We start from the raw sequence: 1153433 nt of genomic DNA, 5'->3' as shown, positions 1-1153433 counted from the left end.
ACTTATAGACTGACTTCCAGAATCGAATACGTAGCTAATATGGTGTAAATGATTCTTGATAGTCAAACAATTTCCTTCATAAGATTTCACACTGATGTATTAATTGTTCTGTCTGTAAACTATTTAATGTTAATTGCCAAAGTTCTGGAGAAATAAAGGTTGGGAGTTTCCTAAGTACACTACTGTATAGTCTGAACAATTACTTACTATAATTAATAATTTTTTATGATTACTTGTAGCTAACATTTGATTTTAGATATACAAATAAATGTCAGAAAAATAATACAGAAAATGAAAAAGAAAACATTTGAGAATCGGATAATTTACAGGTGTAGAAATATGTATTTGATATATAGTTTTTCCGGTAGTTTCTTTACGGGTTCACAATATTTTCTAGTCTTGTATTTTACTGTTTTAATTTTTTGGCGATTATTTTGACTTTGGAGTAATGTTGCCCTCAGACGAGACGAGACAAGATGGAATTTTCGTGACGAGATACAAAACAAAACAGAGCCCTCCTAACTTCTGAGACGAAACATCCCCTAGCCCTGCTCGATGCTCTAGTGGCTATTGGTGTACATGGTCATGGATTCGATCCCCAGTGGAGAAACATTGAAATTTGAACATTACGATGGTTCGGATTCCATCTTAAACTCATCAGGGTCCACGTATCACATAGCTTTGTTCTGAAATGGGGCTCTAAACTTCAATAAACAAACAATAAACAAGACACTCTTTTCAGGACACGTTTTCGAGACGAACAGCCTCGACTTCTGTATTTTAGGCAATTCTAATTTAGATAAGTGTATATGGTCTTAGAAGCTCTATCTCTGAAGAACCTAAAAAGTAAATCTTTTGTCATTACATTTTGTCATACAGAAGAATTCGTCAATATAAGATACTCTTCTAACAATATTTTTTTATTCATTTCTACTGCAAGGCCGTAGCTAGGAGTGGCCAGGGGTAGAGCGTTCGCCTCTGGTGCTTGGGGTCCAGGGTTCGATCCAAGCCCCCGCGATTTGAACTTTGTGGTGGACAAACACCGTATGCATGGGTTTCTTCGGGGTTCTCCCGTTTCCTCCCACTTTCTTCATTCCACATTTAATTTATTACTCATAACCACCGTCTCCTTAAGCCTAACCGGCATATCCGTGGGACGTAAAACTCAAAGATTTCATTTCATTTTTTTCAAATTGAATGGTTTTCTTTTCTTTCTTAAATCTGTTTGACATTATCATATACTTAACTGACACAAAAAAAAGAAAAAAAAACATGTATATATATGTCCAATACTTTCTTGATCGAGAATCAATCTAGATTGAAAAGCCAAAAATAGTAAGTTGTACAAACTACAGTTCTTTCTATCTTATAAAATAACTTAAATAATAATATTTCTTGAAATGAGCATGAGCAATGAGCATGTACTTCTTACATGTATTGATAATTATAAATAATATTTATTTCAATAGAAGATTACATAATGCTAATTTTATGAACATTTTCTCAAGGCTTGACTACTTTGAAGCCCTTTATGTTACACCAGTTTTTTTTTTTTTTCTATTTTTGTATAAAATGCCTCTGAGTTGTATTTGCATCGCCCATATTTGTTGTTGTTAAGAATATCAACGTTCTTTCTGATATATCAGAGAGAAGACACAGCATTATAATAGATCTCTCGAAAGTCTGCTATTATTTTGTTTGAAGAAAAGAACATTTAGATTTTTTTTTAATTCTCTTCCTTTTTGCTTTTCTTTCCTTTTTCTTTTTTCTTATTTCATTTTATTAATTTATTTTGTAATTTAGGAGGGTGCTAGGAGACTTACAGGCAGGGTGGGAAAAATCATGATTTAAAAAAAAAAATCATTTTTGTTGATTTTTTGGATTTAAATATATTTCTTTGATTTAAATCAAATCTTTCTCCTCGTATAATACAAGTCGCGAACTGAAGAAAAAACATTAAAACTTAATATTAAATGTTAATTATGCCATTTAAGTGAAAGTATTGGGGTTTAATTTTGAATTCATCCCCAATCGTTAACCTATTTCAATCCCAATGTTTCTTATGCATTATAGAGAAAGTACAGCAACGTTTATCAACATGACTTTTTTTTTCAAAGGTTACTGATATTTGGAAACGGCATATTTTATAATAAATCAGAACTAGCTAGCGGCATGAAATACATATAAAGTACATAAATTTCGATTAAAATTAACTAACTCCATAGCCTATAGAACCCGGAGGTTCAATGCCGCGCTCACAAAAGCTCTTCATTGACTTCTATCCCCAGCTACCTGGATCCAGTTTCTATTTTGTATTCCTATTTCTATGAGATGCATTTTAATATTATTCTCCCATTTGCGCCTAGGTCTTCCTAATGGTCGTTTTCCGATTGGTCTTTCAGTTAAGACTTTGAAAGCGTTCCTAATTTCTTCCATCCTGGCTACATGATCTGTCCACCTGAGTCTCCTAGACTTGATGACCCTAACATTGTTTGGTAAGCCGTATAAATTATATAGTTCCCCTTGGGTCCGAATATTCGTCTTAGGATCTTGTTCTCAAATACTTTCACTCTATGCTCTTCCCTTATAGTAAGCGACCATGTTTCGCAACCATACAGAACAACAGGCACGATTATCGTTTTATATATTTTAAGCTTCAAATTCCTCGACATAATTCGCGACGAGAAGAGATTTTGAACTGAATAATAAGAGGAATTCCCTGCTTTTAGTGGACGTTTAATTTCTTCTTGAATATCGTTTTCATCTGTTAATATTGATCCTAGATATTTGAAAGTATCCACTTTATCAAAAGTATTATTCGACATTTTAACGCATCCAAAATTTCCTGTATTACAATTACGAGGAACTTCTATGTAGGGGAGAGTTCCCGATATCGCACCGGGTTCTAAATTGCACCATCCCTAGTTTTAAAAAAAAACCGTAGTACTAACAAGCCACCTAATAGTTAAATTAAGTACTTAAACATTTCCATACAGAGTAAAGTGACGACGTTCAGTAAGTTATGTGTGTGTGCAGTTGCAGTACAATATAATTGGAGTATTCCTTACTAATTTTCGGTGTATTTCACAGTAGAATAGGGATTAAGGTAAGAGAATTAGCTTATATTTCAATAAGTAGTAATAAATAAAATATCATTAATATTATAGTGACAAACTCAAGTTATTATTTTTTTTAATTTGTGAGGTATGTAAAGAATATTTTTTCCCCCTAATGATGTAGTTTCCCAAATCGCACTACTTCCGTGTGTCCGAAATCGCACCAGTGCGATTTTGGCTCCCATGATGAATTGTTTTTCGGTTATAATTCACACAAGGTGGGCACATCGCAATATGGAAAATGGTCTCCGGAGTCTATGAATCGTGCTTTGAAAAAATATATAAAAAAATAAGGTGACGCTGCCAACCCAATAATAGGAGGAAATAGAACTACCAACATGCAACCACAAAGAACAGAAGTACTCTCATCAAGTCCTTACCAATAATAATAATAATAATAATAATAATAATAATAATAATAATAATAATAATAATAATAATAACGGCAAAGGCAATCAAGAGTATCCAAACATGTGGAGAAATCTAATCCTTCTGAACCGTCAGCTAGGTCTGTATGTACTTCAGGAAACCTTAACACCAAAAATTGTATTCGAAAAGTATATACATCCAAATCACGATGCTCCGAGCTACACATTCGTAGTGTTTCAAATGTGGCTTTTGAAATCAATGAATAAGATTGGTTTTGCGTCCTTTGTCAACAAAACTTAGTCGAAGATATGGTACAGAGTGTTTTGTGTAAAGTCTGGATACATGAGCCTTGTGCGGGTGTTTCAGGAGATGAACGTGCATTCCAATGTAATTTTTGTGCACATAAGATGTAGCTGTCTGTTTTCCATAAATATACATACTTTACGTTCCATATGATTATGAACAATATTGCTCATTGGATCAACAATATGGATATTTTTTCTTTAATGATATGTTCTTCCTTGTATTAATAACACTGAGATGTGATACATCATAGATATATAAATTTGTTTTACTTCTAGGTTGCATTTCTACTTAACTTATTTCTAAGGTGTTATTTCTGTGTTCGGTTATTTACATTGCAGTATTTTTCTCTTTAAAGATGTATTATACCTCATCTTAATATAACATAAACAAAATAATGCGATATTCCATGGAAATGATGATTTGTTTTACCCATATGCATTACTGTAAAATTTGCGTGTATTCAAATAGCGATGCGATTTTGGCTTCACATGGTGTGATTTGGGAAACCTGTTGGGTAAATCGCCCAATCGCAGGCTTCATCATTTTAATCATATCAAGATATCGTTATAAAATCACTGTAAAAGAATTGTAAACTATAAAGTTCAATACGATCAAAAAATAATTTTAAATTTCTTCAAAAGTTTCGAATTAAAGCAATTTATGCAAAAAAAAAAAAAAAGTGGTGCGATTTTGGCTACTCTCCCCCATTTAGTACATAAATTTCGCCTAAAAGTTTTATTTTTTTTTCGGAGAGGGGATCGGACTCCTCTAAATACGCCCCTATTAACTGGAAACACAAATAGACGTGGATCAAAAGAATTTTCGTCTTAAGAGTCTTCATCCCGGCGAAATTAAAATACCGCTAATTTTACATTAATTATGTAATATCTTCAAATAGATAAAAGATAATCGAAAAAGTGGAACAAAAGCGCCCTAGACAATATCATTTTACATGAGAAACCGTTATCACGACTCACTTATCTGCTTTCGATTTCGAGCCATTTTGAAAATCGGCATTTATTTTCGCGTTTCTAAACGGCTGAAAACGGAAAGCCACATGGTGACTTGCGATAACGGTACCTCACGCAAAATAATATTGTCTAGGGCGCTCTTGTTCCATATTTCAATTATCTTTTATCTATTTGAAGATAATCACATAATTACTGTAAATTTAACGGTATTTTAATTTCGCCAGGATGAAGACTCTTAATGTCCATGGTGATTTCTCCGTTGGAATAGTTAACGGTTTAAAAACCCTATGTTATTAACAGAAGAAAGCAGGATTCACTCATTACCCGTTCAAAACGAGATTTTCCCTAATCATTCTCTGCATGATACTCGTTTTCATACTGTGCTTACATACATTTGAGTTTCATTGCATTATGATTATTATTTTCCATAATCGAAATAACAGAACAGAAACGAGATTTTATTTCTTTTCTCTTTAAATTAATTTATTTCGGAATTTGATTTAAATCAACTATTTTTATTTTAAAAAATCAAGTGATTTAAATCTTGATTAAAATCGTGATTTAAATCAGACTGATTTAAATCAATCCACCCTGCTTACAGGTAACTTACCGTCTTGGATACCTGGTAAATTAAATTAAATTAAATTTCCACTTTCTAAGACCATGCAATTTACTATCTATCCTATGTGCGAAAAATTTGGTGGCTATGAACAGAAATTGTTGGTGTACGGTATAAACGAACTTCTTTGTACTTTAGTACGAAGACAGTTGAATGAGTATTGATTGTTTCATTAACAACAGTTGCCTCCAACAATGACAGGATCAGCAATATAGAAAATTGATATATACCATTTCCTAGGAATTGTTTTGTTTAGTTGGTTTTGGTTGATTCGTTCGACATTTTATGATTGTTTTGCATAACTGTTTCCATATAGGTAACCCTGGTGTGACGCCATCCATTGAGCTAGTTACAAACTATTTGAAGATCCAAAACAACCTTAAGTGTTATAAATTCGAAAATAGCTTGAATATGCAAGGTTAATAGAAGATCCATCTCTAATATCTACTTAATTTTATTTGAAACGCCAATTCCTTCGCGTGTACTTCTTGAATACATTTATATTATGTTGCTGGCACAGAAGAAAATGCAGAACAATGCCTAGGCAAAATGGGAACTAACTTTTAAAAAAAGGTCAAGTTAGAAAGTATAAATTAGCAAAATCCATATGAGATCACGATTTCTAAGTTCTTAGCTATTCCACATTAATCTAACATAACGAAACATATATAATCTTCACCTAAGAAAATGTAAGCCAGAGTTACTATTTCTTATTTTACTAAACAGTTATTATTAGTGATGTCTCAATTTCCTACTTTCATGGGAATATACAAAAAGTTAAAAGTTATAACAGGATAAAGAAAATTAAATGGTGCTTGCTCTTTTCAAAATAAGTGTCCATAGAAACTACTAGGATAATCATAAATTAAATTAATTGTTCTCTAGGTTACTAAGTTGTGGGTTAAATTGCAGTTTAGTGTCCCTTTGAGTACTGAGGCTATATGAGACGTGAACTTACAGATTAACAGGTTAACAACTATGTTATCTCCCGCCGAAAATAGAAGTCCGGTTTGCAGTGATGAAGTCGCAGACACCCACCATATACGTACGAGTTACTTCAATGTTTTCCTAAGGAATGTATTTACATTCCCTATTATTTTATTTCTGTTTCAATGGATAGGTGTTGAAAATACTTAGGAGAGATAAGAAGAGTATTAAAGATAATTAACAAAATGAAAATAAACAAATGTTTGGTAAAAAATTTTGTTCTGAAAAGTATTTTAAAGGTACAATAAAAATCTTTGAAATCATTAGTACGTTCCACGGTTATGCCGGCTAGGCTAAAATGAAAAATAGTGGAATGAAGAAAGTGGGAGGAAACGGAAGAACCACGAAAAACTCACGCACACGGTGTTTGTCCACCACAAAGTTTACTTGGCGCGAGAATGGTATAATACAAAGAAAATAATGAAACTGGAAGACCATAATTGATGAAGGTAACTCTCCTGCACCAAGGCGGAAAGGGATTAACGAAGAATATCAATTCATATTATTATTATTACTAGCAGCGTTCACCCCGCTTCGCTGCGGTCACCCCGGAACGCAATAAACTTTGTTACTTAGATAATTTTTACTTTTTCGCTTTCAAGTGATATGATAAAAACCATAGAAGATTGCAGTAAATCTTAACATTATATCGCCTGTCATTTATGTTAACCCGCCCCGCTTCGCTGCGGTCATCCCGGTGCTGGCATATTGTAAAAGTGTCTGTAAAAATAAGCAAATCAATTAAAAAATTTTAAACAGAAGATTCAAGCTATTTTCCGCTGTATATCGCCTGTCATTTATGTTAACCCGCCGAGTGACACGGTCATGCGGGTTGCATATAAATACGTTTATTTTTACCTATGATGAACTAATAACAAAGGATTTGTACGTTATGGACACCTGAATGGTCAATTATCTCAAGACACTGGTAATTAAAAATTAAAGTGATATGATAAAAACCATCTAGGGTCCAAATCCTAATAACCCCCCAAAAATGAAAGAAATTGGTTCAGCCGTATTAGCGTGATGAGCGGACAAAAAATTGTACGTTCTCTTTTATATATATAGATTATTATTATTATTATTATTATTATTATTATTATTAGTAGTAGTAGTAGTAGTAGTAGTAGTAGTAGTAGTAGTAGTAGAAGAAGAAGAAGAAGAAGAAGAACTTATAGGCTAACCGTACTGATATTGTTGTGCACAATACTGATACTAACTAGGGCAGTGCTTTTCAATTTTTTTCAGCTTTTGTCATATTAACCGTGCAATTTAAATTATTATGGTACACAACACTTTTTTTTTTTTTACACCTAATACCAAATTACTTTGCATTTTTGATCATAAAGAAACATTATGCACGGAATTAGAACTATCTGACCATCAAATAAGGAAATAGTTATTGCTCTCGGTCTCGGTCGATCTTGACAGTTGAGCTCCTTCGTGGCTATGCGGTTTGCCTACGCGCCTTTGGCCTTCGATTCCCGCCAGAAGCTCATGTGGTTCGGATTCCACGTTAATCAGTAGGTCCCGTTCTCATATGGCCTCTCTGCTGAAAGGGACGTTAAACTCAAAATTAACTCAACTCAATGATCTTGACAGTTTATATTGTTCGAGCTCCAAGTTGCTCCTGCCCCCTATATAGGGTAGTTTTGACGGTTTCTTATTGACGAAGGTGTGATTTGAATGTTAAGTCACTGCCATATTTCCACGTTGAATTTGTGGTAGCTAAATATATATATATATATATATATATATATATATATATATATATATATATATATATATATATATATATATATATATATATATATATATATATATATATATATATATATATAGTTTGGCGGGAAGAAAGTTTGTTGGTACTTGCCTTTGATGGTCTGAATAGACATATATTTGGAGGGTTCAGAGCTAATCTTGTTTGATGAGTTCCATGATATCTTGGTCATTCGTGTCTCGGTTTTGGGATTTGCACGCTGTTAAGCTCTTTAAAAGATAACTTTTCTCTAGAGCATTACCGATATCTTTCTCCCAGTACTCTAATGTTATGTCACGACAGATTAGTGTGGTGGTGCACTCGATTTGAAAATGGCTAACTCAGGGTGATATTTTGTGGTAAGTAATTATTGAAGTTTGTCTAAGAGAAAAGAAACGAGAAAACTTTTTTTTTTTTTTTAAAGTAACATCATTGTGGTTTCTTTAACGTGCATCTTTAATGATTTACTACTAGGAAAAGTTATCTCAAGCGAAGATGGACATTTTTTAGATATTTCTTCATCTTCTCACTATTATTATTATTATTATTATTATTATTATTATTATTATTATTATTATTATTATTATTATTATTATTATTATTATTATTATTATTATTATTATTATTATTATCTGTAGTAGTAGTAGTAGTAGTAGTGGTAGTATGTAAAATTTTGCACCTTCACTGTTTGTTATTCTTTGACCTCAATCCAATGATCATGTAAAAAAAATTACATGACTTGACCATAAAGGTTTATATGAAAAGTGATAATTTAACTCCGTGAAGTATTATGTCTCCATTATTTGGTATTATTTTCATATAAACCTTTTCCACTGTGGTTTTTCGTTTTCTAAGCGCATAACAACTTGGGGACATCGAGTTGAATTTCTTTTGCCGAATCGAATCATTGACAACCCATAAATTGTTCCAAGAGACTTAAAGAGATGAGAGTTGGAAAGGGCCAGTTCCGAGCTGTATGGTAGGTGTCCCAGGTGGCCAGATCTGCATTTCCAGATATATTGTGCAATTTTGGCATATACTTATTGCACAGTATGAGAGCAAGCGTTACCGTAAAGCAGTCTGATATTTGAAAAATGTCTGTTCGAACGTTTTTCACAAAGAGCACATTACTTCGTTAATGTATTAGCGTAGATGGTTATGATCATGATAGCCTCAGGTAAAAAAAAAAAAAAAAAAAAAAAGCAACTCCATGATAAAAATCACTCGCATATCTCAGAATACCGTCACTAGGACTTTTGGGTAGAATTGAGAACTGGACTTCTTGAGACTCCAAATGTTTTCATAACTTGCTAGAGCCTTTCTATTTTCTCGGAAAATATGTGAAATATACTTGGGTTCCAACCCCGCCAACCCTCTTAAGAAGGAAATTTTTCCTTTGCTTTCGGGAAAGAAGTGAATGACCTTGGCTGTGTTGCCAATTTGTCATTCAGTCATTTATTTTTGGCGAGTGAAGATCATAGGTTACTTACTAATTAGAATGACTAACAAGACAATGCACAGCGAAGAACGGGAAATGATTCGGAATGGCAACCCTGATCGCATCCAACTATTGAAAGTTCTCAGCCACTGCAACTTGTTCCTCCTCTTTCAGGAAGGTACGTAAAAACACACATCGACAGCAGAGCCAACAGGGGCACACTTGAAATAGAAAAGCTCTAGAGTGCTTTGTTTCGGGAATGTAAAGGAACTTCTAGGGTTCATCCCCGGCACTATACCTAACAGAAAGTAATGTCCTTGCGTGCATAATAAACCCATTGGCCTAAGGATATTTTTCTCTTGCCATTCAACTCATCTTTCAGGTTCTTAAGCACCTATAGAAAACTGTGCTAAGTCCTGTTTGTCTTTTTTTATATCGTATGCGGTAAATTTTTTACTACTTGAATTTTTTGTTCTGTGCTGACGAATATTTATATATCCTTCGATCATTACGAATTACTTCGTGAATGTTTCTTATAGTTACTATTGTTCCAGCAATAACAGGTCAATACGATCGAGGGGAATCGCTATGGATTATCCGGTCCTCTTGAAACAACTTTCACATTTTATTGGTGGAATAACCAATAAGTGTATCTCAAAATTTGAGTTTTGACATTAACATCGATACCTTATCTGATTTTACGAGATATATTGATCTCTGTAAGAATCTTTAGGAATCATAGACGACGGAGGCTTCATGGCTGAGATATCGAGTTGATGAGAAGGTGGAGCGATCGACATATCTCGTAAAATCATGTAAAGTACCTTGAGATGCACATATTGGCTATTCGAATGATGATTTTTCAACGCTCCTGCAGTACATGTATTCAATTTCAGTACTATGCGCTTTTATCATTTCCTTGAGAGTTTCAGTTTGATTTTTCGTTTAGCCTATTAAAAAATCCGACTAAATTTCATTGCTCTTCCTTTACAGTTACAGAACACTCATTTTTTTTTTCTCTAACATTGACAGTACTTCTTCCGCCAAGACGATAGATGGCTGAGGTACATTACTCTTCAGTGAGTATCTTAAACAGCGTGACTTCGAACTAATAACTTGCAAAGAAAAAAATATAGTAAGACCCTGTAAGTCAATTTTTGATTCTCTTTCGTGTATAGAATATACGAGGATCGTCTAGAAAACGAAAATACAATTTTGGTATTAAACACAAACGACAAATGATCAGTGAAAAGATTTATGGTAGCGGCCCTTTAGAAACTACATTTCTTGCTCTGCTTTCCGACATATTCACCATATACACTCGAGAATTTGTAACAGTGTGATACAGTTTTTTGTATACTGTCATTGTACTCTATTACCGCTAATGTACTCAATCAGGTATGACATCATCTTGGAATTCACCAGCGATGAGAAAGTGCTTTCCAGCAGTGGCGGCGTAAGGCAAACTGGGGCCCGGGGCCAGTGAAGTAGATCGGGGCCCCTTCTCGAACAATCATTATTTATGCATTGCTATTTTTGACATTCATTTGCATACTTGTTCTTTCTGTTTACTCCTCCTCCCCCTTTCCCGTTGGTGTGTGTGTGTGTGTTTGAACCATTTTAATTTGGAATATGTTAAATAAATGGGGGTGACATTCAGCATATATATCATATATATATACAGTATATATTCATTTTTAAACAAGGGGCATGACAGAAAAAGGATTAGGGATACAAGTGTAATGGAAACTACAACCTATGACAGAAATGACATAATCTTAAGAACAAACAAAACATAACAACAAAAAATCCAGAATTTATCCGACACCTAAGTTATACTATTCTAGGTTAAAAGCGTACTGTAATTAGATAGAATAGTTTAAGTAATGCTCTTAATAATACATTTAGAGACAAATTTACGTACAAAATGTAACAATGAGCTGATATTGAAAAATATGCCAATAATAATAGGTCTATAACCGATGCGATTTCTAAATGTAAGTTCTCAGTTTTCCTTAGAATTTTCTTGTTCGGTTCTTGCCTTTGGTGTTTGTCCTGTGCAATTTCTCATATGATAAGTTTATTCATAGTCTCTCACCTGAGTCTCTCACTTGTTTGAGTTTACGCTACATGGGTTTTATTTGATTAGATTTTTCTCATACAATTAGCCCCATTCACTTTAACATTCGTTTACTCTGCAGTGATAATACATGATACTTAAAAACTTTTTTTTTTTACCGAACTAGTAAATAATGGTTAGAATAGATTTCTTTCCTGCGTGTCTTCTTCATTTATCTTTTACTAGGTTTCTCCCCAGTGATAATATACGATCTATTTAGTGTCACTGGTTTTGCCGAAATATCAATAAATAGTTAAGCATTATAATATTTCTCTTCTGTTTCCAGATTTCACACTTGTTTTATGATTCCATTCCTTTGTATTTAATAATTCAGTCATATTTATATTCTGCCACTTATGACTGTTTCCATTACCACTTACTAACACACTTAGTATTAGAATATACTGTAACAAAAAATCCTGAATGTGATAGGGCTACATCATAGATTAAATATGTGAGCACAGAATTCTACTATGGGTTGTGTACCATCCTACTTTTCATTACCACCCATCACCAGTCAATTGACAGATCTTGACGGCTCTTTATTATTCATTTGGTACTTTTGTATTTTTATTGTCTTAAGTTGAAACATGAAACTACTTTCGGCAATAGTTCCACTACCTTATTAGTCTGTGTTCCATCAGCATTCAGAATGCTACCTTCCTTGCTTTAGTAGCTGCGAAAGGATCAACTATATTATCAAAATTCAAAGTAGATGCTATTCCATTATCGATAGAAAGAATGTCCAGATTCGTGTCTTTCTTGGCTCGTAGTGGAGCGTATGATCTTATCAGCTTAATTTTGCTGGAAGACCTTTCAAATAATGCGACAGATACTGGTAGTGTTATCAAAATCTGAAGAGCGGTTGCCAAACTTTTGTAAGCTTCAAGCCCTATTGAAAATACATATTTCACTATACCTTGTGGGGAAAAGTCAAGTTGTTCTTTAGGATTCTAAGCACACCTTAGTGAACCGATAATATATAAACAATTTTATGCCGTCCAGATCATTCGGTTAGAACAAAGCCAAATCAGAGCAACAAACATGCTTTTAACCTTTTCTCGTTCTCATCATTTAGCTGCTACACGAAATTGGCAAAGTAAGAAAATAGTTCAATTTTATTTCTATCTAAATATAGAAGGAAGCAATATAACATAGTTCACATTTTTTCTTTTGAACATTTGAACACTTGTTTTCTTATTGAACATCTTATTCACTCTAAATTTGTGGGCTGAAGTGTAAATTTGTATGCCAAGAGCAAAAAAGGAAAAACAGCTAAGCAAAAGAGTTTCGCTCGCTGAAAATTCGACTTGTAAAGGACAAAAGAAAAAAGACAAAAGGAAAACAAGCGAATCAGCAACTATGGCGTCTGCACCAAAGAGCTTTTAGTTAGGAACAGAATGCTAGTACCCTAATATAAAGGTAACCAAGAAAGTTCTGTCACTTTTTCACCAACCACACTGAACATTGATATGTCACCTAAGACGTACCTGGAAAATCAAAAGTAATCCCCATCAGCATCGATGACCTTCTGCCAACGTTCTGGAAGGCAATGGATTCTATCGCGGTAGAACCTGGTGGGCCGTGAAGCGAAGAAGGTATCAAGTGCATTTTGCACCTCTACTAGGGATTTGAACTGCGTCCTCTAAGGTGATTGTCCAAGGAATGGAACAAGTAATAATCGGACGACCCAATGTTCGGGGAGTGTGGCAGATGAAATACTGTTTTCCATCCAAAGTGTAAAATGGTGTCCTGGGTCATCCTAGCCACGTGGAGCTTAGCGTTGTCCTGTAACAAGCAGAAAACCTTTGCGATTCAGAAGTGCTTTCTCCCGAGTTTTGAGTTTTTCTTAAACACTGCTCAACTGGTGACAGTACACATTTGTATTGATGTTTTGACCAGCTGATAGCATTTCCCGATGCACGAACAGTCTACCAAAAACACAGGAGGACCTTCTTCTGGTGCAGTGCTGGTTTCGGCTGTTTTTGAACCGGTTTATGGAATGCTAACCAATGACGACGGCACCGTGGAGCTTCATACAGGACGCACTTCTCATCACACGTCAACATCCTATCCAGAAATGTATCTTTCCTCACACGAGAGAGCAAAGAAACACAGATGTCTGCTCGCGTTGCCTTCTGGCCCAGAGTCAAATCATGTGGCATCTATCGACTCAACTTGTAGTGCTTAACAAGTTGATGGAGGTGCTGCCGAATGGTTTCTCTACTCACACTGAATTGTAGTCCCAGTTCCTCACATGTCTGGCCACTGCTCGCCTCAATTGTTGCCTGAAGATCTTCATTTTGTACATGTGTTTAGTGATGAGCGCAAGAGTCTTGGTCTTGCAGTTTTTGCAAGAGTCTTGCATGCAAGACCAAGACCAAGACCAAGACCAAGACCAGGAATCCCGATGCAAGACCAAGACCAAGACCAAGGGTGCAAGACCAAGACCAAGACCAAGACCATACCTGCAAGACCAAGACCAAGACCAAGACTCTTGCGCAAGAGTCTTGCACAAGTACCGGCTCGGTGGTAGAGCAGTCACGTGTGGTTATACGGGTCCCTGGTTGGATCCTAGCTTGTGCCATGGGAACTTTTTGGTGGGCAAACACCGTGTACGTGGGTTTTCTCGGGGTTTTCCTGTGTCCTCCTACTTTCTTCATTCCATCATTTCATTCATTTCTAATTATTACCGTCTCCCTTAGCCTCGATGCATAACGTGGGACGTTAAACTAGATATTTCGTTTCGTTTCAAAACATATTAGTGGTGTTTTTCTTCCAAAACTAAAGAGAAATGCAGTATTGAACATTGGTAATACAGTATACCATAGGTGCCGATTACATGGGTATGACCTTGGCTCCGAAACTCAAGCATCCGTTGGGAATTTTTAATGTGTGCTCATAAAGTTAATATCGAAATAACATTGACAAAAACTTAGTACATGTGACCGCAAGTTTGATTTCATGGGCGGATGCTTATACATTGAATAATTGTTTATGAATATAACTTTTAGCATCCTTAGGTATACGACACATCGAGGATTGAGCGATATAACATTATACTACAACAATAAATCTATATTATAAAATTGAAAGTGACTACTTTTGTGACTCCTGATTTCTTGAACCGATCTCGATCAAATTTTCAACATATATGGAGTTTGGACCTGGGAGTGTTTTCATCATTTCACCTTGACGGTAAAGCTTAGGGGAGGGAAGAAGGGGGAGTTATAAAATAGTAAATAAAAGTTAATAACTTGAACCAAACGAGCAATCTCGATCAAATTTTTAACATGGATGAGGTTCAAGCCTAGAATGTTATGTGTCAATTCACTTTGACGGAGCAACTTAGGGGAGGAGGAGATGTACAAACATCAATATACATAAAAATAAAAGTGACTAAGTTTGTGACTTAATAACTCTTGAAACGATCTCAATCAAATTTTTAAAATGTATGAGGTTCTTTCCTTAAAAGTTTATTTAGAGTTTGTTTCACTTTGATGATAGAACCTAGGGGAGGAGGAGGGAAAGGGGATATATGTATATATATATATAAAATAAATAAAACTTAATAACTTTTGAAACACCCGATCGATCTTGATCAAATTTTCAACATAGATGAAGTTCAGGCCTGAAGCGATTTTTATCATTTTACTTTGACAGTGCAACGTAGGGGAGGGGAGGAGGGAGATATATGTAAAGAAATAAAAATATAAGTGACTGTCTTTGTGACTTCATTACTTTTGAACCAGGCGATCGATCTCAATTAAATTTTCAACATAGATGAGGATCGAACCTGAGATGGTTTCTGTCATATCACTTTGACAGTGCAGTTTAGGGAAGAGGGATAGGAAAGATATTTAAAAATGATCGAAAATGACCGATATTAAAATGGAATCCATAGTTTTGGGGGTCGCTGAGATAAACAATGATACTTCCGGTGCTGTTCAAATCAAAATTGAGCCCCGTAGCTTAGCGGAGGGGAGGGGAGATGTATAAAAATGATCGAAAATGACGAATATTAGTATCGAATCCATACTTTTCGAGGTCGCTAAGTTGAATACTGAGACATCCTATACCGTTTACGACCAAATTCAGCCTCGCAACTTGGGGGAGAGGGAGATACATAATGATGATCAAGAATGACCAAATATTTGTGCCGAATCCATAGTTTTCGGGGTCTCTGAGACGAACAGTGACACTTGTGATCCCGTTTAAATGCGAATTCAGCCCCGCAACTTAGGGAGGAGGAGGGGAGAGAAACAAAAAAATAATCGAAAATGACCGATATTAGAGAGCGCTTTACTAATTGTAAAAAAGTGACTGACTAACGAAATATATTATTATTATTATTATTATTATTATTATTATTATTATTATTATTATTATTATTATTATTATTATTATTATTATTATTATTATTATTATTATTATTAGACGTATTATTATCTTAGTTTAACCCAACGAAGTGGGTACTTGATGCTAGTAATCCATATTCACAAGTGAGACTTAAAATAACTTGGAGTTTGGTGCCGCTATTTTGTATTTTGTATACAGGTTAACAGTGTTTATATAAATTGAGTTTACATAAAAGACAGACAGTTGAGTCGTTTTCAATTTTCACTCAAATTATTCTAAAATATTAAGAGATTTGATTATAATAATTATTTTTTTTTTTAATTTTCTCTCCCTCTTTGCTTAATATTGCTAAACATATCATCATCTGCCATTATTGGCAGGTTATTTGCTTCAACAGACAAGGTTCGACATTCGGTGGTCCTTAGCTAGTCTCTTCGTCTTGACGTAGCAATTTTCTATTTTAATACCTTCCTTCAACTAGTCTGCTTTGCTTCCTCCCTCTCTTTCCTTCCACAATACTCTCTAGCACGCCCCTCATAATACAGTTCCTCCTAAGCCAATATCCTAACCAGTTCCTCTTCCTCCTCTTAACAATATCTAAAATTCTTCTTTTTTGCTCCTACTGCTAATATTTCTAACACCTTCTCATTCGTTTTCCGTTCAACACAGCCAATTCTCTCCTTTTTTTCTCCATGCCCATGTTTCGAAAATCTGCAAGTTTTTGATCGCTTTTGCGTAATATGAATGTTTCTGACCCATAGAGTACATATTGGAATCAGAAAAACAAAGTTTCAATATTTAATTGGAAGTTTGTTTAATACAAGGATTAGCACAAGGATTAGTGAAAAGAAAAATCTGAGATGCCTTTAGAATGTAAAAATAATTTGCAGTTCATGGCATTTCAATAATCTGTGCCGTCTAATTTTCTTTCATGCGTCTCAGGGGTAGCCTCCTCAGTTTGGAAACAAGTGGAATGTTGGATCTCTTAAAAAATATAAACAGATTACGAAACGTTGTGATTTAGGCATATCTTATAAGTAGTGAAGCGTGGGCACCCATTAAAAAAAAGTCATCACCTATGTTGTACACCATCATCATACTTACAAGATGTTAAATGATATTACATTTAGAAACATAATTGTATTTCCGTTACTACTGGTGCATTATAGAGTTTATTATCCCTTATATCCATAGTAAAATTTACCTATGAAAAGCTTGAGATTTCTTAAATGCAAGACTTGCAAGACTCTTGCATGCAAGACCAAGACCAAGACCAAGACTGGGTGTGCAAGACCAAGACCAAGACCAAGACCAAGGGTTCCAGTGCAAGACCAAGACCAAGACTGGATGTGCAAGACCAAGACCAAGACCAAGACCACCCCGGTCTTGGTCTTGGTCTTGCATTTGCTCATCACTACATGTGTTGGTCTTCCGGCACGTGGTGCGTCTTCCAGTGTTTCGTCACCGTCCTTAAACTTGTTAAACTTGTTCTGTCCATGTAGTCACGACACCTTCACCAAAGGCTTGGCATGTCTTCCGCCTCGTTGCAGCTGCGTTTGACTCCTGTTTGAACTCGTACAGCATATACGCCCTTACGACGCTTTGTGGAGGTCCCATGTTCACTCTGTCCTTACGCAAGTTAACGGTGTAACTAAACTGCCACAACCAGGTAGTGTGTTGGATATACCCCACACAAAAAATTGATCTTCGCCTTATCTTCATTCGCATTCAACTCTCGTTATGAGGGCCATTTGAATAGGCCTACATACGTCCACAAAAAGCGACATAACTTTCTTGGTTATCTTTATAAAGCTTTATTTAAGTTCATCACTTCTTTGTGCCCCTCCCTTGAACTGATAAATAAGTAAATAGTAATATTTCAGGAAGCAAGCTAGCAGAATGTAGACAACACAATAGGGGTGGGAAAGACATTGGTAGGATTTTAACTTACCCGAGATTTTAGAACATACCGTCAGCTTGAGAAACATGATTTTTTCCTACTTAAACTGTGATTCTTTAGCTACATTTGCAATGTACAATATTGTTTCTACTAATATCCTACCTGGAGTGAATTACGTTTTACGAAAGGTCTGCAATCTGTACCAATCTTCCCCATGTAGGGGTAGATTGGTACGAGCAAAGAAAAATGTCACACAGACTTTTTTGATAATAAAGATAATGTAATTTTTTGTTTTATTTTTCCATGAGAATTCCAACAATAAATTTAAGGACCTACAGCAGCAAAAATGCAACATGTTTCATTAAAAGAATGTGAAGATTTGTAAGAATCTAGTAATTCAACAGGTCTAGTTCAACCTGTTAAAATAAATAAATAAATATATAAATAATAATAGTAATAATAATAATAATAATAATAATAATAATAATAATAATAATAATAATAATAATAATAATAATAATAATAATAAGGGTCCAATGCTTGCTTGTGTTCTGATCAAAATTTAGAAGTTCCGCAAGCTATTTACAAAGACAAAAACGTACTATAAATAAGGGTCTGTCTCTATAAGGAAAAATAGAAGAAATGATCAAAGAACTATCTGCAGTTTACAAAATTTTGAAATCATTCATACCTCAACTACTAACTGGAAAATATATTATATTTTTGGTTCGAGCGGTACCAATTGTCTCCAAAAGAGGCGGAGCTTTGTTATTATAAAGGTAACCAAGAAACTTCTGTCGTTTCTTTTACGCACAACCTTCGAACATCGATATGTCATCTAAGACGTACGTGGAATATCAAAAATAGCCCCATCAGCATCGACGACCTTCTGCCAACGTTCTGGAAGGCCATGGATTCCATCGCGGTAGAACAGGTGATAATCGGATGGTGCAATGTCCGGAGAGTATGGCGGATGCAGTAGTGTTTCCAATCCAAGGCATAGAATGGTGTCCTGGGTCATCCTAGCCACGTGGGGCTTAGCGTTGTCCTGTAACAGGACGACCCCTTTGCGATTCAGATGTGTTGGCTCCAGAGGTTTGAGTTATTCCTGAATACAAACCAACTGTTGACAGTACACAGTTGAATTGATACTCTGACCAGCTGGTAGCAGTTACCGATGCACGATGCCATGAACATTCCATCAAATACACAGGAGGATCTTCTTCTGGTGCAGTGTTGGTTTCGGCTGTTTTTGAACCGGTTCATGGGATGCTAACCAATTATGATGGCGCCGTTGAGCTTCGCACAGGACCCACTTCTCATCATATGTCAACATCCTGTCCAGAAATGGCTTTTTCTTCAAACAAGCCAGCAAAGAAACACAGGTATCTGCTCGCGTTGCCTTCTGGCCCGGATCCATTCATGTGGTACCCATCGACCCAACTTGTAGTGCCTCCCAAGTTAATGGACGTGTTGCCGAACGGTTTCTTCACTCACACTGAATTGTAGTCTCAGTTCCTCTGGTCTTTCGGCACTTGGTGCGTCTTCCAGTGTTTCGTCACTGTCTTTAAACTTGTTAAACCGCCTTTGCACTGTCCACGTAGTCACGACACTCTCACCAAAGGTCTGACATATCTTATGCCTTGCTACAGCGTCGTTTGACCCAAGTTTGAACTTGTACACAATTCTCGCCCTTAGGGCTCTCTATGGAGGTCCCATTTTCACTCTGTCCTTGCGCAAGTTCAATGTGTAACTGAACTGCCACAATTAGGTAGTATATTAGGTGTACCCACACCAACAACTGACCTTCTCCTTATCTCCATTCGCATTCAACTCACGGTGTGAGGCCGAATTGAACACAGACCTCCACAAAAAGCGATAGAACTTTATTGGTTACCTTTATGATATTAAATTTTCAAGAACTTCGACGAATAACTTTCAAATAGGTTGCTGAAAGTCGAATAAATATGACGTGTAATATACGCTGGCTTTTAGCATCCATCTACAAATATATATTTGAGGTTGATTTTGTTAGACATGTGCCTTTTAAAATCACTCGCATGTTATGACCTGGGGGAAAGAATCTTCACATTTTTACTATCATGGCTCCTAAATGGTTAAACAGTTTTCCATCCGAAAGTTTATGTAGCTATCGGCTATACCTATTGTTCCGGAAAGTTATAATCGAAGGAAAGTTTTCCATATTATTTTAGTTAATTTATTTTTATGCCTTGATTATGGAAGTCAAGCGATCACACATGAGATAGCTTATAGGCCTATTGTTAGTAACTTTTTCTACTTGATGTTAATCACAATGAAAACTGTGATACGTGAGAAATGCACAAAGAGTAGTCTACCTTTATAGTTACAAATGGAAGCGGTAGATTGGTACAGAGCAGTGGGGGCACGTTGGTCCGTACCAATCCACCCCACATGCATGAGTACTAATGTGCCCCAACTGAACTTCAGGATCATTAATTACTATAACTGAAAAATTACTCCATGCAGGGCAATTTAACATAAATGAAATTATTTGTAAAGAATTACACTTTCATGCGACATACATAAGTTTTCAAAAATCCAGTGCTTATTACCAATATAAGCTTACAAAGACATAAGTAAAAACTTACTTTTGCTCTAAGAAATCAAGGTTTTTTTTTTTTTTTTTTTTTTTTTTTTTTTTTTTTTTTTTTTTTTTTGCACAGAGAAAAGAACGCTGCGTCCATCCAACAACTGTGCCTTAGGATGTTCGTTTTTCACCAATGTTGCCAACACCAAACTGTTGTCCATTTACCTCTTCACAGTGGAAAAATATCTACTTCGTACAAATGTGCCCCGTGTACCAATGCCCCCTGTCCCCTATACTTCGACTTTTCTTTTACTATATTTTAATCTACACACAGATTTTTTCTTTAAATTTCTCTGAAGTAATTGAACAGAGTGAAATTTTTATTTTATTCATATTTTAATTCATGCATTTGTTTCTTTGAATTTCTTTAGGGCCCCAACAGAGTGAAACTGATTTTACTTATTTTTCTCCTACATTCAGATTTTTTCTTTAATTATTTTTGGGGCCCCCAAGAGAGTGAGACGTTTGTATTATTTTTTCATCTACATTCAGCTTTTCTTTTAAATTTCTTTGGGAGACCACAAGACAATAAAACTGTTATTTTATTTATTTTTAATCTACATTCAGTTTTCTTTAAATTTCTTTGGAGGTCCCCAAGAGAGTGAGGCCAGCTTATACGGAAACCCGGCACTGATTAGTTTTATTAGAGAGATGTTTCTGTTGTTTCATCTGTTATTTGGTGTAATATTGATTGACAATTAATCAATATTTACTTTTACTTTTAAGGAAGCTGTGAATTATAAACCTTGACGGCCCTTGTACCTCACGCTAACAAGTTTCTTTTGTAATTACTTTTTACCTACCGTCCGGGGGCCTCCCACAAAGTGGGGCCCGGGGCGGTGGCACCGCTCGCCCCGCCCTTACGCCGCCACTGCTTTCCAGAAAGAAGGAACATTCGATTACGTCATGCAGTTTACATTACTTACAATCCCTCAGATTGAGCGAAGGAGCGAGACGTGCACACATGAACATGATCGCTATAGAGCTGTAAGCTTTGAATAGTTCGATAAAATTGATAATTCTGCCGTAGTGTGATAAAGATTTGGATTTCCACTTGTTCGCTAAAGTTGAAAGACTTTCTAACCCGAAAGCATTTCACTACTGGTACACACAAAAATGTTTTGAATACATCCACGGAACAATAATACAATGATGATCTAGAACAAAAGGATCCCGCCAAACCATTTTCTGTGGCCGACAAGACTTTCATGATTTGTAATTTTATATTAGTTTTAACTTATAATATTTTCATTTTCATACATTATTTATTTACTTATTACATATATGAATAGAGTCGGCAATGCAACTACAGACGAAGTGTATGCTTCAAGGATCAAATTTATGTTTTCATTACTAGTGACAACAATAGTGCTATAGGATTTTTTGTCCTATTACGTTTAAAATTTTGATATTTTTTAAATTTATTTACTCGTTTATCTGTTTAGTCATTAGGTTTCTAGCACTCGTCATTTTAATGAGTGATTGACTATTGTAATGAGAGTTTATCGTGTAATAAACATCCTCTTAGTGCTAACTTAGCTTAAACGTGAGTTCGTTGTATGTGTGAAAGATATGGAAGAAACGTAATAGAAAATGAAAATCGATTATATAAGTAACGGTAGAAAAATTACTTTCATAACAAATGTTTAATATGCATACGCGTTTTGTCTGTAGGCCTATCTAAAGAATGTAATGAGGGAAGTGAACTTTACATGAAAGTAAATGCAATAAAGATGAGACTTGAAAATTCTTGATTAAAAGTTTAAGAAAAACAGTAAATAAGGTATGTTTAGTAGAGTTTTGTTTTGCTTTTATAGCTGCGGTCTCCATTTTACTAGAAAACACAATTATGGGTCTCGAATTCATTATAATTGGACACCACCGATCTAAAATAACTGAAACCACACTATTGTAAGTGCTTGAATGTGTATCGTGAACATGCCGAAACTAAAGGAAAGTATGTACTTTTTGCGGTGCTTACCATAAACATTTTGCACGGTCGTTTTTTGGGATGCCCCTCGTATATATATATATATATATATATATATATATATATATATAAAATATAATATAATATAATATAATATAATATTAAATATAAAATTCTGTGGACGTGATTCTGGAAGAACATCAGTATCTTCAATAGAAATGCAAGTGTAATAAGCATCAGTGATTAGAGATCTGATTTCTCGGATATTACCAATAATTGATTTGTGCTTGCCTCAGCTCGAAGGATTAAACTACTTGATTTCCCTCTTCCTGGTTCCATTAGACCGGAAATTCTAAGCTTGACGTCAATTCTAGCGAACTGGAAAATGGATAACCTACTGAGATAGAATGGTTACTGGAAACAAGCTTTGATGTCACAAGCTCTTCTGGTTCTTTTATATTTTCAACAATAATAAGTTCACCTGGAGTTTGTTGTAACCTCAATTACACGGAGAAAAACCTTCATGAGAGTGTTCTATTATGTCTATGAAAAAAAAATGTGATTTTAGTTTCTCAGAATTGGTTCCCACTCTCTTTTTTATTTTGTTTTCTTTTTTCAGTTTTCTTCTTTAAAATGCTCGTGTTCTTTCATGTTCGAAATCAATTTTTCAAAGGAAATTACTATAGATGTTATGTAAAGTTTTATATTAAAAGAATGACGTCAAAGGACAATACAGTGTAGTAAAATGGACATCAAAAGCTTTAGAAGTTAAAGTTAATTAAAATGTTAAATTTCGTTCGCTTAAGGTAAAAATCAGGACAAGGAATGCACGTATTTCATGCAGGACAGTTTATCCTCTAATAAGAGAATTTCTAAAGGACCAGCATAGTTTTTGGGGATTTAATTACTCAGGCATGTCTCGGGTAGTGGTCTCATGAGACGAAACGAGACGAAAAATGTTTTATTGTCTTATCTCGTAAAATTTTGTCAAATTCTCGTATCGCCTTGGTTTTCGAACAATTCATAAGTTAGTCACGTTTCCTCATGAAATAATTCTTGTCTCATTTCCTAAATTTATGCACAAAATTAACACCCTATTTTTTTCTTAATTTCAAGCAAAAGTTAACAGAATCCTACTGCATCACGGAAGGTCCACAGAGGGTGTGGTATAACAATACTTAAACCATATTTATTATTGAAGTATATTGTGTAATGACTTGCATATGTTTAAACTTTGATAAATGTTCTTCATTGGGTTCGTGAAATTACTTTATTAATTTATAGTTTTCAGACTAGAAATTATGTAGCAGTAAAGTAATGTTTGAAATCTCTAAAACTTAGATGAAGTAGTGTTGCCTACAAAACTTGAAAAACTCCCCGTCTCGTCTCGAAAACGAGATAAGAATTGTGATGTTTCTCGTCTCGCCTCAAATTTGAAAATGCATTTCTTGTCTCTACTTTCGTCTCGTTTTCGAGAACACTAGTTACGGGACGCATTCCCTTTTACTTAATAATTTTCATGTATTATAATTTACAAAATATCATTCATGGAAATAAGTGTTCCACATAGTCTTCTACTGCAGTTCTAGATTCGATTACAGATGGAATATGAAATAAATATTGACCTCCCATAACTCAGACAATAGGTTAGAATAGGTTAGCCAATTCATTTCCCTGACGATTAAAAAAAAAATGTGGAAAACTGAAAGTTGGAATGAATGATTGGAGAGTGGGAATTATGATTATGGATTAACATATATGGCAGAACAATGTAATTATAACTGTTATACAAATGGATATTGTAGTACATATCGACCAATATTCCTTCGATTTAAATCACTGTGACTTTTATAGAATCAAGAATGAGTATCATCTTATTTCTAAAGTATTTCTAAAGATAGATTATTGTGTAACTTTGTATTCATCTGGAGCCTTTTTCTAACAAAGCAAAGATGTGAGAACTTACAACTTCGTTTTCTTTCTAAACGGGGTGACAAACATCTTGGCATTTGAAGGCGGCGCTCCAGGGCTGCGGTATTTTGTACACACCCACGTTTATCTCCTGTCACCTTATCGCGTTGTAGTTTGTCTCCTTAGCCATAACCACACCCGTTTACTACTTGGCAACGTTGCGCCAGAGCTTGTGTTTTATTCGTTTAGCTGAAATGCCAAGATGTTTGTCACAGGCTTTAGTACAGGGTAGGCCATAATTATGTATATGAGGTTACAAAGACTGCATTAAAGAAACTAGCAGTAAAATTTGAACATAAAGTTGAAAATAAACACATTACTCTCATACCTTACCTTGCAAAAATTTAAATCTCTGTTCTCTATGGCATGGCCCACCAACGGATCATCCAAATCAATATATGCCTGAAGATGAAGAGCAATGTTGTCACAAGCAGCTTAACAGACTCGTAGCGTACGGGTATCCTGTGGAACTCCTGTGTGATAGCTTCCCGTAGTTCGGCCAAATTGCGTATGTGATCTTGATACACTTTTGTCCCTTAAAACACTCCATAAGAAAAGATCAGGAGGTGTCAAATCGAGAAATCAAGCCTCCGCGGAATTGTTTGTTGCAGAATACAAATAAACACGACGCACACACTATTCCAGAGACAATCGTTCCGCCATACTGATTGACACACTAACGGGCCAAAGTCCAGTGACCGTTATCCCCATTCTCAGACTACATAATGTTGCCATATCGAAACTTTTTGTCCAGAATTACAACAGTCAATCAAACATCATCAGTGGCGAGGCTGGAGGGGAGACAGGGTAGACAGCGTCTACCCTTTAGAATTAAGCCATTAAGCCTGAATTACTAACTTAAAATTTTGTAATTTAAAGATTCTGAACTTAAAATTTTCTATAATTTATTCATTTTTTCTTCTTTTTACTGGGATGAAACTAGATACTTTTCTAGAACATGCTTCCATATGAAAGACATAAAGCAAAGCGTCTATCGAATCCTTGAACACTATTTCTCTGCTGGATCCATTTTTCCTTACATCAACCTACAGAAGCGTAGGAGACACAGCCGCGTGAGAAATTAAAGTCCAAAGATTCGCGCTGTGTAGTAATACCTGCGAAAAGACGTTTGGTGTTCTGTCTACGTTTACAGGGCTGTCCATCTTGTTTATTTTAAGCTGGATTTGTAAGTGACAGAAACAGATCGCTATTTCTTCTAATTTATTTTTATTTTAAACCATCTTTCGAGCTCGCTCTATAAAATGTTAAATTGTTATAACCTACCCTTGAAGAACATTAGTATATATTGTCCCTATGTGTCTCCAACATCAGAATAAAAAACAGAAGAAGAAGACCCCTCTAACCAAAAATTGAGATGTATTGGCAATTCTATCACTTCTATATTTTTCGCAAGAGTGACAAGTACTTTTACATGTCCCGGTAAATGCACCCCCTGACCCCCTGGTGCGAATTTTAAAAAATGCTTCGTCTTGGTCTGGGACCTGGACCAAGGTACCCGTGACCAAATCTTAGAAACCCAGTCCACTCGTCTGGTCCCCAGGCAGCTCACAAATACAAAGACAGACTGACAGACATACAAACAAACTCTTTATTTTATTAATATTAAATCTTCGCTCAATAATTGTGCAGATGAAAGCTTTGAAAAATACAAAAATCTGGTCATTGTAGAACTAATACGTTAAATTACAGAAAATTTAGTATGTATCAACAAATTCTTGCATAGGGCAAACTGAATGACTTCATATCCACGTTTCCTAATACTTTTTGCTAGGGATGGTATCGAGACGAGACAAGAAGAGACTGTACAGTCTCGGTTGATAAATAGCGGTCTCGGTCCCGTCTCGAGTCAAAAGTCGCCGTCTCGGTCTCGTCTTGGTCAACAGATGCTTATCTCGATCTCGGTTTCGAGGACTAAGTCTCAGTCTTGTCTCGAAAGTCTCGAAATAATTAGCGAGAAATTAAAATTTTGAAAATATTATTATCGTACAGTCTGTCGTTTCCGCTTCTTATTTTTTGCCTTCATTGTTGACTTAGAATTATGTATGGTGTATAGTAAAGTCTTACATTTTCATCATAAAAGAGTAAAATCATGAACAACAAAGATGAAAACATTCACTTTACTTACTTACACACACACACACACATATATATATATATATATATATATATATATATATATATATATATATATATATATATATGTGTGTGTGTGTGTGTGTGTGTGTGAGAGAGAGAGAGAGAGAGAGAGAGAGAGAGAAAGAGATTAAAATTTTTAATTCATTGGAGATGGCCCCCTCAAAATTTTCTTGAGCCCTTCATTGGCCCCCCTGAAAAAAATTCTAGCTACGCTACTGGTGTAGAAATCATATAGTTAACGTTAATAGTCGCCATATTCGGGACGTAGTGATATCAAGTACTGTAAGTCATCAATGTTACACAACAGTAACAGTATTAAAAGAGCATAAGGATCAGGCCTATGGTCGCGGTCTATTGGGACGCATCAGTGAGATGTAGGCATCTATGCTTCAAAGAAACGTGCCAAAATCATAGGTCATAGGGTTACCTATATATGGTTAGTGTGGCCATGAGACGAAACTTTTGGTGTTGCCTCATCTCGTCGCGTGAAACAGTCTCATTGTAAACATGAGATGCTGGTGTCGTCTCGTGTCTTTGTCTCGAAGCCTGTGCCTGGTATCGTGTCGTCTCGTAGAACATTACGACACAAAAGTCGTGATAAAAATTAAAAGAAAACCGACTATATGCTAGTCGAGACCCGAACAAGCCTGAGTAACAACCGTAGCAGATTTCTTACGTGACCCTTTACTTTATACAACTGGGTAGTATTGTTATGAGACGAAACGGGATATTGGGGCTGTCGCATCTCGTCTCCTTACAACATTATCGCGTGTCTCGTCTTGCAAATAATAGACAGGTCTCGTCTCGAAGTGTTTGCTCGTTGTCGCGACGAGACGAGACATGAAAAAGAGCTCGTCTCGTGGCAACACTAAATATATATAGGTAACCCTATGGGCTATTATTTTAGCATGTTTTTTTTTTTATGCATAGATGCCTGCATCACACTGATGTGTTCCAATAGACCGCGATCATAGGCCTTATAGTGTATCCTTATGCTCTCTTAATTCTGTGTTACTGTTGTGTAACATTGATGACTTACAGTACTTGATATCAGTACGCCCCGAATATGGCGACTATTAACGTTAAATATATGACTTTTACACAGGTGTAATGGAAATGTATGACTGAGAAGCCAGACAGAATGCGTAACTAGAGGCGGGTGTCTGGGGGAGACCACCCCAACATCTTCTCACCTCAATTGCTTGAAAACTATCACCTTTGAGTCTAGTTTTTTTATTGCATTATGTTATACTTGTCATGTAGTTCAAACTAAGCAAGAGAGAAATATATCGGATTCTTCACGTTTTCGAGATATGCGCATGCGCACAATTATTTACGCATTATGGGCAGTTTTGCGCAGTGCAGACAATTCGTTTTAATTCCGTTTTAAAGCTATCATGTATCTACTATGGCTTGCAAAGTTTGCTTGTTTTCCGTGGAGTCGTTCCCGAGATATCACGACAAATGTCGTCTTTAATGAATCGACTGTATCTCAGAAACTACAGTTTTTTCGACAAATTCCTGCTAGTTACATTAGTTTCGCAAAGTTTCCTATTAGTCTACAAAGTTTCATCAAAATCGGATGTTGTGGCCCAGACACCTTATGAATGTGTCACAGGACCTTTAAAAAAAACTAAAGCATTATATACTGCGCATTATGCATTTCAACACCACATAGTTGTATATATGGGTTGCATATATACTCAGGCGTTTGTTTCATATCCAAATAATAATGAAAAATTGAGGATAACTGTTTCTCCTGTCTAAGATGCATCTTTATTTTTGGAGTGTTTTGCCCAATGAATACCATGTATCACTGACATTATAATTAATTGTGTGAGTAATATATTTGCGTATTACATAATGGATGCTGGATGCAAGAAGAAAGAAAACACTGATCATACATGAATTAGAAATTCCAACCGAAAGTAGGCTCTAATCTTCAAACGGTACGAGATATTTTTTAAAAAATGGAAAAAATCTTCCCTTTATGGTACCTCTTGTCGATTTTTATCAAGACATCTTTCACTTGTGTCTGTAAAGGGGCATGTACAGAAATGAGGAATGACAAGGAGATTCATGTTCATAGGTGAGTGATGCACTGTGTAGAGAGCGCAGGTTCAGCTAGTCTATATATTAAAATCCTAGGTTTATATGTTTGCCTCCAAAGAAAATTTTATATGTTTGTCTCCAATCCTCTCGACAATAAGATCTCGAAAACCAAAAGTGCTAGAAACGTGCCGTTTTTGCTGGTCGATTCGAAATTTCGTGTAGGTTGTCCAGTTCTAATTGAATATTTGAAAAACGTGGCCGTAATTTCTTTATTACGTTTTTAGGGGTACATTGAAAGAGTTGAAATTTTAAAAAAGTAAACCATCATATTCTATGGGTTATATATCCTAACACAACATAGTTGTATATAAGGGGTTGTGTATCTCTCAGGCGTTTGTTTCATGGGCAAATGATAATGAAAAACAAAGGATAACCATTTCTCCAATCTAAGATGTATGTATGTTGATTGTTTGGAGTGTTTTGCCCAATTAACACCATATATCACTGGCATTATAATTAATTGTGTATATAATGTATTTGCTTATTACATACTTCATGCAAGAAAAAAGAAAACACTGATCATACATTAATTAGAAACTTCAACCGGAAGTAGGCTTAAGCTTGCAAACGGTGTGAGATATTGAAAAAATAATCGAAAAAATCTCCCCTTGATGGTACCCCTTGCCGATTTTTATTAAGACGTCTTTAACTTGTGTCTGTAAAGGGACATGTACAGATACGAGGCCTGTCTAAAAAGTATCCGACCTTAATTTTTTCCACGCAAAGTAGTGATTCTCAGGCGGCGCCACCGTGCACGGTGGAAGGAGGAACCTTAATGCGCATGCTTGAATTTTTTCACCGCGTTCGCGTGTGCCAGTCGTGAGCTGGTGGTCGCGAAGTGAGGTGCTCTTGGTAGTGTTCGTCGGATTTAGTGTTTCTCGCAAGATGACTGAACGAATTGAGCAAAGATACTGCATCAAATTCTGTCAAAGGCTGGGTGATTCTCAAAGCCAAACAATTCGTAAGATTCAGCAGGTGTTTGGAGAAGATGCGATGGGTGTAACACAAATTAAACAATGGTTCAACCGATTCAAAGATGGCCGCACATCAGTCGAGAGTGAGCAGCGTAGCGGCAGGCCCCAAACTGCTCGGAATGCGCTGTTGTTGAGCGGGTGCGAAATTTGGTGATGGCAGATCGCCGTTTGACAGTGCGGGAGATTGCAGATGATGTTGGAGTGAGTAAAGATTCTGCACATGCAATTTTGCGTGACGATTTGAACATGAAACGAGTGGCTGCTCAAGTTGTACCCAAGTTGTTGTCTCAGGAACAAAAAGACACCCGTTTTGACGTTGCACAACGCTGATCCTGCGTATCTGAATTCCGTGATAACAGGAGATGAGTCATGGGTGTACGGGTACGACCCAGAAACAAAACAACAATCGTCTCAATGGAAGCATCCCGATTCTCCAAGGCCGTAGAAAGCGCGGCAGATGCGAAGCAAAATCAAGGTGTTGCTGACTGTTTTCTTCGATGCCCGTGGAATTGTGCATCACGAGTACGCACCGGAAGGACAAACAGTGACAAAGGAGTATCAATATGATCTCAGGCGACTCCGTGACGCAGTCCGGCGCAAAAGACCAGACATGTGGACAGCGAAGAACTGGCACGTCCATCATGACAACGCCCCAGCACATTCATCCTAATTGATCCACACGTTCTTAGCCAAATATGGAATTACAACCGTTCGCCAACCTCCCTACTCTCCAGACCTGGCTCCTTGTGACTTCTGGTTGTTTCCAAAATTGAAGACGCCTCTGAAGGGATCCCGTTTTGAGAGTAGAGAAGACATAATGCGGAACACGACGACGGAGCTGAACAACATTCCAAAAGAAGACTTCCAGCGGTGTTTCCAGCAGTGGAAGGATCGGTGGGCTAAGTGTGTGGAAGCACAAGGGGCCTACTTTGAAGGGGATTAGGGTCCCAAATCTGTCAGGTATTCGCAACTATTTTTCTGGCCAAAGGTTGGATACTTTTTAGACAGCCCTCGTATTCTAAGGAATGACAGGGAGGTTCATGCTCATATGTGAATGATGCGCCATATAGAGAGTGCAGGTTCAGCTAGTCGAAATAAAAATGCTGTCACATACAGAATAAAATTACAAAAGTTTACAATTATTACTGGAAATTAATGCTGTCACCCATTTCGAACGTTTTAAAACCACAGTTTCTAATGTATTTAATTTCTTATCGATAGTACGAAACGTTAAAAATAGTTAACTGCAAATTTCCATAATTGATCTCCAAGTGGATCTGTATACCAACCAAATGTAGTTTTGTCAAGTTTAACAGAAAGTCTAAAATACGTCTCTTGAAAACAGCTCTTATTTGTAGAAGAATACATAATGATCGCTTTTGGTTGTTGCAATGGTCTGTCCAAGCAGCTTGATAAAAAAAATCAACATAGTATAACACAAAAGTTGCTTCTCTTATATGTAAAAAAAGATCAAGAAAAGAAAGAAAGAAAAAAGAAAGAGGAGAAAAGAAAAGCTTGGTGTGGTGAGTGTAGAGGGGCGCCGAAATCTCTAGATACGGCTATGGTTTCCGGCGAACCTTAGTGATTAGCACCCACACGTTGTCATTCGTACATAGTTTAAAAGAGGTTCTTGGGCCATGGGGATGGAGAAAGTGGTCAAAAAGATCGTTATTTTCCTGACTGATGTCTTCAATTCCCCAATCCACAATTTCTGTCATAAATACAAGCTACGGTATCATTAAGTGCAAATGACAACATGCTAAGTTCTGGAAGTACTGAAGTACTACAATCAGTAAATTTATCTGATCTGATTTGTGTTTTCGTCAGAGGTACAAATCTATGATATAATCTGGTATTAATAATTTTTTTACAAGTAGCAAATCTCGAATTTCTTATTGTTTGATTGCACTTCTGATAAAACATAGATACATTTTATGCCTGAGATACTATATCAACACAAAATCTGCACATCTGTTCAGTTTTTAAAATCGTGAATTTCAAATTACTGCAACAACTTATAACTCAGAAACTACTCAAGTTTCAGTGATGCAATTGTACCCACTTGTTGCTGCACAACTATCGTTTTGTGCAAATTTGGGATTTTTCACTTCTGTCCTTCCTGAGATATTTGATGGTGAAAATACACGATTTTCGAAAATTCGAAATGTTTAAAAATTTCCAAAAGTATATAGTTCTCAGATATGAAACTTGTTCATGACGTTATCTATTATCTAGTCTCTATGTAGACAAAGAATTGAAGGTGAGTCTTATTTATTTCGTTTCAAAATGTACAAAATGGCCATTTCTAGGTTTCCAACCTCAATGTTCAGAGCTTCTTTTTTTCGACGTTCTAAAGTACGTCTCAATGTGCACAGAACAAAGAATGTTGTCCATTCCGTTATCTTTCATACGATTTTGGTTTGAACTCATTATCTTTAAAACCTAAAAAGTTACAGCGTTTAACGGAATCCTCTAAAAAGTGTAAAATACGCTCAGACACCTATATAAAATGGCCGCTACAAACAAACCTGCGCGGATAAAATATAAATAACTACCCGTTTTCAACTCCATAAAAGTGGTAAAAAAATTCAAAAATAAATACATTTTGTCAGCAACCTTTGACCTGACTGAAAATTGGTCTATTTCATTTGGATTGACCCATAGTGAAAGACTAAGTGAAAGAAGAACTTCAGGCGATTTTGTATATTGATATTTGTAATTGTAGTTATAGCAATAGGACTTACTACTTGGCTTTTGAGACACAGTCGAATTTTACAATGTTTTGCTTTTTTCTTATGTAGGCCTACTTTACCTTGATTTGAGACTTTCAATTTTCATCCTATTTTCCATTGAAAAGTATCTGTAATTCAACAAGGAAATAATTGTATATGATAATTAAATTGAAATTCATCCTAATATGACCCATGACAAATACTTCACCATTTTATATCGTAAAGGTCAGATCCATCTGTGCTGTAACAGAGTGGTACTTGAGCAATCGACCGTAGAAATTCAAACTCCGATAGCCTTGTTTTATTTATTACAAGTGTAAACTCTTTAGTCAGTGGAGAGGAGGGCATTGATCATAGGTTAGAGTTGATGACGATGGGTTTTGGTGGGTGGTGGGACTTTTTAAAGTTTATATGGGTTGTTATAGTTTCAATTTAAGCCAATTTTATTTTGCATATTTTGCCTATTTCACCCATACCTGCCTAAATAATTGTTTTAGTGCCTAATATTGACTATTCTATGCATTTTCTTCAAAGTAAGACTTTATTGGGGAAAATATGTAGTTTAAGTATTTCAAGAAAGGATTCTGCCCCTTCCGAGAAACATATGTGTTGTTTGTAGTGATAAAATGTACAACTTTGGACTGCTATGTGTACTGATAAAGTGCTGTAAAACTTTGAACTGCTGTAGTACTGATAACTGTATAAAATTGGGACTGTTATGTGTAGTGATAAAGTGTTATAGGAAATGTATTTACCAAATATGTACATGGAATACATGTCAAACTTCGTTTTCACATATACAGTAAAAAAATATATTAACAAACACGTATGCTTCTATATTCTCTGAACATTATGACTTGAATTTATTTTTTTAATTGTTTTGAGTATTTATCATTATTTCGAGTTACATTTTAGTGCCTATTTTTTAAATTTTAAGTGCCTATTTACCTGCCTACTTTTTAAATTTTAAGTGCCTATTTGCCTGTCTATTTTCCAGGATTTTAATGCCTAAACATCCGGTCTCTATTAATGAGATATTTCGAGCACAGAAGCAACATCTATAATTGTTGACAAAATTTCAGAAAAAAATATTAGCATGTATAAGCAACATATCTAATTTGTGAAAAAATTTTGGAAAATTACTAGTGTGCATAAGCCGGATCCTTTCTATTAAAAAAAAAAAAAAAAAACGTTGTATACATGTGAGAGTGCGGTACCCAAAGATACCACATCTCAAAGCAAACGTTATTATTAGTTCATTTCCATGAATAACAACATAGTTTTCTTGTTGATTTGAACCTAATTCAAGTAGCATTTATCAGCGTCAGATATACGCGTAGAAAATGAAATGAAAGTTTTGATTTTGCAATGACTGTTTCTGACATATGTGCAAAGACAGCTTTCACCGTCAAGTGGTGATGCCAGGTGCTGCAGCGGTGTTCAGTAGCTCTACAATATACCTATATACGCATTTCAATCGTGAGAGAGAGAGAGAGAGAGAATTTGGCAGATGTCCCAACTGCTGGAAAGTCGCAGCGCTGACCTTTCCTAAGATAAAACAACACAGTGAAGTTTGTGATTTGTGATGTGGTAAGTGAACATAGGGACCATAAATGAAATTCTCTAAGTTATATATGGCTTTTAACATTTGCTAGTTTCCAAGCCTTAAATGAAATTTAGTAATGACTAGTAGAACTGCCAGTTCTTCGCACACGAGGAATAACGTTTAATGAACATTAGACCAAAAACATGAATATTTTAGAATTACCCCCTTGAGAAGCGAAATTGTCGAAAACGCTGAAAAAGGAATTTCCGTATTTTTAATTAAGAGTAGAGATGCACAGGAGACCATGCGAGACGAAAAATGAAGAAGTTCTCGTCTCATATTACAGTTTTAAAAGAAGTTCTCATCTCACCTCGCAGACTTCAGTTTTTGTCTCGCAATTTTTTTTAGTTCTCGTCTCGCACGAGACTTCTCACATTCGTCTCAAAAATTCAAAGTTGAAATTCCTTGTCTTATTTCGTATTCTTTTAATATTACATTCAAACACAAAAATTCCACTCTTAAAGCAAAATGGAGTTATGTTTTGCTAGTCAAGCTTTATAATATCTAATAAAGTCTATGTAAAATAAAGAAAAAACAGTAAAAACGAATTTATTTTTCTACTACACATTAAAAATGAAGTGTGACATATCTGTTGCAAGTCACGATGTAGCAATCTCGTAAACCACGTAAAAGAATAGTTAGTTCATCGTTTCGCTAACAACTTCAAATTAAGAAATGGTCTCCTTCTTATGGTCATGTACTACATAAAGTATGTGTAACTCATAAGAAATACACAAATCAATCATTTGAGACACCATGAAGTCTCTCCTTCTTCTCTATCCTCTTCACAGATATTATCACCCTTTGCCTCTTAACATCGTTGGCAAAGGAAGCGGATTGCACTGTTCCTCGTCTCTTCTCACTACTAAGACATCGATACAAAGCACCTTTCCACCATCGAATTTTCCTTACACGTTAGTATAACCCTTGAACATAATAGCTTCGCAAGCTAATGCTGAGCGAAAATTTCGTTTCGACTCAATTGACAACAATAGATACACATGTGTCCATAAAGGAAGAAAGTTAAAATCGAAGTGTTTTTCACAGAAACGATATAAATAGTTAAAGTATTTATTAAACAAAATTATGCAATGTCCACTTGTCTATAAAAAAAATCTTATCTATGGAAATCCATCTGAATGAGAAACATTTAGCTTCCAACAGTCCCATCGCAGTGTTGGGAGCAAGATGCACCTAGTTGGAATTGAATGTTTTTAGCACCTGAATTCACAATTGAAATAGTAAACGTACAGAAATTAACAAACAACTGATCAACATTAATCACAATATTAGATGGTTTTTAAATCTATCCTAGCTTGTAACCAAGAGTTTATGCACAGAAAATTCGTGTTCATTCATGATCATGACAGTACCGATATATTTCTGCGTTTCCTCATCGAAAGTTCATCGTTAGAGAACAACCCAGAATTTTAATCGGATTTCACTAATGATATAGCTATTGCTCTGAATCTTATTACTGAAATTCATGTTCATGCGATTGTGACCATTTTAACATAACCTTCCTGACTATCATATGGCGAAAGTAAAAGGTCATACTTCAATTCATCATCAGACTTGTCTTTCTTTTGCCTCTTTTTTTCTGAATTAACTATTGATATCGAATTCTTTTTCAACGTTGTCGTCTGACGACGACGCTGACGCCGGTAGCGTTTTAATCTTTATCTTATTTTGATACTTCTTCAACAATTCCATGAAAACTAACAAGGATTGATTTTTTAAATCACAACCCCAGGACATAATATCAAAGGCTTTCAACTTATGCCTTTTATCCAGCACTAGCATATCACAGTATAACCAGTTAGTAAGTCGGTAGTGTTTAATAGTTTTCTTCCTAGCACTTTGAAGAGCAAGTAAAATTATATAATCCGTAGAATTCTCTCCGTTTTAATGTCTACATTCTTCATTGTCTTTTCTATTTAGTCAAGTAGCATAGGACAACAGATGAAAGTACAATATTACGTATTTATCTCACTCTAATTTTACAGATACTTTGCTGTAACTTTTAGTAATTTTTGAACCCCGTTTAAAATTAACTACTCTTCCTCACTGCATTATTGGGAAGCATTTCTAATTTCTCCACGCAATTTTTCCACGTTCACTGCACACTGTACTCCGAATCACTGTTGATATCATTCTTCTCTGTTACTCTGAAGTTTCGCTTATCAGCCAATCTTGCACTGCAAGGTTCAGTGTGTCATGCATCTAAAAGTACTTGTTTTCGCTGTCGAAGCAGGATTTTCAGCTCTTGTATGAAAATGAGGTCCGCAACTGCATTGTTCATAGTAATTCTTGAATTGTGGAGTATTATTCCGTAGGTGCTGACTATTAAACAACAACTTCGCTATGTCCTTTCCAGTGTGTTGTTCAAATGATGGAATAAAATCAGTAACAAAAGACCGAAGATCTCAACTGTCATCTATGAAATGAGCCGGCATTCCTTAATAAGATCTACCATCAATAGTAAATGAAATGTTAGATTTATTGTTTTGCGATATTTTCTTCACTTTCATCTGGATGTTGCTGAAGCGAGAAATTGCCATTTTCCTAAAAGATTTTCATCCTGGCGCCGATCGATTCATCCTGGCATTGATAAACTCAAGTGTCGAAAACATTTTCGTGTTGCTGCTTTGAACATCTAGATTTTTCTGGTTCATAATTTGGATCAGCTACACTACCATCACCATCAAAATCAAAATCCTTTCTAAGTTTGTTAGGTGAGTTCTTTTCCATCCTTACAAATTTTTTCGTGGTCCATGTACATTAGGGTGCATCGAATTTCCACTTTTTTTGAAATCAGCTTACCCTTAGCGAAATTTTTTTTGCGAAATGGTCTCTATATGTCATATAGAAAATCGCAGGCCGATTAGTTAATTTCTTCAGGTGCCACTAACGGCCTAAAGTTTCAAAAATTTGTTAAGAAATACATTTTTTGAAAAAGAAATTATACATATTTACTTTTACGAAAACATTTTACCCTTAGTAGTTATTTTCGGTAGAAATGTACATATTTTACGTGAAAAAAATTTTAGCTTGACCGGTCAAGTCCTTCAGGTGCTACCGGCTTCTTAAAATTTGGACAAAACCCCCCAAAAATATATTTTATTCAGTGTTTTGTAAAAAAAAATCGAGTTTTCGTCTCTTATAAACAGCTAATTAGGTTTAAAAAATGGGGCAATCAAGGTAAAAAAACAGACTTTACAGTAGATTGAATGTTATCAAATAAGACACATACCGGTAGTTGTCCAGCTTATGTTCGTAGCGCGAAAAAAAATAACAAGTAATTATTTTTGTAGAAAGACTTCTTTCGATAATACACCTGCACTGCATAGAATGAAGTCGCCCAAAAGCTAGTTTGTCGTAAAATTAAAAATGGAGTAGCATCGAGAGAAAAGAAAAAAAATAATAACTCATTGTAGTATGTCTGGAGATGAGATTAGGAGTAATTTTGCGTTGCTTTCTAGACAGAAAAAAATGGTGTTTGATGTGGAAACTATTTACGTTGCTGATTGTGTTTAAGTGAAAATACATGTGCATTTGTGTGCGTTTTTGAAGGATTGCGTCCTACTTGCGCTTGTCGGCAGTCATTGAATGTGTCAGTTCGTCATTCCAATGGTGCGGCAAGTTTATTGAGGTCTTGCGTTGACAAAAGTGTCTAACTGTTCAAAATTGGTTTCGGTGAATAACCTATCAAGTGTCCGTAAAGATGTCACCTAAAAAGAAGTCACGTTTGAATGTAAGGAACTTTGTCCATAATGTCATTGGATCCCCAGTGGAATTCACTTTTAATCAGCTTCCAACAATCGCTGGTGTTCTTAAGCAATTCTTGTGGGAAGGAGAGAACACGAAATGGGAAAAACATCTCAGAAGGACCACTCTGCTAAGGTGCTAGCTCATCCAGTGGCAAGGAAAGTAATTCAAATTTGGGAAAATGGATCAATCAGCGGTGCAGCTATTTTGAGCGAGCAACGGGTTATAGCGTTGATTTTAGGTCCGTCAGCTGCAAAAGTTCAAGGACAAACCCGTTTTTTTTATTCTTCCAAAGTTGCAGAATTCCAGGAGTTCGCCAGCAAAACTTTGTTTGATATCGCTTCTTACAAACGCATCGATCCGGTTGCTTGGACTTCTGCGAGAGAGAAGAAAGTGCCTAAATTGAAGGTTAAGTTTTAATTGACCAGAGAACCACCCGACAGATGGGTATGGCAGGACTTTATAGAAAGGAGACACAGAAACGTGTCAAACATTTATTGCGAAAAATCGAGGTCAGAAAAATCAATCAAAGCCCAATGAAATTAGTAGTTCCAGAAGACAAAACGATAGTGTTCCTTTACAAAATGAATCGTGAGAAGAGTTAGTTTCCACTGTCGAGTTTCTCCCTGTGCTTAAAAGAAAGAAGACTAGCCCTTCTAAACAAACGATAGTTAGATTGCCGACATTCTCCAATGCAGTATATAGACGTAATATATCAGATCGCAATTATCACTTCGTTGCTTTTGGCAGATATCGGACTGGTTACCCCAGTTCATAAGCAGAAGGTGATTGACAAAAGCAAGATTCGGAGAGAGAAGAAATCCTTAGGAAACGCCATCGTTGAAGAGGCGAGTGCATCGCTTGAATCGACCAAAGTAAAAGCGTTATACTTCGACGGAAGAAAGAATCAGATTCTCACCCTTGAGACTAAAGACGGCATCAACCACCGAATAATGAAAAAAGAAGATCACTACGTACTGCTAGAAGATCACTAGGAGCCAGGATCGAACTATCTTGGACACGTCTCTCCTTCATGTGGAAGAGGAGAGAGCATACGGGCTGACATCACAAAGTTCTTTGTTCATCAAAATATCCCCCTGTCCGATCTGGTTTCTTGGGTTGCGATGGTACTGCTACCAACACTGGTCGGAAGAATGGTGCGATGGCATATATTGAAGTCTTCCTGAACGAACCCCTTTAGAGAATCGTCTGTATGATACACACGAATGAGCTCCCATTTCGACATTTGATTGAATTTATAGAAGGCAAATCTGCTTGACCAATTACATTTAGAGAACCAATAGGATCAACACTTCCAACCTGCGAAGAGTTGCCACTCCAGAATTTTCAGCCCGTTCCAGTAAAATGGGACCTCAACTTCACTGAGGATGCATTAAGCACGGATCAAAAGTATTTGCTGAATATCTGCCAAGCGGTTTCTTCAGGAGAATGCCCCGTTGGGTTAGCTCACATGAAGCCTGGTAAAATTCATCAAGCAAGATGGCTACAGCAAATAGAGTCTTACGTTTGTACGTAGGAACAAAAGAACCCACTGATAAACTTAAAACCATCATCCAGTACATCATGATGATCTACGCGCCACTCTGGTTTGCTGTGATCCGTAGTTCATCGTGTGCAGAAGGAGCTCGTCATTTGTGGCACCTTATCACGACTTCTCGCCACATGGAAGCGAAATACAGGAAAATTCATCCAGTGATCCGTAGAAATGCGTGGTACGGCCATCCTGAGAATCTACTTCTGTCAATGTTGACTGTCCAAGATGCTAAAGTACGAGAACTTGGCTGGAGGACAGTCCTAAAAGCAAGACAAACAACCCAATCTGGTGATCGCGTAACGGTACGAGAATCTTCGTCCCTGAAATCAACTTAGAAGTGACAAACTATGTTGATATGATTAATTGGTCAACATGCACGCTGACGGAGCCACCACTGACAAAACAGTTGAGCCTGCAGAAGCTAAGAGAAAATGTAAAGACGGCTCCAATGGCTGATGAATCTATTGCATCCTTACCCTGTCACACTCGCGTTGTAGAAAGAATGGTGAAGTTGGAGACATAAGCGGTATCAGCGGTGTGGGCAAGAAGCACGACATAGATTTGTCCTAGCAACACTACAATCAAGAAAAAACATACCAGAATTTAATACAAAAACAATTTGAGGTAAAAGAGTAACGATATGAACTTAACACTGCCATATGCAACATTAGTATATACAGGTGGGCGCGTGGGTGGACCTCAAACTGCAGCCACCTCCTCGTGGTGAGTTCTGGGTTATTTCCATCATTAATGTTTGGAGATAAGCAAAGAGCTGCAGATGTAAAACAAAATATTTCTTATCTAATTAACGATCCAGATGAATCACAAACAATGCAACTTAATTTGGAAGAAATGAAAAAAGTAGGGACACAATTGTCCATATTTTAAGCCACTGGTGGCACCTGAATGACTTGACTCATTAAGCTGAATTTTTTTCACGTTAAATATAGACTTTTTACAGAAACAAAACCACATAGGATAACCATTTTTCATAAAAGTACATATTTTACTTTTGTTTAAATAACATTTATTTTTTAACAAAATTTAAAAGTTCTCGGGCGTTGGTGGCACCTAAAGATATTGACCAATGGACTTGCAATTTTTTACACGTTATATGGAGCCCATTTCGCAAAAAAAAAAAAAAAAAAAAAAAAAAAAAAAAATCACTAAGGGTAAGCTGATTTAAAAAAAAAAAAAGTGGAAATTCGATTCACCCTAATGTACATCCGTCAATTTGCTACACAACGCTGTTCACACTGTGGTCCCGCGTAGCGGTCCCGGTGCGAACTGTCCCGGATTTGATTCTCGGTGGGGGGCACTCGATCGAAAAAGTGCTCTTTCAGGCCAGCCATTCTAAATGAGATTTTCCTGAGTTTCCCACATTCACACCAGGCAAATGGCATGGTGGTACCCAACTTATTGGTCCTGGGCCGCTTCCCTTTCCCCGGATAGTGTGCTCGCCGAAACACGTCATCTCTCAAACGTGACGGGTTAGACGGCCATAGATGCCGAAAGTCCGGAAATGTAAAATCCCAAATCCGCTGTTCACGCTATACGGTGTCGCGACAATTGCGGTCAACAAGGAAGTATTCTATTTAAATCTGAAGACTCTAGTGACAATAGCAATAAACTGAAAGTGTTAAAATATTGTTATGACATATTATTATTATTATTTACTTAAATATGCCAATATTGGTGATTAAATAGAAAATTCTCTCGCATTTTTTTCAAGTCTGAGACTGGCAAAATAATTGGAACCTCTACCTAATGCTCAATTGTGTGAGCGTGTTTAAAATCAGTATTGACCTTCACTTTATGGTATTATTTCTGTTTTCTTTTTAAACCTGCTTATCTAGTACTGTTATTATATAGCAGCATCAATTTGCAACATCAGTTTCGTAGGAAATTGAGCATAAGTACAGATTCTGAGCATGGACCAAAACTCTCATACATTTTATGAAACCACCATTAACTTCGTACTTCGAACGATTCTCTCAGTTCTTTCAGCCATCGTCTTATGTACTACCTAGGTATGTACTTCTGTATAGTTTCTATATTTTAATTCACTTTATAATAAGTTATTCTTTCATAAACATCACATTCATGTTTTCTACTGACTTGAGGTAGTCTACCGAGCATTATTTCATTATTCTATCATTTCATTATTCTACCGCATTATTAGATCTGTGTCTCCGCTGGTAGCAGGTCCATTTATCCATAGGGATATTTTCCTTTTAACCACTGTTGTATAGATTGCTAGACAGAATTTTATACAAGACTGCCATTGAAATTGCTAAAACACATTGTTTTGCAGAAGCACAGGCAACTCAACTTATATCCTCGAGTGATTAATTACATCTGGTTGGTATTCAATTCCTCCCGCTCCCTTTGCCTCATCTAAAGCACTCGTTGTCAACTCATTGCTGCTATAACGTAATATTCTACTTCCTTCCGCTCAGATCGAAACTTGCCTGGAGAGAATCTTGAATCGAACGTTGCGATGTGTTCATTATATTAACACGTTAGCTAAATATAAAGTGATTTTGTCACGTTTGAGAAAATGTTTCCGAACAAAGCAGGATTGTTGTCTTTAAAACAAATAAAACAAAGCAATAATATCTGTAGTATAAACTCAAGAAGAAACATAAGTTACTACCTACAGTTATTAAATGTATGTGTTTAGTCAAAGTTCGTGACGGAGAGATTCAAACATGCGGGTAGAGAGGAATGTATTCATATATGTAAGGTTAGAGTTCGCAAAACAAATAATCTGACAATATTCATATTCTAAGGAAATTGTGATTTTGTGAAGCAAAAAAAATCAAAAGTTCCTGAGTCAAACTTGCGAGCATCACACCTGTAGTGTCGAAAGAATGTGGAGAACTCTTTTTGGAGCATCAAATAATTGCGAGGGAGAGAAGGATCTTTACAATTGGAGAATAAAGAAATATTATTATTATTATTATTATTATTATTATTATTATTATTATTATTATTATTATTATTATTATTATTATTATTATTATTATTATTATTATTAATTTCACAGCTTTCGAAGACGGATTTCGAATCCAGAAGTTCTATGTCACGAAACCACAACGCTAACCACTCACCTCCGGAGACTCCTACTTGAATGGAGAGACTTCAAAGAAAAAAGCTGGTTTAAAATTTGTAATTAAAAAATAGAATATCTGACCAAGGTTTGATATTAGGAAGTTGAAACTCAGTATGTAATCTCATTTCTAAAAATATGTTGACATATACACAAGAGCCTATGACTTATAACCTGAAAGAAAAGTACTGTGGATGGAAGATGCCCCTAGGAAGGAAGGAATGACAAGTAAATATAATCAGAAGTGACCCCTATTAGTGTCGAATCTATAGTTTTCCAGGTCGCTGAGATGAATAATGGTACTTCCGATCTATCTCAGTCCAAGTTGACGCCTCGTCCGTTTGTGGTGAGGTTAAGAGGAGCTGAAAACTAAAGTATCAGAAATGACCTAGATTATCGTGGACTGTATTTCTTTTTTTTGGGGGGGGGGTAACTAAGCTGATTCGTAATAGTCTCAAATATATTTAAGCCCAAGTTTAGTCAAGAATGTGCAAGACAATTTTCCCAAGAATTGAGAGGGGCAACGCAGGTGGCGTTGCTCTTTTTATGTTTTACTTAATTCTTTACTTTTGAGAATAAAAACGTCGAAGAGGTCTCTCTTCATTATTTATTCTACTCAGTTCTTTATTATCAAATTTTGTATGGACAACTTTAAAAGTGTATTACCAACAGCAATTACACCCTTCCTGAAATAGTAGGCAAACCGAAAAACACGGTCGTTGGGGTGGTTGAGGATTAGAAAGGCGTTAGACTAAACCTCAATTTTGTTACAAATATAGCACTGTGGCAACCTGCAAATAAGAGAATAAAATAAATTGTTAAGAATGATGTCATTTTTTATCGTGAGGGCAATGGATGACATAAAAAGTTACAAAATGTTCTTACTTAAGCAGTTCAAACAAGATGAATGGTAAGAAATAGATACCAGAGGAAAGCTGTTTCTCTCCTTTAAAAAAATCTCGTAAAAAAACTAAAAGGTTACATAATGTAAAGGCTTAATATAAAAGTCTAACACCACAAAAATAAACATCCAAACTAAACGTAAAGAGAGACAAACACAGCATAAGTAACACTCGTGGCGTGCAGACTTGCGGCCCTCACATTTAAGACAAACAGATAGGCCCTTAGTTGTAAACCTAACAATAATAATAATAATAATAATAATAATAATAATAATAATAATAATAATAATAATAATAATAATAATAATTATTATTATTATTATTATTATTATTATTATTATTATTATTATTATTATTATTATTAAAAACTGGTTTCCTTTTTAAAATCTCTATTGTCCATATCTACATATAATGGTCATATGTGCACTTTTTCTCAATGAGCGGTCCCAAAGGCCAAAAGGGATGGAAATTTCTGAGAGAGGAACAAAAAAAAAAAAAATCTTCAACATAAATTGTAGGTCAAAGTTCGATGCACTAGTTTTGATAGGTGCTTTTTGTTTCTTTTTTTTTTTCGAACAGAAAAATTCTGGCGGTTAAGAAGTTACAGTATATGATATTGTAAATTTCCAAGTGGATTTATTTACATTGCAATTTGTGGTCATTAGAAGACATTATTGTAAAAAATAAGTTTTATTTCTTCATCCATCGCAAGTCCTAGGGGCCCCCTACACCTCATCCCCGAATATCGATATTGAAAATTTAGGATGTTGACATATCCATGTCGATATATTCGCGATATCGAATATTGCTATATGTCAACATCAATATCCACGATATTGATATATCGACATATCACACAGGCCTAGATCCGAGAAATGATGCAATATACTACTACTACTACTACTACTACTACTACTACTACTACTACTAATAATAATAATAATAATAATAATAATAATAATACGAACATATAAAGAGATGCTTGAAACATTCATTAAGTTACTTTCAAAATGAATGTGACTCTTGGTGGTCAAATAAAATATCCAACTTCCAGTAGAACTGTAGATCTCCTAGACACATCTACGATAATGTCAAACGTTTAACACATGCTTTGTTTCCGAGTGGTTCCGTTGCAAATTCGGTAGTGTTCATTGGATGTACTGATCCGAAATAAATTCTAATAAACCCAGTAGATAGCATAGGTCATACCTTCCATTCCAGAGTACTAATGCTTATTGAACAAAATAAAGAAAGAAAGAAACGAAACGAAACGAAAAGGGAAGAAAGAGAAGATGAATAAGTAGTAGTTTACTGCTAAATTTCTATCTGAAACACCCTATATTAAAAGTCCAAACTGTATCATAATGAAAAGTTACAAATGTTCAAAAGGAAAATTGAATGTTACCTTACTGATATACCTGACCTTGCATGTTTCAAATTTCAAATGTGAATAAAATAAATTGAATTATAGGATGGAAAGAAATTTTGAGTGAAACTAATAGAAATAAAATGCTATTTTGAAATAACCAAAGATGGGGCCATTTTCTAATCATCTCGGAAGATTTATATGATCCGAACATCCAGTGTTGATTTCATCTATTGCTGATATAACGTTGTAATTCGCACAGTTGGAGCCATTATTTTATGCGAAAACGATAATACCTTGCGGGAAATGGAACCGAGATTTTCCATGTGGGAGCCTCGTACGATAACCAATAATCCACCGATTGATCAATCCAAACATTACTTAACAAATGGTGTGGGGTTTCTTTCCGAGAACGTTAACACGAAAACTGCTGCAGGTCAATGAAGTGTATCGAATGTCCTGGTAATTTCCTTGCCCTTTCTCTAGCAACATTCGTAAATCGTCTCTATCATGATAGAGGTGTTTACTTCCACATTGTTAAGGATTGCTCGTCTAGTATGCGAAGTTGATTCTTCATGATCACTTTGTTTTTAAAAAAACAACTTCGGCATCAACAGGATTTGAACCGAGGTTGGATAACTATACTATTTGTAACTCTTCTACGTTACCTCTACACTATCATGCCACATTAAACTAAACCCCAAATATTACTAACTTCAGCTTTGGAACGAACCGGCTTCTTGTTGTAAGGTTATTTACAACAATATTGATCGTGCCGGACGCATTTTGCCCATCGCAAACGTTTCAGTATTCGCGCGCTACGCTGTATTATTTTTGCGCGCTACCCTAGCCTGCTGTATTAAGCTGGTCATGTAAAGTATACAGAAAAATTTAGGCAAGTCTTTAATTTGCTTATTTGATGTCAAGAACAGAACCCAACTAACCCCTGCGGGGCTTCTAACTCGTTGCTATTACTACTACTATTGTTACTACTACAACTTCTACTACTATTGCTGTTACTACTACTATTACTACTTGTATTACTACTACTACTACTACTACTAGATAGTAGTACTCAAAAAGTGATTATTTATGGGTCCGTATAATAAAACTGCAAACTTATTTTAATAAAAAGTTATGAAAATTTTAAAAAAATAATCGGTATATAATTTTTAGAATATTATTTTGAGTCTTATTTTAATGAAAAAAGTGTTATGAAAATTTAAAAAATAAAAAAATTCTTTTGTCGGGTTAGAACCCACGCCAAAAACAATTTTTGTTATTAGCATGTTGTGCTTGCACGCTCGGCTGTGAGGGCCGGCAGCATTTGGCGTTTATTTTCTGCTATATGCAGGTCGTGACTCTTGATATCCTATCTGTGTCGACCAATAAGATCAGAGGGTACCTGAAATGTTTGAGATTCGCTGGTAATTGATTAGAATCAAATGCACGGTATGAGAATTAAATCTGTCATAGCTGTAGTTTGGTGTGGAGAAGAAACTAAATTGTGAACCAAAGGTTTAAGAACAACTCAAGTTATTAATATAAACTATGCCAAAGATTATTGACTTATAGCATCATAATAGAAATACGAAAGACGTTTTGAAACGAAGAAAATAACGTATAACTTTGTACGCGTAGGCAAAGATACCTAACGTAAGCAGAGTAAAGACGAATCGTTTATAATGTAGGGATCATTGTTCAGTAGTCAAGGCGCCTTGCCAGTAATCTGGAGGTTCTCGGATCAGATCCACGTTAGAAAATATTCTTGTTCCTCTTTTACTTAAGGATTTTTGGTGGCGATTGAACGACGATGACACGTTTTATTATCTTCAGATGTTTGAATACTCGGATGTTTTAAAACTTCAACTATCAAATCTTTAAGAATAATAATAGTAGTAATAATAAACTAATAATAATAATAATAATAAGCTAGTAGAAGATTAAAAGTTAGAAGCTTATTATCACTCAGGTCATATTATAAGCAGAAACGTGACCTTTGGCAAGAATATTTCGGTTTTGTTTACTGTTGCCGACGAGAAGAGGAATTTCTTATCTCGTTTCTAAAACAAAACGAGCAAAATCGAGACGAAATTTAACATTTTACATTTGAGATGGGATAAGGCTAACTCAAATTATCGTCTCGCTTTGGAGATGAGAGTAGAGACGAAACGAAAACTCTAGTAAATATTTCTCGTCTTACCTCGATTTTCGAAATAGTGTATGTCCGTTTTTTAAGTAACAGTTCCTCTGTACACTGAATCTTATACTCTATTTTGTTAGTTCGTATTGCGGAGCTCATCGAATTTTGGTCTGTGTAGATATTTTTGTAGTAAAGTTTTTATAATTAACTTTGCATATTATAAAAGTTATTTTATTATATGCCATACTGTTCAGTGATATTCAGTTATTTTTATTACGGTTATTTCCCTTAAAATGTACAGTAGAACACTTTCTACATGAAACTTATGGAACGCTTTCGTTTAAAATTTGGGAAGTTGCAGAGCTGTATCTTGGAAATACGGACCTCCCTCGCCGAAATCTAGACTTTTCTGTAAGTTTTGCCAAATTTTAGGTCAACTTTAAAAATATTATTATTATTATTATTATTATTATTATTATTATTATTATTATTATTATTATTATTATTATTATTATTATTATTATTATTACTTACGTTTTGTGAATTTAATAGTTCATCCTGTGTTACCCAGCTCTCGCCAAGTGGGCAATGTGCAGAACAAACGCCGTGTATGTAGGTTTTCTCAGGGTTCTGTTTTCTCCCACTTTTTTATTTCATTATTTCTTTCATGCTCATCATCAACGTCTTCTCTAGCTTAGCTGGCATAACCATGGAACGTAAAACTTAAAAACAATTTTTCTTACGGTTCTTGTGAGTTCAGTAGCCCTACTTTCTACATGAAATTTGCCTGGAAATCTTTCGTTTAACATTTAGCTAGTTGTAGTTACGTACGCACAAGGTATGTACGTGGTGGTCCGGACACTTCTTTCCAATTCCAACTCATGTAACTTTTGTCTAATGTCAGGGGCGGTTTTACACATTTTAATAAATCTTTCCTCATACGAATTTGTCTTTTATATTATTATTATTATTATTATTATTAGTAGTAGTAGTAGTAGTAGTAGTAGTAGTAGTAGTATCGCTGGCAACATTAAACAAAACCGAAATGTTCCTGCCAAAAGTCACTTTTCTGCTTATAATGGTATGACCTGAGCAATAATAAGCTTCTAACTTTTAATCTTCTAGGAGACAATAATAATTATTATTAGTTTATTATTATTACTATTATTATTCCTGAAGATTTGATAGTTCAAGTATTGAAAAATCAAAGTATTCAAATATGTGAAGATAATAAAAAAACGTGTGTCATTGGCGATCAATCGCCACCAAAAATTCTAAAGTAGAAAAGAATACTTCCTGACATGAATCCGATCCGAGAACCTCTAGATTACTGGCAAGGGTCCTTGACCATTGAACCACGACCACTATGCGATAAATGATTCGCCTTTACTGTGTTTACGTTAGGTATCTTTGCCTCCGCTTACAAAGTTACACGTTATTTTTCTTCGTTTCAAAACGTCTTTCGTTTTTCTTTTATGATGCTATAAGTCAATAATCTTTGACATAGTTTATACTAATAACTTGAGTTGTTTTTAAATCTTTGGTTCACAATTTAGTTAATTCTCCACAACAAACTACAGATATGAAAGATTTAATTCTCATACTCAGCATTTGGTTCCTAAGCAGTCGCCATTACCTGGTCAAGGACTTATGTTCGGCACGATACAACTAAATTCATTCATTCGACGAACTGGAGGAACATTAGTACCTACTAATCAATGATTTAACTTACAATCCAATAAAACTTACAGATATAATAACATATTATGCAATAATTTCGCAGTGCAAGTTCAAAAGTATTTGAAGAAATAATAATAATAATAATAATAATAATAATAATAATAATAATAATAATAATAATAATAATAATAATAATAATATTAATAATAATAATTGTTCATCTTAACAGTATAGCTGTCTATTATTATTATTATTATTATTATTCGTTTACTTTTGAACTTGCACGGCAAAATTACTTATTATGTATGTAATTTTTCCTGGATTGTATGTTATTTCGCTTATTAGTGGACATTAATTTGTCTCTAGGTCGTCGAATAAATGAATTACGTTGTGCATTTTGGTGTAAATAACCTTACAAGAAGAAGCCGGTTCGTTCCAAAGCTGAAGTTAGTAATATTTGGAGTTTAGTTTAATGTGGCATGATAGTGTAGGGGTAACGTAGAAGAGTTACAAATAGTATAGTTATCCAACCTCGGTTCAAATCCTGTTGATGCCGAAGTTGTTTTTTTTTTTAAACAAAGTGATCATGAAGAATCAACTTCGCATACTAGATGAGCAATCCTTAACAATGTGGAAGTAAACACCTCTATCATGATAGAGACGATTTACGAATGTTGCTAGAGAAAGGGCAAGGAAATTACCAGGACATTCGATACACTTCATTGATCTGCAGCACTTTTCGTGTTAACGTTCTCGGAAAGAAACCCCACACCATTTGTTAAGCAATGTTCGGATTGATCAATCGGTGGATTATTGGTTATCGTACGAGGCTCCCACTTGGAAAATCTCGGTTCCATTCCCCGCAAGGTATTATCGTTTTCGCATAAAATAATGGCTCCAACTGTGCGAATTACAACGTTATATCAGCAATAGATGAGATCGACACTGAATGTTCGGAACATATAAATCTTCCGAGATGATTAGAAAATCTTTGGTTATTTCAAAACAGCATTTTATTTCTATTAAAATTTGTTTCACAAAAAAATTGTTTCCTTCCTATGATTCAATGTTTTTTATTCACATTGAAATTTGAAACATGCAAGGTCAGGTATATCAGTAAGGGAACATTCAATTTTCCTTTTGAACATTTGCAAGTTTTCATTATGATACAGTTTGGACTTTTAATATAGGGTGTTTCTGATTGAATTTTAGCAGTAAACTAGCACTCATTCATTTTTCTTTCTTTCTTTTTCGTTTCTTTTCTTTCTTTCTTTTTGTTCAGTTTGCATTAGTAGTCTGGAATGGAAGGTATGACCTACGCTACCTCGTGGGTTTATTAGAATGTATTTCAGGTCACTATGTCCAATGAATACTACCGAATTTGCAACGGAACTACTCGGAAACAAAGCATGTATTAAACGTTTGACATTATCGTAGATGTGTCTCGGAGATCTACAGTTCTACTGGAAGTTTTTTTTTTTTTTTTTTTTTTTTGCGTCGATGTAACATCTAAATCTTAACAATGAATCAAAAGGCACAAGAATCCACAAAAAATCGAACTCGCGACCATGAGCTTTAGCCGCTTGCCACAAAGAGGCACATGCGACTTTTCGTTTCGATTTAGTTAGGAATATTGTAAATAAGAGTAAACTTTCAAACTATGTGTAAAGAAAGAATGCTCACCGTCAGATAAGTTGATAATTCGCAACCCAAGAATTTATTGTAATATTGTTAATGTGTTCTCACGCTAGAAAATAAAGGTTGATGACGCCTTTTCGTCGAAGTCTTCTAATATCAGTATTTCCCTGTTCTGTCTGTTTACGAAAAGTATGGTTTTGGTTTATACGTATGCTATTCTTTCGAAGTACTCATATTTCTAGCAACTAAACTTATAGCATTTATATATTCATTTATTTTAAAAAATCATCCTTCACTCCATAGCCAAACTTGTTTGTATATCGCACTCTTTGCTTAGTACACGTACGCCCTCACAAAAAAAAAAAAAAAAAATGCTGGTAAGTTCAAAAATTTACCTACAATAATTTGGCATTGGCCGCTTTGATAATGACAACCTTTTCTAAAGTATTTCCTGCCTAAGAACAGAGTAGACGTAAACAAAGCGAAATGTATTACTCCGTGGCTCTCAAGTGCTTCGGCAGCGAGAGACGTGAACAGCAAGGTCGTCTGCTTAATTACTGTCGTCGCATAATTTCCGAAGTGTAAGGCTACAGTTGGTTGGTAAATAATTAACGCACTGACACTGGCTACTGCTACATTGGAAATATGTATTTTCTTAAATCCTTATATAAACGAGATTGCCTCTGTTCCTGTCGTGTTTTATAACACGAGACGAAAATGGATTATTGTCACAGATCATCGCCATGAAACTCTGCATTCTACAATGATTTTAAATGAGTGGAGTAGGCGCGCGAACGCATACGCATGCACAATAAATACTATATGTCCAAATACGGGTGAGGTTGAAATAAAGCTACATCTGTTGTTGAATATGTATATTGCGTTTATTATCACAAAATACAGGATAAATTCAGAGTAGGGATTATATTGCGGTAGGATACTAGTGCAATGAGACCAATAACCAATCACTCGTCATCTACCCACTGGTAGTCAGGTGAGTTTGTTTACACCTACTTTTTTCAAAGGCTGGAAAGAATATTTAATTCATGATAGCAAGACATTGTTTGTCTGCTTCACTTTCTCTCTTTCTCTGTTTAAGTAAGTTCGAAGTGGGTGGGTACTGTGCAGTGAAGGGAAAAGGACGACAGAAGCAATTATACGTAAGAACTATTACTGATAATACTCTCTCCTGTCTCTCCTCTAAAACTTAACAAAAATTACTTTCATGTTGGATTGTTTCAATTCCTATGAATATGAAAATCTGACAGTTGTCCTACTATTCTAAAAAATATAATAAATAAATAAATAAAGCAAATAAACAAATTGAATGAAATTCGATCCGTTGTCAAGTTTGTAGTCTTTCACTCTATTCACTCACCCACCCACATGGACGTCATTGAAAGGGCTTCCTACTTTATACCATATATATTAAGCTTTTCCAGCCAAAGAACGTCGCTTCGAACTTCAAGAGAATAGTTTTTTTTTTTTTTTTTTGTTAGTTTCTACATTTGCGTACGAAATGTTGATTACAGAAACTAATATAGGTTTGGCAGACACTAGATTTAGACCCACAGATTCAACATTTTACTCCATTCCGTCATTCCTTTCCATCTCTTATCCAGCTCCTTCACTGGAAATTTTAAACTTCCCTTCGCAACAACAAAAAATCCTTGAAAGCACGATTGCCAGGGTTCACTCAATTGACTCAATTTTATTTCTTGCTTATAATTTTATTGTTTTTAAATATTTTTTGGGAACACTTTCATAGAAGGAATGTTTTCTATCATCTCTACTTACATTCAAATCACTCAACTTTAACCAAAGGCGGGTGGAAAAATGTAATAAATGCGAAAACATGAATTACACCATGTGCGCAAGATTCAATGAGCATAGTGTATTTGATATTTTGCGTACAAGTTTCGAACGTTTCTGACTTCAGTTACGTGATATATTATTTGAAATTATCTATCGACTAAGTGGACACCCTGTACTATAAGCAAATGTATAAACAAATTTGTTACCTATTGTATGTGAAGGATGAAGTTCAATATAGCAAATTTACATTTAACTTTCGATGTCACATTTTGAATTGTAAACCAATGCTTAACGTCATCACATAAGATTTCCTTGTTGACATAACGAACAAAGTTTCCTTGTTCAAGCACTATATAAACACGTATCTGTTTGAATTGATTCGTCACGCGAGAGAAGGCATGAGTAGATGTTAAAACGAGAAATGGTAATTCACTCTTTACTGCAATAATTACCGTAAACGAAGTCTCGCGATTCTTGTAATGGGTAATTATTCTCAAGAGGGGGACCTTAAGGAGGAAAAACTCTACACATTTTCTGGCTATATTGAAGTAGCATGCCTTGATTAAATTGTTTCTCAATCTCTGTGTCGCGACAAATTGCGTCAACTGAAACAATGTATCTACATATCTTGCCTTTTCCTTATTTGTAAAGCTATAGCTGCTACAGCAATATAGATCAATTACTGCATTCACTTATGGCTATGCGGTTAGCGTATGCACCTTTCGAGGAGCACAAGTGATTGGAATCCCACTTTAAGCTGAGATACAAGTCTCATACTGCCTCTGTGCTGAACGGAACGCTAAACTTCAAATCAACCAACAGACTAATTGCTATTGAACGACTCCATAATAGTTTTGTATCTGAACCAAAGATGGCTTGGTTTACCATAACTGATATCAACTAAAATGTGTCCACATTTTATTGCTTTCAGTTATAATCTCGATGTGCGTGTTTTGTTTAGAAGAAACTGTTACTCGCCTATATTGAGAGACTGGTTGGTTGATTTAAGTTTAAACTCTGCCTAAGTATCAAAAACATTATTATTATTATTATTATTATTATTATTATTATTATTATTATTATTATTATTATTATTATTATTATTATTATTATTATTATTATTATTATTATTATTATTATTATTATTATTATTAAGTATTCTGCCTTTTGGCACGTCCTGGGACTAAAGAGGTTTCTTTACTTTCTTTCCTTCTTTTAATTTTCAGTTTGGACCTGGAAATGTTTCTTCCATCTCTCGATTTTCAGCTTCCTCTTTTAACTCCCAACTCTTTTAATTTAGGGAAGTTTTTACTATTGGCATTTGTGTCTAACCGTCTGTTACACGATAAGGGTAAAGACATGTTAAAGATGCCTCACGGTCTACCTCGATGTCTAGGTCGTGATGGATGAAGGGTGCACATAGCGAAGAGGTCGCGTTCTCGCTGTAAGTTCTCAGTTTGAGGAGAAACATTGCTGTGACGTTTGTCAGGATTTCTTTTCGTGTTGATTTTAAAAGTTTTCATCTATGATATTGCTTCACATAAGAAAAAGAAAAAATCACTGGGAAACCAAATGTTGAAATTGAAACGACCAAACAGTTTATAAACAGGTACGGAAGCGAGATGAGTAATGCCGAAGTCTTGTCTTATGTTTTGTAAAAATATTTGAGTCTCATCCCATGTCCCTTCCTATCAATAAATCAAACCCTTTTAATTTTTTTTCTTTCTTCAATTTTCCGTGAAGAAGTGCCCTCTTTCAACACTCGAGCGAGAAAATCATTTTCCAATAAAACCAAAAACAGGTATGGCTTCAGGTTTCAGGATGGAGAAGGTATTAACTTCACCAAGTGAAATTTCGTTACTGTAATTCCATTATTCGATATTATCTCTCTATGGATGCCTATCTTTAGAGCTATTTATTTACCTTATATCTGTAACGAATTTAGAAGATATTCTTTCTAATTAATCTCAAAATTTTTTGGAGGGGATGGGGGCTTCAAGTTTTTTAAGCATATATATGATTGACACTAGCTTCTTTCTTCTTTAGAAATTCCGGAATTTGGGGGCTTCAGCCCGAAAGCTTCCTTTCCCTTACATTATATACTGCCTTAAACAATAATAAGCTACAATATAATTCTCAAATAAATGTGAATAGCGTACCTCACATTCCCATTTGAAATTCATTTGATTTTCATACAAGTATATTTTTCTTTGACGCTTTTCCTTAATCTCCTGTGCTTAGAATGAAAATCGAGGGTTGTCATTTGGGGAGGGCAAGGGGCAATTGTCCCTCCTGAGTTTGAGAAACACATATTTCTTTTAATAAATTGCATAGTAATATACTAACAAGCAACGCTAACTCTTATGTCGGGAGACAATCTTGTCAACTTGTCAAAATCTAAATGATACTACTGTGAAAATCAGTCAAGAATGAGCAGTGAATTCAGCCCTCTCATGTGGGTATTAAGTGTTGTTTGCCAAGGTGTAGTTTGCCACGACTCGATTTTGGTGTTGTTTGCCACGGTATTGTTCTCTCTGATTTATCTTATATCATAATCGTGAAGGTTTATAGAAAATCGACTCAGAAGTTGTGGTTTGCCAAATTATATTACAACAATCAAATCTATTATATTTATAAACAGAATACATACAATACTAACGGTTCCAAACACGTTGTTGAGTTACCGGTACTGCTCTTATTCCTAACCCCAGTTTTGAGTATTCATTAAACATTTCTCTCCAAAGGGATTTTAGGAGTGTTTTAGTTTATTCTCAAAATTTAAAATATATCTGAATTTTCAATTTCTGACTTTGACTGTAAGCCATTTTAGTGGGTTTATATTTTTGGTCGTTTGGCATTAGACAGCACTCGATTGCTTATTAATTTATGTTTTAATGAGTTTGTTTAGGCTGATTCTTTTTAGATATATTTATATTTAAGCATAGTTTGAAAAATTCAGAAGGATACTGTTACGCGTTTATAGTCATGCCAGGAAATATCTCCATTTCATCAGTTTGAAGTATGATCTTTCGTTTACATCTGTTTTTTATTGAGGTTTTCTACATATATTTGCTTGCTGTTGTTTCATACTATCAGGCTCTCTGGTCAGATATCAGCTCGCGCGAAGTGGGCTTTGTAGTGGGCAAACACCGTGTACGTGAATTTTCTCGGAGTTTTTCTGTTTTGCTCCCACTTTCTTCAATACACTATTTTTTATTCATTCTCATCATATCCTTTGGCTTACACGGCATAATTGTGAGACGTAAAACGAAAATATTTCATTCATCCTTCTTAAGGATAATAACATCCAGTTCTTTAGTCGCGTAGCATAACGAAAAACAGAACATTATGTAACAGGAGATGATATTAAGAAATCCGTTAAAAGAGAAAATGCATTTATAGAACTATCAATTTACTAAGCTATTGTGATATTAATTATATTTTGTATTCATTTATTTGGAGCTTAATGTTCTCTTGCAGCAGCGAGTCCGAGACCTCTCTCATTCCAAAGGCGAGAACACACACCACTAGTCCCAGGGAATAAAAAACGAAAGTGTCTGACAACCCTTCCTTTCACTCCAAGTGTGTGTGTATTTTCACGATAATCAGATCTGATAAGATCAGAATGCAAAGATTGTGGCAAAATCGTTGCAAACAACACACAAATCCAGTTGTGGCAAACAACGCGCCACCCATGTGGGATGGATTACCCTCCACCCCACCCGGATCAATTTAAGAAATACGTTCCATGATTGGATCAGATAAAAGCAGTTATCTGATAACCAGCCAATGCCACGTGCGATTAACAATTTCTTCCGAAACTCCAGACCTTTTCCGTCATGAAATCAAATCGTTGATCGGACGATGACAGAAGAGTATAGCAAGAGCAGAAGAGTACTTTGACTAATCATGTATTGTAGTTACAATTTCTTTGATCTTTACACAGGAGGTACTATTTCGAAGAGACCGTATTTAGAATTTCTTCCTGTGTATCCTAAGAGATAACTAGGGAAATGCAATGGTGATTTAAAATGTATGCCAAGAATAGGGTATTTCAAGAGCCCTTTATGGCCGGAAGATGAAATTCAATACGTAAACTCACTGTTAAAAATTAGGAAAACGTGTCCCAGCGTATTCGAAATTTCCGTTTTTAAGAGGGAAATTGGACAATTTGTATAAACCTAATTCTTTTATCAATGTGTATAAATAACATCGATGTTGTGGTATCTCATCATTATATAAAAACAGCTGAAGCGTTTGAAATTAACTTTGGAATGTAGTTGGCACTTGACTAGAGACTTTTCTCTTTTTATCATGTCATTTTCACTAAAAATTTGTATTCCAAAATGGGACGGGGTTCAAAATTTACGCCAAAAATAGAGTATTCCATGAGTCATTCAACAGTTTAAAATCATTTTTTGAAAATAATTAGCATTTGGGTTGGCCTGTGTTTTTATCATTACACTTTGATTGAAATGCATACACTGAGGAAATCCGTTATCTGGACAGCGGTATATTGTACAAATATACGGTATCGTTATGTTTACTACATAAATCAATATGGAGCATATCCATATCCTTCATATGTACTGCCCTTTTTCCGCTTAGATGTTACATCATGTCCTTGCAGGATGTCTGACATCTAACAGTCTTCAGGATATTACATATGTATATATGAATATGTATGTTTCATACGTCAGATATATATGTTACATACGTCCATCTGTATATGAGATCGTGACCACCTATATACAGTTCTTTCGTTCGTACGGAAAGTGCGCTTATTCGGAACACATACGGAAAGTACGCACAAAATATACTTTTTCAGTTACACGTTTGCTATACGTTAAGTCCAAAAACTACAGGATTTACACGTGTAACCTACGTTTTTAGTTACACCACATACGATTTTTTTTTCTCAGTGTATCCTAAGAGAGGAAAAGGTGTATAAATCTTTCACTAAGAACAACGACTGTACCACTCGAAATGAACTTTTAAAAATAGCTCTTAAATTGAGTTGGGATTTTATCGTTTCACTTCTATTCAAATACATATCTTAACGGGGGGAAAAGGGGAGTCAAATATGTCTTTCAAATATTTTCCCCAAACCCATTTTTTTTTCGTACAACGAGGGATACTTCAGTTTATATATGAATATAGAAATGAAAATAGGACTAGTATTTTATTGAATTTGAACACAACAGGTTAGAACCCATTTATAGTGTTCATATATTGTTTACACTACTTTTACAGATACTATACATTGTTACAAGTCCCTTTTACTATATTTTTCTTAACAGTTTCTATCTTACAACTTAAATCAATTTCCTTTTAACTTTTTTACTTATACTATTATAGGTTGCACTCATTCTCCATATTGGCGACTTCTAGAGGAATCCTAGACTCTTTGCAAATTCCTTAACAGACAATTTCGTTTGGAGCATGTTTTATATTTTACATTATATTAAAGAGGTAGAGAATAATTCTAGGGTAGTAATAAGAAGTTATCGAAAACCTAGAGCATTATTAATACATAATGTTAAAATATGAACTTAGGTATATATTTATTTAATTTCATAAATAAGTAAAGCTGCAGTTCCTTATTTAAGAAAATGTTTTAAGTACTGCAATTAACCCTAATTTCTATAGATGACTGAAATACGCATAAAATAAGACGTAGAAATTTGAAAGCGTCAAGGATTTTGTGCTGTAACTATTCCAAGGCTTGTTGTTATACCTTTCATTCAACATGATTAACTGTTCTGGTGCACTGAGCCCATGAATAGCGCTATTCAATCCCAATATGAATAAGTCCCTATTCGCTTCAAGGCTGGAATTCAGTGAATAACAGACCATATGAAGCAAGTTGTTGTTGTATGTCTGTTAAAACACACGACCTGATATAGTTGCCACTATTCTAGTAATAATGTATTTCTCTGGTAGAATTTTTTAACTCCATTTACAAATAAAATCAATGCGTATAATTTTCAATACCATTGAATTGGGAATTTACTCAGACGTTGTGTTTGCTTCTGTTTTGTCTTACCATTATATAAAGTGTATTCATACATTTGTCAATAAACTTCCTTTTTCACGGGAATTTCCCCTAACTTCTGTTCATGTGTATATGAGGCGCTTTAAGTAGTAGGACGAACTCAATACCAGCTTGTTTCCTGAAAATGTAACTCTGTCTGAACAGCCTAAATAATGGTCCGTTTCTTTTGAAACTCTTTTTCCCTAAAGGAAAGCGAAACCATTTCCACGAATTACACAATAATCGTGAGATGTTAATAGCAAACGAACTATATATATATATATCCATAAGAACTGCTGCCACCGAGTAGCTTGTAAGTAACACTCCGATTCTGATAAAATTTGGCAGGTAGATACTACACATGAAATAAATGAATACGTGTTTTTATTTTTAATTTTCTACGAAAAAACGGTTTTACGGAGCAAAAGGCAAAATCCAAAATTTTGAAAGTCGACGCCCGAAAGGCAAAAAACAAGTGAACCGAAGTCAACGAAATTGTACACACATATTATAGACATAAAATGAGAGAATATGGGTTTCGTATTTTCCTGGGAAAAAACGGTTAGGTGGGGTACAGACCTCTCCAAAACTTTCATCACGAAATATCAAAAGTGCTAGTAACAGTATGTCAGATGCGTGTAAAAGACATGAAAATTGGAACAAAACTTTGTGTAAGAACAATACGCAAAAAATAAACGAATGCGTTTTTTTTATTTTCTGCGGAGAAACTGTTTTAGGGGGCAAAAGCCCCCATCCAAAATTTTGAAAGTTGACTCCCGAAAGGCCAGAGGAAGTGAACCGAAGTGAACGAAATTGTGCACAGATATTGTAGACATAAAATGAAGGAATACGAGTTTCTTATTTTCCTGAAGAAAAAAAAAAAGAAAGGAAACCGTTTAGGTGGGACACAAACCCCTCCAAAACTTTGATCGTGTAATATCAAAAGTGCTAATAATAATACGTCAGAAGTGCTTAAAGGACATGAAGAATTGGAACGACACATTGTGTATGGACAATACGCGAAAAATAAACGAATACGTTTTTTTTTTTTATTTTCTGCGAAAAAAAAAAAACTGTTTTAGGGAGCAAAAGCTCCCACCCAAAATTTTGAAATTTGAGGCCCAAAAGGCAAGAACAAGTGCACCGAATTGAATGACATTGTGCACAGATATTGTACACGTAAAATGAGATAATTGAGTTTCGTATTTTCCTTGAAAAAAGCGGTTGAGTGAGGCACGGACCTTCTAAACCGTTGATTACGAAATATCAAAAGTGCAAATAAGCATACGTCGGAAGTTCCTAAAGAATATGGAGAATTGAAACGAAACTTCGTAGAGGGACAATTTGCAAAGCAATAAATGAAACGTGTTTTAGTTTGTGCGGAAAAACAGTGCTGGGGCCTAGGCCCCATGCGAAAAAGAAGTAAATATTACCGTAATAGCGCAGGAAGGAGTGGACCGAAGCAAATGAAATTGTGTAGACATTATATAGACCATATATCTAAAATAAAGCATTTCGTGTTTCTCGAGTCGAGTGTCCCTATCCGTTTTGCTTCAAATTTGGCAGATCAACAGCAAACTGGAAATAAATCGACACGTGTTTTTCTTTATGCGGAAAAACATTGTAATGGTTAAAGATGCCTCCTGAAATACTATAGAGTTGCCAAATTTGAAGAAATCGGATAGAGACACTTGTAAAACGCGAAAGGAAATATTTTACATATCCAATACCTACATATAATTTCATTCGCTTCGGTCCACTCCTTCCGCCACTCAACGCCTCGGTCCACTCAAGTTTTTTTTTCTTTTCACGAAAATACAAAACACGTATTCTCTCATCTTACCTCTACAATATTTGTGCCCATTTCATTCAATTCGGCCCACTTCTTCTTGCCTTTCGGGGTCAAATTCCAAAATTTTGGACGGGGGCTTTAGCCCCCAAAAACCATTTTCCCCTGAAAATAAAAAAAAAGACGTATTCGTTTACTTTTTCCTATTGTCCATACACAAAGATTCGTTGCAATTCTTCATGTCCTTTACACACATCTGACATACTGTTACTAGCACTTTTGATATTTCGTGATCAAATGTTTGGAGGGGGCCGTGCCCCACTTAACCGTTTTTTGCAGGTAAACACGATATCCATATTTCCTCGTTTTACGTCTGCAATTTCTGTGCAAAATTTCATTCACTTCGGTTCGGTTCACTTGCCTTTCGGGCGTCAACTTTCAAAATTCGGGGCGGCTTTTGCCCTCTAAAACAGTTTTTCCGCAGAAATTATAAAAACCCGTATTCGTTTATTTTTTGCGTATTGTCCAACTCCATACACAATGTTTCGTTGCAATTCTTCATGTTTTTTTTTACACACATCTGACATACTGTTACGAGAACTCCTGATATTTCGTGATCAAAGGTTTGGAGGGTTCCGTGCCCCACCCAAGCGTTTTTTTTTTTTTTTTTTTCAGGAAAATACGAAAGCCTTATACCTTCATTTTACGTCTGCAATATCTGTGCACAATTTCATTCACTTTGGTTCACTTGTTCTTGTCTTTCGGGAGTCAACTTTCAAAATTTGAGTAGGGGCTTTTGCCTCCTAAAACCGTTTTTCCGCAGAAAATAAAAAACACGTATTCGATTATTTTATGTGTAGTATCTACCTGCCAAATTTTATCAAAATTTGTTAGACTTCGTGTTAGACTTCGGAAGTGTTACTTGTTGGTACTACTTACTCGAATACCTCAAATATAGGTAATTTCCGAGCATTCATATTCCACGTTGAGTTCATCCTTACTACTTGGAACGCTTCATTTACATGTATATTACTTATTATGCGTTTTATTGAAGTTGTCCTATCCAATTCCACATAGTAATACAATCCATTCCATAGGATAATGGTAAATGTCAACATTTTGTTTAGGTTTTCATCACTTTCAGTTAAATACTCAGCAGTTTTATAAATAATTTGCTAGTAAGCTTACAAATATAATAATAATAATAATAATAATAATAATAATAATAATAATAATAATAATAATAATTATTATTATTATTATTATTATTATTATTATTATTATTATTATTATCATGAGTGTAACTTTAGAATTTCAGGTTTATTTCAGGTTATATTAAAATAATTAAATTATTATATAATAACCATTTTACGGAGCTATTCTATTACGAACCGAGAAGCTTATATGCATTATGTTGGGTCAGTAAGCGACATTTTCAGCAAAAATTAATATACCGTGATAGTTTCAACCTTTGTCCTTCTTATGCCATATATTTTATAACATACCTGCGAATGCAATCCTTCGCAAATAATTTCTTTATCAACTTACATTTTCTTTTTCCAATTATCCCCAATATTATTCTTTCTTATTCTACTTTTTCCAACTCATTCTGAAACCTTTTCCCTTATTATTTCTCTTATAATCTAATTTTGTCTCTTTCTTCATGCTTACACTTCCACGACTTGTCTTTGTTCATAGCTTTTTCGTGTTTTTTCTTGTTTTTGCCTTACATAGTACAATACTTATACGAAACATCCGTTTCTGTTATTGATTTTATTTCTTGTTCACGGGTTGTGTCTTCGCTAATGAGATTACAAATGTCAAAAACGTCTGCGATGTTCTATTTCTCTGTCAACTTCCATCACTGACACATACTCATGCAATCATTTGTGTTTTTGTTTTAAAGGTTTATTTTCTCCCCACGTACTTTACCGCTTTTTTCTTCTGACATTCAGTTTAGATTCCGCCACAAGAATAATATAATCTGCAAAACGAACACGTTTCTACTTATTACAGCAAGTCAATCTCTTTTACCTTTCTTCTTATTTCCTGTAATATAATCAGAGGGATATATTTTTACTGAAGAAGTCCAGTGCAAATGGGACGAAAAATTATATGTAGACCAGGATCTGTTCGGTCACGTCTGAAATGTGCGGTCATCTGGAGTGCAAGGATCTAGCCATCCAAATCTTCCAGTGACATCGTAGCCGATGTTAACAGATTAGCACAAACCGCCTAGAGATTTTTGCATAGTGTAGAAACGTACCGACGTGTCACCAAAAATTTTGCTTACAAAATCACAAATAACACGGAGACATACTGGGTCACCGCCTTGTGAAACAAGTTTCTATACTTTTGGAACCATGTTGAATTGTCCGAATAAAGCCAATTTTGCAAGTTTTCGGAACTGGTTGGAAGAGGGTGTGGAAACGATAAACATATCACGATTCATCAGATTTTCATTATTCTATGGTGAAATCCTGTGGCGTAAGCGTCTCGTATCGGTGCAGTTTGAAAAAGTGGTCGTAGGAAACTCATTGTTTGAGATGAACACATCAATGTTGCGAGATAAATCGATGTGTTGCAAGAGGTAAAACAGGCGAACTGTTATGGGATAACATGTAACTCATGTATGACAGAAACCATACCATAGCGCAAAACATACCACCCACTGGGAAAGACTAAATAATCCCGGATTAAATACTATAGAACATCTTTAATATAAGCGACAATTAAAATTGTACAAACGCCCATAGACCCGCAAATCAGAAACAATTGCTTAAGAGACATTGTGACGAATGGCTACCTGTCATAGGATGTCGTCGGTGACTGACTTGATACCATGCCACATGGGGTTGAACCTTAACATTCTGCCAGAGGAGGCTCCACTAACTACTAACTCCAGCGTCCTTCTTTGCACTAGTATCCACTTTTAGCAGAGAATTTAGAGTGGAAATGTATTATATTCTTCGGACGCTTAATTGATTGCAAAAACCCGCTTCTTGCTATCTGTTACCGTTTTTACTCCATAGCAATCAACGTTAAAACCGGAAGTGTTTGATTTTTACCACTTCCAGTTTGAATAAAATGTTAAGTGAGCAGATGCTACCTACGCTTTGGACGCTAAATCGATTCTAAAATAAAAATAAAAATATCTTGCTATCTCCTATCGTTCTTGCTCTATGTAGATCAACATTGAAACCGGAAGTCGCAGTGAATTTCTATCAGTTCTAGTTTTAGTAAAGAGTTAAGGATGGAGATAAAATGCATTCTCGGGATTCTTAATTGATTTCAGAAAACTGATTCTCGCTATCGTTCTTGCTCTATAGTGATCAACGTTGAAAGCAGAATTCCGGGGAATGAAGTACCTCCATCAACGTACGAGGGTAAGTTAAAAATTATCCGCAAGGCAAAAATTATCCAAACTTTTCGTATATTGTTCATTCTGACCTTTGTTCTGGCTTATTTTATTGTTATGCTGTTGTGGTCATGCTATGAAAGTTTGATTCTAAATCCTCCATTTGTCTTCCTTTTGTTGCAGATAGATCAAGGCTCCTCCATTAGAAGTTTGCAGTAAAGAGGAACAACGAGCAGTGATCCGCTTTTTGTGGTAGGAAGGTGTATCAGGGGCTGCAATCCATCAAAGGCTTTCGTCACAATACGGGAACATTGTCTTGCTACAACGGAGTGTCTACGAATGGATTGTAAAATTCAAAAATTGTCGCACAAGTGTTACACACGAGGAAGGAGCCGGACAATCTACGACCAGAAATGATGACAGCATTGGGCGTCAGGTGACTAGTTCTGCTAGACAGACGAGTGACTATTGAAGAAGTGGCACATCGTCTGGAAATTAGCCATGGTTCCTGATACACCATTCGATCACAAAACAGTATCACTCTTTGTTGTTCCTTTTTGGTGCAAACTTCTAATGGAACGGACATGATCTATCTGCAACAAAAGGAAGACAAATGGATGAATTAGGATCAAACTTTCATAGCATGACCACAATAGTTTAACAATAAAACGAACGAGGACAGAGTTCGCTATGAACAATGTAAGAAAAGTTACAGGTACATTTCTGATAATTTTTGATTTACCCTCGTAGTACTCAACGGACAACTTTTTTACCTGTACATTCTGGCTAAAATTTATGGTGATTTATCAAATAGTTCTAAGACTCTTTGTCTCCTGGACGGATGCACACGGTAAATATATATAAAGGAGTTTTTGGTAAACCGAAATAAAGATCTTCCCTACGCTGGTTTTTCAAGTTATCTCTCATTTTAGTATGACTTGAAGTTCCGAAAATAGTGGAAGAAAGGAAATCCTGTTTACATTTAACCTTGATATTTACTCATTAATTCTCTCCAGATGTTTCGTTGCACATAAAAATAGTTGACGGTAAAACTTGATCTATACTAAGGACATCTCTAGTATTTCATGGGTCTTGGCGCCAAGTTATATAAATAGTATGTAAGCAGCTCATGAAATGAACATTTCTCTATTTATTGTCGCACAAAGGTAACAAATTGGCGTAAAATGTTGCACTTCGTAAACCATAGCTAAGATTAATTATCAGTTACACGTGTGTTTGCCAAAATCTTCAAGCAACTACGTTCGAAATGGTTTACCGCCATCTGTCAACAATTAAGAAACTTGTATTTACGCAATCCAAAATTTCCCTCAGTACACTTATTAAAGAAACTTCATTATAAAAACGGAATATAAAATTATATTGTTTAGTTGTTTATCGTTATATTGAAAATATTACAATATTGAATCTTATTTAGTAATCAATACTGCTTAAAACAACCAACAAGTCTCGTAAGGTTTATATTAACAGACCAATATATTTAAGATCACACATAGACATCCTCGCCGCATTGAATTGACCGAAACAATGGAGGGCCGTACTACAAGCCCTGTAGTTGGTAATTGTTGAGCTACAAGACAGGCAATTGTGAAACGTAATCCCATGTGTAAGATAGGCCAGAGATAAACTAGAAGGGTAAACCAATGCAAATATCTTCATTTTACTCGTAAAATTAAGAAATGTAATTCTGTCAACATTATTAAAACACTAGTTTTATCGCATATAAGAAAAGTCATTTATCATTTTCATCCTAGTGTTTGTTAAGAGATTCCATTAGAAGATGAAATACAGAAAATACAGTTTAGATGGTTCGGCCACCTGTTACAAATGGAAGAAAAGAGATTAGTAAAGCAAATATGTGAGGAAAAGTTAAATGAAAGAAACCAAAAGGGAGACATGATTAGAAGAAGAAATAGGGTAAAATAGGAAAGGCTCTATGGAAGAAGGTGGAGACAGCAACAAGAAATAGGAATTAATTGAAAGCTCTTATGAAACCCCTCTATACCGAAAGATAGAAGAGGACAGCTTAAGTAAGAAAGTTTGTGAAGAAATGAAAACTGAATGTACGTAGAAAAAGAAAAAGTGGTGATTCTTTTTGTACAGGGTTCTTAAAAATGTATTCACAATTTAATTGATAGTATTTTCGTTTTGTTTTCGACGTTGAATTGAATTATCATTACAATATGTAATATAATATTTCCTCAATAGATGCCAGTGCTCTCATGGCTGTAACATGTGACGTATAATGTATCATAGTGAAACAAAATGGCCGGTGCACGCTTGAATTTGAGAACCGTAAGTCAATTTTAAAGTTGTATTTCGAGTTTCCCAGATTTAACTTCTCAGGACTTTTACCTTTGCGAGACCTTGCAGGATGTGGTGTCACAGGAAACCGTCTACGCTAAGGACACTTCTTGAAGTAATTACAGTGGCATGTGCAGCAGGGCTTGCCAACATATTGACCAATATTGCTCAAGTAACAACCTGCCATTGTGATGTGCATTTAGCTGTTAATGGCAACCACTTAGTGCACCTACTCTACGTAAATGTGTAGGTAGAGAAAATTTGTATTGCGATTTATTGTAATAAATATTACACTTGTTATGTATAATTAAGTTTAACAGTAAGCACACAAGGTAAAGCTTTCTTTCGTTGAAGTCTGTATACTTTTTTTGACGAATCGTTGCAGTGAAGATGGATTTTTCGCTCTATCCTAATTAGCTCTTTATATATAAGTAGAGCTCATTATTCTCTGGTATTGTTTTACAACGTCATTTAAATTCAAGATGTCCTTCATACTTACGTAATTGATTGGTACGGTTATCAAATAAGGTAGGTATTGATTTCTTTAGAGGTTTCTGCATTTTTGAGTCATCGCACTACTTCCTTTCTTTTGCTGCCTTTTACACACAGCACGAAAATACCTCCATTTATTGATCAGTAAGGAAGGACTAATTACGGTTTCTCTTTGTTTAAAAAAATGAAAGAAAGAAAAATCTTTAAAGAAAAAATAGAACTTCTTAGAAAAAGCATTAAAGTGAAAGAAGTTTAGTTGCTGCTGGATTAACTACTGAAAAGCGGATTAGAGAGACAGAGAGAGGAACTGAATGTAAAGTATGGCTTACAAATATAATGGAAGTGCGTACGTACCATACTAATTGAAGTGGATGTCTTTAGAAAGATGAATTTATTTTTAAAAGCCTTTATAAAAAAATTGTTGATCTTCGTGAGTATATTTTAAAGAAACTCAAAATGTTTTGAATCCTTTGCAAACATTGGATAATCTTTTTCAATGCGTTGTGTTCAATCGCAATTACATTTTGATAAGTATACTGGCTGAACGTGCGCTATTTACACAGCACACACTTCCAGTATGAGCCGTGATCTCCTTCCCATTTCTCACTATATACAGTATGTGCAAGTCCCTTTACGGACACAAGTAAAAGACAGGAAGATTCTCAAAGAGAGTGAATTGCTATACACAAACATGTAAATGTAGTATTTTAATATATAGAATGTTGGGGTGAGTTTGTGGCAAACTTGGATAAGTGATAGATGATACCAAATGCAAATACACCTCATTGTGGATCCACAAGCCTTCGAAGTTGCCAGCTTACAATAGGTTTTGTCTAGAGATGGCCAAAATTTTCCGGAATCCGGATTAAAGGCAAGTTTTTTTTTTTTTTTTTTTTGAAAATTTGAATGAGAGCCAAGTGTTTTTAAAAATGTGAATGAAAACTAGCAAATCTACACGAAATTTGAAACTGACCACCGAAAACGGCACGTTTCTAGCATTTATAATTTTCGAGATCTCATTATCGAAAGGATTGGCCATAAACATATACACTTTTTTAACCACAAACATACACCTAGCATTTTATGTATTTATACTGCCATTATGGAATTCGTCCATTTTACTTTTTCTCTTAACTTAGATATTATAGAGAAGTACATTTTCGATCATGAAGTGTTGAACTCTGTGTGCTCTAGAAAGATCAAAATGTCGTTTACAGTAATTTGATATCTTAAACCATTCGTGAGACATGAAAAAACTGGTAAAATTTGATATATTGCTTAAAATGGAGTATTTGTAGGAACTTTCTGAAACAATATTTTAATTTCATTGCTTTTATAACATGGAAGACAATACTTTTTGATAGGTGTAACTACAATAAGTTTTCGGATCTACTAATTTTAAGTAGATTCTCGGCTTTAGAAGATTCGGAGTGCGCTAGTGTTGAGGATACCTGGATTGAAATTAGAGATAGCACTAAAATTTCAGCAAAAGAAAAGTTGGGACACGCGGAAATACATAGGAACAAACCATGGTTCGACCAGGAATGCACTAAACTAGCAGAGACGAGAAAACAGGCAAAATTACGCTTTCCACAAAATCCGAATGAAATAACTACACAAAATTTCGCAGATATCAGGCGGGAAACTTCCAAAACTTTTAGAACAAAGAAATGCGATTTTCTGAAAGCTAAAATTAAGAAACTTGAAGATAATAGTAAAAATGAAAAAAATACGGGACATGTATAAGGGGATCAGTGAATTTAAGAAAGGCTATCAAGCTCGTGCTTATATATTAAAGAAATCTGACGGAACAGTTCTCACTGATACGGATAGCATCTTAAATAGATGGAAAGATTTCTTTGACGATTTGCTTAACAAGCAACCAAAAACTAGTGTGCGTGGAGAAAAGCAGATACACACCACAGAACCGTATATTCCAGAACCCAACCGAATAGAAGTAGAAACCGCTATAAAGAAATAACTAGAGAAACACAAATGTCCGGGTGTAGACGAAATTCCGGCTGAGTTAATTTTAGCTGGAGGCAAAAAATTGTGGAACAAGATATAGAAAATCATTCTCCTTATCTGGAACAAGGAAGAATTGACACAAGAGTGGAAAGAATCCATCATTGTTCCAATTCACAAGAAAGGCGACAAAACTGACTGTAATAATTATCGAGGCATTTCTCTTCTGTCAACATCCTATAAAATACTTTCAAATATTCTATTAGCAAGATTGACCCCATACGCAGATGAAATTATTGGAGATTATCAGTGCGGATTTACACGAAATCGATCAACTATCGATCAAATATTTACCATTCGCCAAATACTTAAAAAAAAAAAAAAAAAAAAAGTGGGAATACAATACCCCGGTACATCAACTATTTATTATTTTAGAAAGGCGTACGACTCGGTTAGGAGAGAAACATTATACAACATTCTTACAGAACTTGGAATACCGAGAAAGCTAATTACATTAGTTAAGATATGTTTAAATTAATCCCAAAGTAAAGTCCGGGTAGGAAATTTTTTGTCCATGAGCATTCACGTCGAAGATGGCCTGAAACAAGGAGATGCGTCGTCGCCATTATTATTTAACTTTGTTCTTGAATACGCTATAAGGGAAATCAAAGATAGCAACCAGGGCCTAGAGTTGAACGGTATTCACCAGGATATGGCATATGCTGATGATGTAAATTTAATAGGGAATGATAGCAGAACAATAGAAAGAAACGCAGAGATCTTATTAAACGCTTCAATTAACATGGGTTTAGAAGTAAATGCAGAGAAAACTAAGTACATGGAAGTGCGTCGGAACCGTAATACGGCAAATTATGGATGCGTTAAAATATTAAATAATAGCCTACTTTTGATAAAGTGGATAGTTTCAAATATCTAGGATCAATGTTAACATACGAAAGTCATATTCACGAAGAAATTAAATGTCGACTAAAAGCAGGGAATTCGTGTTACTATTCGGTTTAAAATCTCTTATCGTCGCGAATTCTGTCGAGGAATTTGAAGCTTAAAATATACAAAACGATAATCATGCCTGTTGTTCTGTATGGTTGCGAAACATGGTCGCTTACTCTGAGGGAAGAACGTAGACTGAAAGTATTTGAGAACAAGATCCTGAGACGAATATTCGGACCCAAGAGGAACGGGAATGGGGAATGGCGGAAACTTTATAACAAGGAACTACATAAGTTATACGGTTTACCCAACATTGTTAGGGTCGTCAAGTCAAGGAGGCTTAGATGGGCAGGTCATGTAGCTAGAATGGAAGAAAGTAGAAACGCTTTCAAAGTCTTGACTGGAAGATCAATCGGAAAACGACCATTAGGAAGACCTAGGCGCAGATGGGAGGACAATATTAAGATGGATCTCGCAGAGATTGGAATACAAACTGGATGCAGTTAGCTAAGGATAGAAATCAGTGGGGAGCTTTTGTGAACGCGGCATTGAACCTCCGGGTTCCATAGGCCGTAGAGTTAGTTAGTTAGAATATAGAGAAACATTACACTACAACTGACAAAACGAGAACATATGAACTGGGAGTGAATCAAAACTTGCCAATAACTCTAAAATAGATACATGCTTTTTAAAGCTAGTTGTTCCAAACTCTATACACACACGCACACGTGTATATTTCTCTCTATATAAAAAAAAAACTACAGATAGAAAAATGCCCCTATAATAGATTTCTTCTTCCGCAGGAAAAAATATACTTCTGATTCATTGTTATTTGATTTTAATTTGAAATTATTAACATAATGATTAATTAGGTTAATATTCCTTCTTGGCGGGAAATTTTGAAAGCGATCGGGAAATTTCAGGGCTTTGAGCGGGAAGTATGTTATTCTGAATCTGACAACAGTGTATCGTTGGAAAGACCATTCCACCACCTTTCAAATTCACTGTCACCTCTGTAGAATAACTATAGGCAGGTTTGAAAAAAACGTTTTAAAAAAGAACGTTTTTTATGTTTAAAACGTTTTTAACGTTTAAAACAAAGCACTTTGTTTTAAACAAAAAAAACATGTTTGAAATGTTTATTTTGTTTAAAACAATAATCTAAATAGGCATATATATTACATTTTTACACTCTTAGGTATTGTTTGCCATCTATATTCAACTGCTAGATCAAATTTTGGGAACTTCCCTAATCTCGATCCGCCCAAATGTTCAATTCCGGAGAAAGAAATCGGGATTTTTCCCGATCTCCGTTCACAGAATATGTAGTTTAGTTTCTTTGTGTTACGTTCTATTGGTCATCTGCATTCTTAATCTTTAAACGCCCATTGACGCAGCTGTTGTGTCAGGGCTTTAAACCTCAATGGCTCAGTCTTAAGCCTCAAATTAAGGCTGGAAGATGGTTTTGGTACCAATTTATTCCTGAAAGATGCAGCTTTGCTGCTGTGCATCTTATGTATATGGGAGGGGGTAAATATCGTTTTTTTTTTGTTTTTTGTTTTTCAACAGTTTTTTGGGGGCCATTACCCCTCTTGGGGGATAGATTCATAAAAATTGTTACGTGAAGCAATGAAGTAGGCCACTACATGGTAATTTCGTGTATTTGTACTTCTTGCTTATATGGGTTAGCAGGGAGGGGGCAAAGTTAGCCAATTTTTGGAGTAGGTTTTTTGACGTAAATTACATTTATTTTTACAACAAACATCAATAACTCAGTCCTTAATTAAGCTAGAAAGATGTTTTGGTACCTAAGTATTTTTGAAGGATAAAGCTTTCCGTCAGTTGCATTTTAAGTTTATAGGGGGTACGCAGTGTTGGGAAGTAACGTAACGCAAGTAACGCGTTACTTGTAACGCATTACTTTTTAAGTAACGTTTCCTAGTAACGCGTTACATTTTTTCCAAAGTAACTGTAACGGTAACGCGTTACAAATTTTTAAATAACGTACCTAGTTTGCGTTACTTTTTTCGCGTTACAATTCGGATGAGTAACTACAATATATGTAATTTTTTTTTCGGAAACAAATGTTTCTTTTCTGTAAGTGAATTTCTCAGAATGAAACAATCGAGCATGAACTACGTATGTCAGTGACCGACAGTCACAGACACACAGAGAAACAGATAAGTCCGTAGTGCCACTTGCTGTTTTTTAAAGATGACAACAGCCTTAGGGAAATCACGTGTACTGATTGCAAGCACCTGGAAGATTTTGTCGTAGATTTTGACAGCTCCAAATCAATACATTCAGTGAGTGAACTAGGAGTGAAATGATGCCGGTAGTCTATTTTAGTTTGATTGGTGTTGTTTTTATAAAGATGGAGAACGAAAATATTTTACCGTTCGCACATTTGGAAGAATACTTTTTTCTTAAGAGCTGAGGATGATGGTGGACAGAATTTAAAAGTAAAGTGTCTGAAGTGTCCCGACAGAAAATATTTATCAACAACTAGGGTACCATAATTAACGATTTACAATAAGGTGTTAATATGAATAAACTGTGTTCTGATGAGCAGGCCTACTTTATTACTAGAAAATAGTTTGCTGATGTTATGTAATATTGGAGTTCTTTCAGATCAGTTTGCTTATCTTACAGCCCAGTTGATTATAGAGTAGTGTAATGTTTCTCTATATTCTTTATGTTTAATTTTACATAACACATTGTTATTATTATTATATAATTAGTTTAGCAGAAATATTAATAAGCAACCATTTTTTCTAACGCATAGAGATGAGCACGAGTCAAGCTAAAACTCGACTCGACTCGAATTCAAGTCGAGTTTCGAGTCAAGTCAAGGGTAATATCCTCGAGTCAAGTTCCGAGCCCATTCACTTTTTCACGTCGAGTTTCGAGTCCAGTCGAGTTTGATACATGGCTCGTTCGTTTTAAGTCGTCTTGAAATCATGGCCTGATTACACGAGAAAACGAAGCCATGAGAAATGTAAGCTAAACAGTAATATGGAATACTTCTATTGTTGCTCAGCGATCGTTGTTATCTATTGTTATCGATAGCGAGACCACAAGATATTTTTTATAACAAGCTCAGCTCGGCTCGGCTCAACTGAGAAGATGGCTCGAGCCGGCTCACTTGGAGTGAACCATCGGCTCGAGCTGGCTTGATAGGGATGAGCCATTTGCTTGGTTCGGCTCAACTGAGCCGAGGGCTGCAGCCGAGTCGGTTGGGTGAGCTGTTGGCTCGGCTCACTTCTCGGTTCGGGTCGATAGTGAATGAGCTGTGAGCCGAGCCACCCGAGTCCTTGACAATTCTAAACCCGGGCCGAGCAGTTTTGAAGATATTTGGCCAGTAACCTATAACTTTTAACATTGTTTGGCTCGAGCCTGAATACTCAACCTAGACCCCGAACCCAAATTCAGAAGCTCGTCAACAATGTCCTTGACTCCTAGACTTCACGACTACCGAGGATGGCAATCAAGTTAGTTTTTTCAGTATTCAAATACAAACCGCCTACCTTTCATTTTTATATACAGTATTGTTATAATTAATAATAATAATAATAATAATAATAATAATAATAATAATAATAATAATAATAATAATAATAATAATAATAATAATAATAATAATAAAAGTTGTAGTAGTAGTAGTGTCATTGATAATAATTATACTGTCTATGTAATATACTTGAAGAATGTACTCGAAACTACATACCGGATTTGGCTCGAGTCGACTCGAAACTTGACCACAATTCGAGTTGAGTTGGAAATTTTTCGAGTCGAGATCTCGGGTCGTGCTCAAAGATGTCTGTTTCTAGTCGAATCGAGTGTCAAAGAAAACTCGCTCGAACTCACTCGTGTCCATCTCTACGAGTAACGTAGTATGGCATTTTATCAATGTTACATTATATGAAAATGTTCATATATCAAGTAAAAATTTGTCCTTGCATTTACATAAAGCGCTTCAAAACGTGCAATACTAATACTAATACTAATACTAATACTACTACTACTACTACTACTACTACTACTACTACTACTACTAATAATAATAATAATAATAATAATAATAATAATAATAATAATAATAATAATAATAATAATAGCGGTAGTAATAGTATTTAATAGTATGGAAAATTGAAGTCATATTTATTTTCTCATTTTTAAAGTTTCGGACCTAAAAGTAACGCTTTAGTAGCGCGTTACTTTCGAAGTAAAGTAACAGTTACTTTTTTGGGGCAAGTAACGCGTTAGTAACGCGTTACATTTTAAGAGAAAGTAAAGTAACTTGTAACGCGTTACATTTTTACAAGTAACTTACCCAACACTGGGGGTACGCATGTACGGCCGAGAGAGGGAGGATGAAGTTGTTTTTCTTAATTTTTCATTAAATTTTTTTCATCAGGTTTTGGCGGTTATTCCTCCCACTTTGTGGTACATCCATAAAAATTAGTATGTGAAGCAATGAAGTAGTCCTTTACATTATAGTAACCTGTATGTTGTAAGCTGCCAGCCCCACCAACTGTTTTGCATATCAAAATGTAAATATAGTAATTTACATATATAAATTAATTTTATTTAAAAGCCAAATTAAGTAATAATTTTAATTATATTAGGATTAATTCAGATATAAATAGGTATAAATGGAAGTATTTATATACAAAATGATATTCATATTAGAGTTTAAACGTATAACAAAAAATCTGTCTAAGAAGCACTCTTCACAAAATTTCAACTTTCGCATCACACAACGGGAAAATTTGAGAAGCCAAGAGCTCAATAACCTTTGAGCTAACATAGTTGCTAACCCAAAGTAAGGGGCATGTCCAAAAGGAAGCAGGTTTGTAACGTATATTCTATAAGGAACAGACATCAGAGAAATGAAATGATGTTAGAAGCATTGACTAGCAACTATTGTTACATCCAAACTCAACTCTATTGTTTGCGGGTACACACTTTAATGCCAAATTTTTGTGACAATAGGTGCTAAAAATTCAATCTGACCTGTATTTTCACACCTCTGAGAAATACCGTTAGGTAAAGTTTGGCTGGTAAGCGAGTCTGACCGAAAAAAAGAAAGAAAACATAGCGTTTATATCAGGAGTGCCAGATTTAAAGGGTATATTATTAATAAGTAATATTTAATATTAAAATGTTCTTGGAAATTCCGATACCAGTTAAGAAAAATGTTTTACGCGGCCCCGCATCGATACCTCGTTTCAAACATGCTTTCCATTCAGTCAAAACTATTTTGCAGCCACTTCTGAATGAGGACAGGTGGTGTGTCTGGAGGGGGAGCCAGCAGACAACTCACCACCAAGACGATTTTTTTTTATCTAGCATCTGAAAGGATGACAGCTCCACAATTTTTTAAAATATGTAAAACAATTATGTATCATGTTGTATTTAGGGTTATTGTTTGTCCTATATAAAGGTTTAACCTCAATTTATTCATATCTTGATAATGTAAACAACAGTGCAGACGAATTCTTTCTCAACCCGCCACCTGAGCGCAGTTTTGTATTCGGCCACCAGAGGCGGCACCCATCAGGGGCAAAAAAAAGTTTCTGCTTGTACGCCCTATACTACAAATAAACAAGTTGAAAAAAACTATGATTTGAGGTAATTAAAATAAAGTTTGGGAAAAAGGAACATACTGGTGTGTGAGAATAAGTTTCAAGTTCATGGGTGAATAAAGAAAGTAGAGTGACAATAAGTAAATTTTTAATTATTTACAAAATTTGTACATATGACGCCGCCTCAAGTGAGGGTGTCACATCACAAAGGGAAAAGGTCAACAACCCCAAAAACAATGAAGGTAGAGGGAGTCTACAACTATTGAGAGACAACCGGCGAAAGAAAAATAGAGAACCATAGGGAGAGGATAGTTAGTTCGTGGTTAACCGCAAGTTCGTCAACTTCAATAGTATTTTCCTCTTTCGGAAACTGTGATCAGTTTATTGTTAAGTTGTGATGCAGGCATGGACAATTAGTGGACCCTGGTCCAGAGATCAATTGAGATCGTTGTGAAGACTCGTTGAAATTGAACAAAGCTAGATATTACTTGTGGAAGTTTAAAAAAATGAAACAGTTTTTGGATTGGTGTTGAGTGATAGTGCAAGTAACTGTGCAGCCGAACAAAGTCGTGAGTGTTCAGTGAAAACTATGTGTACATAATTATCTAGATATAAATAAATAAATAAAGTTAGGAGTTATTAGCTATACTAATAAAGAAAATGTGGAATCGTGAAAAAAAACTAATGCCTAATTGACCTTCATCAGAAAAAATTTTCCTTAGAGACAGTGTGAAGTAGGCAACGTATGGATCACGAAAGCTTTACTTCTCTCATAAAGCCTATCTCGGTGACCAAGTTCCAGAATCCCAAATTCCTAAATCAAGGCAAGAAGAACTTTGTCAGAAGCCTTGTTGTGGAGGAATAGAACATATTCACCACCCATCGACAGGAGATCGGTCGGAACACTTACGGAAGCAGAAGAAGATATGAGAAAACTATCCCAGAATTGGAAAGGATAAGATTTGGAGAAGGAAAAAAAAGAACAATACTCATAGTGAGGAGTGAAAGAAAAAGGACAAATCTTATAGAGATATTCCCCTAAACAAACAAAAAGAGAAAGAATGGACTTTACCGGAAATTTAAAATCCCTACATTGAATCGATCGATTCTACATATATATAGTTTTATATTAATTGTGTCTGTGTACAAGAAGTGTATAGTGCTAGTGAAGTAGTGAAATAAATCTGTCTTGTGATAATCCGATCTTGGAGCTATGATCTTTTAGATGCTTACAACCATCCTGGAGGCAGAGGTGAGTACGTTTGCATGTTTGCTAATCTCTTTCAGGTGTGCCGCTTGGCCGGGTCCAGAAGAGGCTGTGAACAATCTTTCCCAGTCCTTATTTAAATTTTTATCTGATGGTAAAAATTCTCTGGCAACAAGATGGCAGGAGGAAGTGTTATAATGGCCATACCAGAGAAAGTCGTCCAAGGGGCAAGGCGACTATAAACTTTGAACTCACGGGGGAGGAGGATATTAATTTCTAAAAAAAAAAGTTTGATTAATTTTCATAAATCATTTTGGGTTAATTTCATAGTTTCTATTAGTATAAATCACAATTATAACCTTGTTAATATTTTAATCTCATTAGATAAATGTATTACAAGTCTCAAAATTTCCTCCACCCATCTCTCATGTGCTGGAAATTTGAGAGTATCTTCATTGTGGTGACTTTAAGTAACTACTTAACGACCACCATCCAGCTCTGAACATGAGAGAGCCCTTTACATGGGGATTATCCAGAGTGATGCCCTTAACAATTTGGCGCCCAGCGTAAGTGCTCTTCCCATGCTAGCTTTAGGCTGCTGGGAAATTTATCATCAGATAAAAAGTTATCTTGTAAAATTTCGCGGATATATGAAATATTTTGTTTTCCCCAAAATTTCCAAGAACATTTTAGTATCCTTTTGAAAAGTCCAAAATGGTGTGTGTTAAAACGAAATTTTATTGTTACATGTGTGTCTAATTTGTGTCTTCAATTTGTGTGTTAAATAGAGTTCAAGGGGGCATTAAATTTAAGAATTTCCCCATTTGGAGAATTTATAATATTTAGAAATAAATGCATTTTTAGAGATATTAGCAAATTTATGGTTATCACACGTAGCCAATTACGGAAAATGGATCAGAATCTGCTACATTTTCAACACGCGCAACCGCGAAGTTCAGAATTACAAGGAAGTTTAGGAGATAGCTAGGACAACCAAGAAATTATTGTTAGTAAGGGAGGTAATAATCAAGAGATTGAGAGTAACCCGAGTAATCCCACTTCAAAAACGGGAGATGAACAAAATGGAGGATAGAATTTTTGAAAGAAATGCAGAACTCTCAAAAGGAATTTGAATCTCGTATGGTAAACGCGCAGCTAGAATTACAAAAATCCCAGACAGAAATGCAGAACTCACAGAAGGAATTTGAAACCCGGATGGTACATGCCCAAACAGAAATGCATAATTTCTTGTGTAAAGAATTTGAGGCACGGATGCAAAAATCTCAAGAATTACTCTCTAGTAAAATTGATAAAACAAATTTAGAAATTCAAAGCACGCGTAAAGATTTAGAAAATGCGCAGAGAGCTCTTGAAAGTAGACTAGGTGAGGCTTTAGAAAATTCAAAACAAGAATTACAAGAAAATTTAGAAACTACCGTTAGACAATTGAACCAATCGTTAGGGGATATGAACCGGAAATTAGAGGCGACCGAACATTCAATAGAACAGACTAGAACGGATCTTAGTGTCAAATTAGTAAGTTTAGAAGAGAGACAAGAAAATATACAGGGTGAGGTAGACCAAACAAGGGTAGAAGTAGCAGAAAGAATACAGGAAGTAGTTGTAGAACAGGCTGGATTAAGAGAGGAAGTTAGGAGAGAAATTCATGAGTTAGACGATTCCATGAAACGTTTAAAGGAAACATTAAGAAAAGAAACAGAGGAAATGATAAATACGAAAATAGGCGTAGTAAACAATCAAGAGAATAGACAGACCGGAGAATTACAATTACCAATAATTCAAGAAATTTCTTCGTGTACACCCACTACTCCTCATGACGCTTTTCCTGCGCCTGTGAGTCCGCAACCCGCTTCACAGATCACACGGACTGATAGCCAAATGGCTCAGTTAACGTCTGCTATGAATTCTTTCATTCACCGAGATCTGAATCTACCAGTGTATAATGGAATGGAAGATGAGGCAGAAATATTCAACTTTTTGACTGACCTAGATAATTATTTTGAACTGACAGGTGTAACTAACGAATCACGCTTATCTTTCATTCCCAGAACATTGAAGGGGTCCGCTAGTCATTGGTATAAGGTAATGAAACCAAAAATTTATTCCTACTTGGAGTTTGTTGAAGCATTTAGGTCCAATTACTTGAGTCGAGAACGATTGGCAACCCTGCGTGCTAATATCCTTACCAGTCGGTATGATGTAAAATTACACAAGAGCATGTGTGAATATTTACTAGAAATTTTACACCAAAACTCGATTCTTTCACCTCCATTAGACGAAGAAACTTTGCTTAAAGTGATCCCACGCCAGCTTCCATTATGGGCCTATCGAATAATAATTGCCTCTAAACCGCAATCGATAGCTAATCTATTGGAGGTTGTAAAAGAAATTCAGGCCACGAACCGAGTATCAGAAAATTTCCCGCAAAGAAGAAGCATCAATGTGATGGAAGTCTCACGTGAGCAAAGACATTCAAATGCAGTGAGACGGGGAGGAAGAACGGGAAATAACTCACAAGACCCATATCCTCGGAACAATGGAAGGAATGCGAGACGCAACTCAAATACAAATATGGGAAGTGGCCCTGGGAACCGTTCACGAAACAGGAACGGTGATTCATCCCAAAACAATAATGAAAACAACACCTACAGGCGTCAGGGTACAAGGCCACAGCAAAGTGCTTATATGGGTCAAGGGGGGAATCGTTTTAGAAGTAATAACAGCCGCCACGATTACAACGACAATGAGCAGCTTCAAGTTCTAGAGTTGAATGACCCCTCACCCGCGGAGAGAAATAGTAACACTCAGGCAAACAATACAAATGCTAGAGAACGTACCTCACATGTGCCATGAGGATTTGTTGCACACACTGAGGGAAGTTCTGATACAAACATCTTGAGTACCGCATCTTGTATTCCACCAACAAATTCTACCCAGTGTGTGCTAATTTGTAATAACAGTAGTAATAGTAATTCTGCAGAAGAAGAAGAAGAGAAAGAAACCCAGGTCAAATTGGTAGAATATCGTGAAAAGAGGGAAATAGAAAATTGTAATAATTGTGAAAATATTGTGAAAACAAAACATTTCAACACCCTTCCCGACACAGATACACTCACATTAATGTTAAAGAATGGAAAAAAGGCCTCTTTAGACAAGCTAAAATTTCAACAAGCGAATGCTCTTTTTGATCAATTATTAGAAACAAAAGATGATCCTGTAGTGAAAAATAATATTATCACCTTACCAGAAATTCATGTAAGTATTTTTGCACGTCCTGTAAATACGTTACTCGATTCTGGCAGTTCCATCTCTGCTTTGAGCTTGGAATTATGGGGAAACGGTGAAATCCTCTCACCCCACACCAGCTTTTTTAAGAGTAAATAATATGAAGGTTACCTCTGCATTTGGAAAACGGGTTGCAGAAGTCCAGGGGCAGACGATGTTACAAATTGTCATTAGTGGGAAAATCTTTAATACAGTGGGTATTATAGTACGCGGGCGGAATCGTGATTTAATTTTAGGTTCTCAGTTCTTTTCTGAAACTGGCGCAATTTTAGATTATTCAAAGAGTCTGCTAACTCTTCAGAAGCCACAAGAAGTGCAAATTAATTTCCGAGATATCGAGATTAGTGAGACAGACTTAGTGTTGAGAAGCTTAGAAGAAATGCTTCCTGCGGGGATTTAAATGAAAGTTGCGGTGAAAGTATGTGTGGACCGGAAGTGCCCATCACTTTTCGTCAGGTAGAATTGTGTGAGTTTAGGGAAAAATCCCATGCATAGGGTGGATAAGAGGAAGTACTCCACCCCTACCGAATTAGAGAATGTAGTTCTATCCCCTGCAGACTGGATTCAAGTAGAAACTAAAGCAACAGCCAGCGAGATAAAGAAACATGTTAATCAGTATGAAGAGTTGGACATTAGGCAGAAGAATGAGTTATTAGCCTTATTAATGAAACATCGAGATACGTTTGACGAAAGGCCTGGTACTATTAAGAATTATGAACATACCATAGAGGTCACCGACTCCAGCCCTATTAGATCTAAAATGTATGCCTTTCCCACCAAATATCAAAATCATATTAGAAATGACCTCAAACGAGGGAACGTGTTTACTGCCAAGACCAAGAAGAGGAGCAAGTATAGTCAACCTTTGTTAAGTGTATCAAAATCTTTCGGCACAAAAACTAGTTTATCGTCTTCTATATGCACACTGGATAGAATAATAGGTGAAGAAGTAAAATCATGGTAACAAATACTCAGATGTCTTGTAACCTCCTTTTCAATTTTGAAGAAATATCAGCTTCGAGAATCAGATGAAAGAAAGAAGGGAGTAGAGAAGCCAGAAACTGATCGAGAGAAAGTGTAAATATAGCAAGTTAATTATGCAAAATATAATATTATCACATATAGATCCTCACATGTATACAACTATTATTTTATTCTTTTTGTAATTTCAACTTGGTAGTATTTCTATTGTATGAGTAAATTTATAGTAAAGCTTGGAAAGTAAGTTATGTGAGCATATTAAATTAGGACAAATATATGTATAGCTAAAAAAAAGAAATCGTAGATATAGGTATATACATATATGTATATTATAGTATCAAAAGAGAAAATGAATTGACTAGGTACGGAATTATAGACTATTATCTACATAAAATCCTAAAATTCCGTAAAGGGGGGATATTGTAAGCTGCCAGCCCCACCAACTGTTTTGCATATCAAAATGTAAATATAGTAATTTACATATATAAATTAATTTTATTTAAAAGCCAAATTAAGTAATAATTTTAATTATATTAGGATTAATTCAGATCTAAATAGGTATAAATGGAAGTATTTATATACAAAATGATATTCATATTAGAGTTTAAACGTATAACAAAAAATCTGTCTAAGAAGCACTCTTCACAAAATTTCAACTTTCGCATCACACAACAGGAAAATTTGAGAAGCCAAGAGCTCAATAACCTTTGAGCTAACATAGTTGCTAACCCAAAGTAAGGGGCATGTCCAAAAGGAAGCAGGTTTGTAACGTATATTCTATAAGGAACAGACATCAGAGAAATGAAATGAAGTTAGAAGCATTGACTAGCAACTATTGTTACATCCAAACTCAACTCTATTGTTTGCGGATACACACTTTAATGCCAAATTTTTGTGACAATAGGTGCTAAAAATTCAATCTGACCTGTATTTTCACACCTCTGAGAAATACCGTTAGGTAAAGTTTGGCTGGTAAGCGAGCCTGACCGAAAAAAAGAAAGAAAACATAGCGTTTATGTCAGGAGTGCCAGATTTAAAGGGTATATTATTAATAAGTAATATTTAATATTAAAATGTTCTTGGAAATTCCGATACCAGTTAAGAAAAATGTTTTACGCGGCCCCGCATCGATACCTCGTTTCAAACATGCTTTCCATTCAGTCAAAACTATTTTGCAGCCACTTCTGAATGAGGACAGGTGGTGTGTCTGGAGGGGGAGCCAGCAGACAACTCACCACCAAGACGATTTTTTTTTATCTAGCATCTGAAAGGATGACAGCTCCACAATTTTTTAAAATACGTAAAACAATTATGTATCATGTTGTATTTAGGGTTATTGTTTGTCCTATATAAAGGTTTAACCTCAATTTATTCATCTTGACAATGTAAACAACAGTGCAGACGAATTCTTTCTCAACCCGCCACCTGAGCGCAGTTTTGTATTCGGCCACCAGAGGCGGCACCCATCAGGGGCAAAAAAGTTTCTGCTTGTACGCCCTATACTACAAATAAACAAGTTGAAAAAAACTATGATTTGAGGTAATTAAAATGAAGTTTGGGAAAAAGGAACATACTGGTGTGTGAGAATAAGTTTCAAGTTCATGGGTGAATAAAGAAAGTAGAGTGACAATAAGTAATTTTTTAATTATTTACAAAATTTGTACATATGACGCCCCCTCAAGTGAGGGTGTCACATCACAAAGGGAAAAGGTCAACAACCCCAAAAACAATGAAGGTAGAGGGAGTCTACAACTATTGAGAGACAACCGGCGGAAGAAAAATAGAGAACCATAGGGAGAGGATAGTTAGTTCGTGGTTAACCGCAAGTTCGTCAACTTCAATAGTATTTTCCTCTTTCGGAAACTGTGATCAGTTTATTGTTAAGTTGTGATGCAGGCATGGACAATTAGTGGACCCTGGTCCAGAGATCAATTGAGATCGTTGTGAAGACTCGTTGAAATTGAACAAAGCTAGATATTACTTGTGGAAGTTAAAAAAAAAATGAAACAATTTTTGTATTGGTGTTGAGTGATAGTGCAAGTAACTGTGCAAGCGAACAAAGTCGTGAGTGTTCAGTGAAAACTATGCGTACATAATTATCTAGATATAAATAAATAAATAAATAAATAAATAAAGTTAGGAGTTATTAGCTATACTAATAAAGAAAATGTGGAACGTGAAAAAAAACTAATGCCTAATTGACCTGCATCAGAAAAAATTTTCCTTAGAGACAGTGTGAAGTAGGCAACATATGGATCACGAAAGTTCTTTACTTCTCTCATAAAGCCTATCTCGGTGACCAAGTTCCAGAATCCCAAATTCCTAAATCAAGGCAAGAAGGACTTTGTCAGAAGCCTTGTTGTGGAGGAATAGAACATATTCACCACCCATCGACAGGAGATCGGTCGGAACACTTACGGAAGCAGAAGAAGATATGAGAAGACTATCCCAGAATTGGAAAGGATAAGATTTGGAGAAGGGAAAAAAAGAACAATACTCATAGTGAGGAGTGAAAGAAAAAGGACAAATCTTATAGAGATATTCCCCTAAACAAACAAAAAGAGAAAGAATGGACTTTACCGGAAATTTAAAATCCCTACATTGAATCGATCGATTCTACATATATATAGTTTTATATTAATTGTGTCTGTGTACAAGAAGTGTATAGTGCTAGTGAAGTAGTGAAATAAATCTGTCTTGTGATAATCCGATCTTGGAGCTATGATCTTTTAGATGCTTACAACCATCCTGGAGGCAGAGGTGAGTACGTTTGCATGTTTGCTAATCTCTTTCAGGTGTGCCACTTGGCCGGGTCCAGAAGAGGCTGTGAACAATCTTTCCCAGTCCTCATTTAAATTTTTATCTGATGGTAAAAATTCTCTGGCAACAAGATGGCAGGAGGAAGTGTTATAATGGCCATACCAGAGAAAGTCGTCCAAGGGGCAAGGCGACTATAAACTTTGAACTCATGGGGGAGGAGGATATTAATTTCTAAAAAAAAAGTTTGATTAATTTTCATAAATCATTTTGGGTTAATTTCATAGTTTCTATTAGTATAAATCACAATTATAACCTTGTTAATATTTTAATCTCATTAGATAAATGTATTACAAGTCTCAAAATTTCCTCCACCCATCTCTCATGTGCTGGAAATTTGAGAGTATCTTCATTGTGGTGACTTTAAGTAACTACTTAACGACCACCATCCAGCTCTGAACATGAGAGAGCCCTTTACATGAGGGTTATCCAGAGTGATGCCCTTAAGGGCATACACGACGTTCAAGATTTTCGTAAAATAATGGGAAAATATTTCTGATTTTTATTGGAAGACTGATAATGATGATATTTATATCGTTTCTAAATATTTTTTCCGAAGATTAATTAATTAATTATGAAATAATTAACAATTAATTAACGATAAACTATTCCTACTTTTCCACTAAATTAATAAAGCAAGAACAGTGAAACTAAAACATATTACTCCCTACACTTTCTCTAAGAGATCTAGTAACTTTACAAAGTTTTGTTCTTGTTTACTTAACTTTTATGTGACTTTCTTTGAAGAAGTGCGCAATTCAATTACAACAATTCTCGGCAAAACAACGCGCTGCAAAGTAACACTCTTTTTTCACTTTCCGTTACACTAAGATAGTGAATATGTTTATGAATTAATATATATAGTTCTATAGCCTGAGTGTTGTCCTTTCTTTTGCAATAATTATTTACTTTTAAAATTGTACGTATTTCGAGAAAAGTAGGAATTTATTACAACATTCGATAATTTTGAATTTCCCGTCGTACGGTGGCGCCGTCATGTGAACTGTAGCCATACTTCGTCCATAAGCGTAGAAAGCATCAGTGTTACTAACCACTTGCTGCTCTTTTCTATTGTGAAGGTGGTGCGTGATTTTCTATCCGTGATAATGGCTAGAAAGAAACGACTACTGTCAAAAACGAGAAAAAGAAATAAGCAATTTAAAGCACGTCGTCTAGCGTTGAAACTAAGAAAACTTGAATGTGATAATGTACCGGTAAATGCCGTTACAGAGAATTTGGAAGATACTCCACTACAGGGAGACAATAGCCTTCGGACAGACCAAGACATCGGTGAAGAATCTACGAGCTCTTCTAGAAGTTTTCAGCAGGAAGATAGTTTTAATATGAGGTAAGGATGTTTACTTAATAGTTTATATATTTTCTACACAAAAAAGCAGATTAGAATTATGTTTCTTTCAAAACTAATAATAATAATAATAATAATAATAATAATAATAATAATAATAATAATAATAATAATAATAAAAATTAATAATAATAATAATAATATGCTTATTATATTACTGAGAACAGCTATGTAGTAAAATTACAGCACTACGTTATACATATCGTATGTAGACAGTGGTGTGTTCACACCGGACTCGGATATCTGTTTGAGAACTATATCCTGTCAAGAAAGTAACTTTGTATATGAACAAGTTAAATGTTCATACAAAGACTGTCACAGAATACTTTTGTACGTACAAAGGAGTTATTACGTAATCAGATTAGGAGAGAGGGCGGGTCTGCGATATGATTATTTTTTGTTACAAGGGGAGGGGGGCAACGACTCCCGAAGAAAATTTTCTGGGGGGGCGTATAGTTGGAGCTGGTGGAATGGGGAAAAATGCAACCCCGGGTCGCAATGCTGGGTCTATACATTATACATTTTCGTGAGTCAAGGGAGGACCGTGCCCCCGTCCCCCCTTAGGGCGCCCATGGAGGGAAGGTATAAGAGCAGATTAAGTAATAAAAATAAATCATTTTAAAATTTAAATTTCGGATTGTGATTATTAATTTATAGACATTTCATTTTGTGTCTTTATGATAAAATTGGGAAAGTTTCTTATTCTCATATTGAGTTCTTTTTCCTCCACAGTACTGAAATCAAACCATTCTATGTTATCGAGCCTGAAACGGAAGTCACCAAGAAATCTGAGTTAAGTGGCCGCAGAATTGTTGATCTGGGACACGTCCTTCGGTGGTCGATGACATTACAAGATAAACACCGTGAAGTCTGCACTTTAGGGAAATTGCGGTATCACAAAGAAAGACGTGTTGGTCTCCGTAGTTATATCAATTTCAAGTGCAGGGTATGCAACAGAGAAATAGTCATTCAACTGAAGAAACTCCCAGGTCAAAAGTTACGACAATAAATGAAAGTGCAGTTTGGGGTACTCTAACAATTGGAAGTGGTTATTCCCATCTTCAGGAGCTACTCAGTGTAATGAACATTTGTAAGTAATACATTTGTTTGATATGCAATAAGAATAGGCTTACAATTTCCCTCTAACAATAACTCATTCTGGAGAAAACTAGAATACTTCCTTAAACTTTATTTTGGGCCTACAACATTGTAAATTTGAACATTCAAAATTTATTATAATTACTACGTTTGCAATTGTCTTTCTAGATCTGTATTACTTACATTTCTTAAATTATAATGGAAAACTGGAATTGTAGTTCCAAAGTTTAAATTATTTTTCTATTTATTTATTTATTTATTTATTTGTATTTATTTATATGTAGTTGATTTTACATTTTCAGTAAAGACACCAAAATTGCTTCAACGCATTTTGGATTTATGTCACAAACCTTTCGACTAAGTTTGTGCTAGGAAGTCATCCTTATTTTTCTATTTCTAATTGTCTGCAGGTTTGGGCTGATAGTCTATGGTCTCAAATGAAACAAAATGGAGAAAAAGAAAGACAAATTGCAATCGAGAAGGGACATGTTGACCCCGATGGTGTTCCATACATAACAGTGTACGTTGATGGTGGCTGGAGTGAAAGGAGTTATGGTCATGGACATAATGCAGTTTCTGGAGTCAGTGGCGGCGGTTGGACGTTAAAAGTGGGGGGGGAGGCAAGACATGATCTTAACAATTGTATATCAATGTTAGATTTCCTGGTTGTTTCTAACACTGTTTGATGAAAGGTTGTATAACTAATAGGATACTATCTTTTTCACTTAAAATGCTGTATATCGTATTTCTATTTTATTAAGTAAATTCATGAGAGCAATACAGGTAGGTAGTAGCTCTTTATAGTCTTAAACAACGAAAGTGTAAGAAGAGATTTGAGTTCTTGCTCATGAACATCTTAAAATTCTGTCTGGAAAATTGTGCGATCAGATTATTTAATAAATTTGCAAAACAAATAAATAGAAGGTATAATATTAATCATAGTAATGAATAATGACGCTTTGTTTTACAGAAGTTATATTGAAACTGAGAATTAATGAACAACTTATACTTTTAATTCCACACATGCCATTAAATCAATGTTTTTACTCTTAAAAAATGAAATACAATAAGTACTGCAAGCATATGCTATGACATTTAAAGAAATATGCAATTGCAATATTAGTTGCTTTGAATTGCAATTAAAACGCAATTCCTGTAGCTTTCTTAACTCCATGGGAAGACAAATATCCAATACGTATTCACGCAACGGCAAATATCATATGGCACCATATTTTTCTATGGAACAGTAATACATACGAAACCTTTACTAGGGTGTCCACATTCTGGAAAATAAGTGAAAGTCAGGGAGAGGTCAGGGAATGTATCAAGTTAAGTCAGGGAAATGGCAGATTGGTCAGGGAAAGTCAGGGAAAATCGATTTAGGTCCATTGTTCAATTACTGAATTTATGAAATAGGGTTGATTTCTTTCCTGTTACTGGATGTAAAATGTAGTGTTCTCAATAATGATATTGAAGGCGGTAGTATTCTCTGATATAGTTGTTGAAACTAATTTTCTGCGAGAAACACATATCTAAATGCATCCTGGCATATTTGCTCAAAAGGGTAGACGCTGTTCTAGAAGAATTGCATGGTGCAAAAAGAATATCTGGATAAGTGGCTGAGAACGCGAAGAAATAGTATCTCCGGCTCACAGTGAAAGCTCAGACTGAACACTCGAATGAATTCATAGCCAATGACAGAGATGGTATTCGACTTGATGAGTTTTTTACTTAGTCTTAGGAAATGGGAAGAACTTCGTTGACTTATGGTCAGTTATGAAATTGTGTTTTATCTTCTTACACGGAAACGCATTTTTTGAAAGTGGTTTCACAATAAATAAAATTCTCATTGTTGAGAACTTACAAGAAGAATCTCTGGTGGCTCAACGGATCATATATGATTCTGTGATGAGAATAGGTGGATCATCAGGATTAACAATTACAAGAGGTATGATAAATTCAGTGAGAAGTCCAATGAGACAATATCAGGTGTATTTGGAAAGGAAAAGAGAAATAAATGCTGGAGACGAGAAGAGGAGAGAGAAACGGAAGATTCAGCAACAACTAAAGGAGCTGGAGGAAGAAAAGAAAATTAACCTGCGAAGACAAGGATATTCAGATCAATGAGAAGAAAACTATGCGAGAAAGTATGAAAACAAATTTCTAAATGGGTTGCATTTAAACTGCACCAGCAAAAGTATGTGTTACATAATGTGTGTGTGTGTGTGTTTTTTTTTTTTTTTTTTTTAATAATCAGTAAAATCATGTATGAACTGTTTATTACTATAGGCAATATTATAATGCTGTGTAATTGGTATTATAATGTGTATTTTTTATACCTTAAGTACTCTGTATACTGCACTTTCGTTTGTAACTTTACATTTTGTGTAATATGTAGGCCTAATCAATATCGACCTAATGCATATGTTTGTAAATTTACATTCCTTTGGAAAGAAAATAAAAAAAGAAAAACAGGAGCGGAAGAGAACAATGCCAACTATGGGAAGTGTGGAGGCTGGGGTTTCTTTCTTTTTTCTGTATTTTTAACTTATTCAGGGGTCAGGGAAATCTGGAACTTTCGTCATGGAAAGTAAGGGAAAAAGTCAGAGATCTTTTCTCCAAATTGTGTGGACATCCTGTTTACATTTCCAAATGAAATTATATAAATTAGGACGTCACTTCAAAAAAGTGGGGGGGGGGCAGCTGCCCCCTCGTGCCTCCCTAATCGCCGCCCATGTCTGGAGTGGTAAGTTGTTCTACCATTAACTTACAAGGCAGGGTACCCAGTAGGGATGCGCACGAGGCGAGTCGAGACAGAATTTTCCTGACAAAATTCGAGTCGAGACACAGCTCTTCCAATAGAGAAGAATACATTTTTCGAGTCGAGGCATCACTTTTACAGCACATTTTCGTTACGAGACAGCATCAAATCTTGTCTCGTGCGCATCCCTAGTACACAGGTGTAACACACCGATTGTGATACACCGGGTAATGGAAACAAAAATTCATACCACAGTAGAACGTAATCGCAGGTGGTCCACATACGTAAGATAAACAGCAACATTAATATCATTACCACACATGAATATCAACATTACATCACTACGAAAATACGCGTACAACATAACAGTAATAGTAACAATTTTGTTTCTGTGTTACTACTGCCTACACACATTTTCGTTTCCAACATCCATCTCATCGTTGTTCTCATTACGCGATATATGCAACCCACCAAGCAGTGCTGTCTCGCTGGCTGTCTATATGAACGGCGTTTGCATCCTTCCTGCGTGTTATCCCATCTTTGGGCATTGAGATAAATCTGCGTCTCTTTCGCATACGGGCAACATGCACCCAAAGCAAAAACAGGTATTTTTTGTTTTCGTTTCTTCTTTCTTCCTGCTCCTTATCACCCTTTTCGCTCATTTCCGCAACACATTGTGACAATGTTGTGCACGTGATTTGTCCATTTTCGGATGTTCTTTTCTCTTTTCATGGGTGCCTACTACCTCATTGAAATGCGTCGACTATGGGTAGTATTTCGTACATTTAAACTTTTCTGATATCTCTTCTCGTTCTCGCTATATTCCACATAATCTCATTTTGACCCCATTTTTATGTCCCCATTTGACACTTTCAATATATATAACAGGTGTAGCTTCTTTTTCGATGTTCTTTATGTCTGTGCAATCTTATCACAATCGGCGTCTTACACTAGTCTAAATTCTGTATTTTTCTAATTCCATTTATGCCATTGTTTATTATCGTGAGTTTCACAAAACTGGACAACAGTGGTTATTATCACTTCATATAGACTCTACATATCCTGTTTATTATGCAACTGACGCGAAGAGAGCCAGTGTGAGTTACCTGTAAGTAAGAATTTGTACTTCTGAAGACGTAATCCGAAACTACTTCCCGGAGATGTAACTCCCACCCACCATGATTCGGAGCGATTTTTGAGGGGGCGCGGTGGCTCAGTGGTAGAGCGTTCACCTCTGGTGCTTGGGGTTCCGGGTTCGATCCCAGCCCCCGCCAAGTGAACTTTGTGGTGGACAAACACCGTGCTCGTGGGTTTTCTCGGGGTTCTACCGTTTCCTCCCACTTTCTTCATTCCACCATTTCACTCATCTCTCATCATCACCGTCTCCTTTAGCCTAACCGGCATACCGTGGGACGTAAAACTCAAAGATTTCATTTCATTTCATTTCGGAGCGATTTTTAAATTAGCAATAAATTATGTAACTCTGATTATTAACAAAAACGCTAGTAACTGGCGAAAATATGCAGTATTATAGTTTGATATTACAGCTTTATATGAGTACGAAGAAAGAAATTATGATTCGTGCTACAAATATACGGTACTATCACCTTCTAGTGCGAAAATTCTTGTAATAGCATACTGGTATATTATAAAAATTATTATTGTTCCCACCATACTATGGTACCGTATGTACATAACAAGAACCATAATTTTCTTTCTCTTTGCTCATTAGAGCTGTAATATGGAACCATAATACCAAATATTTTCGCCATGCTGCTGTAAGTTGCAAAGTTAAGAATTATATGACTTTTATTACATACCAGTTTCGGACTAGTTTTCGTATCTTTCCTAATTCTTTTAATACCAATGTATCCATGTGAGGTCTATTAGAGAGAAGTCAATAATAATAATAATAATAATAATAATAATAATAATAATAATAATAATAATAATAATAATAATAATAATAATAATAATAATAATAATAATATAGGTATAAACATTTCATTGATATGGAGAAACAAGTGTTCGGCTGGTTTTTACGCAAATAAAAACAGACTCACTCCAGTAACAGTTTTAGCTAAGGCTTTGCTCAATATACAGCACTCAACAAATAGGGACAGAAAACTCCTTTTCTGGGCTAGTCAGACACAAAGAAATTGTTTTCAAACCCGGAATAAATGCTTAGTGACGTCACAAACTATTACCTACTGAGGAGGCGTCCTTTCTCAACGAGGTGAAGAGGGGGAGAAGAGGGCGTCTTCTCTTTTGGGGTGGAAGGTGGCTGACCTCTTGACAAGCTATTCACTGACATTGTAACTTTCAAGGAAAGGTTTCTTTGTTGTGTATTTTTAGGAGATCCTCGCGAAACAATGAAGTCCAAACAGCTGCCACGAAGTAAATCTAAGAGCAGAGACCTGTTTTCTAGTTTCTGTCACAAACGCGGTCAGATAAATGATTCCATCATCTTCGGTATTACATTGAAAAGTAAAGTCTGAGCTACTTTCTCAGTGATGGGGTTACGCGGAAAGCTTTACTACCTACATGGGCTTTTGAGACACGGACATAATAATAATAATAATAATAATAATAATAATAATAATAATAATAATAATAATAATAATAATAATAATAATAATAATAATAATAAAATTTTCAAAGGAAAACATGATATCCAGTTTTGCAGAATAATTTCTGTAACTAATTTTTATTGTTTATTTATAAGGGACATTTTAGATTGTCCCTTCGCAATAGGAAGCTATGAAGGAAATAACTGAATATGAGTAACATTAGGAAGAAAGAAAACATCAATGTTTAACTGTTGTCAGTGTATTTGACAAAACAATGAAAAATGTATGTGACTGACTTCCTGTAGGCTAATTATACGGGACATCGATAAAACGGGCCAGTATTATATACATACTTACTTAATGCCAGACTCAGTGTGCGAGGACATTTTACAAAGGAGATAAAGTGCACATCCGAGAAAATTCAGGAAATTCAAACTTATGGAAGCTATCTAATCCTGCACAGGAAGATTCCCTCCTCCTTCCTCCCTGATAATTCTCACACCGGTCGTACTATTTTAAGAAATACAACCTGACGAGAAACGTTCAAAATAGCGTCTGTTTTTAAAATTTTCTGAGAAATCCATCTGCTGTTGCAGTGTGCCAAAAGGTATATTTATTTCTCTTGGATATGTGTATTTTCTCAGGATTTTTTCCAAGTAGATACCACCTTCTTGAGAGGGTCGATATATATCATGTTTTTTTTTAGAACTAGATAACTGCCGTAATTTTTAACGGGTTAGAACCAAATTTGGCGTAAAATTTAGTTGCATACATCTCGCGTACGGAGGAAAACGAGTATATTAGAAATTCGCCAAAATGAGATAAATCGATGTTTGATATCTATAACTGGTTCCCTACTTTGGTCCAATTTTTGTAAGTTAATTCTAAACCTGAATTGAATAATCAAGTCTTGAAAATTATAGTATATGTGCTTCACTATATATCAGAGAGGGGAAAAAAGCATGTTCTGAAAAACGTACTGTTTTCTGACATACTGTTTTTCCTGCACACGCTACATATATCTTGGACAACGGGTGGAACTTTTTATAAATCGTAATTTTTACATTTTTTTAACCGACCGGAACCAAACTTGGCACAAAAGTGAGTATGTACAATATCTGAGTTAAATGTGAGAATCAGCATGATCCAACAAACCAAAATGACAGTCGTTTGGCATTTTAAAAGAATTATGTGTCTTCTGTAGCCCTGTGCTAAAAGGAGTATTATAACCAATAAAACGGTGAAATATGTTTCACATAATTTTAAAACAAGAAATATGTATATAGCCGCACACATTCTGTTCTTTATACTTTTTCTTCTTCTTTTAGACATTTGTGTTAAATTGTAATGAAGAGTAATATTGTACTTTGTATATTGTAAAATATTTCCAATATAGGGTCTATAGGAAAACTAATTTTTATATTTCAGGCATGCGTTGTTAGAAAAGCGACGAAGCAACTGTTATTTGTTGGAGTGAGGAAAAAATATTATTCAGTGTGCGCTTCAGCTGAATCTAAGAAAAAACAGCCAAGCAATCACAAATGCTACAAAAATTGGTCTTCATCTTCCTCGTCAATGGAAGCTGACATTATAGTTGAAGCTTTCCAAAGGAGCGAAGAAATGCATGGCGTTCGTTATAAGAAATTCATTGCGGATGGGGACTCAAGTGTTCATGCAAGAATTATTGAAAGAGTTCCGTACGGGCGCTATGTAACCAAAGTGGAGTGCGCCAATCATTGTGTCAGGATTCAATGTCCTTGAAAGTTGTTCGAGGATTTTCTCGAATCATTTGTTCCACAGCGGCAATGTTTTCATCTGACACAGCTGTTGCCGGACGTCCAGCTCTCTCTTCATCTTTAAGCGATGTCCGGCCTCTTCTGAATTCACCAAACCACCGAAAAATTGTAGCACGGGAAGGAGCAAAGTCCCCAAATTCCCCCTGCAAGTGGTCAAGGCTTTGTGTCTCGTTCAAACCACTTTTGAAATCGTAAAGGATCATTGCCCGAAAATGTTCCATTTCGAGCTCCATTCTAGACAGCAGAATACTGCTCACATCAACAAACAAGTGAAGGCAATACGGCCACGTCGATAAGCGAGGCAAGTTGAAACTTGCTTCGCTTCTTCGCTCTGGATACCATTACCGAACGCAATTGTTGGAATTCAAATACTGTACCACAACAATGCGTATCTCAAAACTTTCGTAGTGACCCTCGTACAGTGTTGGGTAAGTTACTTGTAAAAATGTAACGCGTTACAAGTTACTTTACTTTCTCTTAAAATGTAACGCGTTAGTAACGCGTTACTTGCCTAAAAAAAGTAACTGTTACTTTACTTCGAAAGTAACGCGTTACTTTTAGGTCCGAAACTTTGAATATGTGAAAAAATCTTATTACTTCAGTTTTCCGTACTACTATTACTACCGCTATTATTATTATTATTATTATTATTATTATTATTATTATTATTATTATTATTATTATTATTATTATTATTATTATTATTATTAACAACACTGTGTATAAACATGAAAGATAGACGGTTTATATATGAATACTATAAAAGTAGTTGATTGCCAACCTCGGAAGTCGTGAAGTCTAGGAGTCAAGGACATTGTTCACGAGCTTCTGAATTTGGGTTGAGGGTCTAGGTTGAGTTTTCGGGCTCGAGCCAAACATTGTTAAAAATTATATGGCACTGGCCAAATATCTTCAAAACTGCTCGGCCCAGGTTTAGAATTGTCAACGACTCGAGCAGCTCGGCTCACAGCTCATTCACTATCGACCCAAACCGAGAAGTGAGCTGAGCCAACAGCTCACCCAATCAAGTCGGCTAGAGCCCTTCACTAAGTTGAGTCGAACCGAGCAGATGGCTCATCCCAACCAAGCCAGCTCAAGCCGATGGTTCACACCAAGCGAGCCGGCTCGAGCCATCGGCTCAGTTAAGCCGAGCCGAGCTAAGCTTGTTATAAAAAATCTCTTGTAGTCTCGCTATCGAGATGAGAGGAGATGCGAGCAGTGTCCCCTCTCGTGAGCAACAGTAAAAGTATTCCATATTGCTGCTTAGCTTACATTTCTCATGGCTTTCGCTTTCCAGTGTAATCAGGCCATGGTTTCAAAACGAGTTAAAACGAGCGAGCCATTTATCAAGCTCAACTCGACTCGAAACTCGACGCCAAAAACAGTGAATCGGCTCGGAACTCGACTCGAGAATATTACTATTGACTCGACTCGAAACTCGACTTGGATTCGAGTCGAGTTTTAGCTTGACTCGTGCCCATCCCTATGCGTTAGAAAAAATGGTTGCTTATTATTATTCTGTTAAACTAATTATATGATAAAAACAATGTTGCTATGTAAAATTAAAAATACAGAATATAGAGAAACATTACACAACTGACAAAATGAGAACACATGAACTGGGGGTGAATCAAAATTTGCTAATAACTCTAAAATCGATACATGCTTTTTAAAACTAGTTGTTCCAAACTCTAATCAACGGGACTTTAGAATATGCAAACTGATCTAAAAGAACTCTAATATTACATACTATCAACATTACATCAACAAAGTAGGCCTGCTCATCAGAACACAGTTTATTCATATTAATACCTTAATGAATGTCGTTAATTATGGTACCCTAGTTGTTGATAAATATTTCCCGCCGGGGCACTATTTTTAAATTCTGTTCACTATCATCTTCAGCTTTTAAGAAAAAGTATTCTTTCAAATGTTCGAACAATAAAATATTTTCGTTCTCCATCTTTATAAAAACAACACCAATCAAAGTAAAATAGACTTCCAGTACCATTGCACTCGTAGTTCACTCACTGAATGTATTGATTTGGAACTGTCAAAATCTAAGACAAAATCTTCCAGGTGCTTGCAATCAGTACACGTGATTTCCCTGAGGCTGTCCTCATCTTCCAAAAACAGCAAGTGGCACTATATTTTGTTATGTAAATATTGTAGTTACTCACTGCCATCGTTCATGCTCCATTGTTCCATTCTGAGAAATTCACTTACAGGAAAGAAACATTTTTTTTCGAAAAAAAAAAATATACATACATTGTAGTTACTCACTGCCATCGTTCATGCTCCATTGTTCCATTCTGAGAAATTCACTTACAGGAAAGAAACATTTGTTTCCGAAAAAAATATACACACAGTATATTGTAGTTACTCATCCGAAATGTAACGCGAAAAAAGTAACGCAAACTAGGTACGTTACTTAAAAATTTGTAACGCATTACCGTTACAGTTACTTTGGAAAAAATGTAACGCGTTACTAGGAAACGTTACTTAAAAAGTTACGTTACTTCCCAAGACTGCCCTCGTATATGTATATATATATAGAGAGAGGGAAACTTGAATAAAACGGAAATTTCCCCCGGACCACCCCCTGAAATCATGACTGAATAGGAGAAACCGGGATATTCTCTAACATTGAGGTAATGCCGAACACCCAAGTTTACACCGAAGGAAACTTGTAAGAAAACAGGTGATTTTGCTGCATGCTAGCAGAGAGACCTGAACAAGTGTAGCATACATTTGATGACAGTCAATTGAGTGGATTATCAGGAGGAAGATGTTTTGTTGTCTTTGTCGATTCACTTATGAAATTGATTCAATAATCTGCGCAACGTAACTTGGCTCTTCTCTTATCTATATTATTACAGATAAGACTATATATTTTCCTATATTTGAGCATTAGCTTTTTGTAATCTTACTAGCCAGTATGCAGTCAACAATTAGTTTCAATTTTAACAATAAAATGACACTTCATGGGGAAACGACAGACAGGATGTTCACCATTACCTGGAGTGTTCGGGATTGCCCAATGGTGTGAAATAAATTATCAAAATTTTTTAAATAGTTTTTCCTTATTGAAATGTAAGTAATACGTTAATGAAATTGGTTTGGGAAATACATCATGTCTTGGTATTGAGCGTTATTAGCTTTGTTAATTAGAATAGTTTACTATATTTATTATTTTTAGAATTATTTCTTCATTATTTCATAGTAATCCTATTTTACATATCTGATCTTTCATCATAGGCTGCATTTTTTTCTCTGTGTGTGATTCACAGAGTGTTTTACACATTTATTTAGCCTAGTAGCATTCATTAGCAGTTAGCTAGTTTTGTTCAGCCAATTAACCGCATTTCAACACTGGACTAATAAAGAATACTGTCTTTGAGAGAAAACATAAATGCGTATATATGTGATTTCTACAGTTCAAAATAATGTTTTCATTTTAATGAATATTTTCCTTAATGTACCGTTATTTCTGAATTTATTTCATAAGATTGCATTTCTTTAGCCTATTATTTATTGATTTCATGTGTAATAATTTCAAAGATAATGAGGTCTGGACACATTTATCATTAATTTGAGTTATGTTTGTAATTATAATTCCTATTAAAGTTTTAAAATACTAAATTACAGTATAATTTTAATGTATTTTAATGCATTTCCCTTCATTCGCAAAGGAAAGTTTAAAGTAAACAGTATGTTCGGGATTACCCCGACCACTGGGGCAATCCCGAACATATGAACATTTTTAAAACATCTCACTGATTTATTGAAAAATGTTATTTTTGACTTTCCTCTGCATTTTAGTAGAAAGGAAAAGCTCCAAGCTTTCTATACACAAGAAATGTTAATGTTTTATCTCTAAAAACAAAGGAGTTATTTATAATCAAAGCTTAAGTGCTCGTGAATACCCCGGTCTCCCCTACATACATACATACGGATACACATACATACTTTACTTTTATTATTCCCCTGTAACTCCCGTAGAGATGAATGGGGTGTCTTACCCCCACAGCGTTTGGATATATATATATATATATATATATATATATATATATATATATATATATATATATATATATATATATAGACAGAGAGAGAGAGAGAGAATATGCTTTGTGAATCCCCCCTTGACGAGTTTCTGGCTACGCCTCTGGACCCTTCAGGCATTTCGGTCCTGTGCTATTCTTGTCATCTTGACGTAAGTATTGCACTAGGGATGCGCACGAGACGAGACAGGATTTTCCTGACAAAATTCGAGTCGAGACACGGCTCTTCCAGTAGAGAAATATACATTTTTCGAGTCGAGACATCACTTTTGCAGCACATTTTCAAGACGAGACAGCCATAAATCTTGTCTCGTGCGCATACCTACAGTGTATATTGCACATATAGGTAGATATTCTGTGTAATGTGATTTACATTGGAAGATGAAAATATTGGTTTTAGTTCCATATGCAATAATTCTATGTGCATCGAAAGTTTTTTTTTTTTTGACTCGTTTTTCTTATAAGGGGGCGCGGTGGCTCAGTGGTAGAGGGTTCACCTCCGATGCTTGGGGTCCCTGGTTCGATCCCAGCTCGCGCCGTGTGAACTTTGTGGTGGACAAACACCGTGCTCGTGGGTTTTCTCGGAGTACTCCCGTTTCCTCCCACTTTCTTCATTCCACCATTTCACTCATTTCTCATTATCACCGTCTCCTTTAGCCTAACCGGCATAATCGTGGGACGTTAAAGTTTCATTTCATTTCATTTCGTATTTCTTATAACTAATACTACCAATAACATCTACTTTGTGGTGTACATCATCGCACAGCAATGGCGTAGGGAAGGGGGGCCCAGAGGGGCCGGGCCCTCCCAAAGAGGTCCGACAATGTACTTTGATGTTTGTAATTTTTTATGTATTTTTATGTTTATATATTTTTTGTTTGTAATGTTTCTATATGTACCTATAACAGAACTTTTCCCCCACCCAAACACACATCCTGGCTACGCTACTGTCGCAGAGCAACGATGTTTATCAGACACTATGCATCGAAGAAAGACTTTTATAATGGAAAAGAATTCTGAAGTCACCACCATTTTCTGAACAAGACACAGCATGCTGGACTCACTCACTCTCCTCCTCGTTAGTGGTAGCACAGGAACAATACAAGACTCATAAGTTCGTAACAATTCGCATGCCATTCATATACTTTTACGCACGCAGTCTTCCTATTCTTTACCACATGCTTTGAAACCAGAAACCGGTTCCGGTTCTCCTTCCCAACAACGGGAGATTGAGTGGGAAAACAAATTACTTTGAAATGTATGTTGTTTCAGAAATCCGCATGTGTTTTTGATCAACACTCGACCGTGTTGGTGGAAAGATTTCAAGATTGCAACGCTTAGCTTTTTACTCCTAAGACATTTTGAAAAACTTTCCAAAAACGCCACAGAGTGCACGGTCAGTCCGCGATGGCATTGCCCTCTTTAGAGAGCGCCACAAAGTTCGTGTTCCTGGAAAAACTTTAACAATGTGTACTTGTTGTTTATAGAGAAAGAGGTTTTTTAATTTACATTTATTTTCGGAACGGTCCGATATAACACAAGATATATTTCACTGAAGTGGTCTAGAAGCATAATTCTTGTTCGTATACATAATGTATGCAGCAAAAATGATTTGCATATGGACGTGGTACTATAGTGGGGGAGGGGAGAGAATGTCTAATTCAATGAATGTTTTTTTGCGCATATTTTTTTTAGTATTTCCTACTCCTACATAAAACGAATTCATTACGCAATGGTAGCAATGTCTACAATTTCTTATATTATTGTCACAAGTATGTGGCCTACACATTAGCATCATTTTGTCAGTGTAGGGTGATTACAAGGGTTGCCAGGGCCCCGCAAAGTCAATATTTTCATATTTATAATGATTTTTTATGTCTGTTCTCTTTCTACGAATACGGCGGAAATTTCACGAATGTTTCCTCGTTGGAATTTGTGGTCTATAAGCTTTACAATGGTGTATAACTCATGACTCTGTGATAATTAGGGAGGTCACCAGAGCCTCGAACGTGAGAGTCTACCATTTTGTTAAAATCCCTGGTGGGTGTCTAGAGTTCATTGTGTTGTTATGCCGTAGACACTAATCATTATTAGCTACCCATGTTGCAGATAGAGATGTATCTTGAAAACTGTTTAGTTAAAATATGTCATTTGCTCCTTGTAGGCTAGTCACTGCTCTTTTCTATGAGTTGTATTGTATTTGTCAGAGCATTTCTTCTAGCTTATGATCTGAGAACTGTTCATTATTATGGAAATGATAGTGATCAAAAAATACCCAAGTTTTGAATTTGCGAATTTGGATCTTAGAATAGTGTACACGGTGTATAGTGTGTTTAACCTCCGTTATTCTTGAAAAATAAGAAATGTTCAAATACTTCACTTGAATTTCTGTTGGTTTAGTTATACGCACACTGATGTGCAGAATTTCGTTCAGTAATTGCTGTTATAATACAAATATAACTCTGCATGTAATTTACTCCATGCACAAATCCTGCGGAAGATGGGTTGTTTGTTAGAAAATTAAATTAGTTTAAATCTGATATTTTAGTTGTTTTAAACATGTCCAACCAGCATCGAAAAAAGCTTTTAAAACAATTTGTTTAGTACGTTTAAAACAAACTGAATAAAACAACAGCCCTTGTTTTAAACATGTTTTAAACATTTTGTTTTAAACATATCAACCCTGACTACAGGTTGAGCAAAAAGCAATTTAAGGTCAGAAATGATTGATAACCTCTGGCTCTCAAACACTTGAGAATAGGACCCATGTTTATGTAAACCTTTTGCTTAGAATAACCCACACAACATATATATATATATATATATATATATATATATATATATATATATATATATATATATATATATATATAATGGCAACCCCCCATGAAAGGGTTGTTAATTTAATTGAGAATCATATTACCTCAAACCATAAAATATAATTGCAATATGTATTTCGGACGTTAAGAACAATATTTGAAGGAAGTTTCCTTTATTTTGCTTCCAAAAGAGAATTCTTTATCATTAAAAACTCTGTTACTACAATTCGTTCTCAAAGTAAAAATTAAGAAAATAATACTTGTTCAGGAGCATACTCACGGGAGAGGGTCCACTGGGTCCGGAACTCCTCTCCTCCAAAATTTCCTAACTCAACATAAATTTGTACACTTTCTCGATAAAACTATAGTTGTTTAACAGGGAAATTATTGATGTAACGTGAAAATTTGATTTTATACTTCATCTGTAATCTTTCTTTCTTATAAAAACTAGTTCTATCATTTTTTTTTCGAAAATGGAAATAATCTACAAGTACTTATCGTCTTTTCGGGTGCAGAATAATACTCGTTCAATACTATATGGACGTAGTGACTTCTAGTATTGGACTCCTCCCAACAAAAATTTCTGGGTGCGCGCCTGGTTGAGTTGTCTCCAATGAATGTATTGTCTATTTCTGTGCATATTATTATAGAGTATATTTTCCAACGCACCGAATACAGCTAACTAGCTTTAAATGAGATTTTGAAGACTTTGCTAAAGCTATTCCGTCAATATGGCTGAAAGAAGAAAAAAAAACATGTCCCAGTTTCCTTGCAGTCAATATTGTTTGTATAATGGAACTGCCAAGATAGGCTTATCGAGCTTGAGGATCCCAAAAAGAAAAAGAATATGTAATGGAGGATGAATGTGATAGGAAAACGAGGACAGTATATTGTGTGTAATGTTTTAAAGTAGAACATCTTAAATTTGTATGCCATGAGTCAGAAACCAAACAAATATTCTTTCTTTTATTTTTTTTAAAATCATGTGATCGGTACAATTTTGGAAATTCTAACTTTTAACAATCCTCCTTTAGATTTTTGCTTAATACAAATTTTTGAATTGATCAGTTCTCATTTATAAGCTTTCCATTTATTTTGAAACAAAATGGGACTGTAGATGTGCAATAAAAGGGAGTTAGGAAAACGTACCTCATAAGGATATAATAATCTAAAAATAATAAGTACTGAATTTTGAAATATTACTAGCGTACATGTTTTTAAAAATGCTCAAAGATGAGACATACAAATAGGTCTGATTAAACTGAACAAAATGCTGTAGAAAAGTAAATCCTCATGTGCAATTTCTGACAAATTCAGAAATACCGTACATTTTTGTAAATGTAAAAATTGCTGTTGTACGATATTCACGCCATCTATCAAGATAAAACTGATACTGAAATATATCGTCGTCAAGCTTTTCACTATGGCGCTAGCAGAAGTGCCCGTTCTCTACACAGGAAGAAAACACGCTAATAAATATAAAACTGGAAGTTTGAGCATTGCTTAAATTAACATTTTCTCCCTTAAGAAGCAGATTAAAAAAAAAAACTTTGTAGTACATGTACGTTATAGAAATCAAGATAGAGAAATTCGAACGTTATAGAAATGGCCCTCCTTTTCGCTTAAGAGTGATGCTTTCGACAACACTAAAATATATATTTCCTTATTTTTAATTAGGAGTTTATTATCGAATTTGACATCTCCAACTTAAGCAAAATCTCATACTTGGCACTTTCTGAATAAGTAAATAAATAAATGATTGGAAATTTGAATATTATAGAAATTACCCCTTCTCTTCCTTAGGAGCGGAATTTTTCGGAATTCGAAAACACGTTTTCCCTATTTTTATTGAAGAATTTATTTACAGAATTTCACATATCCAACTTAAGCGAATTCTCACATTCAGTATGTTCTGAATAAATTAAAGACAATGTAAGAAATATAGAAATGACTCCCTTCTGTCTATTAGGAGCGGAATTTCCGAAAACGCTGAAACACATTTACCCTTATTGAGACTTTCGAGCGACGGTAGGAATAAAAACAATTGTGGTGATCGTGAAATAAATCCAATTCGACACTGTAACCAATAACCGTGAAAATAAGTGCCTCCTACCATGAAAAATATACGGTTTACCGTTTTTCTAAAATAATGGTACGAGACCGTTTTCCTGTCAGATGCTTGTGTCGGGCATGTGCATTGGAGAGGAAAAGCACATGTTTGAAGCGAGGATTGATGGCGCGTAGGTTCGGATGTGTTGTTTTTTTGTTTTGTTTTGTTTCTTTCTTTCTTTTGTTTGTTTGTTTGTTTAGTATGTGGTTTCCTGGTGTGATACAGTAGGCCTACTACTGTTGAAGATATCCTGGAAATTCAACATTAAGCAAGGTAATGTATGGGAAAGCATTATGTTAATATTTGAACTTTGTTTGGTGATAAACAAAACTTTAGTTGGCTATCGTGGCAAGCAGATCGCTCCAAAGTGCAACGATTCGAAACCAAGAAGCTGCTGGATGTATAAACTAAAGTCTTATGATAATGTAGCCAACTACGAGTGCTGGTGAAGCTAGAATTAGAATCACAATGATGAAATACTTTTAAAAAAAATAGGAAAAGTGCTTTGTAGTTTACCGTACTTAGTACAGCATTACATAAATTGTGTTGCATCAACTGGAATTTTTCATGTTACAGAAATAAAAGTATGCTGTCACTCATGTGTGCCCAAAGGAGGGGCAGGGGGTCGCTCCCCTAGCTAATGAAAACGTATTAAATTTCTTAATACAAATAAAAAATATCAAATGTAATAGGGTATATAGTAACCAGGGAGATGAGTCCCCTAGAAAATTTTCATCGGGCGCCCATGCTGTCATTATTTTTTCTGGATAAATGAATTGTTAGATTTGAAAAATATTTCTGTAAATGTTTTTATCTTTAATTTTGTTCTGAGTACCTATAATCTGTTCTGATGTCTTGTTAATACATTTGAGCGTTTAATAAATATGCAAAAGTTCGATACTCTGGAAGTTTGGTGACTTTTATTTATTTATTTATTTATTTTTTTGAGCATTGATTCCACTGTTATATAATTATGCAAACACGTATTTATTAATTTGGGATAGCGGATACTGGATACTGTAGGCAGTGTTGTGAGAAATCATATGGTTTTACACTTGTTTAGTCGTACTTCTGATCATTCTAAGCTATGTTGTCGGGTGCCTGCTTGGTTATCTGAAACCGTAATAATGCGACTAGTCGAATGAATCGCTGATTAGAATATTTGAGGTCTATTAGTCTACTGGTACTCATAGCGAAAATACATGCAATAAAGCTAGTCTTAACACTGCAACAGAATATCGATTTATGAATATCTTAAAATGACATGGATGTTTGTTTCAACTACACCTTCAAAGCGTGCGAAAACTCAGCTATAAAATTCAAGAAGTAGTTTTTTTTTTATATATATATATATATATATATATATAATTTCGAATCATCTTCCGGTGTTTTGTTCAATACATGACAAAACTGGTAATTTTGAAAAGAAAAAGCAATGTATGTTCAAGATGATATCAGAACAAGGGTTCGATATTACAAACTAAGAATTAATTTCAACTTTTATTCTTATGGATATTATGCACGTCGTAGGTGCAACGTTTCTTTCGTTCACTTTTGTGTTTTCTTTAGTTAAGTAGTCTTTAACACAGTGGACCAGTGTGCACTCTAGTTGCATCCATCCAGGAAAAATTATTGCTAGCCAGTGTGTGTACTGATACAGTTTCCAGCAATTCGATGAAAATTGGGTCAATATATATTGCCCAGCAAGAATTCTTACTGGATCTAGCAAGAGGGCATGCTAGACCGGCAAGGACCTCTAGATAGGGAATCGGTGTGATAATTACCGTATATCTTGTACGGTAATAACACACCTGTGCTTTTTTAAAAAAAAAAAAAAAAAAAAAAGACCCCTAAATACGGTAAATTACCGTAAAATATACGGTACCAAATTTGTTTCTAAACACGGTCAATATTATTTTGCTTCTAAATATACGGTCTGCCGTTTTTGTGAGAAAACGGTGGTCCGTAAAATTTAGGGTAATCGGATGGCAGCGAGAGTTGACGGTAATCGGTCAGTAAATTTAAGGCGAAATTTTTTACAGTAAAGATTTCAGCGGATTTATACTTTTTAAGACTTTTATATGCTGCAAAATGGATTTTTAAATATCAGTCCATCTGTTCTCTGTCCGTCTGTGTGTCTCAAAGTTGAGGTCGCCTAGAAGTCAAATTTGACTGCCAAATTACACGTATCTACACCAAATTTAGATGCGTTTTTCAAATTTTCTTTCTATCCTCAAAAATAGTGTAGTTTTCTGAGGGATGAAAATCAAAACTCAATTTTTTGTAGAAAAATGACTCAAACGATTTTGTTCATATTATATAAGTTAGTGTTTTATTAACAACTTTATAATATTAGACAAGTCGTTTTTCGAGGAAATATGAGGAGAGATGCTTTATTTTTCAGAGCTAGCTTTTTACTTACGATTTTCTAGCAAACGAATAAGATGATTTTGTTGATATTTCATAAATAAATATTTCTTTAATAACTAGACGATAGGACATTATTCATTTGTCCTATATGACAGCCATGGCATGTACATCCTCCTTCACTATTATTTTGTCAAATGGGCTCATTGCAGCGATCATCGAAAGAACTACCTTACTTATGGGATTAGTTGATGATTCAAATTGAAAATAAAATTTATGTACGAGTTTTTTTTAATATATCAGACTTTGATTTATAAAGAAATTACGTATTCAGATACCACAATATTATATTAATGTCCTTCAAAATAATCCCCTTGAGCTGCCTGCCACACACCTCTCCCAACGGTTCTCCCGCTGTTGAAAACAGCTCTAGAACGCCTCTTTTTTGGATTGCAAACAATTGGTCCATTCGATTCTGTACGATGTCTTCTCTGGACTGAAATCTAATTTCTTTCAGGGACATTTTCAGCTTATGAAAATCCTGAAATCACATGGAACCATGTTGGGAAAGTAGGGAGCCTGACGAAGCCCAGTTGTACTGTGTTTGGCCAGGAAATTTGAAGTGGTTGTGATACACTATCTGGTTGTGATACTTTTATCTACCTGGTCCCAATTGGAAGACCCGTAGCCGACAACTAGAATTTTGTCCAGGAAGGTCTGTCTTCTCTTGTGGATCGCTTCACTTGGGATTCTCCAATCTGGGGTTTCCATTTGGCAGTCTGCCGACCACTGACTGCTTCTGCAGGTTGAAAAGAAAAGCAAGAATCTCGTAGGATCATCTACATACCTGCATCAAAGCACGCGTCCCTAACTCCATTTGTTTACCCCACCCCCCAAAAAAATTAAAGTCAGATACATTTTGAACAAACCTCGTATCGTGTATACCTTCTTCTCTTGTAGATGTATTGCATCTCTTGTAGATGTATTATACGTCATTTCGTTCTTTCGAATTGTAATAAGGCACTGAGAACAAGTAAAAGAATATGCACTTGCGTGTGAAACTATAGTAGTTCATAAATAAAGTATTTATTAAAATAGACACATTCTGACCAAAGCATATATTAACTAATAACAATATAATAACGTTAGTTATTAACTAATAACTAAATAATAACGTTACAGTTTCGGCAAATTAACTTTGCCTTCATCAGACACATTATCCAAAGTTCCAAAGCTAGAATGAGTGGCATTCAAAGTATTTATTAGTATGTATAAATTACAACTTCAAAAATGAATTGAAAAATGTAATTTGAGTAAGTACTAAAACAACTCAAATTATAGATACTACAGTGTCTTATCCATCTTTCATAACGGAAAACTTACGAAGTACAGGGAACATTAAAATGAAAGTGTAATCTGAGCTAAGCGAAATTGGTATGCGAGGAATTGCACTCCCACTAGGAATTGAACTCCCGAATAAACATGAAACAAACTCTATAGCTTCAATGAAAGTAAAAATTGATTTAAAAAAAAATAATATATGGATGACCTAGTTTGTCTTACAAAGAATCTAGAGCAATAGAGTAGATATGCAATACTTTATCATCTTAAGATAGGATCGAAGTAAGTGTGAAGGAGTAAAGGGCATACCGTGTCCACATGACGCGAAGTCTGCCCAAACGAAAGGTGAACGACGACAGCTCACTACGAATGTAAGCGAAAGATGATCGTTCTTCATTCAGTCAAAATATTTTATTGGCCGTCCTGTCTTAGTTGCATTTACTCAGTTGCACTGGTCCTATGGTAGTATACTATCTTTAGACTTATCTCAATTTCTTGATTGTAAATTTCTACTCTGATCTATTATTATCACTGCTATTAGTAAATTGTATCATATAGACTAGGGATGGCCAATTCCGGAATTTTTACTTTCCGGAATCCGGAAAGTAAAATCGGAAAATTCCGGAATTCGGAAAAATTCCGGATTTCGGAAAAATTCCGGAATTCGGAAAAAATCCGGAATTCGGAAAAATTCCGGATTTCGGAAAAATTCCGAAATTCAGAAAAAATCCGGAATTCGGAAAAATTCCGGATTTCGGAAAAAATCCGGAATTCGGAAAAATTCCGGATTTCGGAAAAAATCCGGAATTCGGAAAAAATCCGGAATTCGGAAAAATTCCGGAATTCGGAAAAAATCCGGAATTCGGAAAAATTATTTTTTCTTTTTGTAATCCTAAGAATTTTGTTCAAATGCAAACGAACAAATTTCCTTTTTGTAATCCTAAGAATGTATGATGCAAGTTAAGCTGAAACTTACATCCTAAATATACACTACTCAATCTTCCCATGGTTAATGAGATGTAGTCCAAAAGTACGATGAACTCCTAATATTTAATTTTTGTTTTACTGTGATATTGTCCAGAGGTAAGACATATATCACACTGAGATAAACAACTTGACATAATGAAGATGTTATCATACGTAGTTTTCCAGAAAATCGTGAGAAACGATTTTTTATGAAGTTAAAATATGCGTCGCTTGTTGCCAGTGTGATGCAATTGATAACTTTTATGCTGGAATAGTCTTATTATTATTATTATTATTATTATTATTATTATTATTATTATTATTATTATTATTATTATTATTATTAATCGTTTATGTACTGTAAAAGAAAAATATGAACCGTTAAGTAGTAGATTTTATTTGTTGTTTTTTGATATCTTCTAACAGTAATAACAAATTGCTTGTAAATACGCAATGATTATCAAGGACAATGGCATATTAATGTAAGGACTACTCTGCAGACTAGCAATAAACAATAAACAATAACAGATAAACAATAGTCCCCCCCCCAAAAGAAAAAGTAACTAACTTGGGCACGTCAGAATGTTCGCGAGAATATAGGGACGCATTGAGACTAGCAAAAAACGTGGTGTTATTATTACTCAAAGGGCCGTACGATGGAGGCTTTAACGTTAATGTTAATGGCACCAATGAGCACTTACTTGCTCTAACGGTTAACCTCATTTTTGAGATGATTCTTAGAAGTGGGCGTGTTGGCATGCAGTTGGAGTACTAACGATTTGCGTCACTATCGAACACTAACGTAGCACTAGCGACGTTTAAAGTCGAAATTGGAGTCTGACATAAGTGGCTTGTCAACTTCACGGACATTATATTTTCCTTGAATGCGAGAATTTTGCGCCCTACCACAAAAATAGGAAAAAATGCGCTCGCAATATATTTGCACTGGGATGTTTGCGCTCTACCCCAAAAAGAGGGGAAAATGCGCCGGCTATATATTTGCACTGGGATGTTAGCGCCCTACAATTCAACTTATTATTGTATTGTGTAAAGTAACTTCCACTCGCACTTGAACTAGGCTTGCCTCTCATCGTCTCAGTGAGTTACTCCATCCGTTATAATATTCCGAACAAACGAAAAAAATACAATTTTAGTTCACTAAAGGGCAATCCATACAAATACAATTTTTCATTATAGTACAAAATTTACAATAAAAGAATAAATGACTGATATATAATTATTTATTAATATAATCAAAGAGTATAATTTAATCTACAAAAGGCTGTTTGGCTCTACCCAGATATCTCTGTTCACAATCCTTGCGAGCTGTTTGGCTTTTCACGACACAAAATATAGAAAAGAAAATGTAAAGTGAATGTAAAATCAGTTCAGTAATATTATCAAGAAAACTATGTACAGTGTGTTTACTTGCTGGAATTACACTTCAAACACACAATTGCGTTCAGTCGTTCTTTCAGGAAAAATGTTCCGGGGGGCACATTTAGTATTCCGGAGGGGGGTCACTGTTGGTACTATTCTATTTATTATTATATTATAGACGTATTATTTTGGTCTCCTCCGAGGGGGCACTCTGAGAGCTCTGGGCAGGCCAGTGTTCCCCCAAAATCATCTCTGGAAGAAGCAGTGATTGCGTTGATCCGTTGTGTTCTTTTGGCTTATATTGAAGTTTATTCTTCCCTTATATAGCCACAATGAAAATAAATGACAAATGGCATGGTTGTGGGGGAAGGATTGTTTATGCTGTAATGTCAGCCCCTCCGAGGAAATGCGTAAGCTCCAATAGTTTCTTTTATTTCGCAGGGCTCAAACTTCCCGGTGGAGGTACATCGCAGGCGCAATTTTCCCTGTTCTTGAGGTAGGGCGCAAATTTCCCAGACGCAAAATTCTCGACACCGTTCGAATGACCTCGGAAGACGATATCTTTTTCAATACTTTTTTTATATTCTTTTACTCGAGATTTCTTCATAGCTTCTTATTAAAATACTTACTAATATATCCTCATTTTATTGTCCTAACCAATCAATATGGGTATGTTGTCAGTAAAATATTTAGATTGATCGAGCCTCTGGTGTGTAACCACAGTGTTTCATATCATGCACCCATTAGAAATCTTGGCTAAACGAACCAATATATGTTGCCAATAAAATAGTTTAGAATGATTGAACCCCTGGTAAATAACCACAGTATTTCGTGACAGATCCCCCCCCTTCCTATTACCATATTCTAGCTACGTGCCTGACTCAGCTAATTCTCTACATTCTTTACCAAGCACACATTTTCTAAAGCGGAAAATGCTCTCTAAATACCTAAGCTCATTATTTTCAGCAGATACACAAACTGGGTAACATTCTATCTACATGAATGTTATATATGTCGATTACTGGAAACCGCTTCTCGCTATCTATTACCATATTTACTATATAATGATTAACGTTAAAACCGGAAATGGTTGATTTGTACCGCTTCCGGTTTGAATATTACATTCATCAGGGAACTCGATTCTTAACTATTGACTCTGTACATCATGGCCAAAATTAATTGGTAATCCATCAGATAGTTCTTGAGACTGTTTGTTTCACTGACGGACAGAATGAATATATGGCTATAGAGTTTTGATAAACTAAATTCGTTAATGAGTGATGATGGAACAAATATAAGAAAGGGAACCAAGAGTACCACCGGGAAAATTTTCGAACACAAAATTAGCCATCGAAAACCCACATGTCCTGGGTTAGAATACCATAGATGAAAACTCTACCACTGAGTCATCAATCACCCGCTTATTAGTTTTGTTAACTATTATATTAATATAAATTAATGAATGCCTGCTTATGTTAATTATTGAACAATTGCATTGTATACTTCGTAAAGTCAAAAATTATAAATTTGTATTTACTGTACATACAGTGAGCGCAGAAAGTGTTCGTACACCTATGCTATTGAAACGAGAATGCCTGCGAAAAAGAAACAGAAAATTTAAGAAGTGTAATAACACACACAATATGAATAATGAAAACTAAGCTTTATAAATATATCAATAAAGAACTACAAAGACAAGTTTAATGGTCAGAAAGTAAATAAATTCCGTAGAAAATGTATAGAGTAGACGCAAAAAGTGATCGTACACCTGACGTACGAATACGAAACAAAGATACCACAACTGGGGTTCACTAGTATTCACCTGAGTATACACCTCTGTATAGCATGACGAGTAACAAAATTAGTTTAGTTGTGAATAGGAGTGAAAAAACTGCACGGTGGGCTGTCGAAATGGGAAGCAACCGAACAGAAACAAATGAGGAGACAAGAAAAGTAATTATTAAAGTGCATAAGAAGGGTAAGTCTTTGAGAAAGATAGCAAACCTCAGGGGCAGATCCAGAGGGGGGCGATCGGGGCCATCGCCCCCCCCCACACACAAGAGGAAACTTTCTTATTTTATATATAAATAAACCCATCCATAACAAGTTTGGAGCTCTTAAAAGTAGCAGTATTACTGCCGACCGCCCCTTCCCCAGAAGTCCGTCCTGGATCCGCCCCTGTATAGAGTAGCCACAACCGAGTATTTTCCGCTGTATGTTTGGAGTCGTTGTCTTGCTGAACAATAAATTGTTTTCAAGAACCATCTTCTGGCACTAGTATGGAGATATTCCTTTAATATGTTAATATACACTTTGTGGATCATCACTCCATCGATAAGGTGGAGACGACCCACTCCTGAGGCACTCATACAACCCCAGACGAGCACGGACCCTCCTCCATGTCTTACTTTAGGGACGAGATTTTGAGGATTCATCTCTGTATTCACCTTGCGCCATACCATACGCCCCCCATTGGACTCGATAAAATTAAATTTATTTTCGTCCGAAAATATGGCCCTATTCCAGAAAGAAGCCTGATCCCTTATCTTTATACTCTTTTTCAAACTTTAGTCTCTTTATACGATTTGTCTTGTTCACCCAGAACATTTTCCTGGCTATCCGACCATGATACCCTGCAAATATTCCGCCACCGCGTGTTTCCAGATCCGTTGCCAATTGCACAGCACTACTTTTTGGAACCTTTTTTCTTTCCCTAATAATGTAACGTTTAACTTGTTCACTCAACACTCTTGGTCTTTCAGTTCTTTTTTTTTTATTATTATTATTATTTTTATTATTTTTTTTTTTTTTTATGGTTTCGAACAGTGATAGAAACATTATACATCGCAATTATTGTTTGTACTGTTGAACAAGGCCTGTCTGCAAGGTTTGCCAGGGGCGGATCCAGGACGGACTTCTGGGGGGGGGCGGTCGGCGGTAATACTGCTACTTTTAAGAGCTCCAAACTTGTTATGGATGGGTTTATTTATATATAAAATAAGAGTTTCCTCTTGTGGGGTGATCGCCCCCCTCTGGATCCGCCCCTGACTCTATAATACCTTGAAACAGCTTCGCACACCTCCCCAATCCCCAGACATGAACCCCATAGAACATCTATGATCTGTTCTGGAGACAAGAATCAGAAGGCACAGCTTGTCTACTAAAGAAGGCCTAAGAAAAGCTATTCAAGAAGAATGGGACATAATCAGTCCCGAAGCTACAGAACTACGAACTACTACAGGTGAAATCAATGCCACGAAGACTACAGACAATCATTAACGCACAGGGTAATCTCACAAAATATTAAATAACGTAATATACTTTATAAGCATTAATTCAAGCATAAGTGTACGGTGACTTTTTGCGTTTACAAAAAAGGAATTCTCTCTTTTCTTCTGAACAAAACAGTGATTGTGTTTGTTTGGCCTTTCTCTTGTATATAGAAATAAAATGTATGAATGTGTAGTCTTAATTCTGGTTATATATATATTTTCCACCTCCCGTTCTCATGCTAGCTGTTTTCAATATAAAGTATGCACGGTGTACGAACACTTTCTGCGCTCCCTGTAGGTATGTTGACAATAAGCGACTGTTATTAGAATATTTGTTGAGATTTATTTTCCTTCACTGCCTTTCGTCTGGTTAAAAAGTAGTTTGCAGTGCTTTGGAGCAGCTGCAGGTGGGAACGCGATAATGTTTGAGACATACCGGCGACTTTTTTGTGTGTGAAAATAAGACCTTTCTCATAAAGTAGTAAATAACTGCAGTAGCAATTGCCTACGTAAATGATAAAGACATATCCAACTACAAGAAATTAATACAGTATATATAGCCTATTCATTATTGTGTTTCTCTTTTAACAGCTACTAGCTAAGGATGGCCAATTCCAGAATTTTTACTTTCCGGAATCCGGAAAGTAAAATCGGAAAAATTCCGGATCTCGGAAAAATTCCGATTTTTTCTAAATTCCGGATTTTTTCCGAATGTCGGAATTTTTCCGAAATCCGGAATTTTTCCGAATTCCGGATTTTTTCTGAATTCCGGTATTTTTCCGAATTCCGGAATTTTTCCGAATTCCGGAATTTTTCCGAAATCCGGAATTTTTCCGAATTCCGGAATTTTTCCGAAATCCGGAATTTTTCCGAATTCCGGAATTTTTCCGAATTCCGGAATTTTTCCGAAATCCGGAATTTTTCCGAATTCCGGAAAGTAAATTTTCCGATTCCGGAAAACAAAATTTCCGGAATCCGGATTCCGGAAAAATTTGGCCATCCCTAATATAGACCTACTTACTTCAAAACTTAACAGTACTTATTCAATAAATAAATAATCAGACAAAGACGTTTTAAAAATTTAATACTTTCTAATAATAAATTTGGTGATACATTGATACCATAAATATCACTTGTACAAAAATTACTATAAAAGTATCTTTTATACAGAAATGAACCAAATCAAGGAAGATCATTGTCGGGAGAGAGGGATTAAACTGTGCGTGCTGAGCTACAGGTGTTTATTAAAAGTTCAGTAATGATACTAGAAATTCCAAAGAAAATATACAAATTTGGAGACTATATTTTCCTTTGATTCCAGAAATGTTACTTTGATGATGATGATGATGATGATGATTATTATTATTATTATTATTATTATTATTATTATTATTATTATTATTATCCTAATTATAAAGAAAAACATTTCAATCAATGTGTAACGTTTTTCTGAAATGATATACAACCTTACGTAGAAGATTTGTAATGACTAGGGGGCGGCAGTTCATGACCTAAGAATATAGATTTAGTCTATGACCTGTAAAATACCCTTAAAAACATGGAAAAATGACTTAAAATTGTGAAAAATAACGATAAAATTTGTAACTGTAACTTTAGAGGAATACAACAAATATACCAAATTACGGACATCATATCCGCGATACCAGAATAAAAATGATATAGCTTCTTCAGTTTAAATATCATTCGTTGCAAATTTGACATTAAATGAAAATTACTAAATAAAATGTAAATTTAAGCAATTTAACGAATATGTTAAATAGATAAATTATTTCGTAAAATACACTAGTTTTCCGCATCGCAGCCTACTGTGTAGTATGCTGTGTTAATGTGTCTTGCGCGTCACTCCAAAGATAAAGAAATTGTGCTGCCATGTAAATCATGTAATTATTATTTAAAATTAAACAAATTGTTTATTAAAAATCGAAAAGTGAAAATCAGTGACACATTCAGAATAGAGGGTGGGAACCCTATAGGTCAGTAATCGCCAAACCGTCCATCGCGAGGTAGTAGACTCGCGGGGACATTTCCGTTAGATTGCATTAACACTCCGGCTGTCTAACCTCGATTCCTCCACTGATTCCTCTATAAACAAATGTAAGATTTTTAAAAAAGTTTGATAGTTCTTTTGGTTGGTAGCTCACAGCAGAATTTTAAAACGATGCGGTAGCTCCGAAACTTCATAAGTTTGGCCACCACTGTTCTAGGCACATTGCCTCTTTCCACCAAACTACAGACCATCAAAAAAGTAACAAATTTAAACATCAGAAACTGTTCTTCAAAAAAAAAAATACGGTAAATAAATAAAATAAAATAAAATAAAAAATATTACACTCACATAAATTAACTGTGGAAATATTTAATGAAAGTGAAAGTTCTGTTTTTTCCTCCCCACTTACTTTATATACAGCTGCAGTACATCACAATCATCTTGACAATGTAAGTTAGGAACTAAAATTAACATATGAAATTTAGATCGTTTTCAAACTAATATAACACATTTCTCATATCTTTTATTAAAAATTTAAACATAAAAGACTAGAGTTTGAATTCTAGCCACTCCAATATTACTTCTTATATTTTATTTTTCTACATTCGGTTTCCCACTTAGAAAAAAAAAACTGCAAAACTGTTGAGAACTTCGCACTTATGCGAGAGAAGCAGGATTTTCGAAAAAACTGAAACACGTATTCCATTAATTTTACTTACGAGTTTAAACGAAGAATTTTATATCTCCAGCTTAAGTGAACTTTTGACACTTTCTGAATTAGTAATGGAAAATTTAATTATTGTTGATATTGTTCCCGTTTCCTCCTTTAAGAGCGGAATTCTCAAATACTCTGAAACAGTATTCAATTATTTTTAATGGGAAGTTTATATACCGAATTTCATTTTCCTAACTTAAAGGATTCGTGAGATATTTTATTCTTGTCAAAAAGAGAGCCCCCTTTCCCCTCCTTAGGACACGTAATTGCAAAAATTCTTCCTTATTTATTGCTTTTCTGACAAAATGAATTCTGTCCAAATTGCATGGTTTTACTTACAGTAGTGTGACCTGGGCAACAATGAGTAATTCATTTCTACTCTTTTATATAATAGCATAGACCAGTGGTTCTCAACCGATGTATCGCGACACATAGTTGTCACGTATTCCCCTAAGGTGTATCGGATTCCACGTTAATCAGTAGGTCCACGTCTCATATATCCTCGCTGCTGCAAGGGACACTAAACTAAAATCAACTCAACAACCTCCAGCGGTAGCAATAATGCTCAGTGATATACATAGAGTCAGTATAAAAACTAATTGGATTCACTATTAAAATAATTACTACTGCTACTACTACAACTACTACTACTACTACTACTACTACTACTACTACTACTACTAATAATAATAATAATAATAATAATAATAATAATAATAATAATAATAATAATAATAGCAATATCAAACAAGAGCGTCGCGATATCCTCGACGTTCAGTAAAGTGTGTCATGAATCAAAAAAGGTTGGGGAACCACTGGCATAGACAAATTAGTGTTAACCTACGCCTGATGTGTTTTAGAAAAGTTAATGAATAAATCACATAAACGTAACGAGATACTCGTATCCATATAAAGTTTTGACTTGGAAAGTATATTATTAAAACTTCATGTTGTATATATATATATTCTTTTGATTTTCGTATTTTCTTATTTTGTCTTCGTATTGCATCTCTCTCTAATATCACATGCATTATTAGCCTACAAGAAAACTAAATATGTTTAAGTCCTCTGCCATTGATGTGCTGTATAAGGAAAAACTTAAATCTTTACTTTACTTTTAATGACGTGTAATTACGGGTATTTAAAAGAAAAAAAGCATGAAATTCAAATTGATAAGCAGAGCATTGGATTATGCAACTTAGATTACGTAAAGTTTCAGATTTGGAATGAGTACATACATAAAAAGTATAGAACTTACGTCAAAGAAATTGAAAAAATCCATATATAATGCTCTGTAAACGTGCTTAAGAAACATAGTTGTAATTGTTAATTACATAGTTTCAAAAAAGATCAAGGACAAATATGGTGTGTCTTGTTACTGCTACAGAACGTGAGAACATGAAAAACTATGTGAACTATGTAATCAGCCATAGTTAGAAAATAATAGTACTATAAATGTGAAGAGTTAAAATAATACTACGGCAGAAACAATAGTTTAGTAAACTGATTACAAGCCGTGTACACTGAAATTAGTATTATCAGTTGCAGCAAAACTATAAACATACCTCAAGAACGAGATTTCTTTTTAACTACTTTCGTAGTTCTGAATATTTCTCAAATAAAAGTTTTCCTTTTAAGTAATCACTGATATTTATGGTGCTACTTTAAATATGACTTTTTATCTTTGAGCTTGCAACTATATGATTTATGTGCTAACTCTCTCGTCCAACGAGAATTTTTTAAAATCATTTTTATCACGAAGAGCTTTGCAGTGAAGCAAAATTTGGAAGTCATTGCGATCAATATTTGGTCGTTCCTTCTAATTGGTGGAATATAAACTAGATGTGTGTGAATGACTGACTATTCTGCCTTTTATCGTAAAACTAAATAGCGCGAAAAAACTAAACTGTGTCGTATCATAACCATGAACTACCGGTACGTCATTATTTACTTGAAAAAAAAAAAATGCTCTAATCAAATAAATAATAGAATGTACGGGCCAGCGCAGTGAACTTTTTCCCTCGCATTTATTACACTAAATCATGTTATGTTACAGTTATTACCAGTCCACAAGGGATATTTTACTCTTGGAAATAAGTTTCTTTTCGGACGATTTTCTCAAAAGCAACGGAGGTAATTTTATTCATATTTCATAATCAAATATGTTGTTAATTACTATAATTCCCCTTAAAATCACTTCACATAAAAATATCCACAGGGGAAAAGTATATTTTTATTCAATTTCCTCAAAAAACGAGTAATGCAATTTTGTTTATATTTCTTAAACAAATATTTCATCAATAGTTTCATCATTTTTCTCATTATCTCCCGAATGGTTTAAGATATCAAGTTGCTGCAAACGGCAGTATAATCTTTACATCTACTGAGAACCATGTACTTAATTCAATTTGATTCTTATATTAACACTTTTTCGAAATGAATTTCTTTGAAAAAGTTAGATTTTCGATTCATTTAACTTTGTTTCTATTTGCTTGAAATGTGTCATGTGATGATCATAATAATCGATTATATGATCATAATATTCAGGTAATTTTTATGTGCATTACCCTGTCCGTCTCACTTGCATTGTTACTGTTGTAGAACCCATCAAAATTTGATTGTTTTTGGATGTGATACTGTAGTGTCTTTAGTTTGCAAATCTGAATAAGAAATGGAACATTATAGGTTGTCGTTTAACACTTAGGTTTGAAAATACAATAACCTGTCGTAGTGCAATTTGAAAAAAAAAATAGTACATTTTTTATGATGGGTTGCCAATACTGTTACTCTTGTGGTATCACAGATTATGTCAATCAATGCCTCCCTGTCGCTATTTGCATGGTACAAAATATCACCTTTTTGTCTTTTCTAGTTTAAAAGTTACAATGAGGTATCAACATATGTGGTCCACCCTGTATAATATTTTAATTTTCTATTTGGTATTAATAAAATGGGAAAATCGTTGAGCCGTTTAAAACGAATTTTTGAAAATAGTTGACCTAGGTTTTTATCATTACACTTTGATTGGAATACGTACCCTAAAGGAGACGAGGGTTTCAAATATGTCATAAAATGTTTTCCAAATACATATTCTTTCCGTGCGAAGACCGAGAGTTTCAGCTAAGTTCTGAACATGTCATCCCAAGTATTCTTCCGCCACTGGAAGCCACTTGCTTCTTATTAAAATATTCCATGCAGAGTTATTTCCAAATGTCTATAGGCGAGTCCTTAATAGGCATAGCAAATTGAAACAAGAACCAGAGGATGCAAAATGGAACATACTTTCACTATGTATAAAGTGAAGCCATTGCAAGAAGCGTTGCCTCAGTGGGGCGAGGAAATTTAAAATTTCAGATATATTTCATTTTAAAAATGGGATTTCCCGCACCCCCTGTCTCCACGCAACTATCCATAAGAAGCAACGAAATATCCATGAAAAAAAACAATGTTCCTTCGAAAGTTAACATAAGATGCTATTTGTACAGTCACCCACAGAAGTACCTGGATCCCAAGTAATGGAATTATAACAGTCAGGGGTTCAGGTACTTATGTGGGTGACTGTACTCTTGCCATATGATCATCACAGCTTAATCCCCCAAAATAAAAGCAATACGCCGCAGACTCGAAGCTAGTGTAGGTGAGTCCCTAAATGACCTAGAAAGTTGCATTGAGCTTTTGTCGGTAACTTTTATTACAGGCGAAAAAAGTGCACTTCGCGGTGAAAATTTAATACTAAAATAAAGAAATATTTGCAACAATTATTCATTGCTACAATTGATGTTCATTGCTTACTCACTGCGGTAGACTTTCAAATGAGTGACTTAGCAAAGGCGATTTTCGTGTTTTAAGCTCCTCTCCTTTAACAAGATACGAAAAATGAATATAAACCCCTTGAAACCATAACCTTGAGAACTTAAATGGGAAACCTTTGCTGAAATTCTGCGTACACTACTTTTCCAAACCATAGGATTCCATTTTGAAACCGGAAGAAATAGATCTATAGCGTCTGGTTGCAGTAGAATCTGTTCTTGGAGTTGCCGAATCCACAGTTATTGCTATATAGCAGTGCTAGCCAAATGGCGGCCTGTGAGCCCGGCACACCAAAAGGTATGATTCTTTTCTTAAAATTCCATAAGGACAGCGTAGCTGGCAATTATAACATATCTAATCTAGGCTCACTTCTATGAAAATATTTTCTTTAACCTTTTTAGTTATTAAATCCATTCTGCAAAGTAAAGCGATTGGTATAGGGCTCTTTTTTAAATGCAGATTTTAAAGAGCAAGAGTAATTCGTAGCTGAAGCCCTAATTGACAAACGCGCCGGAAACAACAGCATGAGTGGTCCCATTTATAGACATTGTATATATTTGCTTGGAAGGCCAAGTGACTATTCGTGGGTAGTCTATATTCGTAGCAGTTATGGTACTCCATACCTAGTCTTAATTATACAGTAAATAAGAAATAATCACTGTGGACAGTGTGAAATGTGTATACCGATAGCTAATACCGAGTCCAATACCAACTGAATACGGTTTCACCGATTCCACTCTTTGCGAAACAACCTTTATAATATCAAATCCTTCATTAAATGACATTGTGTACTTACCTAAAGCTTTGTCCAACTCCAAAGTAACGAACATGTCTTCCAGTGCAAGTTTATCGAAAACCTTGATAGCCAAAACCACAACATCTATGTCCATAGTTCGAATAAGCACCTTTTCGATATCTACAAGAGACAGCGTCTTCAAGATGAAGCATCATCCGTGTGTCCGCTTCCTCGTATTTGCAGGGGCTTAAAGAATTAATGTTCGATGTGGCAGCCCTAGTCAGTGCAAACTCCCCTTTGGTGGTATAGACTTCTTTGTTCATTTGTCCAATCTTCATTAACTTTGGGATGATTAAACGAAAAAGTTGTCGCTTATTGTCATTTGATCGCAGGAACTGAAGAAAGTTCTTGGCAATTGAAACGTTAGGTAAGACGCAATATTTCCAACTTGTCCCCCTTGATTCTCGTGTCATTTCTTTTATGGATTTGGGAAAATATTCGTCCCATACCACATCGATTCGTTTTACTGTTGCAAGCTGTTTTCGAAAGTATTCAACAATACTACCGTCGATATACTCTTCAAAAGTTTTGGTTGCTTCTCGAGGAATCATATGAATAATAGCCGCTCCATCAAAAATCTTCACGTCTACTTCAAGTTCTTAAAAAATTTCTTCCTTTTGGAGAAGTTCAAGACATTTGAGCAAACTAGATTTGTGACTTAGAGTAGGGTCTTACTGTCTTGGATGTAGGGTCTTAGGGTCTTACTGTCAGTGATGGAGGGTGCAACTCATCTTCATGCTTAAAAAATTCGTCCAAATCGACTGATCTATATTGGCATGCAGTGTAGAGACGACTAAATAATATACAGTCATTTGTAAGGCTGGTACACTTTTCAGCAAGACATGTTTGTCTCTTCTGTTGGTTCTTGAATATGGAAAACCTTTTGCATTTCAACGGATCAATAACTTTCTTAATTTTGTTCTTCAGCCTCTCTTCAACAAATCTTGTTAATTGCGATTGTCCTTCTGTTTCCATTATTTTGAGGATGTCAACTGCTTCAGATTGTGCTATTATTTTGTTATCGGTCCGGCCAAGCACTTCTGTTGTTTCCAGAAAAGGATTACCAGCATACTCGAAAGTCATTATTAACAAACGAATATGTTTCTGAAATTTTTCAGTAAATGTTTTAGATGTTTCATGATGTTTAGTATCATCTTCTGCGCATTTAAAAGTGAATTTCATGTGTTAAATGTATTGACCTATTTCTGGCGATGCTAAAAGAACCTCTGTAATGTTTTCGGACTTTCCGTCGGCCCAATAATTCCCCCGTCGCCTTTGAGCGTGGCATTAATTTGCTCGCGAGCTTGGTTGAGAGCCATCGCTGAAAAAGATCGACGACTTTTTCGTGCAACAAAGGCGCTTCATTTGAAAGCTGCCATCACGTCAGGAATGCAAGGTATCATGTGAGAGCAGGTTACAAATATGAACCGAGCGTAGGGTACGTGGCCCAATGAAAGGAACCATGGAAGAATATTGAAAATAGGATTTTGCGTACAAGTCAAAGTTTGCTTCACTTGGGCAACTCCAGTTTCAAAATAGTATCCCAGAATCGCAACTGCGGCTGAATTTCACGGAAATGTTTTATCCACATTTCGTCAACCAAGGAATTATTTCCATCAGAAGATTCGATGTATGCTTTCTTTTGCCAAGCTGTAAGAGCAACAGCTGTGACTACATGGGCGAAACGAGATTTTATGATATGTTCAGGCGAAGCGTGGATTCCGCTTTGCCTTGAGTTGTAATTCCAGCTTGAATTAAAATCTCTGCCCATCCACTGTCTTCCAAAAGATAACCCAAAGCTCGCATGGCAGCTTGCTCGATGCGAAACCCACCCATCATTAGAATAAACTTCTTTTCTCCAAGGCAGCTGTTTGGAAGGGCGTACTGAATCTGTGGGTTGTCGAGAACAAGAACTGGTGTTTGCTTCTCATTGATATGTCTTACGATGTCCTTCACAGTTTTCATAGAATGCAACATCATGACAGATGAATGAGATGGTTCCGCAAACAGTGGTAAAATTGCAATTTTTGTTGTCTATCCATTTGGCAATCTCTGAAATGATTCATGATAGAATACCCAATTCAGATGCTCTCCAGACTCAGATGTGACCTGATCTGCCCAAGACCTATCCAACAAAAGTGCATCTTCTGAAATAGCAGGAATCACAAACTGGTCATATTCAAAAGAAGATAATCAATTTAAAGTTAACAAACTTGGTGGAACGTTCGTATACTTCGTAGGAAGTGAGTGAACATTCCTCGGATTTGATCTGTCATTTACAGCGTCAATATTCGGAAGAACGCTAGTAATCCCATCATCTTCATGAGCTGGATGTTGCATTATCGAAATAGCTGTCCCGTGGAATGAATCGGTTGCTGTCGATGAGATTGGATAGTTGTCAATGTTGTCGCAACAAACGGTAGTAAAAACATTGCACTTCAACGAAGCAAAACACACAATGCTTTCTCTTTCATTCAATCGACAAATCTTGTTGGCTATTTTAGTAGATAAAACTCTTAAAAGGTAATACGAGATCGAAAGTCCCAAACTATGCATTTTGAGAAACATATTTACTTTAATCACTTGTCTACTGATATAGGGTAACTTCGGCAAATAACGCCAGTCGGGTAATAACGCCATTTAAAGCTTTCCGTAGTGCTAGCATGAACACGTGGTACGTAAGGTGACCGCTTATGAGTGTGTGATAAACAGTGATGCCTCTTGTCTTTGTAGACGCAAAGACTAGAGGTCAGCCAGGCATCAGTAAAGAGAAACCGGTGAACAAATGTTGACATGACAGCCGCGGAGCAGAGGAAACAGCTCGCAAATTTTTAGTGTATCAAACGAGTTAGTTCGAATTGTTTGGGTAAAAGTGAGATTTTACTATTACTAAAGGTATGTGTTGATAGGGCTGTACTTGCATAATATTATGATATAGATAAAATATACAGGACCGCTATTCTTGGTATGGAAACAATGGCCAAAACAAAGTCTATTGATTATGAAAATAACGCCACTATCGCGTCGGGAAATAACGCCACTCCATCTAATCGCTAATAGAAACTAATACTAATGTTAAAAGTTTGCTTTTCTTTGTCGTGGTGGTAGAGCCGGAAAAGTCTAGTTTTATGCTTTCATGGCAAGACACTCGAATATCGTGTGCAGAAAGGCGGAGAATTTGAGCTATGGTAAACTCATGCGTTTTAACAGATCTATAGTGAACGAATTGTATACGCTATTGGGAAATACAGTTTATGCTATGAACCTTTTGTGACAATCCTGAACTTATTTACAATGCAGATTAAATGCAGGACTATAACTAACGTACAACAGTAGTCTAAAAATTTTGGCACAGAAAGGGAGCAAGCGAGTACTTAATGCCACACATGGCGAAAAAGGCGAAACTGTTAGTGTTATTGCGTGCACTAATGTATCAGGTTCAAATTAGATCCCTCCGATGGTGTTATACAAGGGAACGTATAAAAAAAATAGTTTGGCGATTATCTTCCTTCAGGTAACACCTATGCAATGACACCTAAAGGCTATGTTACAAACGAAGAATTCCGTACTTTCAACATACATCGGATCCCTGTCCGAGCACTGCTTTTTGTAGATTTCCATCGCAGTCATCTTGATATTACCATTTTAAATGCTGCTGGGACCATGTATATTAAACTGCAGTGGTTGCCTGCACATTGCACCCATGAACTTCGAGCGCTTGACAAGATATTCTTCAAATCGTTAAAATTGTACTGCTCTGAAGAAGTTGACAGTTTCCGACGAACGCATCCCGGAATAACACTTGAGAAGCTACAGTTTCCGAAACTGTTTTCACAGGCGTGGTTCCGTTCAGCAACACATCAGACCACAATTTCAGGCTTCAGTGCTACAGGGCATCCCTTTAACAAAAATGCTATACCCGATGTCGCTTTTTCCCCAAATGATGTCTCAGAGTAACAGCAACCTCCACCAACACTTCCAAGCACATGACCAGCCTCCATCTCTCCTTCAACGCCACCGAGTGCCCACTCAATCCACGAGCTTCTTCATACAGCTAAAATAACTAGGAGTAAATCTCATCCCAACCTATTCGCAAGAGCGGCCCTTTCACTTCTTCTGGCACGAAGAAACAAGCATCCCCTGGAAAGACGAAGGATGGAAATATGCTCCGTGAGGACTGTGGAGGATATTACTATGATCTCAGGGGACTTAAAACGTTTATTCATTACATTGAATGCAAGGTTTGGTTTCACGAATTATGTGATTCTGACAGCATTGTTAAATGTGGCTTCTGAATATTTGTGACGCTGGTTGTGCATTGTTGTCTGGCTCCGACGAGTAGTGCTCCATATGACTGCAGCTGTTAAGTTAAGAGTTTCGCAATCATCAGGAGAGTTATTGGTTAACGACATATACGATGACTGAGTTTTGTGTACCAGCAAAGCAGGTAGCACATTGCCAAGAACATTGTTTAGTTGTGTTGAAAATGTATTTCGTTACGATTCTAACACCTTTCCGTTGTTGTAAAGGAAGTGGCGTTATTTGCCGACACGTCTGGTAATAACGCCATCTCATACTCACTCCGATTCTCAGTGTATTGTGGTCAACATTGTGTGTGTAGGATCTTTGTTTTCTCATTGCGTTATAGCTGATGGTTCACTCCATCTTCCATGTAATTTGCACGGTTCTACATATAGAAAACACTTGAACACCAGAACAATATGTTGAATTGGTGGCTTTATTTGCTGAAGTTACCCTACTATTAAAAACGTGAAACTCTTATGTCGGTAGGGGTCTTGACCCCCCCCCCCCCTTCCCCAGCCAAATCTGAAACGACGAACCTGAACCTTGCATTTAAGAAACACCAAACAAGACTTTCAGCCTTGCACCCTTCACAGAAGGATGTGTATAGTCTGAAGAAAAAATGTGATACTTATAGCAGCAAATAGTAATCTATTCTTATAGGTATGCAACCATGCCTGGCTAAGCCACCCGCCAATAATTTCAGCTTGGCTATGGTTGGGTATAGTCTGAAGAACATTGGTGCGAAGTGAGATCTGTCAGTCACAAAATGCAGAGTTCACTAAAATCTTGGCTCTTAACCGCCGGACTATAAGTCAACGAGGAAAGTTGAATGGTCACTACGATCACCAGATCTCACCCCACTGGATTTTTTTCTTTTGGAGTGTTGTCAAAGAAAAAGTATTTTCGAGAAAATCACGCAATTTTGATGACATGACTAATTTAATAAGAGAAGCATATCAAGATCTTTGTGCCAAAGTGTGCGTGAGTGTAGAAACTAGGTTGTAGGAATGTGTAAACGTTGAAGGCCGGCACTTTGAGAATCTCAGAGATTGTGCTTAATTGTAATTCTTATATTATCCTGGCAATAATCTCATAAAGTTTTCATTTGGTGACGTACGACCAAGACCCTGCAGATGGTGCTATCGCAGTGCTACCAGAAAGTCCGGATGAGCGGGCTATTTTGTGCGTGGCAAGTAAGGAGGTTGGTACAATCAATGCTCAGCGGTATTGTCAGACACTGCAACACAGAAGTGTGCCATTTCCAGAAAGCGGCTTGCCCTTCTCATTTGGACGAAATGCGAAATCACACTTGGCGGAGGCAACGAAAAACTACTGTATCTTGATATTCTCGGCTGGGAGTGCCTCAGCCCCGCCCAACCTCGCGCTCATCTACTTTCATATCTCTGGAATTTGAGAAGGCTTTCAGTGGAAAGTACTTTGGAAGAAAATTACGAGGTGAAAACAACTGTGAAGGAATATTTCTGTATGTAGGTACGCATTATTTTCTCAAGAGAGGTTTTGAATCTTGTAAAGCGGTATGACAAATGCGTCAACGTCCTAGATACCTATAATAAAAAATGAAGTGAGCATTGTTCTTTGTTTTCGCAGTACATTACTTATCCTGGACAAGATAATAGCCATCATGAAACCGACAGGGGAAGCTTACTTTTCGACTTACCCTTGTAAAAAGAAATTTGTTCCTATACAAAGTTCGAGGCAGAGATATAATGGAGCTTATTAAGGAGTCAAGCTAATTGTTTCATAGTCCAGCATATGCTCACGTTAAATTTACGGTGTGTGCTATTATACGCTAAAAACTCAGTCTCGCACTATCCTCTCTTTTGCTTTGCTTTTTCTTTTCAGTTCTTCGAAATAACGAAAGAACTTTTGTGCATGTGAATTATTTTAAAATTTATTTCTAAAAGTTAATCTTTTGTTTCCATCCCTTGGATTGGTAGCTAGGTGTTAAAGCCGGAGGGTCAACTGATAACAAGTTATTTTGCTAGCTTGGTATAGCTGTTCAGATTTCTTGTCACTCATTTTTAAGTTTTACGTCCCACGATTATGCCGGATAGGCTAAAAGAGACGGTGATGATGAGGAATGAATGAAATGGTGGGATGGAGAAAGTGTTAAGAAATGGGAGAGCCTCGAGAAAAACCCACGCACACCGTGTTTGTTCACCATAAAGCTCACTTGGCGCGTGCTGGGATCGAACCAAGTACTCCATGCACCAGAGGTGAACGTTCTACCACTGAGCCACCGCGGTCCTATCTCATCACTTAATAATGAAAATTTGCGCGAGGGCAAGAGAAGGGAAGATTTTTTTTCTTTTTAGTGGAAGCTTGGGGCTATCATCACCAACATCTTATTAGAAATGTGTGGCTACAAAGTTCTTATTCCAACGTAGTCAAGCATCAGAAACTAAAAGGACCTAAGCGTGAACACTGAAAAGCACAAAATATATGTATGCATAGAGCATAATAGTAAGAAAATACAATTTGACGGAACTTCTTGATTAGAGATTAGCAACCTTCAGGGATATTGATATCCAAGAGCCAAGACTCATTGTTGTCTTCTCTAGTTAGCAATATCAAAATTCTTTGCACTCACTGAGAGAAATTTAATAATAATAATAATAATAATAATAATAATAATAATAATAATAATAATAATAATAATAATATACCTAACGCAAAAAATACACCAGTTTCTAGCACATAACATGGAATTAATTATAGATACCAAACCATACTACAGTCAGCGAGAAAAGTTCTTTCCGTTTGATAAAATTAGTTTCGTAAATAATTTCAGAATGGAAGGATAATTTCAGTACAATTTTCAGTAAATTGAAAAAAAATGTAATTTTCTGTATGTTCCAGCCATACCTCAGTTATTCTCAAAATAAATTTTACCAAGTTGAAAGAGCTTTTGTCGCTGACTGTACAAGTATCAGCAAAATCTTGTATTTGAAAACGATTAATGCAAACAATACTGGGATTGTCAAGTCAGAAGATGTAAAAGTACTTGTCGACAGACTGGACATTACTATCATCAGCAAAATAGAAGAAGAAGCAACTGTGTCACTTATACTAACAAAATAGTACAATATTTTGTACAAAAATCAGACTTTTTCTGGAAGATGAGAAAATGTAGGAAAGTTACATTAAGAGCAATCATTATCACACCTATCATCCTTAAAAGCACTGTGACGTAATTGGAATAGATAAACGCAAGATTTTTTTTTTTTTAAAAAAAAAGAACAAACCTAGAAATATAGGTAATGCTAGACATCTGTCATTACGGTCAGAAGTTCTTTGAAGAAAAACTCTTCCAATGCACTAGAGAAAGGCCGTCAGTTCATTAAATTAAAACTTATTTAAGACGAGATATAATAATGATAATAATAGTGATTAACTTTTAAGCACTTCAGGAGAGGACAGATTAAGTATTTTAGCTCATAAAACAAAGATAAGTGGAATGTTTATTTAATTGTTTAAACCCAAAAGGAAGATGAATATATTTTCTTTTCCGATTTGCGTAATTGCATGTAAAAGAAAATAAACAAAATGATAAATTACTCTCCCTCAAGCTTATTAAATCATTCTTCACTAGCGAAAACAGCTTTTTTTTTTTATGTTCAACGTCTTTTTCAGTAACGAAGACATTTAAGACATAGAGTTTAAGGTGGAATTCGAACCACTATAATGGGTGAAAACATTTAATTTTAAAAATTATATGTATATTAAAATGCGATCTTCATATGTTTGTGGCCAGTTCCTTCTGACACACACAAGCTCGGAAACCACAAGCTCTAGAAATGCGCAGTTTTCGCTGGTCGATTTCAAATTTTTTGTAGATTTGCCGGTTTTAATTGAAATTTTTTAGGAAAAACGTGTCATTATTTTTCTATTAAATGTTTTAGTCGCTAGGCCGTTGCTAAGGTTGATATCTTTGTAATAGGCAAGCAGTAGAAAATCTATACAGCATCTATACATTAAAATGTTTCTTTTATGCTATATATTTGTCAATAGCAAGTCACTCCGTTTGGGAGTCCTCGTAAACTTCATTTGTGTCTGCAAAAGAAAACTTACAGGTGAAGTGCGAAAGTGGGAGTCGAGAGTCGAGTCGAGTAATAGTCTTTTTACCATCTCAGAATGAGGTGGAAGGATATACTAGCCTGAGCTACTTCATCCAGAGTTAAACATTGAAGAGTGGATGTGGAGTATTAGTAGAAGTGATTATGCATACAACAACTAGACGAAAGAAGTCTCAACAAGTTGGTTCCTGTTCTTGAGGTTCAACTGCGTGTGATGCTGAAGTGGAGTGATGCCGATGTATAAGATCTTTCATCAGGGGAGATGGTCCTGTACCAGGCTGGGAGGAAGTCTCCTTTCTGCCGTTATCTTGAGCTTCTGATCTTGACTGTCTTCTTCTCGTTATGAATATCCGAGGAGAGTGCCAAAGTAGGAAGCTTATGGTATTTAGTTCAAAAACATTGGTTACGTATTGATGTTATTTGTTGAGTATGTAGCTGTTCAATGTTTGAGTGCGATTTGAGAGATGGGTTTATGTAATGGGAGATGAGTTTTCTCTTTAATTCTTCTGTATGAATGGGAATAAATTATTGTGGGTGATGTAGATATTGCCATGGGTGGTTGTAAGAATGTTAAGTTGTTTGCGAAAAATTTGGCGGGTGGCTTTGGTAATAGCTTGGTGTAGTGTTTTTTTTTTTTTGTCTCGAGGCAGGGGGGGGGGGGGTCGGTGACTATTGCGAGAATGGAAGCTACCCATTTCATGATTGAATTTGTGGCCTGTTCTATTGCTTCGTGGATTTTGTCTTCGAGATCTGAACATTGGATGGATGGTTGAGAATCTGGTTCTGTTGCTGCTTCATCTTCTTGAGCTATAGGATTCTGGTTGTGAGTCTTGCAAGAGCCGGTTTCTGGTAGAGCTGGAAAGTCTCTGTCTGGTGAAAGTGGGAAGGAGATTCATGCTCGTATTGGAATGATGCGCTGTGTAGACGATGCGCAGGTTCAGCTAGTCTTTTATTATACTGAACAATAACAGGGATTATAAAGAAAATAGCTATGATACGGACCAAAATTGGACCGGAATAGCGCTCCCAGTTGTGAATAACTGGATTTTACATTCTACCTTTTAAGAATTAACTATGCCTATGGATTATACCAATACATCTTAATGTTAATATTTCACTATATTCTTTCCATAGGTTTAATGTGCGATAACTGTTAATATTAATGCAATAATACAATAATACAATAATATAATATAATACAATAGTATCATTTTATTGTATTATACCATATATTGGAAGTGTTCACTCGCCACCGAAATCGGTATTTCTTTAGTAATTTTCTGAAAATATTGTGGCATTTTGAAGTGGCCTTACCTCAGTTCAAAAAGAAAAAAAAGTTGGCATCGTAATATGTACTGGAAGTACATACCATATTTAACGCATCTGTTTGTTGCTTATTTACGTAAACTCTTTGTTTAAGATAGTCCCATTAAAAATAATAATAATAATAATAATCAGGAGGTAACAGACCAGCGAGAGCAGTGACTAGAAATCTTCGAAATGACAGTCACGAAAAAAAAAGTAGTAATTTCGGCCATATTGGCGTGTGATGTTTCTCTGTTCGGCCGGAAATATCCAATATACGGTAGAAATTTTCGTAATTCAATTTATTTACAGATTGTTGAAGATTTTTTTTTTTTGGGGGGGGGTATGCAGGTGTATCAAAGAAGATGGGATCATTCGCTATTGGGACATTCTATGCCGAACACAAGTCCTCTAGAGATTCTTCACGTGTAGCGTTGGGATTTTCACTTGTCCAGCTATGTAACAGAATTAACGCATCTGATTATACGAACCCACATCTCAACCAAGAGTTAAGTGTAGTTTAATTTTTTTTCTTTTTTTATTTTTATTTTATTTTATTTTATTTTATTTTATTTTATTTTATTTTTTTGAACAAGCGTCTGAAACTATCTGCAGCATACCATTCTTTTTATGTAGTCTGGCTCTTTTAATTTGTAGACTACAAATATGTAGACTGAAGCTTCGCATTTATTGCAGAACGACGAAGTGTCTCTGCGGTGGTGCCCATCCCCCCCCCCCTCATCCCCTCATAGTGCATGACGCACCCTCCATTTATTCTATGCCCCTCCTCGAAAATCAAGTACTGCCTGTTAGTTTAATCAATGGTTTTCTTTTCTTTAGTGTTAATATCTACCCTTTCCTCGCAACCCACAATGAATAAAAATTATATGAAGTAATTCTAGAGTTGCCCAGAATGAGCAAAAATTCTTGAAATTATGAATTTACAACCCCCAAAATCAAACACTGTCGTGAATAGTAAAAATCACGTCTATTATAGAAAGTGCGAGGCACTCTTACGTGTTAGTTTCAGATGAAGTTATAAAATAATTTTAGAGAGACAGAAAATAAAATTAATTGAAATATTTCCTGCTCCCTCCCCCCTTCCCCCCAAAAAATACTTTTGGCTCTCTGCTGGGCACCTCTGATTCTGATTAATATAAAAATGGTCGTGATAACTTCGTGAGTGACATTCGGTCCTTCATATTGTGGATCATTTCCTCTGACATTTTGGACGATCTTATGCCTTCTCGTCTAACGAAAACCTTTTACTTTTAAATTCTTTCAATAAAGCTGAAATGTTATTATTCGGCGGATGTCTGTGTCTCCAAACTTATCCACGAATTGCTGTTGGCATGCTTTATCGATTTGGCCTCTAATAATAGAAGTATGAACAATATAATATGAGACTAACAGAAGCGTGTCAGATTAGGAGCAGGCTTACTCTCGGACCGTTACTGCTTTTCGCAACGATTAGGCGCATAAATACATAGTACAAATACATTTCATTTTTCATACAACGAACGTACTGTGGTTCTCACTTCGTTTCAATGTCTTCATTAGTGTTAAAACTGTGTTAACGAAAAATTTGATTCGTTAGCGTGTAGAACTCCCTATAATTTACAAGCTCTTGCTGATTTAAAATAGGTCGATGCGTTGACTATTGCTGGCATTCTTAACAATGTCAACATTATGTAAAGTTAGAACTAGTAGTAGCACCTCACTCGCTTGCTACGTTTTCGTACAAAGTTTATTGTTTGCGAATAGAAACAGTGAGCGCACTTACACCATTGCTAGCCAATGAGCTTTGAAAATGACTCTAAGAAAGAGTGAGGATTGTGGTCATTACTGCAAATACCGTTAACAGATAATTTAATTTATGAATTGCGAAGTTCCACGAAACAGCAGTACATTTTAAGGGATAAAAAAGAAAAAGAACAGAGCAGGTAACATTTCAAAAACAAAATAGGGTAGCATTTCTTTTAGACACAAAACAAAATTGCCAGAGCTTCTTGTTTGGGGGCGGCTCAAGCTTGCGGGGGGTATCCAATACTACAAGCCACCTCATCTATGTAGTATTGAACGGGTATTATTCTGCACCCAAAAAAGACGATAAGTAATTGTAAAATGCTTCCACCTATATTGTCAGAAAAAATAGATTGTTTTCATGAGAGAAAGAGTGCAGATGAAATGTAAGATCAAAATTTTCATGTTATATCAATCATTTCTCTGTTAAACAAGCATAATTTTCTTGAGAAAATGTACGAATGTGTGTTAAGTTTGGAAGTCTTTTGGGGGAGAGTCAGGGCCCAGGGACTTTACCTCGTGGGTGGGACCCTGACTAAACAGGAGTTGTTAAACCTTAGTGTTCTTATGTACGGATGATTATAACTTAGTATTGCTTATGGTGCACCATGGATGCATTTCGTGCTGCCTGCAATCACCTGCCAATCAAAATATATCTGAATTCTTTGAAAAGTTTATTTTGAAGCCGAAATTTTAAGATTGTTTATTGAACAACAACACATATTTCCTTGCGTTTTCTTTCACTTTTGGAAAAGGGTAGATGAGGTATGTTGGTCTCAAGGATTATAAGTAGTAGTGTCGATATAGCTTTAAGAAGAGAGATTTGAAGCCCTCTCGTTCATCCATAAGGAATGAAAAACTTTTCTGATGCATTGTAATGACTTGGGTATCTTTAAATATTAATAAATACTCTTTCACTGTATTCACAATCACTTTACAAAATATGTAGTTTTATGCTGTGAATCATGTAACACTAAAATGTGAGTACCTGTGAGTTTTAAGATTTCGGTAAACTAGTGTTGCCCACGAGACTTGTGAAATTTCTCGTCTAGAAAACGAGACAAGAATTGTCGTATTTCTAGTCTCATCTCATTTGGGAGAAAGATAAATTTCTCGTCTCGTGGGCAACACTAATTAATCCTATGGTTTAAATTGCATAACACTGTTAAATGAGTCCAAGAAAGTCCGTACAGCGCAAAACCGTGTTATTCGAAGTCTGTTTAAAATGTGTTTAAATTGAATTTGTTCATCACAAAAATTTAGGGTAATAAGCAAGTTTGAAAATGGAAAATAAATACATACCATTATAATACAAAAACTACGTTTAAACATATATAAGTTATTTAAAAAAGAAACAAAAATATTTCTTCAATTGTAAACAGAAAACAAAATCTCAGTTTTACGTTCCATGAATATGCCTTGTGTGCTCAAGGAGACTATTGATTAATGAAAGTGAATGATTATGAAATGGATTAATGGAGTTATAATATGAAAGGAAACTTGAGAACTTTGGGAAAATCAACGAACTCGATGTCCACGCATGGTCTGGAATCGAACCAGGGGACTTTTGCACCAGAGGTGAGCACTCTACCACTGGGTTGCCGTACCTGCATTGTTCAATTGTAGTTATTATCATCGTATCAGGAGCCATTATTCGACTTAACTTTCCATGTATACATATATACATGTTATTTTGTGCTTTTGTTTGATTATTTCTGAAAATTTTAATTGGCAAACTTATTACCAAATTGTGACTCTGCTTAATAAAAATATATTAGAGCAAAACCCGCGTTATGCAAGTTATTCTCATCAATATTGTTTATTTACACAACAAAATACATAAAATTAAAATTTTGGCCTACTTTTCCATATAATTTGTGCATCGGCCCCATCCAATCTGAATTTTCGACAGTCTATAAACTGAACTAAACTATATTCCGTTGTACGAAGCCTCGAAAGGCTTAAGCAAACCAGCCGACAATTTTAGTTTGGGTATGTGTGGTTAGGATATTGCTAATCCCATCATCGTTAATGCTGGTTTGGTAGACCAGAGTTCTCTGCCTCTTTTTTCAAGTAGCTTCCTAGTTGCCTCATGATATTGAATCAATACCAAAGATGTGTGCTTCCACACCGGAGATCTAACCCGGAACCTCGCACACGGAAGGCACACGCTCTAATCACTACATTTGATAGAAACGGTTGCAAGACTCTACTTATAGACTTATAAAAATATATGACCTTAGTTTCCAGAGTCTATACTCATATGCCCTTCCTCACCTGGATCTAATTTACGCCACTGAGAAGAATCATCCAATATATATCTGGTATTAATTTCAAAAGGCTCTTGACGTGTGAAGTTTTTGCGTAGGATGTTGAGATAACTTTGGAAATGTTGAGTTGATATGATGGGTTTTCCTATCTGTTCCCTCGAGTGAAGGGTTCATTATACATCTATGCAATGTTCAGAATCTTCACACTACTTTAATTAAGTCGGGAGACTCCCCCAAGGTAGTTTAATTGCGGTGGAAACGAGGCAATGGGTTGATCCTATCTTTCCGGAACACGGCAGCTCGTCCTTGAAACTCCCGTGTGGAGTGCTTCCCGGAAATAATTTAAGGAAGATTCTTCACATCAAGGAATAGAGAACGAAAGAGACATAGTAGGCTACGAGTGACGCAAACCCAATTATTTTGTTCTACTATATTTTGATTCTTTTTAATTTTGTTTTTTTCCTTCTCTTTTTCACAAAATATTGTTTAATTTCGAAGAAGAATGGTTTCCTTTCTTTTCTTATTTTGTTTTATTAAGTTTTCAAGCAAAATTATTGGGCGAAAATAAGAGAAGGAAATAGTGATATCTATTATTTTGTACAGTTCTATTAAAATTCTTACAGAATGGCTATGTCCGTCCGACTGTCTGTCAACAGGATTTTAGAAGTGAAACGGTAGGAGATAGCAAGAAACTTTTATGGGGAATAAGCGTTCCAATAATAAGTTCCATTTCTACTCATCAATCTATTCAAACCGGAGATGGTAGAAATCTACACTAAAAAACGAAATGGTAGAAATTTACTATAGAAGAAAAGTTGCAGCGCCTACAGTTAGAGGGGATTCTACCTCACCCGCTATACAGCCCCGACCTTGCGTCGTGCAACTTTCACCTCTTCTCAACTGAGAGGTGAAAGTTTCCATTCAATCCTAGTATCGACAACAACTACCAGCACTCTTCTCCGATGGGTTTGCTTGACTAGTCACGTGTTAGTAAAAGTGCGTGGAAAGGGATAGGGACTATGTTGAAAAGTGAATAATGTATTACATAGAAAACAAGTGTACATATCAAATACTAAAGAAGGTTTGAAAATCGGTTAACAAATAAAACAAGTTACAGCTATGGATGCATTACTTTTTAATCAATCCTCGTAAGAACTGTACTTGGAGGGGCATTTTCCACATTTCATTGCCCTGCGTAGTAACACTGATGGATCGAGTCACATTATAGATGGATCGAGTTTCATCAAATTTAAGCATAATCTGTCTACTTGTTAGTCTGCTTGGTATAGGGTGACCATAAAATTTTCAACTGAAAACGGGAAAGGTTCCGGCAACTCTGGACTTTGTTATTATCAGCGCCCTGAGATCAGAGTTCCCCCGTCTCTCTCTCTCTCTCTCTCTCACGCACTTTGTTACAGGATGGGGTCAAGTAATTCGATACTTATGAAAAAGGAAAGACACATTGAAGTTTGTTCAACAACCAAGCAACTGCTAAAACCTCTGTTGCCTCTTGAGTAGACTCCGAGCTATAGATCATATTTAATGTAGGAAATTTCAGCTCAATTTACGCCTCTTTGTAAGAAGTAAATGTAGGCCTACTGGGTTTGTTATTTTTCGTTTCGCTTACGTAAAACGGGACAAATATGACTTGTTTTCATCTACTGACGGAACGGCCGGGACACGTCCCTAAAACGGGACTGTCCTGGTCAAAATGGGACGTATAGTCACCCTAATTTGGTAGAGGATTATCAAATTCTGTAGCCCATTTTCGTCGAACGTTTTCAACATTCTCTGTCTTCCAGTATTATTTGATTATGCACTTCCGTTGGTCGATGGTTAAATTATTTGAAAAATAATAAGTAATAAAAATAATAAATAGGCCTATAATTACCAGCCATGATTATCTGAAAACTAATTAATAATAACAAACTGTATACTTACTTTTGCACCCATATATATACAGCAAATTTCCGACTATGGGACCTAATGTGCCAGAAGGGCAGGCCGGATATTTAAAAAAAAAAAAAAAAAGAAAAAGAAAAAGCCCTATATGTCAAAGTTCTATAATTACTCATTTCCTGTTCCACTAATACCATTAAACAAAACATACTTTCCATACTAAAAACTACTCTTATTCATATTTTTTTTTTATCTCTTAGTACAGACCAGTACTTTATAAATGTTTGTTATGTAGATTATTATTCTGTACGTTTTAAAATATTATTACAGAAAAGGGGAGCTTGAGAATAAAAACATTGTACACATTTTAAGATAAATTTTATAATGACTTACTTAATTGCAGGAAACATAAAACAATGTACACTACAAAATCAGTATATATATATATATATATATATATATATATATATATATATATATATATATATATATATATATATATATATATATATATATATATATATAAATAATATAATATAATATAAAATAAAATACTAATGTAAAATATAGGGCTAATTCTTTAAAAAAAATAATTTTATTTTACTGTTCGTCGATAAATGATTACACAAGTGTGAGAAGGTAGGCCTAAGATAGAAGAGTCAAAACTTACAAGTTTTGAATTTTTTAAAAAATTTCTTGGTGTATGACTGCTCCCTTTGAACCCTCTTCCGTGCCGAAATGTCAATTCATTTAAACTTATAGATGATAAGTTAAAAGTGTTAAAAGTGAAGTAGATCTTTCAAAAACTTTTCCTCATTTTATCACGCACTATTTTATTTTATTTTTTATTTTTTTATTTTTTTTTATTTTCTGAACTAGGTCATATAGTACGGAGACCGGATAGTCGAGAGTCTATTGTATGTATACATAAGATGTAGTTATAGCTTAGCTGATTTCTTAAAGCCTGTCTTATTCCTCTGATAATTCACAGAAACGTATCATACTATCTGGATTGCTGACTAAAATTATGTAGTATTCCAAAATTGAATTTTCGTGCATTTACATAATAATTTTTTTGACATCAGAAAATTGCATACAAACAGTCATCAATCATCACCATTATAGGTATTCTGTCGTTATTGGTACGTCACTTGCCACAACTAAGAAGCTTCCACGCTCCATAGTCTTCCGCTAACATCTTCGTCTGTACATATGATTTTGCTGTTTGACATCAACCTTCAATTGTAGCCTCTTTGCCTTCTCCCTCTCTTTCTTGCCACCATACGCATACGCTCTAGCACATCCCTCATGATACAGTTCCTTATTAGTCAATATACTAACCAGCTTATCTTCCTCTTCATAATAAGTGTTCTTTCCTCCCCAAACCATTTTTAACACCCTCTCATTCGTTTTCCGCTAGACACAATTAATTCCTTCGATCCTTCTCCACACCCACATTTCGAAAGCCTGTAGTCGTTTTTCATCATTTTTGGGTAATGTCCATGTTTCTGCCCTATATAGTACAACACTCGACGCTAAGATAAATACAGTAGTTCTGAAAGCTACAGTGTCATAAATAACTTTAATATTTTTCTTTACGGATTTTTCTCTAAAAATCCCCTTTAAAATTTCTGAATAAATAGGCCTAGAAGAAGAGTACACCCCTTAACACCCTCAGTTAGCTATGCGACTGGTTCTACATCGTTCTTTATTTTGATTGTTTTCGCTGATTTTTTTTTCTGTGGAATTCCATTGTTTTCTAAGGGAAAGTTAGAGGGAAAAATTAATTTTGCTGTTTAAAGAAGACTTTGAAATGCAGTGACGGAAGAGACGGTTTGTTCTATCATACCTCGACTTAGGCATAAACTCTTAAAAATTTACAACCTTTGTTTTTTGTGTTATTAAGTTTTTAATTAAGTTATGACACTCTAGTATGATAATAGTACTGCTTTTAGGCAAACAATAACGATTTTTCTCTTTCTTGATAAACTTGCGTCAGAGAATTCTGGAAAGAAAAACCTAGAAATGTTTGTAATATTATATAAACGCAAACTTTCAGTTTCTGAAAAATTGTCTTGATCATGAAGAGTTTTGTCTTTCATTTTTTTTTTTTTTTATGTGATGCAAAATTCTATTTATTTTCTCACATGCTTAAAGTAAGAAAAGTTTCTTCCAATTAAAGTTTTGTCGCAAGAGCAACCTATTCAAACGATAACGAATCTAAGTTCATGGATTTAAAAGTAAGGAGTTACTTTTTTAAATCCTCACATAACTGAAGGAAAATAGCGATGTAAGTTCCTATAGAATTGATACACAAGTAAACATTTTTTTTAAAAAAAAATGTTGTTTTGTATTGTGTCTCTAACGGGTATGGTTCTTCTTTAAACTTGTTCCATGTGATAATAGTTAAGAGTTTTAATAAGAATTTGGTATAAGACTTCGACAGATACAAAGAAGAGGAAAAAAACTATTATTTGTGAATATTTCCATCATCATAAGGTAACAAGCAACAGTGTTACAGTGTACACTATGTAAGAGATTTTGGTTTGTCTCAGTGTACACAATATGAAATTTGGAGTTTGAATTCTTGCATCTCCTTTCACTCTCCATTTCCCACTCAAAAATTAAGTAAGGTGAATGAATATTGGAAAATAAAAAAATATCTAAGTCTATGGTTTTGTCAAGTAGAAAGTAATTTAAACGGCGTGGCAAACATCTTGGCATTTGAAGGCGGCGCTCCAAGTTCCCTTTAAATGCTGCTAGCAAATGAGATGCCAACGGTAATGCCACGTTTATTTTGCACATCCACGTCTATACCGTCACCTGATCGCGCTGTAGTTTGTTTACACATAGCCATACCCCTTTACCACTTGGCAACGTCACGCCAGAGCTTGCGTTTTATTCGTTTAGCTGAAATGTCAAGATGTTTGTCACAGCCCTTAGTTTCATTTTAGTGTTCTATTCCACGAATAGTTTTTTTTGTTTAATTTTGTATCCTGAGTATTATACAAACCCGCTAATCTAAACAGCATCGCGGATAGTACATTAAGCAAGGGTGGTGCCCATAATTTCCTATATAGGAGTACATGAAGAACCGGTTTTTGATTGTTCATATCTGGGAATCAACTACGTGGATCACACGCATTAATGAACTGGAGTCCTAATTTTTGACCCTCCACATCATGTCCAAAATTATGATAATCAAATAATTTTTGAGATTTTTGTCTCCCAGACGGACTCAACGAACAAATAGAATACATAACGTAAAATTTAATATATATTATTTTAATAAACCAATCTCCTTAAAAGTTAGTTTGCATATCTTCTTCAAAACTTATTTTGGCAAATGGCGTCTCTTTACATTTTCTGGTGTGAAACTCGGTTACAGTGTTTCGTCTGATCTTCAGTCATACACGTATTATCTCGAGACATTGAGTAGAGATGTCTGTAATGATGCACTGACATGCAATGTGCTATAAGTTCGGATGCGCATAAATAATCTTCTAATATAAATAAAATAAAGAGTTTGTTTGTGTGTTTATCTGTCTGTCTGTGTGCCTCCTGGGGACCAGGCGAATAGACCGAGAGTTACCAAAATTTGGTCACAGGTATCTTTGTCCAGGCTCCAGATAAAGACGAAGCGTTTTTTTTTTTAATTTCGAACCAGGGGATCTCAGGAAAGTCTCAGGGGGTCTCCTCGTCTACATGTGAGACTTTTTCTTCCATTTTAGTTACAAATAGTATGTGTGTCACTGTTAGGAGTATATTGCCATTGTTAGGATTATGTGTGTTGCGTTGCCATTATGAGAAAAATCACAATAGATACAATCCACTAAATATTTTACAACTTTGTAAACTCATATTGATTTATTTACTTAGATTACAGACATAATTTTGGTGTCATTTTGTAGCAAAATACATAATTTTATTCCATCTGATCCCATTTGGCTTTCATCCCATCCATCCCATTTGAAGTCGATTTCTTATCAAACCCGCTGTAGCATGTCAGGTGTGACTTGTTCAATTGCGAGGTAGATCCTAGCTCTGAGCTCCGGTAGAGAAGCCAGTAAGGGTGGAACAAACACGGAATCCTTGATGAACCCCAAAAGAAAATCAAGTGGTATCAGGTCCGGTGAACGTGGGGACCATGCAATTGGCCCACCTCGACCGGTCCATTTACCTTGACCAGTAAAGACAGCCGCTAGCGTTTCCAGTGGCTTGTTTCTGAACTAGTGTACTACGTGAATCAAAACTTGATGTATTTTGCTACAAAATGACACCAAAACCATGTCTGTAAGATAAATGAATAAATTAATATGAATTTTCGAAGTTGTAAATTCCTTTTTGAAACACCTGTACTTTCAAGCGTCATAAAAATCATCATTCTCAGATTTTTTTAACAAGAACCCTTAAGAATTTACCGTTAAGCATTCCAGTGTACTGAGCTTGATGTCAGCTATCGAATGATTTATGTTTCATCGTTGTACAATACTATAGTTAAAGAAAAAGTTAAAGAGTTAATCATAATATTAAGCTATATATTGTAAGAATCCCCACATCAGGACAAGAGCAAATGGCAACACAACACGTGCTATTGATTATAAACATAAGAGCAGAAGAAAAGCCGACACGAAAGGCACCAAGGATCGCCGAAAGAAGACGGACCTCACGGAAGGACCCGAAGAGGATCGATAAAAGGCGGACCACCGAGGAACCCAGCATCAGTCGTCCAACTGATCAAATCACCTACACCGCCCTGAGGTCGCACTGGACTAAAGGTACACCTATCCTTACCCGAGGTCGCACTGGACTAGGGATCCTTTCTACAACCAAGCCTCGGGAAGCTGTCTTGAGCTGAGGGGGCTATCCTTCAAGGCTACCAAAGTCATTTCAATATGATTAAAATTCTATATACTTTCTGTATGTTCCTAACTAGCGTCATAATGGAAAGCTTGTTGAGGATACATTACAGTATTAACTTTGCCTTAATAGGCGTCCTATTTATCATTCAACAAATTCTTTTTTAGCTTTATAAAGATCGTTTTTCTTGATTTTCTCGAAAACTATACATGAGAATTTACACTCATTCACAGTGGCTTCCGGGCGTAACCCTCCCTGAAATGCTATTTACTATATTAAAGTAAATGAAATATCTTGCAGAATTTTTACATTTTCAGGACTAAAGTTAGTAAAGCCCGCTCCCCGAAATAAAATCGTAAATACGCTCATTCATATTATTTTGTTCAGCTCAATAAGATATATCAATTAATATGTCTCATCTTTGGAAATTTTCTGTTGTGCACTAATAACATCGAAGAATTTAAATAAGTTATAGTTGCAAAGAAAGTGAAACAAAGAAATATTTTAAGCGAGACTATTTTATTTTTAAACTTTTAGGAGTGCTACGTGTACATTACATGAAGAAATTTGGTTTTGCATTGTGTTATATTTACTCAATCAATATTGAGAGTGGAATTGGTAGTAGATCTCTAGTAGAGAGATTAGCGTGAAGGTTTAATATATCGTTAGAATAGTCAATTGATTACAGAAAACCGCTTGTCACTATTTGTTTTTACTCTATAGCAATCAACGTTAAAACCGAAATTGGTTAATTTTTGCCATTTACGGTTTGAACAGCGTGCTGAGAGAGAAGATGGAACGGATACCTATTCTTAGATTGCTAAATCGATTTTTTAAAAAGAAAACCGCGTCTCGCTATCTCATTAGTTTTGCTCTATGTGGATCAACATTGAAAACCGGAAGTTGTAGAGAATTTCTATCACTTCCGGTTTTAGTAGAGAATTAAGGATGGAAACGAAATGTACTCAATGAACGCTTAATCAATTGCAGAACTTCTCTTCTCGCTATCTATAAATATTTTTGCTCTAGAATAATTAACGTTAAAACCGGAAATGGTTCATTTGTACCATTTCATGTTAGAATATTATCTTCGACCATCAACGAACTCGATTCCTAACTTTTGACTTCCATCCTGACCAAAATTCATGGTGGTCCATTAACCGCTTCCCGGATTAACCCGAGTTATTTCGTTTTACTAAGTAGGTCAGTTCTGGTCGAATTTTCTTCCCAAGCGTGGCTATGTTGTACACGAAGTATCTCGCAATAAATCACGAAAGAACGGTCGACGAAACAAAGTGCGAATTTACTCGTTTTGGTCCAAATTAAAACAAATGCGGAAATCTTAATAACTCGGATTGCTCCGCCAGGACCTGATTACTTCGGATTAAGTGGACCGGGAAGTGGTTAAGTAGTTCATGAAATTTTTGTCTCGCGGACAGACGGACATGGATAGACAGGATAAATATGTAAAGAAGTTTAGGTTTAAAAAATTCCTTAAAGGTTCTTTTTTTTTTTTTTTTTCAAAGATTATGGGTTTCATAATATTGTCGATCAAGATTGGGAAAATTTTCATTTTTGAAGGAAATTATCAATGGAGTTACACACTATCAAAGTTCCGATGCTTGTCTTTTAGTCTTGCTTTTGCACAGTTGACGCTGACACAGCTGGTTTTTGTTGCGCCTTCTCGCAGTTGCCCTCAGTTTGCTCTCTATACAGTCAACCTTCTTAAAGTCGTTCCAGCCTTAGAACAAAGTAGGCGTAAACAAAGCAAAATTAATTACTCCGCGGCTCACACGTGCTTCGGCAGCAAGAGACATGAGCAGCAAGATCGTCTGCTTACTTACTGTCGTCGCATAATTTCCAGACTATAAGGCTACAGTTTGTTGGGAAAATAATTAACGGACTGACACTGACACTGACTACTGGTATGTTGGAGATATATATTTTCTTAAATCCTTATATAAACGAGATTGTCTCTATTCCTGATGTCTTCTTTTGTGTTTTATAACAAGAGACGAAAATGGATTATTGTCCCACATCGTCGCCGAGGAACTCTGCATTCTACAATAATTTTAAATGAGTGGGGGAGGCGCGTGTACGCATACGCATGCGCAGTAAATACTATACGTTCAGATACGGGTGAGGTTGAAATAAAGCTATATCTGTTGTTAAATATCATATATATTGCGCTTATTATCACAAAATGTAGGATAAATTCAGATATTTTTATTTGAAATTATTATTTTAGTAGGGATTATATTGCGGTAGGATACTAGTGCGGTAGGAGATCAACAACCAATCACTAGTCATCGACAAACTGGTAGTCAGGTGGGTTTGTTTACATCTACTTTTTTCTTAGGCTGGAAAGAGAATAGGCCTCACTCTGCAGAACCTAGCAATTGCATAGACTGCGACTTTACAGGTCAAAAGATTAACAGTTTCATTCGCTCCTATTCTGAAGAATATCGGTAATGTGGGTGGTAGTATTAACGTAATATCTATTTTTACATTAGATAGATGGAGCTACATTAATATATGAGGAAAACGTCGATTGAAAATGCATTTATTCTGATATTATCAAAGAATGTTTCATAATCTGTCATATGGTAAATATAGGTCTAAATAACAGTTTATCATAAATATCAAAGCACTATATATATATTGCTTCTAAAAGGAAACGTACCTATTTGTCAGTCATAGAATCTTGTATTTCAGAGCAATATAATAACCAGCCATAAGATTGTATCTCGAAGTTTACATGTATTCGCCATTATTGCGTGGGTTTGAACGTGACGAACGCAGAGAATGACGCATAGACAACGAGATTGGTTCGTGTTATTCAGGTATCCTTGTGCTTTTAACTCAATTTTCCACTAATTGGTTTTGAACTCACGACACCGTAAGAACCTTATTGCATCGCTGTAATGTCGAAGGCCTTTGTTAACTGTTTAGTCTCTGTATAATAATAGAACAGACAAAAATAGGGAAGGGAGGTGTCTAGTTCTTCAAACGCTCCATGTTATCTTTATTGATTCATTCATGTATGAGAATTCAATTCGCACAACTCCTACTTGCTTTTATCACAATAACAACAGCCTACTAAAGTACATTGTTCAGTGTTAGTGGGCAAAGTTGAATGGTTAACTCTAGAAGAAGATGCGTGAATGACATTTTCAAGTTCATGATGGATAGTAGTACACTAAAACATTCGTGGGTATATTAAAAAACTGGCAATCTTACTTGCCAAATTGTTATTTAACTCATTTTTACCTACCTAAATTGTAAAACAAAATAAAACGCTGAAAATATTTCAGTTTAATGTGCCACGATTATGCCTGTTAGGCTGAGGGAGACGGATGATTAAGGCAAGTGAATGATAATGGAAGAATTTGTGGTAGGAAACATGACTACCCCCCGAGAAAACCCACAGACACGATATTGTCTACCATTAACTTACTTCGCCGGGGATCGATTCAGGGACCTCATGCGCCAGAAGTAAAAGCTCCACCACAGAACCCCTAAAACAAAAATGCATGTTTAATAATGAAATATTACTATTAATATGTGTATTATATTGTTTTTATGTGATCATGAAATGATAAAAATGAGCAATTTTTGTAAATCACAATCACTTAGGTCATGAAAATCAAAGAAAAGTAATGGGAATTATATACGTAAGGGTCTATATGTGTATACATGGTGGACCTTTTACCTTGATACGCCCTTATAGCTATTGTTTGACATACTATGCAATACTACAAGATTAACAGTGTTGCCAACACAAACATAATTATTATTGTTGTTAAGTATTTTGCCTGTTAGCAGGTCTTGTGACTAATGAGTTCCTTTTTTATATCTTCTTTCTTTCTTTCTTTCTTAGGTTCGGCCCTGGAAATGTTTCTTCCACGTTTCTCACTCGATAGTCAGCTTTCTCTTTAAATTTCCAATAAATTTTCTTCTATTTTTTAAGTGATAGATCACTCGCATTCTTCTTCCTACTGCTCTCTTTTCTTCCACTTTTCCCTCTATGGTGGTATGAAGAAGATAATATCTTCGCAAGATGTGTCCAATCCAATCGGCCTTCCTACAAAGGATACTGGTTAGTGGCGTCATCTCCTTTGCCAGCCGTTTTGAAACATCTTCATTTGTTACTCTTTCTATTCATTCTATGTATCTTCATCTTCCTCCAACACCACATTTCCAAGCTCTCTAAATATTTCTTCTGTAACTCCCATAATGTTCAAGTTTCCGAACCATACAGTCCAATACTGCATATATAACACCAGACCAGCTTCTTCCTTAGTCCATGTGAAGTGCTACTTAAGAATGATCTTTTCTTGTTGAATGTTTGTTTGGGTACGCAATTCTTGATCTGACCTCTTCAGTGTAGTAAGCGTCTCTCGTCAAAATACATCCCAGACAGCGGTGGATCCAGGATATGATCAAGGGAGGGGCTAAAGCATATTTTGGCGTTCTATCCAGTGTAAAGCAGGATTCAAGCCCATTTTATCCACTGTATACCTGAGCGTCAAGGGGGGCTATAGCCCCTATAGTCCCCCTTGGATCCGCCACTAATCCCAGATATTTGAAATGGCCCACCTCTTCAAGTTTCTTTGTTCAACTCTGACCCGTAAGGGCGCGTTTCTACGGAATATTCTTGTGATTTTCGATTTTTCGACATCGATTTTCCATTGTTAACTATTTTGTCCATCATCTCCTGTAATCTTTCTTCGTTTCTAGCTACAGTAACTGTATCATCTGCATACTTGATCTTTTAATGATCTCCCCTCCAATCTTAAAATCTCCAATTCACATTAATGGAGATTCCTTCATTACGCATTCACTGTAAATTAAATAATTGGGGTGACATAACTTCCTTTTCCAATCTCCACAATATAGTTTTTTTTTTTTTTTTTTTTTTTGTCCTTGATTCAAACGTAACTTCACTCATAGTCGTCAGTCTCTCCAGTTGACCCCGATATCTTTAAGTATTTTCAAAAGTTTGATTCGACTACCCCTGTCGAAAGCTTTTACCAGTCGATAAAGCATAAGCACAACTCCTCCTAAAGTTGTATTAAAAAAAAACTACCTACGTCAGATTATATATATATGTATGTTTCAAATCTACATATATGTATGTTTCAACAATACCATATTTTATTGTTTAGTATTAGAAACTAAGGACATTACATATAACTTAATATAGCCTACTGGGATATTGATTATGATCACGATTACAAGCATTAGTAACTCACATTTACTACTAATACACACATATATGAAAAATGATATCAAAGGAAAGAAACTGCAGAAGTTTTAGTTGTAGCCAAAGCTGATGCGTAGTTGCGCAGTTCGCGTCTAGAATGACAGTAACGCAAGAAGATAGAATTTTAATTTTGTGCGAGATTTTCATATCAAGAAGTGTGTACAATCGGATTTTAGGAGTAAGTTTGGCAAAGATTCCCCAGCTGTCACAGAATTCGTTAGTGATACTCCGATTTTAAGACAGGGTGCATCTGCAAGCGAAAATTGTTCGACTGCTCCTCAGTAAGTGAGGAAACAATTGAGAACGTTTGCATCAGTTTCAGAAGTCCATATAAATTCCTCTGACAGCAAGCAGAGAATTTCATATACCGCAGCCGACAAAGTGGAGGATTATTCGTAAACGTATGAAATTTTATTCATACCGATTGTTGTGAAGGCCCTGAAACCTAGCAACAAAGAGGATAGGCATTCTTTCTCCTATAACTTGGAAACCTTAAAAGAAACATAACTTCATGGTTCAATGATGAAGCTACCTTTCACTTTGTGAGTAAAGTGAACGAACAGAATATCCAAATTTGGGGTTTGGAATGTCATCATACGTATGAGGAACATATTCACGATTCCCCCAAGGTGAATGTATTTTACGCTGTCAGTCAACAAAAAGAGTACGACCCTTAATTTTTCGACGATATACTGTAACAAGAGTTTTGTACCTAGAAATGCTACAAGTACCCTGCAGCTAGAAGAGGAACAATAGAATTTGATTTTCCAACAGGACGGAGCACGATTTCATTTTTAGAAAGATGTCAGAAGGTAGCTGAAAGATGACTACTACACGAATGGATTGGACATACTGGCGGCCGTGCAAACGAAGTGCTTCTTTCTTCCAGTATGACTCTTTTCTGTGAGGGTTTGTAAAAAGAAAGAAAGTATATTGGACACGCTTATCAGTCGGCATAAATAACGAGGATACGTTTCATCCGTCCATCTTAAAATGTTACAATGTGCTTGGTGGGAATTCTACTACAGGCTTGCTTTTTGTCAAGTTACAGACGGAGCTCACATTGAGAACTTGTAATTTGTAAAACGATAGGTATGTGATAAAACAAAACTTTTTAAGGTTCTGTTTCCTTTGATATCACTTTTATCAATGTGCGTGTTAATAAATGTTAGTACGAGTTAGTTACATGCTTGTAATCAGGAAGATCATTATGAATAGTCCTATATATATCCTTCTCAAATTGACAAAATCAAAACACTTTTGTTTAGTAAGCAGCATTTCAAAGAACTTTTGGTGCTGTTTTTAAAAGCCTTAAATAGAGTTCCAAAGTACAGTATTTCTATAGCTTAATTATTTTGTTACTCTAACGCCAACTCCAGAAATTAAACAACTAGCAAAATAACTTTCTTTATTTTGTTTCAAACGGACAATATCTCTCAGGTTTATGTGAAGTTTTTGTTATGTAAACATTATTAATATTGATTTTATTTTTAAATGAAATTTTCAGTTTTACGTCAATGCTCGCCAGCTCAGCTACGTCAATGATGCCTTTGGAACTATGTATAATTCAATACACTTTGATTACGAAACAGTTGAAAGGCACATACTAGACTATTCCTTTAACTATTTGCTTCAGCAATTTGGAAAATCAGGAAATATTAGCATTGTAAATAATCACTGAATAATAAAATATATATTCTTTTGGTTCCTGATATGACGTCTTTTTATCACATTTGGTCTGCATTGATAGTTTGAATATCGGGAAATTTAATTTTTCTATTTAATATAATGGATTGTTCAAACTTCTGCTTTCGAATTATATTTAATACCCCCGGAATTGCAAATTAAATCGAAGAATATCACGTGATGTTCAATAAATCTCATAAAGCTATTACCCAGGAGAGCTATTTCTGTGTTCGTGACTGGTACACTGAACTCACCTTCGATTTACATTCAGCCACATCCAGCATGCTTTAATCAATTCTGAAAGTTCATATTCTAGGGAAAAACCCAGATTGCATCATATGTGATCACTTAGCCCCAAGCTAATTAATGGAAAAGAAACATCCGCTACAATTCCAATGGCAGGGGCGGGTGTGGTTAGGATACCAGGAAAAATTGTAGGTCCACGTCTTTGTAGTGAAAGGGATGTTAACCCGTGTGTGTATGTTTCAGTGACGTATCTTGAAAATTTGTACATGTTTACCACCGCTTTGTATAGGTAACATGTTAATAACAGAACAATATTTCTAACTGGTAACTTCGCGCAATACTTGATATTTCATGACTCAGATATTACTGTCTTTCCAGTATGTATGCATTTACTGTAAGTTATCAAAAAGTACATTAAATACATTAAATACAAAAAGTACGATAACTCCTGATAGACTTGTAAGTACGCTAGAAGAACCTAAAACTGGTTTAAAATACCATTTTGTCCTGTGTAAATTTGAGAAGAGTGAGTATCTTCAATAGTATCCTATGCACGACCTTGAAACTGCTATCATTTGTCCTCCTTTGTGATCTAGTGGTTAGCACACATTGCATTGATGCACGGGTTCCGGGTTCGATTCCATAGGAGAGCATTGAATGCATTACGGTAGTTCGGACTCCACCTAAAATTGTAGGTCTACATCTTATATACAGAGTGCCACACAAAGGGGTTTACACTGTTTGAATGTTAGGAATAACAGAAAAAGGTAATTAAGATAACCGGATCAAATTATTATTATTTGGCGCTCTCATGACGAATGTGTGTAGCCATTCATTTGTTTTTGTTTTCTTTCCCATAAATCTGTTTTGTTTTCCTTTTATTTTGAATTCAGTTACCAGTAGCGACAAGTAACTGACAAGAAATCTGGGAATTTTTCTTTTGAGAGATGAAAGCGGATTTTAAAGTTATTGGACATATGAGAGCACGAAAGAAATGCAGAGACGATGGCGGGCAGAATTTGATACTACGTCACCGTCATGTGTAACAATTATGAAATTACACGACAAGTTTGACAGGGAAGGAACTGTGTGTGACCTGAAGAAAGAACGGTTTGGCAGGATGAAATCAGTAGCAGACGAAAGAGGGGTGGAAGTAATGTTACAAACTTTCGCAAGATCCCACGAGAAGTCCACACGACAAGATTTGCGTGAATCGTATGTAAGCAATTCAAGTGTTCACCGCACGTTAAAGCAAGCAAAGTGGAAACCATACCTTTAGGGATGCGCACGAGACGAGTCGAGAAAGATTTTTCCTGACAAAATTCGAGTCGAGACATCACTTTTACAGCACATTTTCGAGACGAGACAGCCTCAAATCTTGTCTCGTGCGCATCCCTACATACCTTCCCAAGTTGCATCACACAATGAATGAGGACGATCCGGATAGGCGCCACCAATTTTATGAATGGATTTGCAATAATGAACAGTTGACTGACTTCATTGTTTGGTGTGATGAGGCGACTTATAAATTGAATGGAACCATCAATCGCCACAACTGTGTGTACTGGGCAAGAAGTAATCCCCTCTGACTTCGTTTCATCAACTGTAAAAATATTGGAAATAACTTAACAGACTTAGTTCTTTCTTTACCGTAACCACATTCCATTCAAGCACACGTCTATTTTCCCCGGACAAGTTCCTCTGAAAGATAAGTGAACATTTACGTTGCACATATAGCCGAACAAAACCAATCCACCAGAGCAGTCGTGGTTGGGGTGACATTCCTTAAGAGGTGCACAAGATTTACATCTTCCACTGTTGGAGACAAAGGATTGTCTGACGATCGAGGAACCATCACCAGTTCTCATCAAGGTTCAATGCCGTAGATGCAATCACCTCCGATATGAGTGCAAACTATACCGAGATCCTACATCCCAAGGCTGTACCATTTACGTACCACGAGTTACGTTTGTCTTCGCATTGCCTGTGTTTGAGAGTCATCTGTACAGCCGTAGCCATGTCCTCATCTTTTATATCATCAATGCAAGATCTAGGATCTACGTACATTAAAAAGGTACTGTGCTGTTAACCTTTCCCTACAGTTAACCCCTTCATGCTACTCTTCCCCTTTTTAACCTTCACCAGCCTAGTCTATTTTCTCATTTTTTGAGGGGACACGGTGGCTCAGTGGTAGAGCGTTCACCTCCGGTGCTTGGAGTCCCTAGTTCTATCCCAGCTCGCACCGTGTGGACTTTGTGGTAGAGAAACGCCGTGCCGTGGATTTTCTCGGGGTTCTTCCGTTTCCTCCCACTTTCTTTATTCCACCATTTCATTCATTTCTCATCACCACCGTTTCCTTTAGCCTAACCGACATAACTGTCGGACGTAAAACTCAAAGATTTCATTTCATTTAAAAAAAAAATCATTTTCTAAGTATTGAGTTTGATTACACATACCCAAACATAAAATGGTATTATTTACGATGCAAAGGATATTTATCAGCTCCTATCCCCTTCGTTATTAAGCTACATTTGAGATGCAAACGCTGACATTCTCCCTCCTGTACAATATTCTACGTTTGAAAAAAAAAAATAGTATTTGTTCAGCATGTGATTAATTTTGTTATTTGTTGGCTAAGTTCTCAGATAGCTCTGCTCACAAGTATCTCTCACTATCGACGCGATTGGAAGTGAGAGAAAATTGTACTCCTGTCAAATTTTCGGGAGAGGACCAGGTTCTTCCCAATACAAATTTTAGAAGAGTTGTGGCCTTTTCCAAAGAGTACATCGTACATGAAGTTAGTACATCGTTTTAGCTCTCTTAGGTCTTTGATAAGGGTCATCTATGTAGTTCCTATCCAATATCAGGAGTACCCAGGGGTGCCTGAACCATATCCACATCCCACATTTTGTCCGGGGGATGCACCTCATTTTTGAGGGGGTACATATGACCCAGAATGTACTCTAATTTTTGAGAGGATACATATCATCCGAATCATACCCGTAAATTTTGGCAGGGCTGAAGAATGTATCGCTGGGTCAACTGAAATTTTGGTAAAGCAGCGAGCTATGCTAAGGTTCTTACTACTAAGCCGCGTTACGTAGAACCACGACCGAATGTTACAAATTCTAGTAGAAAATACTAGCAATTTTAGGTTATAACTAGGGCCCGGAAGTTGAGGAAAAATCCTCTTTTTTACGAGTGCCCGAACACGAAGCTTAACATAATATACACTATGTGATCAAAAGTATCCGGACACCCCTAAAAACATGTTTTTCATATTAGGTGCATTGTGCTGCCATCTACTGCCAGGTATTCATTATCAGCGACCTCAGTAGTCATTAGACATCATGAGAAAGCAGAATGGGGTGTTTCGCGGGACACACGGACTTCGAACGTGGTCAAGTGATTGGGTGTCACTTGTGTCAGAAGTCTGTACGCGAGATTTCTATACTCCTAAACATCCCTAGGTCCACTGTGTCTGATGTGATAGTGAAGTGGAAACGTGAAGGGACACGTACAGAACAAAAGCGTACAGGCCGACCTCGTCTGTTGACTGACAGAGACCGCCGACAGTTGAAGAGGGTCGTAAAGTGTAATAGGCAGACATCTATCCAAAGTATCACACAGGAATTCCAAACTGCATCAGGATCCACTCCAAGTACTATGACAGTTAGGCGTGAGGTGAGAAAACTTGGATTTCATGGTCGAGCGGCTGCTCATAAGCCACACACCACGCAGGTAAATGCCAAACGACGCCTCGCTTGGTGTAAGGAGCGTAAACATTGGAGGATTGAACAGTGGAAAAACGTTGTGGGGAGTGGAATCACGGTACACAATGTGGCGATCCGATGGCAGGGTGTGGGTATGGCGAATGTGCGGTGAACGTCATCTGTCAGCGTGTGTAGTGCCAACAGTAAAATTCGGAGGTGGTGGTGTTAGGGTGTGGACGTGTTTTTCTTGGAGGGGGCTTTCACCCCTTGTTTTGCGTGGCACTCTCACAGCGCAGGCCTACATTGATGTTTTAAGCACCTTCTTGCTTCCCACTGTTGAAGAGCAATTCGGGGAAGGCGATTGCATCTTTCAACACGATCGAGCACCTGTTCATACTGCACGGCCTGTGGCAGAGTGGTTACACGACCATAACATCCCTGTAATGGACTGGCCTGTACAGAGTCCTGATTTGAATCATATTGAACACCTTTAGGATGTTTTGGAACGCCAACTTCGTGCCAGGCCTCACCGACCTACATCGATACTTCTCCTCAGTTCAGCACTTTGTGAAGAATGGGCTGCCATTCCCCAAGAAACCTTCCAGCACCTGATTGAAAGTATGCCTGTTAGAGTGGAAGTTGTCATCAAGTCTGAGGATGGGCCAACACCATATTGAATTCCAGCAGTACCGATGGAAGATGCCACGAAGTTGTAAGTCATTTTAAGCCAGGTGTCCGGATACTTTTGATCACATAGTGTATGTTCATTTTGGGTCATTGTAGGCCAGAAAATGGTGGATTTTATTTGTCATTTTTTGCCTTTTTCGGCGTTATTTCATTTATTGATCTTTTTTAAGCTTTTAATAGGTCTTAACGTCTTTTTTTGCCCTTCATCTTTCGACAATAAATTTATTGGTCATTAACTCGATTCCCACCATCTCTTAAACATTTTTTTTTTTTTTTTTTTTTTTTAGTAAAGAAAATTCCAATGATAAGACATTCTTCAACGACTGGACTGATAAGATCATATCTGCAACAATTACAAGTCAGATAAGGAAGCGTAACAATGTCCTCCAGCAAGGGCGAAGTGAGGGTGGGAAAGTTTTCTTATTTTAGTTAGTACTTTAGTTTGTGGAAGGACAGACCGTTAACCTACCAGAAGCCTGTATTTCTAGAGCATTATATCCATTAAATATGTAATTCTAATTAAATTGGGTCTTATTTTTACGTCCTTTTTCTAGTTTTTAGGCCCTTTCTTTTAGATATTTTTATGTATTTTTATAGGTCCTTTTTAGGCAATTTTTAGGTCTTCAACTTCCGAGCCCTAGTTATAACCTTTTCTTTTTAAAATAACGTCACATGGTTATGCTCTTTAGGATAAAATAGACGGATGATTAATGGAATGTGAAATTAAATTTATTGTACTTTCCCATTGGGAATCAAACCCGCGACCACGTGCACCAAAAGCATACACGTTGCCCACTAGATCAGCAGCGAAGGCTTTGTACCATTTTGAATGTATATATGTGTACATTCTGTTTTCCATCGGTATACCGAAAATTTTGAAAATATGCTTTAAAATTCAATCAACATCCCGAACCCTATTGTTTTTATGTTGGTTTTGACTTGGAGGAAATTCGTTTTTTTGTTGTTTTTTTTTCCTACTGTTCCCAATTATGGATCACTAATTCGCTATCACGCAAATGGTTCCGAAAGAAAATTTTATTTCACTTCCTACGCACGATAAGTTTCACCTGTTCTCTTCAAACAGCTCAGTAAAAGTTTTTTCTCCGTCTTTTTTGGATTTGATTTTCCTTTGCCAAGAACATTTGTTTCTCCTTTGAATCGTAGAAAGAAACCCAGGCGGGAGATGAAGAGAAACTGAAAGGAAAAAAAAATAGCACTTAATAACGCTGGCACCAACTGATTCACTTCAAAGAACCGCTGTGACGCAGAACCATTTCATGGTTACACCGCAAGCAAACGACTTCAGTCGATTATGGTTACCCCCTGCCTTCTTAAAGTTAATGAGTTTCTGAAAAGGTTGTTAGCGAAGTTAAAATTGTATGGTGCACGAGTTATGATAATGAAAAGTTTCAATGATGATGTACATTAAGGCATGATGAAATTGTATGCTAATTAGACGAGAAGACAATGAATCATACTTAATACAATTACTTTAAGTTTCTGTCCTTAACAAGCTTTCGAAATGTTATATCCTGCTAACGTCAATCTAAGACGTTAAAGGCATTGAGTACGTGTTTATGTATAGAAAGAAGTAACAACGACGAGTGGAATATATTTATATTTCAATAGATCACAGGATACATTGTTGTGGATTAACCGGGGATTGAACGCTCTTCTTGGAACTATTTATTAGTATTTCCATATGTAGCTAAACAATGCATATACTTCGTGAGAAACCTCAAATGGTTATTTAAAGGAAACGAGTTATATACCTGTGAACCTTTCTTGTTCTTTCGAGAAACAGTTACTCCCGAAAGAAACATGCTGAATCAATATTTCGAGATGGCGTAGATGAACGATTTGTCAGCGGTGTAGCCAGCAAGTCTTTTTAAGGGCCCTGACTTTTTCAGGAAGGCTAGGCTTCTACATACTAAAAGCAAACCAATCTTATTCCAGAATATAAAAGCATTAATGATTCACAATACACACACACACACACACACACACACACACACACACACATATATATATATATATATATATATATATATATATATATATATATATATATATATATATATATATATATATATATATATATATATATATATATATATATATATTGGTCCTTATTTTTTCAACTTCGAGATTTTTTGAGTCTCATCATCGAAAATAATACCATATTAGACCAAAGTAGCCCATGAGAAAAGTTTGGTCGATTTAGTAATATTACATGGTGCCCCAAGCGACCTCAAGTCTTGTATACATTTACGACATACAATATGAGCCAAAGGTATCGTGTAAGTTTGGAAAGACAATTGTAAGTTAATACACATATATTATGATGGTAATAAATAATAAATGATTGGAGATAAGTTAGTTAAAAATAACATTGGGTGTATGTTTGTAGTGAAAAATTAGAAAAAACAGTGTGTCAAATGACTATCTTTTTATTAACAAAATTGAACCAGAATCAAGTTGCATAGGTGGCTTTTGCGGGACCTAGAGCAAAGGAGTTCCACGGGATCCTGCGCCGGTTGCATAACACAATATCAAATGTAACGGTGTTAAGGACAGAAAATCGCCTGTCAAAATATCGACAAGCGAATGTAGAAATACTCCCGATTTCCACGGCGTCTTTGTTTACAAATTGAAATACTAGAGCTGCTCAACACAGGTAAACTCAATAAAAAATAATAGAGTAGTACTTGCTTCTTAACAGGATTTGTTAAGTTTTGGTTTTTGTTTGATATCCGTTTATAAATTATTTTGAATATTTTTTTTTTCTGAGATGGTGATCATTAAATCTCATTGTTTGTCACTTGGCATAAAGTTGCATCAAATCTATTTGACTAAAAATTAATAATAACCATAATAGCGCTTAAATCAGTCAGCTATGGCCCCTTCATGCTAAATTGTGTGAAGCTAGAGACTGAACAATAGCTAATAGCCTCTCTAAAATATACAACTAACCCTGGTTACCTCAACTAAGCAGAATCCAGTTTATCACCGGTTGAGAATGCTCCAAGAGCATTGCCAAAACGAACTTAAAAAGAATGGAGAGATGGATTGTTCCTACGTGTAAAAGTAAATCTTTTTGTCAGTACTTTCTTCTCTTTCTCGCAAAAATTTGCAAAATATCATCTCTCTGTGACCTAAGGTTCCCGAGATATGGCTTTTTAAATTTCCCGAAATTCGAACTTTATTTGGTCAATATCTGAGGAACGGTAGCCAGTTAGCTACCGGTTACTATTTAGTACCAAAATATTCACCATCCTCTTAGGTATTGATCAACATTAATATCACCTCTATATGACTTATGGTTCCCGAGATATGGCTCCTTAAATCTCCGGAAATCGGCTATTTCTTGGCCAATATCTCGGGAACGGGGCCTAAGAGTGACGCAAAAAATTCCATCACTTCCTCAGATAATTTTTGATGCTGTATCGAATGGAGGGCTCAAAATTGAAAAACAATAACAAATAACAGACACACAGATAGACAGACAGACAGACATACACAATCCAGTAATGATTTTTTTAAAGTTCGTTGAAAATTAGAAAATGCACAAATATTTTCCCAATGATATTACCAAAGAAACACAGGAAATCTTACACTGCACAAGTCCTGTTGATACGTTAAGTTCCAATCATTTTGACATCCCCTTGAATGGTAACACTTCTATTTAATCTCGTATCAGATTCTTCCTGCAGCTGAAAGCTCTAGTTACACTTCGAAGCTTCCTCGTAACGTAGAAGAGTGTTAATGACATCACAGAGCACCTTGCTGATCTACAGGAATACGACAGGACAAACAAAAGGCAATGGGTCTCACTAATGCACAGAATATTTAGATGGAAGGAATATTTTTTATTCATGATGCATATGTTGGTGGGCTAGTGATAGAATTGTAAGTAGTTTGGCTATTGTGGAACTTTCTAAACTTAAGAACTTTATTAAATCTTGCATAATTTGTTGTCCATGACTTTTTAAAATCAAGAGTAGATCCTGAAGTGCAGAGCTTTCCCACGTGCAGGGACCTGGGCGATTGCCCAGTTTGTCGTTGTAAAGGCTGCTATTGCTAAGATGACACATTCAAGATGGCCGCCATGATGATACTATGCAGTAACAGAGCAAACTCCTCCATTACCCTTGCCTAAGATAAGACATCACTGCCTCTAGCCTTCCAAACTTATACTGTACTTTTGCCTCACGTTCTATACTGTAAATGCATTGAAAACTTGAGGTATCTTGGGACATCATTTAATATTGTTCAATTGAGCTATTTTTCCCATGGGTTACTTTCGTCTGATATGGAACCATTTTAGGGGGGTGAGTCTCCAAGAAACTCGGAAGTCGTGAAATGAGGATCACATACTAGTATCCGTATGTTACTTTAATAATACATAAGTCTTTACAGTGTGTAAAATTAGATTCACAGATTTTAGGTATACCAATAAACTACTCATAAGAAAATAGTTATATTTCAAATGATGTTATAAACATCTTTCATTTGCTATTTTAAACACGTTTAATTAACACAGACGAACTCCTTTGGGAGGACCAAGAAATCGTCTGGAAGCCGATCCACTTTTTGCGTGCATCCGTTTGCGATTTCTTTTCTCGATTTGCAACCAGGAGATACTGAATTCGAACTCTCTGGCCATCAAATCTTTCAGATTTTGCTTTCACTGCCACCAGGGAATACTAAGCTGTTGCCTTTAAATATAGGGTCTGGTCAGCTTTCTTCCGAAACACCTTCTCTTGATGTCATTGATTATTAATTTTCATCAGTATAAAGTGGCAACATATTAGTATTTGGATATCGGTAATAAATATAACAAGTGAGCTTTACTCCAATTGTGAAACTATAGTAGACTTCCAAACTATGCGAATTCAACACTCAAACTTGAAATAGTACATTTATAACTACTAGTTGCAATAGATTGATACAATCAAAGATAGAACAAGTTCTTTGGACGCTGAATCCATATCAAACAGCCATTAATCTCTCTCGCTTACTGTTTTTGTTCTATGGTGATAAAACCGGAAGTGATTAATTTGAACCACTTCCGGTTTGAATGAGACGCTGATCGATGGTAAAAAAGCGTTTCTTAGTATATCTGCCCTTTTTCGCTCTGATAACTGTCGACAGACGGACGGACGGACATAGCTGTTTTATAAGACTTCCGACTCTGTTACCTAAGGCTGAAAGAGACGGGGTAGCGTAGTTGGTAAGTTGCCTACCAGCCAACTGGGTGGCCCGTGTTCAAAACCTGGTGGGACGTGAAAATTGTATGATTCGTTTCAATGTCACTCTGAAGTTCACTTACCTTCTTTAAAATGGACACCTGGGGTAATCCGGGAAAATAATGGGGGCCACAGTGTGGTTGGTGCTGGCAATATCTCTCAATGAGGGTCGAAGTGAAGAAAGCCTTTACCTCCACACACAGCCCTGGACCTTCATGTGTAGTGGAATCTCAGTACGTCTGTCCTTTACTCCAGACAGTAACTCTTGAACAAAAGTAAATTATTGAATTTAGATTTTAGCAATAGACAGCTAGAGTGATTATCTTGTCCTACTCCGTTAATGGAATATATCCGTTAACGTCTTCAGTGGAAGGGTGACTTACGTTCGTCCGTTATTCCACACGATAACTCGAAGGGAAGTAAGTTTTAATAATAATAATAATAATAATATTCATCTTCTAACCCGTTCCTACTACTACTGCTACTACTACTACTACTACTACTACTACTACTACTACTACTACTACTACTACTACTACTACTACTACTACTACTACTACTACTACTACTACTATGGATCCGTATAGTAAAACTGCAGGCTTATTTTAATGAAAAAAGTGTTATGAAAATTTAAAAAAAATCCTTGGGCAGGATTTGAACCCGCGCCAAAAACTATTATTACTAGCATGTTGCACTAGCACACTTAGCTACGAGGGCCGACAACAGTTGATCTTCACTTTCTACCATATGTAGGTCATGACTATTGATGTCTTATCTGTATCTGCCATGCAGTCCCCTCTTAGGGAGCTGTTATTAATATTTGTAATTATTACCGGTATCTTGTTTATCATTCGTGTATATTTTATGTATTCTTAATTAATATAGATTTAGAGAGAAATCCCGACCGGGTAAATTATTATTACAGTTCATATAATCTACAGTAGCATAACTAAAGGCCTGGGGGCCCTTCCGCAGACAGCATGAAGAGGTGCCCCTTCTCTACGTCTCACTTCACGATTTCGGGGCCCTCAGATGGCTTGCCCACCCCCCGCAATGCGGGGTCTGCGGGGCCCTTATTTACGCCCCTGAATCTATATTTTTATTCTTGTCTTTGTATAATTTTGTTTTCTGTACCTTGTTAACTAACAGCAGTTTCCTTCTTTTCTAACAGGACTCTTTTTTTTAATAGCTCACTTAGGGGTCATTCTACATCACCTCATCCACACCCCTGCACCCGACCATCTCAGAATTGAATGAAAATTGGTAGACTGATAGATTGTTGGATCCTGATTCCAACTAGCCCAACGATTTTGAAATCCGTCCACTGGTTCAAAAGTTATTAGCTTTTGAAATTTAAGCTTAAACTGCAAAAAAGCAGTCGCGAATCGCGTTTTTTGCTTCAAGGTCATAGAGGAAAATGGGTATAACTTCCTCTGTAATAAAGATAGAGCCATGATTTTTTTATTATTTTGAACTCATGTAATTTACTTTCAGGTAAAAAAAAAAGATTGAGTTGTAATTCCTTCAATGGAATTTATTATGAGTGCTAATGCACAAAAAAAGGAGAGTTGAAAAGGACTAACGTTTTTTAATCTTTAAGTTCCCATAACTCATGAGCCCCACTTCCAATTTTTATGAAATTTTTATTAAAAGGTGGCTGACAACATGTACAATAATCTCAATGTAAAAAATTGACGGGATCTCTAAAGGAACACACAGAAAAAAATAAAATTCTCTAAATTCAGAATTCCAATCAGAGAAAAGCCAATAGCATACAAAATCCTTACAATTTTTGCTACCAAAACAGCATGTTTGCAATGTGTGTGAAGAAAATGTTAGAACATGTCTTAAAGAGGTTCCATTAAGAGAACTGTTCTCCAGGAATAGGTCCCAAATAAAGAAATATGGTGTTAGAATTTAAGCTTATGGGATGTAAATCAATGCTAGACCACAGTATTATTAATTCATTATTTAAAGCACAACTATTTTAAAAATTCATATTCAGTAAATTCATCATCATCATCATAGGTATTCTGCCTTTATTGGCAGGTCACTTGAAAAAATGAAATGAAATCTTTGAATTTTACGTCCCACGGATATGCCGGTTAGGCTACAGGAGACGGTGATGATGAGAGATGAGTGAAATGGTGGAATGAAGAAAGTGGGAGGGAAACGGGAGAACCCCGAGAAAACCCCCGAGCACGGTGTTTGTCCACCACAAAGTTCACTTGGCGGGGGCTGAGATCGAACCCGGGACCCCAAGCTCCAGAGGTGAACGCTCTACCACTGATCCACCGCGCCCCCGGCAGGTCACTTGCCGCAGCTGTGAAGCTTCCATGCTCCACGGTCCTCCGCTAACCTCTTCGTCTTCGCGTATCTGTTTTAATATCATCCATTAATTGTAGTCTTCTTCGCCCCCTCCCTCTCTTTCCCGCCACCATACCTTCTAGGACGTCCCTCATGATACAATCTCTTCTTAGGCAATGTCCCAACCAGTTTCTCTTCATCTTCCTAATACTATCTAAAAGTGTTCTTTTCTCGCCCACCATTTCTAACACTCTCTCATTCGTTTTCCGCTCGACCCAACTAATTCTTTCCATTCTTCTCCACACCCACATTTCGAAGGCTTCCAGTCGATTTTCGTCACCTTTACGTAATGTCCACGTTTCCGCCCCATACAGTACAACACTTCACACGAAGCATTTTATGAGTCTTTTTCTCAACTCCTTATTCAAGGTCCCACAAAACAGACTTTTCTTCCTCCTAAAGGCTTCTTTTGCCATTCCTATCCTTGCTTTTATTTCACGTTCGCACTACATGTTATTACTAAGAATACTACGCAGATATCGAAAACTATTCACTTGTTCTATTTTCTCCCCTCCTACTTTTATATTTGACACAGACCCCTTCGTTCCAATAACCATGGCTTTTGTCTTTCTAACATTTATTTTCATCCCATATTACTTTACACACTCTACACATATACGTTATTTATTGCAAAGAAGACGGAACTCTCAAACACAAGAATATCTCCATTCTCAGCGATGATTTGGAACATGATGTTCCAATGGTCTTCGAGACACAACGGCTACTCTCAGTGTATATCAGAAATGAACTTCCAAAAGTGGTGGAAGTTGAGTATTTCACAGACGGTTGTGCGGGTCAGTATAAGAACTGCAAATCGTTATTGAATCTGTGCCATCATGAGGAAGACTTTAATTTGAAAGCAAAGTGGTCATTCTTCGCAGGAAAATCACCTTGCGATGGCATTGGAGGAACTTTCAAGCGCTCTGTCACAAAAGCAAGTCTCCAAAGGACTGTAAGTGGACATATCATGAATACAACAGCCATGTATGAATACTGTCGAGATCACATAGAAGGTGTTCTGTTTTATTACGTAGCAAAAGAAGATATGCCTCTCATTCGAGAAAAACTGAAGAAGAGATTCACGGCAGCAAGAACAATTCCTGGCACTAGAGGTCTGCACTATTTTCAACACATTTCAGAGATGAAGATAGGTGCTAAAATGTAAAGCAGTGATGAGAATTTCAGTGTTACATCCAGTTTTACATTGTCAGTAGACCTTCCTATGCCAACAGTGTCAGTGAATAGCTATTGCGCATGTGTCTATATGGGTAATTGGTTTATTGGAATCATAACAAAAGTTCAGGAAGATGAAGGAGATGCTGATGACCTGTTCATGCATCCTCATGGGCCATCTACTTTTTACTGGCCGTCAAATACAGACTCATGGCCTGTACCTTTCACCAACATATTAACACCTGTGGATATCACTACCATTACAGGAAGAACATATAAGCTGTCAGATACTTCCAGTAAATTAGTGGCAAAAAATGGGCAGAATATGTGCAAAGGCATTAGAGTGTAAGTAGCCTACACTTTGAACATGTTTTTTTTTTAGCAACATTTATGTGTTTCTGTTACAAGTTTCTTGCAGTGTGATGTATAAGTAGTGGACATTGCTAATAACATTTAGTACTATTTTTAATGCATTATTAACAAGCAATGTGGTATTTAGGCCTATTTTACGTTAATTAACTAGGCCTATATTCATCTCATTATTAAAAAATAAGGAATTTTCAGTTTTTATTTTTTTCTGTGTGTTCCTTTAGAGATCCCATCAATTTATTTCATTGAGGTTATCGTACATGTTGTCAGCTATCTTTTAAAAAAAATTCATAAAAATTGGAAGTGGGGCTCATGAGTTATGGGAACTTAAAGATTAAAAAACGTTAGTCTTTTTCAACTCTCCTTTATTTGTGCATTAGCACTCATAATAAATTCCATTGAAGGAATTACAACTCGATCTTTTTTTTACCTGAAAGTAAATTACATGAGTTCAAAATAATAAAAAAAATCATGGCTCTATCTTTATTACAAAGGAAGTTATACCCATTTTCCTCTATGACCTTGAAGCAAAAAACGCGATTCGCGACTGCTTTTTTGCAGTTTAAGCTTAAATTTCAAAAGCTAATAACTTTTGAACCAGTGGACGGATTTCAAAACCGTTGGGCTCGTTGAAATCAGGATCCAACAATCTATCAGTCTACCAATTTTCATTCAATTCTGAGATGGTCGGGTGCAGAATGCCTGTTTCTGTGGATGATTTGATATGGAATGACCCTTAGGGGAGAGCCAGAAGCAAACGCTAATCTTGCCTTTTTTAAAAAAATATTTTTTTCGTTAATTTAAAAATATTTTAAACCAAGCGTCTGGCTGGTGATCGTTGGCTGTAACTCCTATATAAGAGCAGGAGAATCATAAGTGGGAGGATTCCAGCTCGACCGTCTAAAGAGGTAGATGGTTAGGGTTCTGTCCAAAGAGAGGACGGTCTGAAATTCTTAGATTCTCGGTCGAAGAGGCGGCTGGAAATTGACATGGTACAGCAAGAGGGCTGGCTGTATCGCCGTGATGCAAATATATATATATATATATATATATATATATATATATATATATATATATATATATATATATATATATATATATATATATATATATAGTTTGACATATTTTCAGACCACAACTCTCTTAAGAGGAAGAGAGTCTGGGGGCAACGGAGATTGTTGGTCTTAAACTGTACCACACAGCAAGAGGGTTGTGTATAGAGGGATGCGAATTAAGTCACTGAACCACTTTTTTAACTGGCTTTGGGGCCACGCCACTCCTTTAGAGGGAGGAGAGGCTAGGGGTTCAAATCCCGATTGACACCTCACTTAGGAGGCGAAATTAAACTTATTTGATTTTTTTCGTTAAAATAACGATTCGTTTAGTATTCTTCTGCCAATTTTGGGGGATATGCGCGATAAATGGTTCTCTCCTATAAAAGGCTGGATTCTTTACTTCCAGATAAACGATTCGAGATTTTTTTCTATTAGTATGAATAAAGATTTACTGCAGGTTAATCCTTGGGCGTTTTCCTTTCTTATATTAACTTCCCATTAAAGTTTTTGGAATTACCTATTTGATTGTTATTTTTTGGTGTGTTGAAGTTTTATTTAAATCTGATACATCTAAACCGGACTCTGCATTGCTTAGAGAGAGAGATTCTACGGGGGTTCGTTTTATTTATTTTTTCTGTTTTATTCAACTATGCTATTCCTCCTGGGTGCACACAGATGTTAAATGAGCCGCTTTTAATCTGTGGACACAAGTTCGGTTCTCGGGATGTGAAAAAAATGAATATCTCGAAAGTCGTTAAACTTACGGAGCTGAAATACAGTGTATTAACTCTTTATTGAAAATAAACATCCTAGCATTTTTTAAATTCTCCTTTATGGGGGGGGGAGGAACTTTCTATATATGGAAAATTTTTAGTGAATTGGTTTGTAAAAATGATCGAAAACGATCGATGTTATTTAGAAAAAAATGAGAAACAAAAAATACAGTGCTTGGCTTCATATATCCATTACTTTCTACTATAATAATTGCTGAAGCTTATGTTTGTTCTATGGAGCGCTTACAGCACAGGGCAATCAATCCATAAAGTTGTGAGAAAAATAGGCATAAAATTTGTACTGTAAGCTTAATTACACGGAAATTTGAAGTTTGGATTGTACGCATAATTATATGGAAAATTTTACACTTTTCCCCCCCCCTCTACGTTGGTCTACTTACCTTGGTTTGGAACTTCCAAATTTCATCCTTTTTTTCCACTGAAAAGTATCGATAATTCAACAAGGAAATAATTATACTATGATAATTTAATTGGAATTCATCGTAATTTTGGACATGGCAAACATCAGTGTTTTAATTGAAGGGGAAGAAGGAGGGAAATTCCCATTCACCTATGAACACTTTCCAGGAACCTCGTTCCCTTTTGCTTTCTAGAGAGGGGAGGGAACTTGGTAATGGCATCAAACCTTCATGTGAAATTACAAAGATTAAATTTATAAAGAAATAAGAAATCATCAGTTTATCAGGCTTTAATTGATAAATTATTCACAAGATTCCCTATCGAAGGCGTGGTAGATGAAGTTTCTGTTCTCCATGAATCGACATTGCTAACTGACATGGTCGATATGGAAAAGATGTTGTATGGTGATAGAGAGATTATACTTCTTTCTGAGTATTTCAAAACTGACCAAGAAAAATCGTTATCACACTGAAGTCTAACAAGCAGATTGTTGATGAGTAGTTGCAGAAATCGGGTAGAAGTATTATCAATTTCCACGACAGAGTACGAACGGGGATTTCCCCTTATGAATTATAGATGACTGATATTAGAAATAGACTAAGTGCTCAAACGTTGTCTAACTTGTTGTTCATCAATGTTAATGGCCCATCGCTAGACAAGCTCAAAGTAGACGAGCTAGTTATTTCTTGGCTGAAGGATGGACATCATTCCGCTGCGGATGATTTACCAGGAAAAAGTTCTGGAGGCCAACAGGAAATAAACCCGATTTCAGATTTGTTTTAAGGTGGAAAATTACGAGTTATGGAAAATGTATACTTGTATTACTAATTGCTTATTTGTGCTATTCAACTTTGTACCTAATTTTTAGTAAGTCTCTTCTTTGCTTTAGGTAAACTACTTTGAATAAATATTCATAATTTTTGCAATTATGCATATTTGTAACTTAAATTTAACGTGGTGTTTTTAGTGATTACACAAATTACAATTATGAGCATACTTTATGGAGATGCTCTCACATAGAGTACCCGAGCACCTTTATACACTATGAAAAACGGTTTTTTCAAGTCTTTTGTGAGAAAAATACTGTGGACTGAGAAACCATAACTTTTTCCATATTGTACAGGGATATTTTTCTGCAAATATAAGTTTCTTTTGGAATGCGTTCAGAAATTAACACTTGCAAGAATACTCTCTTAGTACAAGTATATTTTCGGACTGTTTCAATTTCCTCACTGACAAACACTTTACCATATTATACCGTAAAGGTCAGATCCAGCGTTATTGTAACAGAGTGGTGCTTTAGCGATTGACTAGAAATTCAATGTCTGATTAGTGACAATTTCACAGTCTTGTTTTATTACAAGTGTAAACTCTTTAGTCAGTAAAGAAGTGGCCGTGGATCGTGTTCAGAGTTGATGACGATGGATTTTGGTGAGTCAGAGTAGGTCAAAGTGGATGAGATTAGTTCATGGTGGGTGGTAGGTCACGGTGGGTGGTGGGTCAGAGTGGGTCCGGTGGGTCGTGGGTCAGAGTGGGTTACGGTGGGTCAGTGGGTCAAGTTTTCATTGATCCACGCCAACTCTGGTACAGTCCCGACAGAATCGGGACGGTTGGCAACCCTGACTGAAACGTGTCGAAGCTTCAATGTAAGGTTGTAAATGTTAACATGATTCAATATGCTTCCCAACTACAGCAAAACCATACTAATCCAATTAAAAGAAAAATAGATTTGTAAGGTTTCATTGTTACACAATTGATAAATCTCCACTCCGTCCTTGAGCTTATAGAGTTCGAATTAAGTTTCATGCGTGGTGGGTAAGATGAATATCAGAAGAATATGAAAAGACTGTAGTTATGTCCAAAATACCCGTTGTTCGCACGAGAATGAGGTTAAATGAAAACTGGAAATTTTAATATTTTAGAATTCTTCCTCCCCCCTTTAGAAACGAAATCTTCGAAAACGCTACAACGGTATTCACTCATTTTTAATGAACAGCTTATATACCAAATGTCATATCTTCAACTTGAGAGAATCCCCAAATTGACATTTTCTGAATAAAGAAATGAAAATGTGGTGTTTGTTTTCAGAAATCAAATTGCTTCGTTGGTAGTATGCTTTCACAAGCTCTTAAAAACGTTAAACTGTGCTAATTGTTCAGTGTATTTCAAACGATTTTCTTTCTACGTAGCTTATTAAGGAACATCTGTTTCATAATACCATATGTGTTTACAGACTATGAATATAAGGTGTCCTTATGTTACTCCCCACCCGCCTCAAAAAGATCTCTGTCCCTGGGGATATCTAGAAAACGTCCTTTACATGTACCAACAATTAGTTTCAATTCTGTAATTAAGTTTAGAAGGATCTCGAGCTCTGGGCTTTCTGTGGCTACGCCAATGCTGCAAGTGTTTACCCCAGTGCTAACCATTATTATAGCTATGACATTATTTTTAATTTGTAACAATCATGTGGTAGTAGTATTTTTAAAGTATTCTACTTCTAGGCTAATAGGTATTGTTGGAGCTACATAGCACGCTTACAAATGCATAACGTAATCCTTTAAAGTCGTCTTCTGTGATATATCGATATGCCTTACGCAAGCAAGATTGTTGCGTAGGTAGTGGCCAATCCTACACTCATAGGTCTTGAAAAATAATATGTTCTGCTTTTCAAATCATCACATTTCTCTCCAAAAGACATATTTCAAATCAGATTATTGGGGGGGGACAGTCCCCAGTTCCAAGATTGGAGGAACATGTCCCCTTCATCCCCCCGATATTTACGCCAGTGAGTACAATTGATCACCCATTTTCTTCTGACCAGACCCGTCTTGCTTGACTTCTTCATCTCACAACAAGCGGTATTCTAGTGTGACTAAGGCGTTGGCCCAAAACCAAGAAGTCCTTGTCTCTTCTACCGAAAGCATCTTTTCCTTACCCAAAAACCTTCTTTGTTGTTCTTTCAGATTTTAAATTATGACAGTAACAGAAAGTACTTTTAACAAATCCCCTTCTCCAGTAGCACTATCCTCTATAATTTTTTCTTCTATTCCAGCTCTTAATATTATCTTCATTTTATGCAAGTTTCTTTCGAGTCTTATTTCTTCTTGCCATTCCATCCCAAACCTCTTTAGTACGTCTATCAAGATTACCATGTTTACATAGCAAAAAGCCTATCGTAAATCAACGGACAATACACATACTCGCTTCTCTTTCTCTAAAAGGCGTTTACCTATTCCTCAGTGGAAACTATTTGTATCTTTAGCGCCCATTCTATCCCTAAAGTTCTACTTCTTTGTCCATGTAAATTTTTGCTAGATTTGAAGCTAAGTTTTGGCTGCGTATAATGGTGATTTGAAGCTACTAAAAGCTCTGAATCCCGTTTGTTTTGTGTTCGATTTTTAACTAATGGAATGTTAACTTTCTCTAAGGATCCTTATGGCGATTCTCTCTCATTTGCTAACAAATTACGAAAATTTTCTTTCCCTTTTTGCCTTATATTCTTGATAAATTTAGTTGCCATTTTCTTCTTCATTTAGCCAAATTTTCTTGAGCTTGTCACTTAATCGCAAATTCTTTGCTGTTTTCTTTTATTTTGTTTTCCTTTTTAAATTTTAAAACACAAGTATATTCTTGTTGTCACACAATTTTTAGTGTGTCATTTCTATCTGCCCTAAGCTGCATCTCGCTAATTAAAAGGCTATCGTCGTTGCGCCTCGAAGAACCGCTATGTGTTAAAACCACAACTTTTCTGTAGAAGCAAAAAATTCTGAACTCTTAACATTTTGCCAAATATACACGCAAATACTTGAAAAATATAATAAAATTGGTTATGTGTATATTATGTACTAGACATTGTTCTAGCTTGCTTCAACAATATTATATTACTATTTTTGTGTTTACATAGCACCTTTTGCGCCTTTATAAGCACATAGAGGATTTGTATACATTAATCAATATGTACGTGATAAGAAACTGAATCCTTTAATTTCATCTATATTTTTATTCATTGTTGTGGAGAAACAATTGAACATTAACTTATCACATTATAAGAGACTCTGCCTGGCAGCTTTCTGGTTTATTTGCACGACATAACTCATTTTCGACAAAGAAAAGTCACATAGCGGTTGTTCGAGGCGCAACGATGCTATTCTAACCTTAGTTTCTGTATTACTGTAAAAGTTCTCATTTGCTTTTATTCTATTCCCATTGACTTTACTTCCATAAAATAGATCATTCAAATGTTCCTATACTTTTAAAGTCCTGTCGTCATCACATTTACGTCTATGGAATTTTTCCTGTCTTCTGTTGATTTTTTCTTCCTAATTCATGGCCAAATTTTCTACTCAGTTTCTTCTTCGGTGAATTTCCTTTCTCGAATTTTCCATGTTTCTTCTATAATCAATACCTTTCTTATCTTCTTTTTAAGTTCTGTTCCTTTTATGATATCGCACCGCAATAACGACCAAACTTTTTGATTCACTAATGTACTGTACCTTAGACTGTGAAAAGCTTCGGTGATCTGCCATAATCAAATGGCGTTCTACCTATGTGCAATTGTCATTGGTACTCCACACTCATTTTCTTTAATTTATTTTTAGGAGGGAAGTTGGAGTTTTTCAAAGTGGGGTAATGGCTTTCCAAGCTTTGCACTACAAACGCACTGTTTTACACTTTGACATAACAAAGAAGAAATAATGTTTGTGTGTTGTATGTCGAAGTTTAGAGTTCTTTATCATCCAAGGCTATATGAGACTAGGAATTTCCCTTTAAGGTGAAATCAGAACTAACGTAATGCGTTCAAATTTCAATACGCTCACATCAGGAATCGAACCCGGAACCTTGCATCAAATGCGGGTGGGTTTTAGTCATTAGAGTAGCAGGAAGTGCACAAAGTAGAAATATTTTTTCCATTCTTCATGGAAAATGTATGTTTCCTGCCTTTTATTCGAAATCATTGTATTTTAGTTGATACACGCTTTAAAATGAAACACAATTGGTGTGTAACAGTGGAGTTTATTCCTATATGATTTTTGCGGAAGGGGGAGAGGAGCCGTTCAGGTACTGCATATTTCTTTGTCAGATATCCAAGTAAAGATATCAAGATTAAAATGGGTGATTCGAGCTATCTTTGTGACTCTCGATGTACCCGATCAGTCGATCGTGATCAACTGTTTGGCTAGCCCTGGCGTACTCTTACCTACTGCTTACGAAGTGTCAAATGCTCCCACCATCATTTACTCTTACCAATTATATATTTTTCTTTAAAATTTCAAATAAATCAGTTTCAAAACTTTTAACTTTTGATATTTACTTGTCATCTCCTATTTTTCTTCCTGACTATATTTTCAGTTGGATTTCAATTAAACCACTACACTATTATGATGAACATAATTTTCTAACTTACTAGTAAGTTAAGTGCTATAAATTTAGAGGATTCCATACACAACGGTCATTAGGTAAGGTAACCTCTTCGTCTTGACATAGGAATTGTACGTTTTACTACTGTCTATTAATTGTAGCTATTCTAGAGCTGCATTGTTTTCCCTTCCAACATACTTAGAATTCAATTGTTTCTCCAACCATATCCTAACCTCTTTTTAGTTATCTTCAATTATATTCTTTTTCCCTACTATTCCCAACAGTGACGATTTCAGAGGATTTCTTCTGGGAGGAACTTTGAATGAGAGATAAAAATTAGTACTGAGAAAATGCTAGTAATCAAGGTTGAGTCCAATTAGAAGAATGACTGGCGAAAGTTTGTAACTCTGGGGGGTTCCCTCCTCCGGGACACCCCGTCAAATCATCACTGATACCCTATTTTCTTTATTGGTTTTCTTTACTAGTGGCTTAGATCCTCCATTTTCCTTAACATACGGATTGCCGAGATTTTTTTTTCACAATTTAACTTATTTCACTATATAATTTATTTGGTTGTTTGCTCATCAAATGCAGCGTCGGATTTCCAATTAGGCAAACTGCCTAGAACTCCAGAACTCAGAGGGGCAGCAAAGAAAAAAAATATATCAACATTTGAAACTTTTTTTTTTCCTAAATTATCATTGTCATGTTTTACATTTTGTTTGATTCGGTACATTTCATTTCTACTCTAAAATAACAAACCTAAATTTTGACGAAACGACCATACTTCACCTCAACACTGGTTAGAAAGCGTTGCGCGACGTCATCTACTAAACTGCTGACCTAACATTTAATACAGTTGATGGATGAATGAACACGCTCGTCACGCGAGTTATGTCAGGCGATGGCCCTCCGGCCATTAATTGTCTACGGCTACAAGTTGCCTAAATCTGGCATAGATCGAATGGCAACTTGTAGTTCATCTTTCGCAATTTTGTTAATTGAACGAAATGTTTATCATCAGCGATTTCTATCCCCAAAAATTTTCAATTCCCCTTTCTTCTCTATTTCTTTTCTTTAAATTATGCCGCAAAATTACTTTGCACCAGCCCTTTTAAATTTCGGCTTTTTATTTAATAAGGTAAACTAACTGAACCTGTGCACTCTACACAGCGCATCATTCACATATGAGCATGAATCTCCTTGTCATTCCTCACATCCATACATGTCCCTTAGACACAAGTGAAAGACGTCTTGATAAAAATCGCAAGGGATACCATAAAGGGGAGATTTTTTTTCAATATCTCGCACCGTTTGCAAGATTGAACCTACTTCCACTTGGAATTTCTAATTCATGTATGATCAGTGTTCTCTTTCTTCTTGCATGCAGTATGTAATAAACAAATACGTTACATACACAATTAATCATGATGTCAGTGATAGGCCTATATATGGTGTTAGGCCTATATACGGTGATAGGCCTATATATTGGGGCAAAACATTTCAAACAATAAATATTCATCTTAGCCTGGATAAATGGTTATCCTTCGTATTTCATTACCATTTGGCCACGAAACAAACGCCTGAGAAATATACACCTGTATACAACAGTGTTATGTTGGAATGTATAACTCATAGGATATGATGCTTTACTTTTTTAAAAATTTCAGAACTTCCATTGTACTCCTAAAATATGTAATAAAGAAATAACGGCCATGCCTTTTAAAGATTCAATTAGAACTGGACAATCTACACAAAATTTGCAATCGATCTGCGAAAACGGCATGTTTCTAGCACTTGTGGTTTTCGAGATCTCATTGTCTAAAGAATTGGAGACAAACATATAACTTTTCTTTGGAGACAAACATGTAAACCTAGCATTTTAATATATAGACTAGCTGAACCTGCGCTCTCTACACAGCGCATCGTTCACATATGAGCATGAATCTCCTTGCTATTCCTCACATCTGTACATGTCCCTTTACAAGCACAAGTGAAAGACGTCTTGATAAAAAAAATCGGGCAAGAGATACCATAAAGGGGAGATATTTTCGATTACTTTTTCAATATCTCGTACCGTTTGCAAGATTTGAGCCTACTTCCGGTTGGAGTTTTTAATTCATGTATGATCAGTATTTTCTTTCTTCTTGCATGCAGTATGTAGTAAGCTAATACATTGCACACACAATTAATTATAATGTCAATGATATATGGTGTTCATTGGGTAAAACACTCCAAACAATAAAGATTCAACTTAGACTGGAGAAATGGTTATCCTTCGTTTTTCATTATAATTCGGCCATGAAACAAATGCCTGAGAGGTATGCAACTCATGTATACAATTAAGTTGTGTTGGAATGTATAATGCGTAGGATATGATGCTTTAGTTTTGTTTTTTAATTTCAACACTTCTAGTGTACATGTAATAAAGAAATAATTCTCACTGCCACTCATGGATCACTCGGGCCAAATTATTAAGAAAATAAACAGAGAGTTACGAGCACGAGAGTGAGTACAACATTTAAACACATTCAGAAAGGTTAGGCGTTGTGTGTGCAAACTATATATATATAGTTGTTGTAAGCAAATTTATTGAATGAATAAATACTTTATTTATTACAGATGTCATATCATATTTATGTGTGGGGGTAAGGCATTATTGTCACATTTTTCATTATTATTGCATCTTCAGACTCTATCTAGGTACTGTACGTCCTGTTCGCCTAATTTTATCCCCCCCCCAATATAAATGATCTAATTCGCACACTGGATTTACATATGAAACACATAGAAAGCTAGTTCACATGGTAGCCTATGACTTTCCTTTTTAAATAGAATCACTCTATATTCCCTTACCCCTCCCGCCACAATTTTATTTCAATCTAAAGGGAATACATTCTTTGCTATGACAATGAATTATTTTATTATGTTATTGATGATAGGTTCTCTTTCGCAAATTAACGTTCATAAAAGCATCATTATTGTATATTTGTGCTATTTTCATTTTTTTAAACATCCCCTCCCCCTTAACTCTTGGGCACCTTCCCCTCTTTCGCTACATGACAATTGGTGTTTTCTAAAGATAATGAGGCTCTTTAAAGAAGAAAGAAAATGGAATACAATTTTAATCTATATAAAGAATCGAAGATGAGGGAAATGACATAATTGGTTTTCACGTAACCTTTAAAATTTATTACGTTTTATGTAGCTATCAACCAGTGTTTCTTCCAGACACGTTTTTGGGGGACATTGCCCGCTCCTCGGAGCTCTGAGAGTGCTCCCCCGAAAAGACCAAAATAATACGTCTATAATATAGTAATAAATAGAATAGTACCAGCAGTGCCCCCCCCCCCGGAATACTAAGTGTTCCTCCCCGGATCATTGTTTCTGAAAGAAACAGTGCTATCAACGTAGTATTATTGTTTTACAAGAAATATCGTCCACCAGGGCCGTAACTTGTGGGGAGCAGGAGGAGCAACTGCCCCCTCAGGGAAGTTCCCCGCCGTTTGAAGGGGGCCTATTTCAAGACAAAATTTTCTTACTCCATATACGATACGAACATTAAATTTTAAATAAAGCATCAAACAGGTTCTCTACATTACATAAACAAAACAGCAAACAAAAGGTAAATTAAACAAAAATGAGTCATGTTCCCTCTACTATTAGGGACTCTAGAAATAATATTTATTCGTATGGTTATGATATTTATAAATATTGTCCCCTTAATTAGTCATGTGTGGAACGGGCCCAAAGGCATAACTAACGGCCCCGCAGACCTTGCCGTGCGGTAGGGTCCACAGGCCCCGGGGACCCGCAGGGGCGGAACCAGGACCGACTTCTGGGGGGCGGTGGGTTGTTATACTGCTACTTAGAGCTACTTTTAACAGCTTCGAACTCTGGAATGGGTTTTATTTATATATATAAAATAAGAAAGTTTCATCTTTCGGGGGGGCAATTGCCCCGATCGCCCCCTGGATCTTCCACTGCCGGGGAGCCCATAAAGAGTAAGAGAAATTCTGAGGGGGGCCAAGAATTAGAAAAACAACTTTTTCTAGGGAGCCCAAATACGCGTATTAATGCTTGCCCCTTCAGAAAAAATCTAACTCCTTCTTCCTTCTGCATTACTCCTTCCTTCTTTGGAAGTACTTCCAATCTTGATTTATTTCATACTCCAGACATACTTATCGATAGACAGAAACAGAAAGGAAAAAAGAAAGAAAGAAAAACAGACAGGCAATGGGACAAAGAAATGATGTTTCAAAAAGAAATGATGTGGTTGTTTACACGAACACAAAAGGTAGGCCTATGACATGCATTATTCCTCTTTGTTCGGTCGTTTTGCTTCGCACTCCTGGCAACCCTGCTTCCTCCTTTGATTGCTACAACGAACAAACCCAGCGTGGCGGTTAGTGAGGGGAAGAGAAAGCTAGCGGGGAAAAGTGAAGTAAGCCCTGCCGTCTGAAGTTCAGCAGCTGCAGTAACCTATTTCTGCAGCAGTTTATCTCACTTTTATAGTTTGCAGTAGCTGTTACACACAAGCTATTGTGTGGTGCACTTGAAGAAATATTTTTTACTACATGACTTTGTGGTTTGTGTTGGTGTGGTTAGTGTTTGTGTTAAGTGTTTATAGATTACATTGAACAATTGTCAGTATAAAATTTAAAAAAAGAGGGGGGGAACAAGGCTCCATTTTAAAATGAATACAGTATCGGCTTTACTAACCAGGCCGTTTTTATCAAGATCGTTGGAAGAAAGGATCCACATAAAGAAACTAGGAAAGCCTACACCAAACCTTGATATTTGTCAAACAGTGACATCTCAGAAAAGAGTGTTTCGAAGAAAATTTAATTGTGAGTTGTACAAAAGATATGACTGGCTGTGTGGATGTGAAGAGAAAACGGCACTGTTTTGTTTTCCGTGCCTGTTATTTGGAGGGGAAGGTTCGTGGAGTAAAACAGGCGTAGTCGATATTAATCATTTAACAGAACGTCTGAAAAAACACGAAAAGTCGATTGCTCATATGAAAAATGTATTAGAATTAACTTTCCTCGGTGAATCAGACCTTGCGTCCCAGCTAGACTTAGGTTACAGACACAGTATTGATATTCATAACGCAAAGGTCAACGAAAACAGGTCTGTGTTAAACATAATAATAAACTGTATTCGTTTTTGTAGCGCATTTGATTCGGCTTTGAGTGGGCCTGACGAATCTCATACATCATCCAATCCCGGCACTTTTCGAGGTTTAATAAACTTCAGTGCTGAACTTGACACTGTTTTAAAATCTCACTTGGAAAAGTCTACCGTCTTTAAAAATACGTCAAACACGATACAGAGTGAGCTCTTAGAAGACATGATGGAAGTTTGTCATGAAGAAATATCACAGGAAATTAAGGATGCCACATTTGTAGCAGTTATAGCTGATGAAACAAGTGATGTTTCAAACACAGTTCATGTAGTTCTTGTTTACAGATACCTAACTAACGATAAACCGGTGGAAAGATACTGGAGTTTCCTTACCCCCAGTAGACATAACGCTCAGTGTTTAGCGGATTGTATTTTGCAAGAACTCGGTCGCCACTTGGACGACAAAAATAGGAACAAATTAATCTGTCAGACTTACGATGGCGCTTGGCTCTTGAGTGGTGGTACAGGAGAGGGGAGAGGGGTACAGTCGTTAGTAAAGAAAGAATACAAACGTGCTGAGTACGTGCATTGTCATGCTCATCAGCTTGATCTCATAATGTTACGAGCGGCTTCAGTCAATAAGAACGTGCGAGTATTTTTCTCTATATTGCAGGGCATATGCTTGTTTTTTGAGAACTTCCCGGAAAGAATTAGTTTATTGAATGAAATAGTGCAAACGAGACTGCGAAAATCTGTTCCTGCGAAATGGGAATTTCGGACAAGAAGTGTCAACACAGTTTTCAAATACAGAGATGCACTGATTGAGTGTATGCGAACTATTGAGGACAAAGAACTAAACGAGAATATTGTTTGCCAAGCCTGTGGTTACTTGGAAACTTTGCAGAAACCTAGTTTCGTATTTTGGTTATCTTTTTTCCACAAAGTAATGCTTCATGTGGATGTGTTGAAAAATCAGTTAGAGGAGCGAGGAATTGATGCTGAAAGTGTCAGGAAATCGTTGGAAACATTTGAACGGGAAGTAGTGAATGTGAATATGGAGGATACAGTTTGTAAAGCAGAAGAACAAACACCACAAAAGCGAAGAAAAAAGGACGATACTTCTAAATGGAACAGAGAAACGAAAGAAGTTCGTAATGTGCTTATTCAACAAGCAAAAGAGAGATTTCGTTTCACAGGACATCGTGCTGCAGAGACTTTATTTATGTCAGAGCGATTTTTCTTTTATAGAACTCATTTTCCCGAGCAGCATTTGCAAGCGGTGTGCGATGCTTATCCATTTCTTGACGTGAAAAAACTTAGAACAGAATTGGCCGTGATCTATAAGAGGGAGGAATTTAGATCATTGTCGAGCGCTTTGCGTGTGCTTGATTTTATAAGAGAAAATAATTTGTCTAATACTTTCACTGAGTGTGTAACCTTGTTGAAAATTCTGCTGACAATGCCGATCGCGACATCAGAGGAAGAACAGCATGTCAATACAACGTCACGTGTCAAGACTTTCCTACGAAATGCGATGTCAGAACAGAAATTATCTGCTCTGGCAATGTTGGCCGTTGAAAGAGACTTCATTATGAACATTGAAGATTTCAACCAAAAAGTAATAGACAAATTTGCAAGAAGAAAAGACCGGCAACTTGACTTCTTATATAAATAGGTGAGTGACAAATGTTTCTATTTATTTAGTTTAATATTTATTGTAGTATGTATTGTACGGGGAGGTTCTAGAACACAGGTCCCTCCATATAACTTAGGGTTGGTTTCTTTCTGTACCAAAGTTTAATATTTAATTCACATAGTATTGCCGAGCGAGCGTCAGTAAGTAAAGGTGGGTTAGAGCCCCGCAGGGCATGTTGATTTCTGTATTTATTACTGGTAAATGGGAGGGGAGACCTGTGTTCTAGAACTTTGCCAAACTGTACTTTGGTTATCATGTTTCTGCTACGCTAAACTGGAACTCTTTGGTGGTAGCCAAACCCGAACAACTGGGTGGGTAGTTGACTTCTTACGCCTTCCATCGGTAGAAAGTAACTAACCAGAAACAAAAGGCATATATTTTTATTTCATTCATTTATTTTAGAAAATTCCGAATTCGGAAAAGATCCGAAATTTAGAAGACTACGGAATTAAGATTTTTTCCGAATTTCAGATTGTTTCCGAAATGTGGAATTTGGAAAAATTCCAGAATTGGTCGTCTTATATATATATATACAGGGTGGTTCAGTAATGTTGGACAGCCCTGAATAAATCGAAAACCAGAAGAGATATTAGCAAGAGTTTGGTGGATCCAGATACTTGTGGAAGGGGGGCGTCTTGTGAGGTACCACACAATGTTACCAGGTCAACAGTGTTGCCAGCTCAGTACAAAGTTGTATATTTTTAAATGGAACATATAGAAGTTTATGCCATCAAAAGAATTAGTACAGAATGTGAATACCAACAAGCGAAACCGCACCTTTCAGTGTTGCCAAATAAGGAAGTTATAAAGCTTCAAAGATCAAGAAATTAAAGTGTCCGTAGAGCAAAACTAGCAAAAAGGCAAGAAAAATAATACTACGGAATGAAAAGGAGTAACCGAAAGAGTAAACCAAAGAACGCACAGCATCCAGTGAGTAACAGGGTTGCCACAGTAAAGGGGGAAAAATTGAAAATTTTCCAGTTGCTATAGGAGGAAAAGTGCCCATATGACATAATGCTGGAAACACCATAGAAAGTTCATGTAAGATTCAGGAATCCTAATAGCGTTTGTTCGAAATCAATATCTCTAACCGTTTCCGAGATACACCAAAGGTGTGCGGAGTTTGCAACACTGCATAATTCCCTCGCCCTCCAAACTACAGGAACGAGTAATGACAATGATACGCCCAACAAAATGTAAGAACTACACGGGCCTCAAATCAATTATGCAGTGTTGTAAACCCCGCACACCTTTGGTGTATCTCGAAAACGGTTAGAGATATCGCTTTCGAACAAACGCTATTAGAATTCCTGAATCTTACATAGACTTTCTATGGTGTTTCCAGCATTATGTCATATGGGCACTTTTCCTCCTATAGCAACTGCAAAATTTTCAATTTTTTCCCCCTTTACTGTGGCAACCCTGTTACTCACTGGATGCTGTGCGTTCTTTGGTTTACTCTTTCGGTTAGTCCTTTTCATTCCGTAGTATTATTTTTCTTGCCTTTTTGCTAGTTTTGCTCTACGGACACTTTAATTTCTTGATCTTTGAAGCTTTATAACTTCCTTATTTGGCAACACTGAAAGGTGCGGTTTCGCTTGTTGGTATTCACATTCTGTACTAATTCTTTTGATGGCATAAACTTCTATATGTTCCATTTAAAAATATACAACTTTGTACTGAGCTGGCAACACTGTTGACCTGGTAACATTGTGTGGTACCTCACAAGACGTCCCCCTTCCACAAGTATCTGGATCCACCACACTCTTGCTAATATCTCTTCTGGTTTCCAATTTATTCAGGGCTGTCCGACATTACTGAGCCACCCTGTATATATATATATATATATATATATATATATATATATATATATATATATATATATATATATATGTATATGTATATCTTTTTAACGTTTTTAATATATATATATATATATATATATATATATATATATATATATATATATATATATATATATATTAAAAACGTTAAAAAGCAGAAAATAATAATAATGAAGCACTTGAGACTAGAAAATAATTTATTATAATTATCCATTAAAAATTGAAGTTGTTCCAACCTAAACATAGATATACTTCATAAGATTAGCATGGGAATAAGTTTATATTTAGACTAATTTGTCCGGCTTAGCACGACTTCAAAAAAATTATAGGTAATAGTAATTTTTTCTGCTTTTAAGTGCCTTATTATTTATTATTCTGGTGTTTTTAAGCGTTTTTTTGTTATTTTCTGCTTTTTAGTGATTTAAAACAAAACTTCATATTTTTTATTTTTTTTAATTTTCTGTTTTCTAGTGGTTGTTTTTTTTAGTAAAGTTGGTTATTTTTCTTTTAAAAAGTACTTATATTGTACAGTACTTACTTTGTACTTTTATGGACAAGATACGTTATCAAAATCAACAGCCAAAAAAGATTGTTCATTTGCGGGATTTGGGATTTAGATTTCTGGGCTTTCGGCATCTAAGGCCATGTTAGCCCGTCATGTTTGAGGGATGACGTCCATCGGCGAGCACACTATCCGGGGAAAGGGAAGGAAAGAAGGCGGCCTGGGACCTGTATGTTAGGTGCCATCCCGGCATTCGCCTGTTGTGAATGAGGGAATTCACGATAACCCCATTCAGGAGGGCTGGCCTGAAAAAGGTCTTTACACTTGAATCGAACCCGGGACCTCTCGCATCGAAAGCGAGAGCGTTAGCGACTACGCTACGCAGGGCCACTTTGCGAGATTTGGCATTCGTTGAAGGGTTTTTGCCTGAGAGAACTTGACACTGCATGAAATTTGCTGTATTACGAAACTGGAACAATAGTACAATGTAGAACAGTAGTTTAAAATTGTTACGTCAGCGTTTCCCAATCTTTCTGGTGTTGCAGACCCCTTGTAGCAGCTACTGTTAATTCTCCGTGACCACAATGAAATTAAAAATTATTTTTTAAAATATATCATAAAAATAAAGTGATAAATTATAATTTCACAACACTAAATGTGTCCTTTATAACAATGCAATACGATTATACTCGTAAATGGATATATATTGGAAAAACTGCGATCACAGTAGTTAGGCCTAATACTCTGAATTCAACATTCGCCTAATGTGGTTTGTATACACCTTCCAGCCTAGAGATTTGTATTAGGGTATTTTGAATGAAACAGGCTCTGGGCGGTTGTAATGCCCCTGAATGCAACTGACATTTTAAGCAAAGGCGTAATTAACTGAAAATAAAAGTAGCCTATGATCCTTTTTAGTCACGTTTTTCGTTAAAGAACAGGCTCGACGTTACAGGCGATACAATTTCTCGTATTAAAAGAGATGTTTTGCGCTACACATTCAAAAGAATATTATTTCAGGAGTGCGATGAAAACGTATCTGGGTCTAAAGATAAATCTGTGGGCCAGGCAACGCTGCGTTCGCCCTCTCGCTCTTCTCGGGAATCCTTGAAAATGAAATGGCCGCGACAGTGCTGCCAACAGTCACCCTTCTGAAGTTGCAAGATATTAGATAGTCGAGTTACGACAAAGATTTTAGGTTGTCATATGAAACTCATAAATAAGAACATTTGTAGCGAAACAAGGATAGAAGAGAAAAGATGCATTCTGGGGTTACCTTTACGTATAGGTACTTAGTTACCAATTGGGTTTTTCGTACTGATATATTTTTCTCGTAATTTTGCTCCAGTTAGCCGCCATGGTTGACTAGTGGAAGGCGTTAGGCGGGCGATCGTAAGACCTGTTTGCCGCGGGTTCGAATCCTGCTCAGAGCATAAGTGTTAATGTATTGCCCTTTTAACGTTCATTTCTCATCGTCTCCCTTAGTCTAAATGGCGCAATCATCGGTCGTAAAAGTAATAAATAAAATAAAAATACCGTAGTTTCCCCCAAATTTACACTGCACCATCATAGGACGTAAAGCTGAATAAAAAAAAAAAATAAAAAAATCCGAGCCTCTTTCACTTGCTCCTGATAAAATATATATATATATATATATTTTCCTCATAACTTGATAAATATTTCAAGAAACAAAAGTGGGATTCTATTGACTACAAAAAGGCTTAGAAGCAATATGTTCCATAAGTTATTTTAACGGAAATAAAAAAAAATAGTTCTTTAGTTTGACCACACAAAATAAAAGTTTTTCCCTGTTTTTATCTTCATGACTATAGATGAAAAAAATATATCATCCTTGTCAGGGATAACTTTTCGTTAGAGTGGAAATCCCCGTCAAATACACTGCCCTGTGTTGATATAGTTCGCCATACAGTTCAGCCAATTTCAAGAACCATTCTGTCCGCACTATTGAGAATATTTTTTGGTGGGATAAATTTATTGTAGTAAATTAAAGCAATACAGCTACTCAAAATAAATTTAACATAAGCAAAGAATGTATTCTTTAGCACGGGCCAACTGACTAAATCAGTTTTTCCGTCCAGTAGACCAGTTTGCACCTCATTTACGAATAATGTGTGCTAATTACATCAATATTCGTCTCGATATGTTTTCACAACATCGTGCACGTGGGTTTTCCCGTTTCCTTCCACTTTCTCATTACACCAATTCTTCTATCATTCTCTTGCTTTAAGCATTGGCTCCCTTAGTCTAAGAGGCATAATCATGGGACATTAAACTCAAAGATTTCATTTTTTCGATGTGTTTTCTTGCAAATGAAACTTTTTCACTTCAGTTAATTCTGTTCTTGAACAGATTCTTTGTTTATGTGTTTATGTTAACATGCATAAGAATGTTTGATGGCTTGAAATGTCGTAAAGATGAATCTATACCTGTTCTCCCAATTTAGAACAACTTTTCTTTGTGTGTGTGTGTGTGTGTAAGATGTACAGAAAATTAAAATATTTCCAACACTGAGAAAATTATTTATTTACATTTTTTTCTCTCTAATAACTATTTCATCCACAATTATGGAAGTATACATAAATATCTGTATGATAGTTATGAAAATACAATAAATCTTATATTTTACGTTGAATGCACACGAAGAAGAAGAGAAAATAATGTATAATGTTTACAGACAAGTTTACTTATAATTTTTACTGAGTTAAAACATAATAATGCAATTTATATATACTGTGTGAATATATTTAATTCATTGTGTTAATTAGAATATATATACCCTTTTTAAATTTTTGTTTTATTGCTCAGGAGCGTAAGAAGTTACATCTAGCAACTAAGTTCTGAATTGGCAACATTGCGGCTGTTCGCTACCACATGGGGAGACAGAAGCTAACACTTTGTGCTAAGTCCCTTCCTTATGCGTCAGATTGATGCACTATGCCATCTAGTCGCAGTTTTCTCAACGTTCCTACCAGGCAACACGGATGGGTGTCAGTGATCCTGTAATGCTGGAATAACTTCGCAAGTCCATCTATCGGCATGGTATAATCAGTAGTAGTAAACATTCATTGAACTATAAAAATGGTGCATGTTAGAATGCGGCAACTGTTTCATCCACGGAGCGAACGATGAATAAATGTAATGGTTGCACATCGAGGAACAATTTTAGTTTTTTTTTTTTTTTTTTTTTCACTTTCCAAGAAAACGGAAAGTGATTCTGCTCCTCATGAATATATTACCGACATTTTCATACTTTTAATATATTCTCCAAGAAGATAATTTCTTGCTTCTGATATCAACGGAGAATTACATCAGAGGAGCCACCTATGAGTTTGTCCATACAAGCAAGAGATGGCTTAGATGAAGTTTCTATTCGGTACGATTTATCAGAGAACTCCCTTTCACACTTACTGTTAATGAAAAATATTCTAATTGTGTGCAAAATGTGCTTTAGACGAAATATTAACAATGTGGCCGGGATTATATTTTCCTGAAGTTTGTCATGGATGTCACGTAATGCATCCCTTTTATGTGAAATATCTGCTGCGAAGGCAAGCGGAAGCGTGAAAATCAAAACAAGTGGAAGAAATTAACAGGTACTGCAGAAGTGATAGCAGTGGCATATTTAGGATTTTGTTTCGGGAGAAGATATGCAGAACACGAAGCAGGAGAGTAATTGCCCACCTGAGTTTAAGAATTAAAAAGAATTAATTATATTTCAATCGATTGTCTACTAATATACTAGGAAAAAAGTGAAACTCGTATGTCGGTGGAGGATCTTACCCTCTCCAAACGTTGAATATTTGTAATCTCTTTTAAATTTAACTGATTTCATTTTAGAAAAAAAAAAATGGAAGTATTCAGCTTTATCTGTGTACGTTTCTACATGAAATAAAATGATGAGACAAGTTGAAGCTGAAATATACTGATTGCAGTTTTAACCGCTTAACTTAAAACCACGAATTATTACGTTATTTTTGTTTTGCCCTAAAATTATGAACACGAATATATTCGTGCAAAGAAAAAATATCTAAATATTAATTTAAACGACGAATCCTTACGTTCGCCATACGCAGCTGAGTGTATGGATGTTCGCTAGATGTCGGTAAGATTCATTTAACTATTTTTGGCTAATATTTTGCATTGAAGGCCAATGCTTATTGACGAAATGACTAAATTGAAATAGCATATTTACCACATCGTATGCCAGCAGTTCGTCTAGTAATGAAAGCGAAGATGTTAAGTCCAGTGATACAAGCTTATCTAGTGCGCGACAGTGGATAGAAGTGGACTTAACATGTCGATTGCCGCCGCCACCTCCACGGTTTCCGTTCACAGGGAATCCAGGTATCCAAATGCAAGGAACGTACTCCCATGCGCAAAAAATATTGCGCGTATACTGTAACTCACAATTTTTCGCAATTATTCCATTTTCCATATGTTTATTGGTAAAATTCAGTTATTAGTAGGTGGAGATAATAGAAAGCAATCCATCTAAGGAGATATTTCCAAAAAATATAATAAAATAATAAAAATATAAGCAAAAAACAAAATTATGTTCGGTTTTGTGTATACTGGCAATAATGTTTTCGAGGGAACTTTTGGAGTAGCACAGCACGATTGCAGAGGGAATAACAAGATTAGTAGGAGAACAGCTGAATCAAGGAACTAGAAATTGGAGCAAAATATTGCATTTATTGGCTTAAATCTAGGGTGTAAATTGTCTGCCAAATATAAATTAGCTTCTGTAAGCAAGATGTTATACGGAAAATATAAACAAAGAGAAAAACTGTTGTCTTAAGTTTGGAAGTGACATGCTCTATAGCCATGAGCATTTATTTCTTAAGAAAAAGATAGGCACCACAAGAAAATCTGTGTGGGCAAGTGGGTAGAGTGACGGACTAGTAATTCTTATACTGTTTTGGCACCAGATCGAATCCCATCCGGTCCGGTTCATTTTTTTCTTTACAAAACATTGTAGAAAGTGTATAATTTTTATGTTAATAAGAAACGAAATAATATAATAATGAAATAACTTTTTGTTTTTCTGATGACGTATTAATTCAGAATTAGCTTACTATTTATTACTAATAGCGATTGTTTTTAGTTTATGGTATGGTATGCTTAACCGTTCCCTCTCCGTTTTTACACAGCTTCAACTCACTGCGAGTGTCTGTGAGTCAGGAACAGGAAAAAACAAAACAAGAGTAACCTGCAGCTTTACACACAGCGTGAGGAACACCGTCACAGCTATAGCTCGTTGTCATGAAGAAAAAAACTGTTCTAGTGTGTCTGTGTGTGTGTTTCTTTTTAAAGTATTGACTCTCTCTCTCTCTCTCCTTTTGTTTCATATCCACAAGTGCAACAAATGCAAGTCTCTGTGACAAAAAAATCATGAGTGCATTCTTTAAACAAAGCTAAATTTTACAGCTCTCTTTGTGAGGAACGCGAATGCTTCCAAAAGATGCCATGAATATTAACTATAATCGTACCGAATTATACAGTAGCGTGAAAAACTTATAATAAAATGATGTAACATGCATAAGCTTTTTTTTTAGAGTAACCACACATTAAACATAACAAATTAAATTTTTGGGATTACAAATTATCACATTACGTGTCGGTGTAGGCCTATTCGTTTTCACATTCGAGCGACGAAAAAAGAAAGTGTGGTGATAGTTATAAAAACCGAATACCAGATTTCAATAAATTCAAGTTACATGGCTCCTACATAGAGAAAAAAAAAAAGGATTTTTCGATGTCTGTCCATCTATTTGTCTCTCGGTTCGTCACGCTTTTACACGCACTCAAATAGAGGCCATACTGTTCAACGTATCTGCACCGAATTCTAGACATAACGTTTTAGTAACATAATATCTTTCGAATTTTATGTCCTTCGACACCTAAAAGCAAGGTTAATTTACTGAAGGATTAAAATTTAAAATAATTCAATTTTCTCAAATAAAAAAAAAGCTGTGACGATTTTATTTACTTTTGATAAATATATATTTTATTAACAAATCTCCACCACATATGAATATTTTTTCTGAAAAAATATATATGGTGTAATTTACTGTATGGTATGCGTTGTTTTTGCACAATTTTCTCAACCACATTTCATAAATAAACGTATCATTAATTACCTAACAATATGTCAACTCGTTGGAAGGAGTAGCTTAATCTTAGGGTGAGCTTTCCCCCGATGGTTTTCCCATTAACGCCTCAGTCAATTTTGTTCATATTTCGTAAAGAAATATTTCATTAATAAACTAACATAGAGCATAAATAGTTTATTCCGATAACATACAGAAGAAGTGGTTTTCTCAAGGGTTGATTTTTTTTGGACAATTGTCTCAGTTATTACTGAAATTTCTATTTTTACGGAAATTTGTTCTAATTTCAGTAAAAATATTTTCTGTAATAATCTTACAATATGGTATAACTCGCTTGTTCCGAAAAGAAAAATCCAAAAGAGATAGTTTACTTTGACAGTGAAATTTTTCCCGACGATTTGCTTAAAAATTACTCGATATACTGTCAAAATTACAGATAGAAGAGTTTACCTTTGGGGGTAAGCTTTTGCCGATGACCTTCCTAAAAACAACTCAGGAGATGTTTGTTGTTCATATTTTATAAATACGTATTACATAAATAACCTAGCTATATGGTATAATTCCCTTATCCGGAAAATCTAGAAATGGTATATTACTTTTGACAGTAAGTTTTACCCTGCGATTTTCTCAAGAACGACTCAGGCGATTGTGTTCGTATTTCATAAATAAATGTTTTATGAAAACACTAACAATATAGCATAGCTCGTTTATACTGAAAAGATCCACAAGGGATAATTTATTCTTGGGGGTGACTTTTTGCATAATTTTCTCAGAAATTATATCCTTTATAATTCTAATATATGGATAAAGTTATTTCTAACGGAAATATGACCAATGGGTACTTTACTTTTGGGCCTGAAGTTTCTTCTAGCAAAGTTTTCCAAAACATTATTTTATTCGCAATTTCCCAAATAAATGTATCAATAACAGTTGCAGCCTAACATAAGTCAGTGTAAAATATTCGAGCGAGAAAGTACAGTGCGTTTACTCCGTACCCTTTCTTAAATATATTTTTAAATGTTACACCTAATCACAATTTTCCGAACAAAATCGAAACTTCTTTTTAAATGTGCCTTGTTGTGGTCAAATGGTTCAAGTGCATTGGTTCTGGATTAGATTTCCAGTGAGAGCTAGTGTATCTTCATCCAAGAGATGTGACACGTCGGTGCAAAGAAGAAAGTGTTTAAATAAGCCTAACCAAGCTAATCAACAAAAGAAATAATTTAATGTTACGAAATTATCGTAGAAACGTTGTTAATATTAGGTAGGTTCCACTGGAATGTCCAAACAATTGTCAATTCCAAAGGTCTTTGTTTTCGTCCGGCGGGAGCTCATGTGATTCGGATTTCACGTTAATCAGTAGGTCCACGTCTCATATAGCCTCGCTGCTGAAAGGGACGATAAACTCAAAATCACATCACACATCTTTGTTTTCGCCTTTGTTTTAGCTCATAAATGTCTCTGTTCATAAGCACCTTAGTGGTTAGCGTACGCGCCTTTGGCGTGGAAGACCCGGCTTCGATTCCCGGCGAGAGCTCACGTGGTTCGGAGTCCACGTTAATCAGTAGTCCGACGTCTCATATAGCTTCGTTGCTGAACGAGACGTTAAACTCAAACTCAATGTCTTTATTCATAAATGTCTTTGTGTATGGTTTTTCATATACGTGGCATGGACATTAAATTTTGATTTCTACGCCATATGTATCTAATTACATACACATCTATAGAACGAACACAACAAACTTGGAATATCTATCTTGGAATATCTGTTTGCGTATGGAAAATAATCACGCTCTACTGTACAGGACAGCCGTGTGTATGGAATTCTATACACATGGCAAGCAACGTATTAAGAAATGTATAATAATAAGAATTATTATTATTATTATTATTATTATTATTATTATTATTAATAATAATAATAATAATAATAATAATAATAATAATAATAATAAACAGAAAACGATACGATCACTTACATAATTTATAAATATAAGTTAACATTTGATAAGCATATAACTGCAATGGAATTAAGTTGTTTTTCTCTCTCCCTGAACGCTACAACCCTTATTGTTCTAACGCGTAGAAGAGAACTTGTGACACCCACGATTTGGGGCGGTGTGTGGTCACAACTTGGTATCCCTTTGTTGTTAGTCCTAGCTTTCTAGACGGATGCAGTTATTACCGGTAGAATATACAAGCAAATTGACTTTTGTATTACTATTAAAGTAAATAATTACACTCATTCCTTCAATGTGATACTTGTGGTTGCTTAACCGTATACAGACAGTTGATCCATGGAAAAATCGTTAATAATAATAATAATAATAATAATAATAATAATAATAATAATAATAATAATAATAATAAATAACAGGAACTCGACAAATATTCTTGCAAATAATAGGAAAAAGTTTGCGACACACTGTTCACTTTGCTGGACACACCAGTGTGGCGCGTTATACCGATTGTGGCACACTGGAATATAGGGTATGTTTTTTTTTTAATTTTTTTTCCAACTATTCCAACTGCTTCAATTGAAATGGATCTATAATAATAAGAGAATGAATTTAGTCTTCTTACCCTTCAATTTAGAAATAAGGTTCGCGAGAATTTCATAAAAGAATAATATACTCAGAATTGTATATAGTAGTTTGTTTTATTCGAAATTACATACTTCCTGCAACTGTTTTTTGATTGAAATGATTTGAAAAGAAATTTTTAAGTTTTATGTCCCACGATTATGCCGGATAGGCTAAAGGAGACAGTGATGATAAGAAATGAATGAAATGGTGGAATGAAAAAAGTGGGATAAAACGGGAGAACCTCGAGAAAACCCACACACACAGTGTTTGTCCAGCACAAGGTTCACTTGGCGCGAGCATAGATCGAACCAAGGACTCCATGCACCAAAGGTGAACGCTCTACCACTGAAACATCGTGGTCTCTGAAATTACTTATGGAACTACCGAGAACTATGCTGTAATATTTGAATGTGCTTCAAGTTTACAATAATTAGTTTAGTTAAATTCATTATTAACAATTAAATAATTGCATTCATTATTAACAGATAAATGCTGCTGATGCAAAGACTTAAATCTAGCGATACCGCGAGCGTAAGTATTAAACAGAGGGATTTTAAAGGGCCCCCTGAGCTGGGGCCCTGGGCTCCATTGGCTCCGCCCTTAATCCGCTAATGCCTATAGATTATAAATTAAAGGGAAAGGGCCGGGTCCGTTCTAAAAATTCCGGCCCGTGCAGACCTCTAGCTCCTGTGTATAAGCTATCTGAAAATACAGTAGAGTTTCGCTTATCCGACATAAAACAGGCAGGCAGAACGCCGGATAATATGGATGTGTTAAGGAAAGACCTATAAAAAGTCAAACTATGATATAATTTTACACATTACGCATCTAATTATCATGTTTGCAAGAAACAAATATAATGCATTGACTCAGTGACGTATCCAGCGTGAGGTCCTGGAAGCTGTCCCTTACCAAACCTCAAGCACTTTTTAATAAACCTACTTTTTCCCTTTTGAGTTTTTTTTTATTTTTTTTTATTTATGTCAGATTACTTTGAGTCAGTGTCCAAACTGTGGACAATGCGTTGTTGTTATAATTCTAACAAGTAACACTTCCCAAGTGTAACACTCCGATTTTGATCAAATTTGGCAGGTAGATACTATACATAAAATAAACAAATAAGTGCTTTTTTATTTTTGTTTGCTGAAAAACGGTTTTAGGGGGCAAAAGCCCTCACCCAAAATTTGAAAGTTGACGCTCGAAAGGCAAAAACAAGTGGACCAAAGTGAACGAAATTGTGAACAGATATTGCGGACATAAAATTAGAGAATACGTGTTTTGTATTTTCCTGGAAAAAACGGTTAGGTGGGGCACAGATCCCTCCAAACCTTTGATCATGAAATATCAAAAGTGCTAATAACAGTATCTCAGAAGTGCCTAAATTTACATGAAGAATTGGAACAAAACTTTGTGTTAGGACAATAAGCAAAAAATAAACAAATTCGGCTTTTTTATTTCCTGCGAAAAAACGGTTTTAGAGGACAAAAGGTCCCCCGCATGAATTTTGAAATTTGACGCAAGAAAGGCAAGAAAAAATGTACCGAACTGAATGAAATTGTTCACAAATGTTGTAGAGGTAAGATGAGGAAATACGTGCTTCGTATTTTCCTGAAAAGAGAAAAAAACCTTTTGAGTGGACCGAGGCGTTGAGTGTCGGAAGGATTGGATCGAAGCGAATGAAATTGTCTGTAGATATTGGATATGAAAAATAAAGCCTCTCGTGTTTCACAAGTGTCTCCATCAGATTTCTTCAAATTTGGCAGATCAACATCAAGCACAAACAGTATAGCGTATTTTGTAGTATTTCACGAGGCAACTTTAACCCTTACAATGTTTTTCCGCATAAACAAAAACACGTGCCGATTAATTTCCTGTTTGCTGTTGATGTGCCAAAATTGATAGGGACATCTTTAAAACACGAAAGTCCTTATTTTACATACAGTCTATACAATATCTACACACAATTTCATTTGCTTCGGTCCACTCCTTCCTGCACTTTTACGGTAATATTAACTTTTTTTGGAGGGGCTCTAGGCCTCAACACTGTTTTTTCATACAAATTAAAATGCATTTCATTTATTGTTTTGCAAATTGTCCCTATACGAAGTTTCGTTGCAATTCTCCATACTCTTTAGGAGCTTCTGACGTATACATACTTATATGCACTTTTGATATTTCCTAATCAACAGCTTAGAAGGTCCGTGCCCCACTCAATCGCTTTTTTTTCAGGAAAATAAAATACGAAACACAATTACCTCAATTTACGTCTAGAATATCTGTGCACGATTTCAAAATTTTGGGTGGGGAATTCTGCCCCCTAAAACCAATTTTTCGCAGAAAATAAACCTGTTTTTTTTTTTTTTTTTTTTTTTTTTTTTTTTTTTTTTTTTGCGTATTGTCCCTACACAATGTGTCGTTCCAATTCTTCATGTCCTTTAAGCACTTCTGACATACTGTTATTAGCACTTTTGATATTTCACGATCAAAATTTTGGAGGAGTCTGTGTCCCACCGAAACGTTCTTTTTTTTTTTCAGGAAAATACGGAACCCATATTCCCTCATTTTTTCGTCTACAATATCTGTGCACAATTTCATTCATTTCGGTTCACTTCTTCTTGCCTTTCGGGCGTCAACTTTCATCATTTTGGATGGGGGATTTTGTCCCTTAAAACAGGCATTCGTTTAGTTTTTGCGTATTGTCCATACACAAAGTGTCATCGGAATTCTTCGTCCTTTACACACATCAGACATATTGTTACTAGCACTTTTGATATTTCATGATCAAAGGTTTGGAGTGGTCTGCGTCCCACCTAACCGTTTTTTCCAGGAAAATACAAAACAGGTATTCCTTCATTTTACGTCTGCCATATCTGTGCACAATTTCGTACACTTTGGTCCACTTGTTTTTGTCTTTCGGGCGTCAACTTTCAAAATTTTGGGTGAGTGCTTTTGCCCCCGTAAAACAGTTTTTCCGCAGAAAATAAAAAACATGTATTCGTTTATTTTATGTGTAGTATCTGCCTGTCAAATTTTATCAAAATCGGAGTGTTACACTTGGGAAGTGTTACTTGTAAGAATATACCGTAATGCCATTGATACCAGGTGGAATTAAAGAACACTTTTAAATGGGATTACAATTTCGTTTCCGGTCTGTTTATAACATTACTTTATTAGAACGATACACACATTGCCATTTGCTATTTTTGGTATGTGATATACGTAGCAGACAGTTCCTTACATGTCTCTAGAAAATATTTTTTGATTTCGTGTGAGTTAGAATTAAGTTTGACCGGTTCATAAATGACAAGTAAGAAACGTTTAAGAGAAATACAGAACTGTTGCATTATTATTATTATTATTATTATTATTATTATTATTATTATTATTATTATTATTATTATTATTATTATTATTATTATTATTATTGATATTTTTGAAACATTAGAATTACGTGCTTACGAGGATTCGTGTCGGGTCCCCTCCGAAAAGAAAAGCTGGATATGTGCCTGCACTGAATGATAGACGTATGAGTCAAGGTATAGACGAGCGTGCTAGGCGATCGAGTCCGGAGCATCAGAAACAGACTAAGAGCACAACTTGCAGTTCTTCTTGCCGATTGATGCTGCTTTTTATCTGCTATGATATGTCGGATAATAATGTGAAATAAACGAAGGTCAAGACCATGGCGTATTGGTGTTTCATGCACCTAAACCTGTAAAATATTTGTGCCGAAAACATCTTTCACTCACTAGCTAAATTTGAGGGTATGATCGCTCATCTTGCCTTATAAAGTATAGTCTTATAAAGAATGTATATAGCATAATAAAAAAATTAAGACCAAATTCAATGATTTTCTATAGTTTTATTTTTTAATAACGGGAAACTTGATTATTTCATCACGATAAATCATGTTTGATACTAAGATGTCTGTTTCTGACTATATATATTTTTCATACTTTATTGGAGACAATTTTTTTTTTCAAGAAAAGAGGATGATAAAGGAAGCTATACAACACCATAAACTGAAAGCAATCGGTATTACTAATAGTACACTAATTCTAAATAAATACGTCATCAGGGTAAACAAAAAGTTATTTCCTAATTGTATTGTTTCAGTTTTATTAACATAAAAATTATACACTTTCTACAATGTTTTGTAAAGAAAAAAAAATGAACAGGACCGGATGGGATTCGATCTGGTGTCAAAACAGTACAAGAATTACTAGTCCGTCACTCTACCACCTTGCTCACACAGATTTTCTTGTAGTGCCTATCTTTTTCTTAAGAAATAAATGTTCGGGATTTCAATATTTTTTGCAGGAAAATTTAAATCTCAATTTTGATCAGCTTGAAGTTCAAGTAAATTCAACGAACTGCATAAAATATTTTAAAAGATTCGTTGCAGCTTCTTGTACACAAAAAATGTTCAAAAAATTAAGACTAACAACAAGACTCATTTGCTTTTATTACGAACGAATATATTCGTGGTTTTAAAATAGGTGATTTTCAAGTGCCTAATTCGGGCCTAAATTTTGGACAGTTTTAGAAATGTTTGCTTCCACATACCTCTACCTTCAACGTAAAATAGAAATAACAAATTAAAAAAATACAAAATTTGGAACGACTTTTGCGAAAAAAATTATAAGTTAAGCGGTTAATGACAAGAATTGCAGATTCGGAATCTTATGTGATATGATACAAACATTTAGCAGTGCATCTAACCTTTAATTTTATTGATAGAAGAAAAAGGAAGCATCCTCTTGGCCTGCCTAATTTCCCAGGCTACTTATTCCACTCTTGATTTTCTTTCAAACATTTGCCTTTCTTTATAATTAAAGGATTTAAATATTCCTTTGCTATAATAACTAAAGCCCCGCTTGTTGATAACCGTGCAAAGCTGGTGTGCAACACCAGTTTTGCTTATCAGTTCTATAGTTAGTTTTTAGTATTACTGATAACGGCCGACTTGAATCACAACTAAAAACGATCGAAAGTATGATAGGAGAAACGAAAGGAAGTAACAACTAAGAAAAATAAACAAGAGTAGGATGGACGAAATAAATTTTAAAAAAGAAAAACGCAGTTCTTACATGGAATGAAATTTGACAAATGCAGTATTATATATGAACAAAGAGCATAAGAAAATGAAAAGTCAATGAAATTCTTAGAAATTGTAAGGATTATTGTTCTACGTGGAATGCGAAAAACTAATAAATTTATTTCCCCCTAAATATGCCACTGAATTATAGTATTACTTTTTATATGCATATAATGTATACTGTCGATTTAATTTTTTTTTAAATATTTTATAAATAGAAATGTTTTTTTAATAGTTAGAAAATCTGTATTTCTAAAGCTGAAAAAAAAAAGGCCGTTGCGGATCGCCAGATAAAGCATTGTCTACACCTATTGCTGCTATTCTCTATTTATACAGGGTGGACCATTTATCTTGGTACGCTCTTGTAACTGGTAAACTAATAGATATATAATACTGAAATTTCATCCTATCAAATTATCAGCAGGGGTCATTGTTTGACACTCTGTGATGCAACCAGGTTAACATTGTTGCCAATCCTACATAAAGTTACATTTTTTCCAATGGTACTACATAAGGTCATTACACATTTCTAATCTACATGTATGTGTGGACAAACACCGTGTGCGTGGGTTTTATCGGGGTTCTCCCGTTCCTCCCTCTTTTTTCATTTCTCATCATCACCATCTCCTTTAGCCTAGCCGGCATATCTGTGGGACGTAAAACTTAAAGAGCCTTATGCAGAGTCTTTCTGACGCGTAATTAGTGTCATATTAAAGAGTTCGACTAACATATGTTTCCTGCAGTAGAGTCAGGCCTTTAGTATGAAGCTAATCATACTTCAAAACGACTCTGCATAAGACGGAAAGTATTTAGATAAATACTGTCCAATTACTCAGATGGTTTTCATGTGAAGATCATAATATTATTTACAGCCGTAGTGAATAATCACTACGTGGTCTAACGAAATGCAGGTTTATAGACGCTTTACATTTCACATATATTCAAACACATTCTGAAAAGTTAGGTGCGTTTAACTCGGACGGTATAGGACCTATTGTTAATTTAGTTATTATTTCTAAGTTTATTGATTTAATAAATTCCTCGCTTATTACTATTGTCAGATAATCATGTTGGAGAGAGGGGAGGGCGTCATTGTCTCATTTTCAATCATTGCACCCTCAGACCTCTGTGTACTGTTGGGCCTCAGTGTACATTCGAAGCAGTTATCATGCATAGACCATAAATAAGAACATTGAAACTAAAACGAAACTCTCTGAAAGACTAATAAAAATATAAGAAAACTTCTACATCCGTGGAAGCACGAAAAACGAACAGAAGGTTAAAAATCAAATGATATATCCGTTCAAGATTCACACGAATTGTATTTCCTTTAACTGTCGATCATTCCTGTGAGACCACACATCTAAAAATAAATTGCAAATTAAAAGTTACTTTTGAAAAATATTCACCTTTCAAAGAAATTAACAAATTCGCTTACAATTTAAAGAAAGCGACACCATAACAAGAAAATGAACATACCTACGCAATTAAAATTATCTTTTTGAAAAATTACTTAATTTTCTTTGTGTTTTTAATGGTTGCTCTGTTTGCTTATGTAGAGCGGGCTTTATCCTTTCTCGTAAAATATCCAGTGGGCTTTTGTCCTAGTAGAGAAAATTTTGGGTGTTTTTTTTTTTCTCCTTTGGAAACTTAAAATGGTTTTTTGTTTATTGTATTCTTTACATTTTTGTAAAGAGACTCCCATCTGTACGAGTTACCAGAAAGCTTGGAGACTCTCGCAGAACTTACAGGTCAATTTGTCTGCTGTTTGGGACATGTTGCATCTTCTTAACGCTCTTTCGCGACTCGTAGTATTAATACATATAAGATGGTTGCTTACCGTGCTATAGCGATATACTTGAAAAAAAAAATGAAAAAAAAAAAACACTGCTAGAATGTACTTGTGTTTTCTGTTTTGAACTAAAACACAGAGAACATCGTGAAAGGAAGAAGGGCATATTTAAGCTGTATTTTATGGAATTTCCATAATAAATTGTTCCTTTACCAGTGGCAAACGCGGTACAAAGAGAAATCATCACTATTTGTTTGACTAACAAGAACAAATTAAAGTCGAACCAAATTGATCAAAGGTGAAAATATACGAAGTGAGTTTGGTATTCTTTCATGTTTTAATATACCCAAAGGATCAAAGACAATTTTGAAACATAAAGTTGAGAACCTTAAAAAAAATATATATATATATATATATCTTGTTATGTGCAAACACAATTAATAATTCCTCGTGACAGACGCCAAAATGTATTATATTAAAGTATGTTTAATGTGAACGGAAGTGGAAAACAGTTTCTTTCCTCGAACTGCAATCTGAAAAGTACCCAAAATCTGTGAACTGCTGTATGAATTGATAAGGTGTATGTAATTTGCTTATAACATTTACACGAAAATAATTTCATTTGTGTAATTTAGAAAAATTCTCTTCAGATAATCAGATGCTTCAAGATTATTTCAACACTATTTGTCATTTAGTTTCAGTTATTGAATGTTAATTATTTCAAAGTATATTTTAGTGCCTATTTTAGTGCATACCTCTTACATTATAAGTGTGTATTTGGTTGCCTATCCTTCATTTTTTTTTTTTTTTAAGTCTAACATTCGATCTTTAATCGTAACATTATATATACTATGTACACATATTTTCATATTAATCCGATGGTTGCACACTTTTGGGCAATCTTGTACTAGGATTATCATTGCATAGTCTCCTGAATATAACCCGTTCACGTCACGTTACTTTTACTATACATTTTCCTTATCCGTAATAAATGTTCCTGAGATTTTTTTTTCCCTGATCACACTAATTCCTCACTTTCCCTTGTCAACCCTAACATACCAATGAAGTCTGTACCTATTTTAATATTTAATTTAAACTATTCGCTGAACAAAACAATACGTTCATTGTAAAAATTACTAACGTATAACAGTTTCGCCAACTATCCACTTTGGTCTGATGAGACCAAACTGGATAGTTCACAAAACCGTTACACATTAGTAATTTTTACAATGAACGTATTGTTTTGTTCAGCGAATAGTTTAAATCAAGTTTATGTCTATAAAAAACAAAGTTTGTAGAATTGAAAACATTATTATTTTAATAATCTCTAGGAAAACTTGAAAAAAATTTCACTTGTAAGAACTCTTTGATTTCTCCATTTAAAAAGATAGCTTTAAGGTTAGTGTAAAGGGACAAGTTTTAGCGATAGATGTCACTACGGTCTTCATATCTCTCTCACGTATTTTTTTACCTTTCACAAATATTTACAATTTTTCTTATAAATTTCAACCTAGAGAGTTCAAACTTTTAGAGAAGAAACTTCATAACCTATTGAAGGCAACAATCCGTGCCGATTTTTCATTTAGAATTTTCTTCATTGTTGAAACAGTTCTATTGTTAAAGGTTTGGATATCCATCTCAACGATGAAGACATTTCAACAATGAAGAAAATTCTAAATAAAAAATCGACACGGATTGTTGCCTTCAATAGGTTATGAAGTTCCTTTTCTAAAAATTTGAAGTTTCTAGGTTGAAATTTGTAAAACAAATCGTGAATTTTGGTGAAAGGTAAAAAAATACATGAGAGAAATACGAAGATTGTAATGACATCTATCGGTAAAACTTGTCCCTTTAAACCAACCTTAAACTGTATAGTGATGGAATTTCGACATACTGTATATTTAACATATTGTACATTTTATATAATACCTAATTTCTATTGTAGAATAACAAATGATTTTTTTTCCTTTTTTAAAAATAGAATCCTCTTCAAGAACATTATCAATCATTACAACACAAGAGCTTTACCAGAGAAAAGAGGAAATTGGAGTCTTTATGTGTTCTCATTCAACTGAATCTTACACATGAACAGCACTTTTCTAGCAGATACTTTGTATGTGCGTGTGTGTGTGTTTTTTTTTTTCTTTCTAATATCTGCTTTCCGCCACTTATTGTGGTCATCATTTTTCAAATTCTCAATATCCCAATGAAGCCAATTCCATAGGGTGTACGACGCAGACATTTCATACCTTTGTTCACATGATGTATTACGCTTATCCATTGGAACTACTTCACAATAGCAGTTGCGGAATACATTGAGAATCCTATAAAAGTATTCATGAACAACGAAGATAATGATGTGAGCTCCAAAATACAATATGAAAACAATTGCAGCATTAGTATCTATTTTATATGTATGTTTTTTTACTGTTTCCCGTAATTTGATCGAGAAACTTTCCACAAATTGAATTCACGTAAATACTGTGTGAATGCGTTGAAAGATACTTTTGTTGACGATACTTATGCTGTAAATTTCTTTATTTTGTTTCTAAAGAGGGATAGCAGTAAATTAATAACATCTTTCTCCTCCAAAATACAACAATTTTGCTATTAGTATTGTATTTATATGATAAAATTATATTAACACTTTCGTGAGTGGAGGGAAATATAAGCCTCAGAAATCAATGGGATATACATGTAAAGTAGTATCATAAACAAAAATAAATAAATAAATAAATAAAAATAAAAATAACTCCCTAAAGAAATCTTCCTCGTGAAAGAGTGAAAAATATATATTTTGAAGGTATATATACGTGTTTTAATATTATATGGATGAAATTTCTTACCAGTTAAGATAATTTTAGAAAGATTAAATTTTTGAACATGGATTTTGAAACTTCATAAAAAGACCTACTTTATTTAACATATTTTATAGACTGTAGTTTCACGTATATTACTTTAGATATTTGAATATTCTATATCCTCTGAAATATTTTGAAACTGGGTTACAGAAACAATATTTCGTGTACTGTAATTAGGTATTTTATTAGTGAACCTGTATTTCCTATGATTAATTTCGAAATATATGAAAGAGACATTACTATTTGTTACAATTTGGGATTTAAATTATCATTATCTTAAGTGATGTAATTTAAAGTTACAAGAAAAGAAATATCGCTTTCTTTTGAAATTATGTTAGAGAACTGGATTTTATTCTATATAATGCATTTTGAAATTTAGGAAAAATATGTTATAACATCATGTATTCAGAAATTATGTTAGAGGTATTCTGTGAAATGTTTTGAGAATTCATTAGATAAATTGTATTTTGTATAAATAAAAATATGCACACAAAATTGTAGATATTTTATTGTAAAGGTAATTTGAAAATGTATGGTAAGCCATAGTGTAAATTAGGAAGCGTGGAATTACCCAAATGGAATTGTGCATGTTTAAATTTGTAACTGGGAAAAAAAAAAAAAAAACAATCCCAAATCTCCATTTCGAAATATTGAAAGGTAAACATTTATTTACAAGGGTTCAGAAATTGAATGCAGTCGTCTTATTTATTTCTAGAGAATGTTAGAAACTGAACAAAGTTTAAAATATTATGGTATAGCACAGTATTATCACCAGTAAAATAACAAGTTCATGTTTCATTTTAGAGAAAGAAATAATTTCTGCAGTTAAGTAATTGGAGGCTCGATTATCATTAGATCTTACTATACTATGTATGATAGAATTTGAAATTACAATAGAGGAGGTACTGTATTTCATGTTTTTAAAATCGTATTATGGGATATTTGTCGTTTGCTATCAAGCAGCGTGGAAGGTAGTTGTTTTATAGTACAGACAATGAGGAACGCAATTCTTAATGTAAATGTAACAAAAATATATATTTTCCTATAAGAGATATTGCACTGCACTCTCATAATCAAATGTACCATTGTTATGTAAGAGGGTATTATTATTATTATTATTATTATTGGTCAAATTGAAACCATAGATTATCATTGAATATATACCTACGAAGTTATTTCTGTTTTGTGTCTCAAAATTAAATAAATCATGAAATAGTATACAGTAAGTAGGGGTTTTGAGATTATATAGACCTTCATGTGTAACATAAAATATAGCCTAGACTTCGAATATCTGACCTCTTCAATATTTACATAAAAGATAAGATAATGTGAATATTAATACATATTTTTATTTATTGGTAAATATTACCGGGAATCGAGCTTGGGACCTCTCACCTCGATAGTTGAATAGCTAAACACGTCTATTTTTAGAAAATCTGTTAATTGAAGAGTATGATAATTAAATATTGCTGAACTTGCTAAGGTGTAGGATCATACCAATAATGAGATAACAACAAATTGTAAAATTTCACATTAATACACACTCATCTACGTTTGAAAAAAAAAACTAAATAGATCTTTCCTTATCTTTAGCAGTAAAAGTGTTTCCAAAATTTCAATTAGTTTTGTTATTGTTGCTGCTGATGTACAATCAACGAAAAAACTGTTCACAGAATAGTATCTTCTACTGTGATGTTTACCTTCATTTTTCATTAAATACGTCGAGGAAACAGAACCAATAAATGTGATATAGTCTGTATTTGCAGTGTATTTTTTTAAAGTTATGTTTGTTCTAAATAATCCTGTACATCCTATCAAGTGTCTAAAGGATGAGTCTGAAAGCTGGATTTAGAAAACTGCAATTTTGAGTTGGAAAGGACCAATACGCTTTAAGTAGAAAAATTAATAATAATAATAATAATATATCATTTTTCGTACAAAATACCTGGCTACTCATCTCTGAAATCCTTGTATTCTCACCATAGAAGGATTATGTATCAAATAATGGGGCTCTTCTTTGAGCAACTGACATCTCTGTTTCAAGTCGAGTGTTAACCTTCCATAGGGAAAGTTGCAGGCATATATTCATTTTAAAACGAAGCGAGAAGTCAGAATCTTAGATAAGAGTTGAATTGAATTGATTTTTAGTTTAGCGTCCCTTTCAGCAGCGAGGCTATATGAGACGTGGACCTACTGATTAACGTGGAGTCCGAATCACAATGAGCTCCCGTGGGGAATTGAACCCGGGTCTCCCACGCCAAAGGCGCGTACGCTAACCGCTTAGCCACGAGGGAGCTCTCTCTTAGATAAGAGTGTACAATATCGAATGAAAGTCACATTAGTAAATGACCATTTTGTAGCTATTAGCTAAGGGAAGAAGACTATCTAATCTGAGTTTTTTGTACGCAAATAAAAATTATAACAGCTAAGTTTTCTTCACTTAGTTTGTCAGACTTATGGGTCAATATATCCATCCATGATCACCCCAAGTTACAATAACGTTATCATTTAGTTTATTAGGATTACATGTATGACACTGCATTATTCTCTAGTTTTCCATCGATCGGTATGTGCGCCACCCATCAGTGCGCCACGGCTGTACGTTAATATCTACTATTTACTTAGTCATTTAATACATTACTGTAGCGCACATCATATCCACCATACACCTATTAAAGCATTTGTAAAAATTTTTCTTGCAGATTTGTCCAATGATGTGAGGCGCATCCAAAAAGTAAGTTCTGAAAGTGTCTCAAGAAGCCACGAGTGATCAAAGCGGAATGTGCTTACGCATTAGTGGAGGAACACGTAACCATACCTAGCGCGATGACAGTTGTATAGAATAGTGATAAAAGAAAAAACTGTAGTACGGTAAACATGGATACACGCTTAGTGTCCCGCTTGGTACGAGATGCGCGCGGTAATCAGGTTTCTCCACGTTAAAAAGCTGTCGGCGTCAGAGAACGAGCAGCAGTTGTGTGAAATGTATGGACCGGATGCCATGAGTGAAGATATGGTCAAAAGACGGTTCAGGCAATTTACAAGTTGTGTGCACGATGAGTACTGACCACGTAGACAAGGAGAAACGCCTCACGTCCGCTTTGACCACGCTGCGTTACCACCAACAAAAGTGACCAGTTCCTGAATTACGTTGTCACCGGGGACAAAACGTGGGGGTGCCCTAGGTGTTTTCGCTTTGTAGCCCAGACCTTGCATTCAGTGACTTCCATCGGTTCCTCCACATGAAGCTATTTCTGGCCAGACAACATTTCGACAACGCAGCTGAGTTGTGATGTCCTGGTTCCAGTCCTTTAAGGCAGAATTTTTTGACATAGGCATATTAAAGCTGACCCCACCGTTCGACAAACTACTAAAAAAAATGGTACATATCCGTGATCGTTCTAAGTAGGTTAGTAGATCCAAATAAAATAATTTTCTTCTGGTGTTCGTTTTACATTTTAAAGTCTTTCGGAACTTACTTTCTGGATGTGCCTCGTACTTAAGTTGAGACACACCATCTGCCATGCTAAAGTGGCCTAAATCATTAGGCTGGTAATCGCAAGACCTGACTATCGCGGACTCAAATCCCTTGTAGGTCTTGGATGTTATATTTCGACATTTCACCCTTTATTCCATTATCTTAATTTATTTTTGTCTCTTCTAGACTAAAGAACACAATGTGGGACGTGAAACTCAAAAATATATAAATTGAACTGATACGTGATTAATTCGTCTACATGGCCTGTTCATTATCCCAAATAAACTGTATTTTATGTTGCATCACTAAATAAAACTAGTTTTGAAAGCTATGCAGTATACAGAATGATCACAAAGTCCCGATATTCCCTATCGCGTGTCCACATATTCATTGTATTAATGTGGGATCATAGCAGAGGGCAACTTTTGAGGTACTGTGACTATTCTTATTTATTGCAGAGTGTCTATGTGTACACCATCGTTTTCATACCAGCGTATGATTCTCCTCTATGGATGATGTGAAATTCTTCGCAACATTGCTGGCGTGATGGCAATAAAAGCACATCGAACAGCATCCTTAAGTTCGTCAACTGCATTGTAACATGACAGCAACCTTTTGTTTAATGAACCCTATAATGTATTGCCGCGAGATGACAGATCAGAACTTCGGGGTGGCCGCTCCAAAGGTACAGGCAAATGGACAGAACCACATCCTATCCATTTATCAGGAAATACCTTATTGATATATTCTCTAACGACAATAGCATAATGGACTAGTGCTCTATCCTACACGATCAAGCAGTCCCTTATCATCATATATGGAATCAACCAATCACGTAACATGGTGAGATACACAATGTGATGCACAGCGCCGTCAAAGAAGTATGGACCTACAAATTGGTTGCAGACATTGCAGACCAGATAATGATATGTGATTGGTTGTGTTCGAGTTCTTAATAAAATGTGGGTTTTCTTTATTCCAGAAACAAACGTTTCTGACTTTTGCACTGCGATATATTGCACACTCGTCCAAGAAAAAACATTTTCTCCGTTGATGTAAAAACTGCATGTCAATATCACTCAATTCGTTTACAAACGAAGGTTTAAACACCTTTAACTGCAAAACCTTCGTCATATGTTTTTGTAATGTCGAATATGGACCTGATTTCTGTGACCGCTTACGAATGGACTTTTTTGCGAACGTTCAACAGACGCTGCAACCTCCACACACATTTCCAGTCATGTTGGTGGTCGTGCTGAACGGGGCTTACCTTTAATGCAACGAGTTGCAAAGAGCTTTTTTTTCCGGCCGTAAAATTGTTGCCTTTCCAGAGGAAGGTTTCTGAAATCTTAGTGAAATCATGCTGAATATCTCTCATTGTTTTTCCTTTTGCACGTGCTCATTACGGCCCCTTTCTCATGGTGTAAGTGGACTCATCAGCCATGATTTAAATGTCAATCAGCACTTGAAACAATAAGAAACAATAATTCATTAATATCGATGTAATATATAGGGGTTAACGGGACTTTGTGGTCACTCTGTATATACCAAGTGTTGTAATATGTAGCCATATATTGTAATCTCAGAAACATTACCATCGGCAATATACTAGGTTAATACATGAACTTTCGTATTTCTAACTGTAGAGAATGGTAGAGAATTCCACACTTTCCTGCAGAAAGAGCTAATTAAATTTCGGAAAGCCTAGGAATTACAGGAGATTATTCTCGGATCATACGTAATTTCCAATTGATGCAAACTCTTGATCTTTCATTCAAAGATAATTGATTTAACCAATATGGATATCACGAAGTTTGCAGATGAAACAGACATATTACAGCAGTTTTAAAATCGAATTTATTCCATAAAAAATTCAAGGATATTTGGGTCAATCGATATATATCGGTGAAAGCCAAATTATGCAACTTGGCAAAAACAGTTGTCTGTCACCATGGCTACTAATTGTTCCCAGCTTGTTGCTTGGCAACTTGTGAGATGTGAGGGTTGGATTTTGTTTGTAATCCACTTTAAGTCAAGATATTTCTTCTTGAGCCTAACACCGCCTTGTTTTGATTGAGATTACACCTTTACAAAAGCTCTTGTCTTTTAGCGTGATGTCTAAGGTGAAAAGGACAACCGCTAAGATATTCTTGTGGTGTTCCCGTGTTATATCCACAGTTTTCTTCACTTCTTGGAAAACAATTATGGCAAAGCTATATTTTATTCACCATCTTAAAAAGAAAACAGAAAACATCATGAGAAGTTCTTTTCAGTTTCTTGAACTATGGTTTTTAGAGTCGAGTTGCTCATAAATTCACAACTTTCTTTCATCTAATAATTTTGTATCCCGAGTCTAAATATTGTTACCATAAGTTGGAAAATTCCTCTATCTCCTAATGTGCTAAAATTGTACAGTCTTGGTTTATTTGAGAGATGCCTTGAGCAGAAGAAATGTACATACAATACACACAAGCTATATACAGGGCATTTCAAAACAATAACAACAACGTTTGGGAGGCAATTCCTGACACCAAAATAAGACAGAAAGTATAGACCAACTTTGGTGCACAAATGCTTCCTTTCTGAGTTATAGGCTGCTGGAAAAGATGAAAAAAAAATGAACTTTAAAGGTCCATACCTCCAAAAGTATGGGACGTGCCGTAGTCGGAGGTATGTCGTTGCGGAATTACCGAAGGATTTTGAAATATGGATATTTGGACAGGGTACATACTAGTTCCTAAGTGGTCTTGACCCGGCTACGTTAGGTTCCATAGTATTGGAAATATGGACGTTTAAAATTCATTTTTTCATATTTTCGGTAGCCTATAACTCCGAAAGGAAGCATTTGTGCACCCAGGTTGATCTATACTTTTGTCTATCTTGGTGGCAGGAATCACCTCTAAACGTTGTCTGTGTTTTTTTTTTATCACTCTGTGTAGGGTGGACTGAATACACCGCTGCAACTTTTAAACTAATGGATAAATGCTGAAATTTTGAACCATGCAAATACCGGCAGGCGGGCATTGTTTAGCATACTATGTGATACCACAAAGTTCACAGTGTTGCCAACCCAGCATAAAATTGTATTTTTTTTTCAAATAGCACTACTTCAAAGTTATTACACATTTCAAATTTACATATGGACGCTATAACATTACACATATCCTAATTTTGGTGAATTCTACAGCAATAGTAAGCAAGTAAGACAGACAGATCCAAATTATTTTAGTTTTTAATACTATGATTATGATATGACGGATTTCGAATGAATACGAACAAAATTACAAGGGATTAAAAAGCTGACTTTTTGAAAAAGCTTTTATTTCGAAAAAACTGCTCAAATAAGTACCTCATTCAATTTCATAGATAGTGTTTAATAGATGTAAAGCTCGCAATGTCGTTTATAGTAATTTGGTATCTTAAACCGTTCTGGAGATGCGGTAAAAACTTGTAAAATTTGTAACACTGATTAAAATTATTTAATTTCGAGAATTTATTGTAATTCTATACAAAAATGTTGTTGTAATGTTATAGAAGCAAAGTTAACAAAAATTGTTTTAAAAAGTTCCCACAAATATGCCATTTCAAACAACATATTAAATTTTACCATTTTTTTCATATCTCTCGAATGATTTCACATATCAAATTGCTGTGAATCTTTGTATCACATCTATTGAAAACAACATAAGTAATTGGATGTGATTAACCGTGCAACTGAAGTTAAACCTTAATAACTTATTTTAATGTACAGGTAGTAATATGTATCGTATGAGATGTAGGGTCTACAGATGCCTGAAATATTTGTCATTTGTATTGTGTGCTTTTGTGCATAGTTTTTCTTACTCCACTTTCAGATAGCTGTACTAGTGAATTTATAAAAACACTGCATTATTCCATGCTCCGAAAATGTGGTGATTTTTTAATTTATTAGTATTATTGGGCCTTATGCAGTCATTTTGGCAAATGATTAGCGTCATACTAAAGGTCTGACTACTGCAGAAAACATGTTAGTCGAACTCTTTAGTATGGCTCTAATCACGCGTCAGAACGACTCTGCATAAGGCACATTGCGTTTTTAAATACTTTATATGTTTTAAGGGAGTTCTAGTCAGAAATCTTGTTTGGATCTTCACTTGATAACGTGGCTTACATTGAAAAGACACCAAGTGACTGCTTTTAGCCGTACCACTAGGAAACAAATGTTTGTTCAATTGACAATGCGCTAGTAGCTGAAATTACATAGATAGTGGCGCCAATCGTACTTCCAGTGATTAGTCTAGTAACCCTATGCTATCCGTATGCAGGGTGTTATTGTGCACAGTTGACAACGCTTAGAAGGTGAATATACTGATAGAATGCCAGTAAATATTTCCTCGGAATTGGTTAGTTTCGAAAGCGTGGGGAAATTAACTTTGGAGGTGAATATCTTTCTACTAAAGTCTAAAGGTGGCATGCTATAATCTTAGACTTGTGATCTGCTCTATCCAAAAATGTATGACTCAGAATATTTTAGTGGCGGCGAAAGGTATTTCTTGTAGACAGAGCAAAAGTGAATATATACAAGCAATATAAGTTTTGCTGCGGACACTCGCCAGAAGTTTCTGCAATATTGGCAAGTAGTGAATCTCGTAAAACCGCGCACACTAGAAAACGTGAAACTTTCATGTCAGTGGACAAGGCAAGGAGATTGCTTTTCGTGAACTACTCCGACTTTGGAACGAGAGGATTTCCACAATTCCAATGGAACCCATTAAAATCAATTTCCGAAGCAGAAACAGAAAGGTGTTTCTGGGCACTGCCGCAAATCTTACAGTTACTGATCTTTGATTCTGGGCACAAACGTCAATCTAATGTTTTTAGTCTACAAGGAACATGCAGGGGGTCATGATGTTCTCCAGCACTCGCGAGAGGCTATCTACCAGCATTATGGAAGAAAAAAATGAAGCACCAGCGACTAATATCATTAGTATGTATGAAAGGGTATAGATGGATAAAATTCAGCAAGCTGAGAAAGAAAATCATCCCACCATTTCCACATCTAGATTCTAACATCTAATAAAACTGCTAAGCTCAACTAAAGGCCGAGCAACGAGAGACAAAAATCCAGATGCTTGACTGCTTGTATTTAAGGTTAATTCAATTGCGCCTATTACAGGACAGGAATATAAGTTGTTTTGCAAGCTGCCAATGCTTGAAAATCGAATTTGATTATATGTAAAAGCAGCCAATTATTACCGTTAATTTACGCTCGTAGCATACTTGCGTAAATTCACGTCTTTAGTTTACGTACGTAATGCAGCCCATAGGGTTGGTCGAAGACCATGAATTGCAGATGATATAAACATATTGTTGAAGAAATGAAAAATGCAATAAAAATGCATGTAACTATGAACAAGTAATGAATATCTCAAGTTAAAGTAGTTCGCGAGGTAAGTCAGCATCAATATTAAAATAAAGAAAGAAATTTATTGGCATCAAGCTCAGAAGGCATTAAACCGACACAGTGGTGATTTAATAGAATTTTAATGATGCTTGGTGTATGGTTTTCTCTGATCTTTCGAAATAAGCCTATTGTTTGAGACTGCAATGAAAGTAGGTGAAAATAGATAAATCCCGCCAATTCCATGTTTTCTTACTAAAATAACTCACACTGGTTGTGTTGGGATAAGAATATTGACACGTGTGAGGTGTGACTTGGTTAGTAGTATCTACACCATACGTATGCATGTTTGTTAGTTATTCAGGTATGTCGTAGCGGAAGACTTTTCACTTTCAAGTTTCTCTGTCCCTCGACAGGATCGTACTGGCTTTAATGCTCGGAGAAGGGCCACTGCACCACGGGCCATACCTCCCCGGGTTCCTGTCGTGATTAACGGGACAAAATATATATAGACCTTGCGGCTTCTCTTGGACGGGACGTCCCTGTAATTTGTCCATTGGGCTTCCTGCCCATTCCTCCGTGGACGTTCTTCCACCAGTCGTCAGCTTTCATCTAGCGAAATTTAAGAAGTCTGACACCAGCAATCACGAATTTTGTCAAGAGTTCTCCTCTTTTCTGGATCAGTATCACCCCTACACTGTCTTCTACACAGATGGTTCAAAGCATGATTCTGTTGGCTGTACCTTCGTCACGATTGATCATAGCGCTGGCTTCAAGCTCCACCCTACTTCCACAGTCTTCACTGCTGAATTGGTTGCTATTTTGGCATTATATTCGTCGACGCCATCTTCGACATGTTCTCCTGCGCTTTCCATTCCAGCAGTGCTTTATGTAGTTTCACTGATGTGCCAACTGTGCACCCTATAGTTCAGCAAATTCTACTTTCATGCCACTACTTACGTCTACGATGTACAATTTTGTTGGGTGCCTGGCCATGCTGACCATTTCTTTTTCTGCATCGCTTTGTAGCAAAACTATGCATCCGTGAGAATTTTATGCCTTGTATCATGGAAGCAAATTATAGGCTTTCTGTTTTCGTTTGTTGATAATAATAATAATATCGTCTGAGTACTTTTCTTTCAGTTTAGTTCTTGTTTTTTTTTCCGTTGGCAGTGCATCATCATAATCTTGAAAAATTTCACTGAATGAAACTTGGCAATCTTCCTTGTTAGCTTCAAAGTAGTTGAAAACATGAGCCATAGCATCTGAAACAACATTATCTTTCGGACGACCAGGTTTCATTCCAGAAGAAATCTTGCATCAGAAATGGTATCTGGCTTCAGAAGCAACTAAATCATGAACATTGTCAACCCTAATACCAACTTCTTTGCCCCAGTCGTCATTTCTTCTGTCGGCTGCTTCCACAATAGAATCTTTAACTTGAATGGTTTCGACGCGCTCACTCGCAAGTTTTTTTTTTACTTATCTCTTTAAAAATTCACCTGATGTACAAAACGGTAGACTTCTTGAAAATTAAAGCTTAGTACTTCTGATCTAAGGTATGTATGTCGTGATAGCAACGCTTTGCTACTTCTTGCTTTTGTGTAAACTTTTCTATACTTTTCATGAACCATAACACTTTTCAGTCCTTTAATTCTAAGTTGACATTCCTTTCCTTTCCATCTTTCACTTCAATACTGCAGTCTACTGTTTTCAGTTCCTTTTATCTTACTATACACGTAACACCATCACTGAGAAGTCTTTCACAGATGAAACATTTTTCAGCTGACGACATCTTGAACATAAACGATCCAATAGACCTGATTACTTACCCTTAGTCACCATGAAAAATATATTAATTTATATTTTATATAAAAAATCATTAGAACAAAATAGTATCAGAAAATTTTCGTTAAGGTTCTGCTACAAAGCGATGCTGGAAAACAAATGCGTAATTAGCCACGCCTATAGCTTCTAAACGGTGCATCCTAGAGAAAAAATTAAGAGAATATTTCTTGTAGATAATTCAGTGTAGATTTTTCTTGTAATAACATGTTTTGCTCTAAAATGCTTTCTATGCGAGAAAATTTACAAAAAACTAATTTTTGGCGCGTTTTCCAAGATGGCGGCCAAATCCGGGGTGATAGAGGAGTGCAAAATTAGTATGTTGTTACTGACACTCTTATGAAGAAAATAATTTTTTTTACAGCTTTCCACCATTTTTTCCTTATTCGACCCTAAATCATCCCTTACTGACTGGCCTATCAATCAATCAAAATTCTGGAGCCAGCACTTCTGAATGGCAAAGGGGTCCTCCTGTTACAGGACAACCCCTCCTCCTGTTATAAGCCTCATGTGGTTAGGATGACCTAGGACACCATTGTACACCTTGGATGGGAAATACTATTGCATACTTCCCGGACATTGCACCTTCCGATTATCACCTGTTCCATTCCTTGGATAATCACTTTCGAGGACGCCAGTTCAAATCCCTAGTAGAATTGCAAAATTCAATCGATACCTTCTTAGCTTCACGGCCCACCAAGTTCTACCACGATAGAATCCCATGGCCTTCCAGAACGTTGAGAAGGTCGTCGATCCTGATGGGGACTATTTATGATATGTTCGAAGGTGGTGGGTAAAAAAGCGACAGAACTTTCTAGGTTACCTTTATATTTAATATTATTCTTGAAAGGTAATATACTATCTCGTTAAAGTATTTACTTTAATAAAAAAAATCTTGTAATATATCGTGCACACAATTTTATGTAAATACTATTGATGATACTGAGAATTTGACATCTGAGAATACTGAAAAATAGTTTTTTTTTTTTTTTTTTTTTTTTTTAAAGAAAGAAGTTATTGTTTGGCAAAATGTCAAATATGTGAAACAGTGAAAAATGTGTGTGGAGGTTATTATTTTCCTTTGTAACTTCATACTTCTGGAAACGTACTTCACTAACAGTAAAGTCACAAACTGCAACAGCTTTGAAATCATAGTACCTGGCAGAGAAAAAGATGCTTTATCCGATTTCAAAAGAGCACAATACAATATTTCCTGTAGTATCCAGTTTTGCTTTAAGATTTAAATTTAATTTGTTGGGTTCAAATGTCTACCGAGGTTTCTCTCATAATGTTATTTTAAGCTGTGGAAAAAGCGTATACAATTGGCCACTGTAATGCAAAAAGGATTTTGACATATTGCAGCATATTTGATATGTAAGAGTTGAGTTTGTGTACAGTGATGATTTCAGAAGACTCCCTTCAGGGGAGGCTTTAAATAAATGGATGCTGAAAGTAGTACAGTGAAAATATTGGCCAGATTGAGTACGATCGAGAGGTGGGGGTGAGATTCGTTACTCCGGAAGGTGCATCTATTGAAATCGTCACAGCTGTACAAACAGATGATGCCTATATTGAATATAGAATTCATAAGCGAGTTGATATCCGATTATTACATAAAGAGTATGGTTGTCGAATGTATTGCTTTATTGAAGTAACGGAAGTGTGAAATGTTGTAGAGGTCAGTGTAAGCTATAAGAAGTTTCATGAAATAAATAAATAAATAAAGGATTCACAAAATGTTAAATGTCGGCTTGGATTCTTTCATAGTGTGACTTAGTGTCAGTTGTTGTTTCTCTATGGTTCAAAATGAATCTTTGTTTCATGTTCCATGATTATGCCATGTAAAGAAGACCGTAATGATGAGAATGAATAATAGTGGAATGAAGAAAGTCGGAGGAAACGGGGGAACCCGAGAACACCCCCCCACACACACACACATGGTGTTTGACCACCAAAAAAGTCACTTAACGTGAGTTGGGATCTAACCAGGGACTGTGTGCACCAGAGGTGAACACTCTACCACTGAGACACCTAAGCCCACCCTATGGTTATCTTATAGCATTATTTCAAGGTTAAATATTGGCTTGGATTCATTTCATAGCGTGGCATAATGACAATCTCCAGCCAAATTATTGTTGTTTTTCTGTGATTATCGTTATATCAGTAAACTTATTTACAATAAAGTAAAAATATGGATCGATCCAGTAATTTACACAGCATTTCAACAAGGAGGGAGAAGTCACCCCCCCAAATTCATATTGTTTCCGGATTTTTGTAACGTATCTTACGTATGCTAAATATTTATACGTTAATATGTTAAATAATGTTAAATACGTTAATATGTTAAATGTTTATTGGTTTTATAATAACTTATGCAAGAGGGATTTAAACCCGGAAATCCTCCTTTTGTGTACTCTACTGGGTTATCCTAACAGCAGTCACTTGAAGGCAATTTTAAATGTAAAGGTATTACAATAAGATGCATGGCAAGGAGGTTGTAGTGCTGATTTATTTTTAAATTGATAATGGTTCATTCTTGAGACAACTTCAGGAAGGGGGCGGAATGGTCACTCGTCTCTGATGCAGCAGGGGGAGTCAGCGCTCAATAGTTTGGAACTCAAGCTCACTCGACCTCATCCTAACGAATTGAAAAAATGAAATCTTTCAGTTTTACGTCCCATGGTTTTGTTGGCTATGCTAAAGGAGATGGTGATGATGATAAATAAATGCAATGGTGGAATGAATAAAGTGGGAGGAAACGGGGGAACCCCGAGGAAACCCACGAACACGGCGTTTGTCCATCACAAAGCCCATTTGAGCAAGCTGCAGGGACCCCATGCACCGGATGTGAACGCTCTACCACTGAACCACCATGCCCCGCCTCCTCACAAAGTGAGAGTGAGGCTGAGTGAGTGCGACTTTAAACCTTTTTAGGATTTATGGTATATTTTTATACCATGGCGTAGTATCGTCTTTGACCGCTTATTTAGGTTATTTTTTTAAAGTCAAATCAAGGATGGACCAAAGAACACCCTACATGCGTTTTGGAACCGGATGTTGTACTTGACGGCGCCAAGTGGGGGCGGAGGGGTGTGACTTTTATTTAGTTCTTAAGGAAAATTTCAAAAATTTTTCACGCCTTTAGTTTTCAAGATATCAGATTGAAACTTTGCATACGGATTGTGTGTACCTTTCGGTATTTCTTTTTTTTCTTTCTCTCTCTCTCTCTCTCTCTCTCTTTTTTTTTTACCTCTACGTGAAAACGGGGCCGGGACCGAGAGGCGCAAGTTTTCAAAAGGAATGATTTTTTCAGAAAAAATCCGGTTTCTCCCGATTTTTCCGGTTCAAATATATAATACAGGTATGTGAGTGGTACCGTTGGAAACGGCTCGTAATACCGAAGAAAATGGCGTTTGAGCCGTGACTCTAGGCCAAATAGTAATGACGCAGTAAATTATATATATATGTATGTATGTATGTATAGTGTTGTAAAAAAACGTTTTTTTTTTCTGTGAAGTTTTTTTTTTCAATAAAAAACCGTTGTTTTTCATGTTTTTTTTTCAAAAGTCTGTTTTTTTTCTGGCAACTATTATTTATTGATTTATGTTGCAGATCATTGAAATAATCAACAGAACTTGAGTCGAAGATCTCGTAACTTACAAATCGTTTGTTTCTTTGAACCTATACGAGCAAAATTGTGTGATTATTCCTTTCAGCCCCAGGTCATTTTTGGCGTTTTCCTACATTTCCAGTTAGTGAATTATTGCTCAAAAACTATTCATTCGATTGATATGGTTAAGGCCTTGTTTTTAAGAAAATGGATGTGGCTATTTTTTGGTGTAAGTTGTATTGCAGTGTTGCCAACGTGTGGGAAATTATTGAGGGAAATGTAGGGATGAAAATTTACAAAAAAATTCCTAACCGAATTTAAAAAAAAAAAATTGTATCTAGCACCACTGCTGCTATATGGGTTCAAGTCACCTAAACAAATCTTTGGTGTGTTGACAAGGTACAGTGAAATTCTGAACTCGCTGGCTTCCATTCAAAGAGGGAAAGAAAAAATTCTGTCATACACATGAAATTTTGACACTTTTTACGCCTCAGAAGCAAAAATCAAATATGCCGGGGTACAACTTCTCTAATTATCCTATTGAAACTTTTTATGGTGCGTTCTGTAGGGCAAAGAGGAAGCTTTCAGGTAGTGGTACGTTTGTTTCAATGTAGCCAGTAAGATGGTAATAATAGAGGGGAAAAGGGAAATTTTCCGAATTTTTCACCTAATAGCGGGAATTAATTGTTTTGGCTGGAAACGCTGTCGTCAGACAGACGAAAACTATCTGAAAATAAACCGTAGTGCTCCAAGAATATATCGTACAAGTATCATGGCGATATATAACAGAGTAAGCATGAAATTTTTAAAAAATCTCATTCTACCTCAGAAATTCACCATTTTCTTACCATTTCCAGAACATGGTTTATTATAAACCTCAACTGTACTTCCCCTAATTATTCTAGTATAACTTTTTATGGTGCGCTGTGTAGGCTAAGGATGAGGCTGTTAGACACTGGTACATTTGTTCGAATGTAGCCAACAAGAAGGAAATAATAGAAATAAAAAAGGGAATTTTTCCCAAAATTTGCCCCTAAAATCTGGAATTAAAATTTTTTGTAGCTAGCAACACTACTATCAGACACACACAAACTATCTTAAAATAAGCTTTGGTATCCCTCTAATATATCCTACAAGTATTGTGACGATATCTAATAAAGTAAGCATGTCAATAAAAATATCTCATTCTACCTTTAAAAAAATCACAGTTATCTTTCCAATTAGAGAACAAGGTCCACTGTAAACCTCAACTGTACTTCCCCTAATTATCCTATTGAAACTTTCTATAGTGCGTTGTGTAGAGCAAAGACGAGACTTCCAGATACTGGTACGTTTGTTCCGATATAGCCAACAAGAGGGAAATAATAGAGACAAAACATATAATTTTTCCAAAATTTCCCGCTAAAATCTGGAATTAAAATATTCTGTAGCTGGCAACACTGCTACCAAACAGACGCAAACTATCTTAAATTAAACATTGGTACACCACTAATATATCCTACAAGTATTATGGCGATATTTAAGGAACAAAGCTTCTAATTACCAAAAATATATTACGGTAAACAGAAAAGTAAGGGAAAACTGGAAAAATCAAGGGCTAGAACCTAAATACGAATACTACGTGCACCCGCTAATTACCCCATTGTAACGATCTGTACTTTTGTTTGTTAAGTAAGGACAAATGTTCGATTGGCGTAAGTTGACTTGCACTCGGACGTATAGGTACGGATTTGTAAACAAAAATTTCTAATATTTTGCCAAAATATAGGAGAATTTTAATTTCCCTAATTGGCAACACTGCGCGCAGGCCCGTCCAATTGATGTCAACAGTTAGGTATTCATCCGAGGTATCTACCTGGCAAGTCTTAAGAATGTCTTTCTACAACGAAGGAAGCTACAGGGAAAAAAAGTAAAGGAAATTCGAAATTAGGAAATCTAGAATTTTTGACTGGGGTTAAATTTGAGAAGGAAATTGGACACCAGAAGAAAAAGAAATTAATATGATAAACTATAGTCCAACCACATTTTGCAAGAATAATATCCCGATATATTAATTAGTGTCCACACTGGAGCGGATTAAACAAGTGACAAACCTGTGTGTGCCACTTTGGCCACCTGGGCCACCGAGTATACATTTTTTTGACTACTAACTCGTGTTGTTGTTGTAGTTATAGTCTCGACTAATAATAATATCGTTGTAAACAATAACTTTATAAGGAAAATTTTCTCTCCTTTTTACATCTTAGTTCCAACACTGTTGGTGAGAAATGTAGTGTTTCAAAATAAATTTTGGGGTTTAAGTCTTCGTAGTACTTATTACATTTTACGTACAATTATAAGCAATGCATCAAGTAAAAGAGCACCTCAAACAGTCTTTGCTACAAGTATTCAATGTGAGATTCATTCGTCACACGGAACACATCTAGTCGATAGGCGAGAAAGGCCCATAAACTTTCCGCCATATGGCACAAAACACATTCAATTTAGGGGAGTTTCGTTTCAATTGTACCATCTCCTGAGGATTTGCTGACGGTCAGATGCAAACATTATGAGTGTTCACATTAGCTCTTAGGTGAAAAGTCGATTTATCACTGAAGACGACACGATCCAGAAAATCTTCATTGTTATGCAGGAATATTTCACTTGCGAAATTGGCACGAAAAGCGTAGTCTGTAGGCTTTAGACTTGTAGCAACTGCAAACAATAAAGACGTAGTTGCAAGCGTCTCCTTAATATTCTTCACACAGACGGTTGCACTGTACAGGTTCAGTCTTTATTAAAACACAAAAAGCTTTCTGCTCTCTAGTCTCCATCTTTGCTACTTGCTCTTTCTAACGGCAGACAGAAGAAACAATGCATGTACATGCGTGCGTACAAAACTGTTTGAGTTGCTCTTTCATTTGATATAATATTTATAATTGTAATAGATACTACAAAGATTCAAAACCCTAATATTAATTTTGAAACACCCTGCATTAGTTCAAATTGAGTCATCCTATATTCAGGTCCTAGTCAATTTGTCGCCTCGTGCAATGGCATAATTTGCCGCCTCCCCCTTTCTCCAGAAAGAACAAATCTTAGAAGTCATGATTTTAAGTATGCTACTCCAGCATGAACAACAAAGGTGATGTAAGTGCAGTCGCACTCAGAAAGGCTTAAATACTTACTAAAAATGCAATTCCGTTGTGTCTGTTTTTTCTTTAAATGTTAATCTATTATGATAGTTAAAGATAAAGCAAACACACCTGCAGAGAAAAGATGGTAATCCTTTTTATAGAATTCACTATCGAGCTTCAATCTCAATGTATCAGTTTGCAATTCCAGTGCAACTAGCTCTTTTATCTTTATTTCTTGATTTTTCTTCTACATCTTCTAACATTAAAAAAAAACTTGTTTCTATCTTCAATGATAAGGAACTTGCTTCTGACAAAAACAAGACTACTTTCATATCAAAACTGTGATAACTTACTAAATGGAACAGATATTCACTACTATTCGAGAATTGAATTCTTGCATTTGACAACAATCAAGCAATTTGTGCTCGGATTTGTTCGACCATTTTCTTTAGCATTGTCCATGTGGCCTTAAACTAATGCAACCTAAACATAATTTATGAATGTTGTAGGCCTATTCAAATAGGTCAGCTTAGTAAATGTAACTACCATCATCATGAAGTTTGTTTCCAACAAGAAATATTTAATTTAAATAATATACTTATGACTGATTTTGCCGGACCATCCAAGCTTGCCGTTCCACGCAAATGCACGTGTTGCATATATACAGTGGCGTATTTAGGGGGCTTCCGGGGTTAAGCCCCCCCGAAATCTTACTATAGTGAAGTATATGAAATATCTTGCAGAATTTTCACATTTTCAGGCAAAGCCCCCCCCCCCCGAAAGTTAGCAAAGCCCCTCCCGAAACAAAATCGTAAATACGCCACTGCATATATGTTAGAGCCGGCTCTGCATATCATATATATCTAGTCGACAAATTATTTATATATGACATTTAGAAAAATTCTATTAGGCAAATTAGTATTAGTTTTTACCTTTAGACAACTTATTGGAATTTTATACTGTTCGTGACATTATTTTCGTACTTATTAAAGGCCTGCATTCACGAAAAAACAAAATTTCAATTCTACGTTTATTTCTTAGTTGATCTAGCGTTTAATTTATGTTGCATTTTACGGTGATTACACCTACATAAAAATATTTCATACTTAAATAGACGTTAGATGCATTACAAATGACTATTTGAAAAAAAAAACGAAATTTAGAAAAAAAGAGAGGCAATGTCTTTTTTTCTAAAAAAACGTACATTTCTGAAAAAATACGAACCTTTTTTTTTTCTATTTACAACACTATGTATGTATGTATGTATAGGCCTATAAGACCTAAATTCAGACTTTCAACAATTTTTCCGCCCTTTGTTTTCAAGATACAAGATTGAAATTTTGCACGCGTATTATGTACATAACAACGTATTCTTTTTGAAAAAGCCAGATCCCTACGTGAAGCCAGGCCTAGGCCTGAGGGGCAATGTGTTTTGGCGGGATTTTTTCAAACCAAAATTCGGGCTTTCCCCGTATTTTCCAGTTCAGGTGTACGATACGGACAAGCGAGCGGTACCGTTGGAAAGTATGCTTTATCCTGAAAAAAAAAAAAAAAAAAAAAAACGAGGTATGAACCATGAACCATGAACCATGATCCTATGATAAATAGTATGTAAGGAAGCAGTAGCTGTTTAAGTAAAATCTAAAATTTACTTTAAAAAGTGGAAATACTAAAAGGGTTAAATCATGATGTGTGCGTGAAGTAAAGTGAGCGTGATGTCGAAAGGATTTGTGAGCGTGAGTTTGAGTGAGGTTAGTCCAAAGTGGGTACCTTTGGGTGGGAGTCTGTGGTTCATCCTAAGCAATAAGAGTTCGTGGTGGACAACGTGGTAACAAATTTATCAGGAAGGCCATATAAAATATATCGTTTGCATGTATGACTTCGGAACTCCGTTGCATTCAGCGGCTTGAGAGAGAGAGAAAAAAATCTTCCGACTAATAAAGTAGAGAAACTAAAAGAAAACCAATTATTGGAAATACGAATGAAAAGCCACTATATCTGCAAAGGAAAATGCTTCACATTCCAGTGGTCGTGAAAGAGAGTTTTGGCTGGCCTCCCCAGAGCCAACAAGAAGAGAAAAGAAAAAGAGAAAAAAGTGAGGGATGAAGAGACCGTGAAAACAGCTGACGCGCGGGGATCGATCTAACCAGAAGCTTCCACTCGTCTGTGCGCGTGGAGGGTACTCTGGCTGGAGTTTAGATTCAAATCTTTTCAGGAGCGTGAGTTGTTGGCAAACACTGAAAATAGTTACCACATAATGATAAAAGTAAACCACAATTAGAACAAAACCATTTTCCTGGTTCAAAACAACACAAAAATTATGGGCTTAAACCTTTTTCCTTGCCTGCGGCGTTTCCTAAACTCATAAAACTTGTAATCACATTACCTCTCTCTAAATTACGAGCGATGACTGAACTTTGGAGTGAACGCAAACAATAAAAAGAAGAAACAATGTTAATTTAAATGGCTTAACATGTACAAATGCATAAGTTATGTAAAGTTTCGTTTTCGAGACTGTAGTAAAGTTACATAATATGATTAATATTTTTTTTGTTTGTTTGTTTTACCAGTAAACAATAAATAGGGTGGAGGAAAAGTGCTGTGGCATTTTTTAATCAAAATGTATCCTATATGTAATGTAAAACAATAATCTGTTTTTCAAAAGTGGATTGTACGACATTCCAAACAGTATTTGTGTATAAATGCATTGCCTTAAATAAATATTATTAATCATAGTGGTACTGCAGGGTGTCTATCGGTCACGAATGTCACGAAAAAGTCACGAAATCAGAAAACGGTCATGAAAGTCACGAAAAAGTCACGAAATTTAGCTTTTGGGTCACGATTTTTTTTAACTGTGCAAATGTAAGTACAGATTGAAAATAATTGTTCTACAAAACGTCAAAATTCACCACCAGAAATGTCTATGGTCGGCTTTAGACGCTACCAAATTGCAAGCAAAATACGTTTGTATCGCATGGATGAAAATTCTGCCTAATTCGCACCCAAATTCGCTCTTGAAAATGTTAGAAAATTTTATGATTTGGTAAAGAAAAGGTAACGAAAAAATCACGAAATTTCATTTTGGAATTTTAATAGGTAGTGTACTGTCAAAATTTCTGATTCATTAATAATAAAAAATTGCACTTTTATTTGCATCTGTTGTCATGAAAACAGAATATCCAAATTAATAACAGAGGTACTCCTGAAAGCATAGAAAGAGTATAATATCACTTTGTATAACACAGCTGCTATTTTACTCTATTTTCACTGGTAGAGGGCTTACTTCTGGTACGTGAGATCCCCGTTCGATTTCAGTTCGTGTCACCTGGGCTTTGTGGTTGACAAACATCATATGCGTGTGTTTTCTAGAGGTTTCCTCTCACTTTCTTCATTCCACCATTTTATTCATGTTGGAATGGCGCTTTCTCAACAAAGAAAGAGAAATTTGGATATTATACAAATGACCCTTCTTTTCCCATTAGGAGTGCAGTTTTCAAAAAAGCTGAAACATGTGTTTCATTATTTTTATTAAGAGTTTAAATAACAAATTTCACATTTCCAAGTTAGGGTCTAAGTGAATCCTTACGTTAAGCATTTTCTGAATAAACAATGGGTATTTCAGTATTATGGAAATTGTTCCCTTTCACCTCTTAGGAACAGAAGTTTCGAAAACGCTAAAACACATATTATCTTATTTTTTATAACGATTATATCTAGGTAGTATGTAACATATTTCTTATTTTTAGTTACGAATTTATATACCCAATGCCACATCCTCGACTTCAGCGAATCCTCACATTAAGCAATTTTTCAATAAAGAAATGGAAATTTTGATAATCTAGAAAAGACCTCTCTTTTCTCCTCGTAGAATTTTCGAATAGGTTGAAACATGTGTTCCTATACTAGCTTCCCCCTTTCCAAAAGTCCTCCCACTCTCGGTTTTCTTTTAGGGTTTCACGATAACTTTTATAAATTCATTCGATACAATACAATGTAAACTTTCTTTGACTCCTTTTCCTGTAATCTTCTCTAGTCGAGATTAAAATCAGTCAAGAAGGATGAATTTAACCCTTTAATGTGGTATGGACTCCTACTCTTACCCCCTCCCGATTAAAAACATGATCCATGACATCTTTCGTAATAACATTAGATTTTCGTGGAAACCTCTTACTTTTTGAGGTTTACAGCCATTCCTCCTACTTGGATTTAAACACGATTGAGAACGAGAGAATGAATCTATAAATCTCTCTCCCCCAGGGCCTAAAAAAGTATTATATGATAGTTTTCGTAATTAATATTCGAATATGGTATGTGCTTTATTGAGATTTTCACATAATTTCTACTGCGTGGAGAAGTCAGTCAAGGAGTATGAGGACTCAAACACCTCTTACCCCTCCCCCCCAGATTTAAATTATTGTATAAAATTGAAACTGATTATGTTTGTGACCTCATAACTCTTGAGCCACTCGACCGATCTCAATCAAATTTTATCATTTCACTTTAACAGTGCAACGTAGTGGAGAGGGGGAGATATATAAAAATCAATATATATATAAACCACCCGATCTCGAACAAACTTTCAATATAGATGAGGTTCGGGACTGGGATGTTTTTCATTATTTCACCTGGACGTTGCAACGTAGGGAAGGGGGAAGGGGGAGATATATTTGAAAAATGAAAATGAAAGTGGCTGTCTTTGTGACTTAATAACTCTTGAACCACCCAACCGATATCTGTCAAATTTTCAACATACATGAAGTTCGGGACTGGGATGGTTTTTATCACTTCACTTTGACGATGGAACGTAGGGAAGGGAGATATATAAATGATTAAAAACTAACGATATTAGTGTAGAATCCATAGTTTTCGGGGTCGATGAGATGAACAGTAACTCTTCTGATGCTGTTTAAATCCAAATTCAGCCCCAGTTACTTAGGGAGGGGGAGGGAGTAATACATAAAACTGATCGAAAATGACCGATATTGGTGTCGAATCCATAGTTTTCGGAGATGAGATAAGAAATTGTGCGTTTAAAGTCTGTCGAAGCGAGTAATCGACGCTGGTATACAACTTCGTAAAAAATCGATTTTGGTCTAATATGGCGTTTTTTTAAAAAAATGATTTTCATTGTTTAATTCCGTGGAATTGAAACGGGCCGGTAATGAGGGAGTACATTCTCCCTAATTTTATATAACATATTTTTAATAAATATTTTATTTAAAACACTCAGGTAGAAGAACGTAATGGGTGTTTTGTCGGAAATTAGAGACTTTTATTCGTACAATTTAGGTTTAAATTAGGGAAAGAATCACTTTCTTCAACAATGCACAGCATCAATAGTAATACGGGCGTCGTTAGAGGGGAACATGTCCCACCCAATAATTTTCTGTGTCATGTCTAAGGGTGCCATCTGGCCAGTATTTTACAGTAGGACCAGAAATACTGCTGCTAGTTTGCTTGAGACAGGGCTCTATCATAGGCAATTTGTGATGGAAGTGCCGGCAATTTAGTTTTCACGGTTGGTAGCTCTAGTTATGTCCCATTTCAGTGTAGTAATTTCTTCTACAATGATAAATGTGGTTTGGGTAAATTACACTATTAAAATTTGAAACAAACCTATCAGAACTTCACCATAAAAGTTGCTGTTGTGCCTACGTATCTCTATAACCTTATATGCAAACTCATTTATTATGTTCTTGTTACGTTACTTCTTTGTAATGCTTGATTATTTATTAGACAGCAATGCTGAATAACAGGTTGTAATAGTTCTGAGTTTTATGTCGTGTCGGCACGTTTTGCCTAATCCTTGTTTCTCCTAACCAATTATCTGAAACTTTATGACAGATAAATGATAAGATTTGTGTCCGCCATTTTAGGCAAGAAAAGGATCGTCGTTTGGCCTAATCCTCGTTACGCCTAAAATGGCGGACAATAAAAAGATCGTGGAAATTCCCTACTATATGAAGAATTAAGAAATGCATTATATATACTGTATACTGATATATTAACCCGGGTCAATATTTTCAAGGAGTTAGGATTAGCAAAAGTCCTTTATGTACTTACTAAGTCCATGTGTCCGTCCGGGAGAAAAAAAAAATAGGTATTATGCATCTGAGACTCGCAATTATGTACACCAGTTAAATTTGATTGTAACACATATGTGTTCAACAATTAGTAGCACAAGATTGTCCTTCACTACCATCATTAGAATTTGTTCAATTTTTACATCATCTTGGAGACGTAGCAACCTTAATCAGAGACTTATGCCATGGACATTCTCGGTAATATGTAAAACGAGTGGAATTTCAACTCAAAAGTTACAATTTCACCAATGAAAATAAAAACTAGCTAATTAAGCGCTCCGAGAAAGAAGAGACGTATAAAAAACTGCTAAGGTATTAAGAATACGTATTTATCTTGAGCTTCTTTCAGATGTGTTGTGTTCTTGCATGTCTGTTTTTAATGTACTTGAGAATATTTTACAATAAAAAATACAAATGCTGAAAGTAGTGAAAGAACTTTGAGGTCATTCGCTAATTCGAATTTCTGAGATTCGAGCAAATACTGACAAATTGTCCAGTATCATGTGGAATTTACTTGCTCAAAAAAAAAAAAAAAAAAAAAATCAGTAGAGCTATAGTAGAACAAAGGAACATGATAATAACAAAACGTTTGGTAATTTTTTTTTTACAAAACAACATGTTTGAATTGAATGAAATACTACGCTAAAGTGCATCTCACAAACTTCGTGTGTAATGGTGATCTTAGGATTCATCCGTTTCCTTCCACTTTCTTCATCCCACCACTTTTGTTCATTATGATCATCATCATAATGTAATCATGAAAATCGGAGCATGAAAATGAGATTTAAAAGTTTGTTTCTGATTGGTCAAAACTGGAAAATGTAAACAAATCCTTATCTGGGATTGGTCGTATGTATGTCCTCAATATTTGAAGGGAATGACTAGAAATATTTATATTGTTTTTTTTTATACAATTTTATTTCGTTTACAACTTTCCAATAACTATTTACTAATGCTTACTCACAATTGAAATAGTTTTCTTCTTTCTTCGATAGTAACGCATTGAGATATTTGGATTCCGAAATTAACTTTCCAAAGAGCAACTTTCGAACGGAACTAATTGTCACAAATCACTCATTTCGATCACAGTTGTCCATTAGCAAATTTAGGGATTTTTCTTTCTTTTTTTTTCTTTTTTCTTTTTCTTTTTCTTTTTCTTTTCTTTCTTTTTTTTGTCATCTCTAGCTCAAAGTGTTTACAAATTTCATGTGAATTAAGATTACCTATATAGAATCACAATAGGATTTCTTACAATGCATTAACAGTCTCAAGATAATCATTGAAAGTGGAATGAAATCCTCTAAAAGATCAGCAAAATCTACAATAAAAGAACATCTGCTTCCATATAAGAACAAAACAAACAGAAATGTAAAATTCAAATGATATTTCCGTTTATACTCACACGAACTATATTTATCTTAAGATACCGATTAGCAGTACCATTTGACAATATCAATATTTGAAAACAAACTGCAAACTAAAAATTACTTTTGCAAAACACTCATCTTTAAACAAAATTAATAACACGGGATAAGCTTTTTTTTCTCTCATCTCAAATATAGCCACTATACACTTTGTAAGGACATTAAATTTAAATGAAAATTATATCTAATGTTAAAGTTCTTAAAATGGAAATTAAAAGTAACCGTAAGACAACTGTTGAAACATTTCTCCAAAAGCGATTACTCGAATTACAAGTTGGTTATTGGAATATAAAATATTTTTCAGTTCTTCATATTAGGGAATATTCTTTTGAAATTTCCCCCAGTTGTATTTCCGCGAAAATTTTATTGTCCGTCATTTTAGACAAAACGAGGATTACGCTAAACGAGGATCCTTATTTCGCCTTAAAAAGGCGGACACAAATCTTATCATTTATCTGTCATTAAAGTGTCAGATAAATTGATTAGGCAAAACAAGGGTTAGGCCAAACGATGCAATATCGTTTTATGTAAATACATACGCATGAACGAATTTACATTAATTTTGCATTTCCAAATAAAGAGGAGTAAATTTCGATTAAAATACTATGCGGTACTGTTAAGTTGTAAAATAATAATAATAATCGAGAGAAAAGGAAAATAAAAGAAATTATTCTCTTTCTCTCTCTGATTTGTTTTCTTTTCTCTTAGAGAGAAAAAAGAAAGAAAAGAAAGGGAGAAGGGAAGAAAAGGTGTGAGAAAGAAAGAGGCCTTTCTCTCCTTCCCCCTCTCTCTCGCGCAAAGAAAAAAGACTCTCGTTCTTCTCTTATTTTCTTTAAAAAAAGAAAGAAAGTAAAAGAGGAAAGTTTTCTTTTCCTTTTTCTTCTTTGAGAGACAAAAAGAGGCAAAGAAATAAAGAAAGAGACAAAAAGTTATTATTATTATTATTATTATTATTATTATTAGTAGTAGTAGTAGTAGTAGTAGTAGTAGTAGTATAACCATTTTCTTGATTGAAAGGAATAAAATTCATATATACATATATTTGACAGTTTCTTTCCACTATATTGGTTAGATAAATCATTAAATTTCTTGTATCAAATTAAACCAAACTACACCATATCGTGTAATTAAAAAATAACTTCCGCGTGTAAAATGTAGCATGACCTGTCCAATATTTAAAATATAACGACACCAGTGATCAAATCATAGGTTTTTATTCGTTTTTCTCGAAAAATTGTGTTTGATTTGGATTTGATAGCCAATAAATAATGGATAAACGAGAAAAGTAGCGCGGTGATCCTGTACGTCTTTCATTCAATGTTAAGTTTCAAATTACCTTCGGGGTCAATTTCAAATATGTTCTTTACAAACACAGAAAATTTATTTCGTGCATTACATTCGAGCAATTTATTTGTTTATTTAAGGAATAAATTTATTTATTAGCTCAAGGAAAGGAGCAAAGGAAGAGCTCGAGCCTCCAACTCTGAGATCACATCGGTCCCGGTACCACCTTGACATACGCCTGATGGGACTGAGAAATAGCAGAGAAAACCTCACTCAGAGTGGGTGGTCTGAGTTGGGATCATATCCATGCTCGAATTTTCTAAATGTCGCGTTGTAGGCATTGTGGGCTATATTTCATATTTGGTAATTCTACAAGACAAGTAAACAAAAATTATGTAACATTCTTCAGATAATTAAAACACAAAACAACAGAAATACCAGAATTCTACGTAGTACAAAGATAATTATCGAACTTGACTAGAATTCTTCATTTTTAAGCCCATGTTTATAAATTGCTGTAATAGGCTGTAACAGCTACTTGTTTTAACTTTTTAAATAGCTATAATTTCTTTGACTTTGGAATAAGCATGTTTACTAGATAGAACCAACAATAAAAACAGAACGAAATATTCGGGGAAGCAAACCACGTGCAACAAATAAAATAAAAGAAGAAAAAAGTTCAAACATACTGGATTAGCGTGTACTTTGCAAAACATGTATTTCTCCACCTTCCATGGCACACGTTTCGTGGGACCATTTTCTACAAACTGGGTATTTTAACCAATCTCCCTCCTCTGCACTAAGCTACCTCAATTTACCACGATGTCCACATTCCTCGTTATCATCATCATCAGTAGGATCACTTAAACTGTCATTATCTCCGTTCAAGTCACTCACTGACTCTTCGGATTAATTTTGTGATGAAGTAGAGGCAGCTTCTAAATCGTTTTTGAGTGGAGTGCTTGTAACTACTGTTTAAAATGGGGGCTGGCCATCGACACGTTAGCGTAAAAGACAGTAACTTCATTCATTTATGTTACGGGTCCAGGTAAATGACAACGTTGCATTTTCATTCAATATTGGGCACATAAAGAGTGTACAGCGCAAACGGCTCGTCCGGTTTGTAGAAATCCTTCACTTTGGATGGAAAACATCATATTTGGAGAGGGTTTCTCCTCTTACCGGGTACATTTTGTCGTAACTCCGATAATAACAGTTACCCTATGTCAGTGGACTTTTGAGACCCCCTATATATATATATATGTCTAGTGTTGCCACGAGACGAGACATTTCTCGTGTCTCGTCTCGTCTCGTCTCGTAGAACCTTTTTCGACGAGACACGAGACGAGACAGACTACTTGTCCCGTCTCGAAAACGAGACGAGACACGAGACGAGACGGGACGTCTCGTGAAATGTCTCGTCTCGTCTCGTGTCTCGAGAGTGAAAACGCATTACTCAATAAAATTATTTGGTTCCGAGCATTTAAAAAAAGTAATAATTGCAACAAATCTAAACATGCTAAAATGGAAAGTAGTTTTTGGATTGGTATGGGTTAACACTGTGAAACCTAAAGGCTGGAATATATGAAATCAAAGTGTATGAGCGTGTGGCCCCCCTCACCCACATTCCATTTTAATTCTCCCAGTTTCTCTTGGCTAAAGTGGAATAAGGCTTCATGGATTATACGTCAACGCAAACTTCGTTAGTTTTATCCTTTTCTATGAGTTGGCAGTGCTGTAAATGGTGACTCGCATTTCCTGTTAAACGAACAAAAAGGATGTGATGTGGTAATGTTACGAAATATAGTGCCTTAGTTTCAAAAGTAATCCTCCTAAGACGTTTTTATTAATTTCAATATTTTGATTATGATATGTTAATAGCAAAATCATTTAACGCCTCATAATATATATATTTCTTGTAAACAATACTGCTTATAGATATTTTTTTTTTAAAAAATAATCCTCTGGTGTAACTGAAGCAAGCTTACCGACGCTAAAAAAAGAAGGCGGAAACGGTGTGTGTGTTAAAAGACGCCATCAGAAAAAAATAATGTAAATGACTCAGAAAAAAAATCCGTCGTTTATTTGGTCATCACTTATGATATTATGTTCAAATATGTACGAGTAAAGGGTAAAACTTATATTATTTCGCCACATACATATGTCAATGTAAATTTTTAATAAAAACGCTTAAAAACAACTTAATTTATCTACGAGTAAAAACGCCACGTCGTATAAGTTTCTTGTAAATCTTACTCTTTTAGAGCAAATACCAAATCCATTACTAAGTTTTACTCATATTAACAATGAAGTTACATAAGTAAAAAAAGTGATAAATTTACTTCTTCAATTGTTCATGAGCGCACCACAAATAATTTTACTGTCGACTATCCAACTGTACAATGAAAATTAAAGTTATTCAAAAAAATTTGAAACCTATTCAAAATTTAAAAAAAAAAAATCCAATAAGTTATTGCCCTCCTAAATAGTCCACCAACCCTCCTCTTCTTCTTGTAATTTCCCCAAAACCAAAGTATTAAGTAAAGTAGAACACGAACCACTCGTGTTATAAGTGTACATACATACCTATCTCTCTATTTATCTATACATCTTTCCATCTCTCTCTCTCTCTCTCTCTCTCTCTCCATATATATATATATATATATATATATATATATATATATATATATATATATATATATATAGATAGATATAGATATAGATATAGATATATACACTATAAAGCAAGTGGGCTGATAGTATACGATAGTGTCGGGGATGGTGACACCTTTACATCGAAATTTGCTTGTCGTGCAAACATTATTTGACATTAGTGTCTTCATCTTTGACGTACCTATGAGCAATTTACTGTATATTCGTGTATTGAAACTGGTGAAACAAATTTCAATGTTTTAGAATCTTAAAAAAAAAAAAAAAAAAAAAAAAAAGCCAGGGTCGAGAAGTCTCAGACAACTAACAGCGGAGATATACAGTATTATCTTTTAAACTATTTGTCCTCGTCTTGTGAGCTTATTTGAATATATTTTTAAGACATTTAGGCAACTTTGACCGAATGGATGATGATGGGAAAATTAGTGGAATGAAGAAAGTGGTAGTATACTAGACAACTTCGAGAAAACACACACATTCGAAAAATGAAATGAAATCTTTGAGTTTTACGTCCCACGGTTATGCCGGTTAGGCTAAAGGAGACAGTGATGATGAGTAATGAATGAAATGGTGGAATGAAGAAAGTGGGAGGAAACAGGAGAACCCCGAGAAAACCCACGCACACGGTGTTTGTCCACCACAAAGTTCACTTGGCGGGCTGGAATCGAACCCGAGACCCCAAGCACCAGAGGTGAACGCTCTACCACTGAGCCACCGCGGTCCGTACACATATTCAATATTTGTCCACCACAAAGCTGACATGGCCCTAACCGAGATCGAACCGACTACCACATACACCAGAGGTGAAGGCTTAACGTTGTAGCTACCGTGACATTTCTTCTCTTGTGTGTTGTGGGTAATACTTGTAACTAGAGGTCTGCGCGGATGCGGATATATATCTCTTTTCTGTGCGGATAGCGGATAAAGTTGCGGATAATGTTTCCTACATTTTTTCCACCGAAAAAAAATGCTGTGAATTTTCTGATAATGGTGGAAAGAGTACTAGAAACGTTCGTTTTGTGTTAAAAGTTTTAAAACCAGTTGAAAAATACTAAAATCGAAATACAAGTGTGTTTGAAGCTTGTTACTCAGTGACAGCAAAAGGACAAAAAATGACACGAGAGACTTATTCTTTTATTGCTGTTTTCAATATTTTTAGCAGCCGTTTTGTGGGTGAATGACATCTCTGACCTAAACAGAAAGAAACGACAGGCCCCATCGCTACTCCTCAAGTACCGCTATTTGCTGTAAAAAAAAAAAAAAAAAAAAAAAAAAAAAAAAAAAAAAAAAAAAAGACAAATAATTGCCGCCAAAGCCCCTCTGATAAAGCTGAAAATTTTCAGACCATTCGCTTTGAAGAGGAAGAAATATCTTCAAATAAAGTTTTTCTAGCCCGAGAGGACAGGAACCAAAACCCTAATTTAAAACACCGCATCCCCTTCCATAAACTGAAAACTGGTCAGCAGAATTATCTTTGCCTTTTGTGACAAACTGGAGAAGCACGTAGGTCCCCGAAATAGTAAACAAATCACATTATACGCTCATCTTTCTCTCTCCCTCTCTCTTAAAAAAAATTTTCACTGTTTCCTTTGAAGTACAGCAGATACTGAATGCACATTTGCGACCCCATAGATTTCTCTCTTCGGAGAGGTGCCACGGACCTCAATAAACATTCTGAGGGATTGGAGTTTTATAACAGCAATTGTTTCTCTCTCTCTCTCTCTTTCTTCATGTGTGTATGTGTATATGTATGTATGTTCTGGGCCTCAGGTAAAGAAAGAAAGAACAACCAATGCATTGTTTCTCCTATCCTAAATGTGTCCAACAATGAGTGGGGCCTACAAAGGAAAACAGTAAATTCTAAACTTCCTCTATTGCCTTTTCCCGAAATTAACGGTATATACTTCCTATTTGTATTCGAAGTTATTTTCACTTCTAGTTTCAGTAAAAGCGTGGTCGTGAAAGCTTGAGTTGATTTTGAGTCTAACGTCCCGTTCAGCAGCGAGGCTCTATAAGACGTGGGCCTACTGATTAACGTGGAATCCGAACCATATGGGGCTCCTGTCGGGAATTGAACCCTGATCTCCCACACCAAAGGCGCGTAGGCTAACCGCTTAACCAGGAAGGAGCTTGGTCGTGAAAGCATGCATTGTATTGCGTTGTTAGTTTCGTCACTTATTTTTTAAATTTAGTGCAATTACTGGTGCTAATGAAGTTCGGGATATGTGGATGTGTTTGCGGTCCTGTGATTAATTTTTATTTCTTAATAACGATGATTTCTATTTCGCCTTTGTGTTTAGAACAAATGCCCCTTTTTTTATGAGTATGATGAAGTTTAAAAACTTAGTGACGTGCTCTAAAATTAGTTGATTGAGGGGATATTACCTACGTGGCATTATTTTGGTCCGATATCTACATTTGAAGATCTTGGGTAAGTACATAAATCGTTCATTAATTTCTAATTTGTGTCTGCACGGTTTATATTGCATTTTATTTATCGTAGTTGGTATTTGATCACGAGGAAACTGATATAATAGGCTATATTGTTTCGTTTAATTCAGAAAAGTACGTGTATTATAGAATATGTAAGTTATATATATTTGCTACCTCATTATCTGCGGATGCGGGTGCGGATAGAGATGTTGCGAATGCGGGCGCGGATAGAGATGCTGCGGATGCGGTACGGATGCGGATGCGATATTTTGTATCCGCGCAGACCTCTACTTATCATCATTACGGATTTATATCTGCACGGTTTATATTGCATTTTATTTATCGTAGTTGGTATTTGATCACGAGGAAACTGATATATTGTTTCGTTTAATTCAGAAAAGTACCTGTATTATAGAATATGTAAGTTGTATATATTTGCTACCTCATTATCTGCGGATGCGGGTGCGGATAGAGATGTTGCGGATGCGGGTGCGGATAGAAATGCTGCGGATGCGGTACGGATGCGGATGCGATATTTTGTATCCGCGCAGACCTCTACTTGTAACTTAGTTGTATCTTGATTAGCATGGTGTAGTCTGCTACATTTTCGTTTCGTTTCCATGGTATGCTGCTATATTCTTTACGAGACAAGACGAGACAAAACGAGACAAACGAGACGAGACGAGACGGGACGGGACAGAACCTCTCGAGACGAGACACGAGACGGGACGAGCACATTTTTTGAGACGAGACGCGAGACAAGACATGCTTTGCACGAGACGAGACGAGACAGCCTGAAGTCTCGTCTCGTCTCGTCTCGTGGCAACACTATGTGCGTGGGACAAACACCGTGTGCGTGGGTTTTCTCGGGGTTCTCCTGTTTCCTCCCACTTTCTTCATTCCACCATTTCATTCATTACTCATCATCACTGTCTCCTTTAGCCTAACCGGCATAACCGTGGGACGTAAAACTCAAAGATTTCATTTCATTTTTCGAATGTGTGTGTTTTCTCGAAGTTGTCTAGTATACTACCACTTTCTTCATTCCACTAATTTTCCCATCATCATCCATTCGGTCAAAGTTGCCTAAATGTCTTAAAAATATATTCAAATAAGCTCACAAGACGAGGACAAATAGTTTAAAAGATAATACTGTATATCTCCGCTGTTAGTTGTCTGAGACTTCTCGACCCTGGCTTTTTTTTTTTTTTTTTTTTTTTTTTAAGATTCTAAAACATTGAAATTTGTTTCACCAGTTTCAATACACGAATATACAGTAAATTGCTCATAGGTACGTCAAAGATGAAGACACTAATGTCAAATAATGTTTGCACGACAAGCAAATTTCGATGTAAAGGTGTCACCATCCCCGACACTATCGTATACTATCAGCCCACTTGCTTTATAGTGTATATATCTATATCTATATCTATATCTATCTATCTATCTATCTATATATATATATATATATATATATATATATATATATATATATATATATATGGAGAGAGAGAGAGAGAGAGAGAGAGAGATGGAAAGATGTATAGATAAATAGAGAGATAGGTATGTATGTACACTTATAACACGAGTGGTTCGTGTTCTACTTTACTTAATACTTTGGTTTTGGGGAAATTACAAGAAGAAGAGGAGGGTTGGTGGACTATTTAGGAGGGCAATAACTTATTGGATTTTTTTTTTTTAATTTTGAATAGGTTTCAAATTTTTTTGAATAACTTTAATTTTCATTGTACAGTTGGATAGTCGACAGTAAAATTATTTGTGGTGCGCTCATGAACAATTGAAGAAGTAAATTTATCACTTTTTTTACTTATGTAACTTCATTGTTAATATGAGTAAAACTTAGTAATGGATTTGGTATTTGCTCTAAAAGAGTAAGATTTACAAGAAACTTATACGACGTGGCGTTTTTACTCGTAGATAAATTAAGTTGTTTTTAAGCGTTTTTATTAAAAATTTACATTGACATATGTATGTGGCGAAATAATATAAGTTTTACCCTTTACTCGTACATATTTGAACATAATATCATAAGTGATGACCAAATAAACGACGGATTTTTTTTCTGAGTCATTTACATTATTTTTTTCTGATGGCGTCTTTTAACACCACACCGCTTCCGCCTTCTTTTTTTAGCGTCGGTAAGCTTGCTTCAGTTACACCAGAGGATTATTTTTTTAAAAAAAATATCTATAAGCAGTATTGTTTACAAGAAATATATATATTATGAGGCGTTAAATGATTTTGCTATTAACATATCATAATCAAAATATTGAAATTAATAAAAACGTCTTAGGATTACTTTTGAAACTAAGGCACTATATTTCGTAACATTACCACATCACATCCTTTTTGTTCGTTTAACAGGAAATGCGAGTCACCATTTACAGCACTGCCAACTCATAGAAAAGGATAAAACTAACGAAGTTTGCGTTGACGTATAATCCATGAAGCCTTATTCCACTTTAGCCAAGAGAAACTGGGAGAATTAAAATGGAATGTGGGTGAGGGGGGCCACACGCTCATACACTTTGATTTCATATATTCCAGCCTTTAGGTTTCACAGTGTTAACCCATACCAATCCAAAAACTACTTTCCATTTTAGCATGTTTAGATTTGTTGCAATTATTACTTTTTTTAAATGCTCGGAACCAAATAATTTTATTGAGTAATGCGTTTTCACTCTCGAGACACGAGACGAGACGAGACATTTCACGAGACGTCCCGTCTCGTCTCGTGTCTCGTCTCGTTTTCGAGACGGGACAAGTAGTCTGTCTCGTCTCGTGTCTCGTCGAAAAAGGTTCTACGAGACGAGACGAGACGAGACACGAGAAATGTCTCGTCTCGTGGCAACACTAGACATATATATATATATATAGGGGGTCTCAAAAGTCCACTGACATAGGGTAACTGTTATTATCGGAGTTACGACAAAATGTACCCGGTAAGAGGAGAAACCCTCTCCAAATATGATGTTTTCCATCCAAAGTGAAGGATTTCTACAAACCGGACGAGACGTTTGCGCTGTACACTCTTTATGTGCCCAATATTGAATGAAAATGCAACGTTGTCATTTACCTGGACCCGTAACATAAATGAATGAAGTTACTGTCTTTTACGCTAACGTGTCGATGGCCAGCCCCCATTTTAAACAGTAGTTACAAGCACTCCACTCAAAAACGATTTAGAAGCTGCCTCTACTTCATCACAAAATTAATCCGAAGAGTCAGTGAGTGACTTGAACGGAGATAATGACAGTTTAAGTGATCCTACTGATGATGATGATAACGAGGAATGTGGACATCGTGGTAAATTGAGGTAGCTTAGTGCAGAGGAGGGAGATTGGTTAAAATACCCAGTTTGTAGAAAATGGTCCCACGAAACGTGTGCCATGGAAGGTGGAGAAATACATGTTTTGCAAAGTACACGCTAATCCAGTATGTTTGAACTTTTTTCTTCTTTTATTTTATTTGTTGCACGTGGTTTGCTTCCCCGAATATTTCGTTCTGTTTTTATTGTTGGTTCTATCTAGTAAACATGCTTATTCCAAAGTCAAAGAAATTATAGCTATTTAAAAAGTTAAAACAAGTAGCTGTTACAGCCTATTACAGCAATTTATAAACATGGGCTTAAAAATGAAGAAGTCTAGTCAAGTTCGATAATTATCTTTGTACTACGTAGAATTCTGGTATTTCTGTTGTTTTGTGTTTTAATTATCTGAAGAATGTTACATAATTTTTGTTTACTTGTCTTGTAGAATTACCAAATATGAAATATAGCCCACAATGCCTACAACGCGACATTTAGAAAATTCGAGCATGGATATGATCCCAACTCAGACCATCCACTCTGAGTGAGGTTTTCTCTGCTATTTCTCAGTCCCATCAGGCGTATGTCAAGGTGGTACCGGGACCGATGTGATCTCAGAGTTGGAGGCTCGAGCTCTTCCTTTGCTCCTTTCCTTGAGCTAATAAATAAATTTATTCCTTAAATAAACAAATAAATTGCTCGAATGTAATGCACGAAATAAATTTTCTGTGTTTGTAAAGAACATATTTGAAATTGACCCCGAAGGTAATTTGAAACTTAACATTGAATGAAAGACGTACAGGATCACCGCGCTACTTTTCTCGTTTATCCATTATTTATTGGCTATCAAATCCAAATCAAACACAATTTTTCGAGAAAAACGAATAAAAACCTATGATTTGATCACTGGTGTCGTTATATTTTAAATATTGGACAGGTCATGCTACATTTTACACGCGGAAGTTATTTTTTAATTACACGATATGGTGTAGTTTGGTTTAATTTGATACAAGAAATTTAATGATTTATCTAACCAATATAGTGGAAAGAAACTGTCAAATATATGTATATATGAATTTTATTCCTTTCAATCAAGAAAATGGTTATACTACTACTACTACTACTACTACTAATACTACTACTACTACTACTACTACTACTACTACTACTACTACTACTAATAATAATAATAATAATAATAATAATAATAATAATAATAATAATAATAATAATAACTTTTTGTCTCTTTCTTTATTTCTTTGCCTCTTTTTGTCTCTCAAAGAAGAAAAAGGAAAAGAAAACTTTCCTCTTTTACTTTCTTTCTTTTTTTAAAGAAAATAAGAGAAGAACGAGAGTCTTTTTTCTTTGCGCGAGAGAGAGGGGGAAGGAGAGAAAGGCCTCTTTCTTTCTCACACCTTTTCTTCCCTTCTCCCTTTCTTTTCTTTCTTTTTTCTCTCTAAGAGAAAAGAAAACAAATCAGAGAGAGAAAGAGAATAATTTCTTTTATTTTCCTTTTCTCTCGATTATTATTATTATTTTACAACTTAACAGTACCGCATAGTATTTTAATCGAAATTTACTCCTCTTTATTTGGAAATGCAAAATTAATGTAAATTCGTTCATGCGTATGTATTTACATAAAACGATATTGCATCGTTTGGCCTAACCCTTGTTTTGCCTAATCAATTTATCTGACACTTTAATGACAGATAAATGATAAGATTTGTGTCCGCCTTTTTAAGGCGAAATAAGGATCCTCGTTTAGCGTAATCCTCGTTTTGTCTAAAATGACGGACAATAAAATTTTCGCGGAAATACAACTGGGGGAAATTTCAAAAGAATATTCCCTAATATGAAGAACTGAAAAATATTTTATATTCCAATAACCAACTTGTAATTCGAGTAATCGCTTTTGGAGAAATGTTTCAACAGTTGTCTTACGGTTACTTTTAATTTCCATTTTAAGAACTTTAACATTAGATATAATTTTCATTTAAATTTAATGTCCTTACAAAGTGTATAGTGGCTATATTTGAGATGAGAGAAAAAAAAGCTTATCCCGTGTTATTAATTTTGTTTAAAGATGAGTGTTTTGCAAAAGTAATTTTTAGTTTGCAGTTTGTTTTCAAATATTGATATTGTCAAATGGTACTGCTAATCGGTATCTTAAGATAAATATAGTTCGTGTGAGTATAAACGGAAATATCATTTGAATTTTACATTTCTGTTTGTTTTGTTCTTATATGGAAGCAGATGTTCTTTTATTGTAGATTTTGCTGATCTTTTAGAGGATTTCATTCCACTTTCAATGATTATCTTGAGACTGTTAATGCATTGTAAGAAATCCTATTGTGATTCTATATAGGTAATCTTAATTCACATGAAATTTGTAAACACTTTGAGCTAGAGATGACAAAAAAAAAAAGAAAGAAAAGAAAAAGAAAAAGAAAAAGAAAAAAGAAAAAAAAAGAAAGAAAAATCCCTAAATTTGCTAATGGACAACTGTGATCGAAATGAGTGATTTGTGACAATTAGTTCCGTTCGAAAGTTGCTCTTTGGAAAGTTAATTTCGGAATCCAAATATCTCAATGCGTTACTATCGAAGAAAGAAGAAAACTATTTCAATTGTGAGTAAGCATTAGTAAATAGTTATTGGAAAGTTGTAAACGAAATAAAATTGTATAAAAAAAAACAATATAAATATTTCTAGTCATTCCCTTCAAATATTGAGGACATACATACGACCAATCCCAGATAAGGATTTGTTTACATTTTCCAGTTTTGACCAATCAGAAACAAACTTTTAAATCTCATTTTCATGCTCCGATTTTCATGATTACATTATGATGATGATCATAATGAACAAAAGTGGTGGGATGAAGAAAGTGGAAGGAAACGGATGAATCCTAAGATCACCATTACACACGAAGTTTGTGAGATGCACTTTAGCGTAGTATTTCATTCAATTCAAACATGTTGTTTTGTAAAAAAAAAATTACCAAACGTTTTGTTATTATCATGTTCCTTTGTTCTACTATAGCTCTACTGATTTTTTTTTTTTTTTTGAGCAAGTAAATTCCACATGATACTGGACAATTTGTCAGTATTTGCTCGAATCTCAGAAATTCGAATTAGCGAATGACCTCAAAGTTCTTTCACTACTTTCAGCATTTGTATTTTTTATTGTAAAATATTCTCAAGTACATTAAAAACAGACATGCAAGAACACAACACATCTGAAAGAAGCTCAAGATAAATACGTATTCTTAATACCTTAGCAGTTTTTTATACGTCTCTTCTTTCTCGGAGCGCTTAATTAGCTAGTTTTTATTTTCATTGGTGAAATTATAACTTTTGAGTTGAAATTCCACTTGTTTTACATATTACCGAGAATGTCCATGGCGTAAGTCTCTGATTAAGGTTGCTACGTCTCCAAGATGATGTAAAAATTGAACAAATTCTAATGATGGTAGTGAAGGACAATCTTGTGCTACTAATTGTTGAACACATATGTGTTACAATCAAATTTAACTGGTGTACATAATTGCGAGTCTCAGATGCATAATACCTATTTTTTTTTCTCCCGGACGGACACATGGACTTAGTAAGTACATAAAGGACTTTTGCTAATCCTAACTCCTTGAAAATATTGACCCGGGTTAATATATCAGTATACAGTATATATAATGCATTTCTTAATTCTTCATATAGTAGGGAATTTCCACGATCTTTTTATTGTCCGCCATTTTAGGCGTAACGAGGATTAGGCCAAACGACGATCCTTTTCTTGCCTAAAATGGCGGACACAAATCTTATCATTTATCTGTCATAAAGTTTCAGATAATTGGTTAGGAGAAACAAGGATTAGGCAAAACGTGCCGACACGACATAAAACTCAGAACTATTACAACCTGTTATTCAGCATTGCTGTCTAATAAATAATCAAGCATTACAAAGAAGTAACGTAACAAGAACATAATAAATGAGTTTGCATATAAGGTTATAGAGATACGTAGGCACAACAGCAACTTTTATGGTGAAGTTCTGATAGGTTTGTTTCAAATTTTAATAGTGTAATTTACCCAAACCACATTTATCATTGTAGAAGAAATTACTACACTGAAATGGGACATAACTAGAGCTACCAACCGTGAAAACTAAATTGCCGGCACTTCCATCACAAATTGCCTATGATAGAGCCCTGTCTCAAGCAAACTAGCAGCAGTATTTCTGGTCCTACTGTAAAATACTGGCCAGATGGCACCCTTAGACATGACACAGAAAATTATTGGGTGGGACATGTTCCCCTCTAACGACGCCCGTATTACTATTGATGCTGTGCATTGTTGAAGAAAGTGATTCTTTCCCTAATTTAAACCTAAATTGTACGAATAAAAGTCTCTAATTTCCGACAAAACACCCATTACGTTCTTCTACCTGAGTGTTTTAAATAAAATATTTATTAAAAATATGTTATATAAAATTAGGGAGAATGTACTCCCTCATTACCGGCCCGTTTCAATTCCACGGAATTAAACAATGAAAATCATTTTTTTAAAAAAACGCCATATTAGACCAAAATCGATTTTTTACGAAGTTGTATACCAGCGTCGATTACTCGCTTCGACAGACTTTAAACGCACAATTTCTTATCTCATCTCCGAAAACTATGGATTCGACACCAATATCGGTCATTTTCGATCAGTTTTATGTATTACTCCCTCCCCCTCCCTAAGTAACTGGGGCTGAATTTGGATTTAAACAGCATCAGAAGAGTTACTGTTCATCTCATCGACCCCGAAAACTATGGATTCTACACTAATATCGTTAGTTTTTAATCATTTATATATCTCCCTTCCCTACGTTCCATCGTCAAAGTGAAGTGATAAAAACCATCCCAGTCCCGAACTTCATGTATGTTGAAAATTTGACAGACATCGGTTGGGTGGTTCAAGAGTTATTAAGTCACAAAGACAGCCACTTTCATTTTCATTTTTCAAATATATCTCCCCCTTCCCCCTTCCCTACGTTGCAACGTCCAGGTGAAATAATGAAAAACATCCCAGTCCCGAACCTCATCTATATTGAAAGTTTGTTCGAGATCGGGTGGTTTATATATATATTGATTTTTATATATCTCCCCCTCTCCACTACGTTGCACTGTTAAAGTGAAATGATAAAATTTGATTGAGATCGGTCGAGTGGCTCAAGAGTTATGAGGTCACAAACATAATCAGTTTCAATTTTATACAATAATTTAAATCTGGGGGGGAGGGGTAAGAGGTGTTTGAGTCCTCATACTCCTTGACTGACTTCTCCACGCAGTAGAAATTATGTGAAAATCTCAATAAAGCACATACCATATTCGAATATTAATTACGAAAACTATCATATAATACTTTTTTAGGCCCTGGGGGAGAGAGATTTATAGATTCATTCTCTCGTTCTCAATCGTGTTTAAATCCAAGTAGGAGGAATGGCTGTAAACCTCAAAAAGTAAGAGGTTTCCACGAAAATCTAATGTTATTACGAAAGATGTCATGGATCATGTTTTTAATCGGGAGGGGGTAAGAGTAGGAGTCCATACCACATTAAAGGGTTAAATTCATCCTTCTTGACTGATTTTAATCTCGACTAGAGAAGATTACAGGAAAAGGAGTCAAAGAAAGTTTACATTGTATTGTATCGAATGAATTTATAAAAGTTATCGTGAAACCCTAAAAGAAAACCGAGAGTGGGAGGACTTTTGGAAAGGGGGAAGCTAGTATAGGAACACATGTTTCAACCTATTCGAAAATTCTACGAGGAGAAAAGAGAGGTCTTTTCTAGATTATCAAAATTTCCATTTCTTTATTGAAAAATTGCTTAATGTGAGGATTCGCTGAAGTCGAGGATGTGGCATTGGGTATATAAATTCGTAACTAAAAATAAGAAATATGTTACATACTACCTAGATATAATCGTTATAAAAAATAAGATAATATGTGTTTTAGCGTTTTCGAAACTTCTGTTCCTAAGAGGTGAAAGGGAACAATTTCCATAATACTGAAATACCCATTGTTTATTCAGAAAATGCTTAACGTAAGGATTCACTTAGACCCTAACTTGGAAATGTGAAATTTGTTATTTAAACTCTTAATAAAAATAATGAAACACATGTTTCAGCTTTTTTGAAAACTGCACTCCTAATGGGAAAAGAAGGGTCATTTGTATAATATCCAAATTTCTCTTTCTTTGTTGAGAAAGCGCCATTCCAACATGAATAAAATGGTGGAATGAAGAAAGTGAGAGGAAACCTCTAGAAAACACACGCATATGATGTTTGTCAACCACAAAGCCCAGGTGACACGAACTGAAATCGAACGGGGATCTCACGTACCAGAAGTAAGCCCTCTACCAGTGAAAATAGAGTAAAATAGCAGCTGTGTTATACAAAGTGATATTATACTCTTTCTATGCTTTCAGGAGTACCTCTGTTATTAATTTGGATATTCTGTTTTCATGACAACAGATGCAAATAAAAGTGCAATTTTTTATTATTAATGAATCAGAAATTTTGACAGTACACTACCTATTAAAATTCCAAAATGAAATTTCGTGATTTTTTCGTTACCTTTTCTTTACCAAATCATAAAATTTTCTAACATTTTCAAGAGCGAATTTGGGTGCGAATTAGGCAGAATTTTCATCCATGCGATACAAACGTATTTTGCTTGCAATTTGGTAGCGTCTAAAGCCGACCATAGACATTTCTGGTGGTGAATTTTGACGTTTTGTAGAACAATTATTTTCAATCTGTACTTACATTTGCACAGTTAAAAAAAATCGTGACCCAAAAGCTAAATTTCGTGACTTTTTCGTGACTTTCATGACCGTTTTCTGATTTCGTGACTTTTTCGTGACATTCGTGACCGATAGACACCCTGCAGTACCACTATGATTAATAATATTTATTTAAGGCAATGCATTTATACACAAATACTGTTTGGAATGTCGTACAATCCACTTTTGAAAAACAGATTATTGTTTTACATTACATATAGGATACATTTTGATTAAAAAATGCCACAGCACTTTTCCTCCACCCTATTTATTGTTTACTGGTAAAACAAACAAACAAAAAAAATATTAATCATATTATGTAACTTTACTACAGTCTCGAAAACGAAACTTTACATAACTTATGCATTTGTACATGTTAAGCCATTTAAATTAACATTGTTTCTTCTTTTTATTGTTTGCGTTCACTCCAAAGTTCAGTCATCGCTCGTAATTTAGAGAGAGGTAATGTGATTACAAGTTTTATGAGTTTAGGAAACGCCGCAGGCAAGGAAAAAGGTTTAAGCCCATAATTTTTGTGTTGTTTTGAACCAGGAAAATGGTTTTGTTCTAATTGTGGTTTACTTTTATCATTATGTGGTAACTATTTTCAGTGTTTGCCAACAACTCACGCTCCTGAAAAGATTTGAATCTAAACTCCAGCCAGAGTACCCTCCACGCGCACAGACGAGTGGAAGCTTCTGGTTAGATCGATCCCCGCGCGTCAGCTGTTTTCACGGTCTCTTCATCCCTCACTTTTTTCTCTTTTTCTTTTCTCTTCTTGTTGGCTCTGGGGAGGCCAGCCAAAACTCTCTTTCACGACCACTGGAATGTGAAGCATTTTCCTTTGCAGATATAGTGGCTTTTCATTCGTATTTCCAATAATTGGTTTTCTTTTAGTTTCTCTACTTTATTAGTCGGAAGATTTTTTTCTCTCTCTCTCAAGCCGCTGAATGCAACGGAGTTCCGAAGTCATACATGCAAACGATATATTTTATATGGCCTTCCTGATAAATTTGTTACCACGTTGTCCACCACGAACTCTTATTGCTTAGGATGAACCACAGACTCCCACCCAAAGGTACCCACTTTGGACTAACCTCACTCAAACTCACGCTCACAAATCCTTTCGACATCACGCTCACTTTACTTCACGCACACATCATGATTTAACCCTTTTAGTATTTCCACTTTTTAAAGTAAATTTTAGATTTTACTTAAACAGCTACTGCTTCCTTACATACTATTTATCATAGGATCATGGTTCATGGTTCATGGTTCATACCTCGTTTTTATTTTTTTTTTTTTTCAGGATAAAGCATACTTTCCAACGGTACCGCTCGCTTGTCCGTATCGTACACCTGAACTGGAAAATACGGGGAAAGCCCGAATTTTGGTTTGAAAAAATCCCGCCAAAACACATTGCCCCTCAGGCCTAGGCCTGGCTTCACGTAGGGATCTGGCTTTTTCAAAAAGAATACGTTGTTATGTACATAATACGCGTGCAAAATTTCAATCTTGTATCTTGAAAACAAAGGGCGGAAAAATTGTTGAAAGTCTGAATTTAGGTCTTATAGGCCTATACATACATACATACATAGTGTTGTAAATAGAAAAAAAAAAGGTTCGTATTTTTTCAGAAATGTACGTTTTTTTAGAAAAAAAGACATTGCCTCTCTTTTTTTTCTAAATTTCGTTTTTTTTTTCAAATAGTCATTTGTAATGCATCTAACGTCTATTTAAGTATGAAATATTTTTATGTAGGTGTAATCACCGTAAAATGCAACATAAATTAAACGCTAGATCAACTAAGAAATAAACGTAGAATTGAAATTTTGTTTTTTCGTGAATGCAGGCCTTTAATAAGTACGAAAATAATGTCACGAACAGTATAAAATTCCAATAAGTTGTCTAAAGGTAAAAACTAATACTAATTTGCCTAATAGAATTTTTCTAAATGTCATATATAAATAATTTGTCGACTAGATATATATGATATGCAGAGCCGGCTCTAACATATATGCAGTGGCGTATTTACGATTTTGTTTCGGGAGGGGCTTTGCTAACTTTCGGGGGGGGGGGGGCTTTGCCTGAAAATGTGAAAATTCTGCAAGATATTTCATATACTTCACTATAGTAAGATTTCGGGGGGGCTTAACCCCGGAAGCCCCCTAAATACGCCACTGTATATATGCAACACGTGCATTTGCGTGGAACGGCAAGCTTGGATGGTCCGGCAAAATCAGTCATAAGTATATTATTTAAATTAAATATTTCTTGTTGGAAACAAACTTCATGATGATGGTAGTTACATTTACTAAGCTGACCTATTTGAATAGGCCTACAACATTCATAAATTATGTTTAGGTTGCATTAGTTTAAGGCCACATGGACAATGCTAAAGAAAATGGTCGAACAAATCCGAGCACAAATTGCTTGATTGTTGTCAAATGCAAGAATTCAATTCTCGAATAGTAGTGAATATCTGTTCCATTTAGTAAGTTATCACAGTTTTGATATGAAAGTAGTCTTGTTTTTGTCAGAAGCAAGTTCCTTATCATTGAAGATAGAAACAAGTTTTTTTTTTAATGTTAGAAGATGTAGAAGAAAAATCAAGAAATAAAGATAAAAGAGCTAGTTGCACTGGAATTGCAAACTGATACATTGAGATTGAAGCTCGATAGTGAATTCTATAAAAAGGATTACCATCTTTTCTCTGCAGGTGTGTTTGCTTTATCTTTAACTATCATAATAGATTAACATTTAAAGAAAAAACAGACACAACGGAATTGCATTTTTAGTAAGTATTTAAGCCTTTCTGAGTGCGACTGCACTTACATCACCTTTGTTGTTCATGCTGGAGTAGCATACTTAAAATCATGACTTCTAAGATTTGTTCTTTCTGGAGAAAGGGGGAGGCGGCAAATTATGCCATTGCACGAGGCGACAAATTGACTAGGACCTGAATATAGGATGACTCAATTTGAACTAATGCAGGGTGTTTCAAAATTAATATTAGGGTTTTGAATCTTTGTAGTATCTATTACAATTATAAATATTATATCAAATGAAAGAGCAACTCAAACAGTTTTGTACGCACGCATGTACATGCATTGTTTCTTCTGTCTGCCGTTAGAAAGAGCAAGTAGCAAAGATGGAGACTAGAGAGCAGAAAGCTTTTTGTGTTTTAATAAAGACTGAACCTGTACAGTGCAACCGTCTGTGTGAAGAATATTAAGGAGACGCTTGCAACTACGTCTTTATTGTTTGCAGTTGCTACAAGTCTAAAGCCTACAGACTACGCTTTTCGTGCCAATTTCGCAAGTGAAATATTCCTGCATAACAATGAAGATTTTCTGGATCGTGTCGTCTTCAGTGATAAATCGACTTTTCACCTAAGAGCTAATGTGAACACTCATAATGTTTGCATCTGACCGTCAGCAAATCTTCAGGAGATGGTACAATTGAAACGAAACTCCCTTCTAGATACACCACTGATATTGAATGGGTAAATTTTGCCTGTTTTGACATATAGATCGGAGATGTGACCTCTAACAAAATCAGACATTCACTATCTGAAGACTACACAACGAAGCATGGAAAGATTTGTGGTTGGAAACACACGCAAAGATAGGGGAAAAATTACATGAAACAGATATGAAAAATTACATGACGACATAAGTAACGGATAAAACAACTCTTGATTGACTCCCGAAAACAAGAAGTTACGTAAAAAAAAAAAAATATATCATACAAGGTGGTGTGACGAAATCAAGAGGCACTGGAAGCAACCTGGCAAAGAATTATACTCGATGATTGTTTGGGTTCCCTACGAGACAAGTTGTCTCGTTTCATACTAGTCAAGGGGCCGCGGTGGCTCAGTGGTAGAGCGTTCACCTCTGGTGCTTGGGGTCCCGGGTTCGATCCCAGCCCCCGCCAAGTGAACTTTGTGGTGGACAAACACCGTATGCGTGGGTTTTCTCGGGGTTCTCCCGTTTCCTCCCACTTTCTTCATTCCACCATTTCATTCATTACTCATCATCACCGTCTCCTTTAGCCTAACCGGCATAACCGTGGGACGTAAAACTTAAAGATTTCATTTCATTTCATACTAGTCAAGAAAAGCTGCCTCGTCTTGTCTCATGAGTAACGTTAATAGTCGCGGAGAAGAGTTGGAGACTTTTCTCCAGCAGTTGATTTACAATGGTTGATATACATGAAGAGAGAGAGAGAGAGAACTATTTTGAGTATAATACTAAAAACTGCAGTCCAACAACAACGAATATTTTCCTACTAGATTATTTTAATACATGCAATAAATTAATAACTACCAGAAAAAGGGATAGGAAGTAAAGAAGAATTCCAAGGTTACGCTAATAGCATACAGCATATGATTCACTTTAAGAGACTAACTTTTGACTTAGCTTATATTATATATATAAATTTTAAACGTATAAGAAATGAAAGCTCAAACTTTAAACAAAGTACTTCGTTGATTTTTCTTTTAAACAAATTTTTGCTTCAAGCATAAACATATATCAGAAGAGGATTGTTTTTGAAGCAGATGTTATTCCTTGACCATGTGCCTAGATTTGTGAACAGGGACGCGGCAACACTAATAATAATAATAAAAAAGCAAAAGGATAACAATTTAGGACATGTTTACTTACATAACATAAATGCAACAGTCACGGTGCCTTCTGTGGCATTGAGAAAGGTCATTGAGAAGAACGAACGGAGAACGTGTACGTGAAACAGAAAAGTGAGCAGCTTTGTGAAGTGCAACATGATTTATTTTGAGAAGAGTTCTTCTGCTAAGCACGTGCTGGACACACTCTACGCTCACAGAAGCAGCATATCAATGTGTCAAGTGGAACGAAGGTGAAAACACAACTTGTGTCACTTTGTATAAACTTTCACGTTGGTTGAAACCATATTGAATCTCTTAAAGAGACACGATGCTAGAGAAACAATGTTTAATAAAATATACAAGATCTGATGTAGATTTTAAGAAGGGAAATGTGTAGCATATGAAGCTCCGTTACGCACTCAGATTTAGTAGCTATTTAATATTAATAAACGAATGTTGTGTATTTATTTTTTATACGATGTGTGTCACTGTTAGGAGAAACATTGCATACCATCTGCTAACATTATGTGTTTTAATACACAATAAATAAATAAATTGTTCCACCAAAATAAAGGGTACGAACTAGGCTATATCAGATTGGCAAAGAGTGATATACTTTTTAACGCCATAAAAAATCGTTTTCTTCGATATTTTCCAATAGTACGAATCAGTATTTACCCTCAAGCAGGCGCGCACCCAGAATTTTTTGTTGGAAAGGTCCAAGCTTTTTTTTTTGGGGGGGGGTGTCCAATATTACAAGCCATTACGTCTATGTAGTATTGAACGTGTATTAATCTGCACCCGAAAAGACGGTAAATAATTGTAAAATACTTCCACCTATATTTTCAGAAAAAAAAAAAAACTTTTAGGGGTCCACGGTGGCTCAGTGGCAGAGCGCTTATCTTTGTTGTGTAAGGTCACAGTACGTGACAGTAGGGGTGTTCGATAAGGCTGAAGACCTATCGAACTTCGGGAGTGAAAATTTATCGAGTTGTCATCGGTTACTCGAAACCGTTCGAATATCTGAAATTATCGAAGTTTCGTGTATTATCGAAATTTCGAGTATTATCGACATTTCGAGTATTATCGAAGTTTCGGGTATTATCGAAATTTCGAGTATTATCGAAGTTTCGGATCTTATCGATATTTCGACTATTATCGAAGTTTTGGGTATTATCAAAAGTAGTGATGAACAGTTCGGTTCCTTCACCTCTCCAATGATTTCTTCTTGCAGCCAAACTAGTCAAACAACAAGTTATTGCAAAGTTGTATTTGTCGAAATCATATGTAAAATTATTTTTCTGCCTTCGCCGTTATTGGCGCAATCGGCAAAGTGACTATTAGTAGACTAACGTTGTCTTGGATTCCAATTCCATTCCGGTGATGCATGTTTTCTCTTCCTCTTTCTCTCTTCTGACAGACTGCTTAAACCTTGTACAGATCTGTGAGGGGAAACTTTTCCTTCACTACATTGCTAAGGAGAAAAGTTATAAAATGAACACACTGCATATATGTAATACATATTATATACAACTATGATAACCTCGAATACATCGTTTCTTCCGAACACTCCGATAATCCCGAACTTTTCAAAATATTCAAGCGACTCGACAAATGCGATCATATTGATATATTTCTGTATTTGCTGCTTTCAAACAATTCGAGATTTTCGAACAGTTCGAGTGTCTCGAAGTTGTCTAATGTTTCTTACATTTCGAGCGCCTCATACACTTCGAGAGTCCCGAACATTTCGGGAGTCTCGATCATTTCGAGTCTCGAACATCTCGGGAGTCTCGAACATTTCGAGAGTGTCGATCATTTCGAGAGTCTCGAATATTTCGAGAGTCTCAAACATTTCGGGATTCTCGAAAGTTCGATAATTCGATAAGATTAAAATTCTTTATCGATGAAACGGTTTTGAAATGTTATCGAATTGTTATCGATTACTCGATTATCGGAACAGCCCTACGTGACAGGCGCAATTTGTAGTTGACAAACACCATAATTGTAGGTTTTCTCACAATTCTCCAGTTCTCTCGCACTTTCTTCATTCACCGTCTCCCTTAGCCTAGAAACATATTTATAGGACGTTAAACTATATATAAAAAAATTAAACTTTCGAATAACATGTAGAGGTAGCGACATTCTATTAAAGATTGTTTGAATTGTACGAGGCGACTTCAACAATTACTGTTTCTGATATAGAGGGAGTTAAACATTGCCATTGTGCTTGTAATATATGGTACTCTAAGGCCTACCGCTCACTGGCAACATTTTATCGGGCAACTATCTTATTGCTCTGGCTAAATGCATTGAGTCTTATGGGAGTCCGCTCACTGAGGCGACGACGACACTGCCGTGTCGTGACAAAACGCTGTAACTTTGGCGGAGCAGTTATGCGAAAAAGAGCCGTAAAGTTTTCATCCGAAAATGTGATCTGTATCGTGTAGAACCAGTGTAACTAGGCAATAATGGTCAACCAATCAATTTTCACCAAATTTAATCACGCAACATGCATTTACGTAACATTACATGTAACCACGTGTTTCCAAAGTCAAGATACACTTGTTCTACACGATACAGATCACATTTTCGGATGAAAACTTTACGGCTCTTTTTCGCATAACTGCTCCGCCAAAGTTACAGCGTTTTGTCACGACACGGCAGGACAGAAGGGCAACAGCTCGGCGACGGAACAGTTGGGCAACATCTAAAAATGCATTGAGTCTTATGGGAGTCCGCTCACTGCGGTGACAGCGATAGAAAAGTTGTCGAGGTACTTCCAAGTAAAGAGATAAAAAATAAATGTTTTTTACAAGTTTTTCCACATAACACTTCGTTCCGTGTGTAGCGTATGAAAAGAAGTGTTTGCAATGGAACCTAATACATGTATAGACAATAAAAAACTGAGGAAATAGAGAAACACCCAGCATTATATAAAAGAAATATTTGCAAGAATATTCAGATATAAAATTTAAAGTAATTGTGGGAGGAAGTGTGTTTCGGTATTGTAAGAAACTAGAATGAGCTTTCCAGCCAAGAAAAAAATAAAACAGATATTTACGCAGGAGTCTATTACATTTTGAAATAAACAGAGTTTTATGTTCCACGGTTATGCTGGGTAGGCTAAAGGAGACGGTGATGATGAGAATGAATGAAATGGCAGGATGAAGAAGGTGGAAGGAAATGGGCAAACCCATGCACACGGTGTTTGTCCACCACAAACCCCACTTAGCACGAGCTGTAATCGAACCAGAGACCCTATGCACCAGAGGTGAACGCTTTACCACCGAACCCTATTAGATTTTGAATCTGATATCGCAATACAACTAAATGGACGAATGTCATTAGGTGGTATTAACGATTATTTTACAGGTACACAATCTAATACACATATAGAACATGCTCACCTTAATGCCACTATTAGCCTTTCTTCAGGAGGTACATCTAGTCTGAAGTTTGTGTTTATCATTGTTATTGCTGGTGCTACTAAAGACAACAGTTCATCAAAGTAATCACATTCATTCTACAGTACCTAAAGAACTTCGAGGGATAATTGCGTAAATCACTATATAGCATGTAAAATTTTCCCTTGAAGAATCTCTCACTGTATATAGGATGTACCCAGTATTTCTTTTTTCTTCTTTTCTTTCTTCTTAAACTCAGCATTAGCGCACAAACAATAGCATATTTTTCGAAGTCTATAGTACTGTGTCCAATTCCGCCAAATTGTGATATCAAATGTCCGCGCCAGTGAGTGAGGGTGTGGCAACAAAAATGTTTTGTCGCCATGAAGTTGCTGACTGTAGGCGACAGCGACAAGATAGTTGAGCAACTGTTTTGTCGCCAGTGAGCGGTAGGCCAAGTACAGGGCAATGTCATTGATACTGGTTGTGCTCTCTGTGTTTTACAGATAGCAAGTGCGTCCGGATTGTGAAAATGCAGAAACCTGAAGTGCGTGTCATGATCAAGTACTTCCACATGAAAGGTCTAGCACGGACAGAGATGCATGCTGGTATGGTTAGTGAGTTGGGTGATAGTGCCCCCTACTACCAAGTGATAATAAAAATTGTCACGTGAATTCCGTTGTGGCAGGTAAAGCTGCGAACATGCTGTAAAACAATGACTTGCTAACCAACCACCATTTTCTTTTACAACTTGTTACAGCTATAGAACATAGGTGGACGAAATGTATTTCTGTAATGAGTGACTGTAAAAATAATTTTCCGTCTATATTAGGGAGAATAATTGTTGAACCCCCTCGTTTATAGGCCTACGGCAAACCATTGTGTTTCCATTGCATATTTTATATTTTACTCTATATATTTATTCATTAACAAAATTCCAGATCTTTTAATCTGGAAACAGTTAGGCCTAATAAGAAAAAATAGGTAGAAACTTACTTATGGAAAGAAGTTAGTTATATGTTTCAGTAAAGGTATCGTTCTAGCATTTGCCTGGTAGAAGTGAGCAAATTCCTTGGGAAAACATCGGGCAGGATGATTTTCTGCGGTATTTGAATTTGGCACCTCTCGACTATGAAATGGAAACGCTAACCGTTCAGATACGTTTATCTGAATTTAGCGTGTCATCTGAGTCACAAATATCTGTACGTACAAACAATAAGCCAATAGACTCTCTTCGCTGATTTAGTGGCTATTTAACGTGTCCCTTTGGTGCATGTGGTCTCGGGTTCGATTCCCAGTACGAGAGCGTTGAACACATTACAGTGGTTGTGACTATCTTAAGCTGTAGATCCACGTCTCATATACTCTCGGTACTGAAAAGAGAAAGTTAGAACTTCAACAAACAAACAACAAATAAGGAAAACAATAAGCTATAGAAATGGTCATAAGTGCATCCACCAAGCTATAGCTTAAGTGCTATAACAACAGTGATACCAGAAATTGAGACAATAATAACATAACAAGCTATTGCTAATGAGAACTCGAATTACTATTATCCACAGTCATGAAACAAGGAAATTCACGTTCGTCTCAAAAAGACACGGGAAGTATTTTTTTTTTTTTTTTTAATGTGAAACTAGATGAAAAACATGAATTCTCATCTCGATGTGGTTAATACTAGTTCATCCAAGTCTTAATCATCCACTGTTTTAGTGTTAGTTATTCATAGTATAAAAAACTATAAATTGATAAAAATGATTGTACTAAAACAATGAACAGTATTTATCAACGTTTAAAGATGTAAAAGTCTTACACAATATAATCCAATAATAAATATGGTTTAAGTGTTATCATCTTTCGTAGGACACCCTTTCACATGGAAGGATTTTTGATAACTTGTAGGTGAAATGAAGAAGAAAACAATCAAGGCATTAACTTTGTATATTGTAAAATTTTCTGTCTATGCAGGGTAGAGCAAAACATGGTACACGGGAGTTTGGAATTTTCCCATTACCTTTTATCATAAAAGATCCTCTTGAATACAGAAATATATTACAATAAGTAGTTTCCTCTAATATTTTAGGTAAGAAAGTGGACGGAACCCAATGACGAGGCGTCATGGGGCTTTTGTAGGTGAGGTTACTCTCTTTGACCAGGCGTCGTGAGAGGGAATAAGAGGTTTGTGTGATTAGGTGTCTCTCGGTGACCGGGCGTCGTAGGGCTTTTAGGAAAGGTATCTCTCAATTGACCAAGCGTCGTGAGAGGGTAAGTTGTTCTTAAGGTCCAGGCACCTTAGAGCTTTGGTGGTTTGAGCACCCTGGAGAGATTGATGCTGTCTGAGGTGTGCTGCCGTCTTTTATCCTAAAATGTCGGCTACCTTCGTTGATCTCCGTCTTCCCGACTGTTGGGATGGTGGGCGACTCCTCTTCGGTACTGTCGTCTGCGCTGTATTTATTTACTGCAAACACGTGTACTAAAAACATGGCTACAGCCTGGTGTGAGACTTGCGGAACCTTAAAATATAAATTAACAAAATGAGACGAGATAAATTTAAAAAGCTTTGTCGATAATCGAGGCAAGACGAGAAAGAATTCTTCGAGAATCGAGATGAGACAAGACTACTTCGTGTTGGTTTGGCAACACTGTTTATCTGTTAACAAATTTTCTCTATCGATATTTCCATAGTTGTAAAAGTTACAACGGCATTTCAAGATAAATTATCTACCCTGTATATAGAAAAGTGTCCCGCAAATTTTGGATCAAAAAGATAAAAAAAAGAGCACCGCTCTTGTGTTTGGTGTTTTTGCAACCAGAGTAAGTGTTCAAGTTCATGTAAATGTTTTACGATATGAACGGCGAGCACTTTTGTTATTCTGGTGCAAGATAACGTGGTCATAAAATGTATTTTTCAGTTATAGGCAAACATGTGACAACATAACCTGTACAAATTAAATTCTCAGATACAAAAAAATAATAAACAAATTATGAGATATCAAGAAGGGACGTTTGTTATTTTATGTTAGTACTTCATTTCCAGAAGTACATATGAACATTTCACAAGGCATGATCTCACAATATTCTGAGCAAAACCAGACTCGGCTTTGCTATTCGTATTACACAAAACCATAAAAGCTGTAGTGGATAGACTGAACATTTCACTCGTTCCCAAACAAAGAATCAGAGAAGCGTAAAATGAAACTGAGGCTTTAGCCCATTCATCTTCTCTGGAGTTTGCCTGCATTTGGAAATTTCAACTTACGTAGCGAACTAGATTACTGCGTTTTTCCTTTCTCAGACAGCCAAGACGAAGTGCATGAGTTATTTTTAATGCAGACATTCCATGAACGTGGGATGTTTTGCTTTTTTTATTATTCAAATGATGATATTTACGCCAGACTCTGTAGGATTAGAAACATTTTGTTGCTGACGCAGAGTTTCACTTAAAAGCGCATCCAGCTACCAGAAATGCTTAAGTGTATGATACAGCACGCAGATTAAAGCAGACTTCAGAAAAAGAAAAAAGAAAGAAAGAAAACTTTAAATATGCTAAAAATATTCATTCGGAAGAGAAAATACATGCTTCAGCTCACAGATATATTTTTGTGATGTTTGTAAGTCGTACATTAAACTACTACTGCACGTTTCTGTCAGGAAAATAAATTTGCTCTTAAATTTTCTCCTATAGTGCGGATTTAAAATATATCAACTTACGTCCGTATGTGAGAGTCTACGCAGAGATGCATGCTGACATTTGAACATATGTTGCGAACTAGTTTTCCTTAACATGGTAAGTTTTAGGAAAACAAATCAAGTTGGATAACTATTCAAAAGTTAGTAAGTTTGATTTGTTAAAAAAATAATCCAGTTTATCTTGTACCTTTCTTTGGCAAGTTCCAGATCCAGATATAGGCCTAAGTCCAGTTCTAGATTGTTTTGAAATCACAATCAAATCTAGAAGCATAATTGGTATACAAATTTATATCAAGGGTGGACTGGCCCGGGCGGGAAGGTGAGGATTCCCGCCTGGGCTCCTAGAGTCAATAATAATAATAATAATAATAATAATAATAATAATAATAATAATAATAATAATAATAATAATAATAATAATAATAATAATAATAATAATAATAATTTTCACATACTACCACTGAAGTAGAACTAACTGTATGCGAACAGATATATATGATGGGGCTCTTTGATCGGGTCCAAGAGGACCCTCTTCATTATTCATGGGGGCCCCCTCCTTGCGTACGGCCATGGCCACATGAGTTCTAATAATTTGTTTTATCGAGTGCCTGGCTACGCTCTTCCAAAAACAAGTGCACCAATAACAACAGGACTTCAATTTGACAGGCGAAGTTTCATGGCCCATTTTAAAAAGAATGAATCCCAAGGGGCAGAACTGTCATAACGTTATATTTATTAGGTATATTGAATACACCTGTATGAAGTTACTCAACACCTGATTATGGGGCTTGAAAAGTAGCCGGGGTCCTTCCCAAATTTCCTAAAATAGAAGTTCCTTGAGATGACAATCGATTAACCCATATATGCCCAGAATGTTCTTTGTCACAAAATTATGTAATATTGTAAACTTTAGTAACAGGGGTGTGTAAGAACCAGAATTTATAAAAACTTTTTACATATTTGCACTACTTAACGGGAAAAAATGCATGTTACGAAAACGCAACACCGAGATCGTTATAAAAGAAAATAAAACGCTCTTATTTAACACTACAAATGTTGCGGAAACACAACTATGGGTATATATGGGTTAATAGTATTATTTGCCTGTTTTGGTCTCTGGCAGGGTGGATCCAGGATTTTCTAACGGGAGTGCACCAGTACATTTGAATTAAATTTGATTTTTTAAAACTGCCTCTAGACATCTGTGGTGTGAATGAGGAAATGCCCTGGGAAAGCTCTGTGTCCGGTCTCGGGAACTAAATCCACGAGTTTCCGAAATCAAAGTCAACGTTATAGCAACTGAGCCACGGCCGCTTTGTATTGGTATAATTTGCATTATATAATTAATTTGATTCTTTAGATTAGGAATTTCTCTAATCATGGATACTTAGAAAATGATGGATACTTGTATCATGCAAAAGAATCATCAGAATCACATGACGGCAGAAATTTTTGGAAAGTGTTGCTATCAACTTTTCATTAGGTAGTGTATATTATTTACAACGAAGGTTCGGTGCAGGGACACACCTCTAAATTTGGACATCGTGCTGTATCATACACTTAAGCATTTCTGGTAGCTGGATGCGCTTTTAAGTGAAACTCTGCGTCAGCAACAAAATGTTTCTAATCCTACAGAGTCTGGCGTAAATATCATCATTTGAATAATAAAAAAAGCAAAACATCCCACGTTCATGGAATGTCTGCATTAAAAATAACTCATGCACTTCGTCTTGGCTGTCTGAGAAAGGAAAAACGCAGTAATCTAGTTCGCTACGTAAGTTGAAATTTCCAAATGCAGGCAAACTCCAGAGAAGATGAATGGGCTAAAGCCTCAGTTTCATTTTACGCTTCTCTGATTCTTTGTTTGGGAACGAGTGAAATGTTCAGTCTATCCACTACAGCTTTTATGGTTTTGTGTAATACGAATAGCAAAGCCGAGTCTGGTTTTGCTCAGAATATTGTGAGATCATGCCTTGTGAAATGTTCATATGTACTTCTGGAAATGAAGTACTAACATAAAATAACAAACGTCCCTTCTTGATATCTCATAATTTGTTTATTATTTTTTTGTATCTGAGAATTTAATTTGTACAGGTTATGTTGTCACATGTTTGCCTATAACTGAAAAATACATTTTATGACCACGTTATCTTGCACCAGAATAACAAAAGTGCTCGCCGTTCATATCGTAAAACATTTACATGAACTTGAACACTTACTCTGGTTGCAAAAACACCAAACACAAGAGCGGTGCTCTTTTTTTTATCTTTTTGATCCAAAATTTGCGGGACACTTTTCTATATACAGGGTAGATAATTTATCTTGAAATGCCGTTGTAACTTTTACAACTATGGAAATATCGATAGAGAAAATTTGTTAACAGATAAACAGTGTTGCCAAACCAACACGAAGTAGTCTTGTCTCATCTCGATTCTCGAAGAATTCTTTCTCGTCTTGCCTCGATTATCGACAAAGCTTTTTAAATTTATCTCGTCTCATTTTGTTAATTTATATTTTAAGGTTCCGCAAGTCTCACACCAGGCTGTAGCCATGTTTTTAGTACACGTGTTTGCAGTAAATAAATACAGCGCAGACGACAGTACCGAAGAGGAGTCGCCCACCATCCCAACAGTCGGGAAGACGGAGATCAACGAAGGTAGCCGACATTTTAGGATAAAAGACGGCAGCACACCTCAGACAGCATCAATCTCTCCAGGGTGCTCAAACCACCAAAGCTCTAAGGTGCCTGGACCTTAAGAACAACTTACCCTCTCACGACGCTTGGTCAATTGAGAGATACCTTTCCTAAAAGCCCTACGACGCCCGGTCACCGAGAGACACCTAATCACACAAACCTCTTATTCCCTCTCACGACGCCTGGTCAAAGAGAGTAACCTCACCTACAAAAGCCCCATGACGCCTCGTCATTGGGTTCCGTCCACTTTCTTACCTAAAATATTAGAGGAAACTACTTATTGTAATATATTTCTGTATTCAAGAGGATCTTTTATGATAAAAGGTAATGGGAAAATTCCAAACTCCCGTGTACCATGTTTTGCTCTACCCTGCATAGACAGAAAATTTTACAATATACAAAGTTAATGCCTTGATTGTTTTCTTCTTCATTTCACCTACAAGTTATCAAAAATCCTTCCATGTGAAAGGGTGTCCTACGAAAGATGATAACACTTAAACCATATTTATTATTGGATTATATTGTGTAAGACTTTTACATCTTTAAACGTTGATAAATGCTGTTCATTGTTTTAGTACAATCATTTTTATCAATTTATAGTTTTTTATACTATGAATAACTAACACTAAAACAGTGGATGATTAAGACTTGGATGAACTAGTATTAACCACATCGAGATGAGAATTCATGTTTTTCATCTAGTTTCACATTAAAAAAAAAAAAAAAAATACTTCCCGTGTCTTTTTGAGACGAACGTGAATTTCCTTGTTTCATGACTGTGGATAATAGTAATTCGAGTTCTCATTAGCAATAGCTTGTTATGTTATTATTGTCTCAATTTCTGGTATCACTGTTGTTATAGCACTTAAGCTATAGCTTGGTGGATGCACTTATGACCATTTCTATAGCTTATTGTTTTCCTTATTTGTTGTTTGTTTGTTGAAGTTCTAACTTTCTCTTTTCAGTACCGAGAGTATATGAGACGTGGATCTACAGCTTAAGATAGTCACAACCACTGTAATGTGTTCAACGCTCTCGTACTGGGAATCGAACCCGAGACCACATGCACCAAAGGGACACGTTAAATAGCCACTAAATCAGCGAAGAGAGTCTATTGGCTTATTGTTTGTACGTACAGATATTTGTGACTCAGATGACACGCTAAATTCAGATAAACGTATCTGAACGGTTAGCGTTTCCATTTCATAGTCGAGAGGTGCCAAATTCAAATACCGCAGAAAATCATCCTGCCCGATGTTTTCCCAAGGAATTTGCTCACTTCTACCAGGCAAATGCTAGAACGATACCTTTACTGAAACATATAACTAACTTCTTTCCATAAGTAAGTTTCTACCTATTTTTTCTTATTAGGCCTAACTGTTTCCAGATTAAAAGATCTGGAATTTTGTTAATGAATAAATATATAGAGTAAAATATAAAATATGCAATGGAAACACAATGGTTTGCCGTAGGCCTATAAACGAGGGGGTTCAACAATTATTCTCCCTAATATAGACGGAAAATTATTTTTACAGTCACTCATTACAGAAATACATTTCGTCCACCTATGTTCTATAGCTGTAACAAGTTGTAAAAGAAAATGGTGGTTGGTTAGCAAGTCATTGTTTTACAGCATGTTCGCAGCTTTACCTGCCACAACGGAATTCACGTGACAATTTTTATTATCACTTGGTAGTAGGGGGCACTATCACCCAACTCACTAACCATACCAGCATGCATCTCTGTCCGTGCTAGACCTTTCATGTGGAAGTACTTGATCATGACACGCACTTCAGGTTTCTGCATTTTCACAATCCGGACGCACTTGCTATCTGTAAAACACAGAGAGCACAACCAGTATCAATGACATTGCCCTGTACTTGGCCTACCGCTCACTGGCGACAAAACAGTTGCTCAACTATCTTGTCGCTGTCGCCTACAGTCAGCAACTTCATGGCGACAAAACATTTTTGTTGCCACACCCTCACTCACTGGCGCGGACATTTGATATCACAATTTGGCGGAATTGGACACAGTACTATAGACTTCGAAAAATATGCTATTGTTTGTGCGCTAATGCTGAGTTTAAGAAGAAAGAAAAGAAGAAAAAAGAAATACTGGGTACATCCTATATACAGTGAGAGATTCTTCAAGGGAAAATTTTACATGCTATATAGTGATTTACGCAATTATCCCTCGAAGTTCTTTAGGTACTGTAGAATGAATGTGATTACTTTGATGAACTGTTGTCTTTAGTAGCACCAGCAATAACAATGATAAACACAAACTTCAGACTAGATGTACCTCCTGAAGAAAGGCTAATAGTGGCATTAAGGTGAGCATGTTCTATATGTGTATTAGATTGTGTACCTGTAAAATAATCGTTAATACCACCTAATGACATTCGTCCATTTAGTTGTATTGCGATATCAGATTCAAAATCTAATAGGGTTCGGTGGTAAAGCGTTCACCTCTGGTGCATAGGGTCTCTGGTTCGATTACAGCTCGTGCTAAGTGGGGTTTGTGGTGGACAAACACCGTGTGCATGGGTTTGCCCATTTCCTTCCACCTTCTTCATCCTGCCATTTCATTCATTCTCATCATCACCGTCTCCTTTAGCCTACCCAGCATAACCGTGGAACATAAAACTCTGTTTATTTCAAAATGTAATAGACTCCTGCGTAAATATCTGTTTTATTTTTTTCTTGGCTGGAAAGCTCATTCTAGTTTCTTACAATACCGAAACACACTTCCTCCCACAATTACTTTAAATTTTATATCTGAATATTCTTGCAAATATTTCTTTTATATAATGCTGGGTGTTTCTCTATTTCCTCAGTTTTTTATTGTCTATACATGTATTAGGTTCCATTGCAAACACTTCTTTTCATACGCTACACACGGAACGAAGTGTTATGTGGAAAAACTTGTAAAAAACATTTATTTTTTATCTCTTTACTTGGAAGTACCTCGACAACTTTTCTATCGCTGTCACCGCAGTGAGCGGACTCCCATAAGACTCAATGCATTTTTAGATGTTGCCCAACTGTTCCGTCGCCGAGCTGTTGCCCTTAGTCGTCGTCGCCTCAGTGAGCGGACTCCCATAAGACTCAATGCATTTAGCCAGAGCAATAAGATAGTTGCCCGATAAAATGTTGCCAGTGAGCGGTAGGCCTTAGAGTACCATATATTACAAGCACAATGGCAATGTTTAACTCCCTCTATATCAGAAACAGTAATTGTTGAAGTCGCCTCGTACAATTCAAACAATCTTTAATAGAATGTCGCTACCTCTACATGTTATTCGAAAGTTTAATTTTTTTATATATAGTTTAACGTCCTATAAATATGTTTCTAGGCTAAGGGAGACGGTGAATGAAGAAAGTGCGAGAGAAGTGGAGAATTGTGAGAAAACCTACAATTATGGTGTTTGTCAACTACAAATTGCGCCTGTCACGTAGGGCTGTTCCGATAATCGAGTAATCGATAACAATTCGATAACATTTCAAAACCGTTTCATCGATAAAGAATTTTAATCTTATCGAATTATCGAACTTTCGAGAATCCCGAAATGTTTGAGACTCTCGAAATATTCGAGACTCTCGAAATGATCGACACTCTCGAAATGTTCGAGACTCCCGAGATGTTCGAGACTCGAAATGATCGAGACTCCCGAAATGTTCGGGACTCTCGAAGTGTATGAGGCGCTCGAAATGTAAGAAACATTAGACAACTTCGAGACACTCGAACTGTTCGAAAATCTCGAATTGTTTGAAAGCAGCAAATACAGAAATATATCAATATGATCGCATTTGTCGAGTCGCTTGAATATTTTGAAAAGTTCGGGATTATCGGAGTGTTCGGAAGAAACGATGTATTCGAGGTTATCATAGTTGTATATAATATGTATTACATATATGCAGTGTGTTCATTTTATAACTTTTCTCCTTAGCAATGTAGTGAAGGAAAAGTTTCCCCTCACAGATCTGTACAAGGTTTAAGCAGTCTGTCAGAAGAGAGAAAGAGGAAGAGAAAACATGCATCACCGGAATGGAATTGGAATCCAAGACAACGTTAGTCTACTAATAGTCACTTTGCCGATTGCGCCAATAACGGCGAAGGCAGAAAAATAATTTTACATATGATTTCGACAAATACAACTTTGCAATAACTTGTTGTTTGACTAGTTTGGCTGCAAGAAGAAATCATTGGAGAGGTGAAGGAACCGAACTGTTCATCACTACTTTTGATAATACCCAAAACTTCGATAATAGTCGAAATATCGATAAGATCCGAAACTTCGATAATACTCGAAATGTTGATAATACCCGAAACTTCGATAATACTCGAAATGTCGATAATACTCGAAATTTCGATAATACACGAAACTTCGATAATTTCAGATATTCGAACGGTTTCGAGTAACCGATGACAACTCGATAAATTTTCACTCCCGAAGTTCGATAGGTCTTCAGCCTTATCGAACACCCCTACTGTCACGTACTGTGACCTTACACAACAAAGATAAGCGCTCTGCCACTGAGCCACCGTGGACCCCTAAAAGTTTTTTTTTTTTTTTCTGAAAATATAGGTGGAAGTATTTTACAATTATTTACCGTCTTTTCGGGTGCAGATTAATACACGTTCAATACTACATAGACGTAATGGCTTGTAATATTGGACACACACCCCCCCCAAAAAAAAAAAAGCTTGGACCTTTCCAACAAAAAATTCTGGGTGCGCGCCTGCTTGAGGGTAAATACTGATTCGTACTATTGGAAAATATCGAAGAAAACGATTTTTTATGGCGTTAAAAAGTATATCACTCTTTGCCAATCTGATATAGCCTAGTTCGTACCCTTTATTTTGGTGGAACAATTTATTTATTTATTGTGTATTAAAACACATAATGTTAGCAGATGGTATGCAATGTTTCTCCTAACAGTGACACACATCGTATAAAAAATAAATACACAACATTCGTTTATTAATATTAAATAGCTACTAAATCTGAGTGCGTAACGGAGCTTCATATGCTACACATTTCCCTTCTTAAAATCTACATCAGATCTTGTATATTTTATTAAACATTGTTTCTCTAGCATCGTGTCTCTTTAAGAGATTCAATATGGTTTCAACCAACGTGAAAGTTTATACAAAGTGACACAAGTTGTGTTTTCACCTTCGTTCCACTTGACACATTGATATGCTGCTTCTGTGAGCGTAGAGTGTGTCCAGCACGTGCTTAGCAGAAGAACTCTTCTCAAAATAAATCATGTTGCACTTCACAAAGCTGCTCACTTTTCTGTTTCACGTACACGTTCTCCGTTCGTTCTTCTCAATGACCTTTCTCAATGCCACAGAAGGCACCGTGACTGTTGCATTTATGTTATGTAAGTAAACATGTCCTAAATTGTTATCCTTTTGCTTTTTTATTATTATTATTAGTGTTGCCGCGTCCCTGTTCACAAATCTAGGCACATGGTCAAGGAATAACATCTGCTTCAAAAACAATCCTCTTCTGATATATGTTTATGCTTGAAGCAAAAATTTGTTTAAAAGAAAAATCAACGAAGTACTTTGTTTAAAGTTTGAGCTTTCATTTCTTATACGTTTAAAATTTATATATATAATATAAGCTAAGTCAAAAGTTAGTCTCTTAAAGTGAATCATATGCTGTATGCTATTAGCGTAACCTTGGAATTCTTCTTTACTTCCTATCCCTTTTTCTGGTAGTTATTAATTTATTGCATGTATTAAAATAATCTAGTAGGAAAATATTCGTTGTTGTTGGACTGCAGTTTTTAGTATTATACTCAAAATAGTTCTCTCTCTCTCTCTCTTCATGTATATCAACCATTGTAAATCAACTGCTGGAGAAAAGTCTCCAACTCTTCTCCGCGACTATTAACGTTACTCATGAGACAAGACGAGGCAGCTTTTCTTGACTAGTATGAAATGAAATGAAATCTTTAAGTTTTACGTCCCACGATTATGCCGGTTAGGCTAAAGGAGACGGTGATGATGAGTAATGAATGAAATGGTGGAATGAAGAAAGTGGGAGGAAACGGGAGAACCCCGAGAAAACCCACGCATACGGTGTTTGTCCACCACAAAGTTCACTTGGCGGGGGCTGGGATCGAACCCGGGACCCCAAGCACCAGAGGTGAACGCTCTACCACTGAGCCACCGCGGCCCCTTGACTAGTATGAAACGAGACAACTTGTCTCGTAGGGAACCCAAACAATCATCGAGTATAATTCTTTGCCAGGTTGCTTCCAGTGCCTCTTGATTTCGTCACACCACCTTGTATGATATATATTTTTTTTTTTTTTTTTTACGTAACTTCTTGTTTTCGGGAGTCAATCAAGAGTTGTTTTATCCGTTACTTATGTCGTCATGTAATTTTTCATATCTGTTTCATGTAATTTTTCCCCTATCTTTGCGTGTGTTTCCAACCACAAATCTTTCCATGCTTCGTTGTGTAGTCTTCAGATAGTGAATGTCTGATTTTGTTAGAGGTCACATCTCCGATCTATATGTCAAAACAGGCAAAATTTACCCATTCAATATCAGTGGTGAATCTAGAAGGTAAAAACTGGGGAAGGGGGTAACCAGGACCCAGACTATGATAGGTATATTATTAGTTTACAATTTTTCGTGGATCCTCCAGAAATTAACTCTCTTAACTTAACTCTCTTCTGATGGATATTATCGTTAGGTTGGACGTTGACATTGTGGACTTCGAGTATTGTTTTACACATTGCATAACAGAAAAACTGCAACTGAAACTATATCTAATGTTTTAAAAAAATCCAATAAAGAGTAAAACCCAACGCTAACTATACACTTTCAAAAAATACAAAAATGATAATTTCAATTATTTTCGTCACTCCTAAAAGCTGAGGGCCTAGGTCTCGTGACCCGGACTAAATCCTCCACTATTCAATATTTTACGCTTTGGTCACATTGACTTCAGTATGAAGCTGCTCTTTCCGCTTTACTTCAGCCAAGGTTAATACATGTGTTAGTTTCTTTAATGTTGCTGTCCTGGAGAATCTTCTGTCCCAGATAGATGTAGATGTTCACTCTTAATTCCGTCGTTAACTTTCTTGCAAAGTTGTTGAACATCGCTTTCTTTTTATGCATATCCATTTTCAACCAGACTTCATTGCTTAAGCTCTCTTACGAGATTATGCAGATCTATGTTGTTGTTTCCTGAGAGAACGATGTCAACAGCGAAATGAAGATAGGTTAGATGTTTTCACATTTACATTTATTCCTTTATTCTTACAGTTGAGAGATTAAAATACATATTCAAGTAAATTTGTAAAAGCTTGGGATAAATAGTGTCATCCTGTCGTACCTCCTTCTTTGTTCTTACGATCTTTGTTCAGTCACGCGGTTGAATATTTGCATTGGTCTGTTTACACATATTGTCTATAATTTAAAATTGATTGGCTGGTTTCAAAGGTATTGACAATGAACATGTAGGATATATAATGTTGATGAGTGAACAAAATGTTTCTTGTCAATTAGGCACGGTGACGCAGTGCTAGGAGGTTTATCCAATCATAGTAGATATTGTTTGTTCGATACTAAGCTGTGTCAGCTTCGTGATAGACGACAATATTATATGTCCCGTTCTCGTGTATACTCCCACTTTCTCATACGATATATTACTGTTATTCTCACAAGTTGTTTTATATTTATTTATCTAACAGTCATTTCCTCCTTTTGGTTACAGTTAGTGTACGGCATTAAAATAGATAATTCTTACGTCAATACGAGAAGTAGCTGAGAACCGCGGTGCACGAAATCCCTCGTTGTAGTAAGCGGCATGGCAGTCAGTGGTGGCAAAATTCCTACGATAAAGTGATTAAGGTTAGTATAAAGGGACAAGTTTTGCCGATAGATGTCACTACAGTCTTCGTATCTCTCCCATGTATTTTTTACCTTTCACAAAAATTTACAGTTTCTTTTATAAATTTCAACCTAGAGACTTCAAATTTTTAGGGAAGGAACTTCACAACCTATAAAGGGAAGAATCCGTGCCGATTTTTTTATTTAGAATTTTCTTCATTGTTGAAACAGTGTCATTGTTAAAGGTTTGGATATCCATTCCAACAATGAAGAAAATTCTAAATAAAAAATCGGCACGGATTATTGCCTTCGATAGATTATGAAGTTCAATTTCTAAAAATTTGAAGTCTGTAGGTTGAAATTTGTAAGAGAAATCGTGAATTTTCGTGAAAGATAAAAAATACATGGGAGAGATACGAAGACTGTAGTGCCATCTAGCGGCAAAACTTGTCCCTTTAAACTAACCTTAACCTCACTGCCTAAAAGGAAGCGTAGAAGAATATAAAAATAGATCAGTGCAAAAATCAATAGGAATAGGAAGGTGTGAAGAAGAAGTATGTAAATGAAATAATGAGGCTGGAGTCAGAACTTGACAATACTGCCCGTCTCTCCATTTTCCCAACAGCTCCCACGGGTCAACATCTCATGTAACTTCAGTGTAAGTGACGCTGACAAGATGAAGTGAGGGAGCTCGTATTGCGAAGAAATGAGTTAGTTGTACGGTATCACGAAAACGAGCGAACAAAGCTACGAGCAATGGTGTGCCATCAAGATGTTTCAATTTCAAACTTGGATACAATGCAACCGAAACTGAGCAAAATATCAAACAGGCCTACGGAGATGCCGCTTTGGCGCTACCTCATGTGCTTAAATGGTCCCAGGCATTTTCTGAAGGCCGGAAATCTGTGGAAAATGAACCCAATCTGGAAGGCCAGTGACTTTTAGAAATGAATCTTATTGTGGAATGAGTTCGAGACCTAGTTCTGAGGACAGTGATGATTTTAGGGGATTTTAGGGCATATCTCCGATAGTACTCGACGTGGCTTACTAGCATTTTCACAGTACTATTTAACTCCCTATATATTGAAAGTTCTCCCCGGGGAAAATCTCAAATCTGAATTTTAATTACACGACCATCAATCAAATTTTCGCCAACGAACTGGGGATGAAAAAATTCTGTGTGAAACTGGTATTGAAAAAACTCACCTCCTCACCTCTGAACAAAAGCACAACAGGGAAGACTTAAACGGTTGTCTTTGGAAGTGGATTGAAAATGATCCAATTTTTTTGAAGAATGTCAGCATAGGTGACGAGACTTGGATCTTTGAGTATGATCTCAAAACCAAGCGACAAAATGCAGTTGCACACTCCGAGTTCACCAGGGCCTAAGAAAACGCGAATGACCAAGTCACGAATCAAAGCCATGCTCATTTGATTGTTTGACGGTAAGCGCGTTGTCCATAAAGAATTCGTGCCCCAAGAGCAATAGGTCAAAAGACAATTTTTACTATAAAAAATGGGCGCTCACCTGCACCAAGACATTTCAAACACCTGGGCGCTGCATCACGACAATGCTCCTTGTTACACAGCGCTTTCGATTATGAAGTTTGAGTGGCGCGGGAATCATCCCTGTCGTTCCTTAGCCTCCGTATTCGCCTGACTTGAGTCCTTATGACTTTTTTCTTTTCCCGATTATGAAAACACATGTCTAAAGGCCATCACTACGGAAAACATCAAATCTATTGTAACCAACCAGTTGAAGGCCATCCCAGTTTCTCAGTTTCAATATTGTTATGAAGACTGAAAACAGCGTCTCCATTGCTGCATGATTCCACAAGAGAACTATTTAGAAGGTGACAGAGTGCAAGTGCAGATATATTACAAATAAACGTGAGTTTCAAGAAACTTTCTTATGCTTTATTTACAGATCTCCTAGAACGCCGATTTCTAACGCTGTTCCTCGGCTATGACTCTGAAAAATAATCTTTTCTAGTGTATATTATTGACGGGTTGATTTGAATAAGGGGTTATGTATCAAATTATAAATTTTATATGAAGTTTTCGTTTAGTTTTTCTCGTCGTTTTTCTCTTTCTCTCCCTCTCTCAAACAAATTTTACTCTGTAATGTATATAAGGATGTAGAGACAATGGGTGAGATTGTATGTGTTCGACTTGTCCTTCGTATGTAATATACATTCAGAGATGTCTAAAACGCATTTTTACGGTTAAAAAACATAGATTCGAAAAAAAATAATTGAGTACAAACCAACCCTCCAGTTAAAACAATTGTGTTTTCGTCATACCTTGTGCAAAGAAATACTAAGTGAGTTATCATAAACTAATGAATGGAAATATTCCATTTTGCAGCTTATAAATAGCTAATGAAGTCACTTCCAGTATGTGACCGTCGTTGTTTACTTTTATTGGAAGTCCACACAGGAAACTTAATTCAAACTGCTTTGAAAAGTAAACATGTCTTAATAAGTGAATATTTTAGTGGTGGTTATTTTCTGCTAGTAACTAATCATTTACCAAGGTTGTGGTCGCTCATGTAACATGTGTACACAGATTTGCGTCTTTTGGAATGACTCTGACGCACAGGTAGGAAGGTGTAGACAAATCCCAAAAATTGGCATCATTACAAGGGAGGATTTTTGGTACATTGAGTTCCGGCAATCATTAATCTGACCTGGCGCAGTAAAAGAACACATCTGTTGTTGACGTCACGAGGATGAAACTCTTCCAATGTGCCAAGTGTGCTCAACACAACATATTCTTTCTTTCTCTCTCTTTCATAGAGAGATAGATAGAGTGATGATACAGAGAAAAGTCACATAAATCAAACTGTTTCTTTTGGTCAAACAATCTGACCTTCCTAACCATAGCTGTCTCTATTAGTTGTGGTCAGGTCTTGACGTCATCATATTTTCAAGCATCATCCCGTGAAATACAGTTAAAAGTTTTTGAGATATGCAAAATATGCTATGCACAAGTATGGGAAGGCTTATAGAACACCTGCGTCCGTCTGTCTATCGACAGGTATCAGAGCAAAAATAGTGGGAGATAGCGAAAAGCTATTTTATGATATCCCACTAACTGCTTTTATCTCCTCCCGTAACCTTCAATTCAAAGCAAAAGGAGAGATCCTTCGTGGCTAAGCGGTTAGCATGAGCACCTTTGGCGTGGGGACACGGGTTCGATTCCCGGCGGGAACTCATGTGGTTCGTCCACATTAATCAGTAGGTCCCGTCTCATATAGCCTCGCTGCTGAAAGGAACGTTAAATTCAAAATCAACTCAACTCAACTCAAAGCAAAAGGAATCGATCATTTCTGGTTGATCGCAACGGATCAAGAACAGAAATATAAAGTTAACCAAGAAAATTCAGTCGCTTTTCCACTCACCACCTTTGAACATCGATATGCCATCTAAGACGTACCTGAAAGATCAAAAATAGCATCAACGACCTTCTGCCAATGTTCTAGAAGGCCATGAATTTATTTGCGATAGAACTTGGTGAAGCCGTGAAGCGAAGTAGGTATCAAGTGTATTTTGCACCTCTACTAGGGATTTGAACTGGTGTCCTCTAAGGTGATTGTCCAAGGAATGGAACAGATGATAATTGGATGGTGCAATGTCCGGGAAGTATGGCGGATGTAATAGTGTTTCCCATCCAAGGCATAGAATGGTGTCCCGGGTCATCCTAGTCACGCGGGGTTTAGCGTTATCCTGCAACAGGAGAACCCCTTTGCGATTCAAAAGTGCTGGCTCCAGAGTTTTGAGTTTTTCTTGAACACGCCTCGACTGCTGTTCTGACCAGCTGGTAGCAGTCCCCGATGCACGATGCCGCGAGCAGTCCACCAAACACACAGGAGGACCTTCTTCTGGTGCAGTGCTGGTTTCGGCTGTTTCGGAACCGGTTCATGGGATGCTAACAATGATGAGGGCGCCGTGGAGCTTCGTACAGGACCCACTTCTCATCACAAGTCAACACCTGTCTACAAATGGCTCTTTCCTCAGACGAGAGAGCAAAGAAACTCAGGTGTGTGCTCGCGTTGCATTCTGCCCCGGAGTCAAATCATATGGAATCCATCGACCCAACTTGTAGTCCTTCCCAAGTTGATGGAAGCTACCGATGGTTTCTGCACTCACACTGAATTGTAGTCCCAGTTCCTCACGTGTCTGGCCAGTGTTCGACTCAATTGGTGCCTGAAAGTCTTCAGTTTGTACATGTGTTGGTCTTCCGGCATGTGGTGTGTCTTCGAGCGTTTCGTCACCGCTGCGTAGTCACGACACCCTCACCAAAGGCCTGGCATATCTTTCACCTCGCTGCAGCGGCATTTAACCCCAGGTTGAACTCGTGCAACACTCACGCCCTTATGACACTCTGTGGAGGTCTCATGTTCATTCTGTTCTTATGGAAGTTCATGGTGTAACTGAAGTGCCACAACCAGGTAGTATGTTGGATATACCCACACTAACAACTGACCTTCACCTTATCTCCATTCGCATTCAACTGACGGTGTGAGGGCCAATTGAACACAGACCTCCACAAAAAGCGATTAAACTTTCTTGGTTACCTTTAAAGAAAGCGAGAAGCGTTTTTCAAATCGATTCAGCGTCTCAAGAATAGATTCCATCTCTACCCTTATATTTCTACTAAAACGACATTGGTAGAAATCCTCTATCACTTCCGGTTTCAATATTAATTATCCATAGAGGAAGACCGGCAAGAGATCGCAAGAAATGGCCCAAATATGTAAGAAAACAATTTTGTACTCTTTAAAAATATACATTTACGAAATGTTTATTTTTTCATTGTTGCTGGAATTAAAATTAAAATAATAAATTTTAGATTACAATAGGCCTAATTAGATTAACATTAAACAGTCAGTTAATTTTCCAAGAATTATACTTTAATTAGACATTATGCTTTACTTTTTAAATTTATGCTTTATTATCCTATTTAGTAAAAAAAACGTATCAGTGCATCACGCTAATTTATAATAATAGACTGCCATACTAATAAATGGCACTATCTATAGTCTCGCTTGCCTGACTGACACTAATAGATGTCGCTAGCGTGCAAGTAATTTGCCGATTTAACTACTATGAAGATTTAATTGCAGCTTAAAAACTGCAAAGGTTCAAAACAGGCACAAAACCAGCCACAAATGGTGGGGGGGGCATGAATATGTTAGGGGGCGCCAAGTCGTCAAAAGTTATCTTACAAATACCTAAATTGTGTTTTTATATTGAGGTCTAAAGGGACACGAAAAATTTAGGGGGGGACAGACCCCCTAGCCCCCTCTAGTTGCGAGCCTGGTTCAAAATATTTCAAAATAGGACAATTGAGCATTAATATTTCTGTAACTATATTGGTTGGGGTGCAAATCAGTACCGTATTTAGGTGGGGCTATCGGGCTCAAGTCCTCTCCTTCCGAAATAAATTTGTTAGTTTTTCGTATTCAACGTACAATAACGCTTACCATTTCTAAGAATTTCATTGACTTTCCATTTTGTTATGCTCTTTGTTTGCGTTTTTTTTTTCTTTTTTCTTTCTTTTTCTTAGTTGTTAATTTCCTTCGTTTCACCTATCATACTTTCGACCGTTGTTACTTGTGATTCAAGTCGGCCGTTGAATCACAACTAACGGTCGAAAGTACCTTTCATAAAGATAAATGTTTGAATTAAAGAAAATCAAGAAGGGGAAATAAGTAGTCCGGGGGAATTAGATAGGCCAGAGGATGCTTCCTTATTCTTCTATGAATAGAATAAAAGGTTAGATTCACTGCCAAATTCGTGTGTGTATCTTATCACATCAAATTCACCAGCCTGCAATCCTTGCCATTAAAAATGTAATCAGTATATTTCAGCTTCATTTTTTTCAAGCTTGTCTTGTCTCAACATTTTTTTCAGGTAGAAATGTACACAGATAATACTGAATATTTCCATTTAAAAAAATTGAAATCAGTTAAGTTGAAATGAGATTACAAATATTCAACATGTCTTTGCAGGAGCGTCATTTCAAATTTGCCTGGGGGTAAAGATCCTCCACCGACATACGAGTTTCACGTTTTTTTTTTTTTTTAGCATAATAGTAGGCAATCGATTAAAATATAACTTATTTAATTCAGAAACTCAGGTGGGCAATTGTCCCTCTGCTTACCCGCGTTGTGCATAGCACCCGAAACAATATCCTAAATAAGCCACTAATAATAATAATAATAATAATAATAAAGAACTAACGGTAAATAGAACTGATTATAAGTAGGGTTAGGAGAACTTTTACAATGTGCGGTATCTCAAAGTTTGAGGTCATTCTTCTCGCGACTCCATGAACGGATAAGTTTAAAAAGAGTCCCATTAGTGTTGTCACGAGAATGGACAAAACCCTTTTACACGAGACAGACTACTTGTCCCGTCTCGAAAACGAGACGAGACACGAGACGAGACGGGACGTCTCGTGAAATGTCTTGTCTCGTCTCGTGTCTCGAAAATGAAAACGCTGGCGGGAATGGCCAAGATTGAAATTGCCAGTGGTCATATAGATTGCAAAAGGAAAATCCCTTTTGTGAGAAAACATGTTGAAAAGCCTTCATAGAAAAGTGTCCTCTGTCTATTGAATGAAACAATCGTGATACACGAGCTTCCAGGAATATCATCCTTAATGTCTTGTCCCCAATTCCCCTTGCAGTAAACTGAGGAATTCTCATTTTTTATTTCTGGCTGGAATGATGACAAACAAAATCAAAGACAGGGAAGATTTTTACAAGGTCAAGAAACCGAACTACCACCACAATCTATTCAATTTGAAAACTGGGTTAGGTCTACACTCATTACAGGCTGTAGTTGAAAGTTCTGGTTGAAATGGCGGAAGAGAACAGAACAGACTACACTTGACTTTATTCTCTGGTGGCGGTATTCTTTTTGCTATATGAACCGAAAACGGCAATTGAAGTATGTCATCTTGCAACTAAAATTTTGTCTTCTCTCTCTCTCTCTCTCTCTCACACACACACACACACACACACACACATACACATAAAAACATACTTTTACCATTTTACCAATCGCTCGCTTATTATACAGCAGTCATGCTGTAAAATTCACCCCTTCGTTTGGAAGGCGGGCGAAGGACAAAGAAAGCAAAGATATTATCGACGAACCCTTCAAATTGTTTGCTTTCAGCAAATTTATGATACTAACAATAACACTTTAGGTGAAGAGGTTTTACAGGGGGACCTTCGTTTTGTTACGCGAAAATGTTTGATCTGACCAGAGTGCGAAATTGCCCTCTCCTTCCATGTTGAGAGGAGGGGAATACTTCCCTTTCCTAGTGAATAATATTCATTAGGACCTGAATTATCTTCAGAAATTGTTTCTTACAGGCATATAAAACCTCTCGAACTTGATAAGTTTAAAGACCATTTGGTATAATATTCATGGAACTCCGTTGAAAGCAGAAAATATCATGATAATGATCAACATTCGAACATTGGAGAACATAATTAACAGAAAAGAAATAGGATACCCAAATCACATTTTTAAACCTGCTATAAAATGTATATCCTATATTTTTATTAATTCCTTACTCCCATGAAAGTATCCTGGGGAGGATATTCTCTCCAATTTTTTCAGACTGAAATCCTTTTATCCCGTACGATTCCCCCCCCCTGACACAATACGAAAAAACAAATGTTGTTAAAATCCATACACATGACCCTTCCAGGACTCAACCCGAGGCCTTCAAGCCATGGTCTATCGCCGCAGACCGCTCGGCTTGGTATGAAGATGTACGTATGATTGCGAATAGATCACGACAATATAGGAAACTTTAATCCAAAATGGCCAACCAAAAATCAACTTTTTTTTAGCCACTTGCTAATCTGGGTGTACTGTCATGAGTTTGTTACACAAACGGGACAACCACCACGTAGTAGCACACACCCCGCGGTTATGGGAACAGATTTGAACCATGGAGGTGAAGACTGGCCCCAAGCATTCTTTCGTCCGATGTGTCGTTCAGCTCCCATTAATATGGCACTTTAAGTAGAGCTTACTGTGCAATAATATATAAAATTTCAATCAAATACTTTCCATTACTCAATAAAATTATTTGGTTCCGAGCTTTTTTTTTTAAAAAAAAAAATAATAATTGCAACAAATCTAAACATGCTAAAATGGAAAGTAGTTTTTGGATTGTTATGGGTTAACACTGTGAAACCTAAAGGCTGGAATATATGAAATCAAAGTGTACACACATATCTATCTCTGTTTATCTATATATCTTTCCATCTCTCTCTCTCTCTCTCTCTCTCACACACACACACACACACACATACACATAAAAACATACTTTTACCATTTTACCAATCGCTCGCTTATTATACAGCAGTCATGCTGTAAAATTCACCCCTTCGTTTGGAAGGCGGGCGAAGGACAAAGAAAGCAAAGATATTATCGACGAACCCTTCAAATTGTTTGCTTTCAGCAAATTTATGATACTAACAATAACACTTTAGGTGAAGAGGTTTTACAGGGGGACCTTCGTTTTGTTACGCGAAAATGTTTGATCTGACCAGAGTGCGAAATTGCCCTCTCCTTCCATGTTGAGAGGAGGGGAATACTTCCCTTTCCTAGTGAATAATATTCATTAGGACCTGAATTATCTTCAGAAATTGTTTCTTACAGGCATATAAAACCTCTCGAACTTGATAAGTTTAAAGACCATTTGGTATAATATTCATGGAACTCCGTTGAAAGCAGAAAATATCATGATAATGATCAACATTCGAACATTGGAGAACATAATTAACAGAAAAGAAATAGGATACCCAAATCACATTTTTAAACCTGCTATAAAATGTATATCCTATATTTTTATTAATTCCTTACTCCCATGAAAGTATCCTGGGGAGGATATTCTCTCCAATTTTTTCAGACTGAAATCCTTTTATCCCGTACGATTCCCCCCCCCCTGACACAATACGAAAAAACAAATGTTGTTAAAATCCATACACATGACCCTTCCAGGACTCAACCCGGGGCCTTCAAGCCATGGTCTATCGCCGCAGACCGCTCGGCTTGGTATGAAAATGTACGTATGATTGCGAATAGATCACGACAATATAGGAAACTTTAATCCAAAATGGCCAACCAAAAATCAACTTTTTTTAGCCACTTGCTAATCTGGGTGTACTGTCATGAGTTTGTTACACAAACGGGACAACCACCACGTAGTAGCACACATCCCGCGGTTATGGGAACAGATTTGAACCATGGAGGTGAAGACTGGCCCCAAGCATTCTTTCGTCCGATGTGTCGTTCAGCTCCCATTAATATGGCACTTTAAGTAGAGCTTACTGTGCAATAATATATAAAATTTCAATCAAATACTTTCCATTACTCAATAAAATTATTTGGTTCCGAGCTTTTTTTTTTTAAAAAAAAAAAATAATAATTGCAACAAATCTAAACATGCTAAAATGGAAAGTAGTTTTTGGATTGTTATGGGTTAACACTGTGAAACCTAAAGGCTGGAATATATGAAATCAAAGTGTACACACATATCTATCTCTGTTTATCTATATATCTTTCCATCTCTCTCTCTCTCTCTCTCTCTCTCTCTATATATATATATATATATATATATATATATATATATATATATAGATAGATAGATAGATAGATAGATAGATAGATAGATAGATAAATAAATAGATAGATAGATAGATAGATAGATAGATAGATAGATAGATAGATAGATAGATAGATAGATAGATAGATAGATAGATAGATAGATAGATAGATAGATAGATAGATATAGATATAGATATAGATATATAGACACTATAAAGCAAGTGGGCTGATAGTATACGATAGTTCGGGGATGGTGACACCTTTACATCGAACTTTGCTTGTCGTGTAAACATTATTTGATATTAGTGTCTTTATCTTCGACGTACCTATGAGCAATTTGCTGTATATTCGTGTATTGAAACTGGTGAAACAAATTTCAATGTTTCAGAATGAAAAAAAAAAAAAAAGCCAGGGTCGAGAAGCCTCAGACAACTAACAGCAGATATATATTATCTTGTAAACTATTTGTCCTTGCCTTGTGAGCTTATTTGAATTTATTTTTAAGACCTTTAGGCAACTTTGGCCGAATGGATGATGATGGGAAAATTAGTGGAATGAAGAAAGTGGTAGGATTCTAGACAACTTCAAGAAAACACACGAAAAATGAAATGAAATGAAATGAAATATTTGAGTTTTACGTCCCACGGTTATGCCTGTTAGACTAAAGGAGACAGTGATGATGAGTAATGAATGAAATGGTGGAATGAAGAAAGTGGGAGGAAACGGGAGAATCCCCAGAAAACCCACGCACACGGTCTTTGCCCACCAGAAAGTTCACTTGGCGGGGCTGGGATCGAACCCGAGACCCCAAGCACCAGAGGTGAACGCTCTACCACTGAGTCCCTACACACTTCAATGTTTGTCCGTCAGAAAGCTCACATGGCACTAACCGAGATCGAACCGACTACCACATACACTAGAGGTGAAGGCTTCACGGTGTAGCTACCATGACATTTCTTGTCTTCTGTGTTCTGGGTAATACTTGTAACTTAGTTGTATCCTGATTAGCATGGTGCAGCCTGCTATATTTTACTTTCGTTCCCATGGTATGCTGCTATATTTTTTACGAGAAAAGACGAAACAAAACGAGACAAACGAGACAAGACGAGAGGGGACAGAACCTCTCGAGACGAGACACGAGACGGGACGAGCACATTTTTTTTCGAGACGAGACACGAGACGAGACATGCTTTGCACGAGACGAGACGAGACAGACTGAGGTCTCGTCTCGTGGCAACACTAAGTCCCATTGTATTCAACATCCACAAATTAGAATAGGAAGTGCACTTAGAAATTTACCCAAGCGTGGGTACCTTTGTACTAGTGGCATAATCGTTAATTCATTGATAAGTGTTACATGTATCTTAATTAAGCCTATAGTGTACACTGGATCGAAGGCTCGAATCCAATAACTAGTGGCTTTAAAATAATGTTTTTTGGAGCCTTAAATAACCAAAATCATATTCAGGGTAGCATCCATATGCCTCTGGTATTATGCTTTCTATGTTTTCTTAAGGTTACTTTAGTGATTACCCTTTGTATATCAATTGTTCTCTTTTCATTTGATTCATTCGTGGAAAACTCGACACAAATTGTTCTTCAAACTGTTTTCATTTCATGTCTTCTTTCACACATACAGTAGACTCTCGAGTACCCGGTCTAATGTGGCGGAAGGGCAGGCCAGATTCACAAAAAAGTCGGATAGGTCGGAGTTTTATGAACTCATTTCTTTATGAACATTAAGCATACCCCAAGAACAATTTATGAATACAGTTATATATCAGTTCTTTACAGTTATAATCAGGAACAGCGTCAAGCGTACTGTATTGAGGTCCGTTACAAACTGACGAAATAATGAAGAAGGAACAGAACGCTGCTCTTTTCCGAATGTCACAACTTGTATTTTGCACACGACACGTAGGAGGATCGTAGCTGACGTCCGCTTCCAATAAATTGCCAATGTTGCTAATGCAACACCTTGCCATTCTCATTTAATTATGATTAAAAAAAAAAAAACTAGACCGCATAGTCGCGGGTCGGATACTCAGGACGGATCTAGGGGGCGATCGGAGCAATCGCCCCCCCCCAAAAAAAAAAGATAGGAAACTTTCTTGTTTTATATATAAATAAAACCCATACCAGAGTTTGGAGCTCTTAAAAGTAGCTCTAAGTAGCAGTATTACAACCCACCGCCCCCTCCCCCCAGAAGTCCGTCCTGGATCAGTCCCTAACTGTACTTGGGTTGCACTGCCGCTTCCTACGGTGTTAGTGGTGGCTTTTAGTAGATTACTCTTACTTTCATTTTTTAGGCATTTTGTTTGATCCTTATCATCAATGTTATGCTTTACGTCTTTCATGTAGAGGAAATTTCCATGATTATATCCAACATGCGCAAATCTCTACTCAGAACTGAGTCTCTAGATGTTGCTCTTCATCTGCTTAATGAATTAACAAGTTGCGCAATATCCAAAGAGGTCACTGAATGGAACAAGGAAAAGGAGTGCTTATAATCAACGTTTGACAGTCTTGTATTGATCAAAAACGAAACAACGAATTGTTCATTTTAGCAAGAAATCCTTTGTAGTGCAAATCTCAGCCCATGTATGTAAATCGTGTGGCAATTTCACGCAGCTCCTGCTCTTCCAAGTGAGCTCGTTCGCCAGAGAATTCCTGATTAACCGTTGCGCGGAAGAGGAATACAGGTTTCCATTGCGTCAAAGACGAAAACTCGCAGATGAGACTTCTATTATTAGGTGACGTGTTTTTGACGAGTTAGCAACTTCACGTAACTAAGAGGATGCTTCAACAATCAAGAATTAATTAGGATACGTTGACATGAAGTGATGTCTGTATGAATACTATTGTCTAACATAAAATGCTATTTGCAGAAGTTTGTAAACAACTTAATACTTCAAGTAATAACAATGAACTAAAGTGGTGGATTATTTTCTGTTGTGCGGTCACGTTCGATAATTATGTTATTTATCCATATTTGGGGTACGCTATAAAAGATGTAGCTTAACCAAAGTGACCAGAATTTTTACTTGCAAAAACGGGACGCATACGAATCAGCGATGGGAGGGGGTAAATATCTGACTTCCAGATTGCATTTTGGGAGTTTTCAATTTCCAAACTACCCAACTAAGAGTGATAACACAGAGTTTCTAACTTTAAGTACTACCCAACAATACTTTTAACTTTTTGAACACTCAGAATTCTCACTCAATTCCCACTTGAACCACAGAACACTCAATCTTCATTTGAACATTCAGAAGTTCCAGACACGGCTGAACCTTCCCAATGAGTGTTGGTACGAAGAGTGTAGAATTTGCATTGACCATTTATATTTTGAATAATAATTACGGAACAACAGTCATCTTTGTTTAGAAACGGGACATTTAGGTGTCCCGTTTGGGAATTAGAAAAAACGGGACAACGGTTGAAAAAGGGACTGTCCCGGATAAAACGGGACGTCTGGTCACCTTGAGCTTAACATAGGTCCTAAATCACATCTATTCTGACTTGCACTCTAACGGAGATCTCGGGGTCGACTCAGTTGTGAAGCGCTTACTTCTGGTGCGTGAGGTCCCTGGTTCTATCCTCCGCCAAGTAAGCTTGTGGTGGACCACATCGTGTCCGTGGGTTTTCTCGGGGTACTCACGCCCCCCCCCCCCAGATTCTCACTTTACCCATTCTTCCATCATCATTTACTTGCCATAATCATGCTCTCCTCTAGCCCAAGAACGTAATTGAAGGACGTTAACATGAAATATTTAATTTAGTTCGAACGTGAATCTCCAGCAATAAAAGCAGGTGTACTAACAATAGCGTTCGTCATTAAGGTGTTTACATGACATCTTTACCATGCACGAGTTGCTTTAAAACACCTCTGTCTACGCAACTGTTTTTGCACTTAAAGTGGATGCAACCTCAAGTGAATGGAGGCAGGGCCGTGCTGGGATACTAATGAGCGCGGTGGACAAGTCTACTAAAAGGGCGCCTATACAAACGGGAATATATATATATATATATATATATATATATATATATATATATATATATATATATATATATATATATATATATATATATATATATATATACAGAGAGAGAGAGAGACTTTGAAAGAAAGTATGGGTGCCATTTTATATCAAAATCACCACCAAATTTGTTTTAATATTAACGTAAATAGCTAACCTCGAATCAAAATCCTCTTTACTACAGAAAAATTTTTTAGTTCCTGTAATAACATTTCTGTCAAATAAAAAGAAGCTAAATGTATCAACAACTTAATATAGCGCGCCTATGGACGCAAGAGGCTCATTGCCGCGTTTACAAAAAAGCTCTCCATTGATTTATGTTCTTAGAAAACTGAACTCAGTTTCTATTTTATATTTCAATCTCTGCGAGAACCATTTTAATACTGTCCTCCCATCTGCGCCTCGGTCTTCCTAACGGTCATTTTCCTATTTGGATTTCCAGTTACAACTTCGAAAGGGTTTCTAATTTCTTCCATTCTGGCTACATAAAATGACCATTTGAGCCTCCTAGAGTTGATGACCCTAACAATGTTTGGTAAACGGTATAAAATTATGCAGTTCCTCCTTATGAAGTTTCCACCTTTCCCTATTCCCGTTCATTTTGGAGTTCGAATATTGGTTTAAGAATTTTTTTTTTTTTTTTTTTCAAATGCTTTCAGTCTGCGGCGATTTTCCCTCAGTCAGTTACCATGTTTCGCAACCATACAACACAACAGGCATGATTTTCGTTTTATATTCTGAGCTACAACTGAATTAGGGTCAACAAAAGATTTTTAACTGAATAATAGCACGAAATCCCTGCTTTCAGTTGACATCAAATGTTTTAGTAATTATGGTTTTGGTCTGTTAATAATGATCCTAGATATTTGAAAGTATCCACTTTGTCGAAAGAAAATATTATTTGGTATTTTAACGCATCAATAAAATGCAGTATTACGATCCCGACAAACTTCCATTTATTCAGTTTTCTCTGCATTTACTTTTAAGCCTATATCCCTGCAAGAGTTATTAAGATTTCTGCATTCCTTTCTATTATTCTATCATTACTTATTAAATTTACATCATCAGCATACGCCATAACCTGGCAAACACAATTCAGCTCTAGGACCTGATTGCTGTCTCTGTTCTCCAGAACAAAGTTAAATAATAATGACGACAACGCATCTCCTTGTTTCAGGTCATTCTCAACGTGAAATCTCGTGAACAAGAATTTCTCTACTCGAACCTTACTTTGGGATTCATTTAAACATATCTTAATTAATCTACCTTTTTCGTATTGCAAATTCTGTAAGCGTTTTGTACAATGTTTCCCTCCTACCAGAGTCTAAAGTAATGATTGATGTGCCAGGATGTTGTATTCTCTCATTTCTTTCCAAGTATTAGTCGAAAGGTAAATATCTGGTCGATATTTGATCGATTTTACCTAAATCCGTTCTGATAATCTCCAATAATTTCATCTGCGTATGGAGTCAATCTTGCTAACACAATGTTTAAGAGGATTTATTGGGTGTTTACAGAAGAGAAATGTCTTGATAACTATTAAATCTGTTTTGTTGCTTTCTTCTGAACTGGAACAATGATTGATTCTCTTCAATCTTGTGGTAATTCCTCCTTGTTCCAGATAATGAGTTTGTGTATCTTGCTCTACAATTTTTCCCCTCCAGCTAAAATTAAGTCAACCAGAATTTCGTCTACACCCGGAGATGTGTGTTTATTTTTTTAAATAGCGATTTCAATTTCTGTATGGGTAGGTTCTGGAATATACGGTTATGCTGCATGCATTTCACTTTCTCCCCACGCATTAGTTTTTGGCTATGTGTTAAGCAAATCATCAAGTTTCTTTAGGTTTCTTTAATATATAAGCACGAAGTTGATAGCCTTTCTTAAGTTCGTTTATGCATTTATACAGTCCCGAATGTTTTTGTTTTCATTATTATCTTCAAGGTAATTAATTTTAACTTTCAAAAGTCGAATTTCTTTGTTCTAAAAGTTTTAGAAGTTTTAGAAGTCACTGCCGGATGACAATGAAATTTTATGTAGTTATTTCGTTCGGATTTTGTAGCCAACGCAGTTTCTTCTGTTTTGTCTTCTCTGCTACTTTAGTACATTCCTGGTTGAACCATGAATGCGTGATACGTATTTATGCGTGCTCCATTATTTCTTTTGCTGAAATTTTAATGTTATCTCTAATTTAAACCAAGTATCGTGAACACTAGTGCACTCCGAACCGTCTAAAACAGAGAATCTATTCGACATTTCAATCTGACTCCTGATCCCTCTCACCTGACTCTCCTCTAATTTCTTTAAATTAAACCGCTCCGTTTTCAGATGTTGAATATTTCCTTTATTCAACGACAGTCTCTCTCTTATTATCGCTGCTACCATGTGGTAATAAGTATCACAATCACCTCGTCTGAACGACCGAATATCAGTTGTGCAAGACTGTTTTCTTCTGTCTACTAAAACGTGATCAGTTTAAATATGTGTTTTTCCATCTGATGATGTCCAAGTATATTTATGAATGTCGCGATGTTGGAATTTTGTAATCTTCGCGATAAGGTTTCTGGATATTGCACAGTTCACGAGTCTAACGCCATTGTCACAACCTTCCTTATGCAAACATTTATTCCCTATAATCGGTTTGAAAACACCCTCTCGTCCTACTTTCGCATTGAAACCGCCTAACAGAATTTTCATATGGTATTGCAGGAGATGATCAAATACCCGTTCTATTCTTTCGTAAAAACTGTATTTTTTAAATCGCCATCCTTATTTTCTGTTGGGGCATGTGCATTTAAAATAATATTACACCACCGACCCTTAAGAGAAGTAAAAGAAAATATATCATTAACAAATTCAACCTATGTAATTGCTGATATTACGTATTCGTTTGTGAACGGAAATCCCTGTTTCTAGTTCGTAATTTTTAATTTGTTCCCCGTAAAAGAACGTAAAATTTCCCTACTTGACTCCTACATTTCCTTCTTATCTAACTTCCTGATATCCCAGTAGGTCCAACGTCTATTTCTAAACTCATTTTTTACAAATTTTAATGCGCCTGACCTATAGAGACTTCTTACATTTCATGCTCCAAATCTTATGTCGATTTTACTTTGCGGAATTCGCGCCAAGTTATCAGTTCTGATCCGAGGATTCTGCGAACTTATCGGAACAATCCTTTTTTTTACAGGATGAGGTTGTTAGCCTCACACCAAATTCTCAAGCTGGATTATCACCCCTAGTCTGTCCGCGACTGCTTATTCAGTATATTCGCAGCTAACCTCTATATCCCAGAGGCCTTCTCCTCGATCCACAACCTGAGGACGCGCCGTGCCGTGATGACAAGAAGACCACATTTTACGGAAATTAATACAGCTATATTTCAGAAATACAACAGGTACTGATTATCCGAACACTGCTTTAAAACACACAGGAACAATCAATATGCTCGCATATATGGATGCATATTAAGACTGTGAAAGCTTCGATGCCGTAAAAATCGTAAATTAGAGACTACTATCAGTATAGTATTACATAAATGCATCGTACGTTTGACTATCCGAACTATTCTTGATGTATCACATTATTTCGTTTTATAGCTATATAACTTTATAATATTTTTGTAAGTGATTATACTCTTTACCTGTTCTCTGCCAATAGCAACTGTATGAATTCATAATACAAAACTGAAATACAGAAGAATAAAATAAAATATAATAATGTGATATTTCACAGGGCATCCTATGTAAAGGGCGCCTTGTATTCTTCACAGGTTCTGTACGACCAGTCAGTATTTGAATGTATTAAACAAAGCTGGTATACAGGATAACTAAAACCACTTATCAATAATATAATGTTTCATAGGGCGCTTTATGTAAAGGGCGCACTGTACCTTTCACGGGTTCTTCACCAACAGTAACTGTGTGTATTTATTGCACAGAACTGTGCTATACAGAAGAGTAAATAAAATCGTTCATCTTTGATGTGGTCTCGGAAGGGCGCCTAATGTAAAGGGCGCACTGCACCTTTCACGGGTTCTTTACCAACAAAACTGTAAGAATTTATTACTAAAAACTTGTACCATTATTTATAGTGTGATATTTCGGAGGGCCAGCACGGGCCTGAATGGAGGGATAAATTACTTCAAACTTGAAAAAAAAAAATGCTTTGTAGCATTGAATACCAATAACACCAAATATTAAAATGAATTGTGGGGAATATAAACTGCTTCTTTTACAAGGATTGGTTTAAAATGTGTATGAACGCAGGATAGCAGGTTGCAGTAAGGTGAATTAGGTTTTGATATTGGGGGCGGGATAAAATGAGGCCAAAAAGGACACAAAGGTCTGAAAGTGACAAGGTGAAAACTCAAAATGAGAAAATGACACCCTCTCTCCGGACCCTCTGATACATCACACATACGAATTGAATTTCTTTTACATAAAATATGCATGCGTTTGTGCCCTAACAATGGTAAAAAAAAAGTCCTAAAATATACCTTAAAAAGGCGTCTTTGGGGCTGTAGGAGTGGAGGTAAATGAATATATATAATTCCATCAAAACTACAATACGATAGTCAGTAATGTTACGTATCATATGTAATACGGTATTTACATTATACTTTAACGAAATTGTTTCAATGATCACAACAGTGTTTTATGGAAAAACTTCGCATGTAGTAATATAAGGAAAGCTACAGATAAAATAAACAATCAATACGAGTAATCATACTCTATTTCAGTAGTCTTCGAAACTGATATGTGTACGCAGAAATTCTCTCCTTCGCTTTTCCAGGGAAATATTTTTCTATTTCAGTTTCCGTGTGAGATTAATTAATGTTTTTCTCAGGACTTACTATAAAATATTTCCATTTTCGTTGTGTGTACACCTCATCTTTGTCTTGTTAGATGGAATGTTATGATTAGAATTGTAGCGGAAGAAAGTATGTTTTTTTGAAAAGTGAAAAGTGTTCTGTGATGTTATGTCCTCGTGAGAGCGCGATTGCCTGTGCGTAAATGTTATTGTTAGTGATTTAACTTGTGCTGATGTAGTGAATTTTTGTGTTGTTTTGTGTTTATAATGATATGATTATGATGTTTCAGGTAAGTCCTATAATAATGAAATTAATGTAGATATTGGCTATATTATTTGAGCATAGGAATTGAATATTAGCGTTTTTTTTTTTTTTTTTTTTTTTTTTTTTACAAAGAAGACTAATATAGGGTGGTAAAATATTCCTGCACACCCCAATTTCAGGAATATTTTTACCTTGGTTTATTGTAAAAGCATGATTTATTGATAAAAGAGGAAATTTAAATATAAACCCTTGTGACGCGACTCCCCAAAACGCCACGTTTAGTGAGTATGTTTTAACTTAATTTTGTTAGTATTGTTTATGGTTTGTAACGGAATGAAATATTTAAGCAAAATATATTTGTTGTGAAAAATGAATAGGATTTACCTGAGAATGATTAGTGATTTTTTTTCGTCTGGGAGCCATGTTAAAATAATACGGTAGTTAGTGATCTTTTGCCTGTCAGATGACAATTAACAAATTAATAATTTCCTTTTTTAATAAGCAAGACTTTATTTTACATAAATTAAAGGTTACAATTACAAATTTAAATTATATTCTCTCGCAGAAGACTATTCGTCCAGCTTGGAGCCTTATATAAATAACAGCAAGTTATTACAATAAAAAATACAACTTACGTCAAGTATGCTAATATGCCACCCATGTTGTGCAGATCTTGGTTAGTTGCTAAAAAATTCGTTGGTTGTTCCAAAATAATCCTTAAACCTTTCCCTTACCTTTTTATATTGTATTAATTTCGTTAGCCAAACCCTGAGGTTCTCCGTAACAGCATTGTTTGTTCACTTAATTACTTCTTACGCTACGTGACTGCCGGAGAACCTCATTAGTCCACAATAAGTGTGACTGTTTATCCCAAAATTCTTTTGTTATTTAACTTAAGTACACATACATTTTATCACTAAAAACCAATGTTAAAAATTCCTTTTTAATATATTTCTTCTTAAAAAATAAGCTAACTTTTTTTACTCATTTTATAGTTTCATTACATTAGATTCCACGACCAAAATATAATCCCCACATAAGCGTCCAGCTCCACCAGTAGCGTAGCCAGGATGTGTGTTTGGGGGGGGCCCAGGTGCTGTTATAGGTACATATAGAAAAATTACAAACAAGAAAATATATAAACATAAAAATATATAAAAAATTACAAACATCAAAGTACCAAAGTACATTGTCGAACCTCTTTGGGGGGGGCCCGGCCCCTCCGGGCCCCCCTTCCCTACGCCACTGAGCTCCACCATAATAGAGCATCATGAAGATTTTAGACACTAGCTTTACCTTATTCTTTTTCTCATGATATTTCAGTATAAAAACTCTCGTGTACTAATGAAAAGCACAACAAGAGGGCACAAGTAAGTGGACCACAAAGATTCATGCTATTCAATCTTGTCGCAGATAAAACGCGCACTTCAATTTAATAAAGAAGAAAAATTATTTAAAAAAACAAAAGTTCGCGCGTGGGTGTATACCGTACCTCAGCTACTTTAGAATGCTTTAAGAGTTAAACTGCTTCCCGAACAATGGCGTATTTGACCTTATTAGAATATTTTTAGAAGCATTGAGTGTCATAATTGTTTAGCAAACCATGAAAACATTTAGCTGGAGTTATACCGTACCTCCACGCGCCTACTTACAGATTAAACTGGGCGACAGTGAAAATAAGCGAAAAGAATGTATAGATCTATATTGTGGTGGTTGTGGGCATAAAATTAGAAAACATAAGTGAATAGTTTATATTTTTCACTTCAGAATAGATCTAACATATTAAAATTACTCGTAAAAGGACAAAGAAAGAAGTGTTAAATTGACACTAACACAAACTTTGTATCACTACAAATAGTTTGGAGAGAAAAACATGCATCTCCGGCAGGAATGCTGCAGTTAGTTTCTCTGGAGAGGATCAAATGTAATTGAGGGGGAAAATTCTCACCCTGAGTAAGATCCTAAACTAGAAAAACATCTTATAAGTTTTACAATTGAACAAGGATATTCGTTTTCAAACCCGAAAGGAAATTGAAACTGTCCGTGAATCCAGCTCTATCCCAACCAGCTTCATAGAATAAACACTTGTAGTCGAATACCAGAAAAAAGATTACTGTTCACAGGGAACTTGATTAATGGGATGATTTGTGTTTAGCGTCCCGTTCAGCACCGAGGTTACATGAGACGTAGATCTACAGCTTGATATTGTGGGATCCAAACCAAACGAGCTTCCACCGGGAATTGAGCCCAGCACACGCTAACCATATACCCACAATGGAGTTCAGGACGGAATTGTAGCAGGCTGGAAGTGTGTACTGAGGTCCAACAAGTCGCGTTTTTGTCTTATGCCAATGAGCAAGCCGTTGACTGCGTCAAATGCCAATGAAATAGTGTATACGGAGGGTGTGGTTCATGCTGGATGTTAGTGTTTTTCGTACTATGATTTGAGCCCAAAAGTTAAGTGAATGTGAACATGAACTAGCATTTCATTTGAACATTTTCATTGACTAAATATTGCCATTTCTCTCACATCTTCCAAGATAACAAATGCCATGCTGGTAGAGAGTTTTTACGGTCTTGTTGATGAAAATCTGCTTGTCTAACTCTCTTCACAGAGTTTTGAACTCTTACCTACACTTGGAATTAAATCAGACATAAGTAGATTTTGGGGAGGGATTCATATCTTTATTTAGAGCCAAAATAATATATTTTCTACGTAAAGTTACCACAATATGGCCACCTAAAGCAAGATGGGTAGCCAAGATTTTTTTTTTTTAAATAAAACTACTTAACTTGAGAAATATTCAAACATCCTGTGGCATTTTATCTGGCCTACATATTCTCATGATTTAAATCCAATAAAAATATGTAGGATTATCTGGATTTGTTTGTTGGTTGGAATTTCACGTCCCTTTTCAGACAAGTCCTATTGTTTAAAATTGAATTTGAAGCATAGTTTGTATTCGAGATAAGTGCCCTCAGCGGGACGTGAAATACAGAAATAAGCATTCAGATACTTTGCTGCAACTACGAGATCTATTGGTGAACGAATACTTTCACATAGATGTGGCATATCTACAGCGATTCCATGTCAGAAGGGCCCGACAAAAAGGCGAAGACAGAAAAGCCCGAGTCAAAACGGCTCCGCGAGAAAAGAGCTTAAGTGAAAAGGGCCCGGGTAGAAATGGTCCCACGGCTAGAAAGCCTTAAATCAAAACAGGAGTGGAAATCAAAGGTGCATGAGAGGATAGTGTCCCCTTAGTAAGTAGAAGTGTTTGTCCAATAGAAGGAAGAATATCAGTGGTTTTTAGAAACAAAAGGGAAACTTTAATGGTGATCTTAATTTTGTTTGGTTTCTGTTTGTTCTGCAACAATCGCTATGTCGATGTAAGTCGGTTCTCGATGAAGGTTTGCTTTCAACCGTGTCTCTCTGAGTTTGTATTCTCGAGACAGACCAATCAGACTTTATCTATTAATGATTGTTCCCTTAGTTCTAAAATTCCATTTCTGCCCCTGAATCAAAGTATAAAAACACATATTATATAAACATTTCTTGAAAACATTTCTTTAATTTTGCTGTAAGAACATACATGTAGATCTCCATACAGGGTTAGTCAAAAGTATTGGGACAGAACAATAATAACGACACGCGTGGACGGAGGAAAATGAAATGTTGCAAATAGTATTATTGCAAAAACTGCATTGATGTGGAATGTGGTCATCGTGGAAGCTATCTTGAATTCCGCCAAATTGCATGTCGCTTATTTTTTAATTGAAAAGGCTAAGATTTTACACTTCAATTTAGGCTTTATATTTCCACAAATGAGAATGTGAACTCATTTCTTACACATAACCATCTGTTTATGAGACAGAGTGTTTGACATATTTATGTAATAGAATAAAGTATTACAGGGCAGTAACAAAGAGACAAGTGGACAAAGGAAACGTTACAAGTTGGTATTGGTGTTAAAACTGCGTTAAATGATCATGGCAGCCAACTTGAATTCCACATATTATATACCATACAATATTTTCAAATAGAAAGGGGTATTTGTGTCACATAATTTTAGGCTAAAATCTTCCTACAAACGATAATCTGAATCGACTTTTGACCAACCGCTATTCATTTACGAGATAGTTTGTGCTACGTTTGACATTTGTTCTAGTAGAAGAAAGTATTTGGATAGGCAACTAGTAAAGAGGGCTTCATTGTGTTCTTAACGTTTCTGTTCGTTTCCAATTGCTTGCGTTTGTAAAATATTGTGAAGTTACCACACATGTTAATAGTAAGTATAACATATTTTAATAGTAAGTATATTTGTGATTAATTGTTACTTTTGACTATAAAGCAATAGAATGCTTTTAATGTGCACTTTCGAATATTCGGTAGAGTTCAACGACTTCGTTCAAATAGTAGTGGGTGGTAACAATTTTTTGTCTGGTCAGTGTATTGTACCATGTAGAGTTAATACGGGAAGGATATAATGGTAGAATTACTAGAAAGGAACCATGTATTATCCAAATATGATAAAATATGATACTTAATTTTTCTAGAGCTTTCGAAGATAAACCCAAAAACTGATGGGAATGTGTTGTTTATCGACGAATTTAAGTTAAACCTGCATGAATATGATTGTAGAATAATAGTATTCGACAAGTAAATACAGATATAAATGTCAAGAACTTCTAGCCTACTGTAAATTACGGAGGAGGAAGTGTAATGGTTTGGGTTATATATGTTCACCAGACGTTGTAGAGTTAGTGTATATTGATGAGATTCTGATAAAAGAAATATATCTTAACCTTCTTAGGAGAACTTCTAATTTTATCAAGATATTGATCCCAAACAAAGTATATGTTGTAAAGAAATGATTGTTTTAAAACTGCCCAAAAGTGCGCGAAACCCCACTCCACAGTAGATACCGGCTTTAACCCCATTGAGAATCTTTGGAACGAACTGCAACGTAAAGTCAGTATGTACGAGTTACGGTGAAAGAAGGTTTGAGAAAAGCATTACGTACAGCGTGGGACAATATTTCCCCACACTATACCAGGAAAATTGTAACAACGATGCCGAAATGCTTAAAGAAAGTCATAAATCGTTGTGTGTTTGCTATTAAATACTAACTGTATTAACTTGGAGGGTTAAAATAACTTTAGAGGACATGTATAGTAGTTTATTTAATAATATCTGAATATTTATGTGATCAACAATGTCCACATTCCCATTCAGTGCAGTTTTTGCAACAACACACACTTGCAACACTTGCTTTTCTTCCATCACATTTTACTGGATTGTCCTGATACTTTTTTTACTATACGCAAATATCAAACATAGCACACTTACCTCGTAAAAGAATGAGGATTGGTAAAAAAAAAAAAAAAAGAATCATATTCTCCTTTGTGGGAAAATGCAAGCCTAAATTGATGTGCCAAACATACTCTTTTCCATTTAGAAATATTGCGTGATATCCAATATGGCGGAAACCAAGATGGCTGCCATTATGTCCATGCCCTCACTCATTGGAGATTTCGCATCAACACGCACCTGCAACCTTTTACTTTTCTGCGTCTACGTGTCTCGTTGCCTGTCCAGATACTTTCGTCTACTAGATACAAATGCCAAACGTAGCACCCTATCTCGCAAACGGATGAAGATAGATTTTTTTTTTTTTAAATGAGTTCTTTTTGTCATCTGTGGGAAGATTCTAGTCTAAATTGATGTGCCAAACCTACCCCTTTCTATTCAGAAAACATTGTGTAATATCAAATATCGCGGAATCCAAAGTATTTACCGTGACGTCCACATCCCATTCAATTCAGTTTTCGCATCAAAACTCATCTGCAATATATACTTTTCCTCCGTACATGCGTATCGTTATTGCTGGACTGTCGTAATATTTTTTACTAACCGTATATTTTTTTATATGTATGTTCTTTCAACACAAATAAATCAGGTACTGTCCACAGAATGTTTTTCATCTAATAAGTAGTTTCATACTTCTGAGGGTTTTCAGACTATATCTCAGGTCTCTTGACGTAAGGCCTTTTTGTCGCGGGGCCGTTTTGACTCGGGCCTTTCTGTCCTCGCCCTTTTATCCGGGCCCTTCTGACGTGACACCACCTGCAGCACCTTATAGAGTCGCTTCCAAACAGAATCCATGGTATCAGACAAGCTCTGTGGGAAGTCTTTTTTTTTTAAGTGTGTTTATTTCAAAGTATGAAACATTCATGAAAAAGTTATACTTAGGTACAGTGTTGTGAATGGACTTCGGCTTCATTTAGCTCTCTGTGATATGGCCTCTCGTACTCCAAGTTGCCCATGTCTTTTCGAAAATAATAATAATTTTCTGCTTTTTTAGATACTACTACTTAATTGACTTATGGAAGACATTTTCTTTTCAATCAGTACTGTGTTAATGAAGAGGATTGTTTCCCCTTTACATTTTTGCCATGCATTGGCTATAGGAGGGACCTGTAATAATAGCCTCCGATGGTCAATGTATTCTGAGAATCGCGCGAAAGACACACATATTGCCACGTTAGATTGTTTCTTATAACCCTTGTAGTTTAATATATCACAGTTATGCTCTGAGGCTGAAGGAGACGGCAATGATGATTATGATGATCAAAATGGTGGAATGAAGAAAGTAGAGAAAGGGGCAAGCCCCCCAAGGAACACACACATACTGTGCTTGTGGTGGACTGTCCCCCTTAGTTTTGGAGCATAACTGTGAGACGTTAAAAGAAATGCTAAATTTAACTCAAAAACTCAATCAATTAAAAGAATTTCTTCATCTAATAAGAGTAAGCCACGTTCACGATAGGAACTTTTAAGTGGTAATATTATTTTTAGATGAACCTTAAAAACAATAAACTACATATAGTACCACCAATTAAGAAAAGACATCTTTACGTTCTCTTTTAGATATATTAAGACAATAATGTGTAATTATTTTACGTTTACTTCGAATGTTAACCATTGACGTCACAAATACATTGTTTCAATTCTATGTTTCTCATGTTCTCTGACGTCATTGCCATTATTCCAGCACAACAGGATTATTATTAAGTCTCTTTAGAACAATGATGTTTGAAATTTAGTGACAATGTCATTTCATGTGTCACTAGCCAAGCTGAACGCTGTACACTTTTTCAGAGCAAGTATAAAACGGAAATGTCTATTATTCTGTATTCGCAAGTTAAATAATTCATTTTCATGATCATTTGGTATTATTATTATTATTATTATTATTATTATTATTATTTGCTTTTTATGGCATAGTATCATTTATAATAGAAAGTTCTGATAACAGGATAATTGAAGGGAAACGAACAAAAGGCAATGTTAACCAGAAAAGAAGATACAAATTAATAGAATATGTAAGAATCTTATGCGTAAATAAAGGAGCATAATGATATAGCACTTAATAGAAAGTAAATGAAGCATAGTATCGAAAACCACAACAAAAAAAGAGAAACGATAAAGGTGCTAGAATATATATATTAGAAAAAACATAAATTTGTAACATTTAACAACTATTGTTTATCTATTGTTTATAACCATCTTGACGAGATTCTCAAACTAAAACGGGAAACATTATTGTATAAACCCTGGCACTTTCCTAAGCACTTACCGGTAATTTTAGTTTAGATGTTGCTATTACAGCGTCTTTAAAATACGTTGACTGCTACTGGAAGGCTGTAAGTACAACTTTGAGACTCTTCGTCCCTACGATCCCGTTGTGCGACAGAAAACAACGCATTACAATTCGTGCAATTTACTTTTTCTTTCAAATCACATGTCTATAATAAAAGAAATCATAAATATAAGATGAAAGGATTACAAGATATGGCCTACGTGTTAACATGAACGCTGCCTATAAGGAAGAACGTCCAAAAATAACAAATCAGAAATGAACTATCAGATCATCTAACTCTATGGGAATAATTTCGTACCAGACTTCGCAAAATTCTGCGTACAGCAATGCAATGCAAAAATTGGTAAAACGTAATTTTAATTCCTATGCCGATCATCGGGAAAAAAATCGCAAATTTTGCGTTGCGTTGACGGAAACCGTTATGGAATATGCTTGTATATCGCTACCGATAGGCAATGCTCACCATCCTATATTGGTCTCCTTCCTGTATTTTCCCACAAGAACTACAATACTTATTACTCTGTAAGTTGACAACCTGTCTATCTTCGAACTTGACTACATCGTAGCAACCTTGCTTTTATGCTGTTAAATGTTAAATTCGATCTCTGTATGTTGAACACCTAAGTGATATTTATTTTTTAGGAACCTATTTAGAACATACGTATGTCACTGTTGAGTGTTCTAGGAGGTTAGTAAACTGAAGGAAAAAAAAAGATAACTTGTGAATTAAAAGCAGCCTATGCAAAAATACAGCAAGCAGTGGTGCTCTTTGTTTCTTTTATGACTATTGTTGCCAAGTTATCGCTAGGGTTCCTATACACATTCTTTAGTGTTAGACCATTTTGTGGTTCAGCGGATTCGGATATCTCTTGTTTTTTCCTCGTCTTTTAAAATCCTTTTTTCGCCTCGAGGGCATGCAGAAAATCTAGAATAAATGATAAAAAAAAAAAAAAAACACGTTGCAAAATGTTGAAAGAAACACTATAATGTAATAGAACAATTGTTTTCATCTGTTGCTTGCTGATTAACAACCATACACAATCAGACACTTTTAGTTTTTCACTGGTGAGCGCGGAGTGCTGAGAGTATGGATATTTTTAGGATTTCGTAGATCTAGCATACCATATCCCATCTATCGCCATAGGTGGAGGAAAGAAACGGAAAAGCAATATGCCTGTTAAAATTGTGAGGTTTCATATATAAAGTCTTAGCTTAATAAGCAATTTCTTTATTACACAAACAGCGGCACACACAAAAAAGGCGCACTCCAACATAAAGAGAGAAAAAAGAAATATGTATAAAGATTTAGCCTTACAAATTTATGAAAAATTCTTCTTTCACATTACAAGATACTACATATTTGAGTACAAATAACTTGATTACGTATTTTAAAACCCCCTTACTTAAATATGTGAGTACTTAACCATTACCTTTTAAACCTAACTGATTAATATACAGGGTATTTCAAAACGACACCAACAACGTTTGGGAGATGATTCGAGACACCAATTTAAGACAAAAAGTATAGACCAACCTGGGTGCTCAAATGCTTTCTTTCGGGGTTATAGGTTGCCGAAAACATGAAAAAATTAGCTTTAAAGATCCATAGCTCCAAAACTATGTGACCTACTGTACTCGGGTGAAGACTTCATTTAGTAACTAATATATGTCCTATCCAAATATCCAAATTTCAAAATCCTGCGATACTTCCGCAGCAATTTTTATAGATGTAGTTTGGTGGGTGCTTCAAATCAAATGCTCATGACCAAACTCCCTCTATAGAAATTGTTGCGTGAGTACCTTAGGATTCTGAAACATATTTTTGGTTAGTGCATATATTAGTTCCTAAGTAAATCTTTGATCCGATTATGGTAGGTTCCATAGTTGTTGTTTTGAAACACTGTATTTACCATGTTTACAAATTCGGCATAATTTAGCTTTAGTTAATATATCTGCTATCATATAATCAGTTTGTTTATATTCAATATGTACTATACACTGCTCTACGCTATCTCTTACAAAATGATTACGCACATCAATATATTTCGTTCGTTCTATGCTGTTGACCATTTCCAACAAATCTTTCAGATTCTGATTATTATTATACAAAATGATTTGTAAGCTGAATTCCCATATCTCACCTAAGAAATTACTGGTGACCTTTGCCTCTTTTGTTTCGTCTTTTAAATTATAACATTTCTCCTTTAGTACTAGTGTAAGCAATAGTTTCCTTGACTCCCCATATCCACAGTACAGTTTCCTGACTTTACAACGAAACTTGTGTATGATTTTTTATTGATTACATAACCTGCCTAATGTGTATTTACGAACATTCTTATGACATTTTTACTTTTGATAGTGAAGACCGTAGTATATCGTTCCTATTAATATTTTAACACTCTTTTTGCTGCTAACCGTGTGTTTTGTCATAGCAGTTATTGAACTGACTTAGCTTACTACAACTATATGCAATGTTTGGCCTTGTTCAGTCAGAACAATATTACGTATAAGTTGGATGTATAAGAAATGATAGCTCGAACCTATGCTTATTGTCTTTTCTGACTGTACATACCGAAAGATACCTATATTAAACATCCTCTTAGGTTCTGATACGGATATTTACTTTTACATGTACTAGCTTTTTTGAGTTTTAAATTTATTTCCATCGGTGTCGAAACAAATATACAATTTGTCATGTTAAACTTACAATTATCAAAACTTACATTCTTTACAGTTTTTACATTATAGGACTTCAACAAAATTTACAAATTCATCAAGATCTGATATTGTGTGTACAGACAAACACGTAAGACACGTCATATTATTTTGTCCAAACAAGAGCTCTATGTCCCCTATTAGACCTAACATTTCTACATTATTTCTCTGACGACTCGTGTATTCCTTTAATTGAATTATTTAACTCACTTATCCGATTCCACGATTTGCATTGCATGAGGATAAGAATCTACGTAATTCTTCACAACTTCCCCTGAATTAGATACTGCATCTCTAACATTTTGAAATTTTTTGTTTATTAGGTTAGTGTTGGTAAGTTCAATCTCAACAGTTAGTGACATTACACTGTCAGAACTATCAGTATTGTTGTTTACATTTGAATGTTTATTTATGCTGTGCTCTAGAAATTTAACATTTCTTGTCTTTATCGCTTTATTAGATTGTATGGGACCAGCTAATTTACTGTATTCCCTTTTGTATGTTCACAATAACTACCATAATGTAAGGTGTATATTTTGCGTCTCTTTTCTTAAGTTGACTTAATGGAATAAGTGTATAAACAGTACTTCAAAAATGTGTAAATAATTTAACTTTATGACCTATACACGCTTCCTCATATGTTCATCCTTGTACCGCAGCAGCAGTACTAAAAATTTTAAACCAACTGATGATGAAACAGCTTCCGCCCAATATTTTTTTTTTCTAAACCTGAATCATACGGCATGACCTAACGTTTTTCATAATTGTTTCATGCAGTCTCTCTCATACACCATTTCACTTATTCTGTTGTGTAGAAGGCATTGTAATTCCGGGTACTATATCACGCTTTTTAAGCAAATCACCGAATAAGTGGATACAGTATAAAATACCATTATCACTTACTAACCGATGGTAGTGTATATTTTGCTTTACGTACACAAATTCTGAATATCACGGATCTTCCTCTCCCCTAAAATAGTAAAATCACCCTTTTTCTCTGAAAAAATTGACAATTCTAACCAGGGCAAAAGCTAATCTGAAAAGGTAGGGGGCGGTAGGTAGCGGCATGATGTCACGTCGTCCTCCTACCTATCTTTGACCATTGTATTTTTTAGGGGGGAGCGCGGTGGCTCAGTGGTAGAGCGTTCAACTCTGGTGCTTGGGGTCCCGGGTTCGATCCCAGCCCCCGCCAAGTGAACTTTGTGGTGGACAAACACTGTGCTCGTGGGTTTTCTCGGGTTCTCCCGTTTCCTCCCACTTTCTTCATTCCACCATTTCACTCATCTCTCATCATCACCGTCTCCTTTGGCATAACCATGGGACGTAAAACTCAAAGATTTCATTTCATTTTTGTATTTTTTAGGAACTGGGGGAACGCCGTACATATTTTTTGAGGTGGGGGGATGGCATTCCCCGCGTTCCCCCTCACTTTCACCCCCCTGATTCTAACAGTAACTACAGGAAGAGTTTAGCGAAATCACCCTCTGACTGCCACTAGTCCACTCTCTCCTACTAAACTCGGGAGAAGAGCAGGTTTGACAAACAACTCTCAAATAATGTCTATAAACTTCTACCACAGTGCATTAAGGACATGCGAGGAAACATAGCTTAGTAGACATTTACTGCCATCTATTGCATACCAATATAAACAGAAGTTTTGCACAGTGTATTAGTTTTTCTCCAAATTAAAAATTGTGCCGAATTATTAAAATGCAACTTCCCAGAAATGTAATGTATATTTCAATTTTGACAAACAATATTTTTAACATTTTCTTTTAGGTCCTTCCACATGACCCATATGCTCGGAGAGTATTTGTTGCCTCAGGTGGACTTAAGAAAATTCAAGAAATTGATGCTGAGCCAGGTTCCAGTATTAAGGAACACGTAATGGCTATCAATTGCTGCTTTCCTGAGGAACTGGTCAAGTAAGTCCCTTTGTTTTGTTTTACTTTCTTTCCATTCTTTCTTTTTTGTCTTAAAAGTGTATTTAAAATACTTTATTATTTTTATTTAAACCACTGCAGTAAAGAAAAAAAAAGTATGTAAAATGGCTCTTCCGTTTCCTAGCAAGGTCACAGGGATAAATCGAAGATGCTGATTCCAGATTTGAAAACCATTTCTCAACACTTGCCTTCATTTTCGAGTTACTGGACCTTATTCCGTACCGGCTTTAGTAAAGATTGCGTAGTGTAACTAGTGGTGTAAAGTGGAAAATTTTCCATTTCGGAAAATTATCCGCTATATTTTTCCGGAAAATTTTCCGTTCTAAACAAACTATCAGTGAACAAGTAATAATTGTTTACATAAAATTGATTGAATTCATGTAGCATAACAAGTAACATAAAATTGATTGAATCCATGTAACATAAAATTGAATGAATTCATGTTTAGAAATGTTAAAAAGTGAAAGATCGTTCAAAGAATCTGAAAATTTTCATGCCTCAGACAGTTTCCAGTACTATGTAGGAATAAGTGAATCGAAAAATTTTCTGTTCTGGATGGAAAAATTGAAAAACTTTTTTATGAGTCGGAAAATTTTCACCATTTTGAAGCAGAAAGTAAAACAACTACTTGAATTGGAAAGTTTTATTGCTCTGGAGATACAAGTTCAAGTAGTTGTTTTAGAAATAAATACGGATTAGAAAATTGTCATTACGATGTAGAAGTACGTGGAAAAACTTTTCATAATCCGGACAATTTTGAATATTATGTATAGTGATGTTAGGTGCAAAATTTTCCACTATATTTAACTGCACATTGAGCTATAAAATTGAATTCCTGTAGAGGAAAGTTAGACAGCGAGAAATTATAATTTTCCAATTAGCTTTCGGGAACCGGAAAATTTTCTAATATTTCAAGTTATCAAGTAAAAACTTACATAGTGTTTCTCTCTCTCTCTCTCTCTCTCTGTCTCTGCGAGCTCTTTCGTGGCCAAGTGGTTAGCGTACGCGTGGGAGACCTGGGTTCCATTCCGGCGGGAGTTCATGTAGTTTTGATCCCATGTTGATCAGCAGGTCCCGTCTCATAAAGTCTCGCTGCTGAAAGCGTTACGTTAAACTCAAAATCAACTCAACTCAACTAAACTCTCTCTCTCTCTCTCTCTCTCTCTCTCTCTCTCTCTCTATATATATATATATATATATATATATATATATATATATATATATATATATATATATATATATATATAGGGGAAACCGTTGTACATTGAGCATAGTGTACCTTGGAACACTCGCATGTTTCTGAGTTGCTATACTATCTTGTGGTGATTCAATGAACTATATGATGCTTTGACATTGTCAGACAGTCCCAACATGGCTTTCGTTGTGCTCAGAAGCATATGCGATTTATGAAAGTGAAAAACTTTTTTTCAGGGATAAAACGAACTATTTAGAAATTGAAATATTGTTTTTTAGTGCCATTACTGTTTGTTGTTTGTTTAATCTGTAATAATCTATTAGTTCAGTGGGATTAGGTGAGCATTTTTGTGACTTGTTTTTCTACGCTGAATGTAGCGTTATCATTATTGCGGCATTTTAGTAATTGTCTACAGCCTCTTGTACCATGAAACAGAAACACATCTTGTACCTTGGAACATGTTCCAAGTACATGAACTCATTGTCAAGTGTATTTTTGAACATTCTTTTATTATCGTTGCAGGAATCGAAATGCCAAGAGGCAAGATAGGAAAGAAAGGGCTTGCCATTAACCCAAATTCAATCAAGAACACAATTAAAGCAGTCATTTCCGAGCCTGGGAAGCGTATTTTCATTCGTGAAGTTTGCAAAGTTTACTAAGTGTCTTTAGCTATTTTATCCCGACATCTGAATATTTTAGACAGTCCGAGGAAGAAACATTTGAGTATAGTGTGAAATGTGAGGACGGAGGGGAGAGATTAACTACATACATAACAAATGTGGCCAATGGCCGCATCGATAACCATGAAACGCACTTATCTGTCAAGGCTGTTGAGATGACTGCTGAAGCTGGAGTTGTCATGCTGACTCCCCATTCGCATACTTCAGGACTACAACCACTTACGGTCCTTTTAAATGTTTTTTATAACCAAGCTGTGGAAGAATGTTTACATAATAATCCGGGGAAACATTTTAATATTTATGCTGTGGCCGAAGTGTTGGGAATTATTTATCCGCGCGTGTCTTCAGCATATCAAATATCACCAGTGGTTTTCGCTGTTCAGGGATTTATCCTATAGATACAATCATTTTCTTGGAGTTAGACTTTTTACCAGCTTCACTAACAGACCATCGGCCGGATTGTCATCTAAATGATATATGTGAAAAGGACAACACTCTGTTGCATGAACGAAACGTAACAATTGTGCAACTCGTGCAAGTTTTGCCTTCTACATCAGTCTTTAAAGAGGAAGTACATTCAAATCAGAAAGCACAAACTCCGTAAAGTACAAAATGTCGAAGAAAGACTGTCACAGGTAGAAGTAGAGTAGTAAAAAACACACTTGCAAAGCAAGAATTGAAAGATAAGAAAGAGCACAGAGCCACACAGAAAGGAAATAAGAAGCAAGAACAGCAAAGAAAAAGGAAAGAACAAATCCAATAGAAAAAATAGTTTCGAAACATCTGATGAAGAATCTGAGAACATAAGCCTGTATAAAAATTATGATAGTGGTGTTATGCTTGCAGAACTGATGAACACAGAAGTTGAATTAGACGAAAGCATTGAAGCCATAAGGTCAATCCGGATGACTATGTGTTGGTGCAGTTTAAGAAAAAACGAAGCATTGAATTTTATGCAGGAAAGATTTGTTCAGTTGAATCTAATTACAACGAATTTAAAATCAAGTTATTTAATCATATATCAGGTACTGCAAATAAATTTTATGAAGAGTTTGCAGGACAGTCTGAAGTGAATGCATCTGATATTATAGTGGAACTGCCACCACCCGTTCGGCGAATAGGCTCCAGTAGAATGTCTGAACAATTGTGGTTTCAAGTGGATTTGGTTCGTATAATTGAGCAACATTGAGGTACATATGTAAGTAATAGATCACGCAGGCCGAGACCGTTTTCACGAATAAGTCAATATTTCCTAATTTAGTAATTCCATACGTTATCTTGTGATAGGCCGCTCTACCTTACGTGCAAAGAATTAGAAAATAGTATGCTCAATATATGATCAATTTTGTAACTGTTTTAGAGCCTTTATTCTTTGTTTTTTTCCTTAAGGATTTTAAGAATAGACTAACATATAGAATATTGTTATAGTGTTCTTTTCATACTTTAGTTATTGCTAAGCTTACGAATTTTTCAATAAATAAATAAGGTTAACCTTCCGATTAATATTAGGTTCAATATGCAGGTAAAAGCCTGATTAGAGTAAGTATTGAAATTTCCATTCTTTTCTTTCACACAATTCTGGATATCAAAAACAACAAATCTGGATATACAAAATAAATCTTAGAATAATTATTTGTGACTTTATTTCTGTGGATTACCATATTAGAAATATATGTTTCAAGGTACATGAGGCTGTGTTCCAAGGTACATGAGTATTTGTACCATGGAACACTTTCTTGGGAATTTTTGAAAGCTTAAAAACATAACGAAGAACGGAAATAAAAACTTAAATAATGACACAATTTCATTCAGAAAACATCCAAGTTTAAATGCGCTGCAATAGAATTGCAGAAATAACTGTTGGTAAGATTATATCTTGGAAAACGCAAAAAGTGTTCCATGGTACAACAGTTTCCCCTATATATATATATATATATATATATATATATATATATATATATATATATATATATATATATAACGCGCAGGGAATATACAACGAGTTCGTAGAGTACAAATATCCTCTTCATTATTTAAAATGTAACAAGAAATCTTTGTGAATTTATCAGTTATTTCAAAAACAGAAAATTCCACTATTTCCTGACATTTAGGCTTGCCTATGTAATGAAATAATTACATAAATATTCCTCATAAAGATTATTTTTGTAACAGAAAATAAAAAGAAATGCTTTGATTTCATTGTGTTTAACACTCGTAAATTATAACTTCAATATTGGAGTTTTGTATTACCAATAATTACCAATAAATTTTACGGCTAAAAACGATGTAGGAATAAGTAGACTATGTTTTTATGAATCGGAAAATTTTCAATTTAATAAATATTGTCTAGATAAAGTTTCATGAAGTGAAATCCTAACGATTCTTCACTCCCGCAAAAATATTTAAAAAAAAACTCGATGCATTCTTCCCTCAGAATTCACCTTCTATCTCACAAAATCATATTTCGTCAGTTTAATACGCGTAAGACGAAATTTTCTCATAGCCTTACTGCTTTTCTGGATTTACATACTTGCAACATATATAAATAAGTAGAGATAATATAAAGTGCGTACTGTAAATTTCTGACTACCCAAAATTCCAGTTTAGGTAACTCATGAAAACAAATACTGATCATTTTCTGGTAATAAACGTTTAGTTATTCATATATTGACTCAGAAAAGAAAGTAAAATGTAACTAATAAGCAAGCTGACTGTGTATTTGTTCTTCCAATAAAATAAAAGAAACGTGCTGCGTTCTAAAAGCAACAAGTGATTTCATTTTATTTCACTAAATAAAAAAATATTTACTTTTTAATGTATGTACTTGTTTTATTGAATATTTATTATTTCTAATACATTTTTATACACAATAGTGATAGCTTTGCAATACAAATTATCTTTAAAATATCGATTATACAAAACTCCAATATTGATGTTATAATACAAGTGTTAAATACAATAAAATTAAAGCATTTCTTATTTTCTGTTACAAAAATAATCTTCATAAGGAACAAATATGGGAAGGAAGAGAGCATCTAAGAGAGAAAACATGAAGAATGGTGTCGCTGCATCAGAAGTCTTCACAAGTCAGTAATTTTTCTGATACGTTACTGATAAATTTGATCTGCTCTCTTTGAATTTAAAGAAAAATGAAAATCATAATCTATCAAATATTATTATAAAGAATTAAATTTATAACAGAAAAGAACATCCACACAAAATAAGGGAACTCAAATACAAAGAATATTCAAATGCAAACAAAGGACTCTACTGCCACTTTCACATGCGTTATTAATAGAGTACCTTTAAAAAAAATGTTGAAGATATAAGAAATAAAGCTCAAAAAGTAAACTTTCATAAATTAGTTGCAATTAAATCTTTTGATAATCTCATCGAACTACTAAGGTTTATTATTATTATTATTATTATTATTATTATTATTATTATTATTATTATTATTATTATTATTATTATTATTATTATTATTATTATTATTATTTTATTATTATTATTATTATTATTATTATTATTATTATTATTATTATTTTATTATTATTATTATTATTATTATTATTATTATTATTAACGATTCACAATTCTTATTAAGTCAGCATTCTGTAGTTGTAATATAGAAAGGAGTACACATTAATAAGAAGAAACATCAAATCACCGAAACTGGAAGCTTACTGAGACTCGCCTTATTGAAACTGCTGTAAATGTCGACATCATATACAGACTTGTAATTCTAAACCAGTGTGTTACAGATGCGTTGAAATACATAGCTCATGTAATTATCCATCGAACAAGAATTTATTTTCCATGTACAACTTCTCTCTGAGGCCGTTTCAAAATAAGCAACACTAGACTCCTAGACTACTTACTGAGGAGATTTTTTTTTTTCGAAAAGCCAATTGCTTCATTGCGACCCTTCAGAGGACCAGATATCACCTTTAGAAAGCAAGCTCCGGAAGATGCAGAACTCCCATTAAATTTCAAACGAAAAGCTTTGCTAAAGTAATTGCCAAACAAGATAACCAAAACGTGAATCTTTGTTCAGCTAAACAAAACTCAACTGTTTCATTCCATGTTCCTAAATTCGAAATAGGCAATTTACTAAATGTAGGACTTTATCAAACAATGCTGTTAAAGAAATCATTACATGGATCACCTCAGTCTAGACCCTCACAATACCACAACACGACCATTAAAACGCTATAGGATCATCTCGAAGACCCCTGAGAAAATACTTAAATTAAAGTTACATATTTTAAGCGTTAATTAGAGGTATCTACATTCCGTATAATGAACTAAAAGTATATTACAGATATGATGGTAACATCTCCCCGCATACTTCCCCTTCGTGAAGAGTTCCTAGTCTAGTTTGACATTTTTACCATCCATAATTCAAACTAAGTTATTTTGAAACAGAAAAGAAGAGGAAACTAAAGAAGTATATAAGAGTCAGCCTTTATTTGCAGTAAACACTAAGACTGAACAATATGCCATCTTACCTAGTTCTGTGTAATGGTTAATTCCTATTTTTCGACTGGCTGCTATATTTTCAACCCAAACAATTTAATATTAATTACAGGAAAGTAGCTTTTGCTAAACGTTCTTCCACCAGCTGCTAGTAGGGGTGTTCGATAAGGCTGAAGACCAATCGAACTTCGGGAGTAAAAATTTATCGAGTTGTCATCGGTTACTCGAAACCGTTCGAGTATCTGAAATTATCGAAGTTTCGGGTATTATCGAAATTTCGAGTATTATCGAAGTTTCGGGTATTATCGACATTTCGAGTATTATCGAAGTTTCGGGTATTATCAAAAGTAGTGATGAACAGTTCGGTTCCTTCACCTCTCCAATGATTTCCCCTTGCAGCCAAACTAGTCAAACAACTTTTTTCATCTGATAAGTTATTGCAAAGTTGTATTTGTCGAAATCATATGTAAAATTATTTTTCTGCCTGCCCCGTTATTGGCGCAATCGGCAAAGTGACTATTAGTAGACTAATGTTGTCTTGGATTCCAATTCCATTCGGGCGATGCATGTTTTCTCTTCCTCTTTCTCTCTTCTGACAGACTGCTTAAGCCTTGTACAGATCTGTGGGGAAAAAACTTTTCCTTCACTACATTGCTAAGGAGAGAAGTTATAAAATGAACACTCTGCATATATGTAATACACATTATATACAACTATGATAACCTCGAATACATCGTTTCTTTCGAACTCTCCGATAATCCCGAACTTTTCTAAATATTTAAGCGACTCGACAAATGCGATCATATTGATATATTTCTGTATTTGCTGCTTTCAAACAATTCGAGATTCTCGAACAGTTCGAGTGTCTCGAAGTTGTTTAATGTTTCTTACATTTCGAGTGCCTCGAACACTTCGAGAGTCCCGAACATTTCGGGAGTCCCGATCATTTCGAGAGTCTCGAACATTTCGGGAGTCTCGATCATTTCGAGAGTCTCAAACATTTCGGGAGTCTCGAAAGTTCGATACATCGATAAAATTAAAATTCTTTATCGATGAAACGGTTTTGAAATGTTATCGAATTGTTATCGATTACTCGATTATCGGAACAGCCCTACCTGCTAGACGCCTACGGTTTAACGGCTCATGGCATCATGTTGTAGCATTTTGGAAATCCACCATTCTTATTTAGGAACGATTGGAAGACGTTATTCTGTAACTTGTTCAAGTACCTGTTTAGGTTACCATAAATGAAGGAAGGTCCTATCCTTTATACTATATCATACTCACCACACTCATTGTGCGGAGTGGTTAACCCAGTGATTTCCAAACTTTTTGACTAACTATATACTTTAGTGAACGTCTGCATCGAGGCACACTTATTTTTTATTAATAATATATGTAAGCGTGTAATACCTAGTTTAATACAATGTAATATATAGAAACCTATTAGTTTCTACAAAGTAACGACTCTAGAGTTGTCGCTATCACTGGATGCATTGACTGGTATAGTCTGTCTCAGCATCTTTTTTAACTAATTATTAAATCCTTCATGATTCTTAAACTCTAAAATTTTACGACATACTTGTTGCGAATAGTGATGAGCACAAGTCTTGGTCTTGCAGTTTTTGCAAGAGTCTTGCATGCAAGACCAAGACCATGACCATCCTGCAAGACCAAGACCAAGAGTCTTGCACAAGTACCGGCACTACTTGAATTTTTTTATAGAATGTAAAAAAAAAGGGAGTGAATTTCTTAGCTTCAGTAAAAATGCTGCTGGAGTGAATGTGTTCCCAGTAGTTTATGCAATCAGTGTGGGTCGATCTGCCCCTGTAGCATATAGCTACAGCATGTCGTTTTCTGAATTGGCTGTTCGCGTTTTCTGTAGATATTGCTCATTTTCTAGCCCCACAGGTGTCAATTGCACATGTGAGCTTTTTCGATGGACAAACACCGTGTGCGTGGATTTTCTCGGCGTTTTTCCGTTTCCTCCTAGATCTACTTTCTTCATTTCACCATTTCAGTCATTTCTCATCATCACCGTCTCTCTTAGCCTTCGTGCATAATCATGGGACGTTAACTAGATACTTCATTTCATTTCAAAGCATATTAGTAGTGTTCTTCTTCCAAAACTAAAGAGAAATGTAGTATTGAACATCGGTAATTCCGTACACCTTAGGTGTCGACTACATGGGTACGGCCTTGGCTCCGAGACTGAAGCATCCGTTGGAAATTTTTAATGTGTGCTCATAAAATTAATATCGAAATAACGTTTTCAACACATTGACAAAAACTTAGTGCATGTGACCGCAAGTTTGACTTCATGGGTAGATTCTTATGCGCTGAATAACTGTTTATCAATATAACTTTTAGCCTTCTTAGGTATGCCCCACCCAACTCAAGTACATACTGATCATGTGTAAAGAATGTTCCTCGAGGTACATTGGAATGTACATGATAGGTACGTGAATAGAGCAATCATGTGAAATACACATGTAAGGAATAAGGTTACTTCCGCCCAAAAGTACGTGCATGACACATACCGAGGAATGTATCTATTATGTGTATATCACGTACCGTGTATGTACTTGACACATTTACTTGGCATTGGCATGTGCCAGGAATGTACTAGGCATGTCAGTAATGTTCCTTAGGGCAGTGCTATGCAACTGGGGGTGCGAGTACTTAAATACTAAAACCTTAACGCTTCATTTTTACGTTCGAATTTAGAAGCTTGTACTTTTAAAAAAAAACCAAGCAACTAACTCTGAAAATATATGCCCTCCTCCGGCATCTGTGTGTCAATTTAACTATCTATTAAAATACTACAGTAACATTTACGAGCACGGTCACGGTCACGGTCACGGTAATTTTCAAGTTTTGAGTAGAGTATCGGGCCGAAGCCCCTGACTCCATGAGTTAGATGGTATAAAAGATATATGCAACATGTGCAGGTGGTTTGTTGGGTAGTACTATTGTTTTGTTAGGCGTGGTAGACTACATCGGCAACTGTCGCAGAGTAGCAGATGATGATATCAGTGCGACCGCTGGAAAGATATTAAATGCGTGGCGTGCGATAGACATTTCGTAGAGCGAATTCGGTGCCGATGTTAGCTATTGCTGGATTAATGTGTCGGGGTAAAGTACGCCAGAACTTACTGTGAAGATGTCGCAGTAGTTCTCTAACAGTAGGAAGTTCCAAATCTTCTAGAATTTGTCTGTTTCGGGTATATCTGTCGTGACCAGTGATTATACGACCAGCTCTAGTTTGCACACTTTCAAGTGTTCGAAGGTGACTGTTTGAAGCGTGTTGCCAAGCAGGGCAGGTTACGAGCGACCGAGCTCTAACCTATAATCTTAGCATTCAAACCTTTGATTTACGGTTATTTGTGATTTCACGTTTATAACAAAGACAAATATTTTTAAAAGAGTGTAGTTTAAATAAATTACTGAAATAAATATTTTTCACAAAGTTTATCCTTTTAAATTATTGTTCAAAGGCCTTTGCCTTTAGTAAGCCTTCTCCGAAATACATGCAAATGAATTGTCCTGCCATCTCTGGAGCTCTTTTAAAATACACATATATGTTTCTCGACAATGAGATCTCAGAAACTACAGGCTCTAGAAAGATGACGTTTTCACTGATCGATTGCAAATTTCATGTAGATTGTCCAGTTCTAATTGAATATTTAAAAAACATGGGCACTATTTCTTTAGTACATTTTTACGGGTACATTGGAAGTGTTGAACTTTCAAAAAAATAAAATAAAACATCACATCCTAATCATTACACATTCCAACACCACACTGTTGTATATAGCGGTTGTATATGTCTCCGGCATTTGTTTCATAGCCAAATAATAATGGAAAAGGAAGGATAACCATTTCCTGAAGGATGTCTATATTATCAGGCTGAATTTCTTTAAGGAGTTAGTTTATACTTAAACTTACGTCTTCCCGAAAATTTTATTTAACGTCTAGTTTTAACGTACAGGTTTTGAACTAATTCTCTGCTGTGTAACGTCACAATATAACCATCAATGCTAATTTTATGAGGACAATTCTGCCAGTGGGGTTTAGAATGTTACAACCTAGAGAACGCATCAAACGTCAGAAAATTGCAAAATGACACACACAATATATTACAATGTGGCTAAACACAGAAAGTGGCTATAGAAGTGAAAAGCATATGGCTAAAAAGCCACTATTGGCTCTTTGGAAATTATGTGACTAACGACGTTCTCAAAATGGCCAGATCTCGTCACAAAGTGGCTAAATTGGCAACCCTAGTCGCAATACGAAGCAACTTACGCACAACCATGCCATGGTACATGGGGTATGTGCCATTCACATTCCTCACATTCCAGTGAAGCATGTAAAAGTACCTTTCAAGTGTCAGAAATTCCTCGAAAGGCACGTACCTAGCGACACGTGCTATGCATATGAAATGTACATTTTTCAAGTACCAGGTACGTAAACGGTACATATGGAACTTAAATGGCACGTTCCTAGAATATACCTGGTTGGGTGGGGCGGCACATCGAGGATTGAGCGATGTAACATTATAGGCCAACTACAACAATAAATCTATTAAATAAAATTGAAAGTGACTATATTTGTGACTGCTAATCTCTTGAACCACCCGACCGATCTCGATCAAAGTTTCAACATAGATGACGTTTAGGCCTGGGAGTAATCATTTCACTTTGACGGTAAAGCTTAGGGGAGGGGAGAAAGGGGAGCTTTAAAATAATAAATAAAACTTAATAACTCTTGAACCAAACGACCAATCTCGATTATTTTTTTAACATATATGAGGTTCAAGCGTAGAATGTTATTTGTCAGTTCACTTTGACGGAGCAACGTAGGGGTGGAGAGGAGGGGGAGATGTACAAAAATCAATATAAATAAAAATAAAAGTGACTGAGTTTGTGACTTAATTGTTGAACCACCCAACTGATCTCAATCAAATTTTAGCATGTATGAGGTTCTGAACTGGAAAGTTTTTTAGAGTTTTACTTTGATAGTAGAACCTACAGGAGGAGGAGGGGGAAGGAATGTATCTAACTTAATAACACCAGACCGATCTCGATCAAATTTTCAACGTAGATGAAGTTCAGGCCTGGAACGATTTTTATCACTTTACTTTGACGGAGCAACGTAGAGGAGAGGGAAGAGGGATATATATATATATATATATATATATATATATATATATATATATATATATATATATATATATATATGAAAAATAAAAATATAAGTGACTGTTTTTGTGACTTCGTCACTCTTGAACCAGCCAATCGATCTCAATCAAATTTTCAACATAGATGAGGTTCGGACTTGGGTTGGTTTCTATCATAGGCTCTATCATTTTGACGGTGCAGCTTAGGGGAGGGGGAGGGGAGAGATATTTAAAATGATCGATATTAAATTGGAATCGATAGTTTTGGGGGTCGCTGAGATAAACAGTGACACTTCCGATGCTGTTTAAATCCAAATTCAGCCCTATAGCTTGGCGGAGGAGAGGGAAGATATATAAAAATGATCGAAAATGACGAATATTAGTGTCGAATCCATAGTTTTCGAAGTCGCTGTGATGAATAGTGACACTTTCGATATCGTTTACGACTAGTGGTCTCAAACGGGTCGGGTCAACTCGAGTCGGATTACGGGTCGGGTCAGTCGGGTCAGCTCGAGTCGGGTTACAGGTCGGGTCGGGTCAACTCGGGTCGGGTCAGCTCGGGACGGGTTGTCGGGTCGGGTCAGTTGGGTCAATTCACTTTGGTCAACTGAGTTTAGGTTGAGCTTAAACTCGACTGGAGTCGAAAGCTGCTGTTTTTCACTAGCTGCCTAATTAAAAATAGCAATTTTCAATTGATTTTATAGAAGCCATAAATCTATTTTGAACACTTGCAGCTAGTGTTTTTATGGTAAATGCTTATTTTTGTACTTGTGTGTACTTTAATTTTTAAATGTGGAAGATTAATTTTACCAATCGACTATAATATTAATATCTGCGTCAATATGGAGTCAGGATTTAGAACAAAACTAGAAGTTGTTTAAGCAAGGCAAAAAGAAAGATTGGATATGGACGACCAAGCCCAAGCAGGGCCGCGGTAGCTCAGTGGTACAGAATTCATCTCTGGTGCATGGTGTCCATGGTTTGATCCCAGCTTGTGCTAATTGGGCTTTGTTGTGGAGAAACGCCATGTAGTGAGTTTTCTCGAGGCTCTCCTGTTTCCTCCCACTTTCTTCATTCCACCATTGCATTCATTTCTCATGGTCACCATATCCCTTAGCCTCGGTGCAGAACCGAGTAACCTTAAACTGAATATTTCATTTTATCTCACCAAGCCCAAGAACATCGATACAAGAATAAGATAAAGATTGGATATGCAAGACGAAGTGCATAGTAATCGTGCTCTTGGCCTTGTTTTGTTGATCACGAAGTAGCGATGAGCATATTTTCTTGCTTTCCGTATAGTATGAAAGACCATAATTTGGTCTTCATTTGTACCGATGAGGCGAGCATTCTTGGCTCTTGTATAGCATGAAAGACCACCAAGACTACGAAATGCAGGACCAAGATTTGACTGTGCAAGACAAAGAATAAGACGCAGTATTGATGACCAAAACCCAGGGAGCGAATTGTTTGAATTTCGTTTGTTGGGCTGAAAGTGATGAAATAAAATTAGTACTTTATAATTAATTATCATACTGTATTTTTAAATTTTAAATTACAAAATTAATATTATGTATCTTCTTACTTGCAACTATATATACTGTAAAATACGTTTTAATTACCGAGAAAGAAAAATCAAAGTGGTGCGGGTCCCGGAATCATAAGAGCCTATTTTGGAATGAAAGTTGAAGGGTTGGGAAAAATTACAGGTGTTCTCCCCTTTCCTCAACCCTTATCATTGTAGTTAAACGATTTCCTTTTATTTCCGCCAAGAGACTCTTGCTACTGCCTTCCGAGAATACCCCCTGCCGTCCGAGCAGGTGAGAACACTGACCTTGAATAAAAATTTCATCACATAGAACTAAAGCAAGAAAAAAAATTCTCCCACGTCGGACACTGGTATCAGTTATAATACACGTGGTCCGGGTTTAATTCCCAATGGGAGTGCTTTTTGGCGTTCAGCCACTGCCGTGACCATAGTGCTCTCAAACGGGTCGGGTCGGGTTGTCGGATCTGGTCAGTCGGGCGGCTCGGGTCGGGTCAATCGGGTCAGCTCGGGTCGGGTTGTCGGATCGGGTTATTCGGGTCGGGTTGTCGGATCGGGTCAGCTCGGGTCGGGTTGTCGGGTCAGGTCAATCGGATCGGATCACGGATCGGGTCAGTCAATTCGGATCACAGGTCGGGTCGGGTTGAAGGCCGACCCGACCCGTTGAGAACACTATTTACGACCAAACTTGGGGGAGAGAGATACATAATAATGATCAAAAACGATCAAATATTAGTGTCAAATCCATAGTTTTCGGCGTCGCTAAGATGGACAGCGATACTTCCGATCTTGTTTAAATGTAAATTCAGCACCGTAACTTGGGAGAGCGGGAGGAAGGACATATATAAAAATTATCGAAAATGACCATTATCAATGTCGAACTCATGGTTTTCGAGGTCATTGAGATGAACAATGACACTACCGATGCCGTGTCTCAACATGGGGGAGGATATATATAAGTTTATTGAAAATGGCCTATATTAGTGCCGAATCCACAATTTTCGGGTTCTCTGAGATGAACAGTGACACTTCTGATGCCGTTTAAATCCAAATTCAGCACCACAACTTGAGGAGGAGGATGGGAGAGAAATATAAAAATCATCGAAAATGACCGATATCAGAGAGCGCTTTAGTAATAGTAAAAAGTGACTGACTAACGAAATATATTATTTTTTTAAGTTTAACCCAACGAACTGGGTAATTGATGCTAGTAATCCATATTCACAAGTGAGCCTTGAAATAACTTGGATGCCGTAATTTTGTATTTCTAATACAGGTCAAGAGTATTTATATAAATTGAATGTACACAAAAAAAACATAGACAGTTGAATTGTTTTCAGTTTTCACTCTAATTATTCTAAAATATTAAAAGGTTGGATTTATAATCATAATTATTTTAATTTTTTCTCTGTCTTTTTTGGTCAATATTGGTGAACATATCATCATTATCATCATCATCATCATCATCATCATAGCTATTCTGCTATTATTGGCAGATTACTTGCTGCAATTGAGAAGCTTCGATGTATGGTGGTCCTCAGCTATAATAGTCTCTTCGTCTCGACATAGCAATTTTCTGTTTTAATACCTTCCTTCAACTACAGTCTCCTTCGCTCTACCACTCTCTTTCCTTCCACACTACCCTCTAGCGTGTCCCGCATAATACAGTTCATCCTCAGCAAATATCCCAACCAGTTTCTCTTCCTCCTCTTAACAATATCTAAAATTCTTCTTTTCTCCCAACTGCTAATATTTCTAACACTTCATTCGTTTTCCGTTCAACACAGGTAATTCTCTCCGTTTTTCTCCACGCCCACGTTTCGAAAGGCTACAATGTTTTCATCGCTTTTACGTAAAGTCAATGTTTCTGTCGCACAGAGTACACATTGGAATCAGTAAAGAAAATCTCAATATTTAATTGGAAGTTTAATACAAGGATTAGCTAATCGTGGTCGAAAAGAAAAATCTGACGCCTTTAGAGTGTAAAAATAATTTTTCAATTCATGGTATTTCAATAATCTGTGCCGTCTTGATTTTTTTTTTTTTTCGCGTCAGGGTACCCTCCTCAGTTTGAGTGTTGGATCTGTTAAAAATGTAAACCGATTATGAAACGTTGTGATTTATCTTATAAGTAGTGTGCGTGGGCACATTAAAAAAAAAAAAAAAAAGACCATCACCTATGTGGTACACTATCATCATACTTACGAAATGTAAAACTATATTACATTTAGAAACATTCATTGTATTTCCGTTACTATTGGCGCATTGTAGAGTTACATCCCTTATATCGAGAGTAAAATGTACCTATGAAAAGCATAAGATTTCTTAAATGTAAGACTCTTGCAAGCAAGACCTAAAACCAAGACTAGATACGCAAGACCAAGATCAAGGGTTCCAGTGCAAGACCATGACCAAGACTGGATGTGCAAGACCAAGACCAGACCAAGACTCTCAATACTTGGTCGAGGAATGTAAACAACTCTTCTATTGTTATTAAGGATAATGTTTAAATATTGTTACTAATTACTTAGTTGTGTTGGCGTGAGAAGTTTCTGGAATCTCAAGGACTGAAATACGTATGATTTTTTTTTCTGGCGATTGAGTCTAGCTGTTCATGATGGCTAATATCGATGCAATTCTCATTATTATATGCTGTTTGCAAGAGAGTTAAATAAACATGATTTGCAAGTTATGTGGTGTCGTTTTGAAATGATTTTTTTCTCTTTCTTTCCTTCTCATGGTACCGATAATACCATTAGTGTGCAAGAGTCTGGAATTGAATAGCGTTGTGCTCACTGGTCCATAATCGTAGCTTAAGAAAGGAAATAGTATCGGCGACCCACTTGATTTTTTTCCTTTCTTTTCACTTTTGTCCTTTCCCCAACATAATGTTAGCTACGAATGAGAGCGTAAATAATTGGTGCAAACTTGTACATTACAGAGTTGGCTTCCTAGCCACGAGGTCACAAGGTCGTTACGAGTATGGCTATCCAGCCATAGAATCGAACCCGCACTTTTCAAGTTTCTCACCCCAGCACAGGATTGTCACAAGTTGGTTTCCATAGCCAGAATTGGCTGGTTACAAGATAGCAACACTACCATAGGATCTTGTGTTTTTTTCAAGTTGGCTTACCCAACTGTAGGATTATTTTAATGTGTAAAATGTCACACTATTTGGTTGTTGTTGTGTTATGCGGGAAGAAATGAGTGATACGGACTGTCGTGTTGGTGTTGAAGAGATATACTGGATGGAGCTCACACAGGTTTATGTTCATTAGATTATAAATAAGTAAGTAAGATGTCGGTTGAGTCGAGGAATCTTCCTCCTAATGGAGATTATATTATTTGTGTTTGTTGTAGCGAGCCTCTTGCCGCTGCGGAACAGATTGATTCTGATAAGAAACGTGCTATATCTTGTGACAGGTGTCACGAATGGTCGCACTTTGTTTGTGTCAAATTAAAGGATACTTCTAGTGTTTTTGAAGTTGTTAGCTCAGATTCTTTTGTTTGGGTCTGTCCTAAATGTGACGCACATACTTCTCCTGAAGTGCTTGAGCGTGATCATGAATCACCTCCCAAACATTTTTCTTCGCCCGTCCTCGCAAGGGAGCGAAAAGGAGACGGAGCAGGCGAATGAACTCGCTGCGATGCTAGCTCAGGTGCTGAGCAAAATAGAAGAAAGTAACAGTAAAATAGAAAATGTTAAGCAAAGAGTTAAAGAAAGTATAAAAGAAAGTAACGAAGCTAATAATGCTAGAATTCGGGAGTGCATTGTTGAAAATGTACTTAACCTTTCCACTACAATTATCAAAATTGATGAAAGAATAGGTAGTGTAGAAAACCTTTGTAGTACTCTAACCGTTAATCAAAAAGATTTGCAAGTGCAGTTAGACAATATAAAATTAGAAGTTGATAGTAATAAGTCATGTATTGAGTCTGTCAAGTCGTGTGTTGAATCCATGGAATCTCGTGTTGATTCTATAGAAAATGAGGCTGAATCTCATCATAACCCACCCAACCAGGTACATTCTAGGATCGTGCCATTTAAGTTCCATATGTACCGTTTACGTACCTGGTACTTGAAAAATGTACATTTCATATGCATAGCACGTGTCGCTAGGTACGTGCCTTTCGAGGAATTTCTGACACTTGAAAGGTACTTTTACATGCTTCACTGGAATGTGAGGAATGTGAATGGCACATACCCCATGTACCATGGCATGGTTGTGCGTAAGTTTCGTATTGCGACTAGGGTTGCCAATTTAGCCACTTTGTGACGAGATCTGGCCATTTTGAGAACGTCGTTAGTCACATAATTTCCAAAGAGCCAATAGTGGCTTTTTAGCCACATGATTTTCACTTCTATAGCCACTTTCTGAGTTTAGCCACATTGTAATATATTGTGTGTGTCATTTTGCAATTTTCTGACGTTTGATGCGTTCTCAAGGTTGTAACATTCTAAACCCCACTGGCAGAATTGTCCTCATAAAATTAGCATTGATGGTTATATTGTGACGTTACACAGCAGAGAATTAGTTCAAAACCTGTACGTTAAAACTAGACGTTAAATAAAATTTTCGGGAAGACGTAAGTGTAAGTATAAACTAACTCCTTAAAGAAATTCAGCCTGATAATATAGACATCCTTCAGGAAATGGTTATCCTTCCTTTTCCATTATTATTTGGCTATGAAACAAATGCCGGAGACATATACAACCGCTATATACAACAGTGTGGTGTTGGAATGTGTAATGATTAGGATGTGATGTTTTATTTTATTTTTTTGAAAGTTCAACACTTCCAATGTACCCGTAAAAATGTACTAAAGAAATAGTGCCCATGTTTTTTAAATATTCAATTAGAACTGGACAATCTACATGAAATTTGCAATCGATCAGTGAAAACGTCATCTTTCTAGAGCCTGTAGTTTCTGAGATCTCATTGTCGAGAAACATATATGTGTATTTTAAAAGAGCTCCAAAGATGGCAGCACAATTCATTTGCATGTATTTCGGAGAAGGCTTACTAAAGGCAAAGGCCTTTGAACAATAATTTAAAAGGATAAACTTTGTGACAAATATTTATTTCAGTAATTTATTTAAACTACACTCTTTTAAAAATATTTGTCTTTGTTATAAACGTGAAATCACAAATAACCGTAAATCAAAGGTTTGAATGCTAAGATTATAGGTTAGAGCTCGGTCGCTCGTAAATCATACCTTACCAAGAAACCTAGCCTCTCTTGTGTCTGTTATTGTGTCAGCGAGGACCAGGTATTGTAATACGTACCTGTGAGCATAACACAAATACTACACTTAGGGGATTGACGAAAGTTCTCGCTTTCGAAGGGTTCCTTGATTTTTTGAACTTCATCTAATCATCTTTTCATCTTCTTTCATCTCTGTTTGGGCTTCGGCCCTAGTACTCTTCATCTTTATGGCGGACTCAGGCAATACTCCCGGACAGTCTAATCTGGTTCAGACATCTCCATTAAATATCGGGCCAAATGGTCGGCAAAAAACGCAACCGCGTATTGTTACTGGCACTACGCGTGTAGTACAAGCTACCACCAGTGTTCCAACATCTTATGCAACCTGTGTAGCTAACGGACAAAGAATTCGTTCGAGATCTCTTTCTGATGGCGAGCAAACATTGGATCCAAAGAAACAACGTCTCACACCCATCGCAGATCCTACTGCTGCTAATCATCCTAGCACTAATATGGATTGGACATCCACTTCCACTGAAAATCAAATCATGTTTAATCAAGAAACCATTTATAACTTCTTGTTAACTGATTATGATCCGAAATACGACACAGTGCGCGCTGTCTTTCAGCAACTTGTAAAATACGTTCCTCGTCCAGAAATAAGAGAAATCATCAAGACTCGTCGGGGTATAATCCTGAAATCGACCAATCCAAACTTCGCCACTCACGTCCGCAACAAAGCGACTTTCGAAATTTTTGGGTTGAAAGCAAAAATATCTACTTTAAGCTCGAACGGACGAAAGACACCACCACCACCACGACGTCCTCCAATGTTATCCGTGGTCATTCGTGGCGTAGAACCCGACTTCACCGATGAGGAAATCTACTCTGAATTACATCAAGAAGGACTACCTGTCAAGCGGTGCATACGTATCAAGAACAACCAGGGTCCAACATACCTAGTTCGCGTTCTTACTGATCAACAACAGTTGATCGACCAACTTCTTCTACACGGTGCATATATATACCGGCGTCGTTACAAAGTGGAACCATCTCGCACACCAGCACCTCTGCCGGTTAGATGCGAGAAATGCCAACAATATAATTCTCATCCGACATCTGAGTGTCCGAATACCATCAAATGTGGATATTGTTCACTGGAACATCCGACAAAAAGCTGCCCTAATCTTAAGGAACCACCACACTGTGACCGATGTTCTGAAAGACATCCCACTTATAGCTACAAGTGCAAAGCTAAGCCTAAACCCGATCCAGCTAAGCCAGAACTTGTTGTACCGATACGTTCCGTTGACACTCCAACACCACCAGCAAATTCGCTACGCCACCCAATAACTGTTGAAGATCTATTGCGCTTCCTTACTATATCTTTACAAAATATCCATCCTTTTGATCGCAACCACATCCTGAATCAGATCATGTATGCAGCCAAATTACTGTTTAACTTACAACTTCATGCTACCTATTCCGGACCTACAGTTCACTTTCAAATTCAGCCAATCGAAGTCTATGTTTAATATGGGTGCTTCTACATACACTTGTATACTACGTATCAGTATGGCTTATAATTTACTTTTTCTGAACATTCGATCAGTCTTAACCCATCACGTGCTATTCACACAACTTCTGCAAGAAGAAAACATAGCAGCCTTTGCACTTAACGAAACTTACCTCGCACCACATCTTTCCTGCTATTTTCCGAAATATCATCTTCTCCGACATGATGCTCCATCTGGCCCCAGAGTCTACGGAGGTACAGCTATAGGTGTTAGCCAACGTCTTCCTTATCGAGCAGTTACTGTTCCATTTCAGCTCACACACCATCTTCCTGAGCATAATGTCATGACTATTTATTTTCGAGGCCGAACTGTCACCTTCGTCACCATATACTTTCGTCCAGGCAAAGCAATCAACTATGACTTCTTTCGATATATCGATTCTACCTTTAGGCATTACATTATCATGGCAGATCTAAACATTCATAGCCGGTCACAGCGAGATAAAACTAATTTTCTCTACTTTCTTCAGACTGAAACAGTTGCCGAGTTCCATGTTTTACCGAAACCTACACGCCCTGTCAGCAATACTACTCCTGATGTTGTCATCACATCAACATCTCTCTCGCAGAGTATCCATATCGATGTGCTCGATTCTATAGGTAGTGATCATGTACCTATCAAACTTGCACTTCACTGCTCTCCTCGCTCTCAACCTAAGCTACCTCCACAGAAAGTATTCTGTTACAAACGAGCTAATTGGGAGCAATATCGCTCTGATTTGGACAATGCTATTAATACACTACTCATGCCAACTACACAATGTGATCTTGATCACACAATAGCCGCTCTTACTGAATCTATTCAAGATGCAGCACGCCGTTCCATTCCAACAGCAGAAGTACAATTACATAAACCAAAATTGCCTCCGCACTATTTACCTTTCATATCCGCTTCTCGCCGAGCACATCGTGAGTATCTCGCTACGGGTAACCTTGAAGCGCTTAGACTTCATCGCCAATACCTTAGAATTACGCACAATTATATTGTTGCCTATAAGAAACGCCATTGGATTCAAACTTGCAACACACTTGCAAGTGAATCACACCCCAGTAAATATTGGCGTAAATTCCATCAACTCACCGGTACAGTCTCCCGCACACCATACCCCATTGTTCACAATAATCAGGCAGTGATCACTGATATGGATAAAGCGAATACGTTTGCTACATTTTTTCAAGATATTTTTACACCTCTTCCTGGTTGGCATACACCGCAGCGCCTACAAAATTCAATAAACCGACGTACAGATCCAACATCTGCTTCTCTGCGCCCATCTATCAGCCACTCTTTAGAGCCCAATAATCAACTTACCACTCCGATCCAACCAGATGATATTCGCCAAACATTGCTCCGTAAACGAAACACTGCACCAGGCTTTGATTCTGTTACCTATGTTCTCATCAGGCAAGCATCACCTGCTTTTCTACTTTTTCTCAGCGCCATATATACTTTCATCCTGCGAACTGGATTTTTTCCAATCGACTGGAAATACTCGAAGGTTCTTCTATTTCCCAAACCTAACAAACCTTCAACTGACGTACAGTCCTATCGCCCTATTCATCTCACCAGTTGCCTTTGCAAAATATTAGAACGCATTCTAGTCCGCCGCTTGCACGCTCATCTTGCAACTCATAATCTACTTCCTATTCATCAAGCCGGTTTTCGACCTCATTTTAGTACAATGGATCAGTTATTACGACTATCTACGGCTGTTTATGATCAATACAACACCGGTTTTCCTTCTTGTCTGGTAGCCTTTGATCTAGAAAAAGCTTTCGACAAAGTTTGGCACCCTGGTTTACTATACAAACTCCATAACTATTTTTCACCATCCTCTTATATCAGATTCATCCATTCTTTCTTACTAGGGCGACTAGCATATATTTCTATTAACGGAACACTTTCTCATCCGATCTTCATCCAATCTGGCGTCCCTCAAGGCTCGTCACTGTCTCCTTTATTATACCTACTGTATGTTGCCGACCTTGTGGTTCCAAACAACATCAGCATATTTCAGTTTGCTGACGACACCGCCTTTTTTACGACAGCCCGCACAGTACAATCCATCAGTAAAACTATGCAAACGGCAATTGATGCATTCGTTGACTGGTGTAATGTATGGCGATTAAGTATTAATTCTACCAAAACTCAGGCTATTGTTTTCCTGCCACGTAAACGCCGTTCACGTATCTACAGGAATCCAAGTCGATTAAACCTCCAAGTAGACCATACACCTGTTGTACCGTCAAATACTCTTACTTATCTTGGTGTCATATTTGACTCCAAACTTACTTGGACCCCACATCTCACCAAGATCATACGCCAAGCGCAAAATCGGCTCAACCTCCTCAAGCGCCTAGTTGGTACAACCTGGGGTTTAAAACCGTTAACAGTACTTCATACATATAAAGCATTTATGCGCAGTACATTAACATACGGTCACACTGCCTGGACATCTGCACCGCCAAAATTCTATCAGAAGTTGGCTATCCTAGAGCGCCATGCTCTACGCCTAGCACATCGCATCAGATTACCGCATCCGACACGGTTACTTTACGAGCTGATTGACTTTCCACCTTTATTGCACCATCTCGAACAGCTTCGTACTCGGTACGTTTGCAAGCGAATTGACCAGCAGCATCCCATGTTACTGGATATCCTACGGTACGATCGGGATCACGACGCACCCTCAGCTTACGTTGATACTCCCCTACAGCACTTCATGACTCTTTATCATTTGCAACTCGATGATGCTGTAGTTGATCCCGAAATCTTTCACATCTACGAACCACGTGAGCTTTCATCATTCATATATCCATCATACGCACCGTAACTACCTATTAACATGGGCTTCCTCTGTCTCCATCAGTTCCTGAATCGCCCCAGGAACAGAAGATAACTTGCATTCGTCTGTACTAACAAATACCTTGTGATGTGGCGTTCAGAGCACTTCATTTCATCTTCATCTACTCTCTCCATATTGCCTCCTGTACCATATTCATTCCTGTTTTCCACTCGTCTTCACTCCGCACTACATGGTAATAAACGTATTATTTTCTATAATATTGCTATCTCATGCTTATAGTATGCTTGTACTTCATTAGATGTTATTGTCACCCTTCCATCCCCTCTCTGTGTATATGTATTTAATAAATGAATAAATAAATATTATTTACTTGTGCACCTCTTAGACCGACCACATTAAACTGGAAACTACATTTTATATAAAGCACTTACCCGAAGAAAGGGCAAAACCCTTTAGCGGGACGACGGACAAAAAAAAAAAAAAAAAAAACGCTCGTAAATGTTACTGTAGTATTTTACTAGATAGTTAAATTGCCACACAGATGCCGGAGGAGGGCATATATTTTCAGAGTTAGTTGCTTGGCTTTTTTTAAAAGTACAAGCTTCTAAATTCGAACGTAAAAATGAAGCGTTAAGGTTTTAGTATTTAAGTACTCGCACCCCCAGTTGCATAGCACTGCCCTAAGGAACATTACTGACATGCCTAGTACATTCCTGGCACATGCCAATGCCAAGTAAATGTGTCAAGTACATACACGGTACGTGATATACACATAATAGATACATTCCTCGGTATGTGTCATGCACGTACTTTTGGGCGGAAGTAACCTTATTCCTTACATGTGTATTTCACATGATTGCTCTATTCACGTACCTATCATGTACATTCCAATGTACCTCGAGGAACATTCTTTACACATGATCAGTATGTACTTGTGTTGGGTGGGAAGGCATTAAAGGTTGGTTTTGATAAAATCAAGAAACTCGAAAATGAAAATGATGAAGTTAAGATTGAACTAGAAGGGTGTAATACTAGTCAATTCAAGCTTTTCTCTGAAGTGTTGACTTTGAATAATAAAGTGGATAAATTACAGAAACCGAAATTTACGTCTGTCGAGTGTGGAACCCTGAGTAAGGAAGGCGTTCCTTGTAAACGCTCTTTGAACTAGTGTAAACTCTCTCGCGTTATTTTCTGAGTCAAGGGATGATTTGCCTGTTAATACTATTATTAGTACGTCTGCTGAATGCAAGTGTTTGTTACTAGTTCTGTTAGTCATTCAAGTAAACCTGTGTTTGTGCAATCAGAACCTGACATTAGATATGAGTGGCCAGTTAGCCCTAGTGAAACTAAAGTGGTTGCCAGTGCTTTAAATATTGTTCCTAATGTTAACTCATCTGTTAATTATAATAGTAATGTAAGTAATAGCACTCGAACTACTGACACTGTCACATGGTCGGTGTCGAGAGGGATCACTTCTCATGTTGGTAATAGCCCACCGGTGTTTAATACTAGCTATTTAAAGCCTAGTTATGATCCTAGTGTTTTTCATACCACTATTGTACCGAATAGTCAAGTACCGCGTAACAGTGTTGCCACCAGGTTCATTGCCTTTTGCGATTAAGCAGAAAGATTAGCAATCTTTTCCTTCGTATTCTGGGGATATTAAACCTGGAGCCCCAAGAAAGTTTTTGAGGGATCTTGAGAAATGTTTAAGTATGTATTCACTTACTGATGGAGACCGATTACGGGTCGTAGAGCATTGTATAGTTCGAGCCGCGTTTGCTTGGTATAGCTCAGTAGCTCCCGAAATCAAAACTTATCAAGACTTAGTGCGTCTTTTTAAAAATCAGTATTGTTCGCCTCAGATAGAGCGTGCACAGAAGAAGTCGTTGCAATCTTTGTGCTATGATAAGACGAAATTCGCTTCATTGTTAGACTACGTTTGGTTTGTAGTTGAAAGTTACTACAATATATGTGAAACCCCGAGTACTTCGGAACTTGTGGAATTAATTTTGAATTGTTTACCGCCTAGGGACATAAGTTTGCTGTCTGTTCAGCAATATAATAGTGTTGATGAATTAATGAGTAAAGTAGCGTTATTATCTGGAATTGAGGATACTTCCATACACGAAGTTAGGCCTCCGACGAAGAAAGTATTCGCTAAGCAGGCTAAAATCATTAATTGTAGTTCAGAACATGTTGACAGTAGCTGTCAAACTGAATTTTTAAGCTATGCTCAGACTGAAAGTAGAAATAATAATAACAATAACAGTAATGGTAATAATTATCAGTACAATAATCGATATCTAGGGAATGGTAGGAACCGTTATCGTGGAAGGAATCGAGAACGTAAAGGAAGATATCAAAATAATGATAGGAGACAAAATGAGGCATCTTCCAATCCAAGGGAAGATCAACCTTCATCTACTTCGGAAAACTAAGGTCGCAGTCTTTTCCGAACACGGGGGGAAACGACTGCTATATTTCTCCGGTCCCCGTAGATAATGATTCTGAAACTAACGTTAAAACTTATAATGTTTTGGTCGAGTCATTATCTGAAGATATAAATAATAACGAAAGTAATAATGCTATGTCGTTTAACGTGAACTTTGTAGTTGAAGAGGATGAAGAAAAAGAAAAGCCTATTATTTTTCTTCCTCCCCTGTTGTTAAAGGAAACATTGGAGGAGTTCAATTAACTTGTACTATTGACTGTGGGTCCGAGTTATGCCTTTTAGAATGGAATATTTGGAAACAGTTAAAACTTAAATTTTCATCTGCTAAATTGCGACCATATACTGGTTCTCAGTTCAAGGTGTCCAGATATTTAGTTTAAATATTCAGGGTCCTTTATTTGACATTCCGTTGTTCGTCATCAAATATCTTCGAACTGATCTTATTTTGGATTGACCTTTCTTGGACAAATTTAAAGCTGTTGTCGACAGAGAAAGGAAGGAAATCAGATTGCGTGATAATGCTGGTAGTCTTGTCGTGATTTCGACTGATCAACCTAGTATTCTTATGGTAGCTTTGTCTTCGAACAAGGTTGAGATCGAGAGGACCGAATGGCCATCCGATAAGCAAGAAGTACTTCCTTCTGAACTTTCGTGTTCTTATGTTAATATTTTAGAGGTTTCTCCTCCAGTAGTAAATTTAGCTGTCCCTTCTGTGTCAGATGTGCGTACAGTTCCTGAATCTAATCTTTCAGAAGCTGAAATTCAGGACTACATCTCATCTCGAGATGATTTAGATAATGTCAAGCAACGTCTATATGATTTGTTACTCCGATATCGTAATATTTTCTGCGAGTATCCTCGTAGGATACGAACGCCTTTGTACGAGATAGAATTAACCGACGAAGAGCCTGTTGTAGGACCGTATTATTCTGTGCCAAAATCCATGGAAATGGAATTTGAGGCAGAATTACAAAAATGGATTGAATTAGGCATAGCCCGTGAACAGACCTCACCTTACCGGAACCCTATGCATTGTGTTCGTAAGGCGTCTGGTGCTGTCAGACCTGTGATTGATTTTCGCCTACTGAACCTCCGCATTCGAGCCCCTACGGCTCAAGTGGAACCAATAGGTGATATATTGAACCGTGTAGCGAAAGCGCAATATTTTTCAAAATTCGACTGTTCGTCAGGATATTACGGCGTAGGTTTACATCCTTCGTCATATCCCTGTACTAGTTTTGTTTATAAAGGACGTCAGTATGTTATGATTGTGCTACTTCAAGGAATCAAGAGCGCGCCGCCATTTTTCAGAGTGTAATGCATGGTTACTTCGATCAAAGCACTAAAGACTTCGTCACTCTGTTTCTGGATGACATCCTAATCTCTAGCATTTCTCTAGACGAACACTTCGCCCATCTGGAGCGTGTGTTCAAAATTTTCGAACGTGGCAATTTTTCCCTGAATTTCCGGAAGTATTGCTTCCTTCTGACGGAAATGAACTTCCTGGGACATGTCATTAGTGGTCAGACTGTCAAAGTTGACCCACGTCATAATGAACCAATTCGTTGCTATCCTATACCAAAAACCAAGAAGAAAATGCGTCAATTTCTAGGATTATTGGGATGGTGACAGCGGTTTATTCCCAATTATTCGACTCTTACTTCTCCGTTGTACGATCTCATTAAGAAGGATGTCAAGTACAAACTCACTCCCGAAATTTTGGATCTCTTTTACAAATTGCGGGAAATCGTCAGTAACCCACCTGCGTTGGGGCAACCTGATTTCAATTTGCCGTTCCACATCCATTCGGATGCCTGTTCAGAGAATTTGGCTGGTTTTCTGGCATAGTACCCTGAGGGATCTGATCATCCAAATGTCATTGCCTACGCTAGTCGTAGAGTTAAACCTCACGAACTTTCATTCTCCTCTTTTTAGGTGAAATTGCTCTCTGTTTTGTTTCTGTGTGAACGCTTTTCACAATATATTCTTGGAAGAACCACATATATTCATACAGATAATGCTGCTGTCACTCATTCTTTTTCTATGAAGAACTTAGATACAAGAACGACTCGTATGCTTCTTAAATTACAAAGGTTTGATCTTGTCTTTGGACACTGTCCCGGGAGTCTGAACTTCATAGCGGATACATTGAGTAGGAGTCCACCGGAAGTGCCTTCTAAGTTAGAAGAGTATCATGTCAATTTTCTGTCTGTTCAAGATTCGTCTCTTTTCAACGTGGAGAAAGTCAGGGAAAAGCAACAGTATGATGACTTTTGTATTAAGTTAAGGTCTTTATTGGATAGTTCTCTAGAGCATGTCACTTGTTATCAAGGTTTGTTATATTTTAAGCATAGGAATTCGAACCAATGGCTTTTGGTTATTCCTCAAGAATTAGTAAAGGAAATAGTTGGGATAGTCCATTCACGTGGTCATTTTGGAGTTAGGAAATGTTGGTTTTTATGTCGTTCTTTATTTTACTGGAAGAAACAAAGATTGTCAGTTCGACAGTATATCAGAGATGCCTTGATTGTGCTGAGACAAAGTTCGCCAATCAAGTAATACTTAAAGAGGAAATTCATATAGAAGCTACTAGACCTCACGACCGTCTAGCGGTCGATCTCGTTGGGAAACTCCCAGTTAGTAATGGTTATTATTATATTTTGTCTATTATAGATATTTACTCTAGGTTTGTTTGTTTCTTTCCTTTGAAAACTGCTCATGTTAAAGGTATAATTTCAGTGTTGGAAAAGAATTATTTTTATTTGTTTCCCTATCCTAATTCTATTGTCTCAGATAAAGGTTCACAGTTTGTCTCGCGCCCCTGGCAGGACTTTTGTAAGGAGCATAATATGAAATCAATATTATTGTCTAGTTATTCCCCTTCTTCGAATGGCTTGGCGGAGAGGAGCCATAAAGAACTCAACCGAATTATTCGTTTAGAGTGTCATTGTAATCATTCTAAGTGGAGTACTGTACTCAAGCGATGTCAGGAACTCCTTAATTATTCGTTATGTAGTAGTATTGATTGTACGCCTGCAGAGCTATTTTTGTCTTATTCTGCTATTGAAGCATTTAAAAAGAATTTTCCTTGGCCTGGTGTTCTGGAAAAGACACCTACCCAAGATCGTCATATTACATTGTATCCTAAAGTTCTAATAAAACTAAGAAAATTTTGAAACGAACAGGGAAAGAGGTTAAGTTAGAAGAAGGAGATCTAGTAATGGTTCGACATCACCATCTTTCCTCTTCAGTTAAAGGAGAATTTGCTAAATATATGAAATGTTTCTCGGGCCCTTCCTTGGCTAGAAAGATTCTGAAAAACTCAGCGATTTTGCATACCCTCACTGGAGAAAGTGTGGGAACGCAAAATTTCCACAATTTGAAAAAATTCAACTGCTCCAAAGAACGGAGAGATGAACTTCGAAATTACCCACATAAATGATTCCTATCCTTGTCCTTTCCCCCAACATAATGGTACCGATAATACCATTAGTGTGCAAGAGTCTGGAATTGAATAGCGTTGTGCTCACTGGTCCATAATCGTAGCTTAAGAAAGGAAATAGTATCGACCCACTTGATTTTTTCTTTCTTTTCACTTTTGTCCTTTCCCCCAACATAATGTTAGCTACGAATGAGAGCGTAAATAATTGGTGCAAACTTGTACATTACAGAGTTGGCTTCCTAGCCACGAGGTCGCAAGGTCGTTACGAGTATGGCTATCCAGCCATAGAATCGAACCCGCACTTTTCAAGTTTGTCACCCCAGCACAGGATTGTCACAAGTTGGTTTCCATAGCCAGAATTGGCTGATTACAAGATGGCAACACTAACATAGGATCTAAATTGTGTTGTTTCATAGTTTGATTTCGAACTTTGAAATTTCATCCTTTTTTCCACTGGAAAGTATTGATAATTCAACAAGGAAATAATTATACTATGATAATTTAATTGCAATTCATCGTAATTTGGCACATGGCAAACAGCAGTGTGGTAATTGAAGTTGAAGAAGGAGGGAAATTCCCGTTCAACTCTGAACACTTTCCAGGAACCTCGTTCTCTTTCGCTTTCTAGACGGGGGAGGGAACTTGGTAATGGTATCAAACCTTAATGCGTAATTACAAAAATTAAATTTATAAACAAATAAGAAATCATCAGTTTATCAGGCTTTAATTGATAATTTAGTCACAAGATTCCCTATCAAAGGCGTGGTAGATGAAGCTTCTGTTCTACATGGGTCGACATTGCCAACTGACATGGTCGATATGGAAAAGATGTTGTATGGTGATAGAGAGATGATGCTTCTTGCCATGGGCGGCGATTAGGGGGGCAGTTGCCCCCGCACTTTTTTGAAGTAACCCATTAATGTATATAGTTTCATTTAGAAATGTAAAATTTTTGTATGTATTATTGGTTTATAGATAAAATGGCGCCATATATTTGCCGTTCCGTGAGTACGTATTGGTTGTCTTCCCGTGGAGTAAATAAAACAACAGGAATTGCGTTTTAATTGTTATACCTCAAAATAACCCCAGAACATAACCCCAAAATTAACCTATTGGAGCACAACAATTTCAGCATACTTTCACTTTTTAGAAGGGCTCGATATGTTAGTCAGCCTCTTTGAAACTAATTCAGAGAGCATTTCGTAAAAGAAGAAAAAAAAGTATTTCACAAGTTATTTTTTAATTGCACAAAAATTGGGAGTTCCTAAAATGTCTTTTCTTCTTTTTAAAGTAAGTGGAAAAGGCGTAATAGGAAACAACTTCTATGTTTTCCATTGTTTTGTAGTGTAATATATGAGTGAAGTGGGTGTTAGGGGTGTACGAGTATATGTACAATTAAATTTAGTGAATTCAACATAATTCTAGGTTTTAGTGTTATTTTGTATAACTGGGGTATGTAGTGAATCTAAGTATTGTTGTGTTTTGATGTGCTCCAAGAAAGTGAAAACTGCACCTAATGGCAATGAATATGTTTCGGGAAGTTGCAAAAGCAAATATTTCTTTAAATATCGTACCGTAGCATATGCTTGTAGTATTTACTGTCTTTCATTTTCTAAGAGTAATAACACATTTAATAGCATGTGTGGAATTAAAAATTAAGTTGTTCATTAATCCCTGTTTCAATATGACTTTTGCAAAACAAGCATCATTATTTATTACTATGATTAATATTATCCTTTCTATTTATTTGTTTTGCAAATTTGTTATTCAATAATCTGATCATACAGTTTTCTAGACATAATTTTAAGATGTTCATGAGCAAGGAATCAAATCTCTTCTTACACTTTTGTTGTTTAAGAGTACAAAGGCCTACTACCTACTGGCGTTGCTCTTGTCAATTTACTTAATAAAATATGAAATACTATATACGGTACTTTAACTGAAAAAGATAGTATCCTATTAGTTATACAACCTTTCGTCAAACAAAATATTAGAAACAAGCAGGAAAATTAACATTTATATGCAAATATTCAGATCATGTCTTGCCCCTCCACTTTTAACATCCAACCGCCGCCACTGCTTCTTGCTGAGTATTTCAAACCTGACCAAGAAAAATCGTTATCAGACTTAAGTCTAACAAGTAGATTGTCGATGAGAAGTTGTAGAAATAGGGTAGAAGTATTATCAATTTCCACGACAGAGTGCGAATGGGGATTTTCCCTTATGAATTTACAGATGACTGATAGAAATAGACTAAGTGCTCAAACATTGTCTAGCTTGTTGCTCATCAATGTTAATGGCCCACCGCTAGATATGCTCAAAGTAGACGAGCTAGTTATTTCTTGGCTCAAGGATGGACATCATTCCACTGCGGATGATTTACCGCCAAAAGGTTACGAACAGGAAATAAATCCGATTTCAGATTTGTTTTAAGGTGGAAAATTACGAGTTACGGAAAATGTATACTTGTATTATTAATGGCTTATTTGGATTATTCAACTTTATACCTAATTTTTAGTAAGTCTCTTCTTTGCTTTAGGTAAACTACTTTGAATAAATATTCATAATAATTGAAATTATGCATATTTGTAACTTAAATTTAACGTGGTGTTATAGTGATTACACAAATTACAATTATGAGCATACTTTATGGAAATGCTCTCACATAGGGTACCCGAGCACCTTTATACCCTATGAACAACTGATTTTTCAAGCCTTTTGTGAGAAAAATACTGTGAACTGAGAAACCATAACCTTTTCCATATTGTACAGGGGTATTTTCCTGCGAATAGAAGTTTCTTGTGGAATGCGTTCAGAAATTAACACTTGCAAGAATACTCTCTTAGTACAAGTATATTTTAGGCACACACTAATTTCCCCCACCTCGAACTGTTTCAATTTCCTCACTAACAAACACTTTACCATTTTATATCGTAAAGATCAGATCCACCGTTATTGTAACAGTGGTGCTTGAGCGATTGACTAGAAGTTTAAACTCCGATTAGTGACAATTTCACAGTCTTGTTTTATTACAAATGTAAACTCTTTTGTCAGTTCAGAAGAGGCCCTGGATCGTGTTCAGAGTTGATGATGATGGATTTTGGTGAGTCAGAGTAGGTCAAAGTTGATGAGAGTGGTTCACGGTGGGTGGTGGGTTACCGTGGGTGGTGGGTCAGTGGGTCGTGGGTCAAGTTTTCATTGACCCACGCCAACTCTGCACCGTGTGCGTGGGTTTCCTCGGGGTTCTCCTGTTTCTTCCCACTTTCTTCATTCCACCATTTCATTCATTATTCATCACCACTGTCTCCTTTCACCTAGCCGGCAAAATCGTGGGACGTAAAACTCAAAAATTTCATTTTCATTTTTTGTCATTCTGACAGTTGTTTTTCTCTTTCTTTCCTTCCTGTACATGGTCATAACAATCAGGAAAGAACAATTGTTTCTACGGCATAGCACATTCAGCCAATTATAGTGGCTCATTTCTTTCGCTCTGTAATGGTAAATGTTCTCTCTTTTCGCACGTTGCCAACTTGAATATAAATAAATGCACACTGTTTTAGTCGAATGTTAACTTGAGTATTGAACTTACTGGTTATTCAGAGCATTCTTTTTAGTTCTCTTCTGTGTCATTTAATTTTATTAAACTGAGATTTACATACAGTAAATAATTTCGTGTTTCAATACCCGACACAAAAGCTGGCAACACAGCATTGAGCACCACGTGCGCGTAGCGAGTTGTCTGAAAAGACAAGTAGTATCAATCAAAGATGTCCAAACTCATGAGGTCGGCGCTCACGAGCTACACGCGGTGGCTCAGTGGTACAGCGTTCACCTCTGGTGCGTGGGGTCCCGGTTTCGATCCCAACCCCCACCAAGTAAACTTTGTTTTGGACAAACACCGTGTGCGTGGGTTTTCTCAGGGTTCTCCCGTTTCCTCCCACTTTCCTCATTCCATTATTTCATCATCACCGTCTCCTTTGGCCTAACCGGCGTAAACGTGGGACGTTAAACTCAGAAATTTCATTTAGAATGGAGAGTTACGAGAGATGACAACTATTCTTAGATGCCTAACCAGATTCCAAAACCTGCTTCTCGCTAGGTCATACCTTTTTTGCAATATGTATTGAATCCGCAAGTTGTAATGTACTTCTATCATTTCCGATTTCGGTGGAAAGATAAGGCTGGTAACTAAAGGTATTCTTGGGATGTTTAATTAATTGCAAAATAAAAAAAAAATGCTTATCTCTATTAGGGTATACAGTTTTTACTTTATAGTGATCAATGTTAGAACCAGACGTGGTTGATTTCTGCCATTTTCAGTTTGAAGAGAAGGTTAAGAGTGAACGTGAGTACTTTTCTTAGAAAACTAAATCGATCCTTAAAAAAAAAAAAAAAAAAAAAAAAAACAAAACTTCACTATCGTTTTTTATAGTTTTTAATCTATGTAGATCTATGTATTACTGAGACTGGAAGTTACAGTAAATGTATATCACTTCCGATTTTAGTACATTGTTAAAGATGAAGATGAAAGGTCTTCTTGGGACACTGGATGCATTGCAAGAAACCATGTGTCGCTATATATTTTTCTATGTTACTGTCTTTGCTCTATAGTAGAGATGCAAGGGCTCGGAAAAAAACCGGCTTTTTTCGAAAAAAAAACTCGGTTTTTTCTGCTTTGCTTTTTTGCTTCGGAAATTTTGGGCTTTTTTCAAAATACTGCTTTAAATTGATAAAACAGACTTTGTATCGCTTCTCTATAACACAAAAAATCATTTAATTAGTGGTTGATGCTGATAATAATATAAAACATCGAAAATAAACTATGAATTTCGAAAAAATATTTCAAACAATTTTTCTTCAACATATTTACATTATGAATTCCAAAGGATTAACCAATGTACATAATAAGAATTTTTTAACCTCCTATATACAAAAGTAAGCAGAGTTTGCAAGAACCGTGGTTGTTTTTGAAAATGCCAAAAACCCGCTTTTTGGGGGATGTTTAAACCAGGCTTTTTTGGTTTAAACCAGGCTTTTTTGACTTAGATTTTTTGCTTTATGTATTTATATTACATATTCACAGAAATAAGTTTGTTTCGCCTTGATGTTATTATGCAACAGCGGGGTTATGCCGGAAGAACTCCCATAAGCTTAAAGAAGTGCGGTCAGTAAATTTCTTACGTTGAGAATCTCCCGCCCTAGCCATTGGGAAAATCCCGTCATTACTTGAAATGTAAGACAATAACGGGAAAATCCTGTTATTGCTTTGCATGTAAAATTTAAAGGTCAACGTACCATAATCAGTACGCTAAAACTGAGGTATTAAATTACAAATTTAGTACCGGTACGTAGATATCATTGAAAGTCCAATCCAAGCTAATGTTGGAAGCTACGTAGGCAATCGATAAATTTTGCCAATTTCTATCAATATATTTAAGCAATATTGGCTTCTTTATAAAACAACACGCATTTAGGCATGTAGAAATATACAATTTGGTTTGTTTCGTATATTTAGGCTTAACATCCTTACGAAATACCGAGGTTATCAAGGAGAAGACTTTCGCTTAAACTGACATCCGAACCGCTACTTGGGTTACGCATGAAAGAAGGTTTGTGGTTCGACCGAGAATTGAACATGGGACACCTTGATTAAAAGGTGAAAGGGAAATAAAACTATTGCAGGTGGTTTGATATCTGGAAACGTTACCATGAAGTTCACACGATTCGCATTTTTCATTCTTTTTATTTTTGTGGTTTAAACCAGTTATTAAAAAAAAAAAAGTTGGTGTAAACCAGCCAACCCTAAAAGTAAACACTTCTTTTTAAAGAATACACAAATAACTAGCAAAATAGTATGTAGTATTTTTACTTCAAAATATTCCATACCCTCTTTTTGAAACAAAATAAAATTAAAATAAAACATAAGAGAAATACTTAGATTTATATGATACACTTAAAGGCTGCACATCTAGAGCTTTTGGTTCTGTATATTCTTGAAATTCTACAGTTAAGTTTTATAGAACCACCATCACAGTTTACCCAATCCTCAAGTTTTCTAAATTTTTAACAAGAGGGATTCAACATATTATTACGGAACTCCCCCCCCCCCAAAAGAAAAAGACTACGGAATATATTTAAGTTAAGCTAAATACAACTGCACAACAAACATGACTGAGTGATTAGATTTTGCGCTTCTATCGGGAAGTCCGGGATTCAACCAGCATTCGACCATTCTGACAAAGCTTTTCTTCATTCCATCTGTGAATGTAGAAATAGTGCGTGTACTGTGAGTTGGGCGACTTCCTTTTTTATTGTTTTTAAATCGTTATTATTACTAATTACCAGCAGTGACGGTTTTGCGAAGGTTAGGGAGGCGGTCTTTCGGACTGAAGCCCGTTCCCCAAAGTTACGGAATGTCTGCAACAAACGAAATATCTATTATTTATGCCTTTACTCATAAACTTTAAGCCCCCGTCAAATAAAAATTACGAATGTTTAAAAAAAACTAAACATTACTAAGAAACCCTTTCCAAAATACTTTTCTAAATCCGCCACTGATTCTCAGTATAAAATGATTTTTAAAGTTGTATCCGGAAGATTATTGCTAAACATATAAACGAAACGAAATATTAGTTATGCCTGTACTCATAAACTTCAAGCACTTCCCAAATAAAATTAGGACTTTTTAGGAAACGAAACAATCAGAAAAAACCCTCCTAAAGTACTTTTCTAAATCCGCTACTGATTATTTGTATAAATTGGTATTCAAGGTTGTGTCCGGAAAATTATTGCTAAATCACTTCACAGCTACAGTATAACAGAAATGTGGAAGTACGGTTTGACGGATATATTGAAAAACGTACGCTTTGACGGATAAATAGAAAAACGGGCAAGTTTAACTTTTGCGCTAGAACCTAGAGTACTAAAAGCTCTTAGAAATGAAACACGGATGACAAACTAGAGAAGAAAAAAGATGTCGATAACTCAGAAGTTAAAATAAAGTTAAATAGCCTCTAAAATTACCCTCAAATATTACATTCTTCATGTTAGCTTTAATTCGTAAAACATGTGCTCCATCCATCTTGATGGTGAATTTCAGAGCGAAATATCACATTCAGGTCATGGAATTCTTATCTAACTACAGAATATACTATAAGAAAGCTATTTAGATAGAAAAATCATGAAGTTGAAAAAAGCCAAAATTTCCAAAATTCTCGTTTTTTTCCCAAAAAGCCGGCTTTTTATGTGAAAAAAACCATCGATTCAAAAAAGCCGGCTTTTTTGCATCTCTACTCTATAGTAATCAATGTTAAACCGAAAACGGCTAATTTCTACCTCTGCCCATGGGTAAATCATCTTCATTACCGAACTTTTCGAAATAATTATTTTAGCTATCGATCCCAGAAGACGAAATTCAATAATTCACTTGCATTTAGTAGTTCGCGTGTGAAGCAAACGTTGTACGGGCGTACGAACTAATATTGTAAATCCTACTTGAGTGATCCTGATAAATCGACGCGTGTTTGTCATATTTGGTTGTGTTAGGTAGTAATCCTGTGGAACAGAAAATGTTGAAGTATTGAAAGTTTAGGTCGTGTTATATGAATAGTTTTCGTTATGTCGAGAAAGTGGTATCGGTATACCTTGATATTGAAAACAAGAAAACATCGAAGACTATCCAAATACTGAAAACTATCGAAAAATCCCGACATTTCAAACTATCGATCGATACGTCAAATATCGCAAGTCCTACCAAAGGTGCGCGTGCTTGGCAATACGCTAGCAGGAAGAGTTGTGCCCAAAATCACGAAATCGGCGCTCACGAGTTCGGAACTCACGCTCACTCGACCTCAACCTCACGAAGTGAGCTTGAGGTTGAGTGAGTGTGAGGTCAGACTAGTGAGGTGAGCGTGAGGTTAGAATGATGTTGTGAACGGGAGGTCAGGCTGGTGATATGAGCGTGAGGTCAGATTGGTTATGTGAGCGTGAGGTCAGACTGGTGGTGTGGGCGTGAAGTCAGACCGGTGAGGTGAGCGTGAGGTCAGACTGGTGGTGTGAGTGTGAGGTCGAAATGAGTTTGTGAGCGAGAGGTTGAATGAGGTTTGGTCAAAATGGTCACCTCTGGTATCAATTGCAGTTTAGTTTCCTACCAGTACGAGATTGTCGATTCACCTCGCCACTAACACAGAACAGTGTTTAAACAGTAGAATTAAGTATGTAATGGTTGAGTTTGTCAGTGTGCATGCAGAATATTTATTTTCTGAACAAGCTAAAGTCTAGTTTTCCTATTTCAAATTTCTGGTCTATTAACAAGTTAATGTAATTACAAATACCGTTCAATCGTTTTCTCAATTTTTGCGAACAAAGTTATTCGAAGTTTTTAAAAAATTTAAATAGGGAATAATGCTTATTGGCTGTTGTTTTCTCATGACTTCCAAAATCAATTTTGTTTTAAGCATATTGACCAACAATATGTCAAGATGTTTTTAGATCAGACCAAGGTTTAATTTTAGAGACAATATTTTGTAAATAACACTCCAATACTTTACACTGTTGTGAAACAAAAGGGGCTGATAGCTTTTCTTCTTTTCCAGGTACTATACCCCTGGTTATCCTGAAGTATTACTAGATCAAGTGGAACAGTACAAACCTCGTCCTTGCGCTTTCATTCACAAAGAAGAAGATGTAGAAGAAGAGGGCGAAGGAGGCTCGGAGGGCGACGATGAACTTAATGAATTATTGGCAGCACCCGTAAATGAAGAACCTAAATCTCCTCCAGGATAAAATTTTCATCAATCAAATCTCTTCATATTGAGAAAGAAAAACGGATCTAATATTTAAAATGTTATAATTATCTATCACCAAAATTATTTTGGTAGTGTCCAAGTGTCGCGAGTGGAGTTTATAGATAACGATCAAGTATTTATACTAAATCAACAGATTGAAACAAAATATTCATTACATAACTGTATTTTATGAACTCTATATTATTTAGTTTAGGGTTAATACTTCTCCAGTTAAGTAAATACTCAAAGATTGCTTCCAGAGGACAAATTGTGGATGGTGCTATTCACTATTATCTTCAATTAAAATGTCCACACACTAAGAATTTTTAAAAAATATATTTTATCTTATTTGTAATGGGAACTTTTAAAGAAATTAGATGATAAAATAATAGTATGCATCGATTTCTAAATATAAAATTTACTTAGAATGAGAGTATTTTGTTTTGGTGAAAAATAATGTTAGAAAATATCTTAATAGAATATATAGACCTCATATATTGTAATCGGCCAATTTATATTATTTACTCAAGTGGTATTTTAATTTTCAATTTTCATATTAGTCTCTGCTGGTAAAGGCCAACAGACTAAAAAATGATTACTGTAAATAATTCAGCGTCTGAGAATATATTATAAGAGTTAAAAATCATTGTGTAATCCTGTCTGTGAATTTCCTCTGTGTGCTGAGAAAATGAAATGAAATCTTTAAGTTTTACTTCCCACGGTTATGTCGGCTAGGCTAAAGGGGACGGTGATGATGCGAAATGAAATGAAGGAAGTGGGAGGAAACGAGAGAACCCCGAGAAAACCCACGCACGCGGTGTTCGTCCACCACAAAGCTCACTTGGCGCGAGCTGGGATCGAACCAAGGAGCTCATGCACTCTACGCTCTACCACTGAGCCACGTGGCTCTCTGTGTGCTGAGGACAGCTTGGCTTACATAAGAGTCATTTTCATTATGTAAAGTTTGCATAGCCAGATTTCCATCGTCTGACAAAATTCCGTTATGTACATGAACCCAAATTTATGGGTCGGGCTTTTAAAAACATGTGGCTATACGCCACAATCGTGGGCTGTTAGGGTAACAACCTAAGCAAAAATCCGAGTATAAAACTTTATAAAATTTCCAAAATGGCAATGAGTAACTAAATTCTATAACAATCTCCGTCTCCAGGTCACTCCGATACTAAATTACCAAAGGTAAAAGTTTACACAAAGAAATCCTTCAAACTTTACCAATACAAAGTCTAGTAAATACAATGTTCATCACCACAAATACAAGTCAATAAGTTAACGTTTTGTAAAATCTAAATCTAAACAAATTTTAAGTTTAAAATCACGCCATCACTGTAGACAAAATTACATTGATTTACTAGACCCTATCACATATAGAAACGATATAAAGTATCTAAATGACCAGTTCGAAAAAATGAAACATCAACTAAATTTACTATGTATGTGCGATTTCATGCGTTTTCAACATGCAAACATACATAAAATTGTCAATTTAATATAATTTAAATGTTCTCACTAAATTAAAGCTTGCTCCTTTGACTTATATCCAAAAATAGATATAATGAGATGTCCTATCAAGAGTATAGTATAGTATATATTTAGGCCTACAAGCATTTTATGTTCTTGTCCCCCTCAATTTTATCATACCAGAAACACACATTTTCTGTCGCAAAAGACAAGAATTGCAAATTACAATGAATCATCCTAATTAACATTATCTTATGAAAAAGAGAATGACAGTTCCCAATTATTGTAAAATGTATATATCGTGGAGTATATAGACAGTGCCGCCCCGTGCAATAGCATTGTTCGCCGCCCCCCTTCCTCCAGAAAGAACAAATCTTAAAACCCACGATTTTAAGTATGCTACCCTATCATGAGCAAAGAAGGAGAGGGAAGAGCATTCGCACTCAGAAACGCCTAAATACTACAAATACAACCTATTGTGATTTTTTCTTTCTTTAACTAATAATCTACTATATTAGTGAAAGATAAAGCAAACACGTCTTCAGGGGAAAGATGACAATATTTTTATAGAATTCAATATCGAGCTTCAATCTTAATATATCAGTTTGCAGTTCCAGTGCAACTAGCTCTATTATCTTCACTTCTTGATTTTCCTTCTACATCTGTTAAATTTTTTTTAAAAAATATTGCTTCCACCTTCAATGATAAGGAATTTGTTTGGACAAAGAGAAGACTCGTTTTCATATCGAAACTATAGTAACTAACTAAATGGAGCAGGTGTTCGCTGCTGTTCGAGAAATGAGTTCTTGTATTTGACAACAATCAAGCAATTCATGTTGGGATTTGTTTGACCATTTGCTTCAGCACTGTGGATGTGACAAACTAATGCGACGCAAACATGATTTATGAATGTGGTATTCAAATAGCCTTCGTAATAGGTCACCTTCGTAATTTTAACAACCATAATCCTGCAGTCGGCTGTTTCCAACAAGAAATATTTATTCTAGATAATATAGTTACGACAGATTTTGCCGCCCTGTGCAAATGCACGTGTTACACATTTGCCGGCCCTGTATGTGGATATTAGATCCACACCGACGGACTGATCACGTATCGATTGACTACTGCCAGTCAGTGTTTCTTCCAGACCTGTTTTTGGGGGGCACTGACCCCGGAGCTCTGAGAGTGCCCTGCGGAGAAGACCAAAATAATACGTCTATAATGTTATAATAAATAAAATAGTAGGGCTATCAGCAGTGTCCCCCGGAATATCAAGTGTGCCCCCCCGGAACATTGTTTCTGAAAGAAACAATGCTGCCAGTTGTCGATAATAATAGATGATCAGCGGACTTTTACGTGCAAAGTGCGTATTTTTATTTTTATTATTTGTGTGTGTATGCATTATTTACGAACAAAGGTTAATTATCGGTTATATAGATTAAAACTGATAAGACGTATGATGCAACTTGCTCTAATTAATCTACTCCAATTGTTTGTTATTCTATGCGTATTAAAGCATACGACGAACTTTCTTTACAAAAGAGATGTGACCGACCGAACTAAAAAAATGTTGATTAATGATTTTAATTTCTATTTATGTAACATACTGCAACACTCTCATAAACTTTGTATAATCTAAAATAAAGCAACGAAATTTCTTTCCTCCTACTCTACCACTTTGTCTAACCGATTTTTGATGACAACGGCTATCCAGCGTGCCTAAGTGGAGCCTTTATATACCCTTAACTTCTTCCGGACTTAGGGTGTTTAACAAATGATTAGGATCTGTTAAGACGTCTGTAAAGATGGGAGGTTACAGACTTGCGAGCTTGGCCACTGGCTTGGCGTAAAACTGGAATCGTACGCTCTTGGCAGAAGAACTACGCGTATACCTGTCAGAAAAGAGTATATCTAATAAACTGGGCCGGATAAGTATGAGGAGGAGAAATACAGGGTGCTTCAAAACAACACCGACAACATAAGGAAGGTGATTCCCGGCACCAAGATAAGATGAAAAGTATAGGGTGCACAAATGCTTTCTTTCGGAGTTATAGGCTGCCGATGGGATCTACCGTAGTCGGGTGAAGACTTTATTTAGGAACTAATATGTGCACTATTCAAATATTCATATTTCAGAATCTCCTTTAGCCTAACCGGCATAATCGTGGGACGTAAAACTCAAAAACTCATGTTTCAGAATCCTGCGGCACTTCAGCAACAATTTTTATAGAGGGAGTTTGGCTACAGGCATATAATCTGAAGTACTCACCAACTGAAGTACAAGTAGGAGAAAGTGAAATGCAGGAAATATTGGAGCAGGTGTACGGCAAAAAGGCAATGAAAAAACAGCAGCGTAGAAATATGTTAAATGATTTTCGGAGGGAAGGGAACAAGTGAGTGATAACAAGAGGGTGAGAAGCCTTATGAACGAACAGACGAAAAAAAAAATACTAAAGTTCGTCAAATTGTGCACGCAAATCGGTGACTGGTTGTGAGATTCATAGCAGAGGAAATGAACATTGATAGAGAAATTGTGGAATATTGTAATTGAAGGCCTTGCCATGCACACAGTATGTACCAGAATGGTTCCAAAAGACCTCACCGCTAAACAAATCCAACGAGGGCGGAAGTGTGCAAGACCTGTTAAGAGGCAGGACAAAGTGCTGGGCTGAATAATCACAAGTGATGAAACTTGAGTTTTCGCATACGAGCTTGAAACAAAGCGACAAAATGCTTAATAGAAGACAACTGACTCTCCATAACCGAAAAGTTCCGACAATCAAAATCAAAATCACAAAACAGAACAATGTTGATAACATTGTTTGATAAGCTTCGAATAGTACACCGTTTTGTACCTCGAAGTGAAACAGTCAAACAAGTATTACTATTTGGGAGTGCTCCAGAGATTGCGCAAGAAAGTAAAACGCAAACGATCAGAACTTTTCGCGAGAAACTCATGGATTCTCCGTAGTAACAATGCACCTGCCCACAGGATACTGTCCATACGGGAGTTTTTGACCAGAAAACAAATGACTGTGGTGGGCAATTCGCCGTACTCACCTGATCTCGCCCCAAATGTATAGATATAGATACATAGATACAAATAGATAGATAGATAGATAGATAGATAGATATAGGTAAATATAGATAGATATATAGATATTACTCAAGGATCAAAACAGTGTTGAAAGCAAAGCATTTTGATTACATTAAGGCTAATACGACGGCACTCCTGAAGTCTATTCAAAAAAAAAAAAAAAAAAATGCTTTGAAGAATGGAGTAGGTGCTGGCATCAATGTATACCTTCCCAATGGAAGTACTTTGAAGGTGATCACACTAGTATGCAACTATATATATGTATCACATTTTATGGAACGAGTTCGCGAACTTAATTGTCAGAATTTGTATAGCGCCGTGAAGATCAGTAAACTTCCTGCAAAACTGTGCTACATTTTAATTCGATAAAGACGCAAATGGTGCATAGATCCATGAAGAAATTTATGGTATTTATGGACAAGATACATTATGAGAAACAACAATCAAAACAGGATTCTTCTGCTTTCATTGTGGAAATTTCGATGTCCAAGATCCTCCTCGCAATGGGCAACCGATCAGAAAAATTGGATGACATTCTGGCAAAAGACTGGCATCTAAGCAGTCATTTCATGACATCGCTAGTGACCTAAACATCTAACACTGAACGGTGATAATTATTTGAAAAAAGCTGCCTACAAAAATAATCTCGACGTTTGGGTGCCACACAATCTAACTGAAAAACATTTACTCGACCAAATTTCTATCTGCGGATCTTGACTGAAACGTAACGAACTTGAGCCATTTATGAAGTGGTTGATCATGAGTGATGAAAAGGGATAACTCGCGATAAGAAATTGTGGTCGAAGCGAGAAGTAGTTACAATCTATGGCAAATCCCACACAGACGCCCAGCAATATTATATTGTGCGTTTGGTGAGATTGGAAGAGCATCATATATCAGGAGCTGCTGCAGCCGAGCAGAACGAGACTCGAACCTCTATTGTCGGTAATTTGCTTGAAGTTCACCTAGCAGTCCTAAAGAAATGGCCGGAAGGTAAACGGAAAGGATGTTGTATACCACGCTGATAACGCCAGACCGCATACATATTTAACAATCCGCCAGAAATTGAGAGAAATTAGCTGGGAAGTTTTGTTATAACCACTGTATAACCTAGACCTAGCACCGTTGGACTATAATTTGTTTCGGTCTCTGCAAAACTCTCTGAATGGCGTTAAGTTAGCTTAAAAGAATCTTTTGAAAATCATGTGTCTTTTTTTCTTCTTCTTGACAAGAAACCACAGAAGTTCTATAGTTATGGATTAGGGCCTATGGTGTTGCCACGCAGAAAGCCATTGAACAAAATGGTCCATATGTGGTTTTATAACGTTATTTTCAAATCTTAATAAATGTATTCTGAATTTCAATCTCGAAAGGCTCAATACACTTTTAGACAACCTGAATTTTGATTTCTGTTTTCAAATTTGCTCATTACAATATCAATCATAATACCACTATTGAAGTATCATAGGCGTCTCTGGCGGGGGGGACGAGGGGGTCGCGTCTCCCCAATATTTTGAAGTACAAAATATTCAATATTTCATTCTAATTTAATTTATTTACTAACGACAGAATAACAAATAAATAATCCTATTTATTTGGAATATATTATTCAGGCTGTAGAACGATTATAGAAATATCAGAGTTCTTGACATACCTTAGGGGATCCGTGAAGGTAAGCAGAAATGTAACAAATGGAATCGAAGATAATAAATAGGTTGAACTAGGTAGCACTATTTTAATCTCTTTCTTTGATGTCCCCCCCCCCCAAATTTTACATGCCAGAGACGCCAGTGGAAGTATCTTATTAATTCGTGCTCTCTTCAGCAGAGTTTGTAATTGCTTTGTGTATCGATATAAAGCTCCTAGCGCTTTGCTATCGTCAAACACTTTCAAGTGCTATTCTTATATAATACGTATTCTGACTGAGGGCAAGTGATATGAAAATGAATTATAATAGATAAGCATCTGAAGTAGCAGTATTTTCATTTATTCGGCACTTTAACAATTGAAGGATTACCACTTGAGATGTTTTCTCAAGTGTCTTAAATGAACAATGAAGCTATCGTACTTCCTATATGTTATTGAACAAACAGAAAAAGAAAGAAAGAAAAGAAAAATAAAAAGAAAGAATGCAAGAAAAAGTTCAGATGTTTGCACTTTAATCAAGTACTGTTTTACTATTCTGATCCCCTTATGAATTGTTTTAGAATACGTCGTCAACATAAAGTAATAACGTCAATATAAAAATAGAACACCAAGCAGCGGAAGCTCTCGAGAGGTCACATCCACTAAAATTAAATTTTATGGCTGGAAGAAAGATGGCCTAATATATTAATTCTTGTATACAGATTTCTAAAATTGTATGAAGCCTTTCTCCCTTAGTTTGTAACCATGAAATTTATTTTATTTTATTTTATTTATTTATTTTTTACCGACATGACTTCCCTCTGACGTCAAGGAAAGAAAAAATGAGTATATTATAAATTTTAAGAGTTAAACCACGTAACTACATTCGTTTTCTTTCACTTTTTTCTATTTTCATGAACTTGGAGCATATATTTCTCCAAATATTTTCTTGCAGCAAAGTAAATAGATCCAGGTTGAGAGTACTTCATTAAAAAAAGTAAAAATATATAAAGAACAAATAAATGTCATGACTGCTATTAACCCCCTTGCGTACCGATGACATCCATGTAGATGTCATGAAAATGTATCCCTTATTAAGAGTCGTATTGATCCTAGAGATGCTGAAATTTTTTAGTGGGTACAAGGCAAGACTCAGTTCTACTATTTCTCCTTAGGTGACAGCACCTTACAGCAGAAAAGATAAAATAAAAAGTCTTGTGTCAATAGATAGCAGGCATTAAGGGAGCATTCAATAATAACACACATATGTTTGTTTTGACGAGTAAGTTCGAAATCGGGAAAGGAAAACCAATGTATTTGATCTCCGGTCAGTGTTGCCAACCTAAAGCGGCATAAAATCCCTTCAGAACATCAGAATTTCCCTTTTTCGATCCAAATGCTCCACAATGCAAATAACTGTTTTTATCAATAACGTGAATGCTCTCCTCACGCGCACAAAATAACTCTGACCTATATAATGGTTTAGACAGTCTTTTAACAGTAAATGAAACCGGTATTACAGCACGCACATAGGAAAATGACACTAGGAACGCAAGGGTTAAGCAGAAACATTTGTTACGTTGTGTATAGCTCTCTTTTCAAACTAAGAATAAAATAATTATAATATTTCCCTAATTTCACAACTCTATTGCATTTTCGTTTTCTTCAGAGATATGACGTTTTCATTCTCGTTATCTTTAACATGTAGCTAACAATGTAATATATACTATTTAAAAACTGACATTCATTAGTTGTTGTCTCTACTTATTCTGTTTAAGCACTATCGGACTTAATATTTGGCATCTCTTTCCTACATCTTGGAAGTTTAATTGCTGTGGGAGAAAATTACGAGAAAATGTAAAAAAAAAAAAAAAAAAAAAAAATCATAAATAGATAGAAAAAGGGTGTATGCGTAATTTTAGTAGATGAGATGCAGGCCCGTAGCCAGCCCAAAAATGCAGGGGGGCGATAGAAGTTAGGGGGCGACCCAACCATATTATAGTTCATCACCATATTATAGTTCATTTGCAAGCCTACAGTGAAAATTTTAGGGGAGGCGGCCCCCTAGCCCCCCGTAGATACGGGCCTGGTGAGATGAATGCTTTTATGGTAAAAGGACAGAAAGTAATGTAGTAGGTAAATATGATTGAGAGGAAGGGGGAAACAGAAAACCGAGGGAAACTAAAGTTTTGCCGACAGAACTCCGAGAAGATGGGGATCATACGTTCAATCCACGCAAGAGAGGCTAAACCTGGAAGTGCGATTGCCAGCTCTCCGGCCACCGCGAACTGCCCAGGTTTGAAATATGTACTTCTACGAGTCAAGCATGTAAAACTACACGCTTAAATATTAAACTACATATAATTAATTATCTATTGTATGCATTTATATCTTGCAATATGTGTTGCACTTAGTTATAGTTAGTTATTTGTTTCTTGTTTCTAGAACCACATTTGTGATTATATATAGATTAAATGCCGCACCGAATAGCCATGTCGACTATTACACTTTAAATTAATAAAAAGTAGAAAATTGAATTAAACGAACTGATATACACTATATATTGTCTTGGTAATAACCGAAATTATTAAACCAAAATGGCGCAGACATGTTGTCCGAAATCGCCCGTGTTAAACTAATTGTTATACAGCTTAAACATTGTAAGTAACAGTAGCGTAGCGTGATATTCCGAAAGGGGGATGCCAAAGTTAGTCATTTGTGCGATATAGTACTACTGCAAGCAGCAATACATAGCTATTCCGAATGGAAATATAGGGTTATAAAAAATTTAGGAGGAAGCCCTCCTAATTGGAGGTCTAGTGGGGCATAGAGAAGCGAATGCGTGGATTACGTTAGAATTTAATAACCAACTGTCTCAGCTCCTTCTTGCTACTACCGTTGTGACGAGAAAACTAGGCCCCACTTTTGTATGAACATTGTTTCCAGTATCGTTCCCTTCATTTCTTTCTCGTGGGCGGCTTTTTTCTCCACATACCACACGTCAATCTCGTTCTTTCAAAAAAAAAAAAAAAAAAATCGCCCCTAGACATTTGTCATCTTGGGTCCGGAACTCAGACGCCCGTTCATGAATATGGGCCTGAGTGTATATATCATTTGAAGATGTAAATTCAAAGCACTTAAACCAACTCTGGGGGCTTGTTTTTGTATCCAGATACTGAAGTCAAGAGCGCAAATCTGTCTTCAACGTTCGTGGGATGGGTAAGACTGTTCCCATAATCCTTTCCTTTTTTTTAACGATGTTCAAAATATTTATGAAGTTGAAAAAAATGCTGTGGAGGATTAGGGGAGCACAATTGTCTATAACATCGGCAGGAGGGCACATTTTAAGGCTTATTGAGGGGGAGGGGAGAAGAGACTCATATTACAGTAGATGAATCAGATTTCTGAGGTAAACCTGTTGTACTCGTATATTATATACCAAATGATGTAGATGAAATAGTGGTACATATCATTATTACAACTCAGTGCCGTGAGCACATTCTGAAATTTGAATATATGTATAATAATAATTGACATGTTTCTACTTACGCATCCACAATGATCCACATTAAAATTTTAGGACATTTGTTTTATAACAATACAAATAATGACTTCCCCAAAACTATGAAAGAAAATCAATCAGGCATATATTTGGCGCAACAATACTCTTATCTGAGCAAACTTATGATTACCTCAATAGCATTATAGGAATTGTTACAGGAATTAAACAAATAGTTGAAAATAGACTACTAATAATTAATGACAATGAAATATTAAAGAATACGGTTCTTTTTTAAAAATGAAACAAGTCAAAGGACATCAGTTTCCTTTGTGGCAGTCGGATAGAAATCATCATCATCACAATCTCAAATCGGATTATTGGGGGGGGAGGGGGACAAGATTGTAGGGAACATGTTCCCCTTATGTCCCCGAGATTTGTGCCAATGACTGAAGGGCCCTGGCACAATCTTTGCGAGTGACGGGGAGTGGTGGCTCTCTTGTCCTACCAGATCGGTGACCGTAATTCTTCAGAATGCTTTAAATTTATGCCTGTGTCTGTGAGCTCCTTTACGATGAAGATTACAATTACGATGCATTTAGTTACGATTAAGGCATAACTATTTTAATACTATTATTTACATAACCGGCATGCTTCAAAAATGCGTTGAACTAACCATTTCCGTTTTGTTCTATTTCCTTTATATTAGGGCTCGTACGTTCTGTTCAGAAACTATAGCTTAGTTCAAAATATATACAGTTGGAAATACTTGAATATGCCAGCGTATATCTAAAGCAAATGTAGGGTTGCAAGAGATGAGGAGGAGTGAGAAGGGAAGTATTGCGCATGCGCATTCAACAGAAAGCAGACGAAACCCCGATGCTTTCAATAGGCCTGGAAGCCCGAGGAAAATAGCATACGACAGGAGGAAAGACAGAAAATGTGCATCTGAGCGACGCGCATGCGTAGGTTCCTCTTGTCAAAGTAAGTCGAGAGAGCGCGCCAGAAGATTGCAGTGGAAATAATTGTGATAATTACAAGCAAACAATTTATATATAATGAAATACGTACTTTTTCTTATTAACAGGGGATGCCGGGCATACCGGCGTTCCCTTACGCTACGCCGCTGGTAAGTAATAAGATTGTCGTTGTCAAAAATGTCCACACTCATTTAAAATTTGTTCACACTACAAAGAACTACAAAATAACATTTGTAATAATAATAATAATAATAATAATAATAATAATAATAATAATAATAATAATAATAATAATAATAATAATAATAATAATAATAATAATAATATTGTATTAAACCGAGGCTCGAGATGGATCATCTTCTATCGGCGCCATGTAGTCTCGAACCCCTAGTTAGTTATTAACATGGATTATGTGATATTTTTATTGTTAACGAATAAAAAGACTAAGTTTAAATTCTTTTTATTATTGCGCCCGTATTATTGCCAGGCATCAAAACTTTTCATTTAATGATTTGACAGAAGTGGAGCGTTGGCAAGATGGCGTAGAATGTTCTACACAATGGAGTTTCATGCTCTTCAATTATTTCAATTTCATTTTTAATAATTTCAATTTTGGACATAATTTAGTGTATTACAATTTTGATAGTGCTTTACATAATTTTTTGTATGTTCTACGCTTCTGCCTTCCTCTTTAATTCACAAACTAGTGTGGAAACAGAACTATTTGTAACAGGCCAATTCGTCCATTTTGGAACTGGCCATCTTCTACAATATTATAATAACAACAAAAAGATTTAAAACAATTCTAGTGAAGCAGTCAACTTGGCCTTAGTGCTGTGACTTTTTAATTATAAAATCTCCCGCGAGGGAGATGAATAGAATAGAATAGAATAGAATAGACAGAAGTGGGAACGACCTTAAAATTAGTTTCAATGGAAATGAACTTTGCAATGAGTTACGCTTTGAAGGCTGTAATATAAATACTTGAGCAAGGATAATATTATAGTTTTTTTTTTGAAAATTATGAAGTGCGTCTTTCGAGCAAGCAGATCCACCAAAATTATTCAAAATACTACTATGATTTTCGCTATACCAGTCAATAATGCAGAATGAGTGTTTAGTGTAAGGAAAATTAGAGACAGAATGCCAATAGACTTCGTGATGGTCGAAATTTGTGTTCAGTTGACTTGAAAATGGTTAACCTTTTCATAAAATGGTTCAGGAAAATAGAATTTCTTCAGCAGTGAGGAGCTATAAAGAGAGAAACAAACAAAAAGCGTCGTCTGCAATCACTAATGTTTTTTTTTCTTCATTTATTTTTATTAGTTAGGTACAGCCAGTGGTAGATCTAACCTGGGGCCAAGGGGGCCTAGCCCCCAGTTTTCAGAATGACGAAAATAATTTAAGCTATTATTTATATATTTTTGAAACTTTATAGTAAAATCATGATATACTTATCATAGTCTAAGGTCTGGCAGCCCCCCTACATTTTACCTTCTAGATCCGCCACTGGGTACAGCATACGTTTGGTTAGTAGTAATGGTAGTGTTAGTGGCTAGTAACATCTGTTGTAAATGTTAGAAGTAATGGTGGTAATAACTTAAAAAAAAAAAAAAACTTCAGTTTCACATTTGTCATCAATTTACACAAATGCTCCTAGGCTCAAGGTTTGCCTTCAGCTTAATCTGGCAACTCTAACTGGGAGTACCTCTTCGAGGAACAGGGATAGCAAATGAATTATATAATGCTATGGAATGTGTATTGAAACAGTTTAAAAAACGCGAATATTGTATTTGGTGCTGACATTTTTCTGGGATGGCATTCTTATGATCGTGGAAGTGGAATCCAACTAAAAAGCGTAATCTGGAGCAAAAAGACAGAAGATGGAAAGTAAAATCGGACTTATTCGGAATTTTGAAGAAAAATATTTGAGAAATAGACTAGAAGAAATATTCGAAATAATTTTGGAACCCTGAATTATAGAAGAAATCTTGAAAATGATGGAAATAAAAGAATGGAAACGGAGGTGTATTCAAAAAGGGAAAATAATGTTGAACGTCCTATTTTAGATATAGAAAGTTGAATATCGAATTAAGAGGAAAAAACCGACAAAACCAGGGAATCATACAACAGACGTAAAGGTAATTTAAAAGGATAGAGAAATTTTTATAATATATATGTATTTTTTATAATACACACATACATATATAATAATATATGGAAGTAAATTCAAAAGAAATAGAAAAGAAACAAAGGAGAACTACTATGACAATTAAGTACAGAAAAGCCTTTAATCAACACAGTGAAGACCAAGACAATGAGTTGCATAAGGGCGAGAATCAACTCGATATTTCTGTTACTGAAAAGAAAAACCAAGTAAATGAGAATGACAAAAAAAAAAAAAAAAAAAAAAAAAAAATGCGATTGTAATGAATAAGTTCGAGAAAGCTTCTAGTGAAATGAAGAAGGAAAAATAAGTAACTGAGTTAGATCTTATTCCTATTGAATTTAAGACTATAGGAGGAGGAAGAGGAAAATACATATTTCGAATCTATAATCGAATGACGTGAGTGTTCCCAAAAACTTCTTGGAGAGAGAGATGATTCCACTAAAAAATCGAATATAAAAAAATGTGAGGACTATAGTACGATCAATTTTACATCACATGCAGCCAAAAACCAAATAGAAGAACGAATGGAGTTGAAGAAGAACAGCTAATTTAGGAGTAGAAATGGTACCAGAAGTAGAATTAGCTTACATGAAATAACAGGCAAAAGCGTTTTAGAGAAGGGAATAAAATGCGTGGTGTTCATTGACTTGGGAAAAGCTTATGTATATGTACATATGTCCATGTCAATGAACTCAGTAATTTTGATGGACGTGCCAAAGAAACGTGGCATGAAATGGAAAGGCGGAAATTTTGGCACCAGTAGTTTTGACACGGTAATTTTGGCACCAAGAAACGAGGCAAACGGATATTTTGGCACCATTATAATAGAAGTATAGAAAATGTGAGAAAATACTCTGAATGTAATAGATATTTAAATTCATATGCTATTAACTAGAACTGCTCCAGCGCGACGAATCAAACCAGTGACGAATGTACAGTCAGCGACAAAATTTCTTTCTCTTCTGTAAAATTTATTTTGCTTATAACTTTGGAATTGATGGACTGATTTGAGTAGTTTTCTGAAATTTACCGAAAAGTATATCTGCTTTAAGTTGCTGAATATTGCACTCAAATCTGTCCGTCCATTCGAGAGATATTCGCGGAAGAAATTTTAACATAGGAAAAGAACTTTTGTTACTGACAGTACAGACACTGGTAAAGATACTATTGGCAGTTTCATTATATATTCAAAGCAAGTTAAAATTCCTCTCTAATGGGTTTGTATTTGACTTTCAAGTTCAAACAGTAAAAGCTAATTGGAACCATGGAAATTCAAATACAGAGAAAGAAAATTAGAAAATACTCTGGATATGATAGATGTTAATGTACCAATTTATTTTGCAGAGGAGATTACACCGAGATTCTTTCCATCGAAACTTCCGGCTCCCCTCTCACGCATATCCCAAAGCCTCATTAAAAGTTTAAGATTGAAATTGAAACAAATCCCTGAACATCCCAAGAAGATGAAGCGGATCTATGAGCATTTGTAGAAAAGACTTCAAAATTTGTGCTTGGCCTACAATGCTGGAACAAAGAGCATGCAAGAATTTTTGCATGCTGTTTCATTTAATGTTGTGCACAACAAAAGTTAAAGATGTAAAGAAAAGGTGCAATGTTTTACAATTGGGATTATTGTGAACCATATATTATTGCAAATCATGTGTTATTGAAATTCATTTATTGATTTGTTAATTTTTCTTGCGTAAGTGTGTACTTAAGTTTTCTTAGTTAAGAGTTCAATAATTTCCATTTTGACTTGCCTTGACCTAATGAAGCTACCAATAATACCTTTTACTGGTGTTTGTACATTCGTCGCTGGTTTCATTATTCGTGCTGATACAGTTCTAGTCATTAACATGTGAACGTAAATATCTATTATATCCAGAGTATTTTCTATTTTTTTTTTCACTGTACTTCAATTTCCATGGTTCGAATCAGCTGTTACTGTTTGCACTTGAAAGTAAAATACAAACCCAGTGTAGTGAACATAGTGCAGTCTTCAGCAACTCAAAGAAGATACAGTTTTCCATAAATTACAGAAAACTTCTCAAATCAGTCCATCAATTCCAAAGTTATAGGCAAATAAATTTTACAGAAGAGAAAGAAATTTTCTCGCTGACTGTACATTCGTCACTGGTTTGATTCGTCGTGCTGGAACAGTCCTAGTTAATAGCATGTGAATTTAAATATCTATTACATTCAGAGTATTTTCTCACATTTTCTGTACTTCAATTATAAAGGGTGCCAAAATTTCCGTTTGCTTCGTTTCTTGGCGCAAAAATTACCGGTGCCAAAATTACCGTGTCAAAACTCCTGGTGCCAAAATTTCCGGCGCCAAAATTACCGCGCCTGACGAACCACAGCAAATTTCATTGCTATCCATCTGAAGATTAATAAAATAATGAACTTAAAATTTATATAAACTATGGCCGTGTCCAAAAGTGCATAGTGCACACTTCGAGGATGCACACTCGAAGTCTACAAATGGAGTGCACACTAAATAGTGTACACTTCGTCAAATTAGTTTTTTCATCCGCACTTAATTCCAACGCCTCTTAGTGGTGGAACATGGAACATTGATGACAAAAGAAGGGAGAATTTCGCGTACTAGAGAAAATAAACATTTTTTTTACATTAATGATTTTCCAGTTATATTAAATATAAATATATCGTACAGATTGACAATATGGGATAACCAAAAAATGACTTAAGACTTTCCTTCATGTATGCCAACAACTTCAGCTTTGCCGTACCTGCAAATATTTGTCATTTCGGATCTTTCACGCGCAGATTAACAAGAGCGGAGCGTAAATGCAATACAGTAAATGCTCTTTATTCGCGGGGTATATGTTCCATAAATATGCCGCGAATACATAAACCGTGAATACGGAATGGTAATTTATATGGAATTATAGGGGATGCGTTCCTAGGTGACAAAATAAAAAAACAAATACATATATAAAAAATCAATTTACTGTAATTGAAGTTTTTGACCATATTGATTAATTATTATCTTCAGGCTTAGGCAATGGTTTGAAGAATTTTGTAATTTTTTCTTGCTTGGCAGTTTTTAAAAGCTCCTTCAATTCAGACTGATTTCAGCAGTGGCATTAGCAATTTGCCTCTTAAAAATAAGACTTCGTTCCATAGACGGATCAATTTTCATAAAGAAATCACAAAGCTCATTTGCCATTCTTAAACCTTCACTAAGATTTTTCAAATTAAATGTCAATGCTTGTTGAAGCCTCTTCTTCAATGGGCTGTGAATTTAACATTTCCTCCAAGTCGGTTTCAGTCAAATCTTCATCTTGCGATTCAAGCAATTCACGCGTTCAACCAATGTCAACTTAAAAAATTGATTCAACATAAGAAATAAAATCTTCGACGTGCAAAGCTATTCGTCAATTACTGTGTATAAAAATGGATTTATTAAAGGTATTTAACATCTACTCTCCAGTGATGGTATATCTTGATTACTGAAAAACCAGAGGCGGTATGGCTTCATCACTAAAAAATCAGAGGCGGTTTGACATACCACCGCATACCGTCTCACTTCGACCACTGATACTAACAAAAAAGTAAAAATCTACTTATATAAGGGGTCTTGCACCCCACAGTAAAATCTGAAATGCCGCTACTGGGGATAAACAATGTAATTGCAGATAAATAAATAAATAAAATAAAAAAAAAAGAGGTTGCGATATTGTTTGAAATGAAATCGGCACTTCTGAGTAACATGGTAAAAGGTGTGGTTGAAACTAAACAGAGGGGGAGAAATTACAAATATGAAGACTATTAAAGCAGGTATAATTGGTACCGGTATTTCAAAAGGAAGAGCTTAGTTGAAGAGCACAGTAAATGAAAACTTGCAGCAAGTAGCCTGAATTGAATTGCAAGAGGTGTGAACCGGAATTGCTGCCTCTTAATTTAAGGAGTTCCCAATTTTCTCGCAATTTTGACATATTTGACATGTTTACATCTACAAACATTCCATGTTCTTGTCGTCCCATTCAATGTTAACATAATAGAGACAGTTATGTTCATATTAAAACTGTGTTCTACTATCATTATTGCAGGGGCGGATCCAGGACCGACTTCTGGGGGGGGGGCGGTGGGTTGTCATACTGCTACTTTTAAGGGCTCCAAACTTTGGGATGGGTTTTATTTATATATATAAAATACGAAAGTTTCTTCTTGTGGGGGGTGATCGCCCCGATCGCCTCCCCTGGATCCGCCCCTGCATTATTGTTACTACAGTGAATCGTAACAGTAAATTTTGTCTTATAGATTTCGAGCTACAAGATTATCAAGTAACATTCTTCTTTATTAGTACCAATTCCCAGACAGCAGAAACAGCTTGTCACAAGCATGATATAAGGTTGTCGTGACAAGGATATAAACTTATTCCAAGCTTATGACAAGTCTGTAAGCGTATGTCAATGTTGATTCAAGCGACGAAGTTGACAGGCGACAAGCATATTGTAGGCTTACACTGTAAGATTGTTTCAAGCTTGTCAGCTCAAGCTTATTTCAAACTTGTTACATAAAGCATGCTACAGGCTTGTGATCTCAAGTCTATTTCAAACTAGTAGTAATGCTTGCTACAGGCTTGTTACCTCAAGTCTATTTCAAACTTGGTACATAATGCTTTCTACAGGCTTGTCACCTCAAACTTATTTCAAGCTTAGCACATGCTTGATATGTCTCGTTTATTGCAAGCTTCTCAGTAAAGCTTGATACAAATTTATTTCTGCACGTGAGAAAATTATTCAACTGGTTGGCGTCATGTATAATGTTTGATGTGAAGGTTAGTATAATGTTCAATGTATAAGTTACATAAATGATGGTGTGTGTATTCTTTTGCCATCTGAGGTTGTTTGGATATTGCCACCACTTTATTGGTATTCTTTTAAATATATATAGAGGAAACCATACCATACTTACTATTAATAGTAAACATAGTAGTAACCTATGGTTTCTGCAATATTTTAACAGAATACCAATAAAGTGGTGGCAATATCCAAACACCCCCAGATGGCAAAAGAATACACACCATCATTTATGTAACTTACACATTGAACATTATACTAACCTTCACAACAAACATTATACATGACGCCAACCAGTTGAATAATTTTCTCACGTGCAGAAATAAATTTGTATCAAGCTTTACTGAGAAGCTTGCAATAAACGAGACATATCAAGCATGTGCTACGCTTGAAATGGAAAGCTTGAAATAATAAATTGTAATAAACACTATATGCCAAAGAATTAAATTGTAATAGACACTATGGCCCAAATCTTATGATTTGAATTGGCCTGTGAAACATGAAGTAATAGTCAAAGAGGCCCAGATAAAATCTGTATTGGCCTGGTCCTGAAACGCACCACACGTCCACACCGTGCCTTTCGCGAGAAATGAAGTGCCAAATCTCTTAGACTACTCACTAATCCTACAGATGGCTCCATTTTCTAAATAATCGACAAACGTCAAGCGCTTTGAAGCAAGCTTGAAATAAGCTTAGTAGAAAGTTGATAAATTCAAGCTTCTTTTCAAGTTAAAAACAAGCTAAAATAAACGTTGATTGTCGCTTGTCGCATCAACTGTACATTGCTAAGCCAAAACCAAAGGAAAGCGACCCTTGATTTAAGCTTACGTGCTAACTGGGAATACCTCTACTGTCAACATAAGATTCTTGTTAGCGGGAAGAAAATTAAAAAAAAAAAGTTAAAAAACAGCAGACAGTGTCTCATCAGAAGTAAAATCCATTCAACCTTAAAGCAAAATGGACCTCGCCTAACTAGAACGGGGAGCCGTTCTTATTTAAAAATTTCAATCGAACATGGTGAAAGACTCTTACCGAATATATTCAGAGAGAGAATATCTTTAAGAAGCACAGAGGTAAGTATTAAAGAATCTTATACTTAATGTTCTCTGCTAACCGAATTCGGTATAAGACTATTATTATTTCTAATCAGTAGTCGAAAATTTAGCTTTAACTGTTGCTTCTGAAAACACGATTTAAAAAATGTAAATGTAAATTAATTAGTAAGTTTAGACTTACATTTTATTTAATTCTTTGAACAGTGACCGACTAAGAAAGACGAAAAAACCTAGGCGACCAATGCGTCTTCCTACTTCAAATCACGACATCAGCTATAACTGTCAATTACTTCCCAGGTAGTTGGATATTCCATATTTATTTATTTTAGATTTACATCCTACGGCTCTGTGAGCACCAGCCAAAAAAAAAAAAAAAAAAAAAAAAATCGTGATGAGCGGTTTAAGTATGATCAAGAAGGATGTTCCTGTAAAGATAGCAAACAAGAGCAGCAAAACAGTGAATCTGACCGGAAAAGAAAGAAAACGCCATATAGACGAGTAAAATTGAGGTTGAACGAAGAAGTAATTGTAATAAAAGGTATATTTATTGTTTCTGGTTCTATTGAGTGTCCTGAATAACATACCAAAAGTCTACCAAAATCTGACTACGGGAAAACCGCCATTTTCGGCCGCCATCTTGGATATTTTCATAAACCATTTTGATAAACTTTCCTTGTAATATCTTCGCAATGAATCAATCTAGAGACTTGGTTCTTGCCCCGAATCGAAGCTAATAAACAATACAATAACCAAAATGTACAATTGGTATAATTGTATGCAGAATTATTTAAATATGGTTACTGTAAGGCTGAAAACGTTGTTGAGTTTGTCTTATTTTGTTACTTTCATGGCTAATAACTATGAAATGCTCAGAGATAATGGAAAACACCCCGAAATAAAACTAATAGATCTCAGTTTTACCTTTCCATCGACACCAAAACTGTTTACCTATGTTTGAAAGTAAAGGAGCTACGTGGTTTTATGTGATGTAGGGTGTTGTATTTTGAGTCACTCACATATGCAATTCAGGTACTGTGGTTAAACATCAAAACAAAAGGAAGTTGGCAAAAACAACAAATAACATTTTGGATCACTGGCTAAGAAAAAAGCCGACGCACTGTGGAACATTTCACATCTTCTAAAGTCAAGTGTATCTGACTGGTAGAGTGTGATTCAACTGATTCACAAAAATAACATCATACTGTATCATCTGTGGTTTTCCAACCTATTACCAACATGGATCCATTCTGTCAACGCTGTTATTTATAGCAAAGTATACAGCACGTTACAACCAAGTTCCCATAGTAACCTTTAATCAGCAGTTGTACTTGAAAGCAGTTGGAAACGTAAGCAATGAATCACAAGGTAGTCCGTTAAAGAAATGTATCCTCAGACTAGGAGGTCTGCACACGATTATGAGTTTCCTTGGGTGCATTGGTTTTCCCATGACAGGATCCGGTTTGGCTGAAATTTTCGAGGTTATCTATGCAGGAAACACATTGAAGCATATGCTGTCGGGCAAATCAATTGCCTATTAGTGGCCACATACTGGTGTCATCAGTCCTTAATACTATTCTAGCTAATTAAGCAGTAAGTACAGAACCTGAAAGCACTGATATAACCATAGCACGATTAACATTTAAACGACTTAAGAAAGAAGAAATGTTGACTTCCGAAATTCCCAATGATGTAATCAACAGGCTTTACAAAAAAGTAGAAGATAAAAATATGGAACTGAAAACCAGCAGAACAGCTGCACTGTGGATGGTGTACATTGAAATGGTGGATATCCTTAATTCATTTATTAAAGCTGAAAGAACAGGCAATTGGGAAATGCATTTGCATACGGTAAATGAAATGCTTCCTTTTTTCGTAGCATGTGGCCATGATTCATATGCATGTTTAACATGAATATACTTACAAAGCATGTTAGAACTTGAAGATACGGCTCCAAACGTACACGCAGCTTTCATGAGTGGATTGCATGTTGTAAGGCGGAGTTTTTGCCGGACTTTCCACGGATTTGATAATTGAGCAGGCACTAATGAGGAACATCAAAGGCACAGCAATGGCTTAACACATGGTAAAAGGATGATACAAGAGCAGCAGCTCGTATGGGTAATGCCGTGACCCATTTGTGCACTCCTCTACCAGGGGATGCAAGAGTTTGCTGGATTTCAACAGGCGATGACTAAGCAACATACGACTCTGACCAAATCCCGCGTGAAGAGGAACAACGTCGAAGCATAAAAAGATATAAAATTAATGGAACAACTCAGCGTTTTCCATCCTGACCAAAATCTAAGAAACATAATTACAGCATCACATATTTTGCAGAAACAAATCCTGAAATGGCTGGTGAAGTAGGGAGCAGAATTTTTGTTGATATAAACGATAAATTGGTTATACAATTTTCGTTCAAGAGAAACAAAATGGTGGAACCAATGTCACTACAGGTAGTTAAGGCGAAGGATAAGACCTTTTACATAGACCCTCAACTGCTTTTCCAGCGTCTTCTCATTTGCACAAAAAGCAGTGAATTCGATTTTGAAACATGTTTTCCATTACGAGCTATGTACAGTCATGTCCAAAATGATTGTCGCATATCTATAACTGTCTTCTTGTAAGAATATAATTTGATAATGATTTTGCAGGGTACTTTTAATACTAATACTATGTATACAATCGGGAAATGTATATTTGTGATAAATTTCATACGAAAAGAATTATAAATACGAAAACTAGAATGAGTAAAACAAAATATTGCTAAATGAACAAGAAAGTTTTATTTTCGTTTTATTGTTCTTATTTACTGCTCTTTTGACATGGAATTTGCTACATACACGTCTTTTCCAATTATACACATACTAACATTATAAGAAATACCGGGCGAATTCGTTATCAAATTATATTTCTTCAACAACATATTTATAGACATGCGGCAATAATTTTGGACATGAGTATACATACCCAGCTTCGATATTTGACACATATTGATTTATGAGAGATTCTGCAAAGGCCCAGCTTATAACATACTTGCGCGGCAATCCGTACAATAGCAGGAAATATGTACTATATCATTGATGGTGGGTGGTTTCTTCAACGTTCGTCTTGAAGTAAGCACAATCATTTGAAGCACTGTTCCTTTCATATGTACAGTATGTTGAGTCAAAGTTCGGGCAAGCAACTATCATATTTGATGCCTACCAAGGAGAACACTTTACTCATCAACAAAGTCTGAGGCTTACTAAAAACGCAAGAGAGTTCTGGAGGGACCAAAAGTGCATGTAACTCAGTCGACGGTTCCTGCCATCACCAAGGACATGTTCTTGAGCAACAAAGTGAACAAGCAGATTTTTGCAACACTGTTGGCTGAGAAGTTTACGGAAGCTGGATATGGTATCAAATATGCTCCCGATAAAGCAGATATACTGATTGTAAAAGAAGCTATTGAAATATCGCAGGTGTGTCCGACAGTAGTTATTAGTGGAGACGCTGACCTTCTAGTCCTGTTAATCCACTATTTCGACTACAAACTCAATGTCTTCCTGTGTCCTGAAGCAAAGAAAAGTTCCAAATTGTGATGGTCTATGACAATAGGGCAATGAAACAAACACTGAGTGATCCCTTGTGCTCACATATACTCTCCAATCATGCATTACTGGGATGTGACACTACATCCAAACCATATGAGTTAGGGAAACGACATTTCACTCTCCCCTTACTGAAGAACGAGTGTTTCCGAGAACAGGCCGCACTCTTCACTACTGCAAGGAGAACACAAGAATAAATCAAGACATCTGATAATAAGGCTATGGTATGTCCATATGGGGTCGAATTGATCAAACTCTTAATGGCATTCGCTATCACAAGTTTATCTCCAAAGCAGTTAAATCGACAGTTCAAGTGACGCCTGAAGTACTGCCGCCTACTGAAGATGCCTGCTACTATCACTCTTTATTTGTATATCTTCAGGTTTAGGCCTGGCTTTCCAATGACCTCGATCCGCACCAATGGGGTTGGGAACTGGGTGATGGACATCTGTCACCGGTGAAGATGGCCCAACTCCCACACCTCAGCAGTTGTTGAAATTCATAAAATGTGGCTACTCTAGTACACTCTGTGTTCTAGCATACAATGCAACTGCAAGAAACATGGCCTTGACTGCTCAAGAGCCTGCTGTGAATGCCATGGAATCACATGGTATAATGTAACAGATGCGACAGAAGTGGAACTGGAAAGCAATGATGACTAATTCTGGTGTCAGTGCTTCATCTGGTGCTTCCTACAATTGTGATTGAAGATACCTTCGTTTGATTGTGTTTTTTCCTTTTCTTTCTTTCTTTTTTTTTCTTTTCGATCATAATAAATTATGAAAATAGTGTATATTATTCTTCCTGGTGTTCACTGAGTAACTTTTGTACTTTTTGGTTCATTTCAAAGCAACCACAAAAACTGGTTTGTTCATTTGAACGTATTTCTAAGTTAAATAAGAAAGCTCTCATGTTGTTCATCTTTATTTGTTATAATTTTGTTAATTAAAATATTAATTAAAATGTTAAATTATTATTAAAATATTAGAATGTTAATTAAAATATTCTATATATAAATTATTCATTCATAATGATAATGTTGGCGGCTCTGGTAAACGTACAATATCGTTGGACTAGTCAGCTTCGTAGCGCAATATGCTTTTTGCAAGAACAATGATAACAGTTAATTTTTACACGTTTTTCGCATTTTGTGTTACATAAAATGTGAAAAACATGTACAAATTAACTGTTATCATTACGGCATATAAGTTTCCTTTATGATGTTTCGACCCACATAATGTAAATGAAACATATTCAATTACACACGTAATTGTAATTTATTGAAAATCGATGTTTATCTCTTTCATCTATGGCTTAAGGCCTTGACTTCGGCACCAACTTGATGAAAATCGGCCTTATGGAAGCGGAGTTAAAGTTACTTTTTGCATCTATCGATTCAAAATGTTATTTACTGTTTCTGCCAACTTCCTTCTTGTTTTTATCTCTAACCACGTGAATTGCGTATGTGAGTGACTCAAAATACAACACCCTACATCACATAAAACCACGTAGCTCCTTTACTTTCAGATAAGGTAAACAGTTTTGATGTCGATGGAAAGGTCAAACTGGGATCTATTAATTTTATTTCGGGGTGTTTTCCATTATCTTTGAGCATTTCATAGTTATTAGCCATGAAAGTGACAAAATAAGAAATACAACAACGTTTTCAGCTTAACAGTAACTATATCTAAATAATTCTGCATACGATTATACCAATTGTGCATTTTGGTTATTGTATTGTTTATTAGCTTAGAATCGGGGCAAGAACCAAGTCTCTAGCTTGATTCATTGCGAAGATATTACAAGAAAAGTTTATTAAAATAGTCTATGAAAATATCCAAGATGGTGGCCCAAAATGGCGACTTTCCTGTAGTCAGATTTTGGTAGACTTCTGATGTTATTCAGGACACTCAATAGGAGCAGAAACAATAAAAATACCTTTTATTACAATTACTACTAGGTTACCTTTTTTTTTTTTTTTTTTTTTTTTGGCCTAAATTTACTCGTCTAATAGTGAGCCACGAGATTCCTACTAATTCATTGTGTACGTGCAGTTCAGATGTTTTAACACAAGCTGTAAGGTGGGATAGTCTTTAGAAAAAGAAGGTGCGAAGTACCAGGCAGAACTGTACAGGAGGGGATGATAATGCAACTTATGACACGTAAGAATGTTCAGCAAAAACATTGCACTAGTGATGATAAATCAAATTTTGTACTTTTATATGTTAACTACAGTGTGCTAATATAAAAGAGTACAATACATCTAATATGCAAGTAGTTTTCTGTGTATGGAACACTGAAAGAAATATGAGTAGATGAATATGAGTATTTGAGAAACTGAAAGCAAGCAAGAAGCCAAAAGACTATACAGGCGACCACAGTGAACACAAAACCAATGACAAGGAACTGTTGTTAGCCAATTTCCAGGCAGTTTGTATGGTAATGAAAATCACTAAAATAGGCAGAAATCAAAAGTACATCCTTGTTCAAATGTACTCTTGTTCAAACAAACTGGCTCTTTAAAAGGACATATTTTCCAAACATATGTAAGACAAATTTCTATTATCGTTTAAAAGAAATATCTTAAACAGCTAAAGATGCACACTTCTTTAATTTACTTTTACTCATGAGAAAAATAATAATAATAATCTTTGCAGAGATGTGAGTAACCAGGATTTGATTTGATATCATGGCCAACTGTAATCTTAGCTTTATATTTTACCATGAGCAAATATTAATGTTCATGTTATGTAATCGAAAGATTAGTTTGAATCCCGTTGCCAACATTCGTATCTCTTAATTTATTTTCTTCAATGTCATCAAAGAATGGATTTTTTAAAATTCATAATGCCTAAAAAGGTCTTTTTCTGCTTTTATTGTTAAGATTTTCTCTGTGCAATGATCTTCGGGTCGCATCTATAATATTTTTAAGTGAATAATGTTTTCATACTGAATAATGTTAGTCAGTCATCAATGATTTTTAAAATTCAGCTGCGAGCTTAGTTGTTAGGTATACAGCTCTTCCGTGAGAATATAATTCATATGTTTGGAATTATTTCACCTCAAAAATGTAGAAATTACACCATTATGAAATTCTACGTCACCAATCACGGAGATTACGGATTAAGACTATTTGTTTCTAATATTCCTATTGTTTGGATATATAATAATATAGTTTTTTACATCATATCTGGGGCTGAGAAGTAATGTAGTATAAGTCATAAAATACTAATTTCACAGAAGCGTAAAAGTGTTTTCAAAACAATATTTTATTGAATTGCGTCGATTGTTTATTGACAGAAAAATTTTTCACTTCCTGCGTTCCAGTTGTCCACATCTCAAAACGTTCCTAGTGTCCCTCGTACTAACGCAAGAAAAAATATGATAACTCAGTTTCGGGCTAAAAGTGACTTTGCATAGTTTACCTGTCAGCCTCAGATATATTAAACGCTGTATACTTTAGGATAGCTTTCATTTTTTTCTGGAAAGCTGTAGCTTTTGAAGTACAACGACGATATATTGAAGACGATGTCATTGTTAGAGAATTATTAACATACCTTTTGACTTTTTCTTTCCATTTAATGAAGTTTTCTGCGTCCTAGGAAACATAACCGATTCAAGGGACAGTACTTAGAGTAAACGAGTGCTCAGATTTCCTAATACATGGTTTGTTGACTTTTTTCTTTTATATATGTTGACATTGAACAAGAAGTTGCTAAAACTTCAATAACAAGTGAAACAAATTTAGAAAAATTAAATAATACCCTGGTAATTCCTTCTCCATCGAAATTCATCATTGAAACACAAATTGAAGAAATAGTATACATAATGCGTATATCATTTTTATATTATTATTATTATTATTATTATTATTATTATTATTATTATTATTATTATTATTATTATTATTATTATTATTATTTAGTATCTGGAAATTCGTGTTTACTTTAAATTTTAATATCTTGAATATTATTTATCTATTTTTAAATTCATAATTACCGGAAATGACCGCGATTACCAGTACTCACTGCTCTGGATTGATGAATGTTGCAAATTAAATTTCTGTTATCAGCTTTCAACTATCACAAAAATCTCTGTTGGGGATTACCAATAATAGTTAAGTAATGCCCGAGTTTGTTGGAAATGGAGCATATTAAGTTGGCATGAATGAAATGTCCCTTTTAACGCCTGATGAGAAACTCATCTCAGCTTCATAAGACAGAGATGGACTAAGGTCACGTGTCTAATGTCACAAACTCCGTACACATCCAGATAACAGGCTATAGTACCCAGATAGTCAGGAGGTAGTGCTTTGATGAACAGGGTCGTATGAAAGTGTATCATGGGAAACAAGACAATTGCAGATAATTTTTCTTTACAAATTCAAACTGCAACATTCCGCATAGAAAGACACAAAAATTCACGAACAGTGTATTTAAGCCAGGAATGGTGACTGAGCCATTCGCTGTTGACCTGTCAAATTTCATTCTGGCAACACAGCCTTGTAAAATGAATCACATAGGCACCGACCAACATTATGCTCGGATAAGCTTATCAGGAACACCGTGGAAGCAGACTCTCGGAAAAATCTTCGTGCTATCCAGACAGCTAGTCATACACCATAACAATGTCGTTTCATAGCTACATGTAATCCGAAAGGTTAAAAGTTGGACTTAAAGGTTAACACCGGCCAACAAGAATCATCGTCTGAAGGTGTGCAATTCTCTAAATATAAGGAATAACCGGGGAAGTGTCCTACATTGTATTTTCACTTTTGACGAAAAATGGATCTGCTTGCACAATCCTGAACGATCAAGACAATAGTTATCAGTGTCAAGGAGGGTTTCACTAACCATCTCTCCACCCACAGAAAGTGTTGTTGTTGGCATGGTAATCTATGGTGGAAGACTTTCCATATCTTCTTCAGGAGATTTGAAAACACCAATAAAGGTCATTACAGTGTTGAACTCAGTGAAATGCACCGCTACCTTGTCCGTAAGTATTCAGAAGTGGTCAACAGACATGGTGTTCTCGAAGTGTGCAGGCTCCATGAGTTGTAGTATTAAACTCTTCCTAACTAGCCATTCTCCCGACAGTTTTCCCACTGACTGATATTTCTTCCGGCATCTCAACCACTTCTTGAAAGAAAAATTTTCACACTCACTCTCTTGAGTCAAAATAGTCTAATTTTCAAATATTACACTGAGAATAGAGTAACAGCGCCCAGAGCTTCGTATTCATCTTTCCCTGCAATCAAGAGTAAACGACGAGAACTTCAGACTTCATGTATTTTGTTGCTTCATAACAACGCCGAAGTTCATACTCCCTGTGTAACGATGTTGAGAGTTCAGCTGCCCTAGTCTCTAGATCTTGCCCCTGTGGCTTTTTATGTTTTGAGACCGTTAAAAGTGGTGATGGGGGACAAGTATTTTCGGAGCAATTAAGAAGTGAGAGCCAAGGTACACCACAAGTGGCTACAGTTACAACCAAAAAGAACTTCTCATTACGTGTCCATGCAGTTCCACAGATATGGATACGTACATCTTTTGTGATTGGGGCTACGTTAAAGTATCGATAATTTTTTTTTTCTATATATCCTCTTTTGCCAGACAAAATTAAAAAAAGAAAGAAATTTTAGTTTCAATAAGTCTCACTACATGTTCTCGAATTTAACTCCTAACAGAAATACAAAGACGTCCTTTATCACTATTTTATACAACAAATATAGATATTTATATATATTTTTCGTAAGTTCGTTTCTTAAGTTCTATCATGAAAACACATCCATAAAACGCACTACACTGTTCTGTGCTCATTCATTTCCAACAAGCATAGACATGACTTGACTATTCCTTAAATGAAATGAAATATTAAAAGTTTTACGTCCCATGGCAATATCGGTTAGACTAAAGGAGACGATGATGATGACGAAGGAAGGTGGAATGAAGAAGGTGGGAGAAAACGGAAGAACCCACGCACACGATGTTTGTCCTCCACAAAGTTTACTTGGCGCGAGCTGGGATCGAACCAAGGATCCCATGCACGTTGACTATTTCTGGTAATCACCAACAGAGATTTTGTCATTACCGGTACCCCACCGGTGAAAACAGGTAACATAAATTAAATTTCCAACATTCTGCAGTCGAGTGCGGTGGTTACTAGTAATCGCAGTTGATTTCCGGTAATCACACCACTGGACTTTCACAGTAACTACTATCCCAATAGCTAGTATATATATATATATACAAACGAAACTCGGATGCAATTGCCAAAGGAAATACATATAATTTACCTTCACGTTAAAATTTTTAAGTTACTTAAGTCCAGAGTGTTAATAAGAGGACGTTAAGATTTAGAATCAGCCAGCCAACGTCTGAGCTTTTTTTTAAGTTACATATTTATAATCGACATCTCACTTGAAGAAAGAGAATACAGCCACATAAACGGCTTTACTCACATTGTTGGAACTACTGATAACAAATTCAAACATAAACTGACGATATTGGAAAGGGGGAAGGAAAATAGCTCTATGAATAAGAAGATACACAAGATGTCAATTTAAGAGCAAATTCTTGTCGTTCATTTAATTCATGATAATATTACATGTTTCAGTTACATAATCTGTACATCTATACAATACTCTCTATTGACTAGCCCTTGAGTTTGGATATAATATACCTCCTGCAGGATTCTTAACGAAGACATGTTTATAGTATTCACTTTAACTAACATCTCAGCAGAATGTCTGCCATTTTAAAACAAATATTCATATAAAGGTATGCGTTTCTTATTGTCTTGTCACTAATTTCAATACGTACATCAGTCAACATTTGCACAATCGTATCTCATCAAATTGCACTATGATGTCGTTATGATATAATTGTTGCTTATGTGGGATTTCTTTTTTACTACAGGCGGTTTATATAAATAAGAAGAAAATATGAAAAACAAATAAAAAGGTAACTTGCTGAATATCAAATTAAAATATCATGACAAAGCTGAGAATTTTGAAGTAAAAATTATTTTCCTTATGTGGACGGGAAAACAAGAAAAAACAACAACAAAACTTGTACATACTGAATGGCACTAAGATCCAATTCAGTTATTGTATCAGTCCTTTGTGATATCATTGGAAATATCTACAATATTTACACATAAAATTAGCAATATAAATGTACACACAATTAAAAAGAGATGTGTGTACGTTATGTTCCCACATAGATATTTTATCTTACATAGTAATGTTCTTGGTAATCTCTATTAAAACTTCTCCATATTTCACACGCAGCCTTTCACTCTACATCATATGATGAGTGATCGAGTATCACAGATTGTTTCTCTCTCTTTTTCACAATATGTAATGGATCACCTTATCACCTAAATATTGTGTCAAACTCTTGAAGGAAACATTCGATAACCAAATTTTGTTGCATCAAATCCAAAGCCATGTTCGCACTTTCTTGCTCTGGCCACATCAATGTCGGTCCAAAAACAATAGCCAAATTTGGAATGTGCATGCGATTAAATTCTTGATATTTTGTCACCCTGCAAGACCAAGAAAGAAACAAAAATGTTAATTTTCGTAACTTAATACAACGGATAGAAAAATAATGTTTGTGTAACCATTCTGGAAAACATAATGAATGGTTGATGTTCTTTTGTTCAACAAATTTATCTCGAAATTAAATTTCAAAACATATCTGCTGATTCAGTTCTTATAATAACACATAACTTAGAAGGAACATAAATTGAGGAGTATAAGGAACAAATTTCTGCAGACGATAGAAATAAACATTAAATAATGAAGTAGAAAATCAAATTCAAATTTAAACATAATTCCCACAGAAGAAATGCAGCATACATTACAACAGATTTTTAATAATAATAATAATAATAATAATAATAATAATAATAATAATAATAATAATAATAATAATAATAATAATAATAATAATATATTCTTTCAGCAGCTTCTATATATTTCTCAGAATTCCATTGTTTGAAGATTCTTACCTTAGTAGATGTTGTAGAAGGAACTTGAGCGTGTCATAGTTGGGTGCTGGAAGAGCTTTGACTATTTCCCGAAATTGATGGATTTTCTCTTTCTTGTTCATGTTCGCTGTAATAGAAGGAAATACTTCAGTTATTTTCAAGATTGAAAAAGATTCCAAGGAAGTAACATTAATAAATGTAGGTGACATCTAGTTGCTCTTAAAATTTTTCATACACTATTTATATATAACTTGGAAAGTTGCTAAGTGGCTCTACTATATATACTACAGACATTTGGAGAAGGATTCGTGATTTCCTTACTAAAATCCAATTTACGTATTTAATCATAGTCATAACACAAAATATATTCCAAACCACCGTCTTGCATCTTATTTCAAAAATACCTAAAAATCCATAGCCCAGCAACTCACAAGATCCATTGCTTGCAGTATTGGTGCCGCAACCGAATTCATATTAGTTTTTCTCTACTACCATCTGCAATCGCATGTCCGGACTTCCCATCATATCAATTATTAGCTCCATTTAATTGCTTCTAAATTTTTTCAAACACTATTTTAATTTAACCTGGAAAGTTGCCGAATAGTTCTATTACATCTACCACCTAATATTATCCTAGCATTCACAAATGTAACTTCTTTATGCACCAACGTTTCACTTACGTATGCCCTTGAAGAAGTCAACACATGTTCTGAAACCTAGCACTCAGTTCCTAATCTAAATATGAATATAATCCTAATGAACAAACATTTCTAATCATGAACAACTTTTCATTTGAAAATAGTCGTTATCTTCAATTCAAGAGTACTGCTACCGACACTCGGTGCCCCTCCCCCTTCATACGCCCACGTCTGGAACAGCAAAAGTTCGCACATCACCATTTCAACCTTTTCTCCGACTCGATTCACAGACTAAATATAAAACTACATGAACTGACTGACATAATATAAAGAAGTACTTCCGGTTGACGTAGAAAGTTGGAATTTAGCATGACTGTAGCTTTCCGGGACTAACCCACAGGAAAATTGCCAAAAGTGAATATATATATATATATATATATATATATATATATATATATATATATATATATATATATACAAGGTCTGTATGATAAGTAATGAGACTCGCCGCGCCGCGGCGCGCGTGTCGCTGGAGCGGGTTTGTCGGTGATGGAGGATGTAGGGGGGGGGTCCGAGCAAAGCAACGCACCGCGCGTCAGTTGGCTCCGAGCCTTAGTGGAGCGCGGACAAGCCTTGGACAAAGCCCTTGTGAACATTCTTGTCACGGCGGAAAATCAACAAACATGGAGGGTTCCATCGAACAGCGTTATGCGATCAAATTTTGCGTTCGCCTGGGGAAAACGGCTACTCAGACGCTTTCTCTCATCACGGAGGCCTACAAAGAGGAAGCCCTATCCAAAGCCCAGGTGTTTCGTTGGCACAGTGCGTTCCGGAACGGCCGGGAAAGCGTTGAGGATCTGGAGAGGGCTGGACGCCCGACAACAGTGACTACGGACGAAACTGTGGCAAAAGTGAGGGATCTCCTGAACTCGGACCGTCGATTATCGTTGAGATTGATTGCTGATGAACTCGATATGAACCACACAACAGTGCACAAGATTGTGACGGAACAATTGGGAATGAGAAAAATCTGTGCGAAACTGGTGCCGCGAGTGTTGACTGACGAACAAAAGCAACGACGTGTTGATTGTTGTCAGGAACTGTTGAACCTCATGAACAGTGACCCTAACTTTGAAGATGACGTCATAACAGGTGACGAGTCGTGGGTGTTCCAGTACGACCCTGAAACGAAACGTCAAAGCGCGGAGTGGCACACTCCTGCGTCCCCGCGCCCCAAGAAGGCCAGAATGTCGAAGTCAAAGGTGAAAACAATGTTGATTGTTTTTTTTGACAATGTGGGGGTGGTCCACAAGGAGTTTGTACCCCAAGGACAAGCCGTCAACGCCGCCTTCTACAAACAAGTCCTTGAGAGACTGCACAGGAGCGTCAAGCGGAAAAGACCGGCGATCGCTAGCCGGTGGAAGTTGCATCACGACAATGCCCCTGCCCACACCGCCTTCTTAGTGACCTCCTTTTTGACCCGGATTGGGGTGGAAGTCCTTCCACAACCACCCTACAGCCCAGATGTGAGCCCGGCCGACTTCTTCCTCTTCCCGAAGCTGAAGCCACGCTTGAAAGGAACCCGTTTTGCAGACGTCACAGCCATCCAAGCAGCCGTGACCACATTTCTAAAGGACATGCCGGCTGCTGACTTCCAGGGGGTGTTTGCAGCGTGGAAATATCGATTGCAGAAGTGCATCGACGCAAGAGGAGAGTACTTCGAAAGCTTTTAAGTCCCTGTACAGATCAGATCAATAAAACAATGTTTCCAGACCTGGTCTCATTACTTATCATACAAACCCTGTATATATATATATATATATATATATATATATATATATATATACAATTTTCAGGGGGCCTCAAATGGGATGAAGAAATTCCCCATGTTATTTATTTTTATTTTTTTTTGGGGGGGGGACCTATAATCTCATGTTTTAGGTACTTGGAATTGGAATAAAAACTTGAAATTCGGTACTTGTGCGTTTTCGTTAGCGTTACCTAAGTAAATCACCAAAAATTAAAAAAAAAAATCAACTTTAGAGTGGTTTTATAGGTAACTGAAAAATCTTTTCCATGTTATTTATACGGGACGTCTTCTACACTCCAAAATGTTTAGGTACTTGCAGCAAGACCAGAACGATGAAATCTGGCATGATTGTAGCCTTCCGGTACTAACCAACAGGAAAATTGCCAAAAGTGAATATTTTTTAGTTTTTAAGGGGTCTAAAGAGGAATGAAGAAATTCCCACGTTATTTAAATGGGAGTTCCCTTAATACAAAATCTTACTTTAAGATAGTTGAAATAGGAAAAGAAACTTGAAACTCTGTAGAATTTGGGGTTTAAGAGATACGAGGCCGTAGGCCGAGAAAACGTGGATGTCTTGGGGCGGAAACCCCAGCTAGCCGAAGGCTAGTTTTTCTAATATAACTCTACAATCAACCAGCATTGGAGGTATTCTAACAGTCTGTAAACAAATACCTAGACATATTCACTTGATTCTTCTCTTTTCTTGATACAGATGTCAGATTTGAGAACTGGAAACTATTGATTCATGATAATTTGCAGTCCCATATAGAAGAAAAAAGGCAGCAGCAATGATAGTAATCTGAACTGCGTATGAAATAGAAGAGCTAAAGGACAATTGACAACGTACAGCATAAAACTGGTTTTAATTTTTCACAATCGTCAATGTTCTGAGAAACCATCAACTTTAGAGAATGATACTCTAGTCCAATTTGTATAAAAAGTATACACTCAAATTTAAAGTAAGTTTATGACGTGCCACAGTTACCTCAGTGTTACGAAAATAATTATAGAAATGTAAATTGAATATTGAATGACCATCTGTAAACTTTTTTTTTTTTTTTTTTTTTTCAATCAGTAACTTCGCAATCGAAATAACTATTTAACATTTTTGTATCGTAAAAGAAGATATGGTTTTCACAAAGTTACAGAAAACTGTTTGTACTCAAATCGACCAACTGAGTACAAGTTTTCTAGAAAATAAATTATATGAATTAATAATCATATTTACTGAGGGCGATAAAAATGAATTGGCAGAAGAATAAGCATAACAGGGAATCAACTTGCGAGATAAAGTTTCCAAAATTCTAAAATTGATAGGTTCTGACGCCGAATTATGACATAAGATTGAAAGTTGTATTATTTCTTAAATTAAGATACTACACAGGAATAGCTCCAAACCAATCAGACCGCAGATTACGCCATTAAACAAAAGGAGAAAGGAAAAAAAAAAAAAAACACTTGGTAGAAACTTGAGAGACGACTCCATTGGAGTTTATTTATTTCATAAGGACAACACAACAGGCTTAATGCCCAGTTATAGTGTCGTGTACATAATTATCTAGCATATACTACTATACATTCATTATTATACATACACAAATATACATCGTTTAATTATGCAGAAGTTATTATCTGACAATTGTTTTGAACTTGCTTTCGAACATACTAAATACATCTACTACATGAAATCTAATCATTTCGTTATATGAAGCACACATCCTTCACAGAGAGATTTATGTAATATGTTAGTTCTTGCTTTTCTACAATAGAATGTCCCAGTGTTTACTGTTCTAGTCTTACCTGTTGGGACACGTAATAACATTTCTGAAACTAATTCTGGACAATCAATTTTACCGTTTAATAATTTATGTAAGAACAACAAATCAAAAACCCATCTCCTTTCTTAAAATTCGTTACTATGTCTTCATAAGGGATATACTTTAGATAGAAACCGTCTTTCTTGTATGCAAGCATTTAAAAAAATTTCAACTGTATATTTTTTATTGCATCAAAGTATTTAGTGACATTTGGTGTCCAAACAGTGCAACAGTATTCTAATTTTGACCTCACATACGAAAAATATAACCTTATAAAAATTGATTCTTTATAGAAAGATAGTATTATTCCATGTGGTCATGATGTCGGAGGTAACTTTGACGAAGTGTATAATGATTAGAATTCAAATATATTAGATCGATGCGTAAGTTCGTGCGGTTTTCTTTCGGGTTGGCAACAATGCCGCGTGAAGCGATTGTTTATCGTTATTCAGTTTTTTTATCTTAGTTTGGAGTTTGTGTGTTGTGAAACACAGTTTTATTATTATTATTATTATTATTATTATTATTATTATTATTATTATTATTATTATTATTATTATTATTATTATTATATTATTATTATTATTATTATTATTATTATTGTGAACTATTGTATATATTTCAGACAAACTAATACGGAATGACAAGTTGAGAAAAGTGATCATTTCCGTCACATTTTACTCTTCGAGCTTAACCGACGATCCAGTGCAGCAGAAGCTGCGAGAACAATTTGTGCACTGTACAGGAATGAAGCGATTGCTGAAAGAACAGCTTCTCTTGACCAATAGCTAACAGATTTCTTCCAGTCAAAACCAAAACAGTTCTACAGGCGAGGCATTGAACTGCTACCTGAACTTTGGCAGAAGGTCATAGATAGTGGGGGTGAATATATCACTAAGTGATTGTGAGTGACAGTAAAATGTATGCAATGTATTGTTACACTCGTAGAATATGTTAATGTTATGTCTATGTTGTATTTGTATTTGAATTAACAGAACAGCAGAATAAAAATAAAATATAAAATATAAGAACCGCACGAACTTATGCATCGACCCAATATAACACTCCTGTTCCGGAAAAATTGCGCATCCCTTGAATATGGAGATAAACTGCCGAATTGGCGACAATAAGAAGCATAAGTTAGCAGGAAAAGGAAAATTATTCGAAGATTGAATTGCAAAATCACATTTCAAAATTAAAACTAACTACGTTCTAATTCTACAAAGAATTAAGAAATCAACTGGGCAGAAATTGGGTACATGAACTTCTACTCGCTGTCCAGTTCTACCAAATCGACAGACTGCTTGTCTTCTATATAATAACTCCAGCGCACAAGAGAAGTCTGAGATAAAATGGCAGAGAGCTGAACACTGAAATCTATCTTATCAGCTTCCTCAGATCTTCCTCCTTGTACAATCATTTGCCTGCTCTATGGTTCACTGTTTAGAAGAACGCAGCTTTAATCAATTGATAATGAGATAGGCTATGACACTATCACTGAACTACACTCCGAGGAACCTTCTTGTATGTTGATTTTCAGTATGTAGATGCGAAAACGGAAATTGACCTCTTAACCTATTTACTTCTCTTAGATCATTGGAGTCAGGTATAAATGCTCCACTGTAAGCACAAAATCAGATTTAAATGCCCTGAAAGTAACCAAGGGCACCGATTTCTCTAACTTGGGAACGGGAGGATATTCATAAGAAATGCATATAACAATAAAAAAAATACATATAAAAATACATGACGGCCCACGTGAACTTTGGAGGTCCTGGGCCCTCCAAGATCGGCGCCCTTGGTAGTCACCGCGTGAACATTATCAAAACTTCATTAAAAAATAAATTGTAAGGGTAAGAGGAAATGTACTTCTTTCGTTTATTTTCAATGGATCCGCTCTGCCTGTTCTGGCCGTCGTATGACTTCAACGTTTAAATATTCGCGCGACCACAGGTTATCATATGATTTCAACGAGTTAAAATAATTGATTTTTTAATGAAGCTCGATTGTTGAAGTGTATAATACTACTGGTGGAATTTTATTTTTTAAAAAAGAAAAAAAGAAATATACATTTTTAAAGGAAAAAAAAAAAACAGAAATATACTTACTGCTTGCTCTAAGAGCTTTATCAAAAAGGTCGTATGGAATAAGAGGCTCTTTAAGTTCTCGAAAGAACATTTTCAGTGCCCCAGTTAATACATGAATATCTTCTTCTTGTTCTAGAATTGAAAAGTTATTTTGGTCCACCTGTGAAATACAGAACAACTAAAATTAATACTTACTAGAACATTACAACATTAAAGTTATTAAAATAACTACCAATTGAGTTTAATATCATGGTGTTCGAACACAAAACTTAGAAGAAAGAATATGAAACCTAAACAACGTAAAAAGGCTATTCGGTTCAAGGTTTACACGTGAAATAACATGCATCTAGTGCAGTATACCCTATGGAAGCGTTTCGTACCACAAAAAGAAATAAATAAAACCAATGTACTTTGCTCTAATTGACCAAACGACAAACTTTGTTTTTACACAGTAAACACTTACTAGGCCTATACAGTTAGTGTTCCACACGACAGAAGCTAAATAATTTCCAGTAGATGCTACGTTGAGTGCATGGCACAAGGCAACTTTTTTCAAATTTTGTCACTTTTTCTTTTTTTCTTACCCCTTCATAAAGCACCGCGAACCACACTTTAAGTACGAGGTGTGATCAAAAAATACGGTGAGTGATTTGAAAAAATGAAATGAAATCTTTCAGTTTTATGTCCCACGATTATGCCGGTTAGGCTAAAGGAGACGGTGATGATGATAAATGAATGAAATGGTGGAATGAAGATAGTGGGAGGAAACCGGAGAACCCCGAGAAAACCCACGCACACGGTGTTTGTCCACCACAAAGTTCACTTGGCGGGGGCTGGGGGTGAGTGATTTTTATTAGAAACAAAGTAATACGCTTACATGGAATTTGATTTAATCTCCTTCAAAGTACTGTCCTTGGCTAGCAATGCACTCTATCCCAATGTTGAATTCATGACTGGAAGCATTTCTGGAGGCTTCTTTCGGAAAGGCGTTCAGCTGCTCTGTCGTGGGCCTCTCATTGTCAACAATGGTTTCCAAACGCTTCCCTTTAAGCACGGTTTTAATTTTTGGGAAGAGAAAGAAGTCGTCATGTTATATCTGGAGAGTACGGTGGATGCAGACAGACACTATTTTTTCGGACAAAAACTCCTGTTCGTCAGTCAAAAGTCGGGGAACGAATTTCGCACTTACTCTTTTCATTTCCAAATCGGTGGTTAAAATGCTTTGTACGGACCGTACGAGATGTTTAGTTCTTTGAAAAGCTCTCAAATAGTTATTCGCCTGTTTGAACGAAACACTCGAATAGTTTGTTGCCACTTTTTGCACGTTTTCTTCTGTTTTAGAGGTTAATGAATGTTCCGAATGTTGCTCGTCCTCTATCGACTCATTTCCGCTTGTAAATCGTTCATATCACTTCTAAACAGTCTTCAGAGTTATAGCATTATCGCCAAACACCAATCTCAACATTTCATGAGTTTCTTTCTTGTAACTTGAAACAGAACTTAATGTTCACGCGTTGTTGATGCGCGACAGACACTGTAAACACAACCTCACTCTAGTGGCTCTAGACGCTGACCGACAAGTCAGAACGTTTTCCAACTTGACACTGCCTGTCTCAACGGATCAGGCTATCGGAAAAATTACATCAAATGGTTGTAGCGTCAGTATTTGCTGCTAAAAAAATTAATTCGCCGTATTTTTTATCACACCTTCTATGCCTGCTTTAGAATATGAGATATCTCTATATCTAAGTTACGAAGTAATTTAAATTTCTTTAGTTTCAACTATGGAGAGAGAAGAGAAAATCACTTCACATCTGCCGTATATTTCATAACATTGTGCAAGAACTGAGTATACCTAGATACACTCATTTTGCAGTTTGAAAGTAAAATAAAATCTTAAAGAGAAATGATCCATGTTTATGACATATACATTAAAGACGCCGACGGCAGATGATGCAAACAAATGATAATGAAGTTATTGGTAGAATGAAAAAGTGGGACATTGAGGAATTCAACGGGCACGATAGTTGTCTACATGATCTCCAGGTCGAACCAACGCCTCGAGAACGTTTTACGCGGCGTGTTCTCTTGCTTTATTTTCCTTGAGTTACAGTTACGCTTCATATGATAATTAAAACGACTATTCTTACGAAGATTACGCTGTCAAACACCTACCATTTAATAAATTCTGTAGGGGCCTCCGGTAGTTCATCGCACTAGTGCTCACATCTGGTGCATGGAGTCCTTGATTCGATCCCAGCTATTGCGAAGTGAATTTTCTCGGGGTTTTCCGTTTCCTCCAACTTTCTTTATTCCATCATTACCGTTCATATCGTTACCACTACTTCCCTTACGCTCTTACATAATCGTGGGACGTTAGACTACACAAAATTAGGAGATAAATCAAAACAAGGGAATTTTACTCTCACCTGAAGACGTATTTTTTGAACTTGAGATAAATTTCCGGAAGCTCTGTACAATCCATCAGTCTTCATATTTTCATCCTTTCGTTCTATTATCTCGATGCACTTTTGAACAAACAAAGGAACTTGGGGATGTTCTCCTGCACAAATTTGGTACAAATAGCAGCCAAACACAGGTTCATCTGAAAAACAAACAGAATAAGAATAAGATCAGAAGGTTCCGTCGGCTGAAATTCGAATGATTTTATGACACAAGTCCTTACCAGTACGCTCATAATGCGCTCATTTAATTACACAGTTTGTGAGCTTAATGACATGGAAGTGAGACACAAACTTGAGAAAACCAGGAAAAAAAATAAATAAATAAAAACTGGGATCGATTAGGCAACGAAATCAAAATTTATTTTGTATGATTTTCAAGAAGTCATATGAAAAGTTATTTTTCGTTGAAGAGCATCTGTGTCATAAAAAGAATGTTATTCAATGTGAATCAATCCCTTGCGCTGAGATATTGGGAACAAATCACGAAGTTCAAGAATATCACGAAGTTCAAGGATATCTTCAACCATGGCCGTATTTTTAAAAATAATCAGTTTTTGAGATATTATTTTACAGAACGACATTAAAAATCACATCAACCAGGATTATAACTTTGTGAATGTTAGTTATGGTTATGGAAAATGAGCTTAAACAGGTATATGCTGCCCTATTCTCTTTCTATAGCAATTCCTAAGGAAATCACAGAAATTAGTCACAGTCTTTTTCCTTGTAGAATGATCTTGACTTAGTCTTGAATCAATGCAGCTTATTATATTTGTTCATTTGTCGCAGGTGACTTAAGTACTAATGACGGTTTGGTTGGAGATTCCGAATTACAAATATTCTTACCTCCGTCAGTTGACGTGAAACTGGTACTTAGGTTGTGGTGTTTTTATACTCAGAATCAGAAGATTCGCTTTCTGATAGCTTGAGTCTGGATATGGAACCGCTCAAGTCACCAACAATATTTATGAATGCTTGTAGAGCGCCTCTCTCGACGTCTGAACATTCTTGAGTGGCTGAATAAGATCTTTTCTTAAAGGAACATTGATTGAAATAAGATGACTTCAAGCCTTCGAACTAGAGACAAACTAACATATGATATTCCTAGAGACACTTCTTTGTCAATACTGGCGGCTCCAGGGGTATTACGAGGATATCCCCAGTTGTTTCATAGACGCCTGGCCAAGTCCTATATTCAGTAGTGTCCTTTTAGACTTTACTTTTTTTTTTTTTTTTTTTTTTTTTTTTTTTTGTCTCAATCTGTGTGCTACATTTCAGCTTTATGTTGTTTTTTTTCTGAGAAGAAATCGAATCAAGTTCGTCTCCGTAACACATTGCAAGAAAGAAAGAAACAAAGAGAAAAAGGACAATGTGACGGTAATACTTCTTACAATGAAGGATTATACTTAAAATGTTTATTCCTTTCTCTCAGCTTTTGCGGAAATCTAGTTTCAGAGGACTATTTGATTTTATTTTCAAATAGACAAATTAATAAATAAAAATAAATTTTTAACATGTGTTACCTAGTCATAGAACTAGCTTCCCTATTATAAAGAATATATAAATTCGTCAACTTAGATTTATTTCATAGTACAAGAAGAAAGTCACAGCAACGCCACACTGACATGCCTCTTTACACACATCAATGATATAACCTTCTAAAGCCTTATGTATGATATACAGCGTGATTCAAAATGATGTGCACGATTACAACTCCTTATAACTTTTTTATTAATCATCCAAATAGCTTCAAATCTTACAATTAAATGCTAAAACTCTCCAAGTTTTTGTGATAAAAAATGAAAATAGTACATCACAAATGTTCTATGTGGGCCCCCTTTGTTATCCTGCATACATCTATTCGGTGTTCCAATTCCGCCCAGACCCGTTTCAACATGTTTGCATCAACAGTTTGCATTGCAGCAGTAGAGCAAATAAATTTAAATCATTCTAATTTTAGTAATTCATTAAATACTATTTATGCTTGTTTTCTGGAAACTTGACAAACTATCCAAATGAAGTTTTTCATATCAGCTGTTTATTTCAACAACGACATAAGTAAAAAATCGCCCTTATTGACTTTTGGGCAGAAAATGAAAGCTAATCTTTTTGTATATCTCTATTAAAAATTTAACAGATGTGATTCCAAAACTGGGCGCTAGAGAGCACTTTGTGTCGTTCTTCCGCCCATTTGTTTTCATTGCGTTTCGAAACTTTAAACGCTTCTCCTGAAAAGTTAGGAATTTTGAGTTATGTCGTTCTTTAAAAAAAAAAAAAAAAAAAAAAAAAAAAGCGATATATTTCATTCATCACGTTAAGGAATGGTTTGAACATAAAATCTGTAATACGCATGAAATTTAAAACTTTAAACATTGTTGAGTTATATTTAAATAAACATTTTATTATTTTGTTTTTTTAAAAAGTCTACGTACAAGCATGCATATAATTAGTATTTTGATTAATTACGATCAAACTAATATATTAGCTCTACAGTATTTGGAACCCGCAAAATTTTTAAAGTTTAAGAGCGCTCCTCGCATTCATGTTTATTTTCTTTTTTTTTAAAGCATTTTTTGAAGTATTTCAAAATTAAGAAGCGCTTTCGCATTTTTTTTAATAACTTATCCGTACTTTGTATTGTGTATCTATTTTCATTTTTTACCATCACGGATTACAAGTACTCCAAATATATTGTTCAATAATACGTCTTCAAAAAATGTATCAATTCATAATTTAATTGAAATCTTATCAATCTTCAACGACTAAAAACTCGAAATCACTCATCTTAAAGTGCTTTCTAGGTATTAGTAAGTTGTGTGGTACAACTGCGATAGCGAATGAAGATTATGAAAAAGCGCAAGATAGACTGGCAGGCGCAAATCGCCAGTTAAAATACGATAAGGATACATTTCCAGAACATTATGTTGCACAAACAAGTGGTCATTTTGAACCCAAACCACCGGTCACGTCTCTTTCACATACCTAATGTTGTAATCTTGCAATGTGGAAATATTTCATTCCATCCCTACCAAACACGCTTTATTGTATCGTTTTTATTTTATTTTATTTTTTTAATGTAGGAAATGTAACTAAGTCGAATGCAGTCCTCACTATATTAACATGTAACTTAGTAGCGTCACTATCTATCATTTTCTTCCTAATGATTAAAAAGAAATCCACCTCTTTTCTGTTGGCCAAAAATAAGAAATAATGAATATTTAGCAACACAGTAAAAGGAATTGCTCTTGTTACCAGAATATTAATAAACAAACTTGAGAGACTACAAATATGTTGAGTGAATAAATAAATTAAACATTTGGTGTTTCATCCGTGTTTTATTTATTTTAATTAATGTTTCAAAGGCAACTGACTGCCTTTATCATCAGAGATGCACTAATTTAGGGTATTGTCATAAACTGTTCTAGATTTCACTTAGTTTCAAACGTTAATAAAATCATAAGTTTAATTTATTTAATTACAAATATTACCATAAAAATTATGTTGAATACATGTTATGCGAATGTTTTATGGAATCATGAAGTAGTGGACAACATAAATTTTCAAATTTACACATTATTTTATAATGAATATCAACATTAAAAAAAAAAAAAAAAAAAAAAACTCTCATATTAATTTTTATTTCTGAATATTGTCAGGAAAAAAGTATTAAAAAATCACGTATCCTATTATATTTTGTAACATAAAACGGCAAGACAACAGCAGAATCATAGACAGGTTTAGATTTCTTAGTTGGCTGAGAAGACTATAGATACTTTGTATGCGGGATGCCGGGAAATCGTACAACAGAAAATTTACATATTGGAGATATTGTTTTACCGTGATGGAAAGTAATGTTTTAACTTTATGAAGACTTTAATTTTGACAGGGGGACTGAGGATAGAAGGAAAAGCTAGTACAGTGATAAACTAAGTCCTGATATAAGTATACAATCCATAAATTACATACATTTTATATATTACTTTTATATTATAGATTTCACCATATCATCGTAGGGAACATCCGCACTGTAATCCTCACAGGTTTATTCAAGGATGTCTCTTATCAATTCAAAATACGGAAATAAGAGATTTACAATAATTTGGAATTGAGAGAGAAAGTTTTCAAACGCGTTGAGAGGCTGTGTTTCTGGTAGCAGCTTATTAAATGAACAATCATAATATTGCGTAGGTCTAATTATTTATGTTTTACGTGATATTTCAGTTGACAAGAATTCAACTTTTATTTAGTCAGTTTTATCACGTGTAAAATTGAACAAGAAACTGTTACATTACCTGTATACCTTTTATAAGTAATAAAGTATTCCCCAAAATATCCTTTAATTTTGTTGAACACCTACAGAAAGCTTAAATCACTTAACTACCATATATTCAAAACATGTAACTCGCTATAATCATCAGCAACCAATCGCCTCCATCTTATTTGAACCTCAGTGTTACCAAACCCCGATTTTATGTTATTTTTTCGGTACTTGTTGTTATTACCACAATTTGTTTCTGGTGGAAAACTTGGTATCAAATTATATCTATTATAATTTATCCAAGTTAGTGAATTGAAATCCCATTATTTATCTAAACTGCCTTCAGATGTAGTTCGTTACAACAAGTAAGAGATATTACCTTTCCATATTCCCTTTTTAACTAGAGATTCCATTGTTGGTCTTCTGTTGAAAAATTTTCGTAGTCTTGCTTTAATCTTGGTCTGCCTTTCCGCTTGTGTTACACTTAGATCTTCAATACTACCGTCCTTTTTCACTGTTCAAGAAAGAAAGAAAAAACACAATACAATTAGTATAAGTTTCTATAGTATAGATTATATATATTAATTACTACTGTACCAGCATAGCCGAATAAGTAGCGTGTGTGATCTTGGGCTTGGTTCCCGGAAACAGAACAAACTTTTAGATATAGATGAAGAATTAGGGAGTTTCCCGAATTAAGTGGAAGTGAGTTGTAAGTTAAAATAATTAAATAAAAGAGAAAGAAAGAAAAAGAAAAGTAATAACGCAAGTCAATGCGGTAACTACGTCAAGTTAAATTGAACGCGCGTTATCTGTGACTCAGAGCTCTTTACGAGCTCGAATTCAGAAGGCCAGTAATATCAGTGATTATCTAAAATTACTAATCAGTACATTATTACTGCTACTATCACTACTCCAAGAACTTATTTTCTTTATTTACTTATTTTAAACAAAATACACAAATGCCTACTTACAATACTTAAATGATTCAAAAAACAAAGAATGGTATTGAAAGAATTAACTTTAAATACAAGCGATAAATAACTCAGAAAATGACTCGTAAGTAACCTTAATGCGAAAAAACAGTCATTCATTGATTTTTTGAATACAAATCTTCACAGAACTCCATTTACAATATAGCTAAATTAACCATCACATCATTTACTTACACACAATCATAGTCATACGTCTTGCAAATAAAATCAGCAAAATAAACACACTGTTGAACAAGACTCCACTTATTTAATATAAAAACACATTTACACGTGACGTTTCGATCTTCTAACCAAGATCCTCATCAGACGTACATCAGAGTGTACGTCTGATGAGGATCTTGTCTTGTCCCACAACTCAGGAACAAAAGGCTGCAGACCATAATATTCCAAAAACGTACTAAATTTGTCACGGTCTAACGTCATGCCAAGTTTGATCCAGATCAGATTAATTCTGCTGAATTTGTACGATATATGCTGTCCTTGTCATTAATTTTTTGGGGGAAAATCAAATGAAGAACGAAAATACGTGGGGGTGACTGAAAAGTTCTTGGCTCACTCATAATAGCTTTTCCTATATTTCAGATATTAAACATTATAATTAGAAGGTGCGCATTTTCTGCTATTTCACCATGAAAAAAGTGGATGGAGGAATTCGAGAACGAGAATACTTTTATCCAAGATGTCACCCGCAATGGAAAGTGAGCAACAGCCACTATAGAGGAAAAATTCGTAGCAATTCTGGATCTCGTAATGGGAGCTGGACAAATGACAGAATATTTCATCGCAGAGAAAGTGAGCATGTTCCAGGAACGAGTTGGATATATTCTATCTGTTGTGCTGGACATGCACAAGGCGTCAAGGCGGTGAGTCCCGAAAATGTCGACTGTTGAAAGCGAGAGACACGTCATTCCTGCCTAAAATATAACCCTCCTGGACACAGATCCTGTGACATTTCTCGAGCGTTGTGACCATGGAAGAAGCATGAGTTCACTACTTTCAGCCAGAGTTCAAGATGCAATCAAAATAGTGGAAACACCCTTCCTCCCTTATCCCCAAGACGTTCAAGTGAGTTCTTCAGCTGGCAAGGTGATAATCTCTGTTTGGGATGCGAGGAGTGTCATCCTGGCTAAGTACCTTAACAAGAGTGAAATAGTAAACGGTCGTATTATGCTGCAAAGATGCGGTGCTGAAAGAGGATTACATTGAAAAATAACAATGAACGATTGAGCTCCGAACCATCCTTCTGTGGTAAGCCGAGAAATTTTCAGTTATCCCACGTAAAATAGCTATAAGACTTGTATAAATGAATATACAAAGCTATACGTGGTTAAAATGAACTACGATGAAAACTAAGGTATAATGTTGCTTTGCATCGCTCTTAAATTCACTGAAAATGTAAAATGCACACATTAACTATGTTGCTTTTCTATCTTGTTTCAATATGATATTAAACAAGTGGAGAAATAAAGACTTGTAATGGATACTAGTAGTTCAGGAAATGGATTCTTACGTTGTATTTTTAAGTCACTTATCTTATAATACACAGAGTGAAAAAAGTGCACTACTGGACCGGAACTCGCACGCGGGATCTTCAGCGTACCGTGTCGATGCGTTAACTACTATGCCATTTAGCCAGCTCCCAGAACAGTCATACACTCCCTCACTCTTCGGTGCTCTTTCACTTAGATCACATGGTTTGTACTACAAACTAGGTGTTGTCCTTGGACAATCCAATGTTCCTGTTCAGAACTCCGCTAACGGTGGTATTATCATTATATTAATGAACGGAGGAAACAATTGATTTAAACTTATTTTTACACACCAAATCCTCTGTAGGTTCGTGCACTTTTTTTTTGCTCTTTGTGTATTAGCGAATTTGCACCTATAGAGAATCTGGTGTGTAAAAATAAGTTTAAATATGTTGTTTTCCCGTTTCATTAATATAGTTTTATCTCTTGTTATTATTTTAACAGAAGAACCATAACATTTGCTCTTAAAGTAATTTACACGGACCAACTTTATTATTTATAACCACAGAATAAATAAATTATAATGTCAAAATAAAAACTATTGTCCAGGGACTAATATATTTACTATTCTTATTACAGTACAAACACCTCATTCAGTTCCCTGCCAAGTGGTAAAGTGCCAAGGACCGACGAGACGTTACCGCGTTGGATAGAAACAGAAACAAATATAATCATTCTTCAATTACGACTTATCAAACAGATTTTGTTTTTTAGCAGTGTAGTAAGGATAAAAATTTCTCTTTGAAAATCTAATTTTAATTTTATATATTTGAGGATTATATAAATTATCTTTTTTTTTCTACATTTTTTCCTCGTTTGAACATTAGATAATTGAAACATATAACAATTACACGAATTTAAATACTGGAAATTAGTTTAAAGTCTTTAAACTGCTCTGACAGCGAAACCGGTTACAAAACAATTTCAATTACACGTTTCTCTTGCTGGAAACCTGGCAAAATTCATTATTATTTGTTGATTATCTACTAGTTTTGTTTATTATATTGTTAGTAACCTGATGCGAAATGGATTGCTTTTAAAGTATGTTAATTCTTTAACTAATCCTAAAAAGACAACCGAAAAGCAAATCAGTCAAATATTATGTGAAAAAATGACCAACGAAAGCATTCACTGCGTTTATTAGGTTCATTACGTTTATCATCTCGCCCCCACCCTCCAATACATATACACACTGCTAGATCATTACAATTCCAAAGACTATGTATTATATCTCTGATTGTGAACACAATACTTGCTAAATAAAGATGAGTGGCGAGGTTCCTCTGCACATGACTGTAAATACATTTCTAAACAACTTAAAAGAGAGAAATACAAATGACATACATTTAACAGATTTTGAGCGTCCTATTCTAGGGAACTTCTTCGTTTCCTCTGGCGAATTGGCGTCTAAAAGGAGGTGATTATTATCCTTCGTTATCTTGGTACGTGGCTGACTGTCACACCTCGATGGCTGCAATAAAAGAATAATTCGTAAGTTAATTATCTTCCTACATCTCTTTCTTGCTCACTATCTATCAAATATAATTAAGTCAAGTACGAAATCTCTTACACATTTTTTTTTTAATCCAACTATTTCGATACAGTTAAGAAAACAATTGCGCTACAAACTTAAAGGATTAATTCTACCTCAAAAGCACAAGACGCAGTTTGGCATTCGCCTTGTGTTGTGAAATTCCGAGTTCAATTCACAGTTGGAAATCCTAGCTGCTGAAGTTCTTCTAAGATTTCACTACTTATGTCAGGCACCTACAATAAAGGCCTTGACCCCTTTTTTCTCTCATTCTTCTATCAAGTAAGACTAGACAAGAAATGCTCTCATAAGCTAGTCCGTAAATAGTTATGTTGAAAATACATTACCCAACTAACAGCCATCTGATGGCTGTAGCGCAAGGAAGTTTATATTAGATTGCAATAAGTTCAGAGTTTATGTTTTTAAAGGATGATATTTTTATGGCCACAATAACATGTTTTGATTTGGATAACTTCAGCGTTGAAATCTATAGTGATTTTTTTTCTTTTTTTTTTTTAATAGCAGATCACCTGTGACTCGTATCAAGCTGCCATTGCAGTGTGACTCAATACTGAATGCTATTTCATTATGGAAGGACACACTGGAACAAAGTTTCCAAATTGTAGAGCTGAATTACGAAAATCAGCGCTCTGTGAAATAAGTTTTTCGTGCACTTAGAGCAACTTACAGTCGGAATAGTGACCCACTGAATGCACTATTGCCTACATCAAAAAATTTCGAACCGCAGTTACATTATTAGATGGTAAGCAACCGAACAGACCACGTCTAGCGCGTAGCAAAGAGAGAATAACGGCAATAGGTGGAGAGTGTGCGCGATAACCATGAACGCCATTCTCAACAGCTTGGTTTGTCGTATGCAACAACTTGGTGTATTTTGCATGAAGATCTTGGTTTAAAAGCATACAAAATCCAACTCGTGCGAGAATTGAAGCCGTTAGACCTTCGCGTCCTTGTTACCTGAAATTTAAGCCCGTGATATTGGTGATATCTGGTTTCAACTAGACGGCGCTACTTGCCATACAGCACGTGAAACAATGGATTTACTGAAAAATCATTTCGGAGAGCAGATGATTCCACGTTTTGGTCCGGTGAATTAGGCTCTAAATTGTATGATATCACACCTCTGAATTATTTTCTTTGAGTGTTACGTGAAGTCTCAGGTCTACTCGGAGAAGCCAGATTAGATTGAGGCCTTAGAAGCAAACATTCCTCGTGTTATTCGTCAGATTCCGGTCGTTATGTTAAAACAAGTCGTTAAAAATTGAACCCTTAGTATGAACTACTTAAAGCGTAGTTGTAGCCAACATTTGAACGAAATAATCTTCAAGTAATAAACAGTATTGACCATTCTTCCGGTTCATAATAAAATTTTCACAATCATGTTCAATTTTATGTGTTTTATTTCAAAATACTTGTTTGACCTAACGGTGAATCACTCCATAGTTCCCTGAGGACCACTTTCTCTAACTTCGTTTTGGTTTATAAGTTTAAACTTTAATTGTCATGAAGATTGTAAAAAATAAGATTTCCAAACGTTAGGTATTACAATCACATAAAATAATCGGAAAACAAATATTTATTTTATTCAATTGTGCTTTTCAGTGCAAATTTAATCTAGTTAACTTTTTACAATTCATTGTATGTACTTCTAAACAATAAAGATCAAAATTTTTAAATACACATTAATCTGGTTTGTATTGTTTGATTTGTACTATTAGAAATTCATATAACATAGCAACCCCATTCAGAAAAAAAAAAAATGCAATGAGAATGCCACAATAACTGCGTAATATATGACTAGAAAATCTGGTTTGAAGAGGCGGAAAAAAAGATTTTCCATGGCATAAGTTTTTTGTAAGCTGCTTTTTGTAAGTATCGTATGAAATATTTTCTTCTCCGAAATATGATGTTAGAATGCAACACTGAATACCATGACAAGAATCGAATAATTTTTACGTATAATATTAGTACTGAGTTACTTCATTGTACGAGTATTTACGAAATTTAAATTTTTTGTTGTATATATATATTTGGAATTTACCACATATTTTTCTGTGGAATAGGTCTCGTAAAGAAAGTATTCTAATTAATTTTAAAGAATATTTCTGAAAATGAAATTAGAGAAGCTCCGTATTCGAAAATTCAAACAATATATTCTGAATAACATTGACCGAACAATAGAAGGGAAGTTATTAGAATAATCTTAACATTAATTTCTAGTTTCAACTTAGTGTACAGAATTTGAAAAAATGAAATGAAATCTTTAAGTTTTACGTTCCACAGTTATGCCGGTGAGGCTAAAGGAGACGGTGATGATGAGAGATGAGTGAAATGGTGGAATGAAGAAAGTGGGAGGAAACGGGAGAACCCCGAGAAAACCCACAAGCACGGTGTTTGTCCACCACAAAGTCCACACGGCGCGAGCTGGGATCGAACCAGGGACCCCAAGCACCGGAGGTGAACGCTCTACCACTGAGCCACCGCGCCCCCTACAGAATTTGATATAAGAAAGAGAAAGAAAAAAACTCAGTAAGGGAAGTTGTTACGAATATTAAAATCTAGGTTTCCCACTCAATCATTATTATAAACTGCATGTAATATTTAATGAAATCTTTCAGTTTAAGTCCCATCATTATGCTGTTTAGGCTAAGAGGACGGATGATTAAAGCAAGTGAATGATGATGGAGGAATTAGTGGAATGAGAATGTGGGAAGAAACGGAATACCTCGAGAAAACCCATGGACATGATATTGTCCATCAAATTTACTTGCCCGGGGATCGAACCAAGGACCCTACGCACCAAAGATAAGAGCACTACCACTGAGCCAACGTGCTCTCATGTAATATTTAATGTATAAATCTTCTGTGTCTTGACGTGCCCAATGAATTCATTCACTCTGTGAACAGTAAATACGACGAAAATAAATACAAATACGAATTCCTCTTTTCCAGGATACTTTCACATGGGTATTAGTTAATCAAGCAAAAGAAATTGAGTTAAAGCCATACCCTTCTATTTCTTCAATGTAATTACAATCGTATTTAGACGTTCTTTGCCCCGGGAATTCCTACTCCGCCTTCCCTTTTTCCCAAAGCATAAAACAAAGCTCTTTAAAAAAAAAAAAAAAAAAAAAAACCTTCTCACAAGTAAGTGATATAACATAAGTTCGGTTACGTGTTTATAATGCCAAAACATACTTAGGAACGTTCTGAAAATCCTATCGGTCGGTACCTTACAACATACAGTAGATCTAGAGATACATTGGTAGTTAATAAGAGGTCAGCATCTAGATTATTTGTTCGTTTTCATCATGCATATATTACATCATATTTGTGGGAATGGGAAGCAGTTAACTGGGGCAAAGGTGCTGTGTTTTGCACATGTCAGCTGACAGAATGTATTTATGAATTGTAAGTTAATAACTGTTTTGACTTTAAACAGTTGTGATATTATGCTATAAATATTTTAAAGATTATAGCAGAAAGAGATTGCGTTTATTAAAATTAGATTGGAAATAGAGCTATGTACTGCAGGTTGTGTAATCAAGGAAACAATTAAGGAAACATGAGATTACTGATTGCAATGGTGGTATTGTGTGACCAGATAGTCGTAAAGATGTGATACAAATTCATACATCAATTGTTAGTATTGCTTTGTACAGCATTTACGTATAGAATATTGACTTCATCAATAAAACGTAAATGTGGAGGAATTTGGGATTGAATCCTTGTTAGTAATTCTCAGCAATTTACATCTTCATACTTTCATTAAAATCACTAACAATAGCAACAAAGATACAAACGAGTCCATGCCAATCAGAATAGCAGAACGAAATTTCAACTTCTAATTTTTTTAACCCATTTATTCTGAGGAATGTAATATTCACGCTTATATAGAGTGTTTTGAACGATGATATGGAGCAAACGATATATAGAATTCGAAGCAAATTAGTACTTTAATTTCGGTGATCGACCGTAAGGTTTATGAATCGCTAAGAAGAATGACACCTCCACGTTGTGTTCCTGAATTGAAGTATAATGAAGTTAATCAGCTTTAACTGGACATACCACAAATCATCGAATTCTATTGTGGAAAGGTACAGGATTCATACTTTGCAACAACAGAGTGGCCAGTCATATCAAGAGTATTGTTGTTTAAAAGAAACCAATAAATATAACTATGGAACATTTAGAAACGATGCCATCAAGAACTAACTAATATGGGCCGGGATCGGGCAGTGAGGTAACACAAAAGAAACTATTAACAGGTTTCTGACCTGCCTAAAACAGATAAACAAGGCATAATTCGCCTCAACAAACTATCTTCCCATTCCTATTACGATTTTAAAATTTCTAGTTAATCACGCTTTGGACTATCAGATTTCTTACATGATTCACACAAAGTAGAAGACGAAGTAGTACTGGCAAACAGATTTGGTGTTCTAAGTGAGGTAAATGATAAGTGCAAAGAAAGTGTCGAAATAACCGGCACAAAATGTGACATTAGTATTGTAAAGAAAAAGGGTCAGTGGCAGTCATACTGTAAAAGTAAACAAACAAGAAAAATACATCTTTACGCGGACAGTCAAGGAAGAAATGTAGGGTTGCATCTCAACAACTCAAGTAATTGTGAAGTGAAAAGCACTATAAAACCAGGTGCAACTTTCGATAAAGTTAGTGAGGGAATTGATTCTGAATCGGCATCAATGGGCGATAATGATGTAGTAGTTTTCTTGGCTGGCACGAATGGCATTTCAAAAAATCAAGCAAATGCATTTTTACGGTGTCTAAAACAAAGGCTTCAGGCCTTGTTACATACAAAGGTTATAGTTTTCACTGTGCCATACAGATATGATTTAGCCACGTGGTCATGTGTAAATAAAGAAGTGGAACGTGTGAACAAAGAAATATATAAAATAACAAAATACTTCAGAAACGTTCGTGTAGTAGACATAAGTGCGCTAGATAGGAAACTATACACATCACATGGTCTACATCTAAACAGGTACGGCAAAAAACACGTGTGCGCAGAAATAATTAACAATGTATACGAGATGGTAAATAGTAAAGGACATAACGCAATACCTCTGTACTGGAACACATTAGTTCCTTCCAAGGAAATTACAGTAGGAAACGAACATTTTTTTAGCATTGAATACAGGAATAACATTGAAAACATAAAACCCGATAGAGAAAGCAATTCTGATGGAGATGTGAGAATCTGTTGAATGTACAAGGGTTAAGTGACAAAAACAGTGTACTATTAGATTTTGCAATTGAAAATTCAGCAAACATACTATGTATCAGTGAGCACTGGGCGACAGAAAACGAACTTGAATTTTATAAATTGGATGGGTACATTTTGGCTAATTATTATAGTAGGAAACAGCATAAAAGGGGAGGGGTAGCTATCTTTTTGCGGTCTGACATAGAATATAATAAACTAGATTTGGATTTTTTATGCGTAGAAATAGATTTTGAGGCAACTGCAATATGTTTAGAAGATCTGAGGATAATAATCGTATCACTGTATAGATCGCCTGATGGAAATCTTGACATATTTTTGGATAAATTGGAAGGTTTATTGACACATTTAAGTTATAAGAAAAGTACAAGGTAATAATAGGGGGTGATATGAATTCTCATTTTGATGTAAATACGAGCAAAAAAAGTGTAACGGAATTTTTAAATCTACTAAGACAATTTGACTATTGTATACAAAATTATAAACCAACAAGACTAAACGCATGTCTAGATAATATTTTTACTAATTTAAGTAGAAATAATGTGAGTAGCGAGGTAATACCTTTTCATTTTTCTGATCATTGTTTGGTTTGAATTGTATTGGGAAACTATATATATAAAAACTGTCTCAGGAAGGCTCCTGATATTGTAACGGTTAAATCTCGACCGATGACAATTGAAAAAATGAATAACTTCATTATGTCACTGTTACATGAAGATTGGGAGGGGCTAAATAGAGATATGAACATAAATGCGAATGATACATTTAACTATTTTTTCAAGACTTTCATAAGTAAATTTCAAATGTCATTTCCGGAAAGAAAAATGGTAATGAACAAAAACACCGGTAAATTAAGCAAAGGACATAAAGAAATTCCGTGGTACAGTACGCAATTAGCAGATATGAAGAAGAAAGTAATGACTTATTATAATTTATATAAAAATGAGAGGACAGAGCGTAATAAAAGAAATTATACTACTACATGTAAAAGATATAAAAAGGCTGTAATAGAAGAGAAAAAGAAATTTAACCAAATAAGCATCGACAACTCTCACAATAAATGTCAAATGGCTTGGAAATTAATAAATAAACTAGCAAAAGGTAATACGATAGATAAAATGAATATTGCACCTGATGAATTAAATAAATATTTTATAAACTCTATAGATATAGTGAAAAATAATATTAATAAAATAGGATCTGATAACCATGAAAATAAACTTAATAAATACTCGCACAGATTTGATTTTAAATTAGTAACACCGGAAGATATCATACGCATAGTTAATAGATTTAAGCCATCAAATAGCAATGAACATATCGAATAAGTTCATTAAAAATGTAATTAACTATATTGCTGAGCCGCTTACATTTTGTATTAATAAATGTTTAAGTAAAGGGATTTTCCCAGATGTTCTAAAAATAAGTAAGGTAATACCAATCTTTAAAAAGGGAGACAGATTATGTCCAGCCAACTATCGACCAATATCTTTAGTACCCATATTCTCTAAAATTATTGAAACGGTGGCGAAGGAACAGGCATATCATTATCTAAATGAACACACAATGCTTAATAATTCACAGTTTGGATTCAGAAGCGGTAGCTCAACGATAGATGCCATTGACAATCTAGTGAAATGTATTCATGAAGTATTTGAGAACAAGGGTTTTGCATTGGCTACCTTTTGTGATCTAAGTAAGGCTTTTGATTGTGTAGAACATTATGCATTGTTAAGAAAATTGAAATGCTATGGTTTTCAAGGTAAGAGTCTGAACTTTTTTAAAACATACCTAGAAGGTCGTACTCAGATTGTTAGTGTTAATGGAATGAAATCTGATAGTATTCAAATAAAACATGGGGTTCCCCAAGGTTCTGTCCTGGGGCCGCTATTGTTTATATTAATGATAAATTATCTACCCCTAAATATCTCAGCTAAATCCTTTCTCTATGCTGATGACACAACCTTTCTAAACACTAGTAATAACTCTATAGATCTAATGCAAATGAATGAGAAAACTTTTATAGAAACTAAGGAATGGTTCAAGGCAAACGGATTTCTTCTCAATGAAGATAAGATTACCCAGCAAGTATTTTCATTAAATGAATGTCCGGAAATGTCAAATAATGTGAAATTTCTTGGTATTATTCTCGACAGGCAGTTAACATGGAAGGCACATGTAGAATATGTATGTGTAAAACTTTCAAGAACAATAAGTTTAATACGAAATTTAAGAGATATTGTACCGAACAACTATATAAGATCAGCCTATTTTGCCTTTTTTCAAAGTACCTTAGAATATGGAATATTGGTTTGGGGGAGTAGTAACTACATAAATGAGGTTCTGTTACTACAAAAAAAGGTCATCAGAATAATCAGTGGGGCATCATACAAGGAACACTGTAAACCATTATTTTGTAAGTTGAAAGTTATGACTGTTGTAAATTTGTATATATATAAAGTTTTAGTTTATGTAAAAGAAAACATGTCAGATGTTAAACGTAGACAGGATATTCATTCATACAACACAAGATATGCTACACAAGTTGATGTATCATACAGCAGGCTAACAAAAATTAAAAATAGCTATGCAATACAGGGTACAAAATTTATGAATAGGGTACCAATAGACATCCAAAAGTTACCGCTCACTCATTTTAAAAGCAAACTGTATGATTGGTTAATTACTGTGCCATATTATAATATTAAGGAATTTGAAGAAGATAAGAGTATATTGAAATAGGGATTAAAAACATAGTTGTAAAACTGCATTTGACGTTGTCTATTGTCTGTATACAGACTTAACGACAATAAAAATATTCTATTCTATTGCTATAATTACCATTACTGTGGGGTCAAAATTGACGTGGATGATTTGTCGAGTATCTATAGTGTTTTTTTTTTTTTTTTTTTTTTTTTTATGTCTCAAAGTTTGTCGGTTTGAAGGGGTAACTAAATTGTCTATTCATAATCAAAATGTCCAATCTGAATGTTCTTGTTGAAATTTATTATTAATTATTGAAGTTATTAATAGAATCAATATTTTCGCGTAACACCACTGTTAGTATTAAAAAAGACGCAATGATGACAATCTTAGCTCATGCAATTCCACAAAAATCAAAAGAATCCTCACTCCTATTACATGGAAAAACCATTCCGAAAATTATTTTGCAAGCTACATCGAGAGATTACTTTTGAGAAAACAATTTTATTATAAATAATTTTCGGAAGAATCATAATATTCAATGTAGCGAAAGTGTTAAATGAAAAATAAGTCAAACTGGAACAAAGTAAATTATACATATTTTTTAACACTTTTTCACAAAAGTTATTCTCGCTGCCTTGACGATATGATGAACTGAAGAATGAAACCATCCAAAAGTTTCACCGATACTGAAACGGAAATAATTTTTGGTGTTCAGCAGGAACTTCCGCTTGGATTTGGCAGAAATTTTGAGATTTTGGAAAACTAACAGCACTGATATGATTATTCTTTTTATCTTTAACCCACTCATTCTTATTTCTCTCGGAAGAATTTTATTTAGAGCTTTGTGTAGAGTCCAACTAAAGTGAATCATTTTCAATTAGTATCGCTTGTTCTTAATACTGTGTATTTGTTAAAGAACACTTGTTTAAATAAATTTCAATGTTTACTTGCTTCAATGGTAGAGGTTGCCTTACCGTCTTCTATTGCCTGAAGATGCCGAACATTGCAAAATATTCCGGCTCAAATATATATATATGTATCGGGTGTTCTAAAAATGGCGCCTACAGACCACAGAGCATTATTCTACAGGCCAAAATAAACCAAAACTGTTATATGATGGTATGCCCTCCGGGGTCTCGTTCAGCCGCTATGGGGAATCAAAATTTCACAATGTGGCAACGTCGCAGATTAACTCGGAGCCACTAGTATTACTCTACGAATACAACAAGCAATTGAATTGATTGCTACACTAATAAGTGATGCTAGTGTCAATCAATATCGACTTTAGCTCCCATCTGGAAAGAATCTATATAATTATTTGACAAATTGATAGATCTAATCTATGGTTCTTTATTTGCGACGTTGTCACATAGTGCGATTTGTGTCTCCAGACGAGGACTCGAAAAGTATACAAATATATTTCTTGAAAACACGTAAAATTTAAAATTTCTTACCTTAATAAATAAATAAACGTTAATTCTTTCAAAGATTACAAAATGACTAAAAACAGGTGTCGTTTGGTATGTTGAAAAAGTCTGCAGATGATAGATGAAATATTAGTATATATTAATTCAATTCCTTAGAAGATATTAATCTAAGACAGTTTGCCTTTTATATATTCTCTGCATACAATTCAATTGTAATAAATATATATTTTGCTTACTTAATTTTCACAAACATTTATTTTACAGTGACTTACCAAATTCTGTATGGCACATTCAATACATTTAAACCAGTCTTCTGCAACTTGAGCATTGTCGTCTTGAAAAAGCACCTGAAGGCCAAGAACTGTGCTTATAACAAACACATTCTTCCGACTTGATAATTTCTCTCCTCTGTCTATGAGTGCACCATTCAAGTCTACGCACAGCTCAGGACGACTTCCCTGAGTTCCCGCTTGCTGAAAGACAGGTAAATATGGTAAGTAAAATGTGAAGTGATACAATATAATGCATTTTTTTTTCTAAAAGCAAAGTTATTTATTTATTGAATTTTCAATTTACCACTTTTCAATGACGTTGTCACTAATTCACATTTGGAAGGTGGCTCCAGGTTAAGTAGAAATATTCATTATTGCGCTTTTGTGTATATAATATGATATTTCAATTAAATAGTTTGATAAATGATAGAACTATTGTTTCATAATCCCTACAGCTACAGGAGCAGGAGGCAGGGTGGAGGGTCATAGTATAACAAGTTCCTAGCCAATTGATTTTTGCTTAAGGTTTGGGTTTTACTTTAATCAGACGCAAATTACTGTTTTGAAAGGAAGGATTTTGTAACATCTATTGAAAATTTTCAAAAATTCAAGATTGGAGATTCACAAAACTTTAAACAGCAGTCACTATTTAGTGGAGATTTAAATAGTAGTCACCTTTTAAATGAAACTGTTAAGAAAGAGGACTGTTAGATTACACTGTTCAACATAGATTTTCTAACAACGACATAATCAAAATTCTTGGATAATTTTAGGCTGCTGAATATGAAAATGGCAATAAAAAGGGATTTTTTTAATTTTATTTGAAGTAATGGAGGAAAAAGGAAATAACGATCATTTTTGCGACTTTCATGATGGAATTCCGAATACGTTCACAAATTCTATACAATTCACATTACCACATGTACTAGGATTTTCGTACTGTTGTTATACATAAAGTTTATGTCAATTTATTCGAAGGGAATGGGAAATAGTACGAAATTAGGAAGGAAAAAAAGGACTTCTTTCTAAACCTATGACGAAATGTGGCAATTTTCTTTAAATTTCCCCATATATGTTATACCTGGCTATGAAAATTGTAGAGTTTGTGAACACGCAAGAAGTTTCATCATTGAAATCACAAAAATTCATTGATTTTCCGTTACACTGTTCAACACAAGTTTTGTGACGGAGGCATAAGCAGCCATTCTTAGATAGTCCAGGATGCTGAAGATGTAAATAACAGTGCAAAAGCGAGACTGGTTCTTGGTTTGAAGTTACATTTGGGTTTTAAAAAAAAGTTCAAAATAATGGGAAATTTATGTACTTGTGCGATTTTCGTGACGGAACTCTCAATATGTTAAATTATATAAATTTTTTACGGTCAGTTATATTTTTTTGTTTTTCCTCCTGTTATTATACACAAAGTTTATGCCACTATATTCGAAAAGAAATAGGAAATTTTACGAAAATGGAGAGGAAAGGGAAGTTTCTTCTAAATCTATCACGAAGCTGAATAATTATCGTAGATTTTCCTTCGAATAAATTGGCATAAATTTTGTGTATAAAAACAGTACGAATGTCCTAATACACGTGGCTATGACAAATGTACAGAATTGTGAACATAGTGGGAGTTCCATCATTGAAATCACGCTGATAATGTAAATCTGATAGGGGATGATGGGAGAACAATAAAATAAATGAAGGTCTTATTAAATGCTTGCAAGGACATAGGTTTAGAAGTAAATGGAGAGAAAATTAGGATAATACATGGAAGTTCGCCGGGATCGTAATACTGCATATTATGGAGTACTATATCAAATATTATTAAATATGAAATAATACTTTCGATAAGTGGATACTTTCAAATATCTAGAATCAATATTTAAAAACCAAAACCATATCTACGAGGAAATTATATGTCGACTTAATATTCAGTTCAAAATCTGTCGTTGTAGCGAATTCTGCTGAGGAATTTAAAATATATAAAACGATAATCATGCCAGTTGTGCTGTATGGTTGCGAAACATGGTTACTTACTCTGAGGGAAGAATGTAGACTGAAAGTATTTAAGAACAAGATCCTTAGACGATTATTCGGACTCAAGAGGAACGCGAACGAGAAGTGGCGGAAACTTCATAACAAGGAACTGCATAATTTATACCAAACATTGTTTTAAGGTATGAAGTGAAGTTGTTTTAAGGCTCAGGTGGGCAGGTCATGTAGCAAGAACGCTTTTGAATGACCATTAGGAAGACATCAGCGCAGATGGGAGAACAATATTATGATGGATCTCGCAAAAATATGGATTCAAAGTACAAAATGGATACAGATGGCTAAGAACAGAAGTGAATGGAGAGCTTTTGTTAACGCGGCATTGAACCTCCAGGTTCCTAGACCATAAAGTTAGTCAATTAGTTATCATTGAAATCGCAAAATAGCATAAATTTCCCATTATTCCTTTTTCCATCTATAACTATAAAACCAGAACCAATCTCGCCTTTTCAGTGTCATTTTCGTGTTTAGCACTTTAAAATTATCCAGGAATGGGTGCTTGTCACAGATAGACAAAGCTGCCTAAAATTTTTAGAACAATGTTATTCCAAGACATTCTTAAAATTTTCAAGACACGTGGCGTAAAAAGTTAGTGTTTCACATCGAGTATGTTAAGCGTTTATCTGCTTCCGTTTAGTAAGGATTTTCCACTTATTACACATAAGGCTCTTTAAGTTTGGGCTACAAGAAAGAGAGAAGAAACGAGCAGAAGCATTATTTAGAAGTTTTGGCGAAATAACCTTTATGAAGTTCTTTTAATCTATATGTTGAAATGATTTGTTAGATCAAATAAAGGATATTAGAGAATATTTGCTTAAGAGGCAGTTCGAATTGTTTCTTTAAGAATTGTTTCCATTTGCCAACACATATCGAAGACTTCTGCATCAATTATAATTGTGTGAAGTCGCCATGTTGTATGTGCCTTAGGTTTGATATTCTAAATTCATAATATTACTGTATGTTCTACACTTTCAATTTTTAAGAGGATAATAAACAAACTTAGACAAAATCGATAATCAAAATATCTTTTATTTTAAAGATCAACTATAGTACTTAATGGTGCGAAATTCAAACACAGGACTGAATCTGTAAAGAGTTCTCTTGAAATAATTGAGCGCCGGCTTTCAACAAAGCCAAAAGTTTACGAATCAAGTGATGGTAAGAAATAATTCTTACGAATACTTAGATTATGGCTTTACATTTGAAATATGGTTGCATTAACATAGTGAATCTTTCACATGTTCTTACGGTGAACATACGTAATTGGTAATGGTAATTCTCAAATAATTCTTTTCCATTCTATCATCATTTTGTTGTTCCATTTTATCATCATTTTGTTGAAATACATCACTTAGGATGATTCACGCAAACGTAAATGCCACAAAAATATTTCTTTACAGTAGATTTGACAATAGTTGCAGAACGAGTTGCGGCAGAATTTACAGTAGTATTTATAAAGAGTTAATCTACTAAGTTTATATCGTCAGCCTGTGTGAAATATCCTACAAATAAGACGTCATAACCTTTATCTAATTCTATTCAAAAGCGCACAAATAATACACTGTAAGAACCCCAGAAAAGGCAAGAAAGGGAAACATAAAAAAAAAAAAGAAAATGTTTGAGCGTTGTGTTCATCGGAACTTTTATTCGGGACTTGGAAACTATAAATAATTTCAATTTAACGATTTTTTTTTACCTAAAGAGATTTTCTAAAAGAATTTGGGGATCGTTTTTCAACTGTCCCCATAGACAAAGACCTAATATTTACGCTCAAGAAATTTAAAATTAATTTCTTACGAAATTTTTAAAAATTAACTAAATATTTTTTTAAAAAAGTAATCTTAGGAAGAAGAGCAACATGAGAAACAAAATAATTTATTTAATTATTATTATTTTAAAAAATACGCGTCCGAAGATTTAAATGCATTTTACATATTTTATTACTTCTTATATTTAACAAATTGTATATTAACTTTTGTTCTTAACACTCTAGGTAAGAAAGGATACACAGAAAATGAACATTTTTTATATATGCTTAGATATAGGTACAATGAAGATTTTAGGTACTTGTCAGTCGCAACGAAAAGTGGTATCACCTACATAATTACAATTTCTCAAACTTGAGTAAGTAACAATTTCTCGAAGCAAATGAAGCAATTTGAACATAGTTTCCTCGAAAAGAGAAAATTACATCATTTCAGAATTCCAGAAATATGTATTGGAAGCGCTGTCTTTAGTTTAAAGTTTCTGAGATAAGAAATTACTGCATGCGAGTGGATACCCATTTTTGGTAGTAATTCTAGCTGTAAAATGAATCTTTGTTGTCTTAATTCTTACCATGGCCAAAAACGTTTTCACGTCTTTAAAGAAGAGTAAAAATAATTCAGTCAAAACAACGTGAGACGGTGACCAATTTTTCCTCAGTTTCTTCCCATTTTCTGTTATTTTCGTCCTGTTGAGCTGGCCTTCTTTTAATACACACTGCAAAAGAAACAAAGCATGTATTAGTAAGGAATAAAACGTTAAAATTCATTTCAGAAATTAAACAGTTAATTACATAAATGAAAATTTAACTGGTGAAAACCTGTGACTAAATTGAGAATTAAACTCGGGTATCCAGCTTACCGTGAAGTTGTCCTAACCTTATTCTCTGAGCAGTAACACATCATTCACTCCCATGTGTTCTGAACTGAGCACCTATTCCGGGAGTGAAGTATGTGTGCCTGGTCGGACAGCGAACTGAGTCGACAGCGATTATCGCAACGGCATGGTAATCCGAAGACTCGGGTTCGATTCAAATTATCACTCAATTCGCACGTATAGAGCAGCATTCCTCAAATTCTGGTCTACAAACCACAAGTGGTTCTCTTAGATTAAACATTAACCAAAAGACAGAAAAACAGAATTGATGTAAATTGTGTATTACACTTTATAATTAAGGATTTCAAATAGGAATAGATTATACAGATAATACATGACATAAATTAATGAAATAAATATTATACAAGTTCCCTTAGCTTATAAAGATATATTATTATGTATATTCTTAATAGCCTTCAATCATAAAAATAACTAATATGTATTTTATTGTATTAATATCATGCTAAAATTAAGGAAATTTTAGTTAAAACTGTTTTGAAAATATAAGAATACTGGTATTAAAATATCTTCGAAAGAATATAAACAAACAAACAAAATTCATTTCGAAGGGGATAAAAGTAACTTGATCTGTAGAACATGCTGACTAACAAAAATAGTTCCCACTAGAAAACAATATTGAGAAACACTGCGATAGAAAATATGGTACAAGAAAAGACCAGTTAATTCCTATAATTTCTTATAGTAAATTATCATGCTTAAAACGAAAATAACTTCTAACAAGAAAATGATGCTTTGAGCTTAAAATTTGCATTGACACTAAAAGCTGGTTATTTAAAAGGTTAATGCAAATAAATTAATGGAACATGTATTTGATTAAGTAAAATGTTTTTTCATCGAATGAAGTTATATTGCTTTACACACATTCACTGTTGATTTTAATCATGGTTATTGATTTTAATCATGGTTATTAATGGACAGATCATGCGATCAACACACATATTCTGTTTCTTTAGAGTTCATCGAGTTGAGAAAACCTTTTAGTACTCGAAATTAGAATTGATTGAGGGAAGTTTTGATGGAAAGTCAAAACTTGAAGTAGTCAATATTTCAGTAACAAGTATAAATGACTTTTCTTTTTCTCACTGAAGAGATGGTTTGGCTACATGTATTATAATTTTAGCTTTCATGTCTTTGAAGGCTCTTAAGGTAATCACAAAATTTAAAAGCAGCCTACAATATAAGAAGGAAAAGATGAAGAAATTAATATTTAATTGGGATGAACAAAAATAATTTGGAACAAAAAGCCATTGTCTATAATTACAGCACCGATAAAAAACGTTGCAAGATCATTGCGCAAAGTTGAAGAAAATATAAATTTATATCACACTTAACATAAGAACATAAGAAAACCAACTTATTTAGTCTAGAATTATTCAGTACTTTCTGAAATAGAAACTTCGCAAAATGAATAATTTCAGAAGTATTACAAGTTTTAATTTATTTTGCTTTAACTCATTATCTAATCATGTCCCCTTTTTTTGGAGACACTTATATGTTATTTTTATTTTCATGATCAATAACAATGGGTATATGTATTATTGTTCTGTTGGTAGTACTAGATGTTGATACACAGAGGAAAATAATTTATCATTGTTGCTTGTCATAGTTTGGTTTTAGAATTAATTTCTTACCACATGTTTTTTTCTACTTCTCGATATTATCATTTGAAACGAAGAATTTGAACTTGCAACTATGTTTTATTAATTTTAATTATTCTAAAGTAAATATTTATAGTTCAAAAGAAGAGTGAAATATAACATCTTCAGTTTTTTACTAGAATTATATCTTCGGTAAATATTAAATAGTTTTTTTTCTGAAACGTCCAATTTTTAGGACATTGGCATAATGTGATCGCAACTGGTATAATACACATAAAGTGTCATCACTAGTGCGATATGCCACAGTCCTAAAAATAGGACGGCTCTTTGTAAAGAAACTAAGCCTTGAAAAAATTTAAAATTCCTGTTTCAATGTAGTATCATCGTATTATTGTCAATAAGTTAATTAACCAAAAATCTATTGTGAATGATTTTGGCAGACAATAGGTTAAGGCCTCTCTATTTCAACATTTTTAATTTGCTATTATTATTTATTGATAATTATTTCTAAGACATTGATTCGAATTATTATTATTATTATTATTACTCATTTTTTAAATATTTTCAGTTTTGTACATCACATGACGGCATCTTTCAAAAACTGCTTTGACATGTTCGAGCAACAAAGCAAAGTGTGTAGGAAATCAGTGCAGAAGTTTATAAAAAAACTTATACTATTTCAGAATACACTCAACAGCGTCGTACCTATAAGCAAAATATATCGACCTCAAGAAAATAAGAGCGTAGAAGCAGAAAGATTACTTACCTTGTTTAAATAAAACTTACACATATCATTAACCTCTTTCTTTTTCTTCTAGAGAAGCAAGATTTAGCAAAAGAGAAAAAGAGAACAATTTATCGTAAACATTCCTTTTAGTACTCAAAATCAATTATTATTACTAAAAATAATTTCCCTTTTAATTATCAAGACAAATACATTTGTAAAGCTGCATATTTTATAATAATATCAGGGTCATCTGAATAAATTCCGGGTTTTATTTTAACATTGCACGACTAAATTCAAACTAATAACCTGCCAAGACACGTCTCAACTGAGAAGAAATTATGAATCAAGGTCCGAAACGGTTTCTTCTCTATAGCTTCATCTAGAAATCCCCCCCATTGAAGTAATTATTTTTCAGATATAAAACACATTTCAAAAGAGTTAAATTATTTTATATGTCGAAATTAATGTATGTCCAATAACCTCGTTTTTAAGATATCAATTTCAACGAAAAAAAGTACAATTAGAAAGCATGTAACTAGAGTATTTCATAACAATTATAAAATATTGAATTTAACAACTTTCGCAACAATTTATATTCAACTACATAATATGAACACAGAAAAAATATGGCTGCCTGAATATTATCGTAACGAGGAAAAAAAGTTTTCATTTATTTGTTTTTTAATTTTATCTTTCATTTTACTTTCGAACAAATTTAGCAACAATTACGTCAATATTCACAGGAAACCGTAATGAGGTTATGGTTACATAAATACTTTACGAAGAATTTATGCAACATTGTAAAGTTTCACAATGTAATTCTTTATATGAGGAAGATGTTCATATCGAGGTCAGAAATTTACTATTTTAATATTTGAGGTTGGATATACTAAATAGACAAGACTTTTAGATCAAAAATTGCAATTCATACCGCAAATTCTGTTATTAGAAAGTTATTACCACGTAACAACAATAGTAATAATTCGAATACTCTACTATTCATTATTATAAACTTTCAAACAACATCAAAACTGTTAACTATCATTGATCTGCCCTTTTAACAAATCAAGCTTAAATAAACAAAACCTTAAAAATCATCCAAGATATGTTGTTCAACTTGAAATGGTGTGATGCGATATAGTGAACGTTTTCGGCGAATTCTCTCAAAAGTTTGTTTTATTTCTCAGCCCAAGATGATCTTGTAATATCTGCTGCTGTAGTTCTGTATGGGTTGTAGCGTTTAGAACGGAATAATAAACATTTTCGAATTCTTCACTTTCAACACTTGAAGATTCATATATATACTTATGTTGTCTTGATAATTTAAAGGTGTAATATAATATTTGTATGCCGCTAATCGTTTTATATCATTTTCAGACATCAACCGAAATTACCAGCCTGAAATACCCTTGAGCATAGAACAGTAGTTAACGGTCCTTTGACAATGTGTCCCAGTCTTCACTGCTACCTTTCTCTATATCTGCCAAAAGGTCTGAATTCCCTCCAGTATTGAATAATAGTTAACAGTTCTTCGAGAACTCTATTTGTCCCAACTCCAACAGTCCCGTTTTTATTACTATCTTTCCTTATATTTGCTTTCTGAATGTATATATTCTTGTCCCTTGCTCCTCTGAAGGAGAATCTTCAAGAGATTCGAAACATATGTTTGTCTTTTGTTTTAATAATAGATTTCGAAGTAAATGTTCTGTTTTCTTTGATGATATTCCTCTCCTCCACACTATTATTATTATTATTATTATTATTATTATTATTATTATTATTATTATTAATAATAATAATAATAATAATAATAATAATAATAATAATAATAATAATAATAATAATAATAATAATAATAATAATAATAATAATAATAATAATAATGTTAGCTATAAATCGTAATCGCTGGTATACAAGGATGAGTTTCAGTACTAAGTAAAATATTCACAAAATTCCTTGGTTAAAGCAATATATGTTGTATTTGTTCCTAAAGAAAGGACAATCGTGTATGTACACTAATGTCCAAAATTATTGTCGCATGTCTATAAATATATTGTTGTAGGAACATAATTTGATAACAAATTTGCCCGGTATTTCTTATGATGTTGGTATGTGTATAACCGGCAAAGAAATGTATGTGGCAAATTTCATGTCAAAAGAGCAGTAAATAAGAACAATAAAACGAAAATAAAACTTTCTTGTCCACTTAGCAACATTTTGTTTCACTCACTCTAATTTTCGTATTTATAATTCCTTTCCTATGAAATTTATCACAAATATACATTTCCCGATTATACACACAGTATCAGTATTAAAGGTACCCTGCAAAATCATTATCAAATTATATTCTTACAAGAAGACAGTTATAGATATGCGACAATCATTTTGGACATGAGTGTACATGATAAAAAAATATATTCTACATTATTCCTATACGTAATGTTCCTCAATTTAAATGATGAAGAGTGTAATTTAAATTTAAACAATAATATTTTTTTAAACATATAAACTTACCATGTTGCCATCCCATAATAAATTGGGCCAGTTGGCTATATTACGAGGCATAGACGATGATTTCAATGAACTTTCCCTGTTGTCATGGCGTCTAGAAAGATACAAATGGTATTTTAATTATTGAAGTGTTTAATATTGATGCGCAATAATATTTCATTATTTCAAAAATGTCATTGTTGACAAAAAAAAAAAAAAAAGAAAGAAAAAAACAAATGTTAAAACTCAACAATTGTACAAAATTGTACTATGATTTATTTAGTGTTCGAAATACCAAAACTCTGCTTTCTTCTAATCCTTATTGTAAGTTCATCGTTCGGGATTTATCTTCGTGAGAATTTCGCAAAATACTGCACATAATTATTAATTTAATATCAGTTATGCAATTATTTCTTAATTTCGTATTGATAATTGCCAATTATATTTATATTCTACGTTTACCATTTCTTTATTGTAATCTAAACACGTCACACCTTTTATTCGATGCAATTTATTCCTACGTCATCTTATGTAATGTAATTCATATTATGTTATAATCTACTCAATTAATCTAAAAATTCATGTACCATTTTGTGTGATCCACTGGATGACAAATGAATGCTCCTTTTCGTAGACGTAAACTTGACCGATGTTAAAATATTGATATTTTTGCTGTTTGATTATTGTGAGGCAGTATAACATTTATAAATACGTATATGTTGATATGGACAACAGTCCGTAACGAATAATATCATTTTTCTTTATGGCCAGACCTGAACATTTAATTTGTTAAGTTTTGTGCCCAGACATGTATAAACATGTTTTTCTACGCATGTCAGATATAATACGTGAAGAATCCGTTAATAGTGGATGTATCTTCAATTATAAAGAAGTAATGTTGTAAAAGTAAAAAGGTAAAAGCAGAAAATCTTCGGAAAATACATCAGTTTAAATATATTTTTATCTTGAGTGTTATCATTGTACATTTAATGAGTAAACTAAGTTTTAATTTGTTCCAGAAATTCTGAAATAACGAACTTATGGCAAATAAAGATGTTATAGTAGACAATTTGAACATGAATAGGTATGCTGAATAAAATAGTTTTAAAATACATGCAATATTCTTCTTCCAATAATTTTAAGTTGATCTGATTATATTCTTCCTTTTGCAAAACTTTCCTGGACGTAAAAATATTTAACATTGTTAAATATGCTTATGTGCAACTCTACCAATTTGTTACTAATTTTTTTGTATGCATCTAATGAATAAGTTAAACTGAATCTAAATGTACCATTATACATTTTTGACGATCGAGTAATTGCTGTTCTCTGTATGCTTGGTAAACGAGCGTAAAAGATAATTAGCCTGACTGCTGTTGCAGGTTCGTCTACGTTTCTATAGCCAATTCATACGGAACAAAAAAAACACCCTAAATGGGAGTCACTATAGTGTCATTCATTTGTTTATATCATCTCTTAGATCTGATTTACACTCTAAACTCAAAATCTAATACTGCTTTTAATATTAGTAGTATTACACAGCTACATTATATTCCTAGTCTTGAAAAATAAGAGTTGGTTCATTTTCCTGTTAATGACCAACTAAAGTCATATAGCAAGTATATTATTCATGTCATGTGGCTAACATTTTCGCTTTGAAATATAAATCTCTCTTTATTGTGTGAGATCTTCCGGTTCATCCTTTTCTGTTATGTGTATTTGTAGTTGCATGTAGTGTACCATTAATGGATTTATGAAATTAAGTATTTATACATTTGCACTTCTTGTAATAGTTTCCTTTCAGAATGTCACCTTCTTAATTACTTATCCTCCTTGTCTTATTATTTTCCGGAAAATATTACTTAATAACGATTTAGGAATAAGAAATTTAAGCATTGATCTCTGCTGGAGTTACGTTGGAATTTGTAAAATAGCTTAGTAAACTTTGACATTTCCATATTTCATAAGAAAATGTCACTCAAAACTAAGATAGATAGTAACGGTAGTATTTGTACTTTGATGAAACTGATAAGACATTGATGATAATTCAGTGAACTTTTGGTGTTACAGATCATGTTTTGGTAGTTTACTGTATTGCTCATACATACATAAAAGTTTCAGGTCTATTGGCGAAAAAGTATTTTTACTTAGTTTCTTCTCTTGTAGTTTCTGAACCGAAATAAAAGGGCATTTATAGCTTGGATTACCAAATGTCCGGTTTTAAAGAAGGAAAACTGAATCCTTTTTTCTAAATAATCTGGAGCGTTTTGTCCTTTTATGGCCTGAAAATATTTATTGTTAATAATTGAGGATTTTAATCTTATTGAATTCTATGAAAAATATTGTTTGGATAAGAAAATAGTATCATTTGAGAATCTAAAGTTACATCAGTCGAAGAAAAGTATGGACTCATTTTTAAGGGATGTTACAAACTTCAAACTACAAAATAATATCTTTTTATATTTCTTTATATTCAAACGCAATGCTGAATGTGGGAGAATGTTTTCAAAAATGAAATATCTCTGATCAGACACCAGAGATAGACTCAATGTTAATATAGTGAATACAAATTGTGGACAAAGTAGTGATGATGGCGATAGTGTATCTGAAACATGCTTATGTGGTATAATGTACTAGTATAATAAGTTTTTAATTGCCAAGGTTCTAATGGAAGCAACTCAAAAAGACCGGAAGAACCACTAAAGTTACTTTCTTTTGGTGAGTCACAAGTGCAGTATATACAACTTTATCTTTATATTACCTTTGTTATTCTTTTAAAAAACAATAGTATATTATATATATATAAAATAGGTTAACTGTAAATAAACTTAAATACATCGATTTTATAACCAAAATGATACATAAAAGAGAAGTATGCATAAACAATTGCGGAACATTTTATTGGTGAGTTACCAAGATGTCCTAGTTTTTATTTTAAAAATTTGACAATTCTATGTGGCGTATAATTTGAAAATTAATACTTTCTACGTAACCTTATGACTTAGTTAGTTAATTTAATTTAATATTTACTTATAATATATTTGCTTTTTTATGTAATATTTAGTAAAACTATATAATACACCAATCACGCTGCTATATAGATTTTTCTATTTGAATCTGAATGCTAAATATCAGTTGACCTTGTAATACATAAAGAATTTAACTTCTTTGTTCATATACATTATTGTATACTAGAAATATGGACATTGAAAACATAACTATTTAGTTTCTTTCAAAAGTTATAAATTCTCATTGGTAGAAATTACCTATGACTCATAGTCATTTTAAAATTCATTAAATTACTACCTTCTAGTTGTTGTAAAATATCAATATCCTTACTTAGGGTCAATTATCATCAAGGATCGTGTTTTAACAACCCTAGACGTTCCTCTTTCAGCTAGCCCAGCTGCAGTGAGGTGTGATGAATCATTTTCTCGTAGTGTAGGACTTTCTTCTGTAGGACTTGGCTCCCCTGAATCCGTGAGGGGTGATTTCGATAGAAGAGAGTCACAAGACTGCGGGGAACCCTGGCGATTTGCAGGACTCTGAAACAAGTTATAAGCACAAATTATACATGGTTGCACGTAACAACTGCTGTTAAACCAATCATCACATTTTTAAAAATCTATATTAAATATATCTACACTATAATTGGTTTTAAAAGTAGATTATGATTAAAATTAGTTTATCATTTTCTAATTGACTGATTGTAGAAATGAACCAAAGAAAATGCGGATATATATTAGTTGAGTCATCTATGCAAATAAACATAAGCTTTTCTCTTTCTATTAAATAGTATTATTATTTTTAAAAACTTTGGTAATCAGCCTATTTCTTTTTTCTAAAAAAAAAAAATGCCAGAACACTAAAATTGTGAGTTAAAATATTGGAAATACATGGCTATATAACAGATATTGTATTAAATTTCTTAAACATTGTGATTCTTTAACAAAATGACAAAAATAAGTACATAAATATAAATTTAGCGAAAATCCTGTAAAGTAGTTACCTACGTTTCTCAGGTAAAGCTTTCAATTTAGGGAGGTGTCTAAGATACATGGTGAAAATTGCGACATAAAGTCAATGACATTTATATCAAAATATAACACGGTACTAAGTATTAGAGGATTAGATACAATTTATTTTCCATTGATTATAGAAAGCATATATATATTGATGCAATGAATGCAGAAACATCATTCATATCATCTCAATTTCTTTTGACTCGGACAGCAAAGTTCGAAGAGTGAAAGTATTCTCTAATTTACTGCAATATTTCCTCTTCATATGTTCCTTGAAGTTATTTAGTGTCAGTTTATTATATGTTCATTTACTTATCTACACAATGTAGGACAATCAAATACGAACAAGAACCCAACCAAAGTAACTTTTGTAAAAAGTCAATAACCGTTCTGAACTTAATTTCACAAGTTCTATCACAATATTCCGTAGCTCGTCGAAGCATCTGTGTCAATGGTTCACATATTCTATTCCATAAAGTCTCAAAGTTACTTTACTGATATTGCTCTTTCTATCTCAACAAGCAGTAAAATACATGTCTATATTTCCTCGCAGATGAGTGTACAAAGTCTTAAGAGAAGTCTTGGCTTGAAGGCAGTGCCATGTCGTGAAAAATCAGCGCCCGGAGTGACAGTACACGACGGTGACCCCACCGCGAAGCGCCACCATGGTTGGCGCGAAGCGTAAGAAAATTTTGAAAAATATACCCTGCTTTTCTTGATTTTGAGCACTTTTTATTACTTTTTTCCTTCCATTTTGTAGATGTGCACATGCATTTTTCTAACATGAATAACATTATAGGACCACTTCTTATATAGTAATTTTTCCTCTCTTTTTTTCTTTCCTTCTTTACTTTTTCCTTCAGAATTTTGCGCCCCTTTACTTCGGCGCCCGGGTCCGTCGCCCCCCCCCCTTTCATGACACGGCACTACTTGAAGGCTTAAATAAATAGACCTCTGTCCGGTTCTAGAAAAAATTGTACAATACAGAGGGGTATCTGAGATATAAGTGTCCAAAGTGATGAGTGTTACTTCATAACGGCTATTAATAACCGTTATGAGCGTTTATACACAATTATTATTTACATAGCTTAAATGAAAATAATTTCTATAATAGACATGTAATTGAAATCGTTCTTCATAAATGTTGAGGTTTCATTTTCAATTTTCTTGTAGCTTTTGTTTAATAATGCTTTGTAAAAATGCATAATTCATTTCTTGTTTATTTTATCAATGGATAAGTCACGTCAATCTTCTAAATACAATTGCTGTCACTCACCTCAAATTAACTATTCGTCTTAACTTTATAAGTAAGCAAAATCATTGTAGTAGCTACTAGATAATTGATGTTAAACGATTTCTGCGTTAGATACTGTGGGAAACTTTGAAGATGTCACTCGAAAATTTTCAATCAACAACAGCAACAAAATATATTTACGATAGCATGTCAAATGTAACAATGTATTAAATAGCTGCTTATTTCTTGAATATACTGTATCCCAAACAACTTGATAACTGCATGTGACACGGACTGATTTCACAGATCTGCGATGATTTTGTGGCATGAGACATTTTAACTCAAATCAAGTGCTAGATTCGGTATGACACCACATTTTATCTTGATAAAGCAGTTTCTAATATTAGAACATTTATAGAAAGACATTTCATTATCTTAATTGTATCTTTTGTTTACTCACTTAAGACCAACAATGAGTTATGTCTTCTTGAGCTCGTATTGATATAATACAAGAACAATGTAAAGAATCCAAACAGTTCGGAAAAGACACATTTCTCGTTTGTTAAGAGCTTATATTAGACTATTTTACAATTAAATTAGACCAGATTTCAAACATGGGTTCCCCATCATATGTAAATCTTGCGCAGAAAATCAGTGATACAGGTATTGATAGCCTGTCATATATGCGTTCCAGTGTTTCCTTTGGGATTAGCATAAGTAACGTAATAAATTATAATGATTTTTTTTTTTTTTTTGTTTGCAAAACATCTTGGTTCAAAAAGAAAACCAACAAAATCATTAAAAATTTGTCTTCAGTAATGAAACCTATGCCATATAGACCAATTGTTTAAATTCTAGCACCGCTTAACGAAATTATTAGAGAATGGAACTTCATTAATTTCAAGTACTAAAGGTTGTCTAAATTTATCAGTAATCAAAATTCGAAATCAACAACTTTTGTGTTTGTGAGAATTGGATAATTTGGCACGTGACTTGGGCGTAGCTAAACAAAACAATGAATTTCGGTTGAATAATAACACTAATAATTTAGCTACCGCAACAACCTTTAACTAGTTCTGAAATTGTGAAGGAGAATCCAATTCCTTTTATTTATTTATTTATTTATTAAGGAAGGAAAACTTGAATATTCCTATCTTGATTGTCCGTCTAGTAACACTTTATGTACAAGAAGAAAAGACTGGTAAATCCTAAAGAACGTTCCTCTTCATAATGCTTCAATTCCAATCGCTCTTTCAACGTTCCTTATAGGAAATTTATCAAAATTTATTCATTATTTTAAAATAAATAAATACACTGAACGCAGATGTTTCATGTGCTGTAATCTAAAAATGTATGGTAGTTTTTTGGCCAATAAGTAGGATAAACTAAATTTTCACGCTTGTGTGTGGATGGGGCAGTAAAATCTGGTAAAGACAATGGACAATCCAAAATTGGCTCAAAAGAAAGGACTTAATGCTGGCTATAAACATATGGTATATGAAATTACTCATTACTTGACTCACAAAAAGTTTTCTTATGCTACACAAACTAAGGGTAGTGAATCAGTTTTTCAAAGGTTTGAACAACTCTAATTACCAATACTTTGTTCTGTTGATATCCAGACATTGAAGATGTAATCAAGTTTTTGGATAATATCGAAGATGACTGATACAAGTTAATTGTGAACACCAAAAGTTTACGACAATGGAATGTCACATGAGTTTGAAATAAACGTTATCTACAATTTCGTTTTGATTACTCCCAAACAAAACTCAAGGGTACTAAACGAAGAACACACAAAAACTTTTAAAAAAATATATGAACCGACCATAAAAAGAGTTACTAAAAGCCAAAAAATAAAACCGGTAAAAAAGCAGATAATAATAATAAAGCGCCTGAAAGCAGAAAATAACTTATTACTATTATCTATCTATCTATCTATATAAGTCGTGCCAAACCGAACAAATTATTACCTAATATAAAATGATTTCGATAGTAATTTTATGAGGCATTAATATGTTTGGCATGGGACAACTTATAAAAAAAGATTTTATATATATATATATATATATATATATATATATATATATATATATATATATATATATATATATATATATATATATATATATATATATATACGTATATTAATGAGTGATTTTCTGCTTTCAAGCGCTTTATTATTATTATTATTATTATTATTATTATTATTATTATTATTATTATTATTATTATTATTATCGTCTGCTTTTTAGCGCTTTTATTATTATTTCCCCTTTTAGTACCTTTTGAAAGTAGGTTCATATTTTTTTAAAACAAGTTCTTATTTTTTGCTTTTTAGTCCGTTTTTGAAGTCGGTTCTTTTAAAAAGTTTTTATTTTCTGTTTTTAGTGCGTGTTTTATTATTCCGTTATCTCTTTAGTCAGTTATTTCTTTAATTTTTTAAATTTTATTTTTCATCATTCCGTTAACCAATAGTTTAATTAGATACCTAAACTAAAGGTAGGACAAATTCTCTATAAAATAGGAATCCCTATGAAATACGCGTGAAGAGATGCGTAATAATAATTATCAAATTATTGAAATACTTTTTATTTAATTCTCAAATCTAACCTTGCATATGTGAATGTATTCTCTCTGTCTCTATATTTGAATCTCTCTCTCTCTCTCTCTCTCTCTCTCTCAATGTCGTCACGAACTCACATGGCCTGGGACAAAACCTCCAACTCTTGAAACCAGATATAAGCGCTCTACCAATGGACTATCGTGATTCCCTATAAGTTCACTGTTAGTTGGTTGGAGATATTCAGAAACTTCAAACAGCAAATATAGACACAAAATTCAATAAAACAGTCGATTTCGTTCTGGAAATGTCGAACTTCAAGATGCTTCTCACAGTGGGCGATCAATCACAGAAAAAGTGCATGATATTCTGGCAGAAATTGAATAATTCCGGCATGTAAACTGTCATGACATCGCCAATGACCTAAACATCCTTCACCAATATTAAATCAGGGATCAGAGAAAGCTGGCTGAACGGTTTTCTACCCCCGGTTTTATGCAACCCGTATTACTCTGTTGGATTTCTGGTTCCAGTATATTTTAGGTTAGTTCTTTTCTCATGGAGGAATTCTTTGATTTTTAAAAAATAATTAATTAATTAATACTTTTTTCTATCTTTTATATGTATAAACCTTCCTTGGGAATAGTTCATCCGATTAAGTGAAAAGTGCATCGAAATATGACCAATGGTGCTTGAGATAATCGCGTACAGCCATACATACACATAGAGATCAAACTGAGAACCTTTATTTCTTCAAGTCGGTTAAAAAGGGATCTCATCTATGGGACCACAAAGACCTATCAGACATTTCTATTATGTTTGATTATCGTTGGAGTTTACTCAGGAAGAAACCTCGTGAGATCCACTCAACGTGCGTTTACAATGAAGAAAGAAAGATAGTTTTTCTAAGGTATGTTTAACTTATCTTTTAAAGTAATACGAATTAATTACAAATACTCTTATTGAAATTTTCCTGATCTTTGTTAACGTTTCACGCATTTAATAATGTGGTTGATACTGATTATTAATGAGAAATTAGAAATTATTAAATTATGAAATACTTAACTTTACATTGTAAAAAAACCTTACATGACGGAAAAATATAGCATGCGGATTTGAGTTCAGCACAACAAAATTAAACTTTATCTGCTTAACATTACACAGGACAATAGAAGTTTACTTTCATTGTGTTACAAAACCAAATACTTTATATTCTTTATTTTTTACCATATCTACAACTTGTGCCTAAACGAATGAGAAATAATGGATAGTTCCAAGATTTCTTTTATATATATATATATATATATATATATATATATATATATATATATATATATATATATATATATATATATATATATATATATATATATATAGAGAGAGAGAGAGAGAGAGAGAGAGAGAGAGAGAGAGAGTTTCAAAACACTAAGACAATGTTTGAAAACTAATTCCTGACACCAAGAAAGATAAGAAAAAAATTTAGACCAACTTGGTTGTAGATATGAATCCTTTCGGTGCTATAATCAGCCGAAAAGTTAGTAGGAAAAATGCAAAAATAGCCACAACTCAAGAGCAAAATGTTGGATGGAAATCAGATAACATGAAATGTCCATTATTTCTAGTGGTAGATTCCATTAATGCACAACTGGATGTGGTAAACGGATGGAGAAATGGTAACTCCCCAAAGAAACTGGAGATTTCTGGGGGGTATTTATCAAAAGTTGAATGAGGGAAATGAACAGCAATCAAGTTTAATATCTCAACAAACAAAAATCATAGTACACCATTCAAGTTAGAAGAACATTTAGAATTGGAACGGTGAGATACACACGTTTAATTTGTCTCAGTAGAGAATAATTCTCGGAGGAAAAAACTGAAATGAAACGAAGCCTTTAACATCTCATGGTTACGGCTTTTAGACCAATACACGCGTAGAGACGGGATGAGAAATGAAAGCTAATCATTGCGGGGGGGAAAATCCATAGTATGCGAGTGAGAAAGAAAACAAGAGACTCGAGAAAATTCACGGACACGATGTTGTCCAATATACGCTTACATGGTTTGGGAACGAAATAGGAACCCTTTGCATCAAAAGTGAGCGCTCCATTACTGAGACGCCGTGTCCCTTATTTACAGAATTAACTACAATTCCGATAGATGTATCAGTCCAGTAAAACCTGTGTGATAAATCAATGTACAGAAAATAATGACGCTCAAACTGTAGAATTCGTAGTTTTCTTCGTCTGGAAACGCTAAGTACGTTTTCTTAACTCAGTTATTCTCAGCTGGTAGGTCGCGTCCCTCCAGAAGTCACGAACAGATTGCCGGTGGGTCGCTGTTAAGGTAGTTTTTACTGAATGTTATTATTATTATTTGTAAGAAAGGAGAGGTCGTATAGGCTAGCAAATTACTATTCTACCTTAATTGTAAGAAAATCCAAATTGCATAAACAGCGTATAAAAATATTAAATAGATTCGGTTTATTGGTAGTCTTGCGCATTATTAGTCGATCATGGATAACGAAGTGATTCAGATAATTCTCTAATGGTAGAGAGAGAGGGGATAAATGGATCTCTATGATTGGTTGATTTAGAGTTTAGCGTTTCTTTCAGCACCGAGGCCATATGCATGGGATCCGAACCACTGAACTTCCACCGATAATGAACCCAGTTCTCTCGCAATGAAAGAGCGTACGCTAAGCATGTAGCCACGGAAGAGCCAATGGTGCCGAAGTAAAAGAGCTCATAGCCAGATGGCAAAATAAAAAAAAAATGAAGAAAAGAAAATAAATAAAGAAAGAAAGAAAAGGGGAAAATGTAGTGACTGCGGACTGCATCGAGAAATAATACAGGTAACTTCAACTCATATCTGATATACAAGTAGTCCAGACATTAATATGTGGGGATATTTACTGGGCTTTTTTTTCGTATTAGTGTATTTTACATTACGATATACAATATTTAGCAGATGTTTTAAGATCAAGTTTACCAGAACTATGTAGAGAACAATAATGATCAAAGATTCATAAACTACTTCATTGAGTTAAAATAGTTACTTTCTTAATCTGTAAAACATGACGTTAAAACATTAAATATAAAATACATATGACGTTAAAACTTTAAAAAATGCTCTCTATTAAAATATCTTATTAGTCTGTCGTTACGTCTCCTTTCTCAATATATAATCCGGAAGACTTAAGTTAGAAAGAACGATGTTACTACTTTTAGAAATTTTAAAATAATAAGGTCAAATGTATTATTAAGTTACATCTTACACACAGAGGTTATTTCTCACGGAAAATATACTTACATCACATAGCGTAACGTTAACTTCAGGAAGTGTCCACGATGATTCATTGCTGTTTTCTTCGAAAAAATATACCCGTCCTTCACAGTCATTGGATGAGAACCACTGAAAAGATAATACATACAAGCACTATGTTAGTTTAGTCATTACAAAGAAGAATAAACAAATAAGTTATTCTTAATTGCAAATGATAATCATTACTGGCTAATCCGAAAAAATAGTAGATGTGTGTTCACGTTATATGTAAGTTTGATTTGTGATTAATTGTATCATGGAAATGAAATGTATACAGAAGTTTGCTCAAGACTCGTAAATATTTGTAGATAATTTATAATTGATCAGTATATCCTCCTATTTGCTAGGTGTGGTTCATTTTATGTAATTGACGAAATAATATATTAGGTATTAAATAAAGCACTAAAATTACATTTATATTATTATTATTATTAATTATATTATTATTATCATTATAGAAAAATGTTTAATTTAGTGATTCATATTTAAAAAATACAAGAAAGATCTAAAATGAGAATAGTGGCTACTTTCATAACTTTTGAAATGGTTATATCAAAACTTCTTGTCAATTTTATACTAAAGTATTTTCCGCAAGAAGAAAACTGTACTTTAAACGGGCGCGCGTTTAAATGAGTTAATATTGGAAGAAAGAAGCTTATTAAATATAGAATACGTGTGCAGAATTTCAAAAATACAATTAGAATCAAACACCACGTAACGCTTGAGATGTGTTTTTAGTGTTATATTTACATTTTATTAGATTTCAAATCAATTCTACATTTAAAAATTATAGCTATTTTCGCCGGTCAACGCTGTTTAAACTGTTATAATTTTAGAATTATCAGCAGAATGAATAATTGAAATCAAACGAAACGCAAAATAAACACAAACAAACACACGAATAATAGTTTACCTAACTTGTGCTTTAGGAATAATTGAAATCATTTAAAATTCTGCAAAATTTTGCAGAAAAATCGTTCTAACGTGGTTTCACTAGTTTTGCTTTATTGTATTTATTTTTATTACTATGATTGTCAATATCAACTTTTTACTTATGTTTAAAATCAAATTAACACATTTTACTTTAAAATACTATTTCTAGAATTTATAGTTGATAATTCAGTTTTATATAACTTAAACGGTAATGTTCTTAAACAAGAACATAAAAAATCAGTAATACCACGGAAGTGAAGTAAAAATAACGAAAGGTCTATAATACACATAAATTTGAAAACATAAAAATATATCAATTTATAAATTTTAGGCAATTTACGTTTAAAAGACTTGAAAGTTTAACACTAATAACGCAATGAAAATAACTAAACACACACACAAAAAAATGTAAGTACGAGTAACTTAAGGAACAATAGTGAAAATTTAAATACCATTTTTTTAAATCTTGAAATACTGTCCAATTCGAAGAACTGACACACGATATGATTTTGAAATAGATATGTTTAGACTAATCTTTGGCATTAGTTCTTTACTAACGACATTATCAGAATGCAATGAGCGGTAGACATGTTATCCACAGAAAGAATCTTCCACGTAACACTACAAATAATCAACTGCACTAAATAGCAGTATCATATCAGCTATTTAGTTATCTTTACGGTAGGAAAATTAAATATTTATCTCCTTTATCTAAAAATCATTCATTACTCTCGAAGTACAGAGAAATCAATGATTTGAAACGAAGTATTTTGATTTATACACAACATAACATTTAAAAAATTAATTGCGGAAAATTGTGTGCTTTTTGTGCATTTAAAATTTCAGCATTAAAGTATACAACAGCGGGTTTATAGTTTAACGTAGGTTATTAACCACATACATTTTTCAACCCGAGACATGTGCTTCTTGTCATATTATAGTTCCTACTGGAGTACAATTGATTGGCATATCATAGATTTAACCAACAGCAAATAAAAAATATTTTTAAAACTTTTAAATGCACCAACCTAGGATTTCAGAATCTTGTTGCCAGTATCCTCCTGACAAATAGAACAATATATATTGTATTTACTGTATGCGATATTAATTATTAAAAATAATTTTAAAAATGTAGGTTAATATGTGTCTATATGGTTTATATACACAAATATTACCATTTTATACAACGGACTGGAATATCCGCAAATTTTGAACCCCACGAACAATCCTGAAACCAATCTCGCGCAAACTGATAAATAATTATATTTCGGATAACTGTATTTCGGAATTTATTACATGAACTAATAAACATAGAGTAATAATTGATTGGTCAAAACATGCAAAAACGCAACATAATAATTTCATGATACTATTTTCATGTAGGAAATGTTAGTTGTGTAATGTCATGGTCAGTACATTAGCTTCCATCGCTATTATTTCGGAGTTTACTACCTGTGAACTCAACTGGTTCTTCTACATCTAACGACGACAAGCAAACACAAAAATTTCTACGACTTTAACGAAAATCGAATTCGAAATCACGCATACTATTCAGCTACATGGGGACACTAGCTGTATAATATTATTTAAACAAATTAATTTTGAGTGTTCTTTGCTTTAAAAAAAAAAAAAAACTAGATTACTCAATAACTTTTTGAAAAGTAATTCAAATTAAAAGCGGTACGTAAATGATGAAGTTAAACATGTGTGAGTGTTTGTCCCACATTATTTCATAAATTATACACTTTTTGTTTTGCAAGGTCGATTTTGTTCTACTTACACGGTTTTTAGATGTATATTAAATTTATAGTAAAAATACATTTAACATTAAACATGGAAAATAAACAATTTCAAATTATTGAAATTTAGTACTTTTTCAGCTATTCATTTGATTTTTAGAACATCCTCGAAACTAATGGAAAAACAAGAAAAGAAGGAAAATACCAACCTTGCAACAAAAAGAAAAAAAAAGTAGAAGACCAAGAATAAAATCATTTGTCGACAGTACAAGTAAGATATACGGGATTTTAGACAGAAGTAGGCTACGTTTACAAATAATCATCTTTCTACTCGTTGCTAGGTTTCTCGATTTTTATTGTTAATTTATTTTTAAAAACTTTTTTTTTTTTAATCCTAACAAATAACTAAGTTTGACGTCGTAGGTTCTTTAAATTCTCTCTGACTTTTGGACTTTGTATTATTACAAGAGATAACATTTTCTAAATGTAAAGAAACTTTAAATTACTAAGGCGTCTTATCTGTAGAAACAGTATTTGTCCGCTTTAAATTTCCACAGTTTATTTACTAGCTAAATAGTAATCACACAAAAATTTTAATGTCAAAAACTAAATACGGCTAAGTTTACGTACCAAATCGCGCAATCTTAAAAATTAAACATGCAGCTATAATCTATAATAAAGACGTTTTCAAATGCCCACGTCATTTCTTTTTTTGGATTTAATTTTGCTGTACCTCGTCCGATTGAAAGCTGGAGGCCCAATCTTCATCGTCATAGCATTCCCAATGAAGTTCCTGCTTCCACGCCACTATATCACTGGAACTGCTTCCTTTCCTCGATTTAAATGACACTTCTGTGTCCACATCGCTGCGACTAGAATAAAAAGAACGACCGCTGTCCACTGATGAATACCACTCATCCACAAAAGTAGAATTTAAAGATTCTGCACAAGTTTTGGTGAAAATATCGTCATCCTCCGGAGAACACGTCATGTCAACACTTCTTGTTTCACTTGTGATGGTATTACCGTTAGTTCTGTCTTCATGAAGGTCTATTCCACTACTGACACTGTAATTTAACCTGGAGTCTTGTTTTTGTTCTTTCTCTTCCTTCGTGTTTATGTCAAACGCATTGTTAATTCCCACACATATTGGCTCCATGTCCTGTGGCTCGTTTGCATCACAAATCTCCGTGGAATCGCTTTGGCTGTCGACAACCGCCGCACTCTCCTCATCTGCAGGTAGCACAACACTGCCAGGCCCAGGAGTGAGAGTTACGTCACTCATCACCGTGAGCCTATTACTGCGACCCTGATCACTGAATGTAATACTCTCTGTGTCTGTAGATTCGCACGAAAAGAGAACCCGCCCTGGGAACGTGTACACACTAGAGTTCCCACTCTGGGTCGAAGCTCGCCTCTTTCTACGCAACGGAGGCACTGGAGGTTGGCCACTACCATCGTCAAATATTGCATTTATGTCAAAGGAACGTTTTTTCTTCGGAAACTCTTCTTCGGGTGGAAAAGAGAAGAACACTTCATCCGAAATTTCTGAATCGAGAGACATTCTCGGAGGAAAATTTTCCATTTGGGGTTTCTGCACTAAATTCACGTCCTTATTCTTTTTTTGGCATTCCTCAAGGCTCTCATTCGCAAGTTTCTCAGCTTTCACGCATAATTCCAGAAACTCGAAGCTCCGATTTCGTCTCAGTTCCTCATCTGAAAGAGACAGTTGTGAATTGCAAACCGATCTCGTATCGTTTTCGCCATCGGTAGAGTCGGCAAAGGCCTCGTAATCATCATCATCATCATCAATATGATACAAGCGAACTGAATTCACATTAGCCGTCTTCTCCGCGGTCAACTGAACGAATTCTTCTAGCTCCTCGCGAATGCTATTACACAACGTCCGAAAGACTTGTCGTTTGTTTTCCGATGTTCTTTCCTCTCTTTCCGATATCTTGTGGAACAGTGGGTTGTCCTCCCACACTCCGTCACACTCGGAGTCTGACGCCAAAACCTCACAGCTAGCGCTTTGTACATTTAAGCTCCGACGAGGGACCTTCAATCCCTCCCAGTTGTCCCTGTGTGATAAAAAAACAAAATAGCTTAACTAAATCATGTAGCAAACCGGCAACTCCACATACACATCATTCATTCATATATATCATTCAATGCAGTGGTTAGACATCCCGTCCGACGAATACGTCATAACCCCTCCCCTCCTTCTAGTGTTAATAATACTGACCGGGAGGTACTAGGAAAAAGTAGTGACGACATACTGTAAGAGTGTTTCCTGCTAACATTCCAACCATAGTTAGTTATTCTCATCATTTCACAGTAACGTTATCTGCTGAAAGCACATGTAAAAGTTAAAAATGTAAACTAAGTTCCTTCTTCATATGCAAAAGTCCCGAACATAAAGACAGAATAAGCTAACACAAACAGATGCCTAACTGAAATCAGTTTCAAAATAAAGAACACATTCCTGGCGATTATATGAACTGAAATTTTGTTTCCAAAGAAACAGGGAAATTATGCATCAAAAACAGCAAAAATTCATTAGAAATAAGACGAAATTTTCGGTAGGAAAAATAAACCAAGGTTTATACTGTATAGTTAACGAAATCATGCCAACATACACATGGGAACCTCACTAAACACTAGTGAAAGTCAGTTGGGATTGTCAACGTGAAATTCGAATCCAGAAGTTCGGTTATTAAAAATATAGTCGCTCACATTCTTAAGCTTCGTTTAAAGTTCGATATTGTGCATGTCACTAAAAATTCCCCTCTTTTTTTCTCCCTGAGGATGCGGTTGGTAAAACCTAAAAAATTATTTTTGCCTTTAGAGCAGAGGACTTGGGCTCGGTTCTCGAAGGAAGTAAATGTAATTTGGGTCACATTACAATCAGGTCCAGGTCTCATTCTGTCTTATTGTGGTCCCGCGTAGTGTAGTCGCTAACGCTCTCGTATTTAGTGCGAGCGGTCCCGGGTTCGATTCTAGGTGGGGACACTCAGTCGCAAAAGTACAATTTTTTTCAGGCTAGCCATCTTGAGTGAGGTTTCCCTGAGTTTTCCTCATTCACACCAGGCAAATGCCGGGATGCTATCTAGGTCGCTTCCTCAATCCTTTCTTCCTTCCGTTTTCCCGGATAATGTGATCACTGAGGGATATCATCCCTCATATGTGACGGGCTAACATGGCCATAGATGCTGAAAGCCCAGAGATCTCGATATCCTAATCATTCTATCTCATTGTTGGAAAGGAAAACCGAACTTCAGATTTAAAAGATGGAAGTTAATAAACCACAGAAGAGAATAATGCGAATAAGGTACTTATATTAGTGCTTACAGAGTACATAGTTCAGTCAAATCATTTCGGTCAGCCCTTTAGTATATATTCGCTCTTTCCGCTGGTCCAGTGGTTAGCACACGCGCCTTTGGTGCATGGGATCCCGGATTCGATTCCTGGTAGGATAGCATTGATATTTGAGTGCATTACGGTGGTTCAAGTTCCACAATAAATTATAGGTCCATTTCTTATATAGCCTGGGTACCAACCCAACCAAGTGATAATTTAATATACATTCGCAAAGAGAGACAGAGAAGAGAAAAAAGTTCTACAATAAGATTTAATTGAAGAACATGGTCATGAGCACAATATGAACATCAAAATTTCCTTTTACAGCATAGGGAGCCTGGTGGCTTACTGGTAGAGTGTTTAACTCTGGTGCATGGGGTCTCTAGTTTGATCCCGACCAAGTAAGTTTTTGGTGGACAACATCGTGCCCGTGGGTTTTCTCGGGGTACTTCCGTTTCCGCCCACAGCCTTATTGCACCAAATGTTCCATCATCATTCATTTGCCTTAAACATCGCCTCCCTTAGTCATACAAGCATAAAAGGAGACGTTAAAAATTTCATAGAATTTCATTTTTCATTGTACAGTAGTAGGAATGTTTACTAATATTAGGCCTATTAAAAACATTTATTGCTGTATGTAATTACTTATTATTAAGAAATTGTAGTTCTAATTTTACTTTACTTTATTATTTAAAAAAAATAACATTGGAGTTATAAAGAAAGGAGTCTATTATTAAAATGGGACTCGAAGTACTATTTGTGTGCAAATTAGGGACATTGTTTTTCAAGCGAGTAATAAACTTGCTAAACATACGTACTGAATACGAAATCAATAGTTTGTCAGCATTACGGCAATACTAAAAGCTACAAGAATTCAAAGATCTGTCATTCAGTAGTCTTGGGTGATGTGTGATCATCGGTATATAGTCTCACTTTTCTGGCTTTTAAAATCCGAATACGCTGTATCTTAATTCAAGCCGCCCCAAGTTACTTTACGACGCTGAATAGGCACAAAATTTTGCGCTTTCACCAGAAACCAAAGCCAGTAAACACAGCGCCGAAGATAGGGGTGTCAGCCATTGGATTCATATTAAAAGCTTTATGATTGCTGACTATAACATTTGAATATTTGCAGCTACCACTGTGATCCGCGTTTTTTTAGGGTAGTCGAACCAATAGCATATAAGAAAATTAGTGGTACAAAGAGGCCCACAGCAGGGAAAGTTAGGGAAGCCCGACCTCTTAAATTTCTGGTCTTATAAATCGTATCGAGTCTGGAAGACATGGCGTGCTCTCTTTAGGGTTGCCTACGACATGAAACGACATACATACTTTATACACTTTTGAAGTTGACAAGACGAGACAACCCTACCACACTTAACCCTTGGTGCATGGGTCCTTGGGTACGATTCCCGGTAGGGAAGGCTCGAAATTTGAACGTGTTACTGTGGTTCAGATTCCACCTTGAATTGTCGGTCCACACAGAGAAAAATGTAACTGCTGTTTAGTTCCAGATGAATCTGTCAAACGTGCGGCGATGACAACTGAACATATTTCGTTAAATGTATTTAGTTAAACTTATCCCGTGTCTGAGCCAGATTGATTGGTAAGCACCTACCTGCTATATTGTTGGACTATATGCGTCCAGTAACACAAGCAATATAACGTCTGGTACACTGCTTACTGTACATTTCACAACAGACGTTTAACTAAATATATTTACTTGCCAGAGCCATACGTTCGGCAGGTTCATCTGCAACTGAACAGCAATGACATATTTCTCTGTGCACGTTTCATATAGCCTAGGTCCTAAAAAAGGGAAACTGAACTTCAACAAGCCAATTGTAAAAACAACCTACTTCTCTTGATTTATATCGTTTCTTTTAAAGTTTGCTGGCGGCACGGGCTCTAGTGCAATATTATACAGCTATTGTTAAGGCAAATAAGCTAGCCGTATAAACATATTCCGAGATGATTCGAATCTCTGCACTTCGAATACAGACTTTTTTTAACCATGAAGAAAACTGAGAAACACTTTTTATTTCAAATCCAGATGACAAAAAAGGAAAAAAAGTGTATGGTTGGTTGCATAACCGTTGCAGATTCTGGCTTATTACATGCTCTCCATTTTCCACTGGCGAAAGAGAATAATGAAAAGGATGACTAATGGTTTTTGCATCTTTAGGAATAGGCCTATACTAAAATCAGGATTCACTCCTCTGTATATAAATACAGAAGCTTCCCCATATTTACTGTGGGAGACATCCTTTACACAAATCATCAGAATGGAATCCTTCCCCTCCTTATTGTGAATCAGTCAGCAGAACAACAAGGCCACAAACTTTACGAAATCTACCATGTTCTCATTCTCAGAAAACTTTCTAACTATAAAAGTGATTAAGGTACTCAACTCGAGATTCCTACATGAATATATTTAGCGTTGGGATTCACATCAACAGTGTGCTGGCTTCGTAAATGTAGGCACTGGATTTGAGTGCATAATTAAGCACCCTGGCTGATATAGCTGGCTACTTTTCCTCCCTCTCAGTTAAACCAAAGAACTATCAGGTTGCTTCTAAATTTACTCCACGGCAGCATGACCAGTTTCTCTAAGATCGAATGTACCATGAATGTAACTGTGATGGGATATTATTAATTAATTTTAAATAATAATAAGAAGAACATTTTCTACAGAGCGAAAATAATTTTTACTTTTTTTAACACTGAGAAAAGAAATTCGCTTGAACACGTTTGGACTGGATTAGAGTTTAGCGTCTCCTTTAGCAGGGAGGTTGTAAGAGACGTGAACCTATAACTTAGTATGAAATACGAACACATCAGCTCCCGTCGGGAATCGAACCTGGGTCTTCACACCGAATATGCGTTTGCTAACCATACAGCCACAAGGGAGGTCACAACATGATTGGAAAAGTTGAATTCAAAAGGACTTCTTGTGATAGCATAATACACCATTATTATATTATATAGCCATTCAATGATAAGACACATTAAGGAAGAGTAACTGTTGAAACCAGTGGCGTACGCAAAGAAAGCATGAAGTGAAATTTTGAGTTTTACGTCCCACGGTTATGCCGGTTAAGCTAAAGGAGACGGTGATTATGAGAAATGAATGAAATGGTGAAATGAAGAAAGTGGGAGGAAACGGGAGAACCCACGCAAACGGTGTTTGTCTACTACAAAGTTCACTTGGCAGGAACAGGGTTTGAACCCGAGACCCTATGCACCAGAGGTGAACACTGTACCACTGAGCCACCGCGGCCCCCACGTACGCAAAGAAGTTTCTGAGTTTAACCTCACCCCTTGAACAACATATTACGAAAAAATAAACATTTACTACATTAAGATATGTATAGAAAAACTCTGAAACGATACGAACTATGAAACTTGAATTCACCTCCCCCCAATGAAATCCTTCATTTGAAACCAAGTCATAATTTACAATACTTCTATTTTCACTTAATTGAACCAAATGCTGGATTATTTCAGTTTTATTATCCAAAATAAAGTTCTCTTTCAACCAACCCGCGCTCGAAACATCCAGTAACATAGAACGAAAAAGTTAAACATTTTGGTAAAAATAACAAGATTACCACTTCTAATTCGTTCTTGAGATTTAAAATATTTAGAGATGATGTACCATCATTTTGCAAATATACTTTTACGACTACACGATCAATGTCGCGAACTGTATTTATAGTGGAATAGCACTATCTTTGACATGAAAAAATCGAAATAGGCACAATATAATTTATTCATACTGGAGGATATGGAGTTCTCATCTATATTATTGGCTCTGCAGTTTACTCTCGTCCTAGGCTCCACAAGCCGATGCTTCAACCCTGCTTTCGATCCCTGCTTTCAACTGTATAAAATAATTTATTTTAATGATAATAATATGAGCATTTTTACAACTATTTGTTTATTTGTAGTTTAACGTCCCTTAAGTGGACCTAAAGTTTTAGGGTGTGATATGATTTTTTTTTTATGTGAAAAATAGTAATATGTTCCGTTAGTCAGTTAATCACTTTTTACTATTACTAAAGAACTCTTTGATATCGGTCATTTTCAATGATTTTTATATTTCTTCCCCATCCTCCTCCGCCATACTGTGTGGCTGAATTTGGATTTAAACACCATCGGAAGTGTCACTGTTCATCTCAGCGACCCCGAAAACTACGGATTTGACACTAATAGTGGTCATTTTCGTTTATATATATATCCCCCTCCCCGAAGTTGTACCGTCAAAGTGATATAATAAAAACCATGCCAGATCCGAAACTCATCTACGTTGAAAATTCTATTGAGACTAGTCGGATGGTTTAAGAGTGATGAAGTCACAATAACAGCTACTTTTAATTTTATAATATAGATGAGTAAGGGAGGGGATACAAGTATGTTGTAAGGTAATTATAGGAATTTTGTGCGTTTGCCATATGTTGGAAATGATGATGGAAGATTTTCGCTTTAAGTTGTTCGCTGTATCTAATGTTGAATCGTGTAATCGTATCAGTCATTGTTTCATGATTAACGAGGAGAAGCTAACACTGGCGTCCAGGAAAGTTACGTTTGCATTTCGTGAACTTGGCAGGGCATCATGCATTTACGAGCTGGTTGCGCCGGGCAGACCGATAGACCTGTACTGTCGACAATTAGAGCCAGTGTATCTAGCAATTCAAGAGAAACGGCCAGAATTGGTCAACAGAAAGTGTGCCGCGTACCACACTGACAACGCCAGACAACATACATTTTTAACGACCCGCCAGAAATTAAGAGAACTTTGGCTAGGAGGTTTTAATGTATTCAACATATAGCCTGGACCTGGCACCGTCAAACCATTTCTCTTCAGAATATCCGAATGGTGTTAAATTAGTTTCGAACGAATTTAGCGTGAAAACCACGTGTCAATTTTTTGACCAGAAACCACAAAAGTTCTACAGCGACTATAGTAAGATCATTATAGAGTTCTCAAAAAAATAATAGAAAGTTGTCGAACAAAATGTCATATGTGGTTTCACAGTTAATTTCAAATCACATTAAATGTGTTCTCAATTTGAACGCAAAGGCTCAGATAACCTGATACATATACGGGGTATTAATGCATTTTACTGGCAAACTGTAAGAGATCCTTACATCAAAATAAGAAGAAAGTTCATATACACCTCTGGGGAAAACTGCATGGATTTAGAACTAGCAAATTGTGGGAAGACTACATTTCAACACGCAATATTTCAAACTTAAGGAACAGTTCAATTTAAGAACAGAGTAAAGGAAGCCACCGATACACCATCCAAAATCTAAACTTGAGCAATATGCATTGTGCAGTGGGTGTGCAAGGGATTTCATAGAGGGCATATTGCCAGATATGATTCCAACAGAGTTCTCATATATACTCTGACTTGAAGGTGGGTCCAAAGTAGACCAAAGGTAAGCCTGTAGTGAACACTGAATGCTTCGGCGGAAAATTGGATGTTAGGGACTACCAGCACATGGTTCCTCGTGTTTGGAATAACATGTGCTGCGATGTTTTGTTTGATGCTTATACGCAAAAAAAAAAAAAAAAAAAAAAAAAAAAAAAAAAGCGAAATATTAAGTGATAAAATACATCGCAGTACACGTTATTACGAACACATGGAACTGTGGAGCTGGCGGTTCCTCCCGCCGAAGTATTCCTTTTCAACTGCTGTCAAAGCTTACCTCTTGCATATTTTGAACCCACCTTCAAATCAGAAAATTTCTGAGAATTCTGTTCGAAACATGTCTGGGAATTATGCCCGCAAAGAAATCCCTTTCGGACCCATTGCACATTATTGAAATACGCATTTTTGGATGCCGTATGTGTGATTTTCTTAACGCTGATATAACGAGTATTAAAATGTAGTTTTTCCACACGTTTGGACAGCTCTATCTCTGAAACTATGCAATTTTTCCCAAAGGTAGATATGAACATTTTTACTTTTATGTGAGGAGGAACTATCTCTTTCAGTTTGTCGGTATAGTTCATTAATACCTTATATCGCATATATATATATATATATATATATATATATATATATATATATATATATATATATATATGAACTCCGGCCCACTTTTAAAAGTTTATTGTAGGCAAAATGTTAGCACTATCGAATAACAAATTAGATTATTGTAAAAAGTTTTTTTTTTTTTTAATGATTGCAGGTGTTTTCAGTTCTTCCATTTTCTGCACCTAGAGAATGCCAGAATCATCATAGTGCTTTCTCAGCCTGAGAGTGCCTTTTGTGTGCTACAATTTGGGAAATCAAGAAGTGCCACTGATGTCCAACGAAAATTTAGGAACAAGTATGGAAAAGAACCTCCTACCAGAAAGGAGATCCTCAATTGCAGTTCGATGCTGCTCGAGCATTTCCAAACGCAAAGCTTCCGAACTGCTGCAATGATAGTCCAAAAATGGTGACCAGTGTGTGAGATTAAATGGCCTCCTAGTTCTCCCGATATCACCCCTTTGATTTTCTTTTCATGGGGATGTGAAGAACCTTGTTTATGTCTCTACTCTTTCATGTGATGTTGTGGAATTTAGGGGAAAAGTAGAGCAAGCAACAACCGCAGTTACGGAGAACATGTTGACCCTTGTTTGGCAAGAGTTTGATTCTGGTCATTCACGATTCTCACGTAGAACATAAGTAACCAAATCGCCATGTTAGAAAAAATGTGTAATTCCTGGTTGTATTAAATTTTATAGGTTGCTGCAAATTAATTTCAAAATGGGTCTGGAGTTTATGTTTATACAGGGTGTTTCAAAAAAAACACCGACAACGTTTGGGAGGTGATAAGGCCAACAGTATAGACCTGACGCCAAGAGAAGGCAAACAGTATAGACCAACCTGGGTGCACAATGCATCCTTTCGGAGTTATAGGCTGCCGAAAACATGAAAAACTGAACTGTAAAGACCCATAGCTCCAAAACTATGGAACTTGTCGTAGTCGGGTCAGACTTCAATTAGGAACTAGTGTGTGTCCTATTCAAATATCCAAGTTTTAGAATCCTGCGGTACTTCCGCAACAATTTTTATAGAGGTAGTTAGTGAGTACTTCAAATTAAATACCCGTAGCCAAACTACCTCTATAAAAATCGTTGCTTGAGTACTTTAAGATTCTAAAACATTTATTTTTGGATTGCACACATATTAGTTTCTAAGTGAAATCTTGACCCGACTACGGTAGGTCCCATCGTTTTGGAGCTGTGGGCCTTTAAAGTTCAGTTTTTCGTGTTTTCCGCACCCTATAACTCCGAAAGGATGCATTTGTGCACCCAGGTTGGTCTATTCTTTTTGTCTTGTCTTGGTGTCAGGAATCAAACGTTGTCGGTGTTGTTTTGAAACACCCTGTGTATACCCTTATAAATATGTATGTAGTATGCAACCCAACCTAATGTAAATATTAGGCTGGTTGCATACCATTCAGTTTACTTTTAATAACATATAACCAAACTCCTGTGCTACTTGTTTTTTTCTCTCTTGTCTAACTATATTATGATTAATTGAAATTTGCTAGTCATCTTCGTGTTATAAAGAACTGATTGCAATAGAGAAACCTTTTATTTACAACAAGCATTTGAAGAGAGAGAGCTTTAAATTGGTTTGCTTATTTTCATAATTCTTCCTCGCGAATGGACTGTCATTCCTAGATCGAACTGTATCAACATGGTTACATTTTTCGCTCTCTTCAATTCTTCATCGGAAAGTGACCACCTATTCAAAACTATGTAGTTTTTAGGAATGCAGACAGATTTTTCTAAAGGAATTCTAGATATTCGCTTTTAGAACTAAATCAAGTTTTCCTCAATCAATTAATTTCAAATTCTACAAACGTATTGTTTCATCTATTTTTGGGTCTATGACTTATACGCAATTAGAGCTGGAACAGAATTCCAACAACTGTTAGATATTTACTACTTACAGTTACAGAGATCATAGCTCACCCCCATGGGCGCCCGAAGGGGAGGGCAGGGTGGGGCCCGGGCCCCCCTCTGGCTCACAGAAATGTATACGTAGTATAGCAAACTACATATATTAAATACCAAAAATACCAGATGTAATATAGCAACCATGAAGATGGGCTCTTCTAGAAAATTTTCTTCGGGCGCCTCTGCTCAGCCCCCTCCTAAATCCTACTGGCATGCCGCCCCAAAAAAGTTAGATCCATTAAAAGAAAGTTATACAAAGGTTCTGGCCATTGATTAAATTCTAATATGATAGGTTTGGGGTCCGCGACCAAATGTTATCTTGATTCGAAAGAGGATAATTTAAATCATGTACCCCTACCCTAGTAATAGACCTTAATGTATTAAATATTAAATGAATATGGAACAAACGGAAGTAAGCTATGAATAACAATGAAATATTTCACATCTCATATAGGTGTGTGAGGTTGTTACAAACATTACTACGAAATACGTTATATATATATATATATATATATATATATATATATATATATATATATATATATATATATATATATATATATATATATATATATATATATATATATGTGTGTGTGTGTGTGTGTGTGTGTGTGTGTGTAAATATTTTAAATTGATGAAGTTTGTTTAGTTTTAATGTAAGATTTGGTTGGAGTTACTTCCTGTATAATTACGAATTTTTCCTCGTCTTCTCGAAAATGTATCTTCTCGTTACGCTCTCATTAAAAAAAAATAAATAAAAGAGAGAGAGAGAGATCTATAAGTGATCAAAATGCGTCCGCGTCACGAAAGGTCTTCGAAGGGTAAGAAATAACAACATATGAAACGATATTTATTATGGGAGTATACTGTGTAATGACTTGAGTATTTTTAATCGTTGATAAATGTTCTTCATTGTGTTAGTATAATCATTTTATCAATTTATATTTTTTGTACTATGAATGATGTAACACTAAAACAGATCTAAGACTTGGGTGATCTAGTGATCTCCTCGAAACTCGTGAAAGTTATCGTCTCGTCTCGAATTTAAAGACGTGTTCTTGTCTCGTGCCCAACACTAATTACATTCCTGGTTCTGATCTCCAATTCCCCCCAATCTTGTAGGAATTAGTTAAAGTCTTTATGAATTATTCAGTTTTTGTACTTTTCTTGCGGAGGGGGTTCTAAACTGTTTTAAATGTTAGGGGGCACGGTGGCTCAGCGGTAGAGCGCTTACCTCTGGTGCGTGGGATCCTTGGTTCGACTCCGGCCACGTAAGTTCGTAGTAGACAACGTCATATCCGTAGGTTTTCTTGGAGTAGTCCCATTTCCTCCCACATTTCCATTCCATAAATTCTTTCATCATTCACTTGTCTTAATCATGGGTCCCCCTTAGCTTAATAGGCATAATCGTGGGACGCTAAACTGAAAGATTTCATTTCATTTTGTTTTAAATGTTTCAGCTATTTCTTCTAATCTCCACCTCTCAAATATTAATCATGTACTCTGCATTGTGCTCTTATGTGAACCTTTGGTACTAATTTAGATGACAAACGCTAACCAGATTTTTTCTTGGTATCAGGTAGTCTAAAAAGTATTCGACCTTTTGCGCACGAGAAATCGTTTTTCTCCCAAGCCTCAGGGTAGGCCTATATGAGTCGCAGCAAGTCGAGAATAACATCACTTGACAGCTGACAGTTGAAGCCAATAGATGTAGAAACAGTGTTGGAATTCTTATAATTAAACGTTCGATATTGTGCCATGAAGACGAGTGAAATTTCCGCAAAACTGCGGTACGTTTTATTAAAATTTTACAATTGTATTTCGATTAAGGTGCAAATGCTGACAGGCTGGTGAAGAAATGCGTGCTGTTTGTAGACAAGATACGTTGTGGAAATTTCGATGTCAAAAATGCTCCTCGAAATGGGCGACCAATCACAGATAAAGTGGACGATATTCTAGCAAAAGTCGAGCAAAACCGGCATGGAGGCAGTCATGACATCACTAATGACCTAGACATCCATCACGAAATGTTAAACAATCTGGGAAAAGCTGGCTACAGAAAGAAGCTCTACGTCTCAGTGCGACATATTTGACTCAAAAACATGTACTCGATTGAATTTCTATCTGAGAATGTCTACTAAAACGTAACGAAGTCGAGCCATTTCTGAAGATTACGAGATGAATAGTAGATAATCTACGACTATATTGTAGTTGCAGCGAGAAGAAACTCCAGTGTCCGTGACAAAGTCCACACTGACATCAGGAAAGTCATGCTGTGTGTTTGGTGTGGATTTTTAACGATCCGTCAGATATTGAGAGAACTTAGCTGGAAGATTTTAATGTATCCATGACATATCCCGAACCTGGCACCATCAGACTAGGACCTGACACTCATTTGTTTAGGACTCTTCGAATTCCCTGAGTGGTGTTAAATTAGTTTCAAAGGTCTGTGAAAACAACCTGTCACATTTTTCCGACCAGAAACAAAAGTTCTACAGTGATAAGATTATGGCGTTGCCGAAAAAATGGCAGAAGCTCAGCGAATAAAATTAAGTATAGTGGTTTTATAATGTTATTTTCAAATCACAAATTATTTATTCCCAGTTTTGATAACCAAAGATTCTATGCTTTCTGGACAACCTGATACTTCGGAATTAATAAATCCTTTGACTAATTCTTCGAAGGTTAGAAAACTATTTGTTTGATTAGGTAAAGTATCAAGCAATTTTCAGCACCGAGACTCCATGACGCGAGGCCTATTGCTTAAAGTGAAACTTAGAACTTATCAAAACGAAATTAAATTTCTAATCTTATGTCTCATGGATAAGGTAAAAGAGATGAATGATTAATAAAAGTAAATTATTACGAAATAATTACCGGTGGAATGGGAATGTGGGAGAACAGGAGAGAACCCTGTGAAAACCTACAATGTTGTTACTTCTCCTGGGATCGAACCAAGGGTCCCTCACATCAGAGGTGTACACTATACCACTAAACAATCATGCTCTTGGAACGAGTATTTAAGTTTGTAATTCGAAACTTAGTATCGCTCCTGGAGATCGAACTCAGAAGCACACGCACAGAAAGTACCCACGGTAGTCAAACTTGACCACGGATGTGTACTATTCGTACTGAACTCACTGACAAAATAAATGTATGAAGTCCGGATCTTTACTTTGGGTTTTAGGTGTGCAAAGTCTTCTCTCTCTCTTTTTTTATGTCCCTTTTTAGAATCGAACTCATACGACACTGGACTTACAACTTAACGCAGGATTCAAACACTGTTGCCCATATCAGTGTCCAAACCCAGAACCACGAAAATCACAAAATAGCCACTCAACACAATTAGTTACGTATTCACGACTAGCAAAAATTTAATTTAATGAAGTATGTACGATTATATTTATCATTATAAAACACGATGTTAAATGTACTATCAGGACATTCATCTAATATGGCAAACAGAAAGGAAAGAATTATACTATTACACTAACAATGTATCTATTCGTTTTTCCTTATGAAAGAAGGGGCGGGGAGGGACAAGATGTCGAAACCACTGATTATTCATTAAGGAAGCTATAGCATGCACGACAACGAAAGAGAACTTGCAACAATTTACTTCTAAAAAGAAATATTACGAAATAACTAAGGAACAGAGAAAATATTTGTTTGCTGATGCGTCGTGGGAGTTGCCGGTAGACTCACACATCAGATTGTTGCTCCTCATCACTGTCAACAATCCACACATCACTAGCCACAGCTTCACATTCCACATTAAGCCGAAGCCCATCAATCTCACTGGAATCACTGTCATGACGAAGTTCGAGCAGCCACAGGGCCACATCGCTTGTCAGACCTGGAGACCAAAGTTTGGCCGGCAGTGGTAGCCACCAAGCACGAGCCGATGGTTGAGAAACTACACTTACTTCCAGGGTGTGAGGTCGAAAACGCAGGAGTTCTGATTCCGAAGTGGATCTTCGGAAGATAGTGGTGACAGCAGCCTCTTCCATTGCGGTCAGCTAGCGACGCTGGCTTCCGAACCTGATAGCGCGTTTGCAGTCCCGCAAAAGGATAAGGCAAGACGTCAAAGACAACGATAAACGAAAAGAAAGAAAAAAAACACATGTAACTTCCCTGCCTACATTTCGCTTCTTCCTCGCTCACACACTCTCTCACATCCTGCCACTACACACACGCTCGACGCAGCCAGACTATGTGATTAAAACGGACTGCTCTAGAATTCACTCTCCCCACAAACACACATGAACACATTCACACACACACACACGGTATTCAAAGGCTGTCTTTCATCCTTCAAGTGGCTGCCGCTGATTTTTCGACGGGTCCTCTCCTGCCGCTATGCTGTATCACTTGGAGAACAAACCCCAGAGCCACAACCACTGCGAGTACTTTCAGATATATCAGATCATCACCACTAAACATGTACTCCTCAAATCGCTGGTCCGTAATAGTAGCAAACTTTAAACCACTATCAAGTAATTCCAAGACGGAAAATGTGTAATAAGAAGAAGGGCGAGTCATATTTGTTCACCATGCATCCGGCAACATTCACAGGAAATTCCCTCTTTTTGCCCACTTCCTCATTTACAGTACGGTATAGCAAAGAAACTAAAAACCCGAAGAAAACTATGACTAGTCGTCCTGACTGTTCTCTTCAAGTGATTTCCATTTCACATGTTAACTTATTCAATCAAACTGAAATACCTTAAACGCCGATGACGTCAGTCAATTGTTCTCAGCCATTTGGCTCTGTATATGACGGTGGTATTATTTTATCTCGTAGTGCATGAAGACTCGACATGCATCGAATCACATCACACGCTTATTACACCTTCGTTTTCTATCACCTACATTTCAATAGTTTCTTTGGCTTCGCTTTTTATTCATCTCCATACTCTTAAGCGGGCACGAGGAGGAATTATTCTCCATCCTTCTTGTTATGAGAAGAGCAGCAATAAAATTAACTTACGTTGTACTGTTATCTACTTCTACTAAACAAAGTGGAGTATTATGTAAGATTCCAAGTAACCATTAGAGACTTCGTAATTTTCATTGGCAATAAAACATAATATTTTAACTTTTCTGTGTGTGTGTTTATATGCTCAGCAGACTAAGGAAGAAACGAAAATGAATGAACCATATAATAACAGTTCAACTGATACGGAAGCCCAAACACGTGATTTCTTCGTATGTTTAATTTAACTCGCTAAATATTATATAAACTAGCCTTCGATTAGCTGGGCACTTGGCCCCCTGATCCCCGCGTTTAATAGGCTTATTTATGGTCTCGCACCTCATATTTCAGCCTTTGCTTCCGTAGTTCGCACGACAAGAGCATTCTTTTGAGAAAAATTTCAACTCTTTTTCCACTTAGAATACACATTTCAAAGTAAAATTACAATTTAAAAAAAAAAATGCCGAAGTGCTGTGTTCAAATATTCATTTCAAATTGTCCACCTGTTTTCCCGTGATGATGAGACTGACAACCTGGAAGTCATTCTTATATATTGAGAAAAAAATTAGAAATTGTCTCGTTCTCTCGTTAAAAGCAGAATTTCCCGAACGCTGTGACATATGACCATTTATTTTGGATAAGGAGTTTATATACTAAGCTTCATATCTCTCATATGTCTCACATCTTAAGGGATTTCGAAATATGGCCATCTTATTATAACAATTGCAACTACACCCTTCCCGTCTTCTTTCCTCCCTTCTAAGAGAAACATTTAAATAAAACGCTGAAACACGTTTTTAATTACTTAAAATTAAAAGCCTAATATCAATTTTCATTTTTCTAACCTTGAGAGATTTCAAGATATGGCGATCTTATTACAGCAATTGTAACTTCCATCCTTTCTTCTTCCCAGTTCTTTTAACCTTGTGTGTGTGTGGGGGAGGTAATATCAAGAAACGGTGAAACATGTCTTTAATAATTTCAAATGAAAAGTCTCGATACGAAATGTCATGTTCCTAACCTTAAAGGATTTTAAGATATGGCCATACTATTATATCAATTGTACCCCCCCCCTTTTTCTTCCCTTCTAGGGTAAGTATCAAGAAACGGTAAAACATGTGTCTAATTATTTTAAATGGGAAGTCCAAATACCAAATTTCATGTTTCTATCTGTCAGGGGTTCGCATATATGGACACTTTACTATAACAATTGCTACCCCTATTTCCCCTTCCCCGTCTAATTTCCAAAAATCCCGCCTTAGTGGTACCTTACGTCACGAATCCAATGCACTGTCAAAATTTCAAGTTTCTAGTTTAACGGTTTGGCCTGGGCATTGATCAGTCAGTCACTTAGGACTCATTATATATATTATCTACAATTACACAGTTCTTGCATGCATTGTATTCCTAATCCTAATTTTCAACCAAACTTCTATTCTTAGCTTCCTGTTTGTCATAGCTCTTTTTTGTCTCAGGAAAAGGAACTGATCATCCTACCCTGCTCTACTTGCTCAGTGGCCTCATCTAGCTTCGTCTAGCTCATCTAGCTTCTCATCCTTAACCAGAACACACAATAATATATCATGAAGCGTCGATGAATAGTTTAACTAACATAGAACTCGAATTACATGTATTGTTTTCGAGCCGACTTTGAATTAACAGAGAGATGTGAAAAATATTCCCATTTCATGCAGAGGCAGGTATAGAAGGTAAAATCTGCGGGGAGAGGCGGGGCAGCCAGAACTCGGACTATGACAGGTACGCCATGAGTTTATATGTAAATGATGGCTTAAATTATTTTTGTCACTCAAAAAACTGGGGGCCCTAGGCTCACCCAGGCCCGGCCTAGATTTGCCACTTTTTTCATGAATATTAATCCTTAGACTGTATAACGGATACACCTGTTCCCGACGTGTGAAAATTGTAGAAAATATTTTTAGGTGGTTTTAAGAAATTTTCGTAAAAATATATACATTTCGTAAGATGGCAGTACTCATTCTTCTATTTACAATGAGTCCCAAGTAATCTCCAACGCAAAAGTCACTTATCAAAATAATAAGCAAAGAAAACAGCAATTAAATACATTATATCTACAAGCAATGGAAAGTTCTAAATTTCAAGATGTAAAGTTCATCTTTTCTTCCTTTCTACTATTGTTTAGAAGTTTACCTCGGACAACGTTTCCCAAGATGTGAGAGACGTAACGAAGCAAGAAATAAAGGCATGCACACAGCACATCTATGTTTGGTATTAAACTAATAATAGAAATTTAATCTTATTTATACATATAAAAATGAAAGTGACTATGTTTGTGACTCTTGAACCTCTCGACCGATTTCAATAAAATTTTCAACATAGATGAGGCTTGGGTCTGCGATGGTTTTTCTCATTTCACTTTGACTATGTATCTTAGGGAAGAGGGAGATATATAAAAATGATCAAAAAATGATTGATATTAATGTCGAAATCATAGTTTTTGGGGTTGCTGAGTTGAACAGCGATACTTTCGATGCCATTTAAATCCAAATTCAACCCTGCAACTTTAGGGAGGGGAGAGGACATATTATATATATATATATATATATATATATATATATGATGGAAGTGTCGCATCCATAGTTTTCGGGGTCGCTAAGATGAACAGCCACATTTCCGATGCTGTTTAAATCCAAATTTAGCCCTTTATGTCCAAAATGAAACGTATTCTCCCCGTACGAAGCACGAGTATTCTCTGCTAGTGTCTACTAAATTTGAGAAGTAGCTGCGAAACATCAAGAATTCAAGAACACATGAACATTAGTGATTTCAAAAGATCTCCTCTGCGAGGGAAGCAATACTTTCAGTGCTAGGGGATGAAAGTGCTGCTGCAAAAGTACTGGTAGCTCAATTGAACACAATCGGAAATATGTCCCGAGGGGAATTTTTTCCATGGCAACCCCATGAAATCATCACTGATTATGAATACTTTTCAATAGTGTATTTGATTCTCTGTGGGGTGTAGGTACTTGTCTCAGATACAAAACCGAGTACAGGTTTGGATTCAATTTTAGAAAAGCTGTAAGTCCCGTCTCATATAGCCTCGTGCTGAAAAGAAACATTAAACTCAAATAAACCAATCAAGCAACAAATGGAATTAAACACTTTTGGCAATGAAAAAGCACAGGAAAAAGGTCCAAACTTTTATATCATGTTGATAGTTTTCTTTATGATGCGGTCTTGTACATATCAAAGGATAAATCTCATCACTTAGTACTCAAATATTACTTTTATTGACAGTTATAATTACCTACTTAAACTATTTATTTAAATGGAATGTTTGTTTCTAACAGGCTGAAGTTTCACTAACTTTTATTTTTTTTTATGTAAAAGAATGAATATTTACTAAATGTGTTTCTATTTAGCCAAAAGTGCCTTACTAATCGATCTGTCTTTTACATACAATCATGTCATACCTCATAAACAACATAGTGATTTTCGAAACTCAAGTTGCAATGAACTTTTCGACAAAACACAAGTTCGCTAAATACAATTGAAAATGAAATCTTTTACGTCCCACGTTATGCCGGCTAGGCTACAGGAGACGGTGATGATGAGAAATGAAGGAAATGATGGAATGAAAAAAAGTGGAAGGGAACGGGAGAACACCGGGATAACCCATGCACACGGTGTTTGCCCATCACAAAGTTAACTTGGCGCGAGCTGGGGTCGAACCAAGGACCTCATCCACCAGAGGTGAACGCTGTACTACTGGGCCCTCGCTAAATACAGTTCTAAAACGCATTTAAAAACAAAACAAAACAGGATTTTATATATATATATATATATATATATATATATATATATATATATATATATATATATATATATAACAACTTTATTAGTTTATAAAATATTGGCAACTATCGCAATCATTCTGATGTCACATTTATTGTCCCCAGCGTGGTTAGTTCTTTCTGAAGGAAATGCTTCTAAAGAAAATGGACTGTATAAACATACCATTAAGCTTGTACTACGTAAAGGCGGAACCTGACTACAGCGTTTAACATATCTTCCAACGAAAAGCAACTTTGTGTCGAAATAAAATGGTTTCTGCGCACGTCAAAGGTCCAGGGGCACATTATGATAGAATTCTGCAAAGTAAAACGTACTTCTCAATAATAGAACTGTGATATCAACATGTACTAATTTGCAGTGATTATTTCGCAAGGACATTTAATTTTGTTTCAGAGAAGACAGGAACCCTGATCAACGATATATACCAAAATGTTTTAACTTAAGCAGACTTGATGTTTATTAACATTTCTCTTAGATACAGGGAATTTTTAAATACAGATTTGTTATAATATTTCTGGAACCAATTATACAATTCCGAAATAGCTTTTTAATCTGTATAGGAAGGAATTAGTTTTGCATGACTTAATATTATCACTGATTTTATGTAGCATTTTATATTTACAGCAACTCGTACAAAAACTACAATGCGTTGTGCAATAAATCAATCAACTAATCATATAATAATCATTCCATAATTTGCGTTTTCTGATCGTATCTTTAATAAAATTAGATCCGTATCTTCTGCTTTCCTTTTACAAAAAGTTAATCCTTATCTGAGGAATGAGCCGGTTGCAGAAACTAAAATCAATCTCTTTTAGCAGTTTTCCTCCTAGAAGTTTACGGTAATGTGTGGTGTCTCGATTTAGGCCAAACAATAGTCGCTCTTTTTGTACGATGCACAATTACGTCATTTTGAATAGAAATACAAGATTAACAAATAACAGCTTCAAATATGTACTTCACACAGGTTACTGCTTCAGCCTCATGTACCGGTAAATTGAATTTTATTATGAGAGGTTTTATGAATAAGTAATAAAAAATAGTGTTTTATTAGAAATAATTCACTAATATGAACGAATAAAGACTATAACATTTTCTTTTAAACGGATCTCTCATATGCTTTGAACGAAATTTTGAATGTTATTATAAATGATTTCTGAAACATGTTATTTTATTTATTTAATATGAAAGAAAACAGGCATTGAATGTTTGGCGTGCACCATGACCTCACTCGTTCTTAAATTTCCTTCGGATTTGAGTTTGAACGTTTTACGACCTTATACAACATCGAGGTTATGAAGGATAGAGAACACAAAACCTACTATACTCTGAAAAACGAATTCGGTACGGTTGACTTCGGTCGTCCCCACCACACTATCTCGCCTAAAAGACAGTTGGATTACAGGATCACGCCACCGGTCCTGGAAGGGGGAATTTCCTTCGAGAATGGTTTGAAGTAATGATGTAATTGTCCATCAGTGAAATATTTTATTAGTAGTATTAGTATGAGGCATTTTTCTGTTTTGGTTTTGAGCTTGGTCAATCTCACTGTAAACATTATACGTCACTTAAGTAAACTATCACTTATATTCATGTCAATTTTTGTCTAAATCTATGTTACTGCACCAAAGAGATCAGGTGAAGAAATGTCATAGTCAAAAAGGTATTCAACAAGAAAAGGCAGGTTTTCTTGTTGAATTTTCTTGTTGCTCTTAACTAGCAGGTTTAATATTGGACTAAGGAAAAAGTTGGTCAAGTGCTATTTGGAGTATATGGTTCAGAGACTTGGATAGGAATGCGCACGAGACAAGATAGCCACAAATCTTGTCTCGAAAATGTGCTGTAAAAGTGATGTCTCGACTCGAAAAATGTATATTTTTCTATTGGAAGAGCCGTGTCTCGACTCGAATTTTGTCAGGAAAATCCTGTCTCGACTCGTCTCGTGCGCATTTCTAGACTTGCACATTACGGAAGTTTGACAACAAATATTTAGAAAGCTTCGAAATGTGGTGTTGGAAGAAGATGGAGAGGATAAAATGAACAGAGAGAATAACAAATGAAGGTGTTTTAAAGAGGATAGGAGAGAAGGACGTTTTTAGCCAGCATCCTTCGTACTTTGGACATATCTTGCGAAGAAATTGTCTTCTTCATACCACCATAGAAGGAAGGACGGAAAGAAACTAAGAATATGAAGAACACAACAGATCGATGATTTGAAGAACAGAAGAAATTGTGAGTTAAAAGGAGCAAGCTGAAGATCAAGAAACGTGGAAGAAACATTTCCAGGCCCGAACCGAACGACCCCCCCCCTCACACACACAAACCTCATTAGTCCCAGGCTCAGTCAAAAGGCAGAATAATAATAATAATAATAATAATAATAATAATAATAATAATAATAATAATAATAATAATAATAATAATAATAATAATAATAATAATCTGTTCACATAAGTAGAGATTTTTCTTGTTGTGAAAGTCCGAAGGAACTTTTCCCACATAGCATAGAGAGTCTTTTGGATCACGAGATATTAGTCCTGGAGTATCGGAATTTCCACGGAACATCCTATTCCACTCAATGAACGTCTCGTGAAAACTTGTAGAAATCCAGACATCTACTTAGGTCCCGTAAACGAGACTTGCGTGGGGTTCCTGTGAAATATTTCTAGGTTCTTTATGAAATAATCAGAGGACAACTTTTGGACATGTATAAATAATCCTGTAACTGGCTCATCCCATTGAAATCCAAGGGAAATATTACGGATATTCCCATTATTCTCAGTTTTCACTGCGAGTCTGAATGTCCCGGGACAAGTGTGGGACATGTAGAACGCTTTGTGTATATGTTGCGTAATACGGAAGAGCATAGAGTTATTCATCACTGCATGGGATTAAGCAATCTTTTCCTTTAGAGTGTCAATCGATGTCAAAGGAATAATTTTAAGAATTTAGCTCCTATACTGCAGTCTTCGCTTTTGGATATTACTTTTTACTTACACAAGGATTTATAAGACCATGTAAGGATTTTTAAAAAATAATCACAATAAACAACACAAAACAGAAACGTGACACATGAGAAAAAAATATGGATTCTTCCAGAACCAACAATTTTCTAATAATGAAAGTTAAGAGTAATCATAGAAACAGTGATGCGCGAACCATAAAAATTACCAGCAAACATGATGCCATTATAAATGCAATAAGCGAACTCCATTATTAAGAAAGTAATTCGTTACAGAAGAATATTCAGGGACAAGTAGTGCCTTGACTTTCTCCAAAGTGTGAAATAAAAAAGTTTATCTGTCGATCGGTAGGTAGCTGAAAATCTAATTTAGGAAAAGGTTGTTACAATAATCATTTTAATAGTCTGTATAGTGTTGTTAGAATAAGGCATTCTATAATCAAAAACAAAATAGTCCCTTGTTCAATATTTTTATTACTATAATTACGATTAAATTCTACATGCCTCGTTGATCTCAAGAATTGATGAATGAATTACTAGACATCATCAACTGAAAAAGAAAGGAAAAAGAGGGGGGAAAGTAACGTTTATTTAACAGCATTTCCGACAGGATAGCTTCACTATAAGTTTATTGTTAATTATTCTGCCTTTTGGCTGGTCCTAACACTAATGAGTTCTACTATTTATTCTACTGTTATGAAATTTGTGATAAAATATAAAGAGGAACTTTCTACTATTTATAGTAGCACCTTCGGGGTACCCTAGGGTTCTAATGTTGGTCCTCAATTGTTTTTGCTATATATTAATGGTATTTGTGTTGATTTAAGTTGTAAGTATATTTTATATGCTGATAATATCAAAATTTTCAGGCAAATTAAGTCCAAACAGAATCAAGATACTCTCCAAAAAAAAATATAGAAATCATAGTGAAATGGTCCGAAGAGAATTCCCTACAACTGAACTTCAATAAAATGCAAAAAAACATTTTCGAGGAAAGTTAACTTTTTAATCTACAAATATAGGATAGGAAATCAAGATATCCAATTTGTGATATGAGAGAGATTTAGGGGTAATACTAGATGAAAAGTTCCTTTTCCAGAAAAAAAAATCTTCAGGTTGTAATCTCCTGAACAATTTAGCAATGTTGAAATGGTTATGTCGAAATTTTACTAATATTAACAGCTGTATAATTACAACTTTTTCTCGATAAGAATTCACAGAAACATTAGGAATTTTGTTCCGTTTAGGTCTTCAATATATAGAAGTATAGGAAGTATAGAAACAACTAATAATTTTCATAACACTGTCCTTGGTGTGTTTCATAAGAGTTTCAAGAAGGTGCGTAAATTATTTTTTAAATCATGTATGAAATTTCTCCGTACGTTTATGTTTGTAATTAATTGTCTTAATTTTGTTTTGTATTTTTTATTCTTGTATCAATTTGTTATATATATATATATATATATATATATATATATATATATATATATATATATATATATATATATATATATATAGATATAGATATAGATATATATAGATATATATAGTTTTCTCACCAATTATATGAACCCTACTTTCTTTTCTGAACAGATACATATGTTTGTTTTTTTTTATTTTGGCATTTCTAAGGGCCATCTTTTGTAAAGTTTTACTATGCAACTTTTTTTTCTATGAGTATTATGGAACAATCATTGAAATCTTATATTTTTCTTTCTTTTCAACTTCACATTCAGTAATTAATTATCAGTTTTCTTACTTATAGATATATTGTTATTCTTTATTCTATTCTTAATACTTGTACTTCATTTGTATCTTCATATTACAACGTATGCTATACGTCAGTATTCCATGCACATTTTTTTGGCTCTTTAGTGTGGCTGTATGTTGGTGTGTGAATAAATTATTATTATTATTATTATTATTATTATTATTATTATTATTATTATTATTATTATTATTATATTTGGGCCTGGAAATGTTTCTTTCACGATTCTCGGTCTTCAGCTCACTCTTTTAACTCCCCAATATTTTCTCCCATTCTTCAAATCATCGATCATTTGTGTTCTTCTTCCTATTCCCCCTTTTCCTTCTATCTTTCCTTCTGTGTCGGTAGGAAGAAGACAATTTCTTCGCAAGATGTGCCCAGTCCAATTGGCCTTCCTACGATGGATGCTGGCTAGAAGCGTCCTCTTCTCTCCTATCCATTTCAAAACATCTTTCTTTGTTACTCTCTCTGTCCATTTTATCTTCTCCATCTTACTCCAACACATTTCGAAACTCTCTAATTATTTCCTCTCTAACTTTCATAATGTCCAAGTCTCTGAACAATAAAATCCAATCCTCCATTGATCAACTTCCTCCTTAGTCCAATAGTAAGCCTGCTAGTTAAGAATGATCTTTCCTTGTTGAAGTCTCCTTTGGCTATGGTAATTCTTGACGTGATTTTTTTTGGTGCAGTAAGCGTCTTTCGTCAAAATACTTCTCAAATACTTGAAATTGTCGATATTTTCAAGTTCTCTTTGTACTACTCTGACCCGTAAGGGCGTGTTTCCATGAGATATTGTCATGCTTTTCAATTTTTACGTTTATACAGAAGTATTCAAGTATATTTTATACATCGATAATGCATATACAGTAGATGCAAAATTCCGAGGTATTGAACTCAGACAATTATACCATTACCAAAATGGATTTTTGAGTTTTCATTCTTATGCAACACAAGATTATGAAGAACAGGAAAGCTCTTCGCTAAACTCAGTTTTTTCTTCTTTTTTTTTTAAATTAGTAAATATCTTCAAGATAATAAGAACACAAAATTTAGAAAGTGAGCCTGATAGTTTAGCTACAAAATGCTATTACATGAACTAAATAATAGTTTTGAAGTCCTTTCATCAATAGGAGTGTCCAACAATAACAACTGCCCACCCAAATTACTGACCAATAAGAAAATTTTTGGAAGTTTATTTCCGAGTTTCTCAATATGGGGTCGCGACTCCTTGGGAGTTCGCGAAGGGAGGTGAAAAAGGTAGATGTTTAGGACATAGTAATGGAAAAAAAATATTTTTAAAGATTGTTTTGAATTTTTTAAAAATTTTCATAAGCATATTTTTTTATCATCATACTTACGTCAAACTGTTATTTCAATTCCTGTATAAGGCTTACAACACATATAGTATAATTATAGGAGATAGGCGGCAGTAATCGAGAAGTCTATTATCGGCTTGATATTTGCCGTGTTACGCGAGACGCTCACACAGAACACCTGTAATATGTTTAAAGTAATCTTGGACAGTTTACCTTTCTTAACATATGTCTCACAATAATGTATGTTTATTAGATTTCACAGGATATACATTTCTGAAATCAGGTCCATCATTTTGGCTTGCACTGTACACAACAATCTCGCATGTAGAGACATCTATTAAGATGACTGTTTACTATTACGAATTAGACTGACGCACTGAGAAATTTGCCGTTTATTATCATACAAGAAATTCTCACTGCTCCCCCCATTGTCTTTCTGCAACCAGCATTACAAATCCTTTAAGCATGGTTGAATAACATTCCAGGATAGTGTGACGCAGAGACTGGCAAGTTTCCTTTTCATAATCAAGATAATTACACTTGTTATAATAATCCAATGTTGTAAGTTAAATTGAATTAGTCAAATTTTCTGAAAAAATATTTTTTTTAATGAAATCACTCCTTGAATGACATTTTACAAAATATAATGAACTATATTTGTATTATTTTTGTGTGTGTGTGTGGGATAGCATACTGAATCAATCAAAAATGCTCAAAATATCCAACACTGATAAACTCTTTCCAATACGTCTTATGTATGTTGTGCCCGCAGTTGCAAATTTTAAAACGTAAGAAAACAAGAAAATTTCTGGCATAAAGCTTCAAAGACTTTTTAAAAAAATCATATCTGGCAGCGATTTTAAATTAGAGGACACGTGTTTGTTGCTGGTTTTCTTATATTCAAATAAGTTCCCCTTAAAATATGAAACAACTTGTACCCTCTCTCTCTCTCTCTGTTCTTACGACTGCGACCACTGTTCGTAATTTATTTAACACCGCAACAAAGAACAACAATAAAAACATAACATCTCAAAAGCGAAAGAAAGAAAATAACAGAAACATCTATCCCCATCTTCAAGCACATTCATCACTATTTAACCACACCAAAACAATCTGATACTTAGCATTATGTAATAAAAACTTTGTAAGACATAATGAAAAAAAAATGCATCACGAAAGCAAGACACGCCACATGGAATGTGCCGAAGACAGCTGACTATAGCCTTTCTTTATTTGCTTTTTTATATTTTATTTTTTGTTAATGGAAAAATATATCTTGTTCCACCCTATCCCTCTCGCTGTGATGTCTATAAAGCAAGGCTTGAACGAAAACTCAGACAAGTAAAAGGATGGGCGGAGATGGGGAGGAGGAAACGAGCGTTCAACAACTCAAGTTTCAGTTCAAAAACTTTTCTGAGTGAAGTCTTTGATAGGCCCCGGTTCACGATACTTGGATTACTTTGGAGGATCTATCAGCTAAATCTCTTCATAGCAGTAGCGGAAGTAGTCGATTAGACAAGATTCAAGCGGTCTCAGTCATCGCATCAGAATGGTAATGATCTCTTCAAAGTTATGTTTATAAGATGTTCCGTTAATAAAACACTAAATTCAAGGTTACACAGAATTTTCAGTACTTAAAAAAGTAACAACAAGGTAAGGCGAAAAAAAACAGAAGTTTTAGTGATCAATGTTCTATATGGATCAACATCATAAAATATGGAGGATATAGAGGGAAAATGAAGATCGGAAATTTTAAAAGAGAAAAAAATAAAATGAAACATTTCAATTTAATGTCCCATGATCATGCCATTTAGGCTAAGGGAGACTATGAATAATGCAAGTGAATGATGATCGAAGAATTTGTGGAATGAGAAAGTGGGAGGAAATGGGAAACCCGAGAAAACCCACGAACACGATGTTGTCCACCATAAACTTACTTGGCTGAGAATCGAACCAAAGACCCCAGGCACCAGAGTTAAGCGCTCTACCACTGAGCCACCGTATCCCCTTAGGGAAAGAAAAAGTACAAAAGTTATTCAGATTTATTGTTAATACATCATGAAATGTTATTCCTAGAAATAAGTATAAAATTATATCTTGTAGCTCTAGAATTGAATAATTAATGTCTCGGCTGCAAAAATCTAGAAATTAGGGTTATCATAGTTTCCCATCACCAGAACTTTCATACCTATATACAGTTAGAAGTTTGACAAAGAATAAAAATAATCTTTACTGCCAAACTGTCAGCAAAATTGATATTTTTATAATTAAAATTCATCGTTTTGTCTATTTGTAAAATGAAAAGTTCATATTCTCATATTATGTTTAAAATGAAGGTAATAAATGAAAATGAGCGAGTTGGTCAAATTGCTGGAATGAGAAAGTGCAAAGAAAATGGGATAATTAAAAAAGATAGATTTAAAGAACTGGTAATAAAGACAAAGAATAGATCGGAATCGAACTTAATTCCTACCACTGCATTCCTTACCGTTTTGAAAATAAATTGGCACTAGCAACTGAATATTTCTTTAACTCTATTTTGACCAATACTTGTTCAATTTTTTCAAAAGTAAACTAAGTATTTTATTTCACGCAGACTGTATATTTTGATAAATTGTAATTTTGCTGAAAAATAAGAAAAAAACTATTGACTTTGTCGTAGTAATACTCTTTATATAAGTACTTTCCTTGAAGATGTATAAAAGAAGTACGAAAAATAAGTCATTTTAAAGTCTACGAAAGCGTGGAACTGCACGCTTCTTGCACAAACAGTTTAATAGATGTTTTATTGCAACGCCTCGCCTGTAATTTCTAAACACTGTGTTTCTTGTTCACAGAGAACATGCCATCAAAGCGAAGACCCAAAATTGTTTTCAGATGTGCGAGGAACCAACTTGTAAGACAAACACAGAGGCACGAGCACTAAATTCATTATCTAGAATACCAATCTTCCATGTATCCTTCATGTGTTTTCTATAAAGATAGTTTCTACCAGTAAGCAATTTCTTAGAAACTTAAAAGGTATTTCATTTGATGAAAAAAGAAGAGTTTCAACCGAATGTCATCGGAATTAAAACCTGAGCATCATTTCGGAATTACATGAAAATGGCCATAATTCGAAAACGAAATATCAAAAGAGGATCGGGTAAAAGAACATAATAATTATTTTGTTCCTAGATTTCATTAATTTGTCAGCGGATTTGGAATATGAGTCAGTTTTTAGTTTTTTGATTTATCATTTTTAGTCCCTAGGAGATCTCATGAACTTTATTCTATGCTTCGAGGCTAACTCTGTCGTCGCCAGTTACATATCCACTAGTACATTAATGGAAATCAGGCTCGAAATAACCATTATCTTTTGTCCGACCTTCATCCGATATTTTGTTCTCTGGTTAAGATTCTTCATTCTATCGTTCCTAAATGACGCATTTGTGTACTTTTTTTTAAAAAATATATTTTTGACAGGCTCATTCCCAAAGTTTTTCGGTGTTGTTTCCCAACACCTTGTATGTTTCCTTACTTTCCTTGCATTTGAACCATTTTATCTTTATAATTACTGCTTTCGGAAATTTAAACATCAAAGTTTTCTCTTTCATTATAATGAATGAGTCTCACAATTTTGTCACTTCCGGTGCTAACGAAAATGCAATATTGAAAAGCTGCATTTTCGGTTTGTACAAACATCAAGATTGCCAGATAAAGAAAACAGACCAGTACATGATTCACTTTTTTCTTTTCTTGTCTTTCTTTCTTTTTTCATTGCGTTTCTTACCTTTGATCTGTGTATTGTTCTCGTTTCGGAAACTTAAACAAAAATTATGATTCTTTCTTTCAATATAATCCTCATAAGTCAGGGCAAAACGTAACTATTATAAGTTCCGTAGGTAACACACTTCTTGGGAACCCACCGGAAACAAATGATACGGAAACTACTGGCCAAATACATCATCTTGATGCATCCATATTTATGCACGCGCGAAACATAACCTTTGTAAGTAAATACCATATGTAGCACATTCCTCTGGAACCTAAAAGCAACAATTGATGCTGGAAATATTGGTAGAAATACGTCATGCTCGATCCATCCATTCCTATTTCGCACGTTGACCAGTTCTATGAAACCAAGGAATGCCAATTTATGTTTTACTACACTTTGTTTAAAGTAAGAAAAATTCAGACCGAATAAACAAAGAAAAAGACATGGTGCAAATAATGTTACAGCGAGATACTGTTTATAATAGTCTTGAAAACTGATGGAACTAACGTGTTAGTCGTGTAATCATAGAAAGGAAAACGCTACCATATTTCTGAAGTAATTCTAACGAGCAATAAGTTGAGTCTCTGAAGTAGCTTAGTTACTGTCTCAGTTTGAACTGCATAGAAAAAAAGGACGATTTTCTTTACAAAAAAAGCAAGATAATTTTTCAGAATTTTCCGAGAATAAACTTTAAAATACTAGCATTTGAGAATGGGAGATAGACACCATTAACATTTTTTCTAATGTAAATAAGATGAGTGTATCAGGAAATATTTACAGCATCAGGAGATTCTTTTTGTTTCAAAGAATTGTCATTAGTTCACCACTACTTTCCATGATTTCTGCTTTCCTAGTCGAGCTACTTTCTGACTTTTACGAAGCTGTATTTATGAGGAATGATTCCAGTACAGTTTAACAAAGTGATATGGTTAGGTATGGCAGAAGAATCAAATCGTCTATTTTCTAATTTTTTAAAGATTTTTTTCAAGTTCTTTCACAAGACAGATAACGCAAGTGAAAAAAAAATTCCCAAATTGTGAGGAACTCCTCAGCAATCTGAAGATAAGTTTCTCTTATCTAATTTCAGGAAATAACTGGAACACGTTACATTTTATCATGAGCTAACGTGTTAGTTTTCGTAAAATAGAGTAACGTTATCGAGATACATTTTTAAAGGACATTACCCAAGAGTCAAAACTGGTTTATATTGATTGGAATGTGGAACAAATCATGTATGAAGAAGAACAGCATAATTCATGAGTTTCCGAACAAAGCATTAAAGATAAACGCAAGTGTTTCGCGTTCTGTAAGGCGCAATAACAAGATACTAAACGAGAAAGGAGTCTAAAGCCTTCAAAAGTGTAAGTATAGACAACAGAGAAAATAAGATGGAACGGAAGAGTAATGAGATCTTGGACATAGTAGAAGAAAGAATAAGAATCAGAAATAAGTTTAAGAAGAGGAGGAAAACTCTGGTTAGGACAATATTTGAGAACAAACTGTATTTTGTGAGGCGTCATGGATAACATGATGGAAGGAAAAACTGGAAGGAGAATAAGAAGATTTCAATTAACATACGATAGACATTTTCGATAACAGAACGAAGTAGGTATAATTCCTGATGCAGGAAGTCTTCTGTCTTCAGTGGTTGTATCAATGGCAGCAGAACATTAATTATGATAAGACTAATACCACAGCAGAAGCAACAAGTGATACGAGGACTATTTTTACCTCCTTGTTCGACGACAGAAGTTCTTTCTCTCATTAATAAAGTGGCTGTCAAAAATAGTAACTCCTATTCGAAAAAAAAAAGTTGAACGAGGCGTGTCTACAGAGAGGTTCTTTTCTGAAGAAAGTTTGGAATCAAGGCAAATAATAGAAACAATCTTGTCACTACCAATAGAGCACGGCCAGATTCTTTCCTCTCCACCTTTTTCATATGACTTTTTTTAACTTCTCCGCTAATGCGGAGACATAAGATTGCGCGAACTGTCACTGACTTAAATCCATATCAAAAGAGCGTATTTAACAATAGTGGGTAAATCTTTCTGCGACAACAAGCCTTCTACTCATGTGTATTACCTGTATGAACTAACCATATGGATTATACGATTGCCACTGTCTACGGACAAAACAATTACTTCTAACTTTAGTGTAATGAACATTGAGTGTATAAAAATGTGCTGGTCAAGTTTTATGCCTGCCTGGTTACTTGCATGCATGTATGCGGAATGCTGTTTCTGTTTGCGTGACTGCGTAACGTAGTATATTCCGCCCTAAATTATTGTGGACAGCTGAGTCCACTCACCGCTAGCAATGTGATGTACCATTGAAAGGAGCAGAAGCCAACATCTGGGAGTGACCTTGCGAATAAAATGCTCATAGGTCTAATAACCCAACAACGGCCATTTAGCGGGATGATGTCATGCGAATATCAACTTCACTTACGAAGACACAAGAAGTATCTCTTGAAAAATGTAGTTTTGTCATAAAAATGCATTTTTTCTGGAGTTTTCTTAATGTGTACAGAACTTCGGTTACATTTCTGTCTCTAGGACAGTTTATTTTAATGGCCTTCCATAACATCTGAAAATTTCAACTTGTTTCTCTTAAATACTTATTATTATTATTATTATTATTATTATTATTAACGTAGAATTAAGAATGAAGGTAAATTTAGTCATTCAGTATGGGGTACAACGTGATACCTCTATACCATCGAAAATCTCACCCAATCATGAGGTTAATAACGAAGAAATGATATAATCGTTGTGCGGAAATACTTTAAGAAGAAAGAAAATTAAAATTAAACAGGATAAGAAACATACTTATCAGTTCTGTTGATTAAGGGATCGAATCTGGTTAAGGGGTAGACAGAGAACCATAGATACTTCATTATCTTCCGGATCGCATTTCTCAATAGTAACTTAGTTAAATATCTTCAGATTGTTCTTGATACTGTCCTGAATACACCTTCCAAATTTGGTTGTATTAAAGACAGAAAAATCGGTATGCTAAAATTTTCAAAACGAAAGAAAAAAAAACAGATAGTAAAATGAGAATATAATCCACTATATATTACCCCAATCCCCATATCTGAAAAATATACATTGCTTAGTTAACATTGGGACGGTAACCCGGGTTGGAGTCGCGGCCCAGTCACGTTTTATTAACTTTTGTATGTCATATTGTCCCGTAGGAATAACAAATAGCCATATTACAAAAATTATAATTTTGAGATAACACCGGTATCTTATATGATTTTACGAGATTTATCGATAGCTCCGTCTTCTTATCAACTCGATATCTCAAGAATGAAACCTAAATCGCCTATGATTCTTATATAACAAAGGGCATAATCGTGGATCGTTAAACTAAAAGATTTCATTTAATTTAATGATTCTTACAGCGATCGGCACATCTCGTAAAATCATATAAGATATCGATGTTGACTTAAAATAGAAATTTTTAAAATGTTTTCTCTCTATTCCAATGGAAGTATATGATATTATTTGTCCAAAACTACTTACAGGAGAGTTTAATTTTTACACAATGTTTAAATATATCAGCGATAAAAAAAAGTATCCAAATTCATTTTCAAGTAATACTAGCAGAATGCCCATTCTTCGCACGGGAAAAATAAGTTTCATTTTGAACATAAGGGGCACTAAAAGTGTCACCAATCAACTTAGGGACCCCAAAAACTATGAATTTGACACTAATATCGGTCATTTTTCAATTACTTTTACATGTCACTATCTCTCCTTAGGAGTATTAATGGGGGATGAATTTGGATTTAAACGGCATCGGCACTATTCGTTTCAGAGACTCCTAAAACTATGGATTCGACATTAATATCGGTCGTTTTCGATCATTTTTATATATCTTTCCTTCCTCCCCTTCCCGCACTGTCAAAGTAAAATGATAAAATCCATCCTAGAACCGAACCTCATCTATGTTGAAAATTTGATCGAGATCGGTCGGGTGGTTCAAGAGTTACACGTCACAAACATAGTTACTTTCATTTATATATTAAATATTGAAAAAATAAATTATTAAAAGATTTTCTAACATTGGTCGGCATTTAAAAGTCAACACATTCCGAAAAATATGCATTACATCGTATGAACAACGTGTAAAAATGAAAAGAAAGAAAAACATTTGGTGTAAATTTTTGGAGATACATTTAACGGAAGATAAAAACTTTTTCCAATCAAAAAGTGCGATTATTATTATTATTATTATTATTATTATTATTATTATTATTATTATTATTATTATTATTATTATTATTATTATTATTGAATCAAATACAGTTAAATTTAAAGAGTAAATGCAAGACAGCATTTAGAATAATCCCCGAAAAGTTAAACTTATTTAGTAGAGTACCTTTGAGAAATGTGATACAGAAGATGATGCTAAAAACGCAATGGGGTTTATAGTCACTATAAATGTTGACCGGCCAGCTGTTTTGTTTCTCTTTTTAGAATAAAAAAAATGAAGTTAAAATACATCTAATCGAATACATACAAAACATATTGCTAATTAGACCTATAACAAATCAGTGATTTAACAGTTTCTCACTACTAAAACTATTTATGAAAATTAGTTGTGATATTACACATTTCAGAATGACCCGGTCTTTATTAGAGAGAGAGAGAGAGATCTAGCACAATGATCATCGTAAATCACAATGTGTAGTCTTAAATCATTAATTTCGGTAACATTTTGAACAAAAGCTACGTATACCATTAATTATAACATCGATTTGAATTTTACATATTATATTGTCGGTCATATTGTTACACATTCCAACGTAAATTGGTCTTTGGTTGCATATGAAATTTTGTTAATAAAGAAATAAATAAAAGTCTTGCAAAGAGAATAAAAAGAATCAAGCTTAGAAGTTTCAGTTTTGTTCGGAAAATACAAACTGCTTGTGGATGTCTGCTGCCATCTAATGGAGCGATATGTAAATTCTAACATTCTACAGGGTGGGCCAAAAGTCACGAAGGGGTTAAAACTGTAAATAACTTTTTTATTTATCATTAGTTTCCATTGCAATTTCAGACTTAAAGACCAAGGATGGGAGAATGTTAATACTCATGTGTGAATGTAAAATCTCGTGTAGGAGTCTGCCATTATGGGCCTCACAGATACGGACGCTGTGTAGCACATGATTCATGACAGGGGGTCAATATTTCTGGTTCGAGCGCCCGTATTTCCGTACGAACATTGCCTTTGAGCTGCTGTATTGTTTGTAGTCGTATGTGAACAAACCACAAACAATACAGCAGCTCATGGAAATGTTAATGGAAACTAATGATAAATTTAATATACAGAGGGTTGATTAATTCGTGTGTCAATTTCATTTGTTCACTGTGCAAAAGTGGTATGAGGTAAAGCCATGCAATTTGGTGTAACTTCAGATGAAGGACATAAATTTTGTTTCGCCATAGAAGCATGTCACTCGTACTAAAGATTGAAGAGATATAGGGTCAAAGGTTAAATTTCGATTTTTTCCTTATGGGACTGCAATGGTAAACTTTGAAAGAGCCTGAAAAATCGTAAATCGAAGTACTAACAAAGAAAGAGCTTTATGGTATGATTTTGTGTCTCAAGCCGACCAAATATGCGCCAATCATGTGTCAAGGTCAGAGGTCACGGTCAGATCAAGGTCACAGGTCATCTTGAGAACCCATTTGAATACACTGAAAACAATGCAATCTCCGTAACTCATCATGTCAAATGAGTGACCTCTGACCATGACACTTGATTGACGCATATTTGGTCGGCTTGAGACACAAAATCATACCATAAAGCTCTTTCTTTGTTAGTACTTCGATTTACGTTTTCTCAGGCTCTTTCAGAATTGACCATTGGAATCCCATAAGGAAAAAATCGAAATTTAACCTTTGACCCTATATCTCTTCAATCTTTAGTACAAATGACATGCTTCTATGGCGAAACAAAACTTACGTCCTTCGTCTAAAGTTACACCAAATTGCACGGCTTTACCTCATACCACTTTTGCACAGTGAACAAATGAAATTGACACACGAATTAATCAACCCTCTGTATATATATATATATATATATATATATATATATATATATATATATATATATATATATAGATAGATAGATAGATAGATAGATAGATAGATATAGATATATATAGTCACAGTTTTACAGTTTTAACCCTTTCGTGACCTTTGGCCCACCCTGTACAATTATACATCTTTGTTTCAATACTAGAAAATTATACATGGATAGTCACTGTTAAATCACCATTAGTCATTAACGGATTGATTCCATTAACGAACTCGGCTGAGATCATCGCTCTGGCTATCTATTGCAAAATACAGAATTCAACTTTCATTCAAGTTATCGTGTGGAGAGAAAAGACGGACACCCTAACATTACATTCTTATAATACCTATTATGATGATCCTAAAAAGTTCATTGTTTAATTATTAGTTTGTGCAAAATCAAGAACTTGTGAATTGAAACAATTTTCAAAGGGATGCTTTTAAATTGACAACAATGACAAGCCAAAATAGATACTGGGAAGCTCTGTTCGCAGGGCCGCTTTTCCGCTTAAGACGTTCCTAAGGCGCAAAAGATTTGGGGGCACAAAAAATTAGAGGGCAAATAAAAAAAAGAATAAAAATTAAAATACGTTGGTGTAGAAAACGTCATTTCCGTTTCGGTTGAGCTACCTGGTTACAAAGTAACTAGATCTCGGCGGCTAATGTAAATATGATACGTATAATTTTACTTTTGTTAATTGAAAATAGAGATTTATATTACTTGATAAATAAGAATACTTAAGGACAGTTGTCTGAGGATAACTGGAGGGTGAAAACAAAGTATTAACTATACTAATATTAGAAAAAATACGAGTTTTCTGCTATTACCAAACAAAAGCCGAGACTGTGGAAATGATTCCTTGTGCACTTCTTAATTATAATAATTTACGAGAAACCTATAAATGCAACATCCGTATATTTTGATAATGGAAAGACTCTTCAAAGAGTAAAAACAAAGAAAGGGAAAAGAGTAACAGAGTTAAGAGAAAATTCCCCCGAACCAAAACTGGCAAGGTAATAACTGAAGGAGGTAATGCTCTGGAAGTAGTGGGGACGTAACAATTTGAAGTGCCTAGGGCGCCGGGGAGGTTAAAAACGGCCCTGTCTATTCCTGTATATTCACATAGAATGTCGTGCAGCAAACGTTATTCCTGTGATCAAATAATGCGTTCACATATTTGAGTAATTTCTTGTTTTTATCCATATCAACAGTCAAAACTAGACCTTTTTCACAAATTAAAATGAATCAACTAACGTGTATTAATAAGTCAAATTTATTTTCACAAGTAATATGTTACTAGTAAATCAAGCTTAAAATAAAACGAATTAAACAATAACTTTGACAAGAGATATAAGACGGGATAATAATAAAAAAAAAAATCTGCAATTTTATAGTTAAGGGAAGTGAAAAGGTTCGACTATAGCCAACAGATGGCACCACGTTTTCCCTGTCTTTCCAATGTATTTTGTTTGAAACGATAATACCCAAACTCATTCAATCAAATTTAAGATACGCCCCAAAACAAACTGAATCATTAATTAGAGAATAATCCTTGTATTTTTATTGGAATTTTGTATCTTTTCCTTGTTGAGGTAGTTCCATTGTTGGGAGCTACAATGAATACAATAAAATTACGAGGTGCGTTCGGAAAGTAATTTCCGATTGCTCACTGTGTGTGAAAAAGGGGAGGGGCAGCGCTACCACCTTTGCGTAGGCGTGTGCGGTAGATCGGACATCCAGTCGTGGTAGGGTGAAGGTTGTCTGATCACTAGTTCCACTTTTGTAGCGTCTCAAAATATGTGCTGCAATAGAAAACCCCTCCAAACAGTTATTAATAGGATATTTTGTGCCATGAATGGACCAAGTGTGATGAGTGAAGGAGTTGTTCGTTCATTTAAAAGTGGACGAATAAATATTGATGACGAAGAGAGGAGTAGCAGGATATCAGTGGTCACTGATGAACTCTTTCAGAAAATTGATGGAAAAGTTCCTGAAAATCGATGTTTTACAATTTTGGAGATTTCCAATGATAATATCTTGAATTATATTGAATATGCATATGAAGAAGCGGCTTGTATTTCAGCGCTTTGATGATGACGAGGAGCTGAAAGATGCGGCCACAGGCTGGCTCAAGGCACAGATGGGAGATTTTTATGCTGATGGAATTTCTAAGCTAGTGCAGAGATATGATAAGTGCTGGAATGTTTATGGAAACTATGTTAAAAAATAAAGCAAAAAAAGTAGTTTTCAGATGTATATAATAAATTCTTCTTATTTACTTTAGTGTTTCTTTTCTAACCAATCGGAGATTACTTTCCGAACAGTCCTCATATTTCAAAAGTGCAAAAATTATCATCTGATTAAGGATTCAATTTGTTTTGGAGCAAAATTCGAATACTGATCTCTTGAATTTGATTGCCTTATTTTGAATATTTTTGCTCCAATCAAAATACATTGGAAAATATAGGGAAAACGTACTGCCATCTAACGGTGATAGTCCAGCCTTTACATTTACCTTAAACGTCTTCCTTAATATGATCCCACATCCCTTCTTGGAACACCACAGAAATTGTGCTTGTCATGGTTTAATTTTCATGAATATCCAATGGTTAATTTTGATATTACTACTACTAGATACGAGCTCGATAATGATGTGCAGAAGTTTCTGAGAAACTTTCTAGTTGAGATGTTTGCTTAGTATGATGTAGGATAGCTGAACGAATTCCAATGACGGTCAGTCAATCTTACGGAGTAAGCGTGATATACGTGCAAGATGCTAGGATCGATTTTCTATGCTTTAGTCTTTCAACTGAAACTTTCTCCTTGCATTTTTTTTTCTTTTTTAGCTATACTAAGTCAAGTTCTTCCTCAAATAGCCTTTAAAAAAGACGAATTGAGTAACTTAGAAATACCGTGATTACTGACACCAGATACATCTCGTAGAATATTTTCCTATTTTGCGGAAGGGTTATTCTGCGTATTGTGTAACATATACTGTGTTTGCTTTTTGAATTTACTTTCTGCAACTTCTTTTTATTGATATCCAATAAGTAGGGTCTACTACAGAATGATACACATTTACATCTACACGTTTCTTCTCCAAACAATTCTTCATTAAAAGACAAAGCTTTCTTTTAATATTTTATAGTGTTGAGAAAACTTTTATATTTTTTTTCCTACTGTCCATGGGGGTTTATCATATTTGAATTAGTTTTATTTATCTTTAATGAATATTAAGTTAAATTACAATATTTTTTTCCGTATATACTTAGTATTTTCAACACGGTGAGCGTGACCCCGGGATCCGATTAATGAGGAGTATTGAATGAATTACGGTAATTTGGTTTAAATCTTGAATTGTATATTCATGTCTCATATAGCCTTGGGGCGAAAACCAGAGATGGCGTGCGTCAATGAAAACTTGACCCACTAGACTCACAATACACCATGGCAAACTCTGACCCATGATCTAGGTTCTTCTCTACACTGACTAAAGATTTTACTCTTGTAATAAAACAAGGCTGTGAAATTATCACTAATCGGAGTTTTAATTCCTACGGTCAATCACTCAAGCTCCGCTCTGTTACAATACGGTGGATCTTACTTTTACGATATAAAATATAAAGTGTCTATCATGGGCCATTTAAATAATAGTTTTATTTAGTTTGTAATGAACAAAATAATTTTAGCATACAGTTATTAAAATTAAATAATAATGTTATTTAAAAAGTAGTTCACAGGATTCCAAGACAACATAGTACGTAAACAAATGCAGTTGAGTTCATTTCTCTAGTCGCTGCCTTAACAGATTTTTGGGGAAATGTTATTCTGGCAACACTGCAATTTCTATAGGTGGCAACACTGAAAATTCTTCATATTTTCTGCTGTAGAAAAACATTATTTATGAATGTGGTAAGTTACATTTCATTATCTCCTTTCACTTATGAAAATGAAAAGAAAAACGGTAAATTTTGTATTATTTTTAGTATGTCAGGCTCTTAAGGCCTTATAAGCATCTCGGCGTGCGTGATTTCAAGTTCGATTTCCAGTAAAGAACAGTTGAATGAGTATCGTCAGTCAATTGCAAACTGCCTACATTAAGATGTATGATATTCTGATCTAGAAAGACGAAAATAACGAACATAGAAAAGCAGCTAGCTGATTGTATGTATTGTTGGTTGACTTATCTTAACATTGACACTCACACTACTTTTAAATCCCTCATTAAACACAATGTTGCAAAAGTGGAATTAGACTATCATTCCAATCTCCATTTAAAAATTAGCAATGAAGATCGGTGCACATTGTATGCAGACGATATTTGTTGATTTAAAATACTTCGTTGAAGCTCCCATGAAGTTTTGTGACGGACATCTTGTATTGAAGTGAAACAGTTTGAAAACAATATGCCACAGAACATGATAGCATTTCCGGCCTCTACTACACTTATTTAAGGGAAAAAAATGTAGCCATTTATACTGTCCTGAACAAGGACGCTCTTGTTCAATAAACACGAACAGCCACTTGAAAAAAAAATGTCGGCTCCACGGCTCGAGAAAAGAAACATTTAAAAAATAAAACAGAAAAAATTCTCTGTAGAGCATTCATAAAATCGCGATAGGAAAAGGCCTGTCTCATTTGATCGTTGTGGAGGTCATCATATACTCTTACTCAAAAAGGACTACGGTTCAATTAGTAAAAAAAAAAAAAAAAAAAAAAAAGAAAAAAGAAAAAGAAAATATTCGAGGGATGTTTAGACAAGATGTCACTACACATAACTCATCCCCTATCAGCATACTTCTACTCTGATTTATTTCTTTAAGAATATACGAATACATTCGGTCACAGAGCATATACTACACTGGTGAAGTATATTTAAAACATTTCTTTCGTCCTGGTCTTCTAAGTGAATCTGATAGTATACCACAGAAATAGTGAAGCAAGTGTCACAGAGTAAGTGTTAAAGATTTAAATTTACCATTGTACAGTATTTAATATCAGTCACAGCAGGTATAGCTACAAATGCTCCATATTTAGCTTATCTTCGGAAGTTCAAAATTCTACGAATAAGAAGAAGGAGAAAAAGAAAGAAAGAAAGAAAAAGTACAAAGATGAGAAGACATACCAACTGATAAATAATATTGAACTGAAATTACCCTTCTTTGTCAGAGCAACCGGGCGTTACACAACAAACACACATCTTTATCCTTTGACATGATAGAGAAGAAATTGTGTTCCCATTCTTTTGTGAATACGGTGTGTTTTCGGTCTTTTGTTCGAAATCATTTTACTTCAATTAAAAGTTACTTTAAAAAATAAATAAATAAACACAGGATTGACATGTTCGATTTCTTTTCAGATAACAATACTTCTTTCTAGAAAGTGCCGTAGTCGACTGTTTTGGTCAGTCCCATCTTATAGGTTAAAAGAAACGGGTGATAAATGCAATTAAAAATTAAAACTCTGACATTGAAAGCAGTGACGTACACAAGGGCAGTCATATAACATGTGTTCTGAAAGGACATGAGTTTGAGTATTTGAACCCCTCCTTGATGAAATTATGCGTACGCCACTACAGACAATGAAGGAATATGACCGCCAAACTTACTTTTATTTTATACAGCGTGGTCTGGAAGTGGGCGTACCCCTGATTGTACTTCTTTGATGATAATGCTAATGGACATTCTTACCTGGAGATGCTTAATGTGTGGTTGGAAATTAAATGAAGTGAAATCTTTCAGTTTTACGTCCCACGGTTATGCCAGTTAGGCTAAAGGAGACGGTGATTATGAGAAATGAATGAAATGGGAATGAAGAAAGTGGGAGGAAACGGGAAAATCCCGAGAAAACCCACGAGCACGGTGTTTGTCCACCACAAAGTCTACACGGCGCGAGCTGGGATCGAACCAGGGACCCCAAGCACCGGAGTGAACGTTCTACCACTGAGCCACCGTGCCCCCCAAATGAGTGGTTGGTGCCTCAACTGGAAGAAAATGGTATCAAAGACACTGTTGTGATACAGCAGGATGGAGCACCAGCGTACTTCGCGATTCATGTGCGCAATTACCTGAATCAGACGTTTCCTGGCCGCTGGATTGGAAGAGGTTGTGCATCTTCACCAGCTCCCTTTTGCTGGCCTCCAAGAAGTCCCGATCTGACGACACCAGACAATGTTCTCTGGGGTTTCATAAAGCAACAAGTAAGAAACACTCGATATCACACAACGCAGGAATTACCAGCAGCTGTGGAACACGCCTTCACCCTCATGACTCCGGAGTATCTTTGCCAAACATCTGCGAGAACTTGCCGCAGAATTTAGCTATGTTATGACATGGATGATGATCATACCGATGTTTATGATTCTTAAAACTTTTAATTTTCAAGGTAACTGTTTACAGACATTCTACCATAACTAACACTATACTGTTGAAACTAAAGGGAGTACGCCTACTTCCGGACCAGTTTGTATATGAGGCATATAAATTCATCATTCAGTTACAAGAAAGCATCTATTACTGTTGTCTTTCCTATCGGTGATACATATAAATTACTACTTTACGCACGTAGCTGCTACTTAAAAGGATTTTTAACTAGCACGAAGAAACGAGAATGTTTCTTTAAAAAAAAAAAACATATAGTAAATATGTTATTCACTGGAAGTTCACAAACATCGGGGATCGAACTGTAACTCTACGGTATGATTTGATATGTAAGATGTCCACTACATCTAGGCCAATAGTAACGGGCTGGATAAAAATTATAAAATTATTATGGATCATGTAAGATTTGAAAGGAAAATGAAATGATCGAAACTAGTAACTATCAAAAGATTTATCTTATCTGATTTTCCTTTTGATTTTGAATGCGAATCTCTCGTATTAAAGTCATTCTATAACAGAAGTTTATGCTGAGCCACAGATCAACAGTTAAGAGTACTAGAGTTACAGGAGACAATGTAACAGAGACAATGAATAAATGTAGAAAATGATTGCAATACTGCTGGAATAAAGAGAAGAGAAAAAGAGGAAACAATCTTAGAAAATTTAGGAACATGATATTGTCCACCAATAACTTATATAATATAGGATTGAACCAGGCAATACCCGCATCAAGACGAGCATTCTATCAGCATTAAGCCACCACGCCCTCTGGTCTCGAATTTTATTGTTAGTTATGCTACTTCGATCTCTCTCTAAAGAATTTGGCTTATTAAAGTAGTAGAAAGAAAAAGATGGAAAGAATCGAGAGACCCATAAGACGTTGTCCACAACAAACTCACAGGGCATGTGATTCAATCAGTGAGGATAATCTCACCAACATGATATTGCCACTGAGCTACGGAATTAATTTTGATTTTATTTTATTTATAATTTCTTCATATTTGTATATTTTTAAAGAAACAAAACGTATCATGTAAATTAATACAAAACCAGCTTCAATGATCATACCCTTTAGTAATTAAAGTTTCAATCTATACAGAAGACAAGAAAATAAGTCAAATGAAACCTTTCTTTTAGTGTTATTATACAGTCAAAAAGATTCTTATTGCTTGCATATAGAGTTTTTTTTTTTCAATATCATACAAGAGGCATGTATCTAATTGTTCAAAATATACAACTTTTGTGGTGCAAAACAAGCTAATCTACCTAATTGTGCTACTGGAATAATAATAAAAAAGGCCCAACAGTATTCCTCCTCTCGGGTATTTTATTCTTTACGGACATAACTAAATCAAAGCAATTTCTATCGTAGCGTACTAATTGGCATGTGCAAGTAAATACTTGTGCAATAAATTTACAAGTAGAATTATTCATTTCTTGTATACACGATGTGCAAATGAATATTTATGTAATAAAATCGCAAATATTTATTTCTCGTATTCATGGCATGTGCAAGTAAATGCTTGTGCATAAAGATCATAATTATTCATTTCTTGGATACATGATATGTGCAAGTGTATACGATATTTGCTCAACAACATTTCAACTCTTCATTTATTGTATACAAAGTATGCACTTATCCTAATTTTTCCAATTTCAGCTCCCAATTTCTAATTTTCTACATACGATTGGAAATCCTACCCTTACTTCCCTGCTTTATTGACCCCACCTAGCAAGATTAGATGAATGGCCTAAAACTAACAATTGGAAAGAACAGCAATGCAACATAGATCTTTCAGTTTTACGTTCCACAATTACGCCCTGTAGGCTAAAAGAGACGGATCGGATGATTAACAAGGCTCGATGATTATTAAGAACTTCAAAGAATGAGAATGTGAGAGAAGAAACAGGAGTACCGCGAGAAGACCCGCGGACATGATTTTGTATACCACAAACTAACACGAGCTGCGATCAAACCAGGAACCCTCTCACACTGGAAGTGAGTGATCTATCATTGATCCATCATATCCGCTAGATCAGCGGTTCTCAACCGTTGTGACGCACAGTACCATAAAGTATGTGGTGAAATTTAGGAATTTAATGAGCCAATTAGTCAGAATCAATTTAAAGAAAGTAAAACAGTCAGCGCCTCCAATGGCAATAACAATGCTCTGTACTATTCAGTCATTACTTTTTAGAAACTTATAGTTTTACACTAGAATCAGTGGCGTACATCATAAGGAGGGTTTGGGGATTTTAACCCTCTTGAGCAAGATATTGTGGAAAAAGATTAACTATATTAAGATATACATAAATCATGCATGTACTGAAAGGATACCAGATTGAATGCTTGGCACCACACTTGGTAAAACTCTGCATATTCCAGGGACGTATATATTATATAATTTTAATATATCAAACAAGTGTGTCGCGATGTCGTAGGTTTACAGTACACTGTGTAGTCAGTCAAAAAAAATGTTGAGAACCACTGTTCTACATCTACAAGAGTTTGTGATACAACGTGAAATTAACGTACAGTACATTAAGGATTAAAAAGAACTACTTGTACATTTAAACCATAAAAATCCGATAGTCCTTCACCGCAGTTTCTATGACCATCAAGTTAACGCATTTAGTTTGAAGTCGCATTTTCTCCTTGACTTAAGTTCAAAGTTGAAAAGTAGCGTTTAGTCTGTCCCGACCAGAAGTCCTTCAGAGCATTTTTTTATTTTAACCTCTCCTGTTCTCTCTACATAGTGTGTGTGAGTGTGAAGTGGTTCACATCAGTTGACGGGTTGAGTAGTGACCCCGTAAAGTGAAGGGCACCACTTTTATTGGAAGAAATTAAGCTCAATGAGTCAGTCGACGCTCATCCTCGCCCCTCACTCGACATCCCATCACGACTCTCGCCTTCCTGGCAGCCATTATGACAAAAACAAGGAAGGGGGAAAAAACGCTCAATCACTGTGCAATATGGAAGACGACCAATTTTCACAGCGTTTAAGAAGGGAACGATATTTCTGTTATTTTCCTCTGCTCAGTTAAATGAAGATGAATTGGGAGTGCAGCTGAGATTAGGCAAAAAATGAAAGAAGGAAGTTTTCTTCCTGGTATAATAATATTCTCGATTTTCTAACCACGAAAACAATATTTATTTCATTGCTTTTCTCAATTCCCTCTATTTGTGGAGATAAGAATAAATAAGAACACCTCGAATACGATAATAAAGTTTGTAGAGGTTTGTGCGGATGTGGATATCCGCACTAATATAGCTTTTTGCGAATATTTTTAATTTCTGTGTGAATGACGGACACAACTGCGGATATTCGTGAGAAAACGGCAGAATTTCGCGATATTTCTTGTAAACACTATTAATTATGATTTGTATTATAGCGTGATTGTCCTTTTGAGCAGAAAAACGTACGAGCAAAATTGTGTTTTGCTGGATTTGCTTTTCAACCTCTATAATAAATATTAAATGTTTATCTAATATGGTTTCATGCGAGTTTGTTTCAGGTGGTTTATTCTCCTTTCTCATTTTTTTTTTTTTTTTAATCTTCCTGTCCAGAGTCATAAATAACATGCGTAGGCTAGCATAGGCCATGGCATGGGGTGGTAAATTTTCTCGGACAAATTTTATTTTCCTACTCCACTTCTGAAAATATTAGAAATTTGTTATGCACGCATACATAGATATGACACAGGCTTTGTATATTTGAAAATATTGTAATGTACCACGTGCTTCTGTGTGCAAACAATGTCATATGCTCCTGTTTGTAAACATCACCACATGTATTTACGTTGGAGTACTACACACCACGTGGGATTACTACGAGAAGCAGACGACGTACCACCTATACGGCTGCATCTTCTACAAGTCACATGACGGCACGACAGCAGCAGTGCCACAGCCGCTCTGGGACACCTATATATTGGACAGCAATTAGTGGACCGGTACCAGTTCTCTGGTCTCCCTCCTCTTGCTTGTCTGGAGCATTAGGAGTAATCTACTCCCAAAGCCTCTAGTCTGCTTCGGAACTCTTGGTTATTCATTTCCTCCTGGCCTGCCTGCTTCAGGACTGTAGGGATCCCAGCCTCAGTTGTTTAGCCTTTTCGGGGCTCTGTGACTTTTATCCTCCTCACTGCTTGCTTCGGAGCATTGGGGTTTCCTACGCCACTCTGCTTAGCCTGCTTAAGGAGTCTTGGCTATTCCTTTTCTCCTGGCTTAGCCTGCTTCGGGGCTATGTCGGGATCCCACCTCAGTTGTTTAGCCTTTTCGGGGCTCTGTGACTTTTATCCTCCTCACTGCTTGCTTCGGAGCATTGGGGTTTCCTACGCCACTCTGCTTAGCCTGCTTCGAGGCTCTATGGAGATCCTGTCTACAACCGTACGGCCAAGGACTACCTAATTTCAAAGTATTCTGTAGTATTTTCTGTAAATGCTGTTGTTATTAGAGAATGTTATAAATAAACCGGTAATAGGAGTCGATTCCGGACTCTGTTTTTATTAACCTAGCTCTACCTACCAGAAGTTTTACATGGCGGAGGCGCCGGGTGGGTTTTATCTCTGGCTCTGTTTTACTAGAAAAAGGTAATTTACATTTTAGTTGTGAATTTATATTCGTGATTTCCTATTCTACTTAAATATTGATTGATTATTTACTATACTGTCTAAAATTTTCTACTTAGTACTTAGTGATATTAAACGAGCGGCACTTTTACTTAATGGCCCGAAACGAAAAAATGGTTGAATAAGCCCTGTTTTTGTCACCTTTGCATTCTGAAGAAAGACGTCCATGCCTTATGAGTAATGATATATATATCATATATTATATATATAAACTGACTTTTGTTAGTTAGCTAGTTTGTTAGAAATCTGCAGTTGAGGATACCTTAAATAACTACGTGTGTGTTCCATTAATTTAGTAATTTATGTCTGAAAAGCCGTCCCCAGTTAATTGGCAAAAAGGCTTAGAAGAAGAAAAGATGTCTACATGAATTTTATTCCATTTTACTAACATACCTGACTTGAAAGAGGAAAATATTGTATTTATTGTTTAGCCTGCATTTTATTAATATGATGTTATAGGATTCACAAAACTATAAACGAGATATGTATAATTGTTATGTTGAAAACTATTGTCAAGAACAAATAAGTTGTATACAATATATTTGTTACCTCATACTTGTGGGTCTCCGTAGAACCGTTATACTGTAAGATACGACATTTTACAGTATATCCATGCAAACCTTTAGCCATTTGTTCTCCTTCGCCTGATCTTATGTATATGAATGTTGTATATCATTTTACAAGTTTCTTGTAACTCTTATTACAAGTTTTATATCAAGCAGTTTATACTTCCTATCCTTGCTTAACGAGATAGGCTATTTCATTTAGGCCCTATCAGTGTTGCCACACTTGGTACAATTGTACCAAATTCAGCCCTTTTTGTCATTCATCGGCCCGTTGGTACCACGCTGGCATTTTAAACATCTTTTAACAAATACTTGCCACATTTTTTTATATATAGCCATAATACAGTTTTGGTTTATTGGTCACTTTGAAATAGAGGCGCGTTTGGTTTCCATACAATACACATCTAAGATGATAACTGTTTTCCCTTTTAATTTAGGGCCTCTGTTATACTTCCTACGTGCGAGAAAAGTTTCATCTACTTCCATTGTTGTTCGGGGTCCTCCTATTTGGATGCTTTTAAAAAGTAGTTTTTAAGAAGAGCATTTTCTCGATTTAGACTCTTGGAAGAGGGGGGAGGCAGTGTTCTAGAACTTCACCTCTTTTAGTTTCATGTTACAGAGCCATGTATTACACTGGTATAAAATAATGAATTCAGCCCTTTTTGTTTCAATTTGGTACTATTTTTCAGCCCACTCTAGAGCTAGGACTGTGGCAACACTGGGCCCTATTTCTTGGATCATATCAGGTTGCAATCACCGTATGATGTGATCAGATTTTTAAAATATTTTTATTGGAAATACTTGTCGATTTAGGCTTTGGGTTTGTCATGTCAAGTTCAAGTTATATCTAAATATATATTGAAACTATACTTCGTATATAAGTGAATGCAATATCGGTAGCACTACTTGCTTTCTTTGGTTAAAACATATTTAATAAAGTACAACTAAGAAAGAAACAAATTTTTCTACATAAACAAAACATAGCGTGTGTGTCTTCTAAACATATACACCAATTAACTTTTTTGTTGAGCAACGAAGGTTGTTACAAAAGTTATAAAAAGTAATTAGGAAATAGGCCCCTCACTAACCAGATGCTCCTATCATTATTAAAAGTAAGAATTTTTGTAATAACCCTCGTATGTTTGTTGATATAGTAAGTATACAAGGAAGCGAGAAAAGTACGTTATCTCTCTATTGAAACAAGCATTAAAAAAATAAACATGATTGTGATTAAGCGTTTAAAGACTTGCTTCGCATTTTATCTTAGTTTTGAATGAATCAGGGAAAAAAATACAGGAAATTACCAAGTATTATCAGGATCAACTGAAATATGATTTCATTTCTAACTTGGAGACGATGAAAGCAAAGTTTGCTAGCATACAGATCTTGCTTCTATGCGTATTTGTGATTCAAGCACTTCCCTCCACCCACCGTGACGTAACTCGTTTGTTACGACACCATTTAATGTGATCAACGAACCATGCGAATCACATGATAAACATCAAAGAGTGCTGTTTATTGTGTAAACCATTCTACAAACTATTGGTAGCATTAGTGTTAAGGGTTATTTTTTGTAAGTGGAAATAAATGTTGCTACTTTTAAAGATAAAGGTAAGGTAATAAAGAAGTTTCAATGTTATTAGCAGTGGCGGTTCTTGAGGGAAGTCACACAGGTTAAACTTTGACACGTCTTAAGACAAAGGTAAACCAAATCTACTGAATAAACACAACAGAAGTAGTTTATAAACTACTACAATGTTTGAATTAGTGAAATGAACGAAACCAAAATAGGCTATACGCATTTATTTTTTAACCGACTCCAAACAAAGTAGGTTTTAAATCTGACCTATATGTAAGTTTTTTTTTTGCCTTTTGCATACCCAATTGCTACAAAAATTCAAATCTACCGCAATAACATTTTCGAGAATGGTGAAAACTGAATTATTTATTCATTTTATTGTTTACGTGGACATGAAATAATAAAAATAAACAATATTTGTATGTAAGAAACGCATCATTAAGAAGAGTAATGGCATTATTATTATTATTATTATTATTATTATTATTATTATTATTATTATTATTATTATTATTATTATTATTATTTAGAACTAATTTTTATCGTTCTACAGATTTAACGGAGATAGTATCTGGTTTTGAATATATCTACGTGGAGCTTTTGATTTAGTGCTGAATCCGTAATACTGTCAACAAACGGGGAGTTGCAACGCAGTCCAAGGAGTGAACCTACAATTTTTCGTGAAAAAAAATCCTAATTTCCTAACCCAAATGATAATTTTCCTAACTCATATTATAGCCAGACAAAGAACAGATCAAGTATATTTTTTCACTCTTTTAAAGTTGTAAACTGAATACTATTTTTCTTTCGCCATTTAAATGAAAAACTGAGGGGCCGCGGTGGCTCAGTGGTAGAGCGTTCACCTCTGGTGCTTGGGGTCCCGGGTTCGATCCCAGCCCCCGCCAAGTGAACTTTGTGGTGGACAAACACCATGTGCGTGGGTTTTCTCGGGGTTCTCCCGTTTCCTCCCACTTTCTTCATTCCACCATTTCATTCATTACTCATCATCACCGTCTCCTTTAGCCTAACCGGCATAACCGTGGGACGTAAAACTCAAAGATTTAATTTCATTTCATTTTTAAATGAAAAACTATTTTTAAAAAAATATTTTAAAGTCCCACGATTATGCCCATTTGGCTAAAAGAGAGGATGATTAAGGCAAGTGAATGATGATGGAAGAATTGATGGAATGAGAAAGTGGGAGGAAACGGGAGTACCCCGAGAAAACCCATGAACACGATGTTGTCCACCACAAACTTACTTGTCCAGAGGTAAGCGTTCTATCACTGAGCCACCGTGATCCGTCAATAAAAAACCAAAGAGGACGCAGCAAAAGAGTATTTCTGAGCCAATGCTCTCAAATAACTATGCAGATGTGTAATTTTTGAACTGCTTATCCCAGAGCATACTGCTAAGTCCCGTATTTTCACTAGTAATCTAATTTCCGAAAAGTAACTGAGGTCTTGCATTTGGAAAGTCTGTTGAGGTACTTTATTTCCATATGCTATAAAATATAGCAGTGTACATGGTCTCTTTATTGTAAGTTCTAGGGCTAGTCTCCAGTGATATGTGTTACTGAGAACTAAAGAGGAGCTAAAAGAAAAATGTCGGTTTTCTGATTGAACATTTACCACAACTACATGAGATCAACAGAGAACTCCTCTAAAATTATATTATGCTGTCTTCTTGTAAAAATGGCTCACTTCTCTTATAAATTGCGATCAGAGATGTATTTGATTTTGCGATGCAATTTTTCATTTGCATCGCAATTCTATAGTTTTGAGTAGCGATTTGCAATACGCTGCTGCTTTAAAAAAACCGCTTATACATTGTGAGCCTGTTAACTGCGACATGTAGGTCCTCCGACTTTGACTATTATTATTATTATTATTATTATTATTATTATTATTATTATTATTATTATTATTATTATTATTATTATTATTATTAAGAGTATACGTTCCCGTTGCTCCTATGTAAAGGTATTCTCGCAACAGTGACCTACCGGGCCTTATTTATTGCTATAAGCGAGTATTCATTTATTAGTCATTGGTCATGAGTATGAATCACCTGGTGTGTAGTGTTGTCACTTTCCCTTTAACATTGTCATTAGGTTCCCCCCAGCAAAAGAAAGAAGTGAAGTGTATCATTTAGCAATTGTGGAGTAGTGTCATCAAAATGGTAACTGCTGAATTCTACCATACAATTGCAACTGAGCAATCTGTATTACAGTATCTCCATGATCAAGGATTAACCAAGGCAAATAATTCACGGATACAGTAAGTGGGATGAAGTGATACAAGTTGTTAGACAAAAAACCTGTAAAGTCAATGAGTGGCATAAAGAGGATAAAGATCTCAAGTTCGATCCCAGTGGGTTTTGTAATGGATAAACATCGCGTGCATTGGTTTTCCGGGGCTATTTCGTTTCCTTCCGCTTCCTTCATGCCACCATCATACGTTATGATCATCGTCTCTTCTAGCCTCCTAAGGTTCAGACCTGTGATTTTTTTATCATATGACTTTGACGGTGCAACTTAGGGGAGGGAGAGGGGGAGATATATAAAAATGATCGAAAATGGCAGATATTAGTATGGAATCCATAGTTTCCGAAGTCGCTGAGATGATCAGTGATACTTCCGATGCCGTTTAAATCCATGCCACTAAAAAACAAAAACAGCATATTTCACGAATACGAAACACACGAGATAAGGAGTTGTGCATTTAAAATTTTAACCTAGCAAAGCGGGTAATTGATGTTAATATTGTATATATAAGATTTTATTATAATCGTGACTTTGCAATCCAGCGGAAGTTAAAAGGTTAGAAAGGAATTGAATTTGGACAACGCTGTAATCACATCTAACCATATAAAACAAAAGAAAACTGTGGAAAGTAATTATAATTGAAAACAAGTCTACAACAAGGCATCCACTCCAGAACACAGACTAAACATTCATATTGCTGTTACGGTATATGATATTAACCAAGTAGGTCAATGACAGAACATGCCTCCACCAAGCATAAAGATATATTTTTTTTCTAAAGATCTAAGTAACCGATGAAACATCTCGATAAGGATAATAATCTTCCCACTATCTGTCGATAATCACAAACCATTGTCAGAAACAATCAAAAGAGACGTGTAAGCGAAAACAAAACAAGTTTCACAATTGTTTCAGTGGGATTAAATATGAGTATTAAATCTTTCATAATTTCGAAAGAGCAAATTGTATTTGCTTTTTATCAAACATGGTTCTTATTAACTTTCTATCAAGGTTTGCATTATACCAGCCTATATTATTGCAATGGAGGCACTTGAAACATGTTTCCCTCTTTTTTGTTATTGCAGAAGTCATATACAAAATAATCAAAAACAATAACTGAAATTATTTGTAATTATTAGTGGTAATATCATCTTCTCTTCATATTAATTTATTTTAGTTCAGTTTTACGGTAAATCCCTTGCAGTGGCGGATCGTGAAGATAGTCACATTGGTAAAAATCATAATTTTATCGTTAAAGCTGAGGGAAAGAAAACTTGTATAAAAAATTAGTACATTAGGTAGGTTTTCTTCCCTTAGGGTTTAGCTATAAACTATTTTTTACAGATGTGATCTTCGTCACGCCACTACTCCCTTCTCGCTGCACGGCTGAGAATTCTCACATTTCACAAATTAAAGACTTATACCATTTCCAACGACAAAACACGTGGTACAGATTTCATGTTAAACTGCACGTCCATGCTTCCTTACAGTCTGGGCAATGAAAAAAAATATTCTAAACTTCAAATAATCTAACTGTATGTCACGCGGTTTTTTCTGGCTATAATCCTAAACTCCAAACAAACAATCTCTATGTCGCGCAGTTTTCTTTCTACGGCCTTAAACTCCAAGCAAACACAGTTTTTCCTGTCTACTACTTCGAATAACCAGAAAAAAATGGTAATGAACCATGATGAAAATCTGATAACTGAAAATGGGTGAAAAGGGCAGTAGCGAATCTAGAAGGTACAAACTGGGGCGGGGGGGGGGGCAGCCAGAACGTAGACTATGATAGGTGAATCATGAGTTTATACATGACTTTCAAAAATATATAAATAATGGTAACTATTCAAATATCTATAGGAATAAAACGGGAACTGCAACTCTGGACCATTTACATTTGTTATCGACAGTAGCTACAACATGTAACAGAACTGTAAAGGTTTTGCTAGAGTCTACAGCGTCATCCTCATTACTTAGCTGATTATATAATAGATAAAATTGTCCACCAAAAGTTACCTTTAACATGAAGTTAACACTCCTTACTGACTCGTTAAATTTACGACTTCATCTACATCTATCATTAATTAATCATTATAGGTATACTGTGTAATTTGGCTTAATCAGTCTTAACAATTTCAATAAAGATTAATTCGTTAAGCACATTTAACAAATTCAAAGAAAGTTATATAATTATATTATTTTTAAAATAAATACTTTACCGACAGAAGTGCAAAATCCATTCACTGAAGTCAACATAAAGGAAAGCTGCTCTCTATATTCCGTCCTCGCCCCCTAATTAAGACAATTTTTGAAAATTTGTATTATGTCTTTTGAATCTACGCTAGTCTGTGTCTACTGGTATATACATGATCGTATAAGTAAGTGAGGCATAGAATTTTCGAAAGAGATAGCCAGCAGCCAGGGACACAATTAAAGCAACAAATTCTGGTCTAGAAACCTACAAATAGGAGCTCAACTGAAAAAAGCCCTCTGTGGGCCGTTACGGTAGGTATGATCTCAAGTTAAAATCCAGATAGGGTCCCAAATGTGTCAGGCTTCTCGTGTGTAGGGATATGCAGAGCTGTTACTTAAAGTAAATATAAAGGCTTGACTATAACCAACAGATAGCGCCAGGTGTTCCATATCTTTCCAATGTATTTTGTAGAAAGCAACAGTAGGCCTATTTAAAATTATCTAAGCAAACTTAGGACATAAATTTTCGAAATTTTCCCAAAGAGAAGTTGAATATAAATAACAAGAAAATAATCCGGGCAGTTTTTTCTATTAATACTTTGTTTCTTTCACTGTTGACAGCACTTAATTTTACTCTTCACAAACAACCTCCAACAATGAAAGGAACAAAATATCTTTTTTAAAAAAAACTATAGGGATTACTCTCTAATTATTGATTGAACTTATCTTTGGACAAAGTTGGAATATGCACCTCTTGAATTTGATTGACTTATTTTGAATATTGCCTTTCCCTACAAAATGCATTGGAAAGATAGGAGGACATGCTGCCATCTGTTGTTATTAGCGCTCCTTTACACTCATCTTGATGCTATTGGCTCTAATGTTCTGCACAACATTAACAGACAAGAAAAGCAGAAAGCTTTAGTCTTATAACCTGGCACTATAGCAGTATTTCAGCCGTGTATTCTTTTAGTATAACAGTATTTTTCAAAGACGAACAGGAATCAAAAGAAGCCTTATTGTTCCAATACAAGTTCTGTAAAGAACCTGAAGTCATCGAGGAAAAGAGGCCTCATTAGATACTAAAGAATGGGAAGACTTTTCACACGTGGTAACTGTTAGTGTCACATATCTCACATAATCCTTAATATATATGAAGACACACATATTCACATATTACAAATTCACATGTTGAATCCCATTGCGTGAGAGCAAAAGAACTATATATAGTTAATATGCTTCTGCATGAACAAAGTTGCGTAACAAGCAGTTTACATTCAGCTTTATTACATGGAAAACTAAAAATGAAAAAAAAATGAAAGAAAAGGAGGAAGAAAGCAGTCAATGAAAAAAAAAAACGAGTAAGGTTCGTGTTCTGTTAGCATGTCTTTGTCTTTGAGTCTTTGAGGAAATGCAAATCTGTTATTTTCATTCAACTTCTTTCAACATTGACCTATGCTACTTAATATACTTCCATTTCCACTTCAGGTGCTAGTGCACCCATTTTGGATTTTGTTCATTCAGGAACCAAAGATATCGACCACTGAAAATTCTTCAGTCAAATAGCCATCTTCAAACGAAAATTGCGTTTTAATTAATTAATTATTGGGTAGTGATACTACCAATGCTTGAAGGTAAAAATTATATTATTATTATTATTATTATTATTATTATTATTATTATTATTATTATTATTTATTAATGCAAAAGATATTAAAAAGAGCTTTAAACATTCGAGATGTAGTTCTGAAAGTTGGAAAAACATCGAAAAAAAATATTCGAAAATGTCGGGAAGAGTACAGTATTTGAGATAATTAAAAATATGCGAGTAACTGGTTAGGAAAGGTTTCCCCAAGAATATGTCGTGCTACCTTACATGATGTGTCTTAAAATTTTAGAAATTAGAAACAAATTTAAAGCTACGCAGATTTATAAGCCTAGATTTTATACGATACATTTTATTTTAACCAGGCCCAGATTTAAGGGATGCGCAGCTAAAAGCATCTCCCGTACTTCATTCGGGAAGGAGTCAGGTCAGAAATGTTTGCCGAATAATTATCCAAATATAAAAAGTTTTTATTTATTATGAATCCTGGGCTGGGGAAAGGAGAGATATTAACATTAAAGTAGAAACAACCATTGATTAATCTTAAGCGCCCGAAGGAAATTTTCTAGGGGGAAGGGCATCTCCATGGTTGTTATATTACGTCTGGTATTCCTGGTATTTAATATATGTGGTTTGCTATATTACGTACACATTTACATGAGCCAGGGAGTCCCAGGCCCCACCCTGCCCCCCTTCAGGCGCCCATGGTAGCCACTACTTGATTTGAAGGGGACATATAAGAAAAAATGGGGATCCAGATGGAGACATACCAGAGAAAAAGCAACCCTGCTTGACAGAGAAATTGAGAGAATTTGCTTCAAGGTGTGTCAATGACAGGCCGCGGGAAATATATGTTGCCGTCGCTCGGCCAATTGTGTTACCTCAACCTAAATCGCTTTGCAAAAGAGAAGCTGAACCAAATATACCGTGTTCAACAATGCATGAGCACATTGAAAAAGATCTGCATATTAAAGCATTTAAAAGCTGGAGTACAGGGGCTTCTCGTACACCGTGTACATCTCAGGACAAATTATAAATAGTGTTGTTTTGTCTGGTTTTAAAATACTATATAGAGTCTCCTTGAAAGCTAAGAAAACAGCTAAATATTATTATTATTATACTTGTAACACTATATATATATATATATATATATATATATATATATATATATATATATATATAATAGGAAAACAAACAAAGATGGTAATACATAAACCAATCGATAAATCAAATTAATACAAACAAAATAACATAGTTGAAGGTAAACTCCCATGCGTAGTTTTCGAGGAAATCCACAAATAGTAATTTTTATGGTGCTAAAAAAAATAGTGGCCAAAGATATTGAAATAGATACTATTTATAGTCCCATCAGGTCTTTCATTATGACACTAGCAAGATGACAGTAGTACATTACGGTTAATGAGAAATAACCTGAGACAATTAACTTTAAACTTCAATTTTAATACATTTCAATTATATTTTAGTAGTTTTGAGAGTTGCACGTTTTCTTGTGATAATAAATAACACTGTATAGTACGATGTGTATAGTTTTCTGTTTCTTTAATGAAAGTCTAATAGGATTAATTTAAAGAAAGGAAATCGGACAGCGAATATTCCTACTTCATCTATTAAGTACTCTATCCGAGAAAACCAATCGGTTCCGTGATTTCTGCCCGACGTTCTGATTCCCCGTTCGTGAATTTCGTGGTTTTAGCCCGAAAGAAGAATGTCGTCGTAGCTTTGACCCGAAAAGAACTGATCTTGGCCAAGTTCCATCACAGAAACTGAATCATTTTTGCAAAATCAGTCACAGAAGAATGAAATAGATTTTCTAATATATAAATAAATTAAAAATGAAATGAAATTTTTCAGTTAGCGTCCCATGATTATGCCCCTTTAGACGAAGGGAGACGATGATTAAATAAAGGGAATGATAATGGAAAAATTTGTGGAATGAGAAAGTGGGAGGAAATAGGAGTACCATGAGAAAAACCTACGGACACGATGTTGCCCACCACAAACTTACTTGGCCAGCCACCGAACCTGGAGACCTCACACACCAGAGGTGAGCGCTCTCCCACTGAGCTAGGGATGGTATCGAGACGAGACGAGACGAGACTTTGTACAGTCTCGGTCTCGTCTCGGTTGATAAATAACGATCTCGGTCTCGGTCTCGTCTCGAGTAAAAAATCACAGTCTCGGTCTCGGTCTCGTCTCGGTCAACAGATGCTTGTCTCGATCTCGGTCTCGGTCTCGAGTACCAAATCTCGGTCTCGTCTCGAAAGTCTGGAAAGTCTCGAAATAAATAGTGTGAAATTAAAATAGTGAAAGTATTATTCTCGTACAGTCTGTCGTTTCCGCTTATTTTTTCCTTTCATTTTGACTTAGAATTATGGTATGGTGTACCTCTTCATAGCTAATTTGCTAGTGCTAATGCTTTCCATGCGCGTATGCCAGGTTCAATGATCAGTGGGTATATCACCCTAAAACCCTAATAGAACCCATATTTCACTTTCAGCAATAGACTTTGTCTCATATAGCCTCAGAACTACCTATACAATTAAACTCTAATTAATTAACTCCAGTACTATACAGTAGTTTATTTCCTTCCTTTAAATCAGAATTGTTCAATACCTCCTAACGGATAACGCAACACATAGCAGCACGAATGTATTAATTCGTACCGAAATTGAAACTTTACAATTTCTCATTATTCAATACATAGTGCTTTGACTGTAATTTTAAAAACAGAATATAACGTTCATTATCTTAACAAATAGGGTAAAGTATTACTACAATATACGTATTTTGTTTGAAATTGATGAAATGCTTTGTTACATCTCCGTGTTTAATTGACACTTTATAACACGAACGTCCTGAACCTTCTGGTGGGAGCTACTACACTCATCTTTGCTATGTGAGGTCTCGAGTTGGATCACAAAACAAGTTAGATTCAAAGTCCGATGCTTCGCATAGTTCGCGTCTCATTTTAAGTGCATTCTGTTCTTATAATTACTAGTTCATAAGGTCGTGATGCATTACGTAAGCACATATCCAGTGCCGTAACATAGATTAATCTTATTCTTGAGCTCTCAATGGTGCATGCAATCTTTATTTGAGAAAACTAATCTTGCGTTTATTACGTTGAAATTTTATATTGATTGAAAATTAGTTGCAAAACATGGACATACATATTATATAAGTATATAAAATAGGTAATTCGAGTTATCTGTATCTATTTTTTCTCACTCGCCAAAACAAGTGATTCTTAACTTTCTAGTTTTCTTTTGTATTAATTTTCGTAGTTTTGCTGCAACATGATGGATTGAATAGTCAAAAATACTTTTTTCCATCTATGATTTTCATTAAATTTTGGATCCATTTTTACCCTACCTTACCTAGTAAAAGTAATATATTTAGTCTTAGTTGAGGAACCAGTTTTTCGCTTCTGTAAAATTACGAAATTATGACTTGCTTTAGTTTACCTCCGAGGTCCAGATATAATGAAATCATCACCATCATCATAATCAACCATTATCAATTCATTGCTGGATGAAGGTCTTCCCAAGTCTTCTCCACAACTAACTAACGGGCAATTCTTTTCCAGGTTACTCCTCCAGTGGCTCTTGACTTCGTCACACCTTCTTGTATGCGGAGGTTTCCTAGGCTGTTTTTGTCTCGTAGTATCCAGTCTAGAATTCTTTTTGTCGTCCGTCGATCATAATTTCTTCTTGCAATACGTCCAGCACACTTTCCAGCTCATATTAAATTATTTCATTAGCACCATCAGTATTCATTTCTTGGGCTACAAATAGTTCGAATTCGCTACTTTCGGAGTACAGACACGCTACTTTTTAATCATCGGACCCGACAACACTGACTGAATGATTTAAATCAACACAATGTGAGGACCCCATTTGGTCTAGCGGCTACAACTCTTGATTTCGGTTCGCGTGGTCCCGAGTTCGATTTCCGGTAGGGGTAAATTTGAACGACCGAAGTGGTTCGGATTCCACTATAATCATTAGCTCCACGTCTCCTTTAGCCGCCCTAGCATAACTGTGGGACTTTAAACTAAGACAAAACAAAACAAAAGTGAACACTGTGTATTACTAACTGTAAGCTATAATTGCATATATAATATGCATATAGCTATATGGTATGGATCGAGTTTGAGGTGGTCGGTGGTCAAACTAAAGCAAGTGAAATGTAATTAGGGTGCAATTAGAACTTTTAATTAAGCACGATCTTAATCTAAAGTGTACACCGGGCCTAAGGCTTAAGGGGAACAACCAGTGTTACTGAAAATGTATTAGTTACCGGTACTTAATCTCAGTTACAATTTGCATTTATATGTATTGCTGGAACGAAGATTTAAACATTAACATTATAAGTAGCCAAAATGACTATGAAAAACACCGTCTCTTGAAAGCATTCTTGCACCATAAAACAAGTTACGAGTAATTTTAAAATATTTTGCGGTTTATCTACCTTATTTGCACATATTTAGAATAATATTTAGCTATCTATTTAAGTGGGCAACACTGCTTAAAATAATGTAACTGCGACTTGTAATTAAAACCACCAAAAACTCTTGTAATGTTATAGAAGCAAAGGAAAGCAATAATCATTATTAAAAATTAATAAAAATGCGTCATTTTAAGCAGTATAACAATCACTACCAATGTGTTTGGTATCTCTGAAGCGATTTGAAATTACAATTGTTGTAAATGGCATTATAAGCATTTAAGTCTTTTGGACTCTATTTGAAGTCTGCATGATGAGACGTGATATGTCAGCGCGTTCTCGAAGTAAAGTCTTTAGAAACATTTAAATTTTCCGTTTCTTGTAACTTTGTTCCTTCATTCATTCGAAATATATTATACCAAGATCACAGTATTTGACGCTAAGGTACAGTTGATGCGCATTGCACCGTCCATGACATTTGAGTTATTAGAGATTTCCAAGCTACATAAATAATGTATGTTCTATTGTGGTTTTGTTAAATAACTAAATATGTAATACTTTACGTAGCGCAATTTGAGAAAATACAACTTTATTTTGCTTTAGCAACATTGCTTGTTTATTGCAGAGTATCAAGAAGAATTTCCCAACTTGGTACAGGGACTATAGCCCCCCTTAACGCTCAGGTATGCACTGGATAAAATGGGCTTCAATCCTACTTTCTTTACACTGGATAAAGCGGTAAACCATGGTTTAGCCCCTCCCTTGATCATATACTGTGTCCGCGGCTATATATATATATATATAGCATGGCCCATTTTAATCTTTCCACGGGGATATCTCGAAAACGGTTGAACATAATGAACCGAACAAAAACTCAAATAGTAAATACCATGGGGCACACCGAATGGTGTTGTCGCGGCGCCTCCCGGGGCCGCCTTTCATGGGGTACCAGGGCCAAACTTTAAAATTTTAAATGGAAACATGGGACGAGTAATACCTCGTTCTATAGATCTTTAAAAAGTAAAAAGTGTTGTTGCAAAAGATTTTTCTTATCGGTCACCGTTTTCAAAATGGAAGCCAAGACATGGTGCCTGTATTATATAAAACGTCCAGTACCACTAGACCCCTAATAAGAAAATAGTTGGAGATAAATGAACAGAATAAAACTCGCATAGGAAAGCACAGAGGGTATTTATCATTCCACGGCTCGAATATAATGCAACGGAGAAAAAGATTATTAAAGTATAATTGACATGATGCAAAAGAGGAAATGATAGAAAATGAGCTTTCCGATCTCTGTCCGTAAGTAGGTAAAGCGGGAATGAATGGTAAAATCTCAAATGAGAACCTCACTTTTTATTTGTAATTGATATGGTTTGTCTGAAACACTTGTGTATACAAATGACTGGTACTATAACGAATAAAAATAAAGTGAAATAAGGTGAATAAAAATAAGGTAAAATTCAAGTTTAACAACATTTTACCCGCCCCTTTGCCTCTGATAATTTAACGCATTGCGTGCAAGATTTTTGGGACATATCTGGATCAGTATGTACCGTTTCGTTACTAAGGATCACAACTGAAATTACCGTTGAAAGTTATTCGGAATGTAACTGTGGACATCTCAGTGAAACTCATATTCTATCACATGCAAGAAGACATGAAGGAAAAGAAGCGAACCAATATCATGCAGACGACTGTTGTACAAAACCAACGTTTGTAAACATTGTTCTAAAATTGCATTGTTCGACAAATTGGTTTCGCATTTCAGTTGATTCATTTTTGCATCAAACTATTGCCTGCAATCAAAATGGAAGGTACCATTTAACAAGAATTTTACATACTTTATCCCATTACAGAGACATTTATATCTTATAAAAACACATTTCAAATAACTTTGTCTCGTAGATACAATTTGCAAAAACTAAGGCTCTCATTTGCAATTTCACCGATCCTTCGCGCTTCACTCACTTACGGAGTGAGGTTGGAGCGATTATTTTCTAGGAGTTAGATTTCTTTCTTTCCATTATGGCACTTTCACTCTAATCATCTTTTCGACTGTTGCAACATTCCCGAGCTATACAATGGTAAATACCCTCTGTGGTTTCCTATTCGAATATTTGTTCTGGTGTTTTCATATTAGTGATACTGGACGTTTTACCGGATGCAGCTACCATGTTTTGGTGGTCATTTTGAAAATGTTGACCCATATGAACAATCTTTTGCAACAGCACTCTTTAGTTTTTAAAGATATGTCGAACGAAGTATCATTCACCCCATGTTTCCATTTACAATTTTCAAGTTGCGCCCTGGGCCCTGGGCCTGAAGGGTGGCCCTGGGAGTCTCTGCGACAATATCAATCGATGTGCCACATGACATTTTCTATTTGAGTTTCTGTTCGGTTCATTTATGTTCAACCGTGTTCATATCAGTGGTACTGCACGTTTTACTGTATCTGATAGAGGCAACATCTCTTGGCGGCCATTTTGAATACAGTGCCCGATATGATAGATATTTTGCCACAACGCTTTTTAGTTTTTCAAGATCCATCGAACGAGGTGCCACTCACCCCTTGCTTCCATTTAAAATTAAAGTTGGGCCCCGGGAACCCATGCAGGGCGGACCTGGGTGGCACCGCGACCATATATATATATATATATATATATATATATATATATATATATATATATATATATATATATATATATAGAGAGAGAGAGAGAGAGAGAGAGAGAGAGAGAGAGACAGAGAGAGAGGGGAGGGAGGGAAAGAGAGAGAGAGAGAATTCTATTCGCATCAGCAGTGGATTTTGTTGAGGAACGAGTGAGAAACATTTGTGTTGTACGTGCAATGCAAAAAATTATCACAAATTTATTTCGGGAGGGGTTTGAGCCCGATAACCACCCCTAAATACGCCACTGTACATCAGTCAACCGTTCTCATATTGTCTAACACAGCAACGAAACAAATTTTGAGTGAAGGCAATTTTAGTATTTATCAATATCAATATTCGAGACGAGACCGAGACTTTCGAGACTGACCTAAGTCTCGTCTCGGTCTCGTCTCGATTTATAGAGGTCTGTCTCGGTCTCGGTCTCGTCTCGGTATTTAAAAGTCCGTCTCGGTCTCGGTCTCGTCTCGGTATATAAAAGTCCGTCTCGGTCTCGGTCTCGTCTCGATAATTCGAGACGAGATCGAGACGAGACCGAGACTAGTCTCGGTCTCGGTACCATCCCTACTGAGCCATCTTGTGCCCCTTACATAGCATTAATCTTTATTGCATTTAAATATTGCACTAGTAACAGGGACCCATAATTGTAGTTTGAAGTTAAACTATTACAGTAACATACGTAAATCAAAAATAAATTCTAAATATAAACTACTACTTAGTACTGATATAATACAAATCACTACTGAGATACTGCACTATCTATTCAATCCATAAAATCCATAAGGAATGCAAATAATGTAATACGAAAAAATTCAATGCTAAAATCAACTTCCCCTTACACTTTACCCAGGCCTGAGACTGGTTATGCCTGTTTAAAGTCATGTGGCTCGTTGTAATATGAATTAAGACGAAGAAAGGTAGTGCTGCAAGGGAAGTCCAAGTTTTATGGTCCATGGAAGGTTCGTATACTAACACAATGTAATGATGTTTTACATTATTATATTTTGAGAAGGTTTAGTGAGAGGGTAAACATTTACGTTAAATAACTAATACTGTTAACAAATACTCTTATAGGTGCCCACTGCACTTTCCAGTGTATGTGAAAGAGATGCAAGCGACGCAAGAATGTGTTTAAACCGATCAAGCTGCTAGTTTTATTTCAATAAAATTTACTTTCTTTTTTATTTTATTTTTTTTCTTTAAGTATAACGATACAAAGAAAAGTTTCTATGGAAGTTTTACGAGAAACTTTATTGGAGTGAGGAGAGCCATGTGGTTTTTGTACAGATTACAAGACGGAAATTACGTAAGACTTGACATCCTATATGGATTTTACCACAGACCTTCGTAAATACATCAACCGCGGAAACCGTTTACGTCAATACACACACACACATGAATAGATAGATACATTTATGATCATGTGCTGCAAAACAATGAACCAATTGAAAACATAAAATACACTGTACTTCCTACATCGTTAGCAACTAAATTACTGAACCTAAGTGCGCCACTTATATTTATTTTGTTCGCTTCCTACTTAATATCACATAAATACAGTGCTTACAGGCTCCCTGGAGATGCAGCCCACGAAGTCTCTTGAGCGAATTCACATCGGTAAAAATAGAAACTTTTATCATCACAAACTAAAGGAAGACGACCCCAACTAATGTACTTCATGTATACGAGAATTAATGCATGTATACGAGAATTAATGCATGTATACGAGAATTAATGCATGTATACGAGAATTAAGGTGGATCACTAGGTGTTCTCCGTGCTATGCTTGAATAGTGCGGAGTTGCCAGATAGTGTCGAGTGTTTACTGATGCCAGATAATAAAGGAAGTAATGATGGAATTCTGCTTGGGTACTTACTGGAGAAATTAATTTTCGATCCTTACCGGAATTCAGAGCTAACTTTCGCTTCTCGAACTGCAACGCTAGAGTCTAAGAATTTTCTTACTGTGACTGTCACAGTAAACATACAAATTTGGCAACAACGCATTATGGCGTTCTGCTCAAGAATCTTCTCAAAATCTATTTCCTTAAATACAAATTAATATATAAAGATAATGTGAAACATAACAGAAGAAACGGTCAAACAATATATCTATTTCGTAATAAGATCGTTACTTTAAAATAATTTACACATACAAATAAACATTTCATAAAACTGAGCACTTCTAGTAAGATCTAACAGCAATTGCCATCTTGTGTGCTTATTGTAAAACGAATCAAATATTTTCTTTTATTTGTTACCTTTTTCGATATCAGAAAACAACAAAATGAATCAGTGTCTTGTGTTGTAGCTGAAACATAACTCTATCTTATAGTACAATATTTATAATATGTAAGGTTTCATTGTGCAGTAGTTAAGGGAATAAGCTAAAATATGTACTGACTTCCGGGTGGTGATCCACCTTAATGCATCAGGCACGCTTTTTTCCATTAGTACACGGAGGCAAAATTCTAATTCTTATTAACGTGATTTCCCGTAAGAGTTGCCATTGAGCTAGCTATTGGCTCCTAAGACAATTAATTCTGTCATAGTTTAATAATAATAATAATAATAATAATAATAATAATAATAATAATAATAAAGTACTACTACTACTATGCAAAGCCATTCCAAGAAATTACATAGGATAACTGATTTAAAAAACACTCTTTGAAGAGACTTGAAAATATAACCTACAAAATTATTTTATGTAGTATCACTTGGGAATTCGGAGGAGCAAGGTTCTCATCCAAGATTGGTAACAACGTAAGTTCTGACTAGTGTTGTTTCAGAACGTATACAGCACTAGGCACTTTTTTCGACAAAGATGTTTTTAAGAATGAAATTTCTCTAGTCATTTTTTAATTATGGCAATACATTTATTAGATTGCTTTTCTGTTTGTTTGTTAGCGTCAAATTTTGTAACTTTAATTCCACTCACTTTCATACTAACTAGAACTTTAAATTTTGTATAGATACTTGAAATCTACTACAATACAATATTTTCGCTGTAGTTTACCATCTTACTGTAAAATGAATTAAGTTATTGCTCTCTACTAATAATGTATATCCTATTCCGTTATGCAACCAAAAATGATCTGAAGTTCCCATACACAGTATAACATCCAGGATATCTTCGTGATTTAATTTTGTTAAACATTGTGAAACTACGATTTCAAGAACAGATTGAATTATTATTATTATTATTATTATTATTATTATTATTATTATTATTATTAATAATAATAATAATAATAATAATAATAATAATAATAATAATAATAATAATAATAATAATAATAATAATAATAATAATAATAATAATAATAATAATAATAATAATAATAATAAGTTGACCAGACATCACCCAGCTAAAACAGTTTGACTATCCATTGTAGACTGTAACGCCAGAAATTTTAGGTTTCAGTTTCATGATAGAATACGATGTGAAAAATAAAGCGTAGAACATGACCGTTTGCATTTGAATTAATCATACCAAGCTTTCCCAATACATCGATTTTGTTCAATACGTGTGCGTAAATAGTTGAAAGAAGATAAAGAAAAGGAAGAACCAACGTATGATGCATGTTTTCGTTTCCTTGTAAACCGGAAATCTAACCACATCCTGTAGATTTTTTTATAAGAATAAACTGTAAATCTTAAACAACTAGAAATATTAGACGAAACGATTTAAATCATACATTATATTTTAGTTTTTTTAAAAAGTAAAATTATCTCAACAACTAGCAAGAGAGCTCTCCCTGCTGGTCTGGTGGCCAGCACCTGTGACTTTGGTTCAGGTGGTCGCGGGTTCGATTCCCGGTGAGAGAACAAAAGAGTTAATTTCACAATCATTCACTTTCATTAAACATCTGCCTTCTTTAGCTTAAAGGCATAGCTGTGGGACGTTAAAATCTTCATTTTCATTTCAACTAGCACAAGAAATGTAAATGTAAATGAAATGAAATCTTTAAGTTTTACGTTCCATATTTATGCTGGCTAGGCTAAAAAAGATGCTGATGATTAGAAGTGACGGCAAGGTGGAATGAATAAAGTGAGAGAAAACAGAACCCTGAGAAAATCCATGAACACGGTGTTTGTCCACCACAAAGCTTATTTGGCGCAAGATAGGATCGAACCAAGGACCCCGTGCACCAGAGGTAAACGCTCTACCATTGAACCACCGCGGCCCCAAGAAATGTAAAATGAAATAAAATAAAGACTATATTAAGATAATATATTTTCCAGCGCAGTGAAATTTTTCAACTGCATAAAATCAATCAACAACATGCCGAAAACTTTCATTGTAAATTAAGTTAGCGAGCTATTCCAGTGTAACTAAGCATTTAGCACGTTTATGTTTGGTGTTTATTTGTTGAAGTTTAGCAGTTTTTTTTTTTTTTGTTTTATACTACTAAAAGGCTGTTTTATACTACTAAAAGGCTATATGAGACGTGTACCTATAGTTTAAGCTGGAATTTGAGCTCAAATTTCAAGGCTCTTACACCGAAAATCGAACCCATTCACAAAAGCAGCGTGCTAGTCATGGATGCAGCGGGGAGAGCTTTTGATGGATAATTGGTTCAATTCCAAGTAGAACAAATGTTTTAATGCAAGCAAGAGAGCATAAGCTAGTGGTTAGTGTTCTCGCTTCGCAATCGAACTCCGGTGGCTGCTCACTTGGACAGGCTTTTCCTCAGTTTCACCAGGCGAATATCGAGATGTAAATATAAAGCATGGTCGACTTCTTTCCATTGTTGTTTTCGACCTTGTTAATTGTTTAACTCTAGATTGGCTGCTTAGGCTGTATGTTTGTTAGCAGAGTTATCTGAGCTAAGCTTTGGATCAGACAATGGGAAAGGGATAGTATTCTTTTATCCTTATAAATATAATAACTTTGGGAAGCTACGCAAAGTATTCCTATGACACAATACATTTCTGTACCCTCAGTGAAGGAACAGGTCACAAATTTTGTAACTCATAACCCACCAGTTCCAGTGATCGGGACAGAACCGTGACCAGGTAGCACGGATTGACTCCGTATGACTCAGAGATGACGAATCATCATCATATAGACCTACATGAAGAAGATGTATGAAGCCACTAATGCAATTCTAACAACATTATTCTCTCCCCCCTCTCTCTCTCCTCAAAAATAAATCTATACTTTTCTTTCTCTGTTATGTGTGTCTATATGTATCAATGTATTGCACTGAAAGAAAATTACAAGATATATCAGACTATAAACGCGTAAGTCACAAAAATGAAAAGCAATATGTTTTTTTCTTATGAGGTATCTTCAAATTTAATCGAATGAACCTGTAAAATTTGTCATCTAGATGTAAGAGATACCAATGAACCCAGATTCTTTTTGTTAAAACTTTTTGTATAGTCTGTGTTCATAAGCGCTGCGTTATTTTCAGCATGGGGAGACTAGTCAACATGACATTATATTTGAGATAGTCAAAACATGGTACTTTTGATTAAGAAATTAGAAAACACGTGAATAATCGAGCCCGAATACTGGACAGATAAAGCAATATAAAATTCTGCACTAATCCTTACAGGGAATATTTTGTCTGCTTCCAGGACATTAGATCTGTTTGGGTCGCTGGGTCTCTCCGGATCATCGGGTTTTAGAAGCGAGATCCAGTCTCGGATGACTCGGGCAGAAGTCGTGACTCAAGTGTCCTTTATCATCACTGGTGTCTATGATAGGGCCATGTATCGTGTTGCATCCTGACAATTACTGCAACTTAATACCAAAGATACGAAGATCCACGACAAAGAGTTATCAGATGTTTTGTGAGAAATTTCATACTTTACAGTTCATACACGAACATGAACATTATCAAAAATCGGTTAAAAAGAGGTAGTGATTATTGAAATGTTATGAAGAATAAAAAATGAAAATGAAATATTTCAAATTAACGTCCCACGTTATGACACTTTGGGCTGAGAGACGATGATTAAGTCAAGTGAATGATGATGGAAGAATTGGTGGAATGAGAAAGTGGGAGGAAACATGACCACTCCGAGAAAACCCACGCACGCGACGTTGTCCACCACAAACTTACTTGGTCGCAGATCGAACACGAGACCCCAGGCACCAGAGGTAAGCGCTATATCACTGTCGCCGTGCCCCCATGAAGGAAAATGAAGACAAATAGTTTAATGAATCGGAAATGTAATTAGCAAGTATGGAAACAATAAGAAAGAGACAATTTAAAAAAAGGGAAGTTACTATCCACTAATCAAAACAAACTCCCGTACTCTCTCCCTCTCTATGACATTACAAAAAAGGAAAGCAAATTACGGACTTTACCATTTTTTTTAAGGATATAGTATCCTATAAAAAAATCTAAATTTCTACTCTTATTCGCTCGCATTTGATACTGCTACGAAGGGATTGTAATTTCTTTTATCCACAATACTATTAACAATAATTACATTTAATTGTAGTTTTCGAAAGAAGTAGGGTCTATTGATTATTATTTACGGTTAATAGGGACGTGCTCTGATATTCCATCCATACAGATTGTATTTGCTTTTGAGTTCCACATTATTAAATAAAATTATTGTATGAATACCATAAGTACTCTTTCAATTCCCAACCATTTCATCGCTTGCCATTCCAATACCATCTCACACACCCCAACTACCAAATAAGTAACTAATGTTTATTAAATTTACAATAATACTGAAACATGTATTGCCTATCTCACTAACACAGATCAATATAACAAAGCGTTCAAATATATGTGTGCGATATTATGAAAGTTATAATTAATTCCTTGTACACTCATGTCCAAAATGATTGTCGCATATCTATAACTGTCTTCTTGTAAGAATATAATTTGATAATGATTTTGCAGAGTACTTTTAATACTGATACTATGTGTATAATCGGAAAATGTATATTTGTGGTAAATTTCATAAGAAAAAAATAAAAATACGAAAATTAGAAAAACAAAATTTTGCTGAATGGACAAGAAAGTTTTATTTTCGTTTTATTGTTCTTATTTACTGCTCTTTTGACATGAAATTTGCCACATACATGTCTTTGCCGATTATACACATTCTAACATTATAAGAAATACCGGGCGAATTTGTTATCAAATTATATTCCTACAACATATTTATAGAGATGCGAAAATAATTTTGGACATGAGTGTACATGTTTAAATATATTAATGGTGGCAAGAGGAACACCAATATTTACGTTTATCAGACCTTAAGAGAGAGTAAAATGGGGCAAAAAAATTTGTTTTGATCGCCTGTCAGGTTGGGTGGAGCGAATAATAGAGCAGTTTTAGAGAAGAATACATATTCTAAGGAATATAGTAGAATGCGTGGTGGAAGAAATAGAAAGGGAGGGAAAAGATTCTAGTTGGTAAATGATAAAGACGTCCTGACAGAAGAGAGATTGGCGGAGAAGCATAGTGTATGGATTCATTTTAATTTGGGCGCGAATAACAAGCCAATAAATACACAGTAATTATCATGATGATTATAAGATAGTCTTTTAAAAAAAAAAATGCCAAATGACAATGAATGACAAGAGCTGATGTTCAGATTACACATAAGCTAACTAACAAAGCCATTTGGCCGCTTGTAATATTTTTACTCTGCAGTAAAAATCCAGTAATTGCATAAGATTTGTGCAAAACAGAGAACCATGGGGGGGGGGATTAACATACTGCTCTTAATGATACTGGCTGTCTGGAAAGAGGATGTTCGTAATGCAAAAATATAAAATAAAAACAGGAGTACATGTACTATAAAGTATAATCGTTAGAGAGCCATTTGCTCCATCTGTTGGCACCATTCCGAGTTACATCGCTCAACATTCCTTCTAAGACCAGCAACGATATGTTATTGCAGAAAAGTTTCAATGATTTTTTTTGTTTCTTTTTAACAATGATCTACTCATTCTACTTCATTTCTCCTCAAAATTGACTGTTATCACAGATGGAGTTATATTAGACTGATTGATCGAGTTCCATAATCACGAATTTGTATAGCTTGTGCCCTTTCCTTTTTCTTTCGGAAAAACAAGTCGTTGTATATAAAAAATAATATACTGGTTATTGTGGAGTTTATGTACTTACGTATGGCAGCAGTACATTTATTTTAATCCTACATGCATGCAGTGACAAAGCGCTCGTCTCAGGTGAAAAGGGTCTTTCGTTTGTTCCCTGAGTTTGTGATGAACAATATTATGTCCGTACATTTTCTCAGATTTCTCCTTTTCTTCTCATTATCTTTACTGCATCTATTCTTCCATTCTCACACATCATTAATTACCCATCTCCTTAAGCCTACTGGGAATAACCATGGGAGTGGTCCCGGATGCGATTCCCAGTGGGGACACTCGGTCGAAGAGGTGTAACAGCTTTTTTCAGGCTAGCCACCCTCAGTAAGGTTTTCCTAGGATTTTCCTCGTTCATACCAGGCAAACGTCGGAATGATACCCTAACATGCAGGTCCCAGGCCGCTTTCTTCTTTTCCCATTCCCCGAATTATGTACTCGCCGAGGGATCTTATCCCTCACACGTGACGAGCTTAAGACCATAGCTGCCGGCAATACTCCAGAATTAAGTACAATAAATACATAAATAAAGAAGAAAGAAAGAAAGAAAGAAAAAAGAAAGAAAAAAGAAAAAAGAAAGAAAGAAAGAAAAAGAAAGAAAGAAAGAAAAAGAAAGAAAAAAGAAAAAAGAAAGTAAAAAGAAAAAGAAAAGAAAGAAAAAATAAAGAAAAAAGAGAAAAAGAAAGAAAGAAAAAAGAGAGAAAAAGAAAAAAAATAAAGAAAAAGAAAGAAAAAAGAAAAAAGAAAGAAAGCAAGAACAATGGTACGTCAAACTAAAACATTTCGTTTATTTTATTTTTCGAATATTTTATCATCCTGGCCAGATGTTTTCCCGGGTTTTCCACAATCTCACCAGGTGAATACTAGGAATATACCCTTAATATATACGCCAGAGAAATACACTTTCCTCTAATCAGAGGCGGATCTAGAAGGTAAAAACTGGGGGGCAGCAAGAACCCAGACTATGATAGGTATATCATGAGTTTACTATAAACTTTCAAAACTGTATAAATAATAGCGTACGTTAGTTTTGTCACTCAAAAACTGGGGGCCTAAGTCCCCCCGGCCCCTTGGTAGTTCCGCCACAACCTCTAAACTTCTTCCAATTCTTTACTGTTAATAATTTTATTGTAAAATAACCTTCCGGCTTACCTGGTAACAAATAAATAAAATATACATAATATGATACAAATCTTCCCCTGAAAATCGCTAAAACAAAAGAAGACTCCACACAGAAATGAAAATAATATTTGTTATTGTGATTTAGCTACGATGAACTTATACTTCAATCTTCCAAATGGTACACATCAATACAGAATCTGTAATTCGATATGATGCTACCTGCTAGGTCACGAATCGGTTTCATATAGAAACATTGTTCACAACTTATTTATATGAAAAAAATTAAATTTATTATTTTTTTACACCCTACGCTTATGCCCTTAAACCAGGGTTTCTCAATCTGGGGGTAGCAAGGGGGTTCCATGGAGATCGCGAAGATAAGCAGAAGAGAGAAATAAAATTAGAATCTAATACCGAAAAATATTTTTAAATATTATTTTGAATTTTGTTCTGATAGGTATGTTTTTATTTTTAGACATACTGTTAAGAACAACAAAAAATAAGTGTACTAAACATTTTCAACATGTGCGGAGTTGTTTAAAAATCAATTTAAATGAAAGAGGTACGATATGAAATTAATGACAACTATATTGACTGCATATTGAAATGCCAGAAAAAATACAAATACGACAAAACCTGCATATTGAAATACAATGAAAATTGAATGCTAATGAGATACCTGAGCATGGTGTGATTTCACTAGTGCGGCAATGCCCGGTTCAATCTTCGTAACGAGCATTATAAAGTCATTTAAAAGACTCAATAACCTTTTTAACAACTGTCCAAGTTTTTAAAACCAAAATTAGAAATCATTTTATTTTCTTATGATATGATCCAAAATTATGGGAGTTACGAAGTTTTATACTTTTCAAACAGCCTTCAATTTGGAACAATATGACGGATCGGATTCGATATTTGCAATATGAACGAACTGACCAAATTTGGTTTTAATCCATTCGCTCTTAGGGAAGTTACTGTATCCACTATATATAAGAAATGGATTCCGCTATTATAGAAATAAATGGATATCGTGAGATCTCCGCAATATGTATATTAAGAATTCCATACAAGCTTATTAAAACCAGAAATTATAAGGGGGTCACAGGCAAGAGGTTGTGGTAATATTGGGGTCGTGATAGGAATTATGTTGAAAACCACTGCCTTAAACTAAAGGAGACATGACTAATGAAAGTGGATGATTATGAGAACTCGTGAAATGATACTGTGAGAGGAAACAGAAGAACTCAGAGGAAACCCACAGACACGATGTCGTCTGTAGGTAAATTGATTAATTGAAAGGACAGAAAGTGCAAATTCAATCTATAATATACATTAGAAAAGTGAAATTCGTATTCTCCTTTCCACCTTATCAGATGAATTCACTTTCTGTTACATTGCTTAGTGTTGTACGTAAATTCGGTTTGTGAACTTGATGAACTTGATGAGTTTTACGTCCCACGGCTATGCCGGTTAGGCTAAAGGAGACGGTGATGATGAAAGATGAGTGAAATGGTGGAATGAAGAAAGTGGGAGGAAACGGAAGAACCCCGAGAAAACCCACAAGCACGGTGTTTGTCCACCACAAAGTTCACTTGGCGGGGGCTGGGATCGAACCCGGGACCCCAAGCACCAGAGGTGAACGCTCTACCACTGAGCGCACGTCTGATTGGCTACTTTCGTTTATGCCATCGTCTAATTGGCTACTTTCGTTTCTGTCATGATTGTTGGCTCAAAACATTGTGATCCTTTTGGCTGGACTAGGCAGAGTAGGGGTGGTGAAACTATGATGTGTGGCTTCAAGATTTTGTTATATTTTCTTTCTTTCTTAACCTTAATTTTGGTTTTATATCTTCAGATGCAGGCCTAAGTCTAAGTCACCTACATCCCTGACTTTTGTTGTAAATTATTATTTTGCATTATAGTAATTTTAATGTAAAAATTAGCTGAAAACTACACAGCACATCATTCACATATGAGCAAAAATCTTCTTGTCATTCCTCACAACATGTATATGTCCCTTTATAGAGAAGTGAAAGACGTCTTGATAAAAATAGGCAAGGGGTACCATAAAGGGGAGATTTTTTCGATTATTTCTTCAATATCTCGCACCGTTTGCAAGATTGAATCAACTTCCTCTTGGAGTTTCTAATTCATTTGTGATCAATGTTTTCTTTCTTCTTGCATGCAATATGTAATAAGCACACAATTAATTATGTCACTGATACATATGGTGTTTATTGGGCACAACATTCCAAACAATAAATATTCATCTTAGCCTGGATAAATGGTTATCCTTCGTATTTCATTATCATTTGGCCATGAAACACATGCCTGCGAAATATACAACCCCTGTATACAACAGTGCTATGTTGGAATGTATAACTCATAGGATATGATGTTTTACTTTTTTTTAAAAAATCAGAACTTCCAGTGTACTCCTAAAATATGTAATAAAGAAATAACGGCCACGCCTTTTAAAGATTCAATTAGAACTGGACAATCTACACAAAATTTTGAATGGACCTGCGGAAACGGCACGTTTCTAGCACTTGCGGTTTTCGAAATCTCATTGTCGAAAGAACTGGATATAAACATACAAACTTTTCTTTGAAGACAAACATATTAACCTAACATTTTAATACCTAGGTATATACTGATAAAAATTATGAATGGTAGTGAAAGATGGCGGATGAATCACCCAATCCCATTTATTTATTTATTTATTTATGCGGAGTGTACACACACAACATTTGTGATTGCAGTGTGACGATAACGAGCATAACAACGAAAATACACTGACAAATTGTGTTATATATAATACATATCAGTGAATCTATAATCACTAATTTTCATTTAGGTCTGTGCTGTATAGGTTTGGTTAGTAATAATGGTTTAATAGTAGTTAGTCAAGGTGGTTATAAAGTGTTAGATGTAACGGTGGTAAAACCATGCAAACATCTATTCCAAATTTGTATTCCAAATTATACAAATGCCGTTTATCTCCGAGCTTGCTTTCAGTACAATATAGCAACCCAAAAGTGGAGGGGGCACGGTAGCTCAGTAATACAGCGTTTCCCTCTGGTGCATGAGGTCCTTGGTTCGATCCCGGCCAAGCAAGTTAGTGGTGGACAACATCGTGTCCATGGATTTTGTCGGGGTACTCCCGTTTCCTCCCACTTTCTCATTCTATCAATTTTTCCATCATCATTCAGTTGCTTTAATCATCGTCTCCTTCAGCCTAACGGGCATAATCGTGAGAAGTTAAATTGACACATTTCATTTTCTTCAAATGTGTCATACATGTATCTTTTTGCCAATAGCATTGAAACGATTAACATATTTCAAGATACACTATAAAAAGTTATACAAATCCTGAGTTATTAAAGAGCGTAAAGAAAGGCACGGTTTGGTATTGCGTTTTACGGAAACTACTATTCTGCACAGGAAACATTTGATGAAAGGAGACAAAATCTACAAATAAGAAATACGGTATAAAATCAATGCACTGAATCATTAAAAGTACACATCAAACAGAAGCCCGCTTTATGTAAAGGATTATCCTTCTTTTCGTTTGAAACTTCACTACCACCCAAACTCCTGTCACCAACATGAATTGGCATCCAGTAACCATAGCAACTGAAGAAGGCCAGATAACAATCACCCAGTCAGTGTGTATTTCCACACATTCCATTTCCATTCCGGTACGTGTACACATTTCCTGATATACGCAATGCTCATTAACAATTAAATAGTCTAACGTGATAATTTGTTACAGGGGTGCGCAAAACGCATTTTCTATAGTTAATTGCCTTAGTATTGTTGCACACGTCACCTCCCCTTTCTAGCTTAATGTTGGTTTCAACTTCCTTCCCTTCCCTGAGATCAATTGTTAACGTGAAAGGTATCGGGACAAAATTCACGACGTAGAGAAATAAAGACAAATCCTGTAAAAAATGAGAGAAACAACATGATAATTTTCTTTTTTACAGACTGAATGATAGTTACTAACTAAGATTTAGAATCGAAATATGTTGCATTCCCTCTTTTCAGCCAAAGCAGAAGACTTTTTTTTTTTTTTTTTTAAAGTTCTAGGTGCATGTGCTAAGCCTAAGGGAAACTGTGATAATGGATCAAATGGTGGAAAGAGAATTCTCACACACACGATGCTTGGCCACAACAAAGCTGGGATCTGAGCCGGGACTCACGCACCAAAAGGTATACAGGGCTGCAACCATTCCAAAGCAAATCATCGGGACGATTCATGCTTTTTGTCTCTTTTCCAAACCAAAATATTGGGACACTTCATGGAGCATTCGAGGGGAAGGGAAATGTACTTTTTTTTGTAATCATTATCATCATGGATATTCTGCAATTATTGTCAGGTCACTTGCTGCAACTGAGAAGCCTCCATGCTCCACAGTGATCCGCTAACTTCTTCATTTTCACGTACGATTTCTCTCCATTAATATCGTCCATTGATATCGTCTCCTTCGTCCTTTTCCTCACTTTTCTGCCACCATGCCGTTTAGCACGTTCCTCAAATAACGTAATATAAATCTTTCTATAGTGAAGAACGAATCATATATATCCAATCGATAAAAGGAAAGTGAGACAACTTCATTCTTATAGGTTCCATAAAATATATAATAATAAAATATGGGTAATTTGAGTAGTGTGTAGCTTATGTACAGGCCTACATGTTACGCATCTAAACACATGCAAAGTAAAAATAGAAACTGTAGACCCATTCCAATGTTTTAATATAATTTTGCTTTGCTTTAATAATCCCAAGAAATAGCTTAGTGCACGGTAGTACAGCGCGTAACTCCTATTGAGAAGATTCCTTGGTTCGAACCCAGGCCTTGTAAGTTTGTGATGAATAACAATGTCTTTGTGAGTTTTTTTTAAAGTTTTCCCATTTTCTCTCACGTTCTTATTCCACCAATTCGTTGATAATCATTCACTTTAATTAATAAATCGTCCGTCTCCTTTAGCCTCAGTGGGATGATAAATTAAAATATTCATTTCATTTGTGTTGCCACAAACTATTTTATTTTGTCAGATCGTTGAATAAAGAGTTAACAAAAAGACTTAGAATGTATCGGGTGAAGTATTGTACTCTACGGGATAATAACACTGATACTATACGCAAAAGCGACGAAAAGAGACTAGCTGTTTTTGAAATCTGGGTATGTAGAAGAATTGAGAAAAATAGCTGTCTCAAGCGAAAAATAAATTAGGAAGTGTTACGAATTACAAGGGAGAAAATAACTCTTTTATACGTATGTAATTTTAAAAGAGGAGAGGGAGAGGAACTGGTACCGCTAATTTTACAGTGATTATGTGATATCTTCCAACAGATAAAAGATAATCGAAATGTGGAACAAGAGTGCCCTAGACAATATTATTTGTATGAGGTACTGTTATCCAGTAGCGTAGCCAGGATGTGTGTTTGGGGAGGGAGCCCAAGTGCTGTTATAGGTACATATAGAAAAATTACAAACAAAAAAATATATAAACATAAAAATATATAAAAAATTACAAACATCAAAGTACCAAAGTACATTGTCGGACCTCTTTGGGAGGGGCCCGGCCCCTCTGGGCCCCCTTCCCTACGCCACTGCTCTTATCACAAGTCACCTAGTGGCTATCCGTTTTCAGCCGTTTAGAAACGTGAAAATAAATGCCGATTTTCAAAATGGCTCGAAAACGAAAGCAAATAAGTGAGTCGTGATAACGGTATCTCATGTAAAATGATATTTTGTCTAGGGCCCTCTTGTTCCACATTTCGATTTTCTTTTATCTATTGGAAGATATCACATAACTACTGTAAAATTAGCGGTATTTTAATTTCGCCGGGATGAGGCCTCTTAAGAAGAAACTGCATCATGACAGAGGTGTAAGAAGCCGGCACAAGATCTAAACGGCAGAAGACCTAAACTCATTTGGCGGCACAAGGCCTAAACGGCATAAGACATAAAAATTATTATTTGGCGACAATAGACCTAAACGGCACAACATTTAAAATTTAGATCTAGTGCTTATATTTTTAGATTTTATGCCGTTTAAGTCTTATGAATGTTATCCGCAGGAAAAAGGGGGAAGATCAAATGAGAATGTATTAAATTATAGAACTGCTACTTCAAGACAAAGAGATTAACTACTGAGAATCGTGATGCATTGAAGCTTCTCTCAGTTTGCAGGAAGTGTGTACCAAAATAGCAAAATACCTACGATGATAATATTTTGTGTATGTGGGTTTTCTCCAAATTCTCAGATCTTCAGTTTGCTTCCACATTGTTCCATATTCCTTTACTTTTTCTTCCATTCTTTTCATATCATCATTTTCTTTAGCTTATAGGCCATAACCATGATGTTAAAATTTTCCTACCCTTTGCTATGCTCTCCAAATTTCATCTTTTGTTAAATATATAATTTGAAGGGAAAAAAAGTATAATGGGAAGACTTTTATGATCATTAATCATAAAGGCGTATTTTATAAACACATTTGACAATGAAATCTCACATTTTCATTTTTCATCCATTTTTTTCATTTACGTCCAGGAAATTAAAAATCCACGAAGTTGTCAACGTTTCAGAAGAGATGAATTCTTAATTAGTTCTTGTTTCTTCTTTCATTTTAAAAATATTCTTCACCATCATGATGGATTTTCATCTGCCTGTTATTATTTCTTTCTTCCTTCATTGAAGTTCCTGCGATTAGCAAAATGTGTAACAACAAAACTCGTAAAAGGCAACCTTTTATTAAAATTTTCATTTATTTATTTATTTATTTATTTATTTATTTTCCTTACCTTAGCACCAGTCTCTTCATTGATGTAACACGTCTGTCCAACGCTCTCATCAAAACTTTCTCTCCAACCCGGTGGGAGATCAATGTTGTAGTTGATCGTAGTTTCATCCGTTTCCCCTAGAGGGCTCGAGCTGCCAGATTGCTGTCCGCTAGAGTTGTGCTTGTCTGTGCTGCCATCAGTCGAAGTTTCCTGAAAGTAGAAACAACATTTTCCTTTCAATAAAACGTGACAAAATTTATTCACAAGGATGCATGCATGCAAACAGATAAAACAGTATTATCAGACAATTTACTTCCTACATAGTTGCACATCATCTCTTATTTTATCTCGGTGATTTTTTTTCACATACAAAATATGAACACTGCTACTTTTTTCAAAGGGATGAAAACAGTTCAAAGCTAATTAACATTATGTTTAATTTTTAGACCAAAAATATCAAAAGTTATTCTTCTAATTATATTCAACTACATAACTCTAATGATCTATATTAGCGCTGTTAAAATCAGTCAAATATTCATTAATTCTTCTATATTACTCCAATATTCGAATATCTGAATGTTCGTTTTCAACTTTCGAACCATTATCCAAATAATTATTAGCAGGACTTGGCTATCTCCAGTGTCCTGTTAAAAAAAAAAAAAAAAAAAATCCAGTATGCTATGGTGAACTAAAATAATTATATCTGGTGAGTGCTACATAGGAGTACGACTATAGTTTGTGATATTTAACAGCCTATAATATACTGTATGTTGAAAAAGCAAAGTCATCACCAATATTCTAATAGAAAGAATGCACAGAAAGTGGTGGGTTAAAATAAAGTAAAGTTTAAAAAAAGAGAGAGAGAGTTATCTGTGTATTAATGACCCAAAATGCCTATCATAATCTGCAGTCATCTTTTTTTTCTTTTTTCTTGTTTTTCTTTCTTTTTGTATATATATATATATATATATATATATATATATATATATATATATATATATATATATATATATATATATATATAATGTGTGTGTGTTTGCCTCCATTCACCACCCACACCAGTCCTTTCTTCACTTGGCTTTCACCGTAGTACATATATTTAGATTTTTTCTTTTAAAAAAAATCGTATTACATTTAGTACAGAAAACACTGTTAAGATGAAGACCCATTAATTATAAATATCAAAGAGCAACATGTTTAATGTTCATGCTTAGACATTCACAAGTGCTAATGCTATTGTCTTGAAGCTACACAAATATTATGTGAATACAAGCTGGATATAAAATAAGTTTAAAAGATAACCTTTTCAGGTTACTGTTTGATTATTTTCCCCAAGCTGCCAATTTCTGTTTGCAAAGCTTCTGATTCCTCTTTTGCAAGCTGGAGCACAGTTTTGCGTTTCAGTTCTAGTTTTCTGATTGCATTTCCCCAACCACCCTACTCGCCAGATTTGACTCCTGCGGACTTCGCCATCTTCCCGAAGCTGAAGATCCAGTTCAAAGGTCGCCATTTGGACAGCATTGCGGAAATCCAACGCGAATCGCAGAAGATGCTTGATACATTTCGAAAAGAGTGGCAGAAACGCTGAAAGCACTATATTGCAGTGCAATGTGACGATTTTGAAGGCGGTAATATGTAAACACAGATAAAAAAGGAAATACTTTCTCGTAAATAAAATTAGTCTCGAAACCCCTTGAGACCACACACATACACACTATATTATATATATATATATATATATATATATCAAACAGGCGCGGATCCATGGAGAGGACTATAGGGGCTATAGCCCTCCCTTGACACTCAGGTATACATTGGATAAAATGGGCTTCAATCCTGCTTTACACTGGATAAAGCGGCAAACTATGGTTTACCAGGGATGCAAATAAGCACCGAGCGAGTGGTTCATCGGTGCGAGCGAGTATTTGATATCATACCGATGGTAAGTACTGTATATCATTTCTACTGTGGGATGTGGGCTAGTAACTTTTTTTCTTGGGCGAGTAAAATTGTGTTGCTTATTTGCATCCCTGGTTTAGCCCCTCCCTTGATCATATCCTGGATCCGCCACTATTATATATATAAACATACGTGAGTTTCGTTCCACATTGTGAGACAACTACAGACTTTAGAACTACACAAGTTCAATACTAAAACGGGAAATAGTATGTTTACACGAATGTAACTACAACAGAGAGATAAAGATCAGAGATGAAACATGTCCTTTAGACGGTAAGTGTATACACAAAACAATTTCTCGCTCTTACAACTATTGCTGTATAAGAGTCAACAACTGAACCAGGCTTTTACTAGGCCTGCTTCCATTTTTAGTTGAAAAATAGGAGCTGAGATGAAATAGATAGGTATATTAGGCCTATATATACACAACCTCTGCTGTGCCGAGTCCCTGGTTTGATCCCCGGCCAATTAAGTTTGTGTTGGACAACATCGTGTCTGTGGGTATTCTCGGGATCCCTCCCTTTCCTCCCATTTTCTCATTCCACCAATTCTTCCATCATCATTCACTCGCCTCCCTTTGTCTAAAGGGCATACTCGTGGGACGTTAAATTGTATGATATTATATAACGTTTGTTGCCTCCTATCACCGCTTTTGCCCTATGGGAATCAATACTGAATTCGGAAGTGGTAGTAGATTTCTATTACTTCCGATTTGAATAGAAGATTAAGGGAGGAAATAGAATCTTTTACTAGGACGCTGAATCTATTCCCAGAAACTACTTCTTGCTATCGCTTATCGTTATTGATCTTATACCTCTGGACAGACGACGGACATAGCCCTTCTATAAGATTTCTGACACTTATGTGTAAAAGAGTTTGGAAGTCTAAAGAGGAAATTCTATCGTCAAATACAATAGAAAAGAGATTACTAGTGGACTGATGAACACGGAAGCGTCTCAATTTGAAGCGATATGTCAATGAATAATTACAATACTACCTTTATATATTTCAGATATTTTTTTTTAAAGTAGATTTCATTTCACAATGTGAAACTATGATGGGCTACCAAACTATAGTGATTCAATATTAAAACCGGAAGTAGTACTTCTGTGATTTCTGGTTTCAATGGGGGAGTTAGGTTGGGGATATAACTTTCCTTGTGGCTAAGCCTCTTTGGTGTGAGAGACCCGGGCTCGATTCCCGGTGAGAGCTTATATGGTACGGATTCCACATTAAGCTGTAGGTCAACGTCTCATATAGCCTCACTTCTGAAAGGAACACTTAACTCCCACATAAATTGAATTTGAAGGTTGGGGATAGAATATGTTTTAGAAAAGCTGTTTCTATATCAGAAAAATCATTTCCTGCTGTCAGAAAATCAAAATTGAAACCGGAAATAGCATATTTCTACCACTTCCGATCTTGGTAAAGGGATTGAAGTGAAAAAGGAAACTATTCTTGGGTCGGACACACTACATCAGAAAACTATGTCCCACTATACTTCTCCGTTTTTGCTCTATGAGAATCAATACTGAACCAGAAATGGTAGGACAGTAATATTTCTTCCTCTCCCGGTTTTTGTACAGCGATAAGAGGGCAGATGAAACCTACTCCCCGGATGCTGAACCAATAAAAAAGATAAACCGTTTCTCACATTTACCGTTTTTGTTCTGTGATAGAAATACAAGGTTCATCCAGAAAATAAAGACAGTTTAGTTATACAAAATGAAAAAAACAATATTTATTCTGTAAAAAAAGCAATTCTGTTACATATCTGAAGCTTCCTTCACTTCCCTACATAATCACCACTTTCACTTGAACTTTTGTCGTATTTGTTTACGAGATCCGAAATTTCCATGTTATACTCTTCTGCCGCCAGTTCATTAAGGGGCCTCATCCCGGCGAAATTAAAATACCGCTAAGTTTACAGTAATTATGTGATATCTTCAAATAGATAAAATATAATTGAAATATGGAACAAGAGCGCCCTAGACAATATTATTTTGCGTGAGGTACCGTTATCGCAAGTCACCTAGTGGCTTTCCGGTTTCAGCCGTTTAGAAACGCGAAAATAAATGCTGATTTTCAAAATGGCTCGAAATCGAAAGGAGATAAGTGAGTCATGATAACGGTATCTCATATAAAATGATATTGTCTAGGGCGCTCTTGTTCCACGTTTCGTGTATCTTTAATCTATTTGAAGATATCACATAATTACTGTAAAATTAGCGGTATTTTAATTTCGCCGGAATGAGGCCTCTTAAGCCAGGTAGTCACTGCATTCACTTCCAAAACATTTATTGCCCAAAAACTCTTTCAGCTTAGGGAAAAGATGGAAATCGCAGTAACGATTTCCATTGATCGTAGTGTCTTTTTGGCATAAAATCCAGTAAAAGAACACTTTTACGATTCCAAAAGATGGTTGCCATGACCTTTCGTGTTCAGAGAGTCTGTTTGGATTTTCTCAGTTTTTTGAGTGATGAGGGATGGTGACACTTAAGTGATTAGCTCTTGCTCTCTGAGGTAATGTGAAACATCCAGGTCTTATCACTAATCACAATCTCCTCAAGAAAAGCGTCTCTGTCTGTGTGATATCGTGCCATGGCAGTGCCCATCTGGCTTAATGAACAAGTGGCAGTAAAGTATAACATGGGAATTTTGAAGCTTGTGAAGAGAAACAACTAATATTTAAGTGAAGGAAACTTCAGGTATGATCAATAAATATTCTTTTTATTTTGTATAACTAAACTGTTTTTATTTTCTGAATGATTCTCGTAGTAGATTTCTGTCAATTCCGGTTTGAATAGATGGTTAATGGAAGGTATGGAACTCTTGAGGCACTGAATCCATACCAAGAAACCACTTTTAGCTATCTAGTGTCGTTTTTGTACTGATATCCTACTTGGCGACAAAGGCAGACAGACGGACGGACAGTCTTTCTAAGACTTCCCATACTTATGCATAGCAAACTCTAAAATCGATGCTGATTATATGAAATAAAATTTTCAGCTGGTTTACTTTCGAAAATTAGATTTATTCATTGTCAACAATACATTATACGAACAATTAAACAAACTTGGTCGAAAAGTGGCATAATCTGGGAGCAGGGCCGTGCTGGGATACTAATGAGGGCGGTGGACAAGTCTACTAAAAGGGCGCCCATACAAATGTGAATATATATATATATATATATATATATATATATATATATATATATATATGGAGAGAGAGAAAGAATGGGTGTCTTTCTATATGAAAATCACCACCAAATTTGTTTTAGTATTAACGTAAATAGCTAATTTGTGGAAACTTTGAATCGAAATTCTCTTTACTAGAGAAAAAACTTTTTAGTTCCTCTAATAACATTTCTGTCAAATAAAAAGAAGCTAAATGTATCAACAATTTAATATAGCTCTGTGGCGTGTGAACACAGGAGGTTCAGTGCCGCATTCACAAAAGCTCTGCATTGATTTCTGTCCTTAGTCTACTGAACCCAGTTTCTACTTTATATTTCAACCGAGAACCATTTTAATATTGTCCTCCTATCTGCGCCTCGGTCTTCCTAATTTTCCTTTTCCTATTTGGATTTCCAGTTAGAACTTTGAAAGCGTTTCTAATCTCTTCCATTCTGGCTATATAATCTGCCCATTTTAGCCTCCTAGACTTGATGACCCTAACAATGTTTTTGTAAATGGTATAAAATTATGCAGTTCCTCGTTATGAAATTTCCGCGATTCCCCATTCCCGTTCCTCTTGGAGCCCGAATATTGGTTTAATTATCATGTTTTCAAACACTTTCAGTCTCCGATTTTCCCTCAGAGTCAGTGACCATGTTTCGCAACCATACAGCACAACAGGCATGATTATCGTTTTATATTTTAAGCTACAAATTCCTCAACAGAATTCGCGACAATAAAAGATTTTTAACTGAATAGTAACACGAAATCCCTGCTTTCAGTTCACATCAAATTTTTAGTGATTATGGTTTTGGTCTGTTAATAATGATTCTAGATATTTGAAAGTATCCACTTTGTAGAAAGAAAATATTATTTGGTATTTTAACGCATCCATAAAATGCAGTATTACAATCCCAACAAACTTCAATTTATTTAGTTTTCTCTGCATTTACTTTTAAGCCCATATCTCTGCAAGCTTAAGTAAGATTTCTGAATTCCTTTCTATTGTTCTCATCCCCTATTAAATTTACATCATAAGCATACGCCATAACCTAGGACCTGATTCCTGCCTTTGATTTTCCTTATAGTGTTCTCTAGAACAAAGTTAAATACGGTAATAATGGCAACAACGCATCTCCTTCTTTCACGCCATTCTCAACGTGAAATCTCGTGAACAAGGATTTCTCTACTCGATCCTTACTTTGGGATTCATTTAAACTTATCTTAATTAATCTACCTTTTTCGGTATTGCAAATTCTGTAAGCATGTTGTACAATGTTTCACTCCTACCCTAGTCTAAAGTCAATAACTGATGTACCAGAATATTGTATTCCCATTTCATTTTCAAGTATTAGTTGAATAGTAAATATCTGGTCGATAGTTGATTGATTTTACCTAAATCCGCTCTGATAATCTCCAATAATTTCATCTGCGTATGGAGTCAATCTTGCTAATAGAATGTTTAAGAGAATTTACTAGATCTTGACAGAAGAGAAATGCCTCAATAATTATTAAATCTGTTTTGCTGCTTTTCTTCTGAACTGGAACAATGGTTGATTCTTTCCATTCTTGTGGTAATTCCTCCTTGTTCCAGTTAAGGAGAATAAGTTTGTGCATCTTGCTCTACAATTTTTCCCCTTGAGCTATAATAAAGTCAACCACAATTTCGTCTACACCCGGAGATGTGTGTTTCTTTAATTTTTTAATAGCGATTTCTATTTTTGTCTGGTTAGGTTCTGGAATATACGATTATGCTGTATGCATTTCACTTTCTCCACGCACATTAGTTTTTGACTATGTGTTGAGCAAATAGTCAAAGAAATCTTTCCATCTATTTAAGATGCTATCCTGATCAGTGAGAACTATTCCTTTAGCTTTATTTAATGTATAAGCACGAAATTGATAGGCTTTCTTAAGTGCGTTAATGCATTTATACATGTCCCGAATCCTTTAATTTTTACCATTATCTTCAAGTTAATTAATTTTAACTTTCAAAAATCGCGTTTCTTTGTTCTAAAAGTTTTGGAAGTTTTCCGCCAGATGATAGTGAAATTTTATGTAGATATTTCGTTCGGATTTTGTAGCCAACGCTGTTTCTTCTGTTTTCTCTTCTCTGCTACTTTAGTGCATTCCTGGTTGAACCATGCTTTGTTCCTACATATTTTTGGCGTCCCAATATTTCTTTTGCTGAAATCTTAGTGCTATCTCTAATTTCAACCAAGTATCTGAACACTAGTGCGCTCCGAATCTTCTAAAACGGAGAATCTATTCGACACTTCAATCTGGCTCCCTTCTCATATGACTCTCCTCTAATTTCTTTAAATTAAACCGCTCCGTTTTCAGATATTGAATATTTCCTTTATTCAAAGAAGGTCTCTCTCTTATTATCATAATCATATCCTCTGAACGACCGAACATCAGTTGTGCTAGACTGTTTTCTTTTATCTATTAAAACGTGATCGATTTGATTATGTGTTTTTCCGTCTGGTGAGGTCCAAGTATATTTATGAACGTTGCGATGTGGGAATTTTGTAATAATCACGATAAGGTTTCTGGATTTGCAAAGTTCACGAGTGTAACGCCGTTGTCACAACCTTCCTTATGCAGACATTTATTCCCTATAATCGGTTTGAAAATACCCTATCGTCCTACCTTCGCATTGAAACCGCCTAATAGAACTTTTATATGGTATTGCAGGAGATGATCAAATACCAATTCTATTCTTTCGTAAAAACTTTTTATTGTCATCCTTATTTTCTGTTGGGGTATGTACATTTAAAAAATAATATTACACTACCGACCCTTAAGAGAAGTAAAAGAAAATGTATCATTAACAAATTCAACCCATGTAGTTGCTGATATTAGTATTCGTTTGTGGACGAAAAGCCCTGATCCTAGTTGGTAATTTTTAATTCTTTCTCCGTAAAAGAACGTAAAATTTATTGACTTGACTCCTCCATTTTCTTCTCATCTAACTTCCTGATATCCCACTAGGTCCATCTTATATTTCTATTTCTAACTCATTCGTTACACATTTTAACGCGCCTGCCCTACAGAGACTTTTTATCTTCCATGTTCCAATTGTCATGTCGATTTTACTTTGCTGAGTTCGTACCAAGTTATCAGTTTTGATCCGAGGATTCTGCGAATATATATGAACAACTTTTTTTTTTTTTTTTTTTTTTTTTTTTTTTTTTTTTTTTTTTTTTTTTTTACAGGATGAGTTGTTAGCCCACACCAAATCCCCAAGCTGGAGGATCACCCCTTGTCTGTCTGCGACTGCCTATTCAGTATATTCGCAGCTAACCTGTATATCCCAGAGGCCTTTCCTCGATCCACAACCTGAGGACGCGCCGTCCCGTGGTGACAGGAAGACCACATTTTACGGAAATTAATCTAGCTATATTTTAGAATTACAATAGGTACGGACTATCCGAACACTGATTTAAAACACACAGGAACAATCAATATGCTCGGATATATGGATGCATATTAAGACTGTGAAAGCTTCGATGCCGTAAAAATCGTAAATTAGAGACTAGTATCACTGTAGTATTTCATGAATGCATCGTACGTTTGACTATCCGAACTATTCTTGATGTATTACATTGCTTCGTTTTATAGCTACATAACTTTATAATATTTTTGTAACTGATTATACTCTTTACCTGTCCTGCCAATAGCAATTGTATGAATTTATAATACAAAACTGAAATACAGAAGAATATTTTTTTTTAATGTGATATTTCGCAGGGTATCTCATGTAAAGGGCGCCTTATATTTTTCACAGCTTCTTTATTAACAATCACTATTCGAATTTATTATACAAAGCTCTCACACAGGATAACTAAAACCACTTATCTATAATGTGATGTTTCGTAGGGCGCCTTATGTAGAAGGCGCACTGTATCTCTCACGGGTTCTTTACCAATAAAACTGTAAGAATTTATTACTAAATCTTGTACCTTTATTTATACTGGGGTGTTTCGGAGGGCGCACCGGGACACGTCCCGGTGTCCCGGTGTCCCGGTGGGCCAGCACGGGCCTGTCTGGGAGACATTTTACCAGTGACTTTATCTTGAAGACACCATTAAAATGAATCTCCCAAGGGATTTGCCACAGCGACGAGATATAAGAAAGTAATTCTGAAGACAAATGCAGGAACATAAGCTACGGAATGAGACTGAGCACGAATAGTTAATTTGAACACTGGAGAGACAGTTCCATAAAACTTTCAGGTGGTCGTTTAAGAAAATCGTCAAATTATCAGTTTCTCCTATTCTCCATTTATCGTCTTAACGCGTCCGCAACATCTGCGAAACGCCACACGCAAATAAACGTTTCACCCACACAAATTAGTGCCATTTGGTCTTCTTTGGAGGATTGTTTTACCAATATCATACGCTACTTAAGGTTGTCAATTCATCTTTGATTTTTAGTTCACTGATTTGTAAAGTAAATTACACTATATTTCTTTGATTTTGTTGAAATGAGTGGAGATTCCAATGTTCTAATTTTGCACATGGTTTTGATACGGTAAATTAAATGTCATTTGCTTCATAAATGTGAGTTTAGTTTTATAAACGTCATTTTTTTTTTTTTTTAACTAAGCATGAGACATTTAAATAGGTCTACCGATGGGTGCATAGGTAAAAGAATTAGTGCTTATGCTTCATAACCAATAGGTCTCAGGTTTGGTTCCCATGGCCGACATCTTGGCCAGTGGTGATTCTACAGAAAGCACATCGGTCAAAATTTAAACTTTATCACTATTAGAAGTTAAATGAAGAAAGCTGACCTAGTGTATTAGTTCTTCAATACGGCTTTCTAAAGTATATGAGATTGCTTTTCTTAGCTTTTTTTAAAGTTTATCGTCCCATAATTATGCACTATAGGACTGAAGGCCATTGTAATTATAATAATGAATGAAATGATAGAATGAAAAATGGGAAGAAACGTAAGAACCTTGAAAAAGCACGCTTACACAGTGTTTGCCCACCACAAAGCCTATTTGGAGCGAGACAGGGGTAAAGGTGGATCTGAAAAGGTAGGGGGACAGGAGGTAACAGAATGACGTCACACCATTCCCCTGCCTATATTTGCCCATTGTATGTTTTTAGGGACTGGGGAATCCCGTACATAATTTTGGAGGTGAGGGGATGACGTCCCCTCGCGTTCCCTCACACTTTTGCTCCTGGAGCGAACTATGTGCGAACTAAGGTCCCCACACATCAGAGATAAGCCCTCTACCCAGGGTTGGCAAAAACCATGGTTTTTATTTAAAAAAAAAAAAAAACTTTTTTTTTTGGGTTTAAACCAGGTTTTTATGGTTTAAATGATTTGCTCTATATATTCATATCATATGGACAGAAATAAGTTTGTTTCGCCTTGATGTTATTATGCAACAACCGGGTTATGCTGGAAGGGGTCACATAAGCTTAAAGCGGAATAAAAACCGCTTCTCGAGTTACATCCGAGAGAAATTGTCCTCCATTTGAACTCGGAACCAGGACTAATTGGCCACAAATGCGATACGTCTGCCGACTCACTCACAAAGGAATCCTGATATAAAAAAAACGTTGTACTGATCTTTACATGCTTCTTAATATAACTGTCAAGAGTCATTTCAAAAGGACAAAAAGATAAACAGTTGCACAAGTGAAACCATTATACAGAATTACATATGAACAATTTCAAAGTACTACGGAGTACAGAAGAACTAATTTAGATCAAGTTAGTTAACAACGACTTTTATTGGTCCAAATTAAAGAAATACACCGACTTAATCTGCATATCAATAAGAAAAGGTGGAATAAAGATAGGAATTATTTGAATCCACTTTGGCTCAGACTCATTTATACATAAATAGATACCAAAGATACTTATTTCACTAAATGCCTCTCGTGGGGTCTGTATGACCCCCCCACACACACAAAGTACGGCATTTTCGATGTATTTTATCCATAGTAAACATTGAAACGAAACAATATTTAGAATTTTTCTTCGATTGCAATTACATAACAATAACAACAACTACAAAAAAATCACAAAATAAACATTTATGAACTTGTAAAAAAAAGTTGCTTTTATAGTATAATCTTTTTGAGTAATGAATGGGGAATTTAGGTCTGAATATAATACGAATAATATACGGGAGTGAAACGTGATAACCCACAAATGTGTGTTCATCAAGATTTTACAAACACTTACACTTTTACGAACATTTTTTTGTTTTTTGGTTTAAAGCACCTTGGTTTAAACCAGCCAACCCTGCCTCTACCACTGAACAATCACAGCTGAAGCCAGTTTTAGCACATTTATCACGTAGAGCTCGAAAGGGGCCATATTACGATAGCAAAGTGAAGTATGAGATATAACCACTGGAATCTTAAGTGAATGCAAAGTTTTAGTATTTACATAGATCTACATTACTCGAACGTATAAAATCTACACAAACTGCAATATACACCTTTACGTTGACCACACGCACTAAAAACGGTACATTTACAAAGGTAGTTTGGTAAACACTCCTAAAGCGTTTACTTCTTCGATTCAATTAATAAATGGTTGACAAATGACATTTCGAAATGATATTTATGTACTTATGACTGTGTACATATTTGTAGAAGAACTACTCAGCTAACATTCCGTTATTTTATTTTTCTATGTCTTTTACATTCTTTTACCACAATTTGTACGTAGAGTTCTGTTTGTTAAGCAGATGTGTTAAATGTTGCAACATTTAACGCATGTGTGTCTTGTACATCTATCTCAAAGTTTTACTTTCATATACATTAAGGTTTCCAAAGGAAAAAAGAAATGACCATTAAAGGCAACATTGTAATTAGTAAGGTCCAGTGAAGTAGCAAGGAGGCTGACCCAGCTCGAGCTCCTTCCCCCCTTAGTGCAGTGATATTGAAAATAGATTCTGCTTACATATATTATTTTCCATTTATGATGCTGACGTTTCCTTTATAATTTATCACACAAAAAGTATAGTATAGTCATGTTCTAAAAGCTAACTTCCCAGAAGCTCTATATTTAACCCTACATAATGTATCAGCAAAGTATGTTCTTAACCTGTTCGAACTCTTTTTCTGCAGCATAATGGACCATCTGTAGGCGTGGATAAATAGCATTAAAAAGAAATTAGATGTTTTAGCTTTTTAAATATTACTAAGGTCCTACTTAGCCGAATTGTTAACGCGTGTACCTTCGATGTGCAGGATCCCTGACTCCTGGTTGGAGCACTGAAATTTTCCGGTATTGACCCGATATCAAGAGGTTGATTAGAGAGCTACCTGAACTCCGGTACAGAAAATAGAAATAATGGACCATGCATCACCCAGTTGAATGCATGCAATCTAACCGGCTATCGCTCTTTATAGGCAGTAGCGAAATGGAGTTCTACTTGTTAGCTAATTTCATCAGTATTTCAAGTATTTCAATACCAGATAACTAAAGGAAACTAAAAAGAATATGACTATAGGCGGTCATATGGCGTCGATTAGTGCTGATGATGCGTGGTTAGTAGTTGGCTGGCTTCCAACGCCATATTTCTGACTTTTCCAGGTCAGTATACGTACGTACACATTGAATTAATTATATATACTCAACACAATTCTTAGATGTGGTAGGATTTCAAGGAGGGTTCAAAGTAGGCAAGAGGTAAGCCTTGACAACAGTGGACACGGAAAGCTTCGGCGGCAAATCGGAAGTGTTAGGCACCTCCAGTTCTACGGTTCCTCATGTTCGAAATAACGCGTGCTGCGATGTATTTTGTCAAGGTATAAGGTCAATATTTTCAGTAATGAACTGAAGAAGGAAAATAGTCAAGGCGTATTGACAAATCATTCTATGCCGAAGCCTTCGAAATGTTAGTTAAACTGTGGGATAAATGTGTAACTCCAGCAGGAGGTTATGTGGAGGAGCAAATGCCTTTTCCAATGTTGATTTCTTAGCACAAAGTCTGGAGTTGACTTGAAAGGTCCTTCTATACATGCAAGGTACGAAATTTCATGCATCCCTACATTAGCTAGATCAGTTCCGTAGCTATTTTTTCCTGCAAGATTAATTTATGCAAATGCGTAGGGATCTATAGTCAAACTAAAATATTTAGTCTCCAATGGCGAAATGGAGACCGAAAATTTCGCTCAATGTATACTTATGTGTGTGAGCCTCTTTTTGACAAATTTCTGACTACGCCACTGGTAAAGAGGATACGGTGATAAATAATATAAATAAGATTATTGTAACTGTGTTCATCACCAACACACTTACCGATCCAATTTGCGGTAAAAGTGACAATTTTCATGTAATTTTTAATTTAATTTTCCGAAAACTGGACATTATTTTGCAGAACTCTTTTTGATAAGAAATTTTCTGCTCAGTTCATTGTTTTTACAAAATTAACAGTTCTTGAAGAAAATACCAAAAACCGAGTGAAAGTACCTCTTCGTCCGCTATTTTTACGACAGTTGTACGTAAGTCAGATTAGCAAGGACTTCAGTTAGTGATGATTTTCTCCGGGGGGGGGGGAGGGATGATTCAATACACTGGCGTGAAATGTAATATTACGAAAATACTGGGAATATACCATTAAACACGATAGAATATATAGTCTTGGGAGGAATTCCCCCAAGCCACTCTAAAACTATCAGTGATTTCAGTATGCTGATAAGGAAAACAATAATAACTAGAGACCGGATGTTAGGCAAAATGCCTATTCTTAAATATTAAAGATATGATCAAAAATAACATTTTAAAATTTATATGGAGGGTTATAGTTTCAATTTAAACCAACTTTATTTTGCCTATTTCGCCCCTTTCTGCCTAAATAATTGTTTTAGTGCCTAATGTTGCCTATTCTATGCATTTTCTTCAAAATAAGAGTTGAGTTGATTTTGAGTTTAACGTCCCGTTCAGCAGCGCGGTTATATGAGACGTGGACCTACTGATTAACGTGGAATTAGAACCCCATGAGCCCCCGCCGGGAATTGAACCCGGGTCTTCTACGCCTCTTCAAAATAAGACTTCATTGGAAAAAATATATAATTTCGTACTTCAAGAAAGGATTCTATCTCTTCCGAGCAATATAAGATTAAGAGAAAGTAACTTACGGGCTGGTGAAAGTTAAGCTTCACCCCTAGTGAAGCGATTTAGGCATTGTTCTCAAAACGATTTAGCTTTCATTGCTACCCACTATTCAATTTTGCCAGATGCGATACCGTTTCTTTAAGAGAGAAATACGATCTTGAGCAACTCCCTGGAACATTTTCAGTCTGTAGTGGACATAATGTTTTGTGCCAGGTGCCAAGGGCCAGGTGGTTCGTGAGAAACGTGAAAGAGTTATTGCAGTCAGTAAGGATTTGGAGAAACTAAAAACTAAGTATTTAAAGACGAAAATGTACCCAACGAATTTGATCCACATTCTTGCGTGCTTCAAATATGCCCCGCTTACATCCGTGGAAGTAGAGCGATCGTTCTTAATTTTGAAATATGTGTTATCCGATCGAAGACATAATTTATCAGTTGAAAACTTCAAAAAAAAATATCTTGTAATCATGTGCAATCGGAATGAATAATTCCTCGTGTTGACAAACCATCAGAATGTATTGAATTAACATACACGGAATAATTTATCTTTTTGTTTGAAATCTGCCAATATTTCATCTGATTGTTGCGTGTTGTGGTATGAACTCCTGTGAGTACAATTCAAAAGTTGTAAGCTGTTTGTAGTGATACAATGTAAAACTTCGGACTATTGTGTGTACTGATATTAACAAACAGACATGCTTCTGTATTTTTTGAATATTATCTATGACTTGAATTTATTTTTTTAATTGTATTGAGTATTTATCTTAATTATTTCGAGTTACATTTAGTGCCTATTTTACTGGCTATTTTTTTTAAATTTAAGTGTCTATTTGCATGCCTATTTTCCAGGTTTTTAATGCCAAAATATCCGGTCTCTAATAATAACAATCCTATGAAGAAAAAAATATTACTATTATGTTCACGAATGATTCCTAACTTGACTGGCCTATGAACTAAAAAACATTTGTTTTGGAGTTACAAATGCATTCATTTCTACTCACAAGAGGGGGCAAAGGTGGCTCAGTGGTAGAGTCTTTCTATTTCAAGTGTGCCCTCGGAAAACGTAAAATATACTTCGGCCCCAGTCCCGCCATCTTCTTACGGGGGAAAATCTTCCTTTGCTTTGGAGAAAGAAGTGAATAAGTCGGCTGTGTTGCCAATTTGTCATTCAGTCATTTGGTCTTGACAAGTGAAGATTATACGCTACTTAGAATGACTAACAAGACAGTGCACAGCGGAGTCCGTCTCAAATAATTCGTTGTGGCAATGATTCCGCATCCAACTACTGAAAGATCTCGACCAGAGCAACTTATCACTCGTCTTTCGAGGGAGGTACGGGAAAACACAAATCGACAGCAGTGCCACCAGGGGAACACTTGAAATAGTAAGGCTCTAGAGCGCTTACCTCTGGTGCGTGAGGTCCTTGGTTTGATTGCAGATCAAGTAAGTTTGTGGTAGACATCGTGTTCGTGGGCTTACTTGGAGTACTCCCGTTTCCTCCCACATTCTCATTTCACCAAATTTTCATGCACTTATCTTAATTATCTGTCTCCCTTAGCCTACAGGACATAATCATGAGACGTTAAACTGAAAGATTTCATTGTTTGTATTCACAAGAATAATATCGGTATTTTTTTTAAGACAAAAGTAATGAGGTCAATAACCTACTAACGCTTCAGTGAATCATTTTTAAAAATTTGTCCCAAATAAGTCTTAAAGCTTGGAAAGAGCATTTATATATATATATATATATATATATATATATATATATACTGTATATATTGAATAATCATTATTGCAGTATTGAAACTGTTCCTTCATTCCATGAGCGGAATTATGAATTGTCTGCTGAGAGGAAGATCTTTTGGTCGATCTCGGAACTATGGAATACTCCCTAGACGAGTGTGGGGTCATGGTCCCTATGCTCCCATAGATCCGCCTATGCTTCATTGTTATCAATAAAAATACAATTGAACCTAACGTAAACAAAAATTGATATTCTCCTCAAAAGTTCTCGTCGAAATCTCCACAACGACACAGTTTTTATTATTATTATTATTATTTATGGTTATTTTTTCTCTTTCTGTAATACCACTGACATATGTACCTCATCCAAACCCGTCTATTGTTAACCCATTCTTGAATCCACAGCAACGATCAGAAGGGGATGAAAACTTTGCTACTATAAATCAAGGAGGTAAAGCCTTTCCAAGTATAGAATTGAACCTCAGTGACAATTTTTCTTCAAAACGGCTAAAAAACAACACCCTCTTACGAAAAACGGAAGGACTGTCTCAAGACATCAAGAAACTGGTGATGAAAAGCTCCTAGCACGTTCCATTATCTTGCTTGTCATGAAGAGAAGAAAAGCGCATGGTATTATTAATAGAAATCTTTATTGATCAGAACAGGTTTCTCCTTTTTCTTTCTCTTAACCCTGCTTCACCTTAATGGGGTGATCAGAAACATGACGTAACAAGTATTGCCGTACACAAAACAGAAAATAAAAAAGGTACAAAAAAAAATATTACGACCAGAGCAACAGAGAGAAAGGCTCGTTGAAACGTGAAAGGTCGCTGGTTGGGCTGTAACTTGTTACTTTTACTCCTTCCCTTCCAACACATACAAACTGACAAGACATTCTCTTATTAATCACCCCTTCTATAGTTTCCTTTCATCCCTTTGCCATTTTCTTTTGTGAGCCAAAGAGCGACAAGTGGAGTGACCTTTCGGATTGTATACAAACACACGAAAGGAGATGATGATAATGTGGAATGTACACAAAAGATATAGCAAAATGCCAAAGCTTTGCAAACAACCACTGCGGCCTTGCTTCACTCATAAAACAAAGTGCGTTCCAGGAATTGTCTTATCCTTGCAACATCGACCGGAAAATACTTTGTATACCTCAAAGACCTTGTTGGACAAGATTTTAAGAACTCGTCCATAAACGATTGAATGAAATAAAGATGAGGAATTCACGGGCTTCTGTTAGGGATCTTGCTACTTTAGGATAACTGTCTCCAGGAGGTTGCAATTTGAATTTATACGATATTACACGAGTTGTTTATATTTTAAGGTGAATCGAAATTTGTTTGCCATTTCAAGAGAGAACGAGAAGAGAAAACGACTTTATTTCATTCCAGAAAAATTTGTTCGAGGAAGCTGTACTGGTACAGTATTTGCTAAAGGACCTGCCTTTCATAAGAGTGGCATTCTAATTATAAAAGAAAAACATATCAGTCTGTATGTTATGCTATCCTGGAATGTCATAGCCTGGCTTAAGACATTGTAATGTTGGTGTAGATATAAGGGACAAAATGAGAATTCTTATATTAAACGACTAGCGTCTCAATACCTCACGCTACCCTTAACAGTAAACAGTCGCGCTATTAAATCTCGCTACACGTGCTATCGCTTGCCTGTCTGACGCTAATATATGTCGTTATCTATGGGATTTTTCTGTATGTCTATTAGAAACACTGCAGGAGTGGGAGGAAAGAACATAAGTCGAGTATCTGAGAAATAGGTTTATTTCGATCTCAATTGAACATTAAGCATGATTGGGCCAAAAACAAGTACTTTTAGGTTCGGGATGGATATTACACAGACCTCTAATTTTTTCTATATAGAGTTTGTTTTGTATTCGAATCTAGATATACATAATATGTAATTTCATCATCTCACAGTTCTCCAGATAGTGATTTTGAATTGCAAGAATCTTGAAGTGTTTAGCCAAAATTCTAAACTCAAGAAAGCGTTACTACGCCGGACACGCTGTTCTAAAAGTTCGAGCTTGGACACACAATAATAATCAAGTCGGATGATTGGGCAAAATCAGGACTCAGGAGAGCTGCTGAAGTTCATCTTGGTATTACTGAAACCACTCTGAATAGGATTAACAGTGCGTATTGGCGCATTGCCATCTTGGAATACTGCGTTGCTATGAAATGAACAACGTCTCGACCAGGACATATCTGGTTATCTAAAACGTTCACGTAATTACTGGTAGTAATTAGTTCTTTAAGAGTAAATTGGGACCATAACAACATTGAACCATCGCCATTGACAATAGTAAGGAGTAGGAACGTAGCCAAGATTTCGTGACGGGGGGGGGGGGGTGTCCTGACATGAAATACTGTGGTTATCACACCAGGGGCTCGATCATTCTAAACTATTGTACTGGAACACATATTGGTTCGTTTAGCCATTATTTCTTAACGAGGAGGAGGGGGGAGGGCGTGACATGAAATTCTGAAGGCCCAGGAGCTCGATCAATCTAAACTACTTTACTATCAATTATATGGGTTTGTTATGATAATAAAATGAGGATATGTTGGTAAGTATTTTAATAACAAACTATGAAGAAATCTCGAGTAAAATAATAATAATAATAATAATAATAATAATAAAAGTACCGTATTGAAAAAGGTTTTTATAATATTTACGTCCTTCCTCTGTTCATTCAAATATAACAATTTTCCTTTCATTATGATCTCAACTATTATATAAAAGTACATATGCACTATTATAAAAAGTACATACTCAATAATGTCTTGTAAAATATTTTACAATATCTGCGTTCCTTTTACTGTTGAATCAAATGTTAACAGAACTTTTTTTCCACAAATTTTTGTTTTTATTATTCAGTCAACTACTGTCTGTTCCAAATGACAGGTTAAAGGAACAATAGAAAATTGTTTTTGAAATAACATGTTTGATACTGCAAGGATGCGATGACGAAAAATTATGACAAAAAAATATCCATGCTGTTACACAGCGGCACTATGACTTTGGAAGCTTGAAATCTTCCTGACCAGTAGCAGAAATTCTGAGAATTCCGTAACTTTTCTAGAAATTTCAAATTCCCTGAGTTTTCCAGGATATCTCGTTCATCTCGCCACCATGTATTGCAAGTAACACAAATCTTCTCATAAGAAAGAGTAACCAAAAGCTTCCTGTAGTTTTTATTTTTAACGCTGGTCCTCCTTTTTATCAATTCATTTTGTTTCATCCTTCCGTAATTTTTTTCATTTCTGGACTCGAAGGGGGGGGGGGGGGTCCGGATCTCCCGCTTGGCTACGTGCCTGTAAGGAGGCAGCGCGGGGCAAACGCTTCTTTAGGTGTGCGCAACGAATAAACGTAGCGTATTATTAAAAACAAGAAGAAATATGAGCCGTTAAATGATATTACTCTCTTCCACTTATTATCGGTAGCACGTTTTTTTTTAATGTCCTCAGCACCATCTAGCGTTGGTGGCAGAGATCAGAAATTTCGAAATCGAAACCCGATCGCGGATGTTGAAATTATGCATCTCTCTTCGGATGTGATTGTAGAAACAGATCGTTCCAAGTGCTGATTAAGTTTTGCAGTCGGTTGTACCACATTCACTCTATAGTTCGTGCAGCAATCTTCTACAATGATCGGAGATCCCTCTCACCTAAGCTTCTGAGAAAATTCGAAAAACAACCCTGGATGATCTTATGAAGACCTTGGATTAGGTACAATAGTCTCTGGGTGACTGAATTAATAGGGACACACGAACGAATGAATAGATGAGCAAACATTCAAAAATATCTTTTTCGACATGTAGAGGCTATGAAACGTAAACCCGTTGAAATTTCGAATTCGGTTTGTTTCGTTATTACCGCATTCTCTTCTTTCCTGTCGGTGCTCGAACGTTAAGACTTACAAACTTCTGGCAGCTTCCAGCTCTAAAAGAAGCTGTGGTTTCCAGAACTATGTTTATTAGGACAATTCTTCTTTTTCTGGTTCCAAGAAGAAATTTTTCTAACGAATTTAGCACCATCCTATAATATTATTATCATTTACTGACAGTTAAAAAAAAAATATATTTCCGAAATAATTCTGCACTTGAGCCGTGAAATAACTAAATGGAGATGTCCATTCTGACAGGTACTAACGGTACATGCAAAACTGCAAGTTCTCAGCAATATTCATTAAACAAATTACAAAAGATTTTTACGTATAGAGTATTTGAAACAATTCGCGGGGACAAAGTCATAAATCTAATAGTATGTCAATAGAGGAGACCTCTGATCTGTAGATCAGTGGTAGTCAAACTTTTTGATTCAGTGATCTACCTCAAACTGTTAAAATCTTTGGCGATTTACTTATGTGCAATTGGCACTTTTCCTTACTTCACTTTTAAAAGGGAAGTCAGACTTAAACAGTTCTTTTTGTTTTCTTAAATTGCCTTTATTTGTCACAGCAACACAAACTTTGCATACAAACACACGCATTTATCATTTGACATAATAAAGAATAAATTTGTGTGTGTGTTGTGTGCTGACAAGAGTCGCTTATCAACACTGAGGATACATGAAATATGGCTCTACAGCCTAAGGTGGAATCCGAACCAACGTAATGCGTTCAAATTTCAACTCTCTCAAGGGGTATCGAATCCGGGACCTCGGCACCAAATACATGCCCACGCTAGCCTCTAGACTAGCATGGAGCGCAGAGTATTTCCATTCTTCATGAAAATTGTATGTTTTCGGCTTTTAATTCGAAATCATTTTACTTGAATTGAAACTCACTTAATGAAAACACGATTGGTGTGTAATACTTTTTAAAGATATCTTTTCTCTCTCTCTCTCTCTAATGCCTCGCAATCCACCAGATATTGAGTGGTGATGAACCAGTCGATCGTGATAATGTTTGGCCAGCCCCACTATAGGTGTTAATGATTTGTGATTTGTACTTTTCCGTTTCGGAATCCACTTTTCTACAAACTTTCTCGATTTTCTTGATCCTATTAGGTTAGTCATTTCCAAACAGTTTGCCGCGACAGGACCACTAGTGAGCCAGAAGAAAGAACCGCTTTATAGAAAACAGAAGTTTATTATTTTTATCTTTCAAAGCAGTAACAATAGCTCTTTTCGTTATTTCATAGTTGGGTAGTTGCAGTTCCATAAGTAATGCATATTTATGATAAAAAATAAAGCTATTTAGGAGGGGAGTTGCTTCATTAACTTCTATAAATGTGATTGTAGGATTTTAAATTATACAATTAGTGTGCAAAAATGCTGTCTTAGGCGAATACCGTCTCCTACACTATTAGGCCAGTCAATGAAGGGTCGAATAAAGAAAAAAATGGTGGAAAGCTGGAACAAATTTTATTTATTTATTTATTTATTTATTTATTTATTTATTGTCAACACAACAGGCTATAGCCCAATTACAGTGTTGTAAATTACGCAATTACATGTTCGTAACTCTTGATAACATAACTTGAGTTCAAAACTCTTGATAACTCATGATAATGGCATTCCGAAATTTCTTAGGCGACATATCACATATATCAAATTCATTGTTATTTGTACACATTCTATTATACAAAGCTGTTGTTCTCCAGATTGGTGATTTCATCATTATATTAGTTCTTGATTTTCTGCAGTAATAAAGACCAGTGTTTCTACGTACTTTTAATGTGGGGACATGAAAATTCAATAAAGAAACTAAATCAGGACAATCCAAAATATTTTGCGTTACTTTTTGAATGAATAATAAGTCCATCATATGTCGCCTTTGTTCTAGTGTAGGAAGATTAAAGTTAGCAAGTATGGTTTTACAGCTGTCAAATGTAGGATAAATGTGAGTTTCTTTATATGTTAGAAATTTAAAAAATTTTGTTTGTATTCTTTCTAATTGCTTGCGATGTTTTATGTGAGTCGGATTCCAAATAGTAGAGGCATACTCTAACTTTGAGCGAACATATGCATTGTACAACTTCTGTAATGTTGAACAGTTCTTAAATTCTTTTCCCGTTCTAATTATGAATCCTAATAGCTTGAATGCTTCGCTTGTTATATTTACAATATGATTGTCAAACGTGAACTTAGAATCAAACGTAACACCCAGATCTTTAACTGATTCATGCCTATTTACTATATATTTATTAATTTCATAATTAAAGTGACGAGGTGATTTGCTCCTAGTGAATGATAATACTTTGCACTTGCTTTCATTGACCCCAAGTTGATTCGAAGAGCACCAGTTACCAATATGATCTAAACCTTGCTGCAGCTTTATGTTGTCGTCCGCAGAATTGATTTTAGCATATATTTTTAGATCATCGGCATATAGTAATTTTTCATGGTCAGGAATACAGTCAGGTAAATCATTAATAAACAAGAGAAATAGTAATGGTCCTAAATTTGAACCCTGAGGGACCCCTGAGGATGCAATATATTCTTTAGATTTGTATGCATTAAAAAGAACGGATTGTTTACGATTAGATAGGTATGATGAGAAGAATTTAATCAGGGACGGAGAAAAGTGGAAAAGCTTTAATTTTTCTAATAATATGTTATGATTAACTTTATCAAAAGCTTTTTCAAAGTCAATATAAATCACATCTACTTGGCTGCCTACATCTAATGAATTCGCTATAAAATCTGTAATAATTGCAAGATTTGTTATTGTGGATCTTTGTGAAATAAAGCCATGTTGTTTAATTGAGATAACCGGTTTGACGTGATTAAGGATTCGTCGATACAAGATATGCTCAAATACTTTGGCAAAAGCAGGTAATATTGCTATGGGTCGAAAGTTGGTAATATCTTGACTATTGTTGGACTTCGGAATTGGACAAATTAAAGCTGTTTTCCATTTGTCTGGAAAAGTGCTTGTTCTTAGTGATAAATTGAATGCAATTAATAGGGGATATTTAAATATATCAGCGCAACCCTTCACAATGTAGGAGGGTAGTCCGTCAGAACCAATTGCCGTTTTGGACTTATAAGAGTATCCGTATTTATTTTCTTTATAAGAGTATCCGTAGAAGCCTGCCTATGAGCAATGTAGATCAGATTATTTTTTAAAAGAAACAGAATAAAGAAAACCTGTGAGTGAGTGAGAATGTGCATCATGTCGAAAACTAACTAACTAACTAACTAACTCTATGGCCTATGGAATCCGGAGGTTCAGTGCCGCGTTCACAAAAGCTCTCCACTGACTTCTATCCTTAGCTAATTGGATCCAGTTTCTACTTTGTATTCCTATCTCTGCGAGATCATCTTAATATTATCCTCCCATCTGCGCCTAGGTCTTCCTAATGGTCGTTTTCCTATGGGTCTACCAGTCAAGACTTTGAAAGCGTTTCTACTTTCATCCATTCTAGTTACATGACCTGCCCACCTAAGCCTCCTAGACTTGACGACCCTAACAATGTTGGGTAAACCGTATAAACTATGTAGTTCCTCGTTATGAAGCTTTCGCCATTCCCCATTCTCGTTCCCCTTGGGTCCGAATATTCTTCTCAGGATCCTGTTCTCAAATACTTTCAGTCTATGTTCTTCCCTCAGAGTAAGCGACCATGTTTCGCAACCATACAGAACAACAGGCATGATTATCGTTTTATATATTTTAAGCTTCAAATTCCTCGACAGAATTCGCGACGACAAGAGATTTTGAACCGAATAGTAACACGAATTCCCTGCTTTTAGTCGACATTTAATTTCTTCGTGAATATGATTTTCGTCTGTTAATATTGACCCTAAATATTTGAAAGTATCCACTTTATCAAAAGTATTATTTAATATTTTAACGCCTCCACAACTTGCCATATTACGGTCCCGACGCACTTCCATGTATTTAGTTTTCTCTGCATTTACTTCTAAACCCATGTCCCTGCAAGCGTTTAATAATATCTCTGCATTTATTTCTACTGTTCTCCTATCATCCCCTAATAAATTTACATCATCAGCATATGCCATAACCTGGTGAATGCCGTTCAACTCTAGGCCCTGGTTGCTATCTTTGATTTTCCTTATGGCGTATTCCAGTACAAAGTTAAATAATAATAGCGACAACGCATCTCCTTGTTTCAGGCCATTTTCGACGTGGAAGCTCGTGGACAAAAATTTTCCTACCCGGACTTTACTTTGGGATTCACTTAAACATGTCTTAATTAATCTAATTAGCTTTCTCGGTATTCCAAGCTCTGTAAGAACGTTGTATAATGTTTCTCTCCTAACCGAGTCGTAAGCCTTTCTAAAATCAATAAACAGTTGATGTACCGGGGTATTGTATTCCCACTTCTTTTCGAGTATTTGGCGAATGGTAAATATTTGGTCGATGGTTGATCGATTTCGTCTAAATCCGCACTGATAATCTCCAATAATTTCATCTGCGTATGGGGTCAATCTAGCTAACAGAATATTTGAAAGGATTTTATAGGATGTTGACAGAAGAGAAATGCCTCGATAATTATTACAGTCAGTTTTGTCGCCTTTCTTGTGAATTGGAACAATGATTGACTCTTTCCACTTTTGTGGCAATTCTTCCTTGTTCCAGATAAGGAGAATGAGTTTGTGTATCTTGTTCCGCAATTTTTCGCCTCCAGCTAAAATTAATTCAGCCGGAATTTCATCTACTCCCGGAGATTTGTGTTTCTTTAATTTCTTTATAGCGGCTTCCCCTTCTATTCGATTGGGTTCTGCAATATACGGTTCTGCGGTGTGTATCTCCTTTTCTCCACGCACATTAGTCTTTGGCTGCGTGTTCAGCAAATCGTCAAAGAAATCTTTCCATCTATTTGAGATGCTATCCGTATCAGTGAGAACTGTCCCGTCAGATTTCTTTAATATATAAGCACGAGGTTGATAGCCTTTCTTAAATTCGCTGATCCCCTTATACATGTCCCGAATATTTTTACTTTTACTATTATCTTCAAGTTCCTTAATTTTAGCTTTCAAAAAATCCCGTTTCTTTGTTCTAAAATTTTTGGAAGTTTCCCGCCTGTTATCTGCGAAATTTTGTGTAGTTATTTCATTCGGATTTTGTAGCCACCGTAATTTTGCCTGTTTTCTCTTCTCTGCTAGTTTAATGCATTCTTGGTCGAACCATGGTTTGTTCCTACGTATTTCCGCGTGTCCCAATTTTTCTATTGCTGAACTTTTAATGCTATCTCTAATTTCAATCCAAGTATCCTCAACACTAGTGCACTCCGAGTCTTCTAAAACCGAGAATCTATTCGAAACTTCAATCTGGTATTCCTCTCTTACCTGGTTCTCTTCTAATTTCTTTAAATTAAATCTCTCCGTTTTCGGACATTGAGTATTACCTTTATTCAACGATAATCTCTCCCGTATTATCGCTCCTACCAGGTAGTGATCAGTGTCACAATCAGCCCCTCTAAACGACCGGACGTCAATTATGCTAGATTGTCTTCTTCTATCTACTAAAACGTGATCAATTTGATTATGTGTTTTTCCGTCTGGTGATGTCCAAGTGTATTTATGAACGTCGCGATGTGGGAATTTTGTACTCTTCACGATTAGGTTTTTGGATGGTGCAAAGTTCACGAGTCTAACACCGCTGTCATTACTTTCCTTATGCAGACTTTTGTTCCCTATAATCGGTTTGAAAATATCCTCTCGTCCTACCTTCGCATTGAAATCCCCTAATAGAATCTTCATATGGTATCGCGGGAGTTGGTCAAATATCCGTTCCATTTCTTCGTAAAAACTATCTTTTATATCGTCACCCTTATCTTCAGTTGGAGCATGTACATTTAAAACAATAATATCACACCACCGTCCCTTAAGAGTAATAAAAGAAATTCTGTCAGTAACAAATTCAACCCGTTTAATTGCTGGTAATATTCGTTTGTGAACGAAAAACCCTGTTCCTAACTGGTGATTTTTATTTCCTTCCCCGTAAAAGAACGTAAAATTTCCGGAATTCTCAGATCCATTTCCTTCCCACCTAACTTCCTGAACTCCTACTAAATCCATCCTGTATTTCTCTAACTCACTCGTTACAGATTTTAACGCGCCTGCCTTATAAAGACTTCTAATATTCCATGTTCCAAATCTCATGTCCATTTTCTTTTGCTGATGTGCCAAGTTATCAGTCCTTGTCCGAGGCTTTTGTGAATGTTTCTGAACAAGTACCTTTTTTTACAGGATGAGGGTGTTAGCCTTACCCAAACCCCCAACCTGGAGGACCACTCCTAGTCGTCTATCCGCGACTGCTTATTCAGTATATTCGCAGCTAACCTCTATATCTAGAGGCCTTCTCCTCGATCCGCAACCTGAGGACGCGCCATGCCGTGGTGACAGGAACCCACGTTACATCATGCCGAAAACACTCAAGTTAAAGATTCTATTATGGAAGCAGTCAACAGAAGAAATGTCGACTGGGGCAAAGAAATTGGTATTAGGATTGGCAATGTTCATGATTTAGTTGCTGCTGAAGCCAGATACCATTTCTGATGTATGAAAAGAGTTCTACAAGATTTCTTCTGGAATGAAACCTGGTCGTACGAAAGATAATGTTGTTTCAGATGCTATGGCTCATGTTTTCAACTACTTTGAAGCTAACAAGGGAGATTGCCAATTTTCATTCAGTGAAATTTTTCAACATTATGATGATGCACTGCTAACTGAAAAAAACTAAGAACTAAACTGAAAGAAAAGTAGCATCTAAACGGTGCGTCCTAGAGAAAAAATGAAGAGAACATTTCTTGTAGAAAATTTAATGTAGATTATTGTTTGTAATAACATGTTTTGCTCTAAAATGCATTTCATGCGAGATATTTACAAAAAAAACAACTCATTTTTGGCGCCATTTTTCCAAGATGGCGGCCAAATCCGGGTGGTAGAGAGGTGCAAAATTAGCATGTTGTTACGGACACTCTTATAAAGAAAATAAAATTCGTTCCAGCTTTACACCATTTCTTTCATAATTCGACCCTAAATCATCCCTTATTGACTGGTCTATATTCCCACCTGAAGCTTTTAGGAGATTACTATTCCTTAAACTAAAAGTAGCATTCACTGTTAATCATACATCTACAAAGGAAGAAAGAAACGAACTTGTCTATGATTCAAAGATAAACAAAAAGTATCAGCAACTGAACTGCAGTCGTAAATGCTGTAAGGCCGTAAAACGTGAGTTTCCATGAATAATATAACGTAAACACACTCTTGTGGAATGAGGAACAACCTGCAGCGCAGAGGATTTGTGGCTCAATATCTCTAGGCTACAGTTTCCGAAACTCTTTACAGATTTTGTGCGCGTTGAATCTACGTAAAATACTATGTAACGGAGAAATTCAACACGTCCATACAAGGTTTTTTTTTTGTTTTTTTTTGTTTTTGTTTTTTATTTTTTTTAAAGAGAAGTAATATGAATATGCATTACATCATTCTTTAATGAATGAAAATATGATTATCATTATACAGTACTTTAGATTTAAGGCGAAGTTGCAATAAAAAAAAGAGAAAAGAAAAATGAAAAAGAAAAAATGAAAAGAAAATTATGAAAAAAGAGAAAGAAGAAGTCGTCATCTTTTTTTTTTTTTTTTTTAATATTAATAAATCGACTTAGGATTGAAACAGAGAGACATGAACTTTCTTGCCTTTGTGAAGTCTTCATTACAAGCCAAAATATCAAAATGTGTTCAGTTCTAAACATAATCAGTATTTGATTATTATTACTAGGTAGAGACGTTTCCGTTTCGAAAAGATGAAATAAAAGCGATGTCAGGTCTTGGAAAATGTATCTGTTTTATTCCAATAGCACTCTCTAGTGAAATGTCTCGTCATAAAAAACTTTTGTCTCGTCTCGTTTCTTGGTTAGGTGGAGTAAATCCTGTCAAATCATTTTAACAACCGTTTCTATGATCAGTGTTGAATTCAAGCATGTTCAAGGAGAGGGCTAATCCCCCCCTCGAATACGTATGCGTCCTTTCTAGAATACCTATACACATGCATTGAAATATTTGCTTTTTTCTGTTTATTTTTTTGGAAATAAAAGTGTTAAAAGCAAGAATTTTTTAAAAAAGAAAATTAGTTCCCATTGTTTTAATTAACAAACTGCGTTCTCGTATAAACTCGAAGTTAAATAAAAACTTTGAAATTAAATACAGACGCACACAAACACTTCACAACGTTACTTTGAGGGAAAATTGCAATATGTTGGTTATTGCAACCGACCAGACAATAAGTCGCGAGTTTTGTTGCCACAGATTTCTGGTGCTCTATTGCAATCTAGAACAGAGCCCGCCCCCCTTAATTTCTTATTGCCCCCTTGTACACAAGTCTGAATTCATACTGTATATGATTAATATAGTAAGTGGTCTTATATTAATTTACTACAGTAGTCGATTTAAATCGGCAAATGACATGCACAGTTTAACATTCGATAGCGCAGGTAGTGAGTGATACGTATTAGCGTTACGTAAGTAAGGATACAGATAGCGACATCTATTAGCGGGTATATTCGTTATTAGACAGACTGACATACTAAGACGTTTGTCTATTTTTTATTAGAATTATTATATATTATAAATTTATTTGTATATTGTTTATTTATTTCAATGAAAATAGTAACAGTGACCATACAGTATGCATATTGGTAATTCAGATCGGCAAAATTAAAGTTCCATTTATGAGATGCTCTAGAAAATGAAAAGAAAATTTCAACAAACAGTTCGGACGAACTGTTTGTTGATACCACTGGATAATTTTGACTAATTGTGCTGGATCATCATCATCATCATCATCATCACCATCATCATCATAGGTACTCTACCATTATTGGCAGGTCACTTGCTGTAACCGAGAAGCTCCCATACTCCACGGTCTTCCGCTAACCTCTTTGTCTTCAAGTACATTTTTTTTTCTTTTCTGATATCGTCCATCAACAGTAATCTCCTTCGCCCCTCCCTTTCTTTATTACCACCATACCCCTAGTACGTCCCTACCCAGACAGCAATTTAAACTTGCTGCAAGTTGCCACAAACTTGCTGTTGCAAGGTAAATTAGCTTGCCGCAAGCTATACTATGCAAGCCAATTAGCTTGCTTTAAGCTTGTGGCAAGCTAGTTAGTTACATCTGGGCAAGGCTTGGGGCAAGCTTGTCTTCACAAGTTAAACACAAGTCAAATTATCTCAAACGCAAGCCAATTTAAGCGTATTCTCATCAATGGCAAGCTTTATTAAGCTTATTGCAAGCGAAACACAATCCAAAGAAGTTATATGGAATCTTGCTAAGCGAATTTAGATAAAACAGTATGAAATCAGTATAATTTAACCGTCTGACTAAATCTATGCTACAATATATTGTCCCCTCACCTCCCCAATTATTGGAGCATATGCACAACCATGAAAACACCCAAGTCTCCCATCCGCTTCTGCAAAACATCAAAATAAGCATAATTGTTACGGTTTAGTTGTGACACGCAACGCGCCGTTGCTTCTTACAAATATCTAACATGCTACTATATTAGTGGCGAGTACTTGAAATTTCTACCTTTTTATATAAAAACGCAGAAAAATGTTTATACTTTAAACACAGCGTTCAGATAAAGTTTATAGTAAGCTGTAAGTTAAACTTGAAGTTTATATTAAAATATCTGCAACAGTTCTGTATTCTTTCGCGAAATAAGTAGGCTCAAATCTGCTGCCATCTATGTTCACATTTATGCTTTATACGTAAATACTACAATTCGTTATGCCTCATAGTTACCGAAATATGAGGAAATAAAGAGCGATATTATAGGTACGTGGGACTAGAGTACTAGAGTACTAGACGGAACAATTAAAAAAAATAATTAAGTTTGTCCTTTATTCAAGCTGAATGCTAACAAGACACTAACAACGCAAACACTACCTTATCGCCGAAAGTAAGGAGGTCAGCGTCACGTGGATTTTGAGAACAACTGAAAATCGAACGCGCGCTGGCTTTTTACTTCAATCTAAAGAAAAGCGTCTCGCAAGCGAAGCGTGGGTTGCCCGCACTACGGCTTGCGCTAAGCAGAAATAAGCTTTTGTGTATAAGCCAAAGCGAAATAAAATCAAATAAAAGCGGCAGGCAAGCTTGCGGCAAGCAAACATGCTGTCTGGGTAATGATACAGCTTCATCTTAGCCACTGTCCTAATCAGTTCCTCTTCTCAATAATATCTAAAACTGCTCTTTTCTCCCTAACCATTTCTAACATCTTCTCAATCGTTTTGAGCTCGACCCAACTAATTCGCTTCATTCTTCCCCACACCTACATTTCGAAAGCTTCACATCGTTTTTCATCATTTTTACTTAATGCTCATGTTTCTGCCCCATACGGTACAATACTTGACACGAAGCATTTTATGGGTCTTTTTCTCAACTCTATTCAAGGTCGCACAATACAAACTTTTGTTCCTCCTAAAGGCTTCTTGGATAAGTACTAATTATAATGGATTATAATGAAGCACTTAGAGCGCCCAATGTTTTTATACACTTAGTCACATTTCTTCATTTGCCTCACGAAAATAATCTATCTTGAGCATTTTATAAAGGTATGGTTATATTATTATTGTTCGGCTTCCAAACTACGTTATGCATAAACATTGGAAGCCTTGTAGAACAGCTATGCCCAAAACGGCCGTCAGTATGTCGACAAGTTCAGAGCAAAAATGGTAATAGTTGTCAAGAAGCGGTTTTTTGCCATCGATTAAGAGTCTCAACGAACGTCTCATCATCACTACCCACAAAACTCTACGAAAATCGCAAGTGACCGAAATTTACTAGTACTTTCATTTTCAATATTGATTTCCAGAGTGCAAAAATAGATATCGAGAACCCTTTCTTTTTTCAATCAATTCAGCGTCCCCAACATCTAATATCTCTCCTTTCTTAACCCAATATTTAAACTGGAAGTAACAGAAATCAGCCATTTTCGGTTTCAACGTTTATTGTCAGAGAGGAACAATAATAAATAGTGACAAGCGGTTTTCTAACAATCGATTCGGTATCTCAAAGAACTTACCATTACCAGCAGCAATACTCTACCCAAACTGGAAGTAGTTGAAAGTTACTAGTACTTCCGGTTTCAATATTTATTGGTACGAGATTTCGAAAAGCGTTTTATATCTTACGCAGATTCAATGTCCCAAGAATGAGTTTTATCTTGACTTTTATCTATCTGCTGAAACCGGAAGTGGTGAAAATGTACAATTTTTCGGTGACAACACTGATCGCATAATGGGCAAAATGGAAGTAGATACCGACAAGCAGTTTTTCATATGAATTCAGTACCGCAAGAATATTTTCCACCTCTGATTTGTTTTCCTTTATTGCAACAGGAAGTGATAGATATCAATTACCACTTCCGGTTTCCATGTTAAGCTTTATAGAGCCAAAACAGTAATAGAGCCCATACACGGTCCACAGTTTGTGCAAACAATGCTGTTTGTGCAAACAGTTTGACCGTGTATGCTGCTGTACGAACTGTTTGCGCAAACGTTTGTGCAAACATTTTCCACATCGAACTCGTTCGAAAATTGTTTACACGAACATGATGTTTGCGCAATCACATGGACCGTGTATGGGCATTATTGTGCAAACACGAGATTTATTTCCGAGCAGGAGACCTAGTGCACAAACGCTTATTTCTTGCGTTGTGGCGTCAATGAATAGGATTTAAGAATTCTGGAGAGAATTTATGGAACTTTATCGAAATTTACCTGAACTGTGGAAGGTAAAGAGTGAAGATTATAAAAACAGGAATCTGAAAATTGCGGACTCACATGTTTCTATAATAATTTGTCCAAGTGTCTGGGGTGCAATGGCTGTTTCAAATTTAAGTCCTCGTACGTGTTTACGCACACAAGATAACGCGAACTGGCGAACAACCTCTGATCGGGAAATATCGCATCTCTCATATTTGTATCCTGTTTTTGAATAAGAGGCGTAACCATTTCCAATATTTCACCAAATATAGTTGAATCCATTCGTAAATAAGTCCATAGTCGAACTTATCTCAAGCTCGGCTATTAAATTTTGATGACTAAACTAGACCGTTTCTTGAACCACCCTTTCATCCACACCCTCTTCTTCCTTTTTGGTTTCGCGGGTCTTTCCCCTTCCAAAGCACAAGCAATTACTATCGCTAAACAAGCTGCTTCAGTAGATATGTTTATGCGATCAAACTCAAAATTGAACTGAAGTTTGTGCAAATAGTTGAATCGTGTATGGTCGCGTGTTTGCGCAAACACAGTGTTTGCATAAACAGGATGTTTGCACAAACCGTGGATCGTCTATGGGCTCCTTAAGACATAGCAAGTAATATCTTTTTGATGTGGATTCAGCGACCGAGAAACAAGTTCTATCTTTGTTTGCAACCGTAGTCATGGATGTAATATTTCAAGTTTGAGTATTGAATTTACATGGTTTGAAATTCTACTATAGTTTCACGAGACAAAAGTAATTCATTGAAGATCTCCTGGATATTATACTGTACATGTCAACTCCAAAGCATTTTTGGTTGCATAACAGAATAGGATATATACTTTGCGTAAAACTGAAATTAACTTTTGTAACTCATCGTCCCATGATTATGCCTTTAGGCTACGGGAAACGATGATTGATGAAAGTGAATGATTTTGAAATTATTTTTTTTTGTTCGCTCACCGGGATCGAACCCAGGACCACTTGTACCAAAGCTACACACACTATTCACTAGACTACCATGGAGGACTATACAGGTATAGTTCGTAGAAAAATATTAATAATTTTACAGCTAAACTATAAGCTACAGGGAAAATTATGTGAAAATATTGTATTATCATAGTTTACGTGCCTGTACAAAATTTCAGAGCTCCAGTAAATATGGAAGTGCGTGAAACTAAAATTGGAAGACTTGAATCTATCAAGAAAATATGACATGTGGACTTAATAAAAAAAACATTGCAAAAATATTTTAATCAGGACTATATCAGGCTTGGGGATATAGAATGTCAAAATAATATTGAGTCAGTTTAATAGCAGTTTTTTTTTAATAAAAAAAGGGAGAACTTGTTATATGAACTTAGGAGATGCGTTAAACGCCATGGGAAAAGGGTTAGCTGGTATGTGTTTCTATATTTCCTTACTCTCATGTAAAGTTTAAACGACTGAAATAGGATTTTTTGAACAAGATATCTGTTTACTCATCATGCTGTCAAAAGCGTTTCTGGTTAGTTGGATTGATTTGTGTTTATATCCTTTTAAAGCAGTATAACGAAATTACAGCTGAAAGTGGAAACTAAAGTACTGTAATGCGTTCGATGATATCTAACCGGAAATCGAACCCAGGACCTCGTGCACCAAAGGCATGCACACGAGCCATTAGACCAGCGCAGTTAATTGAAGTCTAAAGTCCCATTTCAGCACTAAGGCTGTATGAAACTTAGCATATGGCATTACATAAATTTCAATATAGTGGACACTAGACACTAAATATTGGATTACAGAAATACATAATATCAGCGAAGATCTTGTATAATTTATCAAATGAAAGGACTCGTAAAGAAGGTTCCAAAAATGTATATCTATGGAGGTTTTATAGCTATATTTAACAAGCGAAATAAGTGAATAATCTATGATATTTAAAATAAAAATATATAAAATATTCTCTGAATACTATTAAGGATTAGAATTTAGATTTCTGGGCTTACGGCATCTATGGCCAAGTTAGCCCATCATATATGAGGGATGACGTTCCTCGGCGATCACACTATCCGAGGAAAAGGAATGGAAGCGGCCTGGGACTTGTTTGTTATGTACCATCCCAGCATTTATTTGGTACGTATGAGGAAAACCCTAGGAAAACCTCACTCAGGATGGCTAATACGCTTGAGGAAATGTGGTTAATCAAAATGATCAATTTATTTTGTAAACATATTAACTGTTACTACACAATACAGTTAATAATTTTGGAAGTGCATTCCCTCCATATATTTATAACTACTTGCTTGAGCTCTAATGAAAACTTCTTAGGTACCCCAATAAAAATAAATAATAAATACTAACAATAAAAGAGACGAATTAAATGCGACTTCCTAATAACAACATGAAGTAACTAGACAGCTACTATTGTATGCAGCTTCACTCAAACATAAAACGTACTAGTTTGTGTATATTACGTGTTGCTCATATTTAGCAATCGCTTGAAGGCAATAAACACGGCCATACAACATTTGAGTCATTCCGGATGTAGCCTTGAGTAACTTTACGTAACGTAGCGTACAGTACTAACCCTACAAAGTAAGTAAAGAAAAAGAAAAAAACGCGGTTAATTTGTAACATAATTAATATACTGTATACAACATGCAGACAAACTGTCTAACTGTAGGTTACCTTTGATATTATTTTTTTTTCCACGGTCAATCACACTTTTGACATATATACTTACTAAAACAAAACAAATCTAATCTCCAATTTGCACTTGCAAATATACATTATGTGGGCCTTAAACGCAGAGTCGTTCTGAAGCGTGATTAGTGCCATACTAAAGAGTTCGACTAACATATGTTTCCTGCAGTATTCAAGCCTTTAGTATGACGCTAATCATACGCCAAAAGCACTTTGCATAAGGCATCTTTATCTCTCTATACTTATTTGAGGATAATAACTTCAGGACAGTAATAATTGTTCGATTTTCGATTCAAGAAATCTATCCTACACAAGTATAAGCGTCATATTTGTATTCAACATACCATTATCAGCGAATCAAAAATTGAATGACATTTTTAACTATTCTCGAATTAAGAACAGTGTGACAGAATATTTATCATGATCATCATAATCACCACTAAGTAGCTGTCATCACTAACAAGTTACTTCTTATGAAGTTTTATATACTCTGTTTCCTTGCTAAACTCTTCGTCATGACGTGAGAATTATTCTTAATTATTATTGTCCTTCACGTCACATCGAGGTTATGAAGGATTAGACCTGATATCAAGATGAGATTTGAACTCCTATTCGTGTTTTTACTTTAGTCGACGCATTGTAATCCCAGTAGGACCTGAACATGAGACCAGCGCACCGAACGCGAAGCCTCTAAAATGAAATGACACCTTACGATTATGCCCATTGGGCTAAAGGAGACGGATGATTAAGGCAAGTGAATGATGGAAGAAAATGAAATGAAATCTTTGAGTTTTACGTCCCATGGTTATGTCGGTTAGGCTAAAGGAGACGGTGATGATGAGTAATGAATGAAACGGTGGAATGAAGAAAGTGTGAGGAAACGGGAAAACCCCGAGAAAACCCACGCACACGGTGTTTGTCCACCACAAAGTTCACTTGGCGGGGCTGGGATCGAACCCGGGACCTCAAGCACCGAATGATGGAAGAATCTGTGGAATGATAATGTAGAAGGAAACGAAAGTACCATGAGAAAATCCACCAAGTTGTCCGGTCACGATGTTGTCCACCCCACAAACTTATTTGGCCGGGGATCGAATCAAGGATCCCACGCACCAGAGGTAAGCGCTCTACCACTGAGCCACCCTATCCCCTTTGCGAAATCTCTAGACATTAGCCCACGGACAAGCCACAGCTATTGTATTTTGTTACATGATACAGTCCAGATTATAATCATAATCTATCCTTCTCTCCCCCCTCCCCCACATTATACCACACGTGTTAAGTTCTTAGATGATTGATTCTCGAACTGTTCAACTTGTCTTTTTCTTATTTGATTACCTTCAATATTGTTCTTCTCTCTTCCATGTTACACCTAGCTAAGTTTTCATTCTCTTTCATACGTTTTGAAGGCTTCTAAGTAGTTTACTGCCCGTTCTTTTTTACAGTTCACATTTAAAATTACAATAGAGCTGTAAACATGAACAATAGTCTTATTATATGACCTACAACGGTTTGATGGACACAGTTCCAAATTGTACTAGTATTACTAAATATACACAACCAACGACCATTTTGTCAGTTAGACCCCTACTTATCAGCTTCGTCAGAGAATCTACTTTAAAACATCTAATTAAAGTGGCTAAACAGTACATTAATGTATTATTGTTAATATATACATCTTAAAACCTATAATTGATATTCGATTTTAATAAATCTTCCACTTGAAATGTTATGAACGAATGCTACCGGTTACCATTCTTGCTTCCAACCAGTGGCGTAGCAGCTGCCCCCGCAACCCCCGCAGTGCGGGGGGCCCTGGCGTATAGGGGGCCCCAAAGTCATGCGATTAATAAAGATTTAAAGAAGTAGAACTTCAATCTTACTTCTGTCGGCTTTACAACTAGGGCCCCTTCTCTATACTTTGCGGGGGGGCCGCAAAAGTGTGCTACGCCACTGCTTCCAACGAGAGGTCCCGGATCCAAATCCCGCAACCTGTCACCCTGAACAAGACTTTTCCACGGTTTCTCATTACTCCTAAGATTGTCCACCGACATAACAGTTTTACGTTTTCTTTTATTAGTATATTAGAACAGAATTTATTTAAAAAAAGCATGTGTTTCTGAAACTCAGGAGGAAATCGCTCTCTGTCTTTACCAAATGACGCTCCTATCCTACCGGATGAACGATGTACTGGTACTTCCAATATATAGATTCTGACAGAGCTTCTATTAATTTTTCATTTCGTGATTCTTTGATAGCTGTTTCCAATATAATATGGTTTGCAAATACCTTGTTAAATAAAATAAAAAATAGTACAACTCAACAAAGCTAGGCAAAATAGCTGACATCCATGAAATTCCGTTAAAAAAAACTAGATAAATCAATAAGACCTATTCCGAATGGGATCTACTCTTATCAGAAATTCTGTTCCTACTAAGGAAAATCTAACATGGAAGAAATACTTTAAAATAACGAGGTACTTTAAAACACAGAATAATTAACATCAATACCAGTTCAGAACTGTGAAAAATACAAAGTAAAGCATTTTAATCTATGACGATAGCATTTTAAATTTATGAACCAATGGAGGCAGATTGTCTTGAAACAGGAACTTGTTGTAGGGAGGGTGCGTGTCTGTGTACATAGACCACGTATCCATATCCATAATTGGATGGCCTGCGCTATTCTATTGAGTATCAATTAAAATTCCGTAAATGAATCCCTTGATAGCTATTACTACTACCAACAGAGAATGTGACTGGGGTTCAGGAGGGGGAACCGCAGGAGCTACACACGGGAGCAATTTCCACCCATTCACTGAGGCAATCGAGTTGACTCTGGCCAGAAAGGGGAAACCTGAATATTCATAATTTTAGTACAAAAAGAAAAAAAATGGGGAATGGCTACTTCCTATATGTGACTCTGCCTCTCTACATGAATTTCTATGCATGAGTACTTTGTTTTGTTTCAAATGAACATAATCAGTTTCCATGTACAATCGCCCACAACAATTTTGCCACGCTTAATCTTACACAAAAATGAAAGTGACTGTTTGTGACTTAACTTTTGAACCACCCAACAGTGGTTCCAACAGTGACAAAACCCGGACAAAATTGCAATTTTCAAAGTACGAATATCCTCATTTTTCGACTGTATATTTTCTCTAGTATGTGTGGCAGTAATAAAACTGAAGGGCACGAAGAGATAAGCCCCTTGCCAGAGAGTACTGATAGCTTGAAGTAGTGGGTTCTATGCGTGTGATTTGCTCTCCAGCGTTAGTGTGGTAAAAATACCCCTTATTTCAATACAAGATATTGTCATCCGTGGTTATTATTTCTGGTGATTATTGTGTTATGTGAATTGAATTGTATATTTTCTCTAGTTATATCCATAAAGTAATGCATTTTAAGGTGCACAGGTGCTTCTTGATGAGTTAATACATAGCAATGTGACTATAAGTTAATTGAAATCCTATTCTTGTAATTATGCAGAGGTGTAAAATTTTCCCGGTTTCCCGATGCTGGAATCTACTGTTATATGTTACATGATTCTTCTAGATTTACCTCCTAAAAAACAAATTGCGATGTCCTGCGATTTTAAATTATATTGTAAATAGTATTTGCCTATGCCAAATGAAACAGAAGGAGAGATGTACTCCGTAGCAAAACAACAAAGTCATTTCTATTGATTTTCATGTAAGCACAGCTGTTATACTCCACTTCCAATTGAATATAAACTGTCTTTATTCAGAATTAAGTATTGCAGCAACATGTTATAACAAGTAAATTTTCCTATCCACAGGTTGAAAATGGAATATCGACATCTACAAGAAACGCTGCATAGGATTTTACAATTGTAATCGTGGGAGGAAAGAACAAAAGGCATTCTTGTTAAGCCACGTAATACAAGAAACAGGGATAGGAGATTCAGACAAGTAGCGAAAACATATTGATAACGATATTTCGCGATTTTGTAGCGAGTTATTTCGACTGAACAAGGCGGGAAGGAATTCACAGACATTTCTGAAAAACAGCACAAAGTGGTTGGACCAAGACTCTACTTCCAAAATTAATGTTGAAATTCCATCTTCTACTTCTAAGAGAGGACGACTGAATCAGACTTCGATGACAGCAGCGTTAGAACGAAGAGAAGGGAAACTGTGGTCCTGCAAGTTTTCAAGAGTGAAGAATCTTTAACATTTGTAGCAGCTATGAAGGAAAGAGAAACTGGCAACGTAGACTCTGCAAAACTAATTGACGGAATGCAGAAATCGCCTACATTAGCAATCAAAATTAGAAAAGCTTAGCGAAAAGCCGACCTACTGGGAGCTACACAAAAGATAACGCATTAGCTCTATTCCTCGAGGCAGGCAAGGGATGAATTCTAAATTCTAACATCTATCCATCACACAGTATGAAAGATTTCTGGTTGCTAAAAAGCGATGTCGTCCACATTGTCCACAAAATGTAACCATCAGAAGAACACTCTGAAGTTAATATTCAAGATTTACTAGATCATACACACATTGACTGCGTGTGTAGAACTACCAAGAGCCAGTATTGGAACAAAGCCCAAAAAACTATCTAGAGTCACTGATACTTTTGTCCAAATGGGGATTTAATGGGAGTAGTGGAAAGTCACAGTACACGCAAATGGCAGAACAAGATGAATTTTCAGATAACTTCTTGACGTCATTATTTCCACTACAGCTATACTACACGCATGACCAATTTGAGCCAACAGTACAATCTTAAACCATCTTCCACATATTTTTTGTCGACCTATTAAATTTCAGTTTCGAAAAAAGTCCCAGGACCTCGTGAGAAAAGAAACTTCCAACTTCGAAAAGCAAATTAAGAATCTCAGCAAAACTGAATATGCAATTAAGGGCAAAATAGTACAAATAGAACATCAACTTTCATTAACGATGGTAGATGGAATTCTGACAGGAAAATACATAGATAAATTCTCATTCAGATTTGGAATTTCCACTTTCCATATTTGGATAAGATTTTTTGAATGTTTACCTTATGTTTCGTATAGACTACAGGCCAAGCAATAGCAAGCAGAGGAAACACTAGTTCATAGACGAAAACAAGCAATCCAGAAAAACTTCAAAAGAAATTTAGATAACATTGTTGATCAACCAAAACCTGGAGGAAGTGGTTCTTCAAATGACTGTCCTGGGAATACTTCCAGGACATTATTTTGAGAAATAAGTTTCAGCTGAACAGATCATATAGGTTCGGTGATACATTGGACACATTATCAAGTGGCTTTTCCGTCAAAGTTGATGCGTTTAATAATTACTGTAATGAATCAGCCGAACTCTTCGTTTCCCTATATTCTTGGTATTATATGCCTACCTCTGTCCACAAAGTTCTAGTTCACGGAGCAGTCATTGTTTCTGCAGCAGTGCTCCCCATGAAACAGATGTCAGAAGAAGCACAAGATGCCAGGAATAAACATTTTAAAGAATATAGGCAATTTCCCTTCAGGAAAACTTCAAAAGAGGCACCAAATATTGGCATCATGCATCGCCTATTAGAAACATCAGACCCCATGTTTCCTCACTAAGACTGCAACTCGAGATGAAACCAAAAAGCTGGAGTCTTCCTCAAGAGGTCATTGGTCTTCTAAATTCAGCAACCAAGCCACAGAAGGGATTCTCTATCCCTGAAACAGACAGCGATGACAGTGATACAGTTAAAGAAGCATATCTGTCTGTCCTTCTAATGAGATTTTATGCACTTATAAGTACCTCATTACGGTTTTTATCTTGTACTATAAGTAATGAATTAGAATATATTCAACCAGAACACGAAGTGTAGAAAAAAATAATTTTGACCACGTTTTAGGGTAACTGGGACCACTGTGCACCCGACCGAAATCGGATCAAATTTTCCACATAGATAAGGTTCGGGCCTGGGATATATATGATCAAAAATGACCGATATTAGTGTCGAATTCATAGCTTTTGGGATCACTGAGTTGATCGGTGGCAGTTGGTTGCTCTTTATGTCCAAAATGAAACGTATTGTCGCCGTGCAAAGAACGGGTATTCTGCTAGTATTAAATAAATCTTTAATATATACAATAACAACTTAAATAGAACTCAACGTGCATTTAATTTTAAAAGCATATTATAGGCAGAAGCTCCTATGGTTCAGTTTCCATCTTAATTAATAGCCTTGCGCTATATATGGCATTGGTGCTGAAAAGAAAAATCAAATCATATACAGTAAAACCTGCCTTCAACGGACCCTTTATTAAACGGAAAACTGTCTTAAACGGAAATATTTCACGGTCCCATGAATTTTGGTGTAAAAAAAATACGTAAAAGTCACTTCATTAAGCGGAAACTGTGTTACGCGGACAACGGAAAGCAAAATAAACCTAATAACGGAAAATTCTGAGTTCCGGACTACAGCGTTTAGAAAATTTTTAGATGTTGTATGAGGGGCAAACATATATATTACACTGTCTGCGATAAATCCTCGTTCTTTTGTTAAACCTTCTGAACAATTTGCCTTAGGGAATAACGACTGATTTACTTAGTGTAGTTTTTCAGGCTACAACATTTGCGAACAGTCCAGCAGCCAAGCAGCAATGCATATAGAAAACCCTGTTTGACTATTGGAAAAATACAGTAAACGTGTACATAGCATATTTTGTGTTCATTTTAAGTTTTGTGTGTGTTTGTTTGTGTGTGTATTAGTTAGTAGAAGAAAGAAGTACTGTAAGTGAACAAGCTACGTAGAACAATATGTTTTCTCAGTATGTCCATTATAAGCATGTGTGTGTGTGTGTGTGTGTTTTTTTTTTTAAATAAAGGTCTACCTCTATTAAGCGGAAACCTGACTTTAACGGAAATTTTTGCTAGTCCCGCTCGATTCCGCTAAAGACAGGTTTCACTGTATTTTTATTATTAAGAATGATTACCAAAGGTATTAAATTTTTAACATGTCATCGCGAAAGCACAGAACTTCAGAACCGGTTGAATAGTCATAACAAAATAATATGCTGGTCCTTTTTGACCAGTAACCAAGATAACGTACATGAAAGGTACGCCTAATATTTGAAGTAACTTCAAGTAAAATATTTTGAAAAATATACCAAAATATTTACTTTAAAGGTGCTTTAACGTATTTTGTGTGTTAGATCTCATAAGATCAGACAAGTAACGAAATAACTTTTAAAATGATGCTCAGTATGTTGCACAATAGTATAATAATAGAGATAGGACATTTACTGGAATCTCAAACTGTAACTACGTATATTGAGCGCACCGGGAGAAGACAACGGTAAGTCACATTTTCTAAGGTTTGAGTAAACTTTAAAAAGTTCAACATTCCCTGCAATGCAATGCGATGACATACCAAACAAGCTTCCCCTATCATATACAGATAAATTTCTGAAATTAAACTACTAACATACTGTTTTGTAGCACGATTCCAAACACTTCCACCTAATAACTATATTTCACCGAAAGTGGCGTTTATCGTTGTCTTCCCCTGAAACCCTCATATAAGGAGGTCCGTCCAACTACCAATGATCCAGTTTAAGGTTTATTTGAAAGGGATATGTTGGAATTTGGCAACAATAAACTTATTCAACTTTCGTGTACTTTATATTATTTAATGTAATAACCAACCATCGAAAATTCTGCCATTAGTGGGAAGTCGCTTGGCTCGAAGTTAAAAACTTAAATTACACTAATCAGTTTAATATTAGTGAGCACAAAATGCTTCTTTTACGTACAGTTGCCTTAGTTTTATGTTTTAGAGATGCCTTTGAATTGATAATTGCCTATGATAGATTTTATAACATTTATAGAGATTTGGGCTGGGTATCCTATTTATAAGACACAAGTGTATGATTCACATGTTACCACGGACTAAATTTTTGAGCTCTTCCTCTCCCTGAGTTTCACTCCTCTTCAACTCCGACATTGAATTCAAGTGAATAACACAAACTCAATTTCATGGTTCTGCGCTCAACCGTTTTGATAACTGTTGGGAAAAAATACATACATTTCTCCTTAGAGTTTGCATTTGTGAAGTCCCGTCGAATCTAGATCCTAAGAGGCAAGAACAACATATACACAAATTTTCAGAGATGTACACCTGAAGTTTGGTAGATCTGGCGAACGGGAAAAATACATTCAAGTTCCCGAACTGTCTTCCACTTACTTAGAAGTCATATTTCGCAAATTCACACCTTACCTACAGCCTAGGGTGCATTTATACAAAATTTCAGGATTATACGTCTTCCGCTTAGAATATTAAGTCCTCAAAACCTCGCCTTATTTGTAACCTAGGGTTGCAATGTATATATATATATATATATATATATATATATATATATATATATATATATATATATATATATATATATATATATGGAAGAATGGAAGATTATGTTTAACATGGCAGTATGGAAATAAAGCCAACAACATATAAGAATCTAGGAAGTTATATACTTTATCATGACAATGAAGGTTCACGCAAGGTGATGAGAGGCATGTTAGTGAACTATTGATCACAGATATAATCTATTAATGGAGCAGGTATATATAATTGTAATGGAAATTAAATATAAGCAATTTGTGATAAGATAGTCATGCCGTTAAGATTTGCGAAAAGTATATTCATCCATATCCATCTTTCCTAGATTACAACAGATTCATTTTAGCCACCCGTTAATCTCTTCGTTTCGATTAAGAATTGCCTTCCTTAATATCGTTCATTAGTTACAATATTCGTCCCCTCCCTATTAACCTTCTACCACATCCGTAATAAAAAATGCAATTACACAAATAATATCCTAACCATTTGATTTAACCAACTCTATTATTGCTGTTTTCTCCCAATTTTTGTCTTCATTTCCTTACTTGATTTGCTGTCAGTTCTTAATTTCCTCAATTTCTCTTCATATGGCGTGAACTTTATCCCCCCTCAGTTGTTCTTCATCCCCCCTCAGTAATATCCCATGTATTTGCCCTGTACTGATAATAGAATACTCCACAATGAGACATTTTAATACCTCCTTTTCGTAACGCTTTTCCGTATCCGTATCATAGGAAGTTAAAAAAAAAAAAAAAAAACAATAAATCCTCAATTAGTGAGCAGCTCTAAGAGTAAAGCTCTATTAGTAAAGTGTCGTTTCGTAAGTCTAAGAAGGGATAGGTTTATGAGATCTTGTTTAACGTGTACAATTTTAAGTTGAATAAACGAGCCCTAGAAGTACAGTAGATTCATTTTTGTTATTTAGGAATATTGAAAAAAATCGCAACACCTTTCCACGACAATTTTAACTATTCTCCATTTAATATTTTATTCAATTCAAGGTTTTAATGTTCGTTTCCGTACGCAGATGCAAATGTAACACTACAACCAAAATCATCTCGTTTCTCAGCTCCGTAAAAATATGATTGTTTGCAAACATATTCATGTAGTCATCTTAAAATATGATATTCTCCTCTAACAATATGGCTTCAGCTTGGTGTTTTGTGGCTACATTATTGTTGTTCTGTTTTGAAAGAACTGAATCCAAATCCCGGTGAGAGTACAGTGTATCGGACTTCTGCTAAGCTGAGGTTTACATCCAACGCAGTATTATTAATCAGATACGTTGAGTCTAGTTAAGGTGATTCCATTATTTTGAAAACTATTTGTTTATACTTGTCTTCAACTGCATTGTGGAATTTGGGCACTTAGTAGACGGCTGGATGTTTAATATGTGAATGAAAAAGATATAGAGATCAAACGTATAAATTCCGGTGAAGATTGCTAGTTCTTTCTATATGAAGTATGACGATTTGGACATGTAAACACAATTAATTAAATAACCTGTATGTTAATATCATACTTAGACACAACATAAATATGCAATAACTAGTGTTCGCTTATGACAAATTTTTAGACCTGTCTAGTCTCGAAAAACGTGAAAGCGCTTTCTCGTCTCAAAAAAAAATATTTGTGTCTATTGGAAGAACTCTGTCTCACCTCGTTCATCGTCACGAATATTTTTGTCTCGTCTCGTGATCAGCAGTAGCAGCAACTGAGACCACTGGAGATTGGTTGGTTTGGAGCTTAACGACTCTTTCAGCAGTGAAGTCATATGAGGCGTAGATTTATAGAGCTTAACGTGGGACCCGAACATGATCTCCCACTGGAAATCGAACCTGGATTTATCTCACTGAGACGTGTATGCTAATCATGTAGTCACGAGGGAATTTTAATGATAATAAACTCTTGATATTAATTTCTATTTGTTACTGTAACGGATATTGCCGTGTAAGGTGAAACTCCTAATACGTGCAGTTTCATTAGAACCCTTCCGATTATTACGAACTCAAAATATACTAACCCAAGTTAAAAGATCAATGTGAATAGTTCTTGTTTGATATGATTACAACGCACGGGATACTATTTCATTCAAGCTCAGCTGAAGGTCGTATTAATTAACATTAAAATTAATTACGCTTCTTATAACAACTGAAAAAAATACGTGCTAAATCAATATATTCCTCGATTTTTATGCATCATGCAAGCATTGGAAAGTATGTACGGTATGAAGCTGATAAGAAGTGCCATATGTTCTATTCGATTATTAGCTTGCTTTTGGATATCAACAAACATGGTATTTGGAAAAGCTGTTAACACTCGTATCTACTCAAACGGTAGTGTGTGTAACCTTAAAGCTGAACAAACGTGTTTCCCAACACATTCCAAAGTTACTTACTCAGCTGATAAAATATGCATATATGTATATGCGTGTAAATATACAAAGTATACATGAATACATACTAGAATACAAACTACACGTACTCGGACGTTTTCAGTCAATCCTGTTGTGTCATACTGTTTCACACAAGGACATTACAAACAAATAAACTTGAATAGTTTTGTAAATTTAGATTCACCAAGTCTTGAGAATTTGTTTTGGTATAAAGGCGGATCAAACGAAGGGGATAATCAAATGAAACCCGTTCAGTATCCATGCTACGAACAATTGATGACATAGGATTGTGTTGTTGTAGTGGTATGTATACTTGGGGAATTAGTATAGTAAACATTGTGAAATGTTTCCTGTCTTTGCAGAAATAAAATTGGAATAATGGCATTTACCATCCCAATTTCGTCCAAGTCGGATCAGGGAGCAATCATCCAATTTCTGAGTGCAGAGGGATGTCAACGGGCTGGGGTGTTCCGTTGGATGAAGGACATCTATGGAGATGCATTTGTATTAAATACAACCGTGGTGGATTAAGCACGAATGTTTTTTTACAGGTCGAACAACAAGAGATCTTCCCCTTCTGGCTGGGCGCGGTGAATAAATGTGTTAATCGAAGAAAGCACTCAAGGATTGTTGGCTCCCCAGTGATGCTGCAGTTCAAGATGCCGTCAGTGAATGGTTCGCTCAACAACCGACTGAGCTCTGCCTGGACGGAATTCGTTGACTGGTAGTACAGTGGGACAAGTGCCTGAACGTCTACACACCATGACAAATTAGACTGCAAACACCATGAGATAGTCATCATGTTTAAATGTTTCACCTGTACACGTTTTGTACCAATACACCTACTGATAGTGGATATATGCGCTCTGAACGGGTTTAATTTGATCCCCTTACATACTATTAAAAATAGGATCCGAAGATCGTCTGGGCTTTTATCTGAAGCGCTGTATTGGCAACAGTGGTGTCATGGGTAACGGTTCCTGTCCAGGTCTGCCACGTCTGGGTATCGCTTCTCAGTCCCGGACTAACCCGTGACCCAGACAGACCCCGAAACAACTACATAGTGATGTCCATTACTTGAGGTTCATTATTCACGTGTGTGCGATTCCCGATGTAATGTTATTTCTTAATCACAATACATTTAATCTACGTATTATTCATTCAACATAACCCGATTTAAAATATGTAATGTTATTATGGAAATTATAATCAATTCTTCAGAGATATTTGGATACATTTTATACCTTCGTTTGCAGAGGTTGATGGTGGAAAGAGTAACACACCAAGAATTCAGGTTTATCGAAGCACATGCGTGAGCATGGTAGGAGAAAACTTGTTTTGATCTATCAACTTGTCCGGAATGAATCCGTTTTCTCGGAGTATGTCGTCTTGCAGGTCGTTAAGATGCAGACTTACAGCTTAACGTGCCATGCATCTCTACCAGGAATCGGAATCCGGCATGCATATGCCGTACGCAAGAACATAAACATTAATTACGTCGTATGACAACATTTCATAAAAGGTAAAATTTTGAAGCAAACTCAAATTTACTTACATACATTCACAGAAGTGAGAAAGGAATCGATAGATTTAGTGAGAAGACAGACAAAGAGATGCACAGTGGGAGAGGATCATATTTGCAAGAATTATTATGTTAGCTGACTCCCGGTTTTCCGTATGTATGCGGAAAGTTCAGTATCTCCGGATTTCCCTGGATCACCGGTCAGACAACTTCCGAGTCACGGACCACGAAGTTGCGAGAGATCTGTTCTATCACTGATCCCCATAGGTTGGCAGGCACGGAGATGTGAGCGCTCTTACCACGAAGCTACAAGAGAATTCATCATCCGCTATCACCAGCAGGCCATCCGACTCAAATACAGAAACGTCCATGCGCTATGGTCGTCAGATAATCTCTTTATATTAACGTATCAATTATCCGTTTTTTCCTTCCTCTTTAACCTTCTACCCAATGGAGGCTCGTCAGGGGAGTAACACTGGTAAACCTCCAATATTATCACTACAAACTACGGGAAGAACACTTACCTAATGTATTTATTCTTGTGTGTGTTCGTTTCTCTTAGTTTGAAGTGAAAAAATTGTAATTCGCACTGATGTGACTTCCTTCATGAGTTACCACTGTTTCTACCGTAAATATTCCACCACATACCCTAAAATACAACTTCAACCAATGCCTAATCAGTTTATTTTCCTCTATTCATCACTCTAATATTTGTTCATTTCCTTTCTGTTCAAGCACTTTCAGAAAGGAACGTACGCAGAAGATAGTTACCTGGGTCCTTCCCCTCCCTCCGATATCTCGAATTTTCTGTAGATTTAGTCTAGTTTTAGGGCTGATTTCATAAATGTTAATATAATTAATCCTCACATTGAATTCAGACCTCTCCAAAATTTTTCGACCCACCCACCTCGAAATAAATTCCTCCACACGTGCCTGTTAAGATTTGTTTCTCATTTGATTTAGTAGAGAATTTAAAACAATTACGAAGATAGTATTTTGGCGAAAAAAGGGACGAATAAATGGATAAGAACAAAATATTGAACAACATAAATCACTACATGTTTGTCATACCTGTAGCATATGTGGAATACGCATAATCATATGAAGAAGATGATCAGGGCAAGTCGTACATATGTAAAATACTAGCCTAGCCTATTTTAGAAAAGGTTTAATACAAAACCTTTGGAGAAAAGCCATTTTAATAAGCAAAGGAAATTAAATGATGATTCAAAGGGTCTTAAAAAGATCAATAATCCGGGGTCTTGACAAGCCCGTATTCAGGGGGGTCTAGGGGGCAGGGCTCCCCTAAATTTTTGCTCCCCCCTAAAATTTTCACGGTAGGCTTGCAAATGAACTACAATATCGGGTCCCCCTAACTTCAGCCGGGCTCTCCTACATTTTTGGTCGGGCTCTCCTACCGCCCTGGGTCTTGACTTTGCTAACATTCAACTTTTTTTTTCTGATATGGCAAAGACAATGCAGGTGCTTATACATACGAACTCCATGACTGGTTAACATCTTAGATGCAAGAGACCCGAGTTCCATATCTGATTGAAGCTCATGTAGTTCCGATCCACGTTAAGCTATAGGTCCACGTCTTATATAGTCTTAGTGGTAAAAGAGACGCTACAATGCAAACCTATTAACCAATCCATGACTTCTTAGGTTAAAAAAAAGTACCCATATTTACATATATAAGCAAACCGAAGTGTCTGAAGCCAAAAATTTTACGAGTTCATTATTTCAGAAATGTTATAATAATAATAATAATTCCCAATGGTACACTGCCTGTTTGAAATATTTTCCACTATCTTGCTTAATGTTCAGACAAATTTCTCAAAATTAAGGGAAAAGTTAACGAGTATCTGCCGAAAACTTGCGTATATTTACTATTATCTACTGCAACAAAATTATTATACGTAGGTACTTTTGGTATTATTTTACATAAGATTTCTTAAAAGTTTGTTACTGATACTGCCCATTACAGCTTCTTTAAATTTTGAACTAGAAACAAAATTGTCATAGAATATATAAAACAAATACTGCCATAACAAAACAATAACTTTGTACAGATTCACTAAAAGTTTCATTTAAAAAAAATAATAAATCAGGAAACAAAACCGTGAAATAAATAAACTACTGATATAAATAAATAAGTCCAGCTAAAATAAATAAATAAATTCAGCTAAACTAAATAAATAAACTTATTCCATTCCATGAGCATCATTAAACAGGAAACTAAAACACGTTTTACAGAATCATTCAAAATGCAATTTTTATCAAATAAATTCTAACTTTTGTAAGTAAGGAAATTTGGATTTTAATTGGATTTAAGGTCAATTTTATTGATGTTTGATATCATATGACAGATTATATTTCTGTATTTTTAGTTCAATAAAAAAAAAAAACATTGACTTAGCTTGACAGAGGAAATAATCTATTTTCGGATTTTTGCTTGTCCAGTACAGAAGCCATACATATTTTGTTATTTCTAAGTGTACACTAATATCCGTAAAAGAAAAGTCGTTTCCTGTTGTTCAAACTAAGCCACACAATTGCATGTTAAGCCGAAGAGAAAATATGTTTACAATTGTTCCTGCTGTACTTGAAATCTGATTGCGTTTCTCGATTTTATCTTTGATAGTCAGTACCGCCTTCTGCAAGTAAAATGTCACATATTTGTTGACATGAAGTGTCACTTAAACTTAGCGACTATACTTTCTAATACTTGTCATTCACCAGCAACCAGAATAAATAGTATATTTTGTTTTCTGAAGGTAACATTGAACAAACATGCAATGTATATATATATATATATATATGCATTTCAAATTGGTTGAATGTCTAAATCAATAAGATACAGTATTCATTTTAAAGATTCTAAGTGCATATCATAACTTTTTTGTTATTCAAGCCAAGAAACCAATGCATACATAGATTACAGAGCCATCTTAGAAATGATTGACAAAATCCTTTCTCTCAGTATTTCACATATTCATATATGCACACACGCAAAACAGCTGCACGTATTGTTCCTTGGAGATATTTCTCTTTCTGATAGGAAAGGCAATTTAGTAACGAAAAGATGAAGTGTTTCCTCTCCAATTCTCTGCCCAATAGAAATGTTAATCAATCATTCATAAGCCATAACGCACACTTGGTTACCGGATAGTCTATTTGCTTGGGAAGCAAGCACCAGAGTGAAAGTTCTCTAAGTAAACTTAGGTGAGGGTGAATTGCTAACAACATTCTTCATCGTCAAAGTTTATAATGAAGGAACAGAGAAAATGAGATAAGTCGAAGAAATAAATATCAAAAGAGAGAGAAAGAAGAAAGAGGGAGCGAAGATCAACACATCTTTTTTTAGACTATACTCTGCATAAAACCTTGTATGATGGTTACGTCCATCCATCTGTTTGGGTGGCTGTCTATTGACAGGTATAAGAACAAAAGCGTTTTCTATGTTGACTGAACGTCACAAGAATAAACTCTCTATTCAAAATGAAAATGAAATAAAATCTTTCAGTTTAACGTCCCACAATTATGTCCTTCAGGATAAGGGAAATGATTAAAATAAGTGAAGAATGATAATGGAATAATTGGTGGAATGAGAAAGTGGGAGGAAATAGGAGCACCCCGAAAAACATGGACACAATGTCGTCCATCACAAACTTACTTGGCCGGGAATCGAACCAGAGACCCTACACAACAGAGGTAAGCTCTCTAACACTGTGCCACCGTGTTTCCCCTGGGATGGGCAAAACCAGTTTTTATAAAAAACGAAAACCGGTTTCTATAAAAACCGAAATTCGAAAAACCGTCATTTCGGTTTTCTCCAAAACCGGTTCGGTTTTTCACCGAAACCGGTTTCGGTGAAAACTTTTCGAAAAGACATAAAACTATTTCTGTGGAAATGGATTCGGTTTCCGGAGAACAACGAAACACCATTCTGGTCAGAAATAGAACAAATTTTGAAAAAAAAAACGGAATCGGTTTTGAAGAAAACCGAAACCGGATCAGGTGAAAAACCGAACCGGTTTCGGTGAAAAACCGAAACAGGTTTTTTGAAAATGTTCAAAAAACCGGTTTTTGTGCTCACCACTATGCCTCCCTAACTCTCTATTAAAATTGAAAGTTGTAGAAATACACCATTTTTGGTTTCAGTTTTGATCACCATAAAAGCAAAATGGTAATAGACAGCACAAGTTAAAAAAAAATACATTCAACGTGTCAATAATAGGTTTTAGTTCCATCTTTATCCCTCTATAATACTAGAAGTTATTCAAACCTACGATTTCCAGTTTTTCCACGTGGATTCGATGTCTACAGAGACACGCACACACAAAAACAGATTCTCTCTTTGAATCTTATATTGCAGCCAAAAATGGCAGAAATCAATCATTTCCATTTTCAACGTCGATCACCATTGAACAAAAAAGTAATAGATAATAAAAAGCTGTTTTTAAAAACAGAGTTAGCGTCCCAAGAATTGGTTCTATTTCCACACTTATATCTTTACTAAAACCGGAAGTTCTATTACCACTTTTGATTTCAGTAGTGGTCTCCACAGAACAGAACAGTACAAGCTAGCGAGAGATAACTTTTTGATATCGATTCAAGATCTCACGGATAACTTTCAGTTTCACACCCTTAACCATACATTCAAACCGGAAATCTAAGATTTCCGGTTTGCAGTGATCACTATGAAGAAGAAAACGGTAATAGGTACCGGGAAACGGTTCGTTGATATGAGGCTATATCGACTGACATTAGTTCTGACCGACTGCGACTCATATAGGTTACCCCAGAAGTGGGACACGAACCTCATCTCGTGCGCTACTTTTTCGACCAACTGATAATACTTATTAAGCTGTAAAATAAAAACACAATAATATTTTCATGATGCATTGAAATTCAAAAGAATATTCGATTTTTATTACCCCATTGAACCATTCATTTTCAGCACCAAGACATAGACCTACTGTTTAACGTAGAATCTAAATCACATGTACTCCTCCTGGGAATCGAACCATGGTATCCTGTGTTGAAAACAACTTTACTAACCATATATCCACGAGGAAATTCCACAATATGCATGAAATTTCACAAGTCTCGGGGACCGAATTGACTTAACCCCTGTAATCTTTCTCCGCCGTAAACCTGCCCTAGGTGACTTGGCAATTGGCCATTCTCTACCTATTAGTATTTTATAGTTATTTATTTAAATTACTATAGGTGTAGCACTTATATAGATCTATTTGTCTGAGGCTGCAGATGATTGCTTTCACAGTAACATTTCAGAGACAAATCAATTTATAATGTAGCTCAAAAATATTCATTCGTTTCCAAAATACTTCCAAAATAAAAATAAAAACGTTATGTTAAATACATCAAGTGTAATTAAATTCCTAAACTGTAACGTGCATTAATACAGTATTTTATTTATTTATTTATTTTTACAAGCGTTGCAAAGAATGCATCGAAAATCTACTGTGGAATTATCTTGCTCTTGAAACGTCTTTTTCCGCGACAGGCGGGTCTACTCGCATCATCATCGTGTCGAGCGCCCAGATTGAGAGCCTCCACCTACCCCCTGCCGGATATTCTCCTAGTTTAACGTCCCACGGTTATGCTCTTTAGGCTGACGAAGACGGATGATTAATGAAAGTGAATGATTATGAATTAAATGTTTATTCAAAATGTCCATCAGGTTGTACCCTTCTCATACTTGGTGACTTCAATTTATCGGACGGAAATTTCAATGACTACAATAGTTATCTCAAAATTCCAGCCAAACTACAATGCATTAAAAATTTTCATGGCATTTAACAATTTACAGTCATTTAATATTGTATATAATAAATTCGGTAAAACTCTTGATCTACACTGAGAAAAAATGTAGGTGGCGTACTTAAAAAGATAGATTACATGCGTAATTCCTGTAGTTTTTGGACTTGACGTACAGCAGACGTATAACTGGAAACGCATGTTTTAATACTTTCTGTGTAAGTGTTCCATCTATACGTACTTTCCGTATGAAACAATGTAGGCAGTCAGGATCTCACATACAAATGGACGTATATAACATATAGCTGACGAAGGTAACATAAGTATATGCATGTGATATACGGAAAACTGTTAGATATCAGACATCCTGCAACGGCATGATGTAACATCTAAGGGCAGTGCCTATGTAGCATACAGATAACGTATGCTCCGTACTGATTTCTATAGTAAGCAAGAGGATACCGTATATTTGTACAATATACCACTGTCCGGAGTACGGATTTTTCTCTGTGTAGTACTAAGTAATTTAGACCACGTAAAAGTTAGCAAAGAACCCTATCCCTTTGTAAAAGGTGAACATCGCCCAACTTTGAACGTCGAAATACAATTGGCTCTCTAAAACAAACAAAATCTAAGCATAATGTAACAGGATATAATTTTAGAAAGGCAACTTCAAAAAACTTTATACTGACCTTGGGCGGGTAAACTGGGACTACCTTACAGGATACAGTGATGTAGACGAAGCTGTTGAATGCTTTTACGACACTATATATATAACATATTTGACCTCTGTTGTAAACAAAACCCAAGCAAACCTATCCAATGTGGTTTACTCTGGATATAATTTAGAAAATTAAATCAAAAACGTATCATCATAGGAAAATGAAAAAGAGGGAGGGGAATAAAAGTTTCCATCAACAAGAGTTCAACAGATTACGGAGAGAAATTAAAAATGAGGTACAGAATGCGTATAAGAATTTTGTATTAATGTCCGAGGCATCCTTAGAACAAAATCCATCCGAATTATGGAATTTTGTAAAAGTAAGACACGGCATTTAAATGCTGAATTCTTATCTAATAATAGTAAAGAAATAAACAACGATGACGAAATCGCTAAGGAGTTTGCGGACTACTTTCAGTCTGTCTACAGTAAAAGTAAAGACAATACAACAGAACAGTCAGTGTGGGTACATAACGGTCTAAATATACTGCGTATATCATAAATAGAAATGCAGGAAATTGCTAATATAATAAAGAAAAGATGAAATCCAAAGAACGGTAGGTCCCGATGGAATCCCAAGCTATATTGTAAAGGGTTGTATAGATCACTTCCTAACACCGCTGAAAATCATATTTAACCTGTCAATTAAATCCGGAAAATTCCCTAATGAGTGGAAAACAACGAGAGTTTCACCTATCCCGAAATCGAATAGTAATAAGAGAAAAAGTAAAAATTATAGACCCATCTCAATCTTAAGCACCTTTGCTAAGGTTTATGAAACAGTCTTATACCAGCGGCTAATAGCACACGTGCGGCCATCTATATCAGAATCACATGACTTTCTTACAGGCAGGTCAACGGTCACAAATCTTAGTCTAATATCTACCTTTAAAAGTAAAACACTAGACTTGGGGGGACAAGTAGATGTAATATACGTAGATTTCGCGAAAGCGTTCGACAGCGTAAATCATAATAGATTGCTCAGCATGCGTAAACAATTTAGTTTCAGCAGCGAACTTATTGATCTAATTAAATCTTACTTGGAAAACAGAAAACAATTCGTAGTGTACAAAGGTTGTAAGTCTCAGGAGTATGTACAGCTATCAGGGGTGCCACAGGGGTCAAATTTAGGGCCATTGTTGTTTCTACTCTTTATCAATGATCTACTGGGAAGTATAGAAAACTCTCACACGCTGATATTTGCAGACGATGTTAAAATATTCATGGCAATAGAAACATTAAATGACTGTAAAATGCTTCAAAATGACTTGAATGAACTGATGGAATAGTCCAAAGAGAACATCTTAAACCTGAACACTAACAAATGCAATGTAATGTCCTTTATCAATCGCAAAATCCCTCAGAAATTTTCGTATAAGGTGAATGACATCACTTTATCAACCTCGGATACTGTCAGAGACTTAGGGGTGGTGTATGACAGAAATTTCACATTTAATAATCACATAAATCACATGATTGACCAGGCGTAGAGAAACCTTGGATTCATAATCAAGATCAGTAAAGAGTTTACTAGTATTACCGCTATCCGGAAGCTATATGAGCACTACGTTCGGACAAAACTCGAATACGCAGCCACTATATGGAACCCTCACACAAAAACAAATATAAATAATATAGAAAAAGTTCAGAATAAATATCTAAGGTACTTAACATAAAGGGGGTACAATTACATCCAACAACATATAATAGTCAATCTTTAAATTTAAACTTTAATACATTAAGTCTAGAACAGCGACGAATAATGCAAGGTATCTTGTTTCTATATAAGTTATTTAATAATAAAATCGACTGCACCAATTTACTGCAAGAATTTAAAATACGCACTCCTACAAATGTAACTCGCCTTGAAAATTTCAATTTCTTTTACTGCGACAGACTACACACCAATGCAAACAAGAGATCACCAGTATGGATATTGAGTACAACCTACAAAAGGTTAACAAAATACACAATAGATTTGGATATTAATAGTAACAGCGCAAGTCAATTCAAGGAAGTTCTTTGTAATGTAATAAGAAATAATTGTAAATGAAAGAACATCAATGATATTGCAATCACATTATAACTATGTATTATAAGATGAATGTATGAATGTGTTATAGTCGCTTAATACATGTAACGGACACTGTAATTGGGTTATGTAGCCTATTGTGTCTAGAAATAAATAAATAAATAAATAAATAAATAAATGTTCTCCCATTGGAAATCGAACGTGTGATCACGTGCACCGAAGACCAGCGGACAGGCCATAAAAAACTGTTAAGTATGGCAGACAATTCTTACATTTATGAAATGATAACTCTTTTCTATTTTTCGTACAACATTGTCCATCTTAATTTTATTATTCTTTAAAGACTCTTAAAGAATCCACTGCATCCATGCTTTTTTTCTTATTGGATGCGGGTTGTAATTTTGAACTTACTGAGCCCGAGAGCACTGCTCGCGAATTTGGACGTTCTCTGTAATCAAAGTATGAGTATTTTACTAACTTAGTACTTTTTATGACAATAAAACACACTGACAAGCTGTAATAATGATATCTACAATATTATTTTAAAATGTGAGAAGCGAGTGCAGAGATAGTGAACAATCAAAGATCGTATAATATAAAAGTTCTGAGTGATGTGGATTGCATTTCTTTATACTAAGGTTTGGGATCCAAAACTGCTACTATTAAAAAAAATGAATGAATGAGGGTTTTATATGTCCATTTCCAAGCTTTTAATAGGCAAAGTTTTAGTAAACGTTTGAAAGTAAACGTTTAGACCAGTCATTTCCAACTGAATTATCTTCTATGTCATAGTTTATAGCTCACCTTTTTTAATAAACTACAAAGACAGAAGAAGGAACAGCCTCCTGTTGTTGCGAAAGAGCAATGGCGACACAGGTAAACAAGAATATAGATAACATAGTTAATTGTTTTACATGCATATTACCCGTGGATCCATGATTACTCGTACAGTGCCAACACTTATTCATTCTATTCCCGTATCTCCTAACTTCCCTCAGTTTGCTTTAATGTTTCTTACTGCCTTCCTATTTCAAGTGTGCCCCCGCTGGTGCTGCTGTCGATGTGTGTTTTCCCGTACATCTCTTTAAAGGGGTGACAATTTGCCGAGCTCTTTCAGTTGTTGGATGCGGAAGCGTTGCCACAATGAATTATTTCACGGTTTTCGGTGTGCACTGTTTTGTTATCCATTCTAAGTAGCCTACGATCTTTACCCGTCGAGACCAAAAGACTGGATGACAAATTGGCAACACAGCCGAGATCATTCACTTCTTTCTCCTAAGCAAAGGGAAGGTTTCCTCCGTAAGAGGATGGCGGGGGTGAGACCGAAGTATGTTTCGCATATTTTCCGAGGGTACACTTCAAATAGAAAGGCTTTGCTTCTCTTATTTTAAAAGCGCGTTCCTACGTCATACATCGGCCAACTGGAAATGACTGGTCTATTGTAGAGATTTACAAACAAGTGAACTTCCCGTGAATAGTTTCAATTTTACACATGTTTGAAGTTTATTAAGGAAGTGTTTAGTTAGTAAATGTTTAGTGAAACTTTTTCCCTTTCGACGAGTAAAGAGTTTAATGTGGAGTATATTTTAAATGTACTACACTCTGCTTCATGCTGGTATTCTTCCTGTTTTCAAATAATGATTCCTTTCACTTAACATCCAAAATTGTGTATGTAAATTAAGTATGAAGTTAAAGTTCCCCTCTTCGTGGAATCTCATAAATTTTTCCGTTCGAGTGATATTAAACAGTACGTTTATGTAGTGGATAACAAAATCTGAATATTTTTCTTAAAAGATTACACATTACGTATACTGTATACTAACCAACGTCTGCCGCCGACGTGGAGGCTTCCAGCTCTTCTCTCGGGATATTGTGTTGTAATAATAATTCCTCCCAGCAGGATCCTTGTATTCTGCCCACCCTCCTGCCAGGAGACGATTAGGAGTATCATCAGGTCGCGGAGATGGGGGAGTCGTGGAAGATTTTAAGGGTAAGTTGGCGTATACTGGGCCCTGAAATGACAAGGAGAAAGCGAACGATCACAAACCACTGAAAGCAACCATCACAATACATACAATATATTTTGACAATACAATGCACATACAATTAGTCGTACCAACACCATAACAATTGTTCCAAAACATGGACATCGGAGAACAACAAATCAATATTGCATTTTTTAGCAAAATAAAATTGACAATCACATTATATCACAGTACCGAATACGTTAATTACCATAATTAAACATATCTGGCAAGTGCAGAGTTGTCTTAATACAATGCACCTTGAGTGACTACCCAAATATAGTTTACGAGTCTAAAGGATCTCATGCCAATACGCTAAAAAATGAATAAAACATTGATTGTTTCCGTTGACCGACATAAATCATCTTCATTTCTGATAATTTAGTTTCAAAAATAACTTATGTTCACTTTTAGAATCTTTTTAAAGATTCGATTCTAATTTTAAGGTTGATAACAAATGAAAACATGAAAGATTTACACTAATCAATATTTAAAATTAACGATAATGGCTTTGTAGTATAACATAATTTGAGTGACATTTAGAATGTTGCGACGCAAAATAATTCCTCGTTAATTAAAACATTGATTCCAGTAGCAACATGCTAAGGGGGAAGCGATAATCGGGTTCACACCCTTTTTTTTTTCAGAGTATTACGGAAAAATTAAAATATAGCACGTGTTCTGAATCGATATGAACTTAAGTGCTGAGAACTAGGGGTGTTCGGAATTGAGATTTCAATTCCGGAATTCGGAATGTCGATAATTCCGGAATTTTTCGGAATTCCGTTTTTCGGAATCTCGGAATTTCGGAATTTTCGGAATCTCGGAATTCCGGAATTTTCGGAATCTCGGAATTCCGGAATTTCGAAATTCCGAAAATTCCGGAATTCCGATCTTCAGAAATTTCCGATGGAGTTTAAAAATTCCGGAATTCCGATCTTCAAAAAATTTAGTATCGTGTTCTGGATTCCGGAATTCCGATCTTCCGAAATTTCAGATCTTGTTTCGAGATTCCGGAATTCCGATCTTCCGAAATTTCGGATCGTGTTCCAAGATTCCGGAATTCCGAACTTCCGATATTTGCGATGAAGTTCCGGAATTCCGATTTTCCGACATCAAATCTATTAGAGGCTTTATATTTTAGTATAGATATGTCGGAAATACCAACTGAAAATGTTCGTTGTGTAACAACAGTAGTGCCAATATTGTAAAGGCCATTGTTGACTTGAGTGATTTCCAACATTTGAGCTGTTTCGGTCATACTTTAAATATTGGAGTGAACAAAGCCCTTGAGCTACATCCAGTCAATGAAGTTATTAGGTAACTTCGTAAACTTAGACAAATTACGAGTCATAGCAGCAAAGTGAGACGTGCGCTGCAAGAAGCATTAGGCCTCCCGCGCGAAGTACTTCCGTCATGCACACCAACAAGGTGGTGGTCTACTCTTCCTTTGATACAGGTAGCTTTAACAAATCAAGAAGCAATAGCAAAATTTCTGTCCCGAACAAAATATAAAAACCTTATCCTTCAGAACAAAGAAATAGAGTTATTAAATATGATCATGACCCTATTATCGCCCTTACAAATGCTTTGTGACAGTATGTCAGCTGAAACATCGGTTACAGCGTCGGGCATATGGCCATTATATGAACAAATCTTAAAAGATTTTCAAATCGAAGAATCTCAACAGATAGAAGATACATCACAACAAGATGAAGCAAGTACACAGGAAACACATTTTTCGCTGTATGACTCTTTGACTGAAGAAGAAGATAGTGAACAGATGTTAGAAGCAGCACTCAAAGAAATTGAAAGAAGCATGAAAATGGAAATTTTATCTCCGTTGCAATCCCGATACGAGGAGGATGAAGAAAGCAGAATACTGTTGAAAATGTGTACATTCTTAGATCCCAGGTTTAAAGATCATTTGGGTGAAGATACTGAGATAATAAAAGGTAGAGTACTGAATGAGTTGAGATTTATTCCAGCAGGAAGTCCTAAAAAAGATGATCGAGGGAATGTTGGTTCTAAAGGATTTGACAGTTACCTAAAACGAAGGAAATTTGGTGACAGGAACGATAAAGAAGACAGTCAAATAAAAGAATTAAACCGATACCTAAGTCTTGGGGATGCAGATTTGGAGGAAGAGAAACTTGTTTGGTGGAATAGCCATTCCCACCATCTTCCAAGATTAACAAAATTAGCGAGAAAATATTTGTGTATTCCTGCTACGAGCGTGCCAAGTGAGAGAGTTTTCAACTGTGGTGGCAATGTAGTAACAGATTATAGAGCATCTCTTACCGCTGAACATGCTGAACAGTTAATATTTCTGTCCATGAACAAAGCTATTGTCCCAAAATAATTTTAAAATGTTATTTAATATAAGCTAAATCTTCTCATTGTTTTACATTATTGGCTTAGTATAACAGGGGATTCATAAATCAACACCTGACTTTTAAAGGTGCGATAAATTTAACTCTTTTAGGATTTCCCCTTTCTCAGGTAAATTTAAATACTTTATACTTTATTTTATACTTTCACAGCTACTGCTTCCTTACTATTTATCGTAGGATCATGGTTCATACCTCGTTTTCTGTTTTAGGATAAAGCATACTTTCCAACGGTACCACTCGATTGTGCGTATTATACACCGGAAACGGAAAAAGCGGGAGGCTTTTCGAAAAAAAAAATCGAAAATTTTGCGCCCCTCTGGCCCAAGCCTGGGTTCACGTAGGGATCTGAATTATTATTTTATAAAATACGTTGTTGTGTTCATAATACGTGTGCAAAATTTCAATCTTGTATCTTGAAAACTAAGGTCAGGAAAAATTTTTGAAAGTCTGAAGGTAATCCATTCTTTTCGTATATATATATATATATATATATATATATATATATATATATATATATATATATATATATATATATATATATATATATACTGTACTTCAAAAATATACTGTTTATTACTACTTGACCTAGAGTCATGGTTCAAACGCCATTTTCTTCAGTATAATGAGCCCTTTCCAACGGTACCACTCACATGTTCGTATCATACACCTGAACCGTAAAATTCGGGAAAAACCCGCAATTTTTTTTTCTTTTTGAAAAATCCAACCAAAACACTTTGCCCCTCGGATCCGGGCCTGCGTTTATGTAGAGATCTGAAGCTTTTTTTCTTATATATATACATAATACGTGTGCAAAAGTTCAATCTTGTATCTTGAAAACAAAGGCCGGAAAAAATTGTTGAAAGTCTGAATTTAGGCCCTATATAGGCCTATATTTACACACACACACACACACACACACACATATATATATATATATATATATATATATATATATATACAGTGGCGGATCCAGGATATGATCAAGGGAGGGACTAAACCATAATTTGCCGTTTTATCCAGTGTAAAACTGAATTGAAACCCATTTTATCCAGTGTAAACCTGAGCGTCAAGGGAGGGGGGCTAGAGCCCCGTAGCCCCCCCTTAGATCCGCCCTTGTATATATATATATATATATAATATATTGTGCAACAGTCATGGCTCATTTTCTTTGGTATATCGAGCCCTTTCCAACGGTACGATTTACATGTCCGTATCATACACCTGAACCGGAAAAATCGGGGAAAACCGGAAATTTTTCATTAAAAAATCGCCCTCTCGGAACACTTGCTTCCCTCGGCCCCAGGCCCGGTTTCACGTAGGGATCTCAAAGAATATATATATTCAGAAGAAATTTGCAGAGGTACACATAATTCATATGTAAAGTTTCAATCTGATATCTTGAAAAATAAAGACGTGATTTTTTTTAACTTGCCTTAAGAAAAAAGGAAAAACGCCCCTCCGCCCCCACTTGGCGCAGCCAAGTTGATCATCCGGTTCCAAAACGCATCTTGGGTGTTCTTAGGGCCATCATTGACTTGACCAATAAGAAAACGGCTTAAATACCTATTACAGAACCTAAATAAGCGGTCAAAGGCGATACTACGCCATAGTAACAGAAGTCGCTATAAATCTTAAAAGAGTTAAGCTACTGAGAAAGGTATATTTACTAGTGTCATAACTGTATAGATGTATCTACATATTGTTAAAATAACATTTTCTTATGTTTCATAACGTTAATAATACAAAAATGTTTCAACTAATACATTATTTGAACAAATGTTTCAATTGATATAGTTCATAAGATTCATAATATTTCGTATTTAAAATGTCGTTTGTACAGTATAACATTCCCTTAGTTTTCTAATGTTACATGTTAAATATGTGTAATGTATATTATTATTATTATGTTATTTGTATAAAATTTCCTTATGTTTAATAGTGATAAGTAGTTTTTATTTTAATTTGTAGTTAACGTACATTTTCATTCTATCTTTTATGTATGTCCAAGTAAAATAACCAGACTGAAAAATGCTATTTGAATTTATTTTTATTTTCAAAAGTAGAATTTTGTAGTAGAACTAATTTACACATACAATCAGATTTAATGGCAACCATCAAATATATACGATATTATTTCGTTCTATAACTGAGTACCGTGTTCCGAAAAGCATTAAACAAGGTGTACAATGATAGTATTGGATTTGAGGTAATGCATTTTTTTTTTTTTTTTTTTTACCTTTTTGTAAATTAATTGTAATAATGTATATTTGAATCAATAATGATAGTATTGGATTTGAGGTAATGCATATTTTTTAGTTTTTGTAAATTAATTGTAATAATGTATATTCTAATCAATGGAAATTTATACGAAATTTAAGTAGCATTGACCAATATCTTTAGAGAAGTTTTTTTTTTGTTTGTTTATTTGTTTTATTGATCATATGAACAGGTAGATTATAAGGGTAACAGTCCGCTACTATGTAAAGCTGTACGATTATTATAGTTTTTTTTTTTAATGTAGAAATTAAAATTAAAGGTTTCTTTAAATTAAATTAAAGAAACATGAGAGGATTAAAGTTCTATTGATATGGCATTTCATTATTATTTTGTGTTGAAACCTAGATTGTCTATTTCTCCACTGTTTTTACAAATATTAATTACAATTATAAATATATGAATGTTTCTTATATTCTATTTTCAATTCTCCATTAATTTAGCTCTATTATATTTTTATTTCTTCTTTATAGTAATACAAAATACATTTAACACTAAGGAAAGTTTATTTTTTATGTATTAAAAAAAGATAGCATGGCATAACAGTTAATATTTGTGTGTAATAGCATTATGCAAGGCTTACGTTATAAAAAACTATTTACTATCAGCTAGTTACGGAATCAACTATGTATGTGACTTCCGAACCACGTTTTTATTGAAAAGTTTCCATTTTCCAAATACAAGAAATTAAAAACTAAGAAAGTTATGAGGGAGAAGAACTACATGCTTTATCTTATAAAAATGTATGTATGTATGTTTGTTCCAACATAACTCTGGAACGCCCGAAGCAATTTCAATTAAACTTCGCAATTTCAATTATTAAATTAAACATATAACATTACAACCTGGAAACAAATTGTGTGTGAGAGACCTCCTAGCTTCCCAAGGAGGCGAGTTGAAAGAGCGTTAAATGCAAAAATAATGAGAAACGACCGGTATTACTGTCAAATTCATAGTTATTTTAGGTCGCTGAGTTGAACATTGACACTCGATATCGTTTAAATTTCAGTTAAGCCCTCAAGACCCCCTAACACCTCTATGGTTGGAGTGGCAAGAGGTGACATGTAAAAATAACCGGAAACTACCGATATTAGTGTCGAATCCATAGTTTTCGGGGTAAACCGTGTAAACAATCGTTGAAATGTGTATCGTAAGGGGAATTGGGGGTTCAATTATTTTTCATAAACTTACTCTGACCGTGCGAAGAACGAGCATTTCAGCTACGTTTTGAGAACCTGGCTTCTAAACATCAAGGAGTACGAGGGTGGAATAATAGCAGAGGAATGTCAGTTTAAGTGTGCAAGTAAATGTGTGGGTAACGAACATGAAACTCGCAACTTATGTATTCACCGTGGTTCTAAATTTTCCATTTTCTATATGTCATTTTGAAGCCAGACAGGGAAGGAACTAGTTGATACTCTTTCTGTATTGCACTGGTGGCCCAGCTAGAAACCATGTATAAATGTCATAGAACCTGCCTTTGGGGAACATTAAAAAGACAAGAACCAATAAATGAAGTGTTTAAATTTTGTTCAATGAGTACCATGGCTAAGAACTTTCCGCTCAGCAGAAGGACGGAGTATAGCCACCACTGACAACGAGTGAAAGGAAGTTTCATCATTATATCTGTCTGAGTTGATGTCTATCTCATAATCATGTTATTTGAAGATTCCAGTTTCTGAACTTTTGTAACTATGAAATCAAGGAACTCTAAAATTTCAAAATCCAGTTACTTGGTTCTACAATTTCGATTGCCATGACTCAGAAATTTCAACATTCCGAGATTCTGATATGCTGGAACAACGTACAGTCGTTCGGCATTCTGAATTTCAGATTCGGAAGTGCTAAACCAAAGTTCTCATTTTGAAATTCCGAAATTTCTAGATGAAATTCCGAGATTCCGGAATTACGAGTTTTCGAAATTCCGAAATTTCGGACTGAAGTTCCGGAATTCCGAGATTCATGCATTACGAAATTTCGGGATGAACTTCCGGAATTCCGAAATTCCGAGATTCCGCAATTCCGAGATTTCGAATTTTTCGGAGTGAACTTACAGAATTCCGAGATTCCGGAATTCCAAAATTCCGAGATTCCGGAATTCCAAAATTCCGAGATTCCGGAATTCCGAAATTCCGAGATTCCGGAATTCCGAAATTCCGAGATTCCGGAATCTCGGAATGAGAAAATTTTTAATTCCGATTCCGGAATTAAGATTTTCATTCCGAAATATTCCGGAATTCCGGAATCCGGAACACCCCTACTGAGAACCCTCCCTTGATTGATTCAACAATTGTTCTTTCAACTAACGTTAAAAACATGTTAACCAGCTTTAAAATTATAAGCTCGCAATTATTGTCTTACTCGCTCAGGATGAAATGCGTAAATTTGCTTTTGAAACCAGGAATATATATAGATATTGATATGTCGGGTTCCGATATATTTTGCCAAGATTTAACAATGCCGTCCAGAAAGTCCTGTTTAAGTGTTAACTCTCTCTCGATATAAAGAGATAAACAATTTTCCCAATAACGTATGCATAATAACAATTTCGAACATATTTCATAAAATCAATATTAGCTGTAATAACTCTAACATGAATATGTACGAGGGACAAGGGCACCCATGTTGTGGTTTCCAGGGGGGGGGATATAAGCGAGGTTTCAAATATAGTTTCAAATTTTGCTATAACTAATGTTAAAATTCTATTGGGCTTTCGATTCCCAAGTACAATTTTCTCCAAGGAGGGGGGCGAGCGCCCCACCTTGACCCCCCTGATGGGCGCCCTTGACGAGGGGTGACTGAAAGGTTTTGAGCCTAACATAGAAAATGAGAATCTAGAATAGAATAATTACTATATGTATTAGAGTAGTACAACCTTTGATATTAATGTGTTTCACTCTTGGTCTCAAGTAATTTCTTCTGTCTTTTACAGGCTCTTGAAGTGAGTGAGATGGCAGAAGTTGGGAAAATGGAAAAAATCGAATACAAGCCAGTCATCAAGTATCTGCAATTAAAAGGAACGGCGGCATCTGAGATCCACTAGGATATGGTCAATACCATAGGTGACTTTGCCCCTTCATATGCCACCATCAAAAGATGGGTGCAGGAATTCAAGCGTGGTAGGTAGTGTTGAACATGAGAGAGATCTGGGAGACCATCAAGTGCTACCACCACGGAAAACATTGGCCTGATTCTTGATATAATCATGGAAGCTCGCCGATTGTCAACTCGACAGCAGACAGACTGGGCATATCACAGGAGCGAGCAGATCATATTCTGAAGAACAGCTTGGTTTATCAAAAGTTTCTGCTCGATGGGTCCTACGTCTTCTGACTCCCAAACAAAACGCACTTGGTACCTCCTATCCGTGAACAATTTGAAACTGTTAAAACGTGATGTGGACGATTTTCTCTGTCAATTCATCACTATGGATGGACGAGTGTTGGGTGCACCATTAGCGGCCAGAAACAAAACAACACCCCAAATAATGGAAGCACCACTCCTCCCCTTCCCCAAAGAAGGCAAAGGTGATCCCCTCCGCTGGCAAAGTGATGGCCTCTGTTTTTTGGAATTTCCAAGATGTGATATTCATTGATTACCTGCAAAGAGGTCATACCATCACAGGACAATAGCGACTTTCTGAAAGAAACTTCGAGTGCAAATTCCAGAAAAAGGTCACAAATGATGTCCAGAGGCGTTCTCTACCATCATGACAATGCTCCCGGTCACACATCAGTAGTTGCCATGGCTACTGTTCACGAATGCAGCTTTGAACTCGTCCTCATCCACCCTATTCTCCAGATCTGGCCCCCTCAGACTTCCACTTGTTCCCTAATATAAAACATTCTCTAGCTGGACGACGTTTTGCAAGCGACAATGATGTCATGACAGCTGTGGAGGAGTTTCTGTGGTCACAACCTAAGGATTTTTCTTTTCTACTGGGATAAGAGCACTGCAGCACCATTGGAGCAAGTGTGTTGCTGTCCAAGGGGATTATGTTGGAAAATAAAGATATTACCAAATCTGTACTTCTTATAGTTTCCTCAAGGCTCAAAACTTTTCAGTCACTCTTCGTATATCATTATTTATTTGAGCCCAAAACCATTCAATAAATATTGTATCAAATACGGCAAAGTGCTTCAGTTGTTTTTAAGCATTGTTGTGCGTCGTATGATGTTATGTCACTGTAAAAGTATATTTTTGAGTTCTATTCATGTTAAATGAATGAGTTTTTTTTTTTTTTTTTTTTTTTTACTCGTAAATAAAAATAAAAGTTAGTGCTGCAAGTTTGTACTTTTCAGATAGTTTTCCTAATTTTTGAAGCTACAAGAAGCTGTCAAATTCATACCGAAATTAAATTATTGAAATGAAATTTAATTATTGATACCTGGCATTTTTATTTGTATCTTATTCTGGCTAATTGGTATTATGAGTAACATTCAGGGCCGTACTGGCCAGGCGGGAAACCGGGAAATTTCCCGGTGGGCCCTGGACGGTGAATTTTTTAGTGGATACTCTGCCTTGTACCATAAGTAGCGGTAGACCTATATGTACAAAAAAGGCACACGTCACGCACTCCTCGTATACGGGAGTAACGGAACGGAGGAATCACACGCCAAGTACCGGCAATACAGTCAGCTAATCGCAGACCAGCATGGCTAGTCCATGATGTTGCGAAGACAGACTTTCACATTTTTCATAATTCAACCCTTGAAAGCATCCTGATTTTCCACTCTGCTTTATAATTTTCCTAATATTGAAGTATTCAGCTAAATTGAAATCTCAAATGTTGCCACAACTTGAAACTAAATAATAATTTACATTTTACAGCACCGTTGTTTTCCATATGGAAAATATACAGGACCAGATTAAGACCATTGGAGGTCTTGAAGCGGAAAAATACAGGGGGGCCCCATCAAAAACTTTTATGATGGGTCCTCTCACAACATGCTCAAAGAGCCCATGAATTATATAGGAGAGACTCATGTCATGTTTTTTAAACTTTAATGGTGAAAATGTTTTCAGTAATTTAAAAATTTTGGGGGCACTCTTGGTCACGGAGTCCTGGAGCAAAAAATGAAAAAACTCGATTTTTTCTTTTTCTAAAAAAAAGGAAAATGTTTATCTCTATAGAGGAAAAATCACAGAAGCAATCACTATGTTGGAGGTAAATAGGTTTTTAAATGATGTATTTTAAAAGCGTGTTAAGAGCATCATAAGGGGCCTTGTGCAGATGCAAATTTAAATCAGTTTTCTTTCCATTCTCCCAAAAATACTTAAAGGAAAAAATAAAATTCATTTATTCGTACCTCACTTTAAAAGGATTTACCAACGTGTGGGTTTTCCTAAGGACTGTGTGGTTCAGTGTGAAATAAGTCCTTTGTGGATCCATGGTCTTGGCTTGTGGGAAATAAGTACAAATTACTATACATTTGCTTTGAGTTATGCGTACTGCCAGTACGCAGTACGTACATGTTGGGGTAGGAGACAGTACATATATGTGCATGGCTCCCTAGAAAGTACCTTCCGGTGGGCCCCTGGGTTGCAGTACGGCCCTGGTGACTGGTACTATATACAAACATAAATTTCATATTTTATTACTTTCTTTTCATCCAACACCAGCTAACGTGACAGATTATGCAGATTTTTCAGACTCAGGTAGGCTACATTCTCTGGAATTTAATAGAACGCTGACCTCATCCATCTGACGTAACGGGGTTTTCAGCATGCAGCATGCCATTTCGTACCCACCTTTCTTCCTATAGCTTTAAGGTACAAATGCCACTGTATTCTTTGAATTGAATCTTTTCTGTTTTATATTGATTTTTCTCTTTCTTTCATTTTGATGCAGTACTCAATACACCCTCTCTCCTCGCATGATCACGCAACACTTGAAGGTTAACATGTTATAGCTGTCAGCAATCCACAAAGCAACAAGTTGTTTATAGAAACAAAACAAAACAAGACAGCCCAGAGGACCTTAAAAAGGCAACTTCCGAATTCCAATTTGAAACAAAAATGGAACCACAAATGATTTTCAACTTTATTCGTAGATTTAGTTTTAAAAATCTGTTTATGTCCATTTGAATAACTTTTACCACACTGTGAATTGATTCAATGTTTTCACGAAAAATATTCACAACGACTGCCTCAAGGCGATTGAAATTATTGTGATTTTTTTTTTTTTTTTTTTTTTTTGACAATGCGTATTACGACTAATTTTCTCCAACCCTTTGGCTCAGTGCACAGTATACAGTATTTATCGTAATTTGTCCTATTGATTGAAATAATACATTAAAAAAAAAAATACAATTAAATCTCCAAATTGCCTGCGCGCTAGCGCCATCTATTGACATTAGGCAGGCAGACAGCGCGGGTAGAAACATCTATTAGAACGATTGTGAACTATTAGAAGCCTTACACACAGACTGAAACCAGCGTTGCCAGATCTAGCATCCTGCCCAAATCTAGCATAATTTCAGCAAGTTTATCAAAAAGCCGTAAAAACCTGGAGATGAGAAAGAAGTTGGTCGTGGGAAGAAAAAGAACGGCAGAAATGTATCCTCTCCCATTGATTCATACAGTCGGTAAACCATACAGGCAGTCTTATTCTCCAAAGTAAGTTAGAAACGGCTTTGTTTTTTTCTTTTTGTGGCTCCACCCAGGGTTTTCCAATCCTTTAACTGCGATGGATGGGAGGAGCTATGGGGGATATTCTCCCCACAACTTTTTGACAACTTCACCATCTTTATTTCTGACTTCATGACCATCTTTATTCCTGAAATGAAAGGTCCGAGACCAACCAAAAATCTGCCCCCCAGCAGACAACTCCCAACTCCGCTTATGCTGCGAGGTAACTTTCTTTCAAAATATGTAAACAAACACTTTGCATTCATTTATACGATATATACGCCATTGAGTCTGGCAACGACTGCACTAGCACAGACAAAGGATATACAGACCGCAAACTCCGCGGCAAACTGGAAATTTCGGGAACAGTAGCGCCTCTGCACCAACGACGACGGAACTAATCAGTCGATCTGACGCCACCTTCGAGGCTTTGTCTCACTGGGCGCGGGTTAGGATACTAGCACGTGGTGGAAGAGTGGCTGCGAGCACAGACAAAGGATACCCTTTGTGCACACTCGCAGCCACAGGAGGAATTTCTATATTTTTATTTAAAACTATTACTCTTTGGCTCATTTACTTGCATTTGGGGAACAGCTTTTTATGTTGACGTATTTTGCAGAACTTGGGCATTTTCAGTGAACTCAAAAAAAAAAAAAAAAAAAAACTAAATATATATATATATATATATATATATATATATATATATATATATATATATATATATATATAAAACTGGAAAGGAATGTCAAATCCAGAGGCAGTACAAGAAAAGCTGAACACAAGCTAGCTAATCATTCTGCACTGCGTCTAACACTTGTGATTCAAAGCAGACGAAAACAATCCCCTGGTTACTATGACAACCTATGACGTCACGTTCACAGGCCGATGGCAGCGCCATCTCACCCGGGACGACACATCGTTCCACCCACCCGAGCGCTGATTGGCTCTTTCGCTGTGCAGACGATAAAAACTGATTTCAATTGCACATATTGGAAGTTTGCGGTCTGTATATCCTTTGTCTGTGGCACTAGTTTAGTTGAGTTAAAGCTTTGGTGCGTGAAGTATTGAGTTCTATCCACGCATTCTTGCGTTCTGCGTATTTTAAGTTACGTTATCGTATCATAACTTCGTTTTTTTTAAAACTCCTGAATTAGTAATTAGGAGGATCTAGCATAATTTGACCGAATCTAGCACAATTTCGATCAGGTTTTGGAATAATTCCGAGCTATGAATCTGGCAACGCTGACTGAAACATTCTTGTATTATAATAAGGACATGAAAATCTTCAACAATGTCTTCCACTTTGTATGAAAGATATTTCAATGAACAAGAGAGGATATTACTTTTACGGGTTATCAAGGCAACAATATCTCTTAAATTTCTATGAGAATTTGGAAACTCGATGTCAATTCTTTCTACAAGTTTCCTTTTATTCTTTTCTTCTTTTAATGAAGAAAAATTATATAATTTTAATTCGGAAATCTGCAATTTCAAATGTCTAAAATAATTTTTCCGATTCTGATTTGCAATTAGGGTACACTGTAAATATCGTTAACATTTTTGGTGATTTTTCTTTTCTTTTTTCTTTTTCTTTTTCTTTATTTTTTTTATGTATACCTTAAGTTTAAAAAGGGAGGGATGCAGCTAAAGCAGTGATCCGGTATCTTCTACATTTATTAACAGTCAAGATGGGTACATTATATTAGACATTATTTCGCCATTTATATTTCAACATAAAGTTCAAAATTTCAAATCATGATAACTAAGACCTGTTTGACAATTTTCTTGTTAAGTTTTATTTGCTGGCTCAATAACACTTAGAGGACCAGGGCCTTTCAGCTGGCTTGTAGCGTTTATGCCTCTCGGGTGATATGGTCAGCATATTGGCTCCTCTCACCATTCATGCTGACTTTCTAGACTGGATTTGCTATTTTACGGAAATAAATTAATCTGGATGACTGAAAACCTCCCAAGTACATTAATATTTCAATACTAGTAACGGAGTGAAAAATTTGTTTTATGGGATTTTTTTAAAGTATAAAAGTAGTGGACAATTAACAAATAACTTATAATAAGGAACCTGTCTTAAATATATCATAGTCTGGATTTCAGTACATAAAAATTACATATGAATAAAAATTCGTTTCCGGGAAATGATCTATTATATTATTAGACCCTCCTAATATGTGGCACTACTACTAGAATCACACAAATTCTAGCATCAATGGAGGGTTTCAAACTAACTTAAGAATTTATAATGTATTATGTGGGTGTGTAATATTCTTGAATTTGTGTGCCGATTAAATAAAATATTTTAAAATACACATTTCCTAACTATATATAAAACTACAAGAGCTGACAAATTATTGAGCACTTCATGTACGGCTACAATGATTAAATTTGGTATGATTGTATTTTTCCGGAACTAACCCACAGGAAAATTGCCAAAAGTGAATATTTTTAATTTTTGGGGAGGTCTAAAAAGGGGATGAAGAGTTTCCCTATGTTATTTAAATGGGCCATTTTTGGACCTTTAATCTCATGTTTTAGGTACTTAAGATTGGAATAAAAACTTAAAATTCTGTATGCTTGTACATTTTCTTTAGCACTATCTAAGTACATCAGTAGAATTTTTTTTTTAAAAAAAATCCAACTTTAGAGTGGTTTTATAGGGAACCGAAAACTCTTTCTCATGTTATTTATATGGAACACCTTTTACACCCCCAAATTATTGAGTACTTCCTGTAGGGCTACAATGATTAAATTTGGTATGACTGTAGCTTTCCGGAACTAACCCACAGGGAAATTGCCAAAAATGAATATTTTTAATTTTTAGGGTGTCTAAAGAGGAGATGAAGAATTTCCCCATGTTATTTAAATGGGCATTTTTTTGGGACCTATAATCTCATGTTTTAGGTACTTAGAATTGGAATTTAAAAACTTGAAATTCGGTATGCTTGTACGTTTTCGTTAGCGTTATCTAAGTGAATCATCAGAAATGAAAATTTCCAACCGTAGAGTGGTTTTATGGAGAACTGAAAAATCTTTCCCAGGTTATTTAAATGGGACGTCTTCTACACTCCAAAATGTTTAGGCACTTCCGGCAGGATTAGAATGATGTTATTTGGCATGATTGTAGCCTTCCAGGACTAACAGACAGGAAAATTGCCAAAAATTAATATATTTATTATTTTTGAGGAGTCTAAAGGGGGATGAAGAAATTTATCATGTTATTTAAATGGGCGTTTTCTTGGGATACAAAATCTTATCTTTTAGATAGTTGAAATAGGAAAAGAAACGATAAAATTGTGGGTTCAAGAGGTGCGGGGCCGTAGGCCGAGCAAAAGCAATGTTTGGGGGCGAAGCCCCCAGATGGGCAGATTCAGGAAATATGAAGAGGAAGTACACGAAATAAATGTGAGGCCGTATATTTACCGTTTTCTTTCTTTTTTTTTTTTTCATCTTTCTTTTAAATTTTGATACAAAGTACACGTTAGTGCCTTCTACAGACAATATTACACCATCAGACATAATTCCATGACAATGAAATGTGTGTGCGGAGTGTAAAATTTATGGAGATATAACACTAGGTAGATATAATTGAAAGATATGTCATTCAACACAGCTACATGCAAAGATGTAAAGCAAACACGAAGTACATGGCGTAATAATTGCAATTCTAACTCACATTATTCACGAGATTGTGCCTGAATTCATAACATCCGTATGTAAAAATTTTAACAATATGTGTAGCAGTGTCCGTAGTCTCACTCAAAAGACAATTTTTCTGCACTGAAAGAGTAGTCAGTTTATACGAAGGATGTCCGGAAAAAAAAATTATAACGTTGTAAAGTACAATTCAAAACATGTGATGCGTGTGAAAGATTTATGGTAGAGAAGCTATATACATTATACCTGACTGTTATTTTCAGCATATTCACTATACACATTGAAGCACTTGTCATAGCATGATACCAGTTTTTCTATACTATCCAGTGGTTTAGTTGAATCGGAACACACCTAAACGACGTTCCGAAAAACTGTCTTTTACATTATATAGTTCAGTAATAAATTGGCTCGTGAGCCGTGTGCATTATAGTCATTCCGATATTATATATATATATATATATATATATATATATATATATATATATATATATATATATATATATATATATATATATATATATATATATATATATATACTGTACGTATATTCAACTAAATCACTGTCATCGAACTCTTACCGCCAATGTATTCAAATCTTCTTTAAGTAGACGACAAGTGCGAAGTGCTTTCCGGACAGAGTCTTTCAGCATCCGAAATAAATGGAAATCAAATACCTTATTATAGCTCCATATCTCACTTTTGCTAGTATTCTCAACTTGTGGCACGCGTTCAGGCTCACAATTCGATATCGTTGAAGTGCGTATTGTCTCATTGCTCGACTGAAACTGAGATATCGTAGATGAGTTATGCTGTGTGCTGCGTTAACTGTTCCTACTTTTCGGAAAGCACTTTTCCACTGCTGATGAACTCAAAAATACTATCATGGTTCAATAAATCAGCGGCAACAGAGCACAATGACTCTATAGATAAAATAGGTATGATGAAGCTTGAATGTCAATTGTGAATATGGAATGTATTGAAAAGTAAAGTAAGGTATGTAGTTTATGTGGCACAAGTATCTTCCACACACTATTTGTCTTCCGTATTTTACAACAGAACGCTTTTTTTTTTTTTTTCGGACAATCCCTCGTATATAAAGTTACAGCAGGTCAAGCCTTTGAGCCTACTTATCCACCACCCACTATTTAAAAATTGGCGCTTCTGTTAATCATGAATGCTCATATTACTTAAATATGGTTCTCTTATGCTCTCTTAACCTTCTCTATGATCGCATTTCAGACAGACATAATTCAAAGCTACATGGTCAATACTTAGTATAAACCTATGCAAGTCGATGTAATTAAGCTGCTTTACGTTCCTGTGGGAACACCCATAAATTCCTGCAATGAAACGAGACAGAGGCGAGCAAGTTAATGAAGAAATTCTTCGGCATTATATTGGCCTCTGTGCTCAACAGATTCTGGCTGTAATCAACAGAGACAATAAACACGCTTGATTCAGAAATTTACCTGAATACATACTACATAGGGCAAGTTTTCTCCTGATTAAGTTTCAAACTTTAATACAGAAGAGACCAGATTGTTTTGCAACTTCTCGAGTGTGAGAGAAGGCTCTAAGCTTAAAAACTTGTGAACACAGCACAGCGGAAGTGTAAAGCACTAAAAGGTTTTCTTCCCGCCCTCGAGAGCAAATATTTTCCGTCTGGAATTCACTTGACAACTTTACAAAGAAGAATAGGGAAAGATGCGTTCCCTTTAAGCGCATCTTTCAGGAAAATAACTTCTTAAAAGTTGCAGTGTTGCGTGTTTTCGAGTTACCACAGTACGAAGTTGCGGAGGGTACAAACAATGTGAAAAAAAAAAAAAAAAGAAATACAAGGGAATGCAAAACTACAAGTACTGAGAGAAGAATGGAAATCCCTCATTTGCCCTTTTCGCTTCATTTATTCTTTTCCTCCCGCAAATACGCATAAACAGTTTCAGTATTTCACACACAGTCAACACAAAGTCAGTACCAAGAATTTCTTCCTTGGTTTTAGTCTTTAACTGACATTTTCCCGTTATCATTTCTTTCTTTCTCTTTCTCTCTCTCTCTCTTTTTTTAAAATTTAAAACCATACAGATTACCAAAAAGAAGTTTGTCTCTTCTTTCTTTAATCTATACAATTACAGGAATAAGTACCAAAACCGATATACGATTTTATTTTTGGTTTCAAACTGAAACTAAACTAAATGAAATGAAATCTTTAAGTTTTACGTCCCACGAATATGCCGGCTAGGCTAAAGGAGACGGTGATGAGAAATAAATGAAATGGTGGAATGAAAAACGTAGGAAGAAACGGAAGAACCTCGAGAAAACTCACGTACATTGTGTTTATCCACCATAAAGCTCACTTGGCGCGAGCTAGGATCGAACCAAGGGCCCCATGCACCAGAAGTGAACGCTGTATCACTGAACCACTGCAGCCCAAATTGGAACTAAAGGTCCAGAATAAAAACGTACCTGCAATTTTACTAAACTCCAGTCTTTATTCTATCAAAATGCACATAAATTTATAAAATATACGTAGTATACATTGACTTGTGGAGATCTATTGTATTTGTTGACATGTTTGAAGAATGATACGTCTAGAAAGCATACCGCAAAACTGACATACTTAGACACTTACTCAGTGCCGCTAACTTCAAACGTTATAAAATTCGATCTTGAGAGGTAGAAATTCTCAATTTGGTCTTGAACTTCCCACGTTATACTAATTACAAAATTACAAGGGGATCACTTGAGCGCGCTCGTTTGTCGTGAGTTTTATTATGAGCTAACTCCTTTTGAAAAATGTAAGCGTGAGTTGAGTTTAACTAAAAATGTAGGTGGGTTTGAGCATTAAACCACGCTCAATTTCACGCTCAACACCGGATATTGTTATTTTCGTAAAATAGTGTAATTGTCCATTTGTACGTTTGCTGTTGTCTGATCTCTTTGGCATCTCTCCGAGAAGAGACCTTAGATGCTAATTTGTCATTAAAACAAATGACGCAGGTTAGGGAGGTTAGCGCAAGAAACACATCGAGGAACTGGAAGTGTATCTTAAATGATATTTGTTCAATTGGCAGAATTTATCATATATTTTTAATGGTTGTCCAAAATAACACGATAGTTCTATTTCCTATACCATCTTTCCACTTACAGAAGGTGTTAATAGTGATATGGCAATTCTATAGTTGGAGTGATCTTTTTTTAAAATATTTTTAAGACATAAAACTATCGTTACGGTTTTAATCATTAAAGTGCTGAAATCCAAATATGCACCACAAGTGTTGCTATTTTTCAAAGTAACTATGCAACTCAATGACCTATACTGGTAGTGACAGGCAGTAAACATAATTACCAGGAGAAATTAAAAAACCTGAATTAGTTAACATCTGTATAGACCACTCTGTTAAATGTACACTCATGTCCAAAATTATTGTCGCATGTCCATAAATATGTTGTTGTAGAAATATAATTTGATAACGAATTCGCCCGGTATTTCTTATAATGTTAGTATGTGTATAATCGGCAAAGACATGCATGTGGCAAATTTCATGTCAAAAAGCAGTAAATAAGAACAATAAAACGAAATAAAATTTTCTTGTCCATTTAGAAACATTTTGTTTTACTCATTCTAATTTTCGCATTTATAATTCTTTTCCTATGAAATTTACCACAAATATACATTTCCCGATTATGTAGATAGTATCAGTATTAAAAGTACCCTGCAAAATCATCAAATTATATTCTTTCAAGAAAAAAGTTATAGATATGCGACAATTAATTTGAAGATTAGTGTACAAGTAATGATTTATGAAATAAGAGTATTCTTGCAACACTTTTCGAGTAAATTACTTTTTTCTTTATTTCATTCACTCGGAAACTACAAAAATAAATAGGCATTAAATCATGAACTTTTCGTTTAATTATACATACGTAGGCTGAGGAACTAGTAATCGGAATTTTCCAGTTGAGTCAATTTTAATTCACATTGTGTAGTGACATTTGCAGATTTCAAACAAAAGAAAATATTTTTTTAAATTTATTTAATGACCAAACACCAAATGTTCACAAAAAGCAGCTGAGTATATTTGTTATCGACTAATGTCAATATCTTTTGATACTCCTGAACATTTTCTAGTAATGCAGACATCCATTACATGTAATGACTGATCAAACGGTCAGTAAGTGTTTACTGAACGATTTGCCTTACTTACCATACATTTGTTGAGTACTAATGGAGTCTTTTCTTCTTTTCGGAAAGAGTAAATATACAACAATGATAAAGCCAAACAAAGAAAACGCTATACAGATGACCATTGGAAAAGAGGAACAAGTGTAAATCACAAACAAAAGTAGGAAAGTAAGAACACTTAATATTGTGAAAGCGTTATTTAAAACATTTTGCCCTTTTTATGTTGTTTGACTTTTAATTATGATCATACACCACCACACATTTCATATAACCTTTCCGATTATCTTTGCTGCACTGGGCCCCGAGTCCGTTTCTCGGTGGGGCAGCCTTGGAATTTGAATGCATTACGGTGGTTCGGATCCCTTGTCCATTCGGATGCACTTGCCACTAAAAGGGGACGCTAAATACCATACAACAAACACATTTTATACTGTTGTAATTACTAAGTTTAGGGCTTTCAGGTCATATTCTTTTACTTCTGGAGCAAAAACGAGCTCTTAATATTAGGGATGCACACGAGACGAGACGAGACGAGAAATGGAAAAGTCTCGTCTCGTCTCGCAGCCTCAAATGTTGGTCTCGTCTCGCGTCTCGTCTCGTCTCGCAAATGTGAAGTCTCGTCTCCCGTCTCGCATAAAATTTTGAGTCTCGTCTCGCGTCTCGCGCGAGACTTTCTCGCATGGTCTCGCAATCTCGCATATATTCTGGTCAAAATTTTGCAATGTGTTATTCTATGGCTGTTAATGAATGATGATGTGATATTCTGTCCGAAGGCAGGTATTTGACCTAAAAGTCCCTTCGCAAGCTGAATCCTTGGTGGTTTGCCATTGCTTTCCATGGGATGAATGTTCATAACATTCTAAGGAGACGGAACCTAAAGTTCAACATGGTATCCGAACTTGTGTCCCCTCCGCTCCAAATAAAAAGAAAAGTTGTGCTGGAATTTGATTCCTGGACCATTAATTTTCGTCAAATTAACCCTTTCCGGTACCCGGCTTTTTGGGCTATTTTTTAGACTTTCAGTCAAGCAGCTACTGCATCGTCACTATTTATCCTAGGATCCTGGTTCATACCTCTTTCTCTTCAGAATGAAACTGGCTTTCAAATGGTACCACTTGTATGATCATACCATATACCAGGAGCGGGGAAAATGATGTCAAAGGAACAATTACGGAGGGAATTTTTTTCTCGCACTTTGGGCCCCTCTGGAGCGGCCCTGAGTGAACGTACTCATCTAAAAAATCTGATAAATAGTACTTGGTATACTAAATGTGTGTGCCAAATTTCAAGTTTCTATCTTGAATAGTAAGGGCGGAAGAAATTTTATCAGGAATTCCCACCATGCCCCAAATTACAGTAACACACCATGATCTCAGGTAAAAAAATTCCTGAGACATCCCTAATATCGTCGCCACTATCAACATTTACACGTTTTGGTCGTTTCCTTGAAGGGTGATTTTCCATTATAAAGATGTTTTTATACCGCCAAAAGCGTTTGTAGACAACAAAAGAACTCCTCACAACACAATACGACCCAATTCTTTTGGTTCGTTCGCGCTTGTAGCAATGTTGCATTATCGCATTTTATCAACTTTCGCTTTCAACTTATATAGTGTTGCCAGATCTAGAAAATAAAATTACTGACAGATATAGGGCCATTCCTACCATCTCGCATCAAACCTACAGGGCCATCCTACCAAACCAGTGTTTGAATTAAACTTCCAAACTAGAGGGGGATGTTTTTGATAAATATATAGAAAGAAAATACTTATTCCATGTAAAAAATATCATGTTATTTCTGCGAGACGGACCCGGGATAAACTTTGACGAGAGGGGATTTCCCCACCATCCCCCAACATAAATCGCTAGTAGTAATGTGAAAAAGACAGAAACAACAGAAATATCATATTTTGCAGCAATAGGGAGTCTTATTCGCTTTCCAGACCAAAAAACAGAAGTTCATGTATTCGTGCGCGCCCGCGTGTATGTGTTTGTGTCGCAAAATAAAGTCCTAAATCGATGTTGTAATAAATTTCCAATTTACAAAGCTTTTCTTTTTTAATGATGTTTAGAAACTAAAGAAGGCTTTAATTCTGAAAATCAACCTTGAATAATAATAAATCTCATAAAATGTCTATTGCCCCAATCATTTTTTTGTTCCTGGAGGAATTAACACTCAACTTAGAAAATTCAATAAATGTAAAATCACTAAATATATAATTACATGTAATTCATAAATGTTGCGAGACTGCGAGAAGTCTCGCGAGACTTCTCGTGCGAGACTTAACTGAGTCTCGTCTCGCGTCTCGCATAAAATGTTCAGTCTCGTCTCGTGTTTCGTCTCGCAAATGCGAGACGAGACGCGAGACGAGACGAGACTTCTCGCGTCTCGCGTGCATCCCTACTTAATATGTACCTGAGGTATCAAATATTGCTCCCAGTTGGGAATAGATATAATTTTCCAACACGTTTCTCTTTCGAGGGCTTTTACATCTTTATTCTCTTAATTTGCCGCATATTTCATTTTTCTTCCATTTTATCTTCTTTTAATGCTAAACTTATTCCAAGTTTCCCGGATACCACGGATTGAGCATGCTGTTTCTTGTGCAAATTTTTACAAGATCAAGCAGTTTATACTATCTCTGCATCCAAATGACGACGGCACAAATTTTAATGCGCACCAACTTCTCCAGGCAAATAGAATTGATTCGTATCTACGGATGATTCCCATTAATTAAAATATATTTGGTATAATAACGCTTAGATGAAGAACAATGGGCTATCTACTTTCGTGAGACAATAGCAATGGTTTTTTTGCGAAAGAAAAGCTTGAAGTTAATATTCAGAAGAATCCGAATGTTGTCGAATTTCCAACATCTACGAAGCTACCACTCCGAGTGAATACGAAATTTGTTCGACTGGTGTCAGTGGTTGTAGAAATAAGCTTTAGCATCTATAAAGGCTTATCTACAAGTAAAAATATGATTTTAATAAAAACAACTTAGAGATCGTTAATGTTGTTAAGGAAAATAACTTTATGTTTTCCTTCCTAATATAGGTATGCAATATATTTAATATATTGTAAAGTTCTGCTTATGTAGGTATAGGTAGAGCTAAATTATACACGGGAACGTTTCTCCCACTACCGTATTTTATTATAAATATCTCGCTATTAGAAATGGTGTAATACAAAGATCACTCTAACACAAATAATTCACTAATACTGGGTACAGAGAGGTATCCCAAGACCCGAGCAGCCTAGGGAAGGATCTTCACAGAGATCCGAGCACAGTTAAGTGGAGTGGATTTAGGATCCCCAATGCTCCACGCAAGCAGAGGGAGGTTTGAAAGCCACAAAGCTCAACGCAAGGTGGGTGGCTGAAGTTAGGAGTCCCACAGAGTTCCGAGAAAACTTAGTGAGCACGAAATGAGGCCTAGAGCTCGGAGCAAGCTAAAGGAGTGGAGATGACCAGCCAAAGACTGTTAGTGGTTGTTGAAATTGTCCTGGTTTTATAGTTGCTCGAGTGTGGCGGTGGCGCTGGTTGTTCTCAGTCATCACATGATCAGTGGTGTAGCGGTGTCCCTGTCGTCTGCTACTGTAGTAACTCGTATTAGGATTCAGTGGCGTATTTACGATTTTGTTTCGGAGGGGGCTTTGCCTGAAAATGTGAAAATTCTTCAATATATTTCATATACTTTACTATAGTAAATAAGATTTCGGGAGGGGCTTAAGCCCGGAAGCCCCCCTAAATACGCCACTGAGGATGCACATGCTTAATGTTTATAAATATGAGCACGTATTGGTTAGTAATCAGAGCCAGAGTGTGGGATATTACAATATTATATTATATTATAGAAAGAGCTACATTCGTAGTTTATACTAAGTTAATTTCAATTAGGTAAAAAGAGCAGTTGCCAAAATAGCAACACCTTCCTTCCTATTTTCCCCTTGAGTTGAGTTGATTTTGAGTTTAACGTCCCGTTCAGCAGCGAGGCTATATAAGACTTGGACCTACTGATTAACGTGGAGTCTGAACCACATGAGCTCCCACCAGGAATCGAACCCGGGTCTCCCACGCCAACTGCTTAGCCACGGAGGAGCTCCCTATTTTTCCTTTATTTTAACACTTTGTTATTACCTTTTCTGCTATGAAAGTTGCCCTAGAAGTCCTAGTTATTATCATCATAAATTGAAAATAAATTTATGATTACAATCATAAATTATCTACAGCACATGAAGCATTTTGCTGGTCAGAAGTTTGTCGTTATTGTCGGCTCCCATTGTCGTTATTTTGACATTTTAGACTAAAGTTTGCTAATTCTTAATTCAACTATTTCCTCAGCCATTTCACGATGCTGCTGCAGTCAGCGCCAAAACTGTGGTGTCCCCCTCCTGAAACCACGCACATATCTAAATAATAATAATAATAATAATAATAATAATAATAATAATAATAATAATAATAATAATAATAATAATAATAATAACTGCAAAAGAGATATAAACATAGATGTTACTGTTGAAGACAGAAATCAACACGCAAAACCTGTTGGTTATTTATTCTCTTGCGTGCTATATTATGCACTTCTCAATTTTTCTAGGCCTAGCTGAAGACAAACAGAAAAAGGACGGAAAGAAAGATATTTTGTCTCTTTATACACAATCAGAGGAGCACTTTTAAAGTAAAAAGTCAGGTTGGCGTGAGAAACAAAGAACCAGGACATGCAATGTAGTTAAGCGTGACGTCATGGATCATTACCATCTTGACTACACCTTACGTAATTTCACTTTACAACCAAAGTGGAAGCATCACCACTGTTGCATCGTTTTTACCTACCTATACTATTTTTCTCTTTAAAAAAAAAAAAAAAAAAAAAAAAAAAAAAAAAAAAACTAAATAAAGCTGCGTTTTACTTAACGCGATAAATCCACAAATTTAGGAATGTCGAACATGAGAATGCAACTTCGTTTTAAATGTCTTGCTTGGTCTACTCTAAAGAAAGGGGGAAAAAAGTTGCGACACAGTTCCCTAAATAAAAATAGTCATGTTTCTCTTGTAAAAGATGCTACCAAAATGCAATCATCATCCAAAGACATTCTGTAGTTTAGTACCTATTTTGCACGACACATGCTACACGTCACCATAAACCACTAGCACGACACTCTTAAGAAATGTCAAAATGTGATCATCAACTCCTAATTTTATTATAGACAGTAACACAGTACGAAGAAGGTGACAAATTACAACCTTCTTTTTAGGTAATGGATATTTCTTTCCCCGTTCTTTGCCTAGTTTCTGCTCGACAGGTGGCGTAGTTATCATACAGCATGAATTTTTAGGTTTACACAAAAGTTTTTTTCTTGATTCTCTCAAAAACTACTCATGAAGATTTACATTCATCCATATCATTTTTGTTCAGGCCAATGAAGTCTATCGATTGCTAGATGTCTCATCTAGGGATGACCAAAGTTTTCCGGAATCCGGATTACGGACAATTTATTTTCCGGAATCTGAAATTTCACGTTCCGGATTTTGGAAAAAATCAAGAATTCAAAAAAAAATCGGAATTTGTCCAAATTCTGGATTTTCCGAAATCCGGATTTTTCTGAATTTCGGATTTTTTAAATTCCGGAAATTTTCCGAAATCCGGAATTTTCTAAATTCCGGATGAATTCTGGAATTTTTCCGATTTTACTTTGCGGATTTCGGAAAGTAAAAATTTCATAATTGGCCACCCCTAGTCTCATCTCTGTACAATTTACATTTTCGTTAAATACAAAAGAAAATGTATGCGTAATATTCTTTTAAGTATATTGATTCAATTTGATATCAGGCAAATTTTTAATTTTGTTCCTCTTGAATTTCACTAGATTATTCTGAAATATTCTTGGTCTATTAAAAAAATAAATAAATAAAATAAATTAAAAAAATGTGTTGTCATTGCGATGAAACTTTTTTTTTTTTAAAAAGAAAATATTTTATTGGAATAACCTTATTTCAACATTACTCCCAAGCAGAATATTTCCCATTCGCATGATTAGAATACGCAGGGGTGCCCACAAGGGGGGGCTATGACGCAAACTGCGTCATTGAAATATTGTGGGGGGTTAAAAATCCATATAAATATGTTTGATGGGGGGGGGGTAAAATTAATCGAAAAGAAGATTTTTTTCATGGAAAAACACCTACGGATAGACAATTGGGGGGGTGCGTCATGGACATAAGGGGGGGTGGGCACCACTGGAATACGAGTATAAAATGCTAATACGAGGGTGATTCAGAAAGTAATGGCTCCAAGCCTACTACTTAGCCAATAGTATTCTACTGTTTCTCATTAATGCACTGATGTTTAAGCTATAGAATGTCACTTCTTTCACCTTCCTAACTTTTCTCGTTCCAGAGTAATCGAGCTATATATGGCATCCAGTAGTGACGTCCGGTTAAAACAGCGGGCTATAATGGAATTTCTGACTGCTCAAATTATTATTATTATTATTATTATTATTATTATTATTATTATTATTAATAATAATAATAATAATAATAATAATAATAATAATAATAATAATAATAATAATAGGAAGAAGAAGAATCAAAGTTGTTCCATCTGCCGGCAAAGTGTTGTTGACATTCTGCCTATGGTCCGGATCTTGCGCCCTGCGACTTTTAGCTGTTCTCCTAACTTAAGGGTCATCTTAAGGGCTAATATTACGGTTGTGACGCGGAGGTGGAAACACAGTTCGGCAGTGGTGTCGCCAGCAGCCATAATTCTTCACCGACGGCATGAAAAAACTTCTTTCACGTTGGCGCAAGTGTGGTGCCGGTAATGGGAACTATGTTAAAAAATGATGCCACTATTTGTAGGTGATTTTGCAAGCTTTCTACTGATACCTGTATCGATGCTACCTGTCAAACACAAATAAAAAGTATCAACTGGGAGGCATTACTTTCTGAATCACCTTCGTAATATCTACTGTTTCGTAACTTTAAAATGAAGAGATTTATTATTAATTTGAATAATGATTATAGGATATTGCTTATTATTTGTTATAGTTAGATGTGTATAGTTTTATTGAACGGTTTTAGTGTTTTTGGTAAAAATGAACAAATGCTAATTTAGATGCATTTTGATTATTATTGAAACAAGTTATACTGTATAGAATTGAAGGTAGATTACACAATAATAATTATAGGAATTATAATTGATAATAAATGAAGTTTGTTATGGAGGAAGACCTCTATGCATTGAACTTTTTATCTGTCGCCTCTTTAGCATAATTAATGAAAGTACTTACAGGATAAATTGATTGCTAGGCTAAGGTTCATTTTGATCAGATTTTAATTTTAGTGGTTGACTAATGGACCGACTGTCAAAATGACTGACCGACTGACTGCCAAAATGACTGACTAAATAACTGATCTTTAGTTTATTATTTGTTTAGTTTAAATACTCCTGGCTTTGGCTTTTTACCTGTATAAGTTTTTTATTTTATTTTTGTATTTTGTCATTTTTCTTTTATTTTTAAATTTCACTTCCTTGAAAGTGAATTTATTTATAAAACCTCAGCCTCTTCCTTTTTATTTTTAATTTTAAACGTTTTTAATATACATCAATGTGTTAAAAGTTACATTACACTACTTGCATACAAAAGCCAAAGTTTATTTCATTTTATTCCTCAGTTGCAGTAACTTTGAAAAACATGAACTATAGCCATACATGTTTGTTTGTTTATTTCTTTTTAATTGTTAACATCCTTCTATCGTTAAAGAATTAAATAATTGTCTGAGAATTTTCTATTTAAAAAAAATGCTATAAATAGTTTTGAAATTCGGTAACTTGGATTATCTACATTGTTTTCATTTCTGCTGGGAATACTTAGCGTATCTCCTACTACTTTTGAAAAAAAGAAAATCTCGCACATATATTTATTTACATTGTGTTGTTCTTGTGGAAATCATTTCTAAATTTTACATTATTTCTTTTTCTTCTTTTTTCTAATCTCTCTCCGATCTTTTGCTTATTATTATTTAGCCCTCTGCATTGCAGAGGATTCATTCCGAAGAGGGTTGTTTTTATGTATAAGTCCCCTAATAAAAGCCGTATGCTGTCTTCTATCATCCTTCGCTCTGGTATTATGTCGTTCTCGGCGAAAACGGGTGTTCATATCCTTCAAGGGATTACAAGGAATTTCCACAACCATAAAAGATTTTCTTCCGAGTTCTTTTTTTTTCCCCGCCTCAACTCTTAACTTATACAAGATTAATGTTTAAAAATGCTTCAAATGTGAGAAAATAATACTTCTATAAAAGACGTGAATAACGTTACCGGTATCCATGAAACAAGACGAAAAACAATATTTTGTTTTATTTTCGACTCGTAATTTTTTTTAAAGGTCTCGTCTCGATTGTTGAATAATTCTTTCTCGCCTCCTCTCGATTCGCAGAAAGTGTTTCTCGTCTCGTTTCGTAAACTTAAGTTCAAATTTATGCCCTCATTTTTCTTCCTTTTGCATCGAAAAATCAGAAATCCTTCTACGTTACGAGAAGTCTATGAAAACTGTGATATAAACATTTATACTATATTTATTATTGAACTACATTATGTAATAATTTGCGTAGGCTATTTACCTTAAACGTTGATAGACGCTCTACATTGTGTTCGAACCATAACTTTATTAATTTATAGGTTCTGCACCATGAATTGTGTAGCAATAAGACAATGCTTGAGATCTAAGACTTGAGTGAACTTGTGTTGCCTACGAAAATCAAAATATTTCTCGCGATTTCGAATTAAGAAAATGCACCTCTTGTCTCGTGGACAATCGCTTACCCAGAATTTTTTGTTGGAAGGGGTCCATGTTTTGGGGGAGGAGCCCCGATACTACAAGCCACTACGTTTATGTAGTATTGAACGGGTATTATTCTGCACCCGAAAAAACGATAAGTAATTGTAAAATATTTCTACCTATATTTTCAGAAAAATATGATAGAACTAGATTGTTTTTATAAAAGAAAGAGTGCAGATGAAGTGTACGATCAAGTTTGCAACCTACATCAATCATTTCCTTGCTAAACAAGTATAGTTTTATTGACAAAGTGTACAAATGTATATTGAATTAGGAACTTTTTTGGGGGGATACGGCCCCAACGAACCTCCGTCCCCTAGGCTGGCCTCTGCTCGTGGGCAACACTACACGAAAATTTTAGAAACACACATGTTTAACCTCGTGAGGAATGAACTTAGTATTATACATATTAGAGCAAAGCCACTTTAAGGTTTGAACACTGTTCAACATCGTGAGGAATGAACTTAGAATTATACATATAAGAACAAAGCCATTTTAAGGTTTGAACACTGTTCAACCTCGTGAGGAATAAACTTAGTATTATACCTATAAGAACAAAGCCATTTTAAGGTTTGAACACTGTTCAACCTCGTGAGGAATGAACTTAGTATTATACCTATAAGAACAAAGCCATTTTAAGGTTTGAACACTGTTCAACCTCGTGAGGAATAAACTTAGTATTATACCTATAAGAACAAAGCCATTTTAAGGTTTGAACACTGTTCAACCTCGTGAGGAATGAACTTAGTATTATACCTATAAGAACAAAGCCAAAGGTTTGAACACTGTTCAACATCGTGAGGAATGAACTTAGTATTATACCTATAAGAAGAAAGCCATTTTAAGATTTGAACACTGTCCAACCTCGTGAGGAATAAACTTAGTATTATACCTATAAGAGCAAAGCCACTTTAAGGTTTGAACACTTTGATAGTGAGCAATACACAGAGATAGCATGCTAATCTCTATACATACTCTCCTAAGAAAATTACAACATTATAAGAGTATAATGGATTTTTTTTCCAAAGATGGAATATATCAATCCACAAACCTCATTAAGCTGAACAAAATTATATGAATTCTCATGCGTAGTTTTCGAGAAACTCGACTAAAGCGATTATTTTTGAAAATCTAGATATTAACGCTACACAACAACCAGCTTATCTAACAAGATGAAACTGACCTAGAAGTAAGTCGTCAATAAGGTTTTTATTATGACATTAACCAAAAAATCTACAAAATGTGGTTAATTAGATATAGCTCAAAATTAAGATAAACTCTTAAAAACTCAAAATTTTGTTTCAGTAGATTAATGTCCCAAAGACAAGACATATCTATATTAATTGATAGATCAAATTGAGCTGAAAAAGGCATGTTTAAGAGTATTCTGATGCGTAATTTTAAAGAAAAATATTTTTTTATTTTGCCGAAAAGCAAGTCACTTGTTGCCAATAATTGATATTTTTTTTTTTATTCTGCTGTAACACATTGTTTACTTATTTATGAACTGTACACTGAGAAAAAAATGTATGTGGGTACTTAAAAAGGTACGTTATATGCGTAATTCTGGACTTAACGCACAGCAGACGTATAACTGAAAACGCATGTTCTATAATACTTTTCGTATAAGTGTTCCACCTATACGTACTTTCCGTTGAAAACAATATAGGAGGTCAGTATCTCACATACAAATGGACGTATATAACATATAGCTGACGGAGGTAACATTTATATATATGTACTATGTAATATAAGGAAGAATGTTGGATATCAGACATCCTGCAACGGCATGATGTCACATCTAAGGGCAGTGTCTATGCAGCATATGGATAGCGTATGTAATCACTTATCAGCGCTGGTGGCAGACACAGTTCCTCAATGATAGAGCGCTTGTCTATGATGTATGGGGTCCCTCGTTCAATCCCCGACCAAGTAAGTTTGTGGTGGGTAATGTGTCTGTGGATTTCCTCGGGGTACTCCAATTTCCTTGCACTTTTTCATTCCACTAATTTTTACATCATCATTCACTTGACTTAATTCATCATCCGTCTCCCTTAGTCTAAAGGGCATAATTGTGGGACGTTAAACTGAAAAGACTTATCTTTATAGCATTTAGTCCTTTTTATATTAAAGAATTGACGTTATTGAAATTATCCGTAAATTGATAATTTTAAAAATAAATTGAAATTATTCTTTTGAGATTTAAAATCCCACGCTTATCTCCTTTAGGATAAAGGAGACGGATGATTAATGAAAAGTGAATGATTGTAAAAATTATTTTTTTCTGTTCTCTCGCCGGGAATCATGTGCATCTATAGCAACGCACTATCCACTAGACCAGCGAAGAGGGGGGACCTTTAAAATTTTAGTTACTGAAGGATGGTAATATTTCTCTCCGCATGCACAGTTGGATAAGGCTAGACAGAATCCCTAATTTGTTGCTTAGCCGAGAGCCTCGTAGTACTGACGGCTCTGAGTGACGTCTGAGGCAATCTGGGCGGGAAAGTGCAGAGTTGAACTCTCACTGTTACAGAGTTTGACACTTGCTATCCTACCACGTTATCATCACTGCTTGTGTTATTTTCTCCCAACCATACAGAAGTTCAAACTCTGAATAACAGATACCAGTACAGGCACATTCAGAAATATTCCACTCATCACCTATTTTTACAATGAGTTTTATCGTACTTTCTATAATTCGAAATCTTATAATAAGGATTGATAGGCCAAAAATACAAAACTATTGAATTTTGTAAAGTGTCAATAAAACTGCATAAAATATTTTTGATCGTGACTTTATAACATGTGTGTAGAATAAGACAGCAATAAAAAGAAAATAAAAGCGGATGGGCCTCCTTCGATATGTGCATTCCTGGAAATTTATTAGTCAAGATATTCATTCATCATCACGTCCCTGATCGTTGAAATAAGCCCATGCTAAGGTTGTTTTGAAATCGGGAGTTTTGAAAAAAAAAAAAAAGTAAAACGAAAAGAGCAAAATCCAAAGAGTGAAAAGAAATGTTTATAGAAAGCGGAACACGACAATAAGTACAAAATACAAGTGACTAGTCGGACATTTGCGATGTGTAGGACATACATACAGATGGAAGGAAAATACTCGTGATATATAACAGTTGTACATAGTTGTAAAACTCTGGGAAAATATGATTGAGATGTGGGTATAATAATACTAACTGAACTGGCTTGACAAGACGTAGGATTCCCCGAGTTTTGCGCCAGTGAATACTCAAGAGTTCCTAACCTTATATTATATCATATACATATACATTTATATGAAGTTAAAAACAACCTCAAAGTGGATAAAAATACTCTTAGCTGATACTATTTCAATATAAAAGAAAAGAAATTAAGAAAAAGTACATACTCAGACACACACACACACACACACACACACACACACACACATATATATATATATATATATATATATATATATATATATATATATATATATATATATATATATATATATATATATATATATATATATATATATATATATTATATGGCCCAAAAGTAGGTATACAAACCGTACTGTATTATCTTATTGCTATCCATCAGGTAAACTTAGTTTCTTTATTTATTTGTTTTTAATGTGTTTTTACTTACATCTTAAGCTCGGAAAAGCCAAAGCAAATAAACCCATAAACTAGAATGTTATACTTGATTAATGCAGGGGTGTATACCTACTTTTGGGCCACCCTATATATTACAGTGGCGGATCCAGGATATGGTAAAGGGAGGGGCTAAACCATACTTTACCGCTTTATCCAGTGTAAAGCAGGATTGAAGCCCATTTTATACAGTGTATACTTGAGCGTCAAGGGGGGGGCTATAGCCCCTATAGCCCCTTTGGATCCGCCACTGTGTGTTATATATATATATATGTATGCATGTGTGTGTATGTGTGTATGTAGAGTGAGTGTTTCAAAACAACACTGACAACGTTTGAAAGGTGATTCCTGACACTAAGATAAAGCGAAAAGTATAGACCAACCTGGGTACACAAATGATTCTTTTCACACAGTCTGCTTCTTTAAGGCAACAATTTTTATGGGAGCAGTTTGGCTACGGGCATATAATTTGAACTACTCACAAATTACCTCTACAATAATTGTTGCGGAAGTACCACAGGATTCTAAAACATGGATGTTTGGATAGGGTACATACTAGTTCCTAAATGTAGTCTTGACCCGACTACGGTCACCCTCACAGTTTTGGAGCTATGGACCTTTAAAGTTTATTTTTTCATGTTTTCGGCAGCCTATAACTCCGAAAGGAAGCATCTATGCATCCAGGTTGGTTTATATTTTTCGTATTATCTTGGTATCAGGAGTCACCATCCAAATGTAGTCAGTGTTGTTTTCATATATATATATATATATATATATATATATATATATATATATATATATATATATATATATATATACGTTGTATATCGATTATCAGTAAACGTATCATAGTCACATTACAACGCCATAAGGAAAAATGAGAATTTGCTCTCGATTCTTTGGCTCACAAATAATAATAACAATAGATTTCACAAACTACTCACGCAACAAGCTTCGCAAAACTATCATCATCACAACAAACAGTGAATGAACTTTATAAATAAGTGGTTAAGTCATTGTATCCCTATAAATTCCAGTGTCAATGCATTCTTGACTTACACAGCAACAAATACATCAAATTAGCACATTTATATGTGGTTTTTATTTTTTGTAGTATTTGTACAATCTCCACCAAACATGGGTACATCCATCCTATATGGTCTTCGGAACAATTCGGTAAAATTTTAATTTCAGTATTATTTTTTGACGTAGAAGAGAAAGTAATTCTCTGGGTTCTCAGAATTACCAATTAATTCATTCAGAAATTACTGGAATGAAGGTTTAAGAGAAGAAGATACTCGACATGTTTTCAAACGGCCTTTACAAGTCTCCCTCCTTCATATAAAATAGAGGAAGCATTACTTTCCGGATGATCTATGTATATACATAACATTTTTCATATCCCATAATTTCGTTGGTTATACATCCAACGAGATATAAAATAATGGGGCGTTGAGGGCACCTTTCGACTTGACTTTTGAATTGCCCACGAGACATGAGTTAAAGCTGTTTCGTCTCGAAAAGTCATGTCGTCTTGGAATGTATCTGTTTCTATTGCAAAATATCTCCTGTCTGGTAGCTAGTCATCAAATTTATGTATCATCTCGTGGCTAACTCTACTTTTAATCATGTTATCACACATGACCAAGATTTTATCTACTAGAAAAAAAAACTTTTAAGTGTATTTTAAAATAAAATGTAACTGTAATTTTTTAAAAATACGTTAAGCTCAAAATAAAAAAATATTTTGTCAATAATATATGGCGGGCACGGTGGCTTAATGATAAGAGTGTTCACCTATGGTGAGCGAAATCCCTGATTTGATTCCCGGCCATGTGTGTTTGTGGTAGAGAACACCATGTATGTAGGTTTTCTCGGGGTACTCCCGTTTCCTCCCACATTTTCATTACACTAATTATTTCATTCCCATTCACATTTACAAATCACCCCTCTTCTTTAGCCTGAAGGGCATAACAATGAGATGTTAAACTAACAATCTCATAACAATAATCAAATATATAAAATACGACTATAAAAATCAACAAATATGCGTCTAAACATTGAAGGGAAAATGCAAACAGTAACTACCCTCTTATTTTATGGTTACGTACACAAAGAGGACGCCAGCTATATAAAGAAGTGAGAGTTTTAAGTTGTCACTATTTTGCTGCTGAAGAAACTTAAATTACAGATGGAAAATGTTGCTAGCAGTAAAATATATATATATAGAGAGAGAGGATCTTCTTTCTTTGTACTCAAGTTTTAAAAAGTAGGGAAAAATGAAAATCAAATATATTTATGGCCTCGAATTTGCAATTCACCATCTGGAATCTTGAATTGCTACTTTTTCTTCTTTTTTAAACACACACACAAAAAATACATATATTTTGCCTGCCTTCTCTTATAGTTGTTCTATATCGCAAATCATGTTTATTTTCCTAACAATTGTCTACATCATCATCATCGTCAAAATGAGTACGCTCCTGTTTGTCGCACAGGTTTGATTTTTCAGCTGTTTTTTTTTTAACTAAAATAACTTTTTTCGTTTATTGTTCAACTGTTACACTTTTATAACCTTTAATCCAGATCCTCACTTGTTGTTTAACGAGGCCAAATACTTGTTCTTTTCTCACAGACATCCGTTACATATCACAGAGAAAACAATTTGACTGAGTGTTAATAATACAAGAGCTTCTTCCTCTGTAATATTTATAATATCATAGATGTATATATGAGTTGGCAGGAAGTGGCTTTCACTTTACTGAAGTTGCATCAAGCACAGTGTCAGTTTACATCTGGTTTAAAATTAAAACGAAACAAGATTAACAAGTCTTTTAAATATGCAATTAGAATTCACTTTCTTAATGTGCACACGATTTCTCTGCAGAATGGATTTATGATATGAATAATTTCCGCTATAATGAGTAGGAGAAACTATTGTACTTCGGAACGCTTTGAAGTTTATTTCCATTACACTTTTAATGTATAATAGATTGCAGTTTTAGTATCTCACACACCTGGAAGGTCGCTAAATAAGAGCTATTCTATGTTAGATCAACACAGTATCATATCCGACTGCCTCAGATTTTCAGCGTTGCCAACAAGATCACTCAAAATTCAGTCAGATTCGTGATCAGAACCGCCAGAATTCCATCAGAAATTAAGACGATCTGAAAATATTGCCAGAATCCCATTATTGCTAAGAGTGTATAATATTTATATAATATTAATTATATATATATTAAAATAATTAATTACTATAATTATTAATTGTCATTTAAGAATTTATATAAAATAAAATAAATATATTTACAACTAACGCATAATCGGTGTTAGATCAGCGTCTGAGTTGAACTCTTCAGCTTGAAGTATTCTATCAATATTTCATAATACTGGGATTATTGTTGTTAAGTATTCTGCCTTTCGGCAGGTACTGGAACTAATGAAGGTTTATTTATTTATTTATTTTCAATTTTTGATTTAGGCCTGGAAATGCTTCTTCCACATTTCTCGATCTTCAGCTTCCTCTGCCCCCTAATCTTGAAATCTCCAATCCCCATTTATGCTTCCTTTATTAAACATACACCGTAAATATTGAATAATTGTGGCGACATACGTACTTCATCCCTTCTGTAGGTAAATCAAAATCATTTCAGCATTTCCCTAAGCTGAGTTTATTATTCAAATAAGCAAACGAAAAAATTCTTTGCTAATCAAATAATTATTCCCACGATTGCTATACAGTTGTTTTAAAAAAAATGTTACAATTGCTCATAACTCGAATAATAATTATTCACACTGCTCAACCAAATTTGTATTTTTCACGTACTGTACAAGGTAACTGCTGCTGTCAACAATCAATATAGTTAGCTCAGAAACAAAAAAAAAAAAACTTTTCCCAATTCTAGCAACACGAGGTGAAAGAAAAAGCAATCATTAATTTAACAAGCTGTGACTTCAGATGCAGTTAAGACAATTTTCTTCAAAAGAAGACGACTGACTGACTTTGTGAAAAATCTTTTTCTCTCTCTCAATCGTTTGTTTTGTTGAGGGACGGAAATGGAGGCCCTGCTTCTTGTAAACGGGGTCAACGCGGGGCCATTCAACCAGCAGGAAAAAACAACGCCCACAAGAACAAAAGACAGCTGTTTCCTCACCTGGAAGTACACGTACTCTATATAACATACATATATACCTTCTGCACAAGAATTCAGAAGACAAGAAACGAGAAAGAGAGAAAAAAATTAGTCCAGTTAACTCAATGTGAGAAATTATGCATGGCGTTTTCTTCTGCATGTAACAGCTTTTCTCCACTGTGGAAAGCGAAGCCCTTACTCGAGCGTATATGTCTGTATCAGCAAACAAATGAGCTCTAAACAGTTGAATTGGTGTATTATAAACTTCAAATTTAAATTATTTAGCTGCAACTAAATTTTGTGACGAATTTATTGATTCAATCGTTACTGATTATGAATAGAGTTTATTTCTTTGTAAAATATTACTACTACTACTATCATTACTACCAATAATAATAATAATAATAATAATAATAATAATAATAATAATAATAATAATAATAATAATAATAATAATAATAATAATAATACAAATATATTAGGGTTCTGATTTTGCTATCTTGTACAGCAACATAGACAACAATGTTGTGGGCTGCGCTGACTCACTGGTAAAGCTCTCATCTTTGGTGTGTGAGGTTCTGGTTCAATTTCAGCTCGCGCAGATAGGCTTTGTAGTGAACATCATGTGCATAGATTTTCTTCAGTTCTCCCTTTTCTACCCACTTTCTTAATTCATTATCGTCATCACTGCCTCTCTTACCTCTGTGCACATATTATGTGGATATATATATATATATATATATATATATATATATATATATATATATATATATATATATATATATATATATATATATATATAATCTTACGGAAATGGTTTTAAAAAGTAATAATAATTTAGAAACAATTATTTTATAAAATGCTTATGAAAGAAGACAATAATTATCTTTTCGAGAGGCAAACTGACGTCTTGCGTTGCGTGCTTTAAGATTGAATTTCAGATAATCTACAGTTTAATTATAATGGATTATAACGAACCATTTAGAGCACTCAATGCTTCTGTCTTAGCCCCATTTCTTCATGTTACTTCACTTTAAAAAATCTTTCTTTTTTGTTCATTTTATAAAATAATGGTTTCGGTTATTTTTTTTTAACTTCTTGTTATAAGATGTTTTCACATTCAATCGGCCCTTCGGGGACTCGGTTTCAATTCCTGGTGGGAGCACACGTGGTTTGGGTTCCATATTAAACTGGAAGTCCACGTCTCATACAGTCTCGCTGCTGAAAGGAACGCTAAACACCACAACAATCATTCAATCAGTTCTTGTTTATCGCAGTTTTACAAATATCTCCTGTTTGTTATGCTGAACAGCCCAACTCTAAAACATTTTTGGTTGCATAACAGGGTAGGATATGTATGTAATTTGCTTAATTTTACAGTAAAATGAAGTGAAATCTTTCAGTTTTACGTCCCATGGTTATGCCACGTAGGATAAAGAAGACAGTGATGGTGAGAAATGAAGGAAATGGTGGAATGAAGACAGTGGGGGAAACGGAAGAACCCCGAGGAAACCCACGCATTAGGGATGGCCAAAAATTTTCGGATCCGGATATCCCGGACTCAATGACATCCGGATCCGAATCTCGAATCTGAGTCCGGATCTCGAATCTGGGTCCGGATCTCGAATCTGGATCCGAAATTCGGATCTCGGATCTTAATTCGTTTCCAAACCTACATCTGAAATTGTGATGATAAAATTGAATATCTAAAATTCGACAAAACTTTTTTCGGATTTACTAATATATGCTGTGCTTTTAAATGTTTCCATAACACGTTTGTGCTACCTTTGTTTTTTATTTTATTTTAACCTTGCAATATTTACATGTTGAAATTCCTGTCGAAGTCTCTTTAGTAAAATGTTTCCAAGTTTGACTTCTTCCCATCTCAAAGTATAGTGAACTGTCTGAAAACTGATGTAAATGGTAACAAATTCTTCTGTTTAGCTCCTCTTCGAAACTTAATGTTAGCTTCATATTGAAAATATTATTTTATTCTTAAAAAATAAACTTTACTATTTTATCATATACAAATGAAATATCTTTTAGATAAGACCCTTCTAATCGCAGGAATACTAGACAAAACAAACTCTTTATTAATTGTAGTATCTGACTCACTAGATTCCAACCATCAAGAAATGTAATAATGAATACCTTTCACTTCGAAGGTACAACAAAAAATATAGACTGGTTGACGTGGAACAAAGTAGATTTTTAAACATGCACACGAGAATTTGAGGAGAGCGATATGGTTGTGTAGTATTATTAGTATTAATAAAAGTGTTCGTTGTATGACTTTATTACCTAACTTATGGTTTGCCATTCTGGGGACGCGGTTTGTTGAAGGAGTAAATAAAAAAAGAGATTTTTGTTATTTTTTCTTCACCCTCCAGGTTTCTTTAATCATACATTGCAGGACGTAACCAAAACATATTCATGCATCGTATCATTGAAGCGTTTTGTATTTTGTATATTAAAGTGTTCAAAAATATTTAACATATTCGCATTTGTTCATGTGATCTCAGGTTTAATTCTCGGTGGGAACATACATGAAACAACTGAAAGCTAAAACAATATGAAAGTAGTATTTAAAAGTCAGGAAATTGATATTAAAACTTTAGCTATCTCTTAGGACTGTAAGGCTGTTTCATGAAGATATATATCATGTCATTATTGTTTATTTACTATAATCTACCAGATACATCCTCAGAGACCACTTTTACACTGTAGTAATCAACAGATGAAAACAACATTGGAAAAGGAATGGAAGGAAGGTCTCCAGAGCCTTAGATCAAGGTACTAACCAGCATTTGCCCAGTGTAACTGAGGAACAACCCTGAAAAATCCTCAGTCAGGATGGCTGGTCTCCGAATTCAAACCCGGTATTACCCAATTGCGAAGCAAGAATCCTAACAACTAGCCTAAGCTCGTTCCGTATTATTACTATTATTTAGCTAATAATTTCATACGCGAAGACGAAAAGGTTAGCGGACGACCGTGGAGCATGGAAGCTTCTCAGCTGCGGCAAGTGACCTGCCAATAAAGGCAGAATACCTATGATGATGATAACTAATAATTAACGTAATGTTCTAAAATTAGTGCAAATTAAACCCTACTTTCTTTATTGCTGATGTTATAGTTAATTAAGCCTACATGATACATCAGTCCCCTATCAAGAAAGAATACTAGAACTGGAATTCAGGAAGCGGGGGTGAAGATATTAATGAGGATGAGAAATCTATGTACGATGCAAAAACTGAGTAATTATGACTTCATTACATATATATTCACTTACATAAGTCAATTAATATTTCTATGATACAGGGCATTCTTACTTTCTATAGTGGCAGGAAAGGCCCCTTTTGAAAACAAACACACTAAGCACGTGCCTATAGGCGCAATGTCCGTGCAAAGAAACATAGGTAAAACTAGAAAAAAATTAGGGAAAACGAGGGGAAAATGATAAAACACCCTTCAACTTTTAAAAAAAAGCTAAAAATAACTAAACTTAGAGCTACGAAAGACGCGAGACGAATTTTATTGAAAAGATTGTTTTTCCTTAGTGATTAGTTGTGCTAACTATGAACATAAATTAGAAAGAAAACACGTAGCTAGCTCTGAGTTTCGAAAACCAGTTGAAAAGAAAATATTGGATAAAATTTAATAATAAAGAAGGCATTTATGATAATTAAAACAAACTAAACTTTTGGCAAGACAGTCCTTTGGTTCCTACCAGCGAGCTTACGTTCAAAGTGTATAGTGAACGCATCGACATCCGAAGTCCCTAATGCCGGCTTTCTAGACTGGATTCTGCTTCGTCTTACTAAAGATAACTCCCCAACTGCCCTCACTATGCTGGGTCAACATTGAAATTGTTGAGTGCCTCTCTGGAAATTGAACCCATGACAACGGGCACCGAAGGCACGCGCTAACCACTTTTTTTATATATAAAAAGGTAACAGATTTTTATCAAATTATTTAACCTGCTGAACGCTTGCACGGATTACACTTTAACCATTACGACACCACACAGACATAGAAGTAAACGAGGACAGTTAAAAACACCTATGCTCGAAGCGGGATTTGAATCCAAGACATTCACAGCAAATGATCCACAGCCTAATGCCGCAGACGACTCGACTATGGCTGTCGGGTATTCTCGGCTAAGCAGTAGTGCATTTAGGGTAACTGATTATTTTAAACGTTGCTCCTAAATACTGACAATCTGAGTCTTATGTATCAAATATTTCCTGTGGTAGTACCATACACTCTCCGTCTTCTATAGACGAAAAGCTATAGTTATCCACATTATCTAGTACAGAAATAAGTTTCTCTAATAGCTGCTGATGGTGATACTCAAGGTTCAACGAAGCATGATCCCCAAACCCAAACTGAGATATTGATGTCACTGGAACGCCTGAAAAGTCACTGTGGGATAAGTGAATTGCCCCTTGTTAGGATGAAGGGCGATGGTGATGTGAAATGCGGGGCTGTCAGAGGCACTACTTATAATAAATCGATTTATAATTTTCTATGCTGCCGTAAACCCTCTTCAAGAAAATAACTGTTAATCTTAGGTTTGAAAATGTTACAGAAGGAGTTTTATTGCTATCATTAGGTTGCACATAAATCTCTTCATTCCAGAATTATCGGATTTATTTTAATGCTTAACTTTCACATCTCTTTTGATTTACGAATATTTAAATCTCGATTATCCCCTTAAGGTCAATTAGTGATATTTTAACTCATTTCGAACCAACTATATATATGGTTAGTCTTATATGGGAATAATTGAAACCAGAAGCAGTCTACAGGCTAAGTTCAAAACCTCCGACCTCCTGATAAACCACGTCTTTCAACAAGGTGAATTGTGGCAATCCGATACCCACATGAGGAAATCTTCCGGTTCAATGTGAAAGCTTCTATAAGAACCAGCACTCTAATCAGTGGAATTTACCTTGCATATTTTTCCCCAATGTGAAAGTACTTAACTTTATTGTTGGAAATGAAAAGGCTTTTATTTCAAACAACTCGCCATTACAGCTTTCGTATTTGAACACAACATTCATGAAAAGTCATATTAAAGCACAGCTTACCCCTAAAAAAGAATATTTATCTTTTTTAAGTTTCTCGTGTTCCCAAAGTACATGCGGAATTAGTACAAGTGCCTTCCGCTCGCATTACAACGGCTACGATCTTGGTACTAGCACATGTTTCTGTTTCCAGATCTCAAATATTTATCTTTCAGCCTGATTCTATGTATGAATCCGAACTTTCAAATCTATATAAGAGGCGCCAAAATTCATAGTTTATTCTCGGTGTTCATATTGTGATTTACTAAATAATTATTAAATCTAATTCTAAGATATACATTTGATATTTTGAGCAGACTGAGCAAGATAAATATACGTAAAAACTAGTCAATACTTGTCTTAACTGTTTTTGTTTTCTTAACTGTCAACGAAATAGATCTCTTGAGGAATTTTAAATATTCGAGTTTTGTATTCCGGTTTCAAATATATATGTGTGTATTTCATCTCGGTCCTGGAACCGGGCGGACCTAGATTCGACCTTCGAACTCTCATCCGGATCAAATCAGATTTTTTTCTTTTTTAACTAAGGCAAGCATTTGCTTTTCAGAGTAGAATGGAGACAAAAATAGACTTGTCAATATTCGTCTTAATTTTTTGTTTTCTTCTTCACTGTCAGGACTTCGTGAAATTATTTTCGGGGGAATTTTAGATATTCAAGTTTATCACAATTTGGGTAGGATGTGGTTTTGGATAAGAATCAAGATCTGAGATCCGGATTTCGGATCCAGATCCAAATTTCGGACCCACATCCGAGATTAGAATTCCGGACTCGGATCCGAGATCCGGACCCAGATCCGAAATCCGAGATTCGGATCCAGTTCCGAAATCCGAGATCCGGATCAGGCAATCCCTACCACGCATACGGTGTTTGTCCACCACTTAGCCCACTTGGCGCGAACTGGGATCGAAGTAGGGACCCACACACCAGAGGTGGATGATGTACCACTAAGCCACCACGGCGTCAATTTTACAATAAAACGATAATACAATGAAAATTATACACGAATATTTCATTGTCACTCGGTTCATACATCTATACAAAATTTAGTGCTCTAAGTAGCATGAGAGTATGTGAAATTCAAAATGCAAGTTTTGAGCTTAAGAAAACAGGGTAATGATTTAATGAAATCAATGTACAAGATAAAAATTTACTTTGCATTTTACCACGAAAGTTAGTAAAGCTTACATTCTGGAATAAGTTATACAACGATCAATCAATTAGAAAAAAAGGAATACGAACTGTTTCAGGACAAATTTATAGACAATATGTTAGACCATTTTTATTATAGTTACAAGGAAACCACATGGGTATTACCCAATCCCTCATTTTTAAAAAGTATTAGTGAATACCTTGAAGTAATAAAGAACATCCTCGCTAAGCTCGCTAAATAATATTATTTTACAAGTGATACCTTGATCACGACTCACTTATCTGCTTTGATTTCCAGCATTTAGAAATCGGCATTTATTTTCGCGTTTTTAAATGGCTGAAAACGGAAAGCTACTAGGTGACTCGTAATAACGGTACCTCATGCAACATAATATTGTCTAGCACGTTCTTGTTCCACATTTCAATTATGTTTTATCTATTTGAAGATATCACATAAATTAAATTAAATCTTAATTTCACCTAATTACGTAATTACTGTAAAATTAGTGGTATTTTAATTTCGCAGTGATTAGGCTTCTTCATACCCGGAAATCCTCTTTGGATACTGGCCGTACGTTTGTGCCATATGATAAGATTATTAGGTTCCTGTTTAAAGCTAGTCGGTAGTACTGCTTAAAACGAATAGACTGTACCACCCTATCATTCACTGAGTAAGACAGGAAACTTATAGAAAAATAGCCTTTTTTTCTCTAGTTTAACGTCCCACAGGAAATTTCTAGAACAACCTCCGCCATGGATGAGTAGTAAGATTCGAAACCGGATCTCTCAGTTTCTTGATAAACCGGTTCATCTCACAAACATATTACGGTAATGACATAATTAGGTCAATTCGCAAGCTGCTGTTTTTGCTAAACTAATTATTATTTCTTTGCTAATACGCGTAAAAAATCTTCAAAGCAGCCACTGTAAAATTTTCTTAATGAATTATTCTGGTTAGGAGCTTTTATTGTACGACTCGTTATGTAAAGATTAGATGAAAACAATAGAACGAGAGTGATGCAATACAGTTCCTTTTTCCTTGTAGAATTTTAATCTGACAATCACGTAGAAGGAAAAAAAGAATTAATTCAGAGACAAATGAGAAATAATAATTTCGTTTCCCTTTCATTTCCTCTCTAATCTTAACAGGAATATATTGCTGTGTTGCAAAGTGTTCTTGAAGCACTTCTCAACTTCGCAACTTGATCGAAGAAAGTTTTTATATTGTATAAAGTAATACTTGTCTGATTACTTACGTAAATTCCACCATGAAAATTAGTCTGATGGTTTCCATGACGTGAACTGAACATATCGGCTTAAGTTGCGACAATATAATTAGTTATGCTTACACTTTAATAGAGGATTTTAAGATATAGTTTGATAGAGAAAAAGGTACTCAAGTTTCGTAAAATTGGTACAAATCTTCAGTTTTTGAATGCAAGGAGGTGATTTAGTAGGTCTCACGATTCGGGAGAAAATAATTTAGAAGCAATTTTCAAAAAACTCGACGATTTTATGAAATGAGGTAAATTCTTGTTTCCAAATAAGAATATTTCACGTACAATAAATTTATTCCTCAATTCATCCTCATAGAGAAACCCTCCATCCTTAAAATATTATTCATTATTGAAAACTTTCCTAATAAAAAATCTGTAACTTTTACGTCCCACGTTTATGCCAGCTAGGCTAAAGGAGACGGCGACGATGAGAAATAATGGAATGAAGAAAGTGGAAGGAAACGGGAAAATCTCGAGAAGACCCACGCACACGGCGTTTGTCCACCACAAAGTTCACTTGGCATGAACTGGGATCGAACCAAGGTGAACCCTTTACCACTGAGCCACCGCGGCAGTGCAACTTTCCTAATATTTGTTTTGCAATTGGGTGTAAACACAATCATTTATTATTTTTTAAAAATTTGTTGTAGAAAAAAACAGGAGTATATTGATTACAAATAAATTGTAACACTCAGTGACACACCCATGGGCTATTAAGAGGGATCAATCCCCTCCTAAGATTATTAAAAATATACAAAAGAAATATCAGAAAGAATGGGAATATTAATTATGGTTAGTAAAAATTTGGAGATAAAAATATTAGCTCCAAATGTTTATCGTATTGTGCTTGTAAACAGTTACTCCCCCCCCCCCCAGCGTATACCTAACAGATGCAAGACGTTTACATTCATATATGTAAATTAGATTTTACATGTTTCACAATGTTACATATTTCTTTTTTAAAGTTTACTTAATAGTATATTCTCAGAATGGACTTTACGTGCAGTAAAGCCCGACTCAAAATATCCTTTTAAGCATTGGACAGGTGACCTGACAATCTAATAACATTAATCACAGGATATCTGAATATTGAGTGTCATGCTAACTTTGCATTGTATATATAATACTGCACAATGCAAATTGGTGCATAAAATCTAATTCGATGCATTATGCATAGACGTTATGGGCCTTATCCAGAGTCGTTCTGACGCGTGATTAGTTCCATACTAAAGAGTTCGACTAACATATTTCCTGCAGTAGTCAGGCCTTTAATATGACGTTAATCATGTCAAAACGACTCTGCATAAGTTCCTTTGTGTTTAATAACGCAGTTTGAACAACGATAAACTTTCATGTTGTATTATGACTATACTATAGTATTTTGTACTGCTATGGTCAGATACAGCGGTATAAAAATCTTTCCTTTATACTGAGATATCAAAAGCATACCGGTGTTATGCATGCCTGCTTGTGAAAGAAAACATTTTTTTGTGTTTTTCCTTTGGAGTTGTAAAAGTATTACATAAATGTTAGTAAAATCTCTGAACGAATATAGGAAAACAATTGTGTATTTGAATATTTATTACGTCTTCTACACACATGTATTACATCCTAATATGAAAGTAATTCTACGACGTATATTGTGTTGGATCGCGTTATTCTGTTGAACAACAGCTGTTTCTGTCAATCATGCAATCTTATTTGCTTCCCAAGGACACCAATGCCACATAGTACGTATTTTATCTACTTATCCGCAAAGGAGTGTGCAAAATCGCCTCTCTGAATAAACATTTACATACAAGATATTAAACAAACATATTACTAGACACTATGTTATAAAATGCAAATTCTTTCGTGGCTGAAAGACTCTGTGTGTGTGTGTGTGTCTTTTTTTCTTTAATGTGTTGAGTTTACTTTCTTTCATCGAAGAAGACAATAGTGTTCTCCAATTAAAGCATAGTAGATCGTAAATAAGCCAACTATATTGTATTCCCTAAGCATTTTTGCAATAATCGCAAATCTAGAGCAAATATAATTCTTAATTTGAATATACAGGTACTAATAAAGTTTTTTTTTCTTTTTTCGTTTTCGAGTATGAGTTTTATGGAAGAAGTAAGAATAAATTTATGTAATAGAACTACCTTAGAGATATAATTGTGGTTGTGATTTTTGCGTTTACCTTTTTATGCCACACCAAAGATATTGATGATATAATTGCTGTGATATTAAAACTGATTCGCAAAGAAAGAGCCATCCGCGCTGGTCCAGTGGCTAGCGTGCGCGTCCTTGAAACATGAGGTTTTGGGTTCGATTCCCGCTACAAGAGCATTGAACGCAGTGGGTAATTCGGATTCCACATTAAATTGTAGGGACACGTCTCATACATCATTGGTGCTGAAAATGGACGATAAAGTTCAACAAAGAGGGAAATTAGAACCCTTATTGTTATTTTCATTCCAATATTTGCAGCTTAATCACTACATAGAAAGAAAAAAGAAAGAAAATCCAAACTAATGAATTAAAAGAATGTTAGTGTGATTAAAATACGATAGTCAACTACAGTTATAGCTTAAAGCAAGACTTCCATGTTATAGATATAAAATATTTGTATGTATGCTTACCGTGATGTCAAGATGTAGTTTGTACTGGTTTCATTATTCCTCTGTTAAAAAGAAGACCGTTCCAAATAACACCTGCTATGTCCAAAATACAATAGCTGGTGAGTCAATAACTATGGATGCATAAGTGAAGGTAATTTTTTCGATATAAGTATATGGTTAGTCATTACGATATAATAAGTTTTTGTCCATCCATTTTCTACTGAATGCTCTGTGATGTCATAGTTTTCTGCTCCCCTTCTCACTAACAAGACGGACAGGAGAAGAAGCAGTCATGAAATGTGGCGTTTGAGGAACAGCAGAGAAGATAGGCAAACAAGAACGTAGAAAGTGTTGTTGATTGTTTTCCAGGTATACTAGCAGAAGATCTACGACTATACATACATTTCAACGCTTGCTTATTCCAATCTGCTATCTAAAACCCTATCCTTTGCTCTTGTGTCTCTATCTTATCTTTTTCACATTGTAAAAGCGTGGTACATCCACCAGTTGGAAATGACTGTAATTGTCACTAGCAGGAAATCAACTTTATTTATTTATTATCCACATTACAAACAACTAATAAACGTTGCTTTTTTGAGTTCAGAACAGGTTTGTTAACGGTAATAGTACTAAATAGATGTAAATGGTATATGGGATCATATTGTGTTTCGGTTCCGGAACCGATTTTCCCGAAAGAAAAATATTCCAGGCGTGGAACTTAAACAGATAATCTCATAACCCTGGACCGAAATCAGTTTTCCGAGAAAATCAGTTCCTGTTCTCGAATCGAAATTGATTTTCTCAGAAAATCGGTTGTGATTCTGGAATCGAAATCGATATTGAAGTGGAAGTGAAATTACAGAGAAAAGAGAAATAGATTTGATAACAAAACCGCAATATTTGATTCCCTCGACTTACAAATTTCACAGTTGTTCATATCGATTCCAACTTGTAACGATCTTGAGCAAACGATGTTTGGGTCGGATTTGATTTTCAGTTTAGCGTCCCTTTCAGGAGCGAGGCTATATATGAGACGTGGGATTCGAACCACATAATCTCCCTCAGAAATCGAAGTTGAGTCTTTCACGCTAACTGCTTAGCCAGAAGAGAGCTTCAAACGATGTTTGCCAAATATGTGAAAATGTATTTAGATTTTCTTCTGGAAATTTACCAAATTCGTTTAGTAGTGTGAACAAACCAATATGTTAAAATGGATTTCAGTTTTCTTCCCGAAGTACGCCAAATTAAAATAAATGTTTATTTAGGTTCCGGAAGTGGGACTCCAAACATTTTCGTTCCATTACCGTTAACGTTAATAACCAATAACAGATCAGAGTTACTTACCCAACAAGCTTCTTGACGCACCCCAAAATTATTCTTACATATTATCCAATAAAAGCAATATCTACTTTTATATTCCCCAATATTCTCCTCTCCTACCATCACAGTACAGCCTTTATTAGGATCACACTAAGTGGGCATTATAAGATTGTACAGTAGAGCGTCGATTATCCGAAGTAATTGGGGGACATGGGTGTTCGGAAAACTGGTTTGTTCGGATAATCGAACTGTACATATTTATTTGCCAAAAAGAAGTACTGTACAGTAAATTTATTCATAAAAATAGGCATCTCTTTAAGTATTACAAAGTAACGTACAAAGGCAACTTTAGTAGGAATATATAGTATGTGGTACAGTTTATTAAACAAAAATATGTACATATTACATACGCATTTTGCTGGCGGCTTGGCCGGTCAGCAGCGCCTTATGAAGGCCCCATTAGAAGCAATGTTCCGCCAGCGGTGGCTCAGTGCGGCGACTACTGTGTGACTACTTTGGGAGTGAGGGGGATGATGGACGGTAGGGTGGGAGAGTAACAGGTGCGAGCGAGTACACAGTTCGGTTAAGCGGTCGTTCGGTTGACCGACGTTCGGATAATCGACGCTCTACTGTAATGTTAATACTTCTGTCCGTTATGCCGCACAATAACTCTTCAACGAAAACGAACTTTTGAATTTTATTTTATTTTATTTATTTATTACAATGGATAGAAGTATCTCGGTAATTTGTTAATGAAGTCAATCCGTTAGTATCTTAGAGGGTAATGGTGACTTTAACGTTGACTATCTGTACATTAGATTAATTAAATAACATTGGAGGATATGCAACACACTTTACACTTTGGAAATTTGGATTGTCTGACATTGCAGGATAAAGATCATTCATGTCTCATACAAGTTTTGCGTACTCCTCTTTTAAGTAGTGTTTTTCTTGTATACACGTGAATTATAGTACGAATGTTTAGTTGCTAATTGGTATAAAACGTCTGACTTTTTTGTCCTCTAAAATTTCAATGATATCTTTTGTGTCATAACTTTCTTCCTTTATGAACACCCCTGATTGAGCTCTACACTCAAGTATACACTCTTAATATCCTCTCACTGCATATAAGCCTGGCTCAGTCATTATATAATCTTCCATCAGTGAAATGGTAACTCCATATATTTCTTTTAATAAGGTCATCATCTATCTCTACGGCGATATATATATATATATATATATATATATATATATATATATATATATATATATATATATATATATATATATATATATATATATACTGTATGTAGTTCATGGTATTGACTAATCTCACCGGTTGCTGTCACACAACATAAATTACACCACGCAACTACAAACAACATCTTGGTTACACCAAGTCATCATAGAACAAACAAACAAAAAGAAAAGTTACTACCACTTTATACATCATAGTACACTTAGAAGGTCATTTTCATTCAACTAGCTTTCTCAATTCATAGGAATCTCTACGAAAATGGAAACGCATTCTGGTACATCTCTTTAGGTAATTTAACTTTCTATCCGAGAATTTATATTATTGTATAGTACATTAGTACATGGTTGCATTCTTACCATGTGTAGCCTTAATTTATTACATTGGATGCCAGAAAGTTATTGGAATCATTACAATTTCAACAACTCGTTGAAAAGTGGAATTTTTAAGTATATATATATATACTTCGTTATGTTCGACTTCCTTCCGACATTTTATTACCACTCCCCATTATGAAATGATTTCATAAGTGTACGTGGAACTGCCTTACATGAAATAAAATTAAATAAATATCGTGCTCAATTACCTGCCGCGCTCGCCTAATACCGTATTAATTTTATTAATTTCTTCATGTTTATTCGATACTATAGAAGTTGATGGCTGTTTTGTGTTCGGTAGATGTTATCATTTATTTCAGTGGTTTCCAACCTTTTTTTTCACTAAATATACACTTGACTGGATGAACACGACATAGTGACACGCTCGTGTTATTTTTATTATTAATAATATAAATTATAATAATGTAAGACTGTAAGTTCTTATAAAGTATTACTGACAAGGCAACATTCCGATATGGTCAATTCAATTGCTGAAAGTGATTGCTAGCAGTGGATTCAGCACCAAGAGAAACAGAGAAAAACAGGGTGTTTAGTATACAGGGTGGAAGATAAATGAGGGCAAAGTGAGAAGATAGAACGTAGAAAATGTCTAGAAATGCTATGTTCATTTGGAAACAAGCAGAGGGATTGAGGTCAAATGTTGGATATGAGGAATACATGTAGAGCTCCACTGAATAGGCGTAATCTGAATCATGGGGGACATCTGAAAAGCTACCATGTTGGAGTTAGCACAAGAAGAATATACGGGAAAGGGGTCATGTGACATATAGCTCTTGACGCACCTCGTATATTGAAAGCAACAGTTGCCAATGAGACCTCTGTTTAATTGCAACTGTTATGGAACTTAAGAATGATTGTGTGGTTGATACAAAAATGGAGACAGCAGAGGGCACATTTGAAAAACGATAAAGATAGACAATCGGGTTCGTCACAGCTGTCTCCGATATTGAAATTGAAGCAGTAGTCTGCACGTGTCATAAATGCGCCAGGTGCTGTTTGCAAATATCCAGTTTTGTAGAAACCATATCTAATCATAATTTGGAACTTTGGTGATGTAAACTGGAAGCGGATGAGTGATTGTAATTTAATGAAGTTGACCCGTTGTCATATTTTCAAGTCGGATGACAGAAAAACGGTCTGTTATATATTTTACGAAATTTTTATACGAAGGGAAGAAGAACACATCCAACAGTTGCATGAGTGACGTGCAACCATCAGGGATAAGGAGTCGGATAAGTTCAACATTGTCTGGTTTCTGCACCAAATCTTTATCTTTATTGGTTCTCCATGAATCAACGAGGGGCAGCAGTTTTATCTGCTCCATAGAGGGCCAGAAAACGTTAGTCATGAACTGTTTCAGGTTGTCCTTGGGCATATTTGCACTTTTACCAACATATGAACGAATATTGGGTGGATCGGGACGTTTATTGGCTGGAAAGTGCCTCATTCACATTTGTGGTTGTTGCTAATTCACTTCAGCTTTACGACAGTATTGCTACATTGCCATAGCGTGGAACACCTTCTGTTACAGAGATCTCAAACTATGTTGGCCACTATTGATTTCAATAGACGGTGTGTATCAAGAGCTATATGTCACATGACCCCTTTCTCATATATCTTTTTGCGCTAATTCCAACATGGCGGCTTTTCATGTGCCCCCATGATTCACATTACACCTATTTAGTGAAGTTCTACATGCATTACTCATATCCCACATTTGACCTTAATTCCTCTACTCGTTTCAAAATTAACATGGCATTTCTAGACATTTTCTACGTTCTATCTCCTCACTTTGCCCTCACTTATTTCCCACCCTGTGTACGGTCTGCCACTAAAAACTTTTCTCTGTTTCTTTTGGTGCTGAATCCAGTGCTAGCAAATCATTTTCAGCAATTGAATTCACGAAATCGGAATATTTCCTTGTGAGCATTATTCCTGCTGCTGGACTGGTACAATCTGCCTCAAAATTGATTCTAATTATTAAATGTTTCATGATTTTTAAATTGTAAAATTTTGTGACACACTCTATGGAAATGCGCTTGGATGTCACTGCTATACGTATCTCCATAGCAAGAAGTCCTAAGCCATGATGTCAGGAAAATGAGTTGTGCAAGGAATAGAAACAATTCGTCCAATGAACTAGTTCCGAAATATCTGATGCAAAAACTCATCAACTGTAAAGCACCAATAATGAGTGCGCGTCACGCTGGGAAATCACTAACTGATAAGCTTGGAAGGTCTATTACCATATATACTCGCAAAAACTGCGATTTAGATGTCGGTCGTGGTCCATATTTAAGCAAAGAAGAATAATCCAGTACATTTACCATGCATTATGTATTATCTAAAATAAAAAAATGGAATACAATATTTCAGTTTAACGTCCCACAATTATGCCATTTAGGCTGAGAGAGACGATGGTTAAGGTAAGTGAATACTGATGGGAGAATTGATGGAAAGAGGAAGCGGGAGGAAACGGGAGTACTCCAAGAAAACTCACGAACACGATGTTGTCTACCACAAACTTACTTTAGCTGGAGACGGAACCAAGGATTCCACGCACCAAAAGTAAGCGCTCTACCATTGATATCAAAATAAATAGTTATTATTCTTTAACACGAAACAAATTGCGGCAAAATGTTTATTTTAGAAATCGTTCTGGTGAATTTTTGAATTTGTAGCTAAAAGAATTAACGACCATGCCAATAATGAAAAGTGCCTAAGTTTGGATAAATTTCTAATTGCGCATTTCATACTAATTCGAGGATGCTAAATCCAACGAAATTATTTTCAAATATATCCACCCATAGGCTCACGTCAAAAATTACCTCAAATTTAATATTTGTATGTATTTATAGCCCACATTTGAAATCACTTTTCTAAGAACCCCATGGACGTGTGACAATATTTAAAAATGGATTCAGAATCTTTAAATTAGTATCAAAAATGCAAATAGAAATGCATTCAAGTGCAGACTCTTTTACCAGTGGCATAACAAAGTAATACAAAGATCCCAACTTTAAGATAATTATTTTCACGGCCGCATGGAAGGATATGTTTGAAAATACTTTCATTAGATTTAATATCCTCAAATTAATACAAAAACGTAATTAGAAAATTATCCAAACATGGGCACTCTTCACCAAGTTCTTTATGCATTTCCTACCAGTTTGGTCTAAAATTTCTCCGTAATTGTTGTCAAAATTAGCACAAGCTTTCAAAAATTTTATCATTGATACTTCACAGACAGCTGCAATACTCAAAATAAATTTTCATGTGTATATTTACTAGGTTGCACATTTGGCACGAGAAGAGATGAGACAGAATTTTCACGAGATTCGAGACGAGACAGAGCTTTTCCAACAGAAACACGTTTTTTTCGAGACTATATATCACTTTTGCAAACACATTTTCGAAACAAAACAGCCTGAACTCTTGTCTCGTCTGAATCACTAATATTGACAACAAAAGGAAACATCTAAAGCTTGAGCCTAGTAGGAAAAATGCAAGACAGGATTGAAACTGAAGATTTCGTTTTAATTTCCTCATTGAAGAAACATAGTTAATTACACAGCATGATTGTTTAAACATATAGGCAACATTTCTTACATTTTTTTTATTGGATTTCTTTGTAGTCTATTACAGCCTTAAGAAACGTATGAAAAACAAAAGCCACAAGCGATTAGCTGAAAGGCACACTGGAAATTGATTAATTTCCTCTTTCATCTGTGATCTCTCCTTTTACAATTCTACTGAAAACTATTTTTGACCATTTATCATATGGACATTGAAAAAAAAGCATTTAATTCCGATTTCTGAGCGTGTCGTACTGAAGTCCGAATTTCCTGTCTGTTTGTATGCCTGCTCACGTTCAAGATCTATGATGTGCATGCGATGGGAAGTCACGAACCATGACAGAACTTCTACCTCCATTCAACACTTCCCCACAAGGAAAGCTGAACGACTTCAAATATAAATGATTACGATTCCTACGTCCACAACCATAATATATGAGCGTTCATGAGCTACAAAGTTCCAAAATAGCTTCCATTAAAAAAAAAAATTGTAATTAAAAATCTCAAATTACATCATTACAGGAATATGTTTAAGTCCATATTAAACTGGTTTGCGCTACAGTCCGCGAAGAGTTATGGCCGCTAGAAAGCTTTTAGCCGGCTGATATATAGTCAGGTCATGGCTTCCATCGCATCTACTTCTAACTTTCGAGAGTGTAGTTCGCTACTCCTTAACGACGGTAACTAAGGTAACATAGCTTTGCTACCTTAAGAGTCATCATCCCGGCGAAATTAAAATACCGCTAATTTTACAGTAATTATGTGATATCTTCAAATAGAAAAGATAATCGAAATGTGGAACAAGAGCGCCCTAGACAATATTATTTTACATGAGAAACCGTTATCACAACTCACTTATCTGCTTTCGATTTCGAGCCATTTTGAAAATCGGCATTTATTTTCGCGTTTCTAAACAGCTGAAAACGGAAAGCCGCTAGGTGACTTGTGATAACGGTACCTCACGCAAAATAATATTGTCTAGGGCGCTCTTGTTCCATATTTCAATTATCTTTTATCTATTTGAAGATATCACATAAGTACTGTAAAATTCGCGGTATTTTAATTTCGCCGGGTTGAAGACTCTTAAGTAGCACCCAATTAGTGGCGCAACTAACGGGCTCTCGGTAAAATGGAATCCAGTTAAGTTTCCAAGATTAACTTTAGGATGTGAAGATCCACTTTACAGGTTTTATATTATTTGAACTTTTCTTTTTTCAATATATTATTCTGTATGTTCTAATATTTCCAGATTTGTGCTTAAAAAGCCACCTAATTTATCGCGAATCCGCATAGAGACTGGAATATTAAACAGGAAGGATTTAACAATATTCAATAATTTTCACCTGAGTTAACTAAAATTTATTTTTCTGCTGGGAAATAATGATAAAAAAAATTGATAAAAGACAACAACTCTGTCATTGGTGTATGAACCATAAATCTAAAATAATATAGGATATGACCAACAGCTTCTGAAGTGAATGTTTAAAATTTTCTTAAAATTTCATTAAGTTCAAAAGGGTTACGATAAATGTTCTAACGCAACTTGAGCGAAAGTAAGAACGTATTGCACTTGGACTTAGAAGTATGAAGGGCAAATCACAGCAAATCTTTGACTAGTAAACAAATTTAAATTTTGCAATACAATTTTCGTATATTTTTATATACCCGGATGGAGAGTTTTGACACATTTGTTCTTAGGGCTACCATATTCTGAAATGACAAAATGCGGGACATTATTCCATCTAACTCGTTATACAAACATTAACTTCGAGATAATAATAATTACTTTTATCGTTTACTTTCAAGTTTGATTTTAAAACATCATAAAAAATATGCTGAAACGTGTTAACTTTGCCTACTATTCATATTTTTCAATTGATCCTTTTTTTACAACTTCTTTGAATACAAAAAGCCAAAGATATCTTTGTATGTAAAATGTCTGGGATTGAATTGAAAGGACATTTGAGTTTAAGAAACGCGGAAAAATCAGAAAGAGTCGGAAAACGTATGCAGATGGATTTTTTTTCACCAAAATGTAGTCTTATCCGCATAAATGCTGACATATGGTTTCTCTAATTGTTCTAACAAGCTCTTCAGACAAATTACTCTGCCTTTGCATAGAAGATTGATTTTCTTCTTGAATGATTAAATGTACCGTATGCATTATATAATCGTGTGTAACTCGTTCTAGTTCAGCACATTCGTTTAAAAAGATATATATATATATATATATATATATATATATATATATATATATATATATATATATATATATATATATATATATATATATTCTCTTTTCCAATAGACAAATGCTTGCAAACGATAATGTGTTTCCGGAGCACTATGTCAGCAATCGAATGCAAGTACTCAGCAAAAGTAAGGAATATTCCATTTACGTCAGCCACGATTGGACAAACAAAACAAATAAATAAATTCTTTCTCGTACAATAAGTAGTAACACAATGTTACATTTGGCGACAAAATTAGTAGTAATTCAGATTTCTTGATATCTTAAGCAAGTTCATATGTGATTAGATAGTTTACCAACTCACTTTTCACCTATGACGCATTCGACCCCTATCGTATGATATAAGAAATTATTGTAACAACGAAAGTAATCGAATTCCATATTTCACGTTAACTAACAAGCTACATTTAAATATCTATCTATAGGAAAGAGCCAGACCTGTTATATCATTTATGCGTACAAGCAATGATTTCGGAGTTAGAAATTTTTGGTTTATAAGGGCAGATTAGTATTTGTAAGAGATCAACAAAATGTATTACGTTATTTAGTTTCCTTCATCAATTATTATTATTAATCTATTATTATTATTTAGTAGTAGTAGTAGTAGTCATGGTGCTGGTAGTAGTAGTAGTTGTTGTAGGGTAGTTCTTGTTGTTGTATGAATTTACCATACAATTAAAGAGAAACATTTTCATTGCAAACATGTCAAAACAAATATATAATTATTCATACTGTATACCCAGATGGTTTGGTAATGGGAAAAATTGAAAATTCTATGTTCTAAGAGCGGCTCGTTTCAATGTTAAGTTAATCACATTGCGCAAAAAGGTAGCGTCGTCCAACCACATTTTTCATTATTATTAATAAGAATAATTACATGGAAAAATTAAAGAAATTTCCTTTTGTTTGTTTGTTTCTTTCTTGTTTACATGATACTAGAGTGTGTGTGTGAGAATGCTATAAAGTTGAAAAACCATAAAAAAAAAAGGAATTTCTTGATATACGGCTGAAGTGTCGAACACCCATATTTAGTTTTCCATACAGATACGGTAATACGAACAACTTAATGCAAGTCCAAAGGCAGGAAACATCGAGATGACAGGGTCTAAACATAAATCGAATGGAAATAGTTATGAGTTCTCCAGCTGTCACTACTTTCCAAAAAAATTGAAACTGAATGACAAGGACCTTTTTTTTTTCAGTTCCGTAGACGTTATACTTTATTACTTCCGATAAAGGACAGCACCGTGAAGATCCTCATAGCTGTTCTGTAAATACTGGCAGGTCACTTACTTACTGCAGGCAAACTGAGAAGCTTCCATGCACAATAGGCCTTCAACTAATCTCTTCTTCAAGCAGAAATTTTGTTTCAATAGCATTCATCCATAAACTGTACCTTTTTCGCGCCTCTACCACACCCTCTAGCACGTTCCTCATACAGTTCGTCTCAGCTAAAGTCCCAACAAGCTTCTCTCCCTGTTCCTAGTTACATCTAAGAGTGTTGTTTCTTCCTCTACTACTTCTAACTGCTTCTCAGTTGTTTTCCATCAAACTCAACCATCTATTCTCCACTCTTCTCTGCATCAGCATTTCAAAACCATCCAGTCCTTTTTTAAATTGCTTTTGAATAATGACGATGTTTCTGTCACACAAAAGTACAATATTCCAAATGAAACATTTTATGAGTCTTTTCTTAACTCTTTATTCAAAGACCCATAAACTAGTTTCATTCTTAAATGCGCTTCTTTCGCCACTCTTATTCTTGCTTTTATTTTACGTTCGAACTTCATGTCCAAGTATGCAAAACAAACTAGTCATTTGTTCTATTTTCTTGCCTCGTATACTTGATACCGACCACTTCGTTCTAATCCGTGTAGCTCTTGTCTTTCTAAAGTTTGTTTTCATCCCATAACCTTCGCAAACGTTCCTCAAGTTTTCTAACATATTAGTAACTAAGGGGCTTGGTTTTTCAAAAAAAATTTACTCTATCTGTCCGCATATTCCTCCCGGAGACAAAATTTCAGCAATACTTGATGCCAACAATCAATTTTGGCCAGGATGTAAGTCAAAAACTAGGAATCGAGTTTATTGGCGCAGGTAATCCCACCATCGAAAATGGTAGAAATGAACCATTGCTGGTTTTAACATTGACCAGTATAGAGAATCAACGGTAATAGTCAGCTAGAAGTGGTTTCCTTCAATCGACTAAGGTCCCAAGAATATACTACATCTCCATCCTTAATTCTCTACTAAAAGCGGAGAAAATATTAATACACTACAACTTTCGGTTTCAATATTGATCTACATAGAGCAAAAACGATGAGATATAGCCTGAAAATTTAAAAATAAAAATTGGTTTAGCGCTCTAACATAGGTACTATCTTCTCTCTTAACCCTATATTCCAACCACTTTCGGTTTTACCGTTGATCGCTATATAGAAAAGCCGTGTTCTGGAATTAATTAAGCGTCCCCAAAATATATTCCAGCAGCATTCTAATATTTCTATACATTAAAATGCTAGGTTTATATGTTTGTGGTCAATCCTTTCGACAATGAGATCTCGAAAACCACATGTACTAGAAAGTGTAGTTTCGCTGGTCGATTCCAAATTTTGTGTAAATTTGCCAGTTCTCATTCTTTTTTTTTTTAAATAATGTCTTTATTTTTCTATTACACATTTTAGGCGTCGTTCTGACCCTATTAATTTAATATTGCCACTGAGACATTAACGTTGATACCCTTGTGAAAGGCAACCAGCAGAGGAGCTGCGTATAGCGGGTTGATGGACATTTCAGGCGCTTTGCTTCAATCTGAATGACAAAACCTATTACGAGCTGGCAACTTCAAAAGCATGTGGACCCACAATGAGGTGTACTCGGGTATGGAATTATAAGGGAAAAAAATGCATTTGGTATCATCTATCACTTATCCAAATTTGCCACAAACTTACCCCAACATTCTACATGTTAAAATACTACATTTATACGTGTGTTTGTCTATGGCAACTCATTTCCTTTAAAAGGCTTCCCGTCCTTTACTTGTGAACGTAAAGAGACTTGCACGATATAGTGAGACATGGAAAGGAGATTCACGCTCATATTAGAACTGTGCGCTGTGTAAATAGTGCAGGTTCAGTTAGTATGTACTAAAACCAGAAGCGGTAGAAATCTACTACCACTTTCGGTATCGATATTGAGAAAATACGACGCCATTAGCAAAACTTAAATATGATAAAAACCATAGCAACACTAAATATTTTGAGTGGGAAATGGAGGGTGAGGAGGAAATGCACTGGCAGTGCGGTTGAGAGCAAACTAAAGGAGGTGTGCAATTTAAATTTATGCTGCACCTCCAGTCTCTCTCAAGTACATTAAATTGTGTTTGCATGGTGTTTGATGCGTGGGTAGAAATGCGGAGAATTGTTAACGAGCACAAGGTGGCAGGGAAATTTCCATTCTTGAACCGTTAAAAACTTAAAATTTCATGTTGTGTACACTGTAATAAACCAGACTCCTTAACGTGGTGTACACAGTGACACTACGAGTTTTCTTTTCAGATTTCGAAATCACCACCTTATCATCTGTAAATAATAGAAAGGTCTCATTTTAAACCACATCAACAATCTGTTGTATACCTCATGATATGTTTTCTTCAATATCTCAAGTTGATCCATTTTTATTCCATTCGTCATACTTGCCAGATATATATCCTCCGATCTCTTTATAGTAAAGCAATAATTACGGAAGTGGGGGGATATCTATCACTTAGGAAGACAACCAGATAAAGACCTTTAAACGTAAAGAAAAACCTAAAGGTTTACGTTCTAAAATTATGCCGGCTAGACTAAAGGAGACGGTGATAAGAAATGTATGAAATCGTGGAATGAAGGAAGTGGGAAGAAACAGAAAAACCCCGAGAAAACCCACGCACACGCGGTTTTTCCACCACAAAGCTCACTTGGTACGAGCTGGGATCGAACCAAGGACTCCATGCAGCAGAGGTGAACGCTCTACCACTGAGTCACCGCACCCCTTTTTAAATGTAAAGAAAAAGTTTGATATTTGTAGAAAGACTATACAGAAATATCTTGTGAAACTTGTGCATATGAGGCTATTTCTTGTGTAGGCAAACTAAATACTTGCGTTTCCGCTTCCTTGCTTTACATTTTCCTCTTCAATTTGAATAACTAATGCACGAATTTAAACGTTAAAATGTATATTTGCATTTTAAAGTAGTTCTTATTCAGCCACAAGCGCCTTCCCTGCCTTACCAATAAACCACAAACATGCATTTGAAAAAAAAAGAGAGAGAGAGAGAGAGAGAGAGAGATATGAAGAAAAAGATTAGGCGTGAACACCAAGTTTAAGCTGTGCTATATGACCAAGACAATATAACGTGGGCTCTGTAAATCAATAGGTATTCTACAATGTCTATTCATACGGTTCCCATACGAGAAGCATTACCATCATCATCATCATGAACGATCATTGTGTATAATGGTTACTTAGAAGTATACAGTAAGTTAAAAAAGATAAATAAATAAAATAAAATACGCATTCACAATCATATCGAACTAATGTAGAAAGCTTTGAATTTCTTTCATATTAAGATTAATGTACCGTATATCTTTCATCATTATGCTTCTCTTTTACTGCAGAACATGAAGATCTGCGTTAAGTACTTTTTTCTTTACTTGCGGTATTTTACAATAATAATAATAATAATAATAATAATAATAATAATAATAATAATAATAATAATAATAATAATAATAATAATAATAATAATGTACCTCGCATATTAATGCACGCACGATTAATTTCTAAGCAGGGGCTCTCCCACGAAGAGGGTTCACTGAGACCAGACCCCCATCTAATCTTCGTAACTCCTTTAACAGTTGTTTTGTCTGTGCCAGAGGCGCATTCGCGGGGATCCATCCGGTTCGAACCCCATTCAATCTCAGTAACTCGACAGACATTTGAACACATTCTTAATAAAACTATACTTGCTTTAACAGAGAAATAACTAATCTGGCATAAAGATTTGATGTTACCCTACATCTGTACCCTTTTTCCTCTCATAAAAAATGTTTTATCATTTTTGTTCTGAGACTATAGGTGGAAGTATTTGAAAATTAGTTATCATTTTCTCGGGTGCAGAACAACACCAGCTCAGTACTAGTATATAAACGTAATGTCTTTTAGTATTGGACCACCCTCCCCTTAACTTTGAACCCCCTCCAAACAAAACTTTGTGAGAGTGCGTTTGTTTCGAAACAGTTGTTATTGAGATTTAGTGTTGAGCTTTTCCTGTTCCAAGAATAATTTGAACTAAATTAAATTATGAAATTTATTTAAAAGACATGCACAAACATACAGCCAAGGGCAAGCACGAGGCTACTTTCAATGGAATCGTTTGCAATAGAAAATTGGAAATAATTCAGAAACAAATCTGTAATATATATATCTACAGGTAGCATCTCAGTGATTGCCTAACCAAACAGTAGAACAAAAAACATCAGGATATCAATTGGCGAGATTCAAATCCGAAACCTCTCGATTAAGACGCATAAATGCTGGATATTTCTTTACGTTTGCTCGGTATTTTCCACAGATAGTCATAATACGTTCAATTTCTGATAGCAAAACTCATAATTCACAGCACACACAGAGTACGGGTATTAAATAAAGTTCTAAAGCATCTTTGTTGTATTTTACTATATAAATGGGCTCCTTGGTTACGAATTTAATGATATGTTAATCTAGAGAAATACAAGGAATATATATTGAAATACTTCTCTGTAAAACAAGCAAATAAATCATTTTTTAAAAAATCTTATAATGCATAAATACTGCAAAATTGTCATTTTGACATGTTAGCTACCAAGTTCTTACACTTATTAATTAGATAGTAACTGTGAGTACATTTTAAAGCATTATCACATTTGTGTGATCCTATATAAAACTCTCCTCGTATATATTTTGTCGATTTTTTTTAATGTTAATGTGTCACTGGAGTCGAAACTATGTGACTTGTATTCAATTTAAGAACATCGTGTAGGTGGATTCTCTCGCGGTACTCCCCTTTCCTCCCACAACCTCATTCCACCGATTATTCTGCCATCATTCATTTGCCTTTATCATCCATCTCTCTCAGCCTAAAAAGGAAATAAACATCGGACGTTAAATTGAAAGAAATATTTGTATTGAACTTAAGGACTTCGATTCATTCATTGGTTTTATTTTACTTTCTTAGGACGAGACTTAATATTTCAGTTGTCGGAGGGGTTTGAACCCAGGACAGGCAGTTACAAATACCATCATGCAAGATCACCTTGCAAGTAACGGATCCGTCACTACCGTTACACAATTTCGCCTCCAAGCAATAGCGGCTCTTGAGAGAAGCACATCAGAAGCTGTATAGAAGAATTAATATTGCAAATAGGGTATACGTATTTTAAGTTTTCTTCCCTAAGCGTGTATCGATAAATATCAATTTTACCGATGTGATTTCCCTCCAGGGCCACAACTGCCTCCAAGAGAGAGGGATTAAACGACTGTTTGAGGTACTTTTAATATAACCAAAACGTAAAACAAATCTGAAACATGACAATAATGATACATTTATGTTTGAAATTTTTTTCGAACAAAATCAGTAGGGATTTTAATTTGCATTGGGTATATTAGACCTGTGTCCAGACTTTACACAAAGTTCTGAGAAGGGAGTGAGAGAAAGATGGGGTGTCATTTGGGGAAGGCAGAGGGGGGGCATTTGGCCCTTTCTTGAGTTTGGGAAAAACATGCTTTTTAATCACACTAATACTAACGAAGCCGGTGGATCATCTTTCCCTTCCCCAGCAAATTCTGAAATGACACTCCTGACGTAGAAAAGTAGGTTATTACTTACAAGAAAATCACCGTACCTCTATACTGATACATAAGATTCTTCTCTAAGTTATAGCATTTCCATTATCATCGAAAGACAACAATAATAAAACAAAAGAAAGTACAAAACACATGACCTGCTTTTGTTTCTCAAAGGGCGGGAGTAGACACACAAAAACAAGTCATGTAACTGTCGATTTAATGAACTACAAATTACTAGATTCAAAACAGATTAATCAATGTAGCTATATAGTATGTATACGTATTTTCCCCAATTAAAAATTTCTAAAATAAAACAAGTAATCCATAAGCTATTGGCAAATTACTCTTCTTTTCTTTTTTTGTTCAAGAGACTGAAAGATAAACTTATTTGTGTGCGTTAAACTTATTTGTCTCAAATACTGGAACTTGTTATTACAAAGTATGTTAAAAACATCAGTGCATCATAAAGAAAAGAAAAAGACGTAAATAAAAGCTATTTCATTTTTTTTATATAGTAACACTATAAGTCGATCGGAAATAACTGCGTCACACATTGTTCTAATTGTTTCCCTTATGAGACCACTTCTCTTTTTTCTTTATATATATCACGGTCAATAACATTTTTTTGCATTTTTCTTCCTTTTTTACCGCGTCATCCTTCACTTTCACCTCAGTCATCACTTTTTACAACTAGAATACCCAAAGAACAAATTAAAAGAAATTTGACTACAAAGATTACGTTGTCCTTAGAAAAGAAAAATCCATACATAGTATCTTCCTTAATCTGACCTCTCAGTAACTTTTTTGTTTTTTTGTCATGTGGTTAGTCTGTCTCCACACCACACCAATAACGTATGAAATATTAAATTTTTGGTTACCTGTTTGGAGACACCCATGCTAGGTAAAGAATTCAAAATTTCATGTACTGTACTCTGTACTTGTTTATACCCAGGTACAGAATCTCTGTTCAATTTGTGTGAACGCACATGACATTTTTGACTAAATCTGTGCTCTGTCAATGCGTACACAAATGTGCTTGCAGTTGTTGTTATTTGTTGTTATTTAGCGCTCCTTTTCAGCGTCAAGGCTACACATCTATACCGTATACTTAAAGTTTAAGATTAAATTTGATCTATCATAATTCGTTCAACGTTTTCCCCATTGGCAATTCCTTTTTAAGCTAACGGACACAATGATCAAGGCACATGAGTGATGATGGAAGAATTGGTGTAATGAAAATGCGAAAGGAAACGAGAGTGCCCCTAGAAAACCCACAGACACGATGTTGTCCTCCACAAACTTACTTAACCGGGGTCAAACCAGGGACCCCACGCACCAGAAGTAAGCGGTCTAAAAAAAAAAAATGGAAAAGAAATCATTGGAAGTTCGAAAGGGTATACAATTCTTTTAGTGGAAAATACCTCTATAAAAGGATCAAACAACTTTTTTTTTTTCTTTTTAATGTTCTCATTAATTAATCATGTATGAAAAGGTCACTGAAACGTGATTAAATTATGTAACAATAACATGCAGCTGCTCAACAAACACATATTCAACACGGCTATTATTAGGCTGTATGAAAGCAGCCAATCAACCATTCGCGCATGTTGAAATCGGGAACATGAATATGGGTTACAAATAGATATATCTACATATATAGAGAACCCTCTGTGCATTATAATTAGGAAATGCAGCTGAAGAGATTCAAACTATAGCAACACTAGTCAACCAGCCATATTAGGTGCATGCGTGAAATGAACCTTTCCGAATGGAGGAGAAGGAGATGGTTTGATAGCTTTCAAGGCTATAAAAAGAATTGCTCCATATTTTGAGTAATTGATGTGTCCTTTTTTTTATAATTATCAACGGATTAGTGAATTGTTTAATTATATACCGCTTACACTTGAATTTGCAACTTTGGCTATATAGTGCCCTGATTCCCAATTTTCATTTACCATAATGAATGCCTGTGTATAGTGCCTAAAAAGTTTCACATTGTTATATCTGTATTACTTCTCAAGCTCTTAGCGGAAAGGAATGAAAAAGAACACCTGTTCATAGCCATTAATATCAAGCTGTAAAAATAAACATTCCACTTATGCCGAAATAAACATAATGTATTGTACCAACAAGAGTTGTCAACATTTGTTCCAGGTGTCTACTGGCTATGTGGTTTGGGAGCAATGACGATGCCAGAGTGGGGGCAAGGGGGATAGCGCCTTCCGGTATCTAGGCACGCCCAAGAGCGCCCGGGCCACTGGGGGCCCGGGCCCCTAGTGTATTTATGAATACACAATATTTGGCATAATTTGAATGCAATTTGTCTTAACATCCTTATATATATATACCTTCTGCGTCTGAGTGCCCCCCCCCCAATTTACAGAGAAATCGTCACCCTTGGGCACCCCATCAGACACACAGTATTGTAATGTAGGCTAACAACATAAAAGTAACATTTTCGGTTATACAATACCGAAAGCTATTCTATATACAGTAATTAAAAAAAGCTGTCCCCTAAATTTCACTGCCTCTCCATCTATCACACGCAGAAATTAAAACTGTCGTCACTGTTAGCGAGACACTTCGGTTCGAGAGGCCTGGGTTCGATTACCGGTGAGGGCTCAAGAGCTTTGGATTTCAAGCAAAATTCCTGGTCCGCATGCCATACAGCCTTTGCTGCATATTGGTAGAGGAACAGGGAGCAACTCCAATTCACAAAATCTTCAACAGGATAGTCTGGAAGTTAACAACTCAAAGCTTTCTTGCATGTAGAATACAATTTATTATTGATTGCATCGACTGATTGCCACATGAATTATCATCTAGACACATGATTTGAAGAGATATGTTCAAATACACCAGACGGCACTGCGATCTCATAACTGTCAGGGAAAATTGAAGTTGCAAGAGTAATGCCAACTCATTTTCCAATCGAGAATGGAATGGCCAATGAAAAGTGCTGAAACAGACGATCAACCAGTCAAGCTGATCTAAACATTCCCCAGATATTACCAAAATACCTAACTCTGTACATTAGTTGTGTAACTCCGATTTACTCTGATAATTTGATATGTGAGAGTTGCTGTCTTTTCTCTGGACTTTTTTTTTTAATACTATATTCAAGATGTTGAATTCGGTAAAACAGTGTGCGAAAAGCATACACAGAGAGAAAATATCTCGTATAATCTGGTAACTTCCAGACCAAGTAGGTGACAGGAGAAGGCACCATGAAGCGAACGTCGAGAGTCACCTGTGGGACATGTATGTACCCACGACTGTAAGGAATAGACTCCCATATGAAGAATATGGATATAGCATGTTGTATAACGTACAGCAGGACGCTAGGTATAAGAAAAAATTGATGGAAGCTGAGTTTGAACTAAAAACCTCAAGCGTCAAAGGTCCGAGCCACTGTGGTTCACAATGTGGGAAGAAAAGGAGCGAGTAGGTATGGGTTACCATTTTATATGTCGAGAGAGAGAGACTGAGAAACACTGTCTAAGGGAACTAGGTGCTGGACAGAGTATAAGCTACGCTCATAGCATTTGTTACAGAACTGTGTACGGTAAATAGACACTTGACAACAGGCAAACATCATAGGGCAACGTGTCAAGGACAACTCACAATCATAACTGGGAGAGATTCCGTGCTGGTATCAGTGGGATGGAATGGAGGGAGAAGCAATTATCTATATAGGCTACTGACCTTAAGGAAATTGCACCGGCCACATGAGGTGGATGCTTTCGCGTTCCTTGTCGATATATCGGGATGTATTACTTTTTTTTATATATGCTACAGTTCTCTGTCCAAACGCACTTTTCATATGTTCACCACTCGCACACACAGTATTTTGGTAACAGCTCGAACACACTGCAGCTGTACGATGTACGAGGTCCACCTCCTAACTGGTCTTGGATACGGACAACGAATGATTCATCACGATTTAAGCAGAAAGTCTACGGTGTCTGTATGTAACTGTTCTCTCCAGCCAGTCAGGACTAAACTTTTCCTTAGTGTGGGATGCCTACATTTGTCTAGGACGTAGACCATTAGGACGTCCATAGCTGTTCAGGCAAGATTTATTATGGATTACGAATGCATATTTAATAACATGTCAAGAATGTAAAGGTGAAAAAAGTCTTTGCAGACGTTTGCTGGTTCGCTGAATACTTATGGACAAGATCCAGCAAATATATCCTATAAAGTATTCTACGGAGGACACTTGGATTTGAAAAAGCGACGAAAAACTCGTAGGGTATCATCAAATGTGGGTATGATGAAAAATCTGAAACATTAGCCAGGTGAAACGGAAATCCAATTGGAAAGTGTTGAAAATTGTTCGAGAGAAAAGAACATTATACAGGAAAGGAAAATGAACTCGTTACGAAACGGAAACCAGTGATTACACCAGAAATAGATGTTTTGCATTAGACTCGCGTTTCCCTCCTTAATGAGTCTCACACTCAATAATTGAGGTCGAAACCAGTTAATGGTGAGTCTCAGCCACGGGAGTCTGAGGCTCGTGAGTTTGGACATTTGTTTCGATTTGAAACAAATGACATATTTTTAATCATCCCTTCCTTTATTCCTCCACAATATATCTAATTGCAAAAACGTTCCAAACGTTAAATTAGACGAAATGGGCAAGAGGTGGAATGAAAATATTAAATTTGATTTTCTCGGTCCCTGCTAAGGAATGTTAAATTTGTGTGCAAAATAGTGCACAAACGATTCCATCATGTAGGAAAAAAATCGTTTGTGGATAATATCCCACTAAATTCTTGGTAAACGTACACAACGAAATGATGATTTTACATTAGGCTCGAGTTGGCTAACCTTAATTGGACTCGCTAACCTTACTCAGGCTGATGTCCACTATTCGCGTTGGAACTTGCGCTCACAAATGTCAATAAGGCTCTGTCTCACCCAGTTCGCGAGTCCCAGGCTCTCAACCTTGAGCATTTCTGGACATTATACGTCACCCAACTAAAACCAATTGCCTGGCCATATCAGTTCGTATACTATAACGCCACAGGGCTTCAGGTAATAAATAATTATTAGCATGATACACGCAGATTGTTACGTGACAACGTGCTGATGTGATGCATGGTCACGAACTACATCCACCAACTGTCTCAATTTCAACCTATTCAGTGCTGCTGTATCTGATCTCTGTTCTGAGAAAAGAACCGACTATTCAACATCTCCATTTCCCTTTTCCTTGAAAAAAAAATAAATGTAAGCAGAGCAGAAGAAAAGACGATATTGAATTCTTTGTTTAAGAAAAGCGCATGACGCGACGTTCCCTTCACAACACACAACACGCATAGGAAAATGCTAACAAAGTCTACTGTAGTAAGCGCTTTTGAAATTCCGAACAAAAATCTCCTAAACATGGGAGCAGCACAGCACGAGAAAAGAATGGGGAGGAATGTTCACTTTTACTTTAATATTTTATTCCTCTCTTCATTCCTTTTTCCTTTTTAAAGGACGCAAGCATCGTTCTATTCATGGTTTTCTTTGCAAAATAAATTTGGTCAAGAGAGAGAAAGTTTGTCTTTTCTTTCGGCTCTTTATAACATAGAGACAAAAGTTAGGAAATGGCTTCGGGGAATGCTTTGTGCTGCAGTTGCTTTTCCTTTTTTTATTTCCAAATATTAATAACAATAAATAAATAAATAAAACTACTGAAAATCATGATGTTTTGGTTCCTCTGGCAATTAAGTACTCTCTAAAGCCATAGTATCATCACTATTCTTCTAACACTAACATCGTATCTTATTGTGAAGTTTATTGCCAGGAAATATATATATATATATATATATATATATATATATATATATATATATATATATATATATATATATATATATATATATATATATATCTGCAACCTCCTTTGTCTACAATATAGAATTAAAACCTTTATATGCATACACATTCTCAAAATATAGGGTCCATTAATATATTAACCTTTTTACTGCTGAGACTGCAATCATAATTCAGATCCACCATTGCGGCTGCAATCGCGCTAAGGACGAAAGGTCATACGCTAGAAAGCTGGCTTCTTTGATATAGAATATAAGTTTTAAACGTAGTTTTTAGTGTTCATCATGATTTGTTGTAGTATACCCATTTAATTGATTGTAAAAGTATCTCACCAAGAAAGAGTTAGCAGTAAAAAGGTTAAAAACTGGTATATGTGTAGAATGGTTTTCGAAATTGAATTGAAATATTACATACAATATGTAGTATGACTTTTCCTTAACAGATGTCGATACTCTGGTAACTTAATATGTGACGTATGAAAATGTTGCATGGTCCTAATTATCTCTCCCGAAATTTAATGAGTGAGCCAACATACCCCTGCAAAAATTTAGGGGGATGGTTCTATGCAATTCTGGGGATTGCCCCTAAACCGGGGACTCAGGGTCACAAAAGTTTCCTTAACTCTCCCAGAATTACTGGCGTATACTACTGTACTCAATATGTTATTAGAAAACCTCACATTAGATTTCTTAATTTTCCTTGGTGATACTTTGAACTTTATATAAACCAGATACTTCACCATGAAATCATCTAATTCTTTGAAGTGTACGTAGCTTTGTGATATTATGACAATTACAATAAATAACTGTCTAATAATAATAATAATAATAATAATAATAATAATAATAATAATAATAATAATAATAATAATAATAATAATAATAATGTTACATTTTTTGTTTCTCTAGCGTAATAGCAGAAATCAAGTATAGGTTGATATAAAATAACAAACAATATGAGTAATCATCGTCAGTTTTCCTTCCTGTTCATATGGCTATTTTAGTTATTTCGTCCTATAAACCTCAGAACTTCATCTTTAGAATTTTCCTAGGCCTCCCTGCTGGCCTAATGGCTAACGCCTACTTTTAATGCATGTGGTCCTCCAGGTGAGAGGGTATTGAAACTCGAACGCATTCGGATCTCATCTTAAACTGTAGGTTCACGTCTCATGAAATTTCGGTGCTGAAAACAGTGATGCTAAACATTAACAACAAACAACATTAGTTCCCCATCCTAGGGAAGTCTATCGTAGTTTCAGGATGTGAAACGGAACTCCCACCATTATCTGTTTTATGATGTACTACTTTCTGAACAATTTAATTAAAATACAAATACATTCTGGGACGTGTCAGAAATATAAATACACAAACTGTGTTGAAAGCACACACACACACACACAAATTATATATATATATATATATATATATATATATATATATATATATATATATATATATATATATATATATAAGAGTGATTTTGAAATTTCTTTTACGACTGCTTATTCTCATGTTCCTTGTGTACCTACTAATGCAGTGGTTGATTTTGTTATTGAATTCTGAGTTACACAGATATTGTTCCCCAAGAGACAAGACGAGATAGAGCTCTTCCAATAGAAACAGATATACTATTTTTCGAGATGAGGAAACACTTTTACTTCATCTTCTCGAGACGAGACAGCTTCAAATCTAGTCTCGTGGGCAGCACTACACACAGAACTCATTTTTCAGATTCTAATTAAGAAAGAAAGAAAAACAGTGAACAAGGGATGGAACTTCATTCTTTTTAGATTACAGTAACTATGGAGCGAAAGAAACATCAAGTTCCATCCCAAATTAAATGATACATCCGCTGTCTGTTTGAACTATACCCTTCCATTCGATTATCTGGTTTGCGTAAGACTTGTGTTAGTGTGGGAAGATTGGTTTGAGTGATAGCTGCTTCGATTCTTGTCTTCAGATGGTCTATGTTTTCAGTGCACTATGGCCTTTTAAATGTATTCAAATGTAAACCTGCATAAATGTAAGCTGCTGCCGTTCAAATTACTGCTGTAGTTCTGTCGCACAAAACTTATTCCACTTCATTCTCTTCACGTGACAACTGGATCGTAAAACGTTTATGGTGAGACTGTGGGCTGTGGTGAGTTTGTAACAGCAGCAAAATGCAATGTTGACGCATTGGCGTCACAGGTTATTCAGAATTCAAATACAATAGCCAACTCAGTTGCAGGTGCATAATCACAGACGAAATCACCCGAAAATTAAAATGCAAAAAGGGTTTAAACCACGTGGAGTTGAAAGAAGTTGCACAAAGGTTTGGACTACAGGAGTCTTGAATCACTAGGAATCTTTTTCTGGCTATAAACGTCGAAGAACTTTTAGAGTGTGATTACGAGTAGATGTTAGAATCATTTTATCGCCTTCACATCGAACTTTTTAAGATAGCAACTGGAAAGCCGATAACCACGTGCATTACATGATTGCATTAATCTTCCGCAACTGAGAACATCGAATGGAGACAAGTATTGTGCGGTTGTGAAAACTAGTCGTCTTACAGTTGAACAGAACACGTTGTGTTTTAGAGGTGCTGTTGCCAAAGGCTCTGCAAAACTAGAGTCAGTAACTCAGGTGACAAACTTAGGTCATTTAACAAATCATAATTCATAATTCTATAATTGTAATAATATGAGAGGGTTATTTGTAAAGTATGAATTCTAAATAACGAAAATAATAGTACTTGGAATATTTGACGGAAGATTCAACGTTTAACTACTGGTAACAGAGTCATCGGTGACCTTGATTGCCTAGAAACAACGTGAAAGAATATTGCTCTAGTTGGTAAGCAATCGTCCCCTTCGTTTTGTTTATAACACGTGCGGTTATTTCTCAGACGCCAGTTTTCTTTAACCATACACGAGACGGTGATCATATTCTTATATATAAAAGAGAACGCACAAATCCTTTGTTCCCTCATCACGCTAATACGGCTGAACCAATTTCTTTCATTTTGGGGGGGTTATTAGGATTTGGACCCTAGATGGTTTTTATCATATCACTTTAATTTTTAATTACCAGTGTCTTGAGATAATTGACCATTCAAGTGTCCATAACGTACAAATCCTTTGTTAGTTCATCATAGGTAAAAATAAACGTATTTATATGCAACCCGCATGACCGTGTCACTCGGCGGGTTAACATAAATGACAGGCGATATAATGTTAACATTTACTGCAATCTACTATGGTTTTTATCATATCACTTGAAAGCGAAAAAATAAAAATTATCTAAGTAACAACGTTTATTGCGTTCCGGGGTGACCGCAGCGAAGCGGGGCGGGTTAACATAAATGACAGGCGATATAATGTTAACATTTACTGCAATCTTCTATGGTTTTTATCATATCACTTGAAAGCGAAAAAGTAAAAATTATCTAAGTAACAAAGTTTATTGCGTTCCGGGGTGACCGCAGCGAAGCGGGGTGAACGCTGCTAGTTGAACATATGATTTAAATATCTCTCTATCGTAGTATTTCTTTTGCCCCACCCTGTAATTTCAAAAGGTGTCGACGGTTCGAATCTATTGCCAACGCCCAAGGCTGAGGAACCAAGTACTATGACATTGAGAGGATCATGAAGTAGCATGAGGTTAGGGTTACAAAGCTTTGAAGATGATATCTACCATTGACTGAAACCTCACATCAAATATGTGGCACGTAAATATGAAAACATTGTACTATGCTGTAGCAACAAACCTAGCTCTTAAAACTTTTTTTTTTTTTTAACCAGCAATTTTTTTCCCCTTTCTGCTGTGACGCATGGGAAGTGAGTGACATATTCGCTTTCTCTATACAATATTGCCGGGGACACATTTCGCTGTTTTTGGTATTCAATATATTTGGCTGTGACGTGTTGCTGTATCAGCGTATCAAGATGGAAAAAATACAAGACGCAAGAGCACATTCATATTTTTACGACCCCCAAGGGAACAGCAATTTTTGCTTTCAATGTCTGGTTAGCGAAACGAAAGAAAACACACAGAGAGAATAGAGTAGTCGGTTTTGTGTCTTTTATGTTATATTTGCTTTCTGCTTTCAACTCTTTCGAAGTCTGGCTACCATAATAATAAAAGGCTTTCATCTAATAAGAAACATCTGAGCCCCTTTCAATGATGAATATATACGTTAAACATGTTACTAAAATGCATAAGGCAAAAGACCTTAAGCGAGGTTTCGTTTGGAGCAGCCAATGCCTTTCTGCAAATTGTCGTTTGGTTTAATACTTACTTAACATTCAAACTGTTTTTCACTTCGTGCCAAAATGCAACCACAGGGAATAATGGTTAGGAACTAATACAATTTTGTTCTATCTTTACCATACTTTAAAAAAAAAGAAAAAGAAAAAAGAAAAGAAAAAAACAATAGATCAATGGTCAACGTATTTCATCAAGTTGAATAAAATTGTATGGGTGAGTATAAATCGAAAAGTAAGTTTCCGAAAAAAGTTTAGAAAAACTAACAGTTTTTTTCTAAATCTAAATATTGATGCTATAACTACATACGTCATAAGAGTGGCCAATTTTTTTCGGAATCGGAAATTTCACTTTTTGAATTTTGGAATTTTCTAAAATGCGAAATTTTTCTGAATTCCGGAATGTTCTAAATTCCGAAATTTTTCTGATTCCGGAATTTTCTAAACTTCGAAATTTTTCCAATTTCCGGATTTTTCCGAATTTCAAATTTTTCCAAATCCGCAATTTTTCCGAAATCAGGAGTTTTTCCGAATTCGGGAAATTTTTTGATTTTACCTTCCGAATTCAGGAAAGTAAAACTTAAGAAATTGACCATCCCTGAAACGTCACCTATTAAGATGAAACTGAAAATGAACCTCATACAGCTTTTTTTTTTTTTTTTTTTTTTTTTAATTATGCCAAGACAGTGTACAGTTAATAACATATAGTTCAAAATTAACATTAATTCTTAAATTTTAAGTTTTGTTTATCTACAACATTGTATAAAGATGAGACACACATACCAATCGATAAATCAGAGAGTTAAACAAAGGAACACATACTTTACACATATTTGAGGGTAAATCCTCATCTGTAGTTCTCGAGAAAAAATTATTTTTATGGTGCTTTCATAGTATGTCATTCGTTGCCAATAACAACACAGTCACACACAAAAAATAAAAGTTCTGTGCATCAGATCCCATCCCAGGGTTGGATTCGATGTATTTTGCTATACAGAATTCAAATTTTGAAACCAGAAAGATTGACTGTGTCAATTTTTTTATGAACAAAAAATCTGAGCGATTTTGTATAGGGAGGACACCGGTTTTTCGCCCATAAAACAAAACTGACACGGTCAATTGTCCTGGCGTTTCAAAATTTGGATTCTGTACAACAAAATACATCGAATTCATAACCCCAGCGTCCGCTGCACAGATTTTTTTTATTTTTTATTTTTTAAATGGTTGTATCGTCCCTATCCAAAATCACAAGTTTTTCTCCCATAAACAAAATACACTGAATTCATAGCGTGGGGTCCGGTGCACAAAATTTTTATTTTTTGTGTGTGGCTGTATAATTAATAGTGTTTATTCTGCTAGAACATGTTTATGTATTTAAATACTGTATAAGTAAAAATACACTGCCAACTAGGAGCTTGTATCTATCTCTGTTTCGTCTTTTTTCTCACAACGGTAACACATATACTTCTACCAATGATACATATAGTTCTAACAGTTACTTCCACACACACACACACACACACACACATATATATATATATATATATATATATATATATATATATATATATATATATATATATATATATATATATATATATATATATATATATATATATATATATATTCCTAAGAGTTATACCCCTCACTTATCTTACTTGTCTTCTATATCTATGGTATTCTTTTTCTTGCCTGCCAGATTGAATTTAAGCGAACAGTAAAAACATATATAAAGATGCAGTGATGGGACCAAAAAGTAGTTTTTCGGTTATTTTTATTTTTAGAAAACCGAAATCGGATTTCTATCAGAAACAAATTTCGGTGTTAAAACCGGTTTGGGTTTTCCTTTAAAAGTAAGTTTTGTTTTTAACGCCGAACAAGTTTTGGAAAATCTAAAATGTTGGTTTTTCGATTTTTCTACAAACTGATTTCCGTTTTTTTCTGGTTTTGCTAATCCCTAATCAAAATATAAAACTTTCCTGTACTTGATGGTTAGCAACCCAAACGACACTTGAGGTGCTGGGGGTGCATAACTTACTGGCGACAACTGCAATGTCAGTTTGGAAGTCGATCAAAACAGCCAGCCCTGGACCGAATATAGAACTCACAAGTATTGGATGTTGTAAACACACTTTCTTAATTGTAGAATCCACTACAGGGAAACAAAAGTGGCACATGTACAAGAAAGCAATTAAAAGTTTTTAAAAAAAGGAACGCGAAAAATTTCAGTCTTAAAAAAAATATGGGGAAAAACTTTCATCCCAAAAAGCTGGCTTTTTTGCATCCGTACTTATACTCTCTATACGTCAGGTACTTGATAGTTACGCAACCCAAACGGCACATAGGATATTGGGGTGCATAACTTACGCTTGCTTGTAACAACTGCAATGCCAGTTTGAAAGTAAAGACAGACAGCCCTGAACTGAATATAGAATTCACAAGTACTGGATGTTGTAAACGCAGTCTATATTTAAAGCTGTTACCTACTTAACATCTATAATGGAAGCTATACGATACTAACACGGAAATTGGGAAGTGAAGAACAATATTAGTGACACAAGTGAAGCTGCTTAGGATACGCTTTGAGAATAAATGTTTTATTGCGGACGTGGTAGATGATTTGGTACAAAATAAAAATAAAAAAAAACTAAGAGGAAGAATAAAATGACGGAATAATTAAATGAGGTATTGAATATTAAAACAGAAGGAATAAGAGAAAGACTGCACAATATGGAGCTTGCTGTAAATTTGCGGCAAAATAGTATGTAATTTCGTAACTGTATGTAAAATATGGTTTTCTTCTTCGTAAAGTTCTTTCTCCTTGCTATCATAAATCTATGGTTCCCGTTTTGTTCCGCGGTATTATTCTTCGAGAAAAATCACGATTAAAAACAGCAACGAAACTTTGTATATTAAAGCAGTAGCAGATTATAGTACCAGAAACGAAAAATATTTTTCGTATCGTATGTGTTATTGCAAAATTTTGTAGATCCATTTTGTGAAGAAAAAGCAAGAAAGAAAGACAATTTATGGAATCCAATGTCAGCTAACTGGTTGTAAAATAAAAAGTGAAAAATGTTCGCCCCTTGTAGTATGAAATCAATAATCAAATCGCATCGAATAAATTTTACTTTCTCGCTCGCTACTGGCATACTCTCATGACTGGTAAAAAGTGTATAGAAACCGAAACAAACATGGGAGCAGAAAGTTAGAATCAATACAATGAAAGATGTCAAAAGCATGTCAAGGTTTAAAATAGATGCATCCATACCATATAGACCCTTAATTGTATGTCGACATTTGAAGTCAAATACTAGAAATTTTCTTAAGTTTTTCTCCTTTAATTCAATTTACTTCTTTAACTCATAAAGCAAGTATTAATTTTCTTCCCGTTAGTCTACCAAATAAAATCCATCTTGCGTTCCAAAACATGCCCCGCATAACTTCTTTTTTTTAAAAGGTACTTCCTAATTTCTGTCACTAAAGCTATTATATGTCCTTTTTTTTTTTAATGGTTGCTTTTTCTCCTATTCTACCCTCCAATAATCTCCCTAACTTTCTTCGCTCATTTTATACCTCTCCTTTCCTTGTCTCCTGAAAAGTCCCGCAACACACAGAACTGTGCTCTCGAAAAAGCAGGATAAAGTTCGTTAAGATGAGTAATGTTTCCCCATTACGGGAAAATATCTGGCGGGAAATTCGCTCGTTGGGTGTTTTTTTTTTTTTTTTTCGTTTAAAATTTCCAAGGACTTTCTTCCTCTTCTTGACGCAAGTAATGGCTGTTGCCTGGCACTTTTCTTTTTTCTATTTTCTAACGAAGTTCAGAGTTTTTCAAACGCACAAAGAAAAAATACAATACCTAACCTTCCAGGGGGTTCCACTAATGATGATCTACAATAAGTATAGGTCATAGAATTACCGACGCAAGTTCTAATTATGATGATGTTCTTTATCATAAGACTCTGGCGGTATTTTTTCAAACTAAATCATCTTCATTGCGCTTATATAAGTATATTATATGGATTTTGATTACTTGTTGTCAAGAATCAGATTTCTTCACATTTTAAATCATAGCTCCTTGTAACAAAAGATTATTATTTCACGTCAATATCTAGTTAAGAAAACAAATAGTTTGTGATATTGCGATTCCTAGTTCTGTTTATTTATTAATTCATTTGTTACAGGACGAAGTCCCAATTACAATAGGAATTACAAATCATAGTAAAACATATAATATGCTAATTACATAAGACATGAAATGAAATCTTTGAGTTTTACGTCCCACGGTTATGCCGGTTAGGCTAAAAGAGACGGTGATGATGAGTAATGAATGAAATGGTGGAATGAAAAGTGGGAGGAAAGGGAGAACCCCGAGAAAACCCATGCACACGGTGTTTGTCCAAGAATATAGACACAGAAAAATAAATAGGCCTATTAAAAGTCTGAAAACAATATAATTTCATATAAAGTACATACATTTAAAGGTTATCAAATATTCAAATGTTCAAGTATGTAAATGTTAAAATACAATCGAAATAAATCAAGAAAACAAGATAGTCACTTATAAACAAAAGTAATACTAATTAATATATGAAAGAAATACAATAATATTTTAAATTCCTAATGCTAATGTAAATGCAAATTTATAATATTGTTTTAATATCCATCAAGAATACATATACATAACCCATTCACTCGTTTTCCAAAAATTCCCGTTTTCCATATACGCTTAAGAATCACTGGGGGAAAGAACTGGACACCCTACATCTGCTCTACTGTTTTAATAGAGTGAGCATAAACTAGAGGTCAACGTTCTTGCATCACAAACGTGAGGTCTCCGGTTTAAAGTAGGTGTCCGGCCATCCTGACTGAAGTTTCTCACAGTTTTTCCTCAGTTTCACCAGGCGAATGGTGTCTTCAAATAATAGCCCTGGCCGATTGTTATTCTTATTACAAATAGATTGTTAATAGTTCCAAGTTACATTGATCTCAGAGTTTGAATCTGGAAATTTGTTAAATGAAATAAAATAAAATAATGAATTCACCTAGCTCCGTAATATAAAGGTACTAGAAGTGCCATCGGGAAGAATACTAAAGCAGCTACTTTTGGTGTTTATCTCAAATAATGATCTGCTTTCTTTATATTACAAGAAATCTGAGTGTCTTATATCGGAAAAAAGACAAATTGATATGTGCAAGGCAACAAGTGTAATAAAGCTTTCACATAAATATACATTTTCATATTACGTAATTCTAGCCCTTATTCTCTACCCTTTGTTTCAGCTCCCCAACTTCAGTTTTAGTGTTCCATATACCTATTGAATAACACAAGATAGAAATAGCCATGCTAAGTAAATAGGCTAGAACTTTGAACGTTCTCCCCGTCTCTGTTTTCTTGAATGACATGAATCTCCCCGTTAATGATATTAGTTTTTATAACGTTAACCTTCCTTTTTTATTATTGTTTTTTTTATGAAATAAGGCTGATGAAAGTACAGTGTGGCACAGACTCTTCTAGGAAAAGAGGAAAAAAAGGTAATGGAAGCCTTCGAAATGTAAAAGCTATAGAAAGATGTTGAAAACTAAATGAGTGGATAAAGCGTCAATGAAAGAGAGTTGGAAATGCTAGGATAAAAAAAAGGAGTATACTAAAGAACATTCCAAAAAGAAGCGATAAGATGATTGAACAGATTATGAGACAATGGATGAATCACCTTATTTCCTATGGTGGAAATGGCAGAAGGCAAAATACATAGGGAAAGGCCACAATTGAAATATACGGGCCAAATAATATAAGATGTGCTGCGAAAAAACAATCAAAAGATTACTCACCTGAGAAGATGAAATATGGAAGAAAAAGTTGAAATATTCCGTAAGTTCTATTTTCATGTGGAATTACCTTACAAGCTGTTTGTTGCTGTTGACCTGAAGATTAACATCGTTTCCAGCACCGAAGGTATATAAGACGCGAACCTATAGCTTAAGATGGTATACGATAAACCTCACGAGTTCCCACCGGGAATCAAACCCAGATATCTTTTTTTTTAATTCTTGTTTTTTGTGTCACAAATTGCTGAACAAATATAAATTTGCGAACCAATTTGTATGTCTTATATCGCATTTTTGGCCATGTGGGAAATTATTATTACTGTACGTGTACAATATTACTCTATTATATTTTACTATTTTATGTGGATAGGAAAATTTTTAAAAATGGCCTTTGTTGTATATTGGAAACAATAATAACGCAAATAAAAAGTAAAATCACTTGTATTTTTTTATTTTTTAAGTGCAAACTTCGTCATATAGATTGACTAAGCTGGTAGTTGGTTTTAAATGCATCTATAGCGAGTTTGCTATTAAGTACTGAATTCGTAACGCCATCACGAAATGGAGAATTGGAATTACGTAGTCTCTCCGAAGTAAACCTTCATATTTACCATAAAGACGAAATAAGTTAATTTCCAAACTGATATTGTAGCCAAATATTTCTCAGATTCAGCAATTTTTCTAAAAGTTCTATACCAAACACTAATTTTATTTCCCCATTTTCAACAGAAAGGAAGAGGGCTTATCAAAGAGAATATTTCTGAACCAATACTATTTAACAACTTGACATTAATGAACTCATCACAAGAGCCTGAAATAACTATCAAAAGATAAAACAGAAAAGAAGGTACTGCTAAATTCTTCGATAAGTTGATTTTGAGTTTAAAATCCCGTTCAGTAGCTAGACTATATGAGAAGTTGACTTACTGATTAACGTGGAATCCAAACAACTTGAGCTCCCGCCGGGAATCGAACCCGGGTCTTTCATGGCAAAGGTGCGTGCGCTAACTGCTTAGCCACGAAGGAGCCCTAAACTCTTCCCGCCTTATGCAGAGTCGTTTTGACGTATGATTAGCATCATACTAAAGGCGTGACTACTGCAGGAAACTTATATTAGTTGAACGCTTTAGTATGGCACTAATCACGCGTCAAAACGACTCTGTATAAGGCTCTTCGTGTTTATCTAGTAACCTTGTTTTCAAAACGTAAAATGGGGTATTGCATTTCAATATCTCATTAAGATGCTTTATTTCCACATGTAATATAATATCAAGGTGCACAAGTTATCTTTGTCATTAATTCCATAACTAGTAATATGTTATGTGGGCAACTGATTGGTTTGTGAGAATCTAAAATACACCTAAATAGGTAAAGCAGAGTTCTCGAGTGAGGGGATATTTATTATTGAACGTTTGCTAGTATAAGTGATATGAAGGGGGACTGTTCTGTCTTGAACGAAAAGATAGGATAATGATACACTGTTTCTTTGTTGTAAAAATAACTCATTTCAGTAATAAATTATGATCATAATCCTATCACATTTTGTGGCACAATATTTAGTTTGCATCGCATTTCTATGATTTTGTGTCGCAAACTGTGATGCTATACCGCTTTTTAAGAAAACGCTAAACCCGAGTCTTCGAACCGAAGGAATATATGATAACATATAGCCATAAAGGATCTTTGTCTTACACTGCAAATTTTAACTGTCTAATTTATAAATATTGGCATCATTTATGATTAAGTTCTTTATCAATCTACAAGCATTAAAAATATCGAGCTTAGGTTCCTTCTTTGCGTAGACCCCTGTATACCTTGTACATTTACAAATACAATCCTTGTGTATCATCAAACCCTCGAAGTAAACAAACTTCGAACATGTAAATCTGTGCTTCAGAAGTCACATTATGATACTAACCACCATTTCTCCCAATTAATTTGTACAATTAGTTTGAAATAATAATAATAATAATAATTTATGTTATCATAATTCTTATTTTGATAAACTACACAATTTCTGAGTGGCAAAATCAACTTTGTTCTCGGAGTCTGGGATAAAATAGCTATGACATTATACTTAGATCTACTTAGATAATGATTACAAAACAATTACTCAGCATTTTCAACTTTAGAATTTCAACACAAAAATTTCTAAAGTAAGTTATGAGAGATCTTTGTAAGGATAAAAGTACTCAAAAGCAAGTCAACTTCGAATTTGCTTACACGTTTACAATATTATTCGTAATTCATCTGAACTCTTGTAGGAAAGTTGCCTACAAGATAGGAGTTGAGGCTGTGGGTTGCAGTGGCTCAGTGGTACAGCACTCACCTTTATGTATGGTTCCTGTCTCGATCACAGCTCGCGCCAAGTAAATAAACTTCATATGTGTGGGTATTTGGGGAGTTCTACCGTTTCCTCCCACTATTCATTACACCAATTCATTCATCATTATCATCGTCTCCCTTAGCGTTGGTGTAAAGTCGTGGGACGTTAAATTTTAAAAATACAAAAGACCTGAGATTGTCTCGCCTTTAAAACATTGTGAAAGTGGTATCTCGTTTCTTAACTATGGTCTCATTTTGTCTGGTGGGCAACCCTACTTCAGATAAGAAATATAACGTTCATATCTATTAGTACAATACCATACTACGGAAAGATTTCTTTAATTATATCAATATTTGAATTATTAAAATATGTACAGATCTTTGGATTATGGGGGAACTGGCAAATCCGTCTAAAGAAGCCTTTGCAGGATTTTTTTTTAACATCTGCGTATTGTTCAATAGGATTCTCGGAAGATGCTAAAATATTACAGGAGATATTAATTTGTCTCTCCCCCTATGAGCATGTCTATGATTTCTATGAAAAATCTAAAATTGAATTTCCCCTTTAACGTGCAACGTCAGCGACTGTTCAACCTTGTCTAGTCGCTGCAAATTATATTTGACCTCTACACAACTACAGAAAGAACTTACCTTTGCCTTTTTATTCGAATAAAAAGAAAGAAAAAAAATTAATCCCAGAGCGTCTGAGGGAAAACTTCAAATCTTTTCTAGAGTGCCTACCGAAACACCTTACACTTTAGTAAGACGTCACTCCCTATGTTGTAAATTATATATGTGATGTCATGGAACCTCTTCAGAGAAAAAAGGGAAGACAAGAAGAAGAAACGACACAAAGTGGAAATCCGGATCGAAATATCTTTTTCTTATTTTCTTTTTTATATTATTATTATTATCCGTGTTAATTCACTTCTTCTCGTCTGATTTTAGCGTGCAGCAAAACTTGGAGACAATCCATAACCATATTTTTTTGGTCTGCAAGAAGAGCTAAAAGACGATCAATAAAGTTAACTTAAAGACGAGGGGGTAGAAGCCTCTGCAACCCTTTCTGTCACTGGCTCGAGTTCTTTCGCACATCTTACTTATAATTTCTAACATAACCAAATATCTACGAAGAACTATATGTATAGGAAATATTTAGTAAGGTTTCAACTACACAGTTTAGCATAGTACACGTGTTAAGCAAAGTAAAACTGTCTTTCCAATAAGATCGGCACAATTTAATATGTAGTGTGTTTCGTTACTTTATATACACCAGAGCTCCATCGTGGCTATATGGTTAGCCTACGCAGCCTCGGCTCGAAATGTCCAGGTTCGATTCCCAGCGGGAATCTATAAAGCTTGGATCCCACGTTAAGCTGAAGATGCAACGTCCCATATAGCCTCTGTGCTATTGAGAGAGACACTAAACTCCAATTCAATCCAACTTACATACACTTACGAAACTTATATTGTATACAAATTAAAATCAAATTGTCATTGTTCATGCTTTAGACGATTGGGCACAGCTGAACAAAAATCAAACTTGAAACAAACTATCTTGCCTTTCAGAGAAGTGTACAATTATATTCTGAAATACCAAAACGCAGACACATTTTCACACTAACCTAAACTAAGTATATAGTAAGCACAATAATAAGAAATAAAATCATGCTATACCTAGATTTAAGCATTTAAATATAACAGTATGTTCACAAAACATTAGCATTCCGGTAGAAACAACCGAAATTATACACATAGAGGGAACGGCTTTCAAAATGCGAACATGCCCCCATAAATGCTGTCGTACGGTATTCCTAGTTTAGGGAGTACGACAAGGAATTCTGAAGTATTCAAATTAAAAACTAATTATTAAAAGACAATAAAAAGTTTACACCCAATCAAATATAGAAAGCACAATGGAAATCAAAGTGCAGTTTCAAGTTTGGAGTTGAATCATCTAGTACCGATTATTATGGTAATCGCCATCAACACATCTAATAACATCTTTCTAGTTAAATGACTAATCTGTTAGATCCCAATGGCAGTCTTTGGTTCCCTAAATTCGCTAATTACCATCTCATTACATTGTACATTAGCAATAATTATTATACTATTTCATACACATACACACACACATGAACAGAACGTAGTATGTCAAGTAGCATCATTATCTCTCATTAAACTTCAAAATACTTTTAGTAGCTAAGAGAAATATAAATTGTTTGGCCTTGTGTTCCATCAAATCACACGGCCGTAATTTTCAGAACAGCCAAAGCAAGTATACCATACTATCTTTAACAACCACCACCCATGTCAATCCAAGCCTTCTCCGCTTGTCTACTAAGGTGCAAGTGGTCCGGGTTGGATTCCCTATGTGAGAGCATTGCAATATGGACGCATTACGGTGGGGTATGAGTTTCGCCTTAAACTGAAGGTTCCTCTTATGTAGCCTCGGTTCTGAAACTTCAATAAACAAAGAAACAAAAGGAGAATGCTGTCAATCTAATGTTAGGTGATAGTTTCTCCAACTCTTCTCCATAATCTTGGGTAATTCTTTTGGATTTACTTTGCAATGTTTCATAATGTCGCACCACTTACATGAAGACGTCGTTCTTTAATACGATATCAACAAAAATCCATCTCGAGTAAAAGTATATATGCTTTTCTACCTCTTTTACCATACTACTGCTTCTACCATAAAAACGCATATAATCTAAACATATGTATGCTCATTGAATTACAAAAAGTTATATTATTGAATATTGATCTCTAAATCAAAATTCATATTCAAAATAGTATGAACTCTAAGCGAAGCAGGATATATATATATATATATATATATATATATATATATATATATATATATATATATATATATATATATATATATATATATATATAAACATGGTTCTCTCTTTATCAAGAGGACTCGGATATAATTCTCGGCTGCACCTGTTCTGACTGAGGCCTATATCAACTTTCTTTATTTAACTTTCACATATATAGTTTTTGTAATTTTCGCTAAAACTACGCATGACTACACTCACACACTTATATAATCTTATTCAACATAATGAGATCTATCCCTTGGTAAGTTTTATCTTAGGACTTTTTTGTTCGTATTGCATGTGGGTTTATTGGATAATATGTCTGATCGGTTATATAGGAACTACGAGGGCTAGTTAAGAAAGACTTGGACTGATTTTTTTTCTAGACAATTTATTATTACTCAGCAACAGGCACATGATCCTTTTCAAAGTAGTCCCCGCCCATTTGAATGCACTTTTTCATTCGAGTCTTCCAGTCCTCAAACACGTGTCGCAGGCCATTCTTTGAGAGGTCCTTCAAAACCGCCTCCGATGCCTTCAGAACCTCGGAATTATCGGAGAAGCGGCGTCCACGCAGTCTGGATTTTAGGCAGGGAATAGAAAAAAGTCGCACGGTGCGGTAGGCGTCTCCACCATCCTCAAACCTTTTCAACAGCTCCCTGCAAGTCTCCACTCGAACGGCCTTCTGCTCTGGTGTCAGGAGTCGCGGAATCCATCGCGCACACACTCGGCTCATGTGGAGGTGGTCATGCAAAATTTTGAAGGCACTGCCATGAGATATGCGTAGTGCGGCTGCCAGATCGTCGATACTGATGCGGCGATCTTCTCTAACAATGACTGCTGCCGTGTTAATGTTCACCTCAGTAACAGCTGACGCTGATACACCTGGTCCACCAGCTTTCGTGATTGTCATTCGGCCCTCTTTAAACTCTTTGAACCACCAGAACACGGTACTTCGTGGCAGAGCGTCATCTTTGTAGGCTGCTCTCAACATTCCTAGAGTTTCTGTTGCACTTTTCCCCAGGCGATAGCAGAACCGTATAGCTGCAAATTGTTCATCTCGTAATGACTTCATTTCTTCTACAGGCGACTTCTAGAGGCGGCGCAGAACATCACCTGCAATAAAAAGTCGTGGTTACCAAACATGCAATGATTCCTTAACAACATTTTATATATATGCACAGCAAGACCCACCCTACTTGTATGCCAAAGTATGAAGCTCCAGCGTTAACAGAACTGCCGGGAAAAAAATCAGTCCAAGTCTTTCTTGACTTGCCCTCGTAAAAGCCTATAAAATGATACTAAACAAGCATGTAGAACAGATCAAGATCTACTATCATACAAAATTTGATCAAGATAAGGTTGACTGAACACTTTTTTTTTATTTCATAGGTAATAAAACCCCAGCAATGTATATATATTTGTAAACATAAAGATTGGTGCTGTACGATGACTACTTGTACCCTCATTAAATGTTTTATTTGACACCAGCAAAATGAGAGAATATAGTATGGTTCATCAATGAGTTGATGAGTGGATTTTAAGTTTAATGTTCCTTTCAGCAGCAAGGCTATATGAAACGGGACCTACTGATTAACGTGGAATCCGAACCACATGAGCTCCCGCCGGGAACCGAACCCGGGTCTACCATGCCAAAGGCGCGTACGCTAACCACTTAGCCACGAAAGAATTCTATATATGGTTCATCAAGAATAAGCCAAAATTGTGATTACTAACTCTTAAACTTGAATTTTTATGCATCTCTAACATTGTCCACAGATAAAATTTTAAACGATAGATTACATTGACAAGAATAAAGCAAGATGCTTGAGGGTAAGTTCTGTTGGGCAGTTTATAATATTATACACACACACACACACACACACACACACACACACACATATATATATATATATATATATATATATATATATATATATATATATATATATATATATATATATATATATATATATAAAGTAAGTCGCTCGTTATCAATAATTATAAGCATCATTAGAAAAAACAAACAGTAGCAACCTATTATTTATTATAACTGTGTATTTAAAAAAAGATACGCAGTACGAACATACATACACAAACTGTAAAATGTTATTGGTAATGAAATACATGGTGTTTACTGTAGCGCCCTAAAAATTCGATTTTCTCCAAAATTATGCAAAGAATATATCCTCTCAAGCATGTCACCTTGTTCGGTTTGACGTGATCTATCAATTGATATACGCGATCTTTAGAAATATTATATTTAAAGATAAAATTAAAGCCTTACATTTAATGATAACTTGGTGCTATATCGCATTTACCACACTATATGTTGTAGCCTTGGTAACAGGATAACGAAAACTATGATAACGATATAGTTAAATATCAGTTTCATTCAAACAGGTGTCGTGGTTATCGTACAACATCCATATTTAAGGAGTTTGGTTTACCAAAACTACTTTTAAGTATTTATCCCGTCCGCCAGACAAAAAAAAAAAAAAAAAACTTGAGACCTACTTGACCAATCATCACGAAATTTGGTGAAAATTTAAAGAGTCAAAAGTTGGAAATCGAATTCTTTTTTGGAGCCGAAACTCAAGCCGGAAGTGATAGAAATTAACAATTTCCGATTTTAATGTTGATCACTGTAGAGCAAACACGGTAATAGATAGTTCTCTGCAATCGATTAAGGTTGGTGTAAAGGGTCAAGTTTTGCCGATAGATGTCACTATGGTCTTCATATCTCTGTCGTGCATTTTTTACCTTTCACGAAAATTTACAATTACTCTTACAAATTTCAACCTAAAAACTTCAAATTTCTAGAGGAGAAACTTCATAACTTATTGAAGGCAAATCCGTGCCAATTTTTTTATTTATGATTTTCTTCATTGTTGAAACAGTTCCATTGTTAAAGGTTAGGATATCCATTTCAACAATCGAGCTATTTCAACAATGAAGAAAAACACAAATAAAAAATCAGCACGGATTGTTGTCTTCGATAGGCTGTGAGGTTCCTTCTCTTAAAGTTTGAAGTTTGTAAGTTGAAATTTATAAGAGAAATCATGAATTTTTGTGAAAGGTAAAAAATACATGAGAGAGATACGAAGACTGTAGTGACATCTATCGGCAAAACTTGTTCCTTTACACCAACCTTAAGGGTGTCAAAACTATAGTACAACTTTATCCTTAACTCTCTAGTCAAACAGGAAGTGGCAAACCCACCACAACTTCTGGCTTCAATATTAATCTATATAGAACAAAAATGATAACAGATAGAGGAAAGCAGTTCTTTGGAATTGAATTTAGCGTTCTAATAATAGGTACCATTTTATTTCTTAACCGTCTATGCAAACCGGAAGTGGCACAAATCAACCAATACCGGTTTTACCATTGATGAACATAGAATAAAAATACCGTAAGAGCTAACGAGAAGCTGTTACCGTAATAGCTGCAATCGATTAAACCGAATTCCACAGTACATTTCATTCCCATCCTTAATTCTTTAGTAAAACCGCAAGTGATAAAAAAGTCCACTACGATTTCTAGTTTCAATAATTGCTCTACATAGAGCAAAGACGATAGAGCTCTTGTTTTAATGTGGATCGTTATAGAGTGAAAACGGTACTAGATAGCGAGAGACGATTTACTGTAATCGATTAAGTGTACCAAGAATATTTTCCATTTCCACTCTAATCTCTCTACTAAAACCCAATTGCTATAAATATACTTTCACTTCCGGTTTCAACAATAACTGAGAAAATATCCATAAAGTGGTGTACACGTGACACTGCTAGTTGTTAGGTTCACAAAAATTACTGTATCAGTGAACTTGCTCAAAAACTACCACGCATAAGGAATTACATCTACTAATTATTCTGTTTAGCACAGAAAGAGCCATCTTTGAACAATATGTATAGGTATCATCTTCGATAGAATCAATAGACATGAAGCAAAAGAATATTAAGTTTTAACATTACAAACACGTCGGATCCAAAAATACAGGGTGGCCCAAAAGTAAATATACAGACCAGCCTCGATCAAGTATGACATTTTAATTTATTAAGATAATGAATTTATTTGCTCTGGTTTGTTCCGAGCTTAAGGTATAAGTGAAAATAAATTAAGAATAGATAAGGAAGAAACTAAGTCAATACCTCTATGGATAAAAATGTAGTAAATGATATTATTAAAATGTCATGACCGATCAGTACGGGACTGTATTCCTACTTTTGGGACACACTGTACAATGTAACATTCACAGCTAAAAATATTCAGGAGTACCTCTTGTTATTCCGATCAATTCCCTACAGACGTTACGCAGACGCATATAAAAGTAATATTGGCTGCAAAATGTGTATGATAACATTTATTTTGCTTAAAAGATACCTAACATTTGTTAAGAGGTGACAGCCTTTATAGTGCGGTCCGTAAGTGCAATAATTTGTATGGATCGTGCATTTCCGGTTACCAGCACGAAATTTGGTCAGGATGTTTAACGCAACATACAAATGAGAAAAAAGCCGGGAGACAGCTTCACAATATGTTGCGTGTGACTCTGGACGCCATCTTGAAAAATGGCCTACTTTTCACAAGTTCCCCAAATTTTGTCCGATTTACACCGTCATTGGGCTCAAATTCACAGGTAAAACGCCTATAGAAGACTGTGAACTGCTAGACAATAACGGCAATAGCTTTAATTTCTTGAGGGGGGCTAGTGAAAGGGTGCAGGTATTCTGGGGGGCAGTTATTTTGTGTACACCAGAAATAATACTCCACGGTTATGCCGGTTAGGCTATAGGAGACGGTGTTTACGAGAAATGAATGAAATGGTGGAATGAAGAAAGTGGGAGGAAACGGGAAAACCCCGAGAAAACCCACGAGCACGGTGTTTGTCCACCACAAAGTCCACACGGCGCGAGCTGGGATCGAACCAGGAACCCCAAGCACCGGAGGTGAACGCTCTACCACTGAGCCACCGCGCCCCCCAATAATACTATTGAGTTACTTGACCTATATATCAAGTCAACATCTCTGGAAGGGGGCTCAAGACAGGCCCGTATCCACGGGGGTCATGGGGTTCCATCCCCTAAATTCCTACTGCCCCCCTAAAGTATTCACGGTAGGCTTGCAAGAGCAGATATTACAGTTAATATGGTTGGATCGGGCCCCCTAACTTCTACCACCCCCCTACATTTTTGCGATGGCTACGAGCCTGGCTCATGATGCCACCAGATGCACTCGCAGCCTTCTTTCCATCTAGCGTTGTCACAGTGCTGCCATTATTTGCAACATGTATCGACTATTAATACATGTTTCTGCTGCACTCACTAATACTTCGTTGGAAATAGCCAGAAGATTCGCGCCAGTCTGTCCGCATCACAGCTACCACAGAAACCAAAATGTATAAGGACTTCGTTTATAACATGCGAGCAGTCCATTCACGGTGTTATAAAGAAAGTTAATATGCAGCTTTTCAACTGTAGCTCGTTGAAAGTTCGTTGCAAAGATAAGATGAAACGTGCTAGTGCACACAAAGATTCTAACCTGTTCTGAAAGATGTTCATAGCATGTCAGGAAAGGGAGAGCGATATCAGAGAATTATTTTCTCATGAGAACACAACTTATCCTCCATCAATATCTCTCTAAATCAGATATTTTGAAATGTTTTGAAAACTTTGATGGGTGTACAAGTACTATCATCCCCCATTACTCTTGTCTTGTCGATGGAGCGATGCTGGTACACCAACTGCAACCACGAGCAGCGAAAACATTTGCAGAATATGCCGCAGTTGTGAATAATTGGGTTTCTTTCACACTTCGAGACACTAAACGCTTAGACGTTGTCTTTGACCGCTACATTGGAAAGAGCTTGAAAACACAGATGCGTGGGCAGGGCGACCGCTTTGTTGTCAAGCCAACGGGACCGCTTCCAAAAAATTTCCAGAAGTTCCTTGCAAACGATGACAACAAGGAAAGGCTATTTCATTACCTTGCCGAAACAATAACTGCAGCTGATATTTCAGAAAGAGGAATATTCTGCACAAGAGGAAATCAAGTCTTATCCTCTTCCTCAGACTTAGATATTACTGGTATTTCTCCCTCATCCTACATAGAAGCTGATGGAAGAATCTTTCTGCACGTCCGTCATGCCGCCGAGAAGGGACACAAAAATATTACAGTTCGTACAGTTGTCTCCGATGTTGTTGTTATCGCTCTCTTTGCGTTTCTGCATCTGTCACCCACTCTGGAGAAACTATGGATTGATTGTGGTTCTGCAAAAATGCGACATTTCATTCCTATACACACCATGTGCACGAACTTAACTTCTGGAACGATAGATTTGCTGCCGTTTTTTCGCAGTTTTACGAGCTGTGACACAGTGTCAGCCTTTCTTGGCGTTGGCAAGACAAGTGCATGGAATACGTGAATGGCGTTTTGAGAAGTGGATACAGCTTTCCGGGAACTTTCAGTCGTTTATTTTCACGATGTTGTAAGCTACCAATCTCGCATGCTAATCCAGCGGTTTGTGACGCTCATATACGACAGATCAAGTACCTGCGAGGAAGTCAACGAAACCAGATGTATTCTATTCAGCAAGAAAATTCGCACAATAGACAGAATACCTCCAACTGAAGACGCATTGAATCTCCACACAAGAAGAGCAACTCTCCAGTACAAGATTTGGCGACAGTGCCTCGAAAAGGATGTGCATGATGTTGAATCCCTGAACTGGGGTTGGAAGGAAACAGATGACGGACTCGGTTACCAACCTGTGTGGACTACATTGAGGAGTATGTCTGATAACAGTCGACAACTGGTAACATGCCGTTGCAAACTGCGCTGTACTGGGAAATGTACTTGTATTAAGAACGGCCTCGTCTGTACGTTGTTTTGCGAATGTGGACAATGCTCACAGTGATATCACTATGAACACTGCAGCTGAACTTTTTTTTTTTTAATGTGAAAGTGTATATGAGTTATGTAGATATGTAACATTGTAGCAAACGTATTAAAGTTGTAGAATGATGAACTGTATTAGTTTGTACTTAATATACAACACCTCTACAATAAAAACTCACAGTGAGGTCGGGTGACCGGGGAGGCCATTCATGCAGTTATCCTTATGGGACATTACCTTTTTAGGTAAATTTTAGATTTTCAGTCAAATAGCTGTTACAACGAGACTATTTATCGTAGGATCATGGTTCATACCTCGTTTTTTGTAGTGAAGCTGCGTTTCCAACTGCACTAGTCAAATTTCCTTATTTCGCACCTAAGGCGGAAAATTCCCGCCCAAAGTGTGAAAAACGGAAATTACACACAAATATCTCCACTCGAACATGCAAGTGGTACATGACACGAACATGCAAGTGGTACCAAACAAAATTTGCTTTATAGTGAATAGAATGAAGTATGAAGAATGGTCCCCCCAAAATTAGTGTAGATGCTCTAGCCGATTTACCAATTTCCCCCAATAATACATTGTCAGTCAATTGTTTTTCAATGAGCTTCAGCATAAAGATTATTCTTCGTAGGAACATGAATCGTACCCTGTTGTCTTTATAATGAATCAACCTTTCGAGTGGTATCACTTGCATGTGGGTACCATGTACCTGTGAACCGAAAATTACCTCGAAAGGGAAATTTTGTCAGAAAAATCACTCTTTTTCAAGTTTGGGTCCCTCTCCCACCTGTGTTAAAGCTTGGATCTCAAAATCGCCTAAAACATACTACATGGTGTATGTAATATCTTTGGAAAATATCGATTTCATATCTCGAAAATCAAGGGCGGTAAAGAAAATTCCCCCACGTGGAAAGAATAACTCGTACTACTTTAAAGGAAAAATCCCTAACACGTCCCTATTTATCCGAGGAATATAACTCGCAAACGATTTCGTATCAAATTAGGGTAGCCTTCAAATGGTACCACTCACATGTCCTTATCGTGTCCCTCAGGGGCAGAAATCCCGAGAAAGGGAAATTTTTCCTGAAATAATCTCATTTTTTTCAATTTGGACGCTATTTTCTCACTTCGGATACATAATAGGGGAATTGTAATAGTACAGTTGGAAATAGTGATTCATTATGAACACAAGGAGGTACGAACCATGATCCTATAATAAACAGGAATGTGTCAAAAAATTCCCAAAAAAGGTCTAAAATTTACCCATTTTTTTCTTCTTCAATGTTCGTGACGTCACCACCCGTAGGCATCGCACTCGTGACTGGAAAATGCCCATGAAACACGTTCTTTGATGCTTTCACACTTAAATAAATGGCAAAAAAGTGTGAAAAGCTAAACTAAAGACTTATAAGGCAAATTCCAAAGGTCGACGCTATCGTACAGATGTGTTCCATCGGTCCCCAAAGGGTTAAATGACTAAAATCGGAAAATTTTTGCTATTAACTGTTTCTTATTCTGTTTGGCAGCAGACCGGAGAAGAAGAAAAGTGTTTTCTAAAGCTTTCATGTAAATATTTAGATTAAGTTGCTAGAAGCTAGCCATTTTCCAATATGGCGTCCAGTGTCGACCATAATGATCCTACGAACTGTCTCCCGGTAATTTTCCAACCTTGATTGGACATGTAACAAAATGGCAAACTTTCATGCTGGTAACCGGAAATGCAGGATACTTACGCTAACATACCACACTATTACTACAAAAATATGTTATTTCCGAACAGTCATAACGCCTTCACAAAAAATGTAACTGAAGAGAAAGGAAAATAAACAGTATCCAGTCGATACGAGGAAGCCTTGATTAGATAATCTTTAACTACAGATGGAATCTTTTAAATCCTTATTTATGCTCTCCAAAATAACATTCTTTCAATATAGCATCTGTTTAACTCAAGAATATAAACAACACATTTAAAACAAATAAATTCTTCACGAAAGAGCTATGCAGCATAAAACGTGTTAAGATTCTCCTACTATCACATCTCATTTCATCTTTCGTTAATAACATTACTTAGACATCAGTTTTTCTTCTTGACAGAAAGCATTAAGGGTGCGTACATGTTTCAGACAAATCACTGTCAGCATTAACAGTTCCTTGTGTACACACACTATACAATTTGTTACAAAATCTTAGATGTAGATAAATTTATTCTAGCGTGTTATAAATGGCACGTTTGTGTTTTCCCGTTTTTAACTCCTCCAAGAGCCATAGATGTTAATTTAACGTTTTGACACCTACTAGAAGCTCCTACTAATCTTATGTGAAACAAATTTTAAAATATTATTTCTCCATAGTTTACTCAAACAAAATTGAGGAGTGCTCACCAGTAATCAAGTGGTTCGCACGCGTTCTTTCTGTGTCTTTTGTGGTTCAGTTTCCATATCTAACTGTGTTAAATTCATACCCTACCAAGTCTCAATACTGCATAATAATATTAAAGTACTAGCATGTGAAACTTTGTAGAACTCTACGTGTATATTCATGGCGCACAAGCAAAACCAGCTCTTCCCTTGGAAGATCAACATCTACAAATGACATTAAGTGAAGAACATGTTTACCTTCTTGTTTTTCCTGGAGATAGTAACTCTTTGTAATGGTGGCAACTTGTTAGTTTTATTGCTGATAAGGAAAGTTGATTTAGATTGTAATTTTATTAGTGCCTTTAAAAAAAAAACACAACCTTATGGTGGATTCGGTTTAACGTCCACGATTATGTCCTTAGGCTAAAGGAGACGATTATTGAGGCAAATGAGTGATGATGGAATAATTGGTGGGATGTGAACATGGGAGGAAACGGATGTACCCTGAGGAAACTATGTTTTACACCACAAACTTACTTGGCCGAGGATTGAACTACGGACCCCACACACCAGGTTCTACCACTGAGCCACCGTGCCCCCTAACCTTATGTTGGGTCCGCAAAACTGTTTATCAGGTGGTATTAAGAAGTATGTCAAACAATGTCCCCTTGTCGAAATTTGCATTTACACAATTTCATCAAATGTTATGTAACAACTTAAAAGACACAAGGGCGTTTCAAAATGAATGGTTCACCCTATATATGAGTGTGTGTCTAACTGCATGAAATTCAATATTTACTCGTATATCATCTCCCCCTTTATCCTTTGATTGTGGTTAATTTCATTTTGTCGTGTGATATGTGTCAAGAGATGATCCTATAATTGACATCTCTCCTATGTCCCATGAACTACATTTGCTCATATGGTCATTAATGCCAATTCCGAATAGTTCTATCCTCAATCGACATTTATGGCCATTTCCTCAATGTAACTGCACTTTGACATGCAACGGACTAGAGAATATACTTGTCGTGCATCCTTGAGAGCTGACACTGGTAACAGAGAACAAGAGGCTACATCGTTTCAAAGAATTCTTTTATCACTGTGATGATACTAATCGTAACTATCATCATTATTAAACGTTAATCTAATTAAATTTATCAGAAGCTATATAATTTACTTTTATCTTTAAGAATATATTTTATAGGATATATAATATCACTAGGACCTTGATTAATATTCACTAAAAACACGGAAATATGCATTTAAAAGTTAGAAAATACCCACTACGATAAATAAGCCAATGTGCACAGATTATTCATTTCAAATTCACTTGTTTAGAATGGTTACTATGATCACTATGCGCAGAATGAATTTCTACAGTACACCATTCCGAGTAACGTTTACTGTCATCAAATTTGGTCTTTTCTATGTTAAAATAAGTTTGTAGGCCGAAAAATGATTAAAATAAATATTCATAGCCTTAATAAAAAGGTTTCAATTATTCTTCCCCTTAGGTACCTTCACAAAATACTTCATACGGCACAAAATTTTGAAAATATATACACAACACAAACTGATACACATTTACAAACAACTGTCAGACTGAGACTGAATACTTCTCAAGGAACAGATTTTGGATAGACTTGATCTGATGTAGTGCTCGACAATGTACAGTGGTGGTAGCGAATACTTCTGACCGTCATGATGGTCGTTTGAGAAAAGCATGCAAGAAAAGACTATTTCCACTTAAGAGGGTTGAGGAAATACTTTTCTAAGAGATGTCCAACATAGATGAAACTACTGATTCAAGAAGTTAAAAATTATTAAAAGAATATTTTGAAAAAAAGAAGATAATGATTACTAACTTCAATTATATGCAAAATACGCGAATACCCTTAGAATATGCACCTACCTTCAAAATACGCATTTGCATTTTTTTAAAATCCGGACCCTAGTAATCATCATCAATCTAAAATTTCCACATCAATGAAGTTTCCAACAAAACAATACATGCTCCAAATAATAATAATCCGAAAGCATAACTATGTAGTCTTTATCTTCATGTAGTCTTCTTTGTATTCTGAAATTTATTTTCTTCTAAGTTTCATGTTTCAGCAAAGTATTAAATCAAGATTTGGAAGTAAATCAAGGGTTACAGCTTCACACAATAAATTACTATCTCAACACAATTTCCACAAGTTTTTCTTCGGCGCTGAACATAAGGGTAGCATATAGGACAGGGTGCACCGACACCGAACGCCCCCCCCCCCAAAAAAAATTCCTAACGTACATTTTGTCAATAAAACTATACTTGTTTAACAGGGAACTGATAGATGTAGCATGAAAATAAAAAATATATAAAAAATATATAAAAATATATAATATATAATATATAAAAATATATAAAAATATATTTTTATAATAATATATAATATATTATTATATATATTATATAATATATATATAATATATATTATATATAATAATATATAATATATAAAAATATATTTTTATAATAATATATTAAAAATATCTAAAAAAATCAATCAATCTAGTTCTATCTTTTATTTATTTACTACCTCAAATACCCATTCTTCGCATGAGTCAGATAAAATATCTATGTAAACACACTGAACAACAAAAGAAAAAAAAATATGCCATTTTGGATTAAATCCCCTCCCCCGCAGGTGACCCCCGGCCCGCAGCCGAATGGAATAAATTTGGAAGTTAATGCGATCGGAGTTTCACCATTGATCTCAGCGACCGCAAAAATTATGAATTCGACACTAATATCGGTCATTTTCTACTACTTTTGCATGCCCTCCTGAAAAACCCCCTGGTTCGAAATTAAAAAAAAAAACACTTCGCCTTGGTGGGGCAGGACCAAGGTATCCGTGACCAAAATTTGGTAATTCTCGGTCCACTCGTCTAGTCCCTAGGTCGCACACAGACACACACACACACACACAAACAAAAAACTATTTTATTTATATTAGATTTATTTATATTTCATAATATAGGTAGAAGTATTTTATAATTATTTACCGTCTTTCCGGGAGCAGAATAGTACCCGTTCAATACTACATAAACGTACTGTCTTGAAGTACTGGACCCCTCTCTAAAGCTTGGACACTCCGAACAAAAATTTCTGGGTGCGTGCCTGATACAGTATATGCTGAACATAAGGTAGCAGTGTATATAGGTGTAGGAAGTAGTGTAAGCTAGTGCATAGCAGGTAAGTAGGTAAGTTATAGGTGGCAGTGGTATTGCCCATTTCATTTTTCTAAAAGAGTTCCCTTGTGGATACGCGATTAGAGTATGCGCCTTTGATGTGGGAGACCTGAGTTTGATTCACGGCAGAAGCTCAAGTAGTTAGGGTATATTAAGGTATAGGTTCACATCTTATATAGCCTCATTGCTGAAAGAGACGCTAAACTCAAAAAAATGAAACCAAAATAAAAATCATTTTTCTAAAAAAAAAGAAAGGAAAGAAATAAAAAAAAAATCACAAATATAGTTTATATTGTATGCGATCGACGAAACTCATTTGATCTTGACCAAACGTTTGATCTGTTATACAAGAGTGCATAATATTGTAGTGTGCAACCTTTTAGTTACTGAGTTATGGGCCAACATATTTGAGGTTTGAACTTAGTCCAAATATCGGGAGGGGGGGGATCTCCGGTTTGCATTTACAACAAAAATACAGATAAACAAAATTTATTTTTGAACGTTAATTTGAACCATAAGAAAGTACATGACAAGACGGTTGATTTGCTATGTTGTAAACACAGTGTGTACTCATAATAAAGATTTGTTTAAAAATAATGAGAGAGGAATTTTTTGCAGCAATAAGAAAACTTCAGTTATTATCATGATTGAGATCGTGAACAAAACCAGAAAAGCAGAGGCAGAAATATATATGAAGAAAGCACGAACATCAAAACGAACGAAAGTGAACCTGATATTAGAGTACCGTTAATTTGCGGTCGAGACCAGGCCATTGATCCTGTTACAACTAACATTTTCCGTTGATTCCGAAAGAGGAAGATGACTGATGAAGACTATGACCCTTCTTTCCTTCATCTTTCAGGTAGGAAAAAAAAAGTGCTATAATATAAAGAAAGGGATTGTTATACTTACATAATACCTGTGTGTCATATTACAGTATGAAAGACTACACTATTATTTAATACTTTTATTTTATATAGATTGCTTCAAAACAAACACAATCAATAAACCACATAATTTAAGATTTTCTCTGCTTATTTATTTATTTATTATACGGGCTTCAGAAAGACAAGTACTACAATTGATAGTAACAAACTCCTGACGCAACAGTTCTCAGGGGCCATGGCCGGCTTGCAACACTCATGCCTTTGGGTAATGCCTGGTGAGCACATAGTCTCCCCTCGCCTTAATGGCTGTTTAGACTAGAATTCGCTACTTTTTTATTTCAAGGAGCTCCCCAATCGTCCTCATGATGCTGGGTGGACGCCCCAATGCTAACACCATTTGAAGAATACGAACGGTCACCCTTCTTTTCTGCCGTGTCGTGACAAAATGCTGTAACTTTGGCGAAGAAGTTTTGCGAAAATGAGCCTTAAAGTTTTCATCCGAAAATGTGATCTGTATCGTGTAGAACCAGTGTAACTAGGCAATAATGGTCAACCAATCAATTTTCACCAAATTTAATCACACAACATGCATTTACGTAACATTACATGTAACCATGTGTTTCCAAAGTCAAGATACACTATTTCTACACGATACAGATCACATTTTCGGATGAAAACTTTAAGGCTCATTTTCGCAAAACTTCTTCGCCAAAGTTACAGCGTTTTGTCACGACACGGCAGTTTTATCAGACCAAGCCCAATACTGCTTAACTTTGCTGATCTCATGAAACATGGCATTCCCGTGCAGCTGAGGCATTGGCAAAAGGTAGAAATATGGACTTTTAACTTCGAATCAAGTATGAACTAAATGCGATTCTATTCCATACCGCGTGTTCGGGAACAACCTCAAATAACCTTCGGCAATGAATTATTACCCAACCAAAATTTAAAAACATGGGTGTACAAGTGCGTCATTTCGGAGCTATAGCCCACCGAAAATTGGTCGGAACTATACAATTAAAGATCAAATTCAAGAACGAAAAGTCAGACCTAGGTCGGGTAAAGGAATATAGTGATTATTTTGATTTTAAATTTCATTCATGCACCAATGAGTGTGGAACAAAGTCGAGAACAGGGTTAAATTTTTGTGTATACTTCGAAGCTATGAAGTATTTTACAAACGAAAAATGATAAATCAGAAACACATTGTATATCCACTAGTGCATTAATGGATCTAAACTCAAAATAATCACTATGTTCGTTTACACGTCCTTTATCCGGCATTTCGTTGTGGCTCTTTTTATATCGTTCTGAGAAACTTTCTGCGGATTATAACTTTAAATATGATGCATTTGTGCACAATGCTGTCTATATTTTGCATGTTTTTGTGTGGAGATGTATTATCTTAAGTTGTTGGATGTATTTCGATTTTTCAGCAATGTAATGTATATGCTGAATATCAGTGCCGCGTCCACAGAAGTGGAGTAACGTGACTCCCTATACACGTAGAACAAAATTATAATCTGTTCATAGTATATTTTAATAACCTTTTAGCACATTTTACAGTGTTAAAATTTACAGTACTTTTAGAACATTAAAGGTTATGTACAAATTTAAAATAACGTATTTTATTCCTTGTCAATCGATACGTTTTGATTACAAAACATAATTTTCCTGATACTTTCCACTGATAGTATCACTACAACTATTTGTTCATTTAATAACATTTTGCAAATACTATTTAGCACATTCTCTAAATTTTTGATCGTTCTTAATTATATTTCTGCTGCTCACTAAAGAAGTGCTGCAGTGGTTCAGTGGTAGAGAGTTAACCTCTGGTGCAGCCCAGCTCGCGCCAAGTGAACTTTCTTGTGGACAAATACCGTGTGCATGGGTTTTCTCAGGGTTCTCCCGTTTCCTCCCACTTTCTTCATTTCACCATTCCCTTCATTTTCTCTTCATCACCGTCTCCTTTAACCTAGCCGGCATAATCGTAGAGCGTAAAACTTACAGATTTCAAATCATTTCATTTCAAAAAAAAAGTGAGGATAGCATAGTCAAAAACTTGACCAAAATTTTCATCAATTTAAACGCGACTATACAACGAACGTGATTCCAAATTGTAAACAGCTGAAAAGTACTTTCCTTTCTTGCCTACAGATTTTTTAAAGCACAAATGTTATATATACTCTATACCTGAATCGGTTCTAAGTAAGCACTTCTGTCTCTGCATAGTACATTTTTTTTCTCTTAACAATAAATTTTATTTGGTGAATTCAAACACGGATCTAGCCTAGTGCTTTCTTTTTCTTTCTTTCTTTCTTGCTTCAGCGCTGAATGAATTAGGGAAAGCAGGAAATAATAAAGAAAAAAGGGAAACGAGGATAAAAGGGGTAGAAAAAGGAACTGACGCCTACAAAAAAATCCGCAAAAACTGTTTTAATTTCTTTCAAAGCTATTGGACAAGAAACTTTTTTTCCTCTGGAAAATAAAATGCTTTGTAATTCTTATTGGGCACATTCGTACATCTAATGTAGGAAGAAACCGAGAGTTGAGGAGACTTTTATTCTACAAAATACGAATAAAACGTTCAGTGGTGGAAAAAAAAGAAGAAACTGTATGGAGGTTGGGGGAAAAGAGTTGAGAATGTAGTTTTCGCCCTGTGGCTGCCAATGTTACGTTGAACGTTACTCTAACTTTGCCGAACGCAAAAGAGAACGAGAAGAGAGAGAGTATGTGTATACCCTTGCCCTTGGCCGCCAGCCAACCAACCCACTAAGCCCCTGTGTGGGCGACAGTCCGCATCGCTCCCCGGCACTGCGGCATGAGGGTAGGGCAAGGATGAAATATTTGCACGTCACATAGAACGGAGGAGCAATTTTAGACGCTCGTCTAGGCGCGCGTGGGCAATTTGCATATAACTGTTGTGACAATAATAGCAAATAATTTTCACTTTCTTTTCTTCCTTACGACGAAAAACTGAAACATTTACTTGTAATCCAGTAGCTAAAATCGTTTAAATATTTCTCAAGCACTGAAACCCTCTTCCGGACTTATTAAACATGCAAAAGCTAAAACCAAGTTATGTATATTTTTAAAAATCTTCTTAATAACATTTGGGTTGATTTAACTATTAGCTAATGGCGTATGTGATATTTCCCTCCTCCCCTTATGTTTCCGACTGCCTCTAGGTTGACTAAGAGACAAGGGTTTAGGCTGTCTCGTCTTGTAAAGTCTCTGTTTCTATTGGAAGAGCTCTGTCTCGTCTTGTATCTTGCCACAAAAATTCTGCCTCATCTCGTTTCGTGGGCAACCCCAGTTTTCCTCCCTGGTAAGAGTATAATTTTGGATAAAAACTCGAGCAGTAGTTCAGATCCAACTTTACATTAGAGATCCCATTTCAAATGTTCTCTACGCTGAAAGGGGGTGTTACACCCATCAATTGATCCATCCAATAGGAAACCCAAGATTTCAGTAGTATGAACGTTATATATATATATATATATATATATATATATATATATATATATATATATATATATATATATATATATATATATACAGTGAAACCTGTCTTTAGCGGAATCGAGCGGGACTTGCAAAAATTTCCGTTAAAGTCAGGTTTCCGCTTAGTGGAGGTAGACCTTTCATCTTTTTTTTTTTTTTTAAAAAAAAGATACATGCTTATAAAGGGGCATACTGAGAAAATATATTGCTGTACGTACATTGTTCGTTACAGTACTTCTTTCTTCTACGAATAAACACACAAAAAATTGAAATGAATACAAAATATACTATGCACACGTTTTCTTTATTTTTCTAATAGCCAAGCAGGGTTTTATGTGTACATTGCTGCTTAGTTGCTTGCCTTTCCGCATACACTTTAGCCTGAGAAATTATACTAAGTGAATCAGAATCATTTTTCCGTAAGGCAAATTTTTGCAGTTCCTTTAAACTTCTGAGAGCATCTTGACATGCATTTATTCTACACTCTTCTTCGAACTCGGTATCGTATTCCTCTTCTTCCTCTATCTGGTTTTCTTCTTTCCGATATTCCGTATGATTCTTGATTAAGTTGCGGGGATTCATTTGTGGGGGTGAATATGAGTAGTGGTTGGGGAAGGTAAACACTGCCCAGAAATATTTAACAAAAGAACGAACATTTTATCGCAGACAGTGTAGAGTATATGTCTCACAAAATGTCTAAACATCTTCTAAACGCTGTAGTCCGGAACTCAGAATTTTCCGTTAAGTGTTTATTTTTCTTTCCGTTGTCCGCGTAACACAGTGTCCGCTTAATTAAGGGACTTTTTACACGTTTTGTTCTCCAAAATTCATGGGACCGTGAAATATTTCCGTTTAAGACAGTTTTCCGTTTAATAAAGGGTCCGTTGAAGACAGGTTTTACTGTATATGTGTGTGTGTGTGTGTGTGTGTGTGTGTGGACGCAAAATACGAAGTTCACTCGTTCCATGCTTATTTTTTTTTTCGAATTTGAATTCACAAAAATGAACAAGTTATATTTTAAAATTTCTTTGCGTATTTTTTTAACACTTAAAGAAATGCTATTTATGTCAGTGAAATAGTATCGCTGATATATTCCACATTATCAAGAACTAGCAGAATACCCGTTTTTCGCACGGGGAGAATACGTTTCATTTTGGACATAAAGGACTGAATTTCGATTTAAACTGCATCGGAAGTGTCACTGTTCGTCTCAGCGACTCCGAAAACTATGGATTCGACACTAATATTGGTCATTTTCGATCGTTTTTAAATATCTACCCTTCCCCTAAGTTGTACCGTCAATGTGAAATGATTTTTAAAAAAACATTCCAGGCTCGAATTTTATCTATGTTGAAAATTTGACCGAAATCGTTCGGGTGGTTCAAGAGGTATGAATTCATAAACATAGTCACTTTTATTTTTAAAGATTACATATGAAAATCAGTTATGATCATTTCCCGTCATGTAGAAACACGTGAAACTTAGGAATGGGAGTGATTCTTGTCTTAAAAAGTATACATCAATTTCTACTACATTTAAATACGTAACTAATAGCAAATGTACGAAATTATACAATTCACTGGAACATAAATCATAACTAAAGAAGTTGTCGATGACTGATTGAAGTTCAACGCCCTTTTTACCATCAACGACAGTACGGTGCCGTGAGGGGGCGAGCGGGGCGACGGCCCCGGGTGCAGAAGGGGGCGAAAAATTCGGAAGAAAGAGGAATAAAGAGAGGAAAAATTAAACTTACTTGGAATATATGTATATGGGCGCCGTCGTATACTCTCGCCCCGGGCGCTGATTTTCCACGGCACGGCACTGATCAAGGATATATATATATAAGACAGGACTTACTGTTTCAAGTTGGATTCTCATTACGATAGGCAAGTACCTCTACCGCTATTAGATTGAATTGAGTTTAGCATCGCTTTCAGCAACAAGATTATACGAGAAGTGGAACTACAGCTTAAGGTGGAATCTGAATAACATGAGCTCCCGCCAGCAGTTGAAGTCGGGTTTCCTGCGATAAAGACGCGTGTGCTAAACCATAAAGTCACGAAAGGGCTTCCCGGGAATCGAACCCAGGACCACTTACAGCTATGTGCCTAACAAGCACGAAAGGGACTAGTAATGGACATTTTTGCTTCTGACTTACTTATAGTTAGGAACACATCTGACCAATGAATCCTATGGTATTATTTCCCCTGTTGTTCATACATGGGATAATTCCGAAAATTATCCTTTCTCTCCATCCGTAACATACTCATTCGGACTTTATGTATTCCGTTACACAGTGTTGGTCTATACAACATTATTAGAGTTCGGATCAATATGCACCAAAAAACGTCAGAATGCATGCAAATACGCACTAAAATAAGCAAAAAGGCAAATAAGCACTGAACTATGCAGTACAGTGGTAAATATTCAATAAATTAATCCCGTTTTACTTTTATTGAGTTTATTCCATTTGCTAATGTAAGTGGATATACTTAATGTGAGTTTCAGTAGCTACGAGAAAATGGTGTATATGTAGAAGAAAATAATACAAAGGACTGAGTTATATTGAGTTATAATCAACGATTAGGCCTACGTATGTTTTAATATTTTCTGGTACTATTCTTCTCTTTCGCTTAACACTTTTATACACATACTGTAAAATGTTCCATTCGTCCGACAAGTTGTACAGGAACATTGTTATAATGATTAAATGTCGGTCGCTGAAAAATCGGAAAATTCTTGGTTCATTGTTTCTTGAAGTACTTGATCTACATTTGATATAAATTTCAGACATGAATGTTTTTGCAAGAATTAACTCTACCTTTCACACAAATGCTTCCCAATTGCGTCAGCGGGAATTCGCGTTATTACTGGTCGAAACAGTCCCAATGAAGTGGTGAGTTTCAGGCCACATTCTTTCAACTGTGTTATTCGCTACTAATGCTTGTAGCTCTACATGCAAACATACTCTTCTTAAAATCTTAGGGGTAAAAATAGTCCTAAAAAGCATCTTCACTGAAATTTTGCAAAGTACCTTGACCCATGAGTACACATCCCAGATTTTTATAAATAACATTTGACTTTCACAAAAAATTGAGCGGGCGGGTACATAATGGCCTAAACATTGACCATTAAGTCTGAAAAAATGTTCGACCTTTGGTCTCTAATGACAAGTGTACATGTTTCTGTCTCCACCCTAAAGAAAAAGGGGGAAAAAAATAAATGTCTTGGTCCTAGATGAATATTGTATTGTTTAGCATAGTCTTTATAGAATAAAATAATTAAAAACACGTGTTTCAACTTGATCTGGATAGGAAAACGGAATACGGATAGATTACTAAGATATCCATACGAGTTATTCAATTTCCTGCGAGACTTTGAATTCGAAATGAAATGATTTTTTTAGTTTTGTGTGCCACTGTTATCCCCTTTAGGCTAAAGGAAAAATGAAAATGAAATATTTCAGTGTAATGTCCCACGATTATGCCCTTTAGGCTACGGGAGACGATGATTAAGGGAAGTGAATGAGGATTTCGATTTCTGGGCTTTCGGCATCTATGACCATTTAGTCCGTCATGTATGAGAGATGACGTTCCTCGGTGAGCGCACTATCCGGGGAAAGGGAAGGAAGAAAGAATTGGAGAAGGAAGAAAGCGTCTTGGGACCTGTAAGTGAGGTGTCACCTCGGCATTTGCCTGGAGTGAATTAGGAAAACACAGGAAAACCTCATTCAGGATGGCTGGCCTGAAAAAGCTTTGATGATGATGATAGAGGAATTGGTGGAATGAGAATGTGGAAGGAAACGGAAGTACCTCGAGAAAATCCATGGACATGATCTGTTCACCATAAACTTACTTGAACGGGAATCGAATCAGAGACCCCACGCACCAGAGCGCTCTACCACTGAGTCACCGTCACTCCCTGCGAGGCTTTGAGATCAGACTAATTCCATACGATAGACGCAGAACTGGAAATGCAAAATAATGCCCGCAGTAACATGTGAGGGCATTTGCTAGCATAATATAAATATAATTTGTGAATGAGAACAGATGCAAATACTTTTTGCCAGAATAAAACCTGAAGTAGTAAAAAAAGCAGCACACAATCACTAAACGCTTACAGTATTTTCTTTGCCTGACTTAAACGCCGACGCAATACAAACATGCAACTTATACAGCTTCTGTGGATCACAAAAGCTCAAAGGAAAAATTAGTCTTGGAAAGAGAAAGAAGCACTAACAAAGAAAGTGAAATGCCCGAACGATTACCACACTTTTTTAATTCTTTTTTCATTCATTCTTTCTTTTTTTCTTTGTGTCTTTAGTTTTACACTGTGTTTGGACACTTTTGACATGAACATTTTGGATGTTTCCCAAGACACGCCTCTGTTAGATCATCCGTTTATAAAACCTTTCACACTTTCTCTGGGCAACTTTCTCCAGACTAACAAAAATCTTCATTTTCCCACAGGCAGGGAAAAGATCAAGAGAGAATGTTATGTAGCGACAGACGGGTGAATTAGTCGGGGGAAAGTGGATGATGGTTAAGCTTTTGTTCCTACTGTTAAAAAAAATCTTTCAGAAAAATGAAAATCTATCTATGATACAAAAACAAAGTGCTTTTTTTTAAAAAAAAAAAAACTAACCTCATAACTATTTAGTGGTCACGACCTTTCTCTCCATCTACTTTTTAAAACACTAATAAGTTCCATCGCTTTTTATGTGCATGCTAAATTAACATCATTGCCTCCAAGTCTTTGGCAGACGAATCTTCCAAAAGGTTTATTTTATTTTTTCCTCGTCAGAAGGTAAAAAAAAACGGCAACATAGAAGGGCGTTGACTCCGTTTCTATAGAAATCGAAACAAGTAGTTCAAGGCACACTGTGAAGTCATTCACAAGCAAGTAATTGTGCCACAAAAACGTTCCACACAAAAGAGTAGACAAGTACACACTTAATAATGAAATGAAAAGAAAAAAAAAAAATCTTTTGCGGTTTTCTATTGAAACCAGTCTCCTTCTTCTGTTCGAGCGGATTTTTCGTTTTTTTTTGTTTTTTTTGTGTGTGTGTGTGAGTGAGTATGTGTGTCTGTGTGCTCCATATTCTGAACCACAAACTTCAGTTTACCTGCAGGGTTTCAGTGTCCTTCTATCTGTCTACTTCAAAGCTTAACATGAAATTGCATACACATATAGAATAACGAAACTTAGAGATGTCCTTACTTTAATATCCCACGATGATGATAATAATAATAATAATAATAATAATAATAATAATAATAATAATAATAATAATAATAATAATAATAATAATAATAATAATAATAGGTATTCTGATATAATTGGCACCACGCACACTAAGACCCTACCATGCACCACAGTCTTCAGCTTGTCTCTTCGTTCCATATAGATTTTTTTTTTCACCATCCATCAACTGTAGTCTCTTTCACCCTCTCCCGCTTTTTCCTGTCACTGCATCTTCTAGCACATTGTTCATGATACAGGTTATAAAATAATCCTAAAATAAATGACGATCATAAATGGCAGTAGAACTGCTAGAATAAGTAAATAGGAAGAATCTCGGAAGAACCCTGGGAAAATACTCAGGGGAAGACGGTATCCACCAATATTAATTCGAATAAATTATTAACAAATATTCATTATTAGAAGAATTGTTTTTTGTGTAATTACTCGAAATTTAACAGCACTAGTTCCACTACATTATACATAGTTCTTCGAATAAAAAGAAATACACTTTCTGGCCCGAGACATAACGCTTGTATTGTTCCTTAGATCATATATTCGCAACGCACTGATGAGAAAGAATTAAGACCTGTAACGAAAGAATTTCGATATCTCTCTCTCATTCGGTATATACTTAATGCCACATAATCCAAATTAATCTTTTCGTAGATTAAATTGTTTAATATTTACTTTATAGTTGCTCAATAGAATTTAGAAATCGATCTGGACTTAATTTATCTGACCTCATATGGAGGGAGCAGCCGAGCAGAGATTCACAACTGGTTGGCGCGAGATATTTATGGAGTGCAATATTATGAATTTTCTCTCCAAAAAGGGTGCTATGAAAATGAAAAATGCTGAGACTTTCCCGGATTATTAGTTTGAAGATTGCGAAACAATTTCTAAACTCGAGTGGAGCCCGAGTCTTTTCAGAAAAGTTATAAAACACTTTAAAATATGTGTCCACTCGGTTAGCATAAAATACCTACGACATGAATTTACGAATTGTGACATGAAACTTAATGCTTTTCTGATCATGTAAGCATTCTTGATTGTCGAATAAACCATTCACAATTTTTTACTGTACCCTATTGCAAATTATGCCATTTTTTCTACTGTATATTATCATGAAATTAAATACGTTTTTATGCATTATTCACGCCTTGATATCAGTAATAGAAAACAAAAACATAGTAGACATTCTACACTTTTTTTATTGTGTAGTACTTACGGATTTTATGGTATATACTCTAATCTAGATATTTTTCTAATCGTTCAAAATTAATACGTGGAAAATATAGTTTAATCTAATAAATAAAATAAAGAGTTTGTTTGTCTGTGTGCGGACTGGGGACCAGACGAGTGGACCGAGAGTTAACAAATTTGGGTCACGGGTACCTTGGTCCAGTCCCCAGACCAAGATGAAGTGTTTGTTCTAAATTTCGAACCAGCGGGTCTCAGGGTGGGACGTTTACCGGAACATATAAAAATAGTAGAAAATGACCGATATTAGTGTTCGCGGTCGCTGAGATCAATGGTAAAACTCCGATCGGATTAATTAATTCCCAAATCACCCCATTCAGCTGCGGGCCGGGGGTCATCGGGGGAGGGGGATACTGAGACATGTCAAAACAATCTAAAAAGACCTATATTAGTGTCAAATCCATAGTTTTCGCTGTCGCCGAGATCAATGGTGACACTTCCATTAGTGATGACTTACTATTAAATAAACTACTAACCGTTTTCAAAACGAAGAAAATCAAACATTTCGAAAGTGACCGAGGTAGCATCTATAAAATGATATTAAATAAACTAGTAAGTATTTTCAAACCTTTTTCTTATAGATCAGTTATTTGGTACACAGTTTGTGACATTATAAATGTAGGGGATCCAAATTTATACACTACAGGAAAGGTTTTAAAAACAATTATCTCTGTATATAATAGTTTTTTCTTTAAGATACTACCTGGCTCACTTTCTACATTTTTCATATTCTTCATTGTTTTTGAGTTATTCATTAAAATTATATTTTAAAAAAGTGGGGCTAAGCTTAGGGAAGAGCCTTCGAAGCACAGGCTTTCGGTGAAAACAGGTCCATTGTTTGGTTCGAGTTTGATGTCGGTTTTCAGCACCTACATTGAAATGAAAGGAAATCTTTGAGTTTAACGTCCCACGATTATAAGGTAAGGGAGACGATGATTAAAGCAAGTGAATGGTGATGGAAGAATTGGTGGAATGAGAAAGTGGGGAAAATGGGAGTACCCCGAGAAAAACCCACGAGCACGATGTTGTCCACCACGAACTTACTTGACCGGGATTCGAAACAGTAACCCCACGCACCATAGGTAAGCGCTGTGCCTCCCAGCAGGTACTAGGTTGCCAACCATCCGGTATTTTAACGGATAGTTTGGTTTTAGACCTCCTTGTCCGGTGTCCAGTAACACCTCAAACCACGGACGTTAACTTTTTTCTTCCTACTAATCCTATTCTCTGTTCTATTCAGATAATTTTGGAGTGATGAAACGAATCACTTGTCGATGAACATGGTTAAAGCAGAGTTTAGAATTCGCTTCAATAGCAACCTGTCGTGCGCGGAATTTAAGGAAGAGTTGAAGACATAAAATTTACTCAACTTATCAAAACTGCTAAAGTCAACTAAAGTACATTTTCAAGAGCTGAGCCAGCACTGCTTCATCCTCAGCTACAACTTCTAATTAAATAATGCATCCAGATCCAGTAAAAGTATGTCGGCACTATGAGTAGGGATGCGCACGAGACGAGTCGAGACAGAATTTTCCTGACAAAATTCGAGTCGCTCTTCCAATAGAAAAAAAATATTTTTTTCGAGTCGAGACATCACTCTTACAGCACATTTTCGAGACGAGACAGTCTGAAATCTTGTCTCGTGCGCATCCCTAACTATGAGACACTACCAGCCCCAGCGAAGCTGGTAAGACTTATTTTTTAAGTATATTTTGTGCATGCCATAATTATATTGCCAATTATATTTGCTTTTCTATTTTATTATTGATTTTATTATATATTATTGGTAGTAGACTACAAAAAATACATGTGCCGAGTCAATCAGAACTTGAATAAGTAAGTTTTATTGCTTCAAAAGTGACTGAAGTTATTTAATTTTGAGTTCGGAGTTCGGATCGCTCAATTTTATGTGAAGAAACCACTTTCAAGTTGTTCACATTTTTCACGAGCTATGATGTTCCAATCTTAAGAGTATATGAACCCCAGGAAGGTGTCTGGTATTTCCATTTTCAAAAATTGGAAATCCTAGCAGCTACATTTCTGAGATAGAGCATACTGCATGAAATGGAAAACGAACCGGTACTTTAGACTTGTTTCTGACGTAAGCACCCCCTCATTGGGAATCAAAACCCGAAACCACACGCTTGTTAGTCACCTGCAGCAAAAAGAAACTCCAGTTTCGTTACAGACAGGTTTCACTGTATCTGCAGATTTGACCCTAGTCTATGACAAAATGTTTAGGTAGAGAACAATGATTCTTTTCCCAAATCTATCCTCTCTACAGTCTCATAAACGAAATGTGAACTCATTAACAACGTTTGTAAATCCATCTAAAAGTACCATCAGAACGAACATTAGCACATAAAATGCAGACTGTGATCCCACTTAAGCCATTGTGAACTTTTGTATGCTAATATATAGCCTGCATGAAAACGATGCACTGGGATATTATACTATTATCATATAACAGTCGACAATTGAGTCGGCAGTGGACTGCACGCAAATGGTAGACGGATAGTTACGCAAACCATGCTCTCTGCTCTCGATTCCAGGAATCTCAATGAGACCACAAGGCAACGTGCCAATTACACACGGACAAGCTTAGTAAAGACGACCTGTTCCCTCCAAACACCAGAGAATCACGAGAAAACAAGCATGCAGAGATCAAACAATGATCATCAAAATGTTTTACTCGACTCATGGACATTTAGATACACAGAAATACAATCGGTTAAAAAAATAACTTACGTTCTTTTTTGGAATTGTATTTGAGAAGTACTCTAGATAGGTTTCATTAAATTCTTTGATAGGCAATAACACCGTTCTGTTAAACTTTATGTAATTTCACATTAGCATATTTCGAAGGAAACAATTATTCGAAAAAAAGTAATTGTCGAAATAAGCGAATAAATTATTCGAAGAGTAAATATCCATTATAATCTTTAACATAAATGTAATTATCATAGCACATTCTTAAATCATAAATAAATGTAACAGTATTAATTGAAGCGGTTAGAGGATAAAGGTGGTATGTAACAAATTGCACATCTCTGGAAAATTGACTTTCACAACTATATCTGCTAACATACATCTTTCATCGTTTCTAAATCTGTACTCACACGAAGACTCACTAATTATGTGTTATGTGCATGACTAACATATAACACGTGCATGAACCGACAGAATGCAACGTTTCAAAAAATGTAACATAACACCTTTATCCTCTAAGCGCTTCAATTACTCTGAATAAAACAGAAATTATTGATAGGTCCTTGTAGACCAAAACAAGATGGACGATTAAGGAAAGGGAGTGATTCTACAACAAACTCACCTGGCCTGGCTTGGAACCAAGGCCCTTTTGCACCAAAAGTGAACGATTTACCACTGAACCACAACGTCATCATTCTTTCATAATACACACGTCTCTGTTCCGTACAACAAATTTAATAATACAAGTGAAACATTTGACAATACGTATAAAATAATAATAATAATAATAATAATAATAATAATAATAATAATAATAATAATAATAATAATCTACCTTTTTCCTATGTATTGGTTGCTTGAACGAAGAGAATACGAAGACAATTGAATACAAATATAATTCAGGACTAGTAAAAAATGAAATGAAATGAAATCTCCACGGTTATGCCGGTTAGGCTAAAGGAGACGGTGATGATGAGTAATGAATGAAATAGTGGAATAAAGGATGTAGGAGGAAATGGGAGAACCCCGAGAAAACCCACGAACACGGTGTCTGTCCACCACAAGGTTCACTTGGCGGGAGCTAGGGTCGAACCCGCGATCCCAAGCACCAGAGGTGAACGCTCTACCACTGAGCCACCGCGGCCCCCCAAATATAAATGAAGTAAACCTCTTAATTGGCATACTAATGCCAGCGCTTTAGCCGCACTGGTATACCATTTTTCATGAGATCAGCGATCCAAACAGTACTGGATCTGGATTAGAGGAAAGATGGGTAACCGTTCGTACTCACTAGATTGTGTTGGTTTTGCTGCGTTCACCCAGTGTTGTGAGGACAAATGGGAATCTACTTGAAAGAATAGCGAATTTTGGTCCAGAAGTCTAATATTAACGGCGAAGGAAGCTCACATATTGATCACACATTATTTCAAGGCGAGAGTTCCACAAGGTTAGACACTGAAAAGTATTAATCAAATGAACTTCTGCTGCATAAAATAAATAATACGCACTCCATAATTAAAATATTTAGAAGCATATTTTAATATATTTCTAATGTTAGGGATATTTGAGCATTCTTGGTTTTACGGAAATTAATGTATAATTGGAAATAAGTCAAGGTTTCATGTGCTCAATACGCAGCTCGATCCAAATATAAATATTTTATGCACAACTTGTAGTAAGTTCCACAGACTTTTTTAAAAAAATGATGCATTTCATGTAGTAATGCAAACTCAAAATGCAATCTGAAAGCTCGCAAATTACATTTGAAGTGTTCGTGTAGTAACATCAAGAAACTGTTCTGCATCATGGCAGCTAGTTCTCGTGTTTACAGGTTTAGTTTGTAGAAGTCGTTCCTCTTTCCTTTAGAAAATACAGTTTTAAAATAAATGGACGATTATTTTGACCGTTCAGTGTGTATTTTCAGGAAACAGGTCCTTTTTGAGTTCGTTCTTATTACCCGGAACGCCTCAACTTGACTTCCACTAATTATAACTACATACGTCTACTACATTACTATGAACATATAGTATTGAAATACATCATTTTGACATATTCGAGCAAGCCCTCTTATCATCAGCGGGTAGAAAGCGTGTTGATATGATTTATTTCTTCTCAGTCGCTATGAGAACATGAGAGCGACTGACAGACCTTCCAAAGAGACTACAAAATGGGAGAGTGACACATCAAAAAGAGTTGAAGCTACTTTTATCTTCACGAAAATTCCTTTGAAACAAAGACATCAAAGAAAGCCACCAAATAGATGCAATTTTGAGTGTTTTGGAGAGTACGTAAACGTGTACTAAGGAACACTCACGGACAGATACAAAAAAGGAATTCCGAATATTATATCGCCGTTAAATACATTTCCTAGCGCAAAGACGCTTTCGTTGTCACATGGCGCAGTCACTTAAATGAGGTGCCATATTCGCAAATTTAAGTACTGCTATTCACATTATTAAAAAAAAAAAAAAATACTCCCAACATCTCATGAATGTGCTCTGAAAGCTGAAGGCAATGATAAATACAAATGAACGATAATTTATATAATGGTATAGAACATGGCTTTTTAACCTATGATACGCGAGCTATTACTGGGTGGTACTCACGATCTTCGTAAAGTAGTGCGAGAACATTGTCTTGCTTTAAGACAAAAAATAATGTGAAGTGTGGCCGAGTCGAAGACTTTTCTGACATCCTCTTTCTCGTTAAACCAAATACAAGGTATTTCCTGTAATATTTCTTTTTAACATTCATTGACTGTAAGTCCTCATTGTTATTTCAGAACTGAAATACCATAATCAGTATTCACTTCACGTTATTTTAATTTTTAAAAATTGGTATATTTTAATGAAAGAATCCGTTAGTTCAATTCAATGAATCATCGATATAAACCTTATGATATATATCTTACAGGTGTGAAATAAGTCAATAGCTTTGTAATTTTGCCCAAAGGGCAAAAATATCATGCTTGTCCAGAAACACTTTGACTAAATAGTACCTTAATACTCTTTATATTTAATATGGTGGTATGCCAGTTGAAAAAGGTTGAAAAATGAGAAACCAGAAAAGCAATATAGTTAAGAATGACAATGCATATAATAATCAGTATAATGGGACATGGTTGACAGCCATCAAAGCTTAGTTATTTTAATTGAAAGAGGTAAAGCACTTCATTCTATGGGGTATTTCATAAACCGGAACAGTAGCGGTTCGTGAGGGAAGTCAAGCTAAAGGAAGAAAATTTACTTAATGCCCGCTTCTTGTATATATAAAATTGTAATTATACAAACGATAAAATTATCATTTTTAGCGATATGACTTTCCTCATGAGCCGCTAATGAACCGGACACTAATATCTATAATAAGCTTGTGTCATCGAATCATCTAGTAACTACTGAATCTATCATAATGTTACTTAAAGTAGTTATCAATGTTAAGCGTCTCAAGGACTTATTATACAGGGTGTTTCAAAACAACACCGACAACGTTTGAGAGGTGATTCCCTGACACCAAGGTAAGACAAAAAGTATAGACCAGCCTGGGTGCACAAATGCTTCCTTTTGGAGTTATATGCTGCCGAAAATATGAAAAAATTAACTTTAAAGGCTCATAGCCCCAAAACTATGGGGGCTAGTGTAGTCGGGTCAAGACTTCATTTAGGAACTAGCATATGCCCTATCCAAATATCCCGGTTTCAAAATCCTGCGGTACTTCTGTAACAATGTTTATGGAGGTAGTTGTGAGTACTTCACATTAAATGTCCGTAACCAAACTCCTTCTATAGAAATTGTTGCGTGAATACCTTAGGATTCTGAAACATGTATTTTAGAATAGTGCACATGTTCGTTCCTAAGTGAAGTCTTGACCCGACTACGGTAAGCCCCATAGTTTCGGAGCTATGGACCTTAAAGTTATTTTTTTTTCATATTTTCGGCAGCCTATAACTCTGAAAGGAAGCATTTGTGCACCCAGATTGGTCTATACGTTTTGTCTTATCTTGGTGTCAGGAATCACCTCCCAAACGTTGTCGGTGTTGTTTTGAAACACCCTGTATAACACTGACACTCTTTGGCATGGGAGTGAGGTGTAAGTAGTGGCATATAAAAATAATCGAAAACTACTGATATTAGTGTCCAATCCATAGTTTTCGGGGTCGTTGAGAGAATAATGAGACTCACGATGTTGTTTAAGTCCAAAGTCATGCGCCATCGGCATGGGGTAAGGGGTGGAGGTGGAAAAGGAGTGGCATGCAAAAATAATGGAAAACGATTGATGTTAGCGTCCAATCCATAAGTTTCGGGATTGCTAAGATGAATAGTGGCACACTCGTTGCCGTTTATGTACAAATTATGCCGTTTATGTATCGGCGAGGGTACAAGTGGGAAATGGGTAACATTATGGATTTTGTCTTTGCATTTTCATTTTTTTACGTACCCTAAGGGGAAGGGATTCAAATACTACGCATGCGAAGAAAGTATATTTTAGCTAATCTATTTCATAAACAACAATTTACCGTAATACTAATACTACCTCATTTAATTACACTTGCATCATTCTGACCTAGTGATAAATACCCAAACACGTAAGTTACTTGTAAAAATACACGGACAGAAGTCTATTCAGGCGATTAGTAAGTGCTGAATAGTAACATGACGTCAACTCTATACAATTCTTTTGTTTTCATAAAAACACTACAAACAAATGCTTGAAAGGTTTCGTGATTCCTTTTTAAAAAATTAAAACATACATTGCCTATACAGACACGTACAGTTGAAGGTCGCTAGATTCTTTCAACTGCACTTCCGGTGTTACACGTATTGTCATAGTCAGAATTCTTGAAGTAATTCCTTTCGCGGAAGATAATCTCTTACAGGCGTTGTTATATGAAGTTAAGATGTAGGCCTATTGTAGCAAGTTCTATTAAAAGTGTAAGAGACTTTAGCAATGTTCTTTCTTTATCATAGCTTAAGACTGTTAGATACTACCGGTTACTAAGATAAAATAATAATAATAATAATAATAATAATAATAATAATAATAATAATAATAATAATAATAATAATAATAATAATAATAAACTCGACATGACTGTGGTAATGTCAAAATTTTAAGCGGTAGAATTAAAACTTTAGAGAGTCCTATCTTAATTTATCTCAAGTAAACTACATCTCTTGCCACAATTCATTACTCATACACATCGTACTCATTACACATAACTGTTTACCTAATAATTTTACAAGAAACAGATATTCCCTTCTATCAATAGATTTATCAGTGGTGTACACTAATTTTGTCAAGGGTAATCTTCCGTTCAAATCACGTAGTTCAAGCTCTCAGTTTAATTTCCTTCTAGAACAAATGTGATTTTTGTATATATTACGGATGGGTGAAACCGGTTTTAATTTTTAAAAAACGGAAACCGGTTTCAAGAAGAATTGACATTGAAGTTTTTCCAAAACCGGTTCAGTTTTTCACTGAAAATATTTTTTGATAGAAAACCGAAACAAGTTTTTGATTAAAAACGGATCTGGTTTTAAAAACAGAAAATGTTTTTTGACAGAAAATCGAAACAGTTTTTGATAGAAAACTAAATTGGTTTTTAAAACTGAAATGGGTTTTTTATACAAAAACCTCATCTGTATTAAAACCGAAACGGGTTTTGGTAGAAAACAGAACCGATTTTGAAATTTCAATGTTTGAAAGATTTCAAAAACCGGTTTTGGTTGTTCTAAAAACTAAAAATTTAAAAATCGGCTTTTGTGGTCATCACCAATATATATTCTACATCCGAATATAGTAAATGTTAATTTTCCCACAATACCTTGCTCAAGGAAAGGGGTTGTTAAATCTCGAACCCTCTCCCTTGTGTACGCCACTCAGACCAGACCTAACGTTTATGCAGTCTAATCAAATCACATACGTAGAACTGCAAAAAATGTGTAAATCAACTATAAAAATGCACAGAACATATATTACATATTGCAGAACATGTTCTTGAGTAGATTGTACTTACTTTAAAGCATTTATTGCCATTTATATCTTTTACGAAAAAAAATAATTTATTCATTTATATATTTCAGATCTAAACTTAAAAAGACTGCGTTGATTTCTCCTGGGATTTCTTCAGAATGTAACTAATTAAATCTAAAAGAGCTTAAGGTAAGAAGCCGAGACTCCTACTTTTGGTTTTCTTTCAAACTAAGTATTATTGATCCAAATTTGAGCTTGCTTTGGAGCAAGAATGTAATCTACTGTACGAGAGGGTAGTCGCAAGGGAAAACGTTTCTCTAGATTTGTATTATATTTAATTTAATTTGTACTCTTTTTACGTTGTAATGAGTTCTGAAGACTGTAGATATATCACGTCCTAACGACAGACGACGTAGGAGTAAATCCCCGAGCAATTACAATATTCAAAAAAGTTGTAGTACCAGGAAAAAGACTTCGCATCTACTAAACATGTTGTATCATATATATATATCAAATTTGCCTCATTTCTCATGGTGCGAAAATTATTTTACACATGACAACGTCGTAACTGTTAACTCGGTAAGACCAGGTAATCTGTTTCCTTTTGTAGAAATTTAAAGTAAAAAAACATGCTATGCATTCTTTTTAACTTAAGGGACGGCGCTGACTCAGTGGGAGAACGTTCATCTCTGTTGCATGGGGTCCTTGGTTCGATCTCAGATCGCGCCAAGTGAGCTTGTTGTGGACAAACACCGTGTGCGTAGGTTCTCTCGGGGTTCTCCCGTTTCCTCTCACTTTCTTCATTCCACATTTCATTCATTTCTCATCATCACTGTCTTCTTTAGCGTAGCCGCCATGACAATAAGATGTACAACTGAAAGATTTATTTAAAAAACTTAAAATCACTATATCCTTCAACCACAATCTACCTACGGTACTAAGAAACTGTGATATTCAACTTGATAGCACGCATACTGCATGTACAAATGTTCAAGAAGATATCAACATTCATCTTAGTTCTGAAAGGTCTCGACTAGCTATCTACTATAAATACTACTATGCTGTTCATGGCTGTACACTCATGTCCAAAATGATTGTCTCATACCTATAACTGTCTTCTTGTAAGAATATAATTTGATAATGATTTTGGAGGGTACTTTTAATACTGATACTATGTGTATAATCGGGAAATGCATATTTGTGGTAAATTTCATAGGAAAAGAATTATAAATACGAAAATTAGAGTGAGTAAAACAAAATGTTGCTAAATGGACAAGAAAGTTTTATTGTTCTTATTTACTGCTCTTTTGACATAAAATTGGCCACATACATGTCTTTGCCGATTATAAACATACTAACATTATAAGAAATACCGGGCGAATTCGTTATCAAATTATATTCCTGCAACAGCATAATTATAGACATGCGACAATAATTTTGGACATGAGTGTACATTTATAACTCAAGTAACATGTTTATTCCAGTAAAATAGTGTAGTTTCCATAGGGAATATGAAAATATATTAGTTTATTAGCATACTTGCCAAACTTTAAAATTTCTTCAGTTACATAACTGCTTTAAAATCATTGTATTATACATAGAAAACTGTGCCTCTTACGAATAACGGCGCCACAAAACTCTATTTGCTATTTAGCACGATTGGGTGATTTAAGCCGATAGGGTAATCGGCTTACAACATGTCAGTCGCAGATTCGAGTCCCATCTACACGGCTGACTATTTTAATGGTACTCTGCAGTTACCTCTATGTCAAAAAAATGAATTTAGAGAAGAAGAAAACTTTATATTTTCTGATACTAATAACAAAATTATTCAGTTTTAAGCTCATATGTTAAGTTTATCTTCCAGTTAAGAAGATAGTAAACCATATTGTCGGGCACTACTTTGAAACACGTTCTTCTCATCAGTTACGAGATGGTTGTAAATTACGGTTTGTTTGAGAAATATGAATTCATCATGATCAATTAATACGTTTACATATTTGAATTAAGAGAAACTTCAGTGTGTTGCTTCGTAATTTTATTTGATCAAACGTATAATTAGAGTCAAAACTACGAAACCTACAGCTAGGGGCCCGCGGTGGTTCAGTAGTAGAGCGTTCATCTTTGGTGCATGGGGTCCCTGTTTCGATCCCAGCTCACGCCAACTGACCCTTGTGGTGGACAAACACCGTATGCATAGGTTTCCTCGGGGTTCTCCCGTTTCCTCCCACTTCCTTCATTCCACCATTTCATTCATTTCTCATTATCACCGTCTCTTTTAGCCTGGCTGGCATAGACGTGGGACGTAAAATTTCATATCATTTTTTCTTTTACCTACAGCTAAATTTATCAAAGATAGCCACATAACCCAAGTCCACGAGATGTCCTTTGGACACTGTACAGGAACCATACGGTCATACCTAAGGCACAGCGGCTCAGTATCAAAGCGCTTACCTTTAGTGCGAGAACTCCCTGGTTCAATTCCTGACCATGCAAATTTGTGGTGGACAACATATCTTGCCCATTGATTTTCTCGGGGTTCTCCCGTTTTCTCGTACATTTTTATTTCACACATTTTTCATAAATCATTGTCTTTCTTTAATTATTTGTCTTTTTAAGTCTACAGGCCATTATCGTAAGACGTAAAACTAAAAATTTCATTCACACAAACATTCATTCATTCAGGTCCTATAATTGTTCCGGATGTTTCGACTTGCAGTAGAAACTTTAAAGGTACTGGAAATATCCGTGGGACTTGCTTGGGATTTCAATGAGATGTGCCTATAACAGGACATTATTTAAATGTCCAGAAGTTGTCCTACGAATATCCCACAAAGAGCCCTGAAATGTTTCTCTGGAATCTTGGAGAAACTTCCGTTTCTGGGACACAAGCAGACACCTGGATTCCTTCAGGTCACTGGCAAAAATGGATTGTTCCACGGTCATCTTAATACCTGAACTGATGTTCCTTTGATGACTAAGGAATACTATTGTAAATGTTTTGTGCGTAGATATGCCCGATTGTTGTAACTTAAGTGCATTGGTAAATTATATACATATAACAGAACAGGAAAAATAGCGAAACGAGTTATCCCTCTTGTTTGTTGCATCATATCACACAGAGGTTTCTTCAGTAAGCTCATGCTAGTTTTTGGAATTTTATTGAGTAACTTAAGGACAACGAAGAATATATTTTAAAAAATGTTTTAAAAAAGTTAGGCAGGCAGTATCTACAAAATGTTATTAAAACCACTTGGCGTAACAGCCCTTTTTGTTGGTCTGAGCCGCTCCAACGTCATCTGTTCTCGATCAGCTGAACTACATTCAGTCTAGCGACGAACACGTTGTTAGCGCACTGCATCATCCTGTCCCTAGTACCAGAAGTTTCTAAACATAGTGGCTGTCACGTCTTTTATTTACATGACTCCCCAGTTTGCCTTCCAATGTTGGGTTGGCGCCGAAAATTCGCCAAAGCATCGGCCGGAAATTGAACCCGCGACTACACGGACGTGAGTCCAACGCTGTACCCACTAGCCTACGGTGCCCCTTATACAAAATGCTATTAATAAAGTAAGTAACCGATTTCAAGCTTTTTCACATAGATCAGAAATGTGGATATGCAGTGTATGACGTCATAATTCGACCTTCCAAAGACCAGGTGGCGTAACTTAAAAAAAAAAAAAAAAAAAAAAAACTTGAAATGCTCCGACTAGGGGCATGCTTTAACAACGTACTTTATACCCTATCACGAAGTGACGTAACTGAATTCCTAACCGTTTCTTCAATATAATACATTTTATGTGGTGAATGACTATGGTTTAAACTTGGGATGGCCAAAATCTTCTGGAATCCGGGTTCCGGAAAGTTTATTTTCCATGATCGGAAATTTTTCAAATTCCGGAATTTTTCCGAAATCCGGCATTCTTCTGAGTTTCGAAATTTTCTAAGCTGTTTTTCGATTTTACTTTCCGGATTCTGGAAAGTAAAAATTCCGGAATTGGCCACCTCTAGTTTAGACATAAGCGCTTGTCTTGTTTTTGCTCTCCTGTAAAGTTGACACCCAAATTTATACACTATAAGATTGATCTTGTAAACATATTATTTATTAGTTCATATACTTATGATGAACTAATAATGTACTTACTTTTCTACACTTTTTATGTTATTTATTGTCTTTGAGTTATTCACTTTTTAAAAAAGTGAGGTAAGCTTAGTGCAGAGACGCCGCGAAGTAACAAAAAAAAAAAAAAAAAAAGAAAAGAAAAGCGAACTTTCGCGAAGCGAGTCCTGATAAGATTCATCTCACAAGCAACACTAACATTACATCCCGCCAAAGGCAAAATATAATAGAAAATTGGTGCGACCGTCACAAAAATCCATTTCCAGAGAAGCCAAGTTCCACGACACTATCGATCATAGAAGGGGGTGGTATAATACGAAAGAATTGGAGGAAGAGGGAAAAAAAAACAGTGATAGCATGTCCGTCTATCAAATCTCAACTGTTGTAGATAATGGATTGAAGCTCAAGTCGTCGTCACAAAATAATGCTTTTAATTTAATGTCATAACAATTTCGTTCTATATCGAGATGAAAGTAACATTTTTATTTTTATTTCCTTTCTTGCCAAATTCCAGATAATACTTTTTTTTTTTTAATGTAAAACGGTCATGTGATGACTATACTGCGATGACGCCATTTCGAAAATCAAATACTTCCGAAGTCGGCCATTCGAAAGGAAAGAAGAAATGACAGACTCGATCTCTATATATAGCCACACTCTATCATTGTAACGCAGAGAACTAATGGGACAAATAACACAAATGGATTCTCAAGAGATCTTGTCGTCTCCACGGGTTCGCTGTAAGTCTGGGAATAAAAAAGGATGAAATACACACCATGCAACATTGTTTGTCTGTATATACGGTTTATAGATTTGAGCTCTATTTTTAAAACTAAAAGAGTGAAATTCTCGGAATGAGAAATACACACGTAAAGATTTTCTCTAGTATAGATTAAAATCTAATCTCTATCGCATGAATAATACCGACATAGATCCGTTGCAATTGTTGGAATTGCAAGACACAAAAAATAAAGAAAATGAAGTCTAAGGAATGTCTTAATTGTAATGTCGGAGAACAACAATAGTCAGAACCAATCTTTCAGTCTCAGCATGTTTCGTTCAATTTCTGTCTTCTAATTTCCTTCTAACACCATAATTTCCCAGGCATTCCTATTGTATGCTGGAAGAAAAACAGGGAATGGATGGAACACAGCCACATCATAGATTTTTTTCCCAACTTGAGACGGTCATCAAAATGTTGAAGTTCTTGCCTTTTGTTATGCAGAGATGGTTATCACGTCACGTGTTTCCGTCGACATGGTTTGAAAATCTGAATGATATAAGCAAGTTTATAGTTTTTGCACTTTAAAAAAAAATATTGAATACTTAATTCACGTCCTGGGAACTAATGTTCATTGATTTCTAGAATAATTAACTTGGAGGTCATTCCGCCAACACATGATTTGGTGTGGAATTGCCGCAAAAAGGTGGTGGAATCAATGATACTAACGGTGGGCAAATAAGACGGTGATGTCCATCGTACGTCTAATAGTTTGTTCAATACAAGGAAATGGAAACGTCTTACCTCGAGTATCTTCATAAATCTTACATGCTTTTGATGTTCCATGAATATGATGAGGGCTGTTTCCTCTAGTTGTCCCACTTCTTTCTTAGGCGACTTGGCTTTAGTATTACATCTCGGGTCCCGAAGCGGGGGTCTCCTCATTGTCTCTGGTCTCAGATACTGATTGCATTCAATATCTTTTACAGTTCCAACCCACATCACTGAACTTCTCGTTTCGTAATGATTTAATATACAGTTAATTTCACAACATGTAGACTTGAACAGAAAATGCGCCACTACCACTGATTCCTTAAGAAGAATTTTTTTTTAAACGTTAGCAGAGTAAATATATATATTTATGTATATATGTGTAGAGTTTGGATATGTGTGAGTGATATCGACACCCGGATAAATCTCGAACAGAGCACCACTTTGAAGTTGTTTAGCAATGCATATTGGGTGTGCACTTCACTTAACTACAATTAAAAAAAATAATGCGTGTATGTGTGTGTAGTTTTTTTTTTTTATCACTTGTTAGTCCTCTATTGCCGCGGAGTTCGAACTGACTGACTTCTCCCGGGTGTTTCTTTTTCAATTTTCTTCTTTTATTTTAAAAGTGCAAACTCGTCGTTGTATTGGTGGCTTATGTTCCCCTTCCAAAAAGTCCGTTGGAAGGGTGGCGTTGTTTCCACTAGATGACAGTTAGTTCTGGAGACCACTGTCCACTTCTCTGCTTCTTTCTTTCTTTCTTTTTTTTTTAACTGGGGCGGTGTGATTTCTTCGTGGCCAAAGTGCGAAGGAACGTTTCTGGCCTTTTTCAGTGATGTGGGTGGTCGGTACAACCAAGAAGGAGTATAATACAACCAACCGTATTTTCTGGAACTCGCTGGCAAACGGTTTTCGAAGATTAAGAGAAAGGATGTTTAAAAAAAATATACTTTGGCTTTCCCAAATAACATTTATTAATAAAAAAAATATTTCAATGGTCTCTAAAGTATAAAGAATAATAATTGCTCCGTGGAGTGATTGTTACAATTACCCCCCTCCTAAGATGAAGCTAGAGATGCAAAATCTTTGGAGCTCTGCTTCATCCTGAGAGAGTCGATGTTTACATTACATTTACAAGAATTCCAAGTCAAAATGTAAGTTCATAAAAATCCGAACCCTAAAAAAATGTTTTAATTTTAAAAAGTACATAAAAATCCTGGCTCTGATGTTGCTTCCGCCATACTTCGTTTAAAGGTTAGCAGAAAACTTCTTTCTGTCAAAGCGTAACATATTGTAGGGTTTCGAGTTCGATCACAGTTGGACGAGCCGCCAGAGTGCTATTTATGTTCGGTGCATTTTGCATCTTTTTGGCGCCATTTATGACACATAAATATATCGCAAAAATTATTATTAAGTTTTCAACGCAATTTTAACATAGTTTGAATGCAAGGTCATTGGCTCTTTACTATTTACCCATTAATGTATCATATATTCTTTTGGTTCTTTGGAGATGCGTCCTGGTATGTCCGGAGGGTGCTATTGGAGCTTTTGTTCTTCTCTTTGCGAGGTCAACTTCTTTACTTGTACTTAAGCTTGGAACTCCTGTCATGCTGTAGTAATCTTACATGATCCACTTGGACTTCATCTATATAATCAATTAATAAAATAAGAGGACGTCTTCTACCATACTGGGTAGGAACAAACTTATAATTCTGGTGGACTCTGAGGAAGTTCGCTGCTTCAAGCGAGTATGTATTCAAGCTCGGCGCGTTAAGTCCTACAGAAAGTCTACACCTCAAATACGAAGGAAGGTTGCGTTGAGCTTCTTAACAAGTGCCTCTAACGCAAGTTCTACTTCGGAGCTCATTCGGGACCGTAGTACAACCGAGTGCTCTAACTTTCATTTTTCTCGAGTCAACAAGTGTCATATTCATTGCCAGCCACAATGCGTGATCATTTACATGTTTAAATTTCTCCTCAAGTTTTGCTCCTCCGTCTTCAATGTCGCTTCTCTCCGTCACTACCTTGCTTTCAACAATTATCCTTTAATTTTAACTTCAATTTTCAGCTTGACTTATATGCTTTCTTTATTTTTCTTTTGCTATTGTATGAACAAAGTTGCTACGATATGTATTTTAACTTTGGGAGGGCGCGCTGTTTCTGTTGCTACAAGAGCGCTGCTCACCTCGACCAGATAATCTTTTTTTTTAAATATGGTTTCTTCTATTTTTTTTTTTTTATCGATCTACATTACTATGAAATTTCTCTTCCTGGCGCAAGTTTCTCATATGACAAGTAGCGGCTTATTCCTTTGGCACTCTATTTGATCGTAAACTCGAACCCTGGAGTCACAGGCATCTAATAATTTACATGGCTTTGGTCGTCGTCGGAGCTTCGGCCGTCTTCGCCTCTGTCAGGTGGTGCTTCCTGTCTGGAAATCTCTCTGACATGTACTTGTCTCCCTCTTCGCGTGTACACTGATCCATCGGTGGAAGTTGGTCTCACGACTATGTTGTTGTCTTTTTCCAGAAACTTTATGCGTATGCATTTCTTTCGCACTCTTTTTCTATGGTTGCCATTTAGCTTCTCATGAGTTCTTTTCCTCTTCTTCAATCGCTGCCTCTTGGTCGCCTTACAAGCAAGCTCCTTAGTGTGCATATCTACATTCACCGGAATTGCTGAAGGTGAATTCAACGGCTGAGGTGTTGCTATCAGTTGCTTTAGATCTGCATTATGTAACACTGTAGCAATATGCTTCTCCTTTTCAATCTGTTGCTCCTTTCCATAAATTTCTTCAGTGCATTCTCTGTCTTCCTGTTTTTGGAGACTTTCGCTGGCCACAATAATTTCAATTGGCAGTTCCTGCTCGCACTCAACATCTTGAACATTATTTGATGCATTTCCAGAAGTTTCTTCTCGTTCTTCCCTTACCTTCTCAGACTCTTGTATTTGTTTTTCGTTTGATCTCTGCAAGTTCTGGGCCTGCACATCCAGCTTCTCTGCCATTTTGGCAGCAATACTTTCCTGCAAAATTTTCATATCTTGCATCTGCTGTTCTTTCTGCTCGTTGAATTTTCTTTCCAGCCCTTCTTGCAATTTTCTCTGTTGTTCATCCAGCTTCCGGTCAAGACCTTCTCGCAATCTTCTCTGTTCTTCTCGGAATTTTCTCTGTTCTTCCATAAGATTCTGTAGCATAACGACAATATCAAGATTTCTATTAGAAGCATCTGCTTGCTCTGTTCTTGGCGTTTCTTCGGTTGCTGGAGATTGTCTTCTCTTGGTTGACGCCACTGCTGTGTTGACAGCGCTACACGTGACACACTCTGCATTAGGAGAAGATGGGATTACATCCTGTTCCCATACATCTTTGCCACAATCAGGGCAAGTTCGTTCCTCTCCAGTCAGCATTTTGGGATCTTATTTCCAGTGTCTGAGCACGCAGTCTCGGCATCTGAAACTCAAAAAGGTCAGCTTCTATGATAGATTAAATCCTCCTCAATGAGAAAAGAAATGGACACAAAACATCTAGTTCTAATGACCCTACAATTGGTTATGCTGACATGCATAAAATTAATTTCACTGTCCACAACACGATTTCAAAAACTTACACACACACGCTTATTTATTTATTTACTATGCATATAAAATGTGGTACCCTGCTGGAGATCACCCATTGGTGACAACACAACTCACACATCACAACTCTTCATAGCTATAATTCATTACAACGGAATTAACATATTTACTAAATTAAAAAAAAATATGTCTAAAATACTTAACTTATCCAACATACTTAGCGCTAATAATAATAATAATAATAATAATAATAATAATAATAATAATACATTCATGAATTCTCTAAAAGAAATATATATATGTATAAAAATGTATAAGTGAAAACATGATATATGATTTTTCATATATACGTACCCAATGGAAAGAAATAATCTGGATTGTTATCTCATCCTAATTCGCTTACCTTTCTTTCTTCTTTTTCTTCTTATTCTTCTTTGTAGGCAAAAGAAACAAAACAAACAGATAGTTGAAAATACACTATTTCTCCTTTTTCTTTTTCTCTCTTTTTTTTTTTTTTTTTTTTTTTTTAGAGACGGTCGCACGGTCCACCCCCTGTTGCTTTTCGGTGGGCAAGTATTATTGTTGACCCTCTTTAACGAAGTCTTCTTTTTGACCTGGTTGCTTTTGCTCCTTCTAGTGCTTCAAATACTCACAAGAAACAAATCCCACAGGCAAGAAAGTGTGACTTTTTTTTTTTTTTTAACTACGTATGTCGTTCTGTTTTGTTTTTCTGAAAACGTATCCGTTATCAATACAAAAATTTTAAGACACTGAAGACACTGAAAATAAAAGGGCAATGTCATGAGTGCTATAACACTCATCATTTACGTAGTTGAAAGAGAATAAGATCTTACGGGTTGTGAACCAATAGTTCAAGTAATTCGGGTCAGTGTTTGGGAGGCTATTTTTCTCTTTAACATAAACCTATTCCACATGATTCGTGTAGCTGTTTGGCGCAAAAACTATATAAATAACATTCGAGTCCCTGTTCGGGCGCCATTCTTTGAAAATCTGAATGATATAAGCAAGTTTATAGTTTTTGCACTTTAAAAAAAAAATATTGAATACTTAATTCACGTCCTGGGAACTAATGTTCATTGATTTCTAGAATAATTAACTTGGAGGTCATTCCGCCAACACATGATTTGGTGTGGAATTGCCGCAAAAAGGTGGTGGAATCAATGATACTAACGGTGGGCAAATAAGACGGTGATGTCCATCGTACGTCTAATAGTTTGTTCAATACAAGGAAATGGAAACGTCTTACCTCGAGTATCTTCATAAATCTTACATGCTTTTGATGTTCCATGAATATGATGAGGGCTGTTTCCTCTAGTTGTCCCACTTCTTTCTTAGGCGACTTGGCTTTAGTATTACATCTCGGGTCCCGAAGCGGGGGTCTCCTCATTGTCTCTGGTCTCAGATACTGATTGCATTCAATATCTTTTACAGTTCCAACCCACATCACTGAACTTCTCGTTTCGTAATGATTTAATATACAGTTAATTTCACAACATGTAGACTTGAACAGAAAATGCGCCACTACCACTGATTCCTTAAGAAGAATTTTTTTTTTAAACGTTAGCAGAGTAAATATATATATTTATGTATATATGTGTAGAGTTTGGATATGTGTGAGTGATATCGACACCCGGATAAATCTCGAACAGAGCACCACTTTGAAGTTGTTTAGCAATGCATATTGGGTGTGCACTTCACTTAACTACAATTAAAAAAAATAATGCGTGTATGTGTGTGTAGTTTTTTTTTTATCACTTGTTAGTCCTCTATTGCCGCGGAGTTCGAACTGACTGACTTCTCCCGGGTGTTTCTTTTTCAATTTTCTTCTTTTATTTTAAAAGTGCAAACTCGTCGTTGTATTGGTGGCTTATGTTCCCCTTCCAAAAAGTCCGTTGGAAGGGTGGCGTTGTTTCCACTAGATGACAGTTAGTTCTGGAGACCACTGTCCACTTCTCTGCTTCTTTCTTTCTTTCTTTTTTTTTAACTGGGGCGGTGTGATTTCTTCGTGGCCAAAGTGCGAAGGAACGTTTCTGGCCTTTTTCAGTGATGTGGGTGGTCGGTACAACCAAGAAGGAGTATAATACAACCAACCGTATTTTCTGGAACTCGCTGGCAAACGGTTTTCGAAGATTAAGAGAAAGGATGTTTAAAAAAAATATACTTTGGCTTTCCCAAATAACATTTATTAATAAAAAAAATATTTCAATGGTCTCTAAAGTATAAAGAATAATAATTGCTCCGTGGAGTGATTGTTACAATGGTGATCCACACGGTATTCACAATGCTTACGTAACATTACTAGCTGGCTGAGAGATACATACACACACACACAATAACACCAAGCAGAACCCTCAACCCACTCTCTACGAGTTTGCTGCAAATCTCTTGTGCCAGTGAATTTTCCATCAAGAAAAGAAGGGAGAGATGAAATGCAGTTGTCGGCCACGAAAATTGCGTCCGTAACTTTCACATGCTGGAAATGCAGTGGGAAATATTAATCCATGAGGGTTTGCCTACAGAATAACTTTCTAGGGAGTAGAGTAACTTTATCACGGAAGCTAGAAAGCAAAGTGGGATAAACTTTATATGTCAGTTTTCAACTCTTCCTTCGAGAACAATGTATCACGACTTTCTTTAATGCGGTTCATTCCCTCTTTAGGTAAACATGTGTGAAATAAACTGCAGGATAGTTGCCGACAACGCTCAGAAGTTAATCCCTTGCAAATTTCTTAGCATATTCCAAAACAAATGCCGTACGTAAAGTTTATCAGTGTTTAAACTCTTTCCCGTCTCTATCACCGCGCAGTACTGTCTCGCTGGCGGTCTATATGAACGGCGTTTGCATCCTTACTACGTGTTATCCCATCTTCGGGCATTGATATAAATCTGCGTTTTTTTTTTTTTCTGCATATGGGTGATGTATGCACCCAAAGCAAAAACACGTATTTTCTGTTTTCGTTTCTTCTTTCTTCCTGCTCCTTATTACCCTTTTCGCTCATTTCCGTAACACATTGTGACAATGTTGTACACGTGATTGGTCCATTTTCGGATGTTCTTCTCTCTTCTCATGGGTGCATTCTACCTCATTGAATTGCGTCGACTAAGGGTAGTATTTCATACTTTTAAACTTTTCCGATATCTCTTCTCGTTCTCGCTATATTCCACATAATCTCATTTTGACCCCATTTTCATGCCCCTATTTAACCCTTTCAATGTGCTTGTTGGCCGATATAAAAAAAAAAAAAAATATGTGTCGCTTCTTTTTCGATGTTCTTTATGTCTGTGCAATCTTATCACAATCGGCGTGTTACACCTCGGTACCCTGCCTTGTTAGACTGGAGAAATGGTTAGGCTATAATTCGTTTTTCATTATAATTTGGCCATGAAATAAACGCCTGACAGATATGCAAGCCCTGTATACTATTATATGGTGTTCGAATGTATAATGAGTAGGATGATGTTTTAGTTTTAGTTTTCTTTAATTTCAACACTTCCAGTGTACCCGTAAAAATGTAATAAAGAAATAATGGCTATGTTTTTCAAATATTCAATTAGAACTGGGCAATCTACGTAAAATTTGCGAAAGATCAGTAAAACGTCATCTTTCTAGAGCCTGTAGTTTCCGAGATCTCATTGTCGAAAGAACTGGTCACAAACATATAAATGTCCACGAACGTATAGTTTACAAGAACTCCAAAGATGGCAGCACAATTCATTTGCCTTGATTTTGGAGAAGACTTATTAAAATACAAAGGCTTTGAACAATAGTTTAAAAAAATAAACTTTGTGAAAAAAATATATTTAAATAATTTATTTAAAGTACACATACATTAAAATTTTTGTCTTTTTTAAATGTGAAATCACAAATAAGCGTAAATCAAAGCTTTGAAACCAAAAGTTACAGGTTGGAGCTCACGGGTTTTTACTGTATCGGAAGATAACATGCATTCGTCTAAATAACCCTTCCCTTTACTGTGGTGTTCAGTGCACCTCACCCTCATCTCCATCTCCATCTCATCACCCATTCTAATGATTATGGCTAAAGGCCATAATGTCTGCTATGGTACTTGAATGCTATATAATTTATGATCAATGTAGTTTATATAAATTATTAAATCACTTAGACCATCCCTGCTGCCTCTTATCCATATTACTATTCCTTCTCTTCCCGAGAAAAGGGCGTAACCCTTGTAAGGGGCTAGCATGCCGTCAGCATGCTAGCATTGTAAAAAAAAAGGGGGGTTTACTGCTATTGTAGCATTTTAATAGATAGATACAATAGTATACATGAAAAAATAATAATGACATATTTTATATATTGACCATTACGGAATCACTATACTCTGTTTAGTATATCATAAATTATTTTTTTACCATGATTTGTAAATTATAGAAGAATGGATATACAGTAATTACGCTAAATATACTCACAAATAAAATAAGTTCTCATGATATTTCTGCCTAGGATCTTTGTTGAATTAATACTAGACATGATATGTTCATCTGCGTGATCTCTTGGTACTTACCTAAAAAGAAGAAAAAAATATCAATTATTATTGTTAACATCACTTATTGCATATTAATGATTTAAAAAAGTACTTCTCTACTAGCATTTCAAAATATGAAAAGTAAATAAAAGGAAGAAAAAATGAAATAAAAATCAATAGATTTTCAAAGTAGACTATGTACTCGTATACACATTGAACTGGGAAATCTTATACGGTAGATATCAAACTGTTTGCTGTCAAAGCGGACAGCGAGAAATTGTTTTTTGATATGGATTCATGTCCGAAGGATAGGTTTCATCTCCTTTCTTGATACCACTATTCAAACCAACAAATGAGGGGACCACGAAGGCTCAGAAGTACAGCATTCATCTCTGGTGAGTGGGGTCCCTGGTTCGATCCCAGCTCGCGCCAAGTGAACTTTCTGGTGGACAAATATCGTGTGTGTGGGATTTCTAAGGGTTCTCCCGTTTCCTCCCACTTTATTCATTCCACCATTACATTTATATCTCACCATCGTCTCCTTGACCCTAAACGGTATAACCGTCGAACGTACACTGAAAAAATGTAGGTGGCATAGTTAAACAGATAGGTTACATGCGTAATTCCTGTAGTTTTTGAACTTAACGTCCAGCAGACGTATAACTGAAAACGCATGTTTTATAATACTTTCTGTATAAGTGTACCATCTATACGTACTTTCCGTATGAAACAGTATAGGCGGTCAGGATCTCACATACAAATGGACGTAGCTGAGGAATGTAACATAAGTATATGCATGTGATATACAGAAAACTGTTAGATGTCAGACATCCTGCAACGGCATAATATAACATCTAAGGGCAGTGCATATATAGCATATGGATAACGTATGCTCCATACTGATTTCAGTAATAAGCAAGAGGATTCCGTATATTTGTACAATATATCGCTATTCGGAGAACGGATTTTTCTCACAATTGTCAGTGTAAAACTGGAAGATTTCATTTCAAACCTGAAATTATACAAGTTCATCAGTTTTGGTTTCAACTTTGATCCTTTAATGTTGCCCACAAAATGAGAAATACGGTTTGCGGTTTGCTCGTCTTGTGTCGTAATATTATATATATATATATACTAGCAGCGTTCACCCCGCTTCGCTGCGGTCACCCCGGAACGCAATAAACTTTGTTACTTAGATAATTTTTACTTTTTCGCTTTCAAGTGATATGATAAAAACCATAGAAGATTGCAGTAAATGTTAACATTATATCGCCTGTCATTTATGTTAACCCGCCCCGCTTCGCTGCGGTCACCCCCGAACGCAATAAACTTTGTTACTTACATAATTTTTACTTTTTCGCTTTCAAGTGATATGATAAAAACCATTATAACGCCTGTCATTTATGTTAACCCGCCGAGTGACACGGTCATGCGGGTTGCATATACATACGTTTATTTTTATACCTATGATGAACTAACAAAGGATTTGTACGTAATGGACACCTGAATGGTCAATTATCTCAAGACACTGGTAATTGAAAATTAAAGTGATATGATAAAAACCATCTAGGGTCCAAATCCTAATAACCCCCCAAAAATAAAAGAAATTGGTTCAGCCGTATTAGCGTGATGAGCGGACAAAGGATTTGTACGTTCTCTTTTATATATATATATATATATATATATATATATATATATATATATGTGTGTGTGTGTGTGTGTGTGTAAACTCTAATCTCATCTTGATTCTCAAATAATACTTTCTTGTCTCGTCTCTTCTCACTTTGTAAATTTATGCCCGGATTTCTTACTTAATTTTATCTAAAAGTTATCAGAATCCTTTCGCGTTGCGAAAGCTCCACGAAAGTAGTGATATAACAACATTTTAAACCATGCTTATTATTGGAGTATATTGTGTAATTGACTTGCTATGCGTACCTTTAACCGTTGATAAATGCTCTTCACTGTGTTCGTACCATCATTTTATCAATTTATAGTTTCTATATTAGCTGGAGATGTGATAATCGGTATATGAAATCTTAAATAAAAGTAAGGGAATGCGTATTTCACCATCTGCGAAAAGTCTGCTAAAGGGGGTAACATCTATGATATTTTAACATCTCCTAAAATTTATTCAGAAAATAGTTAATATAAGGATACGCTTAAGTTGCAGATGTGAAATTCGTTACATAAACTCTTAATTAAATGTAAGGCAACACTATTTCAGTGTTGCTGAAAGAGGAAAGGGAGGCAATCTGTACCATTTCTAAAAGAGTGAAAGTAACCCACTTATCGAGGGGGAAAATGAAGCGAAATCTTCCCGTTTAACGTCCTACGATTACGCCTGTTAGATTAAGGAAAATAGATGATAGTGAATGTCGATGGAAGAATTGATAGAATGAGAATGTGGGAGGAAATGGGAATACACCGAGGAAACCTTACGGACACGATGTTGTTCATCACAAACTTACTTAGCCGTTGATCGAACCAGGGACCCCACGCACCAGAGGTAAGCACTCTACCACTGAGCCACCGTGCCCACTTATACAAGCCCAGGGCATACTAATATATCTAGAAACGTGAGATTGGACAAAAAACTCCTTTTGTTACGATAGTAATAAATAAGAGAGGAATATTTTTGAAGTATGTATAGTAAGGAAGGTTAAGGAGATTCAAATATTTTGCCCAGAATAAAGTACCCCATGAATTCCTGTTAGGGAGAAAACACAGCATATAAAGACATAATTAAAAATAAGGGGACAGATGTCCCAGCATTTTTTAAAATTTCCGTTTTAAGCGGAAAAGGCATTTTCTTTCTTTCTTTCTTTCTTTCTTTCTTTCTCTCTCTCTCTCTCTCTCTCTCTCTCTCTCTCTTCATTTTAAACGATACTGTTATTTTTTTCTTTTTCATCCGCATTGAAAACGACGTTGTCTATTGTTTCTCACCGCATAGCGAGAAGATAGCTGAAAACTTTCAAATGATTTTTGGAATATATTTAGTATCTACTTTGAGCAAGTTTTCAATCATTACTGATTAAAGGGCGTATCTTAGGAGGGTAAAGGGGGTTCAGAAAGAATGCGAAAAATAGGGTTGCTTCTCACGAGCAACTTAAGTTAGGGTAACTTTGTATTACAAGTAAATAGACACGTGACCCATTATTTTCCAAAATTCCCGTTTTAATAATTCCCGAAAGATTATTACAAGTAAGTGCACATGTGAACCAGATTTTTTATTTTATTATTTATTTTTGCGGTATTGAAATCGAGGTTGTCTGTTGTATGCGATCGCATCATTGCAAACGGTTTACTCGTTTGAAATGACTTTTGAACATTGTTCTGCACCTACGTCAAAGGTCTGTATCACGTCGCACTGTTTAACAGGCGTATCCTAAGGGGAAAAGGAGTTTAAAATTTATACCAAAACTAGAGTATTTTATAGGTTGTTATGATTGTACTTTCATTGAAATGCGTATGCTAAGGGGGGAGAGACTTTCAATATATCTACTCTTAGTGGGTCGCGGTGACTCAGTGGTACAGCGTTCACCTCTCCTATATGGGTTAATTGGTTCGATCCCAGCTCGCGCAAAGTGAGCTTTGTGATGGTCAAACACCGTGTGCGTAGGTTTTCTCGGAGTTCTCCCATTTCCTCCTACTTTCTTCATTCCACCATTTCATTCATTTCTCATCATCAAAGCCTCCTTTAGCCTAGCCGGCATAACCGTGGGACGTAAAACTTAAAGATTTCATTTCAGTTCAAATCTACTCTCCTCGTGCGAAGAACGAGCATTTCAGCTAGGAGTGGTAAACCAAACAACTTAAGAACTGAATGATCATGAAATATACATCATGACCAGAAAATAAATTTTAACTGGAAGATACTATTAAGGAATAAAAGTGACAAAAGGATGAAAGGGAATAAATAGTGATAAGATTTTAAAATTAAGTCATTAATGCAAAACAATTGACAGCTAAATTGCAGTTATTTAGTTAATTTGAGCACCGAGCAGAGGGGGAAGGAGCTACGAGTGAGCAATTGCACTATAGAGTTTTGTTCTCCCTCCAGTTTGTATTACAATTTATGTAAATTACATCAATTTTCATTAACGACTTTAACCCCAGAAGCAACATCAATACAGAAAACAGGACTGCTACTCTCTCTCGCACATTAGGAAATTCTGCATTGCAGTTGAAAGTCATTAAAAAAATATCAGTTAGATTACAGTATGACCATTGTAAAACGTAACAATTTCAGTTTTAAATAATGATAACAACTAATATCCTTAACAATTAAACAATACGAAGCATAATACTGTGAAACACTGAAAATTTGTACTACTGTATTTTGTTTACTAAGCAATCCTTACTAATACGTAAAAGAACGTGTGTGTTTGTCATAAGATTTTCACATAGAAAGGAGTCACTAGGGATGGCCAATCCCAGAATTTTTACTTTGCGGAATCCGGAAAGTAAAACTGAAAAAATTCCGGAATTTTTCCGAAATCCGGAAAGTAAAATTTCCGATTCCGGAAAATTTTTGGCCATCCCTAGGAGTTACCTATCAAATTTTGTATGAATATCTTTACGATATATAATCGCGTACGAAACCGTTCTATTTTCTACCCGATGGGGGATTGAGGGGTCACACTTTCTGGAGGTTGAAAAAGTATAAGGTATATCAGAAATCCTTCAAGTTAGACAACCCAAATTACTTTACTATGTTGCAAGTTGCATGCTATTCAGTCATTGCGAAGAACGAGCTAGTAAATTAATAAAATATGAAATTTGCCTGGAATATGTATCATTAAATAAATAAATAAAAAGAAAATCGTCTGTTTATTATACTACTGGAAATTGTACATTACAATATGAATCAAGGTCTCATGTTAAAAAAAAAAAAAAAAAAAAAAAAAAGAGAGACAAATGCTCCTTAGCACTTGGTTGTTATAATCCTTCTAGGTTCTAATACCTATTTTTAGGTTAGTGTCTTTATTATTCGATTAAAACAGCACCAATAATGCTTTTTACTTCGTTTTTTCTTGTTTTCCCAAGCATAGAGGCATTGTACAACACGTTAAGCATGGTTTCATGCCTATCTGAGTAGAAACATAGGGGTGATGTCATAACTTTAAAAAATATTTTTTCGTTAGGCCTATTTTTATTATTTTTGCTGGGCTTATTTTTCTAGCTAGAAGATTGAAATTTTGCACAAGTATTCAGTCCACCGAGTAGTATTTATCAGGTCTTTTTCAGATATATGCGTTAATATAAGAAGGGTCCAGAGGGGCAAAAAGGTAAAGAAAAGGTATATTTTTAACCCAAAAATTTCGTTTTTCGCGATTTTTACGCCTAATATGCACGACGGAGACATGTGAATGGTACCGTTTGAAAGAATGTTCTATTCTAAAGGCAATGAGGTACGAACCATTATCCTAGGATAAATTGGGATGTCCCAGAAACATTTTTACCTAAGACCAGGGTCTTTTGCGGTAATCTGGGGTATTGTGGGGAACATTTGTAAATATTTTCTTGCCCTACTTTCCAAGATAGAAACTTGAAATTTTGTACACTCCTTAGTATTTTTCAGTTGACTTCAGATATCTGCGTTAACACAGAGGGGGTCCAGATGGATTCAAAAATTGAAAAAAAAAATCCAGAAAAGAACGATTTCTCTTAAAATTTCTCGCCTCAGGGACACGATAGGGAAATGTGAATGGTACCGTTTAAAAGGCTACTCTATTGTGAAAAAACGAGGTATGAACCATGATCCTACGATAAATAGGAATGATTCTGTAGCCGCTTGACTGAAAGTCTATAATTTATCTTAAAAAAGGCCAGAACCTAAAAATGATAAAGCTTTGAGTTGGAAGTCATATTCTTCAAATCATAACCAAATGGCTACTACTCGAAAAAATATTTTTCTCTAGATCAGGATTTCTCAACCTAGGCGTTGGAACTCCTAGGCGGGTCGCGAGATGAATACATAAGTGTTACAAAGGGAGGTGGAAAAGATAAAATGTAATTAGGTTACAGCAATTTTTATTTTTTTTATTTTGATAAAAAAAATAGTTCCATACTTATTGTCAAATTCTGCAATGAATATTGAACAAAATTTTAAACAAATAAAGAATCATTAAAAAAAACATTGGAATAAAAGAGGTATAAAACTGATTTTAAAAACTTGATATCAAAATAAAAGAGAAATACAAATACAACAAAAACTACATATTAAAATACAATCCAAAATGAAGGTTTATTTGAAATCTGAGCCTGATGTGATCTCAGTAGGTTTCACAAGCGAGAAGCAGCGATAATTAAAAGCTTATTACAAGCCAAAAAGACACTTATGGAGGTCGCTAGCAAGACGATGTGATCAAAGCAGATTCGTGATATGAAATAGGTTTGAGAGAACCTGTCTAGATACCACATAATTCGGGCTCACAGAACATGAATTCGTTTCTCAGATTAGGTAACGTACCGTTGGAATCAGAAGTTAAAAGAAGAATGACGGGCCAAAAGCCGAGTATCTGGATGACATCACAAAAGTATACCTAAGAACTAGCACAACAGTATATATACATGAAATATTTTATTTAATATCCCGCAATTATGCCCTCTAGGATAAAAAAGGCAGATAAACAACGGCATTGGATGATCATTAAAGAATTGGTGAAATGAAAATGGAAAAAATCGGAGAAAACAAAAAAGAAACACGGATCCCATGTAGTCCATCACAAACTCTGACGATTGGTTTCAAACCAGGAATTCCTCGCACCAGAAATAAGCACTCTACCAATTCCCCTCTAGTTATTTGTATATTTGAATAAAATTCGTAATTCAAAGAATTATTTGGATATTGAAAAAGAAAAAAATGAAACGAAATATTTAAGTTTTACGTCCAACGATTATGCCAGCTAGACTAACGGGGACGGTGATGATGAGGAATGAATAAAATGGTAGAATGAAGAAAGTAAGCGGAGGTGGGAGAACCCCGAGAAAACGCACGCACACGGTGTTTGTCTACCACAAAATTCACTTGGCGCGAGCTGGGATCAAACCAAGAACCCCATGCACCAGAGGTGAATACTCTACCACTCAGCCACCGCGGCCCCAATATTGAAAAAGAATCTTCGGATATTCCAATAACAGAAAAAAAACTCGAATAACGAATATTTGATAGACAGAATTTGATCGAGATTTCATACTTCTTTATTTTAATATTATTATTTCAAAATTAAATCTTCCAAATTCTCAACTTTCTTCTACAAGTTCAAAGGTGTCTACTTCCTATTTTTTTTAATCAAAAGAAAAACAAAAAAAAAAAAACGTATGTTCGTGCTGCTCTGTATTGCAGCTACTTGATGGCAAGTTACAATATGAACCATGTGAAACTGACAAATTTTGAACAAGAACTGACGCATGGGCAACCATCTGTCAAAAGAGAAGACTGATGTACTGTTACCACGAGTGCCATTTCACAGGGTTCTTTTTTCTCTTTTATTAGAAAAATAAATTTGTTCTGAACTTTCTAAAATTGAAAAATTGTTGATTTGGAAACCACAGAGTATTTTTCCCTCTGGTAGCAAAATTTTATGTTGTTATCTAGCATAATGTCTCACACGCACTCAAGAACATATATATATATATATATATATATATATATATATATATATATATGGATTTAAACTTGTTGCTTGAGTTTACAATATACTGTCACACTTCCTCAAAGTGCTAAAGCAATAAATAAATAAATAAATAAATAAATAAATAAAATATATTAAAAAGTTTTACAATGTAACTTCTAGACTTCTAAACTATGCTATGCATAAGTAATGAAGCCTTATAGAATGGCTGAGTCCATCTGTGTGTGTTGACAGGTATCAGAGCAAAGTCAATAAGACATAACAAGAAACATTTTGTGATATGTGATCAGTGTTCCAAGAATAGGATCCATATCCTGCGTTAACGATCTATTCAAACCGGAAGTGATAGAAATCAACCATATCCCATTTTAACGTTGATCACTATACAGCAAAACAGTAACAGATATCGAGAAACTTTCTTTTTTATTATTTGGATTCAATGTCTAAATAAAATGTTCTATCTTCGTTCTTATCTCTCTATTAACGTCCCACGATTATGCCCCTCTAGGCTAAGGGAGACGATGATTAAAGCAAGTGAATGATAATGGAAGAATTGGTGGAATGGAAAAGTGGGAGGAAATGGGAGTACCCCGAGAAAACCCATGAACACGATGTTGTCCACCACAAATTTACTTAGCTGGGGATTGAACTAGGGACCTCACATTTCACAGGTAAGCTCTCTACTATTGAGTCATTGTGACCCTTTTACATTGAAATTTAGTCAAACACAGAAAGTAAATAAATAAAATTCAAGCGAATTGCGTATATGTATAGTTAAGAATCTTGAACAGAACAATTATATATACTTATAACAGATCATACAATTGAATAGATTATACTATTTAATATAGTATAAGACTATACTAATTATAACAGCTTACATAAATGCATTATTGTAATATATTCTTGATAGCGCTCAATTATTTAATAATATTATATATATATATATATATATATATATATATATATATATATATATATATATATATATATATATATATATATATATATATATATATATATATATATATATAAACACCAAAAATTAAATTAAGGAAATTTTAATTAATATTGGTATATAAGTATAAGTGTGCTGGTGTCTGGTAGCGGTAATGATTTCAGGGGGTGAGACTGGGTGGAATCCTACCCCCTTTCAGAGCTGCGCAATCCACCCGGTGCCTTATCTCCGGACGAAATCAATGTGAACTACAGTACTTTTGGAGTACTTTTCACATCCTGTATATTGAAAACCCCTCCTCTCTGGAGAAAATCTGAAGATATCACTCTTGGTATGCTGAAAACACTAAAAAGAGGACAAGAGTACGGCGATCCTTGGGACATTCTGTTTGATGATAGTCGCAAAAAGTTTGAGTCTCCGCTGCTGTATGCTAAAGGAGACGGTTTATTAATTCCAAGTGACATTTATAGATGAATTATTGGAGTGAAAATGTGTGAGAAAAACTCCAAGAAAGAATCGGATATAATGTTGTCCACCACAAAGTTATCTATTTAGGATCGAATCGAAAACTCCACCTAACAGAGGGAAGCCACAGTGTTCTCGCAAATATCTGTTTGCTTACAGATCTGATGGTGGAACTATTACCTAATTTACAACACAGTGACAACACGCATTTGCAATTTATAATGGATTTTGAAAAATGAATATCATATTATATATATTCAAATCCAACTTCATCTCTGAAGTTAACAGTCACGACTATACAGCCACATCACATTTCCCACCTATAATTACACAAGCATTAACACTACACTTAATGCCATCTACGAACACTAATTAGTGACCACATTCCTAAATAATGTGCAGCATACTGTGACTAATTGCTGTTTGAGCCAACATAGTTTTTAACACAATCATTAATGAAAAATATTAAATAGCAACCGGACAACCATTAAACTTCACGACTTTTCATTAATACTGGCTGGTTTATCACGTACTATTCTAGATCCCTCACTGACAGTTATGTAATTCTAAAGCAAAGTTATTACAACATTCGGTAAGTAGACAGTACCTATGAATAAATAATAACATTTTGGTTAGATTTTTTTATGTGGAAGATTTAGTGTTGAGCGAAGTTTAATTAGTGCAGAATTTAACTTGAAAGAAAAAATAATGAATGTGTAAAGCCATTTAAAATATTATCAGATAAATCACCATGTTAAATCAGTTTCAATGGAAATCACTTTCGCCTCTAATAGAAACTATTCCTGGTTCGGTCCGAAACTATGTAAATTTATAGCGAACAATATTTCTGAGATTTCTCGCATCTTATTTTGTTTCAATATCTTCATTCCATCATTCTTTTTTCAGTATCATTTACTTACATTTAAGCCCTATCACACATCATGTATAAAACCACAAAATTATAATATAAGATAAAAAAAATTTCATTTCACGTCTCTCGCAATAAAGTCTCTGGACAACAAAACACCTTTGAGATTGATAATAAATATGTAAATAGTACATTGGCCTCCACTGAACACAATTCTGGTTTTCAAGATGCTCACCGTATTGTGAACCATCAACCATTTAATTCAAGTAGAACTACAATTCCCACGATTCGGGGTCAACATTGAAAAAATTGTCTCCCTATACCCGATGACTGGAAGTTTTCTAAATGTGAGTGGGGAGAAGAATGGAGAATAGCTGGGTCGAGCGGTAAATGAATGAGAGTGTATTAGAAATGTTGAGGGAGAAAGGAACAATTCTAAATATTATTAAGAGGAGGAACTTATTTGGGACATTGACTAAAAAGGAATTGTATCATAAGGGACTTGCCAGAGAGTATGATGAATGGGAGGAAAGAGAAGGAGGGGGCGAAGGAGACCACAATTAATGGACAATATCAAAACAGAAAAATCGTACGTGAGGAAGAAGAGATTAGCGGAAGACCGTGGAGCATGGAAGGTTCTCAGTTGCAGCAAGTGACCTACCAATAATGGCAAAATACTTGTGACGATCATGAAGGTACCAAAATAAAGAAAAGCATCCCTATTGTACTAAATAATATTTGTGCATTCACATAAATATACAGCGCTCTTTATTCAACGTCTAATTGTAGAGACGATTGGACATTTTCTTAAGAAAAAAGAAAACTTTGCAAAAAGTTTACTTTGACAAAATTTAAAATTTATGGGTTAGCAAGGAGTATTCAAGTTATTTAATTGGATTCAAATGTTTAAACGTTTACTATATCGTGTAGTTTAAAAAAAGGTTTGTCACTGTACGTTTAAAGAAATGTTTAACCTGAATAAAAGTGCTAAATAATAATAATAATAATAATAATAATAATAATAATAATAATAATAATAATAATAATAATAATAATAATAATAATAATAAATAAGAATAAGAATAAGAAGAAGAAGAAGAAGAAGAAGAGGAGGAGGAGGAGGAGAAAGCGTATAAAAGTATAAAATTATTACTAATGTTTATTAAAAAAATCGAAGTCGTGCCAAGCCGAACAAACTAATGCCTAATATAAAATTATTTCGATGATTTTAGGAGGCATTAACTGTTTGGCTTGCCACGACTTAAAAAAAATATTGATAAAAGTAATAAAATTATTTGTTTACTTTTAGACGCTTTATTATTATTATTATTATTATTATTATTATTATTATTATTATTATTATTATTATTATTATTATGCTTTTTAGCGCTTTATTATTTTCTGCCTTTTAGTGTATTTTCGAAGTCGGTTTATATTTTTCCACAATTTTTATTATCTGCTTTTTAGCGTGTTTTTCAAATAAGCTACTTTTCTTTTAAGAAGTTTCTATTTTCTGCTTTTTACCGTATTTTTGAAGTCAGTTATTTTTCTTTTAAGTTCAGTAAACCCAGTAGTTTAGTTAGATACCTAAACTAAAGGTAAAGCATTAACTTTCTATAAAATAGGTCTTTCTACGAAACATGCTTAAACAAGTACGTAATAGTTAATTATCAATATTGATTATTCTTTCTTTTTCTTTTTTTTCTTTTTTTTTTTTTTACGATAGACAAAAACCTTCATTGGAAATAGCTGGTTACATTAGTGAAAATCGTAGTAAAATGATAGTCTAAAAAGTAGTGAGCCTTTTGTGCATGAGATAGTATTAGTGTTCCAAATTGCACAGTATATGAGTCACAGCTGGTCAGGCTTAATGTTATTTCACAGGTAACAGTTGAAGTTAGTAGATATGCAAAAAGTATTGGAATTCTTATGATCAAACTAAGACACTGCACCATGAAGATGATTGAACTTTCTGCAAAACTGCGCTATACTTTACAATTTTATTTCGATAAAGAAACAAATGATGTGCAGGCCTGTGGAGAAATTTGTACTATTTATAGGCAAGACACATTCTCAAAAGCAACAGACAAAAGATGGTTTATTCGCTTTCTTTCTGAAAAATCTTGATGACCAAGACGTTCCTTGCAGTGGGCGACCAATCATAGAAAAGTAGATGGTATTTTGGCGAAAATTGTGCAGGATCGGCATGTAAGCAGTCATGACATCGCTAATGACCTTGACATCCATCACCAAATAGGATTACACAATTAGGAGAAAGCTGGCTACAAAGATATGTTTCACCCCTTGGTTATACGCAGCCCATTTTACTTAGTTGATTATTTGGTTGCCGCATATTTTAGGATAAACTTTTGTATTAGGTATTGCAGGAATTTTGATTTTTTTTTAAATATTATTAATTTTTTCAAGTATTTAATACGTAATAACCTTCTTTGAAAATGGCTTATTTGATTAGTGAAAATTGTATCTCAATATCACCAATGGCTCTCGATATAATCGCGAACATATCTACAAAAATACATACATACATACATACGTACAGGTCCAACTGAGAATTTCGTTTCTTTTTAAGTCGGTTTAAAATGTTCAAATTCCGTTGCAGTCTCGTTTTTATTTACAGAGTTTGATCAGTACTAACCAACTTAAACCATGTCAACGAAAAAATTAAATATCGACTGAAAGCAGGGAATTTGTATTGCTATTCAGTTCAAACTCTCCCGTTTTCGCAAATTCTGGCTAAGAATTTGAAGCTTAAAATATATATAAAGCGATAATTCTGTCTGTTGTGCTATATGGTTACGAAAAATGATCGCTTACTCTGAGGGAAGAATGTAGACTGACAGTGTTTGAAAATAAGATCCTGAGGCGTATCAAACCCAAAAGGAACAGAAACAGAGAATGGCAGAAATTTCATAAGAGAAACTGCATAATTTATAACGTTTGCCTAACATTGTTAGGGTTATGAAGTCTAGGAGGATGAGGTGGGCAGTCATGTAGCCAGAATGGAGGAAAGTAGGAACGATTTCCAAGTGTTAACTGGAAACCTAATTGGAAAAAAGATCATTGGGATTACAGGTACGGATGGGAGGAAAATATTACGATCAATCTCGCAGAAATAAGAATACAAAGTAGAAAGGGATCCTGCTGGCTAAGAGCACAAGCTAATGAAGAGTTTATGTGAATGCGGCCTCGTAGACCATAAACTTGGTTACTTGGTCAGTATAAAGTTTGAAACAAAGAGAATTTCTGAAGAATACATTAGCTAAATGCTAAAGATACTCCAAACATCCATACGACATTGGAGAGGCACGAAAATATTCCGAACAATATATTATCTGAATGTGTATGTGTCCCATCAATTAACGTTGCGAAATGTCTCTTTGAAATTTCTTTAACGGGTCCACAGCTACCATTGTAGTGTTCGTTCTACTCCAGAAGCGATCTACCTTCCAGGTTTCTACCGTCTTACGATACATTTCATCAGGACCAGATTAACCCATCTGGAGGAGCGGGGCTAGAAAAAATATGTGGCCCCCTACTGACTTCGCCTAATACTATTCTGTGAAAGTACAGTAGGAAAGTTAAGGGAATATTTTTCATATTTTTGATCATATTTTATTTCATGATGATGATTATATCTTCATGATTCTTTTTAGATAGTCAGTTAAGATTTTGATCAGAGTGGAGGCTCCTGTCCACCTGAAGGCCCGGGGCTACAGCCCCCCTAAGCCCCCCCTTAGTCCGGCCCTACATTCCATATTTTAAAATTTCCCCATATGACGAAGTACGTAGGGTTGAGGACAGGTGCCACGATGCTTTTCCCAGTCCTCTTCTTCCAATCAAGTGTCTAGGAAACATGTCACCCAACGAGCAGAGCATAAATCTGAATGAGTATTGTTTTACAGTGTGAAACTACGGTAGATTTCCAAATTATGCGAATTCACTACTGCAGCTGGAAGTAGCACATCTGTGACTTATGGTGGCAATAGAAGAACAAGGTCACAGACAGAACCTGTTCCTCGGACACCGAATCCATATCAAAAAGCCATTACACTTTACCTCTTATAGTTTTTGTCCTATGGTGACAAACTAGAAATAGATAATTTCTACCACTTCCGGTTTGCGTAGAGTTAACAGGTGAGATTGAAACCTTTCTTGGGACGCTGAATCGATTTCAAACAACTGCTCCTCGATATATTTTACCGTTTTTGTTCTAATACCTGTCGACAAACGGACATAGCCGTTCTGTACGACTTCCGATACTTATCCATAGCATCGTTAGAAAGTCTAATAAGGCTCCACTATATGAAAGGTGCACAACGAGCTGCATTCTCCTTGGGATATATTCAACAGTAATGATTATACAGTATATCTTCACATTTTATATTTAAATACAATCAGCGAAAAACTCGGAACCATGGCATGGTCCTGAAATCCAGCTATCTTGGAGGTGAGATAGCGTGGTGGGGAAAATATTCTGTGAGGGTTGATCTTATATAATGGTCTGTAAATCTGTCAACAACACAAATTTGAGCCCTAGTCGTGGTTCTGAGCCCACATTAAGAGTAAGTCCTTCCCCTTCCATAACCTCGGTTTGCATAAGCGCGTAAAACACAAAAACTCAACGAACCATTAACAATATTTCTCAACAATTTATGGATTTTGAATTATTTTAACATGCAGATTTTAAATTGTCAGTAGAATAAAATAAAAAAAAAATCTTCGTATGTGGAAGATAGCACGTATATATTCTATCTGCAAGCAGTGGCGAAGCATACTATGAGGCTCTGAGGCCGGGCCTACCCTGTTTTCTACAGTATATTTTCTTTATCTTTTGTTTCTTATAAAATAAAGTCAATATTCCAACATTTCTTTTTTTTTCTACAAAATAGTAGGTTGGAAACACTCGGAGTCCCTTCCATCTGAGCCTCACCAGCTCGCTAGACAGGTTTACAGGCTATGCTGCTCAGGGAGCGAAGCTACTAACGCTGGAAATTGCATGCATTGTTGGGAAGTTACGAAGGCTCGCCTCTGGGAGTTTTGTTTTAGTGTTGAAGTCATCTTTCAATGCTAATATGTTATAAAATGATTTCCTTAACACAAAGTAAGAAGTTTCTGTGTAGAATTATGAATTTCTATTAGTGATAACTTGTTTAATTTAGGTATATACTCTGAGGAGTTATTCAGAGTACTGTTTTTTTCCTACATGGGGCCTGGTCCATAATAGTCCGATATATTAAATATATATATAAAAATTTACCAAACGCTACCGTACAGGATAAAATAATTATATTTGTGTGTAATTTTAGTTTAGTTTCCCATTTCATAGAATCAGTAGGGTACTTACGATTTTGTTTCCGGGGGCTTTGCTTGTTTCGAGAGCGAGTTTGCTAACTTTATTCCTGAAAATGTGAAAATTCTGTAATATATATAAAACAATTTTTAAAAAAAAGTTGGATAAAATTTCGATAAGTGCTCAAGCCCGGAAGCCCCCCCCCCCCTAAATATGCCAATCCTCTTACGTTGATTCAAATAAGTTCCTTCTGAACATTAACATTTCTTGTGAAGTCATTATCTCGTGATGCATTAATTAAATGCAGTACTGTACTTACTTTAAAGTGAGAGATGCAAGTAACAAACGCTTATCCAAGAAATTTGACAGCTAACTGTAAGAATGTACTTCATTTTTCTCTTCCTCCATTTTCAAATATGAAGGAAATGAAACAGCAACTGAGGAGGAAATTTCCCTTATCCCCCCTGCAAATCTCATACAGAAGAAAATATGAACTGCACTTCAAAATATTTACAGTGGAGCTAATTGAGAATATTTCATTAATACATATTGCGTGTTTTCCTCATGTAAATATTTGTTGAATAATAATAATAATAATAATAATAATAATAATAATAAACTACTTTCCGTCTACTTTTGCTTACATTCACTCCTTCTTGTTAAATTAAACAACAAAAAACTACTATGTATACATGCACATAAATTCAACTCTAAACAGTGTTAGAAATAAACTGAGAAAGTTCTTTAATATAAATAGATTTGGTAGTTTTTTGTTTAACTCAATAAGGAAAATAGAATCTGTCTGTAATTTTAAACATTTTATGATATATTAAATGTTATTTGTGTTATTAGTTTGTTGGGCCAACCCTACTTGTGGGATTATGCTTCGCCACTGTCTGCAAGGTGTCAAACGTCAGATGTGATGTGCCAATAGCAACTTGTTTATCACAAGCTTTAATTGATCGATGTCCATACATTAGTAATAAAGACAATACTGATGAAAGCCATTTAATGCTGTTCCGTAATAACTACCTCTCTCGCCACGCCTTGATATTTGAACATACGTTAAATAATTATAATGTTTGTACTTGGATTTCATGATCCATGTTCCATAGACGAATACCATGTCTTAATTACTTCTAATAATGACAAGAAATATATTTAATTATAATACTATCTTCGTTTACACACACTAAGAAAAATCCGCTCTCCGGACAGCGGTATATTGTAAAATATAAGGAATCCTCTTGCTTACTACAGAAATCAATATGGAGCATACGTTATCCATATGCTACATACGCACTGCCCTTAGATGGTGCATCATGCCATTGCAGGATGTCTGGCATCTAACAGTTTTCCGTATATCACATACATATACCAGTGGTGCCCACCCCCCCTTATGTCTATGACGCACCCCCCCCAATTGTCTATCCGTAGGTGTTCTTCCATGAAAAAATCTTCTTTTCGATTAATTTTATCCCCCCTCATCAAACATATTTATATAGATTTTAACCCCCCCCAAATATTTCAATGACGCAGTTTGCGTCATAGCCCCCCCCTTGTGGGCACCCCTGCATATACTTATGTTACATTCCTCAGCTATATGTTATATACGTCCATTTATATGTGAGATTCTGACCGCCTATCTTGTTTCATACGGAAAGTATGTATAGATGGAACACTTATACGGAAAGTATTATAAAACATGCGTTTTCAGTTATACGTCTGCTGTACGTTAAGTCCAAAAACTACAGGAATTACGTATGTAACCTACTTTTTTTTTAAAGTATACCACCTACATTTTTTTTTTTCTCATTGCACAACTTGCAGAAACAGTTTGAAAACTATTCTCTACCACCTGGAAATTTAGAGATTACAAGATTCGATTCATTGCAAATTTATACAAATTTTAAACCTTTGTTTCAATTCTTGCTTGTCTTTGTAAGTAACAAGTGATATGTGCTTCACCGATTCGGAGAAATCAAACCACAATGGATACAATCTGCTAGTTAATAGTACGAGGCGCGTCCAAAAAATAAGTTTCCCCGGGGCAGTAAATACAAAAAAGCTAGTGACCCTGAAATATTTATTACGAAAGATACAGCATAGGTGACAATCCTTTTCAACTTATTCACCACCAGAATTCAGTTATTTATAGCATGGGATGAACTTTCATATTCCTTACGTCGTGAAAGTTAATCTCCTGGGAGTGTAACCAGTGCCAATTGCTTCGGCGTCCCCCATTCCACACACTTTCTTGAAATCCAGGTGTGTCGTTACAATTTCGTGTAACAGGGATAGCAAAATCTGTGGGAAATGACTGCTAAGATGAGATGCGAAGCGGCGACCATCTCTCATGACAGAGGATCTTATGAGCCTGGTGCGATAGCGCATTCTGCAGAACCATCTGGAGAACTCAGCAGTCACCAACCAAAAAGCACCTCAGTTGAATTGACGTCACAGAGAAATCTAACATCGCGCATGCTTACATGCAATTATTTTATTGTTTCATTTGACGGCAGTATTACTACGGTAACAGGATGAAAATTATGTATCTCATTATAGAACTTAGTTTTGTAGCATAATTAAACTTTTAGTGATGAACTATTTTGCATAACTCGGCAGCACATGGGTCAGTAAATCGGCAGCCAATTAGTGTGCTGCCAATTAGTTATGTATGATTTTATTTATAGCGGTTTGAAAGTAAAGCGGAACGAACGAATAATAGATTACTGAAACTTCAATGAGTTCTTTATTTGCAACTTCTATCGTTGTCACATCTACACCCGAATCACAGATACATTTGTCGCTCCAAACTGAAACAAAATGTGCAATGATGTAAATGACTTAACTTGTAGATACATATTACGTAAACATTGTGAGTTATTCATTTGGTAACATACTAACATTGGAGGGAAGCACAGAGATACGGTCAAGTATTCCGTCTTTAATACTATTTTGGTAGAACCAGTATTTTTTTTCTTCTGGAAGAAAAGGTAGGGATGCGCACGAGACGAGTCGAGACAGGATTTTCCTGACAAAATTCGAGTCGAGACACGGCTCTTCCAATAGAGAAATATGCATTTTTCGAGTCGAGACATCACTTTTACAGCACATTTTCGAGACGAGACAGCCACAAATCTCGTCTCGTGCGCATATCTAAGAAAAGGTACTGGTACTCATCATGACTATGTTATTAGAGAAACTTTCACACATCGAACATATCATTCGAAATATTCTCATCAACTCTAGGTCGCTTCTTGCTTTTGGTATCAACCATAGAATGGCGATATAGGACAGAGTGCACATATTTGCTAGTGTTAAACTGTGTAAGGGGCAATTCTGATCTCCTGATGAACAAAAATGCAGAATTTGTTCGTACAGAGAAAATCTGAACAAAATTACTATAAGGAACATCTGACAGAACTCTTATTTTCATATTCGCTGCAAGATATTGCAACAGTAACCATAGTAAGTCTGGGATATTTTCCTGAAGACACTCACGAAAAGCACGAATGGATTCCATGGACGTCCGCAAGGGGATGGGGCGAGCTGAGATCACGACCCCTCCCTAGAATTGAAGTGAATCAATAATTTGAATTAAGTTTCAGGATACAAACAATATTTACTAAATTTAATTTCCAACGTTTCCCTTATTTCTTTAAGTTTCCAATTTCCAATTCTAATACTAGGTAATCAGCAAAATACGAAAGGATTTAAATCTTTTAGCTGAAACTATGCTCTGAATACCGGGATGATACCATACAAATTAGCCTCTGAGCGAATTCTTTTGCCCTTTCTACGTTTTTTCCTATCCTCTACTCTGAGTTGAATCTTATTTGCGTAAAGGTCACAATTCTTTTTAATAGCAAATAAAGGACTGCGAACTTCCCCTCCCCCTGCAGAAAGTTCAGTGGACTCTCATAAATGTTTCACTTGCATTTAAACTGAATTTTAGCAACCGCAAAGGCAAGTGTCAAAATCTAAACAAGTAGAATACATTAACTAGCAAATTTTGTAAGCTACAGGGTGTCCCAATAAAATGTATACACTGTTTTACATTTTACATTTAAATGTTACAATTTTTAACAGCTCGTAACTGTTAAAAATGGTATTTCCAGCACCTCCCCATTACCATCGTGACATAAGAGCCTACCTTAATGAACAACTACCGAACAGATGGATTGGGCGAAAAGGAGCTTCCACGCTCACCGGTTTTGGCCCCTATGGATTTTTTTTTCTGTATGGACATATTAAACACAGTGTTTATAGTGCAAGACAAGATACAATCAATGAGTTGAAAGCAGCCACTGAAAACGAATGTGCCCAAATACCAATTGTAACGATTAGGAACGTTTTGGATTCCATTTGTCAGTGTTATCAGCTGTGTCTGGACCACAATGGCCAACAATTTGAACACTTCGGGGTCGCTAACCTGATTGGTGACATCCCCAAAGACATTTGAGCTCAAGTTTAGCCCGAGCTCTTAGTAAATGCAAGTTCAATAAGATAAATGGCTGGTTTCTACATTTGTTTACATTACATTTGAATTTTGAAATTTCCTTATCATAATAATTATTAGTGTTACATTCAAAAGAATGTATACATTTTACCGGGACACTGTCTTAATTGTATTACTTTTTTTAATTCATATAATATATATCCAGCTTTCACATCAAATTAATTTCATAAATACTAAAATCGCTATAGAAATCGCATTTCTTTTGAACTTTAGAGAAAAGGTGTCGGTACTGTATATCGTTGCGTAATAAAAAAAAAGTTCTGGGTAGAACAGTGGACTATACTTTAACAACGATTCCCAAGGTTCATTTTATTTATAGGGCAGTAATGTTTGTTTCTGTATGGCTGCTACTGTAAAAGAAAAGAATGTATATAGCCACAATAAACAAGGCCTTGGAAGATGTTCGGGTACAATACACGCGTCAAACATCTATTTCCTTTACAAAAAAAAAGGATATTTTTTCTGCTCATTAGGTGTCCTTCGTGAAAGTCAAAAGAAGTAATAAGGCAGAAAAAATATTTTGAAAGTTTGTTTCGCGTGACCTTTTAAAGAAGCAACGTAGTTTATGCACCGGAAATTGTTTAATTGTTACTCTTCTATAAGATTCTCTCTGCCTAGCAACCCAGTTTCACAATTGTTTGGGATAAGAACACAACATAATATTATTAAGTCATTTTGTTTTGAAATTTCGCACGAAGTTTTTCTCATTAATAATTATTTTTTCTCATAGTTTCTTTTGCCACTTCTATACCATTATTCTTTTGGAAATAATTTGGATTTAGAATTACAAACAATAGGATTAGAATGTGTCTGTGTATGTAAGTAGATAACAGGGTTTAGTACAAACATTTGTGCAAAAATTTCTGTGCGTGTGTTGAGCCCCAGACAGAGGAGAAAATGGCACTCTTATTTCGATGCCTTTTAAATCGAATTCTACATGAAAACCGCATGCTTTTTCTTTAATTTAAGAATAAGAAAATTATGAGTATTTCTGTGATGACATGACAAAATGTAATTACACAAACCTGCGACTTACATCAATTTGCAGTTATATAATCAATCTTTGAAAAATTACAAATCCAATCCATAGTTTTCGAGATCGTTGAGATGTATAGTGGCACTCCTAATGTTATTTAGGACCAAGTTCAGATCTTACTAGCATAAGGGTTGAGAAAGGATGAAAAATAAGATGTGCAACATGACCGAGGTCCGACTAACAATGCAGAGTTTTCGGGGTCGCTAAGCTGATTGGTGACATCCCCAAAGACATTTGAGCTCAAGTTTAGCCCGAGTTCTTAGTAAATGCGAGTTCAACGAGATAAATGGTCGCGAGGGAAGTCTCATTAAGGATTGCGAGCCCGATCTCAAGAGAATACAAATCTGAACTAGGGATGTCCACAAAGTTCCGATCCCGGCGGAACCGGTTTCGCGAGAAACTGGTTCTTGGAAATCCGGATTTCAGAACTGGTTCCCAAACCAGTTCCAGACTGGATCCGAAATCCCGGTTCCGGAACTGGATCTCGGGAACTGGTTCCAGACCTGGATCTGAAAACCCGGTTCCGGAAGTGAAGATCCGTTCAGAGTCGAAAACCGGTTCCTGGTGGTTTCCGGCCATCCATAACTCCGTTACGAGATATGACAGAATGTAGCAAAGCAATCATTAAAAGGCGAATTTTGTAACAGAAAGGTTTTATGTTTTTTTTTTTAGATATACATCTTTGTGAATAGGTACATGTTTGTGTATCAAAATATTTGTTGAATGCACAAATACTCAAGTTTAGTGCAGTGTGAAAACAAAAAATGGTTAGTTTTCTTTCTGTAGCTATAATTTTACTTTAGAATTGCAATGTATTTACAATTGCAGGGAATTGAAGTTGTCCGTAAATACATTATTGTGGTAATTTTTCATCGGAAATACTTAAATATACACAGTAAAAGTAAACGTTACTTTGAGTAGTGAAAGCTGGAATGAGTCCGAGCTATTTATGTTCAGTAGTGATTTTGTATTGCACCATTTGTTTCAGAACTCGTTTGCGAAAAATAAAATCAGTTGTAGCTTACACACAAAAAAATAACTGTTCGATTACGTTCACACGTTTCTTCTTACGAGACGGCATCGTGCATACACTCAGAAACGGTTCCGGAACCGGATCTCAGGATCAGTTCCAGATCTGGAGCCCAAAGACCGGTTCCGGAACCGGATCCGTTCAGATCCGAAAACCGGTTTCGGCCATTCCTAGTCTGAACTAACATGACCTTCATTTAGACCTCGTAAGTGCAACCCGCTTTCGAGATAACGAGACTGAGTTCGAATGTGAATTAGTTGTATGAGATTTATGCACGAGTAGTACACGATTATTCATATAGCTAGAAAAACAAATTAACTTTCAAAATTGTGTTTGGTAGATTAGGAATCGGGTGTGTCTGATTATCTCAATACTAAAAATAACTGGATTTTAAAGAAATAAAAATTGATGTTTGATGCCCCTATAGACCACCACTCTGAGCGGAATACTGCTCGCATTATTTTAGTCCTACTGGTATACGTGCCACAGAAATGTTAATTTTATTTGAGTGTTATTTATGGAGAAATTTCAAGGTTGTAAGCTTTAATTATTGCGATAACCAATAACGATTATTATAAATAATCTATAGAATAATTAAGCGCTAGTAGTTATACGCCTAGAAACGCAAGACCAAAGTCGGAAATATCTTATTTCGAGAAGTGACTGAGGCGCATTTACGCTGCAATGAAAAAAATTAATCCGAGTCATCTGGGTTTGTTCTGGACAAGCCCAGTGACGTAGGCAAACCCGATGGCCCAGAAACATCCGAAATATCATCTCTACAGCATTGGTGCAGAGTTTTATAGTGGATTAAGGATTCCAGTACTCTAGTTTAAATATTCACGTGTTTATTTGACATTTCATAATCAATGCACCATATTTTGACTATTTTAAATATAATTTCACATTTATTCATATTTTCCACACTGAAAAATAATACAGCGGTTTTGAACACCAGACTAGCCAACATAACACTGTTTGGACCCACTTGTATCTCATATTCTACACGAACAATTTTACACGCTCATGCGATTAAATTTTGACGACTCCTCATCAGAAAAATCTGTAGCTTTTCATTTCTGTGAGCCACGTCCTTGCAGTTATCTTTCAGTACAATGCTTTGATATAATACACGCAACCAAGAAAGAAAGAAAATTATCGATTCAGTGAGACAGACAGACAGACAGAGAGAGAGAGAGAGAGGAGATAATCGTGCTTCTTAGAGAATTACATGAGTAACCTCATTCATACTCTCCACGAATACGACGATATTTCGTAGTCTCCGGGTCACAGGTTTGTCCGGATCATATCGAGTCACGTTCTTCGTGACCCGTTTCATTACTTGTGCATTGACAAACTACTGGAGAAGCTGCGATAGTTCGGTGAGATCTCTGGTTCGATCTTACAAGTAAACCTTACGTTTGGGTGAATCGAGTTGCTGACTGAGACACATATTAGAAAGTGGTACTAATTGTGGTCAGTATTTCAGTGAAGTTATAGGTGCGAAGCTCCAGGGGTTTAGGAGATATAGCTACCAGAACATCACATGGAAGTACAGAATAGTCTTTATACAGTTGGAGGTAAAAGCTCTGTAAGACCTCTTGTAACAACAAAAGGTGAATAAACAATATATGGGTACATATTAGGACTAGGGGGAAGTCATATAGTAAGGGTATACCTGACGGCGGCCATCTTGAAATCCGCCATTTTGAATTAAGGTTAAGTTTTTAAAATAGGAATAGGGTAATGTGATACATGATTTAAGGCGCAAATTTAATCAGAACAACAATGGTGACGTTAATTTCGATTTACGCGGAATTGGTAAAGAGTTACAGAGAAATTAAATATTCTTGCAGCATATGTATTAGTCCTTTACCCCACCTTGTAAATTTTGTGTTAATGATACTAATTAAATAAAAAGCAGGTGGATAAATATTAGGTCTATGGTAAGAGTTGCCTTGATGGCGGCCATCTTCAAATCCGCCATTTTGAATCAGACAAAAGTTTTAAACAAAACGCATAACATTGACACCTTATTAATAGCAAATTTTACCATAAATCCAACGGTACAACAATTTTTGCTTTATCATTAATCAGCATTTGTTATCGCATAAGCAAGTTGCTAATTTAAGGAAAAATGACCAAAGTGGAATTGAGTCATAATTGAACTTGGGTCTTTCTTCCAGAAAAATCCTCAATTAATACAATCAATATGTAGTTCAGAAAAGAGTGCATGACTTGCACAAATGCTCTGCTCACAGTAAGCACACCTGACAAAGGCAATCGAGTTACACTTTACACATTTGTCGTTAACATTTCTGTCAAAGCAGTAGTCGTAAGGAGCGATCCATTTAATTTTGTGCTGGTTAATGATAAAGGAAAAAATGGTTATACCGTTGGAGTTATGGTAAAATTGCTATAAATAAGGTGTCACTGTTATGCGTTTTGTTTAAAACTTTTGTCTGATTCAAAATGGCGGATTTGAACATGGCCGCCATCAAGGCAACTCTTACCATAGACCTAATATTTATCCACCTGCTTTTTATTTAATTATTATCATTAACACAAAATTTACAAGATGGGGTAAAGGTCTAATACATATGCTGCAACAATATTTAATTTTCTGTAACTTTTTTACCAATTGCGCGTAAATCGAAATTAACGTCACCATTGTTGTTCTGATTAAATTTGCGCCTTAAATCATGTATCACATTACCCTATTCCTATTTTAAAAACTTAACCTTAATTCAAAATGGCGGATTTCAAGATGGCCGCCGTCAAGGATACCCTTACTATATGACTTCCATCTAGTTCTAATATGTACCCATATATTGTTTATTCACCTTTTGTCGTTACAAGAGGTCTTACAGAGCTTTTACCTCCAACTGTATGAAGACTATTCTGTACTTCCATGTAATGTTCTGGTAGCTGTATCTGCTAAACCCCTGGAGCTTCGCACCTATAACTTCACTGAAATACTGACCACATTTAGTACTACTTTCTCATATGTGTCTCAGTCAGCAACTCGATTCACCCAAACGTAAGGTTTACTTGTTAGCTCTCAATTTCCTTGTAGTGGACAAACGCCGTGTGCGTCAGTTTTCTCGGGGTTCTTCCGTTTCCTCCCATTTTTCATTCCGCTATTATTCTCCAGCTTAATGTCATCGTCTCCTGACCCTCAGTGTATAAACGTGGTGCGTTAAAAAATTGCTCCATCTAATAAAGACAATTTATTGTTTCCACTTGTGTTGGAAGGTAGCAATTGTTGCAGAACAGTAACATAATATGCCATATCCAATGACATCATCATGCTTCTCATACACCAAGGTATGTCCATGGGAAATTGGGAAGAGAAGTTACGAAATTTATGTTTTGCTATTTATAAATTACATTTTGAAATGTAATAGTACTTCCTTCAAATTACAACGGAGTCCGTGCAGTTATATGAAGCTTCTACATGTATATGGTGATGTTTGTTACTCTACTAACAAAATAAGATTGGCTTCATCACAACTCAAATTGACAGCAAATCGAAAATAATGCAAATTTAATGCGCGGTGTCACCCATATAAATGTATACTCAAACAAGCGTGACAGAACTGGGTGTAAAGGCACACTGTACTCTTACATTTTGATAAGCAGCTAGTAAGTATACAATTTTCTGCTACAGTTTCTTAAAATATTCCGGCAATTAGGAGTGTTCTTGTGCCTATGCTATTGAAGCACAGAGAAAGATATTAAACACTCAAATTAGGATTTAGACTAAAACGGTTCTCCTCTGTTGCTATGCTTTCAAAAAGTAATTATTATCAAAGGTATTCTTTCATTGGCAGGTCACCTGGCGCAAACGAAGCTTCCATGCAGCACGATTTTCGGAAATCTCTTTGTCTTGAGGCAGTATTTTCTGTTATAATACCGTCCATCAAATATAGTCGTTTACTCTTCCCTCTTTTTCCTGCCACCGCACCTTCTATTACGTCCTACACAATACAGTTCCTTCTCAGTTAATGTGCAACAACGAACATTTCTTCCTCTTTTAATTACACCCAAAATTGTTCTTTTCTGTCCTACTGAAGGGTTTACCAAGAAAACAAGAACTTTGAAGTAATTTAGAATGAAAAGTGATTTTTTAATATTATTACATTATTGTGAACAACAATTAATGGGTTAATGTTTTCAAGATAATGTGCAAGGTTCTCCCCTGCTCCGGTGAGTGAAATGAACTCTGAAGATATAATTTTGCACCTTTTTTGCATATATGTTGTGAGGTCAATTCGCAATGTTGCGTTCAATGATCTTTTTCAAATCACGAATTCTTCATGGTTTATTATCATAAACCTGAGACTTAAGACATATCTATAGAAAGTAATCCAAATAGGAGATACGTTACATAATCTGGACGGGCAGTTCACATCATCATTCCTCGACAGAACTTTTTCGGGGAAGTTTTCGCGCAAAAAGAGCAATCCATTCAAACCACCGAAGCAGAAGAGGGTATTTAAAATTATCTACAAAGCATAATTCTATTGACTGCTTTTCACAATAATAATAATAATAATAATAATAATAATAATAATAATAATAATAATAATAATAATAATAATAATAATAATAATAATAATAATAATCACATAGTTTTTACTCTCCCTCAATTTAAAATTCTTACGTTCTTATTGATAAACACTGTATTTCTAACACTATCTTATTCATTTTTTCATCCGACCCAGCTAATTCTCTCCATTCTTGTCCAGATCTAGAGCTATCTAATAGCTAGCTATATGGTTAGCATACTCCCCTCCGGTGCGGGAGACCTGCATTCGATTTCCGGGAATTCATCTGGTTTGGATATCACGTTAAGCTGTAAGTCCATGTCTCATATAGCTGAAAGGGACGAAAAACTCGAAACCAATTAAGCGATTCTTCTCCACATCTACATTTCGAAAGCGCTCAGTCTTTTTTCATACTTTTTACGAAATGCCCAATGTTTCTTCCCCGCGGAGTACAATATTCTTCAAAGAGTAAAGGGACTGCAAAACAGACTTAAGAAAAAGAAGTTCTCAGTTTGACCTGTATGTTATGTTCGTAATTATATAGAGAACCGTTAGTCATATTTCGATACGGTTTCCACTAATGTAAGAAGCTATTCACAATAAAGGTTTTATGTATAAACTTTTTTTTACAAATTAATGATTAATTATTTTAAGTCAAATAATTCCTGCAACGCCTAATGGAATAAAAAAAATATCCTAAAATACGCTGCAACTAGCTTTCAACAAGGTGAGGCGGGTTGCATATAAAAACGGCATTAAGGACATCTTTGTTGGCCAGCTTTCAACAAATGGTTTAACATTGTTTGGTGCTGTACGTTCATTTAGGTCTTCGGCAATGTCATGACTTTCAAACATGCCCGTCTTCTTAGCTTTTGTCAGAAAATTATTCACTTTTTCTGTGATTGGTCGCCGCTGCAAGAAACATTTTAAGCACCGAAAGTGGACAAAATTAAACAGACCTCAAAAACGCCGACGCATCTATATATATGAACCAACTTTTGATTAATAAAGGCACTAAAAGCAGAAAATAATTTATTGCTATTATATTTATTTTATTTTATTTCATTTTATTCTATTTTATTTATTTATTTATTTATTTGAAGTCTTGACAAGCCAAACATTAATGCCTCATAAAATCACCATCAAAATACAATTTTATATTAGGGAATAATTTGTACAGCTTGGCAATTCGAATATATTTAAGGGTTTTATTATTATTTTCTACTTTTGAGTGTTTTTTTTTTTTTTTCAAAATCGTTTCATATATTTTTTTAAATAAAAATGTTATTGATCTTATTGCATCCCATTGTAAGTAGGGTCATATTTAAAGAAAAAAATGATATGGACTTAACCTATAGTTTTAACCTTTAGGTGCAAACTTCGGGAGAATAATTTTAAATATAAGTTTGAAGTAAAGGTTATAAAAGAGAGAAAAAATTGTAATACCTTCTCAGTTCCACAAATGGATAAATATATCACGAGTAGATTGTGTTGAATTCCGAATTAAAGCTTTTATAACCCAATCATTCCAGAAAGACATTGGACCTGTTCGAAAAACTGCGAGATCCTCTAGATTATTTTTTAAAACTTTAGTTTAACTTCCCACGATTATGCCGATTAGGCTAAAGAAGATGGATGATTAATAAAATTGAATTGTTATGAAATAAACTAATAGAACGAGAATGTGGGAGGAAAGGGAGATTCTCGAGAAAATCCACGGGCCCGATATTGTGCACCACAAATTCATACAGCCTTGGATTGAATTAGGGGTCTATCGCACCAAAGATGAACGCTTTACCACTGAGTAATGTAGATCTTTGAAGGATGCTAGATTAAAGACAACATAATTCGCCCATTTCCTCCTTGCACATACCTATCTATAGTTTTAAAAAAGTTGAAAATGTTCCAAGAACATTGCCAAAACGAACTTACAAATAATTAATTTTTCGTATTAAATTCTACAGGCTTTATACCAATTATTCTATGTACTTACTCATTAAACAATTCTTGTAATACATCTATCCACTTATAATTCCCTTGAGTACTAATTTTTTCCACGTTTTGATTAAGAGTTCTGTTAAAATGTATATACGATATATTTCGATACGATGTCTGTACGATATATCTCACGACGACACATGCTCAAAATGAAGAGCTGAAAATTGAAAAGTTCGCAAAATATCATCTTTCTATGACTTACGGTTCCCGAGGTATTGCTCCTTCAATCTAGGGATGCGTTCGAGTCGAGTCGAGACAGAGGCAACCGGTTACTATTTGGTACAAAAGTACTTACCATCCTTTTAGATATTGATCAACACCAATATGATCTCTCTATGACTTACGGTTCCCGAGATATGGTTCCTTAAATCTCCCGAAATAGGAACTTTTTTGGCCAATATCTCGGGGACGGTAAGAGTGACGCGAAACATTCCATTACTTCTTTAGATAGTTTTAGGTGTTCTAGTGAATGAAGGGCTCGACATTGGAAAATTCGCAAATAAAACACACACACACTCACAAAGAGAGAGAGAGAGAGAGAGAGATGGAGAGTAATGAACGTAAGTTCGTTGAAAATAGTTATACATTATAGTTTATATTTATGTCTAGACAAAATTTTCAAACACACATAGCCAATTACACAATTACGGATTCCTTTGATATTTCTACCTTCATATTTTCAAAGATGCCACACAAAGTGATTTTAAATAGTTACCTTTAATTTTCATATAATGGTATGCATAAGTGTAGTAGACATGTCGATTCTTCAAAATAAATCTTATTATGAATTTCTAAGATTCTTACATCCTTGTTTAAACATAAATACTCCATTTTGACATCATTATTTGCTTTTAGTAATAGTGAAGAATTTCATTTTTATTACCAATGAAATGTTTATAGCGGAAAACGAAGCAACATTAATAGTATATAAAAAAGAAATTATCAAAGAAAGATTCACCTCAACGCAATAATAATTATAATAAAAAGTTTTAAAAGAATTCATTAATGTTAAGAGATCTGAATTTGTGATAGTTTCAAATTGCTCACGTAACATTGATCAAGTGATAATGCAATAGCTTTATTACTCATTTTAACTCTCATGGCATTTTTACTTCACCTATCATCTAAAATGTTCCTTCACCAGGTTTACAACCTTATGTAAATTAAATGAGTAAGTTAGCGAATTTTTAGCCAGAGACTTAGGCTACGAGATTTATATATCTTTGCCACAAAATTGTGCCTTTACAACACTCAGTACTTAGAGTACTATGGTCAGTCCGAGGAGTCTTATCTGTATTGATTTTCGAACTGACATTTAATTGGTGGCCAGCAAGTGTAATTTGTGCAACCCAGCATACCACAAGGCTCATGTTCGTTGCGTAACCAGTTCAAAAAAGGCCTGAAAGGTAGCTATCAAGACAATAAAAAAAATATATATCGTAAACGAAGAAACTATACAAAACTCATTTTTGATTTTTTATATATAATTTCACTTCACTATGTGTGAGGGTTGAGAAAACTGTTACTGGGCCTCAAAAAACGTGGAACGATAAAATTATACAAAAATATGTAATTTTATGTACTGTACAAAAAAAATCTACAACAGCGCTTGAGAACAACCACCATCATACAGGAGAATGAAAACAATGACCATCGCATCGCTGTCTGTTTACGAAATTTGTTGGTGTATGCACTTGAAGAGCAAAGCATAGCAGAACCCGGAAGTAGGGAAGCCATTTCCTCCTGAAGCGACACACGCGGCTGCATACAATTATCTCCACGATTCGCTCGTGCTACAGCAGCATCCATCGGCCAAAGGCGTGTCGCTCTCAAAATTGCTATAAACATTTTTCTCTCTTTTTTTTCTTCCAACATACAAATCACAGTAACGGTGTTTCCAACTTACATAACAGGAAAAGAATCACTAAAACTTCTCAGTATATCTGTTTTGTTTCTTTTAATTTTTTTACTTTCGTTTACATTAGGGTTGTCAGATCTCCAGGCGCTACCCGGAGTGCAGAGATTAAAAATGGATTCTACGGGTCTACGGACCGAGGAACGAAATGTTCGGGAATAAATTATATACAGGGTGGACCAAAGTATTACTGGGAGCTGGCTTTAATGCGAGGCTGAGGAATTCAGAGTTGATTGACAGGTGCCCCACCCCCGTCATCAAGAAACGGTCACTCGATGGTCCTGGGCAGGGTTGCCAGTGCGCTGTAAAAAAATCACCTAATACTCACTTAATTCAAAGAGTTTATGCAAACTGTGCAATCCCTATCGAAAGATTTTTTTTTTTAAATTTGCATAAGCAGTTACCGTATTTGAATACATTTTGCATATTACTCACCTTCTATATTTTATAACCACCCGCGTGGCGGAGCGGTCTAGCATTTTAGTCTTCGATTGCAACATAAAGGGTCAATTCCTCTGGGGATAGTTGAGTGCGATGGTTCATTCCCCGCTTTATGCAAAAAAAAAAAAAAAATGTAGGTCCTACATTTAGAAGCTTCTAAGCTTGTTTAGAGCGTTAATTCTTATTAATATAATAATAATAATAATAATAATAATAATAATAATAATAATAATAATAATAATAATAATAATAATAATAAATATTAGTTCTTATTAATAATATCTAAGAATATTCCGTTCTTTCGAAGAAATTTTGTTGGCTCTAAAAATAGCATTGTCTTCGTATAATACATTTATTTACAATTTAATTACAGAGCTTATACATAACACTTGAAATATATAAATTATATACATAATTTCCTATTAACAGTTTAGAAGTGCAATGAAGAATATACCGGTATGTGTTATGTTTAAGTTCGATTAATCATTATCACTAGAGACTAGATGTTTAGGCATTGAAAACTTGGAAAATGGTGGGCAAATAGGCACTAAAATATAACAGAAAACAATGAAGATAAATACTCAATACAATTTTTAAAAAAATAAGTCATAAATAATGTTCAAAGAATATAGAAACGTGTATTCGTGGACACACGCAAATTAGACTGTGATAACATATGCTTCAGTTTTCTTCTCCCTCGCTTCTTCGTCGCACTGCACTATGACCTTCCTTACTACTTCTCTAGCTTCGCTGTGTATATAGTTTGCCCTACGCTGTGAAGCCATTGTCAAATGAATAATAAGCAACAAAACCGCGACCACAACAACACCCAACAAATAATCAACTAACTCTTTAGAATGACATTCATGTGACATTTTTTTACGACTGACAACGCTGACATATAGAAGGAGGGAAAGGGAGTGACACAAGTCAGGCAGAAAAAATGTTGAAAATTTTCCCCCTCTACATCAGCCCAGTGTTGGGTAAGTTACTTGTAAAAATGTAACGCGTTACAAGTTACTTTACTTTCTCTCAAAATGTAACGCGTTACTAACGCGTTACTTGCCTCAAAAAAGTAACTTACTTTACTTCGAAAGTAACGCGTTACTAATGCGTTACGTTTAGGTCCGAAACTTTGAATATGTGAAAAAATCCTATTTCTTCAGTTTTCCGTACTACTATTACTACCGCTATTATTATTATTATTATTATTGCACGTTCTCGATCGATTTATGTAAATGCAAGGACAAATTTTTACTTGACAGCTACATGAACATTTTAATGTAATGTAACATTGACTAAAATGCCATACTGCGTTACTCGTAGGGATGGGCACGAGTGAATTCGAGCAAGTTTTCTTTGACACTCGATTCGACTAGAAACAAACATCTTTGAGTTCGACCCGAGAACTCAGCTTGAAAAATTTCCTCCAACTCGACTCGAATTCGGGTCGAGCTGAGCCAAATCTGCTGCATAGTTTCGAGTACTCTCTTCAAGTATCTTACATAGACAATATAATTATTGTCAAAGGTACTACTACTACTACAACTTATTACTATTATTATTATTATTATTATTATTATTATTATTACTACTAGTAGTAGTAGTATTATAACTGTGTATAAACATGAAAGATAGGCGGTTTATATCTGAATACTAAAAAAGTAGTTGATTGCCAACCTCGGTGGTCGTGAAGTCTAGAAAACTGCTCGGCCCAGGTTTAGAATTGTCAACGACTTGAGCAGCTCGGCTCACAGCTCATTCACTATCGAACCAAACCGAGAAGTGAGCCGAGCAAACAGCTTATCCAACCGAGTCGGCTAGAGCCCTTCGCTCAGTTGAGTCGAACCGAGCAGATGGCTTATCTCAACCAAGCCAGCTCGAGCCGATGGTTCACCCCAAGCGAGCCGGCTTGAGCCATAGGCTCAGTTAAGCCGAGCCGAGCTAAGCTTGTTATAAAAATCTCTTATAGTCTCGCTATCGAGACGCGACGAGATGCGAGCAGTGTCCTCGCTCGTGAGCAACACTAAAAGTATTCCATATTACTGCTTAGCTTACATTTCTCATGGTTTTCGCTTTCCAGTGTAATCAGACCATGATTTCAAAACGAGTTAAAACGAGCGAGCCATTTATCAAACTCGACTCGACTCGACTCGAAAAACTTGAAATCCGCTCGGAACTCGACTCGAGAATATTACTTTTGACTCGATTCGAAACTCGACTTGCATTCGAGTCGAGTTTTAGCTTGACTCGTGCCCATCCCTATGCGTTAGAAAAATGGTTGCTTATTATTATTCTGCTAAACTAATTATATAATAATAACAATGTTGCTATGTAAAATTAAAAAGACAGAATATAGAGAAACATTACACTACAACTGACAAAATGAGAACACATGATCTGGGGGGTGAATCAAAACTTGCCAAAAACTCTAAAATCGATACATGCTTTTTAAAGCTAGTTGTTCCAAACTCTATAATCAACGGGACTTTAGGATATGCAAACTGATCTAAAAGAACTCTAATATTACATACCATCAACATTACATCAATAAAGTAGGCCTGCCCATCAGAACACAGTTTATTCATATTAACCCCCTACTGTATGTCGTTAATTATGGCACCCTCGTTGTTGATAAATATTTCTCGCCGGGGCACCACTTTACTTTTAAATTCTGTTCACCACCATCTTCAGCTTTTAAGAAAAAGCATTCTTTCAAATGTTCGAACGATAAAATATCTTCGTTCTCCATCTTTATAAATTCAACACCAATCAAAGTAAAATAGACTACAAGTACCATTGCACTCGTAGTTCAGTCACTGAATGTATTGATTTGGAGCTGTCAAAATCTAAGACAAAATCTTCCAGGTGCTTGCAATCAGTACACGTGATTTCCCTGAGGCTGTCCTCATCTTCCAAAAACAGCAAGTGGCACTATATTTTGTTATAGAAATAAACAAATCAAATTGTATCTATGAATGTATTTGCAAGCCTACCAACATAAAGTTCGTAAGGGGAAACGGGAAAATGCACATCGAGATTTCCCGTTCAGCCTTACATTAAGATGAAAAGTGATAACAGGTTTTACATGCAAATTTCATTGCTAGAGGTCATAAGGCGAAACGGAAAAGGGCGAACAGTGCAGGAATCGTCGGTCACTGACATCGTTCATGCTCCATTGTTCCATTCTGAGAAATTCACTTACAGGAAAGAAACATTTGTTTCCGAAAAAAAATACATATATTGTAGTTACTCATTCGAAATGTAACGCGAAAATAGCAACGCAAACTAGGTACGTTACTTAAAAATTTGTAACGCGTTACCGTTACAGTTACTTTGTAAAAAATGTAACGCGTTACTAGGAAACGTTACTTAAAAAGTAACGCGTTACAAGTAACGCGTTACTTGCGTTACGTTACTTCCCAACACTGCCTCAGCCCCCGCTGGTAAACAAGCTAGCTCCCTACTATAGGTGTACAGTACCGTACTGATCAGCTCATTGCATTTAATATCATTTCTTTTTGTTATCCATCAGGCAGACTTAGTTTCTTTATCGTTTGTTCTTAATGTGTTTTTACTTACATCTTAAGCTCAGAAGAGCCAAAGCAAATAAACCTATAAACTAGAATGTTATACTTGATCAATGCAGGAGTGTATACCAACTTTTGGGCCATCCTGTATAATTCATGCCTTATAATTCTTGATAATTTATGCCTTATAAATTATACATGTCAAATGAATTTATTATTTATGGATCGTATCTTTATTGTAACAAAAAGGCTATCTTTTCATTGTTGCACCTGTGGTATCACTTGGCACCAACACTGTTTTCATTTAATGATTTCACAAAAATGGAAATGAAATTTAACTTAAATTAAATGCAAGTGAACTACACAATGAGTCTTGTGTTTCGAAATCCGTAATATCAACATCTGATGAGTGAATATTTCGAGAAAGCAAATGTAGCAAACCTGTTCAAAATAATGCACCATATTCTCGTTATACCGGTCAGTAATACAAATGCCGAACGAAGTTAAATGTAATGAAAGCTTTATGGAAAGATGATAGGAAGAGAATGTCAACAGAACATATGATAGGCAAAATTAGTGTTCAGCTGAACTTCAAAATAACCTATTAAGATTTTCGAAAAACATTCTGGAAAATAGGAGTCTTCTTCATGTAGCGAGGATCTCTATAAAATATGAATAATAAACATGGGCGCCCGAAGAAAAATTTTTAGGAAGGCATCTCCATGGTTGTTATATTACGTCTGGTATTTAATATACTTGGTTTGGTATACTACGTATACATTTTCGTGAGCCAGGGGAGGGCCTCCCTAACCCCCTTCGGGTGCCCATGATAAGGTAGCCGTCAACAATCACTAATGTTTTATGCTATTCTATTTTAATTTAGTTTGGTTCAGCATAAGTTCAGTTTAGTAGTAATAGTAGTGTTAATAGTTAATAATGGTCTTTATAAGTGTTGGAAGTAACGGTAATAACATGCAGAAATTTTCAGTTTCAGATCTACGTCTCCAATTACGTAAATGCAACTGTCTCGGGGTTTGCCTTCAGCTCAATCTGGTAACCCTAAAAGACATAGTAATGAAAAAATGATACAATCAAAGACATTTTGTTTTGCCCATCTTTAAATTTATTTTTTAATTAATTATATCACTTTATTATTACTCTACTTCCATTACCCTTTGTTCAGCCAAAAATCACTAAAGCTGTTCTGAGAACATTTTCAGACAGAGGACACAGCTCATGACAAATATTATACGTACAATCAGCAAACTAAAGTTTTGTATCTGGGTAGCGATGTCTTGCATAATGCAGTCAATTGGTACAATCCGCGGCAAAAAACCTGCAACATGAGGATGTAAGTTTATTGTGAAACTACGCCTAACAGCACAGGGAATGAACATAACGTCTAAGTGGAACGAATCACGCCAGGATAAACCTCGGCCTCCTTCCGTGCACACTTATTTTGGAGCAAAAGACTTCGTCATTTCACAATAAACTTATATGCTCATGTTGCAGGGTTTTTGCCGCGGATTGTACCAAGGAACGTTCATGCTATGCAAAATCGCGTTGTTCGAGGTCTATTTACAATGGATTTAAATTAAATTTGTTTATCACAAAATTTTAGGAGTATAAACAAGTTAAAAATGGAAAAGAGCAACAGAAAAGTTGACGAAATCCGTAACAGGGCCTCAACTCAGCTTCTAGCACACAGAAATCTTTGAAACAAAAAATATTATTATCAAAGTGCATGTGCCAAATCATGTGGTTATGCTTCAGACAGGCGCGTGTTAGGAATGCCTCTATGGAGGTTCAACTTCAAAATTTTTGATTTAAAAAGGGGTTGATTTTGCCCCCATTGAAACAATTGCTAAATTTTGAACAACTTTGAGAGGAATAACCTTCCCGAATCTCTTTCCGTTTGGCAGCTGCACGAGGTCATTAGGTCAATACGACGACTTCTGCATGCTGCGACTTAAAAGGAATAGCAAATAATTATTCGAAACTAAAGGGAAGTACAAAAAGTGCATACGCGGAAATAAACGGAGCAATTTTCGAAAATAGTAGTGTCTCGGAAATACCTTTATGGGGGAGGGGGGTGAACAAATTCAAAATGCCAAATAGAAACAGGTGTCGATTTTGCTAGCCTCGAAAGGAGCATTAAATATTGGACCACTTTCATAGGCAATAGTTCATGACCGTTGATACCGTATGGCTATTACAGAAGTTTAGTTGGTGGACCAAAGCAAAATGATGAGATAGGATTCACGATGCTATAAATAGAACGAAATAGGAAACAGTTGATCGAAACGAAGAAAAAAGTAACGAATCTGCTGTTACCAAAGGGATGAGCAAATATGGGGTATGAATAGGGTTGCCAGACGTCCCGATTTTCCGGAACAGTCCCGGTTTTCAATGAAAGAATTAACTGTCCCGAAAAAGGCTTTCGGGACGCCTGTTTGTCCCGATTTCCGTTCTTCAGATTTTAAAAAACTCAACCTGGAATATCTAGTAAAATATGTCTCACCTAAAACGGAAGGCTTCCGGAAGATTTGTGTAGCCAACTAATTTTACTAAACAAACAACAGGGAGTTTGAAAATCACACCCATTCTTTCGTTCTATGGGTTGTTTCGCTTCCAGAGTGGAAAAAGGATTTTTTTTTTTTTAAATATATTCAGTGTCTTTTTCCGGATGAGGACTTCAACAACTATTATAGTTACTTTATACTTCAATAGGCAGCGCACAACTTCATTGTCGGAACTTGAATAACCAATGGCGTACTCTCAGTCGCTGCGTGTTAACCGCATTTAAACTGTTTCGTCCTGTCTATCGTCTTCTGAGCCACAATTTACAATCAAGCGTTTTATCCAGTCCAGTGGGTATACTATACATATCTCTGCAAGTGAACTGAAGTGAATATTTTCAGTAATAAAATTCCTTAACAAGTTATAGCACAAGAAGTTGCAGTCAAACACATAAAGGTTGTGTCTTGTTTAATTTTGATACTGATTTTTTTTTCTGCCAAACTTTTGGAGAGTCTTTAAAGAGATTTACTTTTTGTTTATCGCCCTGAATTTAGCGAACATGTATTTTTCTTGCTAAATGCTATAGACCTATTTGTATTTCATTTAGGGTAGTGTTTCTGACTTGGGTGATGCAACAAAGAAAGAAGTAGGTATCTATTCAATCATAAATGGATGGTTGTGTCGTAATTGGCGCAATATTTAGGACCTGTTAAATACATACAACAAATCGAAATTCGGAAAAAGAGACGCCAGGTGCCTCTTCTTGCGTTACTTTTTCACATTCTTTACATCCCTTGTGGGGGTTCATTTATATTAACTATGTATATAAATAACTGGAGAATTGTGAGTAGTAACCGGAAAAAAAACAGATTATTAATTTATTCTAACCAAATAAGTAAGAACTTTGAACTTATAGCCTAAGATTGGTGTCCCGGTTTTTCGTTTACAAAATCTGGCAACCCTAGGTATGAAACTGGTTATTTGCAATAGAACAATTTCAGAAAGATGAGTACGTAGCTAAAGAATTGCCACACCTTCTGCGGAGTGTAGTCGATTGTGGCTTTTGCTTCACGAATGCTCAAAATGATGTTCCCGAACAGCAATACAGAGATTTATTCGCTGTACATAATTATGAGCAATAGCTTCAAGCTAGGCCACGTAGCTGTTCCAGAATGCGGTAGTAATGCGTTGTTTCATGTTGTGAATTGTAGTTGGTCTATTGGTGTAAACAAAGTCCTCAATATGACTAGAAAAATAGTTCTTACCAGTAAAGTCGATAGACCTTGGAGGAAAGTGTGGATTGGAATCTCTCCCGATCCAGCGGTTGCAAATAGAAAATTTTACTCTTCCCTATAGATTGCAGTATTATATGCTGGACAGCTATCTAATTAAAATCACGTCGTCTGACATATGGAGAGGTACACTCATGTCCAAAATGATTGTCGCATATCTATAACTGTCTTCTTGTAAGAATATAATTTGATAATGATTTTGCAGCGTACTTTTAATACTGATACTATGTGCATAATCTGAAAATGTATATTGTGGTAAATTTCATAGGAAAATAATTATAAATACGAAAATTAGAATGAGTAAAACAAAATGTTGCTAAATGGACAAGAAAGTTTTATTTTCGTTTTATTGTTCTTATTTACTGTTCTTTTGACATGAAATTTGCCACGTACATGTCTTTGCCGATTATACACACACTAACATTATAAGAAATACCTGGCGAATTAGTTATCAAATTATATTGCTACAACGACCTATTTATAAACATGCGACAATAATTTTGGACATGAGTGTACATTTTTAAATAGCGACTGTAGATGGTGTCGCAAGAAGTCACGAAAATTGCCCCTGTTTTTTCACCACTCATTTTAAGCACCAAGCTTACATACTACATCTGAATCTGAAAACGTACTACATTTGAATTTACATCTGAGAAAACACACTTTCTCGAAGTCATATTAGACACAAAAATTGTCCTTCATTAGAAAAACATTTTCCGCGCTATGCAGAGTCCTTTTGACGTATGATTAGCATCATACTAAAGACCTTACTACTGTAGGAAATATATGTTAGTCGAACTCTTTAGTATGGCACTAATCACACGTCAAAACGACCCTGCATAAGGCCCTTTATTTTCAAATGTATTAACCGTAAGTAAACAAAACTTGACAAGTAGGCCTATACAGAATGCCTTAGACCATATTTGTTATATATATATATATATATATATATATATATATATATATATATATATATATATATATATATATATATATATATATATATATATATATATATATATATATATATTAGAGATACCTTTCGTGCAGATATCTGAAATCCATATAATAATAACTCTTTCGGCAAAATTTCGGAATTTTTCTTGATTTCCCTCCGAATTTATGGATATCGACCATGTTAAGATATCATTTGAAACTCTACTTCATTAGAAACACAATGATATACGAACCATGAAACTAAGCTAATTAGGGTTCGAGAAGCAGTTTCTTAAATGAATGTCAACAAATTTCCTTTAAAAACGAAAAATAAAATAAATTTCAAAGCATAAAGTAGATTTTCGTCCTATAAGTAAACCTGTTTGACTGTTGTGGTAGACTGTATTGTTTTATTTTGTAACAGGACATGTGTCACCGTCTATCGCAAAAGATTACTCGGAGGCGCTGATCTGGGAAAGAAAGAATTATGTCTTATCAGGGTTAAAGATTAGTTTTTACGTGTAACAGCATCCTTCAGAAACTTTCATGAATATAGAGAACTCAGATCAGTCGTTATGTCATGTCATTTTATACTGACAATACAGTGAAACCTTTGAATAATTATTTATCCGTAAATGCAGTGTGCCTTACACAGAAGTAGTACAAATTTAGATTACACACAACTCATGCGGCATTATATGCAGCATACTATAAATACGTTCAATATAAATGTAAATATAAACTAATGTCAAAATACTGTATTCAATGTACCAATTACTGGAAGGATAAAGAGGTAACTTCTTGTGTAAAGAAAGAAAAGTATCTCTAAGGAATGTACAGCGAAATATGTTTGCTGTGAAGTGTATTTCTTCACAAGTACCGTAGGTCCATACTCGAATATAACACGCACTTTTACTGCCAAAATGTCAAATATGAAAGAAGGGGGTGTTTTGGAATCGCATACAAAAGCATCAAAAGTGATAGTGAAAGTTTGTGTTTAGACAGTGAAAGTGCTTAAGAGTCTTCATCGCGGCGAAATTAAAATACCGCTAATTTTACAGTAATTATGTGATATCTTCAAATAGATAAAAGATAATCAAAATGTGGAACAAGAGCGCCCTAGACAATATTATTTTACATAAGAAACCGTTTTCACGACTCACTTATCTGCTTTCGATTTCGAGCCATTTTGAAAATCGGCATTTACTTTCGCGTTTCTAAACAGCTGAAAACTGAAAGCCACTAGGTGACTTGTAATAACGGTACCTCACGCAAAATAATATTGTCTAAGGCGCTCTTGTTCCATATTTCAATTATCTTTATCTATTTGAAGATATCACATAATTACTGTAAAATTAGCGGTATTTTAATTTCGCCGGGATGAAGACTCTGTCCTATGTTTTCATATTGTAAGACTGTAAGATAGTACCTTTGTTCTGTTTTTAATCTTGCCATTTAACTGTTTATTTTGAACAAATGAATCCATATATTTAATTTGTACTATCAAATTCTGAATTGCTTCATTGAATATCCAGGATGTGATCTCTTTAGAATTTAATACAACAAATCAGCACAACGTTTGAAATTTACAAATTGGGATGCGTCTTAGATTTGAGTATATACAGTACACGTTGTCCCCTATAAAAATCACTTCATTCGCATATAGACTGTACGAAAATTAGAAGCAACACAATAAGAACATGCAACATCATTATTAAATACTGCGGTCACTAATTTCCATTCGAAATTTGCTATCCTGTCTCGCAGATTTACTTTCAAATAGCAGAACCTATTTTCTACGCTAAATACGTATGAGCTGAGAATAATTTATGTCTGCTATGAAGAGGTTACTAAAATGTTGAGTGAAAAGAAGGCCGTCCGTAAAAAGGAGGGTTCTGTTCCTTAATAATGCATACATTTCTTTCCGGGATACAAATCTGTCCGTATTATGAAGATGTCCGGTGGCCCTTCGTAGCGCACTCGCTAACGCTCTCGTCTTTGGTGCAAGCGGTCTGGATTCGATACCCGATGGGGACACTCGGTCAAAAAAGTGTAAAAGCTTTTTAGGCCACTCATCCTGAGTGAGTTTTTTTTGTTTTTTTCCCTCATTTACACCAGGTAAATGTCGGATTGGTACCTAACTTAATGGTCCCAGACTACTTCCTTCCTTTTCCATTCCCCGGGCAGTGTAGGTAATTACTAGGCATGGGCGCGAGACGCGAGAACGCGAGAAGTCTCGTCTCGTCTTGTCTCGCAAACGAGACGAGAACGCGAGACGAGACTTATAATATTTTGCGAGACGAGAACGCGAGACGAGACCTGATATCTTTTGCGAGACGAGAACGCGAGACGAGACTTCAGTAAGTCTCGCGCGAGAAGTCTCGCGAGACTTCTCGCGGTCTCGCATAGTTTGCATTTGTGATATTGATATGGTATTCTTTTGCAAGTACCATCATACATATTGAAGAGAAGATAGTTAATAATGTAAAGATCGAGTTTTGTAATAAACATGGGTGTACCGACAGTAGAGCGCCAGCAAAGACAGTGATGGCAAAAAAGCGACGACCAGGAGAGCGTTAGTCAAGAGATCGACGGGTCAAAAGGCGACGCACAAAGAAAGCGACAGCCAGGAGAGCGACGGTCCAAAAGGGCGACGCACAGAGATCGATAAACTATGGGTCAAATGCTTGAAACGTGCTCATAATTCAAAATCACTAAAAATGGACAAAAAATTGCTATAATGAGGCTTTTGATCTTGTTAATTATCAATTTGACATCAAATAAAAAAATGGAGGACCAAATTTGGAAAAAGTAAAATTGGCGAACTGGACTTGGTACATTGGTGCATTTGACTTTGTTGATTACAAACTTACTAATTTGACATTAAAATTTTAAAATTCAAAATGGCGGATCCATATAGCGGACTGCGTCTGAAAAAGTTTGAGATTCGAGAGGGAAAGATACTTTGTCTACTTCAACAGCTAGGACAGAGTCAATCTACCAGTCATTTATTAATTAAAATATAACTTAATGAAGTCATTTTAATTTTTCAGTTAAACAATTGTTCTTCTCCCCCTTATTTATTAGCTCAGCATCCGTTCTCTATGCACTATATACTTTATACCACAAGCACTAATAGGAATTAGAAACACAAAAGATGATTTTTTTTCTATAGAAAGTACAGATGATACTTATTATTCTCTCAAAATTACGTTCCCTTTGACACAACAAATTTTTCAATATTTCTTTCGAAAATATAATTTTGGTTTAATTCATCGACTTGGACTAAAAAGATCCAAATATTTCGTAACCCAAAATGTGTATTTGCGTCACTACTACGTGGTAAAAAAAAAAAAAAGGACTGTCCACATATCTATAGTGCAATTTTGAATTTACTTATTTATTTATTTATTCATTTTCGGTAGAGCTCCAAGAAAATGAACATAACTTAAGATTCAACTATGGCCGTATCTTCAATATGAATGGCGTGCATTTCAAACCATTCCATTTTCCTTCCTATCACATATTGATAAGTGTTCAGACAAACACTCAAATCTCGAATGCGACCGCACGAAAATTTTGGCATAATTTGTCGTTTCAACATGGAATAACTCTATAGGTATTGTCTACTTGTTCAGCCGAATCTCCTTGAAAGTTATTCCCTTCATCACCTTCGTTTGAGTCGTCTAAAATTTTGTCAGCTTCCGTGTTGGAAATAATTAAAAGGTTTACAGCTTCAGGTGACAAATTCTTCATTTTCTTATGAAATGATTTGCCCAAAGAAGAAATGAAAGGATCTGTTGTTGCCAAAAGCCTTCGGAACTTATCATTCATGTTTTCAATTCGAAAACAGTTTCGAGAGAAATTCTGACAAGCTGACAAGAATTCAGACGGTTCAGATGATGAATTCGATAAAGATTCGGCTGAACGTGTAGACACTTATATGGCTGAGGATGAAGCTTTCGCAAAAGGAGAACAACAACAATTGTTTCGCTGAAAATATCTTCAGTAAATTGTCCACTGATTTCGCGTGTTTATTCTTTATATAACTCCTCCTGTGCCATTACCACGCTAAATAAACACCAAAAATGAATTGAATTCAGGCCTGGTCATACCGAAAGTGAAAATGTTTACTATTTGCCTAAACGAACAGCTAAATTTCCGTATTTTGTTTTGTTTAATCTTGTTTTTGAGGCGAGAGATAGAGACTGGGCGAGACAAAATCAAACCTGTCTCGCCTCGTGACCAGGACTGGTGATATTCAAGAAACAGTTCACATTTGTTTCGAGATAATACATTAACGACATCTCAAGATAGACTAATTTTTCCTCTTGTCGCATCTCGTGAGCATCACTAGTTAATATAAAAACTACTAATACTATAGAATTAAACTCGTTTGGACCCGACACTACTCGAAACTTGAGCAAATATCAAGTCGAATTGGAGATTTTTTGAACCGAGTTCTCGAGTGGATATAAAATATTTTTATTTCGAGTGAAGCCAAATTTAAAGAAAATTTGTTTGAACTTGCTCGTCTCCAACCCTCGAACAGAATGGGTCCAGAAAAGGTAAATCAATATTGTGCGTTCGTGCTGTACTTTGCAGTAAGGAGCAATGCTGTCATAATTATGAACTCCCCAAAGATGTTAATGTTCTACAAAATTGATACCTTAGAAGTGCATGGTTCTCATCGAAACATCCCTTCCACACAACATCATCAACTGAAATCGTAGAGACAATCGCAGACGAAGGCAAGTCGGTAACTAATAGTTTATTTCTAAACTTTTGGGCTAGCATTTATTTGAACATTTACTATAAATTATGTCGACTAGTGGAAATAAAAAAAAATACAATTTTCCTTTGTATTATGAAATTTGTATTGATTTTTTTTAATGTTTTACTGTTATTTTGGTAGTTTCAAAGTATATAGTTAACGGGGTAAGTGTTGTGACTTTTCGGCAACACTGATAGTTGCTTAGTTAGCTGTTCTTGTTTCTTGAAATGGTTTGGTCAGGTTGTCACAATTACTGATTTCATGATAGGTTTAAGTTAACAAGGTTAATCAAAATCTAGTTATTTTAGGAGATTTCCTCATGACAAAAAATTCAAGAAATAAAGATTGTGTTAGTTTTTCTTTCCCACTACTTTCCCAAAATGCAATAAAATAGATTCTTCCATTATCTACACTGTTTTCTTTATTTTCTCTTTGGGGTCGTGAGCCAAGATCTTTGGTCATAAAGTTCTTGAAGAGGGGGAGGCAAAAAAGGGGAAAAACGACACGTTTTGTCTTGAGTATCCACCCTCCTCCTGATGATGAGACAACATCTTGACAAATCATAAAAGCAGGATAGCAAATACCAGTACAATACATTTTTTTTTATTTCTTTATTGAGGACATATTTGGAAGCTGTCTTTTCGGAAAATTTTGTAGACGGAAACAATGAACTTAGGTAACATTGCATATTCGCGGCTGCGGTTTCCGGTCTTCTGTTATTGCACCCTCGGTAAAAATATCCTAGTTCAAAAATATACGGCTCGCTTTGATTTTTCCTTCAGTGCAGAAATTCGAGGCGTCGGTCAGAGGATACCATATCTTCTCTCTCTCTCTCTGATTCTGTCTGTCTCTGACACTGACTTTCTTCTTCCTATTTTCAATGCATTATATATATATATATATATATATATATATATATATATATATATATATATATATATGAGGGAAAAAGACACAAGTTTAGTTCCAATGTGATGCAAAGCCTCTGGGTTTAGAACAGATTTGTTCCCCCTGCCCACCAAATTGTTTTCTTACGGTAACTTGTTTTATGAAGGCAAAAAAAGGGCCAATTGGCTTGTTTAAGAAGGAAAATTTTTTAGTCAAAAATAAAGCAGTTGTTTCTTTCCGTAAACATAAATCTAGGATAAATGGATTTATGGCTGCAAGACGGATCCTCTCACCAAAACCAAGTTGTTCAAGGTGTTGCTTTCTGTATCTCCAACGTGTGTTACTTGTAACAGAGTTAGATCTAAAATTGTAACTGTTTAATTCCATGTGACAATAGGTTAGACTAAATAATAATAATAATAATAATAATAATAATAATAATAATAATAATAATAATAATAATAATAATAATAATAATAATAATAATAATAATAAATTTTTATTTAAGCTCATTGTAGTCTTTCTTGTAGTTATTAAAGATTAATCTCTTTAACTCCCATTTGTTAAGAAAACATTTAGATGAAAGTGCATTTAAGTTGTGAAATATATATTACTAACGCTGCATGTTTACTATAAATACGGCTATTTGAGTTAGCGTTCTTACCAAGTTATTTGAAAGCTTTTATCTTGCAAGTAAGATTACTCAAATGTAACATGCCGATTTCATTCATACTTCACATAGACAGAGACTACAGAAAACTGGCATTTTTAATACTGAGAATGTGGGGTGTAAAATCAAGCATTGTGAATCGGAATGAGTGGATAAGCATTGTGTAACAATGCAACTATGAAACAAAACTATGTAAACTTTGAGTATACATTATTTTAAAAGGGTCGAATGAAGACTACATTATTCCAGTATTGATTTGCGAGACCGCGAGACCAACGCGAGAAGTCTCGCGCGAGACCGCGAGACGAGACTTCCAAAATTTTGCGAGACGCGAGACGAGAACTTAGGTCTGCGAGACGAGACGAGACGCGAGACGAGAACAGCTTTTGATTTTGCGAGACGAGACGAGACTTGTTTCAGTTCTCGTCTCGTTTGGTCTCGCGCCCATGCCTAGTAATTACCGAGAGACGTCATCTCTGATACGTGACGAGCTAGCATGGCCATAGATGCTAAAGTCTAGAAATCTAATTTCTAATATGGATGTATCCGTTAAGGAATATTTCATTGTACTAACAATAAATAGCAGATGGGAAGACATTTTCAAAAGGAAGTCGACTGGAGCCTATGTAATATTTCAGTAATATGATAGAAAGAAAGGAGTCACTGAAAAAACATGGGCAGGATGGCTGACGAGACATTCGAAGAAACAAAGTTAAACAGAGTAACAAATGTATTAACAACAGAAAAAGATACAATATTTTCTTCATTTGTTGTAACCACTGTAAAGATAGGTTACAAAAAAAAAAAAAAAAAAAACTTTTTTTCATAGTAAAATTCTCGAAGAAACGTAAACCACAGTTAACAGTGATTGATGCTTGTTTGCATGCTTAAAATAAAGCATTTGTTTCGGAGAAATAAACTGGGTCAAACTCGACCCATAACTAATTTGCGTTCAGTAGCTCGAATGACAGACAAAAATGCTCATTCCGGAAAAAGTAAGTCAAACGCTAAAATAATGAAGAAAATTTATTTGATCAGACAAGTCACGAACCTTCTTTTTTTCTTTTAATTTTCTATTGCTATTTTCTCTTTATTTTCATTTTTCGCAAATAAATTAGTAAAACTAGTTCAATCTTCAGTAATAGGCAAGAAACTTTTCTAAACTTTCCAATTATATTTAATTTTTAATTAGGCCATATTTTTTTTTCTCGAAAACTATAAATGTGACTTTGAGCTCAAATATGTCATTTTCTTTATCGACTGATATGTGTATCAACTGCATATTTTTTCCACGCTCGACCCTAGCCATAGGAACTAAACACCGTTTCTGATTGGTTTCAGTTTGTGATTGTCTAAATCTTCTGGTGTATGTATTGTGTATTATACTAATAGAAGAAATTGTAACTTTGTGTGTTGATAAAAATAAAAGATAATTATGTTGGGTTACATTCTGCAAGAACATGAAGCATATTTTTTTTACGCACTACCCTAAAACAATATGCATTTTGGTCACAAGGCAGCGGATAAGACTCGAAGTTGGACTACCCGAGTGTGACGTAATGTCACGTGGGATTAAGGTGGAACAAAACGAGCCCTGCGAGGCCTCTACCCTCCTTCGCTCGCTCAGCTATGTTTCGTAAGGGCAAATAAGTATTATTTATATCTTATTTTAATGATAAAAGTGTTATAATATTTTTTTTTAAAAATTAGAAAATTCCTTGGACCGGGTTTGAACACATGCGAAAAGTGATTTTCATTACTAGTCCGTTCGCTAGCACGCTTGGCTACTAGGACTGGCAGCAGAAGGTACTTGATTTGTGCTATATATATATACATAGTGACTCAAAAGTAAGCATACACACCTGCATTGATCAAGTATAACATTCTATAGTATGGGTTTATTTGCTTCGGGTCTTCCAGGCTTGAGATGTAAGTAAAAATACATTAAGAACAAATAATAAAGAAACCTGAGTCTACCTGTGGATAACAATAAGAAATAATATTAAACGCAATGAACTGATCAGTACGGTATTGTATACCTCCTCCTTTTGGGCCATCATTATATATATATATATGCTTCGTGGCGAAAAACGGATAACTTCAACCAATCAGAACCGTGAATTTAGATCTTATGGCTACAGTCGAGCGTGATTAAAATATATGCGTATCAACTTTGAACATCAATTTAGTAGAACAAAAAGCACGCATCTCACTATATTTCCAATGTATTACGTTGGGTGCGACAATATTTACAATAACTGGACCAATTTCAAGACATGAATATTCAAACTTTATCCAAAAACTAACTAAATCAATTGTGTTTATCAGTATGCCTTGGTCTTCTTGATATCTTCCTGCAGACTGATATATTTTTCTTTCACTTCATACAGTTGGCATCACATTGTTAGACCATGCTTCAGACAAGTTGAAGAAGTGTGTGTTAGGCATTAGAAGTGGTACGTTTCCAACTTCATATTAAACTTATTTTTGCACTTAGTACATTGGCTCGTAGACTGATGGGAAAAGTGCATTAAAAAGATCGGTAATGACGTCGGAATACAGGATAAAACGTAGTCATAACGTACAGATTGCATCTCAATATAACCTTATTGAATTTTCCTTTTACAGTACAACATTAAGACATTGAAACGGAAATTGCAGTTATTACAATTTGAATCACTCTTTTTCCCCTTCCTTGGAGCTTTCTCTCTAAACTCTGAGACGACTTAACTGAACAACAGAGGGAGTGATTTAACGATTGGAAGACGTAATGACGCATTCAAATGAAGGAATTATTAGAGAAAATCGATTAGCTAGACAATCTTCAACATTACTCTTATTGAAGTCAATATCTACACTAATTAGGTCTAAAGAAAGAAAAGAAGTGAATTTCCTTTCAAAATGTGAAACTACGGTAGACTTCCACACTATGTGAATTCAATACTCAATCTTCAAGTAGTATATCTATAACTACTGGTTGCAATAGATTAATAAGATCAAACGAAAATAAAACCTGTTTCTCGGATGCTGAATCCATATCAAAAAGCCATTACTCCCTATTCTTTGTTGCTTTGTTCTATGGCAATAAAGGTTAAAACTTGAAATCGTTAATCTGAACCACTTCCGGTTTAAGCGTTAAGGTGGAGATAGAACCTATTCTTGGGACGCTAAATAGATTGAAAAAAAAAAAAAACGCTTCTCGATATCTTTTACAGTTTTTACTCTATGGAAATTAGTATAGAAACCAGACGTAATAGTAGTAAATTTCGACCATTTCCATTTTTTGTTGGGGGCCGCGGGTGGCTCAGTGGTAGAGCGTTCACCTCTGGTGTATGGGGTCCCGGGTTCAAACCCTGCTCCCGCCAAGTGAATTTTGTGGTGGACAAACACCGTGTGCGTGGGGTTTCTCGGGGTTTCCCAGTTTCCTCCCACTTTCTTCATTCCACCATTTCATTCATTTCACAATATCACCGTCTCCTTTAGCCTAACCTACATAAGCGTGGGATGTAAAACTCAAAGATTTCATTTCATTTTTTCTTTTCCATTTTTGGTAGAGTGTTCTTGGTTGTGTGATAATATGTTTTCTTGAGCCCCTTAATCGATTGCAGAAAACCTTTGTTGCTATCTATTACCATTTTCTTTCTATGGTGATAAATGTTGAAACTGGAAATGGTTAATTTTAACCACTTCTAGTTTAAATAGAGTTATTGAAGAGATGGGACTTATTCCTGGGAAGCTGAATCAGTTGCACAAAAAAAAAAAAAAAAAAATCTCGATATCTCTTACCGTTTTTGTTCTCATCATGTCGACAGAAGAAACAGACAAAGACGTTCTATAAGAATTCCGAGACTTATACATAATGTACCGTACGTACACACTAAAGGAAATAATCTTCATTCTGGAAGCACACATAAGGAGTCTGAGTTACGAAACCACAGCTGCACGTACTGTTGCCTACTATAGCACGGCCAACAAGAGATGGTCTCTGACGTTTCTTACCACATGCGGTGGGACATTGCAGCCCCTACTTTGATACCAGTGTTACCAACCACGATCACTCTGTCTTATACCATTAATTAAATTGCCACTACAGTTGCACCGAAAAAAACCTTGACACGCGAGTAGTGGCAATGTCACTGCGAGCTGTCAGAGACGTTCTCTTACTGGACGCACTGTAGGTGGGACGAAACGAGAAATAAGGTTTTCACATCTCAAAAATATAGGTACAAAATTTATGCCCTGAATTTTCTCTTAATTTCATCTAGAAGTTATTAGAATCCTTCGGCGTCACGAAATATTCACGAAGGGTCTGATATGACAATCTTTAAACCGTATTTATTATTGGAGTATATTACAAATTTATAACAACTTCCGTATTGTATCTTTAAACGTTGGCATATCCTCATTTTGTTTGTATAATCGCTTTATTAATTTATAGTTTTTACACTATATATTATGTAACACTGAAATAGTGTCTGAGGAACTAGATTTGAGTAAACTAGTGTTGTCCACGAGGCATTGAACTTTTCTCGGCTCCTTTTGAAAACGAGATGTGAATTATGGTTTTCGTCTTATCTCGAATTTATAATTCGGAAACAAGACGCGAATTATAGTTTTCGTCTTGTTTCGAATTAAGACTTCGAAAACGAGACGCCAATCATACTTTTCGTCTTGTCTCGAATGTAGAATTCAAAAACGAGACGCGAATTATGGTTTTCATCTTGTCTCGAATTTAGAATGGTACTTCTCGCCTTGCATTTCGTCTCGTTTTTGATAAATTCAAGAAAACTGGTAGCATGTTTGTTGCCTCCCGAAGTAGCAGACCGAAAGTTCTCGCCGAGGACAAATTGACGGATATCAGTGCAACACTGGAGACTAGTACCTCTATTGGTAGCGTGAGTTTTGGACCACTCTGTACATACAGTACCAAAGTTCAAAAACCGTGAAGTAAAAAACTGCTGGTTTGGTTATGAAAACGCTGCAAATAAGCGTAATAATCTACTACGATTGTGCAGAGATAAGATTCGTTTATGATGAAGTGTTGTGGTTGAGGTGCTGAACTGCTTGGTTGGTGATCCTGTGCTTCCTCAGAAAAAAATCCTCCCACCCTAGTTTCTCACTCCGTTCTTTCTCCCCTTATCCACGCACACATAACAAAACAGGAAATTGTTCGTTGTGAAGAAGGGTGGACAGAATTATTCATACCATACATATGTATATCTGTATGTACACAATGCTTTTTTGTTACGAAATGTGGATGAGAAAAGTACAGGAAATCCTTTCAGCCCGGTTACACACGTGCACCTCCGTAGGAGCTCGCCACCAAAAATTATGCACCAGCTCAAAAAATTAAAGAAAAAAAATCAAAGGCACAATTGTAAGCTACCACTTCAGGAAGCGTTCGTATGAACTACTTTCATTATAGCAGCAGTTTAATTGGAAATACTACAAAATGTATTGGACAAGGACAACGAACATACACGTAATACTGAACATAATTTAGTTTTATTGTATTGAATGTTTATCGAAATTTGTGGAAAGATAAATCTTTAACGTTTGAGGCTGGATCAAACATAAACGAAACATTAAAGACCTAATTAGTAAAACTGTTTTTTAAACACTATTTTTGTAGATACTATCCACTAATGTCAACACATTTCTATTATTTCTCTGGCAGTTCTTAATTCCTTGGAGATATTATAGTCAATACAACAAAGTCTCGAACCTCTTCTTCGTTGGAAAACTTCTTCCAGTCCCTGTTCCTTTCAAGAGCGTCCAAACAAATGATAGTCACTTGAACTCAGTAATAATTTCAGGTTTTGGACTGGGTGCAATTCTGAAATCATCATTGCTTGAGTTGAAAGGATATGTAGGGTCTTGTATTGTTACAATGCAACAATATTATAAGAGTATGAATGTTGCTGACTTTCGAACAGGTAGATGTCTAATGTCTTTAACCTTGTTGAAAAGATCGAAGTAGTAGGCAACATTTCTTTAAAAAAAAGGAAAATAGAAAAAGAAAAAGAAAAGAAACTGTATTTCAGGTGTGCCCTCGGAAAACATGCAAAACATACTTCGGCCCCACCCCCGCATCCCCCTTACAGAGAAAACCCTCCGTTTGCTTAGGGGAAAGAAGTGAATGACCTCAGCTGTGTTGCCAATTTGTCATTCAGTCGTTTGGTCTTGGCGGGTGAAGATCGTAGGCTACTTCTTCTGACTGGCTAACAAGACAGAGCACAGCGAAGTCCGTGAAATACTTTTACATCCAACAATTGAGAGATCTCGGCCACAGTAACTTGTCCCTCCTCTTTCGAGGTATGTGCGGGAAAACACACATCGACAGCAGCGCCAGAAGGGGCACAGTTAAAATAGAAAGGATCTAGTTCTTGCAGAAAAGTAGTGTGCACTGATTTCACACGTATGTTGTTCAGCAGCATGTAAAGAAACGTGATCACTTAAGGAATATCTCATCGACCATCATGAAAGAACATACGTTAATTTTGCGCTTGACGCTTTCAAAATTTATTATTGCCAATCTGCGTAAGGAAAATTTCTGTTGATTAAACACTTCCCATTCTTAAAAAGAAATAATCAATTATACATTGTGCAACAGACACACATATATAGGTGTTCATTCATAGACTTAGCTAGTTAAATAAAAAGTACGGGTCATTGCACTAAACTTTCTCGCTTCAATTTCTTAAACTAAATCCTTGGTATGCTGCAGATATTAATAAAACACTTTCTACTGAAATACGAACAAAATTATAAGGTGTTTTGGGAAAATTTCGCCTAAAGAAAACTCACTCCCAAAAGTAAACTACCGCTTGTTGATTTTTTCAAAACAAAATAGCATACAATATGTTAGGGTTATTGATGAAAAAAATTGTATATAAAATAATATCGCAGAAGTATTTCACAAAATCAAAAAATAAAAAGCTCAAGCCAAGAGTAAACTACCACTTGTGGATATTCTCGTGAAAGATATTTATGCAACATTATAGCAATATTAATCCAATATTTATTTATGAAATATAAACAAAATTGCTTGAGTTTTTGGGAAAACCGTTTGAAAAAAACTCGCCCCACGAATAAACCCACGTACATTTTATCAGGGCAAATGATTTATTTCACATTGTCAAGTCATTAATGAAATGTTAATTTATGAAATATGAACAAAATTGCCTGAGTCGATTTTGAGAAAATCGTCCGAAAAAACTCACCCCAAGTGTAAACTACCCCTTCACGATTTTCCCCAGAGATATGGCTTATACCACAGTATAGTGTTGTTATTGCAAATCTAATTTATGAAATGTAAACAAAATCGTTAGAACCGTTTATTTGAGAAAATCGCAAATTTTGATTCTGACCATTCAGTAAACTACCCATTATATTTTAGGGGTAGAAAGAAAATTTGACTCCCATGGAGAATCATACAGAAACCTTACATTTAAAATTTAGTTTTCGATACGTTGAATGGTATGCCCTCTTGGATCAGGACGAACAAACAAACGAACAAAAGTCGAGAAATATTTTTTTTTCGGTATGTGTATCGAAATGGTCATGAAACGTATAAAAATCCGTTGAAATCTCGACTTCCATATTTTTCACGGCCACTATACTTTCTTCCCTCCTTTCGGCGCTCGAAAGTAAATATTAATAATTTTTAAAATTATTTTGTTTGTGCCTCAATTTTCTCCGAAATATTACTAACTGTAAAACATTTCTTTATATATATATATATATATATATATATATATATATATATATATATATATATATATATATATATATATATATATATATATATATATATATATATATATATAGTGGCGGATCCAAGATATGATCAAGGGAGAGGTTAAACCATAGTTTGCCGTTTTATCCAGTGTAAAACAGAACTGAAGCCCATTTTATCCAGTGTATACCTGAGGTCAAGGGGAGGCTATAGCCCCTATAGACCCCCTTGGTGTATATATATATATATATATATATATATATATATATATATATATATATATATATAGGGTTATGAGGTGCAGTGTTTCCAATTTAGCAATTTTATGGCTAAATCTAGCCATTTACACATGGTAATAGTGTTAAGCCAGTAAAGTGTAGTTTAACTGTTAACCATAATTTTGGCCAATTCCATACTCATAACTACCAATTTCTAACCATTTGCCTTTAGTGGTAATTAAACATTTCTGTCAACCGAAACTTCTGTAAAAATAGATAATAATAATAATAATAATAATAATAATAATAATAGTAATAATAATAATTTTGTATGTCTAGACCAGTGTTTCTCAAACTTTTTTCTTTGGGGCACCCCAAAGTATGTTTCAAACTTTCGCGACGCACCTACATGCGATTTTTTTCCTATATGCAAAAAAAAAAATAAATAAATAAATAAAAATATATACAAATAATACATTTTTTAAAAAAATATGGAACGACTATGAGAGGCAAATCTCACAAGCAAATTACGAAGACTCGTGAACAGAAACATATTAACACACACTCACAAAAAAAATGATTCCGATTCCCAAGCAGGAATCTGAGAAAGAACTATTATCATCAGATATATATAATTGACATCGAACTTAAAATTAATGAAATATTTATCCCTGGCAATTTTTGCAAAGCATATCTATGCCTGGACGAACTCTCACGTCCAGTATTTCTTTCCAAAGAAACATGAGCAGCGTTAAAAGCAAACTTTCCAACTTTAAATTTCGAAAACAAATATGAAATCAAATAAATTGGCGATAAATTTGTATTTTCTTGTAAAGCTTTTTTTTTTTTCGGAAGAACTTAAAAGACATTAAAAATATCTCGACACACCAATGTGCGGCGACACAGCGGTTGAGAAAGGCTGGTCTAGCAAAATATTTTGTAAGTACTTCAAAAATGAATTAAGGATGAAAGTGTTTGATTTGAGAATGTCAGGGAAAACATTAAGGTACGCTTTAGATATGTACAGTAAAATTATAAGATGTTCTTGCCATCTCGTTAAATTCTGTTAGCTAGAAATTTAGCTGTAATTTTAGACGAGTTTTGCCATTTTTAGCTACTGTCTGACACTAGCTCCTGCTGCCAACACTGGTGAGGTGTTGAGTGAGTCTAGATAGTAGTGTTAACTGGTTACTGTTACAGGATCAACAAGCTTTAAATTATTGTGCATCTACTTCGATTTTCGCGCACATTTTTTTTCTCTTATAAATGTAATTATTAAAGGATAAAATAGCTAATAAGTACAGTTGTTTCGCCTGAAAAATCCGCCTCTGTTATCCTGATTAACATGCTACAGGTGATGAGGAAAGACATGCAAGTCAACATTCTCGTGGATCAATGATAATTTTCTTCCACTTTATTAATTGGTAACTTAAATGGCCGTTCTCTGCCTATCACAGTACAATGTTGGTTAAGTTGTTCTTATTCTTGTTCACGTGCGGCGGGAAAATCATTTACTTAGGGTTTCAATTCTTCAGCTGATTACACATTGCACGATTTGTTATAAGTGATCAGTGGCACAATTCTTGCAAAACATTTCAACATAGATTGGTTCTGTTGACATCATATCTCTTTAACAACATTAAAGCTATTCCTTATCTAAGCACTTCTAATCAAGAACAATAATGCTTATCTTATCGCTTTTTTCTTCAATTGTATACATATTTCAATCTAACTTTCACCAACATTCCGCAAGTTTACAACATGTATCTCCAAAGATACTAATTTGAGGGAGAACTTAAACGGTGGGAAAATTAATCATCACACAAGGAAATTTACAAGATATTAAGACTTATTACATTATTACATTTAAAATCTTCAAGATTATTTGACTTATTTGGCCTCTGTAGGCCTATATGGGATTAGGATTGCCAACCATCCAGTATTCCACCGGACAGTTCGGTTTTTGAGCTCCTTGTCCGCTGTTCGGTACGACCTCAAAACGGACGTTAAATGTCCAGTAATTTTTCCTCTTGCTAGTCACCTCCAAGTAACTGTCATGTACAACGCGTATTCAGTGTTATGAAGAATCTTTGAAGTGACGAAAAGAATTGTTTGTCGATGAACATGGTTAAAGCAGAGCTTATAATTCGCTTTGTTATTGACCTGTCGTCCGCGGAATTTGCTGAATAGTTGAAGACAGGAAAATTTACTGAACTTATTAAAACTGCTAAAGATCAACAAAAGTACATTTTCAAGAACGCAGCTAGCATTGCTTCATCCTCAGGTACATCTTCGAATTAAATAATGCATCCAGACCCAGGCATTATGAGACATTACCAACCCTAACGAAACTGATAAGACTTACTTTTCTTATGTGTATTTTGTGCATGCCATAATTATATTGCCAATTATGTTTGCTTTACTGATTCAAATACGATGTATCAACGGTGGTAGACTACAAAAATTATATGTGCCAACACAACCAAAACTGGAATAAGTAAGTTTAATGAATGCTTCAAAAGTAACTAAGTTTATTAAATTCGAACTCTGAATCGTCCAATTTTATGTGAAGTAACCAGTTTTAGGTTGCTCACATTTGTCGACAAGCGATGATGTCACAATCTTAAGAAGTTACGTACTGCAATAAGGTATCCGGTATTTCCATTTTCAAATGTTGGGAACGTTAATATTTACAGTAAAAAGGACACATACTAGAAGTTTCCATTTCGTTCGGTAAATGACCGTTCGAGAATGTTCGCTGTTATCCTAACGGTGAAATGTATAACTACTACTGCCATTGTTTCAATAATAGAAAATGGGATCGCTACCGTTAAAGTCTCGGTTACCAGTAAAGATGTTAACCGGATTGATTCGGTTAACGAACTCGCGATTCCAATTTTTTCCTTCAGAAAGTTAAAACAAATCACTGACGTCATGACGATGCGTTGCGACCTTTCCTTATGTATTTCACTACTGTGAACCTTCTCATTTAAACACGATATAAAATAGAGTCTTAATATCTCATATGAGTTAGCTGTTTTTAACATTACGTAGCATATAGCAAATTCAAATAAAAAGACACACACGCATTTACATTCCTCCGAATACACAAAATATTTTTTTAATAAAAGCATACATTACTCATAAAAGTTGAGAGTTATTTTGTAAAATCCGCAGCAGACAGTAATTTTAATAATAATTGTCTCATCGTCAACTGTGTACATACCTTTCTAAAACAGATCATCTTTCTCTTTTTCATATACATTACAATGGAGACTTTCATTTTTCTCATTCTCAGACATAAACTGATTATTCACACTTTTTTCGTAAACAATACTATTTTGCATAATAATGAATCTACCTAATTTCCATAAAATGAATAACTAACTGTTTTTGTTTTAAAAGCACCAACACACAACATCCAGTGTTCATCAACATGTTTAAATATGCTATATATATATAGACGTTATGACATCAATTGTGGAAGTAACACGAACATATTAGCATTGTACGAATTTCATACTAAATTTTCTGAATAACAGTCCTTTATATAAAGCTGATATCAACTGTTTTGTAACCTACAATCAAGACATTTGGGTTCAAATTACGGTAAAGGCTATTTTCTTGTTCTTACGTGTTGTGTGGTTTCCCAGTTTACTACTAAGACCCATAAAATTCCTTTCCAGAGACCGAAGGTGCTTACCCTTCTGACAAGCATACATTGTAATGTTTGCGGTCCGTCACGTGTAAAATGCAATAACGTGAAACAAACTGACCTATCAACATTTTACTTACCGTATTTTGCCATGTATAATGCGCACTCAAGTTTAGGAGTCAAATTTTAAGAAAAGAAAATGGGTCATTACCCCAGGTAATTTCTTGCCTTCTCTCTTGACATATGAATAAGGTTTTATTTCTGTTGTTCCCACAATCTGATACGCTTTCAAGGGAGCAGGTCTCTGAAGTATCTCTTAATACTTCTATTACCGTACTCTTCAGCATATTTAATAACGCTGAGCGTAATCTCTATACGAAATCCATTTTGACATTTTCCAAATTGGTTTTCCAACTATTTTGTAAAATATCACCTACGTAGATCGATAGTTGCGTAAAGTACACAAGCAGGAATCACTCGGTGTCCATGCAATATTGTTTAATACAATCAGCACCACATATTTTCTATTAATAATGTTTTTTTTTTTTTACTATGCGATTAGTAATATGTCGTTGTTTATTTTCTACTTAACCGAAACAATTGTTTTTGTTGCAATAGCAAGCTTAACAAATCCAATTGTAATATTGGATGGTATTTTACCGGTAATTTCTACAAGACTGTCCTTATTATTTTCAGAAATAACGCTTATAACACATTAACATACAATATGAGAATTAAAAACATTTATTTACACAGATATCAAATTAGTACTACTAATGTATAACGCGCATCGTTATTTTGCCCTTTAAAATAACAGCAAAAGTGGATGATGGGCATTATACACGACAAAATATGGTAGTTCTTTGGCACGCAACGAGAAACATTCTGGGAGGAGAATCTTTCATTTGATCCGGTTTCAATAAATACTCTCAATGAAGATTTAGTGCTAATTATCTCTTTACAATTGAAAAAAATCCGCTATCGAATCTTGTGATAGGACATTTTGACTAAGGTTTCTTCAGGATTTTTTTCTCTCAGTTTAACAAAGTTGCATTCTACATACACACAGACATAGTATGCAATAAAATAAGATATGTATACTTAACTCAAATAGGATGATTAGAAATAAAAATTTGGACCATTTTACACATCATCTCTGCTCTCATAAAAGTAACTTCTACTCAACTGCATGCATCACCACCATGCTCATATTTATCTCTTTTCGCGAAGTATGTTTGTGTTCCGTTCTAGGATCCACATATTTTTGGAGGCAAAAAGCAATTTCGTACACTTTCTGTTTAAATAATACATCGATCACAATTATATAGTATACAGGGTGGCCCGAAAGTAGATATACAGACTGCATCGATCAAAAAAATGAAAATGAAATCTGTGAGTTTTACGTCCCACGGTTATGCCGGTTAGGCTAAAGGAGACGGTGATGATGAGTAATGAATGAAATGGTGGAATGAAGAAAGTGGGGGGAAACGGGAGAACCCCGAGAAAACCCACACACACGGTGTTTGTCCACCACAAAATTCACTTGGCGGGGGCTGGGATCGAACCTGCGACCCCAAGCACCAGAGGTGAGCGCTCTACCACTGAGCCACCGCGGCCCCCTGCATCGATCAAGTATGATATTTTAATTGATTAAGGTAATGAATTTATTTGCTATGGTTTGTTCCGAGATTAAGGTATAAGTGAAAGTAAATTAAGAACAGATAAGGAAGAAACTAACTCAATACCTGTATGGATAACAATAAGTAAATGATATAAAATGTCATGACCGACCAGTACGGGACTATCAGTATACCTACTTTTAGGCCACTCCGTATAATAAAGGGGTTTTCAGTCCTTAGATTTTCCGTGAAAACATATTCATTTTGGCATTTCGAAGCACATGAAATAGTTTTGATTCATAGATCAATGTCATATCAAATAAGTTGTGGTTGGTTATTACTGTATCTGCTAGTAAAACTATTATCGTAATGTAATAGTATTACCAATTATGATACTATGACGTTTTTATGATTATTTCTTGGTAATAACATTTTTAATTTAAGAATGAGTACGTTAAACACAAATCCAAAAGTTGCGGGATGATTCTGCGCCCTGAAGAATTTTGTCAGGACGCCGGGACACAATCTCGTAATAAGGAACAATACCGTAAAATATGAAACCGTAGTTCTGTCAAACATTGATTCTTCTCTTTCTCCCAAGATGATGGGAGTAGAACTCAGCATTCTATCTCTTGCCTAAAAGCAGGCAACGTACCCAGGAATTTATTTCCGGAGGTGTCCAAACTCAAGATGAGGATAAATTATAATAAAATTTGGAAAATCATCCCCAAAATTACACTAAAATTAAAAAGTCGGGGTTTCAGAGGAGGGGTTCTGGGTCCCATGACCTACCTCTTCCGTACTCCTCTACCCATAAGGAATTATGGAGGAATCCGTAACTGCTATGGAAGTAGACCGATGGTAGCCAAGTGACTGTAACAACTTATCATTGTATGAGAAGATTGAAGAATGTAGGTCTTCCCATATTTTAATTTAAAAAAAAAAGAATGTTTCGGGAATATTTCACCCCAAAACACTCAATTTTTAACATAGAGCTGGCCTATTTTTTTTTTTTTTACTCATAATAAAAGAAGGAAAAAAGAAAACATTTTCTACAAAATGTTACAACAGAGACAATTACATGTTCAACACATCTATCAGACTATGAGATAATTAACCCATCAATTTAAACTATTTTCTTCATTTTTTAAAATATTTCAAAAAAGGAGGAAGTTCTCAATTCGACCCACCATATGTGATATATGTGGTGGTTATATTCATGCATAACTTCGATATAGGTGCACCAGTATTTATATAATAATAATAATAATAATAATAATAATAATAATAATAATAATAATAATAATTATTATTATTATTATTATTATTATTATTATTATTATTATTATTATTATTATTATTATTATTATGAAAAAATATATGCCCACGGTGTTCTTGTGTAAATTTCATTACGATCTAATGATAGTTTATGGCTATATCTTACACGACACTCTTCACGGGTGACTGTATTAATACCGTAATTGAGTATAGCTACATATGTTCACGTGTAAATCTACCCTGCATAGACCGATATAAAAAGAAGTATTTGTTCACGCATGTTCCGTAAGCCGACCCATTTGATAAGAAGTTGGTGTCCTACCTTCATTTTAGATACGTACCTAAACTACCGGGGTAACGAAAAAATGGAGAAGGAACTTTAACAAAAACTATTAGCTGAGTTTTAAAAGGCGCTAAAACTCAGAAAATAAAAACTGCTTTTAAATTTTAAAAAATACTCATAGGCTAGTAACAGGCTTCAAAAAAAGCGCTAAAAAGCAGAAAATAATTTTAAAAGCGCAAAAAAAGGAGAAAAAACATTTAAAATCGCGAAAATGTCACTATTATTGACTAAAACTTTTCCAGACTGTGCCAAGCGAAGCAAATTAATGCCTAATGAAATTATAACTGAAACAATGATCCTATATTAGGCAATAATTTATTGGGATTGGCAAACATTTCATTTTCTTTTTACATTGATAATAATATTTTATCGCTTCTAAAAATTATTTTCCCTTTTCTAGCGCTTTCTAAACTATTTTATACCTTTTAGCGCTTTATCAAAGCCGATTACTATATTTTAAGAAGTTTTATTTTCACTCAAGTTTGTTAAAATTTCGTTAATAATCTACTAAAAAAGATTCCTAAAATTTTAGGTAAGCGCTGCCACTTGTGAATGTGTATGTGGTGTATCTACTGCAATATTTTGTAAATGATCTATTTTGCTTTTATCAATAAAAGATCGTTCATCTCTACGTTAAAAGTTGACCCTTTTCTCTTTGCAATAAAATGTAAGACTTATCGACTTCTCCAAAATCATTTACTACGTTGAACAGATCGCAAACTGAAGAATAACATAAAAGATAAAAACAAGAATTTTAGGAATGATCAAAAAATGGATCAAAAGACTGCGATCTTGGCCAATAATTAGTTTTCGGATCAGGGGCAACAAAATTTTTGAACGGCTACTAAATAGAGTTTTCGTATTTTGTACGGAATAAGCACATCATACTGAATTAACTGATAGTTTGGGTTTGGCTACACTATATGTAGTCCTCCAGATATAAGGCATACAAAAAAAATTTGATTGAAATGTATTGGATATTTTGATCCAAAAAATGTTCAGAGAAGAGACATATGTCAATTGATAGCTCTTACTAAGCCGAACAAAATAATATTAGTGAGTGTTAAACTTCATGCGTGGTTTTCGAGAAAATGAGGAAAAATCAATTTGTTTGCCTTAAAAATTGATAAGTGTAAGAGAACCATGAGACTTATTGAGGTAAAACTGGTATTAAAATATATATCTTCACTAAGCTCTTTAGTGTGATGCTAACACGACTACAGTACATATAAAAATTGATGTAGCCTAAAATTATAAGTAAATCTTAGATTTTAATTTCTGTTTAACTAAAATATTTGTTGAAATATAAGACCTAATATCAGTCCTTAGATTACTCATAGCTGAAGAAGTAATATGCTCGAGAATAAACTCTTATGTGTAGTTTTCAAGAAAAAAAAGGGAGTTTTTGGTGCTAAAAAGCATGTTGTTCATTGCCAAAAATAATTGACAGTTTTTATTTTGTTAGAAGAAATAATTATTTATTTATACTGTAAGGATTCCCACAACAAGACAGACGCACGTGTCAACTCAACACGTGCTATTGATTATAAACAACCTAGCAGACACGGACACCGAGGAAGGCCGAAAGAAGACGGACCTCACGGAAGGACCCGAAGAAGACAAATAAAAGGAGGACCACCGAGGGACCCAGCATCAGTCGTCCAATTGATCAAACCACCTACACCGCCCTGAGGTTGCACTGGACTAGGGGTCCTTTCTACAACCAAGCCTCGCTAAGCTGCCTTGAGCTGAGGGGGCTATCCCTCAAGACTCACCGGAACCGGCAGGTGCCTTGGACACTGCCTTGAGAGTAGGAGCACCATGCAAAACACCTATTCTACTCTTACTTGAACATTAACAAGATAGACACTATTTTGCTTTTTGTAAATCAAAGACGTTTTGTATTTATCAAATTTTATAATAAATTGGTGAAGGGGATAAATCTCGGTCCATTATTGACTCTACCAAAGTCATTACAATACACTGTATACGTAGCAAAATCCTCTGTTAACTGCAGATTGAATAGATTGTTCTTTGCCATTTCCTAACTGTGATACACGTACTAGTTTATAAAAATACTACTTGCAAAATTAAATAGGAAATATACATACTTACTAGTAAAACTAATTAAGTTCTTAATGGCATTTCTGCTTAGGCCTCTGTTAATACCGGAGATAATTGATTTCTTTACCCGTGTGATCTATTGGTACTTACCTAGAAAAAATAGAAAAAAAAGAATTAATTACTATTAATTAGTAAGTATATTTAACAAACTAAGAATTTAAAAATACGTATATATAAACAGTAATCTTTTAGAGCTAGCAATATTTCGAAGAAAATTGAGCCACAAACAAAATAAAGAAAAAATTAACATAGAGTGGAACTACTTTTTAAAATGAAATAGAGCAAAACTTTTTAGTTTAACGTCCCATTATTATGCCCTATAGGCTAAAAGAGACGGATGATTAGTGATTAGTGAATGATTATGGAAGAATTGGTGCAATGAGGAAAGGGAGAAAACGGGAGAACCCCAAAATCAAAATTGACCAAAACGAAACTTAACACTCTTTGCACAACTGAAACTCGTTACAGAGAATATAACTGAAAAACAAGTGAGTTTCGTTTTTCACATAGTGAAGCTAAATTAGACTTCCAAACTATAATGGTCCAATATTCTAATTAAGAAAAAAAAACTAAACTAAACTCCTGGGGCAACAACCTTTTCGGGGCCAAAGCCTACTAGCTGGTTGGTGGCTTTCATGCCTTTCTGGTAGTTCAGTCAGCATATCGGCTTCTCTTGATGTTAATGCCGGCTTTCTAGACTGGAGTTTGTTACTTCTTCCTTTTAAAAGCTCCTCGATTGCCCTCACGACGCTCAGTAGATGACGCAATTCCCATACCATCTGATGAATGCGTATGGTCACTCACCTTTCCTCTGACCATATTCGACACTGCTTGACTTCGCTGATCTCACAGGAAGCGGTATTCCAATGTGGTTAAGACGTTGGCCCAATATTCTACCTAAAAGTTATGGATTTATTCCAGTTTCAACAGATGTATAAGGGAAGATTAATGCAACTTAGTCTTACGATTCTGAATATATTATTATTATTATTATTATTATTATTATTATTATTATTATTATTATTATTATTATTATTATTATTATTATTATTATTACAAGTATGGCATGCAATAGTAGCACATGAGGGAGGAGCAGAAGACGCACTACTGACATAAATTAATGTAAGTAGTTGGTTTCTGCCTAACCTACTTAATAAACTGGTATTTGCGAATGTAACGAAGAGCATCCAATTCGTAGGCGAAGATTTTCTGGTCAATAACCGTGATAAGACAAACACGTGGAACGAGGACTCAATTATAAATTACATTTTTTTTTAAATTAAGAAGTTATTTTAAGAAAGAATATTATATATATATATATATATATATATATATATATATATATATATATATATATATATATATATATATATATATATATATAAGGAAAGGACAAAACTCCGTACCTGTCAATACTGAGTAAATACCTATAAGTGTTTTGTTTCGTGAACTGTTGTATCATACACCTTCTTTTCACTGTTGCCAGAGTCGAAGAGGTAATAGTTTTACCACTCAATTAGATATCACAAAGCATAAACTTAATGTTTGATTGTACTTCTAATATAAAATATAATTTTTATTATTGCTCGTTTGGTTTCAAGTGTAATGTCCTTTATTTCAGCACTAAGGCTATGTGAGATGTGAATCTACACCTAAATGCGGAATTCGCTCCAATCGGAAATTGAACCCAAGTCATTATCCCTGAAAGCACATATCCTAATTCTATATTCACCAGGTAACGTCACAATAAAATTTAATTTATTAATTTAGTAATGAAATAATACCGTATAATGGAATGCCAGATCGAGGTGTGCATAGGATGGCCCAAAAGTAGGTATACACCCCTGCATTGATTTAATATAACATTCTAGTTTGTGGGTTTATTTGCTTCGGCTGTTCCGAGTTTGTTGTTTTATTTTATTTTTTTAAGTAAAAGGACATTAAGAACAAATAATAAAGAAACTAAGTCTAAGTCTATCTGATGGATAAAAATAAGAAATGATATAAAATTCAATGAGCTGATCAGTACGGTACTGTAGGCCTATACCTACTTTTGGGCCACCTGTATAAACTAATTCATCATATATTTACAAAATCCAGATACATACTGTATGTTCCGTTGTACATTGGAGTGTATATAGTTAAAGATGATATTTCAGAATTAGCCTAATGTTGCTCTGGCTAAACACCGAAAAAAGAACCTACAGATGTCAATCCGAACTTCTAGTTTACAACTGACAATGGGAAAAATTTACATTTGCCCATTTGATTGATTTCTTTATTATTATTCGTCGAACGAATGTTTTTATCTCCAGGTTCTCCCACATTTTCATTTCACCAATTATTTTATAATTCACTTTTATTAATTCATCCGTCTCCTTTAGCCTAAAGGGCAGTGGCATGGGACGTACAAGAAATTTATTTTCGTTGTTTTTCACTTCCTGAATAACTTGCATTATTTGTGCTAAGTAAAGCATGTAAAGTTAAACAATTCTCTATGTAAAACATGTATATATTGGATATATAATGGCAAACTTTTCCTACTTAAGTACAATATTTGTACCTAATATCAGAATTTAAAGAACACCTTCAAAGTAAAACTTCACTGAAGGTCCCAAAGCCAGATATTAATTTTGTTACGCGGGTAGAGAGGGTGGAAAGCCAGTTTCACTGCCATTACCGATGTGACTTTCTTGTTCTAGAACTGTAGAGCCGCCATTGACTATACGCAAAATATCAGAAAACAGAATCGTAATCAAACTATGGTATCTATATATACGTACATGTATAAAATATTGACGTGACGTATTGCATTCGGATTCGTTATTCCCTCCAACGTCAAAATGTCTTTCACCATCACTGCTCGGTGCAATTACATGGCCCCACTGTCAGTTTAAATACTGTTGGAAATGTATATAAAATCTACGTAGACAGACGCTCTTCATAACACCTTTATTTAGTTTTGAAACTTTTTGTTGAATATAAATATCCTATATGAACACTAGAAATTAAGTCGTTAATAAATATACAAAACGAAACAAAATACTAAGTTTACTATATACTCGATTAAGACTATAAGAATTGCGTCGACAAGATTAATAATTGTTGGTTTCAGAGCAAATTCAGTCAGTAAGTAGGTTTATTGTGAGGTCCACAATGATCCTATACAATAGAGTTATACGTTTTGCATTCTCATAGTATCTGTATATCTAATTCTTATAGCGGGAAGGTACTTGAAGGTATATCTTTTCAGGTAATGGAGAGCAACTGACTTCAGTATGTTGAGAGAAATTAAATGTGATTCTTCTATTGTTTAGTGCCACTAAATTTAATCCTTTACCAACGTTTAATATGGCTAAACTGACTATATTGAAGTTACACAATACTATTCTTTAGAGAGAGAGAGAGAAAAAAACAGCTTCTCAATATTCTCTATTTGAGGTATTAGTACGCGTAGAATGGAAAGAGAACGGTACAATGCTATAATACATATGTAAAAAAAATGAAACGAAATTAGTTTTACATCCATGTATGTGTCCCATAGGCTAAAAGCAGTGGCAGATCTAGAAGATAAAAACTGGGGGGTGGGGACAGCCAGAACCCAGACTATGATGGGTATATCGGGTGTTTAATTTGTCATAGGTCTTGCAGAAGTTTCCGACTTAACTTTCTCCAGATGGATATTATGACTAGGTTGGATGTTGACGTTGTGGACCTCAAGTATTGTGTTACACATTATGTAAAAGAAAAACTGCAACTGGAACTATATATAATGTTTCAAATATTTTCCTCTAAAGAATAAAACGCAACGCTTACTATAAACTTTCAAAAACTAGAAATAATAGTTTAATTATATTTGTCACTCAAAAACTGAGGGGCCTAGCCCCCCCTTTCCCCGCAGCTCGGGCTAGATCCGCCTCTGGCCTAAAAGAGACAGATGATTAATGAAAGAAGTGAATGATTGTGAAAGAATTGTACAATGAGAATGCAAAAGAAAAAAAAGTGAGAACTCCCAACAAAACTCACGAACGTGATGTTCACCACACAGTCATATCGACTAGGATCAAACCAGGAATTCCCTGCACCAGAGGCAAGCGCTTTACCATTAAGCCCTCACGCTCCTGAAGTGTAATACTTAAGAACAAATCTAAAGAATGGTCTAATGTATTGTGAAACCATGCATTTCATTGATGTCCGTACATAAATTGCTTGCTTAATTTATATTCCAATTCCAGCTTTTTTAAAAAAGGTTTTCCGGTTTTAATTTTCTTCTCGTCACTGTAGTAAGAGCATTTATCATACTATAGTAGTATTTTGTTTTCCTACACAAACAAACAATTACAATTGTTTGTCGAGTAATTAAAAAGGTACGTCTAAAAATACGATACCGCTTTATTACGTCATTACAAAACTAAAATTAAAATCTTTGAGTTTAACGTCCCACGATTATGCCCGTTAGCCTCAGGGAGACGATGATTAAAGTAAGTGAATGATTATGGAATTGGTGGAATGATAAAGTGGGAGGAAACAAGTTCCCGAGAAAACCCACGAGCAAGAATTTGTCCACCATAAACTAATTTGGCCGGGGATCGAATCAGGGGCCTCACGCACCAGAGGTAAGCACTCTATCACTGAGCCATCGTTCCTTAACTCATAACAAGAAACAATAAATAATATATAACTATGTATTGACTAAAATGCATGTTGACAACGGATTTTACACAAGAAAATATGACGTGGAATATCTCTTACAATAAGACCAATTGAAACAAATCTGTAGTAACTTAAAAAAGTATCTAAATGTATGACTTTATGATTATTTAAAAAAAGAAAGAAAAAAGAGAAAGAAAGAGAAATTAGCTTTAGAGATCAAAGGTTAAAGTGATTTCCAGACATCTTGACTAAAATTTCTATCTTTTTCAGGCCCAAAATTAATTCCAGGTTTTCTTGTATAGACATCCTGTTACGTAAAAAGACGAACATAAAAATTTCTTTCTGACCTTGAGGTGACTTAGTAGCGTGTAAAATATGACACTTCTCACGATAAGGTCAACTTAACTATGAAACTGTTTCTTTATTATAAACTGAATTTCTCTGGTGTTACAGCCCATGAAAGGTTTTCAAGTGGGGAATACATGGATAACATATTGGTTAATTGTTATTTCTGGTTCTTCTAGATCCAAGTTCGATACCTCTTACTTGTTAGTTGAAACATCTTCCAAGTATGCGGATGTAGGCCAACACCAAACAAATCTATTTCCTTCACAAAGACTACGCACGTTAAAGGCATTCTACACTGATTGTTTTGTAGTTATAATAATGTAAATCTTGTTTAAATTAAAGCCATTAAAATGACACTTCTCTATTCTGAATACACCGTGTTATAAGACGACTTTCATCATATGAAAATCCATAAACATAATACGAAAGAAAAGACAAGTAAAAACACAAAAAGAATGAGTACAATTGAAAGATATCAGAAAAATTGCACACAAACTCCATGAGCACTAAGTAATAAAGAACAAAGTCCTTGTTGTGTTAGATTTATGACAACGCTATAAATGTTTCCAAGTTCCAACCACTGTCAAGGACAAGAAAGAGAAAACATTTTTCCTTCAAATGTGAACGAACAAGAGTCTACGTAACAAGTAGTTACAGTAATTTCTCTTCATACACTTTAAATTATGTACACACAACAAATATGCATGGATCTCCATATTTTTTAATATTTGTACAGAAAAGAAGAAAAATGATCGTTTTGAACACATTAAGAGGCCCCGTCACGGCGAAATTAAAATATCGCTAATTTTACAATAATTATGTGATATTTTCAAATAGATAAAAGGTAATCGAAATGTGGAACAAGACCTCCCTAGACAATATTATTTTAAATGAGATACCGTTATCAAAACTCACTTAACTGTTTTCGATTTCCAGCCATTTAGAAAATCGGCATTTGTTTTCGCGTTTCTAAATGGCTGCAAACGGAAAGCTACTAGGTGATAACGATACCTCATGCAAAATAATATTGTCTAGGACGATCTTGTTCCACATTTCGATTAGTTTTTATCTATTTGAAGATATCACATAATTACTGTAAAATTAGTAGGTCTAGTATTTTAATTTCGCAGTGATTAGGCCTCTTAAGTATTCTCTACATAAAAAATAATGGCCTCATTGGTTAAATTCTTACCGGAGTTATTGATAAACAAAGATGATATGAACTTTGTCTGTCTACCGTAGTCGAGAACAGAGTTTGACAAATGTACCGAACATATACAGTATATATCAGGATAGGAGGATATTTTCACAGAGTACCTTATCCTACACGCTATGCAACCCAACAAACAAAGATGTATGACGGGCTTTGTGTTTGTAGACCGCCGACAATTTGGTAATTGCAGAATGTGTTGAAACAGTTTTATGGTTACACACGTGGATATACTGTATATTAAAGAGGAAAAAGTGAAACTCATTTTAATGCAACCTGACACTTCTCCGCATAAAAGGATGAAAGCTACACAAATGATAACTTACCAACAATAACAGATCACCGAATATCATGCGGATCACCAAAGATTGAAATGTCTATATAGTAAGGAGGTGAGAACACTTCGCTCGCATAAGAACTAGTGTATAGCGTCAGAAGTTCTAATTCGAAAGCCTTCAGGGAAAACATATTTACGTAGAGTAATAAGAAGATGGGAATAATATAAACCAAGATCGTAGGAAGTGGGTTACAACAATCTCGACTAGATTAGATAGGGTTCAGGGAACACGGTGGCTCAATAGTAGAGGCTTACCTCTGGTGCGTGGGGTCCCTGATTCGATCCTCGGCCATGTAAGTTTGTGGTGGAAACGAGTCCGTGCGTTTTCTCGGAGTACTCTCGTTTCCTCCCACTTTCTCATTCCATCATCATTCACTTGCCTTAACCATCGTCTCTCAGCCGAAAGGGCATAAACGTGGTACGTTAAACTAAAAGAATTTAGACAGGCTCCAATGGTGAGGTTTGTTTTCACGGCAATACATCTTTGGTTTTCTGAATAAAATATAGGATGTTTCAAAACAACACCGACAACGTTTGGGAGATGATTCCTGACACCAAGATAAGACAAAAAGTATAGACCAACCTGGGTGCACAAATGCTTCCTTTCGGAGTTATAGGCTGCCGAAAACATGAAAAAATGAACTTTAAAGGTCCATAGTTCCAAAACTATGGGATCTACCGTAGTCGGATCAAGACTTCACTTTGGAACTAGTATGTGCCCTATCAAAATATCCAAGTTTCAGAATCCTGCGATACTTCCTAAACATTTTTTTATATATAGAGGTAGTTGGTGAGTATTTCAAATTATATGCCCGTAGCCAATCTCCATCTATAAAAAGTGTTGCGTGAGTACCTTATGATTCTAAAACAGGTATATTTGGATAGTGCACATATTAGTTTCTAAGTAAAGTTTTGACCCGACTACGGTAGGTCTCATAGTTTTGGAGCTATGGAACTTTAAAATTCTTTGTTTTCGATACCCCATAATTCGAAAGGAAGCATTTGTGCACCCAGATTGGTCTATACTTTTTGTCTTATCTTGATGTCAGGAATCACCTCCCAAACGTTGTCGGTGTTGTTTTGAAACACCCTGTATAGAGGTACTAATGGTATTTTCTCCACTTCGTTCACACAGACATAAAGATACGAAGCTCACTACTTTTAGACAGGAAGTCACAACTCTGCACTTTGTAATGAATTCAGGGTATATTACGTGATTGTCTTGCCCGTGTAATAGCTGCCTTCTCATCGGAGAACCACAACGTCTTTCATCCGTCTGGATTATTTCGAGCAATTTAGTGGGCTTTTAAAAATCAAGACACAATGGAGAACCGTGCTACGAAATATTTTCCTTATTGAATGTGTTCAAGTAGGATCTATACTAAGAACGTTGAATTACAATCGCAATTATAGTTGTTCGTCTGCAAATCGCCGGCAGGCTATCGATGCCTCTTGCCTTCAAATAAAAGCAGTGTAACTAGCGACAACTATTAGCCTGACCCTGAACTATTAAGAATCAACATGACTGACACACTGAGCGTCTTCCGTTTATATAAAAATATCTAGATATTTTCATCTAAATGCTTCACTGAAACCCTCAAATGGTTTGATGATTGTATATTAGCATTACTCACAGATCGACATGTTTTTGTTTTATAAATAGGATAACGTTCGAAGAAAGAAAAAAAGAAAGAATAGTGTTTTACCAAGATCTGAATCCCCAATTTACAATTTCTTTCAACTCATCTCCTTACCATGAAAGCTACTACTTTTTACATAATTTTGACAGTTCTTTTGTATGTTCAATGTACGACAATTTTAAGAAATCATTCTATTTTTAAAATGGGTAGAAAAGAAAAAGTGAAATTAATAGTTTTAGTTTAACACCCTACGGTTATGTCCTTTTGGCTAAAGGAGACGGCTAGCTAATGAAAATTAATGAATGTGAAATTACATTTTCTGTGCTCTCCACCGGGAATCGAACCCGGGACCACGTGCACCAGAGGCACCGGCGCTAACCACTAAACAAGCGGAGATGGCCTGGATAGGAAAGAGTACGCCGTCCAAAATTATATAGCATTTTCCTATAACAAAATTATATAGCAAAACGATAAAGTATTAAAGCGTGCTTTTATTTCAACAAAGTCAAATTAAATAAACAGTGCGCAATTCAACCTTCTCTGTGCTGCATGCGTAACATACCGAAAGGTTTCAAGGGAACCAGATTTTTAAAAAGTCTACCTATGCAGCATAAGATTTTATAATATACGTCAAGCAAACTGGCGTTATGACCAGCACTGCTCTCACGTCGGTAAGCCCGGTTGCATTGCTTCGACCGAATTCAATACAGAAACGTTACAGTTCTGATTTAAAACAATAATTGAGTTCTAGAATATCTTTTTCTGAGAATATTTGTGAAACTGCCATGATTTTGACTTCATTTGTTCGTATTTTACAGTCGTTTTGTTTTCCTATAATTTCTTATTGTGCTTATGGTTCATTATGAAAGTTTATTTTACCAACGAAAAATAGCATAAATAGATTAATTTTATGAATCGCTTCTAACTTTAAATTTGCGTTATGCGCAGCATTATATCAAGCATAAGATAACTTCTAAATCGGGATAATAAAATATCCAGATAATGGAATTTACAACAGCATAGAGTGATCCAAACTATACCGTTTGAAATCTTTGAGTTTTACGTCCCACGATTGTCGGTTAGGCTAAAGGAGACGGTGATGATGAGTAATGAATGAAATGGTGGAATGAAGAAAGTGGGAGCAAACGGGAGAACCTCGAGGAAACCCACACACACGGCGTTTGTCCAAACTATACAGTGTGTGTGTGTGTGAGTGTGTATCCTCTTCGTATCATAAAATATGCAGATCGAACCAGGAACCCCTTACACCAAAGGTGAACGATTTACCCTAAAGAAATATGTTTTTTAATTTCTGCTGCCTTTTTTCTCGTGTTTCGCGACTCTTCGTGATGAAAAGTTAACGCCCTTATCAAATACAAGATCTACTAGGCTTGAAAAGAAAAAAAGAAAAAAAAAAGACAGAAAAGAAAAAAGTAACTCCAATGCATATATTGGATTATACTTACGGAGGTGAATCCTACAGGTGTTCGCCCAAGAAGCTTGTCATGTAGTAAAAGTGACATTGAAACCAGAGAGGTAAAAAAATATTACAGAAAACCTTGAGATGACACGTGACACGTGATACAACAGCACTTCAATCACACGTAGTTAACTTTCTGAAGATTTTTTAGTCACAATTATTTCAAAAATGCAAAGAATGCAAAGAACTGTATTTTTTTTTTTAATTGCCACGTAACTGAAATCTTAGCTTTTTTTCGATTACATGTAGTTCACCAATGCACTTTCAAAACCACACGAGATCCCACAGAAATGAGCATGCGTTGAGTTGTACTCGATGCGAGCAGCAAGAGCAGTAGGCTAAAGAATCATGGTGTTTTCCCCTTGCTAGTGGGCGGATTGAATGGATCCCCCATCGGAAGCTCTTGTTTCACGTTGTTAACGTATCCCATTTGCTTCCTTACCACAGTCACAGCACGAGCTCCACTTTAGAAATGAATAAAGGGCCATGAAGGCACCAGCATCACAAGGCAGGATCTAAGGTATCAAAGCAGTATCTTTTTTGATTTCGTCACAATTTAACACTGTACTCTTTTTTATATATTGCGCATAGTCAAAGACAGTACTAAAAGGACTATTGTATCTATTTTCACTTTTTTTCTATCTTTATTTATCCGTTGCTTTATCCAAGAACTAGCTCAAGCTACACTGGAAAAAAATCTGTAGTTTAAATTACCAAATATCAATGTAAAATCATTTCATTTATAATTCATTTAAGTTGATATACATTTCTTAAGATTAAATTACAAAATTTGCTAGTTTTTTTTTTTTTTTTTTTTTTACAAATTTATAGTCAATTTATAAGAAAATATATTTTTTATTGATAAAATACGTAATTTTACACCATTTCATATTAGTAATTTTACTTTATAAGTGTAAATTGATTTACTGTACATAGGGGTTTGGCAAACAGACTGCCATCGTTTTATTGTAAATTTACCTAAGATTTTTTTTTCAGTGTAGACCCTTTTCCCTCAACTGCAAAAAGGGCTAAAGATCTTCACTACTACCCCACTTCTTATTTCTTTTTCTTTTCTTTCTTTCTTTATTTATTTATTTTTTTTTTTTTCGTTTGTGAACAACTCAGTAGCAACGAAAAGTCCTCGCCAATGGCGAACTAATAGTTGTGGTGTATGAGATCCCCGGTTTGATTCCCAGTAGGACACAAAAAAGTTTGAATGCATTACGATGGTTCGGATTCCACCTTGAACTGTTGGTCCACGTCTCTAGTGGTGCTCACAAGACAAATAATTTCTCGTATTGTTTCGAAAACGAGGCGAGACGTGTGTTTTCAAATTTGAGACGTAACGAGAAATTTGTTGAGTCTCGTGAGCAAGTCTTAAATCTCAATCGCCAAGGCCGGAGCCAGGAATTTCTGACCGGGCGTGCACCACTAACTACCTAAATAACCAATCATACTGAAACTCTGCAAAGTGACATGTGACAATTTTTTAACCTTGTCAACGCTCATGCATAGAATGGGGGGAGGGGGTATTTTTAAAAGGGCCGCAAACAGCATGCAGTAAAGGAAAAGTTATTCTCTCCTCCTGCTTTCTGTTTTCTTCCCTACTTGGGAAAAATGTTATGTGTTTTGTTTAGTGAATCCCTTTCCTTTCAATCTGCAAAAAATCGGCTTAAAACTATTGCTTTTGCAACACTTCACTTTCTTTAAGCCCCAGACGGAAACATGAAGGCCAAAAGTTTCGGAAAGTGTTCTTATTTTCAATGCTAACTTCTCATTTTAGGTAGTGTAAATTTACAAGAAATGTGGGGGGAGGTGCACGTGCAGGTGCACCTTCCCTAAATCCGGCCCTGTCTATAACCCTTTTAGTGTTATATGGTTCAGAGTATAAAAACTGTAAATTGATAAAATAATTGTATGGCAATTTATTAACGTTTTAAGATACGTAAGTCATTACATAATATACTTCAATAATAAATATCGATTAAGTGCACGGGCGTTTCTGGCGGGGGAAACAGGGGGACGTGTCCCCCCAATATTTTGTTGAGGAGATGAAATTGACCAATGCTGATCTATATGGAAGAAGTACAGAACAAATGAATGTATATGTGTTGTTAAATATTAGGTTGATGTGATTGAAATATTAGCCACTTTCAAGGAAATATAGTCTATATGTATGTATTTATAAAGCTACATTTCTTGATTAGTCAAAGTAGTCTCGGCATCATTCATACACTTTTGTCATTACTTAACCAGAAACAATTGAATTTCATTACGAACGAAGACCAGACAAGGGAAAAAAATGTATAGAAAGTTGATCTGCGAATTAAAAAAGGAAAAAAAAAATGAAATGAAATCTTTGAGTTTTACGTCCCACGGATATGCCGGTTAGGCTAAAGGAGACGATGATGATGAATGATGAATGAAAATGGTGAAATGAAGAAAGTGGGAGGAAACGGGAGGATCCCGAGAAAACCCACGCACACGGTGTTTGCGCACCACGAAGTTCACTTGGCGGGGGCTGGGATCGAATCCGGGACCCCAAGCACCAGAGGTGAACGCCCTACCACTAAGCCACCGCTTCTGACTTCTTTCAGAGAGATTTTGTAAATTACCATTTACTCTTAATTTTGACGTAAATTCAGTTGGGGTGTAGTACAATTCTAGCCGTATTCGCTCCCCTCAATTTTAACTTGCCAGAGATGCCTATGATTAAATGTTGTTACATCACATCTTTTGTGGATCTCTCGTGAGGTGGAAGGCTTCTACATGAAATTAAGAAAAAGTCAGGACATAAATTTATAAAGTGAGACTAAAATAGAAAAGTTCCCCGAGAATCGAGCCGAGACGGGAAAGAATTCTTCGACAATCGAGAGGAGATTCGACTTCTACAAAAGTTTATGACAAGGCGAGAAAATTTTAGTTTTTGCCTCGTCTTGAGGCATTACTACACATATCATATAGCCTCAGTGCTGAAAAGAGACGCTAAACTTCAATACCAACAAAGTCAGTTTTTTTTTTCAAAAAGTAGGACATGAAACTCTTAACAACATTCTAAGAAATAAACTACATAGTATTATCTGTAAAATCAGAATCTTCCACACTGTGCACGTGCTTGAATCCAATAAATTATAAGACACAAACTGGAAACCGTTATTACTTTATTGAATTCTATTTTGTAGATAGTACCTAGCTCATGTTATCTATATTCCATTTGGTTTTCACAGTGGCGGCCTTGGGCCAATGTATAAGAATTCTCCCATTTTGGCTTTGGGGATTTGTCACTTTTCCAGTGATGTGACACACAAGCGTTACATTTTCCGTATTAGTGATTCAAACTGTTTTTTTTTTTTTTTCATTTTTCCCTTTTTTCTTTCTTTAATAAAGCACAATGTATTTTTTCAATTTTTCTTTAAAAAAAATATACACTTGTAAAATATCTTCCTTTCCCGTAGAAAAATTATTTTATAAGTAAAGATGTAGGAAATAAATTTACAAAGAATGACTTGAATTCGCTTCTTGTTACTACATGCAATGTGTAAATTGTTAATACCTTAGTTTAATAAAATCAGAATTCGAAACTTTGAAATAAAAATAAAATGTTCCGAGAACCGTTTGACATATGTCACCTTTTATCAATGGAAGGAGATATTTCTCAATGTCTAATTTCAAAACTTGCAAATCTATTTTGTTATTTTTCTTCATTATTGAACTTAAAGCAACATACAAAGTACTTTCTGCAAGAAATATGGAAGTGATAAAAATTTTGCCAAACGTTTGAATACCTATCTATATAAAAGTTCAAAAATTCTTATTGTCGAAAGTGTATAACAATTATGGACGGACAAAAATTTCCCTAATGAAGATAGTACGAAACCAATCACTGGAGGGTGCCCTAAAAGTCTTTCCCTCGACACTGCAAGGTATGCGGGACAATTACCATTGCCTCTATTTTTTTTCTCATTATTTTTGAGTTGTAAAATTTAAAGGAGGAAAGCGTAGAAGTTTCTTAGTAAAAGTTACAACGTATACAACATTCACGCTCCGGGAACCCGTTGACCCATTTATTGGCTTTTTCTTCATAAATCTCTTTTATCATACACGAGAAACAATATTTTAGTAACTGATGAATATAATGCAATAGTATCGAAACCTTAAAGCAGGGATGAAAATAAGCACTCGCCCGGGGCAAGAGGTTCATCGGTACGGGCGAGTATTTGGTATCATACCGAAGGTAAGCAAATCATTTCTATTGTGGGATGTGGGCTAGTAGCTTTTTTTCTTGGGCAAGTAAAATTGTGTTGCTTATTTGCATCCCTGCCTTAAAGGTATACCGTTTTCTGTTGAACACAAGATGAAACGGCCGTCTTCGCGCGAGAATAAGTTTATGCACGCCTGGATTAATCCATCTGGAGGCCCGGAGCTAGAAAAAATATGCGGCCCCTGCTGACTTCACCTAATACATTTCTGTGAACGTACAGTAGGAAAGTTAAGGAAATATGTTTCATTTTTTGGTCATGTTTTATTTTATGATTATGATTGTATCTTCATGATTCTTTTTAGATAGCCAGTTGAGATTTTGATCAGAGTGGAGGCCCTGGACACCTGGAGATCCGGGGCTATAGCCCCCGTTAATCCGGCCCTGGGTTTATTTAAGCTATTTAAGCCCCTTCTTCCCTTAAAATACACATGGGAATGAATTTGGACTTCAACAGCATCGAGAATGTCACTGTTCATGTTAGCGAGTGCCGAAAACTATAAAACTGGACACTGATATCGGTCATTTTCGATTATTTTTAGGGGGGAGGGGGCATGGTGGCTCAATCGTAGAAAGCTTGCCTCTGGTGCGTCGAGTCCCTGATTCGATCCCCGCCCAAGTAAATTTGTGGTGGAAACATTATATCCGTGGGTTTTCTCGGCGTACTCCCGTTTCTTCCCATCGATTCTTCCATCATCATTCACTTGCCCTTAATTGCCCATCTTCCTTAGCCTAATAGGCATAAACGGAGAACAGAATCTTACAGGCGGGATGCAGAACTGTAAGATTTTATTTCCTTTCATTTTGATTATATTTACATGTTACTCTTGTCACCCCGTGCCCCTCCGTCGCTGGAAATGTGGTGAAAACCTAAATTAGACCTGGGTAGGGCCTATTGATGCACCAAAAGTCATCAAAATTGCCGCACAGTTCTAGGAGGAGTTAACCGTCAGACATACATTTACATGTCAACCCGTTCTCTCCCCTTTACTAAAACTGTGCTAAAAATGAAAGATAGGCCAGGATCCAGTCGTGTACAAATATAATCAAAATCAGTTTAGCGGTGTAGGAAAAGTTAAATGTCAAACATTGTTACATTCATTTTGATGTATAATGATATGTACCGTGTTCGCAGTGACATCAGTTTAGTAGGTCTACAATAGCATTCTTCTCTACCTGTACTTGCAGTTTAACATCTCTTTTAAATTACCAAGAGTACGTGAGACTTGCGCCTACATTTTTAACGATTTGCATATAAATTTCACCGCAGATCAAACCCGAGTAAAGTGCTTTTCCTGCTTCATGAATATTGCAATCAGCCACTGACGCACTAACACGTGTACAGTATAAGTACTGTTCATCACAATTTCCATTCAGACTGTTTTAACTACTTCTAAAAACTATTAATTACATAATTGTAATAGAATCGTTAAGAGAGTATACCTGCTTGAAAAGAACTACATTCCTTACCTGCAGGCAAAATACCAACAAATACAGACACAGGTTGGTTACCTCTCAGTCTTATAAAAGCTTAAATACTGAAAGCTTTAAATTGTGATTTTTGAGTATAGTATTAAAAAAAAAAAAAAAAAAAAAAAAAGGACTGGGAAGTTGGTTAGTTTCTTTTCTCATATTACTATACACTTCGTATTTCACTAAATTAATCCTGTATCAAGGACAGACACCCAACAAGGGGCTATGTCCAAGTTATTAACGGACTATCAACACTATATAGAATGTATAACACAATTTTGTACTTTTTGATGCTTAATGAACACAGAATCTTTCAGTGAACATTTCGGATAGAAACTGGAGTAGTGGCTTTCATTACTTTTTAGTACGAGTACATCCTTACTTTTCGTCAGCTTGGTGTTGAATAAAAACGTAAAATTTTTCACTAGGATTGTGCACACAAAACCCCAAATGCATCAAAAAGAAATCTCACACACTAATATGCGTTATATAGATAGGTTTGCTGCGTAAAACAAATAAATGACCCAAATGATTTGAATATAGCCCAAAATTAAGCAGAAGTATAACTGAAATATGGTAACGAAATAATGAATTATATGAAACGCTTACACAGCACAAAATATAACCGTCAACAACAAGGAACATCGAAATCCATACCCAATTGTCGCGGATCTTCTAATGCATCACTTTATGTACATTATAAATATACCCCTCAACGTTACAAGTCACAAATGGTTTTATTTGGATGATACGTATGTAATCAACACTTTCTATTTCATCATCGTAATTATTGTTCACACATATGAGGAGTGTACTATAATGATTTACACTTCCTTTTCTGTTCCAGATGTAGTGGACCACTGAAGGCTGCCACAGGCACCAAGGACCTTCATCTACCAATTGGGAGCATCACTGGAAACGGAGACGACTGCAGCGTCCTGTGCCGCCCATTTCTTGAACCCCTGTGAGTGTTACTAACGGACAACATGGAAAGTAATTATTGAGGACAGCGCTGGACGTCATGGTTCCTGTGGAAAGAGGACGTGGCCGCTACTGAAATTCATAAGCAATTTTTTGTAGTATGCGGAGAACATGCACTGTCGTGGACAACAGTGTACATTTAGGTAGAACATTGGAAAGTGGGTAGCATCTCGACGAAAAAGAGGAGCAATTCTGGACCGAAAGTGATAGTGACAACACTAGTTACATCGCCGTGGTAGGGAGAACAATTCAAGAGAACAAGTGCATCACATTCTCTGTAATGGAAGCTGCCTTAGGACTAACCAGAAATACCCAGCAGTGCATCTTGCTCAACCACTTACTGTTAGGGTAGGTCAGTGCAAGATGAATTACAAAACTCTTGTCTGCAAAGCAAACACAATGTCATATGAATGTGTTCAGGGAATTTTCGCAACGCCCCATGATCATGAACCCGAAGATTTCATGTCTAGGCTTGTGACTGGTGATGCTCCAATACTATGAGTTGACGATGAAGCAGAAATCAATGGACGCTAAGACAGTCCACCGCTAAAGAAATTTCAAATAACATCTTCATCTGGAAGCGTATAGCTACAGTGTTCTGGAACACGAAAGGCGTTATCCTGACCGACTAGCTGGAAAGTTGAGCCACGATTAACAGTGCAGCGTTTGTGGAGACCCTCAGATGCTTACGTCGTGCCATTCAAAGAAAGCGACCAGGAAAATGGGCGAAAGGAGTACTTCTGCAACGGGATTATGCACGTCCTCACACCAGCTGGGAAACCACTGCTGCCATTGATCAACTAGGGCTTACAGTGCTGCCACATCTCCTCTACTCTCCGCAATTGGCTCTCAGTGACTACCACCTTTCGGGGCAATGAAAAACTCTGAGTGGTTGTCGATTTGCAGATGCTCTTGAATTTGAACCAGCTGTCAAACATAGGTGCGTGGGGCTCCAAACAATTGGTTCTAGGTAGGTCTTCTGAAGCTGACAACCGCTGGCAAAAGTGCATAAAGACAAAGAGAGATTATATTGAGAAGGTGGACACATCAGTTGCTGTGTAACCTCTATGAATATGTCTGAAAGAATAAAAGTGTAAAGCATTATAATACGTCCCTCGTATGAACACCAAAATTTTGTGCTAATATTAGGAATTTAACCATTGGCGTAGTTTTCTATCCAGGAGACCGTTATTTTTAATATTATTCAGTATTCTTAGTATTCTGCATTATTTTAAAATCATTAGTACATTATTTATATTAATATATTATTCTTAATGCATTATTATTTTACAACTACTATGGATATTGCGCCCTTGAATTGAACCGAGGATCGCATACACTGTAGTTACATGCTCTAAGCCATTATATTACTCAAGAACACAGTCTTATGAACAGTGCATAAATTCTTGATTTTTACATAAATAAATTACGAGTATTAAAATAATAAACAAAATATGTTCAATTTTTGTGCAACTATTGCCTATATATTATTGGACAATAACCCTTTCTTATAGTGTTTATTTTTTCTCAGAAGTATACATACAAAAAGTATTAATAGACTTTTTAATCAAGTCTTGTATTCGAATTTTGTTTAATATTCACTGCTTGTTTCAAGGTCGATGTCTTGCAACGAGACAAGTATTACCAGATTACATTGAATAATATATTAAAAACGAGATTAGGAATGTAAGAGACTGCATGGAAGACTTAAGATAAATTGTTTTAAGACGACGAGGGCAATGTGACCAATCCACCCACATAATATTCTGCCATCTGGTCGTTTTCCTCCCTGGCTTAACCTTGCACCACACTTTAATTATATCAATTTGTAGTCTGGCAGTGGTTTGGATCATCATGTAATTGGGTCTGGGAAACCAGTTCTCTTCTCACGAGGAAGAAAACGCAGAGCAGACTGCGACCAACTTCACCATAAAACATGAAGAAACTGCTGTAAGACTTCAGAGCTTCTCTGAGCCAATGTAATCAGTGTGTTCACCAATAAAGTATATCCTTGTTAAAAAGTTATCGTTAATTATTTTTGTTATCAAGTTTTCTGAAACATGTTCGTTAAATTCGGGAAATATTCAATACATTTACTCAGTACATGAGTATTTTAGCTCTGTTGAAAATTCAACACCACTGAAGAAAAATCTTACAATTGGATTGGATTGAATTACATTCTAGCGTTCCTTTCGGCAGCGAGACTACATGAGACATGGGTCTACAGTTTAACGTGGAATCCAAATCATATGAGCTTCCTCCAGGAATCGAATCGGGTCTTCCGTACCGAAGACATATATGTTAATCATAAAACAAATGAGAAAGCTCAATCCTGCAATTGGATGATGATTCTATCGTGTGCTACTTCATTTTGGATATCTTTCCAAATTATTTGCTTTAGCCGACATTACGGAAGTTAGAGAACAAATATTTAGAGAGCTTCGAAATGTGTTGTTGGAGGAAGGTAGAGAAGATAAAATGGACAATAAATTTTCTGGAATATACGGTGCACATTAAAAAAAAAATGAACGTTGAAATTTAAAATGCAACTTACACTCGCGTATAACCATACGATGTTGTATTTAATTAGTATACACTATCTCATAATACAACTACTGTCTCTTCCCGTTGATTTAGTGGTTAGTGTGTGCACCTTTTGATATGCGTGAATCCCAAGTTCAATTCCGAGCATTGAACTCATTACGGTAGTTCGGACACCATCTTAAACAATACGTCCTCGTCATATATAATCTCATTGTTGAAAAGGGACGCTAAACTTCAACACACACACATACAAAGAATAACTATAATACCAATAATTATTTTCTATACTTTTTCCAAATTGTAACAAAAGAGATACTGACCAAAGCTTTAACGCACATTGTATTTTAAACTGTAATGTGTTACAGTTTAGGATATCTACCATATCCTTCATCAGACACTAAACAGTTACTATCTATATAGTGTCTATATAGTGCCTGATGAAAGATATGTTAGATATCCTAAACTATAACACAATATAGTGTGTGTTAAAGTTTTGGTCAGTATCTCTTTTGCTTTATACATGTTTTATACTTTTCCAAACTATAGCTTTATACATGTTATCGTGCCCAAAGTCTTTACATATATATATATATATATATATATATATATATATATATATATATATATATATATACACGCTTTACAAATCTGTACTTTTCCGAATATAACACGCACTTTTGTGAAAAAGAAATGACAAAATGCAATTTAAGATGCGTTTTATGTTCGCGTTTAAGCATATTAGGTTTATTGTATTTGATAAAAGACATCTCATTCGCAACTACCGTAATTTATGGTAAATACGAAAAAGTGAAATTGATACATTAAGCTATAAAAACAGTCTTATGCGCTAGTACCACAAGTACACAGAACGATTAGGTACTAGAGAAATTGAGGCAGCCGTTACATGAATGAAGTTATTATCGTTACTAGTAAAATATACGATATGATGATAAGTACTGTCGCATCGGTTTCTGCTCACTTTTTACAAGTATCTTCTATATTTTTTGGCGTGCGCTTTATATATTAGCGTTTGCTTTATATTCAGGAATACAATATAATAATAGTCAATTCTTTTAACTGTATTTTTTTTATAACATTTTACTCGAGATTCGATGTACTTAAGTGTAAAATGTAAAGAAATTTAATAATAAACAACAGGCAATCTCAACGTTTTTCATACCACGACTCCACTTTTATCACATCCTCTTGTCAGCAACCCTTTCCTGTTTGTAATATATTATTATTATTATTATTATTATTATTATTATTATTATTATTATTATTATTATTATTATTATTATTATTATTATTATTATTATTGCTACTTATCGTTTATAATTGCATTTGTGTGTAAGTATTGTAGAGGTATAGAATAGAAATAACAATAAATGTTGAAATAAAACTATGTCTATCAAAATAAGAAATTGAAATTACATTGCAATTACAAAAGGTAAGGGGGAAAAAACAAGGAATGTCCATGTATGGGCTTGTCCTAACTGTTGGTGACTATTGGTACTATTTGACTGTATATGCCATGCATGCATAGATGTAGTCCATATAAAAAGGGGCAAAGATTTAACTACCCTATTCTTTTTATGCGGTTTTCAATATCAAAACGCCGTTTTCTCGAAAATGCAGTTTTGTGACATTTCTGTTTTTTTTCCCCACCTCCTTTTGCGACCTCCATGTATTTTTCTTGGGATTCAGTAGCGGATCTAGCCCCTCCCAGTTTTTTTGTGATAAAAATAATTTAAATTGTTATTTATATACTTGTGAACGTTTATAGTAAACTTATGACATATCCCTATCACAGTTTGGGTTCTAGCTGCCCCTCCCCCGAAATTTTATCTTCTAGATCCGCAACTGTCGCAACCCCACGTTGGAAATCCCCGATGTAATATTGAGATGACTCGGTGACAGTGATGCAATGTTCACCTCCGATGCAAAACGTTCCTGGTTTGATCTCAGATTAACTGTATTGGCGGTTAGACACAATACCATGTATTTTCTCTGATTTCCGTTGTTTACTCCGCAATTTCTTCATTTCAAAATACTTTGCTGCATTTAGGGTGCACGAGTCGAGAAATTATTATTATTATTATTATTATTATTATTATTATTATTATTATTATTATTATTATTATTAAAAGCGATGTTTCGGATCGAAAAATCTGTGTTTAGATGCATTTATCATCTGCTTCCTTTTACTTATAAAGTAGAACTGCGAGACATGAACTTCATTTTATTTTAACAATAATATAATCACATATAGTTAGAATTTATCTATTTTAAATTATTGAAATTTATATAATTTTACACTTTAAAAAAAAAATCTACTGTACGTTATCTAAATTTAAATCAAGTGGCGACTCTTGGGGGAAGTCGCATCTATCACATAGCGACAAAATTTCAATTTTTGTCAGATATGACCTCTCAAGAGCTATCATTTTGGGGCGCGGTGGCTCGTGGTAGAGCGTTCACCTCCGGTGCTTCGGGTCCCTGGTTCGATCCCAGCTCGCGCCGTGTGGACTTTGTGGTGGACAAACACAGTGCTCGTGGGTTTTCTCGGGGTTCTCTCGAGCTCATTCGTAGCTAAGCGGTTAGAGTACGCGTCTTTGGCGTGGGAGACCCGGGTTCGATTCCCGGCGGGAGCTCATGTGGTTCGGATTCCACGTTAATCAGTAGGTCCACGTCTTATATAGCCTCGCTGCTGAACGGGACGTAAAAACTCAAAATCACCTCAAATCGTGGTTCTCCCATTTCCTCCCACTTTCTTCATTCCACCATTTCATTCATTTCTCATCATCACCGTCTCCTTTAACCTAACCGGCATAATCATGGGACATAAAACTAAAGATTTCATTTCATTTCATTTCAAGAGCTATCATTGCTCAGACCGATTACTATAACGCTCTTGTAACGAAATCGTGTTAAACTTGTATAATAATCTTGTCATTTAACATATGAAAATAAAAAAATATACTTGGCAGAAAATTAACAGAGGTAATTTTATTTTATAAAAATACTAAAGTGTGTAAAATGCGAAGCGTAATCCTGTTTCCAATATTTCAGAGCTTTTCAGGAACACCCTCTGTCCCTTTTATAAAATCCTTTCCCAAAGAACTTCCTGGAAACCAGGATATGGATCTTTGTCCTTTTATTATTTTTGCTTTTCTTTTTTTTTTTTCTTTTTTTTTTTTTTTTTTTTTTTGTTAAATCAATAAATCCTAATATCATTACTGGAAGCAGACGCTTCGTGCGAGATTTCATAATGCGGTTTTATTAGCGTACCACTGACACAACTGGTCAGATAAATCAAGGCCGCTTGACGTTTTCTATGTTTCTCATCCCCCCTGAAGCAACATTTCTCTCTCCGTTTCACTGTTAATAACACTATTTTTGTTCAAAACAATACCCGGATTCTGTGTTGCATTTTTATTCTTCTTCTCACCTAGTACTGGTTATAAGTACGTGTTTATTATTAATGTGAACTTGCAGTAATAGGCAGTGGTTTCATAATGACGCCCTCTAGTAAGATGTTTTTCTATCACTTCCTGGGATAACTAATACTGACCTTGACCAAGGAGCTCTCTCGCACTAACTCGGAAGTTATCGATCGAACCGTAGACACGGATACAGCTCCCAGCATCCCGCTGGGTATCAAGTTCAGCCTTGCCTTCGCTATCATTAGTCAAGTTCTCTTTTTCTCACTCAATTCCACTCTTCTTCTTCTTTTTTTCCAAATTCGCATGGTACGGACTAAAATTTCATTTAGCTATCAGTGACGGGTCGGTTTCCCCTATGGAATATTTTAACGTACTAAGCTATCTAGAATGAAATACGAGAACATTGTTTGAACTTAGTCGATGACAACTAAGAGGAAAGCTTGTCTTTGTTCATTTCCAGAGAGAAAAAACGAGAGAGAGAGAGAGGATGTTTTAACTGTAAAATACTCAATGTCAATCTCCCCACTTATTTTTTCAATTCCCTGTAGGAACTTTTTTTCTTTCTTTACTGTATTCTGGATTTGCTATTTCTACTCCAATGCGATGCGACAGAAATCGTCGTGAAATCTTTCGAGGAAAAGGACAAAATCAATAAGTCAATAGTAATAGTCCTCTTCTACTGCATTTATGTTTAAGTGTGGGATTTTTTTTTTTCTTTTCAGAATCTCACTTTTAATACTCCATACTTATAAAACCAATACTTCAAAATAAATGGAAAATTCGAATAGAAGTGAGGTCAAAAACATCGTCATAGCAATATTTTCTCTTTCTTTTTGCGGTATATAACAGTAAGATGTAGAGTAACTATACCATTTACTAAAGTACTTAAAGAGCTCCTCCGTGGCTAAGCGGTTAGCGTACGCGCCTTTGGCGTGGGAGACCCGGGTTCGATTCCTGGCAGGAGCTCATGTGGTTCGGATTCCACGTTAATCAGTAGGTCCACGTCTCATATAGCCTCGCTGCTGAAAGGGACGCTAAACTAAAATCAACTCAACTAAAGTACTTAAAGGTTTACGAATCACAGTAACATGAATTTTACGTAAGTTAAATTTGTAAATCGTTCAATTGTAACTTTGCGACAAATTGCAACATTTATTATTGAAAAAAATGAAATGAAATCTTTCAGTTTTACGTCCCACGCTTATGCCAGCTAGGCTAAAGGAGACGGTGATGATGAGAAATGAATGAAATGGTGGTATAATGAAATTGGTAGGAAATTAGAACCCCAAGGAAACCCACGACACAGTGTTTGTCCACCACAAAGCTCATTTGGTGCGAGTTGGATCGAACCAAGGACTCCATGCACCAGAGATGAACTTGCTACCACAGCCCCTAGTACTACGATTTACTTAAGTATTGCGAGTAATCAACATTTAAGGAACGAATTTTACGTAAGTCGGATTATAACTTCGCAACAAATTGCAATATTTATTATTATTATTATTATTATTATTATTATTATTATTATTATTATTATTATTATTATTATTATTATTATTATTATTATACTTTCAAACTATGCTATGCATAACTGTCGGAAGTCTTTTAGAATGGCTTTGTCAGTCCGTCCGTCCGTCGATACAGTAAAAGAAGTAGGAGATATCGAGAAATGTTTTATTGCAATCGATTCAATGTTCCAAGGAGAGGTTCTATCTCCAAAGTTAACCCTAAATTCAAACCGGACGTGGTTCAAATTAGCCATTTCCGGTTTCAACTTTTATTCCCATAGAATGAAAACGATAACAGATAGCGACAAGTGACTTTGAGCAATCGATTTACAGTCTCAAGAGAACATATGATCACAAACCAGCAACGCTCGATCAAAACCGGAAGTAGTTGAAATTTAATACTACTTCCAGTTTTAATACTGATTTCCACAGAGCACAAACGATAAAAGATATCGAGATTCTGTTTTTAACAATTGATTCAGCGTTCGGATTTTGCAATCCGGATTCCGAAAAATTCTGGCCATTCCAAGTTGAAACTAATACATGATTTATTCCATAGATGGCACTATATGTCAGGAACCACTTATTAGTATTGGCACAATATTTCAGTGTAGGCCTAGCAATTTTTGGAAATATCTTCGTTGGTCGGAAACGTATAATGTTGATTGGAAAGCCAGTAGCTAAAAGATTTTTATGAACAAAGAAGTAGACGGGAAAATAATATAGAACAAGTTGTGTAGGCTGTAGAATGTCTTCCTTAAAAGTCCCTATCACTGCGAAATTAAAATACCGCTAATTTTACAGTAATTATGTGATATCTTCAAATAGATAAAAGATAAGCGAAAAGTGGATCAAGACCTCCCTAGACGATGTTATTTTGCATGAGGTACCGTTATCACGAGTCACCAAGTGGCTTTCCGTTTGCAGTTATTTAGAAACGCGAAAATAAATGCCAATTTTCTAAATGGCTGGAAATCGAAAGCAGATAAAGGAGTAATGATAACGGTATCTCACGCAAAATAATATTGTCTAGGGAGGTCTTGTTCCACTTTTCGATTATCTTTTGTCTATTTGAAGATATCATATAATTACTGTAAAATTAGCGGTATTTTAATTTCGCACTGATGAGGCCTAAGAGCTTTTGTTTCAGTAGCATTGGGACAACAGTACCCTTGATTTAGAGTACCTATTCCCAACTGGTGTGTCGCGATTGCCATGGAATCGCGGAAAGATTGTCGGTGGATCACCGTCAGAGTATGTTTTTTTTTTTTTTTTTTTAATATTTTATCATTGTTGTTATCAGTTGCAACGAACATTTTATTTAAAAGAAACTAATAAATAAATATTAGTTATAAAATATTAAACGATCATATTAAGTGTCGAAAAGGTATTAAAATAATTTTTACTTAAGATAAAATAGATTAGGAATTGGATTTCTGGGCTTTCGGCATACACGTTAGCTCGTCACGTATGAGGGATGACGTTCCTTGGTGATCACACTACCCGAGGGAAGAAAAGGAAGAAAGCGGCCTGGGATCTATATGTCAGGTACCATCCCGGAATTTGCCTGATGTGAATGAGGAAAACGCAGGAAAACCTAACATAGCATGGCTGGTCTGAAAAAGCTTTTTACACTTTTTCGACCAAGTGTCCCCACCGGGAATCAAACCGGGGGCCACTCGCACCAAAAAAGAGTGTGTTAGCGACTACACTACACGAGGCCACTCACTCAAGATAGAGAAGAAGTAAATAAACGCAAATTAATGCACTTAAAGGGCACTTGAAATCAAAAGACAAACTTTTATAAATAGCTATAAAAGCTACTCAAACTTGCCATTGTGTTGTTTGAACTGAATATCGGAAATGAATTGGCGGAGTAGGGGGCTTCAAAACTAACAAAAATAAGTTGTAGTGTTTAAAAGGCTGCGTATCATTGAGTTAGAGTGTTAATTATAACGTGATCATTCACAGTAGTTATAGTATAACAAACTTTATTTAGTAACGTACATATGTGTACGTGCATTTTTCTTAACCATTATTAAATCAGTAGAACAGATATTGGGAAATTACACACAACAGTTTGGAAGACTACACATCTTGTTTTTATTTATATGCAATGGATCAAATCAGAGGTTAATGAAAAAATGTCATGTAGATGATACATAAATCATTCCTAAACCATAAATTCACACGCCAGAAATAAATCAGAATAAGTAGAAAAAATACATCAATTATCTTCACATTTCGGTAGATTTGATTACATTTAATTTTTTTTTTATTTTAAAAAAATAAAATGAAATTAATTTTTAACTTTTGCTTCTAACACTAAGCACATGAGATAACGGCATCGTAAATTTTATATTGTTTTCTTTCTTTTTTGGGGTGGTATTCTTTTCTAGTCAGTACTTGAATAAGGGACCAAAAAAAAAATGTCACTTTGTGATGTACAAGCTGTTTAATTAAACCAATCATTATAAATCAATTTGAAGCATTTTATGGATAACAAAAACAATCATAAAAGAGAGAGAGAGAGATGTCAAACCCCTTTCATTAAGCTCAAATAGCATGGATATTGACCACTACAGCATTTTTTTTTTAATTTCAATTATTGTATCTGACACTGTTCTTCACAAACAAATCATGTACAATTGTATTAAAGAAAACATTGAATACTCACCTCTCTTTCAAGAGTTCTAAACTCATATTCAAACGTAAAAATGCAACAAACAAGGTATATATATCGCCTCTATCGAAATCGTGCTTCACGATTCTAAATTACATTACCCTGAGTTTGTGATTTGTAATGTTACTTGTCTTGAATGTTTTTCTCCTAGAAATCTTTCTTATATTTACAACCAGGGGGTAAAAATTAGGGAGAACGCGGGGGAAGCATCGTCCTTCACCTTCCAAAAAAATATCTATCGCGTCCCTCCACTTCCTAAAATATTACAATTGGCAAAAATACGCACGGGGGACAGCGTGACATCATCCGTCCCCCTACCTTTTCAGATCCACTTTTACTCCTGTTTACAACAAGTAGCAGTGTCACATGTACACCACGTGAAAGAAGTTTGATTTGCATGGCGAGATCCGGTTTTAGTGAAGAGATTACAATAGAGATCCAATATATTATTCAGATGTTTAACTGGTTGCAGAAAACCGTTTCTCGAAATCTATTACCGTTTATGCTTTATTAGTGATCAACGTCCAAACCCGGAAATGATTTATTTCTATCAGCTCCGATGGATAATAGCTCCACCAATGAACTCGAATCCTAAATTTTGATCTTCTACATCCTGGCTAGAATTGATGATGATCCACCAAATAATTATTGAGATTTCCTAAAGAAACAGGACGGGAGGACACACGGACAGACAGGATAAATATATAGATGACTTTTGATTGGTAAACCAACTGCTTAAAAATGTAAAACCAAATAAGAATGTTTCGAAACAGCGTTATTTGTTTTCCTTAGTTCCGCCAGACTAATGCTGGGATGGTACAGTGCAGGAAAAGAGCAAGTTCCACTTTCAATATAGTTTAATATAAAATATAGTTTATGTCTAACCCACTGGGGACCGCGGTGGATCAGTCGTAGAGCGTTCATCTTGGTGCGTGGGATTCCTGCTTCGATCCGAGCTTATGCCAAGTGTTTTTCGTGCTGGACAAATATCATAAAATGAGTGGGTGTTCTCGGGGTTCTCCCGTTTCCTCCCAGTTTCTTCGTTTCCTACCATTTCATTAATTTCTTATTATCTTCTTTAGCCTACAAGACATACCCTAGGACGTAAAACAAAGATTTCTAATGTACTGGTGGTCCTTGAGGGAAGTCACAATGATTTTAAAAAATGTTATCGATACAAGCAATGAAAGAAAGCTTATCTAAGGCTTACCTAGTAATTTTTGTATACATCTTTCTGAAGCTATACGCACGGTTGGTCAATTAGTTCCACAGTATCAAATAAAAAGAAAGAAATAAAAAGCTGAGTACCACAAAGCAAAAGTAAATTAACTTTTGCAATGCGTTTTAATTTTTGTTCAAATACTTAGGATTCAAGTATGGTTGGATGAGCCATACCGATCTTCTAGAAAATGAAATGAAATGTTTTACTTCTTAAAAAAAAAAAGAAAGAAAGAAAAGAAAGAGAAAGAAAGAAAGAAAGAAAGAAGAAAGAAAGAAGAAGAAAGAAGAAGAAAGAAAGAAAGAAAGAAAGAAAGAAAGAAAGAAAGAAAGAAAAGAAAAAAAAGAAAGAAAAGAAAGAAAGAAAGAAAGAAAGAAAGAAAGAAAGAAAGAAAGAAAGAAAGAAAGAAAGAAAGAAAGAAAGAAAGAAAGAAAGAAAGAAAGAAAGAAAGAAAGAAAGAAAGAAAGAAAGAAAGAAAGAAAGAAAGAAGAAAGAAAGAAAGAAAGAAAGAAAGAAAGAAAGAAGAAAGAAAGAAAGAAAGAAAGAAAGAAAGAAGAAAGAAAGAAGAAGAAAGAAAGAAAGAAAGAAAAGAAAGAAAGAAAGAAAGAAAGAAAGAAAGAAAGAAAGAAAGAAAGAAAGAAAGAAAGAAAGAAAGAAAGAAGAAAGAAAGAAAGAAAGAAAGAAAGAAAGAAAGAAAGAAAAAGAAAGAAAGAAAGAAAGAAAGAAAGAAAGAAAGAAAGAAGAAAGAAAGAAAGAAAGAAAGAAAGAAAAAAGAAAGAAAAGAAAGAAAGAAAGAAAAGAGAAAGAAAGAAAGAAAAGAAAGAAAGAAAGAAAGAAAGAAAGAAAGAAAGAAAGAAAGAAAGAAAGAAAGAAAGAAAGAAAGAAAGAAAGAAAGAAAGAAAGAAAGAAAGAAAGAAAGAAAGAAAGAAAGAAAGAAAGAAAGAAAGAAAGAAAGAAAGAAAGAAAGAAAGAAAGAAAGAAAGAAAGAAAGAAAGAAAGAAAGAAAGAAAGAAAGAAAGAAAGAAGAGGAAAGAAAGAAAGAAAGAAAGAAAGAAAGAAAGAAAGAAAGAAAGAAAGAAAGAAAGAAAGAAAGAAAGAAAGAAAGAAAGAAAGAAAGAAAGAAAGAAAGAAAGAAGAAAGAAGAAAGAAAGAAAGAAAGAAAGAAAAGAAAGATTCCAACGTTTATCTCCTTTAGGGTAAAGGAGACGACGGACAGATGATTAAGAGAAGTGAATAAATATGAAATTATTGATGAAGAAGATTGTGGGATGAAACTCAGAACTTCGAGAAATTCCATCGACACGATGTTGGTCGAGGTCAAACCAGGTATCCCTCGCACCAGAGGTGAGAAGAGTTTTATATCTGGTAGACTCGTATAAAACACATTTATTGCGCAAACTCCTGATCCAAAATTGAAGTAATTCGTTTCAAGGAGATGAAAATCTACCAGCATGTAATACTGTTCACAACTAGAATAATTTCACTTAGAAAAAAAAAAAAATCAGATTATCAACCTTGCAACACGCAATGTCTCTTCTCTTCCATTTATCTACGTATATGTATGAAATAAAACAACCTTCTTTTGCAAAGAGGACTCCGTGAACTGTGCGTTGCCTTCACGAAAGGCCATTAGAATCGTTCCCAGCACGACAGAGATAACAATCCTTTTTCTTTGGCAAATTACGTAAAAAGGAAAACTAAGACGTAAGATTTAAATATAAAACTAAACAGAATATAGTAATAAATTTCTAACTGCAGTGTTCATTATACTTATTCATTTACTGTATGACTTAACTTTCTTCGCTACGCACACCACTAGTGGGTCCAGACGGGTCTTTTCGGAGGGGATAATAATAATACTCGATGTACACAATATAAGTTTTACATTTAAAAAAATAATAAAATGGTGCAATATATGAAGAGTGCGCGGGAAGAACGATGAAAGTCTATTTTTAACATTTTTAAATTATTTTTGTCACAGCAAATTTTTAATCCCATGTAAAACTTTTTTTTAACCACGGAAATGGAAGAACGATGAATGCTCTATCGATATATATATATATATATATATATATATATATATATATATATATATATATATATATATATATATATATGTATGTATGTGTATGTATTTTATTGGAGAATGTATATCGGTTGCATCAAAGTCTGTGGCCCCGTGAATTATTTCCTCTTTCTTTCTCTCTCTTATGTATGTATCCGCAGATCGAGGATATGATCAAGGGAGGGGCTAAACCATAGTTTGCCGCTTTATCAAGAGTATACCTGAGCGTGAAGGGGGGCTATTGCCACATTCAATTAATATTCGAATTTTACTGGGTTTTGTCGCTGTTATGTTACACCTTTTCCCCCATTTTATGTCTTGCACGACTTTCGTTTTAAAATACATTCAGTAAAAACATTTATGAAAGAAAAACGTATTTTTAGGGTATAATTTGAATTTCAGCACAACTGATAACAAATTTCACTGCACGTTTGACACCTTCAACATTCCATTTGCGTAATCCTGAACATCTGCACAACGAGAATGGATGGAATAATTGTACTGCGAGATTCAGAGGTAGATTAAATAGACTAGAGTGAAGCTCACTGTAAGCTAGCCCGAGCCCCCCATGAATGGAACATTCGGAAAGGCTGATTTGTGTTTCATTTGTCATATTTTGTAAAGCATCATCCATTATTGCAGATATAGGTAACTTCTGTAACAATTTGTATTTCTGCATAAATTCTCCTTTAAATTGATGTATATTTCATTGTATGTTTATCCTAACTTATTCTATGTAGAAACTTCTTATTAAACCTTATAAACACGTAAAATTAAATGGAGCCACTATTAATTTTTCAATTACTGCATATACAGGTATGACAGTTTATTATCCCCATGATGTTTATCTGTCTCTGCCACTGCTGTAGATGTATGAAACTTTTTTAAAAAAAAATATTGTTTGAAATTCTTGTTATACAGCATTTGATATTCTTTTTCTATTTTCATACGGAAAATTTAAGTTTGCAGTCACCTACATGCTTTAGTATTTTATCCCATGCTAAATAGTTTTACGTATTGAGCGCACAACAACTTAAAATATATACACGACTGATTCCATTAAACTTGATTTGGTTCAGGATATCCTTTTGATTTTCTTATAAAATTGTATATGAAAGAAATCTCAAATAAAACCAGTACATCTGGCAATCCTGCCATGCGGCTGACGTCACTTGTAAACAAGGAAATTAGTTCGCAATTTTGTCTCACGCACAAATAGGGGGTCTAAATCAAACAAGACATAACAGTTCAAATGATATGCCTCACTAAGTACTACAACTGGGCTAAACTCTTCAAGATTTGTGGCGCACAGACTGGATCAACGGGAAAATGACTGTATGTCTGTTAATGTTACAAAAGGGGGAAATTTTTGGAAAAGGCAATCAGAAAACCTCCACCTTCCCATTGGATCCGCCACTGTGTTCACCTCTTTTTTTAAAAAAAAAAAATCAAGTGGATAACAAAGACAATGAAGTACATAAAAAAGTTTTAAAAAAATATCCAGAAAGTACCTGTAAAATAATATTAAGGATGGTGTAAAGGGCCAAGTTTTGTCAATAGATGTCACTACAATCTTCATATCTCTCACATGTATTTATTACCTTTCACGAAAATTTACAATTTCTCTTACAAATTTCAACCTAGAGACTTCAAATTTTTAGAGAAGGAACTTCATAACCTATGGAAGGCAACAATCCGTGCCAATTTTTTATTTCGAATTTTCTTCATTGTTGAAACAGTTCTGTTGTTAGAGGTTTAGATATCCATTTCAACAATCAAGCCATTTCAACAATGAAGAAAATTCTAAATGAAAAATCGGCACGGATTGTTGCCTTCGATAGGTTATGAAGTTTCTTCTCTAAAAATTTGAAGTCTGTAGGCTGAAATTTATGAGAAATCGTGAATTTTCGTGAAAGGTAAAAAATACATGACAAATACGGCGACTGTAGTGACATCTATCGGCAAAACTTGTCCCTTTAAACTAACCTTAACTGTCGTATATGCAGTGCAGAAACTTGATTGCCCGATAGTTAAAACACACGCCCTTCCCACTCATCTAGTGGCTAGCGTATATCTTTGGTGCACTCTTTGGTGCACGTGGTCCCAGGTTCGATTCCTGGTTTAATTTCCCATAAAAGTTTAATTTCACAATCATTCTGTTTCATTAACTACCCGTGACCTTCAGCGTAAAGGGCATAACCATGGGACGTTAACTACGAAAACGTCATTTCAGTTATTAGAATGGATCTGAGATAACGACCCTTTCAGCATATGAGGCGAGGGCCTACAGCTTAACATAGGGTTCGAACCTTATGTAGAATATACATAAAGGGCCTTATGCAGAGTCATTTTAAAGTATGATTAGCGTCATACTAAAGGCATGATTACTACAAGAAACGTATGTTAGTCTAACCATTTAGTATGGCTCTAACCACGCGTCAGAACTTCTCTGCATAAGGCCCAATATGACCATAAATTAAGACGACAGAATGCAAATAGTTAATCTAATTATAAGTAGTTTCAGAACAAGTTTCTATTTGAGGCAAACTTAATTTAAAATTGAGTTTAATAAAACTTACTAAAAAGTAAACATATTTAAACGGGTTCATATCTTATTATACTGTAGTAAATGGATAACGCATATTTTTAGCTGTTGGCATTTACAACAGGTTATAAATCGACCATCACATATACGTATAGCCTACGTAATTAAGTAACAGTATGGGTTGAATAATGCTTAAACATGCTTTATGGTGTGTAACCAATTAGAGGCAAGAAAAGAGCATTTGTTTAAATCAATACCATAATACATATATATAATAACGGTAAACGGCTTCAAAATTAATTACATAAGAACTTCAATGCACACTGAACACATACTGTCCTTTGAGCTAGATGCTAACAAAGCATTTAACTGCGAAATTAAACATGAATAAAACTGCAAACACTTCGCCCTCTGTCTTCTCCCGAATGTTCCGCAAACTCTTTGTATAACAACAGATTGACATTCAACTTGACCTACTTGAAATGAAGAAGGGCAAAGTGGCCGTGGAATGGGGGTTCTGGAATAAATACAGAGGACAGAAGACAAGGACAAGCTGAGAGCAAATGCGCGCTATTTTTGCAAAGCGACATCTCACATTACATTGTCACATGGTTTCCAATTACTGTCTCTCTTCCCTGTGTAGTTCATATTGACATAACGAAATAGCACATGGACAGCAAAAATGACATCTGACCTCTAGCATATTTGCGACAAAAATACAAAGAAAAATACATCAAAAGGACAGAAAAACAGTTTCTAATTTTTAATGGAATATTCTGCTGGTACTTGGACTGACAGTAAATTGTAGCTTTTCGTGTAGTGAAGGAAACAAGAAACTTCCGTGCCGTAACTCATTTTTTCTCGGAAGTTCTCCTCTTGCCTCTTTTGCTCTCTCTCTCTCTCTCAGAAAGAAGGTTTAAGAGAAGGAAGGACCAAAGGGGACTGGATCTTTTCAAAGCAAAAGAGCGCCGGCATCTTTGTCAAATGGGAAGATGAAATATAAAGCAGCATTCTTGCTAAAAACAAGAACATAGCTTCGCCTCTCAAAACTTTGGCCCTCTTTGTCGGCGCCAGTGCAGTATTCCCATAACAGAAATGTGTTTCTTCTTATGGTCTACCTTCAACACTCAAATGATTCTTCAACTCTCTTTCCCCCTTTCCTTTTTCTTCAAATGTCTCAGTTGAATTCCATTATTCAACGTTTTGAAGTAAGTTCTTACGACACCAACTACAAGAATTTCTCGCGTGCATATGCTACATAAAATTCAAGTTATTTCATTGACATATTCAACATTACATTATCTTACCTAAGTGTTTCTTTCCAAAGGGCACATTTTGGAACTCCCTCGTGGCCATATGGTTAGCGTATGGGAGAGACCCGGGTTCAATTTCCGAGAGATCATGTGGCTCACATCCCACGTTAAGTTGCAGGTTCATGTCTCATATATCAGTGCTCAAAGGGACATTAAATTCCAAACCAACCAAAAGGCTGATTCTAGTTCATTTACCAAATGTAGCCGCTAATCTAACCTGTTGTTTCGTACTTCACTTAGATGTGCTCTGGTATAAGCTTAGAGCTTGCGGTGCGAATCTCTGCCGCAATTGACGCCAACGAAGAATTAGAATCGCGGCAGAGATTCGAGAGCTTAAATCGTCCATAAGAAGCAAAATAATCTTTAAACTATGTTCTAGCACGTGATCAGATTGAATATTAACATTTAGACCAAAACAAAATCATCATCGGCAAAAGCAAATTTTCAGTATTTTAAAATTTAAAACAAAGGACATTCTCAGAAATTAGTTCACTCCGATGGGGAAAATGATTTGAGTTTAAAATAAACGATTTAATTTCCAATATACTTACTCATGTTTTGTTCTTAAAAATTTGTACTAAAATATGGACATGAATTAGGGCTATTATATCTATAGGGATTTTACATCCCCTGTCATAGCAAGTGGCTAATACTGGACTCGTGCCTGATCTCCAGTGGCAGTGTTTACTTGGGATACAAACTTGAATATTGGTTCGGTTCCCGTTCCAAAAATATATTCCAAATCAAATGGCCTTGGTGTTCAAAAGAGACGTAAAGTCTACTTAGTCAATGAAGAATGTAGTCATACTATACTACCAAAAAAAGTTAGAAAATTTCTCAAAAGTTTCGAAAAATTAAAAGCTTCTTATGTAGGAAACACTGCATTGTGTGTAACACTACTGTTTGGGTGTGTGTTATCCTTTGAGAAAATTGGACAATTGTTCGAATTAAGGAATAGTGAACTCCAGTCTAGAAAAACAACGGCGATAGGAATCGATGTGCCAGTCACACCCATCATCGAACTAAAAGCCATCTGGCCGGGCGTAGTCGTTTGTGTAATGGAATTCTAGGGAATTTAGATTTCAGTTTCTCGAATACAGGAATACTTTATTGACACGGTTAATTTGTTATAAGAAACGTCTTCGCTATGCAAAATAATGTTGTTTGAGGTTTATTTACAATGAGTGTAGATTGAACTTAATTACCAAAAAAAAAAAAAAAAAAAAAAAAGGAAACAATTCATTTTAAACATATAAAAGTTAGTTTACGTCCCTGATTAATGAAAGTAAATGAGTATGAAAGGAATTGATGGAATGAGAATATAGAAAGGAACGAGAAAATCCCGGGAAAACCCACGCACACAATGTTGCTCATCACAAATACACATGGTGTGGTATCATAGTTAACATTGTCAAATTACAAGCCAGTATATAAGCCAGTATTACTTGACTTGCAGTATTCCCATCTATGGAACTATACACACATTCGTAAATATGTGTAATAACTAAAACCATATTGTTCAAAATCGCGTTTTGCAAGGTATTCCTGCATTGTTTAACATAGGCAGTGGCGGCTCTTGCAGGAAGTCACATCGGTAAAAATTACAATTGTATCGCTACTAATTAAGGGGGAAATGTAAATAATGTACTAGTTCTTGTATAGATTGCATTACGTATATGTAAGATATTTTTTCCTCACGTTATGTCGATAACATTTTATGTTCTGGCGAGGTGTCGTCCCTCAAGAGCCGCCAGTGACAAAGGAAAACACCTTACAGTTATATTTTCATCTCGTTTTCACTCTGAACTGAACTGTTTGTCATTAATAGACTGTGAACTCCAGAGGGAACATAAATTCTTTTTCATTAAACTGTATTGACATGTACGGAATGATACTGTAGTTCTCGAACACAAGTTCACATATACACAATATATAATACAACGATGCCGTTATCTTGTGCTAAAGCTATTTACATGTCTGTATTATTTTCTTCCTTCCTTCCAGCCCACATCCTAAACAGCACAAGTGCAAAATGGTTTTTGTTTAACATCAATGTGAAATGTGGTCATGGACGTTTCACAGTTTTTTTCCTTGCGTGTTAATTTTCACAAGAGTCGTGTATCGTTCCACTCAGATGAGTTTTTTAAAAAATACTTCTCGTTGTTCCAGGCTGCGGGAATGTGTACTGCATGCTTTATAGGATCTGTCGGATATGTATTATAGCCGGAAGAGAAGCTACCAATAGGTAGAAAAAGCCTGTTAAAAATGGCGGAAGCTGATAAGTCGAGAGGGAAAATGAAATTAAAAGAGAACTTTCATTTAGTTTTCATTACACATCTGTACATACTGGTATTAAAAAAAAAAAAAAAAAAAAAAAAAAAAAGTTCTGGGACAGCGTACAAAATCTTTTTCAAATTTGATTTGATAAATACAATCCGCTGCAGTTTTCCCTATTTTCTGCATTATCTTTCACAAAGCTAAGAGAAAACATGCTAACAACTTACAGCATTTCGATGTAGAAAGTGACAAATTAATGAAGACTTCATGGGTTCTTGTTACGTACAGTACACTACTTTCCGTGATTATTTAACTTAAGACTGCAAACGGAAGTACAACACAGGAATACGGGTGTCCACTGGGTTCGGACCTCCCCCCCCCCCAAAGGAACTCCGTAACTCGACATACATTTGTACACTTACTTAATAAAACTACTTGTTCAGCTGGAAAATAACTGATATAGCCTAAAGAGTTTATCTTAACTTTCATCTAAAACAATATTTTATATATATATATATATATATATATATATATATATATATATATATATATATATATATATAAGGTGCCGGTACTTAACTACTTACGGTTTTTTCGGCTACAGAACAACACCGGTTCAATACTACATAGACGCAGTATTTTGCGTTGCATCCTCCCAAACTTTGGATCCCTCCAAACAAAAAGTGTCTGGGTGCGCTTCTGCACAGGAACCAGCAGTGTTGAGTTCCTATAAGGATGATCTCCCTTATCAATATTAGCACACCTCGGATTGGAAATTAACTTAATTTTAAAATATATAGGCCTATTTTAGAATATTAGACTTCACTCATGACCACACATATGAACATGACCTGCCCCTGAAACCTTGGATAATTTGTATGTATGTATTAATGTAAATCTATGAGGCTCACTAGTGCGTCGGTTCCCTGGCTCGATCCCTTGTTAAGTTAGTTTGTGGTAGACAACATCGTGTCGGTGGGTTTCCTCGGGGTTCTCCCGTTTCCCAACGCGTAAAGTACAGTAACAAATAAAGATTACATTACTTTCGGAAGACATTTTTTTAACGTTGGTTATTATTTATATAATTTTGTCCCAAATTATCTACTCAATTCACGAAGTTAAGTCCTGCAGTATACTATGTAGACTACATAACTTTTTAAAATGTCTATTAATATATCCGAGTATTCCTGTTGTTCTCTCGAATATAGCAATGAAAAAAATCACGATTACGACAAGAGAACGAAATCGATTGCAAGTGGTATTGACTGAACTCAAATATACTTCAGAAGAATGGGGTCGTCCGTGATTAAGTATATGAAGTGCCATCCGTCGGCATACATATCTATATACAGTACCTAGTTATAGGGTTATACCAACTCCTGCATGTTTCAGCACTGGATTAATCCGTTGATAGTTACATACTGTGCATACGTTCTTAGATTTTTTGAACGCTTTCCTGGAGAGGAAAAGAATTTTAAACACTAATCACGTGGGTATTTGTCTAATCTGGTTGAAAGCTTAGTTACGCAACAAGGATGTCAGACTCCAAACCAAATACGCATTCATTAGGGTCACTGCTGATTTAGAATTCATGGGAAATATTGGGATCTTCTCTACTGTGTACAGAGTGGGACTTCCAGTTCCAGATGCCTTCTCCTGCCTTGGAACTCCACCACGTACGAGGCCAAGGCCAACCTCTGCTGGGACAGAGAACCAACAGACCGATCCTCGTTTGGCACTTTGCCAACTTTTCTCTCTCTCTCTCGCACATACAATTTCCACGTATCTAAAACGAACCTGCCGCAACTACACACACAAAATCACCTGCAACTTCTCTACAGGGTCTCTGCACAGTAGCTGACTTTCCCTCTCCCCTTCTGTTTTAAAAAGACTTCTTGCTTCACAACAGGTAATCATCAGCCAGCCGGAGAGGAATGCAATATCATATATGCTATGTTCACTCCTAGTAAGGTAGAACTGCATATTGCTTCGTTCGGAAAACGTCCTTCCTGGATAACCTTGGTTTCAAAGAGTATATTTCGCAATGAAGTGTAAATTGAATTATACTAAAATTCTAACAATAAAATTCCTGTACTTTTGACATCTAAAATTATTTATAATATCAAACTTATATTATCTCTCGACACTTCATTCTGCAAAACTGTACATATGAGATATTGTAAATCCTATGATGTAAGTGAATATTTTCTAATGTGAAAAACATGTTTTCAATGTACTGAATAAACTTCCAACTATGCATTAAAGCCAAAGTTAGATTAAATCCCTTCTGTGAAGTAGGCCTATGAAGTAGAAGTATGAGCGTAGATGACTAGAAACTCTTTGATTACTTTTCTAATGTTTCCAACTTGTATTTCTGGTATATATCAAAATTTCCCGCTTGATAAACTTGAGACATTCGGTGAAGTTCTCAAAAATTTGTCAATTTTATTTTGTAATTCCAAGCACCAATGGTGTCTTTTTTTTTTTTTTTTTTTTTTTTTTGGTAATCAACATTCCTTGGACAAAAGAAGAAAAATCTGGCATTTTCTTAAAAAAATGTCCTAGGTTTAGAAAAGAGCTAGATTTAGGTCTGAAAGAATTTAGATGTGGTAACCTCATTTGTAGGCAATTTTCATATATGAACTATGTAAGAAATCGATAACAGGACGTATCTAAGGAAGCCGTACCGTACATCATGTTTCTTGAAAAGCGATATTGGAAATTCATTGTATGTAATTCTACAATGGCACCTTTAGCGGGTAGGCACGGGCCTACTCAAAACGCTTCCCGCTGTATGCGTTTGAAAAATATATAAACGCTAAAAGATGCAGTAAAGAGTAAATATATTTTCCACTATTTATGTTAATGGTAGATAATTATTTAACAAATAGCATCAACAATTACTGTAAAAGTAATTTCCTATTGTCATTAATCAATCAAATGTGTACATGTATCCATGAGCGAGGGAGCGGGCCTACCCAAAATTAAAATCCTAAAGCCGCCCCTGAGTAATTTAAAATGAGATAAGTGCTTCTTATTACCAGTACCCCTTTCTAATTCTGCACAAACAAACAATAATTTCCCAACCAAATTCGTAATTTAATTGACTGTTATTCGAAATACTGAAACAGTCAATAAATAGCTAAGCAATTTATTCATCTTTAATATCATTCACAAGCCAGTTTCAAAAAAATATTTTTGTTTAAATCTGGCGAGAATCGAACACACCTTAGTTATTAATTATGAATAGCTTTACTGGTGACACAAAATTATCAGCTATTAAAATATTTAACACCTTTCTGAAATAACTAAATAAGCACTATTTTCTTTAGATTCATGAACTGCAAATTAAAAAATGGTATTATTTCTGATGTAGCACAATTTTTGCAATTCTTTTGTACTCAAAGGAAGTTTAAACTACTCGCAAGCAGAAATCAGGAATGTAAGGAGTTTAGAAATTACGTAATATATAATTGGCCTCCATTAATTAACACAGAATTTATAATCACTCATGTGCTGCAAAATATACAGCATATTATCAGACCAAGAAAAAAGTTTTCTTGATTCTCTCTCTCTCTCTCTCTCTTTTTTTTTTTTTTTTTTTTATTTATTGAGCAGAAGGAATACATAATTTTTCATCTCATGTTGAGAGCTCTAACTTGTCAGATACCTAATTTGTTTTCCTTAAGGAAAATGTTCCCTTGTTTTCCTCTTTTCTTTTTATTAACGTGATTTGAATTCATATCTATAGTGTGTAATCCGAAAAATGTTGTCAATTATAAAGTGTAATTTCAATTTAGGATTAAAAGATTAAATTTGTTTAAGCTATAAAAACACTAAACATCCAGTGTGCCACATGGAACACTATTTTGCACTCTCTTTGTGCACTCTATATTTAATTTCTGCCCATAACAAGAATTATTTTGAAGCCCAAATGTGGTACATTTATGTCAGGGTCGTTAATAGTAACTAGTGTTGTCCACGAGTCCATATTTAGACAACACTAGTTTCGTCTCGAAAAGGATATTGAAGGTCTCTTCCCGTATCTCGACACGATAAATTTTATCTCGTCTCGTCTTGTGGAACAACACGGTAACGGAATTGATTTTCCCGAAAGATAAAATGAAACGATTCCGGGCGCAAAACCGAAAAAAAAAAAAATCTGATAAAAGTTCCGAATTCAGTATACCGAAACCAATTTTTTCGAGAAAATCGGTACCGTCGCGAAATCGAATGTTTTTCTCAGAAAATTTGTTCTGGTTCTGGAACTGAAATCTGGATTATAATGAAAGTGCAAAAGTTACAGAAAAAAAAAAAACAGTAGATTTTGTAACAACCGCTGTAGGTGGTTCCACTTGTCATTTCACAGAGCTTTTCTATTTCAAGCACAGACAAAGGATATATCCTTTGTCTGTGATTTCAAGTGTGTCCCCGCTGGCACTGCTGTCGAGTTTTATTTTCCCATACCTTCCTCGAAAGAGGAAGAAGTTGCTGTGGCCGAGATCCTTCAATAGTTGGATGCGAACAGGGTTCTTTCCTCAAAGCAAAGAGAAAATTTCCCCCGTTAAAGGGCGCCAAAGGTGGGGCCGAAGTATATTTCACATACAGTATTTTCCGAGGGCATACTTCAAATACAAAGGCTCTGCTCAACATCGTTTGCTGCTTGTAACGATCTTGAGCTAACGATGTTTTCAAATAATGATGTCGAAATGAATTTCAGTTCTCTTCCCGAAGCACAGCTAAATTAAAAAACAAAAAATAATTTTAGGTTTTGTCACCATTAACAACCTTAATTACTTCAACGGTTCAAACCAAACCTACAAAATCTTTATTTCTTTTTCCCTCCGGGAGAAAATTCCCAAAAATCCGTGCAAGCGAATGAGATATTTACATTTTGTGTAGCACCTTTTTGGGCACGGCGGCTCAGTGGTAAAGCGCTCACCCCTCTAGTGTAAGGGATCCACGATTCGATTCCAGGCCATGTGAGAGATGATGGACAACACCGCGTTTGTGGTTTTCCTCAGTGTTCGCCCGTTTCCTTCAACATTCTGGTTCCACCAATTCTTTCGTAATCATTTACTTTCGTTACACATCTGTCTCCTTTAATCTAAAGAGCGTAACAATTGGACGTTAAATTTGATTGTTTCTATGAATTAATTGTACCAGCTCCTCCTGATACCTACAGAAATGTGGACGAGCTATGAATGCTGTGACGAACCGACAACATACCTGCATTGAAAACATTAGAACACAGGTTAAACGAATGCATTACTTTTATTTGCATTCTCTGTGTCACTACAGTAATAAATTTTACTGCATACATAATACAACAACAAAACCCAAATTATGTATAAAGCCTGTTTTTAATCAAGTTTCTAAATTTGGACACAGTAACACAATCCTGTTTTTATATTTCCTTTCATTATGAAAGTATACTGTGCAATTCTATTTTTCATAGATGAACTAATACCGGCTACAATCTATTTTCATTACAGAACAAGTTAGTACTTGCTCAAGTTGTAAAATTTAATAAAATTTCTCCAACACACGAAACGAAGAAACGGGAACACCCTAATCCAGCGTCACTCTCGATGGTCTCGTACCCTAACTGAGAAATGTCCCACTTCAATAGTTACTCTTAGACAGACGAGAATCTTGGAATGGGCCATTGCGGTGGTGCACACAGAATTTTGTCAAGGGGAAGTAGTTCAAGTGCCCAAGTTCATATCCCCCCTCCCCAGAATACTTCGTTAACTCACACATTTGTTTGGAACATCCGCGTCTTTGGAGGGTTGTTGTACTCTCTTAAATGTGAGAGATTTGAATCTTGGAACAAGAGAAACATTGATATTCAGATTATGTTACTGAATCAAAAATTAAGATTCAGAAAACAAAGAATTTCCATAAAAAGTGTTTTTCTAAATCGAGGTTCAACTATACATTATCTGATTAACAACAAGAAACATCTACAAAATGTTAGACGAAAGGATGAAAAATCTTCACTGAAATTATACGGGGCTTCGGATCACAGGGCACAACGTCCATAGTGGGTTCGTATCCTACTAAAGAACATGGGCGTTTTCAATTGTTCTCGAGTTTTCTGTGTTTGCATTCTGTTGTAGTAAATGAAGTAGAACATTGCCTAAACTTAATTTAAAAACCATGGAGACTAGTGTCTCGGTTGAAGCAAATTAGATAAAAGAGGTAGGGTAGAGCATTCACTTCTTGTGCGAGGGGTACCTGGTTCGATCCCAGGCTGTGTCAGTTTGTGCTGGACAACGTCGTGATCGTGGATTTTCTCGGATTTCTTCCGTTTCCTTCAACATTCTCATTGTACTAATGCTTTCATAATCATTAACTTTCATTAATCATCTACTTTAGCTTGCAAGGCAAACACGTGGAACTAAAACTGTATACTTAAATTCATTTGCGAGCAAGCTTTCATGTATTTTCTTTTCTTTCTTTCTTTTTTTTTTTTTTTTAATAACTATAACAGGGTTTCTCAATCTGGAGATCGCAAAGATAAGCGGAAGAGTTAAATATAATTAGAATCTAATACCGGAAATCATTTTTTAAATATTATTTTGAATTTTGTTCTGATCGCCATTTTTTTACGCATACTGTTAAGAACAACAAAAAAATAGGTTTACTAAACATTTTCAACGGGTGCAGAGTTGTTTAAAAATAAATTTAAATGAAAGAGGTACGATATGAAACTAATGAGAACTGCATATTGAAATATCACAAAAATACAAACGAAAAAAAAAACTGCATATTGAAATACAAATAAAATTGAAAACTAACCTGCGCATGGTGTGATTTCATTAGTGCAGCAATGTCCGGTTCTATCTTCGTGACGCAAATTATCAAGTCATTTTTAACTGATAAGCGACTTTTTGTCTGTTTTAATGCTTATCATGGAAGGAAAACCACTTTCGCACAGGTACGATGTACCAAATGGAATCACTACTTTTAAAGCAGTAGATACCAAACCAGGATATTCTTCTCTTCTCACCAGGCAGAACTTGTCCAAGTCTTCGTTACAGAAAAGCAGTTGCAAGGAGTTGTTTTAATCTATTCGCTTTTAGGGAAGTTACTATATCCACTTTTTACAAGAAATGGATTCTACTATTATAGAAATAGATGGATATCATGAGATCTCCGCAATAGGTATATTAAAAATCACACAAGGCTTACCACAAACCAGAAATTATAAGAGAGGCGCTGGCAAGAGAATGTGATAAAATGGGTGTGTGATAGAAATTAGGTTGAGAACCACTGAATTAGAATATTTTTTCATAGTGCATTTTGCATAACATATTAATTTATCAAATAATAAATGCTTCGTCATATGCACGAAAAAAACCTATAGTTTTAAGTACATTTATGTTCGCTCAAAGCACAGAGTTTTCACATGATTACATACCTATCTACGGCGTTTCTTAACTAATCAAACAATAACGTCATTTTCCAGTAACACATGAAAAAAAAAATTCTTGTTCACTTCACATTTATGGGAAGATTTAGTTAAATGTACGGTGTCTTTCAATCCACAATAAGCCTTCTGAATAAAACTCTTATCGTACAGTAGCAGTGAAGGAGCTTACTCGATTGGAATTTCATATCAACATGAAGATCTTAAAAGCTAACATCAGCACAACACTATATTTTCTGGAGTGTACACAAATCATTTCTGAATTCTACGAGTGAATAGAATAGCAATTATTTTTATGAGAATCAAAGTGGAAATCATATTGCTGCACAACTGTTTCCATTCTCATGATTTCTCTCAAAATTGATTCGAACATATCTGCAACATGAACAATAAACAGAGCCCAGACAGGGAAATTATTCAAGTGGAAACAGAGATAATACTTGTATTTATACCAGCACTTTCGTACAATAGTACTCAATTAGTTTTCATTTTTCCTCTTCAAATGCTGGCATAATCCCTGCTCAGTTAACGAAGTCTGTAACATATAGAAAGTTGTGGAAGTTTTGTGTGAAATACTGCAGAATAAAGTATTTCATACAAACTACAAAGGGGACACACGTTACAGCGTGTGATCACATCACACTAGATCACAGTGAAACATATTAGATTCAAAATTTTTGACTTTCAGTTTAGCGTCCCTTTCAACAGCGAGGCTATACGAGACGTGAACCTACAGTTTTAACGTGGAATCCGAACCACATGAGCTCCCGCCGGGAATTGAACCCGAGTCTTCCATTCCAGACGCGCGTACGCTAACCGTTTAGCCACGAGGGAGCTCATATTAGATTCAAGTGTATACAACGTACTGGCATTTAAGATGTTTTCTGTTTCAATTTACCGTTGTTGAATTTATTTAAATTTGCATTCCAATACACAGTAGCTCTTCTCAATTTCAATATTTGTAAGTAATTTTTTAAAAGTTTGAAAATTATTCGAATATTGGATTATTCAAATTTAGACAATATTCGTTCTGTTTAGATATACATTTCACATGATTTTTTTCCTTTATACAGAATGCTAGCTTCCTTCTTATGCTTTGACACCACAGGAATTGAGGAGTAAAATCAGAGGAGAAACACGTTCTTGCGGACTGAATCAATGTCAAAAAATTATTTGTTGCTAACTATTTCCCTATTTCGATTGCAATCGTAATCAGTATTGCAATCGAAAAACTGTAGATTTTTCTTTTCATCACTTCCGATTTGAATTGATTGATAAAAGTCGAGACAAACTCATTTTTGAGAAGCTGGATCTGTGTAAAAATGAAATAAAAGCTTTTTGATATTTCTTAGTTTTTCCTCTTCTATTGAAACAGCAAGTACCAGTAAATTTCAAACATTTCCGGTCTTCGTTGAGTTCTGCGTGTTGTGACAGTATGACACGCTGAATCAATTTTAAAAACAAAATGCTTGTCACTATTACCGTTTCTATTCTATGGTAATCTACGTTGAAATTGGAAACAGTTGATTTCCACCACTTAAGATTTGAATAGAAGATTAACTGAGGAGATTGACCCTATTCTTGGAACATTGAACTGCTTCTCGATACCTTTTACCGTTTTTGCTTATGGAAATCAGTATTGAAACCAGAAGTAATATTAAATTTCAACTATTACCGGTTTCGGTAGAGACTTGCGGGTGGGAATGATATGTTCTCTTGAGAGGATGAATTTATTAAGAAAAACAGCTTGTCGCTATCTGTAATCGATTTTGTTCTATGGCAACAAATGCTGAAACCGGAAATGGTTAATTTCAACCACTTCCGGTTTGAATAAGGGGTTAGTAGAGGAAATTGAACCTATTCTTGCGACTTTGAATCGAACCCCCCTTCCAAAAAAAGACGCTTCTCGATATCCTCTAACCGTTTTTGATCTGACATTTGACGGATGGAAGGACATGGCCGATCTATAAGATTTCCGATACTTATGCATAACAGGTGACTTTATTAGATATGTGATCTGTAGACCTCAAAATATCAGTGCAATAAAGTGTTCCTTGGGTCTAGTGATTGATTGATATTTTTTAAGTTTAACGCAAGCAGCAAAGCTATATGAGACGGGACCTACTGACTAACGTGGAATCCGAACCACATGAGCTCCTGCCGAGAATCGAACTCGGATCTCCGATGCCAAAGGCGTGTACGCTAACCGCTTAGCCACGAAGGAGCTCTTCCTTGATACTTGAGTCTAATTTGTTATATTGTAATACGGTGACGTATCATACCACGCATCCTTACTGTAGTTTATTATGGTATTCAGTCCACACTGGCTTTCAATCTCCTTTCAAATCGTGCATTAATTTCCTCCTTTTCATTGTATAATCATTTTCTTTTCATTCCTTTACCCAACACACAACAAATTGGTCTTTCAAACTGATCCCATGATTACTGACCTATACACACTGGTGATATGATGCTGATAACAATAGATCCATTGTTTCAGAATCACGATTCGATTAGACTGCTACAAAAATGGTGATTTCTTATAAAAACGAGTTGTTTATCGCCGCGCAAGTTATAAAAACACATTCAATTATTATTTTTCTCGTTACTTTATATATATATATATATATATATATATATATATATATATATATATATATATATATATATATATATATATATATATATATATATATATATATATATATATATATATATATATATATATATATTATATGCCAGTACTTCTATTTCGATTTTTTTGGTTTTGAACCTCAGAGTTTACAGCTGATTAGATTAACAGAATCTTTATCATAAAGAATTTTCGGTATGATGAACATGAAAAACAAAAACTTTTACCAGTTCGTGTCAATAAGATGAAATTTGTCTGTTAAGGTACAATTTTGTATGCTTAAAAGAAAACTTACTGTAATTTCTTTAGATCAAACGTGTATGACTTCCTTTTTCTGGAGGTGAAAATCAAGTTACTAATTTGCATTATATCTTTAAAAAAAAAAAAAAAAAAAAAAAAAAAAAAACAATCTGACAATGCCAGTATACTTTATGTGCATGATTTATAATCTCTGCAAGTAAAGAAGGAATTCCTTTGATTAGAACCACGGGGTAAACTGACACTTCTTGAAAAATAATAATGCAATATTTTCTCTTCATACAACAGATTTTTAGAAAGACATTTTTTCTTCTTTACAATCGAGAGGTTTTGTGTTTCCATCCGTTGATAAGCCTTTCTGACATTTACCTTAATATCACTAGGTGAATGTTGGAATATTACCCTTAAATAAATATATACGTGTTATTCTAATAGTTTTCCTTTAGAAAACTGCTTCGCATCTCTCGTTCTTGTTACGTTTCCGGAGCAAATTGGCATCATATTAGCTGTATCTGAATCATGTTAGTCAGTTGAATAAAAGTTCATATGTAACATCAGATTTATGAAAGTGTTTATACGGAATCGTCTCATTGGCTAAGATTTGTGCCTTTCTACACGATTATTTGAGTGTTTTTGAAACGCACAGTCTGTAAAGAACTCTGTAACGTGCCCCTAAATATGTGTAAATTAAATGTGAACGAATAAAATTAACTTTTAATTACGAAGCGAAGCCTTGGTAATCCAGGCTAAAAGGTCCGTATACTTGTCTGAGTTAAGAAGTATCTGCCATATTGAAAGAGAATGAAGTTGTGCTTAGGGAATTAAAAGGATTAACTACCATGCCACTAGTAAAAACTGCCCAACGCGTAGATAAATGTCAAAATCTGCTTTATACTCTACTTTGAGGAAGTTGAATTCAATGGATGAGTTCTAAACTTACTCCTCCGTGAGGCAACGAGAAAAATAATCTCTAAATTCGAGTCTTTGAAGTAGCCTACCGTTTATGTCAATGATAAAGATAACCACGCTTCGATACATTTCCAATTGTACTTTCTACATTAATTTGAGGATTAAATTGAAAGCTGGAACATTTCATTTTTTTTTTTTAAATTCCAATGTAAGCCACTCTAATTTTCTTAAAACTTCAAGAACACACGCTAAACGGCATCAAAAATTCAAAAATGACTAGAACAGGTTAAATTTTGCTACAACGGTTAAATTATTATAAATTCATTTAAGATTTTCTCATCGTGGAAAACAGAACAATATAAAATAAATAAATAATAGAAAATTAAAATATAAATTGATTTGATCGTGGGTTTAGCGTCCTTTTATATTATATTATATTATATTATATTATATTATATTATATTATATTATATTATATTATATATATATATATATATATATATATATATATATATATATATATATATATTGTGTGTGTGTGTGTGTGTTTACCAAGGCTATATGACGCTTAGAGTGGGATCCGAATCACTTAAGCTTCCGCCGGGAATTGAACACAGCTTTCCCACCCCAAAGGCTCGTACGCTTACCGCTTAGCCACGAGGAGCTCAGAAGATAAAAAGAGATGAAGTACACATACTGCCATAGTCATACTATTTTCCATTATTACTGTAAATTCGCACCTCTCTACATTTGACTGAACTGGTTGCTTGGTTGGATTCAGTGGCAACTTTTGGGCCTTTAGCAGGGTGGAGCAATTCCTGTCTTGAGTTTGAGATGTATATATATTTTCACTAATAATATACTAATATTAATGAAAACACAACATGAAATTAATTTATATCGAAGAGTCCTCCCCGCCCCCTCGCCATGAAACAAACGCCCGAAATGTATGTAACCCCGTATACAATTATGTGGTGTTGGAATGTATAATGCGTAGGATATGATGTTTTAGTTCTTTTCTTTTTTAAATTTCAACACTTCCAGTGTACCCGTAAAAATGTAATAAAGAAATAATGGCAGTTTTTTTTTTTTAAATATTCAATTAGAACTGGACAATCTACACAAAATTTGCAATCGATCAGTGAAAACGTCATCTTTCTAGAGCCTGTAGTTTCCGAGATCTCATTGTCGAAAGGATTGGAACACAAACATAAACGCCCACAAACGTATCTATCTATTAAAATGCCACAATAGCAATTAAAAGCGCCTGAGCTCCAACCTATAACTTTGGCTTTCAAATCTTTCATTTACGGTTATGTGTGATATCACGTTTAACAGAGACAAACATTTTAAGTATTTTTACTTTAAATAGTCTAAATTAGTTAACTATATCTTTTTCATAAAGTTTATGATATAAAATTATTGTTCAAAGACTTTGTATTTTAATAAGCCTTCTCTAAAATCAATGCATGTGAATTGTGCTTCCATCTTCCGAGTTATTTTAAAATATGTTTATATGTTTGTGGTCAATGCTTTCGACAATGAGATCTCGGAAACTACAGGCTCCAGAAAGATGACGTTTTCACTGATCGATTGGAAATTTTGCGTAGATTGTCCAGTTCTAACTGAATATTAAAAAGAAACATGGCCATTATTTCTTTATTACATTTTTTTAGGGTACACTGCAGGCGTTGAAATTAAAAAAAACTAAAGCATCATATCCTATGCGTTATACATTCCAACGCCACAATGTTGTATATTGGGGCTGTATATGTCTCAGGCGTTTGTTCCATGGCCAAATAATAGTGAAAAAGGAAGGATAACCATTTCTCGAGTCTAAGATAAATCTTTATTTTTTGAGTGTTTTGCCCAATGAACACCATATATAACTGACATTATAATTAATTGTATATGTAATGTATTTGCTTATTACATACTGCATGCAAGAAGAAAGAAAACACTGATCATACATGAATTAGAAACTCCAACCGGAAGTAGGCTCAAATTTTGCAAACGGTGCGAGATATTGAGAAAAAATAATCGAAAAAAATCTCCCCTTTATAATACCCTTTGCCGATTTTTTTTTTTTTTTTTTTTTTTTTTTTTTTTTTTTAATATCAAGACGTCTTTCACTTGTGTCTGTAAATGGACATGTACATATGTTGTAAGGAATGAGAACGAGATTTTTGCTCATATGCGAATGATCCGCTCTGTAGAGAGCGCAGGTTCAGCTAGTAGTTTGAAAGAACTCCAAAGATGACAGCACAATTCATTTGCATTGATTTTCGAAAAGGCTTATTAAAGTACAAAGTCTTGGAACAATAATTTAAAAAAGTAAACTTTATATGAAAAAAGGTCTACTTAAATAATTAATTTAAAGTACAGATTAGTTTAAAATATTTGTTTCTGTTAAACATGAAATCACAAATAACAGTAAATCAAAGGGTTGAAATCAAAGTTTATAGGTTGGAACTTAGGCGCTTTTGTTGCATTTTAATAGATAGATTGTAGCAAAGCTAGAAGGGCGGTAATGTAAGTGATTTTCACACGTATGTATGTAAGCCTGTGTGTTTCCTAAACCTAAACGCCTTAACAGAATTTAATGAATGAAATTTCGATAGATTCGGTCGTTATCTCAGCAGTAATACTGAGTACATGACGTCACGTACAACTCTACAACTCAATCTGGCGAACGCTAAGCACCACACGTTAAATCGAAGAGAGAAAGTAAGAAAAAAAGACGGAAACGAAGTTATTTTGCGTAGGATATCAATTGAAAAAACTCAGGGGTAGAATTCTAAAAAATATATTTTGTGATATTTAAGAAAATTATACCAAAAGGGGTTATTATACAATAATTCTTTTGTCATCAGAAAACAATCTATTTTTAAATATATTGTTGTCAAGCTACAATAAATTTTGTGGTAGTCTTATTATGCACAGCAAAAATAAATAAATATTTTTTTTTAAAAAAAAGAGAAGGAAGACGAGGAGGTTTGCTGAAGACCATGGTTACACAAGCTTCTCAATTCGAGGCAAGTGACTTTGAGTAACTGCAGATTACCTATGATGATCATTTGATACAATTAATCTGTTTGTTTTTCGGATCCTTCTCTTTAACTGAAAATAACTCTTACATTCATTTTTGGTTAGTTCGTTAATTGGAGTTTATACTCCCGACGTTACAGAATCATTGTTTAATGTGGAGTGCGATTTGTGTTTGAGGCAAGTACAATCAACGAAAATTATCCCAAGAATTTAGTGCGTTAACCATTAGGCGAAATAGAGGACCTTCCAGTGTTTTAATGCATATGACGAACAATCAAACAGGGACGTATTTTTTAAGTAAAAGCCGGGAAATGATAGTCTTATAAAGAATTTGCACTACTGCTAGTGACAGGTCCTTTTCTTATTTCTAGAATTAATACATTAGACTTCCTCCCATATTGTTTAGCAGTAAAACTTAATTTTTTAATAAATGTGACCTCCCTCAAGAGACGCTACTGGGTGCTTCCATAGGACTTAGAAAACAGTTTTTTTGTTATTCTCATCTTGATTTTTCAATCTATATACATCCATTTATCTATACGTATATTTTAAATAACATTTTCAAAGTTGTAATTATGGGAGGCAATAGAATTTTATTAGACGTAGATACTGGAATGAAAACTGTCGCTAGGGAATGAAAACTGAAGATTTAAAAAAAAAAATATTTAAAAAAGTTTTGCATGAGTGAGCTTTGATGGATGAAAGATAGCTGAAGTGAAACAAACCAGAACAATGCAAGATTCTAGTGAATGCGAACACAACTCTCTCTACGTTCGCCGGCTGTATTTTCTCTCTCAACGACTGACAAGTGGCTGTCGAACACATGATGTGGCAGAAAGTTTTTTTAAATTTTCTATTCTGCTTTACATTTACAACTCTATTACATAAAAAAAAGTCCCCAAAGCTTTCTACGCGTATAGATGTTGGGGAAACATACAGTAACTAACTATCTAAGGTTTCTCTCTTTGTTACGACGTTATCGAGTTCAAATATAATGAGTATGCACTTTTAATTATTTTTTAAGACTTTTTCAGTGTGGGAGTCGTGCGCTTGGACTAAACACAAGTTTCCAAGCATGAATACGTATAACCAACTCTTATCAGAATGTGTACACAGTACATTACTAGTTACTCACACTATTTCATATTATATATATATATATATATATATATATATATATATATATATATATATATATATATATATATAGGACATATGTTATCTTTTAATCCTGAAAGATAAAAAGTTCCGGTCTTACGAACTTTAGAGTGATTTTTTTTTAAAAGTGTTAGTTAGATATTGAATTAGTATGACTATATTATGGATTCAATAAATCAGATTACCAGTCCCTGCTTTAGTATTCTGAAAGAAAGCCAGTCCAGTTACTGTAACAAAGAAAAAGACACAACCTTAAGAAAGCAAATCGTGGTAGCCAAAATCTTTCCTATGTGCTCACTGGTGGCAATTGAGGAAAGTCATATCAGTAAAATCAAGCAAATCGTAGTAGCCAATATCTTTCCTATGTGGTCACTGGTGGCAATTGAGGAAAGTCATATCAGTAAAATCAACCAAATCGTAGTAGCCAATATCTTTCCTATGTGATCATTGGTGGCTATTGAGGAAAGTCATATCAGTAAAATCTAACATTTTTATCACTACACGCAAAAGCAAAGGGAAGAAACGAGACGAGACGAGATATAAGGTTGTCTTGTCTCGAGAAATTCTTTCTAGTTTGTCTCCCTTCTTGAACAGTTTTTTCTGGTCTCGTCCTAAAATTTTCCTAAACCTGTTTTGTAATTTTTGTACAAAACTAGTTGAACCTGAGCTCTCTACACAGTATATCATTCACATATGAGATGAATCTCATCGTCATTTTTCACAACATCTGTAAATGTCCCTTTACAGCCACAATTGAAAGAAGTCTAGATAAAAATCGGCAAGGGGTACCATAAAGGGGAGATTTTTTCCAATATGTCGCACCATTTGCAAGATTGAGCCTACTTCCGGTTAAGTTTCTAATTCATGCATGATCAGTGTTTTCTTTCTTCTTGCATGCAGTACCGGTATGTAATAAGCAAATACATTATATACACAATTAATTATAATGTCACTGATATATGTTTATTGGGCAAAACACTCCAATCAACACAGATTCATCTTAGCCTGGAAAAATGGTTATCCTTCATTTTTTTTATCATTATTTGGCCATGAAACAAACACGCCTGAGAGATATACAACCCTGTGTATAACTATGTTGTGTTGGAATGTATAGACCTAACTAGTAGGATATGATGCTTTACTTTTAAAAAAAAAATCAACATTTCTAGTATATCCCTAAAAATGCAATAAAGAAATAAAGGCCACGTTTTCTTAATGTTCAATTAGAACTGGACAATCTACACACAATTTGGAATTGATAAGCGAAAACGACACATTTCTAGCACTTGTGGTTTTCGAGATCTCATTGTTGAAAGGATTGGAGACAAACATATAATCTTAGTATTTTAATACGTAACTAGCTCAACCTGCGCTGTCTAATCAACGCATCGTTCTGTTATGACCATGAATCTCCTTCCCACTGTACATGTCTCCTTACTCACACAAGTAAAAAGTAGGAGACTCACAGAGGAAGTGAATTGCTATGTATAGATGTTGGAGTGTGTTTGTAGCAAAATTTGTAGAAGTAACAAGATATCAACTGGAAGTACTTTTTTTTTTCCTAATAAATCCATATCCGTCCGAGTGCACCTCATTGCGTCTTTTGAGGCCTTTGAAGTTTGTCAGCATGCATTAAGTTTTGCCATTCACATTTAAGCTGAGCGCCTGCAACGTCCGTCAACCCGCCATACGTATTTTCTCTACTGGTTGCCTAACAACGCACTTTCGGCTTGCAACAATGTCAAACTTATGAACTCAAAACGGCCCCTAGAATGTTGAACAGAACAATAACGACACGGTTTTTGAAAATTTGAATGAGAACTGGACAATCTACAGAAAATTTGGAATCGACCAGTGGAAATGGCATGCTTCTAGCACTTGTGGTTTTCGCGATCTCATTGTGGAAAGGATTTTAGACAAACAAACATTTTAGATTTTAGATAAACCTAACATTTTAATATATAGACTACCTGAACCTGCGCTCTCTACACAGCGCATCATTCACATATTAGCATGAATCTCCTTGTTGTTCCTCACATCTGTACATGTCCCTTTGCAGACATAAGTGAAAGACGTCTTGATAAAAATCGGCAAGAGGTAACCGTAAAGGAGAGACTTTTTTCGATTACTTTTTCAACATCTCGCACCGTTTGCAAGATTTAAGCCTACTTCCGGTTGGAGTTTTTAATTCATGTATGATCAGTGGTTTCTTTCTTCTTGCATGCAGTATGTAGTAAGCAAATACATAAACTAACTAACTCTTTGGCCTGTGGAGCCCGGAGGTTTAATGCCGCGTTCACAAAAGCTCTCCACTGACTTCTATCATTAGCCAATTGGTTCCAGTTTCTACTTTGTATTCCTATTTTTGCGAGATTTATTTTAATATTGTCCTCCCATCTGTGCCGTCTTCCTAATGGTCGTTTTCCGGCTGGTCTTCCAGTTAAGATTTTGAAAGCGTTCCTTCTTTCTTCCGTCTTGGCAACATGACCTGCGCACCTGAGCCTCCTATATTTGATGACCCTAATAATGTGGGATAAACCGTATAAATTATGTAGCTCCTCGTTATGAAGTTTCCGCCATTCCCTATTCAAGTTTCTCTTGGGTCCGAATATTCGTCTCGGGATGTTCTAAAATACTTTCAAATCTATGTTCTTCCGAGTAAGCGACCATGTTTCGCAACCATACAGAACAACAGGCAAGATTATCGTTTTGTATATTTTAAAATAAGCTAATACATTACACATACAATCAATTATAATGTCAGTGATATATGGTGTTCATTGGGCAAAAAACTCCAAACAATAAAGATTCAACTTAGACTGGGGAAATGGTTATCCTTTGTTTTCCATTATAATTTGGCTATGAAACAATATCCTGAGGGATATGCAACCCCTATACACAATTATGTGCTTGGAATGTATAAAGCGTAGGATATGATGTTTTATCTTTTTATTTTTTTTAATTTCAACACTTCCAGTGTACCCGTACAAATGTAATAAAGAAATAATGGCCATGTTTTTTAAATATTCAATTAGAACTGGACAATCTACACAAAATTTGCAATCAGTCAATGAAAACGTCATCTTTCTAGAGCGTGTAGTGTCCGAGATCTCATTGTCGAAAGGATTGGCCACAAACATATAAACGTTCACAAATGTATAGTTTAAAAGAACTCCAAAGACGGCAGCACAATTCAACTGCATTGATTTTGGAGAACGCTTATTAAAATACAAAGCCTTTGAACAATAGTTTTAAAATATAAACTTTATATTTAAAAAAAGATGTATTTAAATAATTTATTTATAGTACACACACTTTAAAATATTGTCTTTTTTAAACGTGAAATTACAAATAACCGTAAATCAAAGCTTTGAAATCCAAAGTTAAATGTTGAAGTTCTGGCGTTTTTATAGCTTTCGTAGCATTTTAATAGATAGACTAGCTGAATCTGCGCTCTCTACATAGCGCATCATTCGCATATGAGCATAAATCTCCTTCTCATTCCTCACAACATCTGTACGTGTCCCTTTACAGACACAAGGGAAAGACGTCTTGATTTTTAAAAAAAATCGGCAAGGAGTATCACAAAGGGGAGATTTTTTCGATTATTTTTTTCTCAATATCTTTTTTCGTTTGCAAAATTTAAGCCTATTTTCGGTTGGAGTTTTTAAGTCATGTTTGACCAATGTTTTCTTTTTTCTTGCATGCAGTATTTAATAAGCAAATATGTTACATACAATAATTAATTATAATTTCAGTCATATGTGGTGTTCATTGGGCAAAACACTCCAAAAATAAAGATTCATCTTATACTGGAGAAATAGTTATATTTTCTTTCTCAATATTATTTGGTCATGAAACAAACGCCTGAGACATATTCAACCCCTACATACAACAATGTGGTGCTGGAATGTATAATGCGTAGGATATGATGCTTTATTTTTTTTATTATTTCAACACTTCCAGTGTACCCGCAAAAATGTAATAAAGAAATAATGGTCATGTTTTTAAAATATTCAATTAGAAGTGGATAATCTATGCGAAATTTGCAATCGATCAGTTAAAACTTAATCCTTCTACAGCCTGTAGTTTCCGAGATCTCATTGTCGAAAGGATTGGCCACAAACATATAAACGTCCACAAACATGTAGTTGTAAAGAACTCCAAAGATGGCAGCGCAATTCCATTGCATTGATTTTGGAGAAGGCTTATTAAAATACAAGGTTTTGAACAATAGCTTTAAAACAAACTATATATAAAAAGTTGTATTTAAATAATAATTTATTTAAAGTACACATACTTTAAAATGTTGTCTTTGTTAAACGTGAAATCACAAATAACCGTAAGTCAAAGGTTTGAAATCCAAAGTTCGAGGTTAGAGTTCAGGCGTTTCTATAGCTTTTGTAACATTTTAATAGATAGATGTATGTCTATTAAAAAAAAAAATCACCTAGAAACTATTCGAATTCTTCCGCGTTACAAGAGTTCTACGAAGGGTGTGATTCAAACAACAGTTATTATCAGAGTACATTGTTTAATGACTTGCGCATTTTCATTATGTTCGTAAGCACTTTATCAACTTATAGTTTTTATACTATAAACTTCGTAATGCTAAAACATTTCTCGTCTCGTACTGATTCTCATGTTGAAAACAAGACTAGATTTGTTATGTTTCTAATTTTCTCTCGAATTTGGAACTGTATGCCTAGTTTCATTTCTCAGAAAAGACTTTACCCTCGTAAGCAACACTACTTGAGAAATAGGATTACAGACACCACTCATACAACAACTGTGTAAATATAGCTTTATTACACAGGTGAAACAGTGTCATATATTAATAGTTCCTTATATAAGGTACTATAACCTTCCACAGCATCAAGGGGCAAATCCTTCACGGAGAGAAATACCACACTATGTCAAAACTAATAAGTTTCTCGAACCTGCCACATAGTTATCAATCCAAAAGGCAGAGTGATCGCCATAGTACCCATTGATCATTGACACATTTCTGAATTTGTCATAAATGTGTTTCAAGATAGCAGATTGTTAGGTTCATGTCATGCTCGCATTCCTTAATTGTTTCCCATAATTAGAAGTCGAAGGGTTTATCTCTTTGAAGCACGGTGGTACTTATATTATACCACCTTTTACATAGCGTTTGCAAACTCCGTGCCGTAAAGAGCCAAAGAAGTTAACCTTACCTGCCAAGGCAAATATTTTTTCCCATCTTCCAATCATCTCTTTAACGAATGTGCCGTCCAAAAAATTTTCTAGAGCATGGGTAAATCATGTTGAAAATATCCATTTTATAGTTAATTATAGTGATAGATTGTCGGAAAACTCCTTACTTTGAGCAAGTGTGAAGTGACAATTTGCCCGCTTGAATGTCAAGTAGCCTAAATCCAAAAGATGAATAAATAGACTACTCCCATCATTCGCTTCTATACTTGGATACAATTTAAAAAGATTTTTGTAAACAATAAATTATTAGACCATAAGTTCCAAGCAGCCCAATTACCGTCGGATCGTCGAAACGAATAACAAAGACTGCTTTAAATTAGATTTTTACTCCTTAAAAATAGTAAAATTCTTTTCACCAACAGTATAGATGCGAACCGTAAGATGATATCATCAATATTTTTGAAATACTGTTCACAGATTGAGAAGCCTCGACATTATACAAGCATTCAAAAATTCTGAACACTTCGTAGCATTATTTTTTTTTATTTTATTTTTTTTTTAATAAACTACTGTCAGTGTGCCAAGATCGAAATCGAATAGCCTTCAATGTAGCACATGTTGTCATGTAACGACTTACCACCAATTAGCATTAATAGCAATGTAAACATGAAAAGAAACATTTATTTCGATCCATCGTTGTTGCAAAGACGTTATTTTATTTAATTGTATTTGTATGCACAATACAAATCTCTGGTTTGGCTCAAGTACACTCAAACGTGACAGAAATGGAATGTCAGAGAATAGTGCTGCATAAGCAGGAGAGAAGTAATATTTCTTTTGTATATAACATTCCTTATGTACAGGGTAAGTCAAAAGTCAGGTTACACAGGAATTCTTTCTTTGTTCGTTTCAGATCGCTATGTCCTGCTGGATGAGTATAGGAACAAGCTGACACAAGGCGAAAGGGTGGAGGTGATATTTCCTGGCTGACGACAAAAGTTACAGAGAAGTAGCACAGAAATTTGACAGGGGATGCCAAGATGAGATTCTTATCATGATGAAGGAGGTTCAAAGAGACTAGTACTGTGCACTACAAACCGCGTAGTGGGAAACCGAGAGCTGCTGTGTGCAAGAACACAGCGAAGACTATCCAATATCTGTCGATGGAACAAGGCTTAAGCTAATCGATTGCGTGTTGTACTCTGCACAAGAAGCAATGGTACCCATACCTCTGTGAGGATAACTCCGTATCGTCGCCTTATATTCAGAGTGTGCACGCATCTGCACCAATGAGAACTCTGACATTCCATAAACTATTTTGTTCAGTGACGAAATATTAAGTTAAGGGGAAAGTTAACAATCAAAACTGGAGTTCTTAGAGTAATAAAAATCCTGTGTGGACAAACCCTTTGACAATGCAGGTAGAGGGTAAGATCACGATGTGGTGTGGGATTTGGGGACAGATTAATCGACCTGTTTTTCATCTAAGTTACTCGCGAAGACCTGTAAACACATTCTTGAAGACGACTTATTCCCGAACATGTGATATAAAATTCGTCGCTGCGCCTCGAAGAACCGCTGTGTTAAAACCACAATTTTTGAGAAGCAAAAAACATTTCAAACTTAAACTTTTGCCAAATATACATGGAAACACTTGGAAACTATAATAAAATTGGTTCTGCGTACATTATGCACTGGACATTGTGATTGTTGTGGCTTGCTTCAAAAATATTATATAACTATTTTTGTGTTTACGTAGTACATATCAGAGTATCTTTTGCGCCTTTATAAGCATGGAGAATCAATACGTATGCGATGAGAAATTGAAGCCTTTATTTTCAATCTATTATTTTCTCATTGTTGTGGCAAAACAATTGAAAATGAAATGATATTTTTGAGTTTTACGTCCCACGATTATGCCGGTTAGGCTAAAGGAGACGGTAATGATTAGGAATGAATGAAATGGTGGAATGAAAAAAGTGGGAGGAAACGGGAGAACCCCGAGAAAACCCACGCACACGGTATTTGTCCACCACAAAGTTCACTTGGTGGGAGCAGGGTTTCGACCGGAGATCCCTAGCACCAGAGGTGAACGCTCTACCACTGAGCCACCGCGCCCTATCCGGCAAAACAATTGAATATTCACTTATTACATTATAAGGGACGCTGCTTGACAGCTTTCAGATTTATTTGCAGTGTATAACTCATTTTCGACAAAAATGTCACATAGCGGTTCTTCGAGGCGCAGCGACGAATTGCTGATTTCCCAGTAATATTTCAACAGGATGATACCCCTCCTCATTACTGTTAATTGTCCCTGAATAGTTGGATATCCATTTTCTTGATGTAATGGAACAGTTTAACTCAAACTACCCGAAACGTGAGCATTAATGGTTCGTCTATGTCACACCCACTCAATATTTAAATACTGCATTACATAGGTAGGTTTATTAGATTGATACTACTAACTGAGCATTAATAGTCCTCTGAAATCACGATTTGCGAAAGATAGAGGTCTGTAAAAAAGTAAACGTCACATTTAAATCTACACGCTTAAAAAGTGTCATATAAGAGAGAGAAAAAAAAACCGAATAGGCCTACTTGAAATTCCAACAAGAAAACCAAATGTAAATACCTGTTCAAACGACAAAAAGTCACTGTGAAGAGATAGAGGAAAAACAATGAAACAAATTAAAAGCAGATAGAACTGCTGGTGATTAAAGAAAAAAAGTGATGATGCAATGCCCATATAGAGTTCAGTGAACTGTCTTTATTAGAACAAGTGTTGAGTGGCGACCTTCACGTAAAAAGAACCAACTTCCTTGTAGATTGTAGTTTAACTTAAGAGCAAAGAAATATCTGATGACTTGAATCAACGTAAAGTTTTAACGTTTTTTAAGTTTCAGAAGGAGGAGTGGGGCAAAAATAGTTTCCCACAAAAAAAAAAAAAACTGATTCCTAAGTTCCAGAGAAGATACAAGAACGGTCTTTTAAGTCGCAAAGGGAATCAAATATTTCTTACATATCTGAAAGGATGTAAATTTCAGAAAAGGCCTAGGCACATCATAAGCAGCGAGAAAGCTAAATGTTATCCTTAACTCAGGATACAGCTTAATAGAAAATTATATAAATTACAAGGATCGGAGTTTGAACCCCATTCTACTGTTTAATGTAGGTGTGTCTACTCTATTAATGTAAATGAATTATGCCAAAAATAAAAGCTATGCACGACTCATAACGCATCCTTCAAAAGCCGAGAATTACTAAAGAATAACAGTCCAAAATAATTTTACTATGAAATTTTAGCATTATTAAAGAATAACAGATCAAAAATATTACTATTCTACTCTTCTATCACTATTGGGAGATCTGGGTTCGATTCCCGGCGGAGCTCATGCGGTCCGGATTTCACGTTAATCAGTAGGTCCATGGCTCATATAGCCTCGCTGCTGAATGGGACGTTAAATTCAACATCAACTCATAAACTCAATAGTTGAGGTCCACAATGTCAACGTTCAACCTAGCCATAATATCCATCGGGGGAGAGTTAAGTTGGATAATACTGCAGAATCCATGAAAAATTATAAACTCATGATATACCTATCATAATCTCGGTTCTGGCTCCCCCTCCCCCGTTCATACTTTCTAGATCCGACACTGAATCTAAGGATCTCTGATTTGATTCCCAGAGGTAGTAAATATAAAACTATTTTGAGTTTGTCTATAGTTTAAATGTAACTTGTGTATATTTGTTGTTAGAAGAATAAATTACGTACAAACAGCAATGAATTTAGTGAGAGGATCATAGCCTTCTCTCTAGGATTGTCTTCGACAGTGGCGGATCTAGCCGGGGTCTAGGTCCCCCAGTTTTTTGAGTGACAAAATAACTGAAGTATTATTTATATATTTTTGAAAGTTGCCTTTTATTTTTTATTGGCTTTTTTTAAATATTAGATATTCCTAGTTCTTGTTAACGAAAAAAAAAATGAAAATGAAATCTTTAAGTTTAACGTCCCACGGTTATGCCGGTTAGGCTAAAGGAGACAGTGATAATGAGAAATAAGTGAAATGGTGGAATGAAGAAAGTGGGAGGAAACGGGAGAACCCCGAGAAAACCCACGAGCACGGTGTTTGTCCACCACAAGGTCCACACGGTGCGAGCTGGGATCGAACCAGGGACCGCAAGCACCGGTGGTGAACGCTCTACCACTGAGTCACCGCGCCCCCTCCTGTTAACGAAGTGTGTAGACGGATTTCAAATTAAAATGATTTACGTAAACTCACAATATACCTATCATGGTCTGGGTTCTGCCTGGCTCCCCGTTTTTACATTCTAGATTCGCCATTGGCAGAAACAGAAACCTTTTCGCTGAAAATAAGTGTAGAAGAGAAACTGGGACAAAACGGGTGGACCCTGATGTGACCCTAACATACTGTATTTGTCTAATAGAAAGTCAAATGCGTAACATAACAAAAATTATTAAAAAAAAAAAAAAAATATCAAGTTTTAGTTAAAACCGAAAGCGTACAATGTTCATTAAATCCGCCCTAAATGCGGCACTGGTAACGAAAGTAAGGTACATAAACACAAATGTGATCTAGTTGCGGATGTTGATTTGCAGGAAATTTAACCAATCAGTTGTGTAAATATTTGACAATGGAGATATAACCACTATATCTACAGTCGTATTTACTCATCTTCACGATTAGGAAAACTAAACTTCATACTAAATACACTGCTCTACAAGTATTGGTTTTACCAAATACACAAACAGTACTTAACACAGCCTGTTAACAACTACGTTCAAACTTCATAATCCTTTTATGTGTTGCAATGTTCTTTTGAAAGAAGTAATTTCAGGACTTGAACAGAACTTCAAGCAAAAGATTATTTATTCTCTGTCATTGATGTATACTAAAGTTCACGTTAATATAAGAACACACTTGTTAAATGACTGGCATTAAAAATGACCCCAAGATTCTCTATTGATTAGGTTCTCTCTCTTATCGAAAACTTATGAGCTGTAATATTATGGTTACCATGTCATGTTCTACCCGAACATGTTCTTTTTCTTGAGGTTACAAGACATGCTCTTCTACTCGATCATATTCTTTTCCTTAGGGTTACAAAACATGCTCTTTTACTTAGTTACAAGACATGCTCTTCTCCCAGAACATGTTCTTTATCTTAGGGTTACAAGACATACTCTTCTCCCAGAACATGTTCTTTTTCTTAGGGTTACAAGACATACTCTTCTACCTGAACATATTATTTTTCTTATAGGGTTACCAGACATGCTCTTCTACTAGAACATGTTCTTTTTCTTAGGGTTACCAGACATGCTCTTTTACACGAACATGTTCTTTTTCTGTTTGTTGAAGTTTAGCGTTTCTTTCCAGAACCGAGGTTACATGAGATATAGACCAAGACTTTAAGGTGGCATCCGAACCATCGTAATGTGTTCAAATTTTAACGCTCTCCCATCGGGAATCAAACCCTGGACCACGTTCACCAGTGATATATACGTGCTAGCCAGCAGAAAATAGGGAAGGCCATGACTTCTTTGGGGGCTCTGTTAAATGTTAACATGCTCTGTGAACAAGAACAATAATTTATTTAGAGAACTTGAGAACTATAAAGTGAAATTACGCCCTTCTTGACTCTCTCAAGACAGGAAAAGGGGCTGAATGGAGAGATGAAAGAAGAGTTGCATTACAATCGGCAGTTTAAAAGGTTATTAAATTTTTGACGGCTAATGTACAATAGGTAAAAACTAGAAGGGGATGAATATAGTGCTGAAATCAATCTTCCTTCTTCCCGGATAGATGTTAATGAGTTAGTCCTAACTTACAGTTAGAATGATATTAAATATTTTAACCTACGACGATTTTTTTTTTTTTTTTTTTTTTTTTAAGAAGTCGCATAAGAGACGATGTGCAATATTTTGAATACGTATAGTAAAACCAGTCTTCTTGTCTACTGCAGTGATCATCCTTTCCCAACACCAAGGCTAAGCGAAACATTGAACCTAGTGCGAAGAAATAAGGCAGTCATTGGATGTATTCGTATTTCTTCTGATATTTCAAATTAATTGCCCAATTACTAATAATAAAATATTCATTTTCTAGTATTAAAATTTTTCTAAGTAGATTCTCATTGTCGTTTCGACCTTACTCGCTGTTAAAATATGCCTTAAACCAATTGTTGTGACGTCAGAGATATTGGAAAGCACTTGCCGTTTACTCTACTTTAGAATAGATAATATACTGTACACAGACCTGGATTAACCCATCTGGAGGCCCTCCCTGGGCAGGAAAAAATATGTGGCGCCTGCTGACTTCAACTAATACATTTCTGTTAAAGTACAGTAGGAAAGTTAAGTGTCTTCATCCCGGCGAAATTAAAATACCGCTAATTTTACATTAATTATGTGATATCTTCAAGTAGATAAAAAATAATTGAAATGTGGAACAAGAGCGCCCTAGACAATATTATTTTACATAAGAAATCGTTATCACGACTCACTTATCTGCTTTCGATTTCGAGCCATTTTGAAAATCGGCATTTATTTTCGCGTTTCTAAACAGCTGAAAACGGAAAGCCACTAGATGACTTGTGATAACGGTACCTCACGCAAAATAATATTGTCTAGGGCGCTCTTGTTCCATATTTCAATTATCTTTTATCTATTTGAAGATATCACATAATTACTGTAAAATTAGCGGTATTTTAATTTTGCCGGGATGAAGACTCTTAAGGGAATATATTTCATATTTTTTGTCATATTATTTTATTTTAGTTTTTGATGATTGTATCTTCATGATTCTTTTTTAGATAGCCAGTTGAGATTTTGATGAAAGTGGAGGCCCGGGGCTATAACCCACTAAGACCCCCCTTAATCCGGCCCTGACTGTGCATGTATTATAAAACTGGCGCTAGTCAACACAAATTGAACGACAAAGAGAAATAATTAAAATGCTTTAGTTAATCTACAAACTATGAGAATAATTAAGGAAGTAAGAGTAAATTGCATTGTATTGAGATGCACTCTATATTTATGTCCACATATAATACTGTTTTTCTATTGCGGCTTACAAAGTTCTTTTAATATACATTTTTCATCGTTCAGCTTACAAAAGAAAATTTTCGAGTTGTAAGCGAAACTACGTAGAAATGCTTCATCTTGTTGGAAGAGTAATATCAGGGTAATTAATGTCCTGATTTTCCCATTTCCCTAGAGGTCTCGGGGTCTCGAGAAATATCTTCGTAACGTTTAATTGTTCCAGGTTTTAATCCAGATTCGACATCTAGATTTTCTAAATTTGATTATTATCACTGTCAGCACTGAAAGATATGATGAGCAATAGAATTCATGGACAAAATGACTGTCGTCATTCGAACATCAACTGCAAAAAAAGTCATCTTTTTCTTAAACGATGCAGCAGTAGTAATAGAAGTATGTGTTTTACTCTCGCAAATTAAATATTATAAGTACAAAACTAATTTCTTGAGCAATACAATCTATTGAGAGTATGTTCGATAGGCACTCTTTTTCTTCTGAAGTAAAATTTATATTGAAGCATCTCCTTTCTTTCTTCCTTCGAGACAATATATGCAACATGAGTAAGGACCATAAGGTTAGTTTAGTACAGTGTGATTCTGGCTTCACATTCAACCTTAACTTTCTAATTTATTTATTTATTTATTTATTTATTTATTTATTAGAATACAGAGTGTGTAGAACGATGAAAATAATCTCATATAAAGGACAGTGACAACGTAAATAAACAAAAAAAAATCATATATAGACATATATGGTTTGTTTCTCAATAAAATTACAACTCTCTCTAACTTATTGAATTACCCTCGTATATCAAAAAGTTCATTAGAAATTTTCAAACTTCCTAGTGGAAACATGATATGTTAAAACAATAAATACTTCACGTGCTGGTGATAATACTATACAGCGCACAGAGAATGTAGAGGAAGTAATTCTCACATCATTTACTACCGTGTTATGCCAAACTTTTATCGGATTTTCATTTCACTAAAGATGAAAATAAAGATAAATTAATCTTACAATTCACATATCCTGTAAAGATTTCAGTAGCTCAATATTTTTTACTTCCGTCAACCATGGTCGCACATCCATTTAACAACACTAGCATCGCAAAGACTTGAAAAACAAAAAATGATTTTTTTTTTCTTTCTACACATGAGACGCTACGTAATTACATTTGTTATGTATAATTGTATTTTGTTTGCAGACCACAAACCGAAACGAAAACAACAAATTTGTTTCACCAACCTCTCATGGCATTCTATGAAAGCTATGACTAAATTAAACCATAAACACGGAAGTTATTTAAAAGAAGAACGCATGCTGATATTCCTATAGAAAGTAAAACTTGTTTTACACGCTTTAAGATTATTTAAAGAAGCAGACAGATTTCAATTAGCCATATCTATGTTGAAAGGAGGAAAAGGAGAAAAGTTTACGATATGATTATTTCATTTCGTCATTACATTTGTCGATAAGATGAGAGAAATGAAACCAATGTTTGTGGGCAATAAGGGTTATGTTCCTTAAGGAGGTAAAATGGATGGAAAATTATTTTACACAAATTGCACTAAAGAGTGATCGGTTCCGTAAAAATAGACATTGAAATGCACAAAACATTTATTACACTAAAACACTGATACATTTGAACGCAGGTACTAGAAGACTTGAGCAATATAAGAGATATTGAAATTAAAGTTCGAAAAAAAAATATCACAATGGACTGAACTCTTGCAGGTAGTCTTGAGCCTAAGGAGGATCGATTGATCGACTTTATCTCCCTCAAGGATGAGATTGCAATAGCACTGGTGATTACGTTAATAGTTGCAGACCATCGCACTGATTGATAGTGGGAAATCACTGGGATTCACTGTTTGTATGCCAGTGGTGGTTTTGAAGTTAGAGAGTTCCTCTCTGATTGGTAGGGAAATTTCAATGTTTGATCGTTGCCGTGATGATACTGATGCCAGATTGTGATAAATGATATATGAATACACTAAAAACAGAATAACGATGATATCGACGAGAAGGATGGGTATAAGCACTTATAAAGATCTGTCATAATATGAATAAACAGCTTATATAACCTCAGTGAAACTTCTATTTTCAAATATGAATTGCTTTTAATAAGTTCCGAATTTACAGAAAATGCTGAGACAAAAAGACTTAAAAACTTATTGCAGTGTCAGAATTATTACTCCAATGTTATTAAAGGCAGGTGTGTATATATACATACATTCATACACTCGAACAATATGTGAACTAATATCATCGGCAAAGGTCACTTGCAGCAAACTGAGATGTGTTTTCAATACCAGTGCAATTGACTTACGCCCATTTTTTTATTTTCATTTTCTTTTCGTCAATCGTATTACGATCGTATAAGCGCCCACTAGGTTGACAAGTTTTTTTTTTTTTTTTTTTATTTCACTTTTGTTAAACATTGTTGATCGGATGGCGAATTTCATACATATAGAATGCTAAACATGCTTTAAAAATTAAACGCCTAAAAGCGTTTATTTAAGCGATCCTCCTTTTCATTATTCTACTGTATTTACAAGTTAACTACTTGGCTAGATTCACAAACATTGGCGCATTTAGACATCTTCCGGCCCTACGCAATTTATAGCAGGAGTCCCTTTACTCGCCACTATTCACCTGACTGTGTTCACTCATCCACCAGCTACAGTGAACGTTCGGTCAGCAGCTTAGTACCGTACTTGACGTCACACAACGGTTTCTGATCAGTGTCGAGTGCGAACTATGAAGTCGTTTTAACAAAATTTAGGTGTTATTTAATTAGAATAATAAGAAATATTCCAAGCCAAACAAAGCGTAAAAAACTACATTTAGAAGAAAGAATTGTTCCGAATGTTGATTTCTTTTCTTTCGCGGGCCTTCTCAGTTCCGCGGTCCTAGGCAATTTACCTTCTCTGCCTAGTCGGGAATCCGACGCTATTCATGAGTAATATTGATCACCGATTCATTCTTTCTCAGTGGTGATGCAAAAGTATTACCTACACAGTTTGAAACATACAGCACTCCACCAGAAAAATCCTTATGAATACAAATAAAATTATGAATAATTTCCTTTTAAAACCAGAACTCTACAATTGTAGGACTATAGCAGCATTTCTCAAACTGTAAAATATTTTGATTTTTTTTAACATCCCACGGCTATGCTCTTCAGGCTAAAGACGACGGATGATTAATGAAAGTGAATCATTGTGAAATTATTTTTTGTACTCTCCCACCGGGAATTGAATCCGGGACCACATAATCAATAGTGCACGCGTTAGTCACTAGGCTAGCTGGGGTGAGGGCATTTCTCAAACTGCATCCTTGGGTTCTGCACTAGTGATTCTCTTAGAGCTCCCAAAAGACAGAAAAAAAAATCAAGTATTATATCACATACTACAAATGAGCATCTCAAACAGATATAGTTACATACATAATAGATTATTTAATCTAATAAGATAAAAATTATAAAATTTTAACAGCTTATATATATGTTGCATAATAAGATATTTTTGATAGTCTTAAATAAAAAACTAAGGCAATTTTAATTACTACATATAGTGTAGTAAAATATAAGCATAATGACATATGGTCAAAACCATAAATAAAATTCTTAAAAAATGATAAATTTGCTTTCGAAAGAGAGAAGACTAAGGCGGTTCATACAACATTTTAAATAATAAAAGTAATCTCCACTTGAATAAACTTTGAGAAACACTGGACTATAGCAGTTATACTTACTGGGTAGCGCGGCAAAATGGTCGAAAAAGGATCCAAATCAACACGAAAAAGCTTTTGAACGTTTTTTTTTTTAAATTTACTATGCAGGGTTTGCACATGCAATTATGACTTAATAAACAGTTTGTTGGTATAGTTTTTCACAAAACATTAGGGATGGCCAATTTTTTTTCAGGAATCGGAAATTTCACTTTCTGGATTTTGGAAAAAATCCGGAGTTTTCTAAATTCCGGATTTTTCGGAAATCCGGAATTCTTCTGAGTTCCGTAGTTTTCTACATTCCGGAATTTTTCCGAAATCCGATTTTTTTCGAATTCCAGATTTTTTCTGAAATTCAGAACTTTTCCGCCCGGATTCCAGAAAGTAAAAATTCCGGAATTGCCCATCCCTACAAAAAATCGGTCAACTTTTTTTTTTATTTGGTGTGTGTGTTTGTGTGTGTTAAATAATCTGTCCTTTATTCGTGATTGAAGCTATTTTAGCACGGCATTTTGTCACAAAGTTCTTTTAAACATTTTCTTTTAATACCGTAATTTATTGCCACGATAAAAGAAGAAAAGGAAGATCCTGGAGAATCGAGAAGAAGAAAAAAAGGGAGGGACGGAAGACCGTGGGTAACCCAGTGAGTTTACTGTAGTTTCTATTGCTTCAATTCTGAAACTAGTTAGTTAATCCGCGGAGTATTAAACAGTGGAAACATGATTTGCCAATGTATTAGGCGCTCATGAATCGTAAAATAGATTGATAGTCCAAACAAAGATAAGCGCTGGACGCAAATAGATTACACCCTTTCATGCACCTCCTGAGATATCAACGGAGAACATTTTGAAAGAAAAACATAGGCTAGAACAATACGTTCACGAGATAAGCAATAATAATCAACAACTACAATGCTTACTGATCATAAAAAAAATATATACTTTGAGGTAAATGAGAACAACATTCATTGGAAAGACAATATTTAAAAAGTACAAAAAATGGAAAAAGTTAATGAACATTGAAAGTAATACGGGAACTGACGAAAGTAAGGTTAGTCGTGTTAAGAAGTAAATGTCATTTTACAACAAATCATCTTCATCGAAAGATAATCACGAACATCAGGATGTTCTATTGAGGCCAAGTAGAAAAAAAAGAAAGAAAAAAAAAGGGCAAAGTATCGAGACCTCCAAGATCAATGCTGAAGAAATAAATACTCCTCTTGTCACGATACACAATATATTATTATCGGAAGAGGTACTTACGTATAACTCCCACGAATACAATCGTACATCTAACAAACAAAAACTATACATATACTCTTTCAAATAACAATTCTTAATGAGGCATTCACATTCATCTGCATAGAAAAGTAGGCTAAGAGAATCATAAAGAAACCATAATAAAAGTCCATAGTCTGAAAGCAGATATCATATATTCACATTAGAATAATTACTAATAAAAAGCAGTAAATATATATTGCTTATCCACGTTAAACTAAAACGAAAAAGCAATAAATATTAATACTTGGTGCATTTATTCAGAACGTATATGCACAGTCTCTAAAAGTCCCCTGACATGCGGTAATTCTGTTATTATTATCAGAGTTACAACAAAACATAACAGGAGAAACAGTCTCCAAATTTGATATTTTCAATCTATTTTTTTTTTTTTTTTAATCGGACGAGTTGTTTGGGCTTGACCCACAACATAAGTGAATTAAATTACTGTCTTTTACGCTAACGTGTCGACGGCAAGCCCCCATTTCAAACATGCCCCCTTCACCACATTCTGACAAAATTTATCCCACCTCCCGGTAAATGGCAGCGTTGCATTTTCCTTTAACATTGGGCGTATAAAGAGTGTACAGCCCAAACGGTTTATCCGATATAAAAATTCTTTCACTTTGGGTTGAAAACATCATGTTTAGAGACGGTCTTCCCCCTTATATTTTGTTGTAACTGTGAGTAGCCAAGAACTTTTGAGACACCCTGTATCTAGATATACACTATGTGATCAAAACTATCCGGACACTCCCCAAAACACACTTTTTCATATTAGGTGAATTGTGCTGCCACCTACTGCCAGGTACTCATTATTAGCGAACTCAGTAGTCATTACACATCAGGAGAAAGCAGTATGGAGCGCTCCGCGGAACTTACGGACTTCGAACGTGGTCAGGTGATTGGGTGTCACTTGTGTCAGAAGTCTGTACGCGAGATTTCCACTCTCCTAAACATCCCTAGGTCCACTGTGTCTGATGTGATAGTGAAGTGGAAACATGAAGGGACACGTACAGCACAAAAGCGTACAGGCCGACCTCGCCTGTTGACTGACAGAGACCGCCGAGAGTTGAAGAGGGTTGTAAAGTGTAATAGGTAAGACATCTATCCAGACCACCACACAGGAATTCCAAACTGCATCAGGATCCACTCCAAGTATTATGACATTTAGGCGTGAGGTGAGAAAACTTGGATTTCATGGCCGAGCGGCTATTTGAAAGCCACACATCATGCAGGTAAATGCCAAACGGCGCCTCGCTTAGTGTAAGAAGCGTAAACATTGGACGATTGAACAGTGGAAAAACGTTGTGTGGAGTGACGAATCACGGTACACAATGTCGCGATCCGATGGCAGGGTGTGGGTATGTCGAATGCCCGGTGAACGTCATCTGTCAGCGTGTGTAGTGTCAACAGTAAAATTCGGAGGTAGTAGTTTTATGTTGTGGTCGTGTTTTTCTTGGAGGGGGCTTGCACCCCTTGTTGTTTTGCGTGGCACTCTCACAGCGCAGACCTACATTGATGTTTTAAGCACCTTCTTGCTTCCCACTGTTGAAGAGCAATTCGGGGATGCCGATTACATCTTTCAACACGATCGAGCACCTGTTCATACTGCACGGCCTGTAGCGGAGTGGTTACACGACCATAACATTCCTGTAATGGACTGGCCTGCACAGAATCCTGACTTGAATTCTATAGAACACCTTTGGGATGTTTTGGAGCGCCGACTTCGTGCCAGGCCTCACCGACCTACATCGATACCTCTCCTCAGTTCAGCACTCCGTGAAGAATGGGCTGCCATTCCCGAAGAAACCTTCCAGCACCTGATTGAAAGTATGCCTGCGAGAGTGAAAGCTGTCGTCAAGGCTAAGGGTGAGCCAACACCATATTGAATTCTAACAGTACCGATGGAGGGCGCCACGTCATTTTCAGCCAGGTGTCTGGATACTTTTGATCACATAGTCTATCTACCTATCTATCTATCTATCTATCTATAGCTGCTCGAGGTCTATTTCGGTCCCAATGATAGATATTGCTTTTTTTTCAGATATTCGACATTTAGCTATAATTTTGAGTCTATCATAAGATTATACTTATGATTAAAAGTAAAAATTAATAAAACAATATAATACTTTTCATATACGCTCTTTGTTAAAACATTTTGCTTCATGAAATATTTACAGAGTTTACGTATTTTCTGTAAAATGGCTCTTATTTCAAAGGGAGTGAGATTTGATTCCACCATTTTACATTAAAATAGTTATAAAAAGGTTTATCTACTATATTATCGATTCACAAATAAAGAATTTTGCGTTTTTTGAGCAATAAAGTCTCTTTGAATCAGTAAAACCCACCAAAGCTTCTTTCTGTGAAGTCAAAAAATCGAAGAACAAAAAAAGTTTTTGTTTTGGGTCAATTCCGGTTCAGAATAATAATATATTACAAGATGTATTATCATAGATAATTTCGTTAATTTATTATTTAAAAATATTATATCTATACCATATCTATCGTTTTGGAAGGTTTATTACGGTCCTCATTTCCAGATAATTTTCGAAAAATATTTAATAATTGATAGGTTTTTGATCGAAGTTAAGTAAAATTTTATCAATTTACGCTAACCGTTCATAGAAATGTTATTACAAAGTAACATAGTAAATAAATGAAAAATAAAGAATTAATACGCAATTAATTTTTTTGGTCATGAGGTCTAGTGTGAACTTTTTCTAGTTATTTCATAGTATTACAACTCATTAAATTTCATACTTAAGAAATTAACCAAAGCAAATCGTACCACTACCATATGAAGGTTGTCTCCGCTTAAACATTTCTTAAATATTGTAGTTGGAACATTGAAGTTTGTCATGGCTACCAACATTATGGATAACATTTTGACATAAAGAGACAATAGACAAACCACACGCTTCTTGTTGTAATCTTTTCGTCGGATGAGCAGAGGAGAGGGGAGTATTTGTTGCCGTACGGAGAAGAGGGCGAGTATTAGTTTCTTTACGAACTGGCCAAACTGCCGCGTACCATTCATATCTCGGTTGAATGGTTGATTGACAGTTCAATACACAATGACAGAGAAAGTGGTTTAGTGCTGTGATGATGTGCGTGTATTAGTAAACAAAAGAACTGAGACTAGAATTTAAAACATCACCTCGTGGGCGGTACAACGAGGAGTTAACCTTATAAACGTATATTTTCTGCTACATTCTTTTTGTCGTAACTTCCTTAGTACCCAACCGAATTTCTTCAAATTTTCACCAAAGAAAGCTTACACTTTTTTTCTTTTTATTTGTTAGTACAAGTAAAGTCAGGAACATACATTAACATTATTTTTTAACCGAAAATATAATTTCACTTTTGGCACTTCGAGCAATTAAAATAAAAAAGAAAGGTAGAAAGAAATCTCTCGGGGAAAGTGTATCTGGTAAGAATTTTAGGAGTCGTTACAGCAGTTAGGTCTATATTAGCGTTTGTATATCCATGACACTCAAATTATGTAAATATATTAAGCAAAATCCTTTTAAGATATTTAATAATCTCGTGAAAATCATATTGCTGTTATACCTACAGAGTAATCATTTCCTACTTGTCTATATACAATAGGAACAAGCTTTTACGATCAGAGCCAGGAGAGAGAGAATGAGAGCAAGTTTTTTTTTTAAAAAAAGTGAAATGAAATCTTTCAGTTTAATGTCCCACGATTATGCCCTTTAGGCTAAGGTAGACAATGACTAAGGCAAGTGAATGATGATGGAAGAATTGGTGAAATGAGATTTCGAAGGAAACGGGGGTATCCCGAGAAAACCCACAGACATGATGTTGTTCATCAAAATCTTACTTGGCCGGGGATCGAACCAAGGGCCCCTCGCACCAGAAGGAAGCGCTCTATTACTGGGCCACCATGTCCCCCTTAGAATAGGTTGAGAAGAGAAACGGAGGGAATGATCTGAATGAAATTGAATAGAAAAAAAACTGGCAGTATTCGATTAATCACCAATACACGAACAGTGCATCTGCAAAACTATCGACTTCGTCTTGTTTGACTGTCATTTTATCAACAGTATGTTTGCTGCTTTCTTGCTTTCTACGTGTGATTTGCTGGGAACACGAGCAACAAACTGTGACGTCGCAGAGCATCCAGTTGAAAGTGATTGCTATAGAAGGATAAATTCTATCACAATCCGAAACTGTCTGTATGAAAAATTCTTAATTTATATTTGCATTGACACGAAATGCTCCACTCGGGACCATAGGCGTCAATACGTGGATGTTCCAGGACTCACCGCCCATTTGAGATTCTTAATGGGTACTTAGCACAAATTGGATTTCTGCGTTGAAATTAATATCGAATGTTTTTTTTATACCAATAAAATAATTAGGTAATATAAAATGAGCTTCAGCAGTGAGTATAATTCATCTAATTACACGTTACAATTTTAAAAGTTAAGACAATGACCAATGCTGCTTACACATTTAATATGGGAAAATAAAATTTTAATGTTCAGTCCAAATTCAATAATAAAGAAAAAGGCAATGGTGGTATGAAAAAAAATTGACGACTTTGCAGTTTGAAACTAATTTCACAGTTCATTTGATTTCAGAGGCCAGTGTCCCTCCGTTGATAGTCTTTCATGCATCTCAAAGGGGAACCTTAGATTGATAACCACTAATCTATTGAATCTGTTGAAAAAATTAGAATGAAAAACGTTGTAACTTTTCTTCAAAAACCGCAGATGAGCACCAACTGAAAACAATATTGAGTGAGTTTCGTTTCATAATGCGAAAGTACGGTAGACTTCCAAACTCTAGGAATTCAGTACTCAAACTTGAAGTAGTACATCTCTAACTACCGGTCCTAATAGATTAATTAATACGATCACAGATAGAATATATTCCTTGGACACTGAATCCATATCAAAAAGTCATTACTCGTTGTACTTGGGGAATAGTTGAAACTGGAAATCGTTAATTTGAACCACTTTCGGATTGAGCAGCCGGTTATTGGAGAAGATAGAACATACTCTTAGGGAGCTGAATCTGTTGCAGAACTCTGCATCTAGATATATATCTCTTATCGTTTTTCCTCTACGGAAATCAGTATTGGAACGGGAAGTAGTAGTAAATTCCGGCTTTGGTAGAGTGTTGTGGGCTATGAAGATATGTTCTCTTGACGCCCTGAATCGTTTGCAGAAAACAGTTTGCCGCTACATAGACCTAGTACCACTTTTATTCTATGGCGATCAATGTTGAAACTAGAAGTGGTTAATTTGAATCACTTCCGGTTTGAATACATGGTTAATGATGGAGATAGGACCTATTCTTGGGATGATGAATCAATTGCAACAAAGAGCATCTTCATATCTCTTACAGTTTTTGTCCTATGAAAATCTGTACTCAAACCAGAAATAATAGTAAATTTGAACCACTTCCGGTTTTGGTAGTGTTGCGGGTTGCGAATATATGCTTTAGTGAGACACTGAATCTATTGCAGAGCACCATATACCGTTATCTATTACCACTTTTGTTGTATGACTAAATTTTAAAACCGGAAATGATGATTTGAACCACTTCCGATTTGAGTAGAGTTTTAATGAAGAAGGTGAGACCTATTCTTTGTACAATAAATCGATTCAGAAAACCACATCTCGATATCTTCTAACATTTTTTTCTCTATGGAAATCAGTATTGAAATCGAAGCAATAGTAACTTGGAACAACTTCTGGTTTGGGATAGTTATTGTATGTTGCCCGTTTTCGTTCTAAATAAACGTTGAAACATGGAATGTTTAATTTGAACCAGTTGAATAGATAGTTAACGGAGGAGATAGTAGCTACTCTTGAGACACTGATTCGATTTCGAGAAAGCGCATCTCGATATTTCTTACTGTTCTTGACCTGATTCCTGTTGACAGAGGGTCAAACGGAGAAAGTCGTTCTATAAGTCTTCCGACACTTACGTTTAGCATAGTTTGGAAGTATAATAAAAATTGACGCTTATACTCAAGAAACAAACGTGATTATGAAAATCTTCACGTTAAATAAAAAAGTGTCAGTATCTCGAAATGTGTGGAAATGAATTTTGAAATTAGAAGCACTTTTAACTTCCGAGGTTGGATTAAAGTTTAGCGTCTCATTTTAGCAACAAACGTGGATCCATAGCTTATTGTGGTATCCATACCACATGAGCTGTCACCATAAATCGAACCAGAACGTTCCGTGCCAAAAGCGTGTACGCTACCCATATGGCTAAAAAGGAAGAGCTCATGTGGAAGTAGTGTATTATTATTATTATTATTATTATTATTATTATTATTATTATTATTATTATTATTATTATTATTATTATTATTATTACCAGAATGTTATATTTGAACTAGAGAAAGTATAGAACGATATAGAGATTAACACTTGAGCCTTCTACATTTTTTATCCTAGATCAATCCAGGCGTGGCTGTTGCTACGGATAGGTGCTGACTGCCACGGGTGCTGACTGCCACAGCCAATTATTGGTGCTGACTGCCACGACTGTCACTGATTGCAAATATGAAGGTGCTGACTGCCACGACGGCGTGCTGACTGCCACGAGCCTGGGAGAAACTGTATTTGGAAAGAGAGGAATTAATCCCTCATACTAAATTTATGATTATTAATTAATTTAGTAGGGATTAATTTAGTAATCATCACAGCAAATCTATGTGGCATCCTGTAAGTTACAAAGTTACTCAGAAGTGGAACGACATACACTTGGATGTTTATAAAGGGATTGTCTTTTCTGTTATATGTACAATTTGCACATTTCATTGTTTATTAATTGTTTTATTGTATTATTTAATGGATATGATGGTCTGAAGCCAGCTGACAAGGGAAGTTTGGGAGAAGCACTCGCCTGCAGAGAAATAAGCATGTCATTTGAAGGACCAATTCATGCTGATTACAACAGGTAATAAAACTCCTGTACGTTGAGAACTGTTCGAAATATTCAGCTTGGAAATTTATATGAGAAAATGAGTGGATGCACGTTTCAATGCGTTAAGTATTCTCACTCATGGCGAAGCCTGATGGTTTGAACTTGCTATTGCTTGATCACTGAGATCCATTCACAGACAAATTGTCCATTACAAGTTGCATGACAGGTGGCAAAGACCTAACGGTTGAGAAGATACCAAAGAATTGCACACGATTTGTGCAAACATTTGATGTGTTTTGCTTCCGATCAATCAAAGATTATGGCAGGAGATTTGTATATACATAGTATGAATCTTCTTCATCTGGATGTTATAATGTACCAACGAAACAATCAAATAAAGTTCGTGTCCATACGAATCACTTCCGATCACCGCGATACATTGCGTTCTGCAAGGCAGGTTGTGAACAAGGCCTATAACTTTTGAATCACTTGTCGAATTTGCATTTTGCTTTGCTTCTGCGAACTGTTCTCTTGACGGATGCAACACAATTGCACATAGAAAATGTTCATGGTGCAAGGGAGTATTTTGCCTGTGTCATTTCTTCATAAAACAGAAGAACAACAGTGATCAATTTTCATCTCTAACCTATGATTATTGTGAACAATGTAATGACTAATTGTATCTAACAAACCCGTTAGTTATTGCGAAACACTTTTTTTCTGTTACTTCCGACAGCTTTCAATTCGTATGTCAATATTCGTTACTAATTATGTTGTACTTAACGCGTATAAATGCGTGTATCCTCATTTTCTCATATAAACTTCCAAGTTGAATATCTCGAACCGTTCTCAACCGTACAGGAATTTTATTAGCTTGTTATAATCAGCATGAATTGGGACTTCAAATGGCATGCTTATTTTCTCTGCAGGCGAGTGCTTTCTCCTGAACTTCCCTTGTGAGGTACAGCCAGCAGTGCTTTTTTGATGGAACTTTCAAGACCTGCTCGAAACAATTTGCACAGCTGTACACAATTCATGCTGACATAGAGAATTCAAGTGAGAACACATAAATCGTACCAATTTTGTACGCACCGCTCCCTGACAAAACTGAAAGTACACTCATGTCCAAAATTATTGTCACATATCTATAACTGTCTTCTTGTAAGAATATAATTTGATAATTTTGCAGAGTACTTTTAATACTTATATTATGTGTATAATCAGAAAATTTATATTTGTGATAAATTTCATAGGAAAAGAATTATAAATACGAAAATCATAATGAGTAAAATAAAATATAACTAAATGGACAAGAAAATTTTATTTTCGTTTTATTGTTCTTATTTACTGCTCTTTTGACATGAAATCTACCACATACTTGTCTTTGGCGATTATACACATACTAACATTATAAGAAATACCGGGCGAATTCGTTTTCAAATTATATTACTAGAACAATATATTTATAATCATGTGACAATAATTTTGGACATGAGTGTACATACACAGACCTGTCTACCTTTGTTATGTGTTGGTCTGAACAACACGATCCTAAGGATCATCTAGTTTCTTTCATGCTTCTTGGCGTCCGGTAATGTTACGTCTAGCAACTTTCTCTCAGGCTCGTGGCAGTCAGCACGCCATCGTGGCAGTCAGCACCTTGATATTGGCAATCAGAACCAGTCGTGGCAATCAGCACCAATAATTGGTTGTGGCAGTCAGCACCCGTGGCAGTCAGCACCCCACCGTTGCTACATTGTACTGACCATGAGAAGCGATTTGGGAGAGTCTTGAGTCGAAGTGGTGTCCTTAAAATGTTTTTCGTCTCGAAAAATATACCTTTGTCTATTGGAAGACCTTTTTCTCGCCTAATACGTCATCAAGAACATCGTGTATCTCTCGTCTCATGGACAACACTACTCCTATATGTTAAATGATTGTGCAACCACTTATTTTTAACCATAAACATGCTTTTAACGTGTTTGTGTAAATGATAAATATATGCTCTCGAGCGCAAATTTGTTTCAAATATTAATATAAATAAAACTGAACAAGAAAGTACAGTTTACGTTTTTGGAAGATGAGTGCAGCAATTGCATGCTGTAATATTGAGTATACGGCAGAGAGTTTCAATTTCTTAACATGAATAAGCCCATTTATTTTTGTGGCTCTTCTACCTTCTCCCATTGTTTTCAAGTTGTTGCAGTCCACTTCACAATCCCAAGCAGTATACTTCCATAATACTGTAGTTACAAACAGTGAGGCGCATGCTTGCTCTTTATTTACATATTTCTATTTTTTCTAGGGGGAAGGGGTCAGTAAAACAAAGAAGTTTGGGGTATTAGTTACTTGTCTAAATACAAAAAAGGATATTGTATACTTCTAGACCTACATTACAATACATATCTGGGAAATGAGCCGTGGGACAGGTGTAACAACGAGGGGCGTGGTGCACTCGCTCTTCTTAACCCCTTTGGTGTTGTTAATGCTTACGAATATATCCATTTAAAAGTGTTTGACGCAAATATTTTTATCTCCGGCGATTGACGGAAGAGTGAGAAGAAAGGGGAGAGTTACAAGCTGACAGAAACGTTTTACAAAAATACACAAGTATGAGCATGATGGTGGTGTATACAATAGTATTCGAGTTTTTTGCACGAGGACAAGGAGGATGCTGTTTAATATATGCGGAATTTGTTTCAATCAATACCATAAATTTATATCTTATTTCATTACTAGTATGCCAAGAGATTGTTCGACATGTTTCCAGTCCTTAAATACGATGAAGCACACGTAACAATACATTTTATGCCTTGCAGTATATGATATATCTCATTCAACTAGTGTATAATAAGGTCGAAGTAAAGCTTTTGTTTAGAAGCAACTTATGTTGAACAGTAATTCTTCAATATAATGCGTTCAGTGCACGAGGAAATCAAGTCTATTTCTAGTCATTTTGGACATACTTCGTATATGAGATATCTACTTGAAGCTCCTTTCAGAGCTTAAAGGAATCTTTTCCAAATGTATATAGCTGTAATAATAATAATAATAATAATAATAATAATAATAATAATAATAATAATAATAATAATAATAATAATAATAATATTGACTTTTCCACGTACTTACATATAGGGCTGTAGGCGGTATACGCTATACACCTTCTGTTTAATCTTAGTCGTTAAGATATACCTTCTGCATCAAGGCGTATATAGCAGAACTTTTGTTTAGTTTAAACTTATTTATTTATTTACTTATTTAATTGAGTTGATTCCAGTAAAAAAATGTCTCTTCACCTTCTTTTCTATCCTATTCTTAGTTGCTGTTGAAATATACGGATCAGGCAAGAATATCAGCACGAAATCTTCGCTTAACTTTGATATTCATATTTCCACTCTACAATTTCCTTAATTCTTTTTAGCACATTCGATTTTCTCTGTAAGATAAGTCTACCCTGTGTTCAAAGCGCGAAATCGTTTCATGTTTCTGAAACTTAAACTTACCAACTGCATGATAGGAAATAAAGAAAGCATGTCAATTATTGGCAATTTAATTCAACATGAAACTTCAGTCACAATAACAAGACTTAAAATACAGTAGGCTGGACGCACCGGTACGTCGTTCAAGCAAATTAGTGTCTTGTCGGATCTTCGGCCCTATGCAACACCTATCTCTTAGGAACATCTGGACGCTTCTTTAGTTTATTATTATTATTATTATTATTATTATTATTATTATTATTATTATTATTATTATTATTATTATTATTATTATTATTATATGTTTATATTTCAAACCGCTATTAATCTTCGACATTTACTCAGAAAACATACCGCTTAATTTACTGGGAAGAGCTTGTTTACACTTTTCATTCAACTCTGAGTAGGTTGGTTCATTTGCAGTTTAGCGTCCCGTCCAGCACCGAGGATATGTGGGACGTGGATATACAACGTGGGATCCCAAAAGGGTGTCTTCAACTTCCTATCTCCGACCGACTGTCTTATCAGTCCTTTCTTCGATCGAATTTCTTTACACTCAAATGGCACATCAACATAACTTATCTCTCTTTTCAAACCTGCCAGCTCGAAGTACAATTTCCAACCGAACAATATACTATGAAAAATTTACATGCCTCACTCTTTAACACTACACTCTTTAACAACGAAAGAAACATACAAACACATAGGATGTTAGTTCATTTTGCATCCCATATTGGGTTATTAGTATACAACTTCGACGTTTTTGTGAATTTTAGCTTACAAGCAAGGGGCGCGATATCGAGACTCGAATTGCGCAATAAGAGTTACATATACTGAAAGAGCATCAGGTAGTTAGTAAGTTACCAAATTATTAGCTGCAGTCCGCCAGTAGGGAAAAAGTTATTTGACTGTAAAGTTCAGAGCCTGGCGTACGAAAACCACACAAAACTTAGCATTTGGCTTGTCCTCTTGGTATTGACAAGAGATAATGAACTCTAACGTATTCCCATCACAGAACATGATGTTTTACATAAGAAAATCTGTATGAGAAGAATTGTCAGTGTTACCATCCATAGAAATTACAGTGTTGCCCGAATAAGAATACCGCGAAAAGCTTGGTTTGCAGCGAATGAAAGAGTGAACACAACGGTGTTTTGTGACATCATGGGGAAATTCTGACGCCAATGTATGTCCTGGTGTCCGAAGGGAACAGCAAATTCCCCCACAATAAGCCCCCGAATCCGCCAAACATCAGATCCCTTGTGGGAGGACAGCGAATATATCGAAGCGCAGCTGTCGGAGTTTTATAACAGTGTTCTGGGATAGCATTCCCAACAACGGAGAACATCTATCTGTTGCTGGACTCGTGGACCCCAAACAAAGACGACGAGCTTTCCGATAAATTTGTTCCTACAAATGTCACATTCAGGAAGCAATTGATCCCGGCTGGATGTACAGGACTGGTGCAGCATTTGTACGTGTACTTTTTTCGTCCTTACAAGAACTTTGTCAAGTTCGTCACTGACACAATTGTCTTGTCGCAGGAAACGAACATGTGGCACCGTGACAATTTCCTGCGTCTCCAGTCGTTCACGCTGTACCAATTCTGCGCTCCCCTGTTCCGCAACATGATTCGCTTTGCTTTCTATAAAACGGGATACCTGGACATCGCACCGGAAGCATTCCAGACACCAAATCAGTACTGTTTTGACTCCCTTACCACAGAAATGTGTTATCACTGCTTGTCGCTGGCTATCGTCTGATGTGCATATTGTACTAACTGTTTTTGTTTGGATCACTCGATACTTTTTGCTCTTCATATTAATTGTGTGGCTTAACACTGTCATTTACATAGCTATCCCCCCTTCCCAAACAAATACCATTTGCTATTGCACACACAAACAGTTTATTCCTTCTGTTTGCCATAGTCTCTCATGTTCATTTTGCAGTCCCATAATTTTGCCCTACTGGCGGACTGAAGCTAATAACGTGGTCACTTCACGCTTGATGCTCTTTCAGAATATACTTTATAAGCCGTATTGTGCAACGCAAGTCCCGATCACGTACTATTTGCTTGCAAGCTTTTCGAGGTATTCTTATTCGGGCAACACTGTAATTTCTATGGATGGCAACACTGACAATTCTTCTCATATAGATATTATGTGTGAAACATCATGTTCTGTGATGGGAATACGTTAGAGTTCATTATCTCTTGTCAATACCAAAAGGATCAAGCCAAATGCTAAGTTTTGTGTGGTTTTCGTACGCCAGGTTCTGAACTTTACAGTCCCATAACTTTTTCCCTACTGGCGGACTGCAGCTAATAATTTGATAACTTACTAACTACCTGATGCTCTTTCAGTATATGTAACTCTTATTGCGCAATTCGAGTCTCGATATCGCGCCCTTTGCTTGTTAGTACTGAACTTTTAACAAAAGAAAAAAAGCAATATTTGGTTTGGTGGTACATTTTAAAAGGAAAATACTATTTTAAAGGTAAAACCACATAATTTGAATGTCACTGCAAAACTGAATAGTAAGTTGGGGAGATAAATATGCACATAAGTGTTGTTCGAAATTCATATGCAGTTATTTAAAAAAAAAAAAAAAAGCTAAAAAATATGTAAACATGTTGAAAATTCGCTGCAGTAACTTCATAATCACCACCTTAAAGTCAATCAAGAATAAGGGATTGAATTAATCCCCCTTCCGTTAGGGTCTATTGTTTAGAAAGAACTCCCGAGAAAGCTTCCGTAAATAATATTTGATTTTTACACAATACAGTATTTATGTACTTATTTTTTGATTGATCTCTAAATCAGTGAAAAAGAGAGGAACTTATCGGTGTCTTCTTGTTATGCCTAAATCCTGTTCTGCCTGTGACCCTCCAGCACTTTGTAAGGCATTTTTGATCTAATCTTTAGGTATAACAGGAGTTTCTGTTCTGCCTAACTAACGCAATAAGGGATATTTAGGTTTACGGGAAATTTAATACTAATTATTTTCCCTACAATTCCAGTTGCTTTCAGGACCTCTTGATTTTCTTATATCATTTCAGCTTCTCTGAAAGTAAATTAGCAATCATAGGCTACCATTATTTTACTACGAATATATCTACGTGATATCTTTTGTCCGCTAGGAGATCTTATCCTTCTGGTTGCGAGGATCGAAATGTGTTACATCGAAACGCCCTACACTGAAACAGCCGTGTCCCACTCCATATTATTGAGTATGATTGACATGATTACGTGATGGATGACATACTTTCTTCAGAGTATATTCCAGTATTAGAAATCTATTCAATGTTTATCTTGATAATCAGCCTTAGTGTATGGTTGAGTGTGATTTGCGCCCATGGAAAAAAAAAAAAAAACTGTTCAAGGGCTTCAGATGCGGCTATTGATAGTTGCGTCCAAAAGTTCTTTAGATAAACACGTTATTGTTTGGAACTGTTAGGCTCGATTCGATTCCATTCGATTAATCCTGAGTTACATAAGTTGAATGTACTTTATTGTAATAAGGATTTTATTTTTGTGGAAGGTTATTTTTGAAGGAGTATTAAAATATCGAACTTGAAGAAATGCGTTTGTTTCGAAGAAAACCACTCGCTAAACTATTAGTTGTAACATTAGCTTCCAAGTAAAAGCAATCCTAAGGAGTCGTACACTATGATGCAATACTTATAATGGACTATACATATTTCCCTTACGTTACTAACACCAAGGACAGTAAATTATGTTTGAAATTCAGAGTAAATGGTGTACATATCATAGTGGAAATCCATTAGAGTTCTACGTAATTTATTGATCAGTTCTAATATAAAATGTGGAGGAATATCTGGCCTATTACATGCAAGAATTCTTTGACATTCAGTTTACTCGCCGGAGTAGCTCTAAACAGCAACAAATACTTGTTTCTGATTGGCCGAAACTAGATATCAACTCATCCTTGAAAGTAATTGGCCAATCATTTTTCCATATTGAAACCTACATTGTTTATTTGAAATAAGAGGCATTGTAGGCCTTAGTTTCAGTTGTACTAGCTGCCAAACGCTACGAAAATTGAATTATTTATATTATATGATTTAATCGGAGCTATTTTATAAATAATAGGCCATTACTTTTTAAATGGCTTTCCATAATAAAGTACATGCAAATTTAGTTGCATAGCAAATAGAATTTGCCTTTTTGTTGATAGTCATATATAAGAAAAAGGTTTGTTATGCTATAGTTTTCTACTTAATGGTCATAAAATGAATAAAATGAGAGACATAAGCCATGAGAAAAATCTTACTGAATATGAGTTGGTATACGACAATACAGTAGAATTTGAAATAAAGCAAAGTCTAGATTTATTATCTTACACTCATAGCACACTATAGGTACTGCACCATACTATACGACTCATTAAGATTGTTTTTACTGCAAAATTTATGTTCAATAAACAGTATTGAGGGTGTTCTTCCACGGGAGGTTTATGTTAAAGATAGAGCTTATGGGAAGTAAAGTTTCTGAACATGACTCCATCACTTGTTTTTTCGTAATGAATTACAGTATGTATATTCCCATTTCAGAAAATTTAATTTAAATTGTTCTGGAATGGCATTTGAAACTCCTTTAGGAGATCGAGCTGAATGTTAACTATGTGTACCATAATTGACCTAAAATTAGTATGGGTTCTTTCCGATCTTATTTCTCCTTAAAAAGAAAAGGTATTTGTTAATTTATATTTCTCTTGACTACTTCTGAATATTGACATAAAGAAGCAACTTACTTAGTGCAGGCTGAATTCTACATAAATTAATTTTTAAAAATAAGTAAATTAAAATTTATAACAATATTATAAAAGACAACTAAGTGACTTCAGATCTATGCACACAGATCCTCCAAACCAGAGATACATACCTACAAGAGGGTTACGATGTAGGTGAGTCATAAAAATGAAATGAAATCTTTCCGTTTAACGTAACACAATTATGTCCTTTAGGCTAAGGGAGGCGATGATTAAGGCAAGTGAAAGACGATGGAAGAACTGGTAGAATGAAATTGTGAAAGGAAACGGGAGTACCTGCAGAAATACTACGGACACGATATTGTCCACAGTGAATCTCGCTCACGAGAGGTAAGCGTTTTACCACTGAGCCACCGTGCCCTCCCCCCACCATGTGGCTCATTGGAATTTTATGCTAGAGGGAGGAGGAGAAAAATCATTGATAAAAACTTTAAAAAAACAATATTAACCAACTTCAACAAAGCACTAAAAGAGGTAATAATAATAATAATAATAATAATAATAATAATAATAATAATAATAATAATAATAATAATAATAAAGCACTTAACAGCAGAAAACAGTTATTTATCTTTATGTATTAAAAAATTAAGTCTGTTCTGTCCCAAAAAAAAGTAATACCTAATGAAAAATTTCCTATAATATAAATGCAAGAAGGATTAGAAAAAGAGATTAAACAAAGAAGACAAAAAGAAAAGAGAAACTTACAAAAGAAATTTTCAAGGAAAAAAGAAAACTCTCACATATATTAATTCATTACATCAACTACTTCTGAGTTGGTTAGACCGAAAATACTATATCTAAGGAAAAATGCCCCTGTTACATAAATTATTCATAGTAGCTTGTTTCGGTCCGAAATCGGACTTCGAACTGACACGTTTGAGAAGAGAGAGAGTTATCTTGAAGTGCCACCTGAAGTTCGAAAATTCGGTTGGTACTTACACTAATTTTCGGAAAGCATAAGTTCGCACCGGGAATCGAAACTGGGTCTCCTATGCCAAACTCGCATACTCAACTCTCAAAAGTAACCTATTGTTGTGGTAGGTATTCTTTGGATACAATATAATAAACTATGGTTTCCTTTTAATTTCCTTTAATTTTCTTTACCAGCAGCACAGAGTAGCCATCGTATTAAGGTATAACTGTTGGAATTAATATGCATATACTCGTCCCGGTTTCAGATTAAAAAGGCAGAAGTAGGATAAAAATAGAAGACTGTCACGACAAAATCGGGACATTTGGTAGCCCTGAGGTTGGATTCTAGTATAAACTGCGTTATGTCAATGTCTTATGTGGCTTCAGTAGCGAAAACAGACGTTAGACCTGAGTATTGAAAAGTTCGGCAACTATGAGCAATCTCAAATCAAGAGATGTGACCGTATTATCAACCGGGCAGTAGGATTAACCAAGGATTATATCACATTACAAGTGCAAAACTCTAACGAAGTAAGCGAAAGATTATCTATTATTATTATTATTATTATTATTATTATTATTATTATTATTATTATTATTATTATTATTATTATTATTATTATTATTATTATTATTATTCACTTATAATCAGTTTGTGAACTGACGGAGGGATCTTAGGGACTTCCCCCTTCACAAAAAATTTCATCCCCCTGGAGAATTAAATTTTAATCCTTGACAGGAATAACCTCTCCCTTTTCTAGATTTTTTTTGAATGATCATAAATATAGAAACAGGGAACAACTTTTATTTTGTCTCGCCAAACGAAAAACAAAAAAAAAAAAAAAAACTTTTATTTTAGCAGTTTGTGAAACATCTCACTTCTCAACATTCTTGTAATCATTAGAATAATGCATTTTTATTTCTTGAAATATTTATCTCCTTATGAAGAAAATTCATTATTTTTACCATGAGCAAGCTAGAATGCCTCGAAGAAGATGGAAAGAAAAAAATAAATTGGAATATTTAAGTTTTACGTCCCACGATTATGATGAGTAACGAATGAAATGGTGGAATACCACAAAACTCACTTGACGCTAGCTGGAATCGAACCAAGGACCGCTTGCACTACAGGTGAACGCTCTATCACTGAGCCACCACATTCAGCAATTGTTTAAATATGCAAAATAATAATAATAATATGTAGACCCTATAGTTATTGTTTGTGTGTGTGATGGCTAGGTTTCCTTTCTGGAGAGAATTATTACCTCATACACTGCTTATAATGGCTGACAACATGAAAATAAATTATCAAAAAAGGAAAAATGTTTAAATTAAGGAATGTAGGAAACGTTCTTACAGTCAACTATAAGAAAAGATTCGTAATTTTTAACCATAATAGATTTACGGATAATTAAAAAGGAATAGTAACATTCGCAACGAAGTGGCTTATATAATGCCCTCTAGCCAAGTGGTTAGCGTGCGTGCGCATGGTTCTGGATTCGATTCTTGATTATATCCTCAGATTTTTCGGTTCAACCCTAGTATCGTGAAACAATTGGATATGTCTATACAGGGTGTTTTAAAAACACTAACAACGTTTGGGAGATGATTTCTGACCCCAAGATAAGCCAAAAAATAGACCAACCTGGGTGCACAAATGCTTCCTTTCGGAGTTATAGGCAGTCGAAAACATGAAAAATTGAACTTTAAAGGTTCAAAGCTCCAATACTATGGGACCTACCGTAGTCTAGTAAAGACTTCACTTAGGAACTAATATGTACCCTATGCAAATATCCATACTTCAGAATCCTGCGGAAGTTCCGCAACAAGTTTTATAGATGTAGTTGGTGAGTACTTCAACTCATATGCCCGTAACTAAACCCCCTCTGCAAAAATTGCTACGTGAGTACCTATGATTCTGAAACACGTATTTTTGGTTAGTGTACATATTAGTTCCTAAGTGAAGTCTGGACCCGACTACGGTAGGTCAAATAGTTTTGGAGCTATGAACCTTTAAAGTTCAATTTTTCATGTTTTCGGCAGCTTATAACTCCGACAAGAAGCATTTGTGCACCCAGTTTTGTCTATACTTTATGTCTTATCTTGGTGTCAGGAGTCATCTCTGGGGATGCGCACGAGACGAGTCGAGACAGAAATTTCCTGACAAAATTCGAGTCGAGACACAGCTCTTCCAATAGAGAAGAATACGTTTTTCGAGTCGAGACACTACTTTTACAGCACATTTTCGAGACGAGACAACCTCAAATCTTGTCTCGTGCGCATCCCTAGTCATCTCCCAAACGTTGTTGGTGTTGTTTTGAAACACCCTGTATATTGCTTCCACATATCTATGCCAATATGGATGTATATTTCATTTTCAACTGTTCATTGCTTTAGTAAATCATAGGTCGCGAAATTTCAATGCATTAATTGCTCCAATATTGTCATTCAAAAATACATTATTATTCACATTTCATTTTTGTTCAATTTTTCTTGTTTTACTTATTATTTACAGTCTTTCTTCAGAACTTGTTGCGTATACTAAAAATATTAATTGGGTGTATAGCAGAATACCTGCACAACGAAGCCTTAGGTACTGATTAACAGCATACGTGGTATCGCTTTTCTTAATCTAACCCTTTGGCTACGTGCTTATTCCCTCTTTGTGATTTTTTTTTTTTTTTTTTAAAGAAGATTGTCGTCCTGGCATTCGCCCGAAGAGAAAAGGTTTTTCTCATTGATACAAAATCAACTATGAGGGAATGAAAATAGATATACTATCTAGCATGACATATCAGTCATTACTACACTACTGTTCCATATATAATGTACTGTAAACACAAGTCCCTACCTAGGCACTCCACAATTGTTTCAATAAAGAAGGATGAACAATAATATACAAAAATATCAATATTACCTCCTCGCTTGCCTAGTGGTTATCGCACTCGACTTTGATGAGCTTGGTTGTGGGTTCGATTTCCTGTGCCTGAACGTTGAAAGCATTACGGTGATTTGAATTTGACGGTAGAGCCACATTAAACTTTAGGTTCACATCATACGGTATCTGCACTGAAGAGGGACGCTTCTTTTTTCAATACTAAACTAAACTTTCTCTTAGTCTTTACTAAGACTTTAGGCAGTAAAGTTGCGCTCTCATTTCGTAACCTGGCAGAAGATAGTTTCATTTCATCCCCTGAACCTGTTTGAACACCTAGAGTATTTCATGCATTATCTTACCACTATCCGTCGCAGGCTATTAAATTCATTTTTAACCATGGTCACGCATCACAGTGCACGTATTTATAATTAAATTGTAAATAGTTTTCTGTGGCTATATTTGATTATTTGATTTTGATTAGAAGCTTATAAGTCTACATGCATTGTGTTGTGTGCTTATCACGATACGCTTTGATAAGTATTTTTTTTTTTAAAAAAAAAAAGAAAATTGATTTATACTATGTGCATAAATGATTCATATAAATCTACATCTATGAATTACCAGCTAATAGAAGGATGCAATTTACAATTAAATAATTTAGGCGATAGCTATTGGGACTGAATTCTAGGTTTCTGCCTCGATGGTAACTCGTAACTATGACTACAACAAACTTTTGAACATTGCAACAAACCCAATTATTTAAATAAAAATAGGCTTTATCGTATAAAAATAAATAAAAAATAAATAAATACGTATATACTTCTCCATACTATATGTTATACACTTAATATTAAACTATGCAATGTTATTTCATATCCTTTGTTTCTTTTTTGTCATTTTCATATAATAATTGACACTTCAACTTTGAAAGAAAGAAAAAAAAAACTTTATACTATTTTATTATGTGAATAAAGATAGAGTTTAACTCAAAATATTGCTAGAAGCTGGATGAAAGTGCAAAGCTGAGTTAACTAATCCAGTTTAACATCCCCCTTAATTCTGAAGCTGTATGCAACACGAAAGCATAATTTAACATAGGATGCTAGCTATATATTATGTGTTTCGGATGAGAATGGAGTTAAGAAGAATCACTATCTTTTTCTTTTTAGTTTAACGTACCACGTTTATGCGCCGAAGGCAAAGGAGACGGTGATCATAAAATCAATAATGATGGAAATAGGAGGAAACAGGATACCTCGAGAAAACCCACTCGCATGGTATTTGTTCACTACAAGGCCCACTTAGCTGAGTGTGAGCTCGGATCAAAGCAGAGATCGCTCTACCAGTGAACCACCAGGGTCCTGAAAACCATTTCTGTTGGGGATTTACCTGAGTATAAGAAGAACCATAGTCTGATCACATTCTCATATATGAGCTCCCTCGTGGCTACATGGTAATTTAACGCAATGAAAAATTCCCCATGCATTTCTTATGGGAGTTTCGTAATTTATAATTGGCTATATCTACATTAATAGTGAAGCACTAACGAACTATTAGTATTTTCTAGAAGCACTAACGATGAGCTAACGAATGGCACTAATCTTTTCGTTAGTGCTCAAAGTGGGGGTCAAGTTCACGCTAGGCCCAAAGGGTTTTTTACTTGTAGTTCGTACACTAATGAAGCACTAACGTTAGTGTTGGTGCACTAAGAAGCACTAGCGATGCATTAACGATTGCACTAATAGAAATCATTAGTGCTTTTGAATTTGGCGGTAATTTGACGGAGTGAAAAATTCCCCATGCATTTCTTATGGAAGTTTCGTTACTTACAATTGGCTATATCTACTCTAATAGTGAAGCACTAACGAAACTATTAGTATTTTCTAGAAGCACTAACGATACACTAACGAACGACACTATTTCTTTCCTTATTGCTTGAAGTGGGAGAGGCAGCGTGTACCATTGTTTTGGCTCTAGAGCCTACACTAATGAAGCACTAACGTCAGGGGTTAGTGCACTAGGAAGCACTAACGATGCACTAATAAATGGCACTAGGTATTTCGTTAGTGCTTGAAGTGGGGGGCATCGTGAACTTGGCCTCCCAAAAGTTTTTACTTATAGCTCCTAGACTAATGAAGCACTAACATTAGGGATTGGTGCACTAAGAAGCACTAACGATGCACTAACGATTGACATTAATTTTATCGTTAGTGCGTCAAGTGGGGGGGGGGGCAAGTTCACGCACCTAAATAACACACTAATTAGAATTTTATAGTGGTTAACTAAGATGAAATCTTGTCTTCTGTGATAACTCATAAGATTCATATTTCACGTCAATATGTAGAACTCCGTATTATATAGTTTCCTACGGGATGTTAGGCTAGACCCTGGATGCAACTTCCCATTGCATAACGATTGATAGCAAGATGGATACCAAAAGTTTATATTATAGCGCTGTGTTGTGTAAATACTGTTTTAATCTGAATAATTGAATTTGACAATTGTGATTTTACACAATCTGAAAATGGAAACTATGAGAAAACCGTTTGTTAGATTTCTCTGATAAATTTATTTCTCCTTTCGTACGTTTATTGAGCATAGTATTCAACAGTCTCGCAAATACAGTATGTGTATAATTCTGAAGTTTCGGATGGGGATTCGGATGCACTGGCTCCCGTTTTTAGTGCTCGCCTCTGTTACGGAAGCACAAAATAGTGTCTTCCTTCAAAATTTTAAAATATTAATACCCTTTTTTTTTTAAAAAAAAAAAAAAAGTTTCCAAAGGTAAAGTATCAATCGAAAAATCTAATGGAACTGGGCAAAATAGTATGCCTGAAGTAAAAAGCTCATATCTTTTTTTTTTTTTTTTTTTTTTTTTTTGTAAAAGAAAGTTTGTAAACTTAAAAATTGATATAGGAGAAACATGATACTTATTGAGATGAATGTGATACTGAAATATACATTTATTAAACTCTTCATTACGACCTTAGCAAGATGACAGTATATAGTATGATTAATGAGATTTATATCCCAAAATTATTATTAACACGAACTTTAACATATATTTCTTTGTAATATTGTGTATTTCATATAAAATATATGAATCAATAGACTATATCGACCCAAATAAAATCACATGTCAAAGATAAGTTCTCATTCGTAGTCTTCAAGGTAAACGAAAAGAGGATTTACGACTCTAGAAATTGTGTCGTTTATTTGCAATAACAACTGATTTTTATTTTCTGACAGAAATTGTTATTGAATTACTTATTACATGAGTAGTAAAATGAACTCTTAACCCCCTCAGTGCGTAATTAGCTACTATAACTTGTCATTGTCGTATTTATGGTTATAATAATAATAATAATAATAATAATAATAATAATAATAATAATAATAATAATAATAATAATATGGTTAGGTTACACAAAATTTGGGAATGCCTCAACAGATCAATCCCAATTTTTCTGTCTGGTCTCTTGGGGTTCCTAGGTGAGCGCAAACTCGCTAAATATTGTCGGGAATAACATTACTCATACTGTGCCCAAGTATATTCGCCATGCACAATACAAAATAGCCAAACCAAAATGAAAGCGTATATATACGCCATCCGCACAGCAGGTGAGTTTTGAAAACACGAGTTAACTCGCCACCCACACTGAAGGGGTTAATTAAGAAATTATAGATCTATTTATTAATGTTTGTCTTTTACAAACAGTAACACAGACACTCCTTTACGCATATATTACTTGCAACTCAACCTTACAATTCAACTGTGTCACATGTTCTTATTTTTTATTATAATTGTTCATTCTTCAGTATCCAGTTCCTGACAAGAATATTGTCTTTCCATAGTTTCTGATATTCTTCCGCGTTTGTTGATTTAAGCCAATCTGAGCCAATGGCAGCCATTTTTTAAATTTATTTCTGAGAAGGCCAAAGAACTGTCTTCTAATGCCAAGAGATAGCTGAATAACATCCTCAGTCAATAGGCGCGGTTGATCCGAGTTTGATTCCTGATGGTAATTCATGTAGTTCGGATCTCACGTTAAGCGGTAGGTCCACGTCTCATATAGCCTTGCTGCTGAAAGGGTAGCTTAACTCAAATGAAATCAATAATTTACAAGGTTGTTCGAATAATCAGTATATTGAAAAGATTTACTACCCAAATAGGGACATTCGCAGCGAGTGGTTCCTGGAGTTCTGATTCCTCCGAAATCCCCACTTTTCGAAAATTTAGTCTAAATTTAGGAGTGACTTGATAACTTTTAATGTAATTTATAGTCATATTGAATTTGGACCCTTTCTGAAATAAGTTTATGCGTACATCCCTGTATTCAATGGTTTAAAATAAGTTCCCATTTATTTACTATATATAAAATTATAATATTCAAATATGTACTGTGCATTTCGTAATCCTACATGTTATTACAAACTGTGTATATATAACTGTGGATTTGGAAACCCTAGAAAGCGTACTGTAAAGATAATTTCGGGATTTAGTAGACCATGATCAAGCGTAACCACTTTACGATGAATCATACAGTAAATATGTTAAACGTAAGGTAGGAGATGCAACGATTAGAAGTCGAAATTTGACGGGAAACGAAATGTAAAGATTCATTGTAAATGAGTTTGAAGACGACACTGATAATACATTCGGTTGGAAATCACACAGCTGATATATAATTCGTTCAAAATTGATGATCGTGCTAAAATCCAGATGTCTAGCAATCCTATAAAGAAGGGGATACACGTTTGTAAGCTAATTTTCAATTTTCTTCGACGTTAATTCTCTGTCGTTATCAACATAAAGTAGAAATTGCTTATACGTAGTAAATGAAAAGTCTATGTCCACTTGCGCCACACATACGTAGAACTCTCTCTCTCTCTCTCTCTCTCTCTCTCTCTCTCTCTCTTGTATCTCTGAATTATCTCGTAAGACAGGTAACTAAAGAGATATGATCATCATAAGTTTTATTTGGAGATCTATCTCTTATTTAATTTCTTTAGAAGACTGTTTACTTTGTAACGATACTACATACAAAGGGAGATTTTTCTTTTAAGAAAGAAAATAGAAACTATAGAAGCGTATTTCTCGAGTTAAATAAAAAGCAATGAATCTAGCATTTCATACATATGAAGCTTGAAACAAACTGCATAAGTTCTAACTATTTTCACAGCTACCTACACCAAAATAAAATTTTAAAAAAGAACTTAATTTAGTCTCACGTAATATGTAGTCTTAATTTTCTGATTGAAAAGGATCTATCAGTCACTGAAAACTGAATATGTAGAACTTGCCTATAAGTTCTTCTATAAATAAAGCCATTTACTAATGAAAGCATATTTTGAAGCCACTTTTATAATATGCATGTAATCTATATTGAAGTTTACGTCAATAAAACACTTACTTACTTGATCCATAGCAAATAATAATAATAATAATAATAACATTTGCTACTAATAATAGAATTGCGTCTTAAATTTTTTACAATCCGAATCCATGGAAAACTTTTTTATTTAATGTTTAGTGTAAGATATTTTGCAGATTGCATAAGTATTAAAATCAAATTATATTGTATTTTCAAATACTAAGTAAACAGTATTTCGGAAATCCATAATTCTACGAGGTCACTTCAATTATGACGCTCTTGCTCCTAATTTTATTTATTTATTTATTTATTTCGTATAAGGCTCTTGAACCTCTTAATCCATTTTTCTTCGTTTACTCAAAGGCAAGTTTTCACCAGATCTAATGGAAAACGATAGGACTATTTTCTAGATCAAATTTAAAAGGTAACACCAATCAATAATTGCTTGCTTTAGAGTATAGTACTGGGGATCCCAAGCTACGTATGTGTCACATCTTTCTCCGAGTAATCGTGTGTTTAAAAAAAAGAAAAGAAAAGAACTTCTCATATATGGTAAACTCCATTATGTAAAATTTGAATATTTCTTACATTTTTAGGAATACTTGAAAGGACTCCATGTGAGAATCGAACTGCATTTATCACGGATATATCTAACCAACTTTTTTTTTTTTTTTTTTTTTTTTTTTTTTAGTATTATCCAGTTCTGTGTTATTTGTTCCTTTCTTATAATTTTATATTTATAGAAATCAAAAACGAGTAGTATTTTCTTTTTAAAATGAACCATTAAATCAAATACGTCATTTGTTTTCCTTTGCATACGTCTGCGTCGCATGGAGAAAGCAAGATGCGAAGGGCGACACTGTATTCCACATAACGGAATTTTCTCACATACAGTTATTAAAAATTGTACTATCTTTCACATTCAATATCTTACCTTGCAGGCCTGTGTACAGTACATAAAAACAAGTAGCACTGTCACGTGTACACAACGTGAAGGAATTTGGATATTATAGCGTGATTTTTTCAATTAATATTGAAACTCGAAGTGGTAGTAGATATGTACCACTTTCGGCTGAAACAGAGAAATTAAGAGTGGAAGTGAAATATATTATTAGGACGCTTAATTAAGGAAACTACTGGGAACTGCTTCTCGCCCTCTTTTACGTTTTTACTCCATAGCGATCAGCGTTAAAACCGGACGTGGTTGACTTCTGCCACTTCTTGTTAGAAAAGAGGGTTAAGACAGAAAACAGTACCTATTCTTAGAACACTAAATCTATTTCAGAAACCACTTCTCGCTATATCTTATCCGTTGCTCAATGTTTATCAATATTGAAACGGACATTGTCATATATGTATTTATATTATTTTTGGTTTTAGTAGAGACTTAAGGAGGGAGATAAAATGAATTCTTGAGACGCTTTATCGGTTGCAGGGAACTGTTTCTAGACATCTACTCCCTGTTTTTAGCCCTATAATGATCAATGTTAAAATCGAAACTGATTAATTTCTATCATTTTCGGTTTAAACATCACCTCAACGAACTCGATTGCTAATTTTAGAACCACTACATCCCGACCAAAGTTCCTGGTGATCCATCAAGTAGCAAATGAGTTTTTTTTTCTTATTTTTATTCATTCTTTTCGTCTTCCGTACGGATGAACGCACAAACGAACAGGGTAATATACGTATGAAGGAATGTTGGAAAACCAAATTTCTTAATAGAACAGTCTGTTCTAATTTTATAGACTCTTTTCATTAGAAAATATTGTGTTCACCAACTGCTCGGTAGTATGTATTCAACTTTGGATAATTCATTTGTTTCTTTCCTTGTTTGGTCTTCATTTGAATGAGAATACAGCCTATTAAAAAATAACATAGAGTATCTACGATATTGGAAAGTAAATACTATGAAGAACGTCTTTACTGAAGAGACAGTGTAACCGTCTCCAAAAGTTGAAGGGAAAATAAATGAAGAATCATCCAAAAAGTAGGTTTCATTTATGACGATTCATCAATTACGCAGAAGCAACAATGAAAAATAATAAATGTATGCGCTTTAAATAACATGGTAACTGGCGAGTAGTGCCAGGTCTATAATACTAATACCTGTATAATTATGATATCTAGCATTCTCAATCTCAATATTGCAAAATAAAGCCATAATAGCTATGTACTACCGAAATAAAGGGTTAGTTTGTGGAATCAAATATACTGCTATTTGAGTTGAGTTGAGTTGACTTTGAGTTAAACGTTCCTTTCAGCAGCGAAGCTATATGAGATGGGCCTTATGATTAACGTGGAATCCGAACCACATGGGCTACCGCAGGGAATCAAACCCGGGTCTTCCACGCCAAGGGCGCGTACGCTAACCGCTTAACCACGAAGGAGCTCTACTGCTGTTTGAGTCACTAATAATAATTCATTCTTGTATGTAGGGCCGCGGTGGCTCAGTGAAAGAGCGTTCACCTCTGGTGCTTGGGGACCCGGGTTCGATCCCAGGCCCCGCCAAGTGGATTTTGTGGTGGACAAACACCGTTTGCGTGGGTTTCCTCGGGGTTGTCCCGTTTCCTCCCACTTTCTTCATTCCACCATTTCATTCATTACTCATTATCACTGTCTCCTTTAGCCTAACCGGCATAATCGTGGAACGTAAAACTCAAAGATTTCATTTCATTCTTGTATGTATGTGCACAATGTACATAGACGTAATATACGTAGTAATTTATATCTGATAAATAGTAAAGATCTCCATAATTATAATACGAGAAAAAGAAACTGAAATAAACAATCTTACTCCAACAACCTATTGTATAAATGAAGTTAAGTCTAATATCACTCAAACTTATAATATACTGCCTTCAAAGTTGAAGGTTACAAAGTTGATTTTTAGGATATTTTTTTTGAAAATTGGGAAAAGTTATTTTTGCCTCCTTAGCACTCGAACATCTATCAAAACTGTTCCGTAATGTTTTTTTTATTTCCTTTTTGAAATGGAACACAAATTTTATTTATTTCGTTTCCCACATGTTCGTAGATCCTGTCAATATCAGGACCTACCCAGAAAGATCCAAACGTCCATGTCCCTTCCTCAAAATATTATATAATTTAAAATTGTTTTATTCAATGTCCAAGAACACTCACTAACATAAATTAAAAACAAGTTTTAATTAACATAAATTAAGAGCAAGAAGTATGCCCTCGGCGTTGATGAGTAAGTGATAATCTTTTCAGAGACAAACTCTCAGATGCGAGGGCACCATGATCATTTTTGATGTACATGAAGGTTTGCAGATGTTAGGCTTTACATTTGTCGCATTGCGGCCGCAGTGGCTTATTGGTAGAGCGCTCACCTTTGGTGTTTCTAGTCCGTGGTTTGATCCTAGCTCTTCCAAGTGGACTTTGTGGTATACAGACACCTCATGCGTGGTTCTTTAGGGTTTTCGTGTTTTTATTCACTTTCGTCATTCTATTATTTATTTATTTATTTATTTATACATATTCCCCACATCACCGGTATCTAACGCCTTAAACCCATCACATGTGGGGATAACGTCCCTCGGCGATCACATTATCCGAAGAAATAAGGAAGATGGGAAGGAAGCGGCCTGGGACTCGGAAGTTAGGTACTATCCCGGTTTGATGTGAATGAGGAAATACTTCACTCAGGACTCGTCTGAAAAAGCTCTTACACCTTTTCGATCGAGTGCACCCGCAAGGCATCGAACTCGGGACCTCTGGCGACAAAGCTGAGAGCGTTAGCAACTACGCTACGCGGGACAACTCCACCATTATTATCTATCTCATCATCACCGTCTCCCTTAGATTTGGTGCATAAAATTGTGACATTGAAAAAGAAAAATTGTATCCACATTTGCTCTAAAAACTTTATATCTTCTAATGAGGAAAATATATTCTAAAATTTGCTAACAACAGTATATTAATACGCTAGAGTAATTTCTATTTTCCATAAAACATTGAAAAGTCAGGAACAAAATGTCTATCCCGCTTTTGCCATATTCGCTCCTACTTACATTAGGTAAATAAATTGAAGCCTGCATTTGGGTTTTTGGGTAGAATTTTCACGAAAGGCGAAATGTAGAATCTTAATAACTGTTGATAATCAAGCTCACTATTAACAATTTGTACATTAATAGTAATAATATATGATAGATTCAGAAAAAATCTTATTTGTTATTATTTCGCTATATTTATCGGAATAGTTTATTTCATAAAATAACAATAGTAATAAACTTCAGTTAACATTTCTGCGATCATCTCTAAAAAAATTCGGACGATAATATTAATTATATTGGGATAGATATAAATTGTTTAGGTGAGTTTCGTTTCCCCCTTTCCTAACCTTGTTAGAAAAATATTGTCTACAAAAAAATTAAATTTAATTGCAAATCATCATTAGCGCAGAATATCATTTGACCAATCTTTATCATTTGACAAATTCACAAGTTGAAAAAAAAAAAAGGAAAAACAGAAAATAAATCCACGAAATGAAGAAAGAATCGAAGTCTTCCTTCCAGATAACAAAGTAGAGGCACAAAAAGAGGTACCGCTGATGAGTAAAGCTCTGAAAACTATTAGAATTGGATGCGTGTAAACGGGTACACGTATTTTATCAGAAGCAACCTATCGGTCATAAGAAAATCGATGGTCTTGTAGGTACCGCCAAAGTGCATCAGAAGCTCAAACCTAAGAAGGAGGAGGAGAGAACGCGGTAGCTCAGTGGTAAAATGCTCACATCTGGTCCGAGAGGCCCTTCGATCCCAAATCGTATGAATTTCTGGTGGGCAACATCGTTTTCCCATGAGTTTTCTCAGAGCTTTCCCCGTTTCCTTCCAGCTATCATAAAAATTCACTTTCAAATTATCGAATTTTAAACTGGAAATTTCATTTTATTCTATTTTTAAATATCTGTATTGAATCTATCTGTATAAAATTGATTGCTTTTAAAGTGTTGATTATTTTTATTACTATTGTATACATAAACATCTGAAAACTATGTAAAGCTAAACAAATTGAATTAGTGTAGAGACTGTAATTTTTGTAGTTACAGTACACTTATGTAAAATTAAGCCCAACTTACTTATTAGTGAGAAACTAAAATAGAATAATTATAATTAAGTTGAAGGGTAAGGGGAAAAAACAAGGAATGTCCATGTATGTGCTTTTTCGGGTGCTTTGCCCTATCTGTTGGTGACTCTTGGTTCTATTTGACTGTATATGCCATGCATGCGTAGATGTAGAAATGTCCATATAAAATGGGCAAAAGATTTAACTAACCCTATTCTTCTTACGCGGTTTGCAATATTAAAACGCCGTTTTCTCGAAAATGCAATTTTGTGACATTCCTTCTTTTTCCCCCTTACCCTTCATTGTAATATTTTGTTGCCATGTTGAACCTGTATCCGCAAGATCTAGGATTCAAAACGCTTATAGCAGGGTCACCTGTCTCTCTGTTAGGCCCATCATGCACCCCTGAATTCTCGCGTCATCCTACAAGAAAAAAAAAAAAAAACTAGCAATGACTTTCAATACCGATGAGATAGGAGGGAAACGAAGAGAATTTAGGGCTGTATCAAGAACCTAAGTGGGTGGTGAACGTGTCTACTCCAAATTATATTGAATACTGTAATAAGACTCATGAGTACATGTTCTAGAAGCAAGAAAATATTACATCTCCTCTTCTTTCTAGGTAAGGCATAGATTGAAATATTTGAAGGGTCAGGGGGAAGAACGCTTTCAGTCCATTTAATGAAATTTTTCAGGAGAGGAAAAAAAGCAAGTTATTCATTAAATAACCATTGTAATTACATTGTTAGAAAAATAGTTTTAAGTTTATATCAAGGTAAATATTGTATATATGTAAAGAAAAACTTATTTTTACAGCAAATTAGAAAATTGGTGCTGGAGATATCGATTTTTTTGGACTGAAAGCGTTCTTCCCCCTGGCCCTTCATTTGACTTTTGTTTAATTTATGCATTTTTTAAATGTAAACTTCATCTATTCGTTTTTCTTAATCATCTATGTTTCAGTACTACCTCCTAACCTTTCATTGCGTCTAATCAAATTTCGACTGCTTATCGGTATTCAACCTCCGGGTTCCATAGGCAATAGAGTTAGTTAGTAGGTTTTTTTTTTTTTTTTTTTTTTTTTTTTTTAATCGTTGCGTCTCGTACCCTACGCACAATATATAGATGATTCATTTTGAAGTGGTTAAGCTTGCTCATGCTCCAGTGACTACAGAATTTCTCATCATAGTACCCTTTCTTAGAGTTGCCAATTATTCAAATTAACAGAATCATATTAAACAAAATATACTTCGTAATAACATGTAAGTTTACGAAATGTATAGTGGTGCATATTTGAATATTATAATTTTATACATAGTACATAAAGGTAAATCTAGGTTATTGAGTAATAAATCTTTAAAGATATGTTGATTATGCCTAACTTATTTACATAGTCTTATAAACTGTTGAAACCAAACTTCCGAAAACAAAGTGCTCCTACATGGTAACGTCTTTTCGGCTTTATTAAGAAAGTCACATAAGGATCCTTTTTCTTCCTGTTACTGTGTTTCTATAAAAATAAGAACCAACTAGAAAATAAGCCCTGGCATAACTTGTCAGATTGCTAGTAATATATGCCCTTCTCCAAGAATACGGCACACAGCAACGATAATATCGGTGGAAGCGCCGATAATGTCGGCGGTGAAATCGACTTCAATGTACTCAAATCGTAGGTTGCACACGCCACCGACATTATCGACCGATCCTCCGACACGTAGATGCTGTCGGCCAAGCCCCCGATTTTGTCGGGGGCAATGTCTTCTTATGATTGGATGCACATGCGGCCGATAATGTCGGCCGGCCACTGTGTTAGATGAAGAGAGTGAGTGACAAGGCGCTGTGTATTCTTGTTTCGTTCTTATCTTTGGAATTTTGTTGTTTCCATTTTTTTCTATTACAATTGTATAATAATATTATTATTATCTTGTCCTATAAACAACTTCGGAACAGCTTTTTATATTTTACAGTCTCTATTTTGGAGTAGCTAATTCCTTTTATTAAATAAGTATAAAATGTGGGATGTCTGAAAAGTACTGGTTTCCCTCTAAATAGCTATTACCAAATAGAATATAGGAAATTTAGATAACCAATTTCTTGATTATTTTCCACTCTTTTTTTTTCTCTCTCTCTCTCTCTTTCTCACACACACAACACTCTTTGATGGTATATTTTTAAATCTATTAATGCATTTAAATTTTAATACATTTTGGAAATTAATTTAAGCGTAATTTTCAAAGTTTGATACACTGTGAACCAGGCACGTAGCCAAGGGGGGTCCGAAGGGTCCGGACCCCCCCCTTCGAGACCGGAAATAAAAAAATAAGGAAGGATGAAACAAAATGAAATGAGAAAAAGAAGGATCAGCGTTAAAAAAACTACAGGAAGCTTTTGGTTACTCTTTCTTATTAGGAGATATGTATTACTTGCAATACATGGTGGCGAGGTAAGCGAGATATCCTGGAAGAGTCAGGGAATTTGAAATTTCAAGAAAAGTTACGGAATTCTCAGATTCTGCTACTAGTCAGGGAGATTTTAAGCTTCCAAAAGCATAGTGCCGTTGTGTAACAGTGTGGCCATTTTTTTAATTATAATTTTTCGTCATCGCATCCTTGCAGTATCAAACATGTTATTTCAAGAACAATTTTCTACTGCTCCTTTAATAACCTGTCATTTGGAACCGACAGTAGTTGACGGAATAATACAAACAAAAAATTATGTGGAAAGAAATCTGTTAGAATTTAATTCAACAGAGAAAGGAATGCAGCTATTGTAAAGTAGTTTATAAGACATTGTTGAGTATGTACTTTTTATAATAGTTGAGGTCATAATGAAAGGAAAATTGTTATATTTGAATAAACAGAGGAAGGACGTATATATTGTAAAATCTTTTTCAGTACGTTTTTTATTATTATTTTACTCGAGATTTCTTCAGAGTTTTTTATTAAAATTCTTACCAACATATCATCATTTTATTGTCCTAACAAACCAATACATGTTGATAATAAAGTAGTTTAGATTGATCGATCTCCTGGGCCTTCAGAATTTCATATCCTCCCCTCCCCTGTTACGAAATCCTGGCTAAAAGAACCAATATATGTTCCAGAAAATAGTTTAGAATGATCAAGCCCCTGGTGTGATGACCACAGTATTTCATGTCGCGGACCCCCCCCCCCCCTCTTCACGAAATCCTGGCTACGTGCCTGTGTGAACATAAGCATATGGAAAAAATCCTGATTATTATTACTTCCTTTTATTTTCATCAGAATTGTGTGCAAGATCACTTTTCCCGGTCCCACTCAATAAGCAATGATTGAATAGAATATTTGTTGACAAGTCAAAATAGGATTATTATTATTTTGTAACGAAACCAGCACAATTAAACACTCTTTGCAAAGCTTCAAGGACAAGTGACTCATTTGGCATTTTCTTGATTGCGATCTCAACAACAGGGATGTGACTTCATGCTTCACTTGTTGCAAATGTTTTTTCTCACTCCCAAAACTATCTCAAATTCCCCATTTTTAAAAAGAATTTGTGGAAGGGCAATTGAAAACAAAGACCAAAACTATGTATCCACTTCCCTTTGTACCGGGATCAACCCCCTCATAGAGTTCTGCAATTTAGCTACAGTGACTGGTACAGATGGCAAGAATTTTTCCATTCCATATTTTAACCCACATTGAACTTGTGTAATGTAGACCTTGCATATGGGATAAGATAACAGACTCTTTCAAGGACACAGGGGCCGCGGTGGCTCAGTGGTAGAGCGTTCACCTCTGGTGCTTATGGTCCCGGGTTCGATCCCAGCCCCCGCCAAGTGAACTTTGTGGTGGACAAACACCGTGTGCGTGGGTTTTCTCGGGGTTCTCCCGTTTCCTCCCACTTTCTTCATTCCACCATTTCGTTCATCACTCATCATCACCGTCTCCTTTAGCCTAACCGGCATAACCGTGGGACGTAAAACTCAAAGATTTCATTTCATTTCATTTCTTTCAAGGACACAATTGGAAAACAAAAACCATGGCGAGAAGTTTATGCAAGCCTTGCCCAGGATTTTGAGTTCATGGACAAAAAGAAACGAGGAACGACAGGTATGTATGCAACAGCGCAAATCTGTCTTCAACATTGGGGAGGGGGACGGGTAAGATCAGTCGAGAAACAATGCTGTGGAGGATCAGGGGAGCAGAGTTGTCTTCAACATTGGGAGGCGGGCACTTTCGAGGCTTATTCTGAGTGGACATTAATTTCATCTCACTTTCCTTTCTGGCGACCGGACACAAATAATCAAATTTCTCCCCCAAAAAACACATTTCAAATCGGATTATTGGGGGGGGGGGACCTCCCCAGTTCCAAGATTGGAGGGGACACGTTCCCTTCATCCCCCCAGGATTTACGCCAGTGTATGTATGGAGCAATGTAAAACAAAATCACTAATTCGAATCTTATAATTTAATCTACTATGACATTAGTGTTAATTGCATGGAAAACAAAATAATATACATACATACAATATGTAACAGTGTTTCAACAAAAATTAAAAACGAATATAGTTTGCAATGTACCACAGCATCAATTCTCATCGAAACAAAAATAGTATGTTTACGACTTATATTTAAAACGTCACTGTTAAATCTAAATATGTTTAGGCATAGGCCTATTTTTTCTAAGTTTTGTACCGTTCTCCACACCTCTTCAAAACAGTTTTTGTAATCCTTGTTTTAAAAAATAATTTTCCCGATTATTATTACTTTTATTTGTTTTCATATATGGAGAAGATTTATGGAAACAGTGCAGAATATATTGTGTGTGTCGCTTACCTCACTCATCATCGGCAACGATATTATCGGGGATTCCACCGATATTTTCGGCGACGTGTGCAAAGTACGCCGAAACCGACACCGATATTATCGGGGCTTCCTCCTATTTTGTCGGTATCGTGTGCAAACACACTAAGCCATACTCTGGCCCAGTAGTTGCAGACCTCAAAATTGGTGATATACTCATAATACATGTAGAAAGATGCTATATTTATATTTGTATAAATAGATAAAAACCCGAATTTATCTTTTGGATATATAAAAGCCTCGATATTTGTATAAATAGATAAAAACCGGAATGCGTCCTTTGGTTACCTAAAAATAGGTTCGATCTTATTTTAGAGGAAACGCGATAGTGCTATTATCGATTTGGTTTGATTTGATTTGTGTTTAGCGTCTCTTTGAGTATCGAGGCTACATAAAACGTGAACTTATTGTGGAATCCAAACCACATGAACTTCCACCGGGGATCAAAAAGAATGAAATCTTTGAGTTTTACGTCCCACGGTTATGCCGGTTAGGCAAAAGGGGACGGTGATTGTGAGAAATGAATGAAATGGTGGAATGAAGAAAGTGGGAGGAAACGGGAGAACCCCGAGAAAACCCATGCACACGGTGTTTGTCCACCACAAAGTTCACTTAGCGGGAGCAGAATTTGAACCCGTGACCCCATGCACCAGAGGTGAACGCTCTACCACTGAGCCATCGCAGCCCCCCACCGAAGATCGAACTCGAATCTCCCACGCCTATTGATTGATTGGAGATGCCATTAATTTATTTTCTCTGTATGGGAGACAACTGTTTCGTCTTGTCTGGAATTTAAGAGATGCACGTCCTTGATTCAGATTGGCTAAAATCAACACATTAGAAAGAATATCAGAAACTAGTATCCCAGTATCGTTTTCGGGAACTGGATTATAATCTAAAGAATGAGTAAGTATAATAGAAAATAAAAGCATATGGCACACGGTAGTTGAATTGTAAGGTTAAGTTATAAGTAGTAATCCTATGTGTGTAAAGGAGCGTGTGTGTCACTTCGAAAAAGACAAAGATCTACAATTTGCTAGTTAACAGTGCATTAAACTACTCATACATTACGTAAGCCAATAACTATCTCTTTCAGTAAAATTAAACACTGTCTGTTATTATTGGTTAAAGAACCGCATAGTTTTCATTCCTACAAAAGCATTTTTCTCGATTTTCTCGATACTACGCATAAGAATTTACCTTCAAATATGTGGTTTTGTTCAGCTCAATGCATTATATTTATTCATACATATAACTAGTTAGGTATATGTCATTTTTGTACAGCCAGCGACAGTAGAAAATGGAGGTTGGATACATAAGAAATGATAGCTTTTTCCAGTATCAGAATAGTTTCACTCGATGTCTGATAGTTGGACAACCAACATGACAGCAAACACGTGCCCGAAAACATAACATGCCAGGATATTCCTCCACTCGGAGGAAAAAGTATTACTATCTGAGAGCATCATTTAGAGAAACAACCACGAGATAAATCTGCAGAAATTCCATTCACATTAAGTTCAAAGAGATAGGAATTAATGCAAAGAAAACGAAAAGAATAATACGCTTCATGCAGAAACCGAAAAAGTACGGAAAGCTAAACAAAATGAGAAAAGAAGGAAAGAGCAAAAGATATGGGAATAAATTAAATTTTAACACTTAAGGATAAACAGTTTCCGTCTTTCCCGCTGCCCCCATCTTGGGTTTTCTTCCTTCATAGGATAAATCTCTTTCAGTATCAAACGCGAACATCATTTAGTGTTGAATTCCTTGAAAAAAAAACTCAGTTTAGGCCGAGACTCGAACCCCAGACCCTTAGAATGACAGTCTCACGCGGTACCCATTTACCTACACAGGCTCTATCTACTACGTTTATAAATCTGCTATTACCCGCGCTGTTATCAAACGTGTTAAATGAGCCATTGTCGGTGAGCCACCCAAGTTCCATTTCAAGTTTAAATTTTATTTACCTCACTTAGCCATCTATGTGTAGCAGTCCCCTTGCTTTCATAAAAAGCATTTGTTCTGTAGATTAAAATCAAGAATGAATTAATCTGTACTCTTGTGAGCTTACTGGTGCACCAACATATCTATCTATCTATCTATCTATCTATCTATATCTATCTATCTATCTATCTATATATATATATATATATATATATATATATATATATATATATATATATATATATATATACAGGGTGGGCCATTTTAATTAATCCACGGAAATATCTGAAAAATGATAAAACATAGAAGAAATGTTTGAAGTACACGTTATATATTGCTAAGGGGGAAAACCAATTCCGTCAAAAGTACCCCTCTCCGCCGCCCGTAAATGGGGGTAACGGAGGGTAACTCTGAAATGTCAAATGGGAACATGAGTCGAGTAATACCTCGTTCGAAAGGTCTTGGAAAACTAAGTAACGCTGTACTAAAAGATGTTTCATATGGAGCACCAGTTTCAAAATGGCCGCCATGATATAGTTCGGAAACTCCAGTGCCCGCAGTATGAAAACCATGGAAGGTAAATGAAAAATTGAAATGAAATCTTTGAGTTTTACGTCCCACGGTTATGCCGGTTAGGCTAAAGGAGACGGTGATTATGAGAAATGAATGAAATGGTGGAATGAAGAAAGAGGGAGGAAACGGGAGAACCCCGAGAAAATCCACGCACACGGTGTTTGTCCACCACTAAGTTCACTTCACACTAAGCTGAGATCGAACTAAGGACGCCATGCATTAGAGGTGAACGCTCTACCACTGAGCCACCGCGGCCCGACCAAGGATAGATGCAGTTACGAAGAAGAGACCTTATCAAATTATAAAACAGCTTTCCCAGGGGAGAGAAAAGTTTTAAAATTTCCTTCTTGCGCTTCAACCTATGATTGAAGTAAGGAAGATTATTATTATTATTATTATTATTATTATTATTATTATTATTATTATTATTATTATTATTATTATTATTATTATTATTATTATTATTATTATCGAGAATGTACTTCTGGGTTTCCTCCTAAAAAAATACACACACTATTTCCAACTATAGTTATCCTACTTTTTACAAATTTGTCTAATTCAATATTGGTTTAAAGAGTAGTAGTTTTCAAGCTACATATATGAGTTCTTTGACTAACTGAATAGTGCACGCCCCTTCTGGCTCACTCGCCACTATTTAACATTAAATTTCAGATGCCTCGATATATTTGCGTAAGTTTATTATTTTTAAAATAAACATTACGTAAAAGGTCTATTCAAATTGATATCAAGTTTTTCTGACATTTGTATATTACGCATACCTTTCTTCATTTGCATTACTCACATTACCCCAGAGAACGAACAAAGTTTAGAGTTCTCGTTTGCACTTCTCTTACAATAATAAGCAAATATACGAGGAACAAATTTACCATTATTGACGATGCGGAGGGGAGGAGATTTTCTGGACTAGGAAGGAATGTATGCGGGTACACAGCAGAGATCTGCACGGGTCGGAATTTTCAGCCTGGGCCCGGCCCGTGAATTTACAATGTGAGGCCCGACCCGAGTCCGAAATATGTCTTAGCATTTAGGCCCGAGCCCGGACTGAGCTCCGTGATAATCAAATGAGCCCGAAATAAGCCCGAATCACAGAAACTTAATTATTAATGCAAGATTGTATTTTTATTTACAGCAATTCGAGGTTTGATTTTGCAGTTGTGTTTTAAAAGTCCTTCAGAAAGAATGGTGCAATTTGTGTTTTACACTATATTTACAAAGTTAGGCCCGAAAAAGTCCAAGAAATATGGTTGTATATTTAAAAATTCACAGCCCGAACCCAGGGGCGTCATTTAGGGGGGCAGGGAGGGGCATTTGCCCCCCTGAGTTTGAGATTTATATAGATTTTATCAATAGAATAGTAGTAAGTCAGTGAAAAACGCGAAATTTTACATATATCAAGGGGTCTTGCCCCCCAAGCCAAATCCGAAATGACGCTACTGCCCGAACCCCTCCCGGGCCCGAAGTGATACATGCTTTGTAGGCCCGAGCACGTGCAGTCCTCTAGTGCAGAGGCGTTTCAAGTGGTGGGCGACTGCCCACGGCCTTGCATCTTTAGGGACCTCGCAAAGACCAACGAGCCTAAATCGATTTGGCTCTCACTTTTGTCGATGCAACAATAGAAACAAGTATGAATTCGGACTTACTTACAGAAAAACAATACATAAGGCTTCAAACTAACTTTTCATCTTTTCGTATATATTAGATCGCTAGCATACGCGACAGGCGGCGAGTTTATTTTAAGATTGCAATAATGAATGTGTATAAGTCTTTATCGTTGGGATAAATTGTTTTCGATAAATTTTATTATAATTAGCAATTTTTAAAAAAGGGGCAGAAAAAGGGAGCAGGAAGGACTCGTAAACCTTACTCGCCTTGCTGTGCAGATGGTATGGTCAAAATCAATACTGGATAGTGAAAGTGTAAGTGTAAAGGCTAATATGGAACAGAGGAACAAAAGAGAACTTCTTCAGAAGGGAATTGGGAGGGGAGGGGAGGAGAGTACAATGCTGTGACACTTGAAATGCGTCTTGATCTGTATACTTCAAGAAACTTTTCTTATTAGATTACGCAATTTCTAGTTTCTTACTCCGATTACTCAAAGTATTCAAATGTTCTCGGAGGGAGTGACCGCCCCTCCCTTTAATCCGTCCGTGGTGTCATTCAGTTTTGCTTTTTGCTACTAATTCAAAATGCTTTCCGAAACAAGTTGTCTTCTTGTGACTGCAGGGGGTGGAAGAAACAAACAAACCGTGAAAGGAAGAAAGAAGTGGTTTTGGGCTCTTCCAGTCCAGACCATTCTAACCACTGAGAAGTGAGAATCACATTAAAAGCAGCTAGAACAGATGGTCAGCCCTCTCCCCTCTGCAGCATACTTTTTATTCTCTGTTGCCAAACTTACTGAAGAATATATTGTAATTAATCTAACGCATGTAACGTAAATTGGAAACCGTGGTTGGATTTATATGGGTCTAGTGTATTTGTATTAAACATTTCAAGTCATTACCTGCAATACTTTGTTAGAAATTACCATATTAAAATTTACATGTTTTCAAATGGGAACTTAGAAACATAAGCGAAGAGGTAGAAGATCCCCTTAATAGGTGAATAGAAGGGACCCGAATCCATGACGTCAAGACCCCATTCCTTGAGCTTCGTGGCCTGGGCCAGACTTTTGACATTACTACTGCACTCAGGGGCAGTGGTTAGGGATGGGCACGAGCGAGTTCGAGCGAGTTTTTTTTTAAACTTGATTCGACTCGAAACAGACATCTTTTAGCTCGACTCGAGAACTCGACTCGACTCAGAGGACCCGGACCTTTCCAACGCTACCACTCGCGTCCAGCAACTCCATGTCTAACATGGTCGTCCTGACGTAGGAGAATCGACTCCATGCTTTTTTCATAATTATTCTCCAAATGGATTTGTATACAAGGTAGTTTGGCAAGTTTAGCAGCAGGTCTAAAATAAGCCTCTTGAGAGTGACTCTTATTTGTTAAAGAATACATAACGATCGCTTTTGGCTGTCTAAGCGGCTTGGTAAAAAAAAACAGCGTAGCATAACAACAAGGAGGTGTTTCTCTTATATGTTAAAAATAAAAGCACATAAAGTAAAGTCAAATCTTGGTAAGGTGAGTGTCGGGGGACGCCGAATTCTACTTTGCCCCGGGCAACGAAATTTCTAGCTACGGCTCTGACCTCCAACACATCGGCCTTTCAGAGTCTCATCCCTTACCTACAACAACGTAGTTTGATTAACCTGTTATACAAAACGTTTGGAAAGAACCTGTGAGTCTGACTTATTGATAGCTATGCAATATATTGACAGAGTGCTAGTCTTCAGTTTAGCGACGAAGTTGCCCTTAGGCGAATATCATGTTGCTCTCTACTTTTGTCTGTGCCTTGTAAATCGTAACATTGTGTTTAAAGGCAAACAGAAACAATTTCAGCTGTTTAGTTGTTTGTAGAACAACTTGATAAGACGTTTGTGTCTTTTACACAAATACTTTTTGCCAGATTGCTGTTTAAAGCCTTTTTGCATTATACACTATAAAACAACATATCCAGATTCAGAGAAATACACAGAAAGTTTAAAGAAGGGTGAAAAATATCTTTATTATTCAGATGCTTTATTATTATTATTATTATTATTATTATTATTATTATTATTATTATTATTATTATTATTTTCTTGAGTACAGAGATACAAAGAACAAGAGCTCCGTCACCAATAACATGGAAGCGAAAATAACTTCGAATTGGATAGAATAGATCAATGTATTTAATTTCGGGGAGAGGCTATAGGGCAGACATGGATCCAGGGAGCGATCGGGGCAATCGCCCCCCTCCCACGGAAGAGGAAGCTTTCTTATTTTATATGTAAATAAAACCCATCCCAAAATTTGGAGCTCTTAAAACTAGCTAAGTAGTAGTATTACAATCCACCCCCACCCCCAGAAGTCCGTTCTGGATCCGCCCCTGCTACAGGGGTACTTTAGGGTTCACTGCTTTTCCTTGCAATCCACGCTCATTGCTGGATAAGTATTATATTTTATTATATTATTTGTCAAATTGAGCGAAATAATTTTACCACAGCGGCAAATTCAACAATTAGGTTTAGGAAAAACAACTCATTGGTTCAAACATACACAGAAAGAAAGAGTCCATTTGTTCTGGATGTTTTTTGAGGTTCGCGGCGTCTCCCAAGAAGAAATCTTGCTAAAACATATGTTGTTTTTAACAAGGAACGTAAATGGGTATCAGGTATATCAGTACTTCAAATGAAAAGCAAAAAGAAAAGAGAGACAAAGATGAGTGTAATTTCCTATACTGTCTTTTTGGCATTGAATAATACCGTTACTGTTTTACTGATCTACTGTACGCACTTCTGCGTTTTACTAACCAAGCCACAATCATGCTATATATACCATATATCGGCTAGGTCCAATCTGATGCCAATGCGCCTTTTCTTCAAGGAACATTTTTTTTATTATTATTATTACACGCTCAGAAACAAGGATAATCACCCAAAACCTGAGAAGATCTGAAGAATGACCCAGTAACAATAAACTGACAAAGAGAAGGAAAGACAAAAGTGGAAAACTATTGTAATCCAAAGTCGAGGCATTTTTTCTTGCAATAACCGACCCTTCAAGTCGGGGGAAGTTTCTTGAAATAATAGTAATATATTTTTAACTTGCTCCTTATTTTAGCTTACGTAGTAATTTAAGACACAAAGATGTATCGCAATTTGCAATACATTTTTCAATTTGCAGTGCAAACATGTAAATGCAATGTTGCATTTCCATGTTTGCACTGCATTGCATTCCCATTTGCACTGCAAACTGCGATGCGATACTCCATTTAAAAAATGCAAGGAGATTCCTGACCAGTTGTTCTTTCAGAAAAAAATGTTCAGGGTGGGGGAAGGGGCACTGCTGGTACTATTCTATTTATTATTGTATTATAGACGTAATATTTTGGTCTCCTCCGGGGGGCACTCTCAGACCTCCGGGAGGGGGCCAGTGACCCAAAAACATATCTGGAAGAAATACTGTTCCTGACACCAAGATAAGACAAAAGGTAATAATAAACCTGGGCGCACAAATGCTTAATTTCGGAGTTATAGGCTGCCAAAAATATGAAGAAATGAACTTTAAAGGTCCATAGCTCCAAAACTAGGCGACCTACCGTAGTAGGGTCAAGACCTTATTTAGGAACTAGTACGTGAGCTATCCAAATATCCATGTTTCAGAATTCTGCCATACTTCTGCAACAATTTTTATACAGGTATTTGGTGAGTACTTCAAATTATATGCACATAGCCAAAGTTCCTCTCTAAAAATTGTCGCATGTGTACTTTAGATTCTGAAACATTGTATATTTGGATAGCGCACATATTAGTTTCTAAGTGAAGTCTTAACCCGACTACGATAGGTAGGGATGCGCACGAGAGAAGATTTGAGGCTTTCTCGTCTCGAAAATGTGCTGTCTCGACTCGAAAAATGTATTCTTTTTTATTGCAAGAGCTGTGTCTCGACTCGAAATTTGTCAGGAAAATTCTGTCTCGACTCGTCTCGTGCGCATCCCTAACGATAGATCCCATAGTTTTACAGCTATGAACCCTTAAAGCCCCGGATCTTTGATATGATCAAGGGAGCGACTAAATCACAGTTTGCCGCTTTATTCAGTGTAAAGCAGGATTGAAGCTTATTTTATCCAGTGTATACCTGAGTGTCAAGAGGGCTGTAGCTCCCCTTGGATCCGCACCTGTATAATAATAATAATAATAATAATATATATATATATATATATATATATATATATATATATATATATATATATATATATATATATATATATATAACTGTTTCTGAGTAATTAGTTTCTTCAAAACTATTTTTAAAAATATGTGAAGAGTTTTGAGACATTCGAGTCGAATCAAGATTTTTACGAGCAGTCTCGATTCGACTCGAATTTTACAAATTGTGTCTCGACTCGTGCGCATCCCTACTTCTCGGTTCGGTTCGATATTGAATAAGCTGTGAGCCAAGCCGCACACGTCGTTGACAACCGTAGACCCAGGCAGAACAGTTTTAAACATATTTGCCTGGCACGCTATAACTTTTAACAAATTTTGGCCCAAGCACGAACACTTGCTCCTCTGGAACTCAAACCCAGAACCTCGTGAACGATGTCCTTGTTTCCTAGATTTCACGACTACCGAAATCGGCAGTCAACTAGTTTTTAGTATTCAGACGCAAACCGCCTATCTTTCAAGCTTAATTACAGAATTTAATAATAATAATAATAATAATAATAATAATAATAATAATAATAATAATAATAATAATAATATTAATAAAAATAAAAATAATAATAATAATAAGTTGTAGTGGAAGTAGCAACATTGATAATAATTATATTGTTTATGCAGAATAAGTGAAAAACGAACTTGAAACTACACACAAGATTTGGCTCGACTTGGCTCAACTCGACTCGAAACTCGATCCAAATTCGAGTCGAGTTGGAAGAAATTTTTCGAGTCGAGTTTTCGAGTCGAGCTAAAAGATGTCTGTTTCGAGTCGAATCAAGTTTCAAAAAAAACTCTCTCGAACTCGCTCGTGCCCATCCCTAACCAAGTGTGATTATAAACCAGCCGTTACCCGCGCTATCAAACGTCTTAAATCAGCCATTGTCGGGAGTTACCCCACTTACACTTGAAGTTTGAATTTTATTTACGGCCTTTAGCTATCTACGGCAACAGGCCCCATGTTTTCATTAAAAGCATTTGTTCTGTAGATTAAAATCAAGAATAACTTAATCTATACTCTTACTTACTGTTGTCAATATATATATATATATATATATATATATATATATATATATATATATATATATATATATATATATATATATATATATATATATATATACAGAGAGAGAGAATTGTAGGTATATAAAAATCGGATTAATGGGGGTTAAAAGAGTGATTTCGTAACTGCGAAATGGGTGATCGCATCACTACTGACATCTGGTAGCGGTGTTACGTAATACACCCATTAGAAATAACGCTTCGAAACGACAAATTGCATGTTGTGCCTTGGATATGTCGGTAAGGGGTCTGCTTATTGAGTAGGCAACTCGAGTTCGAGTCTTGAATACACCAATATTTTTTCCTTCAAAATACATTTCTATATTTTTTATATATGTTATTAATAATTGCTTTCCTGCATTTTTTGTAAATTATCTTAAATTAGTGAAGGTTCAGTAAAATCAAGAAGGTTAAAATACATATATATGATTGTTTTATCCGTATGTACAGTCCAGAGATGGAGCGGGTCGGGGGGCCGCGGGTCAACAGAACGTGACCCACTGCAACCCCCCACTCTGACTTAACAAAGTATTACGACCCACAGACTCATTCTGCTCAGTGCATTGTAGACAGCTTCTGAACACTGGTGAATTTGTCTTCTTTCAAGGCATTCTTTTTCTTTTCATTTGTTTCTATTGACAAAAGAACTTCAGGCAATTTTAGATATTGATATTTGCAACTGTAATAATAGCAATAGGACTTATTTGAGACACAGCCTGTGATTTCTTAGAGGAGCTAACTACTGGGAAAAATGTTTCAATCATGTGTAATATATGAATTATTATATAAAAAATTGAATGTAACTATGTGTGCATGATCATCATATCCAAATTGCAAAGTCAAATGAAATGATTTTTGGTATATACTTAGGCCTCAATCTCAACTAGGAAGTTATCATAAATTCGGTATCGATTTCATTATATTACATATTCTAAGAGGGTCCGAATTTTTGCGAAAAATTTAGTATCTCACAAGCTGTTCAAGTTGGAGAGCTGATATTCAGTATATTAATTCTTTATCTAATATAAATAAAATAAAGAGTTTGTTTGTGTGTTTGTCTGTCTGTCTGTCCGTGTGCGGCCTGGGAACCAGACGAGTGGACCGAGAGTTACCAAATTTTGGTCAGGGGTACCTAGCCCAGGCCCCAGATCAAGACGAAGTCGTTTTTTTAAATTTCGAACCAGGGGGTCTCAGGGGGCTTTTACCGGAACCGGCTTGGGAACCAGATAAATAGACCGAGAGTTACCAAATTTTAGTCACAAATACCTTGGTTCACGCTCCAGATCAGAGTTAAACGCTTTTCTCAAACTTCGAACCAGGGGGTCTCAGGGGGGCGTTTATCGGGACTGGTGTCTGGTGATTCACGTGTAGAGAATTCATTTATGTCTTTTAATACTAATTTAGATAAAGTAAGTGTAGACATTGCTTCAGACAGCTTTAGTAATTTATATAAACAAATCCCTATTTGTGATGGACAAGATGATTATGTATTATTTCAATTTCTATTGTCAGTTTATAAAATAGCTAGTTTAAAAACCTTCCCTGAAGAAAGCATTCTCACGGCACCTATAGGAAAAGTCATAGCCCATTCAGCCCTGACCCACACAATTGTGCACGAAGAATGAATGACCAATCTTTCCATCTTTCGTAATTATTAAAATAAAACAATACTGTTTTTGTGGAAAACTGAATTTGTGATTTGTAACGTAGCCTGAGTGGAAGATAAAATATTTCCACAAAAACTAACGCTATGGGACAAGTACTGGTAAAGTACATAAACAATTGGTTTTAAATAACTAAAGATATATATATATATATATATATATATATATATATATATATATATATATATATATATATATATATATATATACAGGGTGGGCCATTTTAATTAATCCACGGAAATATCTGAAAAATGATAAAACATAGAAGAAATTTTTGAAGTACACGTTATATATTGCTAAGGGGGAAACCCGATTCCGCCAAAGGTACCCCTCTCCGCCCCCCCTAAATGGGGGTAACGGGGGGTAACTTTGAAATGTCAAATGGGAACATGGGTCGAGTAATACCTCGTTCGAAAGGTCTTGGAAAACTAAGTAACGCTGTACCAAAATATGTTCCATATTGTGCATCAGTTTCAAAATGGCCGCCATGATATGGTTCGGAAACTCCAGTACCCGTAGTATGAAAACCATGGAAGGTAAATAAATGGAACAAAATTGAAATACGTAAATATCATAGGGCATACCGAATGATGTAATCCCTGATCCCAGTGGCCTCCCTGAAGGGGTCTTGTGGGCTAACTTCAAAATTTCAATGTCCGACCGGACAACAATTCGGGCGTACGCTTGACCTACCCAATGCTGTTTGAAAGGCAGACTTCATGCATAGAGAATTGGTGCACTAAGTTAACGCGGATGGCCGCAGTTACATTTTGATTAACTATTAGCATTCATGTCATATTGTGAGCTTGGGGGACGAAACGGTGTGTACGTATATCCCCGAAATGCTTTCTGAATAACCAGCACGCATTGCATAAAAGTTTCTCTTTTTTTAGTCACTACAGCGTCATATTTACAAACAAATGTTTCAACCACACCATACCTATTTGTAGCCTTAATTTACGAATTAAAGTAGTGTTCTCATTTGAAATCTCATAGTTACTTTCCAGCCCACTCATACAGAGCGCAGGGAGAGATTATTTTGCAGGACTTGGATTTCCCTCTATACATTATGGCAATTTTACTCTAATATTTTTATCTCTGTTGTATTATTCTCGAGCCTTGGAACGCCTCCGTGGTTTTCCTAGTTAATTTTCGTTATTTTCATTTATGTCTAACCGTATTCATACTATGGGCACTAGACGTTTTCTTAGACACAGTCACCATGTCTTTGCGATCATTTTGAAAACGGTGTCTTATGTCGAAAATTTTCTTACAGAAGCATTTTTGATATTAATTTGTCTATGTAACGTGATGTTACTCGCTTCAAGCTGCTATTTGAAATTTTCAAGTTGGCCCCGGATACCTTTCAGTTGGCCCTTGGAGTCAGCCCGACAACACTTCTCGATGTGCCTTACGTCAGTTACCTACCCCAGTTTTTCTTTTGTTGATTTATCTCCAATCGCTTTCATACTACGGGTACTAAACCTTTTCTCTGACACGGATACTGTGTTCCGGCGGCCTTTTGAGAACACTGCCATTTCACATCAATCGTTTTCTCCTGCAATATGTTAGATTTTGCAAGATTTATCGAACGAGGTATCACTCGACTCGTTACTATTTGAAATTTTGAAGTTAGCCCCCAAGACCCCTTTAGGGAGGCCACTGGGATCACAGGGACCACACCGTTCGATATGCCCTGTGATATTTACGTATTTCAATTTTGTTTCATTCATTTACCTTCCATGGTCTTCACACTACGGGTACTGGAGTTTCCGAACCATATCATGGCGGCCATTTTGAAACTGATGCACAATATGGAACATATTTTGGTACAGCGTTACTTAGTTTTCCAAGACCTTTCGAACGAGGTATTACTCGACCCATGTTCCCATTTGACATTTCAAAGTTACCCCCCGTTACCCCCATTTAGGGGGGGCGGAGAGGGGTACTTTTGGCGGAATCGGGTTTCCCCCTTAGCAATATATAACGTGTACTTCAAAAATTTCTTCTATGTTTTATCATTTCTCAGATATTTCCGTGGATTAATTAAAATGGTCCACCCTGTATATATATATATATATATATATATATATATATATATATATATATATATATATATATATATGTGTGTGTGTGTGTGTGTGTGTGTGTGTGTGTAATAAATAAGCTGAAACAGAAGCATTAATACTATCAACTGAGTAAATCGCTCAATAGGCTATTTGAATTATGCAATGAAATAATACATAAAGTTCGTGGGATATAATATGTAAATTTCATTAAGGAAACAGGACATAAAATTTGACTTAAATAATTTTATAAACAATTTGATCACTCCAAAATAGATCCTACAACAAATATAAAAAATTAATAATTGTGTATTCATTGATTATCAGCACAAATATATTCAATATTCTATTAAAGTTATTTTATTTGATAATCTTCAATAATCTTCAATCAACTTAATAGGATAACTTTGAGATAAAGGAGTATTCAATCAGGAAAGTTAACATTTACCAATATTTTTCGCATATCACTACAACATCTTTCATAGCGAATATTACACTTTATACAATAAATATATGGTTTTGTTCCAAAACAAGCTAATAAGGAACCTTCGAAACAACTTTAAACACAATTCATTTATACTCAATACTCACAAGAATTTGACTAATACATACACTATAGCCGTATTCACAAAATTCATGAAAAGCAGAATAGCATTTGCCACTAATAAACTTCAACATATTTTCGGATCAATCACAGAATATAGAATAAAATCTTGAGATATTGGAAGAAATTGCTATATAACTCTACTATCCATATAGCAATAACTTGAGCGTTGTTATCACAAAATTTCATACAAAACTTAACTTCCCGTAATAACATACAGATTCTTGCCTTTCACGTTTCTCTTCCAGTTTCGGAATGAAATTGTTACAGAAAACATTTCGTCGATATTTGATAAATAATACTCATGAATTTGTATACATTTCCATGTTTTCACTTCTGATTATGTATAACTTGTAGAAAACTAAAATGAAGACCCAGGGTCAGATACTGAACCTTGAGAATTTGACTGTCCACTTCTCTATCGTAGTCGTAATTATGAACATACGGACGGCTACGGACAAATCACAGCCTAGCGCACGAGTTCCAATTCTATCCACTATCACATGAGTAGTGCTATTTATACTTTAAATTGACTGCCGATTTCCTCACCTTTTTAACTTCAATAAAATCGTTACACACATCCAGCAGTATATTTACAAACAAATGCAACGTATATTTTTCCTAATTATGAATGTAAAAGTACAATAGTCATCTGTCAAAACAAAAATTAATAATTTAATTATCTATACCCAAGTAATAATAATATTCTAACTACAAAATAAAAATCCCCAAAACTAAAAATTCCCAAAATAAACTACCTAAATACAAACAAGAAGTCCCAAGTCTAAACGTCAAAACGTTATCTATAGTCTTAAAAGTCCAAGTACTAAATACATTCATAAACAAACATATAAATAACTAGAATCCTGAAATAACTATAGAAATCAAATTTTCCATAGATGTGTATAAATAAATGTACAAAAATTCACAAAAGTAAATCCCCACGTTAAGCGGGTTTTCATATCCAGGCTCCTAACTATGAAAACATTTACGATCACTCCAACCCCAATCATTTCACAGATTCAACCTGTTGTATATAAGTTATTAGGACGTAAAATTGAATGTAGTTTATACGAAAAAGATTTTTATGCATTGCAACACCTGTAACGCCCAAATATTCACCACAAACTTATAGTCGTATCGAAATAAACAAAAAAAAAATGTGGAGCAGGAAACTACTTTACACAAAAGTCTAAAGAAGCTCAGTGAAAACGTACGAACTGGTCGAGCGGTTTGGGTGAATAGTCTATCAATCATAAGTGTATGTGTTTAAACCCTGTAAGTATTATTCAATTTGTTTTTTTTTTCTTAAAAGTGTGTTCATATTTTCATCAGAGGACTGAGAACATTTCTTTGAATAAATCTTTGGCAACTACTTTTCTCTCAAATTCGATTAGAAAGGAACATTATATGAATTGCAGATCTAAAATCCAAAGCTGAAAACAAAATATTAAGTATGTTCAATATTTCATTATTATTTGATTTGTAATAAAAAACTAATTATAAGCATTGATAATTTCAGAAGATTCTCCCCGGGTAATGGTCAAGATATGAATGAGAGAAAACTGATAAAACATTATTAGTCCACTTTGAGCATGATCGAAAATATGGCCACGAAGGGGGAAATTTATGTCGACAAGGTCTCAAATTCTCGAACAGGTAATGCCCTGAAATCATCACTGTTTGAAAGGTTTCCTTAACAAATACCTAGGTAGAATCAGGGGCGGATCCTGGAGGGATCGGGGCGTTCGCCCCCCCAGAAGAGGAAACTTTATATATAAGGTTTCTATTTATATATAAGGTTATATATAAAGGATAACTTTATAACTTTATATAAATACACAGGAAGCTACATAACTTTATAGTTACTTCTTGTTAGTTAGTACGAATAATTACGACTACGATTTTGTTAACAAAGTCTGAGTGGGGGGAATAAAATATTCCAACAAAAACTAACGCTATGGGACATGTACTGGCAAAGTACATACATAATTGGTATTAAAGAACTAAAGAAGTATATATATATATACCAGCTGAATATACCCGTTCTTCGCATGGGGCCAGTACTTGGAAGTCAACGCTTGTGGAAGTATTACTATTCATTTCGGCGACCGCGAAAACTTTGGATGTGACACTAATATCGATCATTTTGGATTACTTTAAAATGTCTCGGTATCCCCCCTCCCCGCTGACTCCCGGCCGCATACAATTGTAGCTGAATTTGCAAGTCATCGCTAATGAAAGTCTCACCATTCATCTCACCGACTGCGAAAATTATGGAATTGACGCTAATATCGGTCATTCTGGATTATTTTTACATGCCTGAGTATTCCCCCTCTGACTTCCGGCCCGCATACATATATAGCTGAATTTGCAAATCATCGCTAATGGAAGTGTCACCATTGATCTCAGCGGCCGCGAAAACTATGGATTTGACTCTAATATCGGTCATTTTGGATTATTTTTACATGCCTCGGCATTTCGTGTCCCCTCCCTCCCCGCTGACTCCCGGCCCGCATACAATGGTAGTTGAATTTGCAAATCATCGCTAATGAAAGTGTCAGCATTGATCTCACCGACTGCGAAAATTATGAACCTGACGCTAAAATCGGTCATTTTGGATTATTTTTACATTTCTCAGTATTCCCCGCTGACTCCCGGCTTGCAAACAATTGTAGCTGAATTTGCAAATCTTCGCTAATGGAAGTGTCACCATTGATCTCAATGACCGCGAAAACTATGGATAGGACACTAATATCGGTCATTTTAGATTACTTTTAAATTTTTCGGTATCCCCCCCTCCCCGCTGACTCCCGGCTCGAATAAGGTGAATTTGGAAGTTAATGTTATCAGAGTTTCACCATTGATTTCAGCGACCGCGAGAACTATTAATTCGAAACTAATATCGGAAATTTTCTACTATTTTTACATGTCCCGATAAACGCCCCCCTGAGACCCCCTGGTTCAAATTTTGAGAAAAACGTTTAACTCTGATCTGGAGCGTGAACCAAGGTATTTGTGACTAAAATTTGGTAACTCTCGGTCTATTTGTCTGGTTCCCAAGCCGGTTCCGGTAAAAGCCCCCTGAGACCCCCTGGTTCGAAATTTAAAAAAACGACTTCGTCTTGATCTGGGGCCTGGGCTAGGTACCCCTGACCAAAATTTGGTAACTCTCGGTCCACTCGTCTGGTTCCCAGGCCGCACACGGACAGACAGACAGACAAACACACAAACAAACTCTTTATTTTATTTATATTAGATAAAGAATTAATATACTGAATATCAGCTCTCCAACTTGAACGGCTTGTGAGATACTAAATTTTTCGCAAAAATTCGGACCCTCTTAGAATATGTAATATAATGAAATCGATACCGAATTTATGATAACTTCCTAGTTGAGATTGAGGCCTAAGTATATACCAAAAATCATTTCATTTGACTTTGCAATTTGGATATGATGATCATGCACACATAGTTACATTCAATTTTTTATATAATAATTCATATATTACACATGATTGAAACATTTTTCCCAGTAGTTAGCTCCTCTAAGAAATCACAGGCTGCGTCTCAAATAAGTCCTATTGCTATTATTACAGTTGCAAATATCAATATCTAAAATTGCCTGAAGTTCTTTTGTCAATAGAAACAAATGAAAAGGAAAAGGATGCCTTGAAAGTAGACAAATTCACCAGTGTTCAGAAGCTGTCTACAATGCACTGAGCAGAATGAGTCTGTGGGTCGTAATACATTGTTAAGTCAGAGTGGGGGGTTGCAGTGGGTCACGTTCTGTTGACCCGCGGCCCCCCGACCCGCTCCATCTCTGGACTGTACATACGGATAAAACAATCATATATATGTATTTTAACCTTCTTGATTTTACTGAACCTTCACTAATTTAAGATAATTTACAAAAAATGCAGGAAAGCAATTATTAATAACATATATAAAAAATATAGAAATGTATTTTGAAGGAAAAAATATTGGTGTACTCAAGACTCGAACTCGAGTTGCCTACTCAATAAGCAGACCCCTTACCGACTTATCCACGGCACAACATGCAATTTGTCGTTTCGAAGCGTTATTTCTAATGGGTGTATTACGTAACACCGCTACTAGATGTCAGTAGTGATGCGATCACCCATTTCGCAGTTACGAAATCACTCTTTTAACCCCCATTAATCCGATTTTTATATACCTACAATTCTCTCTCTCTCTCTGTGTATATATATTTTGACAACAGTAAGTAAGAGTATAGATTAAGTTATTCTTGATTTTAATCTACAGAACAAGTGCTTTTAATGAAAACATGGGGCCTGTTGCGCCGGTAATGGCTGGTTTATAAACTCATTTGCTATAGCGTGTGTAGGTAAGTGGTTACAGCATCTGACTGTTATGCTGAGGGTCCGGGGTTCGAGTCTCGGCCTGGATGGTGTTTCTTTTTTTCAAAGATTTAAACACTATAAATGATGTTCGCATTTGATGCTGAATGAGATTTATCCTATGAAGGGAGAAAAACCAGGACGGATACAGGGGGCAGGAGGAAAGACGGACACTGTTTATCCTTAAATGTTAAAATTTAATTTAGTCCCATGTCTTTTGCTCTTTCCTTCTTTTCTCATTTTGTTTAGCTTTCCATACTTTTTCGGTCTCTGCATGATGTGTATTATTCTTTTCGTTTCCTTTGCATTAATTCCTATCTCTTTGATCTTAAAGTGAATGGATTTTCTGCAGATTTATCTCGTGGTTGTTTCTCTAAGTGATGCTCTTAGATAGTAATACTTTTTCCTCCAAATGGAGGAATATCCTGGCATGTTATGTTTTCGGGCACGTGTTTGCTGTCATGTTGGTTGTCCAACTATCAGACATCGAGTGAAACTATTCTGATACTGGAAAAAGCTATCATTTCTTATGTATCCAACCTCCAGTTTCTACTGTCGCTGACTGTACAATGGTATACTAAAACATGTTTTTAAATATTAATAATCATTTTGGTATATATTTTGGAAAGAGAGAAAGAGAGAGAGAGTAGAAGGGGGTATTGGGCGAAAAACTTTTTAAAAATTTATATAAATATTTTGCATTTCAGTATATTTCTATGGAATTTAATAACACACAAATTTTGGGTAGGTAGATGTTGATTAGAAAAAAAAAGCTTAGGTGAATTTTGAGAGGGTGTAATAATGACAAAAAACCAAAACCTGATTTGATTGAGAAATGATGTATTTGAAACCCAGTTTCAGGTGTGTATATGTTTTGGTTTGAGTTACAATAAATTGCTCATCTATTAATGTTTTGAGCCAGAATTTTTCATGCTGCTGAAAAACATCATAAGGATGGTGCCGTGAAGAGCAGCAATCTTGAATCCACACTGTGAGGCAGTTAAAATTTTGTTAAAATTTGTTCCTTCCAAATACCTCCACGGGGTAATTGGGCGCATGGTGCGGGGGTAAATGGGTGGAATGCCTTAAGTGAACATTTTTTTTGCTTAGAATTCATTTAAATGCTGTGCTATCATTGTCTTTTATGGTGTACACTTTTGTTTCATAGTGCATTGTGTTTATTTGTTTATTAAGCTATTTTGTTCAACTTAAGTCCTCAGTGGCCGTTGCGTATGCCAATAGTGTTGATGCTGTAAATAGGATCTGTTTATTTATCCAGAGTTCCAACACTTGTTCTATTGCAATAGTTTATAGTTATATAGTGTTAGTCTTATCACCTTCTCCTATGTTTGTTTGAATATCAGGGCCTGATCTCTTGGCTTTTCTATATATATTACATTTTCGGCTATTCGTATGTGATACACTTTGGATTAAATTCACAGGACAATCTGCTATGCTATAAACAATAACTGGAAGGCTTGAAAAGGCATTCAAATATCATTGAGATTTAGAAATAAGTTACTTCTTATTTTGCGTAAACAAAGGTATATTTTTTTCTAAGCCACATGAAACTATTAGTTTTTAAGTGGAATACAAGTTATTTACACCAAAGGAAAGCTTTAGTTTTCTTTATTTACACCCAATCACTCCCATGGTATATATTTAGTGCTTACGGACCACCGTACTGAACTTTTTCGCTCTGATTTCTTAAACAAAAATATATTATACTACAGGTATTATTGAAACATTTGTGAAATATACATTTCTTTCTTTCCTTTTCTTTCTTTCTTTTTTTTTTATCGAAACTTTGTTCGAAGAAAACAGACTGAAAACAGACTACCGTATGTAGACTTTGTAATTACAAATGATTAGCAAGTAGTAGAGTTATTTATTGAATTTTGTTAATGTAATGTCAGTAAAATCGCATGTGTCATATTTGACGATATAGTAAATATTAACAATAAATAGGAACCCTATTAAACATTTTCCTAACGAATGATTAGTACAACATTGTAGAGTTATAAATGACATATAAACAAAATCTTAGTCGTTTTACGATCACCATACTTTCTTTTCTCCTATCGACACTTGTAAGTAAAAATGGAGAAAAATCGAAGAAAAGGATAAGATCGCTCTCATATAGTTATGCGACAGTAAACTGTCTGCATCTAGTTAGGTAAAGGAGGGCAACAAAATTCATGAATAATCAGTATCAAAGACGTAGGCAGAGAGTTGGTTTGGCCCAAATCCACTCCCATTTAATACAGTGATACTGAAATAGATTCTGCTTTCATGTAGTGTGTTTCATTTTTGACTCTTTTATTTAGAATTGTTAAGACTCTTTTATGCAGATAATTTGTCATGAGAAACAAGCTCTACATGAGATGTTTAAAGAAAAACTTACTTCTCATAAGCTATATTTTAAACCCTACATAAGATTTCAGTGTTATATATAACAGTCTTAATTTTTTTAAACAATGTTTCGTTACAATAGCCATCAAAATTTACCATCTGCAGATACGAGTAGATACCACTTAAAAAGAAGGTGGATGTTTATTTTTCTTTAAAAATAATATTATTATTTAGATCTAGTTTAACCTCATTGTTAGTGAATTAAGAGGTGGCAAACTGTGATCTAGAAAGACACAAATAATGGCGCCTGGGAACCGATGCAGTGTCGTTCCTCATCCAGTTGAATGTGAGCCATGTAGCTAGTCATAGTCTTTCATGGCTGTAGCGTCAGGAAGATTAATTTATTATTTACCAAAGTTCATCAGTATTTCAATACTGTGTAACTACAGAAAACTGGAAACAATTTAACTTCTTTCTTATCTGTCTCACCTGAAGTTCGCCTCACCTCTATATGATGAAATACAATACTAAAATTCGTGTCACAAAAGCCCATGAAGCACTCTGGCTGACCATATGTCTCACATTTCAACCGATAACGTCACATAATGTTTGCTGTATGTGTACGTGTACGTCTGTGTGTGTGGAAGCGTTTTTTTTTTTTTGTTACGCAATAATTAGTACTTTCTTTGGTATAGTATATTTATGGCTATGCCACTGATCAGTGTTGTACTAATTATTGAATTTAGGAAATTCATAATTGTTATGAGTTGACGTTGTTTAGATTTTTTTCTTCAGATCAATATTATTAAATACAGTAGTATAAGTAATTCACTCATAAACACAAAGGAATACTTATAGGTAGAAACAAAATTTGGACAGGTGACTCCGCCACGAAAACAAGTCATAAGAAGGCATTTTTAAAATTATATATATAAGGGGTTCAAATCTTTTCAAAGAATGAAGAATCTGACATTAGGAAAACAAAACCTGGCATTTGAGCTCTCCATTAAAATTAACTGAAGTTGAATTTCCGTGCTTTCAGAAAATTCCGCTCTGAAATAGCGAAAGTAGGGTAAATTCTATTTTACGAACTTCGACTCTTTATTGTGAAACTGCTAAATGTGAGATAGAGGAGAGGGATTCGATATTTAAACTTTTAATCAAAAATAGGAGAATAGATGTTTTGAGTGTTCAGGTTACATTGGGGAAAGGGAATAATTTCTATAATATTCAAATTTCAAATTTTTTACTAATAAAACTTTATGTGAGTGTTTGTTAAAGTTAGAGGTAAGAAGTCTGGTACATAAGCTTTTAATTGAAATTAATCAAAAACGTATTTCAGCCTTTCCAAAACTTCGGCAGTTTCTATAAGTGGGGCAGTGTCTATAACATTCAAATTTCCACTTTTATGTTCGTTTAAACCTTATTCTTCCCATGCGAAGAATGGGCACTTCTATTTGTTCTATTATAAGCATTCATTTGCTTTAATAAACATGTTGAAGTAAAGACCTAACAGTCGAACTTCATTTGGGGAACAGGAAGTAATGTGGGAAGTCGAGCCCCAATTTGTCTCCGTAGGTGTATCCCTGCCCTCAACTAAAGGTTTATGGGTAACCGAAAAATGTCAAATTTTAAGTCTCGTTCGTAAATAGATGTAGATAAATACCCACATGAGGTCTAGACGGGACGTTATAGGCCCGTTTAGACCTCTTTTCCAAGGCATTCAAATACCATAAGGTCTATAGGTGACTGGAGGTATTTTTTTACATTTATTTTTTTTAAATAGCATAATTGGACTCAGCATCATGAAATTAAAAAAAATGAAATGAGTTTTACGTTCCACGGTTATGCCGGTTAGCTTAAAGGAGACGGTGATGATGAGCAATGAATTAAATGGTGGAATGAAGAAAGTGGGAGGAAACGGGAGAACCCCAAGAAAACCCACGCACACGGTGTTTGTCCACCACAAAGTTCACTGGGATCTAACCCGGGACCCCCTAGCACCAGAGGTGAACGCTCTACCACTGAGCCACCGCGGCCCCCATCATGAAATTAGTTTAAAAAAAACATAATTAGAAAGTTTTCCAAACCTGGGTATTTTACACTATTGACATGATTGTTATTTCTTTAATGCCCACTTTCTGGGGTGAACCATATATGTCAATTTTTAATTGAACGCTTTCGGTCCACATAATAAATGGATTGTTTCCCTACGTGTTTGAGAATGTACCTGCAGATATTACATTACCCTACTCGTAATACCATGAGTTCTACATATTTTTTGACTTCCTGGACCTGAAAGCGCTAGTTTGATACCAGATTGCGCAATTACGTATATGGTTACAGTACTATATGTTCGTAAACTTCCTTAAAAAAACTAACGTTTATTTACACTTTATAACTCACTTTTCTTTTCACTATCTTGTATAGCTTATAATTACTCGCATAACATCAGGAGGTAAAAGTTTCTCTCTCGCTTCATGTACACACACACACACACACATATATATATATATATATATATATATATATATATATATATATATATATATATATATATATATATATATATATATATATATATATATATATATATATATATATATATATATATATATATATATATATATATATATATATATATATATGGGAAAAAAAGTTCATATGGATCTATTGCGAAAAGCGCATTGTTTTAGATCTAGGGCTGTCCAAAATCTGGAAAAGCTAAATTCCAACAGGCCCTATTTCGAATTCCAAAAACTGTGGATAGTGATCCTTATCAGCGTAAAGGAAGTCACGCACACAGAATTCAAAAATACATATTACGTCAATTTTCAATGGGTTTGCAGGGTACTCTGTACAGGGTATAATTCTTAAATATGTTCTCAATAGAGTTTTCAGATATACTCTAATTTCAAGGAGGGTACAAAATAGGCAGGAGATAAGCCTTGACAAGAATCGACATCCAGTACTTCGAAGGGAAGTCAAAAGTGTTAGGAACCGGTAGCTCCATGTTTTTTAGTGTCCGTAATAACGTGCAATGCGGTGCATTTCGTCACGGTACATTTCACGTTTTCTTCACTTATAAATATGAAAGAAAACATCACAGCGTGCTTTTTCTCGAGTACGAGAGTCCGTGTTGTTGACGATTCTTAACACTTCCGTATCGCGCCAAAGGATTTCGTGTTCACTGCTGTAAAGGCTGATCATTTGCCTACTTTGGACCAATCATAAATCAGATCATATTTGGTTGATATCATATCTGGGAATTTCATCCTTTAGAGAATACTCTACACACCCATTGAACATTAATGAATTATGCATTTTGGATTGTGTATGCATGACTTCCTTTATGCTGATGAAGACCACCACTCCACGATTTCTCGAATTCGAAATAGGGCCTCTTCAAATTTGGCTTTTTCGCTATTCTGGACAGCTCTATCTCTGAAACTATGCGCTTTTCCCAGAGGTCCATAGGAACTTTTTGTCTTTTTTTTTTTTATCTGAGGAATCACCTCTTACAGTTTGTCGGTGTAGTTCATTAATACCCTGTATTCACATTGGGTGGCCCTTACTTTTCAACTTCCGAGGTTCTTTGAATCTCACCTCCTAAAATGGTTTCATATTATGTTATAAGAAGTAACCCATGAGTAAAATAAGCTCAATTGAATAATATTAAATGGTGCCCAAAATGACCGCAAGTTTTCAATGATTTACAATATACAATGCGAGGCAAAAGTACCTTGTAAGTTTCTAACGGTTAGAAGAAGTCTTGAATAAGGATAATTAAGGTAGAATCGCATTTATTACTGTATAGTACCATAATGGTTGCCATCCCGAAGTCCTCCATCTTAGGTTCAAGTGCAAAATTTTTAATTGAAAAGTGCCATATGATATGTTTTGGGGTGCGTTTAACTCTGATGTTATTTCCTTCTTATCTATAAATATTTAATACGTATTACTTTCATAATATGTGGTTGTTAACTTACATTAGTCTTTCCAAATTTATAAGGTAGGCTACTTTTGTGTTGTTAATACATTCGAAACTTGAGGTCGGTTTTAGAACCATGTAATATTATTTAACTGAACTAATTTTTCTCATGAGTTGTTTTGGTCTCATATGGAACCATCCGCGGTGAGATTTAAAAAAAAAGAAAAAAAAACAGAAGTCGAAAAATAAAGAGTACCCTAATACTTACAATCAGGGTGCAAATTACTGGAGAACGAGAGAGATATTCACCCTCAATCCCATTTGAATGATCTCCATAGAAACTAACTGAAACATCCCTTGAGGGAATGTTTGCTTTCTTCCGGCCTCAAACCGTGTTTAGTGGTTTCAAGTTCGAAAATATTCCACTGGATTTGTTTTTTTTTTTTTCATATAATTTTAATCTGATAGTTGTATTTCAGAACGGAATATGTAAACTTTTGACTTCTAATTTTAACTCAAAACTAACTACAATTTATTATATTTTCTATATTTTTTTTTAAAATCGTTGCCCACTTAAAGTATTGTATAGTCCCTATAGTTGTCACTTGTAACTGTGTTCTTAAATCCCTCAGTTTGTCATCCTAAGTGAATTTGTATGACGATGTTATATTAACTCTTTTAACGAAGTCGTTGATGGATTTGCAGATGTCTGACATTGTACATATCTTGTTAGACACATTCAATACTTTACTCGAACGTTCGGAAAGATTACTTGTAGGTATCTCACAAAATACGTCGTTAATTTAGTTGTTGTCAAAATTATTAATTTAAAAGTTTTATTTCCACGACTGTTACCACAGTGGGAGAGGTTAAGAAAACGATGTATCCTTTTGAATTATTGCATCTTTAGAAGTATGTGTCATGTTGATCGTTATTTTACTTACCCGCAATGTCGATAAACGAATTCAAGCATTGTATATAACCACGAACGAGCTCCCTTGTGGTATATAGTTAGCATACGAGTCTTTAGGACGGAAAAGCCCCGGCGGGAGCTCTTGAGGTTCAGAGTCTACGTTGAACGGTAGATCTCCGTCTTAAACAGGCTCGCTGTTGAATAGGGTGTTCAACTTCAATCGCTGAGCAAAAATAGTGATGTTTCCTAAGTATAATTATGATATACGTCTTAAATGCCGCAGGATCTTTGAAGTTCTTTTCCTTCTTTCTGGCTTGAACGTCCCAGACGAGTCTAAAGGAGACAGTGGTGACGAGACCGAACAAACTTGTGAAATGAAGAAATTAGCAGAAAACGGAAGAACACCGAGAAAGCTCATACACAAAACTTTCCCTCCACAATTCCCACTTGGGTAGGAGCTAGGATCGAACTTGGAATTTCATACACCGAAAGTGAGCGATCTATCACCTACCATTGAGGGCCTCGTTACTAACTTTGGTTGAATATACAAAATTTTAGGTTTGTGCTGAAACACTCAATTATGTATGTGTTAACACCTTTTAACTTGTATCTTCATGCAACTAGGGTTACTCACGAGACGGGACGATACAGAGTATTCGTGACGTGATACGAGACGAGACAGCACTCCTCCAAATGGAAATATTACATTTTCCGAAACAAGACATCCTTTCCACAACACCTTCTAGAGACGAGACAGCTTTAACTCTTATCATGCAGTCAACTCTAAAATAAAAACAAGTTGCAGGGAAGGGTAAAAGGAAGATACATTATTTTTTTTAAAAAAAGAGACAAATGCACGACTGTACAAGAATAGATAATATATTCTCCAAGTGTTGATTTCATCTGTCTTTTCCTACATTTCATTTTGTTCTTGAAGCCTATGCTACATGAAAATACAAAAAAGTTTTTGCAGTTTGTATTAAATGTGTTTCTGACTTGTAACTTTTTTCTAACATCGATGTTTTGGAAAAACTGGATCGAATGCTGGTTTCAACCAATAATTGAAATGTTTATTTTTTTTACTTCGTAGAAAATGAAGTCGACGGAAAATTACGAATTGCCGTATCGTTTCATTAATGCGTTAAAACTATTAAATGAGGGGAATTCATGTTCAAAGTACAGTATCGTACGATATTATATCAAACATGTTTTATTTCTTAAAGCCGCTTTGGAAAATACTACGTTCAACCATATATTCTTTTTAATGGATATAAAGATCATAATGTAGTATAGAGCAATTTGCTATCTGACATTGTTCCGGAGATGTGATAAACAATGGAGATAAGCTTGCAAAAATGCTAAAAATTATGTAATTCCGAAAATTTTCTGTAGTTCCTTTTCATCAATTCGTGTTAATAATAATAATAATAATAATAATAATAATAATAATAATAATAGTCGAAGCCTCATAGCCAAGTACACTTTATCACTAAGATTGTTATGATGTAATTGCTTATAATATAATTGCTTATAATATAAGAGCAACATAAACTGTTAACAAAATTGCCTGGACATGGATCCGAATAGCTTGGTCTTAAGGCTGTTGCTACCTCTTCGCTGAGTCGAGTTTTCCCCTATCTAATAACATTGGAACTTTTTTCGTGTTTTTCTCAGCAAGCAATGAACAAATCCTTACAAAAATTTGCATAGAGTCAGGTCGATAATAAAGAATTCGTTATATGAGCTTATAATTTTACTAAAAGCCTCCAATTAAGTTATTCATTCCCCCCTTTTTTTCATGTGAAGATTTGCAACAACGCATTGACGACACTGCGTTCTCTCTTCTAGCAGGTTGCGGCGAGTAACTGAGGGTTACTTTGAAGTTTCAACATTGTCCACAGCTGTGAGGGGACCCTTTTCAACAATGACATATTTATGGCATTTCAGTGAGAAGGCGTTGGAGTACGTTTTCTTTGCTGAAAGCAGAAAAAAATAAACACAGCGAGAACAGATCCATTCTTCTTTACATTAGCTTTTCCCCCCGTCAAATATAGACAGTTATAAGTAATTAGAAGCGAACTGTCTCTATTGAATACAGATACTTTTAATGTATACGAAAGCGAATGTCTCTTTATCACTATTATTATTATTATTATTATTATTATTATTATTATTATTATTATTATTATTATTATTATTATTATTACATTTTTCAAAACATGAAGAGACATACCTTTCTTGACTCCAGTGCCCATTTTATCTATATATGAGGTATTTATAATAAACTTCTATACTGCTAAAAGAAAAGCTACTTTTATAGTGACGTATTATTTGTATTTTATTTATTATATTTCAATTTAAAATAAAGTGTATCGTTTGTAACAACGAATAGTGCTCAAAACAGCACCTATTACCAGTCAACTATAGAATTAGATCAAACATAATAATGGAGAACAACACCAATATATATTGTATACATTTAGACCCTATTGGATCAAAAGATGCAATCTATTTCACACAAAAATTTTCTTGTAGGCCTTATATCTCGAGAACTACATATAGCGTACCCAAACTATGACTTAACTTAGTATGATGTGCTTATTGCGTAAAAAAATACAAAAACTCGATTTAAGGACCGTTTAAAAATTTTGTGGGCTCTGATCCACAAAATTCAATATATTACATTCAATCAAAAATTTTCTTGTACGCCCCATATTTTGACAATTACAAAGTGTGTGGCCAAACCAAAACTAACAATTTACTCAGCATGATGTGCTTATTCCGTAAAAAATAAATAAATAAATAAATAAATAAATAAATAAAAAGATTCAGCTGCCATTCAAAAAATTTGTGGGCCCTGATCCAAAAAGATCAATATATATTTCACCCATTCAAACATTTTCTTGTACGTCCCATATTTTGAGAACTACATATAGTATAGCCAAACCAAAAAGTAACAACTTAGCCCGCATGATGTGCTTATTCCGTAAAAAATACGAAAACTCGATTTAGGGCCCATTCAAAAATTTTGTGAACCCTGATCCAAAAAATTCAATATATTTCATACAATCAAACATTTTCTTGTAGCCTTATATCTGGAGAACTACAGGTAGTGTAGCCAAACCCAAACTAACAATTTACTCAGTATGATGTGCTAATTCCGTAGAAAATACGAAAACTCGATTTAGGAACCGTTGCTAACTTTTGTGGCCCCTGATCCAAAAACTAATTATTTGGCAAGATCGAAATCTTTATATGCATTTTTGGATCATTTTTAAAATTCTTAGCCAAGATCGCTATCTTTTAATCCATTTTTTGGATTATTCCTAAAATTCTTGTTTTTATATATTTTTTATATTTATATATAAGGTGATACAAAGAAAATTTAGGGAATCAATTGATCTGATTGAAGATTTGTTTAAATCTATTTTATAGAATCTTTTAGATTTGTCAACTATATTCCTGTTAACTGCAGATTTTTTTTAAAAAGATATCTTTTTAATCTGCATTTGTATTCTTTCTTTACTCACTCATGAAGTATAACTTTTGTCAATTTTTAAAGTTGCTTCTGAGATAAGTTTCGAGAGTTGTCCGCAAAATTTCGTTAACATCTTATTTGAACTAACGTAACACTGTAATCTCACTTTAATTTACCATAGTATATTTTCTTTCTTTCTTTCTTTTCTTTTTTTCTTTTTTCTTTTTTTTTTGAGTGAAAGTAACATTTGAAACCGAATTATTTCTTTAAAATTTATACATGAAATGAAAATTGTTTTTTTTTTTAAAAAAACTATGACATACTCATTGTATAAATAAATGTGAAATATTAGTGTTTGTTTGATTTATTTGTATTGATTGAAGTCAATACTTCCAGTGTAACTTTGACCACTTATCAACAAAATTAAAAAGTCATAGACCAGTATAATTTAAGCAAGTTACTTACTTGATTTGAGACATAATTTTGGAGGGGAAGAGTAGAAATTTTACTGATAACATTTTTTTTTTTTATTTAACTTTTCCTGTATTTATGTTTAGCATGGCCTTGTGAATTTTGTTTACTTTTTTTTTCAATGTAGAAACTTACCTAGGGATTTTGGAGTATGTTCATAGATATTTAAATTGTGAATAGTGCTTCGGTGATATTTAGCATTTTGATTATACTGCTTGTTTATTATTTTTTAATAACTTCATTTACATAATGTTGTGGCTTGATGTAACGAAGTATTCCATCACATATTTTTATACTCATACGGTAATGCTTTAGTTTAATATGTATGACAATGACAAATTGGTGTACCTCAACAACAAAAAAAAGCCCTATATTTTAAAATGAAGCATGAAAAAATAATGCATAAAATTAAAATTATTCTGTTAATATGTGTTGTACTATATATATATATATATATATATATATATATATATATATATATATATATATATATATGTTGTAGCTATAGATGAAATTTCGCGTTCACCATCTGGAAAATAAATATTTCTTATTTAGAATGCGTAAGTTACAAGGTTATTATTAGCAGGTAACACTAATAAGTCCCTATTCCCTGTTACCAAGAAATAAGTCCCTATTCATATTTCGTAAAGTAATAACCAAGAAAAGACGTTACCAAGAAAATGACGTTTGTATCTACATTAACACTACATATTTCATTATGTATAGATGTTTTTCTGTTTAGTAAAAGAATCCCTGATATTACACTTAACTTTTCCTACAAATGTGCTCTGTTAGAAGGGTAATGTGTGGTCAGTTCTTCAGTTTCCCTGTTGCCTCACGATACTGAAACAACACCGAAAAATCTGTCATCATTAGGAATAGAATTCGACAGCATTCACGCTAAGAACACATTTGTGTAACAAAAAAGTTTATTTCTAAATTTCCTTCGTATGTGGTAAAAATGAAATTATTATTATTTAGCATAAACATTCTATACTACTATTCACAGTTTCAAATACATATACAGAGGCCGGTAGCCAGCCCAAAAATGTAGGGGGGCGGCTGAAGTTAGGGGAGCCCGATCCAACCATATCATAGTTTATCACCATATTATATTTGATTTGCAAGCCTACCGTGAAAAGTTTAGGGAGGCCAGCGAAAATTTAGGGAGGCAAACCCCTAGATCCTCCTGAATACGGGTCTGCATATACATATATATAATTATTCCAAAATGCTATCTCCACTGGTTTACCTGTTTCCATGAGGTTACAAAAGTCAAAGAGCGCTGGTGTTTTCAATGTGAAAACCCCACTGGTGTCGGCAGCGCGGCCAGTCTCTGGTCAAGGAAACACCGGCAAGGAGGAACCGATGTGGTGACCACAAATTTTAACTAAATTACTAGTGCCAAGCCGCACTGATATTCCTTGCTCGTTACAATCTCTTGTGCCAAGAATTTCCTATAATAATAATAATAATAATAATAATAATAATAATAATAATAATAATAATTATTATTATTATTATTATTATTATTATTATTATTATTTCACACAGGAAATTTGAAAATAAAATGAAATCTGTAAGTTTTACGTCCCACAGTTATGCCGGTTAGGCTAAAGGAGATAGTGATGATAAGTAATGAATGAAATGGTGGAATGAAGAAAGTGGGAGAAAACAGGAGAACCCCGAGAAAACCCATGCACACGATGTTTGTCCACCACAAAGTTCACTTAGCGCGAGCTGGGATCAAACCAAGGACCCCATGCAACTGAGATGAACGCTCTACCACTGAGCCACCGCGGCCCCCACACAGGAAATATATCTGCTATCACAATCGTCTGCTAATTTATATTTGTATAACCAATCACCAGGTATAAGACTGAAATACATGAGACGCAAGAGGCATCTTGCTATGTTTGAAAGTAACCACAAGAACTCCGAATGAGACTAGACGAATATACTAAAAGCAATAGGTTTAGCAAAGAAAATAAAGAGCGCCCCCTCCTTCTCAGTGCCATAAATCTGTCCTCGAAAAGGATGAGAGGGCTAGAAAATTTCATTCCACAGATGTGATATGGACAGTTTAAAAACCTGTTTTAAATGGCTAGCCCGAATTTCCCTCACGCTGCTAATACAAACAGGGAGAAGCAGAGATCGCACTGTTGCAAATCTTCACATGAAAAAAGGGGGGAATGAATAACTTAATTGGAGGCTTTTAGTAAAATTATAAGCTCATATATCGAATTCTTTATTATCGACCTGACTCTATGCAAATTTTTATAAGGATTTGTTCATTGCTTGCTGAGAAAAACACGAAAAAAGTTCCAATGTTATTAGATAGGGGAAAACTCGACTCAGAGAAGAGGTGTTTAAAATAAGAAACCGTGGTAAATAACGTTATCGATGACGCCAGATAAATTGAATTTTTTTTAAATAACATAAAGATCATACCAAAGTAAAAAAAAATATCTAAAATTGAAATAGTTAGAAACTATAAAAATCTTTAAAAACTGTGAGTTTTTAAGCTCGTGTACTAATCTGGCGACCATTATCTTCTTCCTCAATTTGTTATAAATATAATTTTCAAAAACAATCGATATAATGTCATGGAAGCAAAGGAAACCAACAGTGTTTTAAAAGGTTCCTACAGATATTTCATTTTATGCACTACAACAATCTTTAACAACGTTTTTTCATATGTAAGTATGGATTGATTTATCAAATTGTTGTAAATGGCATTATAATCTTTGTGTCTATTAAAAACTATTATGCGGTTTGTTGTTATAGTTAGTACCTCTTTCAAAATAAAGAATTTGATGTATCATTGTTTCCATTTCTTCGAAATAAGTCGTATTGTCATCGTAGTATTCGACACTAAGGTACTTCCAATATGCATTTTTCCTTGCAATTCACTTGCCATATTATTGTAGTAGAGACCTTTGAAATTTGAATGTTTTCGATACTGCAACGCCTTCGGTTTACATCATTAAACAATAAAGGCAGTAAGTTTTCGTTTAACATGCAAATTTGAAATATAGAAAAACATTGCTTAGTGTTATTTGAAAAATCTTGTTATTGGGATGGCAACACTGTTAATTTTGTTGCACTAAATAATACATCAAAAAATATCTCCCTGTTAATATTTCCATGGTACGAAATTTCAGCGATTTTTGTTTGTTTAAAATGCAAAATAATTTAATATGTTGCATTTTACACAATATCTTTATTTTGATTCTTGAAGTTGTTTTAAAGTATGTTGGCAGCCCTGAAGTCACATTTGGACCTCAAAGGACCTACTTAGACCTCGCGAGGACCGGGTTAGACCTCACGAGGACCGAAATAGACCAGTAAAGTTCGGCATAGACCTCATAGGTATTTGAGTGCTTGGAAAAACCGGTCTTAGCAGGACTTTTTTGGCATGAATAAACCTCATGCATCTATCTATCTATCTATCTATCTATCTATCTATCTATCTATCTATCTATCTATCTATCTATCTATCTATCTATCGGAGGTGATTACTTATATGAAATGGAAGAAAAAACATGGGTCGAAAACGTCTCCTTTCAGTTATGAAATGCCGGAAACTCGAAAAATCACGTTTCAAAACACCCTGATTTAGAAACTATAGGACCTATCCCAAGCGGTTTAAGGAATTACACAGGAACTAGTATGCACTCTATCTAAATATCCATGTTTTACCATTTTTCGTTATCCGCCAAACGAACTGTAAAAAGAAAGTTGAAATGGAGGGATACTCCTTTAAGTATTAACGGTGCGTTGGTTTCGCTGGTACCGGTGAATTCTGAAACATGGATATTGTAGGACGTTGTAGGCATCAACCATTTTAGGTTTTAACGTTGATCACTATACAACAAAGACGGTAATAGATAGTGAAGAATCTGTTCCCCTGCGATCGATTAACGCCTCAAGAATAGACCTATACATTTCATCTTCATCTTTAACTCTACTAAAACGACAATAGATAGCGACAAGAGGCTTTTTGGAATCAATATTAAGCGTTCTAAAAATAGATAACATCTCTTTTAACCCTCTACTGAAAACGGAAATAGCAGAAATTAGCCACTTTCGGTTTTAATGGTGGTAGTATTAGAGTAAAAGAAACTATAATAGAGACAAGCTGTTTTCTGCAATCAATTAAGTGAGAAAACGCAGTATCGCCTAACCACCATGTGATGCCCCTTTTCAACGAACTTAAAAAGTTCGTTACTGAATTTTCTATGTATGTGTGTCTGTCTGTTGTTTGCGATTTTACCAATTTTGAACCCTGCATTCGATACAGCATCAAAAACTATCTGAGAAAACGATTAAATTTTTCGCGTCACTCTTACTGTTCCCGATATATTGGCCAAACAATGGCCGATTTCCAGAGATTTAAGGAGCCATATCTCGGGAACCGTAAGTTGTAGAGAGATGATATTGGTGCTAATCAATACCTAAGAGAATAGTTAATATTTTGTTACCAAATAGTAACCGGTAGCCACTGTCCAACTGGCCACTGGTTTAGACAGTGTCCACCAATTAATATCGGTGCCAAAATCTTTACCATCGTCTTAGGTATTGGTTAAGACCAATATCATTTCTCTATGAATTTCCGTTTCCGTGATATTGGCCAAAAATGGTTCCGATTTCGGGAGCTTTAAGGAGCCATATTTCGGGAACCATGATTTAGAGAGAGATCATATTGGTATTGATCAATACCTAAGAGAATGGTGGACATTTTGGTACCAAATAGTAACCAGTAGCCACTGATCAACTTGCTACTGGCCAATTGGCCTCCGTTTCCCAGATATGGGCCAAAAAGTTCGAATTTCGGTAGATTTAAGGAGCCACATCTCGGGAACTGTAAGTCATGGAGAGATGATATTTTGCGATTTTTTGCGAGAAGCAGAACAATAGACGGATAAAAAGATTTACTTTTACATGTAGGAACAATCACAGTTATCCTTTCCGCTCCATCTCTCCATTCTTTTTAAGTTCGTTCTGGCAATGCACTTTGAGCATTCTCATTTGGTTTATTTTAAAAACGATAAAGGGCATTATAGACTGTTTCGCTTGCGCAACGATGAACTATTTTCTTATCTAGGCGAATGGTAGACTTAAATATTGACACATTTTGCAATGTTGTCTAACGTAAGATGCAAGTGAAATGTATGTTAGTAAGACTTGTTTTAACTGAGACTTAATGATGATTTATTGTGGTTTAAGAAATGCCTACACCAAATCTCACTAACCGGAATAACGTGGCATTTACTTGTTTTGTGTTTTTGATGGTGCCGATTGAGAGAATAATTTTTATTTTTAATGGCTCTTATAAACGGTATAGGTGAAACTAGGAGACCTTTTTATTATAATTTTGAAAAGTCCTCGAATAGGCAGTATTTTTTTTTTCTTAACGAGGTTATACAGTCTTCCTAAAGATTATTTCAAGTTTGGTTGTATTCTCAATTTCACAAAATTCTCTTATGCTTTACGCAGAATTTCGCTCTGAATGCTGCTCGTTCTAGCTTTTGGAATTACAGTCCGTAAAACTAAAATAAAAATAAAATATGAACAAAGAGAAATATCTATTATTTACTAATTTGTACTACAGTTTCGGAAATATATCATTCAATGGTATCTACTGAGAACGTGTCTGATGTAAACAACGATCGATTTCCAAAGCTGTGATACGAATTATTAGCAATAAATGATTGCTTTGATCTGATTTTATTTCTACCTAAGAACTAGCAGAATACCCGTTCTTCCCACGGGGAGATTACGTTTCATTTTGGAAATAAAGGGCTGAATTTGTATTTAAACGTCATCTGAACTGTCATTGTTCATCACAGCGACCCCGAAAACAGGATTCGGCACTAATATCGGTCATTTTCGATCATTTATATATATATATATTCCCTTCCCCTCCCCTAAGTTGCATCTTCAAGGTGAAATGATAGAAACCAATCCAAGCCCGAACCTCATCTATGTGGCAAATTTCATTGAGATTGGGGGGATGGTTCAAGAGATTGAGAATCACAAATATAGTAATTTTCAATTTTATCTATATAGAAGATAGATTTCCTATCTCCACATCAGTATGCTTTAAGTGTCATAAGCTTATCTACCTATTTCCGGTTCCACAGCTCTTTCTGTATGAGAGTCCTGAGATTGATCCCCACTAAGAAAAAATAATTCAATGGTTTGAAGCCCATTTTAAACTAAAGTATTTCCTCATATATGAAACTGGCTACTAAGATGCAAATAATACTTTCTACATTCATTACCATGATGTGCCAATTCAAAGATACAGAATGCATACGCTCGGTAAAACATCTAAACTAACTAACTCTATGACCTATGGAGCCTGGAGGTTTAATGCCGCGTTCACAAAAGCTCTCCACTGACTTCTATCTTTTTCTGACCCAGTTTCTACTTCGTATTTGTATTTCTGCGAGATCCATCTTATCATAATGTTGTTCACCCATCTGAGCCTAGGTCTTCCTAATGGTCATTTTCCGATTGGATATCCAATTAAAACTGTGAAAGTGTTCCTACTTTCTTCCATGCTGGCTACATGACCTGTCCACCTGAGCCTTCTAGACTTGATGACCCTAACAATATTTGGTAAACGGTATAAATTACTGGTATGTATCTCCTCGCTAAGGAGTTTCCGTTCCCCATTCCCGTTCCTCTTGGGTCCGAATATTATTCGTCTCAGGATCTTGTTCTCAAATACTTCTAGAACATCAGAACTATTAATATTTAATTATTTTGTGGTCTTTTAAAGCCATTTTTTGAAAATAATCAGAAGTCTGTTGTAACAAACGTTTGATATAAAGAAAATAAGAATTACAACAACAACAACAACAAAACTCTAAATTGATCATTATCTAGTTCATATAACAATGACAAAAGGTCAGAACTTGAAATAACAATGAAAATCGTTTCTTCTTCTTCATCATCTTCTATTACAACAAAAGCATTACGCGTACTTTATTACGTATGTAACAATAGTTTAACAATACTGTAATAAAATGGTATTATCCTTTATATATTTTCCTCGAGGCTTTGTTTTGGACCAAGTATTCTTTTCTTTTCTTTTCTTAAAAAAAAAAAAAAAAAAAAAAAAAAAAACTTCAGAAACTAAACATGATTGGTTGAAAGAAGACAAGTTGTCGTTGGTATAATTAAGCCTCACAGGAGCCCAACATTCCTCAGAAAATACGGACTAAGAAACACACCTGATCGAGCTTTTAGTTTTTAACTGTAAAAGAAGAAGACAATGTCTGGTCTGAGTGAGTCCATTCAAGAATACTTAGCAATCTCTTCCTTTTCCTCCTAGATCGTAATTTTTTTTCTATAATTACCTAAAAGAACCTGAGCATTCTTTTTAACCTCCTACTCATTAAGATAGTAGTGATAAAGATGACAAACAACATTCCTTTGTAGGTCAATCTGAGACAGCTCAATCGGTATTCAATCATTACATAGATGTGAGCACTCTACCGCTGAGCCTCCGCGTTCCCTGTCAAACTAAAAGTATTTTATATTGAGGATCTTTAGCCCAAACCTGACAGTATACTCAACTACTGATAGCATGCTCTTCCGATGATGTTGAAAAGAAATTTACAGGAAGTAACTGAACTATATCACGAAACAATTTATGGTTGCTAACGCAGTATCAAAAGAATTTGTAATTTGCAGTTAATCATTTGGTGAATTATCTTAATAATAATAATTATATAAAATACAGAAATAAAACGAATTATTCTATACTGCAGAAAGTTTTGCTCATTATGGGAATATATGCTACTTATGCCTGAACATTTCGCAGTTTTCTTTCTAATTAAAGTGTGAAATTAATGCGATCACGCTTCTTTAAGTGTTCATATTTTTTTTTATCACTGAACGTGGAATCTTCGTGCGTACGACAGTTCGTTCACCTATTCACAGTCTGACTTGATGTACCATGAACATTTTATCCCACGGTAAATTTAACGAGACATTAAGAGCTTATCATTAGTGAAAATTATTATTTGGACACTCGAAAGTAAAAACACTTCATTAGATATGGCGTAATTACATACACTTTTTTCCCCTTGAATTAAAGCAATATATAAAACAATCTTCTTTAATATTATTTTACAGTAAAAAAGACCAAGAGAAAAGAGGAAGAGGTCTTATGCTGATGGATTTAACACATTGTGATGAACAGCTATTATTAGAAACAAATAAACGAACGGTGTCAACACACAATCACCTCTGTTTAAGAGGCATGTCATTTCCTGTTATATTAGTTATGATAAACTGGAAAATCCTTGGAACAAATCCAGGATCCAGAATAAATAATTCCTATTCTCATTTCTTACTATTTAGAAGTAACACGATGTTTACTTCATTTCCTTGTAGAATATTTAAATCAAATTTATCAACTACCAAATGCATGTTACTACTTTCGACATAGCATAATGGCACACAAAAACACGATTAATAGCTAATCTATCTATTAAAATGCTACAATAGCAACAAAAGCGCCTGAGCTCCAACCTATAATTTTGGATTTCAAACCTTTGATTTAGGGTTATTTGTGATTTCACGTTTAATAAAGACAAATATTTTAAAGTATTTGTACTTTAAATAAATTATTTAAATAAACCCGTTTTTTATAGAGTTTATCTTTTTTAAATTATTGTTCAAAACCTTTGTATTTTAATAAGCCTTTTTCAAAGTCAATGCAAATGAATTGTGTTGCCATCTTTGGAGTTCTTTTAAACTATACGTTTGTGGGCGTTTATATGTTTGTGGCCAATCCTTTCGACAATATCTCGGAAACTACGGGCTCTAGAAAGATGACGTTTTTCACTGATCGATTGCAAATTTTGAGTATTGTCCAGTTCTAATTGAATATTTAAAAAAAAAAAAAAAAAAAAACATGGCCATTATTTCTTTATTACATTTTTACAGGTACACTGGAATTGTTGAAATTAGAAGAAAAAACTAAAGCATCATATCATATGCATTATACATTCCAACACCATATAATTGTATGCGGGGGTTGCATACCTCTCAGGAGTTCGTTTCATGTCCCAATGATAATGAAAAACGAAGGATAACCATTTCTCCACTCGAAGTTATTCTTCTTATTTCTTCTAAGTTATTCTTCTCTTTATTGTTTGGAGTGTTTTTCCCAATGAGCACCATATATCACTGACATTATAATTAATTGTGTGTGTAATGTATTTGCTTATTACATACTGCGTGCAAGAAGAAAGAAAACACTGATCATACATGAATTAAAAACTCCAACCGGAAGTAGGCTCAAATCTTCCAAACGGTGTGAGATATTGAAAAAGTTTTTTAAAAAATCTCCCCTTTATGGTATCTCTTGCAAATTTTTTATCAAGACGTCTTTCACTTGTGTTTGTAAAGGGACATGTACAGATGTGAGGAATAACAAGGAGATTCATGCTCATATGTGAATGATGCGCTGTGTAGAGAGCGCAGGTTCAGCTAGTATATTATAAAAATTACATACGTAGCTGTGTTGTATGTTCCTAGGATTTGATTTCGTCCACAGCTGCAGTAATTTCAACAAAGAGCACACTTACAGCAATGCATTGCTCTTAGTGATTTCATCCATTAGGTTTGAACCATATGAACCTGCCTCGCAAATACGTGCCCTATAGACTCCAGCGTTTCTCGAACTTTTTTCAAATGGGAACCACTTTTAGTGGTCAGAATGTTCCACGGACCTACTCTAGTCTCCTTCGAAAACTAATTCATATTTTCTTTTTGTTTTGAGCGTATGCTAATATAAATATACTTTTATTTTCAAAATAGTGTTATTAAAACTCCCTTAATTTTGATTGGTATTGTCTCAAGAAAAATACTTTTTTTTTTTTTAAATACAGTGTTGAAAGTTATCAATGATATTTTATAATAATACATTTAATATAATCTATTAGAATTTGTATAGTCTTTAACTAACTAATTCTATGGCCTATGGAATCCGGAGGTTCAATGCCGTATTCACAAAAGCTCTTCATTGACTACTGTCCTTAGTCAACTGGATCCAGTTTCTAGTTTATATTCCTATTTCTCAGAGATTCATCTTAATATTGTCCTCCAATCTGCGCTTAGGTCTTCCTAATGGCCATTTTCCGATTGATCTTCCAGTAAGACTACGAACGTGTTCTTACTTTCTTTTCCATTCTACCTACATAACCTGCCCACCTAAGTCTTGTAGATTTGATGATCCTAACAATGTTTGGTAAACGGTAAAAATTATGTAGTTCTTCATCCTATTAAATTATGTAATCTATTATCTACATAGTTACGCTTGTTTGAGATTCCCAGCTATAGTGATGATATCCTATTTACTCGAATTCTACTTTTTCTGTCTTTCTGAACAAAAGAGGACCGCTTGTAGTTCGCAGATCACAGTTTGAAAAACACTGGACTATTGTATCGAATTAACAGAAATTTTATATACAGTAGTTGTCTCTATTCTCCATACCTACTGTATGAACTACAAAGTTCAGCCGTAAATTAATATTTCTAGTGGTTCTGTTGAAATTTATTCGAACAATTGTTCAAATATTGAAAATAAATTCGAATAACAGAATAAAAATGTTCTAATAATTTTAATAGCACTCATTATTCTAATAAGGCATTAGTTGATAATTTTAGTAAATACAGTTCGTATAACATTAAACTAATTAGCAAGGACGTAATTTCGTATCGTTAATGCTCTTTAATAAATTATTTTAAAGCAAGACTCAGTGTAAAGAAAATAATTATCCTATTACGAACACGATATTATTATGTAGAAGGAAGAAAGCCGCAAACGATACCCACAAAAACAAGCGCAAAATATTCTAACATTTGCTACACCGCACGTGTATGTGAGTGTTGTATTGCAACAACTGTTACCTGCAATACCTCATATGCCTTACCGTTCCCCTCCTATGTTCTTCACTCACATACACAACGCACAATGCATATACCTGCAGTAACCTCCACGTTTACAGCTTTTCAATTTCAAGCGTTCTTGAGATAAAAACAAGTGTGTCGTGACGTCCCATGCTCAAGGTTGGTTATTGAAAGTTAAGTGCTTTAAACTCATTGTTCGCTACATAATATTCCTATCGTAACAAATCGAACTGGACTTGACTGGAGGAGCATTACAAGAACTTGCACTAAAAACAACAGCTGGACGGCTTTATGTTTGTTGAAGTTTAAGAATTCTTTTTTACAACCGAGGCTATATGAGACACGGATCTACAATTTTAAAAAATAAAATGAAATCTTTGTTTTACGTCCCACGATTATGCCGGTTAGGCTAAAGTAAACGCAACGGTGATAATGAGAGATGAATGTAATGATGAAATGAATAAAGTGGGAGGCAACGGGAGAACCCCGAGAAAACCCACGAACACGGTGTTTGTTAACCATAAAGTTCACTTGGCGCGAGCTGGGATCGAACCAACGATCCCATACACAAGAGGTGAAACCCTATCACTGAGCCAAACTACCATAATGCGTTCAATACTCTTACAGTCCTTCATGGACTGTAGCATGAGCTTAATAAATGCTCAGGACTGTTGAATGACTTGTGGTTATTATTGGGTAGAAAAGAAAAGCTGTAGTCTAGCACATAACTAACTGCACTTGTTGTAAATAAAACGAAGGTAAAGGGGTTGTTTGCTAATCACTGCAGTATTTTCATGTTTTTTTCAAGGCAATTCTTTTATGGTATTTCTAGGTAATCATATTCTTCGATATTGTTTCTAGGCAACCAAGATCACTGACCGAGCTGTTGCTGGTAGTTGAATGTTGAATCCTCTGTGTAGTATTCCAAGTACTATTAATTTTTGTTATTTGGAAATCATACATAACAAATCATCCTGTCATATAATTACAATTATAAGAGAATTATGATTTGCTAGACGTTATAAATTTGCCAACAGAACTGATATTCCCGTTGCTGCATAACTTTTGCAAGCAGTGTTTCCAACGAAACACATGTTCCATCCAAATGTCAAACGCCAGCTTTCCTTAACCATACCGTAGTAATTTAAGTGGACTAATACACACATACATGCGTCTATTACATATTCTGGTTCTGTATGTCAAAGTAGAATGCTGAAATCTTTTGGTTACTATATTGTCCTGTATGTATTAGAATATTAAAGCCCTCAGATATTCTGTGATGGTAGAGAAAATCTACGAATATGTATTCCATTTACATACATTCCACTGTGACTATACAGCTGTTCAATCGTGACTGTTAATTTAGACTACAAATAACAAGAAACAGAGAAACGCGATATACAACAGTTGCCTTCGGAAAGAAAAGAATGGTGGTTCACCTCTCTTCCGGGAAGAATCTTTTCATGGAAGAAGACTTCTGGCATTTACTTCAACATTCAACTGTTCATCCTGTGCTCTGCACCGGAAAACACTGATTAAATATGGCCGCACATAAGAAAAAAAAATTAAAAATAAAACATATTGTACTTTTACACACAGGTAAAAATATTACACGAATGAAATAGTCAGATATTTCTCGTGTGGAAATATATTGTATTAATGGAATTTTTTCAAGACTGATAGAAACGCTCTTGCATCTACATGATGTGATCGTTGACGAAACTATTATAGTAATATGTAGTTAATATTTTAACTTTTTTTTTAAATCGTATCAAGTTTTCTAAAACGTATTGAGCCTTTGAAAGTCATTATGAAACCACGTATGCATCATTTTGTTCCATAACTTGCTATTTTCCCGGAAACATCTTAATCCTCTTGCTATAGAACTAATGCAGTTTATAGTCAAAAAGCTGTGACACGTGATTTCCACATACCTTATTATAAATAACTTAAACTTATTCAGAGATTTCTGCAGAAATGGAAATAAATTATCGTCGGACGGTGCTAGGTCGGGGCTATAGGGCCTACGTTGAATGCATGAAAACCTTCCAGCCAAGTTCCAGCCGTGCCGTGACTCATCAAGGTCAGATGTATACAGGGTGTCCCAGGAGGAAGGGGCAATATTTTGGGAAATGGTAGTATGGGCGATTCTAAGCAAAAAAGTTCATATGAACATAGGCCCTAATCTCAACGGTTTGAGAGCTACAGGTTGTGAACCATTTTTACTTTATAATGATTATTGCTCATCCTGTAGTTATTCTATAGAGGTTGTACATAGCGGATTTGAAAGGTGATGAAATAACCTTTCCAATGATATGCAATATGTGACAGTCGTATCTTTGAAAGAGAAGTTATTGAGGGATATTTTGGAATTAGTGTCGCCATCCAATTTCTTTAAATAACCTTAACTTTCTCAAATGTCCCCCAAAAGTTTCCCTTCTGAAGGCAATACTGCCACATGCTGCATACCGTTGAAAAGGACATTCCATCATCTTTCAAATCCGCTATATCTTACCTCTGTTACAGGGTGAACAATACGCAACAAAGTCAGAAATGGTTTACAACCTGTAGCTCTCAAACCGTTGAGATTAGGAACTATGTTCATATGAACTTTTTTTGCTCAGAATCACTCATACTACCATTTCCCAAAATATTGCCTCTTCCTCCTGGGACACCCTGAATACGAAAAAGGTAATAGCAATGCGTCATTTTATACTTCGGTTAGATTGACACATAAATTTTGCTAGTAATGTATTTTCATTACGTTTCACGGGCGTATTCAAATCGCAGAAGAAGGATCAATAAAAACAGATTTAAATCTTTCTTTTCGTTTGGGGGCCGCGATAGCTCAGTGGTAGAACGTTCACCTCTGATGCACGAGATCCCTGGTTCGAACCCAGCTCGCGCCAAGCGAACTTGGTGATAGAGAAAGACCGTGTGCGTGGGTTTCCTCGGGATTCTCCCGTTTCGTCACACTTTGTTCATTCCACCATTTCATTTATTTCTCATCATCACTGTCTTCTTTAGCCTGGCCGGCATAACCGTGGGACGTAAAACTCAAAGATTTCTTTTCTTTTCTTTTTAATAAAAGCTTCAAATTTGTTTTCTCTTACATTTATTTTCAAAGAGTGAGTAATAAGGTTGTACTAAGCATTTTTATTTACTCCTTAAAATTATCTCAAAAACTTGTGGTCGTATATTCGATACCATACTATGTTCAGTCACATATGATCTATTTGATTTGATTTCGAGTTTACCGTCCCTTTCAGCAGCGAGACTATATGAGACATGGAGACGTAGACATATGAGACATGAGACATGGACAGCTTAACGTGGAATCCAAACCATATGAGATACCGCTGGAAATTGAACCCAGGTCTCCTACGCCTCAAACACGATGGAAAACCAAGTGAATAAAAAGTACTGACTCCTCACTGATACATTGAACACAATTATATTGAAGATGCCTTAACAACAATATTGTTTGTGTTGTATACTGGAAATGAGAACAGTTATTATGAAGTAAACAATGGGATACCGGATGTCGAAAAGAAAAGGCCATGAATTCATATAACATCTGGAGCTGACATTTTTCATTTCTTGTAAAAACATGGTGGTGAATAAGTGCAAGAAGGAACGTCGTGACTTATTTCCTCGTTTTGGTAGAAAAATAAATTAATATAAAGACATGGTACTTGCGGGTGGGTTAGATGAAACAACAGGGAGGCAAATGATGAAAGGATTTTATAAGCATGGCACGTTGGTTGGATGATGTTCTGATGGCCTACTTTTCATACGTCTATTGTATAAAATGACAATATTGTTATGATTGTAGATGGTGAATGCTTCTCTTGGATGTGTGTGTGTGACTCAGTTTCCGTTTTACAGCTGAGCGAGAAATAGCCGACCACCAGACACTGTCGCACGAACCAATTTTGTTATGCCCTACTTCTTGCTCATGTAAAGAGGAGAAACAAGCGCTTATACGCGTAGCGGGAACCTCAATATGACCATTGACCCTTAAGGTCGACGGGGGACCAGTCACGATGTAGTTTGAATGGTAATGCTCGCTCGGTCTCGACAGAAACGGTACTGTTAAAGTCCTCCTTCCTTTCTTTATATAAAAGAAAATACAAGCGTCTTGTTAGGTTTTTGAAGTGTTAATTCTTCTATTACTGGGTTACAAAATAAAAAAATAAAAAAGCTTATGATAAAGTGTTTTAGCTTTGCAAACGAGAAGTTCCGGATTTAAACCAACTACTGATCATCCCGACTGAAGCTTCTCACTTCCTTCTTCATTGCAATTTTTTATTGGTTCCAATATGTCGGTGTAAGTAAGCCTTATAGGCTGTATATGGAAGTTGTTAAATAAATAAATGAACGATGAATGAACAGCTCAACGATGTACACAACTACTTTTAAAATAACGTAGAATCGAGCGGGCCCGGGTTCGATTTCCGGTGGGGATACTCGGTCGAAAAAGCGTAAAAAGCTTTTTCAGACCAGTCATCCTGAATGAGGTTTTCCTCATTCAAACCAGGCAAATACCGTGCTGGTACCTAATATATAGGTTCCAGGCTGCTTCCTTCCTTTCCTTTCTCGTGTGCTCGCCGAGGAACGTTATCTCTCAAACGTGACGGGCTAACATGGCCATAAATGCCGAAAGCTCTGAAATCTAAATCCTAAAACAAGGCAATATTCTTCTTTATCTCAGTCTTTTTCATGTTTATGTGGGATCGGCATTCCCGTCTTTAATCCTTTTCCTCCAACCTGGAAATCCTCTATTCTCCATCCCCTATTCTCAGATCATTTTGTATCTTGTCCTTCCATCTCATCTTGTTCTTCCTTTTTCCTATTTATCTCATCTTTCCAATTATCTTCCCACACAATCGTTGTTTCTTCGTTCTACATACCCAAGCCATCTCAGCCTCAATCTTTGGAATTTTTAACTCAAGGGCCCCATCTTAACAGTGCTACATAATGATCGTTCCTTATTCTATCCTTCTTCGTCTCACCACACATCCATCTTAACATTCTTATCTGCGCCACTTTCATCTTATTTTCCTGAGCCCTTGTGATTGTCTAAGTTTCACTGCTACACATCATTACCGGTCTTATTACCGTTTGATATATACCACATTTTAAACTGCTAAAATCTTTAATTTGCCACCCCATGGTTATGCTCCTTATAGGCTAAAGGAGACGGATGATTAATGGAAGTGAATGGTTCTAAAATAAACGTTGGGATGGTAATGTAGGAAGAAACGGGAGAAAATCCAGGACACGGTGTTGTCTACCACGAAAATCAACAGGGACCTCTCGTACCAGAAGTGAGCAATCTACCACTGAAAGCCACTGTATCCCCTTACAACAGCTTCTAGTTTATTAATGCACCCTACTTTTTTTCTTATTGCTTTTAAGCCGAGCACATGACAACTACTTCCCAGTCTTCTTCTTTCTCACCTCAACCATAGGTTGGTGGACAACATGGAAATTTTAAAACTTTTCTCTCCCTTGGGAGAGCTGTTTTATACTTTGATAAGGACTTTTCTTCGTAACTGCATCTGGATATTTCTATCCTTGCTGTGCATATTATGGACCGAAGGGAAAAGGAACGAAGACGTACTAATAAAAGCTAATGAAGGACGACAGATCATGAAGATAATAGGGGGGGGGGGGAGAAAAGAAACAGCATGCTTGGCCATCTTATTTGACAATCCGAATGGATCACTATGTTGATAGAGGGAAAGGTAGAAGGAAAGCCAGGAAATGGACAACCAAGGATAGAATATCTAGATGCAGTTACGAAGAAGAGACCTTATCAAAGTATAAAACAACTCTCCCAAGAGAGAGAGAAGTTTTAAAGTTTCCATGTTGCCCACCAACCTATGGTTGAGGTGAGAAAGAAGATGTGTATTATGTGATTAGACCAAGGTCTTGCATTCCCTTAGCATAGGAATACTCATGATGAAAAGGTGAAGGGAGTAATGCTTGGGTACTAACCCTTTAAAAACTCTATAGAGCAGCACTACCAGTCAAACGAATGCAACACATGTCTTTCTGGAACGGTCCAGTTATTGGAGATTTGCCTCTTACTTCATACGGAAGCTCGTACACTCTTGTGCTTCTTAATGACGCCTATGTATACAACCTCTTTCCAATGGAATAACCACTAAACTGAAAAATCGTATAGACTTCTTCTGTCCTTAATTACTTTTCTCCAATTAACCATGAAATGGTAAGAATTTTAGAGACAATATTTGCCATTGGTCGTACAAGAATTATAAAGGTCTTAAACAATTAAAGTATACTTGACTTCACTCTGGAGGTTCTCAGGATTTTACGGGTGTTTATTTAGGCATTACAACCGCTCCCCAACTACTAAGACTAGAGTCTCCATTATCGATACCCGTAATTAATGTGCCAGAGAAGTTTTCTTCTCCGCCAGTACTTTTATTTCAATTCGATGTGTGTAGAAGCCAACAAAAACGATACGAAATTGATTCCCTACTCATCACCATTTAATAGCCTCTTTCATACACACACACACACACACACACACACAACAGCAAATGTAACATTTTCTGGTCTTGATTTTTTTTCAGTATTCTTTTTCTTTCAGCCAGTCGTGAAAAAAAAATGTCTTTTAATTAAAAGAAATGTTAAGAATCAATTAAATTCCAGCACTAAAAGAAGATTGCCGTCATCTTGGGACTGCATTAAATTAACTTTCTTCTTCTGTGCAGAGAAAGATTGAAAGCGCCTTTTTCTTTTCATGGCAATAAAAATAAAATAGTATATAATTCGATTTTACACCAACGAGTGTATCTTTCTCTCTCTCCTTTTAACACACAACTTAGGTCTATTCTTTGATTAAGTTTGAAAATTAAAAAAGCAAACAAAGTAACTATTAATCACAATAATAATAATAATATAAGTAATGATTACATGTATGTATCTGTCAGTTTCTGCTTGATAATTACACGTTAATTGCTATGAAACTGCAACACATCAATGGAGATAAAATAATTGTGAGGAAATTAAGCTGAACATACAATATTATATACTGAGTTTTATAAAGCTTAATCATCACTCTGCTATGGCATAATTTGCTCGGAAATGTTTTATTAGTATTAGTATTGTTATAGAAATAATTTATTAGACACAGATATGAACACAAAGTTTATTTCAGCTTATTAAGTTGCAAGACTTTGGGTAAGTCACTAACAAAGTGAGAAAGTAACTGGATATTGAGAATGGGTTTGCTCGCAACCTGATAGGACATATTAACACCCCTAATAGTAAATCTTTCGTTACTTTTTTCGTATTTTAAAGTAGTAATTTTTAAAGTTTTAGATAAATATATTCCTGTCTCAGTCATTGTGTATTTTCTATTTTTAGCTGTGTCAAGTGACAAATTTTTGCTACTTACGAGACGAGAGGAGAACTAACGTTTCCTCGTCTAGTCTCATTAATGTTGTAGAAGTCTCGTTTCGAAGAATTCTTTCTCGTTGCGTCTCGGAAAAGTTTTTTCTAGTTTCATCTTGAAGTTTTTCTAATTTCTTTATGTAAATTTATGTGAAAATTTATGCCTTGATTTTTTTTTTAAATTTCATCTAGAAGTTTCTTTTTTGTAAATTTACCGTCTGTGAAAATTTATGCCTTTTAATGATTTATGATTTAAAAAAAAACATAATCTAGAAGTTATCAGAATTCTTCCGCGTCATGACGAGGTGTCACCGATTGTTGTAATGTAACAACACATATAAACTAAATTTATTGTTGGAATATATTGGTAATGACTTGCGTACCTTTAAATGTTGACAAATGCTCTTCAATATATTCGCACAATCGATTTATCTATTTCTAGGTTTTATACTATGAATCATGAAACACTAAAGAGCTCTTCCGTGGCTAAGTGGTTAGCGTACGGGCCTTTGGCGTGGGAGACCCGGTTTCGATTCCCGGCGGGAGCTCATGTGGTTCGGATTCCACGTTAATCAGTAGGCCCAAGTCTCATATAGCCTCGCTGGTGAACGGGACGTTAAACCCAAACTCAACTCAACTCATGTCACACTAAAACACTTCCCGCTATAAATGTTTTTAGAGTTGAAACCTCATCTGCTACTTTCTTAAATATGTAAATAATACTCTAGATATACTGTACTTTAAAGTGTTGCTAATATAAAATGCTCAAAGTAATACTATTGAAATAAAGAGGAGAGAGACATAAGCACATAGGCCTACATCTCGTCCGGATTTAGTTTTTTTTTAATCTTATTTCTTTATTTTCATATATATTTTTTTAGTTCTCATATACGTATTACTAGTTGAGGATGTAATAGCTCACAGTTGCTTAAAAAAAAAAAAAAAGTAACATGAATCGGTTATGTTAGTACGTTCTTGACATATATTATTCTCTCAGTCTAACGAGATAATCTAATTAAATACCTCTACATAAAAATACTGTGAAGAGGCTATATGCATAATGGAAACGCAAACAATTTTAGCTTCTCACATGATAAAGTTGCAGGTCATAATGATACCTTTTATTTATTTATTTAAATATAGTAATTAATTTAAAAGTGATGGAAGACGAAATAAAATACGCATGACGGTGCTAGAAAGAAATTCCATGAGTGTGATCATAAAAGTCTTGGTAGAAGATCGTGCAAAAATTACTTTTCGTCTATCATTTATTTACTCTTTCGTGCTATTTAATTTCAATGTGTCCAGAACACTTCTGTTACGAATTTTGGATCAGTAATTTCAATATCGTGTTCTACGTACATTTCCGCTGAACATTTGACTGACAAAGACAAGAGTGGCATTCACGCGATATTTTGTAGGTTGAGTTTTAAGAACGATCACGAGTGAATATACGTGGCTAGTATGGATTAACAGGAACAACTTAATATGGACCATAAACACACTTCACTATACGAGGTATATCAAAAGTTGGGAGCCATAGGCAAACTCCGAGGAGTAAAAATAGGAAAAATTGGGAAAAGACGAAAGTTGTTAAAAATAGGTGATTTACAATGTAAAATGGTGAGTTCTTTTTCAATTCACCACACTGGTAAGAGGCCATTTAAGTTCCACAGTGGTCATTATCATAGGTATTTTGCCATTATGGCAGGTCACTTGCTGCAACCGAGAAGCTTCTATGCTCCACGGTCTTTCGTTAACCTCTTCATCTTCAGAGGTAGATTTCTCGGTTTTGATATCGTTCATCAATTGTAGTCTCCTTCGTCCCTCCCTCTCTTTCCTGCCACCATACTCTCTAGCATGTCCCCCATGATACAGCTCTTTCTTACCCAATGTCCCAAACAGTTTCTCTTCCTCTCCTTAATATTATCTAAAATTGTTCTTTTCTCTTCCCTATCATTTCTAACACCCTCTTATTCATTTTCTGATCGACCCAACTAACTCTTTCCATTCTTCTCCACATCCACATTTCGAAAGCTTCCAGCCGTTTTTCATCTTTTTGCGTAATGTCCATAAGAAGCCTTATTTTACATTTTAAAAAAGCACAGGCAGGCTGTGGGCATTGAGCAGGCTGTTTCCCTGGTCCCTCACCATACCAATAATATAGCATTATTCGGAAACTGATACAAGGTGCTCTAGATTCCCTCAAATAACAATGTTCACGTTTCCCGTGTCATTTTTGCATACCCTTACGTTCCATTCGAACAGGCTGCTCAACTGAAAACGTTCCTTTCCTCTCTTTACTGTTTTTCGTATTTTCTACTCACAACGAAATTGCCCCATGGCCCCGAACTTCCCGATACATATCGGGTCTATGAAGTGTCTTGGATAGAAACTATACAAATGAACAATATAAATGAATTGAAATCCGTAGGATTTACACCTCGTGATTATGCCCTGTAAGCTAAAAAGACAAGATTAATGAAAGTGAATAATAATAATAATAATAATAATAATAATAATAATAATAATAATATATATATATATATATATATCTATATATATATATATATATATGGGATAAGAATGAGAGAGGAAAAGGAGAGGAGAGGAGAAAACTCACGGTCATAATATCCACCACAAACTCACATGGTATGGGGCTCAGTGTTGTCACTATTAGAAGAAGTCACATATCAATAGTTAAACTGCGGAGCAATTACAGCTTATGGGACAAGGAAGCAGAAATCCAACCTCAAGCCTATTCCTTTGGCAACATTACAAAAATCCATGATTTGGATCTGCTATCTCTTCATTAGATACTTTCATCATATTCGATGTAGAGGTCTTTATTCATCACACATCGTTGTATAAAAATAATTAAGTAGAAACTTTAAGCTAACCCGTTATGATTATTTATTTCATATGTTGTCAACGCAATGCCAATTAAAAATACCATTAAATATCATTAAAGAACCAATCATTTTGCAGCATGTACAGAAATTAAGAACAAATGAACTGATGAACGAGTCATAAAAGAAACTTATAAAACTAGAACCGGAACTGTTTGAATCTAAAAACAACTGTGAAATTGAACGAACAGAATCGTGTGTTATAAAAATTGTAATAAAACCCAATCTGTTACTTAACAGTGTATTTTCTTAAAAAAATAAATAAATGAATAATCTATTCCAGCAGAATAAAAATTATCAATTTCATCCGATTAGCAACGAATAACATACCTTTTAGCACCATAAAAATAGTTTTACTCATTTTTTTCGAAAACTACGCATAAGAATTTACTCTTAGGAGGCCCCATCACAGCGAAATTAAAATACTGCTAATTTTATAATTGTGTGATATCTTCAAATAGATAAAAGACAATCGAAATGTGGAACAAGAACGCCCCAGGCAATATTATTTTGCATGAGGTACCGTTATCACGACTTACTTGTCTGCTTTCGATTTCCAGCCAGTTTGAAAATCGGTATTTATTTTCGCGTTTCTAAATGTGTGCAAACGAAAAGCTACTAGGTGACTCATGATAACAGTACCTCATGCAAAATAATATTGTCTAGGGCGCTCTTGTTCCACATTTCGATTATCTTTTATCTATTTGAAGATATCACATAATTACTGTAAAATTAGCGGTATTTTAATTTCGCAGTGGTTAGGCCTCTTAAGCATTTCGTTTTGCTAATAATTTTGTAGAACTTTAAATTAAATAAAGAAAGAAAACAGACATTAAATGCAACAAATTGCTGACAGATTTAATCTAAATTAGCTTTCCAAATCGATTCGCAAACAGCAAATAGTTGATTGATTACATGATTTTATGTATAACGTAATTCTCTTTTACGGTCTCAGCTTTAGGTTATAACAAAATATTACACAAACTAGCTAAAACGGTTTAAACTTCATTAACATGCATGGTAAAACTGACCACAAAGCCTCACGCTGGCTGGCTATCTACGCCACTTTTGAACTCAATGTACTGATGAATATTCAACAAGCAGAGCTCGTTCAGTTTGTTGTCGATCGCACAGCATTTCTATCTTTAACGTCAGTCGTGTAATGCTATTTGCATCTTCTATGACACGATCTCGGATTTCGTCAGTCAGGAAGTCTAAATTTTCAACTGAAAACTTCATATCGTTTTATCTCATTTGGATTCCGTAGTGAATAATAATAACGGTCACAATATTTCACTAAACCCGATAGTTTAAGTCAATAGTAAAACGTTTTCATCTGTACAAAATTCGTGCACCTGTAGTAATTTTATCATGCCAAGCTCTAGGGGAGGGGGAGTGAATGAGGAGAACATGATCTTCATTACCATTATCACTTCAATAGGAGAGCAGCAAGGTTTATTCTATATGCTGTTATTTGTTAAAATAAAAACCGAACCAGATATGTAGTTCCATGTTTGAAATGTGCAAATAGATCTAACCACATTTACAACTGAACTTGTTAGATAATTCCTTTTCACTATAGAGCAGTGCTGTCCAAATGGCGGCCCACCAAAACATTTTCTGCGGCCCACAAAGCTCTCACGGTTTACGATTATTATTGATACTATTTTCATTTATATTTATTCTTTCTTTTAAAGTTTGCACTCTTCTTTCGAAATAAGGCATCCATTTAGCGATTCTGCACAACAAAAAGGAGCGAGAATCCACTGCAACACCTTTCCCTAAATCTTGGAGTTTGGTCGGAAAAGTGTGTAAGTGTTTGATAGTATTTATTTGTGTGAAAGTGCATTTTCCACTACGAAAATTGTGAAGAATCGCTTCAGAAGCTGCCTTGGAGATTCTTCTCTTTTACATCTCCTGCGGCTCACAACAACAGAAATGAATGTACATATCCCAGCTCTTGTAAACGTTGCTAGTCACCCTCATTTGTCACATTGAATAGGTATATAATATTTCAAATACATTTTTTATATTTTCTTTCCTAGCGTACTATTATTATTATTATTATTATTATTATTATTATTATTATTATTATTATTATTATTATTATTATTATTTAGCTGCGGCTCTCCACTTTACTAGTAACGACTGTTATGGCCCTCAGGCTCATTATAATTGGACATCACTGCTACAGAGTAAAATGCCATTGTAACGAACGCCAGGCTAGTATATAACGAAGTGTTCCGAATTGTGAAAATATTTTAGGCTCCTTCCATTTTCGAATTCAGTTCTTTGCCTTACTTACCATTGATCCATTTGCTCTGTAAAATTCCTTTCAGTTCGATATGTAACTCAATGTCTTTGGAACCAACCGGTAACAAATAATGCCGGAAGTACAGGCGGAAATACGTCATGCTTGACCTATCCAGTTACTCTTTGTGCTACCATCATCAAAATGTGGCTTGATAGTTTACCCAGGATCTCCCAAATGGGAACTTGGAGAAATTTTGGAGATAAATACAGTTGGAGCATGATAGTATCATCCAGTGCTGAAGTGCTTTACTTTAATCTTCATAGTCACATAAGCATAAGATAGCTAATTGTTTCCATTAACAAATTTTACTATGAACGGGCCAACATAATATGAGTGTAATAACTTAGATTATATTTGATATTTGAACAAGTGGATTACTCAAAAATCTATAGTAATATTTACATATCATATGATTCTTGACTATAACCCTTTCGGACATCACTCAGAAATCCGTTCTGTGGTTATTTATCACCTGTTTTCTTATCAAGTTATCAAGATATTGAAGATTCGAATAATAATAATAATAATAATAACAATAATAATAATAATAATAATAATAATAATAATAATAATAATAATAATAATAATAATAATAATAATAATAATAATAATAATAATAATTCGGCTTGTACATACGGCCATCCGTAAAATAATCTCTATGAGTTATTGAGCGGTGTTTATGTGCTGCTGTTACGCACTGTGCAGGTATCTTGAGGCTTGATTCAAATTTGTTTCAAACCAGACGCATCGTCTGTAATTTGAGGAACACAAACATTGCGTCTTCATTTTCTTTTTCCCAAGAAACTCGTGCAAATTAATGCAGGTGAGTGATTAGCATTAGTACTTGGTAATTGAAGGGTTCGCGCAGTGGCGTATCCTTTGCCGCAGCTTAATAGGATAACATGTTTACAATGCTACGTCATTTCTAGATATGTATTGTTGCCCACGAGACTAGACGAGAAATACGGTTTTCCAGTCTCGTCTCGATTCTCCGAACACCTTATCTCATCTTGTCTCAAAATTTTATTATGCCGTTTCGAAAATTTCTGTACAAAATTTATGCTGATTTTAATCTAGGACTGTGTCACGAGAAATCCACGAAGGGTTGATATAACAACATTTATTACTGAAATATCTTTAAACGTTAAATGTTCACTATTGTGCTCGTACCATCACTCTATCAATTATAGTTTTTACTATGAGGTTTTACTGTAACACTAAAACTGAGTTTGAGATGTAAAACTTGGGCGAACTAGTATTGAGCACGAAACTCGAGAAATTTTACGTCTTGTCTCGAATTTTACACAGTTTTATACAGTGTGAGTTTGAGTTTGTGTGTGGTGGGGGGTTATTGTAACATCCTCCCTAGATGTGCCCTGGATGCTCTAAACCCTTTTTTCTTCTATCTCCTAAATATCATATCAGAATGAACGTTAGATTTTCAAGAAACACGCTGACGAAGCATTTAACATTTGAACTCGGCATTGAAACTTGAACGTACAAATATAAAGTAACTCCACCACCACAATCTACAATCAATACAAGCTTACAATCACATTTTTTTTTTTTTTTTTTTAATGGCCAGAGCGCATACGTTTGGTTTGTCGAATTTCGGATCGACTGCGCTGCAATGGTTTGGTCCTACTTTAAATTGCAGGTCTCGTCTTGTATAGCTTTGTTGCTGATGTACTGTTCTGTAACATTGCATTTCAACTGTTTTATTTTGGAGATAATATCAAAAAAGGGATCAAACATGGGAAACTTAAAATATTGCAACTTAAATTTTATATTCTTGCCTTTACATTTTTGAAAACATACTGGAGAACTCAATTTTGTGTTGGGGGCCGCGGTGGCTCAGTGGTAGAGCGTTCACCTCTGGTGCTTGGGGTTCCGGGTTCGATCACAGCTCTCGCCAAGTGAACTTTGTGGTGGACAAACACCGGGTGTGTGGGTTTTCTTGGGGTTCTCCCGTTTCCTCCCACTTTCTTCATTCCACCATTTCATTCATTACTCATCATCACCGTCTCCTTTAGCCTAACCGGCATAACCGTGGGACGTAAAATTCAAAGATTTCATTTCATTTTTCAATTTTGTGTTGACGGATGCAATAGATTTTACGGCTGCTTACAGACTGAAATGCTTTCCAGTCGACCACCAAAACTGCTTCTTCATCTGAAGGATTGAGCCATAATCTTGAATGTTCTCGCAGAACTTAGCGGTCAACTTGCCTATTTAGGATTGAGACATATTGCATCTCCTCAACGCTTTTTCGTGATTCGTAGCGTTGGTACGTATAGGATAGTTGCTTGCCGTGCTGTAGCGATATATTTGAATGATTTTTTTTTTTTTTTAATCTGCTACATACTCTGGTGCCTTCTGTCTTGAACTGAGACACAGAGGACATTGTGAAATCAAGAGGGGCAATTATATTTCGAGAAATTTCCGTAATGGATTATAGTTTAATTTTCTTTACCGGCGGTAAATGCGGTAAAAGAGAAATCGCCACTGGTCCCGAGTTCGAGGTCGGTCATGTTAACTGGCGTTTTTCCAGAGCTATTCTCACTACTACCAAGCGTGTGCCAGAAAGATACTTTAACATGTAAATCTGGCTGCTTTTCTTCCAAGTGTTTCTTTCCTTTGCATTGTTGCACATAAAGTGGCCTTTCGGCTCCACTTGAAACCTTGTTAATGAAAATGAAAATATCCCGTTCGTTTACTTTAGCTTTACATTTACGCAGCTATACCTTATAGTACAGCAAATGCTAAGATCTCATCGAAAATCTAACCTTGAACCATGGACATCAACTGCGATTATGCTAACAATTCCACTACTAGAGATAAACTTTTAATATCGACATTGCTCTTAAAAATTGCACGAAATAACTTTCCCTTCACTTATCTTAATTGAGACACAAGTATTTATAGCTTTACTTTCAAATAAATGCACTCACGATTAACCTAAATTGTTGTATTTATAGAGGTATGCTTTGTATGTTGCTATGTGACTTACTATATCATTGAAGAAAAATATACTTTTGTCACACGCAATGCAGGTAACGAGAAGAAAAAAAATAAATTCTAGTATGCTATGCTAGTTGGAAAACTGGACACTCCATCCATCACTCTCCTTTGGGCAAACCACTACCTATTCAAATATTGATAAGTATCAAAATAACAGAAACACCCATATACATCAACCAATGAGAAATATTATACTATTAAACAAGAGTCCAAAAATATCAATTTTGTAAAGTTTTCTATTCAAATAAAGCAGAGAAATTAAATCCAAAATGTCTAAATACGTTATTGTCATAATGCTTTATTTTCTTAATAATCCAATATTTGTAAAAAAAAAAAAAAAAAAAAAAAATTCTTCAGCCGTGGTCTCTTAAATATGTGTGGTGTTTGAAGTTACAGTTGAAGATGTGAAATTCCTACTGGGTGGGATGAAGTATCAATTAATAAATTAATTGTTATATCCGACTTCCTATATTTTAGGAGTCACTTGCAAAATATAACTTAGTTATTTTAATCCTTATAGCTTACATATATTTTAATATATGTACACACATATACATATACAAACTTCATAGATTCCGCAGCTAAACATAAAATATTCTGGGGCTATGGTGGCTCAGTGGGAGAACGCTCATCTCTGTTGCGTAATGTTTGGTTCGACTGGCGAAGGTCCCACAAGTGTGTTTTGTGGTGGGCAAACATTGTGTACGTGGATTTCCTCGGAGTTCTTCCGTTTCCTCCCACTTTCGTCATTTCACAATTACCCCCATCTTATCATGACTGTCTCCCTTACCCTCTGTGCATGATCGTAGGAAATTTATTATATACAGGGTGGCCCGAAAGTAGGTACATTCCCCTTGTAATGATCAAATATAACATTCTAGTTTATGGATTTATTTGTTTCGACTGTTACGGGCTTAAGTTATAAGTAGAAAAAACGTTAAAAACAAATAATAAAGAAACTAGGCCTACCAGTTTGATAACAATAAGAAATGATATAAAATACTGGACGGGACTGTGTACCTACTTTTGGGCCACCCTGTATATATTCTATTAAGAATACATCTCAAATCATGAAAAAAAAAGTCGTAACGTCATATAATGACCTCTTGGGTAACGTCATCATCACATATCATCTGCAGTTTATTCCCTAAAATTCTGTGGTTCGATGACTGCATTGTTAATTGTAAAAATTCTAGGAAAATTACAATTTTATGGCTACGTCATTAAAGCTGATTTATTGTCAGTGGCGTATTTAGGGGGGTGCCTTCCGGGCTTAAGCACCCCCCCCCCCGAAATCTTACTTAGTATAGTAAAGTAAATGAAATATCTTGCAGAATTTTCACATTTCCACGCAAAGCCCCCCCCCGAAAGTTAGCAAAGCCTCTCCCGAAACAAAATCGTAAATACGCCACTGTTTATTGTAATGACAAAGATAGCAAATGGACACAAACTGTTATAATCAATAGTTGATGTATTCTATATCCTACCTAGAATTATTATTAATAATAATAATAATAATAATAATAATAATAATAATAATAATAATAATAATAATAATAATGATAATAATAGAATTGTTTCATTTTAAAGATCCTTTGTGGCTTTTTTTTTTTAATTTTCAATTTTTGAAAATTACCTTTCTGATGTCCGATGCTACTCACATGAGTTCATCCTAATTTGTAGGAAAAATATGTCAAAGTGTATCACTTTATTTTACATGTAATTCACGTTCTAATTGCCACGCATTAATCATTACACATCGATCACAGACCAAACTTGACGAACCACGACTTTTCGAACCCACTGTATCTATATACTATGTTATCAGTGCAAAACTCATAGCGACAAATATCAAAAACTTACTGACTTTTTAAAATTCAATTTTAACAAAAAGGAAGAATTAAAGAATCGAGTATTCTGAGACATGGATTTAGTCCAGTATTTATCTCGGCAGTTCCTTCAAACTTTGTCCCGATCTGTTCTGAGAAAAACATGATTCGGAAAAAACAATTAGATTCTCTTTCCTTCTTCCCTATCTTTGCTAAATTATGAGGGAAAAAAAACTTAATTTAAGTTTCAGTCTTGGCGTATACCCGACTGTTTTTCTACGTTCTGCGGTAAGAAGTAATAAGATAACCGAGTGGTTAAATCCGAAGTTAGAAAACATGGATGGGCTTTAGAAAATGAACAAGAAAGGCGAATGTGCAAAGCAAATAGAAGTAAAAAGATCAGGCATCAACTTTCCCTTTAGCTGAGAAGTTTTTAGGATCTGGAACAAACAAAAAAAAAAAAAAATCTCAAGTGATGGGCATTTAAGGAAAAGCGGTGTGAAAAAATCGGGGGGAAGCAAAAAAGAATGTCTCTTTGGAGTTCACAACGAACGATGATCTGGCGTTCGTTGACTCAAATCTAATTTCCAAGCATGGCACGCGGTTCACGTTTCCCTTTCCTTCTACAGGTGACCCTTTCTTCCTGACTCTAAACCAGGTACGGCTGGTTATATACCGTATTCCATGCGTCGCCAAACACTAAGTTCCTTCCGCAAGGCTGGTTCTCCGTCTCGCTGACAGATGAAAGTTGAAAATACTTATGTTATAAATGGTTTTACGGTAAAACCAGAAAATATCACTAACTTTTCCTTTCTTTCCATATGACTATGGACACAACAAATATAGCAGCGTCACATCGTGTACAACACGTAAAGAAGTTTGGTTTGGTTAAATTTTTACGAAGCCTAAGATTAAATACCCTACAGCATTTAGCCTCAAATTAAATGAATCATACTTTAAGCGAGTAAATTAATATTTGAAAATATTTAAGTCTTTATTTGTCATTTTACCTAGTAAGGTGTTTTATACGAACAGATTAGGAATTTGCATCCTGAGCATCATACTAGCCCGTTAATCTCAACAGCACTGTGGGCAGTCTATCAAGCAAGGATGATATCCATAATTATTCACATAGGGATACATAAGGAATCGATTTTTGATTGTCCATATTTTGAGATCAACTGGATGCATCACCTCCATAAACGAACTCGATTTCTATGGTTCAAAATTAGAGCTCCATCAAGTAATTGTTGGACTTTTGTGTCTCCTAAATGGACACATGGAAAGACAAAGTAAATATATAAAAGTAATCACTTGGCGTAGCAGCACTTTTTGTAGGCCTGAGCCGCTAGCGACCTTCATCCAGTCTAACGACGAAAACATGATCAATGCCCCGCGTCACCCTGTCTCTAACAGGTGTATCAGGGACTTTCTAGACCCAGTGGCCGTCACGTCTTTCATTCACATGACTCCTCAGTTTACCTCACGACGCTGGGTGGACGCCGAAAACTGGGAAGCATCGGTCAGGAATCGAACCCAGGACAAAGTGAACGTGAGTCCAACGCTCTAACCAATAGACTACGGTGTCCATAAATATACAGGGTTTCGGTTCCCGGTGGGGTCACTCGGTCGAAAAAGTGTAACAGCTTTTTCAGGCCAGCCGCCCTGAATGAGGTTTTCCTCATTCACACCAGGCAAATGCCGGGGTGGTACCTAACTTATAGGTCCCAGGCCGCTTCCTTCCCTTCCCAATCCTTTCTTCCTTCCCTTTCCCCGGATTGTGTGCTCGCCGAGGGACGTCATCCCTCAAATCGTGAAGGGCTAAAGGCCTTAGATGCCGACAGCCTATAAATCTAAAATCCTAAATCCTAAATATACAGGGTGGCCCAAAAGTAGGTATACACCCCTGCATTGATCAAGTATAAAATTATAGTTTATGGGTTTATTTGCTTCGGCTCTTCCGAGCTTAAGATTTAAGTAAACACACATTAAGAACGAATAATAAAGAAACTAAGTCTATCTGATGGATAACAATAAGAAATGATATAAAATGTAGTATGGTACTGTATACCTACTTTCGGGCCACCCTGTATAAAAGAAACATTAGTAAACCAAACTCCTTAAAATTCACTGGTTCAATCTAAAACATCTATGCATCCGAGACACTATGGATGTCTTGCAAACAGACGGACAATTTCAAATCAAGATTTTGGCACAGAAAAACCTTCGTCTATGGTTTTGAACATTTTATTTTTAATTGAGAAATGTAACAATGTGTATGAAGTCTTACGATAAGCATGTATTTCTTTCTCTTAGCATCTTACTACTATGTTTCTATAGTTCTCCCAACGCTAAAAACGGATACATTATATTACGTACGCGAACCATTCGAAAACACGAAAGTACGGTACCTATTAAACGTACTAACTATAATTCAAATTATATTGCTTACTTAAACGAATCATTTCTAGCGAAAGTTATATATTGGAATTTTCTCTGTTGTGTTTATTTCTTGCCAGGATAGGTCAAGTAGCATGGTACACAATAGAAGTTGTATTTTGACTGACTTTTCTGGACGTTTCAATTAATATCTTGTGTACTTTAATGTGGCATAATATGAAATTGGAATTGGTATACATTGCAAATAATTTTATAGCTACTCGCTCAACTTTTATTCGTACATTGATACTTCTCTGTAAGATGTTAGCCTGTTATCCTTGTGAGCGCATAATCCATGGAAATGAGTTTGGAAAAGACTGGATCATTTCCAGTGTGTCATGACAGTTAAGTAAGTCAAATATATACATTCTTTAAAATAATCGAATCCGTTCTGCCAGTGGATACCAATATTTGACAATCCTATAAATTAAATATTTAGTTTAACGTCCAGTGGTTATGTTGTTTAGGCGAAAGGAAATGGATAACTGGTGCTGAAAACACTATGTATATTTAGTAGAATTAGAAAGTTTGAGGAAATTGAAGAATTCCAAAAAATAAACAGATATGATGTTGTTTTCCATGTAGCATAATCTTGGGTCGAATTAGACTCCCTTTGCAACGCTGGTGAGGATTCTACCATTTGAGTCTCTCTCCTTAATATTCACACAGGGATTTAATATTATCATTGTCAATTCCAAACACTTTTGCGTACAGGCACTTCCGACGAAGAAAGTATTGTCTATTCACAACTGAATGCTACGGAAGCAGTATATTTCGAAATCCGCTTCAAAATTAATCTAATTTAATCTAAAATTAAAAAAAAAAAAAGTAAGATACATACAAAATCCTTATCAGTTCAAAACAAATAAGGTTCGAGATAATGTGCTGACTTCCATTTGATAATAAATCGTTCAGTTTCTATGACGTCACACTCAGATAACTACTTACCTAAAAAGTACACACAATTAAAGTCTTAACTGCAATTCACCATTACATGGTTCAATATACATATTTTTAATATAGTAGTAATACGTGCATATACCTTTCTGGATATAAAGACTGAATTTTAAACATGGTTTAATTTTAAACTATTGATAATTTCCATCACAATCGCAGTTGTAAATACCTAAACAGAGAAAGAAAGAAATGAAAAAAAAAGTTTTATCTGTCTTTTGTTTTCAGTGTATGTGACGTCTAAAATACGCATCCTTCTACCTTACAACATGAGCGTGAGAGAGTATTGACACCGTTTTTTTTTTTTTTTTCTTTCTTTTAAATTTGGATCACACACGTATTTATATCACTTACTGAAATCCAATGCCAATTTTATCTCACTAAAAGAGTCCGTGATTTTTACTTCCAGACTTCCCAACCGTTTCATACTTAACGGAACTGTGAAGTGTCCCCATCGGATGATTCAATTAAAACCTGATACGAACGTAGCACAAATGTTAACGTATTTATTAAGTACAGTCTTAACAATTACCAAAAAAAAAAATCTGTTGTCCAGACTAACAACTAAACGTGTTTTGGTCACAGAGCGGAAAATTTTCATCAAATAGAAAAAAAAAAGAGGAGGGGTGTTGAGCATTTCACATTTAATGATATGGCTTTTAGATTTACGGAGACGGATGATGAATGTAACAAAATGGATATTAAATAATCTGCAGAAATATATTATTAGGTCAAGTGAAAGGGAAAAAATCCACGAACACAATGTTACTCATCACAAGCTTCTATAATATGAGATCTAACGTACAAATCTTGATGGCAGAGGTGAGCGCTCTATTACTAACGTAAGCCACTATGGCCACCTACAAGTGCATCAAAACAATACAAGCACCTATAAAAATAAGATTTAAATGGAAGAATCTATAAAAAATAAGATAATGTGAGTAATTTCGACGTTCAAAGTAGAGCGCTTGTGATGAAAATCTCAATCCCGATAATTAAAATTGAACAAAGGAAGTCTGCCTCGTACAATACCGCCATAATAAACTCTTAATACGCATTCTTAGCGAAAACAGAATATATTACATTAAAATAAATATAGAAAGAAATTAGTTACTCACCGACTTCCTGTCTGGTGTCTTGTGCTCCGTCCTTTGATTTCTCTTCTGAGATTCCGCTTTAGACTTCGACAAAATAGCATCACCTGATTTGTTAGACACTTCACTATCACTATAATCAGCCTCGCCTTCAGTCATCGGCTGTGAATCGGTCGTGGCTTCTTCCGAATGAGTAACAGACTTATACGCACCACTGATATTTACTTCCACAACTTCCGACAAATTATCACCCAGGGGAGGGAAACCATTATCACCGGGACAATATAATTGGTTTTGAAAAGCAAGCGCTGGCATTTTGGTTGTTCCTTCACCGAGTTTCCGTTCCTCAGATCTATTTCTCTCTTTAAATCCCGATTCACTGCTCGAGGAACTGTAGTTGGATTCCGTCAGGGAGTCCTTGCTTCGGTTCATACTTTTCTTCTCGGGAGTCGAAAGTTTACCTTTCGATTTGCCTTCCGCATTACTGCTGCTAGACCGAGCACGATCGCGAAATCTTTTAAACATCTTGTTTGGAGCTATCCCTTCAGAGCTACTCACGGAATCTTCTGATTTCTTCCGTGTATTCGAAGACTTTTTCTCATTCTTGGAAGGAAAATGGAGTTGTTGAGCAAACTTGTAAGGTGGGCTCTTATCATCACCATGAAGTAAATCCAACGACTCTGACAACTGTTTTACCTTTGGACCTAATTTGACACGCGGTCTCTTGTCTTGAGCAGATTTTGGTCCATTTTCCTCGTCTTTCTCGACACTACATTGCTGTGGAGAAACACTCTTTACGACCCGACCGCTTGGTGACTGTTCAGACAATAACTGACTATCTATTCTGTCACCGTTTGATAACGAACTTCTATCCTTTTTTATCTCAACGTTGCCAACTTTATCATAGCATTCTTTATTACCATTTACAGTGACCGTATGAGATCGCACAGGTTCATTTATACCATTCTTCATTGGTACTGAACCGTTGGCTGTAGCTTTGCCTGGAATGTCAGATTTTTCTATATCGCTATGTTGTTCTCGTTCGTTTTTGGCCCTCATTTGGGATAATTCAGTGACAAGTTCCTCCACAGCCCACGACTTCCTTTTATCAAACAAGATAGGATTAATTTCGTTTCTAAAAACAGTCGATTGACTGTGAACGATTTGAGGACTCTTTCGGGCAGCTGATCTATCGATATTACTTTGATCTTTCAGCTGACAAGGAGCTAGGTCAGAGTTTGATCGAGGCCTAAAAGTGATATTTTCAAACTGAATATCGGATTTATGATTTAGCTGGTTATCCACTTGGACGTAACCATTTTTCTCGTCAGAGGTGTTATTATCACCTATCTTTAGCATAAGAATACCATGCTCATCTCTTTTGTACCTATGCCCAAAACTCCTTTTACCATCTTTCGATTTTCTCACTTCCTCGACGTAAGTAGCCGGAACATAGAATGGTCTTCTCTCACCTGTTCTAATTACTTGCCACCAATCGCTGTTAGTCTTTTTGATTAAAAATAATCTTTCCCCCTCTTTGACCCAAACTCTTCTTCCTTCCTTGGTGGTATAGTCAAAGTCATACAAAACTTTAACATGGATTTCTGGAATGTCCATTATGTTTCAAAGCTGATAAAAGATAATTTCCGCCTACGTCCACCTTTTGATATTAAACAAAAATAACACTAGTAAATTTCTTCATTTTCATTCCAGATTTTTGTGAAACGCACGCACACGTACAAGTGATCTGAAAGAAAGGAAAATACACATATAAGTGATCTATCAACAGTACAAAAAAGAAGTTTTCAATTAATTATATAGTCATAAGTTTGCATTACTTATTAAGTGATTTTTATTCAGTTTTTTTCCCAGAACTAGATACATACATTTGAACTGTAGTTCAATGGAGTCTTGTCGGACTCAAAATATTTCTACACTAGTCTAAATTATAAATTCTAATTTCTAAAATTTCTAAAATAAAAATGATCGAAAATGACCAATATTAGTGTCGAATCCATAGTTTTCGGGGTTGCTGTGACAAACAGTGAGGCTTTCGATGCCGTTTTATTTCAACCCAGCGAAGTGGCTGATCAACGCTAGTTTCTACTAAAACTTGAAGTGGTAGAAATCTACAACCACTTTCAGTTTCAACGTCAACTGAGAAAACATCACAGCATACAAACCAAACTCTTTCGCGTGGTGTATACATGACAGTATTACTGTACTTGTTTTTATAACTATCAAACTGTAGATCTAAGTCTTATAGTTTCTGTGCTGAGAAGGACGTTAACACCAGACAAACGTTTGTTAGTGCGATGTTTCTTACAATGTTTTTTATGATACATTTAATTGTATTGTTAAAAATAAGACAATTCCCTGCGATCACCATACATGCACGTAATCAACAAATTAACGGCGAATAACCCTATTCTTAAGCTCGTTTTATTATTATTATTATTAGTATTTTCAGTTAATAAATACGTATCTTTGTCGTCAAACACAACTGATTGATATTGTTTACGCGAATATATCGCATTGTTTTTTAACTCTGCACTAATGAAATAAAAAATATTAAAAAAGCGTGTCTTACATGCAATTATGGTTTTTATATAACTAGTAAATGCCACAGAAACTAAACTAATCCTATTAAATGGACGTTAACATATAGTTTGCGAACAAGCAAAACCAAATGTTTTCCTTGACCGTCAAGACCTAGGGTGGTGAAGGGAAGAAAGACCAGGTCAATCTTCCTGCTCTACCTGGTAACACTGGCAATTGGTTAACCCTTTGTTACCATTTGACATATTGATAGACCACTAACGCTCTTTCCACAGTCTTACTACTGATAAGAAAAGTTGGTCAAGCTTGTAATTGTACTCTAGATAAGGTAGGTGTGCGCAATTTCGCCATGTTTGCAATTCTGCTAGGTACCTGTATTTCCGAACACATTGGCATAAGTCGGTAGATGGGGCTAGTGTATAGGTAGATAGCGCATGGTGAATATGTTTTGTCCCATTTAGATATGTAGGAGATATGAGCGAAAGACAGGCAGTCAGCGTGTGTGATAGACATAATGCTGTTAGGAGATCGAGAGCAACGAAGTGCGGTCCATTGTTCCAGAAGAAAGGTTCGAAGCTTTGTGGTAAGTATTGCATTGTGAAGACGAATGCTTTATGGCTACAATGACATGTGTAACGCTGTGTGTTGTACATTGGGAGTCAAATTGTATTCCCATTTGTGTAGTCTTTGGAAGTGCTTGCAATTTCGTCATGCAGAACAAATGGTGACGAAATTGGAACCTATGCTAATGTGCATGACGTAATGTAGCAACGGCAGTGATATTTCCTTTCCTTCGATTTTGATATATTAACTTTCCTTCGATTTAGTTGCAGATAATGGCAGACAGACGGAATAAGGGAAGTACTGCAAGTGGTCATTGATGGATTTAAAGAACGCTGTGTTCAGCGTTATCCAGCATCAGCTATTTGTTGACGCTGCAAGTAAACAATTCAACATATCACATTGAACATTAGGTGCCTATGTACACCGAAAGAGAAACATATATTCCCTGGTAGAAAACATGTGTCCAATATAGCTGAGGAAGAGGTCTTAGTCCAGAGAATTGTGCGGCTAGCGGAGGTAGGATTTCCTCTCACATCTCGACTATTGAAAAAAGAAAAAAAATGTGTGTACAAGTTTTGTAAATAAAACAAAGTACCACATCCTTTCAACCAGGAGGGGTGATCGGGGCGATTGCACCCCCCCTTCCCAGAAGAGGAAACTTTCTTATTTTATGTATAAATAAAATCCATCCCAGAGTTTGGAGCTCTTAAAAGTAGCTCTAAGTAGCAGTATTACAACTCACCGCCCCCACCCCAGAAGTCCGTCCTGCATCCGTCTCTGTTTTCAACAAGATACAAGGTGCAGCAAGTCGAACATGACTTTGTGGATTCTTGTTACGGCACCCTGAAGTGGCGAAAAGAAAAGCTCAGCATTTAAATGAAGCCAGGAGCCAGAAGTACAATAGGTAAGTATTTACTAATGATTATGTATTATGTTTATCATAATATTCATGGGGTGAAAATATGTACTCCAGTATTTGTTTTGTCGAGCGGTTTGACTTGTCACCTTTGTTTACAGTAGAGGTGACAAAATTGTGAACAGGGTGTATGCAATTTCGCCAGTTGCACACTCTTTTTCTTTTGTGTTTGGCAGTACCATACTATTAGCGTACGGATGTTATTTTTATCTCACAGATAACTTAAGCCGTATACTATCCATTTCCAGTACGGACGTACTCGCCATATCTATCAGGAATTTGCAACTGTCGTTCAAATCTTAACGTGGCGAAATTGCGCACACCTACCTTATTTACAATGTAATAGAGTGGGCATATCATTACCCACGGTGATCTTGATTCGGAGATCTTGGATTCGAATTACACCCCAAGGTCACATTAACCATGGCCTTCCAAAGGTTTTGCTTCAGTTCTACCACATGAACGTTGTGATGGTACTTTTTTTTTTAACATACCCTGGCCGACTTCATTCCACTCCTTTCCCCAGTGTTGTTGAGTATCAATTATTTCAACGTAAACTAGCAAACGCATGCAATATATAGAAGATTAACAAATATAGTCTACTTCCAAAGCTCGATAGTGTGTGGCTGCAAGCTTAAAAAAAAAAAAAGTTATGAGAGAAGGTGGCAAAAGAGTAGATATAGCCGTGACCTATCCTCTGATGGTACTCCTTTGTTTTTTGTTTTCCTGAAGTTAGGAACTCATCATCTACATCAATATTATACCGTTAGTTGGCGTATCACTTGCCGCCAAGTTGAGAAACTTCATTACGCAACGGCCCTCAGCTAATTTCATCATGATGTCGAGTTTCAGGGGTTGAAAGAGCACTGAGTGCCTGCTGTGCCTTTGTCTTTACCTTCCTTTCTTATTTTTTTCTTCATTAATTTCTATGCTGAAGTCAACCCAAGCCTTAATGGTTCGATTTTACTGATTTCCTCTTCCAGCCAAGTAAAAATGTAGGATTTGCCTACGAGATAACAGTTGAGGTAGTTTCATCTCGAAAAGATGTGAATATAATGTCTCTTCTCGTGGGCAATACTAGTTAAATATCCCTTGTTTTGTCAACATGCGTTTGCATTTTAAAATGTTCTAGCTGAATCTGCGCTCTCTACACAGCGCATCATTCACATACGAACATTAATCCCCTTGTCATTCCTCATAACATCTGTATATGTCTCTTTACAGACACAAATGAAAGACGTCTTGATAAAAATCGGCAACAGGAACCGTAAAGGGGAGATTTTTCGATTATTTTTTCAATATCCCGCACCGTTAGCAAAATTGAGCCTACTTCCGGTTCGAGTTTCTAATTAACGTCTGATTAGTGTTTTATTTCTTCTTGCATGCAGTATGTAATAAGCAAGTACATTACACACACAATTAATTATAATGTCAGTGATATATGGTGTTCATTGGGCAAAACACTCCAAACAATATTCACCTTAACCTGGAGAAATAGTTATTCTTCGTTTTTCATTATCATTTTGTGGGGGTGCGGTGGCTCAGTGGTAGAGCGTTCACCTCCGGTGCTTCAGGTCTCTGATTCGATCTCAGCTCGCACTGTGTGGACTTTGTGGTGGACAAACACTGTGCTCGTGGGTTTTCTCGAGGTTCTCCTGTTTTCTCCCAATTTCTCCCCTCCACCATTTCACTCATCTCTCACAAGACCGTCTTCTTTAGCCTAACCGGCATAATCGTGGGACGAAAAAATTAAATATTTCATTTCATTTCATAATAATTTGGCCATGGAAAACTCCTGAAAGATATACATCCCATGTATACAACAGTGTCGTGTTGGAATGTATAACGCATAGGATATTATGCTTTACTTTTTTTTTTTTAATGTCAACACTTCCAGTGTACCCCTAAAATGTAATGAAGAAATAACGATCACATTTTTAAAATATTCAATTAGAACTGGACAATCTACACAAAATTTGGAATCACCCAGGTAAAACAGCACGTTTCTTGCACTCGTAGTTTTCGAGATCTCATTGCCGATATGATTGGAGATAAACATATAAACCCAGCATTTTAATATATGGACTAGCTGAACCTGCGCTCTCTACACAGCGTATCATTCACATATGAGCATGAATCTCCTTGATATTCCTCACATCTGTACATATCCCTTTACAGACACAAGTGAAAGACGTCTTGTTAAAAATTGGCAAGAGATACCATAAAGGGGAGATTTTGTCGATTACTTTTTCAATATCTAACATCGTTTGCAAGATTTGAGCCTACTTCCGGTTGGAGTTTTAAATTCATGTATGACCAGTGTTTTCTTTCTTCTTGCATGCAATATGTAGTAAGCAAATACATTACACACACAATTAATTATAATGTCAATGATATATGGTGTTCATTGGGCAAAACACTCCAAACAATAAAGATTCACGTTAGACGGGAGAAATGGTTATCCTTCGATTTTCACTATAATTTGGCCATGAAACAAAAGCCTGAGAGATATGCAACCCTGTATACAATTATGTGGTGTTGAAATTATATATGATGCTTTAGTTTTCTTAAATTTCAACACTTCCAGTGTACCCGTAAAAATGTAATAAAGAAATAATGGCCATGTTTTTTACATTCAGTTAGAGCTGGACAATCTACGAAAAATTTGCAGTCGATCAGTGAAAACGTGTTCTTTCTAGACCTTGTATTTTCCGAGATCTAATTGTCGAAAGAATTGGCCAAAAACATATAAACGTACACAAACGTATAGTTTAAAAGAACTCCAAAGATGGCAGCACAATTCGTTTGCGTTGATTTTGGAGAAGGCTTATTAAAATACAAAGGCTTTGAACAATAATTTTAAATATATAAACTTTATCATAAAAGTCTATTTAAATTATTTATTTAAAGTACACATAGTTTAAAATATTTGTCTGTGTTAAACGTGAGATCACAAATAACCGTAAGTCAAACGTGTGAAATCAAAAATTAGAGGTTGGAGCTGTCTTTTTTCTTTTTTGTTTTGTTTTGTAGCATTTTAATAGATAAATATCTACATTTGATGTTACTTAAATTAAATCTGATCTTAGCTCTTAAATTATTGACCACAGAATTTTATTTTCACAAAGTAAGGTACCGGTATGTTTAAATAGATTTGTTCTCCAAATTCGTAAAATATCTCATATATCAAATCGTAATTATTGAAGAACTCGGGAAGTTTGTGGCACAACAAAGAGAACGATTAGGGTTAGGATTTACAGTGGTGCCCACCCCCCTCATGTCCATGACACATCCCCCCTCAATTGTCTACCCGCAGGTGTTCTTCCATGAAAAAAAAATCTTTTCGATTAATTTTTACACACCCTCAAACATATTTATATAGATTTTTAACCCCCCTAAATATTTCAATGACGCAGTTTGCGTCATAGCCCCCCTTGTGGGCACCCCTGGGATTTAGATTTCTGGGCTTTCGACATCACTGGCCATTTAGCCCAATACGTATATGAGGGATGACGTAATTGGCGAGCACACACTCCGGTGAAACGGAGGGAAGAAAGGGTTGAGGAAGGAAGCGGCCTGGGACCTATACGTTAGGTACCATTTGCCTGGTGTGAACGAGGAAAACTCAGGACAATCTCATTCAGGGTGACTGGCCTGAAAAAGCGTTTTATACTTTTTCAACCGAGTGCCTCCACCGGGAATCAAACCCGGGACCGCTCCCACCGAAGGCGAGAGCGTTAGCGACTATATCTTTTATCATACGGGGCCACACAGCAAAGATATTTTTTTTCTTTTGAGTCATACGTTTCCTTCCAATTTAGAGGCTATACGAAACACGGATCTACAATTTAATGTCGGATCCAAATTACAGTAAATTCCGACTGACAATCAAACCCGGTCCTCCTCGAATAAAGGAGGAACTCATTATTCATTTAGTTGCGGGACAGCCGGATAATATTTGTATTTAATTTGAGTTGAGCGTCCCATTCAGCAGCGAAGCTATATGAGACGTGAGAGAGCCGGATAAAGAATATCACTTGATCTACATATGAAGTTCGAGTTATACTGAGATGCAACTCTTAAGTAAAACTCTAGGAGTAGTCTAGGAAGATTCTTGGATCCTGTTTTTTTTTTTTTTTTTTCGAATGAACTACGGGCTACATCCGTAGCGTGTCTTGTGCACATTTACTGGCACCACTTGAGCCGCTAGATAGCACTGATACATTCTTTTATCATAGAGGAAGTTTGCTTGAACATGTCTCGTGTTCACGTTTATGCTGTAGGAATGAAATCGAACAATTTCAACATCGATCAGGTTTTGAAACTTCTTCACGAGGATTCCGGTTTTGATAACTTTCTATATATTTTATTGCTGTATTATTTATCGCCAATACCTTTTCAATAAGTTCTAATAAAATGTAATATTTTTTTCTTTTCCTGAGAGGTGTTAACGAAAAAGGTTTCCAAAATGTTAGAAGAATTATTGTAAGTATAATAAGGTATATATTTCTTGAAAGAGTGAGCTTTGTAATGCCTTTAAAATAAGAACTTCAACGAATTTTTGAAAAATACAAAAAATATGTCTGCTAAAAAAAAAAAAAAAAAAAAATGTCTTTTAAAGTCCGTCCCCATGGAGTTAATTTACTCCGCACATGTTAGACATCCAAGACACATGTATGAGTGCAAAACACTGAAGATGTAAGATAGGCGATGGACGACTTTCGTAACCAGTTCTTTACGCCAACATAATAATCAGCTGTGTGCATGTGTTTTCATAAGCCCATATGCATGTACTGATGCGGTCACGCTCACGACTAACCTCGTTTTAAACAAATCTCGCTCTATTCGTTTAGCCGCCAACACAGTTTGCGGACTGGGCCGAGCGGAAAGAGAAAAAATATTAGAATGCACAAAGGCTTTTAAACTTTAAAAGACGTGGGCACGATTAATGCTTCAACTATAGATCAAACAAGTTATCCAGATCAGCGAATATAGCTATCGTAAAATAAATATTGTGATATTTTAATGCATCTATGGGAAAGACAGATCATGCAGCTCAAAACAAATGATACAGAAATCTGAACCAAAGTCATCAAATAAACAACTAAACACGTTTTCAAAATTACGACATAGGTTCTATTGTTTTTGTGTTTTCCGGTTTACATAACACATAATGTCCACTGCAGTGTAGCCAGTATCTGCAAATGCTCTTCTGCACGTTTACCAAGTAAAGCAAATTTGTTTTAAATGTTCTGTAATGCGTTATGTACGCTATCTAAAATGAAATGAAATTAAATCATCCTAGTTTTACATCCTACGATTGTGTCCTAAAGACGGATGATTAATGAAAGTGAATGACTATATCAGACGCGTACCTACGGGAGCCAAAGTTTGGATGGGGGAGGGGTTCAATATTGCAAGACACTACGTCTATGCAATATTAAATCGCTCTTATTCTACATTAAGAGTCTTCATCCCGGCGAAATTAAAATACCGCTAATTTTACAGTAATTATGTGATATCTTCAAATAGATAAAAGATAATTGAAATGTGAAACAAGAGCGCCCTAGACAATATTATTTTACGTGAGGTACCGTTATCACAAGTAACCTAGTGGCTTTATGTTTTCAGCTGTTTAGAAACGCGAAAATAAATGCCGATTTTCAAAATGGCTCGAAATCGAAAGCAGATAAGTGAGTCGTGATAACGGTTTCTCATGTAAAATGATATTTTCTAGGGCGCTCTTGTTCTACATTTCGATTATCTTTTATCTATTTGAAGATATCACATAATTCCTGTAAAATTAGCGGTATTTTAATTTCGCCGGGATGAAGACTCTTAAGGCAATAAGTAGTTGTTACGTACTGCCACCTATCACTTATCAGAAAAAAAATAAATATAGAACCAGATTGTTTTTATAAGGAAAGAAAGAGTACAGATGAGGTGTATGATCAAATCTTTATGCCACATCAATGATTTCTCTAAACAAATATAGTTTTATTAAGAAAGTGCACAAATTTAAATCGCGTTACAAATGTTTTGGCGAGATGATCTGGCTGAGGTGGATCCCCCCACGTGGGTGAGCCCCTGGATTATATGAAAGAATTGATGGAATGAGAATGTAGAAGGAAATTGAAGAATTTAGACAATCCCACATGAACGATTTTATCAACCACATACTCGTGTAGTTGGGGAACTAAAAGTAGTTTACGTGACCTCCTATTGCTTATTGTCAAACTTATTTCAACAATAGTTAGTTTGAGTTACTAACTTATATCGCTATCTCGTAACACCCTGAGATTTGTCTAGTTACCTTTTTCTCACAAAATGAATCGCATCATATTACAAAAATAATATTACTTCTGCGGCACAGTCCAAATCCTCTCCCCCTTTTTTAGTGTAACCTACCACTATTATGCACTAAGGCTAAGGGACGCGATGATGATGATACGGATGATTGACGAAAGTGGCAGAAAAATTGAAAAACGCGGACAAAACCCCACGCGCCAGAGGTGAGCGCTCTACCATTGAGCTACCGCGGCGCCTGTAATAATTTCGTCACTATCCTCGTACATTATATACACTTAAAACAAAAACTAAAATATCTTAACCCGGGAACACATAGGGGGGTGCTCACGCACCCCACTCGGTGTTTAAACAGTGTGGAAATAAGGAATATGCCACTGACGGTGCTACCCTCTTGTGTATTCCTAGTTTATCATCTGACTGCAGCAGAGAGGGGTGCGCCGTTCCATTGCACAGAGAAAGTTTAGTCAGAAGTCGGAAAAAGTGTGTTATTTTGCTGTTTGGGGTGTTGTGGCACCCCGCCTATGTGTTCACGTATATATATTTTTTGATACGTCACTTTCATTAGAGATAATACATTGAGTGTAGGTTGGCTTTACAATCATGTGGACTTGCAAGGCTTCATCCTCGAAGGTGAATAGCATGGTACTTTTTAGAAATGCTACGCAGAATAGGGGAATGTCCTTCACACAACATCTATTGCGTGAGTTGGGAATGCAGCTAGTGACTCCCCATATGCAAAACAGGCTCAGGACCCTCTTTCAACTCCCCTTTCAACCATGATCAAAGAAGTACTTGGTGTAGAAGATGACGTAGGACAGGCTCATGTACCTACACCAAAGCAAGGCAGGTGTTACTTGTGCCCGAGATCTGCAGATAGGAAGACAAAATCATTCTGTACCGGGTGCAGCAAGCCAATTTGCGCTGAACACAAGAAGTTTGTTTGTGGCAACTGTGTGTAATCAAAACTGAGGTGTACTTCAAGAAATTATTCATTAAATGCTTCTTAAGAAAGGTGAAAATGTGTTTCTTTCAAAAATTAAAAAAAAATCTACAAGAGATCCACTTATACTTATGGGGTGCTAGAGCACCCCACTATGTAAAATTTCCCTATGTGTTCCCGGGTTAACCGACATTACTAGTTATTTTCTGTAATACCTAACCAAGTTAGGAACCACTAATATAACAAGATCATTATTCCATTCTACTTTAGTAATGGCAGAAATTCTATAACCGATTCATATGTAGTATTTTCATTTGCACTTACATTGGGGAAATGAAAAGGCAGGCAGTTACCTAGTATTTTCAGGAGGATAATAAAACATCTTGAACCTCTACGTTGCTTTCTCTACGCTGCACGTCAGCAAGTCGTTTAAAATATTAACAATCCACTGCACTCCGCCGCCCCGCTAACCTGCAGACCAACTAACGCACCTTCAGAAGTTTTCAAAAAAAGAAAGAGAAACTTTTAAACTGCTGGCGATACAAAGACATTGAACATAAACCCCTAAATAATGGATTTTTACAACCCCCGTTAATTTGAAAGCAGTGAATACCTGCAAGTTGGTGCTTGTTCTGGCCAGTGTTGTTAACTACTCACCATCGAAATGCTCTAGATTATTTCGATACTGTTACATTATGGTAAATGTAAACAAAAGGTTGAAAACAAAAATGGTGGGAACTAGTAAGTTCACTACAATGTGGATACTTTCTTCCTAAATTAACCCTTTCGCTACCACAGGGACACATGTGTCCCACCACATTTTCTAATACAACCAGCGGTAACTTATTCTTCTAGTACAACCAGTAGCAAAACTTGTTTTGCATACTATCTGAAGGAAGATTAATGTCAACTCAACAAATGACTCATGTAAGACTGATTCGATTTGCACTTAACGTTGAAGTGATTGCCACTGGGCTGTTATCAACTTGCCAGGTCAAGCTTCTGTAATTATAATCACGTTACAAGTACTTTTACGCCGATACATATAAGCGTAAATATAGAATGTGTATTGTTACTTCTGACGAGGTCCCTGTTTAAATAATTATGCACTAATGTCGTTCATAAAAAAAAAAAAAAGTAGTAAGAAAGCCAAGTAATTTAACCAGCGGAGCAGGGCCGTAAATTATATGGGGGCAGGAGCGGAAACTGCCTTCCCTAGGGAAGCTCCCTGTCGTTCGAGGGGGGCCCACTTTAAGACAAAATTTTCTTACTCCGTGTACGATACGAACATGAAATTATAAATAAGGTATCAAACAGATTCACTACATTACATAAACAAAACAGTACACAAAAGGTAAATAAAACAAAAATGAGACATGGACCAATTTCACTAAAAGATCATGTCTACTATTAGAGACCCTAGAAATAATATTTATTCGTATGGCTTTGAGGTTTGTCAATATTGTCACCTTAATTCATTTGTCATATATGGAACGGGTCTAGGAGCGTGCGAGAGGCCTCACAGGCTCCGGGAGGCTTATAAAAAGTAAAGAGAAAGATGGAAAGAAGGGACTTATTTTCGAATTTTGCGGAAGGGCCCAAAACAACTTTTTTAAGGGGGCCCAAATATTAATGCTTGCCCCTTTAGAAAATAATCTAAGTTACGGCGCTGCAGCGGGGTCAATTTCTATATAATCTTGGGGGAGGGGATGTTTAATTGCCAGATATCGTCTAACAACATATCTATGAGTATTTTAATATAAATACGACGACAAAGCAAATTTCAGGGGATCCGACCACTTCCCCCCTCCCAACGATCGGCGTCCGCGCATTCAGCTGCCGAAAATGTATAACGCTGAAATGAAATCTTTCAGTTTAACGTCCCACGATTATGCCTTCAGGCCAAGGGAGACGGATGTGTATGCCAAGTGAATGATGATGGAAAAATCTGTGGAATGAGAATATGGGAGGAAACGTGAGTACTCCGAGAAAGCCTACGAAAACAATGTTGTCTACCATAAACTAACTTGGCCGAGAACTGAACCAGGGACCCCACGCACCAGAGGTAAAGGCTCTACCACTTAGCCACACTGCCCCACAAGTGTAACGCTGAAGAACCCAGTGCAAGCAAAATCTTACTATTCCAACATTAGTGAGTGAATTTAAATACAGACTATAAAATTACTCTGAGATTAGAGGCGTATTTACGCATGAGCTAGCATGGATCGTGGCGGCAAAAATAGTAAACACAGCTGTTTGCGATATACCAGCAGTGTAGCTAGATCGTTGTTTAGACGCTCAAGATGATGATGATAGTGTAAATTAATTGAACTTTTATTCCTTAGTAATCTTATTGTAGGATTAACGTTATGAGTCACGATGGAAGGGACACTCTTAGCCCAAATCTCTCTTCTTCTTCTAGAAGCTTTCCCCAAATAACTAAGGTCAGGCTTTACAAATTTCTGACCTCCACCTTTCTTTATCTTGTGTTGTCATATTCACTAAAACACCAAACTGTGCAATATCTCCCTTCATAGACCCTACAATCAATCCAGTTCTTCTTCAGACGAACTCGCGCATATTTCCCATTCAGTTCTTAAAGCATCGACGGTGAGCTACAAATTAAAAAGATTTTCTTCTTACATGCCACCCTGCCACTGAAGTCTAGTTTCCTTTAGTTTTTCCACTATTGTCCTCACCTTCAGTTTGCCTCGGATTACTTCATTCGTAATTTTGTCCTTCCGCATTTCTTCACTATGCACCGCAGCATCTTCATCTCGGAACACGCAACTTCTCTTCCTCTCTCTTTTTCTTTTGCTCTAAATCTTTCCTCATGTAACTAAACACCTCCTGGTTTTATTATTGCAATTTAAGGTGTCATTTCAAGCAAGCACATGTCTTACGTTATTAATTTAGAGAAATATACTTCAAGCTGATGAAAGTATATGTAGGGAGTGTGACAATGAAGAGAAGAAAAAACAGAGAATACAAACTTTCAAAATATTGAAATTTAGGTAGGTGGATAAGGTATAAAATTTGGAAATAAAGAAGGAAAAATGAAATGAAATGAAATTTTGAGTTTTAAGTCCCACGGTTATGACGGCTAGGCTAAGAGACGTTGATTATGAGAAATGAATGAAATGGTGGAATGAAGAAAATGGGAGGAAGCGGGAGAATTCCGAGGAATCCCACGCACACGGTGTTTGTCCACCACAAAGTTCATTTGGCGGGAGCAGGGTTTGAACCCGCAACCCCAGTGTTTCTTCAAGCTATACTTCCGTCGGAGGGGGATTTGTCCTCCGGAATGAGCCAAGCGCACTCTCATCCACAGATACGATACATTGTGATAACATACTACTCTGATGCAGACCAGATCGTTTAGCGAATAAAGTCCCAGAGTCGCCCCCTCACATTTTGATTAGGAATGAGAATGTGGAAGGAAATAAGAGGAAACCCGTCAACACGATGTTGTCCACTACAAACTCATATGATCTGGGATCGAACTAGGAATCCCTCTTTACCACTGTGATATCGTGCCCCCAAAACCTGAACATACATTTCAGTTCTACTGGGATATTAGGTATTTGAAATATCTAAGACTATGCTGAAAGTCCTATATACTTTATTAACGATAAATTTCGTATGTTGGCAACACTGTTTTGAGCAGTATCTTATACGACGACGTGACTACACTGGAAATTCGTGTTTGACCGCCTAGAAAGGAACACATATAAACATTTTTCTTATTATTGTTAATTTTATAACTCTTTTGATGAAGTTTCATCATACTAACCACTTAAGGCTTCACTGTTTATTATAAAAACTGTTCACCGTTGTTGCACGAAATCGTTAAAAAAAAAGCCTACTTCCCGGTGGGAGTTCATGTGGTTTGGACTCCACGTTAAGCTGTACTCATATAGTGTTAGTGTTTGAAGGGACGCAGATCAATCAATCAATGTACACTATTATGTAACAGCGCAAATAGGTCTACTGTTGTTTCAGATTTTTAAGTTACCTAATTACTTCAACGTCCTATTGTTATGTCCAAGAACCAAGATGAGAAGAGAAATTATGCATGAAAGGAGAGTACATTTGGCTGCTGGAAAGCCTTGAATTAAATGTTTAATGGAGATGGTTTTCGTCCAAAAGATTCTGTCCGCGGGGTTAGAGAGAGAAATCAGTTTGAGAAAGCTACAGTACGATATTATTTTGATTAGGACTTAAAATTTGCTATTAGGATTTAGCTCTAATTAATTGAAGTAGGTCTAAATTGAAAAAAAAAATGAAATGAAATCGGCCCTATTTCAATTTAAGGGACTTCACTACAGCGTAATTAAACTACCGCTAATTTTAGAGTTTTTCTGCAATATCTTCAAAACAAATAAATATATTCGAAAAGCAGAAACGTAGTGAACTAGACAATACTATTTTGCATGTGATACCGTTGTCACAACTCATCTATCTGCTTTCGATTTGCAACTGCAGATAGATTTAACATTTTTTTTGCAGGTTCTGTAAATAGCGACATACTAAAAGCAGATAGGTGAATTGTGATAAAGGAATCCCATGCAAAATCCTATTATCTAGTTCACTACGTGTCTGTTTTTTTTTTTTTTTTTTTTTTGAACATTTTTATTCGTTTTGAAAATATTACAGAAAAATTCTAAAATTAGCGGTAGTTTAATTTTGCTCCAGTGAATGCCCTTAACGTCCCATGATTATGCTCTTTAGGCTAAGCTAAGGGAGACGATGATTAAGGCAAGTGAATGTGATTTCAAGAATTGGTGAGATGAGAAAGTGGGAGAAAACGAGAGTACTCTGAGAAAACCCACGGACAAGATGTAGTTCACCACAAACTTACTTCGCCGGGGATCGAACCAGGGACCCCATGCACCAGAGGTAAGCACTCTACCAGCACTGAGTAAACGTTCTTTTCGGCACGAGACCAAATGAGACGGGACCTACTGGTTAAAGTGGATTTGAGACAATATTCGGGGTTGTATCGGAGGCAGGTAGACCCACCTGGGACAACGTGCACAGTAGCCATTCCGAAGGATTAATTAAGTGTGCTGTTATTTGCACTGGGTCTCATATAGTTACAAGTTACATAAATCAGTTAACAGATTGCGGCATTGAGAAGGAATTGTTTTATTATTACTAGTTGTTTCCTCCAAACCACAGGCTTGACTCCAAATTGCCTGCGTGCTAACGACATTCTTGGCGTAAGTTAGAAGGCAGAGCAGCTAGCGCCAATTACCCAACTGGTAACTTTTGAAAATGAGCAAGATGGCGTGACTTGCCTTTAAATAAGGATTTATAATATCTAAATATTTTTTGGCTAGGTATTTATGCAATTCGTAACTTAAATGTTTTGAAATTTACGTATTAGCGTTACTGATAGACTGAAATATTTTATTATTATTATTATTATTATTAATAATAATAATAATAATAATAATACAATTAGTGCCCGAATTCGTGGGATATCTAAAGCTGTTCAATACCCCTACGAAGTACCAAGGCGAATTCTCACATTATTGACAAATAAGTCGGAATGAAGCTTTAATGGGGGAGGGGAAGGTATAAATTCACCACCTCATCTTGACAGAGATTATTAATGTTAATTTCAATTGCACAAGGATACACTGTCCCAAACAAAATAATTAGGAAAGGGGGGGGGGAGGACTAATCATCGTGACTTAAACGTCTCCGGTGCACTGATTTAAGAAAATTCTACTGTACTTCACAACAAAACCAAATTCAGACTACAAAGGGTATGTTTGTCCCTATATTTCACTCAAGCATATCTACCTCTTTCTTCATATTCTTTTTTCGTAACCTGAAAACAATAATGTAATTAAATGAAATGAAATTTCTAGTATTAAGTTCTATGGTTATACCCTGTAGACTATAGGAGTCGAACGATTAATGAAAAGTAACTGTTTATAATAATTGGTGGAATGATCATGTGAAAAGAAACGGGAGCATACTTCTAGAAAATCCACGGACACTACGTTGTCCGCTACAAATTTACGTGACCTGGAGTTGAACCAAGGAGTCCTCGCACCAGAGGTTATTCAGATTTTTTTTTTTTTTTAATTTAACTGTTCCTGACTCTTGGTTTCTCTTTCTTACACGGTAGTTTTCATGTCTCCAACATTCAAGAGGACACGAACACAGAAACATTGAGAACAATTAAAAACGCCCATGCTCACCACTGAGCCTCCTGTATATTGTATTAGGAAGAGAAAGTATACGCTCATTATTGGAGTGTATTAAAATTCGTATCCATTGTTTCAAGAAAAAAAGAGTTTTGAGGGTGGGCAGCATTGTATTAGAAATTTTAAATTTCCTAACTGAAGGAAGAATAAAAATGATTATGACATTGTGGATCCTTAATAGCCTATAATATTACAGTAATAATGTCAGAAGACGATTTGTTACTCAACTCTTATTTATAAACCAACAAAAGGACAGTGATTCTTTTCTTGTGATGAATATTTACTGAACAGATCTGTACAATAAGTTCACCGAATACACACACACTGTTTAGTACACCTGCTGTTTCAACTAAAGAATTATGTAAACATTACTGACCTTCACTACCGTCCTCCGAACGTTTCGAGTTTAAATCACTGTTTAGTACGTATATCTTTGCACACACATAAGCGTAAACACACTGTTAAAAGCAACATCCATTTCAAGTAGTCGTTTGGTCAGTCGTCACTTTAAAAAAAGCTAACGATATATAAAATACCGCCACATGAGTACACACTTCCTCGCGGGCACGAAATTGACAACTGAGCAAGAAACGAAAATCGTCCGTTCGCTTCCTTCTTAGACTCCGCCTAAAATGCAACGTCATTCGCAACTTCCTCGTGTTATTGGTTGCTGGTATCGCGCGCAGTGTTTGTTTACTATTCTCCGTTCTCTTTCGGATCCACGAAAAGCTGCAGATGGAAACGCGAAAGCATTGAAATCTCCACGTTTTGCCGCACTCAAGAACTCCTACCCTATGCTACACTTTTTACTTTAATTTGTGGCGCGAATTTCTTCGAAAATAGTTCAAATCCAGCTTGGGCTTATCCAGTGGCGTAACAATAATCTTTGGCGCCCGTAGGTAAAATCCCTATTGGTGCTCCATCACTCATTGAATAGGCCCCATGCATGACAATCTATAACTTATGCGTACGCGCAGAAACGTCCATAAACCGAAAATTATCAGTGGGACTTTATTGACAATTTTTCTTTTTATGTCTTTTAAAAGTAAACTAGACAGAGTGTCCTATGTTCATTAAAAATATACTCATGTAAAATTCAGACTTTTTATGCAGTGGTAGTGCAAATAAACAGTAATGTATTAACCAGTATTACCACAAGGACTTCAAATGAGTTTATCTATATAGTATGTTACGACTTTACATAATGATAAAGTAAATAATAAAATCTTGTAAAACCGCTTATGTACTTTTTCTATTATCAGTTTTTTTTTTTTTTAATCAACGAATTGTATACAAAATGGAAACTGTTTCTTTCTCACTTTTGCTTCTGCAAATTCTTTTATCAGATCAGAGATGTCCAATTCATGAGCAAAATTTTTACCTGGTCAAAATGTCTTTTGCCTCCTGCTCCCCTCAGTCCTAGCCTATATTTAATATTTTATTACAGTGATATTAGAAAATAAGTTCCAAAATTTAGTTTGGGGTGCTCCTTTGGGAGCCGCCTGACATTGGCACGCCGGACAGTTGTCCGCTTTGCTCGACCCTTGGTGCTTGTGCTGGGTTCTGTGTAGCCGTGGCAGGGGTGGACTGGCCATAATCAAGTACCGGCCCGATGGCCGCTGCGCCCTCCTCACATCAGTGCCTTTGCGCCTTCCTCGGGAGGGGCTAAGACCCTTCTTAGCCTCGGGAAAGCGCACAGTTTCCTCTCTGAACACAATTAAAAAAAAAAAACAAAGGTACATAATTATTTTATAAATTCGCTAACCTTTGGCCAGCTAGGTCTCCACCCCAGACCCCGGTGTTTGCTCGGCCTGCGGCCTCGCTCTTTTTGTTTTCGGCGTGGGAATGCTATTAATGATATTAGATTTACCCCTAAATATATAGATTTGACTCTAATATTAGTTATTTTGGACGATTTTTACATATCACCCTTACCAACCCCACGCTCCGCCCCAAATCCCAGTATTTGCTCGGCCTGCGGCCTCGCTCTTTCTGTTTTTGGCTTTGGGAATGTCATTATAATGATCTTAGGGACCCTGAAATTTATAGATTTGACTCTAATATCGGTCATTTTGGATGATTTTTATATTTCAACCCTCCCACCCCCAATTCTCCGCCCCCAGATCCCGTCTTTACTCGGGCTACGGCCTTGACCTTTCTGTTTTAGGCTTTGGATGTACCATTAATGATCTCAGCGACTTCGAAATACATTGATTTGACTCTAATCTCGGTCATTTTGGATCATTTTTACATTTCTCTCCCTCCCACTCCCGCCGTTAGAGACGCTAGTGGCGTTACATAAAAACAAGACTCCGTTCAAGACTTACAGATAAACATCTGGAATCATTGTTCTTGATGAACTCAGAAAGAGACATTCTGACCAAAATAGACAACAATCTTATTATTGACAAAATGTGTGGAAAAAGCAAGGAGATGCGAAGGCTACTTCAAGCATAAAGCGGTGACTTTACTTTGATTTTCCAGTTTTGTTTTTGAATTTCTTTTTTCGCTAGGTAGGTATATAATTCTCAATTTACTTTTGTTAATTTGTAGTAAATGTTTCATGTATACTTTTTATTGACGGTTTTAAAAATAGATGAAAAATAAGTTAATGTTATGATGAACATAGCTTTAAAAGGACAGAAGTATGAAAAAGAGCATAAGCCCCAAACTCAACTTAAATCTTCAGTTATAATTAGGCTGTCAACAAATGTAGCCGAAGAATTTAAACAACTGGTGTGATTTTTGTAGTCTCAGTTAAAGTGTGCAGATTTATATAGGCCTAATATACGAGGCGTGTTTTCGTTTGAACATAAGTACACAACGAAAGGTTATTTCAAAAAAGTAAATGTATTTTCAGAAAGTACATACTTTACTCTATTTTTCGACATAGTTGCCAAGTTTGTTCAAACACTTATTATAACTCTCAACCAATTTCAAAATACCCTCTTCATAAAAACTTGCCGCCTGCTCCGATAACCAAGAGTTCACTGCCGTTTTCACATCGTCGTCATCATTGTAACGGTTGCCACTGAGGTGTTGTTTGAGGTGGAGGAACAAATGGTAATCGCTCGGCGCAAGATCAGGACTGTAGGGTGGGTGGTCTAAAACTTCCCAGCCAAAACTGTCCAACAAATCGCGGGTCTAACCTGCAGTGTGAGGTCTTGCATTGTCATGGAGAAGAACAATACCCTTTGTCAGCATGCCGCGTCGTTTGTTTTGAATCGCTCTGCGTGGCTTTCACAGGGTTTGGCAGTATGCTTCTGCATTGGTAGTGGTTCATCGTTGCATGAAGTCGACCAACAAAACATAGCCTATCCCAAAACACCGACGCCAAGATTTTGCGCTGGGACAGAGTCTGTTTGGCCTACACCTTTACAGGCGAGTTTATGTGTCTCCATTCCATGCTCTGTTGCTTCGATTCGGGCGTGATATGCGAAACCCATGTTTCATCTCCAGTTACGATCTGACTCAAGAAGCTGTCACCTTCTTCGTGATAACGAGTCAAGAACTTCATGGCACACGCAAATCTTTGGTTTTTGTGGTCCTCTTTAGGAGTTTCGGGACCCAACGGGAGCACAGTTTCCTAAACTTTAGGTGTTTAGTAAAAATTTTGTAAAGCACTGATCTCGACACGTCAGGAAATTCGTTTGAGAGACCTGTTATTGTGCAGCGCCTGTTCTCACGAACCCTCGCTTCAACTGAAGCCACCAAATCGTCTGTAATCGAAGAAGGGCGACCGGAGCGGTCATTATCATGGACGTTGCCCCATTTTTGAATTCTCGTACCCACTTACGCACTTTGCTTGCACTCATAACAGTATCACCGTACACTTCGCAAATCTGTCGATGAATTTCTGCAGCAAACAGGTTACTTACTGACAAAAACCGTATCACTGAGCGAACCTCACACGCGGCGAGCGACTTGATAGTCTTAAACATTGTGAAAGCACAGAACACAACCGTATAGGTCAGCTACAGAGTTGAAACTGAGCACAGTTGTTCCCGAGGCATGCCGGTACACGACGCACACGCTAGTTACGGTATGCGCGCGAACTACTAGTGTCTACAACAAAACGGACTTTACTTAAAAAACACGCCTCGTATTTAGCACTCAAAGTCTCTTTGTTTATTTATGAAAATATTGAATTTGTATAATTCTATCGTGATTAACTGCAATAGCTACTTAATCTTTTGTTGCTTTTTGTGTACTAATTTTCCGGGGAAGCCCCCCGGCACTTTTTTTATTAGGAGGGGGTATTCCATGCAAGCGAAAGCCTCAGATGGACGGCGCCCTCCCAGAGTATGTGACCGCGCCCTCTTTACATAGCCAGTCCACCCCTGAGCCGTGGTACGTGGCAATTGTACTGTGCCTCATGATCATGGCAACACTTTTTAACTACTTTTAATCCAGATTTTATAGGTCATAGAATTTGTCATTATGGTTGAATCCTGGTGCGCAGGAGAAGTTTATTTAACTGTGAGCTCAGTACATGTAATATAGGATCTGATATCGTATTAATTTCTTAATCAGGATTAATTTCTTAATCATATAGTGTTATAACCTAGACGAGTTTACAGTAATGCCAATGATTTGATACGCAAATGTAATAAACTGCGAGTGAAGTGAGCAGGAATTTTTATTCTTGCCATGTTCGGAAATAAAGACTGCAAAAACTTGGGGCTCTATTTATTTAATTTGCTTCTTTTTTATTAAAAACCTGGGGTGCCCCCCTAAGAACATCATCATTATATAAATTAAAGTTCAATTGAATTATGGCCCTATAACACCTCGTGGGCACAACCTGCGCTTTAAAATCCGCCTTGGTCACCCCTGCACGTAGATATAAAATTAAGTTACTACAAGGGATGCACTCATGGAGGGTCCACCGGGTCTGGACCCCCGCCCCCCTTAAAACTTCCTAACATCATACATTTCAACACTTTGTTAATAAAATTATACTTGTGTAACAGGGAACTGACTGATGTATCACGAACAGTTCATTTTACACTTCATCTGTATTCCTCTTATAAAAGCAATATAGTTCTATTTTTTTTTTCTGAAAATATGGATGGATATTTTCTATTTTTTTTTCTGAAAATAGTATTTTACAATTACTTATCGGGTGGAGAATAACACCTGTTCATACTACATAGACGTAGTGGTTTGTAGTACTGGACCCTTCCCTAACAAAAATTTCTGGGTGCATACCTGGTACAGTACCAAATTTTACTTTTTCCATTATAATATACATATAAAATATTATATTAGTCTTGATAAGTCATTTCCAGCTGGGCGACGTGTGACAGAAGCGCCTCCTATCAATAAAAACTTTGGAAGAAAGAAAATCTCCAATAGATAATTTACAAAAAAAAAAAAAAAAAAAAAATGCTTAATACTATTTTTCAAGATGAAAATGTACCATCGTGCACAAAACCACGTTTCCACTCATTTGCAGAATATGTGACCAAGATATACTCAAAGGTTGAACCAGTTTCATTAAAATCTTTGACAGTCTAGAGAACTAAAGAGTAGATCTATGACATTTAGGCTCAAATTTGTAGGATCAGTGCAACATAGTCTCTGAAAAGTTCCCAGTTTCTTGATTTGTTGTCCGATGCAACAAGCTACTACTACTACCGCAATATGCATCAGTAACAGAATAGATAGTATGATTTTTAAAATCGCCTCTGCAGCGTATTTGTCGTGAAATGAAATCTTTAAGTTTTACGTCCCACGGTTATACCGGCTAGGCTAAAGGAGATGGTGATGATGAGAAATGAATGAAAATGGTGGAATGAAGAAAGTGGGAGGAAACAGGAGAACCCCAAGAAAACCCACGTAAACGGTATTTGTCCATCAGAAAAACCCGCTTGGCGGGATCTGGGATCGAACCAGCCAAGAGTAAAAGTGAGAGGAACGCCGTTACCCCACTTCCAAAAAATATCTATAGCGTTACCCCACTTCCTAAGAAATAGAATGGGCAAAGATAGGCATGGGAACGGAGTGACGTCATGCGTTCCCCTACCTTTTCAAATCCAGTTTTATCCTTGGAACCAGGAACTCCCTGCACCAAAGATGAGCGATAAAACCTACTTAATTCACTGTAAGACAAGACAGGGGAAGAAAAATATAAACTTTTAAGAACATCCTGGAGAGGCGCTAATATAACTAAAATTGCCAATATAATCAAGAAATGTATTTCTTTTCTCATATTTTCGTTTGAAGTTACTGAAGAATTATTCTTTCTTTAGGAGATTTGAAAGCTATGAGTAATTACAAAAGCAAAGCTAATTTCATTGTCCTGAAAACATAAATGCAATTGTAATAAATGTTACCTTTATTCTCTACTAACATCAATTACCCGCTTCGCTGGGTTAAATTAAGAAAAAATAGTAATACCGTATGTTTCGTTAGTCAGTCACATTTTACTATTACTAAAGCGCTCCTTGATATTGGTCATTTTCGATTATTTTTACATATACCCTTTCCTTTCCATGTTGCGAGCCACGACATCAGAAGTGTCATTGTTCATCTCAGCGACCCCGAAAAGTATGAATTCGACATTGATATTGATAATTTTGATTATATATATATATATATATATATATATATATATATATATATATATATATATATATATATATATATATATATATATATATATATATATCCTCTCCCCTCCCACAATTTTTGCGGGGCTCAATTTGGATTTAAATGGCATCATAAGTGACACTGTTCATCTCAGCGACTTCAAAAACTATAGATTCGACACTAATACCGGTCATTTTCGATCATTTGTAAATGTCTTTCCCCTCCTTTAAGTTAAATCATCTCATCTTCGAACTTAATCTAGGTTAAAAATTTGATCGAGATCGGTCCGTTGGTTCAAGAGTTATTAAGTTTTATTTATTTTTATATATCTGCCCCTCCTACCTCCTCCCCTAAATTCTATCGTCAAAGTGAATAGATAAATAACATTCCAGGCCCGAATGCCATTTATGTTGAAAATTTGATCGAGATCGGTCAGGTGGCTCAAGAGTGAAGTCACATAGACAGTCACTTTCATTTTTATATTCTTTTACATATATATCTCCTCCTCTCCTCCCCCTCCCCTACGTTGCACCATCAAAGTTAAATGATAAAAATTATCCCAAGCCCGAACGTCATCTATATTGAAAATTTGATCGAGATCGGTTGGGTGGTTCAAGAGTTATTAAGTTTTATTTATTTTTATATATTTGTCCCTCCCCTCCTCCTCCCCTATGGTCTACCGTCAAAGTGATATGATAACAAACAGCCTAGGTCCGAGCTTCATCCATACTGAAAATTTGATCAAAGCGTGATGAAGTTACAAAGACGGTCACTTTTATTTTTATTCTTTATACATATATCTCCCCCTCCCCCCTAGGTTCTACCGTAAAAGTGAAATAACGAAAACATCCCAGGCCCGAACCTTATCTATGTTGAAAGTCTGATCAAGATAGGTCTGGTGGCTCGCTGCTGAAGGGGACCTTAAACTTAAAATCAACTCAACTCAACTCACGAGTTATTAATTTCATTTATTTTTATACATTTCTCCCCTCCCCTTCCCCTGTTCTAAGTTCTATCGTTAAAATGATATGATAAAAACCACCCCAGGTCCGAACTTCATGTATGTTGAAATTTTTTAAAGATCGGTCGGGTGGTTTAAGCGTGATGAAGTCACAAAAACAGACACTTTTATTTTTACTTTTTTACATACGTCTCTGCTTTCCCTTCCCCTACGTTGCACCGTCAAAGTTAAATGATAAAAATTATCCCAAGCCCGAACGTCATCTATGTTGAAAATTTGATCGAGATCGATTCGGTGGTTCAAGAGTTATTGAGTTTTATTTATTTTTATAGATTTATCCCCTCCCATCCCCCTTTTTTAAGTTCTACAGTTAAAGTGATATAATAGAAACCACCTCATATCTGAACCTAATCTATGTTGAAAATTTGGTTAAGATCGTTCGGATGGTTTAAATGTGATGAATTCACAAAAACAGTTACTTTTATTTTTACTTTTTTGATTTCTCCCTCCTCCCCCTCCCCTTCGTTGCATTGTAAAAGTGAAATGAAGAAAACATCCCAGGTCCAAACCTTATCTATGTTGAAAGTTTAATCGAGATCGGTCGGGTGGTTCAAGAGTTATTAAGTTTTATTTATTTTCATATATTTCCCCTCCTCCCCTCCCCCTCCCCTAAGATCTACTGTTAAAATGAAATAATAAGAATCTTCCCAGGTTTGAACTTCATATATGTTGAAAATTTGATTGAGATCGATCGGGTGGTTCAAAAGTAATTAATTCACGAACATAGTCACTTTTATTTTTATATTTATTGATTTTTGTATATCTCTCCCTCCATCCCCTTCCCTACGTTGCTCCGGCAAAATGAAATGATAAAAATCATCCCACTCCTGAACCTCATCTACATTGAAAATTTGATCAAGATCGGTCGGGTGGTTCAAGAGTTATTAAGTTTTGTTTACTTTTTCTATGTCCCCCTCACCTAAGTTGTACCGTCAAAGTAAATAGCTAAAAACACTCTCAGCTACAGAACCGCATCTACCTTGAAAATTTGATCGAGATTGGTCGGTCAGTTCAAGAGATTAAGAGTCACAGACATAGTCACTTTCAATTTTATAATATAGATTATATGTAAGCGAAAATAGAGATCTACTCATCGAACGTTCGAACTAAAGAATAGAGTACTTCTTTCGAGAAACTCAGTTGGAAGTTGGCCTCACATTCATTTTCATCATGATAGGAATATTAATCTCTCCCTTTGTCCCTTCTTGTCCAATATTTTTGTCTTTCCTTTTCTCATATAGAATGTTAAGACAAATATGTACAAGAAGAACTTTATAAAGGAGAGAGGGGAACTAAATTGTAGTGATCTATTGCAATACCTCTTGGGTAACTTCCAAATAGGGACTAGTCTTGAGGAAATGTTAGTAGTATTATTTAAGCTATACAGGGAAAACTAACTTTTGTCCGGTATGCTTGTTTGTAATTTCGTGGTCCATTATACTAATGTTCAATGACTTATTTTTGGGTAAAGATTAATGGGGTTAGTAATAGACAATTTAAGTGTATATAAAGAAACACAATCAGGCCGGTAGCCAGCCCAAAAATGTAGGGGGGCCCCGGCTGAAGTTAGGGGGGGCCGATCCAACCATACTATAGTTTATCATCGTATTATAGTTCATTTGCAAGCCTACCGTGAAAATTTTAGGGGGCCAGGGAAAATTTAGGGGGGGGCTCCCTAGACCCCCCTGGATACGGGCCTGAACACAGTTAGTGATGTTTGAAGAACTAAAGTCACAATATGAGCAAAGTCCAAGCAAGTATTTATATTGCATTTATGGATATTTTTTTTTTTAAAAAAATCGAAAAGAAAGAAATTATGTTTATGCTATTTCCAAGGTTTCTGTTTCAAAGTTATGTAAATAAAACAAAGCTTACTACCGTGTTCCACTATAACATACATAAAATGCGAGTTTATTTTTCCAAATTTTATAAACAACTGACTATGACTTATCAAGTAAAATGTTTGAAAGTATGCTTTAACCGTGAACATGATGCAAACATACTTTTATAGCAATTGGTAATTCTGATTTCGCATTTTTATTTCTATTTCTTGGTTGTTCTTGCGTTTATGTTTGAATTTAGACAACATGAATTTACACGCTAAAAAAAGCCGTAAATATGAAATTAAAATAACACTAAAGATAGGGTTTTATGCTGTTGTATAATTTAACTAGGGATGGCCAATTCCGGAATTTTTACTTTTCAGAATCCGGAAAGTAAAATCGAAAAAAATCCGAAATGCAGAAAAATTCTGGATTTCGGCAAAATTCCGATGTCGAAAAATTTCCGGAATTCAGAAAAATTTCGGACTTCGGAAAAGTTCCGATGTCGGAAAATTCTGGAATTCGAAAAAAACGGAATTTAGAAGTTTCCGATTTCGAAAAAAAATCCCGAACGTTCTAAATTCCAGATCTTTTCTGAAATCCGGAAAGTAAAATTTCCGATTCCGTCCGGAAATTATTGGTCATCCCTAAATTTAACATTGCAGACAAACAAAGTAATACCACCCGAAAACCACCAAGTTAACTAGTCTCGAGTCGAACTTAAGAATCAAAAAATACTCTTCTAAAACTCTCTTGTTAACCGTAGAATCTGCCTCTGGAAATAAATTTGTAAATTTGAAAATGGAGGAAAGAAGACGTAAAAAGCGAAAAAAATGTATTATTCCATCTTCTACCTCAAAATATTTTTACGGGAAAAACTTCATCACGAGTCACAATTTTTGTCCGGGTTACCCAGGTGTGGATCTTGCTTGTTAGATCCGGACATACTCGTTACCCAGAAACAGTCGAAATATCAGCTCTGCAGGATTACCGCAGAATTGTATAGTGGATTAATGAAGTCCACATCTCGAGCTCGAATATTTATGGGCTACTATGTCTTGAATGTTTCAAATATAATTTCATGCTTATCGTCTTCCCATACGATTCAAAAACAATAAGGTGGGTTTGAACACAGACTATCTAAAAAAGATTTTACAAAACTCTGGCCTCAACGGCATCTGTTATATTATACATGACATCTCTCTCGGTTAAACTTTGACGATTAAACACAATAAAAACATGTAGGATAATTAGTATGAACTTCCTATGGCTTAATCGACTGATTGACTGGTGAATGTCACGTGGCATGTCGTCAAATGGGTCAATTACCTCTTGATTTTGGAACATACCCCAAATTTTGGTAGAGATGCATGCGACCACACTCCTTAAATTTTGAAAATTGCCAAAAGTAAAAATTTGGTATGGTAGTATGAGACCGGGCTATACAGGGTGGCCCAAAAGTAGGTATACACCCCTTCATTGATCAAGTATAACATTCTAGCTTATAGGTTTATTTGCTTCGGCTGTTTCGAGCTTAAAATATAAGTAAAGAAGACATTAAGAACAAATAATAAAGAAACTAAGTCTATCTGATGGATAACAATAAGAAGTTATATAAAAAGCAATGAGTTGATCAGTACGGGAGTGTATACCTACTTTTGGGCCACCCTGAACTTTTGTCAGTTAGATTGCTCCATCTCGCTCCCTTTCGTGAGAAAAAAATGCCAAAAATTTAAAAGTCCAAGGTTTTTGAACTGTTTTATTCTCTTTGATGAGACTTTATTACCTTGTATGGTTATATGGGTGAATACAGAAATCCATTCCGTTTTATAAGGGATGGGGATATTTATGGACCGCTTCTAAAATTTGGGAGTTGTCAAAAAACAAAATTTGTTAAATGTGCTCTAGAACACAAATACAAATCACTGTAAATTTGTTGGTTCAGTATTTCCTTAGATGGGTAAAAATTGCCAAAAATATAAACGCAACCAATACGTTCTACCACGTTAGATTTTAACCTTATTATCATCTTTGATAAAGTCTTATTACATTATTTGGTTGTATAGTTAAATACAAGGGCCCATTTTCTTTCACCAGACATAGGTTCATTAACACATCCCTCCAAAATTTCGGCAGGGGTACACTGCCTCACCTCTAAATTTCATCATCGTCTTCATGGGTATCATGTCATCATTGGCAGGTCACTTGCTGCAACTGAGAAGCTTCCATGCTCCACGGTCTTCCCTTAACCTCTTCGTCATCATGTACGATTTGTCTGTTTTGATATCGTCCATTAATTGTAGTCTCCTACGCCCCCTCTCTCTCTTTCCTGCCACTGTACCCTCTAAAACATATTTTATGATACAGTTCCTTCTTCGCCAATGTCCCAACCAGTTTCTCTTCTTCTTCTGAATAATATCTAAAACTGTTCTTCCCCCCCCCCCCATCACTTCTAATACTCTCTCATTCGTTTTCCGCTCGACGCGGCTAATTTTCTCCATTTTTCTTCACACCCACATTTCGAAAGGTTCCAGTCGCTTTTCATAATTTTTGCGTAATGTCCATGTTTCTGACCCATACAGCACAATACTCCACACGAAGCACTTTATGAATCTTTTCCCCAACTCTTTGTTCAATGTTCCACAAAATAGTATTTTCTTCCTCCTAAAGGTTTCTTTCACCATTCCTATCCTTGCTTTTATTTCACATTCACACTTCATATACTGACTAATAATACTACCCAGATATCGAAAACTAGTAGCCTGTTCTATTTTAGTAGAATGTTCTATCGAATAATACTCCTACTTCTATATTTGACACCGACCCCTTCGTTCCAATCACCATGGATTTTGTCTTTCTAACATTTATTTTCATCCCAAATTTTTCACAGCCCTTGCTCAAGTTTTCTAACATCTTTTTGATTTTCTCTTCAGATTCTGCAACAAGCGCCATATCACCTAGAAACCATATACACCTAATCATTCTACCTCCTACTGAAATACCATCTTCATTTTGTAGGCTCTTTTTCACTATCTCTTTTAGATAGATATTAAATAATGTAGGCGAGAGACAGCATCCCTGTCTAACTCCCCTTTCAATTGTACTCCCCTTTATCATTTTCTCTCCTACTCCAACACTTACTTGTAATCCAACCTTCTTTAGAACTTACAACAACAATTCCCAATTGACGCGATAAAAAGCCTTTTTTAGATCAATAAATATCACATACATCTCTTTCCCCTTTTCAATATACCTTTCACCGATCACCTTTAATAACCCAATTGCATCTCTTGAACCCTTACCTATACTGAATCCAAACAGTTCCTCCTCAACTCTTTCATTTGTTCTTCCATACAACCTTCTGTTCAGAATTCGAAGCAAAATTTTTACTGCATGAGATATGAGACTAATAGTTCTATAATCCTCATATCTCTTTGGGTTCGATTTCTTAGCCATTGGTATCATGATCGTCTTCAGGAAGTTTTTGGCCACTCTTCTGTTTCATATATTTCATTGCATAGTCGGAACAATTCTTTCTTGCCCTTGTATCCCATATTCTTAATGAATTCGATTGGTATATTATCTATCCCGGTTGCCTTTCCATTCCTAATCTTGGATATAGCTTTTCCAAACTCATCCCGAAGAAGGCTTAACTCTTCATCATCCCTGCCTATTTCATTTTCTACTTCAACATCTAGGCCACGTGATCTATTCCTACACTCATATAAGTCCTCAACATAATCTTTCCATTTTCCTAAGACTTCACTTCTCTTGCTGACTACTTTCCCATTCTTATTTTCTACTGCCACCGTAATACCCCCTTGTTTTCTCCAAAGTCCCATAGATTTTACCCCATTCTACATTTCCTCATATTTCCCAATTTCTAATTCTTTTATGGTTTCGCATTTTCTTTTGTAAAACTCTCCCTTGCTCTCTCTGTTTCCCTTCGTAACTTGTTGTTTAACTTTCTGTAAACTTTTCTGCCCTCTTCTGTATCAACCTGTTTTCACGTCTTCCTTTCCCTTATCTTCTGCGACATATGTTCTCCAACTCATGGTTTCTTAGCCATTTTGTGTTCGCGGTACACTACTATTTCTTTTGCAGCCTACTGTATGTAAAGTTTAATATTATTCCACCGTCTGTTACTACCTTCACTTATCATTTTCTCGTTTGAGTATTTTTCTTTGAAATTCTCAAAGAAAAATTTTCTTATTTCCTCGTTTTTAAGTTTTCAGTATTCAACATCTTGATGCCTACTCTTCTTCTGCATACATTTTTCAGTTGAATATCCACTTTCACCAACATAACGTTATGATTAGAGAAAATGTCAGCCACAGGAAGGATCTTCGCGTTCTTCAACCCATTGCGATATCTACCCTGAATCATAACGAAGTCTATCTGATATCTTCCGCCGTCTATTGGGTATTTCCATTTATATCTTCTTCTCTTGTGTTGGCCGAACTACGTGTTTCCAATTACTAGTGAATTTTGTCTACAGAAATGACAAGTCTCTCTCCTCTTTCACTTCTTTCGCCTAAACCATATTTGACTACGACACTACCTTCCTGATTTTCTCTAATAACTGCATTAAAATCTCCTATTACAATTACACATGCAACCGTCTTATCCCTGTCTATAATTTCTTCTATTTTCTCATAATTTTCCTCTACTTCTTCAATTGTATGCGAAGTCGTCGGTGCATATGTCTGTATCACTACGACCCTTCTTTTTTCCCTTGAAGTCTTAACATCATAACTCTATCGTCAACACGCTCTACTTTCATTACCTTCTCTTTTAAACGCTTACCAAGAATTAATCTTACACCATTATGACCGGCCTTTTCATTACCTGAGTAAAACATTTTGTATACTTCACTGTTCAACACCCCCTTACCCTCCCATCTAACTTCACAAACTCCTACCAGATCTAGATTATTTTGTTTCATTTTCTCTTTAAGATTCCTCTAAATTTGGGAATTGTAAAAAAAACCAAAAAAAAGATATGTGTTATCTAAGACCCGAATATATGATTCCGTAAATTTAATTGGTCCTCTTGTTCTCTCTTGTGGGTAATAAGTAGTCAAAAATTAAAAATTTGGAATTTTTTACCCATTATACCCTCTTTAATGAGGCTTTATTATATTGTATGCTTATATAGATAAGTACAGGGGTTAATTCCTTCTGATAGGACATGAGTACATTGATGCTTTCCTTTTAAAATTTGGTATGAAGTGCCTTGGCCCACCTCTTAAATTTGGGAAGTATAAAAATAATATACTTCTCTAGGATTTGGATATATACTTCTGTAAATTTAGTTGATCATGCATGCACCCTTTTATGAGTATAAGACTGTCAAGAATAGATTGTCAAAAGTAACACTATATCTGGAGGGAATTTTGATGGGAAAATTTAATTAGTATGAGGCGCTATATTGAAAATTGTGTTTCATGATCACTAAAATAGATTGTAATATATGATCATATGGATGAAAACAAGGTTCCGTTGTTTTTCATTAGACATGAGTATCTTGAGACACTCAAATTTCCGAAGGACTACATTTGATCCATTTTTAAGTTTTGGAATTGTCAAAATATAAAAATTCGTAATTGTTCTCTAGGATTAGGCTATACACATTTTGTAAATTTTAATGATCTAATTTTCATTTTTTTCATGAACAAAAAAAATGTCAAAACTCAAATTTGAATATTTTGACCTAATTCATCATCTTAACATTTTTCAAACTTAGGAAAAACTCATACTCTAAGTCACTGCAGCAATCGGATTAATTGATCGCTACCTCTGATTCACAATGTCACACTTCGAATCTTAAGAATTGTGGAATAAAGTAGTTTGTAGAAATTTATCTTTGAAGCAATTTGATTCGTTGATCACAGCTGCTGATTTACTTCAAAGTTTGGAGTTGAAATCGAAATTTAGGGTATGAAACCTATAAGTAATTATTAAAAGATTGATATACAATAACATTCTTTTCATACTTTGAATCTTAGGGTTTGTAGTCATGATTCATACATAGTTTAAGATCACTGGTAGAAAGCTAGTCTTAACACAGTTTGATTGGCCGTTTACTTTGAAATCTTTATTTTTTTTTAAATTAAGTTTTGTTTACATTCTTAGTTGGAAAAGTTTTCAATCATTGTTTAATTTTTTAAATTTAATTTCGATCTTTTTCAACCTTAGTATTATAGATACGACTCATTGTCTAAAGTCATTGATGCAAAGTTGTTCTTGGTGCAATCCAATTGGTTGATCACTTTCTAATCTTTGTTTAAAATTTTCCAAAAAGTTTTTGTAAAACTTTTAGTTTCAATATTTTTGGAGCTTAGTATTGTAGCTAGGCTCATACTCTGTCATTTGTGAGGATTTTTAATTAATTTTTTTTTCAATCTCTGATTTTATTTAGTCTTGTAGATATGACACACAGTCTAAAGTCGTTGATACAAAGTAATTTTTGGTGCAGTCTGATAGGGTGATCTTCAAATCTTTGTTTAAACTTTTTGGGAAAGTTGAAATCCTTGTTTAAATTTTTTGAAAGGCTTCAACATTTTGCATAATTTTTTCGATCATTGTTTTAAAATTTTATTTTTAAGATTTTCAAACTCTATTATTGTAGTTATGACTCTCAGACTGTCATTGTTGCGAAAAATTTAGAATCTGAAATAAAACGAAACTATCAAAACCGATTAATATATAACAAAAACAATTTCACACTTTGAACTCGTAGTCTAAGGACATTGGTGGAAAACTATGCTTGGTGCAATCTGATCGACTTATCACTTTGAAATTTTAACTTTAAAATTTCTTAAATCTTTTGAAAAATTTTGTTTATTTTTCTCGATCAGTTTTAAAATTTTAGTTTGAAAATTTCTTGAACCTTAGATGTGCGGTTACGACTGATAATCTCAGATCATTGATGTAATACATTTTGGACTTGAAACACGATAAATAATTATTAAAACCTTTTAATACGTAACAACAAATTGTTATTGAACAATTTGACACTTTATACATTAGTCACAAGTCATAGCCTAAGATCATTAGTGGAAATTTATCGTGATTTAATTTGACTGGCTGAATATTTTAAAAAAGATTTTATTTTTTATTAAAAATATTTTTGGTTAATGTTTTAAATTTTTTGCTTGAACAACTTGTTTAATTTTTACCAGACTTCAAAATTTTGCACTCAATAAACGTTTCTTAAATTTTTTATTAAAATTTAGTTTTAAAACTTCTTGCATTCAAAAGTTTTTCTCTTTCATACCTAACTCTAAAAATTTTGGAAGCTTTCGAAAACTTTAGTTTAATTTTTTTGAACATTTTGTAAGTTTTGTATCAATATCATTGTTTAATTTTTTTCAAGCTTGAATACTTGCACTCATTGAAAAGTTTTTTTTTAAATTTTTGATTAAATGTTTTAGTTTGAATATTTTTGCGCTTGTTGAAAACTTTTTGAAAATGTTTGTTTAGAAAGTTTAGTTTGAAAATTTTACTTAAAATTTTGCACTACCCGATACTTTGTAGCACACTGAAAAATATTACAAGTATAAGAAAAGAATCGTTTCTAAAGAATTGGAATAGTTTATAATAAAACGATTTGGGAATAGTCTACACAAGAATTACGTCGTCATAATATATTATGAATGTCAGAACAAGTTAATGCAATGTCAGCAAAATTACACCATATTCGCTTACGACGTATATATCATTGATCTCGAATATAGGTATCGTTCGAAGTATTATGCGTCATGACATCATAGAGGATATTTGTTTGCAGTTTCTTAACACACGTGATGTGTTAAAATCATTTACCAAGATTTTCACTTTACATCAGAATACATCTTGTAAAGTCTTATCCAGCCAAGTTATTTCCACAAAGTTTGGATTGAGATTACTTGAGATTCTTGAAGATAATACAAATGCTATATTTCCTCGAATATACATTTCAATAAAAGTCGAAAACAATAAGAAACTATTAAGTTTTTAAATACCATTACCGTATAATTATTTTACAGAAGACTTATTGGAAGGTGTCATCAATTTCGATCTTGTACACAAAGACCTGAAACAGCATTATGTGTTAAGTTGAAAACAGTGTTTAATGAATGTTTGTGTACATTGGTATTGATTGTGGATCTTATAACGTCAGCATAACATACAATACTTGGTGAGAAAATAGTGCTTTTATGTAAGTAAAAAATACAATCCATACATAATGAAATATTGTGTATTTTTCTCGAACTGAGTAGAACAAATTCAAAATTGCATTGAACTGTGTTGCAAAATGTTTTTCTAACAAAAAAAATACTATTTTTAATGTATACTGGATCTTGTATAGCATTTACATAGCTTATGTGAAACTTATCGTCATCGCTCCTGGATACACAGTTGCAGGCCCGGACTGGCTACATCGAGGGCCCCTGGCGCTGATAGCTGCTTGGGGTCCCCCCAAACTATTTGTAACGTCATTTTACATTTAAACTGTATATCACTGTTAGGAAAATGTAAATGAGCTAGTAACTTTCTGTAATGATACATTTCTGTATTATTACTAATACCAGATTCACAACCAAAGTTTAAACTGTTATATTTATCATACATATGCAAAATATAAATGTGATATTCTATTCAGCCTATTAATGGATTGTACTTACACAACACATGCTATATTTCCATAACTGAAAGTTTCAAAAAGGTAAGAATACACATTTTCTAGAAACATAAAACTGATCAAGAATCAATACAATATTAGAACATTAATAGTTTTCACGTCACAGTACTTACTTTAGTAACTTCAATTTCAGTTCGTTACTTGATTTTGACTATTTCATCAATCAAAAGATCTTTGTCAATATTTGAAAACAAGTCAACTGCAATAAGCATTAGAGGGGAGAGCATCTCGTTGGTCACAGAGGACCCTAAGCAATTTTTCACAATTTTTAGTTTGGAAAAAACCCTCTCGCAAGTTACATGCATACTGGGCTAAGTCATTATATATTTTGAATGTTGAATACGAATTTGGAAAGAGATCTGACTGGGAAGAAAGCTCATACACAATTTTAAATGCACACGATAAACATTTGAGCACTTCTTCTCTTGGCTGTGTGATGTTCATATAGAAGTTCATCACCTTGTTCGGCGTTATTATCTTCTTCACTGTTTTCATCATCTTCCTTTGCCTTTGAGTGGTTTTCAGTTTGTAGAAATGTGGAGTAATATAGGACAAATTGCTTCATTTACTGTGTAAGTTTCGATCTACTGCATTTCGTGGGTGCATAGACTTTCTGAAACACATTTTCAGGGATTTCTTCGTTTGTTAGAATATCATATTTTTGGGGTCTGACCAAGAGCAGTCAATCAAAATATCCTTGTTTGGGACACACCTGTCAGATCTGTCAGAAATGCTGTTTATAACCAAATCTAAAATATTGAAATATATATATATATATATATATATATATATATATATATATATATATATATATATATATATATATATATATTCCAATTTTTAGAATTGGAGAAATCCGCCTACAACCATCTTCAGAGAATTCATCACTCAGTTGTTTTCTTTTCTCAAAGAGAAGTTTCTGTTTCCATTTCGAGGTCCTCGTTAAAAAAAAAAAAAAAAAACTTTGAAGTAACGTAATGTACTTTCCCAATTTCTTTAGCAACTTATTTACCAAATGCCATGCTTTTGAGTAATCTAGTGGTTTGCTTTGCAGACACACTGACACAGGTGATGTCACAGTAAAAAAGATCCAACAAATCAAATGCTACAAACAAAATTTCAAATTTGCTTCATTTGCCAAATGAAATTTTGGGCTCTAAATTTAGTTTTGCAATAAAAATTTCCATTTATCAGTTCTAATCAAATTGAAAAGAAGTTTGCAAGCTTACTTGACTGAAATTCGTCTTGTTGCAAACCAAAGTCAACAATGGCTTGAAGGGCCTTATGTTTGCTCCACCATCGCGTAGCACCTATCTTCTGTAATCTGTACATTTTTTCTGACTCTGCTTGACTTTCTTTGTCTCTTTTTCCCATACAGATATCTTCTTGTATAAATGGTTCAAGAAAGTTGCAGATTCCTCTACAAGGCCAAACAAACTTTCTGCTTCAGAACAATTGATAGTAGAGTCAGCCACTACTAAATTTAAAACATGGTTCATACAATGTAAATTGTATTAGGATTGTTAACTTTCAGATGGGCCTGAGGACCCTTGTAACATCCTTTTATATTTCTATCGAGAGAGAAAGCAGTAAGACTTGACGTGGAAATTATGTGTTTTTCCAGTTTACTTACGACTTCATTATAAATGCCTTTTTCACTCGAATCCTGTATGGAACACAATTTCTGGAGTTTTTCATAGATTTTCCCTTGAAAAACATATCTAACACAAATAGCTAACTTTATTCCTGGAAAATCTTGAGTACTGTCTACAGTGGCGTATTTACGATTTTGCTTCGGGTTGGGTGGGAGGGGTCTTTGCAACTTTATTCCTGGAAATGTGAAAATTCTGCAAGATATTTCATCGCCTTAATATAGTAAATAAAATTTCGCGGGGCTTAAGCCAGGAAGCCCCTCTTAAATACGCCACTGACTGTCTACCATCAAACTAAATCAAACACTCTCATTAAGAGCTCTCAAAATAAAGTTTCTTCCCTGTGACGCTACTATTTTCACCATTTTTTGGGACATTTTTCAGCACTGGGGGCCCCGGGACCCCTGGCGATTGCCAGGTAGCCAGCCAGGGCCAGTCCAGGCCTGCACAGTTGTATTAATAAACAGTTTATTGTAACAATATAAACATTGACCTTCCATTTATTGATATTACCATAGACATAAGAACACTTAAATCAGAAATAAAATTATGCTGTAAGGAAATACTAGTGTAAAAGTAAAAATGAACTCTATAAATAATATCTATTTTCTTTTCGATATGGATGTTTGCGGTTAACAGTAACCATGAACAATCAGTGTTTATAAAAAGTAAAGATAAATTTATAAATTTATTTAATCTACATAAGCAATTCTGCTGACGTTCTCTTGTTCTGACATGCATTATTACATGTAATTCTTATGTCGAATGTTCGCAGATCGTTTTATTCCAAACTGCTTCAATTCTTTAGAAACGATTCTTTTCTTACATTTGTAATATATTTCAGTTAGCTACAAAGTTACCAAGTGGTGAAAGATTTCAAACAAGATTTTCAAGCTAAAATTTATAATAAAAAAATTTAAAGACTTTTCAACAATTACAATTTTCAAACTAAAACATTTAATCAAAAAATTTTTAAAATTTCAATGAGTTCAAAAATTTTCAAACAAAAAATAAACAATGATATTGAAATAAGATTTAAAAACAGTGTTCAAAAATTTTAAATAAAAGTTTTCGTAAACTTTTTGAAATTTTTTATTTAAATTTGAAAGTGATAGTTAATATTTTAAAAGACTATTAAATGAGCGAAACAATTTTTAAACAAAAAATTAATTAAACATTTTCAAAAACTTTTAATAAGTGCAAAATTTTCAAACCTGAAACATGTTAAATAAAGATGTTCAAAGAAAAAATTAAAAGAGTAACCAATAAATAGAAACGTTTTAAATGCTCAGTCAAATAAAACCAAAGATATATTTGCCCTAATGACCTTAGACTACAGGTTGTGACAAATGTTTAAAGTCTCAAATTGTTGTTAAATATCAAAAAGTTTTCTTAGTTACCTATCATGTTTCAAGTTCTAAGTATTACACTAATGATCTTATAGTATGAGTTGGAAGTACAATCCTAATGTTCAACAAATTTTCAAACTAACATTTTAAAACTGAGCAAAATATTTTGAACAAAAGTTATCGAAACATTTGAAAAATTCTTAAATTAAAATTTCAAATTGATAAGCCAATCAGATTGTGCCAAGCATAATTTTCCACTAATGACCTTAGTTATGGCTCAAGTTCAAAGTATGAATTTGTTATTGTTGACTATTAGTCGATTTTGATAATTACATACTTATCACATATTTAGTTTCAAATCTTAAATTTTTCCACTAGTGACCTTAGACTGTGAGTCATAACTACAATTCTAGAGCTTAAACATTTTCAAGGTAAAATTTAAAAACAATCATCGAAAAAATATTAAGCGAAAATGCTGAAACCTTTTTAAAATTTTAAAACAAAGATTTGAAAGTGATTAGAAAATCAGATTACATCAAGAATAACTTTCTACTAATGACCTTAAATTATGAGTCATTACTACAATACTAAGGTTCTAAAATTTTGAAGCTAAAAATTTTACACAAAACTTGTCAAACATTTTGCAAAAATTCTAAACAAAGATTTGAAAGTGATCAGTCAACCAGATTGTATTAAGAATAACTTTGCACCAATGACCTTTCTCAATTTATTGCTTCTGTGAAGAATATTGTTTGTGCCACTGGTCAGGTGCCATTACAGTAAGAAAGACGTCTAATGGCTCTTATTTATACATTAAAAATTGTAGCTGATGTTCATGAATTACTACCAGTTAAACAATGAGAAAAAGTAGTACACTATCATTCTATTATCAAAATGTTAGAGACATGAACTCAAAGCTTAAAAATTTTATCTTAGTGTACTCTCTTCAAATTTTGATGTAATTATTATCACTGAATTCTAGTTAAAATGTAATATATGTAACTGAATTAGTTGATAATAGGATATTATTTATAGACAAGATAGGACTAATATTAGGGGTGGTGGTGTTTTGGTTGCAGTTAGGAATCCATTAGGGCATTAGTTGTTGATATTATTATTAATTAGATTGAAAACGTTTGGGTATTATAACAAATTCTTGCTCTTTTTGTTGCAACATATGTTCCCCTGATACTGATCTGCTCGTTTATAAATCTCTGTATATATTTATTGGAGAGTTACAGAATATATACTGTATAATTGTGATATTTTAAATTGGTGATTATAATAAACCTTCGATTAGTAATTCTTTAACAAGTCTCTTAAATGATAACTTTTTAATGTTTAACTTAACATTTTTTATATCTATCTTAGGGTTATGTAGTGTTAATAATATACCTAACTCAAATAACAAAACTCACGATCTTGTTCTCTCAAATGTTGCCTCTTTTTGTGAAGCTGAAGAATATATTTATCTCCTTCTTCTATTAAATGAAAATCAACCATCATTAACAACATTTGAGTTACTCCTTATTTACAAAACTACTCATGACACGAACATTACTCACAATGACTATAACTTTCCTAAAACTCATTTTTATAATTTTTATAGGAATCTTATAATCTTATAGGAATCTTATAGAACTGGGACATATATACCCTAATATCTCTGTATCTGTCTTTTACAAAATATTTACTATTATGTGCCATTAATGTGCAGAATATGTCCCCATTAAAAAGTTTGAAAATACATTTATCTTTCCTGGTTTATCTTAGAGATAATTTAAATTTTGAAGTCTAAAGAATTCCACAGAAGATGCAGATACCTGCCATTATTTCATAAGGTGAATTTTATTCAGTTGCGTAGAAAATCTAAGTCCGTAATATCCTTTGCTTAGAGAAAATATATACACAATTTTCAGAACTCTATTAAAACTGATCCAAAATTCTTTTGATCCTTTATAAAGGGCAAGAAAAAACTACATGTCACTTGTAATCACTGGCGGATCCACGGGGAGGGCGGAGGGGGCGACCGCCCCCTCCAAAGGGTTTTTTGAACTTCCAGCATTTATTATTGGGAAATACTAATATGGCCTTTTCCACACCGATCCAATCTGTGTGACAAGCCTAGCAGAGTCTAATCAAAATGTGTGGTACTTAATTGTACATAATACAGATATATTTGAATTGTGAATACTTCTGTCCCTAGTTCCTTGAGGCGGTTACCATGATCCCCAAAAGAGCGAGAATATGATTCATTCGTTGGACGAACAGCTGTAGGAAGGAGTGTAAGACGACTCACTCTTTGAACTAAAAATGTGTTATTGTATCCTAGAAAAAGAATATGAAATGAAATTCGGAATTCCGGATTATAACCTCAATTACCTTTACGACCTTGAATAAAGAGAAATATAGAATCTTCAGCGCTCCTTTCCGTCTCTAAAGCTCTCTGAATCTGAAAGGAGACTTTTCGGTTGGTTGATTGATTAATATGTACTTACGTCGTTTGTCAAAATCGATGGTTTACAGAACGAGAACTAGAGTTTAAAGTTGGATCTGAGCCACTGTAGTGCGTTCAACGCTCACTCACCGGGAATCAAACCACAGAACCTCATGCATGAAAGATCAAAGATATGTTCGCTAGGTACTAGATCAACAAAGAGAGCCATGACTTTTGGGGTTCAAAGACGGAAACATTAGGAAGGGACCAGGCATTCATTGTGACTTCTAATGGCATTTCATCGTTTATTGATAAAGCTGTTATTGTAATTCATATATAAAAGACGAAATCCTGAGTGAAAAACTTCACAAAGGCCAAACCGTTTAAGCTAGAAACTTGAAATTCGGACAGTAGGCAAGATTTGTTACGTAGGGTATCACTAAGGAAGTATTTTTGGAAATTCAAAGAAAGGAAGGGAGAATAGGGTGAAAATTATTTTAATAAGATTACCATCTCTTCGAATCCGTTAAGACTAGGGACTTGAAATTTGGCATTTGAATTTCTCATTTAAAATAATTTGACACGCTTTTCAACGTTTTTTGGTATTTTAGTAGAGATGGAAAGAAAAAAGGGGCGGCGATTGCAAATATTATAATAATAAATCGATATCTAAGAATCTTTGAAGATTAGAAACATGGAATTTAGTATATTGGACTTTTCAGTTAAAATAATTCAATACTTGTTCCAGCGTTTTTGATATTTTATCTAGAAGGAAGAAAAGGGTTATTATTATTATTATTATTATTATTATTATTATTATTATTATTATTATTATTATTATTATTATTATTATTATTATTATTATCATTATTATTATTATTATTATTATTATTATTATTATTATTATTATTATTATAAGATGCCAATATCTCGGGATCCCTTGCGATTAGAAACATGAAAGTTGGTAGTTTGATTTTTCATTTAACATAATTCAACATGTATCCGAACTTTTTTTTTTCACTTAACGTAGAAGAGAAGGAAAAGAGATGGGGGTGGTTCATTAAAGTGCCTTACGAGATGTTTGAATTTCGTGACAAAGTTTTAGCTTAATCCAATTCTATATGAAAGACAGAAGGAAGAACGCGAAATATTATGCCACAGCAGCACGTAACAGAATTTGCTATATTGTGCAAGGCCGTATGCCGAGCAAATTGGGGATCTGGGGACAAAGACCGTCCTAGACAAAGGCTAGTATAATATAATGTTATTGTTGTAAGCACAGCTATAATTATACTATGTTCGTGGACCGCACACAAATATAGAGATAGATTAGTTTTGTATTATTCTTTATGCACATATACTTTTGCTATCTATTTTTGCATAGCCCGGGCCTCCAGTGTTTCTTCCAGACATGTTTTTTGGGGACACTGCCCCCCGGAACTCTTAGAGTGCCCCCGGACGAGACCAAAATAATACGTCTATAATATAATAATAAATAAAATAGTACCAGCAGTGCCCCCCGGAATACTACGTGTGCCACCCCGGAACACTTTTTCTGAAAGAACGACAGGTTCTAACTGTTGTTCCGCAATTGTTATTCAAAATATAAATGATTAGAGCAAATTGTACACTCTTTCGTTAAAATGAATGTTATCATCAATACAGTATTTTCTTTTGTGCAAGTACTGTGCCAGACAGTGCATCTGATATGTTGCGGTGATTGTGAGTGAAATGAATCATTACACCGCCACGCCTCCGAAACGTAAGTACGTATGTAATTTAAATTAAATGTACAGAAAGAATGTACAATACTTCCATTACACACACACACACAAACAAACACACACACACACACACACACAAAAGGCTTACAAATTCGGATCCTAAAGTGGAATCAGGTTTACACCCGCCTCGCTTCAGCCCCGCATTCATATGCGTCCCATTCTTGCAAATTAAAATTCTGGTCACCTTGAAGCTACGCTCATCTTCCAGGAAGCGAACCGCCCCTCCCAAACGATCCTTCTGGATCCGCTAGTGCTTGTAATCAACTGAAATATAGTTTTCCTATTATTATTAATGACAAGTTAACAGCAAATGCGTTTGCTCATTACTTTGAGAGTGTATTTACACCTCATAACCTTTTAATCGCGAATGTAATATGTCTGCAACAAAACTTCTGCAATGTATTAATACAAAACTCGTTTTATTTTAAAAAATGTACAGACTCATTAAGGAAATTGAAAGTATTTAAATCTAGTGGACCCGATAGCATCCCCGCTTACATTTTTAATGATTTTGCGGATATTCTTCAATACCCATTAACTTTCATCTATAATCTCATATTAACTATTAGTATTTATCTTGAGCTTGAAACACAGCAAAGCTACACCATTGGGGATTTCTATTAAAACACGGATTTAATATTTAAATTCAAATGAAATGAAATGAAATCTGTGAGTTTTACGTCCCACGGTTCTGCCGGTTAGGCTAAAGGAGACGGTGATGATGAGAATTGAATGAAATGGTGGAATGAAGAAAGTGGGAGGAAACGGGAGAACCCCGAGAAAATCCACGCACACGGTTTTTGTCCATCACAAAGTTCACTTGGTGGGGACTGGGATCGAACCCGGAACCCCAAGCGCCAGAGGTGAACGCTCTACCACTGAGCCACTGCAGCCCCATATTTAAATTCAAATATAAATGTAAAACATTGATGTAAAATGTTCCTAAACATACTTCTTCGAACACGTTTTAATCTTTGAAGATATCAATAAAAGAAATATCTTCCGAACCCCCTCTCGAAAAGAAAAAATAAAATAAAATACGATATTAAAGTCATAGGTATCCCTGTCAATATCTTCCTTTGCCTAGCATAGATAATGTACGAAACTGCATAATTACATCCTTATACAATACTGCAGACAACGGATATCTACATGGTTAGGGAAGAAGGATTTGTGAAAACTACTCCATCCCAATACCGATTACTTCGGAGCTTAAATAAAAGAAAAAAAAAATACGAGTATGGGTTCCTTAACCACACCAAGAACCACTCATAATGAGAGGGAATGAACTCACTGAATTGAATCGAAAGATCAAACAGTAAATTCATCCCTGGTCTAATGGCTAGCGCGCGTCTTTGGTGCACGTACTTTAGTTTCAGGTTCGATCCCTGATGAGAGAACACAAAAATTAATTTGATTATTCACTTTCAGCAATCATCCGTCTCCTTTAACCTAACTGTGGAACGTTAAACTAATTTCATTTCTTCTTTTACGGAGAGGTAAGTGAACTAGTTACCTGTGCAGAATTTGTTCAAAGACAACCTGAAATACATATTATTAGTTATTATTTTATTATCGATCTTACTTATTTCGAATCTCTGTAGGTGACCGCAGTGGCTCAATGGTAAAATGTTCACTTCTGGTGAGTAGGGTCTTTGGGTCGATCCCAGCTCACGCTAAGTGAGAATTGTAATGACAAACACGGTGTACGTGAGTTTTATCAGGGTTCTGTCGTTTCCTCCAAGTTTCTTCATTTCACAATTTCATTCATTTCCGTAATCACCGTCTCTTTTAGCTTGCATGGCATAATTGTGGAACGTAAAACTGAAAGATTTCATTTCATTCTTTTTTCTTGAATCTCAATGTACTAATAGGCATTTAAGAATAAATTTATTTTTGTTTGACTCGTGAATTAGTTTGATTTCATGAGAATTTACGATATAAAATTTACATATATTCCAAACTTGAAATATGTACGTGGTGTAAAATTAGTGTATTTGTCCTGTACTTTATGCGTAGTGTAAACCGATATATACAATATTAGTAGTAATTGTGGTCTTATGACCTAAATTATATTTCATGAAATAGGAGCTTAAGGTGGAAGCCAATATAAATTAGCTCTGTTAGCGAAAAACAAATTTGTTAACAAATCGTTCGTAATAAATTTGATTCGGCATCTTTACAGTTTGTGTCTGGAACAGTTAAATAATGCACACAGTGAGAAAGTTCAAGAACTAGTACAGTAACATAATTTAAGCCTGTCTCTGTAATCGTACAATTAGGAGATCATAATGCACTCTATCAAACTTATCCAACTCCGACATAGGTGCTATAATTAAATTTTTTATCACAAGAGTGGTTTTGCTTTAACATAGATGATGGAAAGCATATTATTATATATGTAGGTTTATAATATTTCAAATTAAAAAAAAAACAACCCCTTTCTATTTGTTCTATATCCAGATAACCCTTTAGACTCCCGATAGGCTCTTGGACAACACTTACGTCATTTCCACAGAAACATGGTATGGGGTTGTTTTCAGTGGGCGGAGCTCAAAAGACGTTTCGAAGTGCATTTACTTCATTAATATTGATATATAAAAGAAAGAAACATATATTTTATTATTTATTCTGCTTGCTGTTCTTTTAAATCAAAATAAATAAAAATAGTGGAAATCCCCATTCTTATTCTTATAGGCCTATTTTTTAAAATTAACTTCAACGCTTTTTACAATCTTCGAACAAAAAATTCCTTGTAGTAGAATATTTGTGCAAGGAAATCCTATATACCTTCATCCCAACAAGTTTTTTTAATCCTAAACGATCCACTTTAACCAATCCTCTTACATTTTACTCAGTTCATTCCCATCAGAATCATTAAATGCTAATCCCGTGTTTGATGTGGTATATATTGCTTTTTCTAAGGCCTTTGATGAACTAGACCATGCTCTTTTATTTGGTAAATTAGATTCCTTTGATTTAACTGATAACTTGTTAAAATTGCAATATTCATATTTACTCAATCGGAAATATACAGTTATTTTCAATCATATACCGTCTTTTCCCATTATATTACATTATCCGGCGCCTCACAAGGATCTAATTTGGGTCCTTTACTATTCTTACTTTCCACTAACGACTTACCATCTACTGTCAAATACTCACAGCCATTTCTTTATCCCTATGATTTAAACATTTATAAAGAAATTAATTCAATTACTGATTCTAGCAAACTACAACAGGTCGTTGTTTTTTGTAATCAGTGAAGTATAATTAACAACTTATTATTTAATGTTTATAAATCTTTCGTTATGTCTTTTACTAAGAAAAAGTTGTATACAAAATATGATTATGGTATCAATGAAACTCAGTTGGATAAGAACGATTTGGTTGGTAATTTGGGTATTATATTTGGTACTAAACTAACATTTAATTTACATTTGAAATACTTTATTTACGAATGGTATAAACGTCTTGGTTTCACTATAAGGAAAATGAAACCTATGACTGACATTTCTGCAATCAAAATGTTATATTACATATTTCTACGTAGTATATTAGAATGTGCTTGTGGAATCTCTCGCTTTTATTTTCAAATTCAGATTAACGACATAGAACATGTTCAATATAAATTTCTTTGTTATTTATATTTTTAAAAGTACAATAGATCAGCTAAAATAAATAAGATATTATATTCTGCTATGTTGCTGGAATTTTCTATCCCTACAGTATACCAATTACCAGTAGATTGTCTGCTCAAAATATTTTATTGTAAAAATTATTAATAATTTTGTTGATGTGCAAGACTTTGTGCAATATATTAAACTAAATGTAAAATCTGTCTGTTTGAGATCGCTTATATAATTTTTTATAAGCAAATCAAATACTATTCAACATATATTCTCCAGCAATTAGATTATATAATATTCATAGTCAGATAATTGTTAAGCGGATAAAGAGATTTTTTTTCTTTTTCCCTTATAGTCAGGAGATTTTTGTTACAGCGCCTTTGAGATTAGCCATTCCTGAGAGGATTTAAATTTACTGGCATATTGAGTCGTACTTGGTTTGCTTGCAGAGCGTTAAGAGGCACTGTCAAATACCTGAGTCTATCATACAAAGTTCCAACCATTAATCTCTTTGATACTATTTTCTAGAATGAACTACACAGAGTTAGCACAAATAATCTTCCTGATTTTGTTCGCATTTTGTGTTAATAATATATGGCATAGAGTATTGAAACATATAACGTGGAAAGAAAAACTCATCAGCTTTCGTTTCAAATATCGTGAGAGGCCTTAATACACCAATTTAGCTGCGAGAGAGATACTTGTGAGAAATGGCAGTGACAGGAGAGGAGTATGTGTATTGCATCCTTAAGTTTTATGTGAGAAGATCAGTAATCATTGCTCAATGACTTTTCTGTCATTACTTTCGTAGAGCGCCAAGTGAAAAAGAGAATACATGATTTATGTTCCAAATTTACAACAACTGTCTGTCTCTATAAGAAGGTATTTACGGGAAGCTTATTGGTTTTCGATGATCGGTGTCTGATTAGCTGATTTCCCCGGTCACCTGATCTAACTCTTGGGACGCTTTTCGTTGATAATCTGAAGAATCGAATCCGAATGGCTAAACGTAGAGTTAACCAGAATATGCTCCGACATTTGTGGATGGAGTTGGAATACCGTGTTGATGTATACTGCGTAACTAAAGAAAAGCACTATTGATACTTGTAGCTGAAACTTGGCGAACTTTTCTTCTCATGATTTACGTTTCAATACTCTATACTTTATACTTTATACTATTTATATTTATATTTTATTTTAATACTTTATATATTTATACTTTATACTTTTAACACAAAATGCGGACGAGATTGGGAAGGTCCTTTGTGATAGCGCTACTATATATATGTATAAAAGCAAGAAGTCTTTAAAAATTTACACTATAAACGTTTTCACTAAATTTTTCATCAGATAGAAAGGTGAAGAAAAATAAATATTAAGTAGCAATAAGGTGTCCAGGTACGTGACGCTATCTTGGAATTCAAAGGCACATAATAGCAGGAGCGTATCCTGAATATCTGAACGTATTACCGCAGATTATATAAGATAAAATGTATACAATGCAATATCATTTCTCAGTAGTCTACATATTATATTTTAGTACTTTATAAAGTATGTATGAGTATTGTCTTCACAATATGTATTATAAGTTGTAAATTAACCATCTTAACTGAAAATGTCAAGGCTGAACTCAGAAAATAAAATGCAAATGAGATATATTTTATTAAATAATAATAATAATAACAATAACAATAATAATAATAATAATAATAATAATAATAATAATAATAATAATAATAATAATAATAATAATAATAATAATAATACCTTACTTAAAATGTAGAATACAGTTTCATTCAGTATAAATTTGAGATTTTTTTCTTGTGTTTCTCTCGTAACATCTTTTCTATAGGCCTTGAATACTCTAAACCCTTTTCACTCATCTGAATAACATCAGAATTAAATTGTGAAGAGGCACGCTGAGGAGAAAGGCTTGACTTCGGAACTGAAACTTAAACATACTAATAAAACGGACCTCTACCACCACAATGCATAATCAACACAAGTTTACAGTCACAAATTCTACTGTAGTTTTTTAAAATTTTTATTTTAAGGTTCTAGTTTTCTTCTTAGTCTAGTATCAAGAGTGCGTACAATGGTTCATCAGTATTCGGATCAAACGTCCCACAGTAATCAGATCTCACTTTAAACTATAGGTATCGTCTTATTGGTGACATAGGACGTAAAGACAAGCCAAGTAATCATTTGTTTCGTTTCGCCCCACTGTATCTCATCTGTTCTATTCTGGACGATAACAGCAACTAAAGTAGTATCAAAACAACATATGGATGACGTAAAATATTGCAATTTGAGTATTATATTCTCTTTGAGAATAGATTTTTGGAAATAGATTCTGGAGAAATTTAAATGCTGTATATTATAAAATATACTAAATAAAATTAATTTTGTGCTAACAAAAGAAATAGATCTTCGTCTGCTTACAGTTCCAAATGTTTTCCAAGCGACCACAAAAAGTGCTTCGTTTTGCAGAAAAGGAAGCTTTCCATCTGTACGAGTGAGCACAAAACTTGTAGGTTCTCGCAGAGGTCAACTTGCCTGCTATTTGAAACGTGTTGTATCTCCTCAATGCTCTCCCACGACTCATCACGTTGACATGTACAGGATGGTAGTTCACCATGCTGTAACAATATACTTAAATGAAGTTTTTGTCTCTTAGAAGGTGCTGGCGTTTTCTATTTTGGACTGAAGTAAAGAGGATATAAAAGCACGAGGAGCATTTTAAGTTGTATTTTGAGGAATTTTCATAATCAATTATGCTTTAATTATTTGTTTACCGGCGGTAAACGCGGCAATATAAAGAAATCGCCATTGCATGATAGTGTAACCAGAAAGAAGTTAGAGAAAGTTTAATGAGACCATTGGGCAGTAAGTTCGCAGAAAAACCAAAAATAATAATGAAGGTGAAGATAAATTAACAAAACATATGAAAAATTAAAGATTAAAACATAATACGTTATGAAGAGTAACACGATGACGATGATGATGGTGGTGGTGGTGGTGGTGCTACTACTACTACTACTACTACTACTACTACTACTACTACTACTACTACTACTAATAATAATAATAATAATAATAATAATAATAATAATAATAATAATAATAATAATAATAATAATAATAATAATAATAATAATAATAATAATAAGTAATGAGAGATAATGAAGAATGAAAACCATATAGGATACAAAGATAAAAATAGATTATGAAAAACAGAGCACGTGTAGTTAGGGAGGGTATTTTAAACAATTAAGGCGAGGAAACGATTTGCAGATAGAATGGTAATATAAGTGTTCTCCCCATCTCTTTCTAACAGATATGTAAGAGCCTGAAGGAAGGATTTTAAGAGCACTTCGAGGAAGGTGTATTTAAAGGTAATGTTGTGAAAGATAATGTTCTAGGACAGGTACATGGAGAATTCAGACGCTGCAGGGGTACCGTGATTGCTTGTATACATTAAAGAGGAGATAGAATTTCATCAACATGGAAGGCTGAACAGCAGATGCTTTTTTGGATGTGAATTTCTCGTTGTTCAAGAACATACAATGCTTCGCAATAAGTAGGCTATATTTGACCACACATGTTGCTTTAAATATTCGTAAAATATTTTTCGTAGACTCTTTCATATCTTTCAAAAAGAGACAGGAAGACACTTACGTTATCATTCTACTCCAAAAAAACATCCAATCTAAGTACACGCCTAGTGAATTTTTATAGTAGAATTACATTTCTTATTAATAACAACACTGTTAATAGGAAAGTGGCCACGAGTGAAGAGCCAAAATCTGTCATCGTTAGAAAGAGCTACCAACTTACCACTGTCAGCAGGAAACACAAACAAGAATTCTCTTTTTTCCTTAACAGCGCCACTAGATTTTCTTTTTCTTTCTTTTTTTATATATTCGAGGAGAAAAATTGTTTTTGTTTGTGTAAGAATTATACCTTTGCAATTCTGCATACTTTTCATTTTGTATTATTTTGATCTTCCAATATTTTAATAATTAACATTCTCCATAATTTATAATTACTTTTAATTTTGTTAATTTGTTAACTAATTTATATTGAAACTGACTACACTATCACGTAACATTATATTGCAAGATGGCCCACCCATCTTCATCATTTATAGCTACTTTTCTGTTATTTAATTTTTTCCTTTTCTACCTGATGAAGTATTTAGCGAAAGTTCTAACGTTTCTTACTATTTGATGAAATATTTGGCGAAGATTCTTGTAAAGTATTTACCTCTCTAATATATTGTTTTAATTTCTGAAAGACCTCTAAATCGAGTTTTCGTATTTTCTACGGAATAAGAACATGATACTGAGTTAAGTGATAGTTTAAGTTTGGCTACATTATATGTAGTTCTCCAGATATAAGGTGTACAAGAAACTTTTTGTTTAATTATATTAGACCTTTTGGGTCAATTGGATCAGAGGCCACAAAAGTTTTGAACGGCCCATAAGTGCAGTTTTCGTATTTTCTACGGAATAAGCACATCACTCTGAGTTACTGATAGTTTGGGTTTGACTACACTATATGTACTTCTCCAGATATAAGAAAATTTTTGATTGAAATATATTGGATGTTTTGATTCAAAAAAAGAAGCCACAACTTTATAATTTTTAGTGAGTAAATGTTAGTACATGCCCAGTGGATTCCTTTAGGATATATATAAATTGTTTTCTCTAAAAAGTACGAAAAGTAGGGTAACTAATTTCTGCTTTAATACTTAGGGTTCAGATGTTCGATTATTAATTTCTTGCACTTGGTGTTCCATATGTATGTTTATTTAAGGTATTTTGTAATTTGTACATTATAGTTTGTAATGTATTTATTTCTATTATTAGTGTATTAATCTGTTCAAGTTCATTCGTATATTTGCCTTACCTTTGTGAAATTGAAATTGTATATTTGCATTAGTAATTTTATTATCTTCTATAAAAGTTCTGTGTTAATTTATGCATGTATTTTAATATTTCTTTAATAAAAACTGTATGTTTCCACGAAAGTTATCTCAAAAGAAAACAAACCCGAGAAATAAATAAATGTACAAAATCTGACAATGTAAAATCATGCTTAGGAATTCCAACTAGCATTCTACTTACAGATTTCTGTAGTACCTGAATATTACTTATACTTCTGAGCTTTCGACTCTCCCCTGGATTCTTAATCACGGGAGATAAAAACAGGAAGAAGAAAATTAGAAACTTAAAAATCTACAAAAGAAAAAAACGGTGCTGGAATACATTTTGTCCAAGTGTCATGACAAATGTTAGCACTGCAAGTTTCGATATGCCGGAATCGATTTGTGCGCTTTTTTGTTCTTTAATGAAAGGTTGCCAGCTCGCGGAATTTTAATTGTATACCAACGTCCAGTGGCGTATTTAGGGGAGGCTTCCGGGCTTAAGCCCCCCCCAAATTTTATTTACTATATTAAAGTAAACGATATATCTTGCAGAATTTTCATATTTTCAGGAATAAAGTTGCAATGTCCCTCCCCCCGAAACAAAATCTTAAATACGTCACTGCCATTGAGTTCAGTTGATTTTAGTTTAGAGTTCTGTTCAGCAGTGAGGCTATACGAGACGTGGACCTACTGATTAACGTGGAATCCGGCTGCACGAATTTTGTAATTACTGCTTCCCGAATGGGAAATGCGTTCTGAGCACAAATGAAACATTGAACATGGGACAGAGCAAGCTTTTACAAGACTACATTAATACATTCGTAAAACACTTATTTTTCATAACCTTTGGTTGAAAATAATGCAATATTTAAAACAAAAAAATAAAATCCATATTTATACATGAAGTATGATTTGAGAAATTTTTCAGAAATTTCAAAACATTAGAATAGCATTTGAAAAAATAGTAATGTAAGACGTTCATGTTTATTTCTCGATAATCATTTAGTCATTTTTAAAACATGTAACAAATCTTTCTAATCTCTATCACTTCATGGAAGATTGTACAAAAATTCGTGAAAATTCCTTTAAGATAAAGAAATGTTGTTATCATACGGAAGAAATACACACATGTCGGTCCCCAGTTTCTTGCACGTCACTTTTTGGCCAAAAGAAGGATTACAGTTTTTAAACATCCCTCTTATTGGCCTCGACGGACTTCATGCTCTTTGTAAGCTCAAATCTACATAAATGGAAAACATTTGAAGATGTTGCATCGATTCACGCTAATGTGGAGGCGGTACGTAACAGCATTTCAGTGCACACCTTTCGTCGGGCTTTCCAGAGCCAATATGACCGGTCCCACGAATGTGTGGCGCGAGAAGGTAGATGTGTAGAAAAACTACCGTTGTAATATTTTTTCTGGCAACGTTAAATATGTAGTTTGGAGGTAGCTTATTGAACGCACTGTGTGTTTATTTCTTTTGTATTATATCAGATTATCTAAAAAGTATTGAGCCTTTAGAAGTCAAAATTGAAAATATATTTATTGTAATTTGAAAATAACATTATAAAACTACATATACACTACTTTGTTCAATGAACTCCTGCAATTTTTCCGGCAACACCATAACTCCGTCACTATAGAACTTGTATGTTTCTGGTTAAAAAATTGTGACACGTGGTTTACACAGACATCTCTTGAAACTAACATGATATGAATCAGGGAGTTCTACAGGGATCGAAACAAATGACAGTCTGATAGTCCCAGGTTCGGGATATACGGTGGACGCATTAAAATCTCCCAGCCACATTTCCTAAATTTCTGACACCCTTTCCGTTGACAAATTCCGGCCATTTCTTTGGATTGCTAGGTGTACTCGCATTAATTGCCGACAATACAAATCCCAGTGACTACACAAAATTTCGCAGATATCAGGCGGGAAACTTCCAAAACTTTTAGAACAAAGAAACGCGATTTTCTGAAAGCTAAAATTAAGGAACTTGAAGATAATAGTAAAAATAAAAACATACGGGACATGTATAAGGGAATCAACGAATTTAAGAAAGGCTATCAACCTCGTGCTTATATATTAAAGAAATCTGACGGTACAGTTCTCACTGACACGGATAGCATCTTAAATAGATGGAAAGATTTCTTTGACGATTTGCTTAACACGCAACCAAAAACTAGTGTTCGTGGAGAAAAGGAGATACACACCGCAGAACCGTATATTCCAGAACCCAACCGAATAGAAGTAGAAACCGCTATAAAGAAATTAAAGAAACACAAATCTCCGGGTGTAGATGAAATTCCGGCTGAGTTAATTTTAGCTGGAGGCGAAAAATTGTGGAACAAGATACACAAACTCATTCTCCTTATCTGGAACAAGGAAGAATTGCCACAAGAGTGGAAAGAATCAATCATTGTTCCAATCCACAAGAAAGGCGACAAAACTGACTGTAATAATTATCGAGGCATTTCTCTTCTGTCAACATCCTATAAAATCCTTTCAAATATTCTGTTAGCAAGACTGACCCCATATGCAGATGAAATTATTGGAGATTATCAGTGCGGATTTAGACGAAATCGATCAACTATCGACCAAATATTTACCATTCGCCAAATACTCGAAAAAAAGTGGGAATACAATACCCCGGTACATCAACTATTTATTGATTTTAGAAAGGCGTACGACTCGGTTAGGAGAGAAACATTATACAACGTTCTTGCAGAACTTGGAATACCGAGAAAGCTAATTAGATTAATTAAGATATGTTTAAATGAATCCCAAAGTAAAGTCCGGGTAGGAAATTTTCTGTCCACGAGCTTTCACGTCGAAAATGGCCTGAAACAAGGAGATGCGTTGTCGCCATTATTATTTAACTTCGTTTTGGAATACGCTATAAGGAAAATCAAAGATAGCAAACAGGGCTTACAGTTGAACGGTATTCACCAGGTTATGGCATATGCTGATGATGTAAATTTAATAGGAGATGATAGGAGAACAATAGAAAGAAATGCAAAGATCTTATTAAACGCTTGCAGGGACATGGGTTTAGAAGTAAATGCAGAGAAAACTAAATACATGGAAGTGCGTCGGGACCGGAATACAGCAAATTATGGATGCGTTAAACTACTAAATAATACTTTTGATAAAGTGGATACTTTCAAATATCTAGGATCAATATTAACAGAGGAAAATCATATTCACGGAGAAATTAAATGTCGACTAAAAGCAGGGAATTCGTGTTACTATTCGGTTCAAAATCTCTTGTCGTCGCGAATTCTGTCGAGGAATTTGAAACTTAAAATATACAAAACGATAATCATGCCTGTTGTTCTGTATGGCTGCGAAACATGGTCACTTACTCTGAGGGAAGAACATAGACTGAAAGTATTTGAGAACAAGATCCTGAGACGAATATTCGGACCCAAGAGGAACGGGAATGGGGAATGGCGGAAACTTCATAACGAGGAACTACATAATTTATATGGTTTACCCAACATTGTTAGGGTCGTCAAGTCTAGGAGGCTTAGATGGGCGGGTCATGTAGCTAGAATGGAAGAAAGTAGAGACGCTTTCAAAGTTTTGATTGGAAGACCAATCGGAAAACGACCATTAGGAAGACCTAGGCGCAGATGGGAGGACAATATTAAGATGGATCTCGCAGAGATTGGAATACAGAGTAGAAACTGGATGCAGTTAGCTAAGGATAGAAGTCAGTGGAGAGCTTTTGTGAACGCGGCATTGAACCTCCGGGTTCCATAGGCCATAGAGTTAGTTAGTTAGTTAGTTAGTTCAATACAAATCCCAGTCTATTTTTCTTTCCTGTGGCAGCAGCTCGTGGTGCACGATGCCCTTCCAATCCCTCCAAATCCACAGCATAACCTCCTGGGCGTCACTGGAGATTTGCCACAGATTGTAAAGCTTCCAGCTTCAACCACGATCTTCTTTGCACATTATTTCGCACTTTTCATCGAACGTGATCAACAGCTTCAGATATGACACAAGTACGTTACAATTCAGTAGGGATTCATAAATAGAAATTCAATTGAGTAAATGTTTTTGAGTCAGATCATGTGGCACCCAAACGTCGAGCATCTTTTTGAAGCCAGTTTTGTCCAAATGCTTTAACACAGTTTGATTATGAATGTTTAGGTCATTGTCAATGTAATGATTGCTTACATGCCGGTCTTCCTCGATGTTTGCCGGAATATCATCAACTTTTACTGTCCTTGTTCGCCCATAGCGAGGAGCATTTTGGACATCCAGAATGAAAACACCTGAACCATTTTTGGCTGTTGTTTTTGATAATGTATTTTGTTCATAAACAGAACAAATTTTTTTACGGGCTTGTGCAGCATTTTTCACCTTTATCGAAATAAAATTGTAAAATGTAGCGCAGTTCTGAGGTAAGTTCACTATTTTCACGACACAATAGCTTCCGTCTGATTTAAAGAATTCCAACACTTATTGCATTTACTACTTCGACTATCAGCTGACAAATTGCACTACGCCTGACCCATTTGCGACTCATACACCATAGATTTGTGACGCTAACGTCATCTCGTGGGTAAATGGTTCAATACTTTTAGACGACCTAATACATCTTACTTGTTTGTTATTATGAATGTTTCTGTTCAATTCAATACATTGTAAATAGCTCTCGAAACACGATTCTGTACAGCGCGGTTCTTTGTTGGAACTAATTAACCACTTTATGCAGTATTCCTGTATTTACGTATGATTCTGCAAGAAAGCACGTCACTATAGTGCCAAAACGTGTCACTATAGTGCCAAATTATTCTGCAAAATGCAAGAGATTCGTGGATATAAATAGTGCTAAAAAACCAACTGGATTCAGTATACATTCTATATTTCTATTTCTCTATACGAGATCCATCTTAATATTGTCCTCCCATTTGCGCTTAAGTCTTCCTAATGGCCTATTCTTCGATAGGATTTTCACTTAAAATTTTCAAAAGCTTTCCTAGACCTGTCCTCCTGAGCCCCCTCTACATAATGACTCTAATAACGTTAGCTAAACGGTATAAATTATGTAATTCTTCTTCATGTAATTTCCGCCATTCTCCATTCCCGTCCCTTTTGGGTTCGAATATTCGCCTCAGAATTTTAATCTCAAATACTTTCAGTCTAGGTTCTTCTCTCAAAGTAAGCGGCACACGTCACAACAAGGTACAATTATCGTTTTATATATTTCAAAATTAGAATTCTTCGACAGAAGCGAAGACAAAAGAATTTGGACAGGTTAATAACATGAATCCCCTGCTTTCAGTCGACATTTCATTGATTCGTGGTTATAGTTTGACCATAACGAACTAAAATTAATACAGGAAAGTCTACAGCCTTAAATTTCCATCATATTTAAAGTACGTAAACATTACGTGGATATTGGGAGAATGTTAAAAAGTGGAGAAAAAAAATTCTGGTCCTTGTCTAAATTACACTCTTTCCTGGGAAACACACTTTCTCTTTTTCAAAACCTTAATAAAATGCTCAATGTATTAAAATCAATCAAATATGTCTTAAAACCAGATACGACTTAATAACTTATATTTCGGACTTTCAGTGTCTACTTACCTACGGTCAATAGTCTTCTGAGCAAATTCCCAAAAAATAACATAATATTCATCATTTGAGAACTATAATAAACATCAAAATAAATGAAGCATGTAGGCCAATTTTCAAGAAGCTGAAAATATTGCCTTCATTGTCTCTTCATGTATTTTGTATTTTCGCAACATTCAAGATTAATTTATCGTACACATCTGCAATAGCTAAATATCAAACAAGACGTAAAGATTAAATTCCCAGTAAAAAACATTGTTGTACGAAATAAATGCAAGGTATATGGGTACTATTTCATATAATAAACTCCCTCAATATATTCTAATAGTGGAACAAATAGGGACTCGCAACGTCAACGAAAAACTATCTATTAGAAAACTGTTTTTATTTTGTGAATGAACTTCTAGATACATAATGTGCATGTTGATACGTTATGGTCTTCTGGATATTTAACGAGTATATTTTACAGCATTGAAATTGTGTGTGTGTGTTTTTTAATGTTATTTTTATGATATTCTGAAATTAGTTTAATATTCTAACAATACAATTGTATAGATTTGTGTGTAACGTTGCAACTACAGATGTATCCTTTTTCTTAATCATTGAACATGTCTTATTTACACGCACGACTTCGTGTTACTTGTACGATTATAAAGACGAAATAAATTATTTTAGGACTGCTTTGTTTTAGGACTATCATCCTTGCTTCTGTAGCTAGACCAATATTCCTTCTCTCAGCCATGGCACCAAGTATACGCTACGCGGTGTTATGTCTGTCAAACGAATGTAGGTTTTTCGAGGATCAGCATTCTCTGCCCCTTAATATGAGAATTAAATCAGTACTCACAGTCTGCACCCACTTCACAATTTTATTACGCTTAATATAGCTATTCAAGTTGAAAAATGAATATAATAGTTATTCGCGTTCATTTGACTGTAGGGTTTCACACAGAAAGCTCTAACAATACAAGAATCAACAAAAATCTTCATAACTTGTTCATCTAAGCTTGGAAACAATGGTATAACAAAGGCATTATAAACAGTCCCATATTTTAAGTGTATCACAAAAACTCATGTCGTGTATTGTTGGTAATTGCAAAATAGCCGTCTCGAGTTCGAATCTCCATCACCTCTCTCTCTCTCTCTTTATATATATATATATATATTAAATTCTTGTCAAAACAGAACCATCAATAAAAACTAACTTTAATCATTTGGAGATGACCAAGTGATCCTTTTGGTTTAATTCAGACTATTTCCTAAAAATAATACTTTACAAATGAAAATATCAATAATGATTTTATAAAAATACTTTTTGTTTGAAGTGGACTACTTCGTGGAAACACTAGTATCCAGATCACATGAATACAAAACTGGCATACTGTATCTTTTCTCTTTTCATTTTGCAAAGAAAAGATTTGGCCATTTAAAAAAAAAAAAAAAAAAAAAAAAAAAAAAAAAAAAAAAAAAAAAAACGTAAAATTGAACCAGAAGGATTACGTTATCAATTTCAATTTCCAATGATTGAAATGCTTATTTTCATTAATCGTTCTTTTTTCTGACAAAAATTAAAAATATACATAGGTAGGACGAAGATTCGAACCCAAGACGGCTATTTTGTAGTCGGGTATATGATATTCTCTGAACCAATGATCCATTAACGAATTTCTGTCATATGCTGAAAATATGGGACTTGAATAACATTTGTTGTTCTAAACTTAGGTGAGAAAATTAATATATTAAGGTTAATTAAATTACGAAATGGGTACAGGTTATATGAACGGAATATTCATAACATCGATTCCAGGAAGAGTTTAAAAAAACTCCTTGTGACAGATAGTAATTTACTATTTTACTGCACAAGGCGCTCCTTTTAGATTTGAGAGTAATTAATTGAATCCCACCAAGATAGGTTTTTCTGGTACAAAAGTAACATTGTGTCACACTTACGTATAACAGGAGAATCGTTCAAGCTCTGCTCCAGTCTACTATTTCTTGTCGTTTCTTTGCCTAAATTGGTATTTAACTCCACTTACCACATGTATTCATTTATCCATATATTTATAATTTGTAATTCACCGCATTTGTCACTAGATTATAAAAAATAATTCAAGTCGTAAGAACATTTCCACTTTTTGTAACCTACGCTTGATAAACCTTCATTACAAATTTCTTTTCTCTGTCTAGAGCGTTTTGGTCTGAAAATTTATTGAGTCCAAAAAGTGAGTTACTATACGGTTTTAAATAAACAGTGGCGTCGAAAAAATCTGAGTCTTTGAAGTATACTGACGGGGTGCACAAGCAAGAAGGTGTAGTGTGGAGGGTGTTAAATTCAATAACACCGTATATCATGGATTTGAGAGCGAGATTCTACTTTACAAATATTTATCTTTTTCTGAACGTTTTTTGAAAAATAAAAGTGAATTATGAAAGCTATTTCTTGCAATAAATGACACCACACACACACCACACACACACACACACACACACACATATATATATATATATATATATATATATATATATATATATATATATATATATATATATATATATATATATACAGTGAAACCTCTCTAAAGCGGACAGCCGTGGGGAATAAAAAATTGTCCGCTATAGAGAGGTGTCCGCCTTAGAGAGGTTTCAATATTTTCTTACATAAGTGAGTAAACAAGGTAATATGCAATTCGAAACAAATATTTTTTGGATGAATCATATATTTACGAATGTTGCCAAAATGTTACGGTCCCGCATTATTCTCCGCCATCCAATACTCTATGTTCGAGGGATAACATGGAAATAAGATGTTATAGTTCTCTGCACTTTACACTTATCACTTTACTGCGTTTTCAGTATGCCGCTTTAATTTGTGTTTAATTACAGTCCAGTAGTGTCTTTTATGGGGACAATATGCGTGCCCGCGGGCAAAAAATACCAAACTTGTCTTTTGCTTGGTTAGAGATTCCACTGGGACAGTAGAATAACATATCATTCCAAACGGCGGATAATTATCAATCACTTTTGTGTCTAAAACAGCTTGGGTGGGAGTGGGATGCAAGCAAAAAACATGAGAGTGTTGTTAAACAGAGGCGCTTCGTCTGAATTGCAAGCAGACAGTTGAGAAGGCAAAGTGTTGTCATAATGCTCCCTTGGTGACACATCTATGAATTACCAAAAATGTATTTTTACTGAACTTTTCAACTTGTTTCTAGAGAAAGTGTCAGTAATACGGAGGTAAATAATACCTATAAAGGACAGAAAAGACTGTCCGTGTCCGTACTGGAGAGTGTCCGCTTTAGAGAGGTTTGCCAATATGTTTTTTCCTATTACAGTGTTCGGGGATTACAAAATATGTCCGTTACGGGAGGTGTCCGTTAGTAGAGGTTTCACTGTGTGTATATATATATATATATATATATATATATATCCGTTTATCTCTCCGTTTATAAGATTTTAGTTTGGAAGTTGTCTTATCGCTTCAGAAATTAAATGTATAATTCTTCTAATATTCACTTAAAACTTCAATGTTATCTTCCTCGAAAACTTGTGGTGTGGAAGGACCTGCACAGATTCACTCAAGCGGTGCACTCTCATTTCCTTGCACCCTCCTAACGATGCCAATATATATATATATATATATATATATATATATATATATATATATAATGCATGACTTCAAATACGTTCACAATATCATAACACTTACATTGGTTCAACATAACATTATGCAGACAATTTTATCATTTATACTTACTGATTAAATTTGCAGCCTTATAAACCGAAACTTGGTTGCAAATAACCGACTTGGTAGGTTAAATTACAAAACTCTCGATTACTACCAACCGAACACTACGTGGCAAAATTTACTTTGGCAATTTCCCTGTGTGGAAGACAAAATACCTTTTAACCGAGCATTAAAAAATGACTCAACGCCTCATTCTTCTTGACTAAAGTAACCCAGTAAGTTGGTGAAAACATTTTTGCCAATTTTCTCGGTAACTAGTATCCCAAAAATAGTTAAAAGAGACAAGTATGATTTAACTGACTACTGCTCGGGTACTAGTACCCCACAAGATTTCTTCAAAAAGGTTGTCCTAACTGAGACTTGGCTACTTTAGCCTTCTTTCGGTAAGCCGAAAGTTTCTGTGTTTATTTCTGTTATTTATTTATTTATTTATTTATTTATTTATTTATTCAGACTTTTTTCCGTCCTTTCTCTCTTCGGCATTCATTTCATGAAGACAACTTACCAAGTTAGGAGACTTCGCCAATAGTGGATGTATAGTCGAGGTGTTATAGGCGCTGGTCTACTTATCTTAAGGTTTTCTGTTCAAATCCACTCTACTTCAAAATAATACTTTTAAATTTAATTTGTTCTTAGAAGGTAAATGATAAATTATCTTTCCTCGAAGTTCTCCATTTAGAGATGAGATGCAAGAATCATGCACATATTAACCGAGAGAGAGAGAGAGGCTGGACTTAATTTTATTTAGTGTTGGGTGTTATTTGTAAAAATGTAACGCGTTACAGGTTACTTTACCTTAAAATGTAACGCGTTACTCGCCCCCAAAAAGTAACTGTTACCCTACTTCGAAAGTAACGCGTTATTTTTAGGTCCGAAACTTTGAATATGTGAAAAAAAATTATTACTTCAATTTTCCGTACTACTACTACTACTACCACTATTATTATTATTATTATTATTATTATTATTATTATTATTATTATTATTATTATTATTATTATTATTATTATTATTATTATTATTATTATTATTATTATTATTATTGCACATTCTGAATCGTTTTATGTAAATGCAAGAACAAATTCTTGCTTGACAACTATATGCACATTTTCATATAATGTAACACTGACTAAAATACCATACTATGTTACTCGTAGAGATGGGCACGAGAAGTTAGAGCGAGTTTTCTTTGAAACCCGACTCGACTTAAAACAGACATCTTTGAGCTCGATTCGAGAACTCAGCTCGAAAAATTTCCTCCAACTCGACTCGAAGTCGGGTCGAGTTTCGAGTCGAATCGAACCAAATTCTGTGTGTAGTTTCAAGTACTCTCTTCAAGTATCCTACATAGACAACATAATTATTATCAATGACACTATTACTACTACTACAAATTATTATTATTATTAATAATTATAACAACACTGTGTATAAACATGAAAGACAGGCAGTTTGTATCTGAATACTAAGAAACTAGTTGATTGCAACCTTGGTAGTCATGAAGTCTAGGAGTCAAGGACATTGTTCACGAGCTTCTGAATTTGGGTTGAGGGTCTAGATTGAGTATTCGGGCTCGAGCCAAACATTGTTAAAAGTTATAGGGCTCTGGCCAAATATTTTCAAACCTGCTCGGCCCGGGGTTAGAATTGTCAACGACACGAGCAGCTCGACTCACAGCTCATTCACTATCGAGCCGAACCGAGAAGTGAGCCGAGCCAACAGCTCATCTAACCAAGCCAGCTAGAACCCTTGGCTCAGTTGAGCCGAACCGAGCTAATGGCTTATCCCAACCAAGCCGGCTCGGGCCGATAGTTTACTCCAAGCGAGCCAGCTCGAGCCGAACTAAGCTCGTTATAAAAATCTCTTGTGGTCTCGTTATCGAAACGAGAAGAGAAGCGAGCAGTGTCCCCTGTCGTGAGCAACATTAAAAGTATTCCATATTATTGCTTACATTTTTCATCGCTTTCGCTTTCCAGCCTAATTAGGTCATGATTTCAAACGAGTTAAAACAAGCTGAGCGAGCGAGCCATTTATCAAAGTTGACTCGACTCAAAACAAAAGTTAAAAAAAAAAAAAATGAATCGGCTCGGATCCCGACTCAAGAAAATTATCTTTGACTCGACACGAAACTCGACTTGAATTCGAGTCGAGTTTTAGTTTGGCTCGTGCCCATCCTTATGTGTAAGAAAAAATGGCTGCTTATTATTATTCTGCTAAACTAATTATATAATAATAACAATGTTGTCATGTAAAATTAAAAATACAGAATATACAGAAGCATTACACTACAACTAATGAAATGAGAACACATGAATTGGAGGTGAATCAAAACTTGCCAGTAACTCTAAAATCAATACATGCTTTTTAAAGCTAGTTGTTCCAAATTCTATAATCAACGGGACTCTAGGATACGCAAATTGATCTGAAAGAACTCCACTATTACAGACTATCAACGAACTATTTTCTAGTAATAAAGTATGCCTGCTCATCAGAACAGTTTACTCATATTAACCCCTTATTATATATCGTTAATTATGGCACCCTAATTGTTGATAAATATTTCCCGCCGGGGTACTTCAGACACTTTACTTTTAAATTCTATCCACCATCATCCTCAGATTTTAAGAAAAAGTATTTTTTTAAATGCTCGAACGGTAAAATATTTTCGTTCTCCGTCTTTATAAAAACAACACCCAACAAAGTAAAGTGGACGACTGGCACCATTGCACTCGTAGTTCACTCACTGAATGTATTGATTTGGAGCTGTCAAAATCTATGACAAAATCTTTCAGGTGCTTGCAATCAGTACACGTGATTTCCCTAAGACTGTCCTCATCTTCCAAAAACAGCAAGTGGCACTATGATCATATCTGTTTCTCTGTGTGTCGGTAGTTCATGCTCCATTATTTCATTCTGAGAAATTCACTTACAGGAAAGAAACATTTGTTTCCGAAAAAGTATAGAGTGTTCATATATTGTAGTTACTCATCCGAAATGTAACGCGAAAAAAGTAACGCAAACAGTGGCGGATTAAGCTTCGTTGGCGCCCTAGGCACAAATTTAATGTGCGCCCTTCTCAAAAGAAAAATATTTGCAGCATTTTAAGGCTAATATAAAATTAGTGAACATACTGAAATAAAAAAACGAAGGATAAAAATCAATAATAAAAGTAATAGGCCTAATACAAACAATTTATTTTATGTATGTACTATACCTAAAATTATGTAATGTATTGAGAAATTAAATTCACCACCCACCAGTCATAAACGAAGCAGCTTCCACCTCACTTTGGTTGCTGCGAACTCTTGTATAAGTTCTTCAAAATTGATGTGTCTGCCAGTGCAATTGATGTCTGCTTCGATGTGTAGAATAGATAACTCGTTCAATCTTTTATTACACTTGGTTGAACGGAGGTAAGTCTTCAGTGTTTTTAGAGCCGAAGACGTTCAGCTGAGCTCCCTCATGGCTAAGCGGTTACGCCTTTGGCGTGGGAGACCCGCGTTCGATTCCCGGCGGAGCTCATGTGGTTCGGATTCCACGTTAATCAGTAGGTTCACGTCTCATATAGCCTCGTTGCTGAAAGGGACGCTCAGCTAAAATCACCTCAACTCGACGAACGTCAGCTGAGCGGTTTGTTACAGCAGTACACAAAAGTATTCTTAATGCAATCTTCACATTTGGAAACAGACTGCAACTTTCTTTCCGTATGAACGCTACCATTTTTGCTGGTGAGTTACAGATTTCTCTGGTTTTCAGAAATCCCGCAAAATGCACACATTCATTTGGAAATGTTGATTCTAGATTAGTTTCATATGCAGCTTAAAGGTTGGTTGCACGTTCAGAAATGACAAGAAGAACTTTGCAGAAACTTACTAAAAACCATGAAGTTGTCAGACATTATTTTATAGCTTTCCTTTCTTCTAATTAATTCAATGTGCAATTTATCAAGAATAGGAAGAAACACCTCAACTTTAAAACTTTCTCTTCCTGTTAGAACAGCCTCATTGTCCCTTACTTCATTGGCTTGAATGTTACGTTTTTAAAACCTTTTATAACTACACTCGTAATCCATATAAGTTTTCTCCATGCATTTTTGCTCATAAGAGTCGAACATATCACGAAGAGAAGTTATAAAGTTCACAAGTGACTGAAATAAATTATGTACTATTGTTAAATCTATGTTGACACTTTGTAATTTCACGGTGACGCTCTGGAATCTATGCAGTATATCATTCCAAAATGAGATCATGAAAGCTGTTTCCAGCCTGTTTAGTTGATTCAAGAGGGATACGGCCTCATTTCGAACTAGAAGTTTCTCAAAAGGATCATGGCTTACATGAATAAGGGTCTGAATCACACTATCCCAGTTTTCATATATACAAGTACAAGCCTCCTCTCGTGCTGATCAACGTGTCTGTGATAAAGATTTTAGTGTTTTCGTTCCTGGATACATTAAAGAAGCAAGTAAGTTCCAGCGTTTTGTTGAAGTGGAAAAAAAATGTAAATATTTTGAAGCATAGCGAAAAAGAACATGCTTCACTATAACTGCTTGCTGCACTATTTCCGATTAAAGTCAAAGAATGAGTTGCGCAGGGCACATAATATGCTTTAGAATTTATTCCTTTAATTCCTTTAATTCGAGCCTGTAAACCTGTATATGCCCCCGACATATTGCTGGCATTGTCGTACGACTGACCTCTGCAATTAGTAAGATCAATAGAATGTCTGGTCAAAATATCTATTACAGCTTCGGCTAGATTTTCAGGCTTGTGACCTGGATTTGACAGAAACGAAAGAAACCTTTCAACAGGTTTACCCTCTTCATTCACATATCTTAACGCAAAAACTAACTATCAATTAACTATTATGGGGAAACATTTGCTTTGTTTTATGTCATTAATAATTTATTTTCTCACTCTATCAGCAAGCAGTTAAATAACTTCATCACAAATTGTAGAAGACAAGTAGCTTGTATGACTTTTTCTCGGATTTCCATACCGTTCAATGTTTTCCGCAAGGAATGGATCAAACTCGGCAATAAGCTCTAAAGACATCATGTATTGCCCGTTGTGCAGAGAATTGAATTTTTCTTCGCGAACCACGTAAGGGAAGCTCGCGACTTGTCAACTTCTTTACTGCAGAAAAAAAAAAAACTCTTCTTAAGACACTGACCCAGTAGGTATGTTCTGTCTGAATATGTGATTGAAAATGGTTCTTCAAGGTCCCAACAGATTTCTACCTTGTTAGGAGTGCCAACTCGCAGTTTTTGTGTTCTTCAGAATTTTTGTGTGATGCTAGAATATTTGAAAAGTTTTTCAGTCTGAAATGCCGTGAGTTGCGATCTTTGTCTTGCCTTTGAACAACCGACATGATGCACAATAAACGGCGCCAGTGCTACACAAATATACCAAATAATTCCGCAAAATCAATTCGCCATTTACAAGTTTATGAGAGAAAGCACTTTTATTTTAAAATCTTGTCTTATCCGCTATGAATCTTTGCGATTTGGAAAAATCGTTTTCAGTATTCTGATTAATTCCATGTCTTAGAAGAATGTCAATTATAGACTCAGACACCACTCGGCAGAATCGTCACTAACGAAATTTGCACTCTCACTGTCACAATCACTAATGGGAGACCCAGGTTCGATTCCCGGCGGGAGCTCATGTGGTTCGGATTCCACGTTAATCAGTAGGTCCTCGTCTCATATAACCTCGCTGCTGAAAGGGACGCTAAACTAAAATCAACTCAACTCAACTCACAATCACTAACTCCTACAAACTGAGGAGACACTACTTTAAGTGCACTTTCTTCCTTCACTAAACCCACAATATTGTCAATATTTTTCGTTTCACCGAGTTCACCCGATGTAATTGCTTCCACTTCAGTTACTGAACTGCTTTCGGAAATCACTTGTTCCTTTCGCCTAAAAACTGATCCACTGTACCAAGCTTTTTTTGTAAGGTTGTTTCTCGCTTTTCGTTTGCAAGTTTACAATAAGCCGCCCCACTTAATTTTGTTAGCTTCATGCTGCTGGATTAAAAAAAAATCGCAAACGCACTAGCAATTAACTAAATGCACCAGAAAATACAGTAAGACAAAAACTAGTTGCATCGAATTATATATCTGCGTAATTATTTATTGCAAAACACAAATACTCGTCTGCGTATAACAGAAGCAGCTCCGAGTAGATTAATAACACGGTTCAAAAACAACCACTTTTGCGGCCCATGCGAAAGATGCACTGACTCACTTAACAGCAGTCTGAAAAATGACCGACTGCATTTTCTTTCGCTTTATATATATATATATATATATATATATATATATATATATATATATATATATATATATTAAAAGACTGACAATTGTACAGGCAATGCGACTATGCGAGTTTCAAACCATCAGTCTTCTTTGTCGCCTGCCATTGGTTTCGCAAGGGTGGTAAGAGATCGACGGTTTATTTACAAAAACAAACCAGCAAGGTTGGGTGGGCAGCTTCCATTATTGTCATTGTAAGCGATAAAAGTCACAGCATGGGTTACAAAACAAAGTGATTGACGCCTCAATCCGAATCTGAAGGAGGCAGAGCAGACGAAACATTTCTCGATAACATATAAATACGATACACCAAGGTTTCTTTCGTATGAAGCGAAAGTGTCGCAAACCATTGATTTGAAACATTTGATCGTTTTTATGTTTGATTTGAAACATTGGATCGTATTTAACAAAGATCTAAATTGTTACTGTGTACGTAAGACATTGCACATCTTGCTTTTGCTTTCATAGATTGTCTTTTTTCCTTTCGACTGCATTTTCCAAACACACTGGAAACCAATAATATACCACCAGAAAATATTCTTGTTAGCTTTAGTGTGTAAATGTCACATAATAATTATACACTTTTTAAATGAAAACTACGATGGTTTTGCGGATAAGATAAATTCTTGTAATACAAAGATCAGAGTCAAATCAAACCGCATGACATGATAATTTTTTCATGAAAAAGTTTCAGTAGATATATTAAAACTGAAAACTAACAAAACTGAAGGTAACGTTGAAACGAATAATATAAAACATTCATTGATATCAGTTGCTCTGTAGATACTAAAAGATGTTTTCTACCCGATTTTTTATTCATTGTAGAGGCATGAATATTTTTCTATTTTTTGTCATTTGCTATACTGACATCTTTTGTACAAACTAAAGCACCTGTAGAACGCCTTACTTAGTTCTGAACCAGTCATAACTGCATTGTTGGTTGTCTGACGTTGCAAGATGTGAAAAACTGGAAGTGTGAATGCACTTCTATCTCTGTTAATATAATAAATTAGACATTACTGTTATGGGATAAGAATTCAGAACCAGCAACTTCATTTACATCAAAATCCAATTAGTCACCCATTGGGAGCCTAACAGGCTTCGCTGTTGGAGGTCATCGCCTTTAGATGTTATTTACACCGACATTGCCGCTGACATCGAATTTTACAAGGAAATAACTAATTACTTACAGTTTGTTTGCACAACTACAAGGAAGTCTTTGTATTTGTAAATGATTTGTAATAAATATTGGTAGCATTTCCCATTACCTTTTCCCCCTGACGACGCATTACTAAAGTTTCACACAAATTAGCTTGAAATTCAGTTTTGTTTAGATCAGATGCTTTCTCAATAAGTTTGTTTTTACTGAGCCTTCATTGTCATGCACCAACATCGAATCAAAGCTCGCTCCGATAATCTACCTGTTAGACATTGAGACAATAAGGAAGTATTGTTGTTGGGTAGTAGGTACTTTGACTCTCGGAAGTTGCTCTCTTTCTGCTTTTGATCTATGTGATCCTGACGACGTTAGCAGCCTAGTAGGAAGTATAGCTGCTTTATGTTTATCATCGACATAAAGACATACAGATGGTGATCAGAAAAATGGAAACACCTGAAGGAAATTGCAACTTACCAGATTAATATGGTGTCGGGCCACCTTTCGCCTTCAGAACAGCCTTGATGTGACGTGGGATGGAGGCATAGAGGTCGTGAATGGTAGCAAGTGGAATTTTACACCATCCCTCGTGCAGGACATCGGCCAGTTCTGTGAGAGAGGATGGAGTTGGAAATCGTCACCAGAGTCGTGTTTCCAAGACGGACCACAGATGTTCAATTATGTTGAGATTTGGGGATTGGGCGGGCCAGGGGAGGTGTTGAACTTCATCCCGATGTTCCTCAAACCACGCTGCAACAACACCAGCTGTGTGAATGGGTGCATTATCATCCTGGAAGATGGCGTCATTGTCCAGGAATAACATCCGGACCATAGGATGCAAGTGGTCTCCTAAAATTGTGACATAATCGTTGGCAGTGATTCGTCCGCTAAGTGTGACCGCAGGACCCAATGAAAACCATGATATGGCGGCCCACAGTATCACCGAGCCACCGCCATGTTTCACAGTTGGGCGGAGACACTGCAGATCATAAGCTTCTTTGGGCGTTCTCCACACATAAACACGGCCCGTGGTTGGGAATAGGGTGAAGGATGACTCATCCGACCATATCACACATTTCCAGTCCTCAACGGTCCAAGTTGCATGGTCGCGGCACCATTTGCGGCGTGCGAAAGCGTTATGGTCCCTGATGAGCGGTTTGTCCCGTGCAACACGACCCCGTAAGTTCATGCCATGTAATTCGCGGTGGACTGTGATTGTCGAAACAGGGTGGGGGAGGTGCTGATTGAGTTCCTCCGTCACTTGCTCCGCAGTGGTACGACGGTTCTGTGTGACAATGCGCTTTAATACCCGGCGTGACCTGTCACTCATTATTTTCTTCCGCCCACTGTTCCGCTTCCCCGATGTGGTTTTCCCGTGTGTTGTGTAGGCCGTCATCACCTTCGACACTGTCCCGCGCGACACACCTAACACAGTATCCACTGCCGTCACATTCACTCCACATAACAGCGCACCAACAGTTTGCCCTCTTTGAAAATCTGAGATATCTCCCATTTTACACTACCTCCGTCTGATGCAACGACTGGACACTGCTGTTCCACTGCGCCTGACGTAGTATGGAGACCGACCTAACACACCACCACCAGCGGTCCGCTGCTGCGGGCGCCACGACACCACTGCCAACCCATACATCTGACGTGTTGCCAACTACAGGTGTTTCCATTTTTCCGATCACCATCTGTATGTACTTTGGCTGTGTCAATTTAGTAATTGACTGTGCATGCCATCTTGTGAGTGTCACCACCTTCGCTTCCTTCATGACGTCAGAGGAACAGTCAAAATAAAAACACTTGAGAAAGTTTGATTAATCGTGGTATTTGGATCTCAACCACAACGGGGGACACATCGACGTCACCTGCCTTCGATCCGACATTCGATGCTATGGTCGATTGTCGGACAAGTCTTCATCACGGATATTATCAAAACGTTACAACGACTCACCAAAGGTAGTCATCAACCTGGTTCGGCTAATAATATAAGTAGATCTTGAGTGGTAGTATTTGTTTACACATTAAAATATCTTCCGTGATTACATTTACTAGTATTCTCACCTTTTATATTGAAATTACAAAACGATGATACGTTTTAAACAATTTTATTCGTGGATTCTCTTTGAACGAATATGTACATAGACTGTATTGCAATCGTACATGTTTGTTAGGTATCTATCAACAACTACATAGCAACTAACTATATTATAATGTATGTTTTTTATATATTTTGAAAACATTCTTCTTTTGTTATTTTTAAATTAACATTATATTTGGTATAGTGCTTATGTAGAAGCACTTTCTGCCCAAAAATACAAGTAATTATCAATTTATACAAAGTATCTCGTTATATAAAATGTCGCCCGACGATGGGACTGAATATAAAAGTTACAAGGGAGCTTGGATTTTGAAAAAGTCGCCATGGCTCACTTTGTACCTGGAACGGCAGCTGAACCGACATCAGAAGTGGAGTTGACAATATCTTGCAGGAATGTTCTCGATATGGACGTATTTTCCAAATCAGATCCTTTTTGTGTTGTTTACACGAAAGTGTTCGAGGAGGCAAATTCGCAAGAGATCTGTCGAACGGAAGTAATTTACAACAACCTGAATCCGGACTTCGCAACCAAAGTTCAAATGTACTATCGCTTTGAAGAGAAACAGCATTTGAAGTTTGAGGTTTACGATGAAGATAAGAAAACGTCATCGCTCAAAGACCAGGACTTCCTCGGCTACTGCGAATGCACTCTGGGACAGATAATGTCTGGCGGGAGATTGGAGATGCCGCTTCAGGGAATGCCTGCTCACGCGGGTGTTCTCATAGTTTCCGCAGAAGAACTGTCGTCGCTTAAAGATGAGGTTGTGCTTCAGTTTTGTGGTCGAACTTTGGACAAAAAAGGGTTTTTGTTTTCCACGTGTCCGTTTTTAGAGTTCTCCCGAGTGAATGAGCGAGGGGAATACGTAGTAGTGTATAGGACGGAGGTTGTGAAGTATAACCTTAACCCCAACTGGAAACCGTTCACAATTCCTATTAGAACGTTGTGTGGAGGTGACGATGATCGCAGTGTCTGAGTGACGTGTTACGATTATAGTTTCACAGGAGCTTTAAGCCTCGTTGGTGAATGTTTTGTAACCTTAAGACAGCTGAAGGAAGGTCCAGGACAGAGCAATGTCTATACTTTGATCCATCCAAAGAAAAAACAAAAGTATCCAGGTTATAGAAACTCAGGAGAAATTCATTTGGTTCACTTCGAACAGAAAAAAGTGTATTCTTTCTTAGATTATATTATGGGTGGAATGGAATTGAATTGTACCATAGCGATAGATTTCACTGCTTCAAATGGGAATCCTCAAGTGCCAACATCACTTCATTATATTAGCAATTATTCCAACCCATATGAACAGGCATTGGCAACAGTTGGAGAAATCATCCAGGACTACGACAGCGACAAGCTGTTCCCTGTGCTGGGGTTTGGTGCTCGTCTGCCCCCAGATGGCCGAGTGTCCCATGAGTTTTACGTCAACTTGCATCCAACCAATCCATATTGTCAAGACATCCCAGGTGTCCTTGCAGCATACAGAGAGTGCATTCGAAAAGTCCAGTTGTATGGGCCAACGAACTTCAGTCCTGTGATCAGACACGTTTCTCAATTTGCATCAGCGTATCGTGATGGTTCTCATTACTTCATTTTGCTCATCCTCACAGATGGAGTGATCACTGACATGCCGCTCACCAAAGAGGCCATTATCCAAGCGTCCACCCTTCCTATGTCGATCATTATCGTGGGTATTGGAAATGCAGACTTCGATGCCATGAACGAACTAGATGCTGACACTATCCCACTGGAGATGAACGGCCGAGTGGCTGCCAGGGACATTGTCCAGTTTGTTCCCTACAGGGAGTTCCAGAAGATAGATGACGCCCACAGAGCGAAAGCATTCTTAGCTAAGGAGGTTCTTGCTGAGATCCCGGGTTTCGGCACCAAAATTTTTACAACGACTCACCAAAGGTAGTCATCAACCTGGTTCGGCTAATAATATAAGTAGATCTTGAGTGGTAGTATTTGTTTACACATTAAAATATCTTCCGTGATTACATTTACTAGTATTCTCACCTTTTATATTGAAATTACAAAACGATGATACGTTTTAAACAATTTTATTCGTGGATTCTCTTTGAACGAATATGTACATAGACTGTATTGCAATCGTACATGTTTGTTAGGTATCTATCAACAACTACATAGCAACTAACTATATTATAATGTATGTTTTTTATATATTTTGAAAACATTTTTCTTTTGTTATTTTTAAATTAACATTATATTTGGTATAGTGCTTATGTAGAAGCACTTTCTGCCCAAAAATACAAGTAACTATCAATTTATACAAAGTATCTCGTTATAAAATCTTTGGACAGCGCCTGTCATCACCAATGAGTAAGATGGGGAAGATTGGACCTACGTCAGTTTGGGATGAGACTGTTCGAAATTAGTCGTTATTCCTTTGCTTTACCATCTAATTCCTTACACCTTTATAGCTACCATTCAATACGTTCAGATTAATGTTTTTCATTTCAATCAAATCTGTAAAACTTACCCCGCACTTCGTGGGTGCCTCTCATAACGATCCCGACACGCAAGTCATTGTCGTTACATTATGAAACTTCACTTATGGAAGCTATAGAATGCATATTTAGTATTTGGAGGAAACCTGAAAACGTAAGGTAAATTAGACAATTTTAGGGCGTGTCTTCTTCCGCCACGTTACCAGCTAAAATGGCAAGAGAAAACCTTAGCAAAGAGAAAATATACAAGTACAATCCGCACTTTCTAAATATGTTGATTAACTACGTAGAAAACACATCACATGGAAAATCGTTACAATGCAGTAAAGTTATTTCATATCATATTGCAAAACAAACTATTTTATTACGTTCTGTCGTTAACTGTGGAATGTCAGAAATGTAGAACGTGAAACAAGAATAAATAAAGGAGTAAGGCAAGGACGTGGACTTTCACCTCTCCTGTTCAACGTCTACATAGAAGAGGCTATGAAAGAATTCTTTGATGAAAACACGAAAGGCGTAAAAGTAAATGGCCAGGGTTTTTTAAAAAATATATATAGCACAATAAGGTTTGCTGACGACATACCACTGATAGTGGAGAACGAAAAGAACTTGCAGGAAGCACTTTCAAACTTGAACGACCAACTGGAAAAAACATGCAAAATGAAGATAAATAAGAAGAAACCAAAGTGATAAAATGCACAAGAGCAGGACAGGAAAGGACAAACGTATGGCTAGATGGAGAGAAAATCGAAGACGTTAAGATGTTCCCCTATTTAGGAAATCTAATATCCTCGGACAGAAGAAGTGAAAAAGACATAAGTTCAAGAATAGCGCAGGCTAAACAAGCATCCAATAGGAAAAGAGGACTACTAACATAAAGAAATATATCGTTGGACATCCATAAACGATTTATTAAGACTCTGGTATGGAGCGTGGCGCTTTACGGATCAGAGACGTGGACATTGAGAAAACTGAAATATCCAAGCTGAAAGCATTCGAAATGTGGTGTTGGCGCAGAATGCTGCGCATATTATGGCCCGAAGGGAAAAGGAATGAAGACGTACTAAAGGAAGCTAATGAAGGACAACTGATCATGAAGATAATAGGAAAAAGAAGAAACAGCATGCTTGGCCATCTTATACGGCACTCTGATTGGATCACCGTGCTGGTAGAGGAAAAGGCAGAAGGAAAATCAGGAACAGGAAGACCAAGGATAGAACATCTAGATGTAGTTACGAAGAAGAGACCTTATCAAAGTACGAAACAGCTCTTCCAAGGGAGAGAAAAGCTTTAAAATTTCCATGTTGCCCACCAACCTATGGTTGTTGTGAACAAAACGAGAAGATAGTCACTAACGATGTTTTGATAATGAAAACTGTATATTAATCTATAATTCCCATGAAAAATGTTGCACATGCTTGTTCAAATCTGTTAAGAACAAATTCGAAGAACAACAAATGGTAAGGAAATATTTTCTAAATAACAGAATGTGAAACGCCATATGACATTTCTACATAGTTAACGTATTTAGAAACTGTGGTTTGAACTTTTTCTTCTTCTCTTTGCTACAGTTTTGTATTATAATGTTTTAGTTGGTAACGTTGCAGAAGATGACACATTGGAAAAGGGCCCAGACACACTTTGAAATTGCCTATTTTACTATACATTTTCAGCATGCAAGGTAAGAAATAATGTTTTCTCCTCGAAATACAGAACTCTTTTTGTTTATAGTGTTTTGGTAACGAGTATGATTCTTACTCTTCATCCACTATCTCCGCAAATTAAATATAGGAATATGTAACGGACCATCAGCTCCGTTAACATTTCGTTAATTTTGTAATGTTCATTTTAATCTTTAAGACTACTGCTGTGTATGTATGTTTTGCATTTGTTAATTTATTATATTCACACATTTCTAATCAGTGTAATAAAGCAATTACTCTATTACGCCATCTTCAGAAAGTGAAAGATCACTTAACCTCTACATTAAAACTGTAGTTAACGAATATACTTATTCCACCTTTGTTTGACTATTATGACGCAGTATATGTCTTTCGGCTCACAAATCTAAAACTATACGAAAAGTTAATAATTCATAATTTCGGCTTGCTTTTAATCTAATCAAAAAACACATTTTACCTTACTGAACACCAATAATATTCTCACAATTTCAATACGAAGATACCTGCGTTATCGCTATTTTATTCATAAAATCTTGAAAATGAAATGTCCTCAATACAATTAAAACGTCAGGAACTAGCTATTTATAAAATATTATTATTATTATTATTATTATTATTATTTTCTGTTACTCTGAGTACTATTTTATTTTACGGCAATGTATTTTCCTTTTGGTTTACGAATTTAATTTCTTATTTGCCATCAACTGAAGCATGCTGGGAATTTGCTGGCCCGCCATGTAAAATTGCCAGATACTTCAGTTGACGTAATTGTCTGGTGAGTGAACTTTCACATTTTTTTAGTATGCTAAAATTGTTCTTTTTTTGTGAAAGTAAAATTCAGTTCTGGTATTATTATATTGCAGATAAGATATATGAAAGAAAACTTAAGAGTGTTGTATTTCATACATTTTGAGATATAATTATTATTATTTGTCAGTATATTTTTTTAACTTGAGGTTGACGCCACTTTTGCTAAAAAGACTATTGTGTCCTCATGGTATGTCAAAGTAATAATGGACTATTGTATATACAAGTCAGGGCTAACAACTGTTTACCAATTTCGTAGCTACGTTCTTTTTCTTGTTAGTTATTTGTTGTTAATAAAATATATTTACAATTGTTAATTACCGACTTTTGACATTTATAAAGCCAGCAGCATAACCCTCAAAAGCATTTATAAAAATATATGTATATTTCGTTTAGTGCCAGAAACCAAGCTCAACTACTTGGGAAGGCTTTTTACTCATCCAGCTGTATGACTGTTTTGTCTCTTCGGCCTTACAACGTGCTTTCTAATACATTTTGGATTTATGCAATTTGTCTTGGGTGGGCTGTGAGGATGGGGAGAGAAAATGGTTACATATAATAAATTACCCCCCACCCTCCCCTGGATCTTTTTCCAACATGGATACTGATGCTTTTGATTCTACTTGCAGGAAGTCTGTCGATGAAGGGCATCCAATACCGCTCTTTTTGGGGATGCTGTCATCTCAGATACTTCCTGCGCTGTTCGAACATTTAACAATACAAATGATCGTCGATCTATCTGAGGTCTTCGTCTTCGCCTTGGGGGAACCGGATTACTGGCGCTTCTGGTGGTGGATGTCTCGATAAGATATGCCACTGACATTCAAAATCACCAGATGAGGTCTTTATCTATTAATAATCATGAGAAGCGGCAGTCCACACGTTCAGCGAGTGCTTATAATTTGCCAGCGAAAAATGAACGTTTATCTACAAAAAGGCAAAATGTAAATAACAGCTGTTTTCCTATAGACCTGTTTGTGCCGGACGTTCAACCAGTGGAATATGAAATGTACTGTTCTAGTTTAGATAATGCGGCCACTTTGGCTAGTAGTGTTGATATCAATAGTATTATAAAAGGTGTGGATAAAAAGTTACTTGTTACAAATCCTACATTAAGTTCGTTTGTTCAATATTTGTGTGATGAATTTAAAAAAGTTCTTACAGATAAAATAGGTAAGGTTACTAATTTTGAATATCACTTAAAATTAAAGAATAATGCTGTTTTTTGCGAAAAACAATATCCGTTGTCTAAAGCTCACAGAAATGAGATGAGGAAATTTATAAAGGAATATAAGCGAAATGGGGTCATTGAAGAAGCGAAACTCTTGATTACAGATCTCCTTGTTTCATTGTTAAAAATTCCAAAGGGGAAGGTAGAGTCGTTTTGAATTACGCGAAATTAAATGAGCATTTAATGCGTGACAATATGATCCGTCCTAATGTAGAAGAATGTATGGTTTCGTTAGCTAACGCTAAGATAATATCACATATCGATGCAAAACGGAGCTTTCATCAAATCGTCCTTGCCGAGACTAGTAGGGCCTATACGGCCTTCGCTTTTTAAAGAAAAACCTATATATTTTTATAAAAAAGGCCTTGTGTCCATCTTAAACATAAATTAAACATAACTTTCTTACAAGGCTGTCTGTATTTTTTATTATAAATTAACGAGAAATGTAACAGTTTCGGAAGTATATCACTTCCTTCTTCAGACTACTATTTCAACTGAAATCATAGATAACATAACATAATTTGTTATCTCTACCAATCAAGAATCATCTTCTTCATTAAAATTCAAAACTGGGAAGGAGCGAAAATATTAGAATATGAAGGGAGACAACTGGTTAGGAAGTGGAGAGAAGCGAAGAGGATAAAAGAAGTGTACGTTAAAGCTATGAACTTGAATAGTGGTTTGAATATTAATGAAGAATGGGAGGACATTTTGAAAAGAGAAGAAAGAAGAAAAGTAGAATATAAGGACAATATAGGGTTAAAAGTTTATTTATATGTTTTTCAATATTCAAGTAGTTAATTAGTAATGAATATTCAGGTAGAAAATTTAGTATTCAATATTAGGTACAAAATTTCTATATTTAGATAGTTAATTAGTATTTAATTTAGTTAATATATATTACAAGAAATATAAAGATTAGGTAACAATGTATGATTTCTGTTAAGAGTTTAAAATTGTCACAACAATGGGCATATATTTTGAATTTTAATGAAGAAGATGATTCTTGATTGGTAGAGATAACAAATTATGTTATGTTATCTATGATTTCAGTTGAAATAGTAGTCTGAAGAAGGAAGTGATATACTTCCGAAACTGTTACATTTCTCGTTAATTTATAATAAAGAATACAGACAGCCTTGTAAGAAAGTTATGTTTAATTTATGAAAAACCTATGTGTGGAATAGAATCCCAATGGGAATAAAGATAGGAAGTCAAGTAATTACTCGTGTTTTGTATGATGTGCTGGTTGATTTAAAAGGAAAGGGTGTTGATTTTTATATTGACGATATTGTCCTAACTTCTTCTGATGTAGAATCTCACAAGAATTTGTTGCTTGAGGTATTTTCTAGATTGCGTTCTAGAGGGATCACGATATCGTCTCAAAAGTGTAAGCTGTTTCAAACTTCTATTCAGTATTTGGGTTTCTCGTTTTCTGATGGTAATGTTTCATTACTCCCTGAGCGTATTGAGGCGATCCCTCGATTGCCACCTCCCCATTGTAGAAAACGGGTACAGAAACTACTAGGAGCTCTAGGATATTATGCGAACCCATTGTCCTAATTATGCGGAAATAATGTTGCCTAGGCAGGCTGATGCCTTAAAAAGAATAATGGAAGCCTTTGAAGAAAATGTAATATTAAAGGTTCCTGATTTTAATAAGAGATTTTATCTTCAGGCGGATGCATCTCTAAAATACCTGGCTGCGACAATTTCACAGAAGATAATTGATGGTTCCATAGTCCCAGTTGCTTTCTACCCTAAACGTTTAAAGGAGACTGACGCTAATCGTACTAACTTTAAACTGGAACTGCTTAGTATCTTTAATGCGGTGATTAGATTTCAGCAGTTCTTGGTAAATGAATTTACTATCTTAACAGACAATATGAGTTTGGTACATATGTTACGCAATCCTAAGAAAATATCTCGTTATGGCAACATAATTCAGGGTCTTTTTGAATTCCATTTTAAGACGGAAGATATTACTTCGGGGCAGAATTTAATACCAGATTTTCTCACCCGCATATATGATACCAATTTGTATGATGTATTAGATGAACCATCATTGGACGAGGATGTTTATGCTAAAAATTTTATATGTAGTTTGCGAGAACTGCCTTTAGCATATGGCGATATTAGAAATTATCAAAAAACTGAATCTGACACGAAAGATTTATATCAACAAGTACCATTTAATGATAATAAGTTAGATGACTATAGGATAGAAAATGGTATCCTTTACCAGCGAACTAAGGCTTGTAATGTTGAGTATAAAATACTGTTACCCTCATGTTTGAGAAATATGATCGTGAGTTACTATCATGAATTTCGGCTAACGGGCAATCATATTGGCTATTTTAAAACTTTGTGTAAGGTTCGTAGGCTCTTCACTTGGCCGAATATGATGGCGGATATTAGGTGTTTTGTAACCACTTGCTACACTTGTCAAATTTCGAAACCTAGACTAGCCAAACCTCAAGGGGAATTAATATCGAAATATAATAAGATTCCTCATGGACATCTTTTCGCCGATTTGGCGGGTCCTCTTTCAACTAGTTCTGGTTATTCCATTCAGGCTATTCTTCAACTAGTTCTGGTTATTCTATTGGTACTTGACAACTGCACACATTTTTTACACTTAATTCCATTGCGAAAGGCCAATAGTACTACTATTACACGCGAACTATATAACATTTTTTTAAAATTTGGTTTCACGTTTTCCCTCACTACAGACAGGGCTTCTTATTGTACTAGTTATACCTTCAGGTCATTCCTGTATGGCCTAAGTATTAAACACATACGTAGTTTACCCTATTTTCCTGGTGGAACGCTACATGCAAGTTTTGAAAACGGCTATCAGAAGTTATTTTCATGACAAGCAAAACAAGTGGTCGAGTTATTTGAAAGAATTACAATTTGGCATTAATGCCACAGTTCATTCAGAACTTAGATATAGTCCGTTTCGTTTATATATGGGAAGAGAACCCATTGATCCCTTAATGGCTAGGTGGGATATTTTTGATAACGATATTGTAGCTCAAGAGGCCAAAGATATTTGGCCTAAAGTATTCCATAATATGGAAAAAGTATGGAACGAACGAAGACGTGTTTACAATAAACAAGTAACTCCAGTTACCTTCTCAGAAAGAGACAGAGTGCTGTATCGCTCTCATATTTTTTCGTCTACGAAAGATGCTATTAACAAATCATTGTCGCCCTTATGGATTGGTCCAGTGGTTATTGATTCCTTTCTGAGTAAAAACACAGCCTTGCTGTTTAATGAATCTCAAAATAGGAAGTTTCCATATCATGTGTCGTTATTAAAACCTACTTACCTCGGATGCATGTTAATGATCCCTAAGGTTTAAGAAGGTCTGGTATGATTACTAGGTATGACTACTATATATATTCTGGGCCTGAAAAAAGTTCAGCCTGATCACCTGAATTTTTTCAGGCGGAGGAGGGTGATATGTAATGTATTCAGAAACTAGCTATTTATAAAATGTTATTATTATTTTCTGTTAGTCTGGGTATTATTTTATTTTACGGCAGTGTATTTTCCTTTTGGTTTACGAATTATTATTATTTTCTGTTAGTCTGGGTATTATTTTATTTTACGGCAGTGTATTTTCCTTTTGGTTTACGAATTTAATTTCTTATTTGTCATCAACTGAAGCATGCTGGGAATTTGCTGGCCCGCCACGTAAAATTGCCAAATACTTCAATTGACGTAATTGTCTGGTGAGTGAATTTCCATACTTTTTAGTATGCTAAAAATTGTTCTTTTTTTGTGAAATTAAAATTGAGTCCTGGTATTATTACATTGCAGATAAGATATATATGAAAGAAAACATAAGAGTGTTGTATTTCATACATTTTGAGATATAATAATTATTATTATTTGTCAGTATATTTTTTTAACTTGAGGTTGACGCCATTTTTGCTAAAAAGACTATTGGTCCTCATGGTATGTCAAAGTAATAATGGAGTATAACATATTGTATATACAAGTCAGGGCTAACAAGTGTTTAACTATATTGAACCAATTTTGTAGCTACGTTCTTTTTCTTGTTAGTTATTTGTTGTTAATAAAATATATTTACAATTGTTAATTACAGACTTTTGACATTTATAAAGCCAGCAGCATAGCCCCCAAAAGCATTTATAAAAATATATGTATATTTCGTTTAGTGTCAGAAACCAAATTCAACTACTTGGGAAGGCTTTTTACTCATCTAGCTGTGTGACTGTTTTGTCTCTTCGGCCTTACAACGTGCTTTCTAATACATTTTGGATTTATTCAATTTGTCTTGGGTGGGTTGTGAGGATGGGGAAAGAAAATGGTTACAGACATTACAGCGTTCGAAACAAAGCCTTAAAAATTAATAGTCCGATTTCTTGTAACGTTGCTCTTATTTATTCAAAATGCATCGTATCATGGTTGTGGTATCCGACACTAAATCACTTTAAATATGCATCGCTTTGTTCATCTCAGTTGTTTTATTATTATTGTACAGCCCTCCGAAATTTGGATACTTGTGATATTGTAGCGTCCTTCGTCGGCAACGCTAAATAAAAAAGTGTACTATTTTAATGTTTTATCATACATGTAGATTTGAAATATGTAAGAAGCTGACGTAGTGCTATTTGAAAAGTTAAACTTTTTACTGAGATGACAGCACTGTTAATCTGATGACTTTGTCGAGTATGTCGAACTCCCCCACCTTCTGAAATTAATACAAAATTTCAGCAATTTCTGTTAATTAGTTTAGAAGTTATAAGCAAGGGTGCCGATCCGGGCCGCACCAATGCTCGTGTGGTCCCCCATGCATTTTTATGAATACGGTTATTTATTTATTTATTTTTTATGAATATACAAAGTTTGGCATCATTTGAATTCAGTTTATCTTAAAATCCTCCTCTATTTCTTCTTCTCTTTATCTTCAACGAAACACACATCTGAATGCCCTCCCTCCAAAGTTAAGAAGTTGGGCCCTTGGTTACAAGGAGGGATCACTTTAAGTGTTTCACCCGGTATAACACTCATCTGTAATTTAGTATTTTGAAGGTAAAATATTATAGTCCAGGGCCCAGTCTATACCCCCGTAAAAATTTTTAGGTCCGGAGAGTTTGACTGCTGGGATGAGTTATACAGTAACCAAATATAATTAAAATTCTAGGTAGACATCTGGTATCCTGTTCATTCTCTCTGGGCAGCCATTTTCCAAAATGCCCGCCGCTCATATGTAATCGTTTGTATATCTCGTGAACCAAGGTACTTAGAAAGGTGATTTTGGTGTCAAAGTATATGTTTTGAAGGTCGCTGTATTCAAATATGGCATCATCAGTAATGTCACTTAGAAAACTTACTAGCTGGCAACACCGTTGTCTTTAACGGCCAACTATAAAAAGCTACTGATGCATATTGCACAAGGATGCAGCGTGTCCCTTCCAGGACTACAGAAAACCAATTTTTGCTGGTAGTTGATATCACAGAAAAACAGAGCCAAGCAATCATATTCATACCATGAATGTGCACTTACATGCCACAAAAACTATATAAAATTAACAAGTACAACTTCTTTTCTTATTTCAGGTAAGAAACAAGGATGACTGATAGTTCTGCAATAAGTATTACCCCAGGTGTTCAACTTAGTCGTCAACTCCTAGAAGAGCCCTTCGACAGCAGCAGATGCGTAATTTGTCAGCGGAATACGTCGGAACGATTGACCAGTACAGCTGCTGGGATTAAAAGACTAAGAGAAATTGCTGAAATTTGTGATGACGACGTAAGCAAACGTATAAAAGCAAATCATGAAGAGAAAATAGTGTACCACAGTGGCAACACTCGTTACAAGACATATACATTTAAAATAAAATATAGATGCTATTTCAAAAGCAAAGGAAACTGAGGTAACTGAAAGGGATGTGGAAGAGAGAGGATGTTCATTATTCCCACCACGGAAACCATCGCTTCGCTCAGGAAAACGAGAACGTTCAGAATCTAGCAGTCTTGTTTCGCCGTACCTATTACCGTGCGTCATATGCGCAAACGTGGCAACTAGAGGAAATGTGGGACAGATTGTGAGGGAAAAAATACAGAATTTGTGAGTCAGCACGTGCAAACTCCTTTCTAGCTGCAGCTAGCCATTTCCAAGACGAAGTATTTTGTCGAGTTGCTGACCTGGAAAGTGAGGGAAAGATTTTTGCAGCCGACCTGTACACAACATATTCATGGACAGCTTCAAGGTCAACCTATTCTTCCGGTATCCTGGGATGAAGCAGCTTATCGGACTGTGGCGGACATAATACTCTTTTGTCCTCTGGAGTTTCAGGATATATATCCCATGATGGGCACTTTCCACATTGCAAAAATCGCATTACATTGTGCCGGTAATTTCTTGATTGGAAGTGGAATGGAAGAGGCTATGATTGAATGTGAAATTTTTGGAAATAAAACAATACAGACTGTGCTTCATGGAACACATTATATCCATTCTCTTCAAGGTATGCATATCGTTTCACAAGTTATACGAACTCTTCAATGGCAAGCCTTCTGGGCAAAGCACGACAAAAAAGTTTTCCAAACGCAGATAGAGCTAGCAAAATCGTGTCAAAATGCCTTAAGAGAAAGAGATCATATTCAGACCCACCACTGTTAAACAGCTGTTGCCAGTGTTTCACGAGCTCGATTGCACCAATTTTCTGCGATATGCTTCGTGGTACCTGGAAATGGCCAGAAACCTAGAAATGAAATTGCCGTATCTTTACAGCAAGTTTAAAGATGGACATTTCGTTGTGAAAGACAAGAACAGTTCCTTCAATGCAGTCTTTCCGGATATGAAACTTGAGCAGACTATCCATAGATCCCAAAAAAAGCTCGAAAGGGATTGTTGGGCAAACAAGAAAAGTGGAATACGTTGCTAAATGGCAGTTGTGTATCATGAAATTCTGGAAATAACCAATATATTTAGAGAACTGACAAATTCTCATTTAATGGGTCACCAAGAAACTGTACTTCATCGTGACTTGATCGGGAAAAGAGGTGAAAATTTTGGTGTGCAAGTTAAGCGTTCGCTAAATTTTGTGATTCAGTAAGGCAATCCATTTGATTACCAGCAGCATCCAGTAAAGCTGCACAACTTTCTAACTAGACAGTACGTACACGAAGAAATTGCACGTCGCTTGTTAAATGTTTTGGCGGAAGGAGAAGAGAATTACAACCAACTTGGAAGGAGAGATTTGTACTAAAAAGTAAAAAAATCTCACTGACACTATCTCGCGTCAGTTTGCCCACTTTGCTCAAGAGCACATGCTTCTAATGTTGGGGATGTTGATATGATATCCAACAAGCAGTTAGCTAAAGCTCAGAGAGACATTGATGTGGCGAAAGAGCGAGGTGTGCCTATGCAAGATATTCTTTCACATGTCCTGTTCGACACAAACGCACTTTTCGAAGGAATCGCATAAACGAAACCACAAAGATACGTTTTGGTGTCGAAGCTAGAAAGCAAACTCCAATCGACCCAAAAAAACGATTACCAAAACATCCCATCTTCCAACAGTTTTGATCGTCGACTTCATGGCTCAGTTGCGAACCATTAAAATGTCATCACTGAAACACTCCGGAGAGGTGATGCACCGCTTTCTGCAGACAGTGATGTCCACTTGTGATGCCCAAGAGTTGCATATTGTTCTCGACAACTATTTTCCCTTATCAGTGAAACAATTGGAGCGGATAAGGAGATCATCGGATTGTTCAACAATCGAAATGATATATATCGACTCTTCAACCCTCATTCCTATTCAATTAGATAAGTTCTGGGCGTCAACGGAAAATAAGATAAAACTGCAAATGTTTGCGCGAGATTTCATGTTACAAGACTCAACAATGATGACTAAGGGTCCTACTGTATTATTGGTAGAATACTTAATGATGGTGATGAGCTACAAGCAACCCAAATCTCTAATCATGAAACCTCAATTGTACAAGATCTTAACAGTAACGGGGAAGAAGCAGACCTGTGTATTGTACTTCACACATACTGGGCAATAATTCACGGAAAGAAGAGAGTAGTTGTTCTTTCAAATGACGCCGATGTTGTTGCATTCCTTCTTCGCTTTGTCGAGAAGTTTTTGCTCTTAGGTTTGCAAGAAGATTGGGTAAGCTATGGTACTGGCGAAAAACGACGTTTCTTACCTCTTCACACGCTATTCTCCAAATTTGGTTCACTTTTCTGCAACAATCTTATAAAAGCTCGTATACTCACAGGCAATGATGAAGTTAACAAAATTGGAACCAAGAAAGGTGCTATGCGCGCGGAACCTACAATGTATTTACAGAAGTTTGTAGAGACAGAGGACAACACAATCGGAGTCTCTGCTGTTGAGAAATACCTAGGGCGCGTTTGGAAACCTAGCACAAAATGCTCAACTTTTAACGAACTAAGATATGAAGAATACATAAAAAATGTTCCGCCTGCAAAATTACCCCCAACTTCAAAGTCAATCCAAGGTCACATTCTCCGTGCCTATTATTCAATTAGAAAAGGTCTTACCATATTAGAAACATAGTTTCCGGAACTGGATCCGTATACTTTTGGTTGGACTGAATTGAATGGTGTTTTGCGACCAATAAAATTGATGAACCCGTTGTCAAATGATGTGATTCGAAAATGTGAATGGAACTTGTGTAACAATTATCGATGTCCTTGTAGAAGTGTATTTTACAATGCACAATGTAATAACAAATAATAAGTGCAAAGTAAAAATTTTGATAAGCAAACAAACTGCTTCATGACAGAGATAACATAAAAACTACATTATACAAAGAAGATTGATAATGAATAAAACAATCATAATTATACGTTAGAAATATATTTGTATCCAGTGAAATATTTTGTACATACGATTTTTACTATTTCTTATAAATTATAGAATTTTACACCCAGTATTATCATTCGCTCTTTACCTACATAAACTAAAATATTTGATTCGTATTTGCCCTTATGGTATAGTGTCTTGGTAGTATTAATTTCCAAAAACAGTGTACTACGTTTAAAATTAGTTTAAAAATAATTTCATATGATTGAAAAAAAAAAAAAAAAAAAGGATTTTTTAAAGTCATTCACCAAGTGTAAGTGGCTCCAATGATAATCTGGTGGGTGTTATATCAACCGCCATATTGAAAATGGTTGCCAAGATGGAATCAACGGGATATTAGATGTCTACCTAGGATTTTATTTTATTTGGTCACTGAATAACTCATTCCAGCAATCAAACTCTCCGTGCCAAAACAATTTTACAGGCTATAGTAAATTTTAATTTTATCTGGCCCATACGGGGTTATAGCGCCGGAAACTAAAGAATTAACAAAAAACAGGGGTTTGCTCCCTTGTCCTTACGTAGTTATGCACAGTACGGACATATTACAAATGGAATCTTACGGGAGATTTCCAAGGAACATTTTGTAGGACATTTTGTAGCTACATCCTTGTATGTATAGTTGTCTGGAAACAATTGGTCAAAACTCAGTTTTTCATTGATAATGTGTGCATTTTTTTAATTCTGTCGCTCCCCCCCCCCCTCCCTTGAGAATACGTTTCGTTCCCTGGACCTAAACCGTAAACGCTTGGAACGTCTGTCCTTTCCTGTACATCCTGCTTCTTGTTAGAACTCTTTAGACCAATAAGTGGCTGCCTTACAGGCATTTGAATAAGTCCATTGCTTGGCTCTATTTTTCTGTGATGTCAACTACCAGCAAAAATTGGTTTTCTGTAGTCCTGGAAGGGACACGCTATATCCTTGTGCAATATGCATCAGTAGCTTTTTATAGTTGGCCGTTAAAGACAACAGTGTTGCCAGCTAGTAAGTTTTCTAAGTGACATTACTGATGATGCCATATTTGAATTCAGCGACCTCGAAAACATATACTTTGACACCAAAATCACCTTTTTTAAGTACCTTGGTTCACGAGATATACAAACGATTACATATGAGCGGCGGGCATTTTGGAAAACGGCTGTCCAGAGAGAATGAATAGGATACCAGATGTCTACCTAGAATTTTAATTATATTTGGTCACTGTATAACTCATTCCAGCAATCAAACTCTCCGGACCTAAAAATTTTTACGGGGGCTGGGCCCAGGACTATTAAGTGTATACATATGACTTGCGGGATTGCTGTTAGATGGCGTCATTTCTTACACGGACATTTTGTTTAATGTGACAACATTTGTATTTAAAAGGCACATGTGTCAGTTTTAAAGTACACTATAAGTCGTTCGATCTGGATATCAGAAACGTGTTTTCTTTTCGCTATGAAAACGTCCACTTTTGTTCTGTTTGAAAACATAATTTGCGAGAAGTGTTACTGAAGAAAGAAAGAAAGAAAGAAAGAAAGAAAAAAACTCCACAAGTCTATCGTGTGCTTGTTGTGTAAAAATGATGCAGTTTTGTACTTCTTAAGATAAAGAATTCTGCTCTTAGATGTAGTTTCTTCACGACGTGAATATTGCAATAGACAAGAATACAGTTTAGAATCTTTATCGTTTCAAGGTTCACTTGATGCGGATCTTTTATCTGTTCTTTTGGTGAAGTCAAAAGACACAGTAAAACTTGCATCATCCCATAGAACGAAGGATATTTTTCACTACAAATATCACCGCATTTCTTTATTCTACAAATTCTTACAAAAAAAAAAAAAAAAAAAAAAAAAAAAAAAAAAAAAAAAACTTCTTTACTTGATTTCCCGAATGCATGTCTTTCGAATTCAAAACACTGACGTACACAAACTGTCACTAATTCATGAATCTACGGTAATTTGTGGATTACCAAGCTACGAGAACTTCTACTTGCTAGTACATACTGACATTTCGTGTGGCACTACCACGCTCAATACATGTGCATATATTTAAAAAGAAAATGCTTTCTTTAGAAGAAATTTAACCAACAAAATAAATCGTGCTAAAAAAGAAATCTGTTTTCAAGAAAATTACCTAAAAAAAGTATTTAGAAATGTCCATGACTGAAAAGGGAGCGCTATCATACAACGCCACTTGATTTAAATGCGAACTGAGTAATTTATAAATTCACTGTATATGAGAGCGCTCCCCGTACTTTTCTTTTAATCATGCAAGAAAACATGTTTATATATATATATATATATATATATATATATATATATATATATATATATATATATATATATATATATATATATATATAATTTGTGCGATCTGTTTTATTTTGTTTAAATACCACTTAAAAAAAATATTTAATACTTTATTTTTCAGGCGTGTTCTAAAAAATCATGAAAATCTGAAATTTTGTTCGAACTTGTGAATGTTGTCCCCCAACGTACTGGATAATCCCGCTTAACTCAAGAGTAAAGGTCATTTCAAACGAAAAGGTTCTTCCAATTCAAACAAGAGATCTATCTTTTAAGAAATATACAAATATAAAGAAATACATACAAGTAATAATGGAATAATTTATTGTCACCCATTATTGTTTAACGTCAGGGAATAATTTAAATTAAGGTAGCAAGGTTCGAGGACACGGTTGAACCAAAGTTGAAGAAAAACATGTAAAAAAATCTTATCTAACGGAAACAAAACAACATCATTTGAAAAATATTTAGAAATATATTTAGTATTAGTACAAAATGATCCACAAAGTACATGAACTTCTTCCCGAATATGTGATGACAATGCAAAAACAAAAAGCAATAAAATAATAAAAAAATATACTAAAAAAAATCGCACCGATCGCAATATGACTGCAAACTCACAAATAAATACGACATATACCAATGGATGTTATCGTTGATTGTCAACATTAATCACCAAATTAAGAATTAAAGAATAACTTTATTTCACTTACACCTTGTTCTGTATTTCCAATAGTTACCTCTACACTATATTTGACAATTAAATGGACACCCCTGAGCAATACAGCTGCCGTCAATTAGGTAGCCCTGTTACTTAAATGAAAATGACTAAATTTTTATTTCGTGATTTATGAGGCTTTATGTTTTGTTGGATATTAACATTGATACATCTGAGGCACCAGTTGATATATATACAACACTGTTTATTGCATGGAACTTGTCACCATAGTTATTAAACACGTGAAGTACATTCCTCCAATCATTCAGTCTTATTTCTCTTAATATGAATATGAATTGGTAAGATTGCTGACGTAATGGTCAAACAACCACACCTGCGTTGGACTGTTACTGCACTCTGTAACATAAACATCCTGTTCGCTTTGCAGTCCAAAGGAATCCAGACATCTGCCACTTGCCACATGCAATAGATGACCAGTCTGCAAAACAAAAAGAATTCCCTTAATAAGTATCAAAAATCATAAGAAATATATACTAAAACTTCAAAAACATCAATATATGTTTACCCTTAGAACTATAACTCCTAATCTTATAGTCAATTTTCACAACGTAACAAAATTTTAAAAATGTAATGTAAACGTCTTCATAAAACGGAAGTCAGACTTTTTCGTAAGTACGAACATGATCCGCTCACTTTTCTTTTTAAAAACGCATTTTATTCTTCGTTCCTTCAGTATTCCAGCATGTAATGCTTACTCAGAACTCATTTTTCCTACATCAAAAACAAATGCGTCTGATGATACGAATCGATGTAATTTGTAATTTTGATTTAATGACAACTGAATTATAAATCACTATGAATTTTGACTACACTTGCAGAAAATTTGCAGTTTCTGTAAGGAAATATCCTGAAGTTCATACTACTGACAAAAATGTAAATAAATACAGTTTTAAATAGAAACCTTGTACTATGCAATCATTTTGTAGCTGTTTTGTATAATAAAATGTTTTAAATCTAACAACTGTTTATTCATTCATAATAGACGTAATAAAATCCACCTTACTTAATAATAATAATAATAAAAAAAATAAAAAAAAACCTACTCGGGTTTTTATTAATATGTTACACTCATACAGGGCACAAATTTGCGATCACGTGCACCATAATAATAATAAAAATCTCTTTGCACAGTTTTACTTAAAGAAAAAAATGTGCAGGGAAACACTGAACAGTGTTTTTTTACAAAATTTACTAGCCTATATAATACTTAATCTAAATCAAACAAAGCGAAAAATTTACAAGTAATTGCACAAGGAAAGAAGAATAACTTGTTTATCGTGTCCCTTCAAACAATGAACGAGGCTTCAGCATACGGATCTATAGTACAATTTTCACGGGAAGATAATTGATCAACTTCTAGTCCCCTTGCGATGAAAAGAACTTAAAAGAATGTACTTATGTGCCTCTCAGCTGAAGGCACTTCTGCGAGGAAAATGATGGAGAAAATTATTCTGCACTTATTTGTGTGGATGGTGTGTAGTAAGTAATGAAAACGTAAACATGACCAAAGCTGTAGCTATCTTTAACTTGAAGTACCTTATACACATGTATAATTAACTCCACAGCATTATAACCCAGGACAAGACAAATTCTGGCTAGCCAGACGACTTGTTAGCTAGTTAATGTGCTGCCAGCACTGACTGCAATTATACTTATTTCTTCCTTTCTAAACTCAAGCTCGTTACTTCTTAATAGAAGTGCCTCTACAATTAATACACGATGTAATTAAATACAGAAATACTTTGCCCTCAATGGAAATCGAACTTAGGCTTGAGAATCGGAAGCACAGAAGAAACTTTCAAAAAGTGATTACTAATAAGCAATTATATTCCCGTTTCTCGTCTTGTTGCTGTAGTACTATTCTACATAAAGTTTTATCTCTTGTTTGAATTTTAACAACAAAAAGCATACCTTTAATGCTTTCCATAATTGGTTTCCTTTCTGTCCATGGCACTTGTACATTTTGACCTTTTCTTTCGATGTCACTGGGGGAACTGGCACATCAGCGCAAGTTTCTTCTCTTCGAAGTTCGCCTATGTCACTTAAAGAAAAGTACTGTAACCACAAAATAAAGGGAACAAAATATTAAAAACAGAAAAACGATTTTGCAGCACTCTTAAACAAACATTTTCTAGAAGGTTTTTGATTGCTGCAAGTTAACAAGCAAACAGAAAGGAGCAGTAAGTATTTGCTGAGACAAGAAATACTTGCCAAATCATTTAGAACAAAATGATTCGTAGTTACACTAACACCATAAGAACTATATCGAATGCAACATAAAAACACCGAATATTTTACAACAATATTAGGGAGAAGAGGTATCCAAGAACATTATACTGTTCAATGGATCTACATCAGTTTCAATCCAATATTCCATGAAACACAATTTGTGATACAGACTGCGTAAAATATCATTAGTTTGGGAATAAATTCGTATTGGAGATTTTCTTTTTCTACACAAGCAACACTAACTATAAACAGACAATTTAAAAAGTATTAAGATACACATTAATTGAAATTTGTCAGTTTATTTATGTGTACAAACAATACTTTATAGAAGCTGTTAAGGTTTAAGATGGTTGAATATCTCCGCCATCTTTCTTTTTTATTTCAGTGATTTTATAAGGGAAGTATTTTGTTTTTCTTCTTTGAAGTGAACAGAGGTTTAATGGTTTAATTTTACTATTTTTTCTCCAAGACTTTCTAAAGGTCTTTAGCGTTTTAAAAATGAATTTGCGTTATATATAATTTTAATACAGTAAAACTTCCCTTCACTGAGGCCTCCATACAAACACGGACAAAAATACCCTTAATCACAAAATGTATGTTTTTCATAAGGCAATGAATGACCTCGTGTATTACCACACATAAGTTGCACGCTCAACGTCAAGCTACATACTCTTACTGCGTTACTTTTACTTTTGGTGCAGTCAGTATGAAACTAGGGGCCGTGATGGTTTAATGGTACAGCTTTACCTCTAGTGCGTGGGGTCTCTGGTTCAAACCAGCTCGCGTCAAGTGGGCTTTGTGGTAGACAAACACCGCCCCGTTTCCTTCCACCTTCTTCATTCCACAATTTCATTCGTTCCTCATAATCACCATCTCCTTTGCCGTATCCGGCATAATTGTGGAACGTAAAATTGAAAGATTTCATTTCATTTTCTGTACGAAATGAAGAGATTTTTACAGAGTGATTACATTTACTTAAGAAGAAAACCACCACACATGCAATACCCCCCGATTAAGGCACATTCCTCAGCGATACCTTTTTTTGTTTCGGAACAGAGGGGGATTTTCCCCTCGCCCCCCAGTAATTCGAAAACTGAATACAATATTTGATATTGATCTACATTTACAACTAATGTATTTACTGTATGCGCATAAAGTGAGAAATTCAAGCAACCTTTCTGTAACCACACCTTTCATTTACAGTCAAATGATCATGTTCATCGATGTTCATAATTCCGAGATTTCACTGTATTATTTAAATGATTTAGTATTATTTAGTTTTCTCATGGGAAACCAAAAATAATTACGTAACGTATTATCAATTAGTCTTTTTACTGTTACTACAGTTACCTTTTGTTGTTGATTTCATATTATTCAAGAAAATTTGTCTATTGATGGAATATTTATTCTACCTAGCAACAGAACAAATATAAAGCTCAGAAGTGATGAAAATCTGTAGTTTTGCTTGGTATGAAAAATGTATTATCTTTTCATTTATGATTAAAAAAATGTTTTATCGTTTGTTAGCACATCACTTTATATAAAATTACAGTTATATGATAATGTGATTAATTCAGTAACTTCAGATTGTTTCCCATCTACAGTGACGATTTCGATATGCACCTTCCTCAAGAAATTTCACGATGATGTGCTATTTGGTAACTTTACTTTATGGGTATCGTCCGCCATAGAGGTTTCCACTGGAGGATACTGGCACGCAGTGTAGACATGATCAATCGTAACCAATCCTCTTCACAGTCTTTCCACAGGCTGTCAATGGTGTGGTGTCTCCACTGTGTCAAGGTCCATTTGAGAGGACCGAAGGCGCAATAGTTCATCGGTGAGAAATCCAGAGATTTCATTGGAACGTGAGTGAAGGCAAGATATGAATACCAGTTTCTGCTATTTGTTGAATGAAGAGGAACATCGATTGATAGGCATAGCTTGACGCCCTGTCTTGATACTACCATGCCCGATACAGACGAGGAATGTCATAAATATAAATCGGTGTCAAGTCGTCAGTCTGATAATAATTGGAACTCATCTTGGCATTTTTGGTGGCAATATGTAGGTTTAACTTCTCAGTATAACAGAAACCAGTAGTGGTCATTAAACTTTATGAAAACTTCTCCTATATTCACAGTAGTATCATTGGAAGTCTTATCATGACATATTTTTTCCCCACAGAATTGCATGTAGCCTCTTAATCATTTCGGGTACATATATCCCTCGTCCAGTGTGACCAAGTATTTCCATCTGTTGCGTGGAGTCCCTGGTTCGATCCCCGGCCAAGTAAATTTGTGGTGAATAACATCGTGTCCGTGAGTTTTCTTGGGGTACTCCCGTTTCCTCCCACGATCTCATTCCATCAATTCTTCCATCATCATCTACTTGCCTTACCCACCTGTCTCCCTTAGTCTAAAGGGCATAATCGTGGGAGGTTAACCTTAAAGATTTTACTTCATTTACGTCTGTTGCTCTCTACATAAAGATCGGTGCAGCCGTCGAATGGGGACACGATAATTCAGGGCAGAGCGTTCATCTGTGGTATGAGTGGGTCCCTAGTTTGATCCCAGCCCATGTGGGTCTTCGGTGGACAATATCGTGTCTGAGTATCTGCGGGTTTTCTGATTTCCTTCCACCAGTTCCTTCCTAATTATTTCCATTCATTAAACATCCGTCTCTTCAGTCTATAGAGCACAACCGCGTTACGTAAAACTACAAATTTCTTTCCATTTTCATTTCAATGGATGTGACGTTCTGCAATGTATTTTGGCAGCGTTTTTGAAGTAGTCTTTTCGACGCTTCTCAATGCAGGATCATGAATTATGATGTGCGAACTGTTTTGGAAAATATTTGCAATACGTACGTCTCTGTGTACCTTAGTTCTCTATGACGAGAGCCTGTACTTTTTACATAGTAGCTGGTATGACTTGTAGCAGAACATGAGTTCACTTGTTTTTGCCTTGCTAGAATTGCCCCACTCCTTGCTCTTCCTGCCCCTTTTAAACACATGTGGTATCCATTCCTCGGCACAGTGACTCCAGCCTTCCCAGTGGGAATCAATTTTCGGTAGCATTCTTCAACATGAACATTTAAGGTATCTACGTGACCAGTGACGTTATTCAATTCGCGCCAGATGGTTACCTGCCAAAATCGTCACTATAGATCGAAAAACGCTCTGTACTGATCAACTACTAAGTATGAATATGTTATAAGTAATATTTGTATCTGATTGAAGTTGAATAGAAGTTTCATAGTTTACATACAACATATTTCTTTCTCGACATGAAGCAGAAAGTAGTTTTATCAGTGACAGAACATAGTCCCATCCCTGTATATTAAAGATGACTGTTTAAGTAATATGTTACCTTGTGGCCAAGAAAGTAAACTGATACTTTCTTTTTCCTACGGTGACTATTCAATCACCATTTTCCAACTTAACACTTGAAAAAAAAATAAATAAATAAAAATAAATAAATTATATACCCTGTATAAATTATTGGCAGACATTTCTATTAACCAAGCTTCAATGTAAAATATCAAATAACACCTTACCTGACTTGAGTATAGCCGATTATGACATAAATACACTCCTAGATATGCATTTTCTTTACGCTGGAGATTGTCTAGACATAAGTTGGGGTACTTGACACGTACCTAAAAATTATAAATTGCATTATGCTACTTTACAATATTAATGACTAACAAAGAACAAAAATAAGGATTGTGCATTCCTCTTTCTTCTCATTATTACCTCACTTTGCAGTTGTGACAAAGAACAATCATAAACCGCAAGATCAAATTCGTTATCGCCATCTTCTCTTCCAAGAACGTCCAAACATAAGTCTTTCAAGGGATTGCGGACCTGAGAGGAGAAGGTAAATTGATATACACTATACTCTTAAGCACTACCTTTAGATCTAACTATGGTTCTTATTACCATTTTATACAGGATGTTCCGTGAAATAACAAAATTTTGCAAGATTATTTGTATGAGCAGGCCCGTATTTAAGCAAGAAAAAGTAAATAAATAAATAAATAAATAAAAACTGTCCACGAGACGGTAATTTAAGGGAGATGACGTTGACGTTGATTGCGTAACACTGAAAACAACGTTGGTACAATCCGCGGCAAAAAACCTGCAACATGAGCATATAAGTTTATTGTGAAATGACGAAGTCTTTTGCTCCAAAATAAGTGTGCACGGGAGGAGGTAGAAGTTTATCCTGGAGTGATTTGTTCCACTTAGTCGTTATGTTCATTCCCTGTGCTGTTAGGCGTAGTTTCACAATAAACTTACATCCTCATGTTGCAGGTTTTTTGCCGCGGATTGTACAATAGAGCAACCGAGTCTCCTCGTTCCGACGGTAGAGGGAGCTAAGGATATTCGCTGCCAGCGTAATCCGTGCATTTGGTTCTGTACACCCCACCTTGTTGCTATTGCTTAATGTAAGCGGATGCGGCCGTAGTGTTTAGATCTATACTGAATACAAACAAAAAGACGGAATACGGGCCTCCATATGAAACATTGTACTAACCGGTATTTGTGATGTTACAGCCTCGAAGCACATCAGCTAACTACTTACGACATGTATTGCTTTCTTATCCAATGAAAGACAGGAAAAGAAAGTAATACATGCCGACATAGGAATTTAGGAAAAGTTGGTTGGATTGGATTCCGCAGCTAGGCTATATATGTGATGTGGACCTACAGCTCTCACTGAGAATCGAACCGTCTCCCACGCTAAAAGTCGCGTACGTTAACCATATAGTCATGAGGGACTTCTGAATTATGGAAAAGTGAAACACGTTGTGTGTTAACGGATGAACTATATAGTATAGGAAAATTAGTTCGAAGTGCGGAAAAATAGTATAACAAGCTGAAAATTTGTGGATGTGTTCTTTGGATACCCCTGATTAACATACTCAAAATCCCAAAAAATCCCACCTGGGCAACATGCCGCCATCTTGGAAAATGGCCGCCATTGAAATTTTTTTTACTTAGGTTCCTTTTGAAGGCCATAACATCGGACACAAGAGAGATATTGATGTGCGGTTTGCGCGAGGTTATCGCAGACACTCCAGACTATTCACTGAAAACAACATTTAAACCTTTAATTGGAAATCTATGTAAACAAAGTATATAAAAGTTATAAATGCGAAAATTTTTCGACACATATTTCCAATACAACTCGATTTTCTCTCTTTTCCGTCCGTTTTATCAAAAAAAGTAATGAAGCAAATGTTGTAGAGCACACAAAAATACACAAGAATATATCCTAGTTTTGTCCAAAAACTCAAGTCTGAATGGTTTAATAGAGCGCGCAGTAAACGCAGTGTCACTTGCTTAGCCTTAGTTAGTTGCTGCACAAGAATGTAACAAAAGAACTTCCAGATGGGCAATACTTCCAAATATTTTACTTCGAGCATTTTCTTTTGAAGGAACCTACGGATTTAGAGCATCCACGTCGCTTGCTTGCGGTTGATATCAGGTTCGGCATTTCGTTATCGGTCAGGTCTTCATGTTCTTCTTCATAGATCATTGAATCTGCAGTATCCTCTTGATTTGTACATCCCTCAATTGCACAGTTCTGCAAAATGGTGAGCATCGAAGTCCATCTTTCCGACAACCACAATATTTTTCACACCTTACGTGGCAATTGCAGCTTACAAGGTTCATCAGCATATCTGGAGCTGGAGGTTGAGTGCTAGGGACAGGTATTAACTCACCATTACTGTTTTACTTCCAGCCCCATTCGACTGGAGGAAGGGACACACCACGCCATTCCTGAACCTGATGATACACTCTTAAGCAATGTTGGTTCGCTGCTGCTGATGTTGGAGGAAGGGTTGCTAAATCGAATGTTGCACCTATTTTCTGTTTAACAACAGTCCTGACGTAGCACTTATATCGAGTTTTGTTAAGCCCATCGGAAATTTTTCCACCGTACATAGCGACAAGAAATTCTTCACCAGCCGTCACGATCTCATCAACTGCTGCATTCTCCTTATTAAAAATGTCCACTTTCTTGCGAAGGTTTGGAGATTATTCCAGTGTCTTAAAGGCGATTTTTCCTCTTTTGAAAGGTGCCGATGTGGTGTCACAGCCAGATATTGCGTGAAGGAAAAACATATGATTATACATGTCACCCAGGGCCAGCTGCAATTTCGTAGATTCGAACAATTTTGGGGGGTGCGACTTCGAGCCCTGTATAAGCAACCGAATGTTATTATTTGTTGGTGCAAGTGCCATAAGAAGTACTAGCAAGTCGGTGTCTGTGCCCACAATGACAGGGTTTTCCTCACTTTTTCCCAGTTCGATTGCAGTAACTACTATGAGACGGCCAGCATCACCCGAAGCGTTGATCACAGTAATTCCATTTTCTTTTAATTGTGATCCTAGAAGCGCTATGAAGCTTGCCTTGTTCGCCTCATTTCCTAAAAATTGAATCTGTGAAGTACTTGCTTCAGTTTGCAGCTCTACCAGCACTTCTGAAGACGAAAGTTGTGGTCTTCGTCGCATGAGCTCTATGGCTTTTGTTGTACATTCCGTATAACCATCAAAAACTATCGTAACCTGTCCTTTATAATTTGCTTTGATGAATGAAACATAGCTCTGACATACATCACTGAAAGTCCCTGGTCTTGGCCAGTGAACTCGATGCAGTAAATCTCCTCCGTCTAGAACAAAGCTTGAAGTTTCAGGAAAGGTTTCAGATGGGGGGCATATTTTCTCCATAACACCTCTTAAAGTTGACTTTGTGCCTTTCCTAAGCATAGTTGCGTCGAAGAGTGCTGGTGGCATCGATGCCAGTTCGTAGTTCATACAACCTTCCAGTTCCTCTTCACTTCGAACAACGCATGCCATTCGATGGAACAGCTGGTTAGGATTCACAGGAATCAATTCACCCCGAACAACCATGGCATTCGTCATTGGTGCAAGAGTGACTACCTTGTTCTTCCGTTGAAGCTTGATGTCCGCAAAAGATTTCCCATCAAGCTTCTTTAAGGTCTTAATTCCCTGCTCGTAAGCTGAATCACAGTTCACTGTTTCGTCTGATATAACACCACTGTGGAAAGAAACTAGAAGATCGGGAGGTTTCTCAAAAGGAGAATGCGTTCGTAACCACATTGCCTTGAATATTTCTATGTGCCTTAAGTCCCTTTTTTGGCAGGCTTGTCCAAGTTATACATGCTGTTGTGATATTGCGATAGCTACACCTGCGAAATCTTCCAAAGCATCCAGTACCTTCATTGATGCCGGCATAGAATGTATCCAGCGTGCGAGAACAGAGTCGGATATATCACGACCACGAGTTAAACCTCCGGTCGTCTTTATATTCTTCATCAAAACCTGCTCAATGGTTAAGTCTGACCAAACTCCGCTCCAGAATTTCGATTTCCGTCGTACAGTGAAAAATCCCATCTTCACGAATTCTTCATAGTCGGAAGATGACAAATATGATTTCAGCTTTGTCATCTGCTGCAAATACATGTGAGCAAATTTCGCATAATTAATATGGCCACCGGCAAATAGGGAAGCATTTTTTTGTATGCTGAATAAGTGCAGTGCCCAATCCCCTGTGCGTTCTGCTCTAACAAAATTACGCATGATTTCTACCTGCTCAAAGTACCGGACCCATAGTTTGCCTGTCCTGCTTTTCAGAGCTTCTACTTCTAAATCTGTTTTAATCGATGAAATAAGCTTTCTCACTGCATCGGTGCGTAGAACATAATTTACTTTCTTCCTCCCCTGGAATAAAAGTTCATAATCTTCTTTAACTTCTTTCAGTCTTTCTTCACACAGCACTTCATCGTTAATGATTTTGGTCACACGCAATAAGCAGAGAGCATTTTGAGTTAAGAAGTGAGCTCGTAGTGCTCTAGCGTAAGAATGTCCTGTCAACATATGTACTACAGAGTGTTTCGCAAATAGTTGCTGCCAAAGCTCTTGTAAGCCACTGCCTTCCATATTTTTCCAACGGTACCCATGAACGACATTAACAAATGGAATCCTCCAAGACGCACAATCACTTTTGAGAGCGGGCTGTCAACATTTGCTGCTAAAACGATGTCCATAGCTTTAACGTAAAGTGGATGGTCAAATGTTACGATACATGATGACTGATTTTGTTTCTTGCACTGCTCCGATGCAAACTCCAAACAGGAATATATAGTCGACATGTTACTGGGTTCGAGGTTCACTATTGGAAGTGGTGTATATCAGATATTTCCACACACTCCTCGGATTGCATTATTGTTTCCATGAATCCGCTCCATCCTACAAAATTTGACACTTTACAACTTGGTCCAGACATCCATAACAAGTCGATATTTCTAGCGAATTCAGCATTCTGTGACTTAATGTTAAGTATGTTAACATCCTCCATAGAAAAATGCTTGAGTCCACTTTTGTAGTGCTTGTTATACGTCCTGATCTTTGTGTAACCAAACCTCCCGATATTGTTGGAAGAAGGCACTGAACCTCATTTTCAACTTTCACGAAAGAAGCTGGCGTTGCACAGACGATTCCACCCATTACATGAAAATTACCATATCCGTCAACACTGCTGACGTTGTGATCTATGTTATCGAACACATACTGAACGAAAGCTCTGTCGTCTATTAATGTCGGGACATGTTCCGTCACTGAAGATTCATACTTAATCGCTTCACTGTAAGATGAACACAATTCCATGGCATGGAAGAGGTCGATAATTGAGCGGCACCGAAACCTTCTATGCAAATAAACTGATACACCCAATTGAATTGGTGACACGAATGATCTTGGCCGTACTTCTGATATAATTGCATGGGCTATGGTCAGTGTTGTTTGTGATTTGCAGTAATGTTTCTTCTTTGTTACTGTTTTAAATTTTGTGGAACCATGTCAGCACCCCGTTTTCGAATGTCTTCAGCTGATGGATATGTATCAGTCGTGTATACAACAGAACAAATATCTTCTTTGATAATCTCTGCTGCCATTTGCACTATTCTCTTCTTTTCATTCGAAAGATTGATTTCCACTCTTTTAAACCATTCGTCCGTTAGTACACGGCTCACTACACTTCTGAATGACACTACGACACCCGATTTGCCTTTGATGTGTGTGAAAATTACTCTTGGGCCAAAATGTTGCTGCAGTCTTTCTTTCAGGCGCCTTTCACTGTAAAGTTCTACACCAGGAGACAACTCACTCATTACCCGATGAAGGTCGGCTAAACGATATTGGCACTCATCATCATTTTCCATGAATTCACACAGTTTTGCAAACGCTGTATCCTTTTCCAACTCAGGCCCCCTGCTGTGATAACCCCAGATGGACTATTTTGATTTTTCGCTGCAAACGTAGAAAAACATTTTTGGTGATACTTAGCTTCAACTGCAACAAAGTCAATCACAGAGCAGACCCGTAGAAGAACTTCGCTTCCCCATTCGTCATTTCTTCTTTTTGCTGTGCAATGATAGTTTCTTTAAATGGTAATGTAGTAACACAACTAACTGCAAGAAAACGTTCGGAATGTTTTCTCGATTCGGCAAACTGGGTTGGTTTTCCACACAGCAAGCAGTGTGCCTTGAAATCAAACGCATCGACACTTTTACGTAGGTTTATGCTAAAATCTTGTCCCTTATCTGTAACTTTCTTAATTCGACGTTTGTAGTCTTTCCTACATTTATTATGCACTGTCACTTTTTCTTTGTCCACTAACCTCTTATGCAAGTCATCTCGAATTAAGCTTATGGAGCGAATAGTTTCTAACCCTCTAGTCACGATCACAGCTTCATTTTCGGATATCGGGTCTTTGAATATCACACATACAACACTCTCCATCATATCCATTGTAAACCCTATTCAACACGAAAATTAGCACAGTTTGGTACTCATTTTCAAGCCAAAACCACTGATCCCACCAAACACTGTTCACTAGTCAAGTTTTTTTTAACGCTGTCGAAACTGCATATAAAGACAGAGTTACAAACAAAAACTTCGAACCGTTGTAGATACAACAACGCTAACATGTATTAACGCTGTTGTCAAATTTACGCGTTGCCAGGCATGCACTATTACAGAACCTAGCTTATCAAATTTTCTTTTCCATATTTGGGAAAATAAATATACTCACATACTTGGTTTTCTCGTACATAAGAAACTAACGAACTTATAATTTGTGAAGATATCGTTTTGTACTTTCATGTGCAAATATTTTGATTGCTTTTCATATAAATGAAAAAGGCACATAACAACCGGAGAAAAAAATACTGCACTACACATGGTGCCGCATTTACTGCGTGCTCTATTAAACCATTCAGACTTGAGTTTTTGGACAAAACTAGGATATATTCTTGTGTATTTTTGTGTGCTCTACAACATTTGCTTCATTACTTTTTTTGATAAAACGGACGGAAAAGAGTGAAAATCGAGTTGTATTGAAAATATGTGTCGAAAAATTTTCGCATTTATAACTTTTATATACTTTGTTTACATAGATTTCCAATTAAAGGTTTAAATGTTGTTTTCAGTGAATAGTCTGGAGTGTCTGCGATAACCTCGCGCAAACCGCACATCAATATCTCTCTTGTGTCCGATGTTATGGCCTTCAAAAGGAACCTAAGTAAAAAAAATTTTCAACGGCGGCCATTTTCCAAGATGGCGGCATGTTGCCCAGGTGGGATTTTTTGGGATTTTGAGTATGTTAATCAGGGGTATCCAAAGAACACATCCACCAATTTTCAGCTTGTTATACTATTTTTCCACACTTTGCCCAATTTGGGCCTAATTTTCCTATATTAATATGACTTAGGACCAATTATGAAAGCAAATACGCCATTGCACTGGACGACTATCACTATCTTAATATAGGTTCTTATGAAGCAGTTTAGTGATGTGTGTAACACCGTGATTCTGTCACAGAAGTAAAAATGAAGTACCATTCTGAGACGAGTCGTATTTAAGTCTTTGCGAGAGTCGAAGTAATATCAAGAAATTCTTATATTCACAAGAGATGTATTACTTCAATTTTCGGAACAATGACTCGAGAAAATTCCTAGAATTGTACCTCAGGTTTATGATTGCTGCATGCGCATAATGCAGACAAATGACAAGACCTCTTCAGTGTAAATCAACAATGACGAACTGAAAAGAATTCTCAATTACTACCAGAGAAAATGTGGTACCAACAGTACTGAAGTAATTATACTTGCAGCAAAATAAAGGAATGAGGGTAGGGTTACTGTGACTCTAACCTGATTTCTACTTACGTTATAACACCAAGTTACATATCTCTAGTAATTTCTTTGTTCGAAGTTTTACGTTTTCAGTCCCCATCGGGACTATGAGATTTTAACCTGCAGTTCAGCGAGAGTTCCGAACCACGATTTCCTATTTAGTAGTGTCATACGAAAAACGAATTGACTAGTACCATGTTATGAAAACATGTTCTTCTCTCTAAATTGCCGAAGGAAAGCACTTCATTGTTTGCAAACTTTTTTTTTTTTTTTTTTTTAACCAAGGCTCGTTTCAACATAGCCACATTTAAAATAGCAGAGAAACTACTGTAAAAATCAGTGCTCTCGTGGAAACAAATTCGTAATTAGCTCTCATTAAAGAGAAAAAGATAAAGTTTTGTGATTAATTGCAAAGTTTGTTTGACTACGAAATACGAAACACCCTGTATAACATAGAGCTACTTTTCTTATTATCATTATTATATTATTATCAATAATGTCTATTTGTTTTAGTTTTTAATACTGATCAATTAATGCTAAAATCTGACTAAAATACTAAGATACAATCAAACTAATAATTAATGGAGCTATAAATAATGGAGGCTTTCCGCAATGTATATTCTATTATTTACTTTTCTCGTGATTAATTTCCATCAACGAAAAGAAAAAGATTATTAAAATATCATATGTACATCTAACAATGATCAGTTAATCAGCAAAAGTATATTACGCATTATCTCCTTATTTCAAAAGATCTCATGCTCTATATCTTAGCTAAATATTGCTTAAAATATCACTCATTGTTTGGTGACAAAGATTTCAACATAAAACTTAGCCCATTTGAAAGTATGAGAAAGAAATGTTTGTCCATACAGTAGGTGTCATGGTCCACGAAGCTAATTAAGTCTATAATTAACTCTGGAATTTTTGAACATCACAGGTTTGTAACTCTTAACGTTCATTTGTGTAAACATACGACCTATATCACTTTGGCATCACGTCACGATATGGAATTATAATGGTGTTCATTAAATTTTCCCCAAAAGCTCCTGGTATTTTCGGCTATTACTTGCCCACACTAATGCCAAAGCAGATAATAAAACATTCTATATATCAAATCTGTTTCCAAAGTTTTATTATGGTAAAAGTAAACGTTTCTGATTACTACCAACTCTTCTTTCACCACCATAATTGTCCCTGTAGGGAGAGGAAAGGGAGGAGAGCACTTACTACGTAATACGAGGCGTAACCAGAAAGTAACTTTTCCACGCGTCCCACAGGAAACCGTATGTTGCGCGAATCGACAGTGCGCACGTAAGAGAGTGAGGTCCTAGCATGCGCATGCGCCAGCGGAACTTCTCTAGTGCTCTCAGTAGCGTCGTGGCAATGGTTGAAGATGAACGTTCCCATTCCAACGTGTGAAGTGCAAGCAGTAATAAAGATTTTGAACGAATAGGGCATAGCACCGATTGAACTCCATCGTCAATACAACTTACTGTTTCTTAGCTATGGGATGCGTGGGAAAGTTACTTTCTGGCTGCGTCTCCTAAGTTACTGCATGGTGCCAAAGTACTTGGTAGATGTCAAAGTAACATGCATCAATGACATTTCTTCCAAATGAAATTACTTTTAATGCAGGAGAAACTAGTAAGATGAATAGAAGAATGTTAACCATACGGATACTGTTACTTTTGTCACACTTTCCTCAAGTAACAATATAATAAGTGTCACATGACTATATAAGCAACGGTATATGTCAAAAATAACCCAAGCCTTCTAACACAGAGCTGAAAATTATAAAAGTGATTACTTTTATTACTGACTTCTACGTCTGAACGTACAGCTAATAATCGTACATAAAACAGCCGTTTGAATTTCATCACATAAAACGTCCACACTAAAATTTTGATATTAATTTTCCTGATTTTCCCTGAATTTCCATAAACTACCGATATTTTAATATCTCGGCATTCTGAATACACTCAAACATAAAAAAGTAAACATACATTATTTTGGCCTATCTCTTTATCTACAAATAACAAAACCTTTCTTTTTCTTTCTGTAGAGTTAGATTTTTTAAATTAACTTTTTGTTGTTCTTTTAAATCTTGAAGTTTTAACACCTTTCGATGCTGCTCAAGCTCCTTTATTTCTAAAGATTATTTTTCTTCATCTTTATTATTATTATTATTATTATTATTATTATTATTATTATTATTATTATTATTATTATTATTATTATTATTATCTGTCTCGAGTTTTTGAAGTCTTTTTCATATATTTTGTGGACAGCTAAAGTCCCTCACTTCTGTAAAATATAATTTTCTGACTCTTGGCATATTTTGAAGCATTTCTCTGATTCATTTTAATTTCCCTGGTTTTCAAGGTCCGTGTGAATCACGCATAAAGCTGTAACCTATATTAAGAGGCCCATCAGGACAAAATTAAAATACCGCTAATTTTAGAGTAATTATGTGATATCTCCAAAAAGATAACATATAATCGAAAAGTGGAACAAGAGCTCGCTAGATATTATTTTAAATGAAATACCGTTATCACGAGTCACTTATCTGCTTTCGATTTCCAGTCATTCAGAAAAACGGCATTTATTTTCGCGTTTATATATGGCTGTAACGGTACTTCATGCAAAATAATATTGTCTAGCGCGCTCTTGTTCCACATTTCGATTATCTTTAATCTATTTGAAGGTATCACATAATTGCTGTAAAATTAGCGGTATTTTAATTTCTCACTGATTAGGCCTCTTAAGTACAAAGTTACCTACGTCCTGTTTTATTCATGTACTATTCATATCTGTGCACTAATTAACGCGAGGATTTATAAGTCATACAATAATCCATTAAGATGTAATCATATTCTACTTTCCTTTTTCTGTATGTACAGTGTGTACCAGTGGAAGAGAAGCAAAATTATAACAACATAATTAGAAACTGTTTTTTTCCTTTCTTTTATTTATTACATCTATCAGCATGAAACTTTCAAAGTAAGTTTGATATGTAACTTTGTATTCTTAGGATTTTTTACCGTCTGATTTGGTATCAATGTTGCCTAGAAAAATACAAATAGGCATCTTTTGGAGAAGAATTTTACAAGACCTCTTGTTAATTGACTCTTGTACCTATTGTAATGTACGTCTACATAACGTGAAAACCTGCGATTTTTAAAAATTCAAAGATTCTAAATTAATATTTCTTTCGCATATCTTTCGAATGTACTACTATCCATTTCATAAAGATAGGCCCCTGACTTCGCGGTGCTGCCGTGACGTCCAGTCAAAACTTATACTGCATTGTCGTACCTCGTTGGAATTGTTGGAATGTTGTCTTTTCAATACTTAAGACATACAAATTTTCTTTGTACTGTGTAGTGAGAAAAAAAATAGAAATTAATGAAAAAGTGCGTATTTTTTCGTACTTTTTTGGTAAATCAATGTTTATAGGACTATATCTCGGAAATGAGATAACATGAAATAATTTCCTGTGCACGATATGTAGGTGCATCTATTACCTGTATGTTCTGAAAATTTCATTACTCAACACGTAGTAATTTTCTTGTTATTCAGTAAAAAGTGAGACATCATTATCTCTGAATTGCTGCGGTGTATTAACAATCTGAAAAAACTTTTAGAAAGATCTTAAAATAGCTTTTTCAACCAAACTGTTTTGACTTGTTTTAAAAGATAAACAATCACAAATATGACATTATGATTATTTCTGCTTTGCGCCCTTCGCTATCGCAGTTTATACGGAGTGCTACGTTGCCACATTTTCCTGGCGCGTATAGACTCGCAGCCGGACGGGTATTTAAACTCGTCACGCACACTGCCCGGCACTTTTTAGAGATATTTTTAAAATGTAATGTCTCCACAGATTTTAAACCAATTTCTTAGAAATTAACAGGATATACAGTAAATGTACCAAGTGTTCAAAATTAGAAAAGCAAACTCTTATCTTGTTTGGATTTGCATGTGATGGTCCTCGAAAATTTGTTGCTTTTTGTCAGTTTTTCACTTATTGCACGCAGTACAAAATACACTTGCACAGAAACAAAAACATGCACAAAGCTTATTATATGATACAACCTTAGTTGATATGTAATATTGTGTTTACACTTCACAGAAAATCTGTTTTCAGATCTAAGAGCTCCAAGCTACATTAGAATCTGCCTTTGAATAGGAATGGCGCGTTTTTTGTTTTTGTTTTTTTTTTTCGGCGCAGCTTCAGGTTTACTTGAAACAGAGTTACTATCTTGTTCACTCCGGATACGCCACTGAGCACAGAATAATCAATGTCCTTACTATTAATTACTAACTCATAACCTTCTGAGTCGGAGTCATTCATCAGTTCTGCAATTTCATTATCGCTAAACATTTTGCCTCTTCTTTTTGTAATATCGTCGCTCGTGAAGGAATATCCATTTTTTTTTTTTTTTTCAATTTAAAAGCACAAGATATACTCACAAAAATATAAATGCCCATTCGTCCGTTTCATTGCAATGAACCCATATGATGTGAGTGTGTGTGGAAGTTTTTGACGCCTACGAACCGAAGGGAAGGAAGTGTTGAAGATTTAATCAGTGCGACGTGATTAGACGCAAATACAGCCCTCGTCACCTACTCATTGCATTGTTTACTTTCGTTGAAAGAAAACAAAGGACTCATTCTGTGTTACATACGGCAGGGGAATTGATCGCAGAACTTGAGTGAACACATGATTGCCAAGGCTACAGTAGGGCTATATTTCTTTTTAACCTTTAACATGTTCGTAAGTTGTAGAGTGTGTATACTGATAGATCTTGAGGTAGAAATGGAGCCATTGTTTATAAATATTAGGGAAGATAGCAGGAGCAGCGATGAGTCAACAAAGCCATGACGAAAGTGAATGAAGTAAGTAGATTAAGAGATGAGTTTTTGGATGTGTTTCTTCAACGTTTTATTTCGATTACATTGAGATGTGTACACTCATGTCCAAAATTATTGTCGCATATCTATAACTGTCTTCTTGTAAGAATATAATTTGATAATGATTTTGCAGGGTACTTTTAATACTGATACTATATGTAGAGTCGGGAAATGTATATTTGTAATAAATTTCATAGGAAAAGAATACGAAAATTAGCATGAGTAAAACAAAATGTTCCTAAATGGATAAGAAAATTTTAGTTTCGTTTTATTGTTCTTATTTACTGCTCTTTTGACATGAAATTTGCCACATACATGTCTTTGCCGATTATACACATACTAACATTATAAGAAATACCAGGCGAATTCGTTATCAAATTTTATTCCTACAATAACATATTTATAGACATGCGACAATAATTTTGGACATAAGTGTGCATGCATTAATATTTTTATGATGTTGTGAAAGGTTATAATAAATACTTTTCCTATTACATTCTTATGAAGTAGGCTTCACGCTACAAGCTTCCTGAACGCGACAACAGTGCACGACAGCGTTGCCGCACTTCCATTTACTGTATGCTGTTTCTTCATATAAGCGCGGGGAATTTAAAGATTGGGTTGCAACATGGCTCACCGCTTAACGCAGAGAATATGTTGAAGTAAACATTTTTTTTTTAAATAAATACTCTACCAACTAAACCCTTTTTTGTTTATAGTTTCAAATATTTGGAACACTAGACTACCAAATTTTCGAACAGTGTTTTGTACGTTTCTCTACCTACCATGGTAAAGGAGATCAGAGCGTCGTACATTTGTTTTAATTACACAAAAAATATCAAGTGATGAAAATTGAACTTTTCACATCTTACAGTTAATGGATGCATCTACATACTGTACACAGGAAATTATTTCACGTGATCTCTTTTCTGAGATATAGCTCTATAAACATTGATCTACCAAAAAAGTACGAAAAAATACGCACTTTTTCATTAATTTTTATTTTTTTCTCACTACATAGTACAAAGAAAATTTTTATGTCTTAAGTATTGAAAAGACAACATTCCAGCAATTCCAACGAGGTACGACAATGAAATATAAGTTTTGACTGGACGTCACGGCAGCACCGCGAAGTCAGGGGCCTATCTTTATGAAATGGATAGTAGGTTTGATTTTGAAACCCTTGTCAAAACGCTCTTTCCTCGCTCTTCCACAAACATAAAAGCTGTCTCACTAAATGTTGCTGAATGCTAATGCTTCATGAAAATTAAAAACAGCTGGAACTTTTAAGATTTATCATTTTTATCATTTATCATTTTATTTAACACTTTTACTACTTTATTTAGAAATACAGTCAATTGTAAATTTATTTCAAAACTATATTTTTTAAAGGAAAAGACTAATGTGACAATCTAAACACACAGGCACGAGAACGGGCTGCCACGAATCAGTTAGGTATTACTATTCAGAATACTTCAATTATTTTTCGGGCGATCTCATTGCAACTAGTAGCCTTTTACTTACTTCACCCTTACTGTCCGGAGCACCTTATATATAAATAAATCTTAGATCTTCGTTGCTCGCTCCTTTAGGTATCTTTTTTCAACCAGTCCGGGAAACAAGAGGGTATGCAAAGGATCTATCTAACCGGAAGGAGATTGCCACGTTGCGATCTGGCACAGATGTGATGAACCGGCCGGTAGACAAAGTTGATCACTAACATGTCTGGTCAGCACGATGATCTTCTAGCCAAACTACCAAACTGGTCTCGACAGAGGATTGACAACCCTATTCAATAAAGTTAAATACACACAAGAGACAAAAATGTTCCATCGATCTCCTGTGCTAAAACACCCTAACTGGATCACCTTAAAAAACAACATGAAACTAGTAGAGCAGATCTTAAGAATAAAGTTAAGCAATTAAAATAGGAACATTGGTCGTAAGAAGTCAATACAAAGGAAGAAAGTTAAGGTACTAAATGAAGGATCCAGATATCCCAGCGATCCAAAAAGGTAAATGAATTAGAAATAATGGCCTCGCGACGGACAGTTTACATTTTTTTATGGGGATCATAACTAAAAAATTAGGAACGGTATTGTTCGTTAAAAACATCACTAAGGAAACCAGTAGAGCGGCATTTCCGTAAGAAAGTACAAAAATATTATGTTTACTGAAATAAGCATATCCTTTTGGATAGAAGTAGGTATCCACGTGTCGGTCAAAAATTGATATGGAGCTACCCAAATTGCACACTAGAAATCCAATATGGCCACCATTTCCAAGATTGCCTCTTTCGCAGGTCTCCTTCACACATTTTTGCATGTAACTTAAGTTATACATGGATTTTCTAAAAAGATTCCTTTTGATATTGATAGAGCATACCATAAGCTTTCCAACGAATAGAAACACCTGTACATTTGCGTAAGGAATATGGCCGCCATTTTCCAATATGTCAGTTCCAATATCTTAATTTTCATTTTTTTGCAAATAATTTAGCTTGTATGTGGATTTGGTAATATTTCACTTTCATTTTGCTAAATCGTCAAATAAACTTTTCAGTGAATTACAACATATGGATGTTCGATTAACCAATATGGCTGCCACCTAGAAATATGGTTGCCAGTCCCCAATATGGCAGCCTCCTACTGCATTTATTTGCATATTTTGTAGAAAAAAATCTATACCAATTGCTTTCTGCAATTTTACTTATCATAATTCTCATTTAGTATGAAGATATTTTCATAGAATCCTTATTTTTTAATTCCTCGCTTAATAGGAACAAGTCATAAAATATTTGGGAAAAGACACATTTATTTATTTATTCACCCAGTCTTAAGAAATGAAACATATCAATTTATTGATACATATGATCAATTTACTTAAAAAAAAAATGTCTATATAAAATGAACGCTAACTTTCCAATTTGAATAATGTACAATGTCTAAATTATTGAAATAATTATACAAATATTTCCAGAAAAAGATCTCTCCTTGTTTTCACATTGATCATTGCAATGTTTGCACATTAAACAACACGATAATTCAAGTTTTTTCCAACTACAAGGTTTAGTACGGCATCCTTTTTAACACTGACATGTAATAAATTCACGCATCACATGGAATACTTCTGGTAGTTCCGACGATGTGGGCGACAGCTTAGATCCAACTCTCCACTTTGTTAAATCTGGATAAATAATATGGGACTAAAGAGCTTGTTCCTAAATGTGTCCTGCTTGATAATGAGCTCTCAGTACGTGTTGATACAACGCAGTTGAGGTACAGGGTACGTTTGTCATAGTCCACTTCTGCGAAGCGATCCTTTCTGGCTTCATTTAAGGTGGTGGCAGGGGAGAAAGCACCGTATGCAACGATGAAACATTCCAGAACACTTAGCACTGATGCTGGTATATCACTGAGGACTTGATAAGAATGTAAAAGCTTCCGTAGCGTCTGAAAATATATTCCATGTTTTCCACATCGCTCGTTTACTGCGACCACAAAGAATGACATGGTATCGCGACCAGAGAAAGTATGGAAACTACGGAGAGCTACCGATTTTTTTCTCACCAATTTCTTTAAAAACAGAGTGAACTGGGTATATTTTTAATTGGTCTCTCGATCCCAAATGGACTCTCAGTGACTGTAAACCTCTTTACTGAACATCAGCAAAGTACGATAGCGCCAGTATTACAACGTCGGTGTCAACGGTATGAACTACTGCTTGTCGGCAACCACTATTTATTGGATCAGCAAGATGATGAAAGATTCTAGTATCTGCCTCCCAGTGGTTACAGGTAAACAAGTTGCTGGTACAGTAGCAATAAGCTGAACATTCTGGAATTCCGGATAGGAAACAAGATCTTCTGCTAGTAGATTAATTAATTCTCATCTGTTATCTTCATTGGGAAGAAATTCTTGCCTATTCTTCGGTAGTATGCTGCTTCTCCTTACCTGCTTGTGAGCGCCTAAGTCTCTACTAACCCAGCACAGAATTTATGGGTTACAGTATCATAAGTGTCGAATACAACGTCCACTCGCTGTAAAGTGTTTTCTAATGTCGTATTGTATATAATTTCTCACAACAGATGAGTATTCAGTAAAAGTTTTGACTGATCGTGGATTAAGTCGATGAATATGCCCTGGCTCATCATATAAAAAGACGTCATATGTCCGTGGTGAAATTTCCTAAGAGTATTTTTCTGGACTAGTTGATGATGCTAAGGTACCTTCGACCGAATTAGGGGCAGCAGCAGAGGTATCATCAACTGAAAGGTTTGGGACATTGGGAAGTCTCCTAACATTGACAGAGTCATAGATTTTATTTTCATCATCATCATCTTCTTCTTCACTTTCGTCTTCTTCAGGCACGCAGTCTAATTCGTCATTTTTCAAGAGATTTAAAATACAGGTTGCAAGTACTGATTTATTACCACTTCTGAGTTCACTATGCTGAGATAAGGAAAGAGATGAGGCTGACGTTCATGACTGAAAAGCTTATCGATGTCGAGATCTCGGTTCATGCAACAAAGGAAAAGTCTAGACGATATGTCCATATCGGTTTACAGATTTCTTTTTAAAAGTTCTGATTTCGTTGCTGTTTTACCAGTTTTAAAGAAATGAATATTATTATTTTCTATTCATGTGTAGACAAGATTCCTTTATGCTGCGTATTCGGTTTTTCATGAAAGCTTCGAACTGTTCTCTCCGGATTTTTTCGACTCTCATCACATCGGCTACACATTCACTTGACATGGCTATTCTGTGCCCCAGGGAAAACATTTCTTTTCCAGTTTCACAGAAGGGGTTTCCCATGGTTTTGGTGGTTTTCGTCAGGGCTTCTGCTTTTGTGAAGAACATTGTTTGAAATGAGTTGCTGTCCTCATGATTATGGTTCATGACATTTCCAATGTCTTTATGTTCCGAAAGTTTAAAGTCGCTAAGAAGCGCATGAACTCGGGACCAGCCAACATCCACTTGTTTCGAGCTGCTGCATTTTGGAGTAAGCCAATCGCACCCCATCACGTTTGACTATAGCTCATGAGCTTGGTTCAGTCCTATTGAAGAAAATGTCTTTTTGGTTTTTGTCACAACGAAGTTCCCGGAATCAAAACTTCTTTTACTCTCACCTTGTTTTTGCTCTAATTGATGGAGATCTTCTAGATAAACACAGAGCAAACGTGCGTAGTTATGATGATCAAAGGTGAAAAACCATGGAATGAGTTCCTTTAAGGACTCTATGTACTGTTGAAAATTAAATGTCTGATACGCTCTAAGAAACAAAAGATATCTGCATTAGAAGATATATTCTCCAATATTTGAACGTGGGTATTTTAGCAGATTTTTGCAACTGCCACTCATCAAACGATAGCTCTGTAATTCCATCTGATACGCAATTTGTATTAGCTCATAAAATCCAACAGCAGTTATCTGATGAGCCAATTTAGATCTGGTAATGTACGACACTTTCAAATAAGATTCAGCTACTCCACTTGTTGCAATATTAGGCTCCGAAAGAGCCACTGCAATATCGAGTCACTCCCGTCCAAATACTTTCTTAATACTTTCAGGAAATCTTGTTCTATGTGTAAAGATCCACATATAATGAACATTTTTGCTATTGCGTATAGTGGCTGATTCATACATACTACAGGTGACTGGTCACGATTATGGAGCTCGGTTGTATACGCAATTATATCCAAGCCATGCTTCATCATTCGCACTGATTTTGAATCCTCACTGAAGAGAGGTAGCATGCCTGTTACTAACTGCGTACGAGAAAATGCTTCAAGCTCAGAATGGTACACTGACCACAATTTCTTTGATCGTCCTGCGTAAAAGAGGGAAACCAGTTAAGCTCAGTGCCAATATGTCTGTTAATTATTTCATGGTTTGGAGAGAAATATGCCTGCAAAACGTAGGGTATTACTGGTTCAGACGACTTTAAGTAGCCAGGTGCAACAACAGTAAACCTTTGGGGAATCTTTGGGACATACTTACGAGAAGCAAACACATAGAGCTCAATTGGTCGGTCTGATCCGAGGTTACGTTCTTCAGGATGCCGAAATAAGGATATACTAGTTCCATGAAACGGAAAGTCACTAGTTGTACTTAAGAAGTTGTGGTCTAGATTATCGTTAAAGGCACGTCATTTCCTTTCTTGACTTCTTGGCCTTATCTTGAGTCACCTGGCTCTGTTCCTTTCTGTGATTTCATATGAGAGCAACTAGTAGACAAATAGTTAAAGCTTTCTGTGTCGGATGTGATGAACCTGCAGAAGAACCATACAAAATATTGCTTACACGGCAAACTGTCAACAGCCCTCTTTTGACAGTGTTTCGAGAATGTCTCTTGAAATTGATGCTTTCTCTTTAAAACATTTTTTTGAATATTATTTGCCACTTTTGCAGTAGAAACTGTCTCGTCATAGCAACTGAAAAACGATTGGCGGATACTATAACCAACGCTCTCATTGCATACCAGGACGCACTCCTTGCAGACAGACCATTCCTCTCGCATGTCACTAAAATGTGCCAATATTTTTTCCCTCAGTCGAGTAGAGTATGGTGCGATAGCATATTCTTGGGCACCTGTAATTCAGCTAATTAATACAGGTGTGCGGTATACCTACGTACAAGTGCTGACATCTAGAAGACAGGATAAGTATGATTTATTCCAACATTCTGGCGCATATTCTTAATATAGTTAACGAGATCTGCAAATGCTATGCCTCGTAGGACTTTACAAAGTTATTTTTCAGGAACAATCATGTGAGGGCGACAAGAATTGTATAATTTGTTGAGGCATTTCAGATGATAATCTTCTGTTAGCTTTGTGGAAGGGGCTCGGTGGCTCAGTGGTAGAGCGTTCACCTCCGGTGCTTGGGGTCCCTGGTTCGATCCCAGCTCGCGCCGTGTGGACTTTGTGGTGGACAAACACCGTGCTCGTGGGTTTTCTCGGGGTTCTCCCGTTTCCTTCCACTTTGTTCATTCCACCATTTCACTCATTTCTCATAATAACCGTCTCTTTTAGCCTAACCGACATAATCGTGGGACGTAAAAAAACTCAAAGATTTCATTTCATTTCATTTCTGTTAGCTTTGCAGAAAGAATCTGATTAACAGTTTCTGTCACACATTTACGGACATTTTCCTCGATACTTTTGGTTTGTACCTGCCGTAAAGGGTCATCAGCAGCTGAGGGTTGATCACAAAAAAAAGCACATATTTGGAAATAGGACAGTCTTTTTAAAAAAAAAAAAAAAAAAAAAAAAACTCTTTGGGTGCTCTCGTGTGCTAATTGTATCAGTTATCTGTTTTTCGATGGATATAGTTATAAGTTTTTGTTTCTGCTGAAAAAGTATCGAGTTTGGTGTTATTGAATTTCAATTGACAGGACTTCTGATATTTAGCAGAGTTTTTAATAAGGATTTCAACTATACTCAATTGCCCCGGTAATTTTTTTTTTAGCCAAGATTTATTATTTTATTTATTTATTTATTTATTTACTATTAGTTTGAGAGTTACATGGAGTAAGAAAGTTTTGTCTTAAAATGGGCTCAACGCGAACGGCGTGGATCTTCTCTGGCGGGCAGTTGCCTCCTCCCCCATTTGCATTTATCTATTTCAATTGCGTCACAATGCTTTTATGGATAATAGATTTAGCTGCTCTCGCCAGCGATCAAGATGAATTTCCCTCGGTAGGGCATTTTCCTCCTGAAACTTCATGAAGTTTGCCACAAGTGAGCTGTATCCTGCATTTAGTTCTGTGAATCTCTTGTTTGCGGCTGGACACACTTCAGATTTCCCTTTTCTACCACTTTGACATATTACACAGAGAGACCAGTTCACTGGCTTCAAGCTTGATACATTTTCTGCCAAACTAAACTTCTCTGACGCTAGTAAATCAGAACTGAAAGAAGATGTAGCTACAGTTCACAGCAACAGTCCGCTCTTGGACGAAACAAAATATGTCGTGCCAGTTGAAGCTCGGTTGTCGAGGAAAACGAATTCCACAGTCTCTCCCTAGACAATGAAACACACACACACAAAGTGAACATAGAATGTGCACTGATGCAACACAAACACTTCGCACAATCAGATGTATAAGACAACTGTTTCAATTGTATTCTTCACACACTAACATAATAATGGTTTCTTCTTCTCTAATTCTCTTTACGTTATAAAATCAAACAATGCGTATTCACTTTAAGGTGCCATTTAATGTTGCTTACAACTGCGACATTTTTTGTTTCCTACCTCAATAGTTCCGAAAAGTTCTCCAACAAAGGAAATGAGCAAAATATTTTAAAGGGATTAATTATTTCTAAATAAATATTGTAAAAACCTTTAAACCTTATATTAACGAAATAATATAAAATAATAAACATAAATGTAAATGCAGAGGGACATCTCTTGACGCTTTCTGAAGGCACATTCTCAAATGAGAAAAAATTCTAACACAGTGGTGCACCGAAACAAATATATTGGAAACTAGCGGCCATTTGGTTAAGAGAACATATATTTGTTTGTATTCGTTGGAAAGCTTATTTAACGTTCTACCGATATCAAAAGAAAAAAATTCAAAGCTTTTATAAAGGTTACGTTATTTGCAAAAGTGTGCGAAGGACAGCTGGAACAAGCTGCTATATTTTGAAACGGCGGCCATACTGGTTAAACAAATATACAGGTATCTTTCATCTTCTACAAATAGAAAAAGGAAAATTTCAGAAAATGCTTATACCGCTAAAGTTATTTGCACAAACGTAAGGAGGAGAACTGCAGAAGTGACCATTTTGAAAAAGGCGTCCATATTGGCGTCCGTCTAGTGAGAAATTCGAGTAGCTCCATGTCAATTTTTGACCCACATTTTTATATCTATTTGCATGCAAAAATATTTGCTTGTTTCATTAAAAGCAGTATGTTACTGGTTTGCTGCGTTACTCAACGTGCTCGATTCCTCTTCGGCTCACAATCTCGAGTGTGAAGATGGGAAAAGATTCAGTTATGAAAAGCAACTCGGAAATTGTGAGGCTGAATTTATAAATAATGGAATGCCATACATGAAACTGACGGGGTCGTGAAATTGCTGTCTGTCGTGAATATAAAGAGAGTTTGAAAGAAACTAAAGACTACATTAAAAGGAGTTTTACAAAACAATTCGAACGCATTTTTAAGTAGTGTCACACAAATAATACATGAGTGGTAAGAAATTTCAATGAGAAGACAGGGAGAGAAAAATGTTCTATCAAACAACCGGTATAGAAAGTTCACATTCATGACAATGGAGTAAGACTGGTAACTATTTCACTATCCAAGAATATAACACTTAAATTAAAGTGAGCTTCTCTGAACTACTGCACAAGAAACCAAATTAATCACATTTTGGAAGAACATCAAACACATACTAACATCTTAGATGTCCAGTTGTATAAAGGGGAAGAGAGATATGGAAAATATTTCGGTAATAAAGGAGGACGGAGGAAAATTTAATTTTGGAAGAATAACGAATCCGAAAATTTAGAAGGAATATCACATTAGTATTCGTAATAAATTTGAAATTTTTAAATCACAAGTCATGATGCAAATGAGAGTACGAGGGGCGTCCACTAAGTTATCTACCCAGACAAGAAGAATGCAGATAGGCTCACTGGTTATCACTGTTTTTCGATGTAGTCCCCATGGAGGTCTATGCACCGTCGCCACTTTGTGAACAGCGAAGAAATCCAAGGCTCTCAGAATCCCAATGGTGGATTCAGGTTTCGTTTCATGTCAGCAGTTGAGCCAGGAATTTGTTTTGGTCCTCCTCAAAGAAGTGCAACAAGTCTTGCTCCAACTTCTGCAAATCCATTGTTCACGGCGTCACACAAACATTCGCTACGCGGCGTAACACAAACACTCTGCTCAAGGCCATTGTGTTGTTCCGAATGACCTCAAATTTCGAGCGGGGTTCCCCATAGTGGCCATGGCGTCATTATGCTCCGCCCCTCCCTTCCTAGTCTAGATCTAGGTAGATAACTTATTGGAAGCCCCTCGTATCAACGAAATTAACACTGCTGTTGATGAAAAAAGGAAAATATCCATAATATTGCGACTAAAAGCACAGAGGAAAGGATAGAGATAATCGAGTGGATACGCCTAAAGTTGTTATTTAATGAGAAATATAAAAATGTAAGTGAAAAAAAAAAAATGATAGATTCCTCTTCGGGTCACGATCTCTGGTTGCGAAGATACGAAAAAGACTCGGTAATAAAAAGGGACACGGAAACCATAAATGAAGGAAAATATAGGACTTTAAAACACTCTGTATAAGACAAATTATACTACAGTTATTTAACTTCCTCCATGTTCACTCTGGAATTATTATTTAAATAATTAATATTTATCTGACCAGAGTATGCATTTCTTTATTAAAAATAAATTATTTCGTAACAGTTTCCATAACGTAACGTTATCTTCCTCAGACGTTAATATGTATCTGAGGAAGATAACGTTACGTTATGGAAACTGTTACGAAATATTTTTTTATATATATATCTTAAAATTTATTTACTTATTTCCACAATCTTATTGATATCGTCTAGAAATATCTTATATCTAATAATTAATGGAAGCTGTTGTTAAATATTGTTACATATATCCATCAATGCACTGAGCAAACAGACACACAAATACAGAAACACTAATTGAAATACAAAATAATAAGCTACATAATGTAGATAAGTAGGAAAACACGAATAGAATATTTTGCATATACACAGAAAAAACTGAAAAAAATAATAGATATTTAGTATACTGCTTAAGATAGTGAATTTGAAAATATACAGGGTATTCTCCTATATACACAGAAGATACACGATTTTTAATAAAGAAATGCATACTCTGGTCAGAAAAATATTAATTATTTATAGTTATTTAATTACAGCCACAATGTTCTTCTCATCTTTGACGTAGGGATGAATTTTAATCCTATAGTTCATTTCAAAACATGAAATTCTCGTTACGTATATTCATCTGAAATTAATTACCGTCCCACTGAAAAGGAAATTGTAATATATCAAGTGGTACTATAAGAGCCGCTCTGCGTGTTCTAGTGCGTAGTTGAGTATTAAGGAAACGCTGCCTGTTAAATATCAGGAGTGTCTCCTGATACTGAAGAAGTTATGTTTTGAAATGTACAATATATACAATGTTGCATAAATATGCGATAAGAGTGATTAGTATCTTATAAACTATGAAGCTCATTTCTAAATGTTAATACGCCTATTTCCTTGGTGAAAGGAAAAAATCTCTGCGCAACATTGAATTCTCTAATTTTACAGAGGGACAAAAGCTCTCAAACATGAAATTGCAGTATTAGTTTAAATAGAAGCGTGAAATATACAAGTACAATCTGCGCTGCACAACATAATTGCACTTCACGTTTTTTATCATTATGTTTATAAATATGAAGTCATACAATTAATTCAAAATATTTAAACATTTATGTACAAACACAACGAAATTATTATGAGACATATCCTTGTTAATTTTTAATTTTTTCGACAACACTAAGCATGTATTACGTTAATATTTTATTCTTAATGAAGAAAGCGCAAGAAGGTTAATATAGGTAAGCGGGACTCATAATATTTCTTTATATGAGAAACACTATAACCTAACGCACTCTTGTCAAACATCAAGAAGTGTTAAAACACACAAAAGAAAGGAAGAAAAAAATAACACAGACGTCCATTAAGGGATAACTTACATATCGTCACTTCCTTTTAGTCCACCTCTACCAAATTTTGTCAATGAATTTTTGATGCTTTAGCTTTCTTTACAAAGGGCTTGAAGACCGATTCATCACGACAAAGACATGTTACGTAGTGTGTATAATCTACAATTTTTCTTGATCAACTTTCCAGGTAACCCTTGCAACACAAGTTTCTTTCCAAGTGTACTGTCAACTTAAGTGAAGTTTCATGGACATCATTAAAGCACAAAACAAACTATGGTGAACTCTTTTAGGAGATTCACTCACCCGCAGTGAAGTATTCATAAACCTATCGCTTTGTGCACTTAAAACATACGAAAAAGCATGAAATATTAAAGATTTCATACGTTTGTACACAAACGTATATTTTTGACGTAAGAATATTTTACGTATAATAGCTAAATATTTTAATATTTAACTAATATCTTTTTAATACTCTAAGTGCGTCTATTATTATTATTATTATTATTATTGTTATATTATATTATTATTATTATTATAACTTTACACATTTGCTGAAGTTTTCATTAAGGCTAATTGTTTTAAAACAAAATCCGAACTGCTATTTCAATGTCACATATCTTGATATTCTTCTCTGATTTTGGATTTATCCTGAATCTGTAGAAATAAACCTAAAATTCTTACAAACTATCGTATTTGAGAGATGATAAACTGATAAAATATTAATACTGAACTTGAGAACACTTTCTTGAAGATTGAAGCTAGTAGTTCTCATTAAAAAGTACAAATTATACGAAATACGGGTGTTTTCAAAGATTTAGCCTGCTAGAAATGTAGAACACTATCTGGAAAACAACAGGATTTCAAAACTTACACACATTAGTATCAACTCCACCTAAATGTCAATGTATATTTAGAATCACGATACATGCAGAATTAATGTCGCTTGCCCACTGAATGGTTGTTCCGAAAACTAAACGGTCATTAGTCCTCCGTAAAGACATTTCTAATCCCTCCAATGTAGGAAGGGGCTGAACGACACTTATTACACCTGACTTTGGTCTACGTCAGCCGATTACACCCGACTAACCAGCCTAGTTCTAATGCAATGGGATTTTGACTTCAAGTTAGACGACTAGTACCACCTCCCAATGAGGTGCAGTTTTCAACAGCATTTCACCAAATGATGACTCTCCTAATACATCCACTTTAAACAATATTAGAATCAATGAAAGCTCTCCGTTTCAGCGAAGTTGCTGATATCACTTTCAACATACTTTATCATGAATTTTTGAAAACAGAACAAGCTTACGAAAACAATTTATTGAGTCATGTCTGAGATATTGTATACAAATTTCCTGTGACGGTTCTGTATTCATAGTCCTTGATTAGTTGACTAGTTGATTATTCCACTACAAATTCAACAGACAATTTTCTAAATATACATTATTTTTGAAGCTGGGCAATAACTGGAAATCCTTTTGATACCCAGTTATAATCTTCTAAATTCATCTTCAAAGTACGTACAATCCTGTACATTAATATTTAAATAGTGTACCACTTTATCATTTTACGAAACGCTTTGACGAAAGTCGATAGTTTCCAATTTTCCACAATTTCGCACCTTATAGCTCTGAAACAACGCGGTTTTCGACTGATGTTTATTGAACTTGCTTTTATCTTATACATTGTTGTTAGTAAGACAATAACACAGAATTTATGTCCACTATGTATGTACAATATTGAAAGGAAGGAATACACGTTTCTTTCAATTCAGACTTTGCTTTCTGTCAATATTAATCGTTCACTAATAACAAAATGACGTTTTGTTAAGATATATCTTATTATCAGTAACACAAATGTAAATATTTTTTTCTTTGATTTAAACAAGGCATTTTATCATATAATGAAAAACTTCCGAATATAAAGGCCTATTATTAGTTTCATTTCCAATTAAGTTTACAATAAACATTCGTGCAAGACTAATTACATCTATCATAATCATCTTGCATGAAATCCTTAACCTGTTAAGAAAATAAACAGTTTGGTGGCAGTTTTACTATTTTCGTGACACTGTAGTATGACGATAGAATGAGAAAAAAATTAAAGCTTTCGAAGAAAGGAAAAAATCTTGCACTGAATTCTTATGCAAACTTAATGTGAAACGAAGTGGATTGAAAACCACTTAAGAAGTATGTACAGAATTAACATTAGTAATTTTCTATTAATAAGGTCTAAAGCTAGGAGTTTAATGATTTTTACAGTAGAAGAAAATTAAACCCAAAGGATACGCATTCCTCAAATACACACGTTATGTTTTGTGAAACAAAGAGTGAATAAAATTGTGAAAAATGAGGTAGGTCATTTAATGGACATTTTAAGCATTCTAAATCATGTACAATCCAGAATATTCTACTAAGTAAAATAATTCTTGGATCAATCTACAATATAAATCAGTGGCTCGAATTTTGCCAAAATAAAATATTATTTTCTGTGACTAAGAAACTATGAAAAGTTATACATAGTTATTAAACATAGCTCTAAAGTTATACATTCCTTCTTATGTAACTTACACTAGAGTTACAAAAAAGTATAAATTTTCACTGATGAACAAATCGCAATGGTTTTACATCATTTGGAGTTCTTGACTAGATTAATTCTCACCGATATTAAATATGAAACATATATACCTATAAAGGACGTTTACATGATTAAAAAGTAGTAGAGTTTGTAAGATTACTTGATTGTTTCTGAGATAATCAATATGTCAGCAATAATAGGGGAAATGTGACAAGGTTGAAGCACATTGAAGGAATGTTAAAAAACAAATTCTCCGCTCACACACTTTAAAACTGAAACACGTCATTATTTAACAAGTCTCTACTCTTAAGGGATTTCGAGATATGGCCATGCTATTTTAACAATTACAGCCCCACCCTTTTTAATTCCCTTCTAAGTGAAACATCAAAAACGCCGAACACGTCTTTCATTATTTTAAATTAAAAGCCTAAACACCAATTTTCATGCTTCTAACCTTAAGGAATTTCGAGATATAGCCTTCTTATTTCAAAAATTGCAATACCCATTATTTTTTTCTCTACTCGCCTTTATTCCTCCTTTTTAGGGAAAATAAATAAATAAATAAAAAACGTTTCTAATAATTTCAAATGAGACGTGCAACTGTAGAATTTCAAGCCCCTAACCTTAAGAAATTCCGACATATGGATATATTATAATAATTGTAATTCCCATCCCTTTTCCTTCTCACCCGTTGAAAAACGTGTCAAACTATTTTAAATAAGAAGTCCATATATCAAATTTCATGTCTGTAACATTCAGAGATTCCGACATATGGACATTTTAAGATAACAATTGTCACCCTCTTTCCCCTCCTTCCACGTCGAATTTCCGAAAATCTTTCTTTAGTGGGATTTAACATCACAAATCCTATGCCCTGTCCAAATTTCAAATTTCTAGCTTAAACTGTTTGACCTGGGCTTATGAATTAATTGTTGAGTTGACGTCCTTTTCAACAGCGAAATTATATGAGACGGGAAATACTGATTAAAGTGGAATCCGAACCACATGAGCTCTCGCTGAGAATCGAACCCGGGTCTCCCACGACAAAGGCGTATACGCGAACCGCTTAGGCACGAAGGAGCTCAGGCTTATTAATTAGTCAGTCAGTCAGGACTACTTCTTTCATATATATAGATTAATTTATTTATTATCATCCTTTATAATTACTGTCCTGGGGTTTTATCTTTTTTTTAATAACAACGAAGATTCATGCCTGATTTCCAGGTACACGAGATTAAATACTACTTTCTGCTATAAGGAACGTTGAAAACAAGAAAAAAATCTTCTGCGTATGCATGTTGTCTTTAAATTGTAAGGATTCTTTTCTTACTATTTTCTGGAAAAATAAGCACACCAGAAATCTGAAACTACCGACAAGTCACAACATAGGTCTTCTTGTAAAAGTACATATTTATCACCCTGTTCAAGACACATGGATGAATGCTAATTGTGAGGAAAGGTCTGTTAAAACCAGGTGCAAATTTCAGTGCATGTCAGTTCTACTAGTTATAATTCAGATAATCCAAAATTAGTTTCAATATTAACCTTTAGCATTATAATAAATTTTAATAACCATAAAACCCTACAGAAAATTTGATATATACCTACTTAACTTTTAAATTGCTTTCCAGCACTAAATTAATAAATTTTACAAGAAAATACGAATAAGAAAGTAAGCAATTTACTTTACTTAAATCATTAACTTCCTAGCCCTAATAACTATTAAGAATTATTTTATTAGTATTTACTAACACTATTTGAATAATTAATACTATTTTATTTAATATAACCTACAGGGTTAGTAAACCACAAACCTTTTAAGAGCTAACATCTTAACGGAAAATACAAGGTTATACGTAATCAAACCACCACCGTCAGATCCACAATCCCTTCACCATTCTGCATAATTCTGGCTTTGGGAAGAAAGAGTAATGCATTTCTCATACTATTTATACACCTGTAAGTAACTTCAAAGTTCTTTGATCAAAATTTGAACAGTTAATCATATGCAATGTTACAAGCGAATTAAACCTTGGAAAGACGAAGCAAAAATTAGCAAATGTTAAATTTTTTACAGGACAATTAAATTAATGCACTTTGCAATATTTCTTTAAAAAAAATAAATAAAAAACATGTCAATTAAATTTTACATCAGCTACAGCATATTTTACCATTAGAGCTATGGATCACAACAATGATAATATGATGTTGCTACAAATAACTACAAAACAGGAAATTAGATGAAAGCCCTCTTTCACATCAGCATCAACATCTTAATTATTACTTCTTCCCCATTAATATGTTTGCAGATGCTAATGCGGATATTAAATCTATTACTGTAAGTTTTACGATTGAACGTTTTAATTTTGTTTAATTGAATAACATTTAGCTACATTTGGCCAGCATGTAGCTATAATTAAAGCACATGCAATCCATATCAATACACAATACAAAATCATTTGCACGATCTAACCACACAACTAACAAAGGACAACATGCAGCGAAAGAAAACGTACGAGATACTTAATTTATGATACGTTAAAGGCACTAATACGATTTAAAAAAAAACAAAACAAACAAACAAACAAACAAACAAACAAAAAAAAAAAAACGTAGACTGATCAGTGAAGACTGATTTATCAGTGCTTATGACGTGAATACAACAGCAAGACTCAGAAAACGAAACACGTCTGTGTAGTGGGAGAAGTGACGAATAAATCGAGTAAGTTTAAAGGCCATTACGTCAGGAATGTGACCTTGGCAGCCGTTCAAGCACATGTAGTTTCAGTTTCGCATAAGGCAACATGGAAATAACACGCGAAGAACATTACAGTGCATTGATATTCCGTTTCATCATTATGACCCTGAGTCCAAACCCAAGAAAGCGAGAGTGGTTGCTTCTGCTGACAAAGTTATGGTCATCTCATTTTTCGATATTCGAGGCAATGGTGTACCAACATGTCGTCCCACCACATACAACTGTCATGGGAGTGTATTATAAGGGTGGATTGAAAACCCTGCAAGGTCACATTCATCGTAAAAGACAACATTTGAAGAAACAGGATGGATGCTACACTATGTTGTCAGGCACCATATTTCCAATGTTGTTATTGCAGGGTTCCTACTGATCTGGAGAAATCTATTTCCCTGACTTTTCCTAATCTTTGGCAGGAAATTCCCAGACTTTCATGACAGGTATCGGACTACTTTGACATATAAATGAGGAATAAATAACGGTGAATATTTATATATGAGAATATTTATTATATAGAGACAAACAGTAATCAATTGCTTATATGTACAACAATAAAAAAATAGTAATAAAAACAAATAGGTATTATAATGGTTAACTAAGTTGAAATTGGTGTACAATTGATGTTAGAAAAAATATATTTTATATAATTTCCCTGATTTCTAGTCTTTTTCCCTGAGCTTCCCTGTCCTGTACCATTTTCCCTGAGTTTTCCCTGACTAGTAGGAACCCTGTTGCATTTTCATTTAACACTGGGCGCATGAAGAGTGTTGGATTTTAAAAATTCCTTCACTTTAAATTGAAAACGTCATATTTGGAAACGGTTTCCCCTCTTACATTATGTTGCAACTCTGATAATAACAGTTACCCTATGTCAGGGGATTTTTGAGATACCCTGTATATATCGAACTTGCTATGATAAGAGAGACTTTCACAGATTTTCGCTGTTTTTCCACGAATGAAACATATGAAAAGGGACACAAATAATACATACAAACGCACAGATGATCATGTACAAAAACAAGAAAAAATCAATAAACCACACACCATTCCACAACCTGCAGATTTCATGAACAAAGAATCTTAAAGGATACAAACTGTAAGTCCCTTCCAGTATCACAGAAATGTATTGAAACAAGGAGGTCAAACATTAACAGATACGTGTTTTTAGTAGACAAAACAACCAAACCATACACATACACAGCGACTACAAGAAACAGAAATCACGTTTTACATAAATGTATGTTATAATAGCAGTTTATATCGAATAATTTCGGGAATAACTCCTGTCCTTAGTAACCTCCCCTGAATGCTTTTGTTAGTCTAACACAGTCAAAGTTGCGAGAAACTAATCGATATATACAAAACTACATTTATCAAGCAAGATTTAAGTACTAAGAGTCATTTAACGGATTACGACATTGTCTTGATTCTTTGATAGCTTTCAAAGTCAGTTATTACTATCAAACTGCACAAATTGTATCTAATATTCTGTCCTTCGCTCAATCACTTTTTAACTGGCTTCCGTAACATTATTCGTTTATTTTACGATTAACTTTGTTGTTACGTCAAATAAATGGTACATCGACTAACAGATATATTTCTTATAATCTCAATATAAGGAACTTCGCTCTAAAAGAATGTAAAACTTAAGTTCTGCAACCCACTGGTTTTTACTCTTGAATTGGTTGAAACTCAGCTCAACACCACAAGAACTCATGAAATGTTTATGAACTGTATGATTAGAGTAGCAAAATTCGTGCTTCAAGTTCAACATTTTTTTGGGTATTGTTATATTTTTACTTCGAGCGGACTGTTTAGTTCTAGCAGACCCCTGAGGATTCGATTTCAAAATCAATACATGCCACTGTTTAACTTTTCCATTCCTATTTACGGATACTTTTATTGCATTGCATTGTGCTTCTGTGGCTCACGGTCAAAGTTTATCTTTTTAGAATAAAGATGATGACAAGAAATGAATGTTGAAAGGGCAACACATAACATACATGCCTTCAGCGGGATTTGAACCTGCGACAGATAAATGCTTTAGGACCATTTCAGAAGGCTAGCTGGCTGCATGATGACCACCATCATTATAAGTATTCTGCCACTATTGGTAGAACACTTGCCCATAATATTCATGGTTTTTCATCAAAATATCTTAATATTGTGGAGCTTTTCATTTCAAATTCCGCTTAAGGTCTTATCACCTGCAAAGCGAAAACGTTTAACCTTTCTACCTCCTGCCGAAATACTGTCTTCTTTAACTACAATTACTACTAAACAATATCGAATACTGTTGCAGAAAGGCTACATTTCTGGTGAACCCCTTTAGATTTGCACTTTTCTCTTATGTCTTTCCTATTCTAACTTACTTACTGACTTATACAGAAATTTATTGTGAGTTTTCCATTCTAACTAATTATCTTTAGCGCACTCATCAAAATACTCAACTTCACCTGGTCAAAACGTCTTCTATATCAACAAACACGGCATGTACTTCTTTTAGTTTTCCGATAAACTTCTACAGAGTACCCAACGTACACTAATATTTTCTTTTATGTTCTTTTTCTTTCCAAACACAAATTGTTCTTCCTCAATTTCTTCTTTGTTCTTGTACATAATTTTGGGTTCAATATTCGCTACAATTTTCGCACATTTGATATTAAACTCTTGTTTTGTACTCTTCATATCTTTGTCGGTTTGTTTTCTTGTTAAACGAAATCACATAGCCATTCTCCTGTTTCATAGATTTCTTACCATATACGAAATATTTCTTTACTTTTTTCTTGAAATTCTTGTTTCATACGAGGGGATACTGAAAACTTCCTGACTTTACCTTCTCCTGTCCACATAAAAACCCTGACTGTAAGTTCATATAAATGTTTAGTATCTTGGTACGTAACGATATAAATATAGGTTTCTTGTGATTAACAACACTTTGTATTTCAGGCTTGAAACAATGATGGTGAAAAATCAAGCACGCTTCACAGCTTTGATGTGTCGGATATTCAAGAAGTTTTTGTTTCTTCAGGAGAAAAGACTACAAGGACATTTACACTAGAATGTCACGAACATTAGAAGAGTAATGTCCTTCCTACACCATCATCAAAACCTGGATTGCTCGTTTAAAACCTGGCCATTTCACACTGGCCAGATAAGTCCTATAAGTGGACGCCCTACAACCTAAACCTACCCGGTAATATGTGATGCTGTCCAATTGAGGATACGCGAATATCAGGAAAAAAAGAGAAAAAAGACATTGAATATCACACGGGGGCATGCAGGGTTCATTATCAGCAGTATACTCGACATGTATATGCTTTAGGCAAAGTAGATGAGTGAGTGTCGAAATGCATAGTCAGTGGTCAGAAAGAACGAGTTGAAACACCCAAGGCAGTTTTCGCCCATTTTGAGGATTATTATTATTATTATTATTATTATTATTAAAAGTACGATTAGTGTTTAAGGATGAAACCTGGCTCCATATTTATTATCTTGAGACCAAGGATCAGTCAATGAAATGGTGCCACTCCACGTCTTCGTGGCCCAAAATGTTCTGCACCCAGAAATCAGCATAGATCATGACTTCAATTTTCTGGGACTGTTGGTGGACTACCTACTCCAATATCATCGGTGAGTATTATTCGACCAGATTTATGAGGCAATTAAGAAGAAACGTCGCGGATAGCTGTCCAAAGAGATTCTCATTTGTTTCCGAACCTCAAGAAACGCCTAAAAGATATTTTGAAGACACTCCTTACGTACAACATGCTACGGAGATCTGGCATTAAGCCCAACTAAAATAAGTTTATTTGCAAGAGTTAGAAAAGCTGTAATATCAATGTACCAAGTGTATGAGTACCAATGAGAAATATGTTGAATAAATGTGTCCTTCTAGTTCTACTCTTTCTAGGCAAAGTTAGAAATTTTTCTGCACTCCTTCGTACATTTCAAAGCATATAGAAATATTCCTTACTTCACATTTTCCTCAAAACCTTTTCGTTTCATAATTCCATAACACATAAAAAATTTCTTTCTTCTCTTTTTCCTCGAAATTCGCCTGTTTCATATATTCCATATATACGAAATATTTCTTACTTCACTTTTTTCTCGATTTTTTTCTGCTTCTTATATTCCATATTATATACGAAATACTGCTTTCTAAGCTTTTTCCTCATGTTTCGAACGGCATGTTCGAATTCAACTCTCAGCACTGTAAACCCTCCGTTTCTTATTATTATTCTCAACATCTAAATTATATACCAGGCCATGGTTAGTTGCTTTCACCGTATAATTCCTCGATATCCTTTCAAACTTCTTTCTTTCCTTCACTATATTTTAAATTATTATTTTACTGTCATATTTGACCCTCCTTTCTTCTAACATACTTCCACTAATTTGGCTTTGACATACACTTTTTCGCGATCTCCTACTCTTCCTAATTCCTCTATCTCGATCCATTTATTTCTACAATATGAAATGCCCTAGCTATGTCAATCCCTCTGTAATTCATTACTCAGCTTCCTGTAATATTCTTCCTTCTTTGCTACTTTCTTAATCCCATATTTTCTATTTCTCTACTCCCTTCAACACTGCTTCGGTGATGTTTTTTTGTAACTTAATGTACGCAAAATATAAGCTGCTCCCATCTCACGGCTCATTGAAGGCGTACATTTTTGTTTTGTTTGTTAAATACTTCACTTCGAATTTCCGAGCGAATCTATACTTCATTTGTTACTTTTTCAACTTTTTAGTATATATCTTATTGCATTTTACTTTTCTCCTATGTACAATTCTCAATGGAATATCTATTTCAGCCAGTAACTATTGTGACCTGAAGAGATGTCTCGTTTACGAAGAACCTTCGAGTTTTTTAAAAACTATTTCAGTTGTTTGAATTGGAGTTCAGTGTCTCCTTCAGACGTGAACCTACAGCTTAACGTGGGATCCAAAAAATTAGATCCTGCTTGGAATCGAACTCAGGTCTCCTGCGCTGAAGACGCGTATACATTGACCATATAGCCACGAGGGAGCACATAAAACTATTTTAGAATCTCCCTTATCATGACATAATCTATTTGATACTTCTGTTAATTTAATGAAAACTCCAATATTTCTTCTCTTGTGGTGACTGGATAACAGAATATTATTTATTATTAGTAAATTCTGGCTGTCTACATTTCCTTTTCTTTCTTTCTATTTTCTTATCTTTTCTGAATTCACCTATTGCTCTTCCATGTTAAGATGAAACGTAATTGCAGAAAGGATTATCAAATAGGTTTCACGCATATACAGAAGGTTGGTAAGTAAGGATATTTTGTTATAGACGTAGTAACCAGGAAATACAACACTGGATGTGTCCGCGGTGTCTGTTTACTTATGAAAATACTTCATTGTAATAAGTGTTAAATAAGATATAAAGCGAACAACTAGACTACCAATCGACGCAGGAGACCTGAGTTTGGTTCAAGGCGGGAGCTCATGTGGTTCAAATTTTTAAATTTTACGTCCCACGATTATGCCGGTTAGGCTAAAGGAGACGGTGATGATGAGAAATGAATGAAATGGTAGAATGAAGGAAGTGGGAGAACCCCGAGAAAATCCACGCACACAGTGTTTGTCCACCACAAAGTTCACTTTTGGTGCGAGCTGGGATCAAACCAAGGACCCCATGCACCAGAAGTGAACGCTCTACCACTGAGCCACCGCGGCCCCGTCATGTGGTTCAGATCTCACGTTAGACTAAAGGTCCATGTCTTATATAGCCTTTGTGCTGAAAGAGTCGCTAAACATAAATCCAATGCAATCCAAACTAGACCACCAATACTTCTTATGTGGAGCGTCTGGTTCGATTCCAGTACCCGTCAAATGGGCTTGGTAATGGACAAACACTGCATGCATGGGTTTTCTCGTTTCCCTCCATTTTCGCCATTCCACCATTATCATCCATGTCATCAGCATTGTGTCCCATAGTTTCGGTTCTAAACGTGGGACGTTAAACAAACAAAAAAAAAAAAAAAAAAAAATAATGACATTCGTAGTGAGCAGTGCCTATGTTTGTATTACCATGAGATCTTTCTCCTTCTATGATGTCTGAAACTCACAGCTGTATCACTTACAAATTCTACTTTTTTTCCTTGTCTTTTCCTGAAGCTATCTTTTTCGTAATCACTCCCACACAATTGTATCCATCACTTTAATTACTAGATTTGAAGTTCCAACAGTTTCTGCTTTGTACTTTCCCAACGCCTTCACACGTTTTTACACTTAAATCTAAAATTATTATCTTTTGTTTTCATCTTCTAAATTCTTTAACTCCCCTCATTGTTACATGTTATTAATATCCACACTTTTTACCTTTATTTTTCGTATTCCTTATTGTTACACATAGTGATCTGTAGCTAATAGCAAAGGACAATTGAGAAACTATCTAAGGTTCCAGGGTGAATTTTTGAAACCAACCTTAGTAGTTTCTTTCACGGGACTAATGGAGTAGTACCGAGGTTACTCGTTTTCTTAGACTGTGCTCTCTCACGCACTTTAGCATATAAAATGAAAATTTTTAATTGAACAATCCTATGGTTATGCAATTAAGGCTAAAGAAGACGAATAATTAATGGAAATAAATAATAATGGAAGGATTAGTGGATTGAGAATTTGGGCGCGAACGGAAAACCGAAAAAACTTACCGACATGACGTTATCCACCACAAATTTACACGCCTTGGGATCGAACCAGGTGGCCTTCCCACCAGAGATAAACGCTCTTGCACCGAGTCACTATGCCTCAGAAAACAGAGAAAACATGAAATGAAATCTTTAAGTTTTACGTCCCACGAGTATGCCGGCTAGGATAAAGGAAACAATGAGGAATGAATAAATTGATGGAATGAAGACAGTGGGAGGAAACCAGAGAATCCCGAGAAAATCCACGCGCATGGTGTTTGTCCACCACAAAGTTCACTTGGCGCGAACTGGAATCGAACCCAATGCACCACAGATGAACGCTCTACCACTGAGCCACCGCGGCCCGGAGAAAACAAAGAAATATACTTCTTGACTTTCGCTCTGAAATATCTGAAATAACCAGTGTCAAATAATGTATCACTTATACTACGAGCATGATACTTCCGTACTTGTTTTGGGCATCTTTCTTATTCTTTTATGTACATTATTTGGATCCAAGTTTTCTTATTGGCGAAACGATTAGTCCCATATCCTCTACTAACGTGATATGCATCTCCAAATACTGTTACTTTTTCTAGGCATGGACTATTTTTTGCCGTTCTTGAGGTCAGAAGAATTTAGAAAACATGGATAAAAATTTACATGTTTATATGATCCCACACGCGCTACATACATTAGCATGCGAAAAACTAACATAGATGAACCACTAAAGCACATTGTACAGACAATAACACAGTCATACATACATACATACACACGAACAAACAAACAAATACGAACAAGATCACACAAACGAAAGAAATAGGGACAACTAAGCCGTAAGACTTTTTAGATATTGTCAAATTATTTCCATCGCAATTTTCAGAAATACACGATACCACACTCAATAAATGTTCGTTTAATGTGAAAGCACTATTACTTTAATTAAGTATAAATTTATAAAAGAAAAAAAAAATGATTTTTCGAAAAATAGAGCTACACTTAAGTTCTCACAAACCTAGGAACTCACCCACTCAGAATTTTCACGTAAAAGTGAATGACATAAATATTTCCGATTTCAAATCGATAAAAATAGAATATTTTTTGCTATTATTACTTACCCGACCATAAGCTTGAACGTTTTCATCTAAAATGAATTTTTGAGGGTATACATTGTCTAAATACCATTTAAAATTATGGCACTTTAATCTCTCTCGCAATTCTCTTCTTGCACTTACATCGCCATAATTAATTTCCTGGAAGAAATAAAGAAAGAAAATAATAATGATAAGCAACTCGGAGCTAAAGACTAATTCAACCAATTATGGACGTACGCTTAAGGATAGACTTCCTGGTCAAAGCTAAGAACTTTAATGGCCAATTTAATCTAATATATACCTCTGTAAGACCATCGAAAGACATTAAATTTTTCTATGCTTCTCTTCTAGACTGAAAAAAGGGTATCTATCTTGTTCCAATTCCTACAGCGTAATATTTGCATTGTCAATTCAAGTTCAAATGGATACACCTACACACAAACACCCTAAACACTAAAAATAAATAAAAACTTGCTTATTTTCATGTGAGTGTGTAATTTCTCTTTCACACAGTATATTTTATAATAAATACAAGCAATTAGGAATTTGTCAAAAATTCGTTTTTGATTGATTGCAATACATTTTCTAGTACCTTCAATATATATGCTATTAATTAACAAGAATTACCACTAAGTCCTACTACTCACTCAGCTGTATACATATGATAATCAGACAAGCCTATGCTAGCTATCCCGTCAAGTATCGTTGTTACTACAATTTTTGTTAATCAAACACCAGAACTGTACGAACAATAGGAAACTTTTCTTCCCCCTTTCCCCTTACGTTTTAGTACGAAACATTTGATTCCGCAAAGACTTCTATCACCCATATAACAATTATCAGTTTGCAAAGTCAATTTAACAGTTGCTACTAATTACATGACCGATGAACAAAGGCTCGTTTGTGACTATATTTACAAAGTAGTCAGAACAAAGAAGTCCCAGCATAGGTGTAATAATAGCAAAAGATGTCATGATAACAAGAATTCGGAGAAATTAACAAACACTTTTACGCTTGCAAGGCAATCATCTTGTCGCCGTATAGGAAAAGAGAAAAATGAAATGAAATCTTTAAGTTTTACATCCCAGAGTTATGCCGGTTAGGCTAAAGGAGACGGTGATTATGAGAAATGAATGAAATGGTGGAATGAAGAAAGTGGGAGGAAACGAGAGAATACCGAGGAAACCCACGCACACGGTTTTGTCCACCACAAAGTTCACTTGGCGGGGGCTGGGATCGAACCAGGACCCCAAGCACCTGAGGTGAACGCTTTACCACCGCGGCCCCCACATAGGAAAAGAGAAAAAGAACGACGAAAAAGAGTACAGTTAGTTATATGATGGGTGGAATAAAGAAAAACACAGCTTTCTTATAAGGCTGACTAGAATTTTTATTATAAAAAATAAACTAGAAAAGTAAAGGTTTCGGAAGTATAGCATTACCTTCCTCAGAATACATTTCTAGTTTATTTTTTATAATAAAAATTCTAGCCAGCCTTGTAAGAAAGCTGTTTTTTTTTTTTTTTTTTTTCAAGATGGACACAAGGCCATATTGTCATGATGGGTGGGAAGGTAAATTTACAAAATGAACCTTTATTTATGTCTGAATTGGCAAAGTTATGATATACTCCGAAAAAGTAAACACTGATTTAATAATAAAAATAGTATCCAAGTGCTTTCCATGTCACATACGACACTTGCGCAAGGTTTTGACAAAATTTGGATCCGATTTTCGCAGATCTATCGCTCAGTTGCTGCAATAATACGTCGGATTTCTTCTTCAAGTTTAGTAATAGTTGGTATGTGTTTGCTGTAAACCTTGGACTTGGTAAATTTCCAGAGACAAAGGGCATACGATGTAAGATTGCATGATCCTGGTGGCCAATTGTGATTACCGCTCCCTGAAATCAGCCGCCCATAACATTGCTGCTGTAACAATTTAATGGTTTCGCAAGCAGCATGGCACGTCCTGACATGACAGCAGCGATAAAATATGTCATAACTATGTAAATATTTATTGTTGGAAACACATTTCATGATGTTGGTAGTTAAATTTATTAAGCTGATCTACTATTTGAATACTACATTCATAAATCACGTTTTGGATGCATTAGTTTAATAAGGTCACATGTACAGTGCTAAAGGAAATAGTCAAACAAATCCAGCATGAATTGCTTAGTTGTTGTCAAATACAAGAATTCAATTCTCGAACAGTAGTGAACATCTGTTCCATCTAGTTAGTTATCACGATTTTGATATGAAAACTAATTTTGTCACAAACAAATTCCTTATTATTGAAGGCGGAAATAAGTTTTAAAAAATGTAGGAGGAAAATCAAGAAATAAAGGTAAAAGAGCTAGTTGCACTGGAATTTCAAACTGATATATTGAGATTGAACCCCGATATTTAAGCCTATCCTCTGTAGACGTGTTTGCTTTATCTTTCATTAGCATAATAGATTATTATTTACAGAAAAAAACAGACACAACGAGATTGTAGTTGTAGTGTTTATGCCTTTCTGAGTGCGAGTACTCTTTCTCTTCCCTCTGTTGTTCATGGCGGGGAAGCATACTTAAAATAGTGGCTTTTAAGATTTGTTCTTTCTGGAAAAATGGGAGCGGCATATGATGCCAATGCACAGGGCGGCCCTAGGTAAAGTACAGATTTAAAACTATTGTAACGTTTTAGTTGCAACTTAAAAAATGAAACTTAATTATTTCAAAATAGGTCAAGGGCCGTACCAACATTTAGACTTAAGGATCTATTTGAGTAACTGCAAGTTATTTGATGAGCAAATTTCAAAAAATAAATTTAAAAAAAAAAGTTAAATGTAAAGTTAGAGTTCTTAAATTATAAACGACTTTAATCTATAGTGTACAGTGGCCCGAATGTTTGTGAGGAACAACTAGTATATTTAAATTGAAGACAGAAACACATACCAGGAGATCTGGCCGGTACATGTAAAATAGTCTTTTATAATCGTCCATCCATACTTCCACCAGACGAACAGTATTGATTCCATGCGTGTCTTTGTTGCCTGGAAATGTGTAAGGATGGAAACTTCGGAATATGTGTCCTACACGTGAGCAAGGTATAGTTTCTAGAGTACCACCACACTGCCACACCTGCAATATAAACACAATATTATTACAATTCATTGTATTCAAATCGCATTGAAAAGGTGGTCCACAAAAAACATGAAAGGTAACCTGCTTTACAATTTTCAATGTTCAAATGGTATAAATTTTCGATACACAATGCGTTCCAATATCATAGAAATTATTAAAACTACAACCAAGAACTAATGGGAGATAGCAGACACCATATTTTCCGGCATATAAGACGCACCTTATTTTTAAAATAAATTTTGAGGAAAGACAATTTTAACTAGCAGAAGTGCCTATACTTCGCTCAAACTGCAGTATGTACGAGCTGCAACGTAATACAGTAGTTTGGTTATCTGAGTGTGTTCATAGCGCATACAGTTCGTACAATGAAATAATAAACAAAAGTGACTGTATCCAAACTATATTTACTTAGTCAATGAACTGTATGTAACTGAATGCTGTTGCACACCGTAAGAAATGAATAAGATATCAAACAGCACAAAATCAGGAAAACTTATTGAAGTAATCAAATTTCTGTATCAGCGTATAAGATGCATTTCATTTTTGGATTTATCTCAAAAGAAAAAAGTGTGTTTCATACGCTGGCAAGTATGGAAATGCAAATGTGAAGAATTGTTTTAAAATATGAAATTATGTATACCTCCTTCCTTGATAATCAAACCCGAAACGTTCCGAAAATTTACAATAACAACTGTTTCGTAATTTTAAAAAATACAGAGAGAATATAAAATATAAAGAATGAATAAAATAAGAGTGAATGCTTGCTTATATTATTATTGCCTTTGGATGTGAATACAATTATTCTTGAGAGAATACATATAGTTATTATTAACAAAAAGTTACATTAAATATTAATTAATATATTTAAAAAAGTTACAAATTTAATAAAACAAAAAATATAGATTAAATAATTCAAACTCTGTCTTAATTAATTTAAATAATTTAAACTTTCATGTACTAAACCTCTTGTATGTAACATAATTAAACCAAAAATTTTACTTACAAAACAGTTAAAGGTATAAACAAGCTGTAAACCATTTTTACAATTTAAACTTTAGTTATTAACTAACACAACTTATACTCAAATACAAATTATAACTTCACTTCTAACCAATCCGTTTTTATTAACGTTTCTAACCGCTTCAACACTTTGTTTATTTTTTACTTAGTTTATATATTTTAGTTTTAGACTTTCACTTATATGAGTTTCTCGTTTGCGTTTGTATTTTAAAATTGTTACTTTTTTATTTCACTTCTTTAAAAGCGAATTTATTTGTTTATAAAAACTTAGCCTGTTGTTTTTATTTTTAATAACAAAATTTTTAAATATACATAAATGTATTTTTTGAAAACTACATTACACAACACAATACGGGATAAGTCATTTCTCATGAAACAATTCACAAGGGGTAGTTTTACTCTTGGGGGTGACTTTCTTTACGGACGTTTTTCTCAAAAAAACGACTCAGCTAATTTTCTTCATCTTTCATAAATAAATATTTCCTTCATGATCTATAATGTTGCGTAAACTACTTTTTATGGAAATATTCCTTATGGAGGAATAGGAGCTTTCCTCGGACATTTCCCGAAAACGTCTAATAACTTTGCTCGTATTTCACATATAAATGTTTCAGTAATAACTGCAGTATAACGCGGTTTAATTTAAGAAATTGGAGGGAGAAAGTTTAGTGCCTTTTATTAAGTTAAAAAAAAATGTCTCATTCCCATTTACTCTATTTCATTCAACCTTCTCTAGTATCCCTACTCATTTTTAAAAATAGATATAGATGAACAGTTGGACGGTGTTATGCATCAATTGACCAAGCGCCATTTTCCGATTTTCGAGATTTTTACATCAGGAGTAGGAAACAATGTAAATAACGTTTAGGAAAGAAAAGAAAGAAAAAAAAAACTGTTTGAACCCTACTATTTGTTTAAACGTTCAAAAAAAGCTATTGGACCAAGCGCCAAGTACTGGATCGTAATGGGAACATGTTTTTATTTCCTTCAATATCTCAAAACCGTGTTTTGGCGCTTGGTCAATTGATGCATAACACCGTCCAGTTAAGAGTTTTCGTTTCGTAATATGAAGGTCTTTAGTTAAATCCCACGGCCGGGCATCCTAACTAACATTTTTCATTTTCCTCTCTCTACGTGATGAGTACAGCGACGATACATTTCAATATATGGCACTGGCCGATTTAATTCCAAAAAATCCTTCTAATATTTCATGTTTTAACAAACATTTGTGGCTCTAAGAGCTCCAGTAGCTTTAAGTGCAAAACTGCTTTCAATATATTTGAAAACTGTTAATAAACAAATATTTCTCTCTATTTAATTATCTAATTTTGTTTTTAATATTGTACACGTAAATATGTATCGATTTAATGGGATTGATATCGAATGACAATTCAATGGGATTGATATCGAATTACACTGAAACCTTAGTCATTTTACACCGTCAGCCAAACGACAGGATATTTACTGTCGCTTTTTATATTTATGGATTTAGAGTGGTCAAAAACAGACATATACCCACTCAAGGATAACATAGCATCGACGTGCTAACGCCGTATTAAGGCGATTTGGCAATACAATAATCTTAACCTCTTTCTCTTAATAATGGATATGGGAAACCTGACAACTCCTACTCATCTTACACATACATTTATGTAATTTTTATTTTCAAACGACGATAGGAAAAAAGAAAGTACGGTGATCGTGAAAATATAAATCGAATTCAAGATTTCAACGGACCCACCGTACCGAAACAGTTAGTTTCTGAATATCTGTCCGTCCGTTCTTTCGCCCGATATGCGTACTCTTGCTTACAAGCCATACTGTTAATCTGAAAATATGGCATAATTTATCTGGCCTGAGAACATTCACAAGGGATAGTTTACTCTTGGGGGTGAGCTTTTTAAAGAAAATTTTCTCAGAAACGAGTTACGTAATTTTGTTCATATGAAATAAACAAGTATTTTATTAACAACCCTATAGTGTTGCGTAATTAATTTCTTATGAAAAAATCAACAAGAGGCAGTCTACTCTTGAGTGAGCATATGTCGCACTCAATCGAAGATTTTTGAAAACGATTTGTAACTGTTCGTATTTCATAATTAAATACTTCAGTAATAGCTGCAGCATAAAATGATTTAATTTAAGTAACTGGAGCCAGAAATCTAAGTGCGGTGATTCCACATGTTGTTCTAACTGGATAGTGAATGTGCGGGAAGTTTCCACGTGGCTTCATGGTTGCTGGTGGTTACTGTTATAACTGCACACTGATGCTACGCAGATTAGACAAAAAGGCTAAAATCAGTGCAACTTATCAGACAAACGCTATACTACCACGATATTTCATTTTTATATGGTATCAACACATCTTGCATTGTCATTCACCACGAAGTGAACGGTGACATATATATGGAGCGGATGGCACAGGAAACGGGAATTCATGCAATCCCTTCTACAGACATTTCTGTGAAATCCCCTGATATGTGACATGTAGTTTTGTGGGTTCCCGTTGTTGAAACGACCATTAGACCATCCATAGTTGCGCATATTTGATAGTCTTTAGAAAGTTTGTCAAAAGTAATGGAACAGACTTGATCAAGCTGTGCTTCCACGCATTCTGAAGATGAACTGAAATACAGGGCAACAACGCAGACAGGGGTTGCACATCGAGTATAACCACTAGTAGCGTCGTGGTATTTCTTAAGCTGATAAGGGTGTCAAAGTCGTTACCATAAACTTGAAACGACCTTCTGTAACAATCATTTAGGCATTACGGTACATCAAAAGAAAACTTACTCTGAATGACATTTCCAGATTCTCACCACCCCACACATCCATTTCTGGATCGTAAGAGCCAATCTCCCAAAAATATTTTCGATCCACAGCAAAGAGACCACCGGCCATCGTTGGAGATCTGTAACAAAACGAATATATTATTGAAATTATATTTAGATTTAGAGTACATTGTAATACTTCAAATCACTCACCTAGTAATGTTTCTCGTCAATTTTTCCTCCAATATTTCGAGTGAAACACCCGGCCACTCACATTCAGGATACACAATGGCTTAAGATCTTTTTCACAACATGATCTTTTTGTGTCTCAAAAGTGGTTATTTGTGAATATTGAGTAAGATTTTATTGATACTTATGGTTGCCCGTTTTTCCCAATAGTTGTAGAGTACTCTTATTATTCTTATATACGAGGGGGACCCCAAAAAAAAAAAAAAAAAAAAAAAAAAAAAAAAAACGGGAAATTCGTCGTAACTTCTTTATTTCTCAATATTTTTACACCAAATTTTCATCACCTTCAAAGTATTGTCCATGGACCGCAACGCATTTCTGCAAACGATCCTTCCATTGTTCAAAATAGTTTTGAAAATCACTTATCGGGATCTTCTTTATGACCTCCAGCGATTTTTGTTTTACCTCCTCCACAGTGGCAAAAACTCCTCCACTGGCTTGATTGCTGCTTTGATTCGGGGTCATAGCCATAGCACCACGATTCATCATCAGTAATCACCTTGGCAAAAAAGTCAGGGTCCTCTTTGAGCTGATTTTGAAGTTCAACACATGCCTCAAGTCGACGCTCTTTTGCTCGTCTGTAAGAAGGCGAGGGACAAATTTGGCTGCAACCCTTCTCATGTGCAAATCTTCTGATAAAATCCTCTGAATTGAACTCCACGATATTTCAGACATCTCACAGAGTTGAGTAATGGTTCGGCGACGGTCTTCACGAACGAGGGCATTGATTTTTTCGACGTTTTCGTCAGTTCTTGCCGTTGAGGGGCGTTCTGAACGGGGTTGGTCTTCAATTGACAGTTCTCCATTTTTAAAACGTGCAAACCACTCGTATACTCTGGTTTTACATAGGGCAGCATCCCCATAAGCAGTCTTCAGCATTACAGTAGTTTCCGCGGCCGATTTCCCCAACAGGAAACCAAATTTCACAGCCGCCTCGATAATCTGCCATCACGTTTTCGCCGAACTGGAAAAAGTTGGTTTACTAAACCAACTCTCAAGAGCGAACCGATGCACTCACAGCGACACAACTTCGCACACTGACGCAGGTGACGTGATCGTAACGGACAATTGGTACAACAATGGGTTCCCCCACTCTACCTCCCCACTGCAGCACAATTCCCGTTTTTTGGGGGTCCCCCCTCGTATATATAGCCGTATTGTAACTGCACTAATTATATTTACTAATAACATTTTTTAATTGGTGTTTTAGGGTTTCTTTCCAACGGCTTCTTCTTAATCAAAACGTTGTTATACCCCAGAGAATTGATGAACATTATTAGGTGAGTAATTTGAGGTATTGTAATGTATTCCATACGCTCGATAAGTAATTAGAAGTACATTGTAGTTACAATTTTACGTCCTTATGTGAGATAGAGGTTACGAAAGATGAATCTACTACATAAGCGAGATTCGAACCACTACTCAAGTTTGTGTTTTGTATTGAAATCTCAGCAAGATTCAAACAAGCGAACACACATACAAGCCAAAATTATGTGCTCTAAACGTAAAACCATAGCGAAGATTGTACTAAAGAATACCATGTGTATTTTTAAGAGGAAAAAGTGCAATGAAGAAAAGAATGCAGTGTTTCAATTGTGTAATTTTTGTAACTTCAACAAGATCACCAGAAATTCACAAATGGACTTACTTCATTTTACAGATACATTATTTCTTGCTTGTTTGGAGCCCTTTTCAGCAAAGCCTAAATGAGACGTGGAACTACAGTTTAACGTGGACCCGACTCATATGTATTCCTATCTGGAATCAAACCTAGGTCTCCCACATCACAGATAACAATCTTAACCTTTAGTTACAAAGAATTTCAGAACAAATTGCTTTAATGTAAAAATATATCAAGCATTGAGACAAATACCGTCTTTGCATTTAACACTACAAAAATATCTGCATCTTAACTCAATTGAAACAATGAAATTTCGAGGACTTATAACAATTTTTAACACGTTCAAGAATTCCATATAAACTGAAAGTGAAATTGTTGTTATGGGAGGGATGTAACTAATTATACACTTTTAAAGCTAAATCTGGTCTCATCAACCGGAAGTTCAAAGTCGTGGTAAATATGAATTTTCGTCATCATTAAGATTGAAAACTAAGTAATTTTAAGTTCACTATGAAACTTGGAAGACATTAAAGATCAAATAAGTCGTACTATAAGTAAATATGTAAAAGTACATATTCAAAATAGTTTAAGAAGGGAGCAGTATATTTTCAAAAATTATAGTTATCTTCTGAAGAATACAAAACAATGAAATCAAGTTTTACGTCCGACGGTTATGCCGGTTAGGCTAAAGGAGACAGTGATGATGAAAAATGAATGAAATGGTGGAATGAAGGAAGTGGGAGGAAACGGGAGAAAATCCACGCACCCGGCGTTTGTCCGCCACAAAGCTCAGTTGGCGAGAGCTGGGATGAAATCAGGGACTCCATGCACCAGAGATGAACGCTCTGAAGAATAAGTACATAATACAACTAAGTCCGTCGTATTCCATTTAAAACTACAAACAATGAATTTATGAAGTACAGTGAAAAAGTAAGTAAATATACTGCGATTACGAGAATGTTGCTTAATAACGTACCAAGAGGAAGCTACGAGTTACACGTGATTTTACGTTCATGTGGGTCTGAATGCTTTCTGCGTCTAAATTAGAATCTACTAACTGTATGCATCTCTTTTAAAGTACTCTAGTAAAACTTGGATGACCTAAAGTTATCTGCAAGAGTACAGCTAGCATTTGATGCACAGCTCCATATCCGATTATGATTATCAATTACTTTTCTTCTTCAACCATGAGATAATTAGTCTATTAGAAAACAAATCTTTCTTAACAATTTTATGTTTACACAGGGTTGTCTTCAGTGCCAGTAAAATTGGTTTTAGCACTTAATGTAGCTTTTATCCTAGTAACATCATCCTCCAACTGCGATAAACCTTCTCATAATCGAAGTTTGCATTTTACCAACACGAAGCTGAGACCCCTGAGCCAGTTTCTGAAACAATTTTTAACTGCAACTGTCTACAATATTGAAATTAATCTTTCGGTTGTTATTAAACACAGTGTCAAGGATATACACTTCTATTGCTATACTTATGAAGAGAAAGAGAAGGTTTCACATGAAAATATGTTAACGGACGTACTTCAACACAATTAAACCACAGTCAAAAATAAAAACCACACAAAAGATTATTCAATTATTATTACTACACAATAGATGTGAAGTGTAGGTTGAGAAATTCCACTTACTTTAGGATTTTGTTTTAACTTGTATTTTACGAAGTACCTTCAATACATAGCTTTCCAAGTACAGAATCAACAAGAACACAAGAGGAAGATGCAAGGTGAACTTAAGAGAACGTCTGTCTTTTATTTTTACGACTAGCTGAATATACCCATTTTTCGCATGGGAGCTGTATTTGGAAGTCAACGCCTGTGGGAGTCACTATTCATTTCAGCAACTGCGAAAACTATGGACTCGATACTAATATCGGTCACTTTGGGCTATTTTTACATGTCTCGGTATCCCCTTCCCCGTTGACTCTCGGCTCGCATACAATGGTAGCTGAATTTGAAAGTCATCACTAATGAAAGTGTTACTATTGATCTCAGCAACCGCGAAAACTATGGATTTGACATTAATACCGGTCATTTTGGATTACTTTTACATGTCTCGGTACCCCCCCCCCCCCCGGTGATCCCCGGTCCGCAGCGGAATAGGGTGAAATTGGAAGCTAATGCGACCAGAGTTTCACCATTGATCTCAGCGACCGCGAAAACTATGAATTCGACACTAATATCGGTCATTTGCTACTACTTTCACATGTCCAGGTAAACGCCTGATTCGAATCTCGAGGAGAAAAAAAAAAAAAAGCCTCGCCTTGGTCTGGGGCCTGGACCAAGGTATCCGTGACCAAAATTTGGTAACTCTCGGTCAACTTGTCTGGTCCCTAGGCCGGTCCCGGTAAATCCCTCTCTAAAACCTGCCTGGTTCAAAATTAAAAAGCTTCGTCTTGGTCTGGGGTTTGGACCAAGGTACCCGTGACCCAAATTTGGTAACTCTCGGTTCACTCGTCTGGTCCCCAGGCCGCACACAGACAACAGCACAGACAGAAAAACAGACAGACATACACACACAAACTCGCTCTTTATTTTATTTACATTAGATTAGATTGTTAATTGAAATTTTTTTTATCTATCTAAGAAAAATGAAAGGAAATGAAATATTTAGTTTTACGTCCCACGGTTATGCCGGTTAGGCTAAAGGAGACGGTGATATGAGAAATGAATGAAATGGTGTAATGAAGAAAGTGGGAGGAAACGGGAGAACCCCGAGAAAACCCACGAGCACGGTGTTTGCCCACCACAAAGTCCACACGGCGCGAGCTGGGATCGAACCAGGGACCCCAAGCACCGGAGGTGAACGCTCTAGCACTGAGCCACCGCGCCCCCCTATCTATCTAAGAACATTATATAAAAATTAAAATATTGTATAACGGAAGTATCCAAATGATATGAGTACCATACTAATATTACATTAACATATGACAGATTCCCTCGTATGTAAATTATTAGCGTTAGGATACCTGGGTTCGATTTCCAGTAGGAGCTCATGAATTCGAACTCCTGACTAAACTGTAGATCTAGGTCTTGTGAACCATAGTGAAACCAATAGGCGTTAAACTTCAAATAAACTTCAAACAAGAACTATTGCTCGAAAAACCAAAAGCTCTACTTTCCAATTTCCAGTACCCTTCCTGACGCTATGATTACTTGTCGTTAATAAACATACAGACTATTATGTTGTTATTTTCCAAGTGATCTGATATTTATTTTAAATAAGTCACATCCAGATATTTACCTACAATGGATATTTATAGTTACAATGAGTTGAGTTGATTTTGAGTTTAATGTCCCGTTCAGCAGCAAAGCTATATGAGACGTGGACCTACTGATTAACGTGAAATCCGAACTACATGAGCTCCCACCGGGAATCTTTAGTTACAATGATAAATGTAAAATTTCCTTCCTTTTTGGTGGAAACACAATGCTTGCTCGTGTTACCAGCTTAAATTTTTATCGAATAGGGTGTTTTCTTCAGTAACCCTCTTACTAATCAGTACGAATGAAGGTACATTATCTATATATAATGTAAGACAACTAAGCACCAAGTACATTCAAAACTTAAAGTATGATGAAGTAAATAAAAGGTGCAATAACATGTTTTCTTACTACCTTGTTGGAGCTGTAGACACTTTTTTCCTCTTTTCTTCCCACGGCGGCACATCGATCCAAGTAAAATGTCCACTCCACGTAAATCCACCAATCTGGAAAAATTTTCCATTGCCATGGTAATATTCAAGCGTTTTATCATCGATCACATCAATAATTGGCACAAGGACAGCATCTCTTTTTTCTTTTATCCTTTGTAACAATGGTTCCAACCTAAACTCAACGAAAATTACAAAAGATATTTAGATTTCTTACAATTGACATGTATCAAACATAAACACAATATCAAGTAAGCCAGAAAAGTTTAACGAAGAGCTATGAGATAAGGAATTTAGCTGCAAGGCAAATACAATGTTTATGAGACAAAAGCAAAGTCCCGACACGCCACCTCTATCTAGCATCTAACACGTAAGTGAGCAACGTTTGTTCATTCCACTGTCGATAGTCTTTGTATTTTACTATTGATATTTTGATTGATTGATATGTTTAAGGTCATGCATCAGGACGAAGCAACCATACACTTCGTACTGTGTCGTATACTTGAAGAAGATGTCTCTAGCTCGATGAATTGACGGCGGTACTCCCGAGATCAACTACCTTGATATCATGGCCATTTAGAAGTTCTGATCTTAACACACCAGACGGATCATCTGTGGAGAATTATCAAGAGACTAGTTTCTACACGTCGCCAAACTACGAACATCTAAGTGATTCTGTGGAAGTGGCTTTCTTTACAGCACAAACGTTCCATTTTATGTTACAAAGGGCAGACGGCGCTTGCCTTGTACATGGAACACAAGGATGCACAAAAATTGAAACAGTAGCTATCAGAAGGAAAGTGACTTCTCGCCCATCCTGTATACAATAATTGTTATTATGATAGTGCTATTACATAATACCTCACTAGTGGAGGTTAAGTAGATAATAAATACTACGTTCTACCATATACGAGGATATATCAGGAAATCCTGAAATTACTTGACGAAAATACTGAGACAACACTTCGTGCATATAATCGATATGCATATTCACACATTTCTGTCAACGATTCTTGACCTCTTGAGCACAATTATTAGAGAACTAACTAGTCTGCGCTTTATCCAAAGTTCTGTTAGAAATGATATCGCTGAAGTGGTATCTTTTGGGTGAATATTTCGCTTCCGAAAAGGGAAAGAAGTCACTTGGTGGTAAGTCCAGAGATCATGGACACTGTAGTAAGATTTTGATTTCACACTCAATGACTTTCGTTATGATGAAACTAGCACAATGTGCGATGTATTGTCCATTGCCAACAGCAGCACTCACTAGTACGAGGAAGTCTACTTACTGGTAATTTACATGAAATGAAATCAGATTTCTGGTTTAACTACTACGATTTAGGCTACATGAGACGGATGATTACGGAAAATGACTGACTGAGAAAGAATTGGTGGAATGAGAAGTACAGAGAAACAGAACATCGAGAAAATCCACGGCCACAATCCAGATCAATGCTAAATGGATAATAATCCTGCCTTTCATATAACGCAACCGATCCCAATTCCTAGCACATATAATTTAGAACCTACATTAAGCTTGGGATCACATTTCTTTGAGCCTTAGTGCTGGAAAAGAACAAAAATTAACCTCGAAACGTTTTTTATTAAATTTACTTCAGAACCCACAAAGAATGGATTGATACACAAAACTAATTAATTAAAATTGCAATGAATTACTTTTTCTTACACCGAGACTGTGAGAAACATTGACTTAAAACTGAACATAAAATTCGAACCACATGAGCACTTACCGTGTACCAAATCAGGTTTTCGGTACCAAAGACGGAAACGCCTGCCATTTAGTCCTGATGAATATCGTAATCAAGTTTAAGAAATGTGACAGTAGAAAGTGTTTCGAATTGAAAACATGAGAATTTGAATGTTGTGATTAATTACGAGTTTTATTGATGTAAAGAGTTAATTGATAATCAGTTCACGAGATATTAGATAGCTCTGGAAGCGGAGAACTTTTGAGAAGTTTGTAAGAGTATTTATGGAGTGCAAATAAGACGAGTACAGTTAAAAGAAATAATTTTCCCTTGTAATATGGAAACTGATTTTTCAGATGGGTGTGTGTACAAATAATATGATTTTGTGTCTCAAAATAGAAGTTATGTAAATAACAACTGGTGCCAAGGATAAAACCTGGGAATTCCACACAAAGGTATTTTATTCACAGACTGAAAATAACAGTTATGCTAAGTACAGCTAGAATGTGTTTGTGGTTTCTGATACGTTCTTTCTTTAACGTCTTATTGTTAGGCTTGCCTTTAGGCCAAGGAGCGAAAACCAAATACCTTAGTTTGGCGATATATATTTGGGTTTTACGTTGTTTGCCTCCAAATTGCGAAGAAACAATGGCAACCAAACTCTTTGAACTGACTATTGAATTCAAACTTGAAATTTAGTGTCCTGCTCAAGGCTAAAGAAGACCAATGATTATGTAAGTAAAGCTATGAAAGAATTGGTGAAATGAGAATATAGGAGAAAATGGAGAACTCAAAGAAAAAAAAAAAAAAACGGACACGATACTGTCCACCAGAAACTCACATGGAGTAGGATAGAATATTATTATTTAATTATACATAAAAGTTCGAACAGGACGAAAATAATATTGAGACAAACAATAGAAGATTTAACTTTTGTGAACTGAATTATATTAATGCTGAAAAGATCAGTACACTGATGTTAGGTTTCGGGACAATAAGAGAAGTGTTATCACCAGGAAAAGTTGTTTGGACTCCAACATTTAGAATAAGAAAAAAAAATCCCTACAGCAATAACAAACATCACGTAATTTTAGTAAACTGATAATATTGTAATCAGTTATCAGCATCATAATATTCGATTCTTGACCCAAGCTATGCTGTACTTCAATGGCTGCTTCGAATCGTGCTACTTTATTTAGCAAACATTGCATTTTTTTTTTTTTTTTTTTTTTAAATCTTTATTAAATTTACTTACCACTGAATATTAACTTCACAGTGTGAGTCCAAAAAGATAAGAACATCTCCTTTGGCAGCTTTAGCACCAGCCAGTCGAGCTCGAATTAACCCCGATCTCTCCTTTAGCCTCAACAGCTTCACCTTCCTTGGAAATCTTGTTGCAATATAATAATCAAGTTTCTCTCCAAGTTCAGCTACAAAAAATATTGGCATATTAATATATAGCTAAGACTGTAAGCTACAAAGGTTGATAATTTCGTTTTACACTATCGTTAGGAATTATGTGAAACTTCTTTGGAATACAGATTCTGTCTTTGAGCAAAGACTTAACTGCATCTTCTTAAGACTCACAAATTCTCTCCACAGGACGGCTAGGTCGGAGTGATTTCAAGCTGTTTCCAGGGAGCTAAAAACTATCATTAACGAAGTTCATATATATATATATATATATATATATATATATATATATATATATATAAATCGAGTTGTGATCCTCGTTGTAGGTCGTTGGCATGAGAGGGTGCTGGGCTACAAATTTTATTCGAGTATTTTCACTGCAGTTTCCAAGAACAGACGTGTAAGAGTACGATTTGATGTTTTCCTGTATTGAATGTAAGATTGTATTTTAAGCCAGGAGAGAAGGCTTTTTTTCTTTATTTTTTACCACAATCCTAGAAACCACCCCATTCCAGTATAGCTAGAATCCTTGTAATGGAATTCCCTGAGCGCGTCTCCACCCAATTGTAGGCCAGACTGGTCCTGAGGTCAAAGAAAGCCTTTGAAAGTGAGGAATACAAGGACAGTGAACAGAGTACTGGCTTTCGTATCTCGCAGCTCCCAGAAAATTAGAGAAACGAAATTGAGAGGGATCGTAGGAAATTATATGCAATTTCATCTCCTTGCCTTCTTCACAAAGATTTATATTTCTGACAGAACTTTGTTAGGTTCCCCCGACTTTTTAGTCGACAGCTAAATCATACGAAAATTAGATATATTTATTTGTAAATTCTTATTAAAAACTTTTTTTTTTTTTTTTTTAATGAAGAGGGAGTAAATTAACCCATCACTCTTGATTCATTTCAATCCCGAACTTCAAAGAACATATAAAATTTATTGTATTAAAAAAAAATAAAAATAAAAAATAAAGTCACTTAGTACCGTACCTAAATTTCAATATGGGAGACAAGTACTCAAGCTATAGTATCAGGATACAGGCGATTTTTATACGATCTTAATATGGTCAATCAAATAAGTTTGTGGTGGACAACATTGTATCCGCGGGGTTTCTTGTGGTACTCTCGTTTCCAACCCATTGTCAATCCATCATCATTCACTTGCCTTTACTCTCTGTTTTCCTCAGCTTAAAGCACATAACTATAGGACGTTAAACTGACAGATTTCATTTCATTTTTAATATGATTCATGTCCATTTTTCCATATCTTGTTACAGGGATAATGGTTAAAATATCCGGAAACCTTTCGTGTACGCTACTGAATTCATCCCTCATTTTTGACTTATTTTGGCTCCAGGAATGCTGGGAATGATTCAGAATTCTCAAGGAAAATATGCACTGTTTACGTTAAAATCAAATACCTTATTAAGGAAAATTATCGTACATTTTAGAAATAAAATGATTATAATTGGGGGAAAGAAACTACAATCACCTTGTCACTCTTGATAGATTAGAATCCGAGGATGATTCAAAAGTCTCAACGAAAATATACAACATACTGCATCGAAACTGAATAATTTTGCGAAATATATTGAGGACGCTATTTTCCTATCATGATATTTAAATAAGGAAAATTAGGAGTTCGGGGATCTCTTTTTTCCAGCCGCTTATCCTTGACCCGATTTCAACCGCAAGCAATGGGAATGATCTGGAAACCATACAGAAATTATACATTGTATTGTAAAAAAATTGAATAATTTTTATTTTTTTATGCTGGATTTTTTAAAAATCATATTACATACATTTCCAAACTTGTAAGTTATCCTCGTTTCAATGCTCAACATAGGATTACTTGCTAACTTTGCAGGAAAATCACTAAATTGGGAAATTTTACGAAAGTTACCATAGAATTGACAAACAGTCTAACACACAAACGCTTGTTTGACACAAATAATAGAATCTGACCTACGCTCGTTATGTTTGTACACAGTGCATTTTTATTCTAAATCTCATTTACTATATAAATTTCACTTCTAGTAAATTTTATTGTTTGGATAGTGTGACTCATAATTCAAAGAAAAAGGATTGACTCATAATTCAAAGAAAAATGACGCAATGCAAGTGCGTTACTATAATATAGTACGTGACTTAATGCAGTCACACCATTCTAATAACTATGAAACAAATCATGCCTTATGATAATAAACGAAAGAAAAGGAGAAAGATTTACCTCGATCGCTAAAGTCGTCAACTAGAATAATTTCCTTCAAAAATTGAGCAGGTGATCCACGTAGAACACTATACACTGTACGTATTAAAGGGCTCCACGCTTCATTATTAAATATAATTATTACACTTGCGGAAGGTAAATCCTTATCGTATACGATGTCTTGACATCTGAAAAAAAAATGCATTCCACTTAAGAGTAGACAAAAACACATTTAAAGAAAATCACACCATTCAGGTCTACAAGAATTGTAAGTCATGTAGAATATATTTTTTTGAGTTATTTAGGCTAAATCTTACCTCTACGTAGATTCCAAAAATCGTCATTGGAAATTTATCACTTCAACGGTCACCTGGTTTTGGCTGAGCCGAATATTTCTCTGTGGTCAATACGTTTTCTTTTTCTTTCTTTCTTACTTTTTTTTTAAGTAAATACGCGTAATCAATCCTATTTATAATAAGCGTTTTTAATCTTTTAATTCCTTGAATAGGGTTAACAATTATAATGTCTGTCTGTGCTAATGGTAGTGTTGTTTATATTTTTCATTGCATTCCCATGATCCACTCTAGAGTAAAAAGTTTCAGAAGATGTCTGGAATTGCCGAAAAATTCTGTGATTCAGTATAAAGAAATGATTAGCATACGCTCTTCATATCTCGTGGAAAAAATGATTTTCAATATGTGCTTCGGATATGTGAAGAAACTACGGACAGCAATCAAAATATTAGATGTGAAGAAAGAAAAAAAAAAAGGTCAGACTAGTCTCAAATTCTACATTCTTAAGTGCTCTTGCGTAGCTACAACTATTGATATATTTGACGCCACACCACGAACTGTAATACGTCTGCACTGCAACACGTCTTTATACGAGTACAAACACAATTTAGATTAACTGCAATAATACTTCAGAAATTGCACATCTATATAAAACCAGATATTTAAAGGAAATAGATTGCCGTTATCCTGTTTCCCTTAAAATAATAATAAGGAATCTTATTACGGATTTGACATCAATTTATTTTCATCACTCTCAAAAGCGAAACAACACTGGCAACTCATGAAACAGAAAACTCGAAAAACATGATTTCAAATTCTTAACATTAACGTAAGGTTAATATAAACATTATAAAAGTTAAATAAATGGGATACCACCCCGTAAAGAGAAAACGATGATTCCAATATCTCAACTGCTCACGCAGCAATCATCAGCAAGATACAAAAGACAAGGTAAAAGGGGTACAACACCGTTCACGAAAATTTAATAGAAGCGATAGCGCGATACAGGTGCGAACTCCAATATCAGAAATATCTTGAAGTTACGAAGTTACATCTTTCAGGTAAAAGTGTGATCTATGAAAATAAGAAATTACATTGTTTTCTGAAGAACGTATTTGAGGTTAAAACAGACTGAAGATTGAACGATTATTCACTTGGAGAGTCTTGATATACTTTTGTTATTTAGTAATTGCCGAAATTTTTAATGGAAACTTCTTCTTCTTCAGTGGTGTTTTCTTAAAGTATCTACAACAAATTGATCACATCACATGGCATCCATCGATAGGGTATATAAAAAAAAAAGTATCAAGATAAAAACTTTTAATTTAATTTAATTTAATTTATTTATTTATTTATTTACCAATAAAAATATATATAACGTTTTCGTTTCGATACACCCCTACACACGATGAATGACATGTAATGTGATGCATTTGCTGTAGATCAGACTTTCTTAATCAATTTATATCACTACTCTTCTTTAATCACATTCTCTTGCCACGATTCCCATCAATAATTGCTTCTTTGTAATAAGCTTTTTGATTATTGCTATTTGTCGCTTATAGTTGTATATGTGTGTAACCATCATTTTGAATTGTATCTTAATATGCAGTTTTTGCTGTATTATCCTTTTTCAATCTGCAATTTTTCACCAGTATCATTTCCCTTTCATTGCTATTATTTCTTAACTGATTCTTTTTTATAATTTAATATACTGTTTATCAAAATAAATTCAAAATAATCTTTTAAAATATATTTCAGCTACTTTATCCTAATTACATGTAGCTTTTCCACACTACTCTTTACGACCCCATGTATCCCTCTCGCGATCCCCTCTCTTGAGATCCTGACCCCAGGTTGAGAAACCTGCTGTAGATGCTTTAAGAAAATGCCACTGAGAAAGATGCGAATCCCCATTTAAAATTTTGACAATTACTTTTTTATTTATACATAATTCTGGGCATTAGTGGCATCTTCCTTAGTGGTCTGAAGTCCGTCACGTTGAGGGATGACACACAATCTCAGCGAGCACACAATCTGGGGAAAGAACAAAGCGGACTGGGACCTGTGTGTAAGGTACCATCCCGACATTTGCCTAGTGTGAATAAGGAAAACTCACGAAAAACCTCACTCAGCAAAAAGCTGTTACACCATTTCAACCGAGTGTCTCCATCTCGCACAATTACTAAATAACAGAAATACACCGAAATTACTCCAAGTGAATATTTGTAATCATGCACCAAATTTAGTTCCTCAGATTGAATAATTATCGATTCATCATACAATGTTTATCTTGTTTCTCAGAAATGCGTAAAATAACAGGTATTAGGGACGTAAGTAACTTAGTAGGAGACTGAATATTCTTTAGGATGAAAGTGACACAGTCACAAATAAAACAACCAAGGCCATACCTCAAAACAGCAAAAACAGTGCCTTTTATTACAGCGGAAGGAAGTTTCTTAGTAACATAGAAAGAAATAAAAATACATTCTTTCTTTTTTATCGACAATCTACAAGCATGATCACCCTTTCATACTAAAAAAAATATAACTAAATAAATTTTGGCTTCTGATAACTATTGGTTCCCCAACAATACATCTCTATAGGAACCATACGTAGTCATGGTTTTCACTGGACAATGGAAAACTGCTTTCATGTGGTTCACTTTTCGAAGAAAATCAAATAGAAGGTAAGTATTTGTAATATAAGATTACACTAGTAGAAATGCTTACTTATTACTGTATCATACATGGTGCTAAAGACAGACTAAATGCCAGAAAAAACAATATTAAAAATTGATTAAAAGGAGATAAATTAATAAGAGCATTGCTTTGAAAAAATAAGTACTGCGATCTGAAGAAAGTGTCTTGAAGATTGAATCCCATCTGGATTACAATCTCCTTATATACGCACTACTGGTGAGCTATTAGACTACTATCAAGGAGATAATAATTTAAAAATTAGTACAAATATGAAGTATGAGATTAGCCGAGTATTTCGAAGAATAAAAAAGCAGTTTTGATTTATTACCAAGTCGTGAGCTCTGAATCATGCCGGGACTTGAATTCGATGCAGTTGACGGATCCACAGACAGATCATAGATGACGACCTTGCACAAAACAGGCCCGCCCACCATTCGATCACGCCTCCAAGAGAATTGTTTTACTGAACCACACCATAGGTCCCGGCACACAAGCTAACTGGGATTGAATTTACAATGCTGCATCTCTGAGGCTGTCGTACTGGCAATGACCACTACCCTTCCAATATCTTGGATCTCCAATTATAATGATGACGAAACTGAAAATCTACAATCTAACTCAAAAACAAACATTTATATAAGGGAAAGAAAGAAAGAAGAAAAAAATGAGATAAATTATCGACTTAAAAACAATGCATCTTACAAAACACAAATATCGTATTTGGAACAAACAAATCGTTAAACGAAATTATCGTAGTCTGATTAACCTTCGAACAGTGGTTCCAAACCTGTGGACGTACTAGAAGGGATCATGAGGGACCAGCATAGAGGAAGATGGTACTGAAATACTGTGTCGTATTAGCTGAAACAGTTAGAAAGAAATATTTATTCAATAAATAACATCCCTTAAGACAACTCCGTAATGAATTGTTGAGTTCCTCTTGTTAAAAATTCAAAAATCTTCGGGACTGAGTAAATCGTGATTGTGGTTATATATTCTAGAGCCTTGAAAATCACACGCTCAGATGAACAAGTTTATTACGTATATGACCCATGAACAGAAAATTCGGTACTTTCCCGATTCTAAATCAATTCATGGTTTATATACGAGGTTTTGTATTATTATCTGCATCAGCCACTAACTAAATGAGCTTTTGTGTTGTAGAGAAGCGAAACAAAGTCTGCTTTATCAATTTAAAGCGGATTTTTTTTAAAAAGGCCCAAAATTTCCTAAGCAAAAAAGCTAAGCAGAAAAAAAACGAGTTTTTTTCAAAGCAGCGGTGTTTTTTTCTTTTTTTAAGAGCCCTTGCATCTCTATTTTAACACACAGACCATTAACAAAATATTGTATCCGAGTCATCTTATCTGACTATTATTTTTAAAAAAGCCATTTACAGAAAAGACTATAGATTTTGCGAAAAAGTGGAATAGTTTTCTCCTTCTTACAAGTACATAGTGCAGTCGGTTCTGAAAATACACTTGCCTCTGATAAAAAAAAAAAATGTTGTCACATATTGCATGATTATTATTATATGTTATCAATTACAGTAAGACGTCGATAATCCAAACGTCAAAAATTCGAAACGTCGATAATCCGACGCGGTCCCTAGAAGCTTTATACATTTTGTCTTAGCGCTAGCAATAAACAAACAATAGGGTTATCCGTTGACGTTGTGTGAAGTCAGAGTTTTTACAAAAGTTCATTCATATGTAATTGTTTGTCATACATATTTTTCTTTTATTTTCCCTTAGGCCTATACAAGTTAACTTTTAAGTGTGAGTTACAAGAATAGTGTAAGTTAGTGTACGAGCAAGTTCTTTAAAAGCATTAAATGTAAGTTGTCTTACGTACGGTATATTAATTACTGTATGTACTGTATAACCACTGTAGCCGAAATGGCATTTTCTTGGCCATTTTCGAAAATTCGAACTACCTGCGGTCCCATTAGTTCGGAATTTCGACTTCCTACTGTATTTGGACTATATTGTTATCTGTAATATATATATCAGCTTAGTCCTAGATATGAGATAACCAATAATTTATTTTTAATGAAAAGAAAAGCTCCGTTAAGGTAACACTTGTATATTGTTCTGAAAATTCATTCCACACAAACCTATTATTAACTTTTAATGAGCCGAGTACTAAAGAAAGAAAAAAATATCCAATTGAACTAACTTATTTTAATAAGATCGACGGATTCCCGAATGAAGCAGAATTTCTGTCAGAAAGAGCAACTATTACACAAGATTTCAGAAGAGGTTGCAGCAAGTTTCAACAAAATCTAGATCAATTAAGTATAATTGATCTTATGTAAAATGACTCGTATTATTAAACGCAATATCTTTCTCTGCAAGTTAGGCAAAATACAATCTATAAATAATTTACAGGACAACTGTACTACATGAGAGATGATACAACTGTACAAAAGGTGGATGATGAAACACAGACGACTACAAGATGATTAAAAATGCTGATGAACAGCTGAGAAATAAACGTATAAGAGTGCTATTCCGTAGCCAAAAGGCAAATATATGTGCTTTTTCTGTGGATATGTTTTGGGTACGATCCCTGTCGACAGAGAAAACAAATTACAGAATTACACCAAATCTGTAGACAAGATGAAATAAACTTAACTTAAAAGAGAGAAAATGTGCGATTTAGCCAGAGACCTGCCTTCGATTCTCCTTCCCAGTCGCACATTTTCATTTTTAAATTCCAAAAGCCATTAATAAAAACCATTAACCCTTTAACTTACCATTTATTTTCCACATATCGGTAAAAATTTTTTTTTTTTTTTTTTTTATTTTTTTGCTTGATAAAATTTTAATGTTTGTTGTCAATAGATGTTACTGCCTATTGTAATTTTCAAGGTTGGGCCCAACAATACCAGTTATAATGAAATAAAAATAGTAACTTTAGAATCTTTAATAAATTCGCTTCGTCAAAATGCGTATATACAGACTGGAAAAATAATTCCTGAACCGAGCATTTCACCGTAAATGACCATTGAATCTTAAAAACTGCTCAGGGAAATACACATTTCATAATAATTAGTACATGCTTTAAGAAATGTTACTTTAAAATTCCGAGAATAATCGTTTACCGTATCCTAGGTATACATCAATTTCTTCGACACTACTTCCGCAAAATAAAATAAAAATTCTGCCATGCAATCAAGGAAAATAAATTACAAACCACCGCTAGCAATGCGCTGTCAATGATCTACTTTCCATTATCAACATTTGACCTTAGTAAGGAACATTATAAGCTTGGCGCTGCGCTACAGAGAAAAGGAAGCAGAATTTACACTGTCTGGAAGCTATAGACGTCGTGGTTTAAAAATTTACAGAATATTTCAAGATGCCTACATACTTAAAATGAGAGGGGCAATCCATACGAAGTAATCCAACGAGAATTGCTTCACCATTTTATAATCAAATGATTTTTGTTTATGGATTCCTATCCTATGTAATTACAGACTCAAAAAATAATAATTTTATTTTTTAAAAAAACGTTTTCTTAACTTCGATGACTGCTATTTGTGATTGACAACGTGCGTTTGTAGGGTTTTGCGTGAAGTTGTAGAACTCAGGCCTGATGAACTCTATATTGATGAAGAGCTTCGTGGCTAAGCGGTTAGCGTACCGCCTTCGGTGTGGAAGACCCGGGTTCATTTCCTGGCGGCAGTTCATGTGGTTCGGATTCCACGTTGATCAATAGGTTCCCGTCTCATACAGCCTCGCTGGTAAAAGGGACGTTAAATTCAAAATCAACTCAACTCTATGTTTTATTAAAATTTGTGTACAGATCAGTCGAAATTCACCTAGACAGTTTACATCGAAATTGATAGGTTTGCAATGTTCGAAGACATGTTGTTATAATCAGGCTTCATTGTTTGGAGGTGTGTAACTACCTAAATGTACTATATGAAAAAACAAAAGCAAACACAGAAAAGTGCTTCTCTGACAAGTTACAATGCCTCAAAAACAGAAAATTGAAAGAGGAAAAACAATCAAAACTTAGACACTCTGCACCTTTGTTGAGATGTTTAAAAAGTCTGAAACTTTGACACTTAACTCTTTGTTGTGTATTACACTGCTGCATAAATATCGTGCTCATGATCTAGGATTTAAGTAGATTTTTGGGCTTTCGGCATCTATGGCCATGTAGCCCGTCACGTTTGAGGGATGAGGTCTTTCGGTGAGCATACTATCCGGGGAAAGAGAAGGAAGAAAGGATCGGGGGAGGAAGGAAGCGAAGTGGAACCTGTAAGTCAAGTACCACCCTGGCATTTGCCTCGTGTGAATGAGGAAAACCTCATTCAGGGTGGCTGGCCTGAAAAAGCGTTTTACACTTTTTTCGATCGAGTGCCACCGGGAATCAAACCCGGGACTTCTCGCACAGTAGGCGAGAGCGTTAAGCGACTACGCTACGCGGGGCCCGTGTTTATGATTTATCTACATAGGCCCTATTGTTACAGAATTAAAAATCAGCCTGTAACTTCTTGGCATGAATAACAACGTAACAATGGTTATACATAATTGGACAATCAGTTCGTTAAATATTTCGGGGTTATGTTTAGCAGAAGGGATCCAGAAGCAAGTAAAAAAACACAAAATTTACAGAAGAAATGAATGATACAAGTACTTAGACCTAACATAACGTAACCAAATCTAACCTAACCTAATATTAGTAGAAACAAGCGAAATTCTATCATTTTTTTTAGAAAATATGTTGGACCCCTACACTAACATAAAACTCAAACTCAAACCTAATGTGAACAGAAATTACCAAAATTGTAACATCTTTTAGAAAAAACTGTTGGGCCTCTTCCTGTAAACATAGCCATATTTCGTTTTATCATTATTTTCTAAATTTGGCCACCCTATACTATACCTGAATGAATCTTACTTGTGAAATGCCTGTACTGTTTCAACATGTTATCTTGCTTTTCCCGGCGGCTTTGAAATTTCTGCTTTCAAATTATACCACATCCTGTGAGGGAGATTTCAAAAGACGCTACAACTGTTTCGTGCGTAGGTCATCCCATTTCCTCCCACTTTCTTCATTCCATCATTACTATCCATCCCATCATCGTCTTCCATAACCTCGGAACATAACTGTGGACGTTAAACGAACTTACGCTAACGACTCTCAGTAAATAAATTATATAGGTGAACACCGTCTGGCGAATGTAGCCTACACAAATTTCCGATTCTCATTTCTTAAGGGTGCTTTGTATTGCACTCATAGTAATAATATTAGTAGTAAATGTGTAAGACTTAAAATATAGTCTAAATATAAGATGGCCTAATAATAATATTCATACAATTATTACCAATAATACTTACGCTGGATCTCTCGCATCCGGCACTGTTCTCGTATACGAAATTTTATTACTCAATAAAATATTAAAAGCCTCTGTTTTCAGCAGTTCTTCTGCACGTTCTGCCTCAGGTCCACTTAAATACGCTGGAACACCCCCATCTCCCAAACCAGGAACAATTTTTGATTCTTCTCTTCTAATTGCAGATTCGAGATCCCTCTTTAATTTTACACTTCCCCCAAAAGACGAGAATTCAGCGTCCACTACTTTAAAACCTAGCTCAAGTTTCTCTGATATTGGCACTGGTTCTAACGGTTTATCAATAGTATCACCACTATCTACATGACTTTGCCTTACAGGAACATTATGTACAGATTCTTTATTTTCATTTATATCTTTAGATTCTATTCTATCTACATAAACTTCATTGATATTACTATCTTTGTTGGTAATGTTTAATTCTTGTTGTGACCACATAACAACACATGTTAAAGTGAAAGACACTAATCCAAGCACACACAATAGTCTTCTTCGACTGCGAAACAATCTTATCATGTTCACTACAAATAACTATTTTTTTGTTGCTTGCAATTCATTGCATATGTTAAGCTCACATACACAAACTACCCGCTCCACATATACATCAACTCCTCCTGTAAACAACCAACAAATGAAGGAAAACACTTTGCTGTTGCACGAACATCTCTGCTGCAGAACACACACTGCTGGATGGTTGGCTGAATGCAATTGCGATAGTAGTCTGTGTCGGAATTCACAGCAGTGTTACCAACTGCTGAAATGGAAATTATCGCACTTTCTCTAAAAATCCACATAAACTTCATACATGAAATTTTTATCAGGGAACGCACTCTGTAGTGTTTTACGTTTAACTTTGAGATAGTCGGTATTGCAGTTATAATTATTAATTGCATGATTTACAATGCAATCTGCAATTCTTGCGAAGATCATTATGGAATGAGGTTTTAGAAAAATGTAAAATTGTTCGTCGTTTCACAAAATAACATGTTAAATTTCACAGGTTATCCCGAAATTATTTCGGATTATTGGCCCGAATACCTGACGGTATACTTGTAGACACAAGTATCAGATGTTTTTTAAAACAGTGGAGTCAATTGTGCCCTCATAATGGAGGAAAGGGCATGAGTGAGGAATACACGAACTTGAATGAATAGGATAATAATGTACCGAACGAAAAAAAAAAGTAAAAATCAACTTACTTCTTGTAACCTATGAACACAATTAAGTATAAGGTTCACAGTTCAAGGCTAATTTTTAGCAGAAGGGGTCCAGGAATTGTTTCTAAAAAAAATGTTACAATTTTGATAATTTCTGTTCACATTAGGTTAGTTTAGGTAGGTTAGGTAAGTTTAGGTGAGTATAGGATAGTTGAGGTTAGGTTACGTTAGTTTATGTTGAATTATGTTAGTGTAGGGGAGGGGCGGATCCAGGGGAGCGATCGGGGCGATGCCCCCCCCCCAGAAGGGGAAACTTTCTTATTGTATATATAAATTAAAAAACTAATCCCTGAGTTTGAAGCTCTTAAAAGTAGCTCTAAGTAGCAGCATTACAACCCACCGCCTCCAGAAGTCCGTCCTGGATCCGCCCCTGGTGTAGTGTAGGGGTCCATCATAATTTTCCAAAAATGATAGAATTTCGCTTGTTTCTACTAATATTAGGTTAGTTTAAGTTAGTTCGGGTTAGCTTAGGTTAGTTTAGGTTAGGTTAGGTTAGATTTGGTTACGTTATGTTGGGTCTAAGTACTTACATCATCCATTTCTCCTGTAAATTTTATGTTTTTTATGTGTTTTTGGGCCCCCTTCTGCTAAACAACCTCAGTTCGATAAAACTAGCTTTAGTAACCACCAAAACTTATTTCGATAATTACTACAAGAAATTAAACCATTTTTCTTTTTAAAAACTTCGAATTTAATACTTAACAATTTTTCGTCGTCTATCTCAAACAAAAACATATCTAAGATTGATGGCATCCTCATTTATTATATATTAGCAGCATAAATGTACAAATAGCATACGTGTGCAGGTCTAGCACGAAAAAATGGTATCCTACGTACCTTACTATTGTCCTTAACAACATAGGCCTATTATCGTTGCAATCTACCCCACCAAAGCAAAATCTTAAATGACGCGGCTGATTCCGCTAGGTAAAATTATAATTAGTTGAAGTAGATAGTCGGAACTAGAAAACATTTTTTTTTTTTGTTAAAAAAAAAACTTCCCAGTAGGTCTAAATTTAGTTCTGTTCTCTGAGTTATTGTTGATATTACTGTTTCACAGGCAGATAAAAAATACGGATATTTTTAGCTATATTGTAACTAGGGATGCGCTCGAGTCGAGAGATGTCTCGAATCTCGACTCGACTCGACTCGAATTCGAGTCGAGACACACTTTGTAAAATTCGAGACGAGTCGAGACAAACGTATTTCTCGACTCTAATTTTCGAGTCGAGACACGAGTCGAGTCGAGACGGCTCTTAAAAATCTCGACTCGACTCGAATGTCTCGAAAATTTTTCTATAATTTTTAATATTATTTTGAAGAAAGTATTCACTCAGAAACAGCCTTGAAACCAATTCCAGCTTTTATTCCTTCAGAAAGGTACAGAACGCATAAAATTAATAGTTAAATCTTTAAAGATCAAGATTTAATTTTCAGCTCAATTCAGTTAATTAGAACTAATAGTTAATGTCGTTGTATTTGGTTGTACTGCAAATATAATGATAATAATAATAATTTATTATCTAGTTTGTATAAAATTATTATCCGTAGTCTAAATCTAGTTTGTATAAAACTATTGTGATAAAGTGAACTTCCTGGGTTCTATCTCTTGGTAGATGAATGTTTGTCCAGAATCACTATTGGAAATCGGGTTGCAGACCGCGAAATGCATGTTTAACCCTTTGAGATCTGGTGGTGACATTTGCGTACATCATATTTGCGAACACAAAATACTACTTAGTAAATAACCAGTGGTTTTGAAATAGTCTTTGTTACTACTTAGTTTATTATCTAAACAAATTAGATGGAGCACTATGGCTCAGTGGTAGAGCGCTTACCTCTGGTGCGTGGGGCTGTGTTTCGATTCCCGGCAAAGTAGTTTTGTAGTGGACAACATCGTGCTCGTGGGTTTTCTCGGGGTATTCCCTTTTCCTCCCACAATTTCATTCCAACAATTCTTCCATCATCATTCACTTACTTTAATCATTATCTCCCTTAGTCTAACAGGCATAATCCTGGGACGTTAAACTCAAAGATTTCATTTCATTTTTTAAAAAAACCCATTAAATCATAATTAAATTAAAGGCTTATTCTTTTAGTATGGGAAACATATTGACACCCATGGCCGTAATCAGGCTTGAAGATTTGGTCGGACAGACATCATTTAGGGTCAGGCTCTTAAGTATTCTTTTAATAAACAATGCTGAACAAACTAGACAATCGTGTTTTAGGATTGTAGAAAACGACCGTGAATTATGTTCAAACACAATTATTATTATATTTATTTCTCTGACTATTGGATCTTTACATTACAGTGTTAAACAAAAGAGAATAATTGTTTGTATAATAGTATTCAAGAGTTTTCTCATCATGATTAGTTTTGTAAACAATTCAATTACACTTATTTGGTGTTTATTTCTAAATAATAAGTCCTAATACAATTTCATAAAGTTGTAATTCTTTTTTAGTTTGTATCACTTTACACAATGACAAATCCAAAAAGTGTGTTGTATCGGTGCAATACCAGTTTTTCACGTTTTTCAAAATTTTCCAAAACCCAAAGAATTATCTTTAATTTCTGATATTTTAGTCGTCACAAATTACAATTTTATAATGTAGTCAATGTTTATAATTACTGGGCAGTTGGGCGTTTAAACTAATGACATCATAATAAAGTCAAAACCATAATTTTGAGATGAATTGATTCTGAGTTTAACGTCCCGTTCAGCAGCGAGGCTATGTGAGACGTGGACCTACTGATTAACGTGGAATCCGAACCACATGAACTCCCACCGGGAATCAAGCCCAGGTTTCCCACACCAAAGGCAAGTATGCTAACCGTTAGCCACGAAGGGGCTCCACCATAATTTTAGGTAAGAAATATCTCGCCAGTGCTTTTACAATAAATAAAATTTTATAAGTATTAAAGAATAGTGGTAAGAGATTTTATAGTAGCTCTTTTATTTATGAGATACGAGTATTTTGAAAAAAAAAAGAAACTAATAGGTTGGCGGAACCACAAAAGACTCGTAAAATAAACTTTCTTATAAATACATACGCACCTTACTCACCTTTTATAATTGCTATGCTTACGTTCTCCATAAAAACAGAAATTTATTTTAGTGATACTTTACACAAGATCACGAAGTGCATTCCAATTTAATTAAAGGCAAAGTATAATACAATAATCCACAAATATTGCCTCAAGTGAGTTTAAAGATTTCTAAACATTAGTGCGAAACCGGGCTCTGCCGTTGCGATCGATTTGCAGGTCTTGAGACGAAAGTAAGAAGGGACCTACGCACATAGTACGTAAAAATAATTGCCTGTAACTTTCCCCCAAATGGATGTATCTTAAAAATAACCTCATCATTGTTTTCCTAATTAAATTCTAGCCCGAAATTAAGTATCATATTACCCTATTCCCATTTTGAAAACTTGACCTTAATTCAAAATGGCGGATTTCAAGATGGCTGCCGTCAAGGTCATACCTACCATACGACTTCCCCCCAGGACTTATATGTATCCACATGGTTGTTCTTCACTTTTCTTCATTAACGCTCCGTTTACAAAGGGTAGTAAGGGACTTCTGTAGTAATCTCTAATAACCACATCACAACTCTTAAAAGTTATTTAAAAAAAAATAGAAAACATGCACCATGGCAAAAAATTGTCATCACAAGTAATGCATACATGCTTTCTATCAGCAAAAAAAGTTTCATTGAAATTGGAGCCGGACATTTGAGTGATGTCCCTTGTGGGATGTGATTGAACGTGACGTCAGAACGCATCGCCCCCCTTCCCGGAATTTACGGGAATTAGGTGACCTGAGTGTGCACATGTGGTGTCAGCTCTCTCCAGCGACCTATCAAGGATCATTGCGTGTATGCCAAGACGTGTCGCCGTTTTTATCCTTGCCAAAAGTCGACATACTGACAATTAGGTAGGTAGTCATAATGGTCTGGCTGATATGTGCGTATATTTTAACTCGTACATTTTGTCTCGACTCGAATTCGAGTCGAGTCGAGACAGAAAGATATTTTCGAGTCGAGACAAGAGTCGAGACAACATTTTCTCGAGTCGAGTCGAGACAGGCTTAAATCTCGACTCGACTCGACTCGTGCGCATCCCTAATTGTAACCTGGTAAGAAACTGATAAACTAACACATAAAAATGTGTTAATGTGGTTATTGGTTTGGAAATGCATCCAACGATTCGCTTTTGTGTGTTTTTATAAGTGCGTTATGTTTAAGGTATAAGCAATTTTCAAGGTCAATTACAGCCCAGGCTCCCCGAACAACTTCCTGCCTCTTAAATAAAATTCGTCTGTTAAGTGTTTATTTAAACATGTTTACTTCAGTAAATGAAAAATATTTATAATAGAACAAGTTGAGGAGTATCCGATCTTCGCGTAGGAAGAATAAGGTTTAATGAATGGAAAAACGGAAATGAATATTGGAAAAAAATCATCATTTTCCCCTTTAGAAGAGGAATTTCCGAAATCGCTTTAACCCATGTTCACTTATTTGATTATCGAATTTCTTATCTCCAACTCACCTCACCTCACCTGAATAAAGAAACAAAAATACTAGAAATTTTTCCTTTTAAGGGCTGAAACTTTGAAAGGCTTATTTCACATTTTGAACTTTAACATTGAGTTTCTTTCTGTATGAAGAATCGAAAATTTGAATATTATAGAATATTTCTTTCTCGTATTAGAAGCGGGATAGTCCAAAATTTCGAAGCATGTATTCTCTTAAGCTTAATTAAGAATTTAAATATCGAGTTACACACATCTAACCTGGGTGAATCATCGCATTTGGCAGTTTCATAGTAGAGTGTTCAAATTTGTAACCTAGAAATTGTTTCATTTTCCTCATTTAAGAGTGGAATTTTCGATAAATGCTGAAACATATACTGAGTTATTTTTAATGGGAAATTCATATCCTAAAAATAGGGTCTAATACTTCGTTAAAAAAAAGATTTAAACACATTTTAACCTCCCTGAGGATACCTATTTAGAGTCGTGTCTTATCATTATTATTCTCATGCTGAAGGAATGTTCTGTTTAAATTTTATGTTTGTAACTGTAGTAAACAGGCCCGTAGCCAGCCCAAAAATTTAGTGGGGCCCGACCCAATCATATAATACTTCATCACCATATTATAGTTCATTTGCAAGCCTACCGTGACATTTTATGGGGGCCAGCCAAAATTTAGGGGGGGCCGGGCCCCTCTTGCCCCCCGTGGATACGGGCCTGGTAGTAAATAGCATGGCTTTGATGTTGATGAAGTTAATTTTGCGATACGTGGATACTGCATCGATTCCCAGACGTTATTATTTCTGGCGTTCTGGATTAGAGCTCGCTACTTCTTAATTACCTCATGATGCTGGATCAATAACGAAAACGTTAGTGCTTCCACCGAGAATAGAACCCACGGATTATGCACACCGAGATCATGCACGCTAACAATTTGGCTAAACAGGAGCTAAATAATGAACTTTAGATTAAGGGTCACAGATGAGTAAGGCAAGTAAATAATAATGAAAGAATCTGTGAAATGAGAATGTGGAAGGAATTTCTTCAGGTGAAGTAAACTTTAACACTACTACTTATTTACTCATGTAATAAAATGAAGATATGGAAATAATGAGAGCATTATATCTCAGAGATCCCGAGAAAACTATAGTTTTACGGTGACGCTAGATTGGAGTTTAGATATTTTAAGTATAAATCCACCTCTGTAGCTTTTCAAAATGTTTCCAAGTGGAAAGCAGCAAATATAACTATAGCCACGCACCTACATACACTTACACACCTAAATTTATTGTGATACAAAAATTAAAATATTCTGTTGTGCAAGTAGCAAATAAAACTACCAGTTAAAAATTTAAGTGCTTAAGTTCTAATTACAACATTTGAAGATGAAGTCACGGATAAACAAGTATTTTGAAGAATTTTGGATTGATTGATTATGGTGTTTAATAGGGGTGTTACGAAATATTTTAGAGTTTCAAACATACTGGGTTTTTAAATACACCAAATAATATCTATATGAAGTTCAGTAATTAAAAAGAAAGATTTATAATAGCCTATTTATTAGTACAAAGTGTGCATTTCCGTTCATTTCTATTAGATGCAATCTATAATAAGCCAGCGCACTGAACTTTCTCGTTCCCATAAACATTTATTTATGAAATATAAACAAAATTAAGGCATTTTCGAAAAACTGTCCAAAGACAATTCACTCTCAAGGACAAAGTACTCCTTGTATACTTTTGTTTTTTTAAAAAAAAAACGAGAAGTAACTTATGGTACGAATTTATTAAGGGTAGTTAATGAAACATTTATTTATGAAATATGAACAGACATGTATGTATCGTTTTTGAGAATGTGCATCATGCATCGGAATGGATAGACATTTATGATCACAGACTAGAATACATACAGACGAGCAACTTCCTATATGTGCTATTGAAATCAGTTTGGATCGTCTGAACAGCGAAAGAACCAATCAACGTTTTCGGTTGGTGGGATCAGTGTCGTCGTGTGTGGATGGCGCTGCCATCGGTCGTGGAACGTGACGTCATGGGTTGTCATAGTAACCTGCGATTATCTCCGTCTGCTTCGCATCTCAGTGTTAGATGTAGTGCAGAAAGATCAGATAAGCTAATGTTCATTTTTTCTTGTACTGTCTCTGGACTGCACGTTCCTTTGCCTTTCCAACTTTTATTTTTTGTATTAACAGATTTTTCTTTCTTTTAAAGAGTTTACTTTGAAAATATCCATGTTCCACGAAGTATGTTAACAGAAAAGGCTGTTCCCCAAATGCAAGTAAAGGAGTGAAAGAGTAATAGTTACTTTCGAAGTTTCCACGTAATGACGTCAGATCGACTGGTTAGTTCTGTCGTCGCGTGTTAGAGGCACTACTGTCCCCAAGTTTCCAGTTTTTCGCTGAGTTTACAGTCTGTATATTCTAGTCTCTGTTTATGATTTAAAAAATAACTTTTTTTTGGCCTGTGGGGGGCCACGAAACGTGTAAATCCGTTCAAATCTCGAATTCGATTAATTTCACGACCACCATTCTTTTTTCCCCTCCTATTGTCGCTCGAAAGTAAAAACACTTTAAAAAATATTTGTATTGAATAGCTTTAAGGATGTTAAATTCCAGTAAAGTAAGTCAATAACAAATACGACGTACATCAAATTCGTAGATTAAAAAGATATTACAAAGGCTAATTTCTGTCACTTCCTGTAAGACTCAATTTAAAACATTTTTAAAAGCTTACACGTAGTTTCGTGGATGATAAATTCCTAGATACGAGGCTTGTTCAAAAAATATCCGATCTTAATTCTTTTTATTTATTTATTTTTGCTTAAAAATGTAGTTAGGGAGGTGTAGTTTGAAGCACTATGTAGGTGATTCTAATCTGCATCCTTCTTCTTCTTTTTTTCAGCTTACAGAAGTAGTCAGTCGCCTAAGACCACTAGAAGTGAGGAAGTATAAGTGAACGGTGTCGAAATTTCGTTTTTGACAAAATAACTGAAAATCTTAAACAGTGCTACTGCATTAAATTTTGTGTCATGCTTCCCGAATCTTAAGTGGAAACGATCCGCAAGATTTGACAGGCCTTCTGGGACGAAGCAATGGCCTTCAGGGCCTGGGAACCAGACGAAACTGTTTGGTATCTGACCAAACCCCTTCGTCTGGTTCCCTACTCCCCAGACATGACTCCATGTGATTTCTGGCATTTCCACAAGGTGCAAATTACCTTGAAAGAAACCAGATTTCAGTCCAGACATCCAGAAAAACTATCGTGCAGAAGGTGACGGACCAGCTGTGCACAATTTCAAAAAGAGGCGTTCCAGAGCTGCTTCTAATAGTGGGAGAAGGGGAGAACCGTTGGGAAAAGTATATGGCAGCCCAAGGGGACTACTTTGAAGGAAATTAGTGTAAAATTGTGGTATCTAAATACACATTTTTTTTATGAATAAAAGTCAGACATTGTTTGAACAAACTTCGTAAGTGAATCTTAAATGATATATTCGTATAGGAAACTTATTTTAAAAATTCGAAGTTCCGCATATTTTTGAAAGATGCAAAATGAAACTTCAAAAATGCTGTGCTTTAGGAAAGTTAAAAGAAGTAAGGAAGTATAAGGAGTGAAGGTGAAAGGGTCTGAGAACTAGTTTTAGATGCCTATGCACTTGAAGTACATTTGCAGTGAAATCACGCCATTTCACTCCTTTTTAAGTTATTTTTAAAATGATAAAAGGTAAAATTAATATTTGTAGAATGTAGGGTCTCAGGAAGTATTACCGTAAGAAATGAGAACGAGGAAACGTTCTGTTTATGACATGAGTTGATAAGGTTTTCTATGGTTAGACTTACAGCAGAGAAATATGATATGACCGTTTGTAACGATAATCTGTATAAATATGTAAATGTTGTTATGGGCAATGGTCCGGTACCGAACATATCATTAACATTTATGGCCACATCTGTACATTTACGTTAGTAAGTTTTGTGCTCGAACAGATTTTTCTAGACAGTTAAGAGATAATTAATACGTGAGGAGGCCATTATGAATGGATGTTGATTCAATTTATAAAGAATAAATTTTGTGAAAATATAAGGTAAATGTTGAAAAGCATCCGAAAATGCATAAGTTTAAATCTCTTTATTCTGAGAGTTATCATTGAACATCCATAGAGTAAATTACGTCTTAAGCAGTTCAATAATCCTATTTTGACGAACTTAGGGCAAATATGTAACTAACAGTCAGTCAGTAATAAAGTCAGTAATATGTTTATTTATTTATTTATTTGTATCATCATAATGGGAACATTAGGTGCGGCTACTGTCGTAGGTTACATGCTTGCGCAATCACCTATTTTTTTATTATTTTTTTTCACTACTACCACTTATCTACAGAACACCAACTGCTACTGTTGATCATATGGCGAACAACTTTTGCCCCTATATTTCCAATAACAGATCCAGAGAGGAAATTGTAAAACGGAAACACACAACTGTAATTTTTCATGGATTGAAATGGTAACTCTTGAAGGAAGTCATATCAATACAAATTTAAATTTTATCGGTACAAGCTAAGAGGAGAAACTTTACCTAATGCTCTAATTCTTGTATACACATTTCTGAAGCTGAATGATGCTTTCTTCTTTTGCGTTATAGCGATCAAATTTAAATCTTTATGACGATGTGACTTCTCTCAAGAGACTGATTATTCCATACTCATAGAGCTCGTGACAGGTGTTTTTTTTTTATCTCGTTAATTTCCTCGCGATGGTTCAGTGCTATAGAGCGCTGAACTCTGGTGCGTGGAGTTTCAAGTTCGATCCCAGTTCGTACCAATCGGGCCTTGTGATAGACAAATATCGTGTTCGAGGTTTTCCTCAGGGTTCCTCCGTTTCCTTCCACTTTATTTATCCTGTCATTTCATTCTTTATCATCATCCCTTAGCCTTGTACACAATTCTGAGACGTTAAACTAAAAGAAAAAAAGAACAGTCTTGAAAAAATGTCTTCCTTGTTGTTTCTAATTAAGTTTTTACTTTCATCTTCACTTGCTTGCTTCTAAACCTCTAAACAAACATAGAAAGAACGTCCCAACTTCAACTTCAACCGTAATTTGTGTGTTTTGTATCCTTCTGGATACTTAAGAAAAAGTTTGTTTCCCTTTATTCCGCTTACTACGATTACCGCCATCCAATCGCACTCACTACATTTTATTTATGATGTTATTGAGGAATTACCAAGAAATTTGTGTAAACATTTCGCTTTAAAACAAAAATTAAATGAAATTTTTAAGTTTTACGTCCCACGATTATGCCGGCAAGGCTAAAGGAGACGGCAATGATGAGTAATGAATGAAATGCTGGAATTAAGAAAGTGGGAGGAAACGGAAGAACCCCGAGAAAACCCAAACACACGGTGTTTGTCCACCACAAAGTTCACTTGCCGGAGTAGGGTTTGAACCCAGGACCTCATTCATCAGAGGTGAACCTCTACCACTGAGCCGCCGCGGCCCCTAGCTTTTAAAAAGTATTCTCTTTATCTCTCACTCGTTCCTAAATATTTTCCACCTTACTTCTCGTATTTTCTTAAAGAGATTAAAATGAATTTAAAATAAAGCATGTTTTACAAATATCTAAATTGTATTTTTGTATTATATAGCACAAAATAGGACTTTGTGGTCTAAGGGGGTAACGAAAATTTAGTGAGGGCAAGGGTCCCCTAGTCTCCCGTTGACAGCGGACCTGTTTACGGGATTTTTCAGAAGAAGATATTTCTTCTATTTCCCTCTCCGTGGACATATGTTTGCTATTTGATAATATTGTATAAATTCTAGGTCACTACATTCTCGAAATTTTGGATTAGCAATTTCCATTTTGTTCTTTTAGGGCTTTAATGACACTTATTCGCGTCGCAAGGTAAACATGTTATGTTAACTGAAACGTGGTTGGCAACATTGGTTTCTTGCTGTGTGCAGTCGGAGGTATAGCTTGCACATGTCTTTTGATTGGTTACATTCTAGTCCGGTGAGATTTTTAGAAGCGCCTACGTCGGTGAGCAATATTATGAATTTTAATGCAATTTCCATAAAACTTTTCTTCTTCCTGAAAACTCAGTTTCATCGATCGATTCTTTCTTCCTCCGAGTTCAGGTAGCCTATAGTCGTGTTTTATTATAGACGTGAGTAAAACAGTACGAATCCAAGATCTAACTGTGTACTTGTAGATTATTTATAGCCTTAAAGTTAAAGCTAGTGTTGAGCAATGACTTATCAAAAATACATACATTTGATAAAGTATTGGAATTTATTAGTATCAACGCTACACGAAATAGGAAACTACTGTTTAACGGATCGAAACCCTGCGTATCTTTGCTTTTAACAAATAAATTTGGGAAAATAATTTGTTTTCTTTGAAGGTAAATGGAATTTATTTGATTTTTACTGATTTCTCCTTCAAATCTACTTAAATGTCCTTTACTTTCTGAAAAATTAAATTTTGTGATATACGTAATTTTTGTTATAAAAAAGGAAACGTCCTAGTCTGTCCGCAACGTTAACTCCTAATACTAGTTAAAGAGTCGCGATAATAGAAGCCGCTACCTGCACTGCCTGCCTGACACCACCAGATGTTGCTAGTGTGCAGGTGCTTTCCAAATTTAAAACTATTGTGACGACTTAATTGCATTATTTCAATTTACGTACAGTTCAAAATAGCACAAGAGCAGTAACCATTCTTCAATTTAAACATTATGATTGTTAGCAGGATTAGGAAATTGAAAAATGAAATGAAATCTTTAAGTTTTACGTTCAATGGTTATGCCGGTTAGGCTAAAGGAAATGGTGATGATGGGAAATGAAGAAAGTAGGAGGAAACGGGAGAGCCCCGAGAAAATCCACGCACTGTTAAACCCACGATATTTGTCCACCACAAAGTTCACTTGGCGCGAGTTGGGATAGAACCAAGGACCCCACACACCAGAGGTGAAAGCTCTACCACTGAGCAACTGTGGCCCAAAACAAAGGGAATTTGCTAGTAGTATATTTGGAAAACAAAGGTATCCAAGTACAAAACTATACAAAATGCCTACATCTAACATGCATAATAAACCTTAGCACGCAAAAAACTAACTTTCCTAAATTTAGACCGAAACTTCTGATTGGTCAGTTTTAAAACTTAAAGCACAATGGCACAAAGAAGAATGGCTCAGATCTAACGTAAATCCGTCATACGGTTTAATTGCTAGTAATGCACACACTCCATATACCACCTACCAAATTCATTTGAAACTACCTGAGAAATAGTCACCTTGCGTTATTTCCTTGATTTCGTTATTTCCCTGTGTCTTCTTTTGTAAATTTGTGATTAGTTCATTGTGATTTAAATGTAATTTCAATATGTTAATTACTTACAAATCGCTACCACATACTCATTCCTTATTCGTTTCATTTGTTCCATTGCGACAGACGCAGATAAGATTGCAGCTCAAAGGAACACCCGACATACCAATTATGTCTCATTCTGTAAGTAGAGAAACACCAAAACCAGCACTTAATCAGTGCCGCATTTCCCATTAGGCCAACCAGGTCCGTGCCTAGAGCGCAACATTGTTGAAGAACGCAAAATTTAAAAATTAAATAATATTTTAACTTTTTTTCGTATGAAAAAGTTTTTAAAAATCAAGAGCAAATACACCATTTCATAAACAATACTCTTTTACTATCAAGGGCGCCCATCAGAGGGGGCAAGGTGGGGCGCTCGCCCCCTAGAGGAAATCGTACTTCGTAATATAGAAAAGCCAATAGAATTTTTACATTAGTTACAGTAAAATTTGAAACTATAGACTAATTGAAATGCCGCTTATACTTGCCCCCCTTGGAAACCACAAAATGGGCGCCCTTATTTACTATTCTAAGATGTTTAATGATAGCGTAAGAAATCCAAAAATAATTCAGAAATGTTTCCCATTTGTTATTACTTTTTGTTACGTAGTTGTAGCTGCAGCAGCTACTGAGTGCTATTTGACTGTAATAAATTGTTAATTCACTAATTAAGCATAATTTAGTTAAGTATTATTTTTAAGTTAGAGATGAAGGGATGGAAAACCACGTAATTATTAGGGGCGCCGATATCAAAAGTGCCTAGGGGCACCGAGTTCCTAAATGAGGTACTATGCTTAATTGTGGATTTACGCCGTTACATTAATCTTTTAATGTTTACCATAAAGGACTTGTTATTTTTTCTTTTACTTTGAAAGATGAATTTAATCGTTACTTATTATAAATTTGCTGCAAGTTTTTAGGAGGGAAAATACTTCGACCACACAAAGAGAGAGAGAAAAAAAAGAAAATAAATCATAACACAATAAACCCGACTTAACTGAAGCACCACATGTCTTGTAATGTGAAATTTGAAATGGAATGCTTAATGGCGCCGATCTCTTCGTACACTCGTCAACAAGAGACATCGAAAGTAATAAAATAGTATTTTTGTGTAAGTTACTATCAATTGACAACTTTTTAACCCTTCAATTCATTAACCCTATATTGCGCAATTTATTTATGTTTTCGCGAAAAAAATTTTTAGATGTTTTTCTTACTGCATTCGCGAATCTAAAACGAACTAATAACAAATTTTGACTCACATATTTAAAATATGATGTCAGGAGGATTGTGTATTTGAATTAACATTGCGCACTTATGAACCTTATTTGTTTAATTTTTCATTGATATACAATACAAAATTTCTTCTAGACATTACAAACTTTCTTAACACATATAGTATTGTGTAGATGCTCATAACGCTTTAGTAAGCAATACGTACTTTAATGTATGCTGAAACACGGTACATTTAATCTGAACTTGCTAACATATCTTTCATGGTTACATTGAAGTCGCACATATTGTGTATGAATTACAGGAAACTTTTTTCCTTTTAGTGAAACACAATGCCGTAGGTTATGTTATCAGCAACTTGGCGAATTCCACAAGAAGAACTGCAATACAATCTTGTTCTTGGTATACGAATAATGGAATCCCATTACGGTTCCTATAAATATTCCTAATTCTAACTTAGTTACTTCCAAAGGTTTATAGGGGTTCTTCTGGTTAGAATATAAATTGCTTTCATGAAGATCAACTCCAGAATATCAACACTAAAAACATCCGGAAATATTCAACTGGAGATTTGACTTCATTTGGAGAAGACAAGCACGATTTCTATTGTGGTGCGTGAAGAGGTGGATCATTTCTTGTTATCCTATTCCATTGGGGCTGACGACTGGCAGTAGCTGTAGAATGACTGGAATTGGCATTTACTGTTTCATCTGTAAAAAATGCAAACGATTCAATCAATTTACTAATCTGAAAGTATCGATTTCAATGAAATCAAAGCAAAATACTCGAGTACATTAGTTTTGAACATACCTTCAGATCCTTTTGAAGTTTCAGATTTAGGACGCCATTTTTCATTATCTGAATCTAGAACTCCTTCTAAATCATCATCGCTTACCTGAAGTTGCTCATCCTCATTGTTGGCTGGCGGTATGTATGGCTGAGCGAGTCGTTTTTCCGAAAATATATTCTTGCTCATCTGTAAAAGTAATATAAAGTTTTCACAGTCTTCAAGAATCTATCGAGCAATAAATCAGTAAATAATACAAAAGAGTAACAGAAAGGAAAGAGAGAGAGGTTTAAAAAAATCGAAATCAATAGAAGATGTCGGAAATGACGTTGTTACGTTTAGTAATTTTTTTCGTGTTCAACTTCGGATTATTTTCATTCATGAGTTAGCAACATTGAAAGCATACACTGCATGCAACAATGCTTTGCATGAACCGACAATGAATTTCCAGATCTAAGATGACAAAATTCAAAGAAAAGAAGGTAAGAAACAAACATTTCAAACTTTCCATTAGGTCTATCGAAGAAATCTTTGATTCTTAGTAAAAGAGGTTCGTAGTTGTTCAATGTTAATCAGAATATACAAACACATTTCGGACAATAAAATGTAAAATGGAATTACTATGATAAGTTACAAGCACTTAACATAAACAAGAGACACTTACCTTCTAGAAAAATATTTTTTCAACGAAAAATTTCCGTTTTCGACTCCTCTTGCTTCAAAAATAAACAAAGCAATGCATCCACGCACGTTGTATCCCCACTTGCAACAGAAACTGCTGGAAAACCTCTACTTCCGCAACAGACGTAATTATGAGTGTTCATAACAGATGGTATGACAAAAAGGAAACCACCTAAAACAGGAGTGGCAACATTTATGGTATGACATTCAAAGTATCACGCTCAACATGGTTTGTTAATTTGGATTAACACGGCGCAATATAGGGTTAACAGTAAAACACATACGAACATGGTTCATAAGAAGTGAAGATGATATTGTATACTGTCAGATTTCACAACTTACGGAGGGAAATGTAACATTAATAGCTTAGGAATACACATTTTCTTCTTCTTCAGTGGCTGCTGGCAACGGTGAAGGGATCAATGATATTCCAACGCATCGCGCTCGACCCTAGCCATTTGTTTTAAGTTGGTCACAAGGAAGCAGGTGAGGTTAGATTTACATCGAAGTTGGACAACTCGGGTGTGATGTGTTATCATGGGTGTCAAGGTGGAACAAAACGGGCCCTGCGGGGCTTCTAACCCTCATCGCTCGCCGACGCTTGCTTAGCTATGTTTCTTTACATAAGTAAATCACTTTTTTGTCAATGAAATTGTTTGTGCAAAATTTTTTATGCATTATATATTACGTACAAGCGAAAATGAGTATTATTTTCATCTTATTTTAATCAAAAAAGTGTTATGAAAATTTAAAAAATAAAAAATTCTTTGGGTCGGGTTTGAACACACACCAAAAGAAACTTTCATTACTAGCTCGCTCGGCTACGAGAGCCCACAACATATGGTTTCTGCTTTCTGTTATATACTGTATATGCTACCTGGCGAGAAACGGATAACTCCAACCAATCAGAACTGTGTATTTAGTTCCTATTGCTAGGGTCGAGCGTGTATGTTATTCCAACTGCTATCGAGAGTGTTTATATCCACCGAAGAAGGAAAAATGTGTATTTTACGAGATGTTTTTACTTTGGTCTCAATAATGCTGAAAGCAGTAAACAAAAATTCGATGTAGACCCTACAATATTTTAAAAACATTTCCTTAAAAATTTAGAGGATCAAAAATTTTTGAGTTTATTGTTAAGATTGTTCTTTAAGAGGTTCATATTACAAAAGCTGATTTATTTTGCAAGTGACCGTATTTGACTTAACCCCTTAGCCATTTTGAAAACGTTAGTTGGTTCTGGGTAACTAAGTAGCAGCAATATTTTAAAACATTGCAAATTAACAACGATTTAGACCGAGCCGTTCCTAAACTCTTGGCATCTACCTGTAGTTCTCTTGCTACTGAGACATCTGAAAAACTTTCAATTGGATACTGGGTTGGCAAATTTAACTTTTAAACATATATTCAATGTTTCACACTAACTGCTCAAAGCCAGTTTGAAATAAAAGGAAAAATCGAAAATAGAATTGGCACATTCAGTATATAAGGGAATCAGGTCTTTTTTTAAAAGAATCATTTTGGACTTATTTCATTTTTAAGATCTCTGCTTGAACCCAAGTTCTGTCTTTTTAAAGCTTAAAAGATCTATGTCGAGAGGTCTTATAATGTAATAATAATAATAATAATAATAATAATAATAATAATAATAATAATAATAATAATAATAATAATAATAATAATAATAATAAACAGTGAGTACTTTTCTATTTACTAAACCATATCGCACAAACTTTATGGTTCTTTTTCTCACAACTTTAATAATTGAACTTAATTTTATTGTATTGTAATTGCCACAATTATTGACTTTTCCAGAAAACGTACCTTATTTGTAAATGTAAATCTCATTACTTTTACCAGGCGCATGAAGTGAAATGAAACTGAAATGAAATCTAATTTAACGTTCCACAGTTATACCCTTTAGGCTAAAGGAGGTAGATGGGCAATGAATGAAACTGAATGATTGTTAAGGAATTGGTGAAATGTGAATATGGAAAGAAATAGGAGACCCTCGAGAAAAGGTGTTGTCCTACTTGCGACAGTCTTATGTGCGACAGGAACTGTTGACTGTCCTATGAGCGACAGATTCGATCTTTTAACTGGCTTATAAGTCACCGATTCGTTCATACTAAGATAATGGAAGAAGATAAGGTTCCCTCTTCTTTAACTTGTTTCACGCTAGTATGATTTACAACTTAACAAAATGTACTATGAAAAATTACGTTCTTAGAGGTTTAATTTCTTCCAGCGTTCATCAAGCTATAAGGAATTATATCAGATTGCTATACGAAAACCTTTTATGCATAAGTCAAAACAAGAGGGCTAGACGAATTAAGCAATTAGTTTACCTTTTGGCCTTTTGGTAGCTTTCAACAGGATGGAAGGTAATTTAAAGAGTTTGTTTACCTTTTGGATTATTTAGAGAGCATTGCATTGTAATTGGTTGGATTGGTTGGGAATAACGAATCAGATGTAAGGGATCTCAAAAGCTGTCTTTTATTATTGAAATATTTTTCTAATTTTATACATAGTCTTAGGAAGTCTAAAAGAGTAGATAGTTAGCGAAACTGTTACAGGTTTAAGTTTTCCAAAATAGAATATATTGCTTTAATTAGTGAATAATTAGATTTGAATTAAATTAAGTACAGAAAGCAGAGCTTTTGAAGAAAGGGGATAATTCAATTGGATTTTCAATAACTAATTACATAGGAGTATACTTTTCTTGGAAATATCTTTGTTGTCTCGTTAAGTTATTTGATACGTTTTATGCCAAATCTAACTCAAAATTAAGATACTTTGTTTTTGCATTCACAGTAGAGGGAAAATATTTTTGATGTACAGTATCACTGGCACGTACACTTTTCATAGCAAGGTTGTTCGGAACCTAATATCGCCAGAGGCTAACATATTTTACGAGAGGGAATCATATCATCTTCGATCATTTCAATACAAATGAATTGGTCGCCCACAGGACAGATAACAGTTCCTGTCGCTAATAGGACTGTCGCTTCTAGGACTAATTCCGAGAAAATTCGCGGACACGATGTTGTCCAGCACCGATTTATTTAACCTGAAGGTGAACTAACGATCCCTCACTCCATAGATGAGCACTCTACTACTGAGCCATTGAAGAAGGAATTGAATACGAAGTATCATCTCAACATTCATCTTATACGAGCTTGTACTTAATGAACGATATTAGAATTAGAATTTCCCAGATATTGGTTGTGTTAATGTTTTTAATTCTCGTAAACAAGCTTTGTGTCGTTTAGAAGATAAAATTCTAAACAAAACGGTCATGTCTTGGTATTTGTAATTGAGGGTAATCAGTATTGAACTCAGGCCCTCTTCGATTGCTAAAAGTGGTCCACATTTTAGCTCGTCATTACTATTTCATTACGAAAGTATGAACCAACTTAAATATTCTAATTGATATGAATGAAATTGAGTCATCAAAGAAGAGAGACATCTCAACCGTTAAGAGAAGTAATTATAGTACGTACAGGTAATTCCACAGTTTGTCGTGCTTTAAAAAAATCATGCGTAAGAGTGATCTCATTCGTACATAACTTTCTAATGAATCGAGCTTTTCTTCCGCACCTTTCACGTTCTTTGGAAGAGACAGTGATTATCGAATGTCTTCCTTCACTCAACAACGAAAGAGGATCTCCCGCTTCAGGCAAAAGCTAACATATTCGTTGGTTGTGCCACTTTATAGTCTAAATGTCATAAGGCAAACAAAATCGATGAGTTTCAGTAAATTGAGAACGCTCGTAAGAAAAAGGCACATTTGTGTGTGACGCCTAAGGCTTATGTTTATTTATTTGCTTCTTTTTATCATCACGATATTCAGATATGTGGTTTGCTTATGCAATCGTCAAACAACTCAAATGTTAAAAGATAGTTGTATTATAGCATCTTTTGTTTTCGTTTCTATGCTGACAACCGTTTTCGATGTGCGTGAAACGCTTTTTATGACAATAATGTGTAAATGAGTTCAAGTATGTTTTTTTTTATACCTTTTATTTTATTGTTACATAAATGTGTCATCATATTTTAGAATTTCTTTTCCAAGTTTATTGTTGCATTCTCCCCGAATACTAACTAGGAGAGGGTGATCTTGACTGAGATCATTAATATAATATTGGTGTCAATATAATTCATTATACAGGGTGTTTCAAAACAACACCAACAACGTTTGGGAGGTTATTACTGACACCAAGATAAGACAAAAAGTATAGACAAACCTGGGTGCACAAATGCTTCCTTTCGGAGTTATAAGCTGCCGAAAACATGAAAAAATGAACTTTAAAGGTCAAGAGCTCCAATACTATGGGACCTAATGTAGTCTGATTAAGACTTTATTTAGAAAATAGTGTGTGCCCTATCCAAATATCAATGTTTCAGAATCCTGCGGTACTTCCGCAACAATTTTTACAGAGGTAGTTGGTGAGTACTTCAAATTCTATACCCATAACAAAACTGCCTCTATAAAAATTGTTGTGTGGGTACCTTACGATTTTGAAACATGTATTTTTGGATAGCGCACATATCAGTTCCTAAGTGAAGGCTTGACCCGACTAAGGTATATCCCATAGTTTTGGAGCTATGGCCATTTAAAGTTTAATTTTTCATGATTTTTGCAGTCTATAACTCCGAAAAGAAGCATTTGTGCACCAAGGCTGATGTATAATTTTCGTCTTATCTTGGTGTCAGGAATCACCTCCCAAACGTTGTCGGTGTTGTTTTGAAACACCCTGTATATTAGTATTGATCCTTCGCCAAAGAAGTTCAAAATAGTTAATATATACGTGCCTGGCAACATTTCCCTAACGTCCAAATCTTGAAATTACTAGGGATAGGACAGCTCAACTGGATCACGACTTTTGCTCGGGTCTCGTTCTTGCTTCTCAGATCTGGTCTCAAACATGGACAAAACGGGCGATCCGGAAACAGCCGAAATATCAGCTCTATAGCATTACTGAAGAACATTATAGTGAATTAATGATGACCTCTATTTGAGGTTGAATAGTCAACTAAATGAAAATCTTTCTGTTTAACGTCCCACTATTATGCCCCACCTAAGGGAGACGGATTATTAAGGCAAGTGAATGATAATGAGAATTGGTGGAATGAAAACGTGGGAGGAAACGGAAATATCCCGAGAAAACCCAAGGACACGATGTTGTCTACCACAAACTTACTTGGTCGAGGATCAAACCAAGGACCCCAAACACAAGAGCTAAGTGCTCTACCTATGAGCCAGCAAGCTTCCAGTTGAATAGTCAAGTGTTTGATTCCCAGTGTGGCATTTCTTAATCAAAGACCGCGATGGCTCAGTAGTAGAGCTCTAGCCTCTGTCGGTAAGGTCCTTGATTCGATTCCAGCTCCCGCCAGATGGGCTGTGTGGTGGACAAACAGCATGTGCGAGAATTTTCTCGGAGTTCTCCCGTTTCCTTCCACCTTATCACTCATCTCATTATCACCTTCTATTAGCCTCGGGGCAGCATAAACGTGAGACAATAAACTAAATTATGTTTATTCGTCTTACCATACTGAAAAATAATGCAGTGGTTTTGAACATAAGATAGTTTGAGCTTAATGACACATCTTATCGTCTACGTGGTAATTTTTACAGACTTGCTAGAATTAAATTTTGACAATCCATCATAAGAAAAACAGTAAGTTTTCTCTCCTGGGATTCTCATAATTTTGTGCTCCAATAGTCCTTGTAGTTTTATTTCATTGCAACACTTTGACACAACACGACGCACACAAAAAGAGAGAAAATTAAACCCGAGATCACACACATACTCGTTGAAAGTACGTGACTTAACCGTTAGGGCACGAAGGGCACATACGATTAGATTAAGTTGACAGTAAAGAAAGAAAACTCATCAGTGGTCAAAGGCCAGTCAGAGTTACAGGTTTGACTGCGTCTGGATTACAACGAATCTAGGCTCAATCATATGACTTTTTTTTTAGAAGGGCTTTTTCAGCAAAGGAAATGAATGTATTAACAAACATTAACAAACATAGGTCGAAAACACCTCTCTGAAGAACATAGATTTCCAACCTTGTTCATCTAGGTCACGCCTCTTTCGTAAATCCTGCATATTTCATGTTCGTCTCCTTCCCGGTCGTTCGTGTAACATTCTTTCTGTCTGACCCCTTAAATGATTTCAGATACAACATTTAATTTTCAAATCAATAATAATGATAATAATAATAATAATAATAATAATAATAATAATAATAATAATAATAATAATAATAATAATAATAATAATAATAATAAACTCTCACTTGATAAGTTTTTGAACTCCGTGTTGTACACTGAAATAGCATTTGCACTCTTCATATTTTTTTTCAAGAATTTTAATATGTACTAGCTGAAGCTGTGTTGTCTACTCACTAGCTGAAGCTGTGTTGTCAGCGTATCGTTCTGTTATGACCATGAATCCTCCTTTCCACTGTGCATGTCTCCTTACTCACTACACAAGTAAAGGATAGGAGACTCATATAAAGGAAGTGAATTGCTATGTATAGAGTAACTTGGGTAAAGATACCCCACTTTTTCATTATTACCCATTTTTTACTCCTGCAATTTAGGTGAGGTTGTTGAGTTTATGATCAGTTAGAAGATTGATGTCTTGTTTGTAATATCTCGAAAGACAGTTTTATTTCAGTAAATTTAAGAACTAAAAATAAACCATTTTTTAAAACCTTCAAGTGGGGCGTCTTCGGGATACATATTGGGAAAATATGCCCCAGTTTCACAAATTTTCTAAATGTGTTCATAAACCTCATAGAAACAGGTAATTATGCTTTTGTACCACTAATATTACTAACTTTCCGTGTAACGTGGGTTCCTGTCACCACGGCATGGCGCGTCCTCAGGTTGCGGATCGAGGAGAAGGCTGGCTACAAAATCCAAATGAAATAAATATACAAAATTTCGCAGATATCAGGCGGGAAACTTCCAAAACTTTTAGAACAAAGGAACGCGATTTTTTGAAAGCTAAAATTAAGGAACTTGAAGATAATAGTAAAAATAAAAACATCTGGGACATGTATAAGGGGATCAGCGAATTTAAGAAAGGCTATCAACCTCGTGCTTTGTATATTAAAGAAATCTGGTGGTACAGTTCTCACTGATACGGATAGCATCTTAAATAAATGGAAAGATTTCTTTGACGATTTGCTTAACACGCAACCAAAAACTAGTGTGCGTGGAGAAAAGGAGATACACACCGAAGAACCGTATATTCCAGAACCCAACCACATAGAAGTAGAAATCGCTTTAAAGAAATTAAAGAAACACAAATCTCCGGGTGTGGATGAAATTCCGTTGAGTTAATTTTAGCTGGAGGCGAAAAATTGTGGAACAAGATACACAAACTCATTCTCTTTATCTGGAACAAGGAAGAATTGCCTCAAGAGTGGAAGGAATCATTGTTCCAATTCACAAGAAAGGTGACAAAATTGACTGTAATAATTATCGAGGCATTTCTCTTCTGTCAACATCCTATAAAATCCTTTCAAAAATTCTATTAGCAAGATTGACCCCATACGCAGATGAAATTATTGGAGATTATTAGTGGATTTAGACGAAATGGATCAACTATCGACCAAACATTTACCATTCGCCAAATACTCGAAAAAAGTGGGAATACAATACCCCGGTACATCAACTATTTATTGATTTTAGAAAGGCGTACGACTCAGAAGAGAAACATTATACAACCTTCTTACAGAACTTGGAATACCGAGAAAGCTAATTAGATTAATTACGATATGTCTAAATGAATCCCAAAGTAAAATCCGGGTAGGAAAATTTTTGACCACGAGCTTTCACGTCGAAAATGGCCTGAAACAAGAAGATGCGTTGTCGCCATTATTATTTAACTTTGTTCTGGAATACGCTATAAGGAAAATCAAAGATAGCAACCAGGGCCTAGAGTTGAACGGTATTCACCAGATTATGGCATATGCTGATGATGTAAATTTAATAGGGGGTGATAGGAGAACAATAGAAAGAAATGCAGAGATCTTATTAAACGCTTGCAGGGACATAGGTTTAGAAGTAAATGCAGAGAAAACTAAATACATGGAAGTGTGTCGGGACCGTAATAGGGCTAATTTTGGATGCGTTAAAATATTAAATAATACTTTTGATAAAGTGGATACTTTCAAATATCCAGGATCAATATTAACAGACGAAAATCATATTCACGAAGAAATTAAATGTCGACTAAAAGCAGGGAATTCGTGTTACTATTTGGTCCAAAATCTCTTGTCGTCGCGAATTCTGTCGAGGAATTTGAAGCTTAAAATATACAAAACGATAATCATGCCTGTTGTTCTGTATGGTTGCGAAACATGGTTGCTTACTCTGAGGGAAGAACATAGACTGAAAGTATTTGAGAACAAGATCCTGAGACGAATATTCGGACCCAAGAGGAACGAGAATGGGGAATGGCGGAAATTTCATAACGAGGAACTACATAATTTATACGGTTTACCCAACATTGTTAGGGTCGTCAAGTCTAGGAGGCTTAAGTGGGCAGGTTATGTAGCTAGAATGGAAGAAAGTAGAACGCTTTCAAAGTCTTGACTGGAAGATCAATCGGAGAACGACCATTAGGAAGACGTAGGCGCAAATGGGAGGACAATATTAAGATGGATCCCGCACTGGATCCAATTGGCTAAGGATAGAAGTCAATGGAGAGCTTTTCTGAAGGCGGCATTGAACCTCCGGGTTCCATAGGCCATATAGTTAGTTAATTAGTTGGTTAATATTACTAACTTTAATTTCTACTATCTATCTATCTAACTATAAAGAAAATTTTCAACAAAATGACAAATATTCTCCACCTAGTTATATCATAAATACTGTCAGAAGTTTGAATGTGAATAACACAGAGAGTATTAACACCAAGGCAATTTATTTTGGTCATGTTTTACATTGATATATTGTACACCTGACGCAAGAATCATTTTTCGAAATGTCCCCCCTTGGCATAAATTGCTTGATTGTTGTCAAATACTGTACAAGAACTCAATTCTCGAACATCTGTTCCATCTGGTTAGTTATCAGAGTTCTGATGTGAAAGCTACTCTTGTCTTTGTCACAAATAAGATCGTTATCAATGAAGGTGGAAACAACTTTAAAAAAAAAGAACAGATGTAGAAGGAAAACCAAGAAATAAAGATAAAAGAGCTAGTTGCACTATAATTGCAAACGGTATTGAGATTGGAGCTCGATATTGAATTCTATAAAAAGAGTTACTATATTTCGTTTGCAAGTGTGTTTACTTTATCTTTCACTAAATAATAGATTAATATTTAAAGAAGAAAGAGATACAAAGAGAATGTATTTGTAGTATTTAAGCCTTTCTGAGTGCGAGTGCATTTGGTTTATGCTAGAGTAGCGTACTTAAAATCTCGACTTTTAAGATTTGTTCTTTCTGGAGAAATGGGGAAGCGGCAAATTATGCAATTGCACGGAGTGACAAATTGCCTAGATTGCATGGGGCCATGAATATATATACATATAAGACATGAATATAGGCTAACATAATTTGAAGTAATGCAGGGTGTTTCAAAATGAATACTAGGATTTTGAAACTTTATAGTATCTATTACAATTAACTTACAATTATAAATATTATCAAATGAATCAACAACTCAAACAGTTTTGTACGCACGCATGTACGCTCATGTCCAAAATTATTGTCGCATGGCTATAAATATGTTGTTGTCGAAATATAATTTGATAACGAATTCGTCAGGTATTTATTAATGTTAGTATGTGTATAATCGGCAAAGACATGTATTGGGAAAATTTCATGTCAAAAGAACAGTAAATATTAACAATAAAACGAAAACAAAACTTTCTTGTCCATTTAGCAACATTTTGTTATACTCATTCTAATTTTCGTATTTATAATTATTTTCCTATGAAATTTACCACAAATATACATTTCCCGATTATACACATAGTATCAATATTAAAAGTACCCTGAAAAATCGTTATCAAATTATATTCTTACAAGAAGATAATTATAGATATGCGACAATCATTTTGGACATGAGTGTGTACATGCATTGTTTTCTCTATCTGCGTTAGAAAGAGCTAGTAGCAAAAGTGGAAACTACAGGGCAGAAAGCTTTTTGTGTTTTAATTTTGCAAAAGTGGATCTTTAGTTACAGTGCACCCGTCTGTGTAGAGAATTTTAAGGAGGTGGCTTAAGGAGATGAATATTAAGGAGATGACTTAAGGAGAATATTAAGACCAACTTAGGTGGTTGAAGAAATTATAGAATAATACAAATTCTATGGAAATATCTATTCCTGCTGGCATAGTTGTGCGAACCTCTTAATTTAGAAGTCCGAAATCACTCTTTTTTCTACATCGAGCCTTTGGAGGTCAAAATTGAGAATACATTCACAGTGATTTGAAAATAGCATGAAACCACATATGTAACATTACCAACTGCCATTTTGTCGGTAATGCTAGAATTTCGTTACAATAGAACTTCATTAAGTAGTATCTGGATAAACAAATACAAAATAAAATTAAAAAATAAGTAAGTAAAGTGGCATGTGGTTTTCATAGGCTTGTTTTGATACTAACTTAATACCATTCAGGGAGTTCTCCCGAGGTCAAAACAAACAATAATCTGATGGTGTCAGGTCCGGCTATATGATGGTTGCATTAAATCCTACTAGCCAAGTTCTCTCAATTTCTAAGCGGACATTAAAGTTTGTGCATAATGAAAGACTTTGTAACAATTATTTTTTTCGTGTAAGGTACAAAGACAGTTTGCACTTGACACGTCTCACCCTTGAATACCCTTTGACACAAAGTTTACAGCGCTGCTTCTGTGTTGCATACTCTGGCCAACGACCAACACCATCATACTTTACATCATTAATTGGTCTTGTAGCACGAGATTTCCTCTTCTTAGCCGCTGGAGGAGATTTATCATCATCATTGGAAGGTCTTCCTCGTTCGCGTATTACACCCTTATTTGACATCATCAACCTTGCAGCTACTTCAAAGCGGAATTGCAGAAAACTTTTGTAATTAGTTTTATCTGGTTTCATGCAGTGTCTGCGATACAATACCAAAGCATCCACAACACACGTGTCCAATATGTGAAACACTATCCTGAGGTAATATCTCTTCACTGCAATGTTAGTTCTGTAAAGAGACACCAATGTTGTGCAGATCTAGATCTACTCCCATATATGAATTGTACTCATGCACAATGGCAGGGAAGGCTAAATCAATGTGAGCCTTCTGCTCCAAAGACCACCTTTCTGCAGTCCCAACAGGATCTCTCTCTTTATAAGAGAAAGCTGAACGCACAGCTTTCTTATCATACTTCTTCAGCGCAGTGATATTCTTCTTTGTTTCAGTACGAAAGTCGTAGGAACCTCTACCTTCTTTCTTCAAGTCATCATCTGGTTTCATAGATCACTCATGTAGGCGGTTGCTTCTCACTTTCCCTGAAGCTAAAATACCATATCCTTCAGAAAACAAAATAAATTGTACGAGGTGAACCGATTGTTCATGAAAAGTTCGAAGTTCTTCATTTTAGGTACAAATTCGACCAACCTCATTACAATGTCACCACTTAGATCAAGTTCAGTAGGATTCTTCACTGTGCTCTTCCTAACATAAACTTCAAAATTATAAACATACCCACTGATCCCAGCACGTGCAAAAACTTTGATTCCCCACTTATGTCGCTTCCTTTTTATGCACTGTTTCATGGAGCTGCTGCGTCTCTTGAAAGAAATAATGAACTTGCCAACGACTTGGTATTCTTCAGGTTCCATTTTCAAAAAATTTTGATCTCACAGTATCTAAAAATGAACGAACTTTGAACAACCTGTCATATTCAGGGGCATCCTTTGCTTTCATTTTGTCATTGTCATTGATGTGAATGTAGTTCCTCAAGTTGTCAAACCTATTTCTAGACATCGTGTCTGGTATTGAACTAATTCTGATGTCATCATTCCAGGATATCTGTAACTAGGTACTTTGATAATACCTGCCAACATATTTATAACTAAATACTGTTCCATTTCATTTTTCTTAGTGTTCAGGGATGTCCCAGTTTGCTGAACATAATGAAGGTTTGATTATCGAACAATGTTCTGAATCATCATTTAATCGGTGCAAAATTGTCTGCAATATTGTAATGGAGTCAACTCAATATCAGGTTGGGCAGAAAACTGGATAAAACATGAGGAATCTACAGGATCTATGTATACCTTTTTAGGCCAACTGATATTCCTTCTAACTGGTTTTGTCTTTAGCCTAGATGTCTCTGCACTAACAACTGGATTCCCTTGCTTAAATGCGTTCAGACAAAGGTACATCTTCAATATGTATTTCGTCAAGCTGGACTTCTGCTTCTACTGTAATTGGAGTAGACCTACCTGCAGATATGCTGGGTTGAGTAATAAGATGTATCAACTCATTTGCTTCATCTTCTGGATAGATCTAAGTCAAGGTCTGCATCAGATATGTCACCCGCAAGCAGAATAAGAACACCATACTCTTGCAGTTGCTTCATGCTTCTGTCGTTCACCTGGAAAAAGAAAGGAACTTAAATAAAAGAATTTTAGAATATGTAGGGCCGGTTCTATCATATGTGCAACATGAGCGTTTGCACGGGACTGCAAAATTTGTCCTAACTATGCTATTTAAAATAAATATTTCTTGTTGGAAACAGACTTCATGATGATGGTAATTAAATTTAGTAAGCTTGACCTTCTATTTAAATACTACATTCATAAATCACGATCACATTAGTTTAAGGTCACATGGACAGTCCTAAGCAAATGGTTAAATAAATTCCAGCATGAATTGTTTGATTGTTGTCAAATACAAAAACTCAATTCTCGAACAGTACCGAACACCTGTTCCATTTAGTTAGTTATCACAGTTTTAATATGAAAACTAGTCTTATAACAAACAAGTTCTTATCATTGAAGGTGGAAACAATTTTTTTTTTTTTTAATTTTTAAGAGATGTAGAGGAAAATTAAGAAATGAAGGTAAGAGAGCTAGTTGCACTGGAATTGCAAACTGATATCTTGAGATTGAAGCTCGATATTGAATTCTATAAAAAGGAATACCATTTTTTCTCCACATATGTGTTTCCTTTATCTTTCACTAACATAATATATTAATATTTAAAGAAAAATACATACACAACGAGATTGTATTTTTAGTGTTTATTCCTTTCTGAGTGCTAGTTCTGTTTCCATCTCTTCGTTGTTCATGATTAGGCAGTATGCTTAAAATCGTGGCTTTTATAATTTGTTCTTTCTGAAGAAAGGGGCTGGCAAATGTTGCCATTGCATTGGGGAGGCAAATTGCCTAAGACTGACCCTGACTATAGAAAAAGTCTTTGGAGTTGCAGTGGGTAAAATCTTGACTGAGATTTTACTCAATTCCGCCAAGCAAGTGTTAGGATAGTGTCTTATACCTAGGTATAAGGCCCAAGCCGATATCTTGCTTTTCCTAACCCGACCTGGGTCAAAATACCTAAAAGACCATAAATAACATATAATTCATAGAAATAGTTACTTCACACACACACACACACATTATTTTTGGAGCCCTTCCCAAAAATAAACATACTCATATCCGTTCATTGATCACACATACATAGAGGTACATGCATACATGTAATATTGTTGTTTCTGCTTACTGAAAATATAAATAGATAACCTCCCCTCTTAGAAAAAGTCACACCTCGCACTTATATGTGGATTTGAAACATTAGATAGTTTGCATGCCTAAAAACCGGTAAGCAAACCAATAGCATACCTTTGTCTTGTGTCGCAACATTCTGGACAGGTTGCGTTTTGACAATACTTTTGCCAGTTGAGAACATGGCAACAGGCGAACAAGGTTGTATTTGTTTACCTTAAAAACTTATATGGAATGAATTATTTTTATCATTGTAATCTTTGATTGTTCTAGTTCGCTAAACTTGAAAACATTTGAGAAAAATAACTTACCTCATACCGTACACAGCAAAATCAACACAGATGTTATTTTCTTCCTTCACAGCAGTAAAACATGTTCTTGACAACTGACGCTCTAGATACTCTGGTTTCTACTTAGGCTTTTAAGAAGTACAACTTACAAGAAGGGTCAACTTAAAAGATCGACCCGAACGAAGAGTATAACGATTACACGGGCAACTGAATGAACTATTATTAGATTTATGAATATAAATAGCCTACGTATTAATCCCAAATGTTATCAACGGACTCCAGAGGGTTAAGTGGAATCCAATTAGGATTTTTATTCGACCCCATGAGAATTGAACGCGCGACTAAGCGCACAGAAAATGGTACGTAGCCATAAAAGGGCATGAGGTAGGACTCGAATTCATGACCTTCCAATGTTAGTGCTGGCCAGGAAGCAGTGACGTAACTAATGGGCGACAAACGGAGCTTGTGCCCCGGGTGTCTGATTGTAGGGGCGCAAACCCAAATATTTATTTTCACTATAGTGAACGAAGAAGAAATAGAGAAGGAAGAAGACGTCGATGAAAATGAATTAAGACCATCAATTTTACAGTGCGAATTTGACAATGCTTTGGAGAAAATGCAACATGGTAAAGCCCCAGGAATAGATCAAATACCAACGGAAGTGATTAAGTATCTCGGAATAGCAACAAAGAAGAAACTATTTAATCTTATTAATAAAATGTACATCTCGGGAAAAATACCAAGATACTTGGAGAAAAGCATATTGGTACCTATCCCGAAGAGGAAAGGCACACAGAAATGCGAAGAACACAGAACGTTATGTTTGCTTTCCCATACATCAAAAATATTGTGCAAAATTATCGCACAACGAATAGAGAGGAAGATCGAAGAACGGTTATCGGAGGACCAGTTTGGATTCAGGAGAAAAAGAGAAACAAGGGAAGCAATACTGAGTCTACGGTTGATCATGGAACAGCGCATCAGAATAAACAAACCAATTGTGATAGCATTTGTAGATATAGAGAAAGCTTTTGACAACGTAGATTGGAATATCATGTTCAGAGCGTTGAAGAAGCTGATAGTAGATTACAGAGACAGAAGAATAATATGCCAACTTTATAGGAACCAGACAGCTGTTAATAGGAAGAGATTAGAAGAAAGCAAGAATAAGTAAAGGAGTGAGGCAAGGATGTGGACTTTCACCTCTCTGTTCAACGTCTATATAGAAGAGGCTATGAAAGAATTCTTGGATAAAAACGAGAAAGGCGTAAAAGTAAATGGTCAGGTTTTCAGCACAATAAGGTTTGCTGATGACATAGCATTGATAGCGGAGAATGATGAGGACATGCAGGAAACACTCTCAAATTTGAACGACCAACTGGAAAAAGCATGCAAAATGAAGATAGATAAGAAGAAAACGAAAATGATAAAGTGCACAAGAGCAGAACAGGAAGGGGCAAACGTATGGCTAGATGGAGAGAAAATCGAAGACGTTAAGATGTTTCCCTATTTAGGAAGTCTAATATCCTCGGACGGAAGAAGTGAAAAAGATATAAGTTCCAGAATAGCACAGGCTAAACAAGCATTTAATAGGAAAAGAGGACTACTAACATCAAGAAATATGTCGCTGGACGTTCGTAAACGATTTATTAAGACACTCGTATGGAGCGTGGTGCTGTACGAATCAGAGACATGGACATTGAGAAAAGCTGAAATATCCAAGCTGGAAGCATTTGAAATGTGGTGTTGGCGCAGAATGCTCCTCATATCATGAACTGAAAGGAAAAGGAATGAAGACGTACTAAAGGAACCTAATGAAGAACGACAGATCATGAAGATAATAGGAAAAAGAAGAAACAGTATGCTTGGTCATCTTATTGGTTCACCGCGCTAATACAGGGAAAGGCAGAAGGCAAACCAGGAAGAGGAAGACCAAGCATAGAGTATCTTGATGCAGTTACGAAGAAGAGGCCTTATCAAAGTATAAAACAGCGAGAGAAAAGCTTTAAAATTTCCATGTTGCCCACCAACCTATGGTTGAGATGAAGAAGAAAAAGATAAGACAAGAAAAGAAGTTTTAGCAAACTAAAAATCACCTCAGAAACTTAACAGGACAACATCGTATCACCAACCTTAGGGTCATATTCATAGAGCATAAGCTAGTTTTGAGGACATTGTAAAAACCTTTGCAAGCAAAAGAGTCCGCAAAAGATAAATCTTAGTTCTAGCCTTTTGTGTTTTCATTTAACTTTCAACGATTTAAGAAATTTGCAAAATGTTCGTGTATAATACTCGAGACAACAGCTTGACTTTTGTCATAATTAAATATTCTATTCTAAAGCAACAAACTGTTGATTCATTCTACACATATGAAGGGTACACAGAAAAAAGGGGCTCATTGCAATTTTTGCAAAAAAAAACCTATATGGATACTACCTGTTGGTGCTAGTTTGTAGGCTACTTCTAAATGCACTGTGGGTTTCCTCGGGGTTCTCCCGTTTCCTTTCACTTTCTTCATTACACCATTTCATTCATTCCTCATCATCATCTCCTTTAGCCTAGCCGGAATAATCGTGGGACGTAAAACTAAAAAAAAAGAACATTGTGAAAAAAAATGATTCGTTGCAGAGAAGCTTTCACAAGAAAAACAGCTATAGGGTCTACAAGGAAAGAAGGCTCCCATCAATATTTTAAATTGCTTCTCCTGACAAAAACGTAAAATGTCGATTAGCCCTTTCTTTCCGTGTACCCTTCAGATGCACATCCCGATATAATTTCGAAAACATTGTAATTTGCAGTTATTATGATAAGACTATAAGAATATATCAAGCATGCTACTCTCAGATTATCTGACAATCAAATACTAATTAGTTTGGTGTTGTATCATGTGCTAAAAATTAAATTTTGTACTGCAATTTTGAAATAAAGCTTTACTACTTGAAAAAAAAATGGAATAGGAGAATTATTGTGTGATGCCAATATCAGATGTAGTCGGGAGTGTCTTGGTTTGGTTGTGGTCAGGGGGAGGGATGCTAAGGCGAGTTCGTGCCCCGGGCGACAACTAACCTAGTTGTGTCCCTGCCAGCAAGTGTAAAATGAAAACGGTAGTTTTACATGTGATTGTTTTGTCTTGTAGTGTTGTTAATAGCTCGAGCGGCTCGGCTCACGGTTCAATCCCCACCGAGCCGAGCCGAGCCAACAGCTCACCCAACCGAGCTGGCTCGATCCCTCGGCTCAGTCGGGCCGAACGAGGCGAGCCGATAGCTCATCGCAACCGAGCCGACTTAACCCGATGGCTCAGTTGAACCGAGCTGAGCCGGTTGACATCATTATTGTTTTGTAGACTAAAACAGGCAGATGATGAATACAAGTGAATGATTAGGAAAGCAGTGGTGCGATGAGAATTTGGAAATAACGGGAGAACTCAAGGAAATTCAGAGAACTATGTTGCCCACCACAAGTTTTTTTACTCTGTGAGCGATGTACCACCAAGATACTGTGCCCCTGCCAGGAAGTTAGTTAACGTAAAATGTTGTGAACAATATCTGTCTACCTATCTGTGAAGTCATCATTTTTAGTTTTGTGTGTTTGCTAGAGTTTATCGTCCCTTTTTAGCACCAACGCTATATGAGACGTGAACCTATAGTTTCACGTGAAATCCGAATCACCAGTGGTACTATTCAGCCGGTTCGCAATGGTTCGCTAGAACTGATTGTTAAAATGTTTCAAGTTCGCAGAGCCGTCTGTTATACTCAAACATAACAGTACATTTTCCCCCTAGTTATACCCAGGAACAGTAAATTTTAGTTTATCTGTCTTTGCTTTTAGAAACTCTTACAGCTATAAGATTAAATATATTATTTCTCAGAACAAGGTATAAAAAAAACGTTTATTTCTTAATCTCAAATGCCCAGATATCAAGAATGAAAACTGAGTTCACACCCTAACAGCACAAAATGTGTTAGGCATGTGCCATTTAGGTGTCCCAGCTACTTTTTAGGTACCCGACACTTGACACATGTGATATTCATGTGCCAAGTATGTACTTCAGCCATCTTCAGTTTTAGGTACTTGTTGCATCTAATTGATATTTGCAACTACGTACCACAAATATAGCATTTATATACCTGACTTAGTTGAGCACTTAACAGTCATTTGCTTTTATGTTATCACTTGGGACTTATATCTGTCATGTTCTAGGTACGTTAGAGTTGCCATATTTTAAAATTAGAAAAGCGGGGGAATCTAAACCGTAAGTACTGATGTGAACTTGTGCATTATATATACTGATTTGGAATCCTTCGGACCATTTTTTAGTGATTTCTTTGTTAAGTGTCACTTCCAATGTACTTTTCTAACGAAACTAAAGTAAAGCAAATTTAGTTTTTGTTTTTATTAAGTTCAACAAATGTGAGTTTCGTATTGTAAAGTAACTATTAAGTAAGTATTACAGTAAGATATCTGTAATTATAAGGATCTGTAAGGCAAGTTTCCTTCCCAAAAACTAAGCGATATGGCAGATATTGTTTATACGATTTTCTCTTTAAGAAACACACAATAATTTCTAAATTTTTGTCATAAGAAAGGTAAAAACATACAGTATTTAGGAGTCTTGGTCTATCTCTCATAAAATATCTAATCATTTTTAGATTGCTACCTGAAATCGTACTGACATACAAAATTATCACGGTTTCACAATATATGAAATACAGCATAAACCTTTTAAAGGAAACAAAATATTAATAATGAATTTAATCTAAACAAAATAAAAGGATACCGTAATTCAATTTGCAATTATTTCTGGATATATATAAAGACTAGCTCACAGCCTGCGCCTGAGCGCGAGTCAAAATTTAACTCAATTGCGATTGAGATTGACACAGACACGCAGCGGTTTACGTTGAATATAACAACACTTTATGAACAAAGTCGTCTTAAAATTTTCTCCAATCCAAAAAGCTGGTGTTTTTTTCGTGACTAAGAGATGATTAAGCGGGAGACGAATATAGGATCGGAAAATCGACGCGGAACTCGCTAAAATCGGGTAATATGGCAACCCTAAGGTGTTTTAGGAACGTACTGTTTCAGATACCCTAACAGCATAAGATGTGCTAGGCATGCGCCATTTAGGTGTTCTAAATTCATATCCCACATTTGATGCGTTTGTTGCTTCTTTTTCTAAGCGACTGTGTACTAGAAGCAACAAACGCATCAACTTTATTAAATGGCAGTTGAGTTGAGTTGAGTTGAGTTGATTTTAGTTTAGCGTCCCTTTCAGCAGCGAGGCTATATAAGACGTGGACCTACTGATTAACGTGGAATCCGAGCCACATGAGCTCCCGTCGGGAATCGAACCCGGGTCTCCCACGCCAAAGGCGCGTACGCTAACCACTTAGCCACGAAGGAGCTCTTTATTAAATGGCAACTGTCGCCGATCATTTGAAAGTGAATATGGAAGAACCATGAAATAAAGTAAATAGACACTCGTCATTTTGTTATAAAATTACATGGCGAGCAGGTTTTATCTTATCCCAAACGGTTATCGTCGAATATACGTGATTAAAGGAGCACTCTGATTAGCCAAATTCAAAAGACCTCAACAATTTATCCCTCTACAAGCGATGTTCTTTTCATAGCCTGCGTGGCCAAGTCGCAAAAACACGCGGCTAGTAATCCAAAGGTTGGTGGTTCGTGCCCACCCTGGGGTACATTTTTTAATGTGTTTTCTAGACTCACCTTAATGTAAACACATTACGCATATAGGCGATTTAACATATTTTAGGGAGTAATTTTGTGGTTCATTGACGCTTACGGCATGGGGAACATACCTAGAACATACTAGGGACGTTCTTCAGGCACATGTCAGGCATGTGCCTAGGGACAGAGATAGACAGTGGCTATCATTTGCCATCCATGCGATTTCTCTGTCAGAGGTACATAAGGCACATACTGGACCTGAGGGAACATGATAGGCATATGCCTGCTATGTAATTGTGCTGTTAGGGCACGAGTGTCATGGTGAGGGTTGTTTATTTTGAAGCGAATACATACTGTTATCAACAATTGTCGATCCATTGATGGATTTAGGTCTTTCCAATAGTTTTTGACAATCATCTAGCCAGGGGCGGATCCAGGACCGACTTCTGGGGGTTGTCATACTGCTACTTTTAAGGGCTCCAAACTTTGGGATGGGTTTTATTTATTCTTGGGATGGGTTTTATTTATAAAATAGTTTCCTCTTCTGGGGGGGGGCGATCGCCCCGATCGCCCCCCCTTGGATCCGCCCCTGCATCTAGCTTGGATAATCATTTCCAAGATATTCGCAGTGCTACCTAATTTCGTTACACCACCTTGTATTTCGATGCTATGTAGGTCTCTACTTATCACTTGTGGTATCCAGTAAAAAATTGCTTTTGTCTACCTTATATGGTTTGTTTCCTAAGAGAGTTATTTCTATATATAAAACCGATTGTTAAAAAATTCGAGTAACACCACTGCGAACCACCGTAATGCGTTCAAAGCTCTCCCACTGGGAATAGAACTCAGAACTATGTGGGCCACAAGCGCACGCACTAGCCACTAGAACAGCATTGAGTGCATCATTATTCTTTGAGACAAGTGACATTCCTCTTAGTTCTTTGCTACAATTCTGTATAATTGGTCATGAATTTTATTAGCTGTGCTTTCCGAAGAGCGTATGATGTTGCGATTTCAAATGGGTTAATATTTGTTGTTAATTTGTGGAATTTAAATACGTAAGATCATATTGCTTAATTCTTTTATTGCTGTCGAACTATTATATCAATTCTCACAAATACGTAATTGCACTGCTGCCAATTGTTATTTTCTAATCAAACTCCTATCTAATTACATTCATGTCGATTAGAGTAATCTTAACTTTTTCCTTGACGAATTGACAGACAAGTACTTAATGTCCTGCTTAGTACGATTTTCTTTTTTTTCTTTTTATTTTTACGTTCAATCGTTTAGCCCTTTAGGCTAAAGACAGCGAGGAAAATAAATAATGTAAGGAAGACATACAACACACATGTCCTGAATAGATTTAAACCACAACAGACAGGTCTTTTGAATATATATATATTTTTTTCGTAACTGTTTTCATGTAATGATTTATGAGGTACCGAAGAACTGGAGCGTGCCAATATCAAAAGGAAGTTCAACATATATACAAGTATAATGTATATGCATTGCAAATACAATAAAATAGTAAGTAAGCAACTATGGGTGCAATGAATGCTCTAGAGCACTTATGTCCAAATGGCAGCTCGTGAGTATGTTTCATTTGGTCACGCAGGCATGTAGCCAAGGGAGCTCCCCCCCTCCGTCCGGACCCACCTTCGAAACCAGAACTTAAAAAAATTACAGAAATATGAAACTAAAAGAAACGAGAAAAAAACAACAAAAAGTTATGTGGTAAAAAGTTCTGTTAACATTTGATTCAATAGAGAAAGGAACGCAGATATTGTAAAATATTTTACTAGACATTATTGGATATGTACTTTTTATAATAGTTGAGGCCATAATGAAAAGAAAATTGTTATATTTGAATGAGCAGAGGAAGGAACGTAGATATTGTAAAATCTTTTTCAATACTTTTTTATATTCTTTTACTCGAGATTTGTTCATAGTTTGCTATTAAGATACTTACTAACGTAGACTATTCTCATTTTATTGTCCTAAGAAACAGATATATGTTGCCAGTAAAATAGTTTAGATTGATGGAGCCCTTGGTGTGATAACCAGACTATTTCATATCACGAACACCCCCCCCCCCGCCATTACGAAATCCTGGCTTCATGTCTGAGTCACGAATAAAAATGTAGATAATTGGCTCCTTTTTAAGGAGCTTGGTTTATACACCGTGTTTCAAAACAACACCAACATTTGAGAGGTAATTCCTGACATCAAGATAAGACAAAAAGTGTAGACCAACCTTGGTGCACAAATGCTTCTTTTCGGAGATATAGGCTGCCAAAAACATGACAAAATAATAATAATAATAATAATAATAATAATAATAATAATAATAATAATAATAATAATAATAATAATAATAATAATAATAACTTTAAAGGTCCATAGCTCCAAAACTATGGGACCTATCGTACATGGACCAAGACTTCACTTAGGAACTAATATGTGCGTTATCTAAATAAAATACGTGTTTCAAAATCGGCAGGTACTCACACAACAATTTTCATAGAGGGAGTTTGGCTACGGTCACATAATCTGAAGTACTCATCAACTATCTCTATAAAAATTGTTGCGGAAGTACCGCAGGGCTCTGAAGCTTGGATATTTGAATAGAGCACATACTAGTTCCCGACTACGATGAGTTCCATAGTTTTGGAGCTATGGGCCTTTAAAGTTCATTTTTTTCATGTTTTCGGCAGCTTATAACTCCGAAAGGGAGCATTTGTACACCCAGTTTTGTCTATACTTTTTTTCTTATCTTGGTGTCAAGAATCTACTTCCAAACGTTGTCGGTGTTGTTTTTAAACACCCTGTATATTTACTATATCTGTCTCTGTGTTTATCCGTTCGTGAGACAAAACCATGTCTGTCCGTACGGAGGACAAAAAATGTCAAGAATTACCTGATGGATCACAATCAGTTTTGGAGAGGGTCAAAAATTAGGATTCGAGTTCGTTAATGGAGGTAATGCATCTACCGGAAGTGGTAGAAATAAGGAATTGCTGGTTTTCATGTTGATCACTATACAGAGTCAAACCGGTCATAGATAGCGAGAAGTGGTTTCCTAAATCGATTAAGCGTCTCAAGAATATATGTCATCTCCATCGTTAACTCTATACTAGAACTGGAAGTGATGGAAATCCACTAGCATATTTTTAAATCACGCTCGACCCTAATCATAGAAGCTAAATATGCGGTTCTGATTGGTTGCAGTTATCTATTTCTCGCCACATAGCATACATATAGCAGAAATCAAACGCCTATTGCTCTTGGAACTCGTGGCCGAGCGTCCTAGTAATGGTCATCGCTTTTGGCGTGGGTTCAAACCAAAGATTTTTTAAATTTTCGTAATTTTTTCATTAAAATGAGATGAAAATAATATTCAGAAAAGTGATTTACTTACGTTACGCGTGCAGTTTTGCTATACTAATCCGTAGTAGTAGTAATAGGACTAGGAGTAGGAGTAGGAGTAGTAAAATTCAATTAATTTTACCTATACAATAAGTGGCACATCTTACTTATACGTCTACCCCAAATATTATCAAAGATCTAGGAGTTATATTTGACAGGAAATTAACCTTTGCTCAACACATTGACGCAATAGCGAATAGTGCACATAGAAACTTAGGTTTAATTTATAAGATAGGACAGGTTTTCTACAAAGAATCAATATTTGTTAGGTTATATTTTTCATATGTGAACTCAAAATTAGAATACTGTTCTGCTGTTTGGACACCAAATGTCACTAAATACTGTAATGCAATAGAAAATATACAGTTTAAATTTTTAAAATGCTTCCATACAAGAAAACCGATTTCTACCCAAAGTATGTCTCCAATGAAAACTTAATAACGAATTTTAGTTTTCAAACATGAGAGGAAAGAAGATGGGTATTTGATCTGTTGTTCTTACAAAAATTATTAAATGGTATAATTGACTGTCCATAATTAGTTTCAGAAGTTATTGCGTGTCCTAATAGGTAAGACTAGAATAGCAAACACTGGGACATTATATTGTAGAAAAGCAAGAACTAACATATTACATAATTCTCCTCTGTGGAGAATGTGTGCTTCATATAACGAAATGGTATATTATGATGGCCAACTTCTAGTCCAACGGAGAGCTCTGTATTTAACTCCTGTGTAACAGGAAGAGTTAGTTGGCCATCATAATATATTTTAATCGAAACTCAATGTTTAACTGTCAAAATATTTTCTTGAATTTTTTGGTTAAAAGTTCTTTCCGCAAGGTAAAGTCATTGGTACAAGGCCAATTTTTTTTCTAGAAAAATGCAAATTTCATAGAATTACTTTTAAATGTTCGTAGTTCAGGCCCTAATTGGTTTAGATACATGAAACAAGAAGCAAGATACGCAAAGTTGATCGAATTTTTTAAAAAAAAATATGTATGTGACTTATGCACATTAAGTGAACTGTCGCCTCAAAAGTGAAAGAGGACTATGGCCAATTGACCATAACTGCTGTAAAGGATAACATTGATTTCTGTAGTTAATTTATCATGCACCTTTTCCTAGATAGCTAGTATACGGGTTTGAAACCTATTTTATAATTTAGACATAGAGGGTCTTATGCAGAGTCGTTTTGAAGTCTCATTAATAACCTACTACGGGTTTGACTAATGGATGTTTATCAAAAGTGTATTCAGAGTCTCTAATTAGGACGTAGTAGTTGACGAAGTTAATCAAACGTGACTAATTAATCTAGAGCAGAGGGTACCCTTTTTGCCACGGTTTAATTTGTGCAACACATTTCGAATTTCGGATTTCATGTATTTTCATGTTTACAGACTACGCATGCGCACATCTTTCCAGTAATTGCCACATTTATTTTTCTCACCCGATGCATTGAGGTTATATTAGTTAATCATACCCAAATCAACTTTTTAGTTGTATTCACAGTAGACTTTGAATACCAAAAAGTACACATTCCTTAGTATGCCACTAACTAGTCCGTGACTAACCCTTCATTAACGAGTTCTCTCTGAATACCGCCCAGAGGGCCTTATGCAGAGTTTTTTTGACGCGTGATTAGTGCCATACGAAAGAGTTCGACTAACATAAGTTTCCTGCAGCAGTCATGCCTTTAGTATGATGACAATCATACGTCAAAACAACTCTGCATAAGGCGGAGAATGTCTGAAGATCACCTGGATATTTGATTTTCAATTTTCGGATTCTCATGAAAGCCATAATGATTCAGATTTCGTGATTTCTTTCAAAGCTTTTAAAATTGGATTATTTTCCCTATTAGTGCATTTCATTCCGAAATAGAAGACATTCGTTAAGAAAATTCAAAACTACTCGTAGTATATTTTACATTAATGTAAAAATAAACAAATTAAAGTAAATTTTCATTTATGCCATTATAACGTAAACTAGACCTATATAAAACCAAATTACGAGGAACTAAAAATCAGTCGGAAAATAAATAGTTTATGGGTGGTAACCAGTTTGTGGAGCATGAAGAATTTAAATATTTAAAATATAATGGTAGGTATAATGTAACTTAGGTCTAATCTAAAGCAATATAAATATTAACCTAGTATTCTATCCTACTCTACTTTACGCTACTGTACGTTTGTCTACTCTATTTTTTTCTACGAATTTGCCACGACAACAAGTATCCATCTTTTTCATGCTAGCTCATGCAATAACAGTAAATAATGATTAACACATCAGATTCCTTTAATTTTAAATTCGCGTCATTTATTTATTTTCAAAATAAATTTTTAACTAAGATTATGGTTAGAATATTAGTAACAGTGTAGTAAAAGTTAAAAGGTACCATATAGAATTTATTTCAAATACTACGAGGGTTATTCAGAAAGTAATGCCTCCAAGGTAATATTTTTATTTGTGTTCTACAGATAGCACCGATACAGGTATCAGTGGAAAGCTTGCAATGTCAGCTACAAATGGTGGCATCATTTTCAACATAGTCCTCATTAGGGCAACATACTTGCACCAACACGAAACAAAGTTTTTCATGCGGTCGACGAAGAATTGTGGTGGCTACTGACAACACCATTATTGAAAGGCTGTTCCCATCTACGCGTCACAACTGTAGCGTTGGCCCTTAAGGTGATTCTTAAGTTTGGTAGAAAGCCAAAAGTCGCAGGGAGCAAGATCCAGGCTATAGGCAGGATGAGGCAGAATGTCAACAACATTTTGCCAGCAGATCGGACAATTATGAAATTTTTGGCGGAGGAGAGTGTGTGTGGCGGTACTCCATCGACTGACGCTTCGTTTCCGGGTCGTAATGGTGTATCAACGTCCTGTAGCCGGCGATGAATGAATGTTCTGCAGTCAGAAATTCAATGACAGCCCGTTGTTTCAAGCGGATGTCACCAAGGGATGCCATGGATTGCTCCATTACTATAGAACGAGAAGAAATAGGAAAATGAAATAAGTGGCATTCTATAGCTTAAACATCAGTGCCTTAATGATAAACAGTACAGAATGTTTACAGTACTATTTGCCAAGTAGTGGACTTGGAGATATTACTTTTTGGATCATTCTCGTATGTTATATTTATTTATTTATTTATTTAACAATCACCAGATACAGTTCAGAGGCCATTTTATACGAGATATTTAACAACAACAATAACAATGGAAAGAATTTGGGAAGCTATCGGCCAGGGCCTGTTTAGTAGGTACCATCCCAGCATTTGCTTGGTAGGATTGAGGAAAACCCTGGAAAACCCCAGTCAGGATGGTCGGCAGCAGGAATCGGACCCACGACCTCGCGAATGCGAAACTAACGCATGGTGTAGCTCGATGCGTTAATATTGCCTTTCTGCTTTATATTTATTTTGAAAAATAAAAGGCGTAAATTCTCTTTGAAATAATTCTTAATATTAACTTGTGTTTCTGAATAGGTTATGTATACCGTAACAACAAAAAATTAGATCATTTCATTTTTACTTCTGGAGGCAGTGCCTTTAGAAAGGAAATATAGAACGTGGTCATTTTTCTCAATTATTACGATCTTATTATTACTTATCAGTACACGTAATCGCTGTTAAAACATTAATAATGTACAGTATAAATTATGGCATTTTAGCAAAGGTATGTGACAAAAATTTCACAATTTCTTTCTTTTCTTTTTGTCAGTGCAAAGATCTGGTTGTACTTTATTTAAAGCTTTACGTTTGGTAAAAAAAAAAAAAAAAAAAAGTTTAAAATACTTTCACGTTTATTGATCTAGAGCTAATTGCATGTTTAGGAAGACAAATAAATAATTAAAAGGGAATATTACTTCTGGTCTGTTTGGTATATGTTTAAATGAGAAATTGTTTTCACACATTCATAAAACAGTTTTTTAAGGCTAATCTTATACACAAAGATCTACTTGTAGAGCAGTGGCAAGTTCAATATTTTAGGAGGCCTTGTTAGGCCATAAATAAACAACAACAACAACAACAAACAAACAAACAAAAAAAAAATTAATTTTGTCCTGCTCTTCCTTCAGATGTTAATGCGCAACGGAAATAGATTTTAGCATTAAAGTCGTCCAACGCAGAATTCAAAGAAAATCGTGCTAGGCGACTTTGAATGGTCCGAGTCGCCAGCTTAGAGCATAGCTCCAAGCAACAGTAACGCATCCAAGTTCTTAATGTAGGGAGCCCGTACCCCAAGGAATCGAACATATTTAAAATGAATTTACTATTAGATATAACAGAAAATCAAAATATCAAAAATGTTATTAAGATTCATGGTATTATTGACTAAAAGAAATATATAACATACAAACATAAATTAGTATACATGAATCGATGACGTTGATAAATCACATTATCTGTACATGATATTAATATCAATTTTATTCCTTTACAGGTAGCTGCGAAAACTTGTATAGATTATTTTCCTTTTATGAGTATATATACTTGGGATATGCTAGCATAAGTTAAATTGCTGTTAATAATATATGATTATTTTATTACAGTTGTCTGTATTGGTTCTACATTTACTTAAGATCTCCAGATGAATATAACTGGTGGCGTATATTGCTTTGGTAAACAAGGTTGATATATTATCATCTTCTAAATTTATTATTATTTATATTCATAAAATCATTCAATAGTGGTATTCCACATTTTGTACCATTATATTAATAACATTAATAAATCATTTTCTATAATCTTGTTGCTTCTTTATATATATAATTAAACATACCTCAACAACCTTGTACCAAACACTTAGTAATCGCTAGCTCCAGTATGAAATAGATTGAATAAAAGTGGAATTATAATTAAAATACCTCTGCAGCATATCCTAGTAAACTAACTTCAAATACTTCCATCAACATTATTGATCCTTTAGTAGGCATACTTCCTTGGTCTTCATCAAAATTATATGTGGCGCTGATCCGTGGACAGATAATGGGTTATAATTACTAAAATTTAGATAAAGTACCAACCAGAATTTAGTCCATATTAAAAGACATCTGATTTTATTAGTGAGAACCCGGAGTGGGTTCAACTATTGCATCTCATGCCTTCAATTTCCATCTTGCTTAAATAATATTATAAATAAACTTTAGGTATAATTAGAGGTAATTTTACGCTTCACTTCACCTCGCAGTATATTTGAAACAATCCTCCAAACTTTTCCAGTTCCACAATTTATTATTTGGGGTTAAATTCCAAAGTTGGGCGTCCGTTTCCAGCAAAATTTTTAAAATTTACAGGAAAGATATGGATAATTTGATCGTTTGTGTGCTTGATAATATATAAGAGTCTCGAAAAATCTGTTTATTTGTTATATATAAGCGGTTATAAACATGGGACTATACGGCGAGCGGAGGGAACTACTTGGCGCAAGGTAACCAAACAGTTGCATTGTGGGAAAGAAACGAGCATTTATGTTATCAACATGGCGAATGTACAAGGGCAATGAACTAACAGTTTTAACATTTGTGAAGCAATACGTTGATAACGAGCAAAATGTTTTAAAAGTTTATGAAGAGCACGGATTAATGAACCTAATAACAAATTACACAAAGTGTGCAGAGGAGATAACAGCGAAAAAACGTGGCGAAAGCGGACGCCCAACTTTGGAATAAATGCCATTATTTGTTACAACTAGTACTTTAACTAATAGTTTTAACAAATTCTGTCTCTTTTGTTTAATTTTTGTTTATTATTCAACAAAAGAATAATTTATTAGATCTTAGTTACTTTCTTCTTTTTTGTTAGAATTTAGAGGTGCAGAAATTGTACCATTTAGCCAATATATGCTTTGCTTTGAAATGCAAAACAAAATTAACGACAAATTATTGAATAAATAATTCAATGAATAAGAACAACAAAATCATAATATTGAATAAATAAACAATCAGAGTTTGGAATGCCATCACATAATGTGTGGGGCATTACAATTTGCCAGTGGTGGCTAAAAAAATTTTATCATGAGATAAAATTTTTAAACATCAAATATTTGTACCCTATGTGCAACATAATTTCTTCAGATTTTCATAACTATATAGAGCCCTAATTTCAAATGCTCTCGTATAAATATAACAAAGACATTGAACAATTAAATTAAAATTATTAAACTCCATCAACAAAAAGATAATAGTGATCAAATCCAACCATAGAATTAAGTCAAAAGGGGTTTCCAATTCTTTATCCTGTGTCGCGGAATCTTTCTTTCTTGTCTGTCTTCTTTTTATTAAATCCACAATTATGTACCAAATTAATTCTTCGATTTGCCGATGTTGCATACCGTGCTTCAGTTTCAAATCTGTTCAGTTGTTTTCTTCTTTTAGTTTTTCGATTGCCTTTAATCTTCTTCCTGCCGTATGTCTTCTTTCCTTGGATTTCTCCATTTATCTTTCCTACTATAGTTTTCTTCCTCACTTCTTTCCAAAATCTATGAATTCCCAAAGTTTTATTCGTAGTTGGTCGTCTCCATGTCTTCTGTCTTCCTTCAGTCATCTTTCTTATACATTTCTTTTTCTTCTCTTCCAACCAAACCGAATCATAATATTTCTCCTGAGTTGGAGCTTGAGAAAGACATTTGTACATTTCATTTCTGCAGTTCCAGTGTCGCGATCTCTCTGTTCCACTTCTTTATTTGACACGATATTTTCTTGAACTACACATTGCTTTCCCAGTATTTGACATGTTTTATTTATTTCAAATTCATTTTCAGTCACAGATGTGGATTCATGACAATTTTCTGTTTCATCTTCTTTACCACATTCTTCGATTTCCACTTCTTTAATTTCTTTCTTATCTTCTTTCTCACGACCTTCAATTTCGTTTTCTTTGACTTCCGTTTCTTTTATTCTGGTTTGGATTTCTTCAACTTTATTAGCTTTCCCGATGTCAATCCCACCATATTTTAGAATATCTATTCCTCGTTTTCCTGGACATTCTTTAGGAGTTTCTCCCTTTAACCTCACAATCGATTGGTTTGTAATTTCTCTAAATTCTTTCAGAGTCTCGGCATGTTCTTCTCTCATATCTCGTGCAGATACTGTGAAATTCTTAATGTCACCTTTTAATTGGAACAGTTCTCTCAAAATTAAATCTAATTTATCTTCTATTCTTAAATTCGATTTAACACTATTTGTTATTGACGTTCCTCCTTCTTCCTCATTCAAATTTCTCTCATTCGGATTGTTTACCAATTCACATTGTTCATCACTATCATTGACAGAGTCCTTTCTCTTATTCACTATACGTGACATTATTAAAATCATCAAATAACCCATTTGGGTTCCCACTAACATTAGAATCCGATGCCTACAAATTTTCAAATCTTACTTGTTTCCTAAAAGACCATTAAATTTCTTTTCACGAATTTAGACACATCAATTCCCCAGGTCCAAGACTCCAAACATTCTGCAGTCGAATCTCTCTCAATACAAGATACAGATTACTTTCGACCTTCCATGATTCCCCTTGGAAGAATTTACCTCTGGCGCCTTCTGGTAAATGCCTGCCAAGATTCATGCTCAACAAGTTAGTATATCGACCTTCTTATACCGAAGCAATGGAGATTCAACTTCATAGATCCTGATGCTGGATGTCGCCAAATTTGTCTTTTCATCAAAATTATATGTGGAACTTCCGAACCGTTTGCTGATTCGTGGACAGATAATGGGTTATAATTACTAAAATTTAGATAAAGTACCAACCAGAATTTAGTCCATATTAAAAGACATCTGATTTTATTAGTGAGAACCCGGAGTGGGTTCAACTATTGCATCTCATGCCTTCAATTTCCATCTTGCTTAAATAATATTATAAATAAACTTTAGGTATAATTAGAGGTAATTTTACGCTTCACTTCACCTCGCAGTATATTTGAAACAATCCTCCAATCTTTTCCAGTTCCACAATTTATTATTTGTTACAACTAGTACTTTAACTAATAGTTTTAACAAATTCTGTCTCTTTTGTTTAATTTTTGTTTATTATTCAACAAAAGAATAATTTATTAGATCTTAGTTACTTTCTTCTTTTTTGTTAGAATTTAGAGGTGCAGAAATTGTACCATTTAGCCAATATATGCTTTGCTTTGAAATGCAAAACAAAATTAACGACAAATTATTGAATAAATAACACTAGTTAACAAATTTAAACTTTTTGTTTGTTACATGAGAAAAATCACCTGATCTTAAAGGAACTTTTTGCGCTGAATTCGAATATGCACTCGGTTTCTCTCCATCACGTACAGTTTTCCCGTAACAGAGGGATTTTCGGGAAATTCCCTCAAAAATTTCCCTTTTTCAGATATTTTATTCCCCTAGCTCCTGTCCCCTTACATATAGTAACATAGAAATTATACCTAAGTATACCTTGATTTATATTTAATAAACCCTAAAAGTTTCGTAAAAATCGCTTTGTTCTTTCTAAAGAAATAAATATATTTGTACGTATACTGTGTGCACTGTTTATTGCACCTGATAGTAATGCTTTCAGATCTCGTGAGTTGGGGTAAAAACGATTTGCTTTATTAGTACAAACACAGACATAAAAATGAATATTTACAATAGTCAACAACACACTTGTATTGCTCTCTGTAAATTAGAAACGTGTATAAAAATAGAATGTACTTCCAACGTATATTCTTTTTAAACGTACAGTATATGTATATCTTAATACATATATATACAATTCTCCAAGTTTTTTCGTTTTGTTAATGAAATGGTTATCAATATTTGTTATCAAATGTAACAGAGTGCAAAAGAAAGAAAGAATGGAATACAGACTCATTGTTGACAACAATGAACTAATGCAGTCTGAATTTTCCACTACGGTATCGTTTCCCCCTCCCCCCGCGCATTTCTTTCTTTCTTGTGTTCTTGACACCTGGTGAGGGAGTTTTGTACATTTTTATATTGACGTGTGGTTTAACACTACTTCACTTTCAAAGTTGTCTTTGCTGCTAAGAGTGCTTTCATGTTTGATCTTAACGGCATTATACACAACTAAGACCAGAAGTTTAGTTTGTGATCAGTACAATGGCGTCAAGAGGACGGCGTTCGTGTGTTAACTCACCAAATAGTTTTTGTTATGTGTGTGGCCAGTTTGTAGTTAAAGGACAGTGTAGATCCATTACGCCATCCGTGAAACTAGCATATTATATATATTTCGGATGTCGTGTGGGAGATCAGGACAAAACTTGGGCACCCAACATAATTTGTGCGTCGTGCTACGTCACTTTACTTGCATGGGCCAAAGGGAAACGGAGGTTCATGAAATTTGCTGTACCAATGGTGTGGAGAGAACCCACCAACCATCTGGATGATTGTTATTTTTGTCTCACAGTAGTTAAGGGACATTCTAAAAAAAAGCAAATACACAATAAGTTATCCCAACGTTAAATCCGCAATTAGACCTATTCCGCACGGGGATGAACTTCCACTTCCCGAGCCCCCTACCAACTGGGAAGAGATATGGCCAAAAGACTCTGATGGTGATCATAACCTTGATGAACCATCGACATCAACATGTACATCCAAGGATCCAACGTTCATCCCTGACTGTGTTCGCGAGCCACATTTCATCCGGCAATGTGAACTTAATGACCTAGTCCGTGATTTGCACCTGACAAAACAAGAGGCGGAACTTCTGGGATCAAGGCTCCAGCAGTGGAACTTATTGGATGCAGAAACGAACATATCAGTGTACAGGAAAAGGCATGTTCAATTTTCAAGCTATTTCTCAATGCAAGATAATGTGTGCGTATGTACGGATATAAATGGGTTGATGGCGGAGCTAGGAATTCCTTACGTTCCAGAAGAATGGAGGTTATTTACCGACGCGTCAAAGGTCAGCCTTAAAGCTGTCCTTTTACATAATGGAAATAAAAAACCTTCTATACCACTTGCGCACTCAGTGAAGATTAAGGAATCCTATGACACCATGTTAACTTTGCTAAGTCTTATAAATTACAAGGACCATTGTTGGCAAATATGTTGTGATCTCAAGGTAGTTGGTATTTTATTAGGACTGCAGTGCGGTTACACGAAGTACCAATGTTTTTTATGTTTATGGGATAGCCGAGCTGATGACAAACATTATGAAGTGAAGGAATGAACCTAGAGTGAATTACGTACCTGGAGAATGCAACGTCAAATACGCTCCTTTGGTAGATCCTAATAAGATATTACTACCGCCACTTCATATCAAGTTAGGACTTATGAAAAACTTTGTCAAAGCCATGGACACATCTGGTGAAGGTTTCAAGTATTTGCGAGATAAGTTCCCTAACCTGAGTGATGCTAAGATTTCAGTGGGAGTGTTTATTGGTCCCCAAATTAAGAAATTAATGCTTGATGATAGCTTTGACAGCAAGTTAAACAGTGCTGAGCTAGCTGCCTGGACAGAATTTAAGTGTGTTGTGCGCAACTTTCTGGGCAATAACAAAGCTGAGAGTTACACAGAAATCGTACAGGACATGATACAGAAATACAAAGAGTTGGGTTGTAGGATGTCTTTAAAAATCCACTTTTTGCACTCCCACCTCAGCTTCTTTCCTGCTAACCTAGGTGCTCTCAGCGACGAACAGGGAGAAAGATTCCACCAAGATATAATGGCAATGGAGAAAAGGTACCAGGGACGATGGGATCCTTCAATGATGGGGGACTATTGTTGGGGTCTTGTTAGAGAATGCAACATTTCTTACAAAAGAAGGAAGTAGTGTACGTTTTTGTGACCCAATGGAAGTTTCATATATTGTGATAGTTTTGATTGTCTTTTCATGACCTTTTGGTACATTTGTATTATTGTTTATTGTAAATTGTCACACTTGTAAATTATATTGTATTATATTTTATATATGTGTTTGTGGTAATAAAGCAAAACGTTTTACCTCAACTTAAGAGATCTGAAAGCATTACTATAAGGTGCAATAAACAGTACACACAGTATACATACAAACATATTTATTTCTCTAGAAAGAATAAAGCGATTATTACGAAACTTGGAGGGTTTGTTAAATATGAATCAAAGTATACTTAGGTATAATTTCTATGTTAGTATATGCAAGGGGACAAGATCTTGGGGTGTAAAATAAACGAAAAGGGAAATTTTTGAGGGATTTTCCCGAGAATCCCTCTGTTACGGGAAAATCGTACGCGATGGAGAAAAACCGAGTGCATATTCGGATTCAGCGCAAAAAGTTCCTTTAAGAACAGGTATTTCCTTTTATGTAACAAAACCTTTGTTAACTAGTGTAATTCAATGAATAAGAACAACAAAATCATAATATTGAATAAATAAACAATCAGAGTTTAGAATGCCATCACATAATGTGTGGGGCATTACACATTCAAGTATTATTATTTTTTAAAAAAATACTTTGTTTGTTTTAAATTAATAAAAATGATAGTAATAAAGTTTTGTTAAAATATCGATGGGGTTTACGAAAATATCACATTTTGCGTAAGAAAAATACCCACTAGGACTAATAATTCTCTGGTATGAGCCAAGAACAGGTCAAACATGCTTCTTTAACTGGATGATATGTGATCAGTACATTTGTATCCATTGCTATTCCTTCTAGCTTTAGACTAGTATTCAGATAGTTTCACGATTCTAAACGTCGTTTCCGGAACGCGCAAAAAAGTTAAACCTGTTGAAATGTATAGGTATATAAAGAATGTTTATGGTGATAGTGCAATGAACGAGTCGTCAGTGAGTGCATTGTGTTTAATCAAGAAAGGGCCAGCGTGGCCATCACTTTTTACGGAAGAACTGAAGGAAAAAGTCGAAGAAAAAATTAAAGAAAACCGACGTTTCACTTTGAGCCGGAATTTTTGGGTGGACAACAGTTCGCAAAAGATGATGAACTCAAAACAAGCAGTGACAGTCTGGTTCAAATCTTTAGCGGCAGATGAGTAGATATAACATGGGCATTGAAAAACTGGTCTCACATTGTAACAAGTGTCTTGACAGCTATGGCGATTACATAGAAAAGTAGAATAACGTAAATAAAGTTTTGTGTTTATATCTTTTGTTTTTATTTAACCATGCCAAAACGTTCTTTACTTTCTGGACAACCCTCGCACAAATTCTCGTTAGATATTACCATTTTTGGTCTAAGGAGATCAGCATTAAAACCAGAAGTAGAAGCAGATTTTTACAGTTTCAGATTTTTCTCGAAAGATAAAGTGGAGATGGAGCCTATTTTGTGACACAAAATCCATTGAAAAGCTCCTCGCTATCTATTGCCGTTTTAGCTGAATGAATATAAGCGTTAAAACCGGAAATCATAGATTTCTACTACTTCCGGTATGAATACAGGGAAAGAAGCAGATGCGCACCCCGGTTTGGACACCCTCTCAAATACTTCCTAACTCAACACACATTGATACACTTTATCAATAAAACTATACTAGTTTAACATAGACAAATATGAAAATTTGATCTTACACTTCATCTGTGCTCTTCTTCTAATATAAATAAAATAAAGTTTGTTTGCCTGTGCGTCTGTCTATGTGCGGCCTGGGGACCAGACGAGTGGACCCAGAGTATCTAATTGAATCACGAGTACCTTGGTCCAGGCCCCAGACCAAGACGAAGTGTTTCTTTTTTTTTTAATTTTGAACCAGGGGGTTCTCAGGGGGGGGGGACGTTTACCGGGACATGAAAAAGTATTAGAAAATGACCGATATTAGTGTCGAATTCATAGTTTTCGCGGTCGCTGAGATCAATGGTGAAACTCCGATCACGTTAACTTGCAAATTCGCCCCATTCGGTTGGGGCTAGGGGTCACCGGGTGGGGGAGAGGATAGCGAGACATGAAAGAAAAAAAAATTCAAAATGACCGATATTAGTGTCAAATCCATAGTTTTCGCAGTCGCTGAGATGAATTGTGATATTCCCACAGGCGTTGACTTCCAAATACAGCCCCCATGCCAAGAATAGGTATTTCCGCTAGTTATCTTATAAAAAATAATCTAGTTCTACCATTTTTTCCCTGAAAATATAAATAGAAGTATTTTACAGGTACTTATCATCTTTTTTGCTTGCAGAATAATAACCATTCAATACTACATAGACATAATGGCTTGTATTATAGGACTTCCTCTCCATAACTTAGACTCCTTCCTGCAAAAATTTCTGGGTGCGCGCATGGAAAGAAGTGAAGACGAAACCTGTTCTTGGGTCTCTGAATCCATATCAAAAAGCTGTATCTTGCTCTCTTTTATTGTTCTTGATATATGGAGGTCAATATTGAAACCAGAAACGGTTGATTCCGACCTTTTGCAGTCTGAATAGAAGAGTGAGAGAGAACATAGAACCTATTATTGGAACAATGAACCATATCGAAGAATCGATCTTGCTATCTATCATCGTGTTTGCTCAATGACTATCAGCAGTGGTGTAATGCTAGAATTTTTGGTAAGTATACGCTCGATCGCTTTCAAAAGCATAGCATATATGGAAGACTATTTGGTGTATACGCACCCCAATATACGCTCATTCTTTCGTAAATTTAAGGTGAGTATACGCTGGACTACAAAGATTTTAAGTGGGTATACACCGCATACTCTCGTATACGCCCCATTACATCCCTGACTATCAGGGAAATCATTTATTTCTATTACTTCTGGAATCAATAGATTTTTTTTGGACGGGGGGACGCTGAGAGGTTTGACGGAGGAGATGGAACCAATTCTTTGGACGCTGAATCGATTAAAAAAAAAAAAATCTTCTCGCTTATTTCATATCAGTTTTCCTCCAATACCTGTCAACAGACAGACGGATGTAGCCGTTGTATAAGCTTTCCAATGGCCTAACATCAATATTTGGAAGTCTAACTTGAACGTAGAAACAGACAATGAATTAAACATATAGAGAATAGGTTGAAAATTTCGTGGCAATGTGACAATTTACCGTTGTTATGTAAAATTCATATATGTTAAAATATACGATCATGTTTTCTTCATTATATTTGATCCAGAACGGACAAACTATTACAATGTTGTTACATGGAGCTCTGTTTCTGACGAGCTTCCTGGTCTTGTTAAAATATAAAGAAAAGAAAAAAAATGTCCATGAGGATAGAGGAAGAACAAGCGACCGCCAAGGCAGCTGATCCGAAACCTGATGTGATTTAGGAATCTGTTAATGAAGAACTGGTTGCTCTTCCTGGTGTAGGCCTCTGGTGCTTTGTTTTTCAATTACTATTAAACAAACAAATGGGTTTTAAGTAACACAGTTTTATTTTTATTATTTTAAAGTACAAACTTCAGTATTACTTCAATTCGTTTGTTCGTGTTTGGATTACATTATTGATTCCAGTTCACAATAACTGTGGTGGATATATGCTTATATCATGTTTTATTTAACTTATCTATTCTTTCTTCTTATATCAGCAATAGAATGAAAACTGTAATAGATTGCGACAAGCAGATTTGAAAAACCGATTCAGCGTTTCAAGAGAACATACTATTACCATCCGCTATACTCTACCAAAACCCGAAGAGGTTGAAATTTGTTAGTACTTCTAGTCTTAATACTTATTTTCATAGAGTAAAATCAGTAAGAAATATCAAAAAGCTGTTTTTGGCATAGACTGAGATCTCCAAGAATGAGTTTTGTCTCGACTTCTACATATCTCTTGAAACCAGAAATGATGAAAATCTACGCTTATTCGATTATAATACTGATCGCATACGGTCCAGGGCCGGATGCCAAGGTGCACGTGCATCCCTCCTTTGTTGTAAATATACACTACCTACAGTGAGAAGCTAGCAGTGAAAATAGTAACACTTTCCGAAAATTTCTGCTGTCATGTTTCCGTTTGGGCTTAAAACAAAGGAAAGTTTTGCAAAATCGATAGTTTAAGTCAATTTTCTAAAAGTTGAAAGAAAAGGATTCACCGAGAAGAGACACTTAGCATTTACAGGGCATTTTCTCATTCACACCACAGATGCCCAAAAGGCATTTAAAAAAATCCGATTCAGTTCAAATGTACTGGTAGTTATTGGTGCACCCCCCTCAGAAAATCCTGGATCCGACCTTGCATACGGTAATGAATAAAACTGAAATTGTTAGTAACCAGCAGATTTTTTTTTTTTTTTTTTTTTAATATGGATTCAGTACCAAGAACATATTTCATCTATGATTTTCTCTTTTATATTGTAACCAGAAGTGACAGTCATCAATTGCCACTTCCGGTTTTAATATTAATTTGATAGACCTATAGCAAAAACAGTAGGCTCTAAGAGATAGAGAGTAATGGCATTTTGATATGGATTCAATATCCAAGGAACAGAATCTATCTTTGATCTTAGTCCTCTATTGCAGCCAGTAGTTGTAGATGTAATGCCACATCAAGTTTGAGCAGTAGCGTACGCAGGAATTTATTTCGGGACGGGTCCAAACTCAATATGAGGATATTTTATATTAAAATTCCTAAAATTTCCCCTAAAATTAGGCTAAATTTACACAAAATTCGAAATTTCGTGGGGGGAAGGATCCGGACCCCCAGGATCCACCCCCTGCGTACGTCCCTGAGTTTGAGTATTGAATTCAGATAGTTCGGAAGTATACCGTCATTTCACACTGTGACATGAAACTCACTTGTTATTTACGAAATAACGTTGAAACATATGTGAAGAAGATATGCAAAAATGAAGTATTTCGTAACTGTATACTAAATCTAGATATTTCAAAGAAAAATGTCATATACACCAATAACGAAGAAACAAAATGTCACACTTGTTTTAAGAAATCTCTGTAAGCAAAAAATGTAACTTCTGAGCATGACTGGTAATAAATGTTTCTTTCAGAAATTATTCACTTACAGATAAAAATTATAATAGAATAGAATAATTGAAAACGCTAGAGGCAATGCTTTTTTCTTACAATAAAATGTAATGCCTGATCTATGTAATATATACCTGCTTTAAATTTAATAATGTAACGTGTTTAGTTAAAAACAGGTTCTAGTTTATTATAATCGTAGTTATTTACTTCTATCAGAGCAAGAGTTGATAATAACATAAAGTTAATCAACATCGTTTTGTATCTCTGTGTGATAATGGTTCAGATAATTTATATATATATATATATATATATATATATATATATATATATATATATATATATATATATATATATATATATATATATATATATATATATATATATATATATATAGGCCCTATCGCTGCTTTTATTGTAACTATCGAAGAAAATTGTAATGCGAAGTCCATACATAAGTACTTTTCTATCTATATATTTAAAAACAAACTAATTTAAGATTAGAAATTACAAACAAATTGCTATCGAGATAACTACGGACTGGTTGGATTTGAGATAAGAAAAATCTTCTTTTGGGTACTCAAACCGTAAGGGACGTGAATCTACAATGTAACTTATGATTCGAATGAAGTGCAGATCTCCATGCCATAACGTTGAAACTCCGATTTTTTAAAAATTATTAAAGAAAGAAGAAAACTAAATTTTGAACGTTTAAGCTAAAGAATAGCTTTTGTAATTCTATTACTGACTGGTATTCACCAGCTAGTGGCGTATGCTGATGTAAACAGGGATGCCCATCCCCCCTAAAGCTGATGGCGCACTCCCCCCCAAAGTGATGCCACTTTTGAGCTGGTTTTCAGTTTACCTCAGGCCCTGGAAAATGTAATCGCACAAACAGAAAACTATACAAAATATTATCATTAATTCATTTATTGTATATACATCATGTAGCAATTGAACAACATTACTTATTAAGTGTCGTACATGGTATAAATAAGAAATAAATAAATGCTCCCAGCAGAAAATGGGTAAATTACCTACACAAAGCGATAAACCGACCAGCCCATCCTTTCATATAGCAACTTGGGCGGTACCGTACTTCATTCATAGAGTTTCTAAGCAGGGGGTAGGGGGATTCATTCTCGAGATGTAAAAAAAAATCGCATCGTGTTCCAATGTTATTCTGACGACAGCAAAATTACTTATTCGACATTAGAGTAAAATTCTTCCCCAATTTTTTTCTCGATGGCACAACTTGCGCCATTCATCCCTCCTGTGGGCGGCCCTTCTCTCTTAAAACGAACCAACCTTTCCTTTCATACGGCTACTTGCGCGGTACTTCATTCATCGAGTATCGAAGCAGGGGGTACGGGGGTTCACACCGGAAAATTTTTGAAAATTAGCTTCTCAAAATCGTGTTTTAATGCTATTCCGACAGTAAAATTGCTAGTTCGAAAGTAGAGTAAAATCCTCCCAAAAATTTTTCTCAATGGTGCAGCTTGCGCCATACATCCCCCCTGTGGGCGGCCCTGGATGTAAATGTAATAGGGGATGAATATGTTAAAATACCAAATAACACTTTCGATAAAGTGGAAACTTGTAAATATCTAGGATCAATATTAACAGATCAAAACCATCTTGACAAAGAAATTAAATGTCGACTAAAAGCAGGGAATTCGTATTATTATTCAGTTCAAAATCTCTTGTCGCCGCGTATTCTGTCGAGGAGTTTGAAGCTTAAAATATATACAACGATAATTATGCCTGTTGTTCTGTATGGTTGCGAAACATGGTCGCTTAGTCTGAGGGAAGAATGTAGACTGAAAGTATTTGAGAACAAGATCCTGAGACGAATATTCGAACCCAAGAGGAATGGCAATGGGTAATGGCGGAAACTTCATAACGAGGAAGTGAATAATTTATACGGTTTACCAGACATTGTAACAGCCATCAAATCTAGGAGGTTCAGGTGGTCCGGTCATGTACCTAGAATGGAAGAAAGTAGAAACTGAAAGCTCAATCGGAAAACGACCATTAGGAAGACCTAAGTGCAAATGGGAGGACAAAATAAGATGGATCTCGCATACATAAGAATACAAAGTAGACACTGGATCCAGTTGGCTAAAGGTAGAAGTCAATGGAGAGTTTTTGTGAACACGGCGTTGAACCCTGGGTTATATAGGCCACAGAGTAGGTTAGTTTTTGTAATTCTATTTCATTTCAGTAATATCTAATTAGCTTGATAATAGTTTGAAAATCATTACAATTCCCACATGTTCAATTAAATATATTTTCATTGGTATTTACGACTTTATATGCTACGTTCCAGATGTCAACATTGGTATAGTAATGTAACAAATATTATTCGTGGCTCCATTGGAGAAACTGCAGATTATTAAATGATTGGATCATTTGAGTCACGATATCATGCCTCAAATATGGTGTTTGAAGATCAGCTCAAAAGATTAAGAAGGAATTGCTTCAAATATGCTCTCACTGAGAATCAAATCCAAGTATCTTGTTCAAGAATGCAAATTTCACTTAATTGCATATTCATTAAAGCTTAAGTTTGTATCTGTTGTAATACTTTTGCATTTCTATCGTTGCAGACTATCTGATTTTTCAAACAACACTTTTTCATATATTCTTTTAACATTGTAGCTTGTCGAGTCATCCATTACACAGTCGAGCCTGTCTCGTGTATAAAAGGTGTCGTGAAAGTGACATCACATCTCGGGAACTGCATCTGTTTCCATTGAAGGAAATTTGTCTTATTTCGTCACGAAGTTTCTGTTTCGTCTCGTTTCGTGGGCAACTCTAAATTCATTCGTATCACATTTAAGTGTAAATATGCGTGTTTCTTTGAGCGACAAATCAAATTTCATTAAGTTTATATGTTATTGACGAGACCTTCAAGAAACTCATGGTCTAATGATTTGTATATGAGCATGGTCAAATATATCGTGTTATGCAAAAACGACCTAACTGCCAAAATGAGAAAATCCAGGTTAATGAGACGGCTGGTTCCTGATGCGCATTATAATGTTATACAAAAACGAAATGATCGAAAAACATCAACATCTCTTCATATACGATCATTCTACTTTATCTTAGGGCTATGTTACTGTTGGACATCAAACTTTGACAAATACTAAGATTTTTTTTTAAATTATGAAAATGGCGCGTAGTTCGTTTCGCATAACACAATACAAATGTTATTGGAGAATATTCAGACAAAAGAAAGAAAAGAACTCCTATACTTAAGGTACTTTGACACGAAATAAGCAATAATTCGGATATTATGTATGACATTGGTCACAACACGATACACCTATCACGCAAATGATTTTACGTGACAAAGACGAATGTTGACAATTTTGTTGGCGCACTTTGGTATGGAGAGAATAATGATACAATTTCAAACTCTTTGTCTCTCTTCAAAAAAAATATATTACAAAAAAATATTGCTGCTGGATAGAATAATGGCCCAAAATTTCGATGTCCGACTCCATCAATATAACATTATTAATGCACTGGTGACGCCAAGATCATGTTATTTAATAAATCTGAATTATTTCCTTTTAGGCCTATCTGAAAAGTAGTCTCTCTACGCTCCTGCACTGCCAACTAGGGATGATGTGAAAGATAGGATTCGAAGCACGGTTGACGAGATGGAATCGGAATATAAAAAGAAAGTTCCAACAGAGCCATGGCGGTGGCCACATTCTAAAATGATTGTGGTTTAGTTTGATTTGAGTTTAGCGTCCCTTTCAACAGTGAGGGTGTGTAAAACGTGGATATACAGCTTAACGTGGGATTCGAACCACATAAGAACCCACCGAGAATGAGGGGGGGCATAGTGACTCAGTGGTAAAGCACTTACCACTGGTGCGTGGGGTCTGTGGTTCGATCCCCGGCCAAGTAAATTTGTGGCGTGTCCGTGGGTTTTCTCTGGGTACGCCTGTTTCGTCCCACATTTCATTCCACCAATTCTTCCATTATTATTCACATGTCTTAAGCATATCTCCCTTAGCCTAAAGGGCATAAACATGGGACGTTAAACTAAAAGATTTCATTTAATTTTCCCACCACGAATCGAACCTGGCCAAAGGCGCAAACGCTAACCATACGAGTCACGAAGGAGCTCTACACTGTACATTGAATTGGTTACTATGGAAAACAAATAACCGTTTGGTGTACCAGCCAAACTAATCAAAAGTGCTACTAAGTATTGAAAAACTAACAAAACTCTAACCTAATTTTTGAAATACGTTTTTGGGATTTTTTAAATACCACGGTTTTTGTATGTGAGATATTCACATGAATATACAGATGATTATTAAAATAATAATAACATCTGGAATTCGAAGAATGTCAGAGGTCTGGGTTGGGAGCGGTCAGATGACGACCACAGCATCGGGTTGTTGGTGGTCGTGTGTTACAGCAAACTCCGTACTACCTGAGGACCAGTAGAACAGCAATGCACTGCGAACTGAGGAGACAATGATAGTGTAAAATGGGCGACATCTGTGCTTTCCAAAGAGAGGAATTTGTTGATGTTGTTATTTGATGCGAGCGTGATGTTAGTGTCAAGTATGCTGTATGTGTCGCGAGGAACAATGTCCAAGTAATAGCGGCCTACACAACTCTGGCAAAACTACATCAGGAAAGACGAACAGTGGCTGGTGGGAACTCTCAGTGGCAAGGCCCTCCGAGTTCTGAAGCGGATTGCCACTCAGAACGTTATGCGACTGCGGTACAAGTGACCAAGGAACTCAAGCAGCACTCCCACAGTCTGTGCGAACAATCATATTCCACTGTGAGTTTCATACCAAAATGTATGTTGTTGGGTTGTGCGAACGAAATTACTGATAAGGGATCGTTCACCTTATTTCAAACCTCTATTTATGTGTGACGGACCCCCAAAAAAGCATATTATCTGCAGTGTCTCCGCCCAACCGTGAAACATAACAGTGAATTTGTTACGCTGTGAGTCGTAATATCCTGGTTTTTAGTGAGTACTAGCTGAACCTGCGCTCTCTACACAGCGCATCATTCACATATGAGCATGAATCTCCTTGTCATTCCTCACAACATCTATACATGCCCCTTTACAGACGTAAGTGAAAGACGTCTTGGTAAAAGTCGGCAAGGGGTACTATAAAGGGAAGATTTTTTCGATTATTTTTTCAATATCTCGCACCGTTTGCAAGGTTTGAGCCTACTTCCGGTTGGAGTTTCTAATTCATGTATGACCAGTGTTTTCCTTCTTCTTGCATGCAGTATGTAATAAGCAAATACATTACATACACAATTAATTATAGTGTCAGCGGTATATGGTGTTCATTAGGCAAAACACTTCAAAAATAGATTCATCTTAGACTGGAGATACGGTTATCCTTCGTTTTTCATTATTAGAGACCGGATGTTTAGGCACTAAAAACCTAGAAAATAGGCAGGCAAATAGGCACTAAAAGTTTAAAAAATAGGCAGTAAAATAGGCACTAAAATGTAACTTGTAATAGTGAAGATAAATACTCAATACCATTAAAAATAGATTCAAGTCATAGGTAATGTTCAAAGAACATAGAAACATACTTGTTTGTTAATATCTTCTTTTATTGTATATATAAAAACGAAGCTTGAAAAAAATGAAATGAAATCTTGGAGTTTTACATCCCACGATTATGCCGGCTAGGATAAAGGGGACGGTGATGTTGATAAATGAATGAAGACGGTGGAATGAAGAAAGTGGGAAGAAATGGGAGAACCACGAGAAAACCCACACACACGGTCCATCACAAAGTTCACTTGGCGCGAGATGGGATCGAACCAGAAACCCCAAACACCAGAGGTGAACGCTCTACCACTGAGCCACCACGCCACCCAAGGCAGCTTCTTATGCATTTCATATATATTGGGTGAACCTGGAAGATGTGCACATACTTCGGGAGGTGATTCGTGAATCAAAAGAATACAAAAAGTCCTCTTGCATGTTGTGGAATTCCGTGTCGTGTGCGAGTGACAGGGGGCCAACTTGAAATCGAAAATCGAATTCTGACAACTGGAACGAGACATAAAAGTGTGCACATACTTCAGGAGGTAATTTGTGATATTCAAGAGGACTTTTGGTCTTCATTTCATGTCACAAATCACATCTCGAAGTATGTGCACATCTTTCGGTTCCGTTCCAATTGTCAGTATTCGATTTTCGATTCCAAGTTGGCATCCCTGTCACTCATACACGACGCGGAATTCGACAACATGCAACAGGATTTTTTGTCTTCCCATGTCACGAATTACCTCCGAAGGTATGTGCACATATATCTATTTCATTCCAATTGTTAAGATTCGATTTTCGATTCCAGTTGGCACCACTGTCACTCACGACAAGGAATTCGACAAAATACAAGAGGACTTTTTGTCTTCTTTTGATATCATTAATCACCTCCCGAAGTATGTGCACATCTTCACCCTGTATATATATTTTAACGTACCACGTGCTTGTGTTTACAAACACTTAATATACGTATATATAGGTGTATTATTTATGTTATATAAATAATATATTATTCCAATGAAGGCTTATTTTGAAGAAAATGCATAGAATAGGCAACATTAAGCACTAAAGCAATTATTTAGGCAGTAAAGGTCGAAATAGGCAAAATAGGCGAAATAAAATTGGCTTAAATCGAAACTATAACCCCGTATATAAACTTTAAAACATTATTTTTGATCATATCTTTAATATTAAAGAATAGGCATTTTGTCTAACATCCGGTCTCTATTCATTATCATTTGGCCATGAAAAAAGCGCCTGAGAGATGCAGGATATGATACTTTACTTAAAAATTTCAACACTTCCAATGTACCCATAATAAATGTAATAAGGAAATAACGGCCATGTTTCTTTTTTAAATATTCGATCAGAACTAGACAATCTACACAATACTTGGAATCGACCAGCGAAAACGGCACGTTTCTAGCACTAATGGTTTTCGAGATCTCACTGCGAAAAAGGATTGGAGACAAACATATAAACTTTTCTTTGGAAATAAACATATAAATCTAGCATTTTATTATATAGATGTGTTGATGCTTACTGATCACTTCACTTAATATGATTATGTCACCATTTTAGGGCACCATGTGCATATGTGCATCCTATGGACCAGATATTACTTCCGGGTAATAACGCTATATTTCAGGGTGATAATGCACTCATTCACACAGCTGTAGCTGTATCGGCATAGTTTGAGAGACACTACAATGAAGTTGAACACCTCTGATACATCCAATCCCCAGACAAATGAATATCTGTAGTCCGTTTTGGAGACACAAATCCAGCACAGATTTCCGCTTCCATCTTTTCTCATGGAACTGAGTAAGTACTGGTTACTTCTTGTTCTAATCTTCGTTCCGAAGCTGCTCAGAATTTCATCCAACCTTCGTAAAATAGGTATCTGGAAAAACCTTGGGTGTAGAGACTTAGAGCGTGGTACTGACTGCTGACATAATCATTTCCTGTATGTGTAAAAGTCAAAAAAGTGTGGATCCTAACTTCGAGGCGAGAAATAAGTTTTTCGGTCTCGTCTCGATATCGAAAAGTTTTTCTCTCTCGTTTCGTTTTACAAAATATATGTCCCGATTATTTCTTAATTTCATCTAGAAATTATCGAATCCTTCAATACTTCCGCATTAAAATAGTTCGACGAAGGGTCTTATATAACAACATTTAAATCATATTTATTATTGCAGTATATTGTGTAATGACTTGTGTATCTATAAATGTTGATAAATGCTCTTCATTGTGTTTATACAACCACATTATTGTTTTCATACTATGAGTCATGTAATACTAAAACAGTGTTTGAGATCGAAGGTTTGGATGAACTAGCGTTACCCGCGATTGATGAACTATAATTTTGCGCTTCCTTTAGTAGCGAGGCTATATGAGACGTGGACCTACAGCTTAACGTGGAATCCGAACCACACGAGTTCTAGTTGGAAATCGAACCCGGGTCTACCACGCCAAAGACACGTACGCTAACCATATAGTCACAAGAAAGCTCGAACGTTACCCAAACCCGTGAAATTTCTCGTCTCATTTTGAATTTAAAGAGGTACTTTTCGTCTCATTTTGAATTTAAAGAGATACTTTTCGTCTCATTTTGAATTTAAAGAGGTACTTTTCGTCTCATTTTGAATTTAAAGAGATACTTTTCGTCTCATTTTGAATTTAAAGAGATACTTTTCGACTCATTTTGAATTTAAAGAGGTACTTTTCGTCTCATTTTGAATTTAAAGAGGTACTTTTCGTCTCATTTTGAATTTAAAGAGGTAATTTTCGTCTCATTTTGAATTTAAAGAAGTACTTTTCGTCTCATTTTGAGATGAGAAATGTTTCGTCTCGTGACTAACACTATCTGTAGGCTGCTGTAACCTAATTCGAATGGGGGATATTCTTGACCTCCATTAAGGGATTTCCAAAGGAACGTTTATGACTTAAAGGGGATGATTAGAAGAAAAATTAGTTGAGTAAGTATAAAAGTACCATTGCTTTCTTTAGGGTTTGTAAGCATGTCTTGCTTTCTTTAGGGTTTGTAAGCATGTCTTGAGACCTTACAAAGGACCGCCACGGATCATGAATGAATGTTCATCTTTGGATGTCCTGTAAAACCTAATGATTTTTAGAATTTGCTAGAGGTTCTATTGAGACGAGACATGCTTTGCTGAGTTTCAGAGGAGACTAGACAAATGCGATAATAACTTCTGCAACAATTGTAAAACGTATAAGAACAATTTGAAGATTAAAATATATTGTATTTTATTTGAACCAATCATCATAATTAGCTTAATTTCGTACTCCCGTATGCAGAGGCCTCGGCTTTGATTCTAAATTAGAATATTTATGTGCACATGTGATTCGCATTTCATGTTAACTCTTTTAATGAGAAACGTGTTTTTAGACGCGCTCCCAAGACAATACTGGGAGTATTACTGAGGTGAAGTTTTGGTCTCATATAGCCTAGATCAGGGGTTTTCAACCTGGGGGTTGCGAAGATAAGCGGAAGAACTAAATATATATATAGAACCGGAAAATATTTTTAAATATTATTTAGAATTTTGTACTGGCAGGCATATTTTTATTTTTATACACATACTGTTAAGAACAACAAAAAAGTAGGTCTACTGAACATTTTCAACAGGTGCAGAGTAGTTTAAAAAATCAATTTAAATGAAAGAGGTACGATATCAAAACTAATGAGAACTGCATATTGAAATACCAGAAAAATACAAATGCAACAAAATCTGCATATTGAAATACAACTAAAATTCAAATAAGATATCTGAGCATGATGTGATTTCACTAGTGCGCCGATCTCTTGATGCATATTATCAAGTGTTTTAAAATACGCAATAATTTTTTTAACAACTGTCTAAATTTTTAAAAACCAAAATTAGAAATAACTTCTTTTTATCATATGATCCAAAATTAAGGCAGTTATGAAGTTTCAAAATTTTCAAAACAGCCTCCATTTTGAAACATTATGATGGATCGGATTCGATATTTGTAATATGAATGAACTTACCAAATTTGGTTTTAATCCATTTGCTTTTAGAGAAGTTACTGTATCCATTATATAAAGAAAGGGATTCTACTATTATAGAAATAGATAAATATCGTGAGATTTTCGCAACAGATATATTAAAAATCAAACGCAAGCTTATTACAAACCAGAAATTATAAGGGGGTCGCTGGCAAGAGGATATGATAAAAGTGGAGGTCGTGAAAGGATTAGGTTGAGAACCACTGGCCTAGATGATAAACTCCTAGCAGTTTACCTTTGATATTGCAGATATTAAATGTAGCCTACAAAGTTTATCATTAAAGATAAGATTTCTGAAGCGTAAGCAATATGTTGATTTTTTTTTTTTTTAAAAAAAAGAAGAAATCTACACATAGCTATAATCCGTGAAGACTAAAATAGTAAAGTAATTCACAATGCAATACCATTTTACACTCCTGAACAACTTTCTATTTCTTTCCATAAAAACAAATAACATTTAAACGAATACATATCTACACTGTTTTCTTTACGTTGATTTCAAGCACATAAAGGAGGTGTAATACTTAAAAACAAAAAAAGTAAGCTGGGAAACTCGACCTTGAATGGGAGCTTTCTTCTTCTTTTTTTTAAGTACTTTCACCGATAAATGTGGTTGATCGTCCTTTAAGAAAAAAAAAAGTCAGGTTTTTCATGTTCACGTTTGTAGGAAAAGAATGTCGCGATTGAAATCTCAGACTAGCAAATAACTGTGTGATTTTTTTTAAAAAATAGTTCTTTATATCCACCTAAGAAAAGCAACATCTATTTAGTCTGCCTATATAGGTATAAATAAAAACTTAATTAATTGTAACAAGATTTTTCACTCTCTGCATTTACACAAGGCATGATTCAGACTTTCTTTTTAGTATCGTTCACTGGTCTTATTGTTCAGATTTTTAACGCTAGAACTTTGTGACAAATGGCGGGAAAGAAGCAAAAAATCCAAGTTTTTTTTTCTCGTAAATCTGGTTACTATTATCAATCTTGGGCAAGTACCTAGTTAATATTAGCATAATGTAACTATTTGTATTCGTGTCACGGTGGAACACAGCAACGTGTTGTTATGTCGACCATGTCACGCATAGTGCATCTTGTAACAAATATGTTTTTTATTTTATTTATCCTGCGATCGTCACACGCATTTGGTTTTTAAGATTGTGGTTTTCAAAATTAATCTGTTCATTTTAATGCTGGGAATGGTATATAATTTTGTTACAATAGAATGCTTATGTTACTGTGACTGAATAATGTAAAAGCTAACGAAACACTTTTCGTTGAAAACATTCTCTGTATGGTCATTATACTAAACAAGGTCGTAGTTTACCTCCAAGTTAGGAAAAAGAGCAAAAACCTTTTAATGAAGAGTTAAAAAGCGAAAAGCACACCATATTGAATATTTAATCGGTTTATTTATATAAAGAAGAATGTACAGAGAAATTCTGAATGGTTGTGGAATATTTTGGGAGATAATCCGAAACTAAAACTATCACTCTTTCGATAGAATTACTGTCTTTGGTCCTTAAAACCTGGGTTTGATTTGATTGGAACCTATGTGTATTACAATGGAATTTTGGAGCTTTACGATCCACAAGGCTAAAATAGACGATGGAAAATAAATTATAACGAAATGAATTCTGAAAAGACAATTCATGCACTGAGCGTGATTTTTGATGATTTCTTAAATTTTTTGCTGTATAAGATCAATATTGAAACAGAAAATGATTAAGGGTGGAAATAGAAGATATTCTTGAGATGCTAAATCCATATTTAAAAAAAAAAAAAAGTTAAAACGAACTTCTCGTTACCTTTATCATTTTTGCTTTGCTAACTGCCGTCAGACGGACGGACAAATTCGTTCAATAAATCTTATCATACTTATACCCTAGCGTAGATTGAAAACAAAACAAGATAATTGTCAAAATATGGAAACGATAATACGGTATTAAAATAATTTATTATAGACTAATGTCTTTAGAAGGGGAAAGAAGAAAACAATGATATTTTAGTAAAAAAAAATATATGTTATGCGAGAAATACAATTGTAAAACACATTTGGATAAATTAATTTTGCATGAATCTCAAATACAAGACGTACTAAAATTCTAAATGTTTATTTTGCCAAAAGACCAGAACCAAGTCCTGAAAATGTCACCCATGTAGAGAATGACCAACACTTCTCGTGTGTATGTCTATAGTGGAGCAAATAGCTACACCCCAGACAGGGGTGCACTAGGGATGCGCACGAGACGAGTCGAGACAGGATTTTCCTGACAAAATTTGAGTCAAGACACGGCTCTTCCAATAGAGAAATATACATTTTTCGAGTCGATACATCACTTTTACAGGACATTTTCGAGACGAGACAGCCACAAATCTTGTCTCATGTGCATCCCTAGGGTGCACGGAGTCGGGCTTATTCCGCAGCGACCAGTGCCTCTATTAATAGGTCGACGTTGTCTGGTATAGTGGGCTATGCTCATAATGCACTCATTACTGTGGCTTTCTTTTACTGCACAACATTGGAGTGTGCAAATGTAACTCGTCGTCTTGGTCCATCGCATCCGCATTCTGATATGGAACTATGGGCAACGTCGACCATCACAGCCTGCTCAAATAGGTCTACAGCTACACAAATGGGTAAAGTTTTCAGGGATGAAACTTACTGAGCAACGCCGTATCTTAGATTTTCTTTTTTTTTGGGGGGGGGGGGACTAGCATTAATATTTGGACCCTCTAGAAAAAGTTGTTTTGGGCCTCCCGCAAAATTCGAAAATGGGCCCTTCTTTCTATCTTTCTCTTACTCTTTGTGGCCCCGGAGCATGTAGGCTGTCCCGCACGCCCCTGGGCCCATTCCATACATGACAAATTAATTAAGGGGACAATACTGACAAATCTCAAAGCCATACGGATAAATATTATTTCTAGGGCACCTAATAGTAAAATGGGTTCACGACTTATTTTTGTTTTATTTACCTTTTGTGTGCAGTTTTTTTTAAAGGTAATGTAGTGAACCTGTTTGATGCTTCATGTATAATTTCATCTTCGTATCGTATATGGAATAGGAAAATTTTGTCTTAAAGAGGGCACCCTCGAACGTCGGGTAGCTTTCCTGGGGGGCAGTTGCTCCCTGTGCCCCCCACAAGTTACAGCCCTGTTACTGAGTGCGCAAAATGTTGGCCAATCAGCACAATTCGAGTTTAAGCATCGAAGATGGCATGAATTAGTATAGGGAGACCCTCTGTGATTACTGGAAAATGATCATTGTCACAGAGATCAGAATGTACTCTCCATGTGAAGGAAGCCGCAAAGAAAACACTATCGGTACACATGGAGAGATCAATGTACGAGTAAGAACTAGGTCCAGTAGAAAAGTGAGTAGGACTACCATCATTAAGGACAATCATCTCACTGTCATCGAATAATTCCGTTATCTGACGGCCACGATTATCAATTCGAATAGAGTCCCATAGGCGATGGTACGAATTCAGATTTCCAACAATCAACAGCGGCTCAAAGTGATTGTAAAGTTATATCAAGTGCCAGAGAGGCTTCAGTACGAGATTGGGTGAGGAAAGAAAGCGCGCACTGCAACTGCTTTCAACCGGGAATTTAAGAGAATACACCGAGAATGAAAGTCACAGAGTATAGCAATGGCTATGCCGCTAGCAGCATGACTATCAGCTTCTTTATCACTCTGTAAATTGTGTATCACTCGATGACTGAGATAAAACCGATGACTGAGTAGATTGAAAATGAGTTTTTTTTTTCAAGCAGATAACAGTTGATGAGTGGTGAAATACTAGTTGTTTTAATTCCTCCAGATGACTACCGAAGTCGTTAAGATTCCATTGTAGGGAAACGAAACGAAATCTTCGAGTTTTACGTCCCACGTTTATGCCGGTCAGGCTAAAGGAGGCGGTGATGATGAGCAATGAATGAAATGGTGGAATGAAGAAAGTGGGAGGAAACGGGAGAACCCCGAGAAAACTGACGCACACGGTGTTTGTCCACCACAAAGTTCACTTGGGGGGCTGGGATCGAACCCTGTACCCCAAGCACCAGAGGTGAACGCTCTATCACTGAGCCACCGCGGCCCCTTCCATTGTAGGAGCCATAATAGAAAGATTAATGCATAAGACGAGCCTTTCCTCCTGAGCCAATTAACGTTCACTCTGTATCCATCAGTTCGTCCTCTACCAAAGAAAATTTGACTGAATCAAAGATGATTTGCAAATTATTGGAGATTTTGTATACTTCTGTAAGAGGATAGGATTGTTAAGACGATACTGAATGCTCGCATAACTTAATGTATGGCGAGTGACGATACGGTGGAGTTACCTTCAGACCAAAGTTAGAAACACGAGATGCTTTGGAAGATTTGTAGATAATGTAATGACTTGGGTTTTCGTTTTAGTCCTCTTAGCTTAAAAGAGCTCACACTCAGTTTGCGTGACGAACTGGTGGATACAGAGTGAACGTTAATTGGCTCAGGAGGAAATGCTCGTCTTATGCATTAATCTTTCTATTATGGTGCTCCTACAGTGTAATCTTAACGACTTCAGTAGTCATCTGGAGGAATTAAAACAACTAGTATTTCACTACTCACCAACTGTTATCTGCTTGAGAGAAACTAATTTTCAATCTAATCAGTCATCAGTTTTATCTCTTTACACAATTTACAGAGTGATAAAGAACCAGATAGTCATGCTGTTAGCGGGATAACCACATTTCCGAACTTTAGCAACATCAGACAAACGGAACAGGAAGCGAAGTTGGAATGTTCTCTTTTAGATGACATTTCGTATCGCCAACAGAAATATTTTTGGCAACCGTAAGCTCTCGGTTACGCTTTGAAAGACTGAACAATCCCGTCATCCCTATAGTTGACAATGGTTCACACCATGATTTCCCTGGCCAAAATTTGCACAAATGGCAGCAACCCAATTGCACGATGTGCTGTTGTGCCCGAAATGCTGACATTTATAAAACAAAGAAGAAGACTAGGAATGTAAGGTTGTACCGATAGTCGATAATATCCAACCTTTACGAATTCAAGAAGCGTAGAAAAACCGAAAGTAAGAATCAATGACTGAGTCTGAAGCAGTTTCCTGAATTCTTACTTTTAATTCGAACTATTTCTATGACATGTTGGTCTGCCAGTTCCAGTTTAATCTCCTCTTCAGTTACGTTCAAGAGATCCAAACATGGAATCATTAGCCGATTGACATTCAGTAGACGATGGGGTTCTATTATTGCAAGAACTGGTTCAATGTTATATAATTTAAGAAACATCGCAGTTCGTTTCTATTGCATTGTTTCCACTAAGAAACTGCCATTCCGTAGATTTTTAAAAAATCTCTTTACCCTGTCCGACGTTGTAGGTAATAACTTTAACAACGAAAGGGGGCAAGCCCTTAATATCACTCTGACGGGTAACTTCTGTATTGGCATAAGCAACATCTAGATCTTTTAGTACAAGATATTGAACTACAGGTATCGTGATATTTGTTTTTTCCACATTCTCTACTTCAGGAGTTCTTACTTCACTCTCACTTGGTTTGAACTTCTTACGACAGGATGAGCCCGAATCCGTATTTAGTGAGTGCTAAAGCCATAACAAAAAGCCATTGCTTGCTATTTCCATTTCTGCTCTATGAAAATCAATATTGAAACAGGAAGTTGTACTACATTTGACCACTTCCGGTTTCAGTAGAGAGATGCGTGTGAAGACGGTTTCTTTCGTTGACCTGCTGAATCTATTTCAAAACAACGATAGTTCATAATTTACAACGTTTCTTCTATTGCAATAAACGTTGAAACAGGCAAATGTTAATTTTTATCAATTTTGGTTTCAATAGAGGGTTAACAGTGAGATGGAATCTCTTCTTGAGACGCTGAATCGATTGAAAAAAACAAAGCTGTCCATATCATACAGGTTTTGCTCTTATGCGTGTTGACAGATAGACAGATGGACGGACATAGCCGTTCTATAGGACTTCCTATACTTAAGCACAGCACAGTTTGTAAGTCTAAAAATGAAGAATTGAAACTCATTTTTCATAGAAAGTTTACAACGATTATTAAAATAATAAGAGAATAATTGAGCCAGCCACCTGCTACCCCAAACTACAACCACTCCACTAAGCAAAATTCGTGGCATTGGGAAAAATAGTAAACGCACGATATAAACTATTCCCATTTAAATAGTCCTGGCCTCTCCTAAATAGCCGTCGTATCAGAATATTGAAATACAAAAGAGTCCTCGAGGTCATGTCTGGTAACATTGGATTCAAAAATTATTAATATAGTTCTCCTCAAAACGGAAGAAATAATTTCTGAAAGTTATCGCTTTTATCTGTGAATCTGGGATTACCAAAACCCCGGGGACTGCACCAGTTCTAACTTGACAATGGCTATTCGTGCATCCAGAAGTGTGAAAAGATACTTTTGCACAACATGCAATATCCTTATACTATAATAAAAATTGCATGGAGTGGATTTAAACATGCATTATCTTCAGTCACGAGCCTGCTATAGTATATAATTTGCGATGCAAAATTTACGTAACTTCTGCAAACTTTTAGCATTAAGAGACAAAACCTTTGCTTCTTCAATTCTCTTTCGTTTTTTTTTTTTTTTAAATATTCAAACTATGCTATGCATAAACGATTCTCTCAGTTCATTCATCTAGCCCTTTCCGCATATGATGACATATGAACTTAATTGACTTTGACGTAATAAAACACTTCTTGTAATAGACCCAAAATTACGTGTTGTATATCACTCGTAGAAGACGCAGTCGACCGGTTTATAGTCACTGTTTCATTAATGATAATTGATTATTCCATTTTCCCAATTAACATTTAGATGCATTTTTCTGGGATTTTACTTGTAAATGGTGTACCCTTGTTCTTCTCAAGGAGATGACTTCAGTAGCGTGCCAATTCGTGTCGTAACATTACTTTCAAACATTAATCTTTTTTGTGACTGTATAAACGAACATATATATGCTTGTGTTAGGAATTTTTCACAGTATCACCACCACTCATGTACGGTTTTGATGAACTGTCATTAATAGTTTTAGTTTCTGTTCAGCGCAATTATTGTTGCCAACGTAAATTGTGTTGTAAAAGTGATGTATCGTTTAAGAAAGTGTATGCGTTTCTATTGGTAGAGCTATCTCGTAACGAAAAATTATGTCTTGCCTCGTCTCGTGGAAACTAGAAACCCACTCTTACCCTCCACCAGTATCCTCCTCGTGACGGCGTTTATATAACACTTAATTATTCCCTATTTTAATTTAAACAAAATCCAGGTTATATGTTTGTATAAATACTTTTCCCCCTCAAACCAAAGACTTAATCATAATCATAGGTATCCTCCCATTATTGGCAGGACATTTGCCACAACTGAAAAGCTGCCATGCTCCACGGTCTTCAGCTAACCTTTTTGTCCTCAGGTGTGATTTTTGTTTTCATATCGTCCATTAATTGTAGCTTCATTCGTCCTCTCCTTCTCTTTCCTGCTCACACTCGAGACTCGCGATGATGCCAAACACGGGTCTGAATTATGCTAGATTTTTGTAAATTATGCCAGATTTTCAAATTATCTTTCCTAACTAATGTTAAAGACCCACCCCTATTTATCTTCATTATTTTAATGAAGTGTATTAACTGTATTCATGTACAACTAACATGATGCTGTCAGGAATGATGGTAAATGGCACATTATAGGGGAGGATGGTCGAATTTATATTTTATGAATGGATAACATTTTAAGAAATATATACACAACATGCTGCTTCCGACATAGCCCTGAAGCATTTCTTTTAGCGTATTACTAGCTGTCCCCTGACGTTCACATCCCTTCCCTCCCAAGTTGTAAATTGAAAGGGACAGAAACATCCCAGATAACCACACATTCAGGTTTCAGTTGACAGTAATAAAGCTATGGGTAAGTAAATATGTTTTGCAGAGTCACGTTTGCTATTTTTGAACATTTGCGTTTGCTCTGAATTCAACAAAAAATTAGAATTGCAGAAATACTAACAGGTTTCATTGCTCCAACCATCGCTTCACCTAAAAGGAATAATTCCCGGCAGTCCTTGAACCATCTAAATTTTCGTTCTTTTTCTGTTCACCAGAGAGAAGAATGAAATTATGCTAGATTTGGCCAGGATGCTAAAGTCAAAATGCTAGATGCTAAATGCATGTAGATTATGCTAGATCTAGCACCAAGATGCTAGATATGGCTTCACTGTGTCGTACCCTCTAACATTCTAATACTAAAACAAAGACGAGAAATTTAAAAAATAAAATTAAAAGAATCAATGTTGAGCTTCAATTATTTTTTTTCTCTGTTAAGAGTAAGTTTGCTTTTTATCTCTTTTGTTTGCAAAGACAACTTCGAAGGGTGAGACTGAAAAATGTTGACTGCAATCAATTTGCTGCTTCCTATTGTTTCCAATAAAGATGCTCGAGAACATAAAAAGAAAGCTTCTGTAACTAACTAGTAAGTTCTAATTCATCTGAGAACATGAAACATGCTACAGTCACAGTAATAAAAACATACGAATCTTCTTATTATCAGCAGTAAAAATGAACAATAGATATGTAACTTCAGCGTTTTATGACTCACTCACCTCTTAACCAATTTATAAAGAAAGTAAAAAATATATATTTCTTTAGAAAAAAAGAAGAAAAAGCCACAGAATATCAACACACACTGTACTTTTTTTCAGCTGAGCATATAAAAACTATAAAAAAGCTAACTTCATATAAGATTACACTTGTGCTAGTTCTCACCTGAGTTAAGTCTCTTTTGCGTTTTACGTCTGGAAGTGATTGGTTTCTGGTGCTGACCTAACTACGATTTACGGAATACGAGAGTTCTTAAGCGTAGAAATAAACGAACGCTGTTGAACACTATTTTGTATCAAATCAAACCAAACCAATTAGGATTGGCACATTCTACTTTCCGAATGTTTTGTTTTATATTGTCTTCTTGTATCGAGGTCTCTTACACAAATAATCTTTGTGGGCGTGTGGACACACCAGAGGTAGAGCGTTCACCTCTGGTGTGTGGGGTCGCTGGTTCGATCCCAGCTCGCACCAAATGAGCTTTATTGTGGACAAACACTCTGTGTGTAGGTTTTCTCGGGGTTCTCCGGTTTCCTCCCACTTTCTTCACTCCACCATTTCATTCATTTCTTATCATTATCGTTTCCTTTAGCCTAGTTGGCATGTCACTGGGACGTAAGATTTCATTTCCAAAGATTCTTTAAGAAGGACTTCGCTTTTCTGCGCGAAGTTACCATACGTGAAGTGAAATGAAAATTCTAGTTTTATGTTCTATGACTACGGCCTTTACACTAGGGAGATCGGATGATTAATGTAAATGAATTATTATGAAATAACTAGTGGAATGAGAATGTGGAAGAAATGGGAGAACCCCGAATAAATCGACGTACAAGATTTTGTCTACCACAAACTCACGTAGCCAGGGAGCAAACCAAGGATTCCTCGCACTAGAAATGAGCGTTCTATCACTGAGCTATCGCGCTCTCTTTTTGTATGTGTGATTTATACACAAGGATCAGGACATTAGGCAATCTTTCTCCTCTTAGCGATAAAAGTATATTTTTTTACGGATTTGACTTTCATCTGGAGCCGGCACTGATTATTAGTAATAACTAGGGCAACCCAAAAGCATAAAAAAGTATAACAGCAATTTACACATATGGTTGGTACCTTCAACATGGTTGTGGTTGTCTAAGGGTCCAGAAGAAGCTAATTTTAAAAGCATAATAAAGCATAATTTTGGAAAATAAAGCATAAAGCATAATTTAAAACATATAGCACAATTCTTGGAAATTTATGTTTAACTGCAAGTTTAACATACCATATTAATATTTTTAAATAATATTTACAGTGCAAAACCTTTGAGAACATAACAATGCAACAATGAAAATCTTACTTTTTATTTCTGTAAACTTTTCGGTGTAATCCTTTAAAGTGAAGAAAAGAAAAAAGGAAAACAAAAAGAAAACTTTCCGCCAGCAATGAATAAACAATAGTTTTATTCTAAGCGTAACTGCGCAGTTACACGTATGTATGATGATTCGAAATGTACAAAAAGTGCGCAAGAACTCCACATGTACACCTCTTGAACTTGAGCACTTTTGGTGGCATCTTTTACTTTCTCTTTCTGCATATTTGCACCTCTAAGGGGCACACAAATGATAAAAAAAAAAAAAAAAAAACCTGACATGAGCAAAGCATATCTTTTTACAGTGCATTAAGTATTAAGTTCATTATATTTGAAAGAAACTGGTTGCATAAAATAATAAATAAATCAAGATATTTAGAATATTCATATGTAGTAAACATTATACATTGTACACGGTTTATGTAAAACAATGATTGAAATTAACAATAAAGCATAATTTGGAAAAATATAAAGCATAATTAAGCAAAAAATAAAGCATAATGTGTTGCTCTAGTAACAACTAACAACCGGATTTTAAATGGCAAAGTTATGGTCGTTAACAGGGAAAGGTAAATGCTGAAAAAGTATTCGAAAAGTGCAAATAAGGTGATGATAAAATGTATTTATTTAGGTGCAAAATAATAATACTCGTATGAATGTTTCGTATTTATTCAACAAAGATAGATTACTGCGTTTGAAGAAACTTGTGTTTGACTATGCACAACATTTGTAGGTTCTCAAACGTAAGGTTCCATGGAACTCACAAGATTCTTGTATGTGGAGAAACTCGTCTCAACATCAGTGGAAACTAGTGGAGAATATATTGTAATCATACGGAAAGGGAGTTCAGTTTAAATTGCAACCCGGATTGTTTCTAAAAATTAATTCAAATTTGACTTTGGCAAATCTGTCAAAGTTGTCTCTCACACTTGTCAGCTTCTTCCATTATCCTCCTTCTCCACATTTTCTTCTTCCAACCTCTTCAAATCTCGCAATCTATCGCCTAAGGTTGGGAAGGTTTTAATACTGCGAAGAGCAGAAAAGGTCTGCTCACATAAGTGGTGGGGAAAGACATCAAATGTTACAGTATCTTTTTAGACAACTCTTCATACTCACAGGGCTGAAATTTAATAAAGTAGGAAAATTTAAATCTAGAAACGTAGGTGTAGTTTATTTCTAATTCCTTTCTTTTTAGCAACTAAAAAAAATATACTTCTTGCATAACAGCTGTAAGTTCCATTTTAACACAACACATTTCAATTTTTACGCGTCGCGGACCCCACTTTGAGAACTACTGGTTTATATATTTATTTGCGGCAAATGTATCAGCCCCTACCTGAAGAAGCTATTTCGACGAAAGCAATGTAGTAAGTTTTATATTTTAATTCTCTACCCCACAATATGTAATTGACAGCTAAGAGAAAACGTACTCAGCTGATGTATAGTTATTCAGGCTACGTAAAACATGATATGGAGTATATACTACATTAACGAATATTATCGCTTTATTGTTCTATGAGCCTGATCTACGGTAATTAGTTGAGAGAGTATTTTATTATGAAAACTTCGTATTTTAATTGTTGATTTTTCTTCTGGCAGGTGGTTTCAAGCAGGGGCGGATCCAGAGGGGGGCGATCGGGGCGATCGCCCCCCCCCCACAAGAGGAAACTTTCTTATTTTATATATAAATAAACCCATCCATAACAAGTTTGGAGCTCTTAAAAGTAGCAGTATTACCGCCGACCGCCCCCCCCAGAAGTCCGTCCTGGATCCGCCCCTGGTTTCAAGTCCATGAGTTTAACTTTGATTTCCCTGCAATGAAGACTTTCTGTTTAATATAAATTGGAATGACATTGAAAAAGAAAAAGAAAAACATATTATTAACTACGCTCATGTTCCATCTGTTATAAACCGTATAGATCTGCTCCATCCTTGATCTAATTTTAAAGCTAGTCTCTCCAGCAAAACAGGTAAATTATTAATTACTCGGAACATCCACGTCCTTTGTCCCAAACTATAGTCAGAATCTGAAAAGAATCATTTTTCCTTATCAATTTTTCTACACTGGACAATTCAGTGAGAAATCTAAATTCACTCACAAGAGGTCATGAACTGGCTCCGCTGAGATCCGAACGAGACAATAGTGTTTGCATTTCATATGTTACAACTGGACGAATCCCAAAGTTATAGTGCCACCGTGCGGGATATCATGAACTAGAACATATTTTGTAATGTAAAAGCTATTAGCTGACAGAACAGTTTGAACCGAGTCATTTGTTCAGAAACGGTTGGGTAGATGGAAAACTCGACGAACACCCATCCCATTATTTTCAAGGGTACACTTTTTGGGGTAAAAAAAAAAAAGTTTGCTCCAGGGTCCCAGACGGGGTCCAAGTCAAAAGTTTCAAATGGCAACGGGGCTAAGTACCACATCATTTGAAACTGACTGTGAAATGAAAGAAGATGGAGCAAGTCTCGACTTTCTACTACAACCCTGTGCAAAATGGCGGCTGGTCAAAATATAATCAAAAACTTAATTGAAAAGCCCATGGCCACCTCTATAAATTGGAAACGGTGAGACAAATGTGAAAACAGGAAAGCACGTGTGGCATTATTTTCAAAGTACAGCGATTTAATGTAAAAACGTCTTGTCCCAGGGCCTCGCAGGGTCCTAGGTGGGGTCCAACTAGAGAGTTTCGAAGGGAAGGGTGTTTAAGTAGCGCATCGTTTGGAAACTGTTGTGAAATGTAAGAAGATGAGTTCACAGTGACGGACTAATTTATGAATGATACAAACAGGATAGAAAATGAAAATGAGAACAACAAAGAAATAGGAAATAATCGAAATGGTAAATAAATAAATAAAAAGTAGTAGCCTCAGTTCCAGTGGCGTATTTAGGAGGGTGGCTTCCGGGCTTAAGCCCCCCTCAGAAATCTTACTTAGTATAGTAAAGTAAATGAAATATCTTGCTGAATTTTCACATTTGCAGGCAAAGCCCCCCCGAAAGTTAGCAAAGCCCCTCCCGAAACAAAATCGTAAATACGCCACTGCTCAGTTCTATGATGCTTCCGATCGTCTGCTGCATGGGTTAGAGCTGCCGTCTGGTGGCAACAACTTCTGTACTTCTGTCGGGTCACTCGTAGATCTCTTTATTTCAACGGGTTGAATGAATGAAGATGCTATTTAATTGTCAGCTATGATTGTCAGATGCAATATAATTGTCAGCATTTATATACAAATTCATTTTTTTTTTACGATGGCATCCATATTGGATTACAGATGATACGTCTTTGACTTTTTGTGGATATCTGCTATTGATAATAAACGTAAATATCACATTTCTCTTCTCTAGCTCCAGTGATTTGAGCTGGACATGCGTGTGATGCATAATGCGGCATTTTGAACTCAAGGTATCGCATTTTTGAACATTTCGTATCTTTTCGTCATCTATTGTTACTGATCTACATTCATACTATATTTTTCTAGTTTCACCAGTATACTTTCGACATAGGTTTTAAGCGCCCATCTTGGATTCAAGGTGGCCATAGACTTTTGAGTTAAGTTTGTGTTTACATTTTGATCCTCTGTCATTTTGCACAGGTGATCGTAGAGAGTCGAGACTTGTTCCATCTTCTTTTATTTAATAACAGCTTTGAAACGATGTGCTACTTAACCCCCTTTGCTATTTGAAAAACTTTGAGTTGGACCCCACCTGGGACCCTGCGCAGGCCCTGGGACAAGACGTTTTTACTTTAATTCGTTGTGTTTTGAAAATAATGCCATACATGCTTTCCTGTTTTCACATTTGTCTCAACATTTCCGATTTATTGGGGTGGTCATGGGTTTTTCAATTAAGTTTTTGTTTACATTTTGACCCGCCATCATTTTGCATAGGGTTGTAGTAGAAAGTTGAGACTTGCTTCATCTTCCTTCATTTTGCAACAGCTTTTAAATGATGTGCTTCTTAACCCCACTTGCTATTTGAAACTTTTGAGTTGGACCCCGTCTGGAACCCTGCGGGGGACTCTGGGGCAAACTTTTTTACCCCAAAAAAGTGTGCCCTTGAAAATGATGAGATATGTGTTCGTTGAGTTTTCCATCTACCCAACTGTTTCCGAACAAATCATCCGGTTCAAATTATTCTGTCAGCTAATAGCTTTTACATTACAAACTATGTTCTAGCTCATGATATCCCGCCCGGTGACACTATAACTTTGGGATTCATCTAGTTGTAACATATTAAATACAAACACAATTGTCTCGTTCGGATCTCAGCGGAGCCAGTTCGTGATCACCCTTGTCAGTATCAACCTCAGGTATAGATTGCAGGAATGGTATTTACTGGATTCCTACACTAAATTTTTAATTAAAAAATCCATGAATAATTTTCGTGTTACTATGTGATGAGAAGTCCCTCTGTACTTGTATAAATATATATGGTTTTGATCTAGGCATTAGATTTCCAACACACTCCTGGAAAATGAAATTTTTATCGACTGTTCTAAAGTAAGACACCTGAAAGAAACATATTATACTATGTCTGTGTTCTTAGCTATGAATCATTATTAAAAGTGCTGTTGGTTAATTTGTGGAGGTTTCGAACTCACTGCTATATTTGTAAGATTACAGGAATGGTTTAGAAAATATTGTTTTCTTTGGTTATGCGGCACTAAGGCAATTAATTCATACTACTTACATTGAAAGATTGCTCTCTGAGGAAAACGTATATTCCAGAATATCACAATGTTAGGTATATTCCCTTTGTAAATTCAAATAAAATACTATCTGCTGCTTCCTCTACATGTAAAATTAGGAGTTTGTTAAGCCATGATCAGTTTGACTAAATGGTATATTTTCACCTATAAGCTATTTTTGTAATACCGAGAACTTTGGAGCCGTGAGCGAGAATTGAAAACAAAAGTTCCATCATGGTATTCAGAAAATGTATCAGTATCAATATATTCAGTAGACGTATCAAGGTAGATGGGATCTGCACATGATGGGAGACTATTGGTGGCTTTTGTATAGAAAAAGTGAAAAGCTATAAGATAAAGAAAGAACTGTAAGTCATAAAAAATATTTGTCATTTTTATAATATGTTATATATTACCTGCATATTTTGGTTTACCACTACTACAGACAATATATATTAATATAAGAATATTAATTTTAAGATTTTTATAATTATGAAAACTATGATTTTTAAAAATTTGGCTTAATGTATTGAATGAAAATTGAAATATTGTCAGATATAGAATAAGAGTACAGTTCTGTAAGTGGACAAAGGATAGTATCAATAAAAACTTGTTTGTATCAACTGTTTGGTTTAATGTAAGGCGTTATTTTAGGTAAATGAAAAGTTAATATTTCATAAATACCTGATCTCTTTGGAGTAAATATATGAAAGGAAATCTTCCAGTTTTACTTCCCATGGTTATGCCGGCTAGGTTAAAGGAGATAATAATTATGTGAAATGAATGCAATGGTGGAATGAATAAAGTGGAAGGAAACGGGAGAACCAAGAGAACCAAGAGAAAACCCACGCACATGGTATTTGTCCACCTCAAAGTCCACTAGGCGCAAGGTGGGATCGAACCAGGGACCCAAAGAACCAGAGGTGAACATTCTACCACTGATGCATTGTTATTTATAATTTCGTGTACACCACTTAATATTTAATTAGCATGTTAGATTTACACTATATATTATTATGTATTGTTAATCTTAGGATGTCACTTGAAGAAATGTCTATCATATGATAATTTTTATCTTTGGAACGGTGTTAGATTGTGGATGATTGATTAGCTCTCTCTGCTGATATAGTGTGTAGTGCGCTTCTTTGGTTCAGGTGGTAACAGGTTCGATATCCGTTGTTGTGAGAACATTGTATGCATTACAATAGTTGGAGTTTAGCGCCCCTTTTCATAACCGAGACTATACGAGACGTGAACCTACTGTTTAATTTAGTCACCAGTTTGAGCGAATAAAAATGCGAGACACTCGGGAAACTGGCGTAATTTGACAAGTCATCTAGGTGTAAGGGTTATGTCGTTTTTCATGACAATAAGGAACGAGTCTCTAGCCTTTCAAAACAAGAGTTTTATTTTTAGTTAAGCTTATTCCAGTTTTAATATTTATATTATCTTTTAACACTTAACAGGAACCAAGTTTAGGGACATCAATTGTCTCTTTTCTTAAGCATTGAATCCCCTGTAGAAGAGTTGTTCTTTGTTGTTTTTTTTAAAGTGTAAATTCCATACAAGAAACGTGTTTAGAATTGCACGTTTTGATTGTACTAAATTACTAAGAACTAAAAACAGAAAGCTTAGTTTTATGGGGGAAGTTTTCCACTCCTGAAACACCCGACGACTTTCTGAAAAAAAGGGGATAATCCCTTTAAAAACGAACGTCTAATCACCCCATAGTGATGGCGAGGACTCATGAAGCTTGACCTAGATCTACCAATTTCATAACCCATTAGAACGCGAAGCTGTTTCCCGGTCGTCAACTTCCAGCCATGAAATTTTGAAAGTGTCGTCTCTCGTGCTATAAGGAGAACACCTCCTGCAGGTACAGTGTTGACAGATAGTCGCTAAGTTTCGTTTTGTTGTTATTATTGTTGTTTTATATTTTTGCTATTATTGTTGTTGCTGTTTAATTCGAATAGTTGTTAGTATTCATGTTATAGTTCTCTAAGTGCTGTTTTCTGTCACGTGTTTGCCATATCTTCTAAGTTTGATAATGTTGTTAATGTGCTCTTACTGTTTCACTTTTCCTCAAGCGTGCGTTCAGAAGGCAGCTCCACGAATCGTACCGAATTCTTCCGATTCATGATACGTGAGAGAAAGCAGTTCTATGATTCGTGTAGAGGCTTCACGAGTCGTCGCAGTCACTACACCATAAAACGCTCTTTCAAAGTTCTGTCAGGATTCCGTGGACACAGTGGTTCTCACTACACCTTAAACGTATTATGTTCAAATGCGTGAACTGTAAATCCACGTCTTGTATGGTGCTAAAAAGGAACGCTAATTCTCAACAAACAAAATGGTTCATTGATTCATTCATTCATCAGAATTTAGTAGTTCTCTCCAGCACTACGGCAATACAATAACGAGACCTAAAATGCTTAAGGTGAAATTTATTATTCGGGTTTTTATACGAGACAAGTAGTCTCGTTAAGAATCGAACTTGGAACTACGTGGCCAGTATTTTGCGGAAGTATGCACGTGTCAGCAGTAATTCTTTAGTTGTAAATGCTTTTTTTCTGTTTATTTAGATACAAATAAGAAGGAATGCAGATTAGTAATTTGAATGAACCTCGTATAAATAAAGATAACTTTTTATTTTTTTAAATTTTTTATTGCTTATTCCTTTTGTGAGGCGTTCTATGTTTTTGCATATATTAGTAATTACATTATAAGCATCAGTGAAGATGGGTCTCCTTTCCTTATTTCTAGGAAGTTGTTACATTGCATAATACGTACATAAGTGCAATGCTGTCACACACAATGTTAAAAAAAAAAGGAGTAAAGATAATGGTTAGGTGAAGTTCAACATGCGGGAGGTTAAAACTACAAGGGAAAAAAACTATAAAAGTTGTATTCACAGACTGTTAGGCAAGCTGAAAGCAATATTTTTGTTGTTAATAATAATGTATTCTACAAAGAAAAGCACTCTAGCTATAACCAAGAATAATAATTTTCTTTGGTAGAATATTTTAGTACCAAGAATTTTAAACAGAAAAATGTCGTTAACCACGAAGGCACGTCCTCCATATGTCTTTCTGACTTGCAAATTCACAAGAACGTTACCTGGTTTTCTTTCAGAAGTCTACCTACATTTCATAATAAAGCATAGTCATTGGCATCTTAATGTTTATATGTTTCAAAACTACTTCCATGTGGAAAGTTCTAGCGAAGTCAAGTTCTTGCTACTACCTACATTACATGGATTATTCTATCTACTAAATTGTTCTACCCGATTAGTTTACCATTTCTATTGCACACTATCAAAATTCTTTCGCAATGTGACATGCTATTTGGTTGCAATACGACATGCTGACCACAATCTATTTAGTTATCTCTACTAGTGAAAATAGTTCTTTTTTCCGATTTTGCTCTTATAACAGTATTGTTACTTACTTAGTCGGTCCTCTTCTGCCGTCAGGTGTAGAGGTTTTACATACAGCTTTCCATTTGAGACGGTCTTTGACAAGGATTTTTGCTTCATTTATCCCCAATCCTCTTTCCTTCAGAATCTTTTCTACCGTTTCCTCCCATGTTAGTCTGGGTTTTCCTTTTGGTCTCCTTCCATCTGGTATAGCCTGCCACACCTTTTTTGGTATCCTCTTCTCTCCTATACGGTAAACATATCCGAAACATCGTAGTTGTGTCGTTTCTATTTGCTATTTTAAAATCTCTATTCTTAGTCCCGATCTGTTAGTTTGATTTCTCACCCTATCTATGTTTTTCTCTCTATTTTTCTTAAATGTTTCATTTCACTTGCTTGTAACTTACTGTGATGTTTGGTTGTCAGCGGCCATGACTTACAACCGTTTAAAGAAAAATATTGTTACTAACATTTATATCTACTGCTGTTACGTCGATATATCTATCATAAATAGGTTATTGTCACTGAACTTTTTTACGGTGGGCTGGGTATTAGTATCTTTCAATCTTACTGGGTTCGTGTGATATTGTCATATCCATTCTGCGATAACTCGCCGGACGTGTTCAAACTCGCGAGTCTAGGACTCCGAGTTCGGGACTCGCACTAAACCGGATTCGGTCTAAATAATCAATCGCTAACCATATCAAAAATAGTGAACACAACACCTATTGAAGCTAGAGAATGTGAGCTCCAACAAGATTAGTAAGCGTGAGCTCAATTAAGAGTAGTGAGCCCGAATTCGACGAAGTGCCAACCCCAACAAGGTTAGTGAGCACCAGGTCCAATAAGATTAGTAAGCCCTAGGTCGAGAAAATAACCATCTGTGTCATTGACAGATCACTTTCCTCAAATTAGAAGACTTCCTTGCATTGTGGTCCAAGGCTGACTCCTTTTTCTAGACCAAAGAGTCTCCTTTGTCCAAACTCGCGAAACCCGCTCTCTGGCTGAATTGGTCTTGAACTCAAGAAATAAGCGCGAGCCCATATTAGTACGAGTTCTATAAGTGAATAGCGAGACAGAGTTTAACCAAGTGTAAGCCTCAATGAAGCTAGTGAGAACAAGCACAAACCACGAACGAGTTCGAATCTTATTGAGGATAGCGAGCCCGACTCTAGCGTGAGCCTCATTCAGATTGAGAGTATTGACCCTGAGCCCGCGCGAACCTGAGTGGACGTCGATTGCAAATTGGCCATAGTAATTATACGTAATAGTGTGGTTTGGACATTATAATTATTCATTTTATAAGAAATAGTCATAAATCTTGAGAGATCCTGGTATACAACATACCTGTATTTAATACTGTGCAATAAAAGCAGGTCAAGGTTTAAAATATACTCCCCTCGTGTTGAACTATCTGCTGTTACCTTCCTACTAATTCCACGCTTCCATGTCGGTACCATGTCTTCTCCTTAGAAACAAAGAAGTCAGTCACTGCTATTTCCACTTCCTGCTGGTTGGTGAAGTATCATGATTTCAGGAAGTGTGCCATGGGTAGAAACAGGTAGTAACTTGAAGGGGTAAGGTCAGAAATATATGCCGGGTATGATATCAGTTCGATGTCATAAAGTTCCTGAATTTTTCGTTCCACTTTTCGAGCTAAGTGTAGTTCTGTTTTCGATTCACCAATGCAGAATATTTTTGGCGCAGTACAGCATATATCAGCTCCAAATGTTTGGAATAAAGGTGGACATTGATGGTACGACCGTTAAGAACGAACTCGAAGTGAATCACTCTCTTCTAGTCCCACCGCATACATATTATGACTTTATACTTGAAACGGTCCTGTTTGATGACCTATTCTAGCAGTTCGTCGTTGGTCAACCACTAGTTTTGCACATTCGCAGTTAGGAGAAAGATCCACCTTTCATTGCATATGACAATTCGTTTCAGAAAATGTATATCTCGCAGAATTTGCAGCAGTTGTCGGCACACACCTACTCTCCTCTAGGTCTGAGTTGAGGTTAACTCATGTGGGACAATGGGGCAGCTACAGATGATTTTCCCGAGTCCGTGAAGGTGACGCATAACAGTGGACTGGAACATACGTCACCTTCACCTTCACAGTTTGACAGTCATAGTGTGTGGTGGATGGAGTTTCCTCAATGGCGTGTTGTGTGACCTCAGAATTTGTTACCTTGCAGCGGCAGGACCTTGGGTGATCTCCACATTTTTACAATCTGCCCCCTTTTCCTTGGCGATGTTCACCAAAAGCAAAGGGAGCCATTGGAAAGATAATATTTCATGAAAATTCGGTATCTTTTTTAAAGATGAGGTGAATTCATCATCTTCTCTTTGAGTAATTTCGAGCTCAAAGAATAGGAATAAGTCTCAATGGCAGAGCGATCACCTCTGGTGACAAGGAACCCTGATCTTAGTCCGCGAGAAGGGCATAATATTGCATAATCGAATTTATTTTTTTCTACGAAGTTATCGTAGCATATATATACGTATATGGGAAGGAAATTAACTGCTCACTGAGAGGAAATTTAAAAGTCAATTTGTGGAGTGTTGGAAAAACTTCAAATAAAATGCTGACCATATTGTATCAAAATTGTATAATTTTTACGGAAACAAATGTCAACAACCATTAAAATCGGATAAATTTTACGAGCTATCGTGAAGCAGACCCACACACAAATGCCGGTCAAGTTAAATGGTAGAAACTTGCTTTAATAAATATGTTAATTAAAATTATCAAATATAATCTTTTTAAGAGTATTGTACTCATTTGAAGATTGAAATACTCCACTCTTTTTTCCGCGTCCAAATTGTTGCTTCTAGTGAACTATTTTGCTGCTATTATTTTAAGCTTTTCTCTCTGGTTTAACAGACTCCCTAGTTACGAAGCTAGACTTTATTTTCATTTTCCTGTTGATTTACCTTAATATAATGTTTGTGAACAAAATATTTCTGGTCATCCTAGTGTTGGTCTTTACGACTAACCTATACGGAAAACTGATATATATAATATTAGGAATAAGCAGGGGGTAAAAGTGGATCTGAAAAGATAGGGGGATGAATGACGTCAAACCGTCTCCCGTGCCTATCTCTGCCCATTGTAATTTTTTAGGAAGCAAGGGGACGCCATATATATTTTTTGGAAGTGGGGTAACGACGTATCCCCGCATTCCCCCTCACTTTAATTTCTGGAAATAATAACTTCTAGGTATATAATTGTCTTGTGAGGGGTGTCATTCTTATATTTATAAGCAGTCATGAACAGCCACACACACACACGCACACACAACATACAGAGAGAGAGAGAGAGAGAGAGAGAGAGAGAGAACTCTCATCCAATTTTGCTACCCGTCAAAAAATCTCTATCTGCGAGAATAGATTAACTATATGTGGGAGGGCAGGACATGGAGATAACTTGAAACCACACCTCTCTCGACTTCCGTTACAACCTTTCGAAGTGACTGGTACTAAATTTCCTCTATTCTCATCACAGATGCTATTATGGGCAATAATTAAAATAAAACAAAAACAAAAAAAGCATCTGGTAACCAAAAGACTACGTTCTCAGAAAAAAAAAATCTATCCAAAACAATCTTAAATTTTAAAATTCCCATATCCCAAGTAACCAAAATAGTCGATCTAATGTGTTACTTTGTGGTTGAGTTGATTTTTTGCGCGTAAAGCAACTTTGGGACTTAAGCATATTTCACGTTTAATTCAATTGCAATTTATGGTTGCTAATTTTATTGAATTCAACCAACCGATATTCATGGTAGGACCAACGATTAATTTTGGTGGTTAAGTTGAAAACTAGTTGTCAACATGATTACTTTTTCGGTAAAAAAATGGTTGGTTGAAAACTATTCCGGGAAAACGAACATCATCAACGTATTAACAACCGTTCAAAAATTGTCAACCTTTGGCCAACATTAATTCGGTTACTTGGGGTACTTCGGTCGGGAAAAGATCGCTATGAAAATTTACAATATTTTAAATCCAATGACAGTTTGGAAGATCATAACTCAATATTGAACTTTGTTGTTCATAAAGTATCAGATTTTATTTCAGATCTGAGCATTATGTTAATAGAAGACACGCTTAAGTACGAAAAAATTAAACGAAATCTTTAGTTTTAATTCCCATGGTTACGCCGATTAGGCTAAAGGAGACGGTGATGATAAGAAATAATTGAAATGGTGGAATGAAGAAAGTGGGAGGAAACGGGAGAACTCCGAGAAAACCCATGAGCACGGTGTTTGTCCACCACAAAGTCCACACAGCGCGAGCTGGGATCGAACCAGGGAACCGCTCTACCACTGAGCCATCGCACCCCCACGCTTAAGTACGAGTAATGGATGGAAAGATACCACGTGTATTCCTTCTGCCAATAAAGTAACATTAAAAATATACAACATACCGGTATTTTAAAAAGGAAAGAAATAAACAGGAAATATCCTGTAAACTAAAAGGATAACAAATGTCCTACTAACCTTGGTACATACTGATAAGTAGAAACAAGGTAATCATGTTCCTTTGCTCTCCGTGGAACAGTAACCTCTACACATACAACAATTTTATCTACTTATATGCAAAAAAAAAAAAAAAACTATCTTCCAAGTTTATCCATTTCAATTTGCCTTTTACTTTTTTGTTTATTTTGCGTGTACTTAATTGCTTCTTCCTGTAAAATGAATCGACTTTCCTCCTTTTTAAAACTTTCTTGAAAGCTGCTTATATGTTTGTCTCCAAAGAAAAGTTTATATGTTTGTTTCCAATCCTTTCGACAATGAGATCTCGAAAACCACAAATGCCAGACACGTGCAGTTTTCACTGGTCGATTCCAAATTTTGTGTAGATCGTCCAGTTCTAATTGAATATTTAAAAAACATGGCCGTTATTTCTTTATTACATTTTTAGGGGTACACTGGAAGTGTTGAAATTTTTTAAAAAGTAAAGCATATCCTACGAGATATACATTCCAACACAATGTATATATGTATACAGGAGTTGCATTTCTCTCAGGCGTTTGTTTCATGGCCAAATGATAATAATAAATGAAGGCTAATCATTTCTCCAGTCTAAGATGAATCTTTATTGTTTGGAGTGTTTGGCACAATGAACACAATATATCACCAACATTATAATTAATTGCGTGTGTAATGTATTTGCTTATTACATACTGCATGCAAGAAAAAAGAAAACACTGATCATACATGAATTAGAAACTTTAACCGGAAGTAGGCTCAAATCTTCAAACGGTGGAAGATACTGAAAAATAATCGAAAACATCTCCCCTTTATAGTACCCCTTATCGATTTTTATCAAGACATCTTTCACTTGTGTCTGTAAAGGAACATGTACAGATGTTATTGAGGACTGACAAGGAGATTCATCAGGGACGTAGCCAGAGTTCTGAGTTTGGGGGGGGGAGCATATAAGTGGAATAACCCATAATGGGACCTACGTAGTCGGGTCAAGACTTCACTTAAAAACTAGTATATGCCCTATCCAAATATCCAAGTTTCAGAGTCCTTCGGTACTTCCGTAACAATTTTTATAGAGTTAGTTGGTGAGCACTTCAAATTATATGCCCGTAGGCAAACTCTCTCTATAAAAATTGTCTCGTGAATACCTTAGTATTCTGAACCATGTATTTTTGGATAGCGGAATACTACTCGATGGTGTATTTCTTCGGAATACTACCCGAAACCAGAAAATTGTTCATACTATTATTTCGGTTTTTATATGCTCTTTGGTCGATTAAAACATTTTACACCATTTTGTTTGGCAAACTCCAATACTTCATTGTAGAGGCGTAATTAATTTTCTTCTGTTCTAAGTTCTTTATGGCTTCAACAACCGAACAAATAGGTAACTGGGCGTCTGCTAGGGTAATATCTTCTCCTTGTGGGAAAATTATTTAGGCCACTACTAATTCATAAAATCTTGCTAAAAGCAATTAAGCATGAAACAGTTGCGAATGATATCAGTTTGTTTGCAATACCGTCAGCTTCAGTAGTCTTCTTAGCATACTTACTCTCTAATTTTTCAATGAACGAATAGGCCTACCGGTATGTGAAGTCCAGGTATAATGGACTGCTCCAAACCTAACGCTGTCTGAGCTTGCTGTAATCGTCTATGAACTCTTACGACGGAGCTGCAATAAAAAAAAAGTATTTGCTTGTTCGAGCTCACTCACTTTTACAATTTTAAATTTAACTGGTGCGTATAGCTATAGATATACAGTGCGAGGAGATGAGAGTTCCGAAAAAACTTTTGCACACCCCCTATGTGGCCTCTCATAACGCTCGCCCCATCGTAAGCTTGCCCAGTGCATTTTTGTTCTTATTAACACCTACAGAAGCCAAAGTTTCGATATAATTGTTTTCGATATGTATTCAGCATTTACCTCAAGAAGTTTAACAAATTTCAAAAAGTGCTCTACCGTTTCAGAATTTTTCACATATCTCACGCAAGCACTGAAGTTGTTCAGAAACACTAATATCTTGAGTTTCATCAGCCATAACGCTTAACTTTCCAAGTGGCATTCAGTTCACTTACAATGACATTGATGATTTTCTCATCGCAACACAAGATAATTTCATTTTGAATTTCTGAGCATAAATAAGTGGAATTCCCTGGCGCTGTATATTCTTTAAAAAAGGATCAAAACTTCGTAACGACTCGAACGTTTGCAAGAAATTCCCTTCATTTAAACTGCTGTCATCTTCATCGATGCCTCGGAAAGCCAATCCGTGTCGACCCAAATGGTTCACAATCGCCACTATACGTTTCAAGCACTCACGACGGGCAGTTATTTCTTCTCTAGATGCGTGGTTTTGCAGATCCAGAACATCTTCAGTTTCTTTGAACCTCTGAAAACATTCAGCCGTGAGTGGTAGCAACTTCCTTAGCTTCTTACTTATCAACAGTGTTCGAATGAATATTTTCCTCAGCAGCTAGAGACCTGCACGGACCTAGAATCCAGCCCGAACATACCTAGGCCCGGCCCAGCCTGGGCCCGAAAAGTTTTGGAGATTTTCGGCCCGAGCCCGACCCCGACCCGGCCCTATAAGTTTTTTAAAAGTCTTGGCCCAAGCCCGGCCCAGGCCCGTAAAATTTTAAAAGTTTTTGGCCCGACCCTGGCCCGATAATTTTTTTTTAAAATTAGCTCGAGCTCCAATCTTTATCAAAATTTAGTATTAAACTTGACCTAACCCTCAGAAACATTTCCTACACTCTGGTTCACAACCTGACGCTTGCCTCCCGAATGGTACCATTGCCTCCTAGAACTTTGCCTGTCATCAAAAAAACAAAAACTCCATTTCCTGTAACAAAAATCTAACTTAATTGATTTTAGCACAAAGTGAAGATGGTAATATTATTTAGCGACAGGCAAAACTTTCTCACCCCTTCTTGTATATTTTGGGTTCAGTGAAGGTCGAGGTCAGAGCTCAATTTACCGCGCAATGCCTGCAATCCTCTATAGTGAAAGTGGAGTCGCTAAGCCACACAAACTATAAATAGCTATTGCATTCTTTGTAACATTTTTCAAGGGCATACTTCTTCAAAGTTTGGCTTTATTCCAATTATCGTTTAACGAAAGTCAATAATTATTAAATAATTGCAATTAATTGGCCCTAGCCCGGCCCAATCTGAAGAGAAATCAGTGTCGGCCCGCCCAAGCCCGGCCGGCCCAAAGAAATGAGAGTCGGCCCGCGGGCCGGGCCGGGCAGGTGTCTACAACATGCACTAATCAGTTTCGCTGCAGGTACTCACCAATTGCTTATCACTTTTTCCATGTGAAATAAAATATCCAGATTTTATAAATCTCCCTATATTTAATTTAATTTCATGAAGACATACATAGCAAACTTAACACTGCATACTCCACGTTCAATAAGAAGATAGACTCTTTCCCGCTCAGGCTGTTGCCAGCGCCAGCACATATAAGGGTCTAAATAGTTTACATATCCTATCTTCCTCTGTTTTACCAGAATTGTTGTTAAATATAATAAAAATAAGAAAGTAAATCTACAATCAATACCTTCCCGTAAAACAATTAAAATATAAGATACTATGTTGCAAAACTCAGCAATGGGAGAGAGATATCCTCCTAGCCTTTAAGTCGAATCAATCTTTCAGCTTTGTCTTAGTCGGTTATAAAAAGTGCATTCGCATAGATTATTAGCCCTTAGTACCTCAAGGCGACTATAAGGCTGGAATCACTCTAAGGGCTGGAAGAACCTCGGAGTGTTAACGAAGATGACACCCGGGCCCCAAAGTTACTGATCTTATACTATTATTATCGTTCACTTAATGTTTAAGAAATAGTCTATAAATGGATTTAAAAAATAACCTTTTCTTAGAAGAATGATTAATTTCAGTTTACTATGGATATTTTCTTTTCATTTATTGTCGGATAAAAACAATTTATAACATATAATTTTAAATAAATATTTGGGGGGCCAAGCCAAGATTTGGGGAGCTCGTCTATATGAGCAGTTGACGAAATGAACGTACTGATCTAACAACGTATATAGGTGAAATAGTGGAAAATATAGACATTGAAATAGTACAGCAAATGTGTCACATCTAGCCATAACAATGAGTCACATTAGTTGTGATACCATTACTTGCTGTTGCCTGGATATTATGGATATGCTTTTCTCAACTTTATAGGTCCTCTAATATAGGAGTGAAATATGAATTTTTTTAGCTTTATTACCTTGATGGGATATAATTGATAGTGCATATTATATTCTTAATCTACTAGTCATGCGGAGCACTTTGACATATACAGGGTATTAATGAACTATACTGACAAACTGGAAGAGGTGATTCCTCCCATCAAAATAAATCAAAAAGTTCCTATAGACCTGTGGGGAAAAGTGCATAGTTTCAGAGCTAGGACTGTCCAAAATCACGAAAAAGCCAAATTTCAAGAGGCTCTATTTCAAATTCGAGAAATCGTGGAGTGGTGGTTCTTATCAGCGTAAAGGAAGTCACGCATACACAATCCTAAAATGCATATTTCATTAATGTTCAGTGGGTGTGCAGAGTACTCCCTGAGGGTGAAATTCCCAGACATGCCATCAACCGAATTTTGAGATATGCTGAATTTATGATCGGTCCAAAGTAGAGAAACGATAAGACTTGAAAGTAGTGAACACGGAATCCTTTGGCGCGATGTCGGAAGCGTTAAGGATCGTCAACAGCACGATCTCTCGTGCTCGGGAAAAAAATATGCTGCGATGTTTTGTTTCAGGCTTATACGTGAAGAAAACGTGAAATATACCTTGACGAAATACATTGCATCACTAAAACATGGAGCTGCTTTTTCCTAACACTTCCGATTTCCTTCCGAAGCACTGGATGTTGATTGTTGTCAAGGCTTACTTCCTGCCTACTTTGGACCCTCCTTGAAATCAGGAAATATCTGAAAACTCTATTGAGAGCATATTTGAGAATTATACTCTGTACAGAATACCCTGCACACCCATTGAAAATTGATGTAATATACATTTTTGGATTGTGTATGCGTGGCTTCCTTTACGCTCATAATGTCAGTCTCAGCGTCCCCCACAGGGGACATAAAATATGACGAAATTATTATTACTTTACAAGTTTAAAATCAGACTTGCAACATTGAAAACTGTTTAGAGGGGATGATCCATCTATGATCTTCCCCTGTAAATAGTTGTCAATGTTGCCAGTCTGATTTTAAACTTGTACAGTAATAATAATTTCGCCATATTTTATGTTCCCTGTGGGGAATGCCGGGACCGACATAGTTAAGGACCACTATCCACAGTTTCTGGAATTCGAAATAGGGCCTTTCGAAATTTAGGTTTTTCCGATTTCGGACAGCCCTAGCTCTGAAACTATGCACTTTTCGCAGTAGGTCCATATGAACTTTTTCTCTTATTTTGATGTGAGGAATCGCCTCTTACAGTTTGTCGGTGTAGTTCGTTAACACCTTGTATATAGAACATGCAGTCCAAGATGTTTCTATATATTTATATTTCTACCCTATGTATTTCCACACCTGAAGGGGTGGGGTCACTTCCGGGCAAGGTATTGAAACCTGTTTTGGAACTTGCTCGACAAACCCTTTCAGGAAATATATAGGTTGTCCCCAGGTTCAAGGTTCAACTTTGAAAGCACTCCTGGTAAGATGTAATTTATTTCCCAAACTGTACAGAAATATTCCTTTAACGTTCAAGAGATGCCACTTCCGGCATATTAGGATGTCCATGGGATGTTCCACTTTTGTCAGTGAATATGACGTGGACACACCTCTCGCGTATGTTCTGAAAACGGGGGTTTGTGCAGAATTCTTGAAGGACATCTCTGACCTCTTTGGTGAATAATCACAGGACGTCTCTGGACATCCAAATATTATCCCGTGACAAACACGTCCCATTAGTCTAGGGGTCACCCATAGGTTCTGTTGGATCGAAAAGGTCGAGAGCAAATTATTACAGGACTTTACCTAATGGTACTAGTGGATGATTTCTTGCTTGGTCACATGTTCTGAAAACCGTGAGTTTTTTTTGGCAATATGGCCGCCAAGGTCAAAGGTTGCCAAAAAATTACCTTATATGAAAAATCTTTGAATATATTTAAAACAGTTGAGTTTTTATTAAAAACAGCCTTCTACAATTTTTTTCAAAATTAAATTTTCAGCAAATTCGCCATTTTCCCTTTTTGTACAGTGGCGTAGCGTAGGGCATTTTTAAAGCTCCCTTTTCATATCCGAATGGATACTCAGGCTCAGAACTTGGATACCCAGGCCCAGCAGATTGGATACCAAGTGCACTTCATAAATCTTTAACCCTTTCACTGTGGAAGGCGACGGAAAAAAATTTCCCTAACCTACGAATGTCGATTATAGTCGACGTGTTAAAATTTGTCTGTATCTTGGGTTTGTCGATTGTAGTCGCCAAAGGTTTCCTGTGTGATTTCTATTGTTTATCGAAAACAATAGAACACAAACAAAAATGAACGGTACAACTTTGGCGACTACTCTCGACAAAGCCAAGATACGGACAAACAAATTTTAACACGTCGACTATCGTCGACATTCGCATGTTAAGGAAATTTGGTTCTGTCGACAAAAGTCGACTTCCTCTGTGAAAGGGTTAAATTACTGGAAGAGTACTTGAACAATAAATTACTGAATTAATATAAATTGAAAATTACATCATGCACTTTAATTTTGTGTCTATATGTATTAGCTTGTATTCTGTAGATAGGTATAAAATTGGAAAATTCTTGAAATTTCAGACATTCCTCTTTCCTTCGTTTCGCGTACTCAATTGTTTACCTCGAGATGCTAGCACTTTCATTCTACTCTAATACAGATGAAGTAAATAGACCAACTAAAGAGTTAGAAAGGTTTAAGCCGAACTCCAGCCAGTTGTATTTCTAATCTGGCAACCTGAGTTCGAAAACGGCGAGATTTAGAGCAAGAAGGAGATGCTGATTCAGAATGTCGACACCGATGGCTTTTTAGTAAAAATCTCTTACACCGGATGATTAATGTAGCTACGTGAAGTCAAAGCCATGAATGTCGCCTGTCATCTATAAGGTAGGTCCACATATTTGAGGCTAAGCTAACCTGTCTATTGAAGAGGCTGTTATGGTAAATAGGAAGGAACTAGAGCGACAGAATTAGTTAGACTTGCCATGTTTTTATTGTTTTGCTGCGTGTATGTTTTCTAGAGACATTTGAATATCAAGTTTTTTAGAATCCATTTCCGTTTTATTGAGAAGACGCGATCACAGATGATTTTTCCTTAAGAGTCAGATTGCCTTTTATTCTTTACCTCCACGTGATTGTTTCACACATCCTACCTTAACACCGATCTACTATGCACTATATTATTCATATTCATTTGATGCGACGCATATTAAATTACAAACTTTGATAAAACAACGTTTGATTTTTTGCTTAGGTTGAGTTATATAGAGTGTATTGGATATAAATACATAATTTTGAAGTTGTTATTTTAGAGGCCTGTTGAGACTAGCCTTCAGCTATTCTTGAGCTACGCTCGTGCATTCGTAATTTGGTTCGCTTTCCACAGATTCCCAATATTCATTATTGCCTAATTCCATTCTTCTTAAAGATTGTTCTCTTTAACCTAGCTAACATGTTTTACTCTGGTCTAACATTTCCTGGAAACCAAACATTTCGTGTCTGTTATGGGCAATATTAGTAATTGAGACTTTTTCAAGCAAATTTTGTGATATAAATAATAGATGGCACAAATTTGTAAGAAAGTAAGGAATTGCCCATTAAGTACAGAACGCTATTTTTAACAATTTTTGACCCTCTTTGTTGCACAGTTACTTTCAGCGGCGGATTTACACCGGCAGCAAAGGACTGAGCTCCTCCAAAATTTTAGGATTTCTATAGAAAGCGAATCAAATGTTACTCATGATCTTCAAGCTCCTCCCCCTAAAATATTTAATTTCGAAACACTACTCCTAAGAGAAACCCCTACCAAAATATATTTCTAAATATGTTGCTGGTTGCCTTTGTACCCACATCCTTTCCCCCTTATACACAAATATTAGAATCTTTAATACTCAGATTATTGTCACTGTATTTTTTCATTAGGAAAATATCCAATTATGACAGCACTGTGCGGTTTTATCTTTAAGTACTGGGTTGATGGCGCATCTCAACCAAAATGTAAAAAAGAAAATGTCCGCTCCTGTATTGATGGCAATGTGTTGAATTGGAAATGAAACGGGTAGCAGAAGTCTGACAAATACGTCATTTTGTATGCCATTATTTCAAAAGTGTACATTATACAAATATGTACTTTAAAAAAATCTCTGTGCGTTTGAATTTTGCTATGTGTGTTAAGGTCCCTTTTGTGCCTGGATACCCAGTAGCGATTTTTTTTTTAAATGCACTGGCGTAGCGTGATCAAAATTTAGGGTGGAACACTATTTCCTAAACTATCTTACAAATATCCGAACCATAGAAATATTCATGTGATAAGGAGATAAGTAAATATTTCAGGAGAGAAAGTTGGGACATGTATCTTCTTGTTTCACGCCCTTGCCTACAACTATGTACCTTTATCGCAAAATGCGCACAAAGTTAAATGCTGATATATAACGTAAATGTGTACGCTACATTTTATTTTATTTACTTTTACGGTATTTAGTTAAATGCAATTCATTGTAATTTCTCAGAAGTTTTATTTCATTCAGTAGAAGTAGTCTTACTGTATTTAGCAAAGCCAGTATTAACTAGTTCTTTTCGTATATAACCTTCATTTTTATATCTTCTTTCTCTAATATGTGTTTTGAGATCTGAGTATGAATCTTATTTATTTAAAAAATATATTCTGTAAAGGTACTTGAATTATATTCTTGCTTATAAGCTTATTGTTTCCTAGAAGGATTAAAGTTTAATATCGCAATTCTGAAATATGTTTTAAAATATTCATTTTGTAATTAGTATTATTAGTTAAATTTTTGTCTTCATATAAATAATTTACTGTACAACAACTGTACAACAAACCCGCAAAAAGTTCAGGAGGAATCATTAGGATCAGAAGACGGAAAGAAGCTATTGCCCAACGCGATCTAATTCAACATGAGAAGACCAGCATCAAACACTTCCATGGTAGAATGTACGGATTCTAGGAAAATGACGAGTACACACTTCACCACGAATTCTCATTAAGTGTCACGCAATCACATGCCGATTCTGTGAAAAAATTGTGAATTTTATCTGTAAAAGACAGAACCCGTTTGATTTAAATGATTGTAGTTTGTACAATCTAGTAACTGGAAAACATTATACGAAAACCGACGACAACCTCACACTGACGTGCATAAGCATTGGCGATAGAGAATACCTTAAATTTCGCAACGATATATTTATTTAAAAAAACAATAAGTTATTCAGTCCTCTGGCGCGAATAAAACAAGCTAGATTCAACAAGAAATTTGACATCATAACGGAAACATCAAAGTATTAGGATTATTGACATAGCTAGGGAGAGAGAGTACTCACACGATCGTTTATTATGCTACGAAATAACTTCAACTTCGCTCTTCCTAACAAAAGACAATTTCTGTCCAAGTCAAACAAATCTGAAATGATACAGGAACTGGAAAAAGAATTGCCTGAAATGCCTACTTCAACTTTCTCTGCGTCTTCTTTAGCAACTCCAGCTGCATTTGACTTCATGCTTCTTCCCGTGTTGTTGCTACGTCGGCTGGAAAGTAGTTGGTGAAGTTTGGAGTTTTTGCACATCACATCTTGCGTAGAATTCTATCAATAGCAGAATAGATGTCTTACCAGCAGCCCACGCTCTAACTGAATGTGACACTACAAGGAAAGTTGGCACTA

General features: G+C 35.4%; 4 protein-coding genes and 1 pseudogene across 7 annotated transcripts; 3 read left to right on the top strand and 2 right to left on the bottom strand.

The window, feature by feature from the left end:
* The first annotated feature begins 171388 nt into the window (after nt 1-171388).
* LOC145671164 (zinc finger MYM-type protein 1-like) lies at nt 171389-196375 on the top strand. Of its 2 annotated transcripts, XR_014128459.1 has the most exons (3): nt 171389-173788; nt 178982-179215; nt 193743-196375. XR_014128459.1 is itself a non-coding variant. In XM_081740001.1 (2 exons), the coding sequence occupies exon 1, from the start codon at nt 171683-171685 to the stop codon at nt 173786-173788; it is 2106 nt and encodes a 701-aa protein (XP_081596127.1). In that variant the 5' UTR covers nt 171389-171682; the 3' UTR covers nt 193743-196375. The 2 variants fall into 2 exon arrangements, 1 of the variants encoding a protein (XP_081596127.1); XM_081740001.1 differs by lacking the exon at nt 178982-179215.
* An 80638-nt stretch (nt 196376-277013) lies between these two features.
* On the top strand, nt 277014-327241 carry LOC145671165 (sperm-associated antigen 6-like). The gene is made up of 3 exons (XM_081740002.1): nt 277014-277163; nt 289294-289439; nt 326622-327241. Exons 1-3 carry the CDS (start codon nt 277146-277148, stop codon nt 326809-326811), a joined length of 354 nt encoding a protein of 117 aa, XP_081596128.1. The 5' UTR covers nt 277014-277145; the 3' UTR covers nt 326812-327241.
* A 28453-nt stretch (nt 327242-355694) lies between these two features.
* On the bottom strand, nt 355695-916837 carry LOC145671163 (WW domain-containing protein tag-325-like). 2 transcript variants are annotated; one of them, XM_081739998.1, is made up of 16 exons: nt 916619-916837; nt 898758-900480; nt 542677-542865; nt 485695-485883; nt 404591-404692; nt 396802-397007; nt 393487-393577; nt 391012-391059; nt 388324-388467; nt 383935-384135; nt 374077-374203; nt 370588-370722; nt 365915-366090; nt 363507-363645; nt 357155-357260; nt 355695-356686 (listed from the first exon to the last, which is right to left on the bottom strand). In XM_081739998.1, exons 2-16 carry the CDS (start codon nt 900348-900350, stop codon nt 356515-356517), a joined length of 3618 nt encoding a protein of 1205 aa, XP_081596124.1. In that variant the 5' UTR covers nt 900351-900480; nt 916619-916837; the 3' UTR covers nt 355695-356514. The 2 variants fall into 2 exon arrangements, with proteins under 2 accessions (XP_081596124.1, XP_081596126.1); XM_081740000.1 differs by lacking the exon at nt 391012-391059 and having other exon boundaries at nt 916619-916836.
* A 52552-nt stretch (nt 916838-969389) lies between these two features.
* Nucleotides 969390-970040, top strand: LOC145671571 (copine-8 pseudogene; annotated as a pseudogene).
* A 16844-nt stretch (nt 970041-986884) lies between these two features.
* On the bottom strand, nt 986885-1057199 carry Pgant1 (Polypeptide N-Acetylgalactosaminyltransferase 1). 2 transcript variants are annotated; one of them, XM_081739996.1, is made up of 10 exons: nt 1056481-1057199; nt 1048156-1048322; nt 1045772-1045946; nt 1042773-1042982; nt 1037297-1037414; nt 1033295-1033480; nt 1030381-1030515; nt 993155-993265; nt 989080-989223; nt 986885-987586 (listed from the first exon to the last, which is right to left on the bottom strand). In XM_081739996.1, exons 1-10 carry the CDS (start codon nt 1057008-1057010, stop codon nt 987428-987430), a joined length of 1935 nt encoding a protein of 644 aa, XP_081596122.1. In that variant the 5' UTR covers nt 1057011-1057199; the 3' UTR covers nt 986885-987427. The 2 variants fall into 2 exon arrangements, with proteins under 2 accessions (XP_081596122.1, XP_081596123.1); XM_081739997.1 differs by lacking the exon at nt 993155-993265 and adding an exon at nt 992956-993057.
* Between the last annotated feature and the right edge of the window lie 96234 nt (nt 1057200-1153433).

The sequence above is a fragment of the Thermobia domestica genome, chromosome 15 (assembly GCF_964235325.1).
Source record: "Thermobia domestica chromosome 15, izTheDome1.hap1.1, whole genome shotgun sequence".
Classification (NCBI taxonomy): Eukaryota; Metazoa; Arthropoda; class Insecta; order Zygentoma; family Lepismatidae; genus Thermobia; species Thermobia domestica.
The sequence above is the reverse complement of the archived record's forward strand: the minus strand, read 5'-3'. Positions and strand labels throughout refer to the sequence as shown.

What these genes read in the sequence shown, in the direction of transcription:
- LOC145671164 (XM_081740001.1), top strand. Translation starts at nt 171,683, where the DNA reads ATGAATACAGTATCGGCTTTACTAACCAGGCCGTTTTTATCAAGATCG.
- LOC145671165 (XM_081740002.1), top strand. An exon ending in TTTCCTGAGGAACTGGTCAA is followed by an intron (nt 289,440 to 326,621) that starts GTAAGTCCCTTT and finishes CTTCTTTTCCAG; the next exon opens with GTACTATACCCCTGGTTATC.
- LOC145671163 (XM_081739998.1), bottom strand. Translation starts at nt 900,350, where the DNA reads ATGGACATTCCAGAAATCCATGTTAAAGTTTTGTATGACTTTGACTAT. An exon ending in AGACACCAGACAGGAAGTCG is followed by an intron (nt 542,866 to 898,757) that starts GTGAGTAACTAA and finishes TTGTCATTTCAG; the next exon opens with GGCCCAGTATACGCCAACTT. An exon ending in TATTATGGGATGGCAACATG is followed by an intron (nt 391,060 to 393,486) that starts GTAAGTTTATAT and finishes TTGCTTCTCTAG; the next exon opens with AAGAAAAAGAAAGAGGTTAA.
- Pgant1 (XM_081739996.1), bottom strand. Translation starts at nt 1,057,010, where the DNA reads ATGATAAGATTGTTTCGCAGTCGAAGAAGACTATTGTGTGTGCTTGGA. An exon ending in GTGTCTACAGCTCCAACAAG is followed by an intron (nt 1,037,415 to 1,042,772) that starts GTAGTAAGAAAA and finishes GTTTTGTTACAG; the next exon opens with ATCTCCAACGATGGCCGGTG. An exon ending in ACGTTCAAGCTTATGGTCGG is followed by an intron (nt 993,266 to 1,030,380) that starts GTAAGTAATAAT and finishes TTCTCCTCTCAG; the next exon opens with GTCCGCAATCCCTTGAAAGA.